Source organism: Gopherus flavomarginatus, chromosome 2 (assembly GCF_025201925.1).
Source record: "Gopherus flavomarginatus isolate rGopFla2 chromosome 2, rGopFla2.mat.asm, whole genome shotgun sequence".
Classification (NCBI taxonomy): Eukaryota; Metazoa; Chordata; order Testudines; family Testudinidae; genus Gopherus; species Gopherus flavomarginatus.
Genome location: NC_066618.1, coordinates 18,234,770 through 19,261,339, shown reverse-complemented (window position 1 = coordinate 19,261,339; position 1,026,570 = coordinate 18,234,770). Strand labels below are relative to the sequence as shown.

The following is a 1,026,570-nucleotide window of genomic DNA, read 5'->3' as shown; positions in this document are numbered from 1 at the left end:
GTCAGGGATTTTATACCTGTTCTCTGTCAGGACTGAATGTCACTCTTATTTCCCACTAGTATATCATGGCTATGGGATAGCAGCTCTCTGAATTACATCCCGGCTACGGTGCAACTGCATCTGATGTAGTTGACTAAGCATGGCACTGGGAGCCAGGAATTCTAATCCTGGAACTGACACAGACTTCTTTGGTGGCCTTGGTCATTTTGTCCCTTTATCTTTCTCTGCCTGTTCCCTCATCTATAAAACCAGCTGGATGATACTTAGGAGGCTCAGACCCAGCCATTTCTCTCTGTCCACACCACTAAAATACATCTCAGCCAAGTCCTCCTCATCTTCCGCCTTGACTACTGCAGTCTCCTCCTCTCTGGTCCCCTGCCACCCACACTGGCTCCTACCGTTGTCCCCTACAGTCCATTCCAAACATAGCTACTAGGATAGTCTTCCTTGCCTAATTCTCTGACCTTTGCACCCTTCCCCTACCATTTTTTCCCTTTGTCTTCAGGGCCCTTCCCTGCTCAGTCCCTCCCTGCTCATCCACTCTTGTCTCTTATTCCATCACTCCTTCGTCCCCTTCTCTCCAGCAGTGATACTCCACGTGATGGCTCAGTTGTCCACTGCTTCTGTAAATGAGGCCATGCTTCTTTCCATGCATGAAATGCCTTCCTCAGACCAATCCACCCCAGTTCACTCCACTTTCCTCCTCCAAAGCCCCACCCTCAACACCTATGTTTTCTGCTAGACCCCTAGAAATCTGACCACCTTAAAGAGGCCAAGGGGCAATTGGATATAGCTGATCTGTATTGATTTATCATGTAAGAATAGATATGTATATTAAAAAGTGGTCCATATTTTGACTGTATCACTGGGTATATTTGCCAGCTTCAACTGTAAGTAAGCTCTTCGGCAGAGGGGCTGTGCCTGCGTCTGTTCATACAGCTGGTAACACAATGGGACCTCAAACTTGATTGGAGCATCTAAATGCTACTGAAGTAAAAATTAGACAGTGAAAGCTGGTGCAGGTGAATGCTGGTGGACTCTATGCAGCTAATAAGCGTTATGATTTGTTTGGGTTTTTTTGCTAGCTCTGTCTAGCATGTCTGTGTTATATCCATTGAAAGAGAGTGGATGTGATGCTACTTTGGAAATTACAAGCTCAGAACCTGCCCATCCAGGGGCTCCGATGACAAGGAAACCACAATGCAAAGCCTGAGGGATTTCTAGGCTGTCTCTTTAGCCTTCTATACGAGGCATTCTTTGGACTTCGCAAATAGGATTTCAAATGTTTATAAACAAATGTTTTATGACAACTTATGGCAGATTTCCACTAGAGGGCGCATTGCCTGTGCGCCTGTCATCTCTGAAGGGCTTTTAAAGCACTGGTTCTGCCTGACTATTTTATAAATAGCCTTAGGTTGAAAATATTCCTGTTTGATTGATCGCTTCCTTAATAAGGTATCTTTTACAGATAAAATGCAATGGACGAGCTGTATGTTTGTTGTAGTGAAATACAGCTTTCTGGTGACATAGCTCTGAAACTGAACGACTCTTCAATCTCTGTAATGAGGTGTCTAGTCATATCCCTTAAATAATTCTATAATATAATAATGTTACATTGCATCTGTGCTGCATATCTGGGCCAGTAAGGAGCTCCGGCACTGCATTGCATTGGCACTGGTGATGACTCAGGATGGTGGAGGAAGGGGAGAAAGGGAAAACAAATAGGTGGGTTGGCTTGTTGATCTCACAATCCCCACAACAGAGCAGGCAGAATAGTGGGGCTGGAAGTGTTAATGAGCGAATTACTGGCCAGTAGGTCAGGGCAGGACAAGGATAATGAATAACTTGCTAACAGGTGTTTGATCCTCTCTAGGGCTGGGCAGGGAGTGGGAAACATTTATTTGCAAATAATGGAACCAAAAACATTGATTTAAAAAAATGCAGTCAAATTCTTTGTGACTATTACTGGACCAGGTTTACACTCCAGAGAGAGTCACATCTGGTTGATTTACCTCGGGTGTCAAAATCCCACTTGGACAGCGCTCATGAGAGAGTTCTAGAAACTGGCCATAAACCAGATGACCCGCTAGGTCTCCCCTCTCCCCAGCCAATGAAGCACTGTTCCCTGTTTGTAGGTTTTCCTGGAGCTAGGTTTAGTCCAGTCCTAAATGACCCACCACTTCCCTTGAAGACTATCCCACAGCAGCATTCAGGTCACCCCCCACTCTGCCCCATTTCAGTCAGCAGAGCTGGCAATGGGCCTGGTTGGAAGTGGCACTACCTCTGTCAGGAGTGACCCTGCAGCCAATGCTTTGGAGCAGCCCAGCCTGCAGATCTGTCTTCCCTCTCACTATTTACCCCGGAAGTATATGGCAATGTAGCTGAATCGAGAGCTGCCCACCTACCCTTTGAAACCTAGTTTAAAGTTTGACCTCATAAGCCCTGATCCTTTTGAACCCATGAGGTTGGTACCCAGTTTGTTTGAGTGAAGAGTGTTGAATATAAACAGCCACCCATCCAACTGGCAGATTGGGTGATCCCAAACTCCTCCCTTCCTCACCACTGGCTGGCAGAATCATTCTTCTTTTCTTTTCCATTCGCTGGAATGATCTCCAAGAGCCTCCCCAGGTCCCCAAAGCCCCACTGCTGGCATTCCCTTTGTTATCATACAGGCTCACCTGCCTCTTCCTTAAACATTCCCTATTGGCATTTCACAGTTTAGACCTTATTATAATATCGCACCAGGGGTGCTGCTAACAAACGCATGTGGGTCAGTATATTCCAGTCCCACCTTTATTTGTCTGCGGTCAGATTTTCAAAGTTAAGGTGCCTGTAACCACATGCATAAATTTGCATAGGCCTAATTGATGCACATGCATGCCTGATATGCGTGTGCACAATGCGTGCCAATGGCCAGCTTGGCGTATAGGAATTGCCGGACTGGATCAGACCCCACACCCAGAAAAATCAGATGTTTCAGAGCCAGGTGCAAAAGAACCCTGCAGTAGGCAGTGATGCGATAACTTGCACACTTGGAGAGGTTTTTCCTAACCCATTAGTAGTAGGAGCTTGACTTATGCCCTGAAGTATAGCTTGCCATGTTCACATGCAAATACTAGATCTGTGTGTGTATTTCAGGTACTGCTGTCAGAAATGGTCAGAAATTTGCACATAGAGTTTATATCTGCATAACTTGGCAAATCTGGGGCATTATGCTTCCAGGTAAATTGGCCATACTACACACACTGAACCAAAAGTTCATACTTAGGCACCCAGTTCTCCTTTTGGGTGCTCAGGCTGGCACATAGGCACCTGGAATGGCTATTGACGTGCTGTTCTTGGCAGCTGCACCTGCTGTGCTAGAGACCATAGCATGGGAGGGTGCAGGGGGAGAGAGAGAGAGAGAGAGAGGAAGAAAACTAATGTGCTGAGAGAGTCAATGAAGAACTAAAAATAAATCCAGGAAATTAAATAAATTCAGGAAATTAAAAACGGCACATCAGGGTGCAGGCAGACCTGCAATTGCTTCACGCGTTTGAATGCCATTTACATATGGTTTTATTATTGGTTCTCATGTGACAACAAGGCCTCCTGCCCTCAGACTGTACTTCACAGCTCCTCAGCCTTGAATAAAGCTGTATGTGTAACGTAAAGGCCTTCAGTGTCCGAAGAGGCAGACAAATCATCCCTTTGTAAATGGCAGCAGCTGAAACATGAAGACATTTGTGCAGGGAAGGGAGTGAGAGCTGCAGCTAGCCATAAACCACATACTGAATAAGAAATAACAAGATCTTGAGCCGCCTGAGGCGACATATCTCAGAACTGACAAGCTGGAAGACTTGGCTCCTTTCAAACATACCTGGTTTCCCTAGTGAGTAGTGATAATAGGATCCAAGCAGGGAATCAGTCATAAAGACAGGCGGAAAGACACTCTATGCTATTAACATGAGACCATGTCCAGGAGATATAACTTTTTTCAAATACATTTTGAAAACTTTAACTGACCTTGAAGGGTTGAGAATGAAGCAAGATGGATATGTGGGAAATGGAGGCCAGTTCTTTGCTCATCAAAGACTGAACTAATCAAAGGAGCAGAGGAGATTGACTCACAGGCCTTTTAATCTGATGTTGCAATCTTCAGCCCAAAGAGCTTTACGCATTGTATGTAGAAAGGTTGCTTCATTCACTAGTGAAAAGTGGTCCCTTCTGTGATGGCTTGTAGTGGCTGTTCTGCACCTCTGGGAGAGAGAGGCAAAGAATAACTTTGAGGCAAGGTGAGGAACATGTGTAGGCAGCACGTACAGCAGTTGCCCAGGTTCAAATTTGCCTCGGAAAATGGGATTAATATTCCTGATTTTTCTGAACAGTGCAGCGGTTCTTCAATGACCTCTGATGGTAAAGGCCTAACTTTTGTGCCTCATTTAAAAGGTGGCTCCTCCAGCAGCATAGTGCTTCCTACAGCAGCAGTTCTCCAACTGTGGGTCTGGACCCCAAAGTAGGTTGCAACCCTGTTTTAATGGGGTCGCCAGGGCTGGTGTTAGACTTGCTGGGGTCTGGGGCCAAAGCTGAAGCCTGAGCCTGAAGCCCAAGGGCTTCAGCCCTGGGTGGCAGGGCCCGGGCTAGAGGCCTCCCCCCTGGGGCTGAAGCTCTTTGCATCCCTGCCTGGGGTGGCAGCGCTCAGGCAGGCTCAGGCTTCAGTCCCTCCTCCTGGGGTCATATAATAACTTTTGTCAGAAGGGGGGTCGTGATGCAATGAAGTTTGAGAACCGCTGTACCAGAGCCATGCTAATATATTGACTCAGCACTTCCATAATACCTGCATTTTTCCAGTACAGTTTCCCCTCCAAATGCTGACCAGACCTGAGATCTAATCCCAGTCTATGGGGCTATGGATTTATCCACCAAACCAACCTTTTCAGTCAGGATTTCTACAAGATGGATTGCTTAGCCGTACAGGTGAGTGGCAGGATTTGAAAAAAAAAGTCCTGATAAATACCAATTACAAATCTGACGACTACTTGAAACTTCATGTTGCTCAGCATGTAATCTGAAACCCATCCTTTCACAGGCAACACGTCGGCATTCGTGTATATTTAAATTGTGAAAAAATATAAATGGTTGTTAATGGTTGAACATTTTAGGTGTCTGCTTAGGGCTGCAGCATGAATTTCAACCAAATTCCAACCTTAAATGAGCAGGAGGACACCAATGAAGCTGGCTTTCAGTGACATCAGCACTACTTAGTTGCTGTGTAGCACTTTTCATCCAGATATCTCTATATACTTGAAGGTAGGTATCGCTAGGTATGCTTCATTGCTTCTGTAGGCCGAGCTGTATAATAAGTGGTAAGAGCAGCATATTTAGCTGCTGCCTGTGATATGTGTAGACATCTGCAGGAGGCGCCAGAGAGATTCCTCCGCCTGATGGCACCAAAATGGGCGCTCTGTGGGACTGATTTTCCTCTCACTAGATATGACCTTCTCTTTCAGTGCAAAGCACCGTAAAGTCACATCACAATGAACGGCAAATATAACACACGGGAGTCATTGGCCAGTAATCTTCTTTCACATTTCACAGCCTACTAGTCCCTCGTATTTGGAAATCTTCCTCCATTTCCATCCAACCTACACATCCTGCAAACTCAAGTTTTCTTTGTCTGATCCTCTTGATGATATCTAGTGTCACTCCAGTTATGCTGTAAATCCCCTCTTTAGTTGTGTGCAAGGTATAGCTAATGTGTATCGATCATCTATAGTATTTCAATAAAAAGGCAGAAAGCCACTTGATGCCATGTTTTCTTAGCGTCCATATCTCACGTGCATATAGCAAGATGCTGAAGACAAGAGACGGCAGTGATTTCATTTCACACTTCATAGTAATACCTTTGTTTCTCCAAAGGCAGACTTGTGTCACTTGAGCAGCTGTTGCAAATCCTGTTTTATGTCCGATCTCTATGTGATGTTTAGGCATCACTAGTAGTCATACTACCCAGGTATCTGATGTGCTCAGCACAGTCCAGTGCATCCTCAGATTTGGGTAGCAATAGCTTCACCTTTTCAGCAGATTTAGATGTCACCATCTTATTTGTCTCTTTATGTGATATCTTTTGACTTAACTTTTCTACTACCACTGCTACTGTTTCTTGAAATTTTTGCACCTCTTCTTGTGACAATCCAATCAGGTCAATATCATCAGCAAAGCACAGGTGACTAATCTGACTTACACCAGGAGAAATGAGGCTTTTCCAGTTTTCCTCAGAATCAATAGAGTTCTTCCCATTGATGCCGGGAATGTTTCCTGAGATTGTTTTAATTGATTGGATACACAGTTCAAGAGTTATAGTGTTACAGAGAGAAATGCCATAGATCTGAATGTAGGGCCTGGCTTCACTTGGCCAATTATGTTTGTGTTACAAATGGGTAAACTGAGGTAAATGAGTGACTGTGTGATCTATTGGGCTGTGGAATAATCTGCAAAGGGAAATGGTGGAAGCTGCCTCACTTGCAGGGCCGGCGCTTCCATTTAGGCAGCCTAGGCAATCGCCGAGGGTGCCAGGATTATTGGTGTGCGGCGTTTTGCCGGAGGGGGCAGCAGGCAGCTCCGGTGGAGCTGCCGCAGTCGTGGCTGCAGATGGTCGGCTGCTCGCGTGACTCCGGTGGACCTCCCGCAGACACAACTGCGGCAGCTGCACCAGAGCCACGGGACCAGTGCCCAGGGCGGCGAAATTGCCGTGCGCCTAGGGCACTAAACCCGTAGCGCCGGTCCTGCTCACTTGGGACACTTACAATTAGCCTTGACAAAATGATTGATAATTTAAAGCTGGGACAATCCTGCATTGGCAGGAAGAAAATCTGGATCATCCATTAGACAGTTTCCATGTCTAACTCTTGCGATTCCCAACATAATTAACTATCCTTATCCTCATCCACCTGATCTCACATGCTCAAAATGTTAGATTGCCCATAAGCTGGAAGACTTCATATCTTCCTCTTCATAGCAAATACTAGAGATGCTCAACTCCCCAGAAAGAGCCTTCTGGGTGTATTAGTCACAGGTGACTAATCTGTCTTACACCAGTAGAAATCAGGCTTTTCCAGTTTTCATCGGAATAAATAGGGCTTTCTGACCTGTAGTCAGAATAGTGAGGGTGTAGAAATCTCACCTCTTACTCATCATGTCACTTTTCTGTCTGTATTCAGTCATACTTTAGAGATAAAAATAAGGTAGGTTTGTTGTTGTTTTTTTAAGTTCACTTCTATTACTCTCAGAGCTATATAATCTCTGCAGGACTATGAACTGTATTCTGTTCTGGTTTATGGTGTAATCAACAGAATTGTTAATTAATGAAGTTCCAGCTGCAGAATATTACTGCTGGTGATCCATGAGCCAGAAAGAACTTGGATTGAATTCTGTTTTCCAGGTGAAATATGCAGGGCCAGCACAAAGTAAAGACAATATCTTTTACTTTTATAACTTGAGCATATCTGACCTGGAGTCACTGAAAAACCATAAATATGGAACCACACAATGTCAATGGTATAGAATTGCTTTTCACGCTAGGGCTACATAGTTAGGAGCTTGTTCATCTGAGCTTACCAGCAGGACACAATGCACTATGCCCTATGGTCTCTAATCTCTGCAGTCAGATGCTGTGGGTATAATTGAGAGATGGACCAGAACCTTATATACGAATGCTCCAGAACCTTGGTTAAATTCAGATTCGATTCTTTCTGCTTTGTACCTTGGGCTCATGTCTGCAGTAGTTATGATATAATATTAACCTGTCTCCCTCTAGCTGAGTGGTGAGAATTACGAAGATCACTGCTTTTTCACTAATGATAGAACATGTATGTGTTTGTGCTAATGCAGTTGTATTGGAATTTGGGATGCAGCTTGCTTAATGTATACTAACTAGGCAATTTCATTAGCTAGTAGTGAGTCTGTGGGATAATTTTATTAGCTTGATGTGCATAGTTCATTAGCCTGATATGCATCTGATGAAGTGGGTATTCACCCATGAAAGCTCATGCTCCAAAACGTCTGTTAGTCTATAAGGTGCCACAGGATTCTTTGCTGCTTTTATAGTTACCTTTGCATTTCATTTTATATACAGTAAGTGTAACCCCTTATTTGGATGTGTTTTCACCACTCTGGTTTATAATCTCTCATTTCAGTGTCATTTTGTTCTAGTTACTTTCTATTGACTTTTTAAATTGAATAATGAAGAATCCTAGAACATGCAGGCCATGAATTTTAAGTGCTGTGTCCTTTTGGCTTTTTATTTTAAAAAAATAGTTTGGTTCATTAATGGAGAGTGTGTATGACAGTGAATCCAACCTTGTCACACACCAAAGCATGAGACACAGAGTGAGACTCAAAAATAGGTACAATATCCTTGGGTCTTTTCTTCCCCTTTCTTCTTTCACAGTTATAACCAAGCACATAAAAGGATTCTAAGTATTAAATAGTTCAGTTGGTTCTTTTAAATATGATTAATTTAAATAAGCCCGTTTCTTAAGTGCATAGTTTTGAAACACAAGCATTCCAAAGCGTGAGGCATATACCAATCCATCTTTGTCACATTTGCCTCACTATCTTAATATTACATAAATCAAATTCAGAGGCTACACACCTCTCTTCCTGCCTCTGGCAGCATGTTACACCATTATCTAGATTTTAACCAGTTTTTCAGACGCTCACCTCTGAATCTGGCCTTACATCTTCAACTATATCTAGAAAATTAATTTCTAATGTAATAGTCTAAAATAGGAGTAATGGGATGAAATTAAGAACAAAAATTTAAGCCAATTTCTTGCAGTATTGGCTATGGAGTAGATCTGCTGTCTCTTTTGTGTGTGTTTTGGGTGAAGTGGGGGGATTCTGTCCCATGCAGAGTATCCTCGCTTTTTTACTCAGGATTAGTATAGGGCCAGGATTTGGGCCATCAGTTGCAGAGTCTTCCCTAGGAATTGAAATTAGGGGTGTGTCTTTGAATTTACAGGGTGGTTGGAAAACGGCTAAACTGACAACTCTCATGCATGCACTAGCCTCCTCTGGAGAGAATCAGAACTGCTCAGTTAAAAGTGCCAGAGGCCCTGTACCCCTAGCAGCTAAGGGACACTTTTCTTTAGCCCAGGTGTTAGGGACCTGTGCTTCTGGGATAGGAGGGTCTGCCTTCTATCCCAGATGTTTCCATGAAATTCCAAGTGATCACATTTTTCAATATGAGGACAACCACGAGGTTTCAGATGGCCACTAACATGTTACATTGCCATGTACTGTAAGCAGCTGGTTTTTGACTAGTAAAATTAAGTGCAATTTTCTTCTTTTAAAGGATATTAAATTTAGTGATTTTTTGCCATTTCTTTTTCAAAGGACTCTCTCCAGTTTGCCTTCTGTTCCTTTATTGCTGACCTTCTGCAGCTGGAGTTTCCAAGTGACAGCTGCAGTCCTGCTAGTTTGGTACATTTATTTCTCATTAGCTCTGCTTTCAAGGAGTGGCCACATGGCTTGCTCTCTGTACCCTGCGGCAGGCCTCAGGAGGGGATTCTTGCACATCTTAATTGCGTCTGTCTTAATGAAAGACTATGCCTCCATCTTCGTAATGAACAAAAGCAGCTGCTCTTTCTTGCACAGAGAATCCATGGCTGCACTCTGTTCAGCTGGTTCCAGACACTTATGAAATCAGCCTGTGCATTGCACTGCCCTGGTCTGTGAATAACTTTACAGCAGCCCTCTCCCTGCAGTGGGGTTGCTGTCATGTTAGAATGTATCCTCCATCAAAATGGACCTGGCTGCCATCTTAAGCTCTGGCAAGGTAATGAAGGGTTGTGTATTTTGACAGGTATGAGGAGCCCCTCCTTCAGGCTAGGGGTGAAAAATGAGGGTGGGTAGGCACATTTTGATGGTCTCCCCATACCTATCAAAATTTGCCTTCCTATGGATCTATCGTTTTAAATTGTATAATCCCCCTGCCCTCATAGTGAGAGTCCAGATATAATTCTCGCCCCATGATGCGGGCTAAAGAGCCTGGATGAGAAGGTTCTCCAGCCGCTGGAAACGCACATCATTGCAGTATTCCCGCACTGTCACAGTGCGGATGGGAGAGTGAATTATTCACTGAAACTGAGGGCATGGGGGCAGGGGCCTGGCAGAGGCTTCACTTCCCCAGTGTGCATGCCCACTAGATATGTTCAGAGAAGGGTGTGTGTTACAGGTTGTGTGTTCCTGATCCACAGAGGAAATGGGTCTGTTACAGCCCCAGTTAGGGAGCCTTGAGTCGTTAGCTCAATATGTAGCAGTTCATGCTTTTAGCACTGGAGGTTCAATCCCTGCTGTATCGGCCAAGATTGCGGCCATCATGTTGTCATATTCACAGTAGCCAAGAGGACACACTTTTCATGCAGGGCATATTTTGACATGATGGTGGTGATGGTTTTCTGGTGGGACTTGGTCATCCGTGTCTCAGACCAGCCAAACCTCTGCTGTTTGGCTGGAGATTGAAGCAGAGCTTCTGTCCTCCTTTCTGACTAGCCACAAGAAAACATTTCAGTCTTTACTCAGTTCCAGTTTCCCTGCTGCTGTGGGTAAATGAAGGGCATGTTGGCATGTGAAGCTCTCACTGTCTGTTGAATGGCTGCTCACTGCATCTGGGCACTTTCATCTCCAGGGTTGTCAAAGCAACAGTGATTTCCTCCTCTACTCTCTTCTCCATGTCTCGCCCTGCACTCTTCCTCCACCTCTCCCTTCCATTTTCTTTATTCATGCTCCCTCTCAGTTGACCCTCATTCATTTTTGGCTCCTCTCCTTTCACTAAGGGGTGGACATTTGTTTCATGTGGATGAAGCCTCTTTCTGAGACCTTGTTCTTTCTACCTAGGTCGGAGAGGCCAATGCCTTCCCAGCACCACTAACATTCCATTTTAAAGAAGAACTGTGGGTTGGTGGGTTGGGTGGATTGGTTTTTGGTTATTTTTTCTTAAATGCAGCTTTTCTAACTATTTGTGTACTGCTGCTTTTTTTAATGTTACTGAAAAAAAATTACCTGAGGTTTTTCTCTGTTGTGACGTCTCTGCTGGCAGTTAATTATTGAGGCAGTTTATTTACAAGCAGCACTTCCTTCCTTCTAGCACCTGAGCAGGAGCATTTCTCTTTGCTGGAACAGTTGTTTAGATCTATTTCTCTTCACAATGTGGCTATAATTCAAACAATAACTTTGACGGCGATTCAGCCTTGGATTTAGAAAGGTAAAAACCTCCCAAATTGCATGTCTTGGCGGACAGCCTTAGATTCATTTGTTTCTTTTACTTGTGCTTTACATTCAAGGGAAGATTCTCAAAGTGAACAATCTCGACTATGCCCTGACTTACAGGAATGGTCTTCAAAGTCCTGTTCTATTTTATATAGTATCTGAGGGCCTTCCAGTTGTGCTATTCCACGTCATGATTAACAGCTGTCATATGGGGTTCATTCCTTCATCCTCTCTACAGGGGGAGTAGTGTGTGTGTGTGTGTGGTGGAGTGCTTTGTTTGGGTAGGGTTTTGCTCTGGGTATGTCTGTTGTTTTAAAGGTACATATTGTGCTCTGTGTCTGTGAGTGAAGGAAGGATGAAGAAGTCCAGCATGCCCTTAGAGCAGAAGATAGTGAGATCTGCGATGGCTCTTTCTTCCTGTGGGAATTCATTCCACAGTCTCAGGCCAGCTCCTGAGAAAGCTCAGTCATCGTACGGATGAGCTTTGCCCTTATTGTAGAAAGCTCCATTGTGCCTGTGGAGCAGAGTCATCAACCACGGTCTTGATCCCACAGTTTTAGGTGATTTGTTTTTAGATAACCTGGGCCTGTGTTCATTGATAGCCTAGAATTTGACTCAATATTTATGGGGAGCCAGGGTAGTGAGCAGAGGACAGGTCTGATGTGCTTACAGTAGCTCAAGTGGTTGAGGAGACTAGCAGCAGTATTCTGTACTCATTGGGAGATTCCCATGGGCTGATGGCTTGTGACTGATGGCAAAGTTATAAAGAAAATTGCATATGGGCACAAGACGCTCATTTGCTTTATGATAAAGGCCTGAAAGTGTGGTCCATGCCACCCAGAATAGGAACCCACATTAAAGCTGTTTTTTCAGTTTATAAAAGAACTATTTTTCAAGGCAATTTAGGCTATTATAATATTTCAGCTGGATTGTACTGGTAATTATGAGCCTGCACAAGGACAAGTGAAACCAGTAGCTGACACAGCCACCTCAAGGTTTGTACATTGCAATCCTTGGTCTCCTGGGAGTTAATGGTTATTACATTATACACCATAGCAAGTCAGAACTTTACACAGAGAGAGGGAAATACAGCAGGGATCCTTGTGCTCAAAAGTACAGGCCAATACCACTTGTGCTACCAAAGAATCTCTTCTAGCTCATTGGCTAAAATTGTTTAGACACTCAGTCAAACAGTTCTGATTCTGTCCTGCAGACGGCAGAGTTGCATGCATATATACACACACATGTTCACTATCCCCTATACCTAACCCCATATGTTCACAGAGTTAGATTTCCTCTCTTCGAGAAGGCTTTCATTTCCTCAAGCTCCCTATTTGCAGTGAATAATGGACATGTTCAGAATTTCCTTAAGGAAGCATTTAGGTGCAGGCTGCTTCTAGGGCTGCTTTTTTTGTTTTTTTTTTTTTTTTTGCGTTATAGAATATAACTGAGTAAAGTCTTCCTGCTGCCCAGGCAGTTCTGGTGAACTCCCAAATGAACATACGTCAGACAAACTCTCTATTCCATGAGGCAGGACCAGATCGAAAGCCCTACACCAAAATCCCCAAATTGAAAGCCCTCATTGGGTTTCAGAAAGAAGCCTTATCAATGCATTATCACATATAGATACTTGTGCACAACATGTGCACATTTCCAGAGAGGCTGAACCCTCAGAGGATCTTCTGCTTCTGAGGATTTGGGAACCTGCAGCTGTTCCATGTCATGTCACATTGGGTTCCATGGAAGATCATCTCGAGGAAAAGATATCTTTCATTCATGGGGGTTGGTGAGAGGGAATTGGGAACTACTGTCAGATATTGCAGTATCATATTAGTGACCCTGTCGAGAATTTTACTTATTGGTAAATCAGATGTCTAGGATCTTCTATTCTTTGGGGTTTACAGAGTTGGAATTTTGGTCCTAGGATATCCTGCTAGAGACAGAAGGGTATAGCTCTGGAAAGTATGACCTCAACCCGGCCATCTGGTGCTTTCTTCGCAATTCTTCTTTCTTCTCCATCTACTTACCCCCATTCTCTAACTCATTTCTGCTACTTATACTATCATTCTTTTCTTGATTCTTCATTCTGCTTTTACTTGGAAAACGTTAAGCTTTCTGCCACTGAGCCACTCTTTCCAGACATTCTAGGGACTGATTAGTCTTTCACCTGTACCATGTTAACTCCATTCACTCCTGATTTTCATCTATGTAACTGAGAGGAAATGTGGCCCTGGACTGACAGAACAGAAACACAAGGATGTGTTCGGTTCTCAAGAGAAATGGGTCCAAACTGAGAAACTGGGATCCATCTAGCCTTCCTGGAGGTTGAGGTCCTATGTTCTAGTTTGGGCCCATTTTCACTCCTGGGGCCTCATTTTCAAAATTGTCCCTGTGCACCTACAATTGGACCTTCCATACTTATGTGCTCACACTGCACCCTTTGCACATGCACATGGTTCAAGCAAGAACTTTGAATATTTGCAGGCATGTTGTAGCCTCACATAATTACGTGCATGTAATTCCATGTACCCTACTTCCAAAATTATGCCCCTCTCTCATGCTATACCTATCTATCTTTGTCTGTTAAGCCACACACATCATCACAGTAACTGAGCTCCCTTAATGTCTTGTCTCAGTGCGGAGAAGGATGGACGTACAGCCTAGCAGCAATGGCAGCAACAACAGCGATATTGCCCCAAACAGTCTTTCACCAGCATGCTTCTCTGTATCAGCTGCATCAAGTTGGCTCATTTGGCAGGCATCGAATCACCAGCACACGGGGCTAAGGGAAATCCCAACACATAGAGCTCCCTCCTTTAACAAATATTTTAATTCTTCCCCATGTGGAGCTGAGAGTGTGGGAGAAGAGCAATGGGAAAGACGAGGCTTTCCAAAAAACCCAGTCCAAAATACGTACACATTAACTTTGCCTTCCCTTTCCTAGAGGGAATGTTCGATTCCACAGATGCTCCTAGTACTCAGAGCCTGGAATGTCTTGACTTTTTCTTTTCTTTTTTTTTTTTTTGACAGTGCTTCTGGCAACTAGCAGCAAACTAAGATGAGATTTCCCCTCATGGTTCTTCCACCCACAATTTAAAATAACAATTGGCTAGCTGGAAAGCTCTTTTCATTCAAAGAAACACCGTTGTGTCTTGAATTGCCTCAAGAAAGTGAAGGCAGAACTACTGATCTAAGCTGTGGCACTGGCTTTCGGGGGAGGCTACCGAGAGAGAAACAGAGAGTGAGTTTGCTTCAAGAACATGCAGCGTTACCATAACATTTGTGTGCCGTGCAATGGTTTCTGACTATGCCTCTGGCACGCAGCTTGACCCTAAACTGAGGCACAACATGCAGCGCCTATTCTCTTTCCCTACATGGAGCTAAGATAGCAGATCACAAGGATGTTGGAAGTAGCTCTTTAAAATAAAATAAAAACTACCCTGATATCACAGGGAGATGGACCCTGAAATGAAACTCAAATTATTGGCTTTATCATTGTTACTGATTCCCGGCAGACTGGGTTGGGTAAAACTAAATCAGCTTCGGGTTTTTGCTCAAATCCAGAACATGTTTCCCAAAATAAATGTTTACTGAGATATCAAAAAAAGTGGCTAACTTTGATTTATCTCCTGCATACCTTTGCACTTCTAGATTGTTGATTTTTTATTTTCAGAAGCACAAAGTACTAGGAGAGGCAGTCTGCATTAGCGGTTAAAGCACAGGACGGTGAGTTAGGATCTTGGGTCAGATTGCCCACTATTCTTGTGGTGTCATTTAACACACTTGTGCAAACTGAATGTAAAATGCTACCAAACCAGAATTCTCACCTTCTTGCTCAAGAGGTAGCATTTTATACCCACCTAGAACAGACACATGGAGCTGACGTAAAGTCTACCAAAGTTAATGAAAGACTCTCATGGACTTCAAAGGGTTCTGGATCAGGCCTTAAAAGACCGTACAAACCAGTGGCCACTCTGTTGATTGGTGCTAAACGTAGCTTTGCCACTGATAGGCTGCGTGATTTTAGATAGGTCACCTAATTTCTCTGAGCTGTTGCCCTTAATCAAATGGGTGTAATAATATTAGATTTTGTGTTTTGATTTTGTGAAATTGAAGCATCTTCTTAAAAAAACGTTTTGCTCAAAATAAGAGGTGAGTTGAAATTTCAACCACAGCTGATTCTCAAAAAAAAAAAAAAAAATCACATGTGCTAGAGGGATTATCACTAGGCTGGGATTGCAGCATGCTTGGGTTGTGTTCACACTGCTTTCACTGAGTGCTCTTCATACTTTGCAGGTTACAAACATCAGGCCAAGCTCCAGATTATTCAGGGTAACTTTGCTGATGTCATTGGAGTTATTATAAGAAGGGCTGGTCCTGCTGTCTGTTATTACAGTTGCCTGACACTTGCCATGTTTTCAGTTACTTATAACTTTGCCAAACGTCAACTGTTTCAGATAAAATTGTAAGGGATCATTCGAGAAGGAGTGGACCTTGAGGGGTCCCTTAGAATATGTGCTAACTATTTATGCTAAAAAATTGGTTCTACCTTGTATTTAGCTGTGATGCTCAGAGTAACTTTCCCAGACCTGAAGAAGAGCTCTGCGTAGCTCAAAACCTTGTCTCTCTCACCTACCGAAGTTGGTCCAAAAAAAGATATTACCTCACCCACCTTGTCTCTCTAACTTCACACTTTTTCAAAATATTTTCCCCTCATTTTTTATTCAGCTAAATCTATTCTCTCTGGGGCATCTGGCATTTGCCACTCTCAGAAGACAGGATACTGGGCTAGATGAACCTTTGGTCTGACCCAGTATGACTGCTCTTATGTTCTATGCATTTTCTCAAATTGGGATCAAATTTGGCATAGTTTCAGTTGCCCTGAAACTGCATGTTTCCCTGAATTTGCTATCTGGCCAAAAAATTTCACCCAGCTCTGTTTATAATAGGGTGACCAGACAGCAAGTATGAAAAATCGAGACAGGGGGTGCGGGTAATAGGAACCCATATTAAAAAAAGCCCCAAATATCGGGACTGTCCCTATAAAATCAGGACATCTGGTCACCCTAGTTTATACATCTGTGAAAAATCAGTTGGTGCATGCTCAGTGGAGACTTGCTAAAGCTTAAGAGGCAAAATCTCCAAAAATTCCATTATTTCTGAGCATGCTCGAGCCTCTCATTGCTCCCAGTGTTGACCAAATGGCACAAGCACTAACCCCACAGAGTGACTGAGAATGTTTCTTCTATCCCAGAGTTACAGGAGCTAACCTGGACTTTCCTTGTAATAGCAACTCCCAGCTGCTCCAGGCCAGAGTGGGGCCAGGCACTGGAAATGAGACCCATGGAGACTGTCTTGCGCTCTGAGTGACCCCTGAGCTGGCATCCAGGCAGCGTGGAGGAAGAAGGCATCTGATTCAAATGAAGTGGGGAGAAAAGCCAGAGCGGGGAGAGGAAAAAGGGGATTTTGGACCAGGAGTCTGGTGATAGGGTTGTCAGTAGTCCCATATTATAAAGGATGTCCTTTATTTAAATAAAAAATACTCAGTACTAAATCAGTACTAGGTGCTTTTTAGCCTGTATTTCAACTAGGATGGGGAGTGGCACTCTGGCACCTCACTTTGCAAAGTGCTGCTGCCTGGTTGGCAACTTGACCTGGCGCATGGGTTTGTAACACCAGTCAGATTTGGCCCAACCAGTGGCTGGGCCAAATTTGAGTGGTGAGGTGACCGGGCAGCTGGAGGTGTGTGTGTGTGCATCTCCAATGTGACAGCCTCTGCCATCCAGGACATACATCAGTGCTGGCACCAGTTCTGGGACCAGTGCTTGGAGACCAAGAAGAAGATCCCCTACGAGCGGATCATGTTTTGCAGAGGTAGGGCCAGAGAGCCTTCCTCCTCCCAGTCCCTTGGGGAACACTGTTCACAGTGACCCCTCACTACAGCTAAACACAGGAGCCAGGTCCACATCTCAATTGATTGGACTCTTCCTGTTGGTATGCATACTTCCACCTTTTCATGTTCTCTGTATGTATAAATATCTCCTGTCTGTGTGTTCCATTCTGTGCATCCGAAGAAGTGAGCTGTAGCTCACGAAAGCTTATGCTGAAATAAATTTGTTAGTCTCTAAGGTGCCACAAGTACTCCTGTTCTTTTATCACGTACCCTGTGGCTCTAACATGTGCACTGCAATGGAGGCTGCAGCCTCCTGTCCCTTCCGTAACTAACCAGGCAGGACTTAGGAAGCCCCAATCTGGTGACATTAGACAGCACAGGCTGGGAGCTAGAGACCCAGAGGGAATCACAGGGTCTGCCTGTGTCCAGCAGGCCCAATATAGAAACCCCTTTATATTCACTACAGCTGAGTCCTGTCTCTTCTCCGCACACCTCAGTTTCTCGGCTTCTCCTTTTCCTTTCGTAAGCCCCACAGATGCTCAGCGCCTGCCATTCTAGGGGATCCCAAGGTTCTTTCCAAACTCAGCCAAAGCTCTCACTGGTCTCAATGGACATTTTTCCTGAAAAAAGGGACAGTGGGGTTTGTCCCAGGAAGCACTTTGATGGCGTTTGAAATGCAGCCAGTTCTGGGGTAGGACATGGCAGCAGCTCAGCAGCAATGGCACACAGCAGTTTAAGAGAGGCTGTGAAGGGGAGTCTTGTTATCCAGTAGGAACTGTGGGATGGGGGCCGATTTTGAGGGGGTGGGTGACTGTACCCCTCCATGTTGGAATTTGGCTAGGACAGTGGGGTGAATACACCAATTTGTCACTTCCTGCAACTGTGTGAAATTTCAACCGTTTACCACACAGTTAAAAACATCCTTAGTCACAACAGCATGGACTATAGCAATAAGCTTGCTAGTGAAACGATTTGCAATTCAAATGTTGCTAACAAATTGTCTTATGGAAGAACCAAGGTTGAATTTTTAGTGACTGATATTTTTGCTCCAAAGTCTGTGAGAGATGTTTATGAGTTTTATTAACACCACTACCAGAACAGCCCGCGTATTTTTCTGTAGCGACTGTTGCCTCAAATAAAGTGAACAGAAAGATGTTTCCAATGTGCAATTACTTTTTCTGAAGACAGTGAAGAATCTGCAAGAAGCATTCATCATGCTGTAAAGAAATGCCTAGAGAAACATTGGCTTAACATTAATTATATTACTGCATACGCTGATAATGCAAGTGTGAGCTATAGCAAACACAGCTCGGTTTATCAGCCGTTAAGTGCTGAAAATGACCACACTATGAAAGTGAACTGCCCCACACATGTAGCCTACAATACTTGCAAACATGTGAGTGATCAGCTGTCAGCTGACATAGAAATCATTGTGTTGAAATTTTACAGCCATTGTTCTGTCTGCAAAGCGCAGAAAAGAACTCAGAAGTTTCTTTGCAGTTGTTGAATGGAAAAAAGCACTGCAACAGGTGAGCACAAAATGGCTGTTCCTCAACCCAGAGTCCGCCAACTTTTGAGAAACTGGATAGAAATTACAACCTACGTCAAGTCACTCGGGGAATTTTGGCCTGTAGCTTTAAAGAATTTTTTTTTACTGAAGATGACAAATATATCTGTGTAACCCCCAGGAGCTTACCTAGACTCCTGGGGCTCCATGTGCCGGTAGCTCAGGGAGAGGCACACTGACCCTGGATGGAAAGGGGACCCCAGGCAGTTTCGGAGTCTGCTCGGCAACCGAGAGAGGAGAGACACTACCTAGAACAAGAAGGGCCATTATTGGTTTAGGGGAGGGTTGCAGGCGTGCCTGCTTAGAAGGGGTGGAGTCAAAAGATTGACAAGGGAAAGCTGAGGAAGAAGAGCTAGCCTGAACAATCAGAAGTGAGATGCCCTTCCCTGGGAGTTCAGGAGAGGGGGAAGCCATTTTGGATCCATCTGAAGCCAGCCAAGGAAAGGGCAGGACTGGCTATGTGGGGAGCTGGGGAGTCCCAGGCCTGCATGAGTTCCCCCTGAGAACAGGCCCCTGGGGACCTGAAAGCAAGATCCCTCATCTTGAGACTTTTCTACTCCACGGTGACTCCCAGTTCGTAGAGCTTTGTTGGGAAAATGTCCCCCAGCCAGGCTGAGTTATCCCTCTGGCTGCCTACATGAGATCAGTCACCACTGCTCTGACTGCTAGTCCAGGGCTGCCGCCAGCTGAGCACTGAGGTGGAAGACTAAAGCTTGAGCCCTGCACCCCTTTGTGGTGAGGGGAAATCCTGGCACCAGCAGCAGCCTGACTCCTGCATGAAGAGGACGCCGGCCAGCAGTGATTGTCAGCCCCTCTGCAGTGACTGAGGAGTCCAGAGCCACCTCTGAACCTGAGGATCTGTCATGTGAGCGCACTATCATTTAGTTAGCTAGTCAGGGAGATTGTCTGGGGGACCCCTTACTCCCTGAACTGTGTCTTTAGGCCAGGGAGTAAGGTTTTGGGGGTTTTATTACCGGCTTCCTATTAAATTTGCAGAGGGACTTTCTACCTTATCCCACTTGTGAGTCTTATGGGTTGTGCTGAAACCAGTCCGCCACATTGCTAACTGCTACACAGAAGATATTGTGGTCACAGATCATCAAGGGCCCCTACGAAGTGCACATACCAACAGGACACTAATTTTATGTTTGCTGTATCAGATCACGTGACTGGGGAAATTCATGGGTATTATCAGCATGGACACTGGTGACCCTGAGTATAGTGTTGTACCCTGTTATGTTATATTTAGCCCCTGTTTAATATAATTACTGTGTTGAATATATTGTATGTATGTGTGTTCTTTCTTGGAAGTCTCCAACTATCTGGCAAGTAAGCGGGGGTGAATTTTCCTCCCAATCTGCCCTGATGACCCTGGGAAGAAGCAAGGGAGGTGGAGGCACCACCAAATAAATTCATATAGGAAGAAAAAGAAGTTACACCCTGTTGAGTGGGTAATGGGATCCAGAAGAATCCAGGCCTGTCCATCAGAACCCATAAAAAACTGTCATAAAGAGATTGGCACTAAAGGAGGTAAGTGGGTAGATAAGGGGCGCTACACCTGCATTGTCGACATTTACATTGTTTTTGCCATGATGTGGCTTGTGTCTTTGATGAAGTTAGAATCAAAACTGTGTTACTGATGTGTGCACAGTGATGTACCATTTGAAGATGAAGATGCTAAGGCAGAAAGAGGATAGTTTTTTGGATTCCAACCTAAACAACTGATTGGAAAAACTACTATCAGAACTAAAAAGTGAAGGTAAAGCAAGGCTTCATTAAGTCTTATGACTCTGTGCTTTTGTACAAAGATAATTGGTTTGATTTCTCTTTTGACAATGTAATGATAAAGCTGAATCCCATTGGGTTCTACAAGAAGCTTCATTTCTCAGACCCAGGAAGTAACAGAAGCACTCAAAATGAAGGAAGTCATAAATGTGAATCTATGAGGAATTCTGCACCAGTAAAAATAGGATTGAAACAGTATTTGTCCAATATAGATTTAATAATATTATTGAAGAGGACCTGCTCTTATGTGAATCTCTGCAAAGCAAAACAACTGAAGAAGAAATATTCAACTGCACCAACAATTTTATCAGAAAGCTTGAAATTCGTTGGGGAAAATGTATTGATGTATGTACTGATGGTGCTCGGGCAGTGGTCGGGAAGATGAAGGGAGCTGTAACACGAATCATAAGTGTGGCACCAGAAAGCACTAAGAGCCATTGTGTTCTACACAGACAAGCACTTGCAGTTAAAAAAATGCCAGCATATCTGAAAATTGTGCTCGATGAAGTACTACAAATTATCAATTTTGTCAAATCTCAACTGCTTCACTCCAGGTTATTTAAAATTTTGTGTGAGGAAATGGGTAGTCAGCACAAAACGCTTCTTTTACGTATGGAAGTGAGGTGGCTATCCGAGGAAAAGTGCTTGTGAAACTTTTTGAATTTCATAGTGAACTACTGGTATTCTTCACTTCAGATAATTCAGGACGAAAATTTAATGACTGTCTGACAAATTCCTCATGGCTTATGAGACTTACGTATCTTGCAGATACTTTTGCAAAATTAAGTGAAATTAATCTCTCGCTGCAAGAAAAGAATGTGACCATTTTTACTACAATGGATAAAATTTTATCGTTAAAAAAGAAACTGGAATTCTGGGCATCTTCTGTAGAACAGAATAACTTCGACTGCTTCCCTACAGTCCATGAATTTCTGACTGAAATAAATTCTACAGTCCATGAAGAAGTTTCCAGCACCATTTTACAGCAGTTACGTGACTTGCAGGCCTCTTTATTAAAATATTTTCCTATAACTACTGATGATAATGCTTGGGTTCAAAATCCATTTGTAATTACAGCCAAACCAGTTGGCTTTACTGCACATGATTATAAAGCCAATTGACTTAATTTCTGACTCTGATTTGAAACAAAAGTTTAAGGATCTTCTGCTGAATAATTTTTGGAGCAGCCTAATAGAAGAGTACCCTAACGTGGCTAAACGTACAGTTCAAGTGCTCCTTCCTTTTGCTACAACTTATTTGTGTGAGACAGGATTTTCCTATTATACTGCAACAAAAACCAAATATAGGAATAGACTTGATGCTGCGCCTGACATGAAGATTCAACTTTCCAGCATTATTCCTAATATTAAGCAAATTTGTGATAGAAAAACACAGAAACACCAATCCCATTAAATCCAAATTTGTATTTCTGTTTATAAAAATAGATTTTCCTAGTAAAAATCTAAATTGTTTGGTGTTTGTGTATATATAAAAACAGGTTTTTTTAAGTAGAACACTTTTTAATTTTGACTCTTGCCCTTGATTTTTGTACTACTTTATACGCGCTTTCCAGTTAGAAATTGTTAGTTCAAGTTATTTTAAATTTGTATTTTTGCTTTGTTTTATAAAATAAAATATATTAGAGCTTAAATAATGCAATCTTTTATTTGAAAACCAAACCACTACAAAATAATATTATAAGTGTTCTGTAATAGGCTAAAAAGTGTTTCATGGCCAAAAAAGTTTGGGAAACGCTAAGCTAGGCTATAACATTGTGTGAGGTAGATACATGCCATTTTACAGATGGAGGAAACTGAGGCTCAGAAAGGTTTTATGATCACCAAAGGTCACACAGGCAGGGCCAGGGATAGAATCCAAGTCTCCTAACTCCCAGTCCCGAGCTTGAATTAGTAGATCTAACTTCTGAGGTTGTCAGGAAACCCAGAACCAAACAAGCTCCACTGGGTCTATACGGATGTAACTGAAGATAGAATTTGGTCTTGTATGCACCATATTGCACCTGTCCTGGAAAACATCCACAGGAAGGGGACAGAGCCTAGAAAACATTGCAAGATTCCCCTTGTGGGGTCTCCATGGGGAGAGGAATAGTTTTGGAGGCTGCATAGTGGATGTCTGCTCTGGCCTGACCCTGGCCCTCCCCCCGCTCAAACCTGCCCATGGGGTCACTACAGCGATGGCACTGTGTTCCACTCCTGCCGGCCACTGCCCTCTGTGTCAGTGTGTGTGCAACCAAGTGAGAGATGCTGCAGCTCCTCAGTCCGCAAGATACAGAGCGCAGTGAGGTGGCAGCGGCCAGCAGGAGCAGGGAATGCAGCTGCCTCCACCACGCTGCCTTAGGAAGGTTTTCCATATCAGATGGGAAGACCGTCGCACTAATGCCAGCATTCCCTCTGCAGCTATCATCACCGATGTTGAGGCAAAGATTATGACGCATCACTTTTGCTGGGCTGGCCATGGTGGGCGGATGGCTGATACTCGTCTTCTGAAGCAAGTCTTCTTTTCTCAACTTTGTCATGGAAAGAGGATCCACGAAGGGACAGAAGAAACAATACAAGGACATCCTGAAAATATATCTTAAAAAAGGAGGCATTGATCCAATGAATTGGGAAGAGCAAGCTGGCAATAGACTGCCATGGCATTGCATCATACATCATGCCTCAGCCCATTTTGAGGAGAATTGCCTTACTCGAGAGGCTGAGAAACAGCAGAGGAGGAAGGAAAGTGTTCATCATCCCGGCCAGCAGTTGTGCTCCAGGCTGTCACATATGTGGAAAAACCTGGAGAGCACGGATTGGACTTCTTAACCATCTTAAGTCTCATCAATGACTTCCCCCCCACAGACATCATCCTTGTATCGAGGGATAGATGATGATGATGGATCTTGGAATCTCTTTGTGCTGCCCTGATGGCGACTCTCCCTCCTTCAATAAGCTGGTTGCCTCCCTGTGCAGCAGTAACGATGGAGGTGACTACAGGGAAGCTAATGGCTCCTGATAGGAGCATTCATGTTTGCTTGGACTATTGTAGGGAGAGGGATCTGAGTGTCTATTATAGAGAGAGGGATCTCTCTGGCATGCTGCAGAGAGATCCATCCTCAGCTCCCTATACCCCTGGGAGCCCTCATCCCAGAAAGCATAGGCCGGGGGGCTGCTATATGATCTGGGAGGCAGGAAGGAGCATATCATGGGGCTGAATCCTCCCACTTCTACAACCCCCCTCCAAGTGAGTTTGCCTCCCTCTCTGCTTGCTGCCTTCTTCCATGGAGCAGGCTTAGTAGATAACTTGTTTTGTTTGCAGGGTATGGTAGGGCAGGAAAGCAACAATAAGCCATGAGACACTGCTAGGCTCCCTGAAAATCAGAAACTGCAGGGTGATCTTTGCGGGGAAACCCTTCAACCCAGCTATACATTATCTAAATTCTTCTGGGCAAATGAGTGTCTGAGCTGTTCAGTTTCTCTGAATCCCTTCACAAAGGCTTTGGCAGTGCGAATCCCACTACGCCTTGGGCAGCCGTGCAGTGTGATTATGGTGTTGATATGATATTATGGTTATGAACGAGTGTTGTTACGGAGAGGAAGGTTGGTTCAGCAATTAGGGCACTAGCTTCACTCCCCTCTCTACCCCAGACTTCCTGTGTGACCTTGGGCAAGTCACTTAGTCTCTCTGTGCCTCAGTTCTCCATCTGTAAAATGGGGATAATAGCCCTGTTCTACTTCACTAGGGTGCTGTGAGGGTAAAGACTGAAGTGCTCAGCTACTGTAGTGCTGGTGGCCAGAGAAGTACCTTAGAAAGCGTCTCTCTCATACCATTCAAAGACTTAAATGTTAAAAAGCATGATTTGGGGGCGGGGGATGGTGGGGTGAGAGAAAGAGACAAAAATGCTACTAGCTCAGTATATATAGAGATTCCCAAAGTCATTGCCATTGTAGACCATAGGCTTGCTCCTAAGCTGACATATCATGCTTTAGTTCCATGGATTTACCCCAGCTCAGACTCTGGCTCAGTTCTGTGCTGGATTTACCTAGCGATGCTGGGATAAATGTGTGTAAAATTATTTTGGCTTTAATATTTGTGAATCACCCGAAGTTCCAAATCAGTGCTGGGAAAGGCTAAATAAATCTCCTGAGGCATTGGCACTTCTCTCCACTGCTACACTTGTACTATGAAGTCAGGAGAAAAGGGAAATGTTATCACTTTCATGGACTTGTAGAGAGAAGCATCCAGAATACGAAGGGGGCTGTCGTGTGGAGGTGGTGGGGCAAATTTTGAAATTTATAAAAACCTCATTTTTGCAGTCGGCTCGTGTTCCCACTCTGGTCAACGGCAGAACTCTGCTTTCAGTGGAAGTGGGATCAAGCCTTTGACGAACTTTTAGAACTTTTCCCACCTACAAATCATGTAAATGCTTCAGAGCTTTGTGGAGCCCACAGGGGCTCTCAATCTTTCCAGACTGCTGTACCCCTTCCAGAGGTCTGATTTGTCTTGCGTACCACCAAGCTTCACCTCACTTAAAAACTACTTACAAAAATCAGACAGAAAAATACAAAAGTGTCACAGCGCACTGTTACTGAAAAATTGCTGCCTTTCGCATTTTTCACTATACAATTATAAAATAAATCAATTGGAATATAAATGCTCCACTTACATTTCAGCATATAGTATATAGAGCAGTATAAACGAGTCATTGTATGAAATTTTAGTTTGTACTGACTTTGCTAGTGCTTTTTACGTAGCCTGTTATAAAACTAGCAAATATCTAGATGAGTTGATGTACCCCCTGGAAAACCTCTGCATATCCTAGGGTTACATGTACCTCTATTTGAGAACTACTGCTTTAGGGTTTGGAACAGAAATGCAGCTGTTTTCTTTGTTCAACAAAGGCCTAATCCAAAACCCATTGAAGTCAGTGGGAGCCTTTCTGCTGACTTCATTGGGCTTTGGATCATGCCCCAAAGTGAGTGTTAAGAATATTCAGCAAATAAGACAGAGTGATCTGCAGGTTTATAGCATGAAGACAATGCCGAAATGTTGTTGCACCTGATTAATGCAATCCGTCAATGTCTGATTAAAATGAGCAGAAATTTTTTGTTTCCTCTGCAGCAAAAGAGCTCTCTTATGCGGAAAGTGCTTCTCTTAATTAGCACTCTCTGAGCTAGGCATCTCTTCAGCTAGGCACAGCATCAGCATCATGGATTAATTCCTCTCTGCCTTAATAACATTCTCATTTCATAAGTGTATTAAGCAGGATTATATATCCACATGTGAGGTTTTTTCCTTTGGTTGTGTCACAAATGTCCTTCACACAGTAATGGAATTGGATGTCAGTGTTGGAAGGAGAACTATTCTTATAACCATCTGAGACAGGCCCATGCCAAAACCTTTTAGGGAGGAAGAGTCCAGACTCACAGCTGGTTTGTTTCTATAATAGGTGGGACCAAACTCCCCTGTTTAAACAGTGGGTAAAATCTTGGCCCCCTTAATGTCAGTGAGGTCAAGATGTTGCCCAGTTTTTAAATAGAATTACAAAGTAACTTTATCTGTTTGAACGATGTGCCAAAGTGCTTGCAGGATTCATGTTAGTGATTGAAAGGAATGTGGATGTTATGCAGTATATTGGGCTGCTAGTAAAGTAGCTGATAGAGCATCAAAAAAATCTTACACTTGAAATAAATTCTAATAGAAAACTGTCAGATGGATTGAAAACTGGCTGAAAGACACACACATATATACAACTGCAGTGTATTGAACTGGGGGGAAAGGGATGTAATAAGGTAGCACAAAGACTGGTGTTCAAGCCAATCTTTTTTCACGTTATTTCACCCAGGAGACCTGATCTGAAGCGAGTCTCCATTACTTTATGCATGTGAATGTTCTGGATGAAGGGGCACAACAGCAAATTAATGAAATTAGCAGATGATAATAAATTGAGATGAGCTGAAAATGTCATGAAGGACAGGAGAAGAAGGATAGAAACCTAAGTGGGAAATGAGATTCACCTTGGAAAAATGCAAGGTAACAAATGTGGGGAAGAGTATAGCTGAATGGGACAAAAACTAAACTGATATTCCGTGCCGAGAGAAACTTGGTGTTGATAATACAGAAAAAGATGTTACAAGGTAACAAGTTCTATTAGTATTTGTATTACAATATTGTATAGAGGGGCTCTCAGAGTTTCGTCAGAAAATGCTGGTTTGTTGAACCTGAAATGTCTTGCAAAAGTGAGCCGGGTTTGACGAACTTTCATTGAATCACAGGCAAGGTTCAGACAGAAAACTGCCTGGCTCCCTGCCAGCTCTCCTGGCAGGCTTTTGGGGAGCCCGGGTTTCCGGGGTCCATGACAGCCCTGCCATGAAGACTGTCTGAAGCCCTGAGGCTGCCATAAAGTCTAATAGAAACAATAAAACAGAGAAGAATGTCATCTTCAGTTAGCAACTGCAGGGCCTGGGACGCATATTTCATTTAGGAAACACCATGTGTCAGTGTTCTGAAAGAAATTTGTTCCCAGATTGCCAGTTTGCAAGATATTTTGAAACATTTGGTTTTGGTCCAGTTTGGATCAAAACTGAAACTGGGAAATCTCTAAATTTCTCACAAGCTGAAAATCCTGAGTTTTGGCTAGCTCCCAACATTCAGCATTTCTGTCTGTTCAAATAGGAATGAATTTATCCTATGGGCTGTGTTATACAGGAGGTCAGACACGATGGTCACAATGGTTCCTGCTGGCCTTGGAATCTAGGAATTTGTTTGACTTGATGTAACCTGAAAACTTATAAATACCACATCTGAGCAGTTGCAAAATTTTCACGACTGCTCTAGGCATCAATCAGCAAAATCCTGTTGATTTTGGTAAAAACTGTAAAATTAGAAAAGCCATTCACACTTAAACAGTTACTCCTTGATCTGCCTGCAGAGAGCCACCCACCAGGCAGCAGGGGAAGGCAGAGGTAGAGGGCAGTGAGGGAGGTTTCATTCCTTCCTCCTTCCCAGTGTGTTGCCTCCCCAAAGCCTGCTCCAAGGTTGGAGGAAGGAAAGACAATCAGAGGGCACCATCTGTCTGTCCCTCTCTTCCCATACAGGGGGAAGAAATGAACTTTGGAGGTGGAGAAAAAAGAGAGACACACAGAGCCAGGACGCCAGAACGGGAGGGAGGGGGGACATCGCCCCAGCCCTTTTTTCTGGCTGTAAGGGCGAGCGATGGCAGGGAAGGGGAGAAGAGGAGTGAGCAGGGGGCAGGTACTGGGGGAGGAAGAGGCAGCGTGAGAGTGGGGCCTCGGGGAGAAGGGGTGGCTTGGGGGATGGGGCCATGGTTTGGGCACTGGAGGCCCCCCATTTTTAAGGAGCTTCTACCACTCCTGCATAGATCCCTTGGCCTACATGGGAAGAGAATGGGGGATCCAGATATGGGAGGAAGGGAATGGAGGGCATGCAGAGCCCTGACATTGGGGGACAATAGTGGAAATGGAGTGGCACACCCATCAGCTTTAACCAGGTCTCTGACTGATGGCAGCCATTAACGCCTTCGAGCACAACCACAGGAGTGTTAATATTAACATAGTGTTTTTCTGTCAGGACATTTCACCTCACAATCCCAATCAATTTTACTCCCATCCTAATCTCATTGACTATAAAGCCAGAAGGGCCCATCATTATCATTTAGTCTGACATCCTGCACATTTCAAGCCACAAAACGTCTCCCAGTCACTCCAGTAATAGGCCCAACACACCTCTGGCTGAGTTACTGAAGTCCTCAAATCTTGATTTAAAGACTTCAAGTTACAGAGAATCCACCAATTACTCTATTTCAAACCCTCAAGTGACCCATGCCACACTCTGAAGAGGAAGGCAAAACCCCTCCAGAGGTCTCTGCCAATCTGACCGGGGTTGGGGTGGGGGAATTTCTTTCCAGCACCAAATATCAGTTAAACTCAGAGTAGATGGGCAAGATGCCCCTAACAGTTACACTGGAGCTTTCGCTCTCTGCCCAATGTTTTCTCAGCGACAGGGCCGGCTCCAGGCCCCAGCGCGCCAAGTGCGTGCTTGGGGTGGCATGCCGCGGGAGGCTCTCTGCCGGTTGCTGGGAGAGCAGCAGGTGGCTCCGGTGGACCTCCCGCAGGCGTGCCTGTGGAGGGTCCACTGGTCCCCGGCTCCAGTGGACCTCCCGCAGGCATCCCTGCAGAGGGTCCGCTGGTCCCGTGGCTCCGGTGGAGCATCCACAGGCATGCCTGCGGGAGGTCCACTGGAGCCGCGGGACCAGCGGACCCTCCGCAGGGACGCCTGCGGGAGGTCCACCAGAGCCACGGGACTGGTGAGCGGCAGAGCGCCCCCCTGCGGCGTGCTGCCGTACTTGGGGCGGTGAAATGGCTAGAGCCGGCCCTGCTCAGCGAAGCAGGAGGAACTGCTTTCCTCCATGTGCTCTTAACGAATATCTGTTGTGTCTGTGGAGTCTGTTAGCTGGGGCAGACTGCAACCATTCTGTTCTCACGGAGAATGCATTACTGTCCCAACTCTTCCAGCCTCAGCTTCCATATCTAAGTTCTCAGTTACTGGGGGCAGCTATGCTCAGATTCTGCTACCTTCCCCCGATATCTTCTTAGAGGGTCCTTAGACCTGAAAAGCCATTTGTACTTAAAAAGTCAGATAACACACAGCGCTTGGTCTACATGAGTGGCAAAGTGTGTGATGCTCTAGTCCTCTAGACTATGGAAAGAAGAAAGTATTACTATATTATTTTTACTGATGAGGCACAGCAAAATCAAGTGACAAAATCTGGGCAAAGATGTTTGTGGCAGAGGTGGGAACTGAATGCAGATCTCTTGAGTCTTACTCCAATGCCCTAATCTCAAAATCACCCTTTCTCACAACCTTCCTTCACCCTTTCCATGTGTGCTTCTACAATGAGTAATGGCACACCCTCCCTCCCACCTCTCCCCAAAAAGCCAGTACCGTTGTAGGCTGCTAAGATATCCCCATCGGTTCCTGGCCCAGAGAGATATAGTGCTTTCTCTGTATGGGTCTGTCATGGTATAATTCCCCACTCTGAACCTTAGCATCCAAAAGATGGGGTACCAGCATGAATTCCTCTAAGCTCAATTACCAGCTTAGAACCTGTAGCGCTGCCACCAACCAGGAATTCCAGTGCCTGGTACACTCTGCCCCCCACCCCAAAATCTTGCCCGGGGACCCCCCAAGACCCAGACCCTCTGGATCTTAACACAAGGAAAGTAAACCCTTTCCCTCACCGTTGCCTCTCCCAGGTTTCCCTTCCCTGGGTTACCCTGGAAGATCACTGTGATTCAAACTCCTTGAATCTTAAAACAGAGAGGAAAATGCACCTTCCCCCCTCCTTCTCTCTTCCCCTCCCAGATTCTCCCTGAGAGAGACAGTAATCCTAACACAGAGAGAAATTAGCCTCTCTCTCCCCCTTCCCTCCTTTCTCCCCACCAATTCCCTGGTGGATCCAGACCCAGTCCCCTGGGGTCTCACATCAGAATAAAAAAAAAATCAGGTTCTTAAACAAGAAAAACTTTTAATTAAAGAAAGAACAAAGGTAAAAATTATCTTTGTAAATTTAAGATGGAATAGGTACAGGGTCTTTCAGCTATAGACACTGGGAATACCCTCCCAGCCTAAGTATACAAGTACAAATTAAAATCCTTCCAGCCAAATACAAATTTGAACTCCTCCCAGCCAAATACACATTTGCAAATAAAGAAAACAACCAGAAGCATAACTCACTTTATCACCTAGTACTCACTATTCTGAATTTATAAGAGCCTGTATAGGAGAGATTAGAGAGAAACCTGGTTGGACATCTGGTCCCTCTGAGCCCCCAGAGTGAACAACAAGCAAAGACAAATAGCACACACAGAAACTTCCCTCCCTCAAGATTTGAAAGTATCCTGTCCCCTGATTGGTCCTCTGGTCAGGTGACAGCCTGGCTTACTGATCTTGTTAACCCTTTAGAGGCAAAAGAGAGATGAAGTACTTCTGTTCTATTAACTCTTACTTATCCGTTTATGACAGGGTCACATGTGACATCACCTGTACCAAATCTGAGTTCCTCTTTACCAAGAAGATATTGACAAAGTGGATGTAATTCAGAGTAACAAAAATAATTGGGTGCCTGGTGCACTGACACACTAGAAAAGATTATGAACTGACTACATAGAGCATGGCAAATTGATGTCTTTGGATGGGTCTTTATTACACCCTATGAATGTATGTTGTTAATGGCAGCTGGGAGTACTCAGAAATTCACAGGATGGGGCCCTAAGAAAGAGCCTGAAGAAGTCAGAACAGCCCCTAATATTAGTCTGAGGGGTTATCTGTGAGCCCTTTACTGATGAGGAACATCCATTGAATCTAGCTGGAGTTTTGCCCAAGTACGGAGTTCAGAGCAGTGCCCTAAATTAGCTCATATAGAGCTCCACTCTGCATTCAATTACATTGGGAGGGGTGTGTGCTATTCCCACAAAGCGAATAGCACCTACATCCATGTAGCTGAAGTCTAGCTGAGCCCACAGACTTTTGATTGCCTTGAGTGTTCATGCTTTTGATCCCAGCAGCTCAGCAAAAAGGGCACTCTAAGGGCTCCAGGTTTATACGGTGGAGACATGATTAACTGCTTTCTGCAGGGAAAAGATGCGGCAGGGCAGTGCTGATCAGTTACGAGCACAGTGCAACCAGTCAAGGTTTATTCCAGACAAAATGCAGTTCTGAACTCCTATTGCAAATGATTTGTTGTGCATCCCATGGCAATCAATGGTAAATTGGCAGGCTAGAAGAAATGAGACCTTGAAATGACTCCATGATTATAGGCTCCAGTTTACCCAATTTCAATTGCAGAATAATTCTTCAGTCTTTGAGACAGCCAAACAGTAAGAAACAAGAACATTAAAAATCCCAAGTTTAAAAGTAAACTTTTATCCCCAGTAGAAGAATGAGCATTTTTAGTTGACCTTAATCTCAAACTCAGTTTACCTTAGGGTCAGTGCCAGTCCTCAAATCCTCCCAGTGGGCCAATAATGTCACTCATGCTGCCCAGAACCTTCCCCCAAAACTCCACCCCCCTCCTGCCTAAGACTCTGGGAGGGAGTTTGGGTGGGGGAGGAGGTCTGGAATAGGGGGTCGGGGTGCAGGCTTTAGGGGGGAGTTTGGGTGCAGAAGGGGTGAGAAGTTGGGCTCTGGGAGGGAGTCTGGGTGGGGGAGGGGGTCTCGGGTGCAGGGTCTGAGATGGAGTTTGGATGCTGGGTGCAGGCTCTGGGCTGGGGTAGGGGGTGGGGTGCAGCAGGAGGGGGTGAGTTTGCAGGCTCTGGGAGGGAGGAGGGGTGCAGGCTGTGGGAAGGAGTTTGGGGGCTGGGGGTGTGTGGGGAGGGGGTGCAGTCTCTGGGAGGGAGTTTGGGGGCAGGAAGCAAGTGGGAGCGCAGGCTCTGGGAGGGGGCGGGAGGGGCGGTGCTTACCTGGGGCTTCAAGGCGGTGTGGGCCAGGTGGTGTTTGCGTGCTGCCGCCCCCAGGCACCGCCTCCGTAGCTTCCCATTGGCTATAGGGGCACTTGGGGCACATGAAGGCACAGCCCTGCCCCACCCTGGGGCCACAGGAAGGGGCCAGCAGACGCATGGAGTGAACAGGCAGATGTCAGTCAGCTCCGCTGTGCTGTCGGGACCCTTGGCCAAGGGGGCCAAGGGAGAGACACGGCCCCAAAACTTCTGGAGCTCCGTGGGCTACGTTGGAAAGGTTCTGGCCCACAGGCCGCGAGTTTGAGACCCCTGCCTTAGATACAGTTCCAAAGCAAGATGCATAGAGACAAAAGACTGATGGCTACAGTCCTAATGGTTATTGTACATTGCATTAACAAAATTTAAAGTTAAAAGGTCATTTACTAGACCAAAAGCCCAACTAATGTGTAATTTGTTTGCTCTGTATTTAATGCTCCACCAGTGCTGTGCTGTGAGCAAAATCAGACCATTAAAAAACCATTGCCTAAATATTCAGCAATGATGACTAGTGATTTTGGATGCCCAGCTTGACAGTTTAAAGCAGCCTGGCTTCAGGAAGTGCTGAAAATCATGCCCCTTTTAGGCATCTCAAGTTAGGCACTTGAAAACAGAGGTCCCCAAAATCACTTACAGCGCCTCAAAGTCCTTGGTGGGAATCTCCAGCCCCCATCTCAAGGTTCCTGTTGTCCTTCATCTTATCCAAGCATCTGGACTTATTTCAGCCAAATCTACTCTGGATTTCTCAGGCACCCTGAACTGAAGTGCAGGAGAGCCCTGCTTTCGCTGGCTCTCACTGTGTAAACCATAGAGTGCTGATGTTCACTGTGAGAGGGGTTAATTTAAAGCCCTGGGGTTACAGTGAGTGAAAAAATGAAAAAAAAAAAAAAAAAGACCCTATTTTCATTAAAACAAATTGACATTTTGGGGGAGGACATTTTTCATTGAAATTTCCCATTTTTAAAACCTAACCTGGACTGAAAAACAGCAACAAATGTTTGCAAAGTTTTCATCAAAGTTTTAATCAATGGAGCTGCTATAGGGTTAACAAGTGACAAATGTAGAGAGAAGGACCCAGCGACAGGCAAAGGTAAAACACCATGACTCGCTCCATTCCTCTTCAGTGTGTTGTGATTTACAGGGATACTGTTCAGCTGTCTACCTTCTAGCTCCCTAGAAGACATTTTAAGCATACTCAATAACAGGACTCCTTGGGGAATTAATCCAGGGACGAAATGGCCCCAGAAGGCTAAACAGATCTCAGGCATGTTTCTTATAAGAAGAAATGAGCTGCTCTGTCCTCTAGATAACCCCTAATACCTAAATCTAGGCCTACATTTTCAAAGGTCATGATGGTGTCAATCGTGGCCCCCAATGTTATAACATCTGAGGCACTGGGTGCCATGGGGATTTTCAAAGTGTTTGGTTGTGCCTAAGTCCCCTGAGTTCTAGGAGGCTCCTGTGCTCCAAGTGGATGGGGCTTGGGGGGCCTGGCTTTAGCACCTGGAAGTGCACAAGGGTGCTCTAGGTTCTACAAATATAACCCAGAAGGTGGAGGTTAAGGTGCTCAAACAGCAGCCTGTGCACCACTCCCTAGAGTCTATAAACCTCTCCACATAAACAACTGACTGGGGGTGAGCAGAACACCAAGATGATGGGCTTGGGTTAGTTTTATGAGCTGGTCTATACAAAGTTGTGACATTAGCTCATTCTGACAAAACATACATCTAGGGCCAAATTCTGCACCGATTTATAGTCTGTGAATCTGTTGTCGACCCCAGAATCAGTGACCCTTCAATACTCTGAGGGTAAGTCAGTGCAGAATATGGCCTGTTGTTGTTCTTTTAAAAGAAATTGTTTGAATCCACATAATTTATTTCCCCCATTACGCCAAATGTTTTTTGTTGAAAAAAGCTTATGAATTTGGAAAAAAGGCTTTAAGAAAGCAAGCAATAGCCCTCGTATGAGCCTGGAATTACTGACCTCCATTTGTCTCCACAGCAAGTAGCCAGGGAAATCTCCTGAAAATAACTCAAATCAGCCTAGCATTTAAGCAAATGGACTCCATCGACAATGGAAGGTTTTGCAATGCTCTTAAATAAGCTAGTGTTTATCTACTCCAGCTGACAGTGTGCAGACAGCCAGTGGGCTATGGGCCATAGCAGATGTCTGCCTGCCTGCCTGCCTGCCTGCTAACTCTCCTTGTGTATCTTGCTGAAGTTAAGGTGGTCTGATGCATATACAAAGAAACTGGTAATTATGGAACCCTGCCGGATGAAAGGGCTGTGGAGTTTAGCAGAAGCACAGCAATTGCCATATGTTCATATGCTGCCTAGAAGCATGTAGATTGCTAGTCCTTGCCATTTTTAGGAAGTAGCTTTACTAGTAGAGTGCATTCCCCATCACGATTATAAACGGTGCTTTCTGAGCACACCTCTAACCCCTCACAGGCACTGGACTGGCTATTCCATCACACTGAAAAGGGTGCTGAGAATCCTCATGTAAATGGATTGCTTAGTGCTATGTGATGCTGCATTGCAGTGCTAACCTGATAGCACCTGATGGTGTGAATTTTGGATTTGAACTTTGTACTTCGTAACTATTATGGCAGGTGCCAACAGATGGTGGTGTTAAATATGATCTTCCAAGTTCTTTTTCTTAGCACGTGAACAAATGTTCAGTCTTGGGGAGACATGCGGTGTGGTGTTAATTTTGTTCTGCAGAGTTTTGGGGAGAGGGAACTGTGTGAGCAGCAGCAGAGTTTGCTCTCAGCCTGGGTCTCTGACTGGTGTCAAATCTTAATGCAGTTTCTCCGTGGCAACTGGGCCCTGACGTTGGGCTGAGATATCTGACAGTAGGGATTTCCTGGCATGCTGTTTGTGCCACTTAAAATTTGTTTCACTGTTTGATTTTTTTTCCCCTTTGTCCACTGAGCAGCCAGCCTGCAAGGCCCCAGACATTTGCTACTGCTTGCTAAGTGGAAAGAAGGGGCAACATTATTATTTAAGGTATATGTATGTATGTATATATAATATATATACAAGTATTTTTTTTTAAAAATTTAAAAGAATGTTAAATTGCATTGAAAGTTGACAGCTGAGACTGCCCATGCACCCTGATTTCTGCCTCCTTATGTGAATGTGGGCTTCAAGTATTTGTATCTAGCTCCCCCAGCCCACTCAAATTCAGCCGTTTGGATATAGAGTGCCAAGTCAGGCTCACCTCTAGTTGTGGATCGGATTGTACCTGTCTGTACATAGGTGTACCAGGAGGAACATGGCACCTTTCCTCCCTGGCATCATTTTGCACTGGTCTGGCACAATCCGTTCAGGAGCACATGGCCACTCCCTGCTAACAGTGCTGCTAGTGCCAGTTGCCCTAAAGGGAATGAGGAATTCTGAGGGTGGGACAACGGTTCTATTCCTCTTCACTGGCCAGTGGCTGGTCATTGGGCTCATACCAAACCTCATGCAAGGGGGGGTCTAGCCACAACTGCAGCATGCCCCCCCTGAGAGAGCCTAGGAGGAATTCTGGCTGGCTCTTTCACTGTCGTTCTTCCCCTCCAAAGTGCCTCTGGCTAAGAAAATAGGAAGCTACCCCTAGACCTGCGATTCTCTTAACCCTTTGTAAACTCGGCACCAAAAGGGCATTCCCAAGCTGAAAAGCTCAGTGGATGAACAGTGCACCTCATGCAAAATTCACCCTCAGTGCAAAGACACTTGCAGCATGAAGGGCCGAGAGTTGTAGTCATTCTGGAAATGAAGCTCCTTGATCATAGCAAAACACAGCTCTGTGCATTAATAGCCTCCCATTATCTCAGCATTTTAGTCCTTTGCTCAGCATTGTGTCGTATTCTATTAATGCTTGTCATGACTGTATGCACATTGGTGAAGGACACCTGCTGGACTCAGGCACAAGGAGGACTGTTAGAGCAGGCTTGTTTGAAGTCTGGAAGTGTCACAGTGTGAATTTAAATGGATTGAAAATTCTATTTGTAATTTCTTTGAAATACAGACAAGTCTCCAAATATGTCTCTGAGTGCAGAACAATTCCTGTTAGTCTGAAAGAGGGGCTGGAGAAAGTCAGTGTTAGAGCAGAGCAATGCAGAGAATATTGTAAATACAATAGCATAACAAATAGAGTTCGGGGGGGGCCGGCGCTACAATCACCCCCTGCTTTATGGTTAGCAGGGAACACTCTTCTGTTTTGTAACATGACAGCATTGGATAGAAAAGCTTACGAATAAATGAGGTAAAGGGAAAAGCATGTTTCCTGGTAGCTGCTCTTGAAGTAAACCACTTCAAGAAGTTTTTAGGACAATACAGTAACTCCTCATGTAAAGTTGTCCCAGTTAACGTTGTTACGTTGCTGATCAGTTAGGGAACATGCTCGTTTAAAGTTGTGCAATGCTCCCTTCTAATGTCCTTTGGCAGCCACCTGCTTTGTCTACTGCCTGCAGAAAGAGTAGCCCGTTGCAGCTAACTGGTGGGGGCTTGGAATCAGGGTGGCCCGGCAGCCCCCCATCAGCTCCCCCTATCAGCTCCCCACTCCCCTAAGTTCCCTGTGCTGCAGCCACCCAGCAGGCTAGCAGTTGCAGCTGTCCCTCCCCGCACTGCCATGTGCTGCTCCTGCCATCTGCCTAGGAGCTGCTCCCTTAGGGCTTGGCTACACTTGCAGGTGTGCAGCGTTGGGAGTTACAGCTGTCTTCGTACAGCTGTGTAGGGAAAGCGCTGCAGTGCGGCCACACTGACAGCTACCAGCGTTGCAGTGTGGCCACATTTGCAGCATTTGCAGTGGTGTTGGGAGTGGTGCATTATGGGCAGCTATCCCACAGAGCACCTCTTCCCATTTTGGCGCTGTGGGTTGCGGGAAGGAGGCGGAGGGTGCGGGTCATTCTGCTTCCTGTCCCAACGCCCCATGATGCATCGCATCACATTCCAGCAATCTCTGTTTTTCCGTCCATGTTTGGCGCCATCTTGACTCTCTCAACGGTTTCTGTGCAGCACGGTTTCTGTGGGTAATGGAGCCCGAACTGCTGAGGAGTATGCTGTCGAGTCTCGCCAGCACATCACGTTTGGCAGATGAGCTATTCCTTAAGATCCAAAGTGATAAGGAGTCCGACGATGATAGCGAGTCGCCTGACGCGTACGACATGACATTGCCTGTGGCATTTACGGAAATGCTCAGCACCATGGAACGCCTCTTTTGGGCTCGGGAAACAAGCACTGAGTGGTGGGATCACATCGTCATGGAAGTCTGGGATGACGAGCAGCGGCTGCAGAACTTTCGGATGAGAAAAGCCACTTTCATGGGACTGTGTGCTGAGCTCGCCCCCACCCTGCGGCACAAGGCCACGAGATTGAGAGCTGCCCTGCCGGTGGAGAAGCGGGTGGCTATTGCGATCTGGAAGCTGGCAACTCCAGACAGCTACCGATCGGTCAGGAACCAGTTTGGAGTGGGAAAGTCAACCGTTGGAATCGTTTTGATGCAAGTTTGCAGGGCCGTTAATCTCATCCTGCTAAGAAGAACCATGACTCTGGGGAACATGCAGGACATTGTGGATGGCTTTGCACAAATGGGTTTCCCTAACTGTGGAGGGGCGATAGATGGGACGCATATTCCTATTCTGGCACTACCCCACCTAGCATCCGAGTGCATTAATCGGAAGGGGTATTTCTCCATGGTTCTCCAGGCTCTTGTGGATCACCGTGGGCGTTTCATTGACATTAACGCAGGCTGGCCCGGAAAGGTGCATGATGCGTGCATCTTTCGGAACACTGGCCTGTTCAGGAAGCTGCAGGCAAGGACTTTTTTCCCAGATCGGAAGATCACAGTAGGGGACATCGAAATGCCCATTGTGATCCTTGGAGACCCCGCTTACCCGTTAATGCCTTGGCTCATGAAACCGTATACAGGGAAGCTTGACAGGAGCAAGGACTGGTTCAACTACAGGCTGAGCAGGTGCCGAATGACTGTGGAGTGTGCTTTTGGCCATTTAAGAGGGCTCTGGTGATCTCTGTATGGTAAGCTAGACTTGGGAGAAAGCAGCATCCCTGCGGTTATATCCGCGTGCTGTACCCTCCGTAATATTTGTGAAGGGAAGGGTGAAACATTCAGTCGGGCATGGACCTCCGAGGTTCAACACCTGGAGGCTGAATTTGCACAGCCAGAGAGCAGGGCTACTAGAGAGGCCCAGCACAGGGCTTCAAGGATTAGGGATGCCTCAAAGGAGGAATCTGAGGCTGAAAACCAACAGTAATATTTGGTGCCTTGCACGTGAGTGACGTGCAGTGGTTACAATGTTAATAGGAATCTGTTTTTCCTAAGCTGATTTGCAGTGCCTGTTTCTTTCCTGGGCTAAGGTATCTTTGACTTTCTGCAATAATAAAGATTGTTTTCAAAGCCAAGAATTCATTTATTGAAAAGAAAATAACTTTATTGACAGAAACACAACATTTTGGGAACCTAGAAGGGCAAGGGGGGTGTAGTGGGGAACTGTACAGTCACAAGTTTGAATATGTCCTGTCTGGAGTGCTGTGCAATGACTGCTGCACTTCAGGATACCTATACTGCATGGTGATGGGGGTTGAGTGCAGAGGGTAAGGGTCGTAGTTCTCAGGGCTGGTTGGTGAACGTACAGGTGTTGGAGGCAGCTGGTGGTGGCAAGAACCTGAATGCTGGGGAAGGGGTTTTGAGCTGACATTGGGGCACCAGAGAAAGAGCTTTGGGACGGGGCGCGGCCAGCATGGTAGTGCTCTACCTGCATGGCTACGAGCACCTGGATAGAGTCCGCTTGGTGCTCCAGGATGCTTATCAGCTGCTTTGTGCTTTTCTTCCTGGCCACTGAATTTCTCTGGTGGATCCTGCTTTCCCTTTCCCTCCAGTCCTGCACTTTTTGATTCTCTGTGACAGAGTGATCCATAACTGCTTGCAGCAGGTCATCTTTGCTTTTTCGCGGCTTCTTCCGGAGGTTTTGGAGTCTTTGAGCTGTTGATAACACGGGCAGCCGAGAACTCAAGGTTGCTTGTGGAAAGGCAAAAATGGCAACAGTTAACAGAGGCAGCATTGTTTATATCTCAGGCAGTTATTCCCACACAGCGAAGGAGTTTACAGTCTTCACTTTAGCATAATTTTCCCATGCCAAAGAGAACGCACATAACCCACAGGAGCCCCGAAATGGTGAGTAAGGGGGACTGATTGCTTCAGGGCTGTACTGGGGTTTCTGTGTGTTGGGGAAAGCAAACAGCTTCAGGGTCACCTACACTGAACACTCTCCCAACATTTTCCACAGGAGTTGATCCTGGAAGATATCTCACTGCTGCGGGTCACCTGGGAAGAGCGGGAGGTTTTGATGATTCCGCCCTGGCCCCTATGCAGCTTGCCTGTGTGCAGCAATGGTCCCCCCACCCCTCGCGGCACAGTGGCGCAGACGCATTAGTCTGACTGGGACAAGGACCACAGTGGCTCTCCCAATAAACTTGAGCAAGCGCATTGCCCACGCTCTGGCTGAAACTTTTGAAGAGATTACCGAGGCCAATTACCGTGACGTGATAGACCACATCAATGGGCTATTTCACATCTAGGCATGCATGCATGCAGCCATAACCCCCCCTCCTCTCCCTAAACATTTCCATCCTGAAAATAAAAGCCGCTTACCGGGAACCCGCTCCTCTGCTTGTCCTTCACCAAGTACTGGCTGCTGTGACTGGCGGCCTTTCTCCTGGCTTGAGAAGAGCTCCTGGCTGCATGCCTCCTGGAACTCCGGGGTGTCTCCCCCGACCCCAGTACCCTCACTCTTGGTTTCCTCCTCCCCACCCCTCTACCTCCTCCTCCTCCCCCCCCCGAAGTGTCCATCGTGGTCCTCGGATTGGCACTGGGGTCACCCCCAAGTATCGCATCCAGCTCTTCGTAAAAACGGCAGGTCATGGGGGCAGCGCTGGAGCGGCGGTTTCCCTCGTGGGCTTTGCAATAGGCACTCCGCAGCTCTTTCACTTTAACCCTGCACTGCAGCGCGTCCCGGTCATAGCCCCTTTCCAGCATGGCCCTTGATATCTGCCAATAGGTATCATAATTCCTACAGCTGGAGCGCACTGGGACTGCACAGCTTCCTGCCCCCAAACACTGATGAGGTCCAGCAGCTCACCATTGCTCCATGCTGGGGCTCGTTTGGCGCATGGAGGCATGGTTACCTGGAAAGATTCACTGATTGCACTCCACACTTGGCTGAGTAAAAGGAAGGGGATTTTTAAAATTCCCAGGGCATTTAAAGGGCAGGTCACCTGAGGCCAGGACAGTAGAGTTCGAACTGATAAGCAGAGTGGCTGAACAGGCATTCTGGGATACCTCTGAATACCTCTGGAGGCCAATAACAGTGCTTTTGGTGGCCACACTGGTGGAGCAGCGCTGCATCACCAGCGCTGCAGTTGTTGTTCCCCAGGCAGAGGTGGAGTACATGCAGCGCTGTAGTCAGGGAGATACAGCGCTGTATGTGCCTTGCAAGTGTGGACGGTGAGTGAGTTGCAGCGCTGTAAAGCCACCAACAGCGCTGCAACTCCCCAGTGTAGCCAAGCCCTTAGCCTCCTGCTTGCTCTAATGTCAGGGTGTCCCCCTCCCTCCTGCTTCTACACCTGCTTACCCCTTCTTCTCCATATAGAGCACGGAGGGGACACAGACAGAGAGAGACAGAGAGCCTGGGGCAGCAGCTGCTGTCTCAACTTCCTGATCCACTTCAAAAGACAATGCACTTAAGAGTGGGTCAGCTTACTTAAAGGGGCAGTGTGCATTTCTCTCTCCCACATGCAAGGTGTGTGTCTGTCTCTGTCTGCTATGCTGTCTCCCCTCCCCTCCATTCCTGCTGTCTTGTAGAGTAAGAGGCTACATTAACAAGTATTAACTCTTGAGGGCTCAGCAGAGTGCTAGTTCATCATTTAGCACAGGGTTCTCAAACTGGGGGTCAGGACCCCTCAGGGGGTCATGAGGTTATTACATGGAGGAGTCGCGAGCTGTCAGCCTCCACCCCAAACCCAGCTTTGCCTCCAGCATATATAATGGTGTTAAATATATAAAACAGTATTTTTAATTTATATGGGGGAGGTCGCACTCAGAGCCTTGCTGTGTGAAAGGGGTCACCAGTACAAAAGTTTGAGAACCACTGATTTAGCAGCAATGCGTTCCTTGGGAAATATCCCACCCTTTAACTTCACCACCTCAACCAAGCTTCACAATCATCATATCTGTGAATAGTATTAAATTGTTTGTTTAAAACATATACTGTGTGTATATCTATATAATATATAGTTTTTTTTCTGGTGAAAAAAATTTACCTGGAACCTAACCCTCCCCATTTACATTAATTCTTATGGGAAAATTGGATTCGCTAACATCGTTTCACTTAAAGTTGCATTTTTCAGGAACATAACTACAACGTTAAGTGAGGAGTTCATGTATCAGGACAACATCTGTACTACAAAGCATAGCCATTCAAACGATGAGTGTTCATTCTGGGTGAAATTCACTTCTACGCAAGGCCCGTCCACCATTTACATGCCCCTTAAGCCATCTATGATTCAGTCCTTATTTGTGAGTATTTTCATAATCTCCAGTTCTTTGTGAATATGTTCATGATTCCAGAAAGTGTCCAGTATTTTAGCACAAATGATTATTCCTCCAGGAATTCAGGCTGAATTAACTTTATTCTTAATTTATTTTATTTCCATTTCAGAAAGTTTTACCATCCAATCAGGGATCAGAGTAAATATCATGTGATTCAGGTGAGCAACTGCAGAACATGAATAGTTAATGTTAAATGTAACCCAAGTGAATAGTTTGAGCAACCAACATTATTAATGGTTGCACTGTGGTAGCACCTGTTGACCCCAGTCAGGGATCAGAGCCCCATTGTGCCATAAATGCATAACTAGAAGACAGTCCCTAACCCAAAGAGTTTACAATCTACATAGTAAGAATTTTCCTCCACAATATTTAGTGAATATTGACAGTGAACAAATGCATTAAAAAACCTGGGATTGGTTCAGAAATTATTTGTTAACCTACCAAAGGAGATAAAATTCAGGTGAAATTCACACCTGAAAAGCACTCAAGTCTCACTTATGCCCATATTCCATAATTGTATATCAGACTATTCTACTATTTTCTTCTTCTTTTCTTTTGTCCTCTTTGGCACAAATTTAAGACTAACATTTCTCCCTGATAATGTCAGATTTCCTGATAAGCTCAGCGTCTTGGGTGACCACCTGTTGCCTTGTTGTTGGACATACCACTAACTAGGTCTGAGTGATTTATTCACTAGGGGCAGGGATACAGGTCTGAGATTGGGCTTTGAGATCCCCAACGGGGAACATCTGCCTGAAAATTTCATGCCGTGTCTTGCAAGAGCTGTGCCTAGCAGCAGGTGTCTGTCTCCCTGCTGACTTGGCCTTTCCGTTCCTACAGGAAAATGCCCAGCTTTCTTTGAGCAAAGCTCTTAATTGAAATATAGGACATTACTTTTCTTGCAAAGGTCATGGTACCAGAAAACTGTCACTTACCAAAAAAATATGAGATGGGCTAGGAGATAGAGGGAACTGCTCAGCCATGGATGCATCATAGTTCCAGGAATCTGCTCCTGTTCCCACTGAGGCATGGAAAACCTCCCAGTGATGCATGACCAGGCCTTAGGAGAGTGAACAAGAGGTCTTGGAGCACTGGAGTGGGCAGAACAGCATATCACTGTTGCGATTTCTGTATTAGTAGCACTGATGCAGATAGCCAAACATTAGGGGCTGGACCACGATCAGGACTCTAGGAACAAAAGGGGCTTAAGCCACAAAGTATAGCTCCAGATCCTCAAATTGGTTAGACTTAGCTAAAGGTCTGGTCTAGTTCTTATTCTATGTGGGCTGATCTGTCCATCCTGAACAGCCGTGCAGTTGTTGCAGTGAGACTTTGCACTTTACTCATTGCGGGGGTTTGGCTATGGAGTATCCAGTTTAGTTTAAAGTCTTTATAAAAACCCAGTGTATTACACTGCATTACCATTATGTGCAAGGCAGTGTGCTCTGTTGCTTTAAGCAGTGGGAAAGCACACACATAGAGCCATTTGCAGTGCACAACAAGAGGTTGCATTGGTCTCACAAAGTCCAAGAACAATACTGTGTAGTCTTGCTCACCATCTCCTGGCACCTTATCTATTGTCTGTTGAGGGATATACAGACATCTCTTTTTTTTATAGCAAATTCCGTAACCGAGGAGTTAGTGTCTGTTTCCTATTTATTCCTAAATATTTTTCAAGACTAAACAAAGAGGGAGATAGCAAAGGAGAGAAAGGATCACTGAAGGAAATGAATTTGATGTGTATCCTGAGTGCATAGATCCCGCAGCAGATACAACAGTACTTGCTTCATCATGAGCGCTCTGTTCTAAGGGTATGTCTATGCTGGCGCTGTAAGGTATAATTTCCAGCTAGAGGAGACGTACCCAAGCATGCTAAAAATATCAGCGTAGCCACTGCAGCATGAGTGGTGGGACAGGTTAGCTGCCTGGGGACCCTAGGCTCCCTGACAGGGTCATAGGGCACGCAGTTCTTCCTGCCACTCATGCTGTCACAGTTGCACCTCTAAGGAAGCACCTCCAAATAATACAAGAACTAGCAGTCACCTACTGTAATTACTAGGCAACAAGTTTAAAACAAACGTAAATATTTCTTCACGCAACACACTGTCAATCTGTGGAACTTGGTGCCAGGGGATGTTGTGAAGGCCAAAAATATAAAAAACTTTCTTTGACAAAAATTCAATCAGGTCTAGTCATTTTTGTTGGCAATGGATTAATCTGACCTGTTTTTTGCATATGTTTTACATTTGGTTTTGTGTACTGAGTCTAAAGTGTGGACTATATTATACAGAGAAAATGTAAATACAAGTTCCCTGACAGACCATCATATTTTCAAAGAATAGTGGATAGTAAAATAAAAAATGGGGATACACTTTACTCACCCAATGAATGATCAGAAATGTCCAAATCCCCTGGAACTGGTGTTTGTATGTTGGTCACTGTGTGATACTATAACCAAAACCCTGACCTCAGATAACCAATCAGTCATTATTGCCAGTCCCTGTCTTAGGAACTTCTGCGGCTGCAATCATTGTGGCATTTAAATATTTTCCCTAAGGGGATGGAATTATTCTCAGGAGCACCCTGGTTGGCCACAACTACTGTTTCAATAATAAGGTTGCACAGGCATAACTAACCATAGACTTTTGAATACTTGTGTGTTTGTTTAAAACAGTTCAGTCGATGTCTTCTGGATATTTAACTTTAAATTATTGCCTTCCCCAAAGTCCTGTTAACCTCTCCCCTCTTTTTTTGGAAAATACACTGTTTGGTGAATAATTCAGCCCCCTTTTGATTAGTGATGCTATAGCAGCTTCTTTAAAGCTAGACCTTACAGGAGCAATCCTTTTAAAAACTTCGCTAGAAACTGTCCTGGAGAGGGCTCTTCTGGGCTGCACCAGTGCATTGCAACCAGGATTTTTGCAGACTTTTGTGAGCCCACTCAGCAAGAATTTTTTTTGCAAGGAGAAGCAACTTTTGAACTCGCGTCACTGTACCTTCCACGAGGTGATGCTAGAGCTGGTGTGGCATCACATCCTTGCAATGCTTGAGTAATTGATACTTTCTAAAAATGCAACTTTGAAGGAGTCAACTGATTCCCTAGGATGAGCTACTGAATTATTGAAAGAATATTTGCCAGTTTTGCGCTGAAGTACTAACAGCTGTGGTGTGTTTTGATATTTATGAAGCCAGATAAATTATGCATTAGCCAGTGCAGTGAGCCCAGTGTGATGCTTATTACTGCCAGAGTTTCAGCGACTATGATATACCATTCATTTCATTTTACTTCCATTGTGGTGTTGAGTATGCCTGGTGTCTATTACTGGACTTAATAGACCTTGCTTGAAGGTTTAAACTCCAGTTCCTAAGATCTGACAGAATATTTTAATTTGTTCTTCACTCTGCAGACTTTAAAATGACAAGCTGCGTCTATATTTCAAGATTACAGGCTGTTGCGCTGGCTCATGGGAATAGATGTTGTTTTAATAGAAGAGAATTGCATTTATAGCCAAATCCCAGGATTAAATTGAAAATTACACAAACTCCAATATTATTTTCAAAACATGATATAGTGCAAATGCTGTATATGTTCTCTGAGATGCCACATTTATTCTATAACTCCTCCTCTTATTATTATTCGTTACCCAAACCAGGCTTGCCCTATCTTAAAACTTTTTAGTCAATGTTTTTTCCTCTGGGCAGATTTCATTTCATTAACCAACATGCAAATAAACTTAGTTCAATACAAAATTGTCCCCTCAAATAGGCACGAGTCACATGCCCGAATGATCCTGTAAGGAACAGGAAACAAGAAAATAACATTTTGAAGCAGCAGATGGCATCCTACCACCCGGAAGCTTTCCTGTCTGTGTAAAAGTGTAACGAATCAATATAGAATAGCAAAAGTTTGAATTCTTTGGTTATAGTTATGACAAGGACTTTGTAACAAAGCTGGGGATTTTGTTCACTTTAATATTGACTTGTAATTAATATTTATTTATTGGTAAAACATTCACTCTTAGATAGACTCTCCTATGTCTCTGTCTTTCAAAAGAGTTGCCCAAACCAGGGCTTTGGAGCGGAGCCTGGAGCTGAAGCACGGAGCAGCTTTGGAGCAGTGGAGCTGCAGGTTTTTGCCTGGAGCTGGAGCGGAGCTGGAGCACACCTCCAAAGCCCTGGCCCAAACAATGTGTCTGAAGGCATTAACCTGACTTCTTAGAATGCAGTAGAGACAGAAACCTTTTTTTAAAAAAAATTGTTTAACTGAACTTTCATTTTGATTTTGCCCCTAACGTATTTAACAATAATACCTATCTCTTAGCAGATGGAGTTCTAGAGTAAGACTCAGGACACCTGGGTTCTATACCTGACTTGGCCATTGGCCTGATGGGTGACTTTGGGCAAGTCACTTTGCCTCTTTCTGTGCCTCAGCTTCTTCATCTGTAAAATGGGGATAATGATATTTGCCTCCATTGCAAAACCCTTTGAGAACTACTGATGAAAAATGCTGTATAAGAGCTATGAAGAGCTCTCTGTAAGTCGAAAGCTTGTCCCTCTCACCAACAGAAGTTGGTCCAGTAAAAGATATGGCCTCACCTCCCTTATCTCTCTACTATAAGATCTAGGTATTCTTACTGTTATAGAGCAGATTTGATCCATAGATCTAAAGGCATTTTAGAAAGGAGGCAAATATCATTATCCCCATTTTACAGATGGGAAAACTGACTCACAGAGCTGCATAGTGACTTGCAGAAGTTCAGTGACCCAGCAGGCCAGTGGCGAGGTAGGAATGGAGCCTAGGTTCCTATGTCCCAGTCCCTACTCTCTGCCTTGTACTTCTTCACTAACTGTAGGTATCATATAACAGTTAACATTTGTCCAGAAAGGCAGATGTAGCCTTGAACTTACCTTTAAAATACACATGGCTACGGCATCTACCAACATGTCAAAAACCTGTGGACACTGGAAAGCAAATACTGGTGCCACAGATCTCGCTTCAATTAAGTACTTTGGAGAGGGAGAGTTTGTTTTGGAGGGGCAGAACGGAGAAATGATGGATATTGTGTTTTAAAAATAAAGAGGGTGCATGTATTGAAAGTGCACTGCTCTGGGATGTGACTCGGCATATAACTTATTGGAACAGAGGCTGGAGATGCTGTCGGAGAAGTATGAGTTGAGTTTTTGTCTGCTGTTGGCATGAGCTGCGTGACTATAAAGCATTTACATTCTGCCACTAGTGGCTACAGAGAAGGTTAGTTCCAGCTCAGTTTCCTTCGAATTATATAATCCTGGCACTTAGAGAGCTGATTAGGGCATTTAGCCCATCCCTTTCCTGCTAGGCAAGCCTAACTCCTCTACAGTTCATAAGGTTTAAGGTTTTCCAATTCTCAGTCAAAAGACACTTCCCCATTAGTGTTTATGGGTGGAGGGTGTGGTAACAACACCACGCACCTTTCCTTATCTTTGTTACTCTCAGACGATCTCTGTATGTGAGTATTTCCTACTGCGCCAAGCACCTCTACAAGCAGTGCAATTGCCACAACTCAAAACCTGTCCTGACGTGATGGCTTAGCAAACAGAGCTCATGCTTTGGACACAGAGGTCAGCTTTTTCTGTGCATTTACAGATTACTGTAGCTGAAGATACAGAAGCAACAGTATCTCCATGCAGCAGGGGTCAATGCTGCGGCTCTCAAAGAGAAGTGAATGGTGAGTTACTCTTCAAAGTAGAGACAGTGTGGTCCAGTCAAAGGGGGCACTGGCGGGCGTGGTAAGAGACTACGGTTCTATTCCTCACCTGGGCCAGGGTGTTTCCTGTCTGTACTGCTGTTTCCCTTCGATATAGTTTCTGTCTCTTCCAGTTAGGTGGCAAACTCTTTGTGGCTGGGACTTCTACTAGATGTATGTACAGCACGTACTGCAATCGTATCCTGAGCACAGTCAGAGTCTGTAGGTGCGACTACTAATAGTAATGAAGTGTGCAAGACACAGGCCAAGTCTGCAATCTGCATAGCTCATTAATATTAGTGCTAGCAGTGCCTCATAAACCACAAAGGGTCATCAGGAGGTAAAGGGAACCATACATTATTTCCACAACTCCTGCAGTAATCACTGGCTGTGGGGTGGTACATTCCAGAGCCTTTCTCACACCACACTGTATGGTGTGGAGCCGGCGAGAAGCGAGTTGTAAGATAGAGGGCAATTATGGTCTGATAAACACTGGGACGAGAGTTCATGACTGTAATAATGTATATCTGATAGAGAACTATCCCATTCAGAGGGATACTCTTGAAAACTCATTACAAGTGGCTTGGCTGGCTTGTAAGCGAGGACTGGAGACATTAAACACAACACCGTCTCCCTGACAGCACTCAGTGTCTCAAAAGCCAAATGTCTTTGAAATTTGGAGATTTACAATGGGAAACCCTTTTTTAAAGCTGCAAATGGATCCAATGGGTATAACAGGTTGGATGCCATTCACCATCACAGAGGAGGTGATTGATTGGCAAATGGCTGAGCTGAAGGGGTGGTATTAAGGAGTAGTTGGAGAGCCCTATGTCAGAGAGGATTTCCTATGAGCTATGGGAAACATGCACAGTCCATTGTAGACACAAAGTGGCTGGATGCTAAGAAAGTTGCTTCGCTGGACTCCTGGGTCTGGTGTGCTAGTTTCTGTGGGAGTTTGGAGGGTTTATTGACTCCATAGCAGAGGAGTTATCGTGTTGGTATTTTCTTTTGGATTGTTTTTGGAGATGAGCAGTTTATACTCTTAGAACATCGTCCTAAAGGAGGCAGTGAGTAGTAGGTATTTTAATGCTTGTGCAATCCAGCTGCCAATCCTCCAGACAAACTGCATGTCAGTTCAAATTACCTGTGGCTGCTTAGCACAAATTACATTTCAGGATTTTGACAACAGCTGCTACAAACATGAGAAACGTATGCCCTGTGTGCTTGTACCAGTGAGTACGACGAATAGATCTCAGTACACCGAGCGCAATTTGTATAATGCTCGCTGTACCAAAAAGAGACACCTTTTCTCATTTTAATTTATATACCTCCTAAAAGTTTAAAAGTGAAGCATGGGTCATAGGAGAATGGTTTGTTCTTGTTTGTTATTCCACAGTGTACAGTCTTCTCTGTCTCCAGTTACAGCTGAATCTGTCCCTGACTCCAATATGCAGCTGTGCCCAAAAAGGAATATTTTACTGAAATAGTTTCTGCTAACCTGGTCACGCTGATTGATGGACACAGAACGGAACTTTGTTAAATGTTCTTTTCATAAATGTCTTAAACATTTGCTGCCCTTTCCCAGCCACCGGCAGAAACCACAACAACCGCATTAGCAGAACCCATTATTTTAATAAATGGCTTGTTACTATGGCTAAATGTAGTGCAGAAGGGACCTAAGTGTGCTGGCTGTGTGAGAGCTTGTGTGTCTAAAGGTGCATATGCCCTTTCGTAATAGCTCCTAACATTGTAAGCTTTTTTCGATGGCCACTGCACATTGAACAGCTGTTTTCAGCGAACTAGCTGTAATAACGCCAAGATCACTTTCTGGAGTGGTACCAGCTAATTTTGACCCCATCATTTCGTATGTATGGGTGGGATTTTGTTTTCCAATGTGCATTACTTTGTATTTGCCAACACTCAATTTCATTTGCCATTTTGTTGCCCAGTCACCAAGTTTTTTGAGAGTCCCTTTGTAACTTTCTCCAGTGAGTTTTGGACTGAGTAATCTAGTATCAGCTGCAAACTTTGCCATTGCACTGTTTACCCACCATGTCTAGCTCATCTATGAATGTTGACCAGAACTGGTCCCAGTACAGATTCTGTAGTCACTGGGTCACCCTTGTCCATGTTTGCTAACCTCCCCACCCTCAAAGATTTCTAATAGGACCAGAGATTTTGTGAAGGGAAATCAGGCCTCACCAACCTATTTCTAGTTCAGAGACTTGGCACAAAGCCACAACCTCGCTCAGGCTAAGGTCTCATTGTGTCCCTCTAGTCTCACCCCCGCCAATGGCTGTGTGCCTGCCCTGTTGTTTCTCTGTGCCACATCACAGCTGAGTATCCATGTTCCCTAACCCCCGTCTCTTCCTTTAGCAAGGATGCCTGTATGTCTCCCCCATTCCTCCATGACAGGGTCCTCCATTCTCTCCCACCAATGGAGGGGCTCTGTATGTCCCCCTTATTTTTATTTCTTGTCTTTCTGTCTGGGAGATAAGTCATTCGGGGAGTCAACATGTTCAACTGTATTGGGGAGGATGAATACAGCTGAGATATGGGGTTAGGTAAGGGAGTGAGGGATATCCTGGATGATGTTAATGGCTGCCATCACCTTTTTTTTTTTTTATCTATAGAGAGTTACAAAGGTGTTTGAAACTGCTGGGTTTGCTCATCAGCTGCAGGGTACTGTGTCCTAGTTCCTCAACATCAGTAGGGTTCTGCTCAGTCCATGCCTTGAATTTTTGGAATTGATCAGAGGCAATGTTCAAAAGTTATCATGTTCCAGCCAGACAAACACGTCATCAAATTGAAGGGAAGAGCTCACTTGGATCACGCAATGCAATAGTAATTAATTACATAAGGTTAATTAAACAGTAGTGTAACTACAGCAATACTTTGGATAACTGGACTCCTTATGCCCATAGCAATGACAAATCTTGATGCCTGAATTGCTGGTAGCCGAGGTTAAAATGACTTTGTTCACCATTACCTTGGTTGATAGTAAAATCTGCTTGTTAGACTCCTCCAGCGATAGGATCCAGCACACTCAATCAGATAATGTCACATCATTCTGAGCTTAGGCCATGTGACCTAAACATTCAGCAAGATGCCATTGCAAAATGTGCCTTCCATCCCCTACTATTTATTCCAGGAGCAAGCACCCAACCCTAAGCTTTTAAAGGGATAATAGGAAAAAAAATCCTCTGGTGGAATAATGAGTTCTGGGAGTGCAGATTTCCAACTCCCCTTGAAGTAGCAGCCTGCGGTGGAGGGTAGCGTGTGACATTTGCATGTACGTAAGGGGGTGGGAAGGTAACCAAGGCTTGTATTGGGAAAAAACTATCCAATTTACACCAGCGTTTAGAACAAGGGTCAGCAACCTTTCAGAAATGGGGTGCCGAGTCTTCATTTATTCACTCTAATTTAAGGTTTTGCATGCCAGTAATACATTTTAATGTTTGTAGAAGGTCGCTTTCTATAAGTCTATAATATATAACCAAACTATGGTTGTATGTAAAGTAAATAAGGTTTTTAAAATGTTTAAGAAGCTTCATTTAAGATTAAATTAAAATGCAGAGCCCCCCGGACCAGTGGCCAGGACCTGGGCAGTGTGAGTGCCACTGAAAATCAGCTCGAGTGCCGCCTTTGGCACGCCTGCCATAGGTTGCCTACCCCTGGTTTAGAACAATAAAGGATTATTTTCCAATTAGAGAGAGGCTACATATAAGATCTGAAGAAAACGTAGCCCTTCCCTAGTAACCAAGGAGCTCCGTGCCATGTAGAGATGGGCATTATTCCCCTTTTACTGATAGACACCCACACCCACAGGTAACTTGCCCATAATCACACAGGAAATCAGTTTTGGAACAACACGTTCTCACTCCTATTCCTTTCACTTTAACCTGAAAACCGTCGTTCTTCCAGCAGAAGAGACAGGGGAGAGACGGCAATAGAGTTAAACCTCTTTTATGGTCTCTGTTGCAACTTGCTGTACTTGATGTTAAAAGTCCATTTGGCCAAGCTTCTCTAGTTGAGAATACTGGCCTATGTCCTTGCCATTCAGCTGCAGGCAGGCAAGAATTGGGGTGGCACAAAGGTGAATGGGAGTGGATGATAGAAAGGACACTGATGACTACCCTGTGAGAGAAAGACAATGTACATCGAAGGGCACAGTTGCCATAAAAGAGGCCCTCACATTAGGAGGTTCTTTTGGACTGAACACATTTTACAGGACTTCATGTCTTCCTCAGAAACAGCAATCACTCCTTAGGGTGAAGTGCGCAGTAAGTGGCTTTGAGATGCTATATATGGCATCTGTTCAGCTGGGGGCTGGGTTCCAACTCAGTTAGAAATCAAACGTATTGTAACTATTATTTAAGTATGTAACTAGAAAACAAAAAGTAGCAAGCAGAGTGGTAAAATAATGTTTTATTTCATGGATGAACGAACACGACCATGCCACATCCTAAATGTCCTCCTACAAAAGTTTGCGGACAGAGCAGATTTGATGTTTTTCCAGTCCAGTTCATTTCAGACTTTTGAGCCCATTTAGTGTAGTAAAACCTGGACACACAGCATTCCTATTGTCTCTTTGGCATCCTGCCAAGTAAAGCAGCTTTGATACTGTAGTTCCTGTTCGTAAAATATCAATGCACTGTAAATTAAAGAAAATCCCCCAAACCAAACTACATTGTTTCTGTGATTTACCAACATTGTGTCCAGGATGATCTAATTACAACGAGCAGCCAAAGCTTAGAGATTAAAATTAAAAAAAACTTGACACATTAAGGAACACAATGGATACATCATCATTGCTGTCAGGATGTGAGTTTACCCACAGTACTGTGTAAAAATGTAGAAACCTGCGCTGATATTCAAGTTGTCAAAACAAGAAAAGAAATTACATTAATTGATATATTTCCAAGCTAGTACATCTAAAGAGTCCTGATCAGCAAAGGAAGGTTATAGCATGCATGCTCAACACAAGACTAATATTGGATTGGAGACCTGACAAATAACTGACTTACATTCCTTTATATACAACAAAATGAAATATACAATATTAATGCTGGCTGTACATTTGGTCAGAATATCTTACAAGGAACAACACTAGCCAAAATCTTTATGATATGGTAACTGGAGGTGAAGGAATGATTTTTGAGATTTGAAAGATTTTCACATGGGTTTTTAAACATTATTTTCCACCACTGCAAAGACCAGTATGATTTTAGATGCTCTGATTTTACAAACCTCCTGCAAACAGAAGATATCACTAAAAGTGGAACGTGATAATCATTGCCTTGGAATCCAAAATCAAAACTAAGCTGCAGACAGCATGTGAAATAAATCTATCCACACTGATTTTCTTTTTTAATGCTTCACAAGACGATCAGCAAAGTATCTGGTGCAAACTCCCTCTACCAGAGTGTAGATCAACAGTTCACAATCTTTTCTGACCACTTATTAAAAGTAACAAATGTTTGCAACCCCCTTACATTTACTGTAGAAGAGTAAAAATTATATCAAAGCTAAGCCTAAATTCATAGACCCCAAAAGCAGAAGGGACCACTGTGATCATCGAGTCTGACCTCCTGTGTAACACAAGCCATTGAACTGCCCCAAAATAATTCATTTGTGTGTGTGCTTGGAAAGGTTAACAGAGAATAATTGAAGGATAAGCACATGCAGGGAGGGAGGGAACAAGATTTTCTTTGCTTTACACTGTAATAAAAAATTAACATCTTGCGCCCCCTTCTTCCCCAACTGCCTTTTCTGACCACATCTAGGGTCATGACCCAGCAACTGGTCTAGTTAGTTCAATGCATGTTTTCTTCCACATCCATGACATGTTGTGAAGCTGATAAGGTGAGCATGAGATGAAATGTAAAGAGGAACAGGTAAAAACAATATCAAATAGTAATTAATTACATGAGGCTAATTAAACACCAGTGTAACTACAGTGATACTTTGTATAATTAGAATCTATATGTCCCATTGCAATGATGAATCTTCTAAACATGGGGGAGAGCAGGCAAATATGTATGAATCAGTACCTTTAAAATAATTGTGCTATAATCTTTTCCATTTCTTTTTATCTGACACAACAGGATGCTAACTATGGTAACCCTAATAGAGATGATGTATTTCATTACTACTGCTTCATTTCTTGAATGCAAAAGGGCCATTTAACCTTCTAGTCCTCAAGGTAGTTTCTTGGGGTCGTCCTTCAAGTCCAATTTCTTGAGATCCTTTTACTCCAGAAGTCATTTTGTGGCAAATAAGACGGTGACGCCTGTGACAGATTCATGTCACACAGCAGTTTCTGCTGAGTTCGTCATGCGTAATGTTCTTCCATTCAGGAAGGAGTTGCTGTCCGTAAAGCAGGCGAGCTGCTTTCAGTTTCGCTTAAATACATGCTAACAACATAACATTTCTTTCTCCAGGAAAATGATTCAGTTGCATATTGTTATAAAGAACGGCCTTGTGCTTCGCACGAACCAAAAGGGTTAATCCTCCTCCTCGTCCTCTTTCAGTGTAACTATTGGGAGTTTGTCCTGAACTTTGAAACAGTCCACAAAGAAATTGACAAGGGACTTATACAAGTGTTGCTCAAGCACTGCACTGTTAAAGTAATGGCTTTCATCGGGGTATATCTGCAAAGGAACCAAGGAGACCGTGAGTAGCTTTCCGTTCAGGTTAGAGATGGGCCCAAACTGCAGTCCCAGATCTGAACATCTGGGATCCATCCAGAGCTGACCTCTGCAGCTCAGGCCCAGCTCTAGCTAATAAACATCAATACAAACACTATCATAGAGCACTTAGGGCTTGTCTTGCACTGGCTAAACTAACAGACTGAATTTAAACAAATGTAGTTAAATTGGTGCCAATGTCTGTGTGGACACTCTGATTTCAATTTAAAAGTAGATTCTGATCAGGTTTAAGTTAGACCTAAATAGGTTTTAGCTACAGTACAAATGCTTTGCATACCTACACCAGCAGATCCTCCTAGTGTAGATGCAGCTTATGCTGACAGAAGGAGTTTTTCTGGCAGCATTGTACCACCAGCTCCCTGAAGGACATGAACTGGGAGTGTTGCCAGCATAACTACGCCCGTTGGAGGTGGTGGTGGTGGTTTTTTCCCATTCCTGACTGACACAGCTATGCTGACAGAACTTTGTAATGTAGACCTGCCCTTAAGGTAACCACACAGGGGTATCCTCCAGTTGAACTAAATGAGTGTAGTCCTATGTAGACAAGGCCTTAGGATCTACTCCTTGCAATGTGAATTAAAATAGTTTCATTACTTAAAAAGTTGAATGCAAACTTGTTGAAAAAGGAATTTATTTTTTGTTAGAAGGAAAGTTGATAACTCTCTAAAGGAAATGTCCCACCTAATCTCAACTACGCTTTTAATTTAGATCTAGCAGGCAATTTTTTTACATGTTATATGAATGCTAGTTGATTATAACAGGCTTCTAAAGCTGTAATTTTCAAAGGGGAATGTGGAGCTCTGCTCCTAGTTCTCACTGAAAGTCAGGAGGAGTTGAATTCCAAATTCCTTTGAGAATCCCAGCCTAAAAACATATGCATTGAGCCAGGGGTGAAAGTAACTTAAAGGACTTACCGGTACGCTGGAGTCCTGAGCGGGGCGTGGCCTCAAATGGAAGAGGTGTGGCCTCAAACAGGAGAGGTGGGGCCTTTCAGTATTTAAAGGCCCTGGGGCTCCGACTGTGGCTGGGAGCCCCAGGGCCTTTAAATCACTCTGGAGCTCCCAGCTGCAGAGGCAGCTGGGAGCCCTGGTGCTCAGGGGCAAATTAAGCCACTGTGGAGCTCCGAGCCCTTTAAATCACCGCAGGAGCCCTGCAGCTGCCACCCTGGGACGGCAGGGCTCCGGTGGTGATTTAAAAGGCCTGGGGCTACGCCGCTGAGGGAGCCCTGGAATCTTTAAAGTGCCGCCAGAGCCCTGCCACTGCTGGGGTAGCAGCGGCAGGGCTCGGGCAGGGATTTAAGGGGCCTGGAACTCCAGACACTGTGTGGAGCCCCAAGCCCTTTAAAGCACTTCTGGAGCTCGGGGCTCTGGCGGCGCTTTAAAGGGCCTGGGGCTCCCCGCAGCAGCCGGAGCCCCTGACCCTTTAAATCACCGCTGGAGCTCTGCCACCGCTGCCCTGGGATAGCGGCTGCCGGCACTCTGGCAGTGATTTAAATGGCCTGGGGCTCCCCACAGCGGACAGAGCTCTGGGCTCTTTATATCCCCGCCCAAGCCTGGTTGCCTGAGCCCTGGGGCTCCAACAGCTGGGCTCCAGTGGCGATTTAAAGGGCCAGAGGCTGGAGCCCCGGGCCCTTTACATCACCGGCAGGGAAGCCGGTCCAGTCTGGCATGGCGTATCGGCTCTTGACGGCACGCCGTACCGTACCGTACCAGCTTACTTTCACCTCTGCATTGAGTGCTAACAACTGTGCAGTACTGGGCCAAATCTAAATAATGATATAATATGTGTGTGTGTGTGAGAGAGAGAGAGTGTGAGAGAGAAACTATATAATATACATATAACTTAGTATTACTGTTCTATTTGTATTTTTATATTGTATTGTATATACAGTGAGGGCTTTCTAAAGCTTACTTCATAACATCTGTTTTCTGTTTAAAGTGCAAGTGACTATTTAAGTATGAAAAATGGAAACACACATATACTGTACCTGCAAGCTGTAATTAGCCTTTGCCCTAATTAGGTGTGTAATAAGGTCTGCAGTATGCTGGAAATGGATTTTTTCTGTAAAATCAGATTAGTATCAATAAATGCATAAAAGTGACAAATTTAATTAAGAAAAAAATCAAAGAGTCTCATAAAGTACACAATGTATTGCACTAAAATAGTGAGTTTACTTACCATCAGATGTGGCATGAATGATCAAAAACTTTTGATCTTTCAGTAATGAGACTCTGTGTGCTAATTTGGTGATCTGTGAAGATAAAAATTGCAGGTAAGATTAAGCATCATGCCAGAAATTGGTGATTTCTGTATACATAGCAAATTAGTACTTAACTCTGTTTTATATCTGATCACCAGAATAACAAGCTGATATCATTCCAACCTCTTCCTCTTAGCAGCTTGACTCATTACAGCAACAGAATAGAGTAGGGATTATGCTGTCCATTTCTCTAACCTTTTCCTGCCCTTCATGACCAATCCTGCCCCAACAGTAGATGGCGGGTGTGATGGATGCACCCCTGCATTCACACCTTACACACAATTATAATGATCTTTGTACAAAGTATGCCTTGTGAGGTATCATTTGAGAACTCATAAATTGCTTGTCAGCACTGTCATGGTGAAATATATATAGCAACATAAGTTATAAGATTCTGATATTATTAGCACATGCTCCCCATATCCCTGCCCAGGCAGAAGTCAGCAAACAAATCTGTCCTAAACAAAGGAATATGTGTTTGGTTTAATTTGCATTTAAGCAGTAAATGGAGTTATCAAGCAGACATGGGGGGGGGGAACAAAAGGAAACCCGAATGTAAGCATACACAGGTGAAAAAAACCCAGCAGGGAACATCCTTCCACCCAGACTCTTTGTCTCTTCGTTCTCATCTAGTTCCTGCATGCTGCTCCCTCCCTTATAACATTGCCTCCAGGAGAATAATATGGCTTGTAAAGTCTGCATCAGGCCTTGGGCCATGCGGCCTTTATAAATTCCACATCACAGTTCCAGGGCTCAGGAAATGGCAGTCTTATGCTCCTTGATTCCTAGAGAGTGCATGGTCCAGTTGTGGTGTTTAGGAAGCACACGTTACATCATTGTCTGGCACAGCAGGCCACACTTAGAATATTGCGATGTTTCTCAGATGCAGTCAATGACGTTTAACAGTTAAATGGTTCCCTCCCCAAGCAAGTCAAAAGTACCAGTACTTACCCAAACCAACCCTCTGAAACATACAGCCAAGCTATTTTGCACTACATCCAAATGAGCACACTGATTGCTTTGGAACCCCTTTCATTTTCCTTCAACTTTCTAGAATAAAAAAAATCCACCATGGCCTAACTATGCTTGTGAAATCTCAGAGAGCCAGTAAATTCACTATAAGGATCACCTACCCACGAGTCCTATCTCTTAAGGAGGAGCACAGGGGCTCTGGCTGATTTTTCTTTGCTGTGAAGTGGGCAATTATTTCAAACCCCAGTGGTGAATGCCTCTGCAAAATCCATTTCATTGGGCTGTGTGGAAGCTTAGCACCAATTTTTCAGCACTTTATAGACACAGCCTGGTGACCCTTTCCCTCCATGTAGCTACTCTTTTCTAGTTTCCTCAGAGTAGCTGAAGCATTCACACCCATTGAGCCTCCCTCGCACCCTGAACAATAACACTCTAACTAATGAGCTATCTATATTTTAAACCCTGCTAGACTCAAGCCCAGAATTATGCTTACCAGCCACTCAAGCTTCAGAATTCAGAAACACACCAATCTGTGCTTACCACCATCAGCAGGTCGTCCTTGGTGAAATGTTAAAGGGACTTTAAATGGACTGTAGCTTAAACGCGTGATCTAATGGGCTGAGCACCAGAACAGAGTTCTAACCAGAGCTTTGGTACTGATTCATCCTGTGGCCATGGACAAGTCACTCAACCTCTCTGCCTCAGATTTCCCACCTGTAAAATGGGGCTTATAATACCTAACTACTTTAGAGGGGTAGCCTGAGGATTAACGAATGACAAGGCTATTAATTACTTTATCATTAAATTCAAGGAACCCAAAACAGCTAGTCAGTCTGTAAACTTAAAGCCGAAATAACTTTCAAAGAAAGACCTTTTTACTACTCTCAGCCCTTGGTTTTGGTATTTCCCTCCTCCCCCCCAAATTGCACATAAGAAGACAAGGTTAAAAAGTTAAAGAAAGGTTTAACATTTTGTCATGAAAGGGTGTACACTGACTCAAAGCTCCATTCTCAACTCCATGCAGTTACCTCATATGCTCTGTTATCAATGCCATGTAGTCCCAAATACCTTTCAGAAAAGGCAGACGCTTGAAAAGAAATAAAAAAAACACATTGGTCAGTTTTGACTCCAGTGCAGTCCGTTCCAAAAATAAAAGCCACGTTTTCTGGCTTAGCTTTCATGAAATGAGAAATGTTTTAGACTCTCTTGTTTTTGTTTTGTTTTAGAAGCCTGGTCAGAATTAATGACTCCGTCTGTAATGACATTGACAGAGAAAACTTAATTATAATAAAAGAATAGTCAAAACACATTTGTAATGCCAACCCTTTGTAACATACAGCTAGCAGGTGCTCCACTGTGCTACGTGGCCTTTTGCCATCAGTGTTTATACAGAGCCATTATATTAGTCACAGGGGCTCTGCTATTGATTTCCGAATGCATCTGAAATACATTGAGAGCTACAAGTTATCCACTTTCACTCAAGGGCTGATCCAACTCCAGCTGAAGTCCATCGGAATGTTCTCATTGGCCTCAGTGGAAGTTGCAGGGGCCCCAACGCAGGAGTAGCACTTTAATTTTAATGGAGCTACTCCTGATTGACACCAGCGCAAAGTGAGAGAGCATCAGTCCCACTGAGTAGCCGGCCAAGGGGAGAAATGGAGGGGAGACAGGGAGGCTGCTGTGCCTTCCAGCAGCTAGGAGGAAAATCCCTATATAGGTCTACTGGGTAGGAATGGAATAGCTTCCCCTTAGAGGTGTCCTTTGATGGGAGAGGCAAGAAGATGACCTTAAATCAGTTTCTCCTTGGCTAAATGGGAGCAGCCCTTTGCAAATGGTGATGGGAATATTTGGCCTTTGGAAGAAGATTTCAAGTTTGAGTTTCCAATGTGCTGATACAGGCAACAGTGAGAATTTGCAGACCCAGAAATGTGAGAGTCAATGAATAAAGCCCAGATCCTCCAAGGCCCTCCACATGAGCAAGGTCCTGTGGGGCTCCCCAGTGCAGCACTGGGCAGGCGCAGGAGTCTGCCCATGCACAGAACTGGGCTGGTGAGTCTCTATTTAGACCTTATTCAAAACCCTTCATTTAACATGTGACCAAACCATTTATCCAGCTCACAAAGCTATATCAGAAGGTGAGTCTGCAATTAGGCAAATGTGTCCATTTGCATGCACAAGCTGATGCACGCTGCTTTAAACCTAGACAGAATGTATAACGTTAAACAGGGTGGGACAGTTTGGAGTTCAAGCACTAGTGCTGAACAAACCTTTTTGATAAGTGTCTGGGTTGTGTTTATCACACATTTGTATGTGTTTGTTTATCACACATTTGTAAGGTGATAAGGTAGATCTTGACTTTAGTAAGGCTTATGATACTCTCGCACAACCTCATAAACAAACTAGGGAAATACAACCTAGATGGAGCTACTATAAGGTGATTGCATAACTGGTTGGAAAATCATTCTCAGGGAGTAGTTATCAGAGGTTCACAGTCCAGCTGGAAGGCCATGTCAAGTGGGATCTGGCAGGGATCAGTTCTGGGTCCGGTTCTATTCAATAACATCATCAATGATTTAGATAATGGCATAGAGAGAATACTTATTAAGTTTGTGGATGATACTAAGATGGGAGGGGTTGTAAGTGCTTTGGAGCATAGGATTAAAATTCAAAATGTTCTGGACTAACTGGAGAAAAGGTCTGAAATAAATAGGAAGAAATTCAATAAATACAAATGCAAAGTACTCCACTTAGGAAGCAACAATCAGTTGCACACATACAACATGGGAAATGACTGCCTAAGAAGGGGTACTGCAGAAAGGGACCTGGGGGTCACAGTGGATCACAAGCTAAATATGAGTCAACAGTGTAACACTGTTGCCAAAAAAAGCAAATGTCATCCTGGGATGTATTAGCAGGAGAGTTGTAAGCAAGACATGAGACGTAATTTTTCTGCTCTACTCAGTGCTGATTAGGCTCAGCTGGAGTATCGTGTCCTGTTCTGGACAAATTGGAGAAAGTCCAGAGAAGAGCAACAAAAATGATTAAACGTCTAGAAAACATGACCTATGAGGGAAAATTAAAATAATTGGGTTTGTTTAGTCTGGAGAAGAGAAGACTGAAAGGGGATATGATAATCGTTAAAGAGGAGTGAGAAAAGATGTTGTTCTTAACCTCTGAGGATAGGACAAGAAGCAACGGGCTTAAATTGCAGCAAGGGAGGTTTCAGTTGGACATAAAGAAAAACTTCCTGTCAGGGTGGTTAACTACTGGAATAAATTGCTAGGGAGGTTGTGGAATCTCCATCATTAGAGATTTTTAAGAGCAGGTTAGACAAAAACCTGTCAGGGATGGTCTAGATCAGAGATCAGCAACCTTTGGCATGCGGCCCATCAGGGAAATCCACTGGTGAGCCGGGATGATTTCTTTACCTGCAGCGTCTGCAGGTTTAGCTGATTGCAGCTCCCACTGGCCGCGGTTCATCGTTCCAGGCCAGTGGGGCTGCGGGAAGCAGCCTGGGCCAAGGGAGGTGCTGGCTGCCACTTCCTGCAGCCCCCATCGGCCTGGAACGGCGAACCGTGGCCAGTGGGAGCTGCGATCGGCTGAATCTGCGTACGCTGCAGGTAAACAAACCGTCCTGGCCCACCAGCGGATTTCCCTGATGGGCCACGTGCCCAAAGGTTGCCGATCCCTGGTCTAGATAATACCTAGTTCTCCCATGAGTGCAGGGGACTGAACTAGTTGACCTTTCAAAGTCCCTTCTAATCCTACGATTCTATGATTCTATTTATGCTATTATGGGTGAGCTAGAATTACTGGGGTAGGCAGTGGCCATGTGGATGGCTGCACTTTGCAGTCATTACCATTGTTACTCTTTATTTCATGTGTGCTCAGCATGGCATAAGATACAGAAGGACACAGGGTCCCTACCTTAAGGAGCCTACTGTCTGAGGCCGTATTGTGGAGCTCTTACTTACTTATGCAGGGGACTCATCCCATGGAAGTGAAGGGGCCAGCTCACTCATGGAAATAAAGGGCTTACAGTGTGGCTCGAAATAGACAAACACCAAAGACACCAGGAGAGGCAGAAGCCAGGTTTTAAGAAACAAAGAGAAGGGAGACCTAGTAAGGGGAGAGTGGGAATGTCACTGGTGGCTGGGAGCTGGCATTTTGTGGCCTCCGGAGAGTGGCATTTACCGTATAATTTCAAGTCTGTCAATGGAGAAAGAGCAGCTCCGCACGTGAATACTTGATTCTCTTCACCAGCTGGGAGAATAAAAGCGCTCAGGTAGCCCCCGTAATCCTAGAGTACAGACAGACACACGTGTTAGTGAGAATGCAAAAACGGCTTCCTGTCTAGAATGCTTATAATCTGGGATATGTCTGAGATGTGATTGCAGCATGTGTAGACATACCTGAGTTCACTTTAATCTAGACAGCTTGCTAACACGGGCTGAAGCACGGGCTGTACAACCCACCTGGTCCATGCTGCTGGAGCTGCACTGCTATTTTAGCAGTCTAGATTACAGCAAGGTTGAGTATGTCTACATGAGCTGCCGGCACATCATTGACTGCAGTACAGACATTCCCTGAGACATGGCTGTGGCTCTGTGGGGATTAGCTGTAAAATGAGCCCAACTAATACAAGGTAATGACTTAGCCTGGGTGTTAAGTTCACACAAACTCCCCCTCTGCCATTATATGACACAAAATCCCACCAGGCCGAGGTACAGCAGAGTAGAGTGTTCATTTGAAACCCATTCAACTCTGCTTCCCAATGTAACGGGCTGGTAGCTAATTTGAGACGCACTGGGGCACAGTCAGATGCGTTCTGAAAAGCCTGCCAGCATTACGTATACCTACGTGTATGTGTGGCAGTGGTGTTTTCAATACACAGTCTAATGAATGGGAAACAGGGTTCTAAACCAGTGCCACAGCCCCATAAAGAGTTACTACACTAGCCAGGTCCTAAAGCCGGATTCCTGCAGGCCCTACACAGGAAAATCTTCCCTTTTACCTCAATGGGAGTTTTGCACAAGCCTGGGTCCTAACAATGGGCCTGATCCTGCAACCATTTCTGCACTTAAATAACTTTGGGCTAGATCCACTAAGAGATTTAGGCACCTACAGCCAAAATTTAAATCTTCAAATCCTGCTCAGCTGCTGCCTAAGCCTGCAGGTGCCTACGTCCTGAGGCCCATAAGTTGCCACTGATAAAGTCCCGTGGCACATACATTTCTGCTGCTGGGCATGTGCACAGCTGCCTCAGTCCTGCTACCCAAGCAGGATCCTCAAACTAGGTGTTCCCGCACCTATCTTGCCTGCGGGCCTCACCCAGAACAGAGATGGTGGAGACATCCTCACCACTGGGCTGTGGGGTTTTCTGGAGAGGATCTCTCTCAATCTCTCCTATGGAAACTGTTCACTTGTATAAACAATTACATAGGCACTGGAAGAGGGGCTGGAATTTGGGTCTCCCATGGCCCAGGGGGATGCCCTAACTTCTGTGCTGTACAGTCATTCTCACACTTTCTGGCCTATGACTACTAAGTATTTCATACAAAGTGGAACAGCTTCAGCAGGAGCGACTGAATGAGACCCACTCCAGCATACCTCAAATCCCCACTGATTAGGGCACTCACATGAGAGGCGGGAGCCCTAGATTCAAATCCTTGCTCCATGCCAGTCAGAGGAAGTGGGATTTGAACCTGGATCTCCCACATCCTGGGTGAGTATTCTAACCACTGGCTAAAAGTTATAAGCCAAGAGTGTCCACCTGCAGATGTGTACACAGAAGGGGACCCTCCCCTTGTATAAAGACATCAGACACCTCTGCAGTCTGATCTCTGTGCAGGACAAGGTGTGGAGAGTCATCAGACTAGGGTGAGAAGAGTGTATGGGAGGGACAGATAACTCAGTCAGGATCTCTTAAGGAAAGGAGTGGCCATGGGAGTCCCTGATAGTGCAGAGGTACAGGGGAGTCCATACAGATGGCTAAGCCTTCTCTGGATCTTTGGGGAACTGCCAAGTTCAAGGGTGTGTCCCACAGCCTATGCCCCCTAGCTCCTGTTGGCAATTCTCACTTCCCCCAGAACTTCCTACTGTGTGCTCTTCCCTGGGAGAGGAATGATCTGGACCATGAGGACCACTTGTGTGTTCAAAATAACTGTATGTGTCTGCGTCCAGGATTGGGCCCTGTATTCGCATCTTGCTCTGTTGCAGAGTCTGTAAAACTGCAGCATCCTCTAAAAACCATCAGTCACTGGTATGGAATTTGGTTACTGCAATGCCCAATGTGCGAGCAAAGATTCTGGATGTGTCTCATCTGAAACAGACATACAGTCAGACTCAAACTGCTTACACTTAGACCCTGAACCGGCAGTCCCTGCTAGGGCAAAACTCCCATTTTTGGGGTGTAAGGTCTGAGTTTTCAAAGCTACAATGGTACATTCATTCTATATTGTCAACCTTAGTATGTTTTCCATCAGGTCTGAATGAATTGGTACCAAGCCAAGAACCCATCTCCTTTCTTCGCCACCTTCAGAAATAGTGCTAATAGCAAAACTGTTATTAGCATGTCAGTGGCTGCTATGAACTGGTAAGCAATCTCTGAGACAGAGATTCTATTATCCGTTCAGCACTATTCACCCGCTGTACCTCTATACCGATAGCCAGAATAATTTCTTCTAACAAACCCCTTCTCATATCTGACTGCATTTTTGCCTCACAAATAATAGATGTTTTTCTTTTTCAAGATAATTTCAAAGAAAACATTGCTAAATGGGCTGATAAAATGGAAGCTCTCATCTTTAGAATCTCTAAGCAAGAAGCAGCTTGTCTCAAAAAACCAAACCACCATGACAGGCATGCTCAATAAATCAAGATTAAGCACAAGTGCTAAGACACATCAGCAAACAACAACAGAGGGTAGGGATCACAGGAAAATTTTACCTTCCCAAATACAGCAACTCGCATTTTATCAATATAATGTTCTTTCAACATTATCCTAAAATATGAAACAGACGAGAAATAGTTAAGGAGGACCCCATTGGATACATGGAATACATGATGGCATTGTGTGGCTTGAAGATTGTATCAGCATGAGTTTAGGATGGTTGTATTACCCAAGCCACAAGTGAATTATATAGGCTAATCCACGTAACTTTCTGTTTGATTTGTTCTTGATCTTTTAACCCCTTGCCTGATATGGAACATTCCAGGTACATCATGCAAAACACACCTCCTGTGAGCCAAAATGTGCCAGGTACACCCTAATTTCCGTTAATTTTGATTGGATCATGGAAGCACAACATCTTACCTGTAGAACCAGTAGCAAAATTCTTACTTATATATGGTCCCGATGTCATTCTTAAGGTGTGATATACTTAGAACGGTAACTGTGCAAACAGTACAGGGTCCCATATTTATTGTCTTGCAATGACTTCCATATCAAAATTATCTTCACTTTACAAATCAGAAGATGGATTTTTTCCCCCACTGCTAGCACTGCAAAATTAATCCAGGCACGAAAAATCAAGCAGTATTCTTTCTGTGCCTTCTGTTATTTATCCCCAGTGGCACAGAATCTGAAATCAGAATGTTACTGATGGACAGGGAAGCACAGAATCCAGCTAACTCTTCTGTATCTGTAGCAGCTCTACAGTGCTAGCAGTAGGGAATTTTTTTCCCCCAGTAAAGTAAGATTGGATTGGACTTGACTATAAGCAGGGGGAAGTTATTTAAATGTTGTTAAATGAAGCTATTTAACTTAGCCAAAGTCTCTACCTGTGCAGCAAAAGAGTAATTATAAGCAAGTACATCATTGTAAGTTATTTGTAAAACTAAAAATGTAAGAAAAAATTTTGTTTGTTTTTCAGAAACATTCATAGTCCTCTTTAATACAGTCCCCAAAATGTTAATTAAAATAATCTTTCCATCAGTCCTTAAACATCTTAATCCACCATTTTGATGCTAGATTATTAGCCTTAATAAAGGCTATTTGTTTATTTATTGTAACAAACATTAGCATCATCCATATACTTGCCCACTTCCTTAGAGACCAAGTATATATTTTTATCAACCGAACTAGCTTCATAATGGCATGGAGCCCCCATTCCTATATATTAGGCTATTGCTGTAGTCACATGGCATGCATTACTCTGGTGCTTTTGCAACACCTCTGTGGAAGACCTCACGGGACTCCAGCAATTCCTTTTGTTAACAACTGAACGGGCCTTCAACTGAACCCAATCATTTTTTAAAAAAGATTCCTCCTCCTCTCCCTCCCCCGAATATTTAAAAGCAGACCCTTGAACTTTTGAAAGGTAAGCCCTTTAGCTCCGTCCCTATTAATGTTAACATCAGAAAAAGTTTTTTCGCTTATACATGGAGTCATTATTTAGCTGACATTTTACTCCCCATATTGAAATATACAGGAGTGTATTTGCACTTTCTTCAATTGTTTACACAACAGCATTCAGATAGGAGGAGATGCATCGCTGAGTGGTACCTAGAGAGATCAAACGATTGACTCTAACAACAGTTCAGCTCTGGTTGCAGCACCTAGGCAGGGTGGTCAGATGAACACGGCTCCCTCTCGGGGAGACCCTGATCCTGGAAGAGAACTGTGTGAGCAGAACTTTCCCACCCCCACCCTCACAGATCCCTGTTGACTTCAGTGAGGTCCCACCGACACAGTTCTCGTTGCAGGATCAGGGCCTTCGAGATATAGCGGCAGAGCCTTTGAGAATACATTTCAATTATAAATGCAATTCATTTCTGTAAGGACAGTGTCATTCACCGGACAGCTTCCAACTGATCCTTCTCCTCCAAAAGGGCCAATCTTCTTTTAACTTCATGTAACAACTTAGTGCCTTGGAATCCACTGCCCCGGCCATCAAACTTCATCACAATTGCATTGTGTGAGCTGACCAGCACGCTTTCCCAATTCACTTCAAACTTTTCTGTTACACTCTGGCTACCAGGTGTTCCGTCACTGAAACAAAAACAGACAAACTAAATGCATCTTACTCATGCTCAGTGGAACAAAGTCAAGGTTGCCCAAGACTAGAGACCTTTCATGCCACATAATCTCTTTTGAAAGTGACAATACAGCCTCTCCTTTTAAAGGGGAATTTGCAGACCAGCTTGCACTGATGCTACATATGTTATAAGGTGACATCGATTTTAACAAGAAAGCCATGATATCCATCTTCATACAGCACTGTTGCAGGGAGATCTGGTGCGTGAAATGGTTTTGGAGGCAGGCACAGAAGCTGCAGGAAGGTTTTCCCAGCTACCTATCTAGATTCTTACATGGCAACCACCACCATGATATTGGAGCATTTTGTGAAACTAGGAAGCATACACATAAATGGGCCAGATCCTCAACTTGGCCCAAGTGGCATAACTCCACTGAGATTAATGGAGTTATGCCATTATACACCACTTGAGGAGCTGGCCCCAACCTATATTTCTTTCTTTCTCTCTCATCCCTCCAGTGTGTAGGGACTGAACTCCTGTGGGGTTCCTGGCACAGGTTAACTGGGAGGGCCTAGCCTGGGAGCACTGCAGAAAAGCCTATTGAGTTGTTAGACTCTTGTCACCCATCATAAACCTCCCCTCTCCTGCAGGAGTGTTGGGTAGTGGCTACAGATGTGACAATCAGTCACTTGATGTCACTATTTCTTAAAATAGATACAAGGGAAAGGCAAACTAAAAAACAAACTGGTGATAAAACAATTGACTTTAATAACAGTTCAGCTCTGGTTGCAGCGGGTGGGCAGGGTGATCAGCTGAACAGGGCTCCCGTTCCTGGAAATCCTGGTCCTGGAAGAGAACTGTGTAAGCAGACTTCTCCCACCCCCACTCCCAAATCGGGTCCCACCAATACAGATCTCTTTGAAGGATCAAGACCTTAGATTTCATGCTCTTTGGGGGCACTTAGTCCTAAATGATCACAAGAAACACAAAAGACCACACAAACAGCACTGAGCTGAGCTTCTCAAACTCTCCATACAAAGCAGAAATTACAATGCACCCACAGAAATAGGGTGAGCAAGAGACAGGAGATTTTGTAGAGTTAATTCTACATGACTAGGGATACTGGCATTTCCACCTACTTCAGTTCCTTTTATGGGCTTTCAGAGACACAAGAAAATATCTCAATTTTTTAACATGCATATGACTTTAGTTATTTGCATTTGCTCCACAAAGGCCCAGGAGCATCCACTTTCAGAGGCAGCCTAATCAAGTGTCGTTAGCTTGATGAGTACCAATCTTCCTCAAGCACTTGTATAATGAAGTACGTTTTTGCTGAAATAATTTTGTGATGAGGCAGTCTGTTTATTGCAGTGTTTTTGTCCTTCATTGAAAGACGCTGCAGAATGGTGTTTTGGAATTCATTCGCAATGCATCTTTGCCTCCTTCATTCCGACATCAGACTCCTTTTTCTCAGCAAAGTGCATCCCTGCTTGAAATCAATGGGAGTTAGGTGCCTGAAAATCTTTGAGGATCTGAGCCTTAATGACTCAGTGGACAAGCTGTAAGGACAGTCCAATTGTTGGGCTAGATGGCATTAATAATTTGGTGCTGCTATGAGGAAGGCACCATTTGGAGGGGGGTGGCTGGTTATTCACTGCTATTTCTAGGACCACAGGGCAGAATAACTATAGGTTTAAGCTTTTGCAGAGGCTACAATAGCCCATTAAAAAGTAAACATGTCACTATTCCCCACCAGTGGCTGCCACAGTTTAACAGGAAGACAACCAGAGGTGAAAGTAAGCCAGTACTGTCCGGCACGGCATACCGACATGAGCCAGTACACTGTGCCAGACTGCAGCAGCTTCCACGGCGGGGATATAAAGGGTTCTGGGCTCCCTGCCGGGAAGCCCAGAGCCCTTTAAATCCCCGACCCCCCGCAGCTCATGCAGCTATGCTGGGGCTGGGATTTAAAGGGCTCGGAGCTCCCATGGCTGCAGGGAGCCCAGAGCCCTTTAAATTCCCCCCCGCAGCTCCAGCAGCTGCGCTGGGGCCAATTCCCCCCAACAGCTCCGGCAGCCGGGCTGGGGCCGGGATTTAAAGGGCTCAGAGCTCCTGTGGCTGCGGGGAGCCCAGAGCCCTTTAAATCTCCCCTCGCTGGGGCTGGGATTTAAAGGGCTCGGAGCTCCCATGGCTGCGGGGAGCCCAGAGCCCTTTAAATCCACCCCTGCGGTTCCGGCAGCCGCGCTAGGGCTGGGATTTAAAGGTCTCAGAGCTCCCGCGGCTGCAGGGAGCCCAGAGCCCTTTAAATCCTGGCCCCAGCCCAGTCGCTGGAGCTGTGGGGGGGAGCGGATGTTTCAGGGCTCGGGGCTCTGCGCTGGAGCCCTGGGCCCTTTAATTTGCCCCCGAGTCCCCAGCCACCTCTGCAGCTGGGAGTCCCGGGTTGATTTAAAGGCCCTGGGGCTCCCAGCCACAGCCGGTGCCCCAGGGCCTTTGAATCTTGAGAGACCCCGCCTCTTCCGGATGCGGCCACACCCCCCTCAGGACTCCGGCAGTACCGGTAAGTCCTTTCAGTTATTTTCACCCCTGAAGACAACCCATCCCCGAATGTAGTATTCCAATGTGCGTGGGCTCCCCCAGTCCTGCTAAGAGATCCATCCCCTGATATGATACTATTGAGGAGCCAGGGGAGGGAGGAGTGTGCAGTGGGTTTACGTTAAATAAAAATGATCCCCTGTAATAGTTGCAATATTGAGAAAAGCTGATTTCACAACTCTGCTAGGTTTAAAGTGAATTTTCATTAAGGCCTTGTCCATTTTTGCCCAAGGCAGTTTACAGTGTTTGTAGCCAGGTTTGAGAGAGATAATAGCCAATTTGGAAGAGTGGAGTGGAGCCAGCACTGTTATTTGTGGTGGAGAGATGACGCAAATTGTTCGGTGAAAAATCTGTTTGAAGCTCTTTAAGGAAGTTCCATATTCCTGTAGCAGTCTGGAAACTCTGTAGCTTGTCTCCTGAGTTTCACCCAAAAGGGAGTAGGATGTGAATTTTAAAACAATTGCTGGGTTGTTTTTTTTTTTGAGCAGTTTAGGGTGACCAGACAGCAAGTGTGAAAAATCAGGATGGGGTAGGGGGGTAATAGGAGCCTATATTAGAAAAAGACCCCAAAATTGGGACTGTCCCTATAAAATCGGGACATCTGGTCACTCTAGAGGAGTTCTTTCATAAGACATCTCCTTTATCATCCTGAAATAGCATGATCCCAATGGGTTTGGGTCTGCTATCACTCTAGCTTTAACTCTGAAGGTCTTTAAGGTGTGTCTACACAGTCAGTCGGACCCCATGGCAGCAAGTCTCAGAGCCTAGGTCTAGACGTGGGCTCATGCTGTGCACTAAAAATAGCTACAGATGGAGCCTGAATGTCTTCCCAGCTATTTTTAGGGCTGTAGCAAAGTTTGTAGCTCAGGGTTCTGAGACTTGCGGCCGTGGAATCCTACTTGCTTTTGTAGTCGGACCCTCAGTCTAAGGGCTTGTCTACACTGGAGCTTTACAGCGCTGCAACTTTTTTGCTCAGGGGTGTGAAAAAACACCCCCGATTGCAGTGAGTTTCAGTGCTGAAAAGCGCCAGTTTAGACAGTGCACCAGCGCTGGCAGCCATGCTCCCAGTGCTGGTAACTATGTCCCTCATGGAGGTGGGTTTTTTAGAGCGACTACACAAGCCACATTAAAGCGCCAATGTAACACTGCCAATGTAAATGAGCCCTAAAGAAGTTGGCATAGTGTGAAGGGAGTATTGTGTGTGGTTGGTACCCAACGTTGCACTTGGCTAAGTGTAAGAGATCTCTTAAAAATGCAATAAGTTTTCCCCTAAGTCAATGGCAATACGCAGAGTGTGTACAATTAAGCATGTGTGTAATTCTTCACAGAATAGGAGCCTTGAATAGTAAATTCTTCTGTGCATGGATCATCTTTTATCCTCCATTTGTATAGCACCTAGCATACTGTGGCACTGATCTTGGTTGCTTTTAGGTGTTTACAAGTAAAAATAAGAATTACAGATTACAAATAAAAATAAGAAAACTTACACAACCAGTAGCAAAGGATAGTGTATGGTGTCCGCAAAGGTTGCTGGCTTTAAGATTTGCATTGGCAATTCTAGGCAAAAGTAACAAACAACAACAAGGATTTAATATGGGAATGTTGAGATAACTATCACAGATTTTTACAATGTTGTGGCCACTTATCAACAGAAATAAAGCAACATTTCATAAGATGCTCTGGTAAATAAAACCCTAAAAACACAGATGTAATCAAGGATAAGATCCAGATCGTAATAGCTGAGGCGACAAGAAATCTAAACCTAGAGTGAGCTATTTAGTCATGCATCACTTACACAACAGGCAATTAACATCTGGCAATAGCTAGTATTTTCCCTTTAGGCAGCTGGATGAGTGACACTGCCAAGAATCAATATTTTGGGGAGGCAGAGAAAGGGAGGGTAACAATAGCTTAAGACAACAGGAATGTAAGGTACAGTTACCAATTAAAACATGGTTGATGATGTGACAGGCAGAATTTTTCTGCTTTAGGGGCTTCAAGACAATTAGGGGATGGATTTGCCTCTTAATCCTAAATTCCAGGGGCCTGATTTGATCTCACTTCCTCTTGTATAATACAAATCAGGAGTAACTCTAAGTCGACAGAGTTACACTGGTATAAAATCTGATTGTATGTGACATCTGAGTTAGGCCCCAGTTGTGCTATGATAACCCCCAAAACTTCATTTAAGTACTTTGAGATGCTCTTCTTGACACCAACCGGTATATGACAGTGCTCCCACACAAATGCTTTCTGCATTAATGAGACAGCATTTGTTTTTAAAATATTAACTATAATCCAGATTACCAAAGGCATGGCAATTAAATCAGTATTAGCAGGGCTTTCAATACAATTAATATACAGATTAACCACTAGGTTTAAGTGGTTTGTTTTGCAATCATTTTCTGACACTCAGTCTAATTACTTATTCCATCTGAATGCTAATGGACTGCAGATTGGATCAATGGCCCAGGGACAGTCAGAGAGACAGCCATTTGACTTTAAATATACGTAAAACATGGCACACACTGCTCCAGTTACTGGGTCACCTTTAGGGCAGATTTTGGATACAAGGTGAAGGCACATGAAAAAATACAGCCAGCTTGTATTTATTACAAACAAAAAAACAGGCTACTTAAGATCAGCAGAAGATACTTTCACCAACAACTGCAGTTAATAATGTTAGGAGCAGTTCTTCAGTTATTTATAGTAAATTCAAAATATAATTATGAAATGGCTCATGTGGCCTGGATAGAGTTGGATCTTAATGATAGGCTGTCACTGATGTTCTATCTTTGCCCATAATGTTCAGGAAATGCACAGCTCTGTTTTCCTTATTTCTATGCATCAATTTCTCTTCATAATATCAATGTTTGAGGCAGAGCATTTTAGGTAATTACTGCAGTGTTCAAATAGCTTTTGGCCTCATGTTTTATAACACCACTCACTGGTCCAGATTACGCAGTAACACAGTGTCTCTCATTCCTTTCTGTGTAAGTGGCATTCTATGTCGTATCTGAATGGATGTTTTCTATTATAGTACTCTGCATTTGAAGGAAATCTCTACCATGACCAATCCCATCACAGGGAAAATGTCAAGGAACATGTTTTCAGCCCTATTTCCTTAACTGCTTCCAAATTGTCAAGTATAGCCACACAAATGCCATGAAGAAATTAGGATCTGTGGGAGCCATCACATATTTTGGGATTTCAAACATGGAGTTTCCCTGTAACAAAACAGATACTCTTAAAAATGTTGCAGGTGCAGCTAAGGAGGCTGGTGGAAAATATTTGAACTATCTGACCCTAACTTTGTCTATATTACGTTTATTTGTTTGTATCTCTGTCCCCACCCCTTCCTTTCATCTCACCTCTTTTGCACACAGCTATGGAGAGAATATTTAATTGAGGAGTGGCACAAAAGAGAACTAGCTGCATTTTTAAACTGCTCCAAGTTTCATTCTTTCCTGCTGCAAATAAGATCTTCCTTTGCTTTTGTCTTTCCTTTTCTTGTACAGCTGTTTTTTCCAACCTCTATCAAATTACATGGGTTTCATGACAAATTTTAAATCACTGATACTGAAAATCTCTTACATGCATGTCTCCTGATTGCAGTGAATCAAGCAGTAATCACCAGTTTACTGCTCTGTACTGAGAGACTGCCACAGTTGTAGCTAATAAGCACATATAATATTCAATTTCAAACCTGTTTTAACTAATAAACCAGTCATGTTACAGCGAACACGCCCTGTAATGAACAGGTGATCCACATCATGTCATCTCCTAGGGTCAATTACTTTTTTTATATAATTTTTATCCTTTTCTCTTTCTGTCTCCTCCATCCTCATCAACTCCTGTCTCCAGAATAACTTCCTTCTATGTAGCATTTCCCAGCTAAGTGCCTCCCAAATTGGACGATGTCACGGAGAGCAACGATAATTTTTCCTCCCACCAATCCAGTTGAGATGATTATTTCACAACAATAATAGCATAAGGCGAAAAGAGATACTTACTGTAATCATCTATCTTGATTTCCATGTACTCCACTTTAGGCATTTGCCTATCATTTACAGTCAGCTGCACATTTTCATTTACCTCCAGCTCAAAAATTTCTGAAAGAATAAGGACAAAAAACACACAAACCCTTTGGAGTTATGCACGGACAATTTAACATTTTACCCAGGCCCCTAATATTTTTAAAACAAATATTTTACTTCTAAACACTCTGTCCCCTCTGAAGTCTATGATGAGAGATGCACAGCTAAAATATTCCTGAAATATGCTCCAGATTCAAAGAATTATTATGGGCTCTATTATCCCAGAGGGGGAAAAAAACACCTTTGCCCCAGATCAAGAGGTGATATCAACTGGCATCCACTGGAATCAATAGAACTAAGTGGATTTACACCAGCTGAGGATCTAGCCTTCTAAGTCTAGATCGGGGTAGGCAACCTGCGGCACGCAAGCTGATTTTCAGCGGCACTCTCACTGCCCGGTCCTGGGTCACTGGTCTGGGGGGCTCTGCATTTTAATTTAATTTTAAATGAAGCTTTTTAAACATTTTAAAAACCTTATTTACTTTACATACAGCAATAGTTTAGTTATATATTATAGACTTATAGAAAGAGACCTTCTAAAAAAGTTAGAATGTATTACCGGCACGCAAAACCTTAAATTAGAGTGAATAAATGAAGACTCAGCACACCACTTCTGAAAGGTTGCCAACCCCTGGTCTAGATGCTGTAACAGTGTTTTCGCCTCAGACAAAGCAACAGAAGATTAAAGTGGAATCGATGCGTTTTAAGAGCTCACTCTACAGTTCAAATGGAATGGGAGAAGAGGATTTTTTTGGCACAAATGTATATTCGTTGAGATTTTCACTCTAGGGGAAGATATTCTGTTCGAGAGCTCTCCAGGCATGTGGAATCAATATGAAACAATTAAGAGTCAATGAAAGCTCTAAACAGAACATCATTCATTGTTTACTACACAGCTCTGCAAACTGCAGCAGAGTTGGTTCACATTCTAAACATCTCCCTTGGACCAGCACTATGCTCTGTATCAGCCAGCCAGCCAGCCATGCACAGAGACAACACAGACAGACAGTGCTTGTGGTATGGAGGAATCTAGTGGTGAAGGCCTAAGCCTTACATTTTCAAGTGTTCCACCAAACTTGAGTGTCCCAGTTCCTAGATTTCCAACTCAACTTGAGGGCTGAGCCCATGTGGCTCCCACTTTGATTGGATTCATGGGTGCTTGGTGCCATGACTGGCTCTATCTTTTACGGATATCATGCAGTTGCCTAGGGTGACATCTTCCTCTCGGCTGTTCCACTGCCCCCTGCTGAGCTGTTCCCTTCTCCTGATCAGCTGGTCTCCAGGTGGCACTCCCTTCCCTTCTTCCCAGGCTGCACTCATAGGGTGGTTCATCTCCAGCTGGCCCCTCCCTTCCAGGCAGGAGGCCAGCAGCTGAGCGACTTCTCTCCAAAACAGCTTAACAATGGATCTGGAGCTGCTGCTTGGCTGAAGAGCTCTGAGGGTTCTCAGCATCAACGTGTGCTATGTGGAGAGGAGGCCAGGAGACACATCCCAACATGGAGCAACTGTATCTGATCATGCATGATTTTGCTGCAGGCCAGGTTCCATTCTTAGCCTTTCTGGCAAGATTTGTTCTCTTCCCTCTTGACAGAAAAGGCCTAATTCATTCCCTTCAGCAAGTGAAGGCTGGACAGGCCTTGCCCTACTTCAAGACCTCTAGCATCTAACAACTCATCAGAGTCAGGCCATTGGAAACGAAGTGCCACAGCAACTCCCTGGAGCTCAAGGCTGTTGGAGATTGTGTCTCCAGTTCCTTCCTCAGCCAAATCCTGATCACATTGGACAACACAACCATGGTGGCCAACCTGAATCATCAAGGCAGGACTAGAATGTTCCATTCCAAGGAGAATCCAATGTCCTCTTCCTCTGGGGTCCTTCAAAGCCCTGCATGTACCCAGCTCTCTGAATCTTCCAATGGACTGGCTGTGCCAGAAATGACTCTGTCAGAGGAGTGGTCCCTGCACCAGCAGGCCTTCAACCAAGTACTTGCCTGCCCCCTAGCCTCCTTCTATCAGTCTCTTCAAGCCCAGCTGTAACTCCCAGGTTCCCAGATTCTGCACCACATGCCTGGACCCTAATATCCTGGTAACTTTTCTGTGTCCTGGGTGCAGGGAGCCAGTTGATACCTTCCCTCCTTTCCTTGATACAGTGGATTCTGACAAGGGTCAGTGCCTTTTGATTCTCGTAGCGAGAGTCTGGCTGAGGCAGGCTTGATTCATGAACTTCATCGGTGTGTAGTTAGGGCTCAGCTTCGACATACAAGGACCTTCTCCAGCAGAGGCCCATCCTTCTGACCCCATCCCTCTTGAAATCTGGCCCTACAAATACTTTGTCTTCTTTAAGCTGAGTGTCTGACCCAGAAAATGTTTTCCCTATGAAATGATAATAAATATGGTCTATTTGATCTGGAAGACACTGAGTAAAATATAATGTGGAACTCCCAACACCAATTACACATTTTATTGACTATAACTGCACTTTAATGACACTTATGCCTATGGATACTTCTCCCTCAGGCCTTCCTGAAAATATAATACTGTAGGTAGTTCATAATCATGTTCTGAATCACATTTAGTCATGCCCATCTCCAGTGAATAGAAGAGCAGGCACAGCACAAAAACATGCTGTTACTAGTTAATACATTTCACAGCTCTTTCAGCAAGTGGCTATAATGGTTCAATGACTATTCAACATGTTTCTGAAAAGCCTGGATCATCTCTATTGAATTCATAACTCCCACAAAAGCTCCAAAGCAACAGACTATTAAGTTTAGTTAAACATTAGGATTCTCATTTAATTATGGCCCACACAACTAGCTTTATCAGCAGCAAGAGGTCTGCCACACAGGGGAGTTCAGTAAACCCATTTTATTTGTTCATATAATTGCATCCAAGAAAGGCAGGAACAGAGCGAAGGAAATAAGAAAAGATTGGCACATCTCCTAAAGGACTTTCTTTTCTGCTTTAGGACTACAGGGAAGCCCCGTCTGTGAAGTACAAATGGTCAGTGCTTAATTAAATGTAAGCACTCTATAATATTTGGCGTGACTCATTCTCATCAGATTACTGCAGAGTACTGAGACAAACTCCCTTTATCGAGTAATGGCCTCAAATTAATGAGTAAATTCGACTGTCATAATTGTCTCCTTTATTTAGGAGCAACAAAATGGTAGAAAATGAAGAACCTGGGAAAATGCTAATCAAATGTAGAAATCATGCATTCTAGCGAACAGGATGAGTTTTGTGCATGCCTCTATCGAATTACCTATGCAATAAATACTGTACACCTACAACTTTCAATATACAGCAACATTCTCAGTATGTTTTATGCCACTTCTGTCAAGCATTTTATCTGCTTGTTACATTCCATGATAGCTCTCACACTATACACAAAACAGTCGTTTATGATCCTGTTTTCAATATCATGAGAGCACTATAAGGTATATGCTGTTATACGCAGTCACATCTATAGCCATGGGAAAATCAAAATATCTACATAAAACGAAAATGGAGAGAAAAAAACAGCTACAAAAAGACTCATGAATGTCCAAACATTAACTCGCTCTATGCAAAAGTCCAAAATCAGGGCCAAACCTGGACTGCTTTAGTCATGTGCCCAGCCTCATCGACACTGATCGAAATGTAAAATAAGCAGATGCAAAGCAGGCCATTTTCTCAGTTACTTAAAATGTAAAATAAAGAAGCTTATTCCAGAAGATCCCCCTCTCCTAGGCTACGTCCAGACTACCCGCCGTATCGGCGGGTTAAAATCAATTGCTCAGGGATCGATATATTGTGTCTCATCTAGACACGATATATCGATCCCCGAGCGCGCTTATATCGATTCCGGAACTCCATCAACCCCAACGGAGTTCCGGAATCGACAGGGAGAGCCGCGGACATCGATCCCGCGCGGTGTGGACAGGTGAGTAATCCGATCTTAGATATTCGACTTCAGCTACGTTATTCACGTAGCTGAAGTTGCGTATCTAAGATCGATTTCCCTCCCCCCTGTAGTGTGGACCAGCCCCGAGAGGTGGTCCACCCCTAACCTCTTCTGTAAGAAACAACATGAAAAACTGGCCTAGGCTTAACAGTGACCAAACAGTACTGTACGAGTTGCATAAAAACTATACAGCAGGCATGAGGGTGAGGTCAGCAATACTATTACTCACTAATGATGAGCTCACATAGCCTCCTTGTAATTGCAGTTCCCAGAGTTAGGAAGCAATCCCTGACTTGTGGAAATGTTTCTGACAGCCTAATGCTGTAGCATCCTAGGACTGGGTAGCCTGCAGAAACACAGGGATTGCCTTAGCTAAAGTTTGGCTTTTTCTATGGCCAGTTGCTTCAGATTTACACCAGTGTAACTCCACTGACTGTAGTGGGACGACTCCTGACAAACTAGTGCAAAGGGGTCAGGCCAAACCCTCCATCAGGGACAAAATGGGTGGATGCATCATTATAGCTGTAGAGAGCACAGAGAGGCTGAGATGCTAGTAGATACTTATACAGTGTGTTAAGGTTAAAGAAACAGCAGGTTTGCAATATGTTCTCAATATTATTAACCTGAAATGTAAAGAGGTATTTTCTGAGCCTCTTTGACTGTTTTAGCATCTAGTATCTAACAATAAGTACAGTTGGTATTTATGCGTTGCAAAAGCTGCATTTTCCCCAGGGCCCAGCTCCACACATTGGGAATTCCTTCTGTACTTGGATCTGTCCTGCCTCCATGGCACTGTTTCCATCTGCTCTGCCCTGGATCCCAGAGAGGGAGTTCCACAGGCCAGGGGATAGTTACACCATTCTGCCATGTCCATTGCTGAAACCAGCAATACATGTGCAGAAAAACAAATGCAGGCCCAGGCCGGAATAACTTTTTTACACAGCTCAGTCCATACTGACAATCCTCCTTTAAAGCTGGTTTGATGGTAGCCAAGATGGGAAGCACCCATTAAGGATGGTTTCCAGAAAGGGTCCTTTGAAGGTTCCAGGGTATCCAACTGAGCTAGAGGGGGTGGGTGGTGCTGTGCTGGTGGCGATCAGCACAGATCCTGGGGGATCTGCAGGGTAAGGCAGAACCCTTCTGTCCATTCCATGTGGGACAAACCCTCCCTATCAGGCACAATGATCTGGGGAAACCTCATGGAGTTTCTGTTCCCCACCCCAGGTGCTTCTTGCAGGAAGGGGTGATCTGCTCCTGGTTAGCTCCTGCTGCTTGCGTCTGTACTATTCCTCCAGGAATGCGCCAGTGAGAAGTGCACCACCTAGCTCTTACCGAGCACTTTTCATCCAGAATTTCAATACATTTTACAAAGGAGGTCAGTATCGCTAGCCCAACCTTTCATATGAGGAAATTGAGGCATAGGGAGGTGATGGGACTTGCCCCAGGTCTGCCAGCAGGCCAGTGGCAGAGCTAGGAATAGAACCCAAGTGTTCTGAATCCCAGTCCTGTGCTCTGTTTTTGCCAAGGCTCTCAGAAATGGGAGGCATGTTGTGTCTCATGCACGTAACTACTCCTACGGATGCTGCTGATTTCTGTGCCTGTCTGTTTCTGTCTGAATTTCATCATAAAGAAAACTTTTAATTGTAAACAGTTAATTGGAGATGGGGAAGGGGAATAAATTATGGTTAAATGTACGTCACAGGTGGATTGGGCCCTTTAAGAGAGAACTGGTCCAGTCCCCCTGTGCCTCTTTAACAGCCTCTCAATGGGGTCTGACAGAGGGCTCTACAAAGAGCCAGAGGAGAGCAGGAAACAGGAAGAGGAAACTGTAGTGGAAAGTGAGAGATGCTCCTGCAGGGAAGATCCAGAGACAAGGGGAGTTGCTCCAGCTAGGAAGGGCTGGGAATGGCCTGCTAAAGCAGAGAAGTCCCTGAGACACCAGGTAAGTTTCCAGGCAGGAAGACCTGAGCTCAGGTTCTTTGCAGGGAGGGTCATGAGACAGCAGGGGAGTTTTGAGACAGTACCCCAGAAAGGAAGAGTTGTACCCAGTTTAAGAAGGGCGGGGGAGAGAAGGCTTTTTGTGTTGTTTTTAGCTTTTTTGCCAGTAAAACCAGGCCCAAAGGAGGGGTATTACTGAACAGAGAGAAGTCGGAGTTATTTGAAAAAACAAGAGGGGAAACTGAGGCAGGCCATGTGGTGGCTCTCAGAAGGCATAGGACCCTGTTACAGTGTACAATATATCTTCCTTGGCAATCTCCCAAATGAAGCACACTATTCTACTTAGTGCTGATGGCTTAACAACAAAAGTTGCAATATACATAAAATTGGACATTTTCTACTCTGATTCACCCTCTTATATTTCCGTTAAACCATATGAAAGGCAAATCTTGATTTTATTTGCGTTTTCCCCCCAAACACCCATATGAATCTAAACTACATGCCTTCTCTAGTCAAAACTTTACCCAGTCACAACTGCATTCTTACAGGAAGAGATTTTAAATAATGCAGATACACATCTGTGGCTGTGCCCTGCCGGCTCTGCTTATGTACAAGACTCTTTTGGTGGGGTTTAGGGAGAAATAGTTCAATGGCACATCATCAGCAAAGCGCACCGAGAGAGCAGGAAGAATGAAATCACCCACACGACATTTAAACAACAGATGGGAGCCTTGTGTTTTTCTTTACACATCATGATACGGCATCAGGCCTGATCCTGTTTTCAATGGGAGATTTACCTGAGCAAAGAGTTCAGAATCAGGTCCATAAAAATAATGTTAGGATGTATCTACACTTTGAGCTGGAGGAGTATGATCAAGGGGACATACCCACATTAGCTCTGATCAAGCTAGTGCACTAAAAACAGAGTGCAGCCACAGCAGAGGGAATGGTGGGAGGGGTTAGCTACCTAAAGTACGCTAGCCCCACCCACCGCTTGCATCACCCTGGCTACACTAGGTTGAGCAGAGCGAGCGCACGTTTGTCTCCTCGAACTAGGCATCACACCCCCAACTCAAAGTGTAGACATACCCTAAGATTGCTCACATCCAGGCTTGTTATTTGAAAACAAAACCCTTGGCTTCACCGTTTCTTCCATGTTACTCTCTGTGCTTGGAACAAGCGCCCACTTTTGTCCCACTGAACACCATTATTTACGCCAGTCTGAATAGGAGTAATGTTATTTACAGGGTGCAACACCAGAGCAGCTCCCAGCACCCAGAGTGTACCAATGAACCTGGCCCACAAATACAGCTGCTGCATGAGGCTGAGTACCCTCATTTCCCATTGAAGGCTGTGGGAGCTGAATCTGTCCATGGCAAGAGAGTGGGTCAGGCCACTCTCACAAAAGAAATGATTTGGAAAGATGGAACACAAATCATTTCTTTTGTGACGTCCGGCTGTTGGATTTCTGCACCCACTCTGCCCCTGCACTCCTTGGGCCTGACCCACTCTCTTGCCATTGACAGATTCAGCTCCCACAACCTTCAATGGGAAATGAGGGTACTCAGCCTCATGCAGCAGCTGTTTGTGGGCCAGGTTCACTGGTGCACTCTGGGTGCTGGGAGCTGCTCTGGTGTTGCACCCTGTAAATAACGTAACTCCAGATTCAGATTGGCATAAATAATGGTAGAATCTAGCCCACTCTCACTATCACAGCCTCTGAGGCAGGCAAGTATTACTATCTCCACTTCACAGATAGGGAAACAGAGGCATAGAGAGACTAAAACAGAAAGCCTAAGGTCACACAGCTTACCTTACTCCACCACACCTGCACCTGCTACTCTGTCCTCCTCTGCCCTGTCACCCTCACCTCCTTCCCATTTAGTAGATCTCCTCCTAAGTAAGCACCCCAAGAAAATTCATGAAATTAACATGACATTTGCTGCCATCACATGGTTCACTCTCGTTGTGGTTTCTACCCCCACCCTGTATCTGTCTTGTCTACTTAGGTCTTGTCTACACTAGTGGCAGGGTGTAGGGCGCATATAGTTACACACCGCAGTGAAAAGCTGGCTGCATCTACATTCCAGTACGTAGCTACACATTGCAGTGAAAAGCAGGCTGCAGCTGCACTCCAGGATGTAGCTACAAACTGCAGTGAAAAGCAGGCTGCAGCTGCACTCCAGGATGTAGCTACACACCGCAGTGAAAAACAGGCTGCAGCTGCACTCCAGGATGTAGCTACACACCGCAGTGAAAAGCAGGCTGCAGCTGCACTCCAGGATGTAGCTACACACCGCAGTGAAAAGCAGACTGCAGCTGCACTCCAGTACGTAGCTACACACCGCAGTGAAAAGCAGGCTGCAGCTGCACTCCAGGATGTAGCTACACACTGCAGTGAAAAGCAGGCTGCAGCTACATTCCAGTATGTAGCTACACATCACAGTGAAAAGCAGGCTGCAGCTACACTCCAGGATGTAGCTACACACAGCAGGGAAGGGTTTGGGCATGTGGAAAGCTCCAGCAGCAAGACACTACACTGCTAAAAAATAGCAAGTGTGGATGGGGAACTGCTTGGGCAAGTAAAGAGCTGCGTAGGGTGTATATGCTACGGTTCAGGTGTGTCATGACTTGTCTAACCAGTGGGTCACTATCTACATGGCTATTTATGGCGGGGGGGGGGGGGGAGTGTGCAGTGTATGTACTCTGCACACAACTGTAAATGTAGAAATAACCTTAGACAATATTGTCACATTGCTCCTTGTACTCTGTATCTATCTGTTTTCTCTTGTCTTACACCCAGATTGTAAGCTCCTGAGGGCAGGGACTTTTTGTTGTGTGTTTGTACCATGGAGTCCTGCTTCATGACTGGAGCTCCGAGGCACTACCACAAATAAATAATAAGTTAATGGCAGAGTTGCAAATAGAATCTAGAACTCCAAGTCCAAGTCCGGGTGCTCAAATCATTAGATAATCCCACCCCCCAACCTCCTATACACTTGGTAGGTACCCATTGTAAAGGCTTTTATCACTCCATCAATTGGGTGTTAAACATGTCTTTTCCATGATGATGTAGTATCAGATTAATGCAACTCTACAATATTAATGATGACTGGTATTTCCAATTCGTTCTTCATCAGTGAACATATACATAACATTTCTAGAAATATTTATCTGAAGGCAACTTTCAGAAATTAAACTGCAATGGTTTGAGTGACAGCCTAGCATGCAGGAGACCTGGATACAGTTCCTTGCTCCACTGCAGACTTCCTGTGTGACCTGGGCAAGTCACTTAGCCTCTCAGTGCCTCAGTTCCCCAACTGTAAAATGGGGATAATGGCAGTGCCCTACCGCACAGGGATGATGTGAGGTTAAATACATTAATGGTGGTGAGGTGCTCAGTAATGGAGGCCAAGTAAGTACTTAGCTACAATGTTAACCACCTACATGCCACTTGAATAAATAACGCAGGAGGAGATTCTCAAAGGCACAAATGGAAGTTAGGGTCCCAACTCCCATTGGCTTTAGGTAGGAGTTGGGCCCCAAACTGCCCTTTGTGCCTTTGAAAATCATTCCCCTTAGTAACTCTTACAACTATTTATGACTCCTTGAAAGCTGACAACCAGCAGAATAACAAATCCAATAGCCACTGGATATGGTGCACCGAAACCTGGTTAGTTTGCTCATGTGGAGTAAGAACTGCCCGTGAAGCTCAGGTGTAGTTGCGCTTAGTTTTACTATGGCCGTGTGACCCCTGGAGACTACAGTTCCAGGAGGTGTTGCTCAAGCTTTGGGCCACATTCCACAGTAAAGATAAGCACTGTCTGATGCAACTTGTGGTCTCTGCTGGCTACACTTCCACAGCAATCTGTTAGTATTGCTATATAGAGTAGTGTCTAGGACTCCTCTCGGCAACCAGGGCTTCCTTGTTCGAGGGGCTGTACAAACCCTTACTGAAAGTCAGCCCTTTTCAGTCTAGGCTCCAAAAACCTGAACAGATAGATGAAACACACAGCAGGGGAGGGGAGGACAAGGTAATATTAAAATATGCACATTGTGCATCTAGCACAATGAGCTTTACTGAAGGCACACCACTTGCCTTGCAATCTGCTCGGTATAATATACATGAGTTTCAACCCTTCAGCTCCAGCTAAGATGTCTGTATGGCCCACATATAGGCAAAGTCTGCGTACTCCCTGTTGAAAATAAGGGAGAATGACCGTATTTTATTACGTTGCCTGACTGATATACCAAATACAGCCCAGTACTTACTTTGTTTATCTGTCGTGTTGTGAACAGTTACAATTGGAACTCTTGGCCCTTGAAAAGAAGGGGAAAGAAAGACATTTGGTTAAAACACAAACACATATATGTGTACATATAAACCTGTTTTTGAATGCCTTGAAGTTGGAGGCTCCTGAGAATTATGTGTCACGGAAGAGTAATCTAAAAAGCAAATCACTCAGGTATACATAGCAGTCTATGACTAAATGACAGCACTGTAGACTCCAAGACATGTGAGGTTTCAAGGCCCTTTCCCAATGGGACAATAAATGCATTTCTCTCTAATCTGTAAATATTTTAATTAGCACAAACACAATTAAATCATATGCTTTTTAATTTAGTCTAATGACACACAAACATCAATGCACAAAACATTTACATTTTATGTGCCCTGGTTAATAGTTGCGGTTACATAGATGCTGTATGTTTTTTTAAATCAAACACCAGGTAGGTTCCAATAATACAAAAGGTCACAGGTTCACCCTAGAACTGTGGTGCATAGCTACTGTGCAATGGGATATCAGCCAGTATGTAAAGAGGATGAGTATTATTTAATATTTATATTGAGGTAGCACCAAAAGACCACAACCAGTGTCCTTAGGTGCTGTACCAACACCTGCCAGCTGCAGGGAGTGATTTTCTCAGAGAAGCTGACCGTCACTCTGCAGGACAACTGGCAGTAAAGTCTAAATCCTGCCCTTCGTTGCTGGAGTAGTCGTGTGGAAAGGTGTATTGAGGAGTGGCAGAGATAGGGGCAGAAAGGTGGGAACCACCATACCAGTTCATACCAGCAGTCCAACAAACCCAATATCTTGTCACTAGCAGTGTTGATGAGGAAGAAACCCCATAATGAATAAACTGTTTCTTCCTAACCCCAGAGATAGTGGCTTGCTTATGTTCCTTGTCTTCTCCCATTATTGCACCCAGGCAATAGGAAAAGGGAACAATAACAAGGGGTGGATCACAGCAGCAAGGGGAGCTGGCCATCTTCCCAGCTACCCTATATGCATGCTATGGTTGGCAGTACAATACACGCTAGCTTTATGGAAAGACAGTAAGTGCTCCTGGCAGCACCTTTCATCCTGAACCTTTCTGTGGCACTGGCTCCAGTGCCAGGTTTCTGGTCAGTACTGCTCGCTTCCCTGCAGCTGGTGCAGGCTCGAATCTTAGTGGCAGGGTTTTGCTAGAAGCAGTACAGTGTATATTTCCAATTCAAATCACGCATGCTATGTGGCTGTGCACCCTGCTGAGATTGCAATGTTTAAATCTGGCTGTGTAGGGAAACCCAGCTGAAGGCTTGTCAGAAACCTTATCCCAGCAATATCTTTAAGGTGGCACTGGAAGGGGCTCATTTCTGCATTTCCCCTTGTGCTGACAATTTCAAATGTTAAGTGATCTGCATAGCACTGCACACTCTGAGTTGCATGCCTGTAAGCATGTGGAAAGTGAACTGGAGATACGCTTTAACAATCCTACAGCTAAGGGCTCGATCCTGCAAAGTGCTGAAACCTCTGGCACCCACCCAGCAATGCACCTAGGGATGGGATTAGTTTTAAGCACACGAGCAGACCCACTGAAATTAACTGACCTTCGATTTGCAAGGTGATCGGCACTTTGTAGGGTCAAGCCCTGAAGTACATGTTCAAGATTAAAAAACAACAACCAAATATCCATTCAGCAGCACCATTGTTTCTTTGTTTTCCCTGCATTGGAGTGTTCCAGGGGCAGCTGTGGCCAGAGGAGGCCCTTGGTAGAATGGCTCTACTGGAATTCAGCTGCCAGGAAATATTCTGGGATAGGTTGCCTGGGACCCAGGTTGCTATGGAGACACAGGAGTCTTGTCTCCTGCAGATCACTCAGGATCTCTTTGTGCTTGGGGTAGAAGTGTAGCGTGTTCCATATAGGGGGAAAACCCTGCCCACTGCTAAGGTCATAATGTGGGAGAAACTCCATGAGGGAGACCTTGCAGAGTTGTCCAGCTTCTTAGTCCCCTACTGTGGGGAGAGGATGGTGAATTCCAGCCGACAGGCTAAGATTTTCAAAAGCTACTAAATTATTTTGGGTGGCCAACTTAATGCCCTTCAGAGGGGCCTGACTTTCAGATGGTGCTCATCATCTGCCCTTGGAGAATCTTTCCCTTTTAAGGTGTCTCAATTCAGTGCCCAAAAACTTCACGCACCCACAATATTTTCTAAACAAAAAATGTTCAGGAACAGAAAACCAAACATTTTTAGTTTTTCATTGAAAAACTGGAAAATTTCTGTGGTCAGGTCTATGCTAGAAAAGATTTACCAGTATAACTATATTGGTACAGCCATGCTGGCAAACCCTCCTCGTGTAGGTGCAGCATATCCTAGCAGAAAAGAACTTTTGCCAGCATAGCTTATACTGGTTTGGTAATCAATATAAGCTATACAGGAAAAAAGCACTTTTATGCCAGCACTTCTGCATCTACACAAGGGCTACAGCTATGTCCTTAAAAAAAAACACAAAACCCTGCACCCTAACCAACATTACTCTGCCAGCAAAAGTGTAGACCTAGTCTAAGAAAAATTATGAAAAACCAAACAAAACTATTTTTTACTTTTTGTTCTGAAATTTTCATGCAAAATACTTATTGTTTTCTGATTATCACTAATTCTTTACATGCAATATAAAAATACATGGGCTATGATGTGCCATTTGACACAGAAAATACTAGATTTAATGTTCTTGAGGACTACAGCACTGTATGTATTGCAGAAAGGGACAAAATAGCACAAAAGTGTTGTATTTTTTTTCTTCACAGAGAACACAAAGAATTAATCAAATTAAGTGGATCAGATTCTGATGTCAATTACACTGGTGTAAATCAGATCAGGATCTGATATAGAGAAAACATACTGTTGCCAAATTTATATCAGTCTTCATTTCAGACAAGTTTGCCATTTGTGCATCACTGATATGAATGAAAGCAGTAGGTTTATTCATTGTACTGTTTGACTGACATGGCTGGTCTGATTTTCAGTCCCTGTTAACAGCGAATTTGCTTCATTAACTAAGTGATTCCTTCATTCTTTGGTAGCTAAATGGTTTCAGAATGAAACTGAATCATCACAGAGCATGGAGAGAGACTAGTCATTTTGTTTTGTAGGTAGTAAGCTAAATAGAAAGTCAATTTCAAACAGTGCTAAATATTACTGAAGAGGGTGGTGCAGCTTTTCAGCTACTGATACACAATGACATACTAAACATATTGATTTATAAAGCTTCTCCCTCAATCACTGAACCAAGGCTTTAGAGTGAAAATAAGTTAAAGTACTATTCAAGTAGGGCCTGATCAAATTTCCACCGAGGACAATGGGAGTCTTTCAATTCGCTTCAGTGAAAGCTGGATCAGTCTCTTCCTAATAAAGATATCCCTTACACAAAGGAGAGAATGCAAGTGAGAAACATGATATATATTCTGATTTCTCTTTTTGTACCTTTGTGCTAGCATTGGCAATACTGTGAGAAGTCAATAGATAAACAGAAACAATCCAGTTATGTATTTTAACAACAATACATATATTATGTATTATTTTATTTGAGTGTTCTCTCACTCTATTGCCCTCCTCCCAAACAAATTTTATAAAGCTGAGCAAAGCGCCGACCCAGGCTCTCATTTTATGGCAATATCAAATAAAAGTATTTGAAACAAATATATCCACAACCCTAAAGAATTAGAGTTATTAATTGTTTTTCTTTACAAGTGGAAAAATTGTAGACATAGTATATTGAATAGAGCCATCCAGTTCGAGAGTTTATTCCTGACAATTTAGTTAAGTATTCCTGATAATTATGTATGTTAGTTATGGCCAAGGTATAAGTCTTTAAGAAAAAAAAATGTATAATTTTAGGCACGAAGTACGTAATGTCGTTCAGTGTTGACTTCTAAACTAAGTTGAACAAATCAGTTTAGAGATTAGCCTAGTTAAAAATGTGGACATTTGTTAAACCTCACTGTTTTTTACCACACACAATGTGCTAAGTGGCTAATGTCTACCGTTGCAGAGTTGAATTCTGGAAATTATATAGTGCATGTTCATTAGCCGACTTCCCATACGTCAATTTTAAACCGATAATGATGTGACAGTTACAATACACACACCATCTGGCAAATGCCATCCACTGTCATTTACAGATCTAATAGCAAAATCTAATTTGTTCGATGAAATATTCAGAGATGACAGAAACAGAGCGAGGGCACAGTTTGCACGGTACTTTCTCTCTCTCTCTCTGGAGCCCTTTCAAATGGAAGTTTGATTGGGACTCCTGAGTTCTGACATAGTCCACTTATTTACTCATTTTTTAAAAATAAGTATCAATGTATGGGCATGTTCTCCTCTTCTCCCTGCTATACCAGGGCCTGGTTATGCTTTCAGTTAGGCCCTGAATCAGCAAAGCACTTGAGTGTATATCTAAATCCCAATAAGATTTAAGCATATGCTTAAAGTAAGCACTTGTTCAAGTATTTTGCCAAACAGAGATGGCCTTTGGCATTTGCTTAAAGTTAAGCAGGTACTTTAGTGCTTCACTGCATGAGAGCCTAGCACCTGTGACAGTCCGTTCCTGAGAGGTACTGAGCCCTTTAGCACTCACTCATTGTCTTCAGAGTGAGTTGAAAGCACTCAGCACTTCACAGGATCGAGTCCAAAATCAAGAGTAGCAAATTCATGTAAATCAATGGAATTCCATCCGGGTAAAAGCAGTGTAAAGAAGATCAGAATTAAGCCAAAATAGTCCAAGACTATATCAAACTTCTTATTGTGGGCTGGAATGGAGCTGCCCACTCTCTGCATAGCCCATGAAAAGCCAAACACCATTGCAGGCAGTAGGAAACTGCAGGGATTGGGAGTGCCTGGTGACTGAAAGGGGGTGAGAAAGAAGCAATTATCAATCTGCAGAGTGTGCTTCCCCACTAGTATCAAAAGGAAGCCAATATTCATAGATTCATAGATTCTAGGACCGGAAGGGACCTCGAGAGGTCATCGTGTCCAGTCCCCTGCCCTCATGGCAGGACCAAATACTGTCTAGACCATCCCTGTTAGACATTTATCTAACCTACTCTTAAATATCTACAAAGATGGAGATTCTACAACCTCCCTAGGCAATTTATTCCAGTGTTGAACCACCCTGACAGTTAGGAACTTTTTCCTAATGTCCAACCTAAACCTCCCTTGCTGCAGTTTAAGCCCATTGCTTCCTGTTCTATCCTTAGAGGCTAAGGTGAACAAGTTTTCTCCCTCCTCCTGATGACACCCTTTTAGTGTCATGGGTTTGTCATATAAACAGTCTGCTTCTCCTCTGAGTGGCTCCAGTTTTACATCAATGTAACCCCACTGACGCCAGAGTCATTGGCATCTCCATTCCTGATTTACATTTAGCATAGGTGAGAGGGGAATCAGGCCTGAAGATTTTCACTGGGGAACATACACATGAAATGTAATATGCCGGGTGTTCCTAGATACTACTGTAGTTAATGATCCTGTATCAATCCACAGGATTTCAATTAATAAAGCTAATAATTTGGCTTTCTCACATAGCCTTTCATGAGAACACAATCACAGTCATTATCCATGCTGGAAGTAACATTAAGCCACGTCACCATAATGACAATGGCAAATTAATCAGCGAGCAGTTTTAAACCAAACAAAAGGAAGGACTTCTTTACAGAATGCAGAATCAAGCCGTGGAACGCGTTGTCAGGGGATGTTGTAAAGGTGAAAAGTATAACAGGGTTAAAAAAAAACTTGGATATGTTCATGGAGGATAGGTCCAACAATGGCCATTAGCTAGGATGGTCAAGGATGCAATTCCATGCTCCAGATATCCCTAAACTGCTGAATGCCAGAAGCTGGGACTGGATGACAGGGGATGGATCACTCGAATTTGGCCAGTTCTGTTCATTTCCCCTGTAGCATCTGGGCCACTGTCAGAAGGCAGGATACTGGGCTAGAAGGACCATTGGTCTGACCCAGTATTGATGTACTTATGTTATAAATTTAGCATGAATACAGTACTGGCAATTCTCTGAAAATAAGTATCAACAGAATAACTGAGTAATTTGACAAGAAAAAGATTAGTGGTCATCGCACATCATTTCTTAAGCATCTTTTATCATTATTTTCAATGGGAAATTCAGCTTAAAAACAGACAGCAAGAGACAATCCTAGGTGTTTAGGTGGCAAAGAATAAATTGCTAAATTAAAAACTGAAAACTCACATTCTATCACTTGACAGCTCCATCAGCAAAACATCTGTCATGTATTCATACAGAAAACTTGTGAGAGAGTTTTGAAAATGTTTGTCATTCTTCCATGCTCTGAGCATGGGAAAAATGTGACAATTAAAAATTAAAATTAAACAGCAACCACAAAAAAGATATAACATTGCAAAAGGAAAATAATCAAGAATATATATATATATATATATATTAAAAAGTAAGAGATGCTGCTTGTCCTATTCTTTTCATCTGTAGTCTCTCAGAGGCTTCAGTGTGGTAGATAATTTCAGACCAGAAGCTAAATTCACAGTGTGTAAACAATGAAAATTCAAATTGTCTCTGCCAGCACCACCAGCATATCTCTTAAGCGCTGATGAATGATTTAAAAGAGCAGCTGCAAACAATGTGAACCGAGAGGGGCTGGCTCTGCAAAAGTGAGATAACTGGCATCCGCCACCTCCGCATATAGATTCCAGATCTCTTTATTTGCTAATTCATGAATTATTTATACATAATGCATAAAGTTCACACATCGGGTGATATTATCATACTAATAAATAAAGGCATGGGGAGTCTTCTGAGCTGCTGCTTATAATTAAAATATTTGTCCCATCAACAGTATTGCTTAGTCAGTGCCACAGACAAATTTTCCTGATGTTTTGTTGTGCAAACTTGTTATCACAAACATCAAACTGAGATTTATGCTGCTATTCACCCTCTCCCAAGACATTTCATTTTTTAATCTTTACTTCCTTATATGTGTCTAGTCTGGAAAAATAATCATCACTCCTGTCTTGTTTTGGTGTAACATAGAAAGTGGCATTCATACAACATGGACGGTGCTTCAGGCTCCTGTACTACTATATGGAGATATTGTCCTTATGTGCCTGAAGTACAGACGCACCTACTTGTCCTGATGAAGAAGAGTCTGGAGGGCAACTGAGTGAGGAAAAATTAAACAAGTATTGGCCCTGGATCCTGTAAGCACTCAGGAATCTGAGTAACGTTACATCTATGAATATCCCCGTTGAGCTCACTGAGAGATTACAGACGTGAATAAGCATTTGTGGGATCAGGGCAGTTTGAAAAAAATCAAGGTTATTTAGAAAAGTAAGCCAGTTTCATAGATAACCTGTGAAATTTTGTGATGAGACAGGAAAATGGCTGGGTAGGTGCTTGTGATGGTATTAGTGCCCTCAGGAGCAACTTGGATGGCTCTTTCTCCTTTCCAGCCACACACTGATCTGAGATCTCTCGCCTATCAAGTGACCTGTGGCCACGGTTTTAATATTGGTGGGTGGCTGTAAGGAGGAATGTGAATAATCTGCAATCCTTAGGAAAAGTCATTGGCACTTTCACACACTCCCAATGATCAGGTCAGATGGAAACCAGGGGCGCATGCAGCTCAGACCCATCTGGCATGGAGCAGAGGGCACAGAGCTACACTTCCACCATTACTGAGGCCTCAGATGTTCAAATATTAGAGAGAGGGAGTGAGCTGTGTCATTCAAAGCTGGATCCTAAAAACCCTTCTCCCCACATCCCCCAAAATAAAATAAAACATTTGGATCCAGTATTGTGGTTCCAACCCAGGGTTGGGAGCTGGGCCTGAGCTGTGAAGTTCAGACTGTGATCCAAACTTCCCCCAAGTTCAGAATCGGACATGTTCTGCTTTGGGTCCTTTATCAAGTTAGGTTTGTGCAAGGAGTTTTAAGCCAAGCTTTCCCCAAGCTCAGGAGTCAGTTTGGAGTACAGGTTACCATTTGGGTGTATTTCTCAAATATACTAGAGTTTGTTATAGCATTCAATAGGCTAATATTGAGAAAAACACCATTTGCAGTGGAACATTTCTCACAGGTATGTGCCCATACATTTGTGATGTGTGTCTGGGTATATAATGTACAATCAAGTTCATGCAGGAGAACAGGGTGTTTCCTCGTGATCATATCATACAGGAGATACTCTCTTTTCAAAGCACGTATGTAACTTATTAGCACTAATGAAACAAATGCAGGTGCAAAGGAGAGAGATATACCCCTAAATGTACAGTTGCATGTGCACTTGCTTCTACTCAGCTTGCCAGATTCTTGCAATTTCTCCTACAACAAAAGAATCGCTCCCTAGCTAGTTATCCAATGCTGGATATCATTCTTACTTGAAAAGTTATAAACTTTGCTTTTCAGGTTTATATCTTAATCTATTTTTCCTCAGATGGATTCCCAGGATTTAATATGTCCTTGACTGCATTAATAAGGTGCTAAACGTGTATCTCGCAACCAGAAATAAAGCCAACAATAAACCTAATAGGTGATCCAGGTGAATGAAGCAGTATTCCTTAGAGCAAGCTTTAGTAACATCTATACTGTACATTCAAGAACAATGAGCTCATCCCAGGTCGCTCATATAGCTGAAAATAATTTTCAGAGTGCAGAATGCCACTGCTTGTTTTGTGAAGATTCATTATTTGAAGCATCATGGGGATCCTGTTGTCATGGTCGTTTATGTCCCGGGAGTGGAGTTTAAATATATAAAAACAGTACAGCCCAACCAGGCAATGAGGATTCCTGGCTATAAACAAACAACGTTTGGGCGCTTTGGGGTGGCTCATATTTACAAAGCAAAACTAAAGAACAAAACAGGATCAAACTATGTAAAATGAGTAACTGCACCATTTTCAGAATGGAGTGATTTTCAGAATCTGGGAGTGATGGGTTTTTCATTTCTCATCCCATAAATACTCTGGTTTTATTACACTGGAAACTATATGGAGCTATTTGTGTTCATTCTTTCTTTTTTTATTAAACACTCCTATGCATCATTTCCTATTCACTTTTTATCCCTGTCAGAGAGCAATTGAGGGTAATTTATGCAAAATTAATTATGCATAACCCTACAATGAAATATTTTATAACAGATGAACGAAAATCTGATCGAAGGAAGTGGAAATGTAATTTGAACATCCACAAAAGTGACAACTTTAATTAATTTCAGACTACTTTATTAACTATATTGTAAACGACTGACAAAACCAAACAAGCTAATACCATCCTATTTTTTTTTCCTGGAGGAAAAGCTCCTAGGAGGGCTTCTGCTTGTGTGAAAGAGACTTTCATTTCAGCCTTATATTTTGAAGCAATGCTACACTGAAAGAGAAGGAGGGCACATTGCTTATTTCCTTCACCCAAAGGAGTTTTGACACAGAGCCATACCCAAAGGAGCTTGGAGACATGAAGCCATCCTTAACGGTTAAGGATACAGGTCCTTTGAAACTAGGGACAAGTGAATGCAAATGTGAATCATGCAGTAATTATAATATAAATGGGACCCAGAGATTAAGTCTGTGCAAGCTTTCAAACATCAGAAACTAATTTAAGCTTAACAAGCCTCAGGAAAAGTTCCAAAAGGTCACCATTTGCCTTGAAGCACTAATTACAGCCTCCTGCTACTGGGTATACAAAAAAAAAAAAGAATCTTCATAATTGTCCTTGTGTAGGAAACCATTCTGGCCAGAACAGATAACAGTCACTCAGTGACCTGATACGCTAGCAACAACCAACACATCCTTCCAGCCACGAATCCTACTGCTGCACTTCTTTAGTATTCTACAGGATGGGAAACAAATATCCCTCTTATTTTGTCATGCACAAGGTTCTGCAGATCATCTCAATGTGAGATGCAGTGACATTTTATTTTCACTTTTACACACCTGTCTCGGATTTTATGGGCCAGATTCTTTGGCCAGCTAAGTCTACTTTGCTGCTGTGGCCTAAGAGTGGAATAATGGTGCCTACTTTAAATCCCTCTCCCAGCCCCCAGAAGAAAGGGGACATGGCTGGGGCTGCCCATGTGCCCAGGTAAATGGCTGGTGCCATTGACCCGAGGATGACAGGATACAAAGGCATCTTTATACCACCTTTCCTCCACTTATGGCACTCTAGACTTGTGCCAAGGGCAGTTCTGAACTACATTTAACTTCAATGTAGTTGTGGTATGCTTCATTACTGTATGCACTGTGTGAGCGAGAAAACAAGGGGATACTAGGCAAACAGATGATAATCATATACGTGGTTGTGAATAATATGTTTATTGGCTTTAATTCCTGCTCTGATTCACAGTGAAAGTCATGGTCATCTGATAAGAACATGCCAGGTGCTTCAAAAGGAATGAACAGAATGAGCAATTATGCAGTGATTTACAAAGGAGATCAGTATCATCATCCCAGTTTCATAGAAAAGAAAACTGAGCCACAGAGAGACAAAGTGACTTGCCCAAGGTTCCTCCGCAGGCCAGTGGCAGAGCCCAGAATAGAACCCTGGTGTCCTGAGTCCCATTTCAGCTGGTTAGTGGTTTCCACAGAAATGCCACCGCACTACACCACACATCCCCTTCCCTTACAGTTAGCATTGACTGCTGGCAATCTCAGCACAGGGGCTGCATGGACTGAATACGGCTGGACACTAAGCTACTGTCTTGATATTACCATTTTGGAGGCTGATTGGCAGAGGAAACATGGAAAAGCTCCAGCACTGTTGCTTCCTGCTGAAACCATAACTGAAGCTCAATAAATGACTTCAGTTTCCAACACCTTTTATTCCATAGTTTGTTTGTTTGTTTATTTTTAAAGACAAATTGATTGCAGGTTAAAATCTTACCCCATGTCCTGTCTACAACACAATTATTAATATAGCATCTTGACAGACACTAGGAATCATGCAATAAGATGCCGACCTGCAATGCTCTTTAACTTTAATGGGGATAGAAGAGACAAGTGCACTGGCCTGTGGCTGAGAAGACCTGGGCTCTCCCCAGCTCTGAAACTGAACTGCTGCATGACCTTGGGCTAGTCAATTCACCTCTCTGTGCCTTGATTTCTCCTCCCAGCCTTAGGACATGTCTATGTGGGGACACTGGGAACACATCTACGTGACAGCCACCACAGTGGCACAGGTAGGGTGACCAGATATCACGATTTTATAGGGACAGTCCCAGTTTTAGGGTCTTTTTTCTTATATAGGCTCCTTTTACCCCCCACCCTCTGTCCCAATTTTTCACATTTGCTGTCTGGTCACCTAAGGCACAGGTATGGTGCTGCAGTTGACTACCGTTGTGTAGATACTTCTTACACCCATGGAATGGGCCTTTCCAACTATGCAGTTAATCCATTTCTCCAAAAGGCGGTAGCTAGGTCAATGGAAGAATTGTTTTGTCAATCTAGCCGTATCTACACCAGAGGCTTGGTCGACTTAACTATGGCCAGGTCTACACTTACAAGCTTACAGCAGCACAGCTGTAAGAGCACTCGTGTAGCCATGTTATGCAGCGCTATAGCTGAGCCGCTGTAAAGCAGGCATCCCCTGAGTGTCTCCGTGTAGACAGGCCCTTAGTTGGACTAGTCTAGATTACAATTTTATAATGGCATTCTGTCTCTCAATATAGATGTAGCCAGCCTATGGAGTCTTGATCTCACTGGAGGCTCTAGATGCGACTGCAATACAACAACTACAGTAATAAATAAATTAAAATAAATAAATAAATAAATATATGGCTCTGGCTACTTTTGTTAAATTTGAGAGCCAATCTTTTACCTTTGTTGACACAAGACTATGCCTGTTGTCATTCTTTATTCATCAGCTATTGGCTGTCAATAAAACTCCTGTCTCAGCCTCAGTGATTACTTCAAGTTAACACTTGTGGAGACCACATCTATTATGGTCCCTGCCAAAGGCAGGGCGGGCTTTAGGAAGTGCGGGGCCCAATTTGAACATTTTCGGAGGGGCCCTGGCAGGGATGACTAAAAAAAAAAAAGTGTAAAAAAAAAGCCTTTTATTTCTTCCATGTATTATTTACTTTCCATAACTATATAAATAATACAATTATATATTATGTACATTGCATCATATATGCTGTTGATTGCTTATTAATGACAGCTGCTCCCTGGCCCCCTCTTTGAAGCAGGTGTGCGGGGTTACTGCCCTGGGAACTGCAGGGCTGCAGTGGACATGAGGCTGGTTGGAGGCAGGGCAGGGGCTGACTGGAGGTAGGGTCTAGCTGCAGGCAGGGCAAGGGGTGCGGGGCTGGCTGGAGACGGGGGAGTGTGGGGTGGGCTGGCTTCAGGCAGGGCCACAGGGGGAAGAAGCAGGGGTTGGGAGGGCTGGAGACGGAGGAGTGCAGAACTGGCTGGCTTCAGGCAGGGGGGTGCAGCAGGGATTGGCTGGAGACAGGGCAGTGGGTGCGGGGATGGGTGTGGGCAGGATGGGCAGGGTGTGCACGGCTGGTGCGGGCAGGGCTGTGTGTGGGGCTGGCTGGCTTTGAGCAGGGCCACAGGTGTGTGGCAGCGATTGGCTGGAGACAGGGCAGGGAGTTTGGCAGGGGCTGGCTGTGGGCATGGGGTGCAGAGCTGGCTGCAGGCAGGGGGGGGCAGGGCTGGTGCAGGCAGGGCAGGGGGTGCAGCAGAGGCAGCTGGAGCCCCCGCCCTTTAAATAGCCCCCAAGGCTCCGGGGGTTATTTAAAGGGCCTGGGGCTCCTCTGCTTCTACCCTCCCGGACCTTTTACATAGCCGCGGGAGCCCTGGAGAATACATGGGGGCGGGAGGGCTCCGGTGGCTATTTAAAGGATGGGGTGGCAGAAGCAGCTGGAGCCCCGGCCCTTTAAATAGCCCCCGGAAGCCCCCAATATCCCAGGGCTTTGGGGGCTATTTAAAGGGCCCAGAGCTCAAGCCGGGAGAGCAGCGCTGCAGGGTAGGGCTTGCGCTCCAGCCGGGGTTCCAGCTGGGAGAGCAGGGTTGCGGGGCGGCTTGCCCGGCTTCGGCCGGGGCTCCAGCCGGGAGAGCGGGGCCGCAGGGCGGCTTGTCCCGCTCCAGCTGGGGCTCCAGCTGGGGCCATGGGGCGGCTTGCCCCACTCCGGCTGGGGCTCCAGCCAGGAGAGCAGGGTTGCGGGGCAGCTTGACCCCCTCCGGCCGGGGCTCCAGCCGGGAGAGCGGGGTTGTGGGGCGGCTTGCTGCGCTCTGGCCGGGGCTCCAGCCAGGAGAGCGGGGTTGCGGGGCGGCTTGCTGCGCTCCGGCCGGGGCTCCAGCCGGGAGAGCAGGGTTGCGGGGCAGCTTGCTGCACTCTGGCCGGGCTCCAGCTGGGGTGGCGGGGCGGCTTGCGCGCTCTGGCTGGGGCTCCAGCAGGGACCGCGGTGCAGCTTGCCCCGCTCCAGCTGGGGCTCCAGCCAGGAGAGCCGGGCTGTGGGGCAGCCACGCTCCTGCCAGCACTTTGGTCAGGGGAGCAGGGCCATGGAAGACACTGGAGCAGACCGCAGCTGGAGTAAGTAAAAAAAATTTAAAAGGGCTTAAGGCACGGGGCCCGATTCCGGGGAATCGGCTGAATCGGCCTAAAGCCGGCCCTGGCCAAAGGTCACCCTGAATCCCAAGCTTCAGATGTCATAGCTGGCCCAGTAACATTTAAAAAGTTTTAACCTGAATCTAAGCAGGAAATGCTTCACAGACTCTTACTCCAAAATGCTTTGTCATCACCACTGGGTGTAATTTTACGATGTTGCTAGAAGACATGAAACCACGTTCCTCATAGACACTTCCTGACAGTCGAAATTCTACATAACTGAGTGAGTTTAAGAAGGGATTCAGTCTGGATTTTTTTTCTGTGAATTCAGTGCTTATGAACAGTCCTGGATTGAAAGCCTGGCCCAAACAGCAGCAATACAAGCCATCCTCCGCTGACCAACAGAAGTGCCTCACACCTAGCCTGAAGTGACCACATGTAGAGAAATTACACTTTCCAGGCCCGTCAATAACAAAAAGAGGGTCAAACAGCTTAATCTTGATACAGTAAATGGAACAATCACCCAATCCTTGTTTGCCAAACAACTGTCCTTTCCTTATTCAAATCTTTCCTGAAAGCTCACACCTGCTGTGTCACCTATAAGAAAGGAGTGAATTCTCCTAATTTCATAGACACTCACAGAGAGAAAAATGAAGAACTGCACATGCCAAACGAGAGTAACTGCATGTTCTTAGTACTGCTTCTTCTTCCTTTCTCACCTCATCCTTCCCTCACTTGGTGCAGCACATCTACAATTAGATTGTAAGCACTACGGGGCAAAGCATCTGTGTTTGTATGTGTTCTGTCAAGTTCTGAGCACACTTTGGACACTATACAGACAAGTCATAAATAATGCTGCCACCACAGCAAGATGGCAGAGTTAAAACTAAATTAACTTGTTATATTTCTCATAATTGTTTTATTTTAGCACAGATGTGACTCAAATCTCAATCCCTGCTCAAGAGACTATTGAACTTCACATACATACACGAAGGCACCTATTGGCACTTACTAGGATGATACAAGCTGCAGATCCAATCCAGCATTGTGCTCAGAATCTCTTATGAGATACTGGATGCCTTCCACTCCCATTGAAATCAGTGGGAGTTAAGATCATTCAGCATCTTGCAGGATCAGGCCCATAGTTATTAAAGTTGGCTATGTAATTACAGCATGGTTATTGAGTTGCTACTGAGGTAAAACACTGTACAGTGCTGTGTGCTAAAAACAGACAAGTGCAACCACTGAACCTCGTTAAATCTTCACTGCATGGTCTAATCATCCAGCATGCTGCTTTTGTTACAGGAATCTTGGGCTGCATGTTAATAGCTGGGTTTCTATCAGGTACATTTCTGTGCAATTAAGGGATTCAAGACTCATTGAATCTTACAGAACTGCTCTTTTATAATTTATCTATCTGGGTACTTACATGCCCCACATTACCACAGTGTCTGAGCACCTCACAGTCTTTAATGGATTTTAGCTTCACAACAGCGCTGTGAGCTAGAGAAGTATTATCCTCATTTTACAGATGGGAAACTGAGGCACTAAGTGACTTGCCTGGAGTCACACGGGAAGTTTGTGTCATAGCCAGGAATCTAATTCATGTCCTCTAATTCTCAGGCTACAGCTCTCACCACTAAACCATCCTTTCACTCTCATAAACATCAGTTAAATGCCTTTGAACACGTGCAGCTCAGAACTCGGTTTGGCCGGATTAGAGTTGTATCGGTAAATGCAAGTAAACGTCGATTTCGCCATACACACACAACCCAACAAAGAAATCTTTCGAGATAGGCAAAGTGAGAAAAATGCTGCTTGAGAACTTAAGGTTTGATTTAAGGATAGTTACTTTGTATATTTTGACATGTGAGGCTGAAAATTTATGTTTTAATGGTTATAAAACTTTAACTTTTTAAATCTCAACATCTACTCTCATTAAATACTTATTGTCAGACCTTCCGTAATTTCTCACAACTGTGACCATTTAAGTTGATAAAAATAGAAAAATGCTTGAAAATAAACACAAATATTATCCACCAAATTATTTCAAAAAATTGAATTTGGCCAAGCCCAATTAGAGTCTGTCCAGCAATTTATGCATATTTTGTGATTGTGCCCACTGGACAGGTCCACATTCAGAATGCATGGGATCTAGAGCATCAGGAGATGCTGCAAAATGAAGACTACTTTCTATTATAAATCATGAGGAGGATAAAGAGGTCAGTCCACCTACTGCTTTCTCTAATTTGTCTAAGGTCTTGGCTGCTGTGTGAAATATGTCAAGCTCAACATATTTTCCCCCCGCCTCTCAAGCTGTGCATTTTCACCATTACTCTCATTGATGTTAATGAGATTGAGATTTAGGAGAAAAACTACTAAAAATAATCAGATTTTAAGGTTATGGAAACATATTGCTGAAACAGTGATATACAAGTTTTCTATCGGATGCTTGGTACAACACATTAGTAAGTGTGGTTAGGTTTTGGATACAAAATACTGGATTAAGAACTGGTTCCACTGACTCGGAGGAGCCTTAAATCAATCTAAGGTTATGTCCACACTGCAATTAGGACCACGGTTGGCCCGTGCCAGCTGACTCAGGCTCGTGGGGCTTGGGCTATGGGGCAGTTTAACTGCATTGCAGGTATTCAGGCTTGGGCCGCAGCCTGAGCTCTGGGACCCTCCTGCTTTGCTGTAGCCCAAGCCCTAATGTCTACACTGCAATTAAATAGCCCTTTAGCCTGAGCCCCACATGACCGAGTCAGCTGCCACGGGCCTGCTGCAGGTTTTTAATTGCAGTGTCGACATAACCTTAGACTTTTCACCTTGGCATCTAAGGTGGTATCGGAGGGCCTGATCTCAGGTCTTCCCATTGACTTCCACGGCCACTGGCTCTGACCCCAAAAGCATAGGTTAAAAGATCTGATTAAGGAACTGGGAAAGGAGCAGAAAGAGCTTCATTATTCTCATGCTTCAGGGCATGAGCCAAACTTCCACTGAGAGGGTTAGGAAGACATGTCCCCTAAGGACAGATTATTACAAGAATTTTGAAGCTGGTAATTAGGCACCTTCCACTACTGGTGACAGGCTACCAACCTTGACAGATAACTGATCAGATCCAGAAAGTCAATGCACATCTTCCTTGGAGTGCTGTCTAGTAATCAGAGCAAGGCAATGGGGTCAGGACAGTTAACTCAGTGTTTGGCCATGTACAAGTCACTTACTCGTTCTGTGTCTCAGGCCTGGTCTACACTGGGGGGATCAATCTAAGTTACGCAACTTCGGCTACGTCAATAACATAGCTGAAGTCGACGTACTTAGATCGACTTACCGTGGTGTCTTCACTGGGGTGAGTCGACTGCTGCTGCTCCCCCACCGACTCCGCCTGTGCCTCTCGTGGTGGTGGAGTACAGAAGTCAACGGGAGAGCACTCGGGGATCGATTTATTGCGTCTAACTAGACCAAATCAATCAATCACCGCTGGATCAATTGCTGCCCGCCGATCTGGCGGATAGTGTAGACATACCCTCAGTTTCCCAGTTTGTAAAATGGGAGTTACAGTACTTACCTACTTCACCCAGATGTTGAGAGGGTTGGAGAGTTAATGTTGCAAAAGCAAAATGAAAAGGTAAGGAATTATTTATTTCACAAAGGAGGACGCTTTCATCTACACACTTGTATCTTGGTAATCCACAATGCAGAGAAATACAGAGGAATTATAATATTTAGCATTTAACACAGCACTTTTGATGTTCAAAGTGAATTACAAATACTAATTAATCCTCACAACACCCTTATGACACAGGTAGCTAAATATTATCCCGGTGCTAAAGATGGGGAAACTGAAGCAAAAGGTGAAGTGAATGGCCCAAGGTCAAAGAATAAGTGCCTGATAACCATAAGATGTAGAGAATCTTTAAAGATGTATAGATTCCAAGGTCAGATGGGACCACTGTGATCATCTGGTCTGATCTCCTGAGTAACAAGGTCTAGATCTCCCCCACAAACAATTCCTAGAGCACAGCTTCTAGGAAAAAAACATCCAATTTGAATTAAAAATGGTCATTGATCGAGACTCCACCACAATCCTTGATAAATTGTTCCAATGGTTAAAGAGGAACAAGGAACTCAGCACTTCAGATGGGACCCTTGCAGGATAAAGCATCTGAGCAACTTTTTCTTACAATCTTACAGATCAGTATTTGCTGGGTGGCAACTCACTAAAACTAATATATTTTTTCTGAGTAGATACTTGAATATTAAAAGCATTATAAGATGTACTGATAAGGTGTATCTGCTTCAATACAGAAAAAAGAGCTTAACATAAAATGTTGCTTTGTTACAGTAAAATTCATCAATAAATCCAAATGCTTTATTGGTTTTAATTTATCATTTATTAGTAACACATGCAAGCCTGGTTAACTTAAATCTGAAACTGTAACTGCTAAATGAGAGATAGCAAAACACTGACGCCTAAAAAGGGCAAAATCTTAAACTGTGGGGAAAATTATCTTTGTAGTATTGGAGAAAATCCTGGGGTCCTTACTCAATCAACACTGAATCCCTTATTAACAGGGCCCTGCCAAATTCACGGTCCATGACGCATTTTTGGTCTTTTACCCTGTACTATATAGATTTCACAGGGGAGACCAGTGTTTCCCAAACTGAGGGTCCTGACCCAAAAGGAGCTGTGGGGGAGAGAATCAGAAGGCTAATGTAGGGGGGTCATGGTCTTGCCACCATTACTTCTGCGCTGCCTTCAGCACTGGGTAGCCAGACACTGGTGGCTGTTAGCCAGGTGCCCAGCTCTGAAGGCAGTGCAGAAGTAAGGCCATACTATACCATGCCATCCTTACTTCTGCTGGTAGTGGTGCTGGTAGTGGTAGCTGCCTTCAGAGCTGGGCTCCCGGCCTGCAGCCGCTGCTCTCCACCAGCCCAGCTCTGAAGGCAGCACTGCTGCCAGTAGCAGTGCAAAAGTAAGTGTGGCAATACCACGACCGCCCCTACAATAACCTTGTGACCCCCCCGCCCCCAACCCCTTTTTGGGCCAGGACACCTATAGTTATAACACCATGAAATTTCAGATTTAAATAGATGATATGAAATTTAAGATTTTTTAAATCCTATGACCATGAAATTAACCAAAATTGACCATGAATTTGGTAGGGCCCTAATTATTAATAATTATTGGCTCAATATTAATGTGCATACTTATTGAAAATACATACACAATTTAATGTGATACTAATGGTCAGTATAAATGAAAGTTGAAGCCAGCTGATTTTCAGTAATGTCATCTGGCAAAGAATATATAACACTACAAGCAATGGTGTGAATTTTGTGTCTACTCACACATATCCTTTGACCATCACTAGTCTTTTAAGCCTTTGGATTACGCAGTGCCATGTTCTGAGCCTAATTCATACAAAACAACATTAATGCCTACCAGAATCCTATCTAGGTTCATCTCACAGAATATGGCACGCTCTGTTAGCAGCATATGCTGTCACAATAATCAACTAACTTGCCCACTTTCCTGACCAAGTCCAACTTTTCACTAGGGAGATTGCCTAGTACAGTTCTTAGTAAAAATTCTCTGTCCACATTGTTCTGAGAAACCATGCTAGAACCCAGCTAGCAACAACTGTGTTTAAACATGACTGTAGCTACCAAGGTTCCGATCCCTGGACACACAGATCCTTACAAGTGTAAACGCAAAGCTGACATATCTTGCTGAAGTTGCCCTCAGAAAACATAATTGATTTCACAGCACGATTAATAATGTCCCTTCAGCTCATCTATATGGAAAATGTATCATGTCAAGGGATCATGTCATTATATGATAGTGCTTCAACCTTGTTATAATACATCTTGGTCTTACAGTACATATGTGAACAGGAACTAACCATGCTGTAACCCAATGTTACATGTTGTAAAGCTTAGGGATGTAATCAAATGAGTCCACAGCATGGTTTTTGACCTGTCCACACAGGTAAGCCTAGACTTGCTAAAACATGATCTGGACATTGCTGAGTTACAACATGGCTAAAACTCGAGTGCGGCTGGGCCTTAGGAACTGGGATGTTCTGAAACTGCTGAGTCAGCACAACTTGGTAGTGAAAGCTTTTGACAACTCCAACAATGGCCAAGAAAATAAAATGAATGCAGCATAACGAAGACATTTTTCAAATGCTTAAACATAAACTTAAAAACTGGAGACAGCAAGTATCTATCGCACTTATGTGCTCCACTTTCCAGATGTTTGCATGCTCCTTAAAAATATGACATATTAGGCACTTCCTACAGGGAGGTAAGAAGATAAATTAAGTCCTCAGGAAACAGTTGAAAGAGCTTAAGTGTTTATAGCTACAGGGAGACTCTGTAAATGTTAAGCTTGTAGCACATAGTTTTTATTCTAATAAACATAAAAATGGCAAATATTCTGTACAGAGTTTAAACAATAACTTCTATATGTTCTGAACAGATACTCATTAGTCTTACGCTTTCCCCGCTCTGTCAAACATTTGTCATACCAAAGGGGCTCCTGTAAAGGCTCCCAATTACTTTCTCTACCATCTTCACTCATTATAGCAATAACCTTCATTCAATCATAGATATGCCTCCAGGTTTTACTGTTACTCTTGAATGTGTCTTTTGCCACTTCAGCACGGATGACGTCGGTAGCCTCTCCTATGGTTTCTGGCAATAATCAGCTAATTGAGGGTGGCTCTAGGGAGTTGAAGGGGATAGTTTGCATTTATTTTAGTTATACATTTTTTTAAATGGCAAATGAGCATGAAAATTGTATGGCTTTGTAAGGCCCGGTGGACTAGAACCCACATCTGTAGGGCCTAAGATGGCTGATAGCCCCACAGTGCCACACAATACTGCAGCAAGGAGAACTGTGGAGAGTAGGTGCTGCAGGAAGTACCGCCCAAAGGACTCAGAGTACTAATACCCTGTACCACTCTGATTGGTCAAGCACACTATTTAACCCTGGCAGGAGGCCCAGGATGTTGTCTAGGCAACCACACAGACTTTTGGCCTGATGTGACTCCAGACTTCACCTCGTCTTCTCATCTCTGGCCTCCAACCCATGCCTGACTCTTGCTTATTGAACCTGGCTCTAATGTTTCTTCCAACCCCTGCTCACCAACTACCGTTCTTGACATGTGGACCCCAACCCAGCTGTCACTGCTAGGCAAAACTGCCTATGCCCAGGTCCTTTACAGTATTTGACTATATTCCTCCCTATGGCCCTACATATGTACTTGCCTTCTTAGACCCCCATCCTGTAAACATTTACATACACAAGTAAGTTTAGGCATATGTGTAGCTCCACTGAACTCCGATAGATGCTTAGATATCACAGTGCATTCCCTGGCATGGTATAAGACCCTGAACAGAATAGTAAACACGTATAAAGGTGCAGGTATGAGAGCCAAAATTATAAACCCTTGAGGACAGAGACCCTGCCTTTGGGTGTGTTTGACACCTAGCACAATGAGGCTCCGATTCTGACTCGGGATTAAGGACACACCACGATATAAATATTATATAACTAGAATAATCTAGCTATGATGATGAACATAGTACCAGATGCCTCAATGTCATGATCAATTAAGACAAGGTCATTTGGAATTTGATGCAGGGTATCATTAATTTGAGAGTGCTGCTTCTACACTGGTATCAATCGCTCTCTCTAGGGAGTCCCATATGTTGCAATGCATTCCCTGTCCTCTACTTATACATCTCCTGTTCTCTGCTTTATGGGTCTGGTTCATTGGTGTGATCTGGCAGCACAAAGGCACTTTAACACCAGCTTTACTGGCCCCCCACCCCAGTAGGATTCCTCATGTCTAGGGGCATCCTCCAGCATTGTGGGGTCGCCATTGTGGCTTCAATGCTACCCCGTCCTCGCCACTGGAGTAGGGGACATGGCTAGGAAAAGCAGTTATTAGCTAGCGTGCACTTGCACCCAGCTGTATCCTGGTTTCCCACAACTCTTGAGCTCCTGCGTCAAGTACAGCTTGGTTGGATCTGAGCATCTGGTCCTACATCTGCAATATTTATTTGCCAAGAAGAGTGGGAATGATATCAGTGCTGTAAGAACTACCCCTCGAGCATACCAACACAGGAGACGCTGGGGAGCAGAGAAATCATATGAGATGTGTCTTCCAAAAGAGCTGGAACAGATCACACTTAATGGCAAATATTTCAGACAAACATATTAATGCTGTGAAAGGAGAATGGATTTGGTATCCAATGGAGGCAGATACAGCGGCCCATCTAGCTCACGGTGAGGTGGTACTGTCTCTCTCATAAGGCAAGATGACTTTTTTTCCCTATCCACTGATCGTACCCTTAATAAATAATAGGCTATTTTGTACTCCAGTGGCTAAGGAGTGATTACCAACAACAGAGACATTTCTGAGCAAAATACAATAGCTTTCGCTTCTCCTGCGTTTAGTTTCCCCACCCTTCTATCTATCAATTTTCTTTGTGTCATCCTTAAATAAATTATTGAATTCCTTCATGATAATGTATGATTATGGAGTGCTTTGATTTGAGGGCTGCTAAGTGTTTCATGAACAGCATGCATCCATATAATTTTGATCATGTATTAACTGGCAATAATATATGCGTGCGCCGTAGGTCTCCCTCACAATTAATCTTGTTTCTGGAATATCAGACATTAACCTTTTGTGGGGAAGATCCTGCCTCCCAAAATGTACTGAGCTGGATCCCACAGTCCTTACTTTGGCAACATCCCATTGCCTTCAAAGGGATTTTTGTCGGAGAGAAGACACCAGGATCAAGCCTGTTGATGTAAATTGATGGAGAAGTATACAATTTCCTATGCAATCAAAGCATGCTGTGCATCCCTCCCTCCCTCCCAGCATCATGCACAATCCTAATTACATTGGTCTTTTAGCAATGCCATTAGGTTAAGGTAATGAGTGAGGGAAGGATCCTTTGACCAGTGGCAGGGAGTGTGGCTACAGGGATATCCTTTGATAGGGCTTGATGCTGCAAGGTGCATGGGACTATTCATGAGAGTAAAGTAAAGCATGTGCTTAAGTGCTCTCTGGACTGGGGTCAGGCGGCTCAGCACCTTGCAGCATGGAGCCCATTACAGAGACCAAAAAGAACCTGCTTTCTTTAGCCACGCCTTGTCATTTTTATGTCTTTCATTTTCTTCATTGTACACAAGCACTTTCCCCGGCTTATACCTCTGTTGAGTTTTCACAGCACATTCTAGGGGAGAAAATATCATCACCACAATGAGCAATTTAAATGCAATTTAAAACCCTCCCCCTCATCCATACTATTTGTGTGTTTACATTACAGGGGTCAGAGAGTGTGACTGAGGCCTGGTCTACACTAGAAAACTAGGTCAGTTTAACTGTCGGTTGGGGGTGTGAAAAATCCACATCCCAGGAGTGGCGCTGCCAAGCCAATCTAAGTCTCTGTGTAGACAGTACTAGGCTGATGGGAGAATTCTTCTGTCAACCTACAAGAGCAGCCATCTCTTGGGGAGGTGGATTACCTATTCCAACAGGAGAACAAGAGTTGCCATCTTTCTAATTGCACAAAACTGAACACACTTCCCCTGGCCCCTGCCCCAAAGGCCCTGCCCCTTCTCCAACCCTTCTCTGAGGCCCTGCCCCTACCCACTCCATTCCCCCCCTCCGTTGCTCACTCTCCCCCACCCTCACTCAGTTTCACTAGGCTGGAGCAGGAGTTTGGGGTGCGGGAGGGGGTGATGGTTCTGGCTGGGGGTGCAGGCTCTGGGGTGGGGCCAGAAATGAGGTGTTCAGAGGCTCTGGGCTGGGGTGCAGGAGGGGGTGAGGGCTCTGGTTGCAGGTGCAGGCTCTGGGGTGGGGCTAGGGATGAGGGATGAAGGCTGGAGCTGAGGGGTTCAGAGTGCAGGAGCATGCACAGGGCTGGGTTAGAGGATGAGGTGCAGGAGAGGGTGAAAGCTCCAGCTGGAGGCTTGGGGGTGGAGCTGGGGATGAGCTGCTTGGGGTGCAAGAGGGGCTCAGAGCTGGGGTGAGTAGTTGGGGTGTGGGTGAGGGTGCGGGGTGTGGGCTCCAGGAGGGAGTTTGGGTGTGGGAGGGGACTCAGGCCTGGGGTTGAGGTGTGGGAGGGGGTGCGGGCTCCGGGAATGCGGGAGGGTGTTTCGACCTGGGGTGGGGGTTTGGGTGCAGGAGGGGGTGTGGGCTCTGAGAGGGACTTTGGGTGTGGAAGGGGGCTGGGGGTGCAGCATACAGGCTCTGGGAAACAGTTCCAACCTGGGGCAGGGGGTTTGGGTGTGGGAGGTGGTTCGGGGTGTGGGCTCCAGCTGGGTGGCACAGCAGGACTAAGGGAGGGTCTTCCTGCCCTTGCTGTGCACAACTCCCCAAAGCAGCCAGCACATCCAGCTCCTAGGTGCAGGGGCCGGGGGCTCTATACGTTGCCCACACCTGCAGGTGCTGCCTCCGCCGCTCCCATTGGCCGCGGTTCCCGGCCAATGGGAGCTGCAGAGCCAGCACTGAGGGAGGGGGCAGTGCACAGAGCCCCCCTTATTGCTCCAGTGGCTAGGGGCTGCAGGGATGTGCTAGCTCCTTCCGGGAGCTGTGTGGAGCCAGGGCAGGCAGGGAGCCTGCCTTAGCCCTGCACGCCACCAACGGACTTTTAACAGCCCGTGCACTGTAGTGCAAAGGAACAACAGAGCCACTGATCACTAGTCACAGATATATGTAGACAAGTGCAACATATTGTGACTAGCGTAATGTAGAGAACTGGAACATGGAAATGTCTGGAGCATGGAAACCGTAGACAGGCAAAGACACTAGAAAGATGCTTGCATTCTTCTTCAAAAGTGGCTGGCTGCAGAGTCAGCCTCAAAGCTCTCTACTAGGGGAAAGGCAGTGCTCCTCCAACATGCTCATTTCAGTAGTTTTATGTCTGTGTTGGCTATGTTTGTATGTGGTCACACAGGGAGGTATGGCTACTTACTTATCAGGATGTTCCTTCCAAAACCCCTGGGTCTGAGTTATCCAGCAGCAATAAAAAAACATTTTGGATACCAAAGCGGGGCCAGATTCATGCTAAGCATGACAAAGAACCATGTAAAAAGACGTCTCATATTATTCCAACTCATAAACCAGAAGGGGCTTGGTTCTCCTCTAACTTACACCAGTTTTACACTAGTGTTGTTCCACTGACTTCTGTGGGAGTTATTTTTGATTTTCACCACTGTGAGTGAAAGGCAAATAAAGACCAACATGCTCTCTGTTGTGCCACTTAATATGAAGTGTAATGAAGATGGATACACTGCAAAAGAAAAAGCTTAAATTATGAAATGCCTCCACATATTCAGCATACGTTAGACAGCTCAAAGCCTCGTTGTTGATATTTTGCCCATACCAGCTGCAAAACAATGTTTTCCTTGTACGCTGGTTGAAAATAAAGGGCCTGATACAGCTTTCACTTCCAATAGTGTGAATCAGGAGTAACTCCACTGACGTCAGTGGAGTGACATTGATCTACAATCGATGTGTGGGGAAGCCAAATCAGGACCCCTGTCTTTTCTTATATGCATATATTTTCCCAGTCTGTCTCATTATAGAGATGTCATTAGTGATCCCATAGTTAAGGGTGGGTTGACTTTTGCATTTAAACTGAGATTACATTTTGAGAATATAGTACTGTACAATTAGAACTCAGAGGGACAGATCCTCAGTGGGTGTCAATCAGCACAACTCCACTGAAGTAAATAGAGTTATGATGATTTGCACCAGCCGTGGAGCTGGTCCAGAGCGGTTTAGCTGAAAGTGATTATCTTTTGTACTTGGTTAATTTATGACTGTAGGGACATATATTCTAATAAAGTATATAAATCTCTCAAAGAATTACAGCAGTCTTATTGTAGATTGGCTCTAATGCAGTAGGAATTTATCAACATTTAGGGGTTGATAAGAACCATAATCTTGTTATTCACATGTGCTTCTAATTGTATTAAAACATTTAGCCTCTTAAAAAAGGGGAAATGGGCAATGTTATCAGCAATTACTGACAGCCTATCTTGAAACTGACACTTTAAAAAAAATGTACACAGCTTTCCTTGTCCAAAGACAAACTTGATCAACATGGCAATATTTACTGTACTACTCGACGTTTTCCAGTCAATTATACTCCAGTGTAAACATCTTCCATTGTTATAGATTCACAGAAATTGCAAGTGGAAATTATCCCTGAGGTCACCTAGTTCACCACACTGATAGTGTGGAGATGCTCCCTACAGGGCATTTTCTAATGTTTTATCTAGTCTCCTATGACAAATGTTCCAAATGATGGGGCCTATACAACTTTCCTGGGTAGAATACTCCACAGCCTGACATATCTCTCAGGAAGTTCTGCCTGATATTCCCTCTGACTATGCCCTTTCTCAGTTTCATCACATTGATACTGGTTATTTCCTCATGTAGCATCCTCAATACTTCCTCTTTGTCCTTGGAGTTGATTATAACATGGCAATTCTTGGCTCATAAGCAGGAGCGGAGCCAGGGTTTCTGACGCCCTAGGCAGATGGCCATTTTGCCGCCCACCGCGGGTCTGATGGACTTACCGCAGTCATACTGGCGGATGGTCCGCTGCTGGAAAGGCTCCAGTGGAGCTGCCGCAGTGACGCTGGCGGGCGGTGCACTGGTCTAAAGGCTCCGATGGACCTGCTGCAGGCATGACATTACACCAGCGCACCGTCCACCGAAATGACTGCAGCAGCTCCACCGGAGCCTTTCCAGCAGTGGACTGTCCGCCGGCATGACTGCGGTAGGTCCACCGGACCCGCATGCAGCCACCTGGCAAAATAGCGCCCCCTCAAAATTCTGGGGCCCTAGGCCATTGCCTAGGTCGCCTAATGGTAGCGCCGGCCCTGCTCATAAGAAGTGCTTTACAGTCAGACAAGGAGCAATTCACATCCTGACTGAGAGCCTGCTGACATAAAAAAAAAGGCACCTAACTGCATTTGGACAATTACATCATGACTGTGCCCACAAACTGGATATTTACACACACACACACACACAAAATTTGCATGTACCATGATGGTCACTGGTGCCTGAGGTTTTGCAAATCAGGCCCTTAGTCCTTGCGTATTTACTATAGGATTACAAACTCCTCAGAATTAAGAACCTTTTTTACTCTGCAACCACAGTAAAAAGTGAGAAGCCAGATCGTGAAATCCTTCCTCATTTTGGTGAGCACTTACTCAACTGAGCAGCCTCATTCACTTCAGTGGGATTACTGGTGTGAGTAATTGCTCACCAAGGTGAGTAAGGGCCCTGCAATCTGGCTCTATGTTTATATGTAATTTGGTAGAACTAGGTGGTGACTGCATTAGAAAGTTATAGAATTCTGCATTTATTCCTAATATGTCTTTAAAAAGGTAATTCAACGGTATTGAGTACACAGAACATTATTAAAGTCAAACGAAAATCCCCCATACACAACTGTAGTGCTATATTCACCCATGTTTGATAATAATACTTAAAACTCTGTGTTCAAACATAGACAGGCCAGTAAAATTTCAAAAGCACATAAGTGATGTAGGAGCCTAAGCCCCATTTTTAAAAGTAACTTGAGTGTTTAAGGCCAGATTTTCAAAGGTAATTAAGGCATAAAGATGCAGGGAGGCTTCTAGTGGGCTTTTCAAAAGCTCTTAAGCAGGTTAGGTGCCTAACTACCATTGAAATCAGGAGCCTAAATCTATTGAAAATCAATGGAATTTAGTCTCTTAAGTGCCCAAATCACTTTAGAAAATGGGATTTGGGCACTTCTGGAAATTTTACCCATAGTCACTAAATTCATTATGTCACAATATAACACACTTCAATGGAACAAGGAAATCACTGAAGCCTGAATTAGAGAGAACCATTGTCCTCAATTAGGATTAAGATTTTCCCTCCTTTAAATGTGTTTTTTAAATCATCAAGCAAAACAGATTATTTGAAGGCAACAGACCTTTGTGCTGCTGGTCGCAGTTCGAAGGTACATACTGAGCTTGGTTATTGCCTGCTCTAAAATCTCTCCTTAATAATAAAATAAACCTACCTTCACAGGTCAGTAAGAAGTACTCCATGTTGTGACTGAATGACGCACTGAAATAAGTACAGTTTTCAATCAAATCACAGGACAGACACTGCCTGTTGAAGTTTCCATTTGTGCTTGCACTGAAAAAGTTAATACATGTACATGAAGGTCAACTGAGCGAGGGTTATCTTGAAACAACATTTTTTTAACTTCATTGCATCGGAAAAAAAGAATATAACTTGTTCAGCTTTACTAAGAGACTAGGCATTCTAAATTGCTAAATTGTTGGGGTTTTGGGTGGGTGGGAGGGTGGGGGCAGGAGTTACCAGAACTGAAAAGATATTAAAGGGTATTGATGGCTTTTGTGCAAGGCAGGTGATTATGTTAGATGCTACAGCTTTCCAGAAAATGATGGATGCAACTGAACTTTCAATATAGACAACACATTTTAATTCAGGGAATAGACATGAAACTAGGGATTATTTCTGTGCTAGATGATGTTTATTGCAGACAAAGGAGAACTAGACATCTTTTCTTTAAGAGGCAGTTTTTCTGACTTGCTAGTGGCTACCTCATAGACAATCCTTTCCCTTCACATTCAAAGAGTGGGTCGTGGAGTGTTAACCACAACATCCAGGTAGAAAGAAAAGATCATGTTTTCCCGGCTTTGTTTCTGAAGTATACAATTTGGCCTGTGTGTGTGCTCAAGAGCACCATGCTGGTTAAAGGCTAAATAAGCATTTATTAACAAATAATAAATAATACTTTGAATGTCTATAGCACTTTGCAACTTCAAAATGCTTTACAAACATTACCTAACTGATCCTCAGAACACCTCTGTGAGGCATGTCAAGATTATTATTCCATTTCACGGGTAGCAAAACTGAAGCAGGGCAGCTGTGTGAAGACCAAAGGAACGGTCAGTGGCAGAGCTAGGGTCATCACACAGTTGTCCCTGGCTCCTGTTCCTGTTCCTGTGTTCTCTCCAGCTCACGCTTTTCTTCATGAGCGGAATCCCAGTGTGACTCACTAACTCAGAATTCACAAACTGAGGGCCAGATCCTCAGCCGATATAAACTGTCATAGCTCCATTGGCTTCAATGGGGCTATGACAATTTACATAAGTCGAGGCTCTGTTCTTGACAGTTCACTAAATGAGCCACCTTTAAAGGCTAGTGGGGTACGGCAAGGTGGAAGCAATGTGAATTGTGCCACCGTTTCCTGTGAAGAATTCTCCCTGAACTGAGCTTTCACACTGAGTTTTATTCACGCCCAAACAGACTCAGCATGATTTATTTAATTAAAAAATGCTGAAAGCAGCCTAGCTCCTCACAAAGCTGTGTGAATAGCAGTAGGCAAATACAGAGGTTTAAGAATTAAATTACTGGTAATTCAGTTTGTTGTAGTCTCTTCCCCATCTGAGAGAAAAAACCATTACATCATACTGCAGGATGTAAATATAGTGACAATCTCGTATCAAATGAAGCTAGCACTGCCCCTGCCAGCCTTCTCTTCATTGTGGATGCTTCCAAGGCAGGATAAAATACCACAAGATGGGATGACAGAAGGATGTTAGAGGAGAGGAATACAACAAACTTAACTGTCAGTATGTGCCTCCGTTTCCTCGTCTGTAAAATGGGAATAATAAACTTCCCTCCGGCCCAGGGTGTGAGAATTAATAAATTTGCATTTTCCAGTGCTTAGAAATATTCTATGAGAAAAAATAAGGCTGGAGTCTAAAGCCTCTTGGCAATTGAAACAAGCACTTTCTAGGATGGAATTTTTATTCTTTACTCCTTTCTCCTTCCCACACAGCAATGTTTTTATTGGCTGTACTATAGATACCATGTACATAAGCTAACCATTGTTTACCTACTACATCATCATTGAGAACATACTGGAGCCACATGAAATTGCAGAAAAACATTCACAAATGTTCAACAATTTTGTTCTGCCTGTTTTCAAGTACCAGCACTTCTGTGGTTTGGTTAGATTTCCATACAAACAGAAACATGATTGTGAAAAATACAAATGTATGCAATGATGCAACTTTTTGCAGTACATAACAATTTTGTTTGAAAATGTTTCCATTTTAATGTGCCATTTGCTTTAGCATGGGACCAATTTCTAACTGGCAATGAAATGAGAAAATGCTCAAATTTCAAGCATTTCAAACTTGGTTGCAAACTCCTTTCCCACTTGGTGACATGCTCAGATTTATTCCTTAGATTCAATCGGAGAATAAACAATGTCAGTAATGATGGGCACAATCCATTTTCTGTAATGACCTCATTCATAGAGGAATAACTAGAAAATGATCTCTATGAAAGGACTAAAAAACATACCTATATAAGTGTCGCCGTCTTGGTAAATCTTCTGTGCTGAGGAAGTAACTAAAAATACAAAGTACAGTAGTGAGAATTGGAGTTTTGGAAGGAGATTTACAAATATGTTATTAAACAGCATCTCCATCCTCACACCCGTCTTTTGAACATTTCCTTCATCTTGTGAAGCAAACTGCAAGAATACGTGACTTCCCCATTTCCCTGAATTAGAAAACCAGTCAGAAGGGACCTCTCTTCAGCACAGAATCAAGGAAATGTTTGGTAAACTGCACTGCAATTTAAAACAAAAACAAAAAAAATTTCAATTCTGAAGTATATATGACAGCTGTGCTTCAAGGGGAAAACGCTCCATGCACAACCCCCTGAATTCAGGTATGCAGGCTTGGCTTGACATCAGTAATTCGACAAGGGTGAGGCCTCATTTCTTGGGAGACAGGATTAGGCAGGTAAATGGATCAGGAGGTTGGAATGGAAACAGAATGTCTTTACTAGCTAAGATAGGGGAGCAACACACAGGGAACCATTTACAGTGGACAAGATAACAATGAATACAATAAGTCAGGAGTTGTACATGGACAGTGAATAGACAGAGCATTCCAGCAAAGTGACCAAGCCAATCCCAAAACATGTGATGCAATGTAGTGTGTAAAGGTATATAAAGGACGGAGCCTTCTGTGTAACTTTGGATGTGTGGTATACCCTGTACCCATCCTCTACGTTTAAGTCTAATCAACTCAGCGAAGCTTCTCCGTATGTGAAATAAAGAAACCTGAGCATCAAGACGAGAGTCAAACTGAGTTCTGGGGGACCTGTATGATGATGTCTCAGAGGCCACCCCAACATAGTGGTGCTGGGACTCAGATCGGATCAATTCATCCGGAGCAAGGAACATATAGTTTATTATACAGATAGCTCTACTGTCAAGGATCACACCCCTCAGTTTAGTAATGCCATTGGAAAGTTTTACATTTGAGTAGGCTTCCTGGCCACTGGAGCAGTAGGTTAAATCTAAGGGCAAACCTTACGGATTTCCCAGAGAGTACTGGGGGAGACTGGCTGGAAAAGGAAAGCCAACGAATTGTGCTAAACAAAAAATGCAGAAAAGAGAAGCAAAAAGCTTGTTATTGCAGGAACTAATCCTGGAAGTAAAAGCCCTGTGTAGAGAAGTAAAACAGTTAACCATTACGTGGGAAATTCTGAGAGAGAAAAGAATGGGGTGGAAGAGTACAAAGAGCTACATAAGGCATATGCTGTGCAGTCTAACAAGGCATGTTAAAAACAAAATAAAAGTGGATATTAGACAGGTACTTTAAATACCCATGTAAAAGAATGCTTGGCAGAGCACAGCAGAGGTCTGTTGAAGAGGTCACTGAAATGTTAAAAAATAGGACCCATTGGCAGCCATGAAAAATTAGTTCTTAGTTTCTTTTTTCCCTAAGGCAAAGAAAACCCGAATCAAGGCAGAAGTTTCACATGGATTATTTCTAGTGGCTAAAACTTTACAAATGAAATGTGTCAATTTAAGGGATGAGTGTAAAAGGCATAAAAAGCAAATGAAAGTTGTAAAGAGGGAAATAAACTAAATGGAAACAATTCCTGAAAGGTCAGGGAGAAAACAGTATCTGTTGCCTATTTGCATCATTCCAAAGGAAAAAGCAGCCATCCTTCAAGGACTGTATTTAGTGAGCACAGCTTTGCAAGCAAAGTGTACTACATTAAGAAACAAGTGGAAAAAAACATTGAAAAATAAGCTTAGAGATGCTGAAAGAATTCAGCTGAGAAATGTGTCACTGGAAAATAAGTAAGTGATTTAAGGAAAGAGTGTGAAGTTAAAAGTAGCTTTTGCACAAATGAACACTGCAGAGTTTGGGGGGAATTAAACAGTTGGGGGAGGTGGCTGTAAATATAAGTACAGTAACTCCACATTTAACGTTGTCCCACTTAACGTTGTTTCAATGTTACGTCCCTGCTCAATTAGGGAACATGCTCGTTTAAAGTTATGTAATGCTCCCTTATAACGTCGTTTGGCTGCCTGCTTGCAAGATTCCGTGGAAGAGCAGTGACTTTACAAGGGAGCGTTGCACAAGTTCCACTTCTCCACCTCCTCCCCTTCCCTCCCAGGCTTCCCCCACCGTCAAACAGCTGTTTGGTGGCACTTAGGACTTTCAGTGAGGGAAGGGGAGGAGTAGGGAAGCCCCACGTCTCTATTCCTCCCCCTCCCTCCCAGAAAGTCCTAAGTGCCGCCAAACAGCTCCTTGGCAGCGCTTAGGACTTTCTAGGAGGAAGGGGCAGAAGTGGGGAAGTGCCAAGTCTCTGCTCCTCGCTCTTTCTCCCAGAAAATCCTAAATGCAGCTAAACAGCTGTTTGGCAGTGCTTAGGACTTTCTAGGAAGGAGGGGGAGAAGTGGAGACGCGGGGCTTCCCTGCTCCTTCCCCGCCCTTCCAACACTTCATGCTTAGGACTTTCTGGGAGAGAGGGGCAGGAGCGGGGAAGCCCACATCTCCGCTCCTCCCACTCCTTTCCAGAAAGTCCTAAGCACCGCCAAACAGCTGTTTAGCAGCATTTAGGATTTTCTGGGAGGGAGGGCGAAGAGTGGAGATGTGGGGCTTCTCCGCTCTTCTCCCTCCCTCCCAGCACTTCGTGCTTAGGACTTTCTGGGAGGGAGGGGCAGGAGCAGGGAAGCCCTGTGTCTCTGCTCCTCCCCCTACCTCCCAGAAAGCCCTAAGCACCGCCAAACAGCTGGTTGGTGGTGCTTAGGACTTTTGGGGGGAGGGATGTGGCATGCTCTGGAGAGGAGGTGGAGTGGGGGTGGGACAGGAAGAGGTGGGCCTGGAGCATCCCCTGCAAAATCCGAGCCTGTTCTCCTGGGAATCTGCCATTGCTGCTGCAAAGGTGCTTCCCGGCATCCTTGCCTGCAGCGGGCTGTGCCTGTGTGGGGTAAGCCAGGGGCACTTCCCAACCATAGTAGAGTACAGTACTGTACAGTATACAGTATGATGCCTTTTGTCTGCCCCCCAAAAAATTCCTTGGAATCTAACCCCCCACATTTATGTTAAATTTTATGAGACAACTGGATTCGTTTAAGATTATTTTACTTAAAGTTGCATTTTTCATGAACATAACTACAAGGTTAAATGAGGAGGTACTGTAGTGAAGCCCAACCACCAAAAACCTATTTGAAAGTGCAAACCAAATTCTCTTTTCTTTCAACAAGTTATTAATTATGAATAACAGAGCTACTTTGAATGGTGCAGCGACCATTCAAAAACATGACAAAACCTCCAACCATTGAAATCCCTTTCAAAAGTTCTGTTTATCTGTGATGTACAATAAAATTTACTAAGAGAGTAAAACAAAAACTATATGGTGGAGTTTTGTAAGTAAAAAAAAAAGAGAGATTAAAATGTCTTAGACTAAAAACAGATCCAAAGGGTTTAGGGTTAAGACCTATTAAGAAAATATTGAACAAAAATGTTCATTTTATGTATGTATCAGTGTTATTAAATTTTACAGGTCGGCAGGTCTACCTAGAGAATTGTGCCTACTAAAATTTAGTGAAATATAGTTAAAAACTGTTGAAAAAAGTTTCTAAACAGAAATGGACACTTTAGAATGGGAGGGCAACTACACCAAAAAAAACTGAATAGGATTGCTACAGGAAGTGGAGTGTTTAAAACTGATGTGTCACTCAGAAACTAATTATGAGAACATGACCAAGCATTTCAACAGACGATAGCAGCAAAAGTATTGCATCCATTGAATAAGCAAAACCAAGGACTCATTAATGAAGTTTTGTTAACTGTATATACTATACATAATATTGTAATTGTTTTTAAAGAAGTATGGCATTAAGTCAATAGTAAGATAACAATATCTTGTGTAATATGTGGGGAATACATACTATGCAAAATAAAAGCGTTCTTAAGTGATATGAAGCAAGAAAACTTGACCTCTTTTTTCACCACAGAAAAGTTACCCCAACAAGGTATAAAGCTTTACCATGCACAGTACCTTTAAATACTTTTTTTTTAACTAGAGGTTTTAACAAAGCAACCCACCCCTTTTCCCATAACATTTGATCACTTTTAATTCTTTGAACAACTATATGGCTTCAGGCGCCTGAAAAACCCATTGAGAGCCTCTGCTTGAAGAGGGGATTCCAACTGTTAGGGAAGATATAGCCTGAACTTGGGAGGAATGTCAGTGTCTAAGCGTCACAGTGACACTGTAGCCAGCTCCATTTCTGTTTGATAAGTAGTGAAAGCACCAGCTTTCTGAGGTCACCTGTTACTGTTTCAGGTCCTTGAATTAGCTGGAAATGCAAGAGGTGGCCAACTTCAATTTGGAGTGCAAAGTCCAGGTTGACATCTCCATGAGGGCCAAAGGCCATGAGTTTTACAAAGATGGTGATGACCCACAGGAGCAGATATTGTCTTAGTGGGGGTGAGGGAGGACGGACTAACATAATGGCTGGAGTATCCAATCCAGCAGTTCTATTTCCTATAAACTGGGCTCACCTGAATATGTAGATTTCTCATATTGTGCAGTCAAATCACAAATATCACGTCATTAAAATTGCAATGTGAGTAATTATGCCAGCTTAGCCCTTAGCTCACACTGAAGTCAACAGGAACTGCAGGCATTTTTAGCTCCTTCCAGAATTGGGTCCGTAATTATCATTCAGTGTTTAGGATGGGCTAATGCTTTTTGACTCAGCTATTTAGTGCCAATGTGGGATAGTATTGGAGACAATAGATCATTTTACATTTAAGAAGTCTAGAATTCAGCAGCTTGCATCTCATTGAAACTTTGCCTGAAAGAGCAACTCCACACGATGTGAACTGGAAACCCCTTCAGAGTGCTCTCTTCTATGGTATTTTGCTGAGATTTAGGGCAATGCCAAGCACGCCAAGAACTGGAACATCAATAACAAAGGATCAAGGTAAAAATGAGGGAAATTGTAAAAACATGATGGCAGTTCACCAAGCAGAAATGTTTGTTCATTACAATAGTTTTTGTGTGTGTCAAACAGAATTCTTTCCAAGACTAGGAGGACTAAAAAGAGCAAAGCCTGTCAATGAACACAGAACTCTCTCTTCAAATTTTGAATCAAAAGTTGTTGATGAAGAAACATAGCAACACACACACGTATATATATGTAAACTGGGCTTCTTTCTGTTTGTCAAATATCAAAATGAGATTGATTATTAAACATACAAAGTCAGTGGTAGGGGAGGGAACAAACCAAGGCAAGACTTCATTGAAACACTAGATTGTAAACTAGAGATTAAGCCACGAACAGACGTAGCCAGCCCTCTCCTGCTGCCTGTACATCTAGCTGTTCATGTGCACAAACTGCTTTCAAGATGGCTCCTGTAGACTAGCTAACTCTAGAGCTAGACCTAAAAGATGAAAGTCTGTTTAGTTTGCCACTTACACCGACTTCTTTACTTACATTTTATGTCTCTTTTCATCATATGCCAAAATCTTTGTCACATCCCAATCACCAGATGTAATGGACTGCAAGTTATCACTGCTGCTATTGGGCTGCCAAAAAAAAAAAGTGTGTTTTCTTTTTTTCTGAAAAGACGACACTTGAACAAGACTAAAAAAACTTTATTTTTATTTCTCAAAACATGAAGCCCTCGTGACTCCTCCATGACTTGATAAAAGTAATCACTAATTTGTCATTCTCCCCAAAGTACTGCTATGAATGTGCAGACATGCTTAAATATACTGAACCAGATTCATCTCTGGCACAACTCCATTGACGATAATGGGATTAACTGGGCCGAGCATAAAGAATATAGATGGAAGTCTTTTCCTGTGATCCTCTTCTGCCCATAGGTTCTGGATAATAAACTCGGATGATTGTGCAGAGAGAAAGCCACTTATTTAGGAATAATGGAGGAGAAGCTTGTTTAAAAAAAACCCTAAAAGTGACATTCTTTGAATTTTGCTTGAAATGTGAAGACCTTTGTCATAACCTTAGTCCCAGATTTGGACCTTAGCGTCCAAAATATGGGGGTTAGCATGAAAACCTCCAAGCTTAGTTACCAGCTTGGACCTGGTACTTGCTGCCACCACCCAAAAAATTAGAGTGTTTTGGGGCACTCTGGTCCCCCTGAAAAACCTTCCCTGGGGACCCCAAGACCCAAATCCCTTGAGTCTCAAAACAGAGGGAAATAATCCTTTTTCCCTTCCCCCCTCCAGGTGCTCCTGGAGAGATACACAGACACAAGCTCTGTGAATCCAAACAGAGTGACTCCCCCTCTCTGTTCCCAATCCTGGAAACAAAAAGTACTTTCCTATTCCCCCAGAGGGAATGCAAAATCAGGCTAGCAAATCCAACACCCAGATCTCCCTTGATTTCTTCCTCCCACCAATTCCCTGGTGAGTACAGACTCAATTTCCCTGAAGTAAAGAAAAACTCCAACAGGTCTTAAAAGAAAGCTTTATATAAAAAGAAAGAAAAATACATACAAATGGTCTCTCTGTATTAAGATGATACAATACAGGGTCAATTGCTTAAAAGAATATTGAATAAACAGCCTTATTCAAAAAGAATACAAATTAAAGCACTCCAGCACTTATATTCATGCAAATACCAAAGAAAAGAAACCATATAACTTACTATCTGATCTCTTTGTCCTTACACTTAGAAACAGAAGACTAGAAAGTAGAAACTACTTCTCCAAAGCTCAGAGAAAGCAGGCAGACAGACAAAAGACTCAGACACTAAATTCCCTCCACCCAAAGTTGAAAAAATCCGGTTTCCTGATTGGTCCTCTGGTCAGGTGCTTCAGGTGAAAGAGACATTAACCCTTAGCTATCTGTTTATGACAACCTTTTAATTATAAATCTAAGCAAACTGCATCATTTGAAACTCTTGTTCATCCTATGCATGCCTGAAATGCTACTAGCATTTAGCTCATTTAAGGTATTCATCCTTATGGTCAGAGGAATTCAAATTCTCCATAGACACCTTGCCATACAGATTCATAGAGTCATAGACTCTAGGACTGGAAGGGACCTCGAGAGGTCATCGAGTCCAGTCCCCTGCCCTCATGGCTGGACCAAATACTGTCTAGACCATCCCTAATAGACATTTAGCTAACCTCCTCTTAAATATCTCCAGAGATGGAGATTCCACAACCTCCCGAGGCAGTTTATTCCAATGTTTAACCACCCTGACAGTTAGGAACTTTTTCCTAATGTCCAACCTAAACCTCCCTTGCTGCAGTTTAAGCCCATTGCTTCTTGTTTTATCCTTAGAGGCTAAGATGAACAAGTTTTCTCCCACCTCCTTATGACACTCTTTTAGATACCTGAAAACTGCTATCATGTCCCCTCTCAGTCTTCTCTTTTCCAGACTAAACAACCACAATTCTTTCAGCCTTCCTTCGTAGGTCACGTTCTCTAGACCTTTAATCATTCTTGTTGCTCTTCTCTGGACCCTCTCCAATTTCTCCACATCTTTCTTGAAATGCAGTGCCCAGAACTGGACACAATACTCCAACTGAGGCCTGACTAGCGCAGAGTAGAGCGGAAGAATGACTTCTCATGTCTTGCTCACAACACACCTGTTAATCTTGGGTCTCAACACAGGTATTATGTTCATGGCATATTCTAGTCAGCACTGACAATGAATAATAAAGGTTTCACCTGTGACGATGACATGGCAATATGGTAGAACTTTCCTCGCCCTCCTTGAGGAATGGCTCGGATGAAGAAAAACTTTCGTCCGTCTTTGGAAAATATTGGTTCTTCATTCTGTAAATGTCAATTGAATGGGTTTAATCATCACTAGTTAGGGCTTTATGGTGTTTTTTAAAACTGTTCAACACTGCAAAAAATGGAGGACTTCTAACAACCACTTAAAACAAATAAACAGCCCTCTCAAAACAGAGAAAAATGAGCCCTGAAATTCTGAAACCCGTTTTTTTTTTGTATCCCCTGAGAAGCAGTCATCTTTCAGCTAGCCTCTTGTGGAATTAAAGGGAGACAGACAGTAAGAAAGCACTCTTGGCTTCAAAGGCAATACCCATTTGTGAAGCATAGAAAAACCTACATGCCTACAGAGAAGTTTGTTTGGGGGCAACTGGAATGAAGCACTTTAATAAACACAGACTTAGCAGTGGGTGCCTAGCAAATCTTGTTTACTCAGCTGGAAAAACTGCATTGGGCTATGTATCATTCACATACATTTCCTTAAAGAAACATCACCAACCTGTCCTTTAGAGTCTAAGTCCTGTCTCCTTCCCTACCAGTGGCGGCTCTAGGTATTTTGCTGCCCCAAGCATGGCAGGCAGGCTGCCCTCGGCAGCATGCCTGCGGGAGGTCCCCGGTCCAGCGGATTCGGCGGCATGCCTGAAGGAGGTCCGCCGAAGCCGCAGGACCAGCAGACCCTCCGCAGGCATGCCGCCGAAGGCAGCCTGCCTGTCGCCCTCGTGGTGACCAGCAGAGCGCCCCCTGTGGCTTGCTGCCCCAGGCACGCGCTTGGTGTGCTGGTGCCTGGAGCTGCCCCTGTTTCCTACCTTCTCACAGATGATTAATTCACAAAATTATTTACAAGTGGGGGGGAGAAGGGAGAGAAAGAATAAAAAGAAAGAAGGTCTTTTAAACCTGTCTTTGCTTCAAGGCTCCTAGGTGAACCTGGTGATTGATTTTCATCCCATTATTATAACTTTCAGTCAGAGAGAGACAAGGTGCTATGTATGGAAATCAAACACTTCAGGCAGCAACTAGTTTGTTTCTGAAGACTGCTTTGTTTTCTTTTCTGCTGTAGGAATCCATGGGTGGCTGGGACCTTTCTAATGGGGGAAGATAGCTGTGTAGTAAACTACAAGGGAATGCAGAAGACTTTGATATATATGGTACCCAACGGTGGCAAAAATCATTAGCTCAATATATCATGGCATTTGGCTGGTTGCACCTCCTTTGTTTTAGGTCTTACTGGTAGAAAGGCTGGTTACTAAAGTACAAAATTTAATTTGTCAAAAGTGCATATCGAATGAACTTAGGAAGAATCTGAAGACTTCCTTCCCACGCCATTAGATGTTGCTTAGAGTACAAACAAGGCTCCACCATCTCTGTCTATCCTGGGGCACTCCTTGCATATTCAGTATGCTGTTAAGTCCCATAAGTTTCCCCCTCTCTGAGTACTGTTCAATGGAGCAATTCTTTCAGTCGGCCCCTTGTGTGCTCCACCAGCCATCCAATGGACACACCTGCCATGGCAGATATTCTGGTCTCATTCTTATCACGTCAAAAAACCAAGCAGAACCAACCAAGATCAATAACAACAACTTGATCATACTAGGTTTTGTTATAGATTAATTATTTGCATTAACAACAAATGAATCCATTTTACTTTTTTTAATGCTGCCATAGCATTCTTGCTTTATTTTACTTCGCTCATTGTCATTCATTATTTCACTTTCTATTAGTGTTAGATTTACAGAGTCTACATTTTGGGCCTAACCTGCCAGGTTTCCTTTTATTTTTCCTTCCTTACCTGTCTAGAACATTGTAAAGTATGACCATCTCTTGGCAAAATTTCATGAAATAAGTCTCACCTGTTTCTTATAGTTTCTAGAACTTTAAGTATGAAAATCTATATGACTATTTCCAGAGGCATGATAAGAAGATAAAAAAACCCTCTTGCAAACTACTATCACATGATGGGCCAAATTCTATGCTGGTGTAAACTGGCACACTTGGACTGTAGTCAATAGAGGTACAGAATTTGTACTATTTGTACAAATTTGTACTAATGTAGCAGCATTTCTCTTGGCAGTGGAAGTAGACTTGTACAGATTGGTGTAACAGATTACCTGAATCTGTTTCTAGGTACACAGAAAAGTCATACATCAGACAAATGATTACTGGCCTTCATCAGTACTCCTGTGAGGTTATGAATGGTCTGTTTGTTGTACCTGCTGGTAGAAAAACTCCCTGAATATAGTCAGGTTTTTTTTAAGAACCTGTAGTTGTGTTACAGAGACTCAGTATGGACGCACACAAAAAGAGGCCACTGGGACAGAGATTTTTGGGATATAATCTTTTTATTGTATACAGCAGCATTAAGGATCTTGAAAACAAACCTGGCCTGAGTTAAAGCTGATGTGTGCAATATTTTATCTTCTTAATGTAAAGAGAAAAAATGAACTGGAAGGATGTGGGCAACTATCGTGTATTTTAGGCCGCAATTTGTCAAGTCAGTCTGGAAAAATACTGGGACCCTTGCTATAATCACGTGACTGTCTGAGTTTTATCTGACCTTGCATAGTACAGTAAACAGGGCCTTTTATGGTGCCTACAGGATTGTTGCTTTGTGCAGCTGCGCGCGTGATAGTATGCTTTTGTCAATTATATGATCAGTATGTACAACGTCAGTATGCATGGCTAGTCTTATGTAACTTAATTTACTATATAAGGAGGTAGAAGTAAAAATAAAGAAGAAGATTTTTTACTTGCTTACAGCTGTGTTGTGTGTGAGAATTTTCTGTGCTCCGCATTGAGACACCACAATTGGTGACCCCGACGTGATCCGATCCGGCAGGACCTGGTCGGAGTGCTCGAGAGAAGAAAAGCAGAGGTGGTGGCCGCGGCAGGAGGTACCGAGGGGATATCGGCTCCTGGTCGTCCGAGAGTGACGTTCGTGAGCTCACAGGTGAGCGGCCGCATATTATAAAGAAAATATGGGTTCTGCATTGTCAGTAGAGGAGAAGACAGTGCACGAATTTCTGTTGCGTACAGCAGAAAGGCAGGGAGAAAAGATTTCCCCTGAACCACTGTCCCGTCTGCTTAAATGGGGGCAGCGACGAGGATTTTTTATCACCCCCGAACACTGTCTTCGACAAGACTGTTTGGGAGCGACTTGGATCAGATCTGTGGGAGTCGGTTGCCCACGGTAATAAGGAGGCTGTCTCCCTTAGTCAAATATGGTGCAAGGCAAAGAAAATAGTGGAGACACTCGCTGCCGAGGCAGGAGTTCAGGCCGCCGTGGAGGAGATCTTCCGATCGAAGAAGACGAACGAGTCGCCTGCGGTGCCGCCTGAGCCGCCCGTTGTGTCCCCGGCTGGGGATAAGGATGAATCGTCTGTGGTGCTGCCCGAGTCACCCGTCGTGTTCCCGGTCGGAGCTAAAGAATTTTTTGCACCAGGAGAGGACACGTTATCCTACGCTCACCTGGTTTTTGACCCTGATGGGACTGGTATTGATCCTTGCACGGTCCCTCTTCCTCCGGATTCGGATAACTCTTTTGGCAAAATGGATATCGATCACCCTCCCTATTTGGAATCCGCGGAATTTCATGAGGAGATGAGACGGCAAGGATACCAGCTGCAGGAGATGTTGAATCACTTGTCCCTATGGCGGGAGAGCCTGTCCCTCCTCAATCTCATCTTTTAAAGACTTTGCAGGACTCTGAGAAATATAAGGCCCATAAAACTAAGCCACCGGATCCCAACCTCGCATTACGGGCGGGTCACGCCGCTGCCTGTCTCACCTGTGGACCTTGGGCGTGTGGTATCCATGGAACTCCATCGCCGGATGCTCTTTGTCTTCGTTGCTATCTTTGGTGGGATGCATGGAGAATGTGGCAACCACCAGGTCGACCTTTGGAGCAACCAACCAGGTCGACCTTTGGAACCTTCGAGCCACACCAATCCTTTTCTTACTCAGCCCCCGCGTTCCGCCCCGCCCCCCCGCGTCAGGGCTACGCCGCAGTCCGCCAACCGCCCGGCCGTGTATTCCTCTGCAGGCGCTGGAGCGGGCTTCGCCTGATCCGGTCCGACGATGGCATGGACTTATAAAAGAAGCACGCATAGAAGGAGAATTTCTACCCAGTGCCTTTCCGGTTATTACGCCGGACCAACAACCCCCCGGCGACAATGGGCACCATTGGATTGGAAACTCATTCGTGAGGCACAGAAGGCTATAATGTCTTATGGCATGAATATCCATATGTGCAGTCCCTCGTGGAGCCGTATTTGTTGGACAGGCTATGTGCCCTTACGATTCGTCAAAGTTTGCTGATATGCTTTTAACACCACTCAACGGCTGTTGTGGAAGGATAATTGGTTAAAGCATGTGGAGCTGGCTATACTACGAATATTGAATTGGATATAAATAATCCGTTACGTTTTGCTACTCAGGATATGCTTATGGGAACTGGTGCTTATGCAGATCACAACGACAAGCCCCCCTTGACCCTCGAATATTACAGCAGTCGCAGAGATTGGCTTTTGGCCTCCTTTTAAAGATGTGCCTCAAATTGGTAAACCGATTCCCACGTATGCAAAAATTGTCCAAGGCCCTTCAGAGCCTTATTCAACATTCCTTGACCGACTTCGAGAAGCAGTAGATCGCTCCCCCAACTTTAACAGCCGAGGCGAAAACAGCCGTTGGGCTCGATCTTGCCACGCAGAATGCCAACCCGTTTGTCGTCGTATCCTAGCCACCCTGCCAAAACTGCTTCCTTGACTGAGATGGTGGAGGCCTGCAGCATAGCGTCAATATATGAAGAACGATAAAGCAGAGATACATGCAAAGGCCCATGCATCCGCATTGGCGGTAGCCCTTAACCTTTGGTAAGACCCGGTAAGCCTTCCCGCCCGTCCGGAGTTTGTTTTGCATGCGGAAAGCCGGGGCATATGAAAAAGGATTGCCAAATAAAAATGCGCGAGCGGGGACTGAAAACACGACAAGGCTTTTGCGGGAACCTGTACCGCTGTGACAAATTTGGACACCGTGCATCCGAGTGCCGGTCTCGTTTCAAGAAGGACGGTACGACCGCTTCAGGAAACGGGAGCGGAGCGCCCGCCGGGGGGGCGCGAAGAATACAAGTTCTCTCCAACCCCAAGCCGGTTGTTTGGAATACCTCACAGGAGCCACCCGAGGATGCCGGGAGTGGACTTGGCCACAGCCGCAGATATAACGTTGGACAACGATAAGGTTCCAAAGTCGTTTCCCCTCGGTAGTGAATGGCCCCCTGGGATACGGACTTAGTGCTCTTCTAATCGGCCGTTCCTCTATGTCTAAAACAAGAATCTTTGTGCTACCTGGCCTTATTGATGCAGATTATACTGGAAACATCGGAATAATGGTCCGGGCCCTCTTCCTCCCAGTTAATATTGCAGCTGTCACTCGTATCGCCCAGCTGATTCCATTCGCAGTTCCGTGCCAAAGACTAATTAACGGAACGTGGCCCTCATGGATTTGGCTCTACAGATTCTCCACAGGTAGCTTTTTGCCATGACAGTAACTCAACGTAAACCTTCCCGATGGTGTGTCTACATGGCCCTGATGGCCGCCAGATCCGACATGATGCCCTTTGGATACTGGAGCTGATGTGACTGTTGTCCCGATTCAGTTTTGGCCCGCTCCTGGCCCTTACAAGATGCGCGACCTCGGTTAGGGCATTGGTGGAACCCAACCCACTCACATCAGTACGTATTATATCACAATTTGCGACAATGAGGACCCTACTACAACCGCAAAGGTGCGTCCTTATGTTCTTTCTGCTCCCGTTTGGCTCTTAGGCCGTGACTGTTTAAGCCAGTGGGGAGTCGTTTTACAAAACTCACCTTTTGATTAGCGGCCATTGAGGGGCGGCCGATCCTACGAATTGGATGGTTAACCTCTACTCCAGTGTGGGTCGCTCAATGGCCGTTACCAGCTACAAAGCTCCCCATGTACACGAACTGGTCCAAGAACAACTTGCAAAGGGTCATCTCGAACCCTCTCTGAGCCCCTGGAATACTCCAATTTTCACTATCCCCAAAAAGTCGGGAAAATGGCGTCTGCTGCATGATTTGCGAGCAATAAATGCAGTTATGAAGGATATGGGGGCCCTCCAGCCGCTTACCCACCCCTACGATCTTCCTCCGCGCAACTGGCCTTTACTTATAATTGATTTAAAAGGACTGTTTTTTCTTTAACAATTCCTTACTTCATCCTGGCGACAGGGATAAATTTGCCTTCTCAGTCCTTCGTAACAAGGCTGAGCCAGCTCAACGATATCAATGGACAGTGCTTCCGCAAGGCATGAAAACTCACCCACCATCTGCCAGTTTTACGTGGCCTGGGCATTACGGCCCCTTCGTTGTGCACATCCCGACTGGCTTATTTATCATTATATGGATGATATCCTTTTTGCTGCAGCAACTCTTAATTCTGAAACAGCTATCTCCGAAATTACCTCTGTATTGCAGTCTGCTGGCCTCACTATAGCTCCGGACAAAGTTCAGCGACAAGCGCCTTATTTTTATTTAGGCATGCGCATTACGGATTCCATCGTGCGACCTCAAAAACTGACTTTTAATCTTACTATTCACAAACTTGCATGATGTCCAACGTCTGGTCGGGCGACTTACACGTGGGTCCGTGACTTTGCGGCATTTCTAATGAGGATCTTGCTCCCCTTCTTCAACTTTCTTAAGGGGCCGTGATCCAGCTGAACCTCGATCCTTGCAACCGCACATGAAGCTGCTCTTCGTACTATTGCCGATAAGATCACCCTTCGGTATTCCGGTCGTATTCTTCGGGATCGCCTGTGTCCCTGGCAATACTCTCCAGAGATACCTCCCTGGAGGCGCTACTTTTTCAATGGCTCCCCGATCTCCCTGATCCCCTTGTTTGCCTTGAATGGATTTTTCCCTCTTCCCAACTTTCCAAGACGGTTACCACTCGACTAGAGGCTATTGCATCACTTCTTCTGACGCTCGCATCTCCGTACTGTTGCATTTACCGGAGCTGATCCTGATGGTATTTATGTGCCTTTTAATGCTCCGTTATTATCTCACATTTTGGCACTCTGATGTTTCTTTTGCTGTTGCCTTATTAAGTTATACTGGTCGACTTACCACCCCTATCCCCCTCACCGCCTTTTATCAGTTCCAATTCCTTTGAAAAGGGCGTCATGCGACATCTTTCCCCTGTCCAGGGACTTACTGTGTTTACCGATGCAAGCGGCAAAATGGCTCGCGCCGCCTTTTGGGTATACTGCTGCCTGGCATCATGAATGGTGGTCGCTGAAGGATCTCTGCAAGTTTTTGGAAATTTCAAGCCATTATCGTGCCTTTGCTAAGTGCCTACCCCCCCCTTAATTTGTCAGTGACTCCCTTTAGCTGTGGGTGTTACGAGCCGCTTGGAACGTTCTCTTTTTGAACAAGGTGCCTAATCCTGTCCTGTGGCAGGCACTTTTAAACTTTGCATTTCCTGATGCCCGTTCCTGTCCTTATTTTATTACTCATATTCGCAGTCATTCTGGTATTGTGGATGGTCTGGCCCAGGGCAACGCCATTGTTGACCAATTGGTTTGGTTTCGGTCCATTCCCCCTGATTCTTTTGCTCAGGCTTGTCTTTCACAATGACTTCTTTCACCAGTCCCGCCCGGCCTTAGCTAGACAATTTTAAGCTTCCCTTTATCTACTACCCGTGCCCTTGTGGCCTCTTGCCCTAGTTGCCAGCAACATGTTTTGCCCCCTTCTCTTGCCTCTGGTGTCAACCCTCGCGGTTTGTCCTCCTTACAGATTTGGCAAACTGACGTTACCCTTTTTTCTGGGTTTGGCTCCCTCAAATATGTTCATGTTACAGTGGATACCTTTTCAGGATTTATATGGGCAACGGCATTGGCCAGTACTGGCTCCCGAGATGTTATTAAACATTGGCAGGTTTGCTTTGCTGTTATGGGCATTCCCGCGTCCATCAAGACTGACAATGGTGCTGGATATATTTCTCGTCGTACAGCTCGCTTTCTTTCTCTATGGGGAATTTCCCATGTTACCGGTGTGCCTGGCAACTCCACCGGCCAAGCTATTGTGGAACGTTCTCATGCCTCCCTGAAACTTCTTTTGTTAAAACAGAAAGGGGGAGTTGCCCCCGATGCTGATCCATTGTCCCGTACACCCCATGCTCGCCTTTCAAAGGCTTTATATGTGCTTAATTGGCTACAGGTAGGACCCCATAATGTCCCACCAGTTATGCGGCACCTTGCTGGTGCTACGGGCCAAGATTGTCAGTTGCCCCGTCCACAAGTCCGATGGTTTAATTATACAGATCAAAAAGTGGCAAGGTCCCGCGGATTTATTAACATGGGGAAGGGGTTATGCTTGTGTCTCTACTGCTACAAGTCCTAGATGGCTGCCCGCGAAGTGGGTTCGACCGTGGCTTGCCCGCAGTAACCCGGAGCAACCACCGAGTGACCCACCGAGTGACCCGGAGGACGCAAACCAGGACGACGATATTCCAGACCTTCGTCTTCTTTTTATTTGAGATCAAGATGTGTTGGATAATTGGACTATTGTTTTGTATGATTTTAATGCCTGCTGCAGCTGCGCCGGATTTAGAACAGCGCTTGCGCTATAATATTTGGGTGCGACTGGCTAATGTGCTTAATCAATCTGAATTTTGTTTAACTGTTGCACCCGATATGCATGGCTTGTTGGGCACATGCCTTGTGCCTGTTTGTAAAGCACCTGAAGATTTACCTATACCGAAATCTTCTGGCTTGTGTAATTTGCAGTGGTATCGGACGGCGTCCAATGAATCAATAATACAATATTCCCAGCTGTTTAATTGGGGTGGTACCCCCCGTCTTTCTCTTCCCCCGGACGCTGTGCAACTTTATACCCCCTTTGTTGCCAATCATCCCAATAATACGTGTGCGCGCATAGTAAATTGCTCCAATCATCGCCCAATAAAAGGCTGCCTGCGCACTGGGCCAATACGCTGGAATTGTACAACCCCTCAAAATGTAACCAGTAATTATGCTCATGTCCCTTTGCCTAGTGGGTGGTTTTTTACCTGTGGAAGTCGTACGTTTAATTATATTCCTGCCAATTTGTCTACTACCCAATGTTGTCTTAGTCGTTTGGTTCCTATAATGCCTTCTGCAACCTTGCTTGATCGAACCACCCACTCACGAGTTAAACGGCGTGCTTCCCCTTTAACCCCTGAATGTAATGGGAATGTGACCTTGCTTAGTAAGGCTGAATATGTTTCTTTAGCTGCTTCATTGGTGGGTCTTCCGGGCTTGGCAGTAGGATATGGGAATAATTTGGCCGAGCTTGCCTGTTTATTGGCTAAAACCATTAATACCACATCTAGTGCTATTGGATTATTGAACCAGGAACAGCAGGAATTGCGGCACGCTGTCCTGGATAATAGAGCAGCTATTGATTTTTTGTTGTTGCAAGAACACTTGGGTTGTGAAGCTGTAAAGGAAATGTGTTGTTTTAATTTGACTGATAATAGTAATCGTATTCAACAGCAAATTGCTATGCTTAAGGCTTATGCGCTAAGCATAAAACAAAACGATGATCCCCTGTGGGCTTGGCTCGCGGGTTTTGGTTGGCCCAGTTGGCTTGTGTCTTTAGCTCATACATTTATTATTGTTTTGCTGGGCATCCTGTTATTGATACTTTTCATTCCTTGCATAATTCAGTGTATTCAGCGCAGCTTGCAGCGCCTTGTAGACTCTGCATTTAATAAAAAGGGGGGAATTGTGTATTTTAGGCCGCAATTTGTCAAGTCAGTCTGGAAAAATACTGGGACCCTTGCTATAATCACGTGACTGTCTGAGTTTTATCTGACCTTGCATAGTACAGTAAACAGGGCCTTTTATGGTGCCTACAGGATTGTTGCTTTGTGCATGCTGCGCGCGTGATAGTATGCTTTTGTCCAATTATATGATCAGTATGTACAACGTCAGTATGCATGGCTAGTTCTTATGTAACTGAATTTAACTATATAAGGAGGTAGAAGTAAAAATAAAGAAGAAGATTTTTTACTTGCTTACAGCTGTGTTGTGTGAGAATTTTCTGTGCTCCGCATTGAGACACCACAGAAGGAGATGCAATTTAGGTTCACACAGTATAGTACAAAAATACTAAAATTGGCACTGAAAGAAAAATTAGCATGGTGCAGATGAAAATAAAAAGTAAAATTAACTCTGGATGCAACCATTTTCAGGGAGCAAGGCTAACTTGGGGGAGGAAGAATTCACTCATGCATTAAGAGGCAGGATGAACCAGAGAACAGGACTTGGGAGAGTGCAGTTCCATTCCTTGGTTTGCCACTGATGTGTTGTGTGACCTCAGGTAAGATACTTCACCTCTGTCTTTCCCTCCCACCCTTTGTCTCTTTAGACCGCAAACCCTTTGGTGCAAGGACTATCTCCTACTATTTCTGTGTACAGTGCCTCGCACAATGGGGCTCCAATCTTAGCTGTGGCCTCTAGGTGCTACTATACTGATTATAATAATTCTGCAGAGAGATCAGTGGAGAAAAGCAGGGAGCTTTGAAAGCCAGTTTAAGTAAGGGTCAATGTGTTTTTATTTATTGGTATATATAGTTTTGTTTTGAATGAATTTGCTCTTGTTCATTTTACAGGCAAAGGGCCTAGGCGTTTCACATGGAAACAGATAATCTGAACTACCCTGTCTATCTCCTATAACTCCTATGATGCCCTCCCTGCTCCCTTTGCACTTTTCAGGACAGTCCTGCCATTTGTCTGCTTGAATCAGCTCACTCCGGAGTCCCACAATGAATAATTTCATCATGTGGGTTTCAGTGAGATGTTCATTTTTGTTGGGTATATACAGTATCTCACTAATTCCCAGCATGATGGCCCCATGAATTATTTTCATGCCAAGAATGGCAGCTTTCAGTAGCACCTATGGTATAGGACTCTCACAGATGAGTGTGGCTTTTTAACCCTTTGCATTCACCTTTCCGTGAGATTGTGGATTTGGGGAATTTGCTGAAATGTCTGTATTGTGGTTTAATATCAGTGAAAACCATCCCCATCTCTGAGGCCAGAGGGTCCACCCCCAACAATATTAGAACACAACATAAATACTCTGATTAACTGGGTAGCATGTGTGTGTCTATGTATATCCCTGCTCTCTACAAGATGGTTTCAGAACTGCTCAGCTAAGTGCCATTAGCCCCACGCTGCTCATACCAGACAAGAATTCCCCTTTAGCTCAGGCAGGCAGGTCCTATGCTTTTTGAAGTTTTGAATCATGAGGCTCTGAGTTCTATCCCTGCTGTGCACCATGGTCACTAGCAACTTGAAGGTGATAGCAGTGCAGCAGTAATGAAGTCCAAGATAGCTAGGCATTTTTTATACTTCATTGGTTCTAAATGCAAAATCCTCACTGAAAGTTGAGTGTAATGGGTTAAAAAGCCAGACTCGTTTGTAAGGTTCGCAGAGTAATGGCTTTATTGAAAAAATTAACTGATGCTGCATATTAACTACCTGTGAGAGAACCATTCCTGGGGCCATCTTGCCATGGTGATGGGAACCAGGGAGGTTGAATGAGGTTTTCAATATCTCACTGTAACACACACAACAACATTCTTCATTATAGGACCAAGGCTGAGCTGAGGGAGCTATGGAAATAGGAGGACTGGTGTGAAGAGTACAACCCCAGAGGAACAAAATCAGGGACGCTGCTGGGTGAGTAAAAAATCAGGGGTGAACCCGTGCTCAGACAAAGTACGAGGTGTTGTCAATTCTCTATTTCTGTGTAAAACTCTTGGCTTGAAATCCTGGTCCCACTGAAGTCAATATGGTCAGGATTTCACCCTGGATTCCACTTGCCTATTTAAAAAAGTTAAATTTAAAACAAAGTTATATTTACAAGAAATAAGTAAATAAACCACCACTGAAACTCATTGAAAACCAGCCTTCAGAGGTACCTGTTTTTCCCATTGCTTTCTCTACAGAATGAATTACTCCCTTTGATTGTTGCCCTTTGCTTCCTGGAAATGGGTGTCTCATTGGAGTTAGGTAAGGGCTATCTACAGAACACTATAAGGTTCATATAATATTTATTATTTCCTGCTGGAGGAACAGACGCCTGCTGAAGGTAAGCAGTGTGACAGCAGGGAAAGACTCCATCATCTCTTCACTGCTGGAGCCTTTCCCTGCCAGGGTACAGACTCCGGCAGTGGGTAAAGACTTCGGCAGCAGGGAGACAACAGAGGAAGGCATAGCCTTTCCCTGCTGCCTCCCCCATGCTAGAGCCTTTCACTGACTTGTGCAGCTACACACCACAGCTACACATGCTGCACAGAGCCGGCTTTAGAAAGTGTGGGGCCCAATTAGAATAGTTTCGACGGGCAGGGCCAGCTCCAGGCCCCAGCGCACCAAGCGCGTGCCTGGGGCGGCATGCCGCGGGGGGCGCTCTGCTGTTTGCCGGGAGGGCGGCAGGCAGCTCCAGTGGACCTCCTGCAGGCGTGCAGGCTGGTCCCGCGGCTCCAGCAGACCTCCTGCGGGCGTCCCTGCTGAGGGTCCGCTGGTCCCACGGCTCCGGTGGAGCTCCGCAGGCACGCCTGCGGGAGGTCCACCGGAGCTGCGGGACCGGCGAGCGGCAGAGCACCCCCTGCGGCATGCTGCCGTGCTTGGGGCAGCGAAATGGCTAGAGCCGGCCCTGTTGATGGGGCCCCAGTAGGGATGACTCACCTGGCGGCGCTCCAGGTCTTCGCTCCGGGTCTTCCACAGCACTGAAGGACCCGCTACCAAAATGCTGCCGAAGACCCAGAGCAAGTGAAGGACCCGCCGCCGAAGACCCAGAATGCTGCTGGGTGAGTAAAAATTAAAAAGGTGCCTAAATTAGTCGCTCTTCTTTAGGGAGCGGGGCCCTCTTAGGCGCGGGGCCCAATTCAGGGGAATCGGGGGAACTAGCCTAAAGCCAGCCCTGGCCAAAAGTGGTGTGTACCGTAGACTTATGAGCCTAAGTACCATTTTCAAAAGTAACTTAGGCACTAAGTCACTTTGATTTTAAAACACAACTTGGTAATTAACCAAGAAATAACATGAAGTGGAGAGCTGCTATGCTCTTCTAATCACCCTGGTGTCTGGCTACACGATTTGCCTTAACTTCCCACCCCACCATAAAAGTCTCCCCCTTACTCTCACAGATATTGTGGAGCACACAACAAGCAGTAATAACTATGGGAATATTGGTTTTGCTGAGGTATAACCGAGTCAGTATGCACACCGCCAACTTAATGTGCTTAGTGGGGACACACACAATCTGACTGTATCAAATCAATTTCTAAAAAAATTGACTTCCATTAAATTGACTTAATTTCGTAGTGTAAACATACCCTTAGACTCCTAAGTCACTTAGATCCTTTCTGAAAATTGGACCTTTGATCATTTAAGTGCAATGGGTAGAATTCACCCTGTGTAGAGTGGCCAGCACCACTAAAATCCAATGTAAGCCCCGAAATAAGGCTTAATCAGGGACTTCAGGAGGGGACAGGCCATGTGCTGACTCTCTGGAATTTCACCCAACACTTGTTTTTCAGGTTGTTTAAATCCAAGTTCAACATATGCTCGAATTATGTTTCCAGCCACTGTAGTCTGCTATGTAAGAAGGCGTCTCAGATACATTAGGTGAAGATGCCCCTTACTTCAACAAGAAGAGCTTGTATATTCTGTTAAGAAAATCTCTTGCAGGGAAAAACATTGGAAAATATAATCATGAAAAGAAGATCACAGTTACCTGTCTGTGTAGCCAGGCTTCACTTTCATCTTCATGTTTCTAAAATGAAAGGACAGAATTAAAGAGTTTGCACGGGTTACATTTTGTTCATCAGCGCAGAAAGCAGTTTGACTGAATTTGAACAGGGGTGAACAAGCAGCGAGAAACTGTTCAAGCATGCTTCTTTCAGAACGTAATCTTGGGCTGCTCTTCTTGTCCTCTATTGTTGCTCTCTGATAAACAAGCAAGTGAGCATATGGGAAGGCATGTTATCCTACTGCCAAAAAAATGGAATTCAACAGATACATTACTCCCTAAAGAAAGATAGCAATTTAGTTGTTGTTACACTGGTCCCAGTAACTTCGTGTGAGGCCCTGTCTACACATAGCATTTGCACTGATTTTAATTTAACTATAGTAGTTCAAAAACTGAGCTAGTTAAATGGGTGCATCCCCATGGTGTGGATGTAGTTATACCAGTTCAAAGTTATTTATATGTTGGTACTGAAACAAACTATAGTGATATAAACGTCTTTATGTCTGTATAAAAGTGCCCACATTAGGGAATTGCAGCAATTTAATTAAATTGGTACAAAACTGTGTATAGACAAACCCACATATAATTCTATTGAGCTCAGATATTAAAAAGGACACCCAGATTGAAAATAGTAGGGGTATGTGAGTGAGTGAGTGCGTGACAGGGAATGTACCTACATTCTCTCTCCCTATATGTAAATACACATACACATATATATTGTACAGATAGGACTGGATTGTGCCTAGCTTTTCTGTAGGGGGCCACAATCAGCCCAGACCCCTTACACAGTAAATATCGTATACGTCTCTTATATTCTATCTATACATAAAGTACTGGGTGTCAGGTGACCCACTTTCAGATGAAAGAACTGAAGGATATTCTCCCCCAGGGATTACAAACATGGAAGGTCAAACAATCTTCTTTTAAGTGTCTTTCCTACCTTTGTGCAGACTCCAGTGGTAGCATCACACAGCGTCAGGATAGAAACGTTCTGTGCCCTGTTCAGCCAATTTACTGCCACTTTGGTGCTAGTTGCCCATTTCACCATGGTTATGTAATAGTCCCTGAAAACATGTAAATACGCTCAGCTATCATTGCTGCAGTGATCATTTACATCACTAAAGTACGTGAAAGAGATTCTAATGCCACAGCATTTTGCAGCTCAGCAGATCACTGTGGTTTGTGGATTGTACTATGAATGGACAGGAAAGGAAAAGTCTATTGTTATTAGAACATTTCTGTCTTGATCTTTCTAGGGCTAGTTATGCATTCATATGAACACCTGAAAATGGCATTTTTAGGGCTATGCATGTACCTGCAACTTTGCACTCTGCTTGCCAGCTATGAAAATAGAGGGGTCAGATCTACCAACACAGCATCACACACGTTATTCAGGACCTCCCAAGAATAGGTGGAAAGTGCATTGGGCTACATAGCCAAGCACATGTGACCAAACAAACAAATTATATGGACCGTTTCCACTCTCATATAGAACTATTTGCCTTTAAATATGCATATTAGTTAAAATGTCTGTTAGGGTGTGGGGAGGAATAGAAAGAGATGGCTTATAGATTCTCGTGACTGGCCCAAGAGGTCTGACCCAGCTAAGGAACAAATGAATCCCCCATTCAAATAGACCTCTACAACCAATATGACACTATAGTGGCTTAGTAGCAGAGCCACGCTAAAAATAAACTAGTTTTATGGAGTGGAAAATCAGACTGTAGGTGTTTAGCACAGCAAAGATTTGTATAAAGAAGTCAATGGAGCTGCACCAGTTTAGATCAGAACCTGGCCCACAACCTCTGTCACCATCTTCTTGTCACTAAACGTTTACATTATGGTAGCTCTTCAGGAGCACAACCAGTTTGGGTCCCATTGTGCAAGGTGCTGTTCAAACATATAACAAAGGACAGCCCCTGCCTCAATAAGCTTATAGAAAACAAGGTGCAGCAGCTGGCTGATACAAACAAGCAGGCTGGGGTGGAATGGACGAGATGTGTAAACAAATACCCATAACAGGAGGTGCAAATTCTTAGCCAGTTAGTGGCAGCAATCATAAGTCTCCATCTTCAGTCACAGAGGGATTAATCTAAAGGGTGAGACTCTTGCTGAACTGACAAATGTAGAGATATAATAATATAGTGGAGGAGTGTATGGGCCAAAGGACCCTTAAATTATAATACAATGACTTTTCATAGTGTGTAGTCTATAAAATTTTTATTAGTTCATTTGTTTGCTATAAAATATGTATAAGGAGTTGTTGCTCTCATTGGGATTAATGTGCTGTGTCACTAGAGAGTACTCTGTATTCTGGCAACAATTCCCATACAAAGTGCAGAGAAAGGGCGAAAGCAACAAAGATCTGTTTGTCTAGCAAAATAACAAGCTGGAAATTAATTTTGTAGCTTTCAGCAATATTTAGAGCATGAATTTGGCTGGGGAAAAACAACCGAGTTCAGCTGCGTGCACAATGCTGGAAGACAGGGCACCTTTGGGCAAGGTAATAGTGTCCTGGAAATTCAGTGGCTGAAATAAATTGTGATTTTACTCAATATCAGCTGTAGCACATTCCCTATGTGGGGGGAAAACGGTCATGCAAAAATAAATTGTGTTAAAAAAGTAACAGTCAGCAGCAGGTTTGGCAACAAATAAACATAAATAAAAATATTAAAAAAGCAAGAGTAAACTATTCATTTAGGACAAATTGTTGATTGGAGCATTTTTCCGTAAATCCCATTGAGAATCTGAAGTAAATAATGTAGTGCCTATCTTTAAAAAAGAGAAGGAGAAGGATCCAGGGAAGGCCAGTCAGCCTCACCTCAGTCCTTGGAAAAATCATGGAACAGGTCCTCAAGGAATCAATTCTGAAACACTTAGAGGAGAGGAAAGTGATCAGGAACAGTCAGCATGGATTCACCAAGGGCAAGTCATGCCTGACTAACCTAATTGCCTTCTATGAGGAGATAACTGGCTCTGTGGATGAGGGGAAAGCAGTGGATGTGTTATTCCTTGACTTTAGCAAAACTTTTGATACAGTCTCCCCAGTATTCTTGCCAGCAAATTAAAGAAGTGTGGGCTAGATGAATGGACTATAAGGTGGATAGAAAGCTGGCTAGATCATCAGGCTCAGCGGGTAGTGATCAATGGCTCCATCTCTAGTTGGCAGCCGGTATCAAGTGGAGTGCCCCAAGGTCAGTCCTAGGGCGGTTTTGTTCAATATCTTCATTAATGATCTGGAGGATGATGTGGATTGCACCCTCAGCAAGTTTGCAGATGACACTAAACTGGGCGGAGTGGTAGATACTCTGGAGGGTAGGGATAGGATACAGAGGGACCTAAACAAATTAGAGGATTGGGCCAAAAAAAAACCTGATGAGGTTCAACAAGGACAAGTGCAGAGTCCTGCACTTAGGATGGAAAAATCCCATGCACTGCTACAGACTAGAGATCGAGTGGCTAGGCATCAGTTCTGCAGAAAAAGACCTAGGGGTTATAGCGGACGAGAAGCTGGGTATGAGTCAACAGTGTGCCCTTGTTGCCAAGAAGGCTAACAGCATTTTGGGCTGTATAACTAGGGGCATGGCCAGCAGATCGAGGGATGTGATCATTCCCCTCTATTCAGCATTTATGAGGCCTCATCTGGAGTACTGTGTCCAGTTTGGGGCCCCACACTACAAGAAGAATGTGGAAAAATTGGAAAGAGTCCAGCAGAGGGCAACAAAAATGATTAGGGGGCTGGAGCACATGACATATGAGGAGAGGCTGAGGGAACTGGGATTGTTTAGTCTGCAGAAGAGAAGAATAAGGGGGGATTTGGTAGTTGCTTTCAACTATCTGAAAGGGGGTTCCAAAGAGGATAGATCTAGACTGTTCTCAGTGGTAGCAGATGACAGATCAAGGAGTAATGGTCTCAAGTTGCAGTGGGGGAGGTTTAAGTTGGATATTAGGAAAAACTTTTTCACTAGGAGGGTGGTGAAACACTGGAATGGGTTACCTTGGAAGGTGATGGAATTTCCTTCCTTAGAGGTTTTTAAGACCAGGCTTGGGATGACTTAGTTGGGGACTGGTTCTGCTTTGAGCAGGGCGTTGGACTAGATGACCTCCTGAGGTTCCTTCCAACCCTGATATTGTACGATTCTCTGATAAATTTTGATGTCACACAAGCTGGCTGGGATGTAACAACTAAAGCTCTTATCTTAGAAACTTCACGTATTAGTTCAGGTCCAATATTATCTCCCTTGCAAAAAAATAAAGATGGGAGTGGAACCTCAAATTCTCTCCTTATCACTTACCTCAGCCACATTGCCTACAGAACACGACCAGCTGGCAATCTAGCTAAGTACGTATGTGGCCTCCATTTCCACAGTATCTGAGCACCTCCCTGTGAGGTAGGGAAATGCTATTATCCCCATTTTACAGTTGGGGGACTGAGATACAAGGAGACTAAGTGACTTGCTCAAGGTCACACAGGAAGTTTGTAGTTGAGCATGGAATTGGCCCTGGGTCTTCAAAATCTCATGCTAAGCACTGGATCATACTTCTTATTACTTAATAAGTAGGCAAGTGGCAAACTGAAACTCCTGTTTAGTGTTCAGGATTCCTCATTTCTCCACTTGCATTACTGAGTCCCCCCCTGACATTTATCTATCCACCTAGTCCATCCTATCACAATCCTACTGTGATGTTATGGACACTGTCATAGATCACTGTTGCAACCACTGTTATATATTTGCAGCTAATACTGTATAAAGGTTGTCATGTAAAGGGTCTATGGAGAGGTTATGGTTTGCTGGTTATGATTATGCTGTCTATATGTGTGTATCATTTTTGCAGTTGAAGTTATGAATATTGGCTCTATACTGTCTGTATTTCAAACTTATGCTATGCTTCTGGGTGACACTCCAGACAAGTTGGTGTCAGCTCTGCCTAGCCTGCTTGATGGCCTATTAAGAACCATCAGCTATACAACTGACCCACTGAGAGAAGGCAGATATGCCTTGTGACTCAGCAAAGTATGCAGGGACTTGCCCATGTGATTCCAAACTCCATTTTGCTGTAATTTTCCACAGTAAGAACAAAGAAGTGTTCTTACACATGGAAAAGACTATAAAAGGCTGATGCGTCATCTCCATCTGGTCTTCAATCCTGCTTCTTACCTCTGGAGGGACTTTGCTACAAAAGGAAGCTCTACACAAAGGACTGACGACCCATCCCAGCTGTGGATGTACTCCAGATACTTGATTTGAACCTGCAGTTTATTCTATCACTGCTACAAGACTGAACCAAGAACTTTGCCATTACTGTAGGTAATTGATTCCATTTAACCAATTCTAGTTCTCATCTGTATCTTTTTCCTTTTATGGCTAACCCTTTAGATTTTAGATTCTAAAGGATTGGCAACAGCGTGATTTGTGGGTAAGATCTGATTTGTATATTGACCTTGGTCAGGGGCTTAGTCCTTTGGGATCAGGAGAACCTTTTTTCTTTTACTGGAGTATTGATTTTCACAACCATTTGTCCTAATAATGAGTGGCACTGGTGGTGATACTGGGAAACTGGAGTGTCTAAGGGAATTGCTTGTGTGACCTGTGGTTAGCCAGCAGGGTAAAACCAAAGTCCTCTGTGTCCGGCTGGTTGGTTTGCCTTGGTGTGCATAGAAACCCCAGCCTTGGGCTGTAACTGCCCTGCTTTAAGCAATTTGTCCTGAATTGATACTTTCAGCTGGTTCCCACCAGAACCAGCATCGTTACACCTAGATTGCCAGCTCACAAGGGGAGGGATCATCTTTTTATTGTTGTCTGCACAGCACCCAGCACAATGGGCCCTCGATTCTTTATTGTAATACAGATAAAATAGTAATTGTATTTGTAATACAGATGGAATAGTAATAAACAACAACAATAACGAATTTCATTTCTTCTCACAGGAAATTCTCCTGTAAGGCTTAGAACTCTTTCAGGAGATATTTGGAGCCCTTTGAAGAGGATCACATCGCTTCTCACAGCACAGATCATCTCACTGTTTCATCATAAGACATTTACATTCCCATAAGTACATGTATGGTTTGCAGCTAGGAATCAAAAATCCAAATTGTGCATGCACACAATAGGGATATCAGCCATCACAAAAAAAGGTGAAACATTGCTTGGCAAAATGACACACAACCTTCCATTTTGTGATCTCAACGCATGTGCAGTCAGTTCCTAACTCAGATCCTAGTGACTGGGCTCCTTTCTTAGTAGCATATTTGTTGATGACCTGTGCAAGGGCCAGATGCAATCGCAGTCTCCGCACTCAAATGTCTGCTCTCGTAATGCACCACTGAGGCACACTTATGGGGTAGATAGGAGACGGGACCATTGCCCTGCTCCCAGGATAACCAGCTGATGGATCTGGCTACTTGCTACAGCCGATTTAAAGTTTTGCATCACAATATTTTTTTTTGTGATGAGCTTGCTTTGCAACAACAAAATATTTTTGTTTTAGTCCAAATTTTCTGGCTTTTCAACAAAAAACTGACACCAACATTTTCTATACCCTCTTCCCCCTTTTTTGGGGGGGGAGTAACACTGTTCTGGTTTTGGTAAAAATATTTAGTCTTCAAGTTTTGATAGCCAATTTTTTTTAACCAAAACCTGAAAGTTTTTAACAAAAACAGTATTCAGAAACTAAACCTTTTCTTTGATCCATTTTGGTTTTTAGTTGTAAAAAATAAGTAATTTCTCAAAATTCCTGTGGAAAGTAGTTTGCATTTTTACTACTAGCTCTTCCAATTGCCTTGAGGAGAACCCCATACTAAGAAGATCCCCCAGCACACCAGGAAGTGCCACTGACTGCATATATCTAAGTGAATCAATTGAGTGTATGTTAGGTTTATTTACACTGACTTCTTTGTTTGTAGATCCTTGTGAAAAACAATCCTTTCCTCCCTGAAACTCTTTTCAGTGACTAAGACCTGGTCTACACTATACCATTGAATTGACCTAGCTATATAATTAAGCCAACCTTACCTATGGTGTTGACACCACTAGGTCAACAGAAGAATTTCCCCATCAACCTAGCTACTGCCTCTCAGGGAGATGGATTACCCATGCTGATAGGAGAACCTCTCCTGTTGACATAGATAATGTCTACCCTGAAGCAGGGGTGGGTAGGAGGTGAGAGATAGCTCAGTGGTTTGAGCATTGGCCTGCTAAACCCAGGGTTATAAGCTCAATCCTTGAGGGGGCCATTTGGGGATTTAGTTGGGGATTAGTCCTGCTTTGAGCAGGGGGGTTGGACTAGATGGCCTCCTAAGGTCCCTTCCAACCCTAATATTCTAAGCACTACAGCTACACAACTGCAGTAATGCAATGTTTCAAGTGTAGGCAAGTCCTAATCCTATAGGAGATCCTCATTGTCTGGTCCAATGAAATGCAATCACACTAAGCCCCTCATTTCAGAAAAATATATACATCATGAAAATGTACCCCTGAGACTAGCAGCACCACTTGTACTATGATCTGGAAATGTTGTTTTTGATAAAATATATAGTCATTAATTATGGTATATGTTGCATCATGTATATCAAATAAATTATTTTAATCCATGATTAACCCCACACTACACATTTATTAGCATACTAAGATGCTGCAGTTCTATAAACTGTTATAACAATACAACTATGTTAAAGAATTTTAGCTTGCACCTCTTTGCATACAATGCTATTTCCCAAACAGCAGTCCAACAGAAAAATGACAGTAGCAATGGTCTTAAGGTAACACATTATACTGAGCCATTGCTTGATACATGCAAATTTGAAATTGTTTTTTACAAGACAAGTCCTGTTCTACATGTTTTTGAGTCTACTCACTGGTGACACTTCTGTCTTGGTAGTGTAAACGGGGCTGTGATATAACACTTTAGAATGACAATGTGAAAAACACCATGGAGAAGATTCTGATACCCCATACACTGAAGGAGTACCAGAAAGTGCTTAGATACTACAGTGATGAGCACAGTTTAAAATCCTGTAATAGATTAGACTATAACATAGAATCAAATAGACAATAATAAAACAAAATTGAAGGACATCTTACTCCACTGATAGCTCTACTGGTTTGGGACCACCTGTGGAGTACAGTACTACTCCACCCATGTAACAGTATCAGAATCTGGCCCTTTATATTTCTCGTGCACGATGAAGATTAACCCACTACACGCCCCTCCCCTCCGCAAACAGGCAAGTTTCATCTGCTTTGTGCAGTGCCTACTGGCTAGTGTGGTTTTGTTTGGAGGCCCAACATCTAATTTAAATTATCTCAGAGGTACCAGTATATCTGATGACCATACACAAATGAATACCTTGGAGAAAGAGATCTTTACAAAATTGTATTTGACATTCACACAAAGTGCTCTGTTAATATTTGGAGAGGGACCATTAGTGGCAATGTAGCCATGGAACTAGATTCTGATCTCAGTTATACTGGTATAAATCCATTGAAGTCAATGGACTAACTCCTGATTTATATCAGCATAAATGAAATCAAAATTTGGCCTCCAGGCTTTGGTAGGTGACTGCATCAAACTTGAGCTAAAGCAGCAGATTAGAACTCTTCTCCCTTGAAGGCAGACTGATTATGATAATAAATGCTTATGCCAATATGTTACACTGTTCTTTATAGCCTTATAATGATTTGTTTTCAAGTGTCCAAGAAACCACAACAAATAGGCGCCAGTTCAGCTAAGCACTTAAGAGTTATTGTGGTGTGGCATTGTCACCATAGTTAAGATTGTCTCATGACTTTTATTTAAAAGTCAACCTTTGTAGTATGTCCTCTGAAATTGACATGATTAGTCAGATTGCTTTGAAATCTGGTGTGCCTCAGGAGCATACAGGGTAGGGTTAGTGACCCAAGCTTGGGGTCATTTGAGCCAGGGATTCTGGAGACATTGGCCCTGAAAAGATTGCAATTTTCAAAATGTTTCTCAGTGGGTTTTCTTTGTGCAGAGCTAGAGAGCAAACTATGGAAGTGATCTGAGTCAAAATGGTTTCAATTTGTCAAGTTTTACCCAAAGAAGTGCATGGCACTCACTAAATATTTGGGCACTCAAACTGAGACCAGTATTTAAGAAAACGAATGTTCTTTACAGTGTGTATGTGCCAGTTCAGAGAAACAGCTAGAGCATTTCCATTTCCACCACTTCAGGGGCTTTAAAGCTCGACTTTTATAAGTGCTCTAGAATTCGAATGGTGACTCAGATTGATTTCAAATTTGTTGTGCCTGATGGGAGTGCAGGGTAGGGTTGGTGTTTCAAATTTAGGGTCATTGGTCTGAGGGTTTTGGAGCTCCTTTCCTCCCTGCCCCAAAAAACAAAACAAAATCCCAGTTTCCTTCAACCTTGTACTGTAAAACTGAGCGGGACTGATGACTGGATGAGTCACAGACCTTGTTGAGACTGATGGCTATGAATTTACCCTTCAATTAACATAATTAAGGATAAGTTAATCACAAGCACCCACATAAGACAAAAGGCATTTTGGATTGAGTGACTGGAGGTGGCTACAATTAGTGAGCCATGGGCGGCAATTTTATTTGGTAGGGAATGTAATGAAAGTATCTGGGGACAAAATTAGACATGTGAATGTTTCCTGAGTGGGAGAATGGCCATTAGGGGACTGGAGGAGTGGGAAAACTGGGGGAGTAGTGTTTGCCGATGCAGCAAAGGGAGGGAGATAAATAGGGTGTTTGATACAGAAAGTACTCTGAGGGCATTCTGCTCCAAAATGTATAAATTCTGCGCAAAATATTTTAAAATTCTGCAAATTTTGTCTATAAATAAATGGGGAGGCTTCAGCAAGGCAGTGGGGAGCATGGAGGTGGAAGATCACCCTGGAGCTCCCCACTGAGACATGGACTCAGTGGTGAGGCTGCACCCAATCCTAACACAGTGCAGGGGCCGGGCCTGCCTCAGAAACACCCCAGGGCCCTGCTCTTCTGCGCCAGGTGCACCTGGGGATGGGCAGGCAGGCTCAGCCTAGCAGGACTGAAGTGTGGAGGGGCTTAGTGTGCGGCGATCCAGGTATGGGGTGAGAGGGTTCTGTGTGGGGCAATCTGGATGCGGGTGGCTCGGTGGGATCTAGGTGCACAGGGGCTCATTGGGTGGTTCTAGGTGAAGGGGCAATGAGACACTGCAGGAGGATCCAGTGAAGATGACTGCGGCTCAGCAGGGGGAGTCTGGGTGTGGGAGGCTCAGTGGAGGGTGGATGCTAGGAGAGTGGGGCTTGGTAGCATAGGGGTCTGGGTGTGTGTGTGTGGGCTCATCAGGGTGGTCCAGGTCAGGGGGATGAGGTTGAGGGGGCATGGGAGGGTCTGGATACATGGGGGTTCGGTGGATAGGGCAGCAGTTCTCAGTATAGTGACCCCTCCCCCTGCAGCTAAGGAGCAATGGGGGCAGTAAGCGGGGGTGAGGGGTACAGATCTTCCTGCAGCTGGGGGAGGTTTCTGGGGGTGGGTCTGACCTAGCCCCAGCCCCGGCCACTCCTTGCAGAGGAAGAGGAAGTCCCATCCTCCCTCAGCACAGCTGGGACTAGCAGCTGAGCCCGGTACAGGGTACAAGCCACAGACCAGGGCATCTCCAGCCCCAACCCCAACCTCCCACCCCCCTGGTGATTTACCTCTCTGCCAGCTGCTCTGGGTGCCCGAAACGATGTATCCATGCTGATTGGGAGGGGTGCATGACTGCTTATGTGGATTCCCTTCGCTTCCTCATCAGAAGTCATTTTTCTCCATGGAAGGAAAGAAATCTGCAGGGGACATGAATTCTGCACACATACAGTGGCGCAGGATTCCCCCCGGAGTAAGAAGGGCAGAGAGGTTTGGGGCTCAGGTGACGGAGGCAGGGGTGGCTCCAGGCCCCAGTATGCTAAGCATGTGCTTGGGGCGGCATGCTGCGGGGGGCGCTCTGCCAGTCACAGGGAGGGCGGCAGGCGTCTCTGGTGGACTTTCCGCAGGCGTGCCTGAGGGAGGTCCACCGGCGCCGCCTGCCGCTCTCCCGGCGACCAGCAGAGCGCTCCCCGTGGTATGCCACCCTGCTTGGGGTACCGTGGTATGGCGCCCTGCCTGTCTAGAGCCGCCCCTGGAGGGAGGCGTGGGAGTTGGGGGGAGGGGAGTGGTGAGACGTGTTGTAAGTGTCAGGAGGACTGCAGCAGAATAGGCATGGGGGCGCCTGTCAGACCTGCATTGCTCTATCTACTGTATGTATGCTCAGATCTGGGGGGCTCCTGCCCCTCTGGGGGTCTCTGAGCCTCTCTGACTGCCTCCCCTGTGTATGCCAGTGTCTGGGAATCCCACTGCCCATCTACAGGGGTTGGACCCCTACTCTCCATTACATGAGATGATTTTGGGGGGCTGGGGGAAAGGCTTGCCCTTTTGAGAGGGTCTGAGGCTCACTCTCTGAACTCATGTGAGCCAGGATCTGGGAAAATCCTGCCCTTTGAGTGGGGAAGCTGAGAACAGGTGTATTTCATTCATATCACAGGGTGGCTCTAAAGCACTCAGGAGTGGGAAGGGAAAACCTACTCAGATGAATGGAGCAGTTCACAAGCCTCAGAGCTATTGCTTCACATTGTATTAATCTCTAAGGGGTGTTTTCATTCCACTGAGAACAGCACATTGAGATGAATAAGCCAGTTCACACCTTTCAGAGCCTCCTATGCTGCAGATGCCTTGTACGGGGGTGGTCATCCCACTCTGCCCCGAGGGGTTAAAAGCAGCCCTGGGGACAGTTAGGGCTGGGAAAGGCTGATTGGGGAAGCAGCCTCAGCTGTGGCCACACCCCAATCAGGGTCCAGCTGGCCCTTATAAGAGGGCAATGGGCAGGAGCAGACAGACATACTCTCTCTAGCTTGTTGAGGGAAAAGGGTCTGGCTGCCTGGGAGCTGAACAGGGCACCAAGAGTGAAGAAGGGCTGGAGGATGGCTAGAGAAGCTGGGGGAGCTCCAGCCTGGAAACCCCCCTGAGGCTGCAGGCCTTGTTAAAGGCCAGAAAGGGTACTGGGGTTGCAGAGGGCAGCCCAAGGGTAGGCAGAGGCAGCAGGTCCAAACCCCTCTTGCTGGTGATGAGTGGCATTTACACTGCAGTCTGCCCCAGTGAACAGGAGCTAGATCAAGACTGGCAGCAGCCATAGTCCGAGGCGAGGTGGGGATGGAGGGTGGGGGTTTCCCAGGGAGGGGAGACCCTGATCTGTGGGGGTACTGCCAGGGGCAGCACCCTGGCCTGAAAGAGGCACCACAGTCCAGGAGGGACTTGGGGGAGCCAGTGGCAAGTGGGACATTGGCCTGAAGAGGGCGATCCAGAGGCTGGAAACACTAATTCCCTGGATGACCAACAGGAGGTGTTCCAGGGGTGAGTCCTGCCCCATTACATGCCTGTTTTAGAGGAGCCCTATGTCTATGTTGTACCTCTATCCTTCCCATGCAAAGGAAGACACTTTAAAATGTCCTGAAATCTGCATACCGAAACAGATTATCATGAAATTTGCTATGCCTCATGGGAGTGCAAGGTAGAGTTAGTGACCCAAATGTGGCGTCAGTTGAGCCAGGAGTTCCAGAAACATAGGCCCCAAAAAGAAGAACTATTTTTCAAAAAGCTTCTGGATGGATTTTTTTTGCACAGCACTAGAGAGCAAACTATTGTATTGCTGTGATGCAGGTTAAAAAATGGTCTCAACTGGTCAGTTTTTACACATGGTAGTACATGGCACCCACTAAGTCTTTGAGGGACCTGAATGGTGTTTAAGAGAGTGTTCGCTTCTTCACTTGCGTAGACGTGCTGTGATTACAGTGTGCATGCACCAGAAGAGGAAAAGTCCATGAGAGGGTTTCTATGCAACCATTTTATACTTGCCTGGGTAACTCAAGGGACTGTGCCAACATCGTTGCCCCTGGTGAGCACCCCACCAGTGATCGTTCTAGTCCAAACCTTTGTACACCTGGGCAACAAAGATTTAATAACCATTTTCCCTTCTTTAATAGTGCTGGATGGAATGGGTGGGAGTTGATGGGCTGTAAAAGGTGAACAGTTTGTATATTTCACCAACTGTAGAGTGGGCAGAGTAAAGGTATGTGTGTTAACGGAGCATTCTGGGGCACTTCTGAAAGAGGGAAGAGTTAGGTTACATAGGCAACCTTAACTGTGCATTTCTTGTTTTTCAAAAGCTCAACTTCATGTTCTGTAAGGGGATGACATATCACCAAGCGACCTTAACTCTGTTTTAACATTTTTTTGCCACTGAATACTCTTAAATCCCAGTAAAGTTTTTAAGTGCTTTGCTGAATAGTAATAGACTTAAGTACATGCTTAATCATAAGCACATCTTTAACTAGTTTGTTGAATGGGGGGCTTACTTTCTAAAAACTCAAACCTATGCAGAAACAGCAAAAACTTTTGCTTCCCCCTACTCCTACTCACACCTTCTTGTCAACTGTTTGAAATGGGCCACTCTTATTACCACCACAAAAGTGATTTTTTTCCTCCTTTGGTATCCTACTATTAATTGAATTGTCTCATTAGACTGACCTCCCATTTGGTAAGGCAACTCCCATCTTTTCATGTCTATTTATAGCTCCTACTGTATCTTCCACTCCATGCATCTGATGAAGTAGGTTCTAGTCCATGACAGCTTATGCCCAAATACATTTGTTAGTCTCTAAGGTGCCACAAGGACTGCTCATTGTTTTTGCTGATACAGACTAACATGTTTATCCATTTAAAACTAAGCAACATACCTCATTCTTTGATCATCAGGGGGAGTCATTTCCAGATCATGGGTAGGGCCATTCAAACCAATGATGTGTAAAGAAATGCTTGGATTTTCCATTCCAACCTGGAAATTAAAAATGAGAGGATATTACTATACATCTTACAGTAAATAACTTCTTACATTTACAGAGAGAACCTCTTATCTGAACAGATTCTAAAATGCTTTGTAATCATAATATACACAAATATCTTATCATATGAAGTGCAACAACCTCTGGGCTGGAATGCAGAAACTGTTTAACAGTGTACAGAAAAAGCATACAGTAGTTTAGAGCAGGCATTGACGTATGAGGAACTTAGGATGGTTGGATGTAACTGCCCACATTAAAATTTGGCTAGAACATTGACAATAACATCTACCACATTTGTGAAAAATGTCATGGTATTTTTAGTAACAAGGGTCAGGATCTCAATTTGATGCCTTATCTGAAAATGGCAGGGTGTCCTTAAGCCCCATGTTGGACATTAATTAAACACTGGCTTACATGAAAAAGCGCCTCCTACTGAATCATCAGCATCACTTCCTGCAGCATCTGTGTATTCTCTTGATGTCTCCTATCTTCAGGAGTGGCTGGGTTAGACCTGGCTTAGCATGTGAGATCTGAGGGGACTACCACACAGAGTGAGATGTCTGCAGGAAGCAGCTGTGCCGTGCAGTACAGTACACGAACATACTATACAGCAGCAGAAAGTAATAATAATCTTCCACACTAGCCTGAGATTTGCACCAGATGCTGCTCACCTGCAGTGACAATCTTCTGTAGGGCTCTGTAAAGCAATGCAGGATTGTACTTTTTCATCCCTAATTCATTTTCTCTCCCTAAAGCTAAAGTGCAGTGTGTCTCAGAAGCCTGACTATTATTCCATCTTGAATTTTACAAGGGGGTCTAAGTACTAAAGTTTTCCGATTGCCCTTTTGGTGCATAGGCACAAACCCAAGAAATATAATAATTTTGTTTGCAACTTCTCAGATGTAGTCACACTGCATCTAGCATCAAAACCCAACAGATTTTGTCCAGGTACAAGAGGAAGAAAGGGTTTAGACTTTACTTTTTCTCTTTACATTACCAGTGTCAGAAAAACGTACTTGTACAAAGGCTGCAAAAGAATAATGAAGACCACAGTTTAACAGTTCAATGGGGAATGAATGATTTTTTCTGTTAACTGCACTGCTTATGAATATGTTCGATTATATATTACCATATCGGAGTCAGCTAGAAACAAAATCATGAAAAATTCCAAAACCGTTGACTGATTGTTTTATATTTCCCCTTACCTTTGGATAATGGTATGTTTTAACAGTAGGGTAAAGGCTGCCAGTGTAGACTGGAATTTCCATAGTAGGGACTCTGGAGTCATTTATTGTTGCATATGCTAACCTGGTTCCATCAGGAGACCACCAATGTGCTATATGAGTCTTCAAGATCTCCTCTAATTTAAAAAGAAAAAAGCACCTATTAAACACACAATGCTAGTTAGCAATGAAACCAAACAGCAAAGAGCTGAAGATCCTAGTCTAATCACAGCACATGGAGGATGCAACAGGAAAATCAGTAAAAAATGCTCATTAAATTATGTGATAATAATTATTCTCAACGTATAGGTTACTAGGCATAAATACTGCTCAAGAAACATCAGGTTGCTTATATTATCAGGCACATATACCCATGACACCATAAAAGGCACTGCTGTCACTGAAATATAGATACAAGCACATGTCAAGGACTGAATTTTTATCTTTCTAATTACTGCTCCCAGGTTTGGAAAAGTGTGCTGGTCTGAAGAGGGCAGGTAACACTGGCACATCGTAAGTTACTGGCCTTAAAAAGCATGTCATTCTGATTACTATACTGCATTTTACTACCACTTCATTTCTGACATTTTTTTCAAACTAGTATTTTATAAACTGCTGGAGTCAGGAATTAATGCTTCACAGCACTGAATGCTGAGACTTCAGACTTTCAGATGACATATATATAATGCAGTAATATCTATTGGTTGTTGAGACATGAGCCACAAAAATTATGTCATAATTCAAGTGTGTGTTTGGTGGGAAATCAATATGGTAATTAGAAAGACAGTGTCTTGCAACATGCCAGGCCCAGAACTACCTATAATGCTTACCAAATATGAATTTCAAGAACCTGTAGTAGTAGCCAGCAGGGCCAGCTTTAGGTCGATTCCCCCAATTCCCTGGAATCGGGCCCCGTGCCTCAGGCGCCTTTTTAATTTAAATTTTTTTTTTTTTTTTACATACCCGGCGGTGGTCCGAGTCTTCAGTGGCACTTCGGCAGTGGGGGGGTCCTTCATTCACTCCGGACCCACCCGCTGCCAAAGACCCGGACTGCCGCCGGGTATTTGAATCGGGCCCTACAGTTTCTAAAGCCGGCCCTGGCAGCCAGGGCTTGCCTGCCTACATAGCTGTGACTTTTAGGGCTGAATTCTCTAGGAGCTTCAGCTCTACAGAATCTGTGATTCTTAGTCTCGCATCAAAAGAACGAAACCCATCTTCTCATACAGTAATCTGTACAGCATATGCAATCCCTGCTGCTGTGCTTTAGTCAGGATCACTCCTATGACATTAAACCTCTTAAAGAAAATAGATTATCACCTTTCACAAAACTGAAACTTTAGGAAGTCAAGTTAGTATCTTCCAAATGCCAATAAATAGAGACGTTTAGGACTTAAAGAGTGATTTCTTCAGCTTTGTATGCATCTAAAAGCTGAAAGCCCCTTTGCAGATAGGGATTAGAGAGTGTGATGGAAACTAGAAGTTATGAAGAAGAGTGAAAGCATTCAGAGCTTTGGTCATACAAGGTTTTGGTCCACTGGATCTGTGCACCACACCACACCACACCATAGAGATCCTCTGGGTTGACCAGAATATGACCTCCCTGTGTTGTGCATAGGGACGGGCTTACAGAGTCCCCATACGCCAGACCTGCACTATTGTCACTACACACAGACACACACAACTTTTAAGTGTTTTTTGGGCTTTCCACAGTGTGACACTGTGTCACCAGTCAACCTGTGTATGATCCATTTCTCTGTATTTACCTATATCTTGTTAGAAGTTTAACAATGTAACCAGATTAGCTTGTGGATGCTAATTCCCTGCCATGTCTCAATTCATTTTACCCAAACATTCTTAGGCTATTTTCATCAAGAGCCAAATCTCACTCCCTTGAGTTCAGTGGGAGTTTCCTTAAGTCGATGAGTAGGTTTGGACCCACTCTGTTCACCTTCTTTTAAATCATTTGTCAGACTGGAACATCTAAGGGACAGGGACATTATTTCCTGTTTGATATGTTAAAGCAACATGTACAATTTTAGCACAACAAAATTAATAATGCTATACAGTGCTATACACAGCAGTCATTCTTACAACTTTTTAGGTTGTCTGAGGTAGCTAGATACATTAGGTCAGTATTGGCAATATTCCTTTATGTTTAAGGATAATATTTCCCTAAGTATAGGAGACGTTGCAAACACTGAGGTTGTGGTTGCTGTCCAGTTATACAAGGCAGCACTGGAAAGGTTTTGATGGCAACCACTGTAAATAATTACTACTTCTGCTAATAATAATCATAACTTAATGATAACCCAAGACCTTCCCAATAAAAGTTTGGGAGGGTGAGTAAGAAATGTGAAATATTACAAACAGCAGCACAGATCTACCTGGCAAAATGTTGTTGAAATATTTTCATTGTATTGTCCTATAAAAATATGTCTCTTGGCTTTTCATGTGAGCAGCTCATTAGAGACATAATTAAGCATTAGAGGGAAAGGGATAAAAAGGATGGTAGTCAAATCTTTGACATTTTCACATTAATTAGGAATGACTTTATTCAGCAAACATTTTCTCCAAGCTCTCAGGCTTAATGAAGCAGTTCAGCTGAAGGTCACATGCCAAGTGAGGTTTTAGTGCCCATTTTGTAGGCCTCTGCTGCTGAGATTTAATTGCATGAACCTTTGTCTTGAAACAACGCCAGGATCTTGCCATTATTAGAAAGAGCAATTAGCTTTAGCAAACCAGAGAACATATTTATGAATACAAAGTTAGTAAGTATCAGAGAGCAGAGGCCTCTTTATTCCTCGTATTCATAATCACCTCATGAACATACGGAACGGTTACTAACCCTACAGCAATCGTGCATCTTCAAGATGTTGTTGTAAACATCGACCCCACTGTACAGCAACATGGGATCGGCTTCTTTGTCCGGCACTGTCCATTGGGGTTGTGCACGCATTCTCTGCCTCCTCATGAGCCTGTCTGTGAGCACAAAGGGCAGGGCTCCTGCGACCCTCCCTTGGCTCTCTCTCAGCTTGAAGCCCATGGTATCTGAAGTCATTGAAAAGCATGGATGGAAAGTGGGTAATGGGATCCACATAGATGACATCATCTGGAAGAACCATAGTTACTGTAGGGTAAGAAATCTTTCTTCACATGTGTGTCAGTGCGGAACCCACTGTAGGTGAATGGCAGGCAGTATCCCCTCAGGATGGTGGGAATGAAGAGTTTCAGCGTATCAATGAAACAGCGATTGCAGTGTTGCTCTTTTGAAGGGCATGTGGCATCTGACCTGATGCTTAAGTTCAAGGCGCAGTGCTTGACAAAAGTCAGTAGGTTACTCCATAATGCTGCCTTGAGACTTTCTAATACTAGCACATTCCTGAACCAGACAGAGGATACCACTTTTGCTCTTGTGAAATGAGCCAGGAAGTTTGGGGGGAGAGGTGCAACAGCCAGCTTCCTATGTAATGAGATAGCTTAATATTTAGAACATCCTGTCCTATGGCTAGAAATAGAATGACTTAGCCTGTCAACTTAAGTCCTGGATACATCAAATATGTGTACTTTCTTTTCTCATGGTGCCGAGTGTGGTTTTTGAAAGAAGACAGACAAGTTGACTAGTTTAGAGTAAATTTTGAGACCCCCTTAGGAATGAACTTCAGGTGAGCTCTCAGCACCACCCTGTCCCTATGGAACGTCGTATAGAGAGGTTTGGCCATAAGTGCCCGAAGCTCGCTCACTCTTCTGGCTGAAATGACAGCCACCAGGAAAACAGTCTTCAGAGTAATGTAATGCATGGAGCTGACTCAGACATGTTCAAATGGAGGGTCCATGAGCCTCAGAAGGACCATACTGAAGTCTCAGGCAGGGGTAGTTCCCCGTGTGAGAAACTTTTGATAATGTTAGGTAAGAGAAGATCATATATGACTGCACAGGCAGATAGAAAACCAAAATTGCCACCAGATGCAGATTACTCAAGCTGAACAAAAGGCTGGCCTGCTTTAAGAGTCATATATAGTCCAGGGTCTTTCATGTTGAGGTTTGTATAAGGTACTAACTGTACTGGGCTGCTCATACCAAGAACCTCTTCCATTTAGAATGCATTTTTCTGGTAGATGTTCTCCTGCTCTGTACCAGGATTTCTGGAGCTGCAGGGAGAAGCCCCTGTACATCATACTCAGCCAGCCAACGGGCAGGCCATCAATCAGGTACAGTCACCTTGGGTCTGGCTGGAGCATCTGGAAGCTGGAACAGACACTGAATGGCCATCTATGAGAGGTCAGTCAGCCCAAACTGCCTCAACCAGTATGGAGCTAAGAGAATGATAATGGCTTTGTCTCTGTTGATCTTGGAAATCATCCTGGCAATAAGGGGAATTGGTGGAAAGGCACAGAACATCTGTTCCACTGCAGGAGGTGGAACATCTATTCCACTGGTCTTGAGCTCTCAGGCCCCCTCTGAAGCAAAAGTTCTGACAATTGCTGGTTTCCTTGTTGGTGAACAAGTCTATTATAAGAGATTCCCAAAGATGGATTATTGCTCCTATGATGGAGCTGTGCAGGGACCATTCAGGATTAGTTGTGAATCACCTCCCCGGGGTGACTGGTAGGCGCTAACTCCTGAGAGATGAGTCATCAGGGATACCCTGTTCTGCTGGCACCAGATCCCAAATTTGATGGCTTACAGCGTGGCAAGGAGCAGGCACCCTCTGTTTATATAGTGCCCGGCTCTCATATTGTCTGTGAATACTTGTATTATTGGGGTTTCGAGGACAGGTAGGAATGCCAGACAGGCCTGATGGCCCTGAGCTCCCAGACTTTCATAAACTGTCTCTTGTTGTCCAGAGACCAAGGCTATGTCTTCACTACCCGCCATATCGGTGGGTAGCAATCGATTTCTTGGGGATCGATATATCGCGTCTCATCTTGACGCGATATATCAATCCCTGAACGCGCTCCTGTCGACTCCGGAACTCCACCAATGCAAACAGCGGTAGCAGAGTCAACAGGGAGAGCTGTGGATGTCGATCCCACGCCGTGAGAATGGTAGGTAACTCGATCTAAGACACTTCGACTTCAGCTACGTTATTCACATAGCTAAAGTTGCGTATCTTAGATCGATTTCCCCCCCTAGTGTAGACCAGCCCCAAGTTCCAGGAATTTATAGGTGATCCAAATGAGATCCCCACCCTGGCCCTACTGCATCCACGATCAGTTTCTTTACTGAGGATGGGAATGAAAAGGGCACCTCTTTCTGTGTGACTGTGGGTTCCAGCTACCAACCCAATTCTGCAATGACATGATGTGACACTAAGGCCCTCCTGTCCTCAGCGCTAGCTCTGGCTTTTTTGCCGCTCCAAGCCAAAAAAAAACAAAAAAGGGGCGGGACCACCAGAGAAGCAAAGGGGGGGAGGGGGAAGGTGCGGCTGGAGAGGCAAAGCAGGTGGGGGGAACACAGCACAGCTGGAGCGGGGGGAACACAGTGAGGCTGGAGCGGCAAAGCTGGGGGGAAACACGGCGCGGCTGGAGCAGCAAAGTGGGGAGGGATCGGGGGAGAAACAATGGCGCAACCGGCAAAGCAGGGGAAAAACAAAACAAAAAACCCCACAGGGTGGCCGGAGCCAGAGGACTCCCTGTGCTGCAGGGTGCACGCCTGGTCTAATGGGGGGGAAGGGGCGGAAGTGGGAGGCAGAGAGGGAAGGGGGGCAGCCAGTGCTTCCGCGGGGCGCTTGCCACACAGCCCCAACCGCCGCGCCGCCTGCCAGGAGGGCTCCACTCCGGTCAGCAGGGAGGGAAGGACGCGGGCTGCCCTGCCGAGTTTGCTGCAGGGCACTCCCCTCCTCTGTGCCGCTGCCCCCTACAGGGTGGCCGGAGCAGCAAACAAAAAAAAATAAGCGGAATGCCGCTCCGTAGAATCTGCCACCCCAAGCACGAGCTTTCTCAGCTGGTGCCTGGAGCCAGCCCTGCCTGTCCTGATATCTTGTCAGAGAATAGGCTGGCCTAAGCAAGAGCTGAAATTATGGGACAAATGATTCCTTTTCTTGCATGAGTGCTCTGCAAGGAGAAAGCTCACAGGGAGCTCCTGTCCTTTGTCCATCCATGCAGAATGTGATCGTCATCATTTCACTCTAGGTGCTGGCTAGCACTGTCTGCAGCATGTGGGCTAAGCGCCTATCCATCACTCCACCCTTAGCACTGCCATAAAAAGCATTGTTGGTGATATTTTTCTCCAGCTTTCCAGTTATCAATTTTATATTTAGCTTTTTTCTTCTTTATTCCCCCATCCCCCAGTTCCCTCCATTCTAGTCATTTAAAAAAAAAGAATTGAAAAAGAAAAAAAAATCAAAATAGACAATAGAAAGAAAAACCAAAAAGTGAAAAAAAAACCAAAAAAATACATTGATTTCGAATTTTTAGGTTTTTTCTATCAATCCAACAACCCTCTTTCTCTCCCTCCCTCCAGGCCAATAATAATAATAATTAATAATAAAAAAACCCACTGGTCAGTTTTGAACTCTGGAAAATGAAAATAATTCCAAAATGTTGACATTTTTCATGCAGTTGTGTTTACAGTTTTTGACCAGCTCTAAACATTAACATCAGTTCATAATGTTTGTTGTATTTTGAAAGAGCCAACATCCTGGGCCCCTGCTGTGCTGAGAGTACTTACGGGTTTCCATATTATCTGCAGACAGCTTAACACAGTAGGGGGCTAAACATCCTAGCTTCAGCTGATGCAGGTGATGAGTGGGGAAAGATATTCCCCTAAGCAGCCACTCTGCCTCTGCTGCTTATCTTCCATAACTCTTGCAATGGACTAGTTATATAGAAAGAGGCCCATATACATCAGCTTTCAGGGTGGCAGAATCACATGGAAGGAGGTCCAACCATGGTCACCCTCAGTCTATACCCACATTTCAATTTGTACCAGTGCATATGGAGTGGACAATTGCACTGAGTGGAGATTTGTACAGAATGCAGCTCTCCTGCAGGCATTTCCAAAACCCTTCTGCAGGATAGTGCAAATCAATGCACGATAGCCCCAAGATCTATCCTTAATTTCTATGACTGTTATCAGCATGCCCCGCAGGGAAGGTTGTGAGGAATAAAGAAGCCCAGATTTTCTCTCCCTTTTTTGTAGTTGTAATAACTAAAGTATAGACTCACGTCTGTGGCAGACAAGAAAGCTTCTAAATATTTGAATTTGGAGTATGTTGTGATGAAGCTGTATGGGCCAGATCTTCAGGTAGTATAAACTGGTACACCATCATTAACTTCAATGGAACTACCCCAATTCACATCAGCTGTCCCTGGAAATGGCTCAGAAGTCAAGGTTGTTTTTTTACTGCAACTACACAAATAGAAAAGCCTTTTGCATCTCAAAAGGTGAGACGCAACCTCTAAGGAGGGTGAAATGGGTTGAAGGAGTTTTTATTTATCGCCTCCTCACCAGCCAAGAAATCCGTATCTTTCACATGATTATTCTGTCCATGCTTCAAAGCTCACGTTCTCTCTCTTTCAGTAGGAAATCAAAACACACACCAAGAAAGCCATGACCACATGTGACAATACAGACAGAAAGTAAATACTTTGATTCTCTCTCTCCACACACTTCTTTGCTATCAATAGATCAATTAATCTCAGCATATATTAATTTTCCCATAAGAAATTATGCACAATGTTCTCTAAGGGACTTTCCTTTTCTTCTGTTGTTACTTTGATTGCTAATGTATCAAACCCAGTAAGAGGAACTGCTGATCAAGGAAAATCAGCAGTTTTATTTATGGAGTATATTGCAGATGGTGCACTGAAAACACTGCATTGTTTTATTAAAATTGTTGTTAAAAAGGAAATTTAAACAAAAGGAAATTAAAGCCTAAGAAAGGCCATATCTTATAATAGGAGAGAAAACTCAAAGAATTTGTCAGTAAGAACCATCAAAAGAAGATAAGAAGAAGAGAGATCAGAGAAAGGGAAGAGGGTCTGCAAAGAGAGAAACAAAGACTTCTGAGATAAGGGAAACTCCAGGGGTCTTCAATGAAATAGCAAACCCATACAAATGCTTGTTTGACAGGTGCCATCTTTTAAAAAATCAACTATTCGATCATCTCAAATCACCCACCACACATGTAAGAATACCATTTTACAGTCTTAAAGCAGGCTGTTTTACTCTGTTAGGGAAAATGCATTGTTCAGATAGGCCTTCAGTGAGACATATTGTGCTGATTGTTTCCAAAGATCACAGTGTCATATTCTCGACGTGCTCACTTAGATTTTGCTCTCAATTACTTTGGTGTAATCCTAGAATAACACCGACTCCATAATTTTATGTGCCCTACTGTGTGTACAAAATTGTCAAAGTAATACATATTCTATAGGTAGTGCCTGACTCAGTCTGTCTATGGTATTTCTATACCACTGGTATATATGTTGATCTCACTTATCCTCGTGTAGTACCACTAACTTTGGCAGACAGAACCCTGATTTACATTGGTGTGATGTCAGAATCGAGCATTATTCTGCAGTAACTTTTAAAAAATGCAATCCCCAAGGAACGGTGAATGTATTATGGGAAAGCAAAGACAGAAACTTTCAGATTATCATCAACAGTATTACCGTATTGTCTCAGAGCTCTAGTCATAAACCAGGACCCCATTGTACTAGGGTTCCATCCAGGGTTCCATGAATCTTGTGTGCAAAGCCCAACCTCCTAAAAGGCATTATCCAGCTCTTTCAAGCAGCCATTCCCTTAAACAGCTGTGCAAAGTGAGGGAGAGGCAGAGCTGCACTACTGACAACCAGTTAGTGCCCCAGACCCCTTCTCAAACACATATGTTTTAAAGAATCTGAAAAATACACACCAAACGAAAGGACGCCATGTTCATTTTGGAAAATGCCATAAATATTCATAATGTCTGTAGTGTCCTTGGTGTAGAGTGTGCTTTATACAGCCAGCCAGTTTTAAACAACAAATGTCCCTGCTCTGATGACCTCACAGCCAGATGGCAGCAGTGCTATGGAGAAGCTACCCCTATGAGGCACAGAGCAGAATGAAGAACCTGTATTTAGGAAATGCCTGGATGCCTCATGCTCCAAAACGTCTGTTAGTCTATAAGGTGCCACAGGATTCTTTGCTGCTTTTACAGATCCAGACTAACACGGCTACCCTCTGATACTGGATGCGAGTGGCAGGCCTAAAGGTTTTAAAAGCCATAATCTCAGGGAAATGAGAACAGCTGGGTCCCTGTGTATCCCCTTCAACACAAGGAAGGTGTGGGTTGAAAATGTCATGTTAATCTCCTCTTAGCTGTGAAGTTTAATTATTTGGAACACATTGTTTTCTGCTCAGGCAGCCTTCCAGTCCCTGGCATTGACACAAAACACTCTCTTTAGTCTCATCAAGAGGACTGTGTGGACTCCCCCCGTTTGAAAAGTGACAGGCAAATAAAGGATTTATTTATCAACGTAGCCAATGTGCATAGTGTGGCGCTGATCATCTAATGGTGTTTGTAGGTTAGGTATCATCCTGGCCTCCACTGCCCTGCCAAATCCTGCCCTGGCTGGAGCAGAGTATGAGCATTGCTTCCTTTGGTACAGGGATCTTGCCAGCCAGGGCAGAGATCTTCAGGGTGGACCAGTAGGATACACTTTGGGGTTCCCTTGAGTGCTGCTTTGAGAAGAAGCACAGTGTAGTCCTACCTGCGGCTGACTAGGCTTATTGTTGTTCACAAGATATGCATATGGCCTGTTTTTCATTGATACTGAGTGGAGGTTAATTTGAATGAGATTGTGGGTGCTCAGCGCTTATCAGGACAAGTGTACCTAGGCCAGGGTGGGAAGCTAGTCATCCTTCATAATCTGTAGACCATGCCCTCTTCGGGAATGTAGTGTGCAGGTTGGCATGTTAGCTAGCCAGGTCTCTGCATGCTGGCAAGAGACTGTGTTTTGCTGCTTGAGCCAGGGTGAGCCAAAGTCAAAGAAGCTGCTGATATTCTCTCCTCTCCCCCCGCAGAGGGCTGGATCTACCCCATATTCGCCATAAAAAAACCCACAAAGCACAAATTTCTTAAGGTATTTTAAGAAGGGATATTACCAAAACCACCAACCTCTGATATGCTGCCAGGTCTATCACAGAAATGACAGAGACTCATGTTCTATAGTGAAAGATTCATAGATTCCAAGGCCAGAAGGGACCATCGTGATCATCTAGTCTGATCTCCTGTGTAACACAGGGCATAGAATGTTCCCAAATAATAGCTAGAGCATAGCTTTCTGATATACTGGGGTTTACATTAGCTGTTACCACTCAAGAAAAGGATCTTGGAGTCATTGTGGATGGTTCTCTGAAAACATCTACTTAATGTGTAGTGGCAGTCAAAAAAGGTAACAGAATGTTGGGAATCATTAGGAAAGGGATAGATAAGACAGAAAATATCACGTTGCCTCTATATAAATCTACAATACACCCACATCTTGAATACTGCGTGCAGATGTGGTCGCCCCATCTGAAAAAAGAGATATTGAAATTGGAAAAGGTACAGAAAAGGGCAACAGAAATGATGAAGGGAACAGCTTCCATATGAGAAGAGATTAATGAGACTGGGACTTTTCAGCTTGGAAAAGAGATGACTAAAAGGAGATATGATAGAGGTCTATAAATCATGACTGGTGTGGAGAAAGCAAATAAGGAAGTGTTATTTACTCCTCCTCATAACACAAGATAACAGACTGGCCATACCAGCCACTCCATTATCTCGCCCCAGGTCAATGTCAGGCTGACAGGCCTATAATTACCCAGGTCATCCCTTTTACTATTTTTTAAAAGTTGGCACATTAGTTTTTTTCCAGTTTCTGGAGCTTCCCCAGTTCTCCAAAACTTCTTGAAAATCAACATTAATGGCCCAGCAAGATCCTTGTCCAGAAATTTAAAAACTCTTGGATGCAAGTTAACTGGACTTGCTGATTTAAAAATGCCTAACTTTAATAGCTTCTGTTTAACAACCCGCAGAGATACTAGGGGAATGGAAAGAGTCTTATCACCATAGGATGAGACTACATGATTTGTCTTTTTCCCAAACACAGAACAGAACTATTTACTGAACACTTCTGCCTTTTCTGCATTGTTGTTGATAAGAGGTTTTGAATGCATTTATTTTAAATGCGCACTGAGTGAATGGTGCCAGATTGAGAGCCCTGAGAACACGTACAGCTTGGGCAGCTGCATATCCTTACATTGCCCCTCAACCTGCCTGAATCCTGACCAGAAGAATATAAGTGCTGAGTCCATGTAGTTCTTAGCCTCTCTCCTGAGACTGCCAATAAGAATGTCTATCATTGCCAACTGGGATGACGATTTTACAGAGTGAACACCTGTCCACTAGGTACTGGACTGGAGGATTCTCTGCACCTTGAGGTCTTTAAACCATGATTTGAGGACTTCAATAACTCAGATATAAGTTGGAGGTTTGTTGCACAAGTGGGTGGGTGAGATTCCGTGGCCTGCATTGTGCAGGAGGTCAGACTAGATAATCATAATGGTCTCTTCTGACCTTAAAGTCTATGAGATCATCAACTCATTTCAAAAGAACAGGAGTACTTGTGGCACCTTAGAGACTAACAAATTTATTTCAGCATAAGCTTCGTGGGCTACAGCTCACTTCTTCGGATGCATAGAATGGAACACACAGACAGGAGATATTTATACATACAGAGAACATGAAAAGGTGAAAGTATGCATACCAACTGGAAGAGTCCAATCAATTGAGTCCAATCAATCAGCAGGAGAAAAAAAACCTTTGAAGTGATAATCGAGATGATCGATAGAAGGTGTGAGGAGAACTTAACATAGGGAAATAGATTCAATTAGTGTAACGACCCAAACAGTCCCAGTCTCTGTTTAAACCTAAGTTAATTGTATCTAATCTGCATATTAATTCGAGTTCAGCAGTCTCTCTTTGGAGTCTGTTTTTGAAGTTTTTTTGTTGCAAAATGGCCACCTTCAAGTCTGTCACTGAGTGGTTAGAGAGACTGAAGTGTTCTCCCACTGGTTTTTGAATGTTATGATTCCTGATGTCAGATTTGTGTCCATTTATTCTTTTGCGCAGAGACTCTCCGGTTTGGCCAATGTACATGGCAGAGGGGCATTGCTGGCACATGATGGCATATATCACGTTGGTAGATGTGGAGGTGAAGAGAGACTGCTGAACTCAAATTAATATGCAAATTAGATACAATTAACTTAGATTTAAACAGAGACAAGGAATGGTTGGGTCGTTACACTAATTGAATCTATTTCCTTATGTTAAGATTTCCTCACACCTTCTATGGGTCATCTCGATTATCACTTCAAAGGTTTTTCTTCTCCTGCTGATGACAGCTCATCTCAATTGATTGGACTCTTACAGTTGCTATGCGTACTTCCACCTTTTCATGTTCTCTGTATGTATAAATATCTCCTGTCTGTGTGTTCCATTCTATGCATCCGAAGAAGTGAGCTGTAGTTCACAAAAGCTTATGCTGAAATAAATTTGTTAGTCTCTCAGGTGCCACAAGTACTCCTGTTCTTTTTGCGGATACAGACTAACACGGCTGCTACTCTGAAACCTGTCATTTCAAAAGAGGCCACCAAGCTGTTTACAGATAGTAAAGGTTTTTCAAGCCCACTGACTTGAACTACCTCAGAACTGCTGCTCTAAAACGCTCTGTTTGTCCTATTACCAAGCCTCCTCCCATTTGGTTGCATGTTATACAATGGAAGAGGCAGTAGGTCTCTGAAATGGACTGTGAGTTGGCTACATAAAATACAGCAGGTCACTGGGATGTTGCATGTGGGATCATTAGCACCGAGGATAATCGATAAGCAGTTGGCAAACATCCTTCCTTTCAGAACATCTGGAGGGCTTAAAATGCTGATGGTATCCATTAGGGACCTAACTGTGCCCTCAGATAAATCCTGCAGCTCCCACTGGTGTACATTTGGGAGGGCAGAACTGGGCTGTGGATGTTTTATTGACGTGTGATTGTACTAGCCAGGTAATCACGGTGGGTCAAAAGCTCCCCCATCCCTGGAAACAAACACAAAAAAGAAAAAAGGGCCAGAAACACATTGTGCTACCCATGGTGTATGCATGGGGGGATGGGCAGATTCTTCACTGGGGAGAGAGGCTGCAGATACTCAGGGGGCTAAGGAGCCTTGAAATTCCACAGAGTTCAAAGTCCAGCCCAGCCCTGCAGATCCGGGGGTTGTGAATCGTGTCTGTGCTTCCACGCTACCCCTCAGTTCCTTTCAGTCATGGCTCACACAAGAACTGTACTGCCAATAGCCCCACTCAAGGAGGCAAAGAGATCATGGAGGGTGGAATTTTTTTCATGGATTTCACTTGGAAACCAAATGTTTCTCTGTGGGGAGCAGAGTAATCCCACCTCTGCTGAGGTCTGACTCTCCCTTCCAGTACTGTTCTGATTTACTTTGCAATCCACTTGGACGATCTTATCAGGATTGGGACCCTGATGTGCTAGGCCCTGTACTATCACATAGGAAGACATGGCCCTTCAGGCAAGTACAAATCTCTTTCTTCCCACTTCTGCTGTTTTCAGAACCTTCCATGCACATGCCTTGCAGTGGAAGAGATCAGTCAGTTCACACTCTCTAAACAGCCATAGATGTTTGCTGTTAAATACATTCAGGCATGTGATGGAGTCATGTCCACAGTATTTCTCAGGGTGGCACTCAATACTGAGCAAGCTCTGTTCCCCTGGTTTATATCAATCACTGTCACTATAAAATCTCTCTAGTATCACTCTTGCCAGATCAATGCATAGAAGATATTTTCGGAACAAGTCAGTCTCTCATCTGCCAACATACCCGGTGACAATCAAAACAATGAATGAATTATGAAAGTAAGGATGTTACTTACAGATTTCATAATGAATCATTCTAGTTTCTGATATCCATTCCAAAACAGCATGCACACCTGGAAAACCCAGTCCAAAGCAGCAGTCTGCTTGTGTATTACTAATGTACAGTAAGAATGTAATTTCCCATCACTTGGCATAAACATAAACCTGTGGCCTGTTGACAGTTCTCCATGAAAGCTTGTGAGATAGAGGTATTGAATATATAATAGCCTTTTCCTGGCAGAAATCCTCTGAGGATTTGCAATACTTTGCACAAGCACTCTTTGTTGGTATTGTAGTAGGCGTTCATTGCAAGGAGGTCATATCAAAAGTCAGGAGTGGTCAAACTTACTGACCCTCGGAGCTGCATATGATAATCTTCAGAAGTTTAAGAGCTGCAAGACATACGCAACCTGCCCAGCAGGGCAGTTCCTGCCAGGTTGTGGGGCTAAAGCCCTGAGACCCTCCCCGCCCTAGGGCAGAAGCTTCTAGCCCCACCACCGTGCCACATGGCAGGAGCCCCGAGCTGCCCCTCAGGTTTGTAAGCTGAGAATTGGGGAAGTGTGGGGGACTTTGTGAGCCGCACTTTAGCTGTAAAAAAGCCACATGCAGCTCGCGAGCCATTGTTGGGCCAGGCCTATCATAAGTTTTCAGTTGTTAAGACTTAACCGAGACAGAAGTGGTGTTTGCACATCTGACTGGAAGGAAGTAGATCCCCTTACAGAGAAGTCTTTCTCCTTCCACCTAACAGCTTCGCTGTGGCTGGAAATAAAATTTGCTCCTCTGTGCAATGTAATGAAACAAATCAGGGCTTTCATGATGAACAGAAATTTAGTCTATTCAAACTCAGGATGAGTAGATTTCACTGCACCTTTCTCTTTAAATAAAAGCATTATAGACTCTGCCTGGCTGACCTGTAGGCTTTAGGAACGAAAAACAATGCACTGCCGAGCTTGACACAAGAGACCAGTGCCAATTGCAAGTGACATACTGAGAAAGTAACCAATCACAAACCCCCCTGAATTCAACTATCCAAAATTCATTAAAAGATTGCTTTGGGGCACTTGTGTTCCTGAAATATTGCAATCTCCCCTGAAGTTTCATAAGGAATATGAAAGACAAGAAGGCTGAACAGCAGCATGTTGCTATTACAGAATCTGATTCTGCAGTCAATGGGACTTCTATTAGTACTGGTGCAAGGTGCCATCTTTGAAGTCAAAACTACTTGGGTGAGTAAATTGTTATTCAATCTGTGTAGCACTTACTCACCCAGGTAATCCTGTTCACGTCAAATAGGCCGCCTGGTGTAAGTGCTAATATATGTCATTAAATGTTGCACCATTAGGTCCAAACTTGTAAAATGGGGAAATTGTTGTACATTAAGAGACTTAATACAGTCCTGAAGCCCTTACCAAGGAAAACAGAATCCTATGAGCCAACACACAAAACCCTCACTCAGAGGTTATGCTGTCTTTTCTCAGGCAAAACTCCCATTATCTTCAACACTGAATAAGGATTCAGGCTCTGGTCAAATGAGTTTTATCTGAGTAAAGGTGATGGACCTGATATGATCTAACAGCAGTGTAAATCAGGAGTAACTTTACTGAAGTCAAGGGAGCTATACTGGTGTTATATAAGAGTGAGATCAGGATTGAGTCCATAACAGTATGCCAGAATAGTTGTCTTTTTAAATAATAGCAACATTCATTATTAAAATGCTATCATTGTACTGATGGCATGAAATAGTTAGGTCTAGATTAGCGACTGGTTTCACTGCGTTCATTAGAATAATGTGGTTTGCATTCAACAGATAATTCACCAAAGAAACACATTTCAGGACAGTTCCGAGGTGGTGGGAGGAAGAGGGGCAGGGCATGGAGACAGGGCATGGAGAAGGGAGTGAGAAGAGGTATGTAACTTTTTCAAGTTCTGTGCACAAAGTCCATCAAGAGAAAACATGAACTTATTACAATAATTGTTATAAACATTGGAAAGGAATGAGAGTTTGCCCTAAACTTGTGCTATGCTCACTCATTGGAGATGGACTCTGTGATCAAGACCAGTTACAATGTGTCAGGGTCCCAAAAAGAGATGGATAATTTTGCAATCAATAAACCCATTTACAGGGATGCAGGCAAAGGGAGGGGTAACAGAGTCTTGTGCTTTTGAGCCTGTCTGGGGCCAATCCGTGTTCATTCTTTACTAGCACTCATGCCTCATTCAGCACTCGTCTCCAGAGCCTTTGATGATTGGAAAGCAATCCCAGTTCTGCAAAAGAGACTAGCCTGCCAGAACACTGTGAGGTCTGGAAATAATTTGATGTCTTACTGAATTATTGCACTGTGCATGGATTGTGCAGCAAAACTAGAAATAAAATGGGTCTGAAGCATGCTGGAAAACAAGGCTTCCCACCAACTGAAGGAGAAGTATTTCATAGAAACACTCCAGGAACTGACCAGAGTTCCCATTCCTCTTCTGTGCAAGTTTTGGGAGTCCCCTACTATGGAATCAGGTAAAAACATATTAATGAGAAAAGGATTTGTATGAGAATATCGACCCCCTGAAATCCTTTCTGTTCTTGCTGCTCTGGAAAATATAAATCCTGCCAGATTTTCTCTTTATTTCTGGCCCTGTGAATGGAATTGCAGTGCAGCCAAGAACAGCCTGTGGAAGGGATGGTAAGTCAGAGAGGCACCATTTGCTCCCTGCTCCTAGGAGAAAGTAATCTACTACTGAGGTTATCAGTAGCAGATTAACATCCCGCATACCAACTGAGCTGCACCAGCCGGCATGTAGGGGCTGAAACCAAGGCCTTGCCTATCCCTGATCCTCTCTGCCCACCTGCATGGACAGGCACTGGGGAAGAGTAATGGACATACAGCCCCTTCTATCTGCTCACAACTGCACTGGATATGTGAGAAGACTGTGCAGGAAAGTGGGGATCATACATCTCTTCTTATCGCTGCACAATCAAGCCATGATCTGTCCCCCTAAGAACAAAACTAACCCCTGGAATTTTTTTTTAAATGCACTATGCCCAATCTCCAAAACCTGATACATTATCAAGCTGAAACCTTTCATCACTATAGAGCAGAGTAAGTCATTGCCAAAGTTGGGGGGAGAGAGAGAGAGAGAGAAATAACCACCACTGCAGCCGTATCCGATGTATGCTAAACCATACTAGAGCCGACGAGTATGTGCCCACTCTTATCCAGAAAAAACACATGCTTAGTTTTTAAATTCAAAAATATATATTTTATTTACTCTGTTTAAAGTGCCCCACTCAGTGAAATCCCCTCTGTACCTGTGGCCTTGCAGCTCGTATGGAAATGCGGCTGAAGCCTGCTATTGCTATGGAATAGGAGGGCCAAGAGAATGGAGCAAAAAACGTGTACAGCCCCTCACAAAACAGCATGCACAACTTAACCTTGTGTGTAGACATCTCTTCCATTAGGTGAACTTGGATGAAGCACAGTCATGCATAGGATTCATCAATGCAATCCTTTAGAGCATTGACGTGCATCCCTAGAGTGGACATTTCAAGAGCTCTTTCCAATAACTAGGCAAACACATTCCAAATCAACAAAGAAACAGGAACAAGGGAGACAGAGAATGAAGACGAAAGCCTGGGTTCCTAAGGCATGGAAGGTCCTTTTCTGCCACTCTCACGGAGTAAGATAACGCCTCAGCATGAGAAAAAGTGACAAAATGAGACCCTCACTTGCACAAACATTTAGAAGATATAAGCTCTTTGGGGGAAGGGCCATCTTTTCACTCTATGTTTGTACAGCACCTAGCACAATGGAGTGCTAATCCATGACTGGTGCTCCTAGTTGCTACCACAATACAACTAATAACATAAAATATCTGATATTCTTCTTTGGTAAAACAAGGTATTTCCTGTTTCCAGCAGAGTCACAGCTGACTTCTGTACAGAAAGTCCATTCTTTTGAAAAACTCATAAACACACACTGAAGCTGGCTAGTAAGGAGGTGAGCTGAGACCTCCTGCTGACTGTATCGTTATCTCTTCCTACCTCTGTTCATTTGTCTCATCCACCTAGTTTGCTTTGTCTTAATTTTGCCTGAGCTCTTTGGGGCAGGGACCATCCTTTTATGGTGTGACTTTATAGTGCCTAGCACAGCAGGTCCCTGCTCCGTGATTGTAGCTGTAGGTGCTTCTGCTGTACAAACAACAATGAAGACCAACAGGGAAACTCCCAGTGAGGGGCCCAATGAATTCAAAGATGGAGCATATACCACAGCTTGTGCATCAGTGATCTGTTGCAGACAGGCATGGCTCTGCCCACTAATTTTTGTAATATGCTGGGCTGAAATGTTAATGAGCAAAGATTGTGAACAGTATAAAGGCACCTGAATCCAAGGGGATATAGGTGCCTAACTGACTGGGATTTTTAAAGAAGCCGAGCTGAATTTTTCATGCAGGTAGAACCCACTGCTTGCCTGTGTGTGCGGCAGCTTTTATTACTGACTTTATCCCAATTTTTAATTTCCTCAGAGAGTCCAAAGTTTGTGCTGATGACTTTTCTCTAACAACTGATTATTTCATTGTAAAACTATAACAATTAGAGCCTTGTAATGAGAGTTTTAATTGGATAGTGAATTAAATACCAAATGAGATTAACTATTCACATTGGCAAAGGAACTCCAGACTTTTTTATTTTTGGTACTGTTTGGAGTTTTCCTATTCAATGTTGCATCTTGCTGTTCAGGCTCATATACCAGCTGTTATTTTCTGTAATAATCTTGTTTAAATTGACAAAAAAATACACGCATAATCCTTCTCTTTAGCATCAGAGATGGTGCACACAAATATTAAAATATCTTTGTTCCTATTCCTATTTATATGCATATAAATATATATACACACTAGAGCATTGGCAGTAGAGAGAAACTGTCAGCATAAATATGCCTAAAATTGAGGAAAGTATGTAGTCAAAAATGGATATCACAGGAAGGCAATTAAGACTTTTAAGTAACCCCCCCCAACCCTGATTAATTAACTGCAAATTATAAGTATTACTTTGAACTGCTCTATATACCACAGTATCAAATTACTACTCATCTTTGCCTGCACTGTTTAAAGAAAACGAATATGCATTTTAATTTAGACGGGAGCAAGCTGAATATGCTGTGAACCAGAATGGAGAATTTTACAGAACTCGCTGGGGATGAGGGGAGACACCCTCCATTACCATATAAATGAGATGCAGAGATTTATAAATGACATACATAAGATCCTGCCAATATTGTTCCCAAGATGTAGTGGGCAAATACTCAAGAATTCTAATAAAGCTTATAACCTACCAGAGAATAAATGTAATCTACATGCCCCCAATTCCCCACCCATCAAAAGACTATTTCAGGTGCTAACTGCTTTTCCTGATCAAGACTAGCTTTTTACCTGTTGTCCTTTTTTCTTGAGTGGTTTGCTATGAATTTTCTAAGACACTGAACCCTGCAGACACAGAAGTTACACAACACTTTACACTGTCTTTCAAACAAACTACTTTGTGACGTTACACTCCAGATGATTTTATGAAAATATGCTAGTAAGTGTGAATATAATGTAACTGGAATAGGCTTGATGCAAAAGGTCTCTTGTAAGGTATCGTTACAAATCTTATAATCTACTGAGTGTGTTCATCCTATTTGTATAAATGTATCATTCTTGTATCTGAAACTAGAAATATGAAATACAACTCTGAGGTCCTATTATTATTATTTTCAATTGAAAGTAACTAGAGACTTTTGTATGAAATACTCACTGAGAGTCTAATTTCCATTTACAAATGCGTGCTCGTTAGCTACAAAAAACTAATAATGTATTGCCATAACCTCAGCCTCCTTGCTGACCAGGAGCGTACAAATTGTATACCTGTGTATTATGTATTTAGAAACTTGGCATAGCACATTTTTAGGGCCAGATTCTTGGCTAGTGTAAAGAGGTGTAACTCCACTGAGTTTACTGATTTACATAAACTGAGGACCCAGCCCTTAGTTTCCACTCTAACACAGCAACGTAATGCCACAGTGCTATTCTTGGTCAGTGAGAAGGGACTGCTATTATGATTGTCTCCTGTGCAAAAGGATGGAGGCTTCTTGCACCTTCTCCCAGCACCTGTGCCAGATCCCTGTCTGGCCCTGTAATTCAGCGCTGCAGTTCTGCCTTAGCCTGCATAGCTGATGAATGCCACCCACCTGCATCAAGAAGTGGGGGAATTATGCGACTAATATCTGTCATGTGTTGTTTGGTCTCTTATCCTCTCCCCAGGAAGAGAAGTTTGAGCAGGGAAGTGTCTTGTTTCAGTAGGGGTTTCCTCGTCTTTTTTTAATATACATGTTGCTATGTATTTATATTAGCGAAAGCAAGATTCAAGAAATGCACCTGGCACTTGAAGCAGAAGGTGGTGAGGAATGCCTCAGTGAAGTAACCATAATGATACATATAAAGGGTATAAAGACTGAAACAACCAACCCTTAAGGAAAAGTCCTATATAATTTCATAATGTTCTACAAAATTAATAAAAAATCCTATATTTTAAACCCTAAATTTGGTGCCTAATTTGATCTTGCAGTGTCCCTGTAAAGGCAGAATATTGAAATACTTCTTCCTTCAAAGTACACTGCTATTATCTGCCCCTTTTGTCTGGCTGTGATATAGGATCAACAACATTCTTCTGTTAAGCAAAACAAAAAAACAAGTATGTTTTCCTCCATCATAGGAACACTCCATTCTTCTCGCAATTTTCTTTCAGTCTGAGCTGCCATTCAGAATTGTTGTACTAAATGAACTGCTTATTAAAGATAATCTTGGGCCTCTATAATGAGTAGATCATGTATTATAGCACTTTTGAATGGCAGCTCACACTGAAAGAAAATTGTTATTATGTCTACATTTCAATCTTATTACTCCCACCTCTCATCTGGAACTGTGTGCTCTATGCTAACAGAGCCAGAATAACCCACTGGAGGCTCCCCTTCCTCCTTTGAGAGACTACTGTATTTTCTTGCATTCTCCCAGACTTCCACTAAAGCACTGAGAGAAGAGAGCCTTTCCTGATGAATGCCAGACTTCCTGAGCTCAGTTGCTTACTGGGAAGACACATGGGCCAAAAGTTTTAAACTGATTAACTGAAGTTGTGAACCTAAAATTCCTATTTAGGATCCTAAATAAAAGTAGCCTCATTTTCAGAGGGCTGAACACCTGCAGTTCTCACTGGCTTACACACAATTTTTTCACAATGTAAGGGCATGGCTACATTTGCGAGTTAAAGCACATTAAAGCAGACCCGGGCGTCTTAACTCATGACGTGTCCACACTGGCAAGGCCCATAGAGCACCTGGACTCTGTGGCTGGAGCACTCCTGGTAATCCACCTCCACGAGAAGCATAACGCTTGCTGCACCATGGCTGGAGCGCTGCAGAGCCAGTGTGGACGCCCTGGTCTATTAATGCGCTCTAATCAATCTCCAGAAGTGTCTCACAATGCCTGTTCCAGCCACTCTGGTCATCAGTTTGAACTCTACTGCCCTGCCCTCAGGTGACCAACAGTCAGACCCACCCTTTAAATTCTCTGGGAATTTTGAAACTCCCTTTCCTGTTTGCTCAGCCAGGCGTGGAGTGCTCTCAGCGAATCTTTCCAGGTGACCAAGCCTCCACGCACCAGGTGATCCCTAGTATGGAGCAATGGCAAGGTGATGGACCTCATCAGTGTTTGGGGGAAGGAAGCTGTCCAGTCCCAGCTGTGCTCCAGCTATAGGAATTACAATACCTTCGAGCAGATATCAAGGGACATGATAGAAAGGGGCCATGACCGGGAAGCACTGCAGTGCAGGGTTAAAGTGAAGGATCTGCGGAATGCCTGCAACAAAGCCTGCGAGGCAAACCGCCACTCCGATGCTGCCCCTTGTGACATGCCATTTCTACAAAGAGCCGGACGCAATACTTGGGGTTGATCCCACCTCCACTCCGAAGACCACCATTGACACTTCAGAGCCCAGTTCAACAAGGCAGGAGGAGGAGGAGGAGGAGGAAAGTGGGAGCGAGGGTGCTGAGGAGGAGGGAGACAGCCTGGCATCCCTAAATCCATGCAGCCAGTAGCTGTTTCCAAGCCAGTTTCCAAGCCAGTCGCAGCGGACAGTGCTTGGGGAAGGACAAACAGCAGAGGAGGTGCCTGGTAAGCGGCTTTTATTTTGGGAAGGAAGTTGTTCGGTGTGGGCTCTTGGGGCAAGGAGGATTAGGGCTGTATGCATGCCTAGATGCAGAATAGGGTGTTGATGTGCTCTCTCACATTGCAGTAATCAGCCTCAGTGATCTCTTCAAAGGTCTCATGCAGAAGCTGGGCAATCCGCTTGTGCAAGTTTCTTGGCAGAGCTACTGTGCTCCTTGTCTCAGTCAGGCTAACATGTCTGCGCCACTGTGCCATGAGGGGCGAGGGGACCATTGCTGCACACGGGCAAGTGGCATATGGGCCATGGTGGAAGCTCATTGTAGTAGAAGACCCTCCCTTGCTTCCCAGGTCACCCTCAGCAGCGAAACATCTTCGAGGATGAACTCCTGTGGAAAATGTGGGGACAGTGTTCAGTATAGGGACCCCCTCCAGCTGTTGGCTCTCCCCAAGGCACAGAACCCCAGAGGACAGCACGGCTGTGAAACCATCAGTCCCCCTTGCCCCGTGCTTATTGACCATTTTGAGGCTCCGGTGGGTTATGTGCACTCATTTTGGGATGGGCAATTTCTGCTATTGTGTACACTGTGCTTGTCTTTAAGTACAGGGGAATCATTGCTCTGTCTGGTGTGAACAATGCTGCCTCAGTTAAGTGTTGCATTTTGGCTTTACAGATGCAACTTTGAGATCCCAGCCGTCCTTGTTATCAATGGACAAAAGACTCCAAAGAATCAGGAAGTTATCACATAGAAACACAGAGGACATGCTGCATGAATTAATGCAACAGTCCCATAATGAAAATCAAAAAGTGCAGGAGTGGCAGGAGAGTGAAATGAGGGTTCGCCAGCAGAATGTGGATCACTGGCACCAAAGCACGGAGTGGCTGCAAAGCATCATGGAGCACCAAGCGGACTTGATCCAGGCGCTCATAGCCATGCAGGTGGAGCACTTCTGCACCCACCCCCCCTTCAGCCCTTGTCCCAAAACTCTTTCCCTTGTGCCCTCATCTCACCGCCAACCTATTTTCCCAACATCCAGGTTCTTATCGCCACCGGCTGCCTCCAACACCTGTAGCTTCACCACCCAACACTGCAAACTACGACCCTTACCCACTGCACTCACCCCCATCACCTTGCAGCATAGCCAGCCTGAAGTGCAGCACTCATTGCATAGCACTCCAAATGGGAAGGCTGAGTATGATAACAGGACATATGAAAATCTGTGATTGTGCCACTCCCTACCTCACCCCCTTCCCTCACCCCACACAGCACAGAAGTGTCATGCCCTTTCTGTTTCCCAAGCAGTTGTGTTTCTTTTCAATAAATGCAGTTTTTTGGCTTTGAAAACATTCTTTATTATTGCATCAAGTAAAAGATACTGTAGCCCATGAAAGCAACAGGCACTGCAAGTCCGTGCAACATAATGTAGCAAACACAGATTCCTACTAACATTGGAACCACTCCACTTCACTCCCATCCAGAGCACCAAACATTACTGGTGGCTTTCAGCCTCAAATTGCTCCCTCAAGGCATCCCTAATCCTTGCAGCCCTGCGCGGGCCCCTCTAATAGCCCTGCTCTCTGGCTTTTCAAATTCAGCTTCCAGGTGTTGAATCTTCGAGGTCCATGCCTGAGTGAACCTTTCAGCCTTCCTTTCACAAATGTTATGGAGGGTACAGCACATGGATAAAACCATGGGGATGTTGTCATCGGCCAGGTCCAGCTTTCCATACAGAGAGCGCCAGCAGCCCTTTAAATGGCCAAAAGCACATTCCACACTCATTCTGCACCGATTCAGCCTGTTGTTGAACCACTCCTTGCTGCTGTCAAGGCTCCCTGTGTAGGGTTTCATGAGCCATGGCATTAAAGGGTAAGCAGGGTCTCCAAGGATCACGATGGGCATTTTGACTTTCCCTACGGTGATCTTCTGGTCTGAGAAGAAAGTCCTGGCTTCAGCTTCCGGAATAGGTCTGTCCGAAAGATGCATGCGTCATGCACCTTTCCAGACCAGCCTACATTAATGTCAATGAAATTCCCCTGGTGATCCACAAGCTCCTGGAGAACCATAGAGAAATGCCCCTTCTGATTAACGTACTCGGGGGCTAGGTGGGCTGCTGCCAGTATTGGAATAAGCATCCCATCTATCACCCCTCCGTAGTTAGGGAAACCCATTTGTGCAAAGCCAGCCACAATGTCATGCACATTACCCAGAGTCATGGTTCTTCTGAGCAGGATGCGATTAAATGGCCCTGCAAACTTGCATAAGCATGATTCCAACGGTCGACTTTCCCACTCTAAACTGGTTAGTGACCAATCAGTAGCTGTCTGGAGATGCCAGCTTCAAGATTGCAACAGCCATCCACTTCTCCACCATCAGGGCAGCTCTCAGTCTCGTTTTCCTTGTTCCACAGAGTGGGGGCGAGCTCAACACATAGTCCCATGAAAGTGATTTTTCTCATCTGAAAGTTCTGCAGCCACCGCTCATCATCCCAGACTTGCATGATGATGTGATCCCACCACTTAGTGCTTGTTTCCCGAGCCCAAAAGCGGCGTTCCATGGTGGTGAGCATGTCTGTGAATGACACAAGCAATCTCGTGTTGCGTTACACGAGTCAACATCATCCTCGGACTCCTCACTGTCAGTTTTTAGCTTAAGGAGTAACCCGGCTGCAATTCGTGACATGCTGTCGAGATCCATCAGCATATTCCTCAGCAGTTCGGTCTCCATTCCCACAGACCGAAAGGGAAGACAGAGCGCACAGTACAAAGAGCGTTGAAAGATGGTGCCAAATGTGGATGGAAGCACAACGCTCTATATCTGCAAGTATAGCCATGCCCTAAGGTTTCCCAAAGAAGTTATTGTAAAAAGAACCCAAAACATCCCATTGTATGATCAATCACATTGGTCTGGAGTTGTGCTCGTCAAAAATCATCTCTGCAAATGCTGCATCAATTTACGCTAGCTGAGGATCTGGCTCAGATCCCTACTGTATATGGGAGTCATAGTAGGGAATATTATTCAAACATCCATACTTAGCCCGGAGAAGACAATGCATGAATATCAAAGTGGAGATGTGAGGAGAAAAGAATTGATATGAGCTCAGTATTTAGAGTAGGGTCAAGATTCATCCCTGGGCCCTGAAGCTAGAAGGAGGTACAAATTGCACCTCCTAGGACAAAGGAGAGATTTATCCATGAGGATAATTTTCAGAACTGGTCAGGGATCCAAAGGACATCTTTCTTCTGGCAGAGGCTGCATAAGAGTGCACTCCCATCAACCAGACCTCTCACTCTCTGGGGGTAGCCTCACATACTATAGGGATTGTGCTAACTGGCTCCAAGCACTGTACATGAGCAGTGAACATCTTGTGCTCTAAGTGGATTTACCACCAGTGGAGGCCTAAAACTAGAGTTTCCACCAGTGATATTCAATCCCTGGATCTGGCTGCAGGTCTCTGCCATGCAGAGAACAAGGCTGATAGACAGAGATGGTAGAATTTTTCCAAATTTAAAGTTTTCAATTGAAAATGCAACTTGTAAACAAACAAACAAAAAAAGCAAAACAAAAAAAATTATGAAAATGAACATTTTGTCCGAGTTTTGCAAGTTTTCCCAGCAGCAACAGAGCTGAGTGAAATTTTCTGGCAAACTTATTTTTAAAAATATACAATTTTTTTTTAAAGAATTTTTTTTGGTGTATTCTCCACCAGTTCCGTTGATGGGGATTCTCGGAGCAGTGACTTCACTGGTCAATAGTTAATTCATTTACACCATTGATTTGTGGGCACTGAAACAGAGTTGGTTTGATAGATTGAGAGCTGTGGTGTGTCAGGTTTACAAAACCCGCTCTGCTCCTTTATGCTGTGCGCTAGCCTTTGCCCAGTAACCATGTGTGACGATGCTGCCCGTGGGAGCCAGCCGAGGTCACTCAGTTAGGGTGAACTGCAAACAAAACAGGGCAGACAGACCCCAAACTCTGGTGGATATTCCAATACTTAGATTTACCAACCAGCACAAAACAGCTTCTGTATTACCTTACTGGTTACTCAGAAGTTCAAACACCACAGTTCCCTTAAAGTGCCCAGCCTCAGGCCTCTGTCCAGACACACCTGTCAGATATATGATGACGATTACTGAAAATCTTATCTCATCATATAAAAAAAAGGTTCTTCCAATCCCAAAGGATCAGTCACATACCCAGGTTCAATTATAACTTAGATCTTACCCAAAATACACACTACCGCCAATTCTTATTAACTAAGCTAAAATTTATTAAAAAAAGAAAAGAGAGAGTGTGTTGGTTAAAAGATCAATATACAGACAGACTTGAATTCAATTCTTGAGGTTCAGATACATAGCAGAGATGAGCTTGTAATTGCCAAAAGTCCTTTTAGAAATAGTCCAGAGGTTATAGTCCAAGGTACATATTCAGGGTGACTCCAGTCAGTGACTGGGGATCTCAATCCTTGTGGCTTAAGGTTTTCCCCTCTTGAAACCCAAAGCAGATCTGAGATGAAGTAGGATCATGGCCCAGGGTTCTTATACATTTCCAGCAGCCTTTCGACCTGAGAAAACAGGCTTAACTCCTTTTCCCAGACATCCTGGCAATTAGTACAGGGTAATTTATCCATTAAACAGTTCAGATACAGGTTACCACAATCTTCAAAGAGACACATAGACAATATTACTATTTCACTCAAGTATCTTCCTAAATGTTAAAATTCCTCTTTTGATCTTTGAATCAAAGCTACAGCGATAGACAAGACTTGTTTGCTTACATCACAAGACCTGAAATCCTTGAGATCTCTAACAATGCAGACTTGCATTTCAAAGCTTTATTCATTTACATATTTACGTACCCCCTGTAAGCGCCGTGCCGCCAAAACCCCCGCCCCCGAGCATGTCGCCCGAAGCCCCGCCCCCTCAGAGTGCCACACCGCCCAAAGCCCCAGCCCCCTCAGAGTGCCACACCGCCCAAAGTCCCAGCCCCCTCAGAGCACTGCACCAAGCCCACGCCCCCCCAAGCGCCACGCCGCCCCAAGCCCCCGCTCCCTCTGAGCGCTGCACCAGCCCCCGCCTACCCAGCGCCACACTAAGCCCCTGCCACCCCAAGCACCGTGCCGTGCCAAGCCCCTGCCCCCCGAGTGCCACACCGCCCAAGCGCCACGCTGCCAGAAGCCCCACTCCTCTGAGCGCTGTGCTGCTGAAACAAAAAAAAACCCTCCAGCGCTGCCCCGACGAACCAAAAAAAAATCTGAACGCTGCCCCTCCCCAAGGTGCTGCCCCAAGCATGTGCTTGGTCGGCTGGTGCCTGGAGCCGGCCCTGTGTGAGAGGATTCCCTTGGAGCAGGCACTGAGGAAGTCAGCTGTAAGGCTGCCTCCTGAGCATCCCCTTGTTGACTCTAGCACAAGGCACTTGCAGTCATGGGTGAGGGTGGGGGCAGGGTTGTAGCAAGCAGTGCAGCCTGGAATCTCCACAGTACTGTAACCCATACCACTGGGCAGCCTGCTGTAACTCCAACAGGCCTCAAGGGCTGTTGTCTAAGTTACATCCAGAGATAGTCCCTGGAACACCTTGGAACACGGAGAGTGCAAATGTGATTTAAAGGCACCTTCCCCCAGGATTGCAAGTTTGTGCTGTGCCTATTATAGAGTATGCAAAATTCCTGGATAAATCTCTATTAATGAAGCAGAAAGCTTTTCCAGGGAAAACTTGGTAAACATGTTTTCTTTCATCATTAGATTGTGCTTAATCTGAAAATGATGTTTATCAAGCTGAACTCTGAACTTTAAGGTAAGTAAAAAAATGCCTACCATTTGTAACTTAAAAAATAAATAGAAAGTAAAGGAGAGGTCCTAAATATGGCATATGTTCTTAATTCGGAATACCGTGCTCTCAGGAAACGCAGGGATAGATCTCTGTTGAAGATCATACTCTCAGATTCCTCGGGTCACGTGATGACGTACTTGAATTTTGTTGGTTTTGCAGTTAGGACAACATTTAAGATTAAGCAAACTAACTATTTTTCAGGTATTCTTGATATGTGAATGAGTTAAATGCACCGTTATGCTTACACAAAGTAGATACACTTAGTACGAAATAGTTTATTTCAGTCAGTTCTCTTTCAAAAATAGCTGACTTTTGCTTACAGTGTAAGTGAGCTGAGTTTTGATTTGGATACCAATGCCATGGCATAAGCTACATACTGGTAAATATTTATTACATATTTGTTATTTATTCATATTCATGTGATAGATATTAATTATATTTATTATCATCATCAGGTATTCCACACACGAAACATGAAGGTAGTTTGAACCTGACGCATCCCTAAACAGCATCTTATGAACAATGCATTATTGCCAACAAGTGAAAAAGGACACCTTTTTTGCTGCTAGTGAAGAGGGACCGGCTACAATACAAGACGGAACCAATGCAAGGCAGAAACTCGGTAATTTCTGAAGTAAGGTTGCAATTGATAGAATTCTAAGAGCTCTTCAATCCAAATAAAAGCAATCATCACTTTGGCATAAAAACAGCTATGCAATGTACACAGATGAAGGTAAAATTAGCAGACGTCATAAATCCATTCAAGCTGCTTCATCAACCAGTAAGGGTGAACTGCAAACCCAATCTTGTGTTGCAATCACCAAAAACTTGAGAGTACTTTGAAGCAAGACTCCAGTGAACTAGAGTCTTCGCATTTTCTGCCAGCATGGAAATTTCAAAGAAAAACTTTCTTCTGTAACAACATTCAAAATGAACAAATAAGTACTTGAGACTGGAGAGTATGAACATTAGCTGAGTGTATGTATAGCTGGGATAAGTGACCTTATCCCCTCTAAAGGGAAATATCATCCTAATTGCTACACTTTTCTTGAGAAAAGTGACAAAAACTAAGCATGAAACCATTCATAGTGGTACTGACTTGGCCATGGTCTGGCTTAGTAATGAATTAAAACATTGGGCAGAAAAAGGCTGTTGTGTGGGCTTGCTACTGTTTTATCTCAAATGAAACTGGTGTAGAGGTCGCACGTTCCTTTGCAAGTCATATGGCAACCTTAAAAGAAAAACGTATTCTACATCTTGATCGTTATGTGATCAACCTGCTTCAGAGAGACAAACATTATTAGTGTCTGTCAAATTCCATTACATCTCTTTCTCTAATCTGTTCAACAGAGGAGAGGAAGAACATTTACCAACCATTCCAGTTTACAAGATTGAGCTGGAAGATGAATTTCTCTCAGTGGTGCATATAGCACTGAAATTATGTGCATGTCTACTTGCTCGTCCTGGATATGAGGGGCTAAATGTCAGTGAGGAAGAGGTACTAGCCTGTGTGCCAAAGAGTGTATACACATTTTTGTGATTCCTCACGGATGCCTCGTCTATTCTTGAGGTAGGGGAAACAGAAAAATGTGATGATGAGGAGAGGAGGAGGAGGACACAGAAGGTAATGTTGTAGAAGTATGTGAAGATTAAAAATTGGAATGATATAAAGTTCATGATGCTAAGTTATGCAAAAGATTTCATCTATAGTGTACAGGTGGAGGTAAGAAGTGGAAACCCAAACATGTTGGGCTTGGAAGCACCCTTCACTAGGTCACAAGATCAAAAACTTGTCAAAATGTTACACATTGCTGAGCATTGTATTAGCTACAAGGATGTACTTTGAGCTGTCTCAGCACTGGCCAAGATGGTAATGAATGAGTACGGAACAGTGATCCCATCAAACTTGGTTAAAGAAAGATTTACCCATTTCACTGCAGAGAACATTGATATAAATGAGTGTATACTTGATGAGCAAAAGACGTTTCATGCCACACAGTCCGCAGCCTGGCAGAGAGGACCCACACGTAATCTGATATGCTGGACATTGAGCCCACAAAACATGCTACTTCGAATCTTCCAGATGCAATGAACACCATCTTTCCTGCTCATATTACATAAGGTAAAGCAGAACCAAAACTCAATGATGATGTCTTGGCACAATGGTTTAATCGACACATAAATGATTGCCAGTCAGTTTTGAAAGCACAAGCACAGAATATGGCATTTTTACTTAAACGTCAATTTGAAAATCCAAAATCTGGCAGGACAAGTTTTAATAAAAATCACAGTAACAATAACTCTCCATTAACTACATAGGGCTACATGCCTCTCATCCAGTCCCCAGATCATGAAGTTGGTACACTGAATATTGTTGTGAAAAGATTTGCACAAGTCACATCTTATCTTCAACAGAAACATGTAATCTTGACTGTTGATCAAACATTTTTCCCTGCTCTGATGGAGCTAAAATGGCCAGTACAGGAATATAAAAATATCCTGATTCCACACTTAGGAGGTCTACACATATCAATGAACTTCCTAAAAGCCCTGGGGAAACATACACAAGATTCTGGATTGTCAAGTGTGTGGACTGAAAGTGGAATGTCAGGTAGATGAATGACATAGCATGTAATTGCTGGTAAAAATGATGCAAAAGCTATCTTGTGCTCACAAGATCACTGTGCAGGCAACAAGGCAACTTATTACCAGAACCTCTGAGCTATCTACAGCTACATGACAAGAAACTCAAGGAAAAACTACTGGACTGTGCAAAATCTGATGCTGTGGAAGATCACAATAAACTAGCGTCTATTCTGTCATCAGCAACTTTTGGTCACCAGATAGTATCATCTGTGCTGAGCAACACAGACAACCATTCCAATTTCCAGTAGTGATGGCAATATATGGATATGGTGTGCATCCTCCTACTCTTCACCAGAGCTCTACGCGATGGAATCTGGGAGCTTCATCTGCATGCCTTCGAAATAATGCTTCTGTTCTTTTACTGATATGACCATAAAAATTCTGCTCAGTAGGGATCTGTGTACTTAGCAAAAATGAATCAGCTCCGTCTGGGGGTACTTGAAGAGTTCTATAGGGGCAAATGGGTTGCAAAAGGTTCCAACCAAAGATTCAATCACGTAGATCCGGTTCACTCCCAAGAGTGGTTCACAAGAACAGCCTCAGCTTATGGGCTCTCTCGTATAATCTACATGCCCAAATTGCAGCCCAAACCAGATAATTATGCAGTCTTGGACTTGTTGAGCTAATGATGTGTAATGAATCCACACCAGCATGAAAGCAGTGTGATCATGTTGATGAAAATAAAATATTAATGACCCTTCAAAGATTCGAATTATTCACTAGTGAGCCAGCCTCTGACATACTAAAAAACATTGCAATGAAGAATTTGGCTACAGAAACAATTCAGGAAGCTCTGCTGATGACAAAAGTATTTGTCCAGGAGCAACTGAATAGCGTTATTCAGGAAGGGCTCGTGATGCCAAAGGAGGGAAGCCCCCATATCAAATTCTGTGATCCACAGAAAAAGATAAGGACTCTGACATTTTCCTCCCACTATGCAGTTGGGGCGGGGGGCCAGAGAAAAAAGAGAGAAAAAAGAAAGTCATAATAAACGCTGATCGTCTCATACGAGTGCACACCATTAGTGCCTATAATGCGGAAAGAATAGTGGGTAGGCATAAAATATTGCATTCCATTTTCTCTTGCTGAAGTACAAGTGTCTTAGAGTTGGAAGTAAGTTTGTTATGATAGATGTTTTAACCAGACACATCCTTTGTTCTCCTGAGATAACACTTACTAGCACATCCTCTGTAGTGATGGATGGCCAAGCACTTGTAATGGCACCAGGAAAACCTCTTCAATATACAACCTTTGGTGATCTTGCAAACATTTTTGTTAAGTCAGTTCTTCATTCAGGACAGCATTTCAACAGGATTGGTGTAACTTTTGATAGGTTACGACGGGATTCTATTAGAGGAATTATGCAACAGAAGCACTTCAAAGCTTCTAGGTCAATTCAGAAAAATCACTGAGGACAGATCTGTTCCACTTCCTAACAGATGGCCAGACTTCTTGGCCCATCCCAAAAATAAGCCTGGTCTGGCTTGCTTCTTCTCTGAAGAACTCCTATACAGTGCTCCACAACACAAAACAATTGTCATATCCGGAGGTTCAAAGAAGACAGTATAGTTAAATCATCAAACCCAACCCAGGACACAACTCAGTTGCAAGCTGACCATGAAGAGACAGACACCAGGATTGTATTGCACTGCAATCATACACATGATGACTGTGTCATTGTGTCAGCACAAGAGACTGATCATCTTCGTCTGTTAGTGGCACACTATGACAAAAAGCCTTGAAACAAGTTGTGGATGAAGGCTGTAACATAGAAAAAGATCCTGTTCATGCAATTCAAGGGAAGCTTCTGCCTGTAGTTTTTCAAGCAGACATAGAAACAATATTCTTCTTCCATGCACTGACAGGCTGTGATACTGTTTCCCATATTGCTGAGCACAGCAAAAAAACTTCTTGGACAACATTCATGGAGAAACATGGACTTCTAAGAAATGTGGGGACGATGATTGATAGAATGAAACAATCATTTCAGCAGAAAAGTTCATCTGCAACATGTACAGTTTACCTGCTGAGGAGAACTGCAACAAGGCATAGGTGGTATTGTTCTACAACCATTTGATCACCAGAGGCACTGTCCCTAACAAGTGATGTGTTGCACTATTGTATCCAAATAACTCATTTTCAAACCATGCTGTGGATGCACGCAAATTGCAACTATTCCGCATTACCCTCATCAGAGAATATAAGTTGTACCTAACACAGTGGAGAACTGGTATCTAAGCTAATGTTCCTGGAGCCAATCCCCGAAAGCTGTGCAGGAATAGTTACCAGTGGAGATAGGTGCTGGAGCTAGGGATGCTGGAGGTGCTGCTGCATCCCTGGCTTGAAGGGTTTTCTATCACATGCAAGGTTTACAGTTTGGTTCAACGGCTCTCAGCATCCCCACTATACAAACTGTTCCAGCTCCCCTGCCTGTGGATGTTTCAAAAGGTGCATATCACAATGGCGTAGCTACAGAAGTGGGGTAGCTGATACTTGACAATGGGGTAGCTACAGAAGTGCAACACTGGCATGCTGTAATAAGTAATAACCTTAGTCCCAGATTTGGACCTTAGCGTCCAAAATATGGGGGTTAGCATGAAAACCTCCAAGCTTAGTTACCAGCTTGGACCTGGTACCTGCTGCCACCACCCAAAAAATTAGAGTGTTTTGGGGCACTCTGGTCCCTCTGAAAAACCTTCCCTGGGGACCCCAAGACCCAAATCCCTTGAGTCTCACAACAAAGGGAAATAATCCTTTTTCCCTTCCCCCCTCCAGGTGCTCCTGAAGAGATACACAGACACCAGCTCTGTGAATCCAAACAGAGTGAATCTCCCTCTCTGTTCCCAATCCTGGAAACAAAAAGTACTTTCCTATTCCCCCAGAGGGAATGCAAAGTCAGGCTAGCGATCCAACACACAAATCTCCCCTTGATTTCTTCCTCCCACCAATTCCCTGGTGAGTACAGACTCAATTTCCCTGAAGTAAAGAAAAACTCCAACAGGTCTTAAAAGAAAGCTTTATATAAAAAGAAAGAAAAATAAGTACAAATGTTCTCTCTGTATATAGATGATACAACACAGGGTCAATTGCTTAAAAGAATATTGAATAAACAGCCTTATTTAAAAAGAATACAAATCAAAGCACTCCAGCACTTATATTCATGCAAATACCAAAGAAAAGAAACCATATAACTTACTATCTGATCTCTTTGTCCTTACACTTAGAAACAGAAGACTAGAAAGTAGAACTACTTCTCCAAAGCTCAGAGCAAGCAGGCAGCCAGAAAACAAAGACCTTAGACACTCAATTCCCTCCACCCAAAGTTGAAAAAATCCGGTTTCCTGATTGGTCCTCTGGTCAGGTGCTTCAGGTGAAAGAGACATTAACCCTTAGCTATCTGTTTATGACACGCCCCCCAAATTGCAGACAGTGGGGAAGCTCACTGGCGGCGATTTTTTTCTAGAACTTGAAAATAAACAGATTAATACAACACATACACCTTTACATATACTCCTAAGTATATAACTAACAGACTTCTACATTTTAAGAACACTTTTTAACTACTGAATTCTGGGAAACTCTCACGGGAGAGTGCATCAGCAACTTTATTAGAAGCTCCTGTGATGTGTTGAATTTCAAAATCAAAATCTTGGAGAGCTAAACTCCAACGAAGAAGTTTCTTGTTGTTCCCCTTGGCAGTATGAAGCCACTTTAGTGCAGCATGGTCAGTTTGTAGTTGGAACCGCCGTCCCCAAACATATGGGCGTAGCTTTTCCAGGGCGTACACAATGGCATAGCATTCCTTTCCACTGACTGACCAGTGACTTTCCCTCTCAGACAGTTTCTTGCTGAGAAACACGACAGGATGGAAGTTGTGATTTGTTGCTTCCTGCATGAGCACTGCTCCTATACCACGCTCAGATGCATCTGTGGTTACTAGGAATGGCTTGTTAAAATCCGGGGCCCTGAGCACAGGGTCCGACATGAGCGTTGCCTTAAGTTGGGTAAAGGCCTTTTGACACTCATCAGTCCACTTAACTGCATTTGGCTGGGTCTTTTTGGTCAGGTCGGTCAGTGGGGCAGCGATTTGGCTGTAGTGTGGTACAAATCGCCTGTAGTATCCGGCCAAGCCTAAGAAGGATTGGACCTGCTTCTTGGACCGTGGGACAGGCCACTTTTGGATAGCATCTACCTTGGCCTGTAGGGGGTTTATGGTTCCTCGACCCACCTGGTGCCCCAGGTAAGTCACTCTGTTTTGGCCTATTTGACACTTTTTGGCCTTAACAGTTAGTCCTGCCTGCCTGATGCGCTCAAAGACCTTTTCCAGGTGTAGTAGGTGTTCGGGCCAGGAGTCTGAAAAAATGGCCACATCATCGAGGTAGGCAACTGCAAATTCTGCCAGTCCAGCTAGTAGACCATCTACCAGCCTCTGGAAGGTGGCGGGTGCATTTCGAAGGCCGAAAGTAAGGACATTGAATTCATACACCCCCGCATGGGTGACGAATGCTGACCTCTCCTTGGCAGGTTCATCTAGCGGTACTTGCCAGTACCCCTTGGTTAAGTCTATTGTAGAGATGAACTGGGCACGTCCCAACTTTTCCAATAGCTCATCGGTACGTGGCATTGGATAGTTGTCCGGACGAGTTACAGCATTTAGCTTACGGTAGTCCACGCAAAAGCGTATTTCCCCATCTGGTTTGGGTACCAGAACCACTGGAGATGCCCATGCACTGGAAGATGGGCGGATTATACCCATCTGTAGCATGTTCTGGATCTCCCGTTCTATAGCAGCTTGGGCATGAGGAGACACTCGGTAGGGTGGGGTTCTGATTGGGTGAGCATTACCTGTATCAATGGAGTGGTATGCCCGTTCAGTCCGTCCTGGGGTGGCTGAGAACAATGGGGCGAAGCTAGTGCACAGCTCCTTGATTTGTTGCCGCTGCAGACGTTCCAGGGTGGTTGAGAGGTTGACCTCTTCCACGCCACCGTCTTTTTTCCCGTCGTAGTAGACACCGTCAGGCCACTCAGCATCCTCTCCCTGGACTGTAAACTGACAAACCTGTAAGTCTCTGGAATAGAAAGGCTTGAGAGAATTAACATGGTACACTTTAGGCTTTAGTGAGGAATTGGGAAATGCTATGAGGTAGTTTACAGCTCCCAGGCGCTCTTGGACCGTGAATGGCCCTTCCCATGATGCTTCCATCTTATGGGCCTGTTGCGCCTTCAAGACCATAACCTGGTCTCCTACCTTGAAGGAACGTTCTCTGGCATGTTTGTTATACCAGGCCTTTTGCTCTTTTTGAGCATCCTTTAGGTTCTCTCTAGCAAGGGCTAAAGAGTGTCGGAGGGTGCTTTGTAGGTTGCTTACAAAGTCCAGAATGTTAGTTCCTGGAGAAGGCGTAAACCCCTCCCATTGCTGCTTCACCAACTGTAATGGCCCCTTAACCTCGTGACCATACACAAGTTCAAATGGTGAAAACCCTAAACTGGGATGTGGTACAGCCCTGTAGGCAAACAGCAACTGCTGCAACACTAGGTCCCAATTATTGGAGAATTCGTTGATGAATTTTCGTATCAGGGCCCCCAAAGTTCCATTGAACCTTTCAACCAGGCCATTGGTTTGATGGTGGTACGGGGTGGCAACCAAGTGATTCACCCCATGAGTTTCCCACAGTTTTTCCATGGTCCCTGCCAGGAAATTAGACCCTGAATCTGTAAGGATGTCGCAGGGCCAACCTACTCTGGCAAAGATGTCTGTTAGGGCCAGGCACACAGTGTTAGCCCTGGTGTTGCCTAGAGCGACTGCTTCTGGCCATCGGGTAGCAAAGTCCACTAAAGTCAGTACGTACTGCTTTCCTCTGGGCGTCTTTTTTGGGAAAGGGCCCAGAATATCCACAGCTACTCGCTGAAATGGGACCTCAATTATGGGGAGTGGCTGGAGAGGGGCCTTGACCTGGTCTTGAGGCTTTCCCACTCTTTGGCATACCTCACAAGACCGGACATACTTGGCAACGTCCTTGCCCATCCCCTCCCAGTGGAAGGACTTCCCCAACCGGTCCTTGGTTCTGTTCACCCCAGCATGGCCACTGGGATGATCATGGGCTAAGCTTAAGAGCTTCCCCCGGTACTTAGTTGGAACCACCAACTGTTTTTGCGGCTGCCATTCTTCCCGGTGTCCACCAGAAAGAATTTCCTTGTATAAAAGTCCTTGGTCTATAACAAACCGGGATCGATTAGAAGAGCTGAGAGGCGGTGGGGTGCTCCGTGCCGCCGCCCAAGCTTTTTGAAGGTTGTCATCCGCTTCCTGCTCAGCCTGGAACTGTTCCCTTGAGGCTGGGGTCACCAGTTCTTCCTCAGACTGTGGACTTGGGCTTGGTCCCTCTGGAAGCGATGTAGGTGATGGGGTTGTTCCCGTTGCTGGTGAACCGCTCTCCGCTGGTGCACCTGAGGGTATTTCAGGCTCTGGCTGAGCCTTTTGGGTATGGCTGTCTGTTGCTTCTGCCAGTTCTGGCTCGCTGGCGCCCTCTGGCGTTGAGTTTGAAGATGGGGTTGCACTTGCTGGTGCTGGTTGCTGTTCCAGTTCCGGGCCTGGGACTGGAGATGCTGTGGCTGTTTCAGTGGTAGGCATGGAATCCGGGTCCACTACCTCTGTCTGGGTCTTTGGTAACACAGACGGGGCCTCTGTGGACGGTTCAGGAACAGGAATGGGTCTGGAAGCTTGCCTGGTTTGGCTACGTGTAACCATTCCCACTCTCTTGGCCCGCCTCACCTGGTTGGCCAAGTCTTCCCCCAGTAGCATGGGGATAGGATAATTGTCATAGACTGCAAAAGTCCACATTCCTGACCAGCCTTTGTACTGGACAGGCAGTTGAGCTGTAGGCAAGTCTACAGCTTGTGACATGAAGGGGTAAATTGTAACTTTGGCCTTTGGGTTGATGAATTTGGGGTCAACGAAGGATTGGTGGATAGCTGACACTTGTGCCCCCGTGTCTCTCCACGCAGTAACCTTCTTTCCGCCCACTCTCAAATTTTCCCTTCGCTCCAAGGGTATTTGAGAGGCATCCGGGCCTGGGGATCTTTGGTGTGATGGTGGTGTAATGAATTGCACTCGCATGGTGTTCTTGGGACAGTTGGCCTTGATATGTCCCAGTTCATTACACTTAAAGCATCTTCCATCTGATGGGTCACTGGGCCGAGGTGAGTTACTGGAGACTGGTGAGGTTGAAGGGTAGGGTATCTGTGGCTTTACTTGGGTGGTATGTGGGGTCTTTGGCTGTCCTCGGTTGTAGGGTTTATGGTCTGTGTGCCCCCTGGGGTAATCGTTCCCCTTGACAGTAGCTTTCTTGCTTTCTGCCAGTTCCATCCATTTGGCTCCAATCTCCCCCGCCTCAGCGATATTCTTGGGGTTTCCATCTTGTATGTACCGCGTGATGTCTTCAGGAACACCATCCAAGAACTGCTCCATTTGTATGAGGAGGTTCAGTTCTTCCAAGGTTTGAATGTTGTTTCCTGTTAGCCAGGCCTCATAGTTTTTGCAATGTAGTAGGCGTGTTTGGGAAATGACACCTCTGGTTTCCACTTTTGGGTTCTGAAGCGCCGACGGGCATGATCTGGGGTTATCCCCATCCTGTATCTGGCCTTGGTTAGAAAAAGTTTATAGTCATTCATTTGGTGCTTAGGCATTTCAGCTGCCACCTCTGCTAAAGGTCCACTGAGCTGTGACCTCAATTCTACCATGTACTGGTCTTCGGGGATCTTGTACCCAAGACAGGCTCTTTCAAAATTTTCCAAGAAGGCCTCGGTGTCATCACCTGCCTTGTAGGTGGGAAAATTTCCTGTGCTGTGGAGCAATATTTGGCACCGGGTTGTTAGGGTTGGCTGGCACATGCAGCCCAGCTTTTGCCAATTCCAGTTCATGTTTTCTCTGTTTTTCCTTTTCTTCATTCTCTTTTTGTTGTTTTTCCATTTCTTTTTGTTGTTTTTCCATTTCTTTTTGGTGTTTTTCCATGTCTCGGCGGTGGGCCGCCTCTCTTTCTCTTTCTCTTATTTCCATCTCTGTTTGTTTTATTTCCAGTTGTCGCCTGTGTTCAGCTTCTCTGACTTGCTCTTGGGCCTCAATTTTTTGCCTTAGAAGTCATGATTCCTGTTTTCTTGTGTTGGGGTGCCCTCCGGTGTTTATCTTCTGAACTGCAGGTTCTCTGTTGCCTCCTGAAGTCTGCCTAGCAACAGTGCCTTTAGCTAATCTTCAATGTCAAGTAAACCTGAAAAACCACTTTATTTGCATTCATATAGTGCTGGTATGACTCTCAATGGGAGTGCTATTGTGTGACAAAAGACTGTTAATAGTCCTTAACGACTTCTGCTTAACATGCAAGCCACAAACTGCCAGAGAGAGCAGAAAAAAAAAATCTCTCTGGTTCCCTTTAAAACCAACTGTTTCTCTCTGCTAAAAAGCCCTTAGCAGAGAAAAGAAAAATATAATATTCCTACTGGCTTCTGGATTCTAGTCCCACCAGCTGCACACCATGTAATAACCTTAGTCCCAGATTTGGACCTTAGCGTCCAAAATATGGGGGTTAGCATGAAAACCTCCAAGCTTAGTTACCAGCTTGGACCTGGTACCTGCTGCCACCACCCAAAAAATTAGAGTGTTTTGGGGCACTCTGGTCCCTCTGAAAAACCTTCCCTGGGGACCCCAAGACCCAAATCCCTTGAGTCTCACAACAAAGGGAAATAATCCTTTTTCCCTTCCCCCCTCCAGGTGCTCCTGAAGAGATACACAGACACCAGCTCTGTGAATCCAAACAGAGTGAATCTCCCTCTCTGTTCCCAATCCTGGAAACAAAAAGTACTTTCCTATTCCCCCAGAGGGAATGCAAAGTCAGGCTAGCGATCCAACACACAAATCTCCCCTTGATTTCTTCCTCCCACCAATTCCCTGGTGAGTACAGACTCAATTTCCCTGAAGTAAAGAAAAACTCCAACAGGTCTTAAAAGAAAGCTTTATATAAAAAGAAAGAAAAATAAGTACAAATGTTCTCTCTGTATATAGATGATACAACACAGGGTCAATTGCTTAAAAGAATATTGAATAAACAGCCTTATTTAAAAAGAATACAAATCAAAGCACTCCAGCACTTATATTCATGCAAATACCAAAGAAAAGAAACCATATAACTTACTATCTGATCTCTTTGTCCTTACACTTAGAAACAGAAGACTAGAAAGTAGAACTACTTCTCCAAAGCTCAGAGCAAGCAGGCAGCCAGAAAACAAAGACCTTAGACACTCAATTCCCTCCACCCAAAGTTGAAAAAATCCGGTTTCCTGATTGGTCCTCTGGTCAGGTGCTTCAGGTGAAAGAGACATTAACCCTTAGCTATCTGTTTATGACACATGCACTGGGGCCTGTAAGTGCAAGGGGTGTGTTGGCATGTGTAGGAACTGTTAAACTACGCTTGTCTAAATGTATAGGGTATATGGTAACTGTTTGTAGTGGAATAAAACCCACAGAAATATGCTAATTTTTCAAAATGTACTTAAATTTTGAACCCCAGTTTAGAAGGCACAATATTCAAAATTTAGATCAGTAAACATTTTTTTCAACTTCAACACGTTCAAATTATGAAAGATAACTTCTTTACCTACTTTTCCCCAAATATGTCTCCTGCATCTTATTTTATGGAAAATGTGCCCAGTCTATTAGAGGTGTGGCACAGAATCTCAGCCATCATGTCTAAAGTAGCTTTTAAGCTCTTTGGGGCATGTATCCTGTCTCCCTTTCTGTATTTCATGGTGCCTAGTATGCTGCTGTGTGCTATGAAATCAGACATAATAGTCATCATGTAAGCATGGGACAGTCCAATAACCAAACACATTTTAAAAAGTATGTACTGTATGGTTTTGTTCTGAATAATGTGATGTGGTTAGAGCCTGAGACAGAGGCTGGAAAAAATCAAAATAAATGCAATAAATGTAATGATTTCCAGAAAATTCACTTCAGGAAAGATTTCTTTCTTTTGCTGTCACCAGGCGGCTACCCTAACTCTAATAAGCACTGCAGCACTGAAACACCTCGCCACTGCTCCATCTCCTCCATGCCCTCTTTGGGTTAGCTAACACACATGGGAAGCTAGATAGTGAACAACTGAGGTCAGACCCTTTTTCAGGAAGGTGCCGGTGGAGAGGTTCATTTTGTCCTCCCTGCCTGCACATGCTAGCACAGAAGTCAGCAATAATCTGATACAAAATTGGTATGAAAAGAGGATTGCTAAGAGCTCATCAGGTTCAGGTTCTGAAATCATAATTGTCTTGACGGCATAATAAATTCCACAGCAACCAGGTAAAATAGCACAAAGGATTATGAACTAAAATTGGAGGAAAAGCACAGGCTCACACAAATACTTAGGAAACCCAAATCCTTCTCTTAATACTAATATTCTTAGTAACAAAAAGAGAGAAGAGAATGAAGCTGAGAATTTTCCAGGTTTTTTTCTGCTGATGCTTCAGAGGCCCTATGTTTCTAAATATGATAGAGTTGGAAAGTGTCCCAGAACTACATGCAGTATCTGAGAAAATCAAAATTCATGGAGAAGCTTCGAAACAATTGCAAAAGACAAACAATATGATGATGGATTTTTGTATTCATGAAGGTCTGTAAATGTCCCATTTTAAAACAGAGAACAATTTATTTATTCTTCTCCACACTCTGCTCACTTCCTCCTCCTCCCGCCTCCCAAATATTTAATACAAGAGGTAGATATTTGAACTAAAAACAGGGTAAAAAGCATATTCTAATCAATAAACAAACTAAGCTTTTTCCTTGCACTACTTCCCATTTCTAATCAGGGTGACGTTATTTACATGCTAGATTTTTCCAACATAATCACTTAGAATTATAATCATTTGGAATTTTTATGGCAAATAATTGCTGCTTATAGCAAAGTATCAAAGTGCCGTTTCCTAACTTGCCATATTTTTAGCACAAGGTGGCAGTATAACTTCCATCTTTCTGTTAATGGATAAGGGAACAGGTTACATTTCTGATTTCCTGTTTCATTACCTCTTATCCAGAACCATTATTATCCTGGCAGGTGGCCATTACAATCTTTTAGGTGGCTGCTTTCCATTTCCTCTAGAAATTTATTAAAATATAATGGGTTTCTTTTTTCAAATAAACTATATTTCATTTCAAAGAACACTAAACACTGCTATGTAGTAGCTTTTCCCTTTCAGTTAATGCAATATTACAAGTTTCCCAAACCTGCAACTAAACCCAAAATTGAGATGACGACTTTGGAATTATTTTCATTTGCTCAATGCATTCTTTTGTCTCTCTGTGTTAACTCCTTCCTTTCAAGATGTGGACAGTCTGTCCCACTCTCCTTCAAACCTTTTCTCTTTTATTCTCTGTAATGTAAATTTTTTAAAACGAATTTCAATTATTTCAAAAATAGTTTAAAAATGACTCATGAAAAGAGCAAGGCCTGAAGCACAAAAGAGAAAGGCACAGGCATAGAGTAAAAATAATAAAAAGAGGAGTGGACAGGAATGTAGTAGAAAACCTCTTGCATAGGAGATTTAAAGGTGGACTGGACAAAACATTAGCAAATAACTGCAACGAGTAAACCCACACTGTCTTTAATTACTATGGTTGCTGCGTGTATTCAAAAGTAAAATTTCAGTTACAAGATGGCACTGATATACTAACGTACCATTTAACTCTCACTTTCTGGGAAACTGTGGACACCTCTCAGATTGAAATTAAAATCCTAACTATTCTTAGCCAAAACCCACTTTTTTCTGCTCCAGCATCACAAATTTAAGGCTTAATTGGTTATATTCAACTATGGCAATCCAATTCAAGGCGTAATGTCTGCAGGACCATTTCAAGAACACTCAGGGCCAGATTCAGTAAAGCTGGTGGGAGGAGGGTGCTCATTTGTTACAGGAGTCAGTGCTGTACGGAAGCTCTCAGTTTACCCCGTTGATGTAAGTTGCACTTCTCTGTGCTAGCTAACCTCCTGTGCTTGGGGAGTGAGAGGGCAGGTACAGCTCCCCCGTCTGCCCTCCCTCAGGGTTTCCAATGAGGGAGTGGAAAGCTTTAACTTGCACTGAAGCTCCACCAATGGAAAGTGTTGTGGGGTGCGAGTGAATCAGTGTGCTCACCAGCCACAGTGTCTATGCCACCCTCTGCCCAGCCTCTCCCACTTTTCAGGCTGTGCTGGCTTAATTCATATTCCCTGGTATAAACACAATTGCAACCCTTTGGGCTCAAAAACCAAGACTCTGCCTCTCTTTAGGCAGTCGCTGAGGTTCTCTCCCCAGTGATCCCAAGCACTGTTCCTTTCCCCTTCCCCTGCCTTGGACGGAGGTCTTCATGACCTGTCCCCTGATCCGTGTCCAGGACTCTGCTTCTCTGAGCCTTTCTGTCTGGCCCAGAGTTCTGGGCCCCATCCTCTAACATGATTACAGTAAAAAAATAATCACAGAAGAAGCCACTTTCTTCTAACACTGGACAAGGAACTTAATTAGAATAAGAAGAAAAATAACCCAGCACTGCCCTCTGCACAGTGCATTTTGTGAATAGAAATATGGTCTGAGATGTGATGAAGCTGTTATGCTGTAGTGAGCTTTTAACACTCTGCTGAATGTATACATGTCAAACAAAGCTTCAGCGGCATTCGATCATACTACACACTTTTGCCCTGGGCTGGAAATATAAACAGGACCATAACTCATGAACTATGTGTCCATTTTCTTCTCTGAAACATTTACTCCCAGGCATGACCATCACACTGACGGAAATATGCTGCTGCTAACAGAATAGTGATAGATCATGCATGCTAGAACTTCAGTGGCACCTGTTGCATATTTACCTTATTTAGGCCGATGAGCACAGGGCGAGAGGAAATTATTTGGTGGACGCAGCTGCATTCATTACGGCTAACTGCATTTACACAAGCATAGAGTGGCACTGTCAGCAGCACTGCACTCTACTAGAGCAAACCCATGTACGGCTAGACATTGTTTTGGGCCTTATGCATAACAGTGCTCCACAGAATCATCCAAAGGTAAAAAGAGAGCAATGTTTTATGCTGAAGCGCTACCTGATATCATTCAAATGGACCATAATTTACACTTCTCGCCACTGGCATCTCAATGCAGCTAGAACTAGAATATCTTTTTTTTTGTCCTAAAATGATCTGTGATCAGAGATGAATGTACGCTAAATTTCCAGCCATATTACACACACACACCCACACACAAAAGGCTAAAACCTCTTGCTTGGTCTGTTCATAATTTTGCTGAAATGGGTCTGCTGAGGAGAGAGTGATCTCCACGCTGGTCAGCATGAGAGAGAACCAGACTGAATGAGCAGGAAGTGTAACTAAGCAAGTGCACTAAGACCTCACACTGCAGGGCTGGATTAAAGGAACCTGGGCCCTACTCACACTCTATATGGGGCCCTGGGGCCACCACCACAGCAGAGAGGACATGTGGCAAGAGTGGCAGCATAGCCCCCATTCCACTTCCAAGCAGAGTCAGAGCAATACCTCCAGAGCAGGGAATCAGGTTGGCTCTGGTGTTGGCAGGGTGACCAGACAGCAAGTGTAAAAAATCGGGACAGGGGGTGGAGGGTAATAGGAGAGTATATAAGAAAAAGTCCCCAAAATCGGGACTGTCCCTGTAAAATCGGGACATCTGGTCACCCTAGATGGTGGGTATGGGGACAGGAGGCTTCTTCCTTGGCTCTAGTGGTCTCCTGCTGGAGACTGCCTGTAGACATTTCAGCATTGGCTTAACAAGCATCAATGTCACTTGACTCTGGGAGCTGCTGTGCTGGCTCTACATCAGTGGACAATAAAGGCTGGTGTATGAAAACTCCTTTCAGTCTGTTCAGAGGTTTTCCATTGTGGATGCAGTAAAATTATATTTCAGTGATAATTTAAAATGTCCAAGCAATGGTTGCAGCTTTTACATGTATTTTAGGGCAGAACCTTTTACATCAGCTTCCACTGATGATAGTAGTGGATAGATTCCCTCAGCATTCACAGCAAATCAACGTGATGAATGGTGGGTTTGTGAGTTGAAAAATATGGCTGTGGACTTCTTAGACTACATTCCAGTTACCAATCTTGTGACACAAAATAATCATAAACCCAGTGTAACTAGCCAGTTAAAATGGATTCACAGCTACTTGGTGTCCCCAGAATGGTACACTGCAGTCAGACCACATCTGGCCTTATATTGGGTACTAATCTACATATTTTAAGACAGCCTCTGAAATGCATTATTTCTCTCCTTTTTTTTAATCACTGTTAAACATTGATATAACTTTGCACAAGCGTCCTTTGTAGACTAATATTCACTGATGACTGGAAAACAGCTGGTGCAGAAGCTATGCCATATGGTAGTTACTTATGGCAATATAACCTAATTGAGCATTGATGGGGACATAATCTCTGGATGCTTTATCTGTTATTTATTGCTGGTGTATCAGCGAAAGGGCCTGCTTCAATCCATGCACTCTGAACAGTTTTGCTGGTTGTAGGTAAAGGGTATGGAGTCACCTTCATCTCCTGGTTAATGTCACTTTATAGTCACTATAGAAACAAACAATTCCGTGTGGGTTTTGGTACAGATCACTTTGAATAATATACATTCTCTGTAACATCCAAACTTCTCAGTCACCTCAATGCCTCTACTGTTCTATATTTTAGAGCACAGCAGGGTATAGTTGGAAGTTTAGGAGTTTAGCACAGCAGGAGGAAAGAGTCAATTTCAACTTGGCAGGACCACACTTGATCCCAAGCCGACATACAATAGTAACTTTGCCTTTTACATTTCACAGGTCACTGCCACCTCCGGCTTTCCACTCAAAGAACTTTTGTGACCTGTGAATGTTTTAGCTTGATATTGAGGACTTCAAGATGAAGCTCTTTAAGCTCTACATTGTTGTTTTTAGGTAGCAAGGATAATGTGTCCAAATTCCATAACTTTGGGCTGATAGATTTTTTCTTCAACTTCAATCATAATTTCTGGATGCTTTTTTGATTTTACAGACTTTACAATAGAAATGAGCAGGTCAATTCGCTGGTGAATTTCACCCTTCTCAGCAAAATTTTCCTACTCTCACATGTAGTCTTCACTTGTTTTAATTTGGACACATTTATTTTTACTTTTACCCTCTGTTTGTAATCCTCTGAGCTGTCATGAGTCTAATTGCAGAGAGGAAGCCATAACACCTTCTAAAATACGAAATAGTTTTCTATACATAGAAATGCCTCAATTTTATTTATTCCATAGCTAACATGACAAAGGTGTATTTCACCCACAAACTCCTGCAGAGGGGCTTGGATCAAAGTTTGCCAAAAAAATCAATATGCAGGAAAAAAATCATAAGTGGAAAGCATTTTTCAATGTAAATGTTGTATATTTATAGTGCCACACATGTATTATTAAAACACAAACAAATTTCTGGTCCAGTCTGGATACAATTGTTGTTATTCTGCTTTATTACAAGCATCTTCAGATCAAATATTTGACATTACACGGGGAAAAATGAAACTTCTAAAATTATGTGAGTTTACCACAAGGTGGCGTGTAACAGTCATACATCCTTTTCTAGAAATAATGTCTAAGTTTAAAACATAGCCTGTGCAGCTATGGCTATAGTGAACAGAGAGCACAAATATTATACCTGAACAAAATTCTGTTGTAGTTACACTGGTGTAAATCCAGAGGACATCTACTGACTTCAACCTGAGGCTAATACAAGTGACATTAGAAAGAGATTAAAATCAAACTGAAACCCAAAATAGTCATATTGTGCAACATTATACATTACATTTTTCAGAAATATTTCTTCCCTGACTGTATGAGATGTTAACTAACTTCAAATACCTACATGTAGGTATATTTTTCACCCGTCAGAGATTAATCTAAATAACATATATTGGGGAATGTTTCTAATTCACTTAAGCATCACAATGGTTATCTACTTGGGTTAATTATTTGCAAACACAATGCATCTGATTCTCCTTTAGTCTGGTGTAAACCAGGAGCTAACTCCACTAAAGTTACAATGTAATACTACTGCAAAGGAGAAGAGACTTGATCAGGGTTTGGGTGTTAAATTCTGTGCTCAGTTACACCATTGTAAATCCACATTAAATCCACTGAAGTCAGTGCAGTTACTCTAGATTTAAACTGATAAATCTAGGAAGAATTTACCCTCTTGTACGTTACATGATAGATCCTATTTTAATGCCCGGGATGTCCATAACAAGTTCAATGACCTGCTTAATCAAACAGCTAAACAGACTTTCTCTTAAATTGCAGCAACTAAAGCAGTCAATGCTATGTTTGCTTTAAAACGTCAAAATACTGGCACTTCTGGTACTGATACTACCAGAAATATGCTGATACTATTTCTGTTATTGCTGCAAATACTTAGAACGCTCCTATCACTGTGATACCTAGGCACAGTATAAACCATTTATGAAGAGCCAAATATCATGAAAATGAAGAGCACCTACTCCGGGCCTTTCTGCAGGAGCTGACTCATTTTCCTTGAAGAGACCCAAGAGGGAGGGTAACATCTAGACGATTGACTAGGAGAGCCCAACTGGAAAGATTCATTTTAAACCTCACCTTGAATGCAGCCAAGCTGAGACATAGACTCTTTCTGGAGGGACAGAATTCCAGGCAGGAGGGTCTGTCCCCGACAATAACCTGCCCTCATTCGCTTGAGCTGCACGCAAGCGGAATCTAGCCAAAACACAGCCTCTAAATTAGTTGTCATAACTGGGTACAGTGGAAGGCAGTCTCTGAGACAGCTGGAGTTAGCCCATTTAAGTTGTGACCTTTCATTTCATCCAGGAGTGAACCGGTGTTCAGCAGAATGTATGTTGTAGAAGTGTAAGATGACCTTGGTTTAATCTGCCTCACAAGTGGATAGTCACAAACTCAGAGTAGAGTTGGAGGGTTGGAGGGTATTCAACAGTAGAGTTGTTGCAATAGTCCAACTTTAAGATAACAAAGGCATAGATTAACATGTGAAGGCTTGTACCCAAGAGCAATGACCACAATCTTTTGGCCAGTCAAAGATGAAGGACATCATTCCTGGCTAACACTGTTCTTGCAATGTCCAGAGACAGAGCAGAAATCAATAAAATCCCAAGACTGCAAACCATTCAGATAATTAAATGGCAAAAAGTTCATTAACACAGCGTTAAGAAAGTGACAGCTCTTGCCCTTCCAGAACACTGAGTTTAGCAAAACTCAAACGTCTGAAAATCAGAAAATACAGAGGTCAGGTAAATGGCCACACAACCTTAATCGAATATACCCATAACACACACAATCCCACTCTGCCTTTTCACTGTAATGGACAGGCGCTACCTGCACCTGCCGTACGCTCTAACACTGAGCCTACTCGCTCAACAGATACCACTTCTGGAATTTAACAACCACTTCATACCCTTTTACAACCCCTTCACACTTGAACATTGTATGCCACCAAAATCTAAACTTTCTGCACCCACTGCTAAATCCACAGACTGCTCTCACATTCCACCTCACGACCGACAATACCCATGGCAAGAAGATCCTAGTACCTTGCTACTGACACAACATTCACAATTCAGATGCCCCCTTAGGCCCAGATCCTAGCTCACATGGGGCAGTAAAGAATGTGACTTACAGGAGGGGGGCATGGAGGGGCCAGGAGCAGGGCTCAGAAACCCCAAGAGAGGTAAAACACTCCCATATCCCAGCTCACTTGAGAGGAAACAGGGAGTGGGACTCAGATTCCCCAGAGGGGTCCCAGATACTGGCTCACACAGAAGGGGAGAATGTGGAGCTGAGAATGTGCCTCCAGGCCCTCTGCCACTCCTCCCAGGTTTCCTTCCCAATGTCCCTCCCCTGAGCCACCAATGCCTCTGACCTCACACACCACCCAGCCCCATTTATCCCCCATCCCTGGATGCAGCCCAAACCCCTTTCAACCCTATTCCCCCACTCCTCACCCTCAAAAATGCCCCTCTGCTGAAAGCAAGTATTTGCATATCTAATTCTTTTTGTACAAAAATACTTTGATTACATTCACCTGCTTCTCCCACCCCCACCCAAAAATCCCTGACAGATTTTAGCAATATGCCTTCCAATCTTTCCCAGATTTCTGCCCAAGGTGAGTCTCAAATTGTCACTGGCTGGGTGAGTTCAGAATCAAAGGCTTAATGCTTATTCTTCTGAGCTACCACCTGCAGTGCAAGCTTTCCACCTACAAATCCTCTTAGCCTCACTCTGAATGTGACCTATTTGGCTGACCCTTACTCAAGAGCCTAGCAGGAGAGTCAAAGTATTTCTAATACTGTTCTGAATTTTGCTCTCCCAAAGGGCCAGTGGGTGCTATGCACTCTCTGGAGGTAACCCTCAAGCGAGTGAGATCCTTGTGCCAGGTTCAGGGCCATGGCTGGATTTCTAGGTCTAGGCAAAAGAACACTGACAGAATATACCCTTAGAAAAGCTGTTTATTTGGGGGGCTTTATCTCAGGAACCCTTGGTTAAATTACCTCACATTTGGATCTCCTACCCATACCCCACACTCCCATGAGGAACACCAAATCCCAAGGCAATCTGAGTATACATACAGATTTTAGAGCACTGAGAAAAGACATCCTTTAAACAGAAAAGTCTCATCAACCTTAACTATAGTGGCAGGGCCGGCTTTAGGCCAATTCCACCAATTCCCCCGAATCGGGCCCCGCGCCTAAGAGGGCTCCACGCCCAGTGAGAATCTCTCTCCTGGCTAGAGGTGCCTTTTTAATGTTTACTCACCTGGAGGCGCTCCGGGCTTCGCTTGTTCTGGGTCTTCGGTGGCACTTCGGCGGCAGGTCCTTCCGTGCCGCCGAAGATCTGGAGTGAGTGAAGGACCTGCCTCCAAAGTGCCGCTGAAGATTCGGAGCACCGCCCAGTGAGTACAAGCCCCACGTGGTTTTTTTTTACATTTTTTTTTTTTTTTTTTTGGTCTTCCCTGCCGGAGCCCCATCGAAACTGTTCGAATTGGGCCCTGCACTTCCTAAAGCCGGCCCTGTTTAGCGGCACACCCCGTGAGAAAACACCCTCAGTTCATTGCACAAACTTTGTCATTGCAAGTCCAGCAAAGTTTCTGCCATATCTGGACTGAGTCTAAGTCAGATGGGGTCCTTATCTCTGTCCCATGCTGGGACAATAAAGTAAAATAGAAAAGGTGATTAGCATAATGCTGACATCAGAGTTTCTACAGCTTGGGGTTCTTTTGGAGGCAAAGCCCCAGTCTCTGAGACCTCAATGAAAGGAAGGAGTGAGCTATCCCAAAACAATACTCTCCACTACGTTCATTAGTTGAATACCTCTTTACTGGCAGCACTAATGTCTGCAACACATCTAGTGATATCAGCATGGACGTCTGGTGTCCGTCCATGCCCTGAGGAGATCACTGAATGGCAAATAATGCAATTTTCATTTCAAAAGTCATTCCTGAAGCCCAAATGATGGGAATCCAAAAATTTTGAGGTTGACAGTTAGAGCTTGAGCTGGCAAGCAACCACTTTCCAAATGACTTTCCCCAGAAAAGGGCTGAAGTGGGTAAGGCTGTTGCTGCCCAGTGCTATTTTTTGAGGAAGGACCAGGTAATAGCATGTTTAAAATTCTTCAGGAGCTTTCTGTTTTCCATGCAGGCATTCACAGTCTGGACAGATAAATGGACCAAACAGCCTTCACTGGCTTTAGCCAGCTGAGAACGACAAGGAGCCCATTCATCTATCTGATGCAATCTATAATGCATAACTCACCTTGACAACTGAAGTTTACCCCATGCATCAAACTGAACAAGGAACTTCGATGCATCAAGAACCTTTGACTGTATGACTGGATGAAATTTGACTTGTGAAGACTGAGTTGCTTTTTCCCTCCAGTAATAGTACGGTGCATGATGCTTTGGAAAGATTGTCCCAAATCTGATCAATCTTCCCTGAAACCAAATTCTTTACAGTAGGAGGTACCCATGTCAAACCTGTGCTTGAGGTCAGAACTAATCTGCCATTCCCACTTTGTTGTTACAGTCAGGGCCACTGAAATCCTCTTTCACATTCCCTAGTACTTTACCCTACAAGTAATTCAACTGATGAGTAGGATCCTAGTAAATGTGAGTAATCTGCCCCAAGTGCTAAATTGTTACTGTAGTGACATAAATCTAATGATGGGTATGTATCTGACAATGCCTGAATAATGCCCCCATACAACATGGGGAAACTTTGTATTTAAGCTTTCCGAGAATATCGTTTCAGCAGTGCTATATTTTTGCTGCCATAGAGAAGGATGGAAAATGTAGGCCCTCGGCCATCCCCCAACAGTCAGGCACTCAATAACGAGCTATAAAACAGTATGGGCTGAATTCTTTGCAATTCCCCTGGAACTAAATTGACATTATTAAGACAGCATGACAAAACATCCCTGTTCATTAGGGATCAAGTCTCTTGCAATCTGGTGATTTCCTGGTGTGTCACATACTCTGTGGCATACTGGGGGTACCTTCAAGCACAAACTCAAAGGGCTCAGTGTCATGGTTGCCTCCTTATGCTAGAGGAAGATCTGTGGAATTTCAACATCTCCCACGGTGAAGAGTTCTCTGAGTGAGTAAAGAAATTAAGGTATTCAAAAATCTTGCCATTCATTGCCCTTGTGGAACCAATGACTCTTGGCATACATTCTCAAAATGGATTATCTTGCTCCATTTGATATTCCCACATTCTCCTGGTCTCTAATAGCCCTGGCTATTAAGGTTCACACACATTTGACAGACACTCCTTTGGAGAATAATTCATCAGAGATGACTCAGGTTAATTCTTCTTCCTTCACCTGCCCCATCACACTGTGTGGTTACTATTTATTGGCTATGGTTTACCTTTTAGTGTGAAATATTACAGTGTCTGTTTTCTTTCTCTGGTGACATCTAGCATGAATTTAAGAGTAATTCACTTACAGCTATCATCGTGCTTGACTCTTCAACTTCATGCATAAACTGACTGTGAAAGTTCTCAGTTTCAGGTAAGAGGGACTCACAGTTCTAATATTATAAAGTTAAAAATCATAGAAACAGACAAATCAAGATAAGTATCAGAGGGTAGCCGTGTTAGTCTGGATCTGTAAAAGCAGCAAAGAATCCTGTGGCACCTTATAGACTAACAGACGTTTTGGAGCATGAGCTTTCGTGGGTGAATACCCACTTCCTCAGATGCATGTAATGGAAATATCCAGGGGCAGGTATATATATGTGTGCTAGCAAGCAAGCTAGAGATAACGAGGTCAGTTCAATCAGGGAGGATGAGGCCCTGTTCTAGCAGTTGAGGTGTGAAAACCAAGAGAGGAGAAACTGGTTCTGTAATTGGCAAGCCATTCACAGTCTTTGTTCAATCCTGAGCTGATGGTGTCAAATTTGCAGATGAACTGAAGCTCAGCAGTTTCTCTTTGAAGTCTGGTCCTGAAGTTTTTTTGCTGCAGGATGGCCACCTTAAGGTCTGCTATAGTGTGGCCAGGGAGGTTGAAGTGCTCTCCTACAGGTTTTTGTATATTGCCATTCCTAATGTCTGATTTGTGTCCATTTATCCTTTTCCGTAGAGACTGTCCAGTTTGGCCGATGTACATAGCAGAGGGGCATTGCTGGCATATGATGGCGTATATTACATTGGTGGATGTGCAGGTGAATGAACCAGTGATGGTGTGGCTGATCTGGTTAGGTCCTGTGATGGTGTCGCTGGTGTAGATATGTGGGCAGAGTTGGCATCGAGGTTTGTTGCATGGATTGGTTCCTGAGCTAGAGTTATTATGGTGTGGTGTGCAGTTACTGGTGATCAAGATAATATTTTCAGCAGAATCTAATAATGTTCCTGTATCTATCATGCGGTCAACATCAAGACATTACAAGACTCCTGTATAAATCTTCATTTGACACTAGTCTATACCAAGAAGGGAAATATATCTACTTCAGGTACTTAAAATACTAAAAGCATAAAAGACTCTGCTCAAAGTAAACACTATATGACTTGGCAGATACTGTGAAGCACTGCACCTCTAACATAACAATACATGATTTAAGATACTTTCTAATTTTTGCAAGGTGTTGATTAAATTATGGAGGACCATTTTTCATAATTACATCCTGCATTGTCTTTTTAAAGTCAGGAAACGGTGCATAATTACATGGGTAAGATTCTGCCAGCAGCTGTGTATGTGCAGTTGCCATGAGTTCAGGGGGGACTGCATAGAATTATCTGAGGGCAGACACTGGGACTATTTTATAATACCTTGCAGCAAATTTTTGTACAGTTATAAGATATTTAGTCTTAATGATGATGACATCCTGGCCTCTCCCACCACGTGTCACTGCAAAGTTACATTACAGTATCTAGCAATAACATTCAATGCAGACAAACTGTGGATTATGAGGCTATGTAAAGGTCACTGCTGAGTAAAATAATCTCTTTTCATTTCTTTTTTTTGGCTCTCTACCCTGCTAGACAAAAATAAAATATAACAACACTTGCTTTGTGTGAAGCTCAACCAAAGAACAGAGATTTAATTGTAAATTGTGGATACAAATATCTTTTATTGCATAAAAGTCTGTAAGAGATTGATATTTAAGATGCTGTTGCTGCCCAATGCCGCAGATGTGGTGCTCCCTTTCTCACAATTAGGACAAACACCAATATCATGGTGTTGTAACCAGAAAATCAAGGCTAGCTTTAAAGTTGAGCCATCACAAATCTGTCTACTTGAGGATGTCAGTTTCTGGATGACAGACTCTCAGGTCAACTTGCTGCTTGATCATCCCCTTTGACAGCCATATCCAGATGGGGAAGTAACTCAACATCTATTTTTTTCCCAATGGAAAACAAGGTCCATAAAAATCGCATAGTCTGCATGTAATGGGCAGCACTCATCTCTTGAGCACCTCCTAGTGGCTGTGTGTTGTACTGCAGACCTCATCTGGTCCCTGGTGCCACCTGCAGGCTGCCAGCTGACCTTAATGGGTCTTCCATGGCTTGGGCCTCTGGCTGGGTCACAAAGTCCGAATGAATCCCTTCCAGGATATTAAAGAGGCCAAAAAATAACAGCCTATTCGCCCTCACTAGGGTCTTCAGCCCTTTAAATTTGGACCTTTATTCTGTCTCCAAAATAAGGCCTGTCTCCTACCTGGGGTTTATGCCACTTTTCCTGTGACTGGCACCATATAAATAGCAGCTATGCACTGCTCGATTTCAGTTAGTTGCTGCTAGTTCCCTGGGTCTCCTCCTCTCTTGGCCCATTTATCTTCATCCTTACCTCAAGGCTAAGGTTCTTTGGTCCTCTCTCTCTGCAAACCAGGCTTAAGCAAATGCAGCCAGAAACACCCTGGTTGTCCCTCGAGATCTGTTGGCCCAGAAAGGAGCACACTTCCTCGCCCTTCTGGTCCCCACCAGGAATTGAACTGCTAAGGTCCCACAGCTCCTTTTATCTGAGCCTGTTGGGCTCTGATTGGCTGCCTTCTTAAGCAGGCTTGGACAACCACCTTCACTGGTCCTTTCCTGGGTCTGGGTATGGTAGAACTGCAGGGCTTCCTGTGTGCAGCCGCAAAGGTCAGGTATACTCTGTCACACTGCTGTCTATATCAACTCATAGAGCAGCTTCTGTCACTTTGTGAGGGGCTACTTTTTATATCCAAGGAAATGTAAACAAAAATTAAAAAGGAAGTGCTCAGTTTGATGGTATATAAAGAAGGTAGACCTAGATAAGAGCCTAAATAAAGTCCGTGCCTCCACTCTTGCAGAACATGGCCAACAAATGAATGAAGTTCATGTTTTAAAGTGGCTCCAGGAAGAGCTCTATGAAGCTTGAAAGCTTGTCCCTTCCACCAACAGAAGTTGATACATTACCTTGTCTCTTTTAAATCCCCTCATGTTCTCCAAGCAGAAGGAGGCAACACATCTAGGAGCACAAAGTGACTCCAACTTCTACAGAACACTGTGGTTATAGACTGGCTAAAGAAGGCAAGGTAGTGATTTTATTGATAAACTCCTTTTTGTTCAGTGTAACTTCTCTGGTGCTTTGTATACTGGGCCTGAATTACAGTACTTACAAACCACAAACTGGTCATTATAGGTAGTGCAGTAATGCACAGGTATGTATTTATTCATAGGCCTTTCTATGGTTCTTAGCAACACAGTATCTCAGCAGTTCAGAACAATTAAGCATTTTTTAGCCTCACAACATGTGAGGTTGTGAAATATTTTTACCTCTTTGTTTTCAAGTGAGGAAACAGAGGTTCAAGGAGGTTGTGACTTTTCCATGGTCACACAGGTAATCTGAGCCAAGAACAGAGTCTCGGTCTCATGACCCCCCATCCTCTGATTTACCAAGACCTCTGGACAATATCTTCAGGTGTTCAGAATTTTGACAGTTATGAAAAGACATTAATAACAATGTGGGTGAAAATATTAGGTTTTGCTGTCAGAGTGTGTTATAACAAAATGCATGAGTGCAATGCATTCTAAAATTCACTACATTTTTTATGGAAGTGTACAATGCTTTTGCCAAAATAGCACTCCATTTCACAGAAAACACTTTCAATCATGCCTCTATTTATTTTAAAAATTATCTTTAAATTTCACTCTTTCTAACATACACACACATACACAGAGAAGGTGGTCATGCATAACAAACTACACCATTCTATAGTGGTTACTCATTTATATACATAGCTTGTTTAGAGCCCCAGGACTCTCAATGGGCATCCAACATAGATACCTGGAATGACTTTGTGGATCTGTTCTCTTTCTTCTAAGGGTATGGCTACACTTGAAACTTCAAAGCGCTGCTGTGGCAGCGCTGCCGCGGCAGCGCTTTGAAGTGTGAGTGTGGTCGCAGCGCCAGCGCTGGGAGAGAGCTCTCCCAGCGCTGCACGTACTCCACATCCTCATGGGGTTTAGCTTGCAGTGGCACTGTTTACACTGGCGCTTTGCAGCGCTGTATCTTGCAGCGCTCAGGGGGGTGTTTTTTTCACACCCCTGAGCGAGAAAGTTGCAGCGCTGTAAAGCGCCAGTGTAGCCAGGACCTAAGCTATAACTTAATTTTTACAGTAGACATGTAAGCAGCATGGCAGGATAAAGTTATATCAGACTATACGAAAGCACTAGAAATGTTTATTTTAGCTTCATAAAAACCATGCTTAATCTAGCCTTTCATGTTATAGTAATCTATGTATCAGCCTACAACCTTCCAGCTAAATGCACTAAGTAGATTAAGCTGCTACATCAGCTCTGATTGATTTGAAATGTTTTTCACTATATTATCAAGAGTCAACAGTTCAGCATAAGTACCTTGAAGAAAGTTTTTCCCCTTTGGCAGATTTACAAAAGCAAATGCTTAATGTGAATCACAATGAATTTCTGTATTTTTATAGAGGGAAAAAAAACCCCTTCAAATCCACTCTAAAGCTGCTTCTGGATTTACCAAAACCATCTGTTTAAAACTAGGCTCACCAGGGGAAGGAGACCAAAGCCCTGAGGTAAGTGAGGAAATGAAATACCGGGAGGAAGCACGAGCAGGAGAGTGCAAGAGGGGCGGACTCCTGTATCAGATGAGAAAGCAGGACAATCAGCGAGTTATCTTAAATGCCTATACACAAATACAAGAAGCCTGGGAAACAAACAGGGAGAACTGGAAGTACTGGTACAGTCAAGGAACTATGATGTGATTGGAATAACAGAGACTTGGTGGGATAACTCACATGACTGGAATACTGTCATGGATGGATATAAACTGTTCAGGAAGGACAGGCAGGGCAGAAAAGGTGGGGGAGTTGCATTGTGTGTAAGAGAGCAGTATGACTACTCAGAGCTCTGGTATGAAACTGCAGAAAAACTGGAGAGTCCCTGGATTAAGTTCAGAAGTGTGAGTAACAAGGGTGATGTCGTGGTGGGAGTCTGCAATAGACCACTAGACCAGGGGAATGAGGTGGACGAGGCTTTCTTTCAGCCACTAGCAGAAGTTACTAGATCGCAGGCCCTGGTCCTTATGGGAGACTTTAATCACCCTGATATCTGCTGGGAGAGCAATACAGTGGTGCACAGACAATCCAGGAAGTTTTTGTGAAGTGTGGGGGACAATTTCCTCGTGCAAGTGCTGGCAGAACCAATTAGAGGCAGAGCTCTTCTAGATCTGCTGCTCACAAACCAGGAAGAATTAGTAGGGGAAGCAAAAGTGGATGGGAACCTGGGAGGCAGTGACGATGAGATGGTCAAGTTCAGGATCCTGACAAAAGGAAGAAAGGAGAGCAGCAGAATACGGACCCTGGACTTCAGAAAAGCAGACTTTGACTCCCTCAGGGAACTGATGGGCAGGATCCCCTGGGAGAAGAACATGAGGGGTAAAGGAGTCCAGGATAGCTGGCTGTATTTTAAAGAATCCTTATTGAGGTTGCAGATAAAAATCATCCCGATGTGCAGAAAGAATAGTAAATATGGCAGGCAACCAGCTTGGCTTAACAGTGAAATCCGTGCTAGTCTTAAACACAAAAAGAAGCTTACAAGAAGTGGAAGACTGGACAAATGACCAAGGAGGAGTATAAAAATATTGCTCAGGCATGGAGGAGTGAAATCAGGAAGGCCAAATCACACTTGGAGTGGCAGCTAGCAAGAGATGTTAAGAGTACCAAGAAGGGTTTCTTCAGATATGTTAGCAACAAGAAGAAAGTCAAGGAAAGTGTGAGCCCCTTACTGAATGAGGGAGGCAACCTAGTGACAGAGGATGTGGAAAAAGCTAATGTACTCAATGCTTTTTTTGCCTCTGTCTTCACAAACAAGTTCAGCTCCCAGACTGCTACACTAGGCAGCACAGCATGGGGAGAAGGTGACCAGCCCTTTGAGGAGAAAGAAGTGGTTCGGGACTATTTAGAAAAGCTGGACAAGCACAAGTCCATGGGGCCGGATGCACTGCTAAAGGGTGCTAAAGGAGTTAGTGGATGTGATTGCAGAGACATTGGCCAATATCTTTGAAAACTCATGGCAAATGGGGGAGGTCCCGGATGACTGGAAAAAGGCTAATGTAGTGCCCATCTTTAAAAAAGGGAAGGAGAATCCGGGGAACTACAGGCCCTGGAAGAGGACTGTGGCAAGGAAAGCAGCTACTAGGCTGATTGGGAAAACAGCCGCAGCTGGGCCACCTCCCAATCAGGCCTCAATTGGCCCTACATAAGAGGCTGGGAGCCAGGAGCTTAGCAGCCTCTCTCTGTGTTCAGAGAAAGAAGGGCTTGGTTGCAGGGAGGCTAACTAGGTATCTGGAGAGGAGCAGGGCTGGGGAAAGGCCAAGGGAGCTGGGGAGCTCTGGCCTAGGAAAGCCCCAGGTTGCATGCCTGGTAAAGTCTATTAGGTACCGGGTTGCAGGGGCAGCCCATGGGTAGCCAGAGGCAGCAGGTCCAAACCCTCCTTGCCAGTGATGAGTGGCTTTTACACTGCAGTCTGCCTCAGGAAGTGGGGGCTAGATGAGGACTGGCAGTAGCCCAGACTGAGGCAAAGTGGGGATAGTGGGTCAGGGTTCCTGAGGAGGGAACACCCTGAGACTGAGGGGTGTATGGCCAGGGGGCTGCACCCCAGATAATGGGGCACTGGGTCTGGGAGGGACACGGGGGCCAAGCGGTAGCAGGACACCGGCCTGCAGAGGGTGCTCCAATGGCTGAAGAGCTAATTCCTGAGATGACCAGCAGGAGGAGCTGCAGGAGTGAGTCCCACATCGCTACAGAGAAGGTACTAAATAGGTCATAAATTGTAACCGTAACCCAAATGACTGCTCAGTAGAGCCTCAGCTGCTAACATTATCAGAGGTCATAAACATCAGTGACAACAAGAACACAAAAGAGAAAAAGAGAACACTCTCATTCGTTATGCCAATACTGCAGCCTTCACTATAGCTCATTCTCTGACTATATGGTGCATATATTTACACAGATGGAGCGAGACCCTTGCATATGTTCAGAATTCACCCCAAGAACTTGCTGAGATGTTAACAGCCCAAACAACTGTGAATATCAGGTCTGTCTACACAGGTGAGCTGGGGGAGACATTGCTATAGGAACCCATGAAAAAGACAGAGCACGAAGAGATGGTCCTGTGATGCAAACGTTAGATCTTTGCCCAGATTTCAATTAGCTTCCCATTCAGGCATGTTTGGACTGACGGTTTTGGTTAGGCTCATTATTAGAGAGAGACAGCACCGCAGAGCACATATTAATAGTGGGAAGGTGGCCACCATCAGTAGGGATATAACAGAACAGCACAACGCAGGCAGCTTGGGTAAATCCTGGTTCCACTGAAACTGATGTTAAAACTCCCATTGACTTCAATAGGGCCAGGATTTCATTCCTGGATTCCAACTTCCACTGGTCCTGGTGATTCCTTTAGCACTACTGAGCTCTAAGTTTCTCTGGACTTCCCACCCACCCCAAATTCAGTGTGTCTACAGGGCTCCTGAGCTCCATACCACATCCTGTAGCCCTCCTCCTTGCTTACTGTCCATTTGGTTTCACCCGCTCATCAGTTCTCTGCTCCCCAACAATCAATATCTTGATTCCTGCTTCCAGTCCCAGCGTTGCCTCCTACAGACTTTTTAAATTTGTAAAACCCAGTGGAGACCACATCAGGCTCATGGGAAGACTGGGAATCAAGTTAGGAAGACTGGGTATGCTGTGATGTGGAAGGGAGCTCACTTATGGAGACCAGCTAGAAACCAGAGGCCATCCAGAGCTCCGAAGGTTTACAGAGCTCTCTGCTCCCTGGTTCTCCTGTTCACAATTCCCTGAGGAGTGTGGGGCCTATGGGCTAGGCCAGGGAGACAGGTCCATCCTGCAAAACTCCGATTTTGAACTCCACCTCAAAACACAGGGGGTGTTTGTATCTGGGGTTTTGCTCTGGACACTTCTCTACCCTGCTCCTGGGGACTCGTCACTCTATTATTCAAATGTAAACTGTTTTCAGCCACATAGTCTGTGACACTGTTAGCATCACAGACAAAAGGCTTAAGTATGATCATCATATAACAATGAAATTACCAAGAAATAAATGGATACTGTGGACCTCATTCTGCAACCCTCATTCACACTGAGCAGCACTTTCAATGGGGTTACTTATTTAGTAAGTGCTATTCAGTGAAAGGGTTGTAGAATCAGGCCCTATATATGTACATTGTATTTGATCATAGAATCACTTATTTTAATCAGTAAATTAACACGGCTTTAACAAGAAATTTTTTTTTTGCAAAGGACAAAACTGAAAGTCAGTGTCATCTAAGAAATCAGCTGAGCAATCCAGTAATTGAATAAAAATGTGTATCAGCATAACATCAGCATCACTGTGTGCTAGCTTGATCACTTGGAGTTCACTGACATGATAAACTCTTTCTGTCAGCATTATGCCCTGTATGCAGCACAATCTGAGAAGACCTTATGTACTAAATGCTGTTCATCATCAAAACAGAGATACTGACATGTACACTTGACCTACACAGTCACAACAAGGAAATCTCATCTCTTTAGCAAAAATTAGATTAAATTAGCATTTAGAAACATCCCATCAGCCACTCTGACTAACTGCAAAATGCTTTACAGGGAAAATGTTGTATGCAGTGTCGTGGTAGCCATGTTTATCTTCAGGTGTTAGAGAGACACAGAGCTCTGTGTAAGCTCGAAAGCTTGTCTCTCTCACCAACAGAATTTGGGACAATAAAATTTATTACCTCACCCACCTTGTCTCATTATAGGGAAAATATTAAGTATTCCGTGATGCATAAGTATTTCAGCTTCAACGTACATTTAAACATCAAAAACAATGACAAATGGGTAGCAAACACTTCCACTGATGTGTGTGTATAAATCAGGGCCCTGAGTCTTTGGGAGTGATGACTGCGAAAGGACTGGTTTTAGTTTTCTGGTTCTTAACGCCAGTTCCTTTGCTTTGACACAGTGTAGAATAACCTAGGGGCTGCTCTACACTATGCCACCTAGCAGTGGCACACAAGGGGACATCTGTCAGCTGAGAATAGCAGGTGCACAACATTGTATTAGCTATGGCCCTCCTGCCCTTATGGGACCATTATGTGGAGTAGGAGTCAACTGCACTGGTTCTGTGCCAGCTGAGACTTTCCCATGCCAGGGAAATTCTCAGCTACTGAGTTCTGCAGTTTCCAGCTTCTTTGTGCTACTTGGTCTGGTACAAAAGTGCCGGAGCACCTGGCTCTAGAAGTTTAAATCAGAGGAGTTTTTTTTGTTAACTTCTCACCTTTAACCCCCCCCCGATCCCTTCCCCACACACACGTCTGCCACTTACTGTGATTAAAAAATAAGCACTTCTGATGGAAACCTTGAGTTATTGCAGACGCCATTACATAATGAAACTGTTCTGTTCATTAACACCCTGTGATTTATCACCCTTGAAACAGGGGGGAAGCCCTGGAAAATACAGTTCTTACATCCTCTTACATTATTCCCAGTTCAGCACTTAAGATAAGTGTTGGAACAGCTGAATTTCCAACTAATGGGCCATAGTCCTGAGAACTCAAATGTTTCACTTCTAATTTTACCCCGTACTGCAAATCTAGAGCTTAAACTCATAACTAACTGCAGCCTTCAATATTGTGTCCTACCTTCATACAGCCAGTCGTTGAGGCCATTGAAAATAACACCTTCCTTTCCAGTGGAGACCACTCGGATGGCTTGTTTCCCCACATGAGCACAGTAATAGATGTTATTCTCAAAGATAAATATCTAATTTGAAGGGAAAAGGAAAAGAGAACATGGTTAAGCAGGGAGTCCATTATAAAATAGTGCATTGCGTTCACAACAATCAGCAGTACATGGTGATAGACAGATTTCTATAGCAACAAAAAGGATCCCAAAGCCTTTTATCAACTATATTGTGAGCTCCTCAGCTGATTTAAGTTAGTATAGTTCCATTGACTTTAACAGAACCTGTTGAGGGTCTAGCCTGACAAACAAGTATTTCTTCACTCATTTCTAAAATATTGTCATCATTTTAGATATTGAAATATGGCAGTGTGAAAGTAGAACGAATTACATTGTAAAAATAAGAATGGATTAAAGAAATGCTGTATGTTCTTTTAAGCAGAAATAAGGAATGTTGAAATATAGTTGTCAGGAAGAGAAACATTAAGGTACGAAACAATGGGTCCACTTAATCTAATGGTGGGACATTAACAGCAGAGCGATAATAATTAGTAAGGAAATAAGATATGCATGTTTAGCCCAGGTAAACTTATCAGATTCTGCTTCCTTTGTTATCTTGTTAAGTTTGCACCCTTTTATCTGTATAAATGAGACAGTTTGCGTCTTGCATGGCACTCACATTATCTGGGTGTATTAGCAGAGCGCTGTGCTAATAAAACAGAGTGGTCTGACAAATTGTGAGTCCTGAGTCTGACTTTGACAGCAGTTAAACAGCAATGATCTGCAGCTTAAGGTCAAGAAGTGAAAAATACCATACCCTCCCAGTAGTTTCCAAAACATGGTGCATAGACCACTGGTCTGCAGAATGTTTGCAGTGTGGAGACCTGACTGGTCATAGAAGGCTGGTTCTCCTTGTTTGCAGATGAATGTGTTTCTTTAAAAGATAGCTGATGGTGTATTAAATACTTTTAAAATAATGATTTCAATGCAAGGTCTGGCTGTAGATGCTACAAGAATGACATGTGCTCCTCAATAGGAGGGGAAGTGGGCTGTATGATTACTAGTAGGTTGGAAGGTGGCCCACAAGACAATCTCTCTATTAACATGTGGCCCACACTGAAAGGGCTGCGAAATCTCCTGCCACATCCTATTGGAATTACCGGGTAATTTTAGACTGTTAGAAGGTAATTACCCAGACAGAAATTTGACCAGGACATGAACATTAATATGCACACTCTTGAGAAAGGTAACAGGGGATCCTTAATTCATACATTCCAAGGCCAGAATGGACCACTGTGATCATCTAGTCTGTCCTCCTGTAATGACAATGACTGGTCAGGACCAAGGGGCCTGACCCTGGAAACCTTTACTCACACAAGCAGCGCTACCCCGTCAGTGGGACTATCTGCATGAGTAAAGACTACTGGCATGAATAAAGGTTTGCAGCGTTGCACCTCCAGGATTTATAAACAGCCAGACTTGCCAAAATGGTGCCTGCAGCTAGGTTCCTAACTAAGTATCCTGGTTTTCAAAGTACCAAGCATCCACAGATTCTACTTATGTCAACAGAACCTGGTGGGTGCTGGGCTCTTGTGAAAATTAGGCCACTGATTTAGATATTTAAATATGGACATAAAAACAAAACTGTAGGCACCCATTCTTGAAAATCTTGGTCCTTGGCCTCAATCTTTGTCCTTATCACTGGCTAAACACCCTGTTTCCTGTATCACTGTCACATGCAACAAAGGGACATTTGGGGTTTTTTTGTTTGTTTTCTCTGTAGTAAGTTTCATCCTTTTAAAAATAACACTCTTGCTTTGAAAAATAAACTTCATTCTACCAGGCTGCAGAGATGCAAGTCACAGGAGTATCAGCAAAGCAATGTAATCAGAAAGACAAACTGTTAATGACATTTAATGGACGTTTAAGGATGGGATTTTTATACATTTTATGATATTGGAACAAATGTTACGTATCTTTTCCATGATACAATTTCTTACATTGTACTGATGAAAAGGTAGAACTGGAAAAAAATATTTGCTTTCAATTCATGTTTCGCATCCTATTACAATAGTGTTTCAACTAGAGATGAGTTGGAAAGCTGCCAAAGGCAAGTATAGATCCTAACTTAATTTCAGCAGCTGTTATGGTGAGTTTGCCTGGGGTAAAAAGTAGAACCAAAATTGTAACTTGTTTTATTCTTTTGCAGCCTACATGAGCTTTTGAGCTAAAAAGAGCTGCATCCAATTAATATATTCTGAAAGTAAAAATATTCTGCAACAGATATTAAATTCTCCTCTCTCTCTCCTGCCTTTATTTTTATTCTTAATATGCAGATAAAACAAATGAGAGGTACTGAGCATAGACTGTTACATTAACTAACAATGTTGCATATGCTGAAGTTTAGATGCACACAAAAAGTCAGGACTAAGCAGAAAAACGTACTGTAAGAAGAATACCGGATTTTTTTTTACACTTCTAAACCCAGCTCTCTCCCTCGTGGATGAAATACAAAAAAAAAAAATCAAAGCGATTGCTGCGGTCATGAAAACAGAACACAAATCAAACTCAAAGCCACATAGAACCAGGGTACCTCATTATGATCACATCGCCATTGGTATAAATCCATTCACTGACTTCAGTGGAGCTACTCTTGACTTACAGAGTCAAGCCCTGAGATGTCCAAACTTTGCTCAGAAACAATGTAAACTAGCAAGGAGCCCAAAGGACTACAGCTAATTTGCATTAAAGAGAGCAAATGGTGGCCACTGTGCGTGTGTGTGGGCAGGAGGTCTGTGTCTTCACCTCTCTGTCAAATAACTAGCACATCGTGGGTGCCGCTGCAACCTGAGAAATATTAATAATGAAAAATGTTGTTGCACAGCATTTATACCAGCTTTAGGGGTGCGGGAACTCCTGTCGGTTCTGCAGTCCCAGTAAAAGAGGTGGGGGGTCCAGGGCAGGGTACATTGTGGGTGTTGTACAAATTCCCTTCCTTCACTCAACTTGCTCCACAATTCCCTTGTGTGTAGCAGTGGTTCTTTAAAAAATTATATTGCTCTCCACAAGAGGCTTAGCTCTCTCTAGGATAGGTCAGCTTCTAGGAATTCCCAATCTCTGCTGTGAGAGAAGCAGGACAGTCCGGTAGTTATGCTACTAGCCTAGGACTAGAGACACATGGATTCAATTCCCTGCTCCACCACAGACTTCCAGTGCGACCTTGCGAAAGTCATTCTCTTTGTGTCTCAGTTCCCCATCTGTAACATGGGGATAACAGCCCTTCTCTACCTCACAGGAGTGTTGTGGGATACATGCATTAAAGACTATGAGATGCTCAGATACTGAGGTAATAGGGGCCATATAAGTACCTAAGAAAGATAGCCACATTCAAAGTTGTCTGGGGTTTCGGTGATGCTGTAAGTACCCAAGATATGGGGCAGTGCACCATTAGTGGTTAGCATTATGGCTATTTATTTAGATTGTGGTAGCATGCACATTGCACTAGGTTATATCCAAACCTAGATGAAGACACTTCTGAACAGAAGAGCCTCCCAAAAGGGAAAATGACAGATTACAGCTAGCCTCTGGGCACTTTGCCAACACCTTCTCTTCCCAGTGATAGGAGAGCATGGAGGTCCTCCTGACTCCCAGCTCTTATACGTACAGGAGGAGCTATTGGTTTAGACACCCATGTTTGAAAATTTTGGCCTTAGATTTTGACTGTTAGGCTCACCCCAACTCTCACGGAAGTTAATGGGAGCTTTTCCAGTCACGTCAAAGGGAGATGGATCAGGCACTTGTGGATTTACAATGCTACATTCCCAGACAACATCTTCCTTTCTACGGTACGATGAATAGTAATAAACGCAGGATATTCTGGGGGCCTTGTCACTGTATAGGAGGATTCTATTTAGTCCTCTCTAGTTGAGATTTATTACTCTTTTCTGCAAACATCATCCAATCAAACATTCAGATTAGAAGGAATTATTCAAGTGATGCAACATGTTCCTTCAGAGTTTCACAGTAATTGAAATAGAAGGGCTTGCCATACTTTGTATCAAGTATCAGGGCGTAGCCGTGTTAGTGTGTATCCATAAAAACAACGAGGAATCCAGTGGCACCTTAAAGACTAATAAATAAATAAATACATCTGTTAAATAAATATTAGTCTTTAAAGTGCCACCAGACTCCTCACTGTTTTCGTGCTTTGTATGTTATTTACCTTTAAACAAATCTACAGGAAAAGGAAACAAAGCTGAGTAGCAATCTTTTTGCACAGTGATGCTTATATTTCTTCACTTTTTGCATCTTTCAGAGCTTTGCTACACTAATCAGTGCGCACACTCCACCAGAGAGCTACAATGGAAAACTAATACAGCATTAGCAGCAAAGAACCCTGTGCCACCTTATAGACTAACAGACGTTTTGGAGCATGAGCTTTCGTGGGTGAATACCCACTTCATCAGATGCATGTTCACTTTAAAGTAACTTCCATATAATTTAGAGCCAAACTTCAGCACCTCATAGAGAATTTAAAATTATCCTCTTCACTACAGTGCCTTGTACCCTGAAAACGTCAACCATAATCAAGATAAAACATAACTGAAGCAGCACATGGAAGACTTCTGTGTAAGTAGCTTATAAATTAAGAAAAAGCTTTTGAACTTTTGCTATCCATCAGAAAGAAATGTCTTCACGTTACTCCATATCCCAGGTTACAGAGATATTAGATGATTTTATGAAATACCATTAAAATATTTTCAATTTTTTTACATTAGAAGAGAAATCTCTAAAATAACCAGATTCCTTTGAATTAATCTGTACATGATAAGAATTATTTGTGAAACAACACTTTATGGACATTAATTCTACACTATTTTACGCTTACCAAAGTAGCACTGTACATTTCAACTCTAACATAATGCCTGGCAATTAGATGGTTTGATCTGACCCCCACTGCGTTCAATGGGAGTAGAATCAAGCACTAAATTTACTGGTGCCCTTTCCTTTTTCTGTGTACACGCAATTGCAATGGGATTTATGCGTCTGCATTAAATGCATGATTATCTACCTTTTTTACTGAGGACAGCCTCTGGAAACTGCCACAATGGTTAAAACAAAAAAGCAGGCAAAATGTTAAGATGCATAATTAATACCATGGAAAATAAAGCAGAACATATTATAATATTATTAACATGCTTCCGCTTGGAAACTGCAATCCATGCTGGTCAATTTATTCCTCAAAAGAAAACAGCAGAAATCGAGGGGGTTCAGAGACAGGCAGCATGAACAGAGGCAATTCAAAACTTCCATACACTGACCAACTGAAATGACTCTAGAGTGGAGAACCATGGGATGGGACATCATAAACTAAGAAATGGTGCAGAGGTGGTAGACAGGGCACTGCTATTCATTCCTTTTCAAGAACAAGAGGACGCTGAATGAACCAGAGGCAAAACATTTACAATGGATAAAATGATTCCCCTCCATGTCTAATTAACCTATGGAACTCACTGGCACGGGTATCATCAAAGACATGAAACCCTCTCTTATAGCAGGGTTGAAAGAATTGGGCATCTATTTATACAAATAACAAAAACATTCACAGATACTAGAATAAAGATTTTAAAAAAAATAAATAAAAAATGCCAAGGGTGGAATCCTGGCTCTATTGTAGTCAGTAGGATTTTTGCTACTGACTTCAATGGGAACAGGATTTACCTCAAAAGTTCTGGAAGGGATAAAATTCTTCATGCATCTAGGCATCAGCAAACCACTACCTGATACGGATTGGGAGAAACTATCGCTATGGCTATTTATTCCAGAACTGCCTATTGAAGGATTTCTTGCACTTTCCTCTGAGGCATCTGGTGCTGGGCACTGTTGCAGACAAAATATTGGGCTAGATCAGCGATTTTCAACCCCTGGGGGTCTGCAGACTGCGTCTAAGATTTCCGAAAGGGTCCACAACTCCATTCAGAATTTTTCAGGGGTCTGCAAATGAAAAAAGGTTGAAAACCATTGGGCTAGAAAAGATGACCAATCTGATCCGGTATGACAACTCTGGTAGTTTTCCAGTGAGATCAGATTAGGTCATCTTTTGCTTCCTGCCTCAGGAAAAAAGGTGCCAAAAAATAGCAAAAGTCCACAGGAGAGGAAGATCTATAAGAAGCCTACACTCTCAGATCTAACCCCTTTAAAAAGTATTACTGTTTAAACTAACTGCAACAAAATAGCTGGATTCATTTAAAAGACATCAGGGCTTCTTCATGAACATGGCTATGGAAAACTCAGTTTTTTAATATTTCTGGTCAATCTCAGGCTTCTAAGTGCACTTTCTCTTGCTGAACTGGACTTACCAGAGTATTAACAATTTTAAGCTTTAGTAATGAAAATAGTGGACTAATTAGAACCACCGGAATATGTGACATTCTGTGAACTTACTGATAAGAATCTCTTCAATGTAACTTACCAGCCAGTGCTTAGCAGTGCTGGTTCATATCCTGTCTCTTTCTATAGCACTACAATCCCCACTCCTTGTCAAAACCCCCAACACAGGTGAGTGCATTTCCAATTTCCTCACATGACGACAGAAAAATCGATTTACTTCTATGTATTTTTTACTGCCTCTATTTATTTTCCAATTTGAGGTTAGGATTCTAAGCTGATGTTCTGTTTCCCCAATAATTTCCAACATGTATACCCTGTCAACTGAATGAGCAAAATTACCCAAATTTGTCGCCACCAAGCACGAGCCTGGTGTTCTGGCTCTTTATTGCATTACATTACTGACATGGTTACAGGGCACTTTTCATACAAGTTAGAGGTACCTCCTGCGGCATTTTAAGCTTCTTGTTCTTTTTTATTTCTCTACGTGTGCCTCATATTTGTGCTCTAATCCTGCGTTTGGAGGAAAACCTTCATATTCACACAGTAGCCCACTGACTTCAACAGGTGTCTGTCCAGTTTAAGCATCTGCCCACACAGATCCAACTGAAGGATCAGGGTTATAGGCCTGATCACATGCTTGGGATTCGGCATTATTGAGAATACCATAGAGACCTAGCTTCTTGGTATTTCTGATATTTCAAAATTGCAAATCCTCTCAAATCAGCCCCCAAATTCCAGTAAATTGAAAAGACCTTGAACTAACAGGTCCCACTGATAGTCAGGGGAAATTTATAAGAAAGTCAGCATTCTGCCCTGCAACCAGACTTCGCTAGCCTCATTGCACTTTCTCTCTTGTTTTTAGCATTAATGACTCATTTTCCCCCCTAAAAACTATTTTCTAAAACTGGCAAACTCGTTTGCATGAAGGAGTCTTCTGGCAGAATAAACAACAGATTGCTCTGCAGACTCTATACTTCCCAGAAAAGTGCTCACACAAATTCCGTAGAAGCGGTGAAAGTTTCAGCACATACAGGCTACGTTGTCATGATCATTTATTATTTGCATTATGAGGCCACAGCCAAGATCGGGGCCCCACAGTGCTACTTGTTGTGCAAACACAGAGAAAGACACAGCCCCTGCCCCAAAGAGTTTACCCTTTAAATAGACAGACAAAAGGTATATGGAAGGATGTACTATTATTCCCATTTTGTTGATGGAGGAACTGAGGCACAGAGAGTTTAACAGACTTGCCCAAGGTCACCCAATAATTCTGTGCAGAGCCAGGAATTACATCTGCATCTCCTGATTCCTAATCCAATGCTTTAACCTGTAACAATGATTAACCAATTAAGATTGGAAGTCAGGAGATTCAAAATGTAAACCTTGTTTTCCCATGAACTAGCAGTCTGACCTTGGGGCAACATCAACTTCAAAATTACACTTCTGCCTGAAAATATTTTACCTACTACTGTCACAAACACCACCTTCCATAAAATCATTGTAACTAAAAGATTAGAGAAAAAATAATTTTTAAAGTTTCTTTATTCCACACATTTGGCAGCAGTCTGTTTTCACTGTTTGTTCTGTCAGTTACACATGTGAGCAATCCCACAACGGGATACTGAACAGGGCTTCAGCAAAAACCACAGGAACACAGGACTGGAAGGGATCATTGAGTCCAGTCCCAACTATTGCAGGCAACCCTCTCATATAAACACTAGTTAGGTTGTTTATCCCCACTACTCCTGTTGGGAGGCTATTCAAGAACCTTACTCCTCTAATAGTTAGAAATCTTCTCATAATGTCCATGGGGGATAGCTCAGTAGCTTAAGCATTGGCCTGCTAAACCCAGAGTTGTGAGCTCAATCCTTGAGGGGCCATTTAGGGATCGGGGGCAAAAATTTGTCTGGGGATTGGCTCTGCTTTGAGCAGAGGGTTAGACTATCCTGAGGTCCCTTCCAACCCTGATATTCTATGATTCATAGCCCATCTGTGTTGGTGCCAGCATTGCCTTTTAGCTTACACAGCTCTTCTCCCTCCTTTAGTATTTAACACCCCCACCCCAAATGTACTTATAGGGAGCAAATTCTGGCATTGGCCACTGTCAGAAGACAGGATATTGGGCTAGATGAACCTTTGGTCTAATCCAGTCTGGCAGTTCTTATGGTCTTAATCCGATCCCCTCTCAGCCTTCAATTTCCCAGACTAAATAAACTAAGCTCTTTTAGTTTCCTCTCATAAAATAGGCTCTTCAATCCCTGATCATCCTAGTAGCCCTTCTTGCACCTGTTTCAGTTTGAATTCATCTTTCTTATTCATGGGTGACCAGAATTGCACACAGTATTCCAGATGAGGTCTTACCAGTGCCTTATAGATTAGTATTAATACATCCCTATCTCTATAGGAAATAACTTACCTAATACAGCATAGGAAACACTTCAGCATCTTCTGTTAACTTATTTTAGCCAACCATACAAGAGCAAAAATGTTAGAGCCTCTGAGGTTTTTGAGTTAAACTGTGTAACTGTTATGTACTTACTTATATATGGTCTTCCTCACTGCAGCATCTGAAAGCCACTCAGACATTAACAGATATATCCTCACATATCCCTCTCCTGGTAGGTAGGGAAATATTATCCCCTTTACACACACTAAGTGACTTGCCTAGTTCATCCAGGAAATCCATGGCAGAGCCACATCTTGGGCCAGGTCCTTATCCTCATAGAAACTTCACCTAACTATCTGACTCTCTTATTTCTGCAAAGCTGGGGCCTGAACCTGCTTGCACTGAACTCCATGGATGTTTTGCCACTGAGTTCAGCTGCAGCAAGATTGGGTCCCATGGCTGCATACGAAGAAAGGGCTGCCTCGAGATTTCTAGTACTTCCCACTTCCAGTCAAATACTCTGATTATGGTCTGTCTCGAGTACTTCGGCTTTTCCACTCCTGAATGAAACCTGGAAGCACAGGATACATCTACACTGCTGTTAAAAACCCATGGCTGGCTTGGGGTCACAGAGCTCTGGATAATGGGCTGTTTAAGTGTGGTGTAGATGTTCAGGTTTGAGCTGGAGCCAAGGCTCTAGGATGCTGTGAGGTGAGAGGGTTCCAGGTCTTGGGCTACAACTCAAGCCCGAACATCTACATTGCAATTAAACAGCCCCTTAGCCCAAGCCCCACAAACCCGAGTCAACTGGCACGGGCCAGCTGTGGGTATCTAACTGCAGTGTAGACATACCCACAGAGGCCCATGAATATGAAAAACAATGAAGAGAAAAAGGTCCTTGCTGTTTTATTTTGGTGACAGATTTGGAGTTGCTGTTGAATGGAACTAGCTTGCCCATCTTTGCCCATAATGCACCTTGAGGCACACCAGAGAATCACAAGGGCTTTTACTTTGGGGTACAAAAGAAATCTTATAAATTTTGTACAGAAAATGTTTTGTCATTTTGCCTTTACTAGTCTCCCATCAAAGACAGCAGTATAAACCTATATGATCAACTAGCAATCATTTCTAAAGCCTGTTGCTGATTGAGTAGGCATTATTTAATGAGCACTTCGCTGATGTATCTTTTCTTTTGGATCTACAAAAGAATCCAACCTTTGATGTTCAGCTGGCTTTTATTAATACATTCTGCTGCTGGTGTTGTTCTTTTTATGCATTTGACACAATTATGCCAGATCTTATCATTTCTTCAGATAGATTACAACAAAATTATAACATTGGTTTTCACTGACAAAATTCAGTACTAATGAGCATGACTTTTGCTGACACCTAGCATTTCCAATTAGCTTTTCAAGACAGTTGTTTAAATTTGACAGCCGGGGGAAAAATAAGTTTTGAAAATGGAGGTAAAACATGAGAAATTATCTTTTTTTTTTTACCACAATGGTCAATTTTTTGCATGGTAGGAAAGAGAAATATACCAGATTAAGATGCAGTTGGTGTTGGTCCTGCTCTGAGCAGGGGATTGGACTAGATTGTTATGTAAAGCCTCCACTCAATTGCAATTGTAAAATCTGTAACTTGTACCATTACGTTCTGCAACCTTTTTGCAGACTTTGTAACTTCAGTTATTGTTAGCATAGCATTTTAAGTTTTGTAACCTTTGCAAGCTCTGTAACCTTTTTAAAGTTACCACTCATATGAACTTCCAAGCTGTGTAACATCCCATCATGCAATCAGAGAGAGTGTGAACAGGGGAGTGTGTGGAGAAGATAAGGGAGTGTGAACAAGGGAGTGTATGTGGGACTGGGCAGAGAGGAACTGCAAGGAGAAAGGAGCCCAAAGCCAGGAGCAAGGTATGTTTGATATAATCTGCCCTGAGAAGGCAATCATGAAGTGCTGTAAAGAAAATAACCTGGTATGCATAAAAGGAACTGGTCTGGGAATGCTTCTTGGTGTACGTGACAGGAGCCGCCCAGTTCCAGCAAAAGGAAGCAGCCATGCACACAAGCAGCTGCTGCTCCTTGACCTGCTCAGAAGCTTGGATTCGTGACCGCAGGTGGATACACCAGATCTACCACACTTCGGCTTCTCGGCCTCTGTGCTGTCTCCAGTAACTCTCTGCCTGTGTAAGTGTGTGGGTGCATGAAAGTATGAACGAGGTGAATGGGTGCATGTATGAATAAGCTCCATCTCTTTTCTATCTGACCCAACAGCGGCATCGTAATAAAACTAATACAAGTGTGACCCTTGGTTGGTTTTTAGGGGAACAGAGGTAACATAGATGACCTCCTGAGCACAGGCGCCAACTCTGTGGGTGCTCTGGGTCTGGAGCACCCAGGAGAAAAAATTAGTGGGTGCTCTGCACCTACAAACAGCCAAGCTCCCCCCTCCTTGCCTTCTTCTCCCTGCCCACCCCCAATGCCGCGTTCCCACTCCTCACCCTCCCTCCCAGTGCTTCCTGCCACCTAACAGCTGTTTGGCAGTGCTTACCACTTTCTGGGAGGAAGTGGGAGGAGCGGGGAAGCAGCACGCCCAGGGGAGGAGGCGGAGAAGAGGTGGGGCCAGGGCAGGGACTTGGGGGAAGGGGATGGAATGGTGGCAGGGTGAGGGTGGTGCAGGGACAGGGCTGGGGGGAGAGGAGGGGTTGAGCACCCACCGGGAACAGGGGAAGTTGCTGCCTATGCTCCTGGAGGTCTCTTCCAACCCTAATATTCTATGATTCTAAGATGGAGGTGTGGGATGGAGGGGATTTTCAATGGTATTTATGCTACGTAGTCCAGCCTTACTCTAGCATCTTCACTGGTGGTCCCATGCAAATCTTCCATGTGATTCATCACATATTGATAATTTCACTGAGATCAAAGTCAAAACTTGTCATACTGAGATTTAGCTCTGAAACCCCCATTTATCTTAATTTAAAGTAGGTGGCTAAATTGCTCCTTAGCAAGAAGAGAGTACGGAGGAATGCAGTGTATAGTTGCATAGCTTACTTTGGTCCCTCCGGAGCCATATTCGGCCAAGAAAGGTGGTGTTTATAGTGGTATCTGGAAAGTGCCAGTATTAAAATGAGGGTTTTGAATGTTAACCAAAGCCCAAATTCAGTTTGGATCCAAAGCCAAACCACCAAGATGGCTGAAGCAGCAGAACACACATCATTGCAAAATTTCCTGCTCTTCTTTCCAGCCCCTCACAGACCCTGTCACAACTCCAGAAAGGGAAAGAAATAGTCTCCTTAGTTCCCTTCACCCAGGCATCCCCAATTAGAAAGTTGGACACGTTCAGACTGGAAATAAGGCGTACATTTTTAATGGTGAGAGCAATTAATCACTGGAACAATTTACCAAGGGTCGTGGTGGAGTTTCCATTACTGACTATTTTTAAATCAAGGTTGGATGTTTCTCTAAAACAGAGGTGGGCAAACTACAGTCTGTGGGCCACATCTGGCCCATGGGACCCACTTGTCCAGCCCTTGAGTTCCCGGCTGGGGAGGCTAGCCCCTGGCCCCACCCCCGCAGCCACAGCACGCTGTGCTGCCAGTGCTCTGAGCGGCAGGGTGCGAGCTCCTGCCTGGTAGCATGGCTGCAAGAGCCACCAGGGGTGTAGTGTATTAAATGGCTCCCTGTAGGAATGTGTTATTTATGGCACACCAGGACTAGCAGCTGTAAGTAGTGCACTGTAAGTAGCACATTCCTACGGGGAGCAATTTAATACACTAAACTGTGCCTCCCCAAACAGCCTGGCCCCAGCCCCCTATCCGCCCCTCCCACTTCCCTGCCCCCTTAGAACTCCCAACCTATCCAACCCTACCTGCTCCTTGTCCCCTGACCGTCCCCTCTCAGGACCCCCACCCCAACCTCCTCCTCCCCCACCCCCGGGATCCCACCGCCTATCCAACCTCTCCTGCTCCCTGTCCTGACTGCCCCAACCCCTATCCACACTCCCGATCCCTGACAGGCCCCCTAGGACTCCCACGCCTATCCATCCACCCCTGTTCCCTATCCCCTGACTGCCCCCTGGGGACCTCCTGCCCCTTATCCAATCTCCCCTCTCCCCACCCCTTACCACGCTGCTCACAGCACTGGGACTGGCAGCTGTAAGTGGTACACCATAAGTAGCACATTCCTATAGGGAGCAATTTAATACACAACCGGCCTTCCATATAGTTTCGGAAACCTAATGTGGTCCTCAGGCCAAAAAGTTTGCCCACTCTGCTCTAAAAGAGCCGCTCTAGGAATTATTTTAGGGAAGTTCTGTGGCCTGTGTTATACAGGTGGTCAGACTAAATGATCACAGTGGTCCCTTCTGGCCTGGAAATCTATAAAACCTTGGGGGTTGGGGACCCCCAGGCCTCCAACTACTGTCTGGGATTTCAGGAGCAACGGTTAGCTGCTCCCCCTCTACTTCACACCAGAGGAGGTGGGAGAGCTGTCAAATCAGATCAGAGCTTCAGAAAGACTTCTGGAATCTCTAGTATAGCCCCTGGAGGCAGAGGCTGTAGGAAGGAGAGCAAGAGTGTTATATGAAATCTGGTCTGAATTCCCAGCTCTGACACTGACTGTTGTGTAAGCTCAGTTAAATAATTTAATGCCTCTGTGCCTCAGCTCCCTATCTATAGGAGTTGGTGAGGAGATACCTTGAGTCATATTTGTGAGATGCTCTTACCCTGCAGCAATGATGAGAGGAGGAGGGTCTTCCCCTCAGATGACCAGATATTAATAGGGGAGAAGGACAGTTGCACGGCCCTCACAGCTACCCTGAAGGTAGAAGGCACAGTGGTGGTGCAGGCTGGTCAACTGGTACCAACAAAGACTTCAGGGATGGAGAAAGATTATTTCACCCCTCCCTCAGGCTTTTAATAGTGAATGGTGAAGCCAGGACAGCAGGGCAAGTTCTAAGGGCAAGGCAATGAAATGCTTCAAAACCCAGAAGACAGCACTAGAGATTGATGTGTTCATGAAGCCCACTGTGTGATCCGCAAACACATCAAAAGCAGCATGTCTCCCCCCTTGTCTGAGCTTCAAGGCTTATGTGTGTTTAACATTAGTAGCCTAAGAAATTAAGTGCTTGGGGGTCAATACAACACAATGAGCTAGAAATGGCTCCAGTCACAGTTACTATAACAGACAAATGGAAGCACTGTCAGACAGATTATTTGTTTAAACATCTGTCAGTAGAGAAATGGCAGAACACTTACCATACTCAAATGGAGCACAATCCATGTCAACTTAGCGACAGATCTTTGAGGTTTCCAGTATCTCTTATAATAGACATTTAAGGGTCAAATTCTGCTCTCAAATGCACAAGGGCATCCAAGGGAAGAATTCTGATTCAGAGTGGGTGAAAAATAATTCAATCACTTCTTCAACTTAAAAATATTTATTTTTGTATTACAGTAGTGTGGAGAGGCTCCAGTCAGTTCAGAGCATCATTGTGCTATGTACCACCACATAGTAAAATACCATTACTCTTCCTAAGAGCTTATAATTTTAGTTTAAGATAAGACAGAACAGTAAGGTAAGAGCAATCAGCCTGGGCACAGGTGGTAAGGGAGAGCAGGGTAACAGTAATATGAGCTATTTTAATACGCTAGCTGTGTGCACAGCTTATGAGTACAGTGTATTTTTTATTGGCTTGTAAGTTAACATAGCCAAATAAATACACCACCAATAGTAACCATAGCTGTATGATGTATGGTAAAGTAAGTTTTAATGAGGGATTTGCAGGAGGACAGGGAAGTGGCTTTACAATTTTTTTTCTTTTGCAAAAGAGCTTGATTTAAGAAGAACATATGTAAACCAATACCCTATAAGTAACAATATTAATCTATGAAGCATTTTCTGTAAAACCTCACGTACTATATGTCAGCACCCATGATGCTATGGTATTTCTAAGGATGTACATCTGCTTTTATTCTTATTAAGACACAGATCCTGGAAGTCCATTTTAATAGTGTGTCCACGGCTTTTGGCTGCATTGACAGCTTGAAAGCACTTTTCACAAGAGCTGCTAAGACAGCTTTTTTAAATCAGAAGGATTTGTGACATGCTGCAGGTTTCAAAGTTCTTCTGTGAGAATCCATAACTGTCAAAACTGATATGCATGATACATAGTCATATATCAGATCCAGCAAGAACAATTTCATGGCACTCTATACCTGGTGGTATCATCCAAAATTCTCCCTCTTATTTTTATCCTGGCACTCCCAGGCTAGTCTGTATATATTATTTTAATGATCTGTACATGCCTCTGCAAGTTTCTTTTAATTTTAGATATTTTATCATTACAGACTGCCGTGCATTTCACATTTATATTCTGTGAGCAAGCTGTTCCATATGTTGTATGAATCCTAATCAGACCTATAATTTTAGGTGTCCAGCCAAATAAACAGATATAGTACTTTTGGAAATTTCTAAAAAAATATACTGTTCTGTTTTCTTTCTTGCAGAACTGAAAAGAGGGTTCTATGCTATATCTTCTGATAGAACCACGGCTGACTGAAATTCACTGTCCCAGTTTCTAACATAGTTATTTTAATGTATAACTGCCTTGTTACATTATTTGAAGTGTATATATGTAAGTGTGCCCTTTAGTATGGAACTCTGATTGTGCTTTTAAGTGCTGCATGATGGATTAGCTTGTTGTTCTGTAACCCAATATCAGTGATGGCTATGTAGGGCACCATTGTAAATTAGATTTTGTCATGGGATGATACGCTGTTTTGTTGAAAATATTTTATTACATTACAATCTCTGACTAAGAAGAGAGCATTTTCTAGTGGTTAGCATACAGAACTGAGCGTTGAGATTCTGGGCTCCTTCACCGATATGCAAATGATCTTGGACAATTCACTTGACATTCCTTGTAAAAAAAGTAATTAGAAATGGAAATTCCTATGTTTGTTAGGTCAACTTGCTTATTTCATTCAGCTGTTAGTACTAGATTGTTCCCTAAGGCATATATTTTGTGTGGTTTTGTTCAGTTTGGTTCTGATTGCACCTAATGAAGGTGAGGCTTCCACTACTGCTCTTGAGAGACTACTCAACAACCCATTCAATTTCACTCTTTCGTTCTGTTTGGGCTATCCTGCCAACAACAGCTGTCATGGTAACATACTAAGTCGATGCGCTTTTGGTTACAGTTAAAATTGCTTTTTACCCCTCTTGCTAAAGGGGGCAATTTTCATGGTGCAAAACAATAACTTTCAAGGGGCAACATTGACTTTCATAAACACTTACTTTGAAGACCAGCTTCAACCAACTACTTCTTCATAAAGTGCTAGAAATACTTCTGCACAGACCCAAAGAAATAATTGGCATTATGATCCAGGCCTGTTGGAGAGAACCGTTAGCTACTTGTACTGTAACTGCTGTTCTTTTAAGATGTGGGTACAGACATGTATTCCACTTAGGTGTACGCATGCCCAGCACATCAAAGCTGGAGAACTTTGACTAGCAGTTCCGACAGGGTCTGTGTTTGCGCCCTCTGACCTTTAGCTCCTCTCCTGAATATTTAAGACAGTGCTGCCCTGATGCCTCCCTCCCACCCCCCCGGTTCAATTCCTTCACACTGAACTTTGAGAGTAGAGATTCTGATGCAGAGGGGATGGAGGCTGGGTCATGGAATACACATCTGCACCTTCATCTCAAAGAACAACGGGTAGTAGCCATTTTTTCTTCTTCCAGTGGCTGCAGATGTGTATTCCACTCAAGTGACTCATAAGCGGTACTCAGAGGCGGTGGGGCTCAGAGTCTACTTAAACAATGAAAGTTTGCATCTGACTTAAATACAGTGGTAATAGTAACAACACAGGGTGATGAACAAAAAGACAGTCTTCTCTAGGTAAAATGCCAAGCTTTGTCTCACATCCAATGTATAAAGTCACTGTTCACCTGCCTTTGAGCATGGTTTAGACAAGGCTACTGGTAAGTTTGTTACTTGGTTAAGGTGACATTGGGAAATCACTTTCAACAAAAATTTTGGATGTGACTACAGGGTCTGCATATATGGGGCTTTGCCATTAAGGCCTGCAGCTCACTTACTCTCCTTGCAGATGTTAAAGCAACAAGGAAGACTGTTTTCTGGCACAGGAGCTGATGGAGAACAAGTCACCAGGGATTCAAATGGAAGCTAACACAGTATTATGGACACACAAGGGAACCGGTTCTTTCACCAGCAGGTGGAGATGAGTAATTTCCTCTTAGAAATCTTGCTCCCATAGAGTTCAAAAAAATTGACTTCCCTTGGATCAGAAGATGGAACTCCAAAATCACCGCTAAGTGGACCTTCAAGGAGCTGAAAGACAGACCAGAGGACTGAAGGTGTAGTAGATACTCAGAAATTTCCTGAATGAGGGCTGGCTTTGGTTGAATACCCCAGCCTAGTAACCAAATCAAGAACTGATTCCACTTGGCAGAATAGGTAGCTCTAGTGGAGGGTTTTCTACCACTGAGTAGTATTTGTCTAACAGCTTCCATACAGTATGCTCCTACTCATCAAGCCATGCAGCATCTGCGCCACGAGGTGCGCTCTGCTCAGCACTGGATACAAAACTCGACTATGATGCTGAGTCGGTAGATCAGGAGAAAGAGATATGGGAGATCGAACTGACGGACTGAAAAGGTCACAGAAACTACATTGTCTCTGCCAAGCTGGTGCAATGAGATTTTGTTTGGCAAGAACCAACTTTGGTTTGAGAATAAGATGAGGAATGAGTGGAATGGGGCAAAAGCATACATCAGAGCTGATCCCCTATTCAGAGGGAAAGTGTCGGTTAAGGAGCCTGGACTGAGACCTACTCAAGAGGCAAACAGCTGTCTCTCGTTGAAAACAAGTTGGTAGTCTATATGTCCCATTCTGTGAAGATGGACCTGAACACACTGGTCTTCAGAGACCATTCCTGATTCTGGGACAATTTCCAGTGAGGTGATCAGCCACATAATTCTGAATCCCTCGTATGTGAGGGGCTGCAGGAATGATGCTCTCCTTGATGCAGAACTGTCAAAACTTTATTGGCTCCTGAAAAAGCTGGTTGGGGCGAGCTCCTCCCTGCTTGTTCACATAGTACATTGCAGTGGTGCTGTCAGTGAGTATATGAACTGCTGTGACACTGATGTGATCCTGAAACACTTGGCAAGCTCAAAGATCCAGGATCTTGATATGAAAGGAAGCCTCCTATTACAAACTCAAGATCTGAATTTTCGGCGTCACTAGATGTGCTTCCCAACCTATTATGTAAGCATGGTGACTATAGTCCTGGTTGGTGGAGGACAAGCAAAGAGAACAAGCTGACACACATTGCTTGGAATTGCCCACAATTGCAGAGAGTCCAGAATGGCTGAAGACAAGCCTCTTCAACAATTGGCAACCCAGGTGATAGACCAGCTTCAACCATACTTGAAGAGGAAGAAGGTGCAATCTCACATGCTGGACTAGGGAAGTGCATGCAGCCATATGACCTAGTAACTTCAGGTATATGCAGACCGTAGTTGAAGGTTGAGATTGCAGTGCCAGACACAGGTGATGAACTACTTCAAATCATTCGTTCAGCAGAAATGCTCTTGAACTCCCAGGGTCTAATAGGGTCCCAATGAACTTGATTTTTTGGGGTGGTATTAATATAGACTTTCCTTTGTTTAAAACCAGGCCCAGATGATCAAAGAGACATAGTGTGAATTGGACATGGCCGAGGACTTGTTCTTTGCATTTGCCTCTCACTAATCAATTGTTCAGGTATGGGAAGACATTAATTCCTCTTTTTCTGAGATAGGCTGCTACACAGACACACATTTGTTAAATACCCATGGAGCGGAGGACAGGCCAAAGGGAAGCATGTTGTACCAAGAATGCTGATTTGCCACTAGAAATGTCAGAAACCTCTTGTGACTTGGGAAAACTGCCACAGGGAAGTAAGTGTCCCAAGATCAAGGGTTGCAAACCAGTCATTGTCCTTCAATGCAGGCAGAATGGTTGCTAGGGTAACCATGTGGAACCTCATGTATTTGATATACTTGTTGAGACTGCAGAGATCAAGGACAGGTCTCATCCCTTCCTTGGACTTGGGGATCAGGAAGTACCATGAGTTCAGGGCATGGCAGGGGAAGAGACAGATTGATGATCTACGGTTGCACCTATCCTCCTGTCTTCCCCACGAAAGAAGAATGGGGTGAGGAACTGTGTACACTGCTCTGATCACTTGGCTACAGAAGCCTACGCAGAGCCTCTTTTTCTCCACCCCTGTGCATTTACCCAGGTCCCTGTCTGTTTACATCAGCTGGCTGCTAGGCTTGGGATTTGCCCCATAACGTTTCATTCAAAAAGGACAGATTTGGCGTTATGGAAGGGCTACCTTTTCCCCCTTGTTCCTAACAAGCAAACCAAACCAGACTAATTACATATAGCAGACTGCAGCTCAGTATTGATTCAGATGTCATTGCAATGGAAAATATAAGAGAACAACAGCATGAAAAAATAATGATGCAGAATCTATGATATAATGCTGGAAACAAACATACCTCCAGGATTTATATTCTCACTGCAGATCAAAGGCTCTGTTGGATCAGAAGCAACACCAGATGATTCACTTACTCCTGTGAAAGAGGTCTTCCTCACTTGATATCTGCTCAGCACTGCTGCCTGGAACTAAGCTAGACTGACAGGCATGAATTCAGACAAGCGAAAAAAAACTAATTAGAGGAGTCAGTCCAGTTTAGTTCCAGGTGCCGTCACTTAGCCAGCATTCTGCAACTGAAAAACCCAGCTAGCTGGGACACGTACTAGTGATGTACTAATTCACTGCCAGCTGTATGGAGAAATTCAACAGGCATGTCCTACTCATGTGCAGTAGCTTTTGTGATTCAACTCTTCAATATATATATGAACTCCCGTTTTACTCTTATCCACACTGCACTTTCTATACAGCACCATCGATTACAGGGAGCTGTTGACCTGCATTAATGTTCATTGCTTGAGGGCTTCTACAAAACCTTAACCTGCCACTGGCTGATGTATGTTGCTCTTTTTCCTAGCATAAGAATTTCAGTGAATTTCAGATTTCTTCTTGGAATTACTACAGCTTCCATCATCATCATTTATTTGTTTAGTACTGACTTCATGCTCAGTGCTGTACAAGGCACAAAAATTAAAACCGTCCCTTCCCCAAAGAGTTTACATTTGGAAAGATCCACTGACTTCTGTGGAAATGCAAGAGGGATGAGTTTTGACCATTCTGTGGATTTGTAATAAACTCCAGAGCAAAAAAAAAGTGTTTAGCTGCTAGGGACAGACATAATCCCCTTCCATATCTTTCATGCAATTTAAAAAGACATTGGAAACGGCAAAGAACAGACAGGGCTGGGAGCACCAGCATAAATCATCTATGTTCAGTCTAGAACACATAGTATAATCGGAGGAAGAGAAAACATTTGGATTATAATTCCTGGCCACAGAGCTCCACCGAATTGCTCCCCCAGCATCTGATATGTGACTGCATCATGAATATCTGTTTCGACAGACAGTTATGAATTCTCACAGAAGAAATGTGAAAATAGCAGCATGTCAGAAATTCATCTGATTTCAAAATGGAAGTTGAACAACTCTTGTGAAAAGTGCTTTCAACTTGTTGAGGCATATTTGGCAGGTACTATTTCTAAGCACACTAACTATGAAAGCCCTATTGCTTGTGCCTTAGCCAGAAGAGCACTAGCCATACACATTCTTAGTAATGCCTTACGGCAAATATTTCAAACCTTTGTGCATGTGAATGTTGTCACCTAAATCCCTATTTAAGTAACTAGATAAAAGTGGCCAATGTCCACTGCATTCCTTGGGCACTTTTAGTCCAGTGCCTTAATGTGAATTTGAGCCGTGGTGACACTCTCACTCCTAAAGGTGGCTCCCTAGGCCAGAACTGAAACAAGTTGGCAGGGAAGCCTGGCCCGCTGCTCATATTACACCTGTCCTGTGGATAAATAGAGGGCTTTAGTCTGGTCAGTCTCACATCTTTCAGGATCGCTGAATTCACCAAGAGGAAGTTTATCTGTGCTGATGATTCTCATGAGGGCTTTGTGAGATCTCTGCACAAGGCTGAATTTCACCATCAAATCTTAAAGTTACAAACTGAGAGAGAGAGAGAGAGAGAGACGAGTCCAATCAGATCAATTTATAGGGGCTTCTGTGCCAGACAGAATAGCACTTGAATCTAGAGAAAAGGAAGGTAGAGAGTAGTAGGTCATGGGTACCAATATCTGTGGGATGAAGGGAAGAAGAATCCCTGAAAGACAACCATAAACATAATAAGGCAAAGATGCCACAAATGAACAGATTATCCCATGATACTTCTAGAGCCATCTACCATCAACCTCCCCACATCTCTAGAAAATTACATCTCCATAGTTTGGCAGAAATACAGATGATTAATATAAACCCAGCTAGCAACGTACTGTTACTAGCTGAAGGATGATGGCGTGACACTTGAAAAAGGGCGAGGGCTACAGGGTGAGTGACAAAAGAGATTGATTCTCTATTGCCCTACACCTGTGGAAAGTGAACATAACACACTACCATTTTGATTTAGCACTGCTTTGCATTTACTTTGCCCAGGCAGAAATGATCACACAGGATGCAGGACAAAAAAAACCAGGCCCAGTAAGTCACCTCTATTTAAGTAATACCTTCTCAGCTGAGACTTATTACAGCATCCAGTGACGTTAACGAGAGTATTGGACTCGTGGCTAATTTTTACACCAGTCTGATAGCACACACAGATATTTTTATGCATTAGTGGATTTTTCATTTTCAAACAGTGGAGGAAGAGTGGTTGTGAAACATTTGTTTCAATGGGTAAGAAGTGAAATACATCTGCACTTCGGGTGACCAGACAGCAAATGCGAAAAATCAGGACGAGGGTGGGGGGCGGGGGGAATAGGAGCTTATATAAGAAAAAGACCCAAAAATCGGGACTGTCCTTATAAAATCAGGACATCTGGTCACCCTATGACTACACTTTGGCTTTGTAACTCAAGTAGATTTTCTCAGCTATGGTATTTTTTGTTATCTAGATAGCTCCACTGGTGCGCATGGCACTTTGCAGATGAGTAAGAAGCTCCTATAAATTGATACTATGGACCATGCCCTAAGGAGTTTTTAATTTAAAACAGACAGATAACATAACAGGAAAAGACAAAAGAAAACTTGGGCAAAGGGAAATTGCTCCTGGGAGAGGATTGTTACAAAAAATGCAGATCATTTAGTTTGTTTCTGTTTCAGATCTCTCTCTCTCTTTAATATAATTAGGCACACAAGACAGAGTAAGAGCTGACAGCATTGTAGCTGATGTTAGTGACTGAAAATTCCCCTGGGAGGAAAGTGAAGAAAGGGATTTTTAAAAAATAGCCACAAAAAAGCTAAACCACTGGACCCAGATCCTCTACTCCACTCTACTCCTGAAGCATCTGGAAAGCTGTCCTAAAAGAGAAGACAGTCCTCCTCTCAACACAGAGGACACATCAGCTGGTGCAAGGCCAGTGCACTGGCTTCACGTCATCTGTTCCTTCCAACCCGTGTAAGAAAAGAGAAGGAAAGAGGTGGGCAGGAGGGGACGGTGATCTGACAGATCCCTGGCCTGCATAACAGTAGCCCCAGCTCATCAGGGCTGGGCTTAGGGGTAGGCAATGAGGCTGTCCGTCCTAGGCACCAAATCATCACATTCAGGGCTGCCAAATATGCAGTTATTTTGTCTAGTTTTTTTGCATGCACCTTTGGGAGAGCGACTGGATGAGCAGGTAGAATTAAAAACATTCCTTCCCCACCCCCACGGGGGAGAAAACACTTAATGGAGGGCCTTCAGCTGACACAGCTTAGAGCAGATCTGAGTCACTCCAAGGGCTTTTGGCCTTCCACCAGGCCAGGATTAGGGGAGCAGAAATGAGGCACAAAACCATCCATCTTCTCCCATCCCTTCACTGCTCTCATCTGTACAAGTATAAGCTCAGCACAGCTGATGACTGAGCCCATGGAGTTTACGAAGACTGAGAAGACTCAAGTGAAATATACAATCGAATAGTCTGTTCTCCTCTGGGTATAACTCTCAGAACCTTACCAAGCTTTTGCAAAGAGAAAAAATAGGCCCTTTGGTTTTGGAGTCTGGATTGCTTCCCTATGAAAAGGCATTATGTCCACTGAGAAGCAGATGGCCATTACACACTGGGGCAGTGTAAGTAGTTTTGAAATATTGAACAATGAGCACAAAATAGTTTTTTCCATCTTCTTTATCCTGCCCTTTTTTTTCTGGGCATCTATTCCATGATATGTTACTGATTTGTTTTCTGTAGATTGGAGAGTTTACATTAGTGCATCTCAAAGCCTGACTATGTACTTGAGTTTTTGTAAAACAACAAAAATATTGTGTTTAAAAGTCTAAAATTATTTTGCTTGGCAAGGAAAAGAGCAAAAATAGCAATAAGCTAGAAGTATATAAAATGCACAGTATATATAAAAGCTTCGGCTTAACTCACCCCAGAATACAAGGACAAAAAATACAACTAAATTAGAAGATAACATATTTAGAAGAGGCAAAAAGAAACACTGTTTTAATGCAACACGTAATTAGTTTGCTGTTGCAGGAGGCTCTTGATGTAAATATCTTTGCAAGATTCATAATGGGGGTTAGACACTTACATATAAATGAATATCTGCAGTTACACGAGTCAGGACACGGGTTACCAACCCTAATGCAGTAAACCTCCAGTTCCACTCTCACGGAAGTCAATGGAAAAAAGTCCCATTGGCATCAGTGATGCAGGATCAGGCCCTAAATGATCACCAGCAAAGAGAGGAAGAGATTTTGTCCCACAATGAGTCTTAAACAATTGGGTAGGTATGATATGGAATTTGTTCATTTCTCTGTGAAGGATTCATAATAGGCTGTTGGTAGAGGCAAGATATTGAACTGAATGGAGGATAAGTTTGGGTTTTGGTATGGCTATGCTCCTTTTTCTAAGATGCAAATTAATTGCCCATTGTGGAATCCCCATTGATGAAGGTTTTGGACAAACACCTCTCAGGGATAGTCTCGGTCCTGGACGCCTGTCTCAGTGCAGAGGGCTGGCCTTGATGACCATCACATAAATCTAAAGTACTTGGTAGTATTACACTATGATTCCAGGAGTGAATGGCAGGTAACTATAGTGATCGACCCCAGCAGAAAATCTGTTGAAGAAAGGATGATACTAGATACACTCATGACACAGGAAACGGCCCAAGCACAATTCAGGTTGCCTTGTCTTTCAGATTAGAAGAGTGCAGTTTTTGTTATGCTTTGAACAGCTCACTTTGTACTAAAAAAAAAATTAAGCAGTTAAGTAACAGGGAAAAAAACCTTCTTTTGTTCTATTCTTCAGTTTTTCTAAAGGTAGTTCCTTGTTAATGAAAATCTCTTTATACATATGGAATTATAGGTACTGACTGGAAGCCCAATGAAATAGATACAGCACTGCCAAAGTTAATATACTGCAAACAGTTCTGTCGGCATCAGAAATCATCCACAAACAATCTTACCAGCGAGAACTATTCAGTCTGTGTTATCCTTTTATGCTAGAAAGAGTCCTATCATGATATAATCTTTTCTTTTTCCAACAGAAAATAAAAGAAGTAAAACGGTTTAAACTGTGTTTGCTTTTGTTATAAGACGACTGAACTCTTTACAAGCTTTCCTCTTTCAGTGTTTTCATTCTTGTGTTAAAGGTACCCACCAGTACCTTATTGTTTATACCTTATAAGAAGTGCCACACTGTTATTTCTTGAAGCAGCCATCTGCTATTTATCAGCACAAAAGGTACATATAGCACAGGAAGCCAATAGAATAAGGCTCACCAAGTCATTTCACTTGGGTCACCAAAAAAAGTTTATTCTTATAAGACAGCAAACTGTTCCCAAGAAGACTGACAGCAGATTCTTCACATCTTGGGAACAGTAGGGTCTGATTCTCCTTCCACCCACACCAACGGAAATCAGAAGCAATGCCACTGAAGTCAATGGAGTTACATCAGTGTGAACACCCCACATTTCCACTACTCAGGAGTCCAAAGCTCTCTCTCAAACCCAAACCTCACATGTGCTAGTACAATCCACACCACAGTGGCCACAGGTTAACATACTGAAGGTGTCCAATGGCACACATGACAGATGGAGCTACAGAAGGGTGTGTGAGTATGTGCACAGAGAAGAGGAATCTTTTTCTAATCATTTTTCACATGCGGGAAAATCCCTGCATCAGTATTGTTAGGCTCTTTGTGCAGTAACTATGAGGTCTGCTGCTGCTGCGTCAAAGCTGACTTTTCTGGTGAAGCGGAAAATGAGCGTCATTCCTGTGTCTCCTACAAGTCACAGTGCTGAAGAGAGGACTTAGTCACCAGCAGTGGCAGCTGCTGCCATTTCTTTCTCATGAACCACAGTAGTGCATGTAAGGCTCCTTCAGTGTTTTGGAAGCCATCTTCCAGTAATGCCACATATTGAACATTTTGACAGCTAGCCTGTGAGAATATTTCTTGAGAGTAAAACAAGTGTGGTTCCCCTGGCCACTTTTCAAGATTAATTTTCTGTGTAAAAGTCCATTTGAACGTGCAGTAGCACAAATGCCTCTAGCAGATAACAAATCCTTAGAACTAGCTACAAAAACTTTCTCTCGGAAGGTATGATTTCAACATGAGAGGTGTTAAATTCTCCTGACAACACTATCAAACACATTCATGGCTTCCTCTTCCTGCTCTACTGCACAGAAAGCCTATCAGCCTGCAGGCAAACGTTAAAACGGGCTTTTTATAAAAGCAAAAACATCACGTCTTCACTGCCTGCTTAACAGAACTTGTGGCTGCCCCTTTTTAATTGTGCCTTCTGAGAGAAGGTGACAGTTGGCACTTTAAAAGCTTAGACATTGGATTTGCACCAGGAAATGAGGGCAGGAGACACTTGCTCTAAGGAAGGACACTACTAAGGTGGCAGGAGCTATGAGCTGACATAGTTGAGATTGCACAAGCTCTCACTGTGTGGAAAACTGCATGAGCCATGAAGAGACCATGATAATTTTGGGAACAATGCACTCCATGAGGGCTCCCCTTTTCACCCCTGCAGATTTGGGTCCTTGTCTACAATGGTCCATTTCACAAGCCATTGTGGGCCAAATTCAGGTGCAAATCCAGAGTAGCTCTGCGAAAGCTGCTGTGTACACATAGCTCAACTCTACACAGGTCTGTCAATACAGACAAACTGCCATGTCCCTGCTACCCCAGAGGATGATGTCCTCTTCTGAGTCTGCCAAAATAATTACAGTATTGCAAATCTGGAGACAGTCCATGGAAGCAGAAACCTCTCATGAAGCAGCGATGTTTCACCTAAGGTATACCAGTGTAGAGAAGTTTGCCCTACAACTGACACCAGGAGAATCAAATCCAGGATCTCAAGTTGCTATTGACAAAGTGCTCATCTTCTGTATTTCAAATAATCAGCCGTTTGAACTAAATTGATTTATCTTCCTACTATAGAATATTAATAAATGACATATATTTGTTAATATTAAGAACAACCCCTGTACAGGTGCTATTGCTAAATCAACTCCTTTTAGAAATATGCAGGACTGAACAATAGAAGGGACTTGAGGAAGGATTGGAGTGGAGCAGGGCAGAGACAGCAAGAAAGGAGACAATTTATACTAGATAAGTGGGAAACAGAGCTTTGGCGACATTGCCTATGGAATACTTTCTATTATTAAATATTTACACGGTAGTAGTACTGAGGGGATCATGGCTTCACTGCATTGTTCTCAACAAACATATGTTTTGATTTTATGCATATAAGTAATGGTATGTGCAGACACAAAATGCCAGTGTATCCCCATGCATTGAGTGTACAAGTGCATTGAGCACGTACAAGTTGGAGGTGTGCTGATGGACAGGCATAACCTAGCATGCCCACTTTTGAAAAGTTGGGGCCACAACATTCAGAGATGAGTTAGGATTTCAATAGCATGAGGACAACATACCATAAATGCTCCAGACACATGTTGGTTGTAAGAAATCAGCCAGGGAAGAATATGCTCTAAGAGAAAAGGAGGTAGCTGGCACAATATCTATTAATAATGATTTTTCAAAATGACAACAGCATGTGTTTGCATAAACTCATTTCCATGCTTGTGCTATCTTACCAATTGTTGCCCCTTCGGACCCCATCCAGCGTACTGAAGCTTTGCGTTACTAACTTCGGGCGGATACAAACTCTGGGGATCCCTGAAAAAAAGACAAAGATTTCAGCCTCTAGAGTTTCATCCTTTAAACTTGTGCAGTCCCTACTTTGAAATTCCATCACATCCGCTTGCGTCCGCTTCTTTGGCTAGGACCTGCCAGCACTTACTACTGGAATTCAGTGACTACTTAACATGTAGTCAGCACTACTTCTGGTAACAAGTGTGGGTAGGAACAGCTGACAGATACCTCTTCTCACTAATACAAGACTGAAATACATTCATTCTACCAATGACTAGCCTAAGCCTGAAGTACTAGTCAAGGGAAGGCAAACAAAATAATTGTATTTATCAACACTTGGGGTATCTACAAAGGACAAACAATAATTACAGTTCTGAAACACACTGCCATGAGATAATATAATTTCATCTTCTACACAACATGGTTTTTCTGCCTGATAATCTAGTTTTGAACATGATGGCAGGGAACTCTGGCATCTCTATTACTACCGCATAAACTGACATACAGCTTGGTTTTCAGGGGAAAAGCTGTTATTAATAATACTGAATCTCAATCTGTTAAAAATAAAATTGAAATGCTTTTCCTGTTCCTTCATCAGTTACCTTTGTTTTAGAGAAGAACATCAGTGAACATGGCAAATGCAATATAAAATAGCGTGCTTCTGTAAACGTCAGTGCTGCATAATGTCATCTTGTCACATCATAGGCATCATGTTGTCTCCGATTATTTTGATGGTGCTTATACTCAATGCAAATAATTATTTTTGATATTTTGAAGTTGCTATTACAACCTTTTTTATTTATATAACAAGTCTATAAATAAGAATATTAAAAAAGCTTTCACATAGTGCTATTCACAGTAGCTCTCAAAGTGCTTTTCAAAGGAGGTCAGCATCATTACTGCCATTTTATAGATGGGAAAACTGAGGCACAGAGCAGAGCAGTGACTTGCCTGAGGTCACACTGTAGCCCAGTGGTAGAGGTGGGAATAGAAGCCAGGTGTCCTTAGTCTCAATTCAGTGCTCTATCACTAGACCACAGTGCCTCTCTTCTGTCACTTGTATGAATTGTATTCCTTCTGTAAGCACATTGTTTTCTCTTGCCTCTTTTACAATACAATGAAATGAAAGGCAATAATTAGACACCACCAGTTAAATCCAATTATGTCTAAAAATGTGTGCCCTTTTTCCTTTCAGACTGGAAAACACAGTAAGTTCACATGCATTATATTTTGAGGCTGATGCTATATATAAGGGCCTGATTCTGCTCTTTTTAATTAGCCAAAAACTAATTTGTGAGCCTTGCCACATGCACTGGTGGCCTAGTGCTTGAGGAAGCACATAGAATCATATAATTGTAGGACTGGAAGGGACCTCAAGAGGTCATCTAGTCCAGTCCCCTGTACTCATGGCAGGACTAAGTTTTATCTAGACCATCCCTGACAGGAGTTTGTCTAACCTGCTCTTAAAAATCTCGATGGAGATTCCACAATCTCCCTAGGCCATTTTTTTTTTCAGAGTTTAACTACCTGATAGTTAGGAAGTTTTTCCTAATGTCCAACCTAAACTACCCTTGCTGCAATTTAAGCCCATTGTTTCTTGTCCTATTCTCAGTGGTTAAGGAGAACATTTTTCTCCCCTCCTTGTAACATCCTTTTATGTACTTGAAAACTGTGATCATGTCCCCTCTCAGTCTTCTCTTCTCCAGACTAAACAAACCCAGTTTTTTCAATCTTCCCTCATAGGTCATGTTTTCTAGAACTTCAATAATTTTTGTTGCTCTTTGGACTTTCTCCAATTTGTCCACATCTTTCCTGAAATATGGCACCCAGAACTGGACACAATATGTCAGTTGAGGACTAATCAGCGTGGAGTAGAGCAAAAGAATTATTTCTCATGTCTTGCTTACAACACTCCTGATAATACATCCCAGAATGTTTGCTTTTTTTGCAACAGTGTTACATTGTTGACTCATATTTAGCTTGTTATCCATTCTGCCCCCAAGATCCCTTTCCACAGTACTCCTTCCTAGGCAGTCATTTCCCATTTTGTATGTGTGCAATTGATTGTTCCTTCTTAAGTGGATTACTTTGAATTTGTTCTCATTGAATTTCATCCTATTTACTTCAGACCTTTTCTCAAGTTTGTTTAGATCATTTTGAATTTTAATCCTATCCTCCAAAGCACTTACAACCACCCCCACCACTTGGTACCATCCACAAACTTTACAAGTGTTCTCTCTGTGCCATTATCTAAATCATTGGTCTCTTGAGGCCCCTTCCAGTCCTATGATTCAATGGTTGATGAAGATATTGAAGAGAACCGGATGCAGAACTGATCCCTGCCAGATCCCACTTGATATGCCCTTCCAGCTTCACTGTGAACCACTGATAACTACTCCCCAGGAACGGTTATCCAACCAATTATAAACCCATCTTATAGTAGCTTCATCTAGGTTGTATTTCCCTAGTTAGTTTATGAGAAGGTCATGCGAGACAGTATGAAAAGCTTTACTAAAGTCAAGATACAGGCAGTCCTTGACTTTATGACATTCGACTTATGACAAACAGGACTTACGACATTTCTGAATCGGAGTGGATTGTGGTTCCGAGTTACGACGTTTCGACTTACGACACAATTTTCAGGAACCTAAGTCCGAGGACTGCCCGTATACTACATCTACCGCTTCTCCCTATCCACAAAACTTGTTACACTGTCAAAGGGCTTGGCTACACTCACACTTTACAGCGCTGCAACTGGGGTGTGAAAAAACACCCCCCTGAGCGCTGCAAGATACAGCGCTGTAAAGCGTCAGTGTAATCAGGGCAGCAGCGCTGGGAGCGCGGCTCCCAGCGCTGCACGCTACACCTGTAAGGGATGTGGTTTACATTCAGCGCTGGGAGACCTCTCTCCCAGCGCTGCCGCTCTGACTACACTCACACTTCAAAGCGCTGCCGCGGCAGCGCTTTGAAATTCCAAATGTAGCCATACCCAAAGAAAGCTATTAAGCCACTGCACTCATTTTTAAAAGGTGCATAACATTTGCTGCTCCAGCATAGCATGCATGACCCCAGTGGCATTTGTACGGCCTTCGTCCTTCAAAGGAAGAATGTCTCCTGGAGCTGCTTCAGGCGCAGTACAATTTCTGCTTCCATCCTGCAAGGTTTGGTTGTAAAGGACTTATTGTAGTCATTAGTTGCTTTTGAAAGATATGAGCTGGGGAGCAAGTAAATGACTCACTCTATCTTGAGTGCTCTCTGTTCCCAATAAAATCAGTCACATAGCACCCAGTCACCACAATGGAACAACTTCACAGTTGTTTATGATTAATTCTAGGGTTACATGTACTTTATGCCTAAGCCACTAGCCGGCCATTTCTATCAAAATTCCAGCAATGTGGTTAGTCATTTTGGTTACCTCAACAGAGAGTAGCCTCTTTGTGTGGCAGAAATGTAGCAGGCTGATAAATTATGAGAAATTGTATTGTGATTTACTGAGAGGAAAAACACAATTCAGTGACTTGTTACACAAATTATTTAGGCCAATTTTTCACCTATGCCAACGAGACAAGTACAATATTATAATACTAAAATATTCCCCTCAAATGAACAGATTGGACAAACTACAAGAATTCAAACCAGTAACACATCAATGAAAGCACGTGGAGCTGAGGGACATGAGTATCAATTATAGTTCAGACCAATAAAAGACAAGTCATGTCAGTTCTGCTCACTGCATCATCTTTCAGGAGAACTAAATTCTATTACAATGAGAACTGCAGCATAAACAAGCTTTGGTAACTGATGAGGGGTAATACAACACAGAAGGACAAGACCACCAATTCGCTCTACCAGAAAGGTGCTCTGCTAGTGACGAAGCAGCAAAAGTCATCCTCTCTCACATCTATTTTTAAAGACAAAAGAATGTTATCCACTGAACTAGCTCCTAAATTGTGTAGATGGGCTGCAACTATCTGATGTTTATGGAGTTTAAAAAGCAGCAAAAACACTGCTGCAGTTACGCTGATTCACTTCCAAACCTTGTGCTGCCAACTGCAAAGATAACGGATAGCATATTCTACTGTGTGGCTGCAGGATTTAAGAAGCCATGCACTCAAAGTCACTGTTTTCAGTGCTACAAACCAGAGAGCAATAGCTTGCTCAGTGCAGTGTGGAGGAGCACAGCATGGGCCAGATCTTTAGAAGAGTTCTGCAGCCATTTTGAAAATCCAGCCCCAACTGTGGGTGCCAAGCACCTGAAAATCTGATCCTGAGCTCATCTGAAAATCTCTCTCAGGCAGTTGGACCCTATTACTGTAATATCTGAGTGCCTCACCCCACACCTGTGAGATAGGGAAAGGGAAAGGCTATTATGCCATTTTACAGATGCAGAACTAAGGCATAAAGAGATTTGTCCAAAGTTATACAGGAAGTCATAGGTGGAATGGTGGTCTCCTTAATCCCAGACTAGCACTGTAGCCACTGGAACATCCCTCCTCTCCCTCTCTAAAAGCCTGTCTACCTTGCGGTGGTGTGTAGGGCTCAAGCAACTACACACCGCAGAGGAAGGCAAGGCTGTGTTCACACTTACTGCAGTGTGCAGCCTCACTCAGCAGTGAAAGACTCCAGAGCAGGGAGGCAGCAGGGAAAAGCTCAGGCAGCTCCTTGCTGCTGGAGATTTTCACTACATCTGAAAAAGGCTCTGGCAGGGGGGAGCTGCCAGAGCCTTTCCTCACAACTGGAGCCTCTCAGTGGGGAGGCAGCAGAATGCTACACTGCTAAAAATAGCTGTTTAGATGCGGGAGGCACAGCTTGGATGTGTGGAGAGCTGTGCCCTAGGGTTCAGGTGTGTGAGGCACTTTACTCACCTATCCTGCACCTCACCGTCTACACTGCTATTTATACCCATGCTAGCTGGGCATGTAGTGTCTATACTATACACACTGCCAAAAGTCCAGACCTACTCTAAGCTGGCCCTATTTTTCTGCCTTCAAGGGGTGCATGGATTTCCCATTACTAGGATAAGAATTACAGGAGCACACTGACAGACTGATAAATATCCACCTCTAAACATTTTCCTCTTGCAGTTTGAGTTGCTCCTGATAATCCTGTTTTCGGTTTTCATGATGCTCTCTCTCTCTCAGATAGGACCATCCACTGCAGCATCCCTGTTATGCTGTGAGGGGTGACATTGCTCAGGGTTTGGTCAAGGAAAACAGGGGAAGGACTGTGTGGTGTGCTTTAGTGGGAAACAAAAGGGAACGATAGGAATGTCCTGCCTTATTAAGGCCCACGCATCCATCATAAAGGCACGACAGCCTTAGCCAGCTTTGAACTGGAGGGTTCAGTCTGCAATCACATGACTCCAGGAGGCCCTCGGGGGATGGGGAGATTCTGCCTCAGGTACGCGTGCAGAGGGGGCCCGCCCAGGGCTACATCACCCTACAAGGATACAACATATTGCCTCCCACTGTGTGCCAGTCCAGCTGTGCTGAGCAGTGTGGAGGCAGTGCAGAGCCTTGGCTCCACCTTCTACTTATCCTTTTTGAGCTAATACCTGCCCACCCTCAGCTCCCACTGACTTTCAGGGGAGTTATGTGGATACACTCTTTTGAAAATCAGGTTCTGAGGAGCATAGGGACTCCAGCTGCACCTGCACACTGAGTCTGTTCCTCGCCCCACCACCTTAGCCCGCAGAAGCTGCTGTCACACCCCAATGGCCCCCTCCCCTTATGGAGTCCCCCGGGAAGGCAGATCAGCACTGCTAATGCTGTTGCAAGCATTGCAAAGCATTTTGGGGAGGATTAAAGGTGTGTGAGTGGAGAGTGGAAGGCTTCTTTGTAGGTCACAAGAGGCTGAAAATGGGGGAGAAGAAAAAGAAAAGAGCAGAGAACACGTAACTCAATGTTGCAGCTAACAAGCTCAGTTCAAAGATAAGATGCTGGCCGCTGCCCGAGGGCACTGCTCACAGCCAAGACTTGGCTCAAAGCTGAGAAAGACGGGGGCTTGAAAGTTGCCTGAGTGGCCGTGAAAATAAAAATCCAGCTACACAGACCTGCACCTGCAGAACAGCGAGGCCAACGAAGAAGAAAAAGTCCAGAGCTGCAAAGATAGCAGCGAAAACAGAGTGAATGAGGTGGTGATGGTGAAGGCCAACAGAAGGAAAAAAATTCTCCGAAGCCGGTGTGTTTTGGGCATCCGAGAAGGCCACAGTAAGCCCATTGGGACTGGTACAAAGAGCACCAGGCACAGGGGGCCCTGGATGACAACACCCCCAAAGGAACCCAGGACTTAAAACCCTCCTGAGACCTGGAGCAATTTGGACATTACAGCAGATTTCCCGGACGACCTGGGACCAGGGCAAGAACTCCTGTCCACCCCTCCACCCCTCTTCTTCTTATGTTACACCCAGGCCTGGCCAGCCGTGGGTCGGGCATGCGTGAGTATGAAAGTGGGTTAGGGCTTGGGGCTCTCATGCTTTCTTTCTTCCCCTAAGTGACGTGGGAGCATCCAAGAACTCTCTGCTGTTATTTTATTATTTTATCAATAAAGCTTTAAAATTCAGACATGTTGTGTGCCTCACCATCTCCTCCCCAAAGAGATCCTATGGTCCCAGTCTGATCAACTGACAGACTGGTAATGAAAATCTGTCACACTGCCCTCCAAGAGAAGTATGAAAACCCTGGGTTCTTCCCTCACTCTCCCTTTCAGGAGCACTTGCAAGTCTCCCCATGCACAGTGCAAGGGTGAATGGCTGTGAGACGAAGAAGTGTGTGTTGCAGTCCATGTGGGTCGAAGCCCAGTGTTAAAATATCTGCAGGAAAAAGAGGAAATTCTACCCATGACATTTGCAGGTGGAACTGGCTACAATTCTCTATTTTTACTTCATTGGAAAAGCTGTTAGTTAGTTAGTTAATCTTCAAAGTATTTTCAGCTTTGTTTTTCTATTTGAATCCCTATAAAACACTCCTTAGACTCACCCAGCCCCTTCTGATTCTCTCTTGGGTTTCTTGGCTGTTGTACCAAAGATAGAATCCTCTCAGCTGGGGATAAACTTTCACCTGAAACTGTAGTGGAATTTCCTAATTTTTAGATACCTGTGTGGAGGCCTAGCCACACATTCCCTCTTGGAAGCCACTCTCTCAGGTACTTCCTATCTCCAGTCCCTTGTGTATCTTCTCCTAGAACTTACTTCTGGGAGAATTCTGCACCAAAAGATTTAAAAATTCTGCACCTAATATTCTAAAATTCCACAAAATTCTGAATATTTTTGTCAAAATAACAATATAAGCATGCCAGTTTCAATTATTTTGGTAATTTATTTCAAAATACCTGTCAGCAAATATGTCTGTAACAATACAGACAACATAAAAAGATTCAGGACATATTTTTTGACAAATAGATTCTTTACTAGACATATTAATACAGAACTGTGAGTAGTAATTTATTTAAACTACAATACAGAAACTTATTTCCTGCACAGCTCAAAAGCAGCGCAAAGGCTTGTGGGAGTCAGGGGTAACAGACGAGCTGAGGGAGAGGGAAGTAAATTGTTGGGAAGAAGCCTGGGAGTGAACCTGGAGGGTTGCTGGGTCGGGGTGGGAGAAGTATGGAATAGCGTTTTTTTGAGGGGAGAGCAGAATTATTAGGGAGTTGGGGAGCCTCCCCCATGCAGACCGTGGCTGACCACTAGCCTCTCCCATTCAGTCAGGCACTCCCACTCAGCCATCTCTCTCCTCTGTTCCTATGTGTCCCTGAACCTCTCACCCCATTGTGTCCATATGTCCCTGCACCCCAACTCAGCCATTCCCCTCCCTCTGATGCCATGTGCCCTGCACCTCCACATGTCCATGCACCACCATTCCCACTCATCCCCTGGCTCAATTCTGTCATCACACTAGCTGTTGTGCCCCTGCCCCAGTCTGTCCCCCGCATTAGCCCTTCTGAACCCCAGTCTATGTGACCTCCCAGCAGCCCTGTGTGCCCCACTCTGTCTGTTTCCCCCATATCCCATGCCTCCTCACCTCACCCCATGGGCAGGGTGCTGTGAGGAAAGCAGCCTCTCCTCCTCCCTCTCTGAGGCTGTTTGCTCAGGCTCTGAGCCTGCTGCCCTCTCTTCTGGCACTACATCAGCCCTGGTGGGTGAGAGGTGTAATCGCTGGCAGAATCTATTTTCTGTGGGGAACAAAAAAATCTGTAGGGGAACATGAATTCTGCATGCATGCAGTGGTGCAGAATTTTCTCCAGGAGTATAGAACTATCATTTATAACAATCATCCAGCCCTCTCTGAAGATCCTGTGCTTCTCACAGCTACTTGTATGTAGGCTTTGCAGTTTTTTTTTTAACCTTCCCTTGTTGTCTCATTTGTACAGGATTTTGGCTTCAGAATGGGTGATTTTGGATGCAGTCTTCATGCACTATTAGTTAGTTCATACAATGTTTATTAATGAACCACTTCCATTACACATTTATACTATTTTCATTGTACACTATCCTTTTCTATAACCAAACACTGTACATTCGCCTTCATTTCCAAACCTGGAAATCACTGAGGACATTCCTATTAAAGGTTTACTGTCTCTTCTTTAGTCCCTTAAATTTGTGATTGATTTTAGTGCTTTCGAAGTGAGGAAACAATACTCACTGTTTTGAACCAGATATAAGATGGAGCAGGTGTTCAAACATTCTGAGTGAGCCTAAAAGTTTACTTGTTTCAACTCTGCTATGCTAGGCCTAAGTCTCTCTAAAGGAGAGACTGCTAAATTGTTCCAAACAGGCTGGTAGATATGTACAAGCAGAAGGACTCTAAAGAACCGTGAAGACTAAAAAGTTAAGCATGTGTGACGTATGATAAGAAAAGCAAGATGGAGCACAAAAATCATTGTAGAAGAGATTATGGTAACTAAAAATGCCTCCAAGTACACAAAGAACCAGAGGTACAGTAGTGACTGAGGGAGAAAGCAAATCTTCCAAGAGATGGGAAGGTTATTTCTGACAGAAGGAAAAGACATTGTTAAACAATTAAATCACTTGTTTACTTCAAATGTACACAAAGGAGGAGAAGAGACAGATGTCAGAAAGGAAAGAAGGCACACAGATCTACAGAAAGAGAGAAGAAAACAAAATATTGAAGGGAATCAAAGACATACTGGAACAGTTAATCAAAGACTTAGATTGTCTGAAGATGCAGCACTAGCCACCCCATGCCCTGAATTTTAATGTAAGTGCTTAAATAGATTGGGAAACCTCTCCTGAGACATTTTGGGCTTGTTCTCTTTTAAGCGTGCATGTGTGAGTGCGCACATGAACGCATGTGAGCACGCACACCTAAACCTATTTAAAATGTCTTGAGAAATAACCCAACATTTTATTGTACAGCCCGCTAAACGTAAGCCCCAAACAATGTTTTTCATTGATCAAAGGAAAATGCAGGCAATGAAAGCAAATCAAACTCATTAAAAGGTTCAAGCACAGACATATAGCAGATCTGTGGTTTGCTCTTAAAAACAACCAGGGATCCCACACATATTACCCACAGGGCACTGAATTCCAGACATAGAGCATAAAACAGAAAAGCTCCAGGTAGCAAAACAAGTTTGCTTGACAGAGTCAGCAACCCAGTCAAATTCAGCCACAAAGTAAGGAGTCTAACCAGTCTAGCTGACTACAGTCTGTCTGTGCGGCTAACACATACAACAATATAATGTTTGGCAGCAGGCCAGGCAAAACCTGGCAAAAATGCTAATACAACATTAAAATCAATCATCTGTCATAGCAGTAGCCAGTGAATGTCCATTGGGAATGACGTAAAATTCATGGCACAGGATGGTCTTCGTTGTGAAATTCTGCAAATACTGGAGGTGATTTAAAAATCCAGCAGAGACTGGGAAATGGTAAGGAGTTATAGTAATCTAGTCTGGAGGAATGGAGGCATTGACTGGAATCTTTAGTTTTCTCTAAGCATCTGCAGATGTTGGAAATGGTCTTCAGATACTGAAAGGATCTTTCAAAATGATGACATGATCATGTTCCTCATGTGACATCTTGAAAGTGTAGATGACAGAGGTTTGTTGTTTTTTTTTTAACTTTTGCTTCCACTGATGGAATCATATCTAGTCCACACAAAGGGATGGTGAAGAGGTGACAGCCTCCAAGGGACAAAATAAGCCACTTAAAAGCAATTTTCTTTGACTGGTGTTTAACTCCATTAAGTTTTTGCAGCCATCTAGTCTTGAGGCTCCGTGAGGAAGAAGGTGACTATCACTGGAATCAGCAGGATCTCAAATAATTCAGGTTAGGGATCAACAGCTGAAATGTAGCAATAAAACCTAGACCTTGAAAGGACTCCCCGGAGAAGGAGACTAGACATGTTAAAGCAAGTATGACTACAAGGGATACCGTACATTTACAGCAGCCATGTGCCTTCTCTGATTGACCCATGATGTCAGCCTCCACTGCCCACTTGTTAGTTTTTCAAACAAGCACCTTTGTGCTTTCTCCCATGCTGCCCCACGTTTGCGAGGTGATCCATGAAATTACTTCATTCTCCACCTTCAAATCCCTTCTCTAAAAGTTCCTTTGCCACGATGCACATGAACATCTTGATAATGGCTAGGCTGCTGGTGTGCTGACACCACTACCTGTCACACTGACCAATGCTGTCTCACTGTTCACTTCTAGTCCCTCATCTATCTGTATCCATGTGTTCCCACTTGTCTTAGACTCTAAGCTCTTTAGGGTAGGGACCCTCTTTTTGTTCTGTGTTTGTATAGCACCTAGCACAAAGGGGTCCTGGTCCTTGATTGGGGCCCCTAGGTGCTCCTGCAGTACAAACAATAGATAATAATGTGAAGATCAGCCCCCCAAAATAAGAAAATGGGAAGGGAATGGGCTGGAGAGACCTTGATGTAAAACCTATATACTTCAGAAGTGATCTCTGGAAGATCCTAGGAACAACAAACCTCATATTTACACCTCAGAACTGCAGCTCCTAAAAATCAGCTGGGTCATTGAATCAGATCGAAAAGCACCTCTTATTGAAGCCCCAATACCTTCCTACAGCACCTACATATTCCCTAGTGCAGCAGCTCTACTGAGAAAGGTTTGGTCCCTTTCCCTTCCCCCCTGGACTGCTTGCCACCCCACCTCATTCCCTCCACTACAGATGTTCTCAGATGTGGTTAATTCTGCCTACCACCAAGAAAAGCTGTTTGAGAACTGCTGCCTTAGAGATTCCCATCCAACTGCTACCTGGACTGACTTGTAACATCTAATGGGATTACAGCACATGGAGGCAATACCTGCAGAGAGCCATTCTGGGCACCAAGATCTCAGAGGAGATATGGCTGAGATAAATCAGTAAGGACATAATCTTGCTTCCACTGAAATCAATGAGTATTCCCTACCTCAAAGTTTGAATTCACTGGAAGCAGGATCAGGCCTTCAGTTCTGGCAAGAGATTGATTCTTGGGTTTGTTGTCTGATGTATCTATCACTTTGTATTAGTGGGTTTCAGATAAACAAGACTGACTTGGTATTTTACTTTTTGAAAGTTAAGTCTCTGTGTTCAGATTTCATTTTCATGTCAAGTCAACAGGACTAGAGGCAATCTTGGACAGTGTGTGTGTGTGTGTGTGTGTGTGTGTTTCAAGGATAGTGGAACACACCTTTCTATTAAATGCCATCGTCTCACAATGGGTTTACTCATTGGACTAAAGTTCCAAGATGTACATTTAGAAGAGCCATTATTACTAGACTCTTGTCAATGGAGACATGATCACTGATAGGCAATATTACAATTAACTTGATTTTAGATAAATTTTAAAACTGGATTTATAAAACACATTTCTTATTTAGAAGGAACAATGTACTATCCCATCCCTATAATTCTGCCAAACAAAATAAATGTATATACCTGAAGTATATGTGTAAGGGGAAGTCTTCACATCTGAAATCTCATGGTGGGGATTCTCCCTCACATGCACCCCTGCACATGGAAGGACCTTTTGTGCCTTGATCTCCCCCTCACATATAGAATGGTAGAGAAGATCAGTCACCTCTATGTCTCATTGCTCCTTCTCCCCTTCCATTCTCCATAGTGGGTGTTCTGTGAGGCCAAGGTCTGTGCCAAGGAGTGGGATGGGAGAAGGAAGACCTGGTATGGATATGTATCATTCCCCACTTCCAGTTTCAAAGTGCCTCATCAGCCAGGGACCATATTATGTTTTCCACGGAGAATCTGCTCCCAGGTTCAGCAGCAGCCAGAAGAATTCCTAGTAGCATGGTGCTAATGCAGGGGTCAGCAACCTTTCAGAAGCAGTGTGCTGAGACTTCATTTATTCACTCTAATTTAAGGTTTCGCGTGCCAGTAATACATTTTAACATTTTTAAAAGGTCTCTTTCTATAAGTCTATAATATATAACAAAACTATTGGTGTATGTAAAGTAAATAAGGTTTTTAAAATGTTTAAGAAGCTTCATTTAAAACTAAATTAAAATGAAGAGCCCCCCGGACTGGTGGCCAGGTCCCGGGCAATGTGAGTGCCACTGAAAATCAGCTTGTGTGGGACCTTAATTATGGGGAGTGGCTGGAGAGGGGCCTTGACCTGGTCTTGAGGCTTTCCCACTCTTTGGCATACCTCACAAGACCGGACATACTTGGCAACGTCCTTGCCCATCCCCTCCCAGTGGAAGGACTTCCCCAACCGGTCCTTGGTTCTGTTCACCCCAGCATGGCCACTGGGATGATCATGGGCTAAGCTTAAGAGCTTCCCCCGGTACTTAGTTGGAACCACCAACTGTTTTTTGCGGCTGCCATTCTTCCCGGTGTCCACCAGAAAGAATTTCCTTGTATAAAAGTCCTTGGTCTATAACAAACCGGGATCGATTAGAAGAGCTGAGAGGCGGTGGGGTGCTCTGTGCCGCCGCCCAAGCTTTTTGAAGGCTGTCATCTGCTTCCTGCTCAGTCTGGAACTGTTCCCTTGAGGCTGGGGTCACCAGTTCTTCCTCAGACTGTGGACTTGGGCTTGGTCCCTCTGGAAGCGATGTATGTGATGGGGTTGTTTCCGTTGCTGGTGAACCGCTCTCCGCTGGTGCACCTGAGGGTATTTCAGGCTCTGGCTGAGCCTTTTGGGTATGGCTGTCTGTTGCTTCTGCCAGTTCTGGCTCGCTGGTGCCCTCTGGCGTTGAGTTTGAAGAGGGGATTGCAATCGCTGGTGCTGGTTGCTGTTCCAGTTCCGGGCCTGGGACTGGAGATGCTGTGGCTGTTTCAGTGGTAGGCATGGAATCCGGGTCCACTACCTCTGTCTGGGTCTCTGGTAACACAGACGGGGCCTCTGTGGACGGTTCAGGAACAGGAATGGGTCTGGAAGCTTGCCTGGTTTGGCTACGTGTAACCATTTCCACTCTCTTGGCCCGCCTCACCTGGTTGGCCAAGTCTTCCCCCAGTAGCATGGGGATAGGATAATTGTCATAGACTGCAAAAGTCCACATTCCTGACCAGCCTTTATACTGGACAGGCAGTTGAGCTGTAGGCAAGTCTACAGCTTGTGACATGAAGGGGTAAATTGTAACTTTGGCCTTTGGGTTGATGAATTTGGGGTCAACGAAGGATTGGTGGATAGCTGACACTTGTGCCCCCGTGTCTCTCCACGCAGTAACCTTCTTTCCGCCCACTCTCAAATTTTCCCTTCGCTCCAAGGGTATTTGAGAGGCATCCGGGCCTGGGGATCTTTGGTGTGATGGTGGTGTAATGAATTGCACTTGCATGGTGTTCTTGGGACACTTGGCCTTGATATGTCCCAGTTCATTACACTTAAAGCATCTTCCATCTGATGGGTCACTGGGCCGAGGTGAGTTACTGGAGACTGGTGAGGTTGAAGGGTAGGGTATCTGTGGCTTTACTTGGGTGGTATGTGGGGTCTTTGGCTGTCCTCGGTGGTAGGGTTTATGGTCTGTGTGCCCCCTGGGGTAATCGTTCCCCTTGACAGTAGCTTTTTTGCTTTCTGCCAGTTCCATCCATTTGGCTCCAATCTCCCCCGCCTCAGCGATATTCTTGGGGTGTCCATCTTGTATGTACCGTGTGATGTCTTCAGGAACACCATCCAAGAACTGCTCCATTTGTATGAGGAGGTTCAGTTCTTCCAAGGTTTGAATGTTGTTTCCTGTTAGCCAGGCCTCATAGTTTTTTGCAATGTAGTAGGCGTGTTTGGGAAATGACTCCTCTGGTTTCCACTTTTGGTTTCTGAAACGCCGACGGGCATGATCTGGGGTTATCCCCATCCTGTATCTGGCCTTGGTTAGAAAAAGTTCATAGTCATTCATTTGGTGCTTAGGCATTTCAGCTGCCACCTCTGCTAAAGGTCCACTGAGCTGTGACCTCAATTCTACCATGTACTGGTCTTCGGGAATGCTGTACCCAAGACAGGCTCTTTCAAAATTTTCCAAGAAGGCCTCGGTGTCATCACCTGCCTTGTAGGTGGGAAATTTCCTGTGCTGTGGAGCAATATTTGGCGCCGGGTTGTTAGGGTTGGCTGGCACATGCAGCCCAGCTTTTGCCAACTCCAGTTCATGTTTTCTCTGTTTTTCCTTCTCTTCATTTTCTTTTTGTTGTTTTTCCATTTCTTTTTGGTGCTTTTCCATTTCTCGGCGGTGGGCCGCCTCTCTTTCTCTTTCTCTTATTTCCATCTCTGTTTGTTTTATTTCCAGTTATCGCCTGTGTTCAGCTTCTCTGACTTGCTCTTGGGCCTCAATTTTTGCCTTAGAAGTCATGATTCCTGTTTTCTTGTGTTGGGGTGCCCTCCGGTGTTTATCTTCTGAACTGCAGGCTCCGTTCCCTCCTGGAGTCTGCCTAGCAACAGTGCTTTTTTCCTTTTCTCTCTCTAGCTAATGTTCAATGAAGGGAAACCAGAAAAACCACTTTATTTGCATGCCTATAAGTGCTGGTATGACTCTCAATGGGAGTGCTATTGTGTGACAAAAGACTGTTAATAGTCCTTAACGACTTCTGCTTAACATGCAAGCCACAAACTGCGAGAGAGAGCAGAAAAAAAAATTCTCTCTGGTTCCCTTTTAAAACCAACTGCTTCTCTTTGCTAAAAAGCCCTTAGCAGAGAAAAGAAAAATACAATATTTCTACTGGCTTCTGGATTCTGTCTATCTCCCACCAGCTGCCGCCATGTAATAACCTTAGTCCCAGATTTGGACCTTAGCGTCCAAAATATGGGGGTTAGCATGAAAACCTCCAAGCTTAGTTACCAGCTTGGACCTGGTACCTGCTGCCACCACCCAAAAAATTAGAGTGTTTTGGGGCACTCTGGTCCCCCTGAAAAACCTTTCCTGGGGACCCCAAGACCCAAATCCCTTGAGTCTCACAACAAAGGGAAATAATCCTTTTTCCCTTCCCCCCTCCAGGTGCTCCTGGAGAGATACACAGACACAAGCTCTGTGAAACTACACAGAGAGACTCCCCCTCTCTGTTCCCAATCCTGAAAACAAAAAGTACTTTCCTATTCCCCCAGAGGGAATGCAACATCAGGCTAGCAATCCAACACACAGATCTTCCCTTTTCTTCCTCCCACCAATTCCCTGGTGAGTACAGACTCAATTTCCCTGAAGTAAAGAAAAACTCCAACAGGTCTTAAAAGAAAGCTTTATATAAAAAGAAAGAAAAATAAGTACAAATGTTCTCTCTGTATTAAGATGATACAACACAAGGTTAATTGCTTAAAAGAATATTGAATAAACAGCCTTATTCCAAAAGAATACAAATCAAAGCACTTCAGCACTTATATTCATGAAAATACCAAAGAAAAGAAACCATAGAACTTACTATCTGATCTCTTTGTCCTTACACTTAGAAACAGAAGACTAGAAAGTAGAGCTACTTCTCCAAAGCTCAGAGAAAGCAGGCAGGCAGACAAAGACTGAGACACTCAATTCCCTCCACCCAAAGTTGAAAAAATCCGGTTTCCTGATTGGTCCTCTGGTCAGGTGCTTTAGGTGAAAGAGACATTAACCCTTAGCTATCTGTTTATGACACCCCCGGACTGGTGGCCAGGTCCCGGGCAATGTGAGTGCCACTGAAAATCAGCTTGTGTGCTGCCTTTGGCACTCGTGCCATAGGTTGCCTACCCCTGTGCTAATGGAACCATGCAGCCAGGAGAAGGTGAGTGAAGGGAACCAGAGCCCATGAGACAGTAACTAACATCATTGCATGCATTAGTGCACAGCTTGGAGAGGTGCTTAGCATCCTTAGCCCCCACTGAAACCCATGGGAGTGAGGAGGTGCTCAACACCTGGCATGACTGGTCCCCGAGGTTGCAATTTTTTTCTAAAGACCACCATGCCTTTTGTTTGTGCTTTGCAATGTGCTATGCACAAATTAGCATGTTATATAGTTGAACAATAATGCAACCGGATTTCAAATGGGCTTAACAACTTTATGAGCCTACAGTGTGCAGAGCTGCAAATGTTAATCAAAGCTCATGCTTCTGGAGTCTATCTATTGTGTGATAGGGGCCAGCACACATATGGGCCTCTTGGGGAAATGCATCTGGTTTACTTCTGTGTAACATGAAAATCGCAGGGCATCTTGTACAACAGCAAAAACAAAACAAAACAAAAACAAGAAACAAAAAAAAAGTAGCTCCTCCAACCTCCAAACAAAGGCAGAAAAAGTCCCAGCTAAAGAAATAAACCAAACAAAAGAAAAACCCCTTACATTCTCTTCTATTCTATTTCAGGATGTGAGATACAGAAGAGCAGAACAATTGAAAGGGCTTCTACAAGCTTGTGTGGCCTGCTTTGTGGTGAATGCTGGCACTGTAATCTAATGGTTTCTCACTTTCCTCTATCCTCATTGTTCCATTTCTAACTGTGGCCCTTGTACCATGTTTAAAATGCTGGGTATAAACAAGGAGTGAAACTCAGCCCATGCTGCTGAGAGTTGGTGCTGGCAAGTTTGGTGAAGGGTGACACCCTGCAGAGTTGGGTGTGGGTTGAGGGTTAGAGCTAACCTGGGGGAAGATGGAAGAGATTCACCAAAAAGGCACAGGAACCTCGGCAAAGCTGGGACAAGTTTCCAGTTTTGCTAGGTCTGAAAGTCTAAAACTTTGCCTACTTCATTCTAGAATGGAATTTAATGGGAGTCCTTCCGCAGACGTCAATGAGCACTGGTTGAGACTTACAGCACAGGAGAATTTTAAGTCTAGTGACTTAAAAAAATACACCGTCAGTTTGCTGACAGGCAACAAGCTATTAACCTTTGTGACAAAGTAGACAGGAGATTTGCTGGGTTGCTCCCCACTTTCCATTAACATCTGCTCCTAACTATTAATTACTACAAATTATTCTTTTTAGCTGCAGCAGTCATTATTGCAATTCTAAATATCAAATCCCCCACTCAGTGCCTGTTGTTGTCGTTATTATTATACATCTTTCTAAGGTGCCTGCCCATGTTATAAAGGACCTCAGCAAAAGACAGATGAGACAAGATTTGCTCTGCACACAGATGGAAAAAATGTTTCACATTTAGAAGTCAAATGGTAGAAAACAATCAACCCACGGGGATGAACAGGGAATCCCCCTGAGGAGATGATACAGTGTTGATTTGCTGAAAGGGATTTCCCTCGAACTGTGCACATCAGAGATCCAAATAGAACTGCATTTCAAAGCTGAATCTCTTTTGCAGAGCAGTCACTAGATGGGGGATGTTGCCCTAAGCACAGGCTCTGTTAGATAAAATGGCTGGTGCTTTCTTACTAAAGGAAACAAAATGGGCTTTAAAAACAAACAAATGCCCGTTTAATAACTTAGCCAGTGTGCAACAGCCTGTAGAGTTGGAGGTTCAGATCAATTTAAAACAGCAACAAGTTCAACAAAAATGATCTTTTATTTGACCAACTTCTGTTGGTGACAGAGACAAGCTTTCAAGCTTACCCAGACCTCTCTTCTTCAGGGCAGGCTACAACAACAATACATACAACAAAAATGATGGCAGCAATACTTAGGCAAGTGGAGGAAGAAAAGAAAGTAGCAGTGAAAGGAGAGCATAGATTTTTCTAAGTGAATGAAAGGTATTTGGTTCCATATTTGTTTAACTCACTTCACATTGCTAAATTTTTACATACAGTTGTATGAAGAGCTATATAGCTTCAATGAATAGGTAAGAGAGAGAGAAAAATCACTCATTTCCACTAGTTAAAATCTGATTAGCTGAAAATAGATATAATAATAGTACTTTACACTTCTGTAGCATTTGCCATCCAAGTATCTCCAAGCACTTTTTCAACATTAACGAATAAAATCTCACAACACCTCTGCATGGTAGATAAACAGCATTATCATCCCTGTTTGAAGAGTTGGGGAAACTGAGGCACAGTGAAGTTACTTGACTTGCCACAGTGTTCAAATACCACAGTGATGCGCCATTGTGTAGCCATCAGAAAGGAAGAGGTGAAATCAAAAGAAGTCTATGGCAGAGCCAGGAATTGAACCCAATTTTCTTTACTCTCAGCACTTTTATTTCTTTTAGCCATGAGACTAAATATTAAATAATTTCTTCTTCCTATCACAGACACAAAGTATTATGATAAACTCTTGCTGTCCTTCAACAGCAAAGATTTTAGCCTCTACTGCTTTGCAATGAGATTCTTGTGTGTTTGTGACAACCTTCTTCCTATACACAAAGTCTGATCTGGCTTCTGATCTGGCTTTCTTTAATTTATTTTATTTTATTCTATCTCGTTTACTATCAATAGCTGGTGTAAGAGACACAGGGTGAATCTGAACATTAGTGGGAGTTGTACAGTGAAATCTACACACACTGCTTCGAAAATGTTTCCCTGAAGCACAAAGAGCAAAATTCTCCTATTTCTTATCCATTGTGGGGATCTCTACTGCAGATTTGGCACTTAGTCCACACACAGAACTTCTCTTGATGCTAATAAGAGTTCTGCATGGGGGATGAGTGTGGAACATTGAATAGAGTTCTACAGCATGGATATGAAAAGTATAACTGCTCTAAGATTGCTCCTTGGAGATGTCTGCCAGCTGCCTCTTGTTACACAGTATAAATCTGGCAAGAAGAATAAATCCTTCCTAGAAGCTGTTGTGCACAATTCCGTCCTCTCCACATACAATGTAATCGCTACTAAATCTCCTCCTGTCTGAGCCTCACAAGCCCATTTGGAATTCTCTTTTGGGGTTGTTTTTTTTTTACTCTCACATATTGTGGCAAGGATTCATTGCTTGGTGGTCAGTAGCAATCTTTTCCTATCAGTAGTGCTAAAGGATAACAATCAGCTCAGAAACGAATGAACAGCAGGAAGTTTGACAGACTGTACCTTTTATGCTAGGTTTTACTTTGGGCATTTTAAAAACAAAGCAGAACTGAAAATGGTGTCTTTTTTAGGCCATGGTGATGGCAGCAGAAACAGGTACTCGGTAAAAGAACAATCAAATGCTACCTCATCCACAGGTACCATACCAGAATAGATGGTGGTCCACCTAGTGCCGTATGCTGTTTTCAATAGCGGCCCGTAACCAATGACCTCGAGGTCAGTGTAGTAGGCACTCATGCAATAACCTGCCTTCTGAAGCACTCAAGAGACCTGGGTTCTAGTCCCAGCTTTGCTACTGTCTTGCTGGGTGACCTTAGGCAAGTCACTTCCTTCTCAGTTTCCCCCATTTGAAAAAGAGAGATAATGATACTGACCTCCTTTGTAAAGTGCTTTGAGAGCTACAGACGAAAAGCATTAGATAAGAGATTATTATCATTATTCAGTGCAAGGTCCCAGTGCAGAGCCCCAGTGGAAAAGACAAAAAAAAAACCCCAATATACAACCCATTAAAAATTGTGTTGGTTTATTAAATAATGGAAAATCAGTAACAGGCACTACCAGCAAGAGCACTAACAACATGTAATACAACCTAACAAGAAATAGAGATTCACGTGATGTAGTTCAATACAAAAACTTTGGCAAGTGGTTCTCAAGGGGAAGAGTCGAGCAGACAGGTATTTTTTCAATCTATATGAAGAATACAGTGCTCATCCTGCAGGTCGTACATAAATCATACATTTCTTTCATCTCAGTGGAAGATGTGTCTGCGGGGGAACTCTAGTGAGCAGAATTCATGCTCTCATGAATGAACAAAAGAACAACAATGAGAAATTAACAAATAGGATTGTCTTTATGTTCTGTGCTTGTACAGTGCCTATCACAATGGGGTCCTGGTGCAGAAATGGAGCTCATGAGTGATATTGCAACTCAAATAATAAATAAATAACAACAGGTTGCCAATGACAGCTTGGCAAGTGAAGCCATCATGTTGCACTAAAAGCTTTGCAAAAATATTTAAAAATGCAGGTAACAAGCAATTTCCATCATGTATCTTGACAGCACCAGTAAGAGAAAAACAAACATGGAATACAAAGCTGTGTCCGATGAAACAACTGATAAATTTTACAGAAGTAACAAATCCACTAGATGGCACCCAAGAACAGTATGAGCTTCATTGCTCTGACACTTGATAGAAAGAGAACAGGGGTACAGGTAGTGGATGCCAGGTTTCCAGCTCTGTTGAGCAGCCTTTAAAAAAATTAAAAAGGCAAAAAAACAAATAAACCTTCACTCTTGAAAATAAGAACAATTATAGATCAAAAATCAGTCCCTTCATAAAAAAAAAAAACCTAAAAGCCTTCTTAACACCCGTGGGCCACAGAAATCTGAAGGGAAATTTGGCAAATTTGGGGCTTTTTATCCTGAATCTACAAAAAATCTGTAGAAAGCTGAGATAATGGCAGAGGAAGGGAAGGGTTTAAAACTCTGCCAGGATTATTTTCCTTTCTACTTCAGCCTTATACTTTGTTTTTAATAAGATACTATGGGGCTTCTCTCTGCTATAATTTATCACTCACGCTTCACAAGGAGCCCAAACAGTTTGATAAACTCATACAAACAGTTTGATACACTCCTATCAGTGCCTTTGGAGAAGTAAAGGTTACCAGATTGGGACATTTCACACACTATTTGCCAGTGTCTTCACTTGAACTGTATATTATGAACTAAAGGTGGACCCAAGTCAAGCTCCCAACTGGAACACCCCTCAACCTAGGGAAAGTTCAAATTTAAAGGCAAACTTTGGTGGCTCGGATCCATCTCTGTTGCAATCATAACCAGGATCTGCAGGAAACCAGCAAAAAAATCAGTGATTTCCCTTAAAAAATGCAATTTATGGAAAGAATTGAATTAAATTAATGTCATGTTCTTTAAAAGTGGTGACACTAATTGGCTCCCTTATTAGTAAATCCCAGCAGAGGCAGCAAGAGCTGAATGAGCAGGAAGGCTGAACTACCTACTCCTCTCATTATGAAAGGTCAGAGCTGCAGGCAAGGAAGGTGGGTGAGATAGTTTGGGGAAACTTACACTGGCACAGCCTATGGAGTATACCTTCTGTGGAATTCACATTTAGAAACAGAAGGACTGAGATGGGATGAGGTCACAGCTCACGTGGCCACATAGGCTCAATCTGTGGCCATTGGCTTAGAAGCATGATCAGGCCCCAAGCTCCCCAGCTGGCAGCAGATACTAACAGGGTACACAGGCTGCCTCTTTTTGCAGCAGAAGTAGGGTGTGCTGCACCTACCAGGGTTTTAGAAGAAGGACATGAGGGTGTTCTTGGACAGGTTTGGGGCTGAGCAGCTTTCCGGGAGATTTGTCATTTTTACTGTCTGCAAGCTGAGGTAAATGATTATTTGATTATTTAAGGCTGGTGGCTAGTGACATTAATTTGCTTGCATATTGGTACTAAAGCTGCTGGGTGGTTATCATAAGTTTAATTGCTGTCAAGGCACTCAAAGCGTTTACAAGAGCTTTGTTCAATAATGTCAAATCTAAAGGAATACAATAAAATAAATACTCTTCTCTAAGGCAGGGGTGTGTGTGTGTGTGTGTGTGTGCACGTGCGTGCTAGGCCAACAGCCTCCCCTCCTCACCCCCACCCAGTGTGATGTGAGAGTTTTGTTCTCTACATGAAAGCACTGCTTTTGGGTTGTGCATCATCTTTCCTTGTCTACTATTACCCTACTCAGTTGGGATCACCTTTAAACTATACCCACTAGAATTTCCTAAATCATATGAAAAATTCCAAATATATCACTAGATTATAAATTCCCATTCAGTAGTCCTATTCAAGGGATGCATTTACAATGTACTTATTCCACTATTGCATCATGCAACATTACCCACTGGGGGAAAAAAATCCAACAATTTGCTAGTTGCTCTATAATGCAGATAAAAGTATAAGCTTGCAAGATCTACATACACTTACACAACCTGACCACACTATGTAATCAACACATTTCATAATGCCAAACAGAGCAATACTACCAATTCTCTCCATTAAAATATCTTCCTGCTCCACCAACACATCATACTATGAGAAAACAGACAGGACTCTGACATAACGCAGTGCTTCCTGGCACTCTATTCCTTTCAGAATCTTCACTTCACACTGAACACATAAATGAAATCAAAAGTATTCATACAACAGCATGCTTGCATTACAGAACAGAATAAAAATTCAATATGCGATGTAAATTTGGTGGGGTTGATGATGAATGATTCTGTGATAATAGAGAAGTGCCTGGATTCCTAAATTGTTAATTTAGAGAGTTTCTAATATTTTGGGATTTTTATATATATATGTGCAGAATACAGAACTTCTGTAAAGAACGCATAATGATGGTTCTTGGCTGTTAACTGGACACCACTGAAAGAAATTCTCAATGTGAACTCTTTTTTTAATTAAGTGGGGGAATATACCGAGATATCTCCTTGACACAACATCTGCACATTACCAGTGTTTTAAAGAAACTAAACATGATGTGTTTTAAAGAAACTAAACATGATGTCTGTCTGTCAGACTGAGGTCTAAATCATGCTCTTAGTAAGGAATTTATTTTCAAATCTAAAATCAGAGAGGCCTTTAACAGGAAAACTATGGCCCAGCTTTTTTAAGTTATTTAGGTGTTGCTGCACTCAGCATCACATCTAACTGATTTAGGAACCTAAATCTCATTTTCAAAAGGCATCTAGGAGTCTAAATTGCACTGGCAGGCAATGGGATTTAGACTGCTGAGTACCTAGATCCCATTTGAAAATGATATTTAAGCTCCTAAATCATTTAGCATTGCCATGCTAAGCAGAGCAACACTTAAATACCTTTAAAAATTTGTGCCAACACGAGTAAATTCTTTCATGCTTGAATTTTTATATAAAGTATGATATTAATAATTGCTTTCCAAGAGATAATTATAAATACTTTGTATTTCTACTTTCCTGTTACATATAAAAAATGGTAGGATAAACATACTGAAAAATGTAAAACCAATTTTTGGGCCACATTGTGATGCCCCCTTCCTTGTGGTTGGTGGTAACTTATTCATCAAATACTCACTGACTTCAGTGGGGCGTCATTTGGAGAAAGGTACTATAGAATATTGGAATTCAAATTCAGCACTTTACAAAAAGGAATGTAACATCTCTTCTCCTCCTTCCATTTTGTTTACTTAGACCCTTATCCTGCCAAAATGTATGCACATGTTTAACTGTTCGCAGGATCCTGATTCAACAAAGCACATAAACACATACTTAATTTCATGCAGATGCTTAAGTTCAATTGAAGTAAAATATCCCACTGAAGTCAGTGGGACTTGAGCAAGTGCTTAAGTGCTTTGCTAGGTAAGGGGCATGTGTAGTGTAATTGACTTCAGTGAAACTACTCAGGAGCATAACATCAGGCACACTTGCATGTCTTTGCAGGAGCTGACTTTTAGGCATGCGAAACACTTCCCACTTGTTTGGACACTATACAGGAATAATAAACCAGAGAAAGAATACAATGAATAGCAAACTAGGGCTTTAGTTTGAGAATTGCACTTAACAATATTCTAGTAACAGCAAAGTACAGGTCTATTGTATCTCCCCATTTTTGCTGGTAAACATTTGCACATGTGACTAGTAGCCTGTGTGATATTCAGAGCACACCAATTTATGTTCACTTCCCAGTTTTTAGCTATTTATACTACATTCCAGCCAACAACATGAAAACTAGGCCCTCTCGAGGAATTGGACTGCTCTTGTTTCTTTCAGGTTATGTGTTCTGTTTTACAACACACCGTACATTGGATGCTAGACTGCTACACAGGATTAGGGTGACCAGACAGCAAGTGTGAAAAATGAGGATGGGGGGTGAGGGGTAACAGGAGCCTATATAAGAAAAAGACCCAAAAATTGGGACTGTCCCTACAAAATCAGGACATCTGGTCACCCTACACAGGATTGTTATAGGCAAACCATTAGTTGTATCTTCTATTACTTCGTAGCATTTTAAATTGCTGTGTTTTAAAAATGAAGACTGAATTATTGCTTACCCAAAAGGTATTTTGCTGAGGACATAATATGCCGTATACGAATGCTGATACACCTGCAAAATGAAATTTAAAAGAAAACAAGATTAGTAATGTCATCTATGTTAATGGAACTCTTATCAATGCAAAGTCTAGCATCTTATGGCAAGAGAGTTGTTATGAATACTTCGTAATCCGTACTGGAAAGGAATAATAAATTAATTCACCTAATGGTGATGTGTGATATTCATCTCACACCTTGTTAAAATGTTTGGCAAACTGTCTCCATACAGATGCTCTGTGTCATTGCTATGGCTACCAGGTCTTTGATTAAGGCAGGGGTACATGCTCCCAGCAACGGCTAAATATAGAACAAACATTAATGAGGACACCTTGGTCAGTTGGAGACAGGCTACATGATTATAACAAGACACAGCAGGAATATAGTATATACTCCCTGTTTTATTTCTCCATAAATCAAGCAGGGAATAAAACTCACTAATCTAAGTGAATGCCGCAGCATCCTTTCGTGGCCATCAGAGGAAAGCTGACTGACTTTGGACTCAGCAATGACTTAAGGTCTGTTTGACGCCGAGAGATGCTGAATAGCATCTTCAATTCTCACTGGCTTTTCTGGGTGGTGAGGGCACATTAAAAAGTCAACATTTACCCACAGAGACCACTCCATGGCATCTGGAACACCACTCTGATTTCAATGTCCAGTTCATTCGCCCCCCACCGTTGCTTGTAAAGCACTTGAACTTTGTTGTGGGTTGAGGGAGAGGGACCTCTTGAATAGTAGCCCTGTATCCATACACAACATCACTGTACCTATTATCCTGTACAAAATTTCCTGACTATTCCCACAGACCAACAGATACCCTTAAGGGTGATAGAAGCCTTGATGTGACACAGACCTACTGCTATCCTCACACGCTAACTTAAATCTGCTTGATTGTGATGCCAGAGCCAGGGCCACAGAATACAAGACGATGCTATAGAATTGAGGAGAAGCAACTGCAGAAATCAGTTTAAAAACGGGCTGCAGTATCCAGCTGTTTCCCTTCCCTTTCTTCTTTATCCTACTCCTTGTTTTGTTCACGTTGTAGACAGTGATTAATGGGACAAAGTCAAGTAGGTTAGGGCAAATGGGTCGGTTTCATCATCTAAATTACAAAATAGATAGTAAAACAATAATAACAGAAGAGCTTTGTGAAATTTTTAAAAGTGAAAGCGTGAGGGCTAACATCTTGCTTACCCCAACAGGGATTGAACTGGAGGCCTCCAGAGCTGATATGAGGATTTGCTACAGCTAGAGCTAGCCTGATGCACATGGCTTTAACAGACCCACCTCTTCTGTGGATTGGGTAGAGAGGGAAACCTAATACACACTGATTACTGGGTTACCAACACAGACACTCCTTTGTAGCAACTGCAACCCAAACATTGCAGCCTTGTGCTAGTGAATGAAAGCCAGTGAATAAAAGCCTGAAGCAGCCATCAGGGTGTAGAGGGAGCTGTTTCCCAAAAGCTGGAGGTATGACACCAGGCCAATATCTAATTGGTTATAGATGGCAATCTGCACCTTCTGTCTCCATTCATTCCTTTACAGACACAAACTCCTTCAGGGAGTATCACAAAATCACATCCTATTAATGTGTGTTAGGATTCTGCCTCTCTGGGTACGTCTACACTACAGGATAAATTCAAATTAGCTTAAATCGATTTTATAAAACAGATATTATAAAGTCGATTGTGCGCGTCCACACTAGGCACATTAATTCGCTGGTGTGCGTCCGTGGTCCGAGGCTAGCGTCGATTTCTGGAGCGGTGCACTGTGGGTAGCTACTGTAAAATAATTAGGCCAATAACGTCAATTTGCGTCCACACTAACCCTAAATCGATATAGTAATATCGATTTTAGCATTACTCCTCTCGTTTTGTAGGAGTACAGAAATCGATTTAAAGAGCCTTTTAAATCGATATAAAGAGCAGTGTAGTGTGGACGGGTGCAGCGTTAAATCGATTTAACGCTGTTAAAATCGGTTTAACAGCGTAGTGTGGACCAGGCCTCTGATTTACTTGATAGATATGCAAAATCACTTGTAGCTTAGACAACTACCTTGTGACTACACACCTGAGAAGGCTCAGGAATGCAAATAATTTTGGTGCAGGTTCACAGCACCCTCCACCCGTCTGAGATGGTGCAATGCTAATTAGTGTTGTATTTCCCTCCCAGCCCTTAATTCCATTAAGTTTGCTGAGGTCTCCTCAGGCCTGGTCCACACTACAGCGTTAAATTGATTTAAACAGCGTTAAATCGATTTAACGCTGTACCCGTCCACACTACAAGGCACTTTAAACCGATTTTAAGGGCTCTTAAAATCGATTTCTGTACTCCTGCCCAACGAGAGGAGTAACCCTAAAATTGATATTACTAAATCGATGTAGGGTTAGTGTGGACGGAAATCGAAGTTATAGGCCTCCGGGAGGTATCCCACAGTGCACCAGTGGCCGCTCCGGACACGTAAATGAACTCTACTGCACTGGCCAGGTATACAGGAAAAGCCCCGGGAACTTTTGAATTGCATTTCCTGTTTGGCCAGCATGGAGCTCTCAGCAGCACAGGTAACAATGCAGTCTCCTGAGAATAGGAAAAGAGCTCCAGCGTGGACCACACAGGAGTTATTGGATCTGATCGCTGTATGGGGAGAAGAGTCTGTGCTATCAGAACTGTGTTCCAGAAGACGAAATGAAAAAACTTTTGCAAAAATTTCTAATGCCATGAGGCAGAGAGGCCATACGAGGGACTCAGTGCAGTGCAGAGTTAAAGTGAAGGAGCTCAGACAAGCCTACCAGAAAACCAAAGCAGCAAATGGCAGATCCGGATCTGGGCCAAAAACATGCCACTTCTACGCTAAGCTGCATACAATTTTAGGGGGCTGCGCCACGACAAGCCCCCCCTTGTCCGTGGATTCCGAGGTGGGGGTAATAATCTCACCCATGGATGAGGATTCAGCGGAGGGGGAAGATGACGAGGAGGAAGACCTTGCTGAAAGCACACAGCACTCCATTCTCCCCAACAGCCAGGAGCTTTTCGTGACCCAGACAGAATTAAACTCCCAGCCCTCCCAAGCCACTAGCCCAGACAGTGAAGCCATGGAAGCGACCTCTGGTGAGTGTACCTTTGTAAATATAAAACATAGTTTAAAAGCAAGCTTTTTTTAATGATTGATTTGCCATGAGGGCTTGCATGCATTAGCTGGCATTAAAGTTACTGGAAAAGTCTGTTAACATGTCTGGGGATGGAGCGGAAATCCTCCAGGGACATCTCTATGAAGCACTCCTGGAGGTACTCCAAAAGCCTTTTCAGAAGGTTTCTGGGCAGGGCAGCCTTATTCCGTCCACCATGGTACGAAACTTTACCACGCCATGCCTGGAGCACGTAATCGGGTATCATTGCATGACAAAGCCTAGCTGCGTATGGTCCTGGGGATTGCTGGCATTCAAGAAGCATAATTTCTTTCTCTCTGTCTGTAATCCTCAGGAGAGTGATATTGTTCATGGTCACCTGGTAAAAATTAATGTATTTTATTAAGGGGACAGAGATGACTATTCCTACGGTGATGCTTTCATGCGGCTTAAAAGAAATCCTTCCCTTGCAGGTAGCCATGCAGGGGGAAGGGAAAAAGCTGCCCATTCCTACGGGGAGGTGTCTTTAATGGCGCTGAGCTTTTTAGCATTTGGCCAGCAAGAACTTTCCCTGCTAATAGCCACGCGGTGGGGAGGGGAAGGGGGAGGGGAGAGGGTTTCAGTGATCTGCCATTATAGCAGATATGCGGAGTGGGGGGGAACACAATTCACAGTATTTCCTCTGCTGCTCCTTCTAATGGCATAAGAAAAAAAGCAAAAGATGTGCTTTTTAGCAGTTGGCTGGCCAGCAGGAATTTTACCTGCTAATAGCCACGCGGGGGGCGGTGGCAGGGGAAAGGGAGAGGGTGATCTGCCATTTTAGATGTAGACCTTACCATGACCACCTGCAAGCTGAATTGTAATCCCCGGACCTGCGTCTGTGTTGATCTGTTACACCACAGCCGCAGGCACTAAATACTAAAAGAATCCAAAGGTGACCTTGTAGTGAAGTGACATGTGCTACATACGGTGAATAGTGTAGTTCACTGTGAAAGAGTATAACCATTGTTCTGTGAAATGTATCTCTTATGATCCTTCTATCACTCTTTTCCCCCACTCATGCAGCTGCAAATTTTTCAAGCCTCCCTACTCCAGCCCGAAGGCTAGCTCAGATAAGGAGGAGGAAGAAGAGGACACGGGATGAAATGTTCACAGAAATCATGGCAGTAACCTGCAATGAAAGAGCTCATCTGGGGGAGTGGAAGGACGTGGTAGCAAACTACAGGAAAGATGCCAGTGAACATGAGGACAGGAGGGACGCTCGAGATGAGATGTGGCGGCAGCAAGATCGGCGGTGGCGGGATGCAATGCTGCAGCTGCTGAGCGATCAAACTGACATCCTCTGAAGTCTGGTGGAAGAGCTGCGGGGTCACAGAGTGCCACTCCAGCCCATGTTTAACCTCCCTCAGTACTCACCATGTTCCATATCTTCCACACCCAGACATGTAAGAACGCGTGGGGGAAGGCTTTCTGCACTTGCCCACTCCACCCCCGTGGACAGTCCAACCAAAAGGCTGTCATTACATTGAAATATCCTTAATGGCCTTTTTCTTCCCTTCTATCCTCCTCCCAAACCACTCCCGGCGTACCTTGTTATTCCTCTTACTCTTCTTATAATTACATGCTTTTCAAAGCAAGTGGGAGGGTGGGTTGGTTACAGGGAATGACTTTATTTCCATAAGCAAGCTGTAATGGAAGGGGGGGGGGGTAGGTTGCTTGCAACAGGAGTCAATACAAGGGAGAGGTTCATGAAGGGGAAACAAACACAGCAGTCACACCGTACCCTGGCCCATGATGAAACTCGTTTTCAAGGCTTCCTTAATGGCCTTTTTCTTCCCTCCTATCCTCTCCCAAACCACTCCCGGGGTACCTTGTTATTTCTCTTACTCTTTTTATAATTACATGCTTTTTAAAGCAAGTGGGAGGGTGGGTTGCTTACAGGGAATGACTTTTAATAAAGAATACAAGCTTTTTAAACGATAGTAACTTTATTTCCATAAGCAAGCTGTAATGGAAGGGGGGGGGGTAGGTTGCTTGCAGCAGGAGTCAAAACAGGGGGGAGGTTCATGAAGGGGAAACAAACACAGCAGTCACACCGTACCCTGGCCCATGATGAAACTCGTTTTCAAGGCTTCTCTGATGCGCACTGCTTCCTGGTGTGATCTTCTAATCGCCTTGGTGTCTGGCTGCGCGTAATCAGCGGCCAGGTGATTTGCCTCAGCCTCCCACCCCGCCATAAAGGTCTCCCCCGTACTCTCAAAGAGATTGTGGAGCACACAGCAAGCAGCAATAACAAAGGGGACATTGGTTTGGCTGAGGTCTGAGCGAGTAAGTAAAGTTCTCCAGCGCCCTTTTAGACGGCCAAATGCACATTCTACCACCATTCTGCACTTGCTCAGCCTGTAGTTAAACAGCTCCTGACCACTGTCCAGGCTGCCTGTGTATGGCTTCATGAGCCATGGCATCAAGGGGTAGGCTGGGTCCCCCAGGATAACTACAGGCATTTCAACATCCCCAACTGTTATTTTCTGGTCTGGGAAGTAAGTCCCTTGCTGCAGCCGTTTAAACAGAGTAGTGCTTCTGAAGACACAAGCGTCATGAACCCTTCCTGGCCATCCCACGTGGATGTTGGTGAAACGTCCCTTGTGATCTACCAGTGCTTGCAGCACCATTGAAAAGTACCCCTTGTGGTTTATGTACTGGGTGCCCTGGTGCTCCGGTGCCAAGATAGGGATATGGGTTCCATCTATGGCCCCCCCACAGTTAGGGAATCCCATTGCAGCAAAGCCATCCACTATGACCTGCACGTTTCCCAGAGTCACAACCTTTCGTAGCAGCAGCTTAATGATTGCTTTGGCTACTTGCAACACAGCAGCCCCCACAGTAGATTTTCCCACTCCAAATTGATTCCTGACTGACTGGTAGCTGTCTGGCATTGCAAGCTTCCAGAGGGCTATTGCCACTCGCTTCTCCACTGTGAGGGCTGCTCTCATCCTGGTATTATGGTGTTTCAGGGCAGGGGAAAGCAAGTCACAAAGTTCAAAGAAAGTGCTCTTATGCATGCGAAAGTTCCGCAGCCACTGCGAATCGTCCCACACCTGCAAAACTATGCGGTCCCATGAGTCTGTGCTTGTTTCCCAGGCTCAAAATCGGCGAGCAATGGGTAGAACCTCCCCCATTACCATCAGGAGCTCCAAAGCGCGGGGGCCCGCGGTTAGGGAGAAATCAGTCTCCAGGTCCTCATCACTCTCGTCGCCGCGCTGCCGTAGCTGCCTCCTCCTCTCCTGCGTTTGCAGTTCATGGTTCACCATAGACAGCACGAGAATGCGTGAGCTGTTTACAACATCCATGATCGCGCTACTGATCAGAGCAAGGTCCATGCTTACTGTGCTATGGCGTCTGCTCTCAGTTCACCCAGTAAAAAAGGCGCGAAATGGCTGTCTGCTGCTTTCAGGAAGGAAGGGGGTGAGGCTGTACCCAGAACCACCCACGACAGTGATTTTTGCCCCATCAGGCACTGGGGTAGTAACTCATAATTCCAAGGGTCAGGGAAGACTGCAGGAACTATGGGATAGGTACCCACAGTGCAACGCTCCGGAAATCGATGGTAGCCTGGGACCATGGACGCACACCACTGAAGTAATGTGCCCTAGTGTGGACGCGTAAAATCGATTTTATAAAACCTGTTTTATAAAATCGATTTTAATAATTTCGATTTTATTCTGTAGTGTGGACGTGGCCTCAGAGATCACAAAGTTTAAACTTGGAGAGCTGCAGTGTGTATCCGAAGGCAGCATAAGTCCCTAGGTTTTACTTTAGTGTTACTGAAGTTATAAAGCTGTTATGATTCCCCAAAGGGAAAGAATGTGAATAGTGAATCCTGAATACAAAAGGAGAATGCTGCATGGAGCCATACTGCAAAATCCTGGGATAGCTAAGCTAGAAAGCATTTCGGAAATGTCCTGTAAGATTTTTCATGTGAAGTCAGACCAGACTGTCCTCAAAATAATTCCCTTCATACATGTATTTAAAACTACCAGGGTCCATAAATACTGAGCACTGTTCATCTTTAAAATGCCTCGGAAATACTAAATACTCCTGCAAAGCCTCTAGGAAGGGGAAAAAATGGGGCAGGCAGGTTAAGTTCAGGACTAGAACATAACCCTCTTGCTTATTAACACAGGCAGGTTTTCAAACACGACAGGACTATCCTGTGTATCTGAAGACAGTTGAAGTACCAGTATGAGCACTGTCAGGCTCACACAAAGGAGGAAGAGAGACAGGACAAATGGAGCGGCAGACAAACAGCAACGGCAACTGCTGGGAAAGGCATTGGTTAGTGCTTTTTCCTGTGGTTACTATAGAATACAGGCAGCCCTGTTAGAGGGAGCAACGCTACTGCAATTAGCAGTGTCTGAGGCACAGAGGTTGCTAAGTGCAGAGAGAGACAGAGATAGAGAGGGTAAACTGGATGGAGTGGGGAAAATAGGAGTGGAAGGGAGCTTGTAAGGGAGCAGCAGAAGCCTGCAACTCGCAGAGGGCCAAATGGCCACGTTTGCTCCTCCTGTGAGGACGCTTTATTATCTGATTGTCATCACACCCCCACTCAGGTCTGAGACCAACCCTTACAGATGCACACAGGATCATCTTTCATTAAAGAGAGAGACCAATCTCTCTCTGTCTTATAAGTCTACCATGCTACATTGGCTTTACCTGTGGTGTGTTCTCTCCTAAGGAGACTTGCCTACCAAGCTCATTCATGGCAGCAACTGTTGCTCATGTAAGCCACCCCATTGAATCACTGATATCAAAGGACTAGTTACAAGAGTAAAGTTTGCAGGAACAGGTCCTAATTGTGCTACTTCACCTCTTATCCTTAACAGACCAAGGGCCCAATGGCTCTGGTTACTCCCACTGTCCCATACTTGCTTAGATTACACATGGGTAGGCATATTCCTAAAATAAAAAGGGATGCAAAAGAGACAGAATATAATACCTTGGTGCAATATGAAATAGCTGCATCTTTCTTTGGTATGAGAATCAGAACTAAATAAGCCCAAAGTCCTGGGAGAATGGCTAGAGTTATCTAATATCTCCATGGAAATTTCTGTTGACTGCTGATGGAATTTGGAGCAATTTTCTTATTTACGTGCCAAAATGTCTCCCACAGGGCAAAACACCGAACAGAGCGACCTGGAATCAAAGACTCAGGCTTTGTGGCTGGCCAACTCTTACAAGTTATTTCCTATGTGTCCAAATTACATGTTCCAATAAATGAACAACTGAAGAATTTCTGATGATAAGTATCAGACTTTCCTAATAGCATGGACATGAGGGAATCCTCTCCCCTCCAGTGGTCAGTTCACTTCTCCATTCACACAGGATGGCTAAACTTTGACTTAGAGGGACAGTATAGTTTAACGAGGTGAGTGACAAAGGGAGAGCTAGGAACTCATTAGTTTAATCCCAGCTGTGCCAAAGACTTACTTGGTAGCTTCTGGTAAATCATTAAATCTCTCTGTCTCTCAGGTTCTGCACCAATACAAGGAGAAGAGGGGAAAAGTGAAGATAATGCTACTTATCTGCTTCCTCGGGACATTGTGAGGAGTTGCTTTGGAGCTCTTGGCCCTGATCCTTGCCTAAACCCAAGCAGCTTGCAGCACAAACAAAGATAGGGGTGTGTGAAAAGGTCTTGGTTTGAAGCAACCTCATTTTACTCCCTAGATCCTGGGCTGGATATGTGCCAGGCCATTTCCCAGGTGTAAGTAGAGCAGGCTTATGGCTGCTCTACATTACATCTGCTGCCAGTGAGCCCGAGGAGGATCAGGCCACAGAAAATCCTCAGCCATGTTCCCTATGCCAGCTGCAGGTGGCATAGAAGTCACTGTGCCAAACCTATGCCATCAAAGGATCTCCCTCTATTGGGCTGATCATCCTGTGGCCAGCTACATAGGTCTTTTCCACTTCTCATCCACATTATCCACAGCAACAGCCGCATGCCTTCTTCGCAATGGTACCAAATGACAAGACAGATTCAGTACTTATGAGCCTGAAAGGCAATTATTTTATCTAAAATTCAGATATGTACAGATCTGACTAACTGCTGCCCTGAAACTATTGACTTCATTTGAAACAAGCATCCACCCAAGAGTAGAACTGGGTCCTGATACTGGGAATGCAAAACACAAGAGGATATAGGAACAGAATAGTCACTTTGCTAAACTCCCATAATAAGGAGTAAGTGAGAAGAGCCAGGGGAACACAAGGCATGGGAAGCACCTTCCAGCCCCCAGCACTGAGGAATAGGGTAGTATGTCTATAATGTCTCCATAGAAGCTCTGGGCCAGCAAAGCATTTAAGTATGTGCTGCTTAAGCACATGAGTAGTTCCATGGATTTGACTTCACCTATTCATTGAGAGTGCTTAAAGCTAAGTGCTTGTTTAAATGAGGTGTTGGATTGGGGAGCCCGTAGCTCTTGCTCCTGCCCCAAAAGTCATCACAGCCCCAGAAGCATCTGATAGTGCTCCAAGGGTCAAAAGGAGGGCATGACTCTCTTTTCCTCCCAGACTCTGGCACAGATAGCTCATCTCTTCCTGCTCCTGTGCTTCACAGTTAGGTCATAGCTGCCCCTAACACGGGTGTGTTTCCACTCTTCCTATGGTCCAGTACAGCCACACACAGCCAGCCAGAATCTTGCCATACAATGGTTGTTTCCTTTCCGATCATCACTGATTTTAAAGGTTTCCTAACCTTCTTTAAAAACGCCACTAGAAGATTTTAGATTTCTCATCATACAATTATATCCCAAAGAGGAACATAAAGAGAAAGAAAACCAAATTAAGAGATCAGACCACCTCTCAGACAGGAAATGGTTAGAAGAGAAGGACAGAAGACTGATCTATTTTCCAATATCTCTGCTGCCATGCAAGGGATTTGCTTTTACAGATGGTAAAGTAATCAAATTTCAGAGAAAAATGAATCACTAATTAGAAAGATTCAGAAACAAAACAGAAACAGAGTAGCTGAGGATCAGAAAGTGTCTTAGAAGCCAAGGCTTCAGGGTATGTGTAATATCTGCCCATGAGAAAAACATGGAGCACAAACTGAAAGGCTTGAGATTCAAAGCTGAAAACACAATTATCACCTTATAAATGGAAAAATTACTTCTTAAGAATGTCATTGGACCAGTTTAAAAAGGGAAAATCAAAGGCGTGGTATCTCACCAAATCCTGCTCAAATATGAAACTCACTAGGATCCTCCAAGGGGAATCAATTATCTTACTCTTGCACCACTGGTCATCGAACTCACAAGTCCAATTTATTGGCAGTTCACAAGAGGAAAAACATTTTGGAAGGAAGTTGGGGAAGTGGTGGGAATCTTTCATTTTCAGCACATCTTGGCTTGAACAACATAAAGTGACATTACCTAGCAAGGATCTATCACTTGCTTCAGGAAAGAGAAGAGTTTATTTTATATTATAGACCTCCACCTGTTACGTTAATTTCTATCATGTTTTGTAAACAGCTTTCTTGCTAGCATCAGCAGTAACCAACATTTATCCGAGGAGTTTACTTTTATTATACCGTTTTATAAGTGGTAGGTTGACTTGGCACAAACACGACACGGATGTGGTCAGCAAAGGTTGTCTTCCAAGGATGTCCATAAGCAGAGATAAAAAAATATAACAGAAAACATTCTCAAGTTTGGGATTCAGCCCCGTCCCCATCCTCCCACAGGTAGTTTCTCAAATAGTCCATCAGAATCCTAACCCCAAGTAGATGAAAGGGATGGCTGAGTTGAGATAAGCCCCTGGTGTTCCTGAATCCTGGTCATTCTCATAATTAGTACCATTGTTTGTTATTTATTTATTTATTTATTTATAGTGTTTTACACATGCAGGAATAAACTCCCCCCCTTTTTTTTTGTGTGCTTCGTTCAAAGATGATACCATGTGAGCAGACCTATGCACCTGGGTAGAATTCATTACAGGATCAGGGCCCTGGAGGTGAATCCTCTACTTCCTCTCCTGCTGTGAGTCTGGTTCTTTGAAAGGACATGATTTGGCCCTTACAGATGAAGGGGTGGATTTTTAAACCAACAAAGCTGGAGTTTGGGAGAAAATGCCAGGGAGAGCATCACAATGAAAAAAGACAGCCAATTTCTGGAAAGGCCCACCTTAGACAATTTTTGTTAACATTCTAAATACTCATCAGAAACACCATGGTGTCAATAGGAAATGAGGGCTTAAATGTTTTTAAATGATTAACCATTAACCACGCAGTGCTTTTCTGTGTGAATGGCACCACATTTCTGTCAGCAGTAATGAAGAGTAGCCTCAAAGAATAGATTCACTCTGAATCCTCATTGGACTCAAACTATTCTTGTAATCATCTGTTCCTTTTCCTCTCCAATGAGACAAGCAGTACAAATAAAGCTCAGATGGTGCGTGAAATGAGCTGCTAGATCTGCCAGCAAAGTCCTCCATTAATATCTCTAACAAAGTGGTTTGTCAGGAGAAGGTTTATATAGTTCATTTTTCCTGTCTTCACTGCAATTGTACAATGCAGAAATGAATATATCAGTGTCAGACCAAACATCTGAGGCTGTGACACTTTAAGAGAGTTAAAGTGGTTGGAGCATTGGCCTGCTAAACCCAGGGTTGTGAGTTCAATCCTTGAGGGGGCTATTTAGGGATCTGGGGCAAAAATCTGCCTGGGGATTGGTCCTGCTTTGAGCAGGAGGTTGGACTAGATCTCCTGAGGTCCCGTCCAACCTTGATATTCTATATTCTATTCTATTAATACCACTTCAGAGTGGACCTGATAGCTTGGCAACAGTAACCCACACTGTGATGCAGGAGACTCAGGATAAAAGATGCCTTGGGACATTTCACTCTTTAGGCCTGTGGAATGTAACTAGACTCTGAAGCTGACAAACTAAGAGTACCAAGAAGGAGAAAAACAAGATCACGAGTAGGGGACAGTGACAGCATATTTCTCTGCTGTACCAGGGGACAGGTCGGGGTGTAAGGGACCTGCTTTATCATCTACTAAAGGGATCAACAGGAGAACTGTGTTCAGAGAGGAAATAAGATCCGGGTGCTAGTGGTAGGTTGCATTTCACTCTGTTAGGGCTTGGCTACACTGGAGAGTTGCAGTGCTGGTGGCGGCTTTACAGTGCTGCAACTCACTCACCGTCCACACTTGCAAGGCACATACAGCACTGTATCTCCCTGGCTACAGCGCTGGTTGTACTCCACCTCGACCTGGGGAATAACGACTATAGTGCTGCTGATGCAGCGCTGCTCCACCAGTGTGGCCACCAAAAGCGCTGTTATTGGCCTCCAGAGGTATTCGGAGGTATCCCAGAATGCCTGTTCAGCCACTCTGCTCATCAGTTTGAACTCTACTGCCCTGTCCTCAGGTGACCAACCGTCAGACCCACCCTTTAAATGCCCCGGGAATTTAAAAAATCCCCTTTCTGTTTGCTCAGCCAGGTGTGGAGAGAAATCAGTGAATCTTTCCAGGTGACCATGCCTCCACGCGGCAAACGAGCCCCAGCATGGAGTAATGGCTAGTTGCTGGACCTCATCAGTGTTTGGGGGGAGGAAGCTGTGCAGTCACAGCTGCGCTCCAGCCGTAGGAATTACGATACCATTGGCAGGTATCAAAGGCCATGCTGGAAAGGGGCCATGACCGGGATGCACTGCAGTGCAGGGTTAAAGTGAAGGAGCTGCAGAGTGCCTACTGCAAACCCCGTGAGGGAAACCGCCGCTCCGGCGCTGCCCCCACGACCTGCCGTTTTTACAAAGAGATGGACGCAATACTTGGGAGTGACTCTACCTCCACTCCGAGGACCACCATGGACACTTCAGAGTGGGGTGGGGGGGAGAAGGAGGAAGAAAGCGAGGGTGAGGGTACTGGAGTGAGAGGAGATACCCCAGAGTCCCAGGAGGCATGCAGCCAGGAGCTCTTCTCAAGCCAGGAGGAAGGTAGCCAGTCGCAGCAGCTGGTACTTGGTGGAGGACAAACAGAGGAGCGGGTTCCCGGTAAGTGGCTTTTATTTTCAGGATGGAAATTTTTTGGGAGAGGAGGGAGGGTTAGGGCTGCATGCATGCATGCCTAGATGCGGAACAGCGCATTGATGTGGTCTATCACGTCGCAGTAATCGGCCTCAGTAATCTCTTCAAAAGTTTCAGCCAGAGCATGGGCAATGCGCTTGCTCAACTTTATTGGGAGAGCCACTACGGTTCTTGTTGCAGTCAGGCTAACGCGGCCGCGCCACTGTGCCGCGAGAGGTGGGGAGACCATTGCAAGACACAGGCAAGCTGCATAGGGGCCAGGGCGGAATGCGCATTGCAGTAGAAGACCCTCCCGTCCTTCCCAGGTGACGCGCAGCAGCGAGATATCTTCCAGGATAACCTCCTGTGGAAAATGTTGGGATAGTGTTCAGTGTAGGTGCCCCCTGCAGCTGTTTGTTTTCCCCAATGCACAGAAACCCCAGTACAGCCCTGAACTAGTCCCCCTTACTCACCATTTCGGGGCTCCCGTGGGTTATGTGCAGTCTCTTTGGTATGGGAAAGTTATGCTATTGTGAAGACTGTTACTGTGGGGGAATAACTGTGTCTGGTATAAACAATGCTGCCTCTCTTACGTGTTGCATTTTGGCTTTACAAATGCAACCTGGAGATCTCGTCTGTCCGTGTTATCACCGGTTGAGAGACTACAAAACCTCCGGAAGAATCCGCGAAAAAGCAAAGACGACATGCTGCAAAAAGTTATGCAGCAATCTCTCACAGAGAATCAAAAAGTGCAGGACTGGAAGTAAAGGGAAAGCAGGATCCACCAGAAAAACGCAGCACAGAGGAAGAAAAGCACGAAGCAGCTGATAAGGATCCTGGAGTGCCAAGCGGACTCTATCCAGGTGCTCGTAACCATGCAGGCAGAGCACTACCGTGACCACCACCACCCCGCCGCCCTTGTCCCAAAGCTCTTTCCCTTGTGCCCCAATGTCAGCTCAAAACCCGCTTCCCCAGCATCCAGGTTCTTACCACCATCAGCTGCCTCCAACACCTGTACGTTCACCAACCAGCTCTGAGAACTACGACCCTTACCCTCTGCACTCAACCCCCATCACCATGCAGTATAGGCATCCTGAAGTGCAGCAGTCATTGCACAGCACTCCAGACAGGACATATTCAAGCCTGTGACTGTACAGTTCCCCAACCCACCCCCCTGCCCTTCTAGGTTCCCAAAATGTTGTGTGTCTGTCAATAAAGTAATTTTCTTTTCAATAAATGAATTCTTGACTTTGAAAAGAGTCTTTATTATTGCAGAAAGTCAAAGACACCTTAGCCCAGGAAAGAAACAGGCACTGCAAATCAGCTTAGGAAAAACAGATTCCTACTAACATTGTAACTACTGCACTTCACTCACGTGCAAGGCACCAAACATTACTGTTGGTTTTCAGCCTCAGATTCCTCCTTCAAGGCATCCCTAATCCTTGCAGCCCTGTGCTGGCCCTCTCTAGTAGCCTTGCTCTCTGGCCATGCAAATTCAGCCTCCAGGCGTTGAACCTCGGAGGTCCATGCCTGACTGAATCTTTCACTCTTCCCTTCACAAATATTATGGAGGGTACAGCACGCGGATATAACTGCAGGGATGCTGCTTTCCCCCAAATCTAGCTTTCCATACAGAGATTGCCAGCGCCCCTTTAAACAGCCAAAAGCACACTCAACTGTCATTCGGCACCTGCTCAGCCTGTAGTTCAACCGGTCCTTGTTCCTGTCAAGCTTCCCTGTATACAGTTTCATGAGCCAAGGCATTAACGGGTAAGCAGGGTCTCCAAGGATCACAATGGGCATTTCGACGTCCCCTACTGTGATCTTCCGGTCTGGGAAAAAAGTCCCGGCTTGCATCTTCCTGAACAGGCCAGTGTTCCGAAAGATGCGTGCATCATGCACCTTTCCGGGCCAGCCTGCGTTAATGTCAATGAAACACCCACGGTGATCCACAAGCACCTGGAGAACCATAGAGAAATAGCCCTTCCGATTAACATACTTGGATGCTAGGTGGGGTGGTGCCAGAATAGGAATGTGCGTCCCATCTATCGCCCCTCCACAGTTAGGGAAACCCATTTGTGCAAAGCCATCCACAATGTCCTGCACATTCCCCAGAGTCATGGTTCTTCTTAGCAGGATGCGATTAATGGCCCTGCAAACTTGCATCAAAACAATTCCAACGGTTGACTTTCCCACTCCAAACTGGTTCCTGACCGATCGGTAGCTGTCTGGAGTTGCCAGCTTCCAGATTGCAATAGCCACCCGCTTCTCCACCAGCAAGGCAGCTCTCAATCTCGTGTCCTTGCGCCGCAGGGTGGGGGAAAGCTCTTCACACAGTCCCATGAAAGAGGCTTTTCTCATCCGAAAGTTCTATAGCCACTGCTCATCATCCCAGACTTCCATGACGATGTGATCCCACCACTCAGTGCTTGTTTCTCGAGCCCAAAAGCGGCGTTCCACGGTGCTGAGCATTTCTGTGAATGCCACAAGCAATTTCGTGTTGTATGCATTATGCGACTCGCTATCATCGTCAGACTCCTCATTGTCACTTTGGATCTTAAGGAATAGCTCAACTGCCAAACATGATGTGCTGGCAAGACTTGTCAGCATATTCCTCAGCAGTTCGGGCTCCATTTCCCGCAGATCAAAACAGAACACAGAATCGCGCTGCACAGAAACCCTTGAAAGATGCAAGATGGCGCCAAACGTTGAGGGAAACACAGGGATTGCTGGGATGTGAAGCAATGCATCAAGGGGTGTTGGGACAGGAAGCAGAATTACCTGCATCCTCTGCCCCCTTCTCACAACCCATGGCGCCAGAATGGGAAGAAGTGCTCTGTGGGATAGCTGCCCATAATGCACCACTCTCAACACCGCTGCAAATGCTGCAGATGTGGCCACACTGCAGTGCTGGTAGCTGTCAGTGTGGCCACACTGCAGCGCTTTCCCTACACAGCTGTACGAAGACAGCTGTAACTCCCAGCGCTGCACACCTGCAAGTGTAGCAAACCCTTACACATTATTAAGACTGCCTCTACAGTAACAACCATTTCATTTTTCTATTGTCACATCTGTTCCTGAGTCAATCAATTACCAAGAAGTAATACTGGCTTGTTACTTCCTGGTGGTTTAAATCTTCCTGCACTGAAAAGACTAATTGTCAGATTTTAAAAATCATCGCAGTTCCTCTTCATTAAATTCTTTAAAGAATTGGAACAAATCAATGCACCTCTCTGGGTAATATTTCTGTATTTTTATACAAAGATAACACAAAAGGCTAAATTTTCACTGTATGATTAATTAAATTCTAAACCGCACTGTGATCCCATTGATTTTAATGGGACTTTATGGGCTGAGACTAGTCAGTTCATAATTTGGACCATTTTTCTGTTTACTAACCAAATGTTGTGAATGAAGTCCTATTTTCGTACTGGCTATTGTGTGTTACTTCGTAGGCAGGAAAGATCTAGATTTGTTAACTGGACATTGTAACCATGGCAATGTTCTGTTAAACTTTTAATTTTTTCAAACACATAAAACGCAATTACAGTTTTTTTCATGCTTTCTTACATGAATGACATATAACACTAGGCATAACCTCCAGTTGAGGCATTTCCTACTGCTCTGGAGATGGGTCTCAGAGTCTCCTCTAGATGACGACAGATTGTGAGGTAATGCTCTTCCAACCTATCATTATTATCGGAGCAAAACACCTTCGCCATTTTACCGCTAACAAAAGTTCCGTAAGAACCTTGTTTCCTGCAGAATCCAATTCAACTACATAAATATTTACACGTTCTACAGTCACTGCAATCCAAGAATGTGGAATCCATGCAGTTATATCTGTGCCCTAACCTCCAGGAAGCTCTGCTATTTGAAAGGAGATAGAGCCAATAGATAATTCCATGTAACTGGAGGCTTTATTTGCACCTCTCCAATCTTTCTTATTTATCACGGTGCCTCTCTGATGTGTCACCTTCCTTTCTGTGGCAGATGATTCTGCTTTTTCTCTGCACCTGTGACAGGGGTGTACAAACCCCCCACGGAGCAACAAGGGGTTAAGGAAATACTCTAGGCTCATCTGTAATAAATATGCCAACTAGAGAAGGAGTTAAAAGGCAGGGGAGCTGTCATAAACAGATAGCTAAGGGTTAATGTCTCTTTCACCTGAAAAAAAAAAAAAAAGTAACATGAAGCACCTGACCAGAGGACCAATCAGGAAACCGGATTTTTTCAACTCTGGGTGGAGGGAAGTTGGTGTCTGAGTTCTTTGTCTTCTGTCTGCCTGAATCTCTCTCAGCTATGAGGAGGATTTTTCTATTTCCTGCTTTCTAATCTTCTGTTTCCCAGTTGTAAGTACCAAAGATTAGATAGGGGATTTTTATGTTCTTTTGTATTTACATGTCTATAGTTGCTGGAGTGCTTTAAATTGTATTCTTTTTTAATAAGGCTGTTTATTCATATTTCTTTTAAGCAATTGACCCTGTATTTGTCACCTTAATACAGAGAGACCATTTGTATGTATTTTTCTTTCTTTTTTATATAAAGCTTTCTTTGAAGACCTGTTGGAGTTTTTCTTTAGTGGGGAAACTCCAGGGAATTGAGTCTGTACTCACCAGGGAATTGGTGGGAGGAAGAAGTCAGGGGGGAAATCTGTGTGTGTTAGATTTACTAGTCTGACTTTGCATTCCCTCTGGGTGAAGAGGGAAGTGCTTTTTGTTCCACGACTGGAATTAGAGAGGGTGGACTCCCTCTGCTTAGATTCATGGAGGTTGCTTCTGTGTATCTCTCCAGGAGCACCTGGAGGGGGGAAGGGAAAAGAGTTATTTCCCTTTGTTGTGAGACTCAAGGGATTTGGGTCTTGGGGTCCCCAGGGAAGGTTTTTGTGGGGACCAGAGTGCCCCAAAACACTCTAATTTTTTGGGTGGTGGCAGCAGTACCAGGTCCAAGCTGGTAACTAAGCTTGGAGGTTTTTCATGCTAACCCCCATATTTTGGACGCTAAGGTCCAAATCTGGGACTAGGTTATTGACATGGTGGCAGCGGTGGGAAAGATAGAATCCAGAAGCCAGTAGGAATATTATATTTTTCTTTTCTCTGCTAGGGGCTTTTTAGCAGAGAGAAACAGTTTGGTTTTAAAAGGGAACCAGAGAGAATTTTTTTTTCTCTGCTCTCTCTGGCAGTTGTGGCTTGCATATTAAGCAAGAAACCATTAAGGGGCTGTTAAGGGTCTTTTGTGACAATAGCACTCCCATTAGGAGGCAGATACCAGCACTATACTCATGCAAATAAAGTGGTTTTTCTGGTTTACTTTACATTGAAAAAAATTAGCTAGGCAGACCCCAGGAGGCAACAGAGGCTGCAGTTCAGACAATAAACACCGGAGGGCACCCCAACACAACAAAATAGGAACCATGACTTCTAAGGCAAAAATGGAGGCCGAAGAACAAATCAAAGACGCCGAGCACAGGCGAGAGATGGAAAAAAACAAACAGGAACTGGAAAAAAGACAAAAAGAGGTGGATCTGAAAGAAAAGGAAGAAAGCATCAAACTGGCAGCCTACAAAAGAGAACAAGCAGCCAAAGAGGCAGCCCACAAAAGAAAACTAGAAGAAGAGGTGGCCCACAGAAGGAAACAAGAAGAAGAAGACATGGCCCACCGCCGAGACATGGAAAAACAACAAAAAGAAAATAAAGAGAAGGAAAAACAGAGAAAACATGAACTGGACTTAGCGCAAGCTGGGCTGCATGCGCCAGCCAATCCTAACAACCCTTCGCCAATTATGGTTCCACAGCACAGGAAATTTCCCACCTACAAGGCAGGTGATGACACCGAGGCCTTCTTGGAAAATTTTGAAAGAGCCTGTCTTGGGTACGGCATCCCTGAAGACCAGTACATGGTTGAATTGAGGCCACAGCTCAGTGGACCTTTAGCAGAGGTGGCAGCTGAAATGCCTAAGGAGAACATGAATGACTATAAACTATTTCAAACCAAGGCCAGATACAGAATGGGGATAACCCCAGATCATGCCCGTCGACATTTCAGAATCCAAAAGTGGAAACCAGATGTGTCATTTCCCAAACACGCCTACTACGTTGGGAAAAATTATGAGGCCTGGATATCAGGACACAATGTTAAAACCTTGGAAGAACTGCACCTCCTCATACAAATGGAGCAGTTCTTGGATGGTGTTCCTGAGGACATAACACGGTACATACAAGATGGAAAACCCAAAGATCTCGCTGAGGCGGGGGAGATTGGAGCCAGATGGATGGAAGTGGCAGAAAGCAAGAAAGCTACGGTCAAGGGGAACGAATACCCCAGGGGGCACACCGACCATAAACCCTACAACCGAGGACAGCCAAAGACCCCACATACAACCCAAGTAAAGCCACAGACGCCCTATTCTTCCACCTCACCAGTTTCCAGTAACTCACCTCGGCCCAGTGACCCATCAGATGGAAGATGCTTTAAGTGTAATGAACTGGGACATATCAAGGCCAATTGTCCAAAGAACGCCATCCGAGTGCAGTTCATTACACCACCATCACCCAAAAGATCCCCAGGCCCAGATGCCTCTCAAATACCCTTGGAGCGAAGGGAAAATTTGAGAGTGGGCGGAAACAAGGTTACTGCGTGAAGAGACACGGGAGCACAAGTGTCAGCTATCCACCAATCCTTCGTAGACCCCAAATTCATCAACCCAAAGGCCAAAGTGACAATTTACCCCTTCATGTCACAAGCGGTAAACTTACCTACAGCTGAACTGCCTGTCCAGTACAAAGGCTGGTCAGGAATGTGGACTTTTGCAGTCTATGACAATTATCCTATCCCCATGCTACTGGGGGAAGACTTGGCCAACCAGGTGAAGTGGGCCAAGCGAGTGGAAATGGTTACACGTAGCCAAACCAGGCAAGCTTCCAGACCCATTCCTGTTCCTGAGCCGTCCACAGACGCCCCGTCTGTGTTACCAGAGACCCAGACAGAGGTAGTGGACCCGGATTCCATGCCAACCACTGAAACAGCCACACCACCTCCAGTCCCAGGCCCGGAACTGGAACAGCAACCAGCACCAGCAATTGCAACCACATCTTCAAACTCAACACCAGAGGGCGCCAGCGAGCCAGAACTGGCAGAAGCAACAGACAGCCATACCCAAAAGGCTCAGCCCGAGCCTGAAATACCCTCAGGTGCACCAGCGGAGAGCGGTTCACCGGCAACGGAAACAACCCCATCACCTACATCGCTTCCAGAGGGACCAAGCCCAAGTCCACAGTCTGAGGAAGAACTGGTGACCCCAGCCTCAAGGGAACAGTTCCAGACTGAGCAGGAAGCAGATGACAGCCTTCAGAAAGCTTGGGCGGAGGCACGGAGCACCCCACCACCTCTCAGCTCTTCTAATCGATCCCAGTTTGTTATAGACCAAAGACTTTTATACAAGGAGATTCTTTCTGGTGGACACCGGGGAGAATGGCAGCCGCAAAAACAGTTGGTGGTTCCAACTAAGTACCGAGTGAAGCTCTTAAGCTTAGCCCATGATCATCCCAGTGGCCATGCTGGGGTGAACCGAACCAAGGACCGGTTGGGGAAGTCCTTCCACTGGGAGGGGATGGGCAAGGTCGTTGCCAAGTATGTCCGGTCTTGTGAGGTATGCCAAACAGTGGGAAAACCCCAAGACCAGGTCAAAGCCCCTCTCCAGCCACTCCCCATAATTGAGGTCCCATTTCAGCAAGTAGCTGAATGAATCTGCTTTTTCTCTGCACCTGTGACAGGGGTGTACAAACCCCCCACGGAGCAACAAGGGGTTAAGGAAATACTCTAGGCTCATCTGTAATAAATATGCCAACTAGAGAAGGAGTTAAAAGGCAGGGGAGCAGCTCATTTGGGGGCAGATCAGGGAAGAGAGCAGACCGGCTACTGGTAACTCCAGGAGAGATGAGCTGAGGGAAGACAGAATCTCTCCCTAAACAACTGCCCAAAGAGAAGGCCTGCTGCAGAGACAGCCTAAGGGGAATATAAACTCGGGACTTGATTGAGCCCCTTTATTTTCTGTTTCGACTACCTCAGTGGGGAGAAAGGCCTTGGACTGAGCTGGCCCAGGGGACTGGGCCATACCACTGGAGGAGGCAGTTGTTATCCAAGAGCAAAAGGAGAACGACCTGCTACACACAGTCACCAGAAGGTGCCTTGGGCTGAACAGACAACCCTAATACTGCCTTACCCCACATGGCAACCTTGGGACAACAGCGAGGAGGTGGGTAGGAAGTGGCCCAGGAGGACCACCTTAAGCATCCTGAACTTTCAGACCACTGATAGCCCTCAAAGGGCCCTGGGTCAGAGCCTAGTGGAGTGGGAGGCCCAGGCTCCCCTGCTAACAACCCCCCTGCACATCAGGACTAAGCCCTGACCACTAGGAGGCACTTCCCTACCAACCTACACCTAGAGAGGGCCATTACAGAATTCTATTTGCTTTCTTCCCGCCCAAGTAATATATCCCTAATTACTATGCTATGGACTGCGTCTGTCTGCTTGTCATCACATTCCTGAAGCAACGCTGCACATTCTTTGCAACTATCCTAAATTAAGAAGACTGTAATCGAGGTCAGCCACCTCTTGTGTCTCGGCTCACTTGACAGTCAAATAAACAGCTGCGATTGATAAGCCCATTATTTGGCAGGGAGATCTCCCCAGGTCCCATTGCACAGTACTCACATGGCTAAACAAAAGGATAAACAAATGTAATGTACCCACTGCTACAAAGAAAGCCTACTGTGAACAGCTTATACAAGGGGGAGGAATAGCTCAGTGGTTTGAGCATTGGTCTGCTAAACCAGAGTTGTGAGTTCAGTCTTCAAGGGGGCCACTTAGGGATCTGGGGCAAAATCAGTACTTGGTCCTGATAGTGAAGTTGGGGGCCTGGACTCAATGACCTTTCAGTGTCCCTTCCAGCTCTCTGAGATAGGTATATCTCCATAGAAGGGTGACCAGAGCCTCTGACAGAGCAGGAATGGTGGAAGTGGGCTTGGTACATAGCTGTGTCTCTTGAGCTGATGGACAGACAAAGCATTCTGGCACTGAGGATCTTTGCTATTCTCTCCATATTCTGGAAACTGACTTGACTTAATTTGGGACCATATATATTAGTGTCAGTGACATTTATATCTACTTACTAGTGTAGGGCCATATTGTGGCCTATCCTGTGCAGCCAGACAGGGAAGTGAGGGGGCATAAACTCCCCTCCTTTATCCTTGCTCCCTGGCACCAGCTACTCATACCTCAGGTAGCAGTAAAGGGCACAGCAGCCCGAGGGGCTTTTAGCTCACCTCACATACACATGGAGAGGGAGGGCAGCGAATGATACTTAACGAGTGTTTGTACTGGGGCTGAAAGAAGGAAGCCTATCCAAGTCCACTCAAACCAGTCTGCTTAAGACTCCACAGCTGAATCTGAACATCGGCAGAAGATTAAGGATGGATCCTACTTTCTGGCTAGGCAGCGGAAAGGGCCCAACTGAACACTGAGTCAGAGACAAATTAAGGGTTAGATTCTGATCTCATTTACACCAGTTTAAACATGGAGCAACTCCACTAACATGACTGGAGAGACTCCAGGTTTACACTAGCATTACAGATCAGAGATCGGCTTGGGAGTCTACCAAGCACGGGGAAGAACAGAAGAGTTTTTCGAAGGAAGTGGAACAGAAAGGAAAGGTCTGTGTAGGGGATGGAGCCTGGGAGGAAGAGGAAGGAGAGGTGGAACAGCAGGAAGAGTCTATGCAAGGGGCTGATTTTTATTTATTTTTGTTTTTGTATGGTGGGGCCCACTTAGTCTTAGACAAAACATTCTGGGTTTGTAAGACACAGCCCTGGAACATTGCAGCATCAGCCTAAAACAGCCCTCACTTTGTGAGCCCATCCCCAGAGCATGGACAGTGGAGACGGGTGGCTCCTTCTCATCACACAACAGGCAGGGGGCTCATGAAGCTATTTGACTAGCCAATTCCAGAAATGCCCAGTTCTCCTCTGCTACCCACACTCTGGGTCTGGTTCCTTGGAGCACAAACACTTCCAGGGTGATGTGGCATCATGAAGTGAAAAAACATCTGTGCCATAGGGTCACTTGGTCCAGGTACATTTTAAGCTTTTGTGGCTAGAATTCAAACCTGTTGTAATAAATCTACGTGCTGCAGACAACTGACAAAATCACTATGCAAATCTCACATGCAGAGGACGATGGGAGCAGAACCCTGGTTTCTCAGCTCCAAAGTCAAATGCCTCTAAACCAGCAAAGCTAAAAGAATACTCCATCAGCTGACAGCCCCAGCTCTAGTATGTAAAGTGCAAACCAGTAAAATAAAGTGTTTTAGCCAGACTAACATGGATAGACTCTAGTACTATAAGATAACAATGCTAGTTAATGTTGTACAAACGGAACTATCTAGAGCATAACTAGCTATTGCCATGCGCTGTTACTTCATAATTATACTTTTAGTTTTAAAATATTTGTTTTCAAATCCCACTTTTTGGGGGGTTGATCCTGTGGATGCTGTATGAATGGGAGCTCCCACTGGCTTCAGGACTGAACCCTTTGTGATGCAGCAGAGGTAAAGTGGCTGCTGTTCTTTACAAATGCAGTATGGAATCAATATGACCTACAGGTATTAAATATACAGCCGGCATGCCAGATCTAGCCCCTCAGGAGAATGTAAATCCAATCTGCCAACAGCTGTTTTACTCTAATACAGAGCAGACCTGCCAAGCAATATAAAAACCTGCTTTTGCTCCTAAGACACCTGTCTTTCACAGCACTGAAGTGGCACCACTGGAAACAGCAATGGCGAGCAGTGACTGAGTGACTTAGAGAAGAAGTATTGTTTAATTTTGTATTGCTAAATAAATAATACCAGCGTCAAAATATTCTTAGCATTTCCTGCCTACATTTGTGCTTTGTATTGGTCATATTCTAGGTTACTGAGGAGCATCTGCAATCAAGATACTGAGAACTGATAGTGAAGTGCATCAGCGTTTGTATTGTTGATAACTTTTTAATATATGTTTAAGCATTCACATGGCACTGACTAAACTCTCAAAGCTCTGTCCTGGCATGCAACAGGCTCAGTGTACAACCAAGCATGGATTTCCCAGGTGTAATATCTCTGCCTGCTATACAGTCCTGGACAGGAACTTACAGGATAAGGTATTACAGAACTCTAGCTTAATATTATTCGACCAGGTTATACAATATTCCCAGACACAAAAAAAAACTACATTAAAATGCAGTAAAGATTCAGAGTGCCTATCAGAAAATTAAGGGTAAAAAGCATTACAGGGATATTGTAATTATCCCAAAGCCCAGCTTTACAAACCCAGGAAATTCAGAGTTATGGTCACATGTAAAATAAATACAAACATGTCAAGATAAGAAATGCACAGTTAAGGCACCCAACCAATCTTCTGCCCTGCACTGGTGTCATGCACTGAAGACACCATTAAGATGAAGGCATTTTAGCATTTGTAGTCTCACATTAAATTTAAATTATTTTTAAAGACGTTACTTTTTAAATATTTTTTCCTTTCATGATATCATGTAGTTTTTAATTATTTTTAACTAATTAAATGATTTATCTGTAAACATTTCAGAAAATTAATTCTGTCTCAAAGAGCAAGTTCTGCAACTTTGAGGAGGACACATCGTATTTTTCATAAAAAACAAAGTGGTTGAATCTATAGATTCATAGATTCTAGGACTGGAAGGGACCTCGAGAGGTCATCGAGTCCAGTCCCCTGCCCTCATGGCAGGACCAAATACTGTCTAGACCATCCCGGATAGACATTTAGCTAACCTACTATTAAATATTTCTAGAGGTGGAGATTCCACAACCTCCCTAGGCAATTTATTCCAGTGTTGAACCACCCTGACAGTTAGGAACTTTTTCCTAATGTCCAACTTAAACCTTCCTTGCTGCAGTTTAAGCCCATTGCTTCTTGTTCTATCCTTAGACGCTAAGGTGAACAAGTTTTCTCCCTCCTCCTTATGACATCCTTTTAGATACCTGAAAACTGCTATCATGTCCCCTCTCAGTTTTCTCTTTTCCAAACTAAACAAACCCAGTTCTTTCAGCCTTCCTTCATAGGTCATGTTCTCTAGACCTTTAATCATTGTTGTTGTTCTTCTCTGGACCCTCTCCAATTTCTCCACATCTTTCTTGAAATGTGGTGCCCAGAACTGGACACACTACTCCAGTTGAGGCCTAACCAGCACAGAGTAGAGCGGAAGAATGATTTCTCATGTCTTGCTCACAACACACCTGTTAATGCATCCCAGAATCATGTTTGCTTTTTTTGCAACAGCATCACACTGTTGACTCATATTTAGCTTATAGTCCACTATAACCCCTAGATCCCTTTCTGCCATACTCCTTCCTAGACAGTCTCATCCCATTCTGTATGTGTGAAACTGATTGTTCCTTCTTAAATGGAGCACTTTGCATTTGTCTTTGTTAAACTTCATCCTGTTTACCTCAGACCATTTTTCCAATTTGTCCACATCATTTTGAATTATGACCCGATCCTCCCTTTACATGCAAATCAGAACTCAACCTTAATTATGGAGTCAACAGTTCTTTTATGACTACATGGTTTCTTACCTAATTCTGTAGGCTAATCCTACTCTGTATGACAGATTCTTATAGCCCTTCTGCTCTAATAAGTTCTTAGCAGAACCACATACACTGGGTCAAATTTGTGTCTGGTGTAACTTCACTGACTCCAGTGGAGTTACACTAGGAAAGAATTTAGTCCAATACAATTCTAAAATATTTCCAAGCATACTCAAAAAAGGTGAAGTAAACCTGGACAATTTGCATAATTCTTCTCAGAATTTGGCTTCATCCTGTTAAAATCAGATTTGTTATAGTTTAAAAAGTCAGTGAAGAAAAACCTACACACACGCATTCTTAACAATTATTGCAGTAAAATTAAATGACCCATAAAGTTCCTTGCAAAAGCCTCAGAACCTTGCAGGATCAGACAGACACATAAACCTATTTCGCGCCAGATCCTATATTGACTGGTCAGTCACAAAACTCCCATTGACTTTGATGGCACAAGACTAAGTACGAAGGTACATTACAAGGAGTTAACCCAGCAAATAAAGGTTTCTTATTTAATGAGGTAGCTGTGGTGGTATTGGTACAAAACCAAACATTAACAAAAAATATGTTCACTCATTTCTTAAAATGGCAGGGAAAACGTTTTGCAAACCAAATGCTGCAGCACTATGCTAGTGTCATGAGAACAAAGACATGCAGCTGAGTAGTAATAGCTTAACTGTGGTTTAATGGAGCAAGCTCCAAATTTGTTTCTGCCATGGATCTTGGACAAGCCATATTCCCCCCATCTGTCTCTCGGTTTCCCCATCTGTCAAACTGGGATAACGATACTGACTTCCTTTGTGAAGCAGTTTAAGGTCTACGAATAGGACGACATAAGAGCTAGGTAGTAATATTTGCTGCCAAAGCAGAGGCCCCCAAATCTGCACTGGGGTTGGCTACTGCAGACCTTCAATGGAACTCTGCACAGGTGCAGGGCTCCAGGTAAGGAGATTTCAGTGCAAGATCAAGGCCTGAATGTAATGCAGGAAGCCCTCCAAAACTTAGATTTATATAATTCTTTCACTTTTAATACTCTTACTGACTAGAGCTGGGCGAATAATTCACAGTCACATAATATCACAGTCAATGCATGTCACTTTTTTCTTTCACCAACTGTCCCTGAATAGCTTGCAATTTTCTGGAGTATATTTATAATGCAAAATTATTCAGCCAAGGCGATGTCCCCTCTGTGCAGGGAGCCAGCACTAGGTTTATATACCACCTAGGCTTCCAGTGGGACTTAAGGGCTACTTACAGAATAACAAGAAATATTCACAGAAATAACTCAGAGTGAAATTCACATCCTGCACAGAGAGGGAGCATAAGGTCTATGCATCACTGAAGTCCTACTGGAGGCACAGATGGGACTTAAGTGGTGTATAGCTTGAGGGCTGGCTCCCCACCCATGTTGGGGACAGCATAGTGGCTAAGGCCCACCTCTCCGCCCCTAGGGGGAATGACATAGGGCCAAGGACATCTCCCTGTCTCAGACGCAAAATTTCACCTTGGATTATTTCTGTGACTATTTCTTGGCTTGTTCATATGCAGCTCCCTTAGATGTATTTCAGGATGTGGAGAATAGGACTAGGCCTTCGCTGTAGACTCAAGCAGGAAGAACATGGCTTGGTAAAGAATTAAAATGCTAACTGAAACACCAATATCTAGATGCAGTGTCAGAGGTGGAATACAGGAAATGAGCGACAAAAACATGCATTCAATGAAGTGAGTATTCACCCATGAAAGCTCATGCTCCAAATCATCTGTTAGTCTATAAGGTGCCACAGGACTCTTTGCTGCTTTGACAAAAACAAACTGGCAGAAAAGAAAAGAAAAACAAAACACAGCGGTTTGCTAATTTGTGTTTTATCCTCTAAGTGAAAGGCCTACACACTAATTTCTACCAACATGGAAATGAGTAAGATATAGAGTAACCATCGTCCTCATCTATGGTCTGTTTTTTTAAGTCTTTGCTTCAGTATAAAAGTCCTTTTTGATATATAAAAATGGCAGGAGTGAATGATATGCAGGGGGAAGAAAATCTGGAAAGATTAACATTAGCTTTGAAATCTTCTATAAAGTTAATGTGCTCAGTGACATCTCAGAGACACCGAGAATGGAATTCAGAACAGGAGAGAGAAGACCCTAGAGCATGGGCACTCTGCATCTCTTGTGCGTCATGCTTGTGACACAGTGGTGTGTCTTCCTTGAGGAACATGGATGATTGCTGGGGCACGGTGAATGGTTATGCCGCTGGTGTACTGAGACCATTGCCTATCATGCTGACCAATAATGTCTCATTGTTTCCCCATACTCATCTACTGATGTGCATCCACCAGTTATTGCTTGTTTACAAGTGGACAGGGACTGTCATTTTGTGCTGTGTTTGTACAGCATCTAGCACAATTGGGTCCTGGTCAATGACTAAGATTCCTAAGAGCTATGATAATGGAAATAAATAATAATAATTAATAATAATAATAATACTCCCTGCATGGCTTATCCCCCATAGGAGCAGTACCAGACTAGGTAAGCAGGGGTTCTTCCACTTTAAACACATTAGGGCTGAGAATTCAGGCTCCACTCTGTTGTAGCACATTTTTATATGAGAAAACCCTTTGATTTGCTCCCCTTTTCAGGACAGGGCCCTTTGTGATGAGAGAATGGGAGAAGAAAATAGAAAGATACTTTCCAAAACTGGGACACTAGCTGCCCAAGGTGGAGCATTAATTACTGGTTTTAACACAATCTCTGATCAAGACAGATTTCTGCAGGCAGCTACTGAGATTAAAGAGACTTGTTCAAGGCAAACACAGAGCAACACATTTCCTGGAATTGGTCACATAACTCAAGCAAAAGGGGAGCATTTGTGTCATTAAGACTGGAGTTTCTGAACACCTGAATTTAACAGTGTTCTTTATGCAGCTAAATTTGGAGTTCTAGAGAAGGGCACTAAATATATTTTTCGGATTTCAGTTATGTGGGTGGGGGGATGATGGTGGGGATCAGAAAAAATAGGTTTTAAACTATTACAGGCGGGGCCTCTCTGTTCCTATGGGTATGTCTACACTGCACCTGGCAGCATGCCTTGAGCTAGTGCACTAAAAATAGCAATGCGGACGTTGTGGAAGAGGTGGTGGTAGGGGTAGTCACCTGAGCTTGGATCAGGGGGTCGGGCAGGCTTAGACTCAGGTGACTAGCCTGTGTCACCACTCGAGCAGCAGCATTCATGCTGCTATTTTTAACATGCTAGCTTGAGTGGAGCTAGCATGAGTGTGTCTACCCGGACTGGATGGCTTGCTTCCAGCTGCAGCTTAGAAATAGCCTCTGTATCTGTGCAGTGCCCAGAAAAAAGAATGATTTTCACTTCACAACTCTCAAACTTTGCCTTTCTAATGCCTTTTCCCTGGGCTCATCTTTCCTATTTTGAGCTCCAGTCTCAAAGTCTTCCTGTTGACCAAATTTTTAAACAAACCCAGTCACTTCTACATACCAATTTTCAGGCCCAGATGACGAGTATGTATTTGGGGGGAGGCAAAATTGGACTTAACATAGAAACTCAGTTGCAACTATGAAGCCTTCACCACTACCACCCTGCCATAATAGAAGGGATATAATTTTCTATTAAGGTATAGGCTTTTAGAGTAATTTCATTTAAACTGTATTTATTTCATCCCTATTACTGTCTACAAGACTCTATAAAGGTTTTCCTCTACTCTCTTCTCAGACAAATATATAGAAAAGTATATTTCCAATCAGTTCTTTCTTGAATACCCCTTTGCCATCAACCATTTGGAGGAACATGCACAGTTAGTTAATTTCTCTTCTATTTTTTAAATCACAATCACCTTTGAGGTGGCTTGTTAATTTTTGTAAGAGCAGTAATCTCTGTGTGTTTGTTTCATTTAGGGTTTTTTAAAATATATTTGAGTTAAGGAAAACCAGAATGAAAAATGGTTTTATATTGCCCAAACAAAGAGAGGCATAGCTTTATATCACATATTTTTATCATTATTCTTTTTTAATTCCTCCTTTTCTGTTTGAAGTAAATCTAATTTGCTAACCAAAATATTTACAGAGAGAGATTGCTGATTGCTGATATTGATACACAGCACCTCTCTGTACTCTAGCATGACAGGCTAATTATTCCTGACTTCTTGATATTGCTTTCTAGTTCCCCAGCACTGTGGATTTGATTTTACTGATGTGTATCTGTAATTGTGAATAAATAGGTACGAGAATTTGTTGGCCTCTGCTATGTGAACAAAATTGCCCTGCTTCCACTGAAAAACTTACTGCTAAATTTTGCCCTCAGTTATGTGTGTGCAAACCTGCTGAAGAGAATCTTCCCAAATCACAGGGCTTACTCTTTGTCCCTGGCTCAGTTTTCTTTGACCTTTTGGAGAAGGGGCCAGACAGAATCCAACCCTTAGTTTATAAAGTGAAAGAGCTTAATGCTTTAAGAAACTACATGTTCCTGTGTAACTGTTGCAGTCAATATATGTTCATAATGCTTTTAATTTCACGCATCCAGTCAATGACACAAACAGTGCATTTCCTAAAATGGAGATGGCAGTCAGAAACCGAGCTATGGTACATCTGTACCTAAAACATTCTTACTTGCAATTATAGGCTGGTAAGCCTATTTTTAGAACCAGGCAAACTGGTTGAAAATATAGTGAAGAACAGAATAACCAGACTCATAGATGAACAAGATATGTGGGGGAGCAATCAACACTGCTTTTGTAAAGAGAAATCACGCCTCACCAATCTATTAGAATTCTTTGCGGGTGTCAACAAGCATGTGGCCAAGGGTGATCTAGATAATGTATTTGGACTTTCAGAAATCCTTTGAAAAGCTCTTAAGTAAAATAAGCAGCTATGGGATAAGGAGGAAGGCACTGTCATGGATCAGTAACTGGCTAAAAGATAGGAAACAAAAGGTAGGAATGAATGCTCAGTTTTCGAAATGGAGAAAAGATCAATAGTGGGGTTCGCCACAGATCTGTACTGGGACCTGTGCTGTTCAACATATTCAGAAATGATGTGGGAAAGGAGGTATGTAGTGAGGTGGCAAAGTTTCCAGATGATACTAAGTTACTCAAGATAAGGTTAGATGATACTAAATTACTCAAGCTGGCTGTGAAGAGATACAAAGGGGTCTCACAAAACTGAGTGAGTGGGCAACAAAATGGCAGATGAAATTAAATTTTGATAAATCAAAGTAATGTACACTGGAAAAAATAATCCCAATTATGCACATGGCAAAATACAATCCCAGCTATACATACAAAATAATGGGGTCTAAATTAGCTGTTACAACTCAAGAAAGAGATCTTGGAGTCATTGTGGATAGTTCTCTGAAAACATCCACTCAATGTGCAGCAACAGTCAAAAAAAGCTAACAGACTGTTAGGAACCATTGGGAAAGGGATAGACAGTAAGACAGAAAATATCATAATACCACTGTATAAATCCAGGTACGCCCGCATCTTGAATACTGCATGGAGTTCTGGTTGTTCCATCTCAAAAAAAGATATACTAGAATTGGAAAAGTTACAGAGAAGGGCAACACAAATTATTAGGGGTATGGAACAGTACGAGTAGAGATTAAAAAGACTGGGACTGCTTGGCCTGGAAAAGAGACAAAGGGGAGATATTATAGAGGTATATAAAATCATAATTTGTGTAGAGAAAGTGCATAAGGAAGTGTTATTTACCCCTTCACATAACACAAGAACCATTATTCACTCAATGAAATTAATAGGCAGCAGGTTTAAAACAAACGTAAGGAAGTGCTACTTCACACAATGCAGTCAGTCAATCTGTGGAACTCATTGCCAAGGGACATTATGAAGGCCAAAAGCATAACTGGGTTAAAAAAAGAATTAGATAAACTCATGGAGGATAGGTCCATCAATGGCTATTAGCCAAGATGGTCATGGCTAGATTCCCATGCTCTGGGTGTCCCAAAACCTCTGACTGCCAGAAGCTGGGACTGGACAAGATGGGATGAATCACTTGATAATTGCCCTGTTCTGTTCATTCCCTCTGAAGCATCTGGTACTGGCTATAGTAATCAGAGAGGATGCTGGGCTAGATGAACCATTATCTGACCCAGTATGGCCATTCTCATGTTGCTATGTTCATATGGGGAGTGTGTATTCATATCCTTATTCCGCCTATTGTAAATTTCACCTACTACTGAAAATCAAATAAGTCATATGGAGCTACACAGCTAAATGAATGAGGTTTTAGCACGGTTTGTACATCCAGCGCCATGACAAGGTTAGGAGTGGAGGTGCACCATTCCAGCAACCAGGGCTATAGGGAAACTGTCTATGCAGGGCTAAGGCATGCGGACCTGAATCTAGAAGTCCACTAAGCAGTGGATCCTACATATCCTTCAGAAGTTATTGATTATTTGCAATGCAGTAGTAGCTAAGGGCTCCAATCAGAGATCAGGGCCCCATTGTGCAGGATACTGTACAAAACACAGAACCAAAAGATGGTCCATGCCCTGAAGAGCCTGTGATCTAAGTAAAGGAGCAGCATGCGTTCCCCCCAGCAAACGCCTCCAGCTACAAGACAGCCCCATTCTAACATGCTATGGGAGTATGGCATGCTTTGGCCACCCTTCAACCTTTTCACTTAGGGAGCACAAACATTTTCTCTTTGATTGTCCCTGCACAGGGGCACACAGAGGCTAAAGAAAGCCCCCCTACCTCCATGCAAAGCCTCCCTACATCCATCCATAGTGTAACACTGTTGCAAAAAATGGGAATATCATTCTGGGATGTATGAGCGGGAGTGTTGTAAGTGAGGCATGCGAAGTAATTCTTCCACTCTACTCCGTGCTGATTAGGCTTCATCTGGAGTATTGCGTCCAGTCTGGACGTCACATTTCAAGAAAGATGTGGACAAATGGGAGAAAGTCCAGAGGAGAGCAACACAAATGATTAAAGGTCTAGAGAACATGACCTGTGAGGGAAGATTGAAAAAAATTGGGTTTGTTTAGCCTGGAGAAGAGAGGACTGAGGGGTGACATGATAACAGTTTTCAGTACATAAAAGGTTGTTATGAGGAGGATGAAAAATTGTTCTCCTTAACTGCTGAGGATGGGACAAGAAGCAATGGGCTTAAATTGCAGTAAGGGAGGTTTAGGTTGGACATTAGGAAAAACTTCCCAACTGTCAGAGTGTTAAACACTGGAACAAATTGCCTAGAGAGGCTGTGGAATCTCCATCATTAGAGGTTTTCTCTAACAGGTTTGACAAACACCTGTCAGGAATTATCATTACTTAGTCCTGCATTGAATGCAGGGGACTGGATTAGACGACATTTTGTGGCTCCATCCAGTCCTACATTTCTGTGATTCCCTTCTCTTTTTTCACTCATGCTGCAACAGCCAGAATCTTACCGTTAGTGTTTTGAAAAGCACTATTTTAGCAACCAGTAGAAATGGATGAGAGAGGCAATGGAAGGCTGCTGTCTATTAGATGTCACCTGGAATTCCTCCCAGTGAGCAGTTTTAGCCACTTACCATGTACTTGTTTTATTAAAAGAAAACAGTTTATATTTGGGATTCATAGTTTCCCCCACATTTTTGCAACAAGTTATATTTCCACTGCCTGGGGGCATGTTTTGAAAATCACAGGTTCTAAATTTAATCTGGATCTTTTTCAGTAGAACCTAAGGAAGTTAGGCACCCAACTCCTATTGAATTACAATGGAATTTGAGTGCTTAACCTCCTGGGGCACCGCTGAAAATCCCCACCTTCTTGTTTAAAGCAAGACATGCTTCATAATCAATCTGAACTGTGTCAGTGCACGAGGTCACTTTTAAGGGCAAAGCAATATGAAGAGAACATCAAGGGACACATATTCTTTGTCAGGAATTGGAATGAGTTTCTCCTGATGGTGCTCAGGCATAGTAAATTACATGGTGCACTTGTGCACTTTTCTTCTTGTTTGTAATTAATAAAAATAGTTCAAAACCAGCTCTGAATGCGTGTTGCTCCAATCACTCTGCAGCTTCTCCTTCAGAAGAACTTATAGATGTCCAACCTGCCTCCAGTTCTGCTCCCACGATCCTGTGCTGCTGGTCAAATGAAAGTTTCCAATTTAAATGTGACAAGAATGGGAGTGACCAACAGGAGGAGATAACGGGAAGGAACAAGGGTTACCGCAATTTGATGGTGGGGTTACTCAGATGAAATCCGTACATCTCAGGATGGCTCAAGTTAAATATTTTAATGTTATAAATATATGAGTGACTGAAGGAAGGCAGAGAAGAGGCAGTGAGCATTCTGGACTGAATATTCTTTGCTGTAGAACTTGCAAAATATGACATTTGAAAGCTATTTGTACAAAATTTGAGGACAGCTGTAAAAATATGGCCCGAAAGGCAACATCAGTCCCTCAAGACTTGTGTATTTGTGTTCTCTTCCTTGCACCATAATGTAAATCAAGCTTTAATTAGCCTGAACCAATTAATGTATGCTACCAATGCAGTAAAGTAAAACTCCATATGCAGCTATGTCTGACAGAAATATTGGTATTCTTGTATGGACGGTGATTAATTTGTAGTAGCTGTAACATCTGTCACTTCCTCCGATTACTCCTCATGCCCCACTGGCAATACAGCATACTTAATTCAACGTGACTGGGAAGCACTGGTTTTCTGCACAAGTTGCACACTTCCATTTTGGAAAGGTGATTGAAAGCATGGGGTTGCTTTTCAAATTCACTTTGTTGGATGCTTTTTAAAATCACCATTGCCTATTTTGTTCATGCTGTGCACCCAGCATTGCAAAAAGGGGATCAGGAAATTTATTCATTGTGATTTTGAGATTAGAAAAAGCAGAGAGTATTTTGTAACACATTTGTAAATAGATCAGATTCATCATTTTAAAAATATTAAGCAACGTACTTTTAAACTAGTGTCTTAACAATTGACTGGCCTCTACTATTCTCAAATAATAGCTACTTCCACAGCTATTGAATCTAAAATAAACTATCACATGCAAAATTAACCTCATTTGTGTTTCCAATGCTCTCTTGTTAATACAATAATTTAGTGCGTTCAAGACTCAGTTTTTGTTATGTAAATGGAGTTGGAGTGTTTCTGTTCATTCCTATCACTATAAATAGGGTACAAAATAACATGATAAAACAAAAAGACGTGACTTTATTGCTCTTGGGAAATGGAGCATTATCAATAAAAAAAGGCATAAGGTGGTTAAAGTACTAGTGGGTCCAAGAAATGAAAGCCAACATTTTCAAACTTGGGTGCCTAAATTAGGCATCTAAATGAAAGTGCCCTGATTTTCAGAAGAGCTGAACACTTGCAGCCAGTTCTCAGCAACTCTAAGACTTGTGTCCCAGTTAGGACTTTTGTCCCAAGATGGACAACCAAAAATACAGAAAATCAATGGCCTCTTTTGAAAATTTTGGCTCCATCTTCTCTTTGCCTCAGTTTCCTCGTCTGTAAAATAGAGACTAATGACTACCCTTTGCAAAGTGCTTTGTGGTCAATGGATGAAAAACACGACATATGACCTATGTATAGTTACGGATTCTAAAAGAAGTGACTGAAGTTGCTATATCCATGGAAGGGATCCAACACTGATTAGAAAACTTGATTCATTGCTGCAGACAGAAAAAGTGGATTGGCGCCTGGGCTCAAGGATTTCCATGAAATTGCTGAGAGTCTGATGGCAACAAAACAAAGAATGAGGGGGGCGGGGGGAATCACTGATTATTGTCCTTCACTGAGACAGGAAAAGAGAACTATTATTGTCTGAGATGCGTGCACACGTGTTCCTGGACAGAATCCTCGCAAAACAATTCAGCTGATGAAAAGTTTGACATTCTCAAGGCTGAATCTCCATAGGTAGGAGTAAAGCTGCAGTAATTTATTCAGCTAATGTGTGAGTAATTATGGTAGGTAACAAGTACGCATTTTTTCACATTTAGTGGTGCTAAAATGTTCTGGATATGAAAATGGCAATAATCTGAGAAAAGATTGCTTAGAGGCAGAACTTGCTAAATGTCCTTTTTTTGCCTGAGTTTTAGCAATTAGCATTCGCTGATAGTCAATATTCCTCTTAATTTTTGCAGATGCCAAGTACACAAGGGATCTAGCCTCCATAAGCAAGTATCAAAACCTCCATTTTCACACCCATATAAAAGGGAATAATTATCGCTACAGACTAGGTCCCAATATGCAACTGAACTGGTTAAATCTATTTCAATTTGCATTCAATATCATGGCTATAGTATTAGCAGTATTACTAGTGATAGCTGTGATAGCATCTAATTTTCAGTCATATTTATCATAGTAACAGTCCTTAACTAATTCAAAGGGACATTCTGAAGATTTATTAATATTTACACACATTAGTTAGGGCAGTGGGAAGATCTGACAGGTCTGTATGGGAAGAGTGAGATGTTCCCGCCCTCCATTAATCTTGGGTCACATCTTGGATAAGTGTGAGGTACCTGCTAGGCCTCCCTGCTAGGGTTATGACAAAGTCTTTATCGGCAGACAACGCAGAAGAACGCATTAGTGTCAACAGAGAGAACGGCAATGAAGGACATGCCTCGTGATGGCAATATAAGGGCAACCTGCATTATATATGCAGCAAGGGCACCAGAACCTTTGTAGAAGTGTGAGGGAGTCCATGACCTCCTGGCCCCCCTGGTTCTGGCACCATTAGTGGGAGTGGGAAAAGGAGCAGCCTGTACTAGGAGGAACTGGAGTTTGCTGGAATGGAGCCCCCGCACCGTAGGAATTCACCTTGCTGAGAGAGGCAGGGTCTGAGCCACCACCACAACAAGGTGAGGAAAGCCCCTCTCCGGGGGTGTGGAGGGCAGAGTTTGTCCATGGTCTGGGTCTGGCCAATGCATGGCAGGGCTAAGGGAGGGATTGAGGGCAAGGCCTCATCTTCAAGGTGCAGATGGGGGGGAGGGTGCATGGGTTACACCGTGCCCATGGGCGGAACGGGACAGGGGAGGAGAAGGGGAAGAAGACGACCCCCACAGCATGTAGCAGTGAGTGGGGCTGAGTTTTCTCCCCCTACCCACAGTAGCCTGCTCCTTTCTTCTCTCCATTCACCTTCTTCCTGCTGGAGCCTCTGACTGTGGCTGCCTTGTTGTAGATGTGGCAGCGCAGCACCATGCTGCCCACATCCACCACCACCGTGTACATAGAGGGGGCGGCAGCGCACTCACCAGCCCTTCCTTGCAACACAGCACCTCTTACAGGGGGGAGGCGATTGAACGTGGTGCAGCAATGCACTGGCTGAACTAGGGCGACTCACTCTGTGAACAAACCACAGCCCAGTGGTGTCTCTATGCCATGGGCAGGCATGTGGGCTGCCTGGTCAGCTGAGGAGAGAGGGGTGGGCTGAGTAGAGGTAGGAGTTGCCAGGTCAGCACAGGAAGCAGGAGGACAAACGGGGCAGGAGTTAAGCAGAGCTCACCTGGAGGTGTTAGCTGCCTTTCAGCCACAGGGGGAAGGGAGACAGGAAGGGATGAGCTCTGTAAAGACACAGGTCTCTCTCCTCCTCCCTGCAGCTGGAAGCAGCTCCTGTCCCTTCCTGCCTGCATAGTGCTGAAAGGCTGCGGCAGGTCACAAACCCTGGCAGAAGTCTTTTTGCTAAAAAGTGGGGAGATGGCCCTTCCTCTTTTATAAGTGTGTGGAGGCGGCCCCTCTGTTTCCCTCCCTCGGTTCCAGCGCTGTTGATGTGCAGTCTGTAAGGAGGCGCCCTGGCTTCCCGCCGCGCCTGAGAGGGACGAGCCAGAGCAGGTGCCTCAGTGGGCAGAGTCAGCACTGCCTGTCCCCGCCCCCCGGAAGTCAAGGGGCGGGACAGGAAGTATAAAAGGCTGGCCCCCGCGCTCAGTTGGGAGCAGGCTGCCGGAGAGGACAGACGCTGGTGCCCGGGCTCCCGCCGGGCCCAGCCTGCCCCGCGCACACTACCCAGAGGAGTGCTAGCCTGACCTGCCCCGCGCCCACTATCCAGAGGAGTGCTGGCCGGACCTGCCCCGCGCCCACTATCCAGAGGAGCGCTGGCCTGACCTGCCCCGCGCCCACTACCCAGAGGAGCGCTGGCTGGACTTGCCTCAGACCCGGTACCCGGAGGAACGTTGGCCTGACCTGCCGTGTGCCCGATACCCCAAGGAGTGGCCTGAGCTTCCCCACGACCGGTACCCGGAGGAGCCCATGGTCTGGGACCCCCCAGACGCAGCTGGCAAGGACCAGGTACCCAGAGAGGGGGAGGTTGGAAGTGGCCCCGGGGTAGCTGACCCTGGTTTGGCTCCTGAAGAGCCCGAACCCATGTCAGTGTGTTGCGGCCAGGATCCCCACTGACCGCAGTGGGTCTTGACCGCTGCTAGGGCCCCGGGCTGGAACGCAGTGGAGTGGGAGAGCCTGCGTTCCCCCTGCCACCCGTAACCAGGTGGCAGACTCCCCCTCTTCCCACCTACTGCCACTGCTCTGCCCTGATCCAGGGGCCAGAGCTACCTAGACGTGTGTTTGGTGCCCCACCCGAACCAAGGGCTGGGCCCCTTTTGACTTTGCCACTGCTCTGCCCTGATCCAGAGGGCCAGAGCCAACTAGACTTGTGTTTGGTGCCCCGCCTGAACCAAGGGCTGGGCCCCTTTTGACTTTGCCACTGCTCTGCCCTGATTCAGAGGGCCAGAGCCACCTAGACTTGTGTTTGGTGCCCCGCCCGAACCAAGGGCTGGGCCCCTTTTGACTTTGCCGCTGCTCTGTCCTGATTCAGAGGCCAGAGATAACTAGACTTGTGTTTGGTGCCCCACCCTACCAAGGGCCTGGGCTGATACTGTGTTTGCTCAGCCTCTGCTAGAGGCCTGAGCTTGAACTGTTACTGCCCCGCCCTGTCCAAGGGCTGGGGCTTATTTACTTTGAGAGCCCCGACCCCGGCCAGAGGGTCAGGGCTCTACCTTGTTTACAGACCCTGGACCCCGCTCAACACTTGCCGAGGGGCTAAGCCTACCCGGACTGCAGTGTGTAAGGAGGCGCCCTGGCTCCCCGCTACGCCTGAGAGGGACGGGCCCCGACACGACCGGCTTACACTTGGAATCACCACTGGGGGGTGTCGCCCAGGATGTGGGCGCGGACCCTTAACGCCGGTGAACGGGGGGCCGCGGGAGAGGGAGCCCCCTCCCCCGAGATGGACCTGTCCCACCTCGCCGCCCTTCTGACCGAGAACCAGGATCGGCAGCAGGCGGCGCAGTCACGACGGCAAGAGGAGCAGCAGGCCGCCCAGCTTCAGCAGCAGCAGCAGGAGCTCATCGAGCAGCTGGGGACTCAACAACGCCAGCTGATCCAGGACCTGGTTCAGCAGCAGCAGGACTTCCAGCTGAAATGCCTCCAGCACCTTGCAGCGGAGCGGAGGCCCCGAGAGGGGGTCCAGTCGGGGGGCACCGATGGCGGCCCGGGGCCCCGCCCACCGATCCGACTGACCAAGATAGGCCCGGGTGATGACCCAGAGGCCTTCCTGGTCACCTTTGAGTGGGTGGCCACCGTCGCGGGGTGGAATCTGACCAATGGGCCTCCATCCTGGCGCCGTACCTGACAGGAGTGGCTCAGGCAGTCTACCGAGGCCTGTCTGCCGAGGCCGCCCAGGACTATAGGCAGGTGAAATCCGCCATCCTGGACGCCCTTGATGTGAGCCCGGAGACGTTTCGACAGCGGTTCAGGGGCCTGACGTACCCCACGGGGGCTCGGCCTCGTATGGTGGCCCAGGAACTGCGGGAGACCTGCCGGCGGTGGTTGCAGCCCGACCGTCGAACATCGGAAGAGCTAGCAGAGCAGGTGATCTTCGAACAGTTCACCCACATCCTGTCATCGCGAGGAAGGGCCTGGGTCCTCCGTCATCGACCGGGAACACTGGCTGCCGCTGTCACCCGGATGGAGGACTTCCTGGCGGCAGAAGCCCCGGTGGGCCAGACAGGCCGACCAACCCCACCGGGGCCAGAACGCCTCAACCCCGAGAAGAAGGTGACACCCACCCGGGCAAGTCGGGATATCTCCAGAGGGATTGCCCCCAAATGGAGTGTACCTTTGGTCAAGTCTGCTCAGGGGAGGCTCGGGCCCGGCGCCGACAGCCCGCCAAAATTACGGCACCTGTGCTGGTTGAGGGGTACCAGACCGTGGCCCTCCTTGACTCCAGTTGCGGACAGACATTAATCCGCAACCACTTAGGTCCCCTGGTGGATGCACGCCTGGGGGAAATTCGCTTACAATGTATCCACGGTGACGTACGGCCGTACCCCAGCGCCTGGGCCTAACTGACAATAGACGAGGAGACCTGACGGATGGTGGTAGGTCTCGCACCGAGTCTGGCGTATCCAGTGATCCTGGGCCGGGACTGGCCCGGGTTTCCGGCCGTCCTATGCCGACATGCCGGAGGCGGCCTGGGTCCCGTACCAGCCTTGGAAGGAGAGGCCCCAGAAGGGAAGGACGATGAGCGGGGGCCCCCAGAAAGGGAAGAGGATGAGCTGGACCCCCCTGGGGGACCCCGCCGCCGAGGACGGGGACGATGCTTCCCCGGGCAAGGCCAGGGATCCCTCGGCCCCCACGGACTTCTGCCGGGACCAAAGAGCTGACCCCACCCTCAGCGAGGCATATGAACAGCTCGCCGCCGTGGATGGAACTATCCTTGATCCCAGGTGAGCTGCCCGGTGGCCACACTTCAAGTTGCGCCAGAACCACCTGTATCGCGTCGAGAGGGACCCCAACTCCTCGTACCCCGTTGTCATCGGCGGGCGGTCATGAAACTGGCCCAAGACGTCTCGGCTGCCGGACATCTGGGTACTGAAAAGACCCTAGCCCGAATATTGGGGCGCTCCTATTGGCCGGGGATATACCGTGAGGTGAAGGACTATTGTACCTCATGCCCGGATTGCCAGCTGACCGCGCCGGCAAGGACGCCCAAGGCACCACTGGTCCCGATGCCGTTAATCGAGACCCCTTTCGAGCGGGTGGCCATGGACCTGGTGGGACCCCTCCCTAAGAGTGTTGCGAGGTTCCAATACATACTCATGATGCTGGACTACGCCACCTGGTTCCCCCAGGCGATCCCGCTCTGTAACATCACTGCCAGCACCATCGCAGGCGAACTGGTTAAGGTCTTCGCCCGCGTCGGCTTGCCCCGGGAGATCCTTATGGATCAGGGGACCAACTTCACCTCATGGCTGTTGGAGCAGGTGTGCAGGCTCCTGGGGATCAAGCAACTGCGAACCTTGGTGTATCATCCCCAAACCGACGGCTTGGTAGAGAGGTTTAACCGAACCCTGAAGGATATGTTGCGGAAGTTCCCCCCAGAAGACCTCCGCCGGTGGGACCAGCTACTCCCGCCCTTGCTCTTGGCGGTGCGAGAGGTCCCCCAGGCCTCAACCAAGTTCTTGCCGTTCGAACTATTGTATGGCCGCCAACCGCGGGGCCTGTTGGACCTGATGAGGGAGACCTGGGAGCAAACCCCCTCACCCTCCCAGGGGCTCCTGCAATATGTGATCCAGCTCCAGGAGCATCTCAAACAGGCTGGGACCCTGGCACAAGCAAACTTAAAAGCCGCCCAGGAGATGCAGGCCCAGACGTACAACCGGGATGCGTGCACCCGGGACTTCCAACCTGGAGACTGGGTCTTACTCCTCCTCCCCTCCAGCAAGTCCAAGATCCTGGCTCGATGGCAGGGCCCGTATGAGGTGGTGCGAAAGGTGGGCCCCGTCACCTATGAAATTCGTCAGCCTGACCGACGGAAAGAGCTCCAACGGTATCACGTTAACCTCCTTAAACCCTGGCGGGAGCGAAAAGGGTTGCTGATCAATCCCTGTCCACCAGAACCCGAACTCGGGCCCCAGGTGCACACTACGGAAGATCCCGAGGGACCCCAGCTTGGGGAAACGCTGACAGAAGAGCAGCTTGAGCAAACCCGCTGCCTCCTTCAAGCATTCCCTTGCACTTTTACGGCCCAGCCGGCGTACACCTCCATGGCCTATCATCAGATTCAGACGGAGCCGAGGGTGGTGATCCGGGCCGCGGCTAGACCCCTGCCGTATCACCGAAGGCGAATCGTTGAAGACGAGGTACGGGCGATGCTAGACCTAGGAGTAATTGAGCCGTCACAAAGTGAGTGGCGTAGTCCCATCATCCTGGTGCCTAAACCCAATGGCTCCCAGCGCTTTTGTATCGACTTTAGGCGCGTTAACGCCGTCTCCAAATTTGACGCCTACCCCATGCCCCGAATAGACGAGCTGCTGGCCCAGTTGGGAGAGGCCCGCTATATTACGACCCTGGACTTAAGCAAGGGGTATTGGCAGATTCCCCTGGATCCGGCCTCCCGGGAGAAAACCGCGTTCGCCACTCCGACCGGCCTGTACCACTTCACGCGGATGCCCTTCGGCCTTCATGGGGCACCCGCAACGTTCCAGCGCTTAATGGACCGCCTCCTTCAACTGCATCACGATTACGCCGCAGCCTGTCTAGATGACGTGGTCATCTACAGTCGGCAGTGGGAAACCCACCTGGACAAGGTCGCCGCCGTCCTAAGGTCCTTGCGGGAATCTGGGTTAACGGCCAACCCTAAGAAGTGCCGCATCGGCTGGCGTGAGACCACCTACTTGGGGTATACCATTGGCAATGGACAAGTGAAACCTCTTGTGGACAAGGTTCAGGCCATTGCCGCCTGTCCACCGCCAACCACGAAGCGCCAAGTCCACCAGTTCTTGGGGCTGGCAGGTTATTATCGGCGGTTCATTCCCCAGTTTGCAGCGATGGCCGCCCCCTTAACCGGGCTCCTCACCAAGGACAGCCCGCGACACGTACGCTGGACCCCCGGGTGTGACGAGGCTTTCCAGTCACTTAAGGTGAGCCTCTGCAGCAAGCCAGTCTTGTTTAGCCCGGACTTCCAGCGACCCTTCGTCCTACAGACAGATGCGTCGGAAGTCGGGCTCGGGCCTGTCCTCTCACAGGAGGTGGATGGGGAGGAGCATCCGGTTCTCTACATCAGCCGGAAGCTGTTCCCCAGAGAACAAAACTACGCAGTCGTCGAAAAGGAGGCCCTCGCGGCGAAGTGGGCCTGCGATGCCCTGCGTTACTACCTCCTTGGGGCCCCGTTCACTTTGGTCACTGACCACTCCGCCCTCCAATGGCTATGCCGTATGAAGGACCACAACATGCGGCTTCAACAGTGGTATTTAGCCATGCAGCCCTACGCCTTCACCATCCGCCACAGGGCGGGAAAGGACCACGCCAACACAGACTTCCTTTCTCGCCTGGGGGGCATGGACGAGCCTGGCCCCGTTGCCCGGTAGCCAGCCTTGGGGGGGTGTGTGTAAGGAGGCGCCCTGGCTCCCCGCTGCGCCTGAGAGGGACGAGCCAGAGCAGGTGCCTCAGTGGGCGGAGTCAGCACTGCCTGTCCCCGCCCCCCGGAAGTCAACGGGCGGGACAGGAAGTATAAAAGCCCGGCCCCCATGCTCAGTTGGGAGCAGGCTGCCAGAGAGGACAGACGCTGGTGCCCGGGCTCCCTCCGGGCACAGCCTGCCCCGCGCCCACTACCCAGAGGAGCACTGGCCTGACCTGCCCCGCGCCCACTATCCAGAGGAGCGCTGGCCGGACCTGCCCCGCGCCCACTACCCAGAGGAGCTCTGGCTTGGCTTGCCTCAGACCCGGTACCCGGAGGAACGTCGGCCTGACCTGCCGTGTGCCCGATACCCCGAGGAGTGGCCTGAGCTTCCCCACGACCAGTACCCGGAGGAGCCCATGGTCTGGGACCCCCCAGACGCAGCTGGCAAGGACCAGGTACCCAGAGAGGGGGAGGTTGGAAGTGGCCCGGGGGTAGCTGACCCTGGTTTGGCTCCTGAAGAGCCCGAACCCATGTCAGTGTGTTGCGGCCAGGATCCCCACTGACCGCAGCGGGTCTTGACCGCTGCTAGGGCCCCGGGCTGGAACGCAGTGGAGTGGGAGGGCCTGCGTTCCCCCTCCCACCCATAACCGGGTGGCAGACTCCCCCTCTTCCCGCCTAACGCCACTGCTCTGCCCTGATCCAGGCGCCAGAGCTACCTAGACGTGTGTTTGGTGCCCCACCCGAACCAAGGGCTGGGCCCCTTTTGACTTTGCCATTGCTCTGCCCTGATCCAGAGGGCCAGAGCCACCTAGACTTGTGTTTGGTGCCCCACCCGAACCAAGGGCTGGGCCCCTTTTGACTTTGCCGCTGCTCTGTCCTGATCCAGAGGCCAGAGCTAACTAGACTTGTGTTTGGTGCCCCGCCCTGCCAAAGGCCTGGGCTGATACTGTTTGCTTAGCCCCTACTAGAGGTCTGAGCTTGAACTGCCACTGCCCCGCCCTGTCCAAGGGCTGGGACTTATTTACTTTGAGAGCCCCGACCCCGGCTAGAGGGTCGGGGCTCTACCTTGTTTACAGACCCTGTACCCCGCTCAACACCTGCCGAGGGGCTAAGCCTACCCGGACTGCAGTGTGTAAGGAGGCGCCCTGCCTCCCCGCCGCGCCTGAGAGGGACGGGCCCCGACACGACCGGCTTACAAGTCACTGGCCAATCATTACACTTACGGGCAGATGAGGCTCTTTAACTCAGGTTGGCAGCTCATCCAGGAGAAGGACAACTCTGAATACAAATCCTGCATCCACGTTAGCTGCTTGTGGCATCTACTGCACCAGCTGCTTGCACGAGAAAGTGGGAAAGGCTCTGCACAAACCTTTCTCACTTAAATCCATTCATAGTGCAGGTTGATCAGCTAACTCATTCAATTCATTTAACTTATTTAACCTAATCAACTCACCAGAGTCCTGCAGTGATGGGGAAGGGGTGTTAGGGACAGGCAGAGGATGCTGCTGGCAGTCTCGTCATCACAACCCTGCACACTGGCAGCCTCAGGGTGATGGTCATTCTCCACAGATCAGGGCAGATCTGGAGCCAGTATCCCCCTGAGGTGATAGAGCAGGCCTTTTTAGGCACAGCGCTGCTCTCCCCAGTCTGGGGAAAGGGGACTGAAAAGGAAACCTAAACATAGCTGGCCTTTCCATACCCGACAGGCTACCACTCCTGGCTGGTCATCCCACTCAGCGGTTGACAAAATACAAAGATTCACAGGTTGGGTCATGGAATGTCAGAATTCTTCTCGACAGTGACCAAAGATTGGAATGAAGAACAGCCCTACTTGCCAAAACACTGGAGAGGTATAACATAAACGTTGCTGCCCTCAGTGAAACCAGACTGCCTGACGAGAACCACTTTGAGGAAGTGGGAGCAGGCTACATTTCCTATAGGCCAAGGATGAACTGAGATAGTTGGGGTTAGGGTATAGTCTGTCATTGCCCACAAGGTTGACTTGCTCCCCAAGGAACTCAATGATTGACTTTATAAAACTTATCCAGAGAATAGTATGCCACCATTATCAGTGCTTACACATGGACTGTCAAGGTTCCTTCCCCACTCTGAACTTTAGGGTACAAATGTGGGGACCTGCATGGACACTTCTAAGCTTAATTACTAGTTTAGATTTGGTAACTCTGCCACCATCCAGAAATTTCAGTGTCTGGAGCACTTCCTGTCCCAAAACTCTCTCCTCCTTGGGTGGCCTTGAGGGACTTCACCAATTCCCTGGTGAACACAGATCCAAACCCCTTGGATCTTAAAACAAGGAAAAATTAATCAGGTTCTTAAAAAGAAAGCTTTTAATTAAAGAAAGAAAAGTAAAAAAATCATCTCTGCAAAATCAGGATGGAAAAATACTTTACAGGGTACTCAGATTCATATAGCACAGAGGAACCCCCTCTAGCGTTAGGTTCAAAGTTACAGCAAGCAGAGGTAAAATCCTCTCAGCAAAAAAGGGACATTTACAAGTTGAGTAAACAAAAATAAAACTAATCTGCCTTGCCTGGCTGTTACTTACAATTTTGAAACATGAGAGACTGATTCAGAAAGATTTGGAGAGCCTGGATTGACGTCTGTTCCCTCTTAGTCCCAAGAGCGAACAACATCCAAAACAAAGACTTCCCTCCACCAAGATTTGAAAGTACCTTGTCCCCTTATTGGTCCTCTGGTCAGGTGTCAGCCAGGTTTACTGAGCTTCTTAACCCTTTACAGGTAAAAGAGGCATTAACCCTTAACTATCTGTTTATGACATGGACAATGACTCTCATAAATGAGAGCAATGAGATACTTTTTGAAGATCTCACCAAAGGCACACCAGGACAAGCTCATCATCTTTGGAAACTTTACTGATTGTGTGGGACTCAACTGACACATGGATCATTGTGCTAGGCCATCACAGCACTGGAAGGTCAAACTCCAACAGCCAACTTCTTCTCTCCGAGTGCCAACAAATATAAGCCAACATGGATGTATACCAGTCAAAACAGTGGCACATGCTGAACTATGCAATTGTATGGTCTAAAGACATTAAAGATGTGTACATCACCTGCTCTTTGAAAAGTACTGGATGCTGGTCAGACCATCAGCTTGTGAGAAGCATCATATCACTACACTCCTCACCAAAGTGCCCCAGAAGATGCCTCAGACCACCAAAGAAGATCAATGTGGCTGACATGAATGACCCCAGCAAACAAGCAAAGTCAGAACAGACACTAGAGGCTGTTAGCTGAGGTCCCAGAGAACGCCTCAGCCATTGAGACAATCTGGCAGAAGTTCAGAGTTGTCACATATAATTCAGTATCCAAGGTTCTTGGCTTTGTAAGACAGAAACACCAAGAGTGGTTCAATGAGAATGATGCTGAGATAGACTGGCTACTGAAGACCATGCACACAAAACCTACATCTTAGACAAGAAATGTATGAGCCCTAGGAGGATTGTAAGGGCGAATACAAATCGAGAGGACTTGCGGCCAGCTGGTGTGGGGGATAGACCGGAGAATCACACTGTCGCCAGGCAAAGGCAAGTCTACGTGATTGGAGACTCTTTACTGAGAAGAATAGACAGGCCTGTAACTAGACCTGATCGGGAGAACAGAAGGGTGTGCTGTCTGCCAGGGGCTAAGATACAGGATGTGGACCTGAGGCTGAATAGGATCCTAGCGGGAGCGGGAAAGAATCCGTTGATTGTCCTTCATGTGGGAACGAATGATACGGCTAGTTACTCGCTGGACTGTATCAAGGAGGACTATGCCAGACTGGGGAAGACGCTCAAAGAAATCGAGGCTCAGGTGATCTTCAGCAGGATTCTGCCGGTTCCCAGAGCAGGGCGACAAAGGAGTGACAAGATTATGGTGATCAACAGATGGCTCAGGCATTGGTGTTATAAGGAGGGCTTTGGGATGTATGGTCATTGGGAAGCGTTTACAGATAGACAACTGTTCGCTCAGGATGGACTTCACCTAAGTAAGGAGGGAAACAGAATTCTAGGATGGAGGCTCGCTGACCTCATCAAGAGAGCTTTAAACTAGGAAGTTGGGGGAGATGGTTGGGAGATGTTCAGGAGATCTCCACGCCGGAATATAACCTAGACAGGGAAGTAAACAAAGTGAGAGGGAATACCCTTGCGGACCAAAGAATTGATCCAAGGAGGAATAGTGGAGTAGAAACCAGATTAACGGGTGATGCTGGTGGTAGAAGGTCTGTGCACGGCGGGGGAAAGAATGTCACTGACGCCAAACGCCAAAAATTAAAATGTCTGTACACTAATGCGAGGAGCCTAGGTAACAAGATGGAGGAACTGGAGCTACTGGTGCAGGAAGTGAAACCGGATATTATAGGGATAACAGAAACCTGGTGGAATAGTACTCATGACAGGAGTACAGGTATTGAAGGCTATATGCTGTTTAGAAAAGACAGGAAGAAAGGCAAAGGTGGTGGAGTAGCCTTGTACATCAATGATGAGATTAACTGTAAGGAAATAAGAAGCGATGGAATGGATAAGACAGAGTCTGTCTGGGCAAAAATCACACTGGGTAAAAAAGCAACTAGAGCTTCCCCTGAGATAGTGCTTGGGGTGTGCTATAGACCACCGGGATCTGATTTGGATATGGATAGAGACCTCTTCAATGTCTTTAATGAAGTAAACACAAAGGGGAAATGTGTGATTATGGGAGACTTCAACTTCCCGGATATAGACTGGAGGACGAGTGCTTGCAAGAATAATAGGGGTCAGAATTTTCTGGATGTGATAGCGGATGGATTTCTTCATCAAGTAGTTGAAGTACCTACGAGAGGGGATGCCATTTTAGATTTGGTTTTGGTGAGCAGTGAGGACCTCGTAGAAGAAATGGTGGTTGGGGACAACCTTGGTTCGAGTGATCATGAGCTGATTCAGTTCAAACTAGATGGAAGGATAAACGAATGTAGATCTGGGATTAGAGTTTTCAACTTTTCGAGGGCTAATTTTAAAGAGTTAAGGAAATTAGTTAGGGAAGTGGATTGGACGGAGGAACTTGTGGATTTAAATGCGGAGGAGGCCTGGAATTACTTTAAGTCGCAGCTGCGGAAATTGTCGGAAGCCTGCATCCCAAGAAAGGGGGGAAAAAACCATGGGCAGGAGTTGTAGGCCAAGCTGGATGAGCAAGCAACTCAGAGCGGGGATTAGGAAAAAGCAGAAAGCTTACAGGGAGTGGAAGAAACGCGGGATTAGCAAGGGAAGCTACCTTGGTGAGGTCAGAACATGTAGGGATAAAGTGAGGAAGGCTAAAAGCCGCATTGAACTGGACCTTGCAAAGGGAATCAAAACCAATAGTAAAAGGTTCTACAGCCACATAAATAAGAAGAAAACAAAGAAAGAAGAAGTGGGGCCGCTATACACTGAGGATGGAATGGAGGTTAAGGATAACCTAGGTATGGCCCAATATCTAAAGTACTTTGCCTCAGTTTTTAATAAGACTAGTGAGGAGTTTAGCGTTGATGGAGGGATGATAAACGGGAATGTGGATATGGAGGTGGATATTACCGCAACTGAGGTAGAGGCCAAACTTGAACAGCTTAATGGGACAAAATCGGAGGGCCCGGACAATCTCCATCCGAGGATATTAAAGGAACTGGCGTGTGAAATTGCGAGCCCGTTAGCGAGAATTTTTAAGCAATCGATAAACTCGGGGGTTGTGCCATACGACTGGAGAATTGCTAACGTAGTTCCTATTTTTAAGAAAGGGAACAAAAGTGATCCGGGTAATTATAGGCCTGTTAGCTTGACGTCTGTAGTATGTAAGGTCTTGGAAAAAATTTTAAGGGAGAAAGTAGTTAAGGACATAGAGGTCAATGGTAATTGGGACGAATTGCAACATGGATTTACTAAAGGCAGATCGTGCCAAACCAATCTGATCTCCTTCTTTAAGAAGGTGACGGATTACTTAGATAAAGGAAATGCGGTAGATCTAATTTACCTCGATTTCAGTAAGGCGTTTGACACGGTTCCACATGGGGAACTGTTAGTTAAATTGGAAAAGATGGGGATGAATATGAAAGTTGTAAGGTGGATAAGGAACTGGTTAAAGGGGAGACTCCAGCGGGTCGTATTGAAGGGTGAACTGTCAGGCTGGAAGGAGGTCACTAGTGGAGTCCCTCAAGGATCAGTTTTGGGACTGATCTTATTTAACCTTTTTATTACTGACCTTGGCACAAAGAGCGGGAATGTGCTAATAAAGTTTGCGGATGACACAAAGCTGGGAGGTATTGCTAACACAGAGAAGGACATGGATACTATTCAGGAAGATCTGGACCACCTTGTAAACTGGAGTAATAGTAATAGGATGAAATACAATAGTGAAAAGTGCAAGGTCATGCACTTAGGGATTAATAATAAGAATTTTAGATATACGTTGGGGACGCATCAGTTGGAAGCGACAGAGGAGGAGAAGGACCTTGGGGTATTGGTTGATAGCAGGATGACTATGAGCCGCCAATGTGATACGGCTGTTAAAAAAGCAAATGCGATTTTAGGATGCATCAGGCGAGGTATTTCCAGCAAGGATAAGGAGGTGTTAGTACCGTTCTATAAGGCGCTGGTGAGACCCCATCTGGAATATTGTGTGCAGTTCTGGTGTCCCATGTTCAAGAAGGATGAATTCAAACTGGAACAGGTCCAGAGACGGGCTATTAGGATGATCCGAGGAATGGAAAACCTGCCTTATGAAAGGAGACTCAAAGAGCTTGGCTTGTTTAGCCTGGCCAAAAGAAGGCTGTGGGGGGATATGCTTGCTCTATATAAATATATCAGGGGGGTTAACGTTAGGGAGGGAGAGGAATTATTTAAGTTTAGTACTAATGTTGGCATGAGGATGAATGGGTACAAACTGGATATTAGGAAGTTTAGACTTGAAATTAGACGAAGGTTTCTAACCATTAGGGGAGTGAAGTTCTGGAACAGCCTTCCGAGGGAAGTAGTGGGGGCAAAAGACTTATCTGGCTTTAAGACTAAGCTTGATAAGTATATGCAGGGGATGTTATGATAGGATAGTTTAATTTGGGCAATTGATCTTGGAGTATCACCAGATAAGTCTGCTCAATGGTCTGCGGGGAGATGTTGGATGGGATGGGAACTGAGTTACTGCAGAGAATTCCTTCTTGGGGTCTGGCTGGTGAGTCTTGCCCACATGCTCAGGGTTTAGCTGATCGCCATATTTGGGGTCGGGAAGGAATTTTCCTCCAGGATGGATTGGCAGGGGCCCTGGAGGTTTTTTGCCTTCCTCTGCAGCGTGGGGCATGGGTCGCTTGCTGGTGGATTCTCTGCAGCTTGAGATCTTCAAACCAATTTTGAGGATTTCAATTACTCAGTCCTGGGTTAGGGGTTGTTATAAAAGTGGATGGGCAGGGTTCTGTGGCCTGCCTTGTGCAGGAGGTCAGACTAGATGATCATATTGGTCCCTTCTGACCTATGAGTCTATGAGAAATCAGCAATGAAGGAGGCCAAACATATACTACAAACCCAGTTAAAGCTAATGAAGAACCACTGATGGGAAGAGAAGGCTGCAGGACTGCAGGAAGCAGCTGATAAGTATGACATGAAGGAATTCCACAAAGGTCTCTGTGCTGTATATGGCACCAAATCCAATGGTACAGCCCCTGACCTCATAGTAGATGGTAACTAGCTTCTCACAGACAAAGGCAATGTTCTCTCTCATGGGAAGAGTGCTTTGATAGTCTCCTGAACTGTCAAGACACTACATCCAGTGAAGTCACTAACTCACACTCGCAGCATCCTGTCCTGAAGGAGCTGTCCATGGCTCTTTAGATGAGGATACTAAAGCCATCAAGCCTCTCTCCATGGGCATGTCTGCAGGCCTCAATGGTATTCCACCTGAAGAGTACAAATGTGGAGGTGCACACCTGGTCAGAAAATTCAGCAGCTTTTTCAAGATTATATAGGAACAGGGTACAGTGCCTTAGGACTATAAGGATGCTTTCACAGTCCATCTATAAAAAAGGAAGGAAAGCATATCTAGCGGTGACAACCATCACGAACTCTGACTGCTGTCCATAGTGGGGAAGATCCTTGCATGGGTTGTCCTCAAAAGGTTTGTCTCTCACCTAGTGAACTCAGTATATCCAGAGTCACAGTGTGGCTTTCATGCTGGCTGTGGCACCCTGGACATGATTTTGTGAACAGAACAAGCATAAGTACATGGTGTTTGTTGACTTGACGAAGGCCTTTGACATGGTGAATTGTGAGGGCCTATGGAAACGCCTTCATAAATTTGGCTGTGCAAAGAAGACGAGTGCTATCATCCACTCATTTCACAATGGCATGATAGCCAGGGTGATGGAGTGTGGTAACTCATCAGAAGCCTTCTCTATCACTAATGGCACTGAACAAGGATGCATAATGACTCCAGTCCTCTTTGTCATTGTCTTTTTTGCCATGCTTTTATTTGCATTCAAGGACTTTGACAGAGGTGTATACATCTGGTTCAGACTGGATGGGCATCTGTTCAATCTACAGTGACTCTGGGCCCACACTAAGGTAATGAACAGCTACTAAGAGAGCTCCTGTTTGCTGATGACTCTGTCCTCATTGCACACATGCTCAAAGACAATCAATTTATCATGGACCACTTTGGCTATGCCTCAAAATGCTTTGGTTTCACAGTCAGCCTGAAAAAGATGGAGGTCATGCACTAGTCAGGACCAGGCTACCAGCATCACAAGCTGACAACACACCCATTAAATAGGTCAGGAAATTCTTCTACATGGGTAGCATACTTTGCAGTAACACCCTGTTGGATGATGAGATCACTCAGTGCCTAGCAAAGGCCAGGCCCTGGAGGGAACGTGGAGTTTGCCTCTGAAACAAGATAAAAATCTACCTTGCTGTTGTGCTCACCTCAGTTCTCTATGGCTGCAAAACATGGACGCTCTACCAACGCCACATTGAACAGCTGGAGAGCATCCATCCTCGCTGCCTAAGATCCACCTGCAACACCAAGTGGCAGCACAGGATCCCCCATACTGAAGTCCTTGAGAGGTGCCAAATCCCTGGCATCAAGAGTGTGCTCATCAGGGCTTAGCTTCGCTGGGTCAGACATGGAGTCCGCATGGAGATCTCCCATATACTGAAAGAGGTGCTTTATAGCCAAGTGAGCACAAGAACCCACACTAAGGGTCAACCCATTCTCAGATATAAAGACACCTTGAAGGCCATGAAGAGCACAAAAGATAGAAATTAGAACCTGGGAACCTGTTGCACTGGACAGACTGTAGTGGGGTGGTCACCCCGCCCCGGCCCTGAAGGGGTTAAAGCAGCCCTGGAGAGGGTTGTGGTGGGGAAAAGCTAGGCTGATTGGGGGAAGCAGCCACAGATGGGGCCACACCCCAATCAGGCCACAGCTGGCCCTATAAGAGGACTGAGGGCCAGAGGCTAACATACTCTCTCTATAGCTTTCTGAGAGAGAAGGACCTGGCTGCCTGGGAGGTGAGAAGGGTACCTGAGGTGGAGCAGTGCTGAGGAAGGGCAGAGGGAGCTCCAGCCTAGTAAAACCCAGGCCTGCTAAAAAAAGGCCAAAAAGGTACCTGAGCTGCAGGGGAGCAAGCCCAGAGATAGGCAAAGGCAGCAGGCCCTAACCTGCTTGCTGATGATGAGTGGTTTACAGACTGCAGTCGTCCCCAGGGAGCGGGGGCTAGATGATGCCTGGCAGTAGCCACTGAGAGAAGGTGGGTTTAGAGGGCTGGGGATTTTCCTGGATGGGAGACCCAGATTGTGGGTTACTGTTGGGGGCAAAACTGACGTAAAGGGCACCGGGGTCTGTGAGGGACATGGGGGCCAGCAGCAGGTGAGACACCGGCCTGCAGAGGGTGCTCTGGGCTGGAAGAGCTAATTCCCGAGACACCCAACAGAAGGCGCCACACCGGTGAGTTGTCGCCCCGCCACACAGACCCAGACACTTTTGAGGAGAGGTGTGTGAGGTGTCTGCAGAAGAAGAAAGCATTTCGTAAGGCCAACGCCTTAAACCCACCCCCCAACAATGACTACATTTGCAAGACGTGCAATCCCATTTTCAAGTCCCAGATTGGACTCGCTTCCCATATCAGAAGCCATAAAAACAAACCCAGAACTCAAGTCAGCACTAGCTTAACACACATCCTCCAATGCAACAGGAGAATCCATCTTCCATATTAGTGCTTTGAAGGCAACAAATATATTGTTATTATTTTATTAATTTTTAAATGTCTATTTAAATTAGGATAAGTGTGTGATTGGAGTCAAAAACACAAATCTAGGCCTGGAAAATATTCATGTGAGTGAGGTGGTGTTGGCACAATTTTTCACAAGTTCTAGACCCAAAGCTGAGAGTTATTTAATCGAGAAACAAAATTCATTGAATAGCAAAACGGCCCAGTTTTATTTCTGGGTGGACAGAGAAGTAGTTTATACAAAAATTAAATCATCTAGGCCCAGAATGAGCAAAGCACGTGCTGAAGGCTGCTTGTGCTTGAAGTTCAGCATGTGCTTATGTGCTTTGGTCAGTCATGGCTCCACAGAAGGAATACCATGTGGCCAGTAAAGCTATTTACATAGTCAATTCCAAACAGTAAATAACTAAGTGCAACAGTTTGTGAGTAGCCTGTAGGAGCTGGCATTTGTTCACAAACTTTTTGTCATGAAATGCTACATTAAAGATACAAACAAAAACTTTGTAAATGATCATGGGCTCTATGACAACTTGAAAACAGAACAAAAGGCTTAATTCACCAAATAAACTATTCTCAACAGTGGGACCAGCTCTAATTACAACAATGATTAATTCTTTTTAGTTTTCAGCAATATAAAATGAACTGCTTTAGCTGCAAAATAAGTAATAGTGCCTGTTGTACCAGCCATAAAAGTCCCTAAGTCCCAATTGTTGTGCAGAAAACTCTAGTAGTTTGGTCCATATAAATCAGCTTGGATTTCCTGGATATAATTGTTCTTAACTAGCTCACACACTGTAATGGACTGCTAAATTGGAAATGAAGAACAAATAGCTTTAAAAAGGATCTGGGCAATTTTTTTCCCTTGCCGCCTCATTACAATAATAGCCATTCATAACAAAAGCAATTAAGAATTCTCTATTTAATATCTCACTGTGTCACTCAGCAAAACAACTTTTCTCCTCATTTACTTTCCTCTATTTCTTTTATTACCAATTACACAAACTCCACTGGTTATTCAGATTACCAGAAGAACTTGCACAAGACTATGGTTTATTTTTTTTTAATTATTATTCTTTATATCCAAAAAGCTATGGCTATGGGACAGAATACAGAAAAGCTGCCAGGATATTTTAAAATTCAGTCACTAAAAGCTATATTATCCACAAACATTCTGGGCATGCAATTCGAGTGGAAATCAAAACCCAGCAGGACCCTTTGAGGTTCTCTGAAGACAGGCATTGCAGAAGTTCAAATCATTATAACTTGCATGAGTGGCACATGCCCAACTTGAATGGAGCAGGGTCAGTTCAAGAGACTGCAGTGTCAGCTCTTCAGGAATGTGTTCCGGGAGTACAGCTGGCAAGTGGGGGCAGACCACATGCAGAAAGAAATGGTGAAAAAGAGTGCCCTTTCCTGACACCCATGGGCCAAGTATGGCCTCCCGCCAGGGCATAAATCTGCTGAGCTGACCTTGAGATTTGATGTATTTAACATCAACGTGCTACAGCACAAACATCATATGCCTATGCATTTTGGAGGCTCTGAACTTCGTGGCTAGAATCCAGGCACATTTTAAAAAAGAGGAACCTCAAAGAAAAGCCAGCATGCTAATGAGTATATCCCCTTCTAGCCAAACCCCATTGAATTCCAGGGGGCTAAGGCCTTTGCATCTGATCACCTGACTGACATCCTACAGTTTTAGTTCCAAGTCAGACCCAAATGCAAAGGGGCTTTTCTGGGCGAAATAATGCCACAGTTACAAATGGTGGTGGTTTGAAATTTTGGTGCTAAAACATCCAAACTCTAACCTAAATTTAATCCAGGATACAAACACCACCTGCTCCTCCCATCTCTAGCAAGTATATTACTTTTATCCTATACAAAAAGCTGCACTGAGATTGCAAGGTTAAGTGCTCAAGAGTCAGGAAATTGGAGACATAACTCTGCTCCTGTCGTATTACAACACAATACTGGCTGCCCGACTGAGGCAGCTTTAAACTGGATCAGTACCAAGAGGACTTAACCAGGGTTGAGGATCTGGTCCAGTGTACCTTTAACTCAGCCTCTGTGCATCTCACAAGGTGTACTACTGCCCTGGCTTTATCCCTGCTCATTTACAACCTCAGATGGAGTGCAGGGGATGAAGTCAAGGTTCTGCCCTGTGCACCTTGATTCAGTCATGGTCCCAGGTGATGACTCTAATTATAAAGTTAACTTAGCTGCGTACATTTCCTTAGCTGAGCACTTACTAAGCAAGCAGAATAAAATCTACTGAGCATGCTCAGAACTATTTTGCAATTCTAACAAGCAGGCTTGGAAGGATTAGATTTTTGTCTGTAAATGTCGATAAACATAGATTTCACTGCACATAAACAAACAGATGAAAAAATATTTCCATGAATAATAATTAAAATTTATAGATAGGCAAAGTAAGATACGTGCTGCTTGAGAACTTCTTAGTTTCATTTAAGGATATTTACTTTGTATATTTTGATGTGATGTTGACAATTTGTGTTTTAACAGTTATAAAGCTTTTATCTTTTTGAATCTCAACATCTATGGTCATTAAATAATTATTGTCTGACACTTACCCCCACCCATCCCCATTCTGTGACCTTCCTACCTTCCTGCAATGGAGAAAACTTAAATCAATAAAAATAAAAAAAAATGCTTACAAATACACATAGATATGATCTGTTGAAATTATCAACAAATAAAAAATCAAATTCTGCCCAGTCTTCCCGTAAGCTGGTCAATGCAAAACCAATCTCGTCTAGAATAAAACAGGCACAATGGTGACCTTTTCCATGTCAAATTCTAACTTTTAAATCCCAGCCATTTTGACTCTAGCATTGTTAAAGTTGCAAAAAAAATTTTAATTTTTTTTTACAGAATGAGAAAAGTGAAAACCTTTTTTGCCCAAACTTAAAAATAAAAATCTCTACACTGAAAGCATATATACAAAACTGTAGCCTCAAAGGTGAAAGATTCAAAAACATGAGCAACCAAAAACAGTATTACAATGGAAACTGATGCAATCTGACCAACCATAATATCTATATCCAAATATACAGACAATGGTTCCCATGTCTGTCATTCAAACGTCTCAACCAGAAATACATGTCAAGTATTCCACTTTAGTTTTCACTCCACTATGTCTACACTACGAAATTAGGTCAAATGTATAGAAGTTCATTTTTCAGAAATTGATTTTATACAGTTGATTGTGTGTGTCCCCTCTTAAGACCATTAAGAACATTAACTCGGCAGAGTGCGTCCACAGTACCGAGGCTAGCGTCGACTTCCGGAGCGTTGCACTGTGGGTAGCTATCTCACAGTTCCCGCAGTCTCCACCGCCCACTGGAAATCTGGGTTGAGCTCCCAATGCCTGATGGGACAAAAACTTTGTCGCAGGTCTTTCTGGGTACATGTCGTCAGCCCCCTCTGCCCCCTCGTGAAAGCAACAACAGACAATTGTTTCACGCCTTTTTTCTGGGGTCCCGTCCACCGGATCTGCTCAGCCTGCTGCCTGCTTGGATGATTGGAACCCCAGCCAGGCAGCAGGCTGAGCGGGTCAGCGGACGGAGCCCCAGACCAGCAGCGGGGTTAGCGGCTCAGCCCGCTGCCAGTCTGGGGCTCCGTCAGCTGGCTCCTGCCAGCCGGGGTCTCGCTCAGCCCCGCTCAGCTGGCAGACCTCAGTGAGGTAAATCAGGGGTACCTGGACAGACACGCCTATCCTCCTCTTAGAGCACCGAATGGGAGTGACTCCAGGTCATTCTCTTATTAAGTTTCATCTCATGGAAATTTAGTCCTGCCTGGAATATCATGCGAGCTGGAGGCTTCTGCCTCAGGCTGCTCTCCCAGCTGGCATTACCACGTGGTCGCACCTACCCCAGCCTGCCCCTTGCTCCCATGGTTTATGAAGCCTGGACAGTAGTAAGGAGCAGTTCAACTTGTGGAATGACAAATCCAGAATGAAGGATTGCACTCTATGGGCCACGTTAAGATTATTTCAGAGTCCTAGATAGCATTAGTCCCTATAAAAGGCTTCATGAAAATTTCCCCCCACCCCTAACCAGAACAGCTGAAAGGATAAGGAAGCCAGGACTATAACTGAGAGAGAGCTTCCATATTATTTAACTCATAATTGATATAATTCAAAGTAAAATTTCACAGCGCAGTCTGTTCTAAGACTAAAAATGCAAGAGGGGAGTCAGAAAAAGGAACAGTGACTGGTTTCTGCCTGGTTTTGAACCAGAGATGTTTCGTGTGTTAGGTGAATGTGATAACTACTACACTACACAGCTTTCGTGTGTAAGGTGAACGTGATAACCACTACACTACGGGGCTTCTCTTTTTTTGCCAAAGACTTTGCCGAATGCACAGGAATGTTTTTTCTAGCTACAGAAGCTACCTAATGCAATGACTATATCTATGGCTTTCCTGCTCACAAAGCAGTCATGCCCCCGTCCAAGGCTGACATAGCGATCTGGCTCGGGCAGGATTGTTAGTGAGGCACGATACTTTTGCCATTAAGCAAACAGTTCTTTCCTGGCCTCTGCCACTGAATGCCTCCATGCATTACGCTGTGCCCTATCAGTGTTGGAGGACTACATGAGCTCGGAAAACGTCACTGCGAGTGCGGTTTTTTTCACCTTCTAATCTGCAATAACCTCAGGGACGGAGATGATACGGGGGACGTAGAAAGATTCTGGGGGGACTGCATGGTCACCTGTGCTGCTGAGTGCTGCTGAGTTCGCCACACTGGCCAAACAGGAAATGAATTTCAAAAGTTCCCGGGGCTTTTCCTGTGTACCTGGCTAATGCATCTGAGTTCAAAGTGCTGTCCAGAGCGGTCACAATGGAGTACTCTGGGATAGCTCCTGGAGGCCAATACCATCGAATTGTGTCCACACTACCCCAAATTCGACCTGGCAATGTTGATTTCAGCGCTAATCCCTTTGTCGAGGGAGGAGTACAGAAATCAATTTTAAGAGCCCTTTAAGTCAACAAAAATGGCTTTGTCGTGTGGACGGGTGCAGGGTTAAATCAATTAACGCTGCAAAATTCCCCTCTATTCGGCATTGGTGAGGCCTCATCTGGAATACTGTGTCCAGTTTTGGGCCCCACACTACAAGGAAGATGTGGAAAAATTGGAAAGAATCCAGCGGAGGGCAACAAAAATGATTAGGGGGCTGGAGCACATGACTTATGAGGAGAGGCTGAGGGAACTGGGATTGTTTAGTCTGCAGAAGAGAAGAATGAGGAGGGATTTGCTGCTTTCAACTACTTGAAAAGGAGTTCCAAAGAGGATGGATCTAGACTGTTCTCAGTGGTACCAGATGACAGAACACGGAGTAATGATCTCAAGTTGCAGTGGGAGAGGTTTAGGTTGGATTTTAGGAAAAACTTTTTCAGTAGGAGGGTGGTGAAGCACTGGAATGGGTCACTTAGGGAGTGGAATCTCCCTTCTTAGAGGTTTTTAAAGTCAGACTTGACCAAGTCTTGGCTGGGATGATTTAGTTGGGAATTAGGTCCTGCTTTGAGCAGGGGGTTGGACTAGATGACCTCCTGAGGTCCCTTCCAACTCTGATATTCTATGATAACAGCAAAATTCAATAATCTTTCAGGATGCAAAATAAGGAACCAGTGCAGCTCCCTTTAAGAACTGGATGTTTCCACTGAACGACAAATACTCTTGAATAGGAAACTATTGCTATAATAATCTCATATATGACCACATTGTAGAGAACAATTTACAAGGTTGGGGGCCTCATGTCACAGCTGGGAATGCAGATCAGCACTTAGACGCCCAAATAACTGCTTGTGATGCCTAAAAACTCATTTGAACATTCAGATTTAGAAAGGAGCATCCTAACTTAAGTGCCCAGGTTTGTAAAGAGGGACCAAGGCAGAGATACAGATTACACACAAATGGCTGTAAAATCACAAGTGTGAAACACTCTGACATCTTTGCAAAGCATGACTCTCCATCCTTAAACCTACCATTTTTCTCTTCTGATGGCATAAGGCATCAGGAGGAAGAGCAAATCATGAAGAGATGGTGCTTCTTACTTCTGCATGTGGACAGAGTCCTCCGTCCATCCATCCATCCATCCCTGGGAAGGGTTCTCCATCTCCACACCACTGTCAAACTCCTTCCCGGGAGCCTATTGAGAACCCTTCATGGATCTGAGATTGCAAGTGTGGAGAGGGGAGGGGCCAGTGGAAGGAACACACCTGGCCTCTCCCTTGCAACAGGAATTCTGCTGAAAACAGGGAACCTGGTTTGATCCGCAAGGGCCCTTGAACTGGTGTAGAGTCGCAGAGCTACTGTGTAAAATGATCCTGGCCTCTTGTATATCTTCTGAGGTCTGCGTAGATTTCAGGGAAATAGGGATCTGTTGGCTTTTTTGCTTCTTATGCAGGGATACAAACCCCACCCTCACTCTCAGAAGAATTTGGAGAAAACTGAGACACATCTTGGGAGTTTTCTCCCTCTGAGCTTTTTTGTCCTGTTTAACCCCAGAAGCGGACAATGTGGGCCCAGCATTTTTACTGGCAGTATCTAATCCACTCCTTTCCTCCATGTCTGTCATAATTATCAGAGACACTGGTCAGGGGATTCTTAGGAGCATATTCTGCTTGCTTGGGTAAGTGTAGCATTAGGCAGTTTTCAGTATTTGTCAGTATTTTTTAATTTAAGAAAGTTGCATTCCCTTCCAAAGTCTGGAACGGCTCACTCTGAACTGTGCTAACCTTCTGGGGAAATGTACGTCAAGATGGGTTTTAAAGCAGCATACAGTGAAATCTGCACTAAGGACCATTTTCTAGCAGGTAGCCTCCCACACCAAGCAGCCTTTAAAACAGAGGTCTAAACATGGCCCCCTGCCACATCCCACACCCTCCTGCACCCCAGCTCCCTGCTCTGAGCCCCCTGCCACACCCTGCACCTCAAACCCCTGCTGTATCCCTCACCCCTCCTGCACCCCACATCCCAACTCCCTGCCCTGACCCCACTGCCGCACCCTGCACCCCAACCCCCTGCCATACCCTGCACGCCTCCTGCACCCCACCCCACAACTTCCTGCCCTGAGCCCCCTGCCATACCCTGCACACCTCCTGCACCACAACTCCCTGCCCTGAGCCCCCATCACACCCCACACCCCTCCTGCGCCCCCTGGGGGCAGGGAGGGGGCAGAGTTGGGGTGAGGACTTCAGGGAAGGGGTTGGAATGGGGGCAGGGAAGGGGCAGGAAGAGGCAGGGCAGGGGTGGGGCCTCATGGAAGGAGTAGAGTGGGGGCGGGGGCGGGGCCGGGGGCAGGAAGGGATGGGTGTCAGTGATGTGACCCTCGGGCCAAGGCACTAGTCCTCATGCAGCCCTCGTGGTCATTTGAGTTTGAGACCCCTGCTTTAAAAATCACCCTCAAAGGTGACACCATAATTTTACCTGACCTTTATCTAACAGCACCAGGCATGACTCTTCTGTTCTTTACCCCACTGGGAATTAGGAATAACTCCAGTGAAGATATTGGAGTAAGTAAAATGAGAATCGGGACTACAACCTCTACTAAAGCAGCAGAAATGTGCTGGTCCTTTGGGTAATTATGTCATTATACAGGAAAAAACAACAACCCCTCCACAACAGGCAGAGTGAATGATTTCCACTGAGAGTTTCTGGTGCTACTGTAAACTCTGAAAGCAAAACTTGTGCAGTTTATAGCATCCCAAGATAGGACCACACACTCATCATTCAGAATCTTCAGATTTTATACATAGAAGGTTTACAAGGAAAACAAAACATTATGGAAGCCCAAAAAGAGCATCCGGAGCCAGGCAATGTCTCGTTTCCTCTTATTTAATGATCATTAAAAGTAACCAAGCTACAGTTTTTCTCCTTGTAACTTAATAAAAAAAATAAAAATAGCCCTAATCTAAAACTTAGTAGTTGCCAGAGGTGAATTTTTATGGATGACTTATGTATAAATCTCTGAAAAAAGGGCTTTATAATGAAAGCGATAGCTCAACCTTAACTGCAGCACTGGGAACAGTGACACTATAATTAATGTATTATTTCAGCTGTGGGAGATACTGACAGTTGCTTTTTGCTCTTAGGAAGAAATGTATGGTGTGAGCGAGGAAGGAGTCATGGAAAAGAATTACACTAAAGGGGAACAGAAATCCTTGTAGCAAAGACGTGTCCTTACAATCTCCCTCCCAAACTGTATAAACCTCTGGCATTGACAGTGTTACCCCATGGTGTTATTTATACCTTTCCCCTCTATTAGATTGCAGTGACACACACTTAGAGAATATATTTTATGGCAGTGAGGGGCTTTTCATTCTGTCTTTGTTCTATAATGATGAATGAAGTTAAATACTGTATCAGAATGAAAGTGGGAAAAGTGATTAATTGTATTTTGCTGATGAAATCTATGTACTTACGGGTTCAACGTCAAATGCGTAAAGCGCATACTCCCGATCAGGTGACACTTCATAGCGAATGGCCTTTAAAGAGACCTAAAAAAAATAATCAGATGTTAAAATACAAGTGATTTTATAGTTCTAAAGCTGCATATGTATGTCAAACTATTTTCATGCTCGTCATGGGGGGAGGGAGGGAAGTACTGTCTGACTTCACTTTTTTAGAAGACACTTGTAAATCCTACCTTGTCTTGATAAAAAGGTGAACAGCTCATACACAGCTGTGCATGTCCCCTTAGACCTGCACACCCCATGGAGACTCAGCACTATGTCTCGCTCACGTGTTTTTCTCCCCTACTCATTTCCTTCCCTCATACTAACGTCCATCTACAGTGCCACATAGGTGTAGTCCTATGCAAAAAGCTGATGAGGTGGGAACTAGGTGTGAATGCATGTTAGCATGAGGACAGAAAACACAGGATAGTAAAAACTGGAGAGGACTCTGTTCTTCTCTTCCCCTCAGTGCCTGAGCCTGTGTTGTTGTCTTCTCCTCAGTGTGTAAGCTCCTGAGGCAGTGACCCCTGCATCTTCTATACCTGGGACATGCCCAATACTCTGCATAAAAGCTACAGTGTGACTTGGGCTGTGCCTGCCCATGGAGTAAGAACACCCCTTGCATGCCTGTGCAGACTATCTTGGGCCTGACAGCACAGGAGTAAACAGGCCTACTTATTTGTTTACTTCTTCCTGTAGCTGAAGGGCAGGAAGTGAATGAGAAGCAATGGGACATGGGAGAAGCCTTGGTTCCACCCAATTCTCCCCAGTCACTGACCGAGGTATTTGAGCCACCAAATAGGGGTGGGAGAATAGTAAATCACTGCTGGTACAGGCCAACCATAAAGCACTATCACCACCCACCCCTAGAGAGAGCAAGGCAGAATCAGGGCAGGGATTGTTCCTCACAGGGCTCTCTGAGTCACCATGTCTCCCAAGATTGGTTCTGGCGTGATGTAATTTATGCGTCAGCCTTTCCTGAGGGCTGTGCCTAAAATTAGCCCTTGCATTACCATTAATATACAGCTGCTCCAGATACTTGTCTGGCAATGTCTCATCTCTCCTCTGCTTCTAATTTGTCTAGTGCAGATCTCCCTTCCCCTTTCCTCTGTGGTTTTAATATGCAGTGCCAGCTCCAACACCGCCAAGGCCAAAGAGAGGTCACTCTAATATGCCTTTCATCATCTTGCTTTTAAATCCTTTTCTTCCACATAACAAATTGGACGGAATTTTTTGAGAGATTATCAAGAAACACAATGAAGTAGGATCTTGGACATAGTGCAAGCAGACGGTATCACACAAAGAAGTCCTTCACAGGGTCAGTGAGCAGGTTTGAGTGCATTAAGAATCAGACGAGCTATCCAAAGGCAGAGGGCAGCGAGCAGTGAAAGCGGTTTAGACTGGAGGGGTGCCTGTAGGAGTGTGCCAGGCAACACTGTCAGCATGAAGACAGATTTTGTTTGCTGATATATTAATAATGCGAAGGAAGGAATCTGTGCCAAGACAATAAAAGTTGCTCTGACACAAGACTAGGATGAAAGAAGTGGGTGGATGGGATTGAAGGAATAAGTCAATGTAAATAAGATGGATAATAAAATCCATGACAAACTAGGCAGTCTAGAAGCATAGGCAGATACGATTCTTATACCGTACAGTTTAAGGTAGTGAGACAAAGGAAAAACCACCAAAAATGAGATGTTCCTTCAGCGGCTATATGATAAAACAGCACATGAGAAAAGGCTCTTCCCCAAAGAACAGATCTAAAACCTCCAGCATAGGGCACGAAGAGCAGTAAAGAGAAAGTGAATACAGCTCTGCAGTTTTTGGAGACCAGGTCCAATGTAACAGAGAAGAAGATCTTCTAGCACCAAACAAAGGAGGACACATTCAGAATATTGTGTGAGGTCCTGCACACAATAACTCTTGATGGTAAGGTAAGTCATAGTGTTATTGTAACATCCGAATAAGTTAGAGCAGGGGTTCTATAGCAGGTCCATGGACTGCCATCAATTGGGCTGGAGAACCCACGTTGGTGATCTGCAGAATTAAATTTTTTTTGGGGGGAAAACAAAGTAGTAGGGGACTGGGGAGTTGGAAGGAGGGTTAGTCTGCAGACTATCTTTCTTTTATGGTATGTCCAAAAACTAAGAACCAATGGAATAAAGAGCAGACAGTGAAAGGCTATTTGAAGCCATAGAAAATAAAACTCTCAAATTCAGCTAAGAAAAGTCAGCTATTAAAGGAAATTGTCTACTCCTCTACATAGAGCACAGCTGATGCTCTCCGTGGGAAAAACAGTATAAAGCAGTTATAGGAACAATTGTTGTATATACAATTGGCAGAAAGTATTCAACAGAGGCAGCCTGCTGGTCTAGATCCAGCACGTGGTGCTGTCATGCAGAGAATGGATGAAAACGAGACTCAGTCTGTTCACGGGCTGATGGTGCTTTTAGGCCATATTAGAGGAAGCATATACCGTGTGACAATGCTCTGCACTGACCCATAAAGCACAATGGATAGGTTCTGGAGAAACTTCCATTCAACAGTCATTGCCAGGGAAGAGAGGCATCTCAGCATGTGGCCTTTGAGGCTGGTGGGAAATGAATAGGGAAAAAAACATGGGGGGTTCCTAGGAGGAAAGTATGAATATTTACTGTATTATAGAGCTGAACTACTAAACAAAGAAATAGCTGGATGACTATGGGCTTTCTTGCAAGCTGAAAATATGAAAACCATGACCAGACCCTTATTTCACAGGTCTAAAATATACATCAGGACACTAGTGGTATGTGCTCGAAGGCAGATGTGGTTGATTTATTCTCCCCTTTTTAGCTCCCTGACATGAATTTCTGTGGTTCAACAGAATGTGCATGTCTGTGTAAAGGTGCCAGGGAATCAGTCATTGATGTAATTAGCTATGCAGCATCTGCTTGTGGACAAAGTTATGGTAAAACAGTACAGCCTCAGAGGCATAGCAAGGTGTGAAGGTAAAATGAAAACATGTGACCTTTAAAGCTGGATATAGCACAATGATAAAAAGCTTGAAGACAGTACTTCAGTATTGCTTTTAGACAGATCTTTTAGGCATAGTTAAAACACTGACACTGCTAGAACTATGTATGAGGAAAATGAGATTACTGCAGCGTGAAGTCAATATGAAATGTGGTTTTAGTATTTTCTTGAAGCCAAAGAGGTTTCTGAACAAGGCTTTCTTGTAGGTTGTTTTTTGTTTCTGTTGTTTTTTTGTTTTGGTTTAGTTTTTTTGGGGGAGGTGGGGGGGAGGACTGGATGGCAAAATTCAGTCCACTATTTCCAGAGCTCTTTTTAACAGTTGTTGGACAATTATGTTAAATCTATCTAAGCTTTGTTTTGCTTTTGTGACCAGACATATTTCTGGGATCTTGGAAGGAGAAGAACCTTTGACTGCACCAAAACTTGGAAGAACAGAAGTTTGCTGTCAAAGGGCAGTGGATTCTTTGACAGTGCTTTGCACCATTCCAACCTTGCAGAGTAAGCAAAAAAGAAGCTCTACCAGCCATGTGAGGATTCCCCTGCATATGGGAATGTGATTGTTGGCTGGCAAAATGGCCTCTTGATGGATGTTTTCAGTCAGTGCAACTTAGAGCAAAATGGCTTAGCATTGGGAGCATGGTGTATATGGGTAAGAGAAGGCCCAATCCCTCCAATATACGGGGTCAAAGTTAGGTAATAAACACTTAGCTTTGAGGCAGCAGGCTTTCAAAGAATCATAGAATATCAGGGTTGGAAGGGATCTCAGGAGGTCATCTAGTTCAACTCCGTGCTCAAAGCAGGACCAATCCCCAACTAAATCATCCCAGCCAGGGCTTTGTCAAGCCTGACCTTAAAAACCTCCAAGGAAGGAGATTCCACCACCTCCCCAGGTAATCCATTCCAGTGCTTCACCACCCTCCTAGTGAAAGAGTTTTTCCTAATGTCCAACCTAAACCTCCCCTACTGCAACTTGAGACCATTACTCCGTGTTCTGTCATCTGGTACCACAGAGAACAGTCTAGATCCATCCTCTTTGGAACCCTCTTTCAAGCAGTTGAAAGCAGCTGTCAAATCCCTCCCCCTCATTCTTCTATTCTGCAGACTAAACATTCCCAGTTCCCTCAGCCTCTCCTCATAAGTCATGTGCTCCAGCCCCCTAATAATTTTTGTTGCCTTCCGCTGAATTCTTTCCAATTTTTCCACATCCTTCTTGTTGTATCGGGCCCAAAACTGATACTCCAGATGAGGTCTCACCAATGTTGAATAGAGGTGAATGATCACATCCCTCGATCTGCTGGCAATGCCCCTACTTACACAGCCCAAAATGCCATTAGCCTTCTTGGCAACAAGGGCACACTGTTGACTCATATCCAGCGTCTTGTCCACTGTAACCTCTGCGTCCTTTTCTGTTTTCTGCTACATAGTCTTTTCTGAAGGGATTCGGGTGCAGCAAAAGGGAGAAATTCTACATATCTAGGTGCATTAACAAAGGACTCAGGCATCTGCGCAGAGAATCAGACCCTCAGCAATATCCCGCAAACCACCTTGCTTTCTGCCTTCCAAGGCAACTTCATCTAGAGAATTGCTGCTGTCTCCCTTCATCGTTGCCTGGCCTCGAAAACTCAGCAGGAGGGGATGAATGACTAGAAGAGTTAATTCTATCAGGGCTATATCTCCAGAAGGGCTTTCACAGCATCAGAGGAGGAGGCAATATACCACTGATATTCAGCTCTGCTCTCTCCAATTCAGTACTGGGTTTTGAGGTCTTCTGCACCTTTCACCCCAGTCTAGATAGGCATTTGTATCATGTTCCTGACTGAGGTGTTTAAATGCCTCTGGTGTCCCCTTGATGGATACAATTATGTGGGAATGATCTGAACCAGAGTGCACTACAGAGATGAGATAGGCCGAACAGGTCGTCCAAAGTGATAGGGATCTCTTGTCTATAGTGGAGTGATGTACGCTATTAATTTGCAGTATTAGCTTCTCATCCAGAATGTCTTCAGCTCAAATGCATGAGCATTAATTTTAGAAAGACAATGAGGCTCATATTTCATTACTAGTGTAAATACAAGAGTACTTTTTATGACAGGCAATTGACTTTTACTAACTTGATCTATTCATTTTTACAGCAAACGTTGGTAATGTTCTGGTATTTAACATGTTAGTTTCGTCATCACTCTGAGTTTATTTGGTATATGATTTAATGTTACAAAACTTTTTCATTATCTGCTGCATAGATACAATTCTGTCTTACATGTCAATCGGTTCTCTCAGCTTACTACAGGAACCCCTTACTAACACCGTATTCCAATAACCCATTCAATTGTTCCCTGTAACCCAATATGCAGTAACCCCATTACATTGCTCTAGATGTTTTAATCAAAATTTCTTTTTATAATTTCATTACAGTTCAAATGAAATCAGCATCTCCCAAGTGTTTGAAGAAATATTTGTGCTCTCTGTGTGTGGGCAGCGGGGGAGGGGGGGAAGAGGAGGAATAAGTCCTAGCAGTGTAAAGCAAATTATAAATACATAATTGCAATGTTCTGTAAAGTAACTGTGTAAAAGCCTAAGGTATTTCTCTTTCAATGACATATGATATGCAAGGTTTGTTTCAAATACATGTAGTAGAGAGTTTTCTGCACACAGATGAAAACTGAGCTTCTGGTTTAACAAAGAAAGCACAGAATCCATTTCACATTATCTGTAGTTGCTTAGTCCATAATATTCTGCTTGGAAATACATGAAGTTGAAAATTAAATGTCATTTTCTACTTTATTGACCTGAATGCAAGAAAACTGTGAAATTATCCTGCTTATTACAAAGATACTTACTATTTTTTTGTTTTCTATTAATACCATTGAATTGTTTGTTTCAACATTCCGCAGGATCACAGAGCCATTCTGGTTTCTATAAATGAATTCTTTATCTGCAGGAAAAAGAAAAAAGAACATAAAGGAAATTGGACAGATTTTAGCCAGTGAAGTTGCTTATTTACATAGAACTACTATGGATTTGTGCTAAAAAGAACTGTTGTTTTCTATTCTATTTATTGTTCTTATACCACACTTATTCTAATCTATTCTATACAGGTTTTTAAAACCCACTCATGACTGTTGTCTCTGAGTTCCTTCCAAAAGTGCACTAAGTGACATTACTAACATCTGTGAAGTTTCTGTTCTCTCATCCTCTCTCTGGTGGAGAAGTGTGTGCAAGAGAGTGTGTTTCGTTCAGATTTTTTAAATTATATACACATACACATGTACAGAGCAAGAGGGAGAGCACTGTATGTTTATCTTACAGAAAGCCAGGTCAAAGCAATGACAGGAAGGTGGTGAGGTTTGCGAGGGTCCTTTAGATGAGGGTTGGGCTCAATCAGTACTTTGATGGGAGAACACTGGGAAAAAATCATGGCACTGCACAAAGGGGTGTTTGAAGGTGGATCTCTTCTCTAGAGTCAGTAATGTCCTTGCACTCCATAAGAGCCTGCTGCTGGAGACAGTGCCTTTCAAATAAAACCTAAAACTGAGGTCCTGACCACTTTGTCATTAAAAGATCACACGACACTTTTCAGACCTAGCTGAATTAAGAACTTGAGCTATTAAATTTTAGCTGCTTAAATTCCCCCTTCTAGTTCCAATTAGGGAAGTAATTCTTCATTTCCTGTCTTAAAATGCCACACACCTGTCTCAACAGGTGGGAAAATTGATTGGGCCAGCAGTGACTGGGACAGTCCCAGTTGAATGGGGAGGAGAATACATGCTGAGGGGATGCAGAGGTGCCTCTCCCCTTCAGAGTTTCTAGCCACTCATTGATTAGCTTGGGGAGGAAGGGAGCTGATTGTTCTCTCACCTTCTCCTTTCACTAATTTAAACCTTAGCCTGAGCCAAGTGGACCCTCTTTTTGTTTTGGATGCAGCTGCATTTAAGAGATTTCAGCCCAATGTGATCAGGTAGTCTCATGAGAATTCTACCAGCTTGGGGCAAAATCTTACGAGAACAGCTCACAAGATCCCAAGACTGTCAAATCCAAACCTGAATCTAAACTCTAGTCTTATTCTGGCCTCAAATTTTAACCTAAATCTAATCCAAATCCAAAAGCCATCTGCTCTATGCACCTCTATTCTGGATAGAAGGTATTGTTTAACTGTACAACATTATTAGTACAAGTAACATTGCTTAACATATTTCTATATTTGCATGCAACCCATTACCTCTATTTGAATAAAATACCATTGCAATATAATTGGTACAGTGTAGAAGATAAGAAGTCTTATGACCCATTTACAGGTAATAAAGTAGAAAAAATTAATCTCTTATCAGTGCATGAATCCCCATCAGCTGCCTAGAGAACAAACATGTACCCCAGCCATTTTCATCATCAATACCACAATAAAAAAGAATTGAAAAGGTGCAAGATTCACGAAAGATAAACTAGGGCTGTGACATCTTATTTATAGACTTGTATGCTTTGCTTTACATTCCTTTAGTTTACTCATTTTGTATTGTCAAGTGTAATTTCCACAAATCTCTGTAGCACACACTTGAAATGTATTTTTCTTGTTTGGGCTGAAACAAAAGGGGGTACCAACAGTCTAACATGGATAGCTTTTCCATATTGGTAAATGCCTAAGTAATGGGCATATGCAGCTCGTAGGGTTCCCCCTAAATCAATGGGATTCCATTCACTGACTTCACTGGAACTTGCACAAGATGATAGGTGCTATAGTAGAACCTAGGAAAGACAGCTGTGCCAAAGTCTGCCTTGTATGGAATCCATGGCAGCTATGTGTATGCACCCCAGGCCTCAGCTTCTTCTAAGGGATACAACTGACAATAAATGAAAATTTAACAGCGCAATTCTTCCCAAATTCCTGATAATTATTTTTTAAAAAAACCAATAGTCTCATGTTTCATTGTCACAGGCATTTGGAAAACAGTGGTAACTATTCAGACAGATCTCAGAGGGGTAGCCGTGTTAGTCTGGATCTGTAAAAAGCAACAGAGAGTCCTGTGACACCTTTAAGACGAACAGATGTATTGGAGCATAGGCTTTCATCTGACGAAGTGGGTATTCACCCACGAAAGCTTATGCTCCAATACATTTGTTCGTCTTAAAGGTGCCACAGGGCTCTCTGTTGCTTTATTAAGAAGATTGGCTATTTAGTCACACAGATATTAGCCAACGTGTTATGTAAGCAACATGTGAGATCTTCCAATTATATATTATATTCAATATACAACAGGCCAACTTTAAGTGTGGTTAGATACTCTATTCAAAGTATTAGGATATTTTCTAATTAAGTAAATTGGTTATTAAAGCTTGACCCCCAACTGGAAGATTGACTCAGAGACTTTAAGGTCAGAAGGGACCATCATGATCATTTAGTCTGACCTCCTGCATATTGCAGGCCACAGAAGCTCACCCATCCACTGCTGTCATAAATCTGTAACATCCAACTGAGTTACTGAAGTCTTCAAATCATGGTTTAAAGACTTCAAGTTACAGAGAATTCACCATTTACATGAGTTTAAATCTGCAAGTGACCGGTACCCCATGCTGCAGAGGAAGTGAAAAACCCGCAGGGTCTCTGCCAATCTGATCAGGAGAAAATTCCTTTCCAACCCCAAATATGGCAAGCAGTTAGACCCTGAGCATGTGGGCAAGACCCACCAGTCAGACACCTGGGAAAGAATTCTCTGTAGGAACTCAGAGCACTCTCTATCTAGTGTCCCATCACCGGCCACTGGAGATATTTGCTGCTAGCTGTCACAGATCGGCTACATGCCATTGTAGGCAGTCTCATCACACCATCCCTTCCATAAACTTATCAAGCTCAGTCTTGAAGCCAGTTAGATGTTTTGCCCCCACTGTTCCCCTGGGAAGGCTGTTCCAGGACCTCAGTGCCCTTGAACACACAGGTGAAGTCTATTAATCAATCAAATGGGTCTGTTGGTTTATTAATAATTAGTACTTATTTCTCAGACCATAACACAAACTGACAAGAATTATATTGCTTACCCTAATGAAATCTCTACTAAACTTTTATTATTCCTTTTTTCCCTGGTTACACTTACCCTAATGAAAACAAAATGCTTTAATGAACCGTAAATCTTCACAGCTAAGTGATAAAAAAAATTTCCCTAAAAGTTTAACAAGCTTAAAATCTTGTGTTAATCTCTTCTATGTGTTTCTAGCATTACTAAAACACATTTTAAAAAGAGAAAACCAGCATTCATTTGTCAAGGCTCTATATCCTGCTATTATATTCAAAACAGGTCATCGATAAAGGGTCCGATTTAATGAACAGAAAATTGGTTTGCTTAAAGGAAGAACAAATTGATCTGCACTGTATTCCAGGCAAAACACAATAAGGTTTAACTAGTCTTCTTGTCATGTTATCTTAGTCATCAAACGAATCAGTGAATAATATGCCCAGGTTCTTGTTTTGAAATGTGTGATTTGTTCTGGTAAAAGACTATTCACTTTAATGGGACGTACCTCAATCAAAGACAAAAGCAACACAGCAATCTTTGTCTCTAATGAATTCTGCCCAGCGAGCCGATGAGGATTTGCAATCTGATTAATAGCTGTCGCTACAGTTGATAAAGATCATCACTGAATCTCATTGTTTATATCTGCCTTTCGGTGTGGCTGCTATTCAGTGTAAATATTGCTGAAAATTGCAATTTTTAGGCATAATGTTGTTTATTCCACTATATAATGGATTTCTTGAACAGCAGAGTTAGAACATAAGAATGGCCATAGGGGGTCAGACCAATGATCCATCTAGTCCAGTATCCTGTCTTCCAACCAGTGCTAGATGCTTCAGAGGAAATGAACAGAACAGGGCAATTTTGAGTGATTCTTCCCCTGTCAGCCAGTTTCAGCTTCTGGCAGTCGGAAGTTTAGGTCATTCCAATTACTCCTCCCTCTCTTCCAACTTCCAGGAATCTGATTGTTTGAAAGAATTTCTAAAAAAAAAAATTCACATTTCTCAGTTATTGATGATAACAAAAGTGCTCAGAAATAACCTTACGGGTTGACCCTACATAGTACAGGCATGAAGTACTGAGAGTATCGGCATAAGGTAAAAAGTAAAATGACATGAAGACCAGACAATCCCACAGAACCCAATTCTGCATCAGTGAGTGTGGCAGGAAGCAGGACTTAGGCTTAGCAGCAGGCTGAGTATCCTTCTGAAGTCCCTGCCTCCTCAGACATGGCTATCTTCTGCCCACACCTTGCCTCTTTTATTCACCCTCTACACTTGAAAATAAGGGACAGGGAGCACACAGGACTTGAGATGTTCCGCTACCCAGTGCAGATGGATTGTGCATAACCTTACATGAAGCTTCTACTTGTTGGACACAACAGGGGCCAGATCCTGCTGCAGTAAAGTCAATAGTCAAACTCCCATTGACTTCAATGGAGCAAGATTGGGTCCTATACAAGGACTTGGAGTAAAATTTTCAAAAGGGCCTTAAACCAGATTATCAAAGGTATTTAGAAGCCTACAGGTACAGATACAGATAGGCACCCACTAGGATTTCCAAAAGCACCTATCCTGCTGAATTAAATTTATTTCAAGGGGATTTAAGTGCCTAAGTTGCTTAGGGCATGGCTACACTTGAAACCTCAAAGCGCTGCCGCGGCAGCACTTTGAAGTGCGAGTGTGGTCGCAGCGCCAGCGCTGGGAGAGAGCTCTCCCAGCGCTGCACGTACTCCACATCCTCATGGGGTTTAGCTTGCAGCACTGGGAGCCATGCTCCCAGCGCTGCCGCACTGTTTACATTGGTGCTTTACAGCGCTGTATCTTGCAGCGCTCAGGGGGGTGTTTTTTTCACCATCATTACCTCTCCTAGATTCAACAAACATATAAAACAGATTTTGCTAATCTTACACCTGCATGTAGTCCCACTGAATCCATCGAACTCCTTGCATGAGTAAAAAGGGTCGGGCCTTGCCTACAATAGGAAGGTTTTGCTGGTATAGTAATACCAGTATAGTTAAAGTGGCAAGACCAACTAGTGTGGATGAAGTTATATTGGTATACAAATGCTTATACTATATAGCTTAAATTGGTTCCTCTCACCAGTTGAAGCTATACTAGTATGAGTACAGTTATACCAGCTACACTGGGGCTTTTACTGGTAAAGCTTTCTTGGTTAAAAAAATAAAATAAAAAAAATCAGACCCCTAACTGACATGTGTTACCCATCAGCTCTGCGTTCTTGGGGAACCAGGGTGCAGTACCCAGCCTGTCTGACCCCCCTCCCTAGCCTCTGTTTGAACCAAAGCTGATCAGAAGAAAGACTTACACATGCTCAAGTAAGTGCTCTGATGCCTGGATCCAAAATCTGCGTAAGTTCCATTGGGACTTCATCTTCTCCTGACTGATCGTGCTGGGGGCTCTGCCTCTGTCCAGCACTATGGACCCTCAGCTACCACCACCACCACCACCTGGGAACCTGGATCAATTCAAGCATCACGGAGTGGTGAGAACCCATCTCTCTCTCTCTCTCTCTCTCTAGGTACAGCCTTTGACCCTGACCTGTGTGATCAGTTATAATTTTCTAAACCTGACTTTTGTAATCAAATTTAAGTTAGATTTAATATTATCACTGTTTTGTCTGGCTCCCCTTGTATGGTTATACCTGGCAATAAATAACTTTCATGGTTAAGCTGGTTGCTTCTCTCTCGCTCGCTCTCTCTCTCGCTCCAGCAACACTCCTCATACCTAAGCTAATGATCCCTGCAGTGCTCAAAAAACCTGTGGGGTTTGCTCATCAAGTAGGTTACTACCAAAACAATTGTAACGTGAAAGTGGGGATAGAGAAGTGCTGAACCTGGGACATATGAAGTGGCAGCTTGGAAGCGCTGCTCAACTCAGCCTGCTGAGTCCAGGGGCATATAAGGGTGGCAGATTGAATGTGCTGCTTGACCCAGCCTGCTTAGGCATGCTCTATTTTGGTGTGGTGTCCCTGGCATATGAGGGAGACAGCTTGGAGGTGCTGTTTGACTTTGCCTGTTGAGTCCAGGGACATATAAGCGGTCAGCTTGGGAGTGCTGATTAACCTGGTCTTCTCAGACGTGCTCTGTTAATGTGTGTTTGTGTGCATCTGTTTGATTCTGGGGCTGGAAGAACCCAGCCCTGGGGAACCTAGGTCCTGCAGGATAGCTCCATTGGTAGGGAACTTGCAGCAGGGAGAAGAAGAGCACAAGTGACACAAGCAGTACATGGATAGTATTACAGAATCCCCAACCCCCGGAAGAGTAACCCTAATAAATGAGCATACCCCAAAGTAATAGGCAAATCTGGTGACACACGGCTACACTGGTAAAACTTAAGTGTAGACAAGGCCCAGGAATTGGCCCTTGATTAAAAAAATAAACAGAGTGAGCTGTATACAAATGGAGAGCAACGTATATATTCTTGAACAACCACCACCACCACCACCACCAAAGGCTTAAATTAATATCATTTTAGGGACTGCCTGCACCTAAGTGAATGTTTTATGAGGATACCAATTGACTGGATGGACTTATATCAGTTTAATGATTTGTTCTTCCAGAGCCCCCCTTCAAATCATCTGCCAAAAGAGCCTGTCTGCAAAGATAGTGTCTACTGAGAATCATTTAACACCTTCTAACTCATTACACAGTTTATTATGGACTTCTGCCAGCTTACAAGGCCCAATATTCTGTGCCCTTTTTAGCCACCAGCCAGAACAATTCCGCAGAAGAACACAATGAGAAATGCAGAGAAACTAATGAAAGAAATCATTATGCCAACACAATGTAATGTATGTTTTACAAGGCAATAGTTAAAAGGACATCTGTGCTTCTGAATGCCCTTTGGACATAACCAAGCACACCCAGGGGTCACATGCAATCTAAACGATGACACTCTCTGATTACATTTACTTTTTATGGCAACCATACTAAATAGGTATCAATATTTCTTTGAAATTAAGTGGATTTTAACTTCAAACCTGAAAGAGTTGTGGGTAACCAATACATGATATCACTTGTCAGCGACAGTTTGTGTGTGTGTGTGTGTGTGTATGAGAGAGAGAGAGAGAATGGTTACCCAGGACTCTGTCAGCTCTCTACTCTATTGCAGCACATCCTGCTTCCTCTCCACTAGTGTGAACCAATATAACACACAGAGCTCCCACTTAAAGGGGTAGTACACTGTACTGTGGCCCAAATTTTCATAAGAGAGTAGTGATTTTGGGTGCCTCCATTTTCAGAATTCCAACACATCCTAAAGGGGCCTTATTTTCAAAAAATGCTGAGCGAATCAGAATGTCTGTGAATCAGAACTGATGTCTCAAGTTGGGCACCCGAATAACTGACCTCTGTTGAAATATTGTGCTTGTACAACCATTCCATCAATATTAAACTGGTACAGTAATAACATCCAACATTATAGCTCAGAGATCATAACACAAGATGCATGAGAGACTGATAACCTTTTGAGAAGAATTATCTTATTACATTGTTTGTCTCGAGAGAGCATAACTATTTGTTCAATGATACAGAGCAATAAGAATTTCATCCAGATAAATATAAAATAATGTAGCCTTTTGCTACCTTTTCAAACTTCAGCAAACACAGCAAATGATCGAAAGACATAAAAACAGAAATTCTAAAATCGTCATGTACTAACTTTTCAGACGTTACAGTGAAAAACCAGAAGGTCATATTGGAACTGTTAGGACATGTTCAGTCTGTGGTAGACAATACTCTATAATTAGCGGTCTAATAAAAAATCACTCAAAGAAAAAATGACATCTCAAGACAATAACAATTAGACAAGGTCAACAGAGTAGGCTGTAGACTGCCCTATGAGAGCAGCTTGACTCAGCTTTCTCAGGGCTGAAGTTATTCTGGAGTAGGCAATGTAACCTGCTGTGATTTAGCTGTTCACTGGGCATACCTAATGTTGTTGGACCATCGGAAGAAGATAAGGTATCTTGTGTTATTTCCCACCATTGCAGCTCACATGAACGAGCACATTTGCAACAGATCCCACTTCCACTAATGTTAGCCATATTAACTAGCTGATACTTAATATCTGATAGACTTACAGGATTCTCTCAACGAATCCACTGAGCTTCACAGGAAGTGAAAATACTGTATCAAATTCTAACTGGAACAAAACTTTTCCGATAGGAAGAATGTAATTACTTGAGTTGGAATTGAGCCAAGACACCAATATTAACATCCGTTCTCTTCCTGATAGGTGCCATAGTATCTTTAATGACCACAGGCAGTCAGGACCTTGGGTTTATATTGCATCTGAAAGACAACACTTCCTGCAGTGCAATGACCCTTAATACCCAGATGCTGGGGGGAAGGGAGGTGTGGCTCAGCGCTATGGCAGCAGGAAGGTTCCATCTGCTGAATCCCACTGCCAATTCCTACCCCTACCTGGGACTTCCCTGATGTTGTCCCAGTCAAGTGTTAATCAGGCTTACCTGGTTAGCATTTACAATCAAACAAGCTAACAGCCAGGATGTATGACTGTAAGATAGTGTTTGAGACACAGATTGTATTAATATTCGTTGGGAATTAATAAATGACTCACATAATGGATTTGAATGAGAGAAAAATATTTTACTTCCCTCTTTCCCACTGAAATTTCTATTTATGTTATTTTCAGGCTCAAATCCTGCCACACTGCCTTAACAGACACAGGGACCCCAGAAGCAGTGCAGTTACCATCCACTGGGGGAAGGTGGGATTCAGAAATCTCATGCACAGGGTACCAAGGTCCTTGCACCTCAGTGCATAGAAGGCCTGAGGACAGGATGAGGAAAAGGGACAGGATGGAGGCAGTAAACCCAAGGCTACACAGATCCAGTAGCCATTCACAACACCACAGTGCGGGATGCAACTTTCCAAGGGATCACTGTAGCCTCTGTGCATTGTGGGGGAGTATTTAACACCCCGTGGGAAGAATTGCATTTCTGCTCTTATGCTAAAGAATAACATTTTATTGTCACAACAGCAATAGAACCTGCAAACTTTGTACCTAGAAATGCTGCGTGTGGCATAGCAATGGGGTGTCTGACTGAAGTACCCATTTGTATTCATTAGGTAACCAGGCCCTCTCTCAACAAACCACTGAGGTGATAAAGCAGTCTGCAAGCACTGAGTCTGCAATAGGCTTACAGATTAAAAACAGCCAATCATCCAGCCAAACAATTCACCTGGACATCTGAACACGCACACATGGAATGTAAATTGTGGCGGGTTGGGAGTTCCAGTCAAAACAATGTTTTCTGAGTGATGGGAAATAGCAAGTACGACAGGCTGAGGTGAAGAGGCTGCTCTGTCTGTGACCAGCGCATGCTATAATGCCCTACCAAAAGGCCCAATCCTGCAAGGCACAGAGCAACCACAGCTCCCACTGACTGATTTTGGGAGCCGGGAAATTAGATTGAGAGAAAACGAAGCTAGAATGAGGCAAAGTACAAAAAAGAGGAAATTTAAAGCAACAGAAAAAGGAACTAGGGAAAGTCTGGTGGGAGACAAACACAACAGAGAAGATGAATAGAAATGCAACGAGTGGGATGAGAATGGCCAAGAACAGGATGGCGGAGAAGCACTAGCATAGCCAAGCTTAGAAAGTAATATTGATTTTATTCTGCATTCATGATATGAGAAGCTGTAATTTTTTAATATATTAGAGTGTAGGTCTGGTTCTGGCTTAATTACTCACTTTGGGTAGTACCTCGCTTGCGCATAGTAATTCAGTGCAAAGGAGGCAGAGCTGACTCATCAGAGTTTCTCTGAGGGGCAGGCATTGTGTGTTCCTCAGTATAGCACCAAGGATTCAGATGATGCCAAACAAGAAGTAACACAGTACATGCTCACTAAGCATTGCATTGCTAAAATGCTTGCTTTGTAATCCACAAAAACTGCAACTCGCCCTCAAATGTGGGTAAAGCTGGAATAGCAGAGTGCTGCAATGAAGCCTTATAAAATTAAGATCTCATTTTTACCAGCCATGCTTCAGTGTGTCTTTCAATCTTGTATGAAGTGTTGTCACAAACAATTACAATTAAACTCCCAAATTACCGGTGAATCCACAGCCCAATGCATACCCCAAGCACCTTGGTTAGAGGCTGGGAAAAACACAATGAGGAAAAGGAGAGCAATCCTCCCATCTACCTAGTCTTTGGGGTGGCACCAAAGCTGCTCTGCAGTGGGGGATGAGGAAATAAGAGAAGCTATGTACCAGGGGACTTCTAGCTCCCAGCCTAGGCAAACCCTTGAGACACCCACATTTTTACCTCCCTCACCCATGAGTATTGCTATAGAACCTGTCCAGTGGAGCTGGCCTCCATGGCACACAGAGGTGCGCCCACTCATGCAGCTCTATAGGAACACCATTCTCCAGTCTCAACTCAGCTCCGCTCTCCATCAACAAGCACTTTTCTTTGAGGGCTGTTACTCAGCAGTTCAGAAATAAGCTACCGTTTAATATACTCCCAGACACTGCTGTAAGGAAGCAGCTAGGAACAGGGAACAGCTTGCCTATTACAACAGTACAGCCATTAATTCCAAGAGGAAACACATTTTTATATTTCTGGCATTATGGGTCATTATCGTTTTACTGCCTTTAGCACCTTTAGCATGAAGAGCTAAGACAAAAACTTTTCTAAATAGGTGATTTACTGTAATTTAGCTAACTGCTGAATATCACACTGCATTGGTACATTAAGTAAGCACAACATGACAGAGGGTGCTTTATTATGCAAGAAGCAATTTTAATCATTCATCACTTCAGCGCAGCCCATACTCACTGCAACAATCTGATGCTTTTTCCATGGCAGCATTCAAGTAAAACACAATTCTATCCCAGGCAAATTAAAGGTGAAAAGATTCCCCCCCACCTACATGCATCTAGCAGCCCTTTAAATTTACATGTCCAAGGCTGAGGCCTCCTAGAAAAAAAAATATATAAATCAGATACAAAATTCTCTTTATATCTTTTGTCTGATCCCAAATCCTGGAAAAATCAAATTAGAAAAAGAGTAGTTTGTCCAGATACAGAGAAGAGCTGGGCCCAAACCCAAGTCTTAAACCCAAAATCTGATGAGGCGGAGTTCCGGATTAAGAACCAAATTCTGCATCTAGCTCTAAGGGTCTGAACCAACCCCCTAGGTCAGAACAGCCCTGGTTTGCATGGGGATCCCAGCTTTGTAGCTCAGGTGTGTCCATCTTTGGTAAAGCTGTGCTCTCTAAAGATCTGAGTAAGAAATAGGGAACTGATTTCAGTTTCACTGAAGTGCTCTACCCTGGCTCTAGCTGCTTTTGCAATATGACAGCACGTACAAAATATTTAAAATAGACTGGGACGGGGCAGGGCAGGGTAAACCCCTTGAATGCATGCCTGAAATGCTGGCTAAGCCCTGCTTTTTGGTAAGGTGGCCAAGTGCAGGAGCTCCGGCACCAGCAGAGGGCCCAGCTGGAGGCCCTAATGAGGGCTGACTCACAGCAATGACTTGAGTTAAATACCAGCAGCTGGGCTGAGTAAAGGAGGGCTATAAAGCCCTGAGGAAAGCTCAGTCAGGAGGCTAGCCTGGGAGGAGACAGGAGGGCTATATCTCTGTCTCCCCACCCAAGGAAAGGAGCTTAATGGGCCAGCAGACCCTGGGGAGGGTCTAAATGTGGGTAACTGTTTGGGGGAACAAAGTAGGGTTGCACGGTTGCACTGTAAATAAAGACACAAGGGTGAAGCACTGAAGAAGACGTGAGGACTATTTATTTAACCAGCTGGCACAGGCACAAGAGGGTGGACCCTGTGCCATAGACAAAAAATACACAAACAAAAATCCCTCCACAAGCACACCCATAAACTGACCAACCTATCCAGGTCAATATAAAATCTCCCCAAAATAACAGCAGCAAAAACCACCTCTAACCATCCACAAACCTCCCAAAACCCCCAGGGGGAAGGTGAGTTTTGTGGTGAACCAACACCGGCGCACCAAGCACAGACAGGAAGTTCCAGAGCAGAGGAATCTGCCTGGAAATGCCCTGGCACAGGGCCCCTCCCTTTATAACTAGGGTGTGGTCAGCTCAAGTGCCTCTGCAGATCCCAGACATGGTGCTATGAAATGGGAAGAGAAGCTGTCCCTCAGGTAACCAGGCCCTAAATTGTTTAGGGCAATCTAGGTTAAAACCAACACTTTGATCTCCACCCAGAAACTAAAAGGCATTCAGTCCATGGGTCAGTCTTATCCTATGCAGGTAATCTCCTAGGCGAGGACACCCTGCAGTGGCTGCTCCCTTTCACACTTCCCCAGTCCCACATAGTTCTCATGCAGACAGACTCCAACAGTCTGATGTTGGTGTGAGCATCACTCTGGGACATTGCTCTTCTCTCCCGAATGCATGGCGGCTTATCTGCCTCATTTAGCTTGGCTTCACACAGGGGGAGCATGTGACCCTAAGTGTTACCCATAAATGTAATAATCCATTTGACACTGAGAAGAAACAGAATCTATGAATAAATTTTCATTAAAATGTGACCCTCACGGCTGGCTCTCTTAATCCTCCTGTGCGTTTCCTTATCTCTTTCCCTCTGCTCCCAACTGTATTAAAGATGTTAGCAGTCCTGATAGAGCACAAACCCAGTTAAAAGAAGTTTTGCTCTTTCTTGTTCGTGTTCAGGCCGGCAGCGTGCTGCAGCTGCAGTACAGACTGAAGGCAATGTTTGAATATTAACAAGCAAATTAGATTGTGCCTATAGCTCTGCATTAACGTTTTCATTATCCCTGAGTGCAGTATTGGATGATCCCTTTCAAAGGTATGTCTAGCACTGATCACCACAATATCTGAGTCTGTTTATAAATAAATTAAAAAAAACCCCACCTCAGCTGCCAAAAGATTTGAACATAATGCCTTTGAGATGCAAAGCAGGCACTTTATTTGACAATCTACACATTTTCATTAAACCGCCTGTGGAAATGGATTGATGTTGGATTGGCCACAAGAGGGCACTCTTCTACAGAGTCAACAGGACCATCAGAGAAATGCAAAGAAAGATGCTAACTAATTGAATATGACCTGGGGCAGAGGATCTAGCAAAGAAAGGCAAGTGGGGAGCATGATGGCCCCGAAGGATCAGCATAAACAAGTGCGAGGTAATGCACACTGGGAATAGTAGTTTGGGATTATACAAACACACAAATTAATTTTAAACTGAACAGCAACTACGGAAGGAAAAACAGCATGAACTAAAAGGTTTTCTTCTCCTTTGACCCCTCAAATTTCTCTACTGCACAAACACTCTCCTCTCCCATTGGAAACGCTTTAGCCCATTAGATCAAAGATCAATCACATTTGGTATCCTGCAGTGGTAGGTACCAGCTTCAGAGGTATAAACCCTCATAATAGACTATTATGCAATAACACATTTACCAGAGATGTTCCTTCATAATCACAGGCAAACTCATTGGTTTATGTACTGAAGAATGAGGGATGATATTGTTTATAATTCTGATCACAGGTCATTTAAAAAAAACAATCATTTTTTGAGTCCTGCTAAGCTCTTGGTCTCAATAAGATCTTGTGGCAATGAGTTCCATGGGTTAACTATGTACTGTGTAAAAAAAGATCTCCTTTGAACTGTTTTAAATGGGCTGCATTATAATTACTAAATGGCTGTATTATGATAAGCTCTGACCTTCTCTATACCATTCCTTATTTTCAACATCTCACCTCTTATTCATCTCCATTCCAAACTAAATTGGTGTAATCTTTTAAATCTCTCCATATATGGATGGATTTACGTGCCTTTATCATTGTCTTTACCCTTCTCTTTACCTTTTCTGTCTGCTACAATGTATCCTTTTTAGATGGCTGGGAGGGATAGCTCAGTGGTTTGAGCATTGGCCTGCTAAACCCAGGGTTGTGAGCTCAATCCTTGAGGGACTAGGTAGGAATCTGGGGATTCGCCCTGCTTTGAGAAGGAGGTTGGACTAGATGACATCCTGAGGTCCCTTCCAATCCTGACATTCTATGACCCAAACCCAGTGCAGTTTATGAGCAATGTGAGTGTGTCCCACCACTTTAGATAACAGCATTATATCCTCAGTATTATTTCTCTCACACTCTTTCTTAACACAGCCTATCATCTTGCTTGCTTTTTAGATTGGCACAGCACATTTAAAAGATGTTTTCAATTGCTTGCCCAAAAGGGACAAAAACCGAATGTGGGGCCACAGAATTCCAACACCACATCTCTCCTTTTTTATGTCCACATGGAATGGATATTTTCATAAAAATGCTCCAATCAGGAAAAAATGGGGGGTACAGAAGGAAAAAAAGACTAATTAATATCTTGGTGGCTGATTCCTACATAAATTAGACTTATAACAATTTTTTCCACATCCCTTGCTGCATGAAAACACAGAAAGAATAAAATTTAATTGATTAGTGTTGTCATCGCAATATCCTAGATCCTCCATCTGGCTGAGTACTGGTTTCAACTGGAATTTTGCCTGAGTAAGGACTGCAGGAAAAGGCACAAAGGACTTGTTTGCACTTGTGTCCCTTGGAATAGAGCCTGGAAGAAGGAGTGAAAATTCCCCACCCCCCACCGCCATCCACACCCAGAACTGCATTTACAGAATTTTTTTTTTTTTAAACGTAAGGAACCAATTTTAATAACAGAATCAATCCTGCCCTCTGGAATGAAAGTGAAGAAAGGAAAGAGACTTCCAAATGAATAATAAGGGCCTTGGTTTATCTATAAATCTTCCACAAAATGTTAAATTTATTAATATAAATAAATAATATGGTGCAATAAACAGCAGCAGCAGTGAAGTTTTTAACATATTGCCCTGCTAATGTGCTTCAACTCTAGCTATGCTATCGATGACATGACAGTTCAGTCTCCATGATCTCTGGTCCCTGCTGACACAGCCAACAGTTGTCCCATTAGTGCCAGTGGGGTTTCTATACAGGCAGTGGTCTGCTAGGGACTGGATGAAGATCATCAGTTCACTTCAACTATGTCAATACAATATAAAATGGTGAGAACACAGAACAACCAGCTGAAGGACTGGGTGAGAGGGGAAGGAATGTTTTTAATGTTCTTGGAATGGATAGAAAAATGCAACAGTCTCCCACACAGCAACCAAGGGTAAATGAGAGTCTGAAAAGGCATTCAACGTGACTTAAGCCCCGTGGCAAGTCTGGAACATTGCCATGTTTTTCTTCAGCACGCAACACTGCCTTTCTCCTAGATTTTCTTCACTGTTATCACGTCTCTTATGTGGTCTGCTTGCTCTAGAAATCAAACATGCTTTGAGGCTGACTGCCTGCAATACTGCCAGCCCCCAACAGTAAAGAATCATGAGTCAGGCTCCCTCCAAAATCATGAGATGGGCTTAAAAATCATGAGTTTTAAAAATAAAATATCACATTCTTTTCATTTGTATTCTCATTTTTCAACCATTCTAGTGCCCTCTGGTCACATTTTCAAGCTTTTCTCTGCAACCATGAGGGCTACAAACTTACATTTTTTGAAAGAAAACCAGGCTTCTCAAGCTGTCACTTGACTCCAGGAGTTGCGGCCTTTAAGTAAAACATGAAATATCAAGAGGTTCACAATAAATTCATGAGAGCTTGCAACACTGTACATGCTCTTTCTGGCCACACTGAGACACATCACACTTTTGCTTTTAAAGTTCAGGTCTCTTTCTCTCAGCCAGTTAAAAGCTTTGGGCAGTAGCCTCTCCAGCAGGAGTTTGCCACTGCATTTTATTTCACTCCTCCCATCCCTTAAAAGGACAGCGGTAGTTTTGTTTTTTAGTTTTCTAAAATAGGTGCTGGAACGAGGGGTGGCTAGAAGTGGTTTCCATCATAGGCAGGGTTTACAGTTTGGTTCAATAGCTCTCACAATCTCCTCCCCATACAAATTGTTCCCACACGCCTGAATGAATGCCAAGTTTTACTTTGTCCTGTAGATCCAACTGTCATAAACAGAGTGTTAAGGGTTAATGTCTCTTATACCTGTAAAGGGTTACAAGCAGGAAACTGGACACCTGACCAGAAGACCAATCAGAAGACAAGATACTTTTAAATTTGGGTGGAGGGAAGTTTGGGTGCGAGTTCTTTGTTCTTCTCTCGGAGGGTCTGAGAGAGACCAGACATTACTACAGGCTCTCTAAGTTTCTTTTCATAAAGTAAGTAAAACAGGCGGTTTAGGCTTTTTTATTGTTTTACACTATTTGCATTTGTGGATCTGGCTGGTTAATGTTTACATGTGTAGTTGCTGGGAATATTTTGATTTGTATTGGTACTGGTGGGAAAGTCTCTTTCTGGTGTCTGTAAGTTATAAGACCCTGTAATAGTTACATCTTGAAGTTACAGATATAATTCTTTACTTTTTCCTTTCTTTTATTAAAAGATTTCTTTTAGAGAACCTGATTGATTGTTTTTTCTCTGTTTCCCTTGTTTTATCCCAGGGGATTGGGATAACTCACCAGGACGGGTGGGGAGACGAGAGGGGGAGAGATAAAATCTCTCTCTGTTTTCCTTGAATCTGTTTGCCTCTTTGTGGAAGGGAAGGGAGATGCTTCTCTGTATGGTGATTTAAGAGGTTAGATCAGTATCTCAGGATAGCCCAGGGAGGGAAGTTCTGAGAGGGGGAAGGTGGGGGAATGGTTTATTTCTCCTTGTTTTAAGAACCCAAGGGATCTGGGTTCTTGGGGTCCCCAGGGAAGGTTGAGGAGGTCAGACTGCCCCAAAACACTATATTTTTGGGTGGTGGTAGCCTATCATATCTAAGCTGGTAATTAAGCTTAAGGAAATTCATGCTAGTATCTCATTCCTGGACTCTAAGGTTCAGATTTGAGAAAGAAAGCTATGACCCCAACAAAGAACATGTTAAGTTTTATTCTAAGTAATTCCACACATTGTGCTTCAAATAATCTGAATGAGTGTCAAACACCAAAACATTACAAAATAATGAGAATATTTCATATAAATGAGTGCAAGAATTATAGGGCTATTTAATATATGAAGTGGAACAGAAGTCAAATTTGTAGGAGATATATTACATTAAATCACCATTTCTCCCTACCTCAGAGATCCCCTTTTCCATTCTGGGACCACCACAAGATTATTTCATCATCTAGCTGGGATTCCCCCTTACATTGAGGTAACCGATTCCTAAGTAGTTTATGAACCAAGACCTTGATCTCTACCCAGAAACTAACTGGCACTCTAACTGGGAAGGGCAGAATGATGTACTAGATTGTATGATACTATGTGGTATTATGCTAACTTTTTATGTGATGCAATGTAAACAGTAGGTCTTGAGACAGAGTTTTGAATTCTAATACAATGCAACTTGAAAATCTTTTGGCTCTTCTTCTGGGTCAAGTTAACTACTGGTATATTAAGGGAACTCTGACTTCTAATTATCATAACAAAGAGTCCGGTGGCACCTTAAAGACTAACAGATTTGTTAGTGTTATTTGTTAGTGTTTAAGGTGCCACTGGACTCCTTGTTTTTTTTGTGGATACAGGCTAACAAGGCTGCCCTCTGATACTCTATTATCATGACATCTTAGTGCTTCTTTCCTACTCTTAATTTATTCTTCACAGATGTGAGAGATTTGTGGGCTCACGTTTTGAGAGGCTGGATTACATTTAATTAGCCTGTGATGTTCTTTTGATTCTAAATTCCCGCAGTTTCCTGTAATGAATGATGTAAATCCAACATAGCGTCTCATGGGGGGGTGGGGAGAAGAGTTACATTCTGGCTTATATCATTAAGCTATTGAGTACCATTACAACCAAGAGATCCGAAAGTCACAAGAGACTTTCTTTGCTAGATGACTAAGTCTTTACCCAGCACATTTCAATTACAAATATCTGATATAAAGTTTAATTACCAGGAGTATAGTATTCCCCATTGCTGAATTATTATGAAATTAATATTTTACAGCACAGGCCAAGTGGAGGAATATGTACTGCACTCTTCCACTTGTCTGCATGTGCAACTAGAAATGCCTGCTCAATAAATGCAATTGGGCCTGGAAAATATTATTTGGGCCAAGTCTGAATTCCAGCAGGGAATCAAGAGTTGAGGAGAGGAAGGTGGTCAGGAACAGTCAACATGGATTCACCAAGGGCAATTCGTGCCTGACCAACCTGATTGCCTTCTATGATGAGATAACTGGCTCTGTGAATATGGGGAAAGCAGTGGTCGTGATATATCTTGACTTTAGGAAAGCTTTTGATATGTTCTCCCACAGTATTCTTGCCAGCAAGTTAAAAAAGTACGGATTGGATGAATGGACTATAAGGTGGATAGAAAGCTGGCTAGATTGTCGCGCTAATTGGCAGTAATCAACGGCTTGATGTCTAGTTGGCAGCCGGTATCAAGCGGAGTGCCCCAAGGGTTGGTCCTGAGGCCGGTTTTGTTCAACTTCTTTATTAATGATCTGGATGATGGGATAGACTGCATGCTCAGCAAGTTAGCAGATGACACTAAGCTAGGGGGAGAGGTAGATTTGCTGGAGGGTAGAGATAGGGTCCAGAGTGACCTAGACAAATTGGAAGTTCGTGCCTAAAGAAATCTGATGAGGTTCAACAAGGACAAGTGCAGAGTCCTGCACTTAGGATGGAAGAATCCCATGCACTGCTACAGGCTGGGGACTGATTGGCTAAGCAGCAGTTCTGTAGAAAAGGACGAGGGGATTACTGTGGATGAGAAGCTGGATATCAGTGTGCCCTTGTTACCAAGGCTAACGGCATACTGGTCTACATTAGTAGGAGCACTGCCAGCAGATAGAGGGAAGTGATTATTCCCTTTTATTCAGCACTGGTGAAACCACATCTGGAGTACTGAGTAAGTTTTGGGCCCTCCACTATAGAAAGGATGTGGACAAATTGAAGAGTGTCAAGCGGAGAGCAACAAAAATTATTAGGGGGCTGGGGCCCATGACTTAAGAGGAGAGGCTGAGGAAACTGGGCTTGTTTAGTCTGCAGAAGAGTGAGGGGGGATTTGACAGCAGCCTTCAACTACCTGAAGGGGGGGAGGTTCCAAAGAGGATGGAGCTTGGCTGTTCTCAGTGGTGGCAGATGACAGAACAAAGAGAAATAGTCTCAAATTGGAGTGGAGGAGGTCTAAGTCAGATATTAGGAAACACTATTCACTAGGAGGATGGTGAAGCACTGGAATGGGGAGGTGGTGGAATCTCCATCCTTAGAGGTTTTTAAGGTCAGGCTTGACAAATCCCTGGCTGGGATGATTTAGTTGGTGTTGGTCCTGCTTTGAGCAGAGGATTGGACTAGATGACTTCCTGAAGTCTCTTCCAACCCTAAATCTTCTATGATTCTAAGCGGAGAGGGGTGAAGAACTCGGGAGCTTCTTTAGGGCAACATGGGTAAGTTACTAACTCATGTTAGCTACAAAGCTTGGGGTCACCTTAAAGGTAGCCTTTCAGCTGCTGTAAACATAGGCATTTCTGGAAAGCTCCACTCAAGATGATAGCTGTGGGCTAAAGTGCTTGCACCACAAACCCCTCATCCCCAGCCCCACCCCAGAGCTCGCACTCCCAACTGGAGCCCTCACTCCCCTCTCCCTGCCCCAGCCCATATCCCCCTCCTGCCCATCAAACCCTTCAGTTCCAGTCCAGAGCATATTCCTACACCCGCAACCCCTCATCCCTGGCCCCACCCCAGAGTCTGCACCCCCAGCCAGAGCCCCCCACTCCCCCATACTCCAACCCCCTGCCCCAGCCCAGAACCACCTCCCGCACCCTGAACCCCTCACTTCTGGCCCCACTCTGGAACTCACACCCCCTCCCGCACCCCAGCCCCCTGAGTCAGCCCAGTGAAAATGAGCAAGTGAATGAGGGTGGGGAGAGCCACTGACGGGGAATGGAATTAGCAGGGAGTTGGGCCTTTGAGAAGGGGCGGGGAATGGGGGGGCCTTAGAGGAGGGGAGGGGTGGGGGTGGGGCAAAGGTGTTTGGTTTTGTGTGAGTAGAAAATTGGCAACCCTAAAACTGGTTGGTACGTTGACCCGCTGTCTTACAAGAGCCGCAATAACTTCTAAGTTATAAGACTTGGTAATTGTTCATATTCCTTTCAGAAGCAGTTCTGTACTCTGATACTGACCTGTTCAAAAGTTGATGTTAAATAGCACCAGTTGCCATTATGATATAGACTCTGATCTGTTAGGATAAGGTGGCTCAAACAGCTATTTGTTAGCTCGATACAGTGTATCCAAAGTAGCCAGTCACGGACCTGATTTTTTCTAAAGAAGTTAGGCGTATAATTAGCGTGAATACCAACCACAAACACAGTCATCTGATTTGCATGTGCAAACCTGGAAAATGCACATGCAAATCAGGCACTCCCATTGTGCAGACCATTAGTCACACAGACTTCTAAAATTATACATCAGATAGATTATTCCTGATTCTTTTCCCAGTTATACCAGTGCAAAACCAGTATAATTGCATTGCCTTCAAAAGGAGCAACTCTTGATGTAAACAACCATATGCAAGAGGAGAATCAGGCCCTGTCTTTTAACTGGTTGCAGATTCTTAAGCACATATTTTGAATTTGTGGTGTTATAGGAGGTAAAAGGATGCATGGGAGCTGCATCTTTGAAAGTCCTCCACAAATGGAGTAGCTCTGCATAGCAGGGTGCCATTCCTACCCCCACTGTTATCCTATTTATAAAGAAGCTCCCTTGGAGAATGGGGGCAACAGCAATAATTCTGTCCATCTGTCACTTTACAGAGATAAAGTACTACACCCAACAGCTATGTGTTAGCCACTAACACTAGCAGTCCATAATCTTGACGCTGTCTGGAACCATTCTGTGCTGCCACACATCACATTTTAAAAAGGATGGAAATGGAGTCTGGGTGACAAGATAGAAGATGACAGATGAGGAGGAGGAATGGAAAGAGAGAGCAGGCATTTAATTTTCATGGATCTGTACCTCAAACCTGTGAGCAAACTTATAATGCAAAAACAGCCCTCCTGGAGTCCACATCTGTACCATTTCAAAATGTTCTCCTGACACCCACTGCTCGCTCAGAGGCACTATCACAGCAGGAGTGTTAGTTTGAGAGGAAAGCACTAATTTTGCTGAGTGAGGGGAAACAGGTTAATTACTTTTGCATGCCTGACAGCTGTAACAAGTGTAGAAATCCTGCCTGCTGATCCCACCTGTAGCACTGCCCCAGGAGGAGTCACCTCTCTGTCTCCCTGTGTTGACTGCTGCATTGTAGCCATGTTGGTCCCAGGATCTGAGAGAGACAAGGTGGGTGCAATAACTTCTGTTGGGGAAAGAGCTCGAAAGCTTGTCTCTTTCCCCAATGGAAGATGGCCCAGTGAAAGATGTGAACTCACCCACCTTGTCTCCTTGTGTTAAGGAAATGTATGTATTCAGATCTTGCTCCTGTTGAAATCAATAGGAATCCTGCCAGTGACTTCAATGGGAGCAAGGCCAGGCTATCAGTGGGTTGCTAGGGAAAGTGGGTATTAATAGTGTCCAGGATGGAAGGCCAGGCAAAGGTTCATAAAGCTCTCTAGGTAATGCTTTAGAACAACCTCCCTTTTCCTGGCTCTGATACCCACATTGCTCCCCATTAACCTATCCAACCAGCTGAAGCCTAAAACATTTTTCTGCCCCACTGTTCTGCCAACCCTGCACTGCTTTCTAATCTCCTTCAGTATTTCACTTTTTCACTCCTCTTCCTCACCTCCAAGGTCTTGCAAAGCTCTGGCCCTGACTATATTTCCCCCCCATTCCCTATTCATAAACTCACAGACTTTAAGGTCAGAAGGGACCATTATGATCATCTAGTATGACCGCCTGCACAATGCAGGATGCAGAATCTCACCCACCCATTCCTGTAACAAACCCCTAACCTATGTCTGAGTAACTGAAGTCCTCAAATTGTGGTTTAAAGATTTCAAAGTGCAGAGAATCCTCCAGCAAGTGACCCGTGCCCCATGCTGCAGAGGAAGGCGAAAAACGTCCAGGGCCTCTACCAATCTGCCCTGGAGGAAAATTCCTTCTCAACCCTGCTAATAATCAAAGATCAATTAATTGCCAAAATTAGGCTATCGCATTATACCATCCCCTCCATAAACTTATCAAGCTGTCATAAACAGATAGCTAAGGGTTAATGTTCTTTTACCTGTAAAGGAGTAACACCAGTAACCTGAAACACCTGACCAGAGGACCAATCAGGAAACAAGACTTTTTCAAATCTGGGTGGAGGGAAGTTTGTGTGTGGAGTTCTTTGTTCTTTGTCTTGGGTCTGACCCTCTCAGCTATGAGAGTGATTTTTCTATCTCCAGCTTTCTAATCTTCTGTTTTCAAGTTGTAAGTACAAAAATAGTAAGGCAATAAGGTTTATATTGTTTTTTTTTGTATTTACATGTGTGTAGTTGCTGGAATGTTTAAATTGTATTCTTTTTGGATAAGGCTGGTTATTCATTTTTTTCTTTTAAGCAAATGACCCTGTAATTGTCACCTTAATACAGAGAGACCATTTTTATGTATTTTTTCTTTCTTCTTATAAAGCTTTCTTTTTCAGACCTGTGGGAGTTTTTCTTTAGTGGGAATTCCAGGGAATTAAGTCTGCAACTCACCAGGGAATTGGTGGGAGGAAGAAGTCAGGGGGAAAATCTCTTTGTGTTAGATTTACTAAGCCTGACTTTGCGTACCCTCTGGGTGAAGAGGGAAGTACTTGTGTTTCCAGGACTGGAAACGGGGAGGGTGGAGTCCCTCTGTTTAGATTCACGGAGCTTGCTTCTGTGTATCTCTCCAGGAACCCAGGGAGGGAACACCTGGAAGGGAGAAGGGGGGGAAATGGTTTATTCCCCTTTGTTGTAAAACTCAAGGAATTTGGGTCTTTGGGGTCCCCAGGGAAGGTTTTTGGGGGGACCAGAGTGCCCCAAAACACTCTAATTTGTTGGGTGGTGGCAGCTTTACCAGGTCCAAGCTGGTAACTAAGCTTGGAAGTTTTCATGCTAACACCTATATTTTGGACACTAAGGTCCAAATCTGGGAAATATGTTATGACACAAGCTTAGTCTTGAAGCCAGATATGTCTTTTGCCCCCACGTCTCCCCTACGAAGGCTCTTCCAGAACTTCACTCCTCTAATGGTTAGAAACCTTCATCTAATTTCAGGTCTAAACTTCCTAGTATCCAGTTGATATCCATTTGTTCTTGTGTCCACATTGGTACCAAGCTTAAATAATTCCTCTCCCTCCCTGATATTTATCCTTCCGATATATTTATAAAGAGAAATCATATCTCCCCTCAGCCTTCTTTTGGTTAGGCTAAACAAGCCAAGCTCTTTGAGTCTCCTTTCATAAGCCAGGTTTTCCATTCCTCGGATCATCCTAGTAGCCCTTCTCTGTACCTGTTCCAGTTTGAATTCATCCTTCTTAAACATGGGAGAAAGTATTCCAGATGAGGTCTCAACAGTGCCTTATATAACGGTACTAACATCTCCTTATCTTTACTGGAAGTACCTTGCCTGATGCATCTCAAGACCGCATTAGCTTTTTTAATGGTCATATCACATTGGCAACTCATAGTCCTCCTGTGATCAACCAATACTCCGAGGTCCTTCTCCTCCTCTGTTACTTCCAACTGATGTGTCCCCAGTTTATAATCAAAATTCTTGTTATTAATCCCTAAATGCATGACCTTGCATTTTTCACTATTAAATTTCATCCGATTACTATTACTCCAGTTTACAAGGTCATCCACACCCTCGGCTTTGTCAATGCAGAGTATCTTCACATCTTCTCTGGTCCTTCTGCAACTTCTTCTCACACCATGCAACACTCCAAATCCCTCCTCAGTCACTCCTTTCATCCAGCCTTTCAAAGCTGACCTTCACTCCTCATTTCCGGCCCTTGGTTCACTCAGCCTGGTATGAAGCAATTACATAACGAAATGTAAAACACTAAGGCCAACATCTTCAAATGGGGGTGCTTAAAGTTAAGCACCTGACTCCATGCTCAGGTACCTCAATAAGTGATCTGACTTTCAGAGGTGCTGAGACTCAACAGCAACCATTGAGGTCAGTAGGGGTTATGAGTGTTCAGCACACTTCAGAAAACCATGTACCTAAGTATAGGGTTAGGTGCCTATTTTAGCCATCTAAGCTTGAAAGTCTTGGCCTGCATACACAAAAAGAGAATGTCCCTTTCTTTTACTATTGCAATTCCAATTTCCCCCAGAGCTTCCCCACTCACTCTTTGCTCATTGTCATCCCTTGCTGCGTTCTAATTTAGACGGTGAACTCTGAGGAGCTGGGACCTGCCATTTTTTGTGAAGTGCATTGCACATTATTACACTGTAGCTATAAACAATAACATTACGGTATAATATAATGTTAAAGGCAATGATGCCTAGGAGCGGATGGTCCAGGAAGAGGAACTTGCCTAGAAAGAGTCCTGTCAATAAGACACAAGTGTTAAGCAGAATTGTGGTTGGCCAAAGGATGCCCAAAGCCTTTCCATTTAACAGCTATATGTAGCGTCACAGCATTTCCAGCACTGCAGAGAAGCACAGCCTTCCCCTGCAGTGCACTAGGATACATTTAAAGGGAAAGGACAGACTGTAGCCTCACACCAGCATGCTTCTGCAGACTAAATTAATTTTCAGGAGGGCCAGATTGATTTCCTCTTTCCTTCTCTTTAGCAGCAACAAAACAAAATAGCTGCATGATAGAAATGTTTCCCTTCACATCCTATCTTCATTGGAGAAGGAACATTCAAAAACAACTAATTGCAGGCTTTTCTCTCTCTCGTTTAGGGGCCAATTTGGCTGTGCTTAGGCAAATCCCAGAAAGCTGAGCCCAGGAGAGAACCACTGCGGCTCATTTTTGGTGCTCTCAGGAATTCACAATCTGCAGAGAGAGTCATGGAGGAGCCATTCCAGGGTGGGGTCTCAAATCAGGGCTTGTGGTCTGTGTAAATATGCTTGTCCTTTGATTCCCTTTGAAACGTCCTGCACTGAGCATGAATGTTCTCCATGGCTTTGGGGGCAGACGCTCAGGCTGGACAGACCATGGGCCCATATTAATTCCGGTTTTGCAGCATTAGGCCTGAGTTCAGTAGGGCACGTAAGCACATGAACAGTAACTATCTGTAAGCAGATGAACAGTCCCACAGACTTCCACAGGACTACTCACATACTGAAAGTCAGGCATGTGCTTAAACACCTTGATTAACTGGTGCACACAAACTTACAAAACCCTAGTAAACGAGACTCATGAAAGGAATTACACAAGGGCTGGCATGGAAGGATCGCAATGCTCAATCCCTGGGCAAGGCATCTTGGTAATCCTGCCATGTGTTAGACCCCCAAGTTGGGCCCCAGGGCCAGACAGCAGGTGCTCCGGCCTCCACCCCCCAACGGAATTTTCCCCCAGCCCCCAGAACTGCCACTGATCACATAGCTGCTCAGAAAGCAGAACTTGTAACAGGAAACAGCACCTTGCGGTCGGCCGACCTGAGGAGGGGAAGTTCCCCCAGACAGTCGCTTCCTGGGTAGAGATGCTGGGGCCCGATTGCCTCCCTTGTATGGGCATGAGCCACTCGCGACCCTGCAATTGGCTTATCATAAATTATGACGAAAAATTCGTTATATATTGTCGGCCCCCTCCCGGGGACGGGTGGGGAGAACACGAATTTCCGTCGAACCGTATCCAGGCTTGATCAACCTGAAGCTCTCCCAGGCTCACGCGTTTCCTGAAGCCTGACAGCTTGCCGGCCGTAATGAAACTTTTGTGGTTTGTATGTGTAAGTACAATTAGCTGTTAAGGATATCTGTATATCTGTGCTGTTAGATAAGAGGCAAAGACTGGTTCCAGCCGCCCCAAGGCTCCTGCTAGGGGAAACCCGTTGACCAGGAAACCTTGAACGCAAGGGGGACCAGTTGAGCCTCGCAATTTGTGTTTAATAAGATTAGTTGCTGCATTTATGATTACTAATAGCACCAATATCACTTTTACTAACCCCTGGGACGACCTGAATAATTACTGGGACTTAGAAAAATACCAGGGCCAGCTTCTATTTGTAATTGTAGTGTTTGTGTTATTTGTTCTAGTATTATATTGTAAGCCCAAGTTGTAACTAATCGTGTGGTCCCTTATCCTTATCTGTGACTCATTTAATAAATCCTCAATCTTTAACACTACGACTAATTGCTTGCGTTATCCCCGTCACTACCCTTGGGCACTTGTCACCCCCCCCCAGGGCATCCAGTGATCGAACCTCCGCCCTATTCCAACGCTCATTACCCGGTAGATAACGGGCACCTGGTGGCCATATCGGTGGAGCGAGGGGCGAGAGCAATCTGTAATCAACATGGCGTCACGAACAGGATGCCTTCGGGAGGGTCAGTGCCCGTGGTGTAGTGGGGACCGTGAACAATCTGAGCTCGAGCAATTTCAACACCTGCAATTTCACCAAGTGGCAAGCAGACAGTCTGCGAAGCCCACCCTAGATTGGATTTGTATTATAGAATCAGGGTCAGGGTCAAAAAGCTATACGACCTCATTAACCCTGCCTGCCGTAGGATGTCTCCTCCATTGCCATCCCACCTTTAAATGTCAGCCGGCCGATAGTTCCCTGCAACCCCAGTGCACGGGAGTGGCGGAGACTAGTCGGACCGAGACACCGTCTGGCATTTGGAAGGAGTGTAGCCGTATCATAAAAAGATCCGGGGCCACCGTTCCCAAACTTATACCCCCGCCCCGGGTACAGCCGGGTGATCCAGCCCACGGGTTGTTAGTCCACTTAGTGAAGGAATTGGAACAGACCAGGCGGACAAGGAAACTTAGACCAGACGAGTATAAGTCGGAAGACGTGTCCACAGTCTTGTTCAGCGCATTAAACAAAGCGCTGGACCTCTGTGCGGTCCTTCATGGAAGCACTATGTTTGCTGCTAAACAAGCCGCTGCTAACGACACCGACAGCGCAGAGTGTGAGATAAGTGGCAAAAAGCAGGAGGACGGGAGACCACCCCCTTATGAAGCCCCCCCTTGCCCTTTAATTTATCCCGCACTCCCCTCAGCCCCACCTGCGCCTGAGAAGAACAGGCAGATAGAGGCAATGCCCGTTGCTATCACCAAAAGTAAGGTGGATTATTATACAGGTCAGACAGTTACGACTACCGAGTACCGAACTCGCACCAAGGCGGAGATGAAGGAATTCTTAGCAGACACGAGGCGCAGGGAGGGCGAGGCACCCCTAGTGTGGCTGGGTCGTCTGGCCCTGGATCACGGGGCAGAGATGGTAGATAGGGAGGAAGCCGCTGTTCTGGCCAAAACGTCCAATTGGGCGTCGGGGTTCCCGGGTCATCATCTCTTGGGAAATGAGGTATGGCCGCTCACCACCCCGGCCGCGGCCGTCTTGGCCATGAAAGGCAGTTTTAAGGGACTGTATGTACCTCCCGGCAGCGTAAATACACCCCATGAGATCATCTGGGCTATTGCCGGAGCGTCCATCGTAGTGTGGAACCCACAAGCGGTACCGTTAAATTTAGACCAGCAACAGGTTCAGTCGGCTGTCCCCTTTATTTATGTCACAGACCCCACTCAAATTCCGGTCCAACGGGACGCGGTGGACTTGGCCGTAGATGGCGCCCCACCGATTGACACAGGGGGACTCCTGCTGTTGCATGGTTGGGTTGGGCAACCCCTTATTACCTTATATGAGGCCGTGTCCCGGCTTCGAATGCCACCAGCCCCGAAGAACCCCATTTCAGTCCTTCCAGCTGAGAGCCCTGTTAACAAGGGTCAGCCTAAACACCCTGAACGAACCAAGGCTCTGGTAGTGGTAGATTTGGGCTCCCGTCAAACTCACTGTATTCCCCTGAATACCACCACGGCTGCGGCTGTGGCTGGGGCACTGCAACAGGTAGCCGCAGCATGGGGTGTGCCCTCCGAAGTTCAAGCAGATGGAGAACCCCCGTTTACCAGCAAACGTTTCGAAGCATTAGTGCTGGGATGGGGGGCTTCCCTCCATATTCACTTGAAGTATCACCCCGAAAGTAATGGTGTTGTAGAGCGGAAAATCGGGGTTCTGAAAACCATGATACGTTCAGTTAATCCCAACGCTGACTATAAGGGTTGGAGTGCACTATTACCGCAGGTTCTAATCTCTCTCAATGCAAACTATTCTCGTTGGCCTGAAATCAGCCCCAGACCTAGAGGCCCCTGGACTCCCGTATATCAGCCTGACCAACTAGTCTGGGTGGCTGAGCCACAGGCCTCAGGTCACCAAGAACCCTACGCTGCCCAAATTGTAAGTGCAGGTAAATATCCTAATACCTACACGATTGTGGATGCCCGGGGCACCCACACCTTGGTCCATCATAACTGGATAAGCAAGCGTTCCGAGTCAGGAACGAACTAACGGGGGCCAATAAGGCCGCCTTCTGTTTGTCTTGCAGCTAGCAATGGCAGCAGGAAAACGGGACGACAACCAGAAGGGCTCCGATCCGCGGAACTTAGGACAGCCGTATCCTGTAGATGAGAACGCCCATAAGCTTATGTTCGCGGCCTATTGGATCCAAGAAGTCCTGGGAGGAAACATCGACTTATCCTCACTGACATCTGACAACTGCCTTGCATGTTCCAATAGGCTGTCTGTAAATAGGCCTTTGTTTGATTTATTGCCGTTAGTGTTTAACTTTAGTAGTATTAATAGTCCCCTTAATTGTTCTTCTTCCTTTGCTCAGTGGCTCCCTATCGTGCAGTGGACAGGTTGTACAAATGATTATTTTAACCCCATCTCCCCCCGTGTCTTTCCTATTTTTAATAAAACTACGGCACGTTATCTAGGCCCACTCCCCTTGTCACCCGGACAGAGACCCATGGCGTCCCACTGTTGGGTGTTTTATGGCAATAAGGGACGACGAGGCCGGTCAAACTCACCCTACTGGGTAGGCACGTATCCAAACTGTTCCCAAACCCTTGTCTATGACAGCGTGTCCCACGGCAACGTTGTTATGGATCGGGACACCCCCCTGCCAATAATCAATAAAACTGTCGTGGAAATGGATGTCATGGTCCCACCCTTTAGCGACTTCTTTAACCCTCTTAGGCACACCTATTTTTATTTTAGTTGGGTTTTAAACAAATTAAGACCCGGTCACTTTTGGCTATGTGGCGAGACAGCCTTTGCGGCACTCCCCCCCAATCCCAAAGGTATATGTACCATTGGGTCTGTCCTAATAAAAGGGGGTGGTCTTTATGTCAAGACCCGGCAGCCCAGTTCGGCCGGGCGGGTTCGACGTTCTTGGGGATGGTGGGAGAGGGCAAGGGGTGCCTTGTCCTCTTTAGTATCTTCAGTGGTCTCATTTAACCCCGTGGGATATATGTTATTGCGTGAGCAAGTATTATTTCAATCGTTGGCTATAGAAACGCTAGCCATCACCACTGCAAAGGGCTTTAGCTTAGTTAATCAGCGATTAGGTGAATTAGCAGATTATTCTTTTCAGAATCGCTTAATGATATAATTTTTGTTGCAATCACGGGATTTTTGTGAAACCCTCGTATCTATGTATCCACAGTTTAAAGATAAGTGCTGTATCTCTCTGTCTTCTATTTCTGGAAACTTAACTGAAGTAATTAATGACCTTCAGGCCTTGGGAACCGCTGTGCGTGAGTCCAGGGAGACCTTCCGCTTCTGGTCATGGCTGGAGTGGCTGGGCCTTGGAGCCTATAAGTCTTATTTTCAGGCCCTTTTTGTGTCGCTCGTGGTGGGCCTCTGCCTCCTCTGCCTCGGGTGTGCTTTTGTTAAGGCCTGTGTTCGGCGGATGGTGGGAAGTGCCCTTATCGCCTCGGCCACTGAGACGCGTCCGCTCGTAGGAGCGGACGCTGACTCGGACACTGAGGTTTAGGTACGTTGGGCGTTGTCGGCCGGAGCATGGGGGCATGTTAGACCCCCAAGTTGGGCCCCAGGGCCAGACAGCAGGTGCTCCGGCCTCCACCCCCCAACGGAATTTTCCCCCAGCCCCCAGAACTGCCACTGATCACATAGCTGCTCAGAAAGCAGAACTTGTAACAGGAAACAGCACCTTGCGGTCGGCCGACCTGAGGAGGGGAAGTTCCCCCAGACAGTCGCTTCCTGGGTAGAGATGCTGGGGCCCGATTGCCTCCCTTGTATGGGCATGAGCCACTCGCGACCCTGCAATTGGCTTATCATAAATTATGATGAAAAATTCGTTATATATTGTCGGCCCCCTCCCGGGGACGGGTGGGGAGAACACGAATTTCCGTCGAACCGTATCCAGGCTTGATCAACCTGAAGCTCTCCCAGGCTCACGCGTTTCCTGAAGCCTGACAGTTTGCCGGCCGTAATGAAACTTTTGTGGTTTGTATGTGTAAGTACAATTAGCTGTTAAGGATATCTGTATATCTGTGCTGTTAGATAAGAGGCAAAGACTGGTTCCAGCCGCCCCAAGGCTCCTGCTAGGGGAAACCCGTTGACCAGGAAACCTTGAACGCAAGGGGGACCAGTTGAGCCTCGCAATTTGTGTTTAATAAGATTAGTTGCTGCATTTATGATTACTAATAGCACCAATATCACTTTTACTAACCCCTGGGACGACCTGAATAATTACTGGGACTTAGAAAAATACCAGGGCCAGCTTCTATTTGTAATTGTAGTGTTTGTGTTATTTGTTCTAGTATTATATTGTAAGCCCAAGTTGTAACTAATCGTGTGGTCCCTTATCCTTATCTGTGACTCATTTAATAAATCCTCAATCTTTAACACTACGACTAATTGCTTGCGTTATCCCCGTCACTACCCTTGGGCACTTGTCACCCCCCCCCAGGGCATCCAGTGATCGAACCTCCGCCCTATTCCAACGCTCATTACCCGGTAGATAACGGGCACCTGGTGGCCATATCGGTGAAGCGAGGGGCGAGAGCAATCTGTAATCAACACCATGGTTAAAAAACTGGCTGCAACCCCTGCACGTCCCCTACCTAGGGGACTGTGGCTATATCTGCACACTAGAGGAACCTGTAGCCTCTCTCAGACCCTTCACCCACCTGCTTCTCTTTCCCCTTCAAGCCTTAGAGCACATTGAAACTGCTACATTGCAGGGCTTTCACCACCCTTTAGGCACTTCTACCCCCACGTGCAGACACCACGACAATGGACTTAGTAGCTAAGATTTCACCCTGTGGTGAAAGAAAGGGCCTGTGGATTTTGATACATCCATCAGAAAACACTGCAGTTGCACACAAAAGAGGAAAAAGCACACCGGAGTAGAACAAGAATAGGCTGTTGTGAATGATGATTCCAGCATTGGCCACTGTGGGGTCAGAGGTGGGGGAGGTCTCTTTTCAGCCATCTCAGCATAACACATTTGGGAATGCAATGAAATAAAACTTGATTAATTAAGAGTTCAGATGGCAGAAGAGCCAAGCAAAAATGAAAACATAACAGGCCTGATTCTCTGCTCACTTCCTCCAAATTCACATCAGCATTAATGCCAACGGAGTTATGCTTAATTTACACTGCTGTAAGTGACAGGAGAATCAGGACAAATATGTTGCCCTAATCTGCCAGCACCCACATCTGAGAACACTAAGATGTACTTAGTTTAAAAAGTAGATGAGTGGGACATATTTAAGACCACCTGAACTAGGATCTGAAGGGGCAGGGATTGACTGGGCCAGGAAGATGAACTATTCTCCCAGTCCTATAGGAAGCAGTCCAACACCCAGTAGGTACTCGTCCAACACCCACTGAAGTCAATGGAAGGACTCCCATTGACTTTGACAAGAGTTGGGTGGGTCCCATACTATGTCACTCCCCTGATCCTCTAAATTCATGACAGGAGCAGTTTGGGGAAACTTGCAATCCCAGCTAACAGTGCTATACCGCCGTGACTTCAGTCCCCAGGACTGTCACTGTGGCACCTTATTTCATACTTTTTTAAAAAGTGAAAAATGTTAGCACTTAAAAAGTTCTAATACTTACACAGAGTGACCCATAAATAATTCATTTACTCCACATGCATCTGCATCATTTGAAATGCATCAGTGGTTCTAACAATATAGTGCAATGAATTTACATTATGCGGAATAGGCTTGGGGACATCAGGGCTCTCAGAGTGTTGTTGATCTGAGCATTATTACTAAAGGTAAACTGAAATAAATTACCGCTGCTAGTACAAGACAACATTTTTCAGCATGGTAAATAAAACATATTAGTTCCAGATCATTAAATTCAATATCAAACTTTAAAAGAGCCTAGAGATTTATTTTATAATTGTATTAGTAAAATATACAATAAAACTAATGACAGGTTTCAGAGTAGCAGCCGTGTTAGTCTGTATCCGCAAAAAGAACAGGAGTATGGCACTTTAGAGACGAACAAATTTATTTCAGCATGAGCTTTCGTGAGCTACAGCTATGCATCCGAAGAAGTGAGCTGTAGCTCACGAAAGCTCATGCTGAAATAAATTTGTTAGTCTCTAAGGTGCCACAAATAAAGCTAATGTGATGTTCAGCATAATGAAATAAAAAGGCTTTGCTTTGTTTAGATCTCAGTTATTAGGTAACGTTTTCGAAAGGGCTTGTGACTTTCATTGCAAATCAAAGGCTTTTGAGTGAGTTAGGCTCCTAAGTGCCTACATCACTTTTGAAAATGGGTCTCAGGTCCTTCTGAAAATTGTACCCCTTGTGCCTCTTCATGTAGGAGGAGGAATATGATGTCAGTGAGAAAGGGTAGTCTTGTGAACTGGGACTCAAGAGAACAGGGCTCAATTTTGTTACTTAATGTCTCTATGCCTCAGGCCTCATTTGTAAAATGGGGACACTAGTATTCTCTTTCACCCTTTGACTGTCTTTTCTGTTTAGATCATTGGCTCTTTGGGTCAAGGACTGGCTCTCACTATGTGTTTGTACAGTGCCTAGCACAATGGGTCCCTGATCTCAGTTGGAGCCTCTAAACATTACCATAATACAAAAAATAAAAAACCACATGTTGCCAGATGTCACAGCAAACACTAATTCAACTGGGGCTGAAAAAACATCCTGTTGTAAATAGCAGGCACTGGTGGCACACTACATCCAGTCAATCGCAGTAACCAGTGAAGAGACTGCTGTTATGTTTCTCATTAACAAAGAAAACATGTACTTTTGGTGTGGGTGAGCGAAATGTCCTTGAGGAAAAGCAACAAAGAACAAATGTAAGTCTCAATGACCAAACGTACAGTATATGATTAATTCGTTAATAACTACCTGGATATGACACACAACACTGTCTCCCTGTGAAAAGGGAGGGATGCTCCTGAGATCTGAAAGTGTAGCATACAGAAAACAGAGAGACAGTTTTTTAACTGGTATAAATCAGCACATCTCCCCAGCACGTAATGACACTGTGGCGATTTACACCAGCTCAGAATCTGGCCCACAACACTGCTCCCCTACATTTACATTGCTACATATGCTACAACTGCCATTTTTTTTCCTTTAAGGCTGTGCCTATTACCACTGAGAGCTGGAACTGTGATCCTGTCTCCCAGAAGACACCTCGTGGGGCTGCTTTAGATCTTTTTTGCCTGTAGTCAGCAGTCTGGAAACCATGGGGAATTATTAAAGATGGGCCATGGAGACATGAAGATTCTTGTGCTGCTCTGAATTGAGGAACCAAAACCTTTAGGGTTTGCATCCATGAATTCAAAAACACCCCAACTTCTCAAAAATTCCAAAGGTTCAGAGTCAAAGTACCAGTTTTGTCTCCTCTCTTGAATTTATGAAAATCATCTAACTTATAATTACCTACCATTGCAATAAACACACACAAACCAACTTAAAACAGATACTCAAAGTCTGAGGAAGGTCTGCACTCTTAGCACTTGAAGTGTAGCTATGTCACACACCGAGGTCAACTCTTATCTCATAAGAACAGCCATACTGGATCAGACCAAAGATCCATCTACCCAGTATTCTGTCTTCCAACAGTGGCTGGTGTCAGATACTTCAGAGGGAATGAACAGAACAGGTAATCATAAAGTGATCCATCCCCTGTCACCCATTCCCAGCTTCTGGCAGACAGAGGCTAGGGACACCATCCCTGCCCATCCTGGCTAATAGCCATTGATGGACCTATCCTCCATGAATTTATCTAGTTCTTTTTTTAACCCTGTAATAGTCTTGGCCTTCACAACATCCTCCGGCAAAGAGTTCCACAGGTTGTCTTTGTGAAGAAATACTTCATTTTGTTTGTTTTTAAACCTGCTGCCTATTAATTTCATTTGGTGACCTTTTGTTCTTGTGTTATAAGAAGGAGTAAACAACACTTCCTTGTTTACTTTCTCCATATCAGTCATGATTTTATAGACCTCTATCATATCTCCCCTTAGTCATCTCTTTTCCAAGCTGAAAAGTCCAAGTTTTATTATTCTCTTCATATGGAAGCTGTTCCATACCCCTAATCATTTTTGTTGCCCTTTAATGTATCTTTTCCAATTCCAATATATCTTTTTTGAGATGCAGTATTCAAGATGTGGGCATACCATGAATTAACTCTTTCTGTTAACTACTATCAAATCAATGGCATTACATCAGTGTAGGTCAGAACCACACACTTTCTGCATTCAAGACCCAATTCAGGAAAGGGCTTATGTATGTTCCATTTACTTCAAAGGGATTTTTATCCTGAAGATAGATGCCTTCTTGTGTTGGGGCTTTAGCACCTGATCCAATGCCCACTGACATCCGTGAAAAGACCCCCCAAACCCACTGAAGCAAATGGATCAGTATTGAGAGATTTCATTGGCTGAACTGCTTTGAAAGGAAATCATTGAGACCATTTGAATATTCCTACCCACACAACGTGCTTATCATTGGCTAGGCTAACAAACTCATCTTTTATAACAACAAAAAAAATAAAACGAGAGAGTAATACCCTTTAAAGGAAATCTGGTAGATGTGAAAAGAGCCAAGAGCATCGATTTTTGCAATCTAGCTTTCAGATCTCTCTACATTAGAGTGGTTTATGTTGTGGTGTTAACAACAAGGGAAGAACGGGGACAAGGATATATGACGCTGTTACAGTTTCAATTATTTTGTCGGAATCCCAAAACAACCAGGGTTCTTTCCACCCATTAATTCCCACTTTTACATACATCTTTCAGCACTATTTTCTACTACGCTGTGTTAGTGTGAAATAGGCTTCTTAAGTGAGTCCTAAGGGAAGAAGTACTTGCATTTTGAGAACTAAGAACAGCTGGGTGCAACAGGACAGAGGGTATATGGGGTAGTGGACAAAGCATGGACTAGAACTTTGGACTACTGGGCTCTATTTCATGCTCTTCCATTGGACTGTTGGCCATCGTAAGCCTGATTTACCAGTTACCCAGCTGTACAAAGAGTGTAATATTTCCCCATCCAAAGGGGTGTTGTAAGAATTAATTAATGTTTGTAAAGTGCTCTAAGGTTCTTGGATGAAGGGCATTACAGTATTTACTGCAAGACTCTGCTCGCAGTTACACTGGTATGAATCTAAAGGAATATCACTGGTTTCATGGAGTTCCCCCAGATTTACACTGGTGAACCTGACATCAGAATCTGAAACATAATTATAACAACCACCAAAGGGAAAATCATTTAATCAGAAATGTTTATAATGGCTTGACCAATGACAGCTTAATATTTTTTTACTTTTATATAACCTTAGATTATTTGGGTATGATCCAAAGCCCACTGAAGTCCAGTAGGGTCTATTTATTCCAGTGGGCACTGGATCCAGACCTTTACCAACAGTTCAATGTGGGAGTTATAATGCCTGCCAAAAATTAGAGGCTAATAAAAACATATAGATATTACCAGCATGCAAACAGTTTGCGAAAGCTTGTATTTGCACAGGAGGAAAAAAAGAACATTATTGTGCAGAAAAACACATGTTAACCACGAAAGAAATTAGTTTTTGAAAACCTCTGAGTGGAGCTGGAAAATTCTCCTGATGTTTCTTCAAATAAAAAAAATATATTGCGTTATCATCCCACAAATATTCTAGTGGCAGAGTTTAGGTGCAAAAATATTCATAGGAACAGGATATTATAAAGCAAAATAATCAGATAAATTCACCTGAGGCAAGGAATGTTTCATAATAGGTGTCTGTACAGCGCCCAGAGCAGTGGAGCGCCTTCTTGATTCGGGCCTTTAGACATGAAAAGGTTAAGTAATAATGCTAAAGAATGGTTTCTGAACTCCCAAATGCAAGAAGTATTTCCATCGTTATTCTCCTCATAGATTGCAGTACTGGGAGAGAGATTTCAACAGGTGTGCAGAAACTGAAAAAGGACACTCACCAGCCAGAAGTCCTCTGGCAAGTAGCCGATTGGTTGTAGTGGCATACACTGCCTGCAATGCCTTCTCCACCAGTGGCTAGTGCAGCAGAAAAAAACAGTAGATGAGGCTGGCCAGAGATGGATGTGCTTAGGGTGACGGGGGATGCACTGATCCAGCCTATTTCCTTGGCAATCTCTCTCCCTGCCCCAGCGAGGACCTGGTTCAGCTCCCATTAAAGTGAATAGAAAGATTCCCGTTCACTTTAATGAGAGTCAGGTTGATCCCTAAATGAGCTGTACTGCATGGCGTTGTTTCATTCCAGCAAGAGCCGATTTAGATTGTAGTAGATGCCAGTGGGGGGCTGGAATTTGCATCCATAGAACAATCTCCACTGCTGCAAACATGGTGTGCATTAATTCTAGCATTATTCTGTTTCTTCCCCTTGGTACTGGAAAATATAGATTGCAAGACAGGATAAAAAGAATACATTGCTCACATACAAGGAGCAGACCAGCTGTTGCTGGACCACTGTGTTGCTAGTTGCCTAGCAACGCTTCACCTCTCTGCCTGAAAAAAATATTTTGGCAAGGGAATGCATTATGAAAATATAAATCAGAAGATTTGTTTATGGTAAAATAAAGACTGACCATGATAGTGCTCGAACTATTTGTTTTGACAACCTGTTGCATCTTGTCAGCTACCATGATTATAAGCTGTTTGGAATAGGGGCTTTTTCACTTCATGTCTGAATGGCACCTACCAACAGCCCTAATTGGGGACTCCACTACTGACACATATGTGATGCTGTGTATAATGGAGAAATATAATGTACACATTTACCCTGAGGAAAGCTGGAGTAAGAATTTGGGTACTAGAGACAAGTCAGGAGAAAGAGTGAGAAAAGGAGGGAAAGAGAAAGACAGGGAAAGGAAGGAATAAGTGAGAGTAGAATTATTGTCCAGTGTGTGTGAAAGACTCACCACTTATCCACTTAGCCTCTGGGTCATGAATTTTGAAATCAGCACTGAATAGATCTTCCACTGTTATCTTCTTCTTTTGAGATAGGCTGTTATCTTCAACTGTGAAATGTTCAGAAGGAAATAGGCGTTATTCCTAATTTGAAATTTATCTGTAAATGCAACAGTTGTGAATGGCATATAACTCCCCATGCTGAGCTCTTCCACATTTCAGAATAGATGGGAGAACACCATGGCCTGAATTCTCAGTCATGTTAAGGCCCCTGTAGGCAGGCTGAGTGGTACAATGGGACCTTAATGTAAAGCCAAATTTGGCCCAATATTCTGAAATTCATATATACTGTGTATTAGGAGCAAATGTCTGGTCCCAATGACTACAAAAGGACCAAGATCTGATCCAAAGCATGTGTTTCTTCTGAACAAAACTTGGGTTTTTTTTTAATATATTCATCATAGCAATAGAAATTATTGCAGAGATTGTTCTACCACCACTGGTTAAATTATGCCATAAGTTAAACATTTGAACAGTGGGAAAAGAAAAACAAAATACGAGTCTAGACTGAGAAAGATGGTTAGGCACCTAAAGATACAGATTGGTTCTTGGTGGGATTTACAAATTATTTCAGGAGGAGTTAGGTACCTAACTGAGCTTTTGCAAATCCCACTAGGTGACTCTCTGCATCTTTAGGCTCCTTTATAAATCTTCCCCCTACTCAGGTACATTTATAATAAAAAGACAAAAACTTCATTTGCAAGAATAGTGAAAACAGAGCCGCTCTCTGGATTACATGCACATAATTTTGAGACTCTGGAAGACTTCTTAGTAGCTGCCAGAGGGATAGGCTCAGCATCATTCACCCATACTGCATCTCCCGATGATGCTATTTCTATTGCCTTTCCTTCCCCACCCCACCCCCAAAATGCTTCCTACATATCTTGGATGCTATCATCACAAACTCTCGTGCACTAGGACAGGACTCCCACTATATAGCTTCACATAATAGGAGGAGAATCAATTTCAACATCAAAAGGGTAGAAATCTTGGTACAGAAGACCACAAAACAGTAGCAACTGCTCTATGGCAGAAGGACTTAAAAAGAATCCTTTGAGTCTGGAACTCATCCAATGGTACACTGAGATACAATAATAGGGAGACAAGGGAATTCAAACATAAATGCGAGCAAGTCATTCATTATCTGGCACTAATTTCACACAATGAAATGTCAAATCTTCATGTATGTTCAGGTATGAACTAACGTCACTTTTTTTAAAACAAAGATTGCTTTGATGTGTAATTCTTCTGGTCAGGTGTTTGGAGCACCAGCTAATTGCTTGAACACAGCTGGCTGGGGTTGGGCCAAACAATGTCTTTTCAGAAGCTAGCCTCATTGCTGTGGAACAGGGGTAGGGGAGGAGACAAAGAGGAGAACAGCAGAAGCAAAAAGAAAGCTGGGTCCTGTACTATTTATTGTCCTATGGTGCCCCATCCCCACTCTTGTAATGTAGTGTTGAACACATATTGAAGGCGCTTATGCAGTGAAACTTAAATACAGGGGGCCTAACTGGTGCACTATACAGCAGAGGGATTTTGTACCAACTACTAGAAAACGGAACTAGTGGGGGCATTCTACTGAAGAGACGGAACTTCTCAATGGCATTAAGATGCTGCCTTCTCAGCACTCTTGAGCACGAACCACGGTATTTTCATAATTCCCCTTCTACTCTAAATTCTGAGTCTCTTGTCCATCTTTAGAATTTGCTGAGAGATACTTTGGTTAGCCTGAGACTGGTACAGAGAAAGCAATTTAGCACCTTTTTTTTCCTTTGGCCAGCAGTGACATCAAGATCCTCAGACATTGCTAACTGACATTTAAAAAAAAAAAGTCTTCTGATTCCGGTGTGTAATGCAATATGGCATGCAGGATTCAAGGAGTTAAGTGAGTGTCTCCTCTGTACATTTCCAGTAGGCCCTATTAAAAACTGAACCCATATGGCATTAGAGGTCTGGTGACATCCAAAGCAAATGCAGAGAAGATCAACAGCTTGTGATTCTTAAAGGAAAGGTAATATTATCTGGGGTGTAAATAATGTCTGCAGTGTTTAATGAGCACTCAGGAGTCAGGATGGATAGAAGGAGGGCACAGCGCTGTTATTAGCTTGGCACTGGACATATGAAGTACACAGCAGGCATGGTCAGAAACTTAACAGACATTAACATAGTAGACACTCCCATACTAACATGGCATCTCATTTGTATAGTCATTTCCACACCACATCTACACAAACTATTTCATGAATATATTATAGAGGCTCTCAGGCCAATGGATGAAGAGCATATGCAATATCAATGAATCCTAGATTGGGTACATAGCTGGGTGGAAAATGGAAAATTATTGCTTTTCATAGAAAAGCCAAATACCAACAATTTTCTGGCCGGAAAACCCCCTTTTTGTCCTGCAGTTTTGGGGCAAAAAAATTGAAAAAATTTCAATCATCCCTTAGTATGCATATTTATTCCTCAAATGAACAAATAAAGCCATATTTTGGAGGTCACTAGTGCAGGTTTATCTACTTCTACAACATCACTGAAGGATCTGATTGCCAGAGGTGTGCTGGTATCATGTGGCCCTAATTTTCTTAACTACTGTTTAATATTAACTTGCTATGCATTTATATACAGTGTAAACAGACTCCTTGAATCCATTTTACTTCACTCATCTGCAGCTACTGAGCAACCCACAGCTACTAGTATTAACTGTGAAACCTATTTTGTTTCACTAGCAGGTGCCCTGTACCACCTGTACCAGGTGATAACATGTTCTTTCAGTTTTCCTATTTTCAAACTACGATTGAGTCTTTGTTTTACTTGATTTGGCTTCACTCGCTACAGGAACTGAAATAGCCTAACAAATCCTCTGTCAAACCCCTCTATGCAATAATATTTTTCCATGCTCTTCACATTTTTATTAAACCAATAATATAGGTTCTGAGGAACAGGTCTTTTCAATTAATGATAAACAGCAGGGTGCTAATACTTAGTATCTGGTGGCAGTGAACAGGGTAACCAGAGTAGGTGGGGGAGGAACGGTAGAGCTGCCAAAGCTTAAATAACAAGGTGAGCCACCAGTTGAGGGGGAAACTATTTACTGGGAAAAACCACTATGGAACAAACATTTGGATATATTCATTAGGTCCCTGGTCTTCCAGCACAATCATAAGGACAGATGCTCCCTTGTTTCAACATTGGAGTCTGGGGATGGGGTAGGGAAGGATCACGTCCTCTACCCCATCCACACAGGCCAGGGACAACTGCACTCAGACAAGCACCGGGACTACTCTCTCTCTGTAGGTCCTGGGCAATCCTAATGCTCCAAAGGAGCAGAGAATTAGGCAGCACTATTGTTCCCATCACACACAGTCTCTCCTTGAGCTCTGCACTATCACGCTGCTGGGCTAATGGGTACAACATAGCCCACAACATGCTGTTGAGAACATTAACCTCAGTTAGTGGGCTGGCCTATGTACCTTCAGGTTGGAGACTAACCAAGGACCCTGTTCTGTGTTTTGAGCAGCTGAAATCAGGTGCCTTGAGCCAACACCACACACTCACAAAGCAATACAAACAAAGCTTCCCTGACCAAGCAGGGGCCCAAAAGTCTTTCCCCTTACATCTCCCTATACTGCTCCAGAACCAACCACAGGAACCCACCTGCTTCCCACAGCTCCACCCCCAACCAAGTTCTCTCAGCCCTTTGTAGCAAATGTGTGACTCCTTCTCAGCTGGGTCTGATTATTGAACAAGGCAGACTGGGCCCAGACTCCCTGGCCCTTAAAGGCTCCCTGTAACACCTTACCACAGCTAGAGCTGTAAAACCCAGATTTGTGCAGCTAGAAAAACAGGATTCCTGGTGTCTTGCTAGTAGATGGAAACTGATATCCCAGCAGGATAAGGTGGCTTTAAGCCACCTTTGCATGCTTCATATTCTAGAAAGGTTACTATAACTTATGCTCTGGTCCCCTCTGGGCAATTACAATAACAGGAAATTCAACAATAGAAATTCAGAAAATAAAATGGAAAAACATTATGAGGGTTTTTTTGCCACTGTTTTAGAACAGCCTGCGTGATGCTAGACACACTAGTCATGCTCATGGCTCACCAACTGTGCAGCTGCCAGGAGTGCTCAGTGAGCTAATGTTTTACAGTGACTGCCTTTCACACTATCTCTGTGCCTGTGACACCTGCTAAAAATGTAATAGGGAATTGGATGCACTTACTTATACAGTTAAAGGTCAGACTTGAAGGGAACAATCTTGAAGTGTATCTCCAGAAGGTGTCAAAGACTAAGGGCACTTCTACACAGCAGCAGGGAGGTTGCTTCCCAGCATGGATAGACAGACATGTGCTAGCTTTGATTGAGCTGGCATGCTAAAAATAGCAGCAAAGCCAGGGGTAGACCAGGCAATGGCTGGAACTAGCTGTCTGAGTATGTAACTAGGGGGTCTGGGCAGGTTTGTCTCTCTCTGAGCTGCCTCACACACAATCCCCAGCTATGCTGCTATTTTTAGCACTCTAGCTTGAGCACAGCTGGTGGTGTCTTGTACTGGGAAGCATGCTTCCAGCTGCAGTGGAGACATACCATAAGAGGAAACATGCATAAAGTCATTGCTTAGCTTTGCTTTCCAAATACAGAGCCTGATCCTGAAGATCTTCCTTAGGCAAAACACCTGCTGAGGTCAATGAGAAGTTTGATTGAGAAAGCAATGCAGGACTAGGCCAACTGATAGCAAGCCTCTTCTACTTTGTTTTGTTTTACATATTAGTTTCTATCACCTTTTGTGAGAAGAGGGGTAAATATTGTTTGGTAAAATATCAATCCTACAACACTGGACTCAAGGAAAGTTTTTGGGTGTTTTTTCATTGATGTGAATGCGCAGCAGGAACTGGCCCTGCATTTCAAAGCAGGTTGGAACAGCTGCACTCACACAAACCTGTATTTGAAGCCAAAAACTACTATGGGTTTTGTGGGCAATTTTGCACAAGCAGATACTCACTAGCAAATATCCACTAAGACAAGCAGATACAGGACTTGAAAATGCTGCCCCTGCAAGTCTAAAGGAATATAAATGACTGAAATCTCACAATTTTAGTGGGGTTTTGTAAAATAAGAAATAAAAAAGCAGTTGAAAATTAAGCACCGTTGTTACTAATCAGACTTTCTAATGTGTGTAATGAACTCTGCTCATAATTTATGGGCTAGCTTAAAACAGGGAGAGTGACCTTTTTCTTAAACATTTGAACCAGCATGAATCTCAGCCTAACCAGAAATTGAATCCAGAGTTAAAACCTTTTTTAAAAGTTTTGATCAATTTGGAAGAGAAATTTAAAAAGGTATATAAAAACCTCTTCCTCAATTACTGGGCTCCAGCCACCTAACCTCTCCCTTCTCCACACCTACCCTTCTTTCTGAAGACCATGCTCTGACTCTGACCCTGCATGAAAACCCCACCATCATGTGCTAGGCATGGATTCAATTAATCATTGCTGCTTTGCTTAAAGCTGTATTGTAATCATAGAATATTAGAGTTGGAAGGGACCTCAGGAGATCAGCTAGTCCAACCCCCCTGCTCAAAGCAGGACCAATCCCCAGACAGATTTTTTTCCCCAAGTCCCTAAATGGCCCCCTCAAGGACTGAACTCACAACCCTGGGTTTAGCAGGTCAATCCTCAAACCACTGAGCTCTCGCTCTCCCTCCCCTGAGTTATCCTGCACTCTGCAGTGGATTCCCAAAGTGCCTCAGACGCTACCTACTTAGGGTATTTGCATCATGCTCATGATTGATTCCTGAAGATCTATGCACTGCAAGCCTGGGGGAACACTGCAGAGTGGGCCATTGGAGCAGTAGCTCAAAGCGATGGACTAAACTGAGAGCTGGTTCCAGGTAAGTGATAGATCTATTAAATGTAGCTATGAGGGAAGAGTAACTGGACAAAGAAAGGAAGAGGTTTTCAGCAGCAGGCCAACAGGAACAGGACTACTGGTATAGGGGTGGCAATTGTAGGGGCACTATTATTTACAGGAACATTTCCCTACATTTTATTTGCTCTGTGTGTTCCTATAGTTATATCATATACAGACATCCCAAGAGACAAAAGGTATATATGTATGCGCACGTGCTTATACACACACAGAGACATTATTATGTAAAAATAAGAGCTTACTCATCATATCTGTTCCCTGTATGTCTTTTGAGTCACAGCAGATTACTTCAATGACAAGTTGTTCACCAACGACTAGCTCTGAAGATTCAGTGCAGGAAAATTTCTACCTATCTAGATGATGCAAGCTGAGTCAGCAGAAAACCGAAAAAAAATAGCTCAATGTGCCCTGAACAGAAAGATAATCTCAGTGGAGTGTTAACTTTGAAACCTAACTATGAAGTTTAAACAGTAACCTTAACTACTTCACTGTGGATCATTTTAGCACAAACATCCAGCTAATGTGCTTATCCCACAATGCCAAACTGACAGCTACATCTTTTCAGATGTCAAACACTGCAACTGCCCCCTACCCCATCTAGCCAAACCTCCACCTTCCGTCTGATAAATCCTACAATGCAGTGGTGTGTTTCCAATACTAGGATCCAGATCGTCAGTCCACTGATCTTGGTATAGCTATAGTTAAGTTGATACTGCCATGTCCATTGGCCTCTGCCTATGGCCTCTGCCTGGTACTTGGCAGTTATCCTAAGACAAGTAATTTACAAAGGCTAGGTGTACAGAATATGGCTGAAAGATGAAATTTAAAGATCACCCATTGGGAAGTATAAATTATTTACTCCACTACAAAGCTGTGTAGTACACGGTTGTGTTTTACATTCTTAGAAAAATAAAGAGCTGGGGTCTGATCCAAACCCCACTGAAGTCAAATGGATCCCTCTATCAACTGAAAAGGACTTTGGATCAGCACTCTAGAGAGTCTTGATATAAAACAATGTTCTGGACAGTGTTCTGCACCCAATGTTAAAGAATAGGAAACTATTTGATCTCTACTTTGCATTCACTTTATCAAGTCTCTGCCCTTGGAAGTGCAAAATCACAAAAGAAAAACGGAACGCAAGTGAGTTAAAGGTTATAAATACCTGGTGTCAGGAGTATAACAGAGGTGACAATCAGGGAGCAGATAACCAGAATAACAAGTAAAGCAATTGCAATTCCTTTCCAGTTTCTTTGTGGAGGATTACTTCCCACCAGCTCCTAGAAATAACAAAGGACAGGGAATATTAAGTAAAGGCCTCAGAACAAGGAAACAAACAACAAACTCCAAACAGCAGTGCACTTTTTCACACGGTACCATATATCGCTGTGAATAAGGTAGCACAAACAGCCACTCAGACTACAGTTTATGTCACTGTACCATATTCTGGTGTTTATTTGATTCACTCTCGATCAAAGTATAGGACCAATAAATATGATGAGCCAAATCCATATCTGAGATGACTCCTCTTGGGTAACTGTGTGTATCTATGGGAGGAGCAGCCAGAATGCTTTGAAGGGAGAGTAGAAAGGGTATCCCCTGTACAGTCACCCTTGTTACACTCCTTCCTCCTCACCCTGTCTTACCAGCACAGCTCATCAGCCTCTGTCTGCTGTGACAGCAGTGCCCAGGCATACCTCCTCGGGGCTAGCCAGCGCTCACAGCTATGCTAGGGTCCTCTCCCCAATCTCCAGAGTGAGGGAGGTCATATCATTGCAACTTCCTATGTGGGAGTATTTGATGTGGGTGCCCCCTCCCTCAGGGCACAGGTTTTGGAGCAGCCATCATCTGGCAGTCACTCTACAGGACTTCATAAATATGTGCAGTCATCGCATCTAAAATGGAGAAGAGTTAGCTCAAAAGAGCTGTGAGATGCACATTCCTTTAAAATGGCCAAGAGCCAGAGTCACAGGTGGGTGTGAATGAGTGCAGGAATTCTAGAGGGAGCTACAGTCATGTAAACACCACCTTCTTACAACGCCCCAACATGCATATCGCACCAGCATAGCCTCAAGTAGACCAAGGGCTGGTCTACACTGGGGGGGGAGGGGTATCGATCTAAGATACGCAACTTCAGCTTCGTGAATAGAGTAGCTGAAGTCAAAGTATCTTAGATCGATTTACCTCGGGTCCTCACGGTGCGGGATCGATGTCCGCGGCTCCCCATGTCAATTCCGCTACTGCCACTCGCTCCGGTGGCGTTCCGGAGTTGACAGAAGTGCGTTCGGGGATCGATATATCGCGTCTAGATGAGACGTGATATATCGATCCCCGAAAAATTGATCACTACCCACCGATATGGGGGGTAGTCTGGATGTACCCCAAGACTCGCTTAGACTCATGCCCACTTACCACAGTGTAACAACTCCCTCTCTCCCCTCACTGAGTCTAATGAGACCATGGCTATACTGGCGCTTTACAGCGCTGCAACTTTCTCGCTCAGGGATGTGAAAAAAACACCCCCCTGAGCGCTGCAAGATACAGCGCTGTAAAGCCTCAGTGTAAACGGTGCCGCAGCGCTGGGAGCACGGCTCCCAGCGCTGCAAGCTACACCCGTAGAGGATGTGGAGTACGTGCAGCGCTGGGAGAGCTCTCTCCCAGCGCTGGCACTGCGACCACCCTCAAAACTTCAAAGTGCTGCCACGGCAGCGCTTTGAAGTGCAAGTGTAGCCATACCCTCAGTATAAGGAGTTTTAATGTGACTCTCAGGAAGTCTCATGCCAAGGCACCAGAGAGGAGTACAAAGAAAAGCAATATATAGGAGGGTGTAAGTAGACAGAAGATAAACTAGGCCACTCACTTCCTTGATTTACACCTTTTTCTTGCTCCTCAAAACATACTGCATCAATGCAGACCTTCTTCTGTTCACTGACATATCGGAAGTGAGTCTTACGCATCAGCTCTGAGCCTGGCCCCAAACATTCAAAAAGCCACACTGCTATTTACCGATAAGATGGACATTATTCAGGTTTTACCATATAGATTTGTTTCTGATCTCTCTGGCATTTCTGATTGTGGATTTTATGAAGTGGAGGGATAGCTCAGTGGTTTGAGCATTGGCCTGGTATACCCAGGGTTCTGAGTGCAATCCTTGAGAGGGGCATTTAGGGATCTGGGGCAAAAATCTGTCTGGGGATTGGTCCTGCTTTGAGCTGGGGGTTGGACTAGATGATCTCCTAGGGTCCCTTCCAACCCTGATAGTCTATGAAATCATCATAACTGCATTGGCCATTGGGGCATCATCATTGATGAGCAATCAATCTATTGTCTCCACCCCAACAATTGTGTGTCAGTGCTCGAGTCTCCACGAAGTCCATTCCTGTCCACTCTTTTATGTTGTCAATCCATCTCTTCTTCTATCTATCTCTTCTTCTCTTCCCCTGTACTGTTCCTTGGAGGATGATCTTGGATAGGCCAGATGGTCTTGTTACATGGCCATACCACTTCAGCTGGAACTTCTTCACGGTTGTCAGGAGGTCTGCATATGACCCTGCACATTGGGTGATGATGTTGCTGACCTCTTCATTAGTGACATGGTTGAAGTAGGAGATGCCCAGGATTTTAAAGAAGCATCTCATCTCTACTACCTGTATTTTCCATTCAAGTTCTGCCACAAGGGTCCATGTCTTGCACACATACAGAATAATGGAGATGACCAATGCGTGCAGCAGTTTCAGTTTGGATTCCAGGGAGATGTTCTTATTTCTCCATATTGGCTTTAGCTTTGCCACTGCTGCAGTTGTTTGTGCAGTTCTTGCCCAAATTTCTGCCTTGGATCCTTCATCAGTGATGACTGCTCCCGAATACTTGAACTGTTTCACTGCCTCCAGCTCTTGTCCACTGACAGTAATATGTGAGCTGATCTCACCACATTTGTTTGTCATCTGCTTGTTTTTTTCTGCCCTGATTTCCATGCCATATTTTGCGGAGGTTTCATCCAGTCGTTTCACAATGTTGGCAAGTTCATCTTCGCTGCCTGCCAGGCCATCGTCATCAGCGAACCGAAGATTTGAGATTGTTCGCCCCCCCAATGCTGACTGTGCGTATGTGATCTTCTAGGGCATCATCATTATGTGCTCCAAGTAGATGTTGAACAGTATGGGCGAAAGAAGGCAGCCTTGCCGGACTCCAACAGTGGTGCAAAACCACTCTCCTATTGTGCCAATGACGAGAACTGCACCGCTGGCCTTGGCATACAGTTGTTTAATGGTAAGAATAAGCTGACGACCATCATTGTACTTCTTCATGGTTGCCCAGAGAACTTTGTGCCACACTCTGTCAAATGCCTTCTTGAAGTCAACAAAGACGTGGTAGATGTCCTGCTGGTGTTGTAAGTATTCTCATATAGAACATGAAGGTTGAAAATCTGTTCTGTGGTACTTCCAGTATGAAAGTCAGCCTGTTCTTCACCAATGATATTCTCTGCTTGTGGCTTCAATCTGTTCAATATGACTTTCAACATCACTTTACTAGGATGGCTAATAAAGCTTGTGGTCTGGTAATTTTGACACAATTGCAGGTTGCCTTTCTTTGGCACAGTGATGATTAGTGACTGTGTCCACGTGGAGGGCCTCTCACCAGTCTGTCAGATCTTGTTGCAGAACTTCGTGAGTACATCTAATATTTCTCCTCCAAATTTCATAAATTCTGCTGGGATGTTGTCAATACCTGTAGCCTTTCTGTTCTTGAGTGATTTCACAGCTGTGTCCACTTCTTCCTATAATATTGGAAAGTCATCATCCTCTGTTGAATCTGGGCTGTCTAAGACATTAGGATCTCCATTTGTCTGGTGGTTGTATAGATCAGAGCAGTAGTTTGTCTACCTATTGATGATGTCCTTATCTTCTGTAAGACTGTTCCCTTCTTTGTCTTGAACTGCATTAGCTTTGGTCCATCTTTCCTTCATGAGATATTTTTCAACCTGGAAGGCTCATTTGCTATTTTTATTATTGATATACTCTTCAATTTTAGAGCATTGTTTTTCAGTCCATATCTCCTTGGCCATCTTCATTCCTTTCTTGATCTTTCTCCCAATTGCTCTGTATTTATCAACACCCTCAGTATAGTTCTTGTCTCTCTTAAGTTCTCTTCTACTGTCACACATTTGTAGTATTTCATTTGTGACCCATGTTTTTGTCTTCTTATGATGTTTCCCAAGGATGTCCATTGCTGCCTCATTCATTACAGCATCAAAATTGTTGGTCATTGTTTCTATGTCTTCCTCTAGGGCGAGCAGCGGGGCAAATTTTCAGCCAATCATTGCTTTAACCGTTTAATATCACAGTGGTACAAGTCTATGCTCCTACAACAGACTATGACGATGAGCAAATTGAAGATTTTTACAATCAGCTCCAAGACTTCATCGATAAGGTACACAAGAAAGATATCCTGATTGTACAAGGAGATTGGAACACTAAAGTGGGTACTAACACACAGGCAGATTGGCAAGATTATTGTGGCCCTTTCTGTAATGCAGTAACCAATAAGCAAGGATTGAGACTTTTGGAGTTTGCCGGCTATAACAATCTGGTTCTTGGAAACACATTAAGTGCACATAAAGCATCCAGATGATTAATATGGCACGCACCTAATGGTCTACATCACAGCCAGATCAACTACATCATGGTGCAAAACCGATTTCGTTCTGGGATTAACAGAGCTAAAACAAGGAACTTCCCTGGTGCTGATATTGGAAGTGATAATGACCTTGTGATACTAAATTTTTGGCTATGGCTAAGGAAAATTATCAGGCCAAAGTTCACCAGAACCAGGTTTGACTTAGAAAGACTTAGAGACCGAAACATACATGTTCACAGGATCTTAAATATTTATTGCACCTTCTTTCCACCTTAGTTTCCTAGCTTCCACTGGATTTCCCTTAGCAATTAAACATCCAATGGACTCTGCTTTCTGACCAGCTTGAATAATCACTCAGCAAATCTGGGCTCACAGCTATAGCAGCACTAAAACCTTCACATCTAGACACTCTATTAATTTGGGATTTTGCCTAGTTTGAAGAATTATTGATGATGGTGGGGAGAAGTCACTTTGCACTGGTTCTTGTTTCAGGTGCCCTCCTCTTTTTTTTTTGTGGTCAGCAAAAGCGTTTTGCTCAAATTAAGTGCATGTGGAGTTCAAAAGAGTAATTCCATTTGCTGTGATGTGGAGGTTATTTTTGTATAAAGAATATCACCTCAATGGTAAGTAAAGTGGGACATTTGTGAAAATCTCACTCCCTTTGATCTTGGAGAAATGCTGGGGATAATGCTATATGTCAGTGGCTCTCAACATTTTCCACATCATGACCCCCATGTCACAACAAAATAAAATTTTGGAACCCTCCTTTAATGTGGTTTGGGATCAAGGCATACCAAAGGTCTTGAACTCAGGCTGAGAACCCGTGCTGTACGCCAGTAAGCATCTGAAAGTGACATCTGTATTTCAGCTGTTTATTCTGTTTTTTGGCTTTGTACTTGAAAAAATATATATAATTAGAAGGAACAAATAATTTTGTTTTATCATTGATATTAGAAGAAGAATCTGAAAAGTAGGTCAGGAACTTTGAGAAATGCAAGACTGACAGCAACTAAATAGAGAGGATAAAAATGCCCTGACATTATCCAGTGCCTTCCATTTGAGCATCTTTACAAACATTCATTAATTTAGCCTCCAACACCCTTGTGAGTCAGGGTTGCATTGCGATCCCCATATTTCAGGTGATAAACCTAGGATTTGTGATTTTCCCCAAGGAAGTCAGAGGAAGAGCCAGGAAAAGAATCTAGGACATGCCACTTATCCATAGGACCACTCTTCCTTACCTGTAAAAGGGAACAGCAAGAGCAGAAGGAACAGAGGGATATATGGAAAGAAAGCATCCAAATTGCACAGTGCTTCTACCTGAGGGCAGCCAAAGCCTAATCAAATGGTTCTTACACTTCAGTAGGCAAAGGTAGAAGAAGGATGGAGCAAGGGCTTGATCTACTCCCCACTTCCTCCCTTGCAAAGCACTGCTGCAAACACAGCAAAAGTATTAACAAGAGAGAGCCGGGGCCAGCAACAGCAGTAATGGTCAAAGATATTCTTTTAGGTGCAGCGTCTTCTACTTCTCCCATTAACCAGACAAAGGCAATGTCTAAATCCTTGTGACTTCAGAGCAGAATTATGTAGTTTCATTCCATCAAGCATACCACACACTCTAGTAACATTCTGTGCATTACACAAAGTATACTAATCAATCATTAGGTCAATGACATTGGTAACTTCTCACTGGAGCTGGGAGTGGGAATAGGCAATGAAATATTAAAAGATGAGTTTCAAAAAAAGCCTGACTTGGTCTTAGCCCCTGTGTCACACCTGGGCTTGCAAAACTAGTTGAAAGTTGCTCTCTGGTCCCCTTTGCTCTGAGGAAATTACTCAACTCATGTTCTCACACAGCTTCTCTGGCTATGGTACGGGGTTGAAGGTGGGAGAGGCTGCAGAGCAAAACGAAGTCTCCATCTACTCCCTGTTCATCCACTTCCCTGCCCACTCACTTTTGGGGGGAGTAGTATTGGGCAAGATGTCCCTGCTCTACTCACCAAGGCAATATTCACAGTCTCAGTAGGAGAGCCAGAAGGGGTTATTCCTTTTATTCCTCTACACGGCCAAGTAAGAGCTGTGACCACCAGGGCTGTGATGATGTTCATGATAACCACACTGTGGATGATGGGCTACCTCTGATATCTCAACATTCTGCAACTCAAACTGCAGTTTGGCTTACAGAACACAATTTTGCTTCATGAAAACTGGGGCTATCCTACAGAAGAGAGGTTTGCTGGTGAAGAACATTGGTGTACTAGAAAGTGGGGCTCCTTATTTCTGAAATCCTGGTTTCTTTTAGTTTTAAAAAATGTACCACAAGAAACACACACCAAGTCACTCCGTTGACAATCTAGAATGAGGCCTGTGGTACCCATGCAGCCCATATTAAATTCACTCCCAGGAAAAGGAAGCACATGGTAGTGACTGTGGCCTTCATTACCATGGAAATATGTGGTCCACATGTGTGGTACCAGGAGTTAGAGCTCCTGGTATAATTATAAAAGATAGCTGTAGAATTTTGTTTGCCAGAGTTACCTGAGAAAACATTTCAACGAATGAGCAAGCTGTACTGCACTGCGTGATCCTAATCCAAAGCATAGTTATGGGTGAGAAGAGGAAACCTTTTGAGGCAAATGTTTGACTTTTATATGCCTTAGAGCCTGACCCAGCTCCCATTGAAATCACTGGAAAAACTTCAGTGACAGTTGGATTAGGTCCTTGGAGAAACTGTAGATAAAGGAGTGTTAATGTATCAGCACTTGTTCTTCACGGGCTTAGGTTTGCCCACAAAACCCAACCTTTCTGCATTCTCAGGAGGATTTTCTTGCACAGATTAAGGGCTTTTCTACGAAGTGAGTTATTGTGCGGCAAGCTGGTATGCTGTACGATTCACATCCCGGCTTGCATGAGCAGTTACTCACTGTATAGACAAGCTCTGAATAGCTGCTAATCTAATGCTCCATTTGAACAAGTCAATGTGGTGGACTATTGGGATGCAACAAATCCATACATATTTTTTGCATGATCCTATATTGGAAAGCTTGATCTCTGAAGTGTTGGGTTCCAGCTGCAAAATCTAAATGTAGCTCATGGTGTCTTTTCTGCCTTCCTAAATATTAAAAATTCATATTGGATGCAGTGCATGGAATACATTAAATGATGATTTCAGCAGTGTGTAGGTCTTGATGCTGTTACACAGACCAATATACTTTTCAAAGATTTATTTTATCCTACGCTTATTGAATTTTATTTGAGATCTTACTTTGTGGAAGCATTTGGCTAGAATGTTGTAATCCTATCAACATGCTAATGCAGTCACAATCAATTGTTATTGTCTTACAGCCCTCAGCATGACAGAAGGAACTGTAGCAAGGTAAACCTGTATGCAACAAAAAACGTTATAGACAATAGTTATAGACAATAGATAAAAGGTCATTTCAGGGAATATGCAGTCCTGAGGTTTCAAATATCTTAGGCCTTACAGTGCTGTAAGAACAAACTGAAATAGACCACGTAGCATTAATAGAGAAAAGGGGAAGTCAGAATTCACTTTGCCTAAAACTGAATCTACTTGGATATTATGACTTGAAAGCCTGATGTAAATTCCAGTTTTCCTGGGTTTGCTCTCCACCTAGGACAGGATGACAGCAGGAGCAGAGAGGAGAGAGAAAATACAAGGGAACACGGTGCATTATAGAGCAGAAAGCCAACAGCGTGAAAAACAAATAGGGACTGAAAAGGGTAAGCAGAGAAGGGGAAAGAAAAAATATCTGATAAAAATAGATACAGAACTGTGTACAGAGCAGCTAAGTCATTGGGAGCTGTTCATCAGCTATATAAAAGAGGCTTCCCTTTAGTCAGAAAACTGTTGTCACTTTTTAATAAATCCATCAATTCCTGGTGGAGTACTGTGTTGGAGGAAGGAGGGCACAAGAGACATAACAGGCTGGTAGGAGAAAAGGTGAGAGGGAATAACAGAAAGCAGCAGGAGCTGCAGGGATAGAGAGGAGGAGGAGCCTCTTATGTACGTCTCTAGCACCCCCAGGAGCCTGGACTGATTAACACCATCTTCTCAGGGAGCTTGCTGTTTCCTGCTGCTTCCCTGAACCCACCTGAGGAGAACAGGCAGTCAACTGAAGTAGTAGGAGCCAGTTAGGCCCTTAAGACGCTGATATCTTCTCTCACTCAGGCCCTGCTACCAGACTGCTTATTTGTCCCCTTCAATTGAGTGTTGAGAGCCACTATAGCTGGCACAGAACAGCAGTCATGAGTGAAAGAAGAAAATGGCCCTCTGGGGCACCATTCAGAAAACGAAAGAAAGCAAAGGAAGCTTTTCTATCTAAGCAAGAAGGAGCTCTCCTGAGATACATAGACACAAATGTTCACGGTGAGCCTTCCGGCCCCAGTGAGGATGTGAGTGGTGAGGAGATGCCTGATCTTCCAGTTAGTCAGAGTGCAGGTGACCTGACAGCTACTGCAGCATCCATATCTCCATCTCAAATGGATGTAACCATGCACATTCCTGAAGGAATGTGTAGATCAGAGAAGACTGTGGTGCAGGCACAAGAAATAGCTGCTGCTGAGTTTAGTTCCTTAAGTCTAGATGATCCAGGATTGTGGACCCACTTAAGCAGTAGCCTGAAGGACTTCCTTATACTGCATGGATCACAGCAAGTGAAAAACTTCATGTTCCCCAAAGACAATGAAAATAGAAGTTTCCATCCAACACATTACTGGCGTGACATCCCCAATGGTGACACTGTGGAGAGGCCATGGCTTATGTATGCAAAACCCCAGAATGCTGCATAATATTTTTATTGCAAACTCTTCCAGTCTAATGTTCCAGCCACATTGGGTTCTACAGGAACAAAGGACTGGAAAAATCTGGCAGGAAATCTGGCATGCCATGAGAAGGGAGCAAATCACTAGAGAGCATTATTCCATAGGTGGAAAGAGCTTGAGATGAGACTAAGGTTAAAGGTCACCATAGATGATCAGCATAAAGAGAAGATTGCATCAGAGTCTCTTTACTGGCAAAATGTTCTGAAAAGGCTCATTGCCATTGTGAGACTGCTTGCTATCCAAAACCTAGCACTGCGTGGCACTTCAGATCAGCTGTATGTGCCAAACAATGGAAACTTCCTTAAAATTGTAGAGCTGATGGCTGAGTTTGATGCTGTACTCCAGGAGCATCTAAGAAGAGTCACCACCCAAGAAATGTACACACACCACTACCTTAGAAAAACAATTCAAAATGAGATCATACAGTTACTGGCAACAAAAGTCAAACAGAAGATTGTGACAGATCTGAAGTCAGCAAGATGTTACTCCGTTATTCTGGACAGCACACTGACATCATCCATATGGAATAAATGACTTAAATGGTGTGTTTTGTAACAACAACAGAATCTAGCGAAAATGTCCCTGCAATGGTGACTGTCAGAGCATTTTCTAGAATTTATTGACATTGATGATACTACAGGAACTGGTATAACAAATGTGCTTCTTAAAAAGCTGGAAGGTACGGGAATTGCGATAGCTGACATGAGAGATCAGGGCTATGATAATGGTGCCAACATGAGAGGAAAGAACAGAGGAGTGCAGACATGGATCGGAGAGTAAAATACTCGAGCTTTTTTTGTCCCCGGCAGTTCTCATTCATTGAACTTGGCGGTCAGTGATGTAGCATCAGCTTCTAGCGAGGCTGCTGAATTTTTTTTGGTAATTCAAAGCACCTATGTATTTTCTCTGCATCAACTCATTGATGGCAAATTTTGAAGCAACATCGGGGATATACTCTCTGACACTGAAACCACTGAGTGCCACACAGTGGGAAAGTCGAATGGAGGTGATAAAGCCTATCAAACACCAAAATGCCATAGTTACCATTATGGAGGATAATGCTATGACAAGAACTGTTTGTGGGAGAACAGTGGCAGAGGGAAATGGAATCACCAGAAACATACATAACGTCAAATTTCTGTGTGCTTAGTATTGTGGTATGACATACTGTTTGAAATAAATGTTGTAAGCAAGAGATTCCAAGGTTGTTCCAAGTTGTTCCATTGCTCCTTGATATATCTGGAGCAATGGAACAACTGGACAAAGCAAAGCCATACCTACAATCTTACTGATCAGATGAGGAATTTCAAAACGTTCTGAAGAGTGCACAGAAGTTGGCAGAGGAACTTCACATTGAAGCTATTTTCCCAGCCATTCAAGAATACAAGAGTCACCGAAGAAGACAACATTTTGATTACGAGGCATGGGATAATCCCATAAGAGACCCCAAACAACAATTCAAAGTTGAATTCTTTAACCAGGTGCTAGATTGTGCAATACAGTCAGTTGAAGAACATTTCATGCAGCTCAAGGAACACAGCAATATATCTGAGATGTTGTATGATATTCCAAAACTCCTCACTATACCTGAAGAAGACCTACACCAGCAATGCAGGGCACTAGAGACAGTGCTGACACATGCGCAACATTGATGCGAGTGATTTAGGTCATGAACTGATTTAGGTGATGAGGCCCTTTCAAGATACATTTCAGCAGGATCAACTCCAAAGGCTGTTCTGGAATATATGTGCACAAATAAGATGACCACCCTCTTTCCAAATGCTTTTTTTCTCTGCAATTACTTCTAACACTTCCTGTAACAGTTGCCAGTGGAGAATGCAGCTTCTCCAAGCTGAAGTTAATAAAAACACATCTATGCTCCACAATGACACAGGAGAGGCTGGTTGGTCTTGCAACCATCTCAGTAGAGCATGAGCTGGCCCAGACTGTGGACCTTCAGGAAATAGTTCAAATCTTTGCAACCAAGAAGGCACAGAAAGCGCCACTTTGTTATTTAAACAGATAAAAATGCCATTGTTTACTATGCAGACAAGAAAAGTTACATTTGCTGTTCAGGCATTTGAAAGTTAAGTGGTACTTAAAATTTTTGAACAAGACATTTTAAGTTGTTAGTTCTCCTTTATTGGGGTAGGTACCAGAGCAGTACTATGAGAGGACAGGAAGAAGGCAGAATAGAGACCTTTCAAAGTTTTGGCCCAAGAGAGGGGGCATGAGGGCATCATTTGAGCTCCCCACCTCAGGTGCCAAAATGTTGTGGGCTGGCCCTGTTCACAAAGGAACTCAAACTCTGCAGCACAAACCCTCTCCTCCAATCCTACAGTCTCTGATGGAATGGCTTCTCGGTTTTCAATGGGAGGAGTAGGAAAGGATTTCAACTAGCAGTAGGAAGAGATTTCCTGCCAGGGCTCTAGCCAGCCAGGGCTCTAGCCAATCAGGGCTCGGAGATAGAGAGGCCAGCACCTACTTTCTCTCCATTCCTTAACCAATCGGGGCTCTGGGGGCAGAGCCAGTCTGCACAGCACAGTTGCTGACATATGGGGTGGGAGCTCCATCCCTTTAGAAAGCCTCTTCCAACATTTCAGGATTTGCAGTGCTGTCAGCTCACAGAGATGACCTTGACATAGACTGACAGAAGCTGGGGCAAGACCCTGCAAAGCATTAAAGTAGTTCTACAGAAATGCTAGCAACTAATACTAAAGATGGGATTCTATGTGGCATTAAGGGACTATGAAGTCCAACAACACTTACTTTCTTATTACCCCAGTATTTAATTTTTGTTGTTAATTGTTTGCATTATGGTAGTGGCTGGAAGATCGAACCAGAGTCAGGGTCCCTGGGTGCTAGGCACTGTGCAAACATGTAATAAGAGACTGTCCCTGCCCCAAAGAGCTTACCATTTAAATACACAAGACAGACAAAGGAAGTTCTTTTACCCTCATTTTATAGATGGGGAGAGAGAGAGATAAGGAGACTAAGCAACATGCTCTGGGTTCCTCAGGACATTTGCAGTAGAGGCAGGCATTGAACCCTGTTTTCTGAAAGCTCAAGCCAGTGCCCTGTCCTAAGTAGCCTATTTCTAGGAAGCCTTCCTCTGCTACCTTTAGCTTAATTTCAAGTTATTAAAAAAAATGATTTTTTAAGTATTCAAATTTCCCCCCCTTTTGAAATGCATTGTGCCGATTTGTTGCCTTAACCATACCTTTCCCCAAATTTTCGAGGGAAAATCAAATAAGCTGTTGTATTATTCATGTGACAAATAATGAATTCAGATAGACAATCAACTGAAATTCAACAGAGTAACTACATAAAGTCCTGGGGACAGGCAGGGGCAGGGGAACCTGAGCTAATATTTCACTGAGTTATTTCATTGTATAGTTCAAATAAACTTTCCTCCTAATATTTGTTGATGCTGAAAAGATATGCTATAAATTTCTTTTATGGTTCATGGGCCATTTACCATGGGTAGAGAGGGTAACAACAAATTATAAAACCAAGGATGCATACATCTCAGGCATATGAAACAGGTTTCTAATCATTTCTGTTTCTTGTAGGATATTAGAAGAGGGAAAATCTTGAGATGTTAACATACCTACATAGCATACAGAATTCAGAACCTGATCTATGCTGCCTACCACAATTTTATTATTACCACTGATTAATTTATTACTTCTTGGCCCGATGGTATTAATATGTATTACATTCAAACTACCCAATTTATAGTTAACTTTGGATATCATTCTAATTGTGCATAACAGTGAAACCACAAAAAAAAGGGGGGGGGAGTATATTAAGGCCCTCTGTGGAACTGATTTAATCTGAAGATAAAGTGATGTAATGGAGTACATTAAAAAATGAAAGCTAAAAACTAACCAGTTCTTACAGACACCAACCCTGTGGCCTAAACCCTGTACCATTTACAGGAATCCTGATCTAAAACCCACTGAAGTCAATGCAAAGGCTTCAGCTGAATTCAATGGACTTTGGATGACATCCATATAGTCCTTACTGAGATGAACTAATTGGGATGAAATCCTGATTCCATTGAAGTCAATGGCAAAAATTCCCATTGACTTTAATGGGTCATGATTTCATCCTTAGTGGAGATGAAATTTCCCATTGACTAAGTGAGGTTTTTGGGGCTATCTGAACTTCACCTGGGGCCGAATCTACCCCTTACACATGGGTCACTTCTGCAGCATGTAGATGGAAAGAGTCCGTCTCATAAAGCTATGGAGCCACACTATGTCTCCACTGGGAATGGGGAGATTGGCTGGTGACTTCACAAAGTCATTTTCACTGGCAAGTGTCCTGCCCAGTACCGTTTCCCTAGTAAAGATGCATGCACCCCCTGCACTTCCTCCCTTCTTTCTCTTCCCCAAAATCCCTGCACAGAGAAACAGCACCAGTTCCACTCCATTGCAGCCCTCATTCAGGAAAGCATCTCCATTTCAGATAGCACCTAAGCACATGTCTAATTTATGTCCTGGGCAGAGATGGAGTGAAGCAGGTGCTTAACTACTTTTCAGATTTGGGGCCTCAGAGCCATTTGATTCCACCATGAGGAGAAGCATAATCTGTCCAGTACTGAAAGATACCAGCATGCATATAAAAAAATAAACCAACTAGACACCACTCATAAATCATCGTAGGCTGTTAATCCTAAAGATGCTGCTTTGTTTTTAATAGTGATGTCATTTGAATCTGAGTGGTTATTACTCAAATGAAAACAAACCAAGTGCACAAAATTTCCACTCTAACAGAGCACCAATAATACCAACATCAGCTCAAAGGAAACATTAAAACAATGTCAATCATTTGAAGAACTTACTTGCTTACTGCTACTGGTGAAGAATTAACACAAAGCTCAAAAGACCCCTGCAAACAAATCAAAGTCCTTAAACCTATTTTCCCCCTCCCTTTTTCTTTGATGTTCGTTCCCCCTGCCTCTTACATAAAAAGCGTAATTGTTTCTGGATTAGAAAAGTAAAACAGATGTTACTGTAGGTTTTAAAATAAGCACACTTCACTCAAGCTGTGTATTAAACCTTATAAATGTTACTGCTTTCCTCTCTCTTTATGATTGCACCATAATGTTGTCCACCTGCTAGGAGGACTTTGAAGCCATAAATCCCTGCCACCTACAGTATTTTAAGACTCTAGAACAGGGATCTGTGATGGGCTATTTTCATGAATGTAAAAGAATCGCTGCACTGGCATGCACTGGATGAATGCTGGAAATGCTCCAATGTGGGAGGCTGTCAGCAAAATAATTTCTGGCATGTTCATTTCAAACCTGTCAAAAATCTGCCAGCTAGGTGGCCATATTAGAATAATAATATACAGACCTAACCCTCTTAAAACAAAAGCTCATCAAGCACAGCTTCTGTTGCCCTTTCATTTAGCAATATTTATTCGGCTACTTAAAACAAATGACAAATATTGATGTTACCTGTTAGCACTACCTATGCCCATGTATATTAATATGACTTAATACTATGCACACAAACTAGCTCCTCAGTCCCAACTTACTGTAGTTTGTAACTACTCAAGCTGGGCTAGTCATGTGGGGTCTTTTAGATATTCTCTCTGAGAAGGAGTTACCATTTTTTCAGGACCTACAAAAAATCTAACAATGTTGTGTACTCCCTCTCCAGCCACAGTGTGAGCTCCCCCTTCTGACTGTGCAGTGACACTAGCACATAGTGTGTGAGGCTCCCCAGTGGGGAGCAGTTCGCACTGGCACAGCTTGGTTGATGGTGTGAGAACTTCAAAACCTATATGCACTCACACCACCACTGTGACGTCAGGCAGTGCTGTTACCCCATTGCGCAGATGGGGAAATGAGGCACAGGGAGATGGCAACCCAAACAGACATATCTGAACTAGCTTTAATCTCACTAACTCAGGTACCAGAACAGCGAAGCCACAGCAGCACGGACCAGGCTCTTGAGTAATTACCCAGGGTGTATAGCCCACCCTGCCACAGCCTCACCGCTCTGGGACCCACGCCAGCTCTGGTATGTCAGCTTGAGACACAACTACACCCAGCAACTGCAGTCCAGACATACACTACAGTCTAGACTTGCCCACGGTCACACAGAGAGTCCGTAGCAGAGCAGGGACTTGCCTATAGCCTAACCATCAGGCCATCCTTGCTCTCTGTGGCCCATTGGTGTGAGGCCTTCAGCTTCCCAGCTTGTTGACCCAGCCAGTCCCTTCTGCCAGCCCTAATGTCACTCTGTATCTCCCCAAAGGGAGTGCTTTTATAGCAATGTCCCCTCCACAGACAGGGGAGATTTCAGTGGAAGGGGTGGTGCTCCGGACCAGCACAAGATGAGTTTTAACTGGTGCAGCTCCATTGAAGTCAGGGGGTAACTCTGTACACGTAGAAACACATTCAGGGCCCGGATCTTCTCTGAGTTACATTTGTGTACTTCAGAAGTAATTCTACTGAAATGAAATTACAGATATGGTATACAACCAGTGATAAGCATGATCAGACTCAGGCCCTTCTGTTGGGCCAGATTCTCTACTGGGGTTCATTGGTACAGCTCCATTGACTTCACAATGCAGCTCTGCCTATTTACAGCAGGTGAGGATGCGGCTCATCATATTTAAATTTGTATATTAAAAAAAACAACCCCAAAGAAGTAGAGGAATGGCTTAGGATGGTCCTGGAGTTTATAACTCGGATTAACAGGATAACAGTAAGCATCGGGCAATTTAGGCTGAGTTTTTGGTTTTATGAAATTCCACATAGTGAGTTTCATTTGACTGTGTAATAACCTGCCAAAGAAGCCAGGGAAAGCCCCATTGCTGAAGTCTTTTAAGACTGGATTGCACAAAGCAATCAAGAATATAGTTAAGGGAATAATTGTGATTAGTGGGACGATGGAAACGATGATCTACTGTAATAGATCTAGTCTCTTTCCAAATGGTATGATTCCAAGATTAAGAAAATGTTTAGCACTGCACTATGTGCTTTAACAAGTGTGTAAAGTCATGGGGTGAAATCCTGAACCCACTGAAGTCAATGGCAAAATTCCCATTGGCTTCCACGGTGCCAGGAATTCACCCACAGTGTTCGCAACTAATGGCCGCTGGTATTCAAAATGTCGGCATAACAAGCCCCTTGAAATTTGATGTAAATCTGTCATATACAGTTCCCTAGGAAAACCAGTGTCACTCAGATGAGTGAGAATTACATAGCAAACACAGCCTTATTGTCTTTATTCCTTTCCATCAGTACTGGAAGTTTATTATTATACATTATGCGTATTAAGTTAGCAAAAGCCTCAATCAAGATCATGGCTGAGTGCTGTACAAACACCGCAGAAGCCGGTCTCTGTCTTGAAGAGTTTGTAAAAGCAGCCATTTCCATTTTTTAATGAGAAATTGCCCTCATAATAATCCAAAGGGTGGGAAAACACCTACCTATATCACTCCTCACTCCAACCTTCTTATTGTTTATGAATCTCACTGTGACGTTGTCTAATTAAAATATAACCATGCAAATCGTTATTGCTACCACTGTTATATAATTGCAAATAATCTTATAGAAAATATAACTCATGTCCAGATAGTGATAAACAGCTTGCAGGCTAACTAACCCAAAGCCGACCTTTAAAGACATGTAAGAAAAGTTAATTAGGGCCATTGCATGCTAAATAGGCTAGAACTTTGAAATGCAAACCTGTGTTATTAGAGGTAGTATCTTAGATGCTACCCGTGTAAATGGAGAGTTCCCTTCTGTCACTATAGCTACTAATTCAGAGATCAAAAGGGAATATTAACATTTAGATGAATCTTGGGTGAAGTAATGTCATTGTCTATACGTCTCTTTGAAGTTTGTGATGGACTGCCTGATAAATAAATTGCCCTGGCCTATGTTAATTTGTGTAACTAATTACTGGTGGTGTTTAGAAAACAGAAAGTTACATCAAAAGCCTATTGTTTACCCAGGACTGTGTGGGCAAGTGGATGCTAGAACAGTGTATAAAAAGACTCTTGGTCCTGATCCTGTTCAGCTCAGATCTACTTATGCTTCGATGCAGGGGAAGCTTAAGCCACAAGATTGGGAACCCAGCGCTGACTGGTCCACCCTGAATATGATATTGGACTATAACCTATGAACGAAATTCTAAAGAACTCTTTGCAACTACAAAGCTCACCGTCTCTGCTATGCTTCAGTGGTAGCCGTGTTAGTCTGTATCAGCAAAAAAAAAAAAAAAAAAGAGGAGTCCTTGTGGCACCTTAGAGACTAACAAATTGATTTGGGCACAAATGATATAATCTCTGCTATGTATCTGAACCTCAAGAATTGAACTCATCATGTTTGTATGTATATTGATCTTTTAATCATACTCTCTCTCTCATTTTTAATCAATTTTAGTTTAGTTAATAAGAATTGACTGTATGCGTGTATTTGGGTAAGATCTGGAATATTCAATAACCTGAGAGGTAATGCGTCCGATCCTTTGGCATTAGTAGAACCTTTTATTTATATGATGAAATAATCTTTTTCAGAAATCTTCATCATATTTGAGTCAAGTACCTGGATGGAGGCCTGAGGCCGGATTACTTTAAGGGAACTGTGTTGTTGGTTTTGGGGCAACCAGTGAGGTAATAAAGAAGCTGTTTTATGCTGGATTGGTAAACCTAAGTATTGAATTATCCATCAGCTCTGGGGTTTGTCTGCCCCGTTTTTGCAGTTCACCCTGAGTGACCTCAGCTGGCCCCCACTCACTGAGTCACATCTAAAATCAGGGATGGATCCTGCAAATGTCACTTGAATAGTGCCACTGAAGTCTTTTGGACCACTGGGCTGAGTAATGTGCCTCATGTGTTTGCAGAATTGTGGCCTTACATTGTGAAATTTTGGGGGTAGGGTCCACATATTTGCTGTGATTGATTGAATAATAATTATTATTGTATCTCACTTTTAGACACTCTCTAAGTAATAACAACAATGGAGTATGATGTATTCATTTATAGAGCCCACCCGCCACAGATCACAGTGAAAGGCTACAATGTTTTACAACCAAAAGAAAACAAATACATCCCTAATTTAAGTATATATAACCAGAAACAACAGAACTTGCTTCATGCCTATAAATAAAAATTATTAAACTGCTGGTGGAGAAGAAAACAGTTAAAAATGCCGTGATTTTTTTCAATTTAAGGTATATACTGTGTACTTATGGTATTCAGAATAATGCATGCTACGAGGTTTGGAAGAGTCTTAACAACATTTTAGAGAGAAACACATGTGCACTCCAAGTAATTACGGGCATAAAATTAAATGCCTGTTATTTACATCTGTTTACTAAGTAGCATATCTAATTCTGAATACTCAGTGCAAGAGTGACAGACACAGGCCTTGCTCCTCAGGTGTGCATGTAAATAGGACAAGGAGATATGATGTAGGCAGAGAGGTGTAGCCATTTGTAAAACACCTTATTCCAATCCAGGAGACCAAGTTCTGTCAGGCAGTGCCTGTTTTGTTGAAAAATACCACTCCTGTAGGCACGTGGGAGCACTGGAGATACACACCTCGGGCTGTGGGAAGGGAGAAGGACGAGGATTAGGGCTTCTACTTCCTCAGGTGGGCATCTTTTTTAGTTTTGTGAAGGATCTGCTCATAAATGTTAATTAACTGAAGTATGATAATGAAGAACACACTCATAAATACAAATAATAAAGGGCTATTTACAGAACTCTTACTCATGCTGAACAGCATCTTACTTGGTAAGTCATCTCTTTGATTTTACAATTGGGCCCAAAGTAAACGTGTTCCTCAGGAACTAGGATCTACACCTATGAACACTGAAATCCCTGGCAAAACTCCCACATAAGTGGAAATCCAGCCATGAATTAGTACTTTATCATGAAAAACTGTTGTAGGTTACTATCAGCCGCTAAGCATTACTACAATGAGCTACAGCATGGACACCTCTATCAGTACTAAAAGCAATAAGAAAATATTTGTTATGGGGATTGTTGTCAGATGCTACCGGTGTGGTGCTCTGCTCTGCTCAATGCTGGTATCACTCGGTTGCGTGCGTGTGTTCCCTCTGCGTGCTGCCCCAGCTCTGCGCAGGTAGCTGACACAGCAGACCCGAAGAGAACCCCCAATGACCACAGAGTCTACTAAGGTACGAAGGCACATCGGCCAGGTTTATTGCCGTATTGGACACAACGATAGTTCCCCGTAGATTACTTAGTCTACCGAGCATACTACTAATATGTGCCCACGGTCAATGGACTCGGCTCAGTCAGTGGCGGGACTTTCCACTGCCCCCTCGTCCGGACCAAGACACCACCCCAGGGATGCATTCTTATACACAGGTACAAACAAGTTACACATCACTCCTGACGTATTGAGGTGCAACCCTTCCACGCAGCCAGGTACAACCCCTCTTCGTAGTCAGGTGCCGCCTCTTACCTTGTACATGTTGGTTCGAACAAAACAACTCTATCCATCATATTACCCTTTTGCCCCTGTCATTGGGATGGGTCAGCCTGTTCCTTGTTATCTGTGGAATGTTCCAGTAAAGGGTGCTCTGGTACCGTGTTTATACTTCAATACTAGGTGGATATATGTTTACGCAACATCAGCCCTTCCTTGCCAGCTTCTGTGAGCAGGGCCTGCCTTTGGCTCACAGCTTAACTTTGCTTTATATTAGCAAAGCCTTGACCATTACTTTAGTTCAGGCCTCAGGCCTCATACTGGGCCTTTATCAGGGTCTGAACTTACTACAGGGATAATGGCAGTACACTTAAAACCTGAACCCAGTCTGCTGGGGTGCTGAGACCGCTGCCTATACTGCTGACCATTATCGCCTCATTGTGTTCTTGTGCTCTCCTGTCTGTCTGTACCCATTTTTTGTTTCTTGCCTTATACTGTGATTGGAAGCTCTTTGGGGCCGAGACTACTTTTTATTTTGTGTCTGCACAGCGCTTAGTGCAATGGGTTCCTGGTGCATGATGGGGGCTCCTTGGCACTACTGTAATACAACTAAATAACAACACTACCAATAACGTATCAATACATCTCTTCTCTCTGGTTTCAGGAGGGAGGTTTGTTTGTTTTAATTATGCAAGGGGCTTTTTCATCTCTCCCCCATTCCCCTTTTTAATAGCCTGCCTTCTTCAGACTCCCTGTGCATCTCTGGTTTTTTGTATTCCAGCTGAAGAGTGATGCTGAAGAACAAGCCTCTTCCATGTGGAAAAGGTTTCTTCAACCCTTGTGCTTCAGATGCTAGAAGTAACAGTGCTAACAGTGACCTCACTTTCTGGTGCTGGAGAGACTAAAAAGCTTGGACCTGCTTTTAGAGGAAGGATGGATAATACACCAACCTCATTACAAGTGTCCTCTGGAAAGATTCAGAGGATTACAGAATGGAAAACATTACAACAGGCCATGATTTCCTGTTAGCTGCAATGATAAAAGGCAACCGGGTTATGCTTATCTTCAGCTGACTGGCTAAAAGATGTATTTCCTAGCAAGGAGCAATGGCTTAGTTTTATACTTACTGTCACTGTTGCCAGGGCCGGCTCTACTGTTTTTGCCGCCGCGGACAGCAGGGGCAGTCCGTGTGCCATTAGGGCGGCATGTGCGTTTCTGCAGAGGCAGCAATTCGGCGGCAGCTTCTGTCTTCAGTCAGAAGACAGAAGCTGCGCCACCATGGGTAGCTGAACATAGAAGCTGCCGCCGAATTGCCACCGCCACGGAAACGCACGTGCCGCCCTAACGGCACATGGGCTGCCCCTGCCTTCCATGGTGGCAATTCGGTGTGCTGCTTGGGGGCAAAACCACACAGACTGCCGCCCCTTGCAGACTGCCACCCCAAGCACCTGCTTGGGATGCCACTGCCTGGAGCCGGCCCTGACTGTTGCCCAGTGCATGAAATTGTGGGACGGAATCTTGTGCCCTGCTTAACTGCAACACACTATCTTAGCCTCAGAGCTTATCTAAGGAACCTCTCTGTTCATATCAGTAAACCATTTCTTTTGTCTCTGCGGGTATGTCTCTTGTCATCATTTAAAATAACATAAAATATACATTAAAAATCCTTTGTGGTTTGATGTTAAGGGAATATTTGAGAATAATAGCGAAAAGGCCTATATCTGTCATATTCAGCCTTTAATAAGAATAATCCTTGCATATTTTATGTCTTGAGATCAAGCCTCCAATATTTCAGGTTGTTATTACAGAGCCAAAAGTAGAAACCAAATGCCATCTGCCGCTTACACATACAGACTAACGGTTAGCTTTCACAGATGACAATTCTTCTGAAGATTTTAGAGCAAAACGGAGCAACGCCCACTTATATCAACTGAGGATCAGGCCCAATGTCACCATTAAGTAGAAATGCTTCTAAAAAACCAATTTGGATACAGCATTAACTGAAAGCTCTGGCAACATATGAAGCAAGCGAAGGGGTAGTGCAAAAATGCATACTTATGAAATGGGCAGAATCACATGGCTTAAGGAGCATTATAATGAGAATGGTTGCGGAACCCTCTCCAGGTCCAGCTAACGATAAAAGACTTTCAGCATATGCTGTTAATAAAAATGGGAAAATGGTGAGTCTCTCATTACTGTTGGTTTAAATACAGTGGTGACACTTAACCACTTAGAAATGTCCCCTTTGCCTCATATGTTGATAAATAACAATATTTGCAGCACTCCCCAGATATTCCCAGTACTTCAGGCCATTTCCACAAATCATCATGAAAACCTCAACTATATGCTACAGATCTGAACAAAAGATTCGAGCCCCAAGTGTCAAGTATGACTTCAAAAGATATTTTGGACAGCAAATCCTTTTTGTCTTAGAAACAGTGGAAAAAGACGATTATATTAATGGTAAAATTACACAAGTAATATATCCATCTTGTATTTTTCAAAGCAGTGAACGCTCAATGGTTCAAATTAAATTATGCTAAATCTGTTGTAGCTCTTCCACTGTTTTTTGATAACCTTCCATAAATTTCTGTGCTCCCATATTCTCTGGAGTCAGTCCTGTATTCTTAAAACCCCCTACTGCTCAATATGATTTTAAATATGGGAGTTTTGGGTGCATAAAGAATACAGCATGCATCACATTTTGACTAAATGTATATTCTATATTTTAAAATATAAAACTAAATGACTCAATCCTTCAACTCAGCAACTTCTAAAGGAGCCATGCCTAGAAGCAGAGAAAGGAGAAGTGATTTGTGAGTTCTTGACATTTGGGGCTCGAATCGTTTGTTGAGATCTGTAGCATATAGTGGAGGTTTTTATGATAATTTATGGAAGGAATCTGCTTCAATTGCCTTGCATGTATACGTTCTAAAGGTGCTGGCATTGGGAAAACACCACTCAAGTCTTGATCTGGGGTGATACCATGAAGGAGGGTGCATCAGAACAAAAAGAAAACAGGCAAACGCTGAATTTCATTCAGGGATGCTTTAGATCAGTTTCTGGCACTGCTATTCTTAGTGTGTCATATCTTACTCCTTGAATGGCCACTTTATTTCCATTGAGCTACTTGCTGAATAACGTTCACTGCAACAGGCCCTTTCCTGCTAGTATTTAGTCCATGGGAGAAAAAGCCTGTAGGACATAAGGCTGTTTTGCCATTTCCACCATTCTCCAATATTATGAAGTATAATTTACAAAAAACAAATTGCAAAAAATTTTCTTAAAAACAAATAACCCCCCCACACACACATCAGGATGAGAATGCAGCAAATCAAAACCTATCATGTGATTGCATATGGTCACTATTATTCAGCTCGAAACAATGACATCACATCAAATAATCTGGGCGAGACGTTTTGAACTATATCTCTACCCCTATATAACACAACTCGATATAACATGAATTCGGATATAACGCGGAAAAGCAGCGCTCCGGAGGGACAGGGCTGCGCACGCCAGCGGATCTAATCAAGTTCAATATAACGCGGTTTCACCTATAATGCGGTAAGATTTTTTGGCTCCCAAGGACAGCATTATATCAGGGTAGAGGTGTATTTCTTGTGATCAATTAACTTGATCCTGGTAAGAAATGGAGCCTGACTCCACCCATGCAGCTCCTATTAAAAAGAAGGGGAATCTGAGAAGGCTTGGCTCATAGTAACTAACTCAGCAATTTTCTTTAACCCTTCATCACTCTGAACAGTGCTTCCTCATTGGCACTTCTTGAGTACGTGCTACTCAAGCAAAGAGCTGCAGAATTGGGTCTCAAGGCAATAAAATGACACCTGATTTTCCTTCTGCAGGTTATCAGTAACCCCCACTGAGTTCAGTGGGAGCTGCTTGTATCCTGTGGTGGGAGAACATAGTCTGGAATTAATGGCTTTATTGAAAATAGCTCTGAGCCATTTGTACTTTCTTAGTTCTTTTCCTAGGGGCATGTTGTTACAGTTTCTTCAGCTATCCTTGAACAGTGTTACAAGTGCAGCATGCGCATGATCCGGATTGATGGTCTCAGAGTTTAAACAAGTCTTGACCCCGGAGGCCTTTGTCCAGCTCTAGTTTGGTAAAAATGCAATCTGAAGAATTATAACTCATTGGAGGGTTTTAGGGCCTTTGTCATGAAATGCCAGCTCACTTTGGCTCAATACAGAATGCCGCTATCAGACACAGCGGCTCCAAGGTCTTCAAAGCTTTATAAGTCTTATGTTTGGTTTATTTTAATTGATTTCTTTTTTTATTAAGGCTTCTACAGCACACTGCAAAGGCTTTGTAAAGAACTCATTCATTTTCATTTTTAAAGAGCAACTTATTGGACAGCAGCAAACAGACAGCAAGTCATTTCTCCTTAGGAACGCAATATGCTAATTCTCTCTCATATATCAGGTTATCTTATATGTGACACGGTAATATAGGAACATGTCTTCTTACATCTGAGAAACACTGTTCTTGGTCACTATTAATCTAAAAGAAATATCCTTAATGAAACAAAATAAACCTGGAAACGGGTTCAGGGTAAATGAACTAAAAAACACATAAACTATCATTTTCCTGCTAGAAAATAACATAATCCATTCCATTAAGGCTGCCGTGCCATTTAGTTACAGAGCAACAGCAGAGCAAGTGCATTGTAATGGTGATTTGAATCCCCCCTCCTGCAGCATGGTAACTCACTTAAGCATCTTAGTGGCGAGAAAAAAATGGACCACAGAGAAATGCTTCTGTTATTGGAAGAGGCTGTTAGCTGACCTGTATTTTTCAGCAGTATCAAACCAGAAGTTTCCTCCATTATCAATGTACTTTCTTTAAATTTAGTGGATGTCTTGTTGCACCCAAGCGTAGGAATTTAAAGACAAGAGAATGGATCAATGACTTCAGGACTATCTAACAAGGACCCTCTGCACTGGGAACAGGGGCCAAACAAATGATTTTACACTAATTTTAACAAGCTGTAGGATTTGAAAAGAGAAAAATAACAGCCCAGTGGAGATGGTAAAGATGTGTTGGGTCCCATGATCGAGTTCGCCCTACACATGGGAAAACTCACAGGAGAAGGAAAGGACAGTGCTTGTGGAGTTTCCTCTGAGTTCTTTGTTTCCCACACCAGTCCCATCTCCACCCCTCGTATAGACAGTGCATGGGGTCTTTCACACCCAAGCTGATCTAGGGAGATCCACCAGAGGAAGAGGGCCAACTATACAAAGACCACACCAGCTCCAAAGGTTCCTGATACCTCTGCAGTCCAGCTCCACTGGAACCTTGCTGCCAGGGATTCCACAGCCTGCAACCCTTTCCATGGCTCTGCTAACTCCACTGCAGGTTGCCCAAGGGGGTCGGGGGCAGACAATGTATGTTCCCATTCTCCATCCCACCCATTCACCATGCTGTGGTATTCACGAGCAATGAGGTCATCTCAAACTCACACAATTCTGCTAAAACCCTTCCACCGCACCTCAGCATCCACACACACATTACATTCAAGGGTGGCAGACCCAATCATGCTCTTCTGCTGACCTGCTCTTAACACGTGTCTCAGATCCCTGCTGAAAGAGACTAACTGGTTCCTGCTAACGCACTGGGGCAGCTGTGGCTCTTTAACTCCACCAGGGACAGAAGGGAGGTGGGAGTGCCCCCTGGAGCAGAGGTAGCTGGTTATTTGCCTCAGCACTGCCCTGTTCACTGGAGCGCTGTGAGGTGATGGAGAGATAGTGATGGGGAGATAGAAGTACCAAAGCCAGACTTCAACACTGCTAGGATTTCTCCCAGTGTGCGTAGCTTCTGTTCAAAGCAGAATAGAAACTCCATCAGATTAATATATTTCATATATATTGTGTCTATACTACCCAGAGCTGAAGAGTCACTTTTTCCTTTGACACATATCATAAGGGAATGAAAAGGTTAATGCAGCAGGTTTGAGTGCACTTTTAAAAAACAATTAAAGGGAATTTTCTCTGTTGTAAATTAGGCTATGGCACTGGGGAAAATCAAGACATATCGTAGGGAACAAAAGAATTTCATTTGAAACTACGTTGTAATGCTCACCAATGCTCACAAAAAACAGCAACATCCATTTCATTTTTTACATTCTTTGACTACAAAAAGGCTATTATAAGAGAAAAAAAAAGTTGAGTCATAAATAGAAGCAGCATTCTTTCTTCTGCCAGTCCGAAGAACTCAGCATTTTATCTAGCACAATATAAGGTCATATAGATACAAATCACATTTGTCAGTTGTCACCACATGCACCAAATTCAGCCCTACTTTACCTATGCCTGTAGGTCCACTAAAGGCACAATCTGGTTGCTAATCCCTGTGCAGTTGATCCGGTAGTCTTTATGCATGCAAAGCTTTTACTGAAGATGTGAATAAACCTACATAAGGATTTTTCCCAACTAGACCACTGGGGTGAATCTGCTAACATTGTCCTATAAGCACACGAATGTTGGCAATGCAAGACCTAAGTAAAAACACATAAGGTAAAAACACACTGTTCAAGATTTCACTGCTCCATATGTGTCCCATGAATCACTTGTAACCCTTCTGCTGGCCTCTCCACCAAGTCCTGTTCACTGCATCAAGGGGTTAGGTTCTCAAAAGTAATATTAAAGATGGTAACATTTTGTGGCATGTTATATGTTTGCCAATGAAGTGGGAAAAAAAGAATATGACAATTAATGTGTGTTTGGTATGCCAGCCTTATTGCAGTGTGCTGCAAGACAGCTGTGCCATGGCAAAGGTAATAGGCAGATTGCATGGGTGAGTCAAGGTAAAGCAGCTGTGTCATGTTCTTTTTACTTCAAAGATACAAATGGCTAATTTACCCCTCACACATAGTTAATAGCATGTGGTTCTCATTTGGTCCATCCATGAAATCTGCATTTATAAGGGATGTTGGTATACAATGGTACAATGAGACTGAGTTACCTTTCAGCATGACGTGAGTCTTTGGCCATTGCTAAATGATGTCTTGAAGCACACCAGCCAAGTATCAGAACCTGTCCCCAGCATTAACCCCCTTGACTTCTCTGCCGCCTTTGAAACTGTTACTCACACTCTCATCCTAGACATTTTGCCCTAACTTGCCTTTGATAATACCTTCTTCACCTGTTTTTTCCATTGCTTCTTTCTGAAAATCTTCCTCTACTCCACTCTTCTCTCAGGGGGAGATCCTCCCTATGATCTCTCGCAGGCCCTCTCCTCCATTTATACTGTGTCATTGGTGATTGTATCCACTTGCTAACATCTATCAACTATCATCTCTGTGCCAGTGATTTTTGAGTCTACTCTGTACTCCAGATCCACAGCCATCTGTCTGGTCTCAGATCTCTCAGTGATCACTGAATTTCATTCTGGTTTTGATGGCAATTCAAACTCATTATGGCCAAATCAAAACTCCTAATCTTTCCTCCTTCTTGCATCATCCTTTCTCCATTACTGTTCACAAATCCTCTGTTCTTGTGACTCAAACCCACAACTGGTGGGAGGAGAGGGTAGGGAAGATAATCTTTTGACCCTCTCCTCCTTTTCTCTTCTTGCCATGCAATCCCCACTCCACACACCCAAGCCATACTCCAAACTTCTGAAAGAAGTAAGACCTCTAAAATTCTTCCCTTCCTCTCCTTTCCAATGGCCAAATCACTTGTCCAAGCCCTGACCATATCTGGCCTCAACTACTGTAATCTCCCCTCAGGTCTTCTTCATACTAATCTCACCTCTCTCCAGTCCATTCAAAACGCTGCTGCCAAAACTGTCTCAATCATCATTTCATGCCACCCTCCTCTTAAGTTACTCCATTGGCTCCTCGTGGTGCTGTACATCAATTTCAAACATCTCACCCTTGATTTCAAGACTCATCATAAGAGAGGACCCTGCCAGCATTTCTGCCCTGCTCCCTCTTCATATCTCCCACCACTCAGCACTCTCTGCTAAGCCAAAGATACCAACCTAAGTACTCTTGATTTCTCTCTCTCTCTCATGCACAGTTGTCTCTGTGCCTTTCTTCCTGCTGCCTCTTATACTCCGAACACCCTTTTTGAAATATGTGTGTTCTTCACTCCTACCTCTTTCAAATCATACCCCAAGCCCTACTTCTACAGCATTACATATGAAAAAATGAGTACTTTTATACTTTGAAAAACTACACACACTTGTTTGTATGATGTGTCCCTTTCCCCATTCCACCCCCATTGCCTTTTATTTCTTTGCAAATGATGAGCTCTTTGGGGCTCGCAGTGCATATGCCTCTCATATTTTTTAGCATTAACATAATGCCAATAATACAGAACAACCATGAGTGCGATTTGTTATGGTTATACATGAGATATGGAAGTTCCATCCTTCAAAAGCTACCAATTCAATTATTTGGCATCTAGAAATACCATGTCCTCCAAATGGGTCCACAAATAACTGGAGTTCTGAATTGCTAACCTGTGTGGCCTTGACCTTAGCTTATCTGTGGGTGTATGTGTGCATCCGTTCTATTTGCCTACTGTCTTCTGCCTGCTCACTATGAATCATTTACTCCTTCCACCTACACCTTGGTCTGAGGATCAATTCAGGGAGAGTCTGGACCAGCTGTCTGTTACTGTGATAAAATGAAATGGCAGAACCCATTATCTGGTCTAGAAATTGAAAATCCACAATACTAAAATATTTGCAAGTATTTAACTCACACTTCTTTGGACCACTGTCACTGGTGCTGATGGAGTAAAAAAAGTAATTGGCCTTTCGCTAGTGAATCTGTTACAGTATATTGCTATGGTAAAGTGGCAAATAGAAAAAGGCTGACTCTGCTTTCTGACCACAGCATAGCAGGTGCTCTCTTCCCCCAACTCCCCATTGACATGAGCGCAAATCTAGCTGATGTCTTCTACCTATTCATAGTTTTCTGCACCTTCTGCAAGGTGATGGTGGGTTACAAGTGAATTTTTACTCCTTAGTTGGGTGGAGCTGGAGCTTGGTGCCTCTCAACAAATATTCTGCAAGTCAATAGCTGGAGTCATTTGCCCCGTGCTTCACCCACTGTACTCACACAGACCCAACCGTGATAAGGTGCAACAGAAATGAGTCGTTCAGTTAATCTCCTCCCAATGTGGAGAGGGATTCTGACTATACCGACTAATTAATGAAAAATATGTGAGTTGGGAAAGAGCCTTCCACTCTGTTCAGACACCGTACATCTATCTATTCCACAGTCTTCAGATATCTTTCAAAACCTCACCTTAATTTGATTTATCTTTGATAGCTGCTTCATTACTTATTTGGGCTTCCTCCTGGCAGAAAAATTCTGATGGGAGAAAAAGGGAGTTCAGATTTGTCTCTTTCCTGTAGCTCCTTTTATGCTTTAGTAAAAAAACAAAAGAATTCTCCCTTGTAGGTAATAAGCACTGATGTGTGGTTTTCCCTGGGGTCCAGTAACATAATTCCACAGATGCTGTGAGTCCCGATGCAAGTTCCATGCAGTACACTCATTTTGTATGCTTACTCAGTCCCACAGCATAGCCCCTTTCCAAGCGAAAGACATGAATTGGAAAATAATCAGCCTCCAAGGTCTTAGCAAACCCCTGTGTTACTGACTGCACAACAAGGCAAAGTTCTAGTAAAACAAACAAAAAAAACTGCATACCACAGACAGAAAGGTAGCCATGGCTTGAATCAAATCTCCGTTTAGAATTTTTTAGAGCCAATTTAACCTTTGGCTAATAACTCTGCAGAGGAAAGACACACATTTGCCATCAAGAACATTATTCAGGATGGCATTATTCTCTGTGGGAATGACTGAATTGTACAGATCTATGATCTCTATGCCCTGCACAACCCAAGTACCTTCTAATTATGGAACCCAAATGCCTTTCCATTTTCTCTCTGGATTGAGAACCAGCGAAATGCTCTTGCTGCAGAAACATCTGAGCAGAAGAGTCCAGCTGAAAGAACTAACTAAGAGTGTTTATTTTGAATATTGTCTTCTGTGTACTATAATGATTTTCTGGTTTCTGCACTCAATCTGCCCAGAGCTAGTTCAAAGGAGAACCTATTGGGTAAAGACCACAAGTCATCCCACTTTTTGGGAAGAGAAGGCAGAAGGGACACAAAATCAGCCCCTTGCCTATAAACACCTTTATAATCAATACTGACCCTCTTCACTGTTATGTCGTCCTCTTATAGGAACGTCTCCCAACATGCCTCTCTGGTAACTGAGCCTTTACATGTAGCAATAGCTCTAAGGTAGCCATCCTGCATCTCCTTCTCTACTAGCAGGTATGTATCCTTAGCTACTCCTATGTGTCTCCCCTCATTCTCCTCTTCAGAGCCTGAGGAGATGGCATATTCTTGCCCTATGGATTGCCCTGTGACCTGTGGAAAAATACTGTAGCTGTCAGAAGCAACAAAGAGTCCTGTGGCACCTTATAGACTAACAGGCGTGGGTAGATACCCACTTCGTCAGACGCATGTATTCATCCACAAAAGCTCATGTTCCACTACGTCTGTTAGTTTATAAGGTGCGACAGGACTCTTTGTTGCTTTTTACAGATCCAGACTAACACAGCTATCCCTCTGAGACTTGTAGCTGTCAGGGCATCTACAGAGAGGGCTTGGGAATTTACACTGAGGCCCAGTCCCTAGGTTCTTTATCACCCGTGACAGAACAACTCCCTTTAGAAGCCATGTTTCCACTGGTTCCCTGCCCAGGTCTGGAACAATACCATTTCCCCAGGGATTTTGAGAGCATGGAGGGAGCCTTTGAGGGTCAGTATTTGTGTGAGAATGAACTGATTTTACACCTAGAATGATACGGCTTGGAATAAGTAGAAGCATTTTCCAGTTTTCTCCACACTACTCTCCAGCCTGCCTGTACAATTCTAAAGCGTCTGCCTGTGTAAACACATCGAGAGATGGGAATGACCACAGAACAGAAAAGTCTCAGGAGCAGCTTGCTGGCTGTGGCACTGAGGAAAGGTAGTTTAATTGGTAGTCTCTGAAACACAAAAGGCCAAAACCTATTCCTGGCATATGCAGGCCCAACTCCACCAAAATCAACAGAGTTCTACACTCTAATTAAAACAGAGGACAGATAACATAATACTCGAGTTCAGGGGTGCTGGGACAATTTGTATAGTGAGGATGTTGAGGCCCATCGAACCAAACTGTAAATCCTGTATATGATGAAAACCACTTCAGGCCAGAGGGTGTGTCAGCACCCCCAGAACGCCTAGTCCCCGTCTAACACTGACAGACCCCGGTCGTCATCGGGCAGGATCAAACCTGGGGCCTCAGGAACTAAATGCATGAGCCTCTACTGCATAAGCTAAAAGTCATATGGCTGTTAGCTAAGGGTATGTCTACACCAGCCACCGGATCGGCGGGCAGTGATCAATCCAGAGAGGATCGATTCATCACATTTAGTCTACACGCAATAAATCGACCCCTGAACGGTCTCCTGTTGACTCCTGTACTCCAGCGCCCTGAGAGGCGCAGGCAGATACGTTATTCACGAAGCTGAAGCTGCGTAACTTAGATCGATCCCCCTCAGTGTAGACCAGGACTAAGGCTGTAGAGCAGACTCATTAATCTCTAAGTGGTCTTGGTGCCACTAGATGGGACAGAGCACCACCCCTGGAGGTATGTGGGTTACACCCATGCCTATGCCCAAGTTCCAGCACTGCAGCTAATCTTACATCCATATTCACCAGCAACACAGCTGTGGTGTGAGCAGCGTGAGGGAAGGAAGGGCATCATTTTGAGTAATGCAAGCAGGCAGGTACTGTTAATCAACTGTCATTACCGCAGACAATCAGAGCTTTTCTCATTACTTTGTCAGGAGAGGAACATTTCAACTCTGCTTGAAGAATACCACTGGGCATACTATTCGTCTTCCATTATCTTACACAGATAGATCCAATCTCTGTATATTTTATTAGCTCCTATTATGCTGCATGAATGAATACCATGTTTAGTTTCACATTAATACCTTCATTATCAATTATTAAAATATTGGTTGCAGAGAAGAATCCTTCTTCCATGTACAGGAGCTCTAACTGTTAGAGAGGTCACAGTGGAATGCTTAATAATTTCTTTCACAAGGTCTGATCCTGAAAATATCTTTGACGTGAACTGGCACAGTGGAGTGGACATAGGTATAAATGAGAGTTGAAAGTGTTCAGCACCTTGTAACACATGCCCAGCACCTCAGGATATTGGGGTCATGCTGCATGTGAGCTCTCAGAAAAATATTTCCCACAAATTGTGTTCATTCATTCAATTAGCTCAGAGTTTCCCTGATGTACACAGACGATGTGGGTGATCCTTCTGCATTGTAAATTTCACCCTCTGTGTGGTTTTTTTGGTTTGTTTGTTTTGGTCAGACAAAGGAATCATTATCATGTCCCATACTGTGGCGGTTTTATGTATTTTGATTTTGCTTTGATTTTTTTTTTGTTTAACTGTAATTGCATTGTGCCTTATGGTACTGCTGATTTCTCTGTTTTAACAACTGCATATTATGAAGAGTTTCTAATGAGATGAAATACTCCATTACATTATTTTCAATATAGATTAGAAAACAGTGCCATCAGAACAGGAATTAATCAATAAGGAATGATACTGTACTACGGTTAGTCTTCTCCTATCTCTTTGATAGGATGCTCTCCCCTTCCTAATAAAATAGGAGTGAATGACGATGTGCTTAGTGCTTGGGGGAGAGTAATAGCCTTCTTTTATCCTGGATTCTCCTAGGGTCCAGAGATGTCCATGATTCAGGAAATCCTTAAATCCATCTGTATACAGGCAGCCACTGTGCTCAAATCCCATGAACTTCAATAAGACTTAGAGCTGAGTTTAAGTATTTTCATGAATAGGGAGGGATGATGCTTTGCTGAGTCAGGGCCTGAGTCCTTTAACCACATCTTAAAAAAATATGTATAGGTTTAACATGATAGTTATTCAAGAAAAGAAATTACATTTGACACAAACCGTGTATTAACAACTCATAAAACTTGATCAAAGTGCCAGAATCTATATTGTATTTTCCTGCTTTTAATCAGTTTCATATATCAGATATTAATGATACCACAGTGGTATAATTTCAATAGAAAATTATCAGGGAGATTAAAAAAGAGTAACTGCAGTTTACTAGCATCTTTCTCTAAAACAATGTTAAATTCAAAACACAATAACAAAGAGATGTTAACAAGGTAGAGTCAGAAACCAAAAAATCTAATTAGATTTTATTATGATTGATATTGTAGATTTGACCACTCCACTGTGCCAGGCAAACCAAAGTAGTAGTAATATGTTTTCACATCTTGCTTTAGCTTGCATCTCCAGGGTGTTTATAAATAGTTAAACAGCTATATCAGAATTCATCAGTTTTTACAGAAAAAATAAACCTCAACATTGTAATCTATACTATAATGACTCACAAATCAGTACATAATTAATCTTGATATTAACTACATACACTTGTGGCATAGGATTTATTATAAGTTATTCATCTAATTTCTTCTACATGAATTATATCATGCACATGCAGTACAGTAACTTTCCGTGCACTAACAGGTGCTACTTCATAATATAGACATTAACATTTTTGGAAAATATAATTTTATATCAATTGATGATATTATATTTCCTCTTCCCTAATGGATTTGCTAGTGATTAAAAATTAAAACAGAAATATAAATCTTGTACTTCCATCCTCATACTGATTACCTTTTTCGTTACTTTTTTCCCTACTGTACTTCATCTTCATAAACCAAAAGGTAAATTACATATGTAACTCTTTACTTTATCATTTACTCATTCTGGGATGATAATATCTTGTGTGGTTCTGACTACCTGGACTAGGAGAGCTCTGAGAGATTTAAACATTTCAACACCCATTCAGTCTAACAGCCAAGACTTGCTTGGACCATATACTAATGTACATAGCCTACAAGTGCCAGTTTCCTTTTGGATTAAAGCTCTAAACATTCTTGCCAACTATAAAAATTTCAGCTTCTGTTACGCAACAGGAGGATATTTATTGATCAAAAGGGTGATCAGTAACACAGTTATTGGGGTCTTCAAACAGGTCATTATTTGTTATAGAGAGGGCTATTTCTACAGGACATGATGCACAGATGTCTAAAGGAAAGATCCTAATATAGTCCAAATAGTTTTAAAAGAATGCACAGAAACAAATTCAAAGAGACTTCCCAGCCTCTAAGAAAAAAACAAAGAGAACAAAATCTCACTACTAAAATCAACATGACTATGCAAAACCGGAACTAATATATGAACACCAGTCCTTTTCACCATTCCCAGCCACTCTTCTCTCCGATTAATCAGCCATCGATAGATTCCTGCCCCACTCCCAGTCCTTGCTGCCAGATGCCTCCATAAACCTCCTGCTACCGAGTGAGGTGGCAGGCGAGCTGGATGGATTTGCCACTAGCAGAAAAGATGTTGTGGCATTGTTAGTGCACCAATGTGCCATTCAGGCTCCACCACATCATATGTCAGAGGTCTAGATTGGGGCAGCAATCAGAGTCTGACATATCAGAGACCAACACAACAGATGGTACTAGTGCTGGCTGTACCACTGAAGATCCTCTCAGAGACCAGATTTTCAAGTGCTCAGTACCCACAATGGGAGCCCGATTTTCAGAAGAGCTCCGTTCCCATTCAGGCACCTAACAAACAGCCAGAGATTTAGAAATCCAGCATCTCCCATTCTGATACTTATTGGCTAGATTTCCAAATTAAGTCAGCATCTGATGTGCTCATCGCTTGTGAAAATCTGGCCTTTTATTTCAGTGGCTAAGGGGAAGGTGAGTTATCTGGAAAACCTAGACCTCCTTTATTATCATTATTATTTATTTGTAATAGCACCCAGGAGCCCCAGCCAGGGACCAGGACCTCATTTTGCTATGTCCTGTACAAACTTAGAACAAAAAAGAACTTAATTACAAATCCTCTTTGAAGGAACTCCATTGCTCTGAGTCCAGCAAATGAGGAGTTTGATGCTGACAACTTGAAACTCACCTGCATCACCAACTATCTCCAAGACTGAGAACAGCAAGAAGTTGTGAAATACTTTAAAGCAAGTTAAGCATTTTTTCCACCTTCCTCTATAATTAAATGCTTTGAGACACTCCCTGCTTCTCATCAGATCCTGAAGTTTAAGGTCAGAGAGTTCATGCTGATCAGTCCAATTTCTGGGAATTAGGCAGTGCTAGAAAAACATTTATCTTCTGATGACTGATATCTCACTATAGTATCCTAGAGCAGATCACATACTCAAATTACAGTCTCATGGCCTACTCCAAAAGGATGAGAAGAAACAGCTATGTTTACTGTATGTGTTTACTGATTACTGTCAGAGTATTGCTTGCAGCTGACAGATATATCATTCTAGTCAGACAATAGCCTAAAAAACACATAAATTAATAAAACAAGAACTTAAAAAATAGCAACAGGGGAACATGATGACCCAGGGGAGTGGTAACAGGGTACAAAGGATTACAACTGCAAGTAGCTGGTTCAAATTCTGCCTGCGTTAATAAGGACTGAAAGCTGCTATTTGACAGCTGTTCTGTGGTGCACACACACACACAAATCATACCCTTGTGGTTTGCAGTTGCTGCCTTGAGTGAAAAGGTATAGACACTTCCAGATCATTAGAGTATTCCCAAAGCCATGAGCCAGTGGCCACATGACCACAGAGTGGTGATGTATGCACAATGATACCATTAGAGAATGGTTTGCAATGCTGTTGTCATGAATTAGAGCAAATTACATTAATCTAGCCTGTCATAGTCGTTACTATGTTACACTTCAAAGTTTAAAGATTTAATCCTGTTTAGAAAATTCAATTAGGCTTCACAAAAAGTAATCATAAATGTTTTATATAAATGGATCTGAGCTAAAAATAGAATTGAATGATTGTTTCAGTGAATTTCAGGATGCAAGAAAATCAATGCACTGTGTCATATTCCTTTAAAATATATTTCACTGCATGGATTGATATAGTATGTCCACCTGGATATATAATTTAAGGCCAACTTTGAATGGTATTATGGGGATGATGATTAAATTCTAATAATAGTTTGTACTTAATTTAATGTAATAATTTTAATTATTGGAGATATACCAATCTCCTACAACTGGAAGGGACTGTGAAAGGTCATTGTGTCCAGCCCCCCTGCCTTTGCTAGCAGGACCAATTTTTGCCCCAGATCTCTAAGTGGCCCCCTCAAGGATTGAACTCACAACCCTGGGTTTAGCAGGCCAATGCTCAAACCACTGAGCTATCCCTCCCCCCACTTTTATGTAAGACAATACAAGACTTTTATCCAAGACTTTCACTCAATTCTGTCCACAGAGTCACAGTGTCAAACTTTGTTGACTTCAAAAAAGAGTGTGGGTGTGTAGGTCTTCTGAAAAATCAGGTCATTTATTTAGATGTCTAAACATGGATTTGGTGGGGGTCTCATTTTAAGTACCTAAGTTTGACAATTTTGGCCACAGACCATTTAGGATTCTGGTGGCCATATTTTCAGCTATGCAGTAAAGGGACTCCCTGGCTAACCACCAGAATACTTAATAAACCAAGGGAAGGAAAGAAGTTTTTATATTTTTACCAAGGTTAAATAATTTTTTTATTTTGTTTTTTTTCCTAATTTATTTCTACTGTTTCAGTGCTGACATAACTCGCAAAACATGATAACAGAGTTCTAAATAAATGCCAGGAAAATCTTGGGGTGGAGGGGGAGAAAGGGGAATATGCTTTTCAATTCCCAACTATTTAATAGTATGAACCTCTGAAGAATTGCTGAAGATCTGCCAACATTTTCAATGACTTGCAAAGTCATACCATTTTCTTTTACTTGCTCCAGAACTGCTGATATCAACAAGAATGTCGTTCTAAATAATTTATCGACATTTCTACATAAATTAGATACTTAAAGGTGAGGATGCCATGAACCTCGCGGAGGCTGAGTGCTCACTACACGGGCTATAATCCATCAACTCAACAGACAGATTTCCAAACTGGCTTAAACCCCAGCAGGTTTACTGCTTGGAAATAGTTCAAGGACTCCAGAGACTGCAATCTGCTATCAGAATGTCACATATCATAAAACCACATTCTACACAAAAATAAATCACTATGAAATAAGACATAAACCTTGGATAAATAAAAATTGATCTTTTATATCACACATTAGTAATGTAATTATGGGATAGTAATTATGAAAAATAAGCAATGCAAAAAATGCTAACTTCAGCTCTGGAAAATGTACTATAAAAGGCAGCAACATTTTACAACACAGTATCACATCTATAACACAAATCAATGTAAATCTTATGATATTTAACAACAGTAACTTGTTGGAATTTTCTCTCTTTGAGCCTGATCCTATTCAAGTAATTGCAAGTTCTGCTATCGATGTCAATAAGAGTAGGATAGAGATCTTTATCAGTATCCTAAAACACTGTAGTTGTTCTGTAACCACCCAAAAGAGAAGAGTGGTTTCCAGGATGCTCCAGGAAATCTGGCCATTTCAAATACTGGCATTCTCCTTCTGGCTGACATGTTTATAAAAATGCACTCATACTTCAGGGGAAAGAAAACTGATGTCTCAAGGGAACATGGTATTTCAGGAAGAAGGCAGAGGATGAGAAAACATTGTGCTGTGGACAAAAGATGTTAGCAGCAAGGAGATGAACAAAATGTTGGACAGGAACAGGCTGTTCTCTTTCCTTGCCAATGGCCAAATCCTGAAGTGCTGGCTGCAGTTGAGGCCTGAGGCTGAGAAGTGCTAATTATCCATTGCAGAGTGCCCTCCGGAAATCAATGGGAATTGTGCATATACACTGGATGCAGATTTCAGCCCTTGAGTAAGGCGGCTGAAATCGTGAGGACTTCAGATTCTTGCCCCTGACAACTCTATGGAGTTAATGGAGTCATGAATTTACATTCAACTGACTCATATTGCATTTTTTAAATGTATGGGCTAAGAAGGTACATCACATTGTCGAGGCAGGTTATAGCAACAACCTGAATGTGAGATCTGGCTCTAGGCAAGGAATGAAAAAGGATAGAGCTTGGAGCTGCTGAAGAGGAAGTAGCACCAGGATTTGGATATGGCATTGGAGAGTGAGCAGGGGAGAGGGAAGAGTCAAAAAGAATCCCCAGAGCACTGACCTGAATGACTGGGAGATGGTAACATTGCTGCCCCAAGTGTTCAACAATCATGAGTCAGGCCTCCAAAACATCACCAGACTGGCTTAAAAAATCTCAAGATTTTTAACAAATCATAATGGTTGAGTTTATTTTATTTGTCTTCTGGGTTTTGGGGTGCACTTGGCTCATGTTTTCAAACTTTTCTCTGTGAAGCTAGAAACTTACATTTTAAAACTGAAAGTTGATATTCTCATGTAGTCACAGGATTCCAGGAGCTGGGACTTTAAAAAAAGGCACCAAATATTGCAAGACTAGCAATGAAATGAAAATCACTGGAATGGCAACACTGTGAACAGTAACAAAGAAAGGGGAAAACTGGCGAAGGTTTGGCAAGGAAGATAAGGAACTCATATTCCAGACTAGGGACCAGTCACCTAGAGTCCTGTCATTCTGCTCCCTGACTGGATAACTCTAAACAGGTTTTCAAGATGAGTGCCAAACACTTCCAGTGTAAATACATGTGCATAAGGCACACGATTCACTTAAGTACATATTCACACTGATATCTGTAAAAAGAACAGGAGTACTTGTGGCACCTTAGAGACTAACGAATAAATTTCAGCATAAGCTTTCGTGGACTACAGCCCACTTCATCGGATGCACAGAATGGAACATATAAGAAGAGTATATATATATGTACAGAGAAGATGCCATACCATTCTATGCATCTGATGAAGTGGGCTGTAGCCCACGAGAGCTTATGCTGAAATAAATTTGTTAGTCTCAAGGTGCCACAAGTACTCCTGTTCTTTTTACGGATACAGACTAACACGGCTACTACTCTGAAAACTGATATCTGTGATATTTTCTCCTATGGCCATCACGCTTGCAAACAAAAAATCACTCATAAAAGCTGTTCATGAAAAGCAAAAGATGATGAAACCAAAGTGAATTTGCAGTTATTATTCAAAAGAATGTTTGCAAATCTCTCTCTCTCTTTTATTTATTTATATATATACACATATACGTTGTATTTGCCAAAAGCTATTCTTCTAGAATTCTAACTATTTAGGGAACCAAACAAAATGAACAAAGTAAACAAATTACATTCAAGGGAGCTACGGAAATTCAAAGCGTAAACAAAATTAGGATTCTGGGTTTTCTCCTTTTATCTTTTGAATTGTCTATCATGAGACTGGATTAATAATGTTTCAGTGTCTGTTACTGTTCCAATCCCCACTAAAAAAAAAAAAAAAAAAGATTAGACTTTTAATACCTGCTATAATCTGTGAGTTTTATACTGCACTCTTGCACTTTGTTCTTTTCAGTGTTTTGTTTCTGACTTTCTAAGAAATCCATTTCCTCTCAGCACTATTCAGATTATGGTTTTGAGGATAATGGGGAATAAAGTAAATTGTCATCATCATCACTGTGGGAAGAGAGAGAGAGTAAATCACTCAATCAGAATTCAGTCACAGTAGTGATTTCAGGCAAGTTAGATACGTAGCCCTACAGTTATTACCTAAGGTACGAAGATTTACGAGCTTTATCCTTAATGATTGACACACCCTGTTTAATAAAACCCTTTGTTTCATCTTGCAATGTTAATGGTTGGTAACCATTAATGCATTAATCTTGATTCATGGCTCACTTTAAATATTTATATAGTACAAAATGCTTAAGTGAAGGTCAGTAGTAGACAAGACTTCAAAGTGTAAAACCACCTCCCATAAGGCTTAACTAATTTTTGTCATTTTAGTTTAATTAAAGAGTTGTGGGGTGTGATAAGGCTCAAAGGAATACAGTACATAACGGCTGCAGCTTAGGCAAATCTATCCAGCAAAAAAAAAATAAACACACCACAGTAGCAGCTGATTTTCCAGCTACCAACAGGTTTGTATCACCAGCAAAATTATGCATGTACATTGTTCCAAAGCGTCCTTTACCTGCATGCATTGCGACAAAAAAAGGTTTAGTGCTATTAACAAAAGATGTCTCAAAGAATTCTGTATTCAAATAAAATTAAAATACCACCAAATAAGTAAATATTAAGGGTAAAGCTGCCCTGAGACGTGGTTGTGATAAAAATGGGAACGGGGTGCGAGAAGGATTTTCCCCAGGCCTCCAGTGCATGTGTTCAGCAAAAGAATACGAGTACCCTGAGGACTCCTTGAGTGCTATGAGTTGGCACAGTGCATCTCCCACTCTGCCTTAGCTATTCTTTTCTGTGATGGCAGACCGGCTCAAAGAAGCCACTCCAAGGCTGGTCTGCTCCACTTCCCTCAACTAACTCTAAACAAGAGAAGAATCCCCCCAGGTCCCGGAGGATCAAGCTGAAATCCTTCACTCGAGAACTACGGTAGCCCCACAGTTGCCAATCTCCATGGCAGAATGCCGTTAGAAGCAGCCAGATAACCTCAAAAGGCCATCAAATTAAATGACGGATCAAACAGCAGGCCCATCTCTAATAGCTATACAAAAATACGGGGTGAAACATATGTGGTTAATATAACTAAAAGATCAGAATGACTAAGCTCCAGAAATGGCCTGAAGGACACTAGGAAAATTCTAACAAAAAACATGTAATGGTACCCAAAACCTTGGCAAACACTACTGGATAGGACAGTAGGCTGGGTTAGTTGAGCCCTGGGCAAAATTCTAGCTTCTGAGACCTGGATAAGCTCAAGGCTTCCATTGATTTAGCACAGGGGTGGGCAAACTATGGCCTACGGGCTAGATCCGGCCCGTCAGCCATTTTGAGCTGGTCCTCAAGCTCCCGCTAGGGAATGGGCTCTGGGGTTCCAGTTAGGGCACAGGGTTGGGGGCTGCTCCACGTGGCTCCCAGAAGCTGCGACATGGTCCCCCCTTTGGCGCTCGAGCTGGGGAGCAGGGTCAGGGGCTGTTCCACGCGGTTCCCGTAAGCTGCGGCATGGCCCCCCTCCAGCACTCCAGCTGGGGAGTGGTGTCGGGGGCTGCTCCACATGGCTCCTGGAAGCAGTGGCATGGCCCCACTCTGGTGCTCAAAAGAGCTGCAGGGGCAGTGCCTGCAGACAGGGCAGTGTGCAGAGGCGCCTGGCCACGCCTCTGCATAGGAACCGGAGAAGGGACATGCCGCTGCTTCCGGGAGCCGCCTGAGGTAAGCGCCGCCCGGAGCCTGCGCCCCTGAGTCTTTCCCCACACTCCAACCCTGATCCCCCTCCCTCCCTCCAAACCCCTCAATCTCAGCCTGGAGCACACTCCTGTACCCCAAACCTCTCATCTCCAGCCCCACCCCAGAGCCCGCACCCCCAGCCAGAGCCTGCACCCCAACCCCTTGCCCCAGCCCTGATCCCACTCCAGCCCTCTGAACCAGTCAGTCCCAGCCCAGATCAGCCTCCTACACCCCAGACTCCTCTTCCCCTGCTCCATCCCAGGGCACGCCAGCCAGAGCCCTCACCCCCTGCACCCTACTCTCTCACCCCAGCCTGGAGCCCCCTCCCGCACACTGAATTCCTAATTTCTGGCCCCACTCCAGAGCCTGCACCCCAACCAGAGCCTGCACCAGGTTGGGTAGCCCAGGCCTTAGAGTGCCATAGTGCAGAATCAAACCTTTCCTGCATAAAAGCAGAGTCAAGTCTATGGCTCTGTATGAGCTGGAGTTCAGCTGAATTCACACCTCCAGTCCAGGTAGAGCTAGGAACAGTTGCCGAAATGAGCTGTCTGTGAAAGAGGCACACTGGCTCTTGGATGCACAAGGACGGCACTGAACCCCACCCATGTTCCCATTCGGGCACACCTTCCCAAGCCACTGGAAGTTACCAGGATGCCATTAACTGCTAGGCCCCTGGCTGGATCTTTGAGACTCCTCCAATGCACATCTCAAAGCTTGCGGCTATTCTGCTCTGAGCAGCATCCATCTGACTGAATATGGAACAGTTTCTACTTGGAGCTTTTCCACATGGGTTGTTGCCCAGAGGATGCTGGTGAAGCTATAAAAAGGTGCTGAAATAATTTGGGTAGGTGAAGTAAACATCGTACATACCCAGCCTTTCCCTGCACATTACCCCATTACAGTTGTTTCTGCAATTTTTTTCTCCTCTCTACACCATGCAGTTACGGAGCAGAAGCAGCAGTTCAGTCAGTACCGTATTTAATTGTTTAAAGTTATTCCATAACCACAATTTTACAGCCAACGATACCAAATTCTCTGTCTCCAAAGATGCATTTTCAGGGAGAAAGAGAAGTAGATTTGAATGTCATCAGCAAAACAATAATAAAATAATCCATAAAAATTTGCTCTGAAACTATGATTAAAAGAGATCATTTACATATAAAAAAGCATGAGATCCAATCATATTGCCCTAAAGCTAATTCTAGATAATTTGGTTTAAAACAGCAAGTTCTATTTGTATTCTAAGATGTGCACCCACCTTTATTGTTATAGCTGTGCAAAGCACACGTACTCTGAATTGCCTGATGGATTTGCAATTAAAGGCAACTTTCATTGTGCTGAACCGTAATTCCTGGCTATTGTAAAATTAGGAAGAATAAGCTCTCTTACTCCTGAGCCAAGTATCTACATGAAAATAAATGTGAGACTGAGATTTTCTAAACATTGGAAACTGGTTTTTAAATACGGATGTGATTAAAATGAATTTATTGCAACTCTGACATTTTATTTTCCATGCCTCCTTGAATACTTAATTCCTTTTTCTATGAAGGTATATGTAAAATAAAGAGCCCTGCAAAATGATCCATCTCAGCAGTTCCATTATAATTAAACGCAGTCACATACTGGCAAAAGTAATGACCACCATCTGCTCAAATCCATGGCTAGTCCATCCTTCGCCTCAAATCACAAATCTCCAGCAAATTACCCAATACCAGTAGATTCTCCAAAGCACCATATGAACAATCTGAATATCCAACACGTTTGCCACAGATGAGTGCTAATGCATACGGTCTCTAAAAATGCAGCACATTTGAAGATACTCCAATGTGTGTGTGTGCATATATACATATATGCACACACACACACACACACACACACACACACACGTACACACACACACACACACACGTATCTTCAAATGTGCTAGCATATATATATATATGCCAGAGTTAAGGCTGCCCATTCAACACATGGGCATATGCATTTAGATACACAATTATGTCTTTGATTATATACTTTTTTCCCCACAGGGTCCCAGGACTCATTCAGTCCACAGGGTGGATGAAGCTTACTACTATTCAATAGTTAGTTGTATTCCCTGTGTGTCCCCCTACCATATTTACTGCACACCATTCAAATCCTGTTCTGAATACCCAATGATTAATTTCCTCATGGGCTTTTCGACGCTGCTCCTCACCGAAGCATCTGAGTGCTTCACAACATTAAGAAGTTTATCTTCACAACACCCTTGTAAGGTAATTTGGTATTATGCCCATTTTAAAGATTAGGAACGCAAGCACAGAGACATTAATGTGAAATGTAGAGTGTCCCACTTAAGATGCCGATGGCCTAATTTTTCACAAACCTTAGCATTTACAGAACTTGCTATGTTTAGTGCACACCTACTACTGACGTCAGCTGCAGTTATTTGCAGAAGCACTGAGCACAAACCAGACCTATGTGGGCACCCAGAAAACGAGGAACTCTGTTAGTGGCCAGAGAACAGCTAGTGAAAAGTTTGGTTTAAAACACTTGCCCAACATCATAAAGAAACTCTGTGGCAGAGGCAGATAGAAACAACTTCTTCAGGACAGCATTTCAGCAGCCTTAACCATGAGAACATCCCTTCTCTTTCTGCAAACCCCTGCTTATTCACTGCACACCTTCCAACTTCTGCAACAAATGATGCAAGGGTCCCACAGACAACAGCCTCATTCATTACACAACCCAATTCATTCCTAGAGCACTGTTCTTGAACTGTGCACTCAATGAGAGTAGGGTGCTGTGGAACAAGCAACCCGTGATCCTGAAATTAAAGACTATCATAAAATAGTTGAATTAAGGTTAGATAGGCAATCTTAGTTCTGGAATTTCCTAATTTTTGAATACTCAAATTTGCAATCTTAACATTCTTATAATGGACTATTTGTGTGTAACTTCCTAGATTTTTAAAGAAAGCAAACTGAAAAAAAGAGGAATACTATCATGTGGAACTATATTGTTTCCATATGATTCATCAGTAGGTTTGGATCTTCAGACACACAGCACAAGCCTTTGCACTTGAGCTAAGGAAAGCGATAACAGTAGGAAGCTGTCATCCTCTATGCTAGAGGGAGAGGAGAAACACATTCTGCTAGTGGGTTTCAGAAATATTTTCTAATTGCAGAGGAATGTAGAGACTCAGCTTCTGTTCCAGGCTCTGTGGGGAGTATGTTCTAGCCCTCGTCCAGACTAACCCGCGGCATCGGCGGGTTAAAATCGATTGCTCGGGGATCGATATATCGCGTCTAGTCTGGACGCGGTGTATCGATCCCCGAGCGCGCTTACATCGATTCCGGAACTCCATCAATCCGAACGGAGTTCCGGAATCGACACGGAGAGCCGCGGACATCGATGCAGCGCCGTCCAGACTGGTGAGTACCTCGATTTTAGAAATTCGACTTCAGCTACGTTATTCACGTAGCTGAAGTTGCGTATCTAAAATCGATTTTAATTCCTAGTCTGGACGTGGCCTCAGACTCTTCTGCTCCTGTCTGTCCCAAACCTGACACCTTCTGTTCCGGGCCCCTCCAGCCTGTCTTTGTTAATTGTCTATTTTTCATACTTCCAGCACCACCACCCCATCACCATAGTAACAGAGTGCCTCACAATGTTTAATGTATTCCTCCCATCCACACCCTGTGAGGTAGGTAAGTACTACCTGAGTTTTACTGATGCAGAACTAAGGCACAGAGACTAAGGGCTTGTCTACATTACCTGCTGGATCAGTGGGCAGCGATCGATCCAGCGGGGGTCAATTTATCGTGTCTAGTATAGATAGGATATATCGACTGCTGAACGCTCTCCCGTCGACTCCGGTACTCCACCAGAATGAGGAGTGCAAGCAGAGTTGACAGGAGAGTGTCAGCTATCAACTTAACTGCAGTGAAGACACTGCAGTAAGTAGATCTAAGAATGTCGACTTCAGCTATGCTATTCACGTAGCTGAAGTTGCGTATCTTAGATCGACCCCACACGGTACTGTAGACAAGCCCTTAGGGTGTGTCTTCACATCAAGCTACGGGTGTAATTCCCAGCTGAAGGGGGCACACTCACGCTAGTTCCGATCGAGCTAGCATGCTAAAAACATAGTGTAGCTGCAGTGGCGCAAGCGGCAGGAGGGGCTAGTTGTGCTGAAGATGTGCATAGCATCTTGGATGGGAGTGAACTCAGGGCAGGTAGCTCCTCCTGCCACTCGCGCTGCTGTGAGTACCCTCTATTTGTAGTGCACTAGCTCAATCACAGCTAGCACAGGTATGTCACCTCAGGCTGGGAATCACAGCGCCAACTCAAAGTGACTAACCCAAGGCCACTCAGGAAGCCTGAGGCAGAGCAGAGAATTAAACCCAGGTCTCCCAAGTCCCAGTCTAGAGCTCTATAAACACTGGACAAATCCTTCTTCTCTGATTCCAGTCCCAGCATCTCTCTACCCCCCTGCCAGCCTCAGATCCTCGTCTCAGTCACCCCTACACACACACCTTGGGTGCTCTTCACAATCTGTCTATCCCTCCCACAGCCCGCCTTTGACTCCTCATCTCCATTCCCCTCTACATAGCTTGACATCCCAGTTCCCCATCATCACCCTTCCTCAGCTTCTCCTCCCAGTTTCCTCTTCACATCATATCCCAGTCTCCCAAGCCTTGCTAACCCCTCTCAGGTCCCAATTCTTCACCTCGGCATTCCAGGGCAGATGCTTCTTTCTCCCTGCTGCCTGGATGCCAGCAGGGGGAGCACTGAGAGCACAAGGGACACAGTCTCCCTGCTCTCAGTTTTTGTTCCAGGTGCTACAGTGGTCCCTGAGAGCAGCAGCTGCAGGGAAAGTCCTGCTCAGCCCCAGCAGCCCTGGGATGGAGAATGCTCAGTCACTCTGTGAGATGGCGCACACACAGTGCAGTGATATGTAGAAGTTATGAGGCAATGGAGCATACTCAGTGCAGGTGGAATCTTCAAAGAATCTTGAAGCCAAACTAACAAGTCTCTGCTGAACATGTGCAACTGGAGATTTTTCAGAGGTTTATAACTTTGCTTGTGAATGTTCACAGAGATGGCGAAAGGCACAACCCTCTCACTGAGAAGACAGACTGCTCATGCCCTAGACAAATTTCAGATCACTGCTCCAAAGCATAAAGGTGCCAGAGCTTCTCAACAAAGTGGCTGTAAGAAGGTTTTTAACATGAGGAAAACAACAGATTCTCCCTTCCGCCCCAACCCCATTCTGAGAAATGGCTGCACCGTTTTAGTTGAAACTTTCCACAAACCCTTAGGCTGAGTGAGATCCTCGCATGGAAAATTTCAGCCCAAGCCAATGAAGTGCAGCAAAGTTATAAGCTACTGAAAACAGGGTCTTAGAATGGAAAGTGTTTGAGCTATTTTAATTGTAGGCATTGATACTTGTGCTACCCATAATATATAACAATAGCTCCATTTGGGGAGTAAAATTTCCTCAGTATTAGTAGGGAGAATAAACCTGCCTAAAGAAAAATGTGTTTTTTCTCAAAAACTACTCAAATGTTTAAACAAATGTTCAGCTGGAGAATAGCTAAATTATGCATACTTAGATGCTATATTATATAGTCTCCCGCCTACTTTACTAGTACCATGGTAATTTGCTTTTGTACAAGCTACATTTTTAAAACCATCTTCAAACCACTTGACTTCCTAATTGTCGGAATCAGAAAATAGCAAGTTAGGGAAATTCTTTTAGCATCCCCATGAGTAGTTAAAAACTTAACCAGGCTTTTGTGCTGGTCTGGTGACAACACAGTGCTTGTACATTCTGCCTTTTGGACCCTGGCCTACCCAGAAGGTTACTGGTGGGTTCTGGATATACAGCTCAATATGCACAGAAAGGTAGATAGGCCCTGTGTGCCAGAACCTTGGAATGGAGAGGGAGAAAGCCACCATCAAAGCTCTAATGTTAAGACGCTGGATAGATCTGAATATTTACAGCGCACATTTTAAAAAAGGATGCATGCAAAAGTTTAAAAGAACTACCACACGCATTGATGTCAGGACTGTGCTCATGCAAAACTCTGTGCATCCAGATCCTTGACTCATGCACCCGCCTTTCAAAAACATGGGCCTACATCTTTAGATATGGTGGGCTCTGTGCTGATTAGTCTACAGACAACTGCTAAATGAGCATCATGGCTGACTTGAATCCTCTCTCCCTCCACTGACTATTTTTTTGGGGCCATGCTGTATCAGGATCTTCTGTGGGTGCACAAGGGGATGTCAGGGAGGCACAGAGACAGCTCCCTCACTGCACCCTGGGGTGTGCACATATTCCCAAAAGAGGTGGAAAAAAGTGGGAGCATGACCCCCTATGGAGAACAGGTTGCACTATCATCTCCATGTGCAACAGGCAGCTTGCGCACAATCCTTCCCAGGCCTCCCCCAACATGGCTGCTACAGCTCAGGACCACCTCCAGCACAGACCAATGGCTCAATGCCACAATTTGACCCTTGGCAGTTAGATCCTCACTGTCAGAAATAATAATGGGCCAAACTCAGTTCTGCTGTAATTTCATGGAAGCCAGTGGAGTTACATTAGGCATGAACTACCACATATGATACTAATACTGACATTGCATTCTTCTTTCTACAGAGCCTTCCATCTGAGGAGCTCATTTACAAACATGATTTAAAACTCACAATATTCCTGTGAGATAGTGTAATGATTGGCTAAAAACAGCATGTGAGTATAATGTGCCTTCTCTGAGGTGAGCAATACAGAGCACTAAAGAAATGCCAGTCAATCAGGTTGCACACACAAATGGATCCTTCTGCTTGGCTGAGTTTAGTTAGAAAATTATTCATCTCACCTCCTAGGACTAGATCTATAAAATCCTTTCCACTTTAGAAAGTTAGTTTAAATGAAAAGATGTCCTTGGTGTTGTTGTTGAAGTCCTGACTGTACTGAACAGATTTGCATACATTTCTAATGAATATACTAAGGGATGGATTAGATTCTGCAGTCCTTACTCTGACTAACTCCTCTTGGAGATCACTAGAAGTTATTCCACAGTAGGGAATGCAAGTCCAGACTATATATCTATATGGACTGATCTTGATGTCTTGGGGGGGTGTAAACACACACAGGGCTTGTCTAGGTAACAGTAGTGTGCAGCAAACTGGGTGTAAACCTACAGCCCTCTAGACTGCATACAAACTGTCCACAGGGACGCTGCTCTGCAAATATCACATTTTGCTTAACTGCAAGACTTCTTGCATCACTACTCATATCACCTCAGTCAATTATGTATTAAAAATCATACTTAGCACTTATATACAATGATGATTGATATTTCCACAGTGCTCCACAAATAAACACTTACTAATTAACACTACAGTATATACCTCTCATGTCAAAGGACCCCGATACGCCTTCAGATCAGTAACTATGTATTAGACTCATTTTACAGGTGGGTAAAGTGAGGCAGAGAGGCCTTTCTTCAAGTACATATTAATTCTTAGGAAATATAAATGAAATTCATCCCCAGCATGGGCATGTTAAATTGCATTCATCTTTTTCATGACAGAGACCAATTCTTGTCAGTGTTAAGGGCCTGATCCTTCAGTCCTTCCTTTTGTAAGTAATACCATTTATTTTCATAGGAGGAAAACTACGGGATTAGACCCTTCTTTTTACCAATATCCTCCTTCACACAGGATACCGGTGACCCATTCTCCTGATCATAATTAGTGATGAGTGGGGGTTGCATAGACAAATGAAATATTTCTGTAATAAATAAAGTGAAGTTATATGGCTTCAGCATTTCATTTTAAGTGAGAAAAGTAATTTTTTTTCCTCAGAGTTGAATATCCTTCTGGATTTGAATTGTCACTCTTACATAAAACAAGTGGGCATGGGATGTATTATACGCATTGAGAAAACCATAAGGGTTATGCAGATGGGATTAATCTAATTGTTCTTTAGATATAATTACAGTTTCACAGAAATTCTGCTTAAAACACATCTGACACTAAATAAGATCACTAAAAACAAATGTTAGCTGCTCACAAATTGCAGTTTGAAATGTTTGGCACATTTTTAGTTGTCACATAAATGAAAATTACACACTCTCTTTGAATCAATTTTTCCTAATTAGATGCAAAAACTATCTCTACTCTTATCAGTGAAAATGAAGACAATTTCAACTGAAGAATACAATATACAGTGTCTGCTTACTACATGTAATTAATTATTATTATTATATTGTCTAACAGAGGTAGTGGATATGAGACGATATTGGTAATGGGATACTGAGCATTTCAACTGTCAGTCATTGATTTGAATCCCCGCTATGGCCTCCTACCTGCAAGCTCCTCTGCACTTCATTATGGGTGAAGTCATGCATGTTTAGGGAGTCCCACTGACTTTAATGGAGTTGTATGCAGATGAACACTTCCTATGACATGGTCTCAAGCAAGCTCGTGCTGGAGGGCCCTCTCTGTTACAAACAGCACCTACCCATGGTCACACAAGACATCTATGGCAGAGTCAGGAATGGGACCCAAACCCCTGGGGCCCAATCCACTACCATAACCACTAGGCTACTTTCTCTATATAAAATTTCTAACACTATAAAGGGGCACCATGAAAGTTGATCTAAGAATCCCTTGCTGTCAGTTGAGAGTAATGAAACACCAAAAAATCCTATTAAATTAGCATTGACTGTAAAAGATATTCTAGTTTGGACAACTATTAGGAACCGTGCAACAGCACTGCAGGTCTAGCATTGACAAAACAAGTTGTGAGTAATGCAGTGGAAGTACCTGTCACAGCCTTAATATCTGCAACAGACAAGAAGGCCATCATTCTTTCCCTGGAAAGGGAAGTAAAGCATATAGTTTTATTAAATACTTAACATTTTCTGTAGCACGTTGTATTGCCCATGTGGGAAAACATATGCTGGAAGAAACAAAACACAAATGAAGCATCACACAGCTAAGCATCAGACAGCAATTAAATCCAACAAGAAGATAACATGCCATGGATGGACACTTTCAGTGTAATTACCCAACCAACTCATATTTCACCAAAAGGAGCCCAAAGTGCTTTGCAAGCTGCAAGCCCACCAGTGCTACCCCTACAGTTTTTCCTGCAAAAGGACTTGGAAATCCAGAGAGTAATTGCTGGATATTCCCCCTAATTCAACTCCAGGGAAATGGCAGGGAGGTCGCCCATGAAAGGGTGAAGAAGGCTCTCCGGATAGCCCCAAAGGGGAAGGCATTCACAGTGCCCATTGGTTCCACTCTTCCATCATGGCAGTGCTACCATACAGTAATCATGCAGCTTCCCTCCTTCACCAGTGGCTGAATCAAAATCCTTTCCACAGAAGGGTTCAGAGTCCTGTAGGAGAGGTTACTGCTAGTGTGATGGTAGTAATTGGCAAGCAGACTTCCACTAGGAAATAGCTCCACACCTACTAGAGGCATGGTGTATCCTGAAGTGCCTTCCCATCCATACCCCCAGTTCCACAAACAGAGCCCCTGCTCTACAGCAGGGCCTCAACAAGGCCCAGATGCCAATATAACATTGCAGGAAAACCATGTTTCTCCCCCCATTTCTTGCTAATCCAGTACCACCAACCTAAAGTGATCAAAAATCACGAGTCAGGCCCCCAAAAATCATGAAACTGGCTTAAAAGTCATGAGGAGTTTTTTCATTGTTTTTCATTTTTTTTAATATAAATAATGAATTCCCCACCCCCACCCCAATTACTGGAGGAGTTTGAGTAATGCCCCTGTGGTGCCACTCTCACAAAAGGAAAATCCCAATGTAGTAGAGGATGGTAACACTAAATGAGTGGAAAGTACAGCTCTGAGGACCAAGCATTCACCACTATCAACTATCAGCCCTCACTGGAGCATTTCAAAGAGGCAGAGTGACAGAGCACAGGGAATTAACAGGTGAGTCTACACTCTGATCACACTGGCACTAATTGGCTTCCCAGAAAGTTCTAATTAGGGAAGGAAATGTAATTAGCAGGCTGGGTGAGCTAAAGAGCCAATCAGTCCATTAGTTTAAGACTGATAAGAAAGGCTCAGGAAGGATGTGGCATAGCTGAACCCAGAGTCTGCAACATCGCCAGGAAGGGAGACCTCTTCTCTTGGGAAAAGGGCAGAGGATACAAAGGACATTGTTTGCTGAACAGAACTGTAAAGGTGTTGGTGGAGGAAACATAAACAAATAGTATGGTGTGGCTACCCAACCAGTGGAGTCTGAGCAAGTTTCTGTGGTTCAAGAAGGAAGAAGCAGACTATGTTCTGCTACAGGCAGCTTTTGCCCCGAGAGCAGGAAATGGCTCTCAAATTCAGGTGGATTGGGCTTGGAAGCTTTGGATGGCAGCTGGTCTAGGAGAAGGTAAACTCCAAATGAACACCGCTGCAGGGTCAGCAAAGAGGGGCAGTGCTGACAGACTATTTAGTCTCCTAGGTTCTTTGTGTATCATGCATTCTCACACTTGAGTCATTTAAAACATGCTTCCGCATTCAAAGTAACTGACATGCCATCTTCTGGACAACAGAGATAAACTGGCAAGGATCTGGGAATTGCAACCTGGAACATAGGTTCAGTTATGGGCAGGTCAGGAAAGGTGGTTGAGGCAATGATCAGAAGGAGAACCCATATCCTATGTCTGCAGGAAACTATGGCATGTGGTGGCATAGGTAAAATATTGAAAAATGGAATTAAAATATATTGGCCTGAAGGAAAAAAGAAAATGAATGGAGAAGCTATTATTTTGAGTCCAGAGATTTCTAGGATGCCATGACAGTAGAAAGAAGAGGAGACTGATTGACAGCAGTATGATTGATGATAGACAGTAGGGTTATATGTGTGATGTCAACATATGCTCCACTGCAAGGTAGACCTATGGAAGAGAAGGAGAATGTTAGAAAGAAGCTGGAAGAGTTAGCTGTTATGGTTGAGAGTAACATCTTGCTTATGGTGGATAAATATCACTTTGGTAAAAGAAATGAAGGAGAGAAATTAGTTGAGTTCTGTTTCTTTAATAGGTGTTCAGTGGTGAAAACATGATTTGAAAAAAAAATTCACAAGGTGATATATTACAGTAGAAAAAGTAAAGCCTAGGTGGACTATATTTTGATAAAAAGAGAACATATGAAAATGATGAAAGATATGAAGGTGTCATAAACATACAGCTAAGGGTAGCATAAAATCCCTCCTTCACCTGTAAGGGGTTAAGAAGCTCAAATAGCCTGGTTGGCACTTGACCAAAAAAGAAAGAAGATACTTTCAGATAGGGAGGGGGACAGTTGTTTGTGTTCTTTGTTGTTCCCTCTTGGGACAAAGAGAGAGACCAAGCAGGTAACCCAGCTCCTACTGAAATGATATTACAGAAATGGTAAGTAATAGCAAGGAAATGCATTAGATTATCTTTTGTTTTAGCTTGTGAATTCTCCCTATGCTAAGAGGGAGGTTTATTCCTGTTTTAATAACTTTGAAATTGAGCCTAGAGGGGAATCCTCTGTGTTTTAAATCTTTTTATTACCCTGTAAAATTACCTTCCGTCCTGATTTTACAGAGGTGCTTCTTTTATTTTTTCTTTATTATAAAGTTCTTCTTTTAAGAACCTGATTGGGTTTTAGTGCCCTAAAAACCCAAGGGTCTGGACTGTCCTCACTTTGTTAACCTACTGGTTGGTATATTATTCTCAAGCCTCCCCAGGAAAGGGGGTGAAAGGGCTTGGGGGGTACTTTGGGGAAACAGGAACTCCAAGTGGTCCTTTTCCTGAATCTAGTCTAAATCACTTGGTGGGGGCAGCAATACTGTCCAAGGACAAGGAAAGGATTTGTGCCTTGGGGAAGTTTTTAACCTAAGCTGGAAGAAATAAGCTCAGGGAGTCTTTCATGTGGGTCCTCACATCGGTACCCCAGAGTTCAGAGTGGGGAGGGAACCCTGACAGAAGGTTATACCAAACACTGAATAAGGCTACAGCTACAGTACAGCCCGGATCGATGCTCTGAGATCGATCCACCGGCAGCTGATTTAACAGGTCTAATGAAGACCAGTCAAATCGACAGCAGATCACACTCCAGTCAACCCCTGTACTCTACCCCCAATGAGAAGTGTAAGGTAAGTCGTCGGGACCGCCCGGGGTGTAGACCCCGCAATAACTTGACCTACAGTGCCTCAACTCCAACTATGTTATTCCCATAGCTGGAGTTGCATAGCGTAGGTCAACTTACCGCAGTAGTGTAGACATAACCTTAGATGAAGAAGGTAAAGCAACTGGTGAAGATGAAATAACTGTTGATATGTCTGAGGTAGTTGGAGATCCTGGAGTAAAGTGGCTTCATAGATTACTATGTGGTTGTTAAGCTAGGATACCAGATGACTAGAGAACAGGATCAATTTTGCCTCTTTGGAAGGGTAAAGGTGACACAAATGATCCAAATACTTATCAGGGCATCACTCTGTTAAATCAGTCTCTCAAAGTCTTTGAGAGAGTTTTGGAGGCAAGGTGGAGGAATATATAGGACAAGGAGGAAGGGAAGGAGTACTGTAGATGCAATATTTGCAGTGAGACAGCAGTTTGAAAGATAAATGGAGGTCGTAACTCCTACGTAGCATTTATTGATCTTGAGAAAGCTTTTGGGAGCAAGTATTTGGAGTACTGAGATGGATGGGGGGGACTTCAAGAAGTGGAGTTGATAGAGGAGCTATGTTGAAGGTGAACAGCTAAGGTGGTAGCAATACATGGAATTTCAGAAAGTTTTGAGGTGGTGGTAGGATTGAGACCAGGCAGTGCACTGAATCTACTTCATCCCAGTTACAGAGTTCATTAGTAGGAGACCCATGCCTGTGAAGACAGAGCGAACTAAATGTCTGCTGACGATCTCGCCCTATTGGCTGACAGCAAAGAGGAACTGGTAAACATGGTATCAGAGTGGGCATCTGTCAGACCATGGTTTGAAGTAAACACAAGGAACACTGAAGCTATGGAAGTAGGGAAGGTGAAAGACGTACTGTTGGCTGATTTTTCAGGAGAGAAGCTGAAACAGAAGAATTTGTGTAATCAGGAAGTGCCAGTGGAGAGAGGTCTGGAGAATTAGGAGTTCTGTGGGATTGGCAATTAAGCAATTAACTGAAAGAAAAAGTCTTAGTTGCGTGTTGTTGTCCCTACCTGCTCTATGGTTTGCAAATGGTGGGTTTTATGGATACGGAACAAAAGACTACACAGGTAGTAGAAAATATTTATATTGAAGACAATGGCAAGCAAGCAGTAGGCAGACAGCATACATGGAGGAAGTTAGGGGGAATATAAACTTGGGACTGTCAGTGATAGGTTGCAGAGTGCATGTTTGCAATGGGCTGGACACGCGATAAGAATGGGAGAGGAATGAACAGCAAAGAAAGCATGGGAGGAAGAGGACAGCAAGAAAGGATGTGGAAGACTGAGGATACGATGGAAAGAGAGGACTCTGAAGACACAAGGACTGGAACACCAACACCTACGTGCCCATGTCATGGACCACAAGAAATGGCAAAGGATCATGGGCACCTCCAACCCTGAGCAGAGATGTGAAATGCAATAGTGAATTTTGATATTTGCCTTCTGGTTTAGGGGCCTTTAGAGTGCACTGACTCGGTTCAAATATTTTTAATGGAAGCTGATGTTTTTATATAATCACTCACAGATGGGAGCTGCGGCTTTAAGCAAACTCCAAATATCGCCAGACGTGTGATACAATCGCAAGAGTTTACAACACTGCTAATCACCACTCTTAGTAGCAGGGGTTGCATGTGGCCCTGGCTGCCTAGACAGATAAGAAGTAACTCAGCAGTCACTATATTAGCCATCTAACTCTGGGGTGTAATGCGGCAGCCAATAGAACACCCACCGAACCTCAGCTGAAACTTAGCAAAGATATTTGAAGTATATATTACCTTTACATTTTTGGGGGTGGGGAGGGTGGAGAGGAAAACCATGGATCTTCAAAAAACTACCAATGGGCAGGAACAAGGGTTTTACATCTCATCTGAAAAATGGCACCTTCAGCTACCATTACGCTGGCCCACTGACTCAACAGAGAATCAGAGGGAGCAATGAGGGACCAGGAGCAGGTAAAAGGCTCTTCACGTCTGGAACAGCGTGATGACAACTCTTGCCATTTCTGTCCTACACCTTTCACAATGTTAAATGCACTAAATCATAAATCTTGCTTCTAGCAACAACTGGGGTTTTCTGGGCACTGATGAAACCTCTCTTTCTTTAGTTTTAGAGACCTGTCATAGTCTGAAATGATAGGGCCGCAGGCCATCAACGAGATCATCCAGCTAAGATAACATTTAAATGTATCAGTTTGGGGAGAACACCAGTGAGGCACAGAGACAACATGGACAGCTCCACCAGTCAGAAACACTTTATATCAGTGCCCCCCAGAGGATTCAGGGAGCCTGGGGCAAAGCGGGGGAGCTGCAGTGCTTGTATCCACTCGGCAGTGGTCCAGGTCTTCGGCGACGGGAGGCCCTTCAGTCGCTCCGCGTCTTCAGCAGCACTGAAGGCCCCCCGCCGCCGAAATGCTGCCGAAGACCCAGACCGCCGCCAGGCCAGGGCTCGTGGGATCTGGGGCAAATTGCTCCACTTGCTCCTCCCTCTGGGTGGCCCTGCTTTATATCTAAGCTGTGAGTCGTGGAGAAATCATTGGACTCAAAGAAGCAAACTACTGTATAATGCCTCTTTGTAATTCTGATGTGTGATTTTTATCCCACAGATACCCCTTCACTCTTGGTTATTATTAGATCCTGGTTCATTTTAAAGATATGTATTTTGCCTTCTTTTGGTATGTCCCATATTTCATTATCTTTTATTCTGGAGGGGAGGGGATTAAGTAGTACTTCTTTTGGCAGAACCCTAGGGACTAAATCCTAACATTTACTTCACGGGTGTAATTCTGTGGTAACTCCGTTGACTTTAGTAATGGAGTAACAGAGACTGGAAGTTGACCCTACCTATCTATTTTGATTGGAAAGTTATTTTTCTGACTCCAACTCTTTTAGACATTTAACATGTTTGTTTGGCTTTTCTTATTGCGATGCATGTTTAAAAGAATGCACAGTTTGGTAAATTTGGAAAATCACCTTATATTGAATGAAATCATTTAATTTAATGCAGTTAATCTGCAATCAATAATGTAGTTTCATCAATTCCTTAATTCCTTTATTTCTTAAAATAGAGGAGTAGAATTGCTTGCTTCAGCTGAGTCCTGTGGGATGGTATATAAAACACAGGGACTTTTTTTCCTGCTTCGCCTTGTTAAAATAAGATAGATTGCTGGAGGATGATCCTCACTTTCAGGAATACTCAGTGGAAGCAAGACAGATCCATAAAGAGCTACCACCTTTCACAGCTTTATTCCTCTGACTCTGGGCCTGACCTTTCAGTCAGTAGTCAGGCAAAACTCATTTTGGCTTCAGTGTGAGTCCTGTATACGGATTTCATGTATGACATTTATCATACTAGCTAAGATACTTTTATATGCCCTCCCCCCATTACCACAGTGTCTGAATATCTCACAATCTTTAATATATTTACCCTCACAACATCCCTGAGAGGTCATGAAGTACTGTCCCTATTTTACAGAAAAAAGACTGAGGCACAGAGATGCTCAGGGTGAAATTGCCAAGCTCCCATCAACTTCAATGGTGCAAGGATTTCATCCTAACTGGCTTGCCCACGGTCAGAGAGAAATTCTGTGGCAAAACACGAAATTGAACCTGGGTCCCAGGTCAGGGCTGTAACCACCAAACCATCCCTCCTCTTCCCCCACACAGATAATCATTTGATACATTTTCTATCCACTTTATGATGGTTCATATTGTACATCCAAGCAGGGGCAGTAAACATATTGTAAGCATGCAGCCCCCTGCCACTTGCCCATGACTCCCACATCACCTGGAGGATATTGACAAGCCACGTGCTGACTCAAGGGATTCTTCCAGCTGTCAATCAGCCAGAACAGCTGTGTGAGTAAAGAGAATCGTCATGGCTGAGAGTTGCCCCATCCAAGGAGAGGGTGGCACCTACTGGGGAGAAGGCTCTTCCTCCTGCTTGGAGATTAGGGCAGGAAAACTGATATAGCAGCCCCTGAATGCCAAGGTACAGATCATTATTTTTTAAATCTGTGTTGGTGAACCATTATAGTATCCCTCTCTTACTCAGCAGCAGCAGCTCCACCATTCCTCAGTAACCTCTTCAGGGCCTGTGCAGTGAAACCAAGGGACCAGTCTCTTTGGGGCTGCTTTGAATTCTTGCTCACAGAGCAGCTCCGCAGGTCCAGACCACTAAGCGTATACAGTACTCTTCTGCCTTTGGATCAGCCCCTGCTCTGATACGGAGACAGGTGATGAGGTAGCAAGGGCCAATAATGAGATGACAGGCCAAGCTTCAGTCTGTGAAATGGTGAGATCGTTAAAGGTTTAATGATTTAGGTTCTCCTTTTCAGAGCTCCAACAGTTGCTCCTACTGAACTCCGTGGAAGCTGTAGGGAACTCAGCCTTTCTGAAAATCATGCCCACTTAGTCATTTCCTTAAAACTCCTGCTCCTGGAGTCATGTGATTATGTGAGACTCACAGCTTTATTTTTTTACAGTTTCCTTCCCTCATGGTTGTGGAGACGTTTGAAAGTGTGATCCAAGTGCATCCTTCAAGGCTCAAAAATCAGAAGGTAACTAAAAAGAATACACATTTATCACTTTTCTTAAATTTCATAATTTGTAATCCTGTCCTTTGGTGGGGAGGACCTGGCTCCCGATTTTTGAACACATGAGGCTGGCAGCATTGTAATGTTTAAAAAGCACTTTCAGATCCTCAGATGGAAGGTGCTATGGAATTGCAAAGTATAGTTAATATTATACTCTTATGGTCTGTGGAAATCTGTATTTTGGCACAAGGCTTAAGTCTGAGGCAGGTGGGGTGGCACACAGAGGCTCTTGCTAGGGCAATGAAAGAACTGCTAGTGCTTTTGGATCTTTTGTGCCTGCAGTTGCTGGGCCAGTGAAACACATTTTCCTTATTTTAGCATTTGAAGTCATCCCCCGCAAGTGAACAAGTGCTCTGCCTGGCAGTGTAAACATGCTGCAATTACAGCTCTGCATGTGGGATCCTAAAGATACAAAGCCAGGAGGAACAATGTCAGCTTACAACTGTAATGAAGTCATAGCTACTGAAATCTAGTGCTGTGCTGAATACAGTGCAAAGAAAGGGTGTTAAATTATTTCACCATGAGGTATTATTCCCAGCTACCCATTCTAATAGTTCACCCAGCAAGTGGACTTTCCAGGAGCCCTCTGCAGGTTGTAATGAGTTGCTTGGCTTCTGCTGTCATATGCCCAAGAGGAATGAGCGTAGACAATAAATGCATTACAAAGGCTTGGACATGCTGGATGCTCCATGCCGAATGCTGTGCAGCTAGCACAATCACTCTCCCATGCAGATGTACAATTGGCCTCATTGCCCAGTCCTGTGTCTCCAGTGACAATCACTGAATGTGGTGCTGGCTTTGTGGAACGACACTGCAATAACACAGCATTTAGAAACAAAATCCCTCCTTGTGAAATTCCGATTCACATGGCACTGAGTCAAATCCCCTTTATATTCTTTCCCCTCCTCAAACAACAGCTATTACACATTTGCCCCTGCAGGGGACTGACTAAAGGAGCATAAAGACAACCACATGTAGCTTTGCTTTTAATCAAAATAATAATTTAAAAACCCTCTCTTTGTTTACTTGCTTCCAGTGGATACTAGTTTTTGGCAAGCACTGCTGCCTAGATGAATTTAACAGCATGCCTAGACTTCAGCAGCACGGACAAACATGGTGCATTCTTGTTATTAAAGTGTAAAAAAAAATGCCCCTCTAATAGAACGCTTCAGAATCATGAATCCTTTTTATATTTAAGATCTCAAATACAATATTCTCTTTGCCTTGCCTGGCTTTAATTCAAGATAGGTAAGCAGGCGGTAGAAGCAGTAATCAAAAGTTGCTCTCAGGTTAGCTCACTCCACCTTCATTAACTTCAATAGGGATCCATGAAGGTGTACTACAGATCACAATTTTCAAAAACAAAACACTTCAGTACGAAACATTATTGCCAATTCTTACCCAATGGGATAAGTTCTGCCCTCAATTACGGGTGAGTACCTCCTACTGACTTTTAACAACAGCTGCAACCAGGAAACTGAAGGCAGAATTGAGTCCCAAGTATTACATTTGATTGTTAGCCTCCCTGAGATCCGACAGCTGTACAATGTAGATATATACCAAATTTAAAGGGTATAGACAACTAGAAGATAGGGATGAGAACCAATCTGCTTCGTGAGCCAGATTCTGCCTTCAGTTTTCACTCAGCTGAGAACACAGAGAACAAAGGAATTGTGTGCATCTGAGGACACAACCTGACTTTCTGAAGTGTACTGACCTTTCCAGAGTTTGGTGCTCTCTTTTCATACTGATTTGGTATATTTTCAATTACTACACCTAAAAAAACAAACTTAAGACCCAATTCCTTCCCGGTATATACCCGTGCAAAGCTCATGCAAGTCAAGTGAGAGCATACTTTAGTGTAGTATTTGGCCTCTATTCTTCTGTATTTGAATTAGGTATCTTACTTTCCTTTTTGCCAGATTCCTCTATTTGGCTGTTCTGCACAAGGTATATTAACAACAAATTAAGATTAGACTGTGAGCTTTTAGGGGCAGGGAAATTAAGTACTCATATATTACTTATGAGAGCTGTATCAGTATCTGGATAAAAAGGCAGGCTATATCTAGCCAATACAATAATGTTTGGACAGTGTCTAGCAAATACAACAGGAAAAAAATCTGTGGCCTGGAGCTTCTATTTTAGTGTGATTTGACTGAACACACACCTAAGCAGAAATGCCTCGGCTCCACTCCACTACTCTCTAGTCACTCTCTAGTCACTTCACACATAAGGGAAAGCTGAATGCTGAAATCAAGAGCAACTATTTGAACCAGAGGCAAGTTTTCCCTGTGTGCCTATGTAAACAGTTTATTGCCTTATGAGGAGACTGCATCAGACTTTGTATGAAGAGGCCACACTGTGGTATTTAGCACATTAGAAGTATTCACTGTGACAATTACAGAGCTAGCTGTGTCTCCTCACTGGTCTTTCTGAGTGCACCCCTCGACTGTTCAATCTTGACAGCAGGAAGCAAGGATAACATAAAAGCATCTTATGTACGTCTATCATACCTAAAGACGTAGGCAGGCCTATTTTATCCTATAGACTCAAGATCTGGGGAAAGGTGGTGAGACTTGTCCCCAGTAGTCTCTGCCTCAGTCTTCCCTGTCTTTCAAAGACTCCCCTTTTAAATCCAGCAAAAGGTCGTTGTTCTCACCAATGTCTCCTGAGCATGGTAAATCCAACAGCTCCACGGGCTATCAAAGGTGCACTTCAAATTGGATGTCTCTGCCTTGTCTCTTATACCCTGAACTGTTTGCCAGGAGGTATAAATATCAGGCTCCAACACCTCCTCCCTTTCTGGGTTCATTTCCTGACTAACCTGCTAGCAAATCAAACTCAATATATGCTCATAGTAATGTTTAAACACCACAATACAGGCTCAAAATATTTTATTTATAAATCATTAAAGACCAGTCCCCCCCCCATCCTGCACATACACTAGCGAGAGTCATAGACCAAAACAGGATGGCTGTGGACTTTTTCCCCAGAAAAAGTTGCTCCAACACAAAACACTCTAACTAAAGTTGCAAAGGCAATTGTACCTGTGGAATGGCTCTAGGATCTGGCCCTTTACTGAACACTATAAGATTACTCCAGCTGCCCACTGTTTCCAATGGACTTAAGGCTTTGCACTCTGCACAATCCCCACTCTTGCTGCCACTGCACACATTTAGGCAAAGCGCACTTTCAAGTTATTGATGTTTGTGTGAACAATGTAAGTTGTTCGGGAAGCCTGTTCTATGGTAGAAATTAGACTTCTGTTCTGTGCCGTATCCTGTACGTAATCTGTACCCACAACAGTGAAATATGATTTTATTTTCTGCCATTGTAATACTCAGTGTACAAAGGCAACATTTATCGACCTTACCAAAGCTATGATACAATTAATGGCAATTTGGTTCCTGCAAAAATGCATGAGATTGACCCTACTTCATTAGTCTGAAGATCGTTTTACAAAGGGAGAGCAAAGTGCTATGATTTAACAGATGAACTACAATAGCTGATTCATTTAATCTTATTTCGACTCCGACAAACCCAGTTACCTTTGGGAGATAATGCATTAATGAAACAATCACTGTGAACGTATTGGTTCAAGATCAAAGAGAATTAGTATCTTTTCTCGAGATGGTTACTACAAATAGATCTCCTTGAGCTTTACTCTATTGATTCAAGCATTAGGTTTTAGATAGGTAGGTAGGTAGAGAGATGCAGCGGTTCATCTGATTTACATTCATCATATCACATGAATGTAAATCATTAGAATCAATTCATTCAAACACCTGTTTTAGCTTTAATCTTGCATAAGAAACCTGAGCATATCCAGGGACAGATTGTGACAAGATGGTGGGAATGAAGGAACAAAGAGCCTCGACTACCCTTGTATAAAGGGCCTGCTCAGGGGTGAAATCCTAATCTTATGAAAGCCAATGGGAGCTTTGCCATTGACTTCAATGAGGCCCAAATTTGACCCCTGATGTGCAGGAGGCCAAGAGTGTCTAGAACTAGCAGACGCAGTGATACTAAAAAGGAGGTGTCAAGGGACAGGTGTGAAGGGACAGGGTCAGAGCTATGGTCCTGCCACCTTTCCACATAATGACCAATTGGCTGTGGGTGTCCTGAGAAGATTGCCTTTTACTAGGAAAAAATGCTGCTGCATTAAGTTTTCATTATCCTAGCTGGGAGAAAAGCAAAAGTAAAGGCTGGGATTTACAAAGATACTTATGGAAATTACACATCCAATTCCCAATGGTGGTTAAAGGAACTAGACTACCAAATTCCGTTGGCTCCTTTGAGAATCTGAGCCAAAATAAACCAGAATTGTGAGGCACCTCATCATCAGCTGCCCTTAGCGTGAAGTCAACTTCTCTGTTCTTGCTGTGGATCAGCTCCCTGAAATCAGCAGCCTCTGACAACACACCACGGACATATAGGCCTCCTCAGGCCTCACTCTCTCTCTGTACACAGCAACCCGAGTCCTTGGAGCATTGTCTGCAGGGTCCAGCCCTTATACACTGAACACTCACAGGACTACCAGGCCCACTGTCCCCAAAGGAACAGTATACACCAGTTTGCAAGATGCAGTTCAGGACAACTATTTTGCTTAACACTACAGCATTTAGATATATTTATAGTGAAAAACCAGAACACATTTATTTTCAACAAATAGAGATTCAAGTAACAGTGAGTAAGAATAAAGGAAAGAAATGGTTACATATAAAGCAAAATCATAACACACTTTCTAGAGACTAAACTTAGCTAACAGGTTAACCTCTTGTCTAAAGATGTTTTATTTCACCCAAAGTCCTCTGCAGTGTTTTCAGCCAAGCCTCTTTGAGACCCCCTTTTCATTAAGCAAAACCACTGTCCCTTTACTTCCACAGTGAAGGGTTCACAGATGTCCTCTCTGACCCCAAATTATAGTTAAGACAACCTCTGAAGAGCACCTCCAGGTAAGAGTCTCTCCTCCCACCATTTTTCTCTTCCTGTTTGATTCTTTCTGAAGTTCTGACAATATTTTATTTGCATCCAGTTCAGATGGGTGATATGAAGCCCATTGTGAATGAGACAATACTCAATTTGCATGAAAACAGATAGATGAATTAAAATCGCTTTTCTGACAGAAAACCTGCCAGTGATCAGTCTCTATGCACTTTACAAACACATTTTCACTATATATACATAATTCTTTACATAGTATTTGGACATGCAGTATTGTAGCCATATTGGTCTCAGGATATTAGAGAGAGAAGGTGGGTGAGATAATATCTTTTATTGGACCAACTTCTGTTGGTGAGAGAGACAAGTTTTCGAGCTACCCAGAGCTCTTGTTCAGGTCTGGGAAAGGTACTAAGAGAGTCACAGCTAAATTAAAGAGCGAAGAGATAGTTTAGCGTAAGTAGTTAGCACACATTCTAAGGGACCATTCAAGGTGAAGTGGGTCCATTAACTCCTCTGTAGTCATAGGACAAAAGGGCAGCTTGGGTTACAGTTTGTTGGCTTATTACTAGTTGGCATTAAGAAGTTATTCGGTTGCAAAGCATGATTAAGTAAATAGTGAAAAGTACTGTACATTATAGGCCAGATCCTCTGTTTGTGTAAATCATCATAGCTCCATTGAAGACCGTGAAGCTATGCCAATTTACATGAGCTGAGAATCTGACCCTATATTAATATTCTTCCAATCTGAATCAACTAAATTGTTATTTGAGAAAGAGATATGGGAATTTCTTCCTCTCTTCTTGGTGTTTTGTTGTTTTGTTTTTGTGTAAGTATATGTTTGTTTGTTTTTTACCTTGACAGCATCCCTTTCAAACAGAGGAAAAGCCAGCAAAGACACTGAGCTTATATGCAGTAGTTTGATGCTAGACCACGTGACGGGACATGATTTGAATTAAGAATCCTGTCTTCCACTCTGACTTGTCATTGATCACACCTCCTTTAGAGGCTTAAAACAACTGCTGATGCTGAATGGATTTCCAGAAATCTCCAGTAGGCAAAGACAGCATTGGTTCTTTAAGTACTGTCTCGTTTTGGGAGTGGAAGGAGGAGAAACTGCTGACATAGTAGATTAAAGAACATGCTCATTTTCACTCATTTCCTAGAATTTGTAAAGATCTTCAACAGAACACCTGACTTTCAGCAAACTCATCTAGCTGCACATTCTAGCCCTGCTATTTACTATTCATCTGATGTTTCAAGTGCACTGCTAACTCCCAGGTGCTTTGGTTCAGACAGGTAGGAGCAGTACAGGCACAGATAGAACGCTAGCAAGAAGGGGCACTTGGGGAGCTATACTGAAATTTATACCAGCTCAGCTCAGAGTGCTCACTCCTGCTAATTCTCTTTTCACAGCCAGGAAGAGACTGCTCTATTTGAAGCCAAGTGGCTTAATCCTACCTGGATTCCTGCCTAAGAAACGGATAGAGCTTGCTTACAATCTGTTTGCCACTAGTTCCTTTTATAGTTCTATTCAAATATATATGTATCTGCTTGCTTAATTTCCTTTTTTTGGGGAGGGGGAGTGAGAGGCAGACAGAGCGAAAGAAAGAGAAAATCTGGTTCACTGGAGAAAGGTTCAGTCTGTGTTTTAAGTATCTTATTAATTTTGTAGTTGACTCCTTTTGTTTTTCTTGTGAATTTTTGAAAGATGCTGACTTGATGCTCCTGGATCAATATTCTAATGCTAGCAGTGGTCTATTGTGCTGATTTCAAACACAGAATCACCACTCATTTAGATGCAGTTTGACTTCAATAGACTGAATCATTAGTTGTTTTTGTCTTTTATATAAAAGAATCGCAGCCTCTGTAATCAGAGTTGTGTCTCAACACCAAGAAAAAAACCCTCCGTGTGCCAACAAAAACAAATGCCCATTGCATAAAGAGAGCACTGTTAAAATCCCTTTAGTCAGCCCATAATAACCAAAGATTTTTTAATCTGGTTAGATATTGTATCAGTTCTTTCATACCAGTTATCAACAGAAATGTGTCCTTTGCCCTATTAAATTACCACAGAAATGTCCTTAAATTGTCCATAGTTACATAGTAACAGTTCACTTGGCAGTTCCAGTCAGTTTGCATTTTGCATCTTTTACTGCCTAAGCCATCAATCTACGGGTTTGACTCTGAGACAAAACAATTTTTACATCTAAAGCTATTCAGTCATTTTTAGAGCTCTTGAAGATGTTCACAAGATGCAGGCTTAGCCATTTGTCAAAATCTTTTCTGCCACAGAAATGAAAAGTTTTACTTGTAAATCATAATTTTGCTGCATCTCATGCCTGGTCTACACCTAAAAATTACATTGATCGGCTATATTGCTCAGGGCTGTGAAAAATTTCATGCCCTATGCAATATAGGTCAAGCTAGCCCCCACTGTAGATGCAGTTAGATCGACGGAAGAATTCTTCCATCAACCTAGCTACCACCTCTGGGAGAGGTGGATTACCTACATCAATGGAAAAAACCCCTCTGTCGGTGTAGGAAGTGTCTGCACTACAGCTGCAGTGCCATAGCTGTGCTGCTGTAGCATAGACATGGCCTCAGCTACATCAGCCTGTGATGTGAGGGTTACCAGGGGCAGGCAGGAGTGCCAAACAATTTTAATCTGAGGGTTTGGTGCCAAGAATTCTACAGCAGTTGGTTGAGCCAGATCGTATCTATCTATCTATGGAATTTCTGGGTATCTGATTAGTACCTGAGACTGTCTGGGTGTTAGCCCTGATTTTAGTAATTGATGCACCAGTGAAGACTGCACATGGCACCAGTGGCTTACTCCTACTTGAAGCCCGAGTGAGCTGCATCCACTTCAGTTGTGGCTCTCCTTGTGTACATGAGAGGCTTGCACTGGAATGGCTATGCCATCAAGTACTGAAATTGGGGATTAATCTCCACTATAAACAAGACTTAAATTCCCATGCCCTATAGCACTCAGCAATATTACACAGGAGAATTATAATGAAACGTGATAGCTCTTACTGCTAGTTAAAAAAACAAAGTTATTATCATCACAACCACTTACCAGAAGCGCAAAGCATGGCTTTGCCTGGCAAAATAGTTGGTGGAGGTCCTTGAAGGTGGGAGCAGCTTGTCTATCTCAAAATAAGAATAGACACTGTCGACTGGAAATATGCCCTTGAGGATGAAATACGAGGTATTCTCATTGTTCTCTACAGTTTTCACTGGCTACCACTGCATTCCTATTTGTATTGCTGTAGTCCCCAATCAGGACAGGGGCTCTATGGTGTCAGGCACCACACCTGAGAGACACAGTCCCTGCTAAAAGGAGCTTATGATCTAATTTGAACAATCGGAACCCAGTGAGTCTGATAACCAGAAGGACTGAAGGGAAAACCAAGATAACAAAAATACGATCACGTCATTATATAGGTATTTGCTATACAACTTGATGGCTCCCAACTGTTGCAAAATCAATGTTAACTTTATTATGGAACTGAACAGGCAAGCTGCTAGCTTGAATTATAGTACTACTTTATCTTAGTTAGATTAATGGTCATGAAAAGTGCCTTGGAGACTTGAGTCTTCCATTTAGCCACAGAACAGGCAAAGGATGGACAACAGAAGAAAACACTGACGCACACCAGCCTGCCATTCTGCTCAGCCTTGAACCTGGGAGAGACCACTTCAAAGATCAAGAGAGCAGTTGAGTCTCTGTGGTCATTGTTTCTTTGGCCTTTGCTGAAGCTGTCAGCCAAGGTGCCAGTTGTGATAGCTGTTTTTGTGATGTACACAGCTTTCATTGGGGCTTGGATTGAGTCTACCAACTCACTTCACACAAGCCACTGAAGAGTCATCAGAGGGGTATCTCCTTTGGGTCACTGTAGAGTAGGACTGGAGTCATATCCATGACATCTAGATGAAATGTTATATATCACATTAAATATACCCTGAGCAGGACACTTTAACCAACATAATAATCCTGGTCCACACCACATATATTTGCATTTGAGGCTAAATTCTGCCCTTCGTTACACCTGTTAACCCCCTGGGAACACCCGAATAACTAGAGGTAGAATCTGGCTTACCATGGTTATTATGTTATCATTCACCCTTTACAAGAACAAACTCTTACTCCTGGGGGAATTTTGCGCCACTGTGCATGTGCACAGTGATCTCCACCTCTGTGCAGCCAGTGGCCTGTGCTCCCCACTGCCATGCTGGAGCCTCCATATTTATTTGACAAATAAAATGTGCAGAATTATAAAATATTGTAAGCAGAATTTTTAATTTGTTGTTGCAAAATGTTTACTTTTTTGGCACAGAATGCCCTCAGGAGTAAAACTCTGTTCCACCATGCCTTACCTTGCAGCACAGCTTTTCAAATCAGCACACACAGTAGATCTAGAATCATAGAATCTCAGGGTTGGAAGGGACCTCAGGAGGTCATCTAGTCCAACCCCCTGCTCAAAGCAGGACCAATCCCCAACTAAATCATCCCAGCCAGGGCTTTGTAATATAATAGATTTTATCAGACTATATGTTAATTGACCATTTGTGCTGTCATTTTAGGCATATTAGGGCAGAGTTAAGGGACTGGACTCCAAAGTACATTTATTTGGGGGTTGGGTGCCTGAGAATGGTAATGCTATTTTAATATTGTTTTTCCTCTTTAATTTGCTATAAGGATATCCTGATGGTCCAGAGCTAATAGGAGAATATCTATTTACTCTTACCCTAGTGAAGTGTGGAGAAATGGAATCATATCCAAGACGCTGCTGTTATCCTCCTGCTTCCTATATAAATAATAGAATCTATGCTTACTCTTGCTCCACACAAAGTCTGGGAAAGGACCATAGTATGCTCTTTTCTCCACAACAGGGAAGAGCTTTCGTCTGCTTATGCCACTCTCACTGGAGAACAATTTCTATAGCGACTCTGTGGGATTATATGCATCTGTAGGGAGTGGGGAGTTATGTATGATCCTTTTCTTAACCACAGAAGTGTGTGGTATATACCCCTGCATACTCCCTTGAAAATTCACTCCAGAATGTCCTGCTGTAGTAATATAAAGTGATTTTATGCTGCCTTATGAAACCCCATTAGCTATTGAAGTCTGTTTGTTTAGGGGATTTAATTATATGAATATTTCAGGATCCATTTGTCAGGGCCTTTCTTGGGGGAGGTGTGTGGGGGAGGTGTCAATTCACACTGAAGATTTGTTGCCTTGTTGACAGCTGAATGACAAACCAGTGCAACTAAAGCTATTTGAAGTAACAGGAAAAGAACCTATTTCTATGCTAATACGTTTAAAAAGCTACATTCCTCTGACAGTATCACAATGTTGGCATCTACAAAGGTCTGTACAATACTTGTTTTGTTGTTCTATTAATAAACAAACATTCATTATTCTAATTTTGTCCTTCAGTCTTTGTAACCTTTGAACAAGGAACAAAAATAAAATGCTCATAAACATCACTGGTAATAAATTAGCAAGGGGAGGTAGGCGTAGTTACACGGACACAGCCTTAGTATCAAAACACTAATTACTTTACAGTAAATTTAGTTTTCCCTTTAATCAGATTTTATAGGTAATTAGCAGCCAGCTATGATTAATTACAATTCATTTTGTGTTAATGTCACGTTTTGGTCATACAAAGTTTATACAGTATTTTGGTGGCTACTAATACACGCCCACACCAAGTTATGCAAATTATTTTTTAATTCCTCAGGCAAGTCTTAGTTATCCTTAGAAAAATACTTTTTACATACGAGCCTCTGTAGGGTTAGAGAGTCCCGCCCCGGTGCCGAGTGGAGACTCCTCCCAGTCCTGCAAGCTGCTCTGCACTTGCTGACTCCTGTGCCGTGTGTAAGCCTGCTGCTGTCAATAGGGCTCCACACTGGCCTAGGGTTCCCCTCACAGGGAACAGCTTTCAGGATCTATGCCAGACCTTACAGGGTGGAGAACAGTCCAGGGCAGGGGATTTAAGGCCAAGTCAGGCTCCAAGAGGCATGGCTGGCTCCAGGTTTTTTGTCGCCCCAAGCGATAAAAAAAAAAAGGCCAGAGTGAAGCAAAACAAAAAAAAAATGGAGTGCCGCCGCCGAAGCAAAAAACAAAAAGCAAAACTAACCCGGAGTGCCGTCCCTTGAAAATTGCCACCCCAAGCACATGCTTACCATAGAATCATAGAATCTCAGGGCTGGAAGGGACCTCAGGAGGTCATCGAGTCCAACCCCCTGCTCAAAGCAGGATCAATTCCCAACTAAATCATCCCAGCCAGGGCTTTGTCAAGACTGACCTTAAAAACTCTAAGGAAGGAGATTCCACCACCTCCCTAGGTAACCCATTCCAGTGCTTCATGCTTGGAACGCTGGTGCTGAGAGCCAGCCCTGCCAAGAGGAAACATAGGAAGCTAGAAACCTACTTGATTTGCAGAAATTGCGGCAGGGGAAGGGGGTGGAACTTTGAGAAGGCCACAGCTTTTTATTAAAGAGCCAAGTTATATTGCAAGCTGGAATTCCTCCTCTGATTCTTAGTTCTGTAAAGATATCATTTTATTTATCTTGTAACCCACATACTGTAACTCCCCAAGAATAGCACAGGAAGGAAACCTCGCTGACCTAAGGGCTGTACTTTCTTTGTTGAACCAGCTAATCTACTCCCTCAATTTACAAGTCCATTTCTAAATAAGCTACCAGTCTTCCCCTGCCTTCCCCATGCAACAAAGAGGATGTGTTTGATTGTATCCCCTACTTCATAGAATACTTGATCTTACATTACAAATGTTACTCAATGTAGGCTTGCAAAACCTCATGATAGATGTTGATAATATCATCCTCAATTTACAGGTAATAAAATAGAGTCACAAAGATTTTAATGCCCAGTTTTCAGAAAGGCTCACCAACCTGAGTCTCTGTGGAAGCCAACCGGAGCTAGAGATGCTCAGTGCTTCCAAAAATCAGATCATAAGGTGAATTGCCAAGGTCACACAAGAAGTCTGGGGCAGAACTGGGAATGAGATTCACGGTTCCTGAGGCCCAGTAGTGTTGGGCCTTAACTACAAACATCTTTCTTTTTGGGATCATCACATTTGAAAACAATAGATATGTGCCATCTGCTCAGGAGTGATGAGGGGAAAACTGGAGAAAATACGTATGAGAAGTTAAGAATACTTACCAGCTGAAAGAAAGAGATGCAGCAAACAGCACTCAGGGCAGCTATGGCTAGTCCCTGCCTGATTTAAAGGGGAAGCCCACAGAAAAGCATGCTCCGAAAAAAGGAAAAGGGCAACCGATGGTAAGGTAGAGACCAAGGTAGAGACCAAGCAGTCACACAGGAAGATGTTCCTGAGGAAGGGGCTGCATCTGCATAACGTCACTGTGTCACAAATTGGCCAGAGAGGGCCCTATGTGTAGCTCCTATGAAGTTTAATGGGAGCATTGTGCTCAGATCTAAGGAAAAATATAGAGCACTCGCTGCTTTTCCTGATGTTTTATGTTCCTCTGCTAGCTGAAATAGTGTAAGTGTGACAATAACCTGGCCTTTTTAAAAACATCACTGAATCAGTGCAAAAAAACCCAACAACACTGGACCAGCAACATCTTTTGTAGTTATTGTTTCTGCAACAGCCTCTCTCCTCCTAATTATAAAGTATGTTCAAGCCAAAAATAGAAATGTGCTAGAAATACACTGCTACTGCTAAACACTAAACCACGGAGAACCTTAAAATTGCCCATTTCTTCCAAGTAAATGAAACTGATGAAAAGGGGAGTAATTGGTATCTTTCCCTCAGGCCCACATATTTGAAACAATGGCAGGGAAGCAGATAGGTAAACATCACATTTTCTAAATGCAATGAGGAGGCAACAAAACTGGAAGAAAATCACAAATATACATAGTTTGAGGAATTGCAGGGGCTGTACTGCACCAGTCAGGCTCAGCTTCCTCCCAATAGAAAGCCTCTTGTGAATGTCTCCTTGCTTCTTCCCTCAGACACAAATGGCAACTCACAACAGTCACAGGCCAACAGAGCAGATAGAATGATTATTTAACCGTTTGCACAGAAGGGAGAGGTGGCCTGTGAGATGCCCATACCTGCGAAATGGTCTAATTCTGGAATCAGGTAACAGATCTGGAAGGAAACAAGCTGCTATTCTACCTTTAACCTCTCAAAAAGACCAGGTTTGGGGAGAAGTGGTAACAGTACATTGCACAGATGAAGTGCCTTCATCTAGGAATTTCAAAGCATTTTACAATACTCGATTAAGCCACACAGCATCCTAGTGAAGTATGAATCACTGTACCCAGCCTGTAGATGAAGAAACTGAGGCACAGTGTGGATAAGTGATTGGCCCACGGTTACAAGTGGCAGAATTGGGAATACATTGGGAATACTCACAGGAGTTCCAGTTCCCATGCAGTAACCTCCGAACAGCCACTGCTATTGTATACTGGTGTTCAGATTATCTCCAACACTGTGGAGGTACCTCTTAAGTCTGTTAATGGAAGCATATTAATTCTGCCCTTGCAGCACTTAATTTTCATATTTCCCTAAGTGTCTACTGCAAACTCCTTGGTTAAACAATTGTAATCTACAATGTGTAAATAAAAAGTATAATCAAATATAGAATTTGGGATCTGAACAGTGGTACAGGTGGTATTAAACCCGCCTTACAATCGAACAGAGACTCTGCAGTCATAGTAGTTCTACAAGGCTATATTGTGCCTTGGTCCTTCGTTGTCATACAGGGGAGTGCAGGCAGTAAGGCACCACCCTCCCACACAGCTAGGTAAGACTAGCTCAGATCCTGGCTCTGAGTGCAGAGCAAGATACCAGGTCCGTGTGCCCAGTTCTCTCCAACATGAGCAAATAGGTGGGGCCATGGCTCTCCCTCCCCAGTGTACAAAGGTGGTGCAGCCTAAAAAGGCATGTGGTAAATTACTCTTCTACTAACATGTGAAGAGGCACCAGGAAGGAATGGTGACTCGAAGTTGCAATTCCTTCCCTGTGCGCCTCCACTTCACACCACCTCTTCCTCTGGACCGAGCCTACAAACTCCAAGCAGCCCATGATAGCACCTACCTTGAGATTAGAAATGTACATTTTCCTGTTAGCCTTCATCAGAGTAGCCAGCCACCAGCTGTGTTGCAAACCCATGAGAGGCTACCTGTGATCCAGCCATTCAATTCTATGAATAAACTAGAGGTTATGGTAATGATATAGTAATGACACAGGACCAAAACCTCAACTCTTGACTCAGGGTCCAGTTCTGCATCCCTTACTCCTGTGAGCAGTGCTGATGAATTCCAGACCCATTCATGAGACTAAGCGCTGAAGGAAAGGGTCCATACTCCACAGCCCTTTCTTCTGCACAGTCATCAGGAGGAGACAGTCAGTGTTTTCCAGTTTCGTTTTAAGATGACACGTTTATTTAATCTCATATTGATCCCAGTTTCCTATACCCACGAAAGCTCATGCTCCAATACGTCTGTTAATCTATAAGGTGCCACAGGACTCTTTGCTGCTTTCCTCTTTGTTTCCAGCTGCTAAACTGCACTAAAAAAAAGCTAAAAATAACATTGCACACTTGTCTAATGATATTTTTCCAAGTTGACAACTGAATTAAAATACAGCTAAAATATATATGAAATGCTTGTTTAATGCTACTTATTCCACATAAAATATTGCTGTAATGGCTGCCACATGTATTGGTACAAAGGGCTATGACTACTCCACAGCTCATATTGTTTGGCCCATTGCAATACATTGATTTTTGAGGGTTTCATGCTTTAAACATACAATAAAAAGACACTGGATGTGGTTGCTATAACTGTCACAGTTGCCACTTGGATGTTATGTGCTTCTTAATGGGATGGGAAGGGTCCATGAGACACCCTCTCTCTTAAAATGTGAGCCACATTATAAAAAATCTTCAGAAGCCCTTTGCAGGGTCAACATTTTCAACGCCTCTAATGTGTAATTTCAACTTTTTCTCAATCATGGATGGAAGCAAGAGCCTGGAATTCACTTATGCTGCTATTGATAAAGTACAAGACTATATACAATACAAACAGAACGAATCAATGAGATTCACTTGAACTGGGAAACTGACAAAATATCCTCAGCACCTTCAAACCCCAACCAAGGAAAATCATTAACACACCACAAGCACAGTAACTAACGCAACTATGGAATACCAAAATACATATGCAGGATAACAGCATTGCTCCACCTAGTTTGGTATCTTGTCTCCAGAAGTAGCTGATACCTGTAGCTTCAGAAGATCGCAAACATGCCCCTCCTAAGGCACCTAGACAATTGCATCATGATTCACATAGTGGAAGAAAAATACATCCTAAACCCCACAGACTATCATCTGAATCCCAGAAACCTAGGCATTCACTTTGTATTCATCTTCCTCTTCTTTAAACCTCGGGACTCTCAGGGCTTTTGGCTTATCACTACTACTATTGTTTCCAGTGAAGAGACAGGTGGTTTCTTTACGAAAAGCTTTATCTTCAATTTTATCTCACATAGTTACTAATATAAAGGCTGACATTAGTCATAATATAATAAAACTCCATCCACTGTATTCTTCTAACAGATGTCCCATGGCACTGAACTCCACAAGTGGGTTAAGTATTGCACACAAAAAATGTTGTGGCGTTACATTTCCATTGCTCTGCAAAGTATATGCCACTGAATACCACAAAAGACTCCCTTCCTGCAGGGCAGTAGGGATTTTAAGGCTCCAGGTAATTCCCATGTACTTTAATAGAGGCAGGATTTCTCCCCAGTATTCCATGATATTCAGAGCTTTATACCATGCTCATCATCGTGGTATCTGAGTTAAAATTAAAGAGACAGACTTATGTCTGTTGAATGAGGTTTCCTCCCCATTCTTTGTCTTGGGGAGACAATTGTGTGTATTTGTTGTTTTTCTGTATTAGAGGGACATGGTCGATAAGGTTATATCTTTTATTGGACCAACTTCTCCTGGTGACAGTGACAAGCTTTTGAGTGACACAGAGCTCTTCTTCAGATCTGGGAAAAGTACTCAGAGCATCACAGCTAAATACAAGATGGAACAGATTATTTAGCATAGGTAGTTAGCACATATTCAAGATGAAGTGGTTTGTTAAAACCTCTCCAGTTACAGGACAATAAAAGGAGGAGGGATAGTTGGTTACAAATTGTTGTAATAAGCCATAAATCCAATGTCTCTGTTCAGTCCATGATTTGTAGTGTCTAGCAGAACTATGACTTTAAGCTCCCGGGCTCATCTTTTGAAAGTGTTGTGCAGTTTCCTTTGGGGATGAGGACCGATAGGTCAGACATAGAGTGATTACTCTGTAAACTGTTCATCCACAGATGACAGGGTATTTTTGTCTTTTATCATTTTTCTGTGAGAGTTCATTTGAGAGTGTAGTGATTGTCTGGTTTCACCCACATAGATGTTGTTGGGGCATTTAATGTACTGGATATGGAACATCACATGTTGTGATGGGCACATGCAGGCTCCAAGGATCTTGAAAGTTGTGTTTGTGGGGGGGTGTTGATCATTTTGGCATGGTCCAATGCCATTTTGAGTGCTCTACAGGGAGCTTGCTTCTGATAAGGGCTCTACCAAATTCATGGCCATGAAAAATGCATCATGGACCATGAAATCTGGTCTCCTGCTGTGAAATCTGGTCTTTGTGTTCTTTTTACCCTATATTATTCTGTTTTCACGGGGAAGAACCCCGTTTCTCAAACTTGGGTTTCTCAAATCCTGACCTAAAGGGGAATTGCAGGGGGGGGTCACAAGGTTATTTTAGGGGGGTTGTGGTACTGCCACCCTCACTTCTGTGCTGCCTTCAGAGCTGGGCGGCTGGAAAGCAGTGGTTGTTGGCCAGGCGCCCATTGCAGTTGATTGTGATGTCCAGGAAGTTGATGCTAGTGTGGGCGTATTCCAGAGAGTTTAATGGATGGGTGATGTTTACGGAAGTTGTGATGGACATCTATGAGTCATCTGCTCAGAGGTTGAAAATACCACCAGTGTATCTCAGATATATCATTTATTTCATGGTGCATTTGTCCAGAAATTCTTCTTCAAGGCAACCCACAAAAAGGCTGGCATATTGGGGAGCCATCCCAGTACCTATGGCTGCTCTTAAGGTTTGGACAAAGTGTCAAAGGATGGATATCTGAGGGTTGTCCAGTGTCTTGTAAATATTTCAGATAAATATTTCAGGCAGGCACCTATGCTGTCGTTGTGAGGGATATTAGTGAATAGGGAAGTGGCAAGGATGGTGTTCTCAGGATGTTGTGGAGTTTTTCTGTGTTGACTGCACTGTCATCAGATGTCCCTTTGTTTGCACTTAATGAACCAGGTTAAGATTAAGTACTTCATATTCCTGAATTGCTCCATTAAGAGACAACACCACAATTGAAACCGAAGGTAAAAAATAGCCTATAGGATAAGCAGCCGTAACCATTTTGCAGGAGAGAATGAAATGCCAGCAGTTAGTTACAACTGAGAGCATCACTGCAGAGAAAAGAATTAAACTCTCCAGTCTGAAATGTGCTGGGGGAAAAAATAGTCTCCAAATAAATTCTGAACACCAGGAGATGCAAACCAACACTCACACTTGCACCTAATCTCAACCCCTTCTCCACTGCCTGTTCAGCTAGTGCCCTGTGGCCAACACCTGCTGTCTCAGTGAAGGACACCCACACTACCATATTAACAGCCTCTGAATTCAAACCACGGCTGGTAGCTTGTTAAAGGGTCCTTAAACTGAGGCAAACATACTAAAAATTCAGTAAATATGCTAAAAAATACTTGAAATAATGTCCAAAACATCCAGAAGAAACAGCAAAGTACTGAAGACAAGATTAAAAAAATCACATACCTTGTGAGATGGAAAATACGCAAAGCACAAAGTAGTTCTGGTTAGTATATATCAACTGGGAGCTCCTTATTTAGATCTAATATAAACAGAAAGCCTTCGGTGCAAGTATAATACAGACACATGCAGTTCTGCAGTCCTACTTGTGACCTACTGAAGGAAAATTAAATTGGAGTTTTAACTTTTTTTAATGCTTCTTTATGTATGAAAAAGGCCTGAGAAGGTGAGTGGTTTTGTTTTCCTCTTGCCTGCTTGGTTTTTTTAAAATTAGAAATTCAGGTTTCTCTGACGCATGGGAGGAGGGATAGCTCAGTGGTTTGAGGATTAGCCTGCTAAACACAGGGTTGTGCATTCAATCCTTGAGCGGGGCTTTTAGGTATCTAGGGCAAAAATCTGTCTGAGGGGATTAGTCCTACTCAATTGAGCAGGGGGTTGGACTAAATGACCTCCTGAAGTCACTTCCAACCCTGAGATTTTATGGTGACTTTGATGAGCAGAGAACAAGTGAAACTTATTATTTTATTTTGAGTTCATCATATTTATAAAAATGCCCTTCAGTGACTAACGTTTTCAGGACAGGAAGCCTTTGTTAGAAAGCAAAGAGTCTGGATCCTTTCAATTAACGTGTGAGAGCTCATAATAAGCACCTCTGAGACCGCCTTCATGGCTCCAACAAAATCAGGGAATTCCTGATATCTGTAAGCTAAAAAAACAAGCAGAAAATGATTCTATAAATGTATCTATGCACAAAGAAAATAAGTCAATCAACCTTTCATGTCTACATTATACATCAGATGGAAGCCAAAAAGGAACCAAGTCTTTTTTTAAAATCCTTTGCTTGTACTGCAGTGGATTGCTGAATTTACAGTATGGCTAATCTTGAGTTTCTCTAAGAAAATACAGATTTTTCCTTCCTGGAGGACAGATGGTACTTTAAAGCTCCAGGAGTCTTTATTTTCTATATGTAAGATCCAAATTAAAACAGAATAGGATCTGTTGTCCTATCTTTCATGGGTAACTTAACATTTTCTGTCTGCAGCTATTGGGTGGATGTTGAAGTAAAATGGTCTGTCTGAATGCCACTAAAAATATGGACCCAATCCTGCTACCCATATTTAAGTAATTTTTAATCACAGAAGTCACCACAGTGAAGTTAAGGGGACTACTCGCATGAGTAGAGCATGCAGGATTTGGCCATAAATATGATGTACAGCCAGTAAGGTAAAGGCTTGAAAAAGCCACAACTATGATAACATCTTATAATTTATTCATTAGAAAATGTATAATTAATATGTTTATGTAACTAGAAATGGGAAGGAGGCCAACAGTGGTGGGTAAGGAAGGGTACACGATGCTTCTTTGGTTTTATCTTTAATAAGTAAGTAAATTAGTTCAGAAGTTGAACCATGTGTATTATTAACAGATTGTGAAAACTTAAGCTAAATGGTGACACGCATTATCTGGAAATCCATTGTCTCATTTGCAAGCAATGGAACTCAGAAGCATCAACAGGCATAGAGAATCATAACAATGCAGGCAATAACAAGTGTCCCCAATATACCAAGTTTGTCCTACTGGAGCTAATTCCTGATGATAAAAATATCAGTTTCTTGTTGAAGTTACTAAAGACAAATAGCACTTTAATTTTAACTGCTCCACTGGGTTAGAAGTACTATGCATCTGTCATTAGTATTTATTATCCTGGGGCTCACAAGGGTAACAAATACATACTAATAGAATGTGCACAATCTTCCTCCACCCCACCTCTGCCTGTTTATTTGTATCACCCTCCTATCCAGTCTTGTCTTTCAGATAACAAATCTTTGGGGCAGGAACTGTCCCTTGCCATATGTTTGTACTAGAGCCTATACTACAGGCCTAACCTGGTTGTGGTCTTTAGCTGTACTGCAATATAGCTATTAATAATGTGAGGTCTTATGCCCTGATCTTGAAGTGGTGTCTGCACAATCTGCTGCGTGGAGCTCCAAGGAAGTCAATCAGGGTTCTGCATGGGCACAAGGGTCCAGCCATACGGAGTCAATTGCAGGCTCACGACTGAAAACTCTCTGAAGCAGTGATTATTGATTTACTTCCTAATGACACCATAAAAGAAGCAACTCTTGGAGTAATCCATGTGGTATTTATGTCTTCGCACTCATGTATACAGGAAATCTCTCACTGGTAGCAAACAGATGGTGTATGAGGATGTAACTTTGTCACGTGTATGATCAAAGCAGAGCAGATCTCTAATTACGAGTACATGAATAAAAACAAAATTCACACAAAACTCAATGGAATCATTTATTCAGAACAGTCACTGAACCAAAGAGTTTGATGAATTTAAGCCCAGAGAACTAGATGTGTGTCTGCTGTAACAGAGCGTGGCAATGGACGGGGGGATGAGGAAGAAGTGAGGCAAATTACAGTGAGGAAAACTAATTTTGGCAAGCATGATGCTCAGGGGGCCACTCCTTGTTTTGGGATTTCTCAAGTTTTCAACTGTTTACATCTTTGAGCCTAGAGAAACCAAAATCATAAGAGATGTTCATGTAACATTTCAAACAAACACAGACCACTCCAACTAAAGGGCAATATGTTCTTTTAAGATCTTTAAGCAAACTTCATTCCTTCAGGCTGGGTTTTACAGAGTGTCCAAGGCAAGGCCTTGTTTACACAAAGAAGTCTGCTTGTTTTTTCCCCCCCCTGTATAACTAATATGGAATAACTATAATGAAAGAGTGCACCCACATGCTTTGTTTATGCTGGCTTAAGCGACTTCCCCTGTGAACTGTTGTGTCCACATAGCCTTGGACTTTTTCAGAACTACCTCACAGCACTCTGGGCAAATATCCCATAGTGCAATGTTCTGACACTGGGCTCTATGCACGCTGGGATTTTTCTCATGATGCAATGTGAGATGCCTACCAGAACCTACTGCAATTCTGGGATTTGGGGTCAAACTAAACAGCTCCCATGATTCAGTTCCTGGCATTCCATAATTCTTCTGTTTCTTGAAAGCTAGCACCATTTTCAAACGGCGGTCAGGCAGCATGGAATGCACACTCCTGAGTGCTGAGATCCTGAGCATCATTAATACAAACAGGTTGTTCCACAGATATTGGCAGTTTGGGCCAGATTCTGCTCTCACTGACATCAGTGGGACAAAGTATATGGGGCTGCTTTCCCACAAAGTGCCCAGGTACCCTCAACATCCACTGCAGATAGAGTTGAGTATGCTCAACCACTCCAAGGACTGCTCAGCACTCTGTAGGACTGACTTATATAACAGCAAGTGGCCAGGGAAGAAGACACTCTATACATCGGCTCATACATCACTTGATCCAATGTTACTGGAAAGATTTCAACTGACTTCAGTGGGCATTATATCAATCCATGATCACTGCTATGGTTTTAGCTAACAATGGCTGATCTCTATAGGAGACTGAAAGAAAATGTAATTATAATTCTAGTAGGGACTGAACTGAAGACACCAACTCATTTCACAAAGCTAATGAATAACTACAGGGTAATGATGACTTATGTTCAAGGCCATTCAGGCTTTAAGTTCAAGGCAGCCATTTAAGGCCAAACTGGGAGTCCACTGACATCAATGCTAATATTCCCTTTGAATTCAGTGGGACCAAGATTTGGCCCCTAAAGATGATCCCATTACTAATCACCAGGGCCAGACAGTCTCTTCTGATTACATAATTTTTTAGACATTTGCAACAAGCTCTTTATTTAGAAAAAAAAGTCTCACTGCTTTTTGTGCAATTTAAATATACTGTAAGCTCACCAGAAGAATCCTTTAAATTAATAATGATGCCAATGATTAATGATGCCATTGGTTATAATTGGCAGTGTAATTTCAGGAAACAATTAGGCTCAGTTCAGTAGGCTGGGAATGTTTAAATGAATGCAGGCATTTTGAGGTCACTTGGCCACAAGGGGCTGGAATAGTGAATTTTTGCTTCATACCACTTTCAAATGTAATAAAATTAAAACCAACCTGCTACTAAGTGAGAAATATAACATTGTTTGAAATAGATGTAGGAGGGAAATACAGAAATCTTGAAAGACTGACATTCTATAGAAACCTTCATGTTTCATATAATATATTTTTTATTGTAACCAAGTTGACCCTTAATGTGACAAGGGCTTGTATTGTGTGACAAGGGCTTGTATTGTACAGCAAGAGATTGGACTGAGTTGATGCAGTTACTGAATCTAGATGGGTATGGGCAGATAATTTTGTGTTTCAAAAATCAAATTAAAAACATTTTTAAAAAACCTAGCAAAAGTTTCCTGTCATTATTAAGAAAACTGAACAGAAAAAAAATATCTTTAATGCATTGCAGTAAGCTTCCAGTTCTGATATCACATATATTGAGAGGTGGGGAATGTAGTTTGTAACAAAAACCAACACAGACAAATCTACTTTATCACAATACATGGATAATCATCCCTGTGTCTCTGAGATCAGAGTTGTACCCTAATAAATAATTCCCTGGGGCTCAATTGGGAATGGCCCCATTGGAAAATGCTGCAAGAACTCACCCATCCCCTTATATTCCTACCCAGATACCAATCACAATTGTAGTTCCTGTGCTCTCCAGATAATAGGGGCTGCTCCCTCTTAGCACTCTCAGGTTCACAAGGCATCTTGAAGGATGTAAGGAGGAAATTCCATCCAAATCTATGTGCTGGCCAGAAGAGCAGACCCAGTGCAGAGAAAAAAGAATGCTGCACTATCTCAAAGAGAGATGAGAGTAGGCTTGCTTTTCCTATCTGCCAAGTGCATCCCAGTGCTGTCACCTGGGCCAGCGCAACTCTGCACGACCCCCATGTAGTCCACTCCACCAGTTCTTCACAAGACTCCCACATCTTAGAACAATTTGGGTTTCAGTAAAAGAAAACAATTTAGATCTTGGCTAAAAATTGCAAGAATGCCATCTAGAGCAGCCCCCTAAGAGATGGGATTTTGCTGAAGTAACACGGATGTGCAAGATCTTATGGAAGACAGATAATATGCTGTTTTAGTAAGAAATGTAAATAAATGGGAAAGAATCTAAGAGTCAGTTAAGAAATCAAACTAAAAGGGATAACAGTGCGTCAAATAGCAGGATTTAATGGCTCCAGATATCACTTGCTGTGGTAGATGTGTTTTAAATAACCCAGACATTTGATGGAGCTGACATGCAATTACTGGTTAAACTGAATTCTCTCTCTGTTTCTCATTAAATGCTTCGTAATCCAAGTTTCCAAGATTAACACTTGTTCTGTATTTATAATAGCTTGGTTAGAGGGTTTTGTTGAAGTTGTTCATAGAGGGTTTTATACCAATTACTGGAGAGTTTATACCAATTACTGTAGATAATAGACCAAATCCTGCTCACTTTACTAAATACTCCGATTGATGGCCGAATTTTTAATCCATTATGGGCTACATAGTGACCTTGTCTTATTTAGCTGTGCAAAGGAGCAAAATCTACTTTCTGTAAACTCCCTGACACAACTGGGTGAGGAGGAGGTATAGAAAGGTAGATCATGGCCTGCAGAGGTGATGTGGGGGGAGGGCATACAGGGTCATATGTCCCCGCCTCCTTTTGCTCCTTGGCTTGTACTGAGCATGCTTACGTGGACTGAGCATGCTCAGTAACACTGCTGAAGCCAGCTGCCCTGACTCTGTGCCCTCCCCTTTCCCCTCCCCCCATTGTTGGTAGGCACAGGTTGTCTCTGGGTAGAACCTTGGGCCACTACAGACCCTTGAATTCACCAGCTAGCAGAGGTGGGACAGCACAAAAAGAGAGGTAAAACTGAATCCTTCTTAGTGCTACAATAAGTTACTTCCCTCCAGATATCTGGAGAAGTCACAATTCCTCCCCAGGGATTCTCCTGACGGGTGCTGCTATACACTGTCCCTTAGTCAGCATGGGGAGTAAAGTCTCAATCTAGTCCTAAGTAAATAACTAAAGTTTCAGAAGAAATTGGTAAAGTTATAGCCACTCATTGTATCCAGCTCTTGTAATAATTTCCTTTATTACTGAACAGATCCTTGTAACGCATGACAATTCAGTTTGCAATAGAAATCTCTCTTTATTTTACAAAAATCTCTTGTGAGATGAATAAAAAGCAAAATTTTCACTCTGCAGCTCATTAAACCAGCTGTTTGAAAAAGGCACCTAGAGATGAGGGGCTGAATTCTCCCTTCATATGTATGTGTAGCATTCCTAAGGATGACTACAAGAACCACAGGTGTGCACCAAAGCACAGAATTCAGCCACATAATTACAAACATTCTGGCAGTGGAAATCTTGCCTCTTGCAGAAATAACGCTTAATGTGTGGTTGATAAACGACTGAGATTTCATTCTGCTGAATTTTAACAGAAATACAGAGCTTGGCCTACCTTTCAGATGTGGGCATGCATCACGGGTAGGAATTAATGGTAAATTCTCAGAATGGAGAGGGGTAATTAGTGGTGTTCACCAAGGGTCAGTCCTAGGACCAATCCTATTCAACTTATTCATAAATGATCTGGAGAAAGGGGTAAACAGTGAGGTGGCAAAGTTTGCAGATAATACTGACCTGCTCAAGGTAGTTAAGACCAAAACAGACTGTGAAGAACTTCAGAAAGATCTCACAAAACTAAGTGATCGGGCAACAAAATGGCAAATGAAAATTAATGTAGATAAATGTAAAGTAATGCACATGGAAAAAATAACCCCAACTATACATACAATATGATGGTGGCTAATTTAACTACAAATTTTAACTTCAAATCAGGAAAAAGATCTTGGAGTCATCGTGGATAGTTCTCTGAAGATGTCCACGCAGTGTGCAGAGGCAGTCAAACAAACAAACAGGGATGTTAAGAATAATTGAAAAGGGGATAGAAAATAAGGAGAATATATTATTGCCCTTATATAAATTGATGGCACACCCACATCTTGAATACTGCATACAGATGTGGTCTCCTTATCTCAAAAAAGATATACCGGCATTAGAAAAGGTTCAGAGAAGGGCAACTAAAATGATTAGGGGGTTGGAACGGGTCCCATATAAGGAGAGATTAAAGAGTCTAGGACTTTTCAGCTTGGAAAAGAGGAGACTAAGGGGGGATATGATAGAGGTATATAAAAGGAAAAAGTTCTCAACTTTCAGGGTGGTTAAACACTGGAATAAATTGCCTAGGGAGGTTGTGGAATCTCCATCTCTGGAGATATTTAAGAGTAGGTTAGGGATGGTCTAGACAGAATTGGTCCTGCCATGAGGGCAGGAGACTGGACTCGATGACCTCTTGAGGTCCCTTCCAGTCCTAGAATCGATGAAAATCATGAGTGATGTGGAGAAAGTAGAAAAGGAAAAGTTATTTACTTATTCCCATAATACAAGAACTAGGGGTCACCAAATGGAATTAATGGGCATCAAGTTTAAAACAAATAAAAGGAAGTTCTTCTTCACACAGTGCATACTCAACTTGTGGAACTCCTTGCCTGAGGAGGTTGTGAAGGCTAGGACTGTAACAGAGTTTAAAAGAGAACTGGATATATTCATGGTGGTTAAGTCCATTAATGGCTATTAGACAGGATGGGTAAGTAATGGTGTCCCTAGCCTGCTTGTCAGAGGGTGGAGATGGATGGCAGGAGAGAGATCACTTGATCATTACCTGTTAGGTTCACTCCCTCTGGGGCACCTGACATTGGCCATTGTCGGTAGACAGGATACTGGGCTAGCTGGACCTTTGGTCTGACCCAGTACGGACGTTCTTATATTCTTATGTAATGCACATCATGTGAAATCAGCCACTGTTCTTTTGCATACACAGCTATTGGCTAATTTTATAAGATGCACAATGGCATTTACCTGCCTATGTGGGGCAAGATCAGACTCTCAGCTTGCTGGAAGCTTTACTTGAACTCATTCTGCCCTTAGCATTTAAAATCCTACGGTCTTGTGGATTGTCATAATTTGATTAGGAGTTTCAGAGGAACTTAAAATAGGACATTCTGTGCTCTAGAAATGAACATTTCTGGAACCCATACAGCAGAGAAAGGGGTTAAATATCTGGAGAGGAGGAATAATGAAAGCAGAGTGTTTGACTTACCCTTTGAATTATGATTCTGTAGCCATTTCATGCATTAAGCATTGTAGGGCCTCCACTACCTAGATTATCTAGCCCTATTATAGACCTTTTTGAGCTGCACTCTGGATTTTCTTCTTGAATCAAAGATGGGGAAGGGATTCCACTTGAAGTCCCTTTGAAGACAACATTGTGTTCCAAAATAGTGCTCAGTTTCACATGGGAGGCCCATTTGTTTCTATTCACTTATCTGTAGTTTTATGGTCTTTCTTCACGGTTGTTAGTTATGGATCACCTTCTTTAGTAGATCACTGTAACACACTTATCACACATCTGCTACCCTGTTCCCTCTCCTGGGAGGAAAACAAGCTCCATTGTCTTATTATTTCCTGTGCTCCACTGCTTATCTATCTCCACCTATTGTCTATCTCACAGAACTGGAAGGGACTCTGAAAGGTCATCAAGTCCAGCCCCCTGCCTTCACTAGCAGGAACAAGTACTGATTTTGCCCCAGATCCCTACGTGGCCCCCTCAAGTATTTTGTCCTGTGTTTCTACAGCACCTAGCACAACAGGGTACTAATCCAGAAATGGGGCTCCTAGGTGCAACCACAATGCAAATAAATAAAATAATAATAGAAATAGAACTTCTACTCACCGGCTAATGAAAGCCACAGAGAGGGAGAGCAGTAGTCTAATGGTGTGAGAAGTTGAGTAGTATATCTCCTGCAGGATATATATAATTCCGTTTCAAATAAGTGAGATCAACTGATGTCAATAGGAGTTACTCATTTTCCTTGAATTCTAATCCATCTTTGAATTGACTCCTCCCACCTTGGCCTTGGGCCAGTCACTTAACCTCTCTGCATCTCAGTTTGTCCATCTGGCAAGTGGCAACCATATTACTACGGGGCTTTGTGAAGAGCAATTAAGATAATGATGTTTGTAAAGTACTTTGCAAAAAAGTGCAAGGTATTATCATTAGCTTTATCCAAACTCTATATAGTAGATATGAAGCAGCAGACCAATGGAGAAACAAATATATAGCAGAGCAAAGCTTCTTCCATTGGGGGAAACAGCTAATAGGTATTTTTTCAAAGCACATTTTTAGGCTGCCAAATTGGACAGCTTCCAGTGGCTAGCACAGGCACTTCTTATACCTAGGTGTTAAATTACCATAGAATTGTAGAAGATTAGGGTCAGAAAAGACCACAAGAGGTCATCTAGTCCAACCCCCTGTGCAAAGAAGGACCAACCCCAACTAAATCAGCCCAGCCAGGGTTTGTCAAGCCTGACCTTAAAAAACTATAAGGATGGAGATTCCACCACCTCCTTACGTAACCCATTCAAGTGCTTCACCACCCTCCTACTGAAGGTGTTTCCTAATATCCAACCTATACCTCCCTCACTGCAACTTGAGACCATTGCTTCTTGTTCTGTCATCTGCCACCATTGAGAACAGCCTAGCTGTTTGGAACCTCCATTTCAGGAAGTTGAAGGCTGCTATCAAATCCCCCCTCACTCTTCTCTTCTGCAGACTAAACAAGCCAGTTCCCTCAGCCTCTCCTCGTAAACCATGTGCCCCACCCCCTCTAATTATTTTTGTTGCCCTTTGCTGGACTCTCTTCAGTTTGTCCACATCCTTTCTATAGTGGGAGGCCCAAATACTCCAGATAGGATGCAATACTCCGGATGTGACATCATCAGTGCCAAGTAGAGGGGAATAATCACTTCCCTCGATCTGCTGGCAATGCTCCTACTAAAACAGCCCAATATGCCATTAGCCTTCCTGGCAACAAGGCAAACTGTTGACTAATATCCAGCTTCTCATCCACTGTAATCCCCAGGTCCTTTTCTGCAGAACTGCCACTTAGCCAGTCGGTCCCCAGTCTGTAGCAGTGCATGGGATTCTTCCATCCTAAGTGCAAGACTCTGTACTTGTCCTTGTTGAACCTCATCAGATTTCTTTTGGCCCAATCCTCTAATTTTTCTAGGTCACTCTGGACTCTGTCCCTACACTCCAGTGTATCTACCTCTCCCCACAGCTTGGTGTCATCCGCAAACCTGCTACAGATGCTATTCATCCCATCATCCAGATCATTAATGAAGATGTTGAACAAAACCAGCCCCGGAACTGACCCCTGGGGCACTCCGCTTGATACCGGCTGTCAACTAGACATCGAGCAGTTGATCATGACTCATTGAGCCCAACGAGCTAACCAGCTTTCTGTCCACCTTATAGTCCATTCATCCAATCCATACTTTTTTAACTTGCTGGCAAGAATACTGTGGGAGACTGTATTAAAAGCTTTGCTAAAGTCAAGTATTCCCCCATATCCACAAAGCCAGTATTTCATCACAGAAGGCAATCAAATTGGTCAGCAATGACCTGCCCGTGACGAATCCATGTTGATTGTTCCTGATCACCTTCTTCTCCTCCAAGTTCTTCAAAATGGATTCCTTGAGGACCTATTCCATGATTTTTCCAGGGACTGAGGTGCGGCTGACCAGTCTGTAGTTCCCCGGATTCTCCTTCTTCCCTTTTTTAAAGATGAGCACTATATTTGCCTTTTTCCAATCATTCGGGACCTCCCCCGATCTCCCAGAGTTTTCAGAGATAATGACCAATGGCTCTGCAATCACATCAGCCAACTCCCTCAGCACCCTTGTGCACGTCCAGTTTTTTTAAATAGTCCTTAACTTCTTCTTCACCACTGAGGGCTGCTCATCTCCTCCCCATACTGTACTGACCAGTGCAGCAGTCTGGGAGCAGATCTGGTCTAGTATATATTGTGATGCCTCACCGTAAAGACTAGTTCTACTTGCATTTGTAACACATATTTAAAAAAACTAAGTTTTTCTTGCATTGCACAATAAATCATAACAATATAGTTATAATAGTTTGCTTCTTAATGTTGAAAATGTTTGCATGACAACATCAAAAAAAATCAGTGCATGAAATTATATGTTGTTGTGACTTTTTCCTTCTTGTGTAGTCAGTCATTTGCTGTAGCATCAGCAATGACTACCTTCTGATTTACAATTGTTTAAGAGTACAAAGAGGCATGTGGTAAGCGGGATGGGAAAAATAATAATGTGAAGAACATGGACCGCACAATCCTCAGTCCGAAAGCTAGAACCATGCTGGAGAGGACCCTGAAGGCAGGACCGGCACTAGGGGTTTGGGCACCCTAGGCGGACGGCAATTTCGCCGTCCCGCGGCTCCGGTGGAGCTGCCGCAGTGGTGCCTGCAGGAGGCCCATCGGAGCTGCGCGAGCAGCCGACCGTCCGCAGGCACGACTACGGCAGCTCCACCGGAGCCGCGGAGTGCCGGACCCTCCGCAGGCACCACTGCGGCAGCTCCACCGGAGCCCGCCTGCCTCCCCTCCGGCAAAACGGCACCCACCAATTATTCTGGCGCCCTAGGCGATTACCTAGGCTGCCTAAATGGTAGCGCCGGCCCTGCCTGAAGGATGCCATCTGCTGCCAGTATGTGGAAAACCTGAAGCAGAAGCTGGACGAGGGCAAGATGTTCGAGGTGATGTGCAAGTGGGATGCCAGCAACCACTTCCTCCTCGGGGGCAGCTTCACCCGATTTGCCAACTGGAAGTTCATCCACAGGACCTGGCTTGACTGCATTCCACTGACTGGAGCCATTCACCATGGGAATTGGGACAAGCGAGGTAGGAAGTGTGGCTATGCCAATGAGACACTATCCCGCATCCTGTGTAGTAGCTGCAAGCCCCATTCTAGAGTCTGGCAGCTGCGACACAATGCCATCCAAGATCGCCTGGTCAGAGCCATCCCATCACCCATAGGGAAGGTTGCTGTGAACTCCACCATCCCTGGAACTGACAGCCAACTGCGACCGGACATCGTCATCACCAATGAGTACCGGAAGAAGATCATCATGGTGGTCATCACAGTGCCCTTTGAGAACAGGACCCCGGCCTTCCACAATGCCCAAACTCGAAAGGTGGAGAAATAAGCCCCTCTGGTTGACCCCTTGAGAGTTAGGGGTTACCAGGTTCAGATAGACGCACTGATCGTCACACCCCAATAACGAGTGAGTGTTGTGAGAATGCAGAATCGGTCAATGCTACACTCGGCTGATATGCCAACTCATGGTGTTGGATGCCATCAGATGACTGAGGGACATCTACATAGAACACATCACCGGACATCAACAATACCAGGAGGGATGAGCTGGAGTGTCGATGAGAAGTGCAGTAAGAAAAGTAACTGAAAGACTTCCCTGAGAGATTGTATTTCCTAAATGGACAACCTACCCTAATTCTCAATTACTAAAGGGCAGTCTCCACTCATTGATATATTTTGCTTTCCACAACCAAATCTCTGTACAACTTCTCATGAGTGATGTACCCGAATACTTGGATGCTAATATCTAAACTGTATCCTTAAATGTATTCACCTACATTTGGGTTATTGCTGAATATGTACTCTATGTATCATATGACTTTTAAAAACAAACTCTGTATTTGTGGATAATCTAAGCACTATACCCAGATGTACAGACACTCTTTTCTCAACCTATGTATAACATACTTTAACATTAGCTTTAATAAAACGTTTATGTCTTGTTGATAGAGGGAGGCAACCATTTGTCACTATCCCAATATTCTCAAGTATATTGCATACTCAAAGATTTTTTTGGGGGAGGGGGAGAAACCGTAATAGGATACAGAGATAGCTTAGCATATACATCAACTTTGAATATGATGTTCTTAAAGGAAAAGTGAGGAACAGGGGTCTTGAAGTTAAAGCACATGCATAGGACTCAGGAGATCTGTGTTCAGTCACTGGCTCTACCTAAGGCTTCCAGTATGACTTTGGGCAAGTCACTTAATCTTTCTTTACTTGAGCTCCCCAAGAGTAAAACAGGAATAAGAAATACTGTACTTCCTTTCTCCCATTTTGTGTCTCTTTAGATTGTAAACTGTTCAGAGTCATGTAGGCACAATATTTAGCACAATGGCGCTATGGTCTAGCTTGGGGTTTGCAGTGGTAGTATAATATAATAAAATTGTACCCTAGGTCCTTTAAACCTATGCATACCAAATAAAATACTTCAATGAGGCTAAAAATCAGAGTCAGGTTATTGAAATTTGGTATTCAAGGTTAATATGAGAAATTGTGTACACTCATGTTAAGCACTAGCAAATAACAGTAAACACTGCCAACAACTAATTTTAGCATATTGTATATGTATAACAGAGAAATCAGACAGCCCTTAGGAGTAACAAGTCCTTTGCAGACTTCACACATTGAAATAAGCTATGGTATTTTCTATCAGTGTATTTCTCAGAGCACTTATGGTTCAGCAGTATTACAGTCATCATGTGGGATCTTAAACACACTCAACACTGGCCTAACTCTGCTTCCACTGAAGTCAATGGTGAAACACCCATTGATGTTAATGGCAGAAGAGTGTGGCTAACACGGAATGCTTATGAAAAATTTCACCCTTGTTGAATATTAACCACAAAAAAGACCTTAAAAAGAATGTTAAAGTTGCAAAGTCAAGTACTCAAAAGTTAGGAACAGTTGCCTGGGCAAGCTTACTTCAGACTCCTTGAGTGTATGCAGTATAATAATCTTTAAGTGCATGATCACATACTATTTTTTCCACAGGACCCCTGCCTCATTCAGTGCACAGGACGGATGGTACTCACCTAATGAGCAGCTATTCAATATTTTGTTTTATCCTCATTCAATGTGTGGCCTTAGACCTTATTTACTGCACATCATTCAAACACTGCTCTGAAGGCAGAATTAGCTGATGAGCCAAAGGCGGGAGGCATTGTCAATACAGAGGAAGATCAGAATATTACACAGGAAGATCTAGATGACCTTGAAGACTGGAGTAACAGAAATGGGTTGAAATTCAATATACAAAGTGCAAGGACGTGCGCTTAGGGTCTAATAATAAAAATTGTGGCTACAAGTTGGGAGCTCATCAGTTGGAACTGACAGAGTTGGAGAGAGACTTGGGTGCGTGGGTCAATCACAGGATGACAATGAGCCACCAATGTGATGCAGCTGTGAAAAAGACAAATGTGACCCTAGGATGTCCCTTGTGAGGCATTCCTTGAAGAGATAGAGAAGTATTAATGCCATTGTACAAGGCAGTGGCAAAACCTCATTTGGAATCCTAGGCACAACTCTGGTCACCCATGTTCAAGTAAGATTAATTCAAATTGAAACAGGTGCAGAGAAGAGCTACTAGGATGATCAGGGAAAATATATATGTTCTCCACAAATACATTGGGGTGGGAGTAAGCACCAGGGAGGGTGGAGAACTATTTAAGCTAACGGACAATGTTGGCACAAGAACAAATACAAAATGGCCATGAACAAATTCAGGCTGGAAATTAAAAGGTTTCTAACCATTAGAGGAGTGATGATATAGAACAACCTCCCAAAAGGAGCTACCAGAGCAAACAATTTAATTAGTTTCAAGAGAGTCAGTCAAATTTATGAATGTGATTGTATGACAGGGTTGCTTAAGATGAGCTCAGCAGCCCTGGAGGTTGCTTCCAGTATATGTCTTTCTAAAAGCTCATGCTTCTGGGCTTCAGCTGTCCACCGAAATGGGTCAGGAAGAGATTCCCCACACCATGTATTCTAAGGGCAGAGCTTGGTCTGCTTCCTCTGAAGCATCAAGGATGGCTGCAGCTGGAGATGGGACACTGGATGGGATGGACATACTCTGTCTCAGATGCTTGCCCGGCTGGTTCTTGCTCACATGCTCAGGGACTAACTGATCGCCATATATGGCATCGGGAAGGAATCTTCCACCAGGACAGAATGAGAGTGCGGTGGCGGGATTGTCACCTTCCTCTGCAGCACAAAGAACAAGTCACTTTCCTGGACTGACTCGGACACTCTCTGTCAGAGTGCAATCTAGACCGGGGGGTGGGGGGGGCACCACCACCTGCCCAATAACCTTGGGTGCCTGAAAGATCCTGCTGCTGTAGCTCGCAGCTACACTCACAGCCTGGGACACTCACAGCCAGCCTATAAGCATGGAGGTCACACCATGAGTGTCCATGTGCTAGACAGCCCTGGTTCAGCAGCTGTGACCCCAGGAGCCTGCCCACAGCCCCACTCTGACTTCCATCAGCTTTGATTACAACCAGCACAGTGACCTCAGCACCCCTGAATTTTCCCTAAACTATGTGCTCTGCTGATCTGAGCCTATGGGCATCCCCATGCCAGAGGGCAGGAACCTCACTAGTATCAGATACTGGGTTTCAGCTGGCCTGACCATTCAGTGCTCCCCACAGCTATCTACTTGTCTCCAAAGAAATTAAGCTAGGCGTGACCCCAAAACAGTGGAGGCCCCATTTCCACAGAAATCATCAAGGGGATGAGAAGAGCACAGGATGGGAGGAACAGCATGAGGTCATCCTGCCTCTTGAAGTGAGGTCAGTGAACTTTGAGCGAAATGCTTTTCCAAAGGTTTACTGGACTGTGAAAAGGTAGGGACAGAGAACCCCTAAGTTCTCTATCACTAGACAGACATAAGAGGCCAGAGCTCTTGCAAACTGAGAAAATGGGTCCTTCAGCCAAGAAGGGATTGAAGCCTCTTGAAATTAAATACAAATGAGAAAACTGTTCAGGCAAAGGTCTTTGACTTAGGAAAACATGGGAAGTCTGCATCTGGTACTTCTGTGGTAAGTCAGTCATAGCTGGGAAGAAGACGCAAAACCACCTTGAACAAAGCGTGTACCTTTCTAGATTACATTTTAGACTTGTTTTCAGTTGTATTTGCCTGTAACCCTTTCTAACATTATTTCCTTTATTTGGCATCATTAACTTATGTCCTGTTGTTAATACATTTGTTGTTTTTGGTTTTTTTTTTACTAAAAGCCAACTCAGTGCTGTGTTTGCAGGGAAGCGTGGATTTACCCCAGTTAGGAAGCTGCTATGTGCCTTTGTCTCTTTACAAGGAACAAACAATTATTTTCCTGAACTGTCCAACAGAGGGCTGGATATTGCAGAGCATATGGTGTAGGGAAAATTGAAGAGTGGGAGTGTGCTGGAGTCATCGTGCTAGTTGTAACCAAGGCTGGTGGATGTCAGAGTGGGGCTGTGGGCAGGCTGCTGGGGTCACAGCTGCAGAAGCAGGGCTGTCCAGCACACAGACAATCCAGGTGTGACCCGCATGCTTGTAGGCTGGCTGTGAGCATCACAGGCTAGGAGTTGAAGCAAGGTTACAGGGCAGGTTGGTGACACACCCCTCACTGGTGTGGATTGCACTCTGAACCCCATGACAATCTCACTTAATCAATCATGTCTTTGCCATTATAGTGTCCTTGAGCACTGGTGCACCTCAATCCCTCCTATTTTCAGGCTATGGCACATCATAATCTATTTCCTGAGGATTCTAATACTTTGGTCTAATTTTGGTTGTTTGATTTAGTGTGCAGGTGCTAGGTGCTGCTGGTGGCCTGTGATATACAGAAGTAAGACTAGATGATCTAGTTAGGAGTGAGGGCCTGCATCTGGGCTTGGGATCAGCTAGCTAACTGCAGCTGAAATCCGTAATTGTCCAGATCGCCCAATTTGTTGAGCAGCATTGCCAGCTCTGCTCTTAAACCCAGCAGTAGCACTTAGACAGGGGCTGCTGAACGCTACACCCACAGCTGCGATCACTCCTTCCTATGCTTGCCTTGTTCTCAGCCTTGCTTCTGCCCAGCTTCCAATTCCTGACCACCACAGCTCTGACCACTATGCCTGGCCACCCATGCCCAGGTCTATGGGATTTCTGGCCTTAAACTCTATGCATTATTAATTTCCTAATTAATTTCCAAATGTTGTGCATCGCTATTCTATCTGTGTCTCACAGACCATAATAGATTTATTTCCACCTCATCCCTATGAGTTGAGGGGTTGGTACTATCTTCATTTTACAGACTGTGAAATAAAGCACAAACAGAGATTAAGGTCAAGAATATCCACTGATTTCTGGGTCCCTGATTTGAGATGCCTAGAACCTGATTCTACAGAGTACTTAGCATTTTATAGCACTTGATGTGCTCAGGGAACAGCTCCCATTGACTTCAGTTGCAGCTGTGAGAGCTCTGCTCTTCAGATACCAAGGTCTACAGTCGGGCACCCAGAAAATGAGGAGGACACAGTTAGTGACCACCTGTGAAAAGTTTGGGTTAAGTGACTTGCCCAGCATCACACAGGAACTGCATGGCAACATTCAGTTGAATTAACATTCAGTTTACCTTAACCATAAGAACCTCCCTTCTTCTCCTATATTTCCCTGCCTCAATCACTACACAACTTCCAACTTCTGTACGAAACGAGGCAGTGGCCCTACAGACAAAAGCCTCCTTTACTTAGCAACCTTGAATCAGACCCAGAGCAGGGCCATCTGCTGACCTGACTTCCCAGAAATGTAATTTTTAAAAATGTACCCTTAAATTAGAATTTTCTAGGTTTCAAACATTTATAACTACAGTTCTAACATGTTTCCCCATTACTAATTAGTATGTGTTCACAATCTTAACTGTATATTAAAATCGGGTAGGTTTTTTTGGGGAGTGAGAGGTGGAGGGTATTATTATTGACAATTAGTCTAATTAGGAAACAGGAAAAAAATAATGTTGTTCAACCCTAAAACCATTTACAGAAGAGTACAAATTCTTCAGACAACCAGGAGAGCAGAGCAGGTATTGTAAGTATGTTTAAAACTGAACTATTAAGCCAGGAGAAGAGAGTAATTTGCAATCATTAGTTAGAGGCAAAGAGCTATCTTCCTTAACTGGGAAGTATTTCCTGAAAACAACATTTATCACAGTCCTCCCACTGCCAGCACACTTCTCTTCTCGAAAACGGACTGGTTGCTCTGAGGGCAAACAGGTTGTGTCTAGCCACCATTACAACTGCTTTTGTTTATAAAGCCAGAGGGGAAAAAATTCCATTCAGAATATTTCATCACAGACATTGTCTCCAGTTTTATTTGCAGATTTGCCAAAGTCAACACAAGGAAATAGAGACACTATATGGCTTTCTGGTGAAAGGATAGGATTTACGCTCCATCAAATGTTTTTAATATTCTTTTTCCCTCCTCTACTGTCAGTGCTAGGAATCCCTCCCCATCAGCCTCCACACACTTTCTTGGCCTAAATGTCCTCCCAAGTTGCACAAAACGGAGCACCTCACCAGGCTGTATAAGCTAGTAGGAGGTCAAACCTAGGCCTTTCTGAAAGCCTTATGAAGCTTCCTTCTTCCCAAATGACTCCCATCAACAAAACCGTCTGCCCACCAGGAGAGTTAAAAGGAGCTCTCTTCAAAGTGCTCACTAATGCCACACTTGACCGTCTAGCAGGTACTCCTGCAGAGTGACACAAAACTAACTCATTCCCCAAGGGAGCCGAGCACATACATAGATTCTACTGCTCTGGCCTCTATCAAGCAAGGAAGTGAGAAACTGAATTCAGAATGAGGAAGGAACATCCAGTTATTAGGGGACTGCCCAAACTTGAGACATGGATTCAATACTCCACTCTGCCATAGACATGTGTGATCCTGGGCAATTAGCTTAAGACTCTCTGTGCCTCAGTTCCCAGGCTGTAAAATGGGGAAACAGGAATTAGTTTAAGGAAGTCCTATGGCCTGTGCTATGCTGGAACTCAGACCAGATGATCCCAATGGTTCCTTATTAACTATTAATCCACTTCCCTACCTCACCGGTATGTTGCAAGGTTAACTACAATAGAGATTGTGAGGTGCTCAGATAGTATGGTAGCAGGAGCCATGTACAGTAAGGACCTCTGACAGACCGAACATGAGCCCAGTTCTCTGTTGTCACCACACACACAGCCACACACTGCTCTAGAATTCACCCAGACACTAAAAGAACTGAGATTTTAGGTTCTCTCAGTTTAGGAGCTCCACAAACACAACACTGTGGACACACTGCACATGTAATAATTTCAGTGCAAGATCTTTGGGGCAGGGATTGGCTCTTAGACTATGCCTAGCAGAATATGAGCCTGATCACATTTGGGGCTTCTGCACTCTACGATCATTAATACTCCATGCTAAATTCAGTCTCCTTAGTACAAAACAATCTGACTTTGTTACGTCTTGTAGCATGCCCTGAAGGTTCTTTTCACACTGATAAAGGCTGTAGCTCTAGGTTTCAGAGTACCAACCGTGTTAGTCCGTATTCGCAAAAAGAACAGGAGTACTTCTGGCACCTGAGAGACTAACAAATTTATTTCAACATAAGCTTTCGTGGGCTACAGCTCACTTCATCGTATACATCCAAAGAAGTGAGCTGTAGCTCAGGAAAGCTTATTCTGGAATAAATTTGTTAGTCTCTAACGTGCCACAAGTACTCCTGTTCTTTTTGAAGCTCTAGGGGAACTCTGGTGGGGTTTATATGGAAGTTTTATCATTTGTGTTGCTGTAGTGGTACTGTGATCTTAGGGTAACTGCTGGAGTCTATTTTACAAAGAGTGTTCTAAAAGTTTGTCAAGAGCCCTAGAGGTGCCCCAAAAGTGCCCAGAGCTTGAGATCTTATCTTATTTAAAGTCACAGAAATCTGAATTAATAAATTAATATCATGGGTAAAAATATCAAATGTGTCTAAGTGACTTCGGAGCCCAAGCCCCTTCTTCCAAAGTGCTTTAGGCTCTTTGACTCCAAAGTCATTCATGAACTTTTGAAAATGTTACTGTATATCCTTTATCCACATGGGGCATTACTTGAAGTAAAGAAAGCATGGTTGCACAGTTTGAGCATGAAAGTGGGAGAAAGAAACTCATTTTTTCCTCCCAACTATGCCACAGTCTTGCTGTGTGGCTTGGGGCAATTCGCTTCACCCTAGAGTCTCAGTTCTCACATCAGTCGACTGAGGATATTACAATTTAGCTACTTTTCTGGGATGTCATGTGGAATATTTTGTTTTAAAGAGATCTGAAGACAAAGTACTCCAGGTAGTAAATGCTAAATATATTTATCTGACTACTCATATTTTTCTAGGAGAGTTGGTTTAATAACACACCATTCTGCAAGGGGATATATTACAGCAATATAGCCATTTACTTATATTCAAATATTAGTATTATAATATGAATAGGTATTTTAAAGCATCCCCTTTCATAAGGCCTCTCCCACTGTAATTTTTAAATAACGGTGCTGCCACTAAAATGGCAATGCAGCTCCACAATTACCAGTTGGGTGCAAAGAAAAAAAGCAAACCCCAGCAATATTGTCTTCTGCCCTGAAACTCTGGATTTAGTTACCCTTGTCATCTTTATTATTACTGGCCATAAGGTTATCCACCCTTTCCCAAATGCAGATGATAGAATTCGACTATACACTGGGGTGTGTGAAGTAGTAGTTCATTTAATTCAGTATTTCCCAAACTTGGGTCACCACTTGTGAAGAGAAAGCCCCTGGCTGGCCGGGCCAGTTTGTTTACCTGCCCCGTCCTCAGGTTTGGCTGATTGCAGCTCCCACTGGCTGCGGTTCACTGCTCCAGGCCAATGGGAGCTGCTGGAAGCAGTGTGAGGATGTGCTGACTGCCGCTTCCAGCACCTCCCACTGGCCAGTAGGAGCCGCGATTGGCCGAACCTACATAAGCGGTGTCCCAAGTTTGGGAAACACTGATTTAATTTATTCCAAGTTTGCTAGCTGTTAGTTTCTTTTAAAATTAAGCTATTTAGGAAATAAAGACCAATTCACCAAAATACTAATAAAAACATCCTTCTTCATAGGCAAGAATAGCTGGGCTACTAAGTCCATACTGAAGCTCCTAAATAAATGGCTTGATTTTCAAGAGTGCTGAGCCTGCAGAAGCCTCCAATGAGATCAACAAGAGCTTCGGGGAGCCCAACAATTTATCACATGGTTCAACAATTTCTCCCCTGAGTATGTGACATGTTAACTGGGTTTACGGTGTACTCTATGAGTAAATATTATTTGAGATGGTGATTTTCAGTGGGACTTGATCCTTTAATTCTGTTAGGCGCCTTTGAAAATCCCACTCCGACTACTTGTGCATGTTATTCCTCAGAAGACATTGCATAAAAAACACACTGTAATTAAATGAACATTGCAAAGTGGGATTTAAATGTCAGGACTATAACACCCTAGTAAAGGTTACATGAAGTAATGATTAATTAGTGCTTTTCCTTGTTCCAATTTTACTCGCCTGTCAATAAGAGATAGTGGATGATCTTCTAGCCAAAATATGCATCATTTCTAGCTCTCTAATACCTGGAAAAGTGGGTAGGAGTTAAATTTGACTGCAATAATTTATTGCGTAGAATCAAGATTCTGCAGGCAACTTTCTTTCATCTGTTATCTTCAATGTTTCCCACAGCTATTTGATTTTTTCCTGGCTGTTTGAGTTAATTGGTCAGCTCATGCCAAATCCCAGCTGTCTAAATAAGGATCTGCAGATATATATATATATATATATATATATATATATATATATATATATATATACACACACACACACACACACACACAGCCAGGGTGTCGATATCTGCAACTCCATTTCTAAACAAGCACTGCCACAGACTTCGACTGAGTTGCACAGGAATAATGGAAGACAGGATTTGCCTCGCATGTAGTTTCTTAAAAATGTGAGGCTATTTCCCATTTGTAAACTCCACTCGCGGGCATTTAGAGCCCCAGCCAACATCCTGAGCATCAGCTGAGTAAGAAGAAGGCAGGGCGGACAGCCTTTTGTCACTAGAGAAGGCATGGGGAGGTACCTGTGCTACTTCAGTCCTATCTCATCCTTGCCTCAATTCCTCTCCTCTCTGCTGAAGACTCAGACAACACAGTAGAAAGAGGGGAAATGACACTAGCCAGGGAATAGGCAACAAATTTAACATTTGAATACAAGGGGGCCAAGGAAGACTTCAGAGCAATACTTTCAGGAAAGGGACTGCAGTGTTGCTCAGTCTCACAAGTCTCACAATTTTTGTTGCTTTCCTTAAAGCCCCTGATCCTGCAAGCAAGAATCTCCACTTTTATTTAAAAATAAATACGTAAACCATCTAGTCGCTGTGGCTGCAGAGAAAAGCCTAAAAATGTGACCCAAGTGCAGCGAAAAGGTTCTGACACCTGAAGGTAAATAAAAAGAACCTGTGGTGGGGCATCTGCTCCACACTGGCAGAAAAGGGGTTAAAGCAGCTCACGGAGCCTGTGCAGGAAGCAGCCAATTAGGAAAGGGCTTGTAGAGACAGCCAATCTGGACAAGGTTTAGAGAGACAGCCAATCAGGGCCAGGTTGGGCCATATAAGAAGGGCTGCTGAACAGAGGGGCTTCAGTCACTCCTTGGAGTTTGAGGAGGGAGAACTGGCTGCCCTGGAGGAGGGAGAAGAGATAGCACCGTGGTCTGAGCAGTGCTGGGCAGGGTCAGGGTCAGGGGAGTATGAGTGAGCTCCTGGCTGACTGCTGCTAGATTGAGGCCCTGATACAAGGGAAAAGAAGGTGCAAGAGCTGCAGGGAAGTGGCCCAGGGAAACAGATTGCAGAAGTTGGAAATGATGCGGTGCATGACTGCCGGTCCCCTGCCCCTTTGGCCCCAGTTGCCACTGACACAGGTGGCTAGACCCTGGACTGCAGTCTGCCACTGAGTCAAGTGGCTGGACAGAGCACTGTCGTCCCCCGCGAAAGCGGGAGGAGAGAACCAAGCGGGGCACAGCCAGAGGGCTGTGTCCAGCAGAGGACACTGCAGTCCTGAGAGCGACAAGGGTCCTGATGGCAGAAGCAACAGCGGCGAGATGCCACTAGATGAAGGCACATTGGTGAACCAGAGCTAATTCCTAGGACAGCCAGCAGGAGGCACTGCAGTGGTGAGCTGAGCTCCCTCACAGAACCCAACCAACAGTTTCATGATTTTTAAACCAAGCTCAGGATTCTTTTTAAGGCCTCACTTGTGATTTTTTTGAATACTTGAGGCTGGCATTACTGGGGCTGACAATTCCCGCTCCCTCTCCTGTTCTTTTATCTGCATGCAAAAATGCATGGGCAATTGCTTGCTACTATTTGTGCACCCAGTTACTGCATGTGGATGCACAAATGCAGCAAGGGAGCACTCAGACACATTTTTTCACTCCAACCTCAGGCCTCGCTTTTTCACTCTGCCAAGACAATTATTCTCCAAGAAAATCTAATTGAGGCTGATCTTTCTGAGTCAGCTGTATTGTCCATGTTGCTGAAGAATATAAAAAACTCCTATTCAATAGTCTCCTGGCTTGGGGCCATGTACCAACCTTCATGTGGTTATTGAAGGGTCGTAGGATGGAAAGAAACTCTATGGCAGCTGTCAAGACAGTGAAAACTAATGAAATATAAACATAGTAGTATCACCTAAATTCAGTCTCTGTAGAGCACCCGTCATCTCCTGTTTTATCAACCGTTTCAGCAGTAAAAACAAATAAAAGTTATGCATTACAGCCGACGAACAACCGACCAAATGAAAAATACACAAACAGTATTTGATACCCGGCTTGAAACAAATTAATTCCTTTTACCCACAAGAAAGGTTTCTCTTTAACTGACACCAAGCATTTACTCAAGAAAGGGGAAGAAATGGCAAAACGTGACTTTGCTGGATATTAGAGGTTGCAGCCTGTGGGCACTTGTGATGAGCATGATAGAAGCAGCTGAATAGAATGAACAGAGTAGAACAATCAACCAGTATATATAGTGTGGATGAAGTACGTAGACTTCTGTTCACTCAGACTATGGACATGCAGGAGCAATGGAGAGCTCATCCAGATCTGTTACATTCATCCAATATCTACTTGCATAATATGTTTCCAGCACATGTATTGTTCTTGTCTACATTATTAAACAAAACGCTCCATATGATAGTAGATCACAGCCACATTCTCTCTCTCTCTCTCTCTCTCTCTCTCTCTCTCTCAGGGTGCCGAAGTACTGTCCAAACCAACAAACTAATTCCAGCTCAGATTCCCCCTCTCCTTGCACAGGAGCCAAGGGGATGGCTATAAGCAGTGGTGAGCTGGAGCCGGTTTGCGTGAAGCAGTTGTTAAATTTAGAAGCTAGTTTAGAAATGGTTGTTAAAGACGTGGGCAAACTCCGGCCCGCGGGACCGTCCCATCCAACCTGCCTGAGTTCCCGGCTGGGAAGGCTCCCCAGGCCCCTCCCCCGCCTTCCCCCCTCCGCAGAGCCCGGCGCCAGTGCTCTGGACTGCTCCTGGGCAGCTCTGCAGCTCCTGCAGCTTTGAGTGGCATGGTAAGAGGGCGGGCCTGCGAGCTCCAGCAGGCCGTGCAGCATCCATACACGCTGCCCTGAGCAGCATGGTAAGGGAGCCGGGCCGGGGGAGGAGGGGTTGGATAAGGGGCAGGGAGCAGTTGGAGGGGCGGAGGTTCTAGGGGGTGGTCAGGGGATGGGGAACACGGCGGTTCGGGTAGGCATGAGTTCTGGGGGTCTTTCGGGGTGGTGGTGGATGGGGTTGGGGCAGTCAGGGGACAGGGAGTGGAGTGAGTTGGGTAGGGGGTGGGGCCCCAGGGGGCAGTTAGGGTGGGGGGGTCTCGGGCTTGTACTCACCAGGCGGCGCTTAATAACCGGTTCCCTACTGGGTCAGTGGCAGCACTTCGGCGGTGGGTCGTTCACTCGCTCCCGGTCTGAAGGACCCACTGCCGAAGTGTTGCTGAAAACCCAGAACAAGTAAAGGACCCGCCACCGAAGTGCCGCTGAAGACCCGGTAGGGAAGCAGTTAACAACATTCTGACAGTTCATCACTGGTTATAAGGGAAAATGTTTGGGTGACAGAGAGAAGACAATATCTTTGATAAGTCTTAGCTTCACACCAAGGGGAAAAAGGACTGGACTGAACTCCAAACTGGAGTGGGTTTTTAATGTTTATTTTCTCATTTTAATAACTTAGTTTTCTTTCATGTCTGAAATACTAGCTCTTGGGGATGTTGAACACGTCCTACATTTGGATCCAAGGACAATTTTTTCAGATTGTTCCCCCTTCTATAATGAGTCAAAAAAAACCCCATAATTTATGTAGGATTGGATAGGAAATGGTTTTCCTGTCCTATGAAAATTTGCCCATCCAGAACTGAGACAAAAGTGAAATCTCCAAAATTTTCACAAATCAAAATCCAAAACATTTTTTGGTTTGGGTCAATCAAAATGTTTAGTTTCAATAATTTCAAAAATCTCATTTTGATTTTGACCTTTTAATTCTTTTAGTCTTTAAATGCAAATTACTAAAATTTCAAAACAAAAAGTCATTTCAACTTGAGGAACCAAAATTCCCATTTTTGAAAAAAGTCAAAATGGGATGTTGCTACAATTTCAGAACTATTTTTTCCAAAAAAGTTTTGAGTCAGGAAAGTCATTAAAACTAACCCTGTTTTCTAAAAGTTTCCGTTTCAACAAACTGGCATTTTTTGGCAAAAATGGTTTATTGAAAAATTCCCAACCATGTCAAATCTGCCTTAATGTGAATTTTGGAAAGTCCGGATCTGGCACCAATCCTGTGACAGACTAAATCATACAAGTGGCTCAAGTAGACACTAACAACAATGCAGAGCCAGTTGCAGGATCGTATTTTCAGTAGCTCACACCAATGCCCTGGCAAGCTAGAAGGACTTTGCCTTCCTGGCAGGGAATATTGTGCTGCTGATTTCTTTTCAACCCTACCCCAAGGTACTATTGTGATATATGTGTTACAAATAACTGGACAGATGCTTAGATATACAGTAAAGTAATTTACGCACTGGTCCTGATCCTTCAGTCCTTAGCCAAAACACCAAATGAGTTCAGGCAGCGGAAAATTAAAGAGTCATTGCTCGCGTGATGAAAGTAGCATTTGTCTTACTGGTGGAGTTTCCCAGTGGGTTTCTTCCTATCTGGAGTGGCTGAAAAGGGTGCTGTTCTTCACCCTTCCCTTATTTCAAAACATTCTTTCACTGACCCTTAGGAAAATAAAATAAACCTGATTTAAAACCTTTTGCAAAGGGAAGTAAAAAACACAGAATGATGGATGGAGGGTGATACTGTGCTTGATCAAACTGAAAAAGGGCTCCCTGTTTGATAATGGCGGGATATATTTTTGGAAGGGAAGAGTAGGAGGAAGTAGAAATTGTTTCACTATTTGACTAGGAAACCATTTAATCAGTCAGATGTATAGAGAAGAAATCATTTCCAATATTCAAAACTCTGAATTGAAGCCCAGAATCCATAGGAAAGAGTTACTGGCAACAAGCTCTTCTGTTCGTCAGACTCATGGTCCCAATTTACTTCAGAGGGACTTCCATACTAGTAAAAAAACTTGCTAAGGGGCTTGATCCAATACCCACTGAAATCAATGGCTATTAGATCAAAAGGCTTCTCATCATATCTTAAATTGATTTCCTCTTCAGAAGTTTTCCAAGTTTGTGTTGCTATGTACCAAAGGCATCTGTATTTTAAGCAAGGGTAGGCTGTGCTCCCTTATAGTCCACTGTCTCTTTCCTGATCCCAGAGTGAAGTCATGATGCTCATATGTCCCTGGTAAGAGACTCGATACCATAGAATCTAATATTTTAGAGCAATCTTCAAGGACAATTCTCGCAACATGCTGGAGGATCTGGGAAGTATTGAGCTACTCCACTATCCCTCTTTGCTCTTTGTTACTGCAGTCTCACATAATGCCTTCTCTGCCTGAAACATCTGGCCAGACTGGGGAGCCACACACTGCCCAGGGAATAAATCTGCTTAGTACTGGTTGCTCCTCTTTCAATCAGCTCCCCCCTTTGGCCATGTGTGTCAGATAGAGCAAGAAGCATTGCCATTTACAGTGATTGTGGGAGAAGAGTGCATCAGCACTAAACAGCTCTCTCCGCTAACAGCTGGGCTAGGGGAGATGAGGATGGAGGAGTATCAGTGAGAGCAGAACGGGGTATCTGTACAAAAATACTACAGGGTGTTGCAGTTAGAAAGAGCTTTACCAACAGAGGATGGCTGAGTATTTAAACAATAAAGAACTGAAAAATCTTCAACCTTCCCAACAAGGTAAGTCAAAAGGTTCACTAATCAATACACATTTTACTAATGGACAACCCTTATGTGCTAAGTACTTTACAGGGCTATTTCAATCAATTTCTCCTTGGATTTTGCTATCCTGTATATGTTTTACCTGGGTGGTTTAACGCTCTGCATGGGGTAATAAAACTTCTAATGATAATGAGACGGCAACAATAAAGTCAAGCATCAATATAATCCATGTAAAACTATGTATTACACCTTAAGAGGAAAAGACCACAGAAAAAGAGCCTGATTTAATGCAACTGAATCCTGTGCTGATTACGTTTCACCAAGATTAATCTGTTCCATTCAATGGAGCAACATTCTAAGAAATACTTGTGTGTTGAGCTTTTGTGTCAACCACATTGCAACATTTAACACACACACACACACCGAAAAGAAAAAAAAGAGAGAGAGAGAGAGAGAGGCTTTGAATACTGCTAGGTTCTCCTGAACTGGCATATATTGTGAATGCTGGAACTTTCAAAGTGAAAGAAATAAACAAATTTCCTGTGATGATGAGTAATGCAGGGACATCTACAGAAACTGACATTTACAGAACACCAAAAATAAAAAAAAAGTTTCACTGGGTGTCTAAATATTAAGCAACACTCAGGTCTCTTAACAAAGAACCTGCCTTCTTATTGCCTCTTTCAAGCTAAAGAATTAGTTCTGCTTTGCGGTAGCCAATTTTGCAGAGCTAACAAACAATGTCTTTGTGTCCCTCTCTCTCTCATTTTAATAATGGCTAAATTTCCATTTTTTTTTCCTTCCATAGCCGTCTGCTCCTCTCCGTTAGTAGCTGGAAAATGCTATATCATAGGATAATCTATTTGCTCTTGGCCATAAAAATGGAAAGGTAAAAGTTTAAGGTTGTCAACATGCCCAAGCCTAGTTATGTGGCTTAATATATGCTAATTCTCTCTTACAACCATACACAGATTAAGTATTTGGTCCCTGTAGGCTCTACACAAGAATAGCTGAGAGGTTGGTCACAGTGTATGATTATGCTAAATTAAAGATGCAAAATGCATTCTGCATAATATGAAACTATACAGATTCATCACCAGTCAACTCCCATGTTTATAGTGGTATCTTGCTCAGCTAAGTTAACAATAAATCAACTCCTAAGTTGTAAATTCACTTTTGACAAGTAATATACTGCACCTAAGCTTTAAGTATCTTAGTGTAGCTATTCAGAGACAGACGTAAGTGAAGGTAATGGAGTCAAAAACTGCAAACTAATTGCTTCAGCTGAAAGCTTATTATTGCTCCAATTTCAAGCCTCACAGGAGTTAAGAAGTAATATAAACTACTCTAGGACAATGCAATTGTGAATCTTTTTATAAAATTTGCCTCTATTTTCACCTGAGCTATTCTTTATAAATAGCAAAATCTGCACATTTTTGTTGCCAGCTGGGGGCGGGGGGAACCTCAGCAGTATATAAAGAAAACACTAAGGTCTCAGATTCTCAGACTGTTGTTTTATTACTATTCTAATCATCAAACTCTTGGTCTCCTCTATAAGGTGCCTTCTATGATAATTTCCTCCTCAAGTCCACCTTAATTCTTCTAAAATAAGTACTTCCCCTGTTTGCCAGAAGCTGGGAATGGGAGACAAGGAATGGGTCACTCGATGATTACCTGCTTTGTTCATTCCCTCTGGGGCACTTGGCACTGGCCACTGTCAGAAGACAGGATACTGGGCTAGATGGACCTTTGGTCTGACCCAGTATGGCCATTCTTATATGTTATGTTCTTCTGTGCTTATGTCTCATTCCATATTGACAACCCGAAACATCTAGGGCCTGATTCTCTACCATCTTGTGCAGTCACAGTCACCAGTGAAAAGTGTGCAGTGTGGGTACAAAGCTTTCCCGTTCTAAGCTGGTAACGCTTTCCATGCATGCTGCAGGGGTGTAAAGGTCTACACAAGGGGCAGTGCGGTGGAGAGCCTGTATTCCAGCCATCATTAATAGAGCCCCATGAAATCCTTTTAATTTGTATAATTGTTCACATTATTTTTCAGGAATTTCATGTTATTTCATTTTATCCATTAAAATATTGTATTTCTTTTTTATTACATTTACGTTAATCAAATACCTCAAATGACCAGATATATAAATCCCCACATCAAGCCCTGCTCTCTCCTTCTCCTGCCACCCCGGAGGGAGCTGCCATCGCAGCATGGGGAGGAGCACATGGATCAGGCACCCTTGCCTCAGTAACTGTACAGACTCCCCCCTCCCACCATGGCACAGCTCCCTAATGGGCCAGGCTGCCAGGGACTCCTTTCAACACCACCAGCGCTGGGGCACTGTTGCCAGTAGCAGGGACCAGCCTCTCTGCAGTGGTGAGGCCAAACCAGAGTGAGTGGCGTTGCGACCTGGAGCACAGGGTTGCAACGCAGGGGCACGATTTCAGGCCGAGCTGTTCTCCTCGTCAGCAGGGAGCAGAGGCACATGCATCCAGCTGTGGAGGTGCTGGTGGTCCCTGCCGCAGGCAGCAGCATCCAAGGACTGGTGGGGCTAAAAATTGTGGCTACGGTAACAAGTGATTTTTTTTTTAATTTCATTTTATGTCTGTTTTGTTTTCTTCCCTGTTGTTTCATATTTGCGAAAAACCGGGGGGTTTAACCATTAATCACTTCATCTGATCTTTCCCTGTCTCACAGCTACTGTCATCATCACTCCCTGCGGGACAGAAGAGGAGGTGTCCACAATTGTTCCTTGCTCAGCTACTAACCATCAGCCTCCTCAGCAAGCTCCTGGAGAAACTGCTCCTCTTTTACCGCCTCATCAAACCTAAATTCATTCCGCTCGGGCACCTTTCACGGGACTGAGACTTCCCTTCTCCGCCTGGCACCTCTCTAGACATTGGATCCTCTCTCCCTTCATTTTGCTTTGTCTCTGAATGGTTTTCATTCATCCTCCTGTCCTGCTTCAAGCAAGGAGAGATGGTGCCCCAGCATTCTTTTCTCTCAGTTTCCATCTTACCTTTTTAAGAATCTTTCTCCCATCCCTCCTTGCTTTTGGTAGAGCATTTACCTTTCACTATGAAATGCCACAAGCCCCTGGGCTTGAACCTCAGCCCATGTGAATCTGCACTGCCCCATCAGCTTCGGTGGAGTTACGTCCATTGATCCACGCCCCAAGTGCCAAGGGTCTGGCCCCTCACTTTTACCCTCTTCTCTCCACCACGTAGGCCTTCTCCTGCTGCACGTTCTCACTTGAGTCTTAAATGTTACCGTTCTCAGGATGCCACCGAATTCTACCATCATCCCTCACTCCTCCCGTCTACAGCTCCGCCTATGTGTCTTGCCTTTTCCGACTTCCAGCTACACTGCACACTCCTACAGCTGACGTTTCCCTTGTAAGTAAAATGTCCTTTTGCCCTACGTAAAGTGATGAATGCCTCTGTTCTTGCACCTTCACTCCAACCTTGTTTGCTTCTAATTCCAGAAACCTTGGTGTCATATATAAACCTAAGCTTCCATTTGCCTCCCATGTCTCTCCTGTCTGCAAGTCTGTTTATTGCCACCACTGGAATCCTGCCAGTATTTGTCCTCACCTTGACCCTCTTTGGCCAAAATCTTCATTCATGCCTTTACTTTGCATACTAGTTATTTCAATTCCCTTTTTTACAGTCTACCCCATATATCTATTCTCTAAATGTCAAGCAGTCCATAATGCCACAGCCACACTTTCTTCTTGAGCTAGGGAGTGGTGCCAAGTTGCCCCCATCCTCCAGCACCTGCACTGGCTTCTTAAACATCTCCACCTCCAAAGTGCCCTTCTAATCTACAAAACACTTTGTGGACTTGCTTTGACTACCCATTTCACTCCTTCAATGCTCTCAGATTTGCTACCCTGCTGTTCCTTATTTAAATCCCATTTAAAACTGTCTTTTTTTATTTAGCCTACTCCTCCACAGCATTTGGTCACAAGACGTGTTTCAGATAATACACTGAAGAGAAACATTTAGTTTAGTGGGTTTTTTCTATTCTATATGGTACAAAACATGAATACAAGGTATTTTGTCATTTACATTATTTTAAATTGCTACCTTGTTTTGAATGCACAGTCTAAAGTGATCATGATTCATGGCTACTTAATATATTGCAAAGATCACAAAGGAACAGCATTAAAGTCAGAAGACTACAAAGCAGAAAATCTTAGTACACTGGTTGACTGCGGCAGTGCATGACAGAATTTCTCCAACGCATCACAATTGAATCCAAGCAGCTAGATGCCCTACACGAGGACAAAAGGAGCCAGTTAATTCCTTTTCCTTGATAAAGCAGGTTTTCTTTTGGAGTTTAAAGCCGTGTCTTGCAAATGCTAGTTAACTGGCTACCTGAACAATTGGGTTCCTCTGGTTTCTAGCAGCACATTCAGAGCATCCCACTACAGAAAAGGCACCTGGGGGGAAATTGCAACATATGTTAGCCACAAACTCCTCCTTAACAGTGATGTAGGGACAACAGCCACCAGATCTGTCCCAATAGAGTGTGCTGATGGCTAAGCAGGGAGATGTGCACATCCTACAGGCAATCTCTGCTTAAGCCTCCCATGGAGTCAGGACTACAACTTAACACGTGTACTCCCCTAAAGTGGAATCCCCAAAGAGGGGAGGAACCCTCAGAGCAGCAGTAGGGATGTGCGGTGTGTGTAGGGTGACTGTGGGAGAAAGCAGGGGTGAGTCAAGCTCAATGTATTTTAAATGCTTTGGGACAGACACTACCAGTTATGATGTATTTGTACAGTGTCAAACACAGCAAGGTCCTGATCTGGCTGAGGCCTCTGGGTTCTACTTCAATACTAATAATTGTAAATGGTTATGTGCCAAATTTACTCCTTTCCATCTCTGTCCCCCACCACCTTTCCTGAGGAAACTACAATGCATTGGTGACCTTCTAGAAAACACCGTCCTAGCCACCATGGATGTAGAGGCTCTCTACACAAAACATCCCACACACAGATGGAATACAAGCTGTCAGGAACAGTATCCCTGATGATGCCACAGCACAACTGGCTGCTGAGCTCTGTGCCTTTATCCTCAAACACAACTATTTCAAATTTGATGACAATATATATCTCCAGATCAGTGGCACCGCTATGAGCACCCGCATGGCCCCACAATATGCCAATATTTTTATGGCCGACCTGGAACAAGGCTTCCTCAGCTCTCGTCCACTCACGCCCCTTCTCTACCTACGCTACATTGATGACATCTTCGTCATCTGGACCCATGGGAAGGAGACTCTGGAAAAATTCCACCACGATTTCAACAGCTTCCACCCCACCACCAACCTCAGCCTGGACCAATCTACACGGGAGGTCCATTTCCTAGACACCACGGTGCAAATAAGTGATGGTCACATTAACACCACCCTATACCGAAAACCTACCAACCGCTATGCCTACCTTCATGCCTCCAGCTTCCATCCCAGGCACATCACACGATCCATTGTCTACAGTCAAGCACTGAGGTACAACCGCATCTGCTCTAACCCATCAGACAGAGACCAACACCTACAAAATCTCCACCAAGCATTCTCAAAACTACAATACCCGCACGAGGAAATAAGGAAACAGATCAACAGAGCAAGACGTGTGCCCAGAAGCCTCCTACTGCAAGACAAACCCAAGAAAGAAACCAACAGGACTCCACTGGCCATCACATACAGTCCCCAGCTAAAACCCCTCCAATGCATCATCAGGGATCTACAACCCATCCTGGACAATGATCCCACACTTTCACAGGCCTTGGGTGGCAGGCCAGTCCTTGCCCACAGACAACCTGCCAACCTGAAACATATTCTCACCAGTAACTGCACACTGCACCATAGTGACTCTAGCTCAGGAACCAATCTATGCAACAAACTTCAATGCCAACTCTGCCCACATATCTACACCAGCGACACCATCACAGGACCTAACCAGATCAGCCACACCATCACCGGTTCATTCACCTGCACATCCACCAATGTAATATACGACATCATCTGCCAGCAATGCCCTTCTGCTATGTACATTGGCCAAACTGGACAGTCTCTATGGAAAAGGATAAATGGACACAAATCAGATATTAGGAATGGCAATATACAAAAACCTGTAGGAGAGCACTTCAACCTCCCTGGCCACACTATAGCAGACCTTAAGGCGGCCATCCTGCAGCAAAAAAAACTTCAGAACCAGACTTCAGAGAGAAACTGCTGAGCTTCAGTTCATCTGCAAATTTGACACCATCAGCTCAGGATTAAACAAAGACTGTGAATGGCTTGCCAACTACAAAACCAGTTTCTCCTCCCTTGGTTTTCACACCTCAGCTGCTAGAACAGGGCTTCATCCTCCCTGATTGAACTAACTTTGTTATCTCTAGCTTGCTTGCATATATATACCTGCCCCTGGAAATTTCCACTACATGTATCTGACAAAATGGGTATTCACCCATGAAAGCTCATGCTCCAGAGTGTCTGTTAGTCTATAAGGTGCCACAGGATTCTTTGCTGCTTTTACAGATCCAGACTAAGACGGCTACCCCTCTGATACTTGACACCACCTTTTAGTGGCCTGTTCTCCATATAGCAACTTAGCAGCTTGAAAAAACTGCCAGAGTTTGATGCAATTTCATGTTCTTGAATACAGTGTTCTCAGGAGCCCTATTGCAGCAATTTAATCTCTTGTGAAATAGATCAGATACCATTAATGGAATGAAGCACAAATGTTCACTGTGACTTCCTGGAGAAAATCGTTCTTTGGATCTCCAGTATGATACGTGGTTTATAGAATAGTTATCAAATGAGAAAATTATCCTCATGTCAACAGTTTTCTCTTTAAAAAAAGAGTGTGCATTTAACACACACTTTTCACTAAAAAAAATCCAGCTTTGTTTTTGGTCTAAGTCAGTGTCAGTTGCATCCTTGCTCCTCTTTTCCTACTCTTGAATGTCAGCATTCAGAGAAGGACACTCCTGTCTGCCTTTGGCATAACTAGTATAAGCAGAGCCAAGACATCCTGTAGAGTTGGCTAGAAAGACTGGTATGCACATGTGAGGATTCACCTATGGGAAAGAACAGCTTCCAGCTCCAGCCAACGCTCTGTAGAAGCATTGCTATCCCAGGCAGCTGAGATGATGGGATGAACTAGCTCATTTCCTGGGTGCAATAGCCCTACCTGGCCCACCCCAGACTACTCCTAGCCACCTGTGGAAGTCGGGTAGCAGACAGATAGTTTGTGCCACCATGTTCCTCAATTTTATTCCAGGCGGATGTGGTGTTTCCAGAGCCCTGCATCACGGATTCTGATAGCAATGAGAAGGCAGAACCTGGGTAGTGAATCAGAACTTTCCCATAAGAAACATTTAGGCCCCAATCCATTCCCCTTGAAACCAATTGGAGAACTCCCATAAGACACAGCAACACCGAAGTGATGGGCCCAATAGACAGGAGAGAATACTCTTCACAATCTCTATTACAAAGTGACGTGAACAAGATAGACTGTGCCTGATTCTCAGGTATGCTAGGGCCTTTTCACACCACTCTGGCAATGTAGAGCAGTCTAACACTCCTTAAGGCCACTTTATATTGCCAGGGTGGAATGAGGAGGCTTCAGAGTAACTGAGACTCGGATTTATTGTATCCCCTTCAGTACAGGGTTATGCATATTGTATAGCCCAGTATATGCAGCACACATCAGTGAGGACTTGTGGGACCAGCCATCAGGTTGGCAGAGCCTGGAGCAATTTAAAGAAGCATCACTCGGAATACCAAACCTTTCAAATGTTTCAGTTCAGGGAATATATTTGGGGTGGGAACCCCTGCTACAGCTGTAAAATAGGCTTACTCAGATCCCCTCCAAGCAGCCATCCTGGCAGGAGATGGGGCCCTGGCACATGACCAGAAATACCCCTTCTGGAGCCACCCACATTATGCTTGGTGCCCCTTGGTAGTCTTTGAGCAAACTTGCAAAAGTAGAGGCAGACTTTAGCACACTGTACAAGACACTATTAATGTACTTCTTTGACAACACACTACAGTTCTGCCTGTGAAGTACAATGTGCAGTGGTAGACTGGGAGTATTAAACATTAATCTTTCCTTTCTTCCACTCCTCACAGAGCTTACATTAGGTTTCCTGAATTAACTACCCCACACCCCTTTACAAATTCCTATCATTTGAAATTAGAATGGCACATTTGAAAATAAATTTAAAAAAATTATTAACTTAATGACTATTAGAGAGAGCTATTCTATCGATCTGACTTCATTTCATTTCCTTGTGGGAATATATTTCAATCCAAAGCAGCCCTCCTCTTTCTTGCCTTTTTATCTAACATTTGGTTAGCTTATGTGACAACACACTAGGCATAAATGGTCATTGTTAACTCAAGCTTGTCTACGAAAAGTCTATGTGTCAGAGCAAAATCCGTCTCCCACTGCAGTCAATAGCAAAACTCTCATTAACTACAATGGAAGCAGGATCAGCCTCTTAATCAATTTTGCATGTTCAGGTATGAAGCTAACCCAGCAACCTTTCAAATTATAGGCTTTTTGTTTTCAAAAGTGAAGGACTGTTCTCTCGTTGTCTCTCTTTATTCCTGTCATACATGACTTTTAAAATGTCCAAACATCTCCTTTTACCATTATGCTGAGTACAAAATTTTGATGAAAACTGGTCCAATTATTTTTATGTTGAAATAGAGAACTATGTACATACATTCCCATGCCTATCACATCACAAAATGCCATGTAACAGTAGCAGAAAATAAGACTAAACCATTTATAAAATACAGTTTGCTACATGCAACAAGCAATCTTTTTTAGGCTACCATTAAAGTCACTGAGCCAAATCCTCAGCTAATGTAAGTCACTGTAGTTCCACTGACTTCAATGGAGTTATGCTGATTTCCACTAGCCAAGGATCCTCATATTTCTTCATCTACACTTGTTTAAAACTTTAACATGCAAAAATAGCTTTAAGAACTCATTCATATGTCCCGCTAGCAATCCCCAAAAGCACAGGCAAAGCTTTGGTATCTTCTCTGGGCCTGAACCAGAGTCCACTGAGGTCTTTCCACTGACTTCAATGGGCTCTGGATGAGGTTCTGTGACAACATGCACAGTCTCTAGTATGCAGGGCTCTCCAACCATTTGGGGGGAAATCAGTATTGTGGGAGAGGTAACTAAGCATAAATAGAAAACTACATCCAACTCCCACCTTGGTAAAGCCATCACAAACTGTGGTGTTTAGATAGCATCAAAAAATCACTTGAGGGCATCTTTCCTTTACTTAGGCGGTTTAATGTTATAAGTTGGTAAAATATACAGCAAGCAAGGAGGTAGAAGGTCTATTAACATTCTGGAGAATGTAAGGAAAATGAAGGTAAATTAGGTGGGCAACCAAAAAAAAACCCTCAAAATAAACATTTTTAATTAACAAGGGAGGAGGTGTTCATTCATTTCTTCAGGCTGCTGAATCTCTGCATAGTACATCTTCAGTCCTGAGCAATTCTGTATTTCATAGTTCAAGAGCAATCAGACCTTCATCTCAATGCCACCTCATTTTCCTTACAGGCATACAAATCACTATAAAGGTTAAGATTTAAGTGTACAACCTTTGCTTGTATTTTTCTGAAGGAAAAAAAAAACTTTCTCCATCCCCTCCTGCAGTATCATTTATTGGCCATTTTCTGTTTAGCTTAGTAGCATACGGAAAGAAAATATACCTCCGCCAACAGTGCAACTTGAATTCCTCCTGATCAAGAGGATGTCACAATGAGGAATGCAGAAAAGAAACAGTCACAATCTTATGTGACAGTAGCAGCTGCTTCTATAGAACATTCAGTCCTCTACACAGTCAGAGTAGCAATTTCACCTCCAGTTTTATCCCAGGCAAAATCTTCAGCTTGATCAGTTTCAAGCAAGAGAAGAACAGTGATTTTGAACAGCCACAAACGAATATCCAGTGGGAAATGTTTGGCGAACTCTGTACTACTTTACAATTATGAACTACTTACTTAAGTCTGATGGGGTCCAGTTCCTCATCTGGTGTAAATGGGTGCAACTGAAGTCAATGGTGCTGTTCCCATTTACAGCAACTTAGGATCTGGCCCAGGTTGTCAAGTCATTTTATGCAGTGGGAAAACAAAACAACAATTTTATAGCAGCTGGCAAACTTTTGTATTGATTCAAAGATTAATATCCACTGATATTTATATATGCCTGATATTTCTATGTCATATTCACATTAGGGCTTTGCTGAGGCAATGCCCGCTTTGGGAATTATTAAATGTACCATATGGATTGAATTGCTACTTAATTCCATAACTGATTTTCAACAATCAAGAACCTTTGCATCATGCAAAAAGGTGGACACACATGCTGTGCATTAAAAATGGGGAAAGGTCACAAAGGGACAAGTCAATAACAAAATGGCATTAGGAAGGTAACAATACTTACAAACAAAAGCAGGACTCCTTTAGAAAAGGCAACTGATTTACACTTTCTGAACCGACAGAGCCTAACTAATATCAACACTTTTACTAAGCTCGGGGAGAAGAATCCCTAGAGCTGCTTTTGTTCACAAGAAGCAGTTTTTATTTTCCTTCCTCCTGGACATACAGCTTTGTTCATTTTTATCTGCAGCAAGCAATGACAATTGGTATGTCCCAAAACAAACAATGAAAAGAGAGCGTGTGTGCTGTAGGTGACAGGTTTAGCTAAAGGCAGCCTCTCTGCTCTCAGGATCAAAGTTGTTTTCTTCACATTTTAACAGAACAGCTGATAAAGCTCTGGCCATTAGTAAAATGTCCCCCTGAAAATAAATATCAGATTGTGCTACCTTTGGAGGCAGGACACCCAATGAAATTTCAACCTCTCCCTTCCCCACCTATCTTTAAAATGTAACATCAGGGGAAATGTTTGGTGCTTTCAATGTATTGAGCTAGGAAGAAACTATTTTAAGAATTAATTTGTGTCCCAAGAGATTTAAATTATCCTCTTGTGCTATCCTAACCAATGATTAAAGCTGTGAACTTCCAATCTTTTAAGGAGACAAAGAAAATACAAGAATTCAAGATTCATCTTTATTTCCCTGTAGACTCTGACAATATATAGAGGAAAGCAGGGTTGTGGAGAGAACGGAACTGCTGCTATGCTGCCATATAAAGAATCTCTGAAATCTTTGCCATCCTTAGCTGTATCTCAGCCTGACTTCCCCTTATGTCACCACTTCTTATCTTGCATATCACTTAGGGCTAATGATGTGGCTCCTGCTTTTCTGACTGAGAAAGTTTCCCCCTTGCCTAAAAGCACAGAATGAAGATGAGCAGAGATACATATTCAAAAACCTGGCAGAGACAATGGAACAGAAAGGAAATTAAATCTTTGACTGTGCTTGTATATAAAAACACACACACCTGCAAAGAGAAACACATAGCTATAGTAAATCAAATTCAGATGTGGGGAAAGCAGCTGCTATTTCCATTTAAGTCAATGGGAGTTGTGCCTACTTTATACTATGGCTACATCTGGCAAATACATACTGGATACACACATGCATCTGAAGCAACTGAAATCTACTTTTGCAATTTTGTGCCCAACTACAAAGTAGTTGTAAAAAGCCTAGGAAGTTCCACATGCAAAGCTTGGATTACTACAAGGGACCCCTATCCCAGCCCACTGTACCAAACATCACCCCCACACAGCAGACAGAGGAAGTTACAGAGCTGAACGCTCTTCACCTATACATTATTGATTACTGTTAAACATAACAAAAAAAGCCCCAAACAAGCGAACCACACACCTGCTCCACAGCGCTCTCCTCCCTCTGCTAACTAGTGACTCAGGTGGCAATTTTAGTAACAGCCAACAAAGAGAACAACAAAAACAAAAACCATACAGGAAACTGATAGCTATATAATTCAAATCTATAGTAATTTCCAGTTGAGGAAAATAAACAGCATTACCTGTTCTTGTTGTTGGGCTTGTTTTCCTGATGCATTTTGTTCCTTGGCTGTAGTCATGCTCACCTATTTGTGCCCACTGCAGTGGTAAACAGGGTTTTACAGTGTGTGAGTGTGTGTGTGTTTTCAGGGACACACACAAAAGCTGAAGAGATAAGGATGTGTAACTAGTCCATCACTTAATCACTAGCTGAGAGACAGAGAGAAATTCTCCCCTCCCCCACAAAAATATAAAATAAAAATGTAAAGCAATAAATCTCAGTCTCTCTCTCTCCCTCCCTGTCCCTCTAAAATAAAATCAGGAAAAGAAAGATGCTGTGGGGGCTTCTTCAATTAGCAACAGCCTCTGCAATCATCACAGAAACAATGATAACTGCTTGGCAACCAGCAACTGGCAGCTCAGAGCTGGAAGACAGCGATGTGGTCCTCACTCCCCCACCTCTACACACAGTCAGCGCTGGAGCTGCGCATGCACCAGCTGGTGTTGTAGCAGAATATGCCTCCCTCTGAGAATGTAGCTCAGCAGCCACTTGCATTCCCAGCATTTGGGATAAAGGATCTAGGAGTGCAAATGTTGAAGGGATACAGGGCATGCCACATAAACTGCCCTCATCTCCCCACCCCTCATGTTTTCCTCCGTCCAGAGCAGGCAGATTCTGATGAAAGTGGCATACTCCACAAAAACTGCTGTCCCCCCCATATCTGCTTACATGGAAGTGCCCCCATCTCCCACCTGTTTGCACCCCCTATCTATAAGGGAAATGTATCCCAAAGGGTTACAATCGCTCCACAGACGTTGAACCCCCACTCCAAAGCAGAAGAGGCAAATCACAGAGACTATAACAGACCTTTTTGGGGCAAATTCCAACAGATATCATGCATGCATCAGAAATTGCTCTGCACTCAGCTCTTTGCCTCACTGGCTAGAGACCAGCACTTTGAGAAGGGTATAGCATACTTCTCTGCTCCTGCCCCCACACAGACACCTGCTGTCTTCACATTTTTTGGTTATTGTTGCTGTTTTAGGCTAATTTCCAGCTGTCTCTGTAGGTCAGCTTACACATAGCACTTGCTTTAACTCAGAGGTAGACAACCTATGGCTCATGTGCCAAAGGCAGCACGCAAGCTCATTTTCAGCGGCACTCACAGTGCCCGGGTCCTGGTCACCAGTTCGGGGGGCTCTGCATTTTAATTTAATTTTAAATGAAGTTTCTTAATCATTTTAAAAACCTTATTTACTTTACATATAACAACAGGTTAGTTATACATTATAGACTTACAGAAAGAGACCTTCTAAAAACATTTAAATGATTGGCACGCGAAACCTTAAATCAGAGTGAATAAATGAAGACTCGGCACAGCACTTCCGAAAGGTTGCCGACCCCTGGTCTAGCTGCTTTGCTCCCTGAGGATTCCTCTGGAATAAAGGGAATCGCTAGGGCTGCATGGAACTAGCCCTCAACAGGAGCATTCCTGGGAAAAAGGGGACATATGGTTGGCTGCTATATCTGGCAAACCACAACTCTTGAATGGCCCCTTTGGGGTCACAGGCAGTTGGGAATAATTTAGAGCAGTTCTGAGGATGCTCTAAATTATGTTGGGCACAGAGCCAGTATCCAATCAGCTCCAATACTGGACAGATATGAAGGTGCCATAAAGCCACCTTTCCCACCATTCCTCTGCCAGCTGAACCACAGCCCTGAACTGGATTCTACATTGTAGTTCAGAATGTGATTACACTTTGTTCTAGCATTGTGGAAAAGTTACACACCCCTCCTCAAGGTCCAGTGCTTGGCCCCCTGCTGAATCTGCAGATTGCTGTCCAAGAAAGTGGAATATCAGAGTATTTCTTGGGCAGGCAGGTGACCAATGTCCAATTTTTATTTCAGGAATTCATCACTTAGTGTCAAAGTCATCATGGGCACAACTCAGCTGAAGTTGATGGAGATGAGTCTCTTAGACCATAGTGAATTTGATCCTAAATGCACAGATGGGACAAAATCAGGCTAATTTTTCCTAAGAGTCTCTCCACTAATTCACCAAAGACCTTCTAAGCATTTCTCCATTACCACCAGCAAACTGAACTTCAGAGTAACTAGGACATGAAGTAAGTGTGAAACACAGGAGAGCTTCTAAGAAACAGATTATTATTGCCTGCCCCTACTCACCTGAGGCTTGCAGTGGCTAATTCTTAAAGAAAACTGAAAGTACAAGCCTGCTAATAAGAGGTTCACATTTAATTCTAACAGAGTTGGGCCAAACCTGGACCCAGGGTGATCAGGAATCTCATGCGGTTCCAGGGACTCTTTGCATTCTGTTCCCTGTATTCACTGCAGATCTCACACGCAGATAATTATCTTCAGTGGCAGTATTCACAGCTAACCAGAATAGGATATCTTGGACTCTGTTCTCACACTTCTCAGTAGCCATATGTGCATTATGGATCATGCTTAGCATTTCTGATCTCATGCTGTGTGATATTGTAACACAAAATCTTTTCATCACAATCCCATCACATGGACCAATATCAGTTCTATGGTCCCAATAGGTTGTTTGGGTTTTGTTTTTTGGTTTGTTTGTTTTTTTCCCCATCTACTCAACTAGAATTATACTCCAGGTCTTGTATACTTTTGGTGATTTTGTGTTTCATGCCTGACCATGTCTATTTTTCCTTCAGATATGCATAGCACTTGAGTCATGTTTACTTCCGACTTTCCCTCTTTACAGGAGTACTTGAAATACATTTTGCTTTTATTTTTCTTTGCGATTTGTGCCTAGAAAAACAAGCTTCTGCAAAACTGGTTGCTTTTATTGCATGCATGATGCCACACACTTTGTGCTGGAGTGTGTTCTGATGTGTATTGTGACACTTACTGCAAACAAACATGGTTTGAACTGTTTGTTTACCCTTTTCTTCTGCCTCCATCCCTTAGCATGCATTTTTCAATTTATATATTCTTTCACTGTTAATATTTTAAATTTAAGCACAGTTTTTGCCAGCTTTGCAGATATCCAACCTCACTTGCAATGTTAAGCTAATTTCTTCCAATAAGCTTGGCCTCAGATACACAATATGTTCATTGTCCAAATAAGTCCATTAGTTAACTATCCAAATTCACACTCAGCTTTGCTATCCAGGTCCATAACTTCATGTTGTGTGCTCTCACCTGGCAGCCAGCTTCTTGTGCTTTTTGCTGGTGACATTTTTACTTGGATCCCAGCACTCCACTGGAATGTACTGTAGATCTCCATTGCCTCTTGAAATGCCACACTTAAACGCATGGAGGATTTCATCTTCTCAGATTTCTGTGCAATACCACTTTCTTCTAGGAAAATACAGAAGCAGCAAAGCAACCATATTCTCCAGTTCTCTGACAAGTTCCCTCCCAAACAGAGGGATTCAGATAGCCAAACAGGTTGTTTCAGAAGGAACTGTTATGAGAACAGGCAATGGCCATGTGCACCAAAAGCCATTGCCATTCAGAAACAGTACTGACTGACGCAGGCAGAATAATCCTCATGCACGGGTGGTGTTCAGGCTTTCTATCTTGACCAAGCTAGCTTAGAGACCAGACTTTATTGTTTGGCCTGAGTCGCTAGTTACAAAAGGTTAAATAAACTCCTGTAACTTAACAAAAGTCTTTTCTCTGCAGAGTCCAGTGGCCGTTGACACATAGGAGTTTACACCAACTGTACCAGTTAGAGTAGTGGGGGAAGGAGCTGACAGAAAAAGATGTTGGTTGGGTCCTCGTAATCCTGCCTGACCAAGCTGGAAGTTAGCCTAATTCAGGGATGGCAATTGCCCAGCACTGTTAGGAAATTATGAACCAAGTGAGTACCAGCATTTTAGCTCCCTCTTGGTGCAGTGTTGATCTTTTCAACGGACACGTTTCCTGTCTGACGAAAACTACTTCAGTATCAAAGGAAGATAACATTACAGGGGTCAATAAGAGGGAGACGACTGAAGGCTTAAAAAGACTAGAACTGCCATGACTCCCTGTGAATCTCTTAATAGCTCAAGTAGAGTAGCTATGTCAAGGTGGTGAGTGTGTTCTGGAAGGAACAGTGACCCTTTTTACTATTTCCCGCCTAAATGAATTCCTAAAGGAATCTGTTTACAAAAGACTATCTCCTGACCCTTCCCTCCTGTCATAACCTTAGTCCCAGATTTGGACCTTAGCGTCCAAAATATGGGGGTTAGCATGAAAACCTCCAAGCTTAGTTACCAGCTTGGACCTGGTACTTGCTGCCACCACCCAAAAAATTAGAGTGTTTTGGGGCACTCTGGTCCCCCTGAAAAACCTTCCCTGGGGACCCCAAGACCCAAATCCCTTGAGTCTCACAACAAAGGGAAATAATCCTTTTTCCCTTCCCCCCTCCAGGTGCTCCTGGAGAGATACACAGACACAAGCTCTGTGAAACCAAACAGAGTGACTCCCCCTCTCCGTTCCCAGTCCTGGAAACCAAAAGCACTTTCCTATTCCCCCAGAGGGAATGCAAAATCAGGCTAGCAAATCCAACACACAGATCTCCCCCTGAGTTCTTCCTCCCACCAATTCCCTGGTGAGTACAGACTCAATTTCCCTGAAATTTCCCAGTAAAGAAAACTTCAACAGGTCTTAAAAGAAAGCTTTATATAAAAAGAAAGGAAAAATACATACAAATGGTCTCTCTGTATTAAGGTGACAAAAATACAGGGTCGATTGCTTAAAAGAATATTGAATAAACAGCCTTATTCAAAAAGAATACAAATCAAAGCACTCCAGCACTTATATTCATGCAAATACCAAAGAAAAGAAACCATATAACTTACTATCTGATCTCTTTGTCCTTACACTTAGAAACAGAAGACTAGAAAGTAGAAACTACTTCTCCAAAGCTCAGAGAAAGCAGGCAGACAGAAAACAAAGACTCAGACACAAAATTCCCTCCACCCAAAGTTGAAAAAATCCGGTTTCCTGATTGGTCCTCTGGTCAGGTGCTTCAGGTGAAAGAGACATTAACCCTTAGCTATCTGTTTATGACACCTCCATATCTGTGGAAGTCCCTACCCACCACACAAGGTGGAGGTAGGACTTCAGATGTCAGTGCAGGGCATCCATACCCCTTGCACGTTAGAGCACTGTGTATGCATTATTTTTTGCTTGGTTGGCCATATAGAAAAACCATAAAATATTTGTGGGGAGTGCGTCAACCTGAAATCAAATTTTTCAGTGAACCATGAAGTAAAAAAAAAGTGTTTGGGGTCAAACCAAACACCTCAAATGAAATATTTTGTTTTTTTTCCCCTAAACCTTGAGACTTCTTTTATTTTAAAATTAAGAGTGAAAAATTTTGAAACAGAGTCATTTAGAATAAAAAATAGAAACATTTTGTTGTAAAAATGTCAAAATGAAACATTTGGAATTTTCAGAATTTGTACTTTTTAAGATTTTTTTTTTACTGTAACTGTTCGATACAGATCCATGAGCTGTCTCGGTCAACCTGAATCCATCATTTGAGGATAAATAGTTTCAGGTGAAAAATGTTGCCCCACTGTACTGTACGCTCCAGCTCCAAGGCCACCTCTTACATACGGCGAACCCACCTGCCCCACATATAAGCAAGAGGGCATGGCCCAAATGAGGCCACTGGAGCCCGCAGTCGATTGGGAGGTAAACAATGGAGGCTGAGCAGCATCAGAGGTATTTGTCTGGCTTTTCTTTTTTATTATTTTTTAAGCTTTTTCTTCATCCTGCGGCAATAGCAGCTGCATGATAACCCTTCTGCCTCCAGGCCACACAGGACCCAGACCGGGCCAAATCCATCTGCTCATCTGTCATCAATACACTGAGAAGGATGAAGTCTATGGCATTGCACTGGTGGAACTGAATGCAGTATAGTGAAGAGCACCTGCAAGCCCACTGAGTCCAAGCCATTAGTCCTGAGGATTCTATCATTCACATCTTTGTCAGAAGTCCTGAGCGTCACACTTAACGTAGTCTGCTTTTGTGCAAACCAAGCCCTCTGTATTTCCTCTCTGATATTAATCAGTAACAATCACTGTTGTTTTGCCTGGTCTCCTCTCACTTCAGGGAGACATAAGGGAGCACTCGGTCTGGCAATCTGCGGCAGTGTATGAGCAAATGTACAACCTCCTTCTTCCCGAGCTTGCTCACATGCAGGTTGTAAAGAAAAGACCCTCCCGGCGAAGGTTTTAGAACGTGGTGCTATGGACCTAAGAAGCGTTAGCAAGGTAAATAAGAGAACCAGCAAGAAACAACCTGTGAGTGGTCGAGTCCACAGAGGGGCGGGGAGAGGAGCTTGTCAAATGATTTAGCCAGTGGAATTTCTATTTTGTGCATGTGTTAATGTTATTAATGTGGAAGGAGACTGATTAAACTTGGATCAAAACAGACCCATAGGAGGCAGAGGGGAAGGCGTTCAATATGCATGTGGCTGCTTTCCGGAGAGGAGACAGGAGAGCAGGACACAAGGTTGGCAGGTTTTGCAGAAGCAGTAGCAGCAGCAGCAGTGAGCTGCTGGGAGCTCCCAGTGGCTCTGCTCCGTAGCTGAGCTATCTGCTCAGTCAAAATGTGCTCTGGGCCCCCAAAGCTCAGCAGCCATGGCCTGCTGGAGAGGGAGCTCCGCTCATTCTCCAGGCCTGACAGAGAAGGGCCGCAGCCACCTCACTCCTCCCTGATCACAGCTCTCCTGCAGAGGAGGGAGCTTAACTTACCCCCAAGTGCCAGGTGGACTGGGCTCGATTGCCAAGCGCAGGAAAACAAGTCAGCTGGATTTGTGCATGGCAGCCCGTTAGCAAGACTCATGTCTAAATGTGTTCCACCCTTCAGCTTCTTCTGGCAGTGTAATGTACGGGTTCCCTACACAAGCTCACAAAGTACGTTTGGAGAAGTCTGCACACCCTCAGTAGCAAAAAGGGCACATTGTGGCATGACGCTGCACTTTGTAGCCTTCCTTTGCTTGCTGGTGGGTGGATGTTAGAAGACTCATCGCTGTGCCCAGATATATACAGCACGGGCTCCATACCTATGAAAATCAAAGGACTACCAGCACACAGAGAATCAGATCCCAGAACTCCAGGCCATGATTATATAATTTAGAGTTTGGTACTCCTTCCAGTAAAGACCCTCTTTAAAAGGATTTCTGTCTGTGGGGAACAGAGTACTTTGGCTGTTTATTCTTTTAGCTTTTTATTTGTTCTCTGGACTTCCTTCAGATGGGGAGAATTTGTTTCAGAAAGTGCACATTGCGCCCTGCCCCTCTCCATGAACGTGCTGACCTCACCGAGAGGGATATTACAGTAATGGCCTCAGTCACAATGGAGAACCTGAAACACCTAACGATGAGCTTAGTGGACACACATCTCTACTCCTATGAAGGGCAGCAGAAGCACTTATAGGCATTACCTCCATCCCACCTTCCACACTACTTGCCACCTATATATCTTACTGCCAGTGGAACAGCTAACACACATATAATCTTGCTCACAAACGAACACCCATCTCTTAAGAAGAATTGATAGTTTTTAAAGGACCTGTTGCATCACAAAGATATTTTGTTGGAAAGGAAAAAGAGTGCCATCATTCAATAATGTGAACAAACGAGCTTTATCTTGCAACAGTCTTGCCCTTGGTATCCATCTCCTGGTGTCTCTGTAAGGCCCTGATCCTGCAAAAAGATACCTCTGGGGATGCCTACACACCATGGACTCCCACAAACTTCAGTGGGACTCTGTATGGGCACAGGGCCCGCCCACGCAGATTGCTCTCCAAAGATCTAGTGTGTTAGAGACATTAACTGTTCAAAGATGAAGTTACAGATGAAAATACAAAAGGCTTCTATTATCCATGACCTGTCCATGAACTGCCTTAGGAAGAAACCTATTTAATGCAATATTTTCGGTCAATAGGTTCAGCTAGTTTAACAGATGTCAGTTAATTGTGTATTTAGATAAATATCTGTTGCTACAGAGGCCACACTTAAAAGTGTTTCTACTGTTTTTACTAGTTTGAGAAAGCCTTCCATTCCTATATGTCAAATGGATGATATTGAACTGCCCCCATCCACATCCTGGTGGGTGTGGCCAGAGCAACCCCAGGCCTGTAGAATGACCCGAAGGGGCTCTTATTGTTGACACAATTTAGAAGTTGCTCTAAGCTGTGCTCCCAGAATTGAGAGGGTGGGTGTGGAAAGGTAATGTAACATCACTACAATAGGTTTACTTGCTGAATAATAAAGCAAGGTTTATTTGCTGCCCACGAGATGTTTCTGGGTGCTGTACAGAATTCCAGACAGGCTGTGTTCTTGGTAAGCAAAGGAGACAATGCTGGGACTCAAGCTGTGAAGAAGCCTGCTTGTTTGTCTGTAACTTGTATCACTTTTGTGTAATAAATGTCTCCTGTCTAAAGTGGACTATGACTCAATGAATCATGATAGCCATCTCTGCCCCACACCCATTTGGATAATGTGTGCAGCTTGGCTGTGAGAATCTGGTCCTTGTAAATAAAGATTAATCATATGTGCTAATACGCAGGATTCACCATTTAAAGGGATTATGTTTTACAAAAAAGTTTCTCATGATTATTTACTGGGGTTGTTCCTTGAATCACTGAATACTTTTCACTATCTCAGTATAATTCCAAAGGTATACCTATATGATCATCATAGTCACTTGGCATTTTATTACTGCTGCTTATAATATGGATTTTACTACCATTTTCCCCTCCTTCTCTGTCCCTGCTGGAGTGACCTTGGCAGCTGTAATGCAACAGATGCCTAGTTCTAGCTATTCATCTGTAGGGGAGAGAGTTCTGAGGTCCCAATGTCAGTGCCAGCTGTGAAACAGGGTCCTCATGGCCCGGCTTGCCCTTCTGCTCCCTCTGTCTTATGAATCAGTCTTCACTGAGGAAAAAAATCCTCCCTGTTTATTTTTGCATAGGTTCTGAGCTAATTCCTTGTTGCTTGAGTGGGATTTTTGCTTCTAGTTTGGAGGTTTATTTACTAACAATTTTAAATTTATTATTGAAATGTGAGATCCATAAAATGACCACTCAAGATCCATAAAATGACCACCATCCAAGTACACACAGCACAAAATGTAAGCTCTCCATTAATGAAAGGAAGAGAGAAGTAAAAACCCCACTATACTCAAAAACAGAGAATCCACATCTCTTAAGCAGCTGCAAACATATTAGGTTTGACTATGTAGTCCCCTTTAATGCTTGGAAAGGGGAGAGCTTCATCTTCATTTTATCTATAACTGTACAGATTTATAGGCTGAATAAATTATCTGCATGTAAGATAATGAGTGGTTTTAATGTAAATGTTATGAAAGATCTTATGTAAGCACATAGCATTGCCTCAGAGATCTTGTACATAAAAGACACAGCTGGAGTGAGTGGCTATTTAAGCATTTGTTTTATGAAGTATGCTTTTCATTGCAATGATTGTTGCTTTTCATTTATTTTATATTGGCCTTAAAAACAAGAAAGAGGGTAAAAATACTTGACTTCACAATAAGATTACTATGGTTTCAGTGAAGCAACCCATGCAATACAATGATACAAGATAGGTAATTAAAGGGACGCTGTAGGTCTAATATACAACCCTGCCCTAAAAGTGACATATTTAGCCACAGCTCGTACCACCTCATCCTGTGAGGCTGCACAAATAGCAGATATGGGCTAGGTCAGATTTGATCCTGAAACATGCTGAATGCCTTCCATTTCTATAAAAAGAACAGGAGTGCTTGTGGCACATAGAGACTAACAAATTTATTTCAGCATAAGCTTTCGTGGGCTACAGCTCACTTCTTCGGATGCATAGAATGGAACACCCAGACAGGAGTTCCATTCTATGCATCTGAAGAAGGGAGCTGTAGCTCACGAAAGCTTATGCTCAAATAAATTTGTTAGTCTCTCAGGTGCCACAAGTACTCCTGGTTTTTTTGCGGATACAGACTAACACGGCTGCTACTCTGAAACCTTCCATTTCTACTGAAGTCAATGGGAGCTGAGGGCACTCACCACCTCCAGGGAGAGGTTCAGCACCCAGTAGGATCAAGGTGACAAATCTCACAAGCTCAGCAGAGAGCTCAAGCCAGATCTGAAGTGGCTGAGATCTCTCCCTCAGGTGCTAGAGGAAGTGGTGTGATGCAGGAGATGACACTCTTTCCTGTAGGTCACTTCTGAACCAATGCCTCAGCACTGGATGAGATGTACAGCTTCAGAAATGACACCTGCTTGTCAAAGATTTCACTTAATACCAGAGGTACAGGGGTGTCGCTCTTGGTGCCCTGGTTAAAGGTCCTTGAATACTGTCAATCTAAACGCCCACTTAAGTTTAACGGCATGTGGCATTCTTCCACACTTCCTGCCCTGAACTATCATTGTGGGCTGTGATGGCTGCAGCCATTTGGAGATCCTGTAGGATTGAAAGGTGTTATGTGTAAACATACGTTATTACATTTTTGGTACCATTCATCTGATCCCCTGACTGTATTCCCCCCAATGCAGCATTTTCAAGTGCACAAACAGCAAACACACTGCAGGAGACTCACTTTCTCTCTGTTCACAGGCACACAAAAGCCCACATTGGTTCTCCCTGCTGTGTCTCCCTGCTCTCCTCCCTCTCCCCGCTTTTTTTTTTTTTTGAGAGAGAGAGAGAGACCACAGAAATATCAACTAAAAAGCACTAAGTACTTTATATAACTGTGTACTCTCAACATAAACTGCTGCTATTGCATTTAAAGGTCTGGCCTTTTCAGAATATATCGTAAAAGCATATGATAGCTGTAGTATGTTCCCGGTGTTTTTAATGCCCTCTGGTGGAAATGCTAGTTATAGAACAAGAAAGGCCTACCCAGAATCCTTAACAGGAAGCTGGGTGTGTCTATGTTTGAAGAGTGGGGAAAGATGAAGGATTTTTGCTTGTTACTGGCAAAGCCTCAAGATTTCACTCACTTCTTACAATGGAATCAGTCAATAAGCCGCTTTCCGTAAATTTTCAAAATGGCCTACTGATTCTGGGTGCCCAGCATGACACATCTGGTGCTGAGTGGTTTCGGAAAATGATATAGCGCCAATTTCCACTGTCACTGCTGGGATCCGGCATGAAACCAAATTCACTCCCCTGCAACCAGCTGATAACATGTAGAAAGCAGATGCTTTACCACATGCCATGCAAAGTTTTACTATGTATAATTCCTGAATACACTGACCAATACCAATAGCTGCATAAAGTGGTGTGAGAAAGGGCCAAATCCCACAGTTCTTATTAGTTTTACTTTATTCACTCCTAATTCAGATGAACTCGCTCTGGGCTAAATCATGGGTGAAATATTTGCCCCCGTGCAGAGGGCCAGCATGAGTCCTGCGTACAACATAAACCTAATTTCACAGATATAAGTGGGTCATAGGCTGTTTACAAATCCTCTGTGTCAGGTGAATTCCACCTCCAGTAAAGTACTAAACATCTAAAACATCCAATGACTTCAGTGGGCACTGCATGTGCACAGCAGTATCATACCAGAAAATCATTGGGGAGCACTGCTTAAAAAAAGATGGCTCAATCTGGCTCAGGCACTGGCCCACTGGAGTTTGTAAAAGAAAAAGGAATTTGTTAACTCTTTGCTTATGGCAGTTCTCTGCTTATCATCCCAGTACCATCCCAGTTAATCTTTGCACGTATGTAACCCTTCTTAAATGCACGTAGGCAAAATACCTAGGAGGAAGATGTTAAACAGATCCAACTTATCTGAAAAAGGGAATTCAAGAAATGTATGGACTAACAGAAGTTTTGCACGTAAAGATGTTTGTAACCTAGTATATAAAGGCTGTTCCAAGCCAGTAAGGTGTGTCTTCTTCTCTGGCACTAGCCGAGGAGAAACACCCGATCAGCTGACCGAGAATAAAAGTTTGGTACCCGTCTTCCTGTCTTCCGTGCCTCCTTGGGGTAATTGAGTAGCTCCAGGGGGAAACGAGCCTATTTGGCTAACAAATGGCGACCCAGATGGGACTTCTCTCCCTGAAGGGGGCGCTGACCGCCGGCCGAGGGCAATTCCGAGGAGTGGCCACCTTGAGCGTTGGTTTGCTCGGGCTCCGGGTCGTCAGGAATTATACATAGTAAAACTTTGCATGGCATGTGGTAAAGCATCTGCTTTCTACATGTTATCAGCTGGTTGCAGGGGAGTGAATTTGGTTTCATGCCGGATCCCAGCAGTGACAGTGGAAATTGGCGCTATATCATTTTCCGAAACCACTCAGCACCAGATGTGCGGCTGCGTCCCCTTTAAAGAGAACTCCAAAAGACACGGAAACAAGACGGCTCCAGAAGAAGGGGGAATCCGACTGCCGGACGTGGCCACTCCGGGCGGTAAGTGCGTTTACCTCTTGGGTTCGAGGAATAACGCCCCCGAAGTGTGGGTTGGATGGTGGATACCCTCTAGGCAGCCTGTGAAAGGGAAGGTATTTTGACATTGTTTTGGTTTTGTACATGTCTTGTTATTATGTTATTAAGTAAGCAAGGGACGGCCCATGCATAACTCCACTAACTCTACGAGTCCGTGGGCCGTTCTGAACAACTATTGGGACTTAGAACAGCCCCAAGGATTGCTTTTGTTCCTAGTGGGGGTATTCCTGTTCTTCATCTTGATGATGTGTTGTAAACCTAAATTATAATTAGCTGAAAACTCAGTGTGAAAGGTAAATAAGTACTGCGGATCAGGTCTGAGGCTTAAGCTGACTCCAGCCGCCCCAAGACTCCTGTGAGGGGAAACCCAGTGACCAGGATATCTTGATTGCAAGGGGGGTCAGCCGAACCTCAGGACCAAGTATATATTTAAAATAGAGTTAGATCTCTATCCTTTCTTTATTTCAAAAATTGGGAAAGAGCACAATGGGGTCCGGACCGAGCACTTTTCCCGGGACACCCTTGGGATGTATGATAAATAACTGGAAGGCATTCAGTTCAGACGCCAGGCTGATTATGGAATTGCGTTGTGTAAAGATAATCTTGTAAAATTCTGTACTCTAGAATGGACAACGTTTGGGGTAGAATGGCCTGAGGGGGGGACGCTTAGGCCAGAAATTGTACAGGCAGTACATAGTATCATGGTCAGGGACGGGCATTGGGACCAATATCCCTATATAGATATTTGGCAGGACCTTGTGGCCAATCCTCCCCCATGGCTGCAAAAATGTAAATCACAAACTATTAAAACTTTACTGGCCCGAGCCCCAGTTAAGAAACCTTGTCCCCCTGTTAAGAAATCCTGTCCACCAGCTGTAATTCCCTCTGCCCCTGATCCTATGCCTCCTCCCCCTTTGTATCCTGGGCTTCCAGTTATTCAAGCCCAGATTGATAGCTCACCCCTCCCCCCTTCGGATGGCGCTTCAATTGTAAAAATAGGGGAGGAATCAAGTGACCAGGCAAGGGATAAGTCAAGTGACCAAAGTTCCTCCGAACAGGAGTCCACTCTGACTCCTTAGGACTCCCCAGTATCTGACCACACGAGGGCCAAGAGCCAGACTGTCCTCTCGACATCACAGGATTGGAACATAGCGTCTACCTATAAGCCTGGGGACGTAAAAATAAAATTTATTAGCCCAATGGGCAAGAAAAGCGCGAAAAGCGGCCCGGTATATAATATGCCCCTTCGAGAAGTTTTAGCCCCCAATAGTGATCTCACTATGGTATATGTTCCCTTCACTACTAGTGATTTATATAATTGGAAGCAACAAAATCCCCCATTTTTGGAAGATCCCGCCCCACTAACAGCAGTATTTGAAACCTTAATTACGGCCCATAATCCTACCTGGGGCGACATGAGGGTCGCTCTTAACACTCTATTGACCGCAGAGGAGAGACGCCTGGTTCTCTCAAAGGCCCGCGAGTGGTTAAATGAGATTGGGAAAAGCCCGGACGAGGTGGCTCTACTGTTGCCTGAGAGCCCCCCTGACTGGCCACAGAATAAACAAGGCCATCCTCAGCATAGCGAATATGCCAGGGCCATAGTACAGGGAATGAAACGCTGTATAAGAAAAACCCCAAATTGGGCCAAACTGTATAGTATAAGACAGGAAAAGAATGAAAACCCAGCTGCTTTTTATGAACGGTTCTGTAATACTTGTAAAAGATATACAGATCTCGACCCTGAGGACACTAATGGGAAACGGGTATTAATCCCTCTATTTATTGGACAATCTTATGAGGACATTAGGAAAAAGTTGCAGAAGTTGGAAGGGGCTTCGGGCAAAAATATAGAGGAACTGTTAGCAATTGCCATGAAGGTTTATGATCGAAGGGATGATGAGGAACGGAAGAAAGGGGCCCGCGTTTTGGCCATGGCTCTAAGGGAAGGATATGAGGAAAGGGGGGACAAAGTCAAGGGACGGTCAGGGCCAACGGGGAAGGGAAAAGGCCCCCATCTGGGTCGAAATGTGTGCTATCTGTAAGGAGGAGGGACACTGGAAGAATGAATGCCCCCGGCGACAGGCCACTGGAAAGGAGTACAAAGATAGAACCCCGCCCCGTCCCATCCTCTATAGCAGTACAGGATTTTCTGGGGAGGGACCTTCCCCATAGGAAGGCCGGGGGACCCAGCAGCCCCTCCTGGCAGCACAAGCCGCCAGTCTGGATTCCACGGTAAAAATTAAAGTGGAGGGCCGCCAAATTGAAGCCCTTATTGATACTGGGGCTACCCTCAGTCTGCTGCCCCTTAATAAGGCTCCCCGAGGTAGAGCTCGAGGATGTGCCATAGTCCAGGGGATTGAGGGACAAACTACAGCTTTGGAAAAAACTCTGCCTCTTCTCGTAAAAATTGGAAACCATCAGATTTCCCACCAGTTTGTTTGTAGCCCCTCCTGTCCGATAGCACTTCTTGGACGGGACATTCTTACTAAATTGCAGGCAGAAATCTCGTTTGACAATGGAACTATGGAGGTCAGGCTTCCTAAGCAACAAGCCTCTAATTACCAGATGGCCCTTGTAAATGCTAGAAATCTTTCTCCGGAATGCCATGGGGGTGAGGATAACCAGTTGCTAGGGGTTAATCTCGAGGTTTGGGCGGAGGAAGGAGGCGTTGCTCGAGCCCGGAATGCCGCTCCGGTGCATATTTTCCTTAAGGAGGGGAGCAGCCCGGTCCAAATCCGACAATATCCCCTCAAGCTAAACACTCGAATCGGGTTAAAACCTCTGATTCAAAAGTTTCTGCAGTGTGGGTGGCTTAGGGAAGGCACGTCCCCGTACAATACTCCGATAATGGGAGTGCCTAAACCTAATGGACAGTATCGATTGGTCCAGGATCTAAGGCAAATTAACAGACTAATAGAAGCCCCCTACCCAGTAGTCCCAAACCCCCATACTATCTTGGGACAGGTTCCTAAAAACCACAGCTGGTTCTCTGTAATAGATTTAAAGGATGCCTTCTTTTCTATACCCCTTGATCAGGAATTTCAAAAGCTGTTTGCCTTTGAATGGGAAGACCCAGATACCCACTACAAGGCTCAGTATCTCCGGACTGTTGTCCCACAGGGACTTACCTGTGCACCCGAGATTTTTGGCAGCCAATTGAAAAGAGACCTTGCCTCATTTCTGGCTAGCCATCCCTCATGCAATATAGTCCAGTATTGCAATGATCTGCTTTTAAGTACTGAGACAGAGACAGTCTGCAAAGAGTAGACTGTAGAACTCCTTAATTACCTTGGGGCACAGGGGTATAAAGTGTCAAGGGAAAAGGCTCAATTGGTTAAGCAGCAGGTTACTTTTCTCGGATATCATCTGTGCCAAGGGAATCGTAGTTTGGGCAAGGAAAGAATCCAGGTTATACTTGATAGCCCTCAACCCCGGAACCCCTGAGAGTTAAGGGCCTTCCTGGGACTGACTGGCTTTTGTCGACTCTGGATCCCAGACTACAGAGGGAAGGCTAAACCATTATATGAATCCCTAACTAAGGAAGGTCTGCTCCACTGGACATGGACCAGGGAAATGGAAAAAGCATTTCGAGAGCTTAGAGAATCCTTGGTTCAGCCTCCCGCTCTAGCCCTCCCAGATCCCCGGAAACCATTCACCCTATACGTTCATGAGAGGGAAGGTGTGTCAGCTGGAGTCCTGTGTCAAAGGCTGGGACCAACCTGGCGACCCATTGGATATTACTCAAAAGTGTTGGATCCTGTCGCCAAGGGATGGCCTGCCTGTTTACGAGCCGTTGCAGCAACTGCCCTCCTCGTCCAGGAAGCTGAAAAGTTAACCCTGGGTGGGGACACTGAGGTTGTGGTCCCTCACGGGGTGCCTCAAATACTAGGAACAGGCGCGGGGGAAAAGCATCTAAATCCCAGTCGACATACCAGATATGAAGTGGGACTCTTGTTAGCCCCTAATCTAACCTTTAGGACGGTTAGCTCCCTCAACCCAGCCACCCTACTGCCTGATCCCTAGGCTTCCCATGAGGCCGGCCCTACTCACGACTGTATTGAGGTGTTGCAACAAGAAACCAAACCCCGCCCTAATCTTTCGGATTTGCCTTGGCCCAACCCCGATATCAAAGGCTACGTTGACGGGTCCAGTTATGTGGTAGATGGCAAACGGTTTACTGGGGTGGCGGTAGTGATTAAGGGTAAAGGGGTACACAAGTTTAAACTCAGCCCTAATCTGTCGGCTCAAGCAGCAGAGCTAGTGGCCCTTACAGAGGCTCTCCGATTGGGAAACGGGAAAACTCTTAACCTATATACTGACAGTCGTTATGCTTATATGGTGGTACATGCTCACGGGACCCTGTGGAGAGAAAGGGGATTCATTACAGCTTCAGGCCAAAAAATGGCAAACGGAAGCCTCATTAAGGTGCTTCTTGAGGCCCTGATGCTTCCCCTCCGGGTTGCTGTGATACATGTGCGCGCCCATGGAAGAGCCCCTGAAGCCGAGCAGCGTAGGTATAATCAACTAGCTGATCAGGCTGCGAAGGAGGCCGCCCAAGACGGGGCCTCTTGGCTTCTGGTGGTTCAGGATACAGAAGCTAAGACCCCTCCTCCCCAGTATACAGATGAGGAAGTTTGCCATGCGCAGGCTGCGGGAGCCAGGCAGGTTTCCTCTGGGTGGTGGAAATTACCTGGGGGGGAAATCTTTGTCCCTCGACCAGTGCTTCAGGAAATTTTTTGGCTTTTGCATAAAGAGGGACATATGGGGTCAGGAGCAATGGTTGATTTGGCTGCTCGATCCCTTAAGGGGCTAGGCATGCACATGAAAGCCCAAAGGATTGTTAATAACTGCCCGGTCTGTCAGCAAACAAATCAAAAGGGGTGCAGCCCTCCTGCCCCAATGGGAGGACGGCCCTGGGCCGCCTTCCCAATTCAAAGATGGCAAGCTGACTTCACCGAGGTGCCCCCCTGCAGGGGCTATAAATATCTACTTGTGTTTGTTGATCAGCTCACTGGATGGGTAGAATGCTACCCCACCCGGCATTGTCAGGCCCAGGCTGTCACCAAAGCTTTGTTACATGAGATACTTCCTCGTTTCCATCTCCCCGAGGTAACAGTCTGATCAGGGAAGCCACTTTACCGCGCAAGTGGTTCACCAGGTCTCTCAGGCCCTTGGTATACAGTGGAAATTGCATACACCCTGGAGGCCACAAAGCTCGGGTCAGGTAGAGAGAATGAATAGGACTCTCAAAAATACTCTTACTAAAATATGTACAGCATCTAACTTGAAGTGGCTTAATGCTTTACCACTCGCCCTTACCCGCATTCGAAGGGCCCCACGCAAGGGTCTCAAACTTTCACCCTTTGAACTGGTCTTTGGGTTCCCTCCCCGAGCACTCATCCCGGGGTTCCGGGAGAATGTAAACTGGGAAATGGGGAATGATTCCTTATGGAAGCAGGTGTCTGGGCTGCAATCTATCTTGTTACAGCTATATCGATACACGGCACCTTTCCAGGCCCTTCCCTTGGATCAGCCCGTACATCCGTTCCAGATTGGTGACCAGGTTCTGATCAGGAAGTGAAAGCGTGATCCCCTCACAGCGCGGTGGGACGGCCCACATACTGTTTCGCTCATCAGCCAAGCTGCGGTTAAAATCCTGGGGAGCAACAAGTGGACGCAACATACGCGGGTAAAGAGGTTTTTGAACCCTAGCCAGGCGACCGAGTCAACAGAAGAGGACACCAGCCCTCTGTCCGCCCCGGCACCGGAAGCCCAGGGTGGCACAGGCAAAGACTCCACCTGGGAGTATCAAGAACTAGACGGACTAAAAGGACTGTTTAAAAGAAAGAAATGATGGAGCTATCCATAATATTTCTGCTTATGTACCCCTACTACTGTTATGGTTGGGAAAATAGGTTTATACAATTAGGGGAAACAGTGGCAAGTTCCTTCAATCTTAGTAAGTGTTGGGTATGTGGAGGTCCAGGGGATTTAACCAAGTGGCCCTGGTTAGCCCAACCAGTGCAACCCAAATGGTGGGTTAGTAATTTAAGTATAGTACATGATGAAACGGGAATATGAACCAAGGATAGTAGTCCCTGGCGACTCTATTCTTCCGGAATAGGCAGCTTTTGCCTTAACCGGACAAGGCAGGGGGAAGTACACTTAGGGAATAGCAATTGTGATTGGCCTTTATCCTTAGGATATGATTGCTATGATTCCAACTGTAACACATATGATTGTTCCAAATACCAGGGGCGATGGAACCAAACCCATGTAAAACTCTCTAACAATAGCTGGGTGAGATGTTCCTACCAGCATCATACGGGCGAGGGTTGCAGGGCAGTAGGATTAGACGGGTTCTTTGATGCTATCTTTCTAAGTTTCCAGCGAGACAATACCAATAGTAAGAATCATGTGGTACGGTGGCACCAGTGGGCATGGCAGCACCATAATGGAACCCGGACCTTCTTCAAACATTTTTGGTCTAACACCGACAAGCCCAGATTAGGCTGTAACTGTATCTGGAAGGCAGGGGCCAGAGCATGGAAATGCCAATACTGTGACTCTGAAGGTGAACCAACCCTTATGGGGGCACCCTTCCGAGTCGGTAATTGCTTGTATTTTGATGCGACAGTGGAGAATTCTGAGACCTGGAATGGTCCCTTTGCTAATGGAATGTGGGCCCTAAAAGGGCACTATTGGATCTGTGGCCAATATGCTTACAGAAGGTTGCCTCCAAATTGGACAGGCATATGTTATGTTGGGTATATTAGGCCCCTGTTCTTTCTACTACCCCAAATAGTGGGAGGTAAGTTAGGGATCAAAGTATATAATGATCTAATTAGGGAAAAGCGGTTCGTGTACTCCTCTTTGACCGCCGAGAGCTCCCAAAAGTGGGGAGCTCAGGAGTGGCCTCCTGAAAGAATCATAAAATATTATGGACCGGCCACATGAAACCCTAGTGAGCTATTGTCTGGGGCCAGGGAGCCTATCTATAACCTAAATCGAATAATTAGGCTACAGGCTGTTTTGAAGATAATCACTAACCAGACAGCCACAGCCCTCAACCTTTTGGCTGATCAATCAACTCAAATGAGGAACGCAATTTATCAGCACCACATGGTCCTCAATTATTTGTTAGCAAAAGAAGGAGAAGTTTGTGCAAAACTGAATGAGTCCAATTGCTGCTTACAAATAGACGATAATGGAAAGGTGGTGAAACAGCTAACAAGAAAAATGAGAAAGTTAGCCCACGTCCCGGTCCAAACATGGGGTGGGTGGAACACGGACTGGTTTACCAAATAGGTTGGCTCCGAAGGGGTTTTCTCTTTGTTGTATTTTTTATTGCAACCCTATTAACCCTAGCTTGCTTTGCTCCCTGTTTAGTGGCACTATTCAAACGTATGGTTAATCAAATTATATATCAGCGAATAATGGCGCTGTATCAGCCAATAAAAACTAAGGACTGGGGGGTTTAAAGCTCTCAAAACGCTTTTAAGGGGGGAGCTGTAAAAGAAAAAGGAATTTGTTAACTCTTTGCTTATGGCAATTCTCTGCTTATCATCCCAGTATCATCCCAGTTAATCTTTGCACGTCTGTAACCCTTCTTAAATGCACGTAGGCAAAATACCTAGGAGGAAGATGTTAAACAGATCCAACTTATCTGAAAAAGGGAATTCAAGAAATGTATGGACTAACAGAAGTTTTGCACGTAAAGATGTTTGTAACCTAGTATATAAAGGCTGTTCCAAGCCAGTAAGGTGTGTCTTCTTCTCTGGCACTAGCCGAGGACAAACACCCGATCAGCTGACCGAGAATAAAAGTTTGGTACCCGTCTTCCTGTCTTCCATGCCTCCTTGGGGTAACTGATTAGCTCCAGGGGGAAATGAGCCTATTTGGCTAACAAGTTCACCCGCATAAGGACCTCAGAGTGTGGTCCATATGTATGTTTGTGTTAATATAAATAAAAATTCACTGCAGCATTTCTGAAACACTGAAAACGGGCCTGTCTGCTATGACATATTTAATAGGATTGTCCCTTCATGTAACTCTGATTTGACAACTAGTACACATCCATGCTATACTACTCACAAATGAGTTTGTATGCAGTAAAAGCTCTCTGATCATACTATTATTCTGTACATTCTGCCACATTGTAAGAGCAGCAAGGAAGAAATAATGGTTCAATCATTGTTTCAAGGTAGTTTATGACAGAATAAAATGAGCACATCTCTGAAATGCACCTGATGCAAGGCACTTTTCATTTTTATAAATAGCACGAGGATGAAAGTTTCAGATGCTTTGGGGACTGACAGGAAGTTCTACAGTATCCTAATCTGTCTCATATGTAACATATAAATATGCAAGAATGTGCCAAGTCCTTAGAAATGAGCATCCCACTGGAAGCCAAGGAAGTATGAAACTCCAGCTTTCCTAAAAGCAACTAGAACCAATATATTCAGTCTTCAGTGATTCAGGAGCCAAATTAGCAATGAACATTACCCAAAGTAGCCACAACAGTGTGAATTCATTGTTTCATTTACTCTATATAGTTATATAAATTCTCACAGCAAAAATCACTGACCAAGTATTCTACAATTGGCTAATAACATGGTAATAGCATCCTGATTGGCTAATAACTTGGACTGGTTAATAATTAAACGACACAGTCTTTTAATATCATGTGCTGCGAAGAGCTGCAGGAAACACATTCAAGAGCCATTTGTGGCTCCTGAGTCTCAGTCTGAGTATCACTGAACTAGAACATGCTAAAAGGCCACCAGCAGAATCACAGGGACAACCAATGCACACAGTATTACAATATAACAATATGGGGCAAACATGCACAAGAGTTTGGCTTTTAGGGCTCACTAGCACATCTTGTGGAATGTCTGCTTGGGGAACTATGGAAGAACAGATGGAGTGGGGGAGGAGGAGGAGGAAGAATATCCAATTTTAAAGTTCCTGTCAAGTACAGGAGTCAATACCAGAACAGTATTTGAATCATCACGAGCTTGAGTCAGCCTGCTTTGTACACGTTTTTTGGAAGGTCCAAGGTTTATGCCTAGCTCCACGTCATGTGTTAGTGTCCACATGTGGAAATATTTGCAGTTGTAATGGGATTGTGTTGGGAAGCTTGTAAGGATTTGCCTTTATTCACACCCTGACACGAGAAAAAACAAGCTGCAAAGCACACACTGCATTCTCCTGCAGAGCAGGTGTGATACTGAAGGGACAGGATTTTATCATACTCCCAAATACCTTTATCATTTTATTTCAAATATTACACGGAGATGGGTCTTCTGGTCATATTTCCTAAAGATAGACATTGTGCGTATTGTTTAGATAGGGAACGGGACCTTTCTCTTTGCTCTGTTCCTCTCCTCATCCCAGCCCAATGATTTTTACGGGTCAAAACTTGTATTGTGTATGCAATGGTCTGAAACTTGATTTAGAGGAGTGACTGTTCCTGGTGGCCTGTAGAATAAAACATTTTGTGAATGAAGCTATTGGAGATTGGAATGTTGGGAAAGGAAGCTGACCCATGATGATACCTTGTTTAACAAAGCAGTGCAGTGAATTAAATAGTTGGTGAACCACTGACTTACCTCAAACTGCATTTTTGTATTAAGTGTCAAGATGGTTTTAAAAATGCTAATGACACCCCAGAAAGGCTAAAATGAGGAGAAAGAATTGAAGGAAGTGGACACATTCCTTTTTACCAGTGAATATAATCCTAGCAAGGAAAGGAAGTTGTGGCAAAAAGGTTAGAGGTCAAGCACCAGCGAATCATGTCCAAATTATACCTTGGGCTTTTGTCTCATGGCTATGATCCTTCCTGAAGTTGGAAACAGGTCCTCCTTCCACAAAGGCAAGATCATTGAAGTCAATTGGAAAACTCCCACTGACTTCAATGGAGCAGGATAAGGCCTTTAATTACTGCTTAAGAGTTAAATCAACAGACAAGATTTCAAAGCTAGGTGGTTTTATTTTCAACAAGGTTCCCCCTCCCCCACTAGGTGTATGTGCTTGCCCTTTGAAAGGACCTGTGTTACACAAACCTCAGACAGGCCTTTTGCAGTCCTAATGGGATATGTTTTTCTTCAGTGTGATTTCATATAGGATGGTATCAGAGGTAGAATTACACAGCTTAATATTTGTGGTTAAGGTATGTGTTTTACATGTTATGTACTCACCAAGGAAGATTACTGGTTTAGCTTTGCGGTTAGTGATATATGGTAAATAGACAGCATTAATAACAAGCATGTCTATGTAAAATTACATTTCATGTAAAGTTTGTTTTCCTATACACTGGGCCATTCAGATGAAATGACTTACAATAAAAATGAATTCTTCTGTACCTCTTCACTAAATAAATTAGTATATCACATCATTCACTATAGATATATTCTTTATCAATCATCATTATAATAGGATGCTGAATAGCTTTTTGTAAAGCTTCTGTTCTCCGTTTGATGTGACTCTGAGTCACTGAAGCTATGAAGCTAACAGGAGTTAATCACAGATCACAATGGGAGAGCAGACCCCTAAAATATATTTAGACTTCTGCTGAGCCCAAGTCTGAATACTTTTATGGCACAATGCAAGACCCATCTCTTCTCTGAGAATTTGCCTGACTGAAGGTACACTGTTAGTAAATTGATGTTTCTAGAAAATCAGTTTCTTTTTAGAGATGTAGAAACTATGTTTTCCTTTCAAACTTTGTACTGTAGATAAGAATTGAGATTTTATCATTAGGAACATCTGATTAATTAAAAGGCTAATAAGTAAACAAACATATTGTATCTAGCCAGACAGAATACTATGGGCCTTGTTCTCATTACACTAAGGCCACTTTACACAGCTTTGTGTGATATAAAGAGGCCTTTATGTAAATGAGAATCTGGCCCTGTGTATCCAAAATGATCAGAAAAAGGCATTGATTCAGAAAATTTCTACTGTGTATTGAAGTTAGTGTTAGAAATCTATGTATTAGCCAAAATTCTGGACTGAAGCTAAAGCATGAACAGATGAACTCATTCTGTTATTTATTATTTGTATTGTGTTCACACCTACGAACGCCAGCCATGGACCACGAACCCACTTTGCAAGGTGTTACACAAACCAGGGCCAGCTCCAGGCACCAGCCCAGCAAGCAGCTGCTTGGGGCGGCCAACGGTGAGGGGTGGCATGTCCGGGTCTTCGATGGCAATTCGGTGGCAGGTCCCTCACTCCCTCTCGGATCGTGGCTTTTTTATTTTCCTTTCTTTTTGCTGCTTGGGGTGGCAAAAACCCTGGAGCTGGCCCTGACACAAACAGAACCAAAAGATGACCCATGCCCCAGAGATCTTACAATCCAAATAAGAATATTATTGCTGTCACCAGTACAACATTGAGCTCTGTCTCAGGGACATTTTTTTTTACTAATACCAAGCTGTGTGATTAAATCTTCCAGGATAGAAGATTTTCTCCCCCCCAACTTGCTTCTGAAGCATCCTACAGCTGAAACACCCTTCCTGAGCAAGTCTGCTATGTGTTATCTCGCTCCTCCTTTCAGACTCCTCTTTAAAACATACGAATACCTGGTATCAAAAACCAACTAAAAGTCCCTAAAATCACATCACTACCCAAGAGATTCGGCTTCTGTTGCATCCCATGTGCCATCCTTTGTCTGTAAGTTGTCTATGTAGGGCTTGACACAAAGTCAATTGAAGTCAGTAGCACTGCTCCCATTTACTTCAGTGGGCATTGGCTGTAAGCCCCGAGACTGTAAACTCTTTAGGGATAAAGCCCTAGTCTTCACCCTGGCCTGTAGAGGGCCTAGCATGCTGGTACCATGGAAATAATAGCTACATCACAAGTTAATGTTAGGGGGCATTTCAAAGTGAAGCTTTATTTTTAGCAGTAAAAGTGCAGAACTTGTCTAGAGAGCCATTCATAAAGAACATCTGATCCACACAAATAGGGGCATGTCAGTACATTTTCATTTCAGAAATCCATTATGACTAATTGTGCACTATTTAAATTGCTCTGCCCCTAATACAATATTATTTTGATGTGCTATCCCACTTAATGTACTCTAGGAACACTATTCAAGCCAGTATCAATTACATTTTTCAATAAGCTGATGCTCTGGTTTAAACAAAAATGAAAACATTCTTCCTTTGAGAAATTCAGTTTTTCACATCTGCATTTATTCCAACTGAACCTTTTTGTGTTTTATTCAGTTAAGGATCACTGAATATTACCTTGATTCAAGAAATGTTAAATGACAAACGTTGATTCAACATAACTTTGTCTGAGTCCAGAACCATTACCAACAATGTTATCATGCTGTGTAAAACTGGATTACAGCTCTAAAATAATCTTCTAATTTAATAACAATGATTAAAAGCTTCTTCCAACTGTACTCTTTGGCCATTGCACTGAACTATGCCTGTTTAAGTCATTATGCGGGGTAGAAGTACACCAGAAATTGAGGATACTCCATATTAACCCACAACTTTCTACATCCACAATACAAGCTTCTGAGAAACTTGAATTTCACAAGATAATTCACGTATTCCTGACATTTTCTACTTTTGACTTTTTTTGGTCTGTAAAAGCATACTGACGATCGAATCAGGCCAGGTGACTAGCAATAGTGACGGGGGTTCAGATTTTCCCTTGTTCTCTGCAGCAGTGAGATTCCCTAATGGCAAAGTGGAATTTACCAGCCTAAGCTCATAGGTACTCAGGAAATAATTCAAATGGCCCTCCCCTTAAAATCACTCCTTTCCAAAAGCCACATTCAGGGGGAAAATTGTCAATTATTGCTTTGTGCCATAATGTACATTTTCAGGTGGCAGTAGTTTAACATAATGTAATTCCACATAGCTGATATGACTTGAGCAGACCAGTGGTGTCAGCTTGAAAAGGTAAAGAGGTTTTAAAAGGGCACCACCAATTCTGATTAGATCTTTAACACAGCTCTTTTAAAATGTCACTTTTTCCTTACAGATCAGGATTCTTTCCAGAAGTCTTCTTTTGTAATTATTTTTATTATTAGCATCCATTTCCAAGTCACCATTCAACTCAGAAGAACACCTTTCAGAATTTAGAAGCCCTGCCTAAGGTAACTGCTTCAGCAACTGTAGCCAATGTTGGAGTGACACTGAGCAGCTGCTCAACAGCACACATCAACATCTGACCACAGTTTTGGCTAGCAAGTGAAGAATGCCATAGCCTAGAGTTTCTCAACCTTTCCAGGTTTGTGACCCCATACTCAAAGTCAAAAATGTTCACAACCTTCTTACATTTACTATAATGATAGGAGTAAAACCATGTATCACTGATAAGCCTGTATAATTTGTGTGTGTGTGTTCGTTCCATGAGCTTGACAAAGAATACATGGCCTTGAAGGATAAGGCTGTGCAGAAAATGAGGGTGGGGGGAGTTTTTCTTTGCTTTGGATTTTAATAAAATGTTCAACACTTTGCAACCCCACTGATTGCCTTGTGCAACTTCCCTGCCCCCCAGGGATTCACAACCCACAGCTTGAGAAACACTGCCATAGCCAATTTAAACAACAGAGGAAAATGTGACAAGCAGAAAATAATTACTCACAGTGGAATTTAAACAGGCTGTACACTATAACAACCCCCCCTCCCATACTGGTAATAAGTGCTATGGGAGCTTTAATTACTACGATTATTATTTGTAACAATACTAAGCACTTGCATAGCAAATTTTATTGATGCATCGCAATGTGCTTTATAAAGGAGGGTCGCAGCATAGTCCCCATTGTTCTGGTGGGTAAGCGATATTATGACCATTTGGGGGGGCATGGGTAGGGAGATGGAGCACAAAAGTTAAATGTTTTGTCCAACATCTCAAATCAAGTTATTTATTATTAACATAACAACAGAAATGGGCATGACACTTAACAGATGACAAAGACATGTTCCCTGCCCCTCAAAGCTCCCAGTCTACAGGTCAGATCCTGCCTGGCCCATATGCCAGGGTGCAGAGTGCAGTGGGAGTAAATACCCTCCCTCATTGCTTGTGGGAACTGTGAAAGGACCAGGTTGAATACCAGTCCGAAGGGTCGAGGGAGCACATAGACTATTCACTCCCTTTAGGGTACAGAACACTCCAAAGGGATCAGGGAAGAGAAGGGTGAGAAGGCAGGTCCACGGCTTCACCTTCCCCATATGCAGGCCAGGGGAGCAGGGACTATGGGTAGCAATGTACATGCCACTCCCATGCACTAAGGAGCACTACTAGCACAATGCCTTCCAGGGCACTTACTGAGACAGTGCATCTTCCAAACAGCAGTGTCTTTCCATCATGCGGGGCATTGGTTCCATCAGTAGTGACTTAAAGAAGAACACCACTTCCTACTGAATCACAGCTCCATCCTCAGCTTTCCTTGCAGGTGTCAGTGCAGCCAAGCCTGATGAGTGTTACAATTTTTAGTCTTTTCCTTAAAGCCTCAGCTCCTGGAGTCATGTGATTATGTGACAAACTCAGATTTCATTTAAAAACATACGTTTCTAGCCGTCATGGCTTTGGAGAGAAGTTTGAAAGCATTACCTCCAAAGGCTCAAACCATACTGCTTTGAAAGAATTGTGGTTCTTAATGATTTGAAATGCCCTGGCTCATTATTTTGTAACTCTTGTGGCTGGCAATCTTGCAGTCTCCCATCCAAGTACTGACCATGCTTAGTTTCTATGAGCTGAGGACATCAGAGCCCAAAGTAGTATGGACACATCACCACTCCATGTAACAGAACTATTTAAAACAGTAATACACTCACACATTTCCAATGCAACATGCACACAAAGCAACACCCGTGTACAGCTTTGTTTCATTGCTGTGACACTCACAAAGTAAGACCTCCCTTTTCTTTGTTGTTTTTTTTTCCTCAAATCAAAATGAACAAGACATAAAAGATTTTAAACAGGGTGCTTTCTATTAGTAGGAAAAAACATGTAAAAAAGGAACAGAACATAATTTAATCTACTGTAATAAAATTAAACATTTCTCCCTACAGAGTGTAGAAGGCCCTCTGGCCAAAATAACGAAGTTATGCTCATTTTCAATAAGAAGAATATTTTACAATGTAAAGGCTTATTTAGTTAGTTAGTTAGTTCTGCTAATACTATCTATGACATAGTAGTCCTGAATAGTAAGAGGGTGTCAATCTGCCAAGTGTTTTCATGCAATTTCCTGAGTTGGAGCCCATGCAAGGATACCTGCTGGGTGAAGACATCCTGAGCAACTCATATAGTTCTACCAAAACGTAAGAAAATAGAAATTGCCATATTGAAATTAAACCAATGGTCTATCTAGTCTAATGTGCTGTCTCTGGCAGCAGACAGCACTAGCTTCAGAGAATGATGCAAGAGACCCTGTAATAGGAAGTTATGGGGAGCATGGATCAGTATTTACATCACACTCCCTGTCAATACCCGGTCCAAGCCAGAGAAACTAATGATCCAACCAGAGGACCAAATTCAGTGATGAATCCTGGTCATGTGCCACTTGAGGCACGTTGTGTGTACACTAAGAAGAAAATGGAAAACGGTTTCAGGACATCCCCAGGAAGGAAGATTTATACCCCTTCTAAAACTCTACTTTATTTTTCTAATTTTATAGTTATAACCCTAGATGTTCTTGTTATCTAGGTAACACGGATTCCCAGACTGGATCCTGTCCAGCACCATATGTTTTAGAAACAGGTGTAAGAGTCTCCACCCCCACACACACACCCATGCACCAAAAAAACCTTTGATCAGTTCTCATCCTGGTCTCTGATAGATATTGATTTAAACCCTGAAGCATGAAGTTTACTATCTCTTCCAAAATGTGTTCCAATTAACTATAGCAACTCTGGATAGTCTTACTATCCATGTAAGTGTCATTCTCTTTCTGGAGCTTGCTAAATTCTAGGTCAATGTCTTCCTGTAGCCATAAGTTCCACAGTCTAATGATGTGTTATGTCAAAATATATTTCCTTTTATTGAATTTTCTGCCTTAAATTTAAAGGACTGTCCCCTTGTTCTTGAGTTATGAAAGAAGGACAAGCTCCTGATCTGCCTTCTCTAAACCAGTCCTTATTTTACATTATTTTATTATCCCAAACTTTTCAATCATCCTTCGCATGAGAGTATTCCAAAGCCCCTAATTAGTCTTGCCCAAATCCCCCTTAATTCTGCAATATCTTTTTTCAGATGGGGTGACCAGTACTGCATAGTATTCCAGATGCTGCTGCACACAGATTTACATGATGACATAAAATTCTACATCTCCTTCCTTATGTATCCTAGCCTCTTATCTGCATTTTGTCCCTTCCTTTTCTGAATCCTGATAAGCTCTCAGCCTCAATGATATTTTATGACAATGAGTTCCACAGGCATATTTTAACACAGTGAATTACTACTGTCAATTATCAACTGTTTTCTACTATTTGCAGCAAAACTCAAGGTCATCTTACTCCACTACAAAGGCATGTCATTACCACTATTTACATACTGGGACAGCTGAATCATAAACAAATTAGCAACAGTTCAGCTACGAAGATTGTTCTGGAATACAAGACTATCCCAGTGCCTGCTCCTCAAAGATGCTGAAAACCTACAACTTCTATTTGGGGTTATAAGTAAAAGCACACCATGGAGAACTGCAGAGAGAACCACAACAAAGGCAAGCCAGAAAATACAAGGACTTTCCTACATCAAGGGGCAGATTCCACTGCATTAAGATCTGACTACAGCCTTCTGCTGTTTTCTGTAGAGTTAAAGCTTTCATTTGAAAGATATATTTGGTAGCTTGTTCCATTGTGAAGAATGCTTTCAAAATTTCCATGCAGGAAATTTCCCCCCAGCTACAAAGCAGATGTGAATTATGCACCCCACCCCAATCCAAATTCACCTTTATCACTTCAGGCCCCCAGTCCTCTGCAGAGCCCCACTGACATCAGCCTGCAGAGGAGCAATTGCAGGGCCAGGGCTATACCTCATTTAAATGTGGACATTATTAAGCAACACTAATAGTAATCTCAGAAACACACAGTCTGAGGTTATGTACTATTATCAAATATTGTTTCTCTTTGGGTGGCCATCTTCCCTCCATGGTGGGCCCTTCTTCTGCTTACTTTTCTCTTGCTGTACAAGGTGGAAGGACATGGAGGTTTTCTTTCTCCCATTCATCCTTAGAACATGTCCTGTTTATTTCCTAACCTTTCCTTCTCCACAGTGAGTTCAATGGAAGGTGGGATCCCTTTTTTAGGAGCTGCTAAATTTGGCAAAGGAGATCTGGTGGAGTCAGGAGAGCTGCATTCATAGACTCAGCATGCACCTTTGCCATGTCTCATCTTTTCCAGCCCTGGGAGTGAAAAAGTCCAGTTCTGTGCTCAAGTTTTCTATTCTAATACAGTTAGACAGAGACCAACTGTGAAGGTCAGAAGAGACCACTATGAATACCTAGTCAGACCCCTCCTGCATATCACAGGCCTTGGAACAACAGTGATTCCTACACTGTGCCATTTGATACAAACAACAGGACCACAGAGATCTGAGCAAGGATGTGGTGACCTTCACAATGTGAAACTAATTAATCAAATGGCAATTCTTTTAATATGCCCAGTACTCTAATGTTTAGGACCCACTCACAGCAGCTACTCAGGTGTAATGTAATACAGCAGACATGGGTGAGAAGGGAAGGAGGAGAATCCTTGCCAAATACAGGATGATCTATAATTTGACCAGTTTTTACTCATCTCTTCTGCAGTTTCACAAATAGGTCTCTGTATAGCAACTTCTCTCTTCCTTAACCCTAATCCACAATCTCCTACTTTAAGCCAATTATTGCAACATCACTTTATCAGTACCGCCATTTTCCTTTCACACCACATTATAACACAGAAAGGACTGAGGAGAACTTTACTTCGCAAGTAGCCCCAATGTCTCAAGGTGACAGAATCAGAGCCTTAACTTTTACTCAACTCCTCTCTTTTGTTACATCACCAACAGTAAAAGACGGTTACTCACCTTTGTAACTGTTGTTCTTCGAGATGTGTTGCTCACATCCATTCCAGTTAGGTGTGCGCGCCGCGCGTGCACGTTCGTCGGAAACTTTTTACCCTAGCAACTCCAGTGGGCCGGCAGGTCGCCCCCTGGAGTGGCGCCGCCATGGCGCCCAATATATATCCCTGCCGGCCCACCCGCTCCTCAGTTCCTTCTTGCCGGCGACTCCGACAGTGGGGAAGGAGGGCGGGTGTGGAATGGATGTGAGCAACACATCTCGAAGAACAACAGTTACAAAGGTGAGTAACCGTCTTTTCTTCTTCGAGTGATTGCTCACATCCATTCCAGTTAGGTGAATCCCAAGCCATACCTAGGCGGTGGGGTCGGAGCGAGAAGTCGCGGCATGGAGCACAGCAGATCCGAAGGCCGCATCCTCTCTAGACTGCTGGACCAGGGCGTAGTGGGAAGCAAAGGTGTGGACCGATGACCAGGTCGCTGCCCGACAGATTTCCTGGATGGGCACACGGGCAAGGAAAGCCAGCGACGACGCCTGCGCCCTGGTAGAATGCGCAGTCACACGGCCCGTAGGGACGTGGGCCAAGTCATAGCAGGTCCTGATGCAGGACGTTACCCAAGAGGATAACCTCTGGGAGGAGATAGGAAGCCCTTTCATGCGGTCCGCTACTGCCACGAAAAGCTGGGGGGATTTGCGGAAGGGCTTAGTCCTCTCCACGTAGAACGCGAGAGCCCTACGGACATCAAGCGAGTGGAGCTGCTGCTCCCTGCCTGAGGAGTGAGGTTTCGGGAAAAAAACCGGGAGGAATATCTCTTGGTTGACGTGGAAGGCTGAGACCACCTTGGGGAGAAAAGCAGGGTGTGGTCTCAGCTGCACCTTGTCCTTGTGGAAGACCGTATATGGGGGGTCTACCACAAGAGCCCGGAGTTCCGACACCCGTCTAGCTGAGGTGATAGCTACTAGAAAGGCCGTCTTCCAAGAGAGGTAAAGCAGGGAGCAAGTAGCTAACGGCTCAAAGGGGGGCCCCATGAGCCGGGACAACACCAGGTTAAGATCCCAGGTTGGAGCAGGGGGACGGACGTTAGGGTATAAACGTTCCAGCCCCTTAAGGAATCTAGACACCGTCGGGTGGGAAAAAACAGAGCGACCATCCGCACCCGGGTGAAAGGTGGAGATAGCTGCTAGGTGGACTCGTAACGACGATATGGCCAGACCTTGCCCTTTGAGGGACCAAATGTAGTCTAAGATGTCGGCTACTGAAACTTCCATAGGGCGGAGATTTTTCTCCACGCACCAAAAGGAGAAGCGCTTCCATTTGGCCAAATATGTCGCTCTTGTGGACGGCTTCCTGCTGCCCAAGAGCACCTCCCTCACCGGCGTGGAACAGCGCAGCTCAGAGCCAGTCAGCCACGCAGGAGCCACGCCGCTAGGTGCAGCGACTGCAGGTCCGGGTGACAGAGGGTCCCGTGCTCCTGGGTAATCAGGTCCGGATGAAGGGGCAGGGGAACTGGGTCGGCTATGGTCAGGTCCAGCAGCATGGGGTACCAGTGCTGTCTGGGCCATGCCGGGGCTACCATGATCACGTGAGCCCTGTCCCTGCGCACCTTCAGAAGGACCCTGTGGACCAACGGGAATGGGGGAAACGCATAGTACAGGTGGGTCGACCACTGGATGAGAAAGGCATCCGCTATCGACCCGGGCTCCCTGCCCTGAAAGGAGCAGAACGCTTGGCACTTCCTGTTCCCTTTGGACGCGAAGAGGTCCACCCGGGGATAACCCCACCTCCGGAAGATGGAGAGGGCGACGTCTGGGCGGAGGGACCACTCGTGTGACAGGAAGGATCTGCTCAATCGATCCGCCAGCGTGTTCCGTACTCCGGGGAGGAAGGAAGCCATGAGGTGAATGGAGTGGGCTACACAAAAGTCCCAGAGTCGTATCGCCTCGTGGCACAGGGAGGAGGATCTGGTGCCGCCCTGCTTGTTGATATAATACATGGTCGTCGTGTTGTCGGTGAACACCGCGACACAACGACCCTGGAGCTGATGACAGAACGTTTGACAAGCAAGACGGACCGCTCTCAACTCCTGCATGTTGATGTGTAGCCGCACCTCCTCCTGGGACCACAGGCCCTGCGTCCTCAGGGTCCCTGCGTGGGCCCCCCAGCCGAGATCTGAGGCATCTGTTGTTAGGGACACCGAGGGCTGAGATGGGTGGAAGGGGAGACCCGCACACAACACTGACTGGTCCAGCCACCAGTCGAGAGAATCTAAGACCCCCTGGGGGATCGTGATTAACATATCTAGTGGCTGTCTTGTCGGCCTGTAATGACCGATGAGCCACAGCTGGAGTGGCCTCATGCGGAGCCGAGCGTAATTGGTCACGAAAGTACAGGCCGCCATGTGGCCTAACAGGGTTAGACACGTCCTCACTGACGTCAAGGGGGCTGTCTGTAGCCGTTGCACGATGGCCGACAAGGCCTGGAACCGCTGCAATGGCAGCAAGGCCCTGCCCACAGTGGCGTCCAGGACGGCCCCGATGAATTCCACCCTTTGTGTGGGGGCCAGGGTGGACTTGTCTGTGTTCACCAAGAGGCCCAGAGCGGCGAACATGTCGGTGATCACACGGACATGGCTGCAGACTTGTTGGTGCGACGTGCCTCGAATCAACCAATCGTCCAGATACGGGAACACGTGGATACGACTGCGCCGAAGCTGCGCCACAACAACTGCCATGCATTTCGTAAATACTCTCGGGGCCGTGGACAAGCCAAATGGGAGGACTGCAAATTGGTAATGCAGAGACCCCACAAGGAAGCGAAGGAAACGTCTGTGGGGTGGCCAGATAGCAATGTGAAAATACGCGTCCTGCATGTCGAGGGCGGCGTACCAGTCTCCCGGATCCAGGGATGGGATAATGGTCCCCAAGGAAACCATGCGGAACTTCAACTTCACCAGGTACTTGTTGAGCTCTCGCAGGTCGAGGATGGGCCTGAGGCCTCCCTTGGCCTTGGGGATCAGAAAGTAGCGGGAATAAAACCCCTTGCCTTTCTCGTTCTCCGGCACCGCCTCTATAGCTCCTTTGCCGAGGAGCGTCTGCACCTCCTGCCGAAGGAATTGCTCGTGAGAGGGGTCCCTGAAGAGGGACGAGGAAGGGGGGCAGGGAGGAGGAAATGAAACAAACTGCAGGCGGTATCCCGACTGCACCGTGCGTAAGACCCAGCGGTCTGATGTTATTAGGGACCACGCCGGGAGGAAAAAAGAAAGGCGGTTGGAAAACGGGGGGAAAGGATCCAATGGGGAAACTGTTACTGCGCCCTCGGGCGCACCTTCAAAATGAAGGCTTGGGACCAGGCGGGGGCTTAGAGGAGCCTTGGTTTTGGCCCCCTTGGTTCCCCGAGTGCCTGCGCCTTCCGTTCCTGCCGCGGCGCCTGTTAAGGTCCTGCCGCTGGCGGAACTGGAGATACGGCCTGCGCTGTTGTTGCTGTTGCTGCGGCCGGAAGGGTCTGCGTTGCGTCACTGGAGTGTGCATCCCCAGTGACCTCATGATGACTCGGTTGTCTTTTAGACTCTTGAGTCTAGGGTCTGTCTTATCCGAGAACAGCCCTTGGCCTTCAAAAGGAAGGTCCTGTATTGTGTGCTGGAGCTCCGGCGGAAGGCCGGAAACCTGCAGCCAGGAGAGGCGACGCATTGTTACACCCGACGCGAGGGTACGGGCAGCCGAATCCGCAGCGTCCAGAGAGGCTTGCAAGGACGTGCGTGCGACCTTCTTGCCTTCCTCTAAGATGGCCGCAAACTCCTGACGAGCATCTTGTGGCAACAGCTCCTTGAATTTGTCTGCTGCCACCCAGGAGTTAAAGGCGTATCTGCTTAACAGGGCCTGTTGGTTGGAGACCCTGAGTTGCAGCGCCCCAGCCGAGTACACCTTACGGCCGAGGAGATCCATCCGCCTGGCCTCCCTGGATTTGGGGGCTGGAGCCTCCTGACCATGACGCTCTTTATCATTGACGGATTGGACCACCAGGGAACACGGAGTCGGGTGTACGTGGAGGTACTCGTAGCCCTTAGAAGGAGCCATGTACTTCCTCTCGACGCCCTTCGCAGTGGGAGGAATGGAGGCCGGAGACTGCCAGATGGTGTTGGCGTTGGCCTGGATGGTCCGTATGAACGGCAGGGCGACCCTGGTGGGAGCGTCTGCCGAGAGGATGGTGACAATAGGGTCCTCTACCTCCGAGACCTCCTCGGCTTGTAGACTCAGGTTTTGGGCTACTCGCCGGAGGAGGTCCTGGTGCGCCCTGAGGTCCAGCGGGGGGGGGCTGTTGGAGGAGGTCCCAGCCACCGCTTCATCAGGGGAAGAAGATGAGGAGACCCCCGGCAAGAGGGTGTCTAAAGGGGGGTCTCCCTCGGCCCTCGCCTCTGCCTCAGGAGCCAAAGTGGAGTCCTGGTGCTTGGATCCTTCCTCCCCATCCGGGGAGGGAGGGGGGGCGAGACAACGAGGCCTCAGGTGCCCTGCGCTCCGCAGTCGCCGGCCTAGCAGGGAGCTGTTGGGGGCCCTGGGCCTGATGATATGCCCAGGGTGTCCAGAAACCCCATTGCTGTGGGGCTGGGTCCTGCTGTGGAGGCTCGCTGAACAGCGCCGCCTGCCGGTCGGTGCCCAGCGCGTACCCACTGTCCGCCAGCGAAGACACGGACGGCTGCCTAGAGGGCCATGGCGGGGCGGACCCTGGATGGTAAGGGTCCGCGCGGGCCGGCACGGGCGATCGTCTCGGTGCCGGGGACCGGTGCCGGGAGTCGTAACGGTGCCGGGAGCGGGACCGAGTTCTGCCACGGTGCCGGGATCTGGATCGGTACCGGGCGCCGCTTCGGTGCCGGGATCGGGACCTGCCACCGGTTCGGTACCGGGAGGTCGACCGGGACCGGGACCTGCCACCAGCTCGGCGCCGGGAGGTCGACCGGTGCGGCGAACGTCTGGATCGGCTCCTGGACTCGCGGTGCCGGTAACGACGGCTGGAGTCTGACCGCGATCGTCTCGGTGTCGACCGGCGCCGCGAGTGCGACCGGTACCGCTGAGGGGAGCGGTGCCGGGACTGCGAGCGGCGGCGGGATCTGGAGCGACCGTGACGTCGGGACCTGGAGCGAGAACGAGAGTCCCGGGACGGTGCCGACATCATAGGCTTGCCTCTGGACACGACCCGCACCGGAGGTACCGGGGGTGGTAGCTGAGTGGGCTCGGTCATGGCTATGAGGTCCCGTGCCGAGGCGAAGGTCTCTGGTGTAGATGGCACCACTATCTCGACCCCAGATGTCATGGGGGAGCTTGGCGGCACCGGACTCGACGGACCCGCCGGGCCCGGAGTCGACGGTGCCGGCGGCGCCGCGGCCGATGCTGAGGCCGGGCGCTCCACTCGGGTGTGCCTGGCCGGAGTAATGGACTTCGACGGCCTAGGCTCTGTCCCCGGTGCCGGAGAAGGTCGGTGCCGGGGAGTCTTCTCGGTGCCGGTGCGATCCGGTGCCGGCGCCGAGATCACGGCCTGCGAAGCCGCCGGGTCAAGTGCCGCCTCCATGAGGAGAGTCCGGAGCCTTTGATCCCTCTCCTTCTTAGTCCTTGGCTTAAAAGCCTTGCAGATGCGGCACTTGTCGGATCTATGCGATTCCCCCAGGCACTTCAGGCACGCGTCGTGGGGGTCGCTGGTGGGCATAGGCTTCTTGCAGGCCGCACACTGCTTGAAGCCCGGCGAACCAGGCATGAGCCCGGTGCCGGGTGCCGGGAAGGGCTAAGCCCCCGGCGAAAAACTATTTACAACTACTTAACACTTAACTACTACTATCTAACTTAACAGTCTAATTAACAACTACAATAGAGATAACGATAGAAAAACAAGGAGAGCTAGGGACGTGGAGGACAGCTATGCCGCGCTCCACAGTTCCAACGACCGACACGGCGGTAAGAAGGAACTGAGGAGCGGGTGGGCCGGCAGGGATATATATTGGGCGCCATGGCGGCGCCACTCCAGGGGGCGACCTGCCGGCCCACTGGAGTTGCTAGGGTAAAAAGTTTCCGACGAACGTGCACGCGCGGCGCGCACACCTAACTGGAATGGATGTGAGCAATCACTCGAAGAAGAACTCAATTCTTCCATTCACACCAGGGAGGTCTAACCTGTCCTCCCTTAACTCTACCCTCTAGATCTTGAATCATTGTCACTGGCTTCTGCTATACTTCTTCAGTAACTTTGTTAGAATACAATATTCCAAATGTAATCTCATTAGTTCCGTTGATAGTGCCAGAATAATCTTGGCTGCTTTACATCAAACATATACATTAAAAAAAAAAACTCAAAAAATAATGCCAAACATTTTCCAGATATCATGTGTGTGTTATATCCATGATCACCCCCAGATCACTCTGGTTCATATTCCATATCATGCTCACAATTGACAGTATTTCCTAATACTGTATTATTTTTATCCTCTAGCCAGAACACTGTCACACCAGAAGCTCAACATGCTATTAGGCCTACCAATTTAAATCCTCAATTTCTATACTTAGTGACATCAAAAGAAAGCAGAAAATCACACAGGATGTGGTTAAGAGAGATTGTCTCCTTTACTTTTTTAGTGCTAGTGGATACTTGCTCAGGAAGGATTATTTATGCAAATGGTTTCAACCATTCTATCTTACCGCCATTTCATTTCTTTGATGCATCAAATTTAGCAGTATTTGAAATATCATTAACACACAGGGGATCAATTTTCAGCCTAGTTCACACTGCTGAGCTACCCAGAATGAGCTGCTCAATCGAGGCTATTGTGGCAAAATGGTGGATGTAGATAGCATAGCCCCAATCGCCCCCTAGCTACTATGCCTGGCTTGCACACTCCTTGCATAGCCCATCACAAGTCCCGCCCATTTGTGCAGCTGAACAGCACATCAGCATCTGCAGAGAAGAGCACGATTTGGCCCTTTTCTCGATGATATGGAATGCTATGTCAAATCACTGGAGCTTTGTGTAAGAAATGCAGGATCAGACCCTTAAAAAACAAGTCTAATACTAGAGGACAGCATCCAATGTCTGTTCACGCTCCTCCTGTCTCTTTACCCTCAACTATGTTACCGACAGGGACGGCTTCAGTGTGGGTTTATGGGTTCCTCTGCACCCACAGAAATCACAAAACCAAGGGTGCCAGGCCTGAGTGGTGCTGTGACCCCGTGCACAATGCCTGGAATGGGGAGCCGGGCCCTTGTCTGTGGGACAGGAGCCACTGCTGTGGGGTGAGTGTGGGATGAGCTCGCTCTCCAGCTTTCCCCACCACCCTGTTGCAGTGCCAAGGCAGAGGATGCTGCTGTGGTAGTCGGTGCCCCTCCTTGACGACAACTCAAAATCACATCCAAGAAGAGTTTAGTGTAGAGGCTACATCCACTTCTGGTTACTGACACTATTTGTTCTTTCGACCTACACTAATTTTTAATCATTTTTAGTAGCTAACGCATGCTTATTAAATAGATCAATATTTTGCATGTGAGGCTCTCAGAAAATCCAGATAAATTATAGGCATTGTTTGACTTTTGTCTACTGGTGCAATAATGTGGTTCAGAAATTCAAGCACATTCATCAGACAGCAGCTCTCTTCCCCGAATCCATGAAAACAATCCATTATCACACACTTGCACAAGCAGAATATGCTTCTCCTTTATCAATATAATTATGCTCCTACCTACTGACTGTAGGCAAGGTGCAATTTCCTGGATCTCCTCTTGATCATTGTTTAAATATAGGAACTGCATTAGCCCCTCTGCCCCTTCAGTCCTCTTGAACCACCCCATCCTTGGAGGGCTACCAGAAATCTCTGCCAAAGCTTTACTTGCTGCTTCCTTCTCGATTCTGGGATGTAATTCATCTGGACCTGGTGCCTTGTCAACTTTTCACAGTTCTAATTGCCTAACTATCTGCTCTGGTATAATCAGAAAACCTTTTAACATTTCACATTGCTCCTAGGAAAATGTATTCTAGTCTCTCTGATGTGACCTTCAGCTTTTTCTGTTAATACTGACGGCAAAGAATTCACGGAGGGTTTCCGCAATATCAACCTGATCTGTCACTTCCCACTCATGTCTCTTAATGCCCCCACTGACCTCTTGACTGCCCAGTTGCTTGTACACTATTTATGCATTACTTATTTATTACTTGGCCTGCTGGCCCAACTTAAGTTATTAGATACATTTTTTAATTTCCCAGGCTTTTTCAAATTTTCCTCCCTGCTGATATATTAAAAAGGCAATTATTTATTTCTCTCTCAGCAGGACATGACAAGAGTTATGAGGCACAGTGCAAAATAAATGCAGCGAGCACTTTACCTAGGTAAGAGGCCTAAAAACATTATGAAAGGCTAACGATAGCAACACACACACACCAGCCCCCATTCATTTTAGAAAACAGTTTTTGAAATATTAGGTTTAGGTACAGAAGATTCCCGAAACATTCTTCCGTTATTTGGGGAAACTCAGGAGAGAGCAGGCAAACCAGATGAACTAAGATCCAAATGCGTTCAAATCACCTATTTTTAGACAGGGAATTCAATCCAAACCTTTGAGTTACTGAAATGCCTGGTTAATTATTTTCATTTCTGGATCCAGACAGGACAGGAAACTGAAGTGCTAAAAATGCAGGGATGAAGCCTGCTCCTAGAGAAAAGAATCATAAGAGCAGATTCTCATTGACACTAAAGCCCCTGTAACACTACTCTGGCAATTTACAGTGATGCAGAATTAGTATCATCGAGAGCAAGGCCCACAGGATAACACCCTATAAGTCCATTCTGACAATGCAGGATTTTTCCCCATTGTACTTTTCTAGTGTTTTGCCACAGCTGATCTTAATTAATTGGATGAGACATCCACTACTTCCATTGGGAGATTATCAGAAAGAATTCTCTGATAGCCCGCTCAAATCTCCCTACTTAGGAGAACCTCAGTTCTCCTACTTATCCCCTCATGCCACCCTAAGTGCTGCCTGTCCTTCCTTGCTGTTAGCACCCTCCCAAAATCTCCGTTTTGTCCCTAACTTTAGTCAACACTTAGCCATGCTCTAACTTAATGTTTCTAATCTTGCCTCATAAATCAGTTCATCCAGCCCCCTAATAAGTTTTGTTACTAGTCTTTGAGCTTATCTCACTATGTAAATCTCTTTTTTTTTTTTTGGTATCAAGCTAGGGCTGAACACAACATTCCAGTTGTGGACAAATGACAATGGACAGAGAAGGACTGTTACCTACTTGCTAGTGACATGCCGAGCCCTAAGCAGCCCAAAATTGCTTTGGCCTTTTTTCCAGCCATATCATGTTGCAGACTCATGTTCAATTTGCTGCCTGCTAGCCTCCTAAATGACTTTTGCCATGGTTTCTCCACTATACTGACTATCTACATTTCAGTTTATTTCATCCTCAATGTATTAGTTTCTATTATTCCAAGATGAACGTTCTTCTGTTTTTTTCTGTTAATGTTTGCTTTCTCCAGCTTAGAGTTACCATACATCCGTATTTTCCCGGACATGTCTGGCTTTTTGGTTCTTAAATCACCGTCCGGGAGGAATTTTTAAATATCTAAAAACACGCGGGATTTTGCCACATCGGTCGGGACCTGCCGGATCCTTCCCGGGAGCCGCCCCAGTTAAGCACCGCCGAGACTCCCCACTTCACCCCCCGGCAGGTCGCTCTGGCTCTTAGGGTTGGGTTGGGTTGGGTTGGGTTGGGTTGGTGGTGGAGGGCTCTCTGCATGCTGCCAGCGCCTGCAAGCCCTGCTCCGCGGCTCCAGCAGCTCCCATTGGTGCTTTTCCCAGCCAACGGGAGCCACAGGGCTTGCGGCAGACACAGCACATGGAGACCCCCTCAGCTGCCCTGATCCTAGGAGCCAGAGGGACCTGCAGCAGGAGGGATGAGTAGACGAGCGGGGAGGGTGAAGAGGCGAGTGGCGAGCTAGCGGTGGGCAGGGGGCGGTGAAGAAGCGAGCAGTGAGGGAGCCAGCAGCAGGCGGGAGGGTGAGGAAGCCATATCACTTTTTCTTATATATACTCAATATAGACAACATGTAGCGCACAGCATATATATCAGTATAATAACACATTAATACAACGCGAGTTGGTAGATACTGGTGCAAATACCACCCCCAACCCCCTGGTGGAGTGTCTTCTTTTTTGAATGTTCAGATATAGTAACCCTACTCCAGCTCCCTTTGTACTATTTCTTTCCTGTCTGTTTGCAGCTCTTCTCTATATAGCATCACATACAAATTTCATTAATGAGCTGTTTACTCCCTTATCAGGATCATTAATGAAGATGTTAAACAAGACCCAGCCTAATATAGATCCTAGGGCACCACAGAGAGAATTCCTTGTAGGTAGATTGTTTAATGTTGAACCCTTCAGCCAGGTTTCAATCCACTTACTGTATTAGTGTTTCTATTCAAGCCAGTTCACATGTAACTTTTCACTGTAAGATATGTTCTATTATTTTACTGGGCGCAGAAGTTACCTTTATGAGGTGAGGATAGATTGACAAGATCACTCTTTTTTCCTGTTTCTGAAGATCAGTCACTGTAGCTACTTACTTCTGGACTTCTAATTACTTCCCCAGTAGGAAATAATGTGCTGTACTAGTGAAAATTTTTGCAGGGGCCCATGATTTTCTAAGATGCATATCATCCAGGTGGGCTGATTTGCATGGGACTAATTTTGCGTCATCTACACCCCACTGATGCGCTTTGCACGCAATGGAGGGAGCTCATATAAGATGTCCATAGGCCCTTCATACCACTGAGCTGTGCTCTATGGAGTCTCCCATCACCCCAGTGCACAGGGTTTTGATAGACGCTACGGCACAATATAGATCCATTGGCTACCATTTACAGGGTATTTGTGTGGGGATGTGGCTGCAGCAAGGAATATTGCAGCCCGAACTCAGCAATGTGAGCCTGAAAAGGCTCCACTGCTGCACACTGGCCTGGGTTTCTCCCCACAGTTCCTGGCACAGATGCCTTGGTATTTACTGCACTGCAGCATTTGTCTCTCCTGCATCTACGAACTTCCTGTTACAAGAACAGGAAATGCTGCAAGCACCATAGTAAAGGCAAGTGCTGAGTATTTAATGGCAACTGCTGCATCTCTGTAATATTGGCTCAAAGTTTTCAAGACTTCCCAATAGTTTTGGATGCCTCAGTTATAGGTGCCCGTCTGGAGACATCTACATGGGGCACCACAGGCACTCAAAGTGAATGGCTACTTCTGAAAATTGTGAAAGGTGATTGGGAAAGTCACATTTTATAATTAGCCCATTTTATAATTCACATTATACTTAGCTAAAGAAAAATATCCCTTAACTGCCGCTTGAATTCCATAACGTGCTTTTTTTTTAATATCTACCATTATTCATTGTCCTGCTGCTCTTTTTAATTAAGAGGCTTATAACATTAAGTGGACATTACAGTCCAGAAGATCTCTGTCCTTGTGCCACTTGATTCTCTTCTCAGTTTCTGCCAGATTATTACTACTTATATTACGGTAGCACCCAAAATGTGCGAGGGGCAGCATGGACAATTAAGAAGAGACAATTCCTGCCCCCAAAAGTTTATGTTGCCTTAAGGATTACAACATTCTCTTTTGCAAATAAAGCTGTGCTTCATCCTTACAATTAACACTCATCTCTTCTTAACTGTGACTTTTAATATCAGTCACCAAGCTATTATTCTCTGAGCTAATTTCATCATATTGGCTAAGGAATAGTTAGAATGTCACATTTAGAATGTCCATATGTTTCCAGATCAGCTGCTTTTTGTTGCTTGCCGGGATTTGTGCATTTGCACAATATACTGTATCTGGACTTTCAAAGTAGTATGTTTTGGAGATAATTTCCTTTCTTATTAATGCCCTTAAATTCCACATTAAAACTGCTGCTTAATTAATTTCCACTCAAAGTGCATGTTTTTCTTTGTCTTTCCTCTTAACAATGCTTCTGCTCTTCTCTGCATCCTCTTTATGACGCAGTTGCCCCTTCCACCTCAGCTTCTCTGCACAGCTTTGCTTATCTCCCTGACAATATTCAGGGCTCATTTCTCCCACGTATAGCCCATCTATGTGGGCTGCTTATACAGCGTACAAGCTTCACCTGTTTAAAGACAACTGTCAGAATTAGCCTCCTTCAGGATTTTGTTCTAATCAGACAGATACACTCATTTTCATACAGTTCCCATATTTGATCATAACAAGGAGAAGAAATCCCTTTCTCTTCATTTGAAATCCACACTGAGCAGCATGCAGCTAGCATAACCCAGCCCAGATGAGAGTGTCTCACTCTGAGTTGGAGATGTACTTCTGATCAAATCCAGCACCGGCAACACTTTTATTTGGTCGCAGAGATTCACAGAAATTCCCCTGTCCCTGTTCCCCTCCCCAACAAAGTGGGCTCTGTCCTTGTTCGCCCTCTCCCCAAGTTGCCACCTATACCTGTCTCATTCTTCTCCTTCCCAAGATGTCCCAGCTCCTCCCCACCAAGCTGTTTTATACAAGGCTGTGTTAATGTGCACTAGGGAACTTTTAGTGCACATTAGAATTCACAGCTCACTGGTGCACACTCCCACACCATATAGAGAACTCTTATATTTGCATACAATATTCTGCACTAAAGTTTTGCCAAACAGCAATAAGGCGTTTTCCGTCATGCATAACATGTGATGGAAAGAGAGAACTCTGCTTTTGGCATCCACCAATGTGAAACTGTTTTCATTTTTTCGCATCTAGAAACCCCTCCTAGAGGTGCTGCCACAGTGGCTCCACAAGGCAGTGGGGTGGGGGAGGAAGGGGGAAATTTGTCTCCCAGCTGGTAGTACTGCTGCGGCCTCAGAGGCAGTGCGGTGCTGAAGCCGGGGTCTCCTCTTCCTGCCCACACAGAACAGCAGCAGGGGAGGACCTCATGCTCCTACTGCTGCAGGCTGGTGGGGACAGCGCTGCCTGCCTGGGGCTACCTTGATGCTGCCCAGAGGTGCGGGGGATGCCTAGGAGTTGGAGCTGGCTCTGGGGCTGCCGTGTGGGAGCTGGCGCTGGAAGTCCTGGCTCTGGAGAAGGGGCGTGGTAGATTGGGGAATGGTGTTGCCACTGACAGAACCTTTTTAATGCACAGCCCACACCCAGGAGCCCAAACTCCACCATTGTCTCCTAGTATCACCTGAGGTAGCGTGGGATGGGGCCAGCTGGTTCAGCCCCAGGCATCTGACTGGACTGAAGGGCCAAACTGGCCACCAGGGAGCACCAGCATGTGGGGGGAGGGTTTGCAGAAAAACACCCACTATGCCCAGAAATTCAACTTCTTGGACTGGGATCAGATCTGGCAAGGCCCATCTCCCACTCCCATTGACCCATCCGACTCTGGCCCCTAAACCCTCCCCACCTCTGGGTATCTACCCCAATCTCCTCCCCTCCAACCCCTTGATCCCATTCCACACCCCTAGATCCCCAGTCCCTAAATTCTATCTCCCACCCACACCCTGTGGCCTCCATACCAGCCCCCGATTCTAGTCACACACTGATACTGATACTATTCAGTAAAATTTCAGAAAACATTCGGTAAGTTTTTTAGACTTCACCTCCCCTGCTTGAGACCCCAGTGGTGCGCTGGCAACTGAGCTTAACTGCCAGGGGCATTTGCTGTCAGTTTCTTTGGAAGGCTGACATCTGTGGGAACAAGGCCGGTTCCTATGAATCTCAGGTTGGCTGCTTTCTGCCCAGGACTCCTGCAACACTTAGCCACTGTGCAGTCTGCAGCCAGCCAGCCACAAAGCATAAAAGCTGCAGAGGGAGAGTCACAGCTAAACGCAGTAGCAGTAGCTTAAAATGCACTGTAAGCTACAATTTTACATAAGGGTAACATGCTCCATGAATGGCAGATTACTATTTTCTTACTGCAGCTGACCAGGCACTGGCAATGAGGAACTGAGCTTCCACTCTGTGGCTGCGTAATGGCTGGAGACAGCTGCTCAGAGGAGCATTGTTATCCTGTAGCCACCTTTCCTCCCCATGCAGCCTCTCTCAGCCTCCACTCTGTGAGTTTGCTGCAGTGAAGAAAAATATCTGGGATTTAAGACATCTCTGGAATCAGTGTCAAGTCTTTGACATACTGCCCTTACTCTGTACTGTATGCATAATTTTCGATAGGGTTAGTTGATATCTGTTAAATATTGCATTTAAGTCCACAAATAATGACCTTACTGCACTGCTGAATACAGCATATTATATATCTATATCTAGAAACCCATATACAAGATTTCAATTTTTTCCATTAAAAATATTGCACTTTGTAAGAGTAAATCTCTTTAAAGAAAAGGGCAGCTAACCACCACTTGTACATAGTTGTGCAAACTGATTTCATCTGAACATTGCTCACTCCATCAAGAATGAAGAATGGGATCGTAATGGATTATTTCAGCACCATCATTTGATGTTTTGTATCAGTGCTTTCTCAAGAGAGATGTTTAACGATAACCACTAACAATCTATAAAGTACAGTACTTATGGAGCTATGAATGATGCCTTGAAGTTGCGAGTGAAATTGCTCTGTGGAGGATAAATATACATTCAGAAGCTGGAAAAGTCCTAACAGAAAAGATGCTATTCAAATATTTCCATTCTAATACTTTAACTCTACAAATCTCAAATGAAACCCTGCTATGTTTAGCCAAAAACACACCATGTAATTTAAAAAATAAAAAGGAGGAGACCATGGAATGGAAAAAATATTGGCACCTTGTTAAAATCTCAGTAATTTTTCCACTGTCAAATGTCAAAGAAAGAACTACAGATAAAAGTACGCAAGCCCTGCATCTCTTGTAAAATACTTGCCAAATTCAATTTGCATTTACCCCTTTTGAGCCCTTCTGTCTTCAACCAAATAACTATAAGCAAAATTTAACCCAATGGATTTAGAAAAGCATCTAACTCAACAGACCCCAAACAGAAACAAAAGGCACAAGTTTCCATACTGACAGAAGAGTCCAGACACTGTTTCAGTTAAAGAGAGTCACTATTTTGAATCAAGCAGAACAATATGCTTTAACCTTTCCAATTCCCTGATAACCTCAACCTGGTTCCAATGCCCTGTTCTCTCTAGAGAGTGTAGTTGGAACAAGAGTCAGCCGTGCGTGACAGCTTTTCTTTCCCAAATGAAGATTTAAAACAAAATCCAGTTGATGATTGACACTTTGATACCAAGGTGATAAGAGCCGTGTAAATACCCGGGAGCCTGTTATTCAATACTTTAAGACAGAAGAAGATAGACAGCAATGCAGTACTTGCCTCCTTTCCAATCTAAATAGGAGAGTTCCTTATTTAAAATCTCACCAGAATAGCAATCCCTATTTTAAACAGAGAAAGCAACTGCCCAGTGATGACCTTATGACAACTATTAGCCATCATCTTTGCCGAGGCTACTACCATGATTGGCAGTATATAAAATATGGCAGACATATTAAGTTATTCATAGTGCTAATGTCCGACATCTAATATTATCAAGGGGATCCAGTAATAATTCTCTTGTAGATTCTGAAAAGGTAGATAGAATCATAGGAATGGTAGCCTGGAAGAGATCTCGAGAAGTCATCAAGTCCAATCCCTTGTATTGAAGCAGGACCAAGTCAACTCAGAACATCCCTGACAGGTGTGTGTCCAACCTATTCTTAAAAACCTTCAATGATGGGGGTTTCACAGCCTCCCTTGGAAGCCCATGCTAGATCTTGACTACACTTGTATGTCTGATTAGGTGATATCAGTAGTGCTTTTTGGAGCTCAGTTTCCATATACAAACTAAAAATCTGAACAGAGCAAAGAAAAATGTTTTTATAATCCTAAATATCATACTGTTCCCCAAAATGACAAGATCAATATTGCAGCTTGGCACTTGCTGCTGTGACAAATGGTGCCATTAAATATACTGAACAACATATCACTTCCGCAAAAAAAAAATATCTCATAGACATTACATGTTGTCCTCATCAAATTTGCATTTTAGGATACTACAAGAGAAAGACAATGCAGAAAATATTAATGATATCTCTTTCAAAAGTAACAAAGCAGAGTGGGCTATTATCACTCTCATTTTGGAAGAAGGAAGTTTTGCTTGCTTGATGTGGGCTCTCAGATTGTTCAAAAAGAGTGTTTGTTATATTCCGAGCTGTTTCCTCTTTCACTCGATTTTGCATCAATTTCACTAAGTCTTTCATTCATTTCTTATTTTATAAAAATCTGTGAAACAGCTGATGAGGTTAGGAAGGTTACTAATCTTCCTTGTCAATATCTGTTTCTGTCTGTTGAGCCTTCTACAAAATGCACTTGAAAAGGATGATGATAATGGTTGAGATTTAGGGAGGGCAAGTTGAATTTTATGCTGGAGGTCTGCTCCCAGACCACACCCTAGTCTTAGGCACAGATCTTGACTATGGTCAGTTCCCTGCACTGCACTAGCTTACCCACCCCACCTCTGCTGTCTGCCAGCACCAATCAGCAGCAGACATGATTTGGAGTGACAATCCTCCTAACCAATAGTAGCATTCTACAACACAGGACAGCCATCCCAGCTGGGGTAACAAGTGCCTATAACAGCCTGGCCCCACAACCGGGGCACCATACAGCAAGCAAAGTTTTTGGAGGTCTACAGCTGGCCACCCTCTCTGTGTCCCCAGGGCCTCTGGTGGTACGGCAGGCAAGGAAGGGGTCAGCCAGGGTGGCTGGGGGAGCACAGGGTCCCCAGTGGCAGGTATGGGGTGTTGGAACCTGGTGGGGGGCAGTGGGGTGGGAAAGGGAGTCGATCTCCAGGGAAACGGAGAGGTGAGGGCATTGGGTTGTGCTCTGGGACAGGGGGCAGTGAGTGTTGGAGAAGCAGCTGAGGCAGAACAGTCTCTGGGCAAGGCTCCTGAGGGATGGGGAGCTGAAAAAAGGGGGGGTGTTAGGAGCGGCTAAGTCTTGGGGTCTGTTTGCCCCCAGAGAATTGGAGAATACCCTCATTTCTCCCTTGGAAGAGACTAGAGACAGACCCTTCTGGTCCAGAGCCATCATGTCCACTAGTAGTTGCAGCTTCAAGGACAGCTGTATGTCTGTGCTGTGCTGCAAATTCTGCCAACAGCTGCTGAGCTCATGGGGGATGAAGGCAGTGCTGCTGGATGACACAGATCAACCAGTACTCCAGCACAGCACAGGCTTCAGAAGGGGCTAACAAGCCAAGTATGCACCCAAAGTCCATACCAGACTTGCACTACCCACGCTGAAGCCTGCCTGTCCTGTCTTCACTGTTATTGTTACCTCTGCTAGATGGATTCAAGCCACCTCAGACAGGCTAACCTATGCACTGCTTTTTCTGTGTAGACACACTCTAAGTGACAGCGGTGAAAAAGACAAGCCAAGTGTCTTTCTGTCCTTGTTGATGAAACTAATAATGTATCCCAAAAAGGACAGCTGTGGCTCCTGTTACACTACTATTGAAAAGGAATCATTCAGGAAAGAGCTCTGGGCTGCTTCCACATGAAAAATCTAAATGCTGAATCTGTTTAAAAAATGATGATTGAAGAATTACAACATTTGAAGCTTGATATTAATTACATCTGTAACCCCCAAGGAGCTTACCTAGATTCCTGGGGCTCTGAGTGCTGGTAGCTCTGGGAGAAGCACAGTGACCTGGGGGAGGGAGAGCCAAGGCAGACTCATAGTCTGCTCCGCAACCAATAGGGAGTGAGATGCCCTTCCCTAGGAGCTCAGGAGAAGAGAAGAGCCATTTTGGAGCCATCTGGAGCCAGCCAGGGAAAAGGCAGGACTGGCTTTGTGGGGAGCCCCAGGATTGTATGCAGGGTTCTCCCTGAAAACTGGCCTCTGAGGACCTGAAAGCAAAATCCCTCAGCTTGAGTCTTTCCCACTGCAAAGTGACACCCAGTTAGTAGAGCTTTGTTGGGAAAACTTCCTTCCTGCCAGGCTGAGTGAGCCATTCACCATTCAGGGCAAGGGTGGTGTCCCTAGCCTCTGTTTGCCAGAAGCTGGGAATGGGCGACAGGGGATGGATCACTTGATGATGAGCTGTTCTGTTCATTCTCTCTGGGGCCCCTGGCATTGGCCACTGTCGGAAGACAGGATACTGGGGTAGATAGGCCGTTGGTCTGACCCAGTACGGCCACTCTTATGTTCCCCATAGGTGAGATCAGTCACCACATCATGGCCAGCTCTGTTCTGGCTGCTAGTCCAGAGCTGCCACCGCCTGTGAGTGTGTCTGAGCGCTGAGGTGGAAGACTAAAGCTTGAGCCCTGCACCCCTTTGTGGTGAGGGGAAATCCTGGCACCAGCAGCAGCCTGACTCCTGCATGAAGAGGACGCCGGCCAGCAGTGATTGTCAGCCCCCTCTGCAGTGACTGAGGAGTCCAGAGTCACCTCTGAACCTGAGGATCATTCACGGAGTTTGTGAGTGCATCATCTTTTAGTTAGCTAGTCAGGGAGATTTTGGGGGGGACCCCTTACTCCCTGAACTGTGTCCTCAGGCCATGGGGTAAGGGTTTGGGAGTTTATTTACAAATAAACTTAAATATGGCTTTATTTGGTGTTTGGTTTTATTTTTTCTTTATATAGGAATTGGGTACAATGCTCCTGTCAGCTAATTTCTAAGTTATTACTAGCAAAAAAACTAGAGTTTTCAGCTATCTAAGTAGCCTCTGGAATCACAGTTCAAGTTGGCCTCCCCCACCCAAAATTTGAAATGGCATCCCTGTTAAAACAGCTGCTGGGACTCCAGCAGCAGGGAAAGAGAAGCAGCAGCTGTAGGGGTAGCGGGAGGAGGACCTCAGCCATCCGCCAACTCCCTTGCTGCTACCTCTTCCCTGGGCAGCAGGGACACAGAGAATGCCACTGCCGGGGGGGCTGTTGCCTCCTCACTGCTTGGCATCCTCTCGAGAACTCTGGGAGGGGGAAGGGAGTTAATGTGAACCTTTCATTTGTGTGTCTCTAACATGTCCCTCCAGAAGCAGTCACATTTAAATTCCTACACACGTCCCTGCACCCCCCTACTGCCTGATAACCCTTAATTGTTCAGTTAATTTTAAGTGGTCTTCTGTATCACATGTGAACCCCTTATGCCCAACCATCTGTTCCAACTTGTGTTTAGCTCAGACACTACATTTCCTTCCCCAGACCTGAAGAAGAGCTCTGTAAATCTTGAAAGCGTGTTCCTTTCACTAACAAAAGTTGATCCAATAAAAGATGTTACCTCACTTACCTTGTCACAATTGATAGAAAGGTACCCATCTTTACTCCTACCAAATACCCCTTTCTTTGCCCCCGGTCTACATGTCTGTTATCGATGAAGATCTTGCTCTCATCTTAGATTGTAAGTTCTCCGCTCTGGTTACCGTAACTGCCTTTGTTTTATTTATGTGTACCGTGCCTAGCAGAATGGGACCTCAGGCAGAGGAAGGATGATATTGTGGTTAAGGACCAGGATTCAGGAGGCCTGGGTTTTATTGCTGGCTCTGCCATAAATTCCCTGTGTCAACTTGGATAAGTAAGTTAATCTTTCTGTGCCTCAGTTACACATCTGTAAAATAGGGAAAACACTTCCTGTCTCCCACCTTTTGTCTATCTTGTCTATTTAAATAGCATGTCGAGTTTACAAACACAATACAAACAATCAATAAATCTCAGATTGAGGCCTGTAGATGATACTGAATTATACATAAATAATAGCCTCTGAGATATTCTCTAGTCTTAAAATTAGAACTGATTGGAAAATGGAATTTATAAAAATGTTTCATTTGAAAAATTTCAGTTCTCTTCAGGAATTTTCTAAAATTATTGAGAATTTTTGTTTCATTTCATAATGACATTTTGAAACAAAGTAAATTAAATGAAACAAAAAGACTTCCCATACTTTTTTTGTCTTTTCCTCCATTGAAAATCAAAGTGTTTCTCCCACTTACTTTCTTACTGTTTCCCAAATGGTAAGTGTCTTAGTCTGAAGCCTGGTCTATACACAGTTTTTATACCAGTATAACTATTTTAGTTAAGATAATAATTTATTTTTTTTTACCAAAAGTGTAATAATGGCATTACCTCTAGGGTGGATGCAGTTAGACTGGAATAACGATGCCTTCCACCAGTAGATCTTATTCCCCTTCAGTTGAGGAATAGCTATACCAGTATAAAACACCTTTATACCAACATAGCTTCACCCACAGTAGGGAGGGTTGTGTGGTGTATTAAGGAGTGTGCTGGAATTGCGAACTATCACTTTAAGAGTGAAGGGGGAGGGCAGGTTTCCTGGTCCTGCTTACAGGCTACAGGGCTCTGTAGGAAAGCAGTCAGAGTTATTGTGGAAAAAACCATCTTCAAGCAAGGTGGGGTGAGCTGTGCTTTTCAGAGCAGCCTGTTTTTGCTCTCTCTAGTTTTGGGTTCTTTGAGATTATAAATGCTTTTGAATGCTTGCTAGATTCATCTGGAGAGAGAGTCATGTAGGGGCTCCTTTCATACCTAACTGAGGCCGGGGCAGAATAAAGGGAAGATTTGAATTGTGGGCTGCATTAGACCTACCCAATAACCTTCATAAACTTATTTTGGTGACATTAGTGACTTCCTGCCGTCGGAACTAGTTGGAAAAGCTAGTCTCCAAGCTTGAAGCCCAGAAAGTCCTGAAAATGAGAGCAGTGAATGTTTGAGCTACCTGTTGATCCTTCTGTAAATGTCCCAGACATTTTGGTATGTGGGTTGCTGAGTTTGGGGAAAGGGGTAACTCCCAAGAGGTAGAGAGCTGAAGAAGAACCTAGTCTAAGGGACATTTTTAGTATAGTGAAAGCTACTGATTTTATATATATATATATACCTGCCCACAGAGGAAAATTCAGCTGGCTGTAAAATATAAAACACCTGTATTATTTATGTGCCTTTGAGCTGATGCTTGAATCAACATGCTAACCTCTTTAAGAACTGAATACAGTACTACTTTATTCCAATAGCAATAACCAATTAAATTGTCAACCACTGCATTTTACAAAGGTTTGTGTCATGTCAGCTCACTACGTCTGTTTTATTTGCATTGTCTCCATACATGAATAAGAAGAGAGGATAGAAAGAAGGGGTTTCACTTTAATAGTCATTAGGGAACCTTTCAAGGAAGAGCCTGTAAAAGAAGAAATGATCTTCACTTTAAAGAGAAACAGAAGCAGACTGCTGATAATGAAAATTAATAATGTTTGGGAGATTGTTTAAGCTAGGAGTTGGGGGAAAGCCAGCAGATGTTTTGGAAGAATTAGGTCAGACAATTAATTCTGGGAAAGCAGCGGTACAAGTTAATCTATGTATCTAATAGGAGGGGATAGAACAGTATTTATTTGTACTTTGAGGATGGCAGACAGGGAAAAGGAAAAGCAATCCAGAAAAGGATAAGTCCAAGGTGCCTGGAAGACAAGGTTCATAAAAATAACCACTATACTATTAGAAATAAGGGACAAGACTCAGATTTAAGTTACACCAGTGTAAATCAGAAACAAACTGGTGTAACTGAGGCCAAATTCTGTCCCAGCAACTACAAATGCAAGAAGCATAAAAGCCTCCATCAAAAAAACCCAAAAAGTTGTCAAGTGGACTATCTAATACTGAAGGTAAGCCTTCATAATAATAGGTAGGATGAGAAAAATCCAAAAGTTGTTGGCTATACAACAAGAGGTTAGGTGAGAGGCAGGGAAAAGAATTACACAGCCCTAAGTAATATACAAACGTTAATTTAGTAATTAAGGGTGATTGAGCCACTAAGTAACTGACCACAATTTAATTAAGTGGATTAAGCAGGCAGATTCTTAAAGCTAGATTGTGATGGACTGCATGCCTCTGTAAGAAGTAAGAATGCTCCTTTATATCATTACACACGCTACCATACCCAGACTGTGGAAGGGAGAAAGCAGGCCCAGAGCCAAGCAAGTGAAGAACTGGTGCAACCCTCCACTCACTGGCCAGCACAGCTGAGCCCTTGCAGTGGGTGTGTTAACTACATGCTAGTACAGGCCAGCAAGCAGGGGAGGAACTATGGTTTAATGTGGTGTCTCTGTGTCACAGTGTCCCCAGTGCAGCCTTAGTCACAAGCTTCATGGACCATTTCTCCACATTCACAGTGTCTATTACTTTCATTTATAGGGTCATCTATCCTCCAGGGGCTCTCACAATGTGTTCTTTACCAACTACCAAATTGATCTGATAGATTTTATCTTTTTATTGTCTTAAGTTTTCCTTTCAGGCTGTTTCTAAATAATGTATTGTGACTTCCTTACTAGTTTTAAATCCCCTTCTTCTCAGAGATCGCTCCAAAAGCTATTAAGCCAGCATATAGGCTAGTAAAGAACAGCTTGGAGAATTTCAGAAGGTCTGAAGAAATTTTTCAAAAGAAAGAAAGAAAATTCCGGTGTGATCAAACAACAAGGTACTTAAGAGATTTAGGGCAAGAACATATCCAGACAAAGTGATGTTAATAATACTACTACACATTTTATTCATCTGACATCAGACCTGCCATTGAGAGGGTTAAGTTTGTCCCCGGCACAAGTTTTAAAGTAGGCTGACAAGCCCCCACAGGGAGCCATTACAGCAGCCAGAGATTGTCAAGCCAGAGGGATGCCCTGTCCACAGCCCTTGTGCCAGCTTCAGGGAGGAAAGATGCCACCCCAGGATCCTCCAATGCAGGGACAAATCTCCCATGGCCAGATCATGTCCCCTGTGTGGTGACACTGGCTATTTTAGCCAGTCTAAAAGCTACTGGGTCTGTCTGTGTCTGGCTGTCTGATAAAGAATCTCCTCTAAAATCAATACAACAGAGTCCTGTCCCTTCTCTATTGTGAGAGACCATCTTGCTGTTTCATGTGCCTCTTGGGAATTATTGAGCCTGACCTGTGCACACTTACTGCAAGCCCTGCTGGCAATACTCTAATCTTAAGAATTTAAATTTATGCAAGCAGGGATCAGGTGATACATGCTAGTGAATGTCCAACACTCCTTAACTGCAATCTACTCACTGCTCACAAGTCAGTTTATTATTTATTTCCTAATTATTAATTAATTTATTTATTAAAAAGCTACAGCTATTAGAGTTACAGACCCAATCCTGGCCCCACTGATGCCAATGGGAGTTTTGTTATTGCACCAAGCATTGTGTCTTGTAGATAGCTGCATCAATAGGCAAGATCTTAGAAGCACAAGATGAATGTACCATTTGAAATGGAGTTCAGTGTTTTTTACTGGGGACACATTTAGCTTTTATGTGCACTGTTCCACATATCACAAAGGTGGTCATGCTCCGAGTACCTTTCATCGGAGGCTCTCAACACATTTCACAAACACCAGCCAACTCTCATGATACTCTGCAAGCATGGAATTATACCCATTTTAATTGGTGGAAAAATGATATACTGGCTTCCATATGAATTGTATAAACCTTCCACAAATGGATAAAACAAACAGTAATTAAATGTTTTAACTAGTTGCCTTCAAAAAAGAAGAATGGTCCAGTGCTAGCCTGAGACACAGGTTCAGTTCCCTGCTCTGCCACCAACTTCTTGTGTCATCTCAAGCAAGACACTTAATCTGCTCGTGCCTCAGTTTCCCCACCTGTACAATGGGGATAATGGTACTGTCCTACCTCACAGTGTTTTCACAGATTCCAAGACCAGAAGGGACCATTGTGATCATCTAGTCCAGCAGTTCTCAAACTGTCAGTTGGTACCCGAAAGTGGTTCGTGACCCCCTTTGAATGGGATTGCCAGGGCTGGCTTAGACTTGCTGGGGTCCGTGACTGACGCCTGATCCTCACTGCCCAGGGCTGAAGCCAAAGCCCGAGGGCTTCAGCCCTGGGCAGCAGGGCTCAGGCTGCAGGCCCTCTGACTAGGGACTGAAGACCTTGAGCTTCAGCTTTGGCCGCCTTGCCCGGAGCGATGGGATTCAGGCTCCCTCCCCCCACACCCTGGGGCAGAAGGGCTTGGGCAGGCTCAGGCTTTGGTCCCCCTCCTGGGGTCGCGATGTAATTTTTGTTGCAGAAGGGGGTTGCAGTGCAATGAAGTTTGAGAACCCCTCTAGTCTGAACTCCTGTATAACAGGACTGAGAACTTCCCCAAAATAATTCCTAGAACAGATCTTTTAGAAAAACATCCAGTCTTGATTTAAAAATTGCCAGGACTGGCGAATCCATGGCAACGCTTGGCAAACTGTTCCAGTCATTAATTACCCTCGCTGTTAAAAATGTGCACCTTATTCCCAGTCTGAATGTGTCTAGCTTCAACTTCTCTCCAGCCACTGGATCAGGTATTGCCTTTCTCTGCTAGACTGATGAGCCCATCGTCAGGCATCTGTCCCCGTGTTGATACTTACAGACTGCAGTCGAGTCACCCTTTATCCTTCTCTTTGTTAAGCTAAATATATCAAACTCCTTGAATCTGTCAACATATGGCATGTATTCTTAACCCATTCATCATTCTCATGGCTCGTCTCTGAACCCTCTCCAATTTATCTATACGCTTTTTTTTTGCTGACACCAGAACTGGACATATTATTCTAACAGCAGTCACACCAGTGACAAACACGGGTAAAAGAACCTCTTCACTCCTACTTGACATAGTCCTATTTATGCATCCAAGGATCACATCAGCCCTTCAGGCTACAATATCATTCTGTTGTATCAGCCACACCATCACCGGTTCATTCACCTGCATGTCCACCAATATAATATATGCCATCATATGCCAGCAATGCCCCTCTGCTATGTACATCGGCCAAACTGGACAGTCGCTATGGAAAAGGATAAATGGACACAAATCAGATATTAGGAATGGCAATATACAAAAACCTGTAGGAGAACACTTCAACCTTCCTGGCCGCACTATAGCAGACCTTAAGGTGGCCATCCTGCAGCAAAAAAACTTCAGGACCAGGCTTCAAAGAGAAACTGCTGAGCTTCAGTTCATCTGCAAATTTGACACCATCAGCTCAGGATTAAACAAAGACTGTGAATGGCTTGCCAATTACAAAACCAGTTTCTCCTCCCTTGGTTTTCACACCTCAACTGCTAGAACAGGGCCTCATCCTCCCTGATTGAACTACCTCATTATCTCTAGCTTGCCTGCATATATATACCTGCCCCTGGAAATTTCCACTACATGCATCAGATGAAGTGGGTATTCACCCACGAAAGTTCATGCTCCAAAACGTCTGTTAGTCTATAAGGTGCCACAGGATTCTTTGCTGCTAATATCAGTCTAGGAGCTCATGGTCAGCTGATTAACCATCACAATCCCCAAATCTTTTTCAGAATCACTGCTTACCAGGATAGAGTCATCCCCCATCCTGCAAGTGTGGTCTACAACTTTGCTCCTAGATGTACTGTTGTTACGATGTTGTTGTTAGGATAAATAGGTTAGACTGCGTGGTGCTGTACCTTAGTTTTTTTTCAGAGCCGATCATCTCCATTCCAGAACCATGCTAGTATTGACCTTTCCTTTTGTTCAACTTATTTTGATTTCTCAGCATCTATTTCTTGAAGGTTCAGTCTCTCTGCTCTGCACAGATCCTTCCCAAGTAGTCTCTCGCTTTGCACTTATGCACTTAGGTGAAACGATTGTATCTCATCAGCTCTTCTGAGCAGGGCAATTGGCAATTATTTATTTTTGAAATATGTAGGAAATCTTGGAAAGAGTAATTCAAATTCTGTTACTGGTGATGAACTCCTTTTGCAGAGCTGTGTGTTACAGCACTCAGCTCCATTTCCAATAACTGAGGCTCTTTTCATTCAAATCATGGTTAAAAATATGATATGCAGTATATTGTTGCTTATCTTTCCTCTGCATGGCCTCTGCTACAAAAATTTCATCTCGGTGTGACCTTTCATCCTTTAGCTAAGCTTTTTACATATGCTGCAATACTGTACTATTTTTTTAAAAAATAATTTTATAATTTTCTTCTTTATATAGTAGGTTTCATCTGTTCAAATATTGTCTTTTCTATTTTTGTTATCTATGTAAATGTATATGCAACTTCCCAAATAACTACTCCTTCTAAGATATTTCCTAATGAAAATACAGGAAAAAACTCTGTTCACAGATATGCCTGGTGGAATTCTATTTGGAAACCGTAACAAGAGGCTCATTAGAGCGATTATACATTAGATATCCTACTTTCCCAATGGGAACTTCATGCAAACAGGGAGGGCAGACTGAGTCAAGATTAGCTGTGTAGTTTTTTTTTCAAATTGCCATTGGCAAATTATATCTTGGACCATGGGATAGAACAGATACACCGCACATTATTATAACTTCAGTATATGCTTCAGTGTTTTGCTCAATCCAGACCCTGCTGAATTCTAAGCATTAGACCCAGGGAGCCATGCTTTGGATTTGCAAAAACTCATTGCTTGGATTTGTCTTTTGCAGAATAAGAGCTGCTTTGATCATGTGGAGTAGAGAGAGGCTTGGCCAAAGGTTATGGTTGGGCCAAACTCCACTTACAAAAAGATCATTTAAGGTGCTGTTAGGGTTGTCTTTAGGAGAAATTAAGGAAGTTATTTAAAGGACAATGTTGCAGTGATGAGGAAGAATTTGAGTTTTTCTAGTGTTTCTTCAGTTCCCAACCCAAAAACCCCCCACACAGGACAGACAGACAAAACACAGTATAGAGTACCAGTTTTTCTGAGCAGGTTTGTTTTTTGGATGGTTGCAGGAAGATGCTCCTTCCATGTCTGAATTTTGACTCTCAGATAGGTCCAAGTAGAGAAGCTTCTATTCCTACTGCCCATGCTGTGTTTGTGATGAGGCGAAACAGCACTTCTCACTCCCCAGAAATATCCAGGCAACAACTTTCACAAGAACAAAATTTCCTATAATTTATTTTAAAATTGAGTATCACATTTCAGCTTGTAATATTTATTGGGAGTTTCTGTAGAATCTAATCTTGTGGAGTGTGACACTATTGATCTGGTGATTTTTTTTTGTTGTTTTTCGGTTTTTTGGTGTGTGTGCGGGTTCTTTCTAAATTCATTCTCCTATATTTAAACTATTGAATTCTGTAATGATGCCATTCTTAAAATGTACCATTATTAGTGTAATAAGGGAAAACAATTCCCAGGTAGATCTTCCTTATGTGATATTGTTCATTATTATTGATTTTCTGTTTTCTCCTTGACATTTCTAAATGAGTTAGGCAAAGTTTAGTTCTCATGAGAGATTATTTTCACTGGCAAGAGGCAGAGATATTAGTGTATGAAAACTTCCCCAGGCAACTCTGCCAGATCACCTTATTCTTAAATTGTAGTATCATTGGCATTTGAGCCCTGAGCTTCTGCTTAACAGATATAGCAAGATCTGCAACATAAAATCAAACTGTGGAGGGTTTGTAACATTTTTTCTTTCCAGAACATAGATTCCACTCCAGCAAAAATTTTTGCTTGTGAATAGTGCCACTGCAATGGGACTATTCACATGGATGTAGTTAAGCATGTACTTAAGTGAGTGCTATTAGGGTTTCGAATTGGTGAAAGGTGATAAAATGAGAGCCCTGGACTCTGAACTCCTTCATTTATTTTCAGGATACACACAGCAGAGGCAGTAACATTTCCTTGCCCATGTACCTGCTACCTACTCTTCCCTACCAGTTGCAACTCAATCAGGAGAATGAGGCTCAGTCACCATAGGGGAAATTTTCAGATGCACAAATGGCAATTAGCAGTCTCTCTCTCACTGACTTTCAGTAGGAGTCAGATGTCTAAGTACAGCCTTTGAAAGTCTCTCCTAAAGAGACAAGGTGGATGAGCTTCACAGAGCTCTAAACTTCTCCTTCACCAACAGAAGTTGGTCCAGTAAAAGATTTTATCTCATCCAACTGGTCTCTCTAATATACTGGGACCGACATGGCTACAATACCACTGCCTAACCCTAGAGTCTATTCAGTCTTGTGCGTTTCAGGATGAGATTCCCAACGAGGATGCGGAACCAGTGCCAAGCATGGTGATGGCTTTGTATGTATGGACACCGGTCACTGAACTGATATGACCAACACATTTCTCACAGGCTATAGAACAACCATCCAGACTGGAACAAGTTTCTTCATTCTGTCCAAGTGAACCTGGGCTGGATTGAAGCCAGCAACCTAGAAGCAAAGGATCGAGGGCTGGTTTTCCAATGTGAATCAGTACATACATGCCCATATGTATGTACACATTAGGGATGAGGTCAAAAAAATCACATTAATTTCAATTGTGACCCCAAGTCAAATTTAAACTAGGGTCCCCGGAAGTGACAGGTCAGTACATGTACCTGTGGCTAGTGCACTAACCATCCATTCACTGTTATTGATTTTATATATGGCTTTTTTTTGCCAACTAACTACACGGACATTGAACACTACATTTTATAAATCTGTAAGTCAATGGCACCACAGTCACATTTGTTTAACTCGCTGCAATTAAATAAGTTCAACTTCCCTGAACTGTTTTACTACTTATGCAGTGTTTGGTAAATCATGCACCCACCTCTGGTCAGCAAAGTACATCTGAAAAATGACAGTGCTGAGAAGTTTTTAGCAACTTTAAATAATCAAAAATTCAAGGCTTTGCTTCGGTAAGAGTTTACAAGCTGAGAGAGAATAATGAGCACACAAGAACAGCTATTTTGTTCTTTTAATCTAAAACTAAAGGTTCTTCTGATTGAAGGTGTCAGTTTGCACTTTGTGTATGGAAGAAACATAAAAATTCTTATCCGCATTTTACAAATAGAGACATAGGCGCCGACTCCGTGGGTACTCTGGGTCTGGAGCACCCTCGGAAAAAATAGTGGGTGCTCAGCACCCACCAGCTACAGCTGTTTGGCGACACCTCGAAACAGCTCATCAGCAGCCACCAGCAAACAGCTGTTTGGCAGCTCGAGGAGGGGCTTTGGGGCAAGCAAAGAGCAGCAAGCAGCAGGCGGGCAGGGCCTTGCGGATGGGATGGAGCAGGGGTGGGAAGAGGCAGAGTGAGGGCGGGGCCTCAGGGAAGAGGGGCAGAGCAGGGGCAGGAAGAGGCGGAGCAAGGGCAGGACCTTGGGGGAAGGGGCAGAGTGGGGTGGAGCATCCCAGGAGAAAACTAGAAGTCAGCACCTATGAATAAAGATAGAAACTCCTGCCACAAGTCCTTCCAAAAAATAAGTATTCCTTCTCTTGATCAAAATTTTGCATGAAATTGCAGGGGCTTTTCAACTTTTCATAGGGCTCCTGGTGAAAACCATTAGACCTTACCAAGAGTTCTGGTGCATTCTCCATCACTGAACATTTTTAATCAAGATTGGATGTTTTCTAAAAGATATGCTCTAGGAATTATTTGGTAGAAGTTTTATGGTCTGTGTAATACAGAAGGTCACACTAGATGATAACAATGGTTTCTTCTGGCCCTGTAATCTATGAAAAACATGTCATATGAATGAGGGAAAGATTTTGCACAGATTTTCTTGAAAAAGGTGTTTGCATGCTCTCTTGGATCCACAGTATCAGTGCTATGGCCTCAGATCTGGAACAGTCTCTAGGAGGAAACCCTTCAGTGTGGCAGACCCCCTATGGGTCTCATTCTTCCTCCAGGGTAAGCCCCATGGCTTCACTGCCTCTTTAAGTTGGACATCTGGGCCTTCAGCACTCCTGCTTCACACCACGAGCGCTTTTCAGTGAGTCCAACTGAGAGACTCCTGATGGAGATTTGTACACACTTCAGGGATTAATGCAAAAACGAGGTGAGAGCAGGGGAGAAAGTTTTGCAGGTCATGTTTCCACTGACCTGTCCGATTCAACCAAGTTACTTTTCAAGAGCCCTCTAACCTGCCCCTATATTGTTCAGAGTGCACTGAAATAAGAATATTGATTCAGCTGTAGCAAAAGTGTCTGTATGAATAGGTTTCTGAGGCATATGTTGCCATTTTGAAGGGTTAATTGTAAAGACAGCAACTCAGTAGTTGCTAGGTAACTGTCCTGCCAGAGGCATCATGGATCATCCAAAAATGGAATAATCTGATGAGTCATTGGTTGAATGTACTGTCACTCAGCACTGATAACAGAGCTTTGATGGCGATCTGCTCTCTCTTGTTGTTACAGTGTTTTTGTTTGTTCCCTCAGCTGAATTCATCTCACTGTGTAAATCAGTTATTTTGTCTAGTTTGCCTCTGGCCTCAGCAAATGCTATAAAACACAACAGACCCGTAATTATCATTGTTATTTAAGCAACAACAGGGGCCTGACCCAACACCCGTTAGTCAATGCTCATTGATTGAATGGGTATTGTATCAGGTGGGATGCTTGGATCTGTACAAAGCTAAAGTATAGACAGTTCCTGTCCCAAAGAGCATCTAGTCTAGAAGACACAGGCATGTCACACTGGGAAGTCATGATAAGGAAATAACATGGGGGGGGATTTTTATTATTAATTGGGCAGCACAGAAGTCGTGAGTCTTTAGGAAAGATTTCAGTTTTGGGGGGGTGATAGTTTGGTCAGCTAGGAAATGGAAGGCATTCTGCAGCTGAAGACAGCACTCTGTCGGGTCTATGTATCGGTCCAGCCAAGGCAACAAGCTGCACAACCTCTCTGATGATTGGAGCTGGCCCCACCAAATGCCAGCAGCTTTGGGTCCTGGTTCGATGGGACGATAACTCTGTCTCTCCTCAGATTCAGTCTCTCTGCTCTGCGCCTTCCCTTGCAAGTACTTTCCCAAACAAGAGTGGGGGATTACTCATAGTTCCTTCACTGCAAGCCCAGCTCAGTCAGCTCTAGGCACAGCAATAGTCTCTGCCCTGGCTCCAGTGAAGCCGCCAACAGCCACTGAGGCTCCCTGTTCGATCAAAGCCCCCGCAGGCTCTCAGCAGAAACTTCTGGCTTCCCAGCAGCAGCTCCTGGTATGGACAGAGCTCCACAGCAGCAATCTCACTCCTTTTCCCAAAACAGAGTCCACCCCTGCTCTTCCTAGAAGAGAGAGTCTCCTGCCCTTTCCCCAAGGCATTGTGGAACACTCCCAATAAAGTTCAGAGGCCCGTCTAGTAAAGGGTGCCTGCACTGGTCTGATCTCATGAACTGTCTGCTACACAGTCCTTGAGTCTCAGTCCAGTGCTCAGCCCCACTGGACTATCCTTCCTACTTTACCGTGTGTGTATATCTCCTAACATCACTGCTCTTGGTTGGGGCCTTGAGGTGATATTATCATAAGTTATTCTTCATTTGAAAACGTATCACACAATGTTTAAAATGTTACTTTACAGACACAGCAATTCATTCTTTTTAATAGTTCATTAGATGGCCAACAAATACCACAATTCTGCAATCAAGGAGGAGGATAGCCTTGGCTAAAAGCCCCCCCGGCTGAGTGGTGAAGATGGCAATTAGAAATTTTAAAAAAGCAATATATAACAAATGGAAAAAAAAGTGGAAATAGCAATCAATATAAATTAGAATGCTATGAAATGTAGAAAATTGATAAGTTAAAAATGTCAAAGAAAAATCCATGGCTGGTAGGACTAAGGACAACTAAGAAAGAGGTTGGGTTTTTGTGTGTGTGTGTTTTTGGTTTGTTCTTTTATGTATATTAGGGAAAAAAGAAATCTTAGTGAGGATCTAGGCCCATTACGAGTTGGAGATGGTGAGATAGTTAATAAGGACACAGAAAGGCAAAAGTGTTCAATGAAGATTTCTGTTCTGCATTTGGAAACAACCAGGATGATGTACTCATATCACATGAGGATGATAAAGTATTTTCCAGTCCATTAGTAGCTAAGGAGGGTGTTAAATAACATCTACTAAGGATAAACGTGTTTTTTTTTAAACCATCAGGCTTAGATAACTTGCACCCAAGAGTCCTGAAAAAGCTGACTGAGGACGTCATTGGTCCATTGATGTTATTTTTTTTCTTTGGTATTCCAAAGAAACTCCAGAAGACTAGAGGGATGCTAGTGTTTTACCAATACTCCAAAAGGGCAAGTGAGGGTTAACCTGACAGCAATCCCAAGCAAGATAATAGAAAAGCTGATACAGGAGGATAAAGGATAAGAATATAATTAATAATTGCCACTCGACGTGGTATAAGTTTGGTTGATAAAAGTAACAGTTCAGATGTAATATATTTAGACTTTTGTAAGGCGTTTAGATTGATGCTACATGAAATTCTGATTACAAAATCAGTACTATAAGCTATCAATAAAGCACATATTAAATGAACTTGCTAACTGATTTTAAAAAGTAGTTGTCAGCGAGGAATCATTTTCAAATGGTGGTGTTTCTAGCTGTGTTCCACAGGGACTGGAACTAGGTCTGATGCTATTGAACACTTTCATCAAAGATCTGGAAGTAGAGATTAAAACGTTTCTTCTGGATAAAATTTGCAGATGACAAAGACTGGCAGAGTGGTAAATAATGATGAGGAAAAGGCAGTCCCGCAGTATGATCTGGATCATTCGGTAAGCTGGGCCCATTCAAATAGAATGACTTTTAATACAGTCATATGTGAAGTTATACAACTAGGAACAAGGAACGCAGACCATATATACAGAATAGGGGACTGTATTCTGGAAAGCAGTGACTCTCGAAAGGATTTAGGGGGTCACAGTGGACAGACGAGCAACTCAATATTACCTTCCTGTGCAAGAGTGTGGCAAAAAGGGCTAACGTGATTATTGGATATATAAACAGGGGAGTGGCAAATATGAGTAGGGAAGTGACTTCACCTCTGTATACAGCATTGGCAAGACATATATTGAAATACTGCATCCAGTTCTGGGGTCCACATTTTAAAAAGGATATTGAAAAACTGGAGGGAGTGCACAAAAGAGCCACAAAAATGATTCAGGCACTAGAAAAAGAGCCTTAAAGATCTTTTGAGAGACTTAGAGTGATCAATCTGTTTAGCCTATCAAAAATAAAATTGAGAGGCAACTTGATTGCACAGTACATACCTACCTTTGAAAGGAAAAATATTGGGTACAAAAGGGCTGTTTTGATCTAGTGGAAAAAGGCATAACAAGAACCAATGGCTGGAAGCTGAAGCCAGAAAAAATGCAAAACAGAAACAAGGCACACATTTTTAACAGTCACAGTGATTAACCATGGGTATAAACTGCCCAGGGAAGTGGTGAGTTCTCCATCTCTTGAAGTCTTCACATCAAGACTGGATGCCTTTCTGGAAGATGTGCTTTAGTCAAACAAGTTATTGCGTTCAATACAGATAGGGTAACTGGGTGAAATGTACTTGCCTGTGATATACAGGAGTTCAGACTAGATGATCTAATGGTCCTTTATGGCCTTCTATGAACTCTCAAGGCCCAATTGCATGAGGTACTGAGCACCCTTAACACTGGTTAAAGCTCAATAAACTTGGGGGCAACTCATCTCCTTACAGGGTCAACCTCTGAATTTCACCGCGAGAGTCGCTTGGTCTCCTCATAATGGCTCACAAATACCCTCTAAAAAAGTATGTCAGTCTCCTCTGCCTCCTAGACGGAGGCATAACAGAGCTATCTCCCAACACGTAAGCATCACAGACGAAGATAAAAAGTTCATATGGTAAAATGATCATGAATTAAACATTGAAACGCCTTGCATTTTAACATAAAGAACAAATTAAGTTCTATTTATGTAATACAGTAGGAGGAATCTTTTGGAAAATAAGATTTCAGGGTTGCAGTCAAGTGGGTAAAATCCTTCACACATGAGTGTGTACTTGTCTGACAAGATCAGTGATAGCGCTAGTATTGCAGTTTGGCCATTCGATACAAACATTGCTTAGCTTTTGCTTTAACTATATTTCCTGTACAGAGAATTAGCACATTCTGTGTTAGGGCTGGAATCAGTTCTTTTCTCTTTTACAGGCAAGTCTCATCTTACGCGGGGGTTCCGTTCCACGGTTAGCGCGTAAAGCGAAAACCGCGGATAGTGAAACACTTATTGAGTTGAATGGCAGGTGGAATCTCCAGCATTACAGAAGCAGTTTTTATATTGTTATTTTTCTTTTTTTCCCCCTGTTTTTGCCAACCGCGCAATGCTGAATTCGCACATGTTAAATGCGCCTAAGACGTGACTTGCCAGTATTCAAAATGGGAGTATTTGATAACAGTATTGCCAACCTCAAGAGATCAAAAATAATGAATCAGATCCTCAAAAATCATTACATTGGTCTGACAAATCATGAAATTTAACAAACAAACGTTAAGCCATGTTTTTAATCCATCTTTTGACTTTTTAACTGGCAACAAATGTGTGATAAGTTCCGGTTGAAAAGTCAATCTTTACTGCATACATGCCTCTTCCTGGCTGCTGAAATGGAGACTCTATTTATACTGGAAGTACACAAACATATTTAAGGAGAATTAGAATGGAGAAGATGCAAAATGGTTAAGTCTTTGTTTTATTTGGTCTCGTCTAAGGTAGCAAGAGACTCGTTTCAAGGTAATTCAAATGCTTCTGTTAATAGTATCTCATTATTAGGACGGATTTTTGCTCTAAAGTATCCCTTCAAAAGTGGAGAAATGGGCTCGAGGGAAAGCATCCATGCAGGTGGGAAAAAGTGGAGCATATTTAAGTTCCTGTACACTGGTATAATGTAAGTATTCAGTGGGCAGCTTTATAGTGTGATAAAGTTAAAATATGATGAAAAACTTATTTAACTCACAACTATATTTAGAAATATACTGTACAAGGCCTGTAAAATGGAGCTGGAAAATGAACAACAAACATCCAAGTAGAATCACAGATCATCAGGGTTTGAAGGGACCTCAAGAGATCATCTAGTCCAACCCCCTGCTCAAAGCAGAACCAATCCCCAAACAGCCCCCTCAAGGATTGAACTCACAAGCCTGAGTTTAGGCAGGCCAATGCTCAAACCACTGAGCTATCCCTCTCCCCAAAAGAGAGAGATAAACCTATCTCGTAGAGCTGGAAGGGACCCTGGAAAGGTCATTGAGTCAACCCCCTACCTTTCACTAGCAGGACCAAGTACTGATTTTGCCCCAGATCCCTAAGTGGCCCCCTCAAGGATTGAGCTCACAATCCTGGGTTTAGCAGGCCAGTGCTCAAACCACTGAGCTATAGAGTGCTCACTGTATGTATCAAGTTTTCCAGTAAAGATTTACATATCTTTACAGGCAAGAATATCTTTACAACATCAGCCACTTTTCAGAGCTTTCTGTATTTCAGTGCTGTTGGACTGTGAGAACACTGCGAGCAGAGGGCGAGAGACTGCACCAGCTTCCAGCAGGGCTGAACTTTGTGAGAGGGCTGGAGCTTCTTGCATCATTGTGAGATGGGCTGCAGAACCCTCTGAAATTCAGATACCAGCGAGAAAACCCAAGGGAGTTGGCAATAGTGTGATTTTAGATTCAATGTTGGTTTTGTAATTTTAAGATGGCAGCTGTGTTATGGTTTTCTGTCAAACACCATAAGTCAACTTCACTTCCAGTCCCCCACAAGAGATTCCTCCGAAACAAAACAAAACAAAACAAAGTCTCCAAAATTGCCTTCTATGGCCAGGTATACACTTAAAAGATTTGCTGTCATATCTATGCGGGTTAGGGTGTGACTGTTTGCTGGCACAGCTATGCCAGGAAAAGCTCTAGTGCAGACACAGTACACTAGGAGGGTTTCCCAGTACAGATACACCAGCAAAACTTTTAAGTTTAGAAGAGGCTTTATTTTTTGGTTTGGAGAGCACCACAGAACAGGAACTGACTTGGAGCCTCTCCTCCCAGAGCCTGCACGGTGGTGGCTAAAATAAATCCAAGCACTTACAAAATATCATACACAGGCTGGGCTTACTTTCCAGAAACTGCCACTAGGTATGGGCAGCTCAAGATCCGAGGGAAAGTGGAGAGCATCTCCCCAGACAATTTCTGTTAGAGCATTTGCCTTCAGTGAATGAGACTCCAGAAAGGTCCAGGTATTCCTCTCAACTTGCCAGAGTTGAAAGAGCAACTCTTCTGGCTTTGAGCTTCTCCTGAAGCCCTAGCTAGAAAATGCTGCTTCCTCTTATTGGGGAAATTGAGATAAAGGGTGTATTAAAACAGCGAGGACCTCTGAGGTCTGTACCATCCACCACCACCCACACAAAGGATCATGAGAATCGTAACGTACAGAGAATAGAAAAAACATTTGTAAATATTGTCTGTTGTAGGGCTGCGAGCCAGGAGCTCCAGAATTCAAATCCCGTCTCGCTCTCTCTCTCTCACTCTCTCTCTCTCAGTGGCCCAATTAAAATATAAGTCTTTTAAACTTAACTTGAAGGGAGGTTGTCCCTGCTGGCTACAACAAGATGGGCCTGGAGTCTCTATTATCCTTATTACTTTGGGGAGGGGGAGGAGTATTGTAAAAAATGGTACTGGCATAAGAGCTTATTAGGTTAACAGTGGGGCTGGTCAAAAATTTTCTATCAAAACTTTCAATGTAAAAATAAGGATTTCAGCTTAACGACGTGTCTGCTTACTGCACACAATTTTGTTTTGTTTTAGGTTTTTTGGTCAAGAAATAACACCCACAACGAGGTTTGCCTCGTTGGAGATGTAGCTTGGTTACCTCGTGTCCCCCTTCTCCTCTATGGGCCAGGATACATAACGGATCAGGCTCATGATTCCTACTAATGCCAAAAGAAGTCAGAGGGAGTTTATCCATTGCCTTGGATAGACATGAGATTAGGTCCATTATGTCTTTCATCCCTTTGGGCTAGTCAACACTAGAAGTGCTACATTAGTGCAGCTGCACCAATGAGAGAGAGCTTTCCTGTCAGCATAATTACCCACCTCCACAAGAGATGGAAGCTATGTCAGCAGGAGATGCTTTCTCGCCAACATAGCGCCAGTGTGGACACTGCTTAGGTCACTCTATCTTGCATCACTCAGGGGGGTGGCTTTTTCACACCCCTGAGCAACGTAAATTACATTGACTTTAGCGGTAGTGTAGACCTGCCTTTCGTTACACATAATTTGACTCCAGTACATATGTTAGATGTACAAGCTTACACAAATACAATATTTAATGGGTATATTCCTCTCTCAAAGGGGAGTTCCAAACATTAACTAATTAATGTGTCCACAACACTTTGAAGATATGGGCTGAGATTTTCAAAGTCACCTGCTGGATTCTGATACATTATTCCATTAATTTCAGAGGGAAATGTGTGTCTAAATCGCCTATGTGTCTTTTAAGAATGACATCCATAAAGCACTGCAGTATACGAAGAGTAAATACAACAAAGTTCAAACAGGACTTGCAGAAAGACATACCAAAATTAGTACTCCACACAGATATTTTATAAATAATTTTCACATCCTTATACAGACTATAAGAGATGAAATCAGTGAAATATAAGTCACTTTTCTAATTAGATTTTAAAATAAAAACTAATCAAATAATATTTCGTGGAGATCAAATCTTATGGTTGCCTTATTAATATTCTCTCTTCTTCTCAGCATGACCACACCAACTTGATGATTTATGAAGTTAAGGGATTCTAGGTCTGATTATCTAAACTGGCGCAATGTAGTTAACAACCAATCCATCCTGCTATATTAGGGAGGTATTGCACTTTCCATTTTGAAAGGAATAGACTTTTATGTAATTAGAATTGCTCTCAGAATTCAAGGTTATAATAATTCAATATATATAAAAAGATTCTAGCTATTTGGGTCCATATTAGGGCCCTACCAAATTCGTGGCCATGAAAAACGTGTCACATACAGTGAAATCTGGTCTCTCCCTGTGCAATCTGTATAATATAGGGCAAAACGCACAAAGACCAGATTTCACAGGGGAGACCAGCGTTTCTCAAATTGGGGATCGTGACCCAAAAGGGAGTTGCAGGGGGAGTCACAAGGTTATTTGTGGGAGGAGGGTCAGAGTATTGTCCTTACTTCTGTGCTGCCTTCAGAGCTGGGCGGCTGGAGAGTGGCGGCTGTTGGCCAGGTGCCCAGCTCTGAAGGCAGTGCCCTACCAGCAGCAGCACAGAAGTAAACGTGACAATACCATACCATGCCACCCTTACTTCTGCGCTGCTGCCATTAGAATTGGGAGGCCCGAGAGTGGTGGTTGCTGATTGAAGGCCCAGCTTTGCAGGCAGCAGTGCAGAAGTAAGGGTAGCAATACCATACCAGGCCATCCTTATTTCTGTGCTGCTGCTAACGGTGGTGCTGACTTCAGAGCTGGGCTCCCGGCCAGCAGCTGCTACTCTCCTGCTGCCAAGCTCTGAAAGCCGCGCCATCGCGAGCAGCCGCACAGAAGTAAGGGTTGCAGTACCACAACCCTCCTACAATAACCTTGCAAACCCTCCCCCCCAACTCCTTTTTGGGTCAGAATCCCTATAGTTATAACATCATGAAATTTCAGATTTAAATCACTGAAATCATGAAATTTATGGTTTTTAAAATCCTATGACTGTGAAATTGACCAAAATGGACCGTGAATTTGGTAGAGACCTAGTCTATATTTTTCCCTGCCACAAGGTTGTTATTTTTCTTCTTTAAAAGCAGGGGAAAGTACATACACACACACACACACACCACACACACACAAAACTCGGGGCAGGTGATCACATAGAAAAAAAGATCAATGGATTCTGCTGTCTATATGAAGGATTATTAGCCATGTATAGGTGGTTAGAAGTGTAGCCATCTAGCAATGCAGAGCCAAAGGATCTATAGGGAAATCCATCCTTGATCCTGCACTGCTCAACGGTCCAGAGTCTCCCAAGCAATACAACTTGCTCATTAGTCATTCTACCATTGGTGTCTGCAGTATGGATGTAAAATGTTAAGCAGTTAACCCAGTGGTGGGCAACTTGCCGCCCGCAGGCCACATGCGGCCAGTCAGGGTAATCCACTGGCCAGCTGTGAGACAGTTTGTTTACATTGATCGTCCACAGGCATGGCCGCTCACAGCACCCAGTGGCCACGGTTCGCCGTTCCCGGCAAATGGAGCTGCAGGAAGTGTCGGCCCGCATGTCCCCGTGCCCCACGCCACTTCCCGCACCTCCTATTGGCTGGGAACGGCAAACCAGCCTGCCCTTTAATCAGTTAACCATTTAAATTAAATATTTTTAATCATTTAAATGGTTAACTTTTTAAACAATATTTACATTCCTCATCTGCATTCCTTTACCTAAAGTTTTGATTTTAAATCGATTTAGTTTAAATAGTGCAAAAGGTTGAGTAGACACTCTGATTTCAGGTTAACTTAGTTTAACTAACAAAATTAGGAATGGGTTCAACCAAATAAGGCTTATTTTAAACCAAAATAAGCCTTTCCGCACAGAGGTTTGCACTTTTTAAATCAACTTAGTTAAACAACTGATTTGAGTGAAACTGATGCAACTTTGTCATGCAGACTGAGCCCAAGGCACTTTTTTGGTGCATACACACCTACTCACTGGAAAGGGGACTAGAAAGCACTGAGCTGAAGATAAGAGGGATTCCCTGCAGTATATCCATTTGTTTGAGGGGGGCGCAGACCTCATACAAAGTAACTGCTTCCTGGCTCCATCATACTGCAGTGGTCATAGCCTGACAAAACCTGCGGAACCAGAACCCCATAGTGTTCACACAGAGGGGCTTGGACAGGACTGAAGGGAGAATTTTTACCCTGTCTGAAAGGATTTCCAGTCCTTTGCTCCCCGTTCATACCATACAGTGGAAGGTAGTATCTGATTCTAACACTTTGTCTAATCCTGGGGCCATACTTTGTCATTGCAGAGTTCCATCAGACTCCCAGGAAGAGAGTTTAGTAGTGTAGTTAGTTTAGTAGTGAGAGTTTAGTCATGTACTTAGTCTCGAAAAGCCAACCCTCCTCACCCAAGAAAATGACCTTTCAAACACACTATATGTTCCAGACTACACCGGGCTGGTCCTTGGACACAAAGGAGCTGGGGTGGGGGGAGGAGGAGAAGGCTCATTCCCTCTTGTGCCCTCATTTGTATAGCACCTAGCTGCTACAGCACTGCAGTGCCTACGTGCCTCAGTCCTGGACCAGGACCCCATTGTTTAGGCTCTGTACAAACACAGAACACAAAGACGGTCCCTGCCCCAAAGATGCATCAATTACAATTATGGGTCTTGCACTCAGGGGCATGCTCAGAGAGCTCGAGAGCTGCTTGCAGCTGGTGCCCTCACAAGCACTAGCTACTCAAAAGAGTCCAAAAAGAGATAGGAAGGAGCAAAGCCCCCTAGTGACCAGCAGTGCTGGCCCTCTGCATTGGGTATGTATGGTGCACTCTCACTAAGGGTAGGGTAGAGGTTGCACTTTCCTAGTCTCCTGTCTAGAAACAGTATTCCTGTTCGAATGATTCACCACCCCCCCACCCACCAGCCCCTACCATTTGTCTTGTCATTACACGTGTGCAAAGCAAGCACAAGGTAGGTGTAAAACACTATCACTGATGTGAATGCCACTGATCTAGTGGCATTTCACATGACCTTACCCAGCTGTAAATGAATGACGAAGTTGCAATGCAATGGGGAACCAGGCCCATTAGCTTTAGTTAAAGCAATTGTTTTTAAATATATCCTCCTGATCTCTGCAATGTTTTGTAGGCTAACAGCCATCGAAACATTATTGAGAATTGTAGAAAAGGAATAATCTTTATACTAAGGATTAACTGAAACACGATAAGATTTAACAAGTCTATTATATCCTAACTCACAAAGTTTATGAAGATTTGGAATCCCTCCAAGGTTATTCAACCATCCATCCTCTTAATTCAAGAGAGGTTAATAACAATTCTCTGATTACTTTTAACCACATGCTTCCCTGGAAATTTGGAATATTGGAATTCTAAGACAATAGATTAAGATATTTAAAAAAATAATCACCATTTTTATACATTATTTTCAAACAATAAAATCTTCCTTTTGCAATTTACTCTACAAAGCCTAGCCCCTTTTCAGTTGCGTTACCTTTCCTCTTACCCTTTATTTTATTACTTCTGATAAACTTACTTGATGGTCATTTAGGAACTAGGTCTAGCAAATAGGGCACTGAACTGGGGATCAGAAGACCTGGGTTCAATTGCTGGCTAAGCCACAACACCTTGTACGACCTTGGGAAAATCACTGCCCTGCCTTGTACCTCAGTTCTCAATCTGTAAAATGGGAATAATTCTTCCATACCTCACAGACATATTGTGAAGTTAAAATCCAATGCAGATTACAAGATTATCATATAGTCAGATGATGACAACCATATAAATAGCTAGCTAGATAGATTCACTACAGCATGCATATACAGGCAGTTATGGATCTTTGCATCAGCTATCCCTTTATTCCATAAGAAACTATATACAGTATGAAAGGAAACCAACCGAATTTGTGTCTGAAAGCATTTCGGACCCCACGCCTAATTTTTTATTCACTTAGTGCCTTCATAACTTCAGATTCACATATGGGCACCTTTACATGATGCTCAGATTCTGCATTTTGATGATGATCAAACCATCACTTATATATATAAACTCCAATTGTATTTGTCTACATACAAGTTTTATGGGCTAAATATGGAATCTGGATGTTTTACTGAGGTTCCCAGCTTTGGAATCTGGGCTTTAAGCGTTACCTTTGTTTTAACAATGAATGGTCAACACTGCCAATCCTGCATCAACACACAATACTATAGTTGTACAATAATGGTGTATTTTAGATGAATTTCAAGAAATTTCATAGTATGAATTATCTGTAAACAGGAAGACAGGAAAAATGATGAATCATATTGTACCACCTCTTAATGCAGAACTATGGAATGTAAATTTAACATTTATTTTACTACTGGTAACATACAGATGTGTTAGTGCACAAAAGAACCTATCAAATGCATTAGCAAACAAAAGCTAGGTAAAGATTCCTGCAACCAAAGGACAATTTATGAATAATTCAAGTTGCCATGCATTAGGAGTTATCCAGATAAAAACACACAGAGTGCACTTAACTTGTCCTGAAGAAAACTGATAAATTATCTGAATAATTGCATATAATATCAACATAATATTTCAGTTACTTTGGAGGATAAAGTTGCTTTCTTGGATGACTTTGAAGGCAATTTGCAAGCTTGCTCAATTCATGCTGACAGCAATTGCCATACAACTGTCTAATCTAGATGGGAGGGGGGAAAAACAGGATGCACGGTTTCAAATTACAACTATAGGAGAAAAGCTGCTATGCTTTTTGGTGGCATCTCTTTTGTACTCAGTGACAGGAATGGTGCCAGCTTTTCAATTACCTGACCAGAACAGACATTGTTTTCACAGGTAATTGTACCCAGAAAAAATTACATTTTAGCTCACAGTAATTAGCTTTATACTGATGATAAACTAAACATATATTAATAGATTAAAATGTTGAATTTTTGCACTATACTATAATTTCAGATGTAGTCTTTTTCTCATATATATGTGAGTCTGAAGCATATAATTAAGTTATTGCATAGTCAGAATTCCAATTTGTCCACTCATTCCTCCCCTTTACTATTTTTTCTCCATTTTCCTTAACGAAGTGACATCTAGATTGGCAAATTGTGTGCCAAAGAATCAATAAACAGAACACAAAGAAGCAAGCTTCATATATGTACATTAATGGCCACATGGTACCTAATTTTAAAAATAGTTTAAGTCTAGGTTAAAATCCAGGACCATGTTACCATAAAATAAGATAAGTACAGGCCACAATTCATGAAACATTGTTTCTGTTTTGCCAAGAAACCACAGTTTTCTTAAGAAACCATTGGCCACTGGATGATCAAGTTGCTAAAGGAACGTGCAAGGACGATAAAGCCATTGCAGAGAAACTAAAAGAATTATTTGCATCAGCAGGGTTCCTGGAATAGTATGTATAGTGGGAGTGCTAAGCGTCATTGAACCAAACTGTAAACCCTGTACATGATGAAAACCACTTCTAAAAGGGGGTCTGGCAGCACCCACAGCACCTCTAGTTCCAGCATCTATGTGCATCAGTCTTCACTGCACAGGATGTGAGAGAGATTCCCACACCTGAGTTATTCTTTTTAGGTGACAAATCTGAGGAACTGTCTCAGATTGATGTGTCACTAGAGGAGATTTTGGAACAAATTGATAAATTAAACAGTGGTAAGTCACCAGGACCATTCACCCAAGTCCCATGACATTCTGCAGGAACTCAAATGTGAAATTGCAGAATTACTAACTGTGCTGTGTGAGCTATTATTTAAATCAGACTCTGTACCAAATGACTGGAGGATAGTTAATGAGATGCCAATTTTTTAAAAAGGCTCCATAGGCGATCCCGGCAATTACAGGCCGGTAAGTCTCACTTCAGTACCAGGCAAATTGTTTGAAACTATAGTGAAGTACAGAATAATCAGATACATCTATAATCATGATATGTTGGGGAAGAATCGACACAGCTTTTGTAAACAGATATCATGCCTCACCAGCCTATTAGAATTCATTGAGAGAGTCAACAAGCATGCAGACAAGGGGGATCCAGTGGACATAGTGTACTTAGACTTTCAGAAAGCTTTTGACAAAGTTCCTCACTAAAGGCTCTTAAGCAGAGTAAGCAGTTATGGAATAAGAGGGAAGGTACAAAATAATGGGGTCTAAATTAGCTGTTACCACTCAAGAAGGGAGATTAAGAAAGATTCTTGGGCTATGGAAAAGATATAGTGAACTGTAGTCTAGACATCAGGGAGGAACTACAAAGATTATTTTCACACTAAATAATTGGACAGCATTTGGTATAAGCAATGCTCCTTATGCAGGGTTTTTTTATTTTTTATTTTTTTTCGGATTACAAATTTGCTGTACTTCAGTGAAGAAAGCACAATATAAACTGAACCTGCCCCATCTGTCTCCACAACCTCAAAGAAGAAACAGCCAGCAGATTTATGATTTAGTGAAACTACCCTATTAGTTTCAAAAGCAAACACTCAAAAAACCCAGTTCTCAAGCACCCCAACAACAAAGTCTATAGAATACAAAGACACAACTTAGATAAGGAAAAGCTATGTTTTAAAATGTGTTGGCTGGTTGTGGTTAACATGTCATAGAAACCCATGGAAACTTTGTGTGTTTTGCTAAGTTGTCCCTGTTCACATTAAGAGCAAAATGATATTTAAATAGCACAATTTAGAATCATAGACTATTAGGGTTGGAAGGGACCTCAGGAGGTCATCTAGTCCAACCCCCTGCTCCAAGCAGGACCAATCCCCAGATTTTTACCCCCGTTCCCTTAATGGCCCCCTCAGGGATTGAACTCACAACCCTGGGTTTAGTAGGCCAATGCTCAAACCCCTGAGCTATCCCTCCCCCCTTAGAACATGTATATTAACAAGTTTTCTAACGCTATGCATTTTCCCAGAACAGACAAGGCTACTGAGGGGAGAATATAGGAACTTAGTGGGATTTTGTGGTTTCTGAAAAATCAATTGATTTGGGAGAAAAAAAGACTGTCCCCAAGAGAGAAAAGATAACTAAAGGCAAAGGTGGCTTTCTTTTATGGAAGGGAGTCATTGCTGATGCCATGGGGATGAGCATATATAGTCATCCCTTTATGCCACCTAACATTATGTCTTGCCTTTTAATTAAAAAGGCCTTCTCCTGCACTACCCTATCATATAGGAGATGCACATACACATTAACAAAATATTGTAAATCTCCAATGTATTAAGTGATTCCCATCCCTCAGGAATAGTGCACTTGCAGTAAAATATACTACTGAACAATTCTCTTCGAAAAGAAAGGATCATTATTGTTCTTTACAAAAACCAATACTCTGGGTAGGTTTCATTAGACATCCCTCAGCAACATCACTCTGCTATCCCTCACCAGCATGACTCTAGGATTCTGTGGCTGGTCAGGAGCAGTCACAGAGAGGGTTCCCCAGGAGTTACGGTTTTCAGCAATGTTAACACCACACCTGCTGTACAGAGCAGCCAGTGCCTTGTTTCTCACTATCTCTGCCCATTACTCTGGACCATAGATTTGGCAGAGTCTCAGCAGAGGGACATCCCTGGGGATCCAAGGAGAAGGGTCGGCTACTACAACCAGCACTTCCATGTGGGCAGGGGAAGTTGCACTTGCATAAGTTCCCCTCACTTAAAATATGTTGTAGTTGATATGTGTGTGTGATGACAAATAGAGAGACTGACGTTTCATAAGTGTGCTAGCTTCAGATGCTCCCATGATCTGCTAGGTAGATCTCCAATACCCAATTACAAATAATGCTGTGCAGTTCACCATTGCATAAGACATTTAATCTGTCTTTCCTTTTCCTTTGTCAGTGAGTCAGACGTTTAGTTAGCAGATCAATTTTACAAATTACATAAGCACAGAGCAATCGCTCAGTACTTATTATAGAGTGCAGGAGTGAGACATGAGTAGAGTAACTATCCATAATGTATCCCGATGGGCTAAATCACCCTGGGGTCTGTGAAATATGCAGGGCTTGAAATATCACAGGTAAGCTCTGGTTACGCAAAAGTGAAAAAAAAAGTTATATAACAGAAAATGCACTCATAATAAATTACATCTTAAGATACTCTGGTCAGGCTAGGAGCTTTCTATCTGAATATTTATGGATAGTTGCTAGATATAAACACAGTATGTAGGCCAACCAGAAAATTGTCTGGAGCCCTGGGGCATAACTTTCTTCAAACCTATACCTCTGTTCCCTTCATTACACTTTCCATTATTGAACATAAGGGAACTATTACACATGGGTCGGGGATAAATTATATTTGTGCATCAGCCTTAGTGGCCCTCATGGTAATAGCAAAGCAGTTGCTGCTGCGTTTCTGTGCACCCAAAACTCTTATGGAAGTTTCTGGGGCCTGATTCTGATCTCGCATACCACTTGCATAGAAGAGTAGCAGCTCAAATGCAGTCATTCATCCTCAGGGAAATTGCATACTCCTACAAAATTCACAATAATCTCATAACATACTAAGCTACCATGAGGACATTTCCAAGCAGTGTATGTAAAATGCAGAAACAATATTCATAAGTCAACATTGCACATTCTCTCTGGGGTAAGAGAGCTGACCAATAGTCTTCTACAGAGAGGATACAATGGACAATTCTGAGACATCTACTCATTCCTGTAACCCTGTTTGTTTAGATATGCTACAGAAGAAGCAATTTCTGACATGAGTAATAATGCCCTCCTTTTTAGGGCATCCTCAAAAGCATCTAGAGCACTTTTTACATTAACAATCTTTTTTTTAGGAACCTAATATCTTTTTCTTTGCAGTAAGCCAAGTTGCAATGTCCCTGTCTGGCACCCTGAGACACCTTCCTCAGGATTGTGAAAACACATGATGGATGTGCAGGAACCTACAACAGCAAATAACTTTGTGAGAAGGATCAAAACACCTGTGACCCATTTTCTTGATCCAGTTTTGTGATAAGAGAGGCAGAAAGAATGGCAGCTGTGGCTGAAAATGAAGTCTAAATATGGATTGCAGCAAGGCTCTAATTGAAGCAGAACATTTAAAATAAAATATTATAATATAAATATTTATATTATATAAATATTTAAATGTTCTGCTTCAATTAGAGCATTCACAGATTTACAGCCAATCAGATCACCCAATTGCCTGAAGAGTCATCATCACCTTCTCTATTTCTTTAATAGAATAATTATTTTATGGTTACTGGTGAGAAAGGAGGATACATTAAGAAAAAATAGATTTATGGGGTTATTTTTTTCCCTATGGAAAAATGTCTATGCTCCATGAATACTTTATAATGTCTGTACCCAAGTATCATTTCACTCACTGCTAAAATATTATACAGCCACTCCGAATTGCCCTGCAGTCTCCTTGGTCTTGCCCAATACAGGAAGTGCTTTAGTTATCTGTGGCCTTCCAGACACAGGATGCTGTCTCTCACTCAGGAACAGCCTACTCAAAAGACCACCTCCATCACGCCTGCTGCCACAGCCTCTGCAGCATGATACTGCTGGGCCTGCACATCCAATGAGAATTACGACAGTCATAAGCTGGGTCATTGACCTCGTGTTCATGCAAGAGCACATCCTATCAGTGCAGGCGGGTGAGTGGTGGGGGCTCCTGTCCTTGATCATAGGAGGTGCCCAGTTGCCCAACGCCTTTGTGGAGGGCTTTCCCAAACAGAGAGGGGTGTTCCTCCCCACAATTGCCAAATGGTGGAATCTTCAGCCCCTCAAACCCTCTGTATCTTCCCAGATAAGCTCCCTATTCATACCAGCAGCCAGGGAGACACAGGGCCAGACCCTGAGGTGATGTAACCCACCATAGCTCCATTCAATCAACAGCACTACAATGATTTACACCAACTCAGGATCTGCCTCTTGGTCGTGTGGCCTCATTACCCTTTTACCCTTTGAGTGTCAGCCAGCCAGAGAAGAATGTGCCCCCACCCCATGCCAACGAGCTGTGCGTGTATGGAGGGAGGCACTGAATGCCACCATAGGAATGGCTTGCAATGTTGCATCTCGTAAGTGGGAGGTCTTCAGTGGCCCCGTATTGCTGCTGTGTAGCCTGGGAGACCAGCAGCCATAAAGAAACATTTTAAAATGTACAAGAATAAAGAAAAACGGTGGCGCAGGTGTTAGCATTCATTATACAGTCCCACTGATCAGTGCTGGGTGAGTGTCCTGAGCAGAGCGGAGTTCATACTTCAAACATTCCCTCACACTGTGAAGGTTTCCACTTCAAAGAACTGGCACTGCTGAGTTTTCATATCACTACAGAGAGTTCATATCACTTGGGAGGAGTTCATCTGCCTCTCATTCCCGTAAGAGAAACCCATTCCAGCAATGTCTACAGCATATGAAGTTCCTTCAAAACACCCCTCCCTCACTGCAGTAATGTATGTTCTTTCCCTTGAGAATTGTTATTGTATATGGGTGGTCCCTTGAGAAACCTTTGAAGAAACTGACATCGCTAGAGGGATGGGGAGAGTCAGAATTTCTGAGTTCTAATCCAAGTTTTGGTAAAAACTCCGGTAGATTCGGGCCAGTGTCTAAGGACTAAATTTTACAATCTGAATGTCTAAAATAGCGTATCGACACCCATATTTAGATACCCAGATGAAAGTGACCTGGTTTTGAGAGCACCCAATGACTTCCATGTGAGTTACCTGCCTAACTTTAGGCATCCATCTTTGAAAGTTTTGTCCTTAATCTCTGTCCTACTGTTCCAGTCTGCAGAATGAGGGTACTGATGCCTACCTCAGAAGGCTGCTTTAAGCATTAGTTAATGTTTATATTGCACTTTGGACATTTAAAATGCTGTGCAAAGGCTTAATATTAGTCTTTCCTACAGGTAATCAGAAAGAGCAAAATTTCCATTATATTTACATTGGTTATACTGTACTGCACTGATACTATTTATACTAGAATTATTACAGCACCTTGGAATAAAAACTACTGTTAGAAACAGGAGGCAACTTTTTTTCTGAGCATCAAGAGAAACAATATCAAATTGCTTTGCTGAGGATATGATTAGATGGAATAACTAATTATGAAGGCCAGAATTAATTTCAGCAGCTACAATTTATTCCTCAAATTCAGAATATTCTCAGTGCATCATATAGCAAACTAATGCACATCTTTTATATTTTGTTTATCCTCAGTAGATATTGGTAAATTCAGAGAATCATTAGAGATCCCTGAAGCTAGTGATGGAAAAGAATCATTAGATCATCCAGTCCATAACCCTGCTAATGCAGGATTGTTCCCTTAAAATCAATATCAATCAAAATCTCAACCAAAGGAATAGAGATTTAGCCATTTCCCTTGGGAGACTAGTCTATAATAGTTGAGTAGTTCTTCCAGGTAGCATTTTCCTTTTAAAATGTCATCCCTTATTCTACATTATACTTCAATGTACCACACTAAATATTTCCTCACCTTCCTTGGTGTTTCCATCCTTCAGATAGTTGTAAGTTGTTATAAACTGTCCTTCTTAGTAATCACTTAGCCAAGCCACTATATGCATATTTAGCTCTTTTAATCTTTTATCATACACTTATCACTCCAACTCCCTGACCACTTTTGTTGCTTTATACATAATAGGAGGGAGAGATCCAGGAAACAATAGTCGTGAAGGAGACCTAGGAGTTCATAGCAGAGAATAAGGTAAACAACAATCTGTAATATAATACGGCACAAAGAAAGGTCAATGGAAATCTGAACTAACCACTTAGAGGGCTTATGTCATGAAGCAGAGAGGCAATTGTCTTCTCTGTGGTGCTGGCATTATCACATAAAACGTGAAATCCTTGGCCCTCTGAAATCAATGAGAATGTTGCCATTCACTTCAATGGGGCCAGGGTTTCACTCCTGGAGTATTGCATTCAGTTCTGGGCACCGTGTTTCAAGACTGACAAACTGATGGGAGATCACAAAAGATCGACAAAAGCAATCCAGGACTGGAGGTATTAATTTACAATGACAGATTAAAAGAGCTAAATATCCAGACAGGAGCTTGGGTAAGAGATGGCCAATGGAGGGCTGGGAAGAGGGGGAATGGTAATAGTCTACAAATATTTGAGGGGTGTAGACACCAATGGGTTAATCCTGTCTCCTCCCTGCAGCACAGAAGGGCCCTGAATGCTGTGGAATCTGTGCAGTTCTGCAGCACAGGGTTGGGGGAGAAGGATTTAAAGCTCAGTTTCTGCAGAGGTTTCTTGTGCATCCTTCAGTAATTGAGCATTGTGTGAGACAAGGCAGGTCCATCATTATGGAAATCCTAATAGAGCAGGGAGAGTAGGAGAGAGCCCCAGAGTTGCAGCACCAATCACAGATGTCTCCTCCCACAGAACCCACATCGGCCAAGCGCAGCTACTTGGATATGACACACAAGATAGAGCCCAGCCTGGAGAGCAGGTATTTATTATATGAATATAATTAATGTTTCTATATTTACAAAGTATAAAGGGTTGAAACTGATAAGGAAAAATGCAACTGGGAGAAGCAGAGTACTAGGCTACAGAGGCAGCCCAGGGCAGCGAGAGTAAATTACATAGGATTTGATCCTATAAAGATTTACGCATCTGCTTATTTTACGCATTGTGAATAGTTCCACTTAAATACATGGAATTACAGTGCATCAGGTTCAGCATGTGCTTAAGTCTTTGCAAGATCACAGCCATAGCTTGAAACATATAAAACCAGATTGCAAAGATATCTGTACTAGAAAATGCACACTAGAAAGCAACCCTGCACTGATACGGAGCTGGACAGGATTATCTAACAGGTCTCTTCCATCTCTAACTTCAATGACTATTTCACATACCAGCTTGTGCAATATCTAAGAAAAGGGAGCTATTTAGAAAAATAAAAAACAACAAACTCTAGATCATATTTAACAGGCAAGAAGCTTTCAAAGAAGAATCTAAACCATAAAGAATTTACGAGTTACCATACGTTCAGTAATTGTGTGGAGACATTCAAGTGCCTTATAAAAAAATCTCAGCTGTGTTTTATTTTGTTGTAAAAATAACTAAATTTATTCCTTTCAACTAGCCGGCCCCCATTTTCCAGGCCAGACCAGATCACTTTCACTCGGGACTTTCACAAAAGGAAGGTCTTACATAGGGTGTCCACGACTTTCTACACCCTCTTCCAGCAAAGAGCGCTGGCCAATGCCATTTACTCTGTTGCTTTCTGATGGGGAGTTGGGCTCGTCAGTGGCTCGCCAGACTGCCTTTTACCAGCGGAGGAGGGGATCCAGAGGTAAGGAATCACACAAACCTAGACCCAGACAGGCCCCTCGCCAGTCATGCCATGCAAAGAAGAAACGTCCGAGTCAGGGGCATTTATCATGATGCCCACTAGATGGAACCACAGGGCTTGTGTTAGAACAACCTCTGGTCACGTCTTCGCAGGGAGCTCTGGGCGTCTTCCTGTGGCTTTTACTCACATTCATTCTGGCATACAAAACCAGAGGTCTACCTATGACCTACCCAGCCACACCCAGTGGCTCTTCCCAGGGAACCAGAACCAGAGAGGCATCAGGTGTATCTGGCAGCAAAGTCTGACACAGCGTGTAATTCACTCGAAGTCTATGGGCAGTCCTCCACCAGAAACCCACAACAGAGATTTCAAAAGGTCTCTTACCTTTCAAAGGGGGCCGGGGTCTGGCGGAAAACTGCCCGCGGTCCTCCGGCTCTCAGGAGTCACTGTCTAGCCGAGTCACGGCATCAAATGTTGTGGAAAAATCAATCCATGCATTGTGTTTTTTTAATCAGATCAGCCTGAGGCCTTTTGTTGATTACAAGCGAGCAGGGGAGGACCGCTATTGGAAACGGCCTCCTCGAAGCTGGTTACAGACAGGCTTACAAAGCTTAAAATCACTAACTAAGTGCCCAAGGTTACATACATCATTTCCTTGTTATTTTCTTATTAAAATATTGCAAAGTTAATACCGATTGGAGCAAAATTAAGTTTCTTCCATATTAGCCCTTTTCTGTTATCGTCTGTTCTTTTGCGGTTAGATGTTGACTGTAAGGGATATTGCAAAATTGTTTTTCTACTGGAGACTATTGGGTACTTTCCACTGCCTCCTCTGTGCCCCTCTTTATACGTTTAAGTGGGCTGACCTTGGCACCTTGACATGAGGCTTGGGCCTATAAAGTTTGGATGTCACTGGATTTTCCCTTACAGATAGATTTCATGATTCCAAGGAAAAGAAGGAGAGATGGCAGGAGAATAGGGACAATGGACTTTAAAAAAGCAGACTTTAACGAAATCAGAGAATTGATAAGTAAACAAACATGGGAAGAAAATCTAAGGGAAAAGGAGCTCAGGAGAACTGGCAGTTTCTCAATGAAACTATATTAAAGGCAAAGCTGAAAACTACCCTTCTGGGAAGGAAAGATAGGAAGAATAGAAAGAGGCCAATGTAGTCCCATCAGGAGCTTGATAATGACCTGAAAATCAAAAAAGGAATACTACAAAGAACTGGAAATATGAACAAATTGCTAAGGAGGCATACAAAAGAATGGCACAAGCATGAAGGGACAAAATCAGAAAGGCTAAGACACAAAATGAGTTACACCTAGCAAGGGCTATAAAACGTAACAAGAAGAGGTATTTTAAATACATTAGGAGCAAGAGAAAGATAAAGGAATATGTAAGTCCTCTTCTTAGCAGGGAAGGAGAGCTAATAACTGATGACACCAAGAAAACCAAGGTGTTTAATGCCTATTTTGCTTCAGGCTTCACCAAAAGGTTAATGGTGACCGCTTGTACTCAACAAAATTTACTGGGGGAAGGAACGCAAGCCAAAATTCAGAAACTACAGGTTAAATCATATTTAGATACTGTAACAAAGTTCCTCCTCTACCTTCGTGGGTCCTGTGCTTATTGGCAGATTTTCTCACCTCAGAGATCTTCCCCACAGTCTGGATCAACTCCTCCTGTGTCTGATCAGGAGTTGGGAGGTTTGGGGGGAACCCAGGCCCGCCCTCTACTCCGGGTTCCAGCCCAGGGCCCTGTGGATTGCAGCTGTCTATAGTGCCTCTTATAACAGCTGCATGACAGCTACAACTTCCTGGGCTACTTCCCCATGGCCTCCTCCAAACACCTTCTTTATCCTCACCACAGGACCTTCCTCCTAGTGTCTGATAATGCTTGTACTCCTCAGTTCTCCAGCAGCACACCCTCTCACTCTCAGCTCCTTGCACCTCTTGCTCCCAGCTCCTCACACGCACTCTCTCCCCTCTGGCTCCTCCTCGCCTGACTGGAATGAGCTCCTTTTTAAACCCAGGTGCCCTGATTAGCCTGCCTTGATTGGCTGCAGGTGATCTAATCAGCCTGTCTGCCTTAATTGGTTCTAGCAGGTTCCAGATTACTCTAGTGCAGTCCCTGCTCTGGTCACTCAGGGAACAGAAAACTACTCATCCAGTGACCAGTATATTTGCCCTCTACCAGACTCCTGTACCCTACTGGTCTGGGTCTGTCACAATACATTGGATGTTTTCAAGTTGGCAGGGCCTGGTAAAATTCATCCTAGGGTACTTAAGGAACTAGCTGAAGTAACCTCAGAACCATTAGCAATTATTATCAAGAACTCACAGGACTCGGGTGAGGTCCCAGAGGACTGCAGAAGGAAAACATAGTACATATCTTTAAAACTGGGAACAAGGGGATCTAGGGAATTATAGACCAGTGAGCTTAACTTTGATACCTGGAAAGATACTGGAACAAATTATTAAACAATCAATTTTTAAGCACTAAGAGAATAAGAGGGTTATAAGGAATAGCCCCCACAGATTTGTCAAGAACAAATCATGCCAAACCAACCTGTAGGACTCTATGACATTCTCATAAGCAAACAAGGGAAATGTGATCTAGATCACATTACTATAAATGGGTGCTCAACTGGCTGGAAGACCATACTTACAGAATAATAATCAGAGGTTTGCTCTCAAACTGGGAGGGAATATTTAGTTGGGTCCCACGGAGGTCAGACTTATGTCCAATGCTATTTAATATTTTCATTAATGACTTGGATAATGGAATTCAAAATGACCCTAACCAATTAAAGAATTGATTTGAATTGAACAAGATGAAATTCAATAATGATAACTGCAAAGTACTTCACTTTGGGGAGGAAAAAAACCAAATGCACAACTATTAACTGGGGAAGAACTGGCTAAGTCATAGTACTGCTGAAAAGCATCAGAGTGTTATAGCAAATCACAAATTGAATACAAGTCAAAAATCTGATGCAGCTTCTAAAAAAGGTTAATATCATTCTGCAATGTATTAACAAGAGTGTTATATGTAAGACACAAAAGGTAATTTGTCCCACTTTACATGGCACTGGTGAGGCCTCAGCTGGACTACTGTGTCCTGTTCTGGGTAACCACATTCTAGGAAAGATGTGGGCAAACTGAAGAGTGTCTAGAGAAGTGCAACAAAGGCGATAAGAGGTTTAGAAAACCTGACCTATGAAGAAAGATTAAAAAAGACTGGGCGTGTTTGGTCTTGAGAAAAAGAAGATTGAGGCGGGAATGAGGTGGGACCTGATGATAGTCTTCATCTACGTTAAGGACTGTTATAAAGAGGACAGTGATCAATTGTTCTTCGTGTCCACTGAAGGTAGGACAAATAGTAATGGGTTGAAGCTACAGCAAGAGAGATTTAGGTTATATATTAGGAAAAAAACTTTCTAACAATAGGAGTATTTAAGCTCTGGAAAAGGCTTCCAAGGGAGGCTGTGGAATCCCCATCATCGGAGATTTTTAAGAACAGGCTGGACAAACACCTGTCAGAGATGATCTAGGTTTACTTAGTTCTGCCTCAGAGCAGGGGGCTGGACTAGACGATCTCTCGAGGTCCCTTTGAGTCCTACATTTTATGATTCTATGATTCATGGGGCTGACTGAGTACGACTAGACACTGTACAAATAGGCCTATGTGTATATATGATTAACAAGAGAACACAAAGGGCCAATGCCGATGAAGCAGTACCTATTTATGCCAGTGCTGAGAGAGCAGGAACACCTAAGGCTAAATTATGGTATCCAATTGGTGTGCCCTGGGGACGGGGGAGAGAGACTTCAGGCAGCATCCCAGCCACATTCGCTCACCCTGGAGTCAGCCATAGCTACATGATCACCACTCCAGAAACGTGAGGGACTGAGGTTGGCCATGCAGCACTGACTGCAATGCTTTAAGTCCAGAGAGGGTGCACCAGCCAGCCAGTGATGTTTTTGCCTCCTATTCACTGCGCACCTTTTTGTTGCTGCCGGACAGTGGTGGGGGAAGCACAGGCTATGCCTATAGAAGTAACATATCAGCTGCTCCTCTGAAGTATGCTTCCCTTAACATCTTTATGCCAGCTCCTTCACTGACCCACCCAAGACCTATCAGCATCCCAGCTCAGGCTGTGCTATTCCTCACCCCCAGTTCAGGCTGCAGTCTTCGTCGCCCCCACCATTCAGGGTTGCTCTGGCACAGGAGCTATAATAGAATGCATTCTGCAGAACTCACTAACTCAGGGATCAGCAACCTACGGCACGCGTACCAAAGGTGGCACGAGCCGATTTTTGATGGCACGTGGCATGGGCTGAACCACTCAGCCTGCCGCCACTCTGGGGTTTCCACCGTTGGCTCCTGCCAGCCCGGATCCCGCTGCTGGTCCCACTCAGTGCCTGCTGCTGGCCTGGGTGAAGGAATCTCAGGCTGACAGCAGGCTGAGACCCCGGCTGATAGGAGCCAGCGGCCGAAACCCCAGAGCACGGGCAGGCAGGCAGAGACGCTCAGCCCATCGCCGAAACCCCAGAAGCCCGTTGCCGCTCTGGGGTTCCAGCTGCTGGCTCCTTGCCAGCCGGGGTCCCCGCCACAGCTCCACTTATCTTGCTTCCGATTGGAGTTTCAGCGCAGGTCCCCTGCCAGACAGGGTCCAGGCCTCCGGCCTTGCTCAGCTCTACCAGCCGCCAGCTCCACTCACCTCAGCTGCTGAACTGGGGTTCCAGCCGGTTAACAACTGATCACTCAGAAGCCTGTGTGCAGCTTAAAGTATCCAAATACGTGCCACCAGACATTGGAAAACTCAGCAAGAGAAAGCAAGTGCAAGGATCACACTAAACTGATAAGATCTGCATTTTAATTTAATTTTAAATAAAGCTTCTGAAACATTTTGAAAACCTTGTTTACTTTACATATAACAGTAGTTTGGTTATATATTATAGACTTATAGAGAGAGACCTTCTAAAAACATTACAATGTATTACCGGCACGCGAAGCCTTAAATTAGAGGGTATACATGAAGACTCGGCGCACCGCTGCTGAAAGGTTGCCGACCCCTGCACTAACTGTTTAATTGAGTGGCAGTGTGGTCTCATGGGAAGAGCCTTGAATTAGAGTCAAGAGACCTGGGTTCTATTTCTCATTCAGCCATTGGCTTGCCGTATGACCTTAGGCATGTGACTTATGCTGTATATGCCTCAGTTTCCCTTCTCATTTATTGTCTGTTTACATTGTAAGCCTAGGGTGAGGCAATCCCCGTCCTGCAGACCATTTCTGCGGTACCTACCTAGATGAGACGTCAGTCTCAGTAGGGTCCCCCAGGTACTCCCTAACTACAGATAACCATTTAAACAAGTAACAGGCAATCAGTTCTGTGACATAGGAAATATTCCATCCAACCAGCTAGGAATAAAGTTATTTGCCACAATAACATCACCAGAGCGTTATAACTTAATGCTGTCACATCATCACAAAAAAGAGAAAGATCCCAGGTAAAAATATGGTTGCTGAATGCAAACAAATTAAGTCCAGCAGTTTACCAATTAATTCAACAACTACACTCTCACCATCCAACAGTAAGCTCTTCACAGAAGTCTCAAAATTAAACAGTGCATTTAAGAAGGGAAGTTTTATGAAGACTTTGGTCTGTTTCCTGTTTTGCTTGTTTATGAGGGGGAGGACTGGTTAGTTCCAGTGTCTGATAATGAGATACAGCTGTAGTTCCGAACCAGGGTGCTAGCCACTGAAAGATCATCATGGCTATCCAGTGACCCATTTGAAATTAACCAGAGACCTACATGAAATGGACTAGTGGCTTCTCTCTGGCAGTGCATTATGGAGAAAAGCCCAAACCACAAAGAACAACATATCCCACACTGGCGGTCTCAGTAGAGAGGCCAGGGAGATTGTGCTGTGCTCGAAAATGGTCCCCCCAACGGATGGGTGATGATACAGAGCAAAGGAGTTCCAAATGCAGCTGCTCACTTGTTCCTGTTTTGTGGCTAACTGCAGCATTTGAGCTTCCAATGCTGTCAATTAAACCATTTAGGAACATACATGTTGCATCTCATTTGAATAAGAATAAAATCTTTCAAACTGCCTGACTGTGCGATCTATGAATCTAAGCTCACGTACAGCACAACTTTTTCAATTGGGTGCACTTACTGGAAAAATTAGAAGCGAAATTCTGATCCTATTGAGGTCAATGGGAGCTCTGCCATAGACTTCAGTGGGGTCAGGATTTCACCTCAAAATCCCAGTCTTTTCATTCACAATCAGAATGCTAAATAGAAATGCCAACATTTTTTTTAATACAGTGTGCTTGCACTGCTAACAATGATGGTTATAAACACACATTAGTACTGCATCAGCAATAAAGAATTAAAAATGGATGAGTTATGGGTGTTTTTTAGTATCTTCTGTCACAATGAGAATCAGAGTGGATAAGAGTCATGATTTACAAAAATCTTTAATATTTAAACCATGATTTTTTATTTACATGTTGCTAGTGCTTTACTTTCTTCCCATTTAGTCATGTTAAATTGCTAATGTGGCTGTTTTGTATTTGTTTCATTTGTTAGTTTCCTATTCAGCGGAGTTTCAGCTTTACACAGAGATTATTTCTAACACAAGATGTCATATTTGAAATGCTCACCCTATACTAAAGGAGACAAGTCCAGGACCTCATTAACATCCTTCTGCTGGGAACAAAAACTCAAAACACAAATTTGACAATCAAGTAGTTCCTGCTGTATTTGCAACTAGCCTCACCTTCTGATATACAGGCAAGTCTCATCTTACGCAGGGGTTTTGTTCCGCGGTTAGCACGTAAAGCGAAAACGACGTATAGTCAAAATTACGTTGAGTTGAATGGTGGGCAGAATTGCCTGCTGTCATAAACAGATAGCTAAGGGTTAATGTCTCTTTCACCTGAAGCACCTGACCAGAGGACCAATCAGGAAACCGGATTTTTTCAACTTTGGGTGGAGGGAATTGAGTGTCTGAGTCTTTTGTCTGTCTGCCTGCTTTCTCTGAGCTTTGGAGAAGCAGTTTCTACTTTCTAGTCTTCTGTTTCTAAGGGTAAGGACAAAGAGATCAGATAGTAAGTTATATGGTTTCTTTTCTTTGGTATTTGCATGAATATAAGTGCTGGAGTGCTTTGATTTGTATTCTTTTTGAATAAGGCTGTTTATTCAATATTCTTTTATGCAATTGACCCTGTATTGTATCATCTAAATACAGAGAGAACATTTGTATGTATTTTTCTTTCTTTTTATATAAAGCTTTCTTTTAAGACCGGTTGGAGTTTTTCTTTACTTCAGGGAAATTGAGTCTGTACTCACAAGGAAATTGGTGGGAGGAAGAAATCCGGGGAGATCTGTGTGTTGGATTGCTAGCCTGATTTTGCATTCCCTCTGGGGGAATAGGAAAGTACTTTTTGTTTCCAGGATTGGAAACAAAGAGGGGGAGTCACTCTGTGTAGTTTCACAGAGCTTGTGTCTGTGTATCTCTCCAGGAGCACCTGGAGGGGGGAAGGGAAAAAGGATTATTTCCCTCTGTTTTGAGACTCAAGGGATTTGGGTCTTGGGGTCCCCAGGGAAGGTTTTTCAGGGGGACCAGAGTGCCCCAAAACACTCTAATTTTTTGGGTGGTGGCAGCAGGTACCAGGTCCAAGCTGGTAACTAAGCTTGGAGGTTTTCATGCTAACCCCCATATTTTGGACGCTAAGGTCCAAATCTGGGACTAAGGTTATGATAAAATTACGTTGAGTTGAATGGTGGGCAGAATTGCCTGCACTACAGGTACAGTATTAAAATTGTTATTTTTTCTCTTTTTTGTTTTTGCCGACCGTGTAAAGCTGAAATTGCGCATGTTAAATGTGCGTAAGATGCGACAGACCTGTACTGGACTTCCACAAGTTAAGAAAGCTGAAATGCTTTGACAAGGCTATACTCCTTCATCAGGGATTGCTTCGCAGTTTGAAGTCTGTAGGATTTGTGCTTGTAAGAGAGACAAGATGGGTAAGGTAATTTTTTTTATTGGATCAACATCTGTAAATAATAAATAAAATAATAAAATATATTACCTCACCCAATATGTACTCTAAAGTTATTTAGGTGCTTTTGAAAATATCACCCTTTGGAGCCTAACCTTAGGTCCTTATTTTAAAAAAAAATTGGCTCATGTGTACAAAAACATTCACAATATGTTTGCATTATATTAAAAATGTAAATAGCTTTTCATTGCTAGCTAACACTGAAGGATATATTTTCACATGAGCTTTACAAAGTCTGATTTAAATCAATGATAAAAAAATCAAGTGATTTAAGTGATTCCACCCTGATAAGAGTCCACTAATTCTTACAAGACTCACTAATTCTTGCAGAAGTTTGCTCAATTTATTTTACATTGAATATCTTTACTGAACTTTGAGGGCAGATTATGAACTCTTTACTCGCAATGGTGAGCAGTTACTCACATGAAAAGTCCCACTGCTCACATGCGAGATGAGTTCACAATCTGGCCCTAAAAGTCAGATGTTGAAGTATCAAATGTGATAGTTACATTACTAAGGATCTGCAATATGCAACGTACAACAGCATCTAAAACTATTACTGAACTGGCTTATTTAAGGTGTGTTCCAATATTTTCATAACATGTAGGAAATAGGCCCAGCTGAACAAAAGTAATCTTTATGAAATGTAACACTAATGTTCTTTAAAAGCATCTAATGTCTTACCTAGAACAAATTACCAGCCAAAACAATTAAAAACATTTTGCATTATTGTTTTCTAGCAAAGCATGTTTTATTTTCAGTCATTCTCTGCAGCAAATTGCATTGCATTCAAAGTAGTGGTGCCAACTGGTCTCCCTTAGATAAATAATTTGACATTTTCACCATCATAAAAGGAAAGAAATAAACAACCTATTTGCCATTTATATAAAATTGTTTTATATTTAATAGTTTTACTGGTTCACTCTTCTGAATACTTTCCAAGTGGATTTGAACAAACATTGGAGGCATCATTTTAATGGGGCAGAGTTCTGGTTCCGTTGCATAGCCTGAAAATACAGGCTGTTTGAAGGGGAGAAACACAGGCCCCCGACTCCCATGTATTGGCAGGTAAAAATATCATCATCTGTTTACTTTTAAAACCTGTGATATTAAGGGTGTATATATAGAGCCTCATCCCGCAGTGCTAACCCAAGGCCTATACTCCCCCAAACAACATAGCGGCCCCTGGACACACAGACATCCCTTTATCTCTCTCTGGCTTCCTAGGTCCCAGATTAACTGAATGCAGGATGTGCTGCTTCATATCACTGGGAGGGGGGCTCTCAAATCCTGATCTTCACTCTGTACTCACCACATGTGGGATTTCAAGAAGTGGGGACTGACGCTCAAAATAAGAGTTGGCCGTGGGGGGGCCTTGGATACTGGCCTACCCCCCTCAATACATTTCTGCCCCTCCATAAACATTTCCAATCTCCCAGATAAAATCAATCAACCAACATCAACCAGCCTGGGGAGCAGGTCTTCCCTTTGCTCCTCTCCAGTAAAGGCATTCTGATACCACCCCCTATAGTTTCCCTGCTCTGCTCCCACTGCTCTTTCCTCTATTTTGCCCATCTCCCAAGCCAGGTCACACACACACACACCCTCACTCCTTTCCCTGGGCAGTCAGAGCCTTTTCCCACCCTGACCACCAGCCCCTACCGGCTGTCTCCTCGCTCTCTCTGCTCAGGTTCAGCAGTCTCCTTCCCTGTGCACTCCTGAGGCGTGGCAGGGTTCTGTGCCTGCATTAATGCTCTGGAGAGGCTACTCTGATTCTGCCCTGAAGAAGACTGCAGGGCGACCTGTGTGATCTCCGCACTGCTGCATGCTGCCAATGGAGGAGGTCACCTGGAGGCTGCTGGCCCCTCCCAGCCTGCCTCTATGTTGCTGCACTGAAGAGAGAGAACCCTCCAGTCCCTCTTTTCATCTCCTATTCTCTCCCACCCATTCTTGCTTTCTCCATGGTCCTGCTTGACAGATGAAAGAAAAGAAAGGCACCTCCTTAATTAAGGAGAGGCTATGTAACTGGTGGACCTTAGTCCCATGAGCCCCTCCTCAGCAACCACCACTGGGAAAGGAGGAAGAGGAACCAAGGAGCAGATGCTCTATGCAACATGCTCCCTTCAAAACTATTGTATGTCCATGTGTAAGTCTTGCGCTGTTAACTTATCCTATGTACTCACATCTCCTTTGGACGGGGGGGTTATGGCTCATGCAGAAGTCAAGCTATTGTGGAAAAGGCAGACCCTGAACCCATGGATGCAACAGAATTCTCAGCAGAGTTGCAGCTGCAACCTATTGCTAATTATTTGATGTGCTACAGACAAATGGACACAACTATTATACAAAGTCACACTCATGAAACTTGGCTACCTGGGGGCATGTAGGAAAACTAAGATGAATCTACTAAACGTATGAAGACAAGGTACATAAATTAAACTGTGTGAACTATCTCCTCATCCCAATGGATGCTTTCACTCAGTAGCAAAGTGGCTTCAAATCAGCGTAACTGAGGATAAAGTCACCCTGAGTAAGAGATTCCACACATGGGGTTTAATTCACTTCAGCTCTTTAGTTAATTCACCTTAACTTTCTGGACTATTCCTTGCAGATATGTCCTTAGGGGAACATGTATTAGAACCCTGCTCCTTCAACACAAAAACCACAAGAGTGTGCTACATGAACTAAGGGAGGTCTCCTTTAGTAACGAATCAGGAGCAGCTCCTTTAATCTGTGGGAGAGACAGCAGAGGGCAACATCCCTCAAACGGAAAGGCAGTCAGTTAAAACTCCCGTTATAGTCACTTAAAGAAGTGTGCTGCGTAGCTTGAAAGTTTGTCTCTTTCACCAACAGCAGTTGGCCCAATAAAAGATATTACCTCACCCACCTTGACTCTCTCACTGTAGTCACGATGTTTTCACTAAATCAAGACGACAGGATTGGGCCTGTACTGAGCTGAAATTTTTAACCTTTTTTGGATTGGGGTGTATTTTTAAAAGTGTGACAGAATTTAAAAAAAACATTTCAATAAGAGGGGTTGTGAGGATTTAGGAACATCAGGGTCATCACTCTTTTTCTCTGTACATATTACTGAAAAGCAGCAAGCCCGTGGACTGTTTTTTGAAGGTGGATAGAAAAAGACAGATAGAGAAACTGCTTCAGGGTTGATGCTTTTTATATCAATTTTCAACTTAAAACAGATTTATGAACAAATTATAAAGGTGGAAAAATACAGGTTTCTGATGGAAACCTTGATGGTTCCTTGAGCTATATGTTGAAGAGTGGCTATTGCCTTAACCCAGCACCATTAGTATTTTTCTAAATAAATTATAGGGTTGGGATTTTGGGGGGCCAGGGAGGGGTGCGGGGGGAGTTATAATGCATGTTTACTGTGTATGCATCCCTTTCAAAAACTTGGCACAAAATAGCTTTTTTTATAGCTGTTCTTTTCTATTGGGTCAAAATCGATCTTAAAATAGCGCTTAAATGCTTATGTCTACGTTCACAGTGAGGTATTCTGTTGCGTAAATAATGCATGCTTTAAACATTTTCTAATTAAAGGCTTACAGAAGAGCCTGCAGTGGCCTTAAAGAAGCTGTTATATCCTTTCACATCAATTTTCATACGATTCCATGACAATTCCTTTTCTTGTTTACAACTAAATACTTAGCCCTGTGTATCAAAGCATGGAACAAATGTTAACTAAACACTTCTCTCACATTAACAAACGTTACTACTGAATCCTCAAGACACCACCATACGTAATTTAATTATAATCTTCAATCTTTTTAATTACTACAAACAGATTTTTTTTAACGCAAACACACTCAGAATCAAACACAGTAGGGTTGCTTCCCACCGCCAACCTTGGGACAAATGTAGCCTTGATTAAATGTTTCTTCAGATTTATAGCAGCAGTAAAATTGTCCCTCTGTCCTCAATTAGTCTAGCTGTGCAGCACAAATGTGGCTAGATTTTTTAAATCCTCAGCATCCAGCCACTCCTATTGTCCTCAATGGGAGTGGCTGAGTGCTCAGCACTTTTGAAAAATCAGCCGTCATATAAATCATCCACTTTTTGGAAACCAGAGTGCATCCAGGGGCCTGATTTCAGACTCAACTGAGGAGAATAGGAGGTTTTCCATTGACTCCAATGGACATCGGAGGAAAGGATAAAGGCAAAGTTTCACTGTCTTTTGCTGATTTAAATTAGATGTTTATTCAGTAACACACAATTTTCTTTTATGATGTGAATATAATTGATAATATTCAAGCATTGTTTTAATTTAATTAATTTGAGATAGTACTTCAGAATTATCTCTGAAACTTTTCTTATTTTAAAAAACACTTCCTGCATTCAATTATTATTATTATGAATACATTTTAAAAGGGGAGTTGATAATTAATGATATGGACCACATTCTCAATTGGCATAAAACAGCATAACTGCATTGGTTTCAATGTAGCTATACTATTTACACCTGCTAAGGAGAAGGCTCTCTAAATCTTTCTGCAATCATTCAGTGAATTCATCATCACAAAACAATTAAGGATTTAGTTTATCTGGTATTGGATTCAGTTTACTACTGTATTCCACAGGGTGGGAAGAACTCTGGAGAGCTACTCTTTGGGATTCTAATGATCAGTATTATGTAAAACATGACTTTCATATAGCTATCAACACTGAGCAAGTTAAGGGTCAGAGTTAAGTGGGTGAAGGGAGCGTTTGCCATATTATTCAGATATATAATCTACTGCTTAAATATATTATGGTCTGTTATAACTGTAAATGCTTCAGGGTAAAATGTCCATCCATTATAGTCTAATTTCAGCCATAATAACTCTCTGCAAGGCTTGAGTGTATTTCTAGTTGGAATAGTCCGAAGTAGGAAAAAAACACAAACAATAAAACTGAAAACTGAAACTTCCTTTCCAGAAATTAATTTCGAACTATGTAGCTTTAAAATACCAGATACCAGGGTGATGGAAATGGTACAAGAGCTTCAGGCAGGTAGGCAGTATGTGCACTAAATAAGGAAGCTTAAGTCCTTACAACTGAATAGCTCTTACAAACAGTTTCCAGCTTTTCCAATGCTAAAAGATGAAGTGCTGAGCAGCAGTACACTGTAAAAAGTTATATGTAAATAAAATATTTCTATTCAAGGACATCTTGCCTTCTTAAAATTAAACTGCTTCCTAAGCCCGTTTAAGTGCTATGCTTTGACAGCAGTAATTATCTCATGTCACTTAATATGATATAATGTCTACTTATGTGTAATGGATATGCCTTAATTTTCGAGGAAATAGTTTCTGTTCTGCACAGCTGAAACATGGTTTGGTGATTAAAATGTAATTTTCACTCAAGCAGTAATGCATATTTTCCTATAAACAAATACGTAAATAAACACATCACTGTCTTTGCAAGATAGACTGTTTAAAATAGGGAAATCCCATATTACTCTGCTCTTGATTACAAATAGCTGTATAATCATGAAAATCATCAATTTCCCAGCTAATATGACAGCTAATGTTCAATAGCCAAATCAATATTGTGAAGTAAATCAAAATGATTTCAGGTCACTGAAAATATATATGCTATTTAATAACTGTATGCAAGCCACTTTATGCACTTTCATTAAGTGATACCAGTTCCCATATTCTGAACACATACAGATAATTTATCTCAAAGCTTTCCTAAAGCAATCCATGTTTATGTCATATGTATTCACAATACAAAAAATACCTCAAATCTGTTCCATCAAAACTGAAGAAAATAGTTCAGGAGACATGACAGATGTAACCATTTCACTTGTTGCATCAAATTAACCCTACTTATTCCAAAGAGTAATCTGTATGATTTCTCTGTGATCGTATTACAATCCCACAAACTATGCAAGAGCTATTAGGATGAAGATGCTATGATATTAGAATCGAGTTCATTTGACCATTGCAGTGGATAACAATGTAAATTTGAAATGTGTATAATATCAGTGTGGGTAACGCAGATTATGTATTCCTTGATAATCTCAAAAATACTTCATTATCAATGGCAAGAAAAAATACTTCAGCTTTTTCAAACTCCCCCCCCCACCCCCCAAGCTGACAGTTCTATTTTGTTCCACTTTCCAAGAAGGTAAAACTAAGAAGATTGCTTCAGACTGTGTTCTACTTTTCATACCAGCCTCACCCTTAGCTCTGAAATATAGTTTCAGTGGAAAGAGAGTGAAAAAATGCTATTCTATACCCAGGTTACAGTAAATCTATTTTTTTAAAGGACATAGAAGAAATCAGGCTGGTATTCACAAGTGTTTTCTACGTACAAACACTGCTTCTCGTTCAAATTCTCTAAAACTTTTCTCATACTCTATCAAATTGAAGCTAAATGTGCCTACCAAAAATGTGTTACAATGAAATTAATTTGCAAAGGAACAAAGCATATACAATCAAATTCTACATTGTTAAGTTTGATCAGATAATGCACATGCAGCTAGTCATTTGTCCTGAAATAGATCACCTGCTTATAATTTTTTTTTTACCATTACAATTTTTTTTGAGTAGGCTAATGTATATTTTTCACTCACCCTCCACAATTTTTTAAATCTCTTCACTCTGGACAATTTTGATTTGTTCATTCCTGATGTCTGCAGATCAGATATGTATCCTATGTAGCAGCAAGTATGTTCTACATCAGCTTGATGTCCAAAACAGTAAAGTGCTAGTTATTCTTGAAAACAGAGGCACTCCCTAGCTTTTAATGCTGCTTCCAATAACCACACAGTTCACAGCTCAGCATAAAGTAACCAATAGCTGAACATGACATTAAAAAAAAACCACCACGCTCTACAGAGATCATAGAGGGAGCAGTCTTGATCCATCCAATGCTTGATTTAGGTCAGGGAAAAAAATATTGTCAGACATCCAAACTTAAGAAGACACATGAAATGAAAATGGTGGTGGTTTGAGACACTGTCACGCTTAGTTTTAACTTACTTAGGGATTGCTTTAATCCTATATTAATAAAACCCAAAGCTGCTTCAAAATATATGGAAATGAACAGACATTAAAAAATGTCTGAAATAATCTCTAGTGGAATGATACTACGAGTTTCCTCATGCAGTAGCTTTGATTTTGTTTAATTATGTTCCTTGGCATAAATTCAGCAAATGGAAAATGAAGGATTAAGAGCATTAGAAACTCAATTTCAGTAAAAAATATAACTCATTATTTTACCATCCGTTTCTGGAATGAGTAAATATATTTGTTTATAGAACATTCTTATTTCTTTTGAGCAAGTACTGACTGTGAGGCAGATCCTTATCTGATTGTTCTAGTAGCTATCACAAAAAAAACCAACCCTGCAATTATATCACTTCAGCATACAATCTAGTCACATCATGCTAGATAAGCAACATCAGCCATGGTCAGGACTCTGATAGGTGGACCTCAAAAGAAAAACCACAGAATGCTCCAGGAAGTTCCCTTGGTGATTGAGTAGGTTTCACTTTTCTTTCTGAGCCAACAGTAATCCAAAGCATGGTGCAATGGAGCACTGTGGTTCTGGAAGTCAGTCTTTCAGACGAAACACAAAAACAGGTCTTCACTTGTAATGGTCATTAAACATTACATGGCTCTTTTCACAAGAGCAGAGAGCAGCAAAGAATCCTGTGGCACCTTATAGACTAACAGACGTTTTGGAGCATGCGCTTTCATGGGTGAATACCCACTTCATCAGATGTATTCACCCATGAAAGCGCATGCTCCAAAACGTCTGTTAGTCTATAAGGTGCCACAGGACTCTTTGCTGCTTTTACAGATCCAGACTAACACGGCTACCCCTCTGATACTAGATAAGAACAGACAGGACGTCCCCAGACTCCTATCCAAATTCTAGTTCATTCTTCATGATCTACATTCCAACCGCCTAAACTTCACCTACAGTTTTAACTGGAAACTGAAATATTGCATAATGTTGCTGGGTACTGTGATTCCAGTGTACACAGGACCAAATCTCAGCTTTCTTATTTAATGCTCATGAAGTACTTGTGAAACACACTAGTAAAGTGTATCTCATGTCTCCCTCTAGTGTCTGAGGATTAACAGCCTACTACTGCTACCAAGTCCCCTTTAGCTCAAGAGGCAAAGATCTATAGATCTGAAGCTATAGGGTTGAAATCCTGCTGCTAACAGTTGCAGTGGGTCATCAATGCACTTCTGAAGGCAAAATCCTTACGGACATAAAAAACTGAGTAAGTTCAGGATCTGGCTCACAGTTTGTAACTGTAAAGAAATTTGATACTATATATAAGACTTTATTTCTAAAATGACTATCAAGTTTGGTTCACATATAAGAGAAAAAATTGTATTAGTTTTAGAAGTGACAGACTGGTTTTGTGGATTTCCTTAGTTCTTACTTAATAATGAGTTTCAGAAATTCTCTAATCACATTGATTAGGGATAGGATCCCAATTCTATTTTCAATCATGCTGACAATTTGTTATTAATCTAATTAATATTGAAACGACAGATAAAACAATTTCATATTCATAGGCACCTCGGGATTTAGAAGATACAAGAATCTCTAGCATGTACCCTTGAAGTTATGTGGTATTTGTACTTAAGAATGTAGTAGTTGTAGCTAAGCTGTATGTAGAGCAGTGATGACACGGAGACAAAATAAATTAATACTGAAAAGTGGAGCCGTCGCATAACACTTCCCCTCTCAAAAAAGGAGTAGTAAATTAAGCAACGAGAATCTTCAGGTAACTGTATTGCCTGCAATAAAGCCATAAGAATTGAACTGATATCCGCTATATGCCACTAAAAAACACGTCTGCCCGGTAAGAACTGCATCAGCAGGACCAGGCTGGGACTCTGGCACCTTTACAAATCAATGTCTTAAAAATGGTCGGGATGCAGGAAACTTGATCCTTCTCTTTTTTCACATGGTGCAAAAAACTTATACAATACAGAGTTTCTTCTCTTAGCATTTGTTCACCTGAGATTTGCAATTATTTCATTTAAGATTTAATGTCTGATTATATGTATGTTGTAGAATGAGCGTGGTCTTCGAGGAAGTGCAGTATATTAGGTCTGAACTGAGTCACTGATCTGTGAAAGCTGCTATCTCAGTGGTCAAATTTACACTTTTGTTTGTACCTAGGTATCCCAGCCAGTCCCCGAAGACAATATGAGGTCTATAGACTCATAGACTCCAGGACTGGAAGGGACCTCGAGAGGTCATCGAGTCCAGTCCCCTGCCCTCATGGCAGGACCAGATATTGTCTAGACCATCCCTAATAGACATTTATCTAACCTACTCTTAAATATCTCCAGAGATGGAGATTCCACAACTTCCCTAGGCAATCTATTCCAGTGTTTAACTACCCTGACAGTTAGGAACTTTTTCCTAATGTCCAACCTAAATCTCCCTTGCTGCAGTTTAAGCCCATTGCTTCTTGTACTACCAGGCCTCCTATTTTTCCAGAGTTTTCCAGGTCTCTGTGACAGAACTCTTGTACTAATTCCAAGGCTTGGAAGGGGAAGGAGAAGGAAGATCTTTACATGAGAAGGGGGAAATGAATAGACACTGGATGAAGGCCATCAATACATCTGGAACTAGATTGGTTTTGCTGTGAATGAAGATGACAATGTACCAAGTTCTCTGGCCAGCTAAGGATCAGCCAGATGTAGAGGTTCACAGGCCATGCTCCTATGTCCCATCAACTCCCTCTATTCTTGGAACAGGGAGAGCAGTAGTATAAGGGTATGTCTACACTACCTGCCGGATTGGCGGGTAGCGATCAATCTATCAAGGATCGATTTATCGCGTGTACTGTAGATGCAATAAATCGATTCCCGATTGCTCTCCCGACGACTGCTGAACTCCAGCTTGGCGAGAGGCAGAAGCAAAATTGACAAGGGAGTGGCGGCCGTCGATCCGACACCACAAGGACACAAACTAAGTGATTCTAAGTCAATCTAAGATACATTGACTTCAGCTATGCTATTCTCACAGCTGAAGTTGTGTATCTTAGATTGATCCCCCCCTTCTACCCCCAGTGTAGACCAGGCCCAAGAGATACTGTGCTGGCCTTATGCCACTTGGGGATTCCTTACACGGGGAGAGGGATTCACCTCCTCGGGTAGTCAGTTTTAAGCTGCTGCAATTAAACTACTGAAGAAGAGGCCAGAACCTGCCCCATTCTGTTCTTATCTTAACGCTGCCCACCCTCTCTCTCCTATTGGTGTTCACAGAATATCAGGATCATAGAATATCAGGGTTGGAAGGGACCTCAGGAGGTCATCTAGTCCAACCCCCTGCTCAAAGCAGGACCAATCCCCAGACAGATTTTTACCCCAGTTCCCTAAATGGCCCCGTCAAGGATTGAACTCACAATCCTGGGTTTGGCAGGCCAATGCTCAAACCACTGAGCTATCCCTCATAGTACAGTATGCAATTCATCTAGTTCCAGTGGCTATCCAAAATGAAATCTATTAATCATATTTGAGCCAGTCTCTTTAAGCAGAAAAAGAATCCACCTTACAGTTCCTTGCCTTCAGAAGCATAAAAGGAACTTTGGACTCTTACTTCCTATAATGAGTGTACAGGCTGAAAATTGTTCAGTGCAATCCTTTCACTTGCATTGATCAATGCTTATAAATAGCACTGTATGCCTGGGTCAAAGGTCAAGGTGAACACTATTTGGTCTTGCGGCTTTCTTCTTTGTGGTTTGGGTATCATGATTAGAGCCAAGAGAAATGATGGTTACATCTGAATTAAATCCCGTTTCGAATAATACAAGATGCTTTGACAGCTTTATGGACTTCCAACGTATCAATCTGACTGTTTCCCTAGGTGTAGATTTCAGGATAAAGGCCTAATTTGCAAATCATTGAGAAGAGTTAATTTGCTAAACTCCTTTACCTAAAATATGTACTTTAGAAAAATCACTTTTCACTGTATTCAAAAGGCTGAAGCTCACAAAGGTTAAAGTAATGGCATTCAGTAACTACCTTGATTAAGATGCAAGACCTGAAAGAGTGCAGAACTGTCATAAACAGATAGTTAAGGGTTAATGCCTCTTTTGCCTGTAAAGGGTTAAGAAGCTCAGTAAACCTGTCTGACACCTGACCAGAGGACCAATAAGGGGACAAGATACTTTCAAATCTTGGTGGAGGGAAGTCTTTGTTTCTGCTCTTTGTTTTGGGGGTTGTTCACTCTTGGGACTGAGAAGGACCAGACGTCAATCCAGGCTCTCCAAATCTTTCTGAATCAGTCTCTCACGTTTCGACTTGTAAGTAACAGCCAGGCAAGGCGTGTTAGTCTTATTTTTGTTTTCTCAACTTGTAAATGTTCCTTTTTTGCTGAGAGGATTTTACCTCTGTTTGCTGTTAACTTTGAACCTAAGGCTAGAGGGGGTTCCTCTGGGCTATATGAATCTGATTATCCTGTAAAGTATTTTCCATCCTGATTTTACAGAGATGATTTTTACCTTTCTTTCTTTAATTAAAAGCCTTCTTTTTAAGAACCTGATTGATTTTTCCTTATTTTAAGATCCAAGGGGATTGGACCTGGACTCACCAGGAATTGGTGGGGGAAAGAAGGGGGGGATGGTTAAATTCTCCTTGTGTTAAGATCCAAGGGGTTGGATCGGTGTTCACCAGGAACTTGGTGAAAAAGCCTCTCAAGGCTGCCCAGGGAGGGGAAGGTTTTGGGGGGACAGGAAGCGTTCCAGACACTGAAATTTCTGGTTGGTGGCAGTGTTACCAGATCTAAGCTAGTAATTAAGCTTAGAAGTGTCCATGCAGGTCCCCACATCTGTACCCTAAAGTTCAGAGTGGGGGAGGAACCTTGACAAGAACGCAGCCCTGATGGTATTACCAAGGCTGATCAACATTAAGTCCACTCCTTCTTTCTATACACCGTGACCCAAAACTCAGGCTCCATTCAGTAAAAAAGTGCCAACAGTCTAGTGGTTTTTATCTTCAGATCAATAGCTGCCCTCCTTTTATTAACCCACTGATCAGTTACCAGATGAACTACTCTTTGTAAGAAAAGTACAGTAGACCTGAGAGAGAGAGAGAGAGAGATAGAGAGAGAGAAAGAGAGAGATGAAGAACATAGCTTTAGGCTTTGGATTCTCTAAAGGGAAACTGACTGTCAGGGTCTCCTTTCCCACTTTGAACTTTAGCATCCAAAAAGTGGGGACCCGCCTGTTCCCTTCTAAGCTTAATTCCTAGCTTAGATCTTATCACGCTGCCACCAACCCAAAATATAGTGTTTGGGTACACTCTCTGTCTCCCAAAACCTTCCCTGGGGGACTCAAGACCCAAACTCCCTGGGTCTTAAAACAAAGGGAAATAAACCATTCCCCCCCCCCGTTTCTTCCTCCCAGATTTTCCCCTCCCTGGGTTACACTGGAAGATCACTGTGATTCAACTCCTTGAATCTTAAAACAGAGAGGAAATTCAACTTCCTCCCCCTTCTCTCCCCCTCCCAGACTCTCCCTGAGAGAGAGACAGTGATCCTAACACAGAGAGAAATTAACCTTCCCCTCCCCCTTCTCTCCTTTCCCCCCACCAATCCCTGGTGAGTCCAGACCCCGTCCCCTGGGGTCTCACACAAGAATAAAAAAATTGATCAGGTTCTTAAAAGAAAAGCTTTTAATTAAAGAAAGAAAAAAGTAAAAATTATCTCTGTAAAATCAAGAGGGAAAATGTTACAAGGTCTTTCAGCTTCACCTAGACCAGAGGGCTCCCCCTCCCAGCCTAAGTATACAAGTTACAGCAAACAGAGTTAAAATCCTTCCAGCAAAATACACATTTGCAATAAAGAAAACAAACAAATGCTTAATCCGCCTGCATAACAATACCACTTTGCATAACAAAATCCTTTCCCCTAGAATTCTTATGGCTCTGTCCTCTCCCTCAGTTCTGTCAACATGGCTCCCTTATTAAAAACCCTGTGTTTTCTCCATTGATCAAACTCTTCTCATTGCCAACCTCTTGCTGCCTCATTATCATCGGCCTACTCGCTGGCTCCCCAAGCTTCCATTCCGACCGTCCGCTTTCTACCTTCCCTCAAATTTCTTTGAATACATTTGCATCTCCCTCTTCTTGTGTCCCAGTCGCCTTGCTTCCCTTTCTTCAATCCCTTCCCCAGTAAACTCTCTTGGACATCACTAATGCTGGGAGCCTGTACTAGATCCAAGTATATAATAAGCCTACTGCACTGTCCGTTCAGCTTGTAAGCTCGTGGGGCAGCGGCAGGGGCAGCGGCAGGGGCAGCGTAACACATGTAATTACCGGGCAGTGCAGAACCTACCGTCAGCTCTCAGTAAGCCATAGCCCTACATGTCTCAACAGCTTCAAAGCTGTGTCCATTTTTATCTAGAAAGACATAACTGACAAATGTTTTAAAAATGTATTTATCATTCAATATCATACCGGTACTGTTGCTAACAGACTCTTCTTTCCCTATAGGCATCTACTGCCACCTATTACCCGTTAAGCAATTTCTACCTTTTAAGATTTATTTTTCTTATTTTTTATTTTTTCCCATTGTCTTATTTCCCAAATTAACATATTTCTTCTAAATTTTATATTTGGCTTTAATTTCATCCCCCCTGTATTTTCTTTTCATACACTATCTGTCCATACAATAGCTATCTTATTAAAATTATCCATTCCAGGACATTTTTATCTCATCTTCTTTCTCTTACATATATAATAATAATGAATAACATTTAGCTCTTATATAGTGCCCTTCATCAGTATATCTCAAAGTCCTTTACAAAGGAAATCAGTGTCATTATCCCCATTTTACAAATGGGAAAATGGAGGCACAGGGTGGCACTGAGACCTGCCAAGGTCACTTAGCTGGCTAGTAGAGCTGGGACTAGAACCCCAGTGTTTTGAGTCCTTGTTCAGTCCTCTATGCACTAAGCCTCACTGTTTCTCTTGTATATACACAACACACAATTGTACTGTATACAGTAAATATCATAGAGAGAGAGAGATGGAGTATGGCTGGGATTTTCAATGTATTTTGACCATTTTACCATTCAAGGGGCTCCAGTTGTGTCACTGTATTGCACAATCCATCTCTGATATTTCTAAAGATGCATTTTACCTTGGTATTTAAGCGCAGGTAACCTGATACCATCCCATTAATAAAAACATATGAAGGTGGTAAGATACCTTAGCAGTTCATAAAGCAGCTTTGCCCAATAAAATCATGTAGGGCTGGGTTGTTAGTCTGCAATCTAGCACACAGTAAGGAACTTTGTTGATTTAGGAGCAGCTCGGGAGGGAGACTGTGACTTTGGGAATCATAATCTCCCTCCCCATTGCTGGAGAGAAAACTGTGCTGCATATATACCTGTCATGAGGTACAGTACTCTCCCCAGCACACTGGTGCAGCTATGCTGCTGGATGTGGCTTTGTGGGGGCAGATTGGAGAGGGACAGAGTTGTGATGCTGTATGATGGGCATATGACCAGTTATATCGTTAATACTGCCACTGTTAATCAATTGCAACAAATCTTGTACAAAGTCTATCATGTAAGCGATCATTGGTAAAGTTATGATTTGCTGAATGTGATTATCCTATTTGTATGCATGTATCATTTTTATATCTGAAGTTCTGAATAATGACTATGTACCAGTATGTCGAATGTATTTGCTCCTGGAGTAACACCCACCAGGTAGTTTACAGCCAGTTTAGCCAGTACATTGTGAATGGGCCATTCAAGTTGATGACCCATTAACAAACACAATGGGCCATAGATTAAGTTTATCCAGGGCTCTGTGAGCCTTTCTATGGTTGCCTTAGCCAGAATATGAGTAACAGCTGCTCTTAGGAGGCATTAGAGCCTACAACGGCATATGACTTGCTCATGTGACTGTGGACTCCATTTTGTGCCTATAATTTTCCATAAATAAAGACTGACAGCAGTCCCTCCACATGGGAGAAAGTATAAACGGCCCTGGAAGCATCTCCATTTTGCCTCTTTCCTGCTCTGATCTCTGTACTTACACTAAAAGGAGCATGCTAACCAATGGACTGAGGATCTTTCCAATCTTTTGTAAATTAAGTTACCAGAGGATTTTACAAGCCAGCAGTTTATTTCATCATTGCTTCAAACCTGAAACAAGAGTTTTGCAATAAGTGTATGTATTTGATTTCCTTAACCATTTTAATTCTCTCCTCTTTCTTTTCTCTTATAAATAAACCTTTAGCTATTAGATACTAAAGGATTGGCAACAGCACGGTTATTGGGTAAGATCTGAGTTGTATATTGACTTGGCTATGTGGCTGATCTCTTCCGATGAGAAGAACCTTTTGTGTGTTGAAATTAGTTTTAAACAACCACTCATACTTAAATCTAGTGTCTGGGTGGTGAAACAAAGGCTGGGATATCTATGGAGACTGAATTTCTGACTTCTTGTTAACCAGATTGGTGAGACCAGAAGTTTACTTGTGTTACTGGCTTGGTATATCTTATGGAAGAATAACCACCAGTTTGGGGTAGGTCTGAGCAGTTTGTCCTGAATCTGGAATTCTCAGCTTTGACTAACTGAGGCATGATGACAAGAGTCAAAATTCCACCCACCCAGAGGACCCTTCTTCCCTCTCCCCAGCCATACACAGGAAGTGGGAATATGGTGCACAAGTGCAAGAAAGTAAATTAGGGAGGATAAATTGTATTCCCTCTATTCCCTTTTGCCTGCATACAGGATTGGCCACTGTCAGTAACTACATTTTCAACCCAGAGTTCAGGACTTCAGCCACACAACTCATGAATGAGAATCATGTGGCTAAATCTCAGTGAACCATGTGGAAAGACACATCTGGGCAACCAATTGTCATAAACAGATAGCTAAGGGTTAATGTCTCTTTCACCTGAAGCACCTGACCAGAGGACCAATCAGGAAACCGGATTTTTTCAACTTTGGGTGGAGGGAATTGTGTCTCTGTGTCTTTGTTTTCCGTCTGCCTGCCTTCTCTGAGCTTTGGAGAAGTAGCTCTACTTTCTAGTCTTCTGTTTCTAAGTGTAAGGACAAAGAGATCAGATAGTAAGTTCTATGGTTTTCTTTTCTTTGGTATTTGCATGAATATAAGTGCTGGAGTGCTTTGATTTGTATTCTTTTTGAATAAGGCTGTTTATTCAATATTCTTTTAAGCAATTGACCCTGTGTTGTATTATCTCAATACAGAGAGAACATTTGTACTTATTTTTCTTTCTTTTTATATAAAGCTTTCTTTTAAGACCTGTTGGAGTTTTTCTTTACTTCAGGGAAATTGAGTCTGTACTCACCAGGGAATTGGTGGGAGGAAGGAATCGGGGAGATTTGTGTGTTGGATTGCTAGCCTGACTTTGCATTCCCTCTGGGGGAATAGGAAAGTACTTTTTGTTTCCAGGATTGGGAACAGAGAGGGAGATTCACTCTGTTTGGATTCACAGAACTTGTGTCTGTGTATCTCTCCAGGAGCACCTGGAGGGGGGAAGGGAAAAAGGATTATTTCCCTTTGTTGTGAGACTCAAGGGATTTGGGTCTTGGGGTCCCCAGGAAAGGTTTTTTCAGGGGGACCAGAGTGCCCCAAAACACTCTAATTTTTTGGGTGGTGGCAGCAGGTACCAGGTCCAAGCTGGTAACTAAGCTTGGAGGTTTTCATGCTAACCCCCATATTTTGGACGCTAAGGTCCAAATCTGGGACTAAGGTTATTACATGAGTGGCAGCTGGTGGGAGATAGACAGAACCCAGAAGCCAGTAGAAATATTATATTTTTCTTTTCTCTGCTAAGGGCTTTTTAGCAGAGAGAAGCAGTTGGTTTTAAAAGGGAACCAGAGAGAATTTTTTTTTTCTGCTCTCTCTCGCAGTTTGTGGCTTGCATGTTAAGGGTCTTTTGTCATGCAATAGCCCTCCCATTAGGAGTCAAGTACCAGCACTTATAGGCATGCAAATAAAGTGGTTTTTCTGGTTTCCCTTCATTGAACATTAGCTAGAGAGAGAAAAGGAAAATTAGCTAAAGGCACTGTTGCTAGGCAGACTTCAGGAGGCAACAGAGAACCTGCAGTTCAGAAGATAAACACCGGAGGGCACCCCAACACAAGAAAACAGGAACCATGACTTCTAAGGCAAAAATTGACGCCGAAGAACAAATCAAAGAAGCTGAACACAGGCGAGAGATGGAAAAACACAAACAGCAACTGGAAATAAAACAAAAAGAGATGGAGATGAAAGAAAGAGAAGAACAGATCAAAGAGGCAGCCTACCAAAGAGAACAGGCAGCCTACCAAAGAGAACAAGCAGCCCAAGAGGCAGCACACCGAAGGAAACAAGAAGAAGAAGAGTTGGCCCACCGCCGAGAAATGGAAAAGCAACAAAAAGAGAATGAAGAGAAGGAAAAACAGAGAAAACATGAACTGGAAATGGCAAAAGCTGGGTTGCCTGTGCCAGCCAACCCTAACAACCCGGCGCCAAATATTGCTCCACAGCCCAGGAAATTTCCCACCTACAAGGCAGGTGATGACACCGAGGCCTTCTTGGAAAATTTTGAAAGAGCCTGTCTTGGGTACAAGATCCCCGAAGACCAGTACATGGTAGAATTGAGGTCACAGCTCAGTGGACCTTTAGCAGAGGTGGCAGCTGAAATGCCTAAGCACCAAATGAATGACTATAAACTTTTTCTAACCAAGGCCAGATACAGGATGGGGATAACCCCAGATCATGCCCGTCGGCGCTTCAGAACCCAAAAGTGGAAACCAGAGGTGTCATTTCCCAAACACGCCTACTACATTGCAAAAAACTATGAGGCCTGGCTAACAGGAAACAACATTCAAACCTTGGAAGAACTGAACCTCCTCATACAAATGGAGCAGTTCTTGGATGGTGTTCCTGAAGACATCACGCGGTACATACAAGATGGAAACCCCAAGAATATCGCTGAGGCGGGGGAGATTGGAGCCAAATGGATGGAACTGGCAGAAAGCAAGAAAGCTACTGTCAAGGGGAACGATTACCCCAGGGGGCACACAGACCATAAACCCTACAACCGAGGACAGCCAAAGACCCCACATACCACCCAAGTAAAGCCACAGATACCCTACCCTTCAACCTCACCAGTCTCCAGTAACTCACCTCGGCCCAGTGACCCATCAGATGGAAGATGCTTTAAGTGTAATGAACTGGGACATATCAAGGCCAAGTGTCCCAAGAACACCATGCGAGTGCAATTCATTACACCACCATCACACCAAAGATCCCCAGGCCCGGATGCCTCTCAAATACCCTTGGAGCGAAGGGAAAATTTGAGAGTGGGCGGAAAGAAGGTTACTGCGTGGAGAGACACGGGGGCACAAGTGTCAGCTATCCACCAATCCTTCGTTGACCCCAAATTCATCAACCCAAAGGCCAAAGTTACAATTTACCCCTTCATGTCACAAGCTGTAGACTTGCCTACAGCTCAACTGCCTGTCCAGTACAAAGGCTGGTCAGGAATGTGGACTTTTGCAGTCTATGACAATTATCCTATCCCCATGCTACTGGGGGAAGACTTGGCCAACCAGGTAAGGCGGGCCAAGAGAGTGGGAATGGTTACACGTAGCCAAACCAGGCAAGCTTCCAGACCCATTCCTGTTCCTGAACCGTCCACAGAGGCCCCGTCTGTGTTACCAGAGACCCAGATAGAGGTAGTGGACCCGGATTCCATGCCTACCACTGAAACAGCCACAGCATCTCCAGTCCCAGGCCCGGAACTGGAACAGCAACCAGCACCAGCAAGTGCAACTACATCTTCAAACTCAACGCCAGAGGGCGCTAGCGAGCCAAAACTGGCAGAAGCAACAGACAGCCATACCCAAAAGGCTCAGCCAGAGCCTGAAATACCCTCAGGTGCACCAGCGGAGAGCGGTTCACCAGCAACGGAAACAACCCCATCACCTACATCGCTTCCAGAGGGACCAAGCCCAAGTCCACAGTCTGAGGAAGAACTGGTGACCCCAGCCTCAAGGGAGCAGTTCCAGACTGAACAGGAAGCGGATGACAGCCTTCAGAAAGCGTGGGCGGCGGCACGGAGCACCCCACCGCCTCTCAGCTCTTCTAATCGATCCCGGTTTGTTATAGACCAAGGACTTTTATACAAGGAAATTCTTTCTGGTGGACACCGGGAAGAATGGCAGCCGCAAAAACAGTTGGTGGTTCCAACTAAGTACCGGGGGAAGCTCTTAAGCTTAGCCCATGATCATCCCAGTGGCCATGCTGGGGTGAACCGAACCAAGGACCGGTTGGGGAAGTCCTTCCACTGGGAGGGGATGGGCAAGGACGTTGCCAAGTATGTCCGGTCTTGTGAGGTATGCCAAAGAGTGGGAAAGCCTCAAGACCAGGTCAAGGCCCCTCTCCAGCCACTCCCCATAATTGAGGTCCCATTTCAGCGAGTAGCTGTGGATATTCTGGGCCCTTTCCCAAAAAAGACGCCCAGAGGAAAGCAGTACGTACTGACTTTAGTGGACTTTGCTACCCGATGGCCAGAAGCAGTCGCTCTAGGCAACACCAGGGCTAACACTGTGTGCCTGGCCCTAACAGACATCTTTGCCAGGGTAGGTTGGCCCTCTGACATCCTTACAGATTCAGGGTCTAATTTCCTGGCAGGGACCATGGAAAAACTGTGGGAAACTCATGGGGTGAATCACTTGGTTGCCACCCCGTACCACCATCAAACCAATGGCCTGGTGGAAAGGTTCAATGGAACTTTGGGGGCCATGATACGAAAATTCATCAACGAATTCTCCAATAATTGGGACCTAGTGTTGCAGCAGTTGCTGTTTGCCTACAGGGCTGTACCACATCCCAGTTTAGGGTTTTCACCATTTGAACTTGTGTATGGTCACGAGGTTAAGGGGCCATTACAGTTGGTAAAACAGCAATGGGAGGGGTTTACGCCTTCTCCAGGAACTAACATTCTGGACTTTGTAAGCAACCTACAAAGCACCCTCCGACACTCTTTAGCCCTTGCTAGAGAGAATCTAAAGGATGCTCAGGAAGAGCAAAAGGCCTGGTATGACAGACATGCCAGAGATCGGTCCTTCAAGGTAGGAGACCAGGTTATGGTCTTGAAGGCGCAACAGGCCCATAAGATGGAAGCATCATGGGAAGGGCCCTTCACGGTCCAAGAGCGCCTGGGAGCTGTAAACTACCTCATAGCATTTCCCAATTCCTCACTAAAGCCTAAAGTGTACCATGTTAATTCTCTCAAGCCTTTCTATTCCAGAGACTTACAGGTTTGTCAGTTTACAGTCCAGGAAGATGATGCTGAGTGGCCTGACGGTGTCTACTACGACGGGAAAAAAGACGGTGGCGTGGAAGAGGTGAACCTCTCAACCACCCTGGAACGTCTGCAGCGGCAACAAATCAAGGAGCTGTGCACTAGCTTCGCCCCATTGTTCTCAGCCACCCCAGGACGGACTGAACGGGCATACCACTCCATTGATACAGGTAATGCTCACCCAATCAGAACCCCACCCTACCGAGTGTCTCCTCATGCCCAAGCTGCTATAGAACGGGAGATCCAGAACATGCTACAGATGGGTATAATCCGCTCATCTACCAGTGCATGGGCATCTCCAGTGGTTCTGGTACCCAAACCAGATGGGGAAATACGCTTTTGCGTGGACTACCGTAAGCTAAATGCTGTAACTCGTCCGGACAACTATCCAATGCCACGTACCGATGAGCTATTGGAGAAGTTGGGACGTGCCCAGTTCATCTCTACAATAGACTTAACCAAGGGGTACTGGCAAGTACCGCTAGATGAACCTGCCAAGGAGAGGTCAGCATTCGTCACCCATGCGGGGGTGTATGAATTCAATGTCCTTCCTTTCGGCCTTCGAAATGCACCCGCCACCTTCCAGAGGCTGGTAGATGGTCTACTAGCTGGACTGGGAGAATTTGCAGTTGCCTACCTCGATGATGTGGCCATTTTTTCAGACTCCTGGCCCGAACACCTACTACACCTGGAAAAGGTCTTTGAGCGCATCAGGCAGGCAGGACTAACTGTTAAGGCCAAAAAGTGTCAAATAGGCCAAAACAGAGTGACTTACCTGGGGCACCAGGTGGGTCGAGGAACCATAAACCCCCTACAGGCCAAGGTGGATGCTATCCAAAAGTGGCCTGTCCCACGGTCCAAGAAGCAGGTCCAATCCTTCTTAGGCTTGGCCGGATACTACAGGCGATTTGTACCCCACTACAGCCAAATCGCTGCCCCACTGACCGACCTGACCAAAAAGACCCAGCCAAATGCAGTTAAGTGGACTGATGAGTGTCAAAAGGCCTTTGCCCAACTTAAGGCGACGCTCATGTCGGACCCTGTGCTCAGGGCCCCGGATTTTGACAAGCCATTCCTAGTAACCACAGATGCATCTGAGCGTGGTATAGGAGCAGTGCTCATGCAGGAAGCAACAGATCACAACTTCCATCCTGTCGTGTTTCTCAGTAAGAAACTGTCTGAGAGGGAAAGTCACTGGTCAGTCAGTGAAAAGGAATGCTATGCCATTGTGTACGCCCTGGAAAAGCTACGCCCATATGTTTGGGGACGGCGGTTCCAACTACAAACTGACCATGCTGCACTAAAGTGGCTTCATACTGCCAAGGGGAACAACAAGAAACTTCTTCGTTGGAGTTTAGCTCTCCAAGATTTTGATTTTGAAATTCAACACATCACAGGAGCTTCTAATAAAGTTGCTGATGCACTCTCCCGTGAGAGTTTCCCATAATTCAGTAGTTAAAAAGTGTTCTTAAAATGTAGAAGTCTGTTAGTTATATACTTAGGAGTATATGTAAAGGTGTATGTGTTGTATTAATCTGTTTATTTTCAAGTTCTAGAAGGAAATCGCCGCCAGTGAGATTCCCCACTGTCTGCAATTTGGGGGGCGTGTCATAAACAGATAGCTAAGGGTTAATGTCTCTTTCACCTGAAGCACCTGACCAGAGGACCAATCAGGAAACCGGATTTTTTCAACTTTGGGTGGAGGGAATTGTGTCTCTGTGTCTTTGTTTTCCGTCTGCCTGCCTTCTCTGAGCTTTGGAGAAGTAGCTCTACTTTCTAGTCTTCTGTTTCTAAGTGTAAGGACAAAGAGATCAGATAGTAAGTTCTATGGTTTTCTTTTCTTTGGTATTTGCATGAATATAAGTGCTGGAGTGCTTTGATTTGTATTCTTTTTGAATACGGCTGTTTATTCAATATTCTTTTAAGCAATTGACCCTGTGTTGTATTATCTCAATACAGAGAGAACATTTGTACTTATTTTTCTTTCTTTTTATATAAAGCTTTCTTTTAAGACCTGTTGGAGTTTTTCTTTACTTCAGGGAAATTGAGTCTGTACTCACCAGGGAATTGGTGGGAGGAAGGAATCGGGGAGATTTGTGTGTTGGATTGCTAGCCTGACTTTGCATTCCCTCTGGGGGAATAGGAAAGTACTTTTTGTTTCCAGGATTGGGAACAGAGAGGGAGATTCACTCTGTTTGGATTCACAGAACTTGTGTCTGTGTATCTCTCCAGGAGCACCTGGAGGGGGGAAGGGAAAAAGGATTATTTCCCTTTGTTGTGAGACTCAAGGGATTTGGGTCTTGGGGTCCCCAGGAAAGGTTTTTTCAGGGGGACCAGAGTGCCCCAAAACACTCTAATTTTTTGGGTGGTGGCAGCAGGTACCAGGTCCAAGCTGGTAACTAAGCTTGGAGGTTTTCATGCTAACCCCCATATTTTGGACGCTAAGGTCCAAATCTGGGACTAAGGTTATTACACCAATATCCTCCACTTTCCATACCAAGCCCCTAGTCACTAGCTCCTTGAGGTACTGATTCTAGTTACATGCTCTAACACCCTTTATGTTTGGTGTTCAGTGTCAAAATCTAAGACCAAAACCAGACATGGTCTTTGTCAGGTTCTTACAGTCTGGCCAACGCAAGCCTTTGAAAATCATAAGTCAGGCCTAAAAATCAGGAGATTGTCTTAAAAATACATGAGATTTTATATATCAATTTTGGTCCTTTTTATTTGCCCTCTGGTTTTTGAGCCTTTAGGTTGCACTTGCTTCATGTTGGCAGTTTTCTTGGGTATCATGAATTTTTTTTTTTTAATTCCGATGCATTTCTCTAGTCCAGCATCAGGGGTTTTTAGAAATACACCAAAAATCACAAGACTCACAATAAAATCTCCAGAGTTGGCACCACCATTCTTAGTGATATTGTAAAAACTCATTCTGGTGTTTGACATAACACACTCCAAAGCCACAAGATGAGAAATTTGACAACAGGAATACTTGGATAGCCAAGTGTCAACTTGCTGGCTCAATGACAGGATCATAACAGCGAGTTCAGGACAAGAATATTTTAAGAGCTACTTTTTGTTTTTGCTGCTTCATTTCCAGTACATCGAGATGCTCAACCTTTTATGGATTAGTGCAGTACTTCAGTTAAATACAATGAGCCAAAGTCATCTTAGTGCATTTACACTCTGTACATTGTATCCTCTGCTATACTCCTGCAACCCTACTGAGAGTGGTGGGGCTGCACGTGTCTATCTGAAAGCAGACTTTAGCCCATTGTTTACAGCATACCTAAGATTATTATCTGTGCCCACTTTAATGTGTGGAAAATCAGCCACAGGATAGCAGTTTTGCTTATGCTGACTGATTGCGTGACACTGCCAGTACAGTGTACCCTTTTCATTGGACATAGGGATGTGCCATCAAGAAGACACTCCTCTGCCACGGTGAAGTCAAACTGGCAATATTGATACCATAAATCTCTCTCTGTAATACCACTGGACTATGCTCTGCTACCGCATATATTTAAAAACAAACCATAGTAAAAAGAAAACAAATATATCAGAATTATTAATATACCACCATAAGTAACTTGCTAAGGACTTCCTACTCCACCCAGGAGTACTGTAGCTGACAGTGGAAAAAAAGGGAGCAACTGTTTGAGGAGAGCACCTCAAGTGCAATGTGTCACAAATAGTGGTGAAAGATGGAGAAAAATATATATTTATACATTAGACTGCAAAGCTGTGTCTGATGCACAGTGTTTGTAAATGAACTGCTGTGGTGCCTAACACTATCCAGTATGCAATGCCCCACTAAAAGACCTGTTGAATTCAGATTTCAAACACTAGCCTGACATTTTCTGAAATATTAGCTGTGGAGACATACATTTATCCTGACTATATTACTTATGTGAGACAGACTTAAGCCAAGTTCTATTTTACACATTGGCCCAGACACTCAGCTGCACAGAGGGGATTGCCAGGGAGCTGGTTACAAACCCTGGCTTCTCAGGGCAGATATGTTCTGCCCCAAGCAGTGGCTTAGGGGCTACTCTAACTTTCATTATCTGACAATGGCCGATAAGGGACCATCTGCCAGCTAAGCATAGCCAGAGTTCATTGAGCTTTAGTGACACCCCTAATATCAGGCATCAGCTATACTAGCCCTGTAAAAAGTTCAGAGCTCCCACATGCCATAGGAATTTTCATTTGTCCAGAGCAGGCTATTTTCTAGTCCCTTGGGTGATATAAAGAGACGAGGAGTAACCAAGCAGCTGACTCATGAACTTCAACAAATAAATAAACCCTGTTCTATCCTGAGGTATTTTTCTTGTTGTTTTTAAGCTGTTTGACCACTGCAAAACTGGGGCATTAATGACCAAAGAAAAATTAGGAGTCCAGCATGAGCGCACAAGCTAAATTTATCTTGGAAATTAGTATTATTACTCTGATTTTATCATCCATGTGGATTTGTGGAATATAAATCCTCTTCTATTTACATATAGTTGGTCAAAGAAAGAACCCAGTCCTTATTCACCCAAGGAAGGGCCACAGGACTGTACCTTTCCAACCCTTCCATTACAATCTCATCTCTAAAACTTCCCCTTGAGAGAGATTCAACCTTTTCCCCTATGCCAGTTACATTTACCACCTGATAAGTGACGTATTTACTAACCAAGTTTTAAAAAGTTTTTACCTATCTAATCTCTCCAATCTTCCTGGTACATCACAAATGTTGCAAACCTAGTCCTTTTTGTGAGCCTGACATGCGTGCAGCTATAGCTGAGTTATGTCCATAATTCCCCAAATCAGTCTGGCAATGAGACCAGCAACTTTCATCGTCCACCAATCTCTCAGGCAGAACAGCACAACAACCAAATGGGCTGCGTGATAGACTGACAATACCTTGTAATACCCTGAGTAAACCTTATGGAATTAAGATAAACTTTCAAGATTAAGTTAAGCCTTATTAAATTGGGCTTAATACCTGAGGGGCACATTGTATTAAAAATGCAGTTGTATATGCATTGTGGCATTGTATGTACCTTCTCTAGTACGGAGGGGAGGGATACTAACGAACTTCCTCACCATTGGCCTTTAAAGCCATGCCCGCAGGAGAGATCCACATATACTAGCTCTGACAGGATTCTCCAGAGACCAACAAACACAGAAGAGGCTTTTGGATAAATAGCCTCAGTTTAAACTAACGCAGATCCTTATTCCTGATCCAGGTAAACGTGCCTCTGGTCCAAACACAGACCAACAAGGGTGGGATTTTCGTGACAAAGCCCATATTAGAGTTGGGATGAACGCTGGTAAACTTAGAAGTTAGCATGCATTCAGGTTCTTTTATTGTTTTTAATGTTTTCTCTGTAATGCTTTTTACCTTAAGAAAAAAATAGCCTTGCATAGAAAGAGCTGTGTGGTAACTTATGCCTCTATAGCCCTGACACTTATTGCCAGTCTCTGAAGAGAAAGCAAGCAGATCTGTTTAGAGAGACTGTCTTTGGTGGAGAACACACAATGAAGGCCTAGGACCATTCAGGCTGGACATACTCTGCTCAGAAGGCAGCAAGATGCAGGTCTCCACCCATCAGGGCAATGACTGGGGAGCTGGAAGCCAAGAGTGGGAGCCCGCTGAACGCTAAAGGGAAACACAGGTGCAGTTGCCCTAAACTGTGTCAGGCTGTACCTTCATCCTCTGGACAGTAGGCACATGCCAACAAACAGCAATACTTCCCAATAATTTTCATTGTTAAAAATATTTCTGAACATACTGGCCACTGAAAACTTGTGTGTTTGGATTAAAACTTGTAAAGGAGGAATGTTTTTCTACATTTTTAAAAGTTACCAGAGATTTGGGATGCCTCAAGTGTTGGATGTCCAACTTGAGACCCCCTGAAGCTGATATCTAAAATGTAGGACAGTCCAGTGGTGAGGTGCTAACCAGAAATCTGAGTTCAATTCCTGGCTCTGTCACAGGCTTCCCGTGTGACCTTGGTTAAGTTTCTTAGTCTTTCGGAGCCTCAGCATCCCTGCTGTGGAACAGGGATAACAACATTTGCTTACCGCACAGGAGTATTGAGAGGTGCTGATAAAACAGTAAGAAAGTGCTGAGCACCTGCCCTCTCATCCTCAGCCCCTCTTCAAGTGTTTATAGTTGGGCCTACAAAAACTGAGGGTCCCCAAATTATTAGTCACTTTTAGGACCAGCTTAGAGTAGCTCAACTGAGCTCAGTGAAACCACAAAAATTTATATGAGGTCTGAATACATAATATACAATAGACCAAATTTATCCCTCATGCAAGAACGTCCCACTCATCTGATGTCAGTGAAGTCACACCCATTTAAACCAGTTTTGAATTTGGCCTTACAGTTCTCAGACTGATTTTCCATGCATACAGCAGTTTTAGGTCTTATATCTGATAGCATTTTGTTTTTAATAAACCGGTTTCAGTTGTTCTACCTAGGAATTCTCAAGTCTTTTCCTGAAGTCTTTTTTGTTATTTGTAAAGCATTTTTACAGCAGGTTTTTAATATCTCCTGTTGTAGGACTTTAATTCTTGGTAGACATTTTGCACCCGATGTGATGCCTTGCAGTTTTCTGCTTTTGCATGTATGTCCTTTCTAAGCATAGATTGTTATGAATGTTAATGGGCTTCAAGCCATGGAATTATTTACATCACAGTTCACAGTTGCTTAAGCTTTGAGCAATTTTGAGGCCACTTAGAAGTAAATTAGCCCTCTGCCACAGCAAACACAATTGTATTAAATAAGTATCTACAGCACAGATTTTAAGAGCATGCACAGCAAACTACATTTTTTTTTAATGAGGAAAATAACCTTGCATTTTAATTAACCAAATGTTGAATTCTAAAAAACACAGTTCTAGAGGGTTTTTGTTGCTGTTGTTTGTTTTTAAGAAAAGTAAATGTAGTGATTTTGAAAAATAACGGACTTGGAGAACGCAGTCATCTTTATCCCCAGGCAGCAGTAGTACAAGCGTCCCCTATTCCATCCCTCCCATCTCAACTTGAGTAACAAACTGTACAGATGATATCTAAGCCCAGTCACTATCAATGTTTATTGAGGCTTTGTATTTTTGGCTGAAACTTCCCAGGAGGCTGCTAATTCAGACAGGTTTTGTGCGATGTTGGCCATCATCCCATTAGCGACACAACCAACCCATGTCACAGCCATCTAATACTAACAACTATTGGTCGTTACTGAGCTGCATCATTCTGAGGTGACTATTTAGAGGTAAAATGCTACTTCCACTGTTACCATAACCACCTATATATCCTGCTAGATGTATGATACTGCCTCGACCGGAGCTGGAGGTAAGAAGAGGGATATAATGAACTATGTCCCCAAGCCTTAACTGGTTTGGATGCTAACCCTTTGAGTTCCTCCTCCCATCCTTCTAAAAATGCTAGCTTTGTCACTGAAGGTACAGCTACACTGCACCCTCCTTTCGGTGGTGTGTGGAGTACAAACACTACTCGTGTTTGGGTAAATAGCAGGGTAGGCAGTGAGGTACTGTGGAGGTGAGCAGAGTTAAAGTACACCTGCACCTTGTGGGTATGCACCCTACACAACTCTCTACACATCCAAGCAGTGCCTCCCCTATAGCTACTCCGTTAGTTTTAGCAGTGTAGCATCCAGCTGCTGGAGTCTTTCCTCCACCCTGTCAGAGCCTTTCACTGACACGAAGCCACACACCACAGTGTGGACTCAGCATGCTTCTCACTGTGGCATGTAGCTACACATACTTCACGTGCCGCCACACGGCAGAAATGGGCACGTAGCCTCAGAGTCCACGTCTACAGATTCAGGCTTGAGCTACAGTGCTAAAGCAGCTATGTAGTTGTTTCTCACCCACGTTCCTGGGCTTCAGAACCCAAGTCCGAATGTCCACACAGCGATTCTTAGCGCCACAGCACAAGCCCAAGTCTGACCTGGGCTCTGAGACTCGCTGCTGCCGGTTTCTGCTGGCCATTTAGATGTTCCGTGGGAGGGTCCCAGAGTTCAGGCTGCAGCCAGAGCTGGAATGTCTATATCAGAATTAAACAGCTGCACAGCCAGAGCCCCATATGCCCGAGTCAGCTGGCCCTGGCCAGCCGCAAGTGTCTAACTGCAGTGTAAACATACCCTAGTTGCCATAGCAAGTTTTCAGCTTGGTGGTGTCTTGTGCACTGCTACCATCATGGACTGCTTGCATTTAGAGGACAAGAGTTGTTTGTATGTGCATGGATGTGCTCAGGAGAGGGGAGAGGAGGTATGTGCATAGAAGTGGATGTAAGATACTGATGTTCCCCAGGGAAACAGATTTCTTTGTGCTGTTTACTAGAGAAGCAGAAGTGATGGTGGGCTTTGTCTATTACTAGATTTTGATAGCAGTGGCCCAATGATCAAGTTAGTGGGCGTGTACTTAGTTAGGGAGCTCCCTCTTCCTCCCTTGAAGCACTTAATTCCCTGAAATACCTAGCATGAGTCCCTGTTAGAAACAACATTGGACCCAACAGAAGATTAGTTTATGGCATTCCAATATGGCAATTCCTATGTTAATACACCAATTTAGATAGGTGAGGGCCACAAACCCCAACCGAGGCTGTTTTGTTAAAAAGAAAAGGATTTTTTTTCTGTGAGAAGAGTGCTGTTTTGCAAATGGTGGGTTTCACACCACAGCATTTCAGAAAACAGCAAGGGCAAAACATTTCGAACTCGGGGGGCTAACGTTAGGCTCCTACAACCAACTTTAGTCTTCCAAATAGAAGGGAGCTGATTTTCACAGCTGCTGAGCATCTGCAGTTCCCACCAACTTCAAGTATCATTGGCCAAACAATTCAACATCTCAGTGCCTGTTTCCTCACCTGTAGAATAGCAAACCTTAGTATAGAAGCACTGGGAGGCTAAACTTCCTTCACTTTTTTAAAGATCCTCTGATGGGATAACGCTATATAAATGCAATATTTTATAATTACATTCAGCATCCTATAAGGTGTTGAAAGGTTCTCTGGTAAGCCCCAAGCATGACTGCTGGTGCTTGCAGGAGGGGGTGTAGAGAGAGAAGGGCACATTATAAAAATGGCATAGGCTCCTTTCTACTGTCTCAAGTTGGGGACCTAAAAATTGAGACACCCAAAATCACTAGTTACTTTTGAAAATTGAGAGCTTAGTGTCTGAGTCTGCTTGGAGCAGCAGAAAAACACCAGCGGTGTCCAGAACATTAGGCTCCATCCCCACTTAAAAACATTTTGATTGAGCAGCATCAAGCTTAATGGCAGATGATATAAAAGGAAGATAATTTCATAGCCCCAGCATTCTCCTCTAATGAAACCTGAAGTTTCCTATATGCTTCTCCATCATGTAGTTCTGTTTATAAATCCTCGTGGTAGCAAGCAGTGCAAAATTATCTGGGTCATATAATCCAGTAGCTGTTCAGTACTTACATTAATGTATTGATTCCAAACAAAATGGAACAGAAACATGAACAAAATAATCTCAGTCTTAAAGTAGTGATGCGGTTAGATGGGAGGCTTTGTAAGCATTTTAGAGATTAGTGATGTAATAAATTATTAGTTCCTTTAAAGCTCAGGATCTGGCTAAGGAAACTAAATCATAAAACTAGATCATTAGCCTTTGGCAAATTGCCTCAGTTTCTGGTAGAGCAACCCTGCTACAAGTCGAGAAATTGTATGAACTGTTAAAAAAAACCAGCACCAAAAACGGAAAGTACATAATTTAGCCCCATTCATTGTCATCAGTTGACCAAGGCCTGAAAACAGCATAAAAAGTAGATTCATTGTTCTGCCAGCTAAGATCACTGAAGGGCAAATGAGGATCCTTGTAACTTTTACAGAAAATTACCACATAAAATCGTTATGATCATCTTGATTTGGAACTTGAAATGCTTTTCAGCCCTTTACAATAAATGCCACGAGTGCATTCAAAACCATACAGGGCAACTTCTAAGCCCATTTGGGGTCTTGTTTGGTCCCCCTTAGTTTGGGCTGGGTTAGAGAACAGATTATTTCTGTATTACTTATTAAATGCAGTCTGCTATATACTTAAATTGCCATGGGCTTGACAGTGCCATGAAGGCACAGCGCTGACAAGGTTATGGTGCAAAGCTGCGCAACCCGATACACATGGGAGAAGGACTGTGGCTACAGAGGCGCTACCCCAATCTGTACTCCCTGCTAGGCAAGAGGAATGGGTAGACTGCACACGTAGAGAGAAGTCCCTGCACTCCATCAAAAGCAGGGTCTGCAATTTTCCCTGACATCTTGAGCAAGGAGCTCAGAATATAGGGGTAGGGGAAAGACTCTTTCAACCTTCCCTGTGCACCCACGTGAATGCCAGGAACAGTACAGCCCAATGCTAGGAATGCTGGAGCAGAGGTAGATAGCACTGTTGTGTCTTGCTCGAATTAGAGTTCTTCTTGTTTTCTTGCCATCATGTCTCTCTTATGTAACCCATTTACATTTACCAGAATTCTTCTTCTGCCTCACAGTGGAGAGCAATCGGATTGTACCTAGTCTAGTGAGGGTGCATGCACTGAGCATGGGAATAGCAGCCAGGAGACATTTATCTCTCTGGAAGGGAAGGACATTGTGTACCCCAGGAGGAACCCAGTTTCAGATGAACTTTTCAGAAGTGGTTTTGGTGAAACTGGGCCCCATTTGGGTCTGGTTGCAAAACCAGAAAGGAGACAAATCTCTGAGTTTCGTTACGACAGACTGATACGGTTCTACTCCCAGCTTCACAGTGAATGCAGCAAAATGTGAACCAATATAGGTAAGATAGCAAAACAATAGTTTTTTTTTCCATTTCGCCACTTACTGTGCTCTATATCCCATACAGTTCAGAGCCCAGCAGCTTGATGTTATAATCACAGCTGTACACTTTCATTATAAGCTAATTTCCTAGGCCTTATAACTAAGGCTACAATTCTGTCACGGAGGTCGCGGAAGTCACAGTTTCTGTGATTTTCCACAATCTCCATGACTTTCACAGCTGCAGTAGCTGGTGCAGCTGAACCCAGGGCTACCAGAGCAGTCTATGACCCACCGCAATGGCAGCTGCTGGAGCAGCCTGGGGCTAGCCGCTCAGGTGGTCCCTGGGACCAGCCTGTACTGGCCGCTGCTCGCGTGGACGCAGACAGCTGGCCCCGGGGTGCACCTGAGCAGCGGTCCCGGGAGCAGCCCCAGGAAACGCCCAAGCAGTGGTCCCGGGAGCAGCCCCTGAGCAGCGGCCACTACGGCTGGCTCCGGGGCAGCCCCTGAGCAGCGGACCCAGGCAGGCTGGACCAGTGAGCGCCCAACAGGAGTCCCGGGGTGGCCCCAGGGAGTGCCCAAGCAGCGGTTCCGGGAGCGGCCCCAGTGAGCGCCCAACAGGAGTCCCGGGGTGGCCCTGGGGAGCACCTGAGCAGAGCTCCCCAGCGCCTTGCAGCAGTGGGTGGCTGGGGGCAGTCAGCCCTCGTGGCCAGTGCAGAGTCTAGTCGTCGACCCTCGAGGCCCCCCAGAGCAGCGGTGTCCTGGGGCCCCCCAGAGCAGCAGCACCCCATGGCCCCAGGAGCTGTTAAGTTTTCGTCAGGGGTATTTATATAGTAAAAGTGATGGACAGGTTAGGATCCATTAATTTTTGTTTATTTCCCATGATCTGTTCACGACTTTTACTAAATATACCCGTGACTAAATCTTAGCCTTACTTATAAGTTGCTGAACAAATTTCCTTTTGGACTGAAGCCTCTCAGCTTACAAGCTATTGTACAAGTAGATAGTAGAGGTCTGAATGTGAAAAAAATGTGAGTGGCCGGTCAAATAAACACCCAATAGTCACCATTAAAAAGTCAGCTTCTACTCTCAGTCACCACACAGGTATCTGAGATACCACAATATTCTCCACTGCTTAGAGTAGGAGATAACATTATGGCATATTATATATCAGCCACCTTTTTTCTCTTTTCTTCTCTTTTGCCCAATTCTCTCCATCAAAACCTCATCCCTCTTCAGTTACCAGTCACATTCAGTGAGTTCAAGACTATAATAAAGCCCATATGGGACAATTCATCATTTATCTGTGATGCTATGCACATTCATAAAAATGTCCTTGCTTGCATAGCTGGAAAGCTCATGCAGAAATTTCTGAGTGATGAAAACTACCTTTCAAGCTGAAGTACTTGTGCAGGTCATCCAAGTTCAAGGATCAGTTCATTAGTCAGAAAAAAAAATACAACACTTGCTTTAGAGATATTCTGCCTGTTTTGTCAGGGCAGATGATTTTTCTAAAGTCATTTCTGTAGGGAACAGGCCTTTAAGAAAATCATTAATTCTGTTCTGAATGCAATGAATGGTAGGCGGAGAAAAGAGAAGGTAAAATCTCTGCTGAGTCCTCTGAAAAGTTATGGATTTTTAAAAGATAAAATCAAAACTATTAGAGGCCAATTTTATCCATTTCTGTTTATTTTTACAAGCATTTCTAAAGGAATGTAATCTATTTCATATACAAGCAGAATGATAAAAAAGACTAATTACTAGCTAGCTTGTCTCTTTGAAACTGTTTGTGCACCTCTACTCTAATATTATGACATAAAATGGTAGGGTGCCTTATTTACAGGTTTGGAAAGTCCATGGCATTGATATTAAACAGACATGGGCCTGAACTGTAACTCTCAGTGTCTGAACGGAGATATACATTTTGCTAGTAGGACCTATAGCCTATTTCAGAGGTTCACAAACTTTTCTTATTGAGTACCCCCTTCCAGACCTACCAGCTGGCCGTGTACCCTTATCCTTCATATCACTGACACTTTGAGTGTTCTACGTAACACTACCTGTCTTTAGCCATTTGTCTATATTTCACTGTTATGTACAGACCTAGTTATAGTGCGAGGTATACAACCAAAAAAAACCCCACCACCAAATCCCCTAAGTTCTGAGCTCAATTAGACTGGACGGTTGCTGGGCAACTGAACCCTTGCTGTACAGTGATTGGAGGTGAGGGCTCTGTATGTCAGTGTCTCTGTGTAGCTCTGTTCTCATTGTTATGGTAGTCAATTTACTTCAAGATGTACCAAATTTCACAGCGCTTTAAAGCTTTGTCTGAGTAGCCGATTATGAAAGTGCAATAAATAAAATAATTAAGCAATAAAATCCACCATTACACAATTGCACAATTTCTCCCATGTACCCCCTGTGATGGTACCTCCCATAAGGTTCTATGGAAATCTGCTTAGAATGTGTTTTATGCTACATATGCCACGTAACATATTTCCGTAAAGGTTATGATCTACTGAATGTATTAATCCTATTTGCATGCATCATTTTTGTATTCGAAGTTATGAAAGTTACGAATGTTGGCTGTGTACTAGCTTGATTTCTAAATAACCTCAGTAGAGCATTTGGTCAGTTCCTGGAGAAAGGACTGTTGAAATTAAGTACCTAATCAAGAAACACTTAAAGGACAATGGATCTTGGAACGGTCCAATCCACATAAGAAGTCTACTTGAGGACTTTCAAGGTAGCATGTGAACAATGGAAGCTACCTGTAAAAACTGTGAGTCATGCATGGACATGTGACTTGCCCAGGTGACTCCAAAACTCCATCTCAGAGCTGGACTTTGCATAGGAGTGAGGAGGGGGTCTCTACTCACAAGAGAAAGTCTATTTAACCGGTGGGAGATCCCTCCATTTTGTCTTCAGCTGGTTGAAGAGGGAGCCTCTCCACCTCCCAGGATACTTGGAAGAAACTGGAACAAAAGTCAATAAATACAGGGGGTGTGAGTGATTGCTGGACCCAGGCTAAAAAGTGATTTGCCTGTAAAAGGGAGCATTCTGGAACTGATGAGGATCTTATCTGTATTCAGTTTGATTAGACATAGATTTGGGCATTTTGTTTTATTTTGTTTGGTGACTTACTTTGTTCTGTCTGTTACTACTGGGAACCACTTAAATCCTACTTTCTGTATTTAATAAAATCATTTTTTACTTATTAATTAACTCAGAGAATGTATTAATACCTGGGGGAGCAAACAACTGTGCATCTCTCTATCAGTGTTAAAGAGGGTGAACAATTTATGAGTTTACCCTGCATAAGCTTTATACAGGGTAAAACAGATTTATTTGGGTTTAGACCCCATTGGGAGTTGGGCATCTGGATGTTAAAGACAAACACACTTCTGTTAGCTGCTTTCAGGTAAACCTGCAGTTTTGGAGCAAGTAATTCAGACCCTTTGCTGGAACAGACGGGAGCCTCTGGCTCAGCAAGACAGGGTGCTGGAGTCCTGAGCTGACAGGGAAAACAGGAGCAGAGGTAGTCTTGGCACATGAGGTGGCAGCTCCCAGGGGGGTTTCTGTGATCCAACACGTCACACCTCCTCCCCCGAGATGCCTTGCGTACTCACAGGAGTACATGTACCTCAGTTGGGAACCCCTGGTTTAGTTGACAGTCCATTCCGTGACTGCCGAATCCAGGACAGGACATAGGGAGGCCCTGCAAGATCTGAGTTTGGTAATCAGAGTGCCAGCAAGCACAAGTCTGTATCCAGCAGCTCCAAGAAAGAATCGCCTTATATTTGTCACAACAAAGTTGTATATCTTGACTACCATGAGAGGGGGAAAAATGGGCCCTGGCTCTAAAATAGGCCAGCTGAGGGAATTATGGGACACTTGATAATTTAGATCATGCAAAATTATGCTCTGCAGGAAGATCGGGCCAACAAGTCTTTAGATTTCTTCAGCACCGGAGAGCTATGTGCTACTATCCCAATTTTAAGTAAATTAAAAGAAGGGAAAGTATGGCTGTGTAGTGCATCCAGTTGTGCAGGTAGTAACGGGCCTAATGGTTGTGGCAATCAGAGGGAGGCCTATCTAGACTTGGGGACTTATTATTATGGAAGTCTTTGCCTATGTGTAGCACCTCCTCACAAGGGAGAGAGGTTCAATTAAATCTTCTGAATGAGTTTTTGGAAGTTTGGCAGAAGTAGCTTATCTAAGGAAGACTGTATTTGAAAATGAGACTTAAGACCTCAGAGGGATGTGCTTGCATAAAAGGTAGTAATTCCTTCAAAAATCATACTATTATAATTCACGGTGTTACCTTCCATGTTCCTTAAGACAAGTGATAGCCCTCAGCTCTGGAGAACCAGCTATGAGATTAGCTAAAAAATTACTTGGTCTGTCAGAAAGATCAGGACACTTCCCCATATAGCTGTTCAATGTTTTATTCATGTGGGTAAAATATTTCATTCCATGCAAAGTCTTTTACATTTTATTTGGCTTCTGGCTCTACCGTGATTTGCCTTCCACATCCAAGGTCCAGGGATCACTGCCTCTCTGCACCCTGAGGGGTGCAAGTCATCCCCAAAAGAGGCAGTGAAAAGACAGGGCACTGAGGCACAGAGTAAGTGTCTCCCCCCATGTCCAAGGCCACATTGGAAGACTGTAGCAGAGTTGGGGAATAGAATCCAAGTCTCCTGACAGCTAGTCTGGTGCCTTAAGTACATCACTTCTTCATACTAAGCAAGTCCCCTTGTCACTTACTCTCCCTTTAAATATGAGATGTCTGGAAATCTTCAATTTACAATGAATGTTAAATTCTCTTGTGAGAGAATGTTTCAAATTAGTTAATCACTTTCATGAAACTTCAGTGCATTTATTTTCTGTTATTTGTCTGGTTTTTCATAAGGCAATGTTCTTACTTGTATTTCATATTCTTGTTTTATCCTGATTACTCTATACTATCTCTCGGTATATTAACAATCAGCTCTATTATCTGAGCCATTAAAACGGGCCATTAACTTTTTCTTTCTCTACCTTTCTTAACTATATTTCCTGTACGTTCAGAATTTCTTTATTCAGAGTCCCTGGAATTACCACTCCCTAATATTTGAGTACTAACCATTTGAGTATACCTAATTCATCCTTAAAATTAACAGTCATTTTATCAGCTGGTTATGTGTTTGTTACTTAAATAAATCTGGCTGTTTGCATCTCAGTTATATCAGTTGGTTTCTTATATATGTCTCGTATGTGCATTATATATATATACCATCTAATGTGTGTGTGCATACTTATAGAATACATACACACATATAATGATTTCATTTCAGCTGATTTATTGGTATAGCAGTCAGTCTCTTGAATTTTTCTTCTGACTACCCCTTAAGAGTGATTTTTAAATGACTTTTTTATCAGCCATATCATTAATGGCAGATTTCTGAAAATTGTTTAAACTTCTGATCTGAAACAAGAAAACAGGAGCTTAAGAGATGTGTGAAAGTATCATCTTCATGCATCGGTGAGTCATTTATTGGCTACAAGTGTGATCTCAGTTAGGTATTAGATACAGTAGCTGTTTCTATTTCCCTCCCTGTTACTGTAGTTGTTAACAGCCTTCTCAAGATTCCATGTGGGCCCCATATGTGTGGTAGGAGGTTTGCTAAAACCTGTTTCTTTTAGCTTATGAATTGCTTCCATTGTTACTATGGCACACAGGAGTTTCTCTGAGTTTGAGGTTCCAATGAACGCATAATTTCACAGCGAACTCCAGGCAAAACAGTCAAATTTCATCTTATTACACAAAAGTAATAGCATGAATTTTACATGGTTTAGGTGCAAAACTGCAGATCATCCATACTCAGAAGAGTAGTCATATTGACTAACGTAGAACTGTTTCCATGAACAAGTGTTGTTGTAATCGTGTCAGTTCCAGAATAGTAAGAGAAACAAGGTGGATGAGGTAACATCTTTTATTGGACCAACTTCTTCTTCAGGTTTGGGAAACTAACTCAGAGTGAGACCTAAGAAGAGCTTTATGTAAGCTCAAAAGATTGTCTCTCACCAACAGAAGTTGGTCCAATAGAACAGGGGTTCTCAACCTTTCAAACTTTTCAGCAGGCTGATTTGTCTTGCGTACCCCAAGTTTCACCTCACTTAAAAAAAATACTTGCTTACAAAATCATACATAAAAATACAAAAAAGTGTCACAGCACATTATTACTGAACAATTGCTGACTTTCTCATTTTTACAATATAATTATAAAATAAATCAAATGGAATATAAATACTGTACTTACATTTCAGTGTATAGTATATAGAGCAGTATAAACAAGTCATTGCCTGTATGAAATTTCAATTTGTACTGACTTTGCTAGTGCTTTTTATATAGCCTGCTGTAAACCTAGGCAAATATCTAGATGAGTTGATGTACCCCCTGCAAGACCTCTGTGTACCCCCGAGGGTACGCATACCCCTGGTTGAGAACCACTGGAATAGAAGATATTACCTCACCTACTCTGTCTCTCTACATGAACAAGGACAGCAGAATTTAACCCTACATAGTTCTAGAACTTGGGAAAACAACAATAAAGGAGAACCAAGTGATCACGCAGAGGTATTTAAAGGTGGGATAATACTGAGTTCGAGTGGTAAAAGAAAGTATAAAAAGTAGTAATGGGATGGAATTGAGCAAATACAAATAGAAGCTGAACAGAAGCAAAAATGTTAATAAAGGGCAAGATCAATTAGGCTGCAGAACAGTCTCCCAGTGCGTGACACAAGAAACAATCCTTCACTACATGAGTATATTCACAGCACAACTGGACAAAGTACTGGACAAGGCTGCATGGCAGTCGGATCTATGGACTAGAGGATCTAAATGATCTTTCCCATCTTTAGTTCTCTCTAAGTCTACGAATGCTTGTTGTTTCTGGGGAAGGACAAAAAAGATTGCTACAAAATGTACAATAAATCCACTAAGATCTTAAGCAGTAATTTTGTTAATTACGGGAGGTCACAACTGTAGTTATGCTACATAGTCTATTTTATTGCTGGTGCCTCATTTTCTAGTAGGTCAACTCCTAATTCAGTTGAGCCAGCTTCCACTCATCATTCATTTACTTTTTTACATTCAAGTACTTTAATACTGAAGACTTGTTGCTCAAATGAGCATTTAGATTTGCATATGTCTCATAGACTTTAAGGTCAGAAGGGACCATTATGATCATCTAGTATGACCTACTGCACAACGCAGACCACAGAATCTCACCCACCCACTCCTGTAACAAACCCTTAACCTATGTCTGAGTTATCGAAGTCCTCAAATCATGGTTTAAAGACTTCAAGGTGCAAAGAATCCTCCAGCAAGTGACCCGTGCCCCATGCGGCAGAGGAAGGTGAAAAACCTCCAGGGCCTCTACCAATCTGCCCTGGAGGAAAATTCCTTTCTGACCGCAGATATGGTGATCAGTTAAACCCTGAGCATGTGGGCAAGACTCACCAGCCAGCACCCAGGAAAGAATTCTCTGTAGTAACTCAGATCCCACCCCATCTAACATCCCATTACAGACCATTGAGCGTATTTATCTGCTAATAATCAAAGATCAATTAATTGCCAAAATTAGGCTATCCCATCATACCATCCCCTCCATAAACTTATCAAGCTTAGTCTTGAAGCCAGATATGTCTTTTCCCCCCAGTACTCCCCTTGGAAGGCTGTTCCAAAACTTCACTCCTCTAATGGTTAGAAACCTTCATCTAATTTCAAGTCTAAACTTCCTAGGGTCCAGTTTATATCCATTTGTTCTTGTGTCCACTTTGGTACTAAGCTTAAATAATTCCCTTCCCTCCCTGATATTTATCCCTCTGATATATTTATGAAGAGCAATTATATCTCCCCTCAGCCTTCTTTTGGTTAGGCTAAACAAGACAAGCTCTTTCAGTCTCCTTTCATAATACAGGTTTACCATTCCCCGGATCATCCTAGTAGCCCTTCTCCGTACCTGTTTCAGTTTGAATTCATTCTTCTTAAACATGAGAGACCAGAACTGCACACAGTATTCCAGATGAGGTCTCACCAGTGCCTTGTATAACGGTACTAACACCTCCTTATCTTTACTGGAAATACCTCGCCTGATGCATCCCAAGACCACATTAGCTTTTTTAATGGCCATATCACATTGGCGGTCACAGTCATCCTGTGATCAACCAATACTCCGAGGTCCTTCTCCTCTATTGCTACTTTCAACTGATGTGTCCTCAATTTATAACCAGAATTCTTGCTATTAATCCCTAAATGCATGACCTTGCACTTTTCGCAAATACAACAATATGTAATATTTTCTTCCCCACATTCTTACAATTAAAAGTTCAGTTTTCAACAACTATTGGTTAATGTTTCTGATTCTATTTATTCTTTTTCAGTTTACTCATAATTTTCTTTGCTCCATGTTCTTCTGTCTTGCTTAACTTAGTGTTTGCCAGCCAATGCCCCCAGAGATGGTCATGTATTGCCTCTGACTCTCTTATATTGTTGCACACAATCACAACAATAATCTCCTAAATACAAGTGTCTTCTGCCTGAATGATGCACCTCGGAATGCTTCCCACCTAGGTTTGTCACCATGCATTGGCAATGTCCAACAGTGCAGACATTTCTGCACTGACTGGCTAACTATTTCTGCTACCAGTCAAATTTCTGCTGCTGTCTTTCAGGACCTTCATCCGTGTCTCTAATACTTAGTTTGCCTCTAGGGTATGGTCTACACTGCAGCTAGGAGATGTGATTCCCAGAGCGAGTAGACAGATTCGTGCTAGCTCTGCTTGAGCTAGCGTGCTAAAAATAGCAATGTGGACATTGCAGCCCGGCTCAGATTAGCCACTGACCTCCTGGGTCTGAGCTTAGGTGGTTAACTCATGCTACCACCTGCGTCACAATGTCCACACTGCTCTTTTCAGTGTGTTAGCTCAGCTTGAGATAGCACAAGTCTGTCTACCTGCTCTGGGAATCACACCTCCCAGCTGCAGTGCAGACGTCCCCTAGGAACCTGCTCTGATCATCTCCCCAACCCTCTCCAGTCCCAGTGACATGCTCAGGAATACCTCTTGCACAGGAGCTTAGGTGAAGGGCACAGCTGCACTCTGCAGTGCTGGCCCTGCTCAGTGGAGGCTCTGGAGCTGCAGCCTGACAGGGCCAAAGCACTGCCCTTGACTGCCCAGCAGTTGGTTTCCAGGGACACAGTGGTTGTTGCTGCCCAAAGGTGGCCGGGAAGGGAGCTGCATCCCCAGGCCCAGAGTGCCTGGAGGGATGGGGGGGACTGAAACCCCCAGCCCAGGGGAGCTGCTGTCCAATAAAGGCCCCCACAGAGACTCCTGGCCAGGTTCCCAAGGCTGTGGAGCAGACCCTCTTGTTCTATGCAAAAATACTGGTTATTAGAAAGAGGGGGGCGTTCAAGGGACATGAATTCCCCGACGGGGACACAGCAATAAAAAGGTTGGGAACCTCTGCCCTATAGGGCTTATTTACAGTCACAGTTAGTCAGGTGTGGGGCAGATCCAAAGCCCACAGACATCAGAGTAAAGAGCCCCATTCACTTCAACAGGTTCTAGAACAGGTTCTCTGTGAGTTCATAGATATTTCCTTATATCTTGTGGGACAATTTCCTCCCTGAATTACGCCCGTTCTATTCCACTGATCACAATGTGGCCCTGTGGTCTTTTCCCATGAATAAATACATTAAGAACATAAGAATGGCCATACTGGGTCAGATCAAAAGTCCATCTAGCCCAGTATCTTCCAACAGTGACCAATGCCAGGTGCTTCAGAGGGAATGAAAAGAACAGGTAATCATCAAGTGATCTATCCCGTCACTCATTCCCAGCTTCTGGCAATTAACTACTCTTTACTCATGAATGACTCTTCTCTCATTACAACTGTACTATTCCATGGTATTGTCTAAGAGCTCTCAGGCACACAGTGCATTTTGGGTTTGTTACCCCCATGCGTTCGAAAATTTAATTCAGCATACCCAGAGGGGCTGAAAGGCTGGACACGTAAATGAGCTGTTTGCAGAGATAGAAGGAGCCAAGGCAGACAATGCAGGAACGAAGCTAGGATTGTCAGAGACATACATGATAAGGAGAAAGAGGATGTTATGAAGATATTGGAAGGAGACTCAAACATATGGATAATTGGGATAGGAAACAGTGCCATCTAATATTCTGGGAGCTAAGAGACTTGGGTTACAATCCCAGCTCTGCCATAGACTGTTTTCATGACCCTAGATAAAGTACTTAACCACGGCTTCCCCATTTGTGAAAGGAAGGAAATAATTAATAATCCTTCCCAATCTCACAAGGGTTCAGTGGGGGTTTAGATGATGCATGAACAACACATTCAGATGCTTGGGTGAAAAGCACCATAGATGCTAAAATACAGAATTCTCAGTACCCATATAGAAATTTCCATCTGGACTATACTCAACAAATACTAACTAATTACACAAATGAAACATATTAGTTATAATTATTCTAAACTTCAGAAAAGTATCCACACTTTCAAACACTTATCTCAAGTCATCTGAACCCTCTCAAGTCTTTTCAACATTAATATTTTCCTGCTGAACTACCTGGGCCTTCAAAGAATCCATGAACTCAGGAGGGTTGAGAGGGAATGACTACGTCCGATGCCTCCCCTACCTTTCAGCATTCACCTTCTGCATCAGATTTAAACACATTCCTGCTGCAAGACCCAGAAGAGCTCAAGAATTTTTTAAGTTTCACAACTTGATATTCTAATGTCTCTCCTCTGTACTTACACTGTATCTGCATTTCAAATTGCATTTACCAAGTACTTGCAGTTCTCCAGAACAGGTTATTAATTGGACACAGACTTTTGCAGTGTTTCTGCATTTGAATTCTTGCATAATGTAGAAGATATGAAATTTGACTGACTCAATGGCTCTCACTGCTTTATTATCTTTTATAGCAATAGCAGATTTACACAGCATTATTTCTTTAGCGGGCTCATTAGTTAGCATGCCAATAAAAAAATTACTGAGATTGCCTGCCATCTTCTATAGCAAATACTTTCCCATTTGTTCTGTCTCATTTTCTTTGCACGCATTCTTCAAAAAGTACCTGTCGAGTCTCTACTGCTGTCTAAAAATAGGACCTTCTTTGTTGTGCAGTTTAATCTGTTAAATTATGTTGTATTCTAAAAAGCGGATCTGTTAAAGTAGCATTGTGTGTTTCATACCGTCCCTCGGGGCCTGATCTCAAGCTTACTGAAATCAATGAGAGTCTTTCCATAAAGGTCAATGGGTTTTGGATCAGGCTTCAATGAGTTCCATATCAAACTTCTTTAGCTTACATGTCAAAATATGATTTTCTCATCGCTGCAAACTCAATCTGAGATCTGAAAATTAGGCTATGCTCTACCTGCCTCTGAAATCACTGCCAGTAATAAAAATTCTGCCATCAATAAATAATAACAAACTAGAATGCAGACAACAATTGTGTGTGTTCTACATACGTTATAATATAATGCGGCATCATCGTCCATAGCTATATTGGCTCTGCAGCTTTAAGGGTAGTGTAGACTTTTTCTTGTCAGTAAAGTCTGCAGATGAGAGATACAAATAGTAGTTACTAAGGCTAGTTGAAAATTTTCCAATTAAACTTTTTTTGACAGAAAATTGGGTTAATTGATTGAATTAACTGGATTGAATTTTTTTTTCACAAAAAGTCTCTTCTGCAATTTTGATTTGTCATTGAAAAAAATGAAATTCTAAATACCAAAATATTTCAGTCAAAACCCAGAAAGTTTAGATTTGGAAATGCTGCTGTGGTGCCTCATGGGAGCTACAATTCAGTTGCCACATGTCCCGTTCTACTCTAGGGGCTGAGCTACATCTCCTATGAGGCACAATGGACAGGATCTTCCATGATGCACTGCCTTGCATTATCAATCGGAGAGACTGTGGCACACCATGGAAGATGTAGTCTGACCAGGAAGCCTGGCTCACAGAAGAGAATGAGGGCATGAAGCACCTGAATGACAATTCCAAAGAGTCTCCGTGGCAGTATTTCCAAATCAAAATACTTTGGATTTTGGCCCAAGTTTTCAGTACTTGAATTTCTTCTGAAAAAAAAAATCAAAATTTTCCAACAATATAACCCAATTTTTTGACCATCTCAATTAGATATGAATAAAATGGTGACACTTTTAAACAGTAACTTTTACCACTATAACAACTCCAGAATCATTTTTGTTTCTTTGGGTCATGAGTGCCCTCCGCTCCTGTTGATTTCAGTAGAAACTGAGGATGTTCAATGCCTTGCAGGAGATGCTCAGTGTCTTGCAGGACTGAAATCTTTCTTTTACAGTGCTTTGTATATTTTTTATTTCTAGACCCACAGTACCTGTTTTAAGTTTGTTCTTTATTTTCAGACTGAAAACATCTTCCTCTCCACCCTAGTTCTGCAAAGCTATTGAAGTTTCACAACATGTTCCCATGAATTCCCAAATACAAGACAGACAACATGGTAATATATTGTAAGTATCAAACAGTAACATCAGGGAAATGCATGTTATTGCACTTCTCTAATGGCATGCCAGATGGTGACGCTCTGATTCATACAGGCTGAACACTGGCACTGGTTGGGAATTTTCCACTGAAATGTTTTTTGTTTTTTTTTAAATGACAAATACAGTTTCTGCAAAACCAAAATTTTCCATGGGAAAATTTCAATTTTGCAAAAATGTTTCCGTTTTCCATCAGGAAACCTGAAATGAAACCTCTTGATTTGCCAAACCAAAGCAGAATGTTACATTGTGGACCACTTTGACATTAAAGCTTTGTGGCAGCTGTAAAGTTCAAGGGTCTCATTCCCCAATTCTTCTCTGTCTTCTGGGATGGACAACATTTCCCATGATGCACCACAGTTGCTCCTCTGGCTAAACTGACAATGCAGTATGTTGTATGAGTCACATGACCAGTGTGCACCAGGGGAGAGTCCAGCCAAAGGAGAATGGAGGCATGAGGTTTCAGAACTGTATCTTCCATGAGGCACTGCAGGAGGCTCAAAGAGACACACATTAATGGCAAACCAAACCAAAATGAACTGTTTTGATTCCATCGAACCAACCTGGAATGAAACTCTATGATTGGGAATGTTGAAATGTTTCTTTACAGCTGCATGCAGAATTTCCTGACACTTCTGAATCAAAATGATTCTGAGCTTTCTATTCTGTGAAAAAAATTGATATGTTGTCCCACTCTGGGATTTAGACAAATTTAAAAATATGAGACTTTCCTTTGGGACAAAAGTTTTGCTTTCAAACCAGCTCTACACACCTTGAGGATCTGTTCTTCTTCCATGCTCCCACAGTACCTGCCAAAGCCTGTTCATTGCATAGTGTACTAGGATACATAGTCATTGAAAACATATATTTTTAACACTGAGGGTGATTAACTATTGGAATAAACCACCCAGGGAAGTGGCAGATTCCACCACCAATGGGAGCTGTGAGGACAGTGCTGGGGGCGGGGGCAGCGCCGCCTCCCTACTTGTCAGCGGCCAGACACTTCTGGGAGTGGCATGGGGACAGGGCAGGCTGGCAGCCTGCTGAGCCCTGCTGTGCCACCGGCTGGGAGCTGCCTGTGGTAAGCACCTCCTGGCCAGAGCCTGCATCTTGTACCCTCTCCCACACTCTAACCCCCTGCCCCAGGTGAGAATCCTGTCCGCACCCAAACTCCCTCCCAGAAACCACAAACCCTCCTGCTCTCCAATCCCCTACCCCAGCCCAGAGCCCCCTCCTGTTTATATTCAAATTCAAACAGCAGAAGTCGCATTAAAAATATTAGTGAGTAGTAATAACTTTAATATGTTTAATTATTATTAGTTGATAAATTCTAACTCTACAAGTAGCTTTGGGTGTGATGCGGCTCTCGAAATATTTTGGTCAAAGACAAAACTAAAAAAATGGCTCCTCTTCTTTGAAAGGTTGCCGACCCCTGGACTAGATGATCGAATAGTTCTTTTTTTACTTTAAAATCTATGAACACAAGTGTGCTTTCGACACCCATAGCACACTATAAAACTTGCCCACCTCTACTAAAGTGCATCTTAAAAAATGTTGGATGCACAACTACATTTAAAAAAAAAATCATGGCAGCCATGCTTGTTGCCACATCATTACATTTACGACGGGGCTAAGACTAATTATACTGCAGTGATATGCAACAGACACCACAACAGGATTTCCAAGTCAGGGGACCTTTGGACTTAAAACCCTTTAGCCAGTCAGCTGAAGGAATCGATCACTTTGTCGTGCCCAGTTAATAATGAGGGGCCAGGGCTGGGGCAATTGGGGCAGAAGTGAGGGGGAACAGGATCCTCCCTGGGCAGTGGCACCCACCTCTTGGAGCCCGGTCCCGAAACGCCACTGCTCTCCGACAAGTATCAGCAGCTGAGCAGAGAGCACCTCCTCCATGTGGCTCCAGCCATTGTGGCTGCTCTTCCCACCCCCCCAGTGGAGGAGGCAAGTTACTGCAGACAACCAGACTTTTAGCCAGGTTCCCTTTTCGACCGGATGTTCTGGCTGAAAACTGGACACCTGGCAACCCTAAATAAATTACTAAAGAATAATAATCACTATTTATATTATGGTAGCACCTACAGTCCCTAACTGAGACTGGAACCCATTGTGCTAGGTACTGTACAAATACAGAGTATGAGATTTCAGGGCATGGACAGAGCGTACAATCAAAACAGACAAGATAGATAAAGAATGGGAGGGAAACAGAAGCCCAGAGAAGTGACGTGACTAGCCCAAGGTCAGTGGTAGAAACCAGATCTCCAGAGTCCTATTCCACTGTCCTACCATTAGCCCCCACTGTCTCTCTGATATAATGTTATCACACTTAATTTTGAGTGTGATTCTTCCTAATATCATTTCCAGCAATTGCATTAAATGTAAGGCCCATTTCTCCTCCCACTGAAATCTCCCCAATTTCCACAATGCAGAAACCAATCTTAAACATAGTCTTTAAAAACTTTTTATATGACAAGGAAAGGGAAGGAATGGAAGAATTTAGTGTGAGGAGGGAGAATGAAATTTTATTTTAGAGCTCCCACAAAGGGTGAGAGAGAGAAAGGGGCTCTCTCTTGTCTGCTTTTACTCGATTAAATTAAATGTGTATCAAACAGCACCTTGCATTAGTCTACTGGTTTTCTCGATCACTCACCACTCTGACTAATACCACCAGAGAGGCTGTGTAAGTTTTAATAACAGAGTGCTGTCACTTGCAGAGGGCAGTTCGTTAGTAAATAGCTGTAAGTTTAGGGAGGGGCTGAGGGGTACCATAATTCTCCAAATCCCATGCAAGATTAACAGTGCAGCTGTTTTGTTAGTAGCAGCCTAGGTATGATAACAACAATGTCGGGAGACAGCAGCAATGGTATGGGATTGTCATGCAGTGACACTGCCCAATGCCAAGTCAAACTTACAGTGAAAAAGAAAAAATAACTGGGGTTTATTTTTGGAAGAGCAGAGCTGAGAGCAATGACCATAAGTGATCCAAAAGCTATAAATCCCTCTATGGCTTTGATCACTTTAAATAATCCATGGGTATTTTTATAGCTAGAAAGGTATCAGATTTTTAACTATTGCAAAACTAAACAGTACTTAAGACATGGATGGTTCATTCCCTCTCTTGCACCTATTAGCCCCAGTGAAGTGTATTCAGTGATTAATAATCTACCACCCAGGCTGCGAACAGGGCCGGATCCCGGGCTTTTGCCGCCCCAAGCAGCCAAAAAAAACCACCAAAAAAACAAAAAAAACCCCACCACAATCACAATCGTGATCCACGGCAATTCAGCTGGAGGTCCTTCGCTTCAGCCTGGAGTGAGGGACCCTTCACCGAATTGCCACCGAATACCTGAACGTGCCGCCCCGCTCCGGAGTGGCTGCCCCAAGCACTTGCTTGCTAAGCTGGTGCCTGGAGCTGGCCCTGGCTGCGAACATTTTTTTCTTATCAAGTCTCTCTGGGCAGAATGATGACTGGCCCAGTTTCCAGGCTGCTGTCGCATTCTTTCATGTAAATTAGAACAAAATATCACTGGGACTCAGGAGACTTGGGGCCTATACCTGGCTGTTCCACTAGCGTACTGCATGACCGTGCACAAGTCACTTTGCTTCCCTATGCCTAAAGCTCCCCATGTGTAAAATTGGGAAAATGATACCTTCCTTTGTAAAGTACTTAGCGGTTTTCATTAGCAGACCTCAATCTAAGTGCTAGGTATTATTATTATTTAGAAACACTATTTTTAGCCTGAATCATTGCAAAGAAACCTGTGAATTGAGTGAATGCAGCAAAGTCTATCTATCCGTAGATAGACCTTGCTGCATTCACCCAATTCACAGATTAAGCAGTTCAAACCACAGAGCTGTTGTTTCAAAACGATAGATAGATAGATAGATAGATAGATAGATAGATAGATAGATAGATAGATAGATAGATTTGAAACAACAGCTCTCGGGTTTGAACTGCTCCATTCATCTCAACAGGTTGTTAACCCTGAAACATAAAGATAACATTGGAAATGTCAACTTTGTTAACTATTTCACTGCTGAGCATTTTAGCAGAAAAATCCAACAAATGTATTTATTCTACAATGACAAGATGCCTCCCATGCCGTTTTGTTGTCCAAAGCCCCCGATGTCTCTTACCTAAATCTCCAGCTTGCACCCTGCCAATTTCAGGAAGGCATTCATGAATTGCAAGTACAAAAATCTGTGCTATGCTGAAAACAGAAAAGGTAAGGGACAATAGATGTTATTTAATATCAAAATCCTGCATTAATTGTAGTCTTCCTTTGCGTATTTAAATCAAGAAAAAAAGTCTCTTTTTTAATGTTCCTGGAGTTGCTGCATTAATGTGCTATAAAAACCGAGAACCCTTGCTTGGAATTTATGCCTAATTTGGCATGAAGTACAAGCCCACACCTATAGCGATCACTTGAAAGTAGACTTAGGCTCAAAAGAGAGAAAAGTGTATAGATGTATTTTAGCAGTATTATGTGTGTTCAGTTAGAACTCTGGCTCAATCCTATACAGCAAAAACAATTGTCCAAGTAATAAAATTCGTTTCAAGATTTTTCTTTGTGGCATGTGTAGATTTGGAAAAAGAGTTGAGCTTTCTTAAAGATTTGGGGTTTTAGAAATGCAGATCTGCAGCTGGAGGAGTCAGGTGAAGCAGCAGACCCCAAGGAGATAAGAAAGTCCATAGAACACAAGGCTGTTGAATGTTTATCTAGTAAAAGACAAATAGGAGTAGCCAAGAAGAATATCAACCTGCATACAAGAGGTGATTGCAAGCTTTATCTTCTTGTTCTGATTGGTTTCTTTGGGGAATGTCAATGTCAGCTAGGGCTATTCTTGAAATGTTTATAGATAAAATACATGTTATCTGGCTGAAGTGATATTTCTGCACTCGATTGTTTTCCTTTGTCTGGAGAGTTACCCAAGAAATGTCACCATGCCAGTTTCTACACTGTGACTGAAATAAATCACTATATACTCCAGCATCTCTCTTTCAGTAGTACATGGAATCCTTTTATAAAGCTCCCGAAAACACAATGTAATTTAAGTCAGCAGTAAACCGGTTTTTTTTTAAAGGGGGCTTTTGAATTTGGGTGCCTCAGTTTCTGTCTCTCCAATACCTTGGGTTGCATTTTCAGGGGTGCTGGGCACTGGAAGCTCCCACTGGTTTCATGACTTTTGAACACCTGACCCTGGGTATCTCAAGTTGAGCCTCAAAATCAGAGAGAATTTTTGAAAATGTTGGTCACTGTATATAACAAATCCTTCCATGTGTCTTCCTTTGTTTGGCCAATTAAGAGCAACAAAATGGAGGAATCGAGAAACTGACTTACTCCTTCATAACTACTATTGGAGGAAAGAGTAAAAGCTATTCAACCTATTAGGGGTCATTGACAACTTCTACAGTCCAAAGATGCCATCTGTTACTTATCTCCCCTTGAATAATAACTTATTTCCCAAGTGGGACTACTTGCAGGGTAAGTTAGTACTCAAGGGGGTAAAGGAGGCAGTATCAGGCCCCTGCTAATTGGTGGCGAACACTAAGGCATTTTGCATTATACTATCACACTGGGAATACAGAGGATACTGTAGTCTCAGGCATTAGCAGGAGCTCACTAAAAATGTTTTACCTCTGACTCCTCTGACAGCGCAGAGACTGTTGCTCTCTCTTGATATTGCTCCAAAAACAACCACTTTCAGAAAACTGTGGGCCTTGGAATGTGATTTCAGTTCTAATCTCTCTGCACATGTCAGATGACATCATGTTATCCCCTAAAATAATTGGGGGCATATTCTGACACCCTCGCCCAAACAGAATAGGACCTTACTTCACAAGCAGCCCCATTGATTTCACTGGGAATGTGCCCAGTTGAAGACAGTACTCAACATGAATGAGGATATCGGAATATAGCCCTGGTTTTGGGAGCAGTACTTCTTAGGAATATAGAAAAATAAAGTTATGGAAATTATCCCCAGTTCTGGAGATTCTCAACATTAGTTCAATAGCTTTGGACTCCTCAAATAATTTTATACTTAGTAAAATACAGCAGATAGAAGAACTCTAACCAGAATGTTATATAAATCTATTATTTCCATTCAGTTTAATTAAATGCCTGTCTAGCATCGAGAATAGTTCCTGCTGGAAAAGTACATTTTCTGGCAGTATGTATTATATTAAATATTTGGGTTGTATCTCACATAGACTAACGTTTCAGCTATGTGGGTTTTTAATGAACTTCTCTAGGATATGTTAAATATTAGTAGTCTGCACCTCTTCTATGCACACAAAGCTCAGTTCACATGAGAAGAGCATAAGCCAAAAAGTAAACAGATCAGAAGGATCCAAAACCAAAATAAGTCACTACAAGCAGGAAGTTTAAATAATGATAGGACCTTTTCCTAAACAGGTTAAGTGTCCTGGCTACCAACTCCTCCCCATTGAAGGCAATGCTGTATGGTACAGTGACAGTAAGTCTAATGTTGCCCTTGAATCTTTAAGGGAGTAGAGTGAGAAGTCCATGTCAGTTCTGAAGAACTTGGGCCCTGTACCTTTGTACTTCCATTGAGAGTCTAGGAGACTGGAGCCAAGATGCTTGACACATAACTACTGCAGTGGTCAAGGACCTTTTGATGTCAAGTGGTGTCAGATGGTACTGAGGTGGGCGCTTCCTTGTATTGCCTAGCAGAATACTTCCCAGACTGAGGCTTCTTAGGCAAGGCAGATACCTCAGTATGGGTTTCAGCCAGAGCCTTAGCGGTGCCCTTTGTGGGACACGAGGTCTCCCGGGAGCCAGATTTATGGGGTGACCCACCCTTTTCTTAGACTCTCTGGAAGGAGAAAAAGGCTTCTTTTTCTTCAAAATCTTTGTCTCCAGAACTGCTGCTGGGGGTCCGGCAATCGCCGGAGCAGCCTGAGATGTTGAGGCCAATGTAGCGGGGAGGAGGGAAGTGGATCCTGCTGGAGTAGGGAGCGTTCCATTGAGAAGCTTCAACCTAGTCTCTCTGTCCTTTGAAACCTGCTTTGAAACTCCATGCAGACCTCACACTTTGACGGGATCTGGGTGTCTCAGAGATACCATAAACAGCTAGAGTGCCCTTTGCTCTGGGGAAAAGGCCTGTGGCAGGGCTGGAACTCTGGGGTTTTCATAACCCAGGGAAGTGCCAAAGCAGTAAATAAAAAGTCCAGACGATGGGGAGCGAGGATCCTCCATGTCAAAGCATAAATGTGCTGAAAATGAGAAAAAAAATAACAGCTAATGAAATAAAAACTTAAGAAAATAAAAAATTAATGGTTCGCTATAAGTGTGAACAGTGCTGGGGCAGCTCTATGTATTTTGCCACCCCAAGCATGGCATTCAGGCAGCTTTCGGCAGCACGCCTGCATGAGGTCCCCGGTCCCACACCTTTAGTGTACCCGCCGCCAAAGCCACGGGACTGGCAGACCTCCTGCAGGCATGCCGCTGAAGGCAGCCTGACTGTCACTCTCACGACGGGCACGCCGCCCCCCCGCTTGCCGCCCCAGGCATGCACTTGGTGTGCTGGTGCCTGGAACCACCCCTGGAACAGCGGATGCCAACAGTGCTCCATCTGGATCACAGGCAGCTGAGAAGGCACTGAGTGATGGCAGGTTCGCACCTCCTCCTATGTCCTTATATGGGAGCATGTAGTGCTGCTCTGTGCAAGTGTGGGGACGTGGATACTGCTTTTACAAGTCTCTGGTCAAAAATGCCTGGGCCCGTACATATCCTACAGTGTTGCACTCACAGGGACATGTACTCGAAGAAGAACTATCTGTATTTGTTTGTTATAAAGTGTCGGTAGGCTGGCAAAATAACTGCCAGTTGTGATGAAATGCTGAACCAATGACTTTCCTGAATTCTGCAGTAAATTTTAATTTAGTTGATTGCGTAATCTCTAAACTGATATAATTTAGATTTGCACTGAATTATCGTGCTAACCCCTAGATCAACATTGTAAATAAGTGCTGATAAGTTAAATGCCACACATAGGTGCAACACATTCCCCACCATTGCCAAATGATAAATCAGCCGGGGTGGCAGAAATCTTTGATTTGGAGAAGGGAGAGGAGGAGATGGAAAGGTTGAAGTAAGGGAAAGCAGGGAAGGAACCTGGCTGGGTAGGATGAAAGAAGGGAAGTAGAGAACCAGAGGAGAATGATAGAGGGTACAAAACCCAAGACAAGGACTGAGCATCAAGAGAGAGAGATGGGCAGTTACAATGGAAGGAAAGAGATGGGGCAGAGAGCAAAAAAAAAAAAACGGACAAGAAAAAAACTTCTAGATAAGGACCTTGTCTTATAATGTTTTTGTATTACAGTGCTCCAAATAGAGCATTACATTGGGTGCTGTAAAAACATATAAGACGACCCAACCCCTACCTGAAAGAGGCTACAAGCTACATTTAAGACAGAAAATGGGCTTGATATTTATCTGGAAAATGCCCAGTACAATTCAGAAAGAAAATGTATGTGAGGTAATATCTTTTATTAGACCAACTTCTGTTAGTGAGAGAGACAAGCTTTCGAGCTACACAGAACTCTATAATTTGGAGAAAAATGAGACAGGAGATAAAAGGGCAGACCAATCAGTGGAAGGAGAAGAAAGAGGAGGAATGAGGAAAAACACAAAGGGAGTGTTAAAAATAGACCTGGTTGAAAATTTTTCTATTGAAAACTTTTCAATGGAAAATTACCCTTTTTCCCTCAAACACACTTTTTGTGGGAAATTTTTATTTTTTACCAGTTTTTCAGTGACAAAACAAACCATGAAAATATGTGAGTGCATTTTTTCATTCCCGTCCCCCTTTTCCCCCCAACTGTAAAAGGGAGGAAAAGGGACAGAAAGCCAGGAAAAGCAAACAGACCAAAATCATTTGGTGGGGTGTAAAAAAGGGGGAGCGAAATAGGAGGAAATTTTTAAAAAACATTTTTTTCAAAATTTCTGGCAAAAAATTTCCAGCCCTAGAAAGAAGAGAAAGAGAGAAAGAGAGAGAGAGAGCGCGAGCGCTCTCGGTATGCAATAGGTACGATGAGAAATTTGCAAGCTGGTTCCTTAAATGTTGCTTTCTCCTGGAACAAGCTCTTGCTCACTTTGCAGACAAGAATAGCACTTTGTTTGGGGATTTGATTTGATTTTTTGCCCAGTAATAGCTAACAATTCTCCTAATACTGTGTCTGCACTTTATTAACATCGGGCTGTAATTCTCAAAACTACTCTGCAGCAGAGAGTCATTTCCTCTAGTGAATTATATATTAAATGTTTCTACTTCCATACAAGATGCCAGTGTGCTTATAGACAAGGAGTAATTCTACAGACAATTGCCAGATTGATATAGCTTTTAGGGGGTATCAATAATGAGGACGGTTTGGATTGAGTTGGACTATACCATTTAGAGTCTGAAAGATTTTAAAAAGCTGTACGGGATCATTACAGAAAAAAGAAATGCAAATCTCAGTGAAAGCAACATATTTGAAAACAAGAGGTCACCAGGGGAAGTTGACAAGTGGCTCTGGCTTGACAGTATTTATTTCCAACTTGAAGGTAGGGTAAAAGTCAACAAAGGGCCTGGGCTGTCATTTTATTCTGTGTTCATACAGCACCCAGCGCAATGGGGTCCTGATCCAGGAGTGGGGCTCCTAGGTGCTACTGCAATGCAAATAACAGACAATAATCTCAGTGTGAATCATGAACTGACTAGACTGAAGTTTAAGGAGTTACTCTGTATTCACACAGAATTAGGACCAAACCTGGGCCCAAAAAACAAAGAATTTTAATATGAAATGGTGGCATTTTTTAGAGAAGGCGATTGAGAGGCTAGTCACCCTCTGCATTGTGGGCAGGGAGATGGATAACTGGTGACTTTCAGCCTAACTAGAGTTTTAATGACTCCTACATACATTGCACACATTCTTACTGCTTTGAAAATGTCTGCATTTAAACAAGCTGAAAGGACTGGCATTTTGGAAAGTGATATTTCTGAATACTCTAAATCGAACCATCATGACATGGAACCGACTATCAGGAACCTAACTGTATTGTCGTTAGTAGGCCCCTACACCAGAAATGCTGCCATTGCCCAAGTAGCCTGCTTACCCACAGAGAGTCCCAGATTCCACCCTTCCCCATTGTGGCAACATAAGACGGTCAGGCTCATAAGAAAAACATCTGGAGGATGAGATCTGATCTCAGCTAGCCACAGAAGAAAATGAAAAGGGTGGGGAGGTGTATAGATTGAAATGCTTTTCGCTGGCTGATAGCTCCATTCATGCTCAAAGGGTTGATAGGAACCTATAAGGTTGAAGATTTCCCTTCTCAAATAGCAATCATGGAGGAATCTCTGCCACACAGGACAGCCCCTTATCGACCATGGTTCAAAGAGTGGGAGCTCACTTACCACCTCTGGTAACTGAGGGCAAGAGACCCCCTCAGTAGGAGTGAACATAAAAATGGAAACAGTCGCAACTCAAACCCAGTCCAAGACTCAGTTCTCTTTTTTTGCCTCATGGACACACACAGGCCCTAGAATTGCAGTAAGCGCTGTGACCAACCCAGCCCCCCTGACAGGGTGAGGGTGGGAAAAGAGGGAGAGGGGTAGAATTAGGAGTTGTGGTTCACAGGAGATGGGAAACTCATTCTCCAAGTGAAGAGCTGCTTCCCCCCGCCCACACACACACACCTCATTTTGACCTTTGCACAACCTTTCCTTTGTATGTCAGTTTGATGCAAAGGCCTCATACACTGACCCAGAAAGACACACACCATTTTGTCTGCTTCCAGCACTCTGGTTGCTGAAGTATCAATTAACTCCTCCCAGGGTGAACCAGATGGGATGTAATTACTGGATTAGAATGGATTGAGGGAGGACTAACAAGCAAATTGGCCCATTAACAGGGAAGGTATAGGAAGGCACAGGAAGGAAAGGCATGGGGAGAGAGAGGCAGGCTAGCCGAACTAGAACCAGGACCAGAAAGAATCTCTGGGTAGAGAGACCTCTCCTCTCATTGGCAGAGAATTGAGGAGATAGTGCAACCATAAATAATTATGGTGTATAGATCAGTCAGGTGGTGAAAAGAGCAAAACATGGGGTATCTAACAGCACTGGGATATCTAACAGCTGAAGATCTCCAAGTCTGTGTAGACAGTGCAGAAGACAGGAGAAGGATGTCTCCCTGTCACAGACCCCAATCAACAACTTCACTCCTCAGGCACAATGGGACTATATCTACCACAAGCGTAAAGTTTTCTTGTACAGGAGACTGAGGGGGATAGACCAACACTGTGAAATTAGCTCCTGACACCATCTGAGATGAACCACAAATTCCACCAGCATCTATTTCAAATGCCAGGCACATTTCTTTGACTGTCTCTTCACTAATCAAATCACAGAACATATCACATGTTAAAGAAAATAACAATATTTTCGAACTCAACACCCAATTTTCCCCCTGGCAAAAGGGAGAGAAAAAAGGAAAGAATTGCATATAGCAGATTATTAGTGGTGTCACTTACTGCACTTCCAGAAGGTGCTCAGATGCCCTGGTGATGAGTGCAGCATTAGAACCAGAGTAAAATTTTATATTAAAACTCCCAAATGCGAGAAATTTCATCCCTGTATTGTCAGTGGTAAACCTGATACTATATTAGATATGATTGAATGCTTTAAAATAAATGTTTTGGGTTGTGTTTTTTTTTCTTTAAACTCTCCAAAGCTTGCATTAACTAGAAGGTGGAAAATTTATTGACTAATTATAATGATACACTATAATCATGTTAAATTGGGTATCTAGAGTAGAGGGTATATTTAAGGATAAATTCATGTGTGAGTGATGTGTTGTGGCAATGTTTGTAATAAACAAAAGAATTAATACTAACAATATTCATTTGGAAAAGTTGTGCGCTACCTAATGGAGCTTTAATTTAAGAGATGGAAGAACAGTTTCAGAGGAACGCAAGTCTGACAGAAATCCAACCCAAAGCAAGTACATTACAGTAGAAAAATCCCTTCTTAAATTTGCTTGAGTTGTGACCCTGTATTGTTGTCTCTTGCAATGTTGTAGATGTTATGCTGCATGAGAAGAGAGGCAGGCCATGGTAAAACAGTCACAAATTCTGAAAAGCCCAGTGCTCTAGGAATACCCGTTAAGAGCACAGGTATGTAGCAGGAGAGGTCTCGCTCTTTTCTGCACAGCTATCCAAGGACAGCCCAAGTTCCTCTGGAACTCAGGGCAGAAAACATACTGTACTACAAACAATCTTTCTGCGCAGGATGAAAGCAGGTATTCAGTGTTTGCCCCTAGGGTATATTATTTATTCTTGTTCTTCAAATATTCTAATTGTGCAGTTGAAAGAAATCTGATAAGTCAGACACTCAACCTGTGGGGTTGCAGTTTGGCTTTCTTTGGCTTTAGATACTCTGTACATTTTCGTTTTAAGACAAAGGAATGGAAATACTAAGTCAGCAGCTTCAGCACTTGGCTTAAACTTGCATATCCCCATATCTTAAGTGATCATTTCAAAAAGGAAATTAACTGAACTGGTGACATCGTCCACCTTTTCTATCAGGTGCTTCCCACCATAACTATACAGTGAGTGAGTGAGTATTTTAGAGGCTTTTCAGAATGTTACCTAGCCTGAAATGGAGCCCATTGCATTGGTTTGTTGATTTCACCAGTGGTGCTGTTCTTCTACAGGGAGTGTTTTCAAGTAGTTAAGCTACCAGACAAAAAATCATTGATAATCATATTGAGTACATACTACACTATGTGTGGGCAACTACTTCTATGGCTATTTATAACATACAGTAAATCCAAACCACAGAAAAGCAGGCAAACCATTTATACCAGGGTGAGCAAACTTTTTGGCCCGAGGGCTACATCGGGGTTGTGAAACGGCATGGAGGGCTGGGTAGGGAAGGCTATGCCTCCCCAAACAGCCTGGCCACTGCTCCCTATCCACCCCCTCCCACCTCCCGCCCTCTGACTGCCCCCTCAGAACTCCCGGCCCATCCAATCTCCCCTGCTCCTTGTCCCCTGACCTTTCCTTCCTGGGATCCCTGCCCCAACTGCGCCCTGGGACCCCACTCCCATCCAACACCCCCTCCCTGTCCCCTGACCACTCCCTCTCGGGACCCCCTGCCCCTAACCATCCCCTTGGAATCCCACCTCCTATCCACCCCCACCTCCCACAAACCCTTTTCGGAATGTGGCCCTGCGAACATGGGCAGAGGACTCAGGAGGAGCAGGGGCAGCCGTGCAGCTGGAGACAAGCACCAGTTTCTCCTTCAAAGCAGCACTTCTCTCCGGCCGGCTGCGCGGCTGCCCGGTGCTCCTCCCGAGTCCTCCGGCTGCATTCCCCATGCTCCCGCCATCCTCATCACCCACCTGCCCCTGCAGTGCAGCACATTCCCCAGAAACAGGAGATGCCCCAATGCTGAGCTGCCTGAGTGCCCGGCCCTGAGGCCCCCTGTTGTTGGGGGACCCCGTGCCAGGGCACCCTGTGTTCACTTGTAAATCTGCCCCTGAGCCGCACTGCCCAGCCGGAGCCAGCCACCACATCGGCACGGTGAGCTGAGGCTGCGGGGGAGGGGAACAGCAGGGGAGGGCCAGGGCTGGCTGGATGTGGCCCACGGCCCATAGTTTGCCCACCTCTGGTTTATGCTAAAGCTGCAGTTATTTCTGTTGTTTGACCACTGTTTGATAGGCAAACATAGAGTCAGGGATAGTCCCTGAAAGGAGAAAGTTACAATTTAAATTGATAAATCAGAAAAAGAGAGGGAGAAAGGAAGTATTATCCCCATTTGACGGATGCAGGTGCAGAGAGATGAAGTGATGCATAAAGTCTGTAGCAGAGCTGAGAATTCAACCCAGAACACCTGAGTCCCAGTCCTATGTCTTAACCATGAGGCCACTATTCAACCTTTAGAGTTTGGAGCTTTTTCATGATGCTAGAGATGTGCTAAAAGAATCAAGACATTGGTAAGTACATAATGGTTACATAATTCAACTCAAACTTTAGCAGTCCTAATAGTTTTGCTTTTGTGTGTTGGTTAAAATATATTGGCAGAAAATGCTGAAGTGTTTCCTAGTATGTATCAGGTGAGGTATGACCAGTGGAGATAGGGAAGTATTAATACCATTGTACTAGGCACTGCTACGACCTCTATACTGAGTATAGTTTCTTGAACATGGGTGACCAGAAAACAAATGTAAACTGGAACAGGTTCAGAGAAAGGGTAGTAGGATGATCAGGGAGCTGAAGGGCCTGTCTTATGAGAGGGGATGTCCATAAATTAACATATTTTTGGTGATTTTTCAAGACTCCCCTCCCTTTCCTTGCAACATGGAAACAAACACACAAAATTAAGGACACACCCGCCCCATAGGGAGTTATATAATTTATGGATAGCCCCAGAAGTGACTGGAAGAGCTTGGCTTGTTTAGGCTTGAGAGGGGATATATAATAAATGGAGATATACCTATCTCATAGAACTAGAATGGATCTTGAAAGGTCATGGAGTCCAGCCTGCTGCCTTTACTAGCAGGACAAAGTACTATTTTGTCCCAGCTCTCTAAGTGGCCCCCTAAAGAACTGAACTCACAATCTTGGGTTTAGGGGGCCAATGCTCAAACCATTGAGCTATCCCTATTCCTATTGCCACCTCATTAATACATTGGGGGGGGTCAATAGCAGGGAGGGTGAAGAGCTATTTAGGCTAACTGACAACATTGGCATGAGAACAAATGGATATAAACTGGCCATGAACAAATTCAGGCTGGAAATTAGAAGAAGGGTTCTAACCATCCCAGGGGTGAGGTTCTGGAACAGCCTCCCAGCAAAAGTTGAGGAGACAAAAACATTTAATTAGTTTTGGGGGGGAGCAAATTTAGGAGTGTGATTATATAACAGGGTTGCTTGTGATGATTGGGGGCAAGGCTCAACAACCCTGGGGCTCACTTCTGATTTACATCATGCTCCAAAAGCTCATGCTTCTAGGTTTCAGCCAACCACCAGCAGAGGGTCAGAAAGGTATTTCCTTCCCCAATGTATTCTGGGAGGGTTTTTTTAATCTCTTTCCTCTGAAGCATCAGGGATTGCCACAGCTGGAGATGGGACACAGGATCAGCCAGGGCTCTGGTGTGGCATCAAGTATTCTCTTTCAGGTGTTTCGCTGGCTGGTCCTTGCTCAGTCTGGATTATAAATGATTGCAATGTGTGGGTACTGGAAATAGTTTTCCCGCAGGGGACACTGGCAGTGACGGTGGTGGTTTTTCATCTTCCTTGGTAGGTGTGCTTTACTCGCCAGGATTACCTGGGTATATCTCACTTAATCATTCCCAGCCACTGCAGAGGTCTTGGGCACTAGGTGCACCTGGGTCTCTCTTATTTGCTGCCTGGGGCACATCATAGTCTAGTCTCCTGTGAGTCTCACTTTCTTTGGTTTAATTTCCATTGTTGGGTTTGGTGTATGGGTGCTGGGCGCTGTGGGTGGGCTGTGATATACAGGAGGTCAGACTACTACATGATCTAATGATCCCTTCTGGCCTTAACCACTATGACTCTATCATGATGAGCATGTACATCACTGTGCCCAGTCCGCGTCCAATTCATTCGGGTACATTCTTCTGGCCATGTGCAGATGAAGCAGACATGGGCTTTTTTTGCCACCTTGGGAGCCCATTGAGGAACCCTAAAGGATCCCATTGGAGCATGTGCCTTCTCCACAGTGAAGCATGTTGTTGAGGAGGCAAGTTCCTCAAAACATTTCTTTCTTTCAATCAGCATTTCATGCACAGGCGCCACCCCCTTCTCCCAAGTCCCCACTCCTGCCCTGCCTCTTCCCCACGACCGCTCCACCTCTACCCTACCTCTTCCTGCCCAGTTCCACCCCCTCCTCTGGGTGCACCACTTCCCTGTTCCTCCCCCCACCCCCAGTGCCTCCTGCATACTGTGGAACAGCTGTAGGCAGGAGGCACTGGGAGGGAGAGGGAGAAGCTGATTAGCAGGGCCACCAGCAGATGGAAGGTACTGGGGGAAAAAGGGAGTAGCTGGCTGCCAGTGTGTGCTAAGCACCCACTAATTTTTTTCCATGGGTGCTCCAGGGCTGGAGCACCCACAGAGTCGGTGTCTAACATTTCATGTGTTTTGCCTGGGCTGATCTTTAGTCAACTGCTGTTTACCCGGGTGCTCATTTCCAGTCCACACCAAGAAAGCTGTTCACTGTACACTGGATGCCGAGCTGGGTATCATATGCATGCTACTGGCACGTCAGCCTGTATCTGACTTCTGGGGATGGAGTTGCCCCCCAAGAAGCCCAGCAGTAAAGATGTCTATATATTTCGTAAAGCACAAAACTTGTTTTTGTGAAGGAAATTGTTTCTAGATTAAATCTAACAGTGAGCACATCGGTCCAAATGTTTGAAAAATAGAAGCCTAAAGCTAGACTCTTAAATCCATATTTAGGCACTGCAGGGTGGGATGTTGGGGATTTATGCTCCAAAGTCACTTAGGCACTTTTAGGTATTCCATTCTTAGGCACCTAAATATAGATTTAGGAAAGCACTAAGCATATTCTTAATTCCCATTAATTTCAATGGGACACAAGCGCATTCTTAAAGTTAAGCATGTTCTTAAGTAATTCCTGTATCGGGGCCCTAGTTTTGGAGGAGTACTATGATGCACTGATTGGTTAGGCCAGAGCTAGGTTTGGGTACTGGAAAATCAATGTGTGTCTGACTCTCAGTTGATTTGCTTTGAAAAAATTCAAAATTTTACTTGATGCATATGGAATATATTTAGCAAGCTGAAGGATAAACTGATCAGATCAAAGATGAGCAAGCAGTAAATCAGCAAATCAATCAATGGTACCAGCAGAAGTCCTTTCTATAATGAGGCTTTATGGAGAATTCTGTTTAGTGATTTATATCCCAATAACAAATTGTGACAAAAGTATGGAGTCGAGACCCAGGATTTGATATATAAAGACCTAAGAGTGTTTCTCATACCAATGTTTATGTTTGGAAGAAATGATTGAGTGCATGACCCTAATCCATAGAGGCTTTTTGCTTTCAGTGCTCTGAATCATTTGTCCTTCAGGGATATTACATTTTATTTGTTAAAGTTTAATAGTGAGAGAATGAAAAGACCCAATTTATTTTCACATTTTCAAGCTCATATTTAACTTTTCAGAACAGCATGCAGTCTATTACATGGAATTTATTTCAATTGCAATCAGAATTTACACAGTAGACAGACCTCATTTCATGTTACATTATGCATTTGTTTTAACACAAACATGAATGTGTAAAGAGGGTATTTTCATAAATGTAAATTAGTTTCTTCCTAAAAATATGTCCTAAAATCCTTATTTTCTCCCAAACTTTGGCAATATTAATTCCTATAGCTATAATCAATTGAAGATTAAGAACAGAACTGACTTCCTTACTGTTGCATTACTGATCAGATAAAATAGTTTTTAATCAAGTATTCAAAACTATTCTGTGTAAGCAATACATCCGGCAGAAGGAGCATTGTGCAATGGTGTTTTTTCTTTGATGACAACTTGTAGTCCCCTAAACCTATATAGTGGGTTGTCGTCACTTAGGAGCTTTAGAACAGCTGCATCTTTTTTTTTTCTCTACATTAAGGACCAAATCCTTGCTCCACTGAAGTCAATGGGAATTTTGCCATTGACTTCAAGAAGGCAATGATCTCGCCTGATGTATTTTATCATTCATCCTCCATTCTACTCATACAGAATTTCTCTAGTTATCACAAATGGCTAGAGGGCTCATTTGTGAGTTAGCAGGTGAACAGACAAACAGAACACCCACACAGGGATCTAGGACACTGCAACACAGCCTGCTTAGTTGATTTATTTTAAGTATAAACTAGAGTAGTATATATGGTAGTATCAAGACCCCTCGATAGCAGTCTACCATTAACCTGTTGCTAAGCAATGGGGGGCTGGTTATCTTCAGGTCCCTATTGTGCTACCAAGTCATAGTGAGATGGCATACCTGTCCCAAAGAACTTACAGTATGAGGTGGAGTAGACCAAGAACCAGATTGTGTTTTGCGGTGCTCAACTCACCAGCTAGTGTATCAAATAAACCTGCCAAATGGAGCAGAAATTCAGTCCCTTTTTTCAGGGATGGGTTTATTCCTCAAAACCAAAGCAGTCCGATATTAAACAGATAAACCCTGGCCCTGTTTTCCCATGACCCAGGGATATGGCTACACTGCAAGTAACAACCTGTGGCTATTCCATACAAGTGACTCAGACTCACGGGACTCAGGCTAAGGGGCTGTTTAATTGCAGTATAGACATTTGGGCTTAGGCTGGAGCCCAACACCTAAACCACAATTAAACAGCCCCTTAGCCCAAGCCCCGCAAGCCTGAGTTAACTGGCACAGGCCAGTTGTGGATGTCTAATTGCAGTGTAGACATGCCCTAGCTGAGCTGCTTGTTGGCCTTTTATCTGAGGGCCTGCAGGAATATCACCTGATCCCTGGCATCAAATCCATCACCTGGGAGGCAGCTAGGGAGTCACAGGTGAGGCTAAACCTAGTTCTTTTAAAGGGCTATCCCACCCTGTGACACATCTGAGAGTCACAATCTGTTTCCTGGTTCCCCTAGAGCTCTAGGAAGGGTAGAGGGTGAAGTATTCTATGACGACCCTTTAGCTGATGTAGATTGTTTCTCCTCCTTCTCTGCCTCTGGGAGGCTGGTCAGGGTACTGGGGAATTGGTTGGAATCAAGGCTCTGCTGTTCCCCACTCACATATGCCTGGAGGCTGATCTCCTCACTGTACTTCTACCTGCAACATGGGTAGTCAGTACAGAAGAGAAAGAGGGTAAGTTACAGTCTCACTCTAGGCAGACGAGCCAGACAAAGGCTGGAGGGGAACCAGAGTCAGAGAGAAGTGGCCCTGCCCAAAATCACACAGGAGATCAGTAGCAGGGCTGCAAACAGATCCCATCTCTCCTGATGCCCAGACCAGAGCCCCATCACTAGACCACACTAGAATGACTGTGTTGCACACTAGAGATGTGAGACTTTGTGAGGTTCTGCAGTAGCAGTGAAATGCATCCCTGATTTTGGTATAACCCTCCTATTCAAATCACACCATGCTGTCTATTGGCTACTTCATTTCTCTCACTGTCTACTGGTTCCAGTCTCTCTTCACCTCTCATCATCTGGGATTCATTCAGAAGTCCCTATTGCATCCCAGTACCTTACCGCCCTCAGACACTATTATGTCCTATGTCCCTCGCGCCTCTGTGCACTCACCAGCTACTTCTGTCACCTCAAACTCCTCATCAGATTTTTCTCCTATGGTGCTGTTTGACACTTACTGTCCTCAGTAATTCCTTCACTCCACTCCCTGGAGTCACGCTACATTTCCAGCTATCCAGAATCCTCATTCCAATCTGACCTCTCCGAGTCTCTCACGGTATCCTACCTGTCTCTGTCTTTGCATTATGCTGTCCTTAGACATAAACTTACACAGCGCTTGGAGACACCTCTAGCAAGCATCAGCAAGCCATCCTTGCTCCTGATTCCCCCAAAAGCATGACACTGACAATCTGCTGCTACTGTACAAAGAACTAAGACCAAAGGAACTGCCTGCCTTGCACTCTTGTCCTCTGACTAGAAAAGCACGTGCGTATGTTGCAGAGAAGATTCAGTTAACTGAAAATTAAGTCCATGACATCTGTCCTCTATTTGAAAAGACTCGCTGTGTGTGCCCGTTTGCACAACTGCCAAGTCAGAAATGCGATGAGCCAAAGCCACGAGGAAAGCACTAAACAAGCTATCACTTGTGGCTTTCACATACCACTCTTATTACAATAATACCATTTACAGTTACAATCAGCGACAGCACACAACTGTCAAGTCTCGTGGCATTTTGTGAAGGTATAAAACAGAGATGGGGAATCTAACTGTTAGGCTCTTAGCTGAAGCCTTGTCCTACCTTCTCCTGCTTAGCTTGCACAGCTCTTACAAAGGCTGTCTTTCAATATTGCTGTGTATTTCTGTGAAACAATGTGTCCTTTTGGTCAAACCAACATAATGCACTGGGAATAATTTGGGCCCCGTACTCCTAGACATTTTTGTGGCAGCTGCATTTCATGGCTTTTTGCAGCACACCTGCAGAATGACTGCAGTCCATGGGGTGCAGTGCTGAAAAACACCACAACATAGAGAGGAGATTTATGGCTAATCTAGAACAGCTTAATTAAGGGGGTGTTGGTATTCAGCATGCACATTAGGTCAGATGTAATCTGGCATGAAATGGTGAATGCTGTCATTCATAGTACAAAGAAGTTATTGTGATCCCTTAATGTGGTGTTTGCTTTCATGTTATCACAAACGTGGTATTACACTGCTATGCAAAGCCGTTCTGGAAAAGGAACTCAACTTTAAAAAATTCACCGATCCAACTGAATGCTTCAGTGCATCTGCAAACACAAATTAAAACCAGAGCCAAAGCATCCATTTATGTTTCCAAGGTGAAATGCTGTGCTTGTACTCTGTGCAGTTCCACATGCTCTGGTAACAAGGCAATTGCATTCAGTGGATTGTAAGTCAGTACAGAATTTGCAACCCACCACTTCAATTACTCTGTTTCCTAGGACCAATTTTCAAGGATGAAAATGTTGAGTTTTTCTGTGTACACTCCTGAAATATTTAATGCACTCTGTACATGGGTGGGATGATCAGCCCTGGGTCAGATCCTCCCCTCCACTTCTTCAAGCAGAGGGGACTCGGATTTGGAGAGGGAGGGGCATCTTCCTCCTCCCAGACTCTCAGAACCTTCTCTGTGGAGGTTAGGCCCCATCGGGTTTTAGAGAGTGGGACCAGGGGCATTCCCTCATTCCCTCCAGAAGAAAAATTAACCCCTGCTCTGTGCCTGGAGCTCACTCACAAAGAGGGGAGATGGGCACCTGGCCACCTGACCAATGGGAACACTGAGGAACAGCAAAGTGGGTGTGGACTGGAGGTGCCCCACCCTGAGGACCCCAGTGATCCATTGGTTTGGGAGGCCACTCTTCCAGCCTCTTTCAAAGACTCTCTAGCCCTCCCCGATAGCCGACAGACCTTTCTGGCCTCATTCCCCTCTCTCAAGGGACCCTTCAGTGGAGGATGCAATTTGGCCCTTTATGTCTCCTTTAAAACAATGTTTGCATTTTATTAAAAGTGCCACCAGAGAGACACAATCATCTGATAATTGCCAAAGGCTGAGAGATGATATTTAAATTCTGGAGAAATTTGGACCTTCCACAGCAGAATAGATGCTCTGCTTACCACAGCTTTGCAAATTGATTTAAAAAACCCAACAAATTGTTCCAAAGACGAGCATGACTTTTGGACTAATGGCCAGCCTAGGAGAAACAAAGATCCACCTCCAGCCCTGGTGTAAACAAGTCCAATGCCCATTGAATTTAGTAGGGGCTTCGCCTGCTTACACCAGGGTGCTTTGGCCCAAAGTGTTCTGCCTGAGAAGCCAATGGAAAGTCTCCACTGTCCCCTTACGGTATGGAGAAAGTAATCAGAGAACTTGGCTTTAGGGAGAAGGAGGTGACCACAGAATGGAGCGAACGACATGATAGTATGGCTACAGGGGAAGTAACTTGTTTTTCCTACCAGGAGAGCAGGTTTTTAGTCTTTGAAGAAATGCCTTGTTGTTAGCCGTGTGTAGTACTTCTCTGAGAGAAGCTGTACCAGATAACAGAGAGTTATATTCTCTATATTTGAAGGAAATTTTGGAAGCAGAGTATCTTTCCGGAAACCAGGCATTGGTGTGCGGGCTGCGATTTCTGGAAGAGAGAACTGCCCTTCATGCTGTTACAGTACTAGTGTAAATAAAACAAATTACACTTAGAATACACCCAGATTCCACATCACCAATTTCCCCTCCACTGGAAAGCCATCTTGCAAGGACCCAGAATTCTGCTATCACTTGGCAGAGGGGTACAACTGATGTTAGCAGTGGCATTCTGCTGTTGGAAGAAGAAGCCACACTATGTTCACATAGGGACCAATCCTGCTTAGCACTCTTGTCATCCACTCACTCCCAAGTTGAGGGTGCTCACCCCTTTGCAAAAGTGGGGCCATCTTTAGAGAAAGAAAGTTGTTCTATCACTATAAATAAATAGACATAAAATTCTTCATTCTTGTTAAATTCAAAGTAATAGATAAATTTTTCTGCCTTACTCGAATGCAAAATGAAAGGTCAGCATACAAACTGCTTGCAGGGACAATTTTTGAAAACCGTGCATCCACATAAATCAGTACATTCAATGGCGCCTAAGCACTACAAGGAACAATGGCCTCATACTCATTGCCTTACACCTTGCTCAGTCATTTACACGTCGGTTCGGAGATGGCTTTCTCTTCACTTTGCCCAGACCCAAGTAACTGCACGAGGCGGTGAAGAAGCAGGGCCTAACAGTATTAAAAGAATAAACTATTAATCAGATTTTTTTTCAAATCGAACGCAGCCTTAGGTAACAAATAGATCATAATAGAGAGGAGAATTCAACATATAATTATTCGATGTGGTACACACATAATAATAGACTTGGGGGGAATTATTAAAGAAATGCTGCCAACTAAAGTTCATTTCCCATGTAGCATTCCCTCTCCCCTGGGATTCCATCCGATTGTGTTACTCAGAACTCCAGAGTCTGTGTAACAATAACAGAGTCATCAGGGGTTTCATCCTAGCTGATAATTTTCATAGAAAACGTTCTCTGGCACCTGGCTGGAATCGCTATCATTGTCAGTCTTTTGCTGCCATCTGACAGGCCTGACCCCACTCACTGTTCCAAGTTATGTGTGACGTACTATGGGTCTCACAAAGGGCCTGATCCTTCAGGATGTTCAGTGCCTTTGGCTCCCACTACAGCCATTGGGAGGCAAGAAAGCTCAGCACATTATAAGAGGAAATCAGTAACTCCCAAAATCATGCCCTATATCTCCAACTTCCCCTTTTCTTCCCGTAGCAAACCAACCAGGGTACAGCTCCCAAAAGGACTAAGACAGAACCCACATCACTGGTCGCTGACTTTTATATGAAGTGAGCTCCCCTCCAAAAGTAAAAATGTTAACTTCTGATTCGTTAGAGACTCTATATAATTTGCAGCAATGTTAATTGATTTCTGTACAGTATTTGGTTCAGATGCTGTCAAGGTTCCTTCCCCACTCTGAACTTTAGGGTACAGATGTGGGGACCTGTATGGACACTTCTAAGATTAATTACTAGCTTAGATCTGGTATCACTGCTACCACCCCCAAGTACCCCCTTTTTTCCTGGGTAGTCTTGAGGGACTTCACCAATTCCCTGGTGAACACAGATCCAAACCCCTTGGATCTTAAAACAAGGAGAAATTAACCATTCCCCCTCCTTTCCCCCCACCAATCCCTGGTGAGTCCAGATCCAATCTCTTTGGATCTAAAAAACAAGGAAAAATCAATCAGGTATTAAGAAAAAAGGCTTTTAATTAAAGAAAAAAGAGAGGTAAAAGAAAACCCTCTGGGAGAGATTAGCATACCAGCTACTCTCACAGACAACAGATTCAAAACACAGAGGATGTTCCCCTGGGCACAAATTTAGTTACACACAAAAAAATAATTACTCAAATGTCCAATTTGATTCTACCTCAATTTGCATAAGACAGGCTACAAAGAAATAAACATAAACCTATTTATTCCTTTCTAAAACTTACTACTCTGATAAGAAGCTGGTTCCTTGATTTTTTCACTTGGGCTGAAACTCTTGAACAAAGGAAAAACTTCCCTCCTTTCTTTTGAAACATCTTGTTCCCCCATTGGTTCCTCTGGTCAGGTGTTAGCTAGGATAGGTGAACTTTTTAACCCTTTACAGGTAAAAGAGGCATTAACCCTTAACCATCTGTTTATGACAGATGCACAATAGAGATTTTCCTGATCTTTCGGTAAGAATAGAGTGGAGTTTGTATTTCAAAGGAAATTTAGTGTAATGGGTTTCCATTGACTGGACTGCAGGCGGATATGGTGAGAGAGAGACTGGGGGGAATGGGAAATAGGGCTCAGCTGAGTAGCCTGAATGAAAAATAACTGTTGCCCTACCCTCCAAATACATGAATATTTGATTTTCACTGGAACATCTTCATTCCCTCAAATCAATCAAGTCCACCCCTGTCCCCAAATAAATCGATTCTGTACCCCATTCATTTTGACCTCTCCAACCTATTTGTAGGGCTCCTCTGCTGTGTGACTTGTGAAATGTGTGGCTCAATTTTCCCAGCTTAAAAATGAGAATAGTGCTATTGCTTTTCTCGCACCTTTGGTCTGTCTTGTTTGTTTAGACTGGGCACTCTTTGGGGCAGGGGCTGTCAGTTATGGTAGGGTTATACAGCACCTAGCACAGTACTAGCTTTTAAGTGCTAGCACAATATAAATTTCAAATAACAACTATAATAAAAGGAGAGGGGAAAAGAAAATGTTCTTTGGCATTGTGCTGCCTGCAACCCACTTTGGGGGAGACAGGTGCTGCTGCGTAAGGGTGCATTCAAGAACTGTTAATTTACAAGACAATGTTATCACTCGTTCTTTATGTGGATACCCTTGACACTACAATATTGTTCAGTGTCCTGTCATCCCTAGAGCCAATATACATATTTTCCAAGGCCTTTATTTTTCTTAATACCTTTGTTTTTGCAATGATGTGCCTTTTCAAAGGCTGCGCAGGCCAGGTTGAGTGACATGTCTTCTCATAAACTGGAAAAATATATAACTGTAATACATTTCTGTCGTTTTTCTAAATCCTTTCTGAGTAAATACACCCTGTGAATAAACATCCATGTCACACTTATCTTTTCAGGGTGGTAAGAGTTTTCTCCGGCTGGTTTAGATTATTGAATCCTTTAACACCTCGGGAAGAACCACTCTCTCTCTGTCCATGTATTAATTTCTATTAAAGGATAAATTGGCAAATGATGATCTTCTGGATGAACCAGGGAAAAAGTTATTGGCTAATTCCCAGTATGGTAACATACCATATTGCAGACATATTTTCAGATAGAACCATGACCTATGCAAATACAATTCATTGGCCCAATCCTGCCAGCACTTGGGGAACATACCTCGTTGAGTTTATACATTTTGTTACAATAGTGAATTGAGGCCACAGCTGAGATCAGGGTCCCCTTGTGCTAGGCACTGTATAAACACATAGTAAGAATGAGCAGCTGCCCCAAAGAATTTGAAGTCTGAGGCTCCAGTCCTGCAACTGATACCATGTAGACAGACTTCTGAGCCTGCATGGACTCCTATTGATTTCCATGCATGTGCTATCAATTGTGCGATAGTAACCTGAACAGACAAGGCAGGCAACCCGCACAGAAGTGAAATGACTTGCTCAAGTGGCACCAGTAATAGAGTTCAGGTCTCCTGGAATCCAGTCCAGCACCCTACTCACTATACGACACTGCCTCCTTAAGCCACACTGGAGAGTGCTTGCTTACAGATCAGGACTTATAGTCAGGTACGGTTGTTCACAAATAGAAGCAATCTTAACTTCTCCTGCTATTTTATTTCCCAAGGATTTCCCATCAATGTATCTGGGAGTTTAAATATCTAACAAACTCAGTTTGGGTTTGTTCAGCATACGTGATCAGTTAGTATTTTGTTCACGTCTTTTCTGTCTGGATAGAGCTGCAGGAGACATGTCACTAGTGCTAAAATTGGAGCTGAAGTGACCAATGCACATTTTGTTCAAGTTGATAGACCCAGGGGCAACTCCAGGCACCAGCATGCCAAGCACGTGCCTGGGGCGGTAAGCCATGGGGGCACTCTGCCAGTCGCCGCGAGGATGGAAGGCAGATTGCCATCAGCGGCTTGCCTGCGGAAAGTCCGCTGGGCCCGCGGCTTTGGCGGACCTCCCACAGCCGTGCCGCCGAAACTGCGGGACTGGGGACCTCCCACAGGCAAGCCGCCGAAGGCAGCCTGCCTGCCGTGCTTGGGGCAGCAAAATACCTAGAGCTGCCCTGGATAGACCAGTGCTTTTGAATTGCGACACTATGCCCAACAGGCTGGTACTGTTATGTGGGGGGTTTAAATTCTGGCTTTTTGAAATCTTTCATACTAAAGATTATTAATTCTGCACTCAGACACTTCCTCATCAAATACCACATTTCTTTAATACCAAAGATGCCACAATTGCTGGCTAATGATGACAAGGTTGAGGAATCCTAATAGGAAATGGTTAACACAACCATCTATATGTTACAGCCTTTCCCGCAACCCTATTCGTGTCACTTTTAGGTTGAGTTTCTTGGGACAGGGAGGTTGAATTTGCGGCTCCTATGTGCCAAATGAACACCCTAGCCACTGGGCTATTAGCTGTTCTGGGGGTTTTCTCATATGATCTCCAACATGTGTTTCTTCTAATGGGGACACTTAGCAATCTGTATCTCATCCCTTTGTTATTTCAGAGTCCGTACCCTTCTCCGTCTCCTATACTCATGAGGAGCAGACCAGATTTAGAAAGTGACAGGTTTTAAACACTTCAAAACCACTAATGGTAATATGTTTAAAGTGCATTTTCCTGAAGCATTTGCCTTCCAATGTTAACAGATTCACAGATGTGCTTTTGCGCTGTTTTTATGTATTAAATGTAAAACGATCATTAGACTCTCACAGTGGCTAGCTGGTCAGAAGCCTGATTTCCTACAGCTGGGAAATATAGGCCACAATCCTGCAAGCTAATCCATGCAGGAAGTCCCTTCCAGTTGTGCGGAGCCATTAGGGGCCACAAGGGCGCAGGTTCTGCCACAAAGACCTCCTTTAGGCTTTCGGACATGGCACTAGCTATTGTTATCCTTGCCCTCATCGCTTCAAGATTAGCCTGTTGCAATGTGCTCTTCATGAGGCCACACCTTAAAGCCATGCAGAGACAAGAGCTGGTGCAGTTTGCATGTCACCTGACTCTAGCGCTCTGGGATCTGCACTGGCCACCTGCTGGTCTCTGGGTGGAGTATAAGTGTTAGTCATGATTAGGGCTCCATGTCTGTCATGGAGGTGGCAGAAGTCACGGATTCCATGTCTTTCCAGGATCTCTGTGACTTCTGCAGCGACTGGTGTGGCTCACCCCAGGGCCAGCTGTTCAGGTAGCCCTGGGGACAGCCACACTGGCTGCTGCTTGAGCGACCCAGGCAGCTGGCCTGGGGACCACCTGAGCAGTGGCTGGTGCGGCTGGAGCAGCTGCTGCTCAGCAACCCCCTGTACAGTCCTAGGATGGCTGGAGCAGTTGCTGCTCGGAGCAGCTGGTGACGCTGGTCTCGCCCCCCAGCACCCTCCCAGCAATAACCCCCCAGGTCACTCCTTCTCACCAGCAGCAACCTCTCCCCAAGATTTAGTCAAGAATATTTATAGTATAAAAGTCAAGGACAGGCTATGGGCTGTGAATTTTTGTTTACTGCCCGTGACCTGTCCAGGACTTTTACTAAAAATACCTGTGACTAAAATGTTGCCTCAGCCATGATCTAGAAACCCCTCAATGACCAGGGACCAACCTGTCTATGGAAGGCACTTACATGGCCCCATCGGTGTAGTATCTGAGTTCTGCACAATCTTTAATGTCTTTATCCTCACTACGAGGGAGAGAAGTGCTATTATCCCAACTTTACAGATAGGGAACTGAGGCACAGAGCCAAAGTAAGGTGCCCAGGGTCACCCAAGATGTTTATAGCAGGGCAGGAATTGAATTCAGGTCTCCCTCAGCCAAGGCTCATGCTCCAACCATTGCCCCATCCTTCCTCTCCCTTCACAGCTGCCTGTCTGGGGGCTCGCTTTTCTTCCCAGAGGTGCCTGAGGTGGACAGCCCTTGCTCTAGGGAGCAAACAGCCAGCAGAGTGTTGTCTATGAGAGCCTTTCACTCTGGGACTGGCTCCCACTCCAGGTCCAGAATAGCCAGAACTTGATAGCCTCCCAAACACTGTACAGAAGCCGTGTGTTTGACAGGGTTTGGAGGACGTGGTGAGGAAAAGGGCTTTTCAGTTTTTTGATTTATTGGCCAGCTGAGTTTATGTTTGTCTGAATGATTATTTAATGCTGCTGGCTGAGCTAATTTGTTACATAACTATGAGTAGTTAATGCTGGTGGGTGGTCATTTTGTTGTAAGCTCAATTAATTGTTAGATGGTCTAGAGCTTTTTATATGGGTGAGGTTTTTTGGGTCGTTTAAATCTCAAGACAAAATAGTTTCTTACAGATTTTCTGCATGTTGTCTCACTACTTGATATCAAACGTCTCACTCCATGCACTCAGATCTTCCTCTAATTGTCTCCTTTGTTCTGAAGTGTTAGGAGAGGGCTTTTATTATATCATTATTAATTCTATTATTTTATAGTGTTTAGAATTATTCACAGCACCCTCGGCAGAAGTGCTTTTAAAAAAAAATCTTATATGCAATGGTGTGATCAAAGCCTTTTTCTATAAAACAGCTTAGTATTTGCTTGGTAGGTATTGGATTAACTGCAGTCTGAGAGGAGAGTATAACTAGTTATTGGACACCATGCTTGATGAGTAATAGGGAACCAGCATCATTGGCAGGGAGATGGGCTTGATGTGCTAACAGCTCTCTTTGATTTTCAGTGTCTATGATTCTATTCAGTAACATGATGCAGATCTGTAATATTTCCAGAATAATCAATGTCCCTGTGACATTTAAGAGACAGTCATTCACACTGCAGGTGCTCTGTGACTTATGTCAGGAAATAATTGGAGCAATTTAATTTACCCTACATACAAGACTTTGTTGCATAAATCCTCCACTAAGCTCCTATTTGTCAGAAATTAGACTTGCAAGCACTTATTTGAGGAAGATTTGACTTAGCAACAGCGGAACCTGGCTTTGACTGAGCTGCTGGAGGAGGGCAAGGGTGCTAGAACAGAACCAGTGGAATCTATTTACAGTATGCAGGGAAGGGCATAGGTGGCTGATTCAAGGTCATTCTGGGTGGCTGATATTGCACCAAAACATTCGTTATCTGACTCAGTATCTAAAATTAAGGCTGTTGGCAAGTGGATAATCTCATTACTCAGTTCTGTGACACATTCATCACAAATATTAGCTTTCCATCTTCAAAGACTTACCTTATCAAGAACATGGCACACAAATGGCCAGATTGTACCTGGCCGTATGTAGGCAAGAAAGTGGAAGCAGTGTTTCTCCCTTGGCAGAATCTGTTTGAGGGCCAGCTACCATCGGAGACTCACGGTATTCAGGGGAGCACAGACCCTGCTCTTCCACTCTCCCGCAGGGACACACAATGCATGAGGAAAGAAGAAACAGGGAAATACCTCACCTTCCCAAGATGGGCCTGCAGACCAAGTTGGGGAGACCAGGGACAGCAGAATGCACACTTCAGGCACACCAAGGAGATCAGAGAGGCATCGTATCTCACTGAGGAACAACCCCCTTCCCAAGCTCCCCTGGGGCAGGTTGGCTCTACAATGCTCTTAGCACTGGACTGTACCTTGGGAGCTCCACACTTCCTCTCTCACTGAGTTGTTGTTACTCACTGATTGCATTGTGCAGCACAACCTCACACAAAACTCAGAAAATATTGGTCTTTCAGCACAATGCTGCTGTAACATTTATTTATTAGCATTTATTTATCACTGCTGCATTGGGCTGCAATTTCTTTGCTGCAGCTGCCATCTTCCACCGTGGGCTCTCAATAGAAACATCCTGTAGAAGCTACATAAGACATCAATGAATCTGAGTTTTGCCCATGTACCTGGTAGTTTAGTCAGCACTGAAGTAGTTATTTTATCTATTTGATCACAAATATCAAAGTGCTTTACAACAATATCATATAGAATCCCCCAAATGTAGGCATTTAATCACGTCTTGCAAATTCTACTTGTCCATTCAACTGGGACACGTAATTATTTTTGATAGACAAGATAGTTTTTCCAGTCTGCTAAGGCTAGGAGATTAGACTTTGTGCCTGGGCTGATAAATTTCCATGGCAATTTTGCAAAGCTGAATGAATAAATAGGTTTAGTGGTGTTTCAACTATTACACATAGTATCTGTCATTACATATAAAATTACTGCCCTTCTCAAACAGGCAGCATCTTATATTGACAACAACTATGAACTACAGAAGCAAACAGGCAATTCTACACAGCTTGAGTTCCTGCTTTGTACCTGTTATTTACTATGGACCAGACACTATCTTGAGCTCTGCAGAGGTCCCAGAGACATCTAGTGCCTGAATAATACTGCTGGTATACATATTATTACAGTATTTACTGTATGAATAAAACAGAGTTCCTCCTTGCCTCCCTCCCAGCATTCTCCATGATCCTCTGATTCAGCCCCCTCGGCAACACCCTCATAAGTGGTATGTACCACTGCCTCTTTTCCTCTCACATCATTCATATTCCTCCTCCTTAAATTTCTTAATCTACCTCAGTAGTCACTGCTCCAGGTGCCACTACCTCCAGCAGCATCTCTGCTTGCATACAACTGCTGTGGAATTCAAATTTGACATTCAGTCAAAACAGCATAGAATGTGTGAACAGCTGAGAGAGGACCTCAGGTCTTCCCATTTGAAGGAGAGCTGCTAGTGCAAGAGGGTCACTTTTCAGGAGTTGCTGGAGGAAGGGAAATTTGAAGTCTTCTTCATAAAGGAGATGCTAGTTGGAAGGAGTTTAGGCCTCTTCCACCTTTTCTCTGCCTACAAAAAGAAACTTCAGCTTGAAGCATTTTAAAGAGCATCAGTTCCAAGGACACCACTGAGGCCTTGAAAGGAAGAGGACACTACAGGAACAATCTAAAATACTATGGAAAATTCACACTCAATATCTAGCTTGTGTTACAACATACACACACACAGTCTTGAAGGTTTCCTCCATATAGGAATCTGATTCCAGCCTTGAAAATCCTAATGACTACAAAAAATATTGACATGAACTGGAAAAAAAGATTAAAATAAATTAGTCACCATAAGCAGTCAGCTACACAATTACATTCACGTCTTCCATATCAAATGCCAAGCTCTAATACGTTCTAAAAAGCAGGAGACAGAGTTCTATCTTTTCACGCCCGCGATCTTGCTCTGTTCTTACTTATTCTAGAGGACTAGGGGAAAAGAGAACAATGCTGTCACGGAGGCGAGGTATCTTACCCTGAATAATAGAGGGATACTGCGATATTATTTAAAAGCTAAGAAATCTGTTCCTCAAAACAAGTGGAAACACAGAAGGCTAGTAATATATTTGCAAAAAAATTACCCATCAATAAATCACAGGGAAACATGTTTACCTTGCAGATCGCTTGATCAGATTAAATCACCAAAAATTCAGATGCCACGTAGTATTTTTTTAAAAGCTACCTTGCAGCAGTTTAATAGAGATAGCATATTATATGCAGAAAGTATACTTCTGAAAATATTTTAGAACGTAAGTTTTAGAACGGTTTATTCTGGAAAAAAATCAATTGCAATTTTTAGCAACTGTCCTCTTCACCAAACCCTGCTCTATATCAAGACCTAATTTCAATAGGACAGCATGAGCTCACAGAGTAAAGGACTACTCACCATGAGTAAGGGAGGTGGAATTTGGCCCAAAGTCTAAAAATATCAGAACTTCTGTGATTTGAACATAAAAATGGCCATACTGGGTCAGACCAAGGTCCATCTAGCCCAGTATCTGTCTACTGACAGTGGCCAGTGCCAGGTGCCCCAGAGGGAGTGAACCTAAAAGGCAATGATCAAGTGATCTCTCTCCTGCTATCCAGCTCCATCCTCTGACAAACAGAGGCTAGGGACATCATTCTTTACCCATCCTGGCTAATAGCCATTTATGGACTTAGCCACCATGAATTTATCCAGTTCCCTTTTAAACATAGTTATAGTCCTAACCTTCATAACCTCCTCAGGTAAGGAGTTCCACAAGTTGACTGTGAGCTGCGTGAAGAAGAACTTCCTTTTATTTGTTTTAAACCTGCTGCCTATTAATTTCATTTGGTGACCCCTAGTTCTTGTATTATGGGAATAAGTAAATAACTCTTCCTTATCCACTTTCTCAACATCACTCATGATTTTATATATCTCTATCATATCCTCCCTTAGTCTCCTCTTTTCCAAGCTGAAGAGTCCTAGCCTCTTTAATCTTTCCTCGTATGGGACCCTCTCCAAACCCCTAATCATTTTAGTTGCCCTTTTCTGAACCTTTTCTAGTGGTAGAATATCTTTTTTGAGGTGAGGAGACCACATCTGTACACAATATTCGAGATGTGGGCGTACCATGGATTTATATAAGGGCAATAATATATTCTCAGTCTTATTCTCTATCCCCTTTTTAATGATTCCTAACATCCTGTTTGCTTTTTTGACCGCCTCTGCACACTGCGTGGACATCTTCAGAGAACTATCCACGATGATTCCAAGATCTTTTTCCTGACTCGTTGCGGCTAAATTAGCCCTCATCATATTGTATGTATAGTTGGGGTTATTTTTTCCAATGTGCATTACTTTACATTTATCCACATTAAATTTCATTTGCCATTTTGTTGCCCGATCGCTTAGTTTTGTGAGATCTTTTTGAAGTTCTTCACAATCTGCTTTGGTCTTAACTATCTTGAGTAGTTTAGTATCATCAGCAAACTTTGCCAGCTCACTGTTTACCTCTTTCTCCAGATCATTTATGAATAAATTGAATAGGATTGGTTCCAGGACTGACCCTTGGGGAACACCACTAGTTACCCCTTTCCATTCTGAGAATTTACCATTAATTCCTACCCTTTGTTCCCTGTCTTTTAACCAGTTCTCAGTCCATGAAAGGACCTTCCCTTTTATCCCATGACAGCTTAATTTACATAAGAGCCTTTGGTGAGGGACCTTGTCAAATGCTTTCTGGAAATCTAAGTACACAGTGTCCACTGGACCCCCCTTGTCCAAATGTTTGTTGACCCCTTCAAAGAACTCAGATTAGTAAGACACGACTTCCCTTTACAGAAACCATGTTGACTATTGCTCAACGGTTTATGTTTTTCTGTGTGTCTGATAATTTTATTTTTAACTATTGTTTCGACTAATTTGCCCAGTACTGACATTAGACTTACCTGTCTGTAATTGCCGGGATCACCTCTAGAGCCCTTTTAAAATATTGGCATTACATTAGCTAACTTCCAGTCATTGGGTACCGAAGCCAATTTAAAGGACAGGTTACAAACCTTAGTTCCACAACTTCACATTTGAGTTCTTTCAGAACTCTTGGGTGAATGCCATCTGGTCCCGGTGACTTGTTAATGTTGAGTTCATCAATTAATTCCAAAACCTCCTCTAGTGACACTTCAATCTGTGACAGTTCCTCAGATTTGTCACCTTCAAAAGCCAGCTCAGGTTTGGGAATCTCCCTAACATCCTCAGCCATGAAGACTGAAGCAAAGAATCCATTTAGTTTCTCCACAATGACTTTATCGTCTTTAAGCGCTCCTTCTGTATTTTGATCGTCAAGGGGCCCCACTGCTTGTTTAGCAGGCTTCCTGCTTCTGATGTACTTAAAAAACATTTTGTTATTACCTTTGGAGTTTTTGGCTAGCTGTTCTTCAAACTCCTCTTTGGCTTTTCTTATTACACTCTTGCACTTAAGCTGGCAGTGTTTGTGCTCCTTTCTATTTGCCTCACTAGGATTTGACTTCCACTTTTTAAAGGAAGTCTTTTTCTCTCTCACTGCTTCTTTTACATGGTTGTTAAACCACAGTGGCTCTTTTTTAGTTCTTTTACTGTGTTTCTTAATTTGGGGTATACATTGAAGTTGGACCTCTATTATGCTGTCTTTAAAAAGGGCCCATGCAACTTGCAAGGATTTCACTTTAGTCACTGTACCTTTTAACTTTTGTTTAACTAACCCCCTCATTTTTGTATAGTTCCTCCTTTTGAAATTAAATGCCACAGTGTTGGGCTGTTTGCTTTGACTCATATTGTTTGAACCCTAATCCCTTCACTTTGCCTCTTTATGTTGTGCGTTTATCTAATTTAGGCCCCCTTCTGATTCTGCTCCATTCTAAACAGGTTCTTATACCTCCCTCATCACTGTAGTATTTGAGCACCTTCCAGAAGTGCATTAAGTGCTGTGATGGTTCATTCTTTCTTTCATTCTTTCCCCAAGGGGAACATTGTGCATGAAGTGTAGCATTTTGTTTTGGTTGTTAAAAATTATATATATACACTGTGCTCTTTGTTTATATCAGCAAAGGCGGGGCTGAAAAGGTGCATCTTGCACTTGGAGCAGAAGGTGGTAAGATGTGATAGATCTCAGACCCCAGCTGAGTATATGAGACCTTACAGACATATCTCCACTGCTACAATGATCAACTCCCCCCACAACACACCTTTCAAGATCCATGGATCCTACACATGCCTATCACAACATGTGGTGTACCTCATCCAGTGCACTAAACACCCCAATAACAACGTGGGTGAAACCAAACAATCACTATGCTCTTGAATGAACTCACACAGGCAAATGATAATGGCTGTGGGTGAGATCTTTTCACAAAATGATCACTCTATCTGACCTATCAGTCTTCATCCTGAAAGAAAACATGCACAACGCTTTCCAAAGACAAGCCTGGGAGTCTAAATTCATTACTCTGCTAGACACTAAAAAACATGGACTGAACAGAGACATTGGATTTATAGCTTATTAAACAATCTGTAACCCACTAACACCCGTCTTTTTGTCTCTATGACTGCAGAGGTGTTAATGGGCCACTCTACCTTGAATAGTCCCTCATGATATGTGCTAACTACTTGTGCTACATAATCTGTTCCACATAGCATTTTGTAACACTGGGAGTACCTTTCCCAGACCGGGAGAAGAGCTCTGTGTGGTCTCTCTCACCAACAGAAATTGGTACAGTGTAAGAGATTACTTCACCCACCTTATCTAAGGAATGGTGTCGCTAGCCTCTGTTGTGAAAGGGTAGTGATGGACAGCAGGAGAGAGATCACTTGATCATTAATTGTTAGGTTCACTTTCCCTGGGGCACCTGGCATTGGCCACTGTCAGTAGACAGGATACTGATCTGGATGGGCCATTCTTATGTTCTTATCTATCTTAGGCTGTGTCTACACTACCTCATTTGTCTGTGTAACTAATGTCACTCAGTGGTGTGAAAAACACACACCCGAGTGACATAAGTTACACCGACAGACGTGCTGGGGTGGACAGCGCTATGTCACCGAGAGAGTGTCTCCTGCTGACATAGCTACTGCCATTTGTTGGGGGTCATTAATTATGTCAATGGGAAAGCTCTCTCCTGTCGGCACAAAGCGGTTACACAAGAGATCTTACAACGGCACAGCTGCATCGGTATAGCTGTGCCTCTGTAAGTTCTGTAGTGTAGACATGGCCATAGAATCAGACACTTGGATTGTAAGTTCTTTGGGACAGGGGCCATGGGGGAGAATTTCAAAGCCACATGTGCCCATTACGTGTCTAACTCCCATTGACTTTCAAAGATAGTTAGGCACTTAACTGCCATTTGTGCCTTTCAAAATCTCCTCCTATGTCTTATTAAAACTCCATAAACTGCTGTGCAGAATTATGGTGTTTAATAATAAGATTTAGTGAATAATACTATTAACACAAATCACAGAAAAATACACAGAGAAGGGGACAAACAATTCCCCATCTGGGAAATTATCTCATCAGTGTTACTACCTGCACAAGGGCGAACAGTTCCAGAGTTCAGATGTGCAAACTTGCCCAGCTTCCTTCATTTCATTTTCAAAAGACATGCAATTTCATTCTCCTTTCTCCTTGCACTTCACCAAACTAACTCAGCTGCTAACACCTCTTTATTTTGACTTATCAAGGTAAAATCATTCAACCGTACTTGACCAGGGAATTTGCTGGAGGATGCAGTGCAAGGCTTTCTCAGAACGCTAAGAAAGCCCAGTATTTTTACATGATATAATAATTCACTTTTCCACAAGTGGAAAATAACATCCATGCAAACATACAATCTTTCTGAGGCTTTTTTTTTAATCGCAACAGGATCAACGGTATTATATACAAAGATCACAAAGAAGTATAAGCATATGTCAACTACTCTTCGGACAGTCTCTCGATAGGTCCCAGATTTCTCCTAACTGCTTCCCCTGTGTTCATCTCAAATTAGCCCATTCCATCAACTTAACCAAAAATCAGTCAATCAGCCCTTAAATTCCAGGGCTCACAGTCTTTCTATATCTCCTTTTCAGTTGCTTAGAGACAGCTTGGCATGGGGCTCTTGCACCTCCTCTGTCCCAGGCCTCTCTGTCTCCCCATCTCTCTCTGTTCTCCTTCCTTTATACCTGGACTTGTTTTCCTTATTGGTCCCAGCTGTTGGTGCATGCCTCCATGATTGGCAGTTCTGGCAACTGTGCTGGGGTGTGGTCAGCCTGATTGCCGTAAGCCAGGAAGACTTTCCTCTCCATTCCATCTCATGGGGTTTGTAAACCCCATTACATATCCTTCCCCTCAAGGCTGAGGCCTGGCCTTGGCTGACAAAGGCTACTTCTCTTGACAAAAAATTAGCATTGCAAGGCATATGGCTGCAATGACAAATACCATCTCATGATCTTCTGGTTCATCTCTTTCATTACATTCAGCCAGCGCAAGGGGGCATGATCAGTAACTAATGTGAATTCACTTCCCAGGAGGTAGCACCATAGGCTCTCTCACACCCACCTGGTGACCAAACATTCCTTCTCTATCATCGAGCATACCCTCTCATGAGGAAAGACCCCACCCCGCCCAGCCTACCTTTGATGCTGCTGTGTGCAATACAAATTCCTTCCTGAAGTTTGGACTATGAACAGTGAGTGTCTGCAGAATATTTCCTTGAGCTCTTGTAAGGCCCTCTTCCAGTTGGGCATCTATCAGACCTGTCTTGGGGAGATGTTCTTAGTTAGGTCAGTTAGTGGGGCTGCTATGATGGCAAAATGCGGTATGAACCAACAATAGCAGAAAATGAGGTCAGGAAGACCCAAAAGTTCCTTTTGCTGGTGGGAGTTTTGTATGTCTGTTGGGCTCAAACCTTGTATACCAGGCAGCAGACATGCCATCCACTGACAACGTCTTCTAGATAACGGGCTTCCTGTTTTTCTATCATGCACTTGGAGGGCTTAGCTATTAACTTGGCTTCCCACAGTGATCAGAGAACAGCAGTTACTTTGTACAAATGGGAATCCGAGGCTGATGCATATTGATTATGCTATTGGAATAATCAGTCTATCAAATGTTGAAAAGTAGCCACTGTCTTGTGTAACCCAAAGGGTATTAGCTTAAACTGAAATAGGCTGAGTAGCACAGATAAAGCCATATTCTCCTCAGAGTCTGATGTGAAGGCAATCTGCCAGTACACCTTCATCAAATCCAGAGTGGTGGTGTACTGGGCTTCTCCCAACACATCTGATCATTCATCCACCTATGGCGTAGAATAGGCATCATATTCTGGAACGGTGTTCACCTTTCTGAAGTCTATACAGAAATGCAGTGAGCCATCTGGCTTTGGAACCAGCATAACAGGACTCCTCCAGTCACTCTGGGATTCCTCTTTTATTCTGAGTTCTAACATGGCCTTGAGCTCTTTCTCGAGGGTCCTCCTCAATTTGCTGTGGACTGAGTGGAGGTCTTTCCATGTTACTTCAACGGGTTCCACATTAATGTGATGGTGCGCCCTGGGTATCTTCCAGGTTGGCTGGAAATACCTTTGTGAAAGCAGCCACCAGTTGGAGTTCATGTTCTCTGGTCCATCAGGATCTATTTGGGAATCCCACTCACCCAAAGACCTTCAGCAGCTCCTTAAAGATAGTCTTGGCATACATTGACCCAAGTGGCCTGGCTTCCAGGTATCAGATGGCATAGTCTATAATAACATGTATATGCTAGTGTCCAGAGGTGCTCTTCTCTAGGGGGCCTTTAAGGTCAATTCCTATTCATTCAAAGGAAGTAGTGGTGGAGCCCATGGGGCTCACCTGGGAGCCATTAATTGGCACTCAGAGCATGACAAACAGAAATGCTTGACTTCTTTAAGAACCTCTGGCCAAAAATCTTGGGCTAGGATCCTAGACTGTATCTTATCCTTCCCAAGGTGTCCCACACATGGGATTCCACTTGCTAGATATAGGAGCTCACGATAATATACACGAGGCACTAGTAATTGCATCTGTAACTTCTGCATCTGCTTGTCCTGATCTATGTGATACAATAAGTCCATCTCAAGGGCAAAACAAGGGTACTGCTGTGCTCTCAGGTCGTCCATCTCCTTATTGTCTATCCCTGCTACTTATTCGAAGGCCTGGCTCATAATCTCACCATTTCTTTTCTCCATGCAGAAATCTGAGAAGCCTGTTAATCTCTTCAAGTCCAGTTGCAGAGGGGGTGTCTTGTTTGGATCCATGGACGGCCCTTCTCCAGCACCTTCTGCATTCCCCGGACCAACTACAGAATCTGTGGTCTCCATCATGCCTGCAGAGGGGGTTGCCTCTCTCACCTCTCTCCACTCTTTCCTTTCTATACATGTCTCCCTCTGGGACTTTTTCCTTCTGGGCCAGGAGGTAAGTAGGGCAGGGTCCTTAAAAGGGAACAGGACCCCTGACATTTCTTTTGGCATGCCTTCCTTGTGATTCTGTGCTAAGAGAAACTTCTGGAAGAGTTCAGGGAAATACATCCAGTCTCAGCCTAGTATCTCTGGATAGGGGATATCCGGAGGCATTCATACCTTTAACCAGCCTCAGTTCCAGTCAACAGTCAGTTTTACTGTCAAGCTGGAATATTATACAATATCTCCATGGATTCATTTAATTGGGATTTCCCTCTTCACCAGCTCTCAGACAAATGCTCAGTCACACCCTGAATCTATGAGGGTCACTGTTTGTTGGTCATTTCACTTTCCCTGAGGCTTTTTACTGGGACCTAGTCTCTCTTGTCCACATCTGCCAAAAATTACACACCATGTAGGAGAAATCATGCAACCTGTGTCTGTTGTCCAAAGGAGTAACAGACTATTGAGTCTCACTCCCTCCCTGGCCCCCAGCAGCAGGAGTTTGGGTGTGGGGGGGCTCAGGGCTGGGAATTGGGGTGCAGGGCAGTGCATACCTAGGGTGGGCTCCCCAGAAGGGCTAGAGGAACTTTTCTCCCTCAGCTCCTAGCTGCACGTGCTGCCTCTGCCAGCAGGCACCGCCCCCACAGGCTGCAGTTTCCAGCCAATGGGCAGAGCAGAGGCAGCTCAGGAACCTGCCCCATCCCCACCAACCCTCCCTTCCAGCACCTCTGGAGCCCCTCTGCCCCCGGGCCGGACCCTCTGAGCACCCCCAGCACCCGTGAGGCTGTCCCCCTAAACCCCTCTCCCTAGTTTTAGTCGTGGTATATAGCAAAAGTCAAGGACAGGTCACGGGCTCTGAATTTTTGTTTACTGCCCGAGACCTGTCCATGACTTTTACTAAAAGTACCCGTGACTAAAACGAAGCCTTACCGGTAGTGTCTGCAAACCCAGTCTTGGCCTTCTGGCGGAAGTCTACAAACTGTTCCATAACTATGAGTTCTGCTATCAGGGGTCTTGTTTGAGACTCTGGCTCCAACCAGCACCAGAAGGAGTCCTTTACCTTTTGGGGCATTGCCCATGACCGGGCTTTGGGAGGGTAAGTGCTCGTGCCATAAACACTGATGGAAAGTTTCTTCATCTAGGCCTAGCTGGTCCAATATGGCTGCCGTCATCTGTTCACAGTCCTGGGCTTCGGCCTTGTCAATTTCCTGGCATGCTGCCTGGGCTTCCCCAAAGAGGAGTGCAGCGAGCCAGCTTGCCCACTGGTCTGGGGGCCAACGGGAGGCTGTGGACACCCTTTGAAAAGTTACCATGAATAACTCCGGGTCACGCTATCATCATCTTGGGAAGCCTCAATGTCGGAGTTGTTCCCTGAAGTGCGTGGGATGCGTTAATTGTGCTGGGACCACTGTGACAACTGTTGCTGTTCAAACAGTTGTGACTGTCCCTGTTGCTACTGTGCTTGCAAGTCCGCCAGCTACTGCCGGAGTTGATTTATCTCCATAGCGCTTTGGCATATATATCTCAGCAGGAATGAAGGTGGTTTTTGGTTCTGGGTTTGTTTGGGGTTTTTTTTGTTTTTTGGTTTTTTTGTTTTTGCGGGGGGAGGATTTTTGTGAGTGATTCCTTTTGGCATGGACAATTAAAGTCAACCCCACTTCTGGCACCATTTTGTGAACTGTCTCTCTAGAGGTCCCAGCTTTCTCCTAACTGCTCTCCCTGTATTCACCTCAAATTAGCCCAGTTCATCCACTTAGCCTCAAATGCATCAATCAGCCCTCCAACTCCAGGGCTTGCAGTCTTCCTTTGTCTCCCTTAGAGGCAGCCAGGCATGGGGCTGTTCCCCCTCTGCTATCCCAGCCTTTCCGCCTCCCCATTGCTCTCTGTTCTCCTTCTTTTATAACTGCACTTGTTTTCCTTATTGATCCCAACTGTGGGCGCCTGCCTCCATGATTGGCAGTAACGCTGGGGTGTGGTCAACCTGGTTGCCTGTAAACCAGGAAGACTCTTGTCTCCCTGCCTGTACTCAGTATGGGATTTGTAAACCCCATCACAGCATGTTTGAATCAAAAGAATTCTTAAGGAGTCAGTGTATTAATTTTAAGATCAAAACTGTGCCTTATTAATCACCAGAAGTAACTAATTCAGGGACTAGCTTACGGGCAATGTACCAGACTTTGACAAGCACTGAAGAAAGAGATCATTAGTTTGCCAGCCCCATAAATCTAGGATGTCCAATTTTCAAACCACTGAAAAATGATCTTCATAAAAATGACTAAAATTTTCAGATAGTGTTAAACCTTGGGAGATTTTACTAAGACAGCAAGAATCATAACAGGAACCCCAAAGTGCCAGTTTATTTTATGATTTACTATGGAAGTTTTAACTAAATTATTCTCTTCCTGACCCAATGATTGTGCCTCAGTAGCGGTTTGTGGTCTCAGCCTAATGTGCTGCCAGGAGGAAACTGATCTGGGGAGTGGCGATCAGAACACGGCAAGTTTAGGACACAATCCTGCTGCCACTGAAGTCCACAGTCACAACTTTCTTTAATTTTATGCTTAAAAAAATTAAAAAATGTCAACATTAAAATGAAACATTTCAACTTTATCAAAACAAAACATTAAGTTCAACCTTAAACAAAAGTTGCTTTGATTTCCTGAGTCACTGAAATTTTTTTTAAAAATTGGTTTTGGTCCAACCTGAAATGATTTTTTTCAACTTTCTGAAATTGCCAATGAACTGAAAAAAATCCAGAATTCATACAGTTCTAACAGCAGTGCTCCAGTAGACTTCAATGGGAGCAAGATCAACTCTACAGGGACTGAGGCTTGTGAAAGAAAATTGAGATAGCCAATGAACCATGTCGGATAAGTGGGATTTCTGAGGAATAACAGTGAGAGCTGGTCGAGTGACTGGCAAATATTTTTTGTGCATAAATTCCATGGATGAAAGCCTGACCCCACTGAAATCAACAGGAGTTTTTCTAGTAACTCAGTGGGGGCAGAATTTCACCCTGCTACTGTTTGCTGTGTCTGTTATTCATAAGTATTCCGATGTGCACCAGTTTATTAATGAGCATGTTTGTGAATCCCAAAAGTTGAATGGATTTTAGCATGATTAGTTGTCTGAAGATTCCTGCTACAAATGCACTGTTATTAATCATTTAATATCTTTTTAAAATGTTCAGTCATCCAATTAGTGAACAGAAACAATGGCATCAGATTTAAGTGACCAGTCACACTCGGCAAAAGGTCAAAGTTTGCACACAACCCGCATGTATAAATCATGACATAACCCCTAAAAACAAGTAAGTACATGAAAAGAAATCAGTATTGGTTTGCAAACAATTCAAAAACAAACAAAAGAACTAAATTCTCTAGATAACTGATTGGCAATTAATAATTCAACCTGCTCTAACAACAATACTAATATAGTTTTCCCAGTTCACTGATATTTTACCATGGAAACCAAAACAGTCAGAAGAGCTATCTTAATTAGCTGGTTGCTGGTGCATGATTTTATTTATAGCCAAAACCACCATTTTTCAAACAAAGTGTCAGTGTTTTAGATCTATTCTAAAGGCTTAAATCTCTTTTATGGGTTATGATATATTTTTCTAACTCCCTCAGCTTTGACTTGTTGCCCTAACACCACTTTATGCACCCAAGAGCCACCAAATGATCATAAACATGCATGACCCATCCTGGGTGCTCCTTCAAATGCCTTGTTGCCCAGTATAAAGATGTTCAGCCTACTACATTCCACTCGGTTGAGTAAGAAAATTGACAGCTCTTCCTGTTTTGTAATATAACTGCTGCAAACATCACTGACTTAAAAAAGAATCTAGAGGCAGAAAACCAACCAACAACCTCCTGTTTTATTTGCTTTGAGTTTAAGAACTTGCTCAGATTCTGTGTCACTGGAAAAATCCTTTTTCTAATGTTATTTTAGCTGTTCATGAACAGGTCAAGCAGACAATAATCTGGGCTCATTCACTATGTTTATCTGAACCTGGAAGGAAGACTGCTTTTATTTACTATACTCTTCAGCTATCTTGAAAGGAAAGCAATCTTTCCCTGAAAGACAGTCACTGCAACTACACCTGAAGCTTTAACCTAACCTCAAACCTCCGTGGTACGCCACAACCACCACCATAAACCTAATGACATATTCTGCACTCAGTCAAATGATAGCAAGCACTGGGATAATGATGGTGTCCACAAACAGACCTACCTGTAGGGAATTTCTGTTTGTAAGAGTAGGTTTTGACCTTTCCCATTACTTTGCGATGATAGGGTTTACTGAGCAAGATGTGGTTGGTTGGTTGGTTGGTTGGTTGTCTTATAAACAGAAGCAATTGTGTTCTGAAGTGGATATTTACTAGCCCAGGCATCATTAGTATTTTGCTGATCTGCAGAGGTTATCCAAATATATCATTGGCCTTGGCCCAAATTAAGCAATAGCAGCAACATTCTACACATGAGAAGCACAAGAGACTCAATGGGAGCACATTGGCAGGGCTGGCATTTGGGTTTTGCTACTAACATTTTGCACAGCACTTCCATCCTTCTGCAATACACCTCTTAAGAATGCACCATAATACTGTTTTCACAGCATGCCGCACATATTTGGTAGGCTTTATCATAAAGATATCGTTTACTGTAGAAACTGTTTTCTCTTCAGATTAAAACGTGGCTTTGTAAAATGAGTCCAGGCAGGTGCAATGAATCAGCAGAAGGATACAGTCAGTCACCAAGGTCTTTTTCTCAAGATGAGAAGAAACAGAAAATTCTCCTGCTTGGGGTTCAACCAAGTCCCCTGTGAATATGGGCATGAAGATTGGCCTTTGTAAACCCATTCTTCCCAGCTGAGCCTCCCAGGCAGCCATTTCATAGTCCTTCCCCTAAGTACCTGTGCAAGGAAAGGGGTAAATAAGTCTAGCTCAAAAGAACTCCTTGTTCTCTGGGGTCTAGACAGTACTCTTGTCACAGGCAGCCTACGACTTCCAAAGTATGCAGTTATACAAAACTACTTCAAAATCCTAAACTTGAGATATTAGCTATCATTAAATTGAGGTCTTGTCCTGTTGGCAGCTAAATATCTGCATGAAAGCATCTGAAAATTAGCCACACAGCAGAGAAGGATTGCAGTTACTGTGAATTATGAGCTCGTATCTAAAATCACTCAAATCTTCTTAAAGATGTTGTAGCCTACTACTGATCTGACTAATCTGGTATTTAACACAGGAGTGTTAGCTACTCACTCTCCTCTCAGATACTGTCAGCCCCAGGGTAAACCAGAACTAATGTCACCGATGGCCCACAAATATAAATGAGAGGAGAACCAGGCCTATTGATTTTAATTTCTTCAGGTATTTCAACACTTCTTTTGGCTGCTGCTCCTCCTTCTGGGAACCTTTGACTCAGCCTCTCCCATTCCCAATATAAATTTGTATCACAGAAATACCCAGGGTTTGTAATGGATGCAGTTGAAAAATCAGGTTTAAGACACTAAGGCGTCAGGAGCTGTTATAGTCTATATGGCATTTATGCATGAGGATCACGGAGGAAGTAGAAAGAGCTCCTTCGGAGCTAATGGAGCCAATGCTTTCAGCAGCTATTCAAGTACCAACAAGACTTGGTCCACATTACTGACATGGTAGAAGACAATCTCTAATGTATTTTTAAAATGTATCCATTATTCAAAAGATCAGTATGAATTATTAATACTTTTCCATTATTTTCCAAATATGAGCTTTGGAAATGTCAACAGCATTTGAAGTTACCTCTCAGGGCACTCCATATACACAATATTGCTAACTACCTTCCAAGCGTTACTGCGTAACATGTCTTAAGGACAGACATGTAAGAAACAATTTGACTGAAATTCTGATTCTTCAAAAGAACGTAAGAATGGCCACCCTGTATCAGACCACTGATCCATCTAGCCCAGTATCCTGTCTTCCAACAGTGGCCAGTGCCAAAAGCTTCAGAGGGAATGAATAGAACATGGCAAATTTTGAGCAATCCATTCTCTCTTGTCCAGTCTCAGCTTCTGGTAGCCAGAGGTTTAGGGACACCCTGGCTATCTTGGCTAATAATGACTGATGGACCTATCCTCCATGAACTTACCTAATTCTTTTTTTAACCCAGTTATAGCTTTGGTCTTCACAAAAGCAACAAGGTCCACAGGTTGACTGCATTGTGTGAAGTACTTTCTTTTGTTTGTTTTAAACCTGCTGCCTATTAATTTCATTGGGTAACTCTTGGTCCTTGTGTTAGGTTAGGAGTAAATAGCACTTCCCTATTCACTTTCACCACACCGTTCATGATTTTATAGACCTCTATCATATCCTCTTTAGCAATCTCTTCTCTAAACTGAACAGTCCTAGTCTTTTTAATTGCTCTTCCTATGGAAGCTGTTCCATACCAGTAATCATTTTTGTTGCTGTTCTCTATACTTTTTCCAATTCCAATTTTTTGAAATGGGGTGACCAGAACTGCATGCAATATTCAAGGTGTGGGCGTATCATGGCTTTATATAGTGTCATTATGCTATTTTCTGTCTTATCTATCCTTTTCCTAATGGTTACTAACATTCTGTTGGTTTTTCTGACTATCTCTGCACAGAGAGCAGATGTTTTCAGAGAACAATCCACAATGGCTCCAATATCTTTTTCTTGAGTGGTAGCACAAGTCCATAATAAGTCCAAATGGGAAAGCTCGAAGTGGGAATGGGATTCTTTCAAATCAATCTCTTCTCTGAAAAAATCACAGGGCTAGTGTGTTACCTGTGGTACTGTACTGGATCTTTTTTATCAAACTCTACTACACTACAGGGTGGGACATGTCTAATGCAACCCAGTGCTTGTCATTCAGTGACAAGCATTCGTCATTTAATATACACATAGACATGGTGTGCTGCGGCATAAGGCGTAGCAGCTGGTGGGAATAATTTAAAAAGACAAATAGGAAAAATATCCTGTCCTTTTAGGGTACACACTAAAGGAGAGGGGCCAAATTCCACCCTACTGTAATTGTGATGAAAACAACAATTTCCTCACATGTGGTACTCAAGTAACAGACTAAGGCCTTGTCTACACTACTGGGGTAAGTCAACCTAAGTTACGTTACTCCAGCTACAGGAGTAAGCTTAGGTCGATTTTACTGCTCTACCGTCAACTTACCTTACTCCTCTCGTTCCGATGGAGTACCGAAGTCGACTGGAGAGCGCTCTGCAATTGATTTAGTGAGTCTTCACTAGACCTACTAAATAGACCCCGCTGCATCAATCACAGCAGAATCAATCCCTGGTGAGTGTAGACACAGCCTCAGTATCACAGAAAGAGAGACAGCTAGGCCTCACTGGTAAGACTGTCGCAATCCTCACGCAGGTCATGAGAGGGATAAAACCCCCATTCCCTCACCCTTCCCAGTTCCTCTTCAGATTCCAGCCCTTTCCCTCTCCCAACTTACTTCCTGGTGGTTTATATCCTCCCATCAAATAACAGGCTAACTGCTACCAGCAGAACCTGCCCTGTTTGCAGAGTACAAGGGTTATTGCCTGGCTGGGGATGTTTTTAATCTTCTCCCTGCCATACCCTGAATGGTGTCCTTACACCCTATTCTAGGCTGCTTTGAGCCAAATCACATTAAATCCATGAAAGATCCAGTCTTCAAACACTGCTGTTAGTCAGGTAAGGGAGCTCCTTTAACGGCACAGAACCTTATCGTTAAAGGCAAGGTTGATCATTTGCGGTGCCCAAGTTCATGGGGCGATCGGAGCCCATCCAAGTCTGCCTACTTGCTCCCCTGGAGCCATTTCCTCTGCAAAGAATTCTTCCATCACCATGGCCGCTCAGGTCTGTGCAAGAAACTGGGGGATCTTAGCAACTGGCATGACTCAGCCACCGAGACTGCCAGGGAATGTTCCAATATATAGAGATATATAAACTTAATTTAAATTATTTACATGGAATCCAGCAAAATTCAAAACAAATGAGCTGATTTTTTAAATATTTCAATGCTTGCTACTCTGACGAGGTGGAGGAGTTGCAACAATTTCAAAGGGTCCCTGCACAGAAGGGAGTGGCAGCTGCAACAGTGATCCTTTGAACAAGATACACCAGCATGGGTCAGCTGGGTAGCCTGTGAGGAGACTCAAGTAGTCTCAGAGATGCTAACCACCAGCAGAGGTCACCTAGAACTGAGAGCAGCCTGTGGAAATCATTTAACCACTTCTATGCAGCAGGAGGCATTAGCAGCATCTTTAGTCATATAAAAGTCTCAGTCTATGATTCTGTGGTTGTAACAGTGGTACCAAAGGGTGCAACTAGGTGCATGAGGAAGTAAGTAGCTCAAGCACATGTTCCAATGAGCTCCAGGTACAGCAGTAGCAGCTGGAGCCTTACTTAATTCACATGGGGATGATCTGAAACAGACCTAAGTGCCTTGGACGCAACAGAGCATTCCTGAAATGGTTAAAAATATGATACAAAAGATTGCAGAAGAAAAAAAAAAGATTAATTGAAAAATAAGAAGAGTGGGAAAGCAAACAATATGACTGGTGAAGAGGAAATACAGTTCTGACCTGTACAGAAAAAATATGGACTGGAATCTTCTTCAGCCAATTAGATCAGCTGTCATCTATGCCAAAGACAAAATATTTGCTCCGATATATAGTATATCAAGAAAAAGTTAGAATTGCAGAGTTCAAGACACTATAGTATACTTGCCAGATAAAAAATAATCACTTGTAAGTTTGTTTGTTTGACTACCAGATGCTGGGACTGGATGACAGGGGATGGATCACTCAGTAATTGCTCTGTTCTATTCATTCCTTCTGGGGCACCTGGCACTGGCCACTGTCAAAAGACAGGAGACAGGGCTAGATGGCCTGACCCAGTATGGCCATTGTTTTGTTATGTTCTTATGTTTTCAATAAATAGATTACTGTATTATCAGATACAAAAAAGAATTCAATGGGGTTATTAGTAATGAAATGACCTTACAAATCCACTTTTCATTGTATGTAGTATGCACTGAATTGCCCCAGGAGAAATCATATATTTATTTATTAACAGCAAGAGCTGTCATTTTCTGCAACAACCTGGGGCTATAGAAAAGCATATTCCCACTAATAGCATTTGGCATTAAGCAGTATTTTATAAAGAAGGCTGCTGTGGCTTTAAATAGCACATCTAGAATAGTTTTAATAAGAGGCTAGGGAAAGTTTGGAATTTACCTATTAATTTGCTTTTGTGGATTTTAAATCAGACCTTTATGGGTAGCGTTTTGCACTTCAATATTTGACAGGACTAAACCTGGATGAAAAGTTCTTTGCACACAATGAGTAAGGTGAATTTGGGATTTTCAGTGAGAAAAACAGATGGGAAAAAAAATCCAGTACGGAAAACAACTGCTTTTATCAGTCTAGTTTGGAAAGAGGAACCTTCCCTGTAAATGTATGGGTCCAATTCAGCAAGGCACCGAAGCATATTCTTTACTGTAGTGCTATGCTTACATCTATCCGTAGAGTATACAAATTTTGCAAGGGATAATAAACCTTGTGCTTCTTTGTAGAGAAGCAGATTATCCCAAATCTGCCTATTGCAGGGCCCTTATACCTTTCTCTTAAGCAACTGGTTCTGGCCACTGTCAGAGCCAGGATACTGGACTAAGTGGACCTTGGGTCTGATCTAGTAAGGAAATTCTTAAGTTCTTAGCATGTTATTCACAAGCTTAAATGCTTTTCTGAATTGGGGCCTAAAAGAGTAAAATTTAACACACGATTGTGAAAGATACCAAGTCATAGCTATTGAATGTGCCAAAAATGGTAATAAACAAAGAGGATTTTTATTGCAAAAGCAAAATCTTAATTCATTATTTTAATAACCTTTTAAGTTTTTGCTACAAAATCTTAAATTATTCATATTGTAGAAGGTTTATTTTAACAGATCTCTCAGATAAATTAGAACTACTGTCAATTTTTATTTTAAAATAATAAACACCCATTTCTGAAAATTAGGAAAGAAGAAAGAATATGTCTATAGCAGACCTTCTACATAATTTGTTAGATGCTCAGGTATCATGAGGATTAGAGCGTGGCAGAGACACACAGATTCTTAGATTATAAAGCCAGAAGGGACCACTGTGATCATCTAGCTGGACTTCCAGCCTAGCATAGATCATAGGAATTCTCTGATTAATTCCTGTTTGAACTAGAGCATATCTTTTAGAAAAAAACATTCAGTTGTGATTTAAAAGTTTCCAGTGATGGACAATCCAGCACAACCTCTGGTAAATTGTTCCAATAGTTAATTATTTTCAATGTTCAAATTTTACCTCTTATTTTGAGGCTGAACAGGTCTAGCTTCAACTTCCAAACACTGGATCTTGTCACACCTTTGTCTGCTAGATTGAAGAGCCCTCTAGTCTCAAATTCCTGTTCCCCGTTTAGGTATTTAGACTGTGATCAAGTAACCCCTTAACCTTTTCTTTGATAAGCTACAATGATGAGCATCCAGAGCCTTTCACTATAAGGCATGTTTTCCAGTCCTTTAGTCATTATCGTACCATTGTTCATCATCTTCCTTGAACTGTGGACACAAGAATTGGCCTTCCAGTAGTGGTGGCACCAGTGCCAAATACAGAGGTAATATAAATTTTCTACTTCTACTCAGTAGTGCCGTGTTTATACATCCAAAGATCATATTTGCCCTTTTGGCCACAGTGTCATGTCACACTGGGAGCTCATATTTAGCTGATTCTCCACCAAATCCCCCAACTCTTTTTCAGAGTCACTGCTTCTGAAGATAGTGTCCCCCGTGCAGTAAGAATGTCCTAGATGTAGGATTTTAATTTCTCTCTTACGCTTAAATTTAATATTTTGAGTCGTTAGTTCTAAAATACCTAACCTGTCCTGGCTGAGGAATTATCCCTATGGTAACTTTTTAAAAAAATATATTATATCTAGGTTTTTTGTTTCTACTGGTGGCACGCATCACCTCGATATTGGTGCACATAAAATTCATTCTGCACATGGATAGAAAAAATAAAGGGAACATTATATATATAAATGAACAGATATATAAATTTATATAAAATATGTATTTTATAGCTGCTTTCACTTCTTCTCTACAGTAGGTTGGTTTTTTAACCAGAGTAGTTTTCTTTCTTGATTGTGGATTTATGGGTATTTAGTAAATGATTCTTAAAGAGAATAAGACATATATAGTGAAAGATCAGCATGTCTGATAAGAGGATAGGGTCAAACACATCTAGCGGTTTCGGTTTGTGTTGGTTCTTCCAAGTTTTCTTCAGCTTCAATTCTCATGAGTTCATGACCCCTAACAGTTGTTTGAGTTTTGGATTCAAACTGACAAAATACCAAAGCAAAACTCAGTCAAAATCACCAAGTGTCACCTGGATTTTTGTTGAGACCATGTAGGTTTCACTAGGTCTCTTTGTGTAATTACAAATCAATCCAGGTTTGCATGAAGAAATCACAATACTTGGCAATCAACAAATCTAGGCTGGATTTTGAGGATCTGTGACCACAAGAAGTTGGCTTGCTTTTGGGCTTTGCCACAAATGCTTTGAACAACTCAAGTTATAAGCAACATGTGTGTCATGTTGCCTTGAGAGATGCTGATGAAGTAAATGACGTGAACCTTCACATATATTCTTGACTTGATTCAGAAATAGTAACAGGCAGGAAAAGATGACAGTTTGAGGTGCTCTCCCTTCATTCAGCCTGCAGATTATGAAAGGATACAGCCTTTATTTCCTTGGACATTCCTCTATCTGCAATATTTCTAACTTTCTGCCCCTTTTCAAATTATATAATATATATAGTATATTCAGATACAAATTATAATAATTATTTAATGTGAAAAAACATTTTTGCTTTGGAAATGGATAGTTTGGGATGGGAGACTAAAATTCAAATGTGCAAAGCTTAGGTTTGATTCCTTCTTTGATACTGTTCTTTTTTTTATGTCGGTACGGTATGTGTGCACCATGAGAAAGTGGCATTGCTATGGCAACTATTCATTATTTTTCAATAGTAGATTATCTACTTTAAAAAAATCCCACATATCTTTTCAGTCTCTAGAGAGTCCTAATTTATACTGTACACAGACTTTCCTTCCTGATAGTTCCTTAAATATTCAATGTACTGCAGTGTACTGTAATCCTAAAACCTCCAGCTTAGTGTGGAAATTAACTTTCAGGCACAATTTGGTTCTGAAACTATTTTTCATCTGAACCCATTTTACCATTCTTGTATTTCTCTGTGAATCTGTAGCTATGGACAGATCTGTTAAGAGCAGGGCCGTGCAAATAGCTCAGTGTTTATGTGTTTACAGTGCCTTAGAAACACCTGAGAGAGAGACAATTAATGTCACTAGCTGTATTAGAGAGAGGCAGGATGGTGTAATGATAAAGATGCGAGGCTGGGAGCTTGGGGTTCAATTCCCTGCTCTGCCACAGACTTCCTGTGTGACCTTGGGCAGTCACTTCGCCTTTCTGTGCCTCAGTTCCCCATCTGTAAAATGAGGATAATAGCACTGTCTTACGTCCTAAGGGTATTGGGAGGTTAAATATATTTTGAGGCACTCAGCTACTACAGAAATGGGGCCATGTATGTATGTAAGATAAGTTGATGGTTATGGGGCTTTTCAAAATAGTATAGCATCATCCTGTGACGTTCACAACACCTGGCTGCAACTCCTTAGTTGCTTCCACCAGCGTGCCCTCTGTGTGCTGTACAGCTGTCCTGCTTGGCAGTCTGCATAGAGCTGCTGCTCTCTTTTTAAAAAGTGATTGAAGCATATATTGCTCCTGCAGTAAGGCCTAGTGGACCCAGTGCAAGGATATCTCTCTTTTCTATAAGATAAGGCTTCCTAAGAATCAGAAGATTCCCAGGATATCAAGGGTGCAAGTGCAGATGCCAACATCAGAACGTCAGTTGGTACCTGAACAAACTCCTCTTGAGAAACACCCCCCTCTATTTACCTATCACTGAGTTTCTTTCTATTTATTCTAACCAGAGCAGTTCAGCGCTCAGTCCAAGTGCAGGTAGCACTTTCCAAGAAAGCATGGAAGGATTCTCTTCCATGGTTTGCAATGCCTAATCCCTAGGTCCAGCTCTCAATCTTCCTGTTATAGGCATTTCTAGAGCATCTCTTACCACAGAATCCAATTGTTCTTACTGAAGTCAATGACAAAACTCATCAGATAATAAACATAAAATAAAACTCCCTTTGAGCTTAATGAGAGCAGAAATGGGCTCAATATAAAACCTAACCATCTCACTCATATTTGAGAGAATATGGACAGTACATATTGTGACATTGCACTTTATGAAAAGATGCTTATGAATGTGAATATGATGTAACTGGAATATGCTTTATGCAAAAGGTCTCTTGTAAGGTATCATTACAAAGTTTATAATCTACTGTGTTCATCCTATTTGTTTGCATGTATTATTTCTATGTCTGGAGTTACGAGAATAAGATATAAACTTGTATTACTGAGTAAACATTAAGTGGAAGCCATTAAAGGTGCTTCAGAATCAACGAACTGTAAATGGCTCTATTTACTTGCAAACCTTCCTGTGTACCTGTGGGCCAGCAAGAATGGAGGCTGAGGTCTCACAGGACATGTGACCATGTCACATGATACTGGAATCCATCTTAAATCTGGTACTTTTCCATTTAGAAGGAAGGTTGGAGAGAGGGAAAAGATTCCCGCCTTGTGCCAAAGCTATAAAAGGGGGTGGAGCAGGACAAAGCTGGCCAGTCATGAGAAAACCGTGACTTACCACCTGAGATGTCTGCTGGAACTAACAAGGACTGTACCAGGGGAAAGTATTAGGCCCAGACTAGGAAGGAGTCTAGTCTGTGAAAGAAGCTCATTGGAACATCTCTGAGGGTGAAATATTACCTGTAATCAGTTTCTAAATGTATTAGGCTTAGACTTGCGTGTTTTTGCTTTATTTTGCTTGGTGACTTACTTTGTTCTGTCTGTTATTACTTGAAGCCACTTAAATCCTACTTTTTATACTTAATAAAATCACTTTTGTTTATTAATATACCCAGAGTAAGTGATTAATACCTGGGGGAGCAAACAGCTGTACATATCTATCAGTGTTGGAGAGGGCAGACAATTTATGAATTTATCCTGTATAAGCTTTATACAGAGTAAAACAAATTTATTTGGGGTTTGAATCCCATTAGGAACTGGGTGTCTGGGTGCTGGAGAGGAAACCTTTTGTTTTTGGTTAGTCTGAAGCTTTGGGGGCGTGGCCGAGACCTTGAGTCTGTGTTGCAGCAGGTTAGCATGTCTGGCTCAACAAAGCAGGATTCTGGAGTCCCAAGCTGGCAAGGAAAACGGGCTCAGAGGTAATTTCAGCACATCAGGTGATAGTCCCAAGGGGATCCCTGTGACCGAGCCCGTCACACTTATTTCTTTATGCTGCATTTCTCCCTACTGAATAATTCTGCATACACAATGTGAGTGCAATCTTATGGAATATCTACATGGAGTCAATTCCTGCGTTAAACATAAACAATAGGTTAAAGGGACATTGTCAAAGCTGAAAGGCCCAAAGTTGATTTTTCTTTCTTACACATAAGGATTCCTTCTGGCAGTTTTAAAAGAAATCAGTTCACCAAAGAGGAAACCCACGCAAAAGTTTTTAAAACCCAACTCTAAGACTGAGCCATGAGTCTCTTCCTATGACCATAGGAAGAGAATAGAGAACTATTGTTTTATTCAGCCCTGATGGATCAATAAACATATCTACCAGTACGCAGCTCTGAGTTAAAATCTATTAACCGATAAACAAATCCTGGAAACAAACTGGCTTTGGAAATAGCAATCAAAAAGAATTTTGGGACTATCTAATATCATTTCATGGAATGATTACCCCAGATATGTCTATGCTGCAATCAGAGGTGTAACTGCAGCATGTGTAGACATATTAGAGCTAGCTTTGATCTGGCTAGTTCAAATACAAATAGCAATGAAACTAGGGCAGCATGGGATGTACTAGCCTGTCTACTGGAGTTGCTAGCCCCTGCTGCTGCTCCTGTTGCTATGGCTTCCCTGCTTGTGTTACTTGAGCTAGCAAGATCAAACCAACCCCGGTACTTCTGTTCCTGCTGCAGTCATACCTCTGACTGCAGTGTAGACGTATCCCCATATAGTAAAGGGATGCAGTTAACAAACTTTTCATTTCCAACACCACCTGCTGTTTACAACCATGCTTAGACAAAGAAGCCTGGAATTTATTTTTGTTGACAGTGGGTGAAATTCACTCCTTCTCAGAGACAGGCTTTTTCCTGACCTTCAGCTCAGAGATAAATTTCACCTTCATTTTATTGCATTGCAATTTTATTGTATTTCACTGTCTTGTCATTTGAAGGCTTCTCAAGAGTGCAGGGGTGACTTCAATTATTTGTTTTTACAAATATTTATGAAGAATTAGCAGACAGTCCCTGATTCAGCACATGCTTAAACAACTGGGGCCCTAAGAATATGTTGTGGAATAAACCCACTACAGAAACTCGACAAACTAAGAAGCAGCAAGGCTACAGCTGAACCCCAGGAAATGTGAAAGAGTTCTTTTAAACAAGTAAAATTCCTCCTTCATTCATTACTTGGTTCCATTCTAAGCCCTATTTTTCTTACCAGCAACAATTTCTAGCCAGCAAATTCTGCCCTCTGGTGACTATATCACAATAGTGCAGTCTCTGCTCATTGCTTTGATTTTCTGCTTTCATTCTTTGCAATTAGACTGCAATGAAACAAAAAGCTGTTTAGGGTGGGCACTTTTGGTTTTGCATACTTCAGCTTAAGAGCTTTAATCAGTAATTAAAAACAGAAGTGTGTTCCATTCCAGACAGATTTTCACATTTCTTCCATGAGAGATGCACAGCACTGAGCATTATATGCATAAATTATGTTTCTGATTCATCCCTGCTTTCACTAAATTGACCCCCTTTCCCTGACTCACCACAAGGCCACAGAACGCCACTAAAGTCCTTTAAGGCTTTCATCCATCGCAACAGCACAAATCCCAATGACTTCACTGGAACAAGAGCAGGCATTTCTAGAGCACTGGAGAGTAAGCATGTGTACTAGGCTCCAATCTGGCAAAGTCTTATGCATGTCTCACTCTATGCGCTATGGATGGTCCCCCGGAATGCAATGGAACTATTCACAAAGCAAAAATTAAGCATGTGTGTAAATGTTTGGTAGGATCAGGGCCTTAAACTTATCACATCTGGCCAAGCGGGAACCTAACTTTTTCAAGACTAAACAGTTTTTAAGGTCACAGAAATAGGACATGGCATGCTATTTAAATTAGAAAACTGGATTAGATATACTTTAAAAAAAATATTGAGGTTCTCATTTGAGAAGCTTTTTAAAATATATTTATAGATTTCGTCTCTTTTTTCCTAAACTAAAAGCTTGTACACATAATGTATAAAGTAGATTTATTTTGTGCCACACTATTATTCCTGTTCATGGAGAATGCTACTAGCTTTTCTGCTGAAATGAAGATACTTATGAATTCCAGCTGTTCATATAATCATATGCAAGAAACATTTTCCAAAGTTCATACTCTATCTCTATATGTAAACCCCTTCTCCTCTAAAGTCTATTCCCAGGTAGATAACAGACTAATACAAAAAGACTATTTTTCTATCTGAATTATGTCTCTAATGTGGGCCCTCCATTGTGTATAAGGTCACCTATTCATGGCTCATAAAAACAGGAGTTCTAAATTTTTACTAAAACCCTCGACACACTGGAATGTTTATAAAAATAAGTAATATTCTTGAATTGCAATTGTATGTAGAGATTTAGAACTAGCCTACTGTATAAATTAAGTAAATTGGACTTTATTCAGTAAGGGTCATACTATGAATATATAGGCCCAGTCATACTCCACTGAAGTTAATGGGAACTTTGTCATTGACTTCAATGGCCACAGAATCAGGCCCATGAACTTCAAGGGCAGGGATTAGTATGTCACTACATTTCCAGAAAGGCACCCAGAGTTTACTGTTCCATTGCTAACACCATTATGAGTTGCATGGCCCATACCTTGCACATAACTTTGAACATTTAAGAGGACAGGCTATTTTATTCTATATAGGCTCTTCTATTGTCCTCATCACCACAGTATCTGCACGACTTCCACTTGGGCTGTATGTGATGTGACTAACATCTCCCCAGGGGGAGAACTGCATGCGCAATAGAGTGTTTTGATTGGTAGGGTTTTAGTTTTAAATGCACACACTGCTCTGTGTTTATAGTAGAGAAGGGAGGTTGAAGAAGGGTGCCTTGTCCTTGGAGTGGAAGGTGATGAGGTTTACAATAGCCCTTAGATCCTGGGGGAGTTTGTACTGCAGTCTCAGGCTGGCCCCTGAGAAAGCTCTGTCTCCCACACAGGTGAGATTTATCCTTAATGTAGAAAGTTGCATTGTGCCTGAGGAGTGAAGGTATTGACTATGGCCTTCACCCCAAAGTTGCAGTTGATCTTTTAGATATGCATAGCCCAGGCCATTGAGTGCATTGAAGAAAATGACCAAAACTTTGAACTATGAGAAGTCTATGAGAAGCCATTACAGGGAACTGTGGACAGGTATTGTGTGTTCCCATTAGCATGTGTGGCTGAGGAGATGTGCTGCAGCATTTGGTAACATCTGGATTTTCCTAAAGGCTATTAGCTTCATGCCCATCTATGCTGCATTGCTGTGGTCCAGCTGAGAGGAACTGAAGGCATGAATAACTGGGGCCAGGTGGTCATCCCTCAAGGAAGGAGCAATCCAGGAGCACACCTAAGATAGGGACTGAATTGACTAATTAATTGTGGGTACACAAAGGATACTGCATCACACTAAATGTTTCAAAATGCTTCCCTTTGACCACAAGCATCTCCTCTGTTTTGCTTAGGTTTAAATGTAGCCAGTTGAATCTAATCTGTGATCTGATTTTATTCCAGGACCAGGCTGTCATAGTGGTAGTAGTGTGAAGAATAAGTAGAGCTTTGTTTCACTTGTCCATTGCTGGCATTTGAGTCCATGTAATATGATCAGTTTATCCAGTGCTGGCAGGTAGACACTGAATAGGACCTAGAGAGAACTGACCATGTTGGGACTCTGCAAGTGAGGGTTTTGCGGGTGCAGTAACCCATCACTACTTTTCCCGTCAGGTAGGACTCAACCCATTTTAGCACTCCCTGCCACCTCTCTCAAGCAATACTATTCTATAGGTCAACAGTGCCAAATGCCACACAGCGATCCAGGAGGATGAGAATGGATATTTGCCCTCCATCCATTGACAGGCGATCATCCATTAGTACTACTCAAGGTGTTTCTGTCCCATGTCCTGGCCAGAATCCAGATTGTGCTGGGCCTAAGATATTACATTCAATTAGATGAATGTGTCGTTGGCCTTTGGCTAGCTCCTCTTTCAGCTTGCTCAGAAATGGAAGCTTTGACACTGGGAAGGAATTGGAAGGAGATAAGAAAGAGTCCTTCCCCAAACAAGACATCAGCTATTTCCGTCACGAGTGGCACCTGTTGTTCATGGTTCTTTCATCTCCCAGGAAGGGCATGAGTCAGACGTGCAGGACTTGGGTCAAGGCTGAAGCATGCAGTACTTCTGGAGGAGCAGATGTACTGAACTCTGGGAATGCAGGCAGATGTTTGTGGGCTGTCTGAGGCGGCTTCCCGAACATGCATGATCTTTTCAGTGAAGTAGGACGATAGTTCTCTGCAGTGCTTGGTGCTAGGTTCTGTTGAGGGCTAGGCATTTGGGATTAATGAAGCAGGTTTACCACCCAGGATAGTTTCTTGAGGCAAGATGTGGTACCTCAGTGGAGGCTGACAGGGAGGTTCTCTGGGCCTGTAACAATCTCAGCAAGTCTAGCCATATCTGTATTTGCAGCACCATTGTCCTCTCTTTCCACAGTCTCCTAGGGGCTCGCTCTTGTTTACTGCTTATGAGATTTTATTTTTAGCAATAGCCTGCACATAGAAAACACCTTTCATGCTAGGATTCTACAGCTCCTTGGAAGCCATTCATTAACTGCCAAGTTAGTATGCATGTTAATTCAATGTCTGAGAACAGCTGCTCTACCTCAGCTAGTATGTGCTCCAGCATTGGTACATTGGCCACACTCAGGGACACATAGGTTAATTTGAAGCATAGAATCTCAATGAGAACCCATTCTATCTACACTGATTAACACCACGAAGGTGGCATATGCCAACCACTTTTGAGTTAAACATGTAGTATGCTGGGTTGTAAAGTCTGAGATCTACTGTGAGGAAGAAGTTGCAGAAAACTCATTCTGGATTGGACAACAGGTATGAAGTACGTTGCTGAAAATTGTGTGGAAGAGGGCGTAAGCTCTAGGCATGTGGGAGGGGGCTCCGGGCAGAGCCTGGGGCTGGAGGTTGGGGTGCAGAAGGGGGTGAGGGGTGCAAGCCTTGGGAGGGAGTTTGGGTGCAGGAGAGGGCTCTGGGCTGGGGCAAGGGATTGGGGTGGGGGAGGAGGTGAGGGGTGCAAGCTCTGGGAGGGAGTTTGAGTACAGGGTGCTGGCTCAGGTCTGGGGCAGAGGGGTGGAGTGCAGGAGGGGGTAAGGGGTCCAGGCTCCAGCTGGAAGGCGCTTACCCCAGGTGGCTCCCGGGCGCTTACCCCAGGTGCAGTGGGTCTAAGGAAGGCTCACTGCCTTCCCTGGCCCCATGCTGCTCCTGGAAGTGGCTGGGTTGTCTCTGCAGCCCTGTGGGGGTGCAGGCGGCTCTGCATGCTGTCGCTGCCCCTGACCCCCAGCTCCAACTCTGCAGCTCCCATTGGCTGGGAAGTGCGGCCCCAGGGGAGGAGCAGGTCTTCATGTGCTGCCCGTGCCCACAAGCGCCACCCCTGCAGCTCTGATTGCCTGTACTTCCCGGCCAATGGGAGCTGTGGAGTCGGTGCTGGGAGGCAGAGCAGCAGTAGTGCATGGAGCAGCCTGCCGCTCCCCGCCCCGCCCCAGGACTGAAGAGACAAGATAGCCGCTTATGGGAGCAGCGTGTGGCCAGGGCAGGCAGGGAGCCTGCCTTAGACCCACTGGACTTTTAATGATCGGAGATTGCGATCGACTGGCAGAGAGTACAGGATCGACCAGTTGATTGTGCTCTACCGGTTGGTGACTACTGTTCTAGAGAGAGCTCCTGCAGCGGGAACCAAAATCGCAGACATACAGTGCACCAAGCAAGAGAGGGTACACTGTAATTGCCTCTCACAGGCCGAGGGGAGAAGATCAGAGATCAGAAGATAATCCAACAGACGTTTAATTGATATATTTTTTAAATCTCATATGTTTTGGATCAATATCATGATTTTGGGGGAGGTCTGAGGCATGATTATTTTAGCTTTTGGAGTTTGCACCACCACAGCAGGCTGTGGAGCACTAGAATGGTGAATGGTCTCATTGCTCTAAAAAGATACTTAGGTCCTATTTGTATTAGGGACAATGCAAGAATGAAACACAGGGCTTACATTGGTGCAATTTACATTTGGTAAATTGCTGCTCAGCAAGACTGCATTAGGGATATGGTGCAAATTTCTCTAATGCAGGCAGAACCTCAGTGGCCCACTGAGCCTTGCTCTTTGTGCTACAGAAAGTATTGGGAAAGGAGGAAGGAATAACGTGGCTCTATTTTATTTGTCTTTTGTCTCCATTTCCATTGTTCCCTCTTTTCCCCTGTTGGCCTTCTTTTAACGTATCTGCTTGTGCCATTATTACTGAGTAGTCTTATAGGTCCTTTGGCCTGTGAAACCTACACCTGCAGTCTTTGTTTCAGGGAGTTATACTGTTTATACTATTCATGCTGCTTTGATTGCATTTGGTAGCTAAAAGCCAGGACAGAGGAACGGATTTCAGGCCACGTGGCTGACAGCTTTCCCGTTTTACTCTAATCTCAGATTCTCTACGTGGCAGCAATTCACCATATAGCTTGACAAATCCATTATGATTCACACACATGCCAGCCCTGTTCTTAGGGTACAAGGCAATGTTACACGCGCGCTTCTATGTAGCTCCCCTCTCTGTCCCTTCTTCTGTCTGTTTCCTGTCTTTTATTGTCACCTTTTCTATTCCTCCGAACATCTATCTCAAGCACATACTGCAAATGCTACCTCTGTAGCAGCTTGAAACTGACAAGATTTTTAAAATGCTTCTCAGCTGGGAGCTGCCTACCAAAGTTCTGCCCATGTCAAGCTGTCCTGGAGATACCAGTGGTTTCTCTCTAAGCTCCGGCACATACTGGTGACATGGGGGCCACTGAGGCAGCAAATCCAGTCTCACATTGACTGCACCACTAAATGGTGCAATAACTTTGCAACAATTTTTGCACCCCTCCTTTTCCCCCACACAATGTGCTTCAGACACACTGTCCAATTCAAAATAGGCTTTGCAGACACATCTTTTACTGCATCAGCCAACATATTAACTGGACTATTTTGAGAGTCAATAGTTTCTAAAGTGCTTTGATTGCCTCAGATGGAAGGTGCCACACCAATATGTATGCCCATACTGTTTTTAAAGACATACGGCAAAATTCACTACTGGTGTAAATGGATTAAATTCAATGGAGCTATGTCTATTGAAACCAACAATGAATTTAGCCCATAATATTCAGTGAGAAGAGCGGCATTATATGAGGAATAACCCATCTTTGTTATAAATGAAGTAGCTTTATATAAATACTCCTGGGGGACTTCTGTGCCAAAAAATTAAAATTCTGTGCATAATATTTTAAAATTCTGCAAAATTCTGCATATTTTGTCAAAATAACACAATATAATCATGCCAGTTTCAATTATTTTGGTAATTTAGTCAGCAAGTATGTCTGTAACAATACAGACCGAAAAAAGGATTCTGGTAATTTTTTTGACAAACAGATTCCTTACTAGGAATATTAATACATAACTTTGAATACTTCATTTAAATTACAATACAAAACTGTATTTCCTGCACCTGTCAGAAGCAGGGCAAAGGCCTGGGGGAGTTAGAGGTAACAGAGGAGCTGAGGGAGAGAGAAGGAGCCTGGAGTGAACCTGGAGGGGGGTTGTTGGGAGTGGGTGGGAGAAGTATGGAACAGGTTTTTCGTGGGGAGGAGTGGGATTGTTAGAGAGTTTGGGAACCTCCCCAGTGGAGACCCTGGTGGACCCCAAGCCTCTCCCATTCAGTCAGGCACATCTGCCCCTGTCCCCTCCCCCCACCCCTCATCCCCATGGGTCTCTGCAACCTCCTCCCCCACCTCCATATGTCCCTGCAGCCCCTCACCCCGATGTGGCCTTGCATCCCCATATGTCCCTGCAGCCCATCTCCCCCATCCCCATGTGGCCTCGCAACCCCACTCCCATGCAGTCATCCCACTAGCTCCTGGGCCTGTGTCCCAATCTGTCCTCCCCACTAGCCATTCTGAACCCCAGTCTGTGACCCCTCCAGCAGCACCATGTGCCCCACTCTATCTGTCCTAACCTGGTGCTGCAGGCAGGGTGCTGTGATGACCTTCTACTTCCGGGGGAATTCTGCACCACTGCATCCACACAGAGTCCCATCCTCCCTCATCCTCCCCACCCGCGAGAATACATTCTGCCCCAGAAGCGCTGCAGTTCTGCCTTTTGCCCACCAGAGACAGCTGTGGCATCAGAACAGCCAGCTGTGTTCATGCTGCTGGCTGTTCTGGTGCTATAGCGGCCTCTGGTGGGAGAAAGGAAGAACTACTGCACTTCTTAGACTTTTCTGTGGGAAAAAGAAAAATTCTGCAGAACACATGAATTCCCCCAGGAGTAAAATAAAATATACATTTTCAGTTCTGGACCCAGCAGTTTATGCTGCAAGACAGTGTAAAAAGATCAGTTGATGCTTCAGAAATATTTGCTCCCTCTTCTCAATTAATGTTTGTCTTTCACAGGCAAAATAATAACTAAAGAACTGCACAGTTTGGCAGTACAGTTTGCTTGATCAATATGTATTGCATCATTTTGTTTAAGCAATTTTGATTGAGCTGTAGAAGATCATGTAATGGTGCTGTGAAAATTAAGTAAAATGAAGAATAGCATCCAACACAGAGGAAGATCCCAAACATATGGTCTGATGTATTTCATTCATTGCTTTACAGAACCTAAGTCCTCCAGGAAGAGTCATACAATATCCCTTAATGGACATTTGGATCTAAAAATGCATTAAATCACATGAAAGCAGATAATCATATGTCCTACAAGCAGGGGCAATATATAGTACTTAAGGTCTGACTGTTTCAGGTGGTACAATACTAAGAATGCATCTGGTGTTGAAGTGTCAAACCAAACTCTTATGGCATTTGATCTAAAGACTAGTTAAGTCAATGGCAAGACCCCCACCGACTTCAATGGGCTTTGAATCAGGCCTTTAAAGGGAAGAAATCTACCATCATAAATGCAGATGTACAGACCTGCAGGTTTTGGATTCATGAGAAACAAAACTAACGTAGACACTTTGTTGGTTTTTTTTTAACACTGAAGGCCCACAATCTGGATCATGGGGACAAATGGAACTCTTGCTTCTTGAAGAATTTATATTCCATGGGTCCTAACCTACCCAGCACACACATTTCCCACTGGCATCAGTGAGGGTTTGTTCTGAGGACTGAGGATCTGTATGGCTCTCCACTAAATTTACTGTTGTGCCAGTTACCAGGGGGTGGGGGGAGAGAGACTACTTCTGAGAAGCTCATGGTCTGATTTCAAATTAGACTGGACAAGACACTGGAAAATAGTGTAGGAAACATCCTGCTGCAGCAGGCAGGGAGACCGACAAGATTACCTACTTGATCTTTGCCATTTCTTTTAGTCATTCCAATACTCAAGACCCTGTTGAGCAAGAGTTCAGTTTAAGACTGTGTTGCCCTTTGCAACATTAGCAGAATTTTCTGATCTGTTTGCTTCAGAACACCTAAATGCTTGAAAATCATGCCTCAATTTTCAGCAATGCACCCACAATCTATCTGAAGTCAAAAGGAGCATCTCTGTAAATCAGGACCTCAAGAAACTTGCAATCAAGGTTTCAACACCCCCCTCTTAATCTACCCAAAATTAACCTGATCAGTTTATTCCATTTGCACTTCCAGTGCAGGCCAAAGACTTCTCCACTTAAAAGCTACACAATGAAAGGTGAAATCCAGCACATCAGAGGAAGGAAGGTGTTGCTTCTGTCTCCTGGGCTCTACTGTTATACCTTTTCTCACCTGCATTGTGACTCTGCCTCTGCTCCCCCCTCGCCCCCCGCCATCTGTTTGTTCTCTTGTGTCTATTAGCTTTGGAGACATAAGTGTTTTCAACCCCTTTCTCTCTTTCCACTTGAATGTAGGCTGGGGGTCTACACACAGAAACCCATCAGCCCATCAGTAACTGCTGGGGTCTGAACTAGCTGCAAGTTTTTGGACTTCTAGGGTTTAAGCGATTTGGTTTTTAAGACATTTCATTAACATTGTTTAACAGTACAATACAGTCTCAGCCTTAACTTTTCGTAAATCTAAGGCAGACGTATTCTAGCAGAAGGGGCATTTTATTCAAAATGGATTAATATCCTTCAGAAGCATTTCCATTCTAATCATTCCCAAGGGCCAAGAGTTAGATGGAGATGAAAGTTCACTTTCCTTGCCGAGTCCTAAGCAGTGTGAATTAATCCTCATTTGGATTTCATGACAACAGCCATATATTATGGGGAGGAGGAGGAAATAAATTAGGATAATATGACCTCATAATGAATCTGTGAGAAACCTGCTCATCACACTAACAAGACAGTAGATGGGGTTTGTGGAAAAATGAGGAAGAGAAGGTAGCAGTAGCATGAACTGTGTATTTATCAAGCACCAGCCATGGGCCTGGTGTCATACCAAAATCTGTAAGTACCTGCATGGGGGTCAAAGTTGTGATAATTCAATCTAGCAGACAAAGGTACAACAACAAGATCCAATGGCTGGAAGTGTAAACTAGACAAATTTACACTAGAACTAAGTTTTTAACAGTGAAAGTAATTAATCCTTAGAACAACTCGCTAAGGGCTGTGGTGGACTCTACATCACTGAAAATTTTTAAATTGACACTGGCTATTTTTCTAAAATATATGCTCTAGTTTAATCACAGCAATTGGACTTGAAGCAAAAATTAATTCAGGGAAGCCCTATGGCCTGTGTTACACAGGAGGTCAGACTAGATTATCACAATGCTCTGTTCTGGCTTTAAAATCTGTGAAATCCATAAAATACAAACATAACCAGACCTTTATGCTCCAGAGAGCTTATTAAAATCCGGGTGTCAGATCTGGGTGTCAGCATGAGCTTAAGGCAATCAAAGGAAGGGTTTGCGGAAATAATGTGTTTTGAGGAAGTATTTTAAGGAGTAATGGAAGGTCATTTGGTGCAAGAAAAGAGAAAGACTATTGTAAGCGTTAGAGAAAACAAGGGAAAAAAGGATATACGGGGTTAGTATAGGGTAAGTGGTGTCTCAGTCTGAGGTGTGTGTTTTCGGGTGCATTAATACAATCTGAAATTATCTCACACACATTGGCAGAAGAGTAGAGGGGGATTAACAAGTGAAAAGACAGATGAAAAAGACACCGTTTGGTGATAATTTAAAAATTGTATGATTTGTGGGGCCAATCTCATGACTTTTTTGTAACCTTACTCATGACTTTTTGTCTCTTGAGGGGATCCAATTCATGATTCTTGATCTGAAGGTTGGCAACACTGTGGAATTTCTGCCACTTTTCTTAGGAGACTGTTCTACAACCGTATAGATCACACCATTAGAAAGTTCTCCTTATATCAAGGTATATATTTTCTGGTTTTCATCTTTTTACCCCCTGGTACTACCACAAGAAAACCCTCTTCATGCTGGCTGTTTACATGCTTCAAACACTTCTGGAAAGTTATTTCCTCCTCACAGGTTGTCACAATTTGGTAAAGCTGTACGTATTTCTTTTAATCTTTCCCCATACATCGGTCTTCCCATCTGCTTAAGACATGAGTGTTCCCATTTTCGCACATATGTAAAGTGCCATCAGCACCAGAGAATATGGAAGCAATTTCTCTCTCTCGCCTGCTGTTCCACTTTGTATAATTAATTCAATATTCACTTGGCAAGAAAACAGGAGACTGACTATAGCTCGATGGTTAGGACAACCTCCTGGGATGTGAGAGACCAAGCTCCTTGAGGGAGGGACCATTTTTTTGGTTTGTTTGTACAGTGCCTAGCACAAAGGGATCCTGGTCCAGGAGCAAGGCACCGTGGGGCTAAGATAATACACTAACAAATAATAATATTGCTATCAGTCACTCCTTTAGCAAAAGTGGCAGAAGTCTTTGCTGTGGATCTAATAGTTCTAACCCTGTTGATGAGCCATCTGGGTATCAATATGGTTCCACACACTGAAATTTCTGTTTTTCAGTTTGCTTCTTTAAAAACACAGGAAATTACATATAAGAAAACTACATTAAAAGAACATTATTGTCAAGCACTGAAGAGTTAGGAAATGGAGCATCTTAAACTACATTACCACATGCTATTTCTCTCACAGAACCCCTGCCCCAGGATGGATGGTGCTCTGGGAGCGAAGGTTATGTAGTGAAGAAGGCTGTTTGTACGACCCCATCTTCATTCGTTGCAGAAGTTAGAAGGTGTGTAATGAATGAGGCAGGGGCCTACAGGAAGAGAAAGGATGGTCTTGTGGTTTAGGCAGTTGAGTGTGACCTTGGAGAACTGGCTTCTGTCCCTGCCTCTGCCATGCAGTGCCTGTGCGATACTGGGCAAAATATTTAACCCAAACTTTTGACAAGTGGCCATTAACTGCGTGCTCCTCATTTTCTGGGTGACCAACATGAGACGCCTACAATCTGATTCACAGAAGTGCTGAGCAGTCACGTTGTTACTCAAGCCAGGGGGACATTGGGTTGTGCTCTGAACATAAAAAGTGCTATAAAAGGCTACATTCTCTGAAAAAATCAGGCTGTTGGCACCTGAAATTAATGAACACTTTTGACATTAAATCTTGCCGTGCCTCCATTCACCAGCCATAAATTGGGGATAATGATAATGCCTTCCCCACAGGGGAGTTGTGAAAATAAATTCATGAACGTTTCTGAAGCATTCAGATACTATATTGATGTAACAGAAAAAGCTCATGAGGAAATTAATAATCCTGTCTTCAGAACAGGGTTGAATAGTGTGCATTAGATAAGGCCTGGGGCCACACATTGAACAATGAGGAGAAAACAAATATCAAATAGCTGCTCATTAAGTGAGCACCAGTCTGGTCACTAAAAGAGGCAAGTGTCTGGTGGAAAAAATAGTATGTAATCAGGTAATTAAAGACTGCATATGCACACAAGGGGGCCACGTTAAATGTTCCACAGGCAACCTTTATTGTGACATTTTCTAATTTTGAATGCTTGATTGGCAATCTTAATAATGGTCATTTAGTGTAATGTAAGTTAGTGTATGTTACACAGATTGTCCCCTACACTTCAAGGAGTTCCATGCAGGCAGGCAGACCCCTGAGTCTGCTGGAGTCTCATTGACTCAAACAAGCCATGTGTTTGATGGCATCTGTAACTCCAGTTCAAATAACTATAAAAATGAGGAGAGTTCCACGTGCATTGTCACTTTTCTATAGTATAAATTGGATTGCATGGTCTGCGTAATGTGTGTGTAATGTCTGCAGAAATACAGAAAAGGCCTGTATGACTGTTAGTGCTTAAGAATTTTGACTTCTTTGTTGGATGAATCCTTTCCATCGCAATATCTTTTAGTCCAGGGATTATGAAAACCATCAAGAATAGAAAGCCCCGTAAGATTATAGGATATAATAAGAACACTTTATCCTCAGTGCAGAGCAGACCCATTATCACAGATAGCTTTCTTTGTATAAACCAAAATCGCCTGGAAAATCTGTCCAAAGCTGCATAGTGTTTTCAAAGCTTCTGACTCATATGAAGTGAAAGCCAGATGGTTCGAGTCTCATTCATGAACTCTATCCACTGTACTCTTGGCTAACATACTGTTACTCACACATAGCATTCTGTGAAGGGCCATTCTCTGTCCTCTGCCGCTGAGGTGTGATAACTGGTGGCTAGCTTTCTGACCCCCACCATATTGAACATACTCACCAAAAACTAGCATGCATATACCACCCCACCTTGTTTTGTGTGAGGCTCTCATGGTCATAGAAAGGGTTAACAATGTTTTCTTACCCCTATCCCGCCAGTATGTCACTCCCGTAAAGTACTGATCCTGCCCCATCCAAACTCTCCCTTTCCCCCTGCTGCTCTTGACAAGTGAGGGTGTTCTTATCTTTATTAGTCTTTCCCACTACCACAGTGCTGGCATAATTGGTGAGATGGCTAAGCAAGAGAAACCATCACTATACACTGTAGCCTCTAGGGCTAGCCTGCTTGCTTGCCTATATATTTTTTCTTATGGATTTCTTAGTTTCTGATGGGTTTGATTATTTGTTTTATTATAATAGGTTTATTGATTTATATTAAAGTATTTTGTCTGTAACGCAAGGGACCCACAGTTCACATCCTGTATGTTGAGCTAAGGCAAAGTTAGCATACATATGTCTGAGACCTGTCACCCAGATAGCAAAGTTAGCATACATATGTTCGGGACCTTTCACCTAGATCGGTGGTGATGAGCTAAAACATAAAGTCCATATATTGCTTTGACTTTTAACATAGATAGCTAAAGGATGCATTGAAGCATCTTGGCATAGGGGGCATTCTAGGTTCATACCTTTTAAAACTTAACAGATACACCACAAGGAGAGAACCAACAAAAACAACAGATGTGAGAATGAGCTCATGTCATTAATACGTCATCACTACCTACAAACGTACGAGCCTATGGAGTAAGTGCACCCAAGGAAACCGAGTTTGGACATAAAAGGAGGGACAGAGTGCTCAAGCTCTATAAGAGCGGTGACCCACCATGCCAAGGAAGCTTCTGAGTTCCAAATCTTCTAAATTTCTAAGCTTCTAAGTTTCAAGGCTTCTTTGTTTATTAGTCTATTGGTCTGTTAGTTCCTACTTGTAAGTTTTAAGTCCATTAGTTAAGTAAAACTCTAAGTGAGTTTTGATAGCTCTTAAGCTTCTCCTAAGCTCTGCGCCTCCCATTCAAGACCTGAGAAACCTGGACTTGAACTCTCTTGGCATGCCAGAGGTGAGGCTGGTCCTTTGTCTCTGACTACCAGGTTATCAAAGAACAGGGTGAGTATATTAATCAAAATCTTTATAGTGCATATATCACATGTACCTCTAGAACAATATTACTGCATTTGTAACTCTAATTATTTTACCATTTGATTACTATTTGAGTACTATTCCATTTATCTCAATAAAAGTCTGTAAGACTATATTTGTCTCAATGTGAGCATCCTGTCATATCTCTGAGGGTCGTTTGCAAACTCTGTGTAGCCTGATTCTGGGACAAGAACCTTATTATCTTCTGATCAGATTAATTGGCGAGCCTATAACCCATACTATCCAAATTAGTAATATTAGCATCCTAAAACCAGGCAACACTGAACTCAATTTTATATCTAAATTTGTGTATATATATATATATATATATATATATGTGTGTGTGTGTGTGTGTGCGTGTGTGCGCATGTGTGTGTCTGTCTGTACACACACACACACACACAGAGGCATTCCTGTAGCACTCATCACTGTATTTGAAGACATGGTTGTATTAGTCTCTCAGAAATGCTGCCTGTTTCCTGTGCCACAGGTGGAATTTTGCTGTCTGACTTCAATGGGATCAGAGTTAGGCAAATGTGGAGCACTTCTGGAAACCCCATTGTGTGTTATTGAGATAGGACAAAATATTTACCTGCAGTAATCCTGATCGTTTTAATTAATGTGACTTGGATAATCTATGTTCAAGTGAAACCTTAGGGCCCCTAACAGTGACTCATACACCATACTGCTACATAAAAGAAATGCTTATGTGACATTTGCCCTGTTTTTTTCCTATTATCCAGGCTCCTTTATTTGTATTTAGTGATATTGTCAAAGCTCTTTTAGGTAAAGAAACATTTAGGAAGCCTGTTCTGTATAGAAAAGGCAGAACAAAGCACTCTGGAGGAACAAAGTCATAAAAACTGCATAACAGAAAGGTAAAAGAGAAAAATGCTCAGAGCCATATTTGCCAGCATAGAATGGGGAAAAGGAAAAGGGCTATGAATGCTACTGCCCTTACGGTGAGCAAGAGATCCATTTACATTTCACCATGTGTCTCTCTCCTGCAAAGAGCAGCATTTGGCCCATAGGAAGGGTAGAGTTCTCTAAGAAACAGATCATTAGACTGCTGGTAAATCCGACAAAAAAGCAGTTACCTGCCTGTCACTAATTTTCTTTGAGATGTGATGCAGATGTGTTCTACTTAGGTGTGTCTTTTTCACTCCATGCATCTGATGAAGTGCGTTCTAGCTCACGAAAGCTTATGCCCAAATAAATTGGTTAGTCTCTAAGGTGCCACAAGGACTCCTCATTGTTTTAGGTATGTGTGTGTGCCCCTCACAATGGAACTGGAACTGCACAATGGAACTGCACGTAAGGGGGCTCCACCATCCAGGCCAGTAACTCACCCACCTTCCTTGCAGACATAATCGCCTCAAGGAAGGCAGTTTTCTGAAAGAGAAGGGAGAAGGAGGAAGTTGCCAGAGATTTGAATGGAGGTCCCATAAGAGCTGCTAAGATAGTATTAAGGTCCCACAAAAAAATAGTCTCTTCAACCGTTAAGTGAAAAGTGACTTCTTTCAAGAACCTCACTATCACGGTATATGAAAACTGTAGGAGCAGAATTTTATAATTGTACTAGGAGAACTAATATATGATTTGATTTGATTTTGCTAGCTATTTTTGAATAGCAGAAGGGAATGATTTTTTGGGACTATGGGATTATGTTTTTTATATGTATTATAAATTGGGCTTTTTTAGTTTTTAGTCTGGTTACCCCTCAATTGGTGTTCTTTTTTGATGTTAACATTTTAAAACACCCTCGAGACGGTTATTCTGTTCTGGATTTGACTTAAGTAATTGTCTTTAGGGGTGCCAGCCTCCACCTCAGGGCTGTTAATTTGCCCTTTCTTAATTATGGATGCGCGTTGATGGTTTTTTAGCCTTTACAACTTTTTTTTAAATGCATGCATTTCCTGTTTACACAGTTTTTAACAAAAACCTTTAAAATACAAACAGCAGTATTTTATATTAAGCAAAAAAAATTATAAATTAAACTTTGCTAAATTTTATAACCAAAACAATTCACATTAAAGCCCATGCCTTCAACGTTCCTTTAATTTACTTAACATAAACACAATACAAAATCCTGTCTCTTACTAACTAAACCTTAAAACAAAGGAGTAACAAGACTTCCAATGGATAGGCAGATGAAATGCCGAAATCCCCACTAGGTGGACTCCTAATGAACTAAGCGCAAGACCAGAAGACAGAAGGTGTAACAGTTGCTCCATTATGTCCTGGATACCAGCTAGTTTCAGTTGAACTCCCCAGACTAACGACCACATCAAGAATTGCTTCCATTTGGCTGAACAGATCGCTCTGGAGGACAGCTTTGTAATACTGAGCAAGACACAGGAAGATATGAATTCCCCTCTTCCTGAGGTAAGCTGTAGAGACTGGTGGAGTGGAAGACCGGCTGAAAGGCATCACAGTGTGCTGGCAGTGTTAGTCCACCACAACAAACCAAAGAAACCCCAGAGACTGCTACGTGGAAATAAGTGTCACGAAGGTCCAGGACAGCAAACAGTCGTGGTTTAAGGTGGGGAGGATATTTGCTAGGGTGACCATAACGAATCTCACATATCTGATGTATTTGTGGAGATCGCAGAGGTCAAGGATAGGTCTCATCCTTCCCATGGGCATGGAAACCAGCAAATACTAGGAGTAGAATCCCTTTCCCTGATGCTGCAGGGAGCCTCCTCTACAGCCCTCAAAGCCAGCAGAGACTGAAACTGCTCAAGGAGCAGTATCTCATGAGAGGGCCCCTGAAGAGGGATTGGTTAGGGGGTGGGGAGAAGGCATGGAGAGGAACTATATGGCATAACCCGATCTGACAATGCTTTGGACCCAGTTATCCATGGTAATCAAATCCCTAATATAAATCAGCCTGTTCCCAAATGGGAGGACAGAGGAGGAGAGGTTACTACTGGATCACAGTCCTGGACATACTAGTCAAAATAGGCACTTGCTGGATGCTGAGTGGGGATGAGCAAGCTAGTTAAACCCAGAACCAGAGGACCTTCTCGTCTGGGATCTGTGGCTCTTCTGGAAGCAGTCCCACTGCCTTACAGGAAAGGAGGACTGTCTGAAAAAATCCTGTGGGTGGTTTTGTTGCTGTTGACCACTATAGTGGTGTCTCTTCTTGGCCAGAATACATACTCCCAAGGAATGTAAAGTAACTTGGGAGTCTTTAAAAGAGTGCAGGCTTATGTCTTTCTTTGACAACAAAACCTGGCCTTCAAACAGTAAGTCATCAATGGTCTGCTGCACATTGGGTGCAAGGCCCGAATTCTGCAGTTATGAGGCCCTCCTCATGGACACAGCCAACACCATAATTCTGGATACAGCATCTACCACGTCCAGAGGTGACTGCAATGAGATCTTGGCCTTCTGCAATGAATGTCATCAACTCTTCCTTGGAGGGTTCTAACAACTTGTCTGCAAACTCAGACATGGCCGCCCAATTGACAAAGTTATATTTAGAGAGCAATGCCTGCTAGTTCACAAAGTGCATTTTCAGGGAAGAGGAGGTATAAATCTCCCTCTCTATTAAGTTCATTTTCTTGGACTCTTTGTCCTTAGGGGTGGACTTATACCTCCCTTGCCATGCCCTATCATTTGCTGCAGTTACCACTAGCAAATTAGGGGCTAGATGGAAGTAAAAACCCTCAAAACCCTGAATAGGGATGCAGTACCACTTCTCTAAATGCTTCACTGTGGGAGGCAATGAAGCTGTTGTATTCCAGGGGCCTTTGTAGGGTCCAAGAAAGCATCATTTATCAGGAAGGCTACTCTCTCTTGGGCTAATGATCAGAGAATATCCAGCAACTTATGCATAGTTTCCTGCAGGTTTTCCACTTAGATAGCCAAAATAGTGGCCATACATATCAAGAAGTCCTGATACACCTTAAAGTCCTTGGGCACTGAGGGAGAGGAAGATTTCGGCAAGGTAAAGTCAACCAGAGAGGATGAAGAGGTGCTTTTCTGTGTGGACCATGGGTCCTATTCTTGCACCACAGGTTCCAGGTAGAATATCCCCAGAGATCCAGAGGGAATGGACTCTGCAGTTGCTTGTGGCTGAGAAGGTTTGAGAGCAGAAGTCACCATCCAGACTGGTGATCTGACACTAGAGCGAACTGAGGAGTGGGACCTCAGGGATCGAAGAGCAACCCAAGGATTCCAAGGAAACCACTAGGCGTATGGAAAGGTATTGGTGGCCAGTAGGCACCAGGCGAAAAGTCCCACCTGATTGTGGAACAGATGCTGATTTCGGGACTGATGGTGATCCAAGGGTAATCTCTGGTGCTTTTCCAATGCTCAGAGAGAGAACAACCCCAATCGGATCTTGAAGAGTCCTGGAGATTCTCTTGTGACAATGGGGGAGCCAACCCTGATAGAGAAACAAAGACTCAGACTCATAGCTCCAGCAAACTCTTGAAAGAGTGGGGAGTCTGGGACCAAGGGGCAAAGGTCTGATGCCATCTGGTATGCCACCGTGAAGACAGTTGGCACTGGTGCCAGTGTCATCAGTATGGGACTCAGCAGATGTCCCCTGGCCAGAACTGGAGTCAACAATACAGGTCTCGCCTCTCTCTGTGCGGTACCAGGGAGCAGTTAGATGGATCTGCTCCATTCCTGCAAGCTGGAGGGAGTACAGTGCTGGTCAGTAGTCCTCTTAAAAGATGATGAGCAGTCTCCCCAAGTCCTGGAACGGTCTTAATTGTTTTATGGTCTCTTTCTCATTGTACAAGAGGAGGGGGAACGGTCTCTCTTTCTCCTGGGGGAAACAGCACAGCCCAAGTGTGGAGCAGCATCACTTGCCACATCCGAAGGTGACTGAAGATCAGATGTGGGCCTCAGTGCTGAAGCAAGTGCTGCTTCAACCACAAGAATCTCACCACCAGAGTCTTCCTTAGGTATGCCTACACAGCAATGTAAGTCTAGGGTTAGTGGGACTTGAGTCAGCTGTCCTGAGTCAGGGAACATGGGCTTCAGTGACTACACTGCATTTTAACTGAAAGTTAAGGATTTTCTGAGCTGTGGTCAAACCCACAGCTCTGACATCCACACTGCAGTGCACAGACCCAAGTCAAAGTAACCCTGTACCAGAGTGCCTAGCACTGCCCCCTCAATGTCGACACTCTAGCCCTAGGAATGTGGTACACTATGGGAAAACTCTACTGCCCACTCTGTTTCCTAACTGTGATGGTGCTATTAATGGGACTGAGGTGCCCATAAGGAGCATGAGTCCATAAACTGCACAATTAGCTCCTTTGGTGGGTGTCTCAGTAGAACGGCTGCAGTCTGAAAGCTTTATACTGAACTACCATCTCACCTGAGAATTGGGCTCTCCACCTCTAGGCTGAGTCACAGTGTCAGGAAAATGCCCATGTGCACAGGTTCTGAGGATAATCAGGACATCAGTCTCCAGGGCTGTCAAACTATGCAAATGAAATATTGCAATTTTTAGTTTCCAAGATGGGATGTTCAATTAAGGTGTTTTTGTTTTCAAGTTTGACATAAATTAGACGTTGCCCCCAGCTGGCAAAATGCCATCAACATTTTTTTAATTCCTTTTTCTCATTTCAGCTGGGTTCCTTTTTTTGCTTCAGTCAAAGGTAATATGACCTGAAAATCCCTTATCCCTGTCCCTGCTGCAGCTGGGGTGGTAGGGATAAGGGACCCCTGGCAGGCTGCAGGGAAGTTTTGAGGCTGGCTCCCACTCGCTGCCCTCACAGTGCATGCTGCCCAGGTGCCCCTGCACACGCAGCTCCAGGGAGGGCAGGGGGAGCCTGGGAGCAAAGGCCAGAGACCAGAGTGAGACCAAGCAGCTGTTCTGCAGGGTAGGGGAGTAGCAAAGCTCCTGGCTCAGCAAGGCCAGAGGAGGGATGATCTCTGACATCTCTGTGGCCGGGAGCCCCCTCCTGCCTGTTAGCTTTGCTCCTCTGCTGCCAAGAACTCTGGGATACATCCAGAGGACTTCTGGGACCCAACTCAACCCAGGGCTGTGTGCACAGGAAAGCAACAGGACTTGGAACCTGGATCCTGACTTAACATGGGTGCAGACCCTCCAGCCCTGCAGGGTTCTGGGACCCTGGGTCCTCACCCTAGGTTAGCACAATAGGTGTGTGGACATAATGGAGGGGAGGGGCTGGCTGGCTTGAGCCTGGGCTCAAGCCCAAGCTTACATTGCTGCGCAGACTCACCATTTGTGAATAACTTGCAGACAGAGCACTGCTCTTTAGTATACTGTTCACTGAGACACAACAAGCACCTCATGAAGACCACTGCTGGAGATCTCCCCCATACAACAGACAATGCTTGAACCTTGGTGAGGGAATCACAAAGGGCAACCAACTGCTCTAACAAACACTAAAATACTACTAAACTTAACCTAAAGTACTACTAACTACTACATCCAGGAAAAAATTCTCAGAAACTGAGACCAAAAGCACAAGGTGAAAAAACATCACCTGGCACTCTGACTCTATCCACAAGCAGTGAGAAAGAAAAGAGGGGATTGCGGTGGCACCACCCTTATATGGCCAGGGTTGTATGGCTTGACTGCTACCCCTGGGGGTACTGCTAGGCAAAGTTCTCCAGATCTGGTGCACAGACACCGAAGTAGAATACACAGCTGCATCTACTCAAAGAAGAAATTTTGCTTAATATTATGGATTTTTTACATGGAGTTTCCAGAAACAGCAATCCATGGAGCATCATGAACAAACATGGCCAAATAGCCTTGAAGAGCAAAAGATTTGTGCAGAGTTGAATTTGGCCCCAGCTGCCATTTTTTACCCCACTAAAACTTTTCTAAATTTTAAAGCCTATCTAATAATAGCAGGGGCTTCTTTAAAAAGATATTTGCCCTTTTTAATTAGAGATCCATTTCCCCCAGTATGAAGCCCCTCTACGAATCATAGAAGATTAGAGTTAGAAGAGACATCAGGAGGTATCTAGTCCAACCCCCTGCTCAAAGCAGGACCAACCCCAACTAAATCATCCCAGCCAGGGCTTTGTCAAGCTGGGCCTTAAAAATCTCTAAGGATGGAGATTCCACCAGCTCCCTAGGTAACCCATTCCAGTGCTTCATCACCCTCTGAATGAAATAGGATTTCCTAATATCCAACCCAGATCTCCCCCACTGCAACTTGATACCATTACTCCTTGTTCTATCATCAGCCACCACTGAGAACAGCCTAGATCCATCCTCTTTGGAACTTCCCTTCAGGTAGTTGAAGGCTGCTATCAAATCCCTCCTCACTCTTCTCTTCTGCAAACTAAATAAGCCCAGTTCCCTCAGCTTCTCCTTCTAAATCATGTACTCTAGCCCCTTAATAATTTTCATTGCCCTCTGCTGGATTCTCTCCAATTTGACCACATCCTTTCGGTAGTGGGGGGCCCAAAACTGGATGCAATACTCCAGATGTGGCCTCACCAGTGCTGAATAGAGGGGAATAATCACTTCCCTCGATCTGCTGGCAATGCTTCTACTAATGCAGCCCAATATGCCGTTAGCCTTCTTGGCAACAAGGGCACACTTTTGGCTCATATCCAGCTTCTCATCCACTGTAATCCCTGGTCCTTTTCAGTAGAACTGCCATTTAGTCAGTCGGTCCCCAGCCTGTAGCAGTGCATGGGATTCTTCTGTCCTAAGTGCAGGACTCTGCACTTTTCCTTGTTGAACCTCATCAGATTTCTTTTGGCCCAATCTTCTAATTTGTCTAGGTCACTCTACCCTCCAGCATATCTACCTCTCCCCTCAGCTTAGTATAAAATTCATGAACTTGCTGAGGGTGCAATCCATCCCATAAACCAAATTATTAATGATGTTGAACAAAACCGGCTCCAGGACCGACACCTGGGGAACTCCACTTGATACCAGCTGCCAGCTAGACATTGAGCTGTTGATCACTACCCGTTGAACCCGATGATCTAGCCAGCTTTCTATCCACCTTATAGTCCTTTCATCCAATCTATACTTCTTTAACTTGTTGGCAAGAATACTGTGGGAGACCATATCAAAAGCTTTGCTACAGTCAAGATACATCATGTCCACCACTTTCTCCACATCCACAGAGCCAGTTATCTCATCATAGAAGGCAATCAGGTTGGTCAGGCATGACTTGCCCTGGGTGAATCCATGGTGACTGTTCCTGATCACCTTCCTCTCCTCCAAGTGCTTCAAAATGGATTCCTTGAAGACCTGCTCCATTATCTTTCCAGGTCCTGAGGTGAGGCTGACCAGTCTCTAGTTCTCTGGATTCTCCTTCTTCACTTTTTTAAAGATGAGCACTATATTTGTCTTTTTCCAATCATCCGCAACCTCCCCTGATTGCCACGAGTTTTCAAAGATAATGGCCAATGGCTCTGCAAATCACATCCTCCAACTCCCTCAGCATCCTTGGATGCATTAGATCCAGACCCATGGACTTGTGCATGCCCAGTTCTTCTAAAAAGTTCTTAATCTGTTCTTTCACCACTGAGCGCTGCTTACCTCCTCCTCATACTGTGCTGCCCAGTGCAGCAATCTGGGAGCTGACCTGGTCTGTTAGACTGAGGCAAAAAAAAAAAAAAAGCCATTGAGTACTTCAGCTTTTTCCACATCATCTGTCACTATGTTGCTTCCCTCATTCAGTAAGGGTCCCACACTTTACCTGACCTCCTTCTTGTTGCTAACATACATGTAGAAACCCTTCTTGTTACCCTTCACGTCCCTTGCTAGCTGCAACTCCAATTGTGCTTTGGCTCTATCTGGCACTTGCTGGTTGGAAGCAGGGTCTTCCACATTGGCTGCACCACCTGCTATTAAATATTGATGGAACTGCCACCACATGCATGTTTGGAGCAGTGACTGCAGAAAGCTGAATGTGAAGTCACAACAGAAAAAAAGTTGAGACCACCTGGACAGGACAAGGTTCAGGTGCCTAATCCCAGATGGGCAACTAAAAGATGGAAAGATGTTCTTCACTTCCACAAGTGGCGTAGGCCCACTGCTCAGCAAGGAGGGAGAAACAGTAACAGGAAACTTGGAAATGGCAGAGATGCTCAATGACGACTTTGTTTCGGTCTTCACCGAGAAGTCTGAAGGAATGCCTAACATAGTGAATGCCAATGGGAAGAGGGTAGATTTGGAAGATTAAAAAAAAAAAAGAACAAGTTAAAAATCACCTAGAAAAGTTAGATGAGTGGAAGTCACCAGGACCTGATGAAATGCATCCTAGAATACTCAAGGAGCTAACAGAGGAGGTATCTGAGCCTCTAGCTGTTATCTTTGGAAAATCATGGGAGGCAGAAGAGATTCTAGAAGACTGGAAAAGGGCAAATATAGTGCCCATCTATAAAAAGGGAAATAAAAACAACCTAGGAAACTACAGACCAGTTAGTTTAACTTCTGTGCTAGGGAAGATAATGGAGTAAGTAAATAAGGAAATCATCTGCAAACATTTGGAAGGTGATAAGGTGATAAAGAATAACCAGTATGGATTTGTAAAGAACAAATCATGTCAAACCAATCTGATAGCTTTCTTTGATAGGATAACAAGTCTTGTGGATAAGGGAGAAGCAGTGGATGTGGTATATCTAGACTTTAGTGAGTCATTTGATACAGTCTCGCATGATATTCTTATCAATACACTAGGCAAATACAACTTAGATGGGGCTACTATAAGGTGGGTGCATAATTGGCTGGATAACCGCACTCAGAGAGTAGTTATTAATGGTTCCCAATCCTGATGGGAAGGTATAACAAGTGGGGTTCCGCAGAGGTCTGTTTTAGGACTGGCTCTGTTCAATATCTTCATCAACGACTTAGATATTGGCATAGAAAGTATGCTTATTAAGTTTGCAGATGATACCAAACTGGGAGGGATTGCAACTGCTTTGGAGGATAGGGTCATAATTCAAAATGATCTGGACAAATTGGAGAAATGATCTGAGGTAAACCAGATGAAGTTTAACAAATACAAATGCAAAGTGCTCCACTTAGGAAGGAACAATCAGTTTCACACATATAGAATGGGAAGAGACTCTCTAGGAAGGAGTACGGCAGAAAGGGATCCAAGGGTTATAGTGGACCACAAGCTAAATATGAGTCAACAGTGTGATGCTGTTGCAAAAAAAGAAAATGTGATTCTGGGATGCATTAACAGGTGTGTGTGAGCAAGACACGAGAAGTCATTCTTCTGCTCTACTCTGTGCTGGCTAGGCCTCAACTGGAGTAGTGTGTCCAGCTCTGGGCACCGCATTTCAAAAAAGATGTGGAGAAATTGGAGAGGGTCCAGAGAAGAGCAACAAGAATGAATAAAGGTCTAGAGAACATGACCTATGAAGGAAGGCTGAAAGAACTGGGTTTGTTTAGTTTGGAAAAGAAAAGACTGAGAGGGGACATGACAGCAGTTTCCAGATATCTAAAAGGGTGTCATAAGGAGGAGGGAGAAAACATGTTCATCTTTGCCTCTAAGGATAGAACAAGAAGCAATGGGCTTAAACTGCAGCAAGGGAGGTTTAGGTTGGACATTAGGAAAAAGTTCCTAACTCTCAGGGTGGTTAAACACTGGAATAAATTGCCTAGGGAGGTTGTAGAATCTCCATCTCTGGAGATATTTAAGAGTAGGTTAGATAAATGTCCATCAGGGATGGTCTAGACAGTATTTGGTCCTGCCATGAGAGCAGGGGACTGGACTCTATGACCTCTTGAGGTGCCTTCCACCTCTAGAATCTATGAATTTCCAGACAAGGGAAGAATCTGTGTCACAGAAAATTATATTATCCTTCTTTTAGAAAAGGATCCCTACTCTAGGTATAGAAAGCTTACCGGTACTTGCCTCTCAGAAGACATGCATAATTCCATTGAGCATCCTTGGAGGTTACATGTATATTGAGATTAGAATAGGCTCTTGAGATTTTTCAGGAGGGATCCAGCTTTCTGAATCTGTTTGAGATATACAGATGAAAAGCACTTTGTAAGTGCTAAGTGTGCTACACACATATTGGGGGCCTGATTTAAAGCCCACGGACATCAATGGAAAGACTCCCACTCACTTCAGTGAGATTTGGGTCAGCCTGCTAGCAATCCATTCCACTAAAAGTAGCAGCCAAGGTTTTCAGTAGTGACTAGCAATTTTGGGTGCCCAACTTGAGACACCTAAGAGAGAGCCGATTTTCAGAAAGTGCTGAGCACCCGTCCCCTTGGAAGTCAGGCTTTTAATGTGTCTCACCTAAAAATTGAGGCACCCAGAGTCATTAGTCAGTCTGAAAATCTTGGCCAATATGTGGGGAAAGAAAAGCGGGGAGATGCCTCTCTAGACACTAGGGACAAGCAAACATTTCGCAATTTCAGTATTTTTTATTCTAGATCTGGAATAACCATGAATAGAGTGTTATTTTCCTGATACGATTCCTCAGTCAAAAATAGTTCATGTAAAAACACTGTAATCCGTTTAGTTTACCCTATGGCATGCTGCTGGAAATGGGTTTCTTAGCCGAGACTTAGCTGAGTATTTAAAAAACAAAATAAACCAAAAAACTGATCTTCTCAGTCTGCCTTGATTTCAAATGTTTGAAATGAGAAGGCACAGGAAGGGTTTGCTAGCCAAGGAGGCATTTACCTCTCACCATTGCTAAAAGCATTGAGCATTGTAAAATGTAAATACACTGCAGCAAGCCGTAAAAGCTCTCTCTTGCACGTCATTATTTGTTCTTGAATTTAATTTTAACATAAAGCCTTACATTTTATTAACCTTCCCTACTATTAAAAATTACTTTGGCAATCTCCCATTAAATCAATGTTCACAAAGCCTCTTACCCTGGCACCTAAAGACCACTGAATGAGCTCTTTCTCAGAAGCTTCACTGATAATATACATTTGGAGTGCTTTTAATCATTTTACCAAGTTAGGAAATTCTCATCTATTGAACTTCAGTAGACCAAGGAGAAATTTTATGACTCGTCACCAACTGAGATCAGGTGAAAGGGAATGCAGAACATTGCTTTCAGATTACATTATACTTGTTCAGGTTGGAGTGGCACAATCTGTCTTTAACAAAAGAAGAGCCTTTTGTGGAAATTTTAGGGGAAACTCAGCCTCTGATTCACACTGAAGTTCCCTAAATTTTATACTAAATTGCATCGTTAACAGCCTTCTGATAGCAGCCTTCTTGTATATCTTCCCAATCCAGCAGTATTCTGCCATCTTTCTGAAAGCACAAGGCCTTCCGAACTCATCTTGGTGAAAACAGGTCTCCGACAACATGGGAGGATGTAATAAAGGGTTATGTAGCATTGTATTCACTGCAGAGATTTTAACAACTTATTTTGGGGCATCTAATTTGCTACTGATTGAACTATTAAAAAAAATCAACCACTCCTAACTCTTCCACAAGCACTCATTCAGATTGTGAAATTAATCATTTAGACTATGCTTGCATCGCTTTTGAATTTACTTTCTGGGAACATTCAGAGCAACTGAGCACTGCTTGAGGACAAGAAGTAATCAACTTAATTTGCAGCAAGGGAGATTCAGGTTCGATATTAGGGAAAATGTTCCAACTGTAAGGATTGTAAGTATTGGAATAGGTTACCAAGGGAGAGTGAGGAATCTCTGGCACTGAAGGTGTCATAAACAGATAGTAGGAGTTAATAGCACAGAAGTACTTTATATCTCTTTTGCCTGTAAAAGGTTAACAAAATCAGTGAGCCTGGCTGTCATCTGACCAGAGGACCAATCAGGGGACAGGATACTTTCAAATCTTGAAGAAGGGAAGTTTTTGAGTGTGCTGTTAGATTTTGGTTGTTGTTCACTCTGGGGGCTCAGAGGGATCAGACGTGCAACCAGGTTTCTCTCCAATCTCTCTGATACAGGCTCTTATAAGTTCAGAATAGTAAGTACCAGGTAAATAAAGCAAGTTAGGCTTACGGTTGTTTTCTTTATTTGCAAATGTGTACTTGGTTGGAAGGAGTTCAAATGTGTATTTGGCTGAAAGGAGTTCAAATTGGTATTTTGCTGAAAAGATTTTAATTTGTACTTGTATACTTAGGCTGGGAGGGTATTCCCAGTATCTATAGCTGAAAGACCCTGTACCTATTCCATTTTTTTAAATTTACAAAGATAATTTTTACTGTTTTTTCTTTCTTTAATTAAAAGCTTTTCTTGTTTAAGAACCTGATTGTTTTTTTATTCTGGTGAGACCCTAGGGGACTGGGTCTGGATTCACCAGGGAATTGGTGGGGAGAAAGGAGGGAAGGGGGAGAAAAAGGGTTAATTTCTCTCTGCGTTAGGATTACTTTCTCTCTCAGGGAGAGTCTGGGGGGGCGGGAGAGAGAAGGAGGGGGAAAGGTGGATTTTCCTCTCTGTTTTAAGATTCAAGGAGTTTGAATCACAGTGATCTTCCAGGGTAACTCAGGGAGGGGAAGCCTGGGAGAGGCAACGGTGAGGGAAAGGGTTTACTTTCCTTGTGTTAAGATCCAGAGGGTCTGGGTCTTGGGGGTCCCCAGCAAGGTTTTGGGGGGACCAGAGTGTACCAGGCACTGGAATTCCTGGTTGGTGGCAGCACTACAAGTACTAAGCTGGTAATTGAGCTTAGAGGAATTCATGCTGGTACCCCATCTTTTGAACGCTAAGGTTCAGAGTGGGGAATTATACCATGACAGAAGGTTTTTAAAAACAGGTTGTACGAACAACAGGCAGGGATGGCCTAGGTACACTTGGCCTGCCTCAGCAAAGGGGGCGGAATTAGATGACCTCTTGAAGTCTCTTCCAGCCTTATGTTTTTATGATTCTATAAATGTTCAAGAAATGTGAATTTAAATCCGCACGCTCAAATAATCACATAAGGGAATGTTTAAATCGTGTTCTGTGAGCATTTATGCTAGAGACCAGATCTGAGCCAGTGTGTTGGCTCCCTCCTTGTACCCCAGATTAACAGAGTTGAAGGGGAGTCTGCCCAGGAAGATGCAGGGAGATGTGTAAGCAACATGCATGTCACTTTCCTGAATACTGTGGGACATATTTGGAGAGCCCAGGCACAAACACATTCGGTAAGGGTAGAGGGCAGAGTGCTGTTGAGGAACACAAGCACAGCTCTCTATTGGTATAGATGTAAGATACCCCCAAAAGGTGTGGCCAGGGCCCTGCCCAACCCCAACAAATGGACACTAGATCTTGTTAAGCACTAGATCTGAGGAGAGGGACAGGTCCAGGAGGAGTCTAGGAGTCTAGCAGGCAGCCCATACATAACACAGTCCCAGGTGTGGCTGGCTGTAAGTGCTGGAACCTAGCCCTGTGTGACAGAGCTTCTCTTCCTCTCTTCTCCAATTCATTTTCTTTTTCTTTTCTTCCTCAGTTGCCTTTTTGTGGTTCTCTTTCGCTTTTCTCCTCTTTGGGATTCTCTGTGTCTTTCCTTCACCTAGTGATAATTTAAACAGGATGTGGTATGAAAATTCACATACAGCATCACAATCACTGCGCTGGAGCTCTGTCACTCCTGCTTCCCTGGAGCAAGGCTTTCTGCACCTCTTACTGCAAGTCTTGAACTGCATAGCGTAGGCATGGGTTGTGGGCACAGCAGCCAAGCAAGAGTCCCTGCATGCTGTGGAGATAGTCTGTTTATGGTAACGGGCCTCAGTACAGTACACAGATAAGCACATCTATCTGGCCACCTTCCCCACATTATCAGAGTGCCCACAGCCAGTGCTGAAGGCTACAGTGTTGATTGGCCAAGGGAGGGGTCACTAAATCTGCCTTTAACACTGCACCAGTGGCCCCATCATGCCATACACCTGGCACTGAAGTTGGAACAGGTGGGGTCGAACTGTGCTGAGCACTGCAACCTGGCCCTGGCTTGGGAGCATGGATTCCACCTTTCCCTCTCCTCCCTCATGCAGCCCCCATATAAAGTACAAATAGCGGAGCTGTGTGTGGCTGAGATTTCACCTGCTGGGTATGTCTACAAGCCAATGAAACACCTGCTGCTTGCCCATGTCAGCTGACTTGGGCTCAGGCTGCAGGGCTATACAACTGCAGTGTAGACATTTGGGCTCGGGCTGGAGGCTGGGCTCTGGGGTTCTGTGTGGGGGGAGGGTCCCTGAGCCCAAACATCTACACTGCAATTTTATAGCCTCACAGACCCAGCCCGATTCAGCTGACACAGGCCAGCCACAGCTGTTTTACTGCAGTGCAGACATACCCTGAGGTGCTCATCTTGGGCACACACAGCAGTGGCATGGTATGTGGCTGTTTTTTTGCTGTGGGTACACGCAGGTTGCGAATGTAGAGTATGAACAACCAATGAGACTGTTCAAAGAAAGATGTTTTCTAGAATGTTACAAAGGCACTAAAATAGAGAACAAACAAACAAAAAAAACCACCACTGAAAACAAGTGACAATAGAAACTGAAAACCCGAATCCCCTGAAACACCTTCTAAGAAAGGATCCCACCCTGCCAGCCATATCTTCCATATTTGCTCCCATTTCTTTTCTCCTTGACCTTTTCTCATGTTATAAGCACATGACTTTTAACCCAGGCAACACTTCCATCTATCAACAGCCTGAAATGTATGTTTACACTCACCAGGGTTAATCTTGTCACTACACCACATTAACTCATGTTTCTGTCTCTGACAACTTGCAGCACGTTCTCCACAGCCAACAAGCCACTTGCTTTTATGACACATAGCACTTTAACAGCCAAAGTACAATAGTGTGATAACTAATCATCCAGCATCATGTATATTCTTATTATCTGTTACATTATCCTTATCTAATTGCCTGCACTTTGGCTCATTCTGACATTGTCAAAGCTACAGATGCTTATTAGTGTTCCTTAGCTAGAAGAACATGTGCATTATAGTGATTATCCACTCATGGCACTGCATGTGACATGCAGCAATGACTGAAAGACCTTTAACCTACCGCAAGCAGGGCATAATCAGATACTTTGGGAATTAGTGATGCTCTGACAAGTGTTGCTTGGTACAGAATGGGTGACTGGACCACAGTGCTATCAATGGAACAATATGTTCCATTTCTACGGCTCCTTCTCATCCCAAAGGCAAAGCACTTTATAATTCTATATACAAGAGTTACTTCACCGGTAGACCTCTAGGTCAAAAGGCAGCACTTCTTTAACTGAGAAGCACCACCTAGAGGCCTCAGCTGACATCTGGGCTCTGTGGTGTGAGCTGCTATGAGGCTTGGGCTACCTTTCCCAGACCTGAAGAAGAGGTCTGAGTGGCTTGACAGCTTTCCTCTCTCCTCAACAGAAGCTGGTCCAATACCTCACCCACCTTGTCTCTCTAATACGAACAGAAAGGAAGCCCTAACAAGTTTACATTCTAAATAGATGAAGCAGAAAGAGAGGAGTAATCTGCCCAAAGTGACAGCAGATCAATGGAAGAGCCAGGAACAGAAGTCAGGTTCCTCGACTCCCAGCCCAAGGCTCTATCCACTAGTCCATGCCGCCTTCCTTAACATGTCACTCTATAGGCAACAACCTATAAAATTTAAACTTAAATCTGTATTTTGAGTAAAATCGGCTTACAGGTAATAAAGCAGCCCTGGCAAAGCAGAATTTCACAAGGTAACTGAAATGGATCAGGTTATTGTGGCCTTAAACCATGGCTGTGTCCATCATCATTAATTGCAACGTTTGACAAGTATTGTTTACCCAATGGTTTGCAGGTGAATGAAACAGCTGTTTCAGCAGAGACTGTATTATTAGAGATATAATTGTGAAGCATTATAGTACCCTTAGAATTCTCTCCAGGTGCCCCTTTTGTACCAAATATTACAAATGCCTGAGCAATAGATACTGTGTTACCCAACATAAAACAGAGAGAGAGACAATGAAGGACTGTATCAATAATGCTTTTGTACTCACTATAGCTAACAGCAAAACTGACAACTGAATAGAGACATGGTTCACTATAGGCCATTTATGGTTCTACAGAAACATCACTGTGGTTTTCTACAGCATTCCTATCTGCACTTTAATAGATGCCTGGTTTTTTAAGTGTCCACTTTCTTTTCTAGTACCTAATGGAAGTAGGAGAAAAACAAGTAATTTTATCATGGAATCTTTAGGAAAGATTTAACAATAAATAGCAATCAAATTAAGATGGGCAAAACTCAATGGGCTGTCGTGGGGTTAAAACTCATTTTAATAATAAATAAGTAATAACAAATGTATTTATGTATTAAACTTCCACAAATGAATGTCTGCAACATAACAAGAGTTAAGATTGCAAAGCATTTTTTAATTGTCTCCTTCCCATTTCACATACTTCTGCGTTTCCAAATATTCAGCTTTTTAGAAGCAATGATCATGGTTTAGTGCAGGGATGGGCAACCTTTGGGCATGTGGCCCGCCAGAGTAAGCGCCCTGGCAGGCTGGACCAGTTTGTTTACCTGCCGCAGCCGCAGGTTCGGCCGATCGTGGCTCCCACTGGCCGCAGTTCACCGCTCCAGGCCAATGGGGGCTGCAGGAAGCGGCGCAGGCCAAGGAATGTGCTGGCTGCCACTTCCTGCAGCCCCCATTGGCCTGGAGCCGCGTGCCAAAGGCTGCCGATCCCTGGTTTAGTGTCTGTCTGAGGCTGAACTTTCTTGGAAAGTTGAAGCAAAATGCTTTCAGTTCCTATTGACAAATAAGAAAAAGCCTAAACATTTTCTCCTTGTAAAAAAATTTTAACTACATTTTTTCTTTAAAAGCAGCCATAGGAAATCACCTAATGTTTGAAATGCAACATGAATATTGTCATCAATGAGGGCTCTATTCTGAAAGGTAATGAGATGGGGGACCTAGCTCAGCAAGTTAAGCATGTACTTAATTTTAAGCATATAAATAGTTTCAGTGAGTCAGTGGGGCTATTCATGTGGTTAAGCCCTGGGCAGGATTGGGTCCAGCGTGCTCAGCATCTCACTTGATTGAACCATGACAAATGATGTACTGTAGTTGACTAGACAGGGAACCAGACTGTGTCAGGAGAAATGGGTCTATTCAGGCTCTGCCATTGACATGCTTATCTGCATTTCTAAAGGGCTCTGAGATAACTGATAGAAGCAGGACTACTACTGATTAGTGTCTGCTTTGTTTGGAAGAAAATAATTTAAAAAGACAGATGTTATAAGCAATTAAAAACACACTTCTGAGCATGTTCAACAGAAATCTGCTAAGAATATTGCAGATATTCATGAGGATCCATCCTTTTTATGACATCTTGAACATTTAAGAGCGTTATGTCACAGGCAGACTACGAAGAGCTACAAAAGGATCTCTCAGTACTGGGTGACTGGGCAACAAAATAGCAGATGAAATTCAGTGTTGATAAATGCAAAGTAATGCACGCTGGAAAACAATCTCAATTATACATATAAAATGATGGGATCTAAATTGGTTGTTACCACTCAAGAAAGATCTTGGAGTCATTGCAGATAGTTCTCTGAAAACATCCACTCAATATGCAGCGACAGTCAAAAAGCGAACAGAATGTTCAGAATCATAAAGAAAGGAATAGATAATAAGACAGAAAATAGCATATTGCTTCTATATAAATCCATGGTACGCTCATATCTTGAATACTGCATGCAGATGTGGTCACCCCATCTCTAAAAAGAGATATTGGAATTGGAAAATGTTCAGAAACAGGCAAAAAATGATCAGGGGTATGGAACAGCAGCTATATGAGGAGAGATTAATAAGACTGGGACTTTTCAGCTTGGAAAAGAGACAACTAAGGGGGGATATGATAGAGGTCTATAAAATCATGATGGGTGTGGAGAAAGTAAACAAGGAGTGTTATTTACTCCTCCTCACAACACAAGAACTAGGGGCCACCAAATGAAATTAATAGGCAGCAGGTTTAAAACAAACAATAGGAAGTATTTTTTCACACAACACACAGTCAACCTGTGGAACTCCTTTCCAGAAGATATCATGAAGGCCAAGACTATAACAGGGTTCAAAAAAGAACTAGATAAGTTTATGAAGGATACAACCATCAATGTCTATTAGCCAGGATGGACAGGGATGGTGTCCCTAGCCTCTGTTTGCCAGAAGCTGGGAATGGGTGACAGGGGATGGATCACTTGATGATTGCCTGGTCTGTTCACTCCCTCTGGGGCACCTGGCATTGGTCACTGTCGGAAGACAGGATACCGAGCTAGATGGACCTTTGGCCTGACCCAATATGGTCATTCTTATTTTGTCTGCTTAGCCTGAGCAAAGACAAAAAGCAACTGCTCTAGGGCTACTAACAGGACAAGTTACATGACAGAATGTTTAAGCATTCTGCTAAAACATTCACAGCAAAACCCTCCAGAAATAAAATAGCACCAGGAACAAAAGAATATTCCAAAGCTAGTGAAATTGGGATTCTCTGTAGGTTTTGTTTTGTTTTTTTGTTTTTTGTTTTGGGTTTTTTGGTGGGGGGGGGAATTCCTTTATTCTGCAGGATTCTGAAAAATCTAAGCCTCAAAAGACAAAGTAAGAGCTAAGAAATAGTGAGGAAGGAAGGTCAGATAGTGAACAGCACTGGACTGGGATCTCAGGAGATATGGGTTCAGTGCCTAGCTCTGCCAGAGACTTCCTATGTCGCCATGGGCAAATCATTTAATCTTTTTGTGCCTCAGTTTCACTATTTGTCAGCCTTTTCTAGTTAGTTTGTAAGCTCTTTGGGGATCAGCACAATAGTGCCCCAATCTCAAATGTAGGTGCTACTGTTAGACAGACAAAACAAACCAACAAACAAATAAATAAATAAAAAGTTCTTGCCTCAAAGTGCTTCCAAGCTAATGGACAAAATTTAACAATGGGGGCCGGAGGACAGAATGTGCTCAGCCACTTAATGGGCATGGAAGTGAGGGAGCGCACAGACATCTCCTCCGCACAACAAAGCACAGAACAAGTGTAATCCATTCAATCCCCAGAATACCTTCCCAGATCGTACTATACAATTCTGTACCTATTAACACTTACACTCCAGTCTATTTCATGGCGCATACACGTGCCCTTCCAGTGAGATCCTGAGAAACTGACTATTCTGTGGACTTTTCTACTTATTTTATACACACATGGATACTGCCAATAGACCAGCAGGAGAATGTCAGATTTATTAACAATCTAATGCACATAGACAAAATGCATTTTTAACCCATATAATTTAGCCAAATGAAGTCCAATTTTCACTATACCAATAACTGGCATATCTACAACCTAAGGATTATGGCTAACATTCAAAAATGCCTACATGACTTGGGAGCCTAAGTCCTAGTATCTAAGTCACTTTTAAAAACAGGATTTAGATTCTTAAATCCCTTACGCATTTTTGAAAATTTATCCTATAACCCTATCAAACAAAAAGTTTCCTCTGGAGTGTGAGAGATGTTTATTAAAAAGTAGCAAACAATTTTTCTTAGCAAACAGCATGAATTTCTCCCCCCACTCCTCCTGTGCTTTAAAATGGCTCAACCATTTTTGAAGAAACTTTGAAAATACCCATTAGTCCCTGACAGAGAGAGCAAGCCAAATTTTAGGCAAAACCATCAGAAAATCATAAGCAACAAAAATGATCCTTAATAAATAGACACGGTGAGTGAGGGAATATGTTTTATTGGACCAAATTCTGTTGGTGACAGAGAGAAGCTTTTCAGCCTACACAGAGCTCTCCTTAAACCTGGGAAACTAATCCTTAATAAACAGAAACACATAGGTAACCCTTAAACACAAGAGTGGCTATAAGAGCACAGTTCATGACTTAATACAAAAAAAAATTGCTATGTTAAGTAATCTATGGCAAAATACTAAATAAGAGATGCTGCCACCCCTTGGTCACGATGTGAAAATCCATACGTCGAACTGCACTCTGCCCGTCACATCCTGCAGGCCTTACTTAGATAAAAACTCCCTGTAAAAGCAACTTGAAATTACTGGGCTTGAAGGGGATCTTTACTAGAATGCAGACTGTAGAATCGGGCCCTAAAAGTACAAATGATTCTACTCCTGCAGACTGTATTTCTTTAGTGCTCCGGGGAGTTCTCCAAGCCTTTCTTGAAGCTCTAAGAATCCACTCTTCTCTCTCCCATTTCTTGCCTTTCACTGAGTCCATGACAATGGAGAGCTGTATACAGCTTCATCTGGAGCCCACCACTGTCCTTCTTTCAGTCTGCTGGAAAGTTCCTTTAAAAGCAAAGTACTCCCTCCTGGGACTCTGTACCTTCTCTTCCCATTTCTCCCAGCCCTTGCAAGCTCAGGAGGAAGGACCTAAGCTGAATACTCTAACTCGGTGAGATTCAAGTTACTGTGCATTTCACTACCACTAGAGAGATGATAGCTATTATTGTGTGTGAAAAATCTATTCTACCTAGCAGATTTTTAACAGATGCATAATACATCAAAGGCCTGATCACTATTAGTAAGGTTTGCAAAACAGGAAGGTTAATTTTAAACCAGCAACAAAAATCATGAAGCCATTGAATTCCAAATATAGCAATTGTAAAGCAATGCATGAAAAACCCCTATTGCTGTAATTTTAAATTATCCAGTATTAAGTTAAATAATGAAATATATAATTAACTCACATTCAGACAAATCAGAGAGATTAACTTTATGAATGTATAATTATTACTCTTCATAGAACCAAACTGCATTTTTATTAATTTCAAGAGAAGGGCTGAACGAATCAATAGGGACCTAATCCTGCTTCCACTGAAGTTAGTGGCCTCAGTCCCATACAGGCAGCAGGATAACTCTACCTAACATCCTAGAGCCTACCATGAATAGGCTGCAGGCAAGACTATTAGAAGGCATCAAATACTGCAGAAAGAAAACTGTTGATCTGAGCTAAATAGAGATTTTTGGTAGCCATATAGACTACTTCACTATATACTGGATTTATGATCACTCCAGAATATATAAAATAGAAAATATTCATCTGTTTGGGAAAGGACTGAGCCATTTCTGACATTTAAGCTGTTCTGCAGCTCTTGCATAACCCTTTATACAAAACTGACCTTGACATTCTCTTCTGGAAAGCAATAGGTTTTTCCAACAGTAAAATAATGGATTGAAAAATAATACTTTTATTGCATGTGTTAGCAAATCTTACATATGAAGCGTTAAATATTTCCAGGGGCTGTAATATCACAGATTATTAGTGTTGGAAGGGAAGCTGAACAATAAAAAAAAAAAGTAACCTTTGATTTACTTCTCAAAGCAGCAATCTCAGATCTTTTTATCTTCTAGAATTACTATTTACATCTGAAATGATCACTTTGTAAAATAGTCTCAGTCTGAATTATCAATACTGAAAATTATAAAACTACAATATAGCTAAATTTCTTCTTTCAAAAATTAGCATCAATTTATACAACTAGGTAAATATTCAAAATACAATTGAATGAAAAGTATTCCATATTTCAAAGTAAAAATGAGAGCTATTTTATTTTGATCCAATCCTTTACTCAGGCAAAAAATCCCATTCAGTCAATAGGAGTTTCACCTGAAGAATAAATGAAAAAGGAATGTAGCATTTGGCTCTTTATACAGAAAATCTATATGACACTTCAGTAGAAAGCTTTAACACATAATTCATCATCAGGAATTTAATTTTAAAAGGATTACTGTGGTTATCATTTTAATAGTCAATGCCTTATGAAATAGATCAATATTCTGTATTACAGAGAAGTGCTCAATTTCTTATGCACTTGATTAATGCATTGTTATCATCACAGTAATTAAAAAGAACAGGGTTATACACAATCAGCATGTACATCTTACTCAGCACCTCCTGGCAGTTGCCTGCAAAAATTAAACTCATTAATCACTATGACTCCAAAGAAAAGAAAGCTTAGGAAAAATGAAAAAGCTCTATTTTATGTGGGGGGAAAAGTCTAAAGCCAACATCTAGAAAGATCTCCTGTTTACATGATAATATGGAAAGCATGAATCTCAGAGGAAAAAAAGGTGATTATATTGCCAGAACGTATATTAATATTCTGCTATTACAACTCTCTGGACTTTAGTTACATTCTTCACAGGTACTGTACCATATCCCAATAAATTAATTTGAAAAGGCACATTTATAGCAAAACTATAATGTCATCTGGGTTATGTTTACATGACCACTCATTTTTACAGTTTTAATAAAAACTGGCCAATTCAGTACTTTCACTGAAATCAATGGGAGATTGACTTGTGCAAAGAGAACTGAATCAGGGACCAAGTTTAGGGTGATACAGAAGTATAACAAAATCAAGAACAAATGTCATAAACTTATCAATATTTTACACAAGTTCTCAGGATGCCCCAAATCACTGAACATGTTTGTTTCTTTTTGGTGTGCAGAACCAGCTACCAGAATTAAATACTGTGAAGTTTAGATGCCAAAATAGCAATTGTATCCAGACAACTGTGTTATCTCATTTATAAAAGTTCACATTCCATGATGAAACTCACTCCACTCATCTGCTCCTTCATGGTGGGATGAGGAGTTTCAATTTTAATTCTGCTGTTTCCTCATTTTTAATTGTGTGAGTACAAATCAGACTCTTTGCATTGCTTCAATACAGGTTTTTGTTTCTTATTTTAAATTACATGCAAGTTTCCTCTAGTATTGAAAGTAATACATAGGAAAAGGGAAATATTGCATATAAACAACAGCATGGATTGGAAAGGCCAAACCCCTGTCTTCATCTCGGTCTTGTACAGCACTGGGGAATGTATTGATACTTAAGAAATACTTGATAATAATTGACCCATAAAAACCAATCCATGATATAGAGTGCAGAATAAATATCTTTAAGGTATAAGACCCTTATGAGCATGATTAGCCTTTTCAAAAACCTCTCAATCTGCCTGATTATTAGGCACATTATAAAACAATTTAGTGGTTTTTAAAAAGAAATTTTAGCTATATTTTTAGTTGATTACCCCCGTCTCTCCCCCCTCCCAAACACACACAAGGTGTTGTTGTTTTTTTTTATTTCCTACCTCTGACTTAGAAACTGTTGAACTGATTAATCTGAAATTTGAAAAACAAAAAATCCTCTACTGGGAAAAATATCTTGAATGTTCAGTTTTAGCCTCAGTGTGAAATTTACATCAGAGATGTAATTCTCTCAAAAGGGGTTTAGCATGCAATCACAGACAGGCTCCCCCAGATCACAAACAGCAATACCACATGCCACTACAATTCAATGGAATCGCCAGCAGTCAGTACTCTCTCTTCAGTGTTAAGTGGATTCTGCAAATATATATCACCAAATCACACAACCTTTGCACTTCATGCACCCAGTTTTGTCCTTGTACCTGCCTCACATTTTGTTTTCCCCTTAGGGATTTTATGCCAAAAGCTACAGTAATTTGTCCTGTTAAAGCCTTATTGTCACTGTCATCCAGATATTCAGCAGCCAGTTGCTGCAAAAGGAAAAAAAAACCATTCTGTTTACAACCAGTGTTCAATGGCCAAGGGCAGAAATCTGCCTGGTGTATATCTGAGCAGACTTCACAGACTGACAACAAGGCACAACAGAGCAATAAAGCCACCAGCTTCCGTTTGAATTGCTTGGTGCAAAGTGAGAGTTCTCATTCCCTGGCAGGGCTGAATCACTTCAGCACCTGGGACAGCTCCCAAAGTCACAGCTCCCTAGAGCTAATGGAGAAGTGTGTGCGCGAGCGCGCGCACGGAGGAGAGGGTGTAAAGCATAATTTGTGCCTCTGTTTCTTGGAAAAAAATATATATTTTAAAAAATTAAAAAGTTTAACACCTTAAAAGTGTCTCATTATTCCTTCCCTTAGCACAACTAGTTTCCAAAAACAAATGACGATTTACTGTACAGATCTAAACAAACCGAGGGTTGTTACTTCAACTACGTGACTATTTGGAATTCCTAGCCCAACCTGAGTCAGAAATATTCATTGCATATTTCTACAATAGTCACTCTAAAGGCAAATTGCACTACTTCCCTTCTGGTTACGTCTTAACCTTAACTAGGAAAATGATTCTCTGAGGAAATGTATGCAAAGCTTATGAATCAATTCCGTTTGCATTGCAGTTCCCAAGCTCTACCTGCCTGACATGGTACACTTAACTCTCGCAGTCAACGGCACAGTTCTTTTTCTAAAAACATACCACAAAATAAATCCCCTTGCAGTCTAGCAATGTGGTTTTGGAATTAATCTGAACTGGTTGTACACATACATAATCTATATTTGCCCCCATTTAAAGGGGGGGCTTTGCAATGCAGACTTTTGCTATACAGATCACTCTACAGATAAGACTAACTTTGGAAACGAGGGTATGTCTGGGTTTTTTTTAGAGCAGTGTCAGCAGAAATCATCTGCACATGTTAAATTCCCTTTGTTTCTAGGCTCGACGCTTTTGATGATCAGACAAACCGTTCCAGACATCTGTCCTATTGAAACCCCACAAAGAAAGGCTCCAAGCTAAATTTAAAAAAAAAATCCAGAGCATAAAAATATTCCGGAGACCAGTAACAGAAAGCAGCAATTTCGCTTTCTCCTGGCGACACCTAGAGGCCAGTGAGCTGAAGTTTCCGCTACAGGATCACATCACGGAGAGCCCCTCAGGGAGATACGGTTTCAGAATGAAAAGTTTTTAAAACAAACACTTAAAAAAGTCTTGGGTGTTTTCAGTTTGTGCGTCCCGCCACCCTCGGGAATTGTGTGTCGTGTTTAGGATGTTAGTAAGGATTTCACCAGTCACCGAGAAAAGTAAATTCATCTCCAGCTACCTACTGGCCCGTGGATTAAACAGAATGGAAATTCTGCCGGAGGATTTGAGACTTTACTTTCCCCTCTGCTAGAAAAACTTAGTCCGCTTTACCTACCACAAAAAGTCTTTATGGAAGAAAAAAACAGGGCAAAACCAAAACCCCACAACACCCTTTGCTACAGTACCCCCTCAACAGGGATTTCAAGGATTCAGACATAAAACTACGTTCTAAGTTGACACTTACAAGGGTTATTACCAGTGATTTCTATCATTAAAATTGATCACAGATCCAAACCTACCTCTGGGGAAAATACGTATTTTAATAGATAGAAATATTATTCCAAAATTGCAGTTACTTTCCCCCTTGCCGTTTACTCTCTCTTTCTCACACACACACACACACACACACACCCTTACAAATATAACAGCACGCACGGCTGAATTAGTGATGGGGAACGATCGGTTTGATTTATTGTCTGGACCTTCTTCCCGGGCCCTCCCCTTTCTAAATCCGCCCCCAAGAAATAACTAGGGACAATCGATCCAAGGTGATTTAACTCTTTCCATCCAGGAGTCCCAGCAGCAAGCCAGTGGCCTGGATGAGTCATTTGTTACTAAGGCAATATGCAAATGTGCCCCTTTGAAATCGCTACTCCCCGCAGCCGCGGCAGGAGGGAACGTGCAGGGAACGAAGTTTGCATCCAGCATGCTCCGGGGGCTCGCGTCTGATCGTGTTGTGTCATTAACTAGGAGTTTCGAGCAAAACCAAAACAAAACAAAAATGGCCGCGTCGGGTGCGAAGTTGTCCCCGGCAGGGCTCCGGAGCTGGGCAAGAAGGACAAGAGGGGCCAAAGCGGAGCCTTCTGCCCCAGGCAAAAACTTCCAGCCTCACTCGGAGGGCTCTGGGTGCAGCATACACGGGCGGTTTCCAAACGCACCCAACCCAAGCACGTTGCACAGCATCCCGACCCTCCCTACCCCACTCATTCCCAGAGACCCCAGCAGAGCGGGAGCCGAGGGGGTTTGGGGGCTTGTTTACATGGCCATTAATAAAGCACCATCGCCGGCCTTTTGCGGGAAGCGGGGCGCAGATCAGGCAGAGAGAGGGCAGCCAAGCGACCTCCGGACACACGCGAGAGAGACACTGGGACAAACAGAGCAAAACCCAAACAAGGCTGGGGCTTACATCTTCCTCCTCGGCGTCACTCCGGGGCTGGTACGGGAAGCGGACTCGGCTCTCCTGCTGGAACGGGCGGGCGGTCTGGCCGGCAGCGCTGGTCTCCTCGGTGCACTGAGCCCCCAGAAGGTGACTCGCCTCGGGTGGCGCGGGGAAAGATCGGGAAGTGTTGATCTTCCCACCGAATCGCTGGTATAGTGAAGCCATCAAGTCAATCCGGGGGGGGGGGGGGGAAGAGAAGCTCTGTGTGTGTGTGTGTGGGGGGGTTACAGCATGCTACACACAGGTGAGCTCTGCTCTTCTCCGTAGCACATCAGTGGAGCTGGCGTGGAGCGCAGAGCGGGGAGGAAGACAGCATATTTATTTCTCTCCCTTGCTTCAACAGCATTGGGCGGGGGTGGGGGGGGGGAAACGGGGAAATTAAAAAACAAAAAACAAAGACCAGGCCCCGGGAATGTTGCACCAGCCAAGGTATGCCGAACCCCAGCTAATGGCGCCGGAGAGGATCGGTATTAAATGGGGTCCGGGGGTGTGTGCATGGGCAGCCGGGGGGGCTGAGTAGATCGCCAGCTGTCAGTGCCTCCCCGGGATGGGCAGGCGTCTCCGAGGTCGCATTCCAGGAGTGCCACAGAGCGCGCGAGCGGAGCAGGCTGCAAACTGGGAAGCCTCATTCAAAGCACGTTGCACTTCTGGGGAGGAAGGGTGGGCTGCTCTCCTGCCATCTCCCTGTGGCTTTTCGGCAAAGAACTTGAAAAGGCGCAACAGACACCTGATCGCAGCCGGGGAGACAGGACCCTGCGGCTGGGAGCAGGGAGACTGACGAGGTTTCTATGCGTGAAAATCCAGCTCGGCTCACAGCAAACTCCCAGGGAGGGGGGAAAAATCAGAAGGGGAGAGAGGACGAAAGCGTCGCCTAATGCCACTGGCTGCCGAGCCTGCGAGCAAGCTGCTTCCCCAGTTTCAGTGAGCTTTGATTTCTGGCTCCAGGCAATGAGCAGCGATCCCTCTGAAACGAGCGGAGGGTGGGGGGCTTTCCAGCCCCCACCCCTACGCTCTTCACGATTTATTTTATTTAATCCAGTATATTGTGCCTCATACTATTTTTGTATTAATTCATTTTGCTGCATTAAAACGTGCTTCAGCGCCCCTCTGTGGAAATCCACCCGAACTGTGCTCCTCGGCAGAGGAGCCTGCGATAAACAAAACTGCTTGGGGTGGGGAGCGAAGACGACTGCGAGGGGCTCTCTCTCTCTCTCCCCACCCTCACCCCTGTTCAGTTATAGGGCAAAACAATACGACCTGGGCTTTGCGCGGTGTTAACTTCAAGGCTAAATGGGGCCACTAATTAATGCACTTTTACAGCTAATGGATAGAAAATGTGCACACGATTAAAGTGGGCACGGGGGTTTCTGCAATTGGTGTCCAATGTGATTACTCTGGCAGAGGGTTACAATTCCTCTTCTCTGAGCATCAGGCTCCTGAGTTTCCATAGCAACAGATGCTTAGGTTTTAAAGTCGGAGGCCAAGGAGAGAGAAAAGGAGCCAGAGTTGCAATCTCCTTCCCCTTCCTCTAGCAGAAGTCGTCTTCTTCCCTTTGATATCCAAGTGACCCAACCACTCTAAGAATTACCCCCTTTTAGACAAGCAACACCCAACATATGCTCTAACTGTCTATTCCTACATACAGATCACTCAAGCTGTTTAGAAAATCCTTTTCCCTCAGTTATAGTTCAGGAAATGAAGCCCATGGAGAAATAATTCGTTTTTTAAAACCCTTGGATCTTACTGAAACTTTTAGTGTGATTACAAAAATAAACGAGATAGATGGATGATGAGATTAACAACTTAAACCCTATAGTTTGAAGAAAAAAATTAAAAGTTGTGAAATTAACCTGCTTCTCTTCTGTTAAAACACCGTCTGATCGTAAATCACTTTATACCCAAACAAATTACATGCACTATTTTTGTCTTCAAAGTCGGGGATGGAAAGTCGTAACATTTAGATGCGAAGGAACCCTTATCTCATGGGGAGGGGGGAACACATGCAGTGCTTCCTTCCTGACTGCACTTGAAAGAAAGAAATAATCGTTTTGATCTTCAGAACTTAGATCCTGACATTTAATTAACATTAGAAGGTGAGCTCATGACTCTTAGAAGTAAAGGTCTTGGTATGCATTCTACCACAGTTACCTAAATGTAACCAATGAAACTTTCCCTAGGTCAGCAGTCTATCTGATTGATTCATGGTTCTGTCACCAGTGAACTGAACATTAGTCCAGAGTCCTTATCAGTTCCCTCATTTAAATCTCATTATGATCACTGGAAAACTGCATGAACAAGTCAGTGAACTCTCCTGGGATCTCATGACTAATTGGAACTAGTAGCAACAATCAACAACGAAAAAGGGTAACACGAAGAACCAAACTAAAAGGAAAAATAGTTTTGGGTTTTTAAAAAAAAACAAGATGGGCATAAAGGAAGCATCAAAGGCATCTATAAAAAGGCAAAAATAGCACAGAAACCATGAATGACTGTATAAAAGTGAGAAAAATAACTGATGACAGAAAAAAGAAAACATATCTAGTCTGACATAGTTTAAAAGGGAAAGATTAAGATCCTGAGCAGCCCATATAATTTCAATAGCTTTCAAGTATTTTTAAAATTCTTGACAATTAAGATCTCATGTATTCAAAGTTGGACTGTACCCACACATATAGAGCGTATATATAATTATATATCTACATACAAAACACTACATTAAAAGAGCATTCAGATTGCAAAGTCAAATACTCAAAAGTTAGGAAATAGCAGAATTAAGGCCCTGATCCTGCACCTTCTTGTGTGCAGGTGAATTTCTGTCCCCATGTGGAACCCCACTATCTTCAATGGAGTTTTTGAGGGCAGGGAAGGCTGTCTGTTCACAAGAAGTCTCAGGGTTGTGATCTAAATTGATTTAAACTCCCTTGTGTATATACATTATGATTAGGCTTGGAAGGGTTAGATTTTTATCAGTAAATGTCAGTAAACATTGATTTCACTGTACACACAAACAAAAAATATTTCCATGAATACTAACTGAAATTTACAGATAGGCAAAGTAAGAAAAAATGAAGCTTGCAAACTTATTGGACTTTAATTTATGGATATTTATTTGGTATATTTTGACATGTGATGTTGACCATTTGTGTTTAATGGTTATAAAGCTTTAACTTTTTGAATCTCAATATCTATCATCATTAAATAATTGTTGCCTAACCTCCTCTATTGTCTGACTCACCCCCCAGAAGTGTTCCCACTGTGAAAATGTATATGGACAAAAAATATAAAAATGCTTAAAAATAAACATCAATATTATCCATCACAATTATTAAAAAACTAAAAACTGAACTCTACCAAGACTAATTACGAGATCTTGTCCATGTTGCAAAGCCAGGGACAGACCCAGCACTCCCGAGTCCCAATTTAATGTCTGAAATTGAGAGTTCCCCTTTTCTTTTTTTAATTCTGTGCCTCATTCACTCTGTCCATCTGTACAATGAATGGTGTTGGTCTGTGTATGTGGTTATGTAATGAAACACTGCATCATAATATATATGCAACATTGCGGCACAGAGAGCAGGATAAATCCCCCCTCAAAAAAGGAAAAAGCACCAGCATTTAAAATGTAACATCCAAGTTGCAATAACTAACTCCTGTACAGACACTGCACAAATGTGGTTTCATTGCAGAAAAAGAGCAAATCAGCGTGGGATGTTATTTTGGTAAAGAAAGACATTTGTATTGTGAAATAAATTTAGAAGTCAAACATAAAAGCTTACAAAAATACAAATACTGAGATTGGAGGTATTTAATTAAATTAATCTCCTTCTTAAAAAATCCTCTTTCCCTAACATCCTGGGAATGTAACTAAAGACAAGAATAAGACCCTTAAAAACAAATATGATTCCTCCCAAACATCTGCTGGATGTCTAGTCTAGGATACATATTGTATACCTAATACAAATTCCTAACTAGTAACATTTCCTTTCATATAAATATATTTTAACAGAATTGCTACTGCAGAGAAAATATATTATGCTTTTAATGACATTTTAACAACTACAAGGGGACACGCAATTCTTGATTTAGTCCTAAGTGAAGCAAATGATCTGATCTAAGAGGTGAATACAGCTGAACCTGTCAATAATAACAATCAGAATGTAACTAAATTTAACATCCTTGCAGGAGGGAAAATACCCACCACTGTAGCATTTAACCCACCACAGTAGCATTTAACTTCAAAAAAGGGGAACTACACAAAAATGAGAAAGGTCATTAACAGTCACAAAAGTGAAATGCATGCAAGCTGAATGGAAACTATTTAAAAACATCAGAACTAAATGTATACCCCAAATTTAAAAAAAACAACCAAAAACAAAAAACAGTAAGAGGATCAAAAAATGCCACTGTGGCTAATCAACCAAGTAAAAGAGGTGGTTACAGGCAAAAAGACATCCTTTAAAAATTGGAAGTCACATCCTAGTGAGGAAAACAGAAAGGAGCCTAATCTCTGGCAAGTCAAGTATAACAATACAAATAAGTAGGCTTAAAAAGAATTTGAAGAGCAACTAGAAAAAGACACAAAAACTAAAACAGCAAACACAAATTTAAGTACATCAGATGCAGGAAGCTGGCCAAACAATCAGTGAGGCCACTGGATGATAGATGTGCTAAAGGAGCACTCAAGGAAGACTAGACCATTGCAGAGAAACTAAATGAATTCTCTGTATCGGTTTCCACTGCAGAGGATGTGAGGGAGATTCCCACACTGAGCTATACTTTGTAGGTGACAAATCTCAGGAACTATCCCAGATTAAAGCATCAATAGAGGTGCTTTTGGAACAAATTGATGAATTGAACAGTAATAAGCTACCAGAACCAGATGGTTCTAGAGGAACTCAGATACGAAACTGCAGAACTACTAACAGTGAAATGTAACCTATCACATAAATCAGTCTCTGTACCAGATGACTGGAGGGTAGTTAACTAACGGCGATTTTTTTTAAAGGTTGCAGAGGTGATCCTAGCAATTACAGGCCAGCAAGCCTAACTTCGGTACCAGAAAAATTAGTTCAAACTATGGTAAAGAACAGAATAATCAGACACATAGTCAAACACAATTTGTTGGGGGAAGAGTCAACATGGCTTTTGTAAAGGGAAATCATGCCTCACCAATCCATTAGATTTCTTTGAGGGAGTCAACAAACATGTGGACAGGGTGATCCAGTTGACAGTGTACTTCGAGTGTCAGAAAGCCTTTGACAAAGTCCCACACCAAAGACTCTTATGCAAAGTAAGCAGTCATGGAATAAGAGGGAATTGAAGTATTGGAAATTTAAGCTAGGACTAGTTCAGACTGCATAGACAAAGAACGAGGAGTCCTCGAGGCACCTTAGAGACTAACAAATTTATTTGGGCATACACTTTCGTGAGCTAGAACCCACTTCATCAGACCCATGGAGCGGAAAATACAGTAGCAGGTATAAATACACAGCACATGAAAGGATGGGAGTTGCCTTACCAAATGGGAGGTCAGTCTAATGAGACAATTCAATTAAAAGTAGGATACCAAGGCAGGAAAAATCCCATTTCAAGGACTGTCTCCCAAGGTCTGTGAGAGTGAGGAATCGTCCTTCAGGATAGGTTGTAGATCCTTGATGATGCACTGGAGAGGATTTAGTTGGGGGCTGTAGGTGACTGCTAGTGGCATTCTGTTACTTTCTTTGGGCCTGTCTTGTAGTAGGTGACTTCTGGGTACCCTTCTGGCTCTGTCAATTTGTTTCTTCACTTCACCAGGTGGGTACTGTGGTTTTAAGAGCACTTGATAGAGATCCTGTATGTGTTTGTCTCTATCTAAGGGATTGGAGCAAATGCAGTTGCATCTTAGAGCTTGGCTGCAGACAATGGAACATGTGATGTGGTCTGGATGAAAGCTGGAGGCATGTAGGTAAGTATAGCAGTCAGTAGATATCCAGTATAAGGTGGTGTTTATGTGATCATCATTTATTAGCACTGTAGTGTCTAGGAAGTGGACCTCTTGTGTGGACTAGTCCAGGCTGAGGTTGATAGTGGGGTGGAAATTGTTGAAATCATGGTGGAATTCCTCAAGGGCCTCCTTCCTATGGGTCCAGATGATGAAGATGTCATCAATGTAGCGCAAGTAGAGTAAGGGCATTAGGGGACGAGAGCTGAGGAAGTGTTGTTCTAAGTCAGCCATAAAAATGTTGGCATACTGTGGGGCCATGCGGGTACTCATAGCAGTCCCGCTGACTTGAAGGTATAAATTGTCCCCAAATCTGAAATAGTTGTGGGTGAGAACAAAGTCACAAAGTTCAGCCGTCAGGTTTGCCATGATAGTATCAGGGATGCTATTCCTGACGGCTTGTAGTCCATCTTTGTGTGGAATGTTCATGTAGAGAGCTTCTACATCCATAGTGGCTAGGATGGTGTTTTCTGGAAGATCACAAAAGGATTGTAGTTTCCTCAGGAAGTCAGTGGTGTCTCGATGATAGCTGGGAATGCTGGTAGCATAGGGCCTGAGGAGAGAGTCAACATAGCCAGATAATCCTGCTGTCAGGGTGCCAATGCCTGAGATGATAGGGCACCCAGGATTCCCATGTTTATGGATTTTGGGTAACAGATAGAATACCCCTGGTCAGGGCTCTAGGAGTATGTTAGTGTATATTTGTTCCTGTGCTTCTTCAGGGAATTTCTTGAGCAGATGGTGTAGTTTCTTTTGGTAATCCTCAGTGGGGTCAGAGGGTAATGGCCTGTAGAATGTGGTGTCAGAGAGTTGTCTAGCAGCCTCTCGTTCATATTCCATCTCTAAGGCACCACAAGGAATCCTTGTTGTTTTTGCTGATACAGACTAACATGGCTACCACTCAAACCTTAGACATAGTTTACTTAGGCTAATAAGATTTATGCTTATTGTGAATGGATTGTGTGAATAAGTTCTCTTTCTTCCTTGGAAGAAAAGAAAATATTTGTCATCGTATTTTCTCTCTTGGAGCACTACAGTTCATCAAAATCTTGCCTAGATGGACATTAGCTTTAGCCTAGGCTATCGCACTAGTTTTATGGCATGAGGCTAGGTGCTCTGCAAAAGTCTCATCAATAGCTCACTTGGTCAGTAGAGGGTTGTCTTCTAGTGTCATGAGACACCACAAAATTCATAGCTGTTCTTAACACAGGATCTCATTTAGCTAGAAATAACATCTCTAGCGGTATTTTTTTTAAAATTTAAATACCAACTTGCCAAGCACTAAACAGATTTTTTCCACTCCTATAAGAATTTGTTTTGCTCAGATAAAACTTTCAATTTATGAAATTGTAAGGGCCTCAGGGTTATGCCATCTATTTATTTGTGATTTTATGCCATCTAAAAAATAGAAGAGCAAAATCTCTTTTCTGTGTGGAATGAGTCCTCTGCACGAGGTTAACAATCTTCAGGAACATACTTGGTCCAGTTTTTATCTAATAGCTGTGCTGGAAAGAGCAAACAGGTGGCTCTTGGCTGACAGTATTAATGCCACTTAAACCCTACACCTAAAATTTAGGGAAACACAGGACCCTGAATGAATGCCCAAAACACTCACTGATTCTGCTGAAGATTGTGCAGAGGAGGGGAGAGGAGAGGAGAAGGAGGAAATGTGCTGTTTGAGAGTAACATACAATAATCTTAAGCTTCACTTTGTACAGCATTTTTTGGGCCAAACTGCATCTCGAAACAATGTCAGAATTAAATATTTTTCTATACAGACAAGCAGCTGAGGACAGTGCTGATTCTGGGAAACAAATGGGAAGGACATCGGAAGTATTTGTCCGAGGCCTCAAGGTTAACCAGACAACTAATAGTCCAGCCTTTATGGGTACAGAGGGTACAGCTGGGAAAGAATAGTTTTCCAGGGCTCTTTGCGTTGAATGCTTCAGTGCTCCAGGAGTGTGGGGGGGAAGGAATGGTATCCAGACACAGGAAATTTAGAGTGTGTTGGAACAAAAGACTCCAGGATTCGGCATGTGGGTGGAGGTAGGATAGAAAAACTAGAAGAGGGGAAGAGATTGAGACCAGGTGAGGACAAAGGACCAAGGAGGAAACAGACCCAAAGGCAGAAAGTGACAAGGACTACCGGTGATGCGGGGGTGGGCAAGGAAGTGGAAACACACACAGGAATTGCAGGAGGGTAGAAAGATTAGCTGTAGGGTGGAAGGCAAGGTAGGAGCAGCAGTAACTAGCTCCTCCCCAGACCCCAATGTGTTTGGACTCTACAGTCGTCATATATTACTAAGAATAACTGCTGCTCTTCCTGTAGCTACAGCTTCTAAGGAATGGCCTCTTTCAACTTTTGCTCCCCTGAAAAACTCCAGATATACAACAATGGCTGCAGGCCATTTGAATGGATTAACCCTAGTGAGCACTCATGAAGAGTTGACTCAAGACACTAACAATGGAGAGAAAATAAAACTGACCTCTTCGCAGGACAGCCAAGATCTTAAAAGTTTGTTGCTCATGTGATACATGAGATAGACCAGTGGTTCTCAACCTTTCCTCACTACTGTACCCTTTTCAGGGGTCTGATTTGTCTTGCATACCCCCAAATTTCACCTCACTTAACTACTTGCTTACAAAATCAGACATAAAAGAGTGTCACAGTGCACTATTACTGAAAAATTGCTTACTTTCTAATTTTTACCATATAATTATAAAATAAATGGATTGGAATTTAAAGATTATACTTACATTTCAGTGTGATCTTTGAGCCTGTTTTTCACTTGTGAGTCTTGTCATTCTGGGAGGCAGTGAAGCGACAGCCACAATTAAGTTTTTCTCCACACTGAGTCTATTTCTGCTCTGTGTCTTGATGGCAATTATGGCAGAAAATGAGACTTCATAAAGAAATGTTGACCCAAAAGGTAAAGGAACATCCAACGCCTGGTTCCCAAGGTCAGTGTTCTCTTTTTGTACTAAACACCAGAACTGGGTCAGTGTGAAGTCATTAAACTTCATTTGCAGACCACAGTCTGAGGACAGCTCAAGAAGATCCTCTTGCTGACTGGCAGAGAGGTTACTGCTGCTAACCTCTGAGAAAATGAATGGGTTTCTTACCAGTCGAGTTGAGCTGAGTTGTGTTGAATGTTGGGGAAATATCACTAGAACTTTGATGTCAAGTGGGCCATATGATCTACATATTAAGCTTCAAGTGCTTTTGTGGTAATAGTTGAAACCTTTTTTTTTCATTTTAAGCTCTCAAGTCTGGAACTCAGAAAGCTTTCCTTGAAAAAAATCTACTGGCTTACCAGCATGCACAGAGTATTTTGTCTTCAAATGTCATTGCAAATGCACCTCTTCATACTGTTGCTTGATAGAGTTTCTCCTCAAAGGAAACACAAAGCATGAAGTGGACTGCTATTTGTAGATGTGAACCTAAAAGCAATATATTCCAGCAGAACTGATGATGGGCTTTTCCCCAGTCATTTTCAATTTCTTACGATTTTCACCGTTGCCACTACTGCCACTTCCAGCTCCTCATTTACAAAAGAAAAAATCTATCAATTTTTACATAGCAACCACATACACACCATGACAACTTCAAAGTCATTAACGTGCTTGCACGCATCAGTAAGTGACATAAAATGCATGTCCAATACATGTATATGCACTTTATGTTGCTGTAGAATATATAGAGCAATATAAAAATGCCATTGTCAGTATGAGAATTTTAGTTTGTAGTGACTTTGTTAGTGCTTTTTATAAAACTAGGCAAATATCTAGATGAGTTGATTTCCCAATGGAAGACCTCTGCATATCCCCAGGGGTACACGTATCCCAAGGTGAGAACCACTGAGGTAGACAATGAATTGCAGATTTTCTGAAAACAGCATCTAATTTGGATATTGATTCTACTTCCTCCACCAACCAACATTATAAAATCCTAGATCTACACTAGACAGAGAAAAATTAAGAGGTACAGGCAAGGGAGAAAAATATTGGTTTTCAGGGGTGATTTTAAATGAGATGGCGAGTCGACGAGGCAGAAGGAAACAGAGTGGCTGTGTCAAATGGCAAATGCTGCAGAGGAGAAGGCTCACATGCAGTAGTCATAATGTGTGTGGGTGGACAGAGAGGAGGCTAATGGCAGATCAGCAGAGGAACAGGGTGGGGAAACAGAGAGACAACCTAGTGAGACTAAGTGGAGTCACACCACAGAAGATTTTAAAAACAAAGGAAATCAAACTAGTTCCCGAAATGGAAGCTAATGGAGTTGTTTGAGGCTGAGGGTGACACAATCATGCTGCTTTGCTTGTACAGATATGGTTGTCTGAAGTGATGAGACTCGATGGGTCCAAAGAGACCTGAGTTTCAGTGATTAAGGTGAACAGATTAAGGAATGGCTGAGGAGAGGTAGAATGAAGACAGTGCCATAGCAACACATGCAATGACAATGTTGTAAACACCAAGGATGAAAATGAACTGCCTTAAGATGCTACCCAGGATGCTGCACTTTATAGTGACAGATATCCTAGAAATACCAGAGATAGATAAATATATTAGATAGAAGAGGTCCCAACTAGGAGTAACTGGGTAAAAATAAAGACAGAAGATGTAGGCTGAATGTCAGCAAATACTTCCCAAAGTGAGATCTCCCAAGAACAGGACAGTCTCCAAAGGGAAGGGATGGAAATCCCGTTCTTCAATCTATTTTTAAATGTCCTCAGTAAAGCATTAGGAAATGTACTGTAAGGAACAATCCTACCAGCTGGGATTGATTAGATGAGCAGACAGGTCATTTCTACAATTCTGCAAATGTGCAGAGGTAATAAAGTGCAGACAAATGATACTGAGGAAAAGGAGAGTACGGGGCAAGGATGGACTCACACTTACTGCCAGTGGAGACAGCTGGGAAGCCTGACTAGCAACAGGAGTTCAAGGAGACTGGATGTATGTATTTGTATAGTACCTAACACAATGGGGCCATGCCTGGTACTCCTACTCAATACAAATAAATACAATTAATAAATAATACTGATTTGTGCTTGAGCTTGTTCCTCTCACTCAAAAAAGCACTTCCCTCTTTAAAATCTTTATCTGAAAGAAGTTATGATGAAACTACAAAACTATGTCATTAAGACAGGCAGAGACATTAAACACTCCTGCCTTGAGAGCAGGAGACAGTGCTAGATGACCTACTGAGGTCCCTTCTAGTCCTACATTTGTGTTATTCTATTGTAACAGTTATGGAGAGATGCAGCTGTCCACAGAGTACAAAAAATGTCTGACTCTTGCAGAACAGGGCAAATACTGGAATCTGGTCTCTAACGTGTATTCTTCACTAGTTCACTGTGCAGCAAAGTTTTGCCAATATTTGATGGTAAAGTTGGGTACATGAAGAGGTGCCAGCTAGGCTGCCTGATGAAGGTAATTACTGAAGGAAATTATCAATGGAAAAAATGATCAGATGTTGCTTCATAAAGGATCTCTATAGGTTGAGGTGACTGTTACAGGAATGTGAGTTTTATCTCTGAAGCCTTATAAAGAATAGATGGGAAAATTGTCTCTTATCCTTGATGATTGTTATCTACAGAAGTTGTCTGTGAAGCTACACATTGTCATGTTTGAAAAGTCCCTATTTATTGTATAACCCGCACCACTTCCATCCCTGTTGCAGGAATACTGCTGACATTATTCTTCCCATTCTTACATTCTAAATTGCTGACTAGAAGCATGAGGTGTGATGTAGCTGTACCTGTGATGCAGGTTTAGAGGGCTCTCGCTCGCTCTCTCCATCCTAGCACCTGAAATATGTCTGGGCCTCTTTGACTCCCCATTCTGGAATGGTCCAGTGCCACTCCTTTATATTTAATCTGTAATCAATATATTACATTGGCAGCACAGAACAAATGGACTTTAGAGAAATTCCGAAGTTGCCACCTCCCAAAAGGAACTTGCAGACAAAATACAATTCTAATGAAATGCAAGCGACTTAGCCAGGCAACATTCCAAAGACATACCAGAGCTTTAAAAAGGAACCAACAAGATATAAAATATAGTTTGGTTTGAAGACTTCTCCCCTATGGTTTCCTTTAAACAGCACTGTGTTTCTTGGGACTTCTTGTCACCCAATCTCTGGCTGATAGACAGCTTTCTTGTTGGCATGAAAGGAAGTAAATTGAATCCGTGGATGTAGGACTGAAGAGCAGTCTGACATTATTATTAATATGAAAGGGAAGGAAGGTTAGCACTGGAGTATATTTTTTCCTGTCCATTCGTCTCCATAAAAAAAGTTAAAAAGAAATTAATTAATCCATTTATAAATACTTTTCTAAGTACAAATTGCCCCATTTATTCAACTCCTGGTCACATGAGGCCTGAAACAATTTAGGACTTCTAATGCTAGTTGAAGGGTTTGTTAATGTTTTCGGTCAATTGTTATTAAGTATCAGCAAATAAATTGGCTTATAAGTGGGTGTCCAGGCAAATGTACTAATTTCTCATGGAACACTAGACATGGGGAGAAGAGTGAAATACTGATGGAAGATTATCTAGGCATGTCCTTACTGGTTTAACAGACGTTTATGAGCACAGGTAGCTGCACATCAGGCTTAATGAACTTGCTAGTCACACAAGAAGAGATTTCATTTCAAAACACCTCATCTGAATATTCCTGCACTTACTTTATCAGGATATAAGCTTACTTTTAAAAACTTACTCCACTCCCTCAGAGTGGGTCAACCGAAGGGATTATGGCGCAGATTTTTAAAGATACAGATAGGTGAATAGTGGGATTTTGAAATCCACTTAGGCTTTTGAAATCAACAGGAGTTAGGCACGAAGGCAATTATGAAAATCTCACTTAGTTACCTATTTGCATATTTAGGCAACTAAATATCTTTAAAAGTCTGGCTCTATATGCCCAAGGCAAGGAGGTTTGGCTTATGCCTATTAACCATACCCATGTAAAACTAAGCAATATGTTTTCTTACACAAACTCCCAAAACCTTATGGATCAAATTATGTTCTCAGTTGTGTGCACCCTGGGTTTATCTTGACTGACTGGGTCATGTAGTTAAAAACATAAATGAATTTCTGTGCATATAGAAATGGAATAGATGTCAATTAACATTTAAAAATATCTCCAACCACAATACACCACACTGCTGATGCAAAAATGTTAATAAGATTATAATAATTTATTTGTTTAATGTTAGGGTATTACAAACTTACCTGTGCCTTTACTGATTTTTTAAAGGATACAATCATTCTCACACACATCATACTTGGAGAACATGGTAGCTCACATGCTTATGTTTTAGCTGCTTATTTCATTATATGGAATCTACAAGCTAATTAAAGAAAATCCTAGCAGAGCTGTACTTTCTGTCAACCAGGGACACACCAAAAGTGACAAAGATGATAACACCTCCTGAGCGCTAAAACCTCCAAGTGTGTTTGTACAGACTCTGGAATACAGGTTTATAACATCTATTTTGCTTTAACGTTCTCTATTTTCCTTTTATACTGTCTTTTGAAAGATGCATATAAGTGTTAGCTATTGTGATCTGTACTTTGTATCGAATATTTTACATGAGTGTTTAACTGCAAATTGTAAATATACTGAAAATGGTAGGGCATAAATCTAGTAACCATTTAGTCAAAAAGGCACACAAAACACAAAACCATACACAGTCCTTCATCGCAACACCAGTCCAGTCTACAGAGTCTCTCTACTCAAGAAAATACTTGTACGATATTTGTTTGACAACAAGCAGGCCTATAGCTATTTTCAACCAAGGACCGGAAAGTGGTTTGTAAACATGAATTAAGCCTCACAACACTTCTGGTAAATAGACATCATTATCCTCATTTTACAAATGAGAAACTGAGGCATGGGGGGATTAAGTGATTTGTCCAGGGTCTCACAAATCTGCATCGCACCACAGAACAGAACCCTGATCTCTCATAGTCTTATATTCTACTGACTCCTCCTTCTTTGGGTACTGGGAAAGGGGTGAAGTCCCAGAGGAGGGCATCATTAATATAGGATGTTACTTGTTATTTTTTGAGGAAGAATTTGCCCACTTGTTGGTATCTACAAGTGGTAACTCAGAGGGCCAGACGATGGAAGCCTGCTTAAACAGGCAACCACAAGAGAAAAGCTGAAACCACAGTGCTTCACAGGCGAACCTAGAAAACTTCACTGAGACACAGTAAACGTCATAAGTAACCGTAGTAACCTTCACTGAAAGGATGCAGCTAATTCAGCAAGTTCCAGACGCTATGCTCTTGCCTTCTTGAGTTTCTGCCGTACTGTCTATCTTTGTCCTTTGCCATGGAAAGTCCTAGCTTTTGTTTTTCTCTTTTCTGTAAAGTGTTCTAAAGATCGGCACATTTGTATTTGCCAGTACAAAAAGCAGCAGCACCAGTTCCCAGGGGTACAGGAAATGTTTTATGTGCCACACAAAATCATCGAGCACTGCAAGAAAATCTTTCCCAAGTCCCCACTTCAGATTGCAGTGTGATTAACTATCATCAATGGCCATTTTACCTGAACTAAGAGTGCAGGATCAGACTTAATATCAAAACAGTTCAATCCTATGCATGAAATTGAATCATTTAAGGCCTGGAAATAAAGATTAGAAAAAGCTATACATAAAAATCAGCATCACCACTTGAGGGTGCTACAGTAGCTCTTAAAATATTAGCTCAAAGATGTGCTGTGAGACTGGTACTTGTACACAGAGCTACACGGCAGTAATTCATCAAATTATTTCAATTTATGCACTTAACGTTTAGAACTAGTTTCACAGCAAAGGCTAGGGTTGGATATTTCTGGGTAACTAGAATGACCAAATGGGATTATCTTTCTCTCGCTCCCTTTTTTTAATGAGATTAAACAGAAGAAAAAGGCAACATCAATAATGCACATGCACATAATTCCATGCTTCAGAAATTCATCATAAATATAAATTCTGAGGCTAAGCAAAAACATTCCTTTGAATGCCATAAAATAGAATATTTCCACTGCATTGATTTTGCTATAAACTAGTATAGTATTATAGGACATTTGACTGGTCTCTGCCATAGAAAGCAAATAGGACTAGTCCCTGCAGGAGATCTATTGACTATTCAATAAAACAAAAAACAAGCCATAAACACAACAGAGAATGATTCAAAAGGGATACAACAGCCTATGCTGATGGGTTGAGCCAAACCCCACCCCCTGCCATGGATCTTCCTATTTTGTTACTATCTTCCTTTTCCTATAAAGGCAGTTGTGCACATGCAGGTGTATGAGACAATGTGGGTGAAAAGAAGAGAGTGAATGATGTAAAAAAAGGGGAAAAGTTGCCTGTTATAACAAGAATGTCATGATGCTAATTTAATTGAGCTTTCTAAGGCCTTGGGGTGGTTGGCATTCCTGATACTGGCTCCTGTATCTTATTGGCCCTTATTACACAAGCATGCTCACGAGAACTGGTTCGGAATTTTTTGATGAAATGATTTTTCATCAGAAAACGACGATTGGTCGAACCTGAATTTGTTTGCTGGAGAGGGTCAGTTTCAGCACATATCTTGTTTTAAAAGATTTTTGGAAAACATTTTGAAATAATCAAAGTGGCCCCATTAGACATGTTCAAAATGCAAATTCCATCTTTCAGTTTAAAATAACTTTTCATTCCAATATGAGATGGGAAAACTATTTCCCACCCAGTTGTAATTCTCTCTGGCATGTGGCTATTTGCATGTGTAAACCAGGAAGGCTGGAGAGATGCACTCAGAATAACGATGATGATGACAACGACGACGACAATTTGGACCTTGATCCTGCAACTCCTGACAAGATACTAGCACAGAGAGTAAGATTCTGGTGTTCCAGCAGAAGTGTGAGTGGAGGCTGCAGGATGGGGTAGATGCTAACAGCAGTCCTCTGCACTGAGGGGTAGAAAGTCTCAAGCCCCAAACCCCTGGCATGCCAACTGTCTTATTCTCTGCAGCAAAGGAGGACAAAGGGAAGGAGTATGAGCCAAGAAAGGGAAGTTACCTGTTCTGTAACTGGCATTCTTCGAGATGTGTTGCTCATGTCTATTCCACAGTAGGTGTGCATGCTCTCCACGTGCACTGGTGCCGCAAGTTTTTCCCTCAGCAGTACCCGTAGGGGGAGAGCTGCTGCGACCCCTGGAGTGGCGTCGCTATGGCGCGTTATAAGGGGAGCCGCATGCTCCCCCCACCCTCAGTTCCTTCTTGCCGGACCAACTCCGACAGTGGGGAAGGAGGGCGGGATGTGGAACAAACATAAGCAACACATCTCGAAGAATGCCAGTTACGGAACAGGTCCTTTCTTCTTCGAGTGCTTGCTCATGTGTATTCCACAGTAGGTGATTACAAGCTATGTGTGATGGAAGTGGGTAGGAGTTTATGAATCCCCTGGCTGGAGCACAGCCCTACCGAAAACAGCATCATCCCTGGCATGAGAGACGATCACATAGTGTGGCATGATCGTTTGTACTGAGGACCAGGTAGCAGCCCTACAGATATCCAGGGTAGGGACATGGGCCACAAAGGCAGCCGACGAGGCCTGAGCCCTTGTCGAGTGAGCCCTTACGATAGGCGGTGTGGAGACCCCTGCTAGGTTGTAGCATGTCCGGATGCACAATGTGATCCACCAAGACAGTCTCTGGGTGGAGATCGACTGGCCCTTCACACGCTCTGCCAAGGCAACAAAGAGTTGCGAATGCCTACAGAATGGCCTAGTCCGCTCCAGATAAAAGGCAAGCACTCTGTGCACATCAAGGGTATGGAGGCAGCATTCCTCATTAGAAGCGCGTGGCTTAGGGCAGAGGACAGGTAGGAAGATGTCATGGTTCATGTGAAAGGTGGAGACCACCTTGGGGAGGAATGCAGGGTGTGGGCGGAGCTGAACTTTGCCTTTGTGAAAGACTGTATAAGTGGGGTTGCAAGTCAGGGCCCTACGCTCCGAGACCCGCCGGGCTGACGTGATGGCCACAAGAAAGGCTACCTTCCAGGAAAGCTGGGCCCACGAGCATGTGGCCCGGGGTTTGAATGGGGTCCCTGTGAGGCAGGACAGCACCAAGTTTAGATCCCACTGAGAGACAGGCGTTCTAGAGTAAGGGGAGGACTGGTCTAGCCCTTTGAGGAAACGCCCAGTGATGGCATGGGAGAAAACCGAGCAGCCCTGAACCAGCAGATGGAACGCCGAAATAGCTGCCAGGTGCACCCTGACAGAGGAAGGGGCCAGGCCTTGAGTTCAAAGGGAAAGGAGGTACTCAAGGACAAGCTGGAGCGGGACAGACATTGGGGAAACACCCTGCTCGCCCGCTCACCTGGAGAACCAGGACCATTTTGCCAGGTAGGTCTGGTGCGTAGCTGACTTCCTACTTTCTAGGAGGACACGCCTGACCCCTCCGAACACCCTCTCTCCTCTGCATTTAGCCATTGATCAGCCAGGCTGTCAGATGGAGAGTGTCCAGATTGGGGTGGAGGCAGCGGCCCTGGTCCTGGGAGAGGAGGTTCTGGCAGAGCGGCAACAGCCAGGAAGTGGCCACAAGTAAGCCTAGGAGGGTCCCATACCAATGCTGCCAGGACCAAGCAGGGGCGATTAGGAGGACACATGCTTTTTCTGTTTTTACTTTCTCCAGGACCTTGGCAATGAGGGGAAATGGGGGAAGAGCGTAAAGAAGTTGTCCTGACCATGACAGGAGGAAGGCGTCGGAGATCGCATTCCTCCCCACTCCCCCACTGGAACAGAACCTGTGGCAAGGGCGGTTCTGTCTGGTCGCAAACTAGTCTACTTGGGGAGAGCCCCACGCTTGGAAGAGCTGGTGAGTGACCTCCAAGTGGAGCGACCACTTGTGTTGGGAGGAGAAAATCCTGCTCAGGCAATCAGCTTGTGGGTTGACGACGCCCGGCAGGTGGAAGGCCTTCAGGGAGATGTTGTGGGCTATACAAAACTCCCAGAAGTTGAGAACTTCCAGGCAGAGGGCCAAGGACCACGTCCCGCCTTGCCTGTTGATGTAAAACATCGTGGCGGTGTTGTCCGTGAGTAATTGGACCACCTTGCCACACAGCTGCGAGCTGAATGCCATGCAGGCTAATCGCATAGTCCTGAGCTCCCTGACGTTTATGTGAAGAGACAGCTCCTCGGCCAACCACATCCCTTGGATCTGAGAATTCCCTAAGTGGGCTCCCCAGCCTAGCTCCGACGCAGCAGACACTAGGTCTAGTGATGGGGTAGGGTCCCGGAAGGGAATTCCCTGGAGCATATTGTCCAGGCAGTACCACCACTGAAGCCTGGCAATCACCCCTGCCAGTACCGAGCGGATCTTGTCCAATTTGTGCTGGGCCTGGGAGAACTCTGAGGCCAACCAGAGTTGGAGAGGTCTCATCCAAAGCCGGGCATGAAGCACCATGTATGTGCACGCTGCCATGTGGCCCAGGAGCTGTAAGCATGCCCTGGCCGTGGTAATGGGGAACTTCATGACCAAGGCTATAAGCCCCTTCGGTGTCAGGAACCTGTCCAGGGGAAGGGAGGCTGTGGTCCTGGAGGCATCCAGGAGGGCACCTATGAATTCTATGCGCTGCTCTGGGACCAATGTCGACTTGGCCTCGTTTACTAGAAGGCCCAGTTTGACACACGTGGCCAAGAGCAGGTTCACATGGATCTGAACCTGGGATCAGGAAGTGCACTTGAGCAGCCAGTCGTCGAGGTAGGGGAATATTTGTACCCCTCGATGTCAGAGATAGGCTGCCACTACCGGCATACACTTTGTGAATACCCTGGGTGCAGTGGACAGGCCAAAGGGAAAGACCGCAAACTGGTAGTGGTCCTGTCCCACTACGAAATGGAGGAAGCATCTGAGCCCCTCGAATATGTGGATATGAAAGTAAGCATCCTGGAGGTCCAGGGCCGCATGCCAATCGCCAGAGTATGATACATGTCGGGGTATGATACATGCCAAGGAGACCATGCAGAACCGGCATTTTGCCATGAACCGACTGAGGCCTCGCAGGTCCAGGATAGGTCTGAGTCCCCCTTTCACTTCGGGATCAGGAAGTAACGGGAAAAGAACCCTTTCCTCCAGAATTCCCACGGAACCTCTTCCACAGCTCCCAAGCTGAGGAGCCGACCCACTTCCTGCCGCAGCAGGGGTAGATGCAACAGGTCCCCCGCTGACCGAGAGAGTGGGGAGGAAAGGTGGGGGCGAGACAAACTGCAGCGTATAACCCCGGGAAATGGTGCTGAGGACCCATCGGTCCGATGTTATTCGGGACCATTCCAGAAGGAAAGCAGACAAGCAGTTGCTGAAACCCAACTTTATTGGTGGGAAGGTCCTTTCAGGGTTACTGGGGTACCCTCCTGCAACCAGTCAAAACCGCCTCTTGCCCTGCTGCTTGCCTCTGGAGGGCCCAATCTACAGGGCAAAGCGAGACTGCCTTTGAGGTCGCCTTTTCTGAGTTTTGGACCTCTTGTAGGCAGATTTGTATCTAGGCTGAGGTGCAGGAACGGAGACTTGAGACTTGGCCTTTTCCTTGGGTGGAATGTAGAGCCCGAGGGTCTGAAGGGTGGTACGTGAGTCCTTCATGCCGTGAAGTCTCACATGTCCGTTTGTTCCGCGAACAGGTCCCTGCTGTAGAAGGGAAGATCCTGTATCACAGACTGTGCCTCCGCGGAGATCCCGGACAGCAGTAGCCCCAACGCCCGCACACGGACACAGCTGAGGCCATGGACCGGGCAGCTGTGTCAGCCGCATCCGCCGCCACCTGCAGAGCAACTTTTTGCGGCAGTGGTGCCTTCCTCCACCAATGCCTTAAAATCCTTCCTTTCACACTCGGGAAGGGAGGGTTCGAATTTCAGCAGTGATCCCCACAAGTTAAACTCAACTGAGGAGGGCCTGGTGGTTGGCCACTCTGAGCTGGAAGCTCGTGGATGAATAAAGCTTCCTGCCAAATGAGTCCAGCCTTTTGGAGTCTATTTTTGGGTGCGGAACCTGGTCAGCCTTGTCTCTCCCTGTGGTTCACGGACTCTACCACTAGGGAGTTGGGGGCCAGACGGGTAGAGAGATATTTGTGCCCCTTCAGGGGCACAAAGTATTTGCACCCTGCCCGTTTCAATATCAGGGCAAGAGAGGCCAGTGTTTGCCAGAGAGCATTAGAGATATTGGCCACCCCTTCATGGAGCGGGAGGGCCACTCTGCCCGGTGCCGAGGACGAGAGTACATCGAACAGCAAGTCCGAGGGTCCCTCCATCTCCTCAGCTTGGAGGTGGAGACTGGACGCTGCTCACTTTAACAGATCCTGATGGGCCCCGAAGTCCTCCTGTGGTACGGAGGGGGGTGGGGCTGGGATCTTCTCCTCTGGTGCAGGGGAAGGGGCCGGTACAGGACTCTGCACGCCAACTGGTGCTGCAGGATCCGCCCTTTGGTCGGACTCCTCTTGAGGTGCCGACGAGTCGTGACCCACCGATGTGTCCCTCAGACATCTGGACATCGTGGCTGACGGAGCCTCCGATGCACCCACTATCAACCAAGGGCCTTGCTGGACGTGCATGGAGGACCGGGGGGTCCCACTGACACCACTGGCCCTGCCACATGGGTCCCTGCCATTGGCCCTGGTGGCACCAGCTGGTCAGGTTGGCCTGGTTGGGTCATAGGACGCTGTGTGTAGGACGAGGTCGGGGCTGCCAACGATCTGTCGGCGCCGAACAGTAGGCACGGTGGTGCTGAGCACAATGTCTGCCACGGTATCTGGACTCTGGCATCAAGTAATGGTGTTGCCTCGAGCAGCTGTTAGTCGAGACGCTTCGACGCCTGGATCCATGATGACATGGAGCTGGTGATCCTCACTGGGAGCTGCGAGCTCGATACCTCGATGCACGATAGTCGGAGTGTGACTGGCGATGGCAGCTGTGTCGAGAGCGGCTCCTGTAGCTCCTCCTAGAGTGGGAGCATCTGTGGCATTGGTGCCTGTCCCGCTGACAGCCTGTACTCGGCGTGGAGCTCTGCTCTGACAGCACCTTACCAGACAGCCTGGAGGGTGATGAGAGCGGAGGCTGGTGGCTGTGCCCTGACAGGACACTGTGTGACGAATGAGCTCAAGAGCGGTCCCCTGACCGGGATCTGCATCAAGTCGGCATTTGCTGCTGAGATCCCAGCATCAGCTTGCCTCTAGAGCGGGGTCTGGGTGCCGGCAGTGCCCCGGGCACCTGCAGGGTCATATCATCTTTGGCCACCTGCAAGACCTCCGGTGTCGAAGGCATGCGGACTTCAGCCAGAGAGGTCTGAGTCGACGCAACCAGGCTGCTCCGCTCGACCTGACTCAGAGGTCTAGAGCCCGGGGGGGAACCAGGGCTGCCCGATGTGGGTCTAGCCTCTCCCCGTGCCTTCTCTCGATGCTACTGAGACAATGAAGCCTTCCTCTGTTTTTCTGATGCGGAGCAGTGCCAGCTATCAGAAGGTGCCGGGGGGTTGCTGCACACCGGCGACAAAGTGCCCGGTGCCGATTCCGCTCAGCACACCAGGGTAGGAGCCAGTGCTGACTCCATGAGAAGGGTCCAAAGTCTAATGTCTCTCTCTTTTTTCGTACTGGGTTTGAAGGACCTGCACATTTTACAGCGGTCGCTGATATTGGATTCACCCAAGCAGCAGAGACAGCTGGTGTGCGGGTCACTTCTGGGTATCCAATGCCTACAAGACTAGCACAATTTAAACCCTGGGGCCCAGGGCATACCCTAGCCTGAACTCTAACTAGCTAAACTAGAACTTTTAACGGACTAACTGAAACAGGTACTACTGAACAAGACGAGATTTGTGACAAGCTGCAGCAAAGCTGGAGAAAGTAGTTCCAATGCACCTTCACTGGTGACAAGAAGGAACTTATAACGCGCCACATGAGTTGGATCCTCAGCATGCAAATGGGGTGATTAGCTACTCATGCCCTTCTTTGGCCTTATTACTGCTAATAGGCAGAAGCAATTTGGCAGGCAGACAGCAGTAATGCCATTAACTCAGCAACAGGGAGGAGACTGCAGAAACCCACCAGATTCTTATGTGAATAGAAATAGACTACCTTTGGCACTGATATGGGGGAGGAACAACCTCTGTGCTGAAATACACAGGATAATAAACACCCTATAGGGGAGTGATCTAATGCTGCCTGAAATACTCAAAGGCAAGATTAAGAAATCCCCAGTGGGAATGTCCCTGAATCTTCTGGATAAAGCTCAGAGAATCCTTCACTTCCAAGAAGAGACACCGTGACCTATCTAAACTGATTATTACACATGCATTAAAGACTCCAGCAGCAACAGTCTATGGTCAACTCCAAAAACAATGCTGACACCTGATCAGAGATTCATGACAACTCTGGTAGAATCATGGATAGTGTTGGCCTTCATCACAATTGTAGTTTCAAACAGATGGGATTTGATCAACCTATTCCTGCCAGGCCATTCATGAATTCATCAGTGCATACCAAGTGGTTTTGGCTTGGTCCAGGCAATCTCTTCCAACTCCAAGGTTTGCCTGACCCACAGGCAGCCATGATGATGGCAATTGTAAACCCCCTAGTTCAGCCCCCTTCCACCACATAAACCTCCCCAACCAAAGCCTCTTTCCCTGGATGTCAACATCAAACACCACAGAACAAGAATCAAAATCAACTGGGACAGACAGCAGGGCCCTGCACACCTCATCTCTCCCCCCCTCCACAAATTAGAATGCAAAATCAAAAGGCAACAAAATTAAGCTCTCTCTGTTCACTCTCCTGATCACACATGCAAACAGGAACACTGAACAACTGCTGGTTACAATAAGTTCAGATTTAATACATGGTAAATACGTAAGAGTTTTAGAACTACAGATTTGAATAAATTGACATAAATTAACAACAGATGACATGCAACATTGTAAATATAGCTGGTAATGCAAAGGTCAGTGTAACAAATGTGTGACGTCCTCTTATACTAGATTAAACTTAGTCTAATTTGCATATTTCCACTACGATGTGATTTATTGCAGGTGCCTTATTTCAAAGAATGGATTTATGTTTTGTAGAAAACTCTTTGAGAATTGTGCATTTATCCTCCCTCCTTCCCCCCCCAAAAAATTTAGAATACAAAATCAAAAGGCAACAAAATTAAGCTCTCTCTGCTCATTCCTCTGACCACGCATGCAAACAGGAACACTAAACAACTGAATTTATAGTTACAGGGAGCTTTCACTAACCCACCTTGGTAGCTGAAATTAGAACAACCCCCACCAAGTCCACCTAAAAAAAAGTACCCACCCAATGTGGAGATGGTGCTGACACCAGGGTGATTTTTTTTTAATAGAACATTTACTAGTGGACTGTGTTTACTCACATACTCACTTTTAGTAAATCTCAACAATTCACAAAGGGTGCACCTGATGTCATCATCAGATAGCTTTATAAGTGCCTTTAACAAGTACTTAATACTATCAGAATATTCACCAACTTCTCTATGCTAAGACCAGAAATGCCACAGGGAACATTTCCAGTGTGCAAAGAGAAAATAGTAAACACTTTAATGGCAACCACTGTAATGAGATTCTACTCTGATGATTTTGTAAAAAGAACAGACCAAATCTTGGCCACATTAAAGGCAAGATTAAAACTCTCATTGATTTAAATGGGACTGGAATTTGACCCATACAAAAGGAACGATAGATAAGAGAGAGGCATGGTCTAGTGCTCTGACCACAGGACTGGTGATCTAGAACTCCTGAGTTCTAATTCTGGCTTAGACACTGAAGGGGGAATCTTGGTCCTGTCAATTTCCCTTGACTTCAATGGGGCCAGAACTTTACCTTAGACCAAGATACTTTAATTCTGTATATTTAAATTTCTCCATGAATAAAATGTATATAATATCCCTACCTACCCCACAGTGATTTGTGAGAGTTAGCAATGCTAAATTAGTTTGAAAATGTGAAGTATCATTATAAGTGTTTGTTCTATTTAAGTCTATAAAAGAAAAATAATCAGACCATTTTGTCTCTTAGCAGATGGTTACAATTAGTTCAGATTTAATACGTGGTATCTAGGTATGAGTTTTGGAACTACAGATATGAATAAATTGACATAATTAACAACAGATGACATGCAACATTGTAAATATAGTCGATTACGTAAAGGTCAGTGTAACAAATGTGTGACATCCTCTTATACTAGGACAACTCATACAGTGTAATTTGCATAAGTTATTTATTTCCACTAGGACGTGATTTATTGCAGTGCCTTATTTTAAAAAAAGGATTTATATTTTGTAAAAAACTCTTTGAGAATTGTGCATTTATCATTATGTCTGCCATTCTGCGTTCTCTGGTATTAGAATTATGTTAGGAGCACATAATTTTTAATTAGACATTTGTATTATTTGAGTGCTTATCTTACAGTTCATTCAGTTTAATTATATCACAATTTCTAATTTTCCTTTCTGTGTAATATTGGAATCACAGCAGATGCCTGAATGTTATAACTGAGAATACTAAACAGTTTCCATTAAACATTCTGCTTTCACATGCTCTGAAGTTTCTGAAGAATGTTGGTCTTGGGGATGAAATGTTTCATGCCAAGCAATGCATGGCTGGGATTTGTGTGTGCACGCGTGTGGGTGAGAGAGAGGTATTTAATATTATTAAGTTACGGCAAAGTGTCGTAAAATGAACTTTCCATTGGGGAAAAATTCTAATAGCTTCAATATGAAATAGATTTAATTCTTACTCCAAACTGCAAAGGGTTGAGCATTTCGGTTTTAAGCACAGACAGGGTCTGATTGACCACCTAATCTATTACTCCAGATTTATGGTGTGTAATGTTTGTGTAGAATTAGAGTAACACAATGGTGAATCAGGTCTATATTCTCTTCTCATGGCCCTACTGGGAGAACAGAGACAATGTTACCTCTCTGAAATAATTTGCATGAAAGAGAGATTGTAAATGTTTTACTGAAACACATATAACAAAAAATAAATTGTAAAAGCCTTACGAGCTAGACCAGAAGAAAAATTAAAAGCTTGGGGCTGGGGACTGGGAAATCACACACTCCAGAATTATGATGATCAGTGCAATTTTTGCTAGATTTTGCAATATTTTGCAAACACACAAGATGCACTCCACATCAGTGCTCCCAATCAGCACCATTACAGTCAATGAAACTATTACCATCACTTCAATGAGAACAGGATTGGTCCTCAAGTTAGAAACTTTTGAATAGTGTGATAATAGAAGTGCAGTCACATGTCCCTATCCTGCAGAAAGATCTGCACAGGTGCAGAGATCCCTCTGTGCAGGATTGGGGCCTTAACTTTTGCCCTTAACTGATAAAATTCTATACATCCCCTGTGAAATCAGTTAGAATCCTAAGGCTGCGATCTAAGGAAACTGGATAAAGCTGGTCAGGTACCAGAATTTTTGTTCCCCTGGAAACTGACATTTCTAATTTTTTTTCTACTCCACATTGAACAAAAAGTCAAAATTTCCCACAAAACAAAAGTTCTGAAAAAATTGGATTCAGTACCCTTGAAACACGTATTGCCTTTATCATTTCAATTATTTTTTGTTTTAACTTTTCTATTATATTAAAATATTAACATATATACATTTAATAAAATTAATAACATAATAGAAAATTGTTTTGACATTATCAAAAGGGAAATGACAAAAAAACTGTTCCACTGATTTTTTTCGATAAGCTGTCAAACTAAGTGTCTGTCCACCTCAAGCAGTTTTGGAAATCTCAGCCTAACTAGAAGGAGCCTGAATCCCACTGGCTTTCAAACACATCACTGCATTTTCTGCCTTAAAAAAAATCTTCCCTGTAAGTCTCCTCTTCGCCAATATACAAAAATAAGGACCCCCCAGATAGTTTTCAGTTTTTCCTCCAGTATTATAAAATAATTGGAAAATTTTTTTTAATGTTTTCAGATTTTAACTCATCACAATTACCTGTAAGTAGTTTCAACTATCTGGAACTTTCCCACACCAAAATTTAAAATCAGGGGCCAGATTGTAAATTCATTCCCCATATTAGTGATAAGTTGTTCACAAGCGGTTCCACTGACATCAGTGGGAGCAATCATGTGAATAATGGCTCCTAATTGTATTCATTCAATCTAAAATTAGTTAATAAAGACAGTTAATCATAGAATCATAGAATATCAGGGTAGGAAGGGACCTCAGGAGGTCATCTAGTTCAACCCCCTGCTCAAAGCAGGACTAATCCCCAACTAAATCATCCCAGCCAGGACTTCGCCAAGCCTGCTCTTGAAAACTTCTAAGGAAGGAGATTCCACCACCTACCTAGGTAACCCATTCCAGTGCTTCACCACCCTCCTAGTGAAAAAGTTTTTTCTAACCTCCAGCCTCAACCTCCCCCACTGCAACTTAAGACCATTACTCCTTGTTCTGTCATCAGGTACCACCGACAACAGGCTAGATCCATCCTTTTTGGAACCCTCCCCTTCAGGTAGTTGAAAGCAGCTATCAAATTCCCCTTCATTCTTCTCTTCTGCAGACTAAACAATCCCAGTTCCCTCAGCCTCTCCTCATAAGTCATGTGCTCCAGCCCCCTAATCATTTTTGTTGCTCTCTGCTGGACTCTTTCCATTTTTTCCACTTCCTTCTTGTAGTGCGGAGCCCAAAACTGGACACAGTACTCCAGATGAGGCTTCACCAATGCCGAACAGAGGGGAATGAGTTGGTTTTAGTTAAAGAGAATCTGCTCTGAACATTGTAACTATGATGCTTAATCCCTATAGAATGTGTCATGGGACTTCCCTTGGTTTAGTTAGTTTTCACTACAGGACAAATTCTGCTCTCAATTACATGGGTATAAAAACAGCAACTCCACAAGGGTCAGTAGAGTTTGTCCTTAGTTAAGCAGAGGTGGTTGCATATTTACAATAGTGTAGCAGAGAAAAATGTTGGCCGTTAGTATCATTGGATTGTTCTGGTTACTAAGATTATAGCTACTGGATGTATTATAATTATTTTGCATTAATATCTGCAATATGCATAATATAACCAAAGCAATCAAGTGATGCAAAGGGAAAGAGTAGCTAAGCTAAGGGCAGCACAGGCTCAAAGAGCCAATGTATGGTATGGAGGGAGGGAAAGTGCTAGCAGCTAATGCCACACCTTAGCTGAGAAAAGATTAAAGATGAATTTGACTACACATACCCATTAGAAGCAGGTATTTATTCCTGCTCCTTTCTGAGGCATTTACTCCATTTTTCTTTTGGATTTTGTTTCTAGCTTTATAGAGGGTGTCCTCTCTTGGGACCCTGTCCTGCAAGGAGCTAAACACTGAGGCAGTGTGTAAATAGAGCATCATCCATCATAACCTGCTCATATATCACCTCCACAGCTTCACAGATCACGTGGCACAGCTGTGGGAGTTCCATGTGTTATGCTGTTTTACATTCTGCAGCCACAATTCATCCCTGTCAATGCAGGGACAGAGGGAAGGCACTGTCCCTTCCCACTCTGGGCCTGCCTGAGACTCTGGGTTGCCATAGGAACACCACAGATCCATGCCTCCTCTGTTGCAGCACACCCCATCTACCCTTGACCTAATCTAGAATGCCTCGCCTTAAAAGAGTACCTTGCACATGGGCCGTAGGGTTGACAGCATGACAGGATAGGCTGGAGGAAGGAAAAGGCATAGGGGTGGGGTTTCTGGCTATTCCATGATTTGTACCCCATTGCATCACATTACAACTATGGATCAGCCCCTGCACGCATATTCCCTCTGCTTTAATGATTGCAGAAGAGTACAAAGGGGGCAGGGGGTAGTTCTGGAGATGGTGGTTGTCATTGTCAACAGCAGATGGAGATACCTGAAACTCTACAGTAATTTATTGATGTAGATTTAAATTAATTTTTAAAAGACACTTCTGCAAGGCTCTCAATGCCCTAACAACAATAAAATCCCAGCAGCACTGAAGTAATCAATTTAACAGGGACACATCCAGCCAGCCACCTTTCCATCCTTTCACCATTTTGGGAAGCAAACTCTCAGCCCTTTCCATAAACCCTACTGAGTGCATGGCCCCATGTAGCACACACTGCAGTAGTCCGGTCTTGAGGTGACAAAAGCAGAGATAACAGTAGCAAGGTCTGCATCCCAAAGGCAAGATCACAGCTGCTTAGTCAGGCGCAGATGGTAAAAAGCTGACAAGGTCACTGCTGTAATACGATCCTTATTGTGAACACTAATAACTTATGGAAGCCATATTCCTTGATATCACCTCCATGACCACTTCTGGTTGCTTCCCCTAACCCATCATCACCACTTCAGTCTTGTCTGAGTTGAGCTTCAGCCACCTCACCCTCATCCAGGCCCCAATCTCAACCCGACACGGGCTGAGGTGTGGAACCTCATCGTCCAAATCAGACAAGACAGAGACCTACAGTTGAGTGTCATCATCATACTGAAAACACCAAACCCCATGGCTTCTTATTAACCCTTTTAAGGGCCTCATATGAACACTGAGTAGAAAAGGTGATAGAATGGCCACCTGCGGCACCCCACACTTGAGGGTCTTTGGGAAGAGAACTGCCCACAACTACCCACTGAGATCTCTGAGGGAAAAGAACAGAGCTGCCCCTTCCATTCCAACCAGGGTCTGCAGATGAGTCAGCAACACCTCATGACCAAAGATATTGAATGTTGATAGGTTTAATACCATCAGCATGGACATCTGTCCTCATCCATCATCAACCAATGCAGTCTCTGGGTCAGGTCTATACCCAGACTGAGAAGGGTCAAGGAAATCAAAATAATCTAAATACCATGAGAACTGTCTAACCACAATCTTTTCCATGACCTTAGCCAGAAAGGAAAGATGTGATACTGGTTGATAATTAGCAAGATTGTCAGCATCCAGTGATGACTTCTTGAGCAAATGTAACCCACCCACCTCAAGGGTGTGATGTTCTGTCCCATCTAGTGACACCGAGACCACTTAGAGATTAATAAGTCTCCTCTACACCCTTAGTTAAGAGCCATATGGCTTTTAGTTCATGCAGTACAGGCTCATGCATTTAGCTCCAGAGATCCCAGATTCAATCCTGCCCACCAACAACCGGAGTCTGTCGGTATTACAAGCGGGGGCTCGTCCGGGTTTTCAACTGGGAAGTCTCTGAAGCTCAGGATGCGTTTCCTCAGCTAGGGGAAATATGTGACCCACACACCTCCAGGGTGTAGTGTTCTGTCCCATCCAGTGACACCGAGACCACTTGGAGATTAATAAGTCTGCTCTAAAGCCTTAGTTAAGGGCTATATGGCTTTTAGCTCATGCATTTAACTTGAGAGGTCCCAAGTTCGATCCCGCCTGCCTACAACCGGTGTCTGTCAGTGTTACACAAAGGCTAGGCGAATGATTCTTTCAAAACCATACGCAGCCTGCCCCTTCCAAGAGAGGTGTTGACAACTTCCAAAGTAAGGGACTCAGTACTTACCCACTGGCCTTCACTATCCAGGAAGGACATGGATTCAATTAAAGACTGTGGGACAAGTTCTTCCCACACTTCCAGTATCTCAGGCAGCATTAGTGGCTGAAATTCACCAGAGAAGACTGAGGCCTGTGCCCTCACGACCTTGCTCTGCTACCACAGAAACAGACAGCCCATCCCTAATCTGATCAATCCACAAAACAAGCAGCCATTTCCTCACAACAGAACAGACTCAGACAGCTGAGACAGTCCAGATTTACCAGACTATCTACCACATGAAACAAAGCTGCTGCCTGAGATTTTGAGGTTACTGCAGTGGAGGAAAAGAACTTTCTTTGCCTCCTGCACAGCCACAGCATAAGGGTTAAAAAACAAACAAACACACAAAAACAAATACCACCTGCTTAAACACATGCTTTGGGTAGAAATGTTTTGTGAATAACAATGTCGGTACAGTACCAGATTGGAGTTACTGCCCTTTTGCAGTCACTCCAGACATGGGGCACATGAAGAGTCTGAAGTAACTGTATCTATCCTTGCCTGTAATATGGTTATGATAATGTTCCAAATGCCACATTATGTGTGTAATATGCACATGCACGATGGAAACATTTTTGAAAGTGGCTAGTATTGGGGGGGGGGGGGGCTCGATTTTTGGATACCCAATAGCAGATCCTTAAAAAGATCTGAGTGGGGCCATTGATGTGTCCCACATACCCAAATTTCACTGTTGAAAATCTTGACCCATTTTCACACTTTATAATATTTTCAAAATATAAGCATTAATGTGCATATTACATGACAGGATTTAGAACTTCAACTAGACAATGGGCATGCACAGGAGTGGCCCTGGATGTTTTGCCAGTGCAGAAAATGTTTTTATAGTGTGTCCCCTCAAAGCAAAAAAGAAAAACAAAAAACGAACCAAGCAGTCCAACAGTATGATGTCCCCTGGAAGCTGGCACGCAGGGTGATCCCTGCCCCCTGCTCACTTGCCCCTAGAATCGGCCCTGGGTATGCAAGATCCCGGGTGTCATAAACAGATAGCTAAGGGTTAATGTCTCTTTCACCTGAAGCACCTGACCAGAGGACCAATCAGGAAACCGGATTTTTTCAACTCTGGGTGGAGGGAATTTAGTCTCTGAGTCTTTGTTTTCTGCCTGCCTGCTTTCTCTGAGCTTTGGAGAAGTAGTTCTACTTTCTAATCTTCTGTTTCTAAGTGTAAGGACAAAGAGATCAGATAGTAAGTTATATGGTTTCTTTTCTTTGGTATTTGCATGAATATAAGTGCTGGAGTGCTTTGATTTGTATTCTTTTTGAATAAGGCTGTTTATTCAATATTCTTTTAAGCAATCGACCCTGTATTGTATCATCTTAATACAGAGAGAACATTTGTACTTATTTTTCTTTCTTTTTATATAAAGCTTTCTTTTAAGACCTGTTGGAGTTTTTCTTTACTTCGGGAAAATTGAGTCTGTACTCACCAGGGAATTGGTGGGAGGAAGAAAAAAAGGGGAGATCTGTGTGTTGGATTGCTAGCCTGACTTTGCATTCCCTCTGGGGGAATAGGAAAGTACTTTTGTTTTCAGGATTGGGAACAGAGAGGGGGAGTCTCTCTGTGTAGTTTCACAGAGCTTGTGTCTGTGTATCTCTCCAGGAGCACCTGGAGGGGGGAAGGGAAAAAGGATTATTTCCCTTTGTTGTAAGACTCAAGGGATTTGGGTCTTGGGGTCCCCAGGGAAGGTTTTTCAGAGGGACCAGAGTGCCCCAAAACACTCTAATTTTTTGAATGGTGGCAGCAGGTACCAGGTCCAAGCTGGTAACTAAGCTTGGAGGTTTTCATGCTAACCCCCATATTTTGGATGCTAAGGTCCAAATCTGGGACTAAGGTTATGTCATGAGTGGCATTGGTGGGATGATCTAGACAGAATCCAGAAGCCAGTAGGAATATTATATTTTTCTTTTCTCTGCTAAGGGCTTTTTAGCAGAGAGAAACAGTTGGTTTTAAAAGGGAACCAGAGAGAATTTTTTTTTCTGCTCTCTCTGGCAGTTTGTGGCTTGCATGTTAAGCGAGAAGCCATTACCAAACTGTTGAGGGTCTTTTGTCATGCAATAGCCCTCCCATTAGGAGGCAAGTACCAGCACTTATATGCATGCAAATAAAGTGGTTTTTCTGGTTTCCCTTCATTGAACATTAGCTAGAGAGAGAAAAGGAAAATTAGCTAAAGGCACTGTTGCTAGGCAGACTTCAGGAGGCAACAGAGAACCTGCAGTGCAGAAGATAAACACCGGAGGGCACCCCAACCCAAGAAAACAGGAACCATGACTTCTAAGGCAAAAATTGAGGCCGAAGAACAAATCAAAGAAGCTGAACACAGGCGAGAGATGGAAAAACACAAACAGGAACTGGAAATAAAACAAAAAGAGATGGAGATGAAAGAAAGAGAAGAACAGATCAAAGAGGCAGCCTACCAAAGGGAACAGGCAGCCTACCAAAGAGAACAGGCAGCCAAAGAGGCAGCCAAGGAGGCAGCACACAAAAGAAAACTAGAAGAAGAAGAGGTGGCCTACCGAAGGAAACAAGCAGAAGAAGAGTTGGCCCACAGAAGGAAGCAAGAAGAAGAAGAGGCGGCCCACCGCCGAGACATGGAAAAACAACAAAAAGAAATGGAAAAACAACAAAGAGAATGAAGAGAAGGAAAAACAGAGAAAACATGAACTGGACTTGGCAAAAGCTGGGCTGCCTGTGCCAGCCAACCCTAACAACCCGGCGCCAAATATTGCTCCACAGCACAGGAAATTTCCCACCTACAAGGCAGGTGATGACACCGAGGCCTTCTTGGAAAATTTTGAAAGAGCCTGTCTTGGGTACAACATCCCCGAAGACCAGTACATGGTAGAATTGAGGTCACAGCTCAGTGGACCTTTAGCAGAGGTGGCAGCTGAAATGCCTAAGCTGCAAATGAATGACTATAAACTTTTTCAAACCAAGGCCAGATACCGAATGGGGATAACCCCAGATCATGCCCGTCGGCGTTTCAGAACCCAAAAGTGGAAACCAGAGGTGTCATTTCCCAAACACGCCTACTACATTGCAAAAAACTATGAGGCCTGGATAACAGGAAACAACATTCAAACCTTGGAAGAACTGAACCTCCTCATACAAATGGAGCAGTTCTTGGATGGTGTTCCTAAAGACATCACACGGTACATACAAGATGGAAATCCCAAAGATATCGCTGAGGCGGGGGAGATTGGAGCCAAATGGATGGAACTGGCAGAAAGCAAGAAAGCTACTGTCAAGGGGAACGATTACCCCAGGGGGCACACAGACCATAAACCCTACAACCGAGGACAGCCAAAGACCCCACATACCACCCAAGTAAAGCCACAGATACCCTACCCTTCAACCTCACCAGTCTCCAGTAACTCACCTCGGCCCAGTGACCCATCAGATGGAAGATGCTTTAAGTGTAATGAACTGGGACATATCAAGGCCAAGTGTCCCAAGAACACCATGCGAGTGCAATTCATTACACCACCATCACACCAAAGATCCCCAGGCCCGGATGCCTCTCAAATACCCTTGGAGCGAAGGGAAAATTTGAGAGTGGGCGGAAAGAAGGTTACTGCGTGGAGAGACACGGGGGCACAAGTGTCAGCTATCCACCAATCCTTCGTTGACCCCAAATTCATCAACCCAAAGGCCAAAGTTACAATTTACCCCTTCATGTCACAAGCTGTAGACTTGCCTACAGCTCAACTGCCTGTCCAGTACAAAGGCTGGTCAGCAATCAACTAGACAATGGGCATGCACAGGAGTGGCCCTGGATGTTTTGCCAGTGCAGAAAATGTTTTTATAGTGTGTCCCCTCAAAGCAAAAAAGAAAAACAAAAAACGAACCAAGCAGTCCAACAGTATGATGTCCCCTGGAAGCTGGCACGCAGGGTGATCCCTGCCCCCTGCTCACTTGCCCCTAGAATCGGCCCTGGGTATGCAAGATCCCGGGTCAGAGGAATTTTCGTTACATTTTTACTTGTGCCTGGTTTTAGTAAATTTTGCTTTAAAATGTATCAGTTTGCACCTCATAATTTGGAGTAAAAGCTACCTTTACAAAATGCCACAAATCCAAAAGCCTCAAAACACACTGTTATAAACAAAGAAAAAAACAGCCCTACCCCTTCCTACTAAGGCTGGATTCTCCATCACTAGCCATTTTAAAATCAAGATTGGATGTCTTTCTGAGGCCTTGGCTACACTGGCACTTTACAGTGCTGCAACTTTTGCACTCAGGAGTGTGAAAGAACACCCCCCTGAGCGCTGCAAGATACAGCGCTGTAAAGCCTCAGTGTAATCAGTGCCACGATCCCAGCGCTGCAAGCTACACCCGTAGAGGATGTGACTTACATGCAGCTCTCCCAGCACTGGCGCTCCGACCACACTCACACTTCAAAGCGCTGCCGCGGCAGCGCTTCCGCAGCAGCACTTTGAAATTTCAAGTGTAGCCATACCCTGAGAGATCTGCTCTACTCAGGGAAGTCTTATGGCCTGTGTTACCCAGGAGGTCATACTGGATGGTCACAAAAGTCTCTTCTGGCTTTACAACCTATCGATCTGAGTCTGGCCATTGAGGACTTTGGGTCTGATCCAAGAAATACTGACATCAATAGGAATTTCTCCACTGACCTCATAGGCATTTGATTAGGCCTTCTGTGCAATGTGTGGAAGAGATCTGAATATCTCCCAATGTTGGCGAAGTCCTCCCAGACAACTTGATATAGACAGATAATACTACATAAGGCAGTGGGGATTTCCTATGCACTGTACTGAACCCAGAGTTTATTATAAAGCAAAGAACCAGGCTTTTGGTGTATTTGTATGAGAAGAGGATAGCCACAACACAGCCTAAATGAACAGGAAGGTTTTTGATATTTTCAGTATGCCTTTTTGTTATATTTAAAATGGAGCAATATTTTACTTTCTTCATTCACTCTGAACTTCATCCATCATGTCGTGTTCCATGTAAGCTCTCCATTATACTTTAAGTTGGAATGGCACAAATGGAGACCATTACTTTGTCTACTGAAAGCAGATGTTTAATACCTGCATGTTTCTTTGGAAAAAGTATTTTTAGTCATTTTACTAGTGTTTTACTGCTATATTATGTACAATATATTGTAGCAAAATAATACATCTAAATTATTTCAGAAACCTGGCTCCTATTGAAGATGCATAAATGGTATAAGCTAGGAATGCAACTTGGTTTAAAAAAACATCATTGCAGGTTATGAAATGATATGAGTCTGAGTGAACTGAACATTTGTAATGGGCAATTTTCTTCCTGCTGTTTTCAAACCAAATACGAACATGAAAAGAAATAGTTTTTCATATACATAAGAAGAGAAAAATGCTCTATATTTCTTATACTATATGGCCTATTCCCATGTCAACATCACAGGCCCGTACCATTCATACACTAATATTCCCAACTGAAATTATTCTTGTTTCTCTTCATTGAAATAATGCAACGAACTGATGCAGCACAAAAATAATTGAATGAAACCAATCTTTGGCACCACTCACGCGGTTCATCTCAACATTGCAAATAAACTGATCTTCCCTCCTTATATAAAAATCAACCTTTACGTTTTTTAAAATGCAAACAATTTACTTCTGATATGTATCATCATGATCTATGGAAATAGATTGTTCCTCATTGACTAATTAAAAAAAATATAGATCAAATTTGTACTGATTTAACTGCACACAATTCTATTGGATTACATAGGATGCAGAATTTGGTTTTAGTTATGGTTTTGTTATTTGATGCTTTCCATTTCCCCATACATCCTTCTTAGACTGATATATGTCAATGTAAAGTTTTATCAGCACATGGTATTGTGCACTGCTGCTTCCACATTGTACTACTTGACTTTGCTAGTCCAAAAACCAGCAACTGGCCTAAAACAAATAAAAGAGGGAGAAAGCTAGCAAGGAAAACAAAGGCAATCTGGGAAGGAAAACCTTGTGGATCCCAGAGTGGAGTCCCAACTCTGCAGCATTGTCCCTCATTTCCACAGACCCCAAAAATACCCCTCTGTAGGAGTGGATGCTCTCTGCACATCATCCCTCCACCAATCCCACCGAAATTCTGTACCAAAGTTATTCCTGGTTGCAATCTAGGGGAAGACACAAGCTAGCAAGTCTACAGCAGCACACCCCTCTGGAACGGTATGGTTACAAAACCAAAGTGTGGCAGGGAATCTCAAAGGCAATTCAAAGGCATGAAGCCTCTGAAATATTGCTATTTCCTAAATGGTCTGTCCCCAGTTCTGCAAAATAATGTTTTACAACAAGGGAAATATCAAGACTGTAAAGTGCCTGGCACCAGTGAGACTCTGACCTCAGTTGGGGTTTCAGATGCTACTGAAATACAAATAATGATATTGCTTTTTATTTCACTAGCTTTAACTCTATAGCTCCTAATAGTTCCCTTATTGTAAAACATTATATTTCAGAAGAGGGGATAGACCTCTTAGGAAATTGCTTACAACAGAGACAAGACAAGTAAAGGTGGGAAGGGAAACCGATGTAGAAAAGTGAACTAACTTGTCAATAGCAAGCTCATTAGCAGAACCAGGAACAGAACCCAGATCCCTTTAACTCCAACTACTATGCTCTATCCTCTGTCACACTGTCAGTTAAAATAACTACAAAAATATAAACTCAAATAGTTCAACACCTTCAATGTTAACCTCTGTGGAATCACAGTCATTACTACTTCAGCTATAGTGAGCATGCAAAGAAAGGCAGCTGAATCACACCTAAATGATGAAATGGAAATGGCCAGCTTATTCAGCTACAGTTCTTCAGGAATCCAGAGAACTGTATTGCTCCTTTGTCCTCTATTTCTCTCTCTCTCTCTTTTTCTTTTTTAAGAAAGGACAATAAAAGAAAAGTGGTTTACCTCTTCTCCTTCAGTATGAAGCCATAACTCAACGAAAGCATAAAGAAGATTTATTCCCTGCCATGTTTATGATCCTCTCCACTGAAATAAGTATGGAGACAACTGCAAGGTTCATCAGGATGGTCTAAGAATAGACAAATGTCTGTGTTTCACTTCTGCAGCATGTCTTAAACAAAACACAATGTGAGCCCTTACAGAGTGGATGCAAAGATTTTTGCCATTAAATCATCTCTTTAGGCATTTGAGCCTGGTCACAAGGTAGCAAATGGTTTTAATCTAATTTTGTTTCAAAGCTTCAGGATTCTAGACTTTACAGAAAATAAATAATATTTTCTCTCATTCTTTGAAATCTCCACGACACTTATGTTCCAATTTAAAATACATTTATAATTTATAAACATGATGGGCTGCACTTTGCTAATCCCTTAACATGCCTCCATGCATAATTCATGTTCTCATTTTAAGTTTAATTACACTTTAATCAGTCATTTGAGGAAAAAACAAAGAACACCAAGCAAAGGTAACAAAAATTAACACACACTCCCACTCCTACTTCACTTACGTGCCTACTTGACAGCATAAAAATAAGTGTCTATTTTAGGACTCTTATTTTGTACAGGTTTCACCAATTTCCCTTCATGATGATTTCACTGGTCCCAATTGATATTGCCAAAAAGTTATTCACAGCTGACAGTTCTTCTCAGGAGATGCCTCTACCTTAGAGATGGCAAGACAAGCAGATGGCAGATCAGTGCAGGGCTACTTGTATTAGAGTTGTTTGTACAGCATTTGACATACCAAGGAAAAGCATTGGGTTACTACATCAACAGTTAGGTGATGGTGCTTTAATTCCAGGATCACTTAGAAATGTACTGTATGAATGAGAGTGTTCACATGCACCCGTGTGTGCTTGCACACATACATTACACAGGCATACACTCACACCAAGTGTATAATAAATACCGAGTTAAAGAAAGATTCCCATTCACAAATGAATATTTAAATAAGTTTATCATTTTGCTTCAGTCTAGTGTGTAAAATCTTTATATCACCAGACTTTCATAATTTATGCCCTTAAGAAATTAGCCTTACAATTGTTTTTTTTAACTTCTCTTAAAGCAGCAGAGGCACTCTCACTAGGCTATAAGAAATAAGATTTTGAGGGAATGAGAGGAGGATTTTGTTATGAAGATAAAAGAGAAGAAACACCAAGAGTTAAAATCTTTTAGAGAAACATGGTCATGGTTTACAGACCCGAAATTTAACCTACCTTCAAAGTCTAGCAGTTTCCCCAAAATAAAACTTAACCATTGCTAGAATCTTCTATTTCATCATCACAAGAGCACACATCACCAACTCGCCGCTCTGTCAATCCACTTCATTTTGGGGAAGTGGTTCAGCCTTTGAAATACCTCACTTGAAGGGGTTGAGTTTTCAATCAGTTCCACAATAATTGGATTTGAAGTCACTGGAGAACAAAGCATTCCAATGAGAGTGCTTTTAAACATAATGACTTCCATGTAGAAATACAACAGTTAGGTTTAAAAGGCAAGTTAGGCATCTACCTGCACTAGGAGCTACTCCCATTGGAGTCAAAGATAAAATATCCATTGCTACACCAGCTGGACTGAACTCTGAATAGGCACTTAATGTACACACCATCACAGCGGGGTACACCTGCAGTCCCTTCCAATGAGCTCGATGCCCTGAGAATTTGGGGTTCCCATTTGGATGTACAATAACCTCTAAATTCTTCAAAGTCACCTGCTGATGATGTCCAAGTGCAAGTGCAATTGTCTGGTACACAGTTACCAGACTGCAGTGCGGAAAAACAAGGATATCTATTTCAAAATGAAACCCACTGAATTCTTCAATATGATACAAGCTCCCTTCACTAACTGTTCTGCTATTGTTTTCTTGTTCAGTATCTGAGTAGTTGAAATCTACACCCCAGTACCTGCACTTCTGACAGGCCTCCTTCAAATGTGCATGCATTTCCTGGGCTGCCCAGGAGGTATACAGCTGAACCGAAAGATTGGGCCTGATCCTTGGCACTGTTCCCATTTAAATCAAGGACTCCAGGGTCAGGCTCACCATATTTCCTTCTCTTCATTTCAAGAGTCTCCGCTGAGTCAGCCAAACACATGCCTCTCTTTGTTGCTCTACTGACGCTGGGCTTGGCTCGTGGGTCCCACTGATTTCTGCACAGTGAAGGGTCTGAGAGGAAGGGGTACAAAAGTGGTTGCATGCCCCAGGCACAAAATTAGAGCACCCTCAGGGCTACTCTCATTTGTTCCCAGCTACAATGCCCACCCCTAGGACCATTCAAACAGCTTGGAATCAACAGAGCCCAGTGACACTCTCCTCACATCCCCTTCATCCAGTCACATCCTCTTTGCTGTGATGATATAAATCCACCTATGTCTGCTCTATGCCATCCAGGAATTCCTCAAGTACCTCATCTATGACAGAGTAATTCACAGGTCCACAGGTTCATTAGGAGAGCTGCAAAGCAGTCGAGTGGGGGTAGGAGAGACAGAGGGTCTGCCCGATAATATTCACTCATCTCAAACTTCAGCTGTCAATCATGAATGATAACTTTGCCATGCCTCTCTAGTGAGAACTCCTTTCAATCTGCACCAGCATCCCACTGCTTTAGGAACTTCATCATGTCAGGCCTTGTGCCTAGCTACTTCCTAAGTCTTTTCCCAACTCTGATCTCTCCCACATTAAGTCAAGAGATCTGTCCTATACAATCGCAAGAGATCCACATGATGCCCAGTCACTTTCACCCCTCAGACACATGCTCCATCTGACAACTAAATGTCCCCAGACTCTGGGCTTAAAAGGACTACACCTATGTAACAGTCAATTTGGGTTATGCACGTGCCCAAAGGATCAGACCCAGGCTAGAGTCACCTTACCTGAAAAAACAGCACTTTTGTACAATCCAGTGGTGGGAACAGTAGAAAAAAGCATTCTATCCACCCAATAAAATTGCACTGCAGAAACATAGGCAAATGAATGCTACGCAGAATTTTTACAAGCTGCTCAAGAAGACTTTGACCTGCACGACCACTGGGTTTGATAGAGTTCCACCAATTAATATTGGCCCATGCTGCTCAATAAAGGTTTTATGATGAAAGACAACAAGCATAGCAGGTCTAATTTTTTAGTATTCTTTGTCAATTATTACTACATCAATACAGAGCACCAGCCTCAGAGTTTCCAGGCAGAAACACAATAAGTCTTTCCTCTTCACCCAACTCTTTGATAGCTAAAAGCATATACTAAAACATTCAGCAAAAGAAAGAGGACTGGTGTTTGTGCCTGATACTCTGATCGTAGAGACCAAATGCTCCTCTTCACAAATTGTCAACAGTCTTCAGGCTGAGTCAGCAGGAAGGAGATGCAGAGAGCCAGCCATACTCCATTGCATTCTGCTTTCCCTCTAGGCAGACCAGTGCAGCTTGCTGGTGCCCCAGTTAGCATCACATCCTGTACATTCACCTTCTGCACCGTGCACCCCCGTTCTGAGGTACAGGGATGAACGCATGGCAACATTGCTTTTGCATCCATGCTGCCAAAGAACCAATGACTGATGAGGGCATTAGCCTAGGACTTGCTGTGATGGTTCTTGGGTGCCTAGCACTCTGGGTCACCTTGTTATCCTCTGGGAGGGGAGGGATAGCTCAGTAGTTTGAGCATTGGCCTGCTAAACCCAGGGTTGTGAGTTCATTCCTTGAGGGGGCCATTTAGGGATCTAGGCCAAAAATTGGCTGGACTCAATGACATTTCAAGGTCCTTTCCAGTTCTAGGAGACAGGTATATCTCCAGCAAGAGGCAGACTTGCTTGCACTTAATTGGGTGTAAGCTCCCTGACACTCCCAGCCTGTTAGACATCCAAGCACTCTCCTCTGGGCTATGCCAGTCCTTCCTTTTCCTTGTATGTTAACAATAGGTGCATCCCAGTCCCTGAGCCCCTTTGAAGCATTCCCCTGTAGTGTACAGTCCTTTATCCATTGAACAGTCACAGAAATATCAGGTCTGCAGAGCAGAGAGACACTGCAACTTGTGCCTCCTGGTTCTAACCAGCACTATCCCACCTCACTGCTATGAGTGTTAAACCAATCCCAGGCATTTAAAAAAAATCACAGCAAAACAAATATGGTTTTGTTACTAGTATGCATAGGTGTTTCTACAGTATATTTTAAATAAAAAAAGGCATCTCGAGCACATCATATCATCATCTCAATCACTAGTTCAAGGGTAACACTTCTTAAAATACTTAAGTGATTTAGGATCTTAAGTCCTGAAGTCACTTTTGAAACTGGACTTAAGAACCTAAGTGCCACTGACTTTTGGAAATGGGGCTCAGGAACCTAAGTCACTTAGGAACTTTAGAAAATTTTATCCAAGAGATTTTCCAAAGACACAAATGTCAGTCAGACACGTCACTCCTTCTGACTTGTCATTTTTGCCTTTCAAAATCTCTCCCCAAATGTACATAATAGAGTTCTGTGTATACATGTAAAAACAAGTGAAAATCAGAACGGCCGTACTGGGTCAGACCAAAAGGTCCATCTAGCCCAGTATCCTGTCTACCGACAGTGGCCAATGCCAGGTGCCCCAGAGGGAGTGAACCTAACAGGTAATGATCAAGTGATCTCTCTCCTGCCATCCAGCTCCACCCTCTGACAAACAGAGGCTAGGGACACCATTCCTTACCCATCCTGGCTAACAGCCATTAATGGACTTAACCTCCATGAATTTATCCAGTTCTCTTTTAAATGCTGTTATAGTCCTAACCTTCACAACCTCCTCAGGTAAGGAGTTCCACAAGTTGACTGTGAGCTGTCTGAAGAAGAAGTTCCTTGTATTTGTTTTAAACCTGCTGCCCATTAATTTCATTTGGTGACCCCTGGTTCTTGTATTATGGGAACAAGTAAATAACTTTTCCTTATTTACTTTCTCCACATCACTCATGATTTTATATACCCCTATTATATCCCCTCTTAGTCTCCTCTTTTCCAAGCTGAAAAGTTCTAGCCTCTTCAAGCTCTCCTCATATTGTACCCATTCCAAACCCCTAATCATTTTAAGTGCTCTTCTCTGAACCTTTTCTAATGCCAGTACATCTTTTTTGAGATGAGAAGACCTATGCTTGTGACCCAGGACCAACATACACATACAAAAAGCACCTACAGCCAAGATGCAGAATTCAGTCATCTGTTTTGTATTTTCAGTGTATAGAGGCAGAGAAAAGAATTTCTCCAACAACTGCATTCATATTCTCATCATGCAAACTGATTTCAGCACAGCTTTGATGGGTTTGCGTTCACCTTGATTTTTTCAGAGGATAAAAGCACTGCAGAAAAAATTTTTTTTTTTTTTTTTTTTTACTATGCCTTCAGGTTGAGAAGCAATAGAAAAATTCTCTCTGTGAAGAGCTAGGGTAATGCTATAGTGATTTTTTCATCATTGTCATATACACCTCCTGGGTATTAATCAGATGTTTGGGAAAATGCTGCAGTAGCTCATTATTTACAAAACAGAAGTGGGCCTGACCCAGCAAGGTGCTGAGCACTCCCAGTAGAGTCACTGGGAATATCTGGTGGTTGGCAGATTACTGAAGTTACTCAGCAACTTCCAGGATTGAGCCATTAACATGTGGCTTTACTTCAAACAGTGATGTAAACATGTCACCATCTTCCACAGGATATCTATTCCCTGTGTGTACTTAGAGTCAGATCTGCGGACATCGGTGACAGAGATGTTTTTGTGCCTACTAAATTCTGCAGAGTGAGCATAGCTGAGTGGATGTGAGCTTGAATCTTTTCCTTCTGGTGCTTCATCAACAGAACTATACCATAAGTCCCAGTCAGTGGAACACTTAAATAGTCGGAGTGCTGAAAGCCAGCCCCCTTACCCTTAGCCACGCCTCCCCTGATCTGGGGCAGGGCCGTGTCTGGGGGCCTGGGGGGACAGTGGTAAGGGGGCCAAGGCTGGGGCTTGCAGCCAGGACCCTAGGTGCAGGACCAGCAGCAGGAACCCCACATGTAGAGCCCCGCGTAAAAACTAGGGGTGCTGTAGCACCCCCACACCCTTAGTTCCCGGGTCTATGGTCCCAGTCAGTTAACCTGGTGCAACCACCACTTAGGGGAGCAGGATTTTCACAGGTGTCAATTGGGGGAGGCATAATTTGACCCGTAGAATTTAAAAGCTAGAGCTCTGGACAAGGACTCAAGGTTCTATTCCCGGCCTCAACACTAGCCTTTGGAGTGACTTCGACAAGTCGCTTCACCTTGTGCTTCAGTTTCTTATTTGTAAAATGGGAGATAACACCACTGACCTCCTTTGTAAAGCACTTTGAGATTTACAGATGAAAAGTGCTATAGGTATAAGTATTGTCATTATTTTTGTATTATTATTGATGATGATGCTCAAGAAGAGCAGCACCCAGCCTGACTTTCAGTTCCCAGGGGGAGTTTGCAAGGCTGGCATTTGAAAAATATCTTTTTTATGTAAACTGAATACCTCTGATATGGAATCAGTGACAAAGAGTGGCACATTAACCTTCAGACTACCACACTCAGAATACACCTGGCACTTCAAGTGATAAAATTTTAAGATGGCCTCCATTATAGTACAGTACAGGCCTGCTTCCACTCTCACTTATATTGGGTTCACATGGGTGTATTTCCTCTGATTATAGTGGTGTTACTACTGATTTACACCAGGCAAAGCGAGAGCAGGAACAACCCGAAATATGCTACAAGGCCATGGGACTGCATGCTTTTCAGTCTTGTTTGGTTTTTTTTGGGTGGCAAGCCACTAGTGTCCTCTAGGTTTCAGGGCACAGGTCTATAAATTGCCTTCATGATCCCTTTTGTTGAGCGTGGCATGAATGTGCTTGTTGCAGACACACTTGCTTACACTGTAACAAAAAGACAGATGAACCACCATAGAGCCCTGCAGCTGGAGTTAGATTGATTTGTAACTCACTCCAGAAGCTTTTAAATACAGGTAAATTGAATCTCTCTTCCGCAAACTGCTGAATACAGCAGACTGCTAAAAGAAAAAAACCCGAGTATATTAATTATACTGTAAAAAAAAGTATCCACAAAAACATCCACAGAACAAGACCAGTATGCTGCAGCAACTCAAAAATGAAGATTTAACCTCAATTTTGCATCGCTAGAGTCTGATGGGATGCACTTTGAGATCACACACATAACAGGAAAAAGACGGTTACTCACCTTTGTAACTGTTGTTCTTCGAGATGTGTTGCTCATATCCATTCCAGTTAGGTGTGCGTGCCGTGTGTGCACGTTCGTCGGAAGATTTTTACCCTAGCAACTCCGGTGGGCCGGCAGGTCACCCCCTAGAGTGGTGCCGGCATGGCGCCTGATATATACCCCTGCCGGCCCGCCAGCTCCTAAGTTCCTTCTTGCCGGCTACTCCGACAGTGGGGAAGGAGGGCGGGTGTGGAATGGATATGAGCAACACATCTCAAAGAACAACAGTTACAAAGGTGAGTAACCGTCTTTTCTTCTTCGAGTGATTGCTCATATCCATTCCAGTTAGGTGACTCCCAAGCCTTACCTAGGCGGTGGGGTCAGACTGAGAAGTCGCAGCGTGTAGCACCGTGGAGCCGAAGGCCGCGTCGTCTCTGGACTGCTGGCCCAGGGCATAATGGGAAGCGAAGGTATGAACGGAGGACCAGGTCGCTGCCCTACAGATCTCCTGGATGGGTACATGGGAAAGGAAAGCTGTCGATGACGCCTGAGACCTGGTAGTGTGCGCAGTCACGTGACCCGGAGGAGTATGAGCCGCGTCATAGCAGGCTCGGATACAGGACGTCACCCATGAGGAGATTTTTTGAGAGGAAACAGGTAACCCCTTGGCCCGTTCCGCTACCGCCACAAAGAGTTGGGGGGGTTTGCAGAACGGCTTGGTTCTCTCTATATAAAAAGCAAGTGCTCGACGGATGTCCAGCGAGTGAAGCTGCTGCTCCCTGCGGGATGAGTGGGGTTTTGGGAAAGAGACAGGGAGAAAGATGTCCTGGTTGACATGAAAGGCTGAGACCACCTTGGGGAGAAAGGCTGGGTGCGGTATGAGCTGGACCTTGTCCCTGTGGAACACCGTATAGGGGGGATCTACGGTGAGAGCCCGGAGCTCTGACACCCGTCTTGCTGAGGTGATGGCCACCAGGAAGGCAGTCTTCCAGGAGAGACAGAGCAGGGAGCAAGTCGCTAATGGCTCAAACGGAGGGGACATGAGCCGAGTGAGAACTAGGTTCAGGTCCCAGGTAGGGGTAGGGCGTCGAACCTGGGGGTAGAGACACTCCAATCCTTTAAGGAATCTCGTCACCATAGGGTGAGAGAACACCGATCGGCCATCCTCCCCTGGGTGAAAGATGGAGATGGCCGCCAGATGAACCCAAAGAGATGATATCGCCAGGCCCTGCTCCATAAGGGACCAGATGTAGTCTAATATAATGACAATAGAGACCTCAGCGGGAAGGAAACTGCGTTCCGCACACCAGCAGGTGAAGCGCTTCCATTTCGCTGAATAAGTCGCTCTGGTGGAAGGTTTCCTGCTGCCCAGGAGCACCTGCTGCACTGGGGTAGAGCAACGGAGCTCGGACCGGGTCATCCACTCAGGAGCCACGCCGTGAGGTGCAGGGATTGCAGGTCTGGGTGACGTAGCCTGCCGTGGTCCTGGGTGATCAGGTCCAGGTGAAGGGGCAGGGGGACAGGGTCGGCTAGAGACAGGTCCAGCAACATGGGGTACCAATGTTGCCTGGGCCACGCTGGAGCTATCATGATCAAGCGGGCCCTGTCCCTGCGCACCTTCAGAAGGACCTTGTGGACGAGCAGGAACGGAGGGAATGCATAGAACAGATGCATCGTCCAGAAGGCATCTGCTACCGAACCTGGTTCCCGGCCTTGAAAGGAGCAGAACATCTGGCATTTCCTGTTCCCTCGGGACATGAAGAGGTCCATCCGGGGACATCCCCACCTCTGGAAGAGCAAAATGGCAATGTCCGGGCGAAGGGACCACTCGTGGGAAAGGAAGGATCTGCTCAGATGATCCGCCAGCGTGTTCTGAACCCCGGGAAGGTAGGATGCGATGAGGTGAATGGAGTGGGATATGCAGAAGTCCCAGAGCCTCACGGTCTCCTGACAAAGGGCAGAAGACCTCATGCCGCCCTGCTTGTTGATGTAATACATGGTCGTTGTGTTGTCGGTGAATACCGAGACACAGCGACCTTGAAGTTTAAGATGGAATGTTTGGCAAGCAAGGCGGACTGCCCTCAGTTCCCGTACGTTGATGTGGAGGGCTAATTCGTGAGGTGACCACCGACCTTGCGTCCGTAGGGTTCCAAGATGGGGCCCCCAACCTAGATCTGAGGCGTCTGTGGTCAGGGACACCGAAGGCTGGGGCAGATGGAACGGCAACCCCGCACTTACCATGTACTGGTCCAGCCACCACCTCAGGGAACCTAATATGTCCTGGGGAACGGTAACAACCACGTCCAGAAGGTGCTGGGCCGGACGGTACTGACTGATGAGCCAGGACTGGAGGGGTCTCATGCGAAGCCGCGCATACTGCGTGACAAACGTGCAAGCCGCCATGTGGCCCAACAGAGTTAGGCACGTGCATATGGAGGTCCAGGGTGCTGTCTGCAGTCGTCGTATAATGGCCGTCAAGGTCTGGAACCCTGATAGAGGAAGAACGGCTCTGGCCAGAGTCGAGTCCCGAAGTGCTCCGATAAACTCTATCCTCTGAGTGGGGATTAGCATTGACTTTTCTATATTGAGGATGAGACCCAAGTTCTCGAAGAGACTGCTGACCATGCGGACATGGCTGAGGACTTGTGCCTCTGATGACCCCCGAATCAGCCAGTCATCGAGGTACGGAAATACATGTATGCGGCTGCGACGGAGGTGGGCGACGACTACAGCCATACATTTGGTGAACACCCTCGGGGCCGTGGAGAGGCCGAACGGGAGGACCACGAACTGATAGTGGCAGCAGTTGATCACGAACCGAAGGAACCGTCTGTGCGGCGAGAAGATGGCTATATGAAAGTATGCGTCTTGCATGTCAAGGGCGACGTACCAGTCTCCAGGATCCAAGGATGGGATAATGGTCCCCCAGGATACCATACGGAACTTCAACTTCACGACGTATCTGTTGAGTTCGCGCAGGTCGAGGATAGGCCTGAGGCCTCCCTTGGCTTTGGGGATCAGGAAGTAACAGGAGTAAAACCCCTTGCCCCGCCTCGACTTCTGGAACCTCCTCTACTGCTCCTTTGTCGAGGAGCGTCCGCACCTCCTGAAGGAGGAGTTGCTCGTGAGAGGGGTCCCTGAAGAGGGACGAAGGAGGGGGGCGGGAGGGAGGGCGCGAAACAAACTGCAGATGGTATCCAGCTTGTAATGTGCGTAAGACCCAACGGTCTGATGTCAGTCGGGACCACGCCGGGAGGAAAAACGAAAGACGGTTGGAGAAGGACGGGAATGGATCCGGGAGGGAAACTGGTGCAGCGCCCTCGGGCACACCTTCAAAATGAAGGCTTTGGGCCAGAGGGAGCCTTGGAGGAGCTCTGGTTTTGCCCCCCTTGGCTGCCCGATTGTCTACGCCGGCCGTTCCTACTTCGGCATCTGGCGAAGTCCTGCCTCTGGCGAGGTTGAGGGTAGGGCCGGCGCTGCTGTTGAGGCTGGAAGGGTCTGCACTGGGTGACTGGTGTATGCATCCCCAAGGAGCGCATAATGACCCTATTGTCTTTAAGGCTTTGTAGCCTGGGGTCAGTCTTGTCCGAAAATAGGCCCTGGCCTTCAAACGGGAGGTCCTGTATGGTGTATTGGAGCTCCAGAGGAAGACCAGAGACCTGAAGCCAGGAAATTCGGCGCATGGTCACGCCAGAAGCCAGGGTCCTGGCGGCTGCGGCATCGAGGGATGCTTGCAGGGAAGTTCGTGCCACCTTCTTGCCCTCGTCAAGGATTGCCGCAAATTCCTGACGTGCATCTTGTGGGAGCAACTCCTTAAATTTGTCCGCTGCCGCCCAGGTGTTGTAAGTGTAGCGGCTAAGGAGAGCTTGCTGATTAGACATCCGAAGTTGGAGAGTGCCCGCAGAATAGACCTTTCGGCCAAGCAGGTCCATGCGCCTCGCTTCTTTAGACTTCGGTGCCGGGGCCTGTTGGCCGTGACGCTCCCTCTCATTCACAGATTGTACGACGAGGGAGCACGGGGGTGGGTGGACATAGAGATACTCGTACCCTTTCGAGGGAACCATGTATTTGCGTTCCACGCTGCGTGCCGCGGGGGGAACTGATGCCGGCGACTGCCAGATGGTAGTGGCATTGGCCTGAATGGTCCGTATAAAGAGAAGGGCGACACGAGTGGGAGCATCTGCAGACAATATGCTCACCACCGGATCCTCAATTTCTGAGACCTCCTCGGCCTGTAAATTCATGTTTTGCGCCACGCACCGGAGAAGGTCTTGATGCGCTCTGAGGTCGAGCGGAGGAGGGCTGGTGGATGTTGTTCCAGCCACTGCCTCATCCGGGGAGGATGATGAGGAGACCCCCGGCAGGAGTGGATCTGCAGGATGCTCCGTCTGGAGCAATGCTTCCGGCTCTGGAGGGAGGTCAGGGTCCCGCTGGCGAGACAATCCCTCCTCTGCAGGGGATGGGGGATGACGAGACAGTGTGGCCTCCGGAGCCCTGTGCTCTGATGTTGTTGGACACGGGGGGAACCTGTTGCTGCCCAGGGGGTCCAGAAGCCCCACTGCTGTGGTCCATGCTCCTGAGGAGGGGGATCCTGGAAGAGAAGAGCAGTCCTGTCCGCATCCATAGCGTATGCGCTGTCTGTTTGCGAGGAGACAGACAGCTGTCAGGATGGCCAAGGTGGAGCCGAACGGGCCTGATATGGGTCCCTCAGTCTAGACGACAGCGACCTCCTCGTTGCCGGGGACCGGTGCCGGGATCGAGACCGGGACCTACCACCAGCGCAGTGCCGGGAGGTCGACCGGGATATCGAACGCCGACGATGGGAGCGGCTTCTGGAATCTCGGTGCCAGTAGCAGTGGCTCGAGCCAGAACGATGCCGGGAGTAATGGGACCGCCGTGAAGAGGATCGGCGCCGCGAGTACGACTGGTACTGCCGCAGAGAGCGGTACTGGGACTGCGAGCGGCGTCCCAACCGAGATCGCCCACGGTGCCGGGATCTTGATGGGGATCGGTGCCGGCTCGGTGAACCCGGAGATGGAGCTCGCAAGGCCATAGGCTTGCCCTTTGACTGCAGAACCCGCACCGGAGGCACCGGGGGTTGAGGTAGCGTAGGCTCAGTCAAAGCAATCAGGTCCCGAACCGAAGAAAATGTCTCCGGCGTAGAGGAAACCACTAGCTTGACCCCGGATCTTATGGGGGAGCTGTGAGGGACCGGACTCGACGGACCTCCCGGGCCCGGAGTCGATGGAATCCCTGGCATCTGCGCCGCGGCAGTAGATGGTGCCGGACGGTCCGTCCGTGTCTGCTTGGCTGGAGTGGCAGACGTCGAAGGCCTTGCCTCGGAGCCTGGTGCTGCGGAAGGCTGGTGCCACGGTGTCTTCCCGGTGCCGGAGCGGTCCGGTGCCGGAGCAGAGCTGGCGCTCGGTGTCGAGGCTGGAGGGTTAAGCGCTGCTTCCATTAAGAGGGTCTTTAAGCGCTGATCCCTCTCCTTCTTTGTTCTTGGCTTAAATGCCTTACAAATGCAGCACTTTTCAGAGATATGCGATTCCCCAAGGCACTTCAGGCAGGCATCGTGGGGATCGCTCGTTGCCATCGGCTTCTTGCAGGCCGAGCACTGTTTAAACCCTGGCGAACTGGGCATGGGCCCGGCGCCGGGGAGGGCTAGAGCCCCAGCCCGCTAACTATTTACAACAAGTACTACAACTAACAACTAATACTAAAAACTCTAATTACAACTATAACTATATACAACTATTAGAACAACGAGACAATGGAGAGCTAGGGACGTGGAGGACAGCTATGCCGCGCTCCACAGTTCCAACGACCGACACGGCGGTAAGAAGGAACTGAGGAGCGGGCGGGCCGGCAGGGGTATATATCAGGCGCCATGCCGGCGCCACTCTAGGGGGCGACCTGCCAGCCCACTGGAGTTGCTAGGGTAAAAATCTTCCGACGAACGTGCACGTGCAGCGCGCACACCTAACTGGAATGGATATGAGCAATCACTCGAAGAACTGTAATAATACCAAGAATTTTGAGCTACCAGATCCCCTACCCCTAGACAAAGCCTTTATAAGCATGAATAGTGCAAACATGCAAAGGATTATACAGAGGTGGCTCTAAACAAATACACCTCTACCCTGATAGAACGTGGTCCTCGGGAGACAAAAAATCTCTCCGCGTTATTGGTGAGACCGGATTATATCAAACTTGCTTTTCCCTCCCCCATTCATTGTTCCCTCACTGCCCCCTCCAGAGACCCCTGTCCCTAATCACCACTAGGGCCCCACCCCCTACCCAACCCCCCTGTCCCCTGACTGCTCTGACCCCTATCCACCCTCACCCCACCCCCTCCCCCTGAGAAGCATTCATCGGCAGCAGCAGGAAGCAGAGCAGCCTAGCCCCAGCCCACTCCACTCCACTACACTCCCTCCCAGCCGCGGCACTCCGCTTCCCGCTGCAGGTGAGTGCGGAGGGCGTCCTTTCCCCAACCTCCCCTCACTCACCGGCGGTGGGAAGCGGAGCATCCCAGCCCCAGCCAGCTCCACTCTGCCAGCTCCCAGCTGTGGCGCTCCACTTCCCACCGGGCAGGTGAGTGCAGGACCTTTCCCCAGCCACCCCCCAGCGATACGGTTGGCGCCGGGGCAAGGAAAGCAGAGCGGGCTAGGGCTGCATCGCTCCGCTTCCCATTGCAAGTGAGTGCGGAGAGGTTGGGGAAAGGACGCCCCCCATACTCACCTGCGGTGGGAAGCGGAGCGCCACGGCTGGGAGCTGGCTGAGGCCGGGCTGCTCTGCTTCTGCCGCTGTTGGCGAGTATGTGGGGGATCGCTTCCCCCAAACCCTCTCCCCCGAGTGACATGGCTGAGGCCAGGGCAAGGGAAGCAGAGAGGGCTGCTCCCAGCCCCCCGCTAATCCTCCAGCCCACTCTGGGAATGCAGGGCCCCCAAAAGTGCCCTATCATAACTCCTGCCCCCCAGACCCGGGGGGAGAGCCTCTGACTGCCCCCGAGACTTTCTGCCCCTTATCGAACCCCTTGGCCCCGGCCTGGCCCAGCACCCTTAATGTGCTGCTCAGAGCAGCATGTCAGAGCTTTACTGCCTTGTATGCGAACCCGCCTTATATCAGGTCGCATTGTATCAGGGTAGAGGTGTACCTGTGATGGAAGTGTGCATCCAAGTGCAACTAACAACTCTGTAGCAAAAGTAAAGTAAGGGGGAAATATTCTAAAAGCACTCTGTTCCATCACAGAAAACTAAAGATTCCCAGAAGTGTTGCATTAGTACCACAGCTCACACCTCTGATATGTAAATATCACCTTTAAAAATATAAATCTTACATTATGCATCTTCAGAACACTAGTCTGGAATGTATAGGATTTGACTGGAGAATCTGTCAGAGAGAATAGTGTAGGGGTGGACATTACAAATTCTGCAGAACAGTCTGGGAACCCTGCACCTAAAGGTGGCACACCTGCCAAAATAGATGCATGTCTACTCAATGCCCTAGAGACTATCTTAAAGATCTTTGCTGAAGCCTCTCTCTCTGACCTGGAAGTGGCCAAGGAATGAAGAAAACAGTTCTGAAATGCAAGCAGTTATCCATCCAGCCTCTAAGAGACTTCAGGAAAACAGCATCTGGTCCACTGTAGTTTCTGAATCACTGCCCTCCTTCAAATATGTCTACAAGGCATTCTCCCTACTTGTCTTTTAGAGAATAGTACCAGCAGGGTTGAAGGGCCCTTTCCCTCTGCATCAGTAAAGAGTGAATTTATGTCCTCTGTCAGAACATCCTCTTCCATTGGAAGATGGAAGGAAGTGAGAAATAGTAGATTTTCTCCACTGAGTAAAATAGAGCTTTTGACTCCTCTCTGGCTGCTGAGTTCTTTCCTGCTTGTTGAAGCAGGGGGCAACCCTTCTTGCTGGATCTCCCCAAGAGTGCCTTTTCTTGAAGCTAGAATTAGAAATGACAAGGGTTTTTCAAATTAACCAAATTCTCCAAAGCATTTATGTGTAATCTCTTTGCAGTGGAATACTACCTTCCCAGACTGGCCCAAGTGCACCTCTACCCTCCACACCTGAAAGAGGACACCTGTAGATCTTTTTCCAACTCTTACAATGGCAAATACTGGACTTTTACATAGGAGAAGATCAAGAAAACCCAGGCAATACGTATATGAGAAGAAGGAGAAGGAGGAAGCGCAAATGCCTGAAGTGGAGGTAGGTCCATACAACCCAGGGGATGAAAACCAGTCAACTCCAAAACAGAGGATAATTGAAGACCCTGTGAATACTGTTGTGGATCATCAATGAATCTGTACTTCAAAGGAAATGCTTTGCCTGTTTTCTTCTAGAAAAACCATGGATGGCTCCAAGGTGCTGTTCACACAGTCCACCACTAATCCCAGGCCTTATCAAAAGAGCACTGCTCCCTGGATTGTGAGGACTGTTAACAACTTGGAGGGTCCCCTATTCAGCCATTAAAGAAATCATGGTCATTTCCCTTCCACAGGTCTAAGACACTTCTGTAGATCAAGCATCAGATCCTCAGCAATTGGCAGACCCAACGGATTTGTTAATCCCCTCCCAAGAGTAAGTATCTAATTAACAATGAGGTGTGAATGCACATATAGGATTAAAGATAGCCACAAAATTACATAGCTAGAATGACCTGTGCTTGAATGACAGATTTCACACAAAACAACCTTGAGCTAGGAAAGCGCTATTGTCAAATAAGGGTTAGGTAAAGTTGCGAGTAGGAAAGAACTGCATGGGGTTTTTATCCAATTATTAGTGTATAGCAAAGCTACATCTATAACATCATTTGAAAGTTATAATTAACAAATTTATTCTGAAAAGTAAATGATCAGTTTGGCATCGTCTATCACAAGCTAAGCTGCTAACCCTTGTGTGCCTAGATAATTGGCATAAGCTACAAACAGCTGAAAATGTGAGGAGACGGCCTTGGTGAAATTGCAGTATAGCTAATTAGCTCTCTCCCTCCCCTCCTTCTATATATAGAGAGACAGGTAGGAGTTGATTGGCATTGATGAGGCCCTGTGTCCTAATTACAGGGTTAGCTAGCTATACCTTTGACCTCTCTCTCAACCAATCTGCGGGAACACCTTCCAAACAACAGATCCCAGCACCTGCATTTCTCTCTAGGTGGAATCCTGTGATGTACACCACACTTATACTGGGTCTCCAGACTACAGACCCCCTGGTTACCAGCTGTATTTCCTTAACAGGCCCAAGTGGTTTTAGCACTTGCCCAGGGCTGGTGCAACCACTTAGGCGACCTAGGCGATTGCCTAGGGTGCTGGGATTTGGGGGGGCGCCATTTTCTTTGGCAGCGACCACGGCAGATGGATCTTTGGCCGCCTCGCAGGGGTGAGCTGCTTCACTTCTCCCACCTTCCAGGTTTGCAGCGCCAATCAGCTTAGGCGCTACAAGCCTAGCAGGCGGGAGAAGTGAAGCAGCGACGGTGTGCTCGGGGTGCTCGTGCGTAGAGCAGGGATGAGCTGCCGCAAGGGGGGCGCCTCAGGGCGGAGGGTGGGGAGTTGCCACAAGGGGGGCGCCTCAGGGAGGAGGGGGGGAGCTGCAGTGGGGGGCAGAGGGCGCCTCAGGGCAGGGGAGGGGCACAAGGTGGAAGTTTCGCCTAAGGCGTGAAACATCCTTGTACCAGCCCTGCACCTGCCAGAGACTTCCCTTTGGGAGCTGTGATCAGTATGAAAATGCAGTGAGTCTGGAGTTCTTCTTCAAACAAAAGCATTATTTATTTAACCACAGAAACATAGCAATCAGCGAGAAAAGGGTCCAAACAACAGAAGGCCTACATTCACAGTCCTTGTCTACATGGGACATTGGTCCATGGCAAGACAGGATGTGAATCTACAGCATACCAACTTGGTGTGCAGTAACATCCCATGCAGACACACTGCTACAGTGCCCTAAAATTTCTGTGATGCCTTTTGACATACTGTAGTTTGAAACAGCAGCACATCCAAGGGCACTATGGCACTTTTTAAGGCATTAGAGCAGTGTCTGCCTTGCACAGTATTGCATCGCAAGCTAATGTGCTGTAGATTCACACAGTAGCTTGACACGGGCTAACGTCCTAGGTAAACAAGCCCTTACCTAAAGCACAGCATTTCCCTCAAAATGTATCCCAGTCCAGCTTATCACAAGTACCCATACGATCAAGGACCTTGTGTTCCATCTGCATTTCTGCAGACCCTGCCTCTCCCCTCTCTCTTCATCAGGGCTGCTCTTTTCAGTTTCCAAATCCTTTGTTTAAAGCTTCCCACTTGAAGGGCCTCAGCTAGGGATGGTTGTTCCCAACTTGGACAGAGAGAAAACTTCAAAGGGCTTAAAACCTGTACTATAAATTAAGTACCGGTGACTAGGCCATCTAACTTTGGTTCTTCCGGTAGTGAAAACCACCTAAGACTTACTTAGCCCTTAGTTATCCTTTATCAAGCAACACCATAAACAACAAACAAGAGGGTCACAAAATAGACACAGAAATCACTACAGATATATCATATTCTTCACATCTTGTACTCAAGAACTTGCAGTTAAATTAACAGATGAAGTCATCTCAGTCTCTTATGGCCCATGTTATACAGGCGATCAGATTAGATGATTACAATTATCCCTTTTGGCCTTAGAATCTATTACTCTTTCCAGGTTGCAAACTAGGGCAACATTAGGATAATTTTGTTATTTGATGTCAAAGTTACAGAGTCTTAGATCACTGTTAGATCAGTAACTTGAAAGTTATTATAAAATTCTAATAATACCTATGTGCATTACTTTCCTGTCCATCAGAGACAGATTGCAATATTTGTGAAACTCGGGAAAAGACTGAAATCCATTTCTTTAACCAACAAAGAATCCTCTGAACTCCTGAGAAATCTGGCTGGAGGGGGGAGTAATTAAATTTAATTAACAGTTGTGTCTAAAACCCTTATTGCTCTCATTAACAAATACAAGGAAATGTCTTCAGGACATACTGCTCTCTGCCCTTAACCATCTCCTTCTTGCAGATTTTTCAGTAGTGTTCAGAACCTAATGCAGGCCATCTCCCTTTGGAAAAACACACACCATCTAGACAGGCATCAGAGCTGGCAGATCATGTGCTTTGGCTGGCAGACTCCTGTTTTCACCTACTCTTCGGAGATACTCTAGGTGGAGTCTCTTTGCTTATAGGCAGGATCCCTATGATTAGTTAGTTCTCCAGGACTCTGCTCTAAGATAAGTCTACACAGTTAGAGTCTTTTAACCTATCTATGGCTAAGGACTGGGAGCTGCAATAAAGGTTACAATGGGAAGTACTCTATCCATCTCTCCCATGCCATAGCTGCCTACGAGGGAGGAACAATAGGCAAGACAGAGCCTCCAGCCAGGAAGCTACAGGCAAGGGCAGGATGAGAGCCCTCAGGGAGCAATGAGCAGGAAAAACGGGGCACTCTGCTAGAGATCCGCAACCCAGCTAGGGCATTCCCAGTGTTGATAGAAAGCAATCAGAATCCCTTCCTGTCCCAGAGTGAGAAGCAGCACTAAGGGCTAACGACCCAACCACAGCCCTCCACCCACTCCAAGACAAGGAGACACCAAGGGCAGGGCCTCAAGGAACCACCAGAGTTTTCCTGGACACCATGCCCAAGAGATACAAGAGCCAGCCAGGAGCACAGCAATTCCTGTGTTCCTAAAGCTAGTTCTATGAGACAGCCTTTTCAGTGAGAACCAAGACACTGGCTACCATTTATGCAAATAAAGTAAAGTATATTCATCAATATGCAAATTAGAGCATGGTTAATTAGCACAAAATGTTCAGTCTTCTGAACCCTCAGACATAACAGGTGTGGGGAATCATGGAGGAGTGGAATCAGAGGGATCGCCAGTCTGCATGGCCAGATTATAGGGGTAAAAAGACTAGGAGTAGCAAACATGCTTCTCATATTACTCAGTGTCTTCACTTCAGCCTACCTCCACATCTGCCCCTCTTACTCTGTTCTCCCACTTTCTCTTTTCTTTCCACTTAGCCAGTCGCCTCCTCAATAACCCAATAAATAAATAAAACTTTAAAACACTGTGAAACTAACATGCCATTTGCTACCACTACAGTGATCGCTTGGCTCATGTTATACCCTTCCACTACTCTGTGTCCATCTTGTCTACTCAGCCTGTTAACTTTTCAGGGCAGGAATCATCTACTATTCTGTTAGTACAGTGTAACACAATGGAGCCCCCACTCTTGGCTGGCCTTTAGGCACTTGCTATTTAATAGGTTTATTATGTTAGTGTTGACTTACTGAAGATAAGGGGAAAGGGGAAATGCTGAATCATGCAAGGGCCTCCTAAATTCCCATCCACTCTTTCACCTGAGCAGTAATTAGCGGAAGCAATACCATCTAAAAAGTGCAGTCTAAGAAAAGTGAGACCTGAGAAGTGATAAGTTTTGAGGGACTGCTCCTATAGCTTCTAGTTTTTTTATTTTAAGGTATAAAAATAGTAATTAAATCACAAAAATCTGTTTGCTCTGTTTTTCCACTGATAATACATCAAACCACAAATCTAGGATACAACTGTGTGCAACTGACTTAGGCGAGACGTTGCAATACACAGAGCAGTAAGTGATTTTGGAGTAGTGAATCACCTTGTTTGTCCTTACATTCTGAAGCCTTCCATTCTCATCTGTGGGTAGTGTGGCTGTTAGTCTCCATCAGTGTTGCCTGTTTCTCTCTATAGAAAAGTCTTTATTTTTAGAATTCCAGAGCACAGAACTGACCCTCCGTCTCCCAATATGTTTGCCAGCTCCTTCCCCCACACTTCTTACTTCCCAGATGGCAGACAATAAATGGTTCCTGTCTGAGTAGGAAAGGAGAATTCAGAACCTGGAGCTGATCCCATGCTAGTCAGTAATGCCTTGATTGAGGGATGCCTGGGAAATGCCTGCTGTTTGGTCTTTTCTTCTCAGCAATTGGAGCTAATTCTCCCATAAATATCTAAGGCCGGGTTGGAAAAGGAGAAATGATCAGGAAAACAGTTGAATATAAAAGAGGCAAATTTTCTAGAGGAGACCTGTTCCTTTACCACCCCCACCCTCCCACACACGGGTCCAAAAGGGGTATTTAACTGGCTTCTTCACTGGAGATGAGCAAGCAAGAGAAGAGGTCTGAACTCAGCCCTTTAGCCATTGCTTCCCAAATTTCCTGGGGAATTCTTCCAGGCTCAGCTTCATGGGATTCGTCTTCCTTGAAGATGACCTGTGCAGGAGAGTTTCTTGTCCCAGTTTGTCAGGTGCACGAATTTAAGGCAGTGTAAGAGCTGGACCAAGAATACATGAATAAATCCTCTCCTCTTTTAAACTGAGGCTAGGGGGTTTCAAAGGAGCCTCATCGGGATTTGGGCAGGCTTCTTTGAAAACCGAAGAGCAGCAACCTTGTGAGGCCATTCCTGGAAGTGAGGCCTCTTACATTATAATAGATCTTATTAAGTCTGGCAATGCTTCATTGTTTCCCTTTGTTGTCTTCTGTAATGTGACTGGCCTGCCCTTGCCTCTAACCATGTGACTTGCTGGCAGAGGAAGATTTAACCAGTGTCTGAGACAAGTCCTGAGGGGAGTCCGGCAGGCTTGGTGTGCTGTAAGGAAACTTGTCTCACAATGGCTGGTTTTAGTGGTGATGTGGCTGAAGGTAATTCATACTCTTCTCTCAATCTGGTGAGGTTAGTCAGAGATGGTGCAATGGAGACAGACCAAAAAGCAGTGATGTGCAAAAATCAATCAAGTTTGGAGTTATGGGTCACCTCAGATAAGACTCCTAAGTGTATAAAACTGCACTGGAAACCAGTACTTAAGAGTCTGGGGAACAACCTGTGACAGGATGTGCATACCCCTCAAGATAGGGTTAACTCCACATTATGGCGGTGGACATCTTGCCCTTCAGACCGTGCTGGGCATGCTCCAGCTGCTACCACAGAATAAAAAGGAGCAGCCCAGCTCATTTTAGGCTGATGGCCAAAGAGGGAGAACGCCTGGTGAAGGCTCCAGGCCAGAAGCTGCTACAGTTGTGGACTGAGGAGCCTGAAGACTGGACTGGTGACCTGCTATCCTCAGCAAGCGGCTGGGAGCCAGAGTTCCAGGGAGTTAACCCCACCAGTGAGCCCAGAGGCCCCGATGGCTTAGCAGCTGCCACCTCAGGAACCGTGGTAGGAAGTGGCCGAGGGAGGCAAGGGGACTGGTACCTACCAACCGAGCAAGGTCAGCATGTTGCAGTAGGATTCTCCGCTGACTCCCCTAGGGGGCGGCCCGCTTCCCAACTCCAGTGACTAGGCCACACAGCCCTGACCCTTAGGGGAGTCATATTGACTCCAGCCGCTAGGCCATGCTGTTTTCAGCCGAAGGACAGTCTGGTAGGCTGTAACCCTGGTGGGTTCGCGCCCTGCCCGAAAGGAGGACAGGGTGTGCGTACCCCACAAACCTAGCACCAAATTCTAGTTCTTAGCAAAAGAAAAAAGTGCTTATGAGGTTTTAGCAAGAGGTCTGACTGAAACCAGGCAAATGCTCTATGAAATGGAATGGATGGGAATTTAGGAGGCCCTTGGTCACCAAGCTGGGTTATTAAGCCTTTGAAATATAGCTATTAACTATTAATAAATGGTCTTTGTATCCTTAATAGTCCATCTCCTTGAGAAAGCAGTGAGAACAAATCTTCCTGTACATGTCGGTAACTTGAGAAAACTGTTTTGGAAAGTGAGGGCAGCAGCCTAGATTGGGGCAGTTGGGGAGTAGACTTGATAATAGAAATCTCAGGATCTAAGCTGGTACTGGTCTCTGGATAGCAAACAATGCTGATAGACTGATCAGAAGTGTCAAAGACAGAAGATATTTTGTCTCTGTAGCTAAGGTGAGAATGTCTTCTCTTGTTTAGCTTGTGAAATGTTCATCTAGATATGTTAAGCAAACCATTTTCTTTTGTTTTAATTCCATTTTCTCACTGTTTTTATTAAATCTTGTTTTAAGATTACTGTTGCACGGTCAATTTCACAAATATCCCCAAACAGAAAAGGGTACTCCTGTATCCTTCAAGGAGTGATGCTGAACAATAAAAAGTTCCTGGAACCCACAACCCATCACTCAGAGAGCATGGGCAGACATATCTGCTTCCAAAGAGCTGTGTTGCCGTCAGCTGTGGTGGGCAAACACATTGGGGAGAAGCCAAAAGATGAACGGGAGGGCTAGAGTTGGAGTGGTTGCCAGATACAATACTTAAGAAGAAGAACAGGTTCTTAGGAGGTTCCCAGCTGAAAATCCTGCAAAGATAACTTCACTCATGCAGTTTCATTTCTTCCGGTGCACAGTCTGGCTCAAAGCCAGAAGAGCAACATGAGAAGAAGAAAAATGTATATGTATTTCTACCTGATCGTTTCAGAGCCTTGCAAAAGGTTGAGTTGAGGGATTGAAGGATGAAGAGGAGAGGAGTGGTGATCATTGAACCACTATGTTCTTGCAAGGCAGATGTAACAGAAGACCTAATGGGTCTGATTGGGTCCGATTCTCCAATAAAGCCAACCTGATCACCCTTTGTGCATGCAAACTTCTTGTGAACTATCACCTGCAAGTGTAGGCAATGGGTTTAGCATGTGAAAACTCTATCCCCACTGATACTCCACGAAAGTATGGGCAAAGATTTGTGTGAAGGTAAAGTTGCATGTACAAAAATAGAGGACACTTTTTGAAAGCCAAGTCCAACAGATCTTTTTCATTTCTAATTTCTACTGGTGAGATGCCAAAAGTTTTGGGAAATGCATTGGTGCTACTTCCTTTCAGTCCCAGAATGGCGTGCAGAGAACATGGAAGGCATAACCCTGTGATTTTTTTTTCAGTATACCGTTATTAAATTTAGCAAGAATATAGAACTCCTCAGTCACAAATCTAATTAAAACCAACATTCTATCTGATAAAAGCAACAAAGAGTCCTGTGGCACCTTATAGACTAACTGTTAGTTTATAAGGTGCCACAGGACTCTCTGGGTACGTCTACACTTCTCACCGGATCGGCAGGTAGCGATCGATCTATCAGGGATCGATTTATTGCGTGTAGTGTAGACGCAATAAATTGATCCCCAATTGCTCTCCCATCAACTGCTGAACTCCAGCTCAGCGAGAGGCGGAAGCAAAGTTGACAAGGGAGTCGCAGCAAACGACCCTGTGCTGTGAGGACGTGAGATAAGTCGAACTAAGATACGTCGACTTCAGCTACACTATTCTCATAGCTGTAGTTGCGTATCTTGGGTTAATCCTGCCCCCAGTGTAGATCAGGCCTTCGTTGCTTTTAACAGATCCAGACTAACACGGCTACCCCTCTGATAATATTCTATCTGAAGTAGATCTGAATTTTAATCACTATATTTTAAATATTTTTATGGTCATAGCTGCACAGGAGAAATTATGTATCCTAAAAATTTAAACAGTTTAATAACCCCAGTGATCAACAGAAAATATGTGCAAACTTGAACTTTGCATATCAAGGGGCCAGATGTGTTCCAATACATTTTAAGTGAAAGCATTTTAATCTGCCAAGACCTGTGAGCAGGGTGCTACTTCTCCTGCAACAGTTGAGGATTTCCTCATACAGTTTGTGGTGTGTAGCCCCCTGTTCATGCTTAGGGGTTTGTGATATCATTAACTTTTACAGGAAAAATAGCCCCCACAACACTTGGATCCTGCCACGTAAATGAAAACAAAACTGGGCCTGAATCCTGCATGTGCTTAGACATTTGCACCCATGGCACATCCCACTGAAGCCAACAGAGTGTCATGTGAGTCTTCCCAGGTGCAAGAGCCTGCAGGTTCTGGGTCCTAATTATTTTGTTCTTAAAATAAACTACAAGCTGGGCCAAATTTTTCAAGTGGTTTCTACACAGCACCCAATCCTATGCAGTTGGTGTCCAGCTATCACGGAGCCATGGGGAACACAGGTTCCCAAAGCAGACAGAGACTTTCCAAGAAGCATGAACTTGCTTTATAGCATATCCCTCAAGATCTGCAGTGTTTGGCGGCTGCACTGGGGCTCAGTTTGTGGAGGGGGGGCAAAACGCATCACCAAAATGTAATGATTTGGGGAAAACTGCATGGTTTGCTGAGTAGAATTTTCTCTGCATTTGGGAACCCTGGGTCACTTGCTTAAATTGTAAGTTCTTTGGGGCAGGGACCATCTTTTTATTCTGTGTTTGTACAGCACCTAGGACAGTTAGGTCCTGGTCCATGACTGGGGTTCCTAGTAACTACTCAATAACAGTACTATAAATGTCAACTTAAGCCAGTGTAAGATTTCCTTGTAAATAAATAATACAGAAATTATCACTTTATGCCTTCCTGTGCTTTTTGAATTCAGCCACTGGTATGCCCTGCATCTGGAACAATGTGTTATAACCTGGAATTAATGACAAGATATTTGATTATTTGTTATCTCTTTGATAGCACCTGCTGCAATTAAACTTTTAAAACTCTACCAGAGATTTATTACTTGCTGTAACATAGGATGTTCATGCTGGAGTAAAACTTTAAATATTTTTTTACATTTATAAAATGGAGGTTTTTTCCCCCCCTGCGGTCTTGTGTATGTGTGTTTTCTCCATACTTTTCCCTGACTGTTTTACTAAGTTGTTATTGTTTATTATTTGTATTGTAACAACACCTAGATGACCCAGCCCAATTGAGCCAGGCATCATAGGAACACTTAACAGAAAGGCAGTAGTATTGCCAACTCCAAATTTTCAAAAGAAAAAAATAAAGAAAAGCTCCCTCCCCACCCCCCTCAAAAAATATGAGATTTTTTTTAAATTGTGGTTTTAAAGCCAAACACTTATATTTAGTTATTTTTATTTGCTTTCTGAACCTTTCAGGTTGCAAGCTTTTCTCCACAGTTATCCTGGGGGAGCTAGGAACTTCCTTTAGAAGAAATAACTAAATCTGAGATTCTCACATGACTCTAGGAGCAGGGACTTTGAGGGGAAAAAAAAGCTCACCACAAAACATCAGGAGACTTGAAATAAAATCATGAGAACTGGCAATGCTGAGACAGTCCCTATCCTGCAGAGAACATAAGAACAGCCATACTGGGTCAGACCAAAAGTCCATCTAGTCTAGTATCCTGTGTTCCGACAATAGCCAATGCCAGGGACTTCGGAGGGAATGAACAGAATAGGTCATCATCAAGTGATCCATCCCCCATCCCCAGCATCTGACCGCTGTGGGGAGCCCTGGACCCTCCAACTGCCCTGATCAGGAGGATGGGGTGCTTGAGAGCAGCCCCTGGCCCACACCCATGCCATTACTGGGGCATCCGTCCAGGGCTCCCTGGGCGGCTCTTACCAGACCTCGTTCCCACTTACAGTCTAGCCGGGGGTGGATCCTTGGGGGGGAAGAGGAGGAGCAGGGGGTGGAGCCCTATGGTGAGGGAGATGTGGGAGGCTCAAATGTTCTTTGTGCCCAGAACCCCAATAAATCTTAATCAGGCCATTCGCCACCACGTATTCAAGCCTGAATTTGTACATTTGACCAAAGTTCAGCGTTTTTTTTAGGTCAGAAGGGACCATTAGATCATCCTGTCTGACCTCCTGTGTATCACAGGCCACCAGCACCCACACACTAAAGCCAACAACTGAAATGAGACCAAAGTATTAGATTCCATATGAGAATAAACTATTATATGCCACAGACAGAAAAGAAGGCACTGAGGTGCACCAGTGCTCAAGGCCCCTGCAGTGGCAGGGAACTGATTGAGATATATCCAGGTAATCCTGGCAAGTGACCTGCACCCACATGCTACAGGAGAAGGCAAAACTTCCCCAAGTCACTGATAATCTGACCTGAGGGAAAATTCCTTCCTGTTCCCACATGTGTCCATCAATTAGATGCCGATCAGGTGAACAGTCAGTTTTAAGGACTCACTCCCTAGAATAAACATGCTTATTCCACAACACTAGCTAAGGTCTGTGCAAGAGTCAACAAAATGTTATAGTTCGTGACACCAAAGGTTATTAACAGAAAAGCACGAATACTTGACCTTGGTCCATTATTGGGGACATGATTCAAAGCCCACTGAAATCAACAGAAAGACGCTCACAACCAAATTAGTGCAGTCTTCTTGCTAAAAACCAACTGAGAAAATCTCAGGTCCAGATTGCACCAAGGTTACCTTATCCCTTTCTCAATAATCTTATGCAAAAAGGGATAACTGTGGTGATCACCAATGTCAAGAGATGGACAGACAGTGGAAGACGTGGTATACTGAAAACCGTAAAAATTACAAGCTATCACTTTAAATTCTAAGGGGTTTCATGATCGTTCTTGCAGCCTAGGGGGAAGCATGCAATCTCTCCTCAGCACTCAGTCTGAAAAAGAGGCAGTCTGGGGCAATATAGGTTGAGTTGTGTTTTTCTGCCTTAGGTAGCAGCCTGCTATGTCTCTCTCTGTATTTAGTTGCTGTGTAGTAGATTTCTGAATTCTAAGAAATAAAGTAGCATTACATTGCAACCCTTCAGGGAGAATATTTATGTTTCATTTCTAACTCTCTGGATTTATGCCATGAACATGAGACAGACAGACATTTGCAGAGTTGCAGACAATCTTCATGAATTAGTTTCCACCCAAGAAATAAGATTAAGGGCCTAGTTCTGTGCTGCCTGGCAATTTAAGTCAAGTTATTTACGTAGAAAACTGCGTGGAACTTGTCAGGAGGAGCACAGGTTGCAGGAGAGAAGAGATTGGAAGACACCAGGAAGTCAGTCTGTTTGCCCATGGTTGGCATCTCTGTAAATAGTTCTCTTAATGAAGTCAGTTTAGTTCAAGAAACATGGAGTCCCTCATGTTAATACCCAGTATGCAGTACATGAAACGAAATACAAATCACTACCATTCTGATGTGGTAGCATATTACACCCCTTACCTGGGTGTTAGTGACTGCCTAAGTCACAAAGCAGTGAAGAGCTAAGCTTGAAATGTTTGCAAAGTGATCAGAGTAATGTATTAAATGGCAACATTATCTAACTGCACTACATCAACATTTTGTTACTAATGAACAAAAATAACTATTCATACAAACATTTAATATTTGAAATTTTATCAATTCATTTCCCATGTACTGATTTTCTCTCATCTGAAAATGTCAGCATGGTTCAGCTGTCAACACTCTCCTCTTTCGGCTGGATAATTGTAGGTCCAAATCCCATGCAAGGATTTGGGATTGTACCTAAATACAGTGCTATTCTAAGGATAGTCTACTACTGAAAATTATAGGTAATACAAGACTTCAGGTCAGATGTCATACCAAGGTCCTGCAGCCATGTCTTCTTTAGTGGCAATCTTGGTTGCAATTTAAAAAGAAACGAAGAGATGACTGCAATATTCTAAAACTATATTCCATCAGATTCTATTATACAAAGCTGTGTGACTTACTCATGAGAACAACTGTGCTTCTTGCCCAGTGTCTAGATGCTGATGAAGTAGGAACTGCAACTGATTATCACAGTTAGGTATGAGCAAGTGCCTGCATACATTTATCCATGACTGACTTTTGTACACAAATATCTTACGCGCATGTAAAAGTCAGCTATATGCATGCATACATGCCAACTGCATTAAGTAGCTGGCCATGAAAATGTCTGATTTGCACATGCACATGGGGTGTTTGTGCTCACGCATGTATCTGTGCAAGCACACACTCCTCATTTTAACATTCTCACCCATCACTTACTCTTATATCAGATAACATGATTAAATATTTAGGGGAAGGCTTGCAAAAGGAAGTTAGAAATGTGACTCCATTGACTTCTCCATCGTTTCCAGAGCCAGGATGCCCTCATTCTTGTTTGCCCCAGCCTATTACACAAATCTTTTCTGTCATTGCTTCCCTTTATCTATCTGCCACCACACTAATTTCTGCTCTAACCCCTCAGACAGAGACCAACACCTACAGAATCTCCACCAAGCATTCTCAAAACTACAATACCCGCACGAGGAAATAAGGAAACAGATTAACAGAGCCAGACATGTTCCCAGAAGCCTCCTACTGCAAGACAAAACCAAGAAAGAAACCAACAGGACTCCACTGGCCATCACATACAGTTCCCAGCTAAAACCTCTCCAACGCATCATCAGGGATCTACAACCCATCCTGGACAATGATCCCACACTTTCATAGGCCTTAGGTGGCAGGCCAGTCCTCGCCCAGAGGCAACCTGTCAACCTGAAACATATTCTCACCAGTAACGGCACACCGCACCATAGTAACTCTAGCTCAGGAACCAATCCACGCAACAAACCTCGATGCCAACTCTGCCCACATATCTACAACAGCGACACCATCACAGGACCTAACCAGATCAGCCACACCATCACCGGTTCATTCACTTGCACATCCACCAATGTAATATACGCCATCATATGCCAGCAATGCCCCTCTGCTATGTACATCGGCCAAACTGGACAGTCGCTACGGAAAAGGATAAACAGACACAAATCAGATATTAGGAATGGCAATATACAAAAATCTGTAGGAGAACACTTCAACCTCCCTGGCCACACTATAGCAGACCTTAAGGTGGCCATCCTGCAGCAAAAAAACTTCAGGACCAGACTTCAAAGAGAAACTGCTGAGCTTCAGTTCATCTGCAAATTTGACACCATCAGCTCAGGATTAAACAAAGACTGTGAATGGCTTGCCAACTACAAAACCAGTTTCTCCTCCCTTGGTTTTCACACCTCAACTGCTAGAACAGGGCCTCATCCTCCCTGATTGAACTAACCTCATTATCTCTAGCTTGCCTGCACATATATACCTGCCCCTGGAAATTTCCACTACATGCATCTGACGAAGTGGGTATTCACCCACGAAAGCTCACGCTCCAAAACATCTGTTAGTCTATAAGGTGCCACAGGATTCTTTGCTGCTTTTACACACTAATTTCTGTCTCTTTGCATAGTCTAGGCCCTGGTGATGGGAGGACCTTCTCTGCATCCCCTGCTCTTCAGAAAAGTCTTCCTGTGTCTCTCCTGCTCACTGCTTTTTTCCCTGGATGTAACAAGCTCCACTGGAAAAAATCCAGAGTCACCCCACCACCACCTTATTCTCCTTAAACCCACTTATGCCATACTGCTACCAGAGCTGCTGCCAGTGTAGGGCAGCTGGGGAGCTATACTGTGAACATAGCTATCCAATGTGATTGGTCACATTATTGTTACATCATCCCCCCCTTCCCTTCCTTATTCATTTGTCTGTTTCATCCACCTGTTACATCTTGTCTTCAATGAAGATTGTAAACACTTTGGGGCAAGGGCTGTGTCTTGCTATGCTTGTCTAACACAATGGGGCCATGGTCCTAGCCTGGAGCACCTAGGAGCTAATGGAATATAAATAATATTAATAGTCGCCTAAACCATCTATTTTCAAATCTCAGCAGAAAGCATTATTCTTCTCTTGCCTGCAGCTCTTAATTTGTCTCTGCCTCTGCCATTACTTACAATTTAATGCTCTGGCTGTTATTTAACTCTGCAAAGCATGCAGTTTATATGAGAGATGGGATACAAATTCAACTAAGTTATGGTGTTACCGTAAATAACTAAGTAAGAAAAAGCCCTCAGATTAATTTTGATCTGTTTTCAAATCATAACAGGAAAAACAGTTTAAAAATCAGGGAAAATGTATTTCTCTTGGTAGGAGTCAAAATAAACCAAACATGTTACCAACCCACTTATTAGCTGCTGTTAGTCCAGGGCTTGGAACATTAAAAATGCCATGGAAGTGCTAAAATGTGATCGAAGTGCTATTCATGCCCTGTAGGGGAGAGTGCCTTCCCCCTACACTGTCTCCTACCTGACAATTACAGCTCAGGCTTCTAAAAAAGCTTTTCTGTAGGTATTTTAGGTGATCAGAGCTGCAGGTGACAAATGTAACCTCAGAAGTACCCTGTGGTTTAGCAGCCTTCAGAGCTCCCACCCAAGAGGATTAGCCGAGCAGCATGCGTGCATTGGAGAGGTCTTTCCTTTAAAACCAATCATAATAATGGCCAAGCATTCCACCAACATCTGCTGGTGGTACAAATCACCCAGGGGGGGAGGGGCGGGATCCCGGCTGCACTGCAGTCAAGCAAATAACCTCTCCCAGCTCCAATCTAAGTGCATCTCCAAATTATCAGATGCGGATTATACTGCTGCCTGGGTGAGCCTCTCAAAGCTGGCCCGGAACTCCAGCTCTCAGCCAGCAGCGGGGCAAAGGAAGGGGGAGAGTTACGACCCTGCAGCATGCACGTGAGGCTCAGATCCTCCAGGGGGCACTCTATACGGTGCTCCAGTTTCATATATTGGGCGGGCGGGGGGAAGCACAAAGCAGCATGCGCTGCCCTTTCGACTTAAAGACACAGAAGCTGACCCCTTTCTAAGATCCAAAAAGCCACCCGTGTTAACTGGTCAGCGTGCCTAGGTGCCTGCCCCCCGGGTGCAAAGCAGCCACTCGGCCAGTGGTTTAGGACATGCTGGAAGTGGCAGCGCGATACAGCCTGTTGAGGGCTTAGATGGGCTCCCCAGCTGGTGCTGTAGCTTCTCTGCCCTGCCCAGCGGGAAGGCTGGTGTAAGAGACTTGAGGATCAATTGCTGATTTATAGTGCAGGACAGCGCGATGGGCCACACAAACTGCACATGGGTAAGGGAAAGGACTCTCAGAAGCAATCCACATTTCACCTCTACTCTAAGAACCGGCGGGAAGATACTGAATTGTGCATTAAATCCCAATCTGATGCCTTTTAGGACGTTCCTTGGTCTCTCTCTTTGCGGGATACCCCCCCCCCCCCGCCACCCCCGGTTTTGACCCCGATCCTCACTTTTTTTAAAAGGACACACACGGTATTCCAGGGTAAATGCTGAGGTGGAGACCTAGCAAACGCAGAAATGCTGTACTGCTGTTTTGAATGAATGGAGTAATTCATCTCGCACCATTCACCACCTCCCCACACCTCTATACATCACGCTCAGCTTTAAGCTGACTCTTCTTTTTTATGCCTCGGAAGGAGGGACAAAAAAAAAAATGCAATTTCCATAGTAATTTGTGGCTCGCTGGAACAGTGAAACTGCAACCTGGAGGTTCACGTATTCTTCCATTTTATGATTCTATCTGAGCTCCTCCTGGCTCCTGTATTTAAGATAGACTCAAGTTCGCACAATGTTCGCCCGCTAGCCAAGTTCCCTTCTCAGGCACTGCAGCACAGTGGAGCTGCCTGCTACTAATCAGCGAAACAAAGCAAAGATCCAGAGCTCACACAAAAGTTTCTCCCTACACAATGCACTAAAGGCTCTCTCCGTCTGCACAGCCTGGATCAAAGAGAAGCAACTGCACAACACACACCTGCTGTTCAGCTATTGGTTCAGGTACACTTGAAAAGTAAGTGTACAAGGAGGTTTCTGGTTGCAGGGAGCACTAGATGGAAGGACACCTACCAGCTTGCTGACGGCTGTGGCTGCTGTGGAGAAGGAGGTGGTCACATTCTGATGAGCCGAAATCATCACTGACATTGTGGCAAAGCAGGAGAGCCTCCCCTTCCCAGTTAGATCAACAGTCCCTCTCTTCCATGCCCTCCTCCCCAGCCAAAGAGTCCGATCTTCCCTTGTTTGCTCATCAGGAAATCACCTCCAGGGCAGCCAGCATCTTGCCATTCCCCTTGCTCAGAGTTTGATGGATCCTCAAAATGAAATTTCCATTCCCCCCATTCAGGAAAACCGTCCTCGTTTCACCTGATGATCTTGCGTGTTGCAGCGGGCAGCGCTGGTCCAATAGTCAGACCAAGGCAAATCTGACAAGAATCCTTCACCCCAGCTAGGAGCTGCAAAAGCTCCTGGGGTGTGTTTTCCTCTCTCCCATTCCCACGCCCACCTGTCTTCCACCAGCCCAGTGTGGTTTACTGTTTGAGTGCGATCAAGTACCAACAATATTTATGCGGTTGCCTCGCCTGTCCTAAGTTATATCAGCTCCGAGGAAGAGAGAGCCCCTGTGGCTCCGCAGAGGATGTTGCACTTACATATCTGAATACTGAACTCAGTATTTAAATCAGACAACAAAGCAATGCTACATTGGGGGGGGGGGTAGGAGAGAAAGAGAGAGAAACAGCAGAAAGTCTTTAGCTTTCCTCCCAAAACACAATCTTATGAAGGAAGATGGGGGGAAATTGCTGATGAAAGTAGAATAAGCACACGGTATGCCACCCTTCTGTGTGGAAAATAATCACCTTCCGATTCAATTGTTCTCAGTGTGCATTAAAATAGATGTGCTCAAAGAGAAGGGAGGGAATTAAGCAGACGATATTTAATTGAGCTTGAATTTATCTAGAAGATTTGGGATTAAAAAGTTTCTTTGAATTGGGTCCCCCTCCCTGAACAAAGTTACTTATTGGAATCTGCAGCACATTAACATGATTTCTAATTATCTGAAGGTTAAGTTGCAAGAATGAGTATCTTAGATATATCAAGGAAACAGGTGAGCTTTAAAGAGCCACATAGTATATCTGATGGCATTTTCCATTTATTTTTATGATTTTCTCCCAAGATTGGATTGAAATTCACATAAATACTGTACAATGAGATAATGGTTTAGCTGTTACAAAGCCACAGAAACCACCAGTGGGTCATGCAAATGCAACAGACTCATGGGACAGATCCTTCAGACACCCTTGATTGCAATGGGAGTTTTGGCTCAATGAGCTCTGCAGGAGCAGGCCCATTTCATCTGTGGGTTTAATAATGTAAAGAAAACAAATTGAAAGCATCATCACTTGTCAACAGTGATTGTCTAAAGCAATATTGTTTTGCTGTCCTTTATGATTTGCCTCTGCTTTTGGTGAAGCTTGCACATTGGCCTGTCTCTAAAGCTGTTCTTGTCTTTAATGCCTTTTTATACCTCCCCAAAGCATTACAAAATTAGAAAAACCAAAAACCACAGTTTCCCTCTCTCTGACACTTACCAAGGCACAAAACCACTACAGACACCTTGTCCAACAAGAATGTAATGTCTCTAAGAAAAAGATCGCTCAAAAAGGTGAACTGATATTAAAGACATTTTTGGAACAGTTAGTGCAATAAAAAGAAAGCCTTCGTACTTTCTAAGAATGAATGCTGTTCAAGACAGAACAGAGTTTGGAATATTTTTCACTTTTCCTGGGTCCTATTTTAAGTTCAGAAAGGATAACATGACTCAGCCTTACCTAGGCATAACTAGACAAACTGAACCAGGCTAACCAAGTCAGAGCAAACTAAAATCAAGCTTTGCTAGTTTGGGAAATGCTCTGTGCTAGTACAGCACATCCTGGGTGTCTGTTGGATCACACTGAAAAATTATACAGTGGACCCAACTCTGAAGTACTTATTAAAAGCCCAATTACACTCTTGCAATACACCTTACTTCTTGATTAGTCCCACTGAAATCTGGGAAACTGCTCCCAGAATAAAGGTACTGCATTATTCAGTAGGTGAATTCCTGATCCCATTTTAATCAAGAGCAATTTTGCCATTGACTTCCATGGAGCTAGGATTTCATTCTCCATCAAGTAAGGGTTATAAAATTAGGTCTCAAATCTTTTTTCAGGCAAACTGCTGTTCAAGTGAAAGAGTTTCTGACTGAGTAAAGATGGCAGAATTGGACCCTAAGGCAACCACATACATGGCCTGAACCTGCACTGTTGAGACTTTTTCCATAGCTGTTTAGCGGGAGCAGGGTAGATCACTGTGACACAGAGGCCCACTGGTGGTTCACTACTCTGTCAGCAACTCTTGCCAGGTCTGGCAAACTCACTACACCTAACACGTCACTGTCATGCTGTTCAGCCAAGAGTTTTCTAATGTATCAAATGAAAGCCAGTGACACTGGAGTTAATAATATCTTTGTAAAATACATGCATTAACAACATAAGAAATTATGGACACTTACTGATCTCATGCTTCAAAGTCTGAAACCAGACACAGGGAGAAACAGGTTTTCTTCCAGAAAGGAGGGAAGGCAGTTATCTCCCTGCCTCTAATGTAAATTAAGCATTGGAAAACCAACACAAAGGAAGCTAAGTATCAGATGGGTAGCCGTGTTAGTCTGGATCTGTAAAAGCAGCAAAGAATCCTGTGGCATCTTATAGAATAACAGATGTTAGTTAGTTAGATGCATCTGAGGAAGTGGGTATTCACCCACGAAAGCTCATGCTCCAAAACGTCTGTTAGTCTATAAGGTGCCACAGGATTCTTTGCTGCTTTTACAAAGGAAGCTGTATTTGCATGTAAGTCAACAGGAAAAGCCAGGTTGATCTGGCGGGAGGTGGGGAAAAGAGAATGTGAAATTAGCATGGGGTGACACTGGAAACTAAAACCATAATGCGGGGTTGTCAAGCCTCTGGGGACATAATGAGTTTGGAGGAGATATAAGGAGAAATAAAAAGGCACTTTATTATAGGGGTAGCTGTGTTAGTCTGGATCTGTAAAAGCAGCAAAGAATCCTGTGGCACCTTATAGACTAACAGACGTTTTGGAGCATGAGCTTTCGTGGGTGAATACCCACATGCATCCGACGAAGTGGGTATTCACCCACAAAAGCTCATGCTCCAAAACGTCTGTTATTCTATAAGGTGCCACAGAACTCTTTGCTGCTTTTATTATCTATTTCACTGAGGAACACTCCTGGCAGATGGAATGATTCATGAAAGATCTGGAGCCTGGTTTGACTGAAAAAATCAGCAAACTCTGCAAAACATAGAATATCAGGTTTGCAAGGGACCTCAGAAGGTCATCTAGTCCAACCCCCTGCTCAAAGCAGGGCCAATCCCCAACTAAATCATCCCAGCTAGGATTTTGTCAAGTCTGACCTTAAAAACCTCTAAGGAAGGAGATTCCACCACCTACCTAGGTAACCCATTCCAGTGCTTCACCACCCTCCTACTGAAAAAGTTTTTCCTAATATCCAACCTAAACCTTCCCCACTGCAACTTGAGATCAATACTCCTTGTTCTGTCATCAGGTACCACTGAGAACAGTCTAGATCCACCCTCTTTGGAACCCCCTTTCAGGTAGTTGAAAACAGCTATCAAATCCTCCTTCATTCTTCTCTTCTGGAGACTAAATAATCCCAGTTCCCTCAGCCTCTCCTCATAAGTTATGTGCACCAGCCCCCTAATCATTTTTGCTGCCCTCCGATGGACTCTTTCCAATTTTTCCACATCCTTCTTGTACTGTGCGACCCAAAACTGGACACAGTACTCCAGATGAGGCCTCACCAATGTCGAATAGAGGGGAATGATCACGTCCCCTTATCTGCTGGCAATGCCCCTACTTATACAGCCCAAAATGCCATTAGCCTTCTTGGCAACAAGGGCACACTGTTGACTCATATCCAGCTTCTCGTCCACTGTAACCCCCAGATCCTTTTCTGCAGGATTGCTGCCTAGCCACTCTGTCCCTAGTCTGTAGCAATACATGGGATTCTTCTGCCCAAAGTGCAGAACTTTGCACTTGTCCTTGTTGAACCTCATCAGATTTCTTTTGGCCAGTCCTCTAATTTGTCTAGGTCACTCTGGACCCCATCCTTACACTCCAGCATATCTACCACTCTTCCCAGTTTAGTGTCATCTGCAAACTTGCTGAGGGTGCAGTCCACGCCTTCCTCCAGATCATTAATGAAGATAGTGAACAAAACCGGCCCCCTTGGGGTACACCGCTTGATACTGGCTGCCAGCTAGACGTGGAGCCATTGATCACTACCCATTGAGCTCAACGATCTAGCCAGCTTTCTATCCACTTTATAGTCCATTCATCCAGCCCATACTTCTTTAACTTGCTGGCAAGAATACTGTAGGAGACCATATCAAAAGCTTTGCTAAAGTCAAGGAATAACACATCCACTGCTTTCCCCTCATCCACAGACCCAGTTATCTCCAATTAGGTTAGTCAGGCATGTCTTGCCCTTGGTGAATCCACGCTGACTGTTCCTGATCACTTTCCTCTCCTCTAAGTGCTTCAGAAATGATTCCTTGTGGACCTGCTCCATGATTTTTCCAGGGACTAAGGTGAGGCTCATAAGCGCCAACTTTCCTCAGCTCCGGTGGGTGCTCATGCCCCCCCGGGCTCCACTCCGATTCCACTCTTTCCCCACCTCTGCTCCACCCCCATTCCAATCCCTTCCTCAAATCCTGGCCCTGTGTCTTCACTGAGCATGCCACGTCCACACTCCTCCCCTCTCCCTCCCAGCAGCGTGAAAAGGTGTTTCATGGCGCAAGTGCTGGGAGTTAGGGGGAAAAAGCAGGCACATGGTGTACTCAGGGGAGGCGGTGGAGTGGAGGTGAGCTGGACGGGGGAGGGAGCTGCCCACCAATTTTTCCCCATGGGTGCTCCAGCCCTGGAGCACCCATGGAGTCGGCGCATATGGTGAGGCTGACTAGCCTGTAATTCCCTGGATCCTCCTCCTTCCCTTTTTTAAAGATAGGCACTACATTAGCCTTTTTCCAGTCATCCAAAACCTCCCTGGATCGCCATGAGTTTTCAAAGATAATGGCCAATGGCTCTGCAATCACATCCGCCAACTCCTTTAGCACCCTTGGATGCAGCGCATCCGGCCCCAAGGACGTGTGCTCGGCTAGCTTTTTAAAATAGCCCGAACCACTTCTTTCTCGACAGAGGGCTGGTCATCTTCTCCCCATGCTGTGCTTCCCTGTGCAGCAGTCTGAGAGCTGACCTTGTTTGTGAAGACAGAGGCAAAAAAAGCATTGAGTACATTAGCTTTTTCCACATCCTCTGTCACTAGGTTGCCTCCCTCATTCAGTAGGGGGCCCACACTTTCCTTGCCTTTCTTCTTGTTGCTAACATACCTGAAGAAACCCTTCTTGTTACTCTTAACATCTCTTGCTAGCTGCAACTCCAAGTGTGATTTGGCCTTCCTGATTTCACTCCTGCATGCCTGAGCAATATTTTTATACTCCTCCTTGGTCATTTGTCCAAGCTTCCACTTCTTGAAAGCTTCTTTTTTGCGTTTAAGATCAGCAAGGATTTCACTGTTAAGCCAAGCTGGTCACCTGCCATATTTACTATTCTTTTTACACATCGGTATGGTTTATTCCTGCTTTAGCCAAAAGATTGTAGCTTGCTAAGGCCCTGGCTACACTTGCAAGTTAGAGCACATTAAATCAGCCCCAGACACCCTAACTTCTGAAGTGTCCACACTGGCAAGGCACTTAGAGCGCCCAGACCCCATGGCTGTAGCGCTCCTGGTAATCCACCTCCACAAGAAGCATAGAGCTTTCTGCACTCCTGCTGGAGTGCCAATGTGTACAACGTGTTGCATTACTGCATTGTGATTGGCCTCCAGAAACGTCCCATAATCTCCTGAAGTCAAGTGGCCACTCTGGTCATTGATTTGAACTCAGCTGCAGGCATGCGGATATTCCCTTTCAAAGCTCCATTTCTGACAGCCCGCATACTTATCTGCTCCAGGACAAGCTGCCACAGGGCTCTTTGCTTTTACAAACCATTACAGTAATGCCTCACTTAAAGTCATCCTGGTTAACATTGTTATGTTGCTGATCGATTAGGGAACATGCTCGTTTAAAGTTGTGCAATGCTCCCTTCTAAAGTCGTTTGGCAGCTGCCTGCTTTGTCCATTGCCTGCAGGAAGAGGAGCCCGTTGCAGCTAGCTGGTAGGGGCTTGTAACCAGGGTGGACCAGCAGCCCCCCATCAGCTCCCCGCTCCCCTATGTTCCCTGTGCCACCCAGCAAGCTAGCTGTCCCTCCCTGCACTGCCATATGCTGCTCCTCCCCTCTGCCTTGGAGCTGCTCCCAGAGACTCCTGCTTGCTGTGCAGGTGGGGAGGAAGGGCTAATGTCACGGTGTCCCCCTCCCCCCTGCTCCTGCACCCCGCTTACCCCTTCTCCATATAGAGCAGGGAGCGGACATGGATGGAGAGAGACAGAGAGAGTAGGGGCAGCAGCTGCTGTCAACTTCCTGATCCACTTAAAAAGACAATGGACTGACGAGTGGGTCAGCTTACTTAGAGGGTCAGGGTGCATCTCTCTCTCTCTCCCCCACACACAAGGTGTGTCTGTCTCTGTCCGCTATGCTGTCTTTCCTCCCTCGTGTTGGTGCTGCCTTGTGTGAGAAGATACATTAACAACAATGTGTTAACCCTTGAGGGCTCAGCCAAGTGCTCATTCATCATTTAGCAGCAGGACATTCCCTGGGAAATATCCCTCCCTCTTCCACCCTCTAACTTCACCACCTATCAAGCTTCACAATCATATTGGCTGTGAACAGTACTAAATTGTTTCTTTAAAACATATACTGTGTGTATATCTATATACTACGTAGTTTTTTGTCCGGTGAAAAAAATTTCCCTGGAACCTAACCCCCCATTTACATTAATTCTTCCGGGGAAATTGGATTCGCTTAACATCGTTTTGCATAAAGTCGTATTTTTCAGGAACATAACCACAACGTTAAGTGAAGAGTTACCGTACTGTGGAACACTCCTGCTGCAGAGGCAGGCGTGTGTGTGTGAGTAAGAGAGAGGCGGGGGGTGGGGGCTGATGTCGGGTTTCCCCTTCCCCCTGCCACTGTCTGAACTTACAAGATAGCCTGCTGACACACTCTGCTCCCCATGCTTTGCAAACCCTTTCCAAAGCACGCTGCAGCCACTTGTACACTGGGGTAGCTACCACAATGCACTGCTCTCTGTGGCATTGCAAGAGCTGCTAATGTGGACATGCTCCACGTTACAAGAGAATAGTGTGAACACACGGCAGCGCTTTCCCGGCTGCTGTCTCCGAGGGCTGGTTTAACTCCCGGCACTCTACATCTGCAACTGTAGCCATGCCCTAAGGTTATGCTTAGTCATATTATGCCAGGGGTCGGCAACCTTTCAGAAGCGGTGTACCAAGACTTCAGTTATTCACTCTAATTTAAGGTTTTGCATGCCGGTAATACATTTTAATTTTTTTTTAGAAGGTCTCCCTCTATAAGTCTATATATTATATAACTAAACTAGTGTTGTATTGTAAAATAAACAGCGTTTTCAGAATGTTTAAAAAGCTTCATTTAAAATGAAATTAAAATGTTGATCTTACGCTGCCAGCCCACTCAGCCCGCTGCTGGTCTGGGGTTCTGTTCACCTAGGCCGGCAGCGGGCTGAGTGGGGCCTGCGGCCAGGACCCTGGCTGGCAAGGGTCTGTCAGCCAGAACCCCAGACCAGCAGTGGGCTGTGCAGGGCTGGCGGCCAGGACCCAGAGGGCTGGGGGCAGAGGGCTGGAGTCAGAGGGCTGCATATGTGAGGGGGTATAGGTGTCAGGGCAGAGGGGGTGCTGGGTATGGGTGGAGGTGCCAGAGTCAGGGCTAGGGTTGCGGGGGGGGGGGGGGAAGGAGTCAAGCAGAGGGCTAGGTATGTATGAGGGAGGTACAGGACTCAGGGCAGGGCTCTGGGGGGGGTGCGGGGCTCAGGGCAGAGGGCGTGATGTATGTGTGTGGGGGGCATGCGGGGCGCGGGGCTCAGGGGAGAGTGCGGGGCGACTGCCCCCCTAAAAACTCTCAACCCTGCTGCTCCTTGTCCCCTGACTACCCCCTCCTGGGACCCCTGTCCCCAACTGCCCCCCAGGACCCCACCCCCTATCTAAGCCTCCCTGTTCCTTGTCCCCAGACTGGATTCTACCTCCTACCTGTCCCCTGACTGCTCCAACCCTCATCCACACCCTCGTCCCCAGCCAGACCCCCTGGACTCCCATGCCTATCCAACCACTCCCTGCCCTGACAGGACCCCCAGAACTCTCAACCCATCCAACCCCCCCCATTCCCTGCTTGCCCCAACCCCTTTCCACACCCCTGCCTCCTGACAGGACCCCCAGAACTCCCAACTCATGCAACCCCCCCAGCTCCTTGTCCCCTGACCATCCCCTCCAGAGACCTCCCACCCTAACCTCCCCCCCCAGGACCCTCTGTCATAAACAGATAGTTAAGGGTTAATGTCTCTCTTACCTGTAAAGGGTTAACAAACAGGGACCCCAAACACCTGACCAGAGGATCAATCGGAAGACAAGATACTTTCAAATCTCATGGGAGGAAAGCCTTTGTTTGTGGGTTTTGGGTTTGGCTTTGTTCTCTCTGGGTCCTGGATGGGACTAGAGGTGCAACCAGGTTTCTGCCAATCTCCCTGCTACAGTCTCTTATCTATTCAGAATTGTAAGTAAGAAAAGGCGGTCATAGTCTTTTAATTTGTTTTTTTTTTTCATTTACATATGTGTACTTGCTGGAAGTAGCTTAAATTGTGTTTCTGCTGGAGAAAGTTTCTTTGTATTGTTTATAAGTTGAAAGACCCCGTAACTTTTTACCATCTAAAGTGCAAAGATAAACCTTTTACTTTTCCTTTCTTTTTTATTAAAAGTTTTGCTTTTTAAGACCTGTTTGATTTTTCTCTCCTAGTTAAGGTTCAAGGGAATTGTGTCTGTACTCACCAGGAAATTGGTGGGGAGAAGGGAAGGATAACTTTTCTCTGTGTGTCAGATTCACGCAGCTTGAATCTGTATGGCCTCTGGGTGAGGGGGAAGAAGGGAGGGGGAAGGTAACACTCCTCTCGGTGTGGTGATTCAAGAAGTTGAATCAGGCGATCTCCTAGTGTTCCCAGGGCGGGAAGGAGCTGGGAGGGAGAAGGGAGGGGGAAGGAAATGGTTTATTTCCCTTTGTTGTGAGACTCAAGGAATTTGGGTCCTGGGACCCCCAGGGAAGGTTTTTGGGGGAGACCAGCGTCTATCAGGCGCTCTACTCTAAGTCCTGATTGGTGGCAGCCTATCAGATCTAAGCTGGTAATTAAGCTTAGGGGAATTCATGCTAGTACCCATATTTTGGATGCTAAGGTCCAGAATTGGGAATTATACTATGATACCCTCCTTGCTCCCAGTCCCCTGACTGCCCTGACCCCCATTCACCACCTGCCCCCTCACAAGCCCCGGGACTCCCATGCCCCATCCAACCCAGCCTGCTCCCTGTCTCATAACTGCCCCCACCCCTGGGCCCCTTACCATGAGGCTCCACACAGAGCTAGATAACGCTGCTCTGTGGGAGCACACAGCCCCGCCCCTCTGGTTGAGTGGGAGCGTCTGCCTCCCTGCGGAGCCAAACGCTGCCCCGCGGGAACGCACAGCCCCAACCCCCAGAGCGCTGCGCACAGCGGCAGGACTCCAGGGGACGGGAGAAGGTGGGGGAGGGGCCGGCAGCTTGCTGTGCTCAGCCCCGCGTTCCGGCCCAGGAGTGTGGACCCCGCGACTTGCCGCGCCGGGAGAGTGGGGCCATTTGCCCACCCTGTGCGCATGGTTGTGCTTCTGCTCCCTGCCCGCATGGGGGAAGTGGAGGGCAGAGGAAAGCGCGCCGGGCTGGGCAGGATTTTTAGTGGCATGCTGGAGTCCCAGCAGGCTCCAGGGTGCCATTAAAAATTGGCTCGCGTGCCGTCTTTGGCATGCGTGCCATAGGTTGCCGACCCCTGTATTATGCTTTTGTTTTATTTGTAACTAACTCTGTTTCCACTGTACTTAGGCCTTGTCTACACTTGCAAGTCAGAGCACCTTAAATCAGTCCCCGGCATCCTAACTCCTGAGGTGCCCACACTGGCAAAGCACGTAGAGTGCCCTGACTCTGTGGCTGGAGTGCCCCTGGTAATCCACCTCCGTGAGAAGCATAAAGCTTGTTGGACCATGACTGGAGCGCCGCGGCACCAGTGTGGATGCTGTGGTCTATTAATGCGCTTTGATCGGCCTCCAGAACTGTCCCACAATGCCTATTCTAGCCACTCTGGTCATCACTTTGAACTCTACTGCCCTGCCCTCAGGTAACCAATCATCAGATCCACCCTTTAAATTCTCTGAGAATTTTGAAATTCCCCTTCCTGTTTGCTCAGCCAGGCTTGGAGTGCTCTCAGCACATCTTTCCCACACGCCAGGCGATCCCCAGTATGGAGCAATGGCAAGGTGCTAGACCTCATCAGTGTTTGGGGCTCTGCTCCAGCTGTAGGAATTATGATAACTACGGGCAGATATCAAGGGCCATGATGGAAAGGGGCCATGACCAGGACACAGTGCAGTGCAGGGTTAAAGTGAAGGAGCTACAGAATGCCGACTGCAAAGCCCGCAAGGCAAACCGCCACTCTGGTGGTGCCTCTACTACCTACAAAGAGCTAGAGAAGATTCTTGGTAGCGACCCCACCTCCACTCCCAAGACCACCATGGAGACTTCAGAGGCCATAGCAGCACAAAGTTCAACAAGACAGGAGGAGGAAAGTGGAAGCGAGAGTGCTGAGGAGGAGGGGGGCCCAGAGCCAGAGGACGACCCGTCATTCCCAGATGCCTGCAACCAGTTGTTGTTTTCAGGGCAGGAGGAAGGTAGCCAGTCGCAGCAGATGGTGCTTGAGGAAGAACAAACAGAGAAGGTGCCCAGTAAGTGGCTTTTATCTTGGGAAGGTAGCTGTTTGATTTGGGTTTTTGGGGTGAGGAGAGTTGCAGAAAGAAGGGTTAAGGCTGCATGCATGCCTAAATGTGGAATAGGGCATTGATGTGCTCTCACATATCACAGTAATCAGCCTCAGTGATCTCTTCAAGAGTCTCATGCAGAAACTGGGCAATCCACTTGCACAGGTTCCTTGGCAGAGCTACTGTGCTCCTTGTCCCAGTAAGGCTAACATGTCCACGCCACAGTGCTGTTAGGGGTGGGGGGGACCACTGCTGCACACAGGCAAGTGGCATAAGGGCCAAGGCGGAAGCCACATTGTAGCAGAAGATCCTCCCTTGCTTCCCAGGTCACCCTCAGCAGCAAGATATCTTCCAGGATGAACTCATCCTGTGGAAAATATGGGACAGTGTTCAGTATATGGGCCCCCTGCAGCTGTTCGCTCTCCCCAAGGCACAGAACCAACCCAAGAGGACAGTACAGCCCTGATACAATCAGTCCTCCTTGCCCCTGTGCTCACTCACCATTTTGGGGCTCCTCTGGGTTATGTGCGCTCGTTTTGGGACCGGCACTTTCTGCTATTACATACACTGTACTTGTCTTTAAGTACGGCCAAATCATTGCTCTGTCTAGCATGAACAATGCTGCCTCTGTTAAGTGTTGCATTTTGGCTTTACAGGTGCAACCCTGAGATCCCAGCCATCCTTGTTATCAACGGCCGAAAGACTACAAAGAATCAGGAAGCATACGCAAAGAACCAAGAAGGACCTGCTGCATGAAGTCACGTAGCAGTCCCTTACTGAAAATCAAGAAGTACAGGAGTGGCGGGAGACTGAAAGGAGGCTCCGCCAGCAGAATGTGGATCACCGGCACCAAAGCACGGAGCAGCTCATAAGCATTACGGAGCACCAAGCAGACTCGATACAGGTGCTCATAGCACTGCAGATGGAACAGATCCATGCCACTCCCTCCACCCCCCTGCAGCCCTTGTCCCAAAACTTTCCCTTGTGCCCCCATGTCACCGTCAAACCACTTCCCCTAACACCCGGTTTCTTAATAACACATCCTGAGGCTTAACCCCTTCCTGCCCGCGCTGTAGCTGGTATTTCTTTTTAATGCCGTATTTCTTTTTAACAAGGAACAGTGTGAACACATGGCAGCACTTTCCCTGCTGCGGTCTCCAAGAGCTGGTTTAACTCACAGCGCTCTACAACTGCAAGTGTAGCCATGCCCTTACATAGTATCACTTACACCTGTACCTTTGCTACTAAACTTTGTTTCATCCTAAGTAGATCTCAGTGCATTAATATTATGCACAGTATGAACTCTCAGTTTAATCAGACAAGCTAGTGTTTACACTCTTTTTTTGGAGACAGTGAATTTGGTTATTTTTGTGAGTGTCCAGTGATAGGAGCTGGATATGCCTAGGGAATGCTCTTCCAGGAGGCTCAGGAACTAGGGTGAACCAAGTGTTACCTGCAAGGTAAAGCAAGGGCTAGCAGAGCTTTGGAGGCGATTGTTTAGGTGGCTAACAGACTGGGGTGACAGAGAACTGTCATCCAGTTTAGCTCCACAAGTTTCTCTTTTGCTAAGGCAAAGGGGTAAGAAGGTTGCTCTGAGAAAGTGTCTCAATCATATACAATATACCACAGTACAGAGTAAAAAATTCCTGAGCCTTTTGCAAAATGTGTCACATGCAAAATCCCAGCAGCAACACATTGTGCACAAGCAGGGGTGAAAGTAACTTACAGGACTTACTGGTATTGCCGGAGTCCTGAGGGGTGTGTGGCCTCATCCGGAAGGGCATGGCCTCATCTGGAAGGGGGCGTGGCCTCAAGATTTCAAGACCTTGGGGCACCAGCTGTGGCTGGGAGACGCACGGCCTTTAAATCAACCAGGGCCACCCAGCTGCAGAGGTAGCTGGGAGGCCCCCAGAGCTCAGGGGCAAATTAAAGGGCCCAGGGCTCCGGCTGCCGTGGGGAACCCTGAGCTTTGCGGGGCTGGGGCAGGTATTTAAAGGGTCAAGAGCGCCTGCCGCTGAGGGGAGCTCCAAGCCCTTTAAATCCTGGCCCCAGCCCGGCCACTGGAGCCGTGGCCGGGATTCAAAGGGCTCTAGGCTGCCCGCAGCAGCGGGGAGCTCTGAGCCCTTTAAATAACCGTAGTCACAGCAGCCCAGAGCCCTTTAAATCAGGCCCCAGTCCAGCCGCCAGAGCCACAGGTGCAGAGTTTAAAGGGCTCTGGGCTGACTGCCGCCACGGCAGCCCAGAGCCCTTTAAATCCGTCCCCAGCCTGGCCGCCGGAGCCGCAGGTGGGGGGTTTAAAGGGCTCTGGGCTGCCAGCTGTGGCAGGGAGCCCAGAGCCCTTTAAATCCCCGCGGCGAAAGCCAGTGCAGTCATGCACGGTGTACTGGCTCTTGCCGGTACGCTGTACTGGCTTACTTTCACTTCTGTGCACAAGGCAAATCAGTTTCAGAATCTTTCAGGAAACAGATTTAGCCAGGCCTGGTATGTATCAAGAATGCTCACCCAAAATGAACCCAAACTGCAAATGTTTGGAGAATCACCTATCTGATAAGTACTCAAAACAGTATTAACATAATGTTTTTATGGTTATGACTGAATGAGGGCATTTACTGCCCAAACGTGTTAAAAATGTTTTCAATGACTGGGTGTCTGTGGTTTATAACAAGGGCACACATCATTGAATGAGCACTCAGAGTAAGCACTTTCACAGGCACATTAACTTGTCATGAATAAATTTGTTCAACTTTATGGCACTAGCAAGAGTATGTTACATGCTAGATTAGACACCCAAACACCATGGTGATGGGTGTCAAGCTGTCTGGAGTGGCTAAAGAGTATGAGGACCAACCTCAAGGAAGGCTTTAAGACGCAGGGCACAAATCCCAAACCTGTTGTGAGTTCTATACCTAGATTTCACCAACCAAGTACCAAGTTTTAACTCCTCAGGCACTATAACAACCTAACTATGGAGTCACAGACAGTCCCCTTGGGTACTACAATCTATCTTGGCACCCAGGCAAGCTTTCCTTTATGATAGATGGTCCGTTACACAACAAATCCCAATCCCAAAGGACCAGTCACTTACCCCAGGTCAACTGTACCTTAGATCTCACACCAAAGACAACACTGTAGCCCAGTCACAGATTAATGATTTTGCCCCCCCTAGGCCCTGAAATAATTGTCACCCCACTCACCCCTGGCCATGCCCTGACTCCACCCTTTCCCCACCCCCATTCCAACCCCTTCCCCAAAGTCCCACCCCAACTAAGCCCCCTCCCTGCCCCTATTGGATCCCTTCCCCAAATCCCCACCCTGGCTTCACCTCTTCCCCCAGTGCGCTGCAGTCCCCCTCCTTCCTCCCTTCCCCACAAAACAGCTGTTTCATGGCGCAAGCGCTGGGAGGGAGGGGAGAGAAACCGGGCACGGCGGCACGCTCACAGAGGCGGCGAGCTGGAGCAGGGGAGCTTCTCTGTGGGTGCTCAAATTTGCCTTGTTGGCCTAGGCGATAATATGCTGCTGCTGTAGCCAATCCTATAATAAACCATATAAGATTTATTAACTAAGAAAAGGAAATAAGAGTTATTTACATGGTTAAAGCAGATAAACATACGCACACAAATGAGTTACAGTCTTAGGTTCCAAAAGGTGATAGAAGCTGCTGATCTATGCAAGCTCTATATGTCCTTTAGGGGTAACCCAGGCTAAGCTGGTTGGGGATCCTTTGCTTAGAAATCTTGCTCTCCCAAGGTCCAATCAGCAAAGAGATCCTCCCTATAAAAAGACAAAAAGTGGGGGAATGTAGTAGGAAGAGAGATCCAGTGGTCATTGGGCAGTTTGCTAGAGGTCTACTGTGCTGGCTGTCTGCACAGAGCTTAGGCAGCACACAGGGAGAACGCATGCATGCAGCCAAACATCTAGCCACACAGCCTATGGACCTTGGCATGAGCTGGCACCTGGTCTACCAGTGTCACAATGAGCTCACAAGAAACATCTAGTCAGATTAAACACGAACTTTTGATAATATTTCCCTCCGAGTCTAGGGCTGCTTTCATTGAAGTCAGTGGAAAATTCATATTATTAGCCCTTTATGAGCAGACAAACACCTTATTTGTATGCTTCTGTTGGAATTTCTGTGTTTCCTGCTCATCTTCATTTGTAATTGTTGGTATTTTTTGGATGTTTGTCTTTTAGGATACAAACTTCCCTGGTAGAATTGGTTTAGCTCAATTACAAGACAATATAAATATTGTTAATGTATTCAGTAATCAATATGGAAGTGTCATGGGCTCAGATTTCCCCCTTATTATGGGTATCAAGAAAACGGGCACGTAAAATCTCCTTCATCAAGCATTTTATTTTTTTCTGTATGTTGTTAAAAACCTTAGATTCATGTACTCCTATGATGGGTACGCACTTTGCCAAGGGACTTTTAGTGCAGCAAAGCATTGCCAGGGAGTCATAGCCTTGTCCTCTATGCAAGTCACGTGAATGATGATGGCTCTCTGCCACTTAAGGATCCCCTCCACGGGGGGAGATCCTCCAGGACTGTTGGCTGCAAGGCTTCCTTCTGTTCTTCTCTCAACTGCTCACTTTGTCTCTTATACAGCCATAAACACAGGGCCTGAGTTCAATCTCACACTGATGTGAATCAGGCCCTCAGAATTTTTAATCATACTGTGTAGGAGCTAATGAGACCCCTTTGGTCTGGCTGCCTGGATGAGTCACCAGAATAGTTCTGTATCTCCACACAGGGTTCTAAAGCCTGACACCCTGGTGTTATTTGCCTTTTCTTTTTAAATCAAAGTCTGGTTCCTGGGAGAATAGACTATTTCATATTTCGAAACGATAAAATTCTTCTCTTAGATTAGAACTGGTCAGGTGAAAAGTTTGGAATCCAAGAGAAACTTCCCTTGGAGAGGTTACCACTTGCCATGGACAAAATGAGAGCCAGTAAGAAACAGAGGATGCACCAGACCATATTTTTGTACAGTGTTTAGGATCCAGAGGGTCCAGATTCACGACTGGGGCTACTAGGTGTTACCACAGTACAAATAACTGAACTAGCATCTAACTAAGGAGAAGACCACGTATCTTGATACCCAATTCACCACTGGAGACATGTTCCTCATCACACTTAGCATCATTCTCAGAAGTATTGTCTAATATGCCAAGATTCAGAGAAATAGGTAGCACCAGTGTGTAATGGTTAATAACATAAGTGTTCTTGCTTTCAGATTAATATGAAAAAATATTTGTAATTCAAGAAAACTTCTGTGTAATTTGAGTATTTGGAATATTAGGCCATATAGATCAATACTAGCTTCTGATGGAAAATTATTGAGTCCTGCACTATCGAGCAACTTGCTCTGTTGACAAATGAAGGATGAGAACAATGTGTATATTTCTTGTCCAATGTATGGTATACAAGGAATACTTCCAAATTAGCTTGATGCTTACATTCTGAGGTGATCAGGACAGATTTTGCATAAGCAGACTCTCAGAGTAAAATTTAATGGACAAAAATCTTTAGTGTATTCAATTACACGCCTATGAAGTTACATCAGTTATTCAAAGATTGATCAGCTGGAAGCAGTTTAAAGCGATAGCCTGTAGGGATCACACATTTGAATTTGGTTAGAATAAATAAAATGTTTAATGAGCAACATCTTACACACAGGTGATGGTGTAAGATCTTCCCAACTAAATGTCTGTTTCCTTCTCAATATCCCTTTGAAAAGGGATCCCATTTACCACAGTAAAGTGATTTATCCCTGATGTATATATTTTAATACTGTAAATACAGGACCACTGTACTTCTATGAAAGTCCTTTCTGATCTGGAAATGACATTCAAAAGTGAAACACACAACACCATGAAAACAGCTGTATAAAGTAAAATTTAACATCTGTTCTATATCATATGCTATCCACAGCAAAGCAAAAGCAGCTTCTGTTAGGTATCTAATCATTTCATATTTTGTATGCTTTGGTGTCTAACCAGCTGCTTTTAATAGGTGTGTAACATTTTACTAGCAGTACTATCAAAATCACATAACCTTGTCTCTGGGTTACAATAAGAAGAGAGAGCAAGCTCACATTACCACTGTTTTGTAATCTGCTTGGAAGATATGAAGTACTAAGTGTCATTATTAAGACACCTACAATTTCAATAGAAAGTCCCAAATCACCAGATCCATCAGTTGTGCTGACTGGCACAGACATAAAACAATTTTACAATGTGTAAGGCCAAATTAATCTCCACATAAACGGGCACAATTGATTGTTATTATTCGTACCCTGGGTGATCCAACCATGATCAAGCTTCCATTGTGCTAGGCACTGTGTAGACAAAATAGTAAGGAACACTCCCTCCCTAAGAACTGAGATTCCTTATACCACAACCACACAGGGCCCAATATCTACATGTATTTTAATGTCTTCACTGATGTGAATTCTTGTAGCAATAATTAATACTAATACAGACCTGTCTAGTAACGCTGATCTTTTTATCTCTATAGCACTCACAGGGAAACTGGAGGCACAGAGATAAAGGGTAATATCCTACTTTGTTCCTAAATGACTTGCTTTGAAAAACTACAGAAGGCATCACTATCAGAGCTGGGATTCAAATCTACCATTACCTGCATCCTAGTCTTATGCTAAGAACACCTTCATTTCTCTTTAGGTCTTGTGGGTCAGGTGCTGGTAACTGGTAGCATGTATTGGATTGTATCTCAGCAATTCACTTGATTTCAGTGAACAAACCTATTTTAGGATTTCCTCCTTTTGTCTGCTACTCTATTACAGAAGGCTGTGCACCTTAATACACTGAATCAATATTATGAAATCCTTCCTTTGGCATCTCTCAAAATTACTTTCTAATGAACTGACAGATCTGGAACAAAAGGAAGAGTTAGCACAATACAATACACAGGCTGCTTGATTCAGTCATGAGAACAGAATATCCCTACCGAAGAGTCAAACCCACTTCAACATACAATGAAATCAGTAAAGGTAGGAATATAACAGCAGAATATGAACAAAGAGCTGCTGAGGCATGTGTGTTTTGTTTTTAGTGGCAAACCAAGGTTACTAGAGATAAATACACTGCCTCGCTGGGGCACCTCTTTCTCTGTATAAGGGTATGCAGTAGAATCCCATTAATTGCTATGTAGTTTAAATGAGGCCCTTGCTTAACTGGAACACAGACCTGAGAACTGATTTTCAACAAATGATTTCAAATGATCCTCTGCTCTGGGTAATTCACACAGTGATTACTCACGCACGCCTTGAGCGCTATAGAGTGTGACTTCAGAGGTGCTAAGAGGTAGCTGTATCTCTTACATTACCGACTGTGGTGTTCTGATTAGTTTTCACACTGAATCTCATCTAACTTATGGTGCAGCCAGCTTCAAAGAAGTTACTCTTAGCGCTCGTCTACACTGGAAAATTGACTGGCATAGCTACAGTAGAACAATTATACCACTATAGCTCTGCTGGTCATGTATGGGGAAGTTCTTAGTTCATAGGTGCCAACTCCGTGGGTGCTCTGGGGTTGAAGCACCCACAGAAATTGAATACTAGGTGCTCAGCACCCACCAGCGGGCATGGTCCATCAGCTCCTCTCCCTCCCACAGAGCTGCCCACTCACCGACGGGCCCATTAATCAGCTCCTCCCCTTAATCCCTCAGCACCTCCCACCCAGTGAGGTGCAGATGCTCAGCAGCGTGCAGGGGCTACTAGGGGAGAGGGGCAGGACAGGAAGGGCTTGCGCAGGGACTTGGGGAAAGCGGTGGAGTGGGGGCAGGGCTGGGGTGAAGAAGGGGTCGAGCACCCCCTGGCAAATCAGAAAGTCGACCACTCTGCTTAGGTTATATAGACACTGCAACTTGGACACTACAGCAACCGAATGGGTTTTTATGTTGCTGTAATAAACCCACCCCTCGAGAGGTAGTAGCTAGATCCACGGAAGAATCAAGGTTTAGGTCAGCTCAACTCCACCTCGCAGAGGTGTGTATTTTTGACACCCCCGGAGCAACATAACTAGGTCAGTCGAAGTTTTAGATGTAGGCCAGGCCTCCCTCAGATCGCCAGACAAAGGGTACGTTTTCACTAGCGGCCGCATCGGAGGGTAGCAATCGATTTCTCGGGGATCGATATATCGTATCTCATCTAGACGTGATATATCGGTCCCCGAACGCACTCCTGTCGACTCCGGAACTCCACCAATGCAAACGGCGGTAGCGGAATCAACAGGGGGAGCCGCAGACGTCGATCCCGCGCCGTGAGGACAGTAGGTAACTCGATCTAAGATACTTCGACTTCAGCTACGCTATTCACGTAGCTGAAGTTGCGTCTCTTAGGTCGATCCCCTCCCCTAGTGTAGACCAGCCCAAAGTAAAAGTCCTTGCAGCACTTGCTTCTTCCACTGCATTGCTGTATTAACCAACTGTGGAGGGAAAAACTGACATACCAATCAACCATCCCTTGGTTTAGGCCTTGTCTATACTAGAAATGTTAACTGGTAAACTCCCCCTAGCACAGTTGCAGCTTATACTGGCTCAAGAGTGCTTTTGCTGGTATAGCTTACACCACTTACTAGGGTGACCATATTTACCTATGCTGAATATGAGACACCTGGTAAAATTACTCGTATTCAAGCGAGTTTCATGGTAATCAATCAGAACTATGCAGTACAAACGTTCAAACAAACACCAAGTTGACTCAGCCCATGTTAAAAAGCAATATCAACTACAGTGCAGGCAGGAAGGAGTTAAGCCCTCAGGAGGCATTGTGCACCAGGGCCCATGGAACCTGACTGCAGGGGCTTCAGAACTGGCCACAGAGGTGGCTCAGTGGGTGAGGGTGCCTACGGGATGGAGCAGCCCCCTGCTCCCTGCAGGTAGTGGGGGGGCAAGGAGGGTGAAGAGGATTGCTATATCCCTGCCCCAGAGGGCTGCTGTGGAGCCTGCTGGGTCAGGGCATGAACAGGCTGGAAATCGCTTACCCCTCCCTGCCACTCCACAGCTTAGCTGAGGTGCAGAGAGGCTTCCCTGTGCCAGTTCTGTGAGGGGCTTTAGCACACGCAGGGCTCAGCTCCTCCTGACCAGTGCCAAGGCCGGAGGATCTTGGGCCTTCCTGGAGCACCAGCCCAGCCAGAGGCAGTGGGAGAAGGAAGGAGCCTGCCAGCCAGGCTTTGGTGAGCTGAGCACTCCAACTAGGGGCTGCTTCTCCGCACAGCACTGCAAGTGGGATGCGCCCAGCCAGATGGGACATAGAGGAGCAGCGGGGCGGGGGGAATTGAAGGGACAAAGCAGGGAGAGGACAGCGAGAGTGGGAGCATGTAAAGGGCCGATGGATGGGCAGCAGAGGGGACATGTAACCGTCCGCTGCCAGGCACCTGCCCCCACTCACCGACCACTGCAGCTCGCAGCACACATCCAGTGTCGGCTGGAAAAGGGATGGTGGGCGGGGCCCTGCTAGCCAAGAGCTGGCATGCAGCAGGGGCTGCGCTGATGGACCACCAGGGGGACTGGCAGGCCCTGCGCGCTGCGTCTTCGCCCCTCCACCAGTCTTGTACACCCACCCCCAACGTCTACCACTGGATCCCCGCACTCACTGCTGGTAGGTGGGCAGCTGGCAAACAGGGATCTGGCCAACAGTAGGACCCACCAGTACTGATGGGAGGAGAGACAGAAAATACAGGACAACTTGCCCATTTTTAAGAAAAAGTCAGGACACCTCTAGGAAGGCTTAAATACAGGATTGTCCCTTTAAAAACAGAACTCTGGTCACCCCACCACTTACACCAAGAAAAGGACTCTTCCCCCTCCCCCCAGGTCTGACTGCATCTTCAGCAGGGTTTCTGCCAGTACAGCTGTGTCAATAGGAGTGGGGGTAAAATTCATACCCCTGACAGACCTAGCTGTACCAGCAGAAGTTTTAGGTGTAGGCCAGTCCTCAGTCCCAAAGTTGCATGCACTGCTCACACATTTGGCATCCCCTCATTTTACCACTGAACATTTCAGAAATAAAGAATCATGAAATTCTGATTTACAGAAACGCACTGTTAAAACTAAATGAATAAATCCCGCACAGCTGAGTTTCCTGAAAGAGTAGGTTTTGTGTCCCCTTCAATCTTTAATAAGTTCAGATGTATTTCTCCTGACTGGAAAAAGTAAGTGAATCCATCAGCAGTCTATGGATATTCAGCAGCTCTACACATCATACTGCACTTTCATACTTTTCCCACACAAGATGACTTTGATTTCAAGGTCACTCGGTCAGTGCTCACAGTTACTTGAAGGGAAACTAAGGCACTGTAAACAAATCACTACACAAAATGAAACACTTATTAAATGTCTGTATTATATTTCCCATTTTTTTTGTATTACATGCAGACATATGAATCTTTTTCAGAAATACTTGCCACCATTTCATTCTCTTTGTTCACTGAAAGAGACACTTGATTGTTATGAGGCTGACAAATTAAATGTAAATTGTGAAGCCACACCCGGAAGCTGCTATGATTCCAGGGTGCAATCCAGACCAGTGAGGTGTTGTGTCACCACTTGCCCAGCAAGCTGGGGTGCCTCACAATGCTTTGCGTCTGTAACTCCCAACCTGGGCTCCTCATAAACAGCATGCAGGTCACACCCTGACTGTCTGTGTATAGCCACAGCCCTGGTCCAGCAACTCTGACCCCAACAGCCTATTAGCACACACTAGCCACACATTGGCCTCCAGAAGCCTTGGTTACTACTTGCAGGGTAACCATAGCATATGCCCAGTCCCAGGTTTTCCCCCCAAAATGTGTTTTGCACCATCCAGTCCTCTCCTGGACAGTCCAGATATATTAGGTCCATTGTCCCTCCAAAGGGATCAACATACAACAATCTGCTACCTTAAATGGAGTTACAGAATTAGTTGTAATTAAAGAATAAAACAAGTCTATTTAACTACAAAGACAGCTTCCAAGTGAGCACAAGTATAAGGCATTAGAGTAAAAAATGGTTACAAGATAAAACACTTTCTAAACTTAAAACTAGACAGGTTTCAAGGTGAAGTTCTTACCACATGCTTCCAGATACGGGGCTGACCAAATTTCAGATCAGGATCTGCCCCTCAAGTCCATAGGCTGTTTCTTTTGTCTTCTTAGGTAGACAAGAGAGGTGGATAGGGAGAGAACTCAGGGTTTCTGCCACACTTTTATAGTTCACTCCCCTTCGAAATGCATTTTCCTGAGGGTTACCCCTCGTTACAGTTCGTTCCTGCTGTGAGGAAGAGACAAGGAGTCCTGTCGGGAAAGAGGCTTCATGCTCTTGTTTGCTAAAATGCAGATTTGCCTTGTCTCCCTCTTGCTGTTTCAAAGACCTTGTTTACTACTTATATGTAAATTGAGGTAAACGCACATTCCTTTGTTTAGGATCTGGTCTGCTAGTCCGGCCCAAACAGGACTATGTCAATTGAACATGTGCCACCAACATCATTCAGGGGGAATTCATAACTTTACATACAATGTTCCTATACATATTTCATTATATTGACTAGTGAGTTATTAGTTTTCAAATAATACCTTACAAGGCATATTTTGTACAAAGATTACAATGGTGTGTAGAGTGTGAATATTGGGGTGCTTTCCATCACAGCTGCTTTTGCTTGTACTCTTTATAGCTCATTTCCAGAAGAGGTCAGCAGATTTCTTAGTGGATTTCAATTGTTCAGGTATCTTATTGTGTTAGTCTTGGGATAGTCCTTTCTTATAGGATGCTGGTTACAGGTTATAAACAGCACATTCCTAAGGGTTGAGAGTGCTGTCCAGAGTGGTCACAATGGAGCACTCTGGGATAGCTCCCGGAGGCCAATACCATCAAATTGCATCCACATTACCCCAGATTCGACCCGGTAATGTTGATTTCAGCACTATTCCTCTCGTCGGGGAGGAGTACAGAAATAGATTTTAAGAGCCCTTTAAGTCGACACAAAAGGCTTTGTCGTGCGGATGGGTGCAGGTTAAATTGATTTAATGCTGCTAAATTTGACCTAAACTCATAGTGTAGACCAGAGCTAACTATTTATTTTTTTATCATCATAGGTCATCAGTCTAACAGTTAACAAAAATTATTTGTTTCTCATATGCAGATGGCAGTTTGGGTCTGAGGCTGCCAGTATGGAAAAATGAAGATTCCCCAAAGGTCACCATTTATATTTGTCAGATTTTAGCCAAGGAAATAATTTCATAATGATAGCACTTTGCTGTTATAGTATTTTTCATCCATAATTATATTTATCTAAGCAATTGGACCTTTATTTCAATTATTTTGGTGGGGAACAGAAGTGCGGTGACTTGCTCAAGGACCTAAACCAGATCAGTGGCAGAGCTGGTACTGGTATCCAGGTCTCCTGGCTCCCAGTCCAGTGTACGATCCATTAGACTGCACTTTGTGGCCCTGGTCTTGCAAAGACTTACATCCTTAACTTTAAGAATGTGAATAGTGTCAAATGAGAACAGCGGGACTACTTGTGCTTAAAGTTAAGCATGTGTAAAGTCTTCAGGATTAAGGCCAAAACACTGATGTAGGTTCCTCCCCCAACATTGTGCAGCTTATAATGAATGAGGGCACAAAGTTTTGAGATTCTAGCTCAATGAAAACATAGAAATGAATGGTCAGTCACCCCTCTACAGTGTCTGTATTTTACTACATAAAGACGCTGTCACAGTTACTGGGCGAACTGCACCTTATACTCCTTTCTGGACCTTTCAAGTGCACCCCTTAGGTGACAGGCCTAGCTTCCTGCACCTCATGCTGGGCGAACCACATGATCCAACCACTCTGGGACTGGGTCTCTGGGCTGCAGCCCTCATTTCCTACCCATGTTAATACAACAGGCACAACTGTGTTTGGCACCTGTCAGCCCTTTCCTTCTAGGGACCTAACACCAGTGATTTTGATTAAAGCGACTCAAAGGCTGTGTCTCCCAGATGAAGCTGCACGTGTTCCTTCTCCCATAGGTACAAAGCACATGAAGCAAAGGGTAAAAACGATAAAAGGCACATACGCATGGGACTGTCTTACGCCTTAATCTTTCCTTGCCAGCTTTTGTAAGTGCCCCTCAGCCCATCTCTGGCTGAGAGAAACAGACTGTCCTGCCTGCAGCAGGCTCTGTCTGTCTCTGTGCGTTTCCTTGCCAGCCTGTCAGCCTCACTGACACTCTGGGCAGCCTCTCTGGGTACATCTGCACAGCAGATGGGAGCATGCTTCCCAGCACAGGCAGATGGACATGTACTAGCTCTGCTCGAGCTAGAGTGCTAAAAATAGCAGTGTGACTGCAGTGGCCCAGGTGACAGCTTGGGCTAGCCGCCCAAGCCCAAACCCGCCTGATCCCCTGTGTACATATTTGGGTGGTTAGCCTGAGCAACTACCTGTGCTGCTGTGGCCACACTGCTATTTTTAACGCACTACCTTGAGCAGAGCTAGAGCGTGTCTGTCTGCCCATGCTGGGAAGCATGCTCCCAGGTGCTGTGTAGATGTACCCAGAGAGGCTGCCCAGAGTGTCAGTGAGGCTGACAGGCAGGCAAGGAAACACAGAGACAGACAGAGCCTGCTGCAGGCAGGACAGTCTGTTTCTCTCACCCAGCTCCCCTTCCTTTTCTAGGTCCAGGTGTCCTGTAATGGTTTAGCATTTCCTTTGTTCGCTCTCTTCTCAGGTGTGGCAAAACAGCTACATCTCCAGGGTTGGGGTGGCGGAAGTGTCACCTTTCCCCAGCTATAAACCTGGCTATTCTGTTTCAGCGTTTGTTGGAGTGCTCCTTATTTAGGCCATTTATTTCATCTTTCCTGCCTGGTTCCCCTCACAATCCCTTTTGATCCAACTCCATAACAAATAAACCATCACAAACACGCATAGGCATGCACTATAGTCAGACAAAATAATATTGGTATTTCCCAGTTCATCACAGATGTCCTCAAATGCAGTGCTGCTTGTTTCAATTTTCTTCTCATCGGTTTATTACGTGAGAAATACAGGTGGTCCCAATTTCCCTTATTTGGCTAGAGACCCCTGCAAGATCTTTGGAGGACCTAGATTACAGCACCACATTGAAACGGATCTTTAACAGCCCACAGCTGGGCAGATAGTTACCGGTACCAGTGAAAATTTGGAAAACAATGTGTTTAATACATAGTAATTTATTTGAGAAAGAATCACACAAGCAGTAAAGGTTATGTAACACACACTCCTTAATAAGCCTCAATTCCCCAAGCATAAACCCTCAGTAACTATGTTGTCCTTACACAGTATCCTGTTTAGCAAACAAAGCAGGTATAGCTATCAGTTGTAGCCAGAGACGATTTCTCTTCTTTCCCCTCTCAGGTACTTGGTCTGTCAAGTGTCCCCCAAAGCAGCGTCTAAGTCACCCTGAGGCCTCTGGCTCTAAAGTCTCACAAACGTCCCTCGAAGCGGGGTTTAAGTTACCCCAAGGACTTCTGTCTCAGTCTTGAACCTCTGCAGATGTCAACTGGGGAACTAACTAATTTACTTTGTTTAGCATTTATACCTTTCCCCCTCCCCTCAAAGGGGTCACGTGTCCCAGAAATATGCCCTGTGGGCATTCATTACTGGTTTTCTCTAATTAATATTTTAGATGATACTGCAAAGCAGACACAGACCAAAACTCAATCAGTCTTTATCCTCTCATCAATCATTCACTTAAGCTCTTAGCATGATGCTATCCAGAGGTCATCCTGAACCAAGCCCACTGATCGCATGATTTTACATCTTCTTTACTTTGGTGAGCTGCTTCCCCCAAAGTTTGATGTTGAAACATACACACAGATCAAGCCTAGATTAACCATTCAAATGCAGTTTCAGCACTTCCAGTAATTTTCCACATCATTTATTTAATGCTAAGAGAATCCTGCTCCCAGAATCCTCTAGCAAATTCATCCATACCAAGCCATACCAAACACATGCTTACCACATTCATTCATATCAGTCACAGAAATTCATAATAATTTGACACCATCCGAATACACCATATGATTACCTGAGCAGTAAGAAAAGCTCTCCAACCTGAAGAGGAAAATCAAGATCTGATATTCCTAATATAAAAAACAAAAACAAAACAACATTTAAGGAAATACCTTCAGCTCCTTCTACACTTGGGATTTCCCATCACTGTTAGCACAGATGGGTCATCACTGCCGTGTACTTTAGATCTGCTCTCAGCAGGGTTACTGGATACAAATTTTAAAACAGTGCCAGCAGCAAGTGGCCCATCAATACCAGTGCACCCAATATAGATGAACCAGTCAAAAATGTTTAATTTCCCAAGTGGAAACAAAGTCTTAATGGTTGTCTTATTCCTAAAGCAAAACAAGAGCACTTTGCTTTGTCATCCACCTTTAATGCTACAGCACTCTATTTCAGGAGGTCATCAGACTTCATGGAGATACAATAGAAATGAAAAATATTAAGCTCTCAAGAAAAAGATCACTGAAAAGTAGAAAACTGTAAAGCTGTTTTAAGGTAAAAACTATTTCTTTTTACAAAGTTATATGTGCACAAAATCTTAGTTAAGCTAATCAATCTGCTGATTGAAAACTAAAAACTTGTTTTTGAAATGTTGATGTTAACACAGGAATGACCATACTGGGTCAGACCAACAGTCCATAACCTGTTTCCAACAGTGGCTAATGCCTGATGCTTCAAAGGGAATGACCAGAACAGGGCAATTATCAAATGATCCCTCCCCTGGCATCCAGTCCCAGCAGTTGGCTTGTTTGTTTGGAAGTGTTTGCACTGAAGCCATTTTTTGCAAATTTTTTTTCTCTGAAGTTTTATATAAAATGTTATCAAAATGGTTGACAGAATTTCTCATTTTCTAAACCTAAACTAAGATATTAAGGTTGTGGATATAGTTCAGTAAATGGAAAATTCTGACAAACACTTTTATAACATTTGCAAAACAAATGGAAAAAGAAAGAAAGCAAATTTTTTCTCAAAAAAATTCCTTTCAGGAAAAAGGCCCCTTTTCAATGAAAAATCTTTTTGTTCAACAAATATTAACTAGCTCCACCGAACATTTAATGAACTACTAGATTAACTGAAAATATTTAAAAAATAGAATTTACCTTAAAACAACTGACACTGTCAGATTTTCAGTGGAGCTCAATTTTCTCCATTCTATCCAGCCTTTAAGATGGTGACTTCCTGTCACATTGTCAATGACTTTTTCAAAATTGTATTTCATGCCCTTCAATTGTGCTGGTGACTAACTCCTGTTTGTAATTATTTTTTCCAACTTAGATTGTAACCTCTTTGGGGCAGGGACCATTATTTTGTTTTGTGTTAGCACTGTGCCAAGCACAATGGGGTCCTGGTCTGTGACCAGGTCTCTGGGTGCTACCCCAATATAAACAAACAATAATTAGATGTAATATTTTGTCACAACCTTACATTAATTGTTCAGCATGGTGTACCAGCATTTGTCGCATACAGCACTGGTGTTATGCTGGTTTATTGGGCTCTCCAGCTTCATAGGTCTCATGGGGCCAAGAGAACCATCAGAGATATCTGTGAAGTGCTCCCGCTCAACCCACCAACCACAACTGAGGGGCAGTCCCTCGAGGATATTGCTAAGGTAAGCCCTAGACATGTGTTGTGCTTCACTAACATCCCATTTAGCTGGTGGGGACCTATGGCTGACCGACAACCGGAGAAAGACTGAATGAGCTGCATAAGCAAAAAATAGATCCCTCCTGACAACTCCAAAATTGAGCCCTCAGCTACGGAGCAGAGAAGGGCCATGTGGACTAAGGAGCCTTATCTATGGTGACTGGGTAAGCAAACCAGAGGAGAGAACGCTAGGGTTGGAGTAACTACAGGACCCTGGCAAAGGGGTGAGGTGGAAGGGTGAAGATCTATATAGGATTGCTCAGGGGAAGGAGTAGCAGTCACTGCCACACCCTTCCCCAAATCGCACCACTCCACCAGAGCACAGGTCAGGTATAGGTCTCCTCTTCCTCTCCCAGCACAGCAGGGGTTCTGTCCTTTGGATCAGTCAGACCAAATGTTAGTCCACCAGGAACCTTTCCTGACATTCATCCTAAATTATATCCTTTACTAGATTTCATCTCTCTATTCTTAGCCCTATCCATCCCCTTGTAATACCTTAATTGTTCATTCTTCTCTTTAGTTTAGGGAATTGTCACTAGCTACATTTACATTGGGCTACACATCCTTTCAAGTTTAGTTTTTGTATTTAAAGAGCCTCAAGAAAAGGCCTTAAAATTCAGCATCATTGTAATGTTTTGTCTGATCTTCACAAGTTTTTACTTGTTTCTCTTTACTTGTCACTCAGATGTGATTAAATTCATTAGTGGCTTAGGATTATTTCACTGTAGCCCCTCTCCCTGACTTCTCAAAATACTAACACCCAAGGCAGCAGGTTGGGTGGTGGTTAATCATTTTGAATTGCTGTGGTATCCAAAGGCCCCACTCAGGACTGGGCCTTACTGCACCAAGTGCTGTGCAGGTTTGTGCTCTCAACTCCAGTTCCTAGTGGACAAGTGTCCATATTACCAAATGCCCTCTTACTGCAGGCCAAGCATGGATAGTCATCGAGAATGTCCACTTCTGGTCCCTCCAGGTCAGGCTAGAGACACACTGATAAGGCAATATCTGGAAGCTTGCAATGTCCATGATATGCCTGCACTGTGGCAGAACAGAGGACTTTAATTGCTAGACCTGCTAAGTTGGTACCTTTAACCAACACTAAATTCATCAAAAAAATTTAAAAACTGTATATTCACGTGCTGCACCATGAGCCTTGGGTCACACTAACTGGGCCAAACCTCACACTTTGTCCCCAGCATTCTGACATTAAATAGCTGTGAAATGGCAGCATACTGGACTGGTCACTGCATTAGAGTGATGAGCCCTAACACTGTTAAACAGGTATACAAGTACTCCTGTAAATCTGCATTGCGAGTAAACTCTGCTCCAGTTTAAAGAGACACTTGCTGTAGCAGTAGTGAATACAGAAATTTGGAAAAGAAGTGCTACACTTGTGTCCTTATTTGCATGCTAATCCTCAGAATACTTTTTCCATCTCACAGCTACTCCACAGCTCAGAGCTATTTGGTGCCAGAATTCTTGCATCAGAACTAAAGTTCAGGAGCACAGTTCATGTGTGCACAGAATTCTTTCTTGCATGTAAGAATTGTGTTAGATTCTCCTCATTTTTAGCCTCGTTTGAAGATGCTTTTAAATATACAAAATGCTGTGGTTCCAAATCCTTACAAATTAAAGCAGAGTTCTACTGAAGGGGCGGGGGGGGGGGCAGCAGGAATCAAAGAAAACCCTCTCAGAGGATTTCACCAATAACGTTCAGGGCTCAACAAAAAGAACCAAAACAACAACCACCACCAGCCAACTGAACACTGATCTCATCCTTAGCACATGGGCTAGATAATCAAACAACCCTAAACAGACACTTCAAAGAGGTTCAACTCCCTAGGTGTCTTGCCCAGATTCACAGACCCAAATTCCAGTGAGTCCATGATGAGCTATTCCACTAGAAGCCAGCCAGACCCCAATACCATGCTATCTTTTTTGCTTTCTAGAAAAGACACTTTCAGCCCTCTGATTGCAAACACTGGGGTCCAAGTTTCCTGTCTCATAAGAACGGCCATATTTGGTGAGACCAAAGGTCCATCTAGCCCAGTATCCTGTCTTCCGACAGTGGCCAATGCCAGGTGCCCCAGAGGGAACAAACAGAACAGGTAATTATTGAGCAATCTAGCCCTTGTCACCAATTCCCAATCCTTCTAATTCCTTTGCTTTCCTGAAGCTCTCCTGGACCACCATCTGCTTCCCTTTATTCAATGGTTAAAGCAGCCTGAAACAGCCACAGATAAGGGGGCGCTCTGTGAGAGCACTGCCTAAACAAGCCAGGGAGAGAAAGGGAGCTCTGTCTTCTGTGCTTTAGCAGAGGATGGATAGCTCTCCTCGCCGTCTCTAATGAAACTGTGGGGGAGGGGGGATTAAGTGGAGTGGGGACAATTCTACAATTACAGGTAGGGAGCCTGATAATACCTTCTCCAGCCATCTTTAAGGGAAGTGTGCTTTTGTGTTCAAGTTCTATGAGTTTTTAATTAAGGGGATTTGCTTGGCTAAATCAGGTTTACGTAGTCTCTTCTCAGTGGCAGAATTTAAATAGGCTGTGGTAGGTGCTGACTCTGTTGGGGAAGATTGAGGTTTGGGGACTGGATAGCTGCTGCTACAAGACAGAGGAAAAGATAAACAGAATGTCAGTTTTTCTGACAGGATACAAGGGTCAGTGGTCCAAACTCATCTTGGTGCAACCTCACTGGAGGCAATGCTATCATACCATGGATTTGAATGGGCATATATATTAGTGACACAGGGTGAATTTGGCCCAATATGTCAGAGGTGAACACTGACATACAGAATAATCAAATTGGGAGCAGGGCAAGGTAGAGGGGCCTTTGGGGGAAGCCATTTGAAGTAAACCCACATGCATGCAATTCCAAAAGCACACTCCATTGGCCTAACTCTGTTCCCATGACTGTACAGCCAATGGCAAAGCACCCATAAACACAGCCATAATACTGTATTCGGATCAACCCTTCTATTGTCATTCTCATGACTGAAATCAGTCTCCTCACATTGCATAGAGATTAGATCAGGCAGATTCCAAGCAAGTCAATCATTGCTCGAATTCCAATGCTGCTTCCCACAACACTGTTGAGATCGGTGCTCTGGACGGATCCGCTGCAGGTGGATGAAGGCAAAGGAATATCCCTCCAATTTCATGAAGTGGCAGTGCTTTGGATAGGCTGCTACCACCATGCTGAAGTAATCCCTTAAGGGGAGGATCCATCCATCCAGGTACTCACCACGGTATCTGACTGAATAGGATCCATCAAGGAGCAGATCTGGCAGCTCCACCTCCACCCCATACACTGTGCATAGACACCCCTGCAAAGCCAATCTTCACATTGCATGGATGGGTGTGCGTATCCTCCCTACCCCATTTAATATCCCAAACACACACTCCTGCACTAGAATTATACTATTTCTGCTTCCAAGTGAGAACTCTACACCCAGAGAGGAAAAGGCAGGATTTCCCCCTTTGCAAAAATGTCCCCAAGAGCCCTCTGCTCCTATCTCAGTTAGAACCGTTCCCATTGATCAGTGCAGAGGACTGCTATCACATGGCTGGCGAACAGAGCTCCAGAAGTGTGGCTGAGTGTGTACTGGCCCATCCCACATAATCCCTCCACTCTCAGGTTCTTCCTCAGTAGGGCTGCCAATTCTCCAGGACTGGCCTGGAGTCTCCAGGAATTAAAGATTCATTTTTATATGATTATGCCATGTGATTAAATCTCCAGGAATACATCCAACCAAGATTCGCAACCCTATCTCTCAGTACTTTGTAGCAATCCCCAGATCTAAAAGGCATTGTGAAAAGCCCATGCTCTTCTAATTCTAAATACAGGCAAACAATCACTGCATGCCAAAAAGAGGAGACCACGGGATATTAGATGTACCTGCAAGCTTCCAATAATGTGTTATAGTAGAAATGATGGAGAGAAACAAGAGACATGAAAAATGCCTGGTGGAGACCTTTCCAAGTTGATGGATCCTTTTTATATCCATTCAGCATCTTTCGTTTGTTTTCTTTTTAAAAAGCATTAAAAAAAACCCATGTATTAACAGCACCGAAAAGTACAAGCATATGAAAGAAATAAATAGCTTGTTATCCTGGGACTGGTTACCCAGTCCTTTTTCAGTGACATAAAAATATATTCACGTGTTTGTACGGGGGATGGGAGTAGAAGATTTGTATAGATTCATAGATTCCAAGCCTAGAACGGACCACTGTGATCATCTAATCTGACCGCCTGTATAACACAGGTCAAATTACTTCCCCAAAATAATTCCTAGAGCAGATCTTTTAGAAAAACATCCAATCTTGATTTAAAATAGTCAGTGATGGAGAATCCACCATGACTCTTGGTAAATTGTTCCAATGGTTGATTAGTCTCACTGTTAAACATTTAACAACTTATTTCCAGTCTAAATTTATCTACCTGTTGTACTTTCTCTGATAGACTGAAGAACCTATTATCAAGTATTTGATCCCCATGAAGATACTTGAGAAAGTAATCAAGTTACCTCTTAACTTCCTCTTTGTCAAGCTAAATAAATAGACTAGACTAAGCTCTTTAAGTCTATCAACGTTTTCTAGTCATTTTTAAGGCTCCTTTCTGAACCCTCTCCAACTTATCAACATCCTTCCTGAATTGTGACCAGGAGAACTGGACAGAATATTCCAGCAGTGATCACACCAGAGCCAAATACAGAGGTAAAATAACCTATACACACCACAGGCCAAGATTTTAAAAGGTGACTAGCAATTTTTGGGCCATCTTGCCACACCTTAAAGGAGCCTGATTTTCCAGAAGTGCTGAGCATCTGCCCCTGAAAACATACCCTCTTTAAAGTATTGCAAATTCAGTACTCAAAAACTGAGGCAGCCCAAAATCACTGGTCACTTGTGACTCCCATAAATTTTTTTTTAAGTACATAACTTGTCCACAAAATTGTAAATCAGACGAAGAAATGAGGAATTTTTTTAATTTTACCACTCTTTGTCCAGTTGAATGTCTGATAAAAAAGGTCTTTGATCAATGGGGCCCATACTGAGATTCTGATCAGCACAATCAGAAAATCCACAATACTCAAACACTAGTAAGAAAACTGATTCAACTTTATTCCAGTTCATGAATGTCTTTAAACTTTAATAATCAAAGGCAGATGTTTTATGCGTTTTCCATTGAATATTGGGTCTACAGAAGGAAATAGCTGAAATACTAATATCATCACACCAATTGTTTAGACATTGCTCTTTAAAATATTCTTATGAAGAGATCCGAAGACAATTGAAATGCATTGCTTAAAGCCAAAATAAATGTTCAAGGCTAACCTATTAGAACCCAATTCATAATGGAGAAAAATGCATTTGTGAAGTAATTTTGTGCATAGGGTATCATAATATTAAGTGCACCATAGAGGTGTTGTTACTGATAGCCAATGAGTGTCAACTACAAATGACAGGACAGTTAGTTTAAACAGTCCTGTAATAAAATACAGACTCAAGTAGTTAAAAGGAAGTCATCTTTGCCACCGTAGCAAGACTTGAAGGATTAAAAATAAAAGTTGCATCAGTTTACTTGACATAACGGTGACACACACTAATGGGCTGCTCCCTGCATACACCAACTCAGGTGAGTAACTTTACTCACACAAGTCACCCCAACGAGTTCAATAGCACTTAAGAACATAACTGCCATACTAGGTCTGACCAATGATCCATCTAGACCAATATCCTGTGTCCAACAGTGGCCAGTCTCATAGCATCAAGTGGAATGTACAGTTCAGAGCAGGTGTAGTGATCCACTCAGTCTCTCCCTCCCAGCTTCTGGCAGTCTGAGGCTTAGGGAAACCCAGAGCATGGGTCTGCATCCCTGACCATCTTGGTTAATAGCCATTGATGGACTTATCCTTGAACTCACTTAACTCTTTTTTGAACCCAGTTATACCTTTGTACTGTTTTCATATGTAAAGTTACTCACATGCACAAGTGCTGGCAGCATAGGAGGAGACAGAGGGCCTGATCCAAAGCCTACTGAAGTCAAGGAGGGTCTTTGCATTAAACTCAGTAGGTTTTGGATTAGGTCCTAGATGAGAAAAACTGTGTCTAAGTTGTGCCAAACTGCAGTTTACATTTTATTACAAACAACTTTTCAGTAGGTAAACAAATCCTTATGAAATAGATACTTTTTTATAGCTGTGAAAACCCATTGCAAATTAGCATCAGAAGAGCCAAACTGTGATTGTTAAAAGGAAGTTTTTTCTTTAAACACTACCGAAGGTTTCTTTGTTATGTTTTCAGTGGGGGGGGGGTTGTTCTAATCAATTAATTTTAAATTTACTAATTTTTCTATTTGTCAGTAAACTCAAAAATAATGTTACCTAACATCGGAGTTCGGACACACAGAAAAAAGAATGCCTGCATCTCACTGGTAAACAATATATATATACACATCACGAGTTACAATTGTGCATTCTTGAGAGTATACCCCGTATTTGCAGAAATCCCACATATAGTTCATTCTTGTTCTAGGCATCAACAGAAGTTATAAAATAATTACTAGGATTGCTTCACAGAACTTTTCAGCCTTCAAGTTGCAATCTAGCTAAAATGTCAGTTCTTCTGCCAGCCCAATGACAGCAGAAAAAACAGAGTGCAAAAACAGTCATACTTGCAATTGTAAGTTTTAGGTGTCTAGGCAGATGTTGAAACCATTAATTTAGGGATATTAATCTTTAAAGAATCTCTCTTTTTAAAAAGGGACCTTACAAAAATGCCAAGTCTTATTTACCATATCTGATAGAAGATTTCATCTGCTGCAGAAACCCGTGAATTTCAAACTCACTCTGAAATCTGTGTGGTATCTGCAGTGATTCCCCAGTGATCCCTTTGAGTCATTATTTCCATAGGATCAGCTTAAATGTATCCTTACTAAACAAGTAATAAACAACGTTAATTAAAAAAAAAAAAGTTACAGTCAAATTCTCCTGCTTCCTGCAATAAAACTAATCAGTATGTTGCTTTCTGCAAGGCAGGCTCTAAGGAACCTAGGACCCAAATCAGCAAAAATACTGAACTGTCCAGATGAATACAAACTTTTAAGGAAAGAAAAAACTTTTTGAGTTATGAAGAGAGATTGTCATGGGAGTTTCTCTTACAGCTACATAACTAATGGAAAAGCCTAGGCACTTTATCCCCGATTCAAAGCACTTAGTTGGGGGACTACTCCCATGCTTAAAGCTAAGGACATGCATAAGCTACCGTTCTGAATCAGGACCTTTGGCTCCAATTCTGCTTCCACTGAAATGTTATATCTCTATAAAATCAATGGGAAAATACCCATCGACGTCAACAGGAGCTAGATCAGATGTTTCGTGGGGACGGTCAGGACTTAGGAGATTTGCTTTATCCCTTGAGATCAGTGTTTCAGTCACGGCCAGCTAGGACCATATTTCAACGCCATCACTGGTGGCATATGTGAAATGGGTCTCAGTGCAGTTCCCAGTGGACAGGTTTCCACATCACATTTCAAATGGTTTACTGGCAATCTCAGCAGAATGGCCAAGCACTGAACAGGCTTGTAAGCAATATCCCCTGGAACAGAACTGATGCTCTTAGACCGGGCAGTATGGTGACAGACAATTTACCTACTCATGCTGTCCCAGCTGTGCGGATGGACTTTGTTTTCGGTGCTATCAATCTGGCATCTTTAGCTTTAACTTGAAATGAACAAACCCTTCCTGCATTTTTTCTTAGTCTAAAACCTCACAAAATGACCAGCATAAACAAATATATTCTAACTGAAAGGCAAAAGGTTTATATAGAAAATGCTTTAGGGAAAACAATGGTCATTCTGAAGGCACAACATTCAGGCTGACATCCTCAGAGTCTCCTGGGGATAATAAATAAAATATATGGGAACAGGACATCCAAATCCCCTCAAGAGCTTTGAAAAAAATCTCAGTCATATTGCACCAGCAGGCAACTCTGATCCCTTAACATGGATGCTCAGACACTAGGGTGACGGGTCCATATAAGTATCTAGATGCTTCTATTATACCTCCCCTCAGCAGAGATCCAGCTTTAAATAATTGTGAACTAATTTTTTCCTCAGCAACTAACTTCCGCTAGACAAATGTTGCCAGCAGCTAGCAAAACTTTGCTCCTGTATGAATACACTTCACTTGTGGTGCATGCTGTGCATTAAATTGACTAGCCATTGTGGGCCTTTAATCTAATTTCCAAGGTTGTGTGAGAGCCACTTCTGATTAATATAAATTTCACTCTACAATAAGAACTGTGGGCAAAGAGGCGTTTGTGCAAGAGCAGAGTGCTAGTTTCTTTGCTGCTGACAAGTTGATTATAATTGAAAAAAAACAATAGTGGAGCAGGGCAAAGAGTTATTAGCATTTATACAATGTCTTTCATCCAAGGATCTCCGTACACTTTATAAGCCTCAATTAAGCAAGCCCCACAACACCCCTGTGAGATAGATAAGTGCTAAGATGCCCATTTTACAAATAGGGAAACATATGACAGGCTAATTGGGGCTTGTCTATAATGTGGATTTTTGCACCAATGTCACTGCACCAATGCAAATCCCTAGTGTAGATGTCGGATACCAGACTACAAGGTGATTTGCAGCAACGTGGCTTACTCTAAAAACCAGGATAAACTGCACCAGCACTTCTACTCTAGCAGTTTGTATTTATGCCCCACCATTGCAAAAAATGCATTATAGACAAGTCCCACTTGGCTTGCCTAAACAGAGTCAGTGAATTAAAAGTGCAGCTGTGAAAAGGAGGCAGGAGATCAGACACTCAGTCCCCAAGTCAGACCCGAAAAAGAAAGAGGCACACATCAGGAAGGAGAGAGAAAGAAGGTGATTCAAAAGCATCACCCACTAAGGCTCTGTCTATACTGGAACTTGGCTGTCTGCATGTCAGTTTTAAACCACCACAACATCCGGATGTCAACAAAACTGCTTGTGTACAGAGCTGTTGTTCTCTCATCTCTCTCGTATGGGTGCGAAACATGGACACTATATAGATGTCACATCGAGCAGCTCAAAGCATTCCACATGCGCTGCCTCCGCAACATCATGAAGATCTGCTGGCAAGACAAAGTGCCCAATCTCGAGGTCCTCAAGAGAGCCCAGATGACAAGCATCGAAATGATGATCATGAAGTCACAGCTACATTGGACTGGTAATGTCAGCCGCATGGATGCCAACAGAATCCCCCGCCAGCTTCTGTATGGTGTGCTCTCCCAGGGCATCCGGCATATAGGTCGTCCACGGAAACGTTACAAGGACACCATCAGAGCCAATCTGCAGTACAGCAGTATCAAACCTAGGGACCTTGAGGACACGGCCAGCGACAGAACACAGTGGCATGCAACAATTAGAAATACCTGCATCGCCTTTGAGGAAGACCACTGCCAGCGTCTACAAGAGGCACGCGAACGACGTCACAGAGCATCAGCAGCGCACACTCCACTGACTGCAAACTTCCCATGCACCATCTGCAGCAAAATGTGCACCTCTAGAATTGGCTTGTACAATCATCAGAGGGCACACCATGAGACCAACAATAGATGATCTGCACAGATTTGTCATCATCGGATTGATGGACTACCAAGATACTGGAACTTTGTTGGCAAAACTTTTGTCGTTCAGGGTTGTTAAAAAGAAAAAAACACACACACCCCCCAAACAACAAAAGTTTTATCAACAAAAAGCGCCAGTGTGAACAACGTATTGTCAGCAGGAGCGCTCTCTCCTGCCAACAAACAGCAGCTACAATGCGCACCTTTTAGCAGCACGGCGGTAGCAGCACAGCTGCATCGCTAAAATGCGGGTAGTGTAGACAAAGCCTAACTCTGATCTCCCACAGAATTTCACACCAAGTCTGGTGCATGCTACTAAAGTTTGCCTTTTTGAAAGCACAAGGGACCAACAAGTTCTGATCCACTTGTTCACTCCTGAAATGACTGACCATAGATGATGCATATTTGTGCCTTATGCTGCTATCTCCTCTTGCACCTATTGACTTGATACATTCAGACAGGACTGGAAAACTGATTTACTATGAGCTTCCGCAAGAGACGGTAATTTAAAAACAACAAACACCTAGCCAGCAGTTTTATGAATAGTCTGCCTGATGACAGCCAGAAGTTTAGTGTTTTAACCTTTAGCAGTGAATAATAACCACCTATCCAGCAATCCGATTAGAGAGCATGGATTCCATTTGCTATAATTAAAAATCTTGTTCAATGTCTTTCACATCATTACCCATTACGTTGGAAAATGCAGAGTCATTTATGAAAGTGATAATCAGGGTCATTTACAGGAGTGCTCCACAAGTCCCTGCTGTGCAGGGCTGGAACTCCTTCAGAGGAAAATGGCTCTATGAAATAGGCCATCCAGCTTTCTGACTAAGTCAGGTCAGCTTGCCATGCAGCCAGCATCTGTGGTCTTCTATCAATATAACACAGAAAGCTGAAGGTATCATTTCCTGTAGAAAGGGCTCTTATGTGCACTGTGGCCTTAAGACAACTCATTGCTCTGCTTTTTAAAAGGCCAAGTTATGTCACTCAGTGTAGCACCATTGCACGTGGTTCAGTGCCTGCTTTTGTCTACAGCAACATATGGTTAGTGTACAAAATTCAGCTCTTTAGACTAAATGTTTACATGATATATTTTGTAATAATGCACCACTATGTCTCCATCTGTCATGTCAGTAATGTAAGGATAATAAGGAACACTGATCAAACGAGGAAACCTCAGGGCAGCATCCAAATCCCTCAAAGAGTAACTCCAATTGTTCTATGCACAAGTGCTCATAGCTGTACATCAGATATCAACACCATGGTCTGTAGACTGCGCCCTGAACTTATGCAGTTACAGAAAGGAGTGTAAGGGGCATAAGATCTTCCATCCTCACTGTGCACCCAGTACTCCCAGCTGTAGGCAAATGGCTAGGGAAAGGGTGAATCCCTAGCTCCACCCTCCCTAACACATTCACCACAGCCAAAACTGGCAAGGCAAGCAGAAGGACTAAATCAGCTTCTTTACCCAACGACTGAAAGATAGCTAATGTAATGCCAATATTTAATAAGGGCTCTAGAGGTGATCCCAGCAATTACAGACCAGTAAATCTAATGTCAGTACCAGGCAAATTAGTTGAAATAATAGTAAAGAATAAAATTGTCAGACACATAGAAGAACATAACTCGTTGGGCAAAAGTCAGCATGGTTTCTGTAAAGGGAAATCATGTCTTACTAATCTATTAGAGTTCTTTGAAGGGGTCAACACATGTGGACAAGGGGGATCCAGTGGACATAGTGTACGCAGATTTCCAGAAAGTCTTTGACAAGGGCCCTCACCAAAGGCTCTTACAAAAATTAATTGTCATGGGACTAGAGGGAAAATCCTTTCATGGACTGAGAACTGGTTAAAAGACAGGGAGCAAAGGGTAGGAATAAATGGTAAATTTTCAGAATGGAGAGGGGTAACTAGTGTTCCCCAAGGGTCAGTCCTAGGACCAATCCTAGTCAACTTATTCATAAATGATCTGGAGAAACGGGTAAACAGTGAGGTGGCAAAGTTTGCAGACGATACTAAACTGCTCAAGATAGCTAAGGCCAAAGCAGACTGTGAAGAACTTCAGAAAGATCTCACAAAACTAAGGGATTAGGCAACAAAATTGCAAATGAAATTTAATGTGTATAAATGTAAAGTAATGCACATTGGAAAAAACAACCCCAACTATACATACAATATGATGGGGGCTAATTTAGCTACAACTAATCAGGAAAGAGATCTTGGAGTCATTGTGGATAGTTCTCTGAAGACATCCACACAGTGTGCAGCAGCAGTCAAAAAAGCGAACAGGATGTTAGGAATCATTAAAAAAGGGATAGAGAATAAGATGGAGAATATCTTATACCCTTATATAAATCCATGGTACATCCATATCTTGAATACTGCGTACAGATGTGGTGGTCTCATCTCAAAAAAGATATACTGGCATTAGAAAAGGTTCAGAGATGGGCAACTAAAATGATTAGGGGTTTGGAACAGGTCCTATATGAGGAGAGATTAAAGACGATAGGACATTTCAGCTTGGAAAAGAAGAGACTAAGGCGGGATATGATAGAGGTGTATAAAATCATGAGTGATGTGGAGAAAGTGAATAAGGAAAGGTTATTTATTTGTTCTCATAATATAAAAACTAGGGGCCACCAAATGAAATTAATGGGCAGCAGGTTTAAAACAAATACAAGGATGTTCTTCTTCACACAGCACACAGTCAACCTGTGGAACTCCTTGCCTGAGGAGGTTGTGAAGGTTAGGACTATAACAGGGTTTAAAAGAGAACTAGATAAATTCAGGGAGGTTAAGTCCATTAATGGCTATTAGCCAAAATGGACAAGGAATGGTGTCCCCAGCCTCGTTTGTCAGAGGGTGGAGATGAATGGCAGGAGAGAGATCACTTGATCATTACCTGTTAGGTTCATTCCCTCTGGGACACCTGGCATTGGCCACTGTCAGTAGACAGGACACTGAGTTGGATGGACCTTTGGTCTGACCCAGTATAGCCATTCTTATGTTATATCCTGAAAAGAGGGGGAGGAAATTGCTCCCCAGAGCAAGGGCAAAACAGGAAGAATTATGACTGAGTCACATTCTCTTCACTGTGCTCCTCCTGGGGAGATGCAGCTAGACTCTGCCCCTTCTGCAGCGGTAAGTCTAAAGGGTCAGACTATGCTTGTGGTAGCACCTGAGCCTGAGTAGGGATTTCACCATCCACTGCAGGCTTTGTTCAGGGGGCCATATCTGAAGATTTGTACACAAGGAGATTTGGGAACAATACATTGGAAACCACACCATGGTGTTTGAAGAAGGCATTATGTCAGTTCACCTCTGTGCACGCTGGGTAATGACTTAAACAGAATGTTTTTATAGGGATCACAACAGCTGCAAAACACCCATTGCATTTTTACTGGGAAGGCCAGAATGATTGCTTTGGAATCAGATCAGATCAGATCCAAAGAGACAGAAACACAGAGGCACCAATGAAACCCATTACAATCTCAAATGGCAGATTCGTTTTCTTTTTTAAAAAAAGAAGGAAAAAAATGAAATCCCCCAACTATGTGAAAGCATCCTTACTGTAATTTAAACCACTCTGGATCAAATCCTGCTCATTTTATTATTGCAAATATTCAATGGAAGTCAATGCATGCTTAAAATATTGTGCTGGATATTACAGGGATTATATAGAAGTGTGTGACCTCTCATAATATAGATAAGAGTAAAGGATGAAAAAATTGTGGAACATGACATTTGTTGCCATCATATTGATCACTCTGCTTGTGTGTTATATCCATTCCCCTAACCTTGTGTCTGTCTTGTCTATGCAGATTGTAAACTCTTCAGGGCAGGAACTGTCTATTACTCTGTTCCGTGTCCAGCACAACGAGACCCCATTCTTGGTTGGCCCTTAGGCACTGCTATAATAAATACAAATACCAATTGATAGCATTATAACTCAGCATGCTTTCTTTGGGCAGTTTAGTGTTATACTAATTTTTTCAGAGTATGCCTGAGTTATGGGGCATGGTGTGAGAAAGAGTGTGTGTGTTAATATGTATCATCACTAGATATGTGCAGTAATTGGAATTTCCATTTTCTGGAAAATACTGCAATTACAAAATTTGTTTGTTCCAAATTGGTTCAAACACAACATTTTTTGAAATTTCAAATGAAACAAACTTCAGGTCAATCAAAATGTTTCATTTAAAAATTTCAACATTCTAATTGTTTTGGTAATAAGAGAGCCAAAAGTAATGGGGGGAAGGGAGGAAGGAGTCAAAACCTTCCATTCCCAAAATGTCAAAACTGAATGCTAGAGAGACAGGGTGAGTGAGGTAATATCTTTTATTGGACAAACTTCTGTTGGGGAGAGAGACAAGCTTTTGAGCTTACACAGACCTGAAGAAGAGTTCTGTGTAGCTAGAAAGCCTGTCTCTCTCACCAACAGAAGTTTGTCCAATAAAAAGATATTACTCCCTTGTCTCTCTAATATCCTAGGACCAACATGGCTACAACACTGCACACAAAACTGAGTGTTTCAATCTTAACACTTTTTCCCCCACTATTTTTTTCAAAACAAAATTTTGTCAAAATTGACATGTTCTTGTGGGAAGTTTCAGTTTTGATGAAATATTTTCCAATAGAAAAACATTCCTTTGGAAAATCTGACTAGTTCTAATAGTTATCATCCAAAAAGACTGTCCGTAGCCATTTAAAAATATTTAATAGCTTACTTTTACACATAGGATAATGTCTGGTCCAGGAATAAGAGTACATTGCTGTCCACCACATATGAAAAAACTCTGGTCAGGTTTTTGATTAAAGAAAATGAAAAACACACATAAATCACATGCAAAAATTGAACTTCCACAATATTTTCCTTACTTTTCTTTGTAAATGAAAATAAAACAGTAGATACTGTAGGTGCATTTTGCATGGAGCAATGTTATTATAACTAATTATCCATTGTGCTTATACATACAATTTTTCCATACATCAACCAAATGCTTATTATTAATTTCTTACAACACAGTAGCACTCAACCACCCCAAACTAGCATGAATCCTGTTCTAAGTAACACACACACACGGTGAGACAGTCCTTACCCCAAGGGTCTTATAGTCTAAATAGACAAGACAGACAAAGAGTCAAAGGAGGTACCCCCATTTTACAGATGGGAACTGACACACTGAGTTTAAAGGTACATCTACACTTATGGTGTGTACTGTATGGACACTACATGCCCTGCTAGCATGGGTATACATAGCAGTGTAGCTGGTGAGGCACAGCTTAGGTGACTACAGCAGAGTGCCCTACATACCTGAACCCCCAGACTACATACCTGTAAGACACTCTACATGCCCAAGCAGTACGTCCCACAACTACACTGCTATTTTTGACAGTGTAGTGTCCCTCTGCCTCTGGCTGCTGGAGCCTTTCTGTGCAGCAGTGAAAAGCTCCAGCAGTAGGAAAAGGTTATGACGGCAGTAAAGGTTCTGGCAGCTTCTCGCCGCCAGAGCCTTTCCCCAATGCTAGAGCCTTTCACTGCAGCGCGTGGTTACATGCGTAGTGCCTGTACTACATATCCCATTGTAAGTGTAGACATGGCCTAAAACACTTACCCATAGTCACACAGGAAATCTGCGGCAGAGCTAGGTGTTGAACCTAGACTTGCTGAGCATCAGTTCAGTGCCTTAGCTGCAAGACAAATATTTCCTCTCAGGAACTATACAAGATTACATCAATACATGCATAAAGCTAAGGCCACCATGACATCCAGAGCTTAGTTTCTTTTCTTTTGTGTATTACCTTTATTGGCATTTTGATGCAGTTTTCATTTTACATGTCCTCTCTTTGTGACTGGATACACTGTAGAAAAAAAAAGGCCCATTTGTAAAATGTCAGTTTTTCCTATCTGTGAGCAGATGTCCCAAACTTTCCATTTTAAACAAGTCACAGTTGTCTTACATGGACTGCAGCCTGCAAGAGTCAGGAAACCACTGGACAAAACAATTTGAGTTCATGCAGCTGTGCAAGCAAACCGAGTGGTAACAATGAACTATTACCAGACTCCGCGATCAAAAAGAATATCAAGGGCAGCTCATGCTGTAAGAGGAAAATTTTGTGGACTATGTGAGCCGAGTGACCCATTCATTTAAAGAAAGAAAGAAAAAAAAAAAAAAAGCAGCACTATTCAGGTGAACATCTGCATTTTGATCACATCTTTAGCGTTGTATTACCATATGTTCGTCCTCTCTCATGTTTATAGTTACGTCTCTAGACTTGCCTTTCCCACCAGGAGCAGGAGGTATTTGCATTAACAACTTCTTAGGCATCTCCGTATCACAGAATGTGGCATCTGATTTTCAATTATATTTTCTCACACTGTAGCTTTGCATCAATAGAGTTGCATTAATATTCTTTTGCTTTTTATATCAGCATGTCTTCCTATTAGCTGGGAATTGTTACTGCCTTTCTTCACATCATAAAGTTGTTTCTGTACAATACCATTTTTGCCTTTCCTCACACCAGCAGATGACATTCTTTCTGCTGGCAAATGAGAAGTGTATAGCAAACAATACCACCACACTCCCAGACTACCTCTCATACTGGTATGGATACAAAAGTTGTATAATTTTACTGACGCCGTAGAATTCTGACCAGACTCTCTCACTGATGTTGTTTTGTCTTCCCGTCGTATAAAGAGCCACTGTCCCCAGACTTTCATCCATGCTTCCTTGCCACAAACACTGACTGGCATTTTGATGTAGTTTTTGTTTTACATTATAGTGCTTATGCCAGCATCTTGGTAACTGATGCTCCATTTATTCACAGAAATGATACAGCCTGGGGAACAACAATGCAACTTCTCCCAAAAGCCACCTCGCCAATGTGTTTTAACCCTGCTCTAAAGGGACCATTTCTAGGAGTGGGAAATCATTCATTTTCCTTGCCCAGTCAGGTTCTCCTGTGTCTGCCAATGCAGATGCCACTTGTGGTGGTGCTCTTTGCAATGGGGACACTAGTTCACAGCTGGACTAAGACCATCAAGCAGTCAATGGATATTAGAAACTTTCATCAGCTACTAGCCTGAGCTGGACTCAAACTGACCTAAAAGTGAACGGTTTCACACCCTCATGACCAACCCTGAGGCCTCAAATTTTGCTTAATATCGGTAAGCGTTTACCTTTCCGCAGTCACAGCTACATGCAACAAGCTTTCTTTACAATAGCAAAAAGCAGAGGTCTCAGCACCAGTGTCTGCATTTGTCAGCCACGAACCGTTAAGACATTATGTTTCAATGTCACAGTGTACATAACTCTTTAAAAACCTAAAAAGTACAGGTAAAACAAATCCCACACTAAAATAAAATGCTTTCTATGTACAGTCGAACCTCAGAGTTACGAACACCAGAATTACGAACTGACCAGTCAACCACACACACACACCCGCCTCATTTGGAATTAAAAATATGCAATCAAGAAGCAGCAGCAGCGGCAAAAAAAAAAAAAAAAACCCAAACAAATACAGTGCAGTACTATGTGTAGTAAGTGAAGGCCCTGATAATGGCCCAGTATGAGGTCTGAGGCCTGAACTAAAGTAATGGTCACGACTTAGCTAAAAAGCAAAGTCAGGCTGTGAGCTGAAAGCCAGCTTGGTTCACAGATGCTGGCACGGAAAGGGCTGATGCTGCATAAACATATATTTACCTAGCATACCGAAGTATAAACATGGTACCAGAACACCTTATACTGGAACATTCCACAGACAAGAAAGAACAGGCCGATCCATCCCAATGATGGGGGCAAAAGGGTAAAATGATGGAGAGAATTGTTTTGATTGAACCAACAGGTACAAGGTGAGAGGCGGCACCTTACTACGTAGAGGGGTTGCACCTCAATACGTCAGGAGTGATGTGTAACTTGTTTGTACCTGTGTATAAGAATGCATCCCTGGGGCGGTGTCTGGGTCCGGCCTAGGGGCAGTGGAAAGTCCCGCCACTGACTGAGCCGAGTCCACTGACCGTGGGTACATATTCGTAGTATGCCCGGTAGACTAAGGAATCTGCGGAGAACTACTACTGTATCCAATACGGCAATAAACCTGGCCAACGTGCCTTCGTACCTTACTAGACTCTGTGGTCATTGGGGGTTCTCTTCGGGTCTGCTGTGTCAGCTATCTGCAGAGCTGGGACAGCACAAGAGGGAACACGCATGCAGCTGAGTGATATCAACAAGGAGAGAGCAGAGCACCACACCGGTAGCATCTGACAACACCTCTGACAACACTATGTTAAATCTAAACTACTAAAAAAATAAAGATAAAGATTAAAAATAATATTTGACATGGTAAGGAAACTTTCTGTGTTTGTTTCATTTAAATTATGATGGTAAAAGCAGCGTTTTTCTTCTGCACAGTAAAGTTTCAAAGCTGTATTAAGTCAATGTTCAGTTGCAAACTTTTGAAAGAACCATAACGTTTTGTTCAGAGTTATAAATATTTCAGAGTTATGAACAAATTCCATTCCCGAGGTGTACGTAACTCTGAGGTTCTACTGTCATTAAAAGGTGTAAATCTCAAACTCAACAGACACAGATAAGAAGGCAACAGAGGGAACCTGGTAAAGAAACCCATCCAAAATACAGAAAGAGTTAAATGCACATTCTGGTATCACTGACATCATTGTACCTTTCCTTGTATCATAATTTACTCTCTCTAGATTTGAGTTTTCCTTTCTCTACATTTTTACACATCGAAGACTTGAACTGACACCTGTTGGCTCTTCCTGGTATAACAACATAATTCCCACTGCCATAGCTTCTACTTTGTCCACACTGCAGCTAATTGCCAAAAGGCTTGCTTTGGTGTTACTTACATTTCTTTGTTGGGTAAAGTGCTAACCATCCCTTTGCACTGAAAACAGTCTCATTTTCTTTACATCATGGCTGGATCTCCTTTGACTTGACACACCTTTGCCTTACCTCACTTCTTTTCAGAACATCAGCCTGATTTTCCTAAACTGCCTCAGAATTCCTTTCACTTTTTACCACAGCCATTGCCACAACGGACTTTGACTGACATTGCAAAGAAACTTGTGAGGACACTAAACTTTATGACAAGTAGCCACCAAGCACACTCAGAGCCAGCTTCAAACCTTAAATAATATTCCAAACCAAGGATAGGTAAGGTTTAGGGGCTAATAAATACGTAGTTCATTAAAACACAGCCATTACTGATAGCCCTCTGTAAGTACTCCTGGGTGGACATTATGTATGTTAGATGTTCTAAATTCATGTTAGCAATATGGAATTGAATTGATATTTATTGTGTATTCACAGTATCCCTTGGAAGGTGTTGGCTATACAACAGTGCACCAGTTTTCAATCACTAGGTGAAAAAGCAAAAATTACACTATCCCAAGACAGAATCTCTACAACCATAAAACAGAGACAAGCTGAAGACCCTGGAAGTCCACTAAGGAACTTGTTACACCAAGCTAATTAACTTGGAAAGTGCTTATCCAGCACAGTGCTGGACATCAGTACAGAACCATAAGACAGATGGCTGGACAGGTGTTAGACGGTTGTGTCTGTGTTATAGTCTTCTTATAGGTCCTGATTCAGTAAAGCACCAGAGCATATGTTACCCTTTAAAATTAAACACATAATCAAATATTTTGCTGAATTAAGGAAAATAGGGAATATGCCACTGGTGTATATGATTTATTTTTTAACCATGATTGCTTATAAACATAGGCGCCAACTCTGTGGGTGCTCCAGCACGGGGAAAAATTGGTGGGTGCTCTGCACCATTGGCAGCTCCCCACCCAGAAGCCCCAGCTCACCTCTGCCTCCTCCCCTGAGCGCCCTGTGTCTCCGCTTCTCCACCTCTCTCCCAGCGCTTGACACTGCGAAACCGCTCTTTCGTGGTGGGAAGTGCTGGGAGGGAAGGGGGAGGAGGGGAAACATGGCACACTCAGGGAAGAGGCAGGGCATGGGACAGGGATTTGGCGAAGGAGTCCAATAGGGGCAGGGACTTTGGGGGAAGGGTTGGAATGGGGGCAGGGGCAGAGTCAGGGTGGGGTTTGGGGGGGTGTCGAGCAGCCACTGGTGCTAGGAAAAAAGTTGGCATCTGTTGTGCTAGGTGCTGTACATACACACTGTAAGACTCAGTCCCTTTATAAAGACAAAAACACACCTATAAAAACAACTTTCTAGAGCTCAAAAGAAATCAATACAAGATCAATAGAAAATTTAATACTTTTAATATAGCTCATTGTTAGATTCCTTTACATGTTTGCATCCAAGGAAGGTGTCCAGATCATCTAGAAAAGCATCTTTATTTAAATAAGGGATTTTAACAAATTTAGAATATTAAGTTACAATACAATATGCAGAAACAATACAGTACGAGAACAGTACGGGACTGACCCTGAACTTTCTTCACTGGCAAAGCTCCCAATGAATGGGAAGATTAGGCAGGACTGGACCCTATTAAAATGAAGACATGTTGTAATTTTTTAACTACTGCTCCATTCACCAGCATTTCAGATATCCTTGCTATGGACCACAGATCTGTTTTTACCTGGATCAATAACCAGAGTTCATGAAGAGTAACATTCTTGCATTACAATCATTTGCTTCACAAACTAGATCTTCATGAAAAGTACTTTCAGCCCTCTTAAAGCCTGATGAGAAGACATTAGTACAAGTATGTTTTTCACTTCCTCATAATTAGACACAAGAAAAAAAGCAATATAAACTCATTTCTGGGATGTTCTGGTTGAAACAGAAAAAACGTTCAGTATTTATAGTACAGGAAAAATGCCAAACTATAATTTCATTTTCCATCTGTGTTTTTAATAACATCAGTGCAAAAGTGAAACCAAACAAAACATGCTAGATATCATCCTTGATTGCCATATCTCTAGCACACATTTGCATCATCAATAAAGTCACAGCTGAACAAAGGTCCTGGAGTCTGGCAAACCCTATGAGCAATCTGAGAGACTGCTGAGATTCTGCAGGTAGAAAACATGCAGAATGAGGCCACATTCACTCCAATATATACCTGACTGTGCACAGTCAATTGCAGGATCAGGACCTGAAATTGTAACTGCCTGAGTTTTAAATGTCTTGTTCTGTTTTTTCTTTTATTTTCTTTCCTTGCCCTCCCCTCTTTTGGTAAAATTCAGTATATTTCACCATTTCAGATCTGTAAAATATAATGAAAAACCCTTACTGTAATATAAGAGGTTGCCTCTAGATTCAATCTGAAGTCAGTTATTCAGGTAAATTCTCATTGAGCTCAATGGGAGAAGTAATCCCATTAAATTTGATGGACCTTTTGCCTGAATAATGATTTCAGAATTAGGTCTTCTAATGAGTTACCAGAATTCATCCCCAATGAACTTACACACTGTCTGTATGCATGCCTGAGCTGATAGAAGGCTGATGATTCTAAGTCAACCTAAAAGGGATTTTTCACACTAGAGCTGACCGCTTTGCTTATCACATATGCAGTCTGCTGCATCAGGGCACGCAGCAGCCATGAGCGCAGATGATTTTACTGTATCTGAAGGTAAGCCTTTTGTTTTCCATTTCTGGACCATCTTCACTCACTGAAAATACACACACTGCTTACTTCTCGCAATACAGACTCATGGAGATTTGATCAAATTAGAGGGAGCTTTTCACATTGACCTGTTCTTTAACAGGTTTGGGAGGATATTTTCCCCTGGGGAAAAACCCCTGTAAACAATGGGCCACATCACCTATGAGGTCTTCTCTACATTAGGTGAAAAAATAACAAACAAAAAAAAAAAAAAAACACACTACCACTTCCTCTGCACTGCAATGGGAAAGCTTTGGGTTTGCAGTTCCTATACAATACCTTGCAGACGTATGCAACAGCAATTCTAAGTGTTTTACAAGCACTGGTTGTAACTCTGATCCAGCTGAACTCATGCCATCTGCATTGGTTTCTCCCACTGGCCAAAAAGCCGCAAATGCTGCAACTGCCAGCTCATTCAGTTCTTTTAACTCCACCCCACCCTCATATAGTACAGCAGTGAGGACCCTTTATAGGGTGACCAGATGTCACAATTTTATAGGGACAGTCCCGATATTCAAGGTTGTGTGTTATATAGGCACCTATTAACCCCCAACCTCATCCTGATTTTTCACACTTGCTATCTGGTCACCCTAACCCTTTAAGCAGATAGGCAGTTCCCATAACACAGTGCCCAGCATTTGAAAGTTACCTGTAGGTCCCCCACAACCCACAGCAATGGCATTAAGCATTATGGAATAGTTGCTTCAGGAATTTCCAGGACTGCACTGATACAACCATGGATCCACCAATATAGCTCTGTCAAAAGCAGCATTTCAATGGGGATCTGCTAAACCATTGCAAGGGCAAGCAAGACATCCAGATATTTCATGTAATCGGTGCCCGCACAAGCTTTCCTCAAAGTAGTGTAGACACACCCAAAATGGGTGGGACTGGCAGACCTGCAGTCTCCATAGAACCAACCAAGTTGGCTGCTGCAGAAACAATGACAGCATCCATGTCCCTGTTCTACAAGCTTTATATAGTTTAAAAACTTCAGCCATCACCTTCCTTTTGAAGATAACACCATGAGTCGTCTATATTTGGCATTCCATAGGAGGAAGGCCTCACTTTCTAAATGACAGCATTGTGCATTAGTGGATTATACAAGATTTACCATACATAAAACAATTTAATAAATTGGCTTTGCCTGGCAATCTTACATGAGCCACTGTGTATCAGCATAATAGATAGATAACTCACACGCACCAGAATCCCAGAAAACAGAACATGTTTACATATGTACTGTGTTTTTGAGGATATCAAACCATTTACATTAATAGATTTAATACAATAATAGATTTAAAGCCAAAAACAGACCATTACAAAAACAAGTCTGACTTCCTGTATACACATACCATAGAATTTCACCAAGTGATTTTTGCACAAGACCACAATTTCTAGCTGTGTTTGAGGATATATTTTAGAAAAAAAATCCAATCTTGTTTTAAGCACTTCAAGGTAAGCTGTTCCAATGGCTAACTACCCTCACTGGTAAAATTGTGTGCCTTATTTCTTGTTTGAATTTACCTAGTTTTGGCTTCCAGCCATTGGATCTTGCTACGCCTTTCTCTGTTAGATTAAAGAGTCCTTTACTATCAGAAATTTTCTCCCAACCTGATATTTGCTCTGTGGTCATTATGGGTCTGATTCTCCATTGCCGTCCCCCTTGTATATTGACTTACACACATGCAAAGTGAGTGCAAAATTCTAACCAATCAGAACAGTACCCTCTGACACTCATTTTGCACAGATGTCGGTGACAACACATGGAGCAAGGCAACAAAGGACAACATGCCATATTTTCACAGGACTTGGAAAATTAATTCTTCAGTGAAAAGTAGGGAACTTCGACAGGCAAGTGAAGGGGTAGGAGGTTAAGCTACCAATCTCTGCACAAATTAGAAATTTTATTTATTTAAAAAAATCCAAGACTTTATTAGTGACAGAACCCTTCCAAATGTGGATTCCAAATGTGGTGGTGTCTTCCTGACTCCACAGGCAGACACAGCTCCCGGGCCTCCATTGTTTAGACATTTAAGGAGCAACAGGAAGTGGAATTGACAAGATCCGGTCACAGTCACCGCTCTATTCAGAAACCTGTGGGTAGTAGTAAAATCAACAGGAATCATGTGAATTTCCCCTTTGCTGCTGCTTAGGAAAGCTTTGAGGAGCAGATGCAGGCATTGGAGCTATTCACAGGAAAGGAAGACTCCAAAGAGGGTGGCTTGAGGAGGGGCGGACTAGACTCTGAACCATCAGAAGACTCGGAGGATAAGGGGGAAAATGAGCAAAGAGAATGCTACTTCTCCTTTCCAGCTATCAGGAGGAGGCTGGAGAGCTCTGATTTACCAGACACTTGCTAACCTAAGATTAATATGAAAGATGAAGCACTGGAGCAGGTTTCTGATAGAAAGTACCATGATATGAGTTCCTATCCCTCTGCCCAGTAGAGTAACTACAATAGTGCAAGTGGTACAATCACGCCAGGGCCCAGGAGATTATCAAGGTCCCACCAGATGAGCCTCTAGAGTAGAGGGGGGCCTGCGGGCCCCTGGAATAAGAGGTGGCTGGAATGGGGGGCTCCCCTCCAGCCAAGGCAGCCCCAGGCCCTGAGCACGCACAGCTGGCAAGGACACATGGGGAAGGCATGCAGGAATTGCACCACCAGGAAATGTGGAGGGGCACAGGCAGAAGATGCAGTCCCCTTCCCCCTTTTCTTCCTTCCCGGCACCTCCCCCCCGTCCACAGATGGAGCACAAAGAAAAACTGGCAACTTTGCATGGGATGATGAAATGGGGAAACTGGGGAAGTTTGGGGGAAGGTGAATGGAACAGAACTGAGTGGAGCCAGGGGGCTGCAGCAGAGCTGATGAAGGTGTGTGTGGGGGTGGAGTAGAGCTGAGGGGGATAATGGGAATGTGGGGGGGAGGTGGAGTGAAGCTGGAAAGGACTTGGGGGGGCAGCTGAGAGATGGCTTGTGAGGGCAGGAAACAGGGCTGGGGCAGGTGGAGAGCTAAAAGGGCCTGAAAGGCTGATTGGATTGGGGCTGGGAGTCAGTGAAGCAGAGGGCGGGGATGGGATCAGAACTGGAGGGGAACTGGGGGCTGTAGTGGGGGTGCAGGAGAGTGAGGAGATGGGAGGGCTGGACTGTTGATATAGGGAGTTGGGGGGGGAGCTGGAGATCTAGATTGGGCTGTGGGTGGGTCTGGAGAGAAGCTAGAGGACAGGGGCTGGATTGGGGCTGTGCGGGAGCTAGGCCAGAGCTATGATAAAGGGGAAGGAATTCAGGCGGGGGGGGGGAGCTGAAGGGGGCAAATTTCAGAGTCAGGAAAGGGGCCCTTAACCTATTATTGCACCAGGTCCTTTGCAGCCTTGATACACTACTGGCTCCACCTTCCAAGTTGGTAGATTGAGGGCTGGGCTTCTCACCAGAGTGTTATCCCTGGATCTTTCACATGGCCAGGCACTTGGCAGAAGGAGGCAACATGTGGGACCAGAGCTGCCATGGAGGCATAAGACAACTGTGAGAGTGTGCCTGACCTCTTGAGGGTCCCACAGGATCTGAAGAGTTTATGGGTAGGTCCTATGTCCACTTCAGGGGAGCAGAACCTGTCCCCCTGTGGAATGAGGTGGGGTAATTTCCATGAGTGGGTCCTCAGGGAGATTTCCATCCCATCCTAGGTGTGTCAAGATGCTGATTTCCACTTACTTGTAAGACGGCTACAGAATAGGTCCAGCCGGTCTTGGGGCTTTTCTGATAGGCATCGGTGCCAGCAATTTGAATATTTTAGCACTTCCTAAGGCACTGAGCAGTCTGAGGCACACAACATCATAGTGTAATCCATTGGCCCGGGTGTGTTACATATCCCCTGTATGTCGGATCCAGAGGAGATGCGAGTCTGTTACAGCTCCCAGACACAAAGCCTGATCCTTTCGCTCAAGCTGTAGAGACTCATGCTTTCAGTTCTAGAGATCCCAGCTTCAATCATTGGTGTGTCAGCCAAGATAGCTGTCACCCCAATAGCACACAAATGATGAACTGGATGTGCTATCAAAGTATTGCATGCTCTAAAGAAATGGGATACGTGGGGCTCAGAGAAGAGGAAGCCAGGGTGAAGGGACAGTCAAAAGTGCGAGATTTCACAATGTGCTTCAATGTGTGGATTTCCAGATATATCAGTTGCCACATGGGCTGATTACACTGAATCAGTGTAAGGACAACTGTACTCTGGCTGAGAACCATTATGGCAAGTTTCAGCCTGATGCGATTTATATCTCCAAGTAATAAACCTAGGTATGAAGTATGGTGAATAACGGAAATCACAACAGATCATTGATGTCTTTTATTTGTTTTTATATGAATTTATTACTCATGACAGGCACCAGTTTGACAGACCAGAGACTGAACAGCTGAAAGAGCAGGGGCAAATCAAGTGTCTCAGTTTGTTGCACCAATATGTCCCCAATATGACACGGATGGTCCTCTGGTGATGGTGAGTAGCTCAGTCTCTATATCTGTCCAATCCTTGGGCTCTCTGAGGCATCAAACAAGGATGCCAACTGAGTTCTTGTGTTATGAACACTTGCCACTAATCTTATTTGACAGTCACCTCTAAATAGCAACAGTTTTTGGCCACAGCTAATGTGGCCTGGATTTTAATCCAGCCAAGATGTGAAAGGCTCCATATGTTCCTATCCTAACCATGTCAGCCCTCCAATTAAGCATTAGCAAAGCCCTATACATGCATATACGTATACAGTGTTCATCACTGTAAAATGTAAAAGCAAATGTAGCAGCCTAAGATGTCTAGATACTTTCTAAATACAGACAATACTGTAGCCAGATGATGAAACTCAGAACAAGAACTGGACAGCAGCACCACTCTGTTGCTAACAGGCACAATTGGCTCTGTTGATGTGCATGTTCCTCTCACAGCTCCTTTGAATAATAAATTGCTTAGACAAAACACAGTCATAAAACTGTCCCCTACATACAGTTCTGCCCTCCGTTATTCGTGCACAACTTCACTAAAGCCATTCTCTCACTGAACTCTAAGTGCCATGTTCACAACTAGCAAATGTGGGTGCAACTCCACTGACTTCAGTGCAATTGTGCCTGCTATGAATTTGGCCCACTGGGTTTTCACTGGTGTAAGTGGGGACAGACTTTGGTCCCGTAGGTCTCACTGCTCTGGAGAGCCTTTTCTAAACCAAACAGTTATATATAAGAAAATTGGCATGTGTGAGATGACAGCCGCTGCAAAGCCAGAGAGCTATAGATTTATAAAACACGTATACTTGGAATCGTATTCATTTGCCAGTCTTGGCTCAGATTGATGGGGAACTGAAGGGAATAAAGTTCTAATTAAAGTAAAGTAATAACTGTATATAAGGACAGAAGCAAAGAGTTTGCCTAGTACCATTCAAGTCCTGTTACCACACACTTTGAAAAACATCCTGACAAGCTCATGGAATATGACCTAGTTTATAAAAGAAAACAATTGACCATTTGCCAAAACATTCCTGTGAAAATAAGAAAAGCTCCATTATCAAAGCTGTGAACTGTGTTTCCATATAGAATAGTCCCTCAGCTCAAATGATGGATAGGAAAAAGTTCAATAAAATAAAAATGACACTTGTCCAGGTAATATTTTTTTTAAGATATTGTGAAAGACTGTCACAGGGATACACAAATTTATCTTACTCTCACAAGCATGAATTCTCTTTTGGCTGGTCTAATTAAAGTAAAAAAAAAAAAAAAAAAAAAAAAAAAGACATCCCCAGATGTAGTGAGCTATCACCACACTTCTCGGGCGCATTGTGAGGTAAGAGGTCAATGGACCAAGATTCTCACATACTGTCACATCATTTTAAGAAGAAAAGTCTCATTTTGAGAGAGATTTTTTAAAGAGAGGAAGAAAATCAATATGTACTTAGTTGCTTGTCAAGATCCCAGTGAAACTGTCAAAAAAAAAAAACAAAAAAAACACACCTCACCACAGTGAGCTTTGCATTTTCAGTGACCTTTCAAATTCTGCCAAATAATTAAGATAATACATACTGTAATACAATCAGAGTCATTTCAGATAACACACACAGGCGCACACACGACATGCAGGGGTTTTTTTAAGTACCGGTATATTGCCACATGCATTATCTAGCAAGGACACTTAAAATATTAGGCTTTAATATGAATGACCAAAGACTACATTTTTTCCTAGTAATAAAAATGATAAATGGGTAAAATGAAACTTACTGAAATAACATTTTACAAAAGTGTGTCAGGATAAAAAATGCACCAGTTTAATTTTGCCCTAGATTTCAGGATCAGATCCACTAATTGTTACTCTGATGAAAGGTAAGAGCTGTTCAGTATTTTCTGGCTAAAATATTCTAAGTCCATCACATTAAAAAAAAACAAACAACATCCCTCACTTTAAATATTAACTGCATGCTCAATTGCCACAAACCAATTATAGGTGCTTATAGCCAAATTATGACAGAAGCAAGCTCTCCTACAAGTAAAACAAACCACCAAAGTTAAGTAGTATGGATTTAAGTCACCCATGTCAGTTTAACAGTTATGCTCTCCTACAATCTCAGAGTATGCATTCCAATTCAGTTAAAAATATTTTTTCAAAACCAAGACAAAAACTGGCACTGGGGTTGGGGGACAGACTGTTGAGTGGCTGATAAGATGTTATGGCTGCAACTTAGCAAGACCCTGCTAACCCGTAAGTCAGTGGCCAAACCTCCATTGAATCCTATTGCATCAGGCTCTGATGGGGTGGACAGCTCCTACAGTGTTATTTTGTTTTTAAATCAGGCACTCCAGCCTCACATGTCTAGCACAGAAGTGCTTAGATGGATCCATTTTAGTCACAAAGAGAAACAAAACCAGAAGATACAGCAGTTTCAATAAGTAATAGTAACGGGATCCCTTCCCTCCAATTATTTCTTGACTGTAGAGACCAAAGGTTAATAGGTTATAGGTGTTTACTAATTCTGTGACAATGTGTATGTAAATTAGGTTAATGCCGACCTTTAAACAGACAGTATCATCTCAGGTGGTTCATTATTCTTTTAGTAGTAGATATCACTCTAGTCAAGGACTATAACAACATTTACAACAGTAGTTTAAAAAAAAAAAAACAGATTCCCATGTGCTAGAGAACCCCAGCACCAAGTATTTTACAGGCATGATAAAAAAAAAAAGAATATGCAGCAATCACATTTAACTAATATTCCAGGGGGAAATGTTTGCAGAAGTTCCTGTTCAGTTCCCTTACTTGAATTCACAGATCACATCGCACTGCATCTTCCTGTTAAAACTAATGCTAGAAAAAGCAACATGATTGCCCTAGTAGTATAGAAAAGGAGTTATTTTACCACGGGATTTAGAACACCTTGGCCGTTTCTTACACGTTTCAGGATAGGGGAAAACACGTGCTGCCTTCGTTACACTAAATGTGAGCATTTCCCTAAGAGGCAGGCACGCGGAATACCAATCTCACACGTCTGCATTTTTTTTAATGCATCAACAGGTGTCTTTAACAGGCTTCAGGGTTATTTACAATAAGCTGTTTTTGGAAGCCGAGTCCTCTATAAAGACATCACGTTTCACGGCATCCCTTTCTCAGCACAAATACCGCCACGACACAGCTGCAATCCACTTTCACTACCCATGGCATCCCTGCAGCTCGGCGAGTATCAGCTCATGCAAGCAAGGGGCGAAGGGGGGGGGGGGGAAATTACCCCAGCAAAGCCGAAACCCAAACACCTAAAGCGGCTCAAGACAGCAGACAAAATAGACAAACATCTCTCTAGCAGCACAAGATGGCAACCGGCACCTCCTCCAGGAGATCATCTGCCTTTGGCGGGGGTTTCCCCCCCATCCCCTTTGGCTGAACGAGAAGGCATCTAGGGGTGGATGTGCGGAAAAACAAAAACATACATCGATCAAGACAACCGCTACAGTCACGCAGGAAGCAGAACAGGAAGAGGGAAAACCTCACTACGGCCCTCAAGTTATCAAAGTTGTCTGTGCAGCGATCTACTTCTGCTCATCAGCTCCCCCCAAACCACTTCACCCCCTTCCCCAGACATTGTGGGGCGCGAGGTTCTTGCTACCACCCATCCAGCCTGTGCCTGATTCTCTCTCTCCACAAGAGTCCAGGCAACAACATCAGCAGCTCCCAGCAAAGTGCAGAGGCAGCAGAGCAGTCGCCTGCGTTGGGGGGCTCCCTCCAAACCCACAGGTTCAAATCAATTCCCCTCTCCCTGGCACACAGCGTAACAATGGCAGGAAAGAGGAGCCGGACACACGGGGAGCCTCTGCCGAGGCAAAACCCTGCTGGGAAAGGGGCACTCCACAGCCACGATTCACCATCAACCGAGCCTCAGAGGACGGATCTCCGAGCAAAGCGACAAGTGGGGGTGTGGGGGCCGGCCAGGGGCACCCAACATGTTTCCACTAAAGGGGGGTGGGGGGTGAGCCCAGTACCAAGCCCGAGGAACGAGCCTCACAATTACTTACAGTCGTTGGAGGCTGCAGCAGCCACTTACCATCATGTTTCCTTGCATTTTAGCGGTTTTTATCATTGGCTTTTCCTTCATGTTCGCTCTGCGTGAGTGAGTGCGAGCGGCTCTCCCGGAGTTACTTAATCCAGCGGCCCCAGCACTTTAGCGAAGAGCCAGCTTGCCCGTGCGGGGGCTCTTGGGAGGGGCTGGAGAAGATTATTGATAATTGTTCCCCCTTTGCAAAGGAAAAACAAGAACCGTAGGGGGAAGGGATCCTCAGTCAACACCCAGCAGCTTCAGCTCCCGTCCTGCGAGAGCTCCCGGGTAAACAGAGCCACGCACCAGCCCCAGCCCCATCCCCGCACGCACGCAGCAGGCGGCTATTGCGAGTAGCCGGTGTGTGGTTTGTCTCGGGTACTCGGGGCGGCGGGCAGGCGGCTCGCACCGGCGAAGAGAGGAAGCGCCACTTGCATCAAGGTCCAGCACATTCAGCCCCAGCTGCGGGGGGGAGGCGGAGCATCATCCCGCCCCTCTCGCGGGGGGGCGCGCACGGCTTCAGCACAAGCAGGAACCGCCCCTCCCCGGCGTTAACTCTTTCCCGGCCGCGGCTAGGCAGCAAGTGGACCCGCCCGGCGGCTGCCCACGGGGTGGGGCTGTAAATCCTGGCCTCACTGGGGGGCCGGGGGACGCACGGCGCGTTGCCATGGTTACACTCCGGTAGCCTGCCCCGCTGCACCCCGCCCCTCCTCCTGCCTAGACGCCGCTCTGCTGGGCCACCCTGTCCCGCCTCCCCGCGGCTCCGGCTCGTCCAGCACCGCGGACTGCAGCCCCATCCCGCCTGCTGCAGCCTAGCGTCCTCCCCCTGCAGGGAGCCTGGGGGCCGGTGCGTGGCCTGCACCCCCCAAGCCCAGCCACACCCCTCTGGCTGCCGCGGCTCTGCCCAAGCCCCGTGTCCTCCGTTCAGCACGCTGGTGCCTGCCTCTGTGCACCCACTCCTCTCCCCTGCCCTTCCTCCTCGGGCTACCCGGGCATTCAAAGCCCGCTTTGCTCCTGGGCTCGCTGAGCAGGATTGTTACAGTCCACTCACTCTAGGCGATGACCCTCCTGCTGCAGTTTTCTTCCACAGGTGTTTGTGGCAGGGCAAAGGAACCGCATGTGGAGAGGGGCGATGACTCCTAAAGGTGTAGTGGGGTGGTATGTTTCTATGCCTCCTTTATTAATAAAGTAAAACAAACCCCATAAGGTCTTTTTCAACGCTATTGAGAACAGGCAATTTGGATGATATACAACAGCAGAAAATTCCGTGCAATCCTATTAGCATAAAACCTGAGGCTGCTTAACGCTGCATCAGAGAAATGTTGGGATGATCATCTAAAAGGCTTTCCAAAAATGTCAAGGCTCAGGAGCAGTGTATTGTGTGAGGTTTTGCCCTTATGTAGGTAGCAAGAGTGGGATTTAGAGAGGATGCAATTTGGGAAACGCAAAGAGAGGGGCAGATACTGTCTATAGTTCATAATGCCAAACGTGCCATTCTCTTGCTGTTACTCCTTGGTCCACCCACCAGTCTCGCCTCACTTTTTCATTTTCCTCTTTAACGTGGCCAGGGGCCTCACGCTATCACTACTTTCTCAAATGGAGGAAAGCTGGAGGTGGTTCCTGCTGGATCTAGCCGTTTCTGCTGCTCACTAGACCAGAGGAGGGCGCCAGAAGCAAGCTGGGGGCTCACTAGCTGACCTGCTCAAATGTTACTTTTAGGGGATGACAGTAGGTCATACTTTTTAAAGGTACAGTGTCCTGCTTCTGAAACATGTATCAGCTCTCCATTCGCCAGCCACCACCCGTGACCATATGGTTGCATTTGGATCAGGATCTACACATTCCTGAACTAGCTAACATTTTAAAAACTCCCTGTTGAAGAACAGCTCCTGCTCTCCCTCCCTCCTACCTGTGTAATTTGTTCAGTGGTGCTGTCAGGAAAAGCAGCAAAATGAAACTGATACAACTACTCAGTGAAGTAGTCTGTTTAGGAGAAGCAAAATGGAACTGAATAGGATGCCATCAATTTCACTTTTCAGGGCTCTGCTGCTCCTTCTGCTGCTGAGAGATATATTGACTGCAGGAATAACAGAATGCATGAAATCAAAGGGGAAGGTAAAGACCCTGAAAAAAGAGAGGGGGGAATAGCTCAGTGGTTTGAGCATTGGCCTACTAAACCCAGGGTTGTGAGTTCAATTCTTGAGGGGGCCATTTAGGGATCTGGGGCAAAAATCTGTCAGGATTGGTCCTGCTTTGAGCAGGGGGTTGGACTAGATGACCTCCTGAGGTCCCCTCCAACCCTGATATTCTATGAACCAGTGGTTAAAAATGACTGGAGGAAGCAGCAGCAGCATTGTGGTGGTAAGGGAGGGGGTTATTGCTATTCATGCCAGGCACAGGAGGCAAAACTCCTTCTTTTAACAGAGGAGGAGGAGCTGCATGTCTCTATATTTCCCCTTTGCTTTAACCTCTGTCTGTTACTCACTTTGCAAAAAGGTTTGTACTCTGGACCTTTACCATTAAAAACACAAGCTTGAGCTCAAAAACTAAGGCTCCTAACTGGCAAACTCTTTAACTTCTTATGTGGACCAGCCAGGAGAGGAAGAGACAAACCCACAATCTCCTAGTGTGAGTTACAAACTACTTTGTTTCTTTCAGCTACCAAACTAGTTAACAAGTGACTATCCACCAACTGAAATGTTGGTTGAAAGAGGCTCAGATAGAAGTCTTTCTCCTATGATTTAGGATTCCCACATTTCAGAGTGCTCAGAGAAACAGACACATGCAAAAATCAAATTATTCTGTAACACTGTCAGAAGCCTAACTGCTTTAGAGGATAACTCTCCAAAAAGAAGGGCCTGGTGGCACCTGGGTTAGTTTCTTATGGCTGGGAACTGCACATGGTGCTAGAGCTAAACCTGCCTGTCTGCCCTGCTCATATAGGAAGATTTACAAACATCTCACCCCTGCTTTGTTGATTTTGTCTGTTCAGTTGCATTTGTGTGTTGGGTGCTTACAGCTAATGTATGTTGTTCATTTTGACTGGAAGGTCTTCACTGGGCTCCCCAAAATATTGCCTCCTGCTTTCCTTACTTCATTTTTATGAGGCTTTGTTTATTTCATCTGAGTGATTTATCTTCAGATGTTTTAATTATGTATGAAGACAGAATATTTGATACATGCTTCATCGTAGGTAGTTTCCATTTGCCTCCTGAATGATTTTATATACCAAGAGAATCACTTACTAACTCTGGCAGCAGTCTTCCCCCGCCTCCAAGTCTCCCATAATGGAACATATTGGTTTTGTCTGCTTACTCTTATTTAAGGTCTAATTTATGTGTCTTTGGCATTGCTGTAGCAATTGCTTTGATTAAAAGAGAGTCTAGTTTGAAGTTGAGATTGCTGGCAAAACGCTTGGTTTCACTTCTGATACCATTCAGGTTTCTCCCCCTCCGCCTTCAGCACAGACACTCCTGCTCCATTTGGCTAGCACTACTGCACTGTTGCTTTTCCACATAGGCCATGGATCCTACTCCCATCAGATTTATCAACTCCAAGTGATATGGCAACAGACACTACTCATGCTCCAATATCATTACAGTATATATATTTTCCAATGCTGTACAAAACAAATGAGAGTGGGTACACTGGGAAAAGAAAAAAATCCTTTACAAAACTGAAATTTCTGTCTTTGTCGCAAGTTCTGCTCCATGACTTCCTCTCCAACCCTCTCTCAGGTTGGGTAGGGTGGCTTCAAAACTGAGTCAACAAACTATCACCAAAGGTTTAAGACCCATAGTTTGCAAAACACTGTCTGCTTCCCCCACAGAAAGACATGAGCAATTTTTTGTAATTGGCCATCATAGTGCCTTACACAGAGCCAGGAGGCTATTAAGTGAATTTGAAGAGGTAGGTAAAACTCTTGACTTGAGAGATAGTCACCTGTATCATCTTCCAAGAGATTTTGGAATATTCTTTACTGATGAACACTTTCTTATGCCTTCACATATATCCATCATGTTCCAAGAGGTTGCCAAGATTCAGGCTACTGCCTTTCCTGACACTGGCTGAGGATGCATCTATCTATTCAAATGTCACTGTAAGGCAAATTTTACATAGCTCCAAGTGATACTTAGTTCTATTGGAGCAGGAATTGACTTTCATAACTCAGGCATGACAAGGTAGGTAGCTGGGAGCTTCATGAAAATGACCTGCTATTTTTCACTTCCAATTTTGTTAAGTTTATGTTGTTAGTATACACTTGTAATAGGTTGAAAGAATTGTCCAGGACGTCTTGACTTATAAAGGGTGGAACATTTGCAGCAGTGGCCATTGGCAGCGGTGGCTGTTTTGGGTTTAGTACCAAATGGTGGGAGCCAAAGGATTTCCACAAAGAAATTTAAAATGTGTGCACAAAAAATGCCTTCATCATAGCAGCTTTTGTCACTTCCCAACTACACAGTTAATGCCAATGCTATATAAACCATTATATAGGGTCAGAGGTAAGCTTTCAGAACAGGTATGGCTCTTATTGTTCCTTGTGGAGGAGTCCATTGCAATTTCACTTTCACTGGTGTTAACTATATACTTCAGTGGACTTACTCCTTCTTTACATAAGTGAAAGTGTTACTAGAATCAGGCCTTAATTGCCAGATTTCAAAGGGGGCCACTGACTGCTGAGCACTTTGGAAGATCTACCCATTACAGGCAAAGACACTTCTCAATGGGAGAATCCTACATTCAGAAGGATTTATATATAAACCTGAACAAGAGTATTTCTCCAAACTTCAGCTGCTATCATGATAACAAATATAGCACCCTGTATGTCATTGTTTTTATGGGTCAGTTTGAGAAACAGTACTCTTCTCACTTGTACCATAAATATTCAGCTCAGTGTGGGTTTCATTATGATGGGGAGGACTATCTGGAAAGCAACAGAGATCACAAGAACTATTTCCTGTTCACGAATATTCTGTTTAAACCTGCGATGAACAGGGATGGGAGAACATGTTTTATCAAATACAAACCCAGTGAATACAGTTGAGGCTGGAAAGCAACAGAGATCACAAGTACTAATTTCAAACAAAATATTGTTTGCATAGCAGAGACTTTCATTTGTCCAGAGAGAGAGAGAGAGAGAGAGAGAGAGAGAGAGAGAGAGAGAGAGAGAGAGTGTGTGTGTGTGTGTGTGTGTGTGTGTGTGTGTGTGTGTGTGTGTGTGTGTGTGTGTGTGTGTGTGTGTGTGTGTGTGTGTGTGTTAAGGATAAGAAAGTGGGCCAACTCACCAGTCAGTATATTTAAAAACCAATCCCAAGAGCATCAGGATTTCAGTCCCATGCTTAAAGATAACCCTTTATTTTCTCCCAAATAAAAGTTTAATGTACGTGTCACATATAAACGATTTCCTTTTCCCTTACCCAAGGGTCTCTTGCAGTAGCCTACTACCTGCAGGTCTCACTCCACAGGCCCTCTGCTTGCAAGTTAGGGAGAATCTTTCTGCTCCTTTCTACTGAAGCTTTCCTCCAAAAAGCTTGCTTCTAGCCTGCTCCCTGCAGGGCTGCACTCCCCTAAGCTCTCTGCCCAGCATTCAAGAAGTTGAAGGTTCTCCATTTCCTTCCCTGAATTCAGCCTGCCCGTTACATGCCAGCAGGCCTGGCTCTAGGTCACAGTGTTCTACCACATGACCTCTGGGTTTTATCCTTTTCATCTGGGAAGGTGGTCTGAACATGCCCCAGGGTGCAGCTGTTGAGCCCCAACCCCCTAGAGGGAGAGCTCTCACTTTGACAAAAGGGACCATATTTTGTGAAATGTGAAAACATTTAACAAAAAACAAAAGTTTAAAAAATAGTTTTAAAAGTTTTGTGAAATCCAAAACACCACCAAGTTTTTCCATCCCAATGGTGATTCTATTAACATCTATTATTTGATTGTAACACCATCTGGAAACATGATCGTATTTTGATAACAGAAATAACACTGTGGGGAGGAAGGAGGAACCACCATTAAGAGCTTGCGTGCTTCAGGTTATTAGTAGAATCTGCCTTACAATTGGTTTACCATGTTAGGGAGAATTGTGATCAGTAATACAACACGCAGATGTCAGATGCTGGAAATAGTTGGGAGTAATACTGCATAGCAGGGAGGATAAACACCAATGATACTTTTGAAAAAAAAAATCCATTTTATTTTGTTATTTGTTACAAGTTTTTCTTTAACAATAAACCTGTTTAAAATGAAATCTTAATTTCATACAAAATATGTTAAGGCCTAAACTTATTATAATTTAATTGTAAAGGTGAAACATTATGATTAGAGGTTTATGTGTCCTAAACATTTAAGATTGTTTTGTTTAATAAAAATGAATTGAATATGCTGTATTGTGTTTCATTAAATTCCAGTTACTATCCTAATGCAGGTAGACACAAATCATGAGCAAAAAGTTAAATTATCTAGTAAATAAGAAATATATCACTCAACATTTTCTAACATACTAAAATGTACAAACAATAAGAATCTGAAAATCTTATGCATTATGATTGTTTAAATAAATGTATATAGTTATAGTGTACTCTTCCAAGTAGCAAAAGGATGTACCGAATCTACTGCTGATTTACAACTAAATAAAGCCTTCACATGTTTTAATGGTTATATCAACCAATGAGAATGCACCTTTCTTTAGAAAATAACTGAAATACAAATGGAAAAGTTGATTGAAGTTGGTGATATAAATCAATCCACCCTGCAAGGAAATAATGGAGACCTTGAACAGGACATTAGTATTGGACCCTGGCCACAATGGATAGCTAATAGCTGCTACAACCATGTATATACACACTATTGTAACTAGCATGCTTTCCCTCACCAATGTGGGTCAATTTGTAGCATGGCTTGGCTAAAATGGTTCTCAGGCTACTCATCTACAACCCCAACCTGCTTCTGTTGAAGTTAAAGAGAGTTTCACCACTGATTGCAATGGGTATGGGATTGATATCCTAGGGGAACTATACCACAGTATTCGCACACAGTTTTCAGAGGAAAACAAAATTGCTTATCCATCACAGAGAAACAAGTAGAATTTCCTGCAAACTGATGTATAACACTATCATTGATAAGTATTTTCTATAGCTCTGTTAATCCTAACAGTGACCTAAACTTAGCCAATTAATTAGCAAGTTGCAGAGACCCCACTGCAGAGGATGGTAAGATCCCTTAGGAACTGGCTAGTAGATAGCAAGACTGATACATACAAAAATCCAGAGTTTTGATAAGGGATCACAATGCATTAGAGGCACGAAGTGAAATAACAGTACAGTAGAACCTCAGAGTTATGAACATCTGAGTTATGAACTGACCAGTGAACCACACGCCTCATTTGGAACTGGACACACGCAATCAGGCAGCAGCAAAGAGAAAAAGAAAAAGTAAATACAGTACAGTACTGTGTTAAACGTAAGCTACTCAAAAAAGAAAGGGACAGCACCATTTTTGTTCTGCATAGTAAAGTTTCAAAGCTGTATTATGTCAATGTTCAGTTGTAAACATTTGAAAGAACCATAACATTTTGTTCAGAGTTATGAACATTTCAGAATTACGAACAAGCTCCATTCCTGAGGTGTTCCTAACTCCAAGGTTCTGCTGCATTAGAAGCCATAGACTCTAGCACTCTGTTTAGTCAAACAATGAAAGAGTCATCACATCTGTAAAATCAATTGAGTATGTATTAGAACTGTACCCGAGTCAAAGCCATGGATTGGAACACCCTCACTGTTTAGAAGGTTTTAGAATCAAAGATTTAATCCAGTTCTGAATTTTGCTGCTTGCCCCTAAGTTTGTAATAGGCCATATCAAAACACAAAAAAATCCTAGATCCAAATACCCCTAATCCTTGATAGTTCAGGATTTGTGCCAAAATCTTGTAGCATAGACCCATATCTAAAATGTACAATAAAAAGCCCCACTGGGATCTCTTCACAGTATTGGCTGATGTAGTACAGTGCCATCTTGTGGACACCACATGTATCTAACAGGAAATTAGAGGGCAAGAAGAACTTGTAACAGGAAGTTCAGAGGTAAGGTGTAGAGTAGAAGGAGACATGCAGACAGACTAGGTTTAAATGTTTCCTGAATCAGACAGGTAATCCGGTTTAGTCCATCATGTTGATACAATTGTTAAATAGAAGTATTTCATTGACATCTGGGACTCCCTGCTGCCTCAAGAATACTAGAACGGATTTGTACAGTGATTGCTATTAAGCAGTCAACATTCGCCAGCGGCTACTGCACAGTGGGCTATCCCTCACAGTTAGAATATAAAAAACCTGTGTTAACCCAGATACTACTATGTCAACAATTTTGAATTTTCAATGGCAATATGTCTTAGAAAAACTGATCTTCTGAATGTTGATTATTTTATCTTATTGTATCCTATCACACCAAGTTATAGGCATATTAGCTGCAATATTGTTAGCATTCAGTTACTCCTTCCCCTCATTCTCCACCTCTTTCCTTTTCTTTAGCCTCTCCCTTCATTTCTCATAACTCCAGCTTTATTAAAATGTGCTTTCCAAAAAATACAGAAGCTATTTCATTCAATGACAGGCATTAGTAGGTAGATACCTAAAATGCTACAAAAATTTACTGTATAAGAGCTGAAAAGTTAATGCACTGGAAAAGGGGTTACTGATGTTAACATTGATGGTCTGTTTGAGGAAGTACTTCCTTAAGGGAGTAACCGGACAATGTATTTCTCATTCTTCAAAGTTCTTGAAAATCTGTGTGGAGCCTGAAAGCCTTTAAGTTTCGCTTATTGACTCTATTCAACCACTAAACGTACATACTTATGCTTTGATGTCTGGGTTTTAGACAATACAGGAATTGCTAGATGGGATCTGAAATTGTTTGAGAGACTTCACCCACATCTCTTACTTAGCACCTGTTTGAAATATAAACCTTTGCCCATCACATCAGTTTTGGTTTGCAGGAGAAGGTACAAAGAAAGTTGAAAAAGCACTTTGTGCACAGCTTTTGAGATTGGAATGGAGGTGACTGCAGTTCAGATATGATTGAAGTTAGTAAATAACAGAACTCCCACAAAAACAGATTAGGAATGAGGTTCTCACACTGTGCCCTATGAAGCACATGCTGTGATCTGCTCTTGCCATGGATTGCGGGGTGCTGAGGTCACATTATGTAGAACTACAACGCACTCCATTTTTTCCTGTACCTCTGCCTACTTCTCTGCTAAAGCACATTCCAGAGCTCAGTCTTTCCAGGACTTTAAAAGAAAAGTATTACACAGAGTTAAACACCGAGAGAGAGCAAAAACGAGAACTTCTAAGGATTCTCTCTCTCTCTCTCTCACACACACACAGACACAATCCTCTGCCTGTAACCAGCATTTGAAAACTTTTTCTTAAACAACTATTACCCACTAATTCACTTGGTGTTCCCCACACAGATTTCCTCACTTTGTTGCTGTTACATAAGTACCCCCTGCCCCTCCACTCCAATCTTCTTACAGAGATGACTTCTCAGTCTCTGCAGTGTGGCATCAAAAGTGCAGTGCACGTGTGTGACGAACTGGGAATGTTCTTAATGTTTTCTCTGAATACTGTGTGGGTGCCTCAGTTTCCCCTATGCATTTCTTAAGTATCTAGGTGATGGGATAAGGGTGTGCAATTGTTGCAGAACCCTAGCGAGCAGGTGTGTGCAAGGGTCTACACAGAGAATAGCTGACATCCTGTCTCCTGGCAACTGATGGCCTGGGCCTCTCCCCTGCAAAGGTGCCAAATGAACGTGTTGAAGAACAAAGAGATCAGGTGACCTCCTGGCCAGGGAAAGAGAAAAAGGGAGGAGGCGGCTCTGGCCTCCCCTGGCCCCCAAGATGGTCCTGTTGTCTGTACCTGCAAAACCTGTCTTGAACTGTGTTCCTGTCGTCTAAATAAACCTGTTTTACTGGCTGGCTGAGAGTCATGGTGAATCGAAGGAAGTCGGGGGTGCAGGGCCTTGTCTCCCCCAAACTCCTTGACAGTGTGTGTCACCCAGATTCTTCAAAGTCAGAGAAGAATGGCAGCTCCAAAGTTTCCCTCCAGACTCCTCAATCTCCTCAGCAAAAGCAGCCCAAAGATCCTCACAGCTAGCAGCAATTCCAGTCCTGGTATCAATAGTCTGCATGTCCTCAGCTTCCCATGAGACAAGGAATCCACAGTCTGGATCCAAAATAGCACAGGCTGTGGGATACTGCTCTCACAGCAAACAGACCTTGGTCCTATGTTGCTCAAACACCAAGTCCAAAGGGCTGTCTCCAACTGCACCAGCTGGGGCTACCTCCCCATCTGTGGTATTATCTGCCAGGGCACAGCCCCTGCTCCCTACTTGGCCTCCCAAGGATGTCAGCCTCTTCTCCACCCAATGCTGGATTGTATGTGGGTGCTATATTTATATAAATATGTAATATGTCTTGTGTAATATGGCATAGAGGGGGAGATGGATTGGAGAGGCTAGGACCTCAGAGGGATGCCACACCACTCGGATGGATGGGGCAGGCTGGGTTAAAGCTTCCTGTAGTTAGATTTCTATTCTCAATAAAAAGAAATGAAATGCGCAAAAAAATACCCTCCCCTAATTTATAACCTTTCCTCCACTGAGCGTCAATTGACCCAGCTCTTAGATGGCGGATGCGTGGAACCTGCTAGACTCTTTGCCCTTAATGGAAACCCTGTGCACGGCTTCAGAGACAGATATTGAGCATGACCAGCAACTACCACACACACCCTCCTCTAGAAGCTCCTGAGCCCTTCAAACTAAGTACCCTGCCTCGCTCTCTACAAGTGCAGAAGCAAAGAGAATTCAACAAAAATCCATGTTTCCTCTCCACTGCTTTTCTACCCTCTTTAGACTCAAACAAAACAATATCAAGTGTTGTAGTACAAACATGTGGGTTATGCTCACATAGTGCTGATTTTTTCTCCATGTTTCCAGCTGCTAAACTCCAAGAAAAACTAAAAAAAGATATGGAATATTTTCCAAATGTAACACTTCCATGCATGAACTTGCTGAAGCTGCCACAGATCCGTGATGTGATGATGAATGGGAGAAGAGGTGTCTATGAAATCATTTCTGTTTGAAAATATGGTCCCCTTTATATAAACATTTGAGACCTCTAGGATGGCTCTAGGACTCTTGGGAGTCAGGATCCATTGCAGGGTGCAGGGAGTGGGGGATTGGAAGGGATACAGAAAAACACTAATCTAAAAATAATCACCTTTTGAGTAGCTTGCTGTTGAAAGTACTTGATAATCTTGGGGCTTGTCTACACTTGAACTGCTACAGCCGTGACACCGTAGCAGGTCAGTGTAGACACTACGTACTCTGACAGGAAGGGTTCTCCCATCCACCTCCCCAAGAGGCAGTAGCTTGGTCGACAGAAGAATTCTTCCATCGACCTAGTGCTTCTACACTTGAGATTAGGTCCGCTTAACTACGCAACTCAGAGGTGTGAATTTTTCATATCCCGGAGCAACGTGGTTAAGATGACAATTTTCTAGTGTAGACCAGTCCTTAGTTAACATTTTCCTCTGGCTCTGCCGTGGAAGCCAGATTACTGAGTTTCCATAACATATGGAAGCTCACATACAATTTTTGCTGATAGATTAATAGATTTTAAATACAGAAGGGGCCATTATGATCATCTAGTCTGACCTCCTGCATAACACAGATCACAGCATTTCAGCCAGTGATTCATGCACCTAGTCCAGCAACTTGTGGTTGATCTGTATATTCTTTAGAAAGACATCCAGTCTTGACTCATAAGACTCCAAATAATGGAAGTTAGCCATATCTTTTGGCAATCTGTTCCAACAGTTAAGTACTCTTACTTTTAAAAAAGGTGCATTTTATTTCCAGTTTTAACTTTGCTAATTTCAACTGCCAGCCAGTGGATGTTGTCATGCCTTTGTCTGCTAAATTAAAGAACCTTTAATTTATTATCAGATGTCTTCTCCTGGTGTAGATAGAGGCCTTCAGAAAAATCAAAATTATTAAACACAATGAACAACATGAAAACATTCACTATATTCAAAATTTAACATGCTAAAAATAAAATTATTAGCATTTTTATTAGTAATTGAAATAAAATATTAAAATATTTTATTTTAAAAACATGGGAAAGTTTGTTATAGCAAATGTTCTATGTTAAAATATTTCAATTCCAGTACTGGTCTGACAGTTGAAATTATCTGATGACAACTATGTTGGAAAAGTGAAACACACTGAAGTCCCTTTTCACTCAAATGTTCAATCATGGCAGCAATTCCTGACAAGTTAGAAACAAAACACTTCTACCATTACTAGCTTGACAAAAATTGATGGAGAATCTAACATATTGCCACGACTATGCCAAATGCTCTGGCTCTGCTGAAGTGTTTTGTCATTTAATTATATGGTACAGAATCTAGCCCTAAAACTTAACTTTAAATATACGATAACACTGTGGAACAAATTACCTGCTAGTAAAGTGGTACCACTCAACTGAGTAACCTGGAACTGAGTTTATATCAGTAGCGGATTTGACCCCATGCATGAAGACTTATTTTAATACATATGCTAGTTACATGGCTTGTGGCACATCTGATGTGTTGATCTTGGTATAAGCTGAAAAATATTATCACTTGAACACTGTAGCCTTAGACATATAAATATACTGAGGATCATAAAAACAAAATGATTTCATTAATGAAATTATATAAGCATTTTCAGGAAGATAATTTAATGCTTGCCAATTCCCATTAGTTTTTAGTCAGACTCTCTATCCTAGAAGACCTAGTGTCTGCCTTACATTTAGACCATTCTAGTTTCAAATCGGGTCAGGCCTGTGTTTTGACAAAAAAATTCTAGATTTTTTTTGTTATGTGGATAATTAAATCATCACTGTTAATTATCTAAATCAGCCAGAAACACCCTGCACCTGACAAAAATGTTTCAATAAAATAAAACTAAACTGAATTGTATTACATTTGTATAAATGTCCAAGCTGACATAAAGCTAGTTAATGCATTTTGAACTAAAGAATTTTAAATTCTCTTTACACCTTTGTGTACAATGCTAAATCATTTTGCTGCTGGACTGTCTCTTGTTTCCCCCTTATCTACAATTTTTTTCTTCAATTTTAAGTGCCATTGAAATCAATGCAACTCCAAGTTTTGGAACACTAGAGATGCAGTCTACCTACATGGACCTAGTACAGTACTGCCTACTTCCATCCCATGGAATTTAATGGAAAAACTTCCGTTAACTTCAAAGGGAGAAGATCAGCACTAGCATGATCCAGTGGACAGTGTCCTGGCATGGAACTGCGAGACCTAGGTCCTATTCACTGCTCTAACATTAACCTGCTACGAGATTTTGGGCAAATCACTTTACCTCTCTGCATCTCCTCCATCTCTTGATCCTTTATTTCCAGTAAACTGTAAACTCTGAGTCAGGGATTGTCTTTTACCATGTTTTTTACAGTGCCCAGTGCCTATAGGGCCCTAGCCTCTGTTCTATAATACAAATAAAAGCAGAATATTTCTTTATCTAATGTCAGTTAGAGATGGATGCAAACTTAAATCCCTGGCTCTGAACACCCACATACTTTTAGGAGGTATGCATTAAGCTCTGATCTCCTCGGGAAGGTTCAGATTCTGTGCAGTGTGACAATTATGGCCCAGTGCTGTTCTCAAGGAAATCAATGGAAGTTTTAACAAGATTAGATGAAGGATTAGGCACTATGCCTTCCAGTTTTGGGCTCAGAGAATGAGGGTTAATCCTGCATGCATCTTTTGGACTAACACATAATTACATTTTCTTCCTTTACTTTCTAAATGCAGTGGAAGTGATATCTGGGCACAATCATTTCAATATGGGTAAAGAGTTGAGTATGACTACAGCAGAGAACGAATTTTATAAAAGATTTCTAACCCTCTAGGTGGTCCCATCAGACAACATACGGGTTATCGTGATCCTCTTTCTATACATCTAGGTTCTTGGATGGCCTCGATCATGTTAGTGTCCAAGTACCCCACAGTCTTTAATGTATTTATCCTCACAGAGGTCTCTGTGAGGGTGGGAAGTGCTATTATCTCATAAAGAGGTATGGATGCATATGAAAGAGATATGGATTCCAAACTATGAATCAAATCCTGCTTCCCTTACTCATGCAAGAAGTTCCATTGACTGCAATGATATCTGGCAAATTCACTGACAGTACTCACTTGTGTGAAGTGAGCTGGAACTAGCTGTGACTCTTGTTTAAATTAGCCATTTAAACAGCAAAGAATCCTGTGGCACCTTATAGACTAACAGACGTTTTGGAGCATTTAAACAGATACATCATGATCTAACTTGGCTCTTCACATATCTAACAGGATCTACAAAGAGACTTCCTCTCTCTAATTCATTAATTTATTACTCATGCTACCTCTCGTCTAGGTGTTTTACAGACACGTATTCTGAGCCCTGCTCCTCCTGCTTTATATTACTCTTCTGGGGTGGAGGGATAGCTCAATGGTTTGAGCATTGGCCTGCTAAACCCAGGGTTGTGAGTTCAATCCTTGAGGGGGCCATTTAGGGAACTGGGGTAAAAATCTGTCTGGGGATTAGCCCTGCTTTGAGCAGGGGGTTAGACTAGATGACCTCCTGAGGTCCCTTCCAACCTTGATATTCTATGATAGCAGAAAGAGAACTAGCTTAATCTGGGAATTCCCCAACGCAAAGACTTCTGGGAAGTGTAGATTCACAAAGGCCCAACCCACCCCTTCTTTAATATAAAGGGAGCATGTCAGGGATCCATGGAGGGAAAGGGGACATGGCCAGGGCTGGCTCCAGGGATTTTGCCACCCCAAGAAGAAAAAAAAAAAAGTCCCAATCACGATAGCTCTACTGCTGCCACTTCAATCTTCGGCAGCAATTTGGCGACACGTCCTTCACTCCAAGAGGGAGTGAGGGACCAGCTACCAAAGAGCCAGACGTGCCGCCCCTTTTCCCGTGACTGCCCCAAGCACCTGCTTGCTGGGCTGGTGCCTGGAGCCAGCCCTGGGCATGGCTATGCTCTGGCTATTCTCAATTTCCCGTACAGCCCATTGAGGCTGTGGGCAGGCAAGCACAGCATAGAGCAGTGGTTCTCAACCTTTCCAGACTACTGTACTCCTTTCAGGAGTCTATGTCTTACATCCTCCAAGTTTCATCTCACTTAAAACTACATGCTTACAAAATCAGACTCTAAAAATACAAAAATCTCTCAGTACACGATTACTGAAAAATTGCTGACTTTCTCATTTTTGCCATAGAATTATAAAATATATCGATTGGAATATAAATATTGTACTTCCATTTCAGTGTGATACTTGAGTCTGTTTTTCACTTGTGAGCACTGTCTGAAGCCGGAGCCCTGGGTGGAGGAGCTAAAGCCTGAGCCCTGAAACCTGGGGCTGAAGCATATAACCTAGCTTTGTGGGGCCCCAGGCACTGCCCTAACACCAGCTCTGCACTTGCAACCCACCTAAACCCATCCTGCGACACCCTACCCCTGCGCTGAGAAACACTGATCTAGATGAGGTGAGTTCCCCCTGGAAGACCTCTGCATATCCCAGGAGTATGTGTACCCCTGGCTGAGAACCACTGGCACAGAGCAGCCTTTGAGCTGCTGTAATTTATGCCAAGGACTAAACTGGCTGTGGCCATTTCCAGAATCCAACAGGTGACAAAGATGTTGCACAGTCACTTTCGCCCCAAGCTGCCCGGAGCTCAGAATCAGGGCCAAAATCACCGGCCTGAAGAGCATTCAAATTACACTAACAACAGATAAATGATGAACAGGGACTGGGATGTAATGAAAAGCAGACTGATTGAATGGTGTGGGGTTTGGATATGCTTTGTTAGTTCTGTGGGTTTTGTCGGCATCAGTTTATTTTGGATTTCCAGTCTAATTTGTTCAAATTGTTTTGCTGAAAAGAGTAGGACTCATGGGATGTTTTGGACATTGGTTGCTTGTATAAGTTTGTGTGTGACAATATAGTGACAAACATGTAAATGTAACTTAACTGCATTACTACATCAACTATAAACAGTAACACCACAGCCTGCCAGGCTCATAATTCTAATTACACAGTGCATCTAAATTAACTCAGCCAGAGCAAAGCACCTTCATTTTCTCCTATCATATCTGAAAAACAAACCCACATTTATTAAATTCCAGCATGCAAAATTGGTATAATTTCGAATTTATTAAGTATTTAGAACAGGGTGTAAGGGTGGAGCTGGTCAAGAACTGTTCCCTCCCCGCAGAAAATTTCGACAAAAATAAAACATTAATTTTCATCTACAAGTCTTTTGTAGAAATATTTTGATTTGTAAATGCAGTCACTTTGTCTCCTAGGAGTCACAGTTTGGGTACCTCGTGTTTGCATTCTCCTCTGTCCCCTTGATTAGATTACATTTTCCATGATGTACCACAATCTTTCCTGTAAGAGAAGGGAGATGGCTTGTCATAAGAGTCTGTGGCCAGGGTGCACTATGGGAGATGTAGTCTGACAGGAGAGCTTGGACTATAGAAGAAAATGGAAACATGAAGCAAATGAACTACAACTGCCATGAAGCATCTTGGTTACATTTCTAAATTGAACTATTTCAATTTTCACCAAAAAAATTTTGATTTTTTCATTAAACAACCCAAAATTTTCCTGTGGAAAATTACACTTTTAATGAAACATTTAAGCCAGTCAACCCCCCAATTTTTCATTGAAAAACAGTTTGACAAATATTTTTTGACCAATCCTACACTAAGGGTCTGATTTCTTGAGTGCTGAGCACTCTGAGCTCCAATTGACTTCAGTTGAACGTTCCACGGACAACTGAAAAATCAGGTCCTAATCCCTCACAAACAAGACTAAAAAGTGACTTATGTAAATAGCAGTTGCATACTTACACCAGGAAAGCGTTTTGCTCCTAAGAATAACTGTACAAAGTGAACTAACCTAAATTATCATTTTTTTTAAAGTCATACAAAATGTAGAAGTAGAATAGCTGGTTTCTAGAATAAATTAGCAACAGATACAAAACATTGTCAAGGCTGATTCCCCACTCTGGTACTTCGAGTGCAGAAGGTGGGGGCCCGCAAGGATTCTAAAAATTAATACCGGCCACTCCAGGCTTGTATTAAGCTCCCAAGGTTACAGCTTTTCTCTGACCTTGGATTGATAGATGATGCCACCACCCAAGTGTAAAAACCCCTTTGAGAATCCAGGAAGGCGTACTTGGGAATTCCTTCCTGTGGGGTATCCTCAAGCTCTTTCAATCCCCCCGGGAAGAGCTGAGAAAGAAAACAAAGGAAATCAGCTGTTGCTACCAGCTAATTAAACAACATGCACAAACCTTTTAGGACACAACATCCAATACTGTTTTTTAAAAAAGGTAAATTTTATTAAAAACAAAAAAAAAGGAAATACATTTGAAAACTCAGGCTATTGCTAGATTCCAGTGCTTCACCACCCTCCTAGTGAAAAATTTTTCCTAATATCCAACCTAATCCTCCCTCACTGCAACTTGAGATCATTATTCCTTGTTCTGTCATCAGGTACCACAGAGAACAGTATAGATCCATCCTCTTTGGAACCCCCTTTCAGGTAGTTGAAAGCAGCTATTAAATCCACCCCTTCATTCTTTGCTTCTGAAGATTAAACAATCCCAGTTCCCTCAGCCTCTCCTCATAAATCATGTGCTCCAGTTCCCTAAACATTTTTGTTGCCCTCCGCTCGACTCTTTCCAATTTTTCCACATCCTTCTTATAGTGTGGGGCCCCAAACTGGACACAGTACTTCAGGTGAGGCCTCACCAATGCTGAATAGAGGGGAATGATCACGTCCCTCAATTTGCTGGCAATGCTCCTACTTATACAGCCCAAAATGCTGTTAGCCATCTTGGCAACAAGGGCACACTGTTGACTCATACACAACTTCTCGTCCACTGTAACCCCTAGATCCTTTTCTGCAGAACTGCTGCCTAGCCACTCAGTCCCTAGTCTGTAGCAGTGCATGGGATTCTTCTGTCCTAAGTGCAGGACTCTGCAGGTGTCCTTGCTGAACCTCATCAGATTTATTTTGGCCCAATCCTCTAATATGTCTTGGTCCCTCTGTATCCTATCCCTACCCTCCAGCGTATCTACCACTCCTCCCAGTTTAGTGTCATCTGCAAACTTGCTGAGGGTGCAATCCATGCCATCTTCCAGATCATTAATGAAGATATTGAACAAAACCGGCCCCAGGACCGACCCTTGGGCACTCCACTTGATACCAGCTGCCCACTAGACATGGAGCCATTGATCACTACCCACTGAGACCAGTGATCTAGCCAGCTTTCTATCCACCTTATAGTCCATTCATCCAGCCCATACTTCTTTAACTTGCCGGCAAGAATACTGTGGGAGACCGTATCAAAAGCTTTGCTAAAGTCAAGGAATAACACATCCACTGTTTTCCCCTCTCCACAGAGCCAGTTATGCAATTAGGTTAGTCAAGGATGACTTGCCCTTGGTGAACCCATGCTGACTGTTCCTGATCAATTTTGAAGCACTTCAAGGAGAGGAAAGTGATTCCTTGAGGACCTGCTCCATTATTTTTTCCAGGGACTGAGGTGAGGCTGACTGGCCTGTAGTTCCCCAGATCCTCCTTCTTCCCTTTTCTAAATATGGGCCCTACATTAGCCTTTTTCCAGTTATCTGGGACCTCCCCAGATCACCATGAGTTTTCAAAGATAATGGCCAATGGCTCCGCAATAACATCCGCCAACTCCTTTGGCACCCTTTAGCAGTGTATCCGGCCCCATGGACTTGTGCTCGTCTAGCTTTTTAAAATAGCCCTGAACCCCTTCTTTCTCCACAGAGGGCTGGTCACCTTCTCCCCATACTGTGCTGCCCAATGCAGCAGTCTGGGAGCTGACCTTGTTTGTGAAGACAGAGGCAAAAAAAAGCATCGAGTACATGAGCTTTTTCCACATCCTCTGTCACTAGGCTGCCTCCCTCATTCAGTAAGGGCTCCACACTTTTCCTGACCTTCTTGTTGCTAACATACCTGAAGAAACCCTTCTTGTTACTCTTAACATCTCTTGCTAGCTGCAACTTCAAGTGTGATTTGGCCTTCCTGATTTCACTCCTGCATGACTGAGCAATATTTTTACAAGTGAATAATTTCACTTATTCAAAATGGCCACCATCTCCAAGTACTGTCAATGGGTCTGAAACCAACAAGATAGGCATCTTCTCCCTGTAGCCTGTCTGTCTATGGAAATGAGGCTGACGTTAATAAAGCTGGCTTATCACCTTCCACTGTTTCAATGGATTGAAGCTTGTGCCCACAGGCTGCCTCTTTATGGTTCAGGGGATGAGAGGAGACATCACTGACATTGTGAAAGGCTGAAGGGGAGAATGAGGATGTCCTGCAGGGAGAGGAGACAGATTTAGGAGTGTAGAGGAATAGGTTGCAGGGGGTAGGAGGATAGCGATAGGATAAAAGATGGAGGGATTGAATGGCAGCTCCTCCAGCCTGGTGGTCATGGCAGATCAGGGGAGTCCCCTCTGAGCAGCCAGGGGAAGACGGTGTTGCTTATTCTCACAATCAGTTTGTGAGTCACAGGATTTTGATGCCTGCAGGAGGAATGGTTGTGATGGCATGAAAACCTCCTCCAATCCCATGATTTTCAAGACTGGGGAGAGATGTGGGAAAGCCTCAGGACTGAGGACAGAGACCTGGCCTGTCGCTGAGCCCTACAGTGGAGAGGGGGTCTCAGGGCAGCAGGAGGCAGGGGAGTGGGTAGTCAAGGGAGTGGTGCTGCTGGGACCCAGGTAGCAGCAGGAGGCAGAGAGGTGTTGTTACTGAGTCAAGACAGTAACAGAAAATGGATGGCAGTTCCCCTGTCATAGTGGTGAAGGAGAGGGTAAGCAGAGTGTCCATCTGAACAGTCAGGGAAAGGTAAGCATTTTGTGTGTGAATTAAAGTTTGATTTTTCAATCTCAAATTCTCTCTCAAACATTGGCAGAGGAATAGAGGAGGGTTAAAAAGTCAAAACACAGACTAGAAAACATGATTTTGTGGTCTACATTTTGTAATTTTGGGGGACAATCCAGGCTTTTTAGGGTCTGAGTCATTATTTTTGATCTCTTGACAGGGGTATGACTAATGAGTTTTGAATTTTTTAGGTTGGCAAGACTGTTAACCTCAAACCCTACTTGAATTTAGAATTCAATACACACTATTAATATATTCTACACTCAGAACTGCATTGTACTACATGGGCCTGATACTCATTTACAATAAAGCCCTGTTCTAGTAGTAGAAAGGGGTATTAAAGTGAATATAAATATAACTGAGTGTAAATGAGAACAAGACCCTGTCAAGGGCTCGCCTGAGCCAATTACCCCATGGAGCAGGCTCACCTCGGCTTTTACAGAACACAAATTAATGCTGAACTCAAAATAGCCACCTGGACATTGAAGTCCAAAACATAAATATTAGTCCTCCACAGAGATCCAAAGCAAATGCTGCCAAGGTTAGGCCCCTGACCGGGGCAGCTTACTTGGGTTAGGGCTGGGAAAGCCATCCTTCACTGTCTGGCTTCACCCAACAATGGACCCTACTAAAAGCAGCCAGCCCTTTTTATGTGGTATGCGGGGCTCTGATTGGCCTCTGCCTGTTCCTGGCCCTTCTGGCTGCCAGAAGACTGACTCAGACTGGTTCTGCCTGTAGTTGATCATGGGAGGCCTCTCTCGGCAGTCCCTGGAGGTCTGAACTTGATGTTCTTCCCTTCCAGCAGGGCACCCTCTTGGAGTGGGTACGCCAAGGTGGCAGGGCCTCCAGCAGGGAGCAGCAAATGTCGGGTACACCCCATCACAAGCCCCTCTACATTTTGCTAGTTAGATTTAGGGTAATTTATTTTGTGAAACAGATTATAGCTGGTTTACAAAACATATGGAAAAAATTAGCTAAGTGGGATATTTGTAAGCAAAAAAACAAAAATGGAAAAATAAACTTTTTCCACCTACAGTTAAATTAAAAAAAAATAATCTGAGTAAAATACAAGATTTTTTTTGCCCATCTCCCATTCAATCTCACACAAATGCAAAAACTTTTCTCCTCCTCCCCCATGAACTTAAATTGTTTAAATGTTTTAAGAGAAAAAAAGTGAAATAATAATTTATGAAATGAGGATACAATACTGGATCAAATCTGGTTTGCACTTCCATTCATACTGCTCCCATCTGAGAGCAGGATTTGAAAATTACAGTCATTACACATTTCCTCTTAAATGTCTACAAAAATATAAAATTTAACCTAATAGGATTTTATGGGGGCATTTTTTGGTAAGAGGAATGAATGTGTTCTTTAGCCAGCTGTAATGAAAAGCTATTGTTCAGACATTACAACCATCCCCCCCTCAGTGTGAAAAGCATCTTTTTAGGGCAGAGGTTACTGCTACCCACTTCTGCACTCTTTCCCTCACAACATCGTTCTTAGAATGCTTTATATCTTGCATATCCAACAAATGCTGCCTCCATTCTGTTTTCAGCTGACTCCAGCTTCTTTGTGGATTAATGCATATGTGTGGTGAATAAATTAGATGAGAGCAAATATGATGGAATGCAAGAGAAATTCATTTTCCTCTCTGTATAATAATGCCTGTGAATTCATTTCAATACTACAGCTACTGTTTTTCAAAAGTAAAAGCAGAGAACTACAATAGCTTGCAGAGTAGGGCAATACAATGTATTCAAAGCCAAGCTTATGTGCAAGTGAAATGAATTTGAGTGTCTCAGCCTGGCCCCTAGTGGACTTTTGTCCACAGCATGGAACAAAGGAGAGGTTCTAAGTCATGAATTAGGTGCATTGTGAGGGGCACAAGAGGGATTTACTCACCACTTCATGGTACTGCTTATACTTATATCCACTGGCCCAGATCATCCCCTCCAGAAGGTGGGGCAGAAGGGCAGGGGAACACAACAACATGGTAAGGGTCTCAGTCGGAAGGAAATTTGAGAGAATCCCTTTATGGAAATCCCTCCATATTGCCTCATCAAGGGCTGCGTGCTCCCCACGGAAAAGGCTTTGGGACTCATCTCCATTCTCGGCCGATCCCCTGGGATGCATGGCAGGCCAGAGCCACATTCAGAGAATCATCTTAAATTTAAATGCTTAAAAGTGACTGTATTAGTATTTACAGTATTACTGGTATTATAGGAATGCTCAGAGACCACATCAGGATCCTCCTGTACCTATTGGGTTGGGTGTTGTACGCAGTACAAACACGGCAAAACACGACCCCTCCACCACAGGGTTGCATAATCATTATACATAAAGGACTTGCCAAAGAACATATGAATAACCCTGACCCCTAGTACCACTCCTTTAATTTAACCATCCTCTCTTGAGATTAGATATATCACTATGATTTATGATATACCATACATCAATATGATAAATCGCACAGCTGTGTGATTAATGGCAGTCTTGTGAGAAATTACATTATGATCCTTTGACAACTTGGCTTACACTCAACCCATTACTCCAGCTCCCCTGATATATTTGCATTTCCAAACCTCTAAGCAGCTTCAAACATCCATTTAAAACAATCAAAGTACCACAACAATTTTTTCTCCTTTATCCCACATGTCTAATTCCCCCATCCCCATAAAGTTACAATGGCCTGCGATCCATGTGGGAGGCAGAGCAAAATACAGTCCTAGAGCAATAAGACGTTTAAGATCAGTTATCTCTCAGGTCTTCATCATTGTTCCATGAGAAGGGGGATAAGAACAGCTTGCTGATGGGGGACACGAAATTTGCTTCTATCCTTAAAAAGGAACCAAGATACTGTGAAGTTTTTATGCACAGGAAAGCTATTAGGTAATGTACATAGATTTTTTAAATATATTACAGTAGGAGATCTGTGTAGCACACAGGAAGGACGATTCAGTGGTTGGTGCACTTGTGGTGCTAGGCCAACTTGGCTTTACAGGTGGAAGGATACAAAACATAGTCCCAATAAAAGTTGTCCTTATAATCTCCTCTCCTTCAGGATGCAGAGTACCAATGGAACTCCTCAGTGCCTGGTACTCCAGTTTTAGGTCTCTTGTAGCCCAGACAGTAGCTACAAAATGATTTCACAGGTATTTGCTGGAGGTCCAGGTAGTCACAGATCCCTGTGTGAGCTCTTCATACCTGCCTCCTCTTCCCCATGCAGTGAAACTGCAGAGATTCTGTTGCCTTTCAGGCTGTGTACACCTGTGGAGCAGGTTATGCACCACAATCAATATATTTTGTTCCAGAAAATTACTTTATGCTCAAAATCCTGCTCTTGGATCCATGCTACTGAGCTCCTAATGGCAGCTGCATATTGTGCATCTGAATTCCCAGTGATGTTAAGGTAGAATTTGCAAAAGGGAGCCAAGATTACAGAACAAGAATATACCTGTTGCCATGTTAACAGAGCTGCATACATGGAGGGTCAAATCCAGAGCCCTGTGTATGGCCAAAGAGTAGCTAGACCAGGCACTGGGCAGGTAACTCGCAAGCTAGGGGAGGGTCTCTCTCAGATCACAGAGGTTATTTCAGTCCAATAGTATCTCTGCCTGGCCTTACATGCCCCTCCCATTTGCGTGAGGGAGGATGGAGAGGATCCATGCACCAGCAGTCCCAAGCCATCTTCTGTTCTCTTTGTGCCCTGCTCCCATATAGACCATTCACACTGCCACAGAGAATTTGTACTGCGCGGGGATCCACATCAAATAGTACTCCACATTCAGCTGTGCTCATGCAGAACAACTGCATCTGTTCCACTGCCAAGAGACACTTGGTTATCCTAGAAGAGGGAGCTGAAATTTGGTGTGTTAGGAAATCAAGTGCGGAAAGACCTTAATCTGACCCCTGGTGCAGCTTTACTCTGATATGCAAAAACTACTTGGAAAGTTTTTGTTTATTTGTTTGTTCTTTAAATAAAAAAAACCCTTTATTCCACAGATCTATCCCCAGTATATAGTCAGTTACACTTGCTGATTTTAGGGCTCAGAACCAACTTGCACTCTTGGTTATACACCCAATTATCCCTGGAATCAGAGTTTATCCAGCCTAAGAAACCACTAGTAATTGCTTAGCCTCCAAGGAAACCCTAGGAGAGACCAGGGACTGAGAAGAGAGGGTTCTTCACCCTGTGCAGTAACCAAAGTTCTTCGAGACGTGTGTCCTTATGGGTGCTCTTCTGTAGTGAGGCAGCGCCCGCTGTGCCTGGGACTGGAGATCTTCATCAGCAGTGCTGGTTGGACTGCACATGCACACCTCCCCCTCATACGCTGTGTGCGGGACATATAAATATATAAATATATATAAATATATAAATATATATATATTTATATGTCCCGCACACAGCGTATGAGGGGGAGGTGTGCATGTGCAGTCCAACCAGCACTGCTGATGAAGATCTCCAGTCCCAGGCACAGCGGGCGCTGCCTCACTACAGAAGAGCACTGTGCTCTTATATATATATATATATAGCACTGTGCAGTCCAACCGCCTCCAGTTCCTTCTCTGTTGCAGAGCTTGTTTTCAGCTCTGAAGAAGAGGGCAGGTAGTGGAGCATCCATAGGGGGACACATCTCAAAGAATCTCAGTTGCCGCAAAGAGTGAGTAACCCTTTCTTCTTCAAGCTATGTCCCTATGGGTGCTCCACTGTAGGTGACTATAAAGCAGTGCCCTTAGCTGGAAGGTGGGGCTTCGGAGTGACATGTACTGTCAAGGATAGGACAGAATGTCCAAGGAGAGTGATCGTTGTGGCATCGTGCATAATACCGTAGTGCCGGGTGAAAGTGTCTGTCGATGCCCATGTGGCAGCCTTACAAATGTCATCAATGGGGACACTATTAAGAAAGGCAATCAAGGTAGATAAGGATCGTGTGGAATGTGTTCTGACTAAGGTAGGAGGTTGTCTATTGTGGAGTTCATAAGAGAGATGTATACACAGTGAGATCCATTTAGAGAGGCATTGTTTAGATATAGCAGTGCCTCTGGATCTTTCAGTGGTGGAGAAAAATAATCATGGAGATTTCTGGAAGTGTTTAATCTTGTAGAATTAGAAGGGTAATTGCTCCTTTTTGGTCTCTGGTAGATCATGGCAAAGTTCCTCCAATTTAGAGTAGTTTGGATAATTATACTTCGTCATGAGAGCTTCATAACTTGAAATCCTAAATTGGAGCATGTATGTCTTGTGGTCAAATAAGTTCAAGCATTTCCAGTCTTTGTCTGGATGACTAGATCGAGATTGGTACTGATGGTCTTTCTCCTACACCACACTGACCACCAAAGAATTTGGGGTGAGGCGCAAAAATAAAAATTCAGCATCTTTTACCAGAACATAATATTTTCTGTTGGCGCATTTGCAGGTTGGAGGGCCGGAAGCCAAGGTCTGCCACAGAACCTTCATGGGTTCAAGAAAGGCCTCATTGACTGATAGTGCAATCTTTGCGGAAGATGACGGGTGGAAGATATATATCAGTTTATGCTGCTGGCCTTTGACTTCCTCCAATGGGATCTGTAGGGAGTCTGCAATCCTATGGACTAGATTTTGAAAATGCCTGAAGTCATTGGCAGATACAGGGGGCGGAGGCATAATCACCTCAACAGGTGAGGAGGAGGAAAAATGTAAAGTTGGGGAAGCCTCCTCTTCCTCGTGTTCTTCCTCCTCAGTTGGTACTGGTCGTAGTTCGACTTTCCGAGGGCAAGAAACTGATGGAGAAGTGAGAGGTGTAGGTCTCCTTTACTCTCTGGGAGGGTTGATGAAATGTGCCCTGAACGTGGTGCCAATATGGCCAAATTGGTGGGAGTGGCACATGTGTCTGCATCCACAGTAGTCCCTTCCAGGACTGGGGCCAGAGGTAGCCTGCATATAGTGAGGATAACCCAGTGCAATTTGTCCTGTAGTCAAGGGAACAACGGAGCCCTCCTCGTCCTCCTCTTCCTCCTCCTCCTCCTGCTCCTCAATGGATAAGGGAAGTGCGAGCCTCAGCAGAAAGGGAGGAATGTTGTGAGTTTAGAGAGGGATGGGAGAAGTCCCAGTGAGGAAGCAGAGACTCAGGAGTGTCAGACACCAGCCGGACTTTAGGGTATCTGAAGTCTTGTGGATGGGGAAGGAACATCATCAGTGCCATTGTAATGCACAATGCCAAAGAGAGGGTATATGTCCATGACATTGTAGAAGATGGCATCAGAGACTTAATCAGTGCTGAAGACTGCCCAGTGCCGAAGATTTTGGTGTCGATGATTCGGTCGGTGCCGGTGACTTGGCCAGTGCTGATGGCTTCGTCAGTGCCAGAAATTGCTTTGGTGCCATGGCTCCTGCAAGCAGGCCGCCTCGTCCCCAGAGCTGGGAAATGGCGCCAAGGACTGAAGGTCTACCCAGACAGGGTCTTTAGACCATTTCTTTGAGCGAGTACCAGAAGTACTCAGGCGAGCCCTGGAGCTATATCCCTTGTCAGATAAGGTTGAAGCCACTGACCTAGCCAGAAATGGTGTTCTAGCAGGCTGTGCCTCACAGCATGAGGAAGAGGAAGCCATTTTCTTGTCATCCAGATAATCACAGGATAACTTTCTCTTCACAGGTTGTGGAGTCAGCCAACGACCTGGCAGAGTACGAAGGCCTATCTGGGGAAGAGTCTGGGCTTCACTGGGGGTGGCCATCCATCATCAAGAAGGTGACCTCACACAAAACGAAACTCTTAAACCCAGGAGAGCCAGGTATAAGTGTGAAGAGAAAAGGCTTCCCGATCAGGAAGGGCAGGAAGTAGGAAAAATGAAACCTAAGCTATGAGAAGAACTGTAAAGATAAAGTTGAAACAAAAATTTATTTATTTTTACGACAGAAAGGGAAAAAAGAAGAGGAAAATACTAACTACACTAACAGGTAAGGCACTATCTATGAGGAAATAAGAGAAGCAGGTTCTGCTAGAGAATTCCATCCCAGACCAAAGGTGGCAGAGAAGCAATTGGGGGAGGTTGGACTACACAGCGCTACAGATACATTCCATGCACAGCGCGCAGCAGAGGGGAGCGCACATGTGCAATCCGATAGGCACTGCTGATGAAGATCCCCAATCCCAGGCGCTGCTGCACCTATAGGGTCATAACTTGAATAAGAACTTTGAATTACAAGAACAAAAGCAGAGGTTTACAGATACTCACAAACTGAACGTTTATCAGGCATTACTATCCTGAGTGTTATAAACTCATGAAGCATGTGTATTTGCACATTGGGGAAGTCCAGATGGCCTTGTTACAGGCAGTAGCACACCTTTCATTGATTAAAAATCCAAGTCCTATCTGAAGAAGCAGGATTTTTGCTATATAACAAGCAGCCATGTTATCCTCTAGTTTGGATATCCCTGTGATAAACTGTGAAGCCAGATAGTACATTTTATTTATCATGTTCTTTTGACCAACTTACCTGCCCTCTGCTCACTAATTTATCTCCTCTGGGACTCACTCTGACTTACGAAGTACTGAGAAGTTACAAAGAGCCTGTGTAAAAAAAGTCTTCTTGCCAGAGAAATGTTTGTTTTCTTAGCCCAAAAGTCCTCACCCCACCTCCAAATTTACCCTTGAGGCCCAGAAGTGGCAGTATTCAGTCCTGGGCCTGTATCGGGTTCTGTATACATGAAAATGTCCTGGCATTAAAGCTGGTTTTCTCATAGCTTCAAATGGAAGGAGACAGGAACTTTATACTAGTGGAAAGAGAAGACTTCCTGCTTCTTAATGGGGCCTAGCCTCAAAGCAGCTTGAGGTACCAGACTTTTAATCTGTGACTTTTTTTGTGCAGCAAACCTGTTTTACAGTTACTGTCATAGATTCTTATGGCTCCCTCTGCGTTCTGCACTGTTGGACTCTTAAACGCTCTGAGAGTGCTCTAGAAAAGGCAAGCTCTGTGAAGATCCACCCCAGATCACCCTGCCAAAGTAGCAGGTTTTGCTCTTCGCTCCTCACTGACAAGGCTTCCCCAGACTCTTGGGGATCTCAAAGTTCAAGGCCAGAATGGACCACTACATCCTCTAGTCTGACCTCTTGTATATCATAGGCCACTCAGCACCACCCAACCACCTCCAAGTGAAGCCCAACAATCAGAAGTACACCAAAGCACAACAGCCCTGAGGAGACTAAATATTGTCTTCCACAGGGACAGAACAGATGGTGCTGAGGTGCCACCAATCACAGGTGCCAATTCTGTGGATGCTCTAGGGCTTAAATACCCACAAAAATAGGGGATACTCAGTAATCACCAGCCACAGCTGTTGGGCAGTGCTCCCGATCAGCTGGTGGGAGGTCCTCAGGGGAGGGTGGAGAGCAGCGAGTGGCAGTGATGGGCCTCGGGGGAGGGAGCAGAGCAAGGGTGGGAAGAAGCAAGTGAGGGCAGGGCCTCAGGAGAGGGGGCAGAGTGTGGGCAGGGACTCGGGCAAAGGGAGGGGTAGATCAGCCACCAGAAAAAATAAAAAAGTCAGTGCCTGTGCCACCAATCACAGAATCATAGCCTTGTAGGACTGGCAGGGACTTTGATGGGTCATCTAGTCCTGTCCCCTGCACAGAGGCAGGACTAAGTATTATCTAGACCATCCCGGACAGGCGTTTGTCTAACCTGCTCTTAAAAACCTCCAGTGACAGAGATTCCACAACCTCCATAAGTAACACTGCTCTACAGCCAAAATGCTTCTGAAATAAATGTAGTCCAACTTTACTAATTCTGGGTCACTGAGAACGAAAATGATGCTTAAAATTGTTGATTGGCTCTAGTTTTCAAGATATGCTATTGGGTCAGTATATATGACCCTTGACTTGGGAATGGCGGAGGATAAATGAGTTATAAAGGGAAGGGATCTCAATTTAAACCAGAAATGACTAAAATACATCTTTGACTGGATCTATGAAGAAATCTATGACTGGGTTTGGACAGTACTTGCTTTTTAGGCAAAACAATGAATGCTGCAATCTGAAGCTGGTATTGCATCATACATGATATGAATTGCATCATGTTATTCCTAGAAGTCATGGATGATGCAATCATAACGAAGCTTACATCACTCTGCTGAACAAATTACCCTATATCAGCTCTAGAAATCATACAGTGTCGTGCTCTCTTATTTGTCAGTGTTTGATTCTGCCAAGGGACACATTTCTGTTTAGGCAAAGTGAGCAGAGATGCCTCGTACATGTGTGAACAGTGCAGATAACTTCTGCTATGTTTGTGATGAAGTGACTTTTGCATCACAAAAGCGCAGTATAACCACTATGGTTAAGAAAGCCTATCCCCTTTATTTTGGCTGCAAAATTGGAGATCAGGACAAGAGGTGGGCCCCACACATATGCTGCAACACTTGAGCAACAAATCTTCGCCAGTGGTTGAACAGGAAAAGGAAATCTATGCCTTTTGCCATGCCAATGATTTGGAGAGAGCCAACAGATCATACCAGCAATTGTTACTTCTGCATGGTGCCTCCAGTTGGGAAAGGTGTGTCAAAAAAGAAAAAGTGGACTGTGCATTATCCAAACATTCCATCAGCTATACGCCCAGTACCCCACGGAGAAGGACTGCCGGTTCCTGATGCACCAGAATCATTCTCACTTGAGTCAGACGAGGAAGAGAAAGAGGATGAAACTTCTGGTCCTGAACCATCAATGTCACAGGACCCACATTTTCTCCCATCCTCCTCCTCTGAACCACAACTCATAACACAAGGTGAACTGAATGACCTTGTCAGGAATTTGGAACTACCCAAGAATAAGGCAGAGCTGTTGGGCTCCAGACTACAGCAGTGGAATCTCCTGGCAGGCTATCAGGGCAAATGGAGCCCATCAATGCTTGCAGACTATTGCTGGACAGTGACAAGAGATGCTCCATTTAATGAATACAAGAGACAAGCCAAGAAGCGCCGAGTAGACACTGAATAGGACTAAACTATGTACATAATAGTTTTTTGCCTTTTGTTTCAGAATAAATTTTATTGATATAACCCTTTTGCTGATTTTTAAAGTGTTACATAAACAGGAGAGGTGAAATAGTATCATGTAAAGCAACCATAAACACATGAAAAGACCTAGGTTTACAATTTATGATTAAAACTCTACTATCTACACAATATACATAGACATAAAATGTAAAAACTTAAATATCTTAGAAACAGTAGCCAATCAGTTGTTTTAATTGTCATATCTGAATTCAGCACATCAAAATACATAATAAATATCACATTTTATCTCTGAAGCAGACGACTTCTCAAAAATTGTAGACCAGTGTAATTTGTTCCAGTGCTTAACTGGAATGCTCCAGGCCCCTGCAATGGCAGGGAAATGATTTCATAAGCTATACTCAGATGATCTGTAGGAAATCATCATCATCCACCCTGTGCCTAGGCACCAGCTCTGGCCTCCAGAGCCCTTCCCCATGACCCTCTGGCATTCTTTTGTCCCAAGGCAATAGGAGTTTTGCTTGAATAGACTTGTCTGCACTTTGAGAATTCAAACACACAGTTCTCCACTGGACTGGAAGGACATGACATGGGGGTAAAGATACGACAGTCCTGTCAACACTACAGTTCTCAGTGTGGCTGTCAGCCCAGGGAAATTAAAGGTCCATATTTTTCCTTTGTAGATGTTCTCAAGAAGGACTTCAGAAGTGACTCAATGAATAAAATGATAGGAACCTGACTCTTCAATCATCATCTACATCACAGACTATTTGTACTGCTTAGGAGCCTCAGTCATGGACCAGGACATCATTGTGGTAGGGGGCTGAACACACACACAAAACAAAGATCTAAAGGTCCCTGCCCTAAGAGCTCACTTCTTTCTGACTTTTCCAGGCCATAGTACAGACTATTGATGGATTATAAATGCTTTTTTTCTCCCCAGCCAGTATTATTCGAGAGAAAATAGAACATTCTGAAACAACGTATATACCAGTAGTAAAACAACACTTTCTGAAATCACACAGTGATGAACCAGTTTGAAATGGCGAGATGAGACCAGTAAATGTGCAATATAAGACCCTTTTTCAATCCCAAGGAGGAAAAATTTCCTCTATAAACAAATATGAACATGAAAAATGATGCTGATCCTCAACTGGTGTAAGTCATCATAACTTCACTGAAATCAGTAGAGCAGCCAAGGATCTGGCCCCACACAACTAACTGTTCATTTGAGAGCAAAAATCTCCCTTGGTTACATCTGTGTGACCCCATAAACCTGAGATGACATGAGTAACTGAAGGCAAAATTTGTTCCCTTTTATAGTTTTTTTGACTTGCATTAAAAATATAAAATTAGAAAATCATTTTTAGAATGGGCTGAATAATGACAAATTTTATTCCCGAACAATTATTTGTGAAATAAACTACTCACAAATATTATTCAACCAGCTGCAGCTGTTACATTTAATTGACACTATTTGTTCCTGCTTCCATCATTAGGAGAAATGCAACACCCTTAAAGTTCCTGTTGCCGATGTTGAAATTTAAACAAGATCACAGCTACACACTGGAGACCCAAAGCAAGGCAAGATTCCCTAGCCTTCTCCCAATTCCTCTCTTCTCTCTCCACACACAGTTTCAGGCAGCAAGTGGTATAGGAAATCAGCTGTTTTCCTGAGTGGGTTGAATGGGTGGTTGTATTCTTCACCACATCTCCAGCTGTTTCCGGTCTTTTATTATTAAAAACTGTTAAGTAGGCTCCAAAAATCAGAGTAAGTCAATGTTTAGGTCTCACTACTGTGAAAGCATCTCTTTAATAGCAATCATGTGAAGTGGTTGGATGTTTCCTCACATTTATTCAGAGTTCTTTTATAATAATTTCCCTCATTCAAACCCCTACCGAATGTTAAAATAAATACCACACCATTTCCACACAGGAACGAAAGTTATAACATGGTTTTAAAAAAAAAAGTGTAAAAGATGCTTAGATTTTATTTCAGGGCCCATCTGGCCCTATAAGTCTAACCTTGCAAGCATATGGTCTCCTGGCACTGTTAAGGCCATCAACATACTAAAAAAAAACCCCTTTTTGTTGGCAATGAGTAAGTGACAAAATGGTTATAGAATTTTGGTAGGTTGCAACACAATTCCTTCTCATGGTTCTATAACCATTCTGCCCCACCTACACTTTAAAAAAACCCACAACCCTGTATTTGAATATATGGATGCCCCTAACTCTGCCAAAATGCTGTGTGCTGGTATATAGACTGCCCTCGAGTCTATACAAAGGAATACTGCATGCCACTAATTTTGTATGTGGTTATTTTTCAGATGAACACCATGCTTTTTTAAATCCAAGGACCAGTTTGTCCTGTTGGCTGCACAGGTGATACTAAAGGCAAGTAAATCCTTAGGAAGTAATGCCTGTGTATTCTAAACTATTGTCCCTTTTCTCTAGTCATAATGTCAATGATGTAACTGTGCAATCCAGTAGAGGGCAAACTTGGTCTATATATTCTCAAAATGTTCATAATACAGTAAGAGAAAGCTGTTTTCGGATATTTATCTTTCATTTGATAACCTATAAAGATATGTGGAAACGTAGCAACAGAGCTTAAGAGATGCATCAGCATAAATCGCACCTGTCATTGAATGGCTTTTCAGTCAAGTCAGTTAACATTTTACAAAATCAGCAAATTGACAAGAAACAATACATTAAATATCAGTAAACTACTGTGTCATCCCATTAATCCTCCCCTGAACTCATTATAATTGCATATATATTTTCTGGAGGTTTCTTGTGTACATACAGAGAATCAAGGAACTCACTTTCCTGCTCTATTATTGAATAAATGACAGTATATTCAGCAATTCAACAAGCTCTGTTTTTCTTAACACTTAGTTCCTGTCTAAAGAAGCAACATTTATTCCAAGAATGGCACACCATGACACATCCAATTCTTTAAGACTCTGAGAACATTTTTTGAAAGTACTTGTTGCCTCTGGCACAAATTTTTAAAATTACCCCTTAATTACAACTATGCAAAACCAACAGGACTTTTACAAGGAATGGTTTTAGCTGAAAAGATTCATGGCTGGATGGATTTAATACACAGAAAATTAATCCTTTTCTATTTGAAAAATAGATTCCCTGGGTATTTCTCTGTCCTAGCAAAGGTCTAATGGAATAACCCCTGCAACCAGTAGGTGGAGACAGATCAAAACAAAAGACAAACTACTCTCCCACCTGCTTCAATCAACTGAATTCCAGAGCAGCATGAATATCCTAACAACGACAGGAGCCATCAATATGCGCACAGCCTGTCTCAGCTGGTCCCACTTTCCTCTGGTAGCTTAGTTCCATCAAGGCCCAGGGTTCCAAGGACTGTGCAAGAGCTGCCAGGGAGTTCACCCAGAAGGAGGGAATATTAACTTCTGTCTGGAATACCATGCAAAGATCTTATGTCAGCAGCACCTCTCCTGCTCAATTCAGCTTCCCCATCTGGCCCCTGATCTGGCTCCAACCCCTGTAGTCAATGGAGCTCCAGTCCTCGCAAGACAAAGAAGTCACAAATGAGGCACTTCCCCCTCTCCCCACCCCTTCACTGCTGAAAGGTGGAGATCCACATAAGAAGGAATCCCACCTCCTGGATCCACCCAGGGTGATCCAGCCCATTACATTCTACAGTGTTTCAGTATGGGATGGAGAACAGGAATTAATAATTAATTTCTCTATTATGTCTACTTTGGTAGCCCCTAAGGACTCCGAACAGGGCCCTGCTGAACAAACTTGATGAAGTAGATCCTCCCAGCGGGACAGCAATACTCACTCCATGAATACACACATGAGTCAGAAGAGTTTGGCTCTATCCTCAGCTCTGCCACTGGCCTGCCTGGTGACCTTGGCAAGGCACTTCACCTCTGTGCCTATGTCTCCCCATTTATAAAATGGAGAGAACAACACTGATCTACTTTGTCAGTTGGTTTGAGATCTACTGATTAAAAGCACCATATAAGAGCTAGGAATGAATTATGATTATGATTATTATAATTAGTACTTGATCACCATGAGGCTCCATCCCACAAAGTGCTGAGCTCCCTGGACCCAATCCAGCAAAGCACTTAAGCGTATGCTTCGACTTCACTGGAATTATCTGCATATCAAAATTTAAGCATGTGCTTAAGTGTTTTCCTGGATTGGGGCCAAAGTGCTCAGCACCTTGCAGAATGGAGTCTTATCTCAAAGAACCAATTTTAACTTGGCCATTTAGGAACCATTGGTCCTGGGAGTGCTTTGACTCCAATAATTCTTTTTACAGATAAAAGGCCAAGGATGGAACCAATACATCACTCCATCTTGCATGAATATCCCAAGACCATTGTTAACTAGGCTGGCAGACGGATATGCAACATGCCAGTCTGGTCCAGCAAGAGGGAATCTGGCTCCTCTAGTTTCAATGGCGTTGCCCTTCCAACAAGCCTATCTTGCAGCTTCTACAGCTGGTGGCCCTCCTAAATCTAAAATTAACCATGTGCCATTAATTAATCTCTCATATCATCTATCTTCCTAAGACATCAACCTGTCTCTCTGAATCTGCAACCTGATCCATCAGTGCCTTAAAGTGACACTACAAGTAACAAACATTCTCTTACTTGCACAGAGCCATCAGAAGAGTATACATTCAATACCTCTCACTGTGCTTATCACAAAATAATGGGCCTTCATCTTTGTAAATGAGAGGACTGAGGGCAAGGCTTTTTGGAAAAAAAGTTAGGATAAATCACAAAGCAGCAGCAGCAGCAGATTCAGTGGTGATCCATATTAATTTTGCCTCTGTTATAAAAATAACAGGGTGCTAGAAGAATCAGCATTAGATCCAGATTTCTTAAACACCTTTATTAATCTGAAGTTTAACTGAGAAGAGAAACTTCAGTTAAACTTCTGTCAGTTAAACTTCTGAGAAAATTGATGGAAGCAGAAGTGGCTGGATAGCAATCATGTGCATTTCATTGTTTAAGGATGTTTGCAGAAAGATACACAACACTTACTGAATGCTTTCCGAAAGAGACTTAACTCTCCGCAGCAGGACCATACTTAGGGTCCTTCCAAGTTCACTGTTCATTTTGTTCAATTTCATGGACATAGGATTTTAAAAATCATAAATTTCATGATTTCAGCTATTTAAATCTGAAATGTCACAGTGTTGTAACTGTAGGGGTTCCGAGGCAAAAAGGAGTTGTGTGTGAGTGGTGGTGATGGTGGGGGGTGTTATTGTGTGTGGTGGGGGTGGTACTGCAATCCTTACTTCTCCACTGCTGCTAGTAGCGGTGGCGATGCCTTCAGAGCTGGGAAGCTGAAAGGGGGTGGCTTATGGCTAGGATCTCAGCTCTGAAGGTAGAGCTGCTGTCAGCAGCAGCACTGAAGTAAGGATGGCACGGTATGATATAGCGTTACTTCTGCGCTGCTGCTGGTGGGGACGCTGCCCTCAGAGCTGGGTGCCTGGCCAATAGCTGCTGCTCTCCAGCCACCCAGCTCTGAAGGCAGCACAGAAGTAAGAGTTGCAATACCAAAACCCCCCTAAAATAATGTTGCGACCCCCCTGCAACTTCCTTTTGGGTCAGAAGCACCAATTTCAGAAATGCTGGTCTCCTCCATGAAATCTGTATAGGACAAGGTAAAAGCACACAAAAGACCAGATTTCATGGTCTGTGATGTGTTTTTCATGGCTGTGAATTTGATGGGGTCCTACACATACTGCTTCGGAGGAGGTAGTAGATCAGGCAGCAGTAGTTGAGCAGGTTGGGTCAAGGCCCCACTGCCTTCAGTTTCATCTAGTATCTCCAACACCACTAGTTGCTATGCAAGCTAAGGCTGAAATCCACATTCTCCACGTGAAGCCCAGAGCCCTCTGCTCAACTGCTCTGTCCCCTAATACCTTACAAGCATGGACACTGCCTCTCCATTGTGGGCTTCCCATGACTCCTTTGCCAGTGGACAGAATTTCTCCCTACAATAAGGCCCAATAAAACTCATACTTCAGGCCATAAGTTTTACATCTATATGCATCAGGAAGGAATTTCTCATCCGTGTTTCATACACTATGTGTAGAAAGGTTTGTGCTTATGAGGGCCACAGGGGGTCCCATTCTGCTGAAGCACTAGGTGTTCCTGCTGAATGCAGGAGACCAGACTGGATGGATTAATGATCTTATCCAGTATGGCAACCACTATGCTCTTGGTGAAATTCCTATAATACTGCACATTCAGAAAAATGACAGTTACATTTAAATGCTACTGGTTGAGCACTCTTCAACAAAATCATACCGTACATCACCATTCACACCACTGATGTCTTGAAAAAATATTTTTGGTGGGGCTTGCACAGCTTTGTAGAGTTTCTCACAGCATGGAAGGCACATTTATTAAATTAATCTACTTCACTTCTTTCCATGCCTGTAATCCTAGTCATCCACCTCTGAGCCTTTTCTGCTATGTCCCTTCATATACAGACCTTCATTCACAGCTTAGTTGTTGTGAAATGGCTGGTTAGTGTTTTATGCTTCACTGTGTCAGATCCATCTGCCATAAGGCCTCAGTCTGACACAAGATTAACTAAACTCCAGCTTTATTGTGGCTTCTTCCAACATGGCTTCTTCAGCCCCATGGGTTCTAATAAGGCTTGGTCCACACTACAAACTTAGGTCAACAGAAGCCACCTTATGTTGACCTAATAATGTATGCATCTACACTACCAATCCCTTCAGCCAACTTAACTTGTCTATAATGTTGACTTCATTACTCCACTTCCAGGAGAGGCACAGGACTCAATTTGATGTTGATGGGTTGACAGAGAGGCAGTGTAGATGCAGCTCTGTGTAAGTCAATTGAATAGGCTTCCAGGAGGTGTCCCACAATGCTCCACTGTGACCTCTTTGGAGATAGTTTTCAACTCCGCTGCACGGCAGCCAGATACACAAGAAACAGCCCCTCCCCTGTCAAATTCCCAGGAACTACTGAATTCCTATTTCCTGTTTGATCAGGTGGAAAGCTCACCAGCCCAGCTGATCATGGCAACTCAACACCCCAAATGCATTCCAGCCTGGAGTACATAGGAGGTGGTGGACCCTATTGGTGCATGAGGAGAAGAGTCTGTGCAGGCACAGCTTTGATCCAGCCGAATAAACGCAGACATATATAAAAAGATCAGATGGAGCACAGAGGAGAAGGTCTACAGCCATGGGTGGCACATATACCCCACTGTTCATGGAGGCTAGCTCCCTGCCTCACCTCTTCCACCCAAAGCCGAGCCCCTTCCACCTGAGACCTTGCCTCCACTCTGCCCCTTCTGCTCTCAACAGCTGGCCCACTGGCACATCCCTGAACCTGAGTCAGCCTGCCAGTGCCCAGAGTAGCCCTACCAGATTGCTGGCACCCGGAGCAGTCTCTGGAGGAGCCCCAAGCCCCAGCCAGCACTGAACCCTGAGTGCAGGTCACCCACAAGAGCTCTGAGCTCTGCCATGGCTCAGTCCCGGGGCTGCAGCAAAGAGCATTAGCAGAAGTTTGGGGAGGCTTAGCCCCCCAAGCCTCCATTACCCGCCATCCCTGGCTACAGCAGGAACACACAGCAGTGCCACATGAAAATCAGAGAACTTTGGCAGGCATACCAGAAGACAAGGGAGACAGACAGTCGTTCTGGTTCTGAACCTTAGACATGCCACTTCTACAATGAGCTGCATGTGATTCTCAAAGGCAACTCCAACGCTACCCGCAAATGCAGTGTGGGCACCTCCCCGGAGTCTGAGTACCAGGCCACAACAAAGAGGATATTCTGGACGAGGAGGAGAATGGGAGACAGGTGAGCAGTGAATCCATTCTCCTGAAGAGCCAGGAGCCGATTTTAACTCCGGAGCCTAGTTGGTCCCAGAATCGCATGATAGCAGAGCATGATGCTGGGGAAGGCACCTCTGCTAAGTATACAACTGCAATCAAACTGTAGGGGTTAGGGGTTACAAACTTTTATAGTTTATGTATAATCTGAAGAAAAAGTGAGGTGCAGCGAATATCTGCTTCCCAGTGGCCGCTTCAGCTACACAGAGGGTGCCACCCAGAAAAGACCATTTATGTGGACAGAGGTGGCCTGGGAATCTTCTATGGAGATCTCTAGGAAACTTTCAGGGAGATACTCTGCAATCCTTTACAGGTTTCTAGGGAGGGCTGCCTCTATTCTGCCACAGGAGGATACTTTCCCACATCACTCCAGTATTAACTCTGCTGGCATCATTGTGGTGCACAGCACAGCAGCATAAGGACCAGGTCTATACCAAGACACTTGCAGCATCTGCTCCCTTACCACCTCTGTTACCATCAGGAGACTGATATCACATAGGGTCACCTAGGGGAAATGGGGGAAGTTTTCATTACAAGTGCTCATATCACAAAACATTAGAGCATGTGATCCACCACCCATGATAACTTCTGGGTCCCTCAACCATGCTTTCCCTAACATGCTGGTGGTTTGGTTGGTAGGGATTGGCATAGACCTCAGATTCTGCAAGTCCTGGGTGACTACTGCCAGCAACGATAAGGGAAGGGAGTGGGTAGGCTTCCTGATTTCTCTTGTGGCAACTATCTCCACCCGCCTGGAGCTGCCTGGGCCAAAGACAGCAATTTGCAAGTCTTATTTCTCATCCCTGGTCTCAAAACAATGTCCATGTTGCTAGGGGGAGCGGGCACTGTCCACATGTGCTCTCAGTGCAGGTTTGCCACAAGTTTCTGCAGGGCCATACTCACCATGGCTGGAACCGGTTCCTTGACTAGCTAGGGTTCTGAGTATGTTCTGGCTTGCACTTGAGTGTAATAAGGGGAGTATTTTTTATATAGCAACCTTGCACTAGACCCAGGATATGTGCTGACAATGGTTGCCTTGTGCTTTGCATGCCTTACAATGGAAAGCTTATCCTTCAGCACATCCTCCACACTGGGAAAGAGGCTTTTCCAGATTAGAAGGCAGAAAAATTGGATGCATGATGACATGTTCAGCAAGATAACGAACACCTCTGGGACAGCTGAGATGGAGCTAAGAGCCTGGAAGATTTCATTATTTGAAAAACTGGACATAGACATGGAGAGCAGGAGAGCATCCCAGGAGCAAGAGCATTCCACGTAGGATGAGATGCTGTAGATTACGAAGGACTAATCAGACATGTTGAGGTATCTGGCTGAGCATCAAGAAAAGCAGCTAGAGGTTAGATTCCCTCTGCAGCCCCTGCAGAACTGCCTGCAAGCATCACCCTGTTCACAATGCCCCTCCCACAAACATACCAGGTGGTGTGTGTGGGGGGGGAGAGTTCAATATTCCTTCCACTCAACACTGGTGGAGGGTACCAACAACAAGGCAGTCATTCAAAGACCACTGATGGTCAAGACTGCTGTGCTTTCACAGACAAGCTGACTTGGTTTCTCCCCGCCCAATTTTATCTCACTGTTTGCCTATGGTTACATTATTTTATTGTTAAGTTTCTGCGTGTGTGTGCAATGTGGATGTCCAAGACAACAGTGGCATAATGCGGTATATGAAACCATCCAGGTAACTCCCAACAGGCCCAAAATTGACATGGATGGAATCTACTCAAAACTGGCACTACAAAACTTTGGCACTGAAAAAAGAATGATGATTATGATGATGATTCCAGGGTTTAAGTCAAGTCTGTTTTGTGCTGGACTGTTGAGCCCAAGAAGAATTAAGCCCCATGGATCTAGCTGATCAAGGAGTCCAGTGGTGTAGAAATGCCATAGCAGCTCCCGAACTTTCAGGGCCCTAGCATCAGAGGTATGTCCAGAAAAGAGAGGGTGTGGATGGGATTTCCCCCTTTGCCGCTTGGGGCAGCAAAAAAGCTGGAGCCAGCCCTGTTCCCCACAACTTGGCAATCCCCATATGCCAAAACAACCCTGTGGACCACTAACAGCTAGCAGAATACAGAGCAGCCCTGAGGCAGATCTGAACTATGGCCCAGTGCTCAACTGGATCTGGGATATAGGGGCACTTTCTTTGCTGAGAATCTGTCCCAAAGCACGGTTCTACTCTGAAAAGGGACTACACAACAATGACACCACCTCACTCAACAGATCAGTTCCTTGTGTCTATTCAGAAATATCTTTATGTCTTTCAATTTATTACTACTTTTCACCTGTTCTTAGTCCTGCTGGTGTTTAACAATTCTGGCATAGAAAGAGATGGATTTTGTTTGCTTTTACATCAGGAAATAACTAATTGTTAACTATGCTCTAATCATGGGGGTAAATCACAACTCCATTTCACCTGCGTAGCCCCAATGAAACTTAATTACACCCTATCCGTATCGTATATGATGGAATTTCACTGGATTAACCACGAGCAAAAGTTAACTGTAAACCTTCATTACTGCTGATGATATGTAAGCAGAGAAGAGCCCAGCTTGGCTTACAGATCTCAGGTTGAGTGTGAAAAAAAACCCACTATCATTTAATTTGTAAATAGGACAAGGAAGATCATGAAACACAACAGGCCATCACAGAGAAAAAATGAACATGGAACCCCACCACATCATTTTTTACAATCACTTTTCAAAGCTGTATCACACTTTAAAGTGTTTTCAGCAAGAAGCCAGCACCAGATAAATAAGACCATTATTATACTGAACTCCGGCTGTGAATTTAATTCTCTGTTTGACACAGGCACACATACTGTAGAGTCTGTGCTAGAGATGCATGCTTAAGTGGGGCATTAAATCAATATTTACAAATCATTTTGAAATATGTCTGAGCATGGCTTGAAAACCAAGGAAACACTTGATGCATAACCCTTAGTGAAATACATGGTTTTAAAACTTTCCACAAATGACATACCTAATGAAATGCTCGCACTGCACTTGATGGCAAAGATAGCTGGAGCCACATTTGTATAAGAACTCGGAAATCTTACAGTACTATCCATTCTCCTATAGTGTGATATCAACCTCAAAAGTTACATGCTACAGACATTTGTTTTTAAGGCAGCAACATTTGAGGGCATGTGGCCCTCATAGGCTCATCCACCGCATCACACATGTAATCTCTGTATTCTTCTTTCCTGGAACATTTTTTTTTTAATACACACAAAGCTGCAGCCCCTATTGCTGCCTCTTTGTCCTATATATCACCTTCTGGCTAAAGAAACATCAGTATCCACTGTGACAAAGTTCCTCCTCTACCTTGGTGGGTTCTGCGCTTATTGGCAGATTTGCTCTCCTCAGAGATCTTCCCCACAGTCTCGGTCAACTTCTCCTGTGTCTGATCAGGAGTGGGGAGGTTTGGGGGGAACCCAGGCCCGCCCTCTACTCCAGGTTCCAGCCCAGGGCCCTGTGGATTGCAGCTGTCTATAGTGCCTCCTGTAACAGCTGCATGACAACTACAACTCCCTGGGCTACTTCCTCATGGCCTCCTCCAAACACCTTCTTTATCCTCACCACGGGACCTTCCTCCTGGTGTCTGATAACACTTGTACTCTTTAGTCCTCCAGCAGCACACCCTCTCACTCTCAGCTCCTTGCACCTTCTGCTTCCAGCTCCTTACTCTCACTCTCCCTCACCTGACTGGAGTGAGCTCCTTTTTAAACCCATGTGCCCTGATTAGCCTGCCTTGATGGGCTGCAGGTGTTCTAATCAGCCTGTCTGCCTTAATTGGTTCTAACAGGTTCCTGATTACTCTAGTTCAGCCCTGCTCTGGTCACTCAGGGAACAGAAACCTGCTTCTTCAGTAGCCAGTAGATCTCCCTTCTATTCCTCTGCTGTAGAGGGAAGGAGGGAGAGGGCTGCGGTTGCTGTTCCTGCTGAGCTGCTCGCCTGGCTCACCACACCCGCTTCCATTATTTGGGCCTGCAGCAGCAGCAGCCAAGCATTGACTTTTGCACAAGTGCCCATGGGCGCACCACCTCCCCCCGCCCCCTGGACTGACCCCCTTTCCTTTGCCACATTTGTCTGCCCCACCTGTTTCCCTCTGTGTCCCTGATAGTCCTGCCCCAGCCCTGCAACTAGCCCTGTGGTCCCTCCATCCCATTCCCAGCTCGCCTTCCCCCCCCCATCCTGTGATCCCCCAGCCCATGTCCCCTCCCATGCGCTTGTGCCCTTCCCCCATTTGAGTTTGCCCTTGTTCACTGCACTCCCTTATGCCGTTGGCCCCCCATATTCCCTAGTGCAACTGGAGGAGCCGGAATCCCCTCTGAATCGGTGACCTGACACCCTCCTGCCCCTAGGTCCTTGGTTGCTCCCCATGCCCCTTTAGCCCTCCCCTTATGGCGCCCTCCTCCCCTGCCTGCAGCCTAGCGGGGAGGGGTGGTCGCCTCCTCTCCCTCCCCTCGCTGTTTGTCCCCCTCCCCGCTCTCGTTATGGCTGGGAACGTGGCGGCAGAGACCCCTTGCGATGCTCCCACCGCCCCTCCTCCACCTACTCCCGTGTCCATTCCCCAGGCCTCTACCTCGACCGCCGCTGCCGGTCCACTTGCCACGGCCCCCGCTGAGGCACCAGCGGCGGCGAGTACCGGTGAGACCTCCGCTGCTGCCATGTCCCTCGCCCCTTCTGATTCGAGGGGAGGCCCCCCAGCCGGTGGGAAAGGTCAGGGTGGGAAGAAGGGTAAGGGCCCCACTAGAAAGGCCAGGCCCTCCATGGCAGAGACTGTCCCTGCTGCCACGGCCCCGCTACTGGCCGCGGCATCCCTCCCTGCTGCTCCCTCCACCAGCTCCGTGGGTGTCCCTCCCCCGGCCCCCAGGGCATATGCCCAGGTGGCGGCAGCCCCCCCGCCTGCCGCTGCTCCTCCAACCGCCACTTCCGCTACCATCTATAGCAGCCGGGGCCCCTTCCCCACCTTGACCAGGAAGCACGGCATCCGTTGTCTCCTGGTGCCTGCCTCGCCCCACGTGGAGACCTATGTGCGGGTGTTGGCGAAGGTGGTGGGGCCCACGGCCATCGTGGCAGCCTCCAAAATGTACGGGAGGGTGGTCTTCTTCCTGGCATCAGAGGTCGCCGCCTAGGAGGCGGTAGAGAAGGGCCTGGTGGTGGGGGCCATGTTCGTCTCCCTGGAGCCGTTGGAAGACCTGGGGGTCCACTTGATCCTGACCTCCGTCCCTCCCTTCCTGCCCAATGCCGCTCTGCTGCCCACCCTTTCTGCCCTGGGGTGCCCTATCTCCGTCATCAGCCGTCTCCCGTTGGGATGCAGGGACCCCACCCTCCATCACATCCTCTCGTTCCGCTGGCAAGTGCAGCTTCAACTGCCGCCGGCGGCGCGTGGCGGAGAGACGCTTGAGGGGTCCTTTCTGGTCCCCCACCAGGGAGCCCACTACCGGCTGCATTACTCGACAGGGGAGGCCCAGTGCTACCTCTGCCGGGTGATGGGGCACGTCCGGAGGACTGCCCCTTGGCCTGGCACAGAGGAGCGTCCGAGGCCCCCAAGCCCCGGTAAGGTGCCAGCCCTGTCATCGCTAATGACCCTGGCCGCCTGGCACCCGAAGCTGCCCCTCCTTCTCGGTCGACTGCTGTGGAGGAGGGTGCGGCGGAGATACTGCCGGGCATGGGAGAGGGCTCGCCACAGGGAGACTCCTCCCTCGTTCCTGTTACCCCACCATTGCCTCCCCGAGTTCCTGAGCCATCGCCCTTGCCCCCCGACCTAACCCCTGTTAGCCAGCCCCCAGATGATGCCATGGAGGGCTGGTCCTTAGTGCAGGGGAAGCGGGGCAAGCGGAAGGCTCAAGCCCTGTTATATCCTTCGGATTCGGAGACCCTCCAGAAGAGCAGGAAGGGGGACTCCCGTTGTGTGGTACCGGCTGGGGACGCCGTGGCAGCACCGGAAGGTGACACCACCCCTCCTCCAGGGTCCCTTCCTGTGGCAGCCCCCGAGGGAGCCCCTCTCACCCCCTTTCCATCTGAGGCCGCTGAGAGCACCAAGGTGGGCATCGCCTCGGGTGCTGGCAGGGAGGGCCTTGGGGTGGTGGACGGTGATCTCCCTTCCATCTACGAGGAGATCGAGGCCTCGGGTCTGACTCTGGTCACACAGGGGGAGGATGACCCTCTGCCAGCTGGCCTCGATCTGGGCGACCTCACGCTGGTCCCCCATCCCCGTGTTCCCTTCCCCTGACTGCCGCCTCTGCTCCTGCCTCTGAGGGTCCCCTGGAATCTTCCATCAGCCCGGCTGCAGGTGGCACCCTGCTGACGGTCGCCGAGCCCATTGAGGTGACGGCTGGTGCCCCATTGCCGGGACCCAGTTCCCATGGGGTGTCTCTCTTGGGTGTGGAGCACCCAACCTCCTTCCCAGGCAGGGACCCCATTGATGACCATCCATCTCCTGATGCCAGGGCTACCGCCCAAACCATAGTGGCTGAGCCCGGCATCGTTGGGGGTCTCCTTCCCACTCCCCAGATCTCTGAGCCTAACCAGGAGGGGTCACCTTCCAGCAGCCCGACTATTGAGGCTCAGGATCCTACTTCTGCCCCCCTCTCCGGTTCCCTTCCTGATCCCCACTCTACCCCTGTCCCCTGCCCTATTCCTGATGCCAACCCTGTCCTTGTCCCCTCCACCTCCCGTGCTGCCAGTGCCGCCCCTGGGGATACCCCCCAGGGAGCGGCTTTAGTTGTTTTTCCCCGTCCCGACCCATCGGGGGCTGCTGTTTTCCTTACGCCGCCCCCTGTTGAACCGGGGAGTGGGGCAGGTCGCATGGCATCAGCCCATCGGACACCAAGTCAGGGGTCTGCCCCTTGCCTGCCTGCCTGCCTCGCTGGGCCACGGGGCTGTGACAGGGGCCCCACTGGAGGACAATCATAGACCAGTGACCCCGCCCCCCCATGCGCTGAAGGAGGAGCAGCGGGAGTTCCTTGAGGACATCCGTGGCTCCCGTAACAAAGTTCAGCTTGCGCTCCAGTGGTAGGGGGATTTCCATCAGGTCCTCTGGGCCGCAATGGCCCTCACGGGGGAGGGTAAGAGGACCGGGAAGCAGGCTGCCCCGGCCTACCAGTGGGTCCGCCTCTTCTGCGACTCTTTACTCACCTACGGGGTAGGTCACGGATTGCTGCGCGGCCCGACGGAGGCCGTGGGCGTGTCTGCCAACGAGGATCCCCCCCAGCCCTCCTCATGGCACCAATCATCTTTGCCACATTAAACACCCAGGGCTGTAGGATGGGTCTCCTCAGGAGCCAGGTGCTCTACTTCCTTCGGGAGGGGGGGTACTCTGTGGTTTTCCTGCAGGAGACTCATACGGATCCGGCCGCTGAAGCTAGCTGGCAGCTGGAGTGGTGGGACGGGTCTACTTTAGCCACCTCTCGGTCCGCAAGGCTGGAGTGGCGACGCTGTTCTCCCCCGGCCTACGGCCCGAGGTGCTGCGGGTCACCGAGGCTGTGCCGGGCCGCCTGCTGCACATCCGGGTCCATATGGAGGGGCTTGTGGTTAATCTTGTCAACGTTTACGCCCCAACATCGGGCCTGGAGAGGTTGCGTTTTTATCAGCAGGTGTCCGCCTTCCTCGACTCCCTGGATCCTCATGAGTGCCTGGTCCTGGGCGGGGACTTTAACACCACCCTTGAGGAACGAGACCGCTCTGGGACCGAGCAGCGCCCAGCCGCCGCGGACGACCTCCGGGAGATTGTCGATCGCCACTCCCTAGTGGAAGTCTGGCGCGACCACCACCCGGATGACGTCTTGACATTCACCTTCGTCAGGGTGGAGGCCCATCGGTCGCGCACTCCCGGCTGGACCGTATTTACCTGTTGCATTTCCACCTTTCACGGGCCCACTCCTCCAGCGTTCAGACAGCCCCCTTTTCAGATCACCACCTTACCACCGTGACGGCCTCTCTCTGCATGGAGAGGCCGGGGCCGGACTATTGGCACTTTAATAATAGTTTGCTGGAGGATGCGGGCTTCTTGGCGTCCTTCCAGGAGTTCTGGCTGGCCTGGCGAGGGCAGAGGCGAGCCTTTCCCTCAGCGCAGCAGTGGTGGGACCTGAGGAAGGCGCGCATCCGGCTTTTCTGCCGTGATTACACCCAGGGCGCCAGCCGACGGAGGGATGCGGAGATAGGGCAGTTGGAACGGGAGGTCTTGGAGCTGGAGAAGCTTCTGGCCACCAGCCCTGAGGATCCATCCCTCTGTGGAGCGTGCTGGGAGAAGCGGGAAGAGCTCCGGGCCCTCGAAGACCATCGGGCCCAGGGTGTCTTTGTTCGATCCCGCATCCGCCTCCTTCGGGAGATGGATCGCGGTTCCCGCTTCTTCTACATCCTGGAGAAAAGGAGGGGGGCCAAGAAGCACGTCACCTGCCTCCTGGCAGAGGACGGTACCCCCCTCACGGATCTGGCGGAGATGTGTGAGAGGGCCAGGACCTTCTACGCGACTCTTTCCCCCCAAGATCTGACCGATCCTAAAGCTTGCAGAGTGCTCTGGGACAGACTCCCAACGGTCAGCACGGGCGACCGGGACCGGCTAGAGCTGCCTCTCACTCTGGCCGAGTTCTCAGAAGCCCTCCGTCGCATGCCCACTAATAAATCTCTGGGCATGGAGGGGTGACCGTGGAGTTCTACCGTGTGTTCTGGGATGTCCTTTGCCCAGACCTGGTCACCATCTGGGCTGAGTCTTTGCAGGGCGGGGTCCTCCCTCTCTCGTGCAGGCAAGTCGTGCTCGCCTTATTGCCGAAGAGGGGGGACCTCCGTGACTTATGGAATTGGCGTCCCGTCTCACTCCTCAGCACGGAATACAAAATCGTTGCGAAGGCCATCTCGATGCAGCTAGGGTCCGTGCTGGCGGATGTGATTCACCCAGACCAGCCCTACACCGTCCTGGGCCGCACGATTTTTGATAACCTGTATCTGGTCCGGGACCTTCTGGAATTAGGGTGTAGGGATGGTCTGTCGTTCGCTCTCTTGTCCCTGGATCAGGAGAAGGCATTCAACAGGGTGGACTACGGGTATCTCCTGAGCACTCTGCAAGCGTTCAGCTTCGGATCCCGGTTTGTGGGTTTTCTCCAGGTGCTTTATGCTTCTGCAGAGTGTCTGGTCAGGCTCAACTGGACGCTGACTGAGTCGGTCAGCTTCGGACAAGGAGTGCAGCTGGGGTGTCCCCTCTTGGGTCAGCTGTACGCTCTGGCGATTGAGCCCTTCCTCTGTCTCCTCCGTTGGAGGCTGACGGGTTGGTGCTTCGGGAGCTGGAGCTGTGGCTGGTCCTGTCAGCGTATGCCGATGATGTACTCCTTGTGGTCCAGGACCCAGGCGACTTGGTGCGGGTGAAGGCTTACCAGGCCATCTACTCGGCGGCCTCCTCCACCCGGGTCAACTGGGTCAAGAGCTCTGGCCTGGTGGTCAGGGATGAGTGGCAGGCGAGCTCCCTCCCACCCGTGCTTCAGGCCATCCAGTGGAGCGCGGGTTCGCTGCTCTATCTCAGCGTTTACCTTTCTGCCACGCATCTGTCTCTGCCAGAGAACTGGCACAGTTTAGAGGGCAGGGTGATGGAGCGGCTTCAGAAATGGACAGGACTACTCTGATGCCTCTCCCTTCGAGCGAGGGCGCTGGTGCTCAATCAGCTAGTCCTGTCCATGCTCTGGTACCGACTCAACACCCTGGTCCCGGCCCCGGGTTTCCTGGCCAACCTCCGGACAACAATTCTGGAGTTCTTTTGGCCAAGGATGCACTGGGTCTCTGCAGGGGTCCTCCACCTGCCCCTGGAGGAGGAGGGGCAGGGCCTGAAGTGCCTACACACTCAGGTTCATGTCTTCCGCCTCCAGGCCCTGCAGAGGCTCCTGTATGGTGCAGGTAGTCCGGTGTGGAGCGTATTGGCGAACGCCTTCCTCTGCCGCTTCCGAGGGCTCCGATAAGACTGGCAGCTCTTTTACCTCCATCCGAGAGGTCTTCCGCAAGACCTCTCCGGGCTGCCGGTCTTCTACCAAGACCTCCTCCAGACCTGGAAGCTCTTTTCAACGACCAGGTCCGTGATGGTCACCGTGGGCCGATCTCCTCGCGAAGCCCCTGCTACACAACCCCCAGCTTCGTGTGCAGGTGGCGGAGTCCCCCGCAGTGTGCCAGAGGCTGGTCTTGGCGAAAGTCACCAGGGTCGGAGACCTCCTGGACTACGACCGGGGAGACTGGCTGGATCCCCTGACGCTCGCTCAGCGCATGGGGCTCTCCAGACCTCATATTCCCCAGTGCATACTTCAGGAGGTGAAGGCCGCTTTACTGCCCGCTGCTCGGCTCTACCTCGACCGGATTCTGCGAGAGGGCATGCCCCACCCACCCTCCACCCCAGGCCCCGTGGACCTTTTTATAGGGCCCCCGCCCCATGGACCCAATCGTCCCCCTTACCCTTTCATTGCGAGCTGGCTGCACAATCTGCAGCCGGTTCTGTTCCAGGCTGCGCCAAGGAAACATCTGTACATGCTCGTGCTCCACACTCTCCACTACCTCACCCTCGCATCCTGCCCCAATACCAAATGGTGGGACCTCCTGCCACCTCTCGAGGGTGAGAGGCCCCGGTGGGCCAGCTTATACTCTGACATCCCTGGCGGGCCTCGGGACCAGGGCAGTTAGCGGCTCCTTCATGGGGCCGTGAGCACAGGCATGTACTTGGCGCGGTTTACCCCGTCCCCAATACCTGCCCTTTTTGTGGCATGAAAGAGACCCTGGCGCACATTTATTTAGAGTGTGCCAGATTGCAGCCCCTGTTCCAGCTCCTCTTGCATCGTATGTTGCGTTTTTGGTTGCACTTTTCCCCTCATCTGTTTATCTATGCACTACCTGTCCGTGGCCCCACCAAGTCACGGGATCTCCTTGTCAACCTCCTCTTGGCCCTGGCCAAACTAGCCATCTACAAAACCAGGGAGAGGAGGTTGGTCGAAGGGATTTCCTGCGACTGTGGGGTCTATTTCTGCTCTTCCGTCCGTTCACGCATCCGGGCAGAGTTCCTCTGGATGGCATCTGCTGGCTCCCTTGATGCCTTCGAAAAGCAGTGGGCGTTGTCCAGGGTTCTCTGCTCGGTCTCCCCATCAGGTTCTGTTCGTTTAGCCCTGTGACCTCACTCCCGATCCTGTTTTTTCATTAGTTGTCCCATGGAATTAGTTGGTGTCACAGACCTGTGGATCCTCCCCTTAGGCTGGGGGGAGGTCCTTTAGAGGTGGGTGGGCTTTGCCCGCCCACCTCCTGGATACCAATAGGACCAGACTCCTGTACCCTACTGGCCTGGGTCTGTCACACCACTGAGCCAGTTTCTGCTCTTACTGACATCTGTGAGACTCCACTGACGTCAAAGGCAGTATTAGTGGAAACTATTTGACTCACTTTCTTAATGGAGAAGAAATCTGGGGAACCTATATCCCTGAATATTTATGGAAAGGAGGCTCACTGAGAGCAGAGCTGGTTGGAAACCAGAATTTCCATTCCATGGGGAATTCTGACATTGTGAAATTTCTTTGCAATCCAGACTGGAACAAAAAGATGGAATTTTGAAATTTTTTGCAAAACTTAAAACAAAGCCAACAAACAAAATCAGATCATTTCAATTTTCAAAACAGAATTTTTTCTGATTGTTTGTTTTAATAATGTCTATACACACACAGACGGAAAATAGTATGCACAAATTAATATTTTAATATAAAATTCAAAACAAAATCAAAAGAATAAAGTCAATACAAAATGCTTCAACATTAACAAAATTAGAAAGTCAAAACAATTGTTTCCATTCCGCCCCCCTAAAATTTCATCAAAATTGACACATTCCAACATGTTTCAATTTTGACAAAACTGGTCCATCACGTAACTTTCAACCAACTTCATGTGGGAGCCTCAGAACAGTATAATCCACTCCTCAAAACAGTAAGGAAGCATTTTAATAGAAAACGTGGGCCTGAAGAGCTATATTAGATTTGTAAAATGGCTATATGATGAGAGGATTCTTTACTCATGTAAAGAGGTATAAGATCAATAAATCCTCCCTAGATAAATGTCAGTGAAATTCTGTACATTCTTCCATGCTGATCCCCATGCACAGAATGACTTCTCAATCCCCAAGCATCAGGCCATCACTCTTCACTCATTCAAATCCCTCCAGAAGTTTTACTTCTGCAAGGCCCCTACACATTAACCTGTCAGTCATATTCCTTCTCCACCTTTTATAGAAGAGAAGTAAGAAAGAGAAAAGAGGGAGAGATAACTAAATCAATATATCTAAGGGTATGTCTACACTACAGGTTTATTCCAATCTTACATAAACCGGTTTTGTAAAACAGATTGTATAAAGTCGATTGCACGCAGCCACAGTAAGCACATTAATTCGGCGGTGTGCATCCATGTACCGAGGCTAGCATCAATTTCCGGAGCGTTGCACTGTGGGTAGCTATCCCGTACCTATCCCATAGTTCCTGCAGTCTCCCCCGCCCATTGGAATTCCGGGTTGAGATCCCAATGCATGATGGTGCAAAAACAGTGTCGTGGGTGATTCTGGGTAAATGTTGTCACTCATTCCTTCCTCCGTGAAAGCAAAGGCAGACAATCATTTTGCACCCTTTTTCCCCTAGATTACCCTGGCAGACGCCATAGCATGGCAACCATGGAGCCCGTTTTGCCTTTTGTCACTGTCACTGTATATGTACTGGATGCTGCTGACAGATACAGTACTGCGGTGCTACACAGCAGCATTCATTTGCCTTTGCAAGGTAGCAGAGACAGTTACCATCCCTATTGTACCGTCTTCCATGCCATTGTAAATTGGTGATGAGATGACGGTTATCAGTCGTTCTGTACCGTCTGCTGCTGTCATGGGTGCTCCTGGCTGGCCTTGCTGAGGTCGGCCGGGGGCGCATGGACAAAAATGGGAATAACTCCCTGGGTCATTCCCTTTTTAATGTTTTGTCTAAAAATAGTCAGTCCTGCCTAGAATAGGGGCAAGTGTACTAGAGAACCAGAGAGCACAGCCGCTCCATGTCAGAGCCCCAGAGATCCCGCAGAAATGATGAGCTGCATGCCATTCTAGGGGGTGCCCCTGCAACAACCCCACCCGTTGCTTCCCTCCTCCCCCAACCCTCCTGGGCTACCGTGGCAGTGTCCCCCCATTTGTGTGATGAAGTAATAAAGAATGCAGAAATAAGAAACACTGACTTTTTAGTGAGATAAAATGAGGGGGAGGAAGCCTCCAGCTGCTATGATAGTCCAGGCAGTACAGAATCTTTTCTTTAGACATGAAGGGGGAAGAGGGTTGATGGAGCTCAGCCTCCAGTTGCTATGATGAAGACAGTTACCAGCCATTCTGTACCATCTGCCGGGAAGGACCAGGAGTCATTCCCATTTTTACCCAGGCGCCCCCGGCCGACCTCACCGAGGCCAGCCAGGAGCACTCACGGGCTGATGACGATGGAAAGCAGTCATATTGTACCGTCTGCCACCGGGAAGGGGATGCTGGTGTTCAGCACTGCAACACCCCGTCTACCAGCAGCATGAAGTAGACATAGGGTGACACTGAAAAAAGGTGAGAAACGTTTTTTTTCCCTTTTCTTTCGGGGGGCGGGGAAGGGTGTAAATTGATGACATATACCCTGAAACACCCGGGAACATGTTTTTGACCCTTCAGGCATTGGGAGCTCAGCTAAGAATGCAAATGTTTTTCGGAGACTGTGGGGACTGTGGGATAGCTGGAGTCCTCAGTACCCCTTCCTTCCCTCCATGAGCGTCCATTTGATTCTTTGGTTTTCCGTTACGCTTGTCACACGGCACTGTGCTATGGCCTCTAACATAGCCTGGAGATTTTTTCAAATGCTTTGGCATTTCATCTTCTGTAACGGAGCTCTGATAGAACAGATTTGTCTCCCCATACAACGATCAGATCCAGTATCAATGGTATGGTCCATGCTGGAGCACTTTTTGGATTTGGGACTGCATTGCCACACGTGCTGATCAGAGCTCCACGCTGGGCAAACAGGAAATGAAATTCAAAAGTCCGCGGGGCTTTTCCTGTCTACCTGGCCAGTGCATCCAAATTCAGATTGCTTTCCAGAGCAGTCACAATGGTGCACTGTGGGATACCGCCCGGAGGCCAATACCATCGATTTGCAGCCACACTAACCCTAATCTGACATGGCAATACCGATTTCAGCGCTACTCCTCTCGTCGGGGAGGAGTACAGAAATTGGTTTAAAGAGCCCTTTATATTGATATAAAGGGCCGCATTGTGTAGATGGGTGCAGGGTTAAATCGGTTTAACACTGCTAAATTCGGTTTAAATACGTAATGTAGACCAGGCCTAAGTTAATGCCTTCCTCTACACCTCCCAGTGCATCTGATCTTATCTTGTGTCTACCTGCAGTAGGCAGAGGCTTATGCGTTTGCTTCACTTTAAGCATGTGAGCAGTCCCACTGAACCAGGGACTATTTGTGTCCTAAGGTTAAGCATATGCTTGAATCTGTGTTGGACCAAAGCCTTAGACTGTGAACTCTTTGGGGACAAGAGCTCTATTTGTGTCTTATACAGCACCAGGCACATCCTCTGTTTTACCAGAAAATAAACATAATACAATAAAACAGTAATTTATAATTCCTTCAGAGCAGGCACTGTCTTGACAAAATGTGAGAAAGCAGATTTTAAGATGAAACAGAACTGGATCATTTTGACAAGTGACAAAGCAGACCTTTACCTCCACACCAGGATGAGGCAGCATTCCAAACAGAGGAACAATGCCAGCCAAACTACTCAGAAACAAGCCTGTCGTGGGAAAGGCACTTGGGAGTGGAAATCATCTGCCATGAGCGGTAGAAAATAATATCTTGTTAGATGTACACAGCAAGGGACAGTAGGCTGAATTGTTCTTTTTCAGCTTGTAAGCCTTCCAGAGCAGGGAATGGGTTTTCTTTTATGTTTAGAAAGCAACTAGCACTTTGTAGGTGCTACCAAAAACAATCCATAACATCTCCTGGTAGAGTATAAGCAAGGTGCTTATTTAATACAAACTATATCTCTTTTTTGAACCTAAAATAGGGTGGTCGATTATTACTCATTATTTATAGGGTGGAGAAACTTAAATAATTTATTCCCTGCTCTTGAGATTATTCACTAGAACTGAAGATCTTCCAGTTTAAATATAGAGAATAAATGCCATAACTGGTAATATTTCTAAAACCAGAATGACCTTTTAAGGTGTACCCATTGTGTAGTACATTTGCATACATGGTAGTTTTCAAACATAAAAGATAATAAGATCCCTGCACTAAGGACCTATATTCTAAATTCAAGAAAGTGAACAAATAAAAGAGGCTGTGGTACACAGAGGGTAGAAAATGGGTGTGAAAAGACAACAGCAGACAATGGGAAAGGTATCAGGGTCATGGAAGAGTCTGGGTTTTTTAGGAAATCAAATCACATTTGTTTTGTTTCAGATGATTCTTAGCAATAACATTTCTTTTTGTTAGTGGTCAAGTACCGCAGTGGGAGCAGATTGTGGCAGAGATAAGATTAGTGGTGCAAAGCTTGTGAAGGAAGGGAATTTGTGGAGGAATTTGAAGTAGATTGAAATTACTCAGCACATAAGAGGAGTCCTACTGTCCTTTCCCTGCTGCTGCATGGCCCCCCTCTCGGCTGGATTCCTCATCAGTGAGAGTCAGAGCCCTGAATACACAGGTCACACCCTCTATCAATAGCTGCTGGGGAGATAGCACATTGTTGTGCTGCTTCCTGCTAAGCATCCTGGTCCAGCTAGCCAAGGAAGCAGCTTTCCTCCTGATCCTAACTCAGTGGCACCCGCCCATGGTACCCAGCTTGTGCATCATGTGCACCCTTGGACTCTGCCTTGACCTAGTCTGCATAACTATAGCCTCTCTCCTATCATTTCTGTGTGCCTCTCACTATTGCCTCTTGATAGGGAAACACCCTGTGGCCAGTGAAGCTGCCTTACAGCTATAAAAATATGAACAGAAAAGTGTGATTAGCTTTCTAGGCCATTTTCTAGTCCAAATTCTTTTTGGTGAGTCAGGCATGGCTGTTGTAGAAGCCCCCTCCCAAAGCTTTCATTATATTCAGTATTGGGGGAAGGCTGCCCCTGATATCTTACTCAGGGGAAAGGGACTGGATTAGTCTGGGGCTAATGTATCTATCTTCTGTCACTCTCCTGTACCCACCTGGCCTGACTCTGTCACAATATAGAGGTAGGTTCCAGGGAAATTTTTCTTGGCCAGACAAAAGACTAATATATATTATTATATATATTAGCCTTTTGTCTGGCAAAATAATTTTCCCTGGAACCTAACCCTCCCATTTCCATTAATTCTTATGGGGAAATTGGATTCGCTTAACATCGTTTTGCTTAAAGTCGCATTTTTCAGGAACAGAACTACAACATCAGGCGAGGAGTTACTGTATATTTATCATTGTTTTAGGTCATGGCATGTTCTATGAGGTGGTAAAATCTGCAGGTGACACAAAGTTATTTAGATTAGCCAGAACTAGAATATACTATGAGAAACTTTAGATCGGTCTGACTAAATTAGGTGAATTGGCAGCATGGTAGCAAATAAATTTTAGTGTTGGCAAATGCAAAGTAATGCTTGTATAAGGTATAATTTGACCTAATTATACATGTTTTATTCTGATAAATTAACAGGATGTCAGACAGAGGAGTTAAATAAAAATAAGCACATGTGAAAAATGTAAACTATGAGGGCCAGATCCTGAGCTGGAGTAAACTGGTATAGCTCCGTTGGCATCAGTGGAGCTATGCCAATTTATATCAGCTCAGGATCTGGTTCACTATGACTGCATGCCAATGCAAGAACTCTGAAAGCAAAAATGGGTGAACTAGAATGCTTATAAGGGAAGAATCCCTTGACATAATAAGCATTAAACGCAGTGGAATAACAAAGAAAGACAATGAGATAGTGTGATATTTGGCTATAAAATATATAGGAAAGACAGATTAGGTGAGAAAGCAGTGAGCAATACTATACCTAAATAATTTCACATAATCTTGTGTCACCAGAATTCTGAGTCAAGAGAACTGTATTTTAAAATCCCCAGTCATAAGCATACAAATATATGGATAGGATTATGGTTTCAACCTCCAGACCAAGAAAAAGGATACTTCTTTCAGAGAGATCAAAGACAACAAAGTCCAATAAAATGGTAATAATGGGAGACTTTAATTATCCACATATAAACTGATCAAATATCACTTTGGGACAGATAAAAAAGCAGTTTCTTGATATCTTAAATGATTGCTGCTTGGAATGGCTAGGTTCAGAATACAGAAGAAAAGCTACTAAATAAAATCAAAAATAGCCATTAAGCAATAAAGACCTTGATATCATTAAGTTCAATAGTCTCAGGAGAGGAAAGGCACTGAAAGCTAATATGGCAATAGTAAACTTTAGATAAGAGATGTCATGGGGGAGCTCACCATCTGAGCACTCCCTTGAGTCAGGACGCAGCATCGCAGGGGTTCTTTCACACTAGCACCTCCTGCTGTCTGCTCCCTTGAGCTGCCAATGCCCATTTAAAAAACTCTCTTTCCACCTGGAGTATGCCCTGCACCTACTAAGGGGGGGACAGCCTTTCCCCAATACCACTCTATGCCTTGTCCTGGTTTAGTGTGAGGTCTGTAAACCCCATCATAGTACCATGCAGCAATTCCTGTGCAAGCCTATTCTATTCTTAAGGTAGAAATCATTACAGAGAAAACATATTAAAAGTAAAAATGAAGCTGCAAGCATGCTAATAAGCGCCCCTAAGTTCTTCCCTTTGTTCAGGTGGACTAGGCCCCTTGCTGGAGAGGCTTATCCCAGGAAAGGAACAATAGAGGAGTCTAGAGGAACTGCAGAGGAAGCAGACAGAGAGGCAATCATAGCCCAGTAGGGCCATATAAAAGCCCCTGGAGCTCCAGCAACAAGCTGGTACCTTGCTGGAACTAGAGCAGTGGTTCCCAACGCAGTGCCCGCTGGTGCCATGGTGCCCGCCGGGGCATTTATGTGCGCCCACTTAGTGCTCAGCAGGGGAAAGAAGCTGTGGCCCTACGGTTGCCGGGAACAGAGAAGTCCAGGGCTGTGGACGCCGGTGCTCTCTGTTCCTAGCAGGCGCGGGGCTGCGGCTTCTTCCGGCCCCGCGCCTGCCAGGGACAGAGAACTCCAGGGCTGTGGGTGCCGGTGCTCTCTGTCCCTGGCAGGCGCAAGGCCCGCCTAGTGCCCAGCAAGGGAGAGATGCCAGGGCCCCCCGTCTGCTGGGAACAGAGTACTCCAGGGTTGCCGGCTGGGCAGCTTCTCTCAGGCTTCTCCCTGCACTGCCCAGAACTGCCACCAAAAAACAAGCAAACAAACAAACAACAAAAAAACGCTCCGCCTCTGCAGAATGGACCAAATGCTGCCCCGCAGCATGTGCTGACACAGGCACCTGCTTGCACCACTGGTGCCTGCAGCCAGCCCTGTATGTGAGTATTCTGCACTGATACTGCCGTTTTCCTGTGCTTTGAAATTTATTATTTTTTTAACATTTTGCTCCAAAACGAGTGGTTCAAATAAGAGACAACGTACGTATTATTTCAACCCAGAGTGGGAAGAATATTAAATGTTTTTCATATTATTTAATGTACAAATACAAAATAAGCCTTGAAAAATTGTTGGCGCCCGCCACACTCTTCTGAAATCATGAATGTGCTACTGGCCACAAAAGGGTTGGGGACCACTGAACCAGAGAAATGTAGCTGGTGCTCCTGGTTGGTCAAAGGGAATTTCAGCACCATGGACAGATCAGTGCTGGCAGGGAGTGGGGCAGCAAGGGAGAGCTCCTGGCTGGCTGTTGGGCCTGAATTTACATGAGCCCTCAGGTAAGGGTGAAGCTTTGGTGAAAGCTGGGGCTGCAGGGAAGTGGCCCAGGGAAGTTAAACAGGGTAGTTAAAGGGATATGGTGGCATGTGGCTGCTATTTGTAGGGGCCCTGGGCTGGGACCTGAATTAATGGGTCCCCCCATAGGCGGTTACTGGGGAACTGGCCTCCTCTCGGACAGTGATAAATCCCTGGAAGGGGAACTGAACTGTTAAGAGACCCAGCTGGAGAGCTGGGACCAAAACGATCAAGACGGTGAAACCAGTGTCTCCAGCAGGGGAGGCTTGGGGGCATGACCCAATACCAGGACAGTTTAAAGACTGCAGACACACCTGATCAGAAGAGTGCACTGGCAAGAGATAGGTGCCACATGGTTACAATCCCCAACTCTAACATGAATTCTGGCAGGGGCAGTCCTTCAAATCCCACCCAAGGGGATTCTTTGTGATCACAAGTTCGTCACGGCTCCAGCTCTGAACAAGCCCCCAGTCAGTCCAGTCCTTCCAACCCTACCCTAAGGGCTGGGGTGAGCCAACGACTGGAATCTTGTCTGTTGCCTGGGTCAGGAAGAAATCCCTGAGCCACTTTAAAACCAGGCTGTTTATCCAAAAGTGCATTTTTTTTGTCTCCTGGTCCCTTGGCAATCCAGTTTGAAGTAGTACATGCGTATCTGATTGGGGGGGGGAGGGATTTAAATGGCTGATAAAGGAGGAAAAACATTAGCATCCTCCTACCTACTAGAGAAAGTACATACACTGCTACAACATGTGCACACTTTGCATTTTCAATGCAGTGTACCCCAAAAGTATTAGCCCTAATTCGATAAGGTTTATCTTAATTCCATAAGGTTTGTTCAGGACAATGTCAGTCTGTTGCAAATATAACTCTGGATGTTCTTGCTATTCATATACATAACCAGTCCTTGTTTAAGTCTTTCTGAGCTCTTGCCCTCAATGATATCTAGCTATCTCAGGGCTTCTATACATGAAGAGTTAGACCAGGACAAACTGAAGTTTGAATCTATCCCACAATAGCCTGTAACGGTCACAATAGCCTGTCCATGCGCACCTTGCTGGCACATGCTAACAGTTTGTAAGAGCACTTTCATCTAGTCCTCTTTGAAACAGAACTATCTCAAAGCACATTGACAAACTTAATTCACATAAGCAGGGTGCACATGGATAGTTAGACCAGGGCAGGCTAATGTGGGTAGATTCACACCCCAGCTTGCAATAGTTTAATTAAAAAAAGAACAGGAGTACTTGTGGCTCCTTAGAGACTAACAAATTCATTTGAGCATAAGCTTTTGTGGGCTACAGCTCACTTCATCGGATGCACAGAATGGAACATATAGAGAGGAGATATATACATACAGAGAACATGAAAAGGTGAGAGTTTAATTGTTTGTGTAGACAAGCCCTCAGGGTTTTATACTGCTGCTCATTAGCATAGGATCTAAGTGCCCTTCATATAAAATCATTAACAATATCCAAGTCCCAAGTGGCTTCATGGAGTCTCAGGCATTTCTCAATTTATAGAATAATACCTCTGCTTGGGATTAGGGGCAGTGTTTTTATTTTTTATTTTTTTGGTAGAGGTTTGTTTATTGGATAGAAGGGGGTGGCAACATCAGACTTATACTGAACATTATCTTGTGAAAATAAGTTCCACAAGCTCATTGTGCATTGTTTGGGGAAAAAACACACTAATATCCTAAGAAATACTGCCTCTTCAGTGATAAAAATAAAACTGGACAGTTAAAGAATACATTTCTCCTGGCTCTTGCTACATCATCCGCCTTTCTTTTCTGTCTAATACATTTCAATGCATTCCTTGCCCTTCTATGTATCAACCAAATGCAAAATTAAGACCTTCATTGAATTTGTGCAGAAAGGACTGCCCTCTGGTCTATAACTTGCTGCCGCCGCTTTTACTTAAAACTTTCTTGGTTCCACTTAAGTTTCTGTCTCTTGTTTTGGAGTGTCATACAGTTTTGTGGCATCTGCTGTTTTCTGGAGGCCTTGTTTTTATATATCTTATTCAGTCTCCTCTCACATACCTCTTTTTTAATCTGAATACAAATTTAAATTTTTCTTAACCTCACCTCACAGTAGCTATATTGTCACAGTGCAGTGTTTTGCTTTTAAACAGTTGGCTCCACCATGAAACAGTTTCAAAGCAAAGCAAAGTAGTAACAGACTGCAATATTGTGTGTGCAAGAATGTGCGTGCTCAGGGGAAAAGGTACCCAGTTCCATTGGAAAATAAGCTGATTCCTAAATCAAGCAAACAGAGTTCAGTCCATTGAGCACAGCCCTGGGTCAGTATTTTACTGTTGTACACAAGAGACAGTAATAGCACCACAGAAGCTCTTGGGCCTTTTATGAGAACTCACAACACAAGAAAGGGTTTTTATTCTTTTTGACAAGTTCGTCCTTTAAAACTATACTTGTAACAGAGAGAATGGAACAAGGAAAAGCTAAAATTTTAGCTTTCACTCTGCATGTCCATCTTTCTACTAGTTTAAGGCAAACTTTAAAAAGGGCACATCAAGATTTTGAAAGGCCAAAATGTAATAAAATGATGTATAACTATTAGACTGATGAAGATTAAATATTCCATAGGTGTCTAGATATACCTACATCTCTGATAGCAAGAGACAGAACTGTAGATATAAAGGTATTTGAAAAGCATTCATAATACAACCCAAACTGACTTCACTGAGTGCAGAATTAGATCAAGTGCTTTAGAAAATCCCACTCATAATATGTTCTTCAGTTGTGCCATGGCAGAGAAGCAAGTCAGAAGGCCAAATGACTTTATGCTTTTGCTTTGGAGAGCACACATTGCATAGGGAGATGCATTCAGGCAGTTTATGCTTTATTCCTCTGTTCCCTTCCATGAGCATGAGGGGAGCAAAACCAGAATGGGAGGTGTAAAAGGTGACATAGCAGCTCTGCACATGCTCCATGTAAAAGAAGCAGTGAGATAAAAAGGTATCTTTTTTTAAAGTGGAAATCAAATCCTAGTGAGGTAAATAGAAAGGAGCATAAACACTGCAAAATTAAGTGTAAAAATGTAATAAGAAATGCCAAAAAGGAGTTTGAAGAACAGCTAGCCAAAAACTCAAAAGGTAACAACAAAATGTTTTTAAAGTACTTCAGAAGCAGGAAGTCTGCTAAACAACCAGTGGGGCCCCTGGACGATCAAGATACAAAAGGAGCACTTAAAGATGATAAAGTCATTGCGGAGAAACTAAATGAATTCTTTGCTTCAGTCTTTACAGCTGAGGATGTTAAGGAGATTCCCAAACCTGAGCCGTCCTTTATAGGTGACAAAACTGAGGAATTGTCACAGATGGAAGTGTCACTAGAGGAGGTTTTGGGATTAACTGATAAACTTCATAGTAACAAGTCACTAGGACCATATGGCATTCACCCAAGAGTTCTGAAAGTACTCAAATGTGAAATTGCGTAACTATTAAGTATAGTTTGTAACCTGTCCTTTAAATCAGCTTCTGTACCCAATGACTGGAAGTTTGCTAATGTAACGCCAATATTTAAAAAGGGCTCTAGAAGTCATCCCGGCAATTACAGACCGGCAAGTCTAACGTCAGTACTGGGCAAATTAGCTGAAACAATAGTAAAGAATAAAATTGTCAGACACATAGAAGAACATAATTCGTTGGGCAAAAGTCAACATGGTTTCTGTAAAGGGAAATAGTGTCTTACTAATCTGTTAGAGTTCTTTGAAGGGGTCAACAAACATGTGGACAAGAGGGATCCAGTGGACATAGTGTACTTAGACTTCCAGAAAGTCTTTGACAAGGTCCCTCACCAAAGGCTCTTACATAAATTAAGTTGTCATGGGATAAGAGGGAAGATCCTTTCATGGATTGAGAACTGGCTAAAAGACAGGAACAAAGGGTAGGAATAAACGGTAAGATTTCAGAATGGAGAGGGGTAACTAGTGGTGTTCCCCAAGGGTCAGTTCTAGGACGAATCCTATTCAATTTATTCATAAATGATCTGGAGAAAGGGGTAAACAGTGAGGTGACAAAATTTGCAGATGATACTAAGCTGCTAAAGATAGTTAAGACCAAAGCAGACTGTGAAGAATTTCAAAAAGATCTCACAAAACTAAGGGATTGGGCAACAGAATGGCAAATGAAATTTTACATGGATAAATGTAAAGTAATGCACATTGGAAAAAATAACCCCAACTATACACAGAATATGATGGGGGCTAATTTAGCTACAGCTAATCAGCAAAGAGATCTTGGAATCATCGTGGATAGTTCTCTGAAGATGTCCATGCAGTGTGCAGCGGCAGTCAAAAAAGCAAACAGGATGTTAGGAATCATTAAAAAAGGAATAGAGAATAAGATGAAGAATGTTATTGCCCTTATATAAATCCATGGTACGCCCATATCTCGAATACTGCTTACAGATGTGGTCTCCTCATCTCAAAAAAGATATACTGGTACTAGAAAAAGTTCAGAAAAGGGAAACTAAAATGATTAGGTGTTTAGAATGGGTCCCATATGAGGCAAGATTAAAGAGGCTAGGACTTTTCAGCTTGGAAAAGAGGAGACTAAGGGGGGATATGATAGAAGTACATAAAATCATGAGTGGTGTGGAGAAAGTGAAAAAGGAAAAGTTATTTACTTGTTCCCATAATATAAAAACTAGGGGCCACCAAATGAAATGAATGGGCAGCAGGTTTAAAACAAATAAAAGGAAGTTCTTCTTCACACAGCACACAGCCAACTTGTGGAACTCCTTGCCTGAGGAGGCTGTGAAGACTAGGACTATAACAAGGTTTAAAAAGAGAACTAGATAAATTCATGGCGGTTAAGTCCATTAATGGCTATTAGGCAGGATGGGTAAGAAATGGTGTCCCTAGCCTCTGTTTGTCACAGGGTGGAGATGGATGGCAGGAGAGAGATCACTTGATCATTACCTGTTAGGTTCACTCCCTCTGGGGCACCTGGCATTGGCCACTGTCGGTAGACAGGATACTTGGCTGGATGAACCTTTGGTCTGACCCAATATGACCACTCTTATGTTGTCCTTCCACCCACTCCTGGTTCAATGGAAGCCCCTCTGTCCAAGTCCATGGTGTTCTGGATCTTCAGGTAAGACATGAGCATGTCAGAGGGGAGCAAGAGTGGGTCCTGAATATCCACCATACTGTAAAATGCTCCCCACCAAGTATGGTGGATATTCATGCAGGAGATAATTCTCCTTCAAGCAGCATTAAGCCTTACTTTTTACGTACGTCAACACTGAGATTGGTGGGAAGAAATCAACTATCACCAAGGAGGGTTTGGTTCACTTTGGGTCTGAAATTTCCTCTCCTGCCTGTCTCTCCTCTTGAGGAAGTATTTTCTCACGGAAACTCTTTGAAAGGTGTTCATGGGAATTCCTGAGCCATTCATTCCAGTCCTGTAGGTTTGTATGATATGTCCCTTAAAGAGCTTTCTACTTTGAAAGATTGCAATTACAGAAAGCTGTTTATTTTACATTCTTAGCCACTGACTCCATTGTTGTACTATAACAAGACTCCAAAACTTAGCTAGTATGGCAGCAGTAGAAACAGTTCCAAAACAATATTTCAGTATTTCTTTTTAAAGTTGCTTTCCAAGGGTGAGCTCGCAGCACTCTCAGTGACCCTGGTGAAACCCCTCAGATCAATCCTCCTTCAATAGATATGTTCTCCACCAATACATTTGAAATGGATATGGAATGTAGGATTACATCAGTCATCTGCTCAAACTGTCTTTTTACACACACACACACACACACACTATATATAAACAGATTCCATTTTAACATAAATTAACTAGAAATATTGTTAAACTATTTTTCCTGATAGTTTGCCTGCATTTGTAATTAAAGGCAGCTGCACTGTGTGGGAAGGCGACGTCTCTAGAAACAGTGGCAAAGATCTGCTACGTTGTCTGTTTCTTTAGGCTGTTTATAACACCTGTGTCACAGTTCAGGTGTAATCTGTACAGCATAATTAAAAATACCCATTAGAAATACACAGACACTTTCTAATGTCTGGGCAAGTGGGACTTCTATTGTCACCTTAACCTTTTTTCTGTCAGTTTTTGGTGGGTTGTCTTACATCTAGCATGTGACTCCATCTGGGGCATTTGCCCTAAGGGGCATACCCTCTCATGTCAATGTGCAGAGAATGGTGAGACTCTAATCCTGAATTCTCATGTTAAACATACTTATGAAATTTTAATTCTAAAAAGACAAAGGCTATGCAAAGTAGACAGAATTTTTAACTGATAGATCCCACCCCCAGAATACCTACAGCAGGGGTCCCCAACGCGGTGTCTGCAGGCGCCATGGCACCCATAGGGGCATCTAAATGCTCCCGCCTCCTGGCTGGCAGTGGAGCATCCGCCGAAATACCGCAGAATTTCTGTGGCATTTCGGCAGCAACACCTCTCAATGACGCCGCTTGCCGCTGACAAGTGACATCATCGAGAGGCATCGCCCCTTAATTTCTGCGGCATCTCGGCGGCAACGCCTCTCCACGACGACGCTTTTCACTGACAAATGATGTCATCAAGAGGCATCGCCACCGAAATGCCACTTCCACCGTCGCCACGGGTCGAAAAGGTTGGGGACCACTGACCTAGAGGCACCAATACAAGAACTGGCAACATTTCAATACCTTAGATTCCAAGAGTGTGTATATTATATAACTAAAATGCTGTACCTTGCTGTAAAATATACCCTCTCATGTCAATGTGCAGAGAATGGTGAGACTCTAATCCTGAATTCTCATGTTAAGCATACTTACGAAATTTTAATTCTAAAAAGCCTACCTATTTTACAGCAAGGTACAGCATTTTAGTTATATAATATACACACTCTGCATTTTTTGCCAACATTCAGTAAAAAGCAGCCTCCATTTTTCTTGTATTTGCTTTTAAGAAGCCTGTGGCAACTTTAACTCTGAAATTGCATTCAGAAATTGGGAAGGTTTTGACATACCACAAAGTAAAGGTATCTAATTCTACTCATCCATGAGTATTTTAAACGTGACCTGTACATTCATGCAAAGGGTCTACTCCACAGCTATGGTATGTCTACACTGCAGTGGGGAGGGATGATTGCAGCACATAGCTAGCTTTTCTCTAGCTAGATCAAAGTTAGCTTCAGTAACAATAGCAGTTAAGCCACAGCAGCATGGAAGGGGAGCTAGCCCTGCCCACCCAGTACCCTCAGAACATACTCAAAGGTGCTGCTGTGGCTTCACTGCTATTATCTGAGCTAGCTAGATCAAAGCCAACTTTGATGTGTCTACAAGTGCTGTAGTCACATCTCTGATTTCAGCACAGACATACCTCAAGAGTGAATAAACTCTACAGAAGCTCCAGTTACATGTTAGTCACTTTGAGTGAAGTCACTGTTTACACCAATTCTGAATTTGCCTCAAAGAGTCTTGAAAGCAGGAAGGGGCCTGAAATGCAGCCACAATTGTTCAAGAAAATTCCCATTCCAAGGCCTGCAATTGCAACAGTAACTCACTCAATGCTGCTTACTCATATGTAGCTCTAATGACTTCAGGAGGCTTAAGGACTACATGAAACAAAGGGCATTAGGGTCTGATCCTGCTAACACTCACTGCCATGCACAATGCCTGAATGATCCCAGTGAGACTATACACGATAGAAAACTCTAAACTCTGTTGTGCATGCAGGATTAGGAGATAAAGGCGTAATACACACATGTAATCTCATTGAGGTCAATGGACCATGCACCTGCATAAAGTTAAGCATGGGCATCTCAGCAGGATTTGCTCTTCGTTTGCATGGAACAGAAGAACTGGAGATATGACAGAGCAGAAGGGAGACCAGCATCCATGTTTCATGAGTCTGCACAATATTGTGGAAACTTCTGGGTTTTTCCCCGCCGTGTTCTTCAAGGCAGGGTCTGGCTTCACTGATCAATGTAGAGCCAACCATATGTTCTATGTTCTATACAAATAAAATACAATACATAAACAAAAATTGTAGTGCACAAGCAAGTCAAGCTTTGCTCTGACTCAAAATACTAAAGGCCAGACCAGGCTCAGACTGTTGTCACAGAGGTTCCCATTTGCTCACTATACCACATGAAGAGTGCCAATTTATACAGCCCGATGCTGTCAAAACAATATAGTGAGAAGTCTGGTGTCTGTTTTTATGGTGTACAGGTCCAGTGATGTGAGTGATAGCTGTGTTTTATAAATACAGAAATTAAATTTGGGTTCAGGTTTGTACAGATGGCTCTCTCTCACTATAAAAGCTGCCTGTTCTCAAACTAACATTTTATTGTACATAAACTTAGAAAATCATAATAAATTAACACCACAATAGCAGAAATGCTCTGTCTTCCCTGTGTTTAATGTCTTCCTGTGTACAAGGGGTGTGTGGAAACTATTTCCCTTCCCACCTCCAGGGCATTCACAGCAGAAATTAAACAACTGCAGAAGCAATGGGAAAAGTTGCTGCTGGAACGTAAGCTTTGGGTTGCCAGATTTTCAACATTTGAACATAAGACTTGGATAAAATTGGCAAATACAAGCTTGGAATAAACAAAGGGGAAAACAAAAAACACTACAGCCAGACCTTTTGATTAATAAAGAGAAAAAATAACATGCCCTGGAAAAACAATAATAAAAGGAAAAGCCTATCCAAAAATAAACAAACAAACAAACAAAACAATAAAAAGGCTTTAGCATGCTGACCAGGAAAGAGATTTGGAGCTGTTTGGAAGATTAAAAGGTTTTTATTGGGGAAAAAAATCCCTAAAGCCGTTAGCCCAACATGTAGCTGAAATGAAGAAGGCAAACAGAACTCTTGGTTGCTAGGAGAATATAACAAATCAAAAGCACTGCTATGTACTGTAAGGCACTGGTAAGACCTCTCCTAGCGTACTGTACCTAGTCTTGGTTATTGTACCTAGGAAAAGCTCCAATGCTTTTTGATAGACTGCAGTGCAGAGCAAAATAAGGTGAATACAGAGGCTGCAGTATTTAAATTAACTACAAAAACAGTTCAGAATGAGAAACTTACAAATGTTAAAAAAGAAAGCAAGACACCCACTTCTTAAACTCATGTCTACCCTCTTTCAAGGAACTCTGTCAAGGATTGCAGACCCAACATTTTAATTTTATTTTATTTTTTTTCAGTTCTTGCCTCTGAGGAATCAGAGTCACATCAGTGGGTCTGAACCTTCCATACCATGGCCCTCATGTTATACCAAAGCCTTTCAGGACTCAGTTCTCCCTTCTAGCCATAGAGACAAGGAAGATGCTTACAAAACTCCAGACTAAGTCACAACTGTTAGGATACAGATATTCAGGCCTGTCTGCAAAGGCCTATACTTTAAGAATGTAGGTGTATTCTTATCACTTAGCTAGTTATAGAGGTATAAAAGAAAGAATCAAAGATCACTGTCTGTGGAATGGCCTTCTCTTACTGTGATAGGCTAAGGCCTTCAGCTAAGATGTAGTTTGACCCCCATAAGCTGGGAAGTGTATGGTCACATCCTCACATTCCAAACTAGTCACATTGAAATAAGGTGTTATTGGGCTATTAGGAATACAATCCTGTCCTGATATTCCTATCACCTCCAGAGAAAGGGATGAACCTAGATGATGTAACAGGAAACTTAGTTTAATAGCATCCTGTCTGGCAAGAACTCACTTATCAATAGACACAGCTGGAAAACCCATATGTCTGTAAAGATGTAGTTGTGAAATCCTCACTTCTGTATTGTTTTGTATGTTTATTTGCACGGTCTCTGTCTAGTTCTGTAATTGTTTCTGTCTGCTGTATAATTAATTTTGTTGGGTGTAAACCAATTAAGGTGGTGGGGTATAATTGGTTAAATAACCATGTTACAATATGTTAGGATTGGTTAGATAAATTTCAGTAAAATGATTGGTTAAGGTATAGCTAAGCAAAACGCAGGTTTTACTATATAGTCTGCAGTCAATCAGGAAGTGGGGGTTGGGGGGAATGGGAACCGGGACTGGGAATAGAGAAATTGGGATCATGTTTTGCTAAAGGGGGAAATGGGAACAGGAACAGGGACACAGGCAAGGCTCTGTGGTGTCAGAGCTGGGAAGGGAGACACTAAGGAAGGAAACTGGAATCATGCTTGCTGAAAGTTCACCCCAATAAACGTCGAATTGTTTGCGCCTTTGGACATTGTTGCTCTCTGTTCATGCGAGAAGGACCAGGGAAGTGGGAGGGTGAAGGAATAAGCCCCCTAACAACAACCTGTAGGCTGAGAACCCATGAGCTAGATCTCATCCTACACAGAGAAACCCTTGCGGGGATACCTAACTGAGTTTCAATCTGTGCAGAAGGTTGCAGAGAAGTATGTGATCCAGCGGTTAGGCTCCTATCCTCAAATTTGGAACATGGAGATAACACTTTTTTACCTCTCAGTTGTTGTTAGGATAAAAACATTACAAATGGTGAGGTGCTCAAACTACAGCAATGGAAGCTATACAAGCACTTAAGACAGATAGACTTTGGCAAGTCACTCAGCATCTCTGCCTCCCATTAAACTTGGGAAGTAAGATGCTGCTCAACATGAGTAAGGGCAGCAGATCATGGTTCTTAATGGAGCTGGGAGAATAACTGACCTTTTGGTTCGCGGGCAATTTTGAAAAGTTGAAATGAAATTCATTTTGGATTGGACCAAAAAGAAAAAAAAAACCCAAGAATTTTCTAAGTTCTTGGCAAATCAAAAAAAGGACAAGAGAATTCATTTCAGGTCAAATGAAACACTTTGTTCAACTCAAACAAAATGTTTCATTTTGATCTTGAGCATTTTTTTAAAAAACAAAATTAAAGGAAAAATTTAAATGTTCAAAATGTTGAAAGGAAATGTTTTGATTTGTTTGTTGAGATTTTTTAAAAAAGAATGGATATGAACTTGCAAAACATTCTGGTGTTGGCAAAATAGCGTTGTCACTAAAAAACTCCACTTTGGCCAAAAAATTTCATCCACTCCTAGCTTTTATTTTCCCTGTTTGTAAAACAGGAATCCAGATACTTGCCTTCTGTGATAAAGAGTGGTAAGCTTCGTGGATGGCAAGTAGCGTTGTTGTTATGATCCAGAACTGTTGTAAATTGCTGCCATTTTGGCTGACACAGCAAAGATCAAACTGGAGACCTGAACAGCTAAGTGCATGAACTGCTACAGGTTGAACTACAGACTCAGGGTTCCCCACCTGGGATTCTGAGGGACTCAACCTAGAAGGGGACCTATAAACACCGAAGCATCAAAGAAGATTCCAATAAATCCTCCAGAAAGTAGGTAGGAGAAGGTCTACGAACAGAATTGGAGAAAATCCAAGCAGAATCCTCATTCAGGGACAGTAGAAAAACTGTACAGAGTCAAGATAAGGGTCCCTTGTGGAAGAACAGAGAGAACCCTCCACCTAGACCCTATTAAAAATTACCTAACAAATGAAAACAGCCCTGAATTCATTTTTCGTCCTTGACTTTCAAGAAAGGAGTCATTTCCTTCCAGTACCACACATGGAAAGTAATTCTATTTAAGGGCAGATTCTCACTAGTGTAGAACTGTGCAGCGCCACTGAACTCAATGAAATATGCTGATTTACACCAGCTGAGGGTCTGCTCCTAAGCTATCAGTGTCGAGAGTGCCTATAACTATCGTATCCAGGCTCCTAAAGTATTTTTGAAAGTGTCAACAATGCATTGGGGTGGGGGGTGGTGGAGAGAATAGATGGGCCTGATTCTGTATCTCCAACTCCCACTAATTATATTTAGTCAAGGGAGCAGTTCCAGTGACATCAATCAGGCTACCAAATATATTAGTGCTACTCAGCCTTATAATACTATGCTACAACAAGGGGCCCAGATTGCTAATTATTTTATTGTGATTTATAAGGTTGCTGAAGTGGCCCTATAAAGAGCGCTTTCATTAGCACTGCAGTGCCATGGCTCACCCTCAGAAGATACATATATTTGCAAGATTTTTTTTGCCTTTTTTGTATTTAACAGTGTTATTGGAGAGCAGATGCTCTCTCCAGGTGCTGACTTAGGCCATGGCTACACTCACACTTTACAGCGCTGCAACTTTTGCGCTCAGGGGTGTGAAAAAACACCCCCCTGAGCGCTGCAAGATACAGCGCTGTAAAGCGTCTGTGTAATCAGGGCGGCAGCACTGGGAGCACGGCTCCCAGCACTGCACACTACACCCGTAAAGGATGTGGTTTACATGCAGCACTGGGAGAGCTCTCTCCCAGCGCTGCCGCTCCGACTACACTCACACTTCAAAGCGCTGCCGTGGCAGCGCTTTGAAATTCCAAATGTAGCCATACCCTTCACTCTAATCAGATGTTTACAGTTAGGTAATTTCCTTCCTGTTATTCCCCACATATTTAAGACCATGCTGGAGGGTAGGCCAGGGAACTGGAGCTTGCCCTCATTAGTGGTTTTCATTTATGTTATTTTTCTTTTAAATTCCTGTTCACTTAAACAGTGTTACTGGAAAGCACTGAGGATGCTGAGCCCAGCTTCAGATTTACTCAAACTGTTTATAAAGCAATAGTTTCCCCTTGCGATGCTCTTGGATGTAATGCCACTGCAGGAGGCACTAGGGAGTTACAGCTCATCACCACCAACACGTTCAGGAGTGAGAGTCCCGAAGAGTTGTCATGCTATAGAAACAAGACAGACAAGAGGGAGGTGAAGAGATTTGCACAAAGTCACAGCAGGTCAGTGGCAGAGTAGGGATTAGGGTCTAGGTGTTCTGCTGCCCAGTACAGCACTTTGTCCATAACGTTGCCAGCACTCCCAGATTGGCCAGGAGTCTCCCGGAATTGGAATCGATCTCCTGGTGGATAATGAAACCAATCCAGGAGATTTTAATAGGCTACTAAAAGTCCAGTCGGTGGTGCAGCGAGGCTAAGGCAGGCTCCCTGCCAGCCCTGGCTCTGTGTGGCTCCCAAAAGACACTGGCACATCCCTCTAGCTCCTAGGTGCAGGGGCAGCCAGGGGGTCTCTGTGCACTGCTCCCACACCGAGCACTGACTCCGCAGCTCCTATTGGCCAGGAACCACAGCCAATGGGAGCTGCAGAGGCAGTGCCTGCAGCCAGGAGCAGCACACAAAACCACCTGGCTGCCCCTGAGCCTCGGAGCCAAACATGCTGGTTGCTTCCAGGAGCCACCTGAGGTAAGTGCCACCAGGCCGGAGCCCACACCTCTCACCCCCTTCAATACTCCAATCCCCTGTCCCAGCCCTGAGGCCTCCTTCACACCCAAACTCCTCTCATAGCCCACACCTCAACTCCTTACCCCAGCCCTGAGCCCTCTCCTGCATCCAAACTCTCTCCCAGAGCCTGCACCCACTCCTGTACCCCAAACTTCAGCCCCAGGCTCTGCCCAGATCCCCCTCCCACACTCCAAACCCCTCAGCCCCACCACCCAGCCCAGAGCCCACACCCCCTCCAATCCCCTGTCCCAGCCCGGCGAAAGTGAGTCATGGGGGAAAAGTGAGTGACGAAGAGAGGGAGGATGGAGTCAGCAGGGGGAATGGCCTCAGGGAAGGGATGGGGCAAGGGTATCTGAGTTTGTGCGATTAGGCATCTGGCAGCTCTATTTGTCCACCAGATCACATTGGCTCCTGCTTATCCCCCAAATGGGGAAACCGAGGTGTAACAAGAGCACAGGTGTACTGGTAAAAGTCTGATCTTTATTGCCTGGCCCCAGACCCATGACACAGCTCAGGGTTACAAAAGGCTGTCACAGTAAAAATCTGCCACACAAGAGTCCTGTGCCTCTGCAGCTGATTCTGACCCTCATCCAGCCCCATGCTACGGTCAGCCCTAACTTTCACTGGGAACCGCCATAGATATGAGTGGGGCTTGTGGAGGATGGAAGCCTTCATTAATTAGGAGTGCCCTGAGGAAGGCACTATATTCTAGAGCAGGGGTCGGCAACCTTTCAGAAGTGGTGTGCCGAGTCTTAATTTATTCACTCTAATTCAAGGTTTCGCGTGCCAGTAATACATTTTAAGGTTTTTAGAAGGTCTCTTTCTATAAGTCTATAATATATAGCTAAACTATTGTTGTATGTAAAGTAAATAAGATTTTTTAAATGTTTAAGAAGCTTCATTTAAAATTAAATTAAAATGCAGAGCCCCCCGGACCGGTGGCCAGGACTCGGGCAGTGTCAGTGACACTGAAAATCAGCTCGCGTGCCGCTTTTGGCACACGTGCCATAGGTTGCCTATGCCTGTTCTAGAGTATGCCTGCTGGTGCTAGTTATTTCTGTGCTGCGCTATTTCCAGAACCGCTTTGTGTTGAATTCCACATTTTCTTTATTTGCTGGTGAACCTAAAGCACCTGACATTGCCTGATTTTGCTGGTGGGTTGACCATGGTGGGGAAGAAATCTTGTTGTGGGTGCATGTCACTGAATTAACACTTTCATAAGTATCAAATTATTCAGACTATATCACCACACACATCCTCAAAACCTGTCCAGCGATAATTATGTATAGTCTATGCTAAATGTACTAGTTCCAAATAACAGAATTAAAATGCAAACCAGAAGTACAAAGATCCAGTTCTTTTTGCAGTTTCCATTCAGCAGTTTGAGCAGAGATAAGTGTACTTTGTTCTTGTCCCCAGACGTTTGGAAGCAGCAGACTAATTTAGCAGGCTATATTCCTCTCAAAAACTTTTTTGTTGGGTGGGATCCCTTGCCAACTGGTTTAATGATACTGAGAGCAGTGGAACGAGATTGTTTTCATCATGTGCCTTTTTTTAAAGAACTGTATTTCAACACAAGAGACCATCCAGCTATGGGTTTTTAGAGCAAAGTTGTTGCCCAAGTGCATGAAACATGCGAGCAACTGAACACCCTGTTTCTCAGGATTATTACATTCACAGCACACACAGAGAAGTTAGATACAAAAAAAAAAAAAACACATACACACCAAATACTCTGGATGGAAGGTTGCAAAGTAACACTACTTTAATCCTTAGAATTCAAAACAATTAACAACAAGTGTGCAGGAAATTGACATATCTGTCAATCTCTTTGAAAGACATTCTGGTATTAAGGTTATATATTATTGTGGGCTGGAATTGAATGTAACCTCTCTTCAGGGGAGATGTGACCAGTATTGCAATGCAATGCAGTATCTTTGGGATCCATTGTTTTAAATGAATAGCTTATGTAAGACTGTGTTCGGCTCCATGGGGGAAGGCTACTATAGCTCCTCCATGAATTAAAAACAGTGGGTGGTGACTGTGACCCAGGAACTTCTTGATGCCAACCAGCAGAGGGCATGGAGGATGCATAGGGCTTTACAGGGTCAGATATTAAATTGACCAAAAGTAAGGTCTCTATCAAAAGCCAATAGCCACTGGCCATCATCATCATTTTGAAATGTAGGTGTGGATACTATTTAAGATGTTAGATATCTATACTGGAAATTATGTTTTCAAAGCCTTGGAGTTAAGACAGGTAAACAAAAAAGCTAACAGGTCTTCAGCAAGTCCCTTTCAAGCAGGATGTAGCAGATGCTTATCTCCCTATGTGGTCATTGTATACTGTGTGTCTCACAATGGAAGCCTATTTGCATACAGAGCCAGATGCTGATTAAAATATTGCAAAGTCCACAAGAGAGGAAGGCTGCAGGAAAAAACAATCATCCTGTTTATGAAAAAGAACAAAAGGAGTGACCTAACATACCTACAGGTACTAAGAAACACCTGGCATCCTTCATAGAGGTGACAAGCAGACAGTGTGGCTCACCACATGAAAAAGCAATCACAGCCTGCTTGGCCGGAAAATGCTGGTGAGCAATACTGTGTCAGACATAAGAGTATCTTGTTAATTAAGTCTAGGCTTTAGAAAGCATGTTACGATTTTACTGTTTACATAACCATTTGTTTTCAATATTTCTACTTGCTGCCACCTGAATCTCTCTCTACTTTACAGTGAAAACAAGTAAAAGTTTATTTAACAAAGTTATCTAAGTGCTCTCTGTTAAGCCGAGCAGTGATCTGAGGTGTAACTGGTAAGCTGGGATGTCCCTTTTCCTTACGAGCAGCCAGGTATGTGTTACCAATTGCTGTAATGAGCCCGGAAACCAGTGCCCTGTGGAGTCCATGATTTTTAGTGTCTAGCACTGTTATGAATGTAAGTTCCCAGGCTAACCTTCTGAAGGTATTGTGCACGTTTCCTTTGAGGACAACTACTGAAAGATCAGATATGGAGCGATCCCTTTGTGAAAAAAAAAAAGTGTTCATCCAGTGATGATATGGGTGTTTAACTTTTATCATTCTTCTGTGTAAGCCTCTTTGAGTGATTGTCTCGTTTCCTTCCCCAGACCAGAAGAGGAGCTCGAAGTAGCTCGTAAGTTAGTCCCTTCCACCAAGAGAGGCTGGGCTAATAAAAGATATTACCTCACCTACCTTCTCTCTCTCAGTGTACCATTTTAACACAGTTTTAAATATACCACAAGGATAAAATAGCAAACAGGTGCTGTATGGAAAAGTTATCGAAACCAATCCCAGACACTTTTGGGACACCTGTCTACATCTTCAGTGATATTTGCCACCATGCCCTGTTCTGAAGTTGTCACCTTGGTAGTCAGGCTGGTAGTTCTAACAAAAATGCTTGAGAGAGGCAAGCTTTGCATTGGATTTCAGACCTAGTTTGGATCCCCTGCAGTGAAACTGGGAAGCTACAAATGTTAGAACAGATATTGTAGCTTCCACTATCTGCCCTCTTTTTTTTAGGGCTTCTTGAGAACTGAATATGATTCTGGTGCTGCGCCAGTCCAAGGCAGAGGAGGGAGCAAAAATAAGCAACCCTAGACAGGACATTATACAAATGGGAAGTGGAAATGTGGAACAAAGAGGACTGGGGGAATCATAGACCAGTCAACCTAACTTCGATACCTAGCAATATACTCAAACAAATGACTAAACAATCTATTTGTGTGCACCTAGAGGATAGTAGGGTTATCAGGAATAGGCAGCATGGATTTGTCAAGAACAAATCATGCCAAACTAGCCTAATTTCCTTGACAAGATTACTGGCCTACTGGACGGGATGGGGCGAAGCTGTGGGACACAATATATCTTGATCTTAGTCAGGCAGTTGATACAGTCCCACAGGACAGTCTCATAAGCAAACTAGAGAAATGTGGTGTTGATGAGATTATTATAAGGTGGGTGTGAAGCTTCTCAGGGCCGAGAGACACCATGCTACCGCCTGCCCTGAGCATGAGGAAGCCTCGTCTGTACCTACTGGGGATCAGCTCCCCAACCCCACTGTCAACACAAGCACTCCTTTCTAGGCCCCACTGTCACTCTGTGGGTTGGCGATAGGCACATTCCAACCTCAAGCTCTCCGAGAGTCTCCCTGGATTGTCCAGCCCTGCTCCACTGGAGAATCGTAGTATTCACAGACTCTCAGCTTCCAAAGTAGTAGTAAACCCCAGCTTAGCCATTTCACCTCAGATCACCAATCTGCTTAACCCACAGCACTTACAAGTGTTTATAGTAAAATCAAGTACACGTTTAACAAAAGCACAGAGATTCAAGTAGCAGCAAAAGTAGTACTGGACACTAACAGTTACACATAAAATAAAATCATAACATGCATTCTAGAGCCAAGATGAAATTCTATAAAGACAAGTACAAAGTGCTACACTCAAGAAAAAAATCAAATGTAGAAATACAAACTGGCAAGTACCTTGCCAGAGTGTAGTATTGCTGAAAAGCATCTGGGGGCTATAGTGCATTGCAGAGTGAATATAAGTTAACAATATGATGCAGTTGTGAAAAAGGCTAATATTCTTGGGTGTATTTACAGGAATGTTGTATGTAAGACTTGGGAGGGAATTGTCCTGCTCTCAGCACTGGTGAGGCCTCAAGTGGAGTTCTGGATGCCATGCTTTAAGAAAGATGTGGATCAATTAGAGAATCCAGAAGACTGCAATGAAAATGATACAAGGTTTAGAAAACCTGATCTATGAAGAAAGGTTACAAAAACTGGGCATGTTTAATCTTGAGAAAAGAAGACTGAGGGGGAACTTGATAACAGTCCAAATATGTTAATTGCTGTTACAAAGAGGATGGTGATCCATTGTTCTCTACATCCACTGAAGATAGACAAGAAATAATCACCTTAATCTGTCGCAAGGCAGAGTTAGGTTAGATATTAGGAAAATCTTTCTAACTATAAGGGTATGTCTTCACTACTGGCTGGATCGGCAGGCAGAAACTGATCCAGCGGGGATCAATTTACTGCACCCAGTCTAGACGTGATAAATCAACCCTCGAGCGCTCTCCCATCGACTTCTGTACTCCAGCTCAGCAAGAGGCACAGGCAGAGTCGACGGGGGAGCGGCAGCAGTTGACTCACCGTAGTGAAGAAGCCGCTGTAAGTAGATTTAAGTATGTCGACTTCAGCTACATTATTCATTTAGCTGAAGTTGCATAATTTAGATCAATCCCACCCTAGTGTAGACCAGGCCTAAGGAGAGTTAAGCTCTGGAATAGGCTTCCAAGGGAGGTTGTGGAATCCCTGTCACTGGCTGTTTTTAAGAACGGGTTAGACAAACACCTGTCAGAGATGGTCTAGAGATACTTGATCCAGCCTCGGCGCAGGGGGATGGATCAGGTGACCTCTCATAGTCCCTTCCTGCCCTACATTTCCATGATTCTATGCTCCTTCCTTCTGCAGGTGTTTTATGGGAAGTGGGCTCTGGAGATGAGCCAGTGCTGGAACAGAGCATTGACAATGGGTGGGATGACCATTCTCAAGGCATCATTCCCTGTTCAACCCCTTTGGGATTCCAGGGGTAAGTTAATACTTACTCCACTAGCATTAACTTTGAGTGGCACACTCAACCCAATATGACACTATTCCTGGATGACTGGAGGGTGGTAATGGGAATTGAGCTCTCAAATGAGGACTGGGAGATGGAGAGGACAGAAGTAATGCAGCGGCACATGGCCTCCTGCAGATCCCTCTAGATCCGAGTTTCTAACCTTACCAGAGTGGACGTTGTAAGTACCAGTTTAGGTTCTGACCCTGCAAGTTTTCCATGAACAGCGCCCCACCTTGATATCAATGCTAGTTCTGTGCGTCTGTCCAAGAGAGCCTGCCAGTTCAGCTCCTAACTCCATCTGTTCTGAAACACGAGCCTTTCCTGCTCTGTTTGGAAGCATTCAGGGTATTCAAGCTGCCATCTTGCCCCATGCACAGGGGAGTGAACTGGAGACCTGCAGAACTAAAAGCACGAGAGCTCTGAGTTACTATAGTGAATGTTTTGCAAGGTGTCTGGCTGGTGGGTCTTGGTAATATGTTCAGGGTCTAACTGATCACCATATTTAGGGGTCAGGAAGGAATTTTTCCCCAGGTCAGATTGACAGTGACCCCGGGTTTTTGTGTCTTCCTCCGCTGTATGGGGCACAGGCCACTTGTGGGTTTAAACTAGTGCAAATGGTGGATTCTCTGTACCTTAAAGTGTTTAATTTACCATTTGAGGACTTCAGTAACTCAGCCAGAGGTTATGGATCTATTGCAGGAGATCAGACTAAATGATCACGATGGTCCCTTCTGGCCTTAAAGTCTATAATTCTATGGGCTGCTATATCTTGTGTTAAAGAGCCAATGCTTTCTGGTTGGGGCACTAATCCCAGATTCATCTCTTCTGCAGATCAGGTACAGAGTGGATCCTGTAACACACCTTGCCAGTGGTTTACCCTGGTACGAGCAATCCTACAAGCTCAGAACAAAATGTATTTTAAGCTGTCAAGCAGACTGTATGAGGTGTATATTCTCACCTCCACACAAGATCAGATTCTCATTAATATTGCTAGTGGGTTCATGCGGGCACTGGGTAATTTAGGTCTATTACTACAGGTAGGTATGAATGCCAAAGCCATTGTAAACAGGCTTTCCATATCTGGTTATTTGCCCATTGCTGCAAAGTAAGGAGGGCTTCTTTCCCTCCCACATGGGCCCCTCCACAATTAGCCAAATGCATGATATGGAGATGTTGCCTTCCTCTGGAGTGTCAGGTAATGGTCACTGCCAAAGCAAGGACAATGAATATGATAGAATAATGTTCCAGAATGACAAACTCAATATTCCTACAGAGAAGAGCTGTACTTTCCTTTTCAAATCCATAAAGCATTCAGAAATGCAATGAGGGAAAAGATTCACGTCCAGCTGCCCTCTCCTCCTTGCTTCTACCTACCTTTATAGGTCATCTCTAGGCTCTGCACTTATGCCTATAGAAGCACTGGGAAGCAAGGAGACAGCACATGTGACTTGTCAGATCTCCATGATTACCAGTAAAGTTCCATGGAGCACAAATGGTCAAAGAATAACAGTTTGTGTACCAATGTCCTAAGCTTCACAGTAGTTATTGAAGACAATCGGCATGGTCTAATGGCAAGAGCACTGGACTGGGAAAGAGAGTTGGGTTCCTTTTCCTGGCTCTGCCAATGACTTACTGTGGGACCTTGGGAAAGTCACTTCATCTCTCTCTTTTCCATCCTTTATCTTTGATATTTGGATTTTATATTCTTCAAAACAGGGACTTGTGTGTTTAAAAAGTACCTACAGACATTGAGGCCTTGATCTTGGGTGGGGCCTCTAGGTGCAAATATTATGCAATCAGCAGCAACAGCAGCATGAATAAATATGCCACTCTCAGAATACTGACACGCCTAGATATTTCATTTCTCAGATTCGTGGGAATTAGATATTTATAGCAACATGCTCATTAACTCCAACAGAAACTGAGTTCCAAATATTAAAAGAATGTTTGCAGGTTTTCATAGACTCATTTACAACAGCCTATTTATTGCAGTTTGTGATCAAACTGTATTAAGATATACATTCATACACAATGACAAGTTCAATGCCACGTGTTGAGAGGTAAGAGAACAGTTAATTTATTTTCGCTGCTATCGAAGTAGTTGCTTATAATTAACAGTCAGAAATGTAAAAAGGTTCTTTTGCAGCAGGAGTAAATTTTAAATATGCTAGCACATTTCCCAACGTCTGGCTGCTGGCCCCCTGTGGTTAAGACAGATGTAGACGGGTTTAAGTGGGCCAATGAAAAAAATAATAGCGAAGAGAAATTAAATTTCTGTTGGAAACGCGTGCCAGGGAATGGCTTTGCATTCAGATCACACCGTGCATTCTATTATGGGCTGGATTCACCATAGCTCATGCAGGGAGGTGCAATTTATAACTCCCTGAGCCAGCAAGCCCCCTTACATCCTGCGGAGTATTCATTTAGGAAGGGACAGGTAGGGTGAACAGCACCTCCCCGCCCCCCTTGAGAGGTAAGCATTTTTTAAATCCACAGCTAGGGCTCTATAGAAGCTCCACTGACAGAAGCCACTGAGTGCACTGAATCAGTGCACTCCCCAGCCAAGTCCATTCTTCCCAGCCAGTGCCTTCCTCTCCCACTTTCTCGGCAGTGCTTTTCTTGCCATTAATTACTTATAGAGGCTCACAGATGGACAGGGAGCTTGAGTGGTGCTGGTCTCTGTTGTAGCTCTTTTCCCCATGCATCCCCAAAAGGAGCCAATGCCTCAAAGGAGATGAGGAGGGTGAGCAAAGAAGCTGCCCATCTCTACACCAGCTTGCACTATGAACTTGGGTGGTACCACATAAACTGTGCCACACAGGGCCCAATTGTCCCTCTCTGATCCGCAGACTATTGTGGAGGTCCTGCTGGGGCTCACTCCTACCTCAGGACAGCAACTAAATGCCATCATGTAGTCCTATGTGAAGACAAAAAACTACCACCACAGGAATGTGACATGAAAAGGACGACTGCCCCGAGGGCCCCCTCTTACTTGCAGAAAGGAGGCTGCCACACTCCTACCACTGGTGGACTTTCTACCGCTGGTGACTTGTGCTAGGGTTTATCCCAGTCGAAGCTAGCAAAAACCCAGAGTGAATCTGGCCCTGTATTGTTAATTGCATATAATTAATTGTGTTAGAAGCTTTGTTCACATTAGCAAATGCAGAATTGGAGTTGAATCAATGGGCCAAATTCAGCTCTGATCTTAGCAGGTGCATATACTTCATTCTGATAAGACACATTTCTGTGATTTTATGTGGCATCTGTATTATAAACAATATACACAAAGTGGGATGACTTATCTACAATACAATGTGTAGAAAATGTCTAAATGGTGTTACAATGCCTTATGAATATTGTTCTTGGGGATCTACTGACTGCATTCAGTGACACAATTTAAGGCTTTGCTTCCAGGGTCAGACTATCTCTCTTTCATTATACTTCTACAATTTTCCACCATAGGCAATAAAAGATTTTAGTTCTCTTTTATGGGACCGAGTTTTGTGTTACTCTGCTTTCTTTGCCCCCAAGAAAAGTGTGCGTGACAGTACTGTATGCTGCAATTGTTTTCTTGTAAAATAAAGCTTGTGCTCAGATTGAGTTCCAACATTTAGGATGGATGGAGAGGTGTTAAGGCCCAAATCCTGCAGTTTCTTAATCATGGATAGAGTGCTGTGCCATCACTGAGTCCCACTAACTTCCAGCTCAGAGTGGTCTCAGCAATCCCCCCTCACACACAATTAGTTCCAGGATTGGAGCCAAACACTCACAAGACTTTTGTAGTTATGTCTTGATTCTGTCCTTTGCGTGAAAAAAGAGAATGACTGGAAAAGGTCGTCCTGAACCTACTCTCGTTGTCATTGGACTTTGGCCATTTGCTTCTATGACAGCTAGACTGGGCACTATAAGGGCAACACAACAAACATCTGTCATGGCTTTCTAAGTGTCTATATGGAAGAGGGCAAATTTTTCATCTTTCCATACTGTTGTGTAAAGAGCAATAGTGAGAGAGGGTCTAGAGTGGTATTAGGAACATCACAGCTGAGTTAAATGAGGAATGAACTAACTGCACATGCTGGAGAGAAACTTCAGGGTTGTCCAACAGAACTCCACTGTCAGGAGTTTCCAGCAAGATAGAGCGATAGCACATTCACCACGGAGACAAGCTGAAGCATTGCACCAAATGTTAATAGAGGATCACACTCTAAAGTTAAAATAGGCTCCGGCAACTGCTGAAGTCTGCCTCTTCCAAGTTAGCTCTGGTGAGCAACAGCCATCATTACTAGATAAATCACACACCAGAGCTGGGATTAGAACCGGTTGTTTAACTCCAAATCCACAGAGCCCTATCCCATTAGCTAAAGGAGAGTAGCCTTAGCTAACACTAGTAGTAGGACCGTGAGAATGACAGACTTTAGCCTGTCAATAAGACACATTTGATACAGAGTAGAAAAACAGTTAAGGATTTATAATAAAAATCTGACCTCAGGTTTGGTTTTGTTTTTAAGTCAGATAGAACTGGCTCCAGGTTGACCACTTCAGTCTGGAAAAATATATTAATTACTATAGAAAGAAGGGCAAAGGGCCTTTGGATTGAGGAGTATTTATTTGGAGATAAAATGTAAAAATGGTACAGAAGAATCAGGAGCCTGAACTCGTTTACCCAGAGGGCTACGACTGTAACAGGAAATGACTTTGGTAAAACATACAATGGGCATGGCCTAAGGGACAGACTAACACTTTCCTGTGTGGAGACAGTGTGGTACAACACTGACACACACAGGCTCGTTGGTGGTTCACTAGTCTGTGTCAGCAATTCTTGTCAGGCCTGACATACTATACCTAACACACTGTTGTCATGATACATACCCAAATAGTGGCCTGTAATATCACTGGAAAACTAAAAACCTCAATGGATTATTAATATTCTTGCACGATGTACGTACAGTAAACCTAGAAAGAACTTCATCGTAATATGGTGGAAATGTGTGACTAAAATGTGTTTAAACAAGGCATATCAGGGGGAATTGATAAACAGGTTCTCAGGAAAGAGAGCAACACCTCAAAGCAGGTTTGGCCAAATTCAATTGGCTATTCATCTGTACCAGAGGTCGCAGGAAAAGAACATTTTCATTATAAAAATCACCGCTGGGGGAGAAGACAGCATGGAGTCTATACCAAACAGCAAGGCATCCCCGGGATACATTTCAGACGAATACATTTCAAAGGTTTATTGGACTATAAAGAGAGGGGGAATGAATCCCTAAGTTATCCTTCACCAGAGGAGTCAAAGAAGCCCAGCACTTTGAGCGCCATGTGTTGGGTCCTGGCCAGAGGGTCTGGTCAGCCATACTGGAAAAGAGACTTACTGGGAAACAGTTCTTTTGTTCAAACACTCTAATGTGTTAAAGCAGACTTCAGTCTTAAAAGCATATTTTTTACTGTTTGTTTGTAACCCTTTCTGCCATTGCTCTTCATACTTGCTATCATTTAAACCCAAGACTTTTTATTTAATAAAACTTGTTTTACTTTTACAATAAACCAATTCAGTGCTGTGACTGAAATAAATGTGTTAGTCAAACCCCAGTTAAATGAATGAGCTGCAGAGCGTTGTCTCTTTAAAGGAGCAACTAACTTAACTTCTGTAAGTGTTCAGTGAGAGGGCTGGACACTGCAAGGAGACACATTTTTGGGGGGGGGGAAAGGACTGGGAGGATATTGGGGTCACTCTGCAAAAAGTAACTGGGCAGTAGAAGCCAGGGTGCGACCTGCATGCTTGTAAGACTGGATGTTAGCGTCAGGTCTGCGAGCCGCAGCACCACAGCGTGTAAGGCACCCAGAACTGCCAGGCTGGGGGTGACACAGCCTCTTACTTGTCTGGGTTGAAACCCAAAACGTCACAAATCCTCCTTGCTTTGGCACTTCAGAGAACACTTAATGCAGCATAAACTGAGACACAGAGGAGCAGGCAGGACACTTGTTGTGGGGGCTTTGTCTGCACTGGGAAAGACGTTAAGTTTATATCAGTCTTATATAGCATCACAGCAGGAGAGGCAGCTAGCTAAGCCTATCTTAAACTTCACTTGACAACTTTTCCTCATCTACTGTATACAATCCTAAGAGGGATGGACCTGCACCATAAACCTCATGTTCAACACTATGATTCCTAGTTGGTACCTGAATTGTGTGTTGGGCCCTCATGACTATCACTGAACACCTCTGACTCACAGAGCTGAACTTTTTAGCTCAAGCCCAGCTCTAATTTCTAACATACCAGTCACATATTGAAATATCACTGAAATTATTTATTAAACAAAGAATACATGCTATATGTATCACAGTAAAAAAACGACACTGATTGAAGAAAGTCATTCATTCATTCATCGCTTTATAGACCTTAGACAGTTCCCCAAGATGTGTCACAAATCCACAGGATATCTCCATGCTCCGGGTTTTGTATTTGGACTTCCAAGTTAGTGGAAAAATGTTTGAAAAAAAAATATATCACATGTAGGCTGAGACCTCCCTATTGACCCTGTGTCTGGGGAGGCTTATATGAATTTTTTATTGGAGATGGTTCAAGGAATATTTTGTATGCATAAAATACTCCCCAGAAATACAATGTTTGAAGAGGACTACACAAAGGCTGCTGTGTAAGGCTAAGCCCTCGTGGTTTGGGGCAGGCTCGGACCCATTTCCAGGCTCTTCAGCTAGGGGTAAGAGGCAGGACCAGCTCTAGGTTTCTTGCTGCCCCAAGCAAAAAAAACCAACCAACCAAAAACACACCTCTGAGAGCGCAACTGCCGAAGCAACAACAACAAAGAAAAACTCCCAGAATGCCCCCCCTGGAATTGTGCCGCCCCAAGCCCATTCTTCGTTTGCTGGTACCTAGAGCTGGTCCTGGTTAGAGGTCTGTGGCAGAGTGCAGCAGTAAGGTAATCCATGAAATCCCTAGACGTAAACATCGCACATCCTGCCTCCTCCCACCACACAGGTTCCATTACATCCTGGGCAGTGCTGCTCTGAGCAAAAAAATTTGGACCTCAGGGAACTGGGATCCTAATCTCAATTTGTAATAAGAAAGCTGCTTACAGTCCAGGAAGAGGTAACTGTGCACCTAGCTAACCAAAATGTGTATATACTCTTGGAAGCCATGTGCTGTTAAAAACAAACATTTTTAAGGAGCAACAGTCTATTCAAATTCTCTGGCTTTCTTGCATGCATTTTACACAACTAGTTAGCAGCCTAGATCTAAAATGTCCTTTGTTAGCATATAAAAACTTTTTTTTGGGGGGGTGGCGGGGGAGGGAGCAGAGGGAAATGCATAATCAAAGCAGCTTTGACAGATAATTGCACCTGTAAGCGATACCCAAACTCTCAAACTGACCTTTCCTCAGGAGGAAATGTTGAAAGATGAACATTTGCTTTTTGTTAAAATGGACACAACACTTTCCCTTTTATAAGAGACTTCGCAAATTATTTTAATGAAATAAATCAACCAACCACATGATCAATGACAATCCACACACATTGGCCAAGATTTTTCAAGAGAGATGAAGGTGGTAGGTGCTTAACTCCTCACATTAGGCTGCCTAACTAATTTAAAAGGCCCTGATTTCGGAAGGTGGGAGGCTCAGCACTTTCTGGAAAATCAGACCCTCTTTGGACTCTGGTTTCCTTCCTCAGACCTGAAGATAAGCTCTGTGTAGCTCAAATACTTGTACCTTCCACCAACAGAAGTTGATCCAATAAAAGATATTATCTCACTCACCTTGTCTTCTCTATACAGGCTCCCCTCAGGTTGGGGAGCCAAAACACCAAAGACCTCAAAAAACGGTCACTTTTGAAAATCTTGGCCATTCCCTGCAATTACGCAGAAAATGGCAAGATATATGTTAACAACTGAGGAAAGAAATGAGTCCGACATAGAACCTCTTCTTGGAAATTAAAAAAACCAGCTGCTAAATATACCACCACAAGTAAACAGAACTGCAAAAACACTAAAGCCTTTAAGTCGAGTATCTGACAAAAAAAAGACAGCTTTGTGATCAGCTATGATCAAGGCTGGTTATTTGTCATGAGGGGAAAAAGGAAGGAAGGACGAGTTATGGCTTTATCACAACAAACACGCAAACAAAAAAAGCTAAATCACAATACTAGTTTAAAAAACAAAAGCCATGGTGCTCAGTATATTAATTTTAGCACGTTCACTTTTCATTAGAAGAGCACTCAGTAGCAGTCACTATCAGTTTAAAACAAAGGTAGCCAAATACAGAGATACATAGCGAGGCCCAATCCTGTGCTGAAATAGGGCCCCTCTTTACATGCAAGGTGGGGTAAGGTGTATGTGGGAGAGGGGAACAGACAAAGAAGTCACTGATTTCTAGGATAAAAATTGCTGAATGTCTGGAGCCACATTTTAAGCTACATATAGGAAGACACTGTGGCCTAGCACACTGGACTGGAACTGAAGAGACCCGGGTTCTATTCCTGACTAACGACAGCCTGCTGAGTGACCTGGGGAAAGTCACATCACTGCTTGTCACAACCCAGCAGATGAGCAGCAGAGCTGGGAACAGTACCAAAGTTCCCCAAATTCCAGTCCAGTGCTCTATCCAGTAGGACACACTGCCTCAGCAGGGACTGCAATAAGACCACATGTGCTGCCTCTCCTAGGGGGCATGCCCCACAATTTGGGATAATCCGGAGAAGCTCTTTATAATATGATCCTTCTTTTTCTCTCTTACAAGCATTGACAAGCAATGAAATAGTTAACAATGCTGCCATGTAAAGATCATACCACCAATTGAAATGTTTCAGGCATGTCACAAGGAGTGATTGTTTCAGCCTCTCTGAACACTCAGGAAGACATTCCTGCATTGGTTTCACTTGCTTCATGGTTTGATGTTTTTTCTCTACATCCATACCAGCTGGAGAACTTATTACTTATTGTTTTAAATGCCTCCCCCTTCTCATATCATCCTCTGGGGAAATCACACTTTGGGAAACACTGTTCCAGCTGTGTGTCTAAAATATTAAAACAGCCGGTTAATGACCAACTGCCCTCACGTTTTACACACACAAACACACACCCATAACCCACCAGCTAATTCCACAGATACACCAGTCCTCTTCCCAGTTGCATCATGGTTCTCTATTTTTGCATGCATTGATGGGCACTTGAACTAAGCTGTATTATTGAAAATTACATGCATATTGACTTTCCTATACCTGGAGTGGTACAGGGTTAGAGCTCATATAGTCCAGTTTGCACACAGGACTCTGCTTTGATTACACTTAGATCTTCTTTTTTTATCTCAGTATGTGGGTGCATCTGCCTGTTTAGCTTTTGCAAGAAGTAGATATTTCTCAGCTGCATACATTAAGTGCTGTGAATGTTTACAAGCTCAAAAAAATACACCAAGTTCCTTGCTAGAGATAGGGCCTAAAACAACACTGTCAAAAAACGACACTGTTGCGTCTGATGAAGTGGGTATTTATCCACGAAAGCTCATGCTCCAATACATCTGTTAGTCTTAAAGGTGCCACAGGACTCTCTGTTGCTTTTTACTGTCAAAAAAGTTCATGTGATTCTTAAAATCTCAGATTTGGTACGATGCCATATTGAATGAGTTCCTACTTTATTAAGATACCCTGCCCAAATCTGCAAACAAGGGGATGTATCTGTGATGTCAAGGGAGAAGTCAGAAAAGTCAAAGTACATGAGTTAACAACCTGCAAGTGACAGCTCAGGGCTAACACATCGATTTTTGTGTTCAGATTTGGATTCTGATATGGAGACCATCCAAATAAATGCCTACAAGAAAGTTAGAATAGATGAGTGTTGAAACAAATTAAGTGATTTGTGGTAATGTCACTGCAAACTACAATTTAAGGGGCTGGAGACCTCATTTTTGTACAGTCACTGAAATATAAGAGCCAGGAAGCATAGTTTTCATTACCAGTTCTTCAATAAACATTATGCTTGATATACTGAAAAAGCTTTAGTAGCTATTCTCTCCTATCAGTGATCATCAGATTTAGGTGTGTTGCTCCTGTTAACATTAATGGGAATTAGACACATAAATCCCCTTGCATAAAAAGGAGAAATCACTTCAATCTTTCTGTGTGTCAATGTCAGTCAGCAATTGAAATTTCTCAGGGTACAATCTGCTGCAATATACACTAAAACCACAACATGAAAAATACTTGGCTGAAGAAGGCTAATAACTGAAGGTTACTTATAGTCCTCGAGTCAAAGGCATAATTTCAAACAAGATATTTTTATCATAATAAGGTGATCTCACATAATATTCAGTTCATTGCATTAAAGTCATAGTAATGCACTGTAGTCTTCCATTTATCTGCAGAAAAAATCCACTCAAAGTACTGTCAGAAATACTGTCTTTGAAGCAGCTAGTAATGGCAGTCGTGGAGTCTTTCACGGAGATCACTGGCTATAACAGGCCCAACATTTTCAAGAGTGACTAGTAATTTTAGGTGCCTTGCTTTTCTGGATGCCCAAATTAGGGGCATCTTAAAGGGCCCAGGCCAGGAGTAACCAAGAGCTGTGAGGCCTATCTGTGTTCTATGTGAGAAGAAATTTGATGGTGTTCGTCCAGTGCTTAGTGGACAGGTATCTATTAGTGAGTGGTCTTTCCAGGTCAAGAGTTAGATGAATTGCCAGGGCAGCGTGGAGTAGCTATAACTGTTGCTGGCTGTGCTGTTTCTGTGAAAGAAAAAAAAAAAGAACATTCCTCTCTCTGAGGCTATCAATCTAGGGCCTTTTGCGAGCAGTAAATGACACACACTTAACAAACAAATAAAACCCTCTCTTAGAGGCCACACCAACTAAAATGGATTGGAGACTGAGCTACACCTTCTAGAGGGGCCCCAAAGGCACCCCCGAGTCAGAATTAAGGGGTATCTCCAGGACAGCTGGGGAAGGATATTTGTTCTGTGGAGAGGCAAAAACTAATTTCACTATATTCACAAAGGCTAAATTAACTTTTAAAATACTTCATTAGAAGTAGCGTATGCAGCATCCACCCCTGCCATGAAAAATACAACATGTGCAGATTGGTAGTATTTACCTTGATGCTGCTTAATTCACGTGACTAAAGTATAAGCACATGAAAAAAAAAATCAGCAAACAAATCAAAACTAGCTTTGACTCTAAGCTCTTTGGGGCAGGGATCATCTTTTTCTTCTGTGTACAAACAGCCACACAATGGGGTCCTGGCCCATGACTGGGGCTTCTAGGGGCGAGTTCAATACAAATTGTAATATTAGAGTGGAGTAGCAGTTACTGAATGTTTATTACACCGTTTTTTGTATAAAGTCATATGTTTCCATAGGTTCAGATGAGCAGAGCAGATACTCCATCCCAAAAGCTCATGAGATTCTTAAAACCTCAGATTTGGGATGATGCCACATTGAGAGAGTTCCTGCTTTAATAAGATACCTGGCCAAAAATTAGCAAACATGAGGCTATGTCTGTGATGTCTAGGGAGAAGTCAAGGAAAAGCCAAAGTACATGAGTTAGCAACCTGCAAGCACAGTCCAACTCACTAAAAGAAAAAAATACATTGCAAGTTACTGCTGCCTTGGGTAGCACTAAATTATTCTCAGCAAGGTCTCTGGAATGCCAAGCACAGAAAGGCCATCTGCAAATATGTGCGAGTTTGTTGACCTCACACAGTAAGGGGCTCAAAAACATTGATCCCCTGCCTCCTGTTTAATTTGCAGGCACACCTAAAGGATCCCAGTGCTTAAGATCTTCCCCAGCCTGTGATCTGCAGGTTTCAGCTCTCTGGGGTTTCAACAGGGAACATACCTTTGCTTTGCTACAACTTATTTCTTTCTGCATATCTGATGGCATGACACATGGAAACTTCCTATGCATATTTTGTGCCTATTTTTATGCATTTCTGTCCCTTCTAGGTGTTTTTTTTCTCCTGGGAAAAAGACTATATCCCTTAATTAATGACATTACGTTATGTGAGGTGCTCAAATTTGTATTATTTTATATTACAGTCGTACTACCTGGCCCCAGCTGGGATCAGGGCTCTATTGAGCTAGGTACTGTAAGAGACAGTCCCTGCCCCTAATAACTTAAAATGAAAACAGACAAAGTAAATACACCTCTACCCCGATATAACGCGACCCGATATAACACAAATTCGAATATAACGCAGTAAAGCAGTGCTCCGCAGGGGCAGGGCTGTGCACTCCGGTGGAACAAAGCAAGCTCGATATAACGCAGTTTCACCTATAACGCAGTAAGATTTTTTGGCTCCTGAGAACAGCGTTATATCGGGGAAGAGGTGTATTATCATCCCTATTTTTATGACTAGGGAAATGAAGCACAGACAGGGCCGGCTCCAGGCACCAGCCTACTAAGCACGTGCGTGGGGCGGCACCTTGGGTTGGGGCAGTGCTCAGGGTTTTTTTTGGTTCATCGGGCAGCGCTGGAGGGGTTTTTTTTGTTTTGGCGGTGCGGCACTTGGGGGGCGGGGCTTCAGGCAGCTCGGCACTCGGCAGGGTGGGGGCTTGGCACGGCACTCAGGGAGGGCGGGGGCTTTGGGCAGCACAGCACTGGGGGGCGGTGGGTGCTTGTGCGGCACTTAGAGGGGGGCCAGGGGCTTGGCGCGGCGCTTGGAGGGGTGGGAGCTTTGGGCAGCGCAGCACTGGAGGGGTGGGGGGCTTGTGCGGTGCTCGGAGGGGGCAGGGAATTCAGGCGGCACGGCGCTGGGGGGGGCTGTGGCTTGCATGGCGCTCAGAGGGGTGGCAGAGGCTTGGCATGATATAGCACTCGGAGGGAGAGTGGGGGCTTCAGGCGGCATGGCATTCGGGGGGGGGCCGGGCTTGCACGGTGCTCAGGGGGGCGGGGCTTCTGGCGGCACAGTGCTGGAGGGCGGGGCTTGTGCAGCACTCAGGGGCGGGGCTTTGGCCAATGTGGTGCTGGAGGGAGCGGGTTTCGGCAGCATGGCGCTCGCTGGCGGGGTACGGTGGGGCGGCGTTCTTCTTTTTTGCTTGGGGCGGCAAAAAAGTTAGAGCCGGCCCTGAGCACAGATAATGGCCCCAATCCCAGAATGGAAAACCTCTCCAATCCTGGAATGGCAAAACTCCCACTGACTCAGTGGTGCAGGATTAGACTCTAAGTCAGTGGTTCTCAACCAGGGGTACGCAGAAATCTTCTAGGGGGTACGTCAACTCACCTAGATATTTGCCTAGCTTTACAACAGGCTACATAAAAAGCACAAGTCTGTACTAAAATTGCATACAATGACTTGTTTATACTGCTCTATATACTATACACAAATGTAAGCACAATATGTCTATTCCAATTGATTTAATTTATAATTGTATGGTAAAAATGAGAAAGTCAGCAATTTTTCAGTAGTAATGTGCTGTGACTCTTGTATTTTTATGTCTGATTTTTTAAGCAAGTAGTTTCTAAGAGAAGTGACAAGATAAATCCAACTCCTGAAAGGGGTACAGCAGTCTGGAAAGGTTGAGAGCCACTGCTCTAAGTGACTTACCCAGAGACTGTCCTAAGTCCAGAAATCAACCGAACGCTTACATCACAGCCCAATGCCTTAGCCACCAGGCCATCCTTCCTCTCCGACACTATTGAGATGACAGCTGTACAAGTAACCAGACCCCTAGACAGACACACCCACCTGCACCTTACTCAGCGAAAGCTAACTAATACTCAGACTACTTTAGCCACAGAAAAAAACTCCACACAAGTGGGTCAACCTTACCTGCTGTTTTAAAGGTGGGAATGTAGGACTACAGAGTCTCTTCACAATTTAGAGATTAAAAATCAAACTCTATTCAGACAGCATATTCACAGAGAATAAAAGGGCCCAGCACTGGTGAAGTTTCAATAAATAAATCTTTCTCCTCTTGATAGAACAACAATGATATCAAAATGACCCAACCTGATTCCAATGAACAAGGAAAGGAGTCTGAAAGGAAGTCATCTTCCCCTCCTCTGCCACCCCCCCCAGCCTGGGGTACCAGTCTGACTCCCAGTGAAGTCAATGGCAGTGGCCCTAGATGACCCATACTATATTCACAGCATATAATTTTTGGTTTATGGGGACATAAAATCATTTAAATGCTAAAATAAATCTTCTTCACATTATTTGAATTAAGTGTTTGAATACTGAAGTTGGTAGGCTAGTTTATTTTTTTCTCGACTAGTGCACTAGCCTCAATATTACAAGTTAACATCACTGCTTTAATACAGCTCATAGTTATTTAATGACGGAGCTCCATTAAGGAGTTTTTAATCTGATGAAAGTCACTTAATTTGTGCATATGTAGTAAGATTTTTCATGAATTTCCATTCCTCTGTTTTAACTAAGATAAATATTAATATGAAACTTAACTCATACTAGGTTCTCAGACATTTGCAGATCTCTCTGCTGTACGCTAGTTAAAAAGCCATTGCACATTCTAGCGATGGTGCTCTGCCTGAGTTTTTAAAGCACCAACTGTCAGCTAATTTTGTTAGCATGAACACCCAATAAAATTTTATGATGTGTTTATCTCTCATTAGTGATGAAAAACAGTAGTAGAGATCAGCACTCTCAGACCAGAATAGCACTGGAATCCTCCCAGTGCTGACCTGACATACAACCTCAATAATACACACATTGAGGGCTCTCTCATGCCCTTGTGTTGGAGGTCAGTGCAGTGATACACCAACCCAAGAGCTGGTGTGTGCTTGAAGCAAGCACTAATACATTAACTCCTGGAGCTGCAAGGAGCGCCATCCGCCTCCCTGTTACAACCTACCTGGCAGAACCTGGAGATAATAGCAGCCCAAGCTTTGAGTAGCTCTCACACTGCGGGAGAAAAAGCCAGGGGCAAGGAGCACCTCACTCCCTTTATACTGCAAAATATTTAAAAATAAAATAAAAATACAGTGCAGATGAAAAAAAATCAGGACGTTCTAAACAGGTTTGGAAACTCAAGGAAAGACTCTGCTCATCCCTTCCAACCCCTCCCCAGCTCTAAGCCCCACAGTGCATGGACCCCTGCATCAGGCTGGATACAGACTCATTCTAAGTTGCTTTTGTATTCATTGTTACATTGTATTCTTAATGTATTCACTAATGTATTCCCGAAAGATTACTTCGGGGTGAGGGATTTAAAGAGCTCAGTCATGAGCACCCTCTGCTCCTATTGATGTCAGGCAGAGCTGAGGGCACCTTTTATTATTTGTATTATAGTGCCTTGATGCCCCAGATATGATCAGGGCCCCATTACGCTAGACCCTGTACAAACACATAGGGCTAGGTTTACAAAGGGGACTTAAGGTATGTCAACACTCGAGCTGGAGGTGTCATTCCCAGCTCAGGTACATATACACATGCTAGCTTTATCAAGCTACTGCACTAAAAAAAGCAGTATAGCTGCAGTGACACAGGCAGTGGGACAGGTTAGCTGCCCAAATACCATCCTTCCTGGGATCACAGGTACTTATTTGGGTGGCTACCCCATCCTACTGCTCATGCCACTGCATCTATACTGCTACTTTTAATGTGCTAGCCAGGGGTGAAAGTAAGTTAGGCCACTTACCGATACGGGCCTGGGGGGGGAGCTCCAGCTCCCAGAAGAGGTGGGGCCTCGGGCAGAAGGGGTGGTGCTGGGGGTCAGCATTTCCCGAACAGCCCTTTCAGGCAGCCTGACCTGCACCACCCAGGGCTCCCATGTTGATTTAAAGGGCCCGGGGCTCCAGATGCTGCTGCTGCACTGCTGGCCCCAGGGCAACTGCTCCCTTTGCCCTCCCTCACCTGTTGGAGGCTGTGGGTGGCGGGGGGGGGCAATGGGGCAGGGACATTAAAGTGCTGCAGGGCCCTTTGCCGCAGAAGCGCTTTAATATTGCTGCGCCCCCTGCTGACCGGAAGCACTTTAACGTGGGCTGGGTATGGGCTGGTGCGGGTTCTTCCAGGTTCTTACTGTTACGGAGTACCAGCCCGGATCAGCTCACTTTCACCCCTGATGCTAGCTAACACTTTTAGGTGCTATAACACCAAGCATTGCTGTGCACAGTGTTTAAACACCCTGCCACCTGGTGGAATTCACAACTGCAAATTAGGTACCCAGTCTCCCTATACAATGCATGGGGAGATTTGGGAGCCCAAAAATGGGATTCACAAAATCCAGCAGACCATAGGTGCTGGTACTAGGGGTGCTGCCGCACCCCCGGATTGGTTTCCATTATACACAGGGTTTATAGTTTGATTCAATGGCTCTCAGCACTCCCACTATACAAATTGTTCCAGCTCCCCTGCAGCAGACCAAGCAGGGAGCAACCTAAGCTAACCAATAGGAAATGCCAAGGAGGGGAGTGTGGCCTAACCCTGATTCCCAGTCCAGTGCTGCGTCCACTAGATCTTGTTGCCTCCCCTTGCCAGAGTGTTCGAAACCTGGAAGGACTGATAAAGACGACAAATTGATGGGCCATCTATTTCATTGAACTTTCAAAAGTTATTTAGTGTCGAACAGATATTTATGTTGCCAATATATTTTATGGTGTCACCTTCTTCTCTTGAAGAGAAAATATATTAGGGGGTCATTTTGTTTTTAAAAGGACGACTCAAGACTTTCCTTGCAATTTATGGGGCTGAATCTGCCATTGTTCTGTATGCAAAATTCCCATTAACAGTAATGGGAGTTTGGAGGAAGGCTGATAGTCAAACTGACCCAAATGAGTCCCCACTGCAACATACATGAAGTTCACTGAAAATAAACAATAGGCTTACAAGGAAAAATATGAAGAGGGCAGAAACTCTAATGTCTGAAATAAAAATGAGACAGAAGCTCTGGCCAAGAACCTCACAAGGAGTCATTAATACTAGAATTCTCACTGTAGCATTAATTAAAGTCTGGCTAAGAGGCTTACAAAAGCAACTTCTTTTAATTTACATCAACAGCTGCAAAACACATTTCCCATTAATTTTATTCATTAAAGAGACAGCATCAATTTAAAAAAAAATAGTGTCAAGGATTAGACCCTCCAGAGTCCCGCTGTCAATTTTTTTTTTTTTAGTTTTCTGGACATTTTTTCCTATGTTTGACATGTTTTTCTCTCCTCTGTTGTCATGTGAAAGATCCACACAAACAAGAGGGAAAACTGACTGACCATACAAAGAAAAGAGTGAAATCGATTCTACATAAATATTATCAAATGAAACACACATATGAAAAAAATGTTTCTAGTGCGTCATTATAGTAGCCTTAGGTGTTACTTTTAACAAGCAATTCCTAGTTCTGTCACAGACCTCCTGTTGTCTTTGGGCAAGTCACTTAATCTCCGAACCTCAGCACACTTGTCTGTAAAATAAGGATAACAATTCTCATTTCTCCCACTTACTGTCTTATTTACGGTAAGCTCTTGAGGACAGGGACTGTTTCTTATTACGTGTGTGTACAGCACCAAGCACAGTGGGGCCCTAATCTCAGTGTGTTACAGTAATACAGCATTAATAGGTAAAACTGTTCAGAGAGAAATGTGATTACTAAGGGATTGGCTAGACTAGGTTAGGAGGTATATATTTAAAATGTGCCAGTTAACATTTCAAAACCTTAATGTAGACACAGCAAGATGTAGTCAGTATTTATCCACAGGGGAACAGTCGTCGGGCAGTGAGCGAGTAAGAGGGAGAGAGATACACTAACTCTGTAGTCCAGTGGTTAGGGCACCCATCAGACAGGTGGGAGACCCAGGTCCAGTCCCCCTGCTCCCATCACTCTTTCATTATTTAGCCTCAGTGGAACAGCTTCAACACGAAAGACGGAGACAGCCTGACATCAAAATACTCCATAGCTCAGCAGTTAGAGCAGCCTCCTGAAAGGTGGGAGACCCCCTGTTCAAATCATCTCTCCTCTGCCATAGACGAGGGAAATGAACCTGGGTGTCCCACATTCCAAGCAAGTGCTCTAACCAATGGGGTAAAAGTTAAAAGATAGCATGCATCTCCCCCCTGCCGGATTTCTGAACTGGACCCCATTTGGTAGATGTGCTCAGAGGCCACCTATGAGATAGGTGGCCAAATGCCTAAGTGGTATGTGATGATCAATCTTCCTCTGGTTCATGAATCACTCTGAGGCTTATGTGGGAGATGGGTGCACAGATACCTGGAGGGGAACAGCAGTATGCCTACCCAGAGCTTGAAAATATACCTCTACCCCGATATAACGCTGTCCTTGGGAGCCAAAAAATCTTACTGCATTATAGGTGAAATGGCTTTATAACGAACTTGCTTTGATCCGCTAGAGCGCACATCCCCGCGTCCCCCAAAGCACTGCTTTACCGCATTATAACCAAATTTGTGTTATATCAGGTCGCGTTATATCGAGGCAGAGGTGTACTTAAGTGCTGAGTGAGCTTAGGTGTCCACAGGGTTTGGAGAGAGTTTTGTGGATCACAGTGGAGCCACAACTGGGACATAGGCACCTAAACCCAGGACTTAGATGTGTAAATACAGTGTTTAGGCACCCAAGTACATTTGTGGATTCCACTCTATACAAATTAGCAGCTTATCATTCTCATATATGAAATTTATTCTTTTCAGAGTAGTAGGGTAGCTACCAACACTACACTCGGTCCTGAACATCTTATTTAGCCTAAGCTTAAGGAAGCAAGGACTTCATATAGGGACAGCAAGCAATTTAAAAACCCTTTAATTGTTTTCCCCAGCCCCCTTTTAGAGGTTGGTATTGCTAATTAGTACAGTTGTTTTTCCTCAAAACAAAGTCTGCATAAATTGTTCATTGTTATCCATAGGCACTCTGTATTGCTAAGGAGTGGTCAGCTTACAATAATTAGAACTGCTGTGCAAAAAAACACAGTTCTTTAATGCACTAGCTTTGTCCTGTTACTTATATTTTTAATGCCAAGATATGGCTCATGGTTAGTAAATATCCCCAATAGCCTAAAGAGTGTCCCATTAGCAGCATTTAGTGACTATTTCCATCACTTCAGTTCCCATTTGCTCAACTTTAATGCAATATTATTAGATTTGACCAAAATGCATCATTCATGCTTACTCTATTCGTGAGTGATTTCAAACCTTTTCAGTCTTTTGATTTACACTCTGGCCATTTATAGGATCTGACCCAGTGTGCAGGGAAGACAATGGAAAGTGTCCCATTGACTTCAAAAGGCACAGGATCTGGCCCTTAAAGGAATGAGATGAGCTTTTTTAATGGACTAATGTCTTTAAAAATCAAGCTTTCTGAGAGAACATCCTCAATATGTCCTAAATTTGCCTCTCTCTCCATACACATACACTTTTTTTCCAGTCTCTCTGATAATGTTTGGAAAGACAAGTCAAATAGCACTCTGCTCCTCATACCCATTCTCCACACCACCACTACATCTGTGCCCATGCCTGCTGCCTACCAGGATTTTAAGCAGCCGCATTCAGGTAACCTCCACTCCCAGTTCTGAACTTCTCTCTGGGATCTGCAGGGGAGTGCCAGGGAAAGACTGACCCTGTCCCCAGCTGTTCCCCATTAGCCTTCCATTGCACCCCAGATCTGAGTCCAGGTGCAAGGAGTTAAGGTGATCCTGGCACCATCCCCCTCCCCATGCAGGGAACGGGGTACCGAAGTTTGGTTGCCCTTTGTTTGCCCCCACCCCCACTCACCAAGCTCTATGCAGGGGACTGAGTGAAGGAGGAAGTTCTCCCATAGTCCTCCCCCACCACAGCTCCATGCAGGGAATAGGGGAAAAGGAGTCAGCCTCCTGACCCCAGACACCCTCTTGAAAGACCTGTGGAAGAGGGTGCACCTGAGCAACCCTCCAGGCAGCACAAGAAAATGCCATCATCACATGAGTGCATGAGACAGGAAGTGACACGGACCATCAGCAAAGTAGTGAAGCTGACTATGCATAAGGTCCTGTCAAAGGCACAATGGAAACAAGACAAAGATATATTTTCCCTCCCAGCTTCTTTCAGTGACAGTGATTGGAGGTATTATTTGTATCTGTGGCAGGTACAATAATTTCCCATCTGGAAGTTTCCAGAATCCCTTTCTATTTTCTAGATAGCCAAGATAGAGCTGGTTGAGAAATTTTCAATATATTGTTTTCTCATCAAAAATGCCAATTCACAGAAAATGTCTGCGTTGGTTTCAAAATGAAAAATTCCAGTTTTCTGGTTCCAAATTATTTTGTTTCAAATTTTAAGCTACTTATACTGACAAAAAAAATAGAGATAGATAGGTTAAATAAAAAAGTTTTAAATCAAAATGAAACATTTGATTGAGCCAACATGAAAAACATTTCAGTTATCAGCTTATTAATATTTTCAGTATTTTGACTTTTTGTCCTATTCTGAGATGGGGAAAAAAGTCAAATTCTACAAAATCTCCACAGGATAAGGAAACCATTTCCAGCCTAGCTCTGCTTACATGCCTCCCATCATAACAGTATCTGAGTGCTTAAATCTGTACTGTACTTAACCTCACAACAGCCCGTGAGGCAGCGCAGTGACATTATCCTATTTTACAGATGGGGAACTAAGGCACAGAAGGGACAGCTACACAGCAAGTGGTCGTGAGTCTCAGAGCATGCAGTGAGAGTCTCAAGCTTGCACTATGGCCCTAAAAATAGCTGTGCAGACACTGCAGCTCAGGCTCTGAAACTTAGGAAGGGAGGTGCACTTGAGAGCCCAAGCCACAAAGTCTGCACAGCTATTTCTAGCTTCATAGCACAAGTCCCTGGACCCGGGCTCTGAGACTCACTGCCACAGGCTGCCCTTCCCAGTGTAGACATACCCACAGGGCCTACATGCCTTGATCAAGGTTACACAGAAAGTTTGGTAGGGCAGGGAACTGAATGCAGGTCTCCCAAGTCCTAAGCTAAACCCCCAACTACTGGACCATCCTTCCTTTAATAGAGACTTTACTAACTTGGGTCCAATCTCGATTCCATTTAAATCAATAGATTTCTCTCAATGACTTCCTTGTAAACAGAGGTGGACCCCATACCTATAATGTTTGCAAATTTAGGAAGCCTTAAAAATAGAGGACGTTTCCTGATGAGTACTATTGTGGAAAAATTCTTCTCACCTTGTTCACACCAGCTGTCCCGGTGAAGGCAATGGGGTTACACACATGGCATAAAGCAAGTACAGTAGGCCCTTTATCCGTATACAAAATATTTCCTCAGAAACAGTGCCAACCGGTTATAGTCCTTCTGTGGTAACTGTGAGTAACATGGAGTCAGATGTTTATTAAGCCTGCTAAAGAAGTCAAATAGTTTTGCCAATAAGATGCAAATGGTTTTAGTGGATGCTTACATATTGCTAAAATCAATCTATTCACTTTTATCATTCATTTAACAGCATCTCCATCTTTAAAATTTTAGCTCCATTGATCATCGCAACCATACAAAGCTGTAATTCTTGCAAACAAAAGTTATTGTCTGAGTGATTTACTCTGCATAGAGAGAGAAAATATATCTACCCCAGGACTCAGCCTGACCTTGCCCCCAACAAGTTAGCAATCGCGGCTCTTTTAAGGCACTGAATCAACATTGTCTGCCAACACATCAGGATTGGGGGGGATATATACATTTCTTGAAAACTTCTGTGCTCTTCAAAACCTAGCATCCCAGGCAAGTTAACTAATTTTAAAGAGACAAGAGACAAAACAGCTATTTGTTTTCAGCCTTTCCTGTGTGATATTATGTCTGAAATCTGGAAGGCTTCCTTGAAACAGAATTAGTCATGCACGGAGTTTGTATGTTTTAATTAAAAAGCTTAAATCATCAGTCATCTGTCTTGAAAAAGAAATACATTTCCAAAAGAAATAATGACTACAGCTTACAATGTTTGAAAATATGCTGCCGATGTCTTTGAATTAAATTAAAACTATATGAATTATCTGGTAGGTATACTGGGGTTTGATCTACTGGGTCAAACTGTTATATTATTAATTAGTATTACTACCACATCTTGGAGGCCCCATCATGAACCAGGACTCCACTGTACTAGGCACTGTATAAATGCAGAACAAAAAAATAGGACTCCCTCTCTTCCCCTTCCACTAAATAAATGATAGAGCAGCATTTAATATGATTTATTACATGATTAATAAATAATAACCTTCACCCAATTAAAAACAAGGTTGTCAAAGGAGGCCTCCTCTTGAAAATATTTACAAGACTCATTTCTGCAGATTTAGGCACCAGTCTTGCATATGCTTAACTGACTAGCCATGAAGAGGAGCCCGCTGATTTCAGTGAGCTCATCTAATCTTTCTAGATACTTCTAGGTAGGGCTCCATGTCTGTTGTGGAGGTTGCAGAAATCATGGACTCCGTGACTTTCCATGACCTCTGTGACTTCTGCAGTGGCCGTGAGGCTGGTTCTGGGGCCAGCTGCTAAAGCAGCCCTGCGGACAGCCACACTGGCCAATGCTCGAGTGACTCCTCAGCCAGACGCTCAGGCAGCCCCACATGCTGCTGCTCAGATGGCTCTGGGCAGCTGGCCCCAGGGACCACCCGAGCAGTGGGCCTGGGGGCAGCAGGAGCAGCCACAGCTCCGCAGCCCCTGGCACTGGTCCCAGGAGTGGCCAGAGCAGCAGCAGGTAGGCAGCCCTGGGGTTGGCCCCTCGGTGGCCCCTGACAGCAGCAGTCCCTCAGCCCCCCAGAGCAGTGCCCCGCATCACCAGCTAAGATTTAGTCAGCGGTATTTATAGTACAAGTCATGGACAGGTCACAGGCTGTGAATTTTTGTTGACCAAGACCTGTCCATGACGTTTACTAAAAATACCCATGGACTAAACCACAGTCCTACTTGTAGGTCTTTCATCATGTGCATATGCACATGAACTCAGTCATTAATGGAGTTTAGCCTCACAACACTCCTGTGAGGAAGGAAAGTATAATTATCCCCATTTTACAGCTGGGGAACTAAGATACAGGATAGATTAACGTGCACAAGTGTTTGCAGGGTTAGAACTCCAGTGGTTAAAGAGCAAAACTGCAGAACATGCAAGAATCAGCACTGAATCACACTACATGAAATAAAACCCAGAAGAGAGAACATGATTTCAGTGTTGAAAAATACAAGGAAAAATAACTGTGTATAATGTTTCTGGAAAAAACTGTGATTCAGTATTTCTTCAAAATGCATCCCTTTCATTATCACAGAACATCGGATACAAAATTCCAGCTACAGACACCTCTTAGAAATTCTTTACAAAAACGGAAAACTTGCCCTGGAAACACGAGAAAGGTTATCCTGAACAGAGCATGCTGCAATTGAAGTGTCTGTACCTGGTTAAATACCACAGCATGTGGTTAGCAGTGTTTGTCTTTGTTAAGGAAACTTTTAAGATATGTTAAGCAGCTAACCCGAAGTACAGCACATGGATTATCAATGTCTCTCTAGGAAAGTTTAAGGAGGTGCTTTTTTTGCATGAAGTGAGTAGCTGCTACGGCCAGAAATGCTCCAGAAACAGAGATGCCGGAGTTCCCCGCATAAACGGCTAAACGAAAAACAGAAGGGTTTGGTTTTCATGCTTGTGCAGTGAATATCTACGAGCAAAGTAGATCACACAGTGTGTCAACTCAGGATCCTTTCCCTGGGGCTTCCTCTCGTTCCTACACATCACAGCCCCGTGTGCTCGTGTGTTTCTTCCTCGCTGGACCTCGCATTGCCTGGGTCGCACTAATTCCTCGCCGGGGAAGGTTTCCCTTCGCTGTTGGTGGCTCACTGGGTTGCGGAACACACACCCGCTAACGACAAGAGCGTTCGCTACAGACACAAGGGGCACACGGGAAAGGCAAAACTCCCGTTTTTCAGGAGTTTTCAATTTTGCCCATCCACTCCCCACGTCTCCCCTCCCCCAGCTAAATCACAGTTTCGTCCCTCTAGCCAGACTCTCCTGTATGGAACCACTGACGCTGCTATTTATCAGCAGAACAACACACACGCTGCCCTGAAGTGATCGGATGGGAGCACTTCGAGCATCTCTTCATACAGAGGAGGCGCTGAGTACAGCACTTAGCAGCGCTGCTGAACCCCCCTCTCCACCAAATACCTCCCTGGGGGAACAAACAACACCGCGATAACGCAGCCAGCAATGCAAACACCAGCCAGGCCAGGCGAACTGTCCTAGTGCTGCTGTAATAACGGTGCATCCCGCGCACTGAATCACAATCCGATGTCACCCTCCCTCGCTCCCCTGCTTTGCACCAACAACTTTTCCAGCGGGCTGTTTCGAAGCCCTGCCCCTGCAAACGCGGGGCGCGCCGCGGAGCCGCCCTTACCTTTGGCCCCTTCCCGCTAGGGCAGCGGACGCTGTTGGACACCCCGGCTGTCTGGTTCATCTTCGGAGCAAGTTGCTGGGAAGGGTCCCCTCTGGCGCGCTCGCCCGCTGCACAAAGCGCCCTCTCCTCCCCGGCAGGCGCGCGGCGCTCGCAGACTTTGCAGAGTTGCAGGCGGCGCTGCTGGGCTCCAGCAGGGCGGGGCGCTTTCCCGGGGATTCCCGCACTCTGGTCCCGGCCGCCCAAGCAGCGGGGGGGCCCTGCGGAGCAACCCCTGGGGCTCGGGGCGCTTCACCCTGCCCCCGAAGAGAGACCGTCCGCGCGCCTCCGCCGGCTGCTGCTAAGGCCAGGGCCGGCCGGGGGTGAGCGGAGCCCCTGGCGGAGAAGAGGGCGGGGAGCGGGTCGCTGGCAGGCTCCGGGGTGCCGTCTTGGCTGGTCCCCAACGTGCTCCCGCTCGGAGGCCCCGAGTCAGGCGCGTTCGGGCAGCAGCCGGGACCCGCGCCCTCTGCGTGGCAAGGGCAGAGCCCGCCTCTCTCCGGCTGGGAGAGCAACGCAGGGCGAGTCCCTCGCTCCCCGGCGCGGCCTCCGGGGCTCCTCGGAGCGCACCGACACCTGCACAGCCGGGAGAGGGACGCGCAAGGGTTAATGAGCGCGCCGCGCGCCTGCCTAGTCCAGCTGCGCCGCCTTCCCGGGACCGTCAGGAAGTGGCACGAGAGGCTCTGCCAGGAGCCCCCCCCGTAAGGAGCAGCAGAGAGCACCGGCCGGGCGCGCCGGCGAAGACGCACAGAGAGGAGCCCCTCCCGCCTGGCTGCTCCCCGCCAGGGCCAAACCCCTCTCGCCTTGCCTGTGCAGGGGGGGCCCGTGCTCTACTCCTTCCACTGCCCCTGCAGTAACTAGCAGAGTGGCCGCTTTCTGAGCGCAGCGAGCCCTGGCTGATGGCAGCAGGGTTGGGGCCAGAAAAATCTTCCAAAGGCTGAATCCTGCCTAATTTTGGCCCCAGACTTCTGTTGCCTTTGCAACGAGAGCTGGGTGTTTGCAACGACCAGTTATATTTTATTCCCATGTAGCCAGAAGAATCGAGAGAGCAGGCTTAAAAACTGGCAGGAACCAGAGAAGCATTTTCCAGCTGCTCTGGGGTTGGATAAATCAGGGTCTAGCAGTTTGCAGTGGAGTAAGAGCAATTACACTTGTTTTCTATTTGGATTGTACAGTTTGGGGTTGGGGAGCAAATAGTGCCAAAATCCAGGTGCTGGATGGGCTGAGGTGGGGCTGCATGGGGAAGCACGCTCCCTACGGCAGTGTAGACATACCCTTAGCATTGCCAACATTCACAGTATGTTTGCAAGTCTCACCATAGTTAGTATTTTTCTTAAAGTCCCAACTCTGGGAGTCAGTTAATTAAGAAAAAATGTCAGCTTTCATTTTTAAACAAAAATACATTTGTAGCCCTCATGATTGCAGAGAAAAGCTTGAAATTGTGACCTGAAGGTACCCTGTTCACTTGTTCACCTTAGCCTCCAATGATAGAACAAGAAGCAATGGGCTTAAACTGCAGCAAGGGAGATTTAGGTTGGACATTAGGAAAAAGTTCCTAACTGTCAGGGTAGTTAAACACTGGAATAGATTGCCTAGGGAAGTTGTGGAATCTCCATCTCTGGAGATATTTAAGAGTAGGTTAGATAAATGTCTATTAGAGATGGTCTAGACAATATTTGGTCCTGCCATGAGGGCAGGGGGCTGGACTCGATGACCTCTCGAGGTCCCTTCCAGTGCTAGTCTATGAGTCTATGAGTCTATGAAGACCCAGAAACCTGAGGGCAAAGAAAAAGAACCCAACACTTATTATTTTTAATCACCTTTTTTAAACCAGTCTCCTGCTTTTGGGTGCCTCCCTCATGAATGCAGGGATTAGCAATGCTGGACTGCCCAGGCGAGGTATGGTAAAAATTTACAAGTACAGAGCCAAATTCACTCCTGCAGTAACTTCATTGACTTCACAGAGGTTGCCCCATGGTCCATTTGGCCCATAAAATAAAACAGAAAGAGGGAGACCTAAGTCCATTGTATGTGTAACCTACATGGCTGCGTTAAAGCTGCTTTAGGACCCATAATGTCTTAATCTCCCGATTTTGATTTCCTGACTTCTGGGTGCTTACTTTCCCAACCTGAACATTGCAGTCACCAAAATTCCTCCCTTCAGCTGTCTGTTGGCCACCAGTTTCTCCTGTGATAACAAGGATCGACATTCATGGAGACTCACTGAAGATTCTGATGTGATACAGAAGGTGCCTCAGTGGATTACATCCTTTTGCCTGTGCAGTTTTTCCCACAAGCTCCTCTTGCAGCCTTTGTTCATATGACCCTTACCCCCTCCTCCCCTCTCCACCAACACACATCAGGGGTGGTAAAATGGATCCTTTCAGAGGGCCAGAGAAATATTATTTCCCTCCATCAGTCATTCCAAAGAGGACCCCAGGAACCAGAAGAGCTCTTTTCTCTACCATGTAGTGTGCTTGGGGGGCTGACACTTTTTTCTTCCAACTCTAGATCTTTGGGGCAAGAATAGGGTCATGGAAATAGCTAACCATAAAACAGCTTAGCTAGAAGGTAAAGGCACAGTGAGAGCTTCTCCTCTAACTTCTGAGCCAGGGAAGTGTTTAGTCCCTGATCCCTGACCCAGAATGTAATAGCTTATCTTCCTCCCTCTTAGTAGGGTGGCCTGGGTGGGCTTTAAGAGAGTCAGCAGTGTCATACACTACACTAGGGATACACAACAGGGGAAATAGGTCCCCCTAGCAAGAAACCATCTTCTCAAGGGCAAACCCTTGTTCCCCCATGTGCTCTCACGTTTTATTGCCCATACTCTGTTCTTGTAATTTTCAGTAGGTTTTCCTTTTAGTAAAACAGTCTTTAATTCCTAGGGATGTCATTCAGCTCCTCCTGAGACACAGAATCAGTAAGCTTCTGTTCACTTTCAGCATTACGGTCACTGATCAGGCATCTTAGACTGGCAAACTTTACTGTAAACTCAGTGATGTTTTTGTTTGTTTGGGTTTTTTTTTTTTTTTTTTTTGGTCCACATCTCTGCTGGCTCTTCCTCTTCATACAGATTAAGATTTAAAGTTTACAGATCTGGCTTGATAGTTTGCTGGCTCAGTTTTCATAATTTACTTAGCAAGATGCTGCCTTATAAATCAAACGATATAATTTGTGAGTTGCATGTTTTATGGGTAGTGCTGCATATTATTCTTTTAGCAGAGTTTGCTGCTCTGGGACATGCAGTGCGCCCCCTTGGTGAAACAATCTGCAGTTGCAGGTACAAAATGCAGCTGGCGGGAGGGGACTGCCAAAGGAGATTTTAAATGTCTTAAACCCTGTTGTCCACTATATGGAATAGAAGAAAGTTCTATTATTTTGCTCCCCTATTTTTTTTAGGTCTGCAAAAAGTATATACCACAAAAAAGAGTGTTAAAAGCTACATTCCTCCTCAATCTCTCACATACACCGTTGTTACACAGACTGAATACTTGGCAGGTCATCTTCTTTCAGAATGGCTTTTGTATTTAAAATTTGTTTCTTTAAAGGAGTTACCACAAAGACCACTGGCAGGATACAGCAGGTATATGAGTATGAGATTTTGTCTTTAAGGCGGGCCGCATGCGGACCGTGTGGGCTCACTGTGCAGCCCGTGGGCAGTGAGTAGGCAAGTGGCGGGTAAGGGAGGGGGGCGGAAGAGGTGGGTGGGCAGTGGTGGGGGCTGAGGCAAGGCAGGGGCTGAGGAGGTGAGCCGGGGGGCTGAGAAGGCGAGCAGGTGGGCAGGCAGTGGCGGGGGCAGAGGAGGCAAGCGAGGAGTCAGTGGCAGACCTATTCTACTGATCTGGTCTGGCTCCCATCCCCTCTCCAAGGGTTGCAGCTGTCTGGAGGTGCTGCCTTCCACGCCTTCCTCATTCACACCTCATTCATTCAACAGGGCAACTGATTACAAAGTTGGAGGAAGATCTCATTCTACTTCTAGCAAAAAGACATTTTTCTTATACCTTAATTATACTGCCTTAGGGGCCTGCTATAACATATTACCAAGGTTCAATACCGCTGTTTTGGTGGGGCAGTGCTGGGGAAGGAGGGTTTGTTTCCATGGGGTGGGCGGTGCTGTCTGGGGGGAGTATTTCAGGGGGGCTGGCGGCGCTGTGAGGGGGGGTCAGCAGGGCCAGGGGGGTTCGGCCCTTAGCTGTTTTCTTCGGAGTAATATGGCCCTCGCCGTCTTACGAGTTGTGCAGGCCTGCTTTAAGGGCTGGTCTACGCTTAAAACACAATAGTGTAATCTGCCTCCCCAAGAGGAGTAAGCTAGGCTGACCTAGTGCTGTCTACACTGGGGGTTTAGTTGGTTTAACTGTGTCACTCAGGAGTGTAGATTTTTCACCCCTCTAAGCAACGCAGTTATACTGACCTAATTTTTAGGTCTTGTCTTCACTACCGGGGTAAGTCAACCTAGGTTACGCTACTTCAACTATGCGAATAACATAACTGGAGTCAACATAGTTTGGGTCGACTTATTTTCATTATCCTGTATCGACAGGAGACTCTGTCTGGTCAACTTACCTTACTCTTCTCTTGGAGGTGGAGTACCGGGGTTGACTGGAGGACACGCTGCCTTCTATTTAGCGGGTCTTCACTAAACCCACTCAATCGACCCATGCTTCATTCATTGCAACAGTGTCTCCCCGTAGTGGAGAGAAGCCCTTAGTGTAGACCCGGCCTAAGAGACTGGCTGCATGGAGAATCGCTACAATGCTGCAGCAAACCAGCTCCACTAGCTGGTGCTTGGGGGGGGAGAGGAGGAGACACAGGTCTATGGCGCTGCCTTCTCTACGTGCCAGCCAAATGGGGTGGCTAGAAGCCCCTGAGCAGGAAGGGAAGTCTTCTTGCATTCTATTCCCTACTCAGACAAAGGCCTATCCGGTATTACATGTCCTTCCCACCAATGGGCACTTTTATCTTGGATTTCATCTGTTTCCCTGAAAAAAAGAGCATTGGACCACACTGCCATAAAAAAATGGCAGCCCCCAATTAGCTTAGAGCTCAATGTTCACGAGAGGAGAACTTTGCTTTTAAAGAATCTGTTAATACTTTGGTTTTGACTAATTGTTTCAAAGGCCTAATAAACATCAGAATATTAAAGAGAAAGGTGAAGCCTGTGGTTAAAGCACTGGCTGGGACTTGGGAGATTTGGATTCAGTTCTAGTGGTAATCCATGGTACACCCATACTGCAAATACTGTGTGCAGTTCTAGTCGCCCTGTCTGAGATTAAAAAGACTAGGATTGTTCAGCTTGGAAAAGAGACGACTAAGGAGGGATATAATAGAGGTCTATAAAATCATGAATTATGTGGAGAAAGTGAATAAGGAAGTGTTATTTATTCCTTCACATAACACAAGAATCTGGGGTCACCCAATGAAATTAATAGGCAGCAGATTTAAAACTAACAAAAGAAAGTACTTCTTCACACAACACACAGTCAACCTGTGGAACTCATTGCCAGGGGATGCTGTGAAGGCCAAAACTATAACAGAGTTAAAAAAAGAATTAGATAAGTGAATGGAGAATAGGTCCATCACTGACTATTAGGCAAGATGGTTAGGAATGCAACCTCATGCTCTGGGTGTCCCTAGCCTCTGACTGCCAGATGTTGGGAGCGGATGACAGAGGATGGAGCATTCGATGATTGCCTGTTCAGTTCATTCCCTCTGAAGCACCTGGTATCAGCCACTGTCAGAAGACAGGATACTGGGCTAGATGGACCATTGGTCTGACTCCATATGGCCATTCTTATGTTCCCAGCTTTGCCGCAGACTTCCTGTTCGACCTGAGGGAAATGAACTATTTGTGCTTCAGTTCCTCAATCTGCAAAATGGGGATGATGTGGGGACTTTTCTCCCAGCCATTGTCTGTCATGTCTACATTGTAAACTCTTTGGGGCAGAGACTGGCTCTTGTTATGTATCCCAAAGTGCTTTGCATAATTCAGCTCTTATCTCAGTTGGGGGGGTCTCAAGGCACTACCGTAATACAAATAAAATAATTACAGTATATTGTTTTGTAGGCTAAATTATACTGCATGTCTTACTTTGCAAGCTATGCAAATAGACAAATGACAGAAGTGGCACAAACTCAAATATTAATTTTGAAATGTGTATGACAAAAAAGTAGAGTACAGATCAACATATGCTGTTCAGTGAAGTGCAAAAGAACAAACCTTTGCTGTCATTTAAGAAGCACTGCTGAAACATCCTAGGGCATTTTGCACTTTGAAAAGGATATTAAAAAAGGAGAGGTCTTAGTCCTACTTTTAAGAACATCTAATAATTTTGTTTGAGGAGCAGAGCTAGAGCTGTACAAAATATTCACAACCAAATTCAGAATTATGTAAAATCATTTTGCCAACTGTAAGTACTTGAGGCATTAGTTAGCCCCCCCCCAAAATAGAAAGAATCCAAAATGTATTATTTTAAAAAGGCAATCTCATGACTGACTTTAAAATCATGAGATTCTTGTTTAAAAAATAATACCGAAGGTTTTTATTTTCCTTCTGGTTTGAGCCTAGAAATTATCTCAGATTTTCTCTGTACCCTTGAGGGACTAGAAACATATTAAAAAAAAAAAAGCTGACAGCCTCAAAGTTAGGAGTCAGGGCTTTAAGAGAAATCCCATATAGTGCTAGACTGGAGATACGACTGCAAGAATTGGCAATGCTGTGATACTCACTTGGTTTCATCACAAGCTCCAGACTTAGACCAGGACCCTTGAAAGATTTGCTAATGTTTCTGAGCCTTCCAAGGTAGCTCATTGTCACATAGAGCTGGGCTTACTTAGGGTTTTGCTTCACTGTTATATGCACTCCATGGTTTTGCAGGTTTTCAACTTAACCCTGCAGGCTTGATGTAATTTTGACTGAATTTTTCCATTTGTCTTCACTGCAAACTGAGTGCAAAACTCAGTGATGGTCAGATTCTCCCTTGTTCTGCGCCAGGTGTAGTCAGTCACACTGGTTCACAGTGATTTAATCACATCTGAACGGTAATGAAATATACCCATTTTGCACAGGTATAAGTGACTATGCAAAAAATAGAGGCAATGGAGAATCAGACCCAGAGTGTATGAATCCACATGACTGAAACAATTTACATTGGGTAGGATGCTCCATCTAAGAAGAGAATTGTGGGCAAATACCTGCTGGCAAGTAAAATAAAGGCAAGGCTTGGAGAAAAGGAGATGGCCTGTATGTGGAGAACCTGGACCCATGAAAGGAGCACAGGAAACGAGGTCTTGAGAAACAAGACTATAGAGTAGTAAAAAATCCATTCCAAAAATCAATGTGTTGATGGATTTGGAATGAACACAAAAAGCACAGCATGGGATGCTATAATTAGATGATTTAGTCATAGCCAGGAGCCAGGCTGAGCTTCTTGAATCCACTGAAGTGGACACAGCTAGAGAAGAATTGTACTAAGCCTGCTCATGAAGATTTCACAGATGAGAGTCACATTATCATTTGCTATTTCAGCTAAGACCAATATGAAAAAAGTGATTAATTAGGGGGTCCCCTATAAGTATATGCCCCCTACCCCTTTGCCTCATCTGTGCTAGCATTTTGCTTTAACATTTCCACCACTGTAAGTGCAACAGTGGGTGCACTAGTATAAAGTGGTTAAAATGCTGACGTCTGTGTACGCTAGGCCTGCTCTAAGCAAAGTTAGATGTCACAGTGGTAAAATGCTAATGGTGGACTAAACTAGAACTCCTGTTGTTGCTACCAACTGTGGAGCTGAATCAGTGCTAATGCAGTGGTGGGGAAATGCAAGTGTAGAAACAGCCTGTGACGTTAGCACTGAAAGACTCCTTCTGCTTTGGCTTCCGGGCTTTATTAATAGGGACACAAACAACTAATGTGAGTTATTCAAACCAGGGCCGGCTCTAGCCATTTTGCTGCCCCAAGCACGGTGGTACGCTACGGGGGGCGCTGTGCCACTCGCCGGTCCCACGGCTCTAGTCCCGCGGCTCTGATGGACCTCCCGCAGGCATGCCTGCGGATGCTCCACCGGAGACGCGGGACCAGCGGACCCTCTGCAGGGACGCCTGCGGGAGGTCCATCGGAGCTGCCTGCCGCCCTCCTGGCAACCGGCAGAGCGCCCCCCAGGGTGTGCTGCCCCAAGCACGTGCTTGGCACGCTGGGGCCTGGAGCCGTCCCTGATTCAAACTCATCTACAACTTTGACCTAGAACAGGCACTTACACTAGGAAGAGCATCGCAACTGATCTTTCTAAAAGCTTTGACAATCCATGAAATGGATAAAGCACACATACAATGCTGTGTTTAATCTGTATTGCCTTCCTCCATGTGGCCCCTACACATACAGTCTCCATCCTGGCCAAGCCTCCCTTTCACGCCCCTCAAACCTACTTCTTCTACAAGGCCTACAAACCCCAGGAGATGCTGGTAAGAATGAGAGGAGGAGAAGAGACTCAAAACTACCAGGAAGAAAAGAAAAACAAACACTGGCCCATACAATGCCTGCAGATAACACTGCTCACTCACTTCCTTGCCTGCTTGTTGTCTTTTCAGTCTGACCCTGTCTGCTCACAAACACATCCTTGCATCCATCTGGATCTCCATTAAGTTCAGTGGCACTCCATGCAGATACATGGTTCAACTTGTGCAGAGCAGCCTTCAGACCTGCGGCCTTAGACTGTAAGACCCTTAAGACAGGGACCTTGTCTTTTTGTTAGTAAAACACTTAGCATGCTTTTAGTAATAATCCACTCACACCCTTTAGACTTTAAGATTATCAAGGGTGGTTATTCATTCAGTACAAGTACAGATCTCACTCTAATTTACTGATACTTGATTGTCTTTCATAGACTTCCATCTTCACATTACTTGTGTCTGGAAGTCTACCTAAGGGATATTAAACCACATCATGATATACAGCATATTACAGAAAGGTTACATAATCTCTATAGATTATAGAAACATCAGAAAAATCATCCACTGTACATTTCCTTTGAATATTTCTAAGACTAGATTAAGGATACATTGCCTTTTACTCTAACAGGTCCATAAGAAGTAATGTTACTTAGATCCCATTTCTGCAGGAGTGTGCAGGTTAAGAGCGTAACTCAGATCCTCAGCTGGTGCAAGTCTGCATAGCTGCAGAGAAGTCAATGAAGTGGTTTACACCAACTGAGGATCTGGCACCACATGTAGGATAAGAGTAGGATTTATACTCTGACTCTATTAATCCAACCATCCACAGGATTATGCAGTGTTTTAGCATTGTGCAAGTTGGATGAGACTTACAAAATTGACCATGAGATTTAGCAATATAAGTGCTACACACACAAAAAAAATCAAAAGGATCTGTGCTCCTAATCACTTAGACAATTTTGAAATTCCCATTTTTCACATCTTTCAAATCAGGTGGAAAATTCATAAAAGGGAGGAAAAGTTGTTCTGTCAGAAGACTCTCTCTTAGCCAGAGCTTCTCATGAGACTTGGTTAACATTTTTTTTCCAGAAGAAAATTTTAACAAAAAATAATTTTCATTTAAATTTTCAATGGAAATTTTCAATTTTTCAACAGAAATTCAAAAAACAAGATTCCAGGTTTAAACTGAAAAAATTCCATTCAGAAATGCTGCCGTAGTGCCTCCCAGGAGTTGTAATTCAGTGTTCTTATTCTCTTCTAACGGCCAGGCTCCATGGTCAGACTATATCCCCATGATGCACTGCAGTCTCTCCTCTTGGAGAACATCATGGGAGTCCTTGGCTATGGTGCATCACAGGAGCTGTAGTCCAACCAGGGAGCCTGGCCCATAGAGGAGAATGGGGACATGAGGCAACTGAACTACAGCTCCTATGAAGTGCCATGGCAGCATTTCCAAATCAAAACATTTCAGTTTTCCAGTCAAAATATTTTGGTTTTTCAATTGAAAAAACATTGAAAGTTTCCACAGAAAGCAGAAACTTCTCATGAAGCTTCTTGAGTTCAATCCTGGAGGGGGCTGTTTAGGGAACTGGGTAAAAATCTGTCTGGGGATTGGTCCTGCCTTGAGCAGGGGGTTGCACTGGATGATCTTCTGAGGTCCCTTCCAACCCTAATATTCTATGAAAAAGTTTATTGCGTCAAAAAAACAATTTTCTATCAAAAACAGTATAAATGGAAAATTTGTGACCAGTTTTAGTTCTCGTACACATTCTGCATGATCTGTATTTTAATATGAAGAGGGTGTGTCATGGACTCAGAATATCCCTGAGGTAACTACAATTGCTTACATGAGAAAGTAATAGCAGGAAAAGATGTAAGCCAAGATTTTCATATTGACCAGTAATTTTGGATGCCTCCATTTTTGGTTAACTACTTGAAACAACTTAAATGGGCTTGGCTCTCAGGAATTACTGAGCAGTGATCACGCACTTGCAGAAAACCAGGCCCCTTTAAAAAGCCTCAAGTTCGGCTCCCAAAACAATGAAGTTGCTTTTGAAAATCTTGGCCTTAATGTATTTTTAGCTATTGCTTAATGTAACTTAGCATTGCTGCTGGAACCAGGGTGGTGAGTCACTATCGTGGGACCAACCAGTTTGCCAGAGACCATGAATAACTGCTTCTGGCTCACAGTGTGCCATAGTCTACACCTCACCTCCGCCTCCATCTAAGATAGATCTCTGATTGTCTCAGTCTGGCTTCACTAGTCCTCTCTGATACAACCTTATCCCTCTACCTCTACTCTCACTCATACACAGCTTTAAAAAGTTTCTCTGTGCTGGGTGACCTTTCCAATTTTTAAATAAAAATGTTTTTTTCATTAAATACCCCTTTGTTTTATAGGTCATTAAAAACACTGTTTAAGAGTAGCTTTGCCTACAATTGTGTAACAATTAGCACATCTATGTTCCTATATTTATTTGTATAGAGATATAAATATAATAAACACAGGAACATACATGTGGTAATTGGTGTGGGAGGGTCATATACTTGTAAAAACCGTATTGTTTGTTAACTATGAAATCAAAGACTTTAAAAAAATATGAATGCAATTTACAAGACATGTCATCATTATGATGTCATTTGAGTCTTTTGATCTAACCTTCCTCAGGTGTCCTGCTTCCATTTAAATCAATGTAAGTGTTTCTAGTGACTTCAGTAAGACCAGGAATAGACTCTGATAGACTAACAGTACTTAGTAGCTATATGGTACTGGAAAAAAATCTTGTTCTCTTTTACACATCGGAGTAGCTTGAAGATTATCACTATGTTCAACACTTCCAGATTTCTACAAGTACTTATGCACATATTTAATTTTACTAGTGTGAGCAATTCCATTTAAATCAGTTGGACTACTCCTAAGTGTTTATAAAGCACTTTGAAATAATCAGACAAAAGTTATTGTAGTAGTTCAATACTATATTATTGTTATAGCCACTGATGGAGAAATACCAGCTGAAGACTTTCATCCTTCTTCAGTGTTAAGCTTTTCTCACCTAGCATGTGGTTTTATTTTTTGCACCTCTCCACTTCTTCATTTATACTTCTATTGGACAAGCTGTCTAAATTCACTAACAAAAATGTTTAATATATACATATTAACTTGTGTTTCAGAAGAGTCCAGCTAAGTCACAGAACCAGCCTCATATTTCTCTACAAAAATTCCATGGGCCCAATTCTCTGTTGGCCCTCATCCAGCAAAGCACTTAAGTGCCTGCTTAACTTTAAGCAGATAAGTAGTGCCATTGCAGCACTTACAGTCAATACCATGCTTAAATGCTTTGCTGGAGCAGGGCCAGTAAGCGCAGCACCTTGCAGGATCAAGCCCATAATGTCCATTTGGTTTTAAGAGAAGCACAAGGAGTGAAACCATGATCCCACTGATTTTGACTTGAATGGGATCAGGATTTCATCCAAGGTGTTTTAAATACAAATTTTCCTTCCATGAAACACAGAACAATTAGATAAGCACAGTGATGTACAGTACGTACAAGAAATTAATGCTCTGAGTTATCTTGGTGTAAATCCAATGAAGTTAAGGGAGTTACTTCAAGTTTATAGCAGTAGGACAGAGCAGAACTGTCCCAATAGGGTTGCATGGCTTTAAGTAGAGGAATCTTCAGGAGGGTTTTGGCCCTCAGCTTTCATTATTGCGCTGATTGTGACAAAACCACAAAATGACTCACAATGAATCCATTCTAAGACAATAATTCCAGACAGGGGTGGCTCTAGGCATTTTGCCGCCCCAAGCACGGCAGGCAGGCTGCCTTCGGTGGCTTGCCTGCAGGAGGTCCCCGGTCCTGCAAATTCGGTCCCGAAGCCGTGGGACCAGCGGACCCTCCGCAGGCAGTCCACTGAAGGCAGTCTGCCTGCCGCCCTCATGGCAACCAGCAGAGCGCCCCCCACAGCTTGCCGCCCCAAGCACACGCTTGGCATGCTGGTGCCTGGAGCCACCCCTGATTCCAGATCACCACGGCTCTGCCCAGACAGGCTAAAAAGGAGTATTTTTCCAGTTCATGTGTTTGCAATGAAATTAGCTCAAATCCTTTGAAAAGTCCTGTTAAGCCTAGACTTCAAATGTGTTTGCTCCATCTTAAGTTAACTCAACTGGGGGCTGGTCTACACTAAGGGGGAAAATCGATCTTAGATACGCAACTTCAGCTGTGTGAATAACGTAGCTGAAGTCAAAGTATCTAAGATCGAATTACCGTCCTCACGGTGTGGGATCGATGTCCGCGGCTCCCCCTGTCGATTCCGCAACTCCGTTGGGGTTGGTGGAGTTCCGGAATCAATATAAGTGCGTTCGGGGATCGATATATCACGTCTAGATGAGACGCAATATATCGATCCCCGAGCAATCGATTGCTACCTGCTGCAGGAAAGAAGTGGCACTTTCCCCTTCAAAGCCGGTTGGAGAGAAGCAGCATTTTGAAGGGGAAGTGGAGCTTCTCTCTGGCCGCTGTCTGCATGGCTGCCTCTGCTCCTCCAGGGGCCAGAGGACTCAGGGCCGCATTCCCCCCGGGCCCTGCAGCCTCTGTGTTCCAGGTGGCCCTGCCTGCCCAGGTTGGGGGGTGGGCAGCTCCCAGAATCACAGCCATGGGGGCAGTGCTACACTGTGCAGAGCCACCTGCACACCCCCTGCACCAAACAGGAGCTGCCCCAGATAAGTGCTCTGCACCTCCTGCCTGCCCCAGCCCTGAGCCTCTTCCTGCACCTACACCCTGAGAGCCCTCCCAGACCCCGCACCCCATCCTGAGCACCCTCCCGCACTCTAACTCCCTCCCAGACCCCGCACCCCACCATGAATGCCTTCCCGTACCCTAAACCTAATCCAGACCTTCGAATCGCTGTATCACAAGGTGTTAAATCAAGATTTTCAGAAATAATGAAGCATATTCAATCACATTGCTCTCACTAAAAAATATTAATAATAATTTTTTTGAGAGCAAAAAGTTTTTTTGTACCATTAATAAATAAAATAAAATAATTTAAAAAATAGTTTATTTCATCTTTATCTCATCCTTTTTTAATTTCTGGTTTTTGTGTGTGTTTTATAATGTACATAATATATTAGTACAGTAGTATGTGTATATAATTTATACATATGTAACCCTTCTGCCCCTCTGAGTTGGCAGCAACAAGGGCCGGGTTCAGTATCCAGGGGTTCCGTTTCAATAACACAATGCAAAACCAGCTCGAGCCCCCACCCAGTGACCTGGGACAATTACATACCACCACCACCACCCCCCGGCGACTCTAGGAGGCAATACTTCCCGACTCGCAAACACGGAGTCTGAGTGTAGCAAAATCCTTTTAATAAAGGAGGGAAACAATGTGGCGTCACATTGGAGAAACACCACAAACAGGATTATAACACAAACCATAAGCAAAAAAACCCACCTTCAGGTACATTTGGCAATGTCCTTTCCCCCGTAGGGTCTTAAGTCCAATCACCCCAAAGTCTAACAACCCGAAAGTCTCTGGTCAGTGCCACCCCAGAGTTCAAAAGTTTATCTGCAGAGTTTTACCACCCCAGCCTGGGTGGAAATAGGGGTAGGGGGCAAACACAGGGTGTTAAGGTGCACCTTACGTGGGCCAGGGCCAACTGCTCCGCCTCTCCATGGAGTTCTGCTGCAGCTTTCACCACAACCAGCTCCACTACACCAGCTGTGCCGCTCCTCCAGCTGACCGGTGAGCCGCTCCAGCTGTCCCCACAAACCGCTCCACTCCGCTCCACTCACTGTTCCATGGGCTGCCCCAACATGCTGCAAATTGCTCCGCTCTGCCAGACGCTTAGTGATAGATCTTCAGGTTCCCTCACTAGTTAACACAGCACTCAGTGATCTCAGCTCAGTAAGCTTAGCTCTTTTAGTGATTTCAGCTCTTAGTGATTTCAGCTTGTAATAGGGGAGCCCCAGTGCTGGTGCACCATTGGCCCAACGTGAATTCAGCTCAGCAGCCTCTAGACGGACTCCTAATGGAATCAAAATTAGCTCTACTCTTCAACAGTGGAGAGAGGAGGATGTGCAGTTGGTGTTCCAGGCCCACAAAAGGGGCCCATGCCACCAAGTACACACACCAGTCCCCAACCTCTCTCATTTCAATAGGTTTTGGCACCCATGTTCCTTGTCTAGCAAGTGCTACTTAATTGATGTTGAGACATCTCTGTCATAAAGCAGTCTCCTAGTTCCTCATTCACATAATCAGGGTGACAACACTTTATTCCTCCTGCCCCAATAACAAAGAAATTGGGGATCCCAGAGCTGTCAAAATAACCATCTCAGGCTGCCATGGGCTATGCTAGATGGGGTGGGTGTGCCAATGCAAATACCTAAAATTCCTTTCCACATTTCCCATAATTCACCACCAGATGTCAGGGTAGAGCTCACCCTGACTCTGCTTACACATAAATAAATGTACATATTGGGGGGGGGGTGAGTGCTCAAACTTTTTTTTACTGATAAGGGTGCGCGATCAAAAAAGTTCGGAGACCACTGCCCTAAACCATGTCATGTGTGAGCCTCAGTCTAGGTCAGTTGTTCCACAACAATATTCTTGTAAAAGGACTGCTGAGTGCACAAGACACATACTCTACTCACAGGACTTCAGGCTGTGAACCTGCAGCTTTATTCAGGTACATAACAAACAACAGGGTATGGGTGGAGGGGTCTCCCACACTCGAAAGAAGAGCACTTACTCCAACCCATAATATACTGAGTAACCCACTTTACCCCTTTGTTCACCACTTTACTACAAACTTTACGTTACTCCTGGGGAAAATGTGAACCAAAAATTTAAAAATTCTATGCACAATATTTTCAAAGTCTGCAAAATTCTATATATTTTATTTCTCAAAATAACACAATATAGTCACACCAATTTCAATTATTTGGGTAATTTATTTAAAAATACCTCTCAGCAAGTATGTTTGTAACAATACAAATAACAAAAAAAGATTCAGGATTTTTTTTTTGTACAAATAGATTACTTCCTAGGCATATTAATACAGAACTGTGAGTAATTGATTTAAACTACAAATACAGAAATGTATCTCGGGCACCCCTGAGAAGCAGTGCAAAGGCTTGAAGGATTCAAGGTAACAGAGGAGCTGAGGGAGTAGGAAGGAGGCTGGGAGTGGACCTCGAGAGTTGTTGGGTATGGTTGAAGTATGGAACAGGTTTGTGGGGGAGGGAGTTGGGGAGCCTTCCCCATGCAGACCCTGGCTGACCCCTAGCCTCTCCCATTCAGGCACATCTACCCCATCCCTGTGTATCCTTGCACCCCTACCCTCTGTCCCAATGTGGCCCTGCAGCCTCCCTCCCATTCAGCCCTGACTCAGGTCTGTCACCCCACTAGCTCCTGAGCCCTCACCTGTCTGTCTCCCCCACTAGCCCTTCTGAATCCCAGTCTGTGACAACCTAGCAGCTCTGAGTGCCTCACTCTGTCTGCCCCATGCCTTCTCACCTGCCCCCGCTGTAAGGAACACAGCCGCCAGCTGGCTGCCCTCTCTTCTGGCACCACAGTAGTCCATGGTGGGCAAAAGGTGTAACCGCAGTGTTCTCCAGCAGAATCTATATTGTGCAAAAAAAAAAAATCGACAGGGGATATTAATTCTGCGTGTGCGCAGTGGTGCAGAATTCCCTCAGAAGTAAAACCTTACACAACTTCCATTGCTTCAGAGCTCTAGGCCACAAACCCAAGGTAGAGAGAGAGGCAGTAGATGCATTCATTACTTGCCTCATCCTGTGCAGATTATGGGTAGAATGTTATTTATTTATTGGAAGGTAGCTGCCCAGTGTGTAATGTCCCCTCCCACACCCCCTCTTTTTTATTTTTTGCTGACCAGCTGAATGTGCTAACACACCTGTCCTGGTTGGAAGAAATGCTGAGCTCCCATTGGCATCAGGTGGAGCTGTGGGTCCTCAACACCTCTTGCAAATCAGACTCATAGGCTAGGTCTACACAGTGAGAGTTGACCTAAGATATGCAACTTCACCTAAACAAATAGCATAGCTGAAGTCGGCTCATCTTAGGTCGATTTACCTGGCCATGAGTATGGCAGCGAGTTGACCGCTGCTGCTCCCCCGTCGACTCTGCTTCCACCTCTCGCCGCGGTGGAGTTCCGGAGTCGGCAGAGTGATCGGGGATCGAATTTATCGCATCTACACTATAAGCAATAACTCGATCCCCAACAGATCGATCACTACCTGCCAATCCAGAGGGTAGAGTAGACGTAGCCATAGTGCCAGTGCTCTGTCCTCTTATATTTGCTGTATGATGAATTGTTTTCCCCACATAATTCCCAAGTCAAGAGATGAAATGCCAGTGAAGTGGGGGCCATTTACATTAGGGAACAGGGTTGTGAGGAAGGTAAGGACTATCAGCCCAGTTTTTCAAATGGGGAAACTGAGGTGCAATAAGTGTTACCATCTGTAAAGCTGGGCTCAAAGTATTTAGCTCCTTCAGAGGCATGGTGACAAGCCTTATTATGAAGTGCTGTATGCAGTGAACATAAAGCACTATCAAGGGTTAGAAGAGGAAACCACACACAGGAGTTCTCATCTCAGAGCCTAGTGTTATTTATGTAGGTCACATTCCCTCCAAAGAGTTTCATCCTCTTCAGGATTTACAATGTTGCAAACATCTTTAGATGTTTTTCTGGACACTTTTAAAGTTATTCCAAGCTAGGTTACAGCTTCAGATGGACTAAATACTATGCAGCAAAGGATTCTGTTACATCTGTGCCCCTAATGTTCTGAACAGTAGACTGAGCAAAGGGACTCAGAAGAAACTCCTACTGCAGCATTCAAGCTTTCAATATCTAAACCATTCAGCCAATTTCCTTAAAAACTTGCATGTTCTTTAGCTCGCAGTGAGATTTACAAAACAAGCCAACTTTGAGCAAAATTCATGTGTATTCACAATTTAGGATCTGAATCTACCACAAAAATGTGTGTTGTATCTTTTTATTTGTTTTTAACCATAGGGAAATGAAAATAAAAATGACATCTGGGAAAAGCCCACACATGGAAAATTTCAGCGAATTTCACACTAGCAAATTTGTTCACAAAAATTATGAGCAACTGAACAAATAGGTTTAGAATGGAAGTTGTGTTGCATCCTTGAATACAGCGATCACTAGCATAAGTGCTATAAGACCTATTCTCTCCCCCACCCCCAAACATACTTTGTCAGGAATAAAAAATTCTAGATGTATTTCTAGGGAAGGTACTGCTCACATGAAATCACATGGTGTTCACCCTTATGTTACAAATGCCGCATAATATATACTAGCAGTGGCCAACCTGTGGCTCCAGAGCCACATGCAGCTCTTCAGAAGTTAATATGCGGCTCCTTGTATAGGCACCAACTCCAGGGCTGGAGCTACAGGTGCCAACTTTCTAATGTGCTGGGAGGGGCTCACTACTCAATCCCTGGCTCTGCCCCCTCCCCTGAGCCTGCTGTGCTCTCACTCCTTCCCCTCCGAGCCTCCTGCATGCCATGAAACAGCTGATCAGGAAGTGTGGGGAGGCGCTGATTGGCAGGGCTGCCAGTGGGTGAGTGGCATTGGGACGGGGGGAGGGGGAAGCCAATTGGGGGCTGCTGACGTATTACTGTGGCCCTTTGGCAATGTACATTGGTAAATTCTGGCTCCTTCTCAGGCTCAGGTTGGCCACCCCGCTGTATGCAATAATTGCTCATAAATACTACGTAGAAGGCATTGTATGTCTTAAAGAGTTTACCTTGCACTTTCTTTACAAATTGTATTGGCCTGTACATAATTTACTTTATAATTATAGCAAGAGATTTTATTGAGTTACTCCCCATAGTATAAAAGTTACAAAAAACTTTGTGGTTTACCACTGAGGCTTTAAAGAAAAACTGAAAGACAAGACATTTACATCACCAACTATAACTAAAAGACTAAAAACAGCCCCAATACCAAGGTGTTGGTTTGCAAATTGAAACCATCTTCAGAGGAATAGTGGAGGCTGCTAAAAATCTAATGGAGAGGGAAATCAGGAGGAAATTAGATGCATAAACTCCATATCAGGAGGAAATTAGATGCATAATCTCCATATATAAAAGTCCAGGCTGACTGTGATATAAACGGACTTCTTCCCCCTGGAACAACTGCACTAGGGCGCTGATACATGTGACCTTTGAGAAAGACCCTGGGAGGTGGATGGGGATTAAGCATGTTCTGGCTGTATGCACTGGCTTTCTGCAACCCTGAAGGTGCAGCAGCATGCACAGAATGGCTCGGATATACTCTGGAGTGGTGGATTCCATCTGCATCCCAGGGAAATGCCCCTGCGTGGAACCCTTTTACTCAGCTTAGGTATAGGTTCCAGGATTGGGCCCATGGCATGGTGTGTTTCCTTGTAAGCCTGTTTTAGCCATATATATTAAACATAGTCACTCATTACACTAAAAGAAAATATAATCACATCTTCAGGCATCCCTGATAGTATCTTGTGTAGTATTATCTTTATAGAGCTGCTGCTAACTTCAAAAGTTACTGATGATCAGAGATGTATAAAGAAATTGGTATGTAAAGGTGGTATTATACGGTGAATGCTTAAAATGCACATAGTAACATCCAGTTTAGCACTAAAATCTATAATGATTCAGCTGAATCCTTTCAAGAAGCAGGGCATATCATCTCTCAGTACCTAACTAATTTGAGTGAGTCATTAGAGATATTTTAGTGGTCCTAGAAGTGAATTGCGAGAGGATGAGAAAACTTACAGTGCATGAAAGAAGTGTTCAGCATTCCTAGAATTTGCGCAGAGAGTGAGAAGGTACAACCATGGTTTTCTGAGACAAAAATTCTCATTGCACCAAGCCCAGCACATGGAGCAATTGTATCATTTATCAGTGGAATGGAGCATGTGACGGAGAGCAGGTTTTAGAACAGTTACAAAAGAAAAAACAAGTCATACGAATGTGGCTTCTTTGTCTTTCCAAAACTGTTTATTAAAAAGCAATTCTTTCAAACACCCTTATTGAATAAAAGGCCCAGATCACACAGGGCCTTACCCAATGCTCAATGACGTCAATGGATCAGGCCCATAGCTGCCATCTAGATTCTCTCCCCCCACCCCACCATATGAGAGATCCAATAAAGACTGATTTGCATTGTGATGTTATAACAAATTCATCATAAGAATGATATAAGAGGGCTTTCAGGACAAGAAGATGCCATCTTATTCTAATGAACATTAAAGGAACACACAACAGTCTACTCACAGTGTAACATATTTTCTTCTTCGAGTGATTGCTCATATCCATTCCAGTTAGGTGTGTGCGCACCGCATGCACGTTCGTCGGAGAAACTTTTACCCTAGCAACACTCGGCAGGTCGGCTGGGCGCCCCCTGGAGTGGCGCCACTATGGCGCCGGATATATACCCCAGCCGACCCGGACACGCTCAGTTCCTTCTTACCGCCCATGTCGGTCGTTGGAACAGTGGAGTGCGGCTTAGCTGATCTCCACCTTCCCTAGCTACTCATACTCTCTTCCAGTTGTTATATCCATAGTTGTAGTTAACTGTTATTATATATATATAGTTCATTAGATTTCGTTATAGTTCATAGTTATAGTTGTTAGTTAGTAATTGTTTGCGGGGTTCAGGGGGTAGCCCCTTCCCCGCCCGGTGCCGGAGCTCATGCCTGATTCACCGGGTTTCAAGCAGTGCTCGGCCTGTCATAGGCCGATGCCAACAGGAGATCCCCACGACTCCTGTTTGAAGTGCCTAGGGGAATCGCACTTATCTGCTAAGTGCCCAATTTGCAAGGCTTTTAAGCCAAGAACTAAGAAGGAGCGGGACATCAGGTTAAAGCAGCTCCTCATGGAAGCGGCCTTGATACTTTCACCTTCGGCACCGAGCACGAGCCAGTCGGTGAGCAGAGGCACCCCTACGGCACCGGGCATCGCCGGTACGCCTAAGGACTCCTGGCACCGGCCACTGCCGGCACCGAAATTGACTCCTCGCCGCTCCCTCTCCCTGAGATTGAAGACGGCGAAGGGTCAGACGGTCCCGACAACACCCACGTCGCAGCCAGAGGCTGCACCTAGGTCGGACCGCTCGGCACCAATACCTGCCGCGGCGCCGCCGAAACCGGTATCGTCGACTCCAGCCCCACGAGGGCCATTGAGTCCGGCACCTGACAGCTCCCTGGCACCTGCCATGGTAGAGCTCACTTTGCCATCTACTCTGGAGACGTTTTCTGCGGCAAGAGACTTGATCGCCATCACCGAGGCGGCACCTTCCCTACCCCCGGCACTGCCGGTGCAGGTATTACAATCCATGGGCAAGCCGACCCTGACCAGACCGTTGTCTGTCAACGTAACGGACCGGCACCGCTCAAGGTCATGATCCCGCAGCCTCCATGGCCATCCAGACAGACGTCCGTATCCTCCCAGGCGGACAGCTATTATGACCGGGACTGTAATAAGGAGGTACCTACGGGAGTTTTCCAGGACTCTTGGCCTCAGGACGTAGGACCTCAACAGTGGTCCTTTTGGACACCCTGGGCATACCACCAAGCCCAGGGTGCTCCCCTAGTTCAGACCCGCTGTGCTGCCTCAGAACATCGGGCACCAGAGGCCACCATTTCCTGCCCTCCCGCGGCTGAGTTGGAGGAGCACGCGACACATCCTCCGGACTCCCTGGGACAGCTGGAGCAGGAACCGTCCCAGGAGCAAGAGGCCATCCAGGAACCTCTCATTCCTGGGGTATCATCCTCCTCCTCACCGGATGAGGCTGTGGCAGGGACCTCATCATCAGGGCCCCCGCCGATAGACCTCAGGGCCCATCAGGACCTCCTTCGCAGGGTGGCTCTCAATATCAATCTCCCAGTGGAGGAAGTCTCGGAAGTCGAAGACCCCATAGTGAGCATCCTCACTGCCGATGCTCCCACTCGGGTGGCACTGCCATTTATTAAGACTATTCAGGCCACTGCCGACACCCTCTGGCAGTCTCCAGCCTCCATTCCACCAATGGCAAAGGGAGTTGAGAGAAAGTACATGGTACCCTCTCGGGGGTATGAGTACTTGTACGTTCAGCCTCCTCCCTCCTCCTTAGTTGTCCAGTCGGTCAATGAAAGGGAACACCATGGACAGCAGGCTCCTGCCCCAAAGTCCAAGGAGGCCAGGCGGATGGATCTCCTGGGTGATAAGGTGTACTCAGCGGGGGCCCTACAGCTCCGAGTGGCCAACCAGCAGGCTCTACTGAGCCATTATAACTGTAACACCTGGGCAGAAGTGGATAGGTTCACCGAGCTGCTACCCCCGGACTCACGCCAGGAATTTAGCGTGTTCCTGGAGGAAGGGAAGAAAGTGGCCAGGACCTCTCTCCAGGCGTCTCTAGACACAGCCGACTCAGTGGCCAGAACTTTCGCCTCGGGCATCACCATGAAGTGTATCTCCTGGCTCCAGATCTCTAACCTGCCTCCTGAGCTGCAGTATACCATCCAGGACTTACCCTTTGATGGCAAGGGTTTGTTCTCAGAGAAGACTGATCCCAGGTTGCAGAGCCTGAAGGATAATAGGGTCATCATGCGCTCGTTGGGAATGCATACCCCCGTAACCCAACGTAGACCCTTCAGACCCCAAACACACGCCCGTACTTTACGCCTCGGCACAGGCAGGACCTCAGTAGAAGGCGTGGGCGGGGTGGCCGCAGACGCCAGTCCGGTCCCCAGGGGGTCCAAAACCACGGGCCCTCTAAGGCACCACTGGGGCCTAAGTCCAACTTTTGAAGGTGCATCCGGGGACGGCGTACCAGTCTCAAGACAGGATCCTTTCCCTCCCTTCTCCAACTGTCTCTCCTACTTCCTCCCGGCGTGGTCCCAATTGACTTCGGATCTTTGGGTTCTACACACGGTGAAGCAAGGATACCACCTCCAATTTGCTTCATCCCCGCCCTCCTGCCCCCCATCCCGGTCCCTCTTCAGGGACCCCTCTCACGAGCAAGTCCTCTTACAAGAGGTACAATCTCTCCTCGTCGCGGGAACCATAGAGGAGGTACCTTTAGACGAGAGGGGGCAGGGGTTTTACCGCCGCTAATTTTTGATTCCCAAGTCCAAGGGAGGCCTCAGACCTATCGTAGACCTGCGAGGACTCAACAAAGGGATGCTCAAGTTGAAGTTCCGCATGGTCTCCCTGGGAACGATTATCCTGTCCTTGGATCCTGGAGACTGGTATGCCGCCCTCGACATGAAGGATGTGTACTTCCACATTGTCATCTTTCCACCACACAGGAAGTACCTTCGCTTTATGGCCAACCACCACCACTTCCAATTCACAGTCCTCCCCTTCGGCCTCTCCACGGCCCCGAGGGTGTTCACGAAGTGCATGGCCGTCGTAGCCACCCAGCTCCGCCGGCAACAGATACATGTGTTCCCGTATCTGGACGACTGGCTCATCAAGGGGACCTCTCAGACTCAGGTCCGGCAGTATGTTGGCATAATCACGGACCTATTCTCCCGGTTGGGCCTACTCCTCAACACCAAGAAATCCACCCTGGTCCCCACACAAAGGCTGGACTTCATAGGGGCAATGCTGGATTCCACTCAAGCCAGGACCTACTTGCCTCAGCCCCGCTTCCAAGTGATCGTATCGATCATCCAAGGTTTGCAGGCCTCCCCAATCACCTCAGCTCGCATCTGCCTCGGCCTCCTGGGGCATATGGCTGCATGTACTTATGTGACCAAGTATGCCAGACTCCGCATGCGACCCTTTCAAACGTGGCTCCATTTGGTCTTCCACTCGGGCAGGGACCCTATAGACATCCTGGTGACAGTTCTCCCGAGCCCCCTCCGCTCCCTCGATTGGTGGCTAACTCCATCCCTGGTATGCGCAGGGATGCCGTTCCGTCCACAGCCGCCGTCGCTGGCCTTAACAACGGATTTGGACCTTAGCGTCCAAAATATGGGGGTTAGCATGAAAAACCTCCAAGCTTAGTTACCAGCTTGGACCTGGTACTGCTGCCACCACCCAAAAAATTAGAGTGTTTTGGGGCACTCTGGTCCCCACAAAAACCTTCCCTGGGGATCCCAAGACCCAAATCCCTTGAGTCTCACAACAAAGGGAAATACCTCTTTTCCCTTCCCCCCTCCAGGTGCTCCTGGAGAGATACATAGAAGCAACCTCCGTGAATCTAAGCAGAGGGAGTCCACCCTCTCTAATTCCAGTCCTGGAACAAAAAGCACTTCCCTCTTCACCCAGAGGGAATGCAAAGTCAGGCTAGTAAATCTAACACACACAGATTTCCCTCTGACTTCTTCCTCCCACCAATTCCCTGGTGAGTACAGACTCAATTTCCCTGAAGTTCCTCACTAAAGAAAAACTCCAACAGGTCTTAAAAGAAAGCTTTATATAAAGAAGAAAGAAAAATACATACAAATGGTCTCTCTGTATTAAGGTGACAAATACAGGATCAATTGCTTAAAAGAAATATGAATAAACAGCCTTATTAAAAAAGAATACAATTTAAAGCACTCCAGCAACTATAGACATGTAAATACAAAACAACAAACCATTTTGTACTCACAACTTGGAAACAGAAGATTAGAAAGCAGGAAATAGAAAAATCCTTCTCTAGCTGAGAGAGATTCAGGCAGAAGACAAAGAACCCAGACACAAACTTCCCTCCACCCAGAGTTGAAAAAAATCCTGTTTCCTGATTGGTCCTCTGGTCAGGTGCTTCAGGTTACTTTTTTTTCAGGTGAAAGCAACCTTAACCCTTAGCTATCTGTTTATGACAGCATCCTCCCTCGGTTGGGGGGCCCATCTAGGTCAGCTGCGTACCCAGGGCCTTTGGTCGTCCCAGGAGCTGACGCTCCACATAAACCTCCGGGAGTTGAGAGCAGTCCGTCTTGCGTGCCAGGTGTTCCAGCAACATCTTCACAGCCGTTGTGTTTCGGTATTCCTAGTCAACACAACGGCCATGTACTATATCAACAAACATGGGGGGACCCGCTCGTCTTCCCTGTGTCAAGAGGCCATTTGACTCTGGGACTTCTGTATAGCCCACTCGATAGATCTGGTGGCATCCTTTCTCCAGGGGGTCTGGAACGCTCTGGCGGATCGGCTCAGCCTGTCCTTCCTATGTCACAAATGGTTAATAAGACTGGACATCATCCATTCGATCTTCCGGAGGTGGGGATTTCCCCTCATAGACCTGTTCGCCTCCAGCTCGAACAGGAAGTGCCAGGAGTTCTGCTCCTTTCAGGGTCTCTCTCCGGGGTCGATCACAGACGCATTCCTCCTGTCGTGGAGGCACCACCTGCTGTATGCCTTCCCTCCGTTTCCTCTGGTGCACAAGGTCCTGTTAAAGCTCAGCAGGGACAAAGCGCATCTGATCCTGATTGTGCCTGCGTGGCCCAGACAGCATTGGTACACCACCCTGCTAGATCTGTCCCTGGCCACCCCAGTTCCCCTCCCTCTCCTTCCAGACCTGATCACGCAAGACCACAGCAGGCTTCGCCACCCAGACCTGCGAGCCCTCCACCTCACGGCGTGGCTCCTGCATGGCTAAACACAGCGGAGTTACGCTGTTCCGCTCCGGTTCAGCATATTCTCCTCAGTAGCAGGAAGCCTTCCACCCGCTCCACGTATTTGGCGAAGTGGAAACGCTTCTCTTGCTGGTGCGCAACACAGGGCGTTACTCCCTCAGAGGCCTCGATTCCCATGGTCCTAGACTTCCTCTGGTACCTTAAGCAGCAGGACCTGGCGACATCCTCTCTGAAGGTGCACTTAGTGGCTATATCCACTTTCCAGCCAGGCGAGGGTGGTCACTCTGTGTTCTCCCACCCCTTAGTCTCTAGGTTCATTAAGGGCCTAGAGCACCTCTATCCCCCTGTATGTCACCCTGCCCCTACCTGGGATCTCAGTTTGGTCCTAAACAGACTAGTGCACCCACCCTTTGAGCCACTAGCGACTTGCTCGCTCCTGTACCTATCGTGGAAAACAGTCTTCCTGGTGGCCATTACATCGGCCAGGCGGGTCGCCGAGCTGAGAGCGCTCACTGTGGACCCGCCATACACTGTCTTTCATAAGGACAAGGTACAACTGCAACTTTATCTGCCGTTCCTCCCTAAGGTTGTGTCTGCCTTCCATACCAACCAGGACATCTTCCTCCTGGTCTTCTTTCCGAAGCCCCACTCCTCTCGGCGGGAGCAGCAGCTACACTCCTTAGATGTACGCAGAGCGCTCGCTTTCTATATTGAGCGGATGAAGCTGTGTCATAACATTTTTCCCAGATCTGGACCTTAGCGTCCAAAATATAGGTGTTAGCATGAAAACCTCCAAGCTTAGTTACCAGCTTGGACCTGGTAAAGCTGCCACTAGCCAGGAATCTATACAGTGCCTGGCGCACTGTGGTCTCCCCAAAACCTTCCCTGGGGGACCCCCAGACTCAGATTCCTTGAGTCTCACAACAAAGGGGAATAAACCATTTCCCTTCCCCCCTCCGGGTGTTCCCTCCCTGGTTTCCTGGAGAGATATACAGAAGCAAGCTCCGTGAATCTAAACAGAGGGACTCCACCCTCCCTGTTTCCAGTCCTGGAAAACACAAGTACTTCCCCCCTCACCCAGAGGGTATGCAAAGTCAGGTTAGTAAATCTAACACAAAGAGATTTTCCCCCTGACTTCTTCCTCCCACCAATTCCCTGGTGAGCTGCAGACTCAATTCCCTGGAGTCCCCACTAAAGAAAAACTCCAACAAGTCTTAAAAAGAAGGCTTTATATAAAAAAGAAAGAAAAGGACATAAAAATGGTCTCTCTGTATTAAGGTGACAAATACAGGGTCATTTGCTTAAAAGAAAAAATGAATAAACAGCCTTATCCAAGAAGAATACAATTCAAAACATTCCAGCAACTACACACATGTAAATAAAAAAAAAACAATATAAACCTTATTGTCTTACTATCTTGTACTTACAACTTGGAAACAGAAGATTAGAAAGCCAGGAGATATAAAAATCACTCTCATAGCCGAGAGGGTCAGATACAAGACAAAGAACAAAGAACTCACACCCAAAACTTCCCTCCACCCAGATTTGAAAAAGTCTTGTTTCCTGATTGGTCCTCTGGTCAGGTGTTTCAGGTTACTCCTTTCCAGGTGAAAGAGACATTAACCCTTAGCTATCTGTTTATGACAAGCTGTTCCGGAAGTCTCCCCAGCTGTTCATGGCGATCGCGGAACGGATTAAAGGTCTGCCAGTCTCCTCCCAGAGAATCTCCTCCTGGGTGACAGCATGCATCCGCACATGCTATGACCTAGCTCATGTCTCTTCGGGCCACCTCACAGCGCACTCTACCAAAGCTCAAGCGTCATCAGCCGCCTTCCTGGCGCGCGTGCCTATCCAGGAGATATGCCGTGCAGCGACCTGGTCATCGGTCCACACCTTCACCTCGCACTACGCGCTGGTCCAGCAATCTAGAGATGATGTAGCCTTTGGCGCAGCAGTTCTGCATACTGCCACATCTCACTCTGACCCCTCCGCCTAGGTAAGGCTTGGGAATCACCTAAGTGGAATGGATATGAGCAATCACTCGAAGAAGAAAAGACAGTTACTCACCTTTGTAACTGTTGTTCTTTGAGATGTGTTGCTCATATCCATTCCAAACCCACCCTCCTTCCCCACTGTCGGAGTAGCCGGCAACAAGGAACTGAAGGGTGGCCGGGTCGGATGGGGTATATATCCGGCGCCATAGCGGTGCCACTCCAGGGGGCGCCCAGCTGACCCGCCGAGTGTTGCTGGGGTAAAAGTTTCTCCGACGAACATGCACGCAGTGCGCACACACCTAACTGGAATGGATATGAGCAACACATCTCGAAGAACAACCGTTACAAATGTCTTTTTCATATAAAATTGTAAATTCTCATAAGAAATGTGGTCTTTGTTAATTACAGTCTATCTGAACAGGGAGAGGGGTGAAATTAAATTGATCCTCTAGTGATGAATTATTCAAAATGAAAAACACTCAACTTCAAGACCCTAGGTGTACACATTGGCAATCAGCAATCAAAACACACATTCTTCTACAAATAAAGCCCTTTATGTGCTCTGTTTGACAGGTTACATTTTGAATTAGTCTGTGCAGGGAGGACTGAAGAAATGTTATCCATAAAACTCCCATTTATTTCAACAGAAGTTACACACACATATATAACATCAGGAGTCAGGCCTTTCACTGAAAAAGGATCTATGTTCCATACAAAAAGTTATTTTAAGAACAGCAGGACCTGCATTCTTTAATTTCACTGGCAGCTTTGGTTCACCAAACCAGCAAGAAAATGAGCTTCTGTAGCACCCCACTGGTTAACAAGAAGCCAAAAAACACTGTCCCCTTAGGAAATCCAGCCCTTATCACCACCCAGACTTCTGGTCTTTATGATGAAAGGTTACTGAAAACCAGATTCATAAAGTTCTTCCAATTGTAAAGGATCAGCCGCCTCCCCAGGTCAATATATAGCTCAGATCTTACCCCAAAACCACGTTTATAGCCAATCCTTTAGTAATTAAAGCACTAAGGGTTTAATAATATAAAAAGAAAAGAAGAAAGTTATCAAATGGTTAAGGAATCATATATATTACAACTCATTTTCAGAGTTTGCCGATTAGGGTAATAACAGTGATGTTAAATCTGCTAATTTGTAATGAGTCTCTCTGGTTTGCCCAAGCAAGTTGGGGTCCATTCAGTCCTTTGTTCAAAGCTTCCTTAGAAAAATCACAATTCAGAAAGAAGCAGGAACAAAGACAAACCAGTGATGTCCCAGCTTGCAAGTTATAGCTCAGCTCACATGCAAAAAATGGAGTCTTAGATCATATGTCCTTACATGTTGTGCTGAATCACAGGGGTAGCCATTGACTCCATGCTGTCTGAGGTGGCCTCAGGAAAGACTCACTGGAGAACTGATTCCCTTCAGTGGCCCATCACCATATGGATGGCCCATCAACCAATGATGGTTAGTCTGAACGTAAATTTATCTGGGAGCGGGGTGTCACACAGGAACACAACACATGTCTGAGATACACATACATAGCAAATATTCATAACTTCAGATACAAAGATGATATATGCATATAAATAGGATTATCATACTTAGCACATTACTTTTCCATTGATACCTTAAATAACATACTTTGTAACAGATCTAGTGGAATTGTTCTACCGTAGTGGTACATTAGTGATTGTAGCAGTACTGTACATCTGGTTATCACTCTTTTTATACAGCATCACAGGATTCACTGTTAATTATTTATATTGCGGTAGAGCCAGAACTCACTGTCAGGATTGATGCTCATTGTATTTGTACAGCATCCACCACAGAAAGAGAAGGGAGCCTGGCCCCAAAGAGCTTGGATTCCAGTATTGTTATATGATGTTAATACCAATTCTAGCAAGTAAATGTGGTCTCAGTGTATATATTTACCAATGTTTCTTAATGAAATATTTATTTAAAAATGTATGGTGCAGTAAAGAAAAGTGTGTACATCCCAAGCTGTGGGCTCCCTCAAGAAACTCTTAAAAATGTATACTTTAAAATAAATGAATTCCAGTAATTATCCATAGGGAGCACTATAGAAAGGCACAGACATTTGGAAGAAATGTAGTAAGTCTCTGAGGGCATGGCTACGCTAGCAAGTTAGAGCACATTAAAGCAGCTCAGGGCTCTCTAATTCATGATGCGTCCACACTGGCAAGGCATGCAGAGTGCCCAGACTCTGTGGCTAGAGCACTCCTGGTACTCCACCTCAGCGAGTGGAATAACATTTGATGTGCCCCCGCTGGAGTGCCACAGCGCCAGTGTGGATGCCATCGTCTGTTAATGCGCTCTGATCAGCCTCCAGAACTGTCCCACAATGCTTGTTCTAGCCACTCTGGTCATCACTTTGAACTCTACTGCCCTGCCCTCAGGTGACCAACCGTCAGATCCACACTTTAAATTCTCTGGGAATTTTGAAAATCCCCTCCGTTTGCTCAGCCAGCCGTGGAGTGCTCTCAGCGAACCTTTCCAGGTGACCATGCCTCCACGCACCAGCCGATCCTCAGTATGGAGCAATGGCAAGGTGCTGAACCTCATCAGCGTTTGGAGGGAGGAAGCTGTCCAGTCCCAGCTGTGCTCCAGCCATAGGAATTACAATACCTTTGGGCAGATATCAAGGGACATGATGGAAAGGGGCCATGACCGGGACGCACTGCAGTGCAGGGTTAAAGTGAGGGAGCTGCGGAATGCCTACCACAAAGCCTATGAGGCAAACTGCTACTCCAGTGGTGCCCCTGCGACCTGCCATTTCTACAAAGAGCTGGACGCGATACTTGGGGCGACCCCACCTTCACTCCGAGTACCACCATGGACACTTCAGAGCCCAGTTCAACAAGGCAGGAGGAGGAGAAGCAGCAGCAATGCGGGAGTGAGGGTGCTGAGGAGGAGGAAGACACCCCAGAATCCCTAGATGCATGCAGCCAGGAGCTGTTCTCGAACCAGGAGGAAGGTAGCCAGTCATGGCGGCCAGTGCTTGGGGGAAGGATAAACACCAGAGGACCTTCCCAGTGAAGCAGCTTTCATTTTGAGAAGGAAGTTATTCGGTGTGGTCTCTTGGGGTGAGGAGGGTTAGGGCTGCATGCATGCCTAGATACAGAATAGGGCGTTGATGTGCTCTCTCACATCGCGATAATCGGCCTCAGTGATCTCTTCAAAGTTTTCATGCAGAAGTTGGGCAATTCGCTTGTGCAGGTTTCTTGGAAGAGCCACTGTAGTCCTTGTTCCAGTCAGGCTAACATGTCTGCACCACTGTGCCATTAGGGGCGAGGGGGACTATTCCTCCACACAGGCAAGCTGTATATGGGCCAGAGCAGAACCCACATTTTAGTAGAAGACCCTCCCTTGCTTACCAGAGCACACTCAGCAGCGAGATATCTTCCAGGACAAACTCCTGTGGAAAATGTGGGGACAGTGTTCAGTATAGGGGCCCCCTGCAGCTTTTGGCTCTCCCTAAGGCACAGAAATTCAGAGGACAGTATGGCCGTGAAACAATCCGTCCCCCTTGACCCGGTGCTTACTCACCATTTTGGGGCTCCCCAGGGGTTATGTGCGCTCGCTTTGGGATGGGTAAATTGTGCTATTGTGTGGACTGTGCTTGCCCTTAAGTACAGGGGAATCATTGCTCTGTCTGGTGTGAACAATGCTGCCTCTTAAGTGTTGCATTTTGCCTTTACAGATGCAACCTTGAGATCTCAGACGTCTGTGTTATCACCAGCCAAAAGACTCCAAAGAATTAGGAAAAGGCCACATAGAAGCAAAGATGACATGCTGCATGAAGTAATGCAGCAGTCCCTTAATGAGAATCTAAAAGCGCAGGAGTGAAGGAAGAGTGAAAGGATGGTCCGCCAGCAGAATGAGGAGTCCTAGCACAAAAGTACGGTGCTCCAGCAACAAGCACGGATCGGCTGATAAGCATCACGGAGCATCAGCAGACTCGATCCAGCCGCTCATAGCCATGCAGGCGGAGCACTACCACCCCACTCTCCCGCAGCCCTTGTCCCAAAACTTTCCCTTGTGCCCCCATGTCACCTCCAACCCACTTTCCCCAACATCCAGGTTCTTATCGCCACCAGCTGCATCCAACACCTGTAGCTTCACCACCCAGCCCTGAAAACTAAGACTCTTACCCTCTGCACTCAACCCCTGTCACCATGCAGTATAGCCAGCCTGAAGTGCAGCACTCATTGCACAGCACTTCAGACAGGAAGGCTGAGTATGATAACAGGACATAACACAAATCTGTGATTGTATCGTTCCCCACCCCACCCCCTTGCCCTTTCTATTTCCCAAGAAGTTGTGTTTCTTTTCAATAAATGGATTTTTTGGCTTTGAAAACATTCTTTACTATTGCATAAAGTAAAAGATACCTTAGCCCAGGAAAGCAACAGGCACTGCAAGTCAGCATAGCAGACACAGATTCCTACTAACATTGGAGCCGCTGCACTTCACTCTCATGCAGGGCACCAAACATTACTGGTGGCATTCAGCCTCAAATTTGTCCCTCAAGGCATCCCTAATCCTTGCAGCCTCGCACTGGGCCCCTCTAATAGCCCTGTTCTCTGGCTATTCAAATTCAGCTCCAGGCGTTGAACCTCCGAGGTCCATGCCTGAGTGAAACTTTTACCCTTCTCTTCACAAATGTTATGGAGGGTACAGCACACAGATATAACCATGGGGATGCTGTCATTGGCCAGGTCCAGCTTCCCATACAGACAGCGCCAGCGGCCCTTTAAATGGCCAAAAGGGCACTCCACAGTCATTCTGCTCCAGCCCAGCCTGTTGTTGGACTGCTTCTTGCTGCTGTCAAGGCTCCCTGTGTAGGTTTCATGAGCCATGGCATTAAAGGGTAAGCAGGGTCTCCAAGGATCACAATGGGCATTTTGACTTTCCCTACGGTGATCTTCTGGTCTGGGAAAAAAGTCCCAGCTTGCAGCTTCCCAAACAGGCCAGTGTTCCAAAAGATGCGTGCATCGTGCACTTTTCTGAGCCAGCCTGCGTTAATGTCAGTAAAACATCCACGGTGATCCACAAGCGCCTGGAGAACCATAGAGAAATACCCCTTCCGATTAACGTACTCAGAGACTAGGTGGGCTGGTGCCAGAATTGGAATATGCGTCCCACCTATCGCCCCTCTGCAGTTCGGGAAACCCATTTGTGCAAAGCCAGTCACAATGTCATGCATGTTACACAGAGTCACGGTTCTTCTGAACAGCATGTGATTAATGGCCAAACTTGCATCAATACGATTCCAAAGGTCGATCTTCCCATTCCAAACTGGTTAGTGACTGATCGGTAGCTGTCTGGAGTTGCCAGCTTCCAGATTGCAATAGCCACCCACTTCTCCACCATCAGGGCAGCTCTCAATCTCATGTCCTTGCGCCGCAGGGTGGAAGCAAGCTCATCACACAGTCCCATGAAAGTGGCTTTTCTCATCCAAAAGTTCTACAGACACTGCTTGACTTGCATGGCAATGTGATCCCACCACTCAGTGCTTGTTTCCCGAGCCCAAAAGCACCGTTCCACGGTGGTGAGCATGTCCGTGAATGCCACAAGCAATCTTGTGTCATATGCATTACTTGAGTCAACATCATTGTCGGACTCCTCACTGTGTTTGGATCTTAAGGAGTAACTCAACTGCCAAACGTGACGTGCTAGTGAGACTTGTCAGCATATTCCTCAGCAGTTTGGGCTCCATTCCCACAGACCAAAAGGGAAGACAGCGTGCAGTACAAAAAATTTTGACAGATGGCGCCAAATGTGGACAGAAGCACAGGGATTGCTGGGATATGAAGCTATGCATCATGGGGCATTGGGACAGGACCCAGAATGCCCCGCACCCCTCATTCCCTTCCCACAAGCCACAGTGCTAGAATGGGAAGAGGTGCTCTGTGGGATAGCTACCCATAATGCACTGCTACCAATGCTGCTGCAAGTACCGCAAATGTGGCTACGCCAGCACGCTTGCAGCTGTCAGTGTGGACAGACTGTAATGCTTTCCCTACTGTGTTCTACGAAGGCTGGTTTAATTCAAAGCTCTCTACATCTCCAAGTGTAGCCATGCCCTAAGAAAATCATAGTCAGAATTGACCTGCAGTCATAGCCTTCTACCAGGTGCCACTGGGCCCAGGAGAAAGCATAGGTCTTGCATCATGCCCTTAAGGCCTCTGGGCTATTACAGACCATGGAAAGTGTTTTGAATTCATATGCAAGGAACAACACTCATGAACACAGAAATGTTTCCAATGACAGCATAGAATAGAGCTTCTGAATGATCAACAGCAGACTTGCCAGTATCTGTGTCTCAGCCTTTTGGGGTTGGTTCTTAATAGAATTACCAAACTGGTGAATGAAGGCACCACACACACACACGTCCTCATCCTGCAGCAAGCCCCATACAGGTGGCAGTCCCTTGCATCTGCGAGACACCCTATTGATTTCAATGGAGTCTGCCCATGTGGAACTTCTTGCAGAACCAGGGCCTTTGTTCCACTTTAGTAAGCTGCATTTTTGCAGTAAATGAACTTCTTCAATATGATGCACAAGGAAGGACAACTCCAATCAACTTTGTCCTCCAGGCATCTATCAGAGCCTTTATTCTGACTCTGCCTTTCATTCAAAATTATGAAGTGTCCAGAAAATTTGAAGTAGGGTTCATCTGTCTCTAGTTTATTCACCCACAAAAGCTCATGCTCCAAAACATCTGTTAGTCTATAAGGTGCCACAGGATTCTTTGCTGCTTTTAGTTTAATTTTGTTTCTAAAAATAGTCATTCACCTATTTCTCCAAAGCAAGTTTTAGCTGTTATCTGTGAAAGCTAAAGCACAATGTACAGGATCGCTGTGAACCCAAAAAACTTGACTGTATGGGGCTGAAGCTTGCAATTAAATTGAAAGATCTATGTGCCTTAAATGCCTATCATGGGACAGAAAAGGAAAGCTAATCTTCCCTGACGATCTGATTTGAGGTTAAACCATGTAGTCATAAATCATGACTTTGAGGGGTCTCTGGATAAAACCAAGACAACATGACTAGTGAAACGGCAAGCAGTGTGTTTCACCTGTTTTCCCATCTGCAGAACACTGAAATTGGACAGATTTTTCTTGCTGGAGTTGTAATATTTTCCAAAACACTATACATATAAATGTTTTATATAAACGCTGTTTTTATGTTCTGTTTTAGAGCATAGCTAGACCGTGGGATAAAGTAGCAATGCCATTTTCCTGGAGGTTTGTTGTACTGGGTTATTCTTTTTACAAGACCTGTGGGGTGTTAAGATAGAAATCCTTCTAGTTTTGAGGGGTGGAGGTGGTCTTCCCCCCGCTCCGCTTCCATTTGTATCTTTTTCTTGGCTTTGATCCGGTTTCTTTCCAGGTGCTCTTCTCAGGCAAATACAATTCCTTAGTGTCTGTTTCTACCTGTCTAAAGGACTCAAATGGCCCCATCACTGTTGTACCTGAGCTCCTCATGGTCTTTAATTTATTTACCCTCACGACACCCCTGTGAGGTTGGATGGTGCTATAAGCCCCATTTTACAAGTGAAGAAACTGAGAGCACACAGGGTGGGGTTCACAAGCAAGACATAAGTGATGCAATGCTCAATTTGCAACCCTCCTTGGAACTTTAGATATGAGTTAGGTGCCAAGCTGCAAGGCAGTGACAAGACTGAGGCAACTCTATGGCTGCCCAGCTATCAAACAATAGGCACCTTGGGAACTTTAATGGTGGAGACTTTGGCACCTACAGAGTTAGGTGGTAGCTGAGTAGGGGTTTTGTGAATGTCAGTGGTGTCTCCATGTTGGATTTACTTCACCTAAGCCCCTTTGTGAATCTCACCCTAAGTCACGGTTTCTCAACCTTTATGATACCAAGGACTGCCTTGCTGCCTTCCTAAACTGTATCAGGGAGATCTCAGGGACCTGTTGATAAACACTGCTCTAAGGGACTTGCCCAAGGTCACGCTGGAAGTCTGTGGGATCAAACAGAATTAAAGCTGGCTCCTAAGCCCCAGACTAGCATCCTAGCCACTGGAGCATCCTTCTGCTCTGATTCTGCTACATTGACTCATGCTGAGTAGTACTCACATTCTGGGGATTCCCATGGGCTTACTTTCAGCAAAGCACTAAGCATGTTCACATCCCAATGAAATCAATGGAAGTTAGGCACATATTTAAGTGCTTTCCTGAATAGGATCATACGGTATCAGAAAAATGGTGAATGATAACGAGGCTTGGAAGGCTTAGATTTTTATCAGTGAATGTTGATTTCACCACATACACACAAACTGATGGGGGAAAAAAACCTTTTCCATCAATAATAATCAAAATGTAGAGTAGGCAAAGTAAGAAAAATGCAGCTTGGAAACTTAAGAGTTTGGTTTAAGGATATTTACTTTGTATATTGTGACATCTAATGTTGACAATTTGTGTTTTAATGATAAAGATTTAACTTTTTGAATCTCACTGTCTACGGTCATTAAATAATCATCATCTACCTCCATACTTTCTCACAACTGAAAATTTAATAGATAAAGATAGAAAAAAAATACTTGAAGCTCATAATTTTGCATGAATAAAACTGGAAAAATGCTTTAAAATTAACATTGTTATCCATCAAAATGATGGAAAATAAAAATAAAATTCTGCCAAGCCTAATAATATACAGCACCTTACTGGGATTTATTCAGATTTCCTAAATATTGAGTTGTAATACTTTCTTTCTGAGCCATCAAAGCATGCTGAGGTATTTATTCATAAAAAACATTTGTAGAGCTCGGATTCATCGTAAGTTAGAATCACAGCTTGATTATTTTCTGTGTCCTTCATGTTTCAGTGCATCTGTGATTGGATTTGATAGTATTCATGCCTGTTAGTTATAATACATTATAATTATATGTTACAGATTATTAGGCTGTCTACTAAAAACAACATTAAGAAGAAGGAAACATGCTATATTGCAAATATCAACTTGGTCCATGTGTTAACAGATAGCACACACTGTATTTTATCTCCAAGTAAGCCATGGCAATGTTGTTTGAAAGCCCCCATTATCCTGACCTTACAAGGAGACATGGACATGTCAATCATGTTATGAGCTATTACCAAATAAAGTTATCATGCCAGCGAGCAACCTGAGGAGGAAATAGTATCCAGTTTCTACAGCAACCATAGACAGGCTTATTATTTTGGGTTATGTTATATATATATTCTATTTAGGAAGGTAAAGTGAAACCCATTCTGCCCATGCTTCAGCCCATTTCCCAAGAGATGGGAACTTTAAATTATATAGAGTGACGCTAACAGAGCAAATCTTGAGAGGTGCAGAGGGACAGCAACTCCCATGGAAATCAATGGCAGGCCTCAGGCACTTATTATAAAAGCAACCATGCAAAGATCTTTCCTGAACTCTGCTTCTCACCCATGTTTACTAATAAACCTCAGGCTGGAGCTTCATAAAATAAAGCCTGAGGTTTATGTACATTACTGCTTTTGCATTTGCATGTCTATTTTCTGCAAGTACAAGTACAGCCATATGTATACAAATCAGCCATCTAAGCATCCATTTGCATGAGCAAAATCCTAATTTGTCCATGCAACTGTGATACTTGGGTACATAAAAGTAGGTATGCAAGTGGAAAAATGAGCACGAGCATTAAGCCTGGGCTTATGAAAATTTGACCCTCAATGTCTGGGCTCTGCAAAATTAAAAACCTTTGTGATTCAAATGTGGCTTTGAAATATCATGGCTGAAATTCTGCACAGGAGTAAAATGAGAGCAGAATTTGTTTGGGAGTTACTGTGACTTCAGCCATATTAGAAGAAATAACTGCATTAGCTTACTCTGCGCATTTTGCACAATTCCGAACCGGAGACCTTTTCAATTACCTCCATGAGCATTTTGCCATAATACAGTTAGTCAAGCTTGAAAAAAGCCATGTAACATTAAGTCAGGGAAAGAGTCATGAAATATAGCACAGAGACAGATTTGTAAGACAGATAATGGAACTTATGCAAGTATTTTCTTGACTAAAGAAAAGAAAAGAAAACCTATTCAGAACTCTTTACTGATGTTTGGGTTGGTGTGTAGCAATAGAATAAACCCAGGCTTCAGCCACAAGCCATAAAACAGTACTTTCAATATTTTTTACAAGCATATTTTAATGAGCTAGGAGGGAATAAAGCATTGTAGTGAAGATGGAAATGTTGAAGAGCTCTGTGCAACTTGAAAGCGTGTCTCTTTCACCAACAGAATTTGGTCCAACAAAAATTACCTCACTAACCTTGTCTTTCTAACATTCTGGGACCAACATAGCTACAACAATACTGCAGACAAGATGGCATGACAATCTTTTTGCAGTTGGATTATTCTAATAACCTCGTTGGTGGCTCTCTGGTATCAGCTGGGGAGAAAGAGCCGTTTTGTGATAAAGACTGTGAGTTGGACCGTAGGAGATCTAGCTACAGTCCTTGACTTTTTCCACAGACTTCATGTGTGACCTGTGTCAGGTCACTTAACCTCTGTATGCTTCAATTCTCTAATCTCACAGGGGTATTGTGGGGGTAACTTGTTTAACATTGGTGCTGTGCTCAGGCAATATAAAACAGATCACTGTGTGCATAGTACAAGTATTGTCAGTAATCAAAATGGTTGAACTTAGCTTTCACTGTTCTCACTGTCTCTCGCAACTCCGTCAGTTAAATGCCTTCACTGGCTTCCCATTAATTTATTTGTTGAGCATTGTGCTTTGACCCTCCACATTTAAAGCTGCTGCTCTGGAATGCCAGCCAACACATATAATTTGGTTTCGGTAATTACACCCACTCAGAATCTATGCTCAATTTTTTAATGTGTAGTTACAGGCTTACCAGTTCTTTATTATAATAAATCTGAGGCTCCTGCCCTTATAATCCCTCTGGGGCAGGATTCTCTATTTCACTAGACTTATGTCTCAGTAGGAGAGCTAGGATCTGAGAGGCCCTGGAGCCACTTATAAGCCAAATGATAAGAAAGTGGATACAGCCTTTCAAAGTGAGAGTGCTGGAGAAACCTCTCTGGTTTCTTTTGGAGAGGTTTTGCTGCACTGATACCTTTCAAATCTAATTGGAGGTGAGGAAGCATTAGAGAGAACCAACTCCTTCAGCCACATAGCCTTAATTCAGCAAAACACTTCAGCATATTGTTATGAGCTGAGTGAAACTTTGTTATGGATGGAGTTAAAATGTGTGAATGAATCCCTCATTTAAGACAGCTGTAAGAGACAAATCAAGAGGCCACACATAAAATAAAGCCTATTAGTCTGCCCAGAAATTAGCCCCAGGCTGATGGAGAGTTTGATGGGGTATTATGACTATGGGAGAGGCAGGGAGAAAAGGGTGTGGCTGCAGAGAGACCAGCAAACTAAAAGAAGACAGAGAGAGAGCATGCATGCCTACAGGAACAGCTGAAAGCACAGGGGGTGATTCTGGAATAGCTCCAGGAGAAAGATTTTTGGGTTGGAGTGTAGGTTGAAGAGAGTTGTGGGTGCTATAAGTAAGGCTACATTTTAGTCAGATATTTTTAGTAAAAGTCATGGACTGGTCACAGGCAGTAAACAAAAATTCATAGGCTGTGACCAGTCCATGACTCATACTATATACCCCAGACTAAATCTTGGGGTGGGGGCAGCCCAGGGGCAGTGCACAGGTGCTGGGTGGGGGGCAGGAACCCTGCTGGTGCTGGAGGGGGCAGTGCACAGCTCTGGACCCCTGGTGGTGCAGGGGAAGGGGAGGGAGAGGTTGGCAGGCTCCCTACCTGACTCTGTGCCTCCCTGAAAGCGGCAACATCCCTCAGTTCCTAGGTGGAGTCAGAGTCATAGCCAGACAACTCTGCACATTGCCTTCTCCCCAAGTGCCATCTCTGCAGCTCCCATTGGCCAGGAACCGCTGCCAATGGGAGCTGTGGGGGCGTGCCTGCAGGTGGAAGCAGTGCAGAGCCCCCAGTCATAACTCCCCCTAGGAGCCGAGGGATGTCACTGTTTCCAGGGAGCCTCCCTAAGGTAAGTGCTGCCCAGAACTGTCACCCCTTCCTGTTCCCCAACCCCCAGCCCTCCACCCAAACTCCTGCTGCTGCTGCTGGTGGGGGAGGGGGATGGTGACCCAAGACTGCCCCAGCAGCGGCCAGAGCAGCTGGCCCAGAGACTGCCTGAGCTGCTCAGGCGGGCCCTGGGCCAACTGCATTGGCCAATGCAGATGTCATGGAAAGTTATGGGATTTGTGACCTTGGTGACAAACTCGCAGCCTTAGGTATAAGCAAAAGAAGTTGCTTCCTCCTATTTGATTCCATCTGTGTTTAGAGACAGAGGACTTTGTAAATAAACAAAACTGCATCAAAGAAATACCTATCCGTTTCTACTCCCTGGGCCCCAAACCTTGACTAGCCATTCAGAATGAAAAGGGGCAACAATATACTTAACTTTAAGCAAATGCTTAAGTCTGCTTCTACTTCTTACAGTTAAGTATGTGTTCAAGGGCTTTGCTGATTCAAGGCCTGCAGCAGGAGGGCCATGAAAGCCTGTTTTGGAGCCATGCTGCAAGCAATTTTAAGAATCTTTCAGTGAAGCAACTAGCTGAGAATGCTAGTAACCAGCCCAGAGCACAGGGAGGCTGGAGAAGGTGTAGGTAAGGAAAAGCAATGGTGGCTCAGCAGAGCCTGCCTAACCACCTGTGAATGATCTAGGTATTTAGGTATGGTGGCTTTCCCCCACCCCCTGCACCTGAGAGGAGGCCCTAGTGTAAAGAGTTGCTGCACTCCTTCATGCCACTCACTGTTCAAAAAGCTGAAGGAGTGCAGCAACACTTCTCAAAACTGTCCCTGACACCAGGCAAGTCAATTGGCCACCCCTGCCAGGATCTACTTTATTTTTAACACAACACAGTTCAACACAAACTGGACAGATGCCCAGCAGCCTCACGCTGGGTCCTGCCCTGTTTGGCCTATGTGCCCTCCTGGGGCTCAGCAGCCCAGTGCACAAGATGTCCCAGTCGGGATTCCTAAACAAATGTTAACTCCCTTCACTACCCATTTGCTCTGTCCAATCCAGGCTACTTCCCTCTGGAAGGACCAGACCCTTCCTCAGGGCTATCAATTCTCTACTGCCCCTCACTATAGGTAAGTGTAGACAGGCTTTTCCCTGTGGCGGGTGTGGAGAGCCTCTCTAGACACTCTGCCTGTCAGTCTTTCCTAGGCGATCTGGCTGCCTTTTATCAGAAGCAACGCTCCCACTGATGCCTGGTCACCTGACCCAACTACCACCCCAACCCCAAATCACTCAAAACCAAGATGACTAGGCACAGGTGGGGCTGAATCTAACTTCTCTGAAAGGGCCAGCCCTCCCTGTGACAGGCCTACTCACTATAAACTCCTTTAGTCTACAGCGTGGGGTAAAGGGGCCTTAGTATAACTGAAAATCTTTTTGTATTCTTAATGAATGTGAAGTTACAGAATGATTAAGATAATGGAAAGGCAGGAAGCCCAGAGGGATTTTGCACCTTCCTCTGTCATTGATTTTCAAATACAGACAGTTTAAGAAACAATGACATAGCTGCACAATACACAGCTGTCTCTTTGTCTGAGTGACAAACACCTTGGTTTATTTTTTTTAATCAGTTCCATTTAAATTTTGTCTGTATGCTCCCCGTCAAAATATATACATCACATTTTGAGATCTGCTACTAGCCCCAAAGATCCGATGATAGAAAATGCCTGCAAAACAAGTGTCTTACAACCGTGATTAAAACCAAAGGAGTGAGGTGCAAAATGATACTTTCAGGATTACCATATACATTTACTCAGCCTAGAGCTCAACTCAGATAATTTATAAGAGTCACTCTCCACTGCTTCCTAAGGGAAGAACAGCGGTTACAACAGATCATCTTAATAGGCAATAACGTCTAGTAGGAACTGGAAAATTCCTGCCTTAGGACTTCTACCACACTGTTAAAAAGTGCTAGACTCTGACCTAGTTTTTACAAATGTTTGGACCACGCAAAGTGCATTTCCTGCAACAGTTAAGCTCAAATAACTCTGCTGAATTTGCAGAACACAGAGGAATCAGTTACATATTGCGTGTTTCCTGTATGAAGTGCTTTCTCAGCAATAATTCTATGGAGACTCCATGTATTACTCAAGAGGAGAAGAGGCCCATCTCAGGAGGACAATTTGCCTTATTGCCATCTCAAGGACCTAGCTAGAGATCAATCTGGATGTCACTTAATCTGCAAGAAAGATATGCCCCTTTGGGTTTTGCCATGACGACAGCAGAATTCAGACACAACTTGGATGCGAGGGTGAGGGAAATGGAGGAGTAAAAGGTTGTGGGCCTGGGCAATAGGGAGACATAGTTGAACACACCACCAGACAGAAAACAAGGAGAAAGGAGAAGGCTTTGGAGGCAAAATAGTCCATTTTGGGTCATATTATGTTTAAGTTGACCATGATGCACCCAGAGACTGTGTTTCAAGACTGAGTGGAGGGAGACAAGTCAGGAGTACAGAGCTACATTTGTGAGTCATCAGTATAAAGAATCACTGAAACCACATCAGCTGATTAGATCACACAGAAAAATGTGAAAGGAGAAGTGGAGGTGGCCCAGGAGACACCCACAGAAAGTAGAAGAGGGCAGGAGACCCACTAAAAGAGACACTAAAGAAATGGTGACAGAGATATGTGGAGAACCAGGAGAAGCCAATAGTGTGGAAGTCTGGAGATCACAAGCTGTTGAGAAAGATCATCAAGCAGTGTCAAAAGCAGCAGGTGTCAGAGTATGGGGATCAGCGACCCTGTGATTTGGCCAGGAAGAGATTATTCAAAACCTTGTTGAAAGCAGTTTCAGTGAAGGAGGTGGGGATTCAGGACTGTGGTGGGGACAAGGACATGGCATGTACAATGGAATGTACAATGAATTTAGAGATGTGGTATTCATTGGAGAAGCAGGTGGGGATGGAACACCAGAACATGCTTGAACTCTGAAGGGGTGAATCAGAAGAGTGGGGGAGAGAGGATAAAGAGGAGGGAAAGGAGATCAGTAGCCAGGACAGGATGAAGTCTATAGTGTAGAGGAAGACAGCAAGCAAGAGACCTTAGACTCACAGAGAAAAAGAAGAGGGGATGAAAGAGGACATTTTGGTGGATCCTGTCAATCTTCTTTTGAAGATGTTGACAAGACCTTGGGTTTTTTTTTTGTTTAAAAAAAAAAAAAGAGTTAAAGGTTTGCAAGTGACAATGTGGTTTGTTGATGTGGAAATTAATGCAGGTGGAAAGACAGCGTTTGTTTGACAAGGAAAATAGAGATGAAAGCGCACAAGACTGGGGATTGGTCCTGCTTGGAGCAGGGGGTTGGACTAGATGACCTCCTGAGGTCCCTTCCAACCCTAATAGTCTATGATTCTATGAAGACAAACTCATTGTGGGAGACATCCATAAAGTCACTAGGAACTTTCTCTAGAGATGGCTCAAGAGCAGATGAATTGGATATTGGGCTTAAGACGGGGTTGGAGAAATAGACTATGCATTGGGAGAGGGGCAAAGGTATGACGGGAAGAGGAGAGAATGAAGTGGAAGGGACTCAGCCACTCACTTGATAGATTTAATTGTCAAGAGAGCCGATAGGTTGGAAGCCACATGTTAAGGTGGGGAGAGAGTTAAAGCTATGATGAAATAATCAGGAATGAGAAAGAACTGACAACTGAAATGCCATGTAGCTTTTTCATTCACTATTTTAAACCTCTTTTTTCAGAACAAGCCCAGAACCTACAACTAGGCATCCCAGAAGAGAGCTGCTGCACTGAACTCATTGCAGGTTAGTTATACATCATTTTATATGAAGTATTGGACATGCTGAAGTGGGACCCACTTGTTGCCATTTTACATTTCCCAGCAAAGTGATATTTCTACATGGATTCCTTTCTCTTGACAGCTTCAGTAACACTCTGGCTGAGACGGGCAATGGTTTGTAAATTATTCTGGGGGTGGGGAAAGTTGCCTTTAGTTTGGTGTTGTAGAGATGCTATTTTTCTTCCCAAAATGCAGAGACATCTGCATGCTGGACAAGAATCCACCCTCTCATGCACAAGTGCACAAGTTGGAGTGGGGTGGGAAAGGAAAGAGGCCAGGGTGCCCTTCCTGACTTCTACAAGTAGCATTTAGAATTTTGGGGCTTGCACCCTGAGCATAATGTGTAGTGAAGCATGAACACAGGCACAAAGGCCAGATAGTACCACACCCCCTGCGAAGTATCGGGGTGTGACCATGGACCTCATTCTGTATCACTAGTGAGTGGAAGCTGTTGTGAGGAAGAAGGTATGCCCTCTTTAAATGGGTTAGTAATAGCAACCATTAACATCTGCCGGGCTGGTAATACCTGCCTGTTTTTAAGGATGCCTGACACTCTATAATAAGACTTGCCTTTTCAGTTGCTTATAAGTTTGCCAAACTTTAAAGTGTTTGGGAAGAAGTTTTCCATGCTGGATGTCTGCCCCAGTGTAAATTGTTTGGTTCTGTCGTCTGAGAACAAGGCTAGGGAAAAAACATTGTTTTGCCCATGTTCAAAAAATTCTGGCAACCTCTTTTTTGAAATGTTCTTAAGCACACATGCTTCGGACAGGAAATTTAGCAAAGGGGTGATCTTTGTGTCAGGGATGTGCCTTTTGTTGTCCTCATGTACTGCCCAAATGTGGCCAAGTTTATACCTTTGAAAAGTCACAGTTTGCACATCCTCAGTGGGTGCTTGCTAGAATTTCACAGCTAAATTCCCAGAAGATTCCATCTGTATAGGGGCTTAGAAGTACTTTCCTTGCCCTTGCAGGTCTGGGCTGGACACCAGAACAGGAAGCTTACCTTCTGGAGGAGGAAAGCCGCCTAAGTTGAATGAAGAGGAGACAAGTCCACAGATAAGTCTCCTTCACTGAACAGCCCTGCTCCATCCCCAGAGCAGGCCCCTTCTGTGCACTGAATGAGGCAGGGGTCCTGTGGAAAAAATAGTATGCGGTGATGTAATTAAGGACTGTATCATAATGGATATGCACAAGGGGGTTGTATTTTGGGTTCATGGGCAAAGACTAATATGATGGCCATCTGGCTTTCCTGAGACATTGCATCCTGCAATCATTTGGCTCTTATGATTCCATTGCCCCTTTAGCACAAGGGTAATATAAACCTAGAGGAGGTGATGTAATCCACATAACATGATTTAAATACATATACATTCATCCCTCTAATATAATAATATTCTGCAGGTTACTTTTGTTTAAAATATGTGTTAGAGGAAAGTGTGTGCTGTTAGTTTTTGGACAGAGGTAACAAACCTCAAATGATGACTGGATGCAAAACTGAACTAGATTAGAAAAGAAATGTAGGGTGATGCACAGGTCACATAAGCAGCAGGATAGATAACAGATGGGCACAGATAATCTTGGACTGGATACTGAACTGTGAAAATGCAGCAGAGTGACTGAAATGTCAACAGGCAATGTGAAATAGCACTCCGGGCTGGAGCCTGCAATCCTAACTCATGCAAAACTCCCCTTTTACTCAGTCAACATTCCCATGAAAGTCAAGAGCACAAGATCAATGCTAGCAGTAAAAAAATAGCATGAAAGACTGAGAAAAAGCCTTTTATAATCAGATGTCCAACCATGTAAGTTGCAGCAAGTAGGAACATATTCATTCCAAAGATGCTTAAGTCAGCAATGATCTAAATGCATGAAATGGGGATCTAAATTAATGTGGTACTGCTTTCCTTTTCTTTACACTCAGCTGAGATATTCAAATCACCTCTAGTGAGAAGGAGGTGCTATTTATTGAAATAAAATACATCATCATTCAACTTCAAACACATGAAGCTCTGCTAAGAAACAAACAGGGGAGGGGGAGGGATTGGAGCTATAGAAGTATTTAGTTCAATTTCTTTTTTTAAAGTGTGTGGTTTCCTTGTTGCTCTCTCTTTATTTTGTATAAAAACATTGCCTGATGAATGCAGGATTTACATTGCAGGTTGCAGTAGCTTTGCTATTCCAAGCTACCTAATTACAGATGATATTACGTCATTTCAAAGCATCTCAACCCCTATGTTTAGGGATTATAGTCCATTAGGGATTTAAATGAGACCACAAAGTCTCAATTCACTTTGGACATTTCACAGATAACAACTAATAATGATTTTTGGTCACTCTATTCTGAGCTGGATATGAAATATTTAATCTAGTAAATCAGTGAATCCTCCAGTCTGTTTTATAAATACAGAATGCCTGGGTTATAACAGACAATCAAAACTGCCCACACCTGTATCTAGCATTTCTTTAACACAAGGTTAAGTGTCAAGAGCAGACAGTTTATGATATGCCTTTGTGAAAGCTGGAGAAAGGGAATAATTTACAGGAATTGTAGGGCATTCACAGCCTGAGAGAGCAAGTTTTATTCTTTGTATTTTATTTAAATTCCTTTTCCAAACAAGAGGAATGAGACATGCTGGAAGGAAGTTTACTACTGAAGCCAGAGCTTAGCTTCATTTATTTATTTGCTACAAATATGAATCCGCTGGCTTTGGTGATTTTGGTACTGAGGAACAAAGGCAAATGGTGCTGAGACTGTTCCCTAGAAAGCACTAAATTCTTCTCTTGGTTACAGCAATTGCAGTGGCATATGACCAAAAACATTTATAAACTGCACAGAATATTTGTTTCACTAATGAACATTTACAAAGTTTCTGGACATCTGTTCTCTGAGAGGGGATGAATCTCTGTAACTCTAACTTCTGGTTTCCGAACTCATTAACTTACCTTGCCCTTTCAGCACACTAGTAACTACAGCTAGTCCAAAACCTGGAATTTCCATCCTGTGGGACATTCCAAGAGGCTAAAATTTGGTTCAATCCCAAATCAGATGAAAAGCTAAAATTAGAATTTTTCACAAAACAAAATATTCTGAAATATTTTTCTTTAATCGTATTTATGTTTTGTTTTGAAATTATTTGGTTTTTATTATAATACAAAAGTTGAAATGAAAGATTTCAACTTTTATAGAAATGTTTTGATAATTTCCCATTGAAAATATCAATGGGAAGTTGATATGGCCTTGCAAAACATTTCAATTCAGTTGAATGAGCATTTTCCAATGGAAAACTCCCTGGAAAATTTTTGACCGGCTCTACAAGTAACATAATATAACCTCTATAGTTATACTTCAAGTACTGTTCACTCTCAGCTATACTATACTGTCTTGATTAATCAAAGTCCAGAGGCTGCAGTTAGGATTGGATTGTGCTCGGTGCTGTACAAAACACTTTAAAAGTCAATTCCTGCTCCCTGTTTAGCAGGGTTTGTAATTTGGGAAAAAAATTTGAAGGAACAAATGGAAGCTTGGGACTTAGCTCTTATTGGCTTTCATTAGGAATTGGGGACCTAGTTCCTGTTTTTCTTCCTTTGAAAAATCTCCCCCTGCCAGTATGCAGATGTACGTGTACACACACAAAGGTTAGAATCCTGACCCCACTGAAATCAATAGCACAATTCCCATTGACTTCAACGGAGCCAAGATTTTATCCAGTCTTTTTCCTCCCTCTCTTCCCCCACTTCTGTCTTCTCCACAGTATTCTCAGCTGTCCTGTTCTGCACACGATTCCGTTTTGTTTCTAAAATATGAAAAACATTCTATAAAAATGTGAGTAGAATGAAAGACTGGTATTATCCATAATTGGCTTGAAGAGAATGAAACCTTTAACTCAAGTTCCCGTCCATTAAACAGATGAAAAATATCATCTTTTCTCCTGTTGCTGCTCTGAGACATAAAGCTCTGCCTACAATTTTGAAGTAATTTAGATTTTATTAATTATGGTTCAGTAAGAAAGTCATTCAGCTGATCAGTGAATTTAACCAAGTCCCACTGAATATGCAGTACAGCACCAGCTCTGGCATCCACAATGCTCGCTGCCACTGGAACAGGCTTTGCCAAGCAGTGCTACCCATCCCCATGCTGGCATCATGGTCCTGACTTTACATAGACATGTCCCACATTTTGTAAACTACACCTGGAGGCTAATGAGAGAACCCTGAATTCCTGAGCCTTATGATGCTGTTGCTGTGTCATGACAGAGTAATGCAACATCAAAGAAAGGATTGGCTAGTGATTAGAGTGCTAGCCAGAGATCTGGATTCAGTTCCTGTTCTATCATAGATATTCTGTGGGCCCTTGGGCAAGTCACTTAGCCTCTCTGTGCCTCAGTTCCCCTCTGTAAAATGGGTTAACACCACCACCCTATCTCATGAGGGTGTTGTGAGAATGAATGTGTTAAAGTTGGTGAAGGGCTCAGCGACTACAGTGATGGGGGCCAGATAAATATCTTAGATTGATTGTTATTGACTAACTTGAAATGCAATTGGTGGTTGGGTCACACAGAGACTAATTTTCCTTAGGCCGCTAACATGCTGCCCATACTCAAATTGTGCCAAAGCCTTTTAAGGAACAGACAATTTGATTTAAAAAATTGCATAGGATATTATTATTGTTGCCCCTGTTGAGTGGCAGAAGATGTCCAGGGCTTTGCAGGTCTATTTGCAAACAGGGGCTGCTAACAGGGAGTTTTGCAAGGGAGTTTGGAAGGGGAGTGGGAAGGGATGGAGGGGTCCCTTGTCGGTCCTACCTGTTCCCCTGTGGTCCCTTAAAACCTATAATCCAAACCATATTCCAAAACCCCTTTCTTTAAACCACGCTTTCATTAACTAGGAGACAATGCAGGCAGAAACCCAGCAGCAGAGTGGGGGCTATCCAGTTTATTGCACTGAGTGTAGCATGTATGATTACCTGCCTTGTGGGTGGGTGGCGTATGTGTGCAGTCGGTGCAAGGAGCTCCTGGCCCTCAGAGACCACGTATGGACTTTGGAGGCCAGGGTGGCGGAACTGGAGGAGCTAAGAGAGGCAGAGAGGTATGTTGATGAGGCTTTCCAGGACACTATAGAATTGTCCCACCTCCGCTCAGACAGCCTCTGTGCTGTTGAGGAGGAAGAAAGGCCCAGGGAAGCAGAGCAGTCAATGGGAGCAGAGGGAAACCTTCCCATAGTTGGGACTCTCCTTCCAGGTGGTGCTGAGGTTGCTTCTCACACTGAGGTTACTTCTCCGGGGGAGGGAACTTCAGTTGCTAGGAAAAGGGAGGTGTTAGTAATGGGAGATTCGATCATTAGAAACGTAGATAGCTGGGTTTGTGATGACCAGGAGAACCGTATGGCGACTTGCCTGCCTGGTGCGAAGGTTGCAGATCTCTCGAGGCATCTAGACAGACTTATGTGTAGTGCTGGGGAGGAGCCGGTGGTCGTGGTACGTGTACGTACCAATGACATACGGAAGGGTAGGAGAGATGTCCTGGAAGCCAAATTTAGGCTGCTAGGAAAGAGACTGAAATCCAGGACCTCTATGGTGGCATTCTCAGAAATGCTCCCAGTTCCACACGCAGGGCCAGGTAGGCAGGCAGAGCTTCAGAGTCTCAATGCGTGGATGAGACGATGGTGAAGAGAGGAGGGGTTTACGTTCATTAGGAACTGGGGAAACTTTTGGGAAGGGGGAGCCTATACAGGAGAGATGGGCTCCACCTAAACCAAAGTGGAACCAGGCTGCTGGCACTAAACATTAAAAAGGTTGTAGAGCAGTTTTTAAACTAGGAGATGGGGGAAAGCTGACTGCTGCAGAGGAGCATGTGGATCGGACACAGACTTCTCTTAGGGGAGAGTCTGATGATAGAGAATCTCCAGGTTATAGTCAGGAACAAAGGACGGAAGAGGATAATGTAAGGGCCGGATCAGATGATAAACAGTCACATAAAAAAGAATGTGGCACATCAGAAAAGGGCAGACAAATAAACAGGGACAAGTTTTTAAAGTGCTTGTACACAAATGCTAGAAGTCTAAATAATAAGATGGGTGAACTAGAGTGCCTTGTGATAAAGGAGGATGGATATTGAGATAATAGGCATCACAGAAACCTGGTGGACTGAGAGCAATCAATGGGACACAATCATTCCGGGGTACAAAATATATCAGAAGGACAGAACAGGTCGTGCAGGGGGAGGAGTGGTGCTATATGTGAAAGAAAATGTAGGTTCAAATGAAGTAAAAATCTTAAGCGAATCCACATGTTCCATAGACTCTCTATGGATAAAAATGTCATGCTCTAATAAAAATATAACATTAGGGAATCTATTATCGACCACCTGACCAGAACAGTAATAGTGATGATGAAATGCTAAGGGAAATTAGAGAGGCTATCAAAATTAAGAACCCAATAATAGTGGGGGATTTCAATTATCCCCATATTGACTGGGAACATTTCACTTCAGGACAAAATGCAGAGATAAAATTTCTCGATACTTTAAATGACTGCTTCATGGAGCAGCTGGTACGGGAACCCATAAGGGGAGAGGCAACTCTAGATTTAATCCTGAGTGGAGCACAGGAGCTGGTCCAAGAGGTAACTATAGCAGGACTGCTTGGAAATAGTGTCCATAATACAATAGCATTCAACATCCCTGTGATGGGAAGAACATCTCAACAGCCCAGCACTGTGGCATTTAATTTCAAAAGGGGGAACTATACAAAAATGAGGGGGTTAGTTAAACAAAAGTTAAAAGGTCCAGTGACCGAAGTGAAATCCCTGCAAGCTGCGTGCGTGCTTTTTAAAGACACCATAATAGAGGCCCATCTTCAATGTATACCCCAAATTAAGAAACACAGTAAAAGAACTAAAAAAGAGCCACCATGGCTTAACAACCATGTAAAAGAAGCAGTGAGAGAAAAAAAGACGTCCTTTAAAAAGTGGAAGTCAAATCCTAGTGAGGCAAATAGAAAGGAGCATTAACACTGCCAACTTAAGTGCAAAAGTGTAATAAGAAAAGCCAAAGAAGAGTTTGAAGAACAGCTAGCCAAAAACTCCAAAGGTAATAACAAAATGTTTTTTAAGTACATCAGAAGCAGGAAGCCTGCTAAACAAGCAGTGGGGCCCCTTGACGATCAAAATACAGAAGGAGCGCTTAAGGCGATAAAGTCATTGCGGAGAAACTAAATGGATTCTTTGCTTCACTCTTCACGGCTGAGGATGTTAGGGAGATTCCCAAACCTGAGCTGGCTTTTGTAGGTGACAAATCTGAGGAACTGCCACAGACTGAAGTGTCACTAGAGGACGTTTTGGAATTAATTGATAAATTCAACATTAACAAGTCACCGGGACCTGATGGCATTCACCCAAGAGTTCTGAAAACTCAAATGTGAAGTTGCGGAACTATTAAATAAGGTTTGTAACCTATCCTTTAAATCGGCTTCGGTACCCAATGACTGGAAGTTAGCTAATGTAACGCCAATATTTAAAAAGGGCTCTAGAGGTGATCCTGGCAATTACAGACCGGTAAGTCTAACGTCGGTACCAGGCAAATTAGTCGAAACAATAGTAAAGAATAAAATTGTCAGACACATAGAAAACAGACTGTTGAGCAATAGTCAACATGGTTTCTGTAAAGGGAAATCATGTCTTACTAATCTATTAGAGTTCTTTGAAGGGGTCAACAAACATGTGGACAAGGGGGATCCAGTGGACATAGTGTACTTAGATTTCCAGAAAGCCTTTGACAAGGTCCCTCACCAAAGGCTCTTACATAAATTAAGCTGTCATGGGATAAAAGGGAAGGTCCTTTCATGGACTGAGAACTGGTTAAAAGACAGGGAACAAAGGGTAGGAATTAATGGTAAATTCTCAGAATGGAGAGGGGTAACTAGTGGTGTTCCCCAAGGGTCAGTCCTAGAACCAATCCTATTCAATTTATTCATAAATGATCTGGAGAAAGGGGTAAACAGTGAGGTGGCAAAGTTTGCAGATGATACTAAACTACTCAAGATAGTTAAGACCAAAGCAGATTGTGAAGAACTTCAAAAAGATCTCACAAAACTAAGCGATCGGGCAACAAAATGGCAAATGAAATTTAATGTGGATAAATGTAAAGTAATGCACATTGGAAAAAATAACCCCAACTATACATACAATATGATGAGGGCTAATTTAGCTACAACGAGTCAGAAAAAGATCTTGGAGTCATCGTGGATAATTCTCTGAAGATGTCCACGCAGTGTGCAGAGGCGGTCAAAAAAGCAAACAGGATGTTAGGAATCGTTAAAAAGGAGATAGAGAATAAGACTGAGAATATATTATTGCCCTTATATAAATCCATGGTACGCCCACATCTCGAATACTGTGTACAGATGTGGTCTCCTCACCTCAAAAAAGATATTCTAGCACTAGAAAAGGTTCAGAAAAGGGCAACTAAAATGTTTAGAGGTTTGGAGAGGGTCCCATATGAGGAAAGATTAAAGAGGCTAGGAATCTTCAGCTTGGAAAAGAGGAGACTAAGGGGGGATATGATAGAGGTATATAAAATCATGAGTGATGTTGAGAAAGTGGATAAGGAAAAGTTATTTACTTATTCCCATAATACAAGAACTAGGGGTCACCAAATGAAATTAATAGACAGCAGGTTTAAAACAAATACAAGGAAGTTCTTCTTCACGCAGCACACAGTCAACTTGTGGAACTCCTTACCTGAGGAGGTGGTGAAGGCTAGGACTATAACAGTGTTTAAAAGGGAACTGGATAAATTCATGGTGGTTACGTCCATAAATGGCTATTAGCCAGAATGGGTAAGGAATGGTGTCCCTAGCCTCTGTTTGTCAGAGGATGGAGATGGATGGCAGAAGAGAGATCAGTTGATCATTGCCTGTTAGGTTCACTCCCTCTGGGGCATCTGAAATTGGCCACTGTCGGTAGACAGATACTGGGCTAGATGGACCTTTGGTCTGACCCGGTATGGCCATTCTTATGTTCTTGTTTCCAATTGGAAAGAAATTAGTGATGCAGTCTGGGAACACTGCCCAGTGTAACTTGTTTTATTTATACTAGTCCTGGAGCAGAGATGGTTAAACAGCATGCAGGGCAATGCCTTTTTCTACCAGTGTCCAGTTCTTAGGGAGCAGCTCTGCATGAAGAATTGACTCCTGTCAGATACCACAGTCGAGTCTCAACTCTTCTGCTTCCCACATAGTTCCCCAGAGGCTTGCATAATAAAACTGCCACTGTCACATAGCATGTCTCCTCAAGACCGAACATTTGCTCAGCATCAGAAATGTACCCGGCAGACACACAAATCTTTTACATATCAGATTTGTGAGAGAAGATGCAACTTTTCTTGCTTTTCAATGATATTTCTATAATGAACAATCTAACTTGGGTGGGCAAACATTTTGGCCTGAGGGTCATATCTGGGTATGGAAATTGTATGGCGGGCCATGAATGCCCATGAAATTGGGGGTTGGGGTGTGGGAGGTGGTGAGGGCTCTGGTTGGGGGTGCAGGATCTGGGGTGTGGCCAGAAATGAGGAGTTCAGGGTGTGGGAGGGGGCTCCAAGCTGGGGCAGGGGGTTGAGGTGCAGGGTAGGGGTAAGGGCTCCAGTGGGGGGTGTGGGCTCTGGGGTGGGTCTGGGGATGAGGGGTTGGAGGTGCAGGAGGGTGCTCTGTGCTGGGACTGAGGGGTTGGGAGGGGGATCAGGGCAGGGGATGGGGCATGGAAGGGGGTCAGGGGTGCAGGCTCCAGGTGGCGCTTACCTCAAGCAGCTCCCGGAAGCAGTGGCATGTCCCCTGTCCAGTTCCTACGTGGAGGCATGACCAGGTCGCTCTGTGCCCTGCCCCATCTGCAGGCGCTGCTCCTGCAGCTCCCATTGGCTGTGGTTCCCTGCCAATGGGAGCTGCAGAGGCAGCATGCAGAGCCCCTTGGCTGCCCTTACGCGTAGGAGCCAGAGGGGGGACATGCCATTGCTTCCAGGAGCTGCACAGAGCCATGGCACACGAGGAGTGGCGCAGACCCCACTCTCTGGCGGAAGCTTGAGGGCCAGATTAAAACATCTGAAGGGCCAGATGCGGCCCCCGGGCCATAGTTTGCCCACCCCTGCTCTAACTTGATGGGTTTTACTTATGCACTTTTGGCTTTGATCCCAACCTCACTGAAGTCAATGACAAAGATTTTTTTTGGTCAGGGCCTTGGCCAGGCCAGAGCGAGCATTGCAATAACAGAATTTCGGACACCATTTTGGGCGTCCTCAAGACTGAGTGGGGGGAAGACAGGAAGCTTTCAGGAAGCCACCCAGAACCTTCACCAGCAGCCACATCAGTTTGTTTGCAGTGTGTGTGTTGGTGGGGGGAGAGGACAGATCTAGGGACTTTCCCCACTCCCATTGCTTTTCTACTCTGCCCTAAAGGAGTATTAGAAAGTTTGCTGCTGTAGCCTACCTGTCCAATGACATGTGAGCTGCAGCAATATGCTCTTCCCAAGATGAATCCAAGAATGCATACTGTCTGGCTCTCTCACAGACCTCTAAAGCACTTATGAAGCCTCTGAAAGGACAGAGATAGAGAGACTGAATGATATGGTCTGACCATTAGAAGAGCATTTATTGAGTGTGATAGTTGTTTTGTTTTCCTCCTGTCCCTGGTTTCTTATCTATTAGTAATATCCCTACTTCTTTCCCCTCCCCCACCCGCCATTTTAATACCGAACGGCCTGTTTAAATGAGGGAAAGCAATTAAGTAAAGTTCTGGAAGTTATGTGAAAGACAAAAGAGACTTTCAAAGAGAGAAGCAAATGCAACGTCTTCCATACTGATTTAATGAAGTCTGGAGCATTGATAGAGAGCTGGCAACAACTCTGTTACCATAGATGTAACACACTGTAAGAGCTGGGGCTGATATTTTAAAACTTAGCACCTAAGGCCCCAACTGAATAAGGTACTTTGACATATGCCAAATTTTTCAGCACATGTATAGTCCTTTTGGGCTTCAATAGGATTACTCAGATCTTTGAAGCTGGGCGTGTTCTTAAGCACGTTGCTGAATCAGGGCCTAGATCCATGGTATGGACCTTAATTGAAAATGACCTTCATTTCAGATGTGCAGGGCACGCACAACTCCTATTAAATTCAATGAAAATGGTGGGCATTCAGCCTCAAAGTCAGGCCACGCTCCATGCCACAGCTAGATTTAGGTGCTTAATATCAGGCATCCAGGTTTGAAAATCCTAGCCATAAGTCTGACCAGCTGCTGTTTACAACCCACAGAAAGAAAAGTAGCAGATTTCTAACCATTATGTATGGGAGTGAAGGAGAATTTTCTGTACAATGCTTTGTAGGGCTGTGGAACCTGAAAATTCATTGGCCTCCTGATACACCATTGTACACTGGAGCCAATTAACCCTGACAGAACAGCATTTACGGTAACACAGAAAGCACTTGCCAAGGGAATAGAAGAATAATGGCCTTTCTGCGCTATTGCACTGACCATTTTGAACTATAGTCTTCACAACTAGCATGATGGAAAATCAAATGCAAAAGGAGCCAGGGTGAAGAATGAAATGGATGCAGGGATTGAAAGTCGGAGTACTTTCGAACAGCAGCGGAGCTAATCCTCATTTTCTGACAATGGTTTGCAGCGGGCAAGATGCATGGTGTTTTAAATGCTACATGAGCAGTTGTGAGATTTACTGGTTTTCACAGTGTCCATTTTAGAGATAGAGTTTTATTATTAAACCGGTCCAGAAGAAACATTAGTTTAAGCACACGGTGCAGAAAGAATATTTACACTAGATAATCAGTTCAAACAACTTTTCTGTACAAAGCTGCACTAAAATACTTTTACATTTATCATCCCAGTTAATTGTAATGAGTCTAAACCCAATGAGCCTTACCTCTAAACTCCATTTAAGACAATAGTTAATTGCTCTATTTTAATAAATGTTGATAGAATGGTGAGTATAGCAATGACTGAACTTTCAATTACTACATAAATGAAGATCTACAGTACTAATGATATACACAATCTGAAAAGCAATTAGGATCTAGAGGGCAGAATGGGCATTTCTTTTAGAAACAGGGTAATAAATGAATCGGTCTGAGTTGAACATAAAGCCGAAAGAGGTTTCAGAAAGAAGAAAGTCACAATTCATTATGCAATACTATATCTGGAATTCTAGTTTTACTCATTTCTAATTCCCTGTCCTTTGCATTGTGGTCCTTATCCACCTTGTGTGCAAGACCCATGAATAGCAATGACGTGGGAAAGAGAGAGGGATCTAGTGAGGGCCCGGAATCCATGCATAATACTCTGTGTTTATACAGCATCTGCCCTCTGAGGATCTCTAAGCCCTCTACATAGTCTGAATGAAGCTTCACAGTACCATTGGGAGGCAGAGAAATATCATCACCACCAGCTGACAGATGGAGAAATAGAGATACAGATTGTTACTCAGGAAGCTATGGAAAAGGTGGGGCTAGACTCCAGGATCAAATTACAGCCAATTCTCTGCCTTAGAAAAGCAATGTGGGCCTGAGGCTAGGACCCTAGACTCAGACACACCAGATTAGTATTCAGCAGATCTGAGTTCTATTGTTGGCTCCACCGCTGACCATGGGTAGGTCTGGCTTCTATCTTGTCCCATCAGTTTGTAAACCCTTGATGCAGGGGCAGTCTCTTCCTAGGCCCTAACATGTTGGGCCTCAAGATGCTACTGGAATAACTAGAAGGTCATCCAGTCCAACCCCCTGCTCAAACCAGGACCAATTCCCAACTAAATCATCCCAGCCAGGGCTTTCTCAAGCCTGACCATAAAAACCTCTAAGGAAGGAGATTCCACCACCACCCCAGGCAACCCACTCCAGTGCTTCACCACTCCGAGTGAAAAAGTCCCTCCCAACATCCAACCTAAATCTCCCCCACTGCAACTTGAGACCATTACTCCTTGTTCTGTCATCAGGTACCACTGAGAACAGTCTAGATCCATCCTCTTTGGAACCCCCTTTCAGGTAGTTGAAAGCAGCTATCAAATCCCCCCTCATTCTCCTCTTCTGCAGACTAAACAATCTCAGTTTCCTCAGCCTTTCCTCATAAGTCATGTACTCCAGCCCCCTAAATCATTTTTGTTGCCCTCTGCTGGACTTTTTCCAATTTTTCCACATCCTACTTGTAGTGTGAGGCCCAAAACTGGACACAGTACTCCAGATGAGGCCTTACTAATGTCGGAAAGAGGGGAATGATCAAATGCCTCAATCTGCTGGCAATGCCTCTACTTCTTATACAGCCCAAAATGCTGTTAGCCTTCTTGGCAACAATGGCACACTGTTGACTCATATCCAGCTTCTCATCTACTGTAACCCCTAGGTCCTTTTCTGCATCAGATTTCTTTTGGTACAATCCGCTAATTTGTCTAGGTCCCTCTGTATCCTATCCCTGCCCTCCAGCGTATCTCCCACTCCTCCCAGTTTAGTGTCATCTGCAAACTTGCAGAGGGTGCAGTCCACGCCATCCTCCAGATCATTAATGACGATATTGAACAAAACCGGACCCAGGACTGACCCTTGGGGCTCTCCACTTGAAACCGGCTGCCAACTAGACATGGAGCCGTTGATCACTACCCGCTGAGCCCGATGATCTAGCCAGCTTTCTATCCATCTTATAGTCCAGTCATCCAGCCCATACTTCTTTAACTTGCTGGCAAAATTATTAGAGGTTTTTAAGGTCTGTCTTGACGAAGCCCTGGCTGGGATGATTCAGTTGGTGTTGATCCTGCTTTGAGCAGGGGATTGGACTAGATGACCTCCTGAGGTCTCTTCCAACCCTAATCTTCTACGACTATGTGACCAGACAGGAATGTTTCCCCCGTGATCACCATCTTCACCATATTTCACTGGATGAGGCCATGTTCGTGGTCTCTGCTGAAAGCAAAGAACTGGCTGGTTGTCACAATTGTGGGATGTATGTATGGAAAACATCTTTAAGAGTTATGTAACATGTAGAGCACTGGTTCTTAACCAGGGATCTGGGGCCCCCTGGGGGACACGAGCAGACGTCAAGGGATCTGCCAAAATAAACCAGAGAGGAGCTGGCATTAAACTCACTGGGGCCCAGAGCAGAAACCAAAGCCCGAGCAACATAGCTTCACAGGGCCCTTTGTGGTATGTAGCGTTGGGCAATTGTAGTTAATGACAATTACAATCCAAAGAACATCCTTCCTACCAGGGAGCATGTCACAACTATAGATGACTGCTGAACATTGTACATCCATTTTCCCTTATTTGTACTGCTCCACTGTCCACTCAGTGTGATGCAGGACTCCTAGACTTTAAGGTCAGAAGGGACCATTATGATCATCTAGTCTGACCTCCTGCACAATTCAGGCCACAGAATCTCACCCACCCACTCCTGTAACAAACCTCTAACCTACGTCTGAGCTATTGAAGTCCTCAAATTGTGGTTTAAAGACCTCAAGGTTCAGAGAATCCTCCTTTGGACACTTGCTTTCTGAATTGAATGCATTTCCTTCTTGGTTATCATACCTGGGGCAGGGGGGAAGTGTTAGTTTGGAGTAGTTTCAATCTCATTTGAGAATTTTAACATCTTTGTTGCCTGCTGGTCTTTAATCACAGTTGGTGAGGAATAAGCTTAATTTTCATTCTCTTTCCTTATAACTCAAAGCTTTGAGATGTGTAACTTTTCACTCCTTCCATGCTGTGGCCCCATTAAAAGGAGTTCTATTCTCCCAAAGGTACACTGATAGACACATTAGGTGACCTGTAACCAGTACCTTATATAGCAACACTGTATTACCACTTCCTTTGATTTACTGTATAATTATATTTCTCTAGCAACACAACCCACAATCCTGTTTGCCTTCTTTAGAGAAACCACAGCCTGAGCTCAGGATATCCTGGATTTGATTTTCTCCTCCTCTTACAAGCACTCCCAAAGCTTTTCTCTTGGTAGTATGCAGCAATACATTTCCATTTTGCAATTCCTCTTTTGGTTCTTTGTTCCATGACTGATTGTTCTCTGGTTATCTATATTTAATCACATTTGCCATTTAGATATTACTTCGGAGTCCAATTTCAAAGCTCATTATCATTTGTTGGTCTTTAGCATAATTTACAAACCTGAAAACCTTGATTTCAGTGTCATTATGCACATTGTTAATATAAACAGTAACAAAGCTCATGTCCCAGTGCTGCTTTCTGTGGAGTTTTTCTGACAATCTTAAAGGGGGGAAAAAAACCCCACTACTGCTTCTAGCATTAGTCTAATTTAAAGCACTGCATTAATATCTCATGGCTCCATGGCTCTGCCCTTAGATGTTATTTTAATTGGAAACTGAGGAATTATGTTTAAAAGCTTTATGAATATCCTAGTGTAGTGTTCAGTTTCATTACAGCAGCCTTTACACTGACAGTAAAACTCAAAGAATTTTAACAAGCTAGTGAAGTACAACCTCGTTTTCATGAAGTCACCTGGGTTTTCCTCTACACATTTCCATCCTACACATTTGCTGGGCTTTTAAATTGGATTAATGATTTTGATAAATAGGTACCATTTTCATTTGAAAAAGGTACTACGCTGTACATTTCTACACTTGTACCAAGTGATGTGACATGGGTGGGAATTCTGAACAAAGATGAAGGGTATTTTATGGCCCATACTAGAGGAATTAGTGTGAGTCACTATTTCTTTCCCTTTTATTAGTCCGATCCTGCCAGTTGAGCAGAATGACTCATGCAAACAAGAGTTTGCAGGGTCAGGACCTGATTTCACTGCTCTTGTCTGTAAAGAAACCCCATTTTCTGAATTTGCCTGGTAATCTGTCAGTGTGTGTGTATGTGTGTGTGTGCAGATCCCTGCCCTGGTTTGACTAGTATGACTTCTTAATTAACCAGTGCAGCTATTTTTGTTCAGCAGGGCTGGAGGCAAGTAGGCTGAGGTGGGGGTTGAATGTCTTGTCTTTTGGGAAGCTTTTGATTCTGTACTGAAGGGGTCACCCTGGCTATTTTAACTGATTACCTGATGGAAAACGCCTCCACAGACATGTTTTTAAACAAACCCTGTAGGCGGGGCTGATAGCGCTGCCTATTATTAAGGCTGCCTGACCCTTCCCTTTATAAGACCCCTTTTCAGTTGCTTCTAACTTTGCCAAACTTTAACCAGTTGGGCTGACATGCCAGGTGTCTGCTTCAGCCTGGATTTTTGGGGAAAATTTCAGCCAAAGGAGTTCATCCACGCTGAGAACAAGGCCGGTGGAAAAGACACTGTTTTGTCCATATTAAAAAACTCTGGCAACATTATCCTCACCCATGCTGCGGAACGGGGACTTGAAATTTGGGTGGGGGTGGCCCTTATGTCAGCCACGCCCCATGAAAATCCACCAAAATTTGGCCAAGTTATAAGCCTTGGTGGGGGGGTGGGAGAGAGAAGAATCACAGCTTGCTCATGCTCAGTAGAGACTAGCTAGAGCGTAGCTAAAATCTCCAAATATTGTGTCCACATTGAGCGTGCTCAAGCCTCACAGCTCCTAGTGTTGACCAGACTGAGCATGTGCCCTCCCCACAGTGACTGAGCATGTGCCCTCCAGCCCCAAGGCTACAGGGGCTAAGCCTGACTTTCTCTATAATGGTTGCCTCCAGCTCCTCTGGGCCAGACACTGGATCTGAGAGCAGGGAGCCTGTGTCTCATGTGCTCTGAATGATTCCGCTGCTGGAACCTAGGCATCATGGAGGAGGAAGCCTTTTGATTCAAATGCAGAGGGGCAAGATCCAGACTGGGAGGGAAGGGGGGATGGAGGCTGGGTCTGGAACGGAGAGACAGTGAGGGAAACAGGGTGTGCGTGTGTGTGGGGGGGGGACATAGATGGACGATTGGGAACAAGGTGGGAACACTTAGTTTGCACAAGGAGCTGGGGTAGATGGAGACTGGGACTAGCTGGACAAGGAGCTCTGCACAGGGCAGTGCGAGGCTGATTAGCCCAGGGAGGAAGAGAACAGAGAGATAGGATGAGTTTTATGGAGGGGAAATTGGGACTGGCTGAGCAAAGAGACTGGGGACAAGGAGCTAAGGGTAGGACAAAGATAGTTTGGAGGGAACACATCAAAAGGGGTCAAATTTTGGGGTAAATGGGCCGAAGAGTCTGTGCCCACTAGATCACGCTCCTCTCCAGAGCTTGGAATGGAACCCAAAATTCCTGAGTCTCATCCTTCTTCTGCTGTCAGCAAATATCTGTGAAACCCATTGGTAAAGTGTCCCATCTCCTTGTAAACTGGTCCACGTAGCAGCTGACCGCCTAATACTGCTATCGATTACTCCTTTAGCTCAAGTGGCAGAGCTCTGTGCACTGGATCTAAGCGGTTCCAGTCCTGCTGATGAACTGTATGGGTGTCAATGATGCTACATAATTGACTTTCTATTAATTTGGTTTGGTTTTTATAAATTAAGGAAATTACACATACACAAACGCACAAAGACACAGGCACCTACACACCCACCCACCCACAATATTAAAAGAACAGTAGGGTTGCAATGTGAAGTACTCAAAAGCTAGGAAAATGCCAGAATGAAAGTGGCATGTGTTACCCTAATTTGGCCCCCTTGCGCACAGAAACTATGTCTTTAATTACGTGAACACCAGGGATCCTAGTTTTCTTATGACAAAACCGCCCAAATTTTCCAATAAAAAACACCATAAAAATCCATCTCTTTCTGTGATTCAAATGAAGTGCTGAACTTCAGTTTCCCTAGTCACAACATGTGTAAGTATCAGTTGAACACAATGTTTTATTGACATATTTACAATTTTTATGCACATTTGAAGTCTATGATCAAGATGAAATGTGTCCTTGCCAAACTCAGTGACATGACCATTCTCTTGATGGGAGGACTGAAAGATCTACATAGTAACTGGAGCTGCCTCTCCATCCCATCTTTGCCCCACTCCTGGACAGCTCCTGTGCATTAAGCCTGCAGAACAAACCTCTGTGCTCAACCCTCCTATATAGCCACTCCCAATACTGCCTCCCTTGTGCAGAGGAAACACAGAGATTCTGCAACCATTGGTTCTTCCATCTATACAGGGACGACTGTGCGTGCTCTTTAGTTATTGCCAGTTTTTGTTCTAAACAGAGGGCCCAATCCTCAATTCCTTGTACACCCCAAACTCCTGTGGTGATGAGTGGGAAGATTGGGCCTAAATACAATGAAGTTTACAATACAAATTAAGTTTGCGGACGATACCAAACTGGGAGGGATTGCAACTGCTTTGGAGGACAGGGTCAAAATTCAAAATGATCTGGACAAATTGGAGAAATGGTCTGAGGTAAACAGGATGAAGTTCAATAAAGATAAATGCAAAGTGCTCCACTTAGGAAGGAACAATCAGTTTCACACATACAGAATGGGAAGAGACTGTCTAGGAAGGAGTATGGCAGAAAGAGATCTAGGGGTCATAGTGGACCACAAGCTTAATATGAGTCAACAGTGTGATACTGTTGCAAAAAAAGCAAACGTGATTCTGGGATGCATTAACAGGTGTGTTGTAAACAAGACACGAGAAGTCATTCTTCCGCTTTACTCTGCGCTGGTTAGGCCTCAGCTGGAGTATTGTGTCCAGTTCTGGGCACCGCATTTCAAGAAAGATGTGGAGAAATTGGAGAGGGTCCAGAGAAGAGCAACAAGAATGATTAAAGGTCTTGAGAACATGACCTATGAAGGAAGGCTGAAGGAATTGGGTTTGTTTAGTTAGGAAAAGAGAAGACTGAGAGGGGACATGATAGCACTTTTCAGGTATCTAAAAGGGTGTCATCAGGAGGAGGGAGAAAACTTGTTCACCTTAGCCTCCAATGATAGAACAAGAAACAATGGGCTTAAACTGCAGCAAGGGAGATTTAGATTGGACATTAGGAAAAAGTTCCTAACTGTCAGGGTAGTTAAACACTGGAATAGATTGCCTAGGGAAGTTGTGGAATCTCCATCTCTGGAGATATTTAAGAGTAGGTTAGATAAATGTCTATTAGGGATGGTCTAGACAGTATTTGGTCCTGCCATGAGGGCAGGGGACTGGACTCGATGACCTCTCGAGGTCCCTTCCAGTCCTAGAGTCTATGAGTCTATAAGATAAGGCATTGCTGTAAATACTTAGATATTAAGAAAGATACAAGAGATAGCTACAGCAGGAGCTGACAGATAATTAGATGCCCAGAATTTCATTTTCAGTGGTTTAAACCTGTGGACCACAACCCACAGAATGGGCAACAAACTGTTCTGTGACCAATCATATCCCACAATTCTTTGTGGCTGCGAAGGACTATGGGATTTGGCCAGTGTTTAATTTGTAATGAAAGAGGTGTGTCAGGGTTTGTGCCTCTGGTTGCAGGGCAGTACAGCCTAGTGGCCAGAGTCCATAGGGTTGTCCCCGGTGGCAGGGCAGTATGGCCTAGTGGCCAGAGTCCATAGACTCGCCCCTGGTTGCAGGGCAGTATGGCCTAATGGTCAGAGTCTCTCCCACTCCACCAGGTCCCTAACTGCAGCATAGGACCCTGTCACTGGCTCAGCAGTGGGGTCCTACCGAAACACACCGAGGCTTACCAGGGGCAAGGTACCAGTCTGTCACCCTCCCCCTCCTCACCCCAGGTCACTTCCTACCAGCTTGAGAGTTGGGGTCTCCTATGAGTCCCTAGTTCGCTGCAGGCCTCTGGGTCAGTTGTCTCCTCAGGTTCCTCCTGGCATAGAGCTTTGAGTCAGCCTGGAGAGGCTTCAGTCCCCAGCACCTTCACAGGCAGTGGCAGGTCCTTCGCAGGAGCTTCCTGGTCAGATCCTTCCCCTACAGCCACCAGCCCAGACTGAGCCAAGCTCCCTCCTTTTATACTTCCAGAGCACTTGGAGCATGCCCAGTCCTTCCCTCCTCCCCAACCCTACCCAGTGCTTCCCTCCTTCCCCACCCCTCCCGGGCTACCTTGGCAGTTAACCCCTATTTGTGTGATGAATTTATAAAGAATGCATGAATGTGAAGCCTCTGCAAGCAGTGATCGAAGGCGGGAGGGGAGGGTGGTTAGCTTGCAGGGAAGCAGAGTGAACCAAGTGTATGTGTGTGGGGTTCATCAAGGAGAAACAAACAGAACTTTCACACCACAGCCTGGCCAGTCATGAAACTGGTTTTCAAAGCTTCTCTGATGCACATCGTGCCCTCCTGTACTCTGCTAACCGCCCTGGTGTCAGACTGCGCATAATCAGTCACCAGGCGATTTGCCTCAATCTCCCACCCGGCCATAAACGTCTCCCCCTCCAGGTATTGTGGAGCACACAGCAAGCGGTAATAACAATGAGAATATTGGTTTTGCTGAGGTCTATCTGAGTCAGTAAACTGTGCCAGTGTGCTTTTAAACGTCCCAATGCACGTTCTACCACTGCACTTGCTCAGCCTATAGTTAAACAGCTCCTGACTACTGTCCAGGCTGCCTGTGTATGGCTTCATGAACCATGGCATTAAGGGGTAGGCTGGGTCCCCAAGGATAACTATAGGCATTTCAACATCCCCAACGGTTATTTTCTGGTCTGGTAAGAAAGTCCCTTGCTGCAGCTTTTGAAATAGACCAGAGATCCTGAAGATGCAAGCGTCATGTACTTTTCCCAGCCATCCCATGTTGATGTTGGTGAAACGTCCCTTGTGATCCACCAGTGCTTGCAGCACCATTGAAAAGTACCCCCTTATGTACTCGCTGGCTTGATGCTCCGGTGCCAATATAGGGATATAGGTTCTGTCTATCGCCCCACCACAGTTAGGGAATCCCATTGAAGCAAAGCCATCCACTATGACCTGGACATTTCCCAGAGTCATTACCCTTGATATCAGCAACTCTTTGATTGTGTTGGCTACTTGGATCACAGCAGCCCCCACAGTAGATTTGCCCACTCCAAATTGATGCCTGACTGACTGGTAGCTGTTTGACATTGCAAGCTTCCACAGGGCTATTGCCACTCACTTGTGGACTGTGAGGGCTGCTCCCATCTTGGTATTATGACGTTTCAGGGTAGGGGAAAGCAAGTCACAAAGTTCCATGAAAGTGCCCTTACGCATGTGAAAGTTTTGCAGCCACTGGGAATCATCCCAGACATGCACACTATGTGGTCCCACCAGTCTGTGCTTGTTCCCGGGCCCAGAATTGGCATTCCATGGCATGAACCTGCTCCATTAACACCACGATGTCCACATTGCCAGGGCCCGTACTTTGAGAGAAGTCTGTGTTCATGTCCTCATCATTCTTGTCACCGTGCTGCTGTTGCCTTCTCTTGCTTTTGCAGGTTCTGGTTCTGCATATACTGTAAGGTAATGCATGTGGTGTTTACAGTGCTCATAATTGTGGTGGTGATCTGAGTGGGCTCCATGCTTGCTGTGCTGTGGTGTCTATGCTGAAAAAAGGCATGAAATGATTGTCTGCTGTTGCTCTGATGGGTGACTGATGACATGGCTTACAGGGTTGTCACACAGAACGGCCCCCTGGAGGATTGAACTTACAACCCTGGTCTAACAGGCTAATGCTCAAACTACTAGAGCTATCCCTCCTCCTCCCCATTCATGGAGGGAGTGGGGAGCAAATGAATACAAAACAAATCTGATCTATTTTGATCCACTCCATCTCTCTTATACATCTTAGGCTGGCAGCAGATGGTGCAATTCGACTGCAAGCCATCGTCATGTCCTGGGTGCTCGGCAGAGGATGCTGCATTACGACTGCTAACCATCATCATCTCCTGGCTGCTCTCCAGAAGACAGTGCAGTAGGACTGATAACCATCGTCATCTCCTGGCTGCTCTCCAGAAGACGGTGCAGTTCAACTGTTGGCCATTGTCGTCTCCCATTTATGTCCAGGCGCCCCTGGCCGACCTCACCAAGGCAGGCCAGGAGCACACATATCTGCCCAGGCACCCGCGACCGACCTCACTGAGGTCGGCTGAAAGAGTACCCAAGAGTATGATGACAATGGCTACCAGTCATAATGCACCGTCTGCTGCCAAAAGGCAATGAGCTGCTGCTGCGTAGCAATGCAGTCCCACGTCTGCCAGCACCCAGGAGACGTATGGTGATGGTGAGCTGAGTGGGCTCCATGCTGTGAAGGTATGTCGTCTGCATGGGTAACCCAGGAAAAAAGGTGAGAAATGATTTATTGCCATTGCTTTCACAGAGGGAGGGAGGGGGGCCTGACGACATGTACCCAGAACCACCCATGACAATGTTTTTGCCCCATCAGGCATTGGGAGCTCAACCCAGAATTCCAGTGGGTGGCAGAGACTGTGGAAACTGGGATAGCTACCACAGTGCAACGCTCCGGAAGTCGACGCTAGACTTGGTGCTGTGGACACACTCCGCCGAGTTAATGGTCTTAATGGTCTTAAGTGGAGACACACACAATCGACTGTATCAAATCAATTTCTAAAAACCGACTCCTATAATTCGACCTAATTTCGTAGTTTAGACATACCCTTAGTGCCCAAGGCTAACTACTGCAGAGGAGAAGCTGGAAGTAACAGAACCGAAACTGACAACGTGGAGAAATATTACAATTTACTTCTCTGTAAAGTGGAAACTACAGCAGCTTTTTTGTGAAACCCTGATGGACTGCAGTGGTTTCCTTGACAGGAGAGCAGAAAATCTGGAAAATGTTAGAAAAGAAGCTACTATAGAGTCAGATTTCCCCTCTCCGCCAGCTCACGTTGAGTAGCCCCTCACTCAGTGAGGAACACCACTGAAGAATTAAACCTCACAACACTCTATTTTGCAGGCATAGAGATACTACAGGACCTCCCCCAGCCAGGTTCATACAGGAAGTTTGAGGAAGAGCTCCTAGCTAGAGCTGGGCAAATTTCTTCAGAGAAAATAATGTATTTGCTGAAAAATATGGTTTTGGTTGACCCGAAGCTATAGTTGAATTTGATCCGATAGTTCCAGCTGAGGAAAAGTTATTCAGGGCCAACAAACTCTGTGTATGAGCCCCTCTATAACCTTTAGCCCAGCAGCTAGGGCACTGGCCTGAAATCCCCAATCCAGAGCAGCAAACGAACTCATATCATTCCCCTACTAGCTGAGCATCCTGATCACCAGGCTGTAGGCTGTTCTGCTCTCATTTGCTCCCGTTGAAGCCGTAAATACTTAAATATTCATTGGGTCAAAGAGAGAGAATGGCTCTGGCAATTAAGACATTCCCCTAGGAGGTAGGTTTCAGAGTAGCAGTCGTGTTAGTCTGTATCCACTCCTGTTCTTTTTCCCTAGGAGGTAGACACTATGGATTCAAATCCCTCCTCTGGATCAGGCTGAGAAAAGATTTGAATCCCCATTGACTTCCTCTGGGGTGAGTGCCTTAATGCTCAGGCTATCCAGTCATTCTCAGGCCTGGCTACACTATGCGTTTAAACCGATTTTAGCAGCGTTAAACCGATTTAACGCTGTACCCGTCCACACTACAAGGCCCTTTATATTGATATAAAGGGCTCTTTAAATTGGTTTCTGTACTCCTCCCCGACAAGAGGAGTAGTGCTAAAATCGGTATTAACATATCGGATTAGGGTTAGTGTGGCCGCAAATCAACGGTATTGGCCTCCGGGCAGTATCCCACAGTGCACCACTGTGACAGCTCTGGACAGCAATCTGAACTTGGATGCAGTGGCCAGGTAAACAGGAAAAGCCCCGCGAAATTTTGATTTTCATTTCCTGTTTGCCCAGCATGGAGCTCTGATCAGCACGGGTGGCAATGCAGTCCCAAATCCAAAAAGAGCTCCAGCATGGACCGTACGGGAGATACTGGATCTGATCGCTTTATGAGGAAACAAATCTGTTCTATCAAAGCTCCGTTACAGAAGAAGAAATGCCAAAGCGTTTGAAAAAAAAATCTACAGGCTACACAGTGCTGCATGACAAGCGTAACGAGAAGCCAGAGACTCAAATGGACGCTCATGGAGGGAGGGAGGGGGTACTGAGGACTCCAGCTATCCCACAGTCCACAGCAGTCTCTGAAAAGTATTTGCATTCTTGGCTGAGCTCCCAGTGCCTGTAGGTTCAAACACATTGTCCGGCGTGGTTCAGGGAATAGCTTGTCAATTTACTGCCCCCCCCCCCGTGAAAGAAAAGGGAAAGAAATAGTTTCTTGACTTCTTTCAATGTCACCCTATGTCTACTGAATGCTGCTGGTAGACGCGATGCTGCAGCAGTGAAGAGCAGTATCCACTCCTCTCCCCTGCCCGGTGGCAGATGGTGCAGTAGGACTGGTAGCCGTCCTTGTTATCAACCCGTGAGTGCTCCTGGCTGGCTTCAAGTGAGGCTGGCCAGGGGCGCCTGGGTGAAAATAGGAATGATTCTTGGTCATTCCCAGTAGATGGTACAGAACGGCTGGCAACCGTCCTCATCATAGCAACTGGAGGCTGAGCTCCATCAGCCCCCTCCCTTACCTGTGTAAAGAAAAGATTCTGTCCTGCCTGGACTGTCATAGCAGCAGCATGCTGGGCTTCTCTCCCCCGCACAGCTTAATGTCCTGCCTGGACTGTCATAGCGTGGGGAGGCTGCCTCCCCCTCATTTTATCTCACTAACAAGTCACTGTTTCTTATTCCTGCATTCTTTATAACTTCATGACACTAATGGGGGGGGTACTGCCACAGTAGCCCAGGAAGGTTGGGGGAGGAGGGAAGCAACGGGTGGGGTTGTTGCAGGGGCACCCCCCGTGAATGGCATGTAGCTCATCATTTCTGCGGGATCTGACACGTAGCAGCTGTGCTCTCTGATACACTGCTTCTCTAGTACACTTGCCCCATATTCTAGGCAGGACTGACTCTATTTTAGAAACCATAAAGGAGGGATTGACTCAGGGAGTCGTTCCCAGTTTTGCCTTTGTGCTCCCTGCGGATCTCAGCCAGGGGCACCCATGATAGCAGCAGACAGTACAGAAGGACAGATAACTGTCATCTCATTGCCAATTTACACTGGCAGCAGACAGTACAGAACAACTGATAACCATCTCTGCTATCATGCAAAAGCAAATGAATGCTGCTGTGTAGCGCTGGAGCATCGCCTCTGTCCATGGCATCCAGTACACATACGGTGACTGTAAAAAAAAAAGTTGAATGGGCTCCATGGTTGCCGTGCTATAGTGTCTGCCAGGGCAATCCAGGGAAAAAGGGCGCAAAATAATTGTCTGCCGTTGCTTTCCCGGAGGAAGGAATGACTGACGACATTTACCCAGAACCACCCGCGACAATGATTTTTGCCCCATCAGCCACTGGGCTCTCAACCCAGAATTCTAAGGGGCGGGGGGAGACTGCGGGAACTATGGGATAGCTACGGAATAGCTACCCACAGTGCAACGCTCCGGAAATCGACGCTAGCCTCGGACCATGAACGCACACCGCCGAATTAATGTGCTTAGTGTGGCCGCATGAACTCAACTTTATACAATCTGTTTTATAAAACCAGTTTATGTAAAATCAGAATAATCCCGTAGTGTAGACGTACCCTCACTCACCCTTTTTTTTGGCTCAGTGAATATATACAAAGTGGAACAGCTCCAACAACAGGAGCAAGTGAGAGCAACTCACCTAGGGGCAGTCTGCAGGCTGGTGGCTAAAGAATGCTCGCCTAGCAGCAGGGCAATCTGACTTCAAGTCCTTGCTCCAGAGTGGGGATTCAAAGCTGGGTCTGCTGCATCCCAGGGAAAGTGCCCTAACCACTGGGCTAAAGGTTACGAAGGCAGGTGTGCACCCACACAGACGTTGCTGGCCTGAAGCAGACTTCTCCAATTTGCTCACAAGTTCTAAACATTTTCAGAACTGAACGGACTATTTTCTCATTTGCTAACCGAAACAAAGAGTCAATTATTTGTCCAGCTCTGCGCCTAGCAACTTGTCCTATTCACTTAAGAAAGCGGGAGGGCTCTGCTTGAGTGAGAGTGGTAGAGTCACTCAGCCCCTATGATATTAACTAGACTATTAGAGCTGGAAGGGACCTTGACCATTTAGTCTATCCCCCAGGCACTGGGGCAGGCTAATTCCATACTCTGCATTTGTCCAGTCTAGTTTTACAGGAAATGTCTCATGTAGGGGTTCCCATAACTCCTCTTGGAAAGCTATCCCAGTGAGGACTATGAATGAGGTTTGAGAGGAACACTAATAAGTACTACATTGGAAACTATTTCTAACGGGTTGAGTATTAATGCAGAATGAACCTTTTGAACGGTGATGGCATTGTATATTCCTGACAAACAATGGGGACTATCAAGTACATTATTTAAGATGGGATAATCTAGCCCATAAATAAATAGATATTCTAAGGAAATAATCATAAACCTGTCTCTAGCAGCACATCATGTGAACTTTGCTTCAGCTGCAGTAGACAACAGGATTATGGATGCAGCTAGACATAAAAAGGGAATTTACTTCCATGTAAATGGATCTAGCTTTTTCCAGACATTAAACCAAACAACTCAAAACCGACGGAAACTATTTTCTTTCCAAGGAAATATCTAAAGTGTAGGAGCAGAGGTATCAATTATCTACCCTGTAAAGTGAAGGATGATTGATCATACAAAGGGGTTGAAATACATTTCTATGGGCTACATTCTGCCATTGATTTTTATAGGTGGGCAGAAAGAATAGTTTTGTGGCTAAGGCATAGGACTGAAAGCTAGGAGGTCTGGCAGAACTAGCTTCTATTCTCAGATCTGTTTCAAGCTTCCTGTATGACCTTGGCAAGTGAGATGATTTCTCTGTGTCTCAGTTTCCTTGTGAAATATTGCAAATATTATATTCATTGATATTTGTGGGAAAAATGCTCTTCTGATGGTAGGTGATATAGAATTGCCATCCTACTGTTCTGAGAGGAAGTTTGTGTATACAGCAATTATACAATACAGTCCTGGGACTTTGATCATTTCCTTTCTAAGAATACCCGAAGCAACTAGGGTGGAGATACTACTTTTAAATGGAGTCTAAATTCGGGTCCTACTGTCCGTTTTAAGCACCTGAAGCTTTCTGCCTTTGTTTTCCCATCTGTAAAATGGGGTCATATTTTCTTGCCTAGCAAGGATTCAGGAGAGTTAAACATTTGTAAGTAACTTAGAAGATGGAAATAATATGGGCTTGATTTTCAGAGGCATTTAGAACCTGCAGCTCCAATGGCTTCCAGTGGAGTTTTATGTGCTCAGCACTTCTGGAAATCTTGCCATATGTGGTTAGTGTTTATTTGGCTGGATGTATCAGTACTGCTTTCCCAATCCCAGTTTTGAAGTGTTTTGTTTCCTATGCTAGATAAGTATAGCTGTTAACTTGGGCTATGTTATGCTTGATCCTCCATTTATAACTAGACACTTTACCCAGACAAGGCACACATGAGGAATGATTTCATTTTGGAGGTTGATTTAATAAACATTCACTTGTAAGTTTTGTTCCTCTGTTTTAACTTAACTGCTCATTAATTTTGGCCCAGATCCTGAAAGATGCTGAGCTCCCCTTGTAAGGCGGAAAGTACCAGCAGTTCCTGTTGAAGGGAAGGAGAGTGATGAGCGCTCAGTACCTCTCAGAATTAGGCCATAAATAACATTCCCAAACCTTACAGGATATATTTTTGGAATGATTAATGTTCTTTATAGTTTATAGTGATTTTTGCATGACTGTTCCACCCCATTGGTTTCTCTTATTTTCAGAGATTAGATTTGATTGTATTTAACACAGATTGTATATTCCCCCCCCTCCTTTTTTTGGATACCTATTACTTTTTCACCATAGGTTTTTTTTGTAGAAAACTGTTTCTACCTCCACCTTTTCCCATCTTTATTATGGTTCTGCTGCAGTACAGATAATTTTCTCTCTATACTATTAAGGGTATTTCCTCTCCCAAGATCCAACCACTAAAGGGTATATCTTTCCAGCTTCTCTTTTCTCCTGCTGTTGGCTCATTTTCTGAGCACTGAGTTCATTAGCCATAGCTTTCCAAGGGAAGTTATGGGAATCCCTAGAATAAGAACATTTCCTACAAAACTAGACTGGACAAATGCACAGTATGAAATAAGCATTTACATGGCTTGGTGGATGGACTAAGTGATGTAAGTCCCTTTAATTTCTAATAGCCTGCCAAACATCTTGGGTCTGAGTGATTCTGACACCCTCACTTGGGCAGAGTTATTCCACTTTCTTCAATGCACAGTACAGGGAGCAAGGAGTAGAGGTGGACAAATAATTGACCAATGGTCAATATAATGGACCAATACCAATGTCAGGATTTGTTTTATTCCTATAATATTTAAAAAACTCCTTTTAATTATTAACTCTGTTGTCCAGAGAGTTCTCCTTGTGTCCCTTTGCTTCCCTTATCAATTTTCTATAATTCCTAACTTCTGATTTATAGTCATTACTATCAACTTACCCTTTCTTACAATTTTTGTTATATTACATTTTATACCTGCCTTCACTTTTCCTCTAAACCAGATAGTTTCTTAATCGGTATGGCCTTCTTCGTCTATTGTGTGGTTGTGGCATCAAGGCCTGGTGATCAGGCATCCTGTATTGGCAAGGAGATCAGGCTAGACAGTGGTTGTTTTCATCCTAGGGGTTGGAACCATTTCCCCCTTACTTTATAGCTAGATGGGATGTTGGGGTGAGGGAGGGCTCTCAAACTTTTTTCTGTTGAAATATGGGATCAGACTGTGATGATGTTGAGAACCACTGGACTGCATGATTAGAGTGATTGCACTTAGCCTTTAAAAATAAATCTGTGACTCTATCAGACTATGCATTTAAGCAAAGCTTACAGATTCAGTGCATGGTCCACCATAGATCCTGATCAGTAGTCTAGGTGATGGGGTCAAGCAGAGGTTATGGCAATGCAAAATGGTTGCAACTCAGAAGCGAGCAAAACTGGTTAGTGAAACGGCATGGGCAGAGTTCGCAAGGGTTGTGCAAATTATCCTCTCCTCAGTCTTCATGGTGGAATCCATGGTATATTTTAAAGCTACTCCTAGTTAATAGAAACTCCCTGCCCTCTTTGGGGTAGATCTCCAATCAAGTATAAGAGGCAAGGCTGGTGCTGGGAGGTAAAAACTGCACCCAGGCCACATACCTGTGACTGCTATAAAAGCTATTTTAGCTTTCTTGGAGATAGTGAACTGCATTTCAGCCAGTGTGAGGAGAAACCCAGATAAGCCTTGAATCTATTATTTGTAGTATTTTATGTGTGTTTGGCTTCAGTCTTAATACTGTTCTTGGAAAGATTCAGGAACAGCAATGGAGAAGTGGAGCTGAGATATCATACAGCTAAGCAGGGCTCAGCTAGATCCAAAAGACAAGCACGTTATACCAAGAAGCTGATCCTACACTCCTTACTGATTCATTTCGATGCAAGCTTTGCCTGAGCGTGGAGCACAGAATCAAGGCTTACGGCGATATTGTGACCTTGAAACTTACATGACACTGTAACTGAATATTAATATGAAACAGAGAAAAAACCAAGCTAATATGACCTTCAGAAAAGGCAGAACTGAAATATCCCATCAAACCAGTATGCCCTGAGGGGGAAATCCTACATACAAGTAGTTCTGTTACCTTCAATGGGATTACTCACATAAGTCAGGCAAGCAGGACTTCAGTGCTTGACAATTTACAATAGTAAACTGCATAATACTGATAATTCCAATTACCCTAATGCTCAGGCACTTACCCTTAATTAATTAAATACTGTAATCAGAGTGCTTCTCTAGTTAGATTTGGTACTGACTGTCAATAAAATGCCTGCTGCTTCTGAATATTAAGAGCCCTAAATGATCAATATAAAACAATGGCCACCATAAATACCAGTTGGACACAATTCACTGACTCGAGGGGAGAACATATAACATGTATGTTAAAAGGAGTAGGTACAGAATTGACACATTCTTTAGTTTAAGTTGTAGAGACTTATGCTTTTGGCTCTGGAGGTGCCAGTTCAATCTTTGGTGTGTCAGCCAAGATAGCAGTGGTCATAATTCTACTCTCATAGAAGCCACTGGGAAAACTGCGACTGAGTTGAAGAGGAGCAGAGATAGGCCCATGCTGAATGCTTTTGAATAGCCCAGCCGGGATACTTGCAATGAACACCTTCTGGTCAAGCTACTGACCAAGGACTACTTACAGAAGTGAGGATTCAACCATATAGCGTAAATCACCATCTGTTCACAGAGAGTTTATGATCATGGTAGGAGGTCAAGATTTATCAAGGTATTTGACCAGCTTTTGTTAGCTGTAATAAAAAGTTGCAATAAACATTCTCTGAAATCAATCCATACAAAAAATTCCTACAAGCTATCTATGGACCAGCTGATAGTTGGCTACCAGAATCTCTAGTTTAATTAATGTTGTGTTGAATTGGACCTGCCACCTGCTTTCCTCTGAGGATGTTTACTCTCTTCAAATAAGTCTCTCTGTTCTAACCCTCCTTAAAAATGAAGGACCAGTGCTCACTACTCCTGTTCACATTCAACATGGTGAAAAATGACCTGCATGAATACATGAAAGAAAATCTTCCTGATATCGTGTGTCATTTCTCATTTAATTTGCAGGCAGATCTGTAGAAGGGCAGCTTCCTTCTCATGGATACAATTTGCACCTCTCAGATTCATACCAGAGCACGTGAATAGTGGCACCCGCCATAACGAAAAAAATGTACCAGTCAGCTCAAAACGCAGCAGCTGGCCTCCTAAGCAATACCAGCCATTGTGCGTACATCACCCTGGTGCTCTACTCACTATGGCCTGTCTTGCTGCCATGGAGGTCTATGGAAGCTTTGCCATTGGATTCAAGGAAGGCAGGAGCAGGCTATTCCTAGAAACTGGGGTTAATTTTGAAATAGTGCCCCTGAACAGAGAATGGTCAGGGACCTCATTGTCCTCAGGAAGAAATGAAAGACTCACTTCCTTTGTCTTCTCACATAACCAGCAAGGACTAAGAAAAAGTTAGAAGGGAGAAGCTCTCACATACACTCATCCGTAAGACACAAGGAACAGAATCCCTGCTGGATAGGTCTCTTGTAGTATCATGCAAGCTGTCCTTTTCTAAGCTCATCATTGGTTGCAACCATGTATCCAAGGGAGAGGGTATGACCAGTTTCTGAGTGGGCAGCATGCCATGTGAACAGATGGTTGTGGGAGCAGTCGAGAGACTATGTAGATGACTCAGATGTGAATGTCGAGGACATAAGTTACACAAGAACATTTAAAGGTCTGTCCACCCTAAACTCCTTTTGTGTTAAAGGAGAAGAGAGCTACTCTATAGAAGAAACATTATTGATAGTCATGTTATGATGTATTATGGTAGCAGCTAGAGGCCCCAATTAAGGACCAAGGCCCCACTGTGCCAGATTCTGTACAACACAAGGAAAAGACAATCCTTGTTCCAAAGAGCAGGTTATAAAGGAATAACTTTTACTTCTGTATGGGGCTTTTTATTTTGCTTAAAAAAAATCATTTAAAATAAAATCATGAGATTTGATTCCCCACTGGAAGCCACTGTGGAGTTATTTAACTGCTGATAGTGTGCTTGGCACTGTACAAGATACAGAGCCATTCCCTGAAGAGTTTACAATGAACCCAAGAATATTCATTGGGGCCCGGTCTATACATAAAACTTAGGTCGACCCCTAGGTACATCACTCAGTGCTGTAAAAAAAAAATGTTGTGCCCTATGCAATGTAATTTGGTTGATCTGATCCTCACTGTAGAATTCTTCCATCAACCTAGCTACCACCTCTCGGAGAGGTGGATTACCTACATTGACAGAAAAAACCCTTCCATCAAGGTAGGAAGCATCTACCCAACAGCGCTACAGCAGCACAGCTGCAATGCTGTAGCTGCACCACTGTAGTGTAGACAAACACGCCGAAGTCAGAGGACTGAATGACTTGGATCCCACTCCTTCCGATTAATATTGCTGTTAATTCACTTCTGGGATAGACAAGAAGCAGTGAGCCTTTGGGAAGAAATTTCCACTGCTCAGCTGTGTTTCATGGCTACTGGATCAGCAGGATGCAGAAACCTACTACAAAAGGTACTTAATCCATAGACACTATTGGAATCCCCATAGTACTGACAGGAGAAATGACTCCTCCGTGTTTAATGATTCTTGCACTGACATCACTTCAGCTTTTGGCCTTATCTTCTCAACAATGAATTAAGAAAATCTCACAATTTCTTTACATTTATTTTGAGCAAACAGAGCTATTTCCCATTTAACACAGGTTCTTTTGTTACTCTAATGCCACTTTGGAACTAATCATGCCTGATTGCACCAAGAAAAACAAAAGTATTTATTACTTTTCCTAAATCTGCTGTTTCCTTAGCTTTATTTTCTTTCCAAAGTGCTTATTTCAGAACAGTATTTAGAAGGAGCAAATATATGTACCTATTTTTTGTTTAATTTGAAGGGACACAGGTAACAACTGATAGAATTAATGTTTCAAAACAGTTTCCATAATAAAAAACCTGATTCACAAATAAAAGCAGGGGATTCTTTTTGTTATTAGTGTTTGGATCATATTATGATTAATATGGAACTCATGTGGAACTCATGGCCACAGGTTAGTAGAATTAAAAAAGGATTAGACATTACATTGACGATACATTTATAAGCAATAGGAACTTTCATGCAAGGTTGTGATGTGTATTCCCCACACTGGCTCTGACAGTGGAAATTAGGCCAGGCAGGCCTAATTAACCAATTAAGCAGCACATAGGGGAGAAATGTAGGCTACAAAGAGGCCACTAAGTAGAAGCAGCCTTGGCTGGGTAGGAACAGGAAAGCCCAGAAGCTGCAAGTGGAAAAGGGGGCCTGTAGGGAAGGAGTCTGCAGCCTCTCTCTGAGAGGTGGGAGAGTGGGCTAGCAAAAGAGGGAGGGGAAGCAGTTATGTAGGAAGAAGCCCAGGGAAACAGCAGCAAGAGCTAGGACAGTACAGGCCTTGGCTGCATGTAATAGGGTCCCTGGGCTGGAACCCAGTGTAGAGGGCAAGCCTGGATTCCCCTACCAACGGCTGGGTTGTGGCACAGGGTGTTGGAGACGTCAGCAGAATAGCTGGTCTGGAGGGACTGTGATTTCCCTGGAAGGGAGGACCTTAGTTACCTGGCAGATGGGCCAAGCCATGAACCAGAAGCTGTTGCTCTAAGCGTGAGAGAGACTGCAGACTGAGAGCAGAAGATGGGTAGAGAGCCCACTGAGGAGAGCGCAGCACTGGGCAGAGCTAATCCCCAGGATGGCCAGGAGGAGGCTCCAGGAGCGGTGCGGGAACCTCATCACAGAAGGCAAATATCAACCCATACATGCCTGAGGATAGGGATACACTTTCTCTACACAGAAGCTGGTATGTATTTATCCACAGAGTGAAAGGATAATCTAGAAGTTAAGGTGCTAGCCAGGGATTGGGGACACCTGATTCCCTGCTCTGTTACAGACTTGCCATGCGACCTTGACCAAGTCAATTAGGGCCAGATTTTCAAACACAGATAGGTGCCTAATATCTTCAAAAATCTGGCAGCTTGTCTCTCTGTGCCTCCATTCCCCTTACATAAAGTGGGGATCATAGCATTTCCTTACCTCACAAGGTGTTGTGAGATACTCAGCCACTAGAGTAACTGTTGGAAGAACAGGGTGAGCCAGAGGCAGATTTGAGTAGACAGGCTTCTTTATTGCAGGACTTGTTTCCCTTGACCCCGTTGTTGAGTAAGTCCTGGATTAGTCACAGCACACTCCTTTTATTTAAGTTGGTATGTAAATTCCTATATTTACTACAATGCCCCCAAAGCCCTTATGGAGTAATATGAACGCCCATAAAATGAATATTAATAACCCTATACTGAATATATTTATTCCTGCCCCCGATTACTGTTTACAGCATTGCATATTCTACAGATAATTTTTACTTTGATGATACATTTCTTTGCTATAATTGCAGTCATGAACTCCCTGGATCAGCAGTTTTCTGGGAAGGGAGGAAGGGGCCATGACCCCAAACTCACCTGTGTAGCTGGGAAAGGAAGAGAGGGGGAGATAACACTACTTTTTCAAAAGGTATTCTTTAGATCCCTGCATTCCTTAAGCAGCTGCAACCTTATCAAACCCTTAACAAGGAGAAGGGAAGGGAGAGGAGTAGCCCTAAATCTATCAAGCGCAGAGAGATGCCTGCACTTTATCTATCAAGCACAGAAGTGGTGCTTGCCTGTGCCTCTGCTCCAGGGGTAGGCAACATATGGCACGTGTGCCGAAGGAGGCATGCGAGCTGATTTTCAGTGGCACTCACACTGCCTCGCTCCTAGCCACCAGTCTGGGGGACTTTTTGCATTTTAATTTAATTTTAAATGAGGCTTCTTAAACATTTAAAAAATCTTATTTACTTTACATACAACAATAGTTTAGTTATATATTATAGACTTAGAGAAAGAAACCTTCTAAAAATGTTAACATGTATGACTGGCACGCAAAACCTTAAATTAGGGTGAGTAAATGAAGACTCAGCACACCACTTCTGAAAGGCTGCCGACCCCTCCTCTACCCCTTAATACCATCTCTGTTTATCAGCGGTCTCCCAGTTGTTTGCTTCACCCTTACATAGCTCAACAGTAACAGATAGGTATGGGCATTTTCCTTTGAAGCTAAGGTAGGTGATGAAATATTGAACTAGGTGGACCAGTGGAGTCTAATATAGCATGGAACAAATTCTTATGTTCCTTTGCTTGGCTGAAACACAATAAGAAGCCAGCAATGCTGGAAAAACAGTGGCAGCAGGCCAGGTTCCATTCTCTCTCCAACACTACGCCCACTGCATGTTTGTGAACAGCTAAGGGGTAAAATCACTGCAGTGTCAGTGTTCTTTCACTTTCAATTTGCCTTTGGATTTGTTTTAGCAAGAGGTTTGCATGCTGGGTGCTTCGGCTGCCAAAAGGCATAATATGAATATTCCCTAATGGGCAATGGGGAAAATCAAACTGCCAGACTCCAGCATCTGGCTCACTTGCTCATCAGCACCGACAACGTGCTCCCCCCTGCTGCCCCTTTGAGAGCGTTCTCTGCAGTGGAGCCTCGCATAGGGAGTGGGGTCACTGTGGAGAACTCTTCTTTGCTATGTGAGTGATGCAGCCTCTAGTTTTTGGAAGCAGGAACAGCAGTAATACCTATCCTGAATGAGTGAACTGTCAGAGTGATCAGATCATTGAGTCTGAAGCCACAAACAATGTCCTTCAAGTTGTCTTTGCCCTGGTCAGCACCACTGGAGCTATGTGACCCAGCAAACCATTTCAGTGGAGGAGAATATCAGATTAAGGCCTAGCATGGCCCAGAGCAGCCAAAAATGCAGGTCCCATCACTAATGTGGGTTCTCCAAACCCACCACAAATTCTGAATGGATGCTCTCAGTGTAAACTTCAGAAGCCCTTTTAGAAACACAAGGCACCAAACCCCTTGGATATTTGGTGTCTTAATTTATTGTTTAAATAGGAAACCTATGCAAGAGGCTTCAGCAGAGACTGCTGCAGCTAAATAGGAGACACTTCAAATATATGGCTAGAGATGTAGCATGAGACAGAACAGTTAGCATAACTGTGATCATCATAATGCTGAACATTGGTGCTTTAATGGCAGCTCTGCATTCTGAGCACTGGTGAGGGGTGGAGGGAAGACAGGCCACATACTCAAATGTATACTACTGGATTTGAAAACGCCGGCTTACATGTTTTGCCTCAGGCTACAAAACATGTTATATCCAAGAGCCAAGATTAGAACCCAGGAGTTCTTTGCTTCCTTGGTGATGGTCAAGCCACTAGACCGTGCCAAGTTTCTTCTCTGCCTGCCACTACCTAGGGAGTGGGTGATTTGCAGTTGCTGTGACTGACACTGCAGTGGTGTCTGGAAAAACAACTGCGTTTTTTGGAAGAGCAATGTCTTCAGAACTTAACGCTGAGCAACATAATTGTCTTTTAATGGAAAAGTCTTTTATGAACACATTGGCATCTCCTCTAGGCTGCAGCAACTTCAAAGAGCTAGCCCACCGATGAGTCAGCTAACCTGTGACTATAATAGATAGATCTTTTGAAGATGCTACAGCATCAAGCTACCAATATAGCTAAAGCCCCTAGTGTACTTATACTCCTCTCAGACAAGACACCACCACACTACAAAAGGGAATAGAGTTAAAGATTTTCCTCCAGTTCTACTTTCCTTGCCTTTTTATTGGCAACTAAGTATGCAGACTAATGAACCTGTTGAGTTTGTGATTTACACACAGGGCTAGAAGCTAGTATTGACCAATCAAATGGGTCCCCCAAATTCTGCCCATGTTGTAAGAGTTAATAATATCCTCACTGCACTCAAGTACAAAATCGTTTTTTTTTAAATTTACAGCAGCACTAAAATGATCAGGATTTCATAATGATCAATTAACAGTATTTCACACTAGAGATTTGTTATAATAGATAGCAGTAAAGTGGCAGGCATCAAGTAACTGTTATGCTTGGGCTCCATTCAGAATGCTGAGAGCTTTGAATTTGTGACTGACGGAGACGTTTAGTTCACACAGGCTATATATTTAACAAAATACAAAAAATTTTCTCCAAAGTTTGTTTTACCCATGAGCGTTAGGCTCCATCCTAGCATTCTGGGTTGTTGACTGGTGTCTAGAAAGTGAAATGTTATCCATGCATTATCATTTTGATCTTACCATATATAGGCCAAGTTCTGGGATTTGTACCCCCCACTCAAGTTTATTGAAGTTTGCTGAGGGTGTATGTCAGCACAGACAATATTTGCACAATATTTTATCTTGTGAGCAGAGCTAAGCCTGTAAAAGAACATTGACTTAAGGTCATTTCTACTGCTTCAGAAGTTATTTTCAGTGCCAAGATTTAAAAAAAACTGCTTTATTTCTTTAGCAGGTTTATTGAAATGAACTCTGGTATATGTAGCAAAATAAAATGGAGATGATAGATGTATACAGGTATATATACTGCCTACCTCAGTGTGGTATCTGAGCACTTTAAAGGTAAATTCTCTCTAAAGTACGTGTTTGAGCATGTGGGGTGTGATGTGTACTGAGTGTTTATTAAAGTATAGGAGGGGAGAAAGTTAATGATGTGGTGAACGATGCAGAATCTTCTAATAGAAAAACTGGGCAAAACTGACCCAACACTTCTGTAGAAGCTTATGTTTTTGTTGACTGAAGTGTATTTAAAATAAATGCCTCCAGAACTTGTTGGGAGAATCTTTTAGATCATTGCAGGGGTGATTTCTAGGCCACGTGCTCTCCCACCATGCTACGCTGTTGTTAAATATTCTTAAAGGCTTCAGCACTTCAAACATGAGATGGGGGACGAGGGGGGTGGGCAGATTTAAAAAAAAATTCAATGTTTCGTTAAGAGCTGAAAGCTTTTGAAGAGCTGGCCACTTCTGAGGATGGTTCAATAGGAGCGGAGGTCTCGGCCGTCTCGTTCCGGATGTGTGCATGCGAACCCCTTCTGCAAACGTCAGCTGTGCTCTGGGATTGGAGTCCTAGTTCTCTGCCCTTTCAGCCTATGGAATTCATCTTTCAACTGAACTGAGTCCCTTCAGAAACGGAAATGGGGTTTTGCCCACAAAAGCTTATCCCCAAATAAATGTGTTAGTCTCTAAGGTGCCACAAGGACTCCCAGATATGGAAATGTAGCCCACAGTGCTAAAGCTCTAGTCCTTACATTTTTGCTGAATATTTCTTTTAAATTCTGAGTTGCATAGATACAACAGTGACCATTAAAACAAAGTCATTTGTCCACACTCTGCTGTCTCAGGTACTGCATTTACTTCCTACTCTAAGCATTAGGAAACTCAGGAATCTAACACAGTTGGTCAAAACATGAACATATATGTATATTGTTTGTACTGAGGGATCCGTAGGGGATCCCCAGTTATGAACCAGGGCAGGACTCCATTGTGCTAGGGGCTGTACAAGCATAAAACAAGAGTCCCTGGCCTGCAGAGCTTACAGTCTAACACGTATTCATCTATACAGTTTTCATCAATTGACAGAAGAAAACCAACCAGAGCTTAGAGAGCTGGATATCTGGCAAATACAGAGCTGGGTGAATCAAGAGTGAGCTCCTGAATCCATTATTTGTCCTCTTTTTGACACAGGACTGCAAGTGGCTAGAATTCCCTGAAAGGAAGCAAAAGCACTCATGAACCTCTGGTGAGAAGCATGGAAAGGAAAGAGAGTACACGCAAAGCTCTCTAACCGTGCTGCCAGGCTCTGAATGGCGAAAAGTAATAAGCTTGTGAACACATGACTGATGACAGCTCACCCGTGAAGGGGGACTGTAAAAATTTCTTTTATGAGTTTTAAAACACCTATAACTCTATTAAGCTGCCTTTTCCACCGGTAAAAGAAGTTTAATCACCCTTCAAGGGCAAGGAAATATGTTTATTCTAATGCAATTCATTTTTGTTTCTATTAAATGGTGAGAGGCTATGCTTGCTCATCTAACTGCCTTTAGCTGGGCAGTGAAACAGCATCACCAAAACACAGGCGACTATTGAGCACTGATTTCTCATTTCCGTTATGCAGTTTTTAGATCCTAGGGAGTATTTCCAGAGGCACAGAGTGGAGGGAGGTGTCCAACTTCCGTTGAGTTGGTGTGAGAATTAGGAGCCTAACTACCATTTGTGCCTTGATAATTTCCCCTATTCTCTCCAGGGAATACGGCCAAGATTTTTAAAAATGACTAGTGATTTTGGGTGCCCAAATCCAGACACCCTAAAGGGATTTGATACTCAGAAACCGAACTCTCAAAATCAAGTCCCCTTGTGGTTCCTCATGTTGGGCATCCAAAATCACTAGTTACTTTTGACAATTCTGGTGCATGCCTTCATGTACACATAATATGCAATAAAGCAGTGGTTCTCAAGCAGGGATCTGGGGCCGTCTGGGAGGCCTTGAGAAGGTTTCATAGGGTCCATCAAGCAGGGCCAGTGTTAGACTTGTGGAGCCTAGGGCAGAAAGCCAAAGCCCCACCTTATGTGGCTGAAGCCTGGGGCCCTGAGGTGAAGCCTGAACAACTTAGTTTCACAGGGCCCCCTGTGATGTGCGGCCCCATGCAATTGCCCTGTGTGACTGGGATCCCAGGGAGCCACACTGGAGTTACTCAATTAGGGTGAACTGCAAAGAATGCTCATATCACAGACACACAGCAGCCATAGTCAATCCCGTCCTGCCAGATGGCTTCACTGTATTTTGCCAAAGATTTTACATGCTTCTCTTCTGTCAGAAGTTAGATGCCTTCAGTCAACTTGGGTGAAGTTGTTACAATTGTCTAAGCTAGCAGCATGAAGATTATTTGTGTTGTAGTAGCACTTAGGAGCCCCAGTCATGGCCGAGGACCCCACTGTGCTAGGCACTGTACAAAAACAGAACAAAAAGTGGTCTGCCCAAAGAGCTTACAATCTAGTTAAGATCTACTCTTAGATTTCCAGACTAGTTTCTCAGAACCTATATGACTTACAATTTCTACATCGAATGCAGTGCATTGCCGAATGGCTTTGAGGAAGCTGATTTATAGAAAAGATTTGAAGGGGGGATGGCACAAATGAAGTTGGAGTCTGTTCTCTCTACCTGGAACAAACAGAAGGTGTGAAGGGGAAAGATGAAGCAAAGAGACTATCCAGAAGAGATCTACATAGAATGTCAAAGGCCAAGATGAGGCTGTTGTATTCTTCTAATGCTTCTGCCGCTTGGTTGCTTGGCTTCTATTCTAGCTTTGTACCACCAGCTGCATTAGCTATACAAACTTCTGTTTGATCGTTTTCACCTTTTTCCTAGTGGTGACTGAAACATTCAGCTTGTTTTTCCTTTTGCATTTTGGGAAGGATAAAGCGAGATTAAATGTTATTTCGAGTGAATTAATATGCTCATTGTTGGCTGACCCATTGATTTTTAATCAAGTCAGACTGTCATAGCAAGACTGATTTTGAAGTCCAAGATTTCAAGTTTAGTGCAAGTTTAGCCTTATTTTGACAGCCGCAGAAATCCTGGAGAGACAG

General features: G+C 44.0%; 1 protein-coding gene and 1 pseudogene across 5 annotated transcripts; one reads left to right on the top strand and one right to left on the bottom strand.

Annotated features, from left to right (window-relative positions):
* Positions 1-20,164: 20,164 nt before the first annotated feature.
* Positions 20,165-21,908, top strand: LOC127046019 (zinc finger BED domain-containing protein 5-like; annotated as a pseudogene).
* A 29,851-nt stretch (positions 21,909-51,759) lies between these two features.
* Positions 51,760-843,828, bottom strand: DPP6 (dipeptidyl peptidase like 6). Of its 5 annotated transcripts, none has more exons than XM_050940410.1 (27): positions 843,465-843,828; positions 621,802-621,888; positions 375,052-375,166; positions 367,915-368,013; positions 330,412-330,506; positions 324,530-324,604; positions 262,586-262,638; positions 238,097-238,178; positions 211,025-211,145; positions 149,734-149,888; positions 148,424-148,521; positions 135,593-135,716; positions 134,638-134,676; positions 120,776-120,883; positions 118,566-118,657; positions 113,111-113,158; positions 110,787-110,905; positions 83,112-83,159; positions 72,873-72,971; positions 70,347-70,416; positions 66,086-66,280; positions 64,237-64,291; positions 61,483-61,588; positions 58,317-58,375; positions 56,235-56,307; positions 56,044-56,117; positions 51,760-53,999 (listed from the first exon to the last, which is right to left on the bottom strand). In XM_050940410.1, the coding sequence occupies exons 2-27, from the start codon at positions 621,829-621,831 to the stop codon at positions 53,853-53,855; spliced, it is 2,379 nt and encodes a 792-aa protein (XP_050796367.1). In that variant the 5' UTR covers positions 621,832-621,888; positions 843,465-843,828; the 3' UTR covers positions 51,760-53,852. The 5 variants fall into 5 exon arrangements, with proteins under 5 accessions (XP_050796367.1, XP_050796368.1, XP_050796366.1 ...); XM_050940411.1 differs by lacking the exon at positions 843,465-843,828 and adding an exon at positions 717,764-717,828; XM_050940409.1 differs by lacking the exon at positions 621,802-621,888.
* Positions 843,829-1,026,570: the final 182,742 nt, after the last annotated feature.

Excerpts from the sequence above, each read along its gene's own strand:
- DPP6 (XM_050940406.1), bottom strand. The coding sequence starts at position 717,961 with ATGGCTTCACTATACCAGCGATTCGGTGGGAAGATCAACACTTCCCGA. Across the intron at positions 110,906-113,110 it reads AGACGGCGACACTTATATAG|TGCAAGCACAAATGGAAACT; the intron begins GTATGTTTTTTA and ends TAACTTTTTCAG. Across the intron at positions 56,308-58,316 it reads TTGATAACAGAGCATATGAG|ATCACCAAATTAGCACACAG; the intron begins GTAACTGCATGG and ends TTATCTTCACAG.